Source organism: Podarcis bocagei (genome assembly GCF_964188305.1).
Source record: "Podarcis bocagei genome assembly, chromosome: 9".
Classification (NCBI taxonomy): Eukaryota; Metazoa; Chordata; class Lepidosauria; order Squamata; family Lacertidae; genus Podarcis; species Podarcis bocagei.
Window position 1 is genome coordinate 65,539,443 of NC_138134.1, and position 1,021,641 is coordinate 66,561,083.

A 1,021,641-nucleotide genomic window follows, 5' to 3' on the forward strand; every position below is an offset into this window, starting at 1 on the left:
ATAGCCATCTAAGTCCCCTCCCCTCCAGGGCTTTTTCCAAGCAATCAGAGACTGCCTCTACATGCAGCCAACCACTCCTCTGCCCTTTTCATGCCTCTTCTGGTTCTGGGAGACGAACAGTGGTTTGGTGTTTCCCCGGCTGGTTCCTCCCACCATTCCTCTCTGTGTCCAACCAGCCCATGACAGTCAGACACAATAGCTCAAACAATTATTTTGAATCTTAATCCCAAGTGAGGAAATTCTGCTCTCAGTAAGATATGGCCCTGCTAATAATAATAATAATAATAATAATAATAATAATAATAATAATAATAATTTATTATTTGTACCCCGCCCATCTGGCTGGGTTTCCCCAGCCACTCTGGGCAGCTTCCATATAAACAAAAAATACCGGTACACTAAAATTACACATTAAAAACTTCCCTGAACAGGGCTGCCTTAAGATGTCTTCTGAATGTCAGGTAATTGTTGATCGCTTTGACATCTGAAGGGAGGGCATTCCACAGGGCGGGCGCCACTACCGAGAAGGCCCTCTGCCTGGTTCCCTGTAGCTTTGCTTCTCGCAATGAGGGAACCGCCAGAAGGCCCTCGGCGCTGGATCTCAGTGTCCGGGCTGAACGATGGGGGTGGAGACGCTCTTATTCCCAAAGATTTGCAGAACAACTCAAATAAGATGATGTGATCGATATTCATTCAAAAATTTGCTTGATGCTGCTTGTTTAGGATTGTATCCTGTTAGTGGATTATATGAAGGGGGGGGGGTGTAGGTTTCGTTTCTGACTCCCTCTATTTTTTATTTCATGTGGTTATCTGACTAGATAAATTTCCTGTCTACTCCATTACCCTTTAATTACATGTATGAACAAACTCTGAACTGAAAATGGAAATGAATGAGTACTTCAGCAGCAGACGTCCCAGCCTTCCATCTACTATCCATATTTCCATTTCTTTATTTCTTTAGTTTGCACGGTATGCCTCAGATTAGTTCCTCCGCTTCTGTTAATATGTTTGGAAAAGCTATGGGCTCTGGCCACCAATGCTGCCACCCCTTCGAATAAAAATAAAAAGGTATGGCTTATAATTTCTGATTTATTAGCCATCTTGTAAATCTTAAGGCATGTAGGTTATGAGCTTATAAAGAAAACGCGATGCTGTCATACAACCCTCTGTATGATGAGGTTTTGCCTTTTGTTTAATGGTCAGGCTAGATGTGATGGAGCAGCCATGTTTATTTATCCACACAATAAATAAGTCACTCTTTCAGGGCATCTTTCTGCCGGCTGGTTCATCTCAGTATGGCACTGCAAGAAGCAAAGTGTAACCAACTGTTAGATATGCATGTATTGCAGAGTTGATAAGGCTGAGCTGGTCTGTGGGAAGCACAATTCCTTTATCACAAAAGGCAGCTAGCAGGACGATGCAATTTTCTGTTAGCTCAGTTGTTTGGAAGACAAATACTGTAATTACTTTTGGGACCCTTTGCTACCTCCGAAAGAACTTAGGTTCCGTTGTCTCCCAGCTATTTTTGTGGGCTAGCAAATACAGTGGTACCTCGGGTTACAGACGCTTCAGGTTACAGACGCTTCAGGTTACAGACTAACCCAGAAATAGTACCTCGGGCTAAGAACTTTGCTTCAGGATGAGAACAGAAATCACGTGGTGGCGGCGTGGCGGCAGAAAGAGGCCCCATTAGCAGAATGGATTGTACAGTGGTACCTCAGGTTAAGAACAGTTTCAGGTTAAGAACGGACCTCCAGAACAAATTAAGTTCTTAACCCGAGGTACCACTGTACAATCCATTCTACTGGATAACTGCGCCGGCAGTTAACCCCACTGGCAAATGGTAGGGCAACTAGGATAACTACCGTACTTCCCCCTGTTCATTCATGAGTGTTCAAAATAAGAATCTTGGGGCAATCAAAACAACTAGAGAATCTTCAGCAAGATGCTTATTTTGCAGATAGAACCTTTTGTTTCCAATGATGGCCACCAACTAAAACAGGATTAGGCAAATTCTGAAAGGATAAGTCTATCGTATGTCACTTTCAGTATTACAGCTGGTACTATTTATAATACATTCCTGCAAATAACTTCAAAGATTTTTTTCCTGACCGTATCCATTTTTGCTGACCTATGCCCACATCAATGTCAATCCATTCTGGCATGCCAGGGCAGTTGAAAACTCTCTCCAAAGCAACCCCCACAAAGTTGATTTTGAGCATTTGCAGCTGGGCTGTGACTGTGCCAGCAAGTCTGTTCAGGGAACAGTTGCTGCTTCCTATCTATTAAGTAAAGAGGGAAATGGGATGTCTTCAAGACTGTCCTTCAAGAGTCAGAAAACTCATGTTCCAAGGCCAGTGGTATCAATACTTCTGTGTTTGGGAAGTTGGCAGAGGATTGTGCCAGCATCGTAACATCAAGTCTTCATAAGGGAGCAGTTTCCAGAGGAAAAGCTGTGAGTTTCTCATCAGCGGGTGGTTGGTTTCACCTGTGGTGCCCCACCTGCAGCCCAAAAGAAGGTTCAGGAGAGGGTTGCTACCACAGATATCATGTGAATGTGTATTTTAATGAGCTGAATAGAGTAAAGGATTACAAGTCATGGAGGTCTGTATGAATTTAAAAGCACTCAGTTTATTTTTAGGTTGCTATTTTCTTAACATTGCCTTACAGATTATAAATGCTGCATTGATTTGTTAATCATATAATATGACTTTTGCTTTAACTGTGATGTTTAGCTTATTTATTAGCTGTTGCTTTTAAAACAGTGCTCTATGCATCTATTTATTGTGTGTAAGCTGCTTTGGGATTCATTTGAATGAAAAACAGTACAGTGGTACCTCAGGTTACAGACACTTTAGGTTACAGACTCCGCTAACCCAGAAATAGTACCTCGGGTTAAGAATTTTGCTTCAGGATGAGAACAGAAATTGCGCAGCGTCAGCAGGAGGCCCCATTAGCTAAAGTGGTACCTCAGGTTAAGAACAGTTTCAGGTTAAGAACGAACCTCCAGAACGAATTAAGTTCTTAACCTGAGGTACCACTGTACAGAAATGCAATAAATCAAATCAATTGGACTCCAACTCCCATTTGCCCCTGCCCCAGACCATGTGGCCAATGCTCAGTGATGCTGGGAATTGTAGTCCAACAGCATCTAGAGTGCCACACAATCTCCATCCTTGGTATGGACCATTTGACCCCTTACGCTCCACCTTGGTTACCGAGATCCTCTGAAGGTGCTTTTCTTGAGCTTCCCCATGGCCCTGAGGTTCAGCCAGCCATTACTAGGCACCAAGACTTTTGTGTGGAAGCCCCTGCCCTGTGGAACTCTCTGCCAGTAGAGGCTTCGCAGGACCCATACCTGCCTTTTTTTTGATGTCACCTAAAAATGGTGTTGAGAGGGACGCGGGTGGTGCTGTGGGTTAAACCACAGAGCCTAGGACTTGCCGACTGGAAAATCGGTAGTTCGAATCCCCACAACGGGGTGAGCTCCCGTTGCTCGGTCCCTGCTCCTGCCACCCTAGCAGTTCGAAAGCACATCAAAGTGCAAGTAGATAAATAGGTACCGCTTCGGTGGGAAGGTAAACGGCGATTCCGTGCGCTGCTCTGGTTCGCCAGAAGCGGCTTAGTCATGCTGGCCACATGACCCGGAAGCTGTACGCCGGCTCCCTCGGCCAGTAAAGCGAGATGAGCGCCACAACCCCAGAGTCAGTCATGACTGGACCTAATGGTCAGGGGTCCCTTTACCTTTACCTAAAAATGGTGTTATTTAGACAGAACTTGGAAATGTGAATCTTCTTTTAATCAGACAGTACTTGCGGATTCCCCCACTCTGGTATTCTTAGTGTTGCTGTAATTTGTAAGTGCTGCTTACAAATTTAGGAAGGAAGGAAACAAAGAAGGACTCTTTTGTAGCCTACAAAGGATTTTCCCTCCTGGAGGTAATTCTTACTCGCCACAGGCAACTGGCTAGGTGGTTAATTCAGGCTTGTGATATCTAGAGTGCAGTGTAAGGGCTTTTTAAGAAACGTTGTCACATGGCAGGAGGTATGTCTCCTGCCAGGCACCAGTGAATGCAGATTTGAACTGCATCACTCACCATCGCTGACAACCAAGCCTTGCCCCCAAGCTGCCCATACATCTTGTTCTAGCTGCAAGCATGGAAAGTAGGGAGAAAAACAGTTCTATACAAGTCCTATAACTTTCCATTGAGCTGGCAGCTCCCTCTCGCCCCCTCTGTATTTACATAGGGCAGATAGCTGATGATTGTAACTCCGTATCTTGTCCCATCAATTTCAAACATTTTGAAAATTGAAAGCGGACAGGAAGACGGAATAGATGTAGATATATATATTTCAAGGCACTATTTCATCTGTGTTTGAAACCAGCGGCCGACTTGTCTTCTGCCATTTCCCGGGCAACCTATCAACTCGCTTAGTACTGTTTTCCTTGCAGTTGCTAGAGATTGATGGGAGCGAAAAGGGGGAAGGAAAGGTTAGCCCTTAATTGCGGCTTGAAAACAGCATTCATTCTGAGAAGCTTTGCAAAGGTTTTCTCTTTCCATTTCCAAGGAGTTTCAGGTCAATACGCAAAGACTGAGCACTCATGGCAAAGTCTGCAGTCCCACGCCCCAAGGCTCAGTATATGATATCTTTTGAAATCAGGCCAAAAGCAACATCAAATCCATCTGGGGGCCACAGACTGCCCATCGCCTGGCATATAGGATTGCAGCCTTAATGGTTTTTGCCTGTGCAATCATTGCGGGGGTATTGGTGCTGGAGATCTCTAACAGAGAGCTTTGCAGATCAAACTACATTTCTCAGGATTCGTTGGAGGACACCACGGTAGCTAAATTGGTAAAAAGCTTATATAAAAGTTTAGATATGCCCAGAGTGGGGCTAAAATGTCGTCTTTCCTCCACTCTTCTCATGTGAACAAAGTAAGTGTTTGTGTGTGTGTGTGTGTGTGTGGTTTTTTTTTTTTTTGGGGGGGAAACAAACCTATTGTTTTTGTTAGGTACATGGAAGAGCCATTCTAGTGGCAGTTGCTACATAGCTGGGTTTCGCAAACTCGGGTCTCCAGTTGTTTTTGGACTACAACTCCTGTAATGATATCAGGGGGTTACTCGAGAGCAGTCAGGCAAATGCCTCCCTGGTCTGTTGTAAAGCCTTGTTATTGGTGCCAAAAACCCTTCACCATGTGGAGCGCCACTATTCCGTGTATCGCTCATTCACTGGCAGAATCTGTGAGTGGGCGGTCCTTAAACCTTCCCCAGCAGAGTAGTTTCTTGACGCCCAATCTGCACCTCCCCTCTCGGCGTGGAAGCCTACTGCGCAGGGAGGGCGTGGGTAACAGAGGACCTCTCTCCTCCCCGCTTTGCCCAGGCAAGGTGGCTTGGCACCGCGCCTCCTCTGAGCCCTGAAGTTCCTCTCCATTGGAGGCATGGTTACTCTCCTCCGCTGAGGAGGTGCTGCTTCCCATGATCTTTGGGGGCTCTCTGTAATCCATCTGGCTTTTCCCCTCTCACCCCTGAGCCGATGGCAGTTCCCTGACAAGCAGGACCAGTGGTCAAGGATGATGGAAGTTGCAGTCCAAAAACAGCTGGAGACCCGAGTTTGGCAAACCCCGCTATGTAGGAACGTAGTGTGCTGCCTCATGTTGAGTCAGACCATTGCTCCATCTAGCCAGAGGCGTACCTAGGGTCCCTTGTGCCCTTGGCAGGGAACTGTATCAGCACCTCCCTGGGGGGAAAACAACATTTCTCCCACGTTTGATCCCGTCTTGGCAGCAGTGGTGCATCACCACAGAATATACGTCTTACATTCCACAGCCTCCAGCATTCTGCCTTGCTATTTCTCTTAGCATTCAGCTCCCAGATCGTGTCTAAACTCGGGAATTTACATAGATAACTGGAGACAGATTTCTGGGGTGATTTTTGCACCCCTGGACAGAGGCTGGACAGGGGCTGTACCCCTGGACAGAGACAGGTTTCCCAACCCCTAGATAAACCTCTGCATCTAGGTCAGTATTGTTATTATTCTGAATTAAATTTGTATACCACCCTATGCCCGTCTCAGGGCGGTTCAAAGGATAAACTCACAATATAAAAATGCAAACCACATAATTACACAGTGTAGCATTGCCTTCACTGACTGGTAGTGGCGCTCCACAGCTTCAGACAGGGTTTTCTCCCGGTCCTACCGGGCGATGCCAAGGACTGAACCTGTGACCTTCTTGATCCAAAGCAGATGCTCAACTTCTGAGCCACCTAGCCTCTAAGGAGTCATTCACATACAAAGCAAACCCCCTGCACTACAGCTAAACATCACGTGTCCTTTTGCTTCCACGGTAGCCCTGCTCCATTCTCTACCAGGTTTGTGGGAATGTTCAGGGATGCAGGAGAGGATATATTGTTTGATTATAGCCTTTCCAACTTGTGTAAACAAGTTCTACAATTTAGCAGAGTAACATTCCCCTTTTTAAACTCACAGCGGATGTGTTTGCTCAGGCTCGCTAAAGCCTCTATAATAACTGTTCTGTTATTTTTCCCTTATTCCCTCATAAAAGATAAGACACAACACAGTCTTCTATAAAAGTATAAAAAGAGTTTACTCACTCACATTCTGTTCCAAATCGGATCGCAGAAGGCAGACTTATCTAAGAAAAGTAACATACACCTGGAAACTATCTCATAAGGAGACAGTTCCTTTGTCCTCTCTTGGCTGGAAGCTGGAAGCCAAGAGAGCATTTTTGGCTAAGCAGATGTTGCTTCTTTGATGAAAGTAGTCACAGAGAGAGAGAGATGGCTGCCCTGCCCTGTGCTTTTGTCGTTACCTGCACAGGTGAGACCACGCCCACCTCTAGTCACATGCAGAAGAAGTCTGTCCCAGCCCAGAAGGAAACAGAAAGTTTACCTGCTGGCTGGACAAACATTCCTCCCCATGTGTAAACGTGTTCACTCTAGGAATGTTGTACTTGACTGCTCTTGTGTTTCACATCCCACAAAGTTTATATCAACTGATCATCACTCCCACTAACAGCGAATTCAGGTGTGAGTGCCGACCGGATTGGAGCCAAATTTAGCTCACTGAGAAGCAATAAGTAGGCATCAGCTCATTTGAAGGTCTCTCACAGTTTGCAAAATATCTTTATTTTTTAAAATAAATAAATAAATGGGACATACTTTTAACAAAAGCCCAATGATGACTGAAGATGAGCCACAGAAAGTTGTGATTCAGTTGGAAAAAAAAGGGAAACCAGGATGAGATGGAATGGAGTATCCTAGTTGCATCATTGGCTGCCTGGAACCCTAAACTAGAGGAGCTCTTGGGAACAGCTGATGCATTGCAACATTATTCAGTTCTGCTTTCACCTGCTGCTCTTGATGGGGCAACCATTGACTGCTCCTGAAAACAAAGAACACGGTAGCCATCTCAGCGATACAGTGTCCAGATTGAAGTATGAGCCATTTGCTTTGGGGGCCATGGTAGTTAATACAATAACTCCTAATTCGTTTTAAAACATTTGCAAGCCCTATTCAAACTTTTAATAGCAATATAGGAAAAGGAATTTCAGCAGGTGCTTCCTGCTTATCCTGCATCCACAGGCTGTGAAATTCAGGGGACAGAACTGCAGTTGTGCTTGCTCTTTAAAAACAAAACAAAACACGTATGGGCTGCATTTTTTTGCACCTTGCTGAGGCCCATCTTAGAGCGTGGGGATGAAAACAACCAGGATGCAAGTCATAAAAGGAGACAGGTGCTGCTTTTGTCTTACAGAGATGTTGCTCTGAAATGCTTTCCCTCCAGATATCCAGGATGCATTTGGTCTGATGTGCTTTACCTGCCTCTTAAATCTGTTGAGCCGAAACCTGAAAGTGGACAAGGCCTGGAAAACACAGTGGCGAGAAAAGAGGCTTGTTGGGAACCCGAGGGTCCCTGGAGATGGTAAGTCAACCTGGACGCCGCCTCCATTTCTTTTAGATTCAGTGCGAGGCTTGAGCAGGTTTCTCGGGTCTGCCTGATGCTCGAGCGCCAATGCCAGGCGAGAGAGGTCATTGCTGCACGCAGCCAGGCCCCCTTTCCTGCTTCCCTTCCGCGCGCACTCAGCTTGACATTACAGATGCTGCTGCTGCTGCTGATAAACCATCACAGAAGCTTATTCAGCTTTGCTTTTTTTCCAGGCTGCTCTGCCTGCTTTCCTCTCTCCCTCCCTCCTGATTTCACCAGGAGATACAATAGCTAGAGCTGCAGATTAGACTCCCTCTCTCTCCTCCCCACCCCTCGCCCCCCACCCCTCCTCCCGAGACCTCACTGCGCTTTGACGTCACGAGCGCTCCTTTCCCGTTGCCATGGCAGCCCCATTCCCCAAGCCCTCCGCCTGTCTCCTCTGGTAGGTTCCACAATGGTACAGCCAGCATCACGATGCACAATGGTCTCCAGACAGTAAAAGAGGGTGATTCAGCAAGGCGCCGTCCCTCTCGTTTCTTCCTCCTCCTTTCCTCCCCGCGCGTCCCTCCCGGCTTCTCCTCGCTTTGTGCGCCTCCGCCGCTTTGATCCCGGGCATTCCGATTGTTTCGTGCGCCCCCCCACCCTCTCCCACGCAACTCCCACCTTGGTCCAGGTCTCCTGGCTGCCACCTGCCCATCAACCTCTCCAGATCTCCCTCCCTCCGACCACCATCACCACCCACCCTCCTTCCTCGTTTGGCTACCCCACCACCACCACCTACCTACCCACCGATCTTCTCCTGCGCTTTGGGAATGTGGTTTCCAATGACCACCTAAGGTCGCGCGGCGCTAGGGGGAAAAGGTTGCTGCGTTCAAGAGGCTAGTCCGCAGCACGGAACGGTAAGTGATGGGCGCCGGGCTTCTGGGGATGCTGTGTGAAGCTGGGGGGGGGGGAGGTCCGCGCGTTGGGGTGGGCTTAAAACACACACACACACACATAACAAACAACACGCCGACCTGTCTTTGTGAGGAGGTGGGGTGATGAATATTGATTCGCTGTTTAAAAATAATATAGGGGAGGGGGAGAAGTGTATGTGGGGGGGAGGGGAGAGGGAGGGGGAGGGAAAGAGAGGCAGAGGCAGGTTCATGAAGTAAACTGCTCACCGAGGGAAGGAGGCAGGAGCGGCGGCGCTGGAGCAGCATCTTTCGCCTTGTGTTTGGGTTAGTATTGGCAGGGTTTAGGTGATGGGTAAGGCGCAAAGCAGGCGGGGAGGCTGTTTTTAGCAATCTGGGGGGATGTAAACATTGCCATCCCCGTGCCATCTGCAAAATAGCGGTGGCTTGTATTTCTGTTGAAAGGCTCCATGCCTTTAGATTAGATCCAGTTGCATGGGGGCTGGTGTGTGTGTGTGTCACAGAGCTTATGCGTGGGGTTTTATTTAACGGTTCTTCAAAAAGGCACCCCTCCCTAATTCCCAAAGCTCTCACCGCCATCCCCCGTCACAGATGGATGTGGAAAGGAATGAGAAGTAGATGTCTCTTGGAAACTATGTTGATGGGATACGTATGTGGGGTGATGGTGGAGGGACGAAGGTGGGAGTGGAAAATTCCAAGCTTCTTCCCCCCCCTTAAGGGAGGGAGAGGAGTGACCCCCCCCAGGAAGTCATTTCTTAAGCAAAACACCACTGTCTTGCATAACACCCCCCCCATGCACACGAAGTGGGGAAGATGGTGCGTGTTTACAGACGGTACCATTTAAAGTAGCTTGGCTCTGTGTTGCGAAGGGGACACCCTACAAATTCTTGCAAAGACTGCAGTGAAATCAATGGAGCTTTACGGAAATAGCTTCTGACAGCCCCGGCTATTACAATAGGATGGAATCTTTGGGTACCGTTTCCCCCTCCACCTTCTGCAATGCGGGCCCTATTAAAAGATGTGTATAGTTTGCATGTCTTTTGGAGGTCAAAAACATGCAGATCCATCTTTCTGGGGGGTTCTGTTTTTTTGTGTTTCTGCTTTTGTGTGTGTGCATGTTCTCAGCCTTCACTGTCTATAGGCTTGTTTACATGGGCGCCTTTTGCTGCATAGCCCTCACAGTTTAGTCAATGCAGTTTTTGCATCCGCTCATCCGGTGACTTTTTCCTGGAGTCTTACGAAAGGCAGATCAAACCTGTAATATGCAGAGCCAGGTCTCTCTGCTTTTCACCAGTTTTTAAAGGGGGAAGTAAATGAAGGTGACCAGAGCGGTGTTAATGGATATTGTGTTGGCTGATATTTTCACTGTTTTGACTGTATTGGCTGCTTCTGGGTGCTGCTCGCCTCATGCAAGGCCAGTAAAGATGGGGGTGTGTTGAGGAGACTGCCCTGCTGCTGACAGGGAAGGGAGATAGGCACTGATTGTGTGTTGAGCTCTGCCACATGCAAACAGGCTCGGTTTGAACAACATGAGGACAGAAAAGCAAAGGATCTTTGGGAAAGGGGAATTGGGAGGAAAAATGGTTACTGGCAGTGTGCTTGAATTTGGCAGCTTCCCTGGTGTTTAATTCCTCTCTCTGCCCGTCCCCCATCCCCAGTGTAGCATCCATAAGGCTGCTGGGTCCAAAATTCAAAACAAAGGAATGCTAGGGAGAACCAATGATGTGAAACAGGGGCTGCCCCCTTAGGGTAAGATATGCCAATAGAGCATCTGACAAGCCTGAATTATACTGGCTCATTTCCTAGCTCCCCCTCCCCCCCACATTATTATTAAACAAATGGCAGAAGTGGTGTGATCTGAGCTATTAAATCAGGAACCTGCCCCCTTCCCCCCTCTCTCTCCCAGATGGACTTCTGCCTTGCTGCTTCTGAGCATAAATTGTTTTGCAAATGCCTTGTATTATTGTTGTTGTTGGTGCTTATGGAGAGGGGTTTGGCAATGCCGGAATAATTTGGGAAAGGGCGAGGAGCGTTCAAGGTAGAAACATTTGCTGCCTTTGGCCGGCTCCGCTTGCATGCTGACTATTAGAAAAGAAGGGGAAAAAAGCAAAACCGGTCCTCTTGTTGTTTGAGAGATGTGTGTGTGTCTACGTGCCTGCTTGCTGGGAGAGGCTGTTTATGAGCGGCTCCCAGAAGGGATGAGTGTGTGTGTTTTGCTGGCATATCTGTAGCCATTATTTAATGGCTTCCTAGCACAGAGGTCAATCACTGGGGGGGGGGGGGGAATGTTGCTAAAGACACTGCAAACTCACACTCTTATTCTTGCAGACAGAATGGGGGAAATCTGAGGACACACTGAGCTCTCATTTGGGAACACTGAAGGGCCTTATATGTGGGGTTTGGGGGGCATGTTTTTGTTTGCTATTTGCTGAAAGATCCTTATCCCCTTCAAAGAATTCTGGGGGTGCAATGGGACTCAGAGGGCATCAGTCGGTTGAATCTCCTGCATAGAAAAGAGAGACAAAAATGGAAGAGCACAGAGCACTGATGGAAACAGGCTGATGTAGCATCTTGGGCAGTGTGTCAGGGCTCGGCCAAGGAGATTGTTGCTGTCCAAGTCTCCATTTGCTGCCTGACTTTGGGCCAGTCAATATTGCAGCCTAATTCCTTCCCATGAAGTTTGCGGGGATAAGCGAGTTGAAGAAAGGCTGGGATTTAAATTGAAATTATTATTATTATTATTATTATTATTATTATTATTATTATTATTGGAACATCCTGAAAAGTCTTTTACATAGCTGCTAGGATCCTGATATCACCAATGTTTCCTGCCTAAGTAGGAGGGCCAGTTGCTCATCAGCAGAGTGCATAAAGTCCTAGAGAGAGTCTCCATTGAAAGCAGCGTTTCCCAAACTTGGGTGTCCACCTGTTTCTCGTACCACAGTTCCCATCATCCGTGAGCGCTGCTTCTGCTAGCTAGGGATGATGGGAGTTGTAGTCCAAAAACAGCTGGTGATCCAAGTTTGGGAAACACTGATTAAAGGACCCCATGGCTTGGAAATAGCAGAAGCCCCATGAGCTGCTCTCAGTTTGATCAGACAATATTGGAGCCTAGGCCATTAGTTCCCAAAGTGGACAGGACCACCCATTGGGGGGATGCTAGAGGTGTAAATCACTACCATACTTGGAAAAGCTGGTATCACTGGTTCCAGTTCATCAGTTTGTTGAAGTAATTAAATTAAATAGTTTTAATTGGTTTGTAAATAAAGGTGCAGCTAATTGTTACTGATCTGATCTGATCTGAATTTTACTGTGTTACCACCTTCTTTAGTAGGTTGTGCAAACTGCTGTTATCATTAATGCTTTTTATAGGGTAGGGGGCAATGGGGATGAGTTTATGGAACCAAGGGAGTAGCGGTCCAAAATAGCTTGGGAACAACAACAACAATTTTATTATTTATACCCCGGGCATCGGGCTGGGCTACCCCCGCCACCCTGTGCAGCTTCCAGCACATATAAAAACATCAAACATTAAAAGCTTCCCAAAGCCTTCAGATGTCTTTGATAAAAGGCGAAAGATTTATACGATCTGAGGTGAAATTTAAAGAAGAAATTTAAAGTTTATCTTAAGAACTATTATAAAATAAATGAATGCTAAAACGTCAAGGTTAGGAAACTATGAGGTTACCGCTGTACTGATTTGGTAATGACAAGAGGGTTTAAAGGTCAATTAATTAAACTTTGAAGTGAGGATTTGCTGGAAGAAATTTGAAAACAGGGATGCAGAAAGGGAAGGTACGGGGAAGTCGGAGAGACAGGGTTATGAAAAGAAGGTTTTGAAATTTTACATGTTTATGTGTTTGTCATTGTATTGTGTTTGATATGTGTTAATTATGTGTTAAAAAATCAATAAAAATATTTAATAAAAAAAACCACAGATGTCTTTGAAAAGTTATGTACAGTGGTACCTCGGGTTAAGTACTTAATTTGTTCCGGAGGTCCGTTCCTAACCTGAAACTGTTCTTAACCTGAAGCACCACTTTAGCTAATGGGGCCTCCTGCTGCTGCCGCCAGAGCACGATTTCTGTTCTCATCCTGAAGCAAAGTTCTTAACCTGAAGCACTATTTCTGGGTTACCGGAGTCTGTAACCTGAAGTGTATGTAACCTGAAGCGTATGTAACCCAAGGTACCACTGTAGTTCTTAATCTCCTTGACATCTGATGGGAGAGTGTTCCACAGGGAGGGCGCCACTTCTGAGAAGGCCCCACTGAGGTAGATGGACCAATATCTGGGATCTATAGAAGGCAGCTCCTGACACATATATCTGCAGAGCCATCCTATCCATGTTTAATGGAAGTACGGTATTACTCTGTGCATTTTTATAAGTGTGTCCTGCTGCATTCCAGTGTGGCTTAGTCTCAGGCAAGTGTTCATATACTTGTAGCCTAAGCTTGCAATTTGAAATATACTTACAAGGGGATAAGCTCCATTTTTCAAAACAGTTTTATTGAAGCTTAACATACTGAGCTCCATTTGAACACAGTGGGACTTACTTCTGAGTAAACATGCACAAGATTGCACTGCTATTCAACGATCAGGTAGAAAGAACAAATAACCACTCTTCTGAGATGACCACAGTGCCTAAATCAGGGTTTTAGCATCCCTCCCTGCCTGTGTTGGTTATTTTGGGGAAAAACAAAACACCTCTGCAGCTGCTCTAAATTGGCTAACATATGTGGTGTAATCCATCTAAATACTCTCTCTTATTTCTAAAACTTTTGTTAACTGCTTGGGGAAATGGAAATTAAAATTTAAAACACTGAATGTACTTTTAGCATTACAAAATTAATAGAAGGATTGGAATGGATGTTTCGATAGCTTTGTGGTGTGTGTTCTGATTTCTTGAGTTACTGTGCAGGGTGGGGCAATGGGCAGGAAGGAAAGTTAAGCTCCTTCAATAAACCAGAATAAGAAACATTTGCAAATGGGTTCCCAGGCAGCCTCTTATCCAGGTACTGTCCAGTATGAGGCCTGCTTAGCTTTAGCATCGTAACAGCAGCACAAACCTTCTCTTCGCATCCTCTTGGCATCTTCTTAACAGTAATTGCCATCAAGTTCCTCTCTTCTTCCAATATTCAGCATTCTTACAGGCATGTTCACTTAAAAAAGCTTTGCAAAGTGGCTAGGGTTTCATACTAATCAGAAACAAGGCCGCCTTTGCTGCAAAGACTTCTTCTTTTTTTGCTTACTTTAGCACCATTTGCAGAGAGAGGGAGGCTTCTGGGAGGAAATATTCTTTTAGAGGTATATAAACCGCTGTAATGAGGAAACAGTGCTTAACAGTAGCCAAGAAAGCCAAGCAAAAAGCCCTCCAGCGCAAGACTTCTGTAGTCTGGAATATCCAAGGCTTCTTTTGCAGCCTCTTCCAAAAAAATGAGCAGGAACAAATGGCACAGAGGTGGGGAGCTGATCTTAGTAATATGCTGAATCCTATTTTTTGCTCTGCTCCTGTAAATTTAGATGGGTCTTAAGCCAAGGCTGCCATTTAGTTTTGCAGAACAAGGATATTCGCAGAACCAAGCAATCACTTTAGCTTTGCATTTTTTGTAGCATTTTAGATCAGGGGTTCTTAACCTGTTGTCCATGGATGGAAGTCCATGCATAGGCTCCTGGGGTCCATGAACCCAAGAAAACATGAAATATTATTCTACAGTAACGCGAGAAATTAAATTGCATGTGACATTTTGCGTGGATGTGTTTATGTGCATTTTTATGTGGGGAGGAGGGGGTCCTTAGGTTTTATAAGATTTCCAAAGTAGGCTGTGGCTCAAAAAACAGTCCAGAGCCATTGTTCCTTGAACTGCTCTCTATCGGTTGATTTCGGGGTACATTGCATATATGACCTTTGTAACCCTTTTTTTGTAAATAAATTTTTGTTTGATTTTCAAAAATACAAACATACAACAAAAACCAATTCAGAATCCAAATATCGAGATTATTTTGAATCTCCTGACTTCCCCCCATCCTTCCCATGGGCCATATTAATAGTAGTTTCAACTGCATATCAATACTTCTCCAATTTTTGTCTTTCTAAATTATCTGTACATTCCGTTAGTGTGGTTAAAATCCTGCCAATGTTTCAACCTGCTTACAATGGTCTCGTATATAAATTATAAACCTTTCCCATTCTTAAAGTTCTTTTCTTCTTGATTTCTGAGCTTCCCAGTTAATTTTGCCATTTCGGCATAGTCCATCAACTTGGTTTGCCATTCTCCTCTGGTCGGAGTTGTCTCTTCCTTCCATCTCTGGGCTAGTAGTATCCACCTTTGTAATCCTTTTAAGGTAGGTCAGTAGCCCCTACAGTACAGATGGTGCTGGCTCATTGTGTTGTGTTGCTGTGTCAGCCAATATAGGCACAGAACGTATTGAATCCTCTGGCACCAGAGATTATCTCGTGGCTGAGTGTGGCTCCTAGGAGCGCCTTTCTTTGCCAAGAGGGAGCAAGTGGTGCAACAGAGAATCTAGCCTGATCAGAGCAGACAATCTTGGGTAGAGGGCTCAGTTGCCGGGTTCAATGTAAGGCAAGTCCATAAGAACACTGTTCAGAGTTGTGGTGGACACTGAATAAAGCACTTCAGAACCCTGTATTTGAGCAGGCTGGGAACCTGCAAACCTTCCAGGGTTGCTGGACTCAACTCCCATCAGTGCCAGCCAGCATGGGCAATGGACGAGGATGATGGGAGGTATAGTCCAAACACACTAACTAATGGGAGATGACTGCTGAGGGTTGTGCAGATGCTCAGTTATGTCATTAGCATCCGTCTGTTTCAGAAAACAGTGGAGGAGTGCCTCTTTGGGGGTGAGTTCAAACCGTCGGAGAGTTACAGCGCCTGCTGTGGCTGTAGAGACCGATGTAGGAGAGGCATGTTTTGTTGCAGCTGGGGCAGATGAAGGCGTCTGGTTGTGCTGCGGTAGATGCACTATGGCGGTTCTTCTTTCATTCCTCCTATGGATTCACAACCTGAGTGTCTCAAGGCACTGCAAGGGATTCTCACACAGTGGGGTTGATGTTGCCATCCTTTGTGCCACGTTTGTAGATATCTTTGCAAAGCAGAGTTGGTCTGCCAAATGGGCCTGGTGCCTGAAGCCAGCTCCCTGTAGAGAACGTCCTTGGGGATCCTGCCATCTCCCATTCTGTGGGCATGGCCAAGGCAGTGTAGACGTCGTCAAGAGAGGGTGCAAGCATGCTGGGAATGTAAGCTTGGTAGAGCACATCTTTGTTCAATCTGCTCAATTATAGCCAGGGCTGGATTTAGGTTTGATGAGGCCCTAAGCTACTGAAGGTAATGGGGCCCTTTATATGTTCAGCTGTCCTTTGTCAACAACTGTTTTTTGTGTTGAATATATGCTGTATGGTAATTTTTGGACCTAATAGGTATCTAAAGCCATTTGCACATAACAAAATATGTATTTTATCAAAGTAATTGTTGAACTGAAATACAATTAAGAAGTATATTAATAGTGAAGTACAATGTTTTAGGGGTTGTTTTTAAAAGTCTGGAACAGATTAATCCGTTTTGCATTACTTTCTATGGAAAAGCGCGCCTTGATTTTGGAACGCTTTGGTTTTGGAACAGACTTCTGGAACGGATTAAGTTTGAGAACCAAGGTACCACTGTATATAGAAATGAGCAAACCAGTGATATTTTAGGGAGTAGGCTAGCAGGCGGGGCCCATTACTTACATCATAGGAACCTGCACAACACAAAACACTGTTGCTGTATGTAGGTTTTATTTTATTTGTTTTTTATCTTATATTTTGGAAATGTACATCCAGGTTTTTTTCCTTTAATTTTTTTGGGGCCCCCCAAAAGAGTGGGGTCCTATGCTGTAGCTTGTTTAGCTTACACGTAAACCTGGCACTGATTATAGTTACAAAGTAATTATTTGCAAAGGACACTAGTGATGAGTGAAGCTTGTAATGGGCCCAGGTGCCTTTTAAGGCTTGGAATAACAATCTCTTGAGATGAGCAGAACCACCTGTCTCTTTGGGAGGGGCAGAGGTTAGCTACCCCTGGCGTGGACTATACCACCTCACTTCAAATTCCTTAATAAAACCCATTTTCGTCTGTGAAGGCTTTAACCCCTTAGTCCTGATCCTTCACCGAAACGTCTGAAACGTCTTCCACCGTGAACTCTTACTCTGTATCTCTCTCCTTCCTCTGCTGCCACTGCCATGTTGGGTTTTAGAATGTAAGTACCTGAAAGGCAAGGCTCTGTATGACTGCCACACATACTGATGGTGCCATGGAAATATATAGGGTTGGGGAAACCTGTGGTCTGCTGTATGTTGATGGACTACAACTCCCATTATTCCTGACTGGTGCTGATGGGAACTGGGAGCCTAAAAGTATCTGGGGCAGAAATGGGAATATATTCAGACTTGTGGAATCTACTTAAAAGTCCAAGAACCCTGAAACCTACTAACATAATGCTGCTACCAGGTAGTTGAGTGCAGCACCTGGCGACACACAGGTTTCACCTGTGCTGAGGGAACTGTACTGGCTGCCGATTAGCTACCAGACTTGGCTCAATGTCTCATTACTAACCTGTCAACCCCCGTAGGTTACCTGTGGACCACCAACCCCTGGACCTGTGAGACCTGCTAGCCAGGGATGATGGGATTTGTAGTCCAAAAACAGCTGGAGACCCAAGTTGGGGAAACCCTGATTTAGATTATCTGGGGGAATGTAACTCATGCCAATGCACCCTTCATAATATTACAGAGCAGTGACCCCCCCCCCAAAGTGGGTGTTTATCACCTCTGCATCATTCATCAGTTGATTCAGGCATCTTGTGAAGACATATCTTTCTGCCCAGGCTTTCTCTTACCCAGAACATTGTACCCTGTTATCACCAAATTTCTGTTTTTATTATATCCTTTTACTGCCTTTATGCCCATCCATTTGTATACCACTTCGAGATTTTAAATATTAAGTGGTATAGAAATGCTCTCAAATGAATGAAGGGAGCCCAGGTGCAGAACAGCGGTTCAGGTGGGCAGACAGGTGATAGGAATTTAGGAACAAGATGTCTCTGAGCCTAGGAATTTTTGACCCAGAACCAAGGCATTCTTTTTCAGCAATCCAACATAGCCGGGAAAGAGCTTTTTAGTTGTTGTCATTGCTAGACAATGGGAAATGGGGAGATCCATTCCATTCTACTGCAAGTTGCACAGACGGATGTTGATTCCTCAATGTGCCTTCTCATCTAGAGGGCTGCGGGTTCTGTACTCCTGCAGTAGTGGATCCCATCAAGGAGAACAATGGTATTTCATTTATCCGTTCTCAACACTGCGCTTCTCAGTCAACAGATACATAAAATGGTGAACCAAGTGGGTGAATAGTATATAATAAAGTTTCGCGTCTGTGCCACATTTTGCTAGGAGCAACTACCAAGATAAGCAAATGTCTGTGACAGCTACAAAAAATATAGACTGTATTTTAATGGACTCGCTGCACTTTAAGGATCTTTAATGTACTTCTGTACTGTCCTGCGGTATGGTAGCATTGCATTAACGGCAAGTATTCTGTTAATCTGTGCTCTCTTACACAATTATCTGCTTTGTAAGTGGCCCGTCTTTATTTAGCTAGGAGAATTAAAACTAATTTTAATAGCTATGTATTGTGGATCTTTTCTTTGTGATTTAGGGCTAACTTTTGGGATTTGATCGCCAGCTGGCTTGTATCATTTCCGAACACAGCTATAAGAGAGATGCCTTTGAACCCCTTCTAGAGTGATGAAGGAGTCTCACAAGATGTGATGTGCTCCAGTGAAATGAATGCTATCCACTAGGAGGAATCTATTGAAACCATCCTTTCAAAGTCACCTTTTAAAAATGCCTCCAATATGACCACTATGTTATTTTCAGCTTGTCATCTAGGACCTTTCCTGTAATTTCATTATAAGACTGAAATGATAAGGGGCTGCAGAACCTTCTCGACAAGGAAAGGTGAAAGAACTGGGACTTCCTATTTTAGAGAACAAAAAAGAGACAGCAGAGGGCAGACATGACAGAAGTGCAAAAATACCACGAAAGGTGCTTCTCTTTTCTCTGTCTCATAATTGCAGAGCTCATAATTATAGAACTGTGGAATTGATTGGCAGTAGCTTCATGCCAGAACAAAAGAAAAATATTGCTACACAAGCATGCATGGTTTTTTCGTTATGTGAACGAACCCTGCGCTTCTGCACCCTCCCTTTGTGCATTCCATTTAACTTCCTTTCATGGCAAACCACAGTTTGACATTACACCGGAACTGGCAAAGGATGGTTTGTGCTTGCCTTCCAGCCAGAATTCATGGTTTGAAAGACAAGTGTGGACCATAGTTTCCTGGTTCTGATATAACCAGTCTATTGTTATGACAGAGGAAGAGTTGGGAAGGTATGAAGGCAGTGGAAGGAGAATTTATGTGATGTTCACTTAGGGAATGCCAAACCATAGTTGGAACAAACCATAGGTGTCATGATGGTCTCTAGCTAAGATGGCTTTTATCAAAGAACAGGGAATATCAGCAACACAGTGTATCAGCGTCAAGTGCTCCTGCTCAGTTTGCCAGCCATCTAGCCATGCTCCCTTCTAGGATATTGTTATAGATGCCATTCCATTTCTTCTCCTCCAATTTTCTCTTCTCCCCCCACAAGCCAGTCAATATTGCATGCCCACTGAGCATGCACGGTCTATCTTGAATTGTTTTTGTCCCCCATTCTTTAATGGTCTTTTTGGAAACCTTTTTTTTTTTTAAAAAAAAAACCACTTCTGGAATCTTGGGGTTTCTTGAGGCCTGATAATACCTCCCCTCTTCTGCATGGATGGCACCATTTTGGCTATATAAATACAGGCACTTGGATAATGGGTTTGCTGTTAGGGTATATGATATCAGACATACTAATGGAGGTTCGGGCATGATAGCTTAAATGAGCCCTCAGTATCCAGCAGTAGGAGAATTTGGATCAATTGCTGGATGCAAACTATGAAGAATGGCAGGCTGTCTTAGCTGAGGTTTGCAGAGGCAGGTAGTTGACTATTGCTAGACAGACAAAACTGGACAAGATAAACCATTGCTTTGTTCCAGGACAGGCTGCTTTCATGTTCTTGTTTTACTTTGACGTACTCATACAGAGGATGCGAAGGTGGTATAAAGGAAGGCAGATCAGGATGAAAAGAAACTGTGCTGCTTATATTAGTGTTTTTTTGGGGGGGGTTTTCTGTTTAAACATAGTTTTATAGTTATTTTGGAGAGGACATTTCCTCCATCGTTCTTGGAGAAAGGGCATCATTTTCCAGATTTAATTCACCACCACCTATCCCGAAAACCAAACATCACAATGGTTGCTTTTGAGTTGAATCTGTTGTGTTTGTGTAACCTGCTTTGTCTTGCCTCCCCTCCCTGATTCATATCATTCTAGGGACATAAGCTGTCTTTTACCAGATCAGTTTCTTTGTCCATTTAGCTAAGCATTTTCTCCTTTTGCTGGCATGAGCTCTCCAGGGTCTTCAGAGAGGTACTTCCCGCTTCCTGAGCCTTTTTAAAAATGCCAGGGATTGAGTACATGGCCTTCTGCCTTCAAAGTATTCACTGAGCCTATGGTCCCTTGTTTATGCTTCTTCTTGGGGCTTTTTCCTGCAGACATCTGGTTAGCCACTGTGAGAACAGGATGACGGACTAGATGGGCCATTGGTCTGATCCAGTAGGCTTGTCCTTTGTTTTCAAAACTGAGGTGTACTTGAGTATGTTGGTTTATGGCTGTCCCTGAGAGCCAGTGTGGTGTAGTGGTTAAGAGCGGTAGACTCGTAATCTGGTGAACCGGGTTCACGTCTCTGCTCCTCCACACGCAGCTGCTGGGTGACCTTGGGCCAGTCACACTTCTTTGAAGTCTCTCAGCCCACTCACCTCACAGAGTGTTTGTTGTGGGGGAGGAAGGGAAAGGAGAATGTTAGCCGCTTTGAGACTCCTGAAGGGGAGTGATAAAGCGGGATATAAAATCCAAACTCCTTCCCTTCCATGGCGTTGTGATCCTGGTCATATGCTAGGTGAATCTTGGTGGCCTCCAATATTTGGTAGGCAACACTTGAAAGTGCAAACGATGCTCACCTTAAGGCACGTGTGATCTGAGTGGTTTTTGTGAAGAATAAGTAAAAAGATTGTAGGAGTTAAATACATGTTACGTGTGGAGGGGCAAAGTTGTAAGACATGAACCAGGTTTGCAGTAGGTGCACAGAAATATAAAATGAACCTTTCAGCTAAATTACTGGCAAGTTATCGTCATCAGCAGAGTAAGACTGAGTGGTAAACTAATAATTTGTTGGTTCAAATTCTCCTCCTTTGAGTAGACATCATCTGGCAAGCTAAGATCTTACGGCTTCAGCTTTATACTTCCAGTACAGAGATAATGGTGCTGATTGGAGATATTACTGAGATCATGAATTTGAAATACTTTGAGCATTCTAAAGTGCTCTGTAAGGGCTAAGCTAGATATGACATCAATTATTTGAGTGCAATTAGTACACACAATTTCTTTGTTATGTAAACAGCAATTTTCCTCACCAAAACCACCTACTTAAATCCAATAGTGGCTTCCCTTGAAATGCAAAAAGATGTTGGGAGAGGTAATTTTTCTCAGGTAGGGAGAGTTAAACCCCATGGTTGCTATTTACTTAGCAAACAACAACAACGTGCATGTTAATTGCTTTAACGCAGTTGTTGTCGCTTCTATTTTGCTATCCCTAAATTTGCTATGCCAATTTGAGGTGTGTTTTATGATACTTTGGGCATTCCAAAGTATTCTCTATTTGCCTCCAATGTGTTAAGGTGGCATCCATGTTTATTTTAAAAATATATTTGCATAAATAAATACACAAGGATTGCCACAGTTTCAATATTGAAAACAATCTGCAAGGTTGCAAGGGATCAAGCAGAGGTCCCATGTGTTTGACAGCTATTGAGTGCTCAATAGTAATGGCAATGTATGCATGTGTAGGTCACAGGGGAGGAGAAAATTTCTCATTACTGTATATAAATAGCTGGAGAAGCTTCTGAACAAGATGTGCTGAAAAATACCAGTTTTTTAAAAAAACAATTCTTGGCATGTATCTCTGCAAGATAAAATAATTTTGAAGATGGCTTGGAACTCTTGATTTGCAACTTTTTGGCGGTGCAGGGTACATTTATGATGGCTGTGATGACTATAGAGAACATAGTCAAGAAGACTCAGATGCCGTTGGCAGACTGACTTCTCTGAGCCTACTTCTGAGTCATCTGGCAGATCTGCAGTAGTTTCTTTTTTAAAAAGAAAAAGAAAAAAAGAGTTCTTCATTTTGAAGGGCTGCCTAGTGGTATGACCAGTTTAAAGATCAGAACCATAAGAAGAGAGGGAAGGGGGGCTGTCAATATGCAAATCAGCACATGCAAATATTATGCAAATCGGTGCCTTCTCGATGAGACCCCTGTTTTCACTTTCTGCTCGATACTGAAACCTGGTGCAAGGTTACAGAAATAGGGTTGCGAAGGACTCAGCACATTGCCCCGCCCCCCGCAAGTTGTGGGGTTCAGGTGTAGAACGAGAGCAGCTGAGCCAATAACCTCCCAAGACTCTTCTGCTCGCCCTGGTTCTCAAAGAAGCAGGTGATAATACAAAAAAAGACACAGTATATATAAAGGTAAAGGGACACCTGACTGTTAGGTCCAGTTGCGGATGACTCTGGGGTTGCGGCGCTCATCTCGCTCTATTGGCCGAGGGAGCTGGCGTACAGCTTCCGGGTCATGTGGCCAGCATGACTAAGCTCTTCTGGCAAACCAGAGCAACGCACAGAAATGCCGTTTACCTTCCCGCCGGAGCAGTACCTATCTATCTACTTGCACTTTGAGGTGCTTTCGAACTGCTAGGTTGGCAGGAGCAGGGACCGAGCAACGGGAGCTCACCCTGTTGCGGGTATTCGAACCGCCAACCTTCTGATCGGCAAGCCCTAGGCTCAGTGGTTTAGACCACAGCGCCACCTGCATCCCAGTAATATATAAAAGGTCCCAATTCCATGCACTCTCACATAACGCAGCAGACCTTAGTCTTCTGGCAAATGGATGGGTCCACAGCATGATGCTCATTGGTTCTGCAGTCCCAGAGGAACTGGCAAGAGGAGCTGACTCACTGTTATTTCTGGCAGGAGAGGGTGAATGGGAGCAAGCCCCCTGTAGCTCTTTCATCTCTGGTTGATGGATGGGGCCAGCCTAGCCTTTGCCTTTGGTGGGGGGACCTACTCATTGCAAAACAAGAGGATGCATATTTGCATAAAAGTTTCAAGTACTAATTTATGTGAATAAGTGCTGAGTTAGGAGAAAAACACTATAAATTAAACAGAAATCCCATACATCTAATGGGCAATGCTGTAGCCAATATGTTGTTCAGGTGTTAACTGTGGTAAAGGTAAAGGGACCTCTGATCATTAGGTCCAGTCGTGACTGACTGGGGTTGGCCAAGGGAGCCGGCGTACAGCTTACGGGTCATGTGGCCAGCATGACTAAGCCACTTCTGGCAAACTAGAGCAGCGCATGGAAACGCTGTTTACCTTCCCTCCAGAGTTATCTACTTGCACTTTGACGTGCTATCGAACTGCTGGGTTGGCAGGAGCAGGGACCAAGCAACGGGAGCTCATCCCATCATTGGGATTCGAACTGCCAACCTTCTGATCGGCAAGCCCTAGGCTCTGTGGTTTCACCCACAGCACCACCCGCGTCCTGAACTAACTGTTGTAAAGGTAAAGGGACCCCTGACCATTAGGTTCAGTCGTGGCTGACTCTTGGGTTGTGGCGCAATTTCAAAGCCCCTGCTGCTCTGTGTTCTTAGGTTACTTTACCTTTGAAATTGTACTGCACAGACCTTCAAATGGAGGGTTCTCCACAAAGCAGGGCACATGGTCACACTGCTCTTCCTCCCAGTGGCCTGGTGCCCTCAGCTGGTGGTAGAGGCCGGGGTGTGTTTTCCTTCTACTTTCTATGTTATGTACTGAAGTTCTCACCCTGGGCCAGGTGGGGGATACTGTAGATAGTTCAGGTCCACATATGCAAATAAGGGATCGAAAGTGACGTTCAGTGATTGGATAGTTACAGAAAATTGTTGCAATTACGTTGTTCTGGAGCTCTATATAAGCAGGCTGGCTGAACCCTTCAGTTCAGTTCTGTTCTGGCCTGTGAATAAACAAGAGCTGTTTGAAGAATCGCTGTGTTGTCTGATATGCTCACCCACAACTTAACATTCTAGTTCCTGGGAAACTGGAAGTTGGGACAGGATTTAGCTATGTTGATCTGTTGTGCTGCATAAGAAAACTAGCAAAAAAAGAGAGTTTTGTGGCACTTGAAAGGCTGAGCATTCTATCCAATGATAGACTGCACCCGTTGGAATCGATGGACATGACTTAGGCCTGTTAATTCCAATGGGTCTACTCTGAGTAACTACTCCTCTAGTTGGAGACAACTGTGGAGCCAAAAGGCCACCAAATGCCAAGAGGCAATATTTTTGTGCGAATCTCTATTCCTAATTTCTCAGTAATTGGCAATAACACTCTCTTCCTAGGTTTGTTAAGTTAATTTAATGCCTGCAGTGGGAATGAAATACTAATACCAGCTTAATCGAGATCAGAGATGTACCTCTCACTACAGGTGTTAAATTAACGTTGCCAGAGCAAAGCCAGGAAGAGTGTTTTATTGCCAATTACTGCTATTATGAATAGTCACTAAATTTATCTTCTGTAGTTAAATTTGAGCTTTGTGTGGAAATTTTGGCTCCACTGTTTACAACACCCACGTATCCTTTTCGTTTACCAAGTCAGGAGAACATTTTGTGCATCTGGTGGACTAGCCTCTAACCCACACAAGAGATTTTGTGGCCTTTAAGCTTCCACAACAGAACATTATGTCCCAGGTTTGATTCTGCCAATCCCCTGTCTGTAACCCTGGAAGGCCTCTGAGCTTGATGGGCCAATGGTCTGATTCAGTATATGGCCGCTTTTAGTGTTTCTGTTTTTTTTTTTTTTTTTAAACCAAAAGTATAAGCTGCCCAGAGTGGTGGGGGTAACCCAGTCAGATGGGAATAATAATAATAATAATAATAATAATAATAATAATAATAATAATAATAATAATAATAATAATAGTTCTGTGCAAGGACTTCCGATTGCATACCCTCCAACTTTTCTCCGATGAAAATAGGGACGTCCTGTTCCATAATAACAATTTGTCTCAACCATCTGACTGGGTTGCCCCAGTTTTTCTGGGCGACTTCCAATATATATATAAAACACAATAAAACATTAAACATTAAGAAAACTTCCAAATACTTCAGATGGCCCAGGGGTCGGATAACTCCACAACCTCCAACATTTCTCCAGTGAAAATAGGGACGACCTACCATACCTTCCAATATTTCTCTCATGAAAATAGGGACATCCTAAGGAAAAGTTGGAGATTCCAGGATCAAATCAGAAACCAGGACGGCTTCTGTAAAACTGGGACTGTCCCTGGAAAATAGGGACCCTTGGAGGGTCTGTGATTATGCAGTGGGGCTTCCCTGCATTTTCTGAGCTCTGGTGGCTGAGAGTACCCTCAGAAAAGCGTTCATAAGGAGGGTTGATTGTTCCATCCAGCAAGCTGCAGGGATTCCACACATTTTCTTGTGTAATGCAAACCTTGAGTTGTTTCCTAACTGGAGGGCTTGTCCCAAGAACCTCATGAGGTGCGCTTGGGAACAGAGTTACAGAACATCAGTCCATGCAATTGGCAGTATGCAGCCTTTGGATTGGTCAGGCCCAGTAATACAGTGGTACCTCGGGTTACAAACGCTTCAGGTTACAGACTCCACTAACCCAGAAGTAGTACCTCAGGTTAAGAACTTTACTTCAGGATGAGAACAGAAATCGCGCAGCAGCAGTGGGAGGCCCCATTAGCTAAAGTGGTACCTCAGGTTAAGAACAGTTTCAGGTTAAGAACGGACCTCCGGAACGAATTAAGTTCTTAACCAGAGGTACCACTGTATGTCAGAACAACCACCCCTTCCCACCAAATGTTACCTTTGTACAATCATTTGCCAGGTAGTTGACATTGCTTCCTTGAGAGTTTCCCACTTCTAACTTTCTGTTAAAATTACACAGTCCTCCTAACTGCTAAGACATAATTAAACCCTCCCCTCCAAGTGTCCCGATTTTCCAGGGACAGTCCAGGAATTGTGAAAGCCACCCCAGCTTCTGATTTGATCCCAGAAGGTCTCTACTTCCTCTGCCAGCATGGCTGATGCCAAGCTTGAGAAGAAAGATGAGCCAGCAGTTGTCCCAAGCAGTAGTGGTGATGGCGCATCATGTTGCCTATCAATGGCCACTGCTGCTTCCTCCCTTGGGGAGCTCATAGTGGCTGCTGCAGACTAGGCGAGGAGGAGGAAAGGCTGTCACCGCTGAGGACTGTGGGAATGTTCAGGGTGGCCGGAGAGGGTATATTGTTTGCTAGTACCCTTCCTAACTTGTGCTAGCAAGTTCCTTTACATAGCAGAGTTTACATTCCCCTTCTCACGCACAGCAGAAATCTGGTTGCAGGCTCGTTAGAACCTCTTACTATTTTGCAGTTCTATCTCCCTCAGATTGAATTGTATGTTCCTGGTAAGATCCCCTTTTAAATCCCTCCTAAAAGAATAAAGACACACAGTCTTATACAGTGGACGCTCGGGTTGCGAACGTGATCCGTGCGGGAAGCATGTTCGCAACCCACAGCATTGCGTCTGCGCAGGTGCGGGTCGCGATTTGGCGCTTCTATGCATGCGCAAAGCGTGATTTAGCGTTTCTGCGCATGTACAAGCGCCGAAACCCGGAAGTAACCCATTCCAGTACTTCTGTGTTCGGCGTGGTGCGCAACCCAAAATTGCGCAACCAGAAGCGTCTGTAACCCAAGGTATGACTGTATTCATAAGCAATAAAAAGAAAGTTTACTCATGATCAGGTAGTGCACAGTGTGAACCCTGAATGCAGGCTTTACAAACATGTACAAACAGGTTTACCCCATATGGGAGATGACCTGGGGAACTGCTGTGGCAGCCAGCAGTCCAGTCCAGGTGATGCAGGAAGCAGGCAGGACGAACAGGAAGGTTGAAAAGAGGAAGGAGGCAACATGACTTGGCCTTTTACCAGGTCTGGAAAAGTCACACCCACCCACTAGTCATATGCAAGGAAGGATGCTCCAGGCCAGGAGGAACAGGAAGTTTCGACTGGCTGGACCAAACATTCCCTTGCAGGTGCACTCTAGGAAAACAAGGAATGTTGTATTTGACTGCTCCCAGTGGATTACACCCCACAAGGACTAGCGCTGTGACACTCCGGCTCTGAGCGGCAGGCAGAGCCGGCCTTAGCAGGAAGAAAGTAGGAGTGGAGTGCAAAAAGTCCTGATTTTTTAAAAAATGCTTTGTGCATCTGTGTCTAATCTAGCCCCTTTCTAAAATTTATTTATTGGTGTGTATGTTTTGCTTTTTGTAGATCTACCAAAGAATACAATAAAATGAAGTTGGGATTAAGGAGTTTTCTCAGGATGGTAGAGGGCTTGTACTGGGTGTAGTGGTTCTGTTTCTCTGTTTTCAGCTGAGGAATGTTGGAGGGTATGATAATTATAGGTTAAGTAATCTAAAAGAACGAAATGTGTTGCCAGGACTTCAAAATGTGCCCCCATTTTGCTAACGGATGCGTACAGGTGTCCAGATTTTGCAACCATGTTTGTACTTTACATTTAAAACTCCCGAGCAAGACATGTAAATAATTCATTTGCTAATCCTTCGTTTTCCTCTCCAGCCTGGCATTTATCCCTGCAGATCAGGGAATTATCTGCATATGTAACAGCCTGCTTAGTTTGGGCAAACAGCTATTTGCATGCAAAATGCTTGTTTTCTTCTCTCGCTTTTTTGTCCCTAGCGTACCTATGGGTGATGGTACGAGAGCTAAAAAAATGAAATAAATGAAAATGAAATGACCTGACCACACGGAGTTGTAAGTTCAGTTTCCAAGAACTCTAATAAAAAAATTAAGAACCTTAAGGGCACACTAGGGTGGGACTGTGTCTCCTTTACAGAGGGCAATACTATCTTGGAATGACTATCAGAGACCATTTCTCTGTTGGAAGGTGCTTTCTAGTTGAAGAGCTGCTTGCTTCAAGTCCAGTTTAATGACAAAGCTGCCTGTCCACAGTTTTCATCTAGACAGCAGACTAAGCAGTCACAATAGGCCTCATGACCACAGTCTTCACCCAAGACTTCAATCCTAGAATTGTACAGTTGGAAGAGACCCCAAGGGTCATCTAGTCCAACCGCCTGCAATGCAGGAATCTTCTGCCCAATGTGGGGCTCGAACCCACAACCCCGAGATTAAGAGAGCCAGTGTGGTGTAGTGGTTAAGAGCGGTGGACTCGTAATCTGGTGAACCGGGTTCGCTTCCCCGCTCCTCCACATGCAGCTGCTGGGTGACCTTGGGCTTGTCACACTTCTCTGAAGTCTCTCAGCCCCACTCACCTCACAGAGTGTTTGTTGTGGGGGAGGAAGGGAAAGGAGAATGTTAGCCGCTTTGAGACTCCTTCGGGTAGTGATAAAGCGGTATATCAAACCCAAACTCTTCTTAAGAGTCTTGTGGTCTACCAATCAGAGATACCCCAGGTCTCCTCACTGTACATTTCATTTTTTTAATAGAAAATCTTTATTAATTTTCACATAGACAAATATGCATAACATATAACACAAAAAATGATACAAAAGAATAAAAACAATAGAGTAAGAAAAGATAGAGAAACAAACATAAACAAATACAATATATTACACTTACATAACAAATTAAAATCTAAACTTCCAATAATTCTCATTATACTACTTACATTTTCTGTATTCCTTGCACAGATTCATATTATTTTATTTTGTATATAGATATATAATCCACTATTATACTTTAAATAATTCTTGGTTATCGATATCACTCTATTTCTGCAAGTATCTTATTCGTACCGTACATTTTCAATTATTCTTTAAACATTTTCCATTCCCTAAATACCTTTTGGTTTGACATTCCTCTCATTTTTCCAGTCAATTTTGCTAGTTGCAGGTATTCTGTCATAAGAATTTGCCACTCTGTAATCGTTGGTAAGATTTCATTTTTCCAATTTCTTGCCACTATTATTCTGGCCGCCGTAACTACCAATGGAAATAAAAAAATAAAGAAGACCATTGTTTATGTACGCAGTTACGGCACTGTACATTTCACCAGGCGCATTGTATTTCTCTTTAAATGAGAGCGGTTATTTGTAACTTTGCATCTATCCATGTATAGTTTGCAACTCTCTGTCCTGTTTTGTTTGCTAAACATAAGAATGTAGGACGAGACAGCTGGATCAGGCCAATGACCCATATTAGTTCTGCAACCTTTTCTCACAGTAGAAGACTAGATGCGGGTGGGAAGCCTGTGAGCAAGACTCAAGTGCAATAGCTCTCTCTGCACCTGTGATTCCTACTGGTATTCGGAGCCATACGGCCTCCAAGAGTGGAGGCAGAACTAGCTAGAATAACAGTAAGACTAAGAGACCAGGATGACCAGAAGTTTCATGAAAATTGGAATAAATATCTGACGTATATAAGAGATAAGTATAGAACTTTGATGACTCTGGCAGGGATAGAATAATTCTAACAGTGTTTGGCAAATATGTAAAGGAGATAAAACACGTAACTTTAGAAATTATCTGATACTTACTAATAAAGTGAAGGGAAGTCTGAGGCTCTGCGGAGCCTAAAATAACTGTGTACTATATATATGACTCTTGTAACAGCTATGTTATATGCAACTTATGTAATCTAGATTGTAGATATGTATAATCAATGAAAATTAATAAAAATGTATAAGCGATTGTCAGGGGTTTAGGTGCAGAGGCACGGGCAAGGGAGGAAACAGAGAGCGAAGGGGAGGAGACAGAGGAAAGGATGAGTGATGACGACGACCCGAGATCTCCCAGTCTTTCCAGTGAATCAGAGGATTCACAGAAAGGAGCACCAGTGGCCAGGGCAAGGGGGGAGTCTAGGGAGGCACCCCAGGAAGATAGAGCCAGAGGAGACTCAGGGGGGAGCAGCTGGAAATCGGGACCAGCGTCACCGCCAGGAAGCAGGGAAGAGGAAAGGAGCCAGGGGGGAAGCGCTGGCAGCTCACCACAGGAGGGAGGGCAGGAGTCAGGAGTGGCCACACCTCCATCGGGGAGCGAAGAAACGGTTAAGAGGAAAGTGGAAGGTTGGGCGCGCGCGCCAAGTTCAAATGCAGAGGAAGGCGGCGCAGTGAGCAGCCCCGAAAGGGAACCAGGTCCTAAAGCCCGGCGCAAGGAGGCAGAAGGGTCCGGGTCAGCGTCAGAAGAATCCCGGAAGGAAGAAGCCCCGGGGGGTAGAGGGACCCAGAGGAGGACAGTCAGGAGGAAAAGGTGGAGCAAGGCTAGGATATTAAGTTGGTGCGCACGGGGCGGAGACTCAGACGGAGCCTCGCCGATCTAGCTAGTAGACGTAGAGTTGCAGACAGCAGCGTGAGAATGGAAACTGTAATTCAATAAAGACTTTTACTTAATGACCGCTGGCTAGCGTGATCCTCTGTGAGCTAGGATCTTGAAGCAGCTCTGACAGTAGGCTCCGTCTGCACATTGTGGGCATCTGCAGCCTCGAGGAGGGGAGAGAAACAGGCGCCCACTAGCGAGCTCACGAACGGCAGGAGACATGACGGCTGAGCAGCAGATAAAGGACCTCAGAAAAGCAGTGGCACAACTGAACGCCGAGGTTCTCGCATCCAGGAAGAGAGAGGACGAGGCAGCTGCCGCCTGCAGGGATCTCCAGGTCAGGTTAGACGTACTGGCAAAGCAAACACCCCGGCAGGAGGGAATTGGGTTGGCGAGACGGACAGGCGGGCTACTCTCTCACTTCGATGGGAACCTGCAACAGTATCCCAACTTTAGAGCCGACGTACTGTGCGCACTGCAACTGTTGCATAAAGACTTTAGAGATGAACAGGAGAGAGTGGGGTTCATCATGTCCCATCTGCATGGGGAGGCGAAAGCATGGTTGCGCAATTTATGGAGAGATAACGATCCGGCGCTCCAGAATGCGGATGCCTTTATTAAAGCGATGGATGGGTGTTTCTTATCAAGTATTGACATTGATCTTGCACGGAAGGAGGTGCATGGGCTGAGACAAGGGAGGGCCAGCGTCAGACAGTATCATGCCCGCTTTTTCGCCTTGGTCAGCGCCCTGGAATGGGACAGAGATTCGGCTCCTGTAAGAGACCTCTTTTGGGAGGGACTGCACAACTCGATTAAAGATGAGATAGCGAGGGGGGAGAGACCCCGAACCACCCAGGAGGTCGTTCAGAGGGCACTGGCAGTGGGGGTGAGGCTGGAAGGACGTCCGTGGAGCAAGGACGAAGGACGTGGAGGGCGCGAACCAGCCGGGGGCCCCTCCTTCTTTCCCAGAGAAGCAGCGCGGGCGCAATCCACGCCTCCGCCAGGAGGAGGAGCCGAACCTATGGAGGTTGGAGGTGCAAGGGCTCAGTCAGCAACCAGAGCCCTAGCACCGGCAGCAGTGAAGGCGAAGCCTCCTAGAGGGACCAGGAAGTGTTACGTCTGTGAGCAGCCAGGGCATATGGCGAAAGAGTGTCCCCAGAGGCCCCACAAGCTTACTGCAGCCTCAGCAATGGTGACTGCAGCAACGCAGCAGGGAGGACCACAGCAGGGAAACGACGATGTCTGGCTGGAGGAAGAGGCACTGGGGCCCAGCCAGACGTGTTAGTGACGCAGTCCCCAGAAATTTTACAGCCAGTGAACCCCCTCCCGCCCAAACCAGTAGTGAGGCTCACAGCATCTCTCCAGCTGCCCAATGGAATCACCATGGACGTGCCAATCACCATCGACTCCGGCAGCAACGCGGACTTTATAGGGCAGGAATTTGTCGACAGGCACGCTGTGCAGTTGCTGCCGGCCACACTGCCCCTGCAGGTTGTCACGGTGGATGGCAGGGAGCTGCTAGGGGGGCAAGTGGTGAAGCAGACGCCACCAATGGTGATGCGACTTGGGAATCACAGGGAAGTCATCAGCTTCAACGTCACTCAACTGTCTGACACGCCCATTGTATTGGGCATGAGTTGGCTGGACAAGCACAGCCCAACGATGGCTTGGTTCCAGAGGCAGCTGGTCTTCGGCTCTTCCTTTTGTGCTGAACACTGCATCGTACCCAGGCAGGAAGGAGAGGAAGAGGAGTCACAGCTGCTGCTAGGCACGCTGCAAGCGATTCCCCACAAGTACGCAGAATTTCTGGAAGTTTTCTGCGAGAAGGAGGCGGACAGGCTACCCCCTCACAGACCATATGACTGCAAAATTGACCTGCTGCCGGGGGCGGCGCTGCCTAAAGGGAAGCTGTATTCCATGTCTGAGGACGAACTGCAGGAACTCAAAGACTTCATCGATCATAATTTGGAGCGCGGTTTCATCCGGGAGTCTAAGGCAGCGGGGGGCAGTCCTGTATTCTTTGTTAAGAAGCGAGACACGCCCCTAAAAAGACTCGTAGTGGATTACAGGATTTTGAACAGTGTGACCAAGCCGTCGGACTTCCCCATGCCCCGCATCGACGACCTCCTGGCGAAGGTACGGAAGGGAAAGGTGTTCACCAAGTTGGACCTGCGGGGGGCGTACAACCTCATTCGCATGCGGGAGGGTGATGAGTGGAAGACAGCCATGTTCACGCCACTGGGTACCTACGAATACAGAGTTATGCCTTTTGGACTGCAAAATGGCGCTCACGTTTTTCAAGCATTTATGCATCACGTGTTGGCGGGACTTCTCTACAAGACGTGCGTCTGTTTCTTGGATGACATCCTGATCTTTTCGGAGTCGCAGCAAGAACATGACAAGCACGTCAAGGAAGTGCTGGGCAGGCTAAAGCAACACAGGCTCTACGCCAAGCTGGAGAAGTGCCAATTTGACGTGCCGGAGGTGGATTTTCTGGGCTACAAGCTGTCTGACAAGGGGCTCGCCATGGACAGCGCCAAGGTTCGAGCAGTGTTGGATTGGAAGAGCCCACGCAACCGGAAGGAGGTCCAACGGTTTGTCGGCTTTGCGAACTTCTATCGCAAGTTTATCAAGGGCTTCGCGATGCAGACGGCGGCCATCACTGACACCCTTAGCTCCAAGAAGAAGAAGTTCATCTGGACAGAGCAGGCGGAGCAGTCCTTTCAGGCCCTCAAGCGTCTCTTCGCGTCGGAAGAGCAGTTGCTTCATGTCAACCCCAGCATGCCGATGAGGGTGGAGACAGACGCTTCGGACAGAGCAGTGGGGGCGGTCCTGCTGCAGAAGGACCCGCAGGGCGTGTGGCGGCCGGGAGCGTTTTACTCCAGGAAGCTCAGCAAGTCCGAGCAGAACTACACCATATGGGACAGGGAGTTGCTGGCCATTCATGCAGCGTTCAAGGCGTGGAGGCACTTTCTGATCGGCGCCAAGCACACGGTGCAGGTTTGCACGGACCACAAGAATCTGGAACACTGGCGCACGGCACAGTTCCTGAACCAGAGGCAGATACGTTGGGCTGAGTTCTTTGCGGACTTCGACTTCCGAATAGAGTATGTCCCGGGGGACACCAACATCATGGCAGACGCTCTCTCCCGCAAGCCACAGTATCTGGAGGACGCAACACCAGCGGCCGCCATGCACATCTTTGCACCGACAGTGTGGGCGTGCGCCGCGGCGACCGTGGACCTAGAGGCGGTGCGGCGAGCGTTGCAGGGGGACTCCTTCGCACAAACGAAGATGGCAGAGGTGCGAGGGGGCAAGGCAGCGGCCGACGGTTTCCAGCTACGAGATGGATTGCTCATCCGTAAAGGGGCCATCTACGTGCCGGGTGACGAACTTCGAGCCAAGGTGCTACAGCAGCTGCACGACGCACCCACGGCCGGGCACTTTGGCAAGGAGAAGACGGTGGAATTAGTAGCCAGGGATTTCTGGTGGCCTGGAATGAGAGGGGAGGTCGCAGACTACGTGGCGAGGTGTGACACCTGCCAGAGGGCAAAGCCGGTGCACAAACCGCCGGCTGGACTGTTGGAGCCGCTGCAAACTCCGGTCGAACCTTGGGAAAGGGTGGCTCTGGACTTTGTCACGGATCTGCCCAGCTCAAGGGGCAAGACGGCAGTGTTGGTGGTTGTGGACCTGTTCTCCAAGATGGCGCATTTCATTCCGTGTGCTAAGGTGGCCACGGCAGAGCAAACCGCCAAACTGTTCATAGACCACGTGTTCAAGGTTCACGGTCTGCCACGGTCTATTCTGTCCGACCGCGGGCGGCAGTTCATCTCGAACTTCTGGCAGAAGCTGATGGGCTTCCTAAACGTCAAGATCAATCTGGCGTCGGCGAGACACCCGCAGACCAACGGGCAAGCGGAGCGAGCCAATGCCATCATGCAGCAGTACCTGAGATGTTATGCAAACCAACAGCCTGCGACGTGGGTGGATTACCTGCCGCTTGCAGAGTTTGCCTACAACAACACGAAGCACGTATCCACGGGCGTCACGCCGTTCTTCGCCAACAACGGGCGGCACCCTAGAACCTTCCCGGGACTGGAATGCAGGGGAGAAGGGGAGCCGCAGTCGGCAGATGCGTTCGCGTCGGAGCTGCAGGAAGTCCACGATCAGCTGCGGCGCCACCTGGAGCTGGCTAAACACGCATACAAGGTACAAGCGGACAAACACAGAAGGGTTGGCGAAGAGCTCCACGTGGGAGACTGGGTCTGGTTAGCAGCCCACGCAGTGCCGGCCAGGTCGTTGGCCAAGAAGAAACTAGGGCATAAACAACTGGGGCCATACCAAGTCGAAGAGCAGGTCAACCCGGTGGCTTTCAGGCTGGCGCTTCCGGAGGGTTCCAGAATGCATCCGGTGTTCCACAGATCGGTGCTCACTCCCTACAAGGCACCGCACAGGTTCCAGGAACCCGGAACGGCGCCGAGTCCGCTCAGAGAAGGAACGGGGCACGCGGGAGTGGCACAGGAGGAGCGCATCAACGAAGTCACGGAGATTTTGGACTCCAGATGGGGGGAAGAGGGAGTAGAATACTTTCTCGCCAGGGAAGGCACCCCGGCCAGTGCGAACAGCTGGGTGCCGGGCTACGCTTTAGACGAACCTCTGCTCAAAGACGAGTTTCATGCCCTCTTCCCACATAGACCTATGCCAGCAGACTTTTTCGACGACTGGCTTTTCACGCCCACGCTTTCGGACAGCACGTTCAGGGGGTTCGACTCGGACGAGGAACCAACACGAGACGTCCGTTCCCCGGAGGGGTCACCCTCGGGATCTGTCTCAGAACCCTCGTATTGGTGGGACGATAGGCCGGAGGAGCAGTTCCGCAGGAAGTGGCTGGACTGTTCTGGCCGAGCAACGCCGCCTGGAGGAAGTGCGGGAGAGACGGACATGGACATTTTCGGGGACGACCCTGGTTTCGAGCACGGCGGCACAGAGATGGAAGAGGAGGTGACTGTCGTCAACGAGAGCAGAGAGGAAGACCCGGAAGAGTTCCGATGGAGGCCTGCCACGGGAAGCGACCGATATCCGACGTTCGTCCCTTTGCAACAGCAGCCCCCAGCTCCAGCACCGGAAGGAGGGGAGGGGGGAATGGGGGGCTTCGAGGGGGGGATGGATGTCAGGGGTTTAGGTGCAGAGGCACGGGCAAGGGAGGAAACAGAGAGCGAAGGGGAGGAGACAGAGGAAAGGATGAGTGATGACGACGACCCGAGATCTCCCAGTCTTTCCAGTGAATCAGAGGATTCACAGAAAGGAGCACCAGTGGCCAGGGCAAGGGGGGAGTCTAGGGAGGCACCCCAGGAAGATAGAGCCAGAGGAGACTCAGGGGGGAGCAGCTGGAAATCGGGACCAGCGTCACCGCCAGGAAGCAGGGAAGAGGAAAGGAGCCAGGGGGGAAGCGCTGGCAGCTCACCACAGGAGGGAGGGCAGGAGTCAGGAGTGGCCACACCTCCATCGGGGAGCGAAGAAACGGTTAAGAGGAAAGTGGAAGGTTGGGCGCGCGCGCCAAGTTCAAATGCAGAGGAAGGCGGCGCAGTGAGCAGCCCCGAAAGGGAACCAGGTCCTAAAGCCCGGCGCAAGGAGGCAGAAGGGTCCGGGTCAGCGTCAGAAGAATCCCGGAAGGAAGAAGCCCCGGGGGGTAGAGGGACCCAGAGGAGGACAGTCAGGAGGAAAAGGTGGAGCAAGGCTAGGATATTAAGTTGGTGCGCACGGGGCGGAGACTCAGACGGAGCCTCGCCGATCTAGCTAGTAGACGTAGAGTTGCAGACAGCAGCGTGAGAATGGAAACTGTAATTCAATAAAGACTTTTACTTAATGACCGCTGGCTAGCGTGATCCTCTGTGAGCTAGGATCTTGAAGCAGCTCTGACAGCGATAAAGAGTGGAGGCAGAACATAGCCCTTGTGCCTAGTAATAATAATAAATAATAATAAAATTTTATTTATATCCCGCCCTCCCCAGCCGAAGCCGGGCTCAGAGCAGCTAACAGCAATAAAAGTAACACAGTTTACATAAAATCACAATCAATTAATTAAAATTCATTCTAAAATCAACTCAAAATCAAATTAATGACAACCATTGGGCTAGAGTTCTGTGAGGATTACCGAAGGAGGGAGCCAGACTGTGCCATGGCCAAAAGCCTGGTGGGTCTTGCAGGCCCTGCGGAAAGATGTCAAGTCCCGCAGGGCCCTAGTCTCTTGTGACAGAGCATTCCACCAGATCAGGGCCACGGCCAAAAAAGCCCTGGCACTGGTTGAGGCCAGCCTAACCTCCCTGTGGCCTGGGACCTTCAAGATGTTTTTATTTGAAGACCGTAAGTTTCTCTGTGGGACATACCAGGAGAAGCGGTCCTGTAGGTACGAGGGTCCTAGGCCGTATAGGGCTTTAAAGGTTAAAACCAGCACCTTGAACCTGATCCTGTACTCCACCGGGAACCAGTGCAGCTGGTATAGCACTGGGTGAATGTGATCCCGCAGCGAGGACCCCGTAAGGAGTCTCGCCGCAGCATTCTGCCCCCGCTGGAGTTTCTGGGTCAGTCTCAAGGGCAGCCCCACATAGAGTGAGTTAGCCTTGTTTTCCATGAATTTGTGCAATCCTCTTTCAAAGCCATCCAAGTTAGTGACAGTCCACTGCCTCCTAGGGGAGCAAGTTCTATAATTTAACGATGTGCTGCTTGAAGAAGTACTTTAATCTGTCCTGAAAACCCCCATAATTCCATAATTGCGTAAATGGCTACCCTAACCCACCCATGGATATTGGAAGCGGCGCTTAGCAGTTGGATAACTAACTTTGGTCCTAGACCAAGGCTGTCAGACTCTAGGAGCAGCTAGATTTGCCATAGTTCTGTCTCAACCCTGAATGACAGACACCATGTTAACTTGAGTGTGCCTATATTTCATAAGAGCAATCCGTGGAGGAAGGGATTCATTTGTGTTGTGACCCTCAGGAGTCTTGGTCATTAAAACCTTTCAAGGAAAGCTACTTTTAGGTTTTGTGTATGTGCTCTCTCGGAAGCGCTGTGCAGGATAACACAGAGGGGAGAGCATGTTGCAGAGGGCCATTAGCACATGGAATGCTGGTTTTTCCTCTTTGTGGAAACGTGAATGATGATGGTGTGAAATCAGAAAGCTTTATGGCCTTGACCATAAAGCGACAGAACAGGAATCTAGAAGCTGCCTTATACTAAGACCATACCCTCCAATATTTCTCTGATGAAAATAGAGACATCCTATTCAATAATAATAATAATAATAATAATAATAATAATATTTATAAACCGCCCATCTGACTGGGTTTCCCCAGCCAATCTGGGTGGCTTCCAGCATATATATACTGTGGACGCTTGGGTTATGAACGTGATCCGTTTGGATGCACGTTCGCAACCCGCAGTGTTCGCAACCCGCAGCAGCGCGTCTGCGCACACATGGGTTGCGATTTGGCGCTTCTGTGCATGCGTGACCGCTGAAACCCGGAAGTAACCCGTTCCGGTACTTCCGGGTTTCGGCGGTCTGTAACCCAAAAAAATGCAACCTAAAGTGTCTGTAACCTGAGGTATGACTGTATATGTAAACATAGTAAAACAATAAACATTAAAAACTACCCTATTCAGGGCTGTCTAGGGGTCGCATAACTCCATACCCTCCAATGTTTCTCCAGTGAAAATAGGGACGCCCTCCCACATCCTCCAACATTTCTCTGATGAAAATAGGGACGTCTTAAAGAAAATCGGTACATTCCAGGATCAAATCAGGAATTGGGACGGCTTCTGTAAATCTGGGACAGTCCCTGGAAAATAGGGGTACTTGGAGGCTCTGAGAAACAGGCTGCTGGTCCATCTAGCTCAGTATTGTGAAATGTACTTTTTAAATGTCCATTTTTTTTCCATTGGAAAAATGGGTGTGTGGGTGTGGGTGTGCAGATTCCTAGAACTTCCCCTCTGCCAAAAGAAAAAAAAAAAGAGAATTACATTCCCGGAATTTTCTCCCCTCCCTACCCTGGGCCATCAAACACCTCTACCCTTGGGGTAAGCTGACCGAATGCTCAGACAGGGAGGAGTCTAGAGGGCAACCACAAAGCAGAGAACTCAGTCTGCCAGGCTGGGAATGAAAACAGAGTTTTGGTAACACAAAAGGTAAGGTGGTGGAGCCTGAGACCTGGGAGTTGTGGTTTGAGACCTTCCTTGCTCTGCTTCCACCCTACTGTACCTGGGTGCCCGACAGCAGCAAACAGCAGGGCCACCTCACGATGCATGCATAATTCACTACACTTAATAGTAAGTAAATGGCTTCTATATTGTGGAATCGGTGGAAATGTATTTACTTACCCAAATCTAGGAAGCTAAAGCAGCTAGAGGAAAGGGGTGGAAATTACATTCTCATTAAGACGTGCCTCAGCTCTTAAGTACAAATTCCTTTCAGAGCTGTTCCTGAAAATAGATCAACATGGCTTAATTGCAAATTATAACGCTATTTAAAACGTGTGCATTAATTTTGGGGTGGGATTTTAGTCATCAGTGAATGCCCAGATATTTTTTACGGCATTATGAATGCCTGATTTACTGTTGTCTCCAAAATTAATTTGATTATACTTTTTACCAAGTCACATGGAGAGAAGTGTATTCTAGATACCATTCGTGGCATGAGAATGTGGCAAAGAGCCTACGCAGCTGCGCTGTACGAGGGACAATAACCCATAAATCCAGAGAAGATGCTCATTAGAATAACAATTTACATGCAATGAATTGTGCCTAATTTAGCAAACCTGGCCTGCATTTCACAGATTTCCCCATGCTTGCATCTGGCAAGAAAATACCAAATGCACACTGGGGTCCTAAAGCTGCTCTGCTGGCACAAATTGTTTTTTCTTCAGCGGCGCTTGCAAAATGATGCACTTCAATCCAGAGCAAGCAACTCATGTACAGAAGTTTGCATTGATGTGCAAATCGACTTCTGAGTAAGCAGTCTGCAGCATATGCTCAACACCATCAACTGTGACAGCTCTCATCACTTACTGGTGGGGGCGGGATTGACTCCAGGTTCCTTTCCTCCTCCGCAGCTATGGTCAGGAAGCTGACTCTGCCAATGACAGTTTTGGGAAGCGGATCCCTTTTTTATCATCATCATCATCATCATCATCACCACCACCACCACCAAACCTTTATTGGCACCACTTACAAACATTCAGAATAAATAGGCCAATGTGATCTCGTCACCATTTTCAACAGTACAGTCATTTGCCAAAGGGAAGAAGAAGAAGAGGAGGAGTTTGGATTTGATATCCCGCTTTATCACTACCCTAAGGAGTCTCAAAGCGGCTAACAATCTCCTTTCCCTTCCTCCCCCACAACAAACACTCTGTGAGGTGAGTGGGGCTGAGAGACTTCAGAGAAGTGTGACTGGCCCAAGGTCACCCAGCGGCTGCATGTGGAGGAGCGGGGAAGCAAACCCGGTTCACCAGATTACGAGTCTAACACTCTTAACCACTACACCACACTGGCGAGGCGAGCAATCTATTTCACCTCTGTGGGACTCCAGCAAGGACAGGGTCCTGTAGCAGAAAATCAAACAGAGGAACTTGGCTACTGTCTTGGTGAGCTCCTGCTCTTTCCCCTGTAATAAGAAGCGTATAACCTCTGTCTCTGGTTTCCATGTTGGAATATATAGGTGGTCTAAGAATTGTTGGCGGAGATCATTGTATATTTTAAAATTAAGGGCCATGTGAGCTAGAGTTTCCACCAGGTGGGCATCACATGGGCAGATCCTATCTCCTTCTGCCATACCCGCAAACCTACCCCAAAGGAGGTTAGAAGGATTACAATTGAACCTAGCCAGCGAAAAAGCCCTTCTTTCTTGCAGGTTAAACAAAAATTGTAAATAATTAAGGTTAAATTCCTGCGTCCAGGAGAGTCGAAACTAAAGAGGGGAACATGTTTTTTTCTGCAGCTGAGATTAGTTCCTGGCAGCCTAGTTTTTAACATGGCCTTGGCGATTGGAAAAGCCACAGCACCCAGGAGATCCTCTGTAAGCCCAAGTTGCCGTAACTTTGTGCAAAACAATTGTAGCTCTGGGGAAGGGAAGGCGTCTGACAGAACTTCGCTAAGTAACGTATCTTTGCCTTTAGCTTTTTTTTGTATGCAGATCCTCATGCGCAGCTCGTTTCTGAATGCAAAGTTCTTTGGACCGGGTCCTCTGGTCAGACGCAGAGGGTGACAATTGCATGGTCTTGGGTGCTCTGACTGCCTAGCTTCACGGACACGCCTAGCCTTATGGAAATATGCCCATGTTATTGTTGGGAAAACGCCCTGGGGTGCCCCTGCAGCCCCCGACCTCTAAGCATCCTCCGGTATGTGCAGCTCTGGAAAAGGAATCCCCCTTCTTCTCCAGTGTGCTTCAGCGACATACACCAATTGGTATATGCACACTAATCTTCTGGCATAACACAGCAAGAAGAATGAGACATCGTAGAGCTAATCTGTGTATTTATTTACACACTACATACAGACAAAGGAATCATTGCGCCCTTTCTCTCCAGCTCCGAGAGAACAGACAGGACAAAAGCAAAAGTACAATGTAACAGTACACATAGCGGAAGAGATAAGACTGTCTTCCGTTCCCACACTCTCCCAGACAGGCATGTGAATTACACCAATCACATCTGCAGAATCGGAGGCATGGAATACGAACAGTTATTTCTTTATTGCAGTTACATCTATCCCACTTTTCAGGATACAAATCCTTCTAAGTAACAGCAAAATACATTGTTTAAAAACACAACGGACTATGTCAACATATATAAAGTCATCAGGGTCCCTCTCAAAGGGCAGGCAGGCAGATGGTTCTGTGATAGGTGGAAAGGGCATGTTTCAGGTGAATCTGGGTCCTTCGCTCTGAAATTCATCCTATACCTTGGACGCAAAAGGTTCAATCTCTGGCATCTCCAGATAGGTCTGGGGGTCACAACTGCGTGAAGTTATGGAGTATAGCTGTCAGGCCATAGTCAGCTAGGTAGACCAATGGTCTGACTTGCTATAAGGCCTGACTTGGCTATATGGTCTTTCATGGTATCCTTCCCGCTGGGCAATTAGTGGTAGATGGTTTTATGCTTAGGGGGATCGTTGAGCTGGAACGAACTCTGAAGTCTTCTTTGCCTGCTTTCGTCTCTTATGCATACAAGCAAACTGACAATAGCCTGGCTTGGATGTTGTGATAAGCCACAGTGGCAAAATTAAATAACTTAAGTAATTTATGTAATTTATGTAATGACGTTGTCATTCCGTTATTCCACCACGGTCATTTCAATGCAAAGGAAACACAATGCAGAAGATGGCCAGGGGAGGCAACAACAACAACAGAATTGACTTCTGTTCTGGACACGGGATGAATAAGTGAACATTGGCAATTTCTGCTCCTGTTTCTGTTTTCAGTTGAATTCTTCAACATCCCATTTTGGAGGAGCAATCCACTTCTTTGAGGCCCAAGCTACATGACGAGGCCAGAGGTGTTAAGGGTTAAATCCAGAGACAAAAGTTTTTTGGGATTAACTAAGTGGAAAGGAAGATTGCCCTGATTCAATTATCAGCAGGGTCACCTGCGATGAGTACTTCTGATCCCATGCAGGTCTACTGAAAAGTAAGCAGCAGCGTAAATTGGGGCCACAGGAAGGAAAGAACAGGAAGGATTTTATTATGTTTTTGTACAGCAGGCCATTGCGACTCCTTTTTTTGGAAATAACTTTCCCTTCCAAGTGTTCTGAAATTTCATTAAAATAGCAGAGCCCTTTAAAAGGAAGAAAAAGAAAAAGAAAAAGAAGAAATGAGCAGGAAGGAAAGAACGCTGATAGGATGGAAGAATGGAGCATCTTCAAGAAGCAGTAGTCACATTTAGTCTCTGGGCTGAAAGTGGTCCACCTGTGTTTTAAAGGAACAGCCAAGTTTCACATTGTCTTCAAACAGATTATCCATTTGATCAGCACGTAACCTGAAGAAAGCTGCTTGGATTTTTCTCATGCAACAGGAGCTTTGGCCAGAATAGGTAGGATAATCACTCTGTAGCAAACAGCATTTGCAGATAAAGTAAACTTTGATAACCGAGACAGTGTGACTGTTTCAGCATGAATCTTTTTCTAAGAGGCATGTGCTAGCTTTGAGTCATACTGCAGCCATCCCAGTCAGGAGATCACAGGTCTTTCAAATCAAACACAATGTGATCAGATGGCAAAGGCATATTAATCCAGATCTGCACTCCATAAAGCAGAGTTATTTGGAGCATTAGTTAATTACGTCCTTATGAAATCATGTAGAGCAGACCTGCAATACACTTTGGAAAAGGATTCTTTTTAAAAATTGAACCTCTCCACTTCTCTAAGAGGAGACTCGGGATACACAATTTTTAAAAAATCACAATTAAAAATTCTAAAAGTACCAAAAGCAACACTCAAGCAGTAATAACGGCAGCAGCATAAATGCAACTAAAATAAAATAAAATATAGTTACTAGTTAAGAGCTCAGATGAATAGGATAGATTTACAGCACACTCCGAACTCAAGATCTGCCAGCTTTAGCAGGTTTGAAATAGGCAGATCTTAGACTGAGCTGGGACTTTGCTGGTGTAACTCCCACATCGTGACAAAGCCTGCAGCAGTTAGAAAGCCTCAGTTGAAGACTTGCATTCTCCAATGCTATTTGGAAGACATTAGACCTTGCCTCTCTTTGTGGCTGTCTTGGCTTCCTGATTTCTATTCAGCTGTCTCACATAAGGGGAAAAAACCTGTCTTCGTCTTTTGATGCTGTACCCTGGGCTTCCCAGCGATGTGATATTCAATCCCTATAGTTCACCCGAGAGTGTAAGGCAGCTGGAATTGAGGTCAGTTGCAAAACTCAGCAGAAACCTTGATCTGAAGGAGCTTGGCTGCAGGTAGCTAACTAGAAATAGTAACATGAGAAAATAAAAGGAGGGTGGAACTCTCTCTTTCTCTCTCTCTGATTTTAAACATGGAAACCCATATGCCCAATGCGAATGTCCAAAATCACAAGCGAAAATTGACTTCCGCGAGTGATCACATAAACCCCAGATGCATTTTCATGAATACACAAAAGCAGACAATCTATTCTGTCTTTTAGGTGCACAGAAGTGAATGTGACAATCAAATTTAGGTGACTGGCAGTACCATTTACCAGTGCACACTGAGAGCCAGTGTGGCATAGTGGTTAGCGTGTTGGGACATCAGGGTTCAAATCCCCACTTGGCCCTGAAGCTTGCTGGGTGACCTTGGGCCAATCACTGTTTTGCAGCCTAACCTACCTCACAGGGTGGTTGTTGCTGTTGGGGAGTAAATGAGGAAGCGGGGAATGACGTACAACAGAAGCTTCCACCCAGACCCCTCTACTGGAGTATCCTGTGATATTGCTCCTGCACGGGGTCGAGGCACCAAATCATCTCCACACACAAAATTAGACTAAGGATTCCACCCAATGCCTTATCTGCCAAAGGTTGTGACAATTGCTGTGAGGAAGGAGAAACCCCTCAAACGGGGCCCAATTTGCTAGAAGGCAAATTCCTTCCGGGCCCTGAATATGGTGACCATTTCGACCACAGCGAGGTCTAAGCATAAACCGAGAGAACATTATACAGGGTGCGTGGGAAGGTTGCTGACTGTGCTGGCCAAAGCGGACCAAAGTGAAGACTTTGCCACTTCAGTCCACCGCTCTTGCTCTGCTCCCAACAAAGACCATGATTGGCCGATTTGAATGAGGTTTCGGTGGGCAATCCTGCAAGACCCTGCTACCGGTCAAGGAGGATTCCAATGGCCTGCTGTGAGGGCAAAACGATTCCGCCCACCCGGAATTCTAGCAATGCATTGTGGGATAGTCATTAACTAGTTGTTTTCCACAAAGGATGAACATGGGCAAAGCCAAGATTAAATGACCATTAATTGCTTCTGAGGAAGGCATGTGGAACTGAGGGATGGCATACAAGGAGCGACAAGAAATGATCTCTAGAGACAGTGCCGGATTTACGTATAACACAAAAAACAGTGACAATTTGTTGTTGACAGAGGACAGCTGGACGTATAAGAAGAAGAAGAAGAGTTTGGATTTGATATCCCGCCTTTCACTCCCTTTAAGGAGTCTCAAAGCGGCTAACGTTCTCCTTTCCTTTCCTCTCCCACAACAAACACTCTGTGAGGTGAGTGGGGCTGAGAGACTTCAAAGAAGTGTGACTGGCCCAAGGTCACCCAGCAGCTGCATGTGGAGGAGCGGAGACGCGAACCCGGTTCCCCAGATTAGGAGACTACCGCTCTTAACCACTTCACCACACTGGCCTCATCAAACCTAAATCCAGCCCTGCCTAGAAGGGACTTGCACTAAGCAAGATCAAGGGCTTGAGTTGGGGAAGTAACTGGGACATGCAGTATCTAGTTGAAGTAGCAAATGTATGTTCCATTTTAGTGGAGTGAAATTTTCATGTCCCGTGGCTAAAGTACGCTGGCTTCCAGCGCTATCTGCATTTTTGCCTTGAAAATATTCTTACATCTATGCATTAGCCAATAGGGGCCTTGACCTAGAAGTACCATTTATCACATGGACTATTATAGCTGCTCCCAAGAAGCTGATTTAAAAGGTGCTTATATCAGACAGAGCAAAACTGTTGCTAATATCCAGAGTCCTTGGCATTAAGATTGTTTAGCAGTGGAGCACGAGACCTTGGGAGAGAAAATGAACCTCATAAGCGAGGCAGAGTTATTTGTCAGCATTTAATATCCATTCCCTTTAATCAATACGGCCCAGAGAATGAAAAATGTGAAAAAGAGTAAACAAGCAAACAAAGCACAAAGACCTCATTCTAAATCAGTAAAATACACATTTCCTATTGGCATGCCGGGGCAATGGGGGGAAGAAAAGTCTCCCCTAATGAGACCACGATAATAATAAAAAGGGGGGAGGGAATAAAGAAAACTCTACAGGAATAGAACCACTATGAAATATCACATGAGCTGAAAGAGAGAGAATGGAATATCCCCAAAAATAATTTGCCTGTTCTCAATACTGTAGACAGCTCCTGCTGTCTGTAAGAGGAGCAGGTTGAACTTGTCAAAATTGGCACTTCCAATACTTTCATGGCACAAATTTGACCTTCCATGATCGCTCCTCTAGGAGAAACCTGGTATCCTCCAGATGTTTGGGACTTCAGATCCCATCGGTCAGTGGTCAGGGATGATGGGAGTTGAAGTCCGAAACATCTGGTTGGGAAGCCTTCTCTAGGGTTTCCCTGTCCTCGACACGTGGATGGTATATAAAAATTTAATTGATGCAATCAATTTGACATTGATTAAATCTGCATGTTTGCGTATGTTCTTTCCCTACCCCCACTCTGCAAAACAATCAAAAAACAAAAAAACCCCCCACAAACCCAACTTTACTCAGCACCATTTTTGGCTTCTGAGAGTTTACTGGGAATTTCTGGCACACTTCCAAGCCTAGTCCGAAAGGTTAGGGGCTAGAAACTTGGCTATTAAATGAAAGCCAAGTTTCTACCCTAATGAAGTCTGTATTCTTTTCTGGTGTCTTTTGAGTTTCTTTCTTTAGCAACTACTTCTCTAAGTCATCGAATGAGCGACATTTTCTGTATGAACACTTGGAGTGTTTCCACACACAGCCCAACCGAAATCATTTAACCTACTGGCTTTCCAGAGCTTACATTCAGGCAAATTCATACATTTTAATTTGTGTGCTTTATTAGCATCACATTAATAATTATTCTGGAACAGTACGGCATCTATCATCATAACCCTTATCCTCCCTCACATTTTGTTTTTAACAACAGTCCTGTGAGGTAGGTTAAGCTGAGAAAGATTGAAGGTTTAAGGCTGCCCAGTGAGCTTGAACATGGATTTCACTAGCCCAGTCCCCTAACGGCTATATCACAGTGTCTCTGTTAGGTTTAGCTGAGCTTCCTCACAGTTGTACATACGACTGAGGCTTAGCTGTAAAGAATACTAAATCACTTGACACCAAAACTGCAGGAAACTTGGACGCATTCACTAGGGAAGCAAGTGCTTTCAGCTAAAATTGCTCCCCAGATCAGATTTGGGCATCAGGCCTTCAGTTGGCGATCCCCAAATCTGGGCTGACTTTGACAGAAATGTAGAGAAATGGGAATCTCCTTTGGTTCACCAGAAATCCTATTTACAGACACGGAAGCTTATTTTTGGTTCATATCGTGGAACATCCATTTATGTATCCAACTTGTTTGTACTGCTCACGAGAGGGCTGTGTGTGTGTGTGTGTGTGTGTGTGTGTGTGTTTTCTGCCTTGGTTTGCTCCCTAATTTCAACCACACAATGTTTTCCCCTTGATATGACTTACTGTGCCATCTCAGGTGAACAGTTAACTCCTCAGGGCGAAGGAGTGGGAGAAACATTATTCCTCCCTCCCTCTTTCTTAAAAGAAACACCGATTCAGTCCCAGATTTTTATCCTATTTTAGAAGGATTTATAAGCAGGCCTCATTTAAGCAGATTTTTATGGTGATTTGCCTCTTCAGGGAAGCTTTGGAAGGATAAATAGGCTGAAATGGGGAAACATTTTTATTGTCTGAAAGATGAGTCTGATGTTTTATTTGCATTTGTGTATATTTTATAAGTGGTAGAACTTATGTTTCGTAAGCCTATTTGCAGCAGATTTAGGGAAACATCAGTATTTCAGGCGATCTGCCTTTTGGCACATTTGATACCCTCAGGACACGTTTTCTTTCTTAATTCCTTCATTATGGAGGCTGAAGCATCCTCAGAAGTAAAGACTGTTGCTAGTCTCAAGTCTTTCTTTTAAACGAAGAAAAAGGGGGAAAGGGCTTGTACCAGTATTTTGTCAAGGAAAAGGACTAAATATTTATGATGAGATTTAGGTCATATTTAAAGCACTATTGTACCACTTTAACTGTCATGGAGAAACCTGGGAACTGTAGTCTATTAAAGGTGCTGACCTCACTGAGTTACAGTTCCCAGCACCCTTGCTACAGGTATCTGGAACGCAGGTGGCTCTGTGGTCTAAACCACTGAACCTCTTGGGCTTGCTGATTGGAAAGTTGGCGGTTTGAATCCCCGCAATGGAGTGAGCTCCTGTTGCTAAGTCCCTGCTCCTGCCAACCTAGCAGTTTGAAAGCACGCCAGTGCAAGTAGATAAATAGGTACTGCTGCGGTGGGAAAGTAAACGGCGTTTCCATGCGCTCTGGCACTTGTCACGGTCCTTCGTGCACCAGAAGCTGTTTAGTCATGCTAGCCACATGACCCAGAAAGCTGTCTGTGTACAAACGCTGGCTCCTTTGGCCTGAAAGTGAGATGAGCGCCACAACCCCATAGTTGCCTTTGACTGGACCTAACTGTCCAAGGGTCCTTTACCTTCTTACCTTTACAGGTATCAGGATTCTCCATGACAGTTAAAGTGCTACATTAGTGTGTCTTTAGATTCAGCGCAACATATGTTTGGGCTGCCTCATCCCATGTGCTGCTTTGGGATCTCTGAGAGGCACTGAAGACGTCTTCTTAATCCTCCTTTGACTCAAGCTCAACAAACAATGGTACAAAGTGAGGGGTCCCCAAATTTGGAAAGACCCTCCTACTAGGCGGTGTGTGAACCTGGGGCTCACTGCCACCCAGGAGTGCCAACTTGAATAAAATATGGGGGGGGGAGGTAAGCCCTGCTGCACATAATCTGTCACATGGCATGGCACACACATCCCATTTGAATGGCGATGCCTATCAACTCTGAGGGAACCTGGCCCTCTCAAATATTTTATGGGAGGGTGAAAAGCACCTTGGCTCCTATGTATGCCATGCAAACCATGTTCTAGTATGGTATGCCTATCTGCCCTATAGCTCCAGGTGTATATTTTCAGGAAAATAATAGGAGTGCATTCTAGAGCAGTTGAAGTATACAGCGGTACCTCGGAAGTTGAATGGAATCCGTTCCGGAAGTCGATTCGACTTCCAAAACATTCAGAAACCAAAGTGCGGCTTCCGATTGGCTGCAGGAAGCTCCTACAGCCAATCAGTACCTGAAGAACCCATGTTGGATGTTTGGGTTCCAAAGAACGTGCGCAAACCGGAACACTCACTTCTGGGTTTGTGTTGTTCAGGAGCCAAAACGTTCGACTCGCAAGGTGTTTGGGATCCAAGGTTTGACTGTGTTTTGATTTTTTATCTTCTGGCCTGAAAATGTTTCAGGTTGATGCTAGCCGAATTCAAACATTTCCTTTGCAGTGTGGCAGCCACATTGCTTTGCTCTGTCCCACAGAACTCCGGTGCCTTGTAAAAAAGGCTCCACATTGGAGTGACGGCTTCATCTCGTTACTTCCCACACCAATGCCATCCTTTTCTGGGCATCTGTGGCAAGGAAAATAAGAGCTTCATCCCACTTGTCCAAATGGTGCTTTTTATTTTATTTTATTACAAATATTACCAAAACAGTTTAGATGGGGTAACCTCGTATCTGCAGCCTCCTGCACACTATAAAGGTAACATTTGATTCATCCCTTCCTTTAAAGTGAGAAATCGGTTGAATATAAAAGTTGAGGGACAGAAGGGACTGGGGGTTGTGGTTCAGGCAACATAAAAAAAAGAGAATTAAGGAGCATGTGTTTCCATATCCTACACTGCCTCTAAAGAATAAATCACTCACCAAATGACACTTCATCTCCCAAGCATGTCTATGCTAACAGTTGGATGCTAAGTGCCAGTCCATTTGGCTCCCAAGGGTATCGTGCACCTCCTGGCCAGATGCTCTCTCTTTCTGCTTATATGACATACATACCTATTCACAGCACCTTGCCCAGGGGTGGGGGAGAGGAACACACCCACCTGCTCTTACATTTATGCCACAGATAACCACTCATCTTGCCATCTGCTCCAGCAGACGCCGTGTCCAAATGCAAGAGACATTTCATGCAGCCCTCCTGATAGCGCACAGCAATAGAAAACCATACTTCCTCTTTGGCTCGGTAACTGGTTTCTCTAATGCCAATGCGATGACAGATTCAAAGGAGATGATCCGAGAGCAACTCACCTGTAAGGAAAAGGTGGTGGCATTTGGGACTTCATAGTTTGGAGGAAAGGTGACGAAGAGGTGACATGTTAGAAGTTACGCACGGACAGAAAAGTGGATGGAGGTTTTTCCTCTCTCATAACACTCAGGCTTGTCGACAGTGAAGCTGAATGTTGGAAGGTTCAGGGCAGATAAAAGAAAATTCTTCTTTCCGAAAGTTAAACTACAGAACTCGATTCCACAGGAGGCCATAGGATGATCACCAACTTGGATGGCTTTGAATGGGAATGGGATGGCTATGCTCTGTCTCCATGGCCAGAGGCAGCAATGCGGAGGACCTTACGGTCTTCAAATAAAAACATCTTGGAGATCCCGGGCCACAGGGAGGCTAGGCTTGCCTCAACCAGAGCCAGGGCTTTTTCGGCCATGGCCCCGATCTGGTGGAACAAGAGACTAGGGCCCTGCAGGACTTGACATCTTTCTGCAGGGCCTGCAAGACAGAGCTGTTCCACCAGGCCTTTGGCCAAGGCACAGTCTGACTCCCTCCTTCTGCAATCCTCATAGAACTCTAGGCCATTAATTTGACTCTGAATTGATTTTAGAATGAATTGATTTTAGAATATATTTTAATTAATTGATTGTGATTTTATGTAAACTGTGTTATTTTTACTGTTGTTAGCCGCTCAGAGCCCGGCTTCGGCTGGGGAGGGTGGGATATAAATAAATTTATTATTATTATTATTATTATTATTATTATTAATTATTATTATTATTCAGAACACTAGTGGCTGGAAACCACAGGAGGCAAGAGCGTTCTTTTACTCAGGTCCTGCTTGCTGGTTCCCACAGGCATCTGGTTGGTCACTGTGAGAACAGAATGCTGGACTAGATGGGCTATTAGGCTGATCCCGCAGGCATTTCATGTGTCATCAGTAAACCTTGTGCATTACAAGCCGTTTTGCAGAGCCTGAATTCCATAGTCAGTGTTCAGAAAACACTGATGGAACTAAAACTCGGCCAGTATTTATTTACTCTATAAGCGCTGTCCTTAATGGCTGTCGACAAACTTGCTGATACCCTGGCTTCACCTAGATGATGATGATGATGATGATTTTATTATTTACAGTGGTACCTCGGGTTACATACACTTCAGGTTACATATGCTTCAGGTTACAGACTCCGTTAACCCAGAAATATTGCTTCAGGTTAAGAACTTTGCTTCAGGATGAGAACAGAAATTGTGCTCTGGCAGCGTGGCGGCAGCAGCAGGAGGCCCCATTAGCTAAAGTGGTGCTTCAGGTTAAGAACAGTTTCAGGTTAAGTACGGACCTCCGGAACGAATTAAGTACTTAACCCGATGATTGGGTTGCCCCAGCCACTCTGGGCGGCTCCCAACAAAATATTAGAAACACAATAAATAAAAAAACCTTCCCTATACAGGCTTGCCTTCTTATTTGGCTGAGATGAATAGCAGAAACCAAGCAACCAGCACTACCACCCCACGGAGCTATTGTTTTGCTCTGCCTAAAAACAAAACTGAGTGGAGGAACAGTTCGGTCTAACTAAAACCCCTTCCCTGTGAGGCAATAGATCATCTCAGAGAAGTGGGGCTGCCATTATTTTTCAGCGGAGCACAACAAAGGATTCCATCTTTTATGAGCAATCTCAAATGTTAGGCCTCACATATCACTGAGCAGGAGAAAGCCAACGATGAGAACAAGAAAACATCAAAGCACCAGGACTAGGTCAAGACATCCACCACACCTGAGGGCCACAGATTAGCTTAGTGGGTGCCGCACCCTACATCAGTTGCCACCTGAGGCAGCTCTTTTAGTCTGCCTAATGGTAGGGCTGGCACTTGGTGAGGCATTTCTCTAACTTACTGTATAAAACAAAACCCGAACCTGCCGTTAAAGAAATACATAAACTACCATCTCCTCTTGTTTTCTAGCGTTGGCAACTGGGAAGGATGTTTCATCAACCACCTTAAGAAATATGACTGTGCTTTGCACTGTAGCTCCTAGTGCAGAGTAAATAATTAAAGCTGCCTCCGTGAAAAACATTCCGCAGCAGGGAGGGAATAAAGAATCTTCCTCGAAGAGAAAATCCATTAAGTCACACAGTGAGGAATTAGATGGGGGGGGGGGTTGGAGAGAGAAGGAAAGCAAGCCATCATAAATAGCTACTTGGGGAAGTGAAAGCTGCCTGGCAAATGAGGAGCCCAAGCCTTGAAGAGGGAAGCAAAGCAGAAGCAAGTGAGCATTTGTATGTATCTGCAGGTGGCTGCCATTTCCTACCTTGGTCCTCCTCCCTCGCTGGTGTTTTCTTTTCTTTTTCACAACATCCAGCACACTGTTGATATAGGAGGCGTGAAAGTCACCAATGGGAAGCCTCATGCGCCGAACAACAACTTCAATGCTTTGTTCTGTATGTTAGAGCCCCTGCGGATGAACGAGAGCTTGGTTGCGCTGGCTAAGGGCAAAGATGGCAAACACAGCAATGACCCTTGGCATCCCTTCCAACTCTGCAATATTCAGCTATCTTCTCTTAAAAAGACATCTGAAGGCAGCCCTGTTTAGGGAAGTTTTTAATATTTCATGCTGTATTGTTTTTAACACTCGATCGGAAGCCTCCCAGAGTGGCTGGGGAAACTCAGCCAGGTGGGCGGGGTATAAATAATAATTTATTAAATTATTATTATTATTACAACTCTGCGATCCTATGATTCTATGTCCTGCTTGTTGGATGGCACAGCGGTGGGGGAAGCTGCTTGGGCGCTTGGGGTGGCGCGCCTAGGTGCAGAGTGAGCTGCCCGTAGGGGCGGGATGGAGGTGGGGCGAGCCGCCCATAGGGGCGGGGCAGAGGCGGGGCCTCTGGAGTCTGCCTGCCTCCTCCACTCAGATGCCCTACAGCTGGGGGGGGGAGGCAGCGGACGAACCATTTGGGCGTCCTAGGAGAGATGTGTGGCTCGGGCACGCTGCAGGCCCCTGCGGCTTGATGGAGGTAGAAACTGTCTCTCCTGTCTTGTTACTCTGCCGTTTCTACGGGGATATACGCTCGGTATTTATCACTCGGTACTTATCACAAAAATCTCCAAATGGGTCTGAACTCCAGTGTCTAAAATTCCTGGTAGAGGACAAGGATCTAGAGAGTGGCCAAATTCTGTGTGACTGCCATAAAACTTAGGGAACAAGCTGTACTACCAAAATGATTAAGGTTTTAAATGACAATTTTAGGTTATATTTTAGTGATCAAGATTTAATGTATATTTTTAACTGTTGTTAAATCTGAATTGTCTCTGTTAAACCCAATCACAATTCAGTGTATTCCTGTTGTGTTTTATGATTTTTCTGATATTGTAAGTGAGCCGGAACTGGTCTGTGACTGTAATAATAAAATTCATTCATTCATTCAGTCTCTCCTAGGAGAGACACGTGGCTCGAGTGCACTGCAGACCCCGTGGTAAGTGCCACCTGGCATTCTGTCACCCCCCCAGTGGTGACACCCGGGGCGGACTACACCCACCACACACCCCTTCCTCTGCCCTTCAATGTGCAGAGACACTTAGGAGAATGCCAGTTTAACTCTCCTCGCTATGTTACATGGAAGTATTCAGTGGCTCGTACCTCCAAAGGCTGCCACTGCAGAGGCTATACTAGGCTGAAGCCTGACTAGGATGAAGGAACGGATCTGTCCTAAACCCAACACATGGGATCCAAAAGGCTTAAATTGCTGGAAGAGTCTAAAAAAATTGATAGGTGCACTGCTTTCCTTTGAAACTTGGGGTACATCAGTTTTGTTAATGAAACTCACTAGTTCTGCATAGAGTAAACCAAACCATAAGGGGATGGGATATTGACCTTTGGGAATCCACCTTGAACTTGAAGGATATTTCCAGATATGGAATCCAGATATTTCTGGTCTGGAAATAATGCAAGGTTAGCCATATGCAATCCTTGGGCAATCCTCAGGCTGCGTTGGGGAGGGTGCTCTGTAGTAGCCAGGCACAAAACAAGCTCTATTTATTGGCATATTCCATATATATATCTATATATCTATATATATTCCTGTACTAAAAGTATCCACAAATAAACAAATCAAAAACAGAAACCTCTGCATATTTCTCAAAAATGAAATGAAATCCTGCCAGTGCCTCCCAACTTTTAAAGAGCAAATTTTCAGTCTTCTTCTTCTTCTTTTATTTCGAACCATAGGCCAATTCATCTCTCCTCCATCTATAAAGCCTTTAGGGCACGAAAGGCATTTCCGACCAACTGTGGAAGAACACCGAGTGCACGTTTACCCTAGATCTAATAAAACTGGCTTGTTGAATGACAGTATAAATGTCAAACAGAATGCTGAAATACTACAAATACATCTCCTTATTTTACTAGACACTAAAAATGCAGCCTATATACGGTTTACTGGTGTTTTAAGCCCCATTTTAGACAATAAAACCTGCTCTGTTAAATGGTTCATTATCTGTTTCATTTAGAACATTGCCAATAAAATATGGCTGAAAAAGGAACCCTTGCTTTTGTGTGTGTGTGTGTGTGTGTGTGTGTGTGTGTTTAATGAGGTATCCATTCCTGTTCCAGTGGGACATGTGCAGGTAGGGGCTCAGTGATCGGATGTGTAAACTGTAATAAAGAATTGTGTTTGTCTGCTGTGCTGCATCTATATAACTGCCTAGCAAGAGGGGGCAAGGGCTGGCTCTCATAAGAACGGTCATGGTAGAATGGTGGCCATAGTTGACCCTGATTCACCTATACAGTGGTACCTCTGGATGCGAACGGGATCCGTTACGGAGCCGCTTTCACATCCTGAAGCGAACGTAAGACACGACTACGTGTCTGCACGTCTGCGCGTGCGCGGGTCACGTTTTGCCGCTTCCACCATGCATGTGACGTCATTTTGAGCGTCTGTATGAGCGGTGAAAACCGGAAGTAACATGCTCCGTTACTTCCGGGTCGCCGAGGAGCGCAACCCGAAAATATCTAAGCTGAAGTGTCTTCATCCCGAGGTATGACTGTAGTTCTATTGCCTTCCACCTGCATCAGAAGATGCACCCAGCTTGTTTAAGTTGGCCCAAGTTCATATCATGGTGTCGATGTTCATTAAGATGCGTGCAGGACATTTGCATGGAAAGTACTGTATTTTTTGCTCTATAAGACTCACTTTTTCCCTCCTAAAAAGTAAGGGGAAATGTGTGTGCGTCTTATGGAGCGAATGCAGGCTGCGCAGCTATCCCAGAAGCCAGAACAGCAAGAGGGATGGTTGCTTTTGCTGCGCAGCGATCCCTCTTGTTGTTCTGGCTTCTGAGATTCAGAATATTTTTTCTTCTTGTTTTCCTTCAAAAACTAGGTGTGTCTTATGGTCTGGTGCGTCTTATGGAGCAAAAAATATGGTATTTGCCTGGGAGATAGTGTTCCTGGGCACCAGCAGAGAGAGAAGAGGGGGCTAGATCGGCACTCCCAAAGATCCCCCCCCCCGGTTATGATTAGGCAAAAAGACTTCTGTTCTAGTTAAGTCTAACTGATGTATTGCAAGTTCCCGATGTCCCCACCCTTAGATTAATTGCTTTCTTTAATCAGATGCTTGTGTGATTATGAAAAACCAACTTGATTGCGAGAGCTTACAACTTTATTATTTCACCACAAAATAAGGACCAAAAAAAAAAGCACTTGAAATGTACTTGGTATTCATCATGTTTTGACTATGCTGATCTTCCCTGCTGCCCTTTAAAACACTTCTAGGGTCTCTGAGAGGGTTGGGCTCAGGAGATTTGGGTTCAAGTGTGTGTGAAGACAGGAATATCCCTGGGACGCCTTGCTCAGATCAATATTTCACAACCTTTTCTTCCCTCCCAGGGTGGCTGAGAGGATAAAAATGAGCTAATCTCATGCATTCTGGCCATGAGCACCTTTAAGCAAGGGGTGGAGAGTGAATGCAATAAGCAACTCGTTGCCTTAAGGGGGTTTCGGATGCTGTGATATGTCCTGAACAAATGTTGAATTGGAAGGTTGCGTATCATTTGTATTCAGACTCATTTTGAGACTGTGATAGGGAGAAGAAGTTAAGCTACCGGGAGAGGCGCCTGAGACTCGCAGGCAAATGACTGTGATTAATATCTTACATTTTTATAAAGGAGCTTTTCATGCCTAATGAGCCTGGAGTGTTTTACAAACTATAAAAGGAGTGCTTCATTTACCAATAAAATGCAGCCAGCTCTGCTGCAAATGAAAAACGGCAACTCTTCTTTCCCCTCAGTGCGGCATTGGCAATTTAGGAATACGGGAACTGTCATATCTTTCTGACACTGCAGAGGAAGAATCAAGCAAGCTGGAAAGAGGTTGCAGTGGCAGCTCCCCATCAAGGTGCTGTAAGCATCATTGAGTTTCATGGAGCTCATAAGTGTACAGTATTCAGGGGCGGTCAGGCTTGCCACTCAGGTTGCATTCATATGTCCCCCCACCATTGGGGCTGCTTCTCTGCACCTCTTCCCCTTACCTTTCTTGCCCTGATTTGGCCACAGTGATCCATGCGACGGTCACCTCCAGGCTTGATTATTATAACTCGCTCTACGCGGGGCTGCCCTTGAATCTGACCCAGAAAATCCAGCGGGTGCAGAATGCTGCGGTGAGGCTCCTTATGGGGTCCTTGCCGCGGGATCACATTCATCCAGTGCTTTACCAGCTGCACTGGCTCCCGGTGGAGTACAGGGTCAGGTTTAAGGTGCTGGTTTTGACCTTTAAAGCCCTATGTGGCCTAGGACCCATGTAGGGGACCGCCTCTCCTGGTATGTCCCTTAAGGTCCACAAATGACAACACTTTGGAGGTCCCAAGTTGCAAGGTGGTTAGATTGGTCTCAGCTAGGGCCAGGGCCTTTTCAGTACTGGCCCCGACTTGGTGGAGCGCTCTGTCACAAGAGACTAGGGCCCTGCGGGACTTGACATCTTTCCGTAGGGCCTGCAAGACAGAGCTGTTCCGCCTGGCCTTTGGTTTGGACTCAGTCTGACCCTTATGTTTCCCTCCCCTTATGGTTTTGATCTATGGGCTATTATTAAAATGAGGCTGCATTTTAAATTGCATTTTTAACCTGTATTTTAAATTGTTTTCCCCCCTATTATGTTTTTGTTGTAATTTTACTGGTGTTAGCCACCCTGAGCCTGGCTCTGGCCAGGGTGGGTGGGGTATAAATAAAAATTTATTATTATTAATGATAGATAGATAGATAGATAGATAGATAGATAGATAGCAATGACATTTGACCTTTGGGGGCCCAAGTGGCAATCTGGACTGGTAGAAATGACACAGATCTTACTGTGGTGCGGTGGTTAGATGAGGACCTGGGAGACCCGAGTTCAAATCACCAGCTGGCCATGAAGCTCATTGGGTGACCTTGGGCCTGCCACAGTCTCTTAGCCAGTTTTTGTGAGGATAAAATGGAAGGGAAGGGTTGTGAGTGGGGTTGGGGTGGGACTACGTATGCCACCTTAAGTTTTATGGAGGAAACTTTATGTAGTATTTATGTAGTAAATAATAATAATAATAATTGGCCTCACCGACACGATTCTTTCACGCACATGTGAGGAAATGGGTGAGGAGAGCAGGCATTGCTCAGTGGGGGCATTGCACATACATCACGTGCAAAAGGTCCCAAGTTCAGTGTTTAGTTAAAAGGGATCAAACGGGAGTAGTCAATGTTGTACCCTGTTGGACAACAGTTCCAATAATCTTTGGGATGCTAATAGGATGTGGAGTCCAATAGCATTTGGAGGTCATTGCATTGGCTGCAACTTTCAGATGTGGAAGACTTCAGATTGTGAACTGCTGTCAGCCTGAACCTTTCTTCTCTGGCGATCACTCATAGCCAAGTAAGCTTGTCTTCCATCGACAAGATTGTCTTCCATAGACATGGTTTTAACAGTGAGTCCGTAAGTGACTGTGGAGGTCATTTCTGGATCCACACGTCCTTTCACAGTGGGGACATTGGTTTCTGGGCAGGAGTTGATCACCGTGTGGATTTGCCTTCCTCTTAGGACATTTCTCCCTCTCATCCTGAGTTTGAGAGTCTTCAAAGTCCATGACACGTTTGGTAAAGGCTGTTCTCCCATTGGAGCACTCGCAGGCCAGTGTTTCCCAGTTGTCTGTGTGTATACTATTTTTTTTTTTTTAGGTTTGCCTTGAGCGAGTCTTTGAACCTCTTTTGTTGGCCACCAGCATTACGCTTTCCATTTTTAAGTTTGGAATAGAGTAGTTGCTTTAGAAGACGATAATCAGGCATCCGCACAACATGACCAGTCCAACGATGTTGAAGAATAATTGTTTCAACACTGGGGAGATGGCCAATATTGGGTAAATGGCCAATATCCTGACCTGGTATAAGACAGCTTCCTCTGAGCAGGAGACGATGATGCCTCGTTTAAGGGTCTTACACTGCACCTAGTAATGTAATTTGCCTCGTATATTGGGCAATCGGGACTGCCAACTCCCGACTTTCTGGCTTGTTTGTTGAGCTTCATTCTAGCAATAGCCAATGAGGTGCCCTGCAGATGTTGTTGGGACTCCAACTCCCATCTGCTCCAGCCAGCATGGCCACTGGATGATGGGAGTTGTAGTCCAACAATATCTGGAGGGGCACTGCATCAGCTACCCTGACTTTAGTCTATCCTGTTTATTGTGCCCTACCCTTCAGGAAGGCAGAAAAGCTTTTGATTGCTTGAGCAGAGAAGCCAGGCAGGCGTGTAGATCATAGCATAGCCAAGGTGTGGTCAAGGCAGGGGACAACCAGGAAGCAAGCTGAGGAGGCTGCCTCAGAGGTGACAGGGAGTGGGCAGTACTGGGGTGTTGAAGGGCAGAGCTGTGTGTGGCATATGCCTTTCTCTGTGCCCCCTGAAGCAGCCTGTTGCTCTCAGATTCTGGGCAAGTCCTGCCAACAGTGCTGAAATCAGATGCAACTGTCAGCCCAGTAATATTCTGTATTTAGGAGGGCGGGGAGCCATCTTGTCCTTAGCCTCAGGCAGCGAAATGCGTTGTGCCAGCCTTGAACGGACAGCAGGAAGGTGGGTAGTCTGATGGAAGGCCGTGGAACAGTCCAATGAGCACACAGGACAGCTTAATGGCTTCTCCCAGCAATGTGCTGTGCAGATGGAGCGAGCACACCAGGCTTTGAAGCTGCAACACAGGAAATGGAGTGGGATTTGTTCTCTTCGATCGCTTGATTCCTGAACTCACGATGCTTCCAGCTGGTGGTGATGTAGCTCAGGCTGAAATTCCTAAAATTCTGGTCGTAGGGGCTAAGAAGCCAGGAGCCAGAACTTTTATCTGCAAGGCATCTGTATCAGCCCCGGCCAGTTTCTGTCATGCACCTGTTTGTGTTACCCTTTGACTTCAGGAATCACCAGGAATCACCAGAAAGAAATCAGCTTGAGAGTGCAAAAGATGTTAAAGACCATTGCAAGGGGAAGAAACAAGATATTACAGTGGCAAACTGGGAGGAACAAATGGGGTAGTGGGGAATTTTTTTTGTAGGGGTACCTGTTCCCCCTTGGAATAATAATAATAATAATAATAATAATAATAATAATAATAATAATAATAATAATAATAATAATATATTTATAGCCCACCCATCTGGCTGGGTTTCCCCAGCCATTCTGGGCAGCTTCCAACAGAATATTAAAATACAATAGTCTATTAAACATTAAAAGTTTCCCTAAACAGAGCTGCCTTCAGATGTCTTCTAAAAGTCTGGTAGTTGTTCTTCTCTTTGACATCTGGTAGGAGGGCGTTCCACAGAGCGGGTGCCACTACCGAGAAGGCCCTCTGCATGGTTCCCTGTAACTTGGCTTCTTGCAGTGAGGGAACCGCCAGAACGCCCTTGGCGCTGGACCTCAGTGTCTGGGCAGAATGATGGAGATGGAGAAGCTCCTTCATGTATGCTGGGCCGAGGCTGTTTAGGGCTTTAAAGGTCAGCACCAACACTTTGAATTGTGCTCGGAAACGTACTGGGAGCCAATGTAGGTCTTTCAAGATGGGTGTTATGTGGTCTCGGTGGCCGCTCCCAGTCACCAGTCTAGCTGCTGTATTCTGGATTAGTTGTAGTTTCTGGGTCACCTTCAAAGGTAGCCCCAAGCGAGAGATAACTAGAGCATGCACCACTCTGGCAAGACAGTCTGCGGGCAGGTAGGGTCTCAGCCTGCGTACCAGATGGAGCTGATAAACAGCTGCTCTGGACATAGAATTGACCTGTGCCTTCATGGACAGCTGTGAGTCCCTTCAGGGGCACAGTTACCCCATTCATAATCCTTTTTCTCAGCCATTTAATGTTAAGGGCTGTGATGTTGCCCCAGTCTGCATCATATAGGCCACTCTTAGTTCTTATATTTGAAGAATTAATAGCTCTGGGATATGTCTGCGTTGCTCCTCTTCTCCAGAGGCAATGTATTACCCATTGAAATGGGCAGCTTCTCTCTGTTTTTCCCTTTCTCCTTTTTTAAAAAACAACAACAACAAAACACCTCAGTCCTGAACAAAAGTAAAAAATGGTGCTGGCCCAATTGATGCCTCCCACTTTAGCTTTACACGTGATATATTTCTGGGGCTCAAGACCAGGACTAGCCACCTGAGAAACAGTTTCTACGCAAATGCAATTCTGGTTCTAAACACAGCATTAGGAGTCTCTATAGTATATTGTATTTTAAAATGGGGTTTCAGAGTTTTTAGGGGTTTTTGAATGTCTTATGTAGATTTTCAGTTTCATTGTTCTGTATAGGACAATGACAATAAATATATCGTATCGTATCAGCTGCATTCCACTGGAGCAGATGCCACAGGTCGCCAAGTCAACCTCTGTGATTCTTACACCTCCATCTCTGAGCATCTTATCTTGCCTGTGGCATTGCCACAGTTCAGCTGTGGCTCTGCCTGTCCTGTTTGTGATCCTTGTCCCCCCAAACTCCCCACCACCTGTTCTGGGCAAAGACAAAAGGTTTCTTTCAAAGTGAAGGAAATAAATCCATAGCCCACTTTCCGTGGTTCACCCATTCTGCTTCCACAGCTACAAGAAAGGGCGCGTTGTCTGCTCTCTTGGAGCCAGCTGACATCGGTAGCAAACCCTGCGCCCAGCTGCCAAGCGCCTGTCTTATGCATTTCCTGACCCAAGCAAGCTGTTGCTCCTTCCCTTGAATATTAATTGCTGCATCGCGAAACGCTGCAGTTCGATACCACTTGGAAGACTAGTAGGTGGGTGATAAATAATGCATGGGAGAGCAATGAAGGCAATGCAGTAGCCTTTATTTATTTATTTATACATAAAAATTAATTGGTTTATGCACAAGGTAACGGCTCTCGGTAACACGATCAGCAAGGAGGAAGAACTATACTGATCTATCCTTCCGTACTGCTGCGGCTTGTGAATTAGCTCTCTAAACCTTGGATGGGTCATTTTAGGCCCCCTCTAAATGTGATTGCTGGTTGCTACAAATTCTGACCCCACAACTTTTTGCTGCTCGAGGCAAAAGTCAAGATGGCGCCTCCCCATTCTATGTGCAGAAGCAAACTGTGCCAGCAGTTGAATCTTATTTCCAGCAGTGGCAATATTGGTGGGATGGCACACCCAAAGGCATTAGACTCATTGAGAACACCCCCAGAGTGATGTATTATTATGTGTGTATTCTCCAATATGGATCTCAAACTTTTGATGAGTTAGAGACTTCCCCTGCATGTGAAGACAGGCTCCGGCTGGCGGATTGAGTGGACACAGTGGCGTAGTGTGGGTTGTCAGCACCCGGGGCAAGGCAAGTAGTTTGCGCCCCCTAACCCGTGGATTTGCGCCCCCTAACCCGTGGATTTCCACCCCCTAACCCTAACCCCCAGATGTTGCGCCCGGTGCGGCCGCCCCCCCTGCACCCCCCACGCTACGCCACTGAGTGGACAAGACCGATAGCGGGTCCAACGGTCAAGAAGGCAGTTTCTGCACGTGCTGCAGAAGGAAGTGAGGGACAGATGACGCTCGCCAACCTGGGAAGGTGGCCCATCTTGGAGAAGGAAAACACTGATCCTAAACCTCCCATGCCTCCCATCTTTGGGAGACAAAAAGGCTAAGAAGTAAACCTTACACAAATCCAGAGGGGAGTCCCCAAAACGATTGGATGGCATCTTGTACACCTCCCCCTGGCAACACCTGCACCCAAGCAGATGCCAAATGTATTGCTCTTCTTTCCTTTGGACTACATCAGCAAGGCTGAGAGAGGGGTCTTGTCATCTGGGCAGCCCAAGATCTCCATACACACTGCCCAGGCTTGCGCCCTGGGGAAAGAGACTTTGGTGCTGCTAGCACAGCAGTTTCACTTCACCCTTGGAGGTGCACTCCATTGTCTCTCAAGACAGATGGATGCCAGCAACAATTCTGCAATATGTCTTTGGCACAATAATAATAATATATTGGTGGTGGATTTATTCTGCTTTAGTCCTGTGGTGCTTCCCCAGTGCTACCGCGTCATTGCTGTCTAGAGGGGCTATATATAACATAACAAGAGCGAGACAAAAATACAGTAGTACCTTGGTTGTTGAACTTCATCCTTCTGGGAGTCCGTTTGACTTCTGGAACTGTTCAAAAACCAAGTCGCGGCCTCCAATTGGCTGCAGGAGCTTCCTGCACTCAAGAGGAAACCATGGAAGCTGCGTCAGACATTCAGGTTCCAAAAAACATCCGCAAACCGGAACACTTACTTCCGGGTTTGCAGCGTTTGGGAGCCAATTTGTTCAGGAGCCAAGCCATTTGACAACCAAGGTACCACTGTAAACCAAAATATTTGTGGCATTAAAAGTTGCAAGATTTCAGCAAGAAGTTATGGGATATGTACTCATTGCAAATGGAGCAGTGTGAAACCCGTTGACCGCCCCCCCCCCCGCTTTTGCAGGCACAAATGTCACATGTGGCTTCCTAGAGAAAATCCAGAGCAACATCAACATGATTGTCCAATGAAAAAGATGTCTGCAGGATGGCCACTTATGCATTGCCAAAAAATTACTTCCACTAAGTGAATGATTCAGCCTTTGTCTCTCCCTAAAAGTTTATTTTCATCTCACTTTTTAAATCTCAGCACAGAGAAGATGTGACATTCAGTGTTATTGCAGTAATGAGCAAATTTCATTGTTAATGTTATTCAAGTAATCAACAAATTGGTTGCAAATCCCATTGATGATATTTGTCAACAGAGTGCCTTCTCAACTTGATTTGCAGGATCTACGTTTGTTCATCTTCACAGTGCGCCAAGGAAAGACATTTTTTACTCTCCAGAGATGTATTTGCAGTTATTACCACTAGATGTCTCCATGCTGTATTGAAATCCTAGAACCAGGGTTCTTGTAACCTTGTTATAGCAAAATCTCCCAAATCAGTGGGAGAAAAAACCAGCCCCCTTTTAAATCATTCCAATGCATGTGTTGCTCAGAGAGAAGTGTTCAATCTGTGATGTTCACGTGCACATGAAAGCCACCAGTGAAAAGTCATCAGTTGAGTATTAAACATGCATGTGTGAATCAACCCTTACTTCAATTTCTTTCTTGTGTTTCCCGAGAAGTGTGGTCTGTGTTAGATTGAGGGCTCGAGACTCTTCAGAACAAGAATCAGGATACAGAATAATCTTAGCATATACTGACTGTGTTCTGTTGCTGTGATAAACCATGGTTTATTGTGGCAGAAATGAGCTAGCTCCTTGTGGAAGTGTGTGTGTGTGCCCCATGCACATCCCTTCTCTTCTGCCACAGCTGCCAGGTGGAGTTCAGAAGCTTCCATTTTTTATTAACCCCAAATTGTCATATCGTTTGAACCTGGCAAATTGTGGTTAATCTTCACTGTGGCTTTTGTTTTGTTTTGTCTGAGACAAGCCAACTTCAAACCATGAAGCTGGCTTGTTTCAAGAAACAGTGAAGAAGATTGACCACAGTTTAGTATTTGGACCTAACACCAAACTGTGGTGAATCAAAACTGGGAATGAAAACTTTCGATTTCCCCCTTGTGGAAGAGGACAAGAGCGGAGGTGTTACCGGATCTGCTCGTGTCTGCGCAAAGGCACGCTTGAACCCGGGTCTTACAGATCTGTTCACAAAACTGTTATTTTGGGATCTTTGCTGGAGCAAATGGTGTGCCACAGCTGTTATTGCAATGGGCATGATTGTACCACCCATCCATCATAGTTGGCCGACAAGGGGTAGGGGGAGAAGCTGATTTCGAAAGCTTCTCCACCCCTGCCTTAAATGTATCATTAAGTCTTCTGCAAGAACGTTTTTCCTAAGACACACACATTTCGGCTTAATCCAATTACCAGGGAAAGGTGTTTGCTGGAGGCTATCCCTTGATTACTATCCAGAATCAAATAATTTATGTTAAGGAGGGGTGTTTACTTGCATTAGATATGGCAGAGGTTCCAGAGACTAATTTGGCTTGTACTTGCATGATCCATTATGCATACCACTTTTTTGCAGGAAAATTCCCATGTATAGTTACCACAATGGACTGGATGATTTAGCAGGAACCATTCAATATTTCCCTGAATAAATGGTTGAGCTCCCTCTGACTCCTTAAATTAGCAATGTTCTCACCGCTAAGCCAAAATAGACACACAGTCTTGGGGCACGTGCAGAGTTCCAGTTGAACCAAGCTTCTCGCTCAGATAGTAGAGCAGGAGACTCTTAATCTCAGGGTCGTAGGTATGAGCCCCATGTTGGGCAAAAGATTCCTGCATTTCAGGGGGTTGGACTAGATAGCCCTTGTGGTCCCTTCCAATTCTATGATCTATGAAAGTTGGAAGCATGCAAGTCTGAAGGGAGGCTAGGCTCATTCCCATAATTTATCGTCTATGGTATCTGAAGACAGCTGTAGTGTTCAGCTTTCATCATAGTGGACAGCAACAACCAGTCTCCCACTTCTTCCTTCTAGAATCCCCTCTGTCCTCCCCAGTCTATTATAAGTCTATAATAGTCCCCAGTCTATTAGGTAAAGGGACCCCTTAGGTCCAGTCGTGGCCGACTCTGGGGTTGCGGCGCTCATCTCGCTTTATTGGCCGAGGGAGCTGGTGTACAGCTTCCGGGTCATGTGGCCAGCATGACTAAGCCGCTTCTGGCGAACCAGAGCAGCGGAAACGCTGTTTACCTTCCCGCTGGAGCGGTACCTATTTATCTACTTGCACTTTGACGTGCTTTTGAACTGCTAGGTTGGCAGGAGCAGAGACCGAGCAACAGGAGCTCAGCCCGTCGCGGGGATTTGAACCGCCGACCTTCTGATCAGCAAGTCCTAGGCTCCGTGGTTTAACCCACAGCACCACCCCTGCCCAGTCTATTAGTCTATGGCTAATCCAGAGCATGCTGAAGTGTTGGCTTTGAAGAAGGAGGGGATCTGTCACTAATATAAGTAAGATCCTCAGAGTCAGGCTACAGAAAGTCAGAGAAGCTCGGAAACACTTAGAAGCATAAGATTAACTTGCGGTTTTGCAACACGCCATCCAGTTGAAACTATGTTTTGGGAAAACACTTATCTTAGGGCATGTGCAGTCATTCCCAAAATTATGAAGATAAAATGGTGCCCCCCTCATGACCAGGCAAAGAAAAGAAAATGAGAAGTATCCCTTCCAAAGAGCTCCGGATGCAGGCAAGAAGTTGGGTCATTTGCTCAATACAAGTAGTAATTCTCCACAAACATTACCAAATTGGTATGTGTTCCATCTACAGGGAGAAAGCTCACATGCTTCTTCAGTACATGAATCAGCCATGAAGCCTGGATTCTTCCATGTGTATTCTCCACTTGAAGGAAGAATAGTGCATTTTCATTTGGTGTCAATAATACTGATCTTGGTTGTATTTGGGATAAACTGGTAACAGCTGCATGCCTATAACATGTTTTATGTTTCATCAGCAGTGACAGCTCCTGGCTGATAATTGATCCCCCCCCCAATCTAAATATCAATGTGAAATGTGTTAATTTATAATTAATGGAAAAGAATGGTCTAATCAAAATGCTGTAGAACTAGTTAAATGCACCATTGATTTTTGTTTTTAATTTTTACGCTATGCAGAGGTTGTTTTCCAGAGCAGAAGCACTCTCTCCATGCAAACTTACTAATACAGTGGTACCTCGGGTTAAGAACGTAATTCGTTCTGGAGGTCCGTTCTTAAGCTGAAACTGTTCTTAACCTGAGGTACCACTTTAGCTAATGGGGCCTCCCGCCGCCGCCACACGGTTTCTGTTCTCATCCTGAAGCAAAGTTCTTAACCTGAGGTACTATTTCTGGGTTAGCGGAGTCTGTAACCTGAAGCGTCTGTAACCCGAGGTACCACCGTACTGCATTTGCACAAATATATTTGAGTGGCTGGCTAAGCAGTTGATGGCTTATAGGTGGGGCAGGACAACAGAAAGATCCACTGGATTGTGACTTACCCTATAAGGCTGTGGGTCCTTGAAGGTCACTGGGTCAGTCACTCAGCTGGTCTACCAAGTATCCCCTTAGTATCATGCCCCCACCCAAAAACTCTCCTGCCCCCACCTGGTGAATTACGGAGGGCAGTAGGACACTCCTGTAACTTATTAAAGGTCAGCAAATTATGATGCAATTTTCTAGCTATTTAATGAGTGAGCCCCAATGAACTCAATTTTGTAAGGAGATGTAGGATTGCACCATTCGTCTTCCATTCATTAAAAACCTGTTTTCTGAGCCCACAGTCCTTTGGTCTCCCCCTCGACTGGATAATCCACAACAGGAGATGTAGGGGCTCAGTTTTGGCTAATTGAACTAGTGTGAGAAGAAGGGCAAGATTCATTCTAGAAATTTTGAAACCACTAATGAACTAGTAGCAATTCAAAAATAGGTGAATTGCCAGCAAACAAGCTAGTGCAGACTTTTGGTTCGTGGCTGTGGCATGGCGATCCTTCTACTGAGATTTCTGGGTAATTACATGGAAATCCTCTCCCAGCAGTGCATTATATTAAAATAAATAAATACATTAGCACAGAGAAAATACAGACTCCCAAGGCTAACCATTTTAAAAACTCGCCTCCTTCTCAAATGCATTGCTATGGTAATTTCATATCCCTCCTTTTTAAAGGTTTCAAACTCATTCCTCGAAATGCGGAGCAGCACTTAGAATAGCATCCTATTAACCGAAGCAACACTTCATTAATATTTTTCTCTCTGATTTCCTATCGGTATTATTATCACCATTAAAAACTGCCGACTCCTAAAATTCAGCTGCAGTGTAGATAACGGTGCATTTGTATGTGTGTTTCTCCTGCTTCCCCCGATACTGTTTTTTTTTAACCCCTCCTTGAATAAATTACTATTACTAGGTGGGATGTATTTCAAGAGAAATACTTTGCAGTCGAAACAGCAATTCCATTAAAACTACATCGCATCTGAGAAAACATTCGGCCTTCCTTTGGGGAATTCGAAAGCAAATGTTTTCATGTGATTTAGAAGGCTCTGATGTTTTGCCACAGCAGTGTCTCCAGGGGCTAAGGGACACTCAGTAGCCCCCCCTTAAGCAGCAAAGGGTAGGATATATGTACTGAGATTTTCCCACAGATTTGGCATCAGAGATCAGTGTCACCAGACAGTTGCTGGTGCCCCCTACCTCTGCAAGAGGCCCATTGCTGACCACTCCCCTTACCCCCTAGCCACCATTGCTGCTCCAGCTCCTCTTTGTTGCCAGAGGCAGGGCTACTGAGAAGTGAAGTATAGAAGAGGCCAGGACTTTTGAGCTTTCATTAAAAAAATGTAAGCCTTTAGCCCTCCTAGAAGGACAGTTATGAAACAAAATGTGCAGGTATCCTTCGAATCAGTTTCCTTGCCAGCTAGGCTGCTCTTGCCCTTCTGAGTTTTTTAGCCAATAAGTGAAGTCAGAGATGTGATTCACAAGTGAGTGGTTTGGGCAACAGGCTATATATAGGGATCCATGGAGTTCTAAAGACTGCCTGTTTTCTCCTCCCCTTTAGTGCACTTTTCGTTCCAGTGTGGTGTAGTGATTAAGAGCAGTAGACTCGAAATCTGGTGAACCGGGTTTGCGTCTCCGCTCCTCCACATGCAGCTGCTGGGTGACCTTGGGCTAGTCACACTTCTCTGAAGTCTCTCAGCCCCACTCACCTCACAGAGTGTTTGTTGTGGGGGAGGAAGGGAAAGGAGAATGTTAGCCACTTTGAGACTCCTTCGGGTAGTGATAAAGCAGGATATCAAATCCAAACTCCTCCTCCTCCTCTTCTGCCTCATTTTCTAGTCTTTGGAATCCTGGACAGGATATCCTGTCTCTTGGTGTGTTGATATTTTCTAGAGAAGTGCACAGGGCTGGTTGAGTTGATTGCAGCAGGAATATGTGGCAAGGGATGATTAGATAGTGGAGTTCTTGGGGATGGGTTGTTGCTGCTGGTATAAACACATAAAGGTAAAGGTAAAGGGACCCCTGACCATTAGGTCCAGTTGTGACAGACTCTGGTGTTGTGCGCTTATCTTGCTCTATAGGCCGAGGGAGCCGGCGTTTGTCTGCAGACAGCTTCCGTGTCATGTGGCCAGCATGACTAAGCCGGTTCTGGTGAACCAGAGCAGCGCACGGAAATGCCGTTTACCTGCCTGCCGGAGCAGTACCTATTTATCTACTTGCACTTTGACGTGCTTTCGAACTGCTAGGTTGGCAGGAGCTGGGACCGAGCAACGGGAGCTCACCCTGTCGTGGGGATTCGAACCGCCGACCTTCTGATCGGCAAGCCCTAGGCTCTGTGGTTTAACCCACAGCGCCACCTGCATCCCATAAATACATAGATGGGTATATTAGTGCCAAATTCTCAAATCCTGTTTGCTCAGAATAGGGAAAAGGCACTGCTTGACCTGTGTGCCATTAACAATTTGCATCTTGACTTTATCCAGCATCTGAACAGGATTGCTGCAAATTTGAAATCTCTTTGGACTCCTTCCACCTGAAATATCACAGCTGGTCTTGCACTGACTGTAGCACTGCTAGCCTAAGATCAGTTGATGAAAGACCTACAGTGACACAACTGGTTTACAACTCAATGAAGCTTCTTTGCATAGTTTAGGACTGGCCCTGGTAGAAAGCAGGGTTAAGCCTTTTTGACACTGGAAATGCATGCGCGACCGCCAGAACCCGGAAATAACCTGTTCTGGTACTTCCGGGTTTCGGCGCGTCTGTAACCTGAAAAAACGCAACCTGAAGCTTTACCTGATCGCATAAGATATCTTATTACTACTTTGTGGCAATTGATTTAATTTGGGGTTCTCCAGTCCATCTGCAAAAGAGAACAGAAATCTGCACATGACACAAATCACGCGCTAATTTTATGCAAATATTCTTTTGCAAGTTGGGCAAGCTTTGACTCTTAACTTTTAATTTTGTACACTGCTGCCTTTGAGAGTGTTTTCATCTCATTTTAAGGGAATTTTGTTGAGCGTTATTGTGGTATTATTGTTTTTATGGTCAGAGATTTTAATTTTATTAAACCGTATAATATTTTCATTCTGGAAGTAGCATATAGCAGTGACTAGTGGTCATTGACTTTGATTAATCTCCCTTTAAAAACTACCTAAGCCAGTGGTCTTCAACCTTGGGTCCAGTGGCGGAGGAACCCTCTCTGGCTCCTGGGGCGGGACGCACTGCCCAGCAGTGCATGCGCAACATCCATACGGACTGCACATGTGTGGCATCCCGTATAGACTGTGCACACACGGCAGCCCATACGGTTGCCGTGCAAGAGGCAGACTGTATGGATAGTGTGTACGAGTGGCAGCCCATACGGACGCCACGCATGTGGCGCTCATACTAACTGCGTGTGTGCCCTCGGCTGCTCTACAGCTGGGGGGAGCCAGTGGGCCATCTTGTCCACCCCCCTCCAGAGTGGTGACCGGGGCAGACTGCCCCCCGCCCCCCTTCGTATGCCCCTGCTTGGGTCCCCATAAATTTGTGGACTACAACTCCTGTCATCCCCAACCAGCTTAGCCAATGGACATGGATGATGGGAGTTGTAGTCCAACAACATCTGGGGACTCAAGGTTGAAGACAACTGCCTCATGGTGCTGAATTTCATAAATGGATGGTGCATTGTGTGAAGTACAGTGGTACCTCGGGTTAAGTACTTAATTCGTTCCGGAGGTCCGTTCTTAACCTGAAGCACCACTTTAGCTAATGGGGCCTCCTGCTGCCACTGCGCGATTTCTGTTCTCATCCTGAAGCAAAGTTCCTAACTCATGGTACTATTTCTGGGTTAGTGGAGTCTGTAACCTGAAGAGTATGTAATCTGAAGCGTTTGTAACCCAAGGTACCATTGTACTTCCTTTTATCTGTCTCGAGTCTCATGCCAATCAGTTTTGTTGGATTCCCCCCCCCCCAAAAAAAGGGAGCTGTGGCTCTTCATGACTTGCTTCCTCCTCCAGTTGCCAGTCCTTTCTTCTCTTGCAATAATGGGCAGGGCTCCAAATGTTCTGACCAGCAGTCACAGCAAGGGTGGGAATTACAGTCCGGGGGTGGGTGCCTGAAACAGTCAGGAGAAGCTGTGTCTGCCTCTTCATTCACATCGGGAGACTTAAAATTATATGCATGTTCTCCAGGTGGTCACCTAGCACCCCTCTGTTCCAGAAATCGTCTGCCGCAGCAACTCTACTGAGCTGCGTTAAATCTGATTTACTCTAGTAAGTGTAAGTGAGATGCGAAAATGAAGCCCCCTAGATGCACAATCATAATTCATGCTATTGTTCAGTTCCCCCACAATATCTGTGTTCTATTTTCCTCCCCATTTTCTGTTTTGAATGAGCAATAACAGCAAATAAATTGGGAGACGTTGTAAGATATGACTGTAGGTGGCATAACAGAAACAGAAGCCGAACCTTATCTCGAGTGCATTGTTATGCTTTTATTACCCACTTATTGTATTATTGAATCTATTTTTAGGCTCTTGCTTCTTTATCTTGGGTGTTTTGTGCCGATTTTTCTGTTTGTTTGGTTTTTGTGAGGCTGTTTCATGTAGGAGAAAACCAAGCCCACCCCCCAAAAACAAAACCATCGACTTCTTCTTTGTTTGCTTCTCCAAATCCAATTTCTTGTCATTAATGATGTTCCCAACATGAAAGGAGTCTCCCAAGAAATAATGAATGGCTCTTCACTGCAGCAAAAGCTCAGGAGCTTTTGTTTTCATTTTCGTTTAAGTATTGAAAGATTTCAGAGCGGAAGAGGGGGACTGCGGCTCCTCAGTGCTGTGTCCGCCAGTGATTTGACCTTCAGCCGGTCTCACAAAGCAGTAAATGTCGTGATCGCATTACACGGAAACTGCGGGCTTAAACACAGCGAGATATCTAAGGCCCTTTTCACGTATGAACAATGAACCCGTTGAGGGGATGGTGACCACAGTCGCTCTCCTGACCTTGTCAGGGTTGGTCCATTGGCTGCAGTCTGAGGTGAGGCACCTCCAGAAGCCATGAGAACGAAGAGTAAGTCAGAACCAGAGTGCAAGTCTGGAGGAAGAGCAAATTACCGTATTTTTTGTCCTATAGAGCGCACCGGCCCATAGGACACACCTCGTTTTTTTGGGGGGGAAATGAATTTTAAAAAATTATTTCCCCCCCAGCCGCGGCTGCCGCCCCAAGCCTTGCGGACACCCACCCGAAGCCTCACGAGCCCGGCGGGGCCTCCCACCGGGTGCGCTAGGCTTGCGGACACCCGCCCAAAGCACAGGGAGCCCTCCGGAGGGCTCCCCGTGCTTCGGGCTGCAGGCTGCTGCCCGCAAGCCTTGTGAGCCCGCGGGACCTCCCACCGGGCTTGCAAGGCTTATGGATAGCTTCCTGAAGCCTGGAGAGCGAGAGGGGTTGGTGCACACCAATGCCTCTTGCTCTCCAGGCTTCAGCGAAAGCCTGCATTCGCCCCATAGGACGCACACACATTTCCCCTTCATTTTTAGAGGGGAAAAAGTGTGTCCTATGGGGCGAAAAATACAGTAGGTCTCTGAAGATGAAACTAGGCAACAGGGCTGAGGACCAAGGGATCGTCCACACGTCTGCTTGCCCAGGTTTCCCCCAGGGAAATTTTGGACTCACAGCTGTCCATAGAGGTGCAGGTCATTTCTGTGTCCAGGGCAGCTGTCTGACAGCTCCATCTGGTACTCAGGCTGAGACCCTACCTGCCCGCAGACTGTCTCACCAGAGTAGTGCATGCTCTAGTTATCTCCCGCTTGGACCACTGCAATGTGCTCTACGTGGGGCTGCCTTTGAAGGTGACCCAGAAATTGCAGTTAATCCAGAATGCGGCAGCTAGACTGGTGACTGGGAGTGGCTGCCCAGACCATATAACACCGGTCCTGAAAGACCTACATTGGCTCCCAGTACGTTTCTGAGCACAATTCAAAGTGTTGGTGCTGACCTTTAAAGCCCTCAACGGCTTCGGCCCAGTATACCTGAAGGAGCGTTTTCACCCCCATTGTTCAGCCTGGACACTGAGGTCCAGCTCTGGCAGCCTTCTGGCGGTTCCCTCACTGCAAGAAATCTCATACCAATAAAAAACTTAGTTGGTCTGTAAGGTGCTACTGGAAGGATTTTCTTTAGTTTGTTGCAAGAAGTGAGGTTGCAGGGAACCAGTGCCCCCCCACCCATGGAACACCCTCCAATAAGATGTTAAGGAAATAAACAACTATCTGACTTTTAGAAGACATCTGAAAGCAGCCCTGTTTAGGGAAGTTTTTAATGAATGATCTTTTATCGTGTTTTTAATATTCTGTTTTGGGAGCTACCCAGAGTGGCTGGGGAAACCCAGCCAGATGGGCGGGAAATAAATAAATAAATAAATAAATAAATATTGGCGCATACATCAATTGGGTTTTCTCCAGATTGACATTTGCTCCGATTCAGCGCTAAAGAGCAGGTTATCAGGGGGGAAGTGGCAGTGCAAAGGCAAAACTATTTGGACTTGTGCTTAGAAAGGAAGGAAGAAGCAGAAAACCACTGGGACCCATGCTTTGTAGGCATCAGACAAGTAGAAGTGTGGATCAGACCCAGGCCAGGACCCAAAGAGTCTCCAATGGAAATCCAATTGTGGTGAAAGCTTCACAGTGATTGTACTCCCTCTGACCATGATGTTGTGCCATACCCTCCAATATTTCTCCGATGACCAGCGAACATGTCAGCAAACAAGCATAGGAATTTGCTATTAGAATCTCATCCATGTGGACATCTGAAGAAAGGCCCCTATGTAGGTGCTCACCCCCCCATCCAGATTGGAGCACCTTTTGGAACAAGGCTCCAGGTCTGTTTTTCTCTTTGCACTTTGCAGGTGAAGCATCTGGATGCTCAGGCCAAGCAGCACATTACATTATTAAAAAAAGAGAACACTTTAATGATGTAATGTGTAATTTGGCCTCAGAACCCTGTCACTTTGCCTGCAGAGGCAAACACTGGATTCTGGTTTTTCGCCACACCTCAAGACTAAGTGTCTTTTCTATATTTTTGCTGAACATGCACTATTATCAAGCTAGGTTTTCAGAAGTTGCATTGCAGCAGGTTGATCACAACCTGTGGCAGCCTACCAGCAGTTCAGGAGCATCAGAAAGACCTGCTAGATCAGACCAAAGGTCTTTCTTGACCATCATCCTGTTGTTGTTTTTTACAGATGCTACTGAAGGAAGCCCACAACAACATCTCTTGTTGCTTGCCAGCAAGCAATTCATACTCATAAGGCATCCTGCCTTTAAAGCTGAAGGTTCTATTTAGCTAAAGACCTGTTTTCCACCATCCATGGATGTTTCCAATCCATCTAAGGCTGCATTCACGCCACAGTTCATTTTCCCGACGTCTCCCTGTTAATTTAGGCATTATGTTTGAGCTTCCACGCAGTGTAAAAGCCACTTGCGCGAGGCTGCACTATCCTGTGCAAATAATTTGTTGTTGTTGTTGTTTAGTCATTTAGTTGTGTCCGACTCTTCATGACCCTATGGACCAGAGCATGCCAGGCACTCCTGTCTTCCACTGCCTCCTGCAGTTTGGTCAAACTCATGCTGGTAGCTTCGAAAACACTGTCCAACCATCTCGTCCTCTATCGTCCCCTTCTCCTTGTGCCCTCCATCTTTCCCAACATCAGGGTCTTTCCCAGGGAGTCTTCTCTTCTCATGAGGTGGCCAAAGTATTGGAGCCTCAGCTTCAGGATCTGTCCTTCCAGTGAGCACTCAGGGCTGATTTCCTTCAGAATGGATAGGTTTGATCTTCTTGCAGTCCATGGGACTCTCAAGAGTCTTCTCCAGCACAATAATTCAAAAGCATCAATTCTTCGGCGATCAGCCTTCTTTATGGTCCAGCTCTCACTTCCATACATTACTACTGGGAAAACCATAGCTTTTACTATATGGACCTTTGTTGGCAAGGTGATGTGTCTACTTTTTAAGATGGTGTCTATCTTTCTTTAAATGTTGTTTGTCGTTAAAAACAGACCATGGCCACCCCCTTTCCCCACAAGAAATGGTTAAAGGCAGGTCATGTTCAAATCAGGGCAAACAGTTGCTGAGCTTCCTATTTCGAGGAAGTTGTCTTCCCTCCCCTCCTGGCTTAATACACAGAAATTATTTTCTTCCCTTGCCTCCCTGTGTCCCCAACTTGAATTCCATTGGAGTTTCTCGGCCTAAAGGACTTCATTGTGGTTTTTTTCTTTGTACTCCATGCCTTTGTGCTGCGTTATTGGAGCACCCGCCTGTCTGAAAGAACGTCCCTCAAGGCGATGAATGCTGGATGCATCTCGCTTTGGGACTCGTCAGTTGTCTGCCCTTGAATCGGATGTCGAAATTGCTGTGGGAGGAGGCGATGGCGCTGCTAGAGAGTCGAGAGGGAATAGGGATTTGAATTAGGTCGCCCCCAGTGTGGCAGCAGCTAAGCTGGGATCTGGCAGGCGTTACTTTATGGTGCCAAGGAGCAGCGATGGTTGCTGCTGATCCCTTTAAATGTCCCCAGGCATCGCTTGGCCTGCCTCCTCATTCCTACTCCATGTCATAGGAACATAAGAAGCTGCAGGTACTGAGTGAGACGGTCTAGCTCAGTGTTGCCTTCGCTGGCTGAAAGTCAGGATTTCAGGGGAGGAGTCTCTCTGAGCCCTGCCTGGAGTTTCCAGGGATTGAACCCAGGACCTTCTGCATCCAAAACAAATGCTCTACCAATGAGCTACGGCCTTTCCCCAATAAGTAAGCCATAAATAAATAAGCATCAGTAGTTTACTGCCAAGAATTGCACCGTGAGAATGTTAGAGAAACGTAGAGGAAACCTGGTGAATGTTCTCTCTTTGTTTTAACATCGAGGAGTACTGCAGACAAATTTCCGAGTAGTTATCTCTGGTTGAAAAAAGGTCTGAGATTTGTGTGTGTGTGGTAGAGAATGAGTTAATTGGCACTATTTCATGCAGTTTTGCTTCCATACTATGTTTATCTGCAAGGAAAAAAATAGGCAATAAGTCTTTCCATTTGTTTTTTCCTGTAATTAGTTGGATCAATTTTGTACAGAAAACATTCGGTGCACAGTTACATTACACTAAGCAGAACAGCTCTCTGATGTAAACAAATTTGCAGGAAGCTTTGGAAAAGGAAATGCGGATGATAAAAAAAGAGTTGATGATAAAAGATCACGAGTTCTGCTTACAGAGGCCTGGTCTACATTATCAATATATATCAGATTTATACAACTTTACCTCTTGTGGCTATTCCTAAAGCATGGGTGGGGAACCATTTTCCACTTGGGGTCCACATTACATCACAGGCAACCTTTTGGGGGGGCCTCACACCAGTAGTGGATGGGGCCATAGGCAAATGTGCATATGCTGTAACCTGAATGATCTCCATTCTGTCCAGCAATGCAGGCTTTACCCTTTGGAATTTTGCTGAACTTGAACTTTCTAGCCTAGACAGCTGTTCCTCTCTGAATGGTGGGGTACATTCCAGCCATGCAAAAAGTAGATGTTTCTATCTATGTACTCATCTTTCCATCCAGGCAATGCAAAAGGTAGTATCACTGTTCATTGATACATCCCAACCAGGCAAATGTTCTCAAGGAGGGCAGAGAGCTTGGTAAGGAAAGGGCATGGTCTGGAGAAAAAGAGGTGCAGTCAGTCTTGAGGGACAGAGAGGGGCTTGAGGTTCTCCGTCCCTGCCCCAAAGGATTCTGGGAACTGTAGTTCATAAGGTACTAAGAATTCTTCCTTCGAGGTTCATAGCCTCCACAAATGATGATTCCCAGGATTCCCTGGGAAAGGGAATAGTTCTTAAACTTAGTTTAAATCTTTAGCTTGGATATGCCAAGAAGAAGAAGAAGAAGAAGAAGAAGAAGAAGAAGAAGAAGAAGAAGAAGAAGAGGAAGAAGAAAGCCCAGGAAGTGAGTTGTGCTGAAGAATCACCTGAAACATGAATTTTTAATATGGAAAGCAATTCAGAACAAGAAGAAAAAGTGTGAAGAGGCAGTTTTGCTATAAGGACACAGAGAAACCACAGATTGTCAAGGTTTCCCAGCAGGTATCCACACAGAAAAATAGATGTGTTTGTAATTATCACATTTACAATCGGCGTGGCTGATGTTTTAATTCCCTGCATGGAAGTGCTTTCTGTGGAGGGAATTCATAATATCTGAAGCAGCATTAAATCTCATTTAAATCCACGAGACTTAAATTTTGTCTACTGGCAAGATTAGCTCAACTCATGTTGCTTCTTGAGGCAGAGGACAAGATGGCGCCCAACTCATACCCCCCAGAGAAGCCAACCAGGTTGACTTTTGAGTCTTATTTCCAGCGCTGGTGATGAGACATTGCCCTCCATCTTACCTGAGGGCAGAAGGCTAGAATAGGGGGTGCAAGGCAGGCCGTGAGGTGCATGCACTCTGCCCCCCCAACACCATGCTGTTATTTCCTGATACCTAACACCTGCCACCTGAGGTAGCTTCTTCACTCTGCCTAATAGTAGGGGCAGCTCTGTTGACTGGTGAACTTAACACTCTATGGGGGAAGACCCATAAAACTATAGATCTATATGCAGATTCTAGTCGTTCCATGATGAGTTTTCTCGCATCAGAAAACATCTCCTTGCTTTTCCTTATTATGCTTCTCCTCATCCCATAAACATTGTTCCCCCCCCCAACCACACCTTGGAAGCTTTGTACCATACCCTCCAACATTTCTCCGATGAAAATAGGGACGTCCCGTTCCATAATGATAATTTTACTATTTATACCCCACACATCTTGCTGGGTTGCCCAACCATTCTGGGCAACTTCCAACACACACACACACACACACACACACACACACACAACATAATAAAACATTAAACTTTTAAAAAAACTTCCCTATACAGGATTGCCTTCAGACAGCTTGGGGGGGTTGGATAACTCCGTATCCTCCAACATTTCTCCAATGAAAATAGGGACGTCCTAAGGAGAAGTGGGACATTCCGGGATCAAATCAGAAAACGGGATGGCTCCTCTAAATTAGGGACACCCCTGGAAAATAAGGACACTTGGAGGGTCTGTTATACATCCAAAATATCCGTGTCAGCGAGCTCCTCCCCAACTTAGAATCCAAAACACCCGGAGAAAAATAGATGGTGAAAATACAGGAGAAGGTGTGCAAATATTCTTATTTCACCTACAGACCAATCCATACCCCTGATCTGCCTTGCTACAGAGGGTCAGGTTGCGGGTGAAGATGTCCCTCCACTGGCCTTCGCCATCAATGGAGCTCTTCATGATTGCTGACAGCCACCATTTTTCAATTGTTCACCACTTATCTATATACTAGGAAGTAGGCCGTTGAAATCAGAGACCTGCCACCCTCTCCATAATTTTCTTTTAGGATAGCCTCAGAGTATTGCATCTTGCCAGCAATGCCTGTGCATTTCTGGAGTGTTTTTAACCTGTTCGCTGTGCTCTCAGTACAGTACATTTTCGGTCTGCATCCAACTCAATTATGGGCAGTATACGGAATGAATTTAATTAGATTTGCCATAGCCGAAAGGAAGTCTGTATAATGTAGAGTCAGGGGAGGCTGTCCATTGCTGTTGTTAAGATTTTGCAAAGAAAACCAGAGAAAGTTGATGGCTGATGCATTTTGCATTTTGATGATGTATTTTGATGCAAAACCAAGGGCCAAATTGGATGTGAAAATAAATGCACCTGAATCTAATGAGCAGGGTATTTTTTTATTTTTATTTTTAAAAGGAAATTGTATCGGTTGGAGCTAATAATATCAATGAGATTGAGCAGGCATGGGAGGGGGGGTGCGAAGACCCACCCTTCATAGCTGTCAACTTTCCCTTTTTCTTGTGAGGAATCCTATTCGGAATAAGGGAATTTCCCTTAAAAAAGGGGAAACGTTGACAGCTATGCCACCCTTTTCTCTGCTGCAGTCCTGAGGAAAACAAGTCTTTGCTTTGGGGAAACCTCCTGTTAGCATTGCCTTTTGTTATGGGGTCCCAAGTATGCAAATCATATTAGTTGTTCTACATTGCAAGTTTTTCCCAGATTGCAAGCTGATAGCAGAAAGCTGGGAATCAATTATGTACACTGATGGTGCTATATAAGTAATAGCGCACAGCAATAATAAGAAGAAGTGTGGGGTTTTTTGGGTGGGGGAGGAGAGCTTTTAATCTTAGCAATTGCCAGATTGAAGAGCTTAAATCAACCTCTCTTGGTTTCTCAAATGTTTGGCAGGTGTGAAACTGGGGATTCAAGCCCTCCCTGCATTGCCTTTTCTCTGAGCTCCAGATGAAGCGGAGACTTTGCAGACAAGAGCACCTAAGGAGGGAGAGCGGCAGCAGGAGGAGTTGGCGTTCAGCTGCAGAGCTTCAAGTCTTCCCATCCATAGGTGGCCAAGCACCAGCATTTTAAAGGTCTCCATCTCCCTTTCCTGCCTTTAGACACTAAGGTATGTCTCTTTTGCCGTAGGAATTTAGGTGGCGCTTGGCCATGTGGTCTCTGCCTCGGCATTGACGCCTCTTGCCTCCCTCTGCTTCTTAATTCCAAGCACTTAATACTTGGCTTGCTCATATTCTGCTTCTGCTGCCCTTCTCTTCCATGTGCCAGCTTGTTCCTCCCACTCTCCAAGCCAGCCCTTAGCACTGTGTGCTTTCAGTATGTTCCCACGCCCTGTCCTACACCCAGCGGTTTCATGGTAACGAAGATGGTTGCATTTCTAAACAGTAGGTTGAGGCTAGAGAAGGAGTGAGAGGAGCTGGCTGAGTGGCAGGTTCAGTACATACTTTCCCTGCAGAAGATCTCAGGTTCAGTCTCCAGCCTCTGCAGGTAAAGTTGAAAAAGTCCTCTGCCCATAGCTGTCAACTTACAGATTTGAAAATAAGGGACCCGCAGCCTCGAAAATAAGGGATCAGCAGCCAAAATAAGGGATTTTCCTAGCACAGGTATGTTCAACTTCTGAGCCCCTCCAAGCCAAAGGCAGAAAGCCCAGCCAACAGCCAAACGAAGCCTCAAGCGGTGGTTCCCACAGCGCAGCAACCCAGCAAAGGGGATGCAGCAAGGAAAACCACCGTCACCTCTCCGCTGGGAAGTGCTGAGCAAAGGCGAGTCCCCAGGCAACGCGGCTCATTTGATCAGCACAAGGCATGCAAACTCCACCCCCCAGTCATTCTTAGACTGGCCGGCAGGGAGGGAGGGAGGGAGAGGAGCTGCTTCCTTTGAAACCCAGGAAATTTAAGGGACATCATCAATAAGGGACAGCAGCGGGACACGGCGCTGGGATAAGGGACTTTCCTGCCAAATAAGGGACGGTTGACAGCTATGCCTCTGCCCCCAAACCTGGAGGCTGCCTGTCAGTGTAGATAGCACTGTGCTATTTGAACCTGTGGCACAGCTTTTTATATTATTAATTTGTGTCTTTCTGCTTTCAAGCATCTGAAGCTCAAATGGCCTGTTCCAATAACAACAGAAATAATTCAAGAAGTAGCTTTATCTAGCTTGGATAAAGCAAAATTCATTTTAGTTCTTGCAAGGAACTCCAGTCATTTAGGGTGCTGAGCGCCGCAAGGAACTGGGAGTACAAGGCAGTTGCAAACAAAGCAGTTCCCATCCCTTGATCCTAGCCAGAATTCCTGGCTAGCTTGATTTATTCCAGCTTGTTCAATCAATCAATATTTCCTTAATGCACAGAAAGAAAATTGCCTAACAGGCTGCTCCATCCCAGGCTTTGTACTTGACTTGCAAGGCAGAGCTTGCTCGGGCAAAAAGAATTAAAGAGGTGGAGTTTGACTGTATGCAGATATGGAAGCTGAGACTTGTATTGGCCTCTTAGCATCAAGCTTTCAGCAGTTTCCAAGGTTCTTGGTGCACAGGGACACAACAAAGCCAGCCAGCTGTTGACCTGAGGACCAGACTGGATGCAGGACTGGGAGACCAACATCTGCTGAGGCCCATCTTATGGAGAATGGCCCATTTGCAGTCCCTGGAGCCTCTCAGGCTGCCCATCTCCTTTCTTACCTGACTTCCCTGAGCATATAACCAGAATTAAGAGGAAATAACTGGTGCAGCCACCTGTACCCAGCTTGCCATGTTGTTCAGGGTGGATTGGATCACTCACAAAAAAAAAACCAAAAACATATTTGAGGGGCCAGTGCTGCCAGGTGTGATAAGGTGAGCTCACTCAGTGAGGGGGTCCAAGGAGGGCATCTTGCCCCAACTCCCTGCTCCCAAGAACTTGCGTCACATATAAAGCTAGGAAGGGGAGATCTTGTAGCATCAAAAGGAAAAGTGTGCACAACTTTATCACCTCCTATGTCTGTTGCACCAGTCACTTTTCTCAATGCCTGGCTCCAGTCTCCTGCACATTCTTTTTTCTGCTGCTTAAAAACCTGCCCGTCCCCTTTTCTGGCTCCACTGCTTTGTGTGGAATAATAATAATAATAATAATAATAATAATAATAATAATAATAATTTATTATTTATACCCCACCCATCTGGCTGGGCTTCCCCAGCCACTCTGGGCGGCTTCCAACAGAATATTAAAATACAATAGTCTATTAAACATTAAAAGCTTCCCTAAACAGGGCTGCCTTCAGATGTCTTCTAAAAGTCTGGTAGTTGTTTTCCTCTTTGACATCTGGTGGGAGGACATTCCACAGGGCAGGTGCCACTACCGAGAAGGCCCTCTGTCTGGTTCCCTGTAACTTGGCTTCTTGCAGCGAGGGAACTGCCAGAAGGCCCTTGGCGCTGGACCTCAGTGTCCGGGCAGAACGACACTGGAAGTGTTTACCCAGCATGGAAACCGCCTCCAACCATTTCATAACTGGAAGTGGCAGTGAGCCTCTCTAGATCGATGTTACTGGTTTTGTGGGGGGGTTTTGGAGGTGCGTTCTATGATAGGCTATTGGCACAATAATAGTGGTGGACCTAAACTAGGCTATCCGCACATCATTCCAATTCATTAGTTGTTCTGTGATGCTTCCCTAAAGTTAGTGCATTACTGCCATATGAAAAGTTGCAGGGTTTCAGCAGAGAGTTAGGGGACGTGCAGCAAGTGGAAGTGAAGCAGTGTGTGTCTACCCTGAAACTTAAGCAATATTGAAAGCAGGATCATTAGTTAAGGCTAAAACAACAAAACAATGCCCCCCTCCCACAAACACATTTAAAAGGCCTTAGAATATTAATTGTCCAAAGGCCTGGTTGAAGAGAACATGCACCAATTAGAAGTGTGTTTCTGCCCTGAAAGCATCCTGCAATACTGAAAATCGAATCGTATATAACTGCCCCAATACCACCTTGAGCAAAGATTGCAATGAATTCTTAATAAAAAGGACACAAGGAAGAACTCTGTGTTGGGGACTGCTGTATGAGCCCAAAGCAATTGTTTGGGAGGGGGCTTCCCATGGTAACTGACTTTCCTTTCTAAATGCAGTTTTATTTTTTAGTTTTTTCCCCACAGTTTAAAACTACTGGTAGCCACAGTGCTGCTGCTGTGCCCTTGAAATTGTCAGCAGACTCAGTGGCTTTTAAACTAGAAAAAGAAAAGGAAGGAAGCCTTGCCTCCCCAAGCACAAATCAGTGTGTCACAGTGGCGTAGCGTGGGTTGTCAGCACCCGGGGCAAGGCAAGTAATTTGCGCCCCCTAACCAGTGGATTTGCGCCCCTAACCCTAACCCCCAGATGTTGCGGCCAGTGCGGCCGGTGCGGCCGGGGCCCCCTGCACCCCCCACGCTACGCCACTCTGCAGCAGTAGCTTCAAAACCCACCTTGCCAGTTCCCAAAGGGCACCATGCACAGCAAAATCCAATGCCTTTCGTTTTTCTCATTTATTTTTATTATTACTATGTATCTTTAAAAGATAAACATTCAGCGTAACAAAGAACTTAAACCGGAAGCCTTTCTTTAGCGCGCACACACACACCCTTAGGGGGATGATCCACCACTCATTTACTCGTGAGCAAGCCCGCCAAACTTGCTGACGAAACTGAAAGCCTCTTAACCCGCTGGCGAGAGGCTTAGCCGGGCCTCGCCCGCCCACCGGCTTCCTCTCGGAGGTTTTTGGGGAGCGCAGGGCCCGGTGGCGCATCGGGGTGTGGAGGCTGCCCGTGCCGGCCAGGCGTCGGTGGCGGCGTCGGCGCTGCTGCTGCGGCTGCTCCTCCTGCGAGCAGTGAGTGGAGCGCAGCCGCAGCAGCGGCGGGGCGCGCGCGCGCGCTAGGGCGCAAGGCTGGCGGTGGCTGCGGGGAGCCCGGCGGAGGAAGGAACTTGTCCCTTCCCTCTGGACTCGCACCCCCCCAGATGTTGCGCCCGGTGCGGCCGGCACCCTTGGCACCCCCCACGCTACGCCACTGGTGTGTCAAACAGTCTGGGCTGCTTTTGCCCTAATTCTCGCTTTGCCTGAAATGCTTAGAATGAGGTGGCTGCATAAGTGAGGCTCCATTCATGTCTATATTTTCCTTATAATTTGCTTAGGATTCTTTCAATTGCAATTGACACATAAGTAGAGAGGTGAAAGTCCGACCCATAATCTCTTATTAATTCTTATTAATCGTTTGCATCAGCAGGGCTTCTGTGTTGCAGCTGCAGGCACCAAAGACATACTTTCCTGAGCATGTAATAGTACCCTTTGGGTCTGCCTTTTCTCCTGCCTGCTGTCCTCCATCCCCCCCCCCACTTCTCAGATGATTCCTTGGAATGTTGGAACAGTGATGGTAACAGCCTCAGGGGGAGAGCTTTCAGCAGGAGCTGCCATTAGCCACAAGCGGAAGCCATAATTTTTTACATTAATGCATGGCTCATTTTGGACGGAAGTAGCAGGGAGACGCTAGCTAACCTGTAGCAGGGTAAAGGTAAAAAGGTAAAGGGACCCCTGACCATTAGGTCCAGTCGTGGCCGACTCTGGGGTTGTGATGCTCATCTCGCTCTATTGGCCAAGGGAGCCGGCGTACAGCTTCCGGGTCATGTGACCAGCATGACTGAGCCGCTTCTGGAGAACCAGAGCAGCGCACGGAAACGCCGTTTACCTTCCTGCTGGAGCAGTACCTGTTTATCTACTTGCACTTTGACGTGCTTCCAACCTACTAGGTTGGCAGGAGCAGGGACCGAGCAATGGGAGCTCACCCCGTCGCGGGGATTCGAATCGCAGACCTTCTGATCAACAAGTCCTAGGCTCTGTGGTTTAACCCACAGCGCCACCGTGCTTGCAGGTATTTCAGGCAAACTCTGAAGGAGGTGACTCAGAGGGGGTTCTCTTCCAGCCTAACTCATATGTTTGCTTTCTTTCCTGTTTTACAGCTTGTGTATATTGCACGATTCTAATAAAACCTCAAAGAAGGCCAGAAAAAGAATAAAACATTCAAATTATCAGCAAAGAAACAGTTAGAAAGAAGTATTCCAAATAAAAATAAAATGAAATCGTCAGTAAGCTAAAACCAGATTAAAACCTACGGCAACTTAGACTTGCCAAAAGGAAAAAAAAAATGTTTTTAGCAGGTACTGAAAAAGAGCACCTGTCTGATATCAATAGGCGGAGAGTTCTGAAGTGTGGCTGCTGCTGCAGTAAATGATTTATTTGTTGCAAGGGCTAATGGGTATTATGTGACACATGTAACAGTGCCAGTTCTGTAGATCGAAGTGGTCAAGTTTGCACATACCTCGGAAGTCGAAGGGAATTTGTTCAGGAAGTCTGCCTGACTTCCAAAACTTTTGGAAACCAAGGCATTCCGATTGGCTGCAGGAAGCTCTCCTTAACAAACTACAGTTCCCAGGGTTATTGGGGGATGACAACCCATGGCTGTCTAAGTGCTATAAGAATGCTTTAGACGTGTAGTGTGAATGTTGCCAGAAGGTCTATGTCTGGCATTAGGCAATGAGGCCAAAATCAAAGGGCCAGAAGGGGACCCAAAGGAGTATTCACAATGGCTGACCTCAGAAATAGGTCGCAGCCTTGCTGTGCAAGGTAGAGAGGCTAATGCAGAACTAAGATAAGGTATGGAAAGTTTGTGGAATTATCTGAAGCAAAATACAAATACAGTGGTACCTTGGGTTACAGACGCTTCAGGTTACAGACTCTGCTAACCCAGAAATAGTACCTCAGGTTAAGAACTTTGCTTTAGGATGAGAACAGAAATGGTGTGGTGGTGGCGCGGTGGCAGCTAGAATCTCCATTAGCTAAAGTGGCACCTTAGGTTAAGAACAGTTTCAGGCTAAGAACGGACCTCCGGGACGAATTAAGTTCTTAACCCGAGGTACCACTGTACCAAGGGCTGTTTTTGGTGTGTTGGTGTCCTGCCTTGTTGCTATTTTGAGCATACTTCAGGATTTTGAACATACTTCAGGAGAGCCAGTGTGGTGTAGTGGTTAAGAGCGGTAGACTTGTAATCTGGTGAACCGGGTTCGATTCCCTGCTCCTCCACATGCAGCTGCTGGGTGACCTTGGGCTAGTCACACTTCTTTGAAGTCTCTCAGCCCCACTCACCTCACAGAGTGTTTGTTGTGGGGGAGGAAGGGAAAGGAGAATGTTAGCTGCTTTGAGACTCTTTTGGGTAGTGATAAAGCGGGATATCAAATCCAAACTCCTCTTCTTCTAATTGTTTGAATAAGGCTTTGAGAGATAGAGAGAGAAAGGCTGCAATATTGTTATTCTGAAAAAAAGAGAAATATTTTTTTCTTGTAATGTCCTATTTCCTGCATTGTAATAGTGCTGCAACATTATAAGGGGTCATTTGGATCCTGCCTCGTTCTCCTGCTACATTGAATGGGATGAATGTTTGAGCAGGAAACTTCAGAAACTCGCTGGTTCTCAATGCCTTAACTCCTCTTCTGTAGCAGAGTAAGCAGAGTCTGCCTTAGAGTGGGATTCTGACTAGCTACATGCCCTGTTAACCAAACTTCTCTTTCTCAAAGAAAACAGAGCAGTGCAGGCTTTCTTTGATTTCACAGAAGCTGCCAACGTTCGCCAGGAAAAGCTGACTCTGCATTTTAACACTTCCAGCAGTACTTCTGCGTTTTATACTTACTTCAGGCTTTGCATTTGCCGTGCTGCTGCAACAGTTACCCGAAAAAGAAGGGAAGGAAGAAGCAATCTTGCTAGCCTGGCAAGGGCCATTCTCATGGCTGCTGGTTCCTCAGAATGGCCCTAAAGCAAATATAATTGTTTGCCATGGCTTTGGAAGATATATGGCTGCTGAAAATACACATGAACATATAAAGATGTCCTAGGGCAGTGGTTCTCAACCTGTGGGTCCCCAGATGTTGTTGGACTACAACTCCCATCATCCCTGAGCTCTAGCCTTGCTAGATAGGGGTGATGGGAGTTGTAGTTCAACAACATCTGGGGACCCACAGGTTGAGAAAGGCTGCTCTAGGGTGTCTCATACTATTGTTACATCTAGCTCAGCATTGTATACAGGGATATGGATGCGGGTGGCGTGGTGGTCTAAACCACCGAGCCTTTTGGGCTTGCAGATCAGAAGGTTGGCGGTTTGAATGCCTGTGATGGGGTGAGCTCCCATTGCTCTATCCCAGCTCCTGCCAACCTAGCAGTTCGAAAGCATACCAGTGCAGTTAGATAAATAGGTACCGCTGTGGTGGGAAGGTAACCAGCGTTTCCGTGAGTTCTGGTTTCCATCACAGTGTTCCATTGTGCCAGAAGCAGTTTAGTCATGCTGGCCACATGGCCCGGAAAGCTGTCTGTGGACAAACGCCGGCTCCATTGGCCTGAAAGAGGAGATGAGCACCGCAACCCCATAGTTGCCTTTGACTGGACCCATCCAGGGGTCCTTTACCTTTACTTTTTGTATGCAGGAGTAAGAAATTGAGTGGAGGGCATTCAGATAAGTGAACAACCACACCCATGCTTGATTTCTGGCCTCAGAATCCACTCACTTTGCAACCCCATGGCACCTGTTGAAACTACCACTTGTCAAGTGTCAATGTTTGCTCGGAAGATGTAATGACAGGGGCAGGGTTTTTGGTGGTGGTGGGGAGGGTAATAAGCCTTCTGATTCCCTATCCTTAAATATTTGGTCTGACCACCAGCAGCTTTCCAGAGTCTCAAAGTTTTGCAGACTTATATGCCTGTCTCTCACCCTATGTGTTTACATTGCTTAGTGGGATCCAAACTGCAAAAGAAAGGCCATCACATCCCATTCCACTGACCATCCTTTGTAGGAGAAGTTACCTTACATTTGGAAAATTAGGCACTTAAGAGCTGGTTCACACATGCACATATATATCACTCAATTTCTCCTTGCATTGACAAGCCCTGAAGACTTATATTCTGCAGTGCCTCATGAGCAATGTGATGCAAATTCTAATGTGCACCATTACGATATGTTTTAATGGTTCAACACTGTTCCAACTCTGAATGCAGACTTATTATTTTGCTGTTTTATACCTGGCAGATGAATGTAAGAACTGGCTCCATTGAAAAGCCTTTCCTTTGAGGCAGGCCTGAGGAACGTCCAGCCCAAGGGACTAATTCAGCCTGGCTCAGGTCCCAGTTTGGCCTGCAAGGCTCTTTCCTCCGAACAATGTCATAAGCAACATCTGGTGTCAGGCAGTTAAAGGTGTGGTGGGTAGTTAGAGGTGTAGGGGTTCAGGGTCACTGGGGGGGGGGTCAAAGACCCATTACCATTTCTCCAGCAAGGGTCACTGTTGACAGCTTCTGTTGACAGCCTCCTACAGCCTCCCAATCAGCATGAGAGCTATTTAGCTGTTAGAGCTAATCGGAATGAAAAGAGGTGAGTCAGTCACTGAGGATTGGCATCTAGGTGTTGGGAGATCCTACACACAAGTAGAAATCTGGCAGAGACACATGCCCGACCGGCATGTTCTCTCCCTTCTGGTCAGTTGGGAGATTCAAAAGCTTTCTCCAGCCCGAACATCACAGCGACTGATACCAAGAGGCATCAGCACACTTCAGGATCAGCAGAGTATAGGCAGTCAGCGTTCAGACTCAGTAGCGCAGCCTTTGGCTAAACTGCGTTTATTTACATATACAGTGGTACCTCGGGTTACATACGCTCCAGGTTACATACGCTTCAGGTTACAGACTCCGCTAACCCAGAAATATTACCTCGGGTTAAGAACTTTGCTTCAGGAGGAGAACAGAAATGGTGCTCTGACGGCGCGGCGGCAGCAGGAGGCCCCATTAGCTAAAGTGGTGCTTCAGGTTAAGAACAGTTTCAGGTTAAGAACGGACCTCAGGAATGAATTAAGTACTTAACCTGAGGTACCACTGTACACACTCGGAGCATTGTAACTCAGCTCCTTCCTCTTTAGCATCAGACAGCAAAGAGAAAAAACAAAGGGACAAATGTCCTACATCACAGAAACACAGTAATAAAACATCCTGTCTCCGTCACTTCCCACAATGTGGAATGAAAACATACACCATCATGTGATGAAAACAATCCCATGACTGCAACATGGGGAATGAATCCTAACACTAGGGTCACTCTAGAGAAGGCATGTAGGAAGAACACTGAGCATTTAGTAACACTGAAAACAGCAGTTTCTTCAGTTACAAGAGAATGGTGGGCAAGTTCTGTTATGTATAATGGAACTTAAAAAATAAATAACTTACAACTTAAATTACTCTGAAAAGTGATATTGGAGCACTCCAAATAATTTGCCCATGCACAGAAAATAGATCTAGCTGAAGGAAAACGCATGGAGATCTGCATTGTTTGTTGCAATGTATCCCCAATGATTCTTACTGATTCTTATTATAAGTTTATTGTATAATATTAGAAGGTTCTATCATCTTAGATGGGTATGTGGTTGTGAGGGGGCGGGACTGTGACTGTCCTGAAGGGACACTGCTGCTGTCAGTGCACAATTGGGAGCCTTGAAGTGCCCTCCTGATTATTCATTGGCAAGAGAGGATTTGCTGTCAGCGCATATCAGCTGATAGGCAGTGACATCTAGTGTGTTGACTTCCCATGGGGATCTCTGTTGCTGATCCGTGCTCTTTATAGCATAGCTTGCTGCACTATGAAAGAGAAATTGGTCACCAGATGTCATGATAATATCAGGTCATGCGGCCTGCTGGGGTGGGGGTGGGGGTGGGGATCCAGGATTTGGCCTTCCGGCCTCATCCCGTTTCTCCACTCCTGATTTGAGGTGAAAGAAAGGTATCCCAAGATCTATCATGGTCTGTTCACAAATACATGCAAATCCTTGATGCTGTAGTCTTCTAGCGATGAGCATGTGTGTACTAGCCCCAATACATTTGATTAATTCATTTAATTATAATGGTGGTGACTCCAGCCTCTGAAAATAAAATTTCACCAAAATAAAACAGGAAAATAATAAGTCTGCATTCAGAGTTGAAACCGTGTTGAACAATGAAAACATATCATAATGGTGCACATAAGAATTTGCATCACATTTTTCATGAGGCACTGCAGAATATAAGTCTTCAGGGCTTGTCAAAAGACAGGAAGAGACGTGGCTTTGCTGAAGTTATACTACAGCTGCGGAGCCACCACTGAGAAGTCTTGTCAACATTGCCTGCAAAACTGGTCTTTGCTGATTGACAGGCCAGAAGATGACAACCTTTGGGTTCAGGTAGATGCATATCCTTCAGAAAACCTGGCCCTAGGTCATATGGGACTTTAGAGTAAGTGTGAGGAACCTTTGGTCCTCTTAATATTGCTAAACTACAGCTCCCATCAACCTGGCAAGCATGGTGAATGGCAAGGGATGATGGGAGTTGAAGTTCAGCAACATTGGGGGTGGGGCAGAGGTTCTTTAAACCTGTTTTAGAGGTTAACACCAGCACTTCAAGTTGAGCAGCCATCACACAGGTACCACAATGGGAATTAATTTCAGTTATTAGTGTCACTCTTGAAAACTAAAGGCACCACAGAACTGCCAGATTAAATTAAATTTATTGAGGTTCCCACCCCAATAATGTCAGATCATGGAAAGAGAAAATAGTGTACAGATGAATAATGTTCATAATTACCTGCTGGTGTCTGGCGTGGTTATATGTACATATAATTTGAGAAATAGGCTGTTCCTTATCTTGAAGGCACAATAAGATTCTGTAGACATTTTCTGTTGACATCAATGGAAACATAAGCAGGCCCCAGGCTCTGTTATTATAAAAACTTGTAATTAACCAGTAACATTTAAAAAACAAATGGAGATGAGGGTGATTTCCTTTGGATAACCTTCAAATCCGCAATGCATTCATAAATATAAAAATCATTCTGCAGACTTGATTCTCATTGAAACAGCTGATGACATTTTGTAGACTGCCAGAGGTTGTTGGGCCTTCCAAATAAGACTTTAGGATGCCTTTGTTGGAAATGACGCCAATCTATAATGAAACAAGTAAGCAGGCAAGACAGGACACGGTCTGGAAACAATGTTCTCTACTTGCTTTTAGAAAAAGGCAACAATGACAATGAACTCACCTGATTCTACAGCTGCTTTAGCACTTGTTGTTTAGTCGTGTCCGACTCCATGGACCAGAGCACGCCAGGCACTTCTGTCTTCCACTGCCTCCTGCAGTTTGGTCAAACTCACGCTGGTAGCTTCGAGAACACTATCCAACCATCTCATCCTCTGTCGTCCCCTTCTTCTTGTGCCCTCCATCTTTCCCAACATCAGGGTCTTTTCCAGGGAGTCTTCTCTTCTCATGAGGTGGCCAAAGTATTGGAGCCTCAGCTTCAGGATCTGTCCTTCCAGGGAGCACTCAGGGCTGATTTCCTTCAGAATGGATAGGTTTGATCTTCTTGTAGTCCACGGGACTCTCAAGAGTCTCCTCCAGCACCATAATTCAAAAGCATCCATTCTTCGGCGATCAGCCTTCTTTATGGTCCAGCTCTCACTTCCATACATCACTACTGGGAAAACCATAGCTTTTACTATATGGACCTTTGTTGGCAAGGTGATGTCTCTACTTTTTAAGATGCTGTCTAGGTCATATGAAAGGGCAAATAGTTCACATGCTGCAGGGTGCCCAGCCCTGTTTCACTCATTTACTAAATTTCTTACACTTACACTGTTCTCTTCCTCTAGCCTGGATTTCCCAATTCATCTCTCCTTCCTGTAAACTTCAGTAGGCTGAGTTTTAGCCCTCGAGCTGTGCCACATGTCTTCAGAGTGATCTTACATTTTGGATTCTGATTTGCTCTGTGAGTTATTCAGGATGGCATGCCACACTTATGTACTTCTCATACACTATTTATGCATGTAAGAACTCCTTGCAGTGAACATCAACTTTAATCGAATTCATTAAGAGCTATCCCAGGACGCTCTGCTCTGAATTCTAAAGAGGACTTAATCGTTCTCTCTCTGGCTGGTAATGATACTCAGTGAAAATGAAGTATTATCAGAAAATCAGGTAACTGCCTTAACTGGTCATCCACTACCTTTAGGAAGGATACCATTCAGTTCATGTTAGAAAAGATGAAAAGTCCACCACCTGATGCTTGTAATATTGTCATGACAGGGAAATTGCTTCACTTAGCACATAAACCTGGTAACCAGGTGTTGTCTCTGCACACAACAATTTGTCTATATAATCAATGCTTAATTATTTGAAAAAAAGTGGCAGTGGAGGTTCTCACCTTCTTGAAGTCACCTCCTGATATCATCCTACTTTCATGCCTAAAACATGGTCTGGCCGTTGGGAACACACCTTATATGTGGGTTTCACATTTTGGTTTGGAAGTAAACCATGGTTTGCAAGAACTATTGCTTGTACAGATATCATAGCGAACTATGTTTAGCACCTATCATTAATGCTGTTAGACCATGTGAAGGGAGAGGAAAGGGCTGGGATGCACACCTAAAGCATCTTCCCAGTGGTCAAGCCATGGTTGAGTTACGATCTCTGAACTGAGCCATACCACAGAAACCCTCCTCCCTAATCTCTGTTGTGTAGACCATTTGTGGTCACACCTTGGTGAGGGAAATGTACTTTGGACATGGCCCAGGATACTTTCTTACATCCTAGGGCTGTGCCAGATGGCTGGGTATGTATTAAATTAAATTAAATTAAATTAAATTAAATTAAATTATTATTATTATTATTAAAACAGGTTAGGTGGCAGAACAGTGAGGAGAGCTGGCATGAATTAAGCCTTGCACAGAGTAAGATGATTGGTAAAGCACCTTTTAAATACAAACATTTATTAAATAAGTTCAATACTGCTGATACATATAGCAATGTGTGTGTTGGACTAGGACTGGGGAGACCTGGGTTCCAATGAAACTCATTAGGTGGCTGATTGAAAAGCTCGCTAAAATGCCTCAAATAAATAAAATTGCCCCCTGAAATTTATTTGTGAGAGCAGTTTAATGGAGCCTGGTCTTTACAACAGTGTATTCTTTAGCTTGCAGTCAGCCAAAGCTTCAGAATCATAGGGGATTGCTTGATAGAAGTGAACTGCTGTGATGCCACAGAAACCCTCATAGCCTACTGAGTGTCTGCTCAGATTTCCTGAAATATACTCGGAGTCCTGTAGTGATTTCCTGCTCTTTATTGCAGCTTGTAAAACAGTGAATTAATTGCCCCCCAAATCTCAGGCTTTTATATACATTATTTACACAATGAGTCCTGTTTGATTGGCTGATTCTGCTTCCCTCCTGAAGCCTGATTGGTCTTCTCGTGCAGGCCAATCAGTTGTTGCAGTCTACGATCCTGCCAGCCTAATAGGCTGATTAACTTCCACCTGGTGCCTGATTGGTCTTTTCTGCAAGCCAATCAGTTGTTGCATTCTAGGATCCTACTTGCCTATTGTTCTAGGATCCAAGCTTAGTACATAACATTTCCTTTGGTGCTCACTTGGTGGGAGATAAAATGGGGCCAGGGGAGAAGACTGAGAGGACAGGAGGGATACCAATATGTACAGTTCCATGTAGGACAGGTGTGGGGAACCTTTGGCCCTCCAGATGCTGCTGAACCACAACTCCCATCAGCCCCAGAAAGTGTGGCCAAGGAAGATGGGGCAACAACATCTGGAGATTCAAGGGTTACCCACACCTGCTGCAAGGACAACTGAGATTCCAGTCTGATCTGTCAGCTGATGAGGTAAATTACCCTGCCTGAAAGACCAGCTGCTAGACAGGGGAAGATTTAGGAAGCTGACTGCTATAATGCCAAAGGTTTGAGGCTGTGTTCTCTGGGACTTTCTTGGAAAACATCCAGGAGTGAGTTTGCTGGCAATGGAGGGGGAGGGGGCACGCTCCAACAGCCTGTGGCAAAATCACCCCTCGTAACTTGAAAGACTCACACCTGTCTTGCATCGTGTTGTGAAGCGAGCGGAATATTCTTTGGCGATCTTTTAATATAATTAAGTTTCCCGAGTAAAATTACTTTGTATATCTTTATGGCCCCATAACTCTTCAAGTTCAGGTAATAAATAAGCCGCGATGTCTCATAAAAAACAAAAACCCATTGTTAAATACGCGGCCTTTATTATTAAAAGACTTCAAGAGACTTTCCAGTGACTGATTGTGGCTCTGAATTTTGGCCTTAAAATTATTACCTTTGGCAGATGATAATTAAAACACTCACATCCATCCAGGTGACAACTAGTGCCGACATTCCTTCGGCAACGTGACGAAGAGAAGGAATGACAATGTTCTGGATCTTTCTGGAAGCAGCAGGCCAGAAAGGACCCACTCAGCTTCCCCTCACACAGCCATTTTTGATGAGTCCTCCATGAGATCTTTAACATGATTCTCATGTAATCTTTTTATTTGTGGGGTTGAAACTTGGCAAAGCAATGACTCCCCTTTCCATTGTATTACCTGTTTATGAGAGCGCTCTTACAAGGATTTGTTTGCTTGTGGGTTTGAGTCTCCATTAAGTTGCTTTTTGAAATTTATTTACAACCCCTAATAAACCTTACAACCACCCCACTTCTTTGAAGGAGAGAAACCACTTGTCTATAAGTCCTGAAACACCTTGGTATGCATATATGTCAAATTGCTACCATTAGAATACCACTTATGGGGTTTATAACCTGAATCCCCAGGAAATCTAATTGCCTTTTGTGGACAGAGAACCAAAATGCTTCTATATTTTATTTCTGCCCTGAACTCTTCATGACCAGACTGACTCTGGTTCGCAACCTCTGTCCAACAGCCATTTTGACCGATGTATACTGCCTGACATGAAGAATGAGGAGGATATAGAAACCGTGTTTCTGGATGTGCCCTGTGGCTGAAAACAGTTACCGTATTTTTCGCTCTATAAGACGCACCAGACCACAAGTTTTTGGAGGAGGAAAACAAGAAAAAAAATATTCTGAATCTCAGAAGCCAGAACAGCAAGAGGGATCGCTGTGCAGTGAAAGCAGCAATCCCTCTTGCTGTTCTGGCTTCTGGGATAGCTGCGCAGCCTGCATTCGCTCCATAAGATGCACACACATTTCCCCTTACTTTTTAGGAGGGAAAAAGTGAGTCTTATAGAGCAAAAAATACGGTAGTTGGCTTGCATCCAGTAAAGTGAAGTGCAGAGGGATTAATGAAAGGTAGTCCTTTCCGTTTTATGGTGCCTTTATAAAACAGTGACTCAACCAAGCTCTTTTGTAATGGAAAGGAGATAGGAAGAGCAGGCCAATGACCCATCTAGTTTAGCATCCTGTTGTCACAGTAGATAACCAGATGCCTATGGCAAGCCCCAAAGCAGGACCTGAGACCTGCCAGTATTATTCAGTTGGATCTTGATAGCAAATGCATTGCTGCTGGAAGGGGTTGCTGTGATCTGGTGAGACCATAGATAGCAAGCGACAGCATGTAGGACACTAGCTCTGGCAAGTAAATTATGTGATAATGCAGCTTTCAAGTCTATTTGACACACAGAGATTGAAGAAAACAATCAAGCAGAGGCTAGTTACTTCCTCCCGTTTTCTTGGTTGGGGTTCTTGCTTCATTCTAGCAGTTTCAGTTCTTGCAAGATGGTTTGCATTTCTGCTCAGTGTTGCTGTTCAATTGACTAAAGATTCATTTGTTGTTGCTAAAGCTCAGTGTTTCTTACAGATTGAATTGACGCAGCCATATATAAGAATATGATTGCGATCATGTTGGAAGTACAGCAGCAGGGGGCATTCAGTGTGTGACTTGAGGGGCTAATTCTGCTATTGGTCTGGATGGCAGTAGACTTTGATCACTGAGACAACATTGAATAACACCCACATGGGCTATGTATATATGCCAGTAAATATTTAACAATATTTTAATGAATTTATAGAGATTAGTGAGACCTAAGTTATAAGTCTTGTAAGTTATAAGACCGAGTTATAAGTCTTGCATGTTAAAAGGGGGGCTTGATTTGGGGAGAAAGACTGTCTAGTCATTTCTCCAAACCATTCTGTATGCCAAAAAAAAAGCTAATATCTCTAAAAGCCAGACTTTTCTCTCAGCTTCTGTTCCCTCACCAGCCAAATCTTTAATACTAGAAAGAAAGATTCTTCTGTTTCGTTCAAGACAGAAATTTAATCAAGAAAAGATGTTGTGGGGGAAAGCACTGGTCAAGTTCTGACATCCAGCTCTTCTGCAAAGATCCATCCCTCTTTAAATCTCTCCCCCCACTTTCTTTGAACTTAGAAAAATAATAATAATCCTGATGGAACAAAGGCAGTTTATGGGCAGAAGCAACCTTCTGTGGGCACCGTCAGTGGAGATGTAGCTGTGTCCCAGCATCCATATCTCCAGCCAGGATGCTGGCAGTGCTCATCAAGGCCAACCAGAATGATAATGGTGTGTCTCTTGATGTGCACACATCAGTTGTTCTGTGTGACTTACCATGACTGGTGTGTAGAGTTGGGTTTGGGCCAATGTTTGGATTTTCTTTTTAAAGGATACAACAACACCTCTGAAATAAATAAGGTTTCAACCAGTCGAAACCAAGCATACTCAGAAATTGAAGGATGCATTTTATAGCCATGGGATGTAGGGCTTGTGGTTAGGAAGCTTTGCAACATTGTGCCGAAGGCTGCCACATTAGCACCAAGTAAGAGCATCTCCTCACATTTCACCTACAATTCTATTCTCTGTTTCCCTCATGCACATTTCCAACACAATTTTCTCCTCCTTCAGATATATTCTGTGGCATCCTTGGGGATATAGTTCATAAAGGCAATTAGGTTTTTGTTTATGAAAGTGTGAGGGTATTTTTTGGCAGTTTTTCTCACAGAGCGAAAGGAAGGCTATTTCCACAAGTCACGTTTGATGCCAGCAGAGACATTTCACTAAATAGAATTAAGTATCATAGCTAAGGGCATTAATGTTGCAGAACAGATTATTCCATACACAAGATTTTATTTCGCACAGCAAGGTTTTCGGCCTCAAAACATATTTGGAGGTGGGCTGGAATAAACTAAAAATAGACCGTAAAGAACTAATGAATATGGGGGAACTAGAGGCAGACAAGCAAGGCAGAAAATGGCAAATTAGGGCAAGGGAAATGCTCAGTATTAGAGCACATGGTTTGCAACAAAAAGGTCTCAGGCTGTCTCTCCAGATAGGCTGGGAAAGAGTCCCTAGTTTCAACCACCCTTATCAGAATTGTACTCACAGGCAATTTCTCTTCAGTATGGGAATACACATGAGCCCAGGGACTTCCAACAATATTATATTTCTCCCCACATACGAAAAAGGATCAGTGGTGGTACCAAACCTTTGTTGCAGTGAGCTAACCCTTCAGAGCCCTTCACTGCATCAAATAACTTGCAGAGTTGAGCATGGGGTCTCAATACTAAGCATGGTTATTGCTAATAAAGCTTCACTGTGTGTAAAATGCTTCACCTATCTCGGTCACCGCTGAAACCACCCAACGGCATAGGGCAGGTTGTGTTCCAGCCAATAAAAGGTAGCTTGGCAAAGGTCATAGTTTGAAGGAATGACTTGAACTCAGGACCCATCTTTTCCCATCGCTACACTGCAGTAGTTATTATATCCACATCTCATGCTGCCACGTTGAGACTCAGACAAGGATAGCCACCATCTTAATACAGAGTCCACCACTTCTTGTCGGAGTCTGTCAAACAGCTCTTACTGTCAGAAAGCTCTTCCTGGTGGTTAGTTGTAATCTCCTTTCTTGTAACGTGAAGCCATTGGTTCAGGTCCTACCCTCCAGAGCAGGAGAAAACAAGGTTGCTCTATCCCTCATGTGACAGCCCTTTAGATATTTGAGCTATCCCGTCTCTACCACTGAGCCATGGGCCTTCCCAGTCTGAGACATTTTTTGTCATGCTTGTGAACATGGTCAGCTGCAGAGTGCCAGGAAAGATGGACTTTGTTCTGATTGACCTTAAAAGCTGGGTTCTCCCATTTATTAGCTGATGCAGTAATTTTATGAGGGTGGTTGTTATGGTGTTTTCTCCTGGCGACCTAAAGATGTGCAGTGAAGACACCAGGTGAAATTTCCCGGGGAGAGCGTTGCACAAATGGGGAGCCACTGCAGAAAAGGTCCATTCTTGTGTTGCCACCCTCTGGACCTCTCATGTAGGAGGCACACAAAGAAGGGCCTCAGATGATGATCACAATGTCCAAGTTGGTTCACGTACCATACTCCCATTTGGCCTCTGGGTTTGTGGCTTCAGTGACTGGGGACAATTGTCACCTGGAAGCACCTTCATTATTCCCTCTGTTGAGAAGCTCAGCTAGTGATTACAGTGGCACCTCGGGTTAAGAACTTAATTTGTTCTGGAGGTCCATTCTTAACCTTAAACTGTTCTTAACCCGAGGTACCACTTTAGCTAATGGGGCCTCCCACTGCCGCTGCGCAATTTCTGTTCTCATCCTGAAGCAAAGTTCTTAACTTGAGGTACTATTTCTGGGTTAGCAGAGTCTGTAACCTGAAGCATCTGTAAGCCGAGGTGTTGTTGTTTAGTCGTTTAGTCGTGTCCGACTCTTCGTGACCCCATGGACCAGAGCATGTCAGGCACTCCTGTCTTCCACTGCCTCCTGCAGTTTGGTTAAACTCATGCTGGTAGCTTCGAGAACACTGTCCAACCATCTCGTTCTCTATCGTCACCTTCTCCTTGTGCCCTCCATCTTTCCCAACATCAGGGTCTTTGCCAGGGAGTCTTCTCGTAACCAGAGAACCACTGTGGTAACCCGAGGTACCACTGTATTTAATCATAAGCAAAATGAGAGTTGAGTTTAGTTTAGTTGAGAGACAACAATGATACACACAGGGCAAGAAATGTGTGGTACATGAAATACACAGATACAGTTGCAATACATGAAATACACAGATACAGTATAAAATGATGCAACAGAGCACTGATGTACCATAAAGTTCACACACACACACGATGAAATGCAAGGTAACCTCAGCATGTCAATATGTCAGGTCAGTGTTGAACACCTTATTATCAACCTTGTGCTTAGCTGAGCTTGAGGAACAATAGAGGCTAAATATCTTACAGACTGGTTTAACTTTGGCCGGTGCCAGCCAACACTGTGGCATTGTGTTTACAGAGGAAGGATGTGTTTTTCTTTCTCTTCAAGGGCAAGCAGAGATGCTTTGTATCCAAACCCTCCTGATTGCTTTAACTTTGCTGATACATCAGTGTGGCCAAAATAGATACATCCCTTTGAGCATTTTCTTATTGCATGTCAGGACTATTGTATATGTGACATGGGAAGATGAGACAAATGACCTGTTATGCATCCAGCTAGCTCCTCTGGATCAAGAGGGGTGAGGTGCAAGGAATGTGTGAAATGAAGCAGATTAAATAGATGATTTCTCACAGAGAAGTGCAAGGAATTACAGCCTAATGTTACTGAGAGCCAGTGGCCACGTTCGCATCTGACACTTGGCCCATTCGCCCTTAACACTAATCCATAGTTCATTTTATTTAGGAAATTTACAAAGCAGCTTAATATTTAAAGAGGGGTCTACAGCAAATGAAAACAGCATAATCACAGTAAACAGATTGCACAGCAATCAGCTATATTTGTTGCTGGTATTAGCAATCCAGGAATGCATAAGAAGGTGTCAGAAACACAATGTGGTTGGTGCCTGTCTTACTATCTAGAGGAAGTTCCACAAAATGGAGCTGTAACACTGAAGTCTCTCCTCTGTGTGACTGCAAGATGTATATGGGAAGCATGTTTACCCTATGTTGTTGTTGTTTAGTCGTTTAGTCGTGTCTGACTCTATGTGACCCCATGAACCAGAGCACGCCAGGTACTCCTGTCTTCCACTGCCTCCCGCAGTTTGGTCAAACTCAATGCTGGTAGCTTCGAGAACACTGTCCAACCATCTCGTCCTCTGTCGTCACCTTCTCCTTGTGCCCTCCATCTTCCCCAACATCAGGGTCTTTTCAAGGGAGTCTTCTCTTCTCATGAGGTGACCAAAGTATTGGAGCCTCAGCTTCACGATCTGTCCTTCCAGTGAGTACTCAGGGCTGATTTCCTTAAGAATGGATAGGTTTGATCTTCTTGCAGTCCATGGGACTCTCAAGAGTCTCCTCCAGCACCATAATTCAAAAGCATCCATTCTTCGGCGACCAGCCTTCTTTATAGTCCAGCTCTCACTTCCATACATCACTACTGGGAAAACCATAGCTTTTACTATATGGACCTTTGTTGGCAAGGTGATGTCTCTGCTTTTTAAGATGCTGTCTAGGTTTGTTTGATTATGTGAACCCAACCCCGTGACTAACCATGGTATGTTTTCTACCAACAAAGCCATGGTTTGTTCTTGGCCTATGAGCCAAGGCTTGCTTTATAGTTTGGTGCTATTTTTGAACCACACATCTTTGCTTAATCACAGTTGTAGTTTGTTGAGAATTAGGGATGGGATCACCAAACAAAGGCATGAGGCAAGTGTAGCTGTAAAATGAACCAGGCTTTGGAGAAGGCGACTTGTGGTTTGTTGAACAAACTGTGGTTAAAAGAAACCATGACATAGTGTTATGTGTGAATGCAGTCAGTTTATGTGTGGTAAGTTTCACTTGGATTTATAAAACCTGTGCTCAAATCTGTCAAATTTCATAAAATAAAATGAATAAATATTCTATTAATCTGGAAGGCAAATCTAATTGCAGTTCCCAAACTGAAGTATATCAGCAACTATTTATATAGCAGCTGTTATCTTTTCCACACTTCTGAGTGTCCTTGTTTTTGTCAACTCTTTGCCTGAGAGACAACTGTACTCTGGGCCAGCTGTCCGTTCCAGAGGTCCAGTCCTTTATAATCCAGACTGGAAACTGTGCCAAATATCTTGGCAGCTCTACAAAAATACAGCTTTTATGTTTTGGAGAAACAATGCATTGTGAAAGCTGTCAAGTTAAGTTGCCTTGATGGAGAAGCTGGCTAGAATTTACTGAGGCAGAATTCCCTTCAATAACTAATCATTTCAAGGGGGTGGGAATCTTTAGAACTAAAACCATAAAGTTTTGTAAGTGAACCCCCCAGGACTGGAATCACCAAATGGCCTCACTGGACAGCAATTGGCTCCTCAGAACCTACCACTGATAATCTGTCCAGGGCTTCGCTTAGCACTCAATGCGTGAGGAGCTACCATTTTGATTTTTTCACAATGCTGGGACATTGAAGAAAGTTAAAATAACTGGTGCCACCTATCATCACTGGTAAGCCTGTGAAGACCCACTGAAGTAGGAGTTAATGGAGGGCTCCACAAACCTCCTGATGGTGCTGAAAATTCCCAGTCCTCAACTACACAGTTCTGTTGGTTCAAGAATGGAGGTGACAGTATTCACAGTAGCATATAACAGTTGTTAAGTGAGTAGGCTGCAAAAGAGGAACTGTCTAGTTCAGATCTTGCCTGCACTGTGAACTTGCTAGTTGGACATAGACAAACTTTATCTCAACTCCTCTTCCCTGGGAAATCTCAATATGTGTCCTGACTTCTGCCCAGCATATGGAGACAGAGACTCTTACATGTAAGTAAAAAAGAGATCTTTATTGAGGAAAGTAATGGTACAGGTTCGGCAGCAGATGTAGGGTTCAGGAGTTGCAGTTCAGCAGGTGAGCAAATCAGCCAAGAAGTTTCAAATGGACGGAAGCAATGAAGATGTCCCAACAGCTTCCACACTCTGCCTCTGAAGCTTTTAACCATGAGGCATGGCACGCTCACTCACTCACTAGACTTGCTTGTTTTGTGGGGATGTCAGGATTGCAACTGCACCTTCCTTCTGGGTGGATGGGCCTGCTCCCACCTGTGTGGAAGTAGCACCTGGTTCTAGGTGACAATAGAAGAGTTTGGATTTGATATCCCGCTTTATCACTACCCGAAGGATTCTCAAAGTGGCCAACATTCTCCTTTCCCTTCCTCCCCCACAACAAACACTCTGTGAGGTGAGTGAGGCTGAGAGACTTCAAAGAAGTGTGACTAGCCCAAGGTCACCCAGCAGCTGCATGTGGAGGAGCGGAGATGCGAACCCGGTTCACCAGATTATGAGTCTACCGCTCTTAACCACTACACCACACTGGCTCTCATCCACCTCATGAGTTGCTGGTATCTCCTGTTTTGATGCTACCTTATTTTAGAAATTGAGCACTGCACCACTTTCATCTGAGTATCTCCAATAATGCACAGTTTATTGTAGTCTTTCTTGGTCAGAGTAGTGGTTGCGTATGGATGACATGGATTGGGGAAGTTTGCTCTGTGGCAGCTTCTTGAGTAACTGCTAATAGAATATCAATATTACTCTTGCAGTAAAGTTGGAGTGTCATTCATTAATTGCCTAATCGTTACTCCAGGTCCTTGAACAAACAGTATCTGAGAACCAGTGTGAGAAACAAGACATCAATATCACTAAATATACATACATATATCCCATATTTAATTATAGCTGTGCACAGTAATTCCCAAGCCTTTATTTAATTCTCATTAATAACTCCCTGCACTCCGGAATGTAAATGCCAACTGTGTGCGCAAGTTTTTCAGGCTTACAGAATATATTGCAAAACAAGCCAGCACATTTTATATATAGCCCATGCGTGGAGTAAAATGTCGGGAGCGTTGCAGTACAACAGTGAGCAGCCCTGTCCTGCACAAACAGCCACACCCTTTTCTTCCATTTGTTCACGAAATCCAAAGACTGCCTCTGCTAGAGCTATACTTGCACTAGTACTGAGAGGTGACGTGGCAAAGCGGAAGGAAAGGAAGCACAGAAGAGGAGCTAGCAATGCATAGGAGCCTTTTGCAGTATTTTTTTTTTTAAGAAGGAAATGATGGACTTTAGGAAATGCAGAGACCTACTATGGCTTAGGTCCATATAGTTAAAGCTATGGTTTTCCCAATAGTGATGTATGAAAGTGAGAGCTGGACCATAAAGAAGACTGGTCGCCAAAGAATTGATGCTTTTGAATTATGGTGCTGGAGGAGACTCTTGAGAGTCCCATGGACTGCAAGAAGATCAAACCGATCCATTCTGAAGGAAATCAGCCCTGAGTGCTCACTGGAAGGACAGATCGTGAAGCTGAGGCTCCAATACTTTGGCCACCTCATGAGAAGACTCCTTGGAAATGACCCTGATGTTGGGGAAGATGGAGGGCACAAGGAGAAGGAGACGACAGAGGACGAGATGGTTGGACAGTGTTCTCAAAGCTACCAGCATGAGTTTGACCAAACTGCCGGAGGCAGTGGAAGACAGGAGTGCCTGGTGTGCTCTGGTCCATGGGGTTATGAAGAGTCGGACATGACTAAACAACAACACTATGGCTTAGACAGAATGATAAGTAGGTGATTGTTCCATGGGTTAAAATTCTTGTGTAACCAGGAGGATTTCTAAAATTAATTCCACAATTGGAGCATGGGCTGTAGCTTTCATTTCCTTTGCATCTTACCAACCCACACCCCATATACAAACACTGATGAAACACTGCAGTTTCCTTATATTTGTAGGGGAAGGTCTTTTCCGCGTCCTACTCATGGTGGATTTTCTGCTATGGCTAGGTTGTGGGACTCCATAGCAAGGGCAGCTCTCCTTTGACCTTATCTCTAGAGGTATTCTGTGATCTGCTCTCAGTGTTGCTATTCCACCACGCATTTGGCCAACCTGGCTCAGAAATCTGTTGTAGTGACCCTTTACTTTAAGGCTACTTCATCTGCTGTGACGGCCCCCATAGATCTTTCTTTCACGTAGTTTCATGTGAAATTCGTAGTTTAAATTTTTTTCCTTGCTTGCTTGCCTTTTAGAGCAAGCCCTCACCAGGTTGTTAACTTTCAAGGTTAATACCATGACTTAGAGTTGAGTCCAGAAATGAATAAATAACCAATCCAATGATGAAAAGGCAGTATAATACAATCAAACTACTTACTAGCCTCTAGTAACTGAATTTTGCACCACCTGAAATTTGGACAGGTCATCGTAATAGATTTCCCATCTCTGTGCTGGCCAGATGTATTATGCCTCTCAGGCTTGATAATAGAACAATCTATGGCCCTTCTACTTGCTGGTTGAACATGATGAAAGCCTTGATCTGGCCAGTGGCCTATCTAGTCTAGCATCCTGTTCTCACAGTGGCCAATCAGATCCCTGTGGGAAGCACAGAAGCAGGCTCTGAACACTGCAGCACTTTGCCCATCGCTCCTCAGGCAAGACTTCTGATCAAGACAGGCCCTTTTGTTAGGCAGAATGGCAGAGAGCCTCAGGTGGCAGATACAAAGTGGTGGGGGCAGGTAGCTGCCCCTTCCTCTCCTCTCCTCTTCTTGAACCCCACTGGTCATTCCCCTTTCTCAGTGTACAGACCTGTGTGCGCCACATGACCTACCCTGCACCTCTAAGTTAGCACACCACTCTCATGTGCAGTGGAGCATGATGCGTTCCCGTTATCAGTGTCAAAGCAAGATTCAACTGCCACCCCAGTCATCTCATTTATGTGGAATGGAAAGGCATTATATTGTCCTTTCTCAAACTGGCCTTTAGACCAGGGTTTCCCAAACCTGGGTCTCCAGCTGGTTTTGGACTACAGTTCCCATCATCCTTGGCTACTGGTCCTGCTAGCTAGGGATGATGGGAGTTGTAGTCCAAAAGCAGCTGGAGACTCAGTTTGGGAAATCCTGCTTTAGACAGATAAAATGCAACCGCTAAGAACATTTCCACACTGACTATTTCCCGCAGACTTTTAAAAAGTTGTCCTGAGAGTACAGTGTCCATCTCATCTTAGCTCCCCTCCTCCCCGCCACTGCTAGGTTAGTGTGGGATTGCAAATCGCCCAGGGTACCTGCACCTTCCCAGTGACTGTGAGATATAAACACACTGAGTGCACTTGACAGGTTTTGACAGGTTCGTTCGAAGTCTGAGAGACGGGGGCAAAGGGAGCTCAAGTGAAAACAGGCACAAGATGAGCAATACATCTTTGAGGAAGAGGCACGGTTTGATGAGGTGAAGTGATGTTGCAGTTTCTGATGGCCTCCTGAAGATTGATGTCACAATGGTGCCCTTGCTGTGCACCAGCAGAGCTGCACTCATTGTCTTTCATGCTTACTTCTCAGGTGTGGGAGGGGACCATCTTCCTCAGAACCACCACATAGAACTGATTGTCAGGCTCCGTTGAGTGTCAGTCATGGAATGGCGTAATAAAGGCTACATTGAAGGCCAGCTTCTCCTTTCATATATATATATATATGTATACACACCTGTGGCAGTCTTCCTTCTGGGGGTGGGGTTCAAAGAACCTGTGTGGAATTCTCATGTGTTCTCTAGTCTGCTCACTGGCCAATCTAAGATGTACTTAGCTTTAACACCATTAAGAGTATACTCTGATCTCTGTAATCTCAGGGTATCTTGAAAGAGGCTCCGTTCATTCTTGGTCATATTGTGAGGGAGAACTCATAGCTCAGTGGTAGCTTTATGTGCAAAAGCTACCAGTTCAGTCCTTGACATTTCCAGTTTAAACAGGAATCATGTAGTGCGTGATATGAAAGGCCTGGACTAGATGAGTCCATAACCATGATATGAAATCATGGCAGTTGCTTATATTACTAAAACCACCACATGAATTTGGGAGTCTGGATGTCTCACCATTCAGAAACTTTGAAGAACACATGGGCTCATACAAAGCAGTGCCCAAAGGCTACTTAAATGTTGTTGTTGGCACCCGTGTGTCTTGAGAAACAATTGAGTGCACCTCTGAGGATGAAGTCAAATCGCTGGAGAAGACGACATGTACATCTATGCACCTAGTCATTTATAATTATCGTACTTGGGCCCAATCCACTATGTGTACATGTGTTGGCAAGTCGTGAATGACAGCAGATTTTCAATCAGTGTCAACCCTTGTCACAATTTGTCACTTAATTGTCCCACACATTTTGCTCTGCTAAAGCAATTAACAATGTATAACAACCTTTATATTCCTGCTTGTGATGTCTTAGATGACTCCTTACAATTCTCTCTTTCTGTCCTCCTCCTGGGAACTCCCAGAATAAACACCTATGAGATGCCACCTCCCTCTTGCTTCAAATCCCTCCTCAAAAACCAGTATTTGCTGTAAAGCCTCTATCTCAGCTCCTTAGTTTACATCCAACTGAAACAAAGTCTAATTATATGTGGCTGTACTTGCTGATATGCAAGGCTGGCTCCAGGTTTGAGGAGTTCCTGGGCAAACTCTGTGGTGGACCCTAGTGGGCTTGCTTGTCTGTAGTGGTTCAACTGCCCTAGGCAGCTGGTCTTGCCACTTCCACAATGCCACTGAATAATGCTTGGTCAGATGAATTTTGGAAATATAAGGAGTGGATAGATCCAGATTGCTGGCACTCGACAGAATTCTGCACCAGGAAAAACAAATTAAGGAGAGCCCAAGACAGGTATTATGAATAGGCCCTTCTGGAGCCCTGGGATGCTGGCATCTGCCCCAGGATACCAGGTGCTGACTCTGGTCCTACTCATATTTCATTCCTTGCTACTACTGGCCTCTCCTTTTGCTATCTCTTCCAGTGTCAGAATTTAGACTGCAAGTTTCTGGGGGCAAGTGCCTGTCCTTTTTGTTGTTGCTTCTGTTCCATGATATTGATGGCACTGGATTAATAGCAAGCCAGCAAAAATAAATAATACTTAGAGCTGAAAAGCTGGAAGTTCCCAATATGCCACCCTGAATTATCTAAGAAATACTGCCAATATTGTGCCGTTGCTGACAAAGGCTCCTTTTTAATGGCAACCCTTATTGGATCTAGAGGCAGGCATTAAGGACATGTGGAAGACAGTGTCATTTTACTGACAGAACATGCAGGAAGAATTAAGATCTTTGTCACCCTCTAATGGCAAAGGCGCTGCATACCATACAGAGAAAGAAGGAAATCTTGTATTTCCTAGTCCTGATTCTCCATCTCCCTCTTGCCCCTTGTTGAAAGCTTTTTTAGTTTACATACATTTTGGTCAAAGTTTCAGTGATGAAATAGTTTAGAAACAATAAATTTACCAAAACAGTAATTTTTCAGGGGTTTCTCAGACCCTTACACCCCTTCGAGGGCTTCCTATCTACAGGTGGTTGCTTTGGCTCTCAGAATCTGGCAATATTTTGGTGGCAGGACTGTGTTAGTTGAATTTCCAATTACCTTCCGGGGATTCCTACCCCACAGTCACAAGGATCTGCTGAAGAGCTTAGTAGGACACAGAGGACAATAGAGTACTGTATTTTTCCGTGTATTGGATGCCTCCATGTATAGGACACTCCCTATTTTTTGGGTCCCCAAATTAAGAAAATGGGGGGAAATTGCCCTGACTTGTTGAAATTTTGGGGGAGAGGGTTGCCCAGAGGCTAAGAACCCCACACGTCTAACAGGCTGCCTATCACCTGTTCCCTTGTTGGCAATTGCTGAGCTTTTGGGGGGCAGAGTTGAGCTTTTTTTGGGGGGAGTGGTGAAGCTTTTCTTTCAATTACTTTTAGCACTTTTTGCCTTTCCTGCAGAGCCTCTGAACAGTATTGTTCTTGCCTCCTCCCACTCTGCCCGCCCTACGGCTGGGAGGGAGGCTGTAGGCAGTCCGTTTTTGCCGTGTGGTGTCTTTGCGTGGTTCCATTTGTGCACGGGCGGTGCAACGTTACACAGGAGGAGCATGGCGATTGAAGTAATACTCTTTGCCTTTAACACCAGCGAAACATTGCGCCTTGCGCTCCTCCTGTGTAACATTGCGCCACCCTCACACAAATGGAGCCATGCGAAGACTCTGCGCAGAAAAAACAGAATGCATGCAGCCTGCCCCACGCAGCCTCTGCCGGTAGGGCGGGCAGTGTGGGAGGAGGCAAGCAGACTGAGAATGCCCCATGGAAAGGGCGCAGAGGGGAGAGATATCTTCGATTGCCGCAGCCAACTGCAGAGGCAACGCCTCTCCCATGGGGTGCAATGTTAAAGGCCTGGGGGGTATTAATTCAATTGTCACGCTCCTCATGTGTAATGTTGCACCGCCCGCGCACAAATAGAGCCGCGTGAAGACACTGCACGGCAAAAACAGACTGCCTACAGCCTTCCTCCCCGCTGTAGGGCAGGCAGAGTGGGAGGAGGCAAGCAGACTACGGAGGCCTCGCGGCTCGCCACTGCCAGGAGCTGTGACTGCTAGAACAAGTTCCATACAGTGGTACCTCGGGTTACAGACGCTTCAGGTTACAGACTCCGCTAACCCAGAAATAGTACCTCGGGTTAAGAACTTTGCTTCAGGATGAGAACAGAAATCGCGCGGCGGTGGTGGGAGGCCCCATTAGCTAAAGTGATACCTCAGGTTAAGAACAGTTTCAGGTTAAGAACAGGCCTCCAGAACAAATTAAGTTCTTAACCCGTGGTACCACTGTATTTATTTATATATTTAATTGCTATATTCCTTGGGTAAGACGACCCACATTTTTAGACCTAAAAAATTGGGCAAAAACCTCATTTTATAGACGGGGAAATGCTGTAATCCATTCCAGGCGGATACCCTGTAGGTTGGTAGCACAATATCAGGACCTTGGTCAGCTCCCTGTTGAGCAAGTCTCAGGGACAGAAGACAGTGAGCTTGGAATGGTGCTCCAGCAATTATTTGGAGCTGACTGTAGGCTTCAGTACTCATGGTCCCAAGTTGTTCTCTCTAGCAACTTCTTTCCCAAGCATCAAGAGCCCATGCATAACTCATAAATGTTGGCTCTTGTCAAACTGGGTGGTTTCCTACTTCTCTGATTGTTCCTTGGTCATGGCGGGATGTTTTCCTGCACTTCACAGGGTTCCAAGGAGGTGGAGAGTGGGTTGGACTGATATCAGTAGTGCTGGCCCTGTGACTCCCTGTCTCTGTGGTAGTCTTTGGCAAGGCAGGGGCTTCAGGCATGATTCCTACCCCTGGTCTTCCTTTTGTTGCTCCTTCTGTACTTTTTCTAACTCCGCAGCACCCTTTTTGATTTGGGAGCATCCAGAACTGCACTAGTGCATTAAATGTGGTTAGGGTGTGAATTGATGTAGTGACCTGGTCATACTTTCTGGTTTTAGTCCCTCTGTTCTGAATCCCTAACACTGAATTTTCCTCTTTTTTTGGGGGGGGGGTGCCATTTCACACCAACTATCCATCATGATCACATGAGAGAGATCCACACCATATATTTAAAGCAACAATTTAACCACCACGGCTTCCCCTAAATAATTCTGGGGGCTGTAATTTCTAAAGGGTGCTGGGTGTGTGTTTCCTGAAAATTCTCAACTACAGTTCCCATGATTCAGAAGGAAGTCACGACTGTTAAAGTGGCGTAAGAGTGCTTTGAATGTATAGATATAACGTCATCTTTTTTTCTGAGTAGCTGCAGTTGCCTTATACTCCATCTGCTGGTACAGTGGTACCTCGGGTTACAGACGCATCAGGTTACAGACTCCGCTAACCCAGAAATAGTACCTCAGGTTAAGAACTTTGCTTCAGGATGAGAACAGAAACTGTGCTCCGGCGGCATGACAGCAGCGAGAGGCCCCATTAGCTAAAGTGGTGCTTCAGGTTAAGTACAGTTTCAGGTTAAGAATGGACCTCTGGAACGAATTAAGTTCTTAACCCGAGGTACCACTGTATTGTGAAAGAAAGTGTCATTCCTTTCATCCATGTTCATCAGCCATTTTGTTTCCTATTCAGTCAGTTTGGAGAGATGCTTCTGGAACTCTTCACAATCTGCGCTGGATTTCAACCTTTCCTGGGTTAGCTTGCTGCTCTCCGATGAGACCTTTAGTCTGTTCTTATCTCCTGGCTAATTTTATTTATTTATTTATTTCCACCCCACCTTTCCTTTAACGGCAAGTCTCGATATGCTTGGCAGATTTGGGCTTTAAAGTGGCTTAGAAGATTATGACAGTTTAATGAGTCAAAGCATCTTTAAATGCTTATCCTGTCCAAATGACTCAAGGCAGCTCAAGTATTTAATGTTGCCTGGAGGTATAAAACTGTATAAAGAAGTCTCCTTGTAACCAGATCTGTCGTCATCACACATTTTCCCTTCCTTTCCTTTGAGATATGTGGGCAGGACCCATACTTGCGGTGTAACACCTTTTGACCACCTCCAGAAACTTTTCTTTGGGGCCATTCTTTGACAAAATGCAACGTTTTGCTTGACGGCACCTGCCTGCACTAAAGGAAATGCAAGCATAATAATAATAATAATAATAATAATAATAATAATTTTTATTTATACCCCAGCTAAGACTGGGCTCAGGGCGGCTAATACCAGGTATAAAAACAATTGATTGAAATACAACTTAAGAAACAAGATTAAAATACAACATTAAAATGCAGCCTCATTTCAGTAGAAACTCAAATAAAAAACTTTTGGGGGGATGAAAATGTCAAGTCTTCACCAAGGCTAACTATCCAGACTGGTCCTACGTGGGCTAGAAAAAAGCCAGGGAAGTCCCCAAATAGGAGTTCCATCACAGAAGGAGAAAGGAAAAGAAAGAAAGAGGGGGAGGGGATCAAGTTGATTCTAAACCAAAGGCTAGGTGGAACAACTCTGTCTTACAGGCCCTGCAGAAAGAAATCAGATCCCGCAGGGCCGTGGTCTCATGAGACAGAGTGTTCCACCAGGCCGGAGCCAGTGTTGAGAAGGCCCTGGCTAATCTGACTTCCTTAGGGCCCGGGTCCTCTAGGGTGTTGCTATTTATGGACCTTAAGGTCCTCCGTCGGGCATACCAGGAGAGGCAGTGCTGTAGGTACGAGGGTCCTAGGCATACCAGAGCTCTTGCTGACATGAGACCATCATGTCCAAAGAAAGGAACATGGGTGTTGGGGTGGGGAGCACCCACCTCTGTATCTTTAAATTATGACCTAGGGAAAGTAGCATGTTTTCAGGCTGCAAGACATAATCAAAGTCTCGAAGACCTCCCTTCCTATGTAAAGTAGGGACAAGTGCTCAATTGAAATGGAACTGACTGGTAGTAGCTCTCCAGATTTCAGGTAAGGGCATTCCCAGCTCTACCTAGAGAAGTTGGGGGTTAAACCTCTCTCCTTCTAGCACTGAGCTGCAGCCTTTCTTCTTGGGGGCTTGCCTAAGGCCATTTGACTTCATGGCTGAGTTGACTTTGCACTGGACACTTTCTGGTTTCTGTCACAGTCTTATGCAGTACAATTCTCTATTCATACAGAAGCCCACCCTGCTGCGATCAATAGGACTTACTGCAGCTACCTGTGTATAGGATTGTAGCTTTAGTCAGTATTTCCATGAGCTGAACCAAACAAAACAAAAGTCCTGCCCATCTCCTCCAGGCAGCCTGAGAGTTAAATCTAGTTCCTCTCACCTTGCCACTGAATTCCAGCATTTGCTGATTTATAAACACACCCTTTGGAATTGTAAAGAATCTCATAAAGGTTTTGCACAATCCTTTAATCTTAATAGGTGTTTTATAACTTGGGCTACAAGATGCTTTATAGTTCCTAGTGGTTGCGTAGATGGTCTTACACCTGCCTGCTTTAATGTAATTTCATGGCAGAATTCAGAGGATGCTGTGAAATGGCTGTAGGGTACTCTCTGGGTGGCTTTGAAAGCCCAAGTCGCATCAGATATTCAAATGGGCAGAGTGATAGGTTTTATGGTTCCAGCCTTTTGTAATGACCCAAGAAGCCAATGTTGAACCCGCTGTAGATCTTTAACTCTTCTGAGTAGTGGGATGCTGCCAATAAAAGGACCACGTGGGAAGTCATCTAGACTGTTTATGTGAAGGCCCTTGTGTCATTGTGTGTTGCTGATTTCTTCTTGTGACTGTCCAGTTGGGATGTCGGAGGATACAGGCAAAAGCAGAAATGGGCATGGAAATTGCCAGTGTTCAATTACTCTTCCCACGCCTGGAGCAGAAACCAAGCCAGTGAATAATACAGTGGTACCTCGGGTTAAGTACTTAATTCGTTCCGGAGGTCCGTTCTTAACCTGAAACTATTCTTAACTTGAAGCACCACTTTAGCTAATGGGGCCTCCTGCTGCCGCCGTGCCGCCAGAGCACAATTTCTGTTCTCATCCTGAAGCAAAGTTCTTAACCTGAAGCACAATTTCTGGGTTAGTGGAGTCTGTAACCTGAAGCGTATGTAACCTGAAGCATATGTAACCCGAGGTACCACTGTCACGGCATTCATTTTCAGTCAGCAAACGATACACAGTTTGATTATGTGCCCTCAGCCCATTCGCGTTGCATTTCCTTTGCATTTAAATGAATGGGGTGGAATCACATAATTATAACATAAGTTACGTAATCTATACATTCATTATGTACATTATGTATGTACATAATGTAAGTTGCAATATTCTTCCATCACGGAGAGTAAGACAGATAACGTCATTTTTGGTGGAAGAGGAACTGCAGAGGAATGGAAACAGCGCTGCAGGGTGGAATGGAAAGCGATCCCTTCTTACATCCTATTGGGGAAACAGAATGCCAGCAACCAGGAGTTGCTCTACGTGGGGCTGCCCTTGAAGCTGTCCCAGAAACTCCAGCGGGTGCAGAATGCTGCAGTGAGGCTCCTCACAGGGTCTATGCCATGGGAGCATATTCACCCAGTGCTTTTTCAGCTGCATTGGCTCCCGGTGAAGTACAGGGTCAGATTTAAGGTGCTGGTTTTGACCTTTAAAGCCCTTCATGGCCTAGGACCCTCGTACCTATGGGACTGCCTCTCCTGGTATGCCCCACAGAGGACCTTAAGGTCCATAAATAGCAACACCCTAGAGGTCCCGGGCCCTAAGGAAGTTAGATTAGCTCAATAGAGTTGTTCCACCAGGCCTTTGGCTTAGAATCAGTTTGATTCCCTCCCCCTCTTTCTTTTTCCTTTCTCCTCCTATGAAGAGATTGCACCCTAATGTTTTAATGCTGTATCTTGATCTTTTAAATTGTAATTTAATCAACTTGTTTTTATTATTGGTTGTTAGCTGCCCTGAGCCCGATCTTGGCTGGGGAGGGCGGGGTATAAATAAAACATTATTATTATTATTATTATTATTATTATTATTATTATTATTATTATTATCATTATCATTACACCTGATTTATTCCACATGACAGAAGCTTGCATAGGTCTCCATGGACCTTCACCCACACTGGGGCAAGGTAGGAGCTTAGAATGACTGTGGGGGAAGGCTTTTAGACAAGAGGACCCTCAGGACCCTCAGTAGAATAAGGGAGAATCCAGAGGTGATTGAGTGGGGTGAACCATTTCAGACAGCAGATGGGGAATGGCATTTTGGAGTGCTCTCTCATGAAAAAGCAAACCAGCAAGTAGAACAAAACAAAACCTTAGCACATCAGAAAGAAAAAAACCTGGTCCCTTCAGCTACCTGTTCCACTAATTATTTTTTACCTGCAAGGAGTTCTTTTTAAAAAATAAATAAAAAATGTAGTCTTCTTAATTTTTCATTGCATGCAGACCAGGCCTTAGCAGCTCTCTGTAATGGAAGAAAAAACTCATCTGAAATCTCCCATTTGTATACAGCACACCCAGTTATTCTTTTGTTTCCTAGACCCCACCCCCCACCCCTATTCTTGTCTTTATTTATTAATCACAGGAACTCCTCCCACCTTGGCCCACAACAGGTGTACTATTTGGGACGGTTAAGCAAAAAACAGAATTTTCAGGCTGCAATCTTATACCCACTTTGCAGTTTCCATTGAAAAGTATGGAGCCTTCTCCTCATTATACCTGCACAGGATTACACTGTCAGCCTCCTTCTTGAGGACTAGTAACAGTGGAAGGATATCATCCTAATGCACCTGGGTGGGCTGCTGCCAATAGTCAGAAGACCAAGCTGACAGACTGCTGTTCTGACCCAGCGCGACGAGGCTGCATTTCACCAGTTTCGTGATTAGGAAGGCTGTTTAGTACACAAGAGCGGTTCTAGTTTTAGGAAACATTTGCTCAGGATCCGTTCTGAAATCTGCATGCAAAGACCCGGGCCTTTCAGGCCACTGAAGCCGTTTGTCAGACCACCATGCCCCCATTCTCTGCTCCCTTTAATAGCCTTTTGTACAGCTTCCTCCCGGTTCTGCTTTCTTCCCATCAGCAACAACAGCTGCTTTATGCTCTGCTGACGCTGCATGCCTTTGAAGAGCCAGAGTGCTGCTTCGGAAACTGTGCCGTTCTTTAACAATGGGAAGTGGCCCTCCCCGTTGAGCTGCTTGCTTTATTTTTATCTCCATTGAAGTGCAGCCAAGGCGAGTCATGAAACCATGGAGTGTGGAAATGTGTCTCTGTGGCTGGTTTAATGCAAAGGTCTGATTGAGAACCGGAGGAGAGAGGCTGCCCTTGATCGCTCTGCTCATTCCTTCTAATGACAGGAACTTCATTTATATGGCATCTGCTTCAGCCTATGGAAGTAATAGCTCTGTTTTGCTAATGTTTCAGCAGAGGCCCATTCCCCTCTCCCTCCCTCCAAACCTTTCCAAGATGGATCGCAAGCTAATGGTTTAAACTCTGGTCCTTTAGCGATGCATAATTGTGACAGAGAAGATGATGACTTGCCGTCAGAGAGCTAAGGCAAACCTTAGGAAGTATATCTGGTGAGTCCACCCTGATGTGATCAATGTCGGTTGCACAGTCTATGGAGCCAAAAAGATTTATTGGCTCCAGAGAATCGTGCGCATGGGTAGGCAAACTAAGGCCCGGGGGCCGGATCAGGCCCAATCGCCTTCTAAATCTGGCCCGCGGACGGTCCAGGAATCAGCGTGTTTTTACATGAGTAGAATGTGTCCTTTTATTTAAAATGCATCTCTGGCTTATTTGTGGGGCCTACCTGGTGTTTTTACATGAGTAGAATGTGTGCTTTTATTTAAATTGCATCTCTGGGTTATTTGTGGGGCATAGGAATTTGTTCATTTCCCCCCCTTCAAAATAATAGTCTGACCCCCTACAAGGTCTGAGGGACAGTGGACCAGCCCCCTGCTGAAAAGTTTGCTGACCCTGATTTCTTGCCCCACCCAAAGTAGCTGTGCGTACATGCGCCAATCCTTCTTCCCTTTCTGCTTTGCCTACCCTGCCACTGCCACTCCCATGTCCACTCAGACTTCAGTTGCTGGTCTAGGATAATATATTCTCCTAGGAATGGAGACTAATTCCATAGGGCCCCCCAAGAATCTGCTGATTGTGGCAATGATGGCAAAGGGGGGAAATTGGACCTAGTGCTTGTCTGTGTGCACATGGGTGCACATGTGAGACTGGGGGATGGTCAAATGCACTGCTGGCCTGCGGCTCCTGGAGGTTAATGTGGCTCTCAGGCCTAAAATGCTTAACCACTCCTGTCCCAAGACAGGTGTGGGGAGCATATTGCCAAAATGCAACTCCCATTATCCAAGCTGTCAAGGACTAGCAGGAGTGTGTGCCGGGGAAGGGGCTGGAGTCGGACCCAGGAGAGCGGGCCAGTGATTTGTGGGGAACTGCCCTAGCCAGGAGGCAGAGTCAGGGGAAGTTTCAGAGCTGAAAGGTGGCACACAGGATGGATTGGAAGAAGAGGCAGGTGAGGCCAGCGAAGGGTTGGGTGCTTCGCCACCCTCTCCTGTGCCACTGTCTCCCAGAACTAGGAGGGGATTGAACTAGGAGGGCATTCTTTTGGCCAGGTCCTGCTGGAAATGGGCACCGGTGCCAGTGCCACTTCTCTGCCAGCAGTGGAGGTGTTGGGGATGGCAGGGTGCCACCTTGGGGCTTCCACCACCTGAGATGCCATCTTCACCCAACTAGTGGCTCGGGTTGCACTCCTAGCCAACAGGGATGATGGGAGCCCCAGCACAACTGTTAACCTCTCCCTGGTTTAGATGCTGCTTCAGTGTAGGCCAGCCTTTCTCAACCTGTGGGTCCCCAGATGTTGTTGAACTACAACTCCCATCACCCCTAGCTAGCAAGGCCAGGGCTCAGGGATGATGGGAGTTGTAGTCCAACAACACCCGGGGGCCCACAGGTTGAGAACCGCTGGTGTAGGCTCTGATGGGGGAAGTGTCTTGTGCTGGGACAGCACTCGGCTGCTGGGACCAGTGGCTGGTTTCACCTGCAGAGGTAAGACAAGGTGATGGGCATGGTTCAGGCCACAGGCTGTACACACTGGAGCCCTCTGAAAAGCTCCCAGGAGAGATCAACTCTGCGTTATGACCATCCCAACCAACTCTTAATTATTCTATGTCTTCATCGACAACATTCATTATGCCATTTATTTGCCTTACTAGCTTTATTTTAATGCTTTTGTTGTGGATTATGCCTTTATATTATATTATTTTTCGCAAACCGTCCTGTGGCTGTTTTCAGTGAAGGGCAGCATAGAAATCTATTAATAAATAAACTCCTTGCTTGTGGGCTGTATGCCTGCCCCTTTGAAGGAGGCTGCAAATTATCCCTTGGTTTTGTTTTTTCCCCAAAAAATCTTCAGATGCAGGGGACTTAATTATTGGCCCAACTCCAGTTCTCTGTTTTTCAGCAAGGTCATTGATAGTGGAGCAGCAGAACAACTCTTTTTTATTTTTTATTTCATGAAGCCAATTCCACTCACTTGCTTTTATTCAAACCTGCCCCCCACCCCCCGGGGTGTGTGTGTGTGTTCATCTTCCTGGACAGTATACATTCCCACCCCAGCTGCAATATCCAGAACAATAATTCCCCTCCTGCAACAACTAGGCTTGGGAGAGGAGGAGAAACCCTTTGATTGGCCTCAAGCCTAAGCCCAATAGTAGTGGACGAGGGGTGATTTTGTGGGGTGGAGACAAAAAGTTAACCCTTATGTCCACAATTGATGCTCCTCCACCCTTCTCCTGTTGTAATTAGTCTTTTATTGGTTTTATCAGAGGGGTTCTTTCAAGCCTTATTGTGACACCGAAGGCATTTTTGGCTGGGGGTGGGTACAACTGGGGAGAGGAGGGGCTCCTCCCTCCACAGCTTTGACCTCCTGGAAATCACCTGCACTCCACTGTAAATAGGACTGAAAGCAATCCTTTATTGTTGCCCACAGAAATATGAATTTAAGTCTAATTGTGATATGGGGGGCATTTTTGGCAGGGAGAGTCCCAACTGGGGAAAGCTAACTTTCCACACCCCAGCTAGAACACCCACAATTGTCCCTGCACTGCAGTTATATTTGGGGAAAAAAGTCTTTTATTGGCTGTGTAAATTTTCGTATGTTAACAGACCTGGATGGCCTTTGGAGGTTAGGTGGGGTAAAATGAATAAATATAAACAATTTTTCTGCCAGCTTCACATTTTATTTTAAATGGTTGTACACACACACACACACACACACACACACACACAACCATTCAAAGTTTGCACACATTTACATGAATTGATATGTGAATGAGCACGTTTTCTCTTTGATAACCGTATTTTCTTCTCCAAGAGGCTTCCCTGTACTACAAAGCGTTCATAAATACCTATTTTATTACACCTACCATAGGTCAATGCAATTCAGCTATAGAATGCATGTAAAACATTACACCAGTACATATAAAACATATATCAATATTATAATGCTGCATCCCCTCATAAACACAAAACACAGACTGCAGAGATCAATATATTTTGAATCAACATTATGTCAGAGGTCTCCTTTTTCTGCCTCTGGGATTGATCTTGTTGGCTGCCCAAGCGAACAGTGTCGCCATTGGTGTTGTGTCGGGGATCTTATTGCACAACAAAACAGATCACGGTTCTGGGTTGCCAGTCTTTTTGCGCCAGTGTACATACTTTGAGTTTTGAGGCAATGCCTTGGGCACCAGTCACAAAATGGCTGCCGTGAGGGCATGGCCTAGCACAAAATGGCTGTTGCATTTAAAAGAACAGGAAAAGAGACAGGACCACAAAATGATGTGGGCATGGCCTTCCCGCACCCCCGGGAAAAAGGCCACTGCTGCACTTAGACACAAAGCAAAGCTCTTCACAGCCCAACTCTGTTCAAAAGAGGAGGGAACCTGGGTGTCTTCCTGGCAGAAGTGGCTGAGATAGTGGAAACAGGAACTGAGTAGGAAGAGTAAACAATCTCTCATGTACTGTGGATTTCTGAGGGGATACTACTGAGACCTTTCACAGGTGCCCTAGGACATAATGAGAAGCATGCTGCTGTCTGCAGGTGCCATGTTGGTAACACTTGGTAATAATCTGGGCAGCAGCTGGTAGCCCTGAAATTTTATTGAGGATTTGCCCCTAAGAGTCTGTAAATAAGCAGTATGCAGATGACCAGCTTACAGGGTAGCACAACACAATTTACACAACCATGTAGTGCAGCCCTTTCCCCCAGGAACAGTAAACATGTTTTCTTGTCATATCTATCATCTATCCATCATCTATCTATCATCTATCTATCATCTATCTATCTATCTATCTATCTATCTATCTATCTATCTATCTATGCTTTGGAGAGCCACAAACTGGGGTGTGTGTTTGGCAAGGGCCTGCCAACTCACAATGCCTGACTGGTGGACTTCATTCAATCTGTTAGGGTAGATCTTCATTTGCCTCCATATCACATAAACACAGACATTGCTGCTGATGAAATAAGGGCTGCTAAAAAGTAGGGCTGCAAAATCTGTCCCCTAAACTATTCAGGAATTACAGGCTCGTGTGTGTGTGTGTGTGTGTCCATTGCATTTTAGTGTTGTGAAGGCACAGAATAATAGACGGTTCTCCAAATGAGGGACATCTGGTTCTGGTAAATCCAGCTAATTAGCTACCTGAGTGCTTCAAATATTGTGAAGGCTTTTTCTCTCTCTCCCCACTGCCCGCCCCCAAATCAGTATTTCAAACTAATGAGGAATTCATCTAAATGTGGAGCAGTTCTTGGCAGAGAGAACTGGCCACCTGTCTCGAAGCTGACACCCCTTTCCCTCAACATTTGTTCGTGGTGCCCTTAAAACATCAACTGCGATGTTTACATGGTGCTGTTTTGCTGCGCTGTACCCATGTATCTGTTCATATGCTCCAGTCTAAACTATTACGTAGCAAGTCTGGTCCTTGGATCGCTTGCTTGTGTTATTTGGAAATCTCTGTGGTCTTGGCACCTTGTTCTGCCCTTGCTCATGATAGCCGAGTGAGTTGTATGGGTGAGTCCCCGAGGAATAAATTCACTGCATTTTTATTTAACAAAATGTATATACCCTCTCAATAACACCTCCAAGCGATTTACAGGAAATACTAAAAATATCAATAAAAAAGCATGTGCTTAAAACGTTCAGAAATAATTAAAATGAACAACAAAAGAGATTAAGACACATCAAAATCTACGTGACTGGGCAGGCTTCCCAAAACAAAATTATTTTCAGCAGGCAACAAGAAAAGGACAGAGAAGGTGTCAATAGGCAGGGACTTCCAAATTTTAAATTTTATTTATGCTTTCCAGATGGATAAATTTCCCTAATTTTACAATCGTAACATTTCAAACTTGTCTTCCTTCCCCCTCTTTCTGCAGTTCCTTCAATTTATTTTTAGTATCTTCTGCATATCCAAATTAACTTAATATGCTCATTTATTCATCTACTTTAAATATATACTCTTATCAAACTGCAGGTTATTACAATAATCCTGCCAGTGTTCTTATCTGTTTACAATCTATCTGTAAATATTCAACAAACCGTTTCCATAACATTCTTGCCACTGTAGTAGCGCACATGAATAAGTTTCTGTACAGTTTTGGTAGTTCCGTCCCTATAATTCCCAAAAGAAAAGTTTCTGGTTTTGTTTTGTTTTGTTTTGTTTTACAAACATCATTTTAAACATCCTTTTCAATTCATTATATATTTCCCAGTAAGCTTTAACCTTCTCCCTTCTTGGGAGAAAAGCAATGACAAACCTAGACAGCATCTTAAAAAGTAGAGACATCACCTTGCCAACAAAGGTCCGTATAGTTAAAGCTATGGTTTTCCCAGTAGTGATGTATGGAAGTGAGAGCTGGACTATAAAGAAGGCTGATCGCCGAAGAATTGATGCTTTTGAATTATGGTGCTGGAGGAGACTCTTGAGAGTCCCATGGACTGCAAGAAGATCAAACCTATCCATTCTGAAGGAAATGAGCCCTGAGTGCTCACTGGAAGGACAGATCCTGAAGCTGAGGCTCTAATATTTTGGCCACCTCATGAGAAGAGAAGACTCCCTGGAAAAGACCCTGATGTTGGGAAAGATGGAGGGTACAAGGAGAAGGTGATGACAGAGGACGAGATGGTTGGATAGTGTTCTTGAAGCTACCAGCATGAGTTTGACCATACTGCGGGAGGCAACGGAAGACAGAAGTGCCTGGCATGCTCTGGTCCATGGGGCCACGAAGAGTTGGACACGACTAAGCTACTAAACAACAACAAGCTTTAACCTTACTACAAGACCACAACATATGATAAAAAAGAACCTTCTTTCTCTTTACATTTCCAACATTTGATTTAGATTAATCAAGGACAGAGTTCTCAAGGACTGGATGAAGAGTCCTGCAGGTCTGCATTTGGCTGTTGGACCTGAGTTTCCTCATCCCTGAAATACAGGAAAGATCATAATGACCTTCTCCCGGGCCTTTGATTCCAGCTGTGTTCACTGTTGCTGTTCAGTGCAATATCTGATGCTGAACTACATTGATGGAGAGCCACCTTGAGAGTTTGCATATAGCAATCTGGTCTTTTGCATACGTGGCGATCTCGCTGAACGTTTGTCACCCATGTGACGTACGATCCGCTTCCTTCGTGTGCGTTCTTATTGATTCATTTTCTTTCTGGGATCCGATGCTGTTAAACTATTAGTGAGGGTGGGAGACGCAAGTCTTTCATTGGCCTGTCACTGTGAATATCTACCAAAGTGTGGTTTCGTATGAGTGAGATAATTCATCACTGTCAGGGCAAGAATGGGCTGGCTGTAAATACATTTTTAAATGAAAAGAATTTAATGGGCTTTCTCCCCAACAACATGGGAGAATCAGCAAAATTTTTTTGTAGATTGAAGGGGAGAAGTTAAAAAACAACAACCACACACCAGAAGGACAAATTATTCAAGAGATGCATGCTGCCTTGGAGAGGGAATGAAATGATGGATAGAGTGGAATTGGAGCAGCAGGTATTTTGTATTAATCCCTTGTGCCAGCATGGAATTGTTGGAAACTGGCCCCCTCGGGAAAGGCTGGCTCCTCTTCCCAGGCTTGTCGGGGCCTGTTGCCGGTGATCTACCCTGGCTGGTCTCCTGGCAGACCAGGGAGATCTGGAATAAGCGACACCTCGGAGCTGGGCATGTTTAGCCTGGAGAAGAGGAGGTTAAGGGGTGATATGATAGCCATGTTCAAATATATAAAAGGATGTCACATAGAGGAGGGAGAAAGGTTGTTTTCTGCTGCTCCAGAGAAGCGGACACGGAGCAATGGATCCAAACTACAAGAAAGAAGATTCCACCTAAACATTAGGAAGAACTTCCTGACAGTAAGAGCTGTTTGACAGTGGAATTTGCTGCCAAGGAGTGTGGTGGAGTCTCCTTCTTTGGAGGTCTTTAAGCAGAGGCTTGACAACCATATGTCAGGAGTGCTCTGATGGTGTTTCCTGCTTGGCAGGGGGTTGGACTCGATGGCCCTTGTGGTCTCTTCCAACTCTATGATTCTATGATTCTATGACCTCCCTGATGAAAGGGGCACACCCCCTTCCCCCTTGCATAGCAGCAGGAGAAAGAAGACAGTCGGAAAGTAGTCTATTTCATTTCTACTTTTATTCCTGACTATACACTGTACAAAAGCATGTCTTCTCACTCAGAAACCTCCGAGCAACTCACTGATTCCTCCTGGACACAAACAACAGGAAGGTCTCATGTTACACACAGAACATAACCCTGAGAATCGCCTGGAACATCCTGTCCCATGCTTAGTCCCATCATGTGATGTAAACATCGAACTGCTTGTTCGCAGCTGCGTAGTACTCATATCATAACAGGAATCTGGTAGCTGGGGTTTGAAACAAAGTTTCTAGCTCTCATGACGGATGAGAGGAAAAGCTTGGAACTGTGTTTGTTGAGGGCACAGATAAAATACACAAAATGTACCTGTCCATGATGACTCCTCATTTGGGGGTGAATGTGTCTTGCTTGCCACCATCAGGTATGCCAATTTGGTACACTACCGCAAGCCAATACTTATTTGGGCTGGGCAGAGACATGACAAATTCCCACGATTATGACTTGCGGCAGGTCAACCAGACAACCTATTCCATTATGGCTATGTTGCAATGTCTCTGTTTCTCTCCCAAAAAGTCTTCTTCATGTACGTAAATTGCACGGTTGCATGGGATTTGGTAGAGTGGGTGAGCAAAAAACAAAGACAGATGGCCATGAATTAACTCTGACACTTCTATATTGCTGCTGTACAGATAAGAAACCAATATATATACGTTTGCAGGGATAGGGGCGGAGGAGGAAATAATTTTTAGCAAACGGAGAAGTGGAAGGTGTTTTGTTTTAAACTTCTTTTTCAGAATGTAGTTCTGTGCAGATTGGTTACTTGCTTGCACTTGTAATGTAAGTTTTGATTTTGCCGTCCTGTTCTCTCAACTGGGGCTGTGGACTGGATGAAATTTGCATGGCTGCTTGTGTAGACATTTTGCACCGGGATTGGACCCTATTATGAGGCAAAATAAGCAGGTGCAGTGGTCTTGCAGATTTGCAACCGAACTCGAAGCCCTGTGCCTGCTTGCTTCTGCAGTCCATGAAGCCCATCACTGGCTTTCTCTCTCTCCCACCTAGATTGTAAATGGCTCCCCAGAGCTATCTCTGACTCTCCTCTTCTCCATTGCTGTGTCTTGTTTGCTTATCTCATCTCATGCCATTTTCTTTGCTGTTGTTGATGCTGTGGCAGTAGCAAAGCAATTGACTGGTGTGAGGGGGGAAAGGAGAAAACAGCGTGGAGGGGAACATCACTGGGGCCTGCCTCAGTCAGTGCCATGATTTACACATGCCCTGCTCTGCCCGACTTTCTCAGATACCCAAGGTAAACATGTGGATATCCTTGTTTTCTGAACAACTTCTACAGAGCTATTTCCCCCAGCTTGCCCACCTTGAAAGAGCAGATGTGCAGACTGACCTGAATTTTTACAGGATGGTGTTGTTATATTAGTATTTTATGTTTGCAAATATATGCACAATGTTAGTAGCTCATGCTGCCATTTGCAGCAATGTCTGCAAGCTTAGATGGCTTAAAGAGGGATCAGACAAGTTTGTGGAGGGTAAGTCTGTTCATGTCTGCTATTGGGCTGGAACCTGCAAATCCAGTGGCAGTATGAATACCTGTCGCCATGGAGCCATGACTGAAAAAAACCTGTTGTCTGTGTGCTTTGCTTGTGGTCTTCCCTTTGGTGTCTGTGTCCCCTCTCTGCATGAGCATAATGAGTATCTGGCATACTTATCTCCACTGCACTAACAGAACTGCATTGAGAAATCTCACCTGGTGAGACCTAAACTGGGACATATGCAATTTTCGGTGCATTCAGATAAGGTATTGGCATCCAGTTCAAGTGATGATAAATAAGAGGGAAGCTTTCCTATATTGTGTTTTATTTTATTTTTTTAAAATAATTTTTATTAAAATTCCATTTATCAAGCCAATCATATCCAATCGTATTAATTATTCCAAATTATATCAATTCAAATCACAAAGTCCAAATGTTAGGCCAAATTTTAATTTTTTTTGGGGGGTACCCATGCTTCGAGTTCGGTAGGAGTCCAATCTTCTTATATTTCTGCTGCTTTGATGTTCACAGTCCCATCTTCTCATCTCCTTGTCATTATCCTTTTTCTTCTTAATAACCTCCGAGTTGTCTCCACAAGTGAGTATATTGTATTTTAGAAGGTGAAACAATTGTTGCATGGTGGTCCAAGCTGGTAGCTTTGAGTGACCGGATTGTCATCTACAGGACTGAATCTGAATTACAGGAAGGAAGGAAGGAAGGAAGGAAGGAATTTGGTGGCAAATTTTGGGAGTGATCAGCTGTAAGCCACCATAGAGTTCTGGATCAAGTAGCCCACTGCATAATGGGCTCTTTGCTTGTCAGTAGACCAGCCTTTCTCAACCTGTGGGTCCCCAGATGTTGTTGAACTACAACTCCCATCACCCCTAGCTAGCAAGGCCAGAGCTCAGGGATGATGGGAGTTGTAGTCCAACAACATCTGGGGACCACTGCAGTAGACGGTGTCACCACTAGCTCAAACATCTATTCTCCCTTCCATTCACAATAGACAGAAGGTAACAAGTGAACTGAGTCAATCCTGTGTTGCAATTGACATGGGTCACTCACTTCTTTAGACTTCACCTTCTGTATAAAATGTGGATGGTGTTGGTCAAGGAAATGAAAACACAAGTTAGAAGTCTGCTTCAAATCTCATAACAGGCAAAGCCAAAAATAGCATCTGGAGACGCCCTAGAATGGCTTTCTTCCACCTGGTGTTTTAGACGGCAACTCTCATAATCTCTGACCCTTGGAGGTTTTTAAGCAGAGACTGGATGGCCGTCTGCCATGGATTCTTAAGTTAAGATTCCTGCATTGCAGGGGGCTGGACTAGATGACCCTCAGGCTCCCTTCAAACTCTACAATCCTGTTTTTCTAATTTAGCAAGTAGATGTGGAAGCAGGCCAGCTTTAGGAGCGCAGTATTTAAATAGTGGTTGGAGAAATGTTTTGCACAAATCCCCTGAAGTTTATTGAAAAAGATTCTATTTCACATAATCTCTGGTCTAGTATATTCTGATTTACTTGGAAGCTTCTCTCTGCCGTATTTCTGAATCCCTTTCTAATTAAAAAGTCCAGGGTTCTACTGAAAGAAGGGATTTCTCCACTCCTCCCTTCTCCTCAGCCTGCCTATTACAATTTTAATAGGCGCTGGCCTCTAAGGTCACTTTCTCAGCACTGTTAACCTGCCCATCATATCAGGGCACATAAAAATAATCCTTCCTATGGCCGGAATTTAGACCAAAATGGAGAACTTTACTATCACTGATAAAACAAAGGCTTATAAAAATGCTGACCAGTGATTTGTAAAAAGCTATTTCTCCTAGGAAGATTATGATTGGGGGTCAGAGGCCAAAATCTCGGCTAGGCCAGGTTTGTTTGGTGATTTTCTTCTATGTGGTAATTCAGACTCCTCAAAACCTCCCTATGATTCTAAGTAAAGCCTTGCATGGTTGCATTGGGGCCTCCACTAATTCTTTAAGAATCACGGGCAGATTTAGAGGATCACAGTAATTACAAGCAATTTCTCCCTCTTTGATGAAGTGCTATCTTTTACACTTTCCTACTCATTTATTCCCATGCTTTAGGCAAGGATAAAAAACTTGCCCAGTGATGTGGTGGCTGGTGTCCATTGGATCTGGTTGGGCAGAAGGCAGGGAGGTCAACAGTAAATGGAACCAGATCCAACTAATAATAGTTTTATCCTCAACTCGCTCCCTGCTGAGTTCTACAAGAGCAGTATTGAGACTGAGGCGACTAAACCAATAGGTCAGGTTGCAAGCACGAATGCAGACAGGTGGGTGCTGAACCCTGAAACTGCGGATTCATCCCAGCTGAGGCTGAAACCGGAAAAGTCAGAGATATTATGTGTCCCAGGTCCTCACATTTGCTTTAAAATGCAAAACGAACAAATTTCACCAACCCTAGCAGAGCACTCAACAATGCGATACCACATCTGGAATCTAAACTGGTACAGATCCAAAAAGTTTATACAGTGGTACCTTGGTTTAAGAACAGCTTAGTTTATGAACAACTTGGATTAAGAGCGCTGCAAACCTGGAAGTAGCTGTTTTGGTTTGTGAACTTTGCCTTGGAAGCAGAACATGTTCCACTTCCTGTTGAGTGTGTTCCATTTGGAAATTGAGTCCCTCGCTGCTATGGGAAAGCACGCCTTGGTTTAAGAACGGACTTCCGGAATGGATTAAGTTCGTAAACAGAGGCACCACTGTACAAATATTCCTAGAATTAATACAGCTCATGCAATCCTCACTTTTCACAGCAGGTTTGAAGGAGATATTGGTAGAACTGCATCTGTAGATTTCAAGATTATAAATAGCAGCTCCAGCCTTTAAGGTGATGACATTTTATCTAAATTTGGCTTCACAGACAAAAAATATTTCAGCAACAGAGGAATCCTGTGCAAAGTGGCCCACCCAAATTGGATAATCATATTTCAGTTTAATCTATGGTTAACTGGAGACTGTATTCAAGCATGGCACGAAGGGAGGAGAAAAGCAGCTGTGTGTCCTGGCATAAGATGTGCTCATATCTCAGTTTGTTAAGATAAGATACAATTGCTGAATACTCAACTCAGACATCACACCAAACCATGGCTTTGGATAGCCATGGTTTAGAATGCAAACTCTGATTTGAGCTTCCAAGCTTAAAAATAAACCATGGTTACAGCCTTTCCCCCGTTTTCATTTTCTGTCAGTTCTCCAGCCCTGAAGTACAGTGATACCTGAAGGTAAAAAAAAGCAGTTTTAACTATGGTTTGTCAATACAGATATCACTTCAAAGGCATAGTTAGCACAAGCCACTTGAAAATATGGATTCTGGCTTGCCGACCATTCCTAAACCACAATTTTTAAGTTCGGACACCACACAGGATCATAATGAAGCTTCTTTAGCTGTTTGGCATGATGTCTGAATTCAGACAGAATTTATACAGCTTAGAATGCAGAATGTATCCTGTCAACACTGCCCTTTTAAATGCTGGAGGTTGGCATGGGATAATCTTTGCTGGGGCGTTTGATGCAGCTGCTGTGACATTTACAGAGTCCTGTTATAGATCTTAATATCCCTTCTAAAGGAAGGGAGGGAGGCAATCCACATTCCCTCACTAGAGAGAGCCCTAGCAAGTGGGACCAGAGAAATTGGATTTAAATTGATTTGTCTTACACAAGGTTCCCATAATGGTTTGATGCGATATCTCAAAATGTTAAGGGACAGCCGCATCAGGCTCCCAGGGTATTTGTTCGTATTTAGTAAATAACCTTCAAACATGCTTGTAACACAAAATAGCATCCTTAATACAGCATCTTTGCGTAGCATAAAAATTCTGCACCAGGTGGAACTGCTTTGGCTTTCATGTATTCTCATGGTATAATCCTTGCTATATATTGCTAGCTCTCAAGCTGAGTAGAGATGATGGATAACCTTTGCAGTTTTGCAGCACTGGTAAGGCATCCTGCCTTCCAGGAATTGATTACAGTTAGCGGTGTTCATGTTAGGCAAATAAATGGCCGGTGAAATCCTGGAGAAAGCCAGAGAGTGCACTGGTGCAGCTATAATATTGCTGGTCTCCTGACCATGGTCAGGAAACCAGGACCATGATTTGAGCCTCCCTCCCTCCTTCCTTCACCAGCATGAATTTCTCCTCCATTTCACAGTTTGCTTTAGCTATGGAATGGTGTTAAAACTGCATTGGTTCTACTCATGCTGAATACTGCTCCCTGATTTCAAATTCTGGTCAATATTATCCAAGGGTAGCACCAGTGCAGATGTTAAAGGTAAAGGTAAAGGGACCCCTGACCATTAGCTCTAGTCGTGGCCGACTCTGGGGTTACGGTGCTCATCTCGCTTTATTGGCCGAGGGAGCTGGCGTACAGTCATGTGGCCAGCATGACTTAAGCCACTTCTGGTGAACCAGAGCAGCGCACGGAAACGCCATTTACCTTCCCACCAGAGTGGTACCTATTTATCTACTTGGACTTTGACGTGCTTTCGAACTGCTAGGTTGGCAGGAGAAGGGACTGAGCAATGGGAGCTCACCCCGTCGCGGGGATTCGAACCGCCGACCTTCTGATCGGCAAGTCCTAGGCTCTGTGGTTTAACCCACAGCGCCACCCATGTCCCAAACTAACTGTTGTAAAGGTAATAATAATAATAATTAATTTTATTTATATCCCGCCCTCCCCAGCCGAAGCCGGGCTCAGGGCGGCTAACAACAATAAAGGGTAAAGGTAACAACAATAAAGGTAAAGGGACGCGTCCCCTGTTAAAGCTACAGCATCATTAAATCGTTATATGAAGAAGGGGGTTCAGGTGGAGTTTGTAAAAGGGAGTGCATGAGAACATTGTGGCCCATGCCAGATGTAACCAACCTGGTCTTGCTGGTAGATGGTTTGCAGTCAGAGATTAAACCACAGTTTCTCAGTTCGGGTTAACAATAAATGGTTTAACATTCCCATGGCATTTGATGGTTTAACAGACTCCAGACATTTTGCTTTATGGTGTGCAAGAGAAAGGAGTGCAGGAAACAGAGGAGGTCAGAGGGAATATGTAAGCACAACCCCATACCTGCCAACACTTCAATGCCAAAATCTGGGATGCCATCTTCCCCAGATGGCATGAAATCATGGCAATAAAAATGGCTGCCGTTCTCTTACAATAAAAAACTGGGTGTCCTGGTTTTTTCCAGGACACTTGCAGGGTATGCAACAGATGTTCTCAGCATCAACTAAACCATGGTTAATTCAACTGAGATTGTTGACACCCAACAAGGCCTATTCCTTGTTCCTGAAGCCAGTGGCTTGAACCTAAAGTAAAGTAACCAGAAGGTATTGCTCTGTTGACTGGGCTTCTAGTGTGTTTGTACTGTACTAAAATTGGCCAATCCAGAGGCTCCACGGTGCCTGACAATCTGATTCTGATGCTCCATGCCCCAATTTCATTCCATGTCCGATTTGGGCTCTGAGGCATAAGCACATTTTAATTCATTGAAGTTTACTAGGCCTCCGACTCAGCTGCTTTGGTTACTAGTCCAAGCCACAAGAGTCCTTGCCAGTGTGTTTTTTTACTGGGTTAGGTTTCTTTCTGATAAAACACAGAAGCAAGAATGGGAATTTACCTCTGCCTCAGTTGCCCCTTTCGTGTTAGCTACAGGACGACCAAGCCATTAAACTTGCACATATCATTTGGTGCTAACAGTTCTGCTGAAAATTACTAATTTTCAAAACAATAAAGAATGAGCCAACCCATAATGTTTCTTCTTTATATTTTCCTGGGTTTTCTTGAATTATTCCCAGGGAATGTGGCAAGTTCCCCTTCACATCAGAATGAACCAACCAGCTTGGAGTTAGATTGTAAATAGTGAGGCTTTCAGTTTATGTTTCTGCAATAAAACGAAGCTCAGTGGTGAGGAAATCTCAATTTCCCAATTAAAAAGATATTCGCTTGAGAAAAGAAATAGCTAATGACAGATTAAACTTGCATCTATTGATCTCTTGCATGTTATTAATCATTATAATTCTTTTTACATGTCTGCACCAATATAGATGTGTGTCTAAACTTTGATATTTAGCATGTTCCTTTGGATGTTTATGTAAATGTGCAACCGGAGATAATGTATATTCATAGCTATGGGTGCTATATCCTTTCAATTATTTTAGACTGGGATTTTCTGTGAAGGAATAATCCCTCCACTGAGAATCAGTGGACCTTCCTCTCAAGGAAATATATGGAAAATTGCAATTTTAATAAGTATCTTTTGGGCTATACACACACACATTATATATTAATGTGTACAAATGTATGTGTATTAATAAACAATGCATATTTTATGTGTTTACACAATTTATGTTCAGAGGGTAGCATGATTTCATTGTGAACAATTGCTAATTTTGTAGTTCAGAAAAAGTTTTATTCCTCAGCGCTTGGCCTAAATACAAGATATTCCACAATTAAACATAAAGTATTTATTCCAGCAGTAAAACTGCCTTGTGGCATTGGGGGGAGATTTTACAAAAATGAATGACTACAGCATTAAAACACAGCAATATATAGTAGTGGTTATGATTATTATTCCGATGTAACATATATTAGTATAAAAGTATTCATATACTAATTATACATATACTTATAGCATCAATTAAATAGTTGAGATTTCGGTGGAATTGTAATGAGGAGGAAATATTTGAGGAAAATAGATGATCAGTGAGGGGAAGGGTCTAGAGAGGATTAGTCCTTACCATGTTTGGTTTATAGTGATGTACTATCATGCTAGGGACGCGGGTGGCGCTGTGGGTTAAACCACAGAGCCTAGGACTTGCCGATCAGAAGGTCGGCGGTTCGAATCCCCATGACGGAGTGAGCTTCCGTTGCTCGGTCCCTGCTCCTGCCAACCTAGCAGTTCAAAAGCACATCAAAGTGCAAGTAGATAAATAGGTACCGCTCTGGCGGGAAGGTAAACGGCATTTCCGTGCATGGCTCTGGTTCACCAGAAGCGGCTTAGTCATGCTGGCCACATGACCTGGAAGCTGTACTCTGGTTCCCTCAGCCAATAAAGCGATATGAGCGCCGCAACCCCAGAGTCGGCCAGGACTGGACCTAATGGTCAGGGGTCCCCTTACCTTTACTATCAAGCTACTGGCTAAGGAGAACTAGCACAATGCTTGCTAGGATCTGTGTGTGCAGGGAAGAAGAGTTTGGATTTGATATCCCGCTGTATCACTACCCAAAAAGTCTCAAAGTGATGACTTATGGCCACACCAGGTAAGTGTGTAACTGGGAGCCCCCCGGAGGATGCCTTTTGGAGGGACTCCTCAAAACCTGGAGCCAGCCGTGTTTAGGTTGGATTAATAATGCTGAGATGATAAAGTAGGTTGAGAAAATAATCAGGTCAGTTCATGGTCAAAGAGAGCAGGTTTTTTTATTTAAAAAAATTAATGATATTTTGGAAAATAATTAATAGCTGGCCAGCTTGGATTGCAAAACAAATTTTCTTTCGACCCAATGCTTGCGTTTTGTTTTTCCTCATGCAGTGTTGTCTGTTTTAAAGAACCTAATTTGACACACTGGATGCTTTCCTAAATTGGCCTCATCCAGCATCCTGGCACTAAAGAAGATTCATAAGCCGAAACCTGGTTGTTGTTATATTTTTTGTAACGGTGTTGATATCTTAAGACGGGTTCTTCAATGGGAAGATCAATAATGATGGACAAGCCTCTGTGAAAGGCGGGCTCGCCTACCATTACTTCCCCCCGTTTCTTTCATTATTTTGCAGTTCAAACAACAAGAAAAAATTCATCTCCAAAGAACACATTATCTCAGCACTATCTATTGAAGAACTGCTGGGAACTATCTATTGGAGACCTTTTTTTTTTTGACAAGTTTGACATGTTTGAGTTCAGTTAAGGAAGATGGGGAAGGGGCTGCAACTCAGTAGGATGGTGTCTGCTTTGCATGCAGAAAGTTCAATCCTGCAGCCAGAGCTAGGAGAGACCCCTGTCTGCAACTCCCAGTCCATGAAGGCTCTGGACAGTACTGAGCTAGACTGGCCAATGGACCATACAAGTAAAGTATTTATTTCATTTTATTTATTGAATTTATATACCACCCTATACCTGGAGGTCTCAGGGCGGTTCGCAGAAAAGACCACAATATATAAAATCAAAATAAAAACAATAACCCTATAACACCCCCCCAAAAAAGAGCCACATTTTAAAAGGGTACAGGATGTCAATCAGATCAACCAAAGGCCTAGTTGAAAAAGAACGTTTTTGCCTGGCGCCTAAAGGTGCATAATGAAGGCGCCAGGCAAACTTCCCTGGGGAGAGCACTCCACAGACGGGGAGCCACTGCAGAGAAGGCCCCGTTCTCGTGTTGCCACCCTCCAGAGCTCTTGAGGAGGAGGCACACGAAGGACGGCCTCAGAAGATGATCTCAGGGTCCGGCTGGGTTCATATGAGGTATTGCAGTCCTGAACTGCAGTCCTTGAGGTATTGCAGTCCTGAACTGTTTAAGGTTTTATAGGTCAAAATCATCTCTCCTTCCCCTCCGAATCCTGGGAACTGTAATTTACCCCTCACAGAGCTGTAATTCCCAGCACCCTTAACAAACTACAGTAGTTGAGGCTCCTTGGTGTCCCTTCAAACTCTATACTTCTATGGTTCTAAGGGAGATTACTATGTTGCTTCATTTAGTGGGAGCCATCTTTGGGGAAGGGTCATAGCTCAGTGGTTAGAGCATCTGCTTTGTATGCAGAAGGTCCCAGGTTCAATCCCTGGCATCTTCAGGTAGGACTGAGAATGTCTCCTGCTTGAAACCCTGGAAAGCCACTGCCAGTCAGCATTGGCTAGAGATGACTCATTTGTGACCCTCCAGATGTTGCTGAGCTAACTTCAGCGATGTACACAGATGTGGGCTCCTAGTTCCAGCCCCAAAAGCTCCTGAATATGCCACAGAATCCTCCACAAGAGGTTCCTCAACAGACAAGTTGATGTGGAAAAGATTATGTGAAGACTGCAATAATGTGTTTGAATGAATCTGTGATCATAATGTTTAGTGGACAGTGTGTTGGACTTAGAACTGTGGATTCAAATCCTCACTCAGCCATGGGTCCCCTTAATCTGTCTCATAGGTTTGTTGTGAGGATGGAATTGGAGAGTGGTATTGTGCTGGTCCCGGGGGGGAGGTTACTGTGAGGCGTGGTCAGAGTCTGGTCCTGGGTTGAGGGTCTGGAGACTGTCCACCAAGGGCGAAGTGGGGTCCAAAGCGAGGAGCCGGGCAAGGTCGGCAACTCTGGAAGAACAGGTCTGGGTGCTGGCAGAAACAGTTTTCCAACGACGTTGCTCCTGCAACCTGGGACCGGGCTGACTGGCCTTTATCTTCTCTGAGTCCAGGGGCGGTCCCGGCCCACAGGTGACCCGCCTCTCCTGGCCTTAAGGTGAGCACTCCTCCTGAGAGAACCCAGTTCCCTCTGTCTCTCTGCCCTGAGCATCTGCAGCTCCGGAGAGGCTGGAGGGTTACTGGACCCAGGGGGAGGCTCACCTTCCCCTGACAGGGCTGGGAGCGGTGCACCTGCAGGCAATGGGTCCTCAATCACCTCCGGAGCCAGAGTGGATTCATCTGGTGTCTGCTCCTGAGGATCCAACACAGGTGCAGGCGCTTCAGATTCAAGCCCCTGCCCCGGCTCAGCCGGCCCTGGAGGCGGGGACTCCTGTGCAGGCTGGGACTCCTCCGGTTCATCCTCTGAATCAGATTCCCAGGCCATCACAGGTATGTTCCTTGCTTTGAGTTTGGGATAAAAACGTTCCTCTATATATCTGTCTGTCTACCTTCTGCTATCCACAGGCAGGAAAGAGATTCCCTGTTGGTAAAACAGAATTTGATGGTTGACCTTGGTGGCCATGCTAAATAGTTATTCAGTCCAGCCCCCAGCCTTTCCATTGGGAAGTGTACGCTCTTGTTGAAGCCTGCATTTGTGGCGTCCATGTGGCACCTTATGAATTACCTGCTTTGTACCAAAAAAATAGTAGCTGACCTTGAGATAAGTATGCACACGCCCATTTCCTGCAAAATGTCCAATTCCAGCCCCTCATTAAGTAATACTTAAGGTGCAGTTCTCTATCCCATTGAAGTCAATGTTGCAGAACAACCACTAATAGCTCTGGATTCCACCCCTTAATCTATTTGTTCTGCTGCATTATATCACCAATGTACTGGAAACCTCCTTAAGCTACCAAGTTACCTGTGACTACTCAGCAAATAATTATTCTCAAGATCGTTTTACAAAATATTGCAGTGCAGCTGGAACAAGCAATGAGGCTTTTAAGCCTTAGGAGTTCTCCAAACTGAATGGGTGTTCAAGGCCAAAGGAAACTGGCAGCAGAATGAGTCAGATCTGAATGTATGATATGACAAAAGACCCATTCCATTCTTAGTCCCAAAATCCCACTGTAGTTATTGGACTGATAATTGCTTAGCCTCAGAGTTCATGAGGAGGGGTATTTGCTGGCAGATTTCAAGGTAGTTAGCTTGTGTTGTGTACAGTTGTCATCTACTAGGCACAGTCAGCATGTAGATAGTTGCCTTTGACTGGACTTAACTGTCCAGGGGTCCTTTACCTTTTACCTTAATGAGTTGGTCGCTGTAATAAGTGGGCAGAAGCAGAGAATGGGTCTAAGAACACCCAACTATGGATTGCTGAGTTCAGGACCAAGGCAAAGCATCCTGCAACATCTTCAATGAAAGTTAGCTGTTCTCTGAGCTCTTAATCATACAAAAGCTAGTAGTTTAGGGAACCAACCATCAGTGAAAGGAGGCTTTGAGGCATGGACTACAACATCTTTGGCTGGCCTCCTGATAATGTCCTTCTGTTGCTCCCTAGTATGGCATCATGGTAGAGGGTGTGTGTTCCCAGTTAAGAGGGGGCACCTTTTAAAAAAGTATGGCTCACATATGTTGGATTGCCAGTTAAAGATCAATGGAACCAAGCAAGATAGATACTTACAGGATAGAGTAATATTTGGCATAATGTTTTAGTTTGGAAGTGGGGGATATTTGCCGAAATAAGTGCATAAAGGTTACTTCTCTGTAACACTGCATGCCTAAAGGGAAAGTTTCTCATATCTGTAATAGCGTGGTTTGTCAATATGCGTTCCATTTCCATCTGTCATAAAGTTCTAGGGATATGTCCATACTTTGGAGGCAAATGATGCTAAAGTCATTTTAGACACATAAACACAGCTGTTGACGTGGCTTATTACATACCTCCAGGTGACTCTAGCTAAAGAACAGGTTCTTTTTTTTACAATTTATTTTATTTTCTCATGATGATACATATTTACTCAGCAGGTAGGCGTATGAAATTATGAAAGCCTCCGTCACAACTTTTTAATCACGAAGCTAATTTACTGTGAGCAACGGGAACAAATGTTCAGGTGATTTGTGAGAAATCCATTCCTTTTTAGCCTGTAGTCTGTAGTTTACAATGGGTGTCATACAATGGCTTCTTGGAAGTGATAAACATTTCCCTCCAATACCGAATCATGACCTCCCACTGTGTTTAGATTGGGAGTGTGGTGGAGTTGCAACGTAAGGGATGGCTTATCATTGTGTTTTCTGCAGAGTGTGCTGCAGGGACTAAGAACTGACTGACAATACTAGTACCCAGGCCTTTGTCCTATAGAAATAAGAGGAAAACCTTATCTGAAAGGAGGAGAAGGAAGATCTGTGCTAATAACTAGGAGTAGGAGAATCAAACATGAGGCAGAACCATCTCCTCTGTGATGGTTGGATTTAGTTTGAAAATACTATGGCAGTGCAACTCTGTGAAAGATATGTTTCCTTCTTCCTCTTCCTGTGTGTGAATTTTAAAAATACTGGTACATGTCAGCTGTTGCTAGGGTTGCAGCCCTAAACATACTTGCTGCATAATCCTAAGCATGTTTAGAAATGAATAAAAAACACAGCAATTTTTGTTAATCAACCAGATATACCCAATGCATACGTGACTGGTGGCAGAACGTCAACTGATGACAGTTTTTGTCACAGAGGCCAGATGAAAGCTTCTCTGTGACTGTCCATGATCAATAAAATGAACCTGGCAAATCTGTTTTTGAATTCATAGAATGGGAGGCACCATTGGGGGGGGATTTTATTTCTGGGGCCACTGGTGGTTATTGATTTGTGTTTTTATTAGTAATTTTAATGGCTTTATGTATTAATATATGTGACATGTCAATACTGTGACAGAATGAGGGCCAATATGCTTGAGATATTAATAACACATATTTTAATCAGATCATTCATTTCTGGTTTTAATAATGGATGTGTGAAACATTTTTTTAGCTGGCCATATCAAAATATTTTCATCCTCCCTTGAAACTCCTCATTAAATCCGCTCATGAAATTTGGCCCATACATGAACCTTTAGAGGTGTGTGGAACATTCCAGAGCAGGGTGATCCAATGTATGGCCCTTGAGGCCTTTTTTGGTGGCCCTCAACAACAGTTTGGCGGCCCTCAACAACAGTTTGACGCCTGCAGCCCTCATGCTGCTTTCCCAAAGCCAGGTAAGTGAGGTGCTGGGCTTTGGAAGGAGCATAGCTGTCAACCTTTCCCGTTTTTTAAGGGAAATTCCCTTATTCCGAATAGGATTCCTCGCAAGAAAAGGGAAAAGTTGGGAAGGAGGCGTGAGGGCTCTGACAGGGGCCTAGAGTCCTCCAGCCTCCCTTCCAAAGCCTAGTTAGTGCTTTCCCAGCTCAGGGAAGGAAGTGGGAGGGCTTTTAGACCCTTCCAGAATCTGGTACCCCCTTCTCCAATCCTGGCACCTCACCCATCTTTGTGAGGGCAGCATGAATGCTGGTGGGTGGGTGTGGATGTGTGGGTGTGTTTGGGTGAAATTTTGGCCTTGCTCCCCACCCTCCATGTGACAAGACAGTGTGCAGCCCACAGGTTCCGTGTCGAAGTACTCCTGCAGCCCGCTGGTACGAAAAGTTGGACTGCCCTGTTCTAGAGAAACCTGAAATGCCTTATTAAAATTCTTTGGGCTCTTCTCCGTTTTCATCTGAGGAGGAATCTTCAAGTCCACTCTTAATTTAGCTTTAGTTAAGAATTTCCAGGGTGACTCCGGTTTTAATGTTTAGGTCTCCTTATACTTAAAACAAGAACGCAGGAGCTTCTATCTCCTACATTTATTCAAATGCTACTAAGCAAAGCTATTGAAAGTTTTCTGTTTAATTTCTTGCAGGCCTCCCCCCTTCCTCTTTCCTGCCCCTTTCCATGACTTCTACCATTTCATTTCCCTTCTCCAATTGAGGAGTTTTAAGATGAATAACATGTGATTTGTTAGAATAGCTTTAATTTGCTTCCTTGATTTCTCTTTCTGGTAATGTGAGGTTTCCTGGAGGAAGATAAACCTTTTCTGTTAGGATTAAATTGGTGTTTTACCTACTTGAATTATTACCTCATGCTCACTTTCGTTTTGTCCACTTATTTCGAGTGTAATTTAAAGGGCTACTTTAAAAACCAATGGGGAGATGTGCACTAATTTATTCATGTCATTAAGAGGATTTTTTTTTTTTTGGGGGGGGGTGCTTGCCTCACCTTCCCTGTTCCACTATACTCCAAGCCAAGTGTGTTTTGAAAGACCCTACATGTGAGTCATAGCCTTTTGATTATCACAAGAATGCTTCAATAACACCATCCTAGGGCTGCTTGATGGCACTTAGTTGCTAAACGCCCCTGTAGTGAGAGGACATAATTATCTGCTAGGTTTCCAGAAACCGGTGAGATTATGATTAATATTAAAGGCTTTTAGCAAAAACAAGGCAGGGGGAAATAATCAAAGCATCTATGGGATAGAAACCTTCTGTAATGAGTCACCGAGAGATGAGGCAGCAATCTGAGCCATTGCAACACAACGCTGAGAAAAGGTCAAATACTTTCTTTTTCGGAACGCGGTTATAATTCATTCATTAAAAATTTAACACGCTCGCATTTTAGGCCGAGATCACAGTGGGAAGTTTTTGCATTCTGTTGTTTCTGTGCAATGGATCGCCAGCCACAGAAATTGTTGTGTTTGCAGCAGGATATTTGTGCAGCGCCTTCTACCAAATAGAAATAAAAATGTACACAACTGTGAATTAAAATGTCAGGATTAAGGTAGGAATTCCAAATGTAACTTGCCCCATTTTGCCCAGTATAGCTTACTGCAACTAGTAGCATCTCTTTGGGATCTCGTACCTACGGGACCGCCTCTCCTGGTATGCCCCATGGAGGACCTTAAGGTCCATATATAGCAACGCCCTAGAGGTCCCGGGCCCTAAAGAAGTTAGATTAGCCTCAACCAGAGCCAGGGCCTTCTCAACACTGGCTCCGGCCTGGTGGAATGCTCTGTCTCATGAGACCAGGGCCCTGTGGGATCTGATCTCTTTCCGCAGGGCCTGTAAGACAGAGTTGTTCCACCTGGCCTTTGGCTCAGAATCAGTGTGATTCCCTCCCCCTTTTTCTTTTTCCTTTCTCCTCCTATGATGAGATGCTCCCTAATTGTTTTAACATTGTATCTTAATCTTTTAAATTGTATTTTAATCAACTTGTTTTTATTATTGGTTGTTAGCCGCCCTAAGCCCAGTCTTCACTGGGGAGGGCAGGGTATAAATAAAAATATTATTATTATCATCATCATCTCAGGCAGAAAGAGGTCTTGCTCATCATCTCCTATCTGATCGTTTTAACTGGAGCTGCCAGGGACTGAACCTGTGATCTTCTGCATGTTAAGCAGGAGCTCTACAGCTGAGCTATGAATCCCTCCACTTGGTTTAATTGAGCTTTCTTCCTAGCCAGTATGTTTTGGAGAGCAGCCTCAGTGTTCATTTTGTGATGGATCAGGGTGGCCTGTTGGACTTGTTATGCATATTGTAGGAAATTGTGATGGGATTTATTTTTTAAAACCGTTTCTTTGCTCTCCGAATCTGCTCTATTTTAGAATAGAAAATGCAAAGGTAGCTAAATAATTTTTAAAAGAAATGGCGGATTATCAGTGCGGATTCAGTTTTGGATTTTGCGTCTAAACCACTTAACTTTTGCACAAATGTTAGGTGTTGCAGGTTGCTCAAATGTTTTTAGCTGTTAACTGTTGTTAGAATGTTTTAACTTTTTAGAATGCTTTAAAAATTGTTTTGTAGATTTGTTTTCTGCCCTGGGCTCCATCAAGAGGAAGGGTGGGGTGTAGATTCAAATAATAATAACAAACAAACAAACAAAATCTCAACATTTTTTGTTAAAACAAGAAAGAGTGTGTCATATTTGCTGCAGCAAAATAACATGGTATCCTGATAGGAATATTTTATTTTACTTGTTTATTTTAAGGCATTTATTCCCTACTTTTCACTATATGTCTCAAAGCGGCTAAACCCCTCCCCCCATTATAAAAAATTAAAAACATAGACTCAAACATCAGAGATAGGAACATTACAACAACATTCATGGTGCAAAAACCTCCTGAAACAGTGGTTTTAACCTGTCATCTGAAACTTATCAGGGATGGTACGGTATCTGCTTCTGAAGAGAGGAAGGTTTTTCCACAGAGCGTGACTCCTTGCTGAAATGAGTTGTGTTTCCAGTCCTTGGGGGAACCACTAATTCTCCCTCAGATGATCTCCGTGGTTGTTTTGGGTCACGTGGGTTTTTCTTTCCTTTTACAAATTAAATCACAAGGCATTACAATACCTGCTTGGCTGCCATTTTGAATGTGGCTGTTTTTTTGTGTGGTAGGCTTTGGGGAGTACAGTGGTACCTTGGGTTACAGATGCTTCAGGTTACATACGCTTCAGGTTACAGACTCCACTAACCCAGAAATAGTACCTCGGGCTAAGAACTTTGCTTCAGGATGAGAACAGAAATTGAGCAGCGGTGGTGTGGCAGCAGCAGGAGGCCCCATTAGCTAAAGTGGTGCTTCAGGTTAAGAACAGTTTCAGGTTAAGAATGGACCTCCAGAACGAATTAAGTTCTTAACCCGAGGTACCACTGTATCTTCTTCTTTGGAGGCAATCTGCTTAAACTTGTAGATGCACACTTTTCACTAAGAACATAAGAAGAGCCCTGCTGGAGGAGACCAAAGGCCTATACAGTGGTACCTCAGGTTACAGACGCTTCAGGTTACATACGCTTCAGGGTACAGACGCCGCTAACCCAGGAATAGTACCTTGGGTTAAGAACTTTGCTTCAGGATGAGAACAGAAATCATGCTCTGGTGGCACGGCGGCAGCAGGAGGCCCCATTAGCTAAAGTGGTGCTTCAGGTTTAGAACAGTTTCAGATTAAGAACGGACCTCCGGAACGAATTAAGTACTTAACCTGAGGTACCACTGTATAGTCAAGCATTCTGTTCTCACAGTGGCCAGCCAGATAAAAACCTAAGGACATTAGACGAGCCTGCTCAGTCTGGCCAGTGCACCCATCAAGTTGCAAGTGTTGCCCAGCTCCCTCTCATAAACTCTCTCTCTGTGTGTGTGTGTGTGTGTGAGAGAGAGAGAGAGAGAGAGAGCTCCATGTCTGTGCTGTTGTGGAAGCAGATCATCTACTTTTTTTGGGGGAAATTAGAATCATAGAATTGTAGAGTTGGAAGGGACCCTAAGGCTCATCAAGTCCAACCCCTGGCCAGGCAGGAATCTTTTACCCTACGTGGGGCTCGAACCCACGACTTCGAGATTAAGAGTCTCATGTTGCACCGACTGAGCTATCCTAGAATATAGTACCCAAATGAATATCATTCGCTTTCTGAGGCTGCGCTTCTCTTGCTACCAAGCCTGCCCAAGCAGCTCTGACAGATGCAATTTATGTATAAATGTTTAAATATCTACATAATTCCACATGCGAAATAGATGCCCAGCACTCATACTGCTGTTCTTTGAATTGCAGGTATTTATGAGCCGCCATTTCTTATACTACTGCAGTGAACCTACCCTGGATGTGAAGATTGCCTTTTGTCAGGTGTGTGTTCCTTACAGGTAAAACAAGGTACAGTATATACTTGTACTTTCATATTTTGCTGTCAGTATTATGGTAGATTCAGCAGGAGTAATAACTCACAGCAAAACCGGGTGAAGGGAGTCTCCAGCATAAAATGGAGAGAAATATGAGGATGTTTTACATATATAGGCTATACACAAGATCTGCCAGCTGGAAGCCTTAGGATGTATTGCAGCAGTTCCCAAACTTTCCCCCCTGTGGACCACTTGGAAATTGCTGAAGGTCTTTTGTGGACCACTTAATGATTTTTCTTCGTGTTCCAGTAGTTGTAGTGCACTGTGCTAGATGTTGTGTAATCTCTATTTATATCTTCAATTGCTTCTTTTATTTATTATATATTTCATTTTATCTCACTGCAATTTGAATCCAAGTAGATTAAGCCCCCAGTGTTGCTGGGCGAGGGATGCAATTCCACAGGAACATTTCTATATCTTTGGTGGCAGTGTGACAAGGTGTATTGCTTTTGGTCAGCAGTCTTCGAAGAAACGGGATTAATCTGTAATATAAAGATAAACCCAACTCCTTTGTTAGCCTTGCTAGGAACAAACAGATGAATCAAGTCAACCTTTATCTCATTGGGAGATGCTGGCTTAGAAATTGCTAAATGTTGGTGCTCTGCAAGAAGACTGTCAGTACGCTCATGGTGTGCTCAGGTGTGGCCTGTTGCTCTGGCCGAGAAATTGACCTGCCAAGTCACAGTGGCCAAAGGCAAGATGAGCCCTTTATCCTTCTAGAACACCTGGCATCCATTCATCTCACATAAGAGAAGCGACAATCAGTTGCAACAACCTCCCCAGACCCATGGAAACAGCTAGCAGCGGTTCTCAACCTGTGGGTCCCCAGATGTTGTTGGACTACAACTCCCATCATCCCTAGCTAGCAAGGCCAGAGCTCAGGGATGATGGGAGTTGTAGTCCAACAACATCTGGGAACCCACAGGTTGAGAACCACTGATAGAGAGGCCTATTGTATTAGAGTTTTTAATATGCATTACAAACGGGTTCTAAGTAGCGGTTCTAACTTTTTCAAAGGAATGACAGACAAGCTGACATGTTTGTTGATGTTTGTTGCCTTTTAAATTAAATCTCATGCTCCCACAGAACAAGACAGCTGATTATATTCTTTTTAATGTATTTTATTGCTCTGTCACATTTCATAAGCATAAAGAATCAGCTGTCCTGTTCTATAGGAGCATGAGATTCGCAGGGAAGGCAGACAGTGGCTAGTCCAGAGTCCAAGGATTTTAGTCAACTAGAGCCAGTGTGGTGTAGTGGTTAGGAGCGGTGGACTCGTAATCTGGTGAACCGGGTTCGCGTCTCCGCTCCTCCACATGCAGCTGCTGGGTGACCTTGGGCCAGTCACACTTCTTTGAAGTCTCTCAGCCCCACTCACCTCACAGAGTGTTTGTTGTGGGGGAGGAAGGGAAAGGAGAATGTTAGCCGCTTTGAGACTCCTTAAGGGGAGTGAAAGGCGGGATATCAAATCCAAACTACTAACTTTCGCTCAGAGTAGACCCATTAAAATTAATGGCCACGACTAGCTTAGGCCCTGTTAGTCGAATACAACCCCAAATCAAGTAGAAAGCATATAGGACCATGGACAGCTCCAAGAGGCCTCCTGCTTAAACTGCATCAAGTGATGTTGTCTCTGCAGGGAGCTGTAATAAAAGTGGCTTATCTCATAGTAAACTGAAGCAACATGTAGGCGAGCAGGTCTGGAGTATGGTGGGCTCTGCTTCACTGAAGGAAGTGGACAACTGGTTAAAGGGCTTCCATTTATTTTTTTAGTCTTTGGCTTCTGCAGGGCTGGGGAGGTAGAAGGGACTCATCTTCTGATGTCTTGAGCCCTGAGGACGTAGCTTGAACCTTGTCCTCATCTGAGTCTTCCACCACCCCGATTGTGGGTCATGCCATCAGCCAGCGTGTAGACTCTCTCATAGTATTGTGTAAACAACCTCCATTTCTTTGCTGTAAAGAGGGTTTCTGTTATTTCCAGCCTCTCCCCCCCCAATACATTTTAATTGACTTAAAATGCCTAGAGAGTTTACATGTTAATACCACAAGTTCATGGCAGCCTGGTGCAGAGACTTTTCATGCCACTAGCTGGTACAAATAGTAGTCTATTATGCTCATCAGCACTGAGTGTTACAACATCAAAAAAGTGTTTGCTGGCTATCTCTTTGAGGGGTGGGAATATAATTTGAAGTAGCTCTGACACAGCTAGTCTTCTGGAACTAAATTGCCCTTGAATATAGAAGCCCTAATAATTTAAAGATGGGAGACTGAAATGAATCTCAATAAGCTAAGCAGTTACGGAACAAGTATTAAGTTGCTCAGGTTTTAGATGTGCTTGTTAGTCAAGGGGCTGCCTGTTAGCATTCATATGTGTCTATCCTAGCGACAACCTATCAGTGTAGAGAATTTCCATTATCAAAGTGAAATTGGGTTGTGCTGTTTGTTTTGATACCCAATGAACAGCATAGGACCTTTCAGTCTCATCATTGATTTCTGTCGTTTGATGTGCAGCCAGTAAACTTGGCTTTCAAAGAAATCACCTTGAAAGTAGAGTTGCATCTCAAGATGTGACCCCAATTTAATACCTTACCAGGTACAGGTAACAGAAAGGTGGGAAAAAAGATCAAAATGCAAATAGTAATTGCTCTGAAGCAGTTATTTCATATGAGGCAAGAGAAGATGTAGGCATGTTTAAAAATCTGTATTAAGCGTTGTGAGTTAAAGTTACTAAATTTTTCTGCGAGCTTCTCATTCTTGCAATTTAGGGAAGACTGTAAATCACGCAGTCACAATACTCCTTGGTTCAGTGGATAAAATGTGTGAGATGCAGATTAAAAACCCTTCTCAACTCTGAAGATTACTTGGTACCCTTGGACAAGTTAATATGGCACAGATTAATTTCCTTCCTTCCTGTGAAGCTCACAAGAAGATAACTTGGATGTGCATATTATGGGTTACCATTTTAAGCGCCTTCCCATGTTAACATTATTCTGCAACTTGAAATCTAGCCCAGTAGGAAAAAGGCTAAAGTGACTCCCCTTAGGTGCTAACTTTGCACCTGCAGGAAGAACATGGAATTCAGATAGCCATGTAATGTGCATCTCAGGAGTGACACTGAAGGATGCTGAATTTAAAGATGACTGCACCAGCCCATGTCCATCCCATCCCAGTTCCACATGAGACTGAGTTGAATGAGGCTTGTCTGCTCTGTTTGCATGTGTTTCTGTTTGTTTAGCAAACAGATATTCACATGCTGTCAATATATATATATATATATATATTAAGACTTGGAAGATAACTTTAATGTCTCCAGACTGAAATTCCAAGGCGAGTTTGGAGAACCTTGCCTGGGAAGGCCATCGTAGGGTTTCTTAGGGAAGCAAAACGATTTCCAGTAAGAGCGGTGACATTTCAGAGAGGCTTTTCACCTCTGTACATATGATGATCACAATGGTAACCGGATAATTTTCTCCTGACCATGTACTTCCTCTGTATGCAGACATGCAAACAAATGGCTTCATTCCCCTGAGTGTTTCTTTAACCACTAACTAACTAGAGAAAGACCTGTTAGGTCTGGCCCTTCTGTCCAGGCTCCATTAAGACGGAAGAGTCTTGCGTAATGTTGCACATTATTCAAGCAAAGTGCATTAACTTATCAGTACTCTTCCGTGTTAGAACCAGATCTTTCATTTTGCATCCTCTGCCTCCAGTGTATCAACATCAGCTTAATGGCTATTGAAATTGACTGAGGTGAATTGCATACATTAATTGTCCAGAGGGCTGCGGTAATATGGGTCGGTTTCATTCTCTAAGTTCATATAATTGATTTTAACATCCGTTGATTAAAAATAACCAGCTGTCTGGTATGCAGTCAAATATAAATTTCAGAGCATTTGCTGGAAGAATTCTTAGGATAGGTATTTGTTTTGAAGAGCTTGCTTGGTTGCAAAAACCATATGGCTCTGCATTGCTGTTTTAAGGATGGAGATGGAGGAGATGTGCAGTGAAAATGCTAAGCAAGCAAGCAACTCCATTATCCAATACCTTGATTGCCTGAATCTTGTTATTATATAAAGGGAGACCATTGTTCCTTCTGTAAATGTTTTTATTTTTTTTAAAAAAAGCATATTCAATTATTCTTCCATGTTTCGGTGATGTAGTTGTAAATCAACACTATGCCGATGCACATCTTCCCCAAATTTTCTTCTACCACTCTGTCATTAGAGCCCCTCTCTCTGGCCATTTGTCCTGTTGCAAAAATGTCACTAATTTGTGTGGAACTGCTTCACAAACTGACCCACTTGCAGGTGGATAGGCCCTGAAAAATGTCCCCAGGCAATTACTGTATTGGCTTGAATATGTTGTTGTTTAGTCGTTTAGTCGTGTCTGACTCTTCATGACCCCATGGACCAGAGCACGCCAGGCACTCCTGTCTTCCACTGCCTCCCACAGTTTGGTCAAACTCATGCTGGTAGCTTCGAGAACACTGTCCAACCATCTCGTCCTCTGTCTTCCCCTTCTCCTTGTGCCCTCCATCTTTCCCAACATCAGGGTCTTTTCCAGGGAGTCTTCTCTTCTCATGAGGTTGCCAAAGTACTGGAGCCTCAGCTTCAGGATCTGTCCTTCCAGTGAGCACTCAGGGCTGATTTCCTTTAGAATGGATAGGTTTGATCTTCTTGCAGTCCATGGGTCTCTCAAGAGTCTCCTCCAGTACCATGATTCAAAAGCATCAATTCTTCGGCGATCAGCCTTCTTTATGGTCCAGCTCTCACTTCCATACATCACGACTGGGAAAATATAATATATATAATATTTGAATATTATATATTATAAATAGCTTTAAATATATATATATATATATATATATATATATATATATGTTTTGGTGTCTTCGGGTGTCTTCCCGTGTAAGAGTTGGGGTGTCTAGGCGACGTTTCGACGAGGTCTCACTCGTCATCTTCAGGCTGGTGCTTTCGGCTTCTTGTTACTAGAACAGAGCAGGATCTCAGTGTTTGAGTTCCTATAAATACTGTTGAGGGGGTGTGGTGTATGGCCTCCAACGTTCTGGGCAGATAGGAAGTTCCTAGGTTAATGTGCCTTTTCTTCTTTTGTTCATTAATTACTTGAGGGATATCTTGAGTGATTACTTGAGTGATATTCTGAGTACCACTTAGGAGGGTCATTAGGTGTGGATTAGTTGCTAAAGCTTTCGTGTCTTGACCTCTTGACCTTGTGAAGAGTTTTTCTGAGAAGTTGGCTGTACTGCACTTAGTTGTGCTCTGGCTTGGCTTCGTGTATAGGGGCGAGCTGTGGTTTTGTGCCCTGTGCCAGCCAGATCTGTGTAGGGATTGCAGGGGGGTGCAGCATCCGGAGGTGCCACTATGGTTTGGCTACTGGATGGTGTCTGTAATTTATCTGTGGAGAGGGTCTGGGTTTGGGTCTGGTGTGGTTGATTGGAGATGGCGTTCTGTGTGCCTCTGGTTCTGGTGTCGGTTTTTGTGGGGAGGGCTAATTTCCAGATGTCTGGCAGGCGGGACGTGTGGTCTGGCAGGCGGGACCTGTGCCTGGCTGGCACAGGGCACAAAACCACAGCTCGCCCCTATACACGAAGCCAAGCCAGAGCACAACTAAGTGCAGTACAGCCAACTTCTCAGAAAAACTCTTCACAAGGTCAAGAGGTCAAGACACGAAAGCTTTAGCAACTAATCCACACCTAATGACCCTCCTAAGTGGTACTCAGAATATCACTCAAGTAATCACTCAAGATATCCCTCAAGTAATTAATGAACAAAAGAAGAAAAGGCACATTAACCTAGGAACTTCCTATCTGCCCAGAACGTTGGAGGCCATACACCACACCCCCTCAACAGTATTTATAGGAACTCAAACACTGAGATCCTGCTCTGTTCTAGTAACAAGAAGCCGAAAGCACCAGCCTGAAGATGACGAGTGAGACCTCGTCGAAACGTCGCCTAGACACCCCAACTCTTACACGGGAAGACACCCGAAGACACCAAAACCTACATTCCTGTACCCGTGAAAATCTACGAAAGCATATATATATATATATATATATATATATATATATATATATTTGAATCTAAGCCTCACTTTCCCCCCAAATTCTGACCGTTGAAAGTTAAAGTGCAGCTTATATTCACGACCTTACAATATGCCACCAGGAGCATAGCGTAGCCTCCCCCCCCCATCCTCTCCCCCAAGGCCGGGAAGGAAGAGAGGGGAAAGGCTGCCAGCGATGCAGCATGGCTCTCCACGAGGAATGGAGCGGCTTATATTCAGGTATTTTTCTTTGGTCCCCCCCCCCCCCAATTTTAAAGGTGCGGCTTATATTCGGGCCAATACGGTATCAGCTGGAGCATCGCGTATAAAATCCACAGAGAAATGTGTAGAGTAGTGCAATTTTGGAAACAAGGTTTCCGCAAAAGTGATACTTCAAGCAAACTTCCAGGCCTTGATTAAAATCCAGTAGCACCACCAGGGGCCAGATAAAATTGCTTTGGCCCAAAGAATATCATCTGGCTGTTCCTCTCCTACTGCATTAAACAGTGACATTGTCCCAGATTCAGAAATATTGTCCTGCGTACTTTGCCATCTGGCTGCTTCATCAATCATCTTCTTAGGCACCTATTACTACTTTCTCCCATAAGGCTACTCTGATATCGGCAGCACACTGGGCACTGTAAAAAAACAACATAAAAAAATGATAGTTTAGTGTGCTGAAAAATAATTTGCTACTCAGAGAAAAAAACAATTACTCATCTGGCGAATGGGACACTTTATGGAAGTTTTCCAGGCAGAATAATTGTAACAAAGGAGAGACAACAAAACCAAACTCTTTCCCCCTCCCTTCTTTTTCTTTCTTTCTTCTTTAAGTTAAGAAGATAGGCTCCAAGAGGATCTGCCGATTGTGGCCTTAGCTGGAAAATGCCATGCTTGGGCAATTCTAGATTCTCTGAGGAGCTGTCTGAGGAAGTCACAGTGATTTTCACTCTGTTTCCGAAGCCATTTTGTACACATGGAACCTCCACATCCTTCATGCGCGTGCAGGCTTCCTCATGCCTTCTGTGTTGGCCTTCTGTGTTGTTTTTGTGTGTGATTAGGTTGCTGTTGAACCTGCCTTAACAAACATTTCTATAGTGTTCTCCAAGATCAAACAGTTCGCAAGATCATCTACCCTGCCCCACAATGAAGCTGCCACAACTATTGTCCATTTTGTTCTGTGAAGGTAAAAGGGCCCCTGACCGTAAGGTCCAGTTGCGGACGAATCTGGGGTTGCAGCGCTCATCTCGCTTTACTGGCCGGCGTACAGCTTCCGGGTCATGCGGCCAGCATGACTAAGCCGCTTCTGGCGAACCAGAGCAGCACACGGAAATGCCATTTACCTTCCCGCCAGAGTGGTACCTATTTATCTACTTGCACTTTGATGTGCTTTCGAACTGCTCTGTTGGCAGGAGCTGGGACTGGGCAACGGGAGCTCACCCCATTGTGGGGATTCAAACCGCCGACCTTCTGATCAGCAAGTCCTAGGCTCTGTGGTTTAGACCACAGCGCCACCCGCATTTTGTTCTGTATCTAGTCCTATATTCCCTGCTCTGACAGTACTGCTCTCTGGGGTGATGGCAAGGCCCCTGGCTGTTTTGCAGCATGCCCCCAAACTCCTGCCTCTTTCCCTACTATAACTTCTTTCAAAACGAAACAAACAAACAAACAAAAACCACCACTGCTTGCAGTTTGCTTTGTCTGTGAAAGTCAGGGATTAGAACCAGGACTTTGGGGAGACCAGGATTCAGAGCACCTGCTCAGCCACAAAGCTCACTCTGTGACCTTGGGCCAGTCACTGCCTCTCAGCCTAACCTGCCTCACAGAGTTGTTGTGGGGATTAAACGAGTAAGGGAAGAAGCATGTATGCCACCCTGAGGTCCTTGACGCAAAAGGTAGAATGAATGAATGAATGAATGAATCTGTGTCATGGCCAGTGCCCCATTTTATTTTTTTAAGGAAATGGGAACAGCCCTGCTTCAGGATCTCCAGTCTTTCCCACAGTCTGCTATGTGACCTTTTTAGCTGGAGTTGCGATGGGACAGATCTTGTTCTTTTTGCATGCAAAGACTGCATCTACTGCAGCTCTGTGACCTTCTCCCCAAGTTTGCTTTTAATGCATTCATTTTCTGATAAACGTGCAGAAAGCAAACCCCATAAACATTCCATTAATATTTTCTTTAGCTTTTGCCCTATGATATATATATATATATATATATATATATATATATAATAATAATAATAATAATAAAATCCAGGGGGGAGGTGTCAAAATTCCCAGTACACATGTGTCATTTGCTGTAAGTGAAGAGCACCAGAATTTCCATCAAGCACTCTAGAATGTTTATAGGTCTCCATGCTCCATTATGCCTTCTCCACACTTCCTGCACCAGCTCTGAAAGATTTCATATAATCATAAAGGAGATGATTGAATTCCCAAAGCTACATGATGGGCTGTAAAATGTGCCTTTCACTCCGATAAACACCATTCTTTCCGACTCTAACCCCACTGAATTCAGTCAGCTGTAGTTTCTCCCGCTCGCGGACTGTTGTAAATGTTGACAAACTTTTCCTATTCTCCTCTTGCTGTAAGGATGGAGAATTTAATACTCAAAGAAGTGTAAACTGAAAAAAAAAAATAATTTCAAAACTAAGGGAGCATTGGACTTTAATAGATATTTGGATATCATGCCCTTTGATTTGGAAACTATTGCCCCAGGTTATTTTTTATTTTTATATTCTGCCCTTCCTCCCTAAGGCTGGCAAACTGATAGACAATTTAAAACCAAAACCAAAGCAAAACCATTCTAAAACAGATTAAAACATTCTGAAAACAATTACAGTTAAAAACACTTTCTTCCATTCAGTGATCTTGAGCTTCTCAGGAACAGTGTTCTTCAGCCACCAAATACCTGGGCAAATAGGGATGTTTTCACATTCTTCCTGAAAGTTAATAATGATGGAGAGAGGTGCACTCTTTTGGATGGAGGGAGGGCATTCCACAGCTGAGGAACCAGCACTGAAAAGGCCTTGTCTTGGGTCAGTGCAAGTTGGGCAGCTGCCCAGTGGTGGCACCACTAATAAGGCCTTGCCTGCTGATCACAGGGTCTGAGGTAGTTGGTAAGGTAAAGGACCCCTGGACTGTTAAGTCCAGTCAAAGTTGACTATGGGGTTGTGGCGCTCATCTTGCTTTCAGGCTGTGGAAGCTGGCGTATGTCTGCAGACAGCTTTCCGGGTCATGTGGCCAGCATGACTAAACCACTTCTGGCACAACAGGACACCATGATGGAAACCAGGGCACACGGAAACGCTGTTTACCTTCATGCCACAGTGGTGCCTATTTATCTACAGTCATACCTCGGGTTACAGACGCTTCAGGTTGCGTTTCTCGGGTTACGGACACGCCGAAACCCGGAAGTACTGGAACGGGTTACTTCTGGGTTTTGGCAGTCACACATGCGCAGAAGCACTAAATTGTATTTTGCGCATGCGCAGAATCACAACCTGTGCATGCGCAGACGCGGCACTGCGGGTTGCGAACGCTGCGGGTTGCAAACATGCCTTCTGCACAGATCATGTTCACAACCGAGCATCCACTGTACTTGCACTGGCATGCTTTTGTACTGTTACGTTGGCAGGAGTTGGGACAGAGCAACAGAAGCTTACCCCGTCACGGGGATTCGAACTGCTGACCTACCGATCAGCAAGCCCAAGAGGCTCAGTGGTTTAGACCACAGCGCCATCCGTGTCCCTAGGTAGTTGGTACTGGAATTTTAGGTGCTTGGGTCCCAAGCCATTTCAGCCTTTATATGCTAGTACTTGTTAGCATGTGTCTGTCTCGAGAGATAGTGGAGTGTGTCTCTGGAGGTGAAGTCAAAGCACTGCATTAGCAGCACTGAAGTGACTTCCCTGGAGCATAAGTCTGGGCAGCGTGTATGGAGCTCCTGGGGTGCCCAGAAGGTAAGACACCCCCCCCCAGCCTCACTGTTGTGGTCCAAAGGAAAGCAGATTAATATGTTTGGCATGAGCTTAGCTACAGGAAGGAGGTGTACAAGGCGCCATTCAACAGTCTTAGGGACTCCACCCTGGATTTGTGTAGGGTTTACGGCTTAGCCTTTTCTTCTCCCGAAAATATCCCAGATGGCAACAGAGGTTTCGGGTCAGGGTTTTCCTTCTCCTAGATGGGCTACCTTCTCAGACTGATGAGCCCCATCTGTCGCTCACTTTCCTCGTCTACAGTATGTGCAGAAACCGCCTTCTTGACCATTGGGCCCACTATTTACCGTATTTCTCTGTCTATAAGACGCTCCAGACCACAAGACGCACCTAGTTTTTGGAGGAGGAAAACAAGAAAAAAATATTCTGAATCTCAGAAGCCAGCAAGAGGGATCACTGCGCAGTGGAAGCAGAAATCCCTCTTGCTGTTCTGGCCTCTGGGATACCTGTACAGCCTGCATTCGCTCCATAAGACGCACACACATTTCCCCTTACTTTTTAGGAGGGAAAAAGTGAGTCTTATAGAGCAAAAAATACGGTAAGTGGCCTCGAGGCCTTTCAGTACATCTCTGTCTCATTAAATCACACAGGAAGCTCAATTTCTTTGAGACAGGGATAAAGCTTAAGCATCTTCTTCTTCTTCTCCTTCTCCTTCTTCTTCTCCTTCTCCTCCTTCTTCTTCTTCCTCCTCCTCCTCCTCCTCCTCCTCCTCCTCCTCCTCCTCTTCTATTTGCTTCTCTCAGCAATTCTTTATCTTTGGTCATGTTGACAATCTTCCTTTGTAACGTATACCAATTCTCTCAAGCCACAAATGGAGACAATTCAATGAAAATGGGCGGAAGGTCTCTAAAAACCATTGATGTTTTTAATAGTTTAACATCAATGCTCCGTGAAGTTAGCCATTAAAATGTTTAAATTGACCTTGTCAAGGTCACTTGGTCTTTGTTTTGCTTGAGTACATTCTGTCTGCTATGAGTGGCCGTTATCTCCTGAGAATGACCATCCTCTGCAGGATATTTCCGCTTAATTATAGGTAACTCGTTTAGAGGATGTGTTTGAAACTCCCAAATAAATGTGACCGTTCAAACAGAGAATATGATTTCCAAGAAGCAATTAAAAATATTATGGTAAATTAAGAGTCACATGGTGAACAAAGAACTTGTAATTCTCCCCCACCCTCCTCAGGGTGCAAGCCTGCTTTCTATGCGCAGAGGACAGAGTGCAGAGGCTCCCTCCATTCTTGGTGTGCATGACAATGAGACATGCAACATTCTACCTTCATGCTTGTAAGATGTCAGGGCAATCAGGCAACAGAGCCTAGATGCCTTACTCTCTGTGCGACCAGATGTCAAGGCAGGAGTTGGGAGTAGGTCATCAGTGACTCCTTTGAATTGAATTCAATTGATGCTTTTGAATTATGGTGCTGGAGGAGACTCTTGAGAGTCCCATGGACTGCAAGAAGATCAAACGTATCCATTCTTAAGGAAATCAGCCCTGAGTGCTCACTGGAAGGACAGATCCTGAAGCTGAGGCTCCACCTCATGAGAAGAAAAGACTCCCTGGAAAAGACCCTGATGTTGGGAAAGATGGAGGGCACAAGGAGAAGGGGACAACAGAGGACGAGATGGCTGGATAGTGTTCTTGAAGCTACAAACATGAGTCTGACCAAACTGCGGGAGGCAGTGGAAGACAGGAGTGCCTGGCGTTCTCTGGTCCATGGGGTCACGAAGAGTCGGACACGACTAAACGACTAAACAACAACAACATCAGTGACTCACAAGGTATCAATAAAGTTAACTCTTTATTCAAAGAAACAAAACAGTGCAGGTATAGTGATCACAGCAACTCTTCCTGGTAGGTCTTGCCTCAATGAGGACTGAAGGTCCTCGCTTTCCCACAGCTCTGTAAGTCTCCTCCTAGCCCAGGCCCTTCCCAAGGAGCCTGAGATTTCTCCCTCTGATCACCACCAACCCCTGGTCATGAGCCTTCTTCCCTTGTGGGTTTCCCAGCTGGTACCTTCTATAATGGTACCTCAGCATCCAGCCAGTCCATGACACTGGGACAACTTTCATGCTTAGGCAATACTTGCCAAATCTCTGCCATGTTGCTGCATCACCCATATGGGTTCTTCATTCCAGCCATGACCAAGGGTCTCAAGGGACCAATAGGGGCCCCTCCTGACTGAATGCAAGTCCTGCTCCTGAGTATAGCCTGAGCGGCTTGTCTGATGGTAACAATACAGATGGCCTGGCCTGACCTCATCTGTTACAAGACCTGTGGTCTGCTTTTTACTACTGGTATATGCTTGCCACTGGCCCTTTGCTTCTCACCTATCCAACTCAGTAACCAGCCACCAGCCCATTGTCTATGTCTCTGTTGCCTAACCTTAGTCCGTGTTTTTCTGATCTGGTCCAGGCTGTCTTTATCCACATCTCCTGCCTCTGGCCCATTTGACCCTACAGATCCTAGCTGTAGATTGCCACAAAGCTAGACTCCAGGCCCAACAATACCGTGTAAAGGCAACTGTGTTTTTGAGTACATGTGTGTGAGAGTTTGTAAGTTAGGCTGAGAGATAATGGCTTCTTCAATGCCGCCCAGTGAGAGCCTCATTAACAAGATACAGATAATAACAACCGACCTGGTGGCACAATTTCACAAACAGGTTGGCCTCCACCTGCTTAAACTTTATGAATAAAACTTTACCAGTTCTCATTTAGGCTCTAAAGTGCATTAGGAAGACAGAAATGTTAGAGATCACCACAGCTATGTGGTTTTAATTATTTAACAACTGCTGTTGCTGCGGAATAATTATCATTATTAATCACTTCTATAGCCTGGTTAGTGTAATATACTTTGCTGTCTGTATCTCATTCATTATTATTGATAAAGCAATTTATTTCCTTGGGTCGAGGATTAACTCGCTCTCCCACACGGCTGATGTTATTGGGTGATGGGAATAGCCTCCTTGAAATGGAATTTCCTTTTTCTGAATAAAGTGACAAAACAGATTTCAAGGAAATCCCTATGTATGGGCTGTACTTGTTTGAAACGTTGTCAGTTGAGAGCGCAAACTTGTAATTTTTTACTACCCCATCCTTCTCCATCTAAGATGGATCCAAATCATATAAAATAACAAACTTTGCCAAGGCCTAGGGGGGCCAAGAGGCAGAGATTAGCCAGGCTGGTGCAGAGTCATGGATGTCTTTCCCTCTGGCTGTGACAAGCTCCCCTCCTCCCAGAACCAGGAGAGGCATGAAGAGAGTGGAGAAGAAGTTAGCATCATGTAGGTGCAGTTTCAGATTGCTTTGGGAAAGACCCGGGAGAGGAGGAGACATAGGCAGCTGTGAGAAGGCAGGGACCCTCGGTCTCTGCAACTGCTTCATAGGGGCAAGACCTATCAAAGAAGATTTGCTGTGCTCATTAGGCCTGGCACTCCTGAGCAGACCTTGCTGCTTCTAATAAAGAGTTAACTTCACTAACTCAGTGTGATTTATTGCTGGCTTGCTCCTGACATCATGACTTGCAGAGCAGTCTTAACTATGGAAAGCTGGCATAACTTATACCAGTATAAATCACACTGGGGTCAACTACCCCTATTCCAAACTCCCTTCAGGTGGAATTTGACTTACACCACCATTTTTGCAGGCTAAATTTTCCTGGTTTGCTATGTAACATGACTGAGATGAAAGTGGTTTGGAACAGGTGTAACTTTGTCCTGTCCTGCCATGCCCCTTTCTGAGGACTTATACCGGTGTAAATCCCACTTGTTGAGTTCTAGTTGAGCCAGGGTCGGGGATATCTTGAGCTGCACTGAGGTGAGGGACAGATCCTGAGAAAGCCCAAGATCTGCTGAATCGAAACCTTCCAATCCTGGTGAATCTTGGCTTAGGGTTGCACAGTTATCCTCCTTTCTTGGTGCACCATGTCACTTGGCTCAAATGTTTAAAGCTTTCCATCTGCTCATAACTTTCATTCAGTGCATTGATTCTCTGCTTATATCATGTTGTATTATGGATCGAGTAGACTAATCTGTATCAAAGCAAGGCAGGGCGGGGAACGAGCAGGTTATTGGCTGTGTCTTACAAAAGGCTGTTGGTCTAGATCAGGGCAGGTGGCTTATCCAGGGCCCTGCAAAACAAATAAGATTCACCATAATGTGGCAGTGTAGGACTGCTCAGGGAGAAGGAAGGACTTTTCTGGACTGGACAAGGCCCTTGAATCATACATTGTCTTTGATCCTTCTATCAAAGAGTACAGTATACTGCATTGACTCATGGTTTAGCTCAGCCTCTCAAACTGGTGTCTGACACCTCTTTCATGGTGGAGCGAGTCCACCGGCGCCTTTGAGATTTCATTAGCTAGCTAGGAGATAATACAGAGAAACCGTGCCTGCAAGCAGAGCTCTCCTTATTACGATCAAAGCTTCCCAAATATGAGCAGCCCATAATGAACAGATGGCAACCTGGCTCCTGGCACCTGCAAGGCACAGCCTCAGAATGCTCTTTTGGCTGCTCACCAACCTGCAACTGCTGCTAATAGTACCGATAACACAAATAAAGGGTGCTCAGGGTGTTTTCCGCGAAAACAATAGAGGAAAACTCACAGGGCATTAAAGTAGTACGATTCAATTTGCTCTGCAAATTTGCTTTTTCTCGGCCTCTTTTGTCCTCCTGGCATTCCTGGATGGTTCCTCTCCACCCGCCACCCCCCTCTCTCCTCCCTTCTCTCCCTTGTAAATACATATTCCTGCTGGGTGGCTTGCAAAAATAAATACATTCAGAAACTCTAATGTAATTAAGAGGAAGCTAATTTTGGCAATTAGCCAGGAATGTATTAACATGCTGCGCTCAGTCTGGTCGTGGGTAGAGTGGCCCCCCCTCCCCTTGCCCCCTGAAGCACTATCGCAAATGACAGAAGCCCCTCTTCTCTCTGCCCCTCCCTCCCTGGGTGTAATGACAGGCATCTCCATATGCTACCTTTTGCATTCTGTTTCATTACTCAGCACTGCTTTTATCCTAAAGAATACTAAGCCAGAGTCTTGGGAAGGAGACAAGGGGAAAAGCACGGCTGGTGTGTAGTTTCTGTGCTGTTTAATAAACAGTTGGTTGAACATTGAACATTCCTAATGCATATACAGTGGGCGCTTGGGTTGCGAACGTGATCCGTGCAGGGTGCACATTTACAACCCGCAGCCTTCGCAACCCATGTCTGCGCACATGCAGGTTGCAATTCGGCACTTCTGCACACGCGCAAAGTGCGATTGCCAAAACCCGGAAGTAACCCATTCTGGTACTTCTGAGTTTTGGCGGTCTGCAACCCGAAAAAATGCAATCTGAAGTGTCTGTAACTGTATGACTGTAAAGAAATAGAATACCAACACAATGGCAGGTGGGGAGGGATGCATGTATTTGACCTTATTTATTTATTTGAACCAGGGGCAACCCCCTAAACCAGCTAGGGGAGACAGCTTGCCGGAGTTTTAGCACCTCTGTGAACACAGTGCTTGTCAAACTGGCATCTGTTCAGGGCTGCCCCAAGTTGCCCAGTGACTTACTGTAACAAATTCATGTTGAGTTCCAGTGCCTATTTTTCTTGGGGGGGAAAGAACTGGTTCACCCTTACCCATACCTCAGATCTGAGGTCTCCTCAGAGGTAGAACAGTGGGAGCTGGATTCCCCCAGATCCTCGAAGATCTATTGAACCTGGACACCAGCTTTCTGCATTCCAGACCTACTCTCAGAACCAAGCAGGAAGAAGAAACCAGGCAGCAGTTTCCAAAGTGCTCGGCCAGTTGCATGCGAGGCCACCTGAGAGGAGAGGGAAGTCCATGGAAGGACCTGCCAGATCAGGGCTGGGCTGACATGCAGGAAAGAGTAGACTGTCCAGTTTCTACATAAGGTCCCAGTCTGACCTGCTTCATTTGAGCAAGACCTCTCTTCCAAGTTCCAGCCATCCTGAACTGGGGAAATGGACAGTCTGAGAGGTCCAGGAGAGACAGAAAATGGACTTCTTAAGTATGCATACACACATATATCTGGTTTGGTTTCAGGTTTGAGGGGGATCTGGACACAGTTGACATCTGATAGGCTCTGGTACGCTTACCTGCTTGCAATGGTCTAGTTCTCAGCATTGCTGGGCGCTAATATCTAGACACCTTTTAAATTTCTCACCATGCTCCAGAGTGACTGTAAGTGAGGGACAATGTGGAGAATTTAAAGGGTGGCTACCTCCAGCCACCTGGCATTGTCAGGGTGCTAGGTCAGAGAAAAGGGAGAGGGCCAGCCCCAGAAACAGCAGCCCTAGGGCTTCTGTGTGTTCATGCTGGAGAGTTCTGGATTGCTCAGTTGGCTAGAGTGTAGTGTTGATAACACCAAGGTTGCAGGTTTGATCCCCATCTGGGACAGCTGCATATTCCTGCATTGCAGGGGGCTAGATTCGGGGTCCCTTCCAAATCTACAATTCTATGATTCTAATTATAGTTTTCATTCTGTGCATAACAACCGAAAAACTAAGAGAATCAAAGCAACTCCTTTGTTTGCCCCACAGAGAAGTCCATCCTTTGGTTCTAGGAGATACTCAGGTGTGAACATATTAGACTGGACTTTAAAGCTCAGGGACCAGGGCCCCTGAAGGACTACCTAGCCCCTCTTCAGCCTACTTGCAAACCAAGATCTTCACTGGATCACCATCCAGTGTTACGGAGTAGGTGGCAACTGGGGAGAGGGCTTCTCGGCTGTGGCGCTCTCCTTTTTGAATGTGCTTCCCAGCTCATATCAGCACCAAATACTGTACATTATTTCCCACGGCTGAAAACTGCTGTTGAACTTGTCTTACTTGCTGTGTTTAAGACACTCACTTTGCTATTATTTTTATTCTTTTTTTTTAATTGTACAATACAGAAATGCTTGCAAATAATTTGTATAAGATTACCATAAATTAAAAGCATCATATGTTTGTATATTGCTTTGGTATTTATCATTCCAAAACATAATGAAAACAGCTCGTTTTTTCATAAATCTCTTTGGCTGATTTATACGAGTTCTCTTAAAGTAAGTTAATTTTATCATGGTTAAAACAGACCATGTTTTCTCAATCCAGTCTAATAAGGATTAGATTACTCCTTTTCCAGTTCTTGGTTATAATTATTTTTGCAGATTGATTTTGTTCTTTTAATTTTGTGTGTCACCCTGGAAACATTTATGTGGAGAAGGATGGGATATTAATTTATCAGACTAATACACATATTTTAAAACAGGAATATATTAAGGGAACTGGGAAAATAGAAACATAATCCCATTATATGTTGTGACTGCTAAAAGTGGGGCAAAACTTCCCCTGGGTTTCAATGTTGAATCCTCTAGTCTTTTTGGAGGGCTTGATATGATCTGAAGGGCCATTTCTTATCTGAAATAAGGTTTGAAAAAGATCACACGAAAGTCATTAAGAAAGCTGGCTGTCAATGTGAAATTCTTTGACAACAAGTTTGAAATGACAGGGCAGGTCACATTTTAGAGTCTTGGGTGTCTGTTTTGCCTCATTGCTATGCTGATAGTTTACTGGTATTCTGTTTTCTTTCTTCTCCTCTGCTGCCCCCCTCCCCACTTTGTCTCTGCGACAGGGATTCGGGAAACAAGTGGATGTGTCATATATTGCCAAATATTACAACATGAGTAAAAGCAAAGTTGACAACCAGTTCTACAGCGTGGAAGTGGGTGACTCGACCTTCACAGTTCTCAAGCGCTACCAGAACTTAAAACCAATCGGCTCTGGGGCTCAGGGAATAGTTTGGTAAGTTTCTGCAGGAAGTGTTGTCCGTGCATATTTATTGATTTGCGTGTTTTCTTTCCCCTCTGGTTGTGAGTGGGTTACGCTGTCTGTTGTTCTTCATGATTTGCTACCCACGAATGTTGCTCAAGGCTATGGTAATTAGCAGGGAAACAGGAAATGGCCGGAAGGCTTGGTAGATAATATCCTACATCTCTGTGGTCCTAGTACAGCTTTCTCCTAACCAGCTTTTCTTGGAGCTGGTAGGAGTGGTACCACTCAAAAACGGAGGAAGGTAAATCAATTGTGTTTGGGGAACCTAATCTGTGCCCTGCCCCCCCCCCTTTTGCAGGGGCTATATAGGGAACATGACCAATTTTCCTTACTGGAAGGAGGCATCCATGTCTTCGTTGTGAGATCAGAAAGAATTGTCCAAATGTGGACAGTTCCAGCCCCATTTTGAAACACATTCCTGGTCTTTTCAATAAATATTCTTACTCCTGTGAATAGCAGCAATGGATTCTCCTGCACGTGGCATGTGGAAACAGCACAGAGTATGGTTTCTCTGCAGTAGCAGTGCAAAGAGCATCTCAAGCGGAACTGGTAATTTCTCCTCCTGGTGTTCCAAAAAAGAACTTCAGATCTGCCAAGCAATAAGTCTCATCCTGTATCATTTTGAAGCTGTCAAAATTGCAAGGTTCCTGAGTTGATGTGGCCATTAATCCTCTCTCACATAAAAACAAGAAAACAAGAAAGAAACCCTGACATTTCAGTAAAAACATATGAATATCATAAGGGCAGCATTATAAAGCACGGAGAGCTAATAAATCTTGCAGTGTAAATAATCAGATCTTTTGTGGTTTATGTAAGTCTTTCTTTGATTTATTGTTTGTCGCTGTATAGGTTGCCTTTTCCTTTCTCCACGCTCTAGATACTGTTTTTAAATCCTTGTAGGCTTTTTTCTTCTTTTCTTTTCTTGGTAAATCTCGGTTATTTTGGTCTGTGCCCCCCCTTTCTACTGTTTCATTATAAATACCCTTGCCCATCTTGACCTCCACATCACCATTAATTTAATGGAAATGCCATGCAACTAGGAGCTATGTGACTGGGAGCTATAATAATATAAAATAATAAGTTATTATTTATACCCCACCCATCTGGCTGAGTTTCCCCAGCCACTCTGGGCGGCTTCCAATCAACTGTTAAAAACAATACAGCATTAAATGTTAAAAACTTCCCTAAACAGGGCTGCCTTCAGCTGTCTTTTAAAGAGAAGATAGCTGCTTATTTCCTTCACAACTGAAGGGAGGGCGTTCCACAGGGGGGCGCCACTACCGAGAAGGCCCTCTGTCTGGTTCTCTGTAACCTCACTTCTTGCAATGAGGGAACTGCCAGAAGGCCCTCGGTGCTGGATCTCAGTGTCCGGGCTGAGACACTCCTTCAGGTATACAGGACCGAGGCCGTTTAGGGCTTTAAAGGTCAGCAACAACACTTTGAATTGTGCTTGGAAACGTACTGGGAGCCAATGCAGATCTCTCAGGACTGGTGTTATGTGGTCCGGGCACCCACTCCCAGTCACCAGTCTAGCTGCTGCATTCTGGATTAATTGTAGTTTCCAGGTCACCTTCAAAGGTAGCCCCACGTAGGGCGCATTGCAGTAGTCCAAGCGGGAGATAACTAGAGCATGCACCACTCGGGCGAGACAAGTCTGCGGGCAGGTAGGGTGTCAGCCTGCGTGCCAGATGGAGCTGGTAAACAGCTGCCCTGGACACAGAATTACCTGCGCCTCCATGGACAGCTGTGAGTCTGAAATGACTCCCAGGCTGCGCACCTGGTCCTTCAGAGGCACAGTTACCCCATTCAGGGCCAGGGAATCCCCCACACCCGCCCGCCCCCTGTCCCCCCAAAACAGTACTTCTGTCTTGTCAGGATTCAACCTCAATCTGTTATGCGACTGGGAGCTATGTGACTGGGGGCCACCAAAAGACATTGGGTTGTATCCAAAGAAGTAATCCTGTTAGTGCAGGATTTTCTGCCTGTGCGATTCCACTTTCCCACTCTCTCCTCAGGGAGTCCTCTCTCCACCCCCCACCCCTCAGATGATTGAGTCTGTAGAGTTTGGAGAAAACCCCCGGAAAATCATGTGTACAATGAGTGTGTGCGCGCATGTGCCTAGCTCATGCTTGATGGCTTCCCCTTGACCTCCACAGAACATTTGTGTGGAAATCAAGGGCCCAGCCTGCAGACTTAATCCCATCTCCCCTATGGTTACCAGATTGTTTTCAATGAATTTGGAAGCTGAGTAGCAACAGGGAGTCAGTAGTGGGGATGGTGAGGCAAAAGACCCTGGGCCCAAGCACACATGCATATTGTATGAAGGTGCAAAGTCCTTCTTTCACACCCTGTGAAACATAAATGCAAAGTTAAAGAGCAATGGCGCGCCACCCACCCATGACTTCCAAGCCTTCCCCGATCTCCTTCCCCCCTCCCCCTTTGTTTTGACAGATCAGGGAAGGCCCAGGAGGGGCCAGCCTGGTAGCGCAGGTGGCTCTGGCTGGCTTCAGGAGCTGCTCGCTGCCCTGGCACAGGAAAAATGGCGGGTGCCATGGCAGCGAGCAGCTCCTGAAGCCAGCCAGAGCCAACTGCACCACCAGGCTGGCTCCGGGCTGCTGAGGCTGCCGTTGCCACATTTCCCGGGGACAGATTTGCAAATCTGGGGACATTCTGGGGACGGAATTTGTCTGGAGACAGATTTGCAAATCTGGAGACTGTCCCCGGGAACCGGGGACGTCTGGTAACCCTAATCTCCCCCTCTTCTTCCACTCCACCTCACACGTTGTACATGCCATGCTGGCTTTCCTGAAATTCTTTCTCCTCGTGCCCCATTTAATTCATTGCAATATGGAGGTAAATATATAGAGACAGGAAAAGGCATTTGAAATGATATTGGTGGTGGTGGAAGCTCATATCCAACCAACATGATGGCTGGTCTGCTAAATGTTGCATCTCCTCCTCCTCCTCCTCATCTCCTTTTGGGGAGTGACCCACCCCACAGTTGCTTAGCAACATTTGCCAGCTCAGGCTATGTTGTCTCCTCTGACTGTCACCAGCTTCCTAGGGTCTTGGGCACAGGAAAAACAGAGGTGTCCTTTTATCTCCTGCTTCCTGATCCTTTTAAATGGAGATATCTGGGATTCACAGGCGGAGGAAGAGGAGTGCGGGGGCAGTGCACCACCCCTGGCAGTGCAATCCCGGGGGGTTTCCATTGTGGCTGCCCCTCATGCTGGGCGCCATGCCCCCAGGAGGCGTGCCACGCCCCTGGGGCAGCATGCCACGCCCCTGGTACATGCGCCAGCCCCTCTCCCACCTGCTCTCTGCCTCCCCCAGTGAAGCTCCGCCACTGCTGGGATTCCACTTGGGGGCTTCTGTGCTACAGCACAGTGTCCTTGCCCATGGGCTGGTAGGATATTGCACCGTTTCTGTCTCAGGCACTCAGCTCTAGGACTTCTTTCCCACATGCTGGCCTTCTCTTGAGCTACAGCTGCCACCTCTAGTTGAGATTCCTGCGTTGCTCGGGGTTGGACTAGACTACCCTCGGAGTCCCTTTCAAGTCTACAATTCTATGATTCCAAGGGAACATTGGAGAGAAAGGGAGCAGCTTGCAGGAGTACGGCCTAAGAATCAAGTACACTGACCACTAATTATACCATCTGTTTCTTAGATGTTGGCTGCTAAATGATCCTTCTGGCAGAGGCACCACAAATTTGTGCCCAAATAGAGAAGCAAAAAAGCAGCAAATTACGTTTAGCAAAGTGCCATATGAAAGCTTTCTACTTTTAAAAAAAACACTAGGAGGTTCTGCTGCTCACTGAGGCAAAAGTCCAGAGATAAAAGTCCTGCCGAAACACCACAATACCCCAAATCCTGGAAGACTGGTGCAGAAATATTCTAGATCCTTTCATATACCCAAATACTACATTTTGCAGTTTAGATTCTGAACTAAGTTCTTTAGTTTGCAATGCAAACCCAACCCAACCTAATTTTTCTGACTAATAGTACTGTAACACAATCCTTTCCCTTAAAGTAGGGTGGAGAGGGGTGTGTGGAAGCCACACCATACATTAAAAGCACACACAGCAGATATTTGAAGTACGTGACTTTCCCCCAAAGAATCTTGGGAACTGTAGTTTGTGAAGGGTACTGGGAATTGTAGCTCTTTGAGGGGGAAAGTACTGTTCCCGGGGTTCTTTGGAGGAAGTAACACACTTTAAATGTGTGGTGGTGTTGTTGTTGTTTAGTCGTTTAGTCCTGTCCAACTCTTCGTGACCCCATGGACCAGAGCACGCCAGGCACTCCTGTCTTCCACTGCCTCCCGCAGTTTGGTCAAACTCATGCTGGTAGCTTCGAGAACACTGTCCAACCATCTCATCCTCTGTCGTCCCCTTCTCCTTGTGCCCTCAATCTTTCCCAACATCAGGGTCTTTTCCAGGGAGTCTTCTCTTCTCATGAGGTGGCCAAAGTATTGGAGCCTCAGCTTCACGATCTGTCCTTCCAGTGAGCACTCAGGGCTGATTTCCTTCAGAATGGATAGGTTTGATCTTCTTGCAGTCCATGGGACTCTCAAGAGTCTCCTCCAACACCATAATTCAAAACTTTAAATGTGTAGTGTGGTGCTTTCTGCATGCACTTGCATGTAGATAGATAGAAGGCATTGAGAATACAGAGCCAATGGGGCTGGCTCTATAGTCCTTGCTCAGTTCAAAATGTAAACTCATGTTGAAATTAGTTGCTGATGGTGGATTTAGCATCAGCAAGATTACCATTTGTTAACACTGACCAAGCAGTATGAAAAAGTGGTGTCCTCTAGAATAGGATAGCCTTTCTTGCTTTCTCAGTTCAGCAGTGATGCAGTTTTTGTGCCAAGAGATAGTGAACAGCTGGCTTTCCTCTCCACTAATTTCTCCCACCCTCCTCCCCAATTGGAAGATGATCAAATACAGTGTTGTTTGAATGGCACTGGGCATCAAGTGTTAATTGGGGCAGCTGGTTCTGGTATGTGTGTGTGTGTTGTGTGGGTGGGTGGGTGGGGGAGAAACGCCGCTTTGCTATCCTCATCATGTTTCGAGTTCAGAACAATGCTAAAAGTGGCGGTGGCATGTTTTCAGGGATACCCTGTGATGTGCTCTTTACAAATCCCATAAAAATGCAGATGTTTATAAATGTTTCAAGGGAGGTGCGACAAAACATTGCAGTGTGGAGTGCACCCTGTTCAGGATTCCAGCCCCACTATTACATTCCCCTTCGCAAACAATATTTCCACATTCTATCACTATTGGGCACACTCAGTCCTCACTGGGCTGCCCCTGTAAGCTTTATTTCTTTTTTAAAAAAATTGTGCAAGCTTTGAGCATAAGAGCATAAGAAGAGCTTGCTGGATCATCTGTTCCAGCATCCTGCTCTCCTATAGGAAGCTTGCAAGTAGAACATGAGCGCAACAGCATTCTCCCCACTTGTGATTCTCAGCAATTGGTATTCAGAGGCATGCTGACTCCCAACAATGGAGTTTGAATGTTGTTATCAGGGTTAGTGGTTGCAGTAATAATGCAAGTCACTAAAAGTCAATCCTGAAAAAGAATCCAGCAGGGAAACTCTCTTTGGAACAATACATTGTCCCGACCCATAAGTATTGTTCAAAACTTTACTTGCAGGACTTTCTTCAAAACAGAACATCAAAGATTCATCCAAATAATTCCATACAATGTCTTGTGCATGTTCATCACAGGATCAGCATCCTATAAGAAATAGCTTTACTTCTTCCAGAAATAAAAACTATGTCTCTGCCATTCCAGCCTGTGTTAGCTTGCATCCTGCCTAAGGCGATGCAGCACTTGGAAAACCATTATTACATCCTTTGTCGTCTCTGAGGCTCCAGAGAAAAAGGAACACTGAGTTCCCTTCAAGAGGGTGATTTGCAATTGAATGCTTCAGTCATGTGATCTAAGGTTAAACACTCAAGAGCTGGAGCAGAGAACTTTCTCATTTAATCAATAACTCAATTAGAGCTCAGAGAGCACTTAGTGTGCTGCCATGGAAAATCCCCAATGTTAGCAATACACATCCAGGCATTCACCATTTCAGTGTCAAATAAACAATTGCACTTAACAGAGCAGGTGTAGGGAATCTTTGCCCCTACAGATATTTCTGAACCACAGCTCCCACCATCCCTTGCTCTTGGCCATGCTTGCTGGGCCTGATAGGAGTTTCAGTTCAGCATCAGCCAAAAGTCCAGCACATCTGCCCTAGAGGGACAGAAGTTGTACCAGACACATCAATGACAACAACTATGACAACTACCTGACCTGATGTGGTAAAGAGTAACCACGGGCAGGGAAAAGGCCCATCTTTATATGAAACAGAAACGCTGAAACAAGAGTTATGGCTGGATCTCTTAAGACTTTGACTTGTAGAGCAATAAAAAGAAAAGGTTGACCTGTAATTATTTGACAGATCTTTCCTTCCATTTGATGAAGCCTCTTTTCCAGCTGTTGCTGATGTGATCAAGGGGTAAAAGAAGTGAACACATATTTCATATTTATGCCGTAATGTTTCATACCCTTTTTTTCCTCTGGGAAACGGAAAGATTTGGGATCAGGATACAGCACTGTGAAATATAGCATTTGGGGAACACAATCTCTCTGGGAATAACTTTCCATCCTTGCAGCCTTGTCTGGCACAGGCAAAAATAAAGAATTATGTTGCTTGTATTTATAGTTTCTGTTGATGCATCGGAACTGTGATGGAAAGAAACGTAATTTAACAGTTTCAGTTTCAAGTTGCATGTCAGGTTCAAGTGCTGAGTTTTGCTGAGTTTTGCACAAATTTGTCAGGTAGCTTTTTAAAAGAATTAGAGAAATCCCTGGCTATCTAAACTAGTGGGTGTTTTTTTTGCCACATCTTTTGGTAGGGAATTCCCTCTGTTAATTCTGCATTCCTTATGCAATATCACCTTTTGCAAGGTGATATTGACTTGCTTTCGCTTGGGGTACAGCACAGCTGTATTATCGGATAATATTGTAAATTGCAAAGAAACTATTCTTGGGCAAGGAAGCGGTATCTGTATTACAAAAATAGGAACATACGTGAGTGGGTCCGGAATGTACTTTGCACAGATGGGAAGGACTTTGCTCCAGCTTCCTCCCTGCCCTGGGGAAAATGGACAGTGGGTTACAATTTTCACAGGATTAAATGGCAAAACGTTTCATAACTACCCCATCTTTGACATTATTTAGTTATCTAAATGCACAGTTTTTATAAGTAGGATTGCAGCTCGATTAAAGAAATTTTAATGAAGTCATCAACCAATCTGCTGATTAAATTTGCATATGGATAAAAACAACTTTCTTCCCCTATTTTGTTAGGGGGAGGAGGGGGGTTTCCAAATCCTTTGGAAGGAAGATCCTTCTCTTGGTCTATGATATTAGTTGCTCCAGAAGGAGAGGAACAGTTTCCACATGTCTCAAACTGGCCCTTCCTAGTGGCAGAGACACAGGCTCTCAGCACATGGACCACAGCTTTTGCAGCAAATATCTCTCCACTGTCACCTTTCCAAGAAAGATTGGCCAACTCAACAGTCAATGAAAGGGACCAAAGGGCGGCCATCACATTTTTCCAGAACCATTTACCGTATTTTTTGCTCTATAAGACTCACTTTTTCCCTCCTAAAAAGTAAGGGGAATTGTGTGTGCGTCTTATGGAGCGAATGCAGGCTGCGCAGCTATCCCAGAAGCCAGAAGAGCAAGAGGGATTGCTGCTTTCCTTCACAGCGATCCCTCTTGTTGTTCTGACTTCTGAGATTCAGAATATTTTTCTTGTTTTCCTCCTCCAAAAACTAGGTGCGTCTTATGGTCTGGTGTGTCTTATAGAGCGAAAAATACGGTAATTTGGGGAATATTTGTTGTCAAGAGAGGCTGGGGAAACTCAGCCAGATGGGCGGGGTGGAAATAATTAAAAAATTATGATGATGATGAAAAAACTTTAAAAATAAGCTTTTTTGTATTCTGCATTGTAAGTGAAATATAATAAACAAATAACATATGATTAACATTCATGGCACACATGATTGTTCTCAGGAAGGCTCCCCAGGGACCACAGGGTTGAGAGAGAAATCCACCCTCAGAAGCCCCTTCTCCCAGTGGTTCACCACCAATGCCCCCCTCTTCTGTTGGAAAAGATGGCAAATGAGGACATCCTGGGGACATGCTGGGCATAGATCAGGGGAGATTTTGGTTGTGCTGGGTCCAAATCCCTCTTATTCCAGAACCACGCCACCGTCTTAGAAGGAAAAGTATGTTATATGAGCACTGGAGTTGGCATACTAATTTCCCCAGCTGAGCTTGGGATTTGACTGCCACCAAGGTGTCTTGCCTTCATTGAGTTGTTGTCGGGGACTGGGCAGAGGAGGAATGGTGGAGACCATCTCACCAGCCTGACCATTCCAAGGAGGAGGAAGAGGAAGAAGACAGTATAGATTTACAACAGGGGTTTGAGGGAGGTCACAGCTCAGAGGCAGATGAGGGGGAAAGTCGGGAAATCATGGGAGAGGCAGAGCAGCACTCGGCTGACACATTGTCATTAGAAAGCATTCCAGACCCTCCATCTCCCAGAACCCGGTGAGCCTTAAAAGTAGGAGAGCAAAGAGCTCAAAGACAGAGGGCACTTAAAGGCACCCATAGAGGAGGTGATGAGAATGATGAATGAGGAAGTGGGAGAGAAGGGGTGTGGAGATTCACTTGGGACAACGCCATTATCCAAGAGGCTGGTTCTATAGCCTTTTTCTGTAAAGACTGAAATAAAAAGGGGCTGTAATAAACTTTTCCTTGTCTTTATACTTTCCTGGGCAACCAGCTGGGAGCCACTGACTGCATCCTGACAGCTGTCCATCAGTTTATTAAACATGTCAATTATACATTTGACTTGAAGCATAATTCTATGTAGAATCTGAAACAAAGAATATTTTGAAAATAGCTGTGTTGTTGAGTAAACCGATTCCAATTTTCTTCCTCCTTATTTGATGGGGACCAAGATTGGAGGCTTGGTCCCCATCCTTGGACTCCAATACTTTGGCCACCTCATGAGAAGAGAAGACTCCCTGGAAAAGACACTGATGTTGGGAAAGATGGAGGGCACAAGGAGAAGGGGACGACAGAGGATGAGATGGTTGGATAGTGTTCTCGAAGCTACCAGCATGAGTTTGACCAAACTGCAGGAGGCAGTGGGAGACAGGAGTGCCTGGCGTGCTCTGGTTCATGGGGTCACGAAGAGTCCAGCACGACTAAACAACTAAACAACAACAACAACAAAGACTGGAGGGACTTCAGAAAGTGATTGGCCCTCATTTCATGTTCTGTTTCATGCTGATATTCTTAAGCTTCCTTCCATCCGCGGTACAATATGGGTGATGATCCAATGGCTCTTACCTCCAAGCACATTAGCTTAGACATCCAACACAAAATGTTGTTTCCGCTTGCCTATTCATTACTAGCTGGCAGTAAGTGGATAATATGAGGTTTCTGTGGGACCTACCATCTTCGTTTGGCAATCCATTTTCTCTTTGCTCTAATCCTGCTGTTCATAACGACAAAGCATGTATCAAATGCTATCTGAAGCTCAGTAATTTCCTCAGGCTCTCCAGTGACCAAATCACGCTGGTTTAAAATAAAGTTTCCAGCAATAGTCACTTAAATTGTCTAATAAATAAAGTCATCTTTGGACCTTTTAGAATTAGGAATGGCCTTGTGGGGGATGTGGGATACCTGATATCACCCCTTCCCCACTGTTTTTAGCTAAGCGATGTGGGAAAAGGTGAAATGAAAGGAAAATGCTTCCACTCAGTGGTAATCTTGCGGGTGCTCGGCTGAATGCTCTCTCTTTTAAAAGAAACTTTGCTTTTCGGTTGCCAGGATTGTTAATAATCAGAGTTCACTGTAGTTCTGTAATAACTGTTATCAGAGAGAATCTGAGAGCAATGTGAAAGTAGGAGAAGAGCAAAAAGTGAAGAGCAATGATAACATCGTGTCAGAAGCGAATTATATATACAGGAATTGTACATAGAAAGTCACGAATGAAGAAATGTGCTGACTAATTCTTGGCATTTGTCAGAATCCACGTTCTTTTTATATTCTTGAGACTTTCTCCAAATTGTTGCACTAGTTTTGTAAGTAGTTTAGGATTTTTCCTGGATCCGTTGCTGTCCCTTGTGCTGCGTGTACTCTCAGTCGTGCCGAGTATCTTCTGTCAGCTTAGACTGGTGGCCCAACCACAACATTATCTGGACAGGGATAACTTGGATTCAGTAATCTATGCTGCAGTGACCTCAGGCGTGCTTTCCATGGAAGTGGTTTGGAAGACTCAGTTAATGCAGAATGTGGCTGGCTGGCTGTTTCAAAGTCAACAGGTGATATAACACAAATCGTGTTCCAACTACAGTGGAACCTTGGCTGTCGAACGCTTCGGAAGTTGAACGCTTTGGCTTCCGAACGCTGATAACCCAGAAGTGAATGCTTCTGTTGTTGAACGCGTCTCAGAAGTTGAACAGCTTCTGAGGCGCATTTCTCCATTTTTTCCCAATGGATTTTGCCAACCAGCAATTGTGCCTTGGTTCTCAAAAGTTTTGGAAGTCGAACAGTCTTCTGGAACGGATAACGTTTGACAACCGAGGCTCCACTGTACACTGGCTGCCTGTATGCTTCTGGGCTTGTTTCGACTTTTAAAGATCTTACAGCTCAGAACTCCAGTATCTTCTGAAATGCCCTTCCCAGATCCTTAGATCTTTGCTGAGGTGATTTTCCAGGTCCCTCCTCTGAGGGAAAGTGACAAGGGAGAGGCCTTGTTTTCAGTTGTGGCTCTCTATCTGTGGAATGCACTCCCCAGTGAAGTCCACCTAGTGCCTTCATTTACATTTTTTTGGGAGCCAGATAGAGACTTACCTTTCCCACCAGGTTTTTGATCGACTAATAGGATATTGTTTATTATTAGTGTGCAGCCAATGCATCCTGTGGCTGTTATGAGGGGCATCTATTTTTAATTTTGTTTTGTGGTGTAATATGCAGTATAAACTTCGAGGTTTTTTTAAAAAATCAAGCAGCGTATTAATTTAAATAAATAAATAAACTTGTGCTTTTAAGTTTGGTAAGTCATTTGGAGACAAGCAAATCTGGCTAATAATAATAATAATAATAATAATAATAATAATAATAATAATAATAATAATGATGTTAGTGTTAAAGCTGGATGTAGCAGGGACTCAGCTCTTTGCCAAGCTAGCCCACTGCTTTCTGATCTGTTTCCAGTTTTCTGTGTGTTTGTAGCAATAAATTCTGACTGAAATTTTAAAAAGGTGATGTTTTCTGACAAGAATGCCTTCAAAGCTTGAGGCCCTTTCCAATCTGTTTGAATCTTGCCCTGTCCTATTACCATTTTGAATGCAAAACTTGTGTTCTGCCAGAATGCTGCTGCAGTGTGAGGATGCATGGCATCTGTACAGACAGGGCCAGAAATCTATGTTCATTCCTTAGACTTAGGTAAAGGGACCCCTGACCATTAGGTTCAGTTGTGACCGACTCTCGGGTTCCGGCGCTCATCTTGCTTTATTGGCCGAGGGAGCCAGCGTACAGCTTCTGGGTCATGTAGCCAGCATGACTAAGCCGCTTCTGGCGAACCAGAGCAGTGCATGGAAACACTGTTTACCTTCCTGCTGGAGTAGTACTTATTTATCTACTTGCACTTTGATGTGCTTTCGAACTGCTAGGTTGGCAGGAGCAGGGACCGAGCAATGGGAGCTCACCCCATCGCGGGGATTCAAACCGCCAACCTTCCGATTGGCAAGTCCTAGTCTCTGTGGTTTAACCCACACCTTAGACTCAAACGCCATCAAAATCACGGGGTCCACAGAAAGGACTTTTGGCATAACGTGAATTTAATGGTTCTGATCCTAAGGTGACCTCCCATGGTGCTTCTCCTAATGGAGAGCTATTTCTGACTTAATGAAAATGCATTGTGTGAGGAAAGTGAACTGAGAGCCACAAATAGCCTTCCATTAGCTCAAGCTCTCGTGCCACAGTTTGTCCAAGTTCATCTGGTATTTTTCTATGTATTTTGTATCTTTAACTATTTATAGTTTAGCTCCTTCATTTTGAAAGCAACCCCAAATGACTTGGAGCCATCCAATGACGCTGAATGTTGCAAGATTCAGGACGGACTGAAAGAAGTACCGTATTTTTTGCTCTATAAGACTCACTTTTTCCCTCCTAAAAAGTAAGGGGAAATGTGTGTGCGTCTTATGGAGCGAATGCAGGCTGCACAGCTATCCCAGAAGCCAGAACAGCAAGAGGGATTGCTGCTTTCACTGCGCAGCAATCCGTCTTGCTGTTCTGGCTTCTGAGATTCAGAATATTTTTTTTCTTGTTTTCCTCCTCCAAAAACTAGGTGCGTCTTGTGGTCTGGTGCGTCCTATAGAGCGAAAAATACGGTACTTGTTTACACAGCCCTTCCACAAGGTGTGGTGATGGCCACCTGTTTGGATGACGTTAAAATAAGACTGAAGGCGAGTTGTACCAGGTGGGGAAGACTCACCTTTGCTAAGAATAGAACTCTCTTTAAGAAAAGTGGTGTGTGGGGAGACAGAGAGAGTGATGTGAAGAAAAATGAATATCAGAGCTTTCATATTTTCTTGTTTCTCCATGACAAAGTGTAGCTATAAAAACTCCCTTTTATCTATCTGTTTAAGCCTTTCTTTCTATATGCACTTTAGAAACACCATATTTCAGGTGGAATTGAATGTAGTTCTGTATCTTCAAAGTTTGAAAAAAAACCTTACCCAGGTAAATAAACACTCCAGTGCTTCCAGTAAATGATTTGCCGCAAAACAAATAAACCACAAAATGCTGTTAAAGTTCTCCTCTCCAGACTATTCCACCACTGAATTAGTGGGAACTGCAATATAACATTTTAATGTTGACTACTATGCATATAGATGAGAATGGGAATGGATATTTGATGTTAATATTGCACTGGAGTAGACAGATTTTATAGTATTCATTGGCAAAGTGTACTTCAGCGCTCAAACTACATTTACACATTTTACAATAAAGTTTGCAAACGGCATCGGCTTTTCGTTTGTTTGCTTATTTTCATAGTTCACAAATTCCTGTTTGTTCATTTGCTATCAGTGTGGCCCCGTGAGGAAAAGTTGAAGCACTTGGGTGCTTAACCTGGTTCGCTTCCCTGCTCCTCCATATGCAGCTGCTGGGTGACCTTGGGCCAGTCACACTTCTCTGAAGTCTCTCAGCCCCACTCACCTCACAGAGTGTTTGTTGTGGGGAAGGAAGGGAAAGGAGAATGTTAGCCGCTTTGAGACTCCTGAAGGGGAGTGATAAAGTGGAATATCAAATCCAAACTTCTTCTCCTCCTCCTCCTCCTCCTCCTCCTCTTCTTCTTCTTCTTCTTCTTCTTCTTCTTCTTCTTCTTCTCCTCCACCTCCTCCTCCTCCTCCTCCTTCTTCTTCTTCTTCTTCTTCTTCTTCTTCTTCTTCTTCTTCTTCTTCTTCTTCTTCTGTTGCTCTGCAGCAGAGGTAAAGAACCTGTGGCTCTACAGATGTTGATGGACTACAGCTGCCATCCACCCTGACCATGGGGCTGAGGGGAGTTGGTGTCCAATAGCATATGGAAGGCCATAGGTTCCAAACCCTAGTCCTACAGGGTAAGATACAAACCTAAAGGTTCAAATGCCGCAGTGAAGGAAGCCGCTCCACGGGTGGAGCGAGCCGCCCATAGGGACGGGTCGAAGGTGGGGCAAGCTGCCCATAGGGGCGGGGCGCACTGTGGGGCCTCCGGAGTCTGCCTGCCTCCTCCCACTCAGCCTCCCTACAGCTGGGCGGAGAGGCAGCGGGTGGACTGTTTGGGCAATGTGGAGCCTGCGCGTGCCCAAGCCACCGCGTCTCTCCCAGGAGAGACGCATGGCTTGGGTGCGCTGCAGGCCCCCCGGTGAGTGCCACCTGACATTTTGTCACCCCCTCAGTGTTGACACCCAGGACGGCCCGCACCTACCACACCCTCTTCCTCCGCCCCTGTTCAAATGACCCTGAGGCTCAGGACTGCAATACCTCAAAGACTGCCTGTCCCCATATAAACTGCCCTGGACTCTGCATTCATAATGTGGGCCCCTTCTTCGTGTGCCTCTACCACGTGAAGTCCTGAGGGTGGCAACACCAGAACAGGCCTTCTCTGTAGTTGCTCCCTGTCTGTGGAATGCTCTCCCCAGGGAGGTTGACCTGGTGCCTTCATTTTATTTATATATACGGTATATAATAAACCAGGCTTAGGGCTAATGAATATTCTACAGCCTTTTAAATGTGTCTGTGGGAAGGTGGGCGGTTATTGTTCTGCTGTTTTGTTTTTTATTATTTACTTGTTTTTATCCTGTGTTTTATTCTGTGAACTGCCCTGAGAACTTATGGTGAAGGGTGGTATGATATGATATGATATGATATGATAATAAAATATAAATATAAATAATATAAATATAAAATAAAATAATTATATTTATACCCTGGGCAAGACTGGGCTCCGGATGGCTAACATCAAGTATAAAAACAATTGATTAAAATACAACTTAAAAACAGGATTAAAATACAACTTAAAATGCAGCCTCATTTCAGTGGAAGCCCAGATCAAAAACTGTTTGGGGGTAGAAAACGTCAAATCTTCACCAAGGCCAACTATCCAGACTGGTCCCACGTGGGCCAGAAAAAAAGCCAGGGAAGTCCCCAAATAGGGGTTCCATCACAGAAGGAAAAGGAAAGAGGAGGAGGGGATCAGGCAGATTCCAAGCCAAAGGCCAGGCGGAACAACTCTGTCTTACAGGCCCTGCAGAAAGAAATCAGATCCTGCAGGTCCCTGGTCTCATGAGACAGAGCATTCCACCAGGCCGGAGCCAGTATTGAAAAGGCCCTGGTTCTGGTTGAGGCTAATCTGACTTCCTTAGGTCCCGGGACCTCTAGGGTGTTGCTATTTATGAGACCTTATGAGAGGTGTATAGCAGAATCAGACTAATCCTGAATCTTGGAGCAAAGCAGGTTACTTCAGGTAGATGCCAGACTTGCCCAGGCTGCAGTAGGATCTCTCTGAAGTTCCTCAGACGGAAACAGGGACCTCCAGAGATTCAGACATCAAAGAACACTGCAGACACGGTGCCTGCAAAAGCATTGTTTGCAATATAAGGAAAATGCTGTCTTGGAAAAGGAGAGCTTTTTTGTGACTGACTGGTCTATCTTTTTAATCAGAGAGAATGATCTTATCGGGGATCTCTAATCACAGTGGTTTGTGGGAAGTATGCTAGAGTATTGTATCACCTTGATCTTCTCTGTTACATGTTCCTGCTGGTTCTCCTAGTAGTGTTTGCTTGGAAAATGCTGAATATTCAAGTCCCTTTGCCTCTGCCACATGCCCGCACATCCACTCCTGTCAAATCAGCTTTGCAGTTGGTTTATGTGACTTTTGGTGCCAATTAAGCACAGAACAAGCCTGAAGTTATTTTTCATTCATCTTAACTTTCCTAGCCCCTGCACCTATCCTTCTGACATTTTGTAGGCGCCTCAACAATAGTTGCCATTTTCTTGCTAAAACTATTGCTCATAAAACCACAGGGAGGGAAGCAAATCACTTTCAGTTTCCCATCAAACAACTTTAAAGGCATCTAGAGCAAGAAACGTGGATCTATTCTTCTGAAATCTGGCACTTTTCTTACCTAGGAGCATCTTTATGTTGTATCTTATTTCCATGCAGATTGCCTGCAAAATAACTCGGAAATTAAGTGAGCCTGTTTTTAACTTACACCAAAATGATAAAGACTGCCCTTGCAGGAACACTACTGCAGTCATTCTTCTGAAATTGGCAGGATGTATCCTCTCAGGGACAAGGATGGCGCTGTGAGTTAAACCACAGAGCCTGGGTCTTGCCGATCACAAGGTCGGCGGTTCGAATCCCCGTGATGGGGTGAGCTCCCATTGCTTGGTCCCTGCTCCTGCCAACCTAGCAGTTCAAAAGCACACCAGTGCAAGTAGATAAATAAGTACCACTCTGGCGGGAAGGTAAACAGCGTTTCCATGCGCTGCTCTGGTTTGCCAGAAGCGGCTTAGTCATGCTGGCCACATGACCCGGAAGCTGTATGCCGGCTCCCTCGGCCAATAAAGCGAGATGAGCACCACAACCCCAGAGTCGGCCACGACTGGACCTAATGGTCAGGGGTCCCTTTACCTTTATCCTCTCAGAGGGGGCTTCTATGCCTGCAAATTACATCCATTTCTGCCCACCCCCCAAAAAAAAAACCAGCAAAAGAAGGAAATACAATTTCTTTTAAAAAACGTTTAAAGGTTCCCAGCACACACACAAAAATCTTGAACTGATTTGTCTGTAATATGGCAGACTTTATCCACTCAGAATGGGCTACTATGCTGGAAAATATCACTCAGTTCAGTTAAAAGGCAAAAAGTTACAGCCTTCAAAAAAATTTCCCATAATAGTTATTGAGTTAGTTATTTTTCTGAACTGGTATTCTGATTCGGACCCAAACAGAAATGAAGTGTGTCCCCCTAAATATTTTTCTACTTCTGCAAATGTTCCCCTGTGTGCACCAATACCCCACTGTTACTATTAAAACAGTATTGAAGTTAGTTCAGTATTCATTTAATCCCCATATTGCAGATAAGGAGGCTGAAGAGATATTGCTCCATGCATTTCCATGCTGTATGTTAGGGCTCAGCCTGATCCTGTAATCTTTGCAAAATACCAGAGGAGGACCAGGAATGGATTCCTTTAATCCTAGAAGCAGCTGCATAGGCAATAAAAGGAAAAAAATGCACACAGCGACTGTGTCACAGACAGCAGGCGGGCTTGATTGCAAATCCTTATCCAGCAGTTTCAAGGGGGTTGCAGGAATCTCTGTGCTGATTGAAGAGCAGATGAACACCTGAACCTCTGAGCCACAGCACGAGCTGGTTATAAAATTACACTCTGGTCATCACCATAAATGCATCAAGCCTAAGAAGTGGCTGTAAGTGACTGCAGTTTTTGCCCTTTATGCTTCTTCTATGATAACTGCCTGCCTTCTGTTTTTCTTTTCTTTTTTTGAATTTGAATGAATTTTATTAGTATTTTCCACACAACAACAACAACATGAAAGATATCAAAATATAATAATACACTACACACAAAAATCAACATTCAAAAACTAAAAAACACACACAACAAAAACAAAACAACAAAAACAAATCCATAACTTACAAGTTAATATTATAAACACTAAAACAACAACAACAAGACATTGACTTCCACCAATCCCACAACTGCCTGCCTTCTGATGTTTTTGCAAATATGTGTAAATGCGTGTTTTAAAACGGATGCCTAACGAATCAAAGACATATTTCTAGACAATTAGAAGGTTTTTAGCTGATTAATCTAATTGATGAATCAACTAAAATTTACAGCACTGAGTGAAATTTGGCGCGGATTTGATGGTTCCAGCTTACACAAAACACCTGAGACTTTTACAGGGAATTTTAAAAGAGTTTTTCAGTGACAATAGCCACATTTCTGAGTCTGACATTTTGAGTACCGTAACCAAATGCACACATCTTGTGAATGCTGCAGATCCATTTAAACTGCTGCTTTTCTCAGCAAAATATACAGAATCAATGACCCGGCTGGGTGGGTTCACAGCACAGTTTTCATGAATCTTGCAGATAACATTAGTTTGTTAGTTGCATATAGTTAGGGTTGCCATATTTCAAAAAGTAAAAACCAGGACACCATGAAAACACATTTCGATGTATCTTCTGCATTTGAAATCCCGGTAAAGTCCAGGATATATGGCAGCCCTACATATAGTTACATCTTATTTTCCTCCACAGAACTCAAAGTGCTTTAAATGGGCTTAGGTAGCCTCTCTTCGAGTGAATCATGGCATTGTCTTCAGCACTTCCCTTGAGACCATTTCCTGGGCTACATTCCCACTAAAGTTATTTAATGATGGAGATTTTGTTCATGCAAGGGTGTCAGCCCAGGATCTGGACTGTATCAGACAGTGGGGACTCATAGGACTGAAACCTATTGGCGATAGTCTGCTACTCATGGTAGACCTACTGAAACAAATGTACATGACTAAGTTATGTCTGTTAATTTCAATGGGCCTATTCTGAGTAACACTTTGTTTACTACAACCCAAAGTTGAGAAAATGCAGAACCTTGGACAGCTGCACTTTAAACAGCTTCAGGAGATGTTGTCTCTGCAGGGAACGACTCATTTATTTCATGAAATACTGCTTGGTTATAATAAAACCTCAAAGGTACTATTATTATTTTGTAAAAGTATAATAAATTGCAATAAATAAATCATCAAAACAAAATAAGGTAGCAAAATCACAAAAGACCTACCTGTTCAGTGAAGTGGCCAAATGGGACTCTCTCATTCACCTCAACCTTCACCACCTGGAATCATGATTCCCCTGTCCCTACTTTGGGTCTAGCAGGCAGATCCCCCTGCTCTAGGGTCATTATACATAGAGCAGGGGTCGGCAAACTATGGCCTGGGGGCCGGATGCGGACCCCCAGGCTCGGAAATCCGTCCCGTGGACCCTTCCACCTGCTTGGTCAGTCCCCACGCGCTGTGGACGCCTTGCTGCATGGGGACTGACTTCCGCGACACTGGCACGGCTTTTGGGTGGGCGGCGACACTGGCGCGGCTTTGGATTGGATGTGGCTGAGGTAAACCCGGCACAGACATGGGCATCGTGATGGGCGAGTCGCAGAGCTTCAGCCGGCATGTAGTGCGCCTGCTGGCCCCGTGCCTGGTGCCCAGCTTGGTGCTGCTGCTGCTGGTGCACTGTGGCCACGTTGGAGCAGCTGGAGGGTGAGCTGTGTACCACCTAATTGGCGCTCCGCATGCGCGGCCTGCCCACCGACCTGGCCTCGGACGATGGGCTGCAGTGCATGGTGCACACCGCCTGGCAGCTCTGCAGGGGTGGGCCAATGTAGCGGCGGCTGCTCATCAACAACGCCGGTGAGTGGGTGCAGCCGAGATGCGCACCTGAGCACGTGCAGAGCGCGTTCCTCCTCCAGGTCCAGAGGCAGCTGTGGGGCCGGTTTGCAGGGTATTTATATTTTTCAAAATATAGTCCGCCCCCCCAAGGTCTGAGGGACAGTGGACCAGTCCTCTGATGAAAAAGTTTGCTGACCTCTGACGTAGAGGGTAGTTGAATTCAAAGGGGCTGCCACAATAATGCTGTCACTCCCAGAAATGCCTATCTTCACACCTTTGGGTCTGAGCATTACCTAACTAAACCTCTGCATTGTATGGCCAGGTTATGATCTTGGTCTGAAACCTGGGTAAGTATTGAAAGCCTGAGTTTTGAGTGTAACTGAAGGAGCCCAGAAACTTAGAGGACATCTTCCTCATTATGTTTCATCCCTCAAGCAAGGATGGCAAGATGGAGACCCCAGAGCTGGCACCTTGCAAGTTTGTGGTTTTGGTGTTCTCTGTTTACCCTCTAAATGATCTGCTTTGATTCCTACAACATTTGTTCTGTCAAAGTAGCGTAGCTAAGGTAATTTCTGTCCTACCTGTGAAATTAGCTTCTTGCACATTGTTAAAGGGTGATAATGCTATGTATATACATCCCATTTGTTGTTGGATTGGGCAGGTTAGGTGTTTAGTTGAAAGTAATCTTTGTCCCCATTAAACAGGGCCATTTCAATAGTTATTTACTGTTGTTGTTGTTTTAAAAAAAGACAATTGGAAAGCTAACATTTACCTCATCGAGCCAACCATAAGCATAATTTATTGGGTGCCAGTTTATTTACGGCACTTTTAGTGCCCCCCAGCTGCTAGTGTTTGATAGTAAACTTAAACGATATTTTTTACAGTGCATATCATAGTAAAGCTACAGTTTTTATGATAAAACTGACTGAGTTATAGTTCTTGCTGTTAAAAAAAAATCAACAGCTATACAGCTGCTCGGATAAAGTCACAGTTTAGCAAGAGTATCTACAATAACCCTTCCAAAGAAATTGTTGCACAGTTTTATCTGCAAGCTATATTTTTTCTTTTGGTATTTTCAATCTTCCCAGTTCCCTTTGACCAGGTGTATAAATAGCTACTTGGTCAGTCTCTTGCAATAAGCAGGGCTGCAATCCTATCTACACTTACTTGGGAGTAAGCCCTACTGAAGATGGTGGGACTTCTGAGTAAACGTGTATAGGATTGCATGTAAGAATGCCTCCAGTCAAGGAGAGAATTGGAAGATGGGCAGGTAGACAAGAAGTGGTTCTCTGTTTTATTTTGAGCTGTTCTGCAGGCCAGCTAGTCATTTGGATGGGCTGTTAATGCCTATGGAGTTGGTTGCAAGGCAGCTTTTGATTCTTATCTATTGAATTCAACTTTAGCACAAACATATATCAGAGGCTGGATTGCATAGATCCATGCAGAGTTCAGCATATGATGATAGCACAGTAAGGGTCTACTCATCTAGCAATTTCAGCATGTGGTGACCATTTGCGAATCCTTGCCCGTGTTGACTTTTAGTTACTACAGGCTCATGGTGAGATTGTGACACCCATCCACCATCTACAGGGAAGGAGCCATAGCTCTGTGGAAGAATCCACGCTGAAGGTCTCAAATGCAATCCTTGGTATCTCCAGGTGAACCATTTTTTCTCTAGTTGTATGGAAAACCACTGCTAAGCAGAGTTCATAATACTGGGTTAGATGGACCAGATGTGGCTAAAGCAAGCTGAATGGACACCATAAGTTGTGCACATCATATGATATTTGGGTGGATGAGCACAGATGGGCAGCAGAGTGATTATTTCAGGGTTGGAGAAACTGTGGCCCTCCAGATGTTGGGACTTCTACACCCATCTGTCCCAGCCAGCATGACAATTGTTCAGGCCATTGGAGACCAACACTTTATTCAATTCCTGGGTTACTTTGTAGATTTTTCAGTTGAAAGGGAGCCCAAGGGTCACCCAGTCCAATCCCCTGCAATGCAGGAATCTCAGCTAGAACATCCATGACAGATGGCCACCCAACCTTTGCTTTCAAACCTCCAAGGAAGGAGATTCCACTACCTCCCAAGGGAGCCTGTTTCAGCTCTCACTGTCAGAATGTTCTTCTTGATGTTTACTCAGAATCGCCTTTCTTGTAACTGGAAGCCATTGATTCTTAAATCCTACCCCTCTGGAGCAGGAGAAGACAAACTTGCTCCATCTTCCACGTGACAGCTATCATATCTCCTCTCTCTCAACTTTACCAGGCTAAACATATCAAACTCCTTCAACTGTTCCTCATAAGGCTTAGTTTCCAGACCCTTGAACGTCTTGGTCGCCCTCCTCTGCACACCTTCCAGCTGGTCAATATCCTTCTTAAATTCTGGTGCCCAGAAATGGGCACATCACTCCAGGTGTGGTCTGACCAAGGCAGAATAGAGCAGTACTATAACTACTCTTGATCTGGACATTATACTTCTGTTGATGCAGCCTAGAGTAGCATTAGCCTTTTTTTGCTGTTGCATCACACAGTTGATTCATGTGAAGCTTGTGATCTACTAAGACCCCTAAATCCTTTTCACATTTACTACTGACAAGTCACATGTCCCTCATCTTATATGGTTATTCCTGCTTAACTACAGAACCTTACACTTGTCCCTATTGAAATTCATTTTGTTAGTGTGGGTCCAGTTCTCCAATTGGTTAAGGTCATCTTGAATCCCGATTCTGTCCTCTGCGACATTAGCTACCCCTCCCAGTTTGGTATCATCTGCAAATTGGATGACCTGTCGCGCAAAGGTAAATTAATCAAGCAGAATCTTCTTTATAAACAGAATATAATTTTCCTAAGAAAATAAACTTGTCCATAAACAGCATAGTTAAAGAGCATACACAAAGTGCTCATAGCAGCGATCTTAGTCTTCACAGAGGCACACATCTTAGTTACTGATTAACTGGAGTCCTGGGGCTGCTCTGTCTGCAACAAGCTATACATTCACATACTGAGCTGAGACTGACTCAGACTATGAAGACAGACTGAGCCCCAGAGAGATGGCTGGTTACATCTATAAGAAGAGTTTGGATTTGATATCCCACTTTATCACTCCCCTTCAGGAGTCTCAAAGCGGCTAACATTCTCCTTTCCCTTCCTCCCCCACAACAAACACTCTGTGAGGTGAGTGGGGCTGAGAGACTTCAGAGAAGTGTGACTGGCCCAAGGTCACCCAGCAGCTGCATGTGGAGGAGCGGGGATGCGAACCCGGTTCCCCAGATTACGAATCTATCACTCTTAACCACTACACCACACCCAAGATGAGTCACGAGTCACAGTGATGTGGCCGTTTGCTGCTTACAGTTACAGCTTGAAATGATTGTGTAGCCTTGTAGGCCGTGCTTAGGCCTTGCCTGCTTCTGATCTCAAGAACCTTTGTCTCATGACATGAGCATCCCCTCGGTTCCTTTCTCTATGTTATGTACTGAAGTTCTCACCCTGGCCACCAGGGGTATTGTGTACAGTGGTACCTCAGGTTAAGTACTTAATTCATTCCGGAGGTCCGTTCTTAACCTGAAACTGTACTTAACTTGAAGCACCACTTTAGCTAATGGGGCCTCTCTCTGCTGCCGTGTGATTTCTGTTCTCATCCTGAAGCAAAGTTCTTAACCTGAGGTAATATTTCTGGGTTAGCGGAGTCTGTAACCTGAAGTGTATATAACCCCAGGTACCACTGTATATAGTTTTCACTCAGGTCCACATAAGTTAATTTAGGCAGGAAACCTTGGGTGGTGGTTGTTACAATGTTGACAGCCGGCTGCCTATAAAAGCAGGCTGGCTGAGCTGTTCAGTTCAGTTCAGTTCCAGCTTACTTATAAGAGAAATCTCTGTGTTGTCTGCTATGTCCACCCACAACTTAATACTGGTGACGAAGGTGGGATTGGATGGACATCAGAGCACAGCCAGATTCGTTAAACACATTGAACAACAATGGGCCCAGGACAGAACTCTGTGGCCCTCCCACATGTCACTTTTTTTTCCAGGATGATGAGGAACCATTAGTGAACACACTTTGGAGTCAGTCAGTCAACCAGCTACAAATCCACCTAACAAATTATCTCATCCAGTCCACATTTTATCAGCTTCTTCGCAATAATATTATGGGGGCCTTTGCCAAAAGCCTGACTGAAATCAAGATACACTACATCCATAGCATTCCCCTGATCCACCAAGCTTGTAACTCTATAAAAAAAATGAGATTTTATCTGGCATGACTTGTTTTTGTGAAACCCATGCTGGGTCCTAGTAATCACAGCATCCTTTTCTAACTGCTCACAGACAGACTATTTAATTATCTGGCAATTAAACAGTTCTGGCATCCTTTCTCAGATAATGGAAATCTTAAGCCAAAAATGAAGCAGCAGAACAACAGAAAAATCAATTTTAACACATTGTTTGCTTAGCTCATTTTGAAACATACCATATGAGAAGGCAGATTATTTCATAAATCTTGATCAACTTGGTGACTCACAGTATTGTATTAAGAATCTATTTTACATTGCTTCACTCATTTCTGTCCAACTATGTGCAAATATGATGTGTGGACAGACTCCTGTACAAAGGAATGCAGAATACAAAGGGAGATGAGGGAAATGTAGGCAGGGGTACACAGGGGAAGGATATGTATTGATTTCAGGGGTCTCAGTACTTAGTGTTTGTGCCAAAGACTTTATGGGAAAGTGAATTTTGAGGTTGGTTTAAAGGAGGAGAGGTGGTGCTATGTGCAATGAGGAGAATGATAAGAGTTCATGTAATATTGTCTCAAATACTTTACGTATCTAATGATTAGATACCCGAGCAAAATAATATAGTCCAAAAAAGGACTGACTGACAGACAGACAGATATAACTATATAAAGGTACACACCCACCCATTATGTTACATGTTAATATGGATGCCATATGGACAAGGTATTCTTGGGGTATGTGGTTGGGATAAAAAACCAATTTATAAGCAGGGAAAAGAAAATCTTAGAAGTTGCCAGTTGCCGGCAGGAGCTGTCAGAATTCATTAGGTGTCCCCACTGGTTTTCTATTGGTTTTGTTATTTGGTTTCCGATATTTGTCTTCAACTGTGTACTCACACAGCAGGGATTGGGGGTGTGCGCGTGTGGTAGAAGATTTCCCCGGCAGCCTGCAGGCAAACTGCAGCAAAATCAAAATGAACCAATGTGGGCGAGTGGAGAGGGCCAAAGGAAGGAGAGGAGGGGAAGCGACAGCAGCTATTCTGATTATTTTAAGCATGGGGGTATTCCAATAAAGTAGAAAGTGGGGAGGCAGGGGTGTCTGATCTTGGAAACAAAATGGGCATTCTGGTGAGGGGCACTGAACCCCCATCCTACCAATAGCTGACCTCTTTGCAGCTCCTCTTCTTATGTGGAGTCCTTCCCTCTCCAGCTGCTGGTGAGTGAAGATTGCTGCCCAAGACCTTGGGGAGCTCTTGTCAGTCAGAGGAGATAATATTCTGTGCTGTATGATCCCATCTCACTTCCTAAGATTAGCAGCTTCCAGGATACCTTCAAAGGTAGCGCCATGTAAAACGCATTGCAGTCCAGCTGTAAGGTTAAAGGTAAAGGGACCCCTGACCATTAGGTCCAGTCGTTACCGACTCTGGGGTTGCGGTGCTCATCTTGCTTTATTGGCCGAGGGAGCCATAAGGTTCTACTGTAAGGTTACTAGAGCATTAATTACCTGGGCCTCCAGTGAAGGCACTGAATGAGTACCCCCAAGCTGTGCATTTGTTCCTTTAGGGGAAGTGCAACCCCATCCACACCAGGCTGCCTCCCTGGATCTGAAAACCACCTCCCAACATCGCTTCTGTTTTGCTGGGATTCAGAGCTCATCCATACTTCTGCTTGCCCTGCCAGGAAAACCAATGGTTTACCTTTGAATCAGAGCAAACATCAGTTGGGTTTTCTCCAGATTGACATTTGCTCCAGTTTAGTACTAAACAGCTGGTTTTATGGGGGAAAGGGGCGGGGCAAAGGCAAAACTGCTTGGACCCGTGCTTTCTAGTCATGGAACAAGTATGGATGAGCCCTAAGTTAATTGGCCCTCACCCAGCTCATCACTGCCTCTGGACACTAGTCCAACAACCTGTCCATGCAGTGGCCATCTTGATGCCTATGGGAAGCCCAAAAGGAGCTGAGCATCTCTACTGACTTGTGGTCCATAGCAAACTGACCTCCAGAGGCATTTGCCTCCACTAGTGCAAGTACAGCCAAGACAGCATGGCAGGGAGCTATTGATAGCCTCATCCTCCACAAATTTGTAGGAATTTGAATGAAAATGGTACATAGATTATCTGCAGGGAGGATCTGAATAAACCACTTGTGTGTGGGGGGGGGACCTAATCTTTCTCAGACACAAACACACCATAATCAGCTTCTTTTTAAGCAAGGGCGGGTGGCGCTGTGGGTTAAACCACAGAGCCTAGGACTTGCCAATCAGAAGGTCGGTGGTTCAAATCCCCGTGATGGGGTGAGCTCCCGTTGCTCGGTCCCTGCTCCTGCCCACCTAGCAGTTCAAGAGCACGTCAAAGTGCAAGTAGATAAATAGGTACCACTCCGGCGGGAAGGTAAACGGCGTTTCCATGCGCTGCTCTGGTTTGCCAGAAGCAGCTTAGTCATGCTGGCCACATGACCAGGAAGCTATAAGCCGGCTCCCTCGGCCAATAAAGCAAGATGAGCGCCGCAACCCCAGAGTCGGTCATGACTGGACCTAATGGTCAGGGGTCCCTTTACCTTTACCTTTAGGGAATCATTGCCCGCTCCCCTAATTAGACCTGACATAAGTACCAGATTGAGACCTTTCTCCTCAAACCACACCACCTGCCGCATATCTGATGTAGCCGCGGAGGAGCAACCAGAAACTTAACGTGAGTTCCTTAGGGCAGTTGAAGGGGGCAGGGGCTTGCTGTCAGCACCAAAAGCAAGTCCTGCCCACCTGTCAAAATGGCCCACAGAGGGTTAGGGATGTTGGGATCTGGCTGGTTTACCACCCCTGTTTCTAGCAAACAGAGCTGTCAGGCTTGTTGAATTTTTATTTTAAAGGTGCCTTATTCACTCATTTCCCCCTCCCTCCTGGTGCAAATTAATTATTAAGCATAGCTGGCATGCTCTTTTCATCATGATGGAATCTGCAATGAAGGGGGGGAGACACATTATTCAATTAATCCCAACCGTGCTTCTGCAGAGTAGGTAAAAGCCTCTATTATTATTGCATTATATTGCTTTGCAAAAAAAAATCAAAGACATGAAGCAATCGTGGCATGAAGCAGGTAGAAACAGCCTCCCAGTTTTGTTAAACTAAGCTGTGACTCATGTGTACTTCCAGAAACGGCATGCAAAAGCAGATAAGCTCTCCGGCGAGACTGAATTTAGGAGCAGATAAATTAAAAGTAGCTAGATCTGGGGCTAAAGAAGGACCATCAAGGAGAAATATTCTCAGGTGCTATGCCAATAAAGTTTATTCCTTCTTTCCCTTTATGAGGCACCTTTTACTTGCACCACCCTAAGCAGCCTAAAGGAAAGTTAAAACAATTAGCACAATAAAATAATATTAAAAATAAAATAAGAACAAGTGGTATATTAAAAGTAGAAGGAGAGAACAGAAAACGTGCACACAGAGGTCAATAGCTTAAAAGACATGGCAGATTTGTTTAAAAAAAATGTATTCTAGCTGAGTCAAAGAAATGGATTGAGTGGGTTCCTCTAGAAAGGAAGTTTGACAGAAGAGGAGCCACCACCGAGAAGACACTGCTCCTACTCAGAATCGTGGTGGCTGGTCATGATGCCTTTACCTTCTTGTGAAGTAAATCACAAGTTCTCGGGCTTAACTAGTGTGACCACTGAAATCAACTGTTGATTCCAGCTTCTGTGAACAGTGTTGCTTGTGCTTGACTCTGATAAGCTGGATTCCTTAATATTTATTACGCTAAAGCTAAAAGATTGCTGGAAAGAGATTAGGGCCATTTAAGAAATGCATACTCTGACTGAAACAAAAGAAGAATCTTTGAAACAAATTAACACTAGCAATGAACTTAATGATGTAATAGTTGTATTCTTGTCCTTTTCATTTTCCCAGTGCTGCATATGATGCTGTTCTCGACAGAAATGTGGCCATTAAGAAGCTCAGCAGGCCGTTTCAAAATCAGACACATGCGAAGCGAGCTTACAGGGAGCTAGTCCTCATGAAGTGTGTGAATCACAAAAATGTGAGTTTTTCTTTCGGTGGTGGGATTGAAAAGCATGAACATTTGACACTGCAAACCGAGAGAGAGTGTGTGTTATGCCCTGGTTAATTTAAAAACAAGATTATGTTTTGCTTGTCATTCCAGGGAATTACTCCACTGATAGTTGTGCAGCGTCTGCATGAATTTGGGAGGTATGGGTGTGATCAGAGCTGGATTATTCCCTTCCCAAAAGTAGGTGTCAGGGAAAGGGCAAAAGTTTAGCTGCGCTCACTATTTGCTGGCAAAAGAGAGTTGAGTCTCTGAGCCTCGGATCAGCATATTTGATTATGCTGTCACTATGGAGATCTCCTCCTATTTAAATCCCATGAAAGTCCTGTGGAGAAGAGTGGAAAACCAATTCTGTTTCCATTCTCTTGTGCAGCAATAGATCAATTGTGTGCTTATTATCCCGTCCACAGCGACATAACTGGTATATGCTAATACTGGATAACATTTGTGCTTATGTGAATAGCATCAGGATTAAGGTCAAGGTCGGAACTCAATGACGTGGGGTAAAGCAGTAGAGGAATGAACCTTGTGTTTTCTTTCAAGTGGATTTTTTTATTTTTAGTTTTATCCTTTTCTTTCGTACACTTTTCTTTTTGCAGCCTCCTCACCAAATGGTGAAGGGCATGGTTCTCTTCCAGCACAGATCAGACCATCTCTCTTCCCCCTCCCTCCACAAGACATTTTCCTACAAGATTGGTTCACACAGCTATTCTCAGTGTAGCAAAGCATGAGGTACTTTTAGTTGTGGCGGGGTAGAAATTAACATTAAAATAAAATACACATTTCCCATTTAAATCCCAAATACAAAATTTAAAATTTAGGTTTTGAAAATGAACCTCAGTTCTGAATTCTTCAGACTTCATCATTTTAGAAGCTGCCAAACAGGAAATGTCAGAAACTCCTCAGAGCGGGAATTGTAGCTCTGTGAGGGGACTAGAGGTCTGCTAAAAACTCTCAGCACCCTTCAAAGAACTGCAGTTCCCAGAATTCTTTAGGGGAAGCCATGACTGTTTAAAGTGGAATCACAGTGCTTTAAATATATGGTGTGAATGTGACCTGGGTCAGTTGGAAGGATCAGAAGCAAGCATGTAGTCCAGTTCAGGGAGAAATCAAGAGCAAACAGAGATCAGAAGATTCAGAGGGTAGCAATGTGCTACCTTGTCTGAAGGGCTGTCAAAGATGCTCTCTCATCTTCCAGGCTCAGATGCTGCCAGTTTGTTCTTTCAATTAACGTTTTAATAATGTGCTTTCAAATTTTATACATTTCAGACGCTTAAGTCCGCATTTCCCCCCTTCACTTGTAATTACCACAGAGTGCCTAAGAGGCTAACATTTACAGTGAATCAAATATATATGTCACAGCTGCAGATAATTTGGTTCACATTGGCAATAGTCATTTAAAATGGTGGTTTTCAACTTCCTTCCATGTATGCTCAGCTTCCCACTGGGAAGCCTGGGAAACAGATTCCCTAAGTACAGTCATACCTCGGGTTACAGACGCTTCAGGTTGCGTTTTTTTGAGTTACGCCCCACCGAAACCTGGAAGTACCGGAATGGGTTACTTCCGGGTTTTGGCGGTTGTGCGTGCACAGAAGCGCTAAATCACACTTTGCGCATGCGCAGAAGCTCCGAATCGCAACGCATGTGTGCACAGGTGCGCAGACACGGGTTGCGAATGTGCATCCCGCAAGGATAATGTTTGCAACCTGAGCATCCACTGTAATGTGGTGAGGAACTGCAGGTCTCCTGGCCTCTCTGCCCAGGCCTCAGAACTGTGCCAAGCCCCATCATTGCTCTGCACCCTCCTCTCATGATTTTTGCCAGGCTGGAATGTTTCCTTGAACTAGGATAATTCCACTTTCTCTCCAGGATGGAGAGTGTGAGGTGTGTCTGGCCACACCGACTTTTGCTACGCTCACTACTACGTGGCCCTCTGGCTGTAAAAAATGGGTTCCACCTACTCCCTAACACTTATTGGCTTATTGAACTGAGCCAGGAGGCAGGGGGACCTTGTAGCGCCAGGATCCTTGGCAGCGATGGATTATTCAGCAATCTTGAAAAGAGAAAGGAGCAAAGCTGGAAAGAATCGTAGAGTTGGAAGGCCATCTACTCCAATCCCCCTTGCAATGTAGGAAGAGGGGTAGTGCTGCAGATGGGGAGATGAAGGAATGAAAGGGAGACTCACTTTTCTGTGTATCTGAAGAAGTGTGCATGCACACGAAAGCTCATACCAAGAACTAACTTAGTTGGTCTTTAAGGTGCTACTGGAAGGAATTTTTTTTATTTTTTCTAGATAAAGTTAGGGCAAGAGAGCAGTGGGAACCCATAACACGAGAGGGATGAAACTCTTTGCAGCAGAAGTAGTGGACAGAGAAATGTGTAAGCATATTTACAACATTTATTCAGCAGCAGGACAAAGGAAAAACATGTCTGCTTCCCTTTGTGTCCAAGCACAACAGCAGTATAGCAAAAGCAATATACAAATGGAAGTTCCCAGCAAGCTATGCTGGAATGTAAACAGACATGTGACACACAACAGTCATGCCTGTTCCTTTTAAGTTGGAACAGAACTATATCCTAACAGGTAGCTGTCCACCAATGAGATGGCAGGAGATAAAGCATTCATGAAATATATTGCAAAATAGACATCTTTTGGCATTTTAAAAAATGCCTATGGGAGCCAGTGTGGTGTAGTGGTTAAGAGCGGTAGACTCGTAATCTGGGGAACCGGGTTCGCTTCCCCGCTCCTCCACATGCAGCTGCTGGGTGACCTTGGGCCAGTCACACTTCTTTGAAGTCTCTCAGCCCCACTCACCTCACAGAGTGTTTGTTGTGGGGGAGGAAGGGAAAGGAGAATGTTAGCCGCTTTGAGACTCCTGAAGGGGAGTGAAAGGCGGGATATCAAATCCAAACTCTTCTTCTTCTTCTTCCATGAGTTTACACCGGTGTGCGAGGCCAGTTCAGAGCAGTTTCCGCCAACCGTTCAATAGAACAAAGCAAGAACGCAGACGGCTGTATTTGAACCATATCCTGTATTAATTCAAAGTTACTCCCAGCCTCTAGCACTGCCAATGATCAGCTTCATTTTGACAACTGCATCTCTAAAGGGCTGGTGTGTGCAGAATACATTTAGTTGGGCTGGGGTACATCCTTCAGCCTTGCAGTAGGCACTAACTAAAGGGAGGGACAATAGCAGCCTATACAACTGCCAAATAGTGGCAGCAGTAGCAGAAATTATTAGTAGCAGTGGATCACAGTAACATTCTGCACCCCTAAAAAAGCAAAAACAAAGAAACCATTTGCTTTTAATATGTAAGTTGTTGTTTCTCTGAAGCCTCAACACCTGTCTGTCCTTCCCTGGCAAGCATCATGAATATACCACTGACGCCTCGTGGCATAGCAAATTTTACATGTTTGTTTCCAGTGAGGCTGAACATTCAGCTGTGAACTCCCAGTTTAGAGGGAGAATTTGCTCCGCTTTTGTTTGAATCAAACGCAGGCAATCACAGTCTTCTCAAAACAATGTCTTTCTTTGCAACATATGCCTTCGTGATCTGCTGCTTGTGGGTTGTTGTTGTTGTTATTATATATATATATATATATATATATATATATATATATATATATATATATATATATATATATTTGCTTTCGTAGATTTTCACGGGTACAGGAATGTAGGTTTTGGTGTCTTCGGGTGTCTTCCCGTGTAAGAGTTGGGGTGTCTAGGCGACGTTTCGACGAGGTCTCACTCGTCATCTTCAGGCTGGTGCTTTCGGCTTCTTGTTACTAGAACAGAGCAGGATCTCAGTGTTTGAGTTCCTATAAATACTGTTGAGGGGGTGTGGTGTATAGCCTCCAACGTTCTGGGCAGAGAGGAAGTTCCTAGGTTAATGTGCCTTTTCTTCTTTTGTTCATTAATTACTTGACCAACCACTGCCTAACCAACACGTACTTCATCCACAATGGACAAAGATACAAACAGATAGAAGGAGCACCTATGGGATCACCCCTCTCACCGGTCATCGCAAATCTGTACATGGAACACTTTGAAACCAATGCTTTAGACAAGTCAGAACACAAACCCAAACTTTGGCTCAGATATGTTGACGACACCTTTGTAATTTGGCCACACGGGAAGGAAAAACTAGATAGCTTCCTCACACATCTCAACAGCCTACACCCCAAAATACAATTCACTATGGAAATAGAAGCCAACAACCAACTTCCCTTCCTTGACGTCCTAATCTACAAAAAACCTGATGGCTCCCTAGGACACACTATCTACCGGAAAAAAACACACACCAACCGCTACTTACATGCACAATCACACCACCACCCTGCACAAATAAACTCCGTAGCCAAGACTCTCATCTCCAGAACCAAACGCCTGGCTGACAAAGACCACTTGACAACTGAGTTACAGAATCTCTCAAATGTGTTAATCGCCAACGGATACCAGCAAAACAGGGTTACGAAGCTAATCCAAAAAGAAACACCCCCCAAAAACCAAGACACAGAAGAAAACAATGGCATGGCCCTCCTTCCTTATATCAAGGGCACTACAGATAAAATTAGCAAAATCCTCCATAAACACAATATCAAAACAGCCTTTTGCACCAACCAAAAAATAGCCAATATCCTCAGAAACCCAAAAGATAAAATCCAGTTAGAAAACCAAGGGGTCTATGAAATACCCTGCAAAGTCTGCCCAGCCACGTACATTGGACAAACAAACAGACGAATAAATGCACGTATCGCAGAACACAAGAATGCCGTCAAAAAAGAAGAAAAAACTTCCTCTCTTTACCAACACATGAAAGAAACAGGACACGAAATTAATTTTGCAGATTCCAAATTGCTCTTTAACATGGAACATCACCACAAGAGAATAATCATGGAAGCCATCGAGATAGAGAAACACCCTCACAACATGAACAAGCGTAACGACACGTCCCGCCTGCCAGACATCTGGAAATTAGCCCTCCCCACAAAAACCGACACCAGAACCAGAGGCACACAGAACGCCATCTCCAATCAACCACACCAGACCCAAACCCAGACCCTCTCCACAGATAAATTACAGACACCATCCAGTAGCCAAACCATAGTGGCACCTCCGGATGCTGCACCCCCCTGCAATCCCTACACAGATCTGGCTGGCACAGGGCACAAAACCACAGCTCGCCCCTATACACGAAGCCAAGCCAGAGCACAACTAAGTGCAGTACAGCCATCTTCTCAGAAAAACTCTTTACAAGGTCAAGAGGTCAAGACACGAAAGCTTTAGCAACTAATCCACACCTAATGACCCTCCTAAGTGGTACTCAGAATATCACTCAAGTAATCACTCAAGATATCCCTCAAGTAATTAATGAACAAAAGAAGAAAAGGCACATTAACCTAGGAACTTCCTCTCTGCCCAGAACGTTGGAGGCTATACACCACACCCCCTCAACAGTATTTATAGGAACTCAAACACTGAGACCCTGCTCTGTTCTAGTAACAAGAAGCCGAAAGCACCAGCCTGAAGATGACGAGTGAGACCTCGTCGAAACGTCGCCTAGACACCCCAACTCTTACACGGGAAGACACCCGAAGACACCAAAACCTATATATATATATATATATATATATATATATATATATATATATATATATATATATGCGCACTTGTAGCAAGATGGATTGGTGTAAACTGAACAGTTTTAAAGAGCAATTTCAGTAGAGCAATCTGTCATAATCTGATCAACTGCTAATGTTTCATTATCATTCTTTCCCGCACTCTCCTTCTCTCCCTCCCTGCTTTTCAGATTATCAGTTTATTAAATGTCTTCACACCACAGAAATCTCTGGAGGAGTTCCAGGATGTGTAAGTAACGTGGACAAAAGCAAAACCTAAATCTTTGCCATTTGCGGGAGGGGGAGAGGATTGAGGGAGAAGTGGGCATTGTACTCTCTAGTGAACAATCTGCTCTCCTCTATATCGGAGGGCGATGTTGTGCACGGGCAGCCGAGCCTCATAGTCTTCCGGCGTGGGGGTGGGGAGAGGTATGCTACGTCCCCCCTACATCATTGCCAGCTGCGTTGGCGGCATTGCAAGGCAGCCCCAGCCTATCAGCCGGCAAAGCGGGTATGGCCGCGGTCCATTTAAACTCGGCGTGGCCAGCTGGCTCCCTCTTCCTTGCCTCTTTGGCATTGGGAAAGCCTTCGTTTGGGATGCGGGTGGTGCTGTGGGTTAAACCACAGAGCCTAGGGCTTGCCGATCAGAAGGTCAGCAATTCGAATCCCCGCGACGGGGTGAGCTCCCGTTGCTCGGTCCCTGCACCTGCCAACCTAGCAGTTTGAAAGCATGTCAAAGTGCATGTAGATAAATAGGTACCGCTCCGGCGGGAAGGTAAACGGTGTTTCTGTGCGCTGCTCTGGTTCACCAGAAGCAGCTTAGTCATTCTGGCCACATGACCGGAAGCTGTACGCCGGCTCCCTCCACCAATAAAGTGAGATGAGCACCGCAGCCCCATAGTCGGCCACAACTGGACCTAATGGTCAGGGGTCCCTTTACCTTTACCTTTTAGCCTTCATTTGGCTGGAGGGGAGGTTGTTGCCCTGCCTGCCCCTCCTTGGTAAGGGTATCCTGTTGTAGGCATCCGGGGTGTGAATATTGTCCGAAGCCTGGGCATCACAGTCCCTACGAAGACCCCTCGGGGTGCCACTATCTGACGTAAATTGTAGGGCACCCCCATCAGTGTTTTACCCTTCCGTGGACTCCCTGCCAGGAGTCAACATATAGCCTGGCTTCACCCCAATGCCTAAGCCAAACCACTCACATCTGTAACCAATAAAGTTGTGGCCTATTTGAACCCATAAACCAAATATTCCCTGTCAGTGTGATTTATTGTTCTCCTGAGAACTTTGTGGCTCGGGTGCCTTGGGGGCGCAACTAAAACTCAGGAATAGCTGAATGGAAAGTGCTCCTTCTCCTCAGAAATTGCCTCATGTCCAGCACTCCATAAGGCAGTGACCTGATGGGACCAACCTTCCCCCCCCCCCATTTCTTTGTGTCATTCCTATATTTTGTACCTACAAGAGGAGCAGGGGAGAAAAGAAGAGGCAAATGTCCAGCAATTATGTATGCTGGTTTTATATTATGGAAATAATAAAATGAAATAATGTGTTTTGAAAAAAACGTGCAAATGATAAAAAAAAAGAATCGGAAAAAGTCAAGATCAGAAAACTCACGACTATCTGCCTACTGCTTTTAGGTATGTCAGAAAGCACTTTCCCACCTTGATTTAGAAGTGCAGAAATGGAAAGTGTACACAGAGCATCGTAATGGAGGTGCTTGAGAAAATGCAGGATGTGGGGTTGTGGTCGTGAGGAGGGTCTGAACATGTTCAGACATGCAAAGGAATCTGAATGGCTCTAAGCAGCTCCTTTTGATTCCTTTGTGTTGATAACTTTCTCAGGCAGCGCCTGTTACCTCAGAACTCCCTGAGGTGTGCAGGCTTCTGAAAGGTGCGTAAAACACTCTGAAATCATCTCCTTGTGTTATTTTTGTGGGTTTCTTTTTTTTTTAAGGAAGGAGGCGAAACATTTCCCCCCTCTTCCATATTTATTTTCCGATAACCTATGACTCTGTAAAAATTATTTGCCTGGGGGCAAAGCAGAGAATTGCTAGTATTTCCACTGAGCATTGTCCGCCGTGGCTTGGCATGTAAGGAGAACCTGACCTGAATAATATTTAAGGTAATCAGAAGTGTTTCTAGTTGGCCAAACTCTCCTCATTCTGCCCCCACCCCTTTAACATTTTCCTTCACTATACACTATACACAGTTTGTGTCCTATAACGCAAGGGCAAAATCTTGGCAGGGGAACCAACTTTTCTCTTCACACTGTGATATGTCAGTGTTTTTAAAACTCTCTTCTGCGATGCCCTTGGCAATTGCAGAAGCCCCTGGGAAAACTAAATCTCCCATAATCCCTTGTGACTTGGCACACTGTTACTCAGTGTGGTGAGGCAATGGAGGGCAGAAGATGGAGAAGAAAACTCTCTCTATGCTCCTTCTACTCTTCTTTCCACCATCCAGTTCCCTGTGAGGAAAGAGGAGTTGTTCGGGGGATGGCAGGGGGTGGATTTGGGGGATAAGAGAGAGCAGCAGAAATGGGTGAGTAATCCCCCAAAGTCTTTCAAATTGGCTAAGAAATTTTACAATGGGATATTTGATGGGGGGGGGAGAGCATTTTGAGTAATTTCCAAGCTAATGTGAGGCACTATGAGGTTTTCCCCATATCTAGTAGCAGCTACCACTGGGATGTAAATGAAAGGTCCAGCAAAGTTTAGAATTTCCTAGCCAATCCCATTCCAGGATTTCCAGTGTTGGCATGACAAGCCAGCACTGTTTTTATTTTGTTTTGTTGTATCTGCATAATAATTATCCATCAACTCCCCCTCTGCAATTATTTATTGAAGGTTTCTTGACTGTCTGCAGTGCAATCAGTGCAATATGCAGTCCCTCTCTGCAAGGCTGGCAATTTACAACAGGCAGGCAAGATGGAGGATGGGTCAGACACTCCTAATATGGAGCTGAGGATAAGCAAATAAAAGACATAGTGAAAGAGGAACGGCTAAGCTGGAGCTAGGGTGGTCCAGGAAAAGCTTTTGTTTTGGATGGAGACAAAGCTCAGTGGCAGAACACACACCCCACGATCTCTGGCATCTGCAATCAAAAGGATTGCCGGCAGCAATTCATGTGATTGACCTCACATGAAGGTCAGAGAAGACTGTACTGAATTCTGGTCTGATACACCACGTGGTGACCTCCTTAGAACAGAAGAGGAGCTAATGGCACATATAGTCCAGCTTCCTGTTCACACAGTGGCGAACCAGAAGCAGAACCTTAGCTCAAGGGCATTCTCCCCACCTGCGGTTTCTAGAAACTGGTCTTCAGAAGCTTCGCTGCCCCCAAATATGAAGGCAGAGCACAGCCATCACACAAAGTGGTCTTCAGGAGGGGCAGGAGAAAGAGCGGCCTGCTGACAGGAGTGTGCAAGGCTGCGGTCTACATGCAGAATGCATGCCCCTTACCACGCTAGTTACTGAAGAATGAAATGATATTGGTGAGAGAGAAAAAGGATGTTTACATTAAATATGTCATTCAGTGATATCTCACCCACTCCCTACTCTCAGCTGCATCACAATTCTACAATATTTTTTTTTTTGGGGGGGGGGGTCCAGCAAAATGAATTCTGTTGGACACATCAGATACGAGAGCATTGCTGTATCTCAGGCATGGGCAAACTTGGCCCTCTAGACGTTTTAAGACTACAGATCCCATCATCCCTGACCACTGGTCCTGTTATTGAAATTGAAATACTTTATTGTCACTTGTACAACTTGTATACAGTGAGATTACACAAGCACCCCCCACTCAGCTCTCTTAGTCTTAATTCCCCTCGTTTACTGACTCGCACCCACCAAACCCGAAAGTCAGTTGCCCTGTTGTTATCTTTTCATTCAGCAGCCTAACAGCCCACAGATAGAAGCTGTTCTTTACCCTGTTGGTGCCACTAATCATGCTTCTGTATCTTCTGCCTGAGGGCAGGAGATCAAGAAAGTGCCGGCCCGGGTGTGACTCATCCCTGAGAATTTTCTTCACTCTCCTGAGGCAACGTTCTTCCGCTATTTCATCCAGCGGATTCACAGGACAGCCCATAATATCTTGTGCTGTATTCACCACCCTCTGTAGGCACTTCCTATCAGTTGATGTCAAACCAGCGTACCACACTGTGCTGCAGTTTGAAAGGACACTTTCTATTGTGGACCGGTAGAAGGAGATCATCAAATGTTGATTGACATCGTTCTTTCGCAATACTCTGAGGAGATGGAGCCTCTGTTGGGCTTTCTTAACCACCTGGGTTGTATTGATTTTCCAAGTAAGGTCTTCACTGAGATAAACTCCTAGGAATTTAAAGGAAGAGACTCTCTCCACACAGCCCTCCCCGATGTACAGGGATGACGGAGCTAGGGATGATGGGCGTTGTAGTCCCAAAACATCTGGAGGGCCGAGTTTCCCTATGCTTCCTGTATCTGATCCATGAGTGCTGATTATTATGTGTCTCTGTTCTCCTCTTTAGGTATTTAGTAATGGAGCTGATGGATGCCAACTTGTGCCAGGTAATTCAGATGGAGCTGGACCACGAGCGAATGTCTTACCTGCTCTACCAAATGCTTTGCGGCATCAAGCACCTTCACTCTGCAGGAATCATTCACAGGGTAAGCCAGGCATCCATCTCACCCCCTCACCACCACCAAAAAAAGGACAAATGTCCTTCTACGGGAAAGAAAGAAAAATCTCTGTTATTTGGAGCATGCCCATTTTTAGCTTCTATTATACTATTATACCCATACCTAGGGACCTTGGGAGCAGTGCTGTTTTTATAGCAAACACCACCTCCCTTGTCTCTTTGGGTGACCAGCCTCTGAAGGCAGCCCTGTTTAGGGAAGCTTTTAATCTCTGAAGGACTATTTTAATATTTTGTTGGAAGCCACCCAGAGTGGCTGGGGAAACCCAGCCAGATGGGCGGGGTATAAATAATAAATTATTATAATTAGTAGTAGTAGTAGTAGACCATCATCATCATCATCATCATCATCATCATCACAAACTGTACCCCTTTGCCCCCTCTTGGATCATTCATCTCTCTCAGCCCTGCAGCACCGCCAAAGCAGATACAATTGTTTAACAAATCGACTTCCACGTGCGTCTTAAGGCAATGTACAGAATGCAATAAAAACAGCTGAAAACAATACCGAGTACGCAGCAGCCATGTCAGAGACCAATTAAGCCAGGCTTTTGGAACAAAAAAATGTCCTCAGTTGTTTCTGTAAAGTGTAGATAGTGAGTGCCTGTTTTATCTTCACGGAAATACTGTTCCACAGAACAGGGACAGCCGCGCCATTGTGGCATTTGTGATATAAAGCACCTACTGAGTCTTGTAGGTAGACCTCATCATTCCTGTTCTCCCCCTGCTCCTTCATCTCTTTCAGGATTTAAAACCAAGTAATATTGTGGTAAAATCTGACTGCACATTGAAGATCCTGGATTTTGGACTGGCCAGGACCGCGGGCACTAGCTTCATGATGACTCCTTATGTGGTCACACGTTATTACAGAGCACCGGAGGTCATCTTGGGAATGGGCTACAAGGAGAATGGTAGGATATACATGTGATGTGAGCATATGGGATGGAGCAAAGCTGGGAGTGCCCGCTGGATGGGAAGGAATGACCTGGGCGGCTCAAGTACCTTTAACAAAACCTTATTGCACAGATATCACCTGGTGAAACTTTTCACCAGCATGAAACGGACAACACGATCACCTACTACAATGGCTGGTTGAGACACTGACAATCCTAGGGTTGTCCGCCTGATTATTATAGGCACTAAAGCAACATAGAGGATGATGCAGATATTACTGAAGTTAAGAAACACCCAAATTGGATACGACGCGGTATCTCATTGCATCCAGTCTGTCTCATTGGAGGCATGTTTTATAAGGAGGGAATTTAAACAGACCACACTGGGAATTAAAATATTAAAAAGCTCTTTGGGTGGGCGATGGGTGTGACCCAAATATTTCCAGCTTTCCTCAATTCCAAATACGGTCCATTTTAATAAATTGTTTCCCTAGGAACGCACATCCTTTCAAAACAAAGGAACTCAGACCTGTATTCGTTTCAGTTCAATTTTGGTGCATAAAACCATGGGTTGCCATAAAACTAATAAAAACGGGTGAACAACTCCAGCCCTGTGGCTGAGAAAACGTATTATAAAATCAAAACATAGAGAAACAGTAACAAAATTATGATTGCAACAACAACAACAAAAACTTAAATCAAATTATCTCCAGCCTAGGAGTATTAGATTGCATGTATTCGCATCATTTTATTTGCTGCCCACGGCAGTGCAAATGGGGAGTGATATAGTTATTCTGGTTGCAAAGGAGAAAACATTGGTATCACAAAATCAACAAGGCAAGGAGACAAGAAACTAGCTCTAGGCAGGGTACTATAGCAAATGGTAGGCAATGGCTTGGATCCCAATTGGTCCTCTGCCAATGGCGTCTCGAGGCCCCAAGACCCACCCCCAAAATAAATACACATGGACACTTATATTAGTTTAAATTTTTGGGCAACAATTTTGGCCACAACTTTACTGAAATACAATCACGTGAACGGTATTGGCTTAGGCATTGACTCCCCACTATAACTGGCTCCACCTCTCAGGACAATCGTCAAATGGGGTAAACCAAACGAGGGAACTAGGTCGATGAGGACCAACCAGCTCACCCCGGTGTTCCTGTGGTCCTGGCATAGCCCTAGCCCCTCAAGCGGACTTCGGACGAGGCCCCCAGATTCCTTTAACGGAATACCCAGTTCCTCCTTGCATCACACTGCTGTTTTTAAAGCCCCTGGGATCACGCCACCCACTGGCTATTGGCTAAAATCGCCTGGTGTGATCCCAGGGGAATGGCCAGGACTTCTAGCTCCTCCCCCCCATTTTAACCCTATCAGGTGAGCTCTTGGGTCCTGCACGCAACCAGGACCCTCTGTTATGAAGATCCCATTTCCATTCATGGATCTAGTGGGGTCCAATGGAGTCTCCGGATTGAGGGCAAGGCACCCCCATTTTTTCTTCCATTTCTCTTTGCACCACTTTTTCTACTGCACTGGAAGGTCCCCAACCTGCAACAGCAGACTTTTGCATGCCAAAGGCATCTTAGTTAAGATTTAAGCCAGTACGATCAATTTCTCCTTACCTGTGCACATCGGCACTAATCCAAAGTAGTTTTCGAAATTTATTTTCGAGGTCAGCTTGAGGATAGGGGCTGATACCTCAACCACACGAAGGCAGTGGACAAACATTTTGTTTCTTTAAAATGCTTTATGCCACCTTTCGGAGCTGGGGGCCACACTTGCCCAAGTATCCCATATCTGGGGCTTTAAGAAGCTTTGGAAACATACCTATTTTTAACATCACAACTCACCTCTAGACAGGAATGCAAGGCTGCTTCAAATGTAACTCAGCTTATCCAAGGGATGGATGGCCTTGGCATTATTACTTTGGATAAAAACATATGAAAATATTTATGTTCTGGAACAATCCCATAAACCTTATCTCTCGGGAATCCAGGGTCTAGCTCATAAGAGAAGCCTTTAAGAACTTGGGATGCCACAAAATTAACACCTCAATTGGTTGCTGCTATTTTTTCATTTTCACCTAGCTGCTACAGACTCTCCACCAAATAGCAAGGGGAAACAGTTTTCATCAAAAGGCAATGAGTGTCACTGACAAACTCGGTGATTATATGAGCCAGAGTTGTCTGCACCTGCCTTAGAGAGTCAGGCCGTGTGCTTACTTTTTCCCCAGGGAGGAAGAGGTGGCCTGCCCGTGTGAAGGTGGCGGTGGCGGCAGCAGCCCCGCAACGGATCCTGCCAGGCTCCATGAGAGCTGGAGCAGCTGAGGTGCAGCTTTCCTGCATGTCAGCTGTTCGCTGGAAGGCCTAAGAGCCTCAGCAAGGTCCCACTGCACCTCCAGCTCACTTGCACCTCTCCGGAGCCCTAGAGCAGCCTTTCTCAACCTGTGGGTCCCCAGATGTTGCTGAACTACAACGCCCATCACCCCTAGCGAGCAAGGCCAGAGCTCAGGGATGATGGGAGTTGTAGTCCAACAACATCTGGGGACCCACAGGTTGAGAACTGCTGCCCTGGAGGATATCCCCTTTATGCTCTGGGGAGGGTCTCATCGTGAGCCAGAGATGTAGAGGGGCTTTGCTAAGGCTGGTCAGGTCTCTTCCCCCTACTTCTTCCGGGGCCCAGCTGAGAGGTGCCGTTCCAGCTGAAAAAGAAGAAGCCCTGATTATGATTATATTATTTACCCTTCGGCCGCAGGTCCCAGGGTGGGTGACAACAAATTGAAATTCAGTATTAAAAATGGTTCAACAAATCCTAGTTGTGGGTCCTGAAAACACAATCTCAAGTTTCCAAGGGAGGGTACAGCGCTATTACTGTGCTGTAATCTAGATGTGGGGTGCTCTTTTTATTTTATTTTGTTTATTGAATTTATATACCACCCTATTCCCAGGGGTCTGAGGGTGATTCACAGAATAAAATCAAGATATAAAACCACAAAATACATAATAGAAATAAAAACAATAACCTAACAGCCCGCCCCCCATAGCAAAGGAATAATTCTGATCAAACTGACCTTCTAGCAAAAGGGGGTGAGTGTTATTTTGTTGTGCTCAATAATCTTGGCACATCAACCATCATTTATTTGTGTGTTTTAAAAAAAAAAGCACTATCGGTAGTACAGTATTAAATCCGTGCTTCATAAATATTAGGCAACTGATTTTGCAGAAGGATGAGCAAGTAACACTATGGAGATAAATCCATTTGTCTGTTTCTGCTGCCCAAGTAATCTTTCCCAAGTAATCTGAAAACAAAGGTTCCCTTTTGATGTTAAATGTAACAGGGAACTTCCAGATTGTTGTTCCATTTTTAATTTGTGGAATCTAATTAGCATACTGCAGCGATTTAACTAACATTTGACTGCAATCTGCAAGCTGGCAATTAGATAGCTCTTTCAGCCTGATTTCTTTGTCATTTAAAGTTGGTAATGATTGGGCAGCACACCTTGTGTTTTTCGGTTTAAATGCTAGAGCTGAAGGTGATTCTAGTACTAGTTATCACCTTAAAGTGAAGGTTTCCTTACTGTAGTAATAATGAAGGGGCAAATGCTTTTGAAACCTTCTTAATCAAGATTGCTATAGCAACTTCCAGAAAAGCTAAGCTGAGCTTAGATGTTGCCTTTGATCCGGAGCTGTGTTTGTCCTCAGGTGAGCTCAAGGTGCTCTGCATGAGTAGCCTTTGATGGGTGGAGTTAGATCAGGCTTTCTCAACCTCGGTCCTCCAGATGTTTTGAGACTACAATTCCCAGCATCCCTGACTACTGGTCCTGCTAGCTAGGGGTCATGGGAGTTGTAGGCCAAAAACATCTGGAGGGCCGAGGTTGAGGAAGCCTGAGTTAGATTCATGTGTCCATTTTTTTTTTATTGAACTGACGGACTTGGCAGTTCCCTCAAGGAATCACACAATCAGGGCAGTTATGGTATTCTACCAATAATTCTAATTACCTGAGCATCTGCAAATGGCAGAATTGGTTATCATAGAATGAGCAATCCAGTTATTGCAGCAGTTCTCAACCTGTGGGTCCCCAGATGTTGTTGGACTACAGCTCCCATCATCCCTTGCTAGCTAGGGATGATGGGAGTTGTAGTCCAACAACATCTGGGGATCCACAGGTTGTGAACCGCTGAGTTATTACTTCATAGCAGTACATGCATTTACCTAGCAATAGAAGCCAAGCCAAGAGGGGAAAAGCTTTTGACTAGTGCAGGGTTTTCCAGTTGGGTTTCCAGCTGTTTTTGGATTACAACTCCCACTGGTCCTGCTAGCTAGGGTTGATGGGAGTTGTAGTCCAACAACAGCTGGAGACTCAAGTTTGGGAAACTGTGGACTAGTGCCTATTATGATTTGGCTGTTTGTTGTTGTTTAGTCGTGTCTGACTCTTCATGACATCTAATTTTTGAATCTGCAGAAGTGCATGGTGCAGTTCAGTATCTGTAAAGAGAGAGCACTTAATTTTTAGCTTTCCTCTCTATTTGATTATTCAGCACAAATTCCGGGAGGCAGATATTTTGGTACATTTGGATTTAATCTCTCTCCACCCATGCAATCTTGCCTGTTTAAGGCCAGTTCCATGCTTTCATTTTCTCTTGGCACCTGACTTTATGGATGCTATATTTCCCCACCGTTTTGATGCACTCTGTTCCCAAAGTCCCCAAATTGCCCTGTTGCCGCCCCCTTTAAAAGTGAGAGCGACTCCAGTGTTTCAGGCATGCTTTTGCTGCCCTGTGCACCCAGTACCACCCCTTCCCTTCCCCCCACCCCAAAACGAAGCATTTCACCTCTGTCAAAAGAAATGACTTGACTGGTGTTCGTTTTTGTTTCTGTTAAAAGGAGAGAGAAAAAGAAGGTGGGACAGAAAAACTGAACACTGTTGGGCCATGTTCACACCATACATTTAACACACTATGATACCACTTTTAAGAGTCACGGCTTTCCCCAAAGAATTGTGGGAGTAGTGGTTTGTTAAGTGAGAGTCATTAAGGCAAAGGTAAAGGGACCCCTGACCATTAGGTCAAGTCGTGACCGACTCTGGGGCTGCGGCGCTCATCTCACTTTAATGGCCGAGGGAGCCAGCGTACAGCTTCCGGGTCATGTGGCCAGCATGACTAAGCCACTTCTGGCGAACCAGAGCAGCGCACGGAAACACCGTTTACCTTCCTGCTGGAGCGGTACCTATTTATCTACTTGCACTTGGACGTGCTTTTGAACTGCTAGGTTGGCAGGAGCAGGGACCAAGCAACGGGAGCTCACCCCGTTGTGGGGATTTGAACCACTGACCTTCTGATCAGCAAGTCCTAGGCTCTGTGGTTTAACCCACAGCTCCACCTGCGTCCCTATAGAGAGTCATTAGGGGACCCTTATTCCCCTCCAAGAGCTACAATTCCCAGATTGGTTTAACAATCTATCCCTCTTCACTGAGAGCTCTAGGAATTTTAGCTCTGGGAGAGGGGAGTCTCCTAGAAACTCTCAGCACCCTTAACAAACTACAGCTCCCAGAATTCTCTGGGGGAATCCATGGACATTTAAAGTGGTATCATTGCACTTTAAATGTATGGTGTAAATGAGGCCTTGGATAGATCAACCAGTTATCGCCAGCTATAACTGCTGGGCCTCTGAATATTTGGTACCGGAGGGGTGTGGCTGCCCCATCCTCATGTTGGGACTCTGTGCTACTAAAGTTGCCAGACTGCAACATGGTGCCCTCCAGATGTTGTTGGACTACAGCTCCCATCTGCCCCAGTGGTGAAGGCTGCTGTACAGACCTGTACACTGCCTTGCGGTTCCCTCATTGTGAGAAGTGAGGTTACAGGGAACCAGACAGAGGGCCTTCTCGGTAGTGGCGCCCACCCTGTGGAACGCCCTCCCATCAGATGTGAAGGAAATAAGCAGCTATCTTATCTTTAAAAGACATCTGAAGGCAGCCCTGTTTAGGGAAGTTTTTAATATTTAATTCTGTACTGTTTTTAACACTCGATCGGAAGCCGCCCAGAGTGGCTGGGGAGGCTCAGCCAGATGGGCAGGGTATAAATACATACATACATACATACATACATACATACATACATACATGTAAATCTGGCAACGTGGCCACTGCAGGTTTTCCTACTCCTTCCACCTCTGTCGCCTGTGTTCCCCCTCCTGCATATGCTCCTGTGAAGCTCACATTGAATCCTGCCCATTATAGACTTGGAGCTCAGCTATAGAGCTTCAAATAAAACGTTTTGTGTGTGTTTTAAGTGCAATGTGCAATGTGGATGTTGCTTCTGGGAGAAATCATGTATGAGCATGCCCAAAGAAAACTTGCGAGCGAGGGAAGATGGGAGACAGTGCATCCGTCTGCCCTCAGAGCCACTTTCCTTTTTCACTCACAATATGGCAGCCCTAACGTCCGTGAGCAAAGCCTCCTGGATGCATTTGGTATGACTTAGGCCAGGGACGGGGAGTTGTGGCTCTCTAGATGGTCCCCGGAAGTGTGGCCAATGGTCAGGCATGATAGGAGTTGTAGTCCAGCAACACCTGGAGGGACGCAGGTTCCCCATCCCTGAACTAGATCTAACTTGGAATAATTAGGTGCCATCCTTTCCCTTCTCCCCAGATTTGCCTACTTTGTTCTAGAACCTGGCATTTTCTCCTGTGACAGCAGAAGCGAGAAGCAAACGCATGCAACTTTCCCCACTTGGTCTTGTCAAATGAGAGCAGCCTAGATTTAACGCGCTGCTCTGGCCTATGACCACACAAATGGGCTAGCTTGCACAGGAGCAATTAAAAGTGACAGGGGGTACATGGCGCAATCTGTAGGGTGCAATCCTATGCATATCTACACAAGTGTAAGCCCTGTTGAGTTCCACGGGCCTTACATTACTCCCTAGTAAATATGTATAGGGTTGCAGCCCTGAAGAGCATTATCCAGGGATCATTATCTTGGGACAATTTAAACAGGAAAAGGTCAGGATTTTTGCATATATATACATTTTGAAAAAGTGGAATAAAACTGATAAAATTAATGTTTGCTGGGTATTAATGCTTCTTCTGTTTATGACATCTTTGTGTTTGTGTGTGTGTGTTTTAAAAAATTGTTCGGTGGAAGGTGCATAAATCTGTGCTTTCTCTGATCAATCTGCTCTTTTCCCCCTCCTGTAGGAGCCAAAATGTCTTAGTTAACTTTGCCTTCCCCCCTCCCTTTCTCTCTTCATTTCCTTGTCTCTGCTGTTCTAGTGGATATATGGTCAGTAGGATGCATTATGGGAGAAATGGTGCGCCACAAAATCCTCTTTCCAGGAAGGGATTGTATCCTTATGCCATTTGCTGCAACCTTCATCGAATTATTTCTCTTTCATCCCCCGCAGCCTCATCCTTGACTTTTTCCTATTAAGCAAGCAATATATGAGAGGAGGATACAAAGACAGAAGCGAAAAAAAAGCTGAATCTTAGGGGTGTGTGTAATTATGATTGGAGTCACTTGGGAATCAGCAGCAAAACAAAACAAAAACCCGAAATGCCAGCTATATGACAAACGCTATCAAACAGCTCTTCATGCTTTTACCCTTATATTTGCTAACGCCTTTTGGGGGGTTATAGAAGAACCAGCCACTGATGACAGACTTGTAAGCTTTTTCTTATTGATTGCATTTTAAAGAAAACGGCCCATTTGTTCCTTTAAACTTTGTTGTTTTTCCCCCCCTTCCCCTCTTTTGGCTGAATGTTTTGAAAATTGTAATTTTTTTGATGTTTGTGGTGACATCATAATCTTTTGCTTGCTAATGCATCGTTAGTCTGGGTCCACCATGATGCTGTATAGACTCCGGAGGTGAGTCGATACAACATCTTGTTCTGAATGTGTTGACTCACCCGTTTGTTGCCTAGAAGGGATCCGGCAGTCCTTTGGCGCTTCCTAGAAATGGAACTCCTAACCAGAATTCCAGAATGAACTTTCCTTTTTTGTGTGTGCATGAGGTCTGCACAACCCCTGCCCCCCAAAAAACCTCTGCTCACTCCACCCACACCCTTCTCTTGCCCTGTTCATTTTGCGTTTCTGTGATATTCTTTTTGCCATCTCTCAAGGTGGTGAAAGTAATATTAGAAAATGAAAACAACTGCAATCTAAGAAAGAAAGAAAGAAAGAAAGAAAGAAAGAAAGAAAGAAAGAAAGAAAGAAAGAGAAAGAAGCTTTCTAGTTCATCTATTGTAGGCAAGGAATAAAAAACACATTTTATATTAACAAAACACACATATTTACATCTTCTTTGTTGTAAAAGACTTCCACCAGCGTGCTAGGAGGAGGGTAAATTGGCTTGAGAAATCTTTTGACAGCTGGTGTGATAAGCATAAGGTCATGAGCACTGATTAATATTTGGCGCTTCTTGGTGATTAACATAGGGTCAGCCTTTCCAACATGCTGTGGTCATTTCCTCTCAGACGTTGGAAATATGGGATGTTATTGAAAGATAGGAGGATAGTTTGCACAGTTTGCATATGGAAACCAGCTGAAGAGGTTAGCAGATGAACGAGCCTACAGCCACACATCTGCAGAAACCAGCACATGAATAATAAGGTATATGAAGGGCCACCTGCAACAGCACTTATGTGAGGGGAATAAAAACTTTCACACATGATGATTAAAGTTGAGTTCTGTTGTGACCTATCTCAGTTGCTCAGCCAATGCGTGCATACAGTTCAGAGGGCCTTCTTGGTAGTGGCGCCCACCCTGTGGAATGCCCTTCCTTCAGATGTGAAGGAAATAAGCAGCTATCTGAAGGCAGCTCTGTTTAGGGAAGTTTTAATATTTAATGCTGTATTGTTTTTAACACTCGATTCAGAGCCTCCCAGAGTGGCTGGAGAAACTCAGCCAGATGGGCAGGGTATAAATAAATTATTATTATTATTATATTCACTCTGCAAAATTCTGCCCCCATTCACTTCCATGGGAGGCAGAACTCCATACACAGATCCTTTTCCGATCTTCTGATCGGCAAGCCCTAGGCTCTGTGCTTTAACCCACAGTGCCACCCGCATCCCTATTCTCAGCAATATCAAAGGCCAAAGGCAGTCAAAAGTGTAACTTTCTGGCCCCATGCGCAGAGGTGGGTGGAGGGCAAATCTTTGTCCTTTGGGGTGTGTAAAGGAGAGGTTGTGCAGGGAAGAATGGATTAAAGGCTGGAGTTAGGGAAAGAAATGGGGGGGACACCCCCAAATGGTGGGCATTGCTGAGGAAGGAAGAGCGTGAGGACTATTTTAATGGGATAGTTGAGTTTTGGAGCATCATTTTTTAAAAAAGAGAGAGTAAAATGTCCTTAAACATCACAAAATGTTGCACACCTGGAGTGTTGTCACTTGTTACCTGAGTCGTTAACAGGAGCTATCCATTACGAGCCTGCAAAACATGGGTAGCCATGCTCTGCATAGCACAGTGTCTTTTACAGCATTATTGTGGCTAATCTTTTATATATTGAGTGAAAGTAGAGGGGCTCATGACAAAGTGGTGGTCTGGAAGAGGGGGCCTGTCCACCTGCCCCCCCAAACCATGACAGTGTTGGCTCAAGTTCTGTGATGGATTAAATGCTACAAAATGGAATGAGTGGGTTTGATGGTGGGTTGTAGGTCAGGATGATGTTCCCATTGGTCAGTTCTCTTCCATCTTGGGCCCATCAGCCAGTATTAGTGTCCCTGGTCCTAGATGGATATTCCTTTAGTTTTTTGAATGGCTTTTGAAGGCTAGCAGCCGCCACCACATCCTGCGGCATTGAATCCCAGAAACTGAATACACCTGTGAAGCAGTGCTGCCTTTAGCTTGCCGGGAACTGACTCCCAGTCGGTTTTCACTGGATAATCTCTGGCTTCTAATGTTATGAGAGAGAACACATTTCTCCATAAAACTTTGGCTACACCATACATCTGTTTAGAAACCCGCTCATGAAGTCAATGGGGTGCCTTCCAGGTGTCAGTTGATCTCAGCTCCTACCAACTACTGACAGTGTTGTCTGGGGATGATGGAAGCTGCAGACCAACATCTGGATGGTACCGTGTTGGCTACCTCTGCTTTATTGTATCTCCACTTAGTGATTTTTTTAAAAAAGCTCTAATTGCTTCAGCTTTCCCACATATGGAATGTGTTGCAACCTTTCGATAATTTTGGTTGCTCTTTTCTGCACTGCTCCCACTTCAGTGGTATCCTTTTTTGAGATTGTACACAACATTCCAGGTGTGGTTGCACTTTAAATGTGTTCAGAGGTGCCACTGACAATGCAAGCAGGTGCAGATTTCTGCAAAGATGCCACAATGTTGGCTGCTTTGTTTTCAGTTCTTTTTGTAATAACGCATAGTATGGAGTTTGCTGTTTTTCCTGCCACTGCATACTCGAGATATCTGCACAACCCCAAGATCTCTTTCCTGGTTAGTCACCTTCAGGCCAGCAGTTCAGCTCTTGATTAACTGGGAAGGGTATCACCTGCTCTACTTTCCCATTTCGAAAGCAGAGAGGCTCCCCCCCCCCTTCCCCAACCTACTGGGAATGTATGTTTGCATGCCATGCAAAACCATCCTGCAACCTTTATTTTGAATTTGGCTTTGTTAAGTTCATGAATCCCAAAAGGTGTTATACTGCAGCAAATAAGTGGATTCCCCAGACAACTGAATCCCATTTCTAAGCAATGCTATGTTAGAAGCCTTGGTCATTTAGCTGCTGGGATTTCAGCTTATAAGGGGGAAACTGCAGCTCCTTTGCTACAGGCTAAAGGCAAGTTGATTTGCATATGTCTCCAGAAAATAAGATCTCTTTAGGATAGAAACCAATATGATTATAAAGATGCAGATGAGACCTATATTTTTAAATTAGTCATTTAATTATGGTCACAAAGCTATGGTGACAAACAGTAGCTAGCCTTAGGTCTTACACTGTTCACTGAATTTTCTTTCTTTCTTTCTTTCTTTCTTTCTTTCTTTCTTTCTTTCTTTCTTTCTTTCTTTCTTTCTTCATCACTCTCGTGCACATAGGCAAGTATAGACATATTTAGCAATAAAGATTAACCGTTCTACCCCTAGCTACCTACTCCCCCCCTCTCTGTTCTGCCCAACTCCTTCCTCCAACTGGAAAGTTTAATGTAAGCCATCTTTTGTACTCAAAGAAGTGATTGCCCAAAGGACATTCCATTTCTAAAAAGCAAAAAAAATGAGACCTTGGCACTCAGAAGGACATTTGCTTGGGAAATGAAATATCCCCCTCCTTCCTTTCTCACTGCTGAGATACGGATGGAAATCAGGCCTTGATGGGGGGCAGGAAGGATGGGGAAAAGGTTGAATTGTCCACACACTTGTATCTACCAGATGCAACTAATCACTCCGTGGGGATATGCATGGAAATGCTCCTTGAAAGGTTGTTCCATCAGTACGCTGCTTATTTGCAGGCATAAACGTTGGGGAAGCTTTTATTCAGGAGAGTGAAATCTAAGCACCAGAGCTGTAGGGTTGTGTTCACATCAGTCGGAGAGCTTTCAGTTTGGGTCTCACAGCAGCAAGAGAAGAGATTGGCGCCTCTTCCACCTGTTGCTCCCTTGGCGTCTTGTCCAATACAACTTGTATCTGCAGCAGCTATTTTCTGCTGGTTATCTTACAAGGAGGTTGTAAGAGGACAGGAATAGATGGATGCAACAGTGGGCAGGCGGCGTTCTGTGACTTTCTGGTTCTGCTTTCTAAGGAGAGGAGCTCCAGAGCTCCAGAATCAGCCATACTTGATTCTTCCCCGGAGGCATAGAAGCAAGGAACCATGCCTGTTCTGTTGACCCAACCAGATAAGTCTTCTCATTTATTTGTTGTTCTGTTGTTGTTGTTCTTGTTGTTGTTCTTGTTTACCTTCATTTCATTTTTGTTTTCAGTTGACATGTGGTCAGTAGGGTGCATCATGGGAGAAATGATTAAAGGTGCTGTGTTGTTTCCCGGCACGGATCGTATCCTTCCTAGGTCGTGGGCCTCTCTAGGCACCATTCCCCACTCCCCTTTATTACCTTCTGCCCATTTGGAGTGCTATAATGCTTGCAGGCTTTTATTGTACCTCGAGGAATGGAATGGACAGCACAAGGATGCCTCACAATCATCATGACACCTTTACTTGAAAAGTTATTTGTGATGCAACAGAACAGGGATGAGGAATCTCTGTCTCTCCAGATGATGCTGAACAATCAGCCCCAACTAGGATATCAAATGGCCAGGGATTATGGGAGTTCTAGTGCAGCAACATCTGAAGGGCCAAAGGTCCCCCACTTATGGAACAAAATGTGTGCCATAGAATTTTTTTAGAGGCTAGTAACCTCCTCCTGGCTTAGACACCGTTCTATAAATTTTCATTGTTATAATAGAACCTCCTGTATCCAAACAGGCCTGAAGCATTTCCAGAAAAAAATTGATAAAGAGATCAACAAGGGTTAGTCTGGGAGATCATTTATTTCCATTTTTAATGAATATATTGATTCCCCTCCATGCACTTTTATCTTCTCTTTTGGCCTAAGGAACTCTCCCAATATAGGTAGAAGAATGAAAATGCAAACATATGAAAGAGAGAGGGAATGCAGATGACATGCAGTTCACTGAGGTTGGATAAATGGGAGGCTGCTGTATTCTTACAGATGGTTTCCTAGGTCATCTTCAGCTTTTGCAGCACTTAAGATTCATAGACTCATAGAAATGTAGAATTGGAAGGGACCAACGTGGGGCCCTGAGATTAAGTGTTCCATACTCTACTTACTGAGCTATTCCAGGTTTTCCAAGGAGTTCTGATAGTTTATTCCTCAGTATCTACCCTGATTCCTCAGAGTGGGGCGGGTTTTGTATTTAATACTGAGCACTGCGGCAACACTCCTTTTCTTGTGAAGCAAGCATGGGGAAGCTGCGGCCTTCCAGATCTTGTTGGACTACAAATCCCATCAGCCCCAGCCAGTGATCAGGGATGATGCAAGTTGTAATCCACCAACATCTGGAGTGCTGAAGGTTCCCACTCCATCTGTGTCATAATGGATCTAATTGATGGTGCGGTAACACTGGAACAGCAAACACCGACAAGAAATCTGAAAATCTTACCAGCACATCATGGCACAGAATGATACACCTGAGGATATTGCATCTTAGATGGGTGACTCAAAAGGAGATGAGTCAGTGTGATAATACAAAGGAATGAATTACACATGGACTGCAGTGCTTCTATAGCAATATCTTCACTGGTTTTCATAACTGGGAGTAATTTCTAATTTATATTTACTGAGTGAGTCAGATGTTCTGGAAGCTGATTTTAATAATAGCTTTCACCCAAAAACCCATGTATGTTACCGAGTGTTGACTCAACAGAGAGCCATGGCTAATCCCAGCTTTCTGATCCAGCACCCTCTGTTTTGCCCCAATCTCCCTGGCACTTTAGGGTGCTGTTGACATGTGTTTTGGCCCCATTGGCACTGATGCCCTTTTGAGCTAGTTACCTTCCTGTGAGTGGGTGGGTCTAGCAAATTGCATGCCTTCAAGTACCCAATTTAGCTTTGCTCTGAAACATTGTGGGCTTTTGAGATAGTGGGTGGGTGGTTGAGGGTCACTACCTAGAGGACCTCACCAGGGACAATTTGCCCCTCAAACCCCTGGTTGGATCTATATGATACACATGTTTACAAATATGTGTTTTGCTGAAGTTTCCCAAAACCTTTGCACATTCGCCTGGGTGTATGTTCCTCTGAGCTCAGTGGACTTCTAAGAATACGTTGATAGCATTGGGCAGACACTTGCTTTAAGATTGTTAAGCAGACACATAAGTACATCCCTAAAAATGTGAGTGTGCACAGGGCTAACTATTTTGTTCCTACATTAAAACAACAACAACAAAAACAGATTTCAAACAAAAATGATTGGCATCTTCACATAATACTCATGGGAGCAAGCCTTTTCTGCAACATCACCCTTTTATGCCCCTTCCCCATTCTTCATTTTTAATCCATGGCCATAGTGTCCCAGTTTGCAGACTAGTTACTTTCCATATTTGCTGCTCAGTGGCATTTTTCAGATTTGTTCTGATTGATGTTCTTACTCTGTATAAATCCCAATCAACACATGTAAACATATACTAAGCTGAGCCTCCCTTATCGCTGGTACAGTTTTGTTTCCTTCAAGTTAAAGGAATTATGGCGGGGACCCATATTCCCGTAAGATCTGTGCATGTAGTACCTACTGAATGCAAAGGAAGGGAAAGGGGAGGATAAAATCCTGAGTCATAATGTGAATTTCATTCACGGGTTCATAGCTATGTATTCATCTGTCTGGCTTTCTTTTTACAGTGGTGCCTCGCAAGACGAAAATAATCCGTTCCACGAGTCTCTTCGTCTAGCGGTTTTTTCGTCTTGTGAAGCAACCCTATTAGGGGATTAGCGCTATTAGCGGTTTAGCGGTTTAGCGGTTTAGCGGCTATTAAAGGCTTAGAGGCTTAGCGGCTTAGAAAAAGGGGGGGGGGAGTGAAAAAAATCGCAAGACTCGCAAGACGTTTTCGTCTTGCGAAGCAAGCCCATAGGGAAATTCATCTTGCGAAGCGCATTGAAAAACAGAAAACCCTTTCGTCTAGCGGGTTTTTCGTCTTGCGAGGCATTCGTCTTGCGGGGCACCACTGTACATTCGTTCATGCTTAATATCACATTCAGTGATTTCTCCACCAACATGTTGAACCTCTTCCAACCAATACACTTCATAGGCTTGGCGCCCAGTTTAGTTGTGCAAAATTGCCACCATTTTTAAGAATGGTTAGAAGTATTTGATATACGGCAGCAGATTTTTGGTACTCAGTGGTGAAGAAAGCCTGGGTAGGGGGCAGGGGAAGTGGGGAATGGGCAAAGGATTGTAATGTATGTGGGATTCTGCCAATGCCACAACCATCCCTAAAGTGAAGCCAGTATAGCAGCTTGGCCACCAAGTTGTTTGTATGGTGCACATCTACAGGGTTGACTCCAGGTGTGAAGCAAGGTGCTGTTTGATGCCTCCATCCTTGCTGAATCAGTGGACCCGTCTGATGGATTTACCAGCAGCTGCAGTTCTGCGGTCTGTAACTACCAACTTTTTATTTTAAATGCAACTTGGCCACTCCTCACCTTGCAGAGAGAACAGGATAGTGGAAAAAGCTGAAGGAAAATTAAGCATTTCAATCCCATAGACTATAATTAAGGCTAAAACATCACCAAATGCAAGTATTCACAATCAGGGACAGATGATGAACTGAATTGATCCAATGTGAACTGTAGTTCATCACATTTCCACATCAGATTGTGTGCAGGGCCGGGAGTCCTGGTGAAAATTCAGCAACTGTTTAGAGTCTCCTAATAGACACATTTTTGCAAGCAATTTCCCCAGATAAAATGCATTTGTTTCCACAAATACATGAATTCTTATACACATGCCCTCCTAATATTATATGCATTTTTGTACATATTTTTCGGATGGGGAACTGCATTGCAGGATTTGAACAAACTCATTTTCCGAAGGGCAACTGCATTTTGGTCTGTATTGTTTCAGGAAGTGAGAAGGACGAATTGTAGCTCTGGGCCGTTTGTGAGCAATTTAAAATGGCAGCATTTCAGTCACCCACACTCAATAAGGTATGTCATGAGAGGCTTGGAGAAATCAGATCAGGGTAGTGGATCTACCCAATAATGTTTGTTATCCAAATTTTCTGGATGATCCCCTTTTTTTTCTTTCCCCAGAAGAGGGCCTGGTCTATTCTACTTGTGACCCACCAAGCCAAACTCAACCCACCAACCATATCTGGTGGTCCAACTCGGGCTTGATAAATGCCTTCTTATTGCTTCTAACCTGGGACTGCAAAAATATTAGGAGGGGAGATCTCAAGCACCCTGCGTAGCTATTGTGCTGTGTTTGGCTTGGTGGACCATAAGATTTGCAGGCTTGTGGCAGAGTCACACCATAACGATGTGTCAGGCTTTGGGAAATTGGCTTCCTCCCCCATGACACTAAATAAGAAGATCAAATGAAAGAAATGTCTTACCAGTTAGATTCTTTAATAATCACAGTGAGAGAAAAAAGAACATGTCTCCCTAGAAATGGCGGTGCTCCCAATTAAGGCTCACTCCCCCCCTCCTCCATCCCTGTTAATCTACGTCACTCCTACATTTTGTAATCTGAGTTTGTACCCTCTGCGCTTTCTGTTCTGAGACTTTCTGAGCTCTCTGTGTCTTTGGAGAAGGGGGTGGGTGGGTGCATGCTGTCCAGAGAGTGTGAATCTGTCAACTCTCTCTTCCAGTGTTTCTTCTCCTAGCTGTTCCCCATCCAGTATTTCCCAGCTTCTGCTTTCTGAACTATGCCCCTCTGCAAACCACTGTTCTAAATCTATATTGTCGTCCTGCTTCTGGGAAGATTCAGGATCAGGGGGAGGGGGAGGGGTGGCTCCCACCATTCTTCTCCAGTGCTGCTCTCCTCAGCACAGTCCCTGGCACAATGTGTGTTACCTTTTGTTGAAAATTATCAGCATCTTTCCTTCCCATAGTTATCTTTCTTTCTTTCACCATCTAGCGCATGGTTTAGAACAACTACCCGCAACAGAAATATGAGGATTCCTCCTCGTATTGCACACTCCCCCTGCTTTTCTTTTTTCTACTCCTTCATCTTTTTATACTAAAAAGTTAGTAATTATTCTTCGTTACATGTCACGGATTCAACTCATCATAGCCCATATGTGCGTAGAAACATGGATTTTATTTTAAAAAAAACCTCTTTCAAATAAACTACCAGAAGGAAAAGAAAAGATAAACCTCGCCAAAGATGTCCTATATAATGCATTTTTTAAAAGCCCAGTTTCTTTCAAACAGCTGCATACTTATTAAAATTTGTTCACAGAACCTCTATAATTAAACCATTAAAAGCATTTTGCTATAGAAATATCTCCCTAGAAACCAGCCACTAGCAGCTGATGATTTGTTTGAAATTCTCCCTTAATTGTGTTGGTATTCTTAAACAAATAGGGAGAGATGCTATTAGCTGTGCACTCCATTTCCTGTAAGGCTGTGCAACATTTTCTCTAGTCCCTTTGTTCTCATTTGCAGGGCATCTTTCCTTAGCAAGACACAGATCTACTCAGCAGTCATCATCCCCCCCCCCACTTTGCACTCTGCATGCATAGCTGCTTTCTGTTCCCTTCAGGCGGCTGTAGCTCACATCCCTGGTACCTGGAACAGCTCCATGTCCCATTCATGTCCATTATTCCCCACCTACAGGGCTGGTTGCTGTTGTTTAGTCATTTAGTCGTGTCGGACTCTTCATGACCCCATGGACCAGAGCATGCCAGGCACTCCTGTCTTCCACTGCCTCCCGCAGTTTGGTCAAACATGCTGGTAGAATTTGAGAACACTGCCCAACCATCTCGTCCTCTGTCGTCCCCTTCTCCTTGTGCCCTCAATCTTTCCCAACACCAGGGTCTTTTCCAGGGAGTCTTCTCTTCTCATGAGGTGGCCAAAGTATTGGAGCCTCAGCTTCAGGATCTGTCCTTCCAGTGAGCGCTCAGGGCTGATTTCCTTCAGAATGGATAGGTTTGATCCATGGGACTCTCAAGAGTCTCCTCCAGCACCATAATTCAAAAGCATCAATTCTTCTTTATGGTCCAGCTCTCATTTCCATACATCACTACTGGGAAAACCATAGCTTTAACTATACGGACCTTTGTTGTCAAGGTGACAGCATCTTAAAAAGCAGAGACACCTACAGGGGTACCAACTTGAATAAGATATTTCTGGGTGGGCAGAAGATGTGGCATATACCATTTGAATAGCAATGTCCATCAGTGGGTTTTTTTGGGAAGGGGGGCTCAAATATTTTATTGGGGAGCCCAAAGGGACCTCAGCCTCTAGGAGTTGGCTCCTATGCCCACCAATAACCAGGTCGTGCCATAACAAGGTCCACCATGCCCACCAATAACCAGGTAGGGCAAAGCATAACAGGATGTTGAAATTCATGGCTAACTCTAATTTGGTAGCAGCTTTCGTTACTTACCCTGTCAGACGTACACAAACAGTCAAGTAATCTAGACAGATCCAAGAAGTGCTGGCACCAGTGCAGATGTTCCTTCGTGGATCTGTGCTTGTTCATGCTTTCAAAAATCGCAAATGCTAGATTCCATAGGGACGGGAAGAGGGTGGGATTAACAGAAGAACACACTGTTTACTTAAAAGAATACTGGTAATAAATGCAATGGCTGGAAGGTGTTTGGGTATTTCTCTTACTTTATTGGTGTGTTTTTTTAACATTACACCATACATCCTACTAATCTTAATTCTCCCCTGCGCATTTAAGTTTCACAGAGTGCGAAAGAAGGCCCCTGGCATTTTTTGATGCTCCCCTTAGATACTGTTATTAGAATTCAAAAATGGAGGGGGCGTGGCTAAAATTGGAAGGGACGGGCAGGTTGGAACAGGTGAACTTCATGAAAGCTTGTCATCCCTCCTCCCTCCACCCTAATAATTTGAGTACTGCTTGCAGTGCCCTGGACTGTGATGCTACATAGTCTTAGCACGCCATGTTCCTGATTCCGTATCTGTGTGCTAGAACAGTGCCTCTTAGCGCTACACTGTTAGTAACGTCAGCGAACCAGAAACCGCAAGCTGGGATGAACCTAAATGACTGCATTTGTATTTCCCCCTCCGTGAGTAGTATATGTCTCGTTGGCTGGTGATCCTGTAATTCCCTGGGCGTTTTATAAAGCACAGTGAGCCTTCTGGGCCGCCCAACAGTATGGGTATTTGTGCTGTGAACTCCCCAAGGAGACAAAATGCTTAGAATTTGTGCTGTGCTGTGACCCATATTTGCAGCTGCTTTAAGTATTGGTGTGTTTTTGAGCCCACCTGCATGTACCCAGCCTGTTATTAAAACATTTCATCCCTTCACCTAATCTCAGTGGATCTAATCTTTGGGCTGTATATACTGATATGTGTTGTGGATTGCTCTATAATAACCTAATATTCCCGTTGTGCTTTCATTTCCGTATGTTACAATCAAAAGTCCTTTCCCACTGCTGTACTGGCAGGAGTGGCCCAATCAAAGGTATCAAGTTACTTGTTGTACCTGCCCTTGAGTAGATGATTTTCTGATCGTGATTGTGAGGGTGGTTATATTTCTGCCGGTTTCTCCATTCCTCTCAGTATTAGTGGGGCTTCAGGTACTTTATATGTAGTTGAGATTGGGCGCTGGTTTTATGTGTCTCTCCCACTCTCATTGTGAAAAGAATTAGAAGTTAGAGATGCCACAAAATTGACAGAAGAAGGGTCTTCTTGTGTTGGGAAGGAGGTGGTGTCCTCAGAGAGTCTTAACTGGAAAGTAGCTAAGCCAGTGGCAATAACTCAGCCTATTTTCTCCGAGTATTAAAAAATATTCTTTCCTCATCCATGTGATTTATATGAAATGAGCCCAACATGTCTGGCATTCATCTCTGTGGCTTCCAACATGCTGATTTCTGTGCCCAAAAGAACTGTCTAGTGTCAGTTCCAGGTTTATGGGGGGGGTGTGGAGTTGGCACTTAGTAAAGAGGCCTTTGGGTCTCCCCCTGCTTCCTTCCCATGGTCACCACTTCCTGTTTGCTTGCCCATTCCTCTGGGCCAATTCATACCACTTCCAACAAGCAGAGACCAAGGCGAGTGGATGCCTTTCTCTTCCTCCTCCTCCTCCTTGCTTGTCACTCTTCACATTCTTGGAGAGGGCAAGTGGGCAGGCAGTAATGACCAGCTAGATGATCAAAGTGAGGGGTATGGGGGTGGGTCAACACTGGGCTTCCTGATGGGGTGTAGATGTTGGCAGGTACTCATCCATACTTAACAATAGTCCCCAACATCTTTCCTACCTGTCTACAGCTTTTTAACAAGAGATCTGTTAAACTACCCTAGTTTAGCTTTATCAGTCTGTTGCTTCTCAACTTCACCCTACCCTACCCAGTGGAATGTGAGCAGTATGTTCCACTCAATATCTGCTGAATTCTTGGCCTGTTCCTCCCCACTTCCATCCCAATCTCACACAGTGGTGGGGCATTCCTAATTTTCCTGGTACATCTCACTAGTGAATCTCTTTTGCCTTTTTGGGGGGAGGATGGTTGTGGGCATCTTTAGGAAGCATTAGGGTTAGTTGTTAAAGTCTCCAGGGTTTGTTCTACTGGTTCCCTGGTCACTAGACGTCAAATATCTCAGTTGGGGTTGGATGGATGTCACTCCTACTCAGGGTTCCTCAAACTCAGCCCCCCAGATGTTTTGAGACTACAGTTCCCATCATCCCTGACCACTGGTCCTGCTAGCTAGGGATCATGGGAGTTGTAGGCCAAAAACATCTGGAGGGCTGAGTTTGAGGAAGCCTACTCTTGCTCCTTGAGCATATGCATGCCAGTGCAGGCTCTTAAGTGCAGAATGACGTGCGCAGCTTGCCATTTCATGGACTGCGCTGGTGAGATTCATTTTGAACAACGGATAGTTTTGTTTTGTTTTCTAGTATATGTTTAACCAAAGAACTATCACTCTCTTTGTTTCAAATCAGGACAAACTATGGCAGAGTAAGAACCTAAGAAAACAGAGGAGCAGCCCTAATGGATCAAACCAAAAGCCTGTCCAGTTCAGCATCCTGGTTTGCCCAGTGGCTACCCAGGTGCCTCTGGGAAGCCCAGGGTGGATAGCCCTGTCCTGCTGTTGATCCCCAGTGGTATGAAGAGACATGTTGCCTCTTGTCCTAGCATTTAGCCACTGTGACTAGTAGCTATTGATAGCCTCACTTTCCATGCATTTGTCTAATCCACTTGTTGAAATTGGCTCCCATCATTACCTCTTGTGGCAGCAGATTATATTGTTTTATGCACTGCCTGAAGACATTCTTCCTTTGCTCCATTCTGAATCTTGTACCATTCAGCTCCATTGCATGGCCCCGGGTTCTAGTATTAGGAAACAGGAAGAAATAAGACACTTCAGCTAAGAGCAGTGATGCATATGTGAGCAGGGCACTTCAAACGACGCTGCTTGGTGTGAGAATCAGGATATAAAATGTATACAGCAATGCCCCTATTTTCACGTGATTTGAGCATATTCATTGTAGATTTTAAGGCTTCTGTGTTCTGGAATGTGCCTGGAAGGCCATTTAGGGCTTTATTAACAACCACCAATTCATTGCAGCAAGGAGTAGTGATGGATGCCCAAGAAGCTAGAGAGTGGTCGCCACACATTTCCATGTGGAAGTACTTGGGCTTGGAAAAAATGGTCATCGTGGTTCATTTTCTGTCATGGTGAAGCCAAACCGTATTTTTAAAATTGTACAAAGAAGATGAAGCTGGAACATTTGGGTTTAGCTTGCACACAATGGAGCAAGAATTATATCTCTGCCCCAGTAGTGGTTGCTACATGAAACTGACAGATAGAATGCACTTACCTTCATGCATGTGTACAAATCACCTGCATTTCTACCTACTGGTACTTATTCTGGGTAAGTGTCTTCCATTATGCAGCATCTTATTTCCTAGAAGAACCTGTGCTTTTAAATAATACAAGGTGCCTCATGAATAATTAGGTGCAAAAAAGAGAGGTGAAATTACCTTGGCAGAGAGGTCTTGCAAAGAGGTCACACAATTTTGTATACCTCTGGACTTTCAATTCACTTCTGTTCAATTCAGTTCTGATGAATAGAGCAAGCTGGCACTACATTCATTCCCTGATCCGCTCATGCAATGTACTTCCATTGTCTTTGTTGAGTTCTCTGAGTGTAACAACAAGCAGAACTACTTTGCTCGAATAATAGGCTTTGAGAAAGTTGGCTACCTCATGAGGAAACTCATGGTCGATATGGGATCCTGATGCTAAGCCTTATTTAAGCCAATTTATGCATTACCTTTGTGGTTCAGTTGTTGATATAGTGGTGGCTCCCACACCATCTTGGCAATGTCTGGATGATTTGATCACATGGATGGATCGGTCATGTGGATAATTCATGTCGGTTGTCCTTCCCCATTTGGGCTGCCAATGGTGGCATGAAAAGTACTCCACATGATTGTAATAAAGCACCTCTAAGCTAGTGATGTGGCGAGAATGGAAAGGCAGGGAGTTGTGAGCAGTGCAGGTTTGTGATGGGCGCTGAACCACAAAGTGAGGACAAATTTTGCCGTAATCCCATCCAAACCAGTGAGGCAAAATCATGCTTTAATAGAATATGTTGGGATTATGTGGGTGGCGGATGGTATTGCTTTAACGTGATATTGCTCCCAAAGTGAACCACTAGTTTCGAGTTTCCACATCGGTCTTCTTCAGACACCAAATGTGCCAACCACTTGGAAATTGGGAGAGATGCCTTGGATTGCTTGAGGATGGGGTTGGGGAATCTGCACCTCTTCTTTCCTTAACTATCTCTGCTCAGATATTGACCAGTGGAATAAGGTAATTGAACAGCTCGGAACCCCCTGCCCAGAATTCATGAAGAAACTCCAGCCCACAGTGCGGAACTATGTGGAAAACCGGCCTAAATACGCCGGCCTCACTTTCCCCAAACTCTTCCCAGACTCTCTCTTCCCAGCCGATTCAGAACACAACAAACTCAAAGGTAAGAGTAAAGGAAGGGGTATGAACCATGCATGAACAAGTTCTATGAGATTAGGCATGCCTTGCATTTGAAATGTCTTTATTACGTTTATTTCTCCTCTTTCTCCCATCATGGAACTCAAGGCAGCATACGTAGCGGTCAGCCTTCCAGACACTGACCAGACCTAAATCTGTGTATAGTTTCAGCAAGGTTACTGCGTCATGTTCCTCTTTAGACCATGCCTTGGAAAATGTGTTCTCCATTAAGCCATGCACACAAGTAGCTGGAGACAAGCTCATAGGTATTTTAAAGTACCTACATGAAAACACTGCAAAGTGACACGTTTACTAACTGTGCTCCCAAAAATGTCACAGGGACAGTAGCCTGCTAGAAGGTTGTGGTCAAATCTCCACATTGCAAAGGAAAAGTTGCCAACTATTTTTTGTTCAGTCTCTGCCGCTGTCCCATTAACAAAAAGTGAAGCAATTTTATTTATTATTAGTTTCTGTACTGCCCTCCACCCGAGGATCACAGGGCAGTTTACAATATAAAAACAGATTTGAAGAATCACAGTGGAATCGGAAGTCCTGGAAGATGCAAGCGATGTTATCTTTGACGTGTTTTGCAAACAGTTCACAATGAGCCACTACCCATTCTAGCACCTCCTTCAGGCCAAACTGTAAAAGGCCCTTCCACTACAACACAGTGAAGCTGCAGTGGAAACAGCAAAGTATGCCTTATTTGCTGTTTTCACCACCATTGAGCAGGCTCGGTGATCAGCACTCACGAGGGTCTGCTTGCATTCATCTGGAGTTTTTCTCCACTTGTGTTCAAGCTCCTCTCCTGGCTCGTATTATTGCCCTCAGCTCTGTTGTATACCAAGGAGCCAGCTGGGCTCCATCAAGTGGAAGAGGGCACTCCAGGGCGATTGTGTCAACAGCCTGGGCCATCTGTATATTCCACGGATCAGCCAGGGCTTCAGCAGGAGAACCAGTTGTATTAGCCGTAAAGTTCTCTAGAGCCATCTGGAAACCAAAGGGATCTGCCAGCCTTGAAGGCAGACCATCTGAATAGGTCCCTCTCCTCCTCTGCAGGAGGGGAAAACTGCTGAACACCTAAATCCCCAACAGGAGGTGATCCAACCATGATAAGGGGCTGATATGAATATCCCCTGTTCTCAGGTCATGTTCTTCTTGCCCAGCCAGCACCTTGGGCTGGTGACATGTTGCAGATAGTGCCATGGTTGCCATGGCATGCCCTGAGTGAGGGGCCTCAGCATGGATGTTGATGTCCCTCAGGACCAGCGGTCTGTGAGTCTTCAACACCACCTCTGGGACCACCAGTGTCAGCTCAGGCAGGTCTAGTTCCAGACACCCCAAATAGCACTGTCTCCTGCTTTGAAGCCTGGAGTGCTGCTTCCAGGTCATTGTAAACAGTGCTGAGCTAGAGGAATCAAAGCCTTGAATCAGCATAAGGCAACTTCCTGCGCACCAAGGAAGCACTGTAGGGTTAATTAAGCCTTCTGCCAACATCTTCCCCACCTGCATAGATGAATTGTCCATTACCAATTTCCTCCATGCTCTCAGCAGCCTTCTTGTGTAGGATTACCAGACATCTCTGGTTCCCGGGGACAGTCCTGGATTTGCAATTCTGTCCCTGGACAAATTCTGTCCCTGGAATGTCCCCAGATGTGCAAATCTGTCCCCGGGAAACGTGGTAGCGGCAGCCTAAGCAGCTCGGAGCCAGCCTGGTAGCTCAGTTGGCTCTGGCTGGCTTCAGGAGCTGCTCGCTGCCGTGGTGCCCGCCATTTTTCCTGCACCACGGCAGCAAGCAGCTCCTGAAACCAGCCAGAGCCAACTGCACTACCAGGCTGGCCCCTCCTGGGCAACGGCTGCCCACCCATGACTCCTAAACTTCCCCTGATCAGTCAAAACAAAGGGGGAAGGGGGAAGGAGATCGGGGGAGGCTCGGGAGTCATGGGTGGGCAGCGCGCCGTTGCTCAGTTTTTAAAACAACTGCGCATTTATGTTTCATAGGGTGCGAAAGAAGGGCTTTGCACCTTTATACAATATGCATGTGTGCTTGAACCCAGGGTCTTTTGCCTCACCATCCCCAATACTGACTCCCTGTTGCTACTCAGCTTCAAAAAATAAAATAAAGTGTCCCCGGATTCATTGAAAAAAATCTGGTAACCATATTCTTGTGCCCAATGCTGCACGTGGGGAAGGGACTGGATTAGGCCCCCCCAGCACCTCCCCATCCTTTGTTTGAAGCAAATCCCCATCAGCTGTGTACAAAAACGCACGAGACCTTCCTGGGAAGAATTAACTTGGGAGGGCTGCTGGTTCAAATTGCTCTGGTTTCAGGCTTTTGTCAGTTGAGAAGCACACAGTGCCACATTCAGCCAAAGTCTGACACTGGAAGCCCAGTTCTGCCTTGATTACAGTGGCACTAGATGAGCAGATGCCATTGTCTGCAGTGACAAGATGATTTTAAACATCAGCGGAGGCCGCGGTTAACTTCAACAGGGACGCCAAGCTTTTCCGAGAAAACAGCGAGTGATGTGTGTGTTTTGTACAGAAAAGGTTTCCGATTAGCGTTTTGGAACCTTCCAAAAGTGTGTATCAGTTTTGCACACATGGATTCCCAAGGTTGCCTGTAACGGTGATGCATAATGTTTTTTAATCTGCGGCAATTTGCATGTCATTACCCAGAATGCCTTTTCCCATCATACAGCAAGGCTGTTTGTCTGCACTCTGGGGGGTGATTGACGGTCTGGCCAAATGGCTTCAGAAGCACTCTATTATCCCACCCTCCCTTCCCCACCCCAGCCCACCACAATAACGAAGCACAATAATGGACTTACAAGGGATTTGAAGCAGATGCAGAGAGAAAGATAATTAAGATCTTCTTTCACTCCCTGGATGAAAGCAAACATATTTTTGCACGCATGCAGATATGTCTCCCCCATCCCCAGTCCTGATTTCCTGCCCTGATCTATTTCCTAAAAATATATTCTCTTGACGAAATGCCCTCAAACCTTTTAAAGAAGGTGTTTGGCATGCTGGAAACCAAAACTGCTCCGTCCTGTAGCAGAAGGTGATATTTTGACATTTGGCTGTCACCTGTGGAAGCAATTTATGGAACCTCCTTTATGGTCATGAAGTTCCTTATGTTCATTACTTTTTCAGCAGAATTCATAAGCTGCTCAACCTATCATCTGTTTAAGTGCAATAATTTTCAAAGCCCCTTGCTCTTTCTTTCACTTGTAGGTACAAAAAAAAAGGTGATTACAAGAACAATTGTAGCAGAACTATTCCAACTGCTTTAATGTATGCTTTGCGGGTGATGATACAAGACACCCCATGACATGTTGGTTAAATGGGGATTCACATGACACAGCTCATGGATGCTGCCCCTTTGAGCAAATTTTCTATCAGTTCCAGCAGTTAGTTTTACTAAGCTACCCCACAGATCCATTTTCTTTTTGATGTATGACACCTCTGATTTCTTCCTTTTCTCTGTCCACTTCCCAATCTTCCCCTCCCCTGACATTTGAAAAATAACAACAAAGACCAAAATTAAACAGAACCCCCAAGTATAGACAGCAAGATTTTGTGTGCGGTGTTCACCTTGTGCAAAGGACCTCTTCTACTTTCTGCTGCACCTCCTGGTACCCCTTGAAAAGCTTCTGTCGAAGTTTGGGAGAATCTCTGGAAGGGGTAAATTGCAGCTCTGGGGGAGTTAGTAGACACCTTGAAATCTGGGTCCCAGCCCAAATATCCAAATTAGGTTTATTTCACCTGTGTGTGGGGAACCTTTGGTCCTCCAGATGTTGCTAAACTACAACTTCCACCAGCCTGAGGAAGCATTTTCAGTGATGAGAATTGGATCTCAGCAACATCTGGAGGGCTGGAGTTGCCCTGTTCTTAATTTGCATCAGTGTAATTTGTAGGTGAACCTCTGCTTCATGAGCAGAAAGTGTGGGACGTGGGTGGCTCCCCCCCCACACACACACTGGCAGAGGAAAGTGGGGGTAGGGGGAGTGCACTGACCCTGGCACCATTGGGGAGGGGGTACCATTGTGGCTGCCTCCCCGAACATGCACCACGTACCCCACCACCATGCTGGGTGCCACGCCCCAGGACACATGTCATGCCCCGCGGGCGGCGCGCCACACCCCCAGCATGCACGTCACGCCCCCGGGGCGTGCGCCAGCCATGCCCCCGTCTGCTCTCCGCCCCTGGTACCGGAGCATGCAGCTTCGCCCCTGCCCCCCCCTTCAATAAATGTGTGCACGTATACTTCTAACCTGCATTAAGCTTTTAGAAGTACGGGCCCAGAAGATGGTATTTATTCTGGATTCATCCAGAATAAATGTGCATGGCTATAAATACTCCGTTGTCCTTGGAAGAAAGGAATACCATCAGAATATTTTTGCTACCCATATTCATGCAGTTTGGTTGCTTCTTTAAAAACATCCAGTGAACGGTGACTGAGTGGAGGTTTTTGTATGTCAGATATGGAATTAATGTGCCAATAATTAAGAAGGATACTATCGTGCACGGAGCACTTAGCATATGGATAGCTTTTAAAAAATCAACATTAACAATATTTTGATGGCACAAATCCTTTTCCACGAGGAAAACAGAACTGGATTCACACCCACATTTGGTGTGACTGTATGAGTGCTTTGATTGACAGATACAGGAGAACGAGAGAGAAAATTCTGCCGTTCCTCCTGCTTGTCCGTCATTCAAATGAGCTTTCATCTGGGAAATTAATGAAGCTCCTTCTGTCAGCGTGGCTCAAGGGTTGGCCTCTCTTGGCCAGATTCCATGTTTAACTGGCGACTCCCAGAGGCTCAACAATTCCTAGGAGATACGAATAGCCATCTCTTTGTCGGCTTGCTGCTCAGTGGCTTTCTGTAACACAGAGGCAATTACTTCGCTGAAAATAGAGTGGATTTCGGCAAGTGATGCTGCAGTAATCTGACAGGTTTGGGTTCTGATGCTGATATTATTGCTTCTTCATATCAGGAACAGAGATGTAGTTATTGCCATCAAAATAGGGATCAAGCTGGATGGCTACTTTTTTATCCCTCCAGGCAGTCTTAAGATGGCCATATTAACATTGCAGAAGTAGCTATGTCAGAATCGATGTGCAACTTAAATTTGAAATCCTTGAACGGAATGGGTCCTGTGATTCAGATGGGTATTTTTTTACCTACAATGCTGTCTGCAGAGAAAGTACTGGAGATAATGTTTCATCTGATGATTCTGTAGAATTCTGATGGCGCTCTGCATTGCTAGCGGCCACCAACGGATGCCTGATGATCGTCTTCCAAAGCAACTACTCTATTCCGAACTTAAAAATGGAAAGCGTAATGCTGGTGGCCAACAAAAGAGGTTTAAAGACTGTCTCAAGGCAATTTTTTTAAAAATGTAGTATAAACACCAACAATTGGGAAACACTTGCCTGCGAGCGCTCCAATTGGAGAACAGCCTTCACCAAAGGTGTCATGGGCTTTGAAGACACTCGAACTCAGAATGCAAGGGAGCAATGTGCTAAGAGGAAGGCACGCCTGGCAAATCCACACCGTGATCAGCTCCCGCCCGGAAACCAATGTCCCCACTGTGGAAGGATGTGTGGATCCAGAATTGGCCTCCACAGTCACTTATGAACTCATTGTTAAAACCGTGTTTATGGAAGACAATCTTACTCGCCTATGAGGGATCGCCAAAGAAAGAAGACAAGGGTCCATCTTTGAATCCTGTCCAAATTGCCTAAAATATACCCACCCTGGACTGTCAGAAGTAAATACTTTTACAATGAACTGGAGATGTTTCTAATTCATACGTCTTTACGCAACAGAGGCTCTTTGTGAGAATTGCGAGCCTTTATCCGCTAATCCATTAGTTCTTTTTCCTGCACATAAGTGCTGATTTTAATTAAGGGCAGTTGAGTGTAAAAATCATAGCGCTGGTTGAGGGTGTGCTGGAAAGGAAAAAAAGGTCAGTTTATCAGACGACTCTCATCCTGCAATTAAACTCCTTGTTGAAAAAAAGGTGCCATATTTAAGTGATTTTCAACCATGGACAAGCTTACTTTTTGAAAACAGTTATTGGATTTCATCCAGCGAGGGCAATTAAAACAAATCCTGAGATCTCTGGGTAAAGGATGGCATAGAAATAATAGAAATAGATAAATGATTTAGTAAGCCAGGGCACTCATTATTAAACCAGCTCCACCAGTTCCTGTTTTTCTTCTATCCTTCCTCCATTTAAATCTCCTATAACCCCTGTTTTAAAACAGCTGCATTGGTTGCCAGTTTGTTTCCAGGCCGAATTCAAGGTTGCTGTTTAAAGCCCTAAACGAACTCAGGTCCCAAATATCTGAAAGACTGCCTCCTTCCATACAGACCCTCCTGAGATCAGTAGAGGAGACCCTCTTGTTTGTTCCTACACCCTCAGAGGTTTGGGGGCAGCTGGCAGGGCATTCTCTGTGGTGGCCCCTAAGCTGTGGAACTCACTCCCCACAGAGATGCTTCATTATACTACTGTTGAAGAATGCTAAAGGTGCACCTCTTTACCATAGCTTTCATCACTTGAGGTTTACGTTCTTTAAAGGTAAAGGTAAAGGACCTCTGACAGTTAAGTCTAGTCACAAATGACTCTGGGGTTGCAGCGCTCATCTCACTTTACTGGCCGAGGGCGCTGACGTTTGTCCGCAGACAGTTTTTCCGGGTCATGTGGCCAGCATGACTAAGCTGCTTCTGGCGAAACCAGACCAGTGCACAGAAATGCCGTTTACCTTCTCGCCGGAGCAGTACCTATTTATCTACTTGCACTTTGATGTGCTGTCAAACTGCTAGGTTGGCAGGAGCAGGGACTGAACAATGGGAACTCACCCCGTCAGGGGGATTTGAACTGCCGACCTTCCGATCGACAAGCCCTAGGCTCAGTGGTTTAGACTACAGTGCCAACTGCGTCCCATTTAACATTCTTTAGGACCCACCTTATTTTTATGGTTGTAAGTTGTTTTAATATTGTTTTGTAATACTGTAACCCGCCCTAAGACCTTAGGGTGAAGGGCAGGTAAGAAATAAATCAATATTATATATTATTATTAGGCCTCCAAACCATTAATAACCAGTGCCTCAAGTCCAGCAGACCCTCCAAGTGGCCCTATTTTCCAGGGACAGTCCCAAATTTACAGAAGCCATCCCAGTATTTTATTTGACCCAGGAATATCTGGCTTTTCCTTAGGACATCCTTATTTTCTTTGGAGAAATGTTGGAGGGTATGTTACCTGACCCCCAAGCCATCTGAAAACAGCCCTGTATCAGGAAGTTTTTTAAATTTTTAGTGTTTCATTAGGTTTTTTTATATACGTTGGAAGCTGCCCAGAGTGGCCGGGGCAATGCAGTCAGATGGACGGGGTATAAATAGTAAAATTATCATTATGGAATAATAATATTATTTCTCCAATTTTCACTGGTGTATTCCCAGAGACCTGGAAGGTATTTTTGTGATTCTGAATTGTGGTCTCCTGCTTCAGACTCCAATATGATTGGATTTGTTGATTACTTGTCTAGTAATTACCCTTCTGAGGGGGATATAATCCCTAGAGAGGGGTTTTAAATTATCAGGAATGCAGTAGGGTCAAACTATTTATAAATTATTCCATTTTGGGAATGCTGCCAGTGTGATTCCATCAGGGACTATTCTTCTGTTAGAAGAAGGATAGGCACCTCACAGCTAATTACCATCCCATCAGCCTTATCAGCATTGTAGCTAAGGGATATGCTAAATTCCTACTTCTTAAACTTGAGAACAGTCAGTAGAAATGACAACTTTGCAGAGACAGATAGGTAGCCGTGTTGGTCTGCCATAGTCAAAATAAAAAAATTCCTTCTAGTAGCACCTTAAAGACCAACTAAGTTAGTTCTTGGTATGAGCTTTCGTGTGCATGCACACTTCTTCAGATACCTGAAGAATCTGGTATCTGAAGAAGTGTGCATGCACACGAAAGCTCATACCAAGAACTAACTTAGTTGGTCTTTAAGGTGCTACTAGAAGGAATTTTTTTATTTTAACTTTGCAGAGAAGAGAGATTGTTCAAATGAAGAGAACGTAAAGGAATGCAGATGTTGGCAAAAAGTGTTGTGTTCTGCCTCGACTTTCTGAGGCACTCTAGGCCCCAGAATTCCAATTGCTGAGAATTGCATACTCTCCAAGGTGATGTGACCCAAATCTAGGACACCATCTTCCAGGTCTGAAATCCTGCACAAGTCATGTGACCTGCGTGAGATTGCAGACCCAGAAAAAGTGTGGAACTGCAGCACCACACGTGATCCCGCAAAAGGCACCCACAATATAGTATGAGTGCTCATTGCAATGATTTTTTTTTTTTTAATACAAAGAATATTGACTCATTATAAAGAGCATAGAAGGGGAAAGTGGATGTGTTAATCTAATTCCATTTTTATAAATGAAAACCATAAACTTCATCTTGGAATGGTTACTATGAATGACAACAAGGTTTACCAGAGACATCTACCAGAGACATCTATTCATGTTCTAGCTCTCTCTTTGCCCGTTAAAGAGCATTTTGCTGTACAATAATTTACTGCATTGCCTGGCTTTAACTTGTCTGAATTTGATATCACGTTGATTGTCTCTTCACCCCCTTCCCGGCGTGGACATTCCTGCTCTGACACATTTTCTCTTTTGGTTTCCTTGCTCTAGCTAGCCAAGCCAGGGACCTTTTGTCAAAGATGCTAGTGATTGACCCAGCCAAACGGATATCAGTGGATGAAGCCTTACAGCATCCGTACATTAATGTCTGGTATGACCCAGCAGAAGTGGAGGCGGTAAGTGAAACATTGTCCTTTACACTAAGCTTTTCCGGTTATCACAAACCAGCGTTCAGCTAGCAATGCGAAAGGAATTTGTTCAGTTTGCATTTTAGGGGAAAGCATTTGCAAAAAAAGAGAAAAGTATTTTGCGTGTTGAGTCACAGTAGCCCCCCAATAATTCACACTTCACACATCAATTTTTGTTTAAGGTTTTTTGGCATAATTTTGGCCACAACTTTATTCAAATACAAAAATGTGAGTGGTTGCTTAGGCACTGGTTCCGACTATCTGTCCTTGCCCTCAGGGACAGAGCTGGCCTTCCGGATACCAGCGGAAGCCAGCGTGGGAAACAAGTATTGGGTGAGAAATAAAGCTGGGCACCAGACCATTACTTCTCACCCTCATGTTCCTGTGGGGCTTGCACGGCCCAAGTCCGACTCCGGGGACAAGGACGAAAGAATGGCAAGCCCCTGGATTTCCTTTAACGGAATTCCCATTCGCATCATTTGGAGGGGTAGGCACTTACCCCTCCAAGCACCAATTTAACCAGTGCCTAACCGCCAACCTTACAAGTTGTGACGATTTGCTACGCAGTAGGCAAAAACCAAATGGCACCAGCCAATCAGCCAGATGGCAAAATTCCTACCGTGCCCCCGCACCAAGGCGAACGACACCATGACAGGCATAGCAAGGTCAAGCGATCAGCTTAAATAAAAACCCCCCCTATTAAAGGGAGGGAGGGCGGGTGATCCGATGCAAAACGGCCAAGAGGCCGTGCCAACGTCTGGCCCCTGTATATATAGACTCTGACCCCTCCTCCAAATTGGCAACAATCAAAACACCCCAGCAACCCAGTTTAACCATTTAAATGGCCGGGATTCAACTAAATTTGCCTAGTCACTGGAGGGTGGCCTGTTCCCAACCGCAACACGTGCTCTCTGCTAGGGAGAACACGCTTTGCGTGTTGAGTCACAGTAGCCCCCCAATAATTCACACTTCACACATCAATTTTTGTTTAAGGTTTTTTGGCATAATTTTGGCCACAACTTTATTCAAATACAAAAATGTGAGTGGTTGCTTAGGCACTGGTTCCGACTATCTGTCCTTGCCCTCAGGGACAGAGCTGGCCTTCCGGATACCAGCGGAAGCCAGCGTGGGAAACAAGTATTGGGTGAGAAATAAAGCTGGGCACCAGACCATTACTTCTCACCCTCATGTTCCTGTGGGGCTTGCACGGCCCAAGTCCGACTCCGGGGACAAGGACGAAAGAATGGCAAGCCCCTGGATTTCCTTTAACGGAATTCCCATTCGCATCATTTGGAGGGGTAGGCACTTACCCCTCCAAGCACCAATTTAACCAGTGCCTAACCGCCATGGAGCCCTCAGCTCACCGCCAAACCACTCACAGCCCCAACCAAGACCTCAGCTTGGTCACCACCGCACCAATCCAAGCCTCATTCCCTGAAGCGGAAAGGTGCATGCCATCAGCTCTCAAAAAGAATCTCGGGGTGGGAAATTGCATCGCCACCAGCTCCAAAACTTTTTTGACCACAGCAGAATTGATGCGTTTTCGGGCCCTTTCAGTGGCAGCCGGGCAACGACTGCCCTTCCAAACGCAGCGTTGCAAAAGCTTTGACCAAAAATTTTTCGCTGTCGGCACCATTGCACGCAGCGTCTCCAGGTCACCCAAAATTGCAGCACGTAGTGACAAACAGTCCATGGGCACCAGGTCGTTCTCACCAAGCTGCACCACAATAGCAGCTGGCGGCCCCTCCAAGAGCAACTGCCTCCGGATACTTGGCAGGAACTCCGACCAGCACATCCCACGTCTGGACAGCCAAGACAAGCGAATATGTGGAGGAAAGCCGAAATCTGGACCCAATCCAGATTGCCGTGCTGCGACGCCAGCCCAATGGACGATACTGTGCCCCACAATCCAAACACGGGTCACCGCTAAACCTGATAAATAAGATGAAACAAGCAAAAATTGTAAGACACCAATAATGTTGACGAACATAATCTTTGAATGCATTCGATTTCCAACGACCTGTATTTTATTTCCACTGCCTTATTAACATGCTTTCCGGCCTTCTTGGTGGTACGTTTGTCTAGGCATTGGTTCCTGACTAGCTGCACCTGACCTCAGCAGGGCAGCACTGACGACTGGGCCCCACCATATCGTCAGTACCAGCAAACATTGTGGGGGAGCAATGAATCCCAAGGCAATCGCATCCCGCCAGGTGTCGTTCCCCATAGGGGAAAGATGCACCCCATCTGCCCTAAAGAGGGGAACAGCCTTGAAGAAAATTAGGAGGGTGCAATATTACAGAACCACCTAAAGCAAGGACCTATTTTATTTTATTTGTTATTTTATTCACTTTATTTATTTTATTCTATTATCCACCGCCTTATTAACATGCTTTCTGGCCTGCTCGGTGGTAGTTTGTCTAGGCATTGGTTCCCGACTAGCTGCACCTGACCTCAGCAGGGCAGCACTGACGACTGGGCCCCACCATATCGTCAGTTCCAATAAACAGCATGGGGGAGGAATGAACCAGGATCAGACTCAAGCTCACCCCAAATGCTCCCAGGGACTCTTGCATGGCCCTACCCCTCAAAAGGGGTCGACAAAAGCATGGCAAATCCTTGGATTCCCTTAATGGAACATCTTTGCGCATTGGAGGGGACAGGTGCTCCCACCCCCCCTCCAGACCACCTTGAACCAATGCCTTAAATTATTTTGAGTCCAGGGAGAGCTGCCATCAACTCAATCCAAGCCCTCTTGCATGCAGGAATGCAAACTTATGCTGGAGGAAGACAGCAAACATTCTCGCCCAGCTGTACCACCAGCACTGCGGGAGGACCTGCACAGGTCACACTCGACCGCACCAAAGGAAGGATCTCCTCCCAAAGCATTCCCCATCTGGACATCCAGTATATGTTCACATGGGCAGGAAGACTGAGATGACGCCCCAGTCCAAACCCGTCAACATGCTTGCCAGCCTAGTGTACAATGCTGTGGCCCAAATGTGCACAGCTGCTCCTATGAAAAAAGGAAACAACAGACAAGCATCAGCACAGACATCACTGTGACACTTCCTGATATAATCCTTGTCAGCGTCAGACTTCCAATGACCCGTATTCACAATCCTGTCTACTGACAGGCCCCCAGTGTGCAGCCTTTGCAGCAGCACCTAATCGTAAGGAATGAGGAGTGTTCAGCGGTAAGCAAGCCGCAGGCTCTAATAACTGGTGCACGACGTAAGCACATTGATGCCGGGCTAACGGGAACCCATTTTCATGCACTAGGAGCGGGCCAGCCCCCAGGGAATAAAAGCCAAATATTCTGTTATCCATAACCGGGCAAGGGCCCTCCTCACCTGTGGCGGGAAGCCTGATTGTGGCACTCCTGCCCACTAAGTCTGTTTTAGAGTTACCAGCTCTAATGACAAGCTCCAAAGGATAAGGAAAAGTCCTGAAGCAATAAGCCTCCAGAATCTCGGCCCCGTGCTGGCTCCAACAACCATTTCCCCAACCCTCAGTGCGAAAATGCAATGGACTACTGAAAGGAGTCTCACCTTGATCTTTAACCCGCAGACAAGTTTTAACTTGTTGCAGATACTGCATAGGTAAAAATTGACCGACTTCCTGCCCACTGTCCTATGAGGTTGGAGCCTATTCCAACCTTCCAAGGCCCTGCGCACTGCAAACTTTATACAAGGGTCTCTGAAAAAATAAAGCTTCAATGAAACAGACATTGCAGCGGACTGAATTCGGATAGTTATAACCGCATGCCCAATCTGCAGCAGGTGGACCAAACACTGCAGGATCTGCTCAGAGGATGGGGGCAAATTCTTCCGAATGGCCAAGAACTGCCAGCTTAAGGCTAAGAAATCCATCCAGGCCTTCCCATAAGAGGTAAAAGCAGAAGGGGAAATGGAAGCTGCCGCTCTCTGAAATTACTAATTGTTGTCAAAATGCCACAAGACTGGAAAAGTCTGGCAATAGCTGAGTCTGGAGCCCAGGATCTGAAGCGCTTCATCTGAAAATCGGATAGTGTCAGCGTAATTTGGAGAGTAGAAAGCACAATATTAAACCTTAAGTGGCGCAGCTCGAAAGCATGCGCGGAGGGGCAGAGACTGTGCTACAGCATGAGGACTGTTTTGCCAAGACGCTCAACACCACCTGGTTATCAGACCAAAAGCAGATCCGATGGTCACTGAACTCCTCGGGCCACATGTGAACTGCTACTACAATGGGGAAAACTCAAGAAAAGTTATGTCACATGATTGCCTCACCACACCAGGCTTGAGGCCATAGCTTTGCACACCAGCAGCCCTTGAAATAAAAACCAAAGGGCAAAGATCCAGCAGCACCAGCATGAACCTGAAAATCCCTGAGCGGGTTCAAGGTATCCTGCCATGGCGAACTACTATTGCATACATTCAGGAATTGCTACCATCGCCTGATATCTGCCTTCACCACATTTGGTAGGCATACACAAAGGTAAGGGGACCTCTGTCAGCATCGCCCTTGAGCCAGTGCCACCAACTGGACTCATCCACTTCAGCCCCAACTGGGCTAGGCGAGCTGGGTAGCACTTCCAGAGACCACCTTCTGCACATGAACAGGTCAAAGTGCTGTGGACTCACAGCTTAGAGTTGTGAGCACCGGATTCACTCCAACAAAAAGACAGTCGTCGCACAGCAGAGTACAGCAGAGTCTGAGTATATAAACAACTCAGAGAGCAGCTCTGTAGAATATCTTCTTTATTGTATCTACAACTATACAAACTATATACAGAGCTTAATAGGTCTAAGCATAAATAAATGCTGCACTGCACTGAGTATCTGCAGCTGCCCTTAGCAGCAACCTTATCTCTACACATGATCTCTAACACTCAGTCTCTCTCCCTCTCCGACACTGACTGACTTGGTGCTGGAGCAGAATAAGTAGAGACCAGAACACGCCTCCTCCTCTCTGGAGAATCAGCAGACTCCTCAGGAGATTCTTGGATATGGGAGGGGTGAAATCTAGGCAGCCTGGCCTAGTGGGAAGATTAGTTAAGTGACCCAGCAAGATCGGATCTGGTGAAGCATCACTTGCTACAGAGGAAGTATTACAAAATAACTTCCTTCAAGGCAGACAGCTTCTCCATAGCCAAGTGGTATGTTTTAGCAACGATATCCAACTGGATCCCTAAATAAAATGGGAATATGGGCAAAAGGTATTGAGCTATTGCTTGCCAGCTTCCAGCCCCCGCTTGGGCAGGGGGCATCTTGTGCAGCCATCATGATATGTAAATTTACAGGGCCGACGCTGGCCAGAACCCCTAAAGAAGTCCCAACCAAGCTGCCGCCAAGCCAGCTTCCTTTTCAGACACACACTCTGTGCAATGCAAAAAAAAAAAAAACAAAACAAAAAAAAAACAACAACACACACTCCGTGCAGTGCACACACTCTCCATGCAATGCAACTACACACTCCGTGCAATGCAAAAAGCACGCTCTGTGCAATGCAACTACACACTCCGTACAATGCACACACAAAACCTCTGTGCAATGCAACTACACACTCCGTGCAATGCAAAACACACTCTCTGCAATGCACACACCTTTTCATGCAATGCAACTACACACTCTGTGCACTGCACCCTCTGTTCAATGCAACTACATACTCCGTGCAATGCACACACACTCCGTGCAATGCAAAAACCAAAGCAAAACAAAAAACACTCTGTGCAATACCACTACACCCTCCATGCAATGCACACGCACTCCATGCAATGCAACTACACACTCCCTGCAATGCACACGCACTCCATGCAATGCAACTACACACTCCCTGCAATGCACACACCCTTCATGCAATGCAACTACACTCCATGCAATGCAACTACACACTCCGTGCACTGCACACCCTCTGTTCAATGCAACAACAAACTCCGTGCAATGCAACTACACCCTCCGTGCAATGCAACTACACACTCCGTGCAATGCAACAACACACTCCGTGCAATGCAACTACACACCCTCCGTGCAATGCAACTGCAAATCTCCTAGCAATGCAATGCAATTGCAGCCCGTGCAGCGCCGTGCTCTGCAACGCACAGAGCAAACTGCAATGCGGGCACGCAAAGGTGCTTTCTCCCAGTTGCATATTGCAAACATGGCGCCCATTACATCCCTCGCAGTGAGGTAACCACCAAAAGGACTTAAGTGTCCAGGTAGAGCATGGGGGAGCATGCAGCTGTCCCATACAGGGACCAATCCTGCAACCTAGGCATTACCGGCACTATGTGCTGACCCAGTGAAACCAATGCTTCATGGACCACATGGGGACACTATTCAGGCCGGAAACGCTTCCAGGCCATCGAATTCTAGGGCAAAGCCCTAGGATCACCTGCTAGGCCAGGCATAAATGTTTCCAGTGAAATAGCAGAGTTGAGGTAGCCCACAGCTTGTCCAGGTACCCCTGCTTGCCCTTTTAGAGGGAAGCACCCCTTCAAGAAACCCAAAGTTCTTTTATCACAAATGGGCCGAACTGCCCAGCAACAGAATAGCCCATAAGGAGCAGTTTGTTTTGTTTTGTTTTAACAATGGCTAAGAGGGGGATATGAACTCCCAGGTCCTAGTCCTGCACTTTAGCCACTAAGCCACAATGGCTCATCTCAAAATGGCAGTCGCCTCTATCAGGGCAAAACAAACTTAAAGAAAATAAACTTGTTCAGAAACAGCATAGTTCAAGAGCATATACAGAGTGCTCATAGTCCTTGGAGGCACAGGGAGCCATAAAGCCAACCTTCGGGGATACTATAAACGAAAGTGATACCAGCTAAGCTGGGAACAGCCCTGACTAGCCCCACAATTTCAACAAGAGAAATGGGGGAAACCTTTTTGCGAAAGAAAGCCCCTAACGGGGGCTCTCTCACTATTGGGAAAGGCAAGCCACAGATACAGGGAGAATCTTCCTACAGGGCAGGGTAAGGGGTGGGGTGGGAAATTGAACAGGAAAAGGGGGGAATTAAATTATTTAAGGGACTAGAGAGGATTAAAAGAAAGGGGAAATAAAGAAATAAAGAAATGTAACCAGACAATGAGAAGATTGTCCCAGTGCTCCATGTGATCCGATGCAAAACGGCCAAGAGGCCGTGCCAACGTCTGGCCCCTGTATATATAGACTCTGACCCCTCCTCCAAATTGGCAACAATCAAAACACCCCAGCAACCCAGTTTAACCATTTAAATGGCCGGGATTCAACTAAATTTGCCTAGTCACTGGAGGGTGGCCTGTTCCCAACCGCAACACGTGCTCTCTGCTAGGGAGAACACGCTATGCGTGCATGGTTGCACACTTGGATTTTCTGCTGCTGTTTCATAATTCCAAAATTGTCTGCTTTTTTTGGTGATCATTTAAATTGTACTTATTTCAATTATACTTTTGTAAAACAGCCTGAGACCGTTTGATAAAGGATGGGCTATAAATATGAATAATAATAAATATAAGATAGACGCACACAAAAATGTGGGCAATTTTTTTTTAAGTTACAGATGCAGAAATGGATTGACCTGAGCTTAAAGACTGCAAAAATGAGAAACTGTGAGAAACTGAAACAGACAGTTTCCTAATTCTGATTTGAATAGGAACAAGTTTTTCCAACTCGCTGGATAATGTGCAACTGATGTCTTTATATTCTAAATCACTTCTGTTGCATTATTCTATTTTTAGTAGAAGTGGGTGACTAAAGTGTGACATGGGGAGGGCAGAAGTTTTTGGGGTTTGTGGCTCTCCTGGACTACAAGTATAAGACACTGGAGGGAGCTTAAAAGCAGACTGAAATCTATTTATCCTGTGTCACTCGTCAGGCAACAGTATGCTCTCCCCTGTTTTTCTTTTCCATCCTATTGATTTCCCCCAACTCAAAAGCTTCTCCAGTCCTCTGGTTCTGTCGTTTGTTTTATTTGGCCAGAGTCCACAGCACTTGCCAATGCAAACCTTTGCATAGACTCCTTGCCTGGATTTCGTCCCTTTGTGACTCCTTTTAGCTCTGTAATTCTAATTCTAATAATGATGAAGAAGCTAGAACATGGTAAAAAGTTGGAAGAGATACTGTTTTTATCCTTCCCATAATACCCAATGCTGTTGATAAGCAATAGGACAAAGTGAAATAATCTTTTTTGCAATATGATGATGATAATAATAATAATAATAAGTAAAAACATGATGCTATTTATGAATATAATTATTTTCCCTACAATTTCCTTCCTCAACAGTAATAGCAAGTTCAAGAAGATAAAACTGTCATGGTGAAACAATTGCTTTAAAACGAATAAAAGAACAATAATGGCAGAATGTAGAAAAGGGTTCATTGTAATAATAATAGTTAAGGAGAGATGGCAGTATTGCTTAGTTGTATTAAATAGAATAATAAATGTGGAATATAATCTGATAGCAAGTAATATGTAAGACAGCAACCAAGTAGATTATGCCTCATAGGGAGAACTGAAAAATGATATCCTGAACTTTATTCTTTGAAAAATGAATAAATGGGCTTCGTTTTTCTCTCAGTTGATCGTTTTGTTGCGCCCCCGCTCAAGTTTTGGTTATGTCTGTGAATTTGATCACATAAACCATATTCCACAATCTTAAAAGCTATTCATGAATCCATTTTTTGTCCGGTTTGCTTAGTAAAGTGTTATCAGGATTTCTTTTATCTTCGGACTATTTTATCTACATTATTTAAGTGACTTTGCCAACACTCAAAATAAAAAAATTCCTTCCAGTAGCACCTTAAAGACCAACTAAGTTAGTTCTTGGTATGAGCTTTCGTGTGCATGCACACTTCTTCAGATACACTGGCAGACCAACACGGCTACCTATCTGTAACTTTGCCAACACTATTTGACTCATCCCATTAGGTGTCAACTACTATCTGAATATCAGTTTTGTAATATTTTTCTTTATGGTTCATATGTGGAGTATTCTACATATGTTTGTCCATGTTTCACACATTTCACCAAACTTAGCTGCCGCTACAGAATATAGTAACTACCACTGAGTCTGAAAGGGATGCGGGTGGTGCTGTGGGTTAAACCACAGAGCCTAGGGCTTGCCGATCAGAAGGTCGGCGGTTCGAATCCCCGCCACAGGGTGAGCTCCCATTGCTCGATCCCTGCTCCTGTCAACCTAGCAGTTTGAAAGCACGTCAAAGTGCAAGTAGATAAATAGGTACCACTCTGGCAGGAAGGTAAACGGCGTTTCCGTGCACTGCTCTGGTTCGCCAGAAGTGGCTTAGTCATGCTGGCCACATGACCCGGAAGCTGTACACCGGCTCCCTCGGCCAATAAAGCGAGATGAGCGCCGCAACTCCAGAGTCTGCCACAACTGGACCTAATGGTCAGGGGTCCCTTTACCTTTACCTTTACTATCTGAATATCAGTTTTGTAATAATTTTCTTTATGGTTCATATGTGGAGTATTTTACATATGTTTGTCCATGTTTCACACGTTTCACCAAACGTAGCCGCCGCTACAGAATATAGTAACTACCACTGACTCTGGAATGCCCTCCCTAGAGAAGTCTGACTGGCGTCTACATTGTGATCTTTTCCGTAGCCAGCAAACGCCTTTTTCTCCCCTTTTCACCCTCTGTTTTGAAAATGTGTTGGTGCACTCCTGTTTTCCTCTGCTGTTGATTTTACCTTGAGGTCTTTTTAATTTCCTTTGCAGCTTGCACGACAGTCTTATTGTTATGTTATTGTATTTTATATTTTTATCTCTGAAGAGCTCAGAGAGCTTTGGCTGTTGGCCAGCAGAGAAATGTAGTTAATAAGTGAAATGAAATTAAATAAGAAATAAATGAATCATTAAGAGGTTAACTGGAGTGGAATGTTGGAGGAAATGGAGGAAATGGAATATTTTCTTTCCAGTCACAATCTGTAGTTTTGATGTTGGTAGTTAGTAGAAAGGAGAACGAGAATAGCAAGCCATAGTAGTACCATAAGTGCCATTAGTTCTCCATTTGCCCTCTGGGGGAAGAGGTCAGGTGTTAGTATGCAGTTACAGGAGGTATAATCAATCCTAGCAAGCTTCACAATGCGCCCTAGAGAGCATCTCATAATCCTTCCCAATGCCAGTGTTGCTGTGGGAGTAAATTCATTAGCGTTTGCGAGGTGCTGTTACCATAGCGATGAGGTACCATATGGAGAGACAGGTCACCGTCTGCAAGACTGTGTCCTTTTCTGCTTTGACAACGGGACCTGAGAACTTTGGAGGTGCATTTGGCCAAAGGCATCAACCCCACATGGCTGTGTAATGCTAATCAGTAATTATCATAAGTTTGCAGTCATTTATTCCAAAACAAGGGGAATAATTCCACCACTTTTGTTTTGAATTTACAGCACTCTCTTTGTCACACAAGGATACACCAGTGCCTAGTATTTAAAGATATGCTAATAGCTAGCTCTATGGGAGCACAAACTCACTCAAAGGTTTCCCTCTGGTACAGTGTTTGTGTCCTCTTCCTTCCAGCTGCCTCTGTTCTGCGCTCTTCATTAAAATACCGTATTTTTTGCACCATAACACTCACTTTTTTCCTCCTAAAAAGTAAGGGGAAATGTCTGTGCGTGTTATGGAGGGAATGCCTACGGGTGGCATGCCTACGGATTTTCCTCCTCTAAAAACTATGTGCGTGTTATGGTCGGGTGCGCGTTATAGAGCGAAAAATACGGTACTTAAAATGAGCTACAATTTATATATAAAAATCCATTCATAAGCAACCATGGCTGTGATTGTGGGTAAGAATGACCCTAGCAGGTGAAAGTTGTCTGAAATCGGAATGTCTGTTGTGAAAGACGACCAGAGATAGGGAGTCATCTGTGTCTCTTGGGGCAAAGATATCCAGAAAGACTGGTGCAGCCGCTGAAACATTTATGCAGTCAATTGCAGCTGTCTTTCCTCTGGGCAAACCATCCCCAGGGATGTAATTACCTGTAGAAACGCACCATGTGAACCAGTGGTAAACACAGATGCCCTTTGCAGTGACAGTCTCCCCCAAAAGTGCTGTAGCGATAATAAAGTTAATTTATTTTCCCTTCAATTTTTGAACTGCTCTTTACAGTATGTGTGACTTTAAAGAGCAGTTAATAAACTGTTGTTGTACCAAATTTGGCTTTGTTTGGACTTTTTTTGACCATAGGAACGCATTAATTGATTTTCAATGCATTCCTATGGGATTTCGTGATTCGCAAGACCAAAAAGTCGCTAGACGACAAAACTTGCGGAACGAATTAATTTCGTCTTGCGGGGCACCACTGTAATTCTCACAGACCTCACCCTCCCCACCAACCCATTAGACCAGGGGTGGGGAACATTGTGGGCCAACTTTGGCGGGGGGGCAGGGCAATCCACATGTCAATCAGGTGATGTGATCACGTTGTCACATGATCGGCAGGTGGATTGCCCCCACACCTGTCTCATTCTCAACATAAGGGGCAGAAAGAGGGAGCATGTAAAGGGCCGCAAAGCCTGACCTGAGCTGATCCTGTCAACATTTTACAGTCTTCCCCTTCTTTTCCTTTGCCTCCTGCCCAGTGCTGGTGATGCAAAGGAATGCCAGCCTCTCTACGCCTTCACCAAAGCTTTCACTGCCCTCAAGGTCTCTCCAAGCCTCGCTTCCTTCCGTCCTCACTGAGCCTCCCACTCTTCTCCCCATTGACCTCACCAAGCCTGTAGTTTAATAATAATAATAATAATAATTATTATTATTATTATTATTATTATTATTATTATTATTATTAATTTATTTATTTATTTATTTATTTATTTATTTATTTATACCCCGCCCGTCTGGCTGGGCTTCCCCAGCCACTCTGGTTGGCTTTCAACAAAATATTAAAATACAGTAATGCATCAAACATTAAAAGCTTCCCTAAACAGGGCTGCCTTCAGATGTCTTCTAAAAGTCTGGTAATTGTTGTTCTCTTTGACATCTGGTGGGAGGGCGGTCCACAGGGCGGGTGCCACTACCGAGAAGGCCCTCTGCCTGGTTCCCTGTAACCTCACTTCTCACAGTGAGGGAACCGCCAGAAGGCCCTCGGCGCTGGACCTCAGTATTAAAATTCCCAGCACTCTTAACAAACTACAGTTTGCAGGATTCTCTGGGGGCAAACCATACAGTTTAAATGTGCTTTACATGTGCTTTATATCTGGCTACTGCTCACATCAATTGATGAACACACATATTGACATTTATTAATGATCACACACGTTGATATTTTTGTTTTTCTAATTTTCTGCAGGGTTCCCCCTCCCCTTTGTTCTGTTCTTCTCAAAAGCTGCAAAACCCCAAACTGGGAATTTAATGTGTGCATAATACCCATTATCTCCCTGGAAGAAAAATATCCACCCCACCACTTGGCCTACTAAACGTGGCTGTGGGAGGAAAAAGGAAATAAAGCCCAAAGTATCAGATTTACACAAGGGAGCATCTGAATAATTGGCTGGAGCACAGCAGAGGGGAACAGGGAGCATTTAAATATATATCTATAGCTTGGTCTTTGTAGCAAATGGCTATGGTTTTGTGTCAAGAGATTAACCTAGAGGTAATGACCCCGAACATCTTCCTGGGATTTACAGCATCAGCTTGCAAGTTGAGGACAAAGGAAGGGGCATGACATTCCAGCCAAGGTGCAGAAGCCAGAGCCAGTTAAACTCTCATTTTATAAGCCCATTTAAAAAAGTTCACGATCTTTTCATAGGCTACAGAAGAGCAATAAAATTATGATGCCTCGTTCAAATGGCGGGGAGTGTAACGTGTTTGGGAAATAGCAGAAGGAAGGCAAAAGCCTTCTTTTTCTCTCTCTCTCTCTCTGACAGGTTTAAAAAGTTGTAGACGCTGGTGGTCTTTCTTTAAATGCCAGGCTGTGGCCTGCTGCTAACTAGAGGGAAATGTATATTATTACTCTGGCGACATGCTGTTCATTCACAATGAATGAAGGACAAGCTGGAGACGGATTGTAGGAAAATGCAACCAAACGCCAACCTGACTTTTTTGACCTCCGAGTAATAGTAAACAATTGCTTCCCTTGTGCTGCCATTTAGGAATATATTGACTTTTGAATCCTACTCATCGGAGTGTTTGCAATGTGTGGTAGAAAGCCTTACTTATTCCACACACTTATACCTTACCAATTGACTACAGGCCACCATTTTTGAAATATTGGCTGTACTACACGTTTTCTTAACATTCATTATATTTTAGGATTAGGGTTCCCAGGCTGACATTACAGTGGTACCTCAGGTTACATACGCTTCAGGTTACATACGCTTCAGGTTACAGACTCTGCTAACCCAGAAATAGTGCTTCAGGTTAAGAACTTTGCTTCAGGATGAGAACAGAAATTGTGCTCTGGCGGTGCGGCGGCAGCAGGAGGCCCGCTTCAGGTTAAGAACAGTTTCAGGTTAAGAACAGACCTCCAGAACGAATTAAGTACTTAACCTGAGGTACCACTGTACAATCCAAGATGCTTCAAATGCATTTGTAGAACAGCAACTAATATTTTATGGAAATAGAAGAATTGTCGCCATGCTTTAGGAAGATACTGACTTTTCATATTTGTTCCCGGCTGTTTTTGTGATGGAGGAGAGTTCTTGACTTCTTGCATGAGGGCTACCAGGAAGCATCTGGCTTGGCTACTTTGGGGGAAAGATGGTGGAATACAGGATGCCTTATTCTGATATGGCAAGGCTCTTAGGTTCTTACGTGGCATGGCTCCACGTTGTTTGGGGCTGATTCACATGACACCCTGCAAATGGCCGGATGTGGTTTGAGTGAACTGAAGTATTCAAGATGGTTGCTTGACTGCTCAATCAGCCTCCTGTCTTTCCTATCCAAACAAGCTGATAAAGCAACAAAGTAGTAAATCACTCATAGAAACCCTCTGCAAGTAATTCAGAACCCACTCCTCCTCCTCCTCCGCCTCCTCATCCCTATATTTGTTTGCTGCCTTTGCACAAAAATTAATGCTGAAAGTGGTTAATAATAATAATAATAATAATAATAATAATAATAATAATAATAACAACAACAACAACAACAACAATAACATTATTTATACCCAGCCCATCTGGCTGGGTTTCCCCAGTCACTCTGGGTGGCTTCCAGCAAAAGATTAAAAGTACATTAAAACATCAGTCATTAAAAACTTCCCTAAACACAAACAAAACACCACAAACAAAACTTCCCCTTCACAACAAAACACCAGAACATAAACAATTAGGATAACTCAGAATAGTGGCAATAATAAAACAGCAACGTAAGAGCATGTAGAAAAACGGCATAAAAAGAAACAACATTATGGTACTATTAATGGCAACAGGTGCTAGAAAACTCAAAAAGAAACAGGGGAGTTTGGTTTTACCTTGGTCCTGGAAGTTCTAGTCATTCCTTCCGTGCGTACGACAAATTAAACAAGAATCAAATTAGTCTGGTCAATTATCACGGCCTCAGCTTCTCCAGGGCTTCAGTGCCTCTTGGGTGCCACCCATTAAGGTGGCATTAAGGCTTCCAAAGGCCAGGAGGCAGGTAGCTGGGAACACTAATTCTTTGAGGTTACATAATTATGAATGTGCATTGCAGGGAGCGGCAACAGACTGGAGGAAGTCTCTTACATGCAGCTGAAACATGCAGAGACCTCTTTAAACATGGTTGGGAAGATAGTCTGGTCCTGAAATGGACCGGACTGATAAGGCTCTTCAAGATGGGTTCAGAAAGCTTTAGAAACCCGCTTCCTTCAGGGCCTGTTGACTGTTTTCGTTTAAATTGCCACTTCCCCAAAAGTTACTGGGGAGGGATATGCATGTAATCCAGTGGGCAGCATGTGGAACTGATTCCTGAATTTGAATCTCTGCTCTGCCATGATGTTCACTGGGTGGCCTTGGTCCAGTCAGTGTCTCTCAGCCAAATTTACCACAGATGGCTGTTGTAAGGGCAAGGCACTACTCTGAGCCCCCTGGGTGAAGTAAGGTCAGCATAGAAATGTGATCGATAAATATCTTGCCCCCTGATCTTTCAGACCAGCTTGGTATGCCTTCCTCCTGCACAATCTTCTGTATGTAGGAGTGCCACGGCACACTAAACTTTGACATTCAAAGCCCCTTTGCCAGCGCTCTTCGGCGTAGCATCTGGGTTCTTTGCTTGACTGATGATTCCTGCTTGGGCATCTTGGTATTTGAGATAGCTCTGGACGGCGGAGGCCCCAGCTAGGTCATCTGTCGCTCAGCCTTTGAGCCATCCATGAGTGTGTAAATGCATTTTCATTTTACCCTACTAAGGTCTTGTTTATGTCCCAGGAAAATGCTTTAAACGTAGCCGCTTTATACGGATCTGTAAAATTGTATATTCTGTTCCATCTTGCAGATATCTGCATTCTCACCCTCAATCTCCATTTTCTGTAGTAGCCAGTACAGTAGTACCTCGGGTTAAGAACTTAATTCGTTCTGGAGGTCTGTTCTTAACCTGAAACTGTTCTTAACCTGAAGCACCACTTTAGCTAATGGGGCTTCCTGCTGCTGCCACGCCGCTGCATGATTTCTGTTCTCATCCTGAAGCAAAGTTCTTAAACCGAGGTACTATTTCTGGGTTTGCGGAGTCTGTAACCTGAAGTGTATGTAACCTGAACCTATGTAACCCGAGGTACCACTGTATTCACAATGATTCTACAAAAACCTTCTAGATAATCCCTTTTCTAATGGATCAGCAAAACCTTTCCTGAACCTCTTCCTCCAGGAATGTATATTTTCCTCATCCTCCTTAAGGTTGATCTCACGTTAGAATTTTACACGTGTCAGCATTACAGATCCATGAAGGTCTATTGTGTTCCACGGTAGCTATCTGCCATTGTAATCAGAAGTGGCCTCTTTGGGTTTGTCCACACCAGAGTTTACTGTGTGTTTGCAACTGTTTGCATTCCCATTTAATCTGCATAGTCTAAATGACATTGCCCTCAAACAACTCCATGCTTTCCCCTGTAAATTCAGGTTTACCCGATATGGGAACAATCCAATAAATTAGGGGAAATGGGGCTCCAAACCACTTCACTTGAGGTCAAAGACAATTTGTTTCAGTGTTTTGGGGTGAGTGGATCCACTGTCACTTTCTGCAGCCCCCGGTTCATTGCCAAATACATCCTCAAGGCTTCCATTTATTTTTTGGCCACATACAATGGAACAGGCAATAATGCAGGAACACTGAGGAAGTGCCACAGAACAACTGATAAAGTACTGGACAGTTTGGTGGTGTGCCACTCCACACCTGACACCAGTCTCATGGCAGCTGCTTATTTGGAGGAAGAAGAGGAGAGGTGATTCAGCAGCAAGGTTGGTGCAGTGCAAACACACCAGCAGATGTAGTGGATTGGCTCCGCTGGTGTGTTTGCACTGACCAGGGTTCAGGTGAGTGGTGGCACCCTATCATGCAACCCAGCACTGTGCAGTTTTAATGCATCAATGACCTGTTGCTGTATACAGACACAACAGAAAAAAGCAGTCAGGAGCCCCAAGCTAAAACTGTGCCACATTTTGTGAGTATTTTTGCCTTGGAGATTTGTTTGTAGTTTTAATTAATCTTTGCTATATCGAAATAATCTCTGTAGGCTTCCAGCTGAAGGGAACTGGTCAAGCTGGAAGTCAGTGCTGCCTCAGGACTTTTTGTTTCCATGGCAACCATAACCATGGCTACCAGCATCTGTTTGGAGCTGTAAGGGGCAAGCATGTTCAAGCTCCTGTGCAAATGAAGCGATTCTCTGAACATGGTGTGCAATTTCCTTCCTAGCTAGAAGGCATTTGTCCGAGTCTGTGGACTCCAATTTTAAGCTAGAAGATTCTCCGGGAAAAATGAGTGTGGTAAAGAACTATCTATGGGTGGACAAATTAAGGTACTTCATCAAAAGTCATAACTTAGAAATGGGTCCTGGTGTTGTTGTTTTTTAAATTAGTTTTTATTGAAGATTTTTGTGTGTGAAACAAACAAATAAGCAAGGAAAGGTACATATAGCAAACTGAATTCCCCCAACCCAACTCCATAAGTGGCAGAAAAAACTACACTCATTCATTTTCTCTCACAAAAAGCCACAAATTCCTGCACCTCTCTTCCTCAGAGTGAGGATGGGGAATTCCTAAAATAGAACTTACTGTATTTTTCGCCCTAGAGGACACACTTTTTCCCCTCCAAAAATGAAGGGGAAATGTGTGTGTGTCCTATGGGGCGAATGCAGGCTTTTGCTGAAGCCTCGAGAGCGAGAGGCGTCGGTGCGCACCGACCCCTCTCGCTCTCTAGGCTTCAGGAGAGCCGCAGCGCCAGCCCCACAAGGTCGGGGACAGCGGGGAGGTGGAACACTGCCATCCCGCTGTCTCCCGATGTGGTTTGGAGGCTGACGGTGGGGAGACGCGTGCTTCTCCCCGCTGCCGCCCCGCAAGCTCCGGGGACAGCTGGGAGGCGCAGCGCGTCTTCCCGCTGTCCCCGGACCTGGTCTGAAGGCGGGCGGCGAGGAAAAGAGCGCTTCTCCCCGCTGCCAGCCCCACAAGCACCTGGGGGGGAAATAATTTTTTTTTCTTTATTTCCCCCCCAAAAAAACTCCTATGCGTCCTATGGGCCGGTGCGTCCTATGGGGCGAAAAATACGGTACACATAAAATAGAACTTAAAAGAGAATACACAGCAGGTGGCGCTGTGGTCTAAACCACTGAGCCTCTTGCGCTTGCCGATCAGAAGGTTGGCGGTTTGAATCCCCGCAACAGAGTGAGCTCCCGTTGCTCGGTCCAAGCTCCTGCCAACCTAACAGTTCGAAAGCATGCCAAAAAGTGCAACTATGTGTACAACTCTAAAAGGTAAAGGGACTCCTGACCATGAGGTTCAGTCGTGACCGACTCTGGGGTTGCGACGCTCATCTCGCTTTATTGGCCGAGGGAGCTGTCGTACAGCTTCCGGGTTATGTGGCCAGCATGACTAAGCCACTTCTGACGAACCAGAGCAGCACATGGAAACACCGTTTACCTTCCCACTGGAGTGGTACCTATTTATCTACTTGCACTTTGACATGCTTTCAAATTGCTAGGTTGGCAGGAGCAGAGACTGAGCAATGGGAGCTCACCCCGTCGCGGGGTTTCGAACCGCTGACCTTCTGATCGGCAAGTCCTAGGCAAGTCTGTGGTTTAACCCACAGTGCCACCCGCTTTACACATCTACACATGCTTTAAAGACACTCTTTCCCTAACGTCACCAATGAAAACTACATCTGAAGGGAAAGCCTCTCTCAAACTAAGTGCTGTTGTTTTGTTTTTTAGCTGGATGAGACTTTCTGTGGGGAGAGGGGAGGAAATGATCATTCTTGAATTCTGGATTTTTATCCTTTGCCTCACCCCCTCTTTGATGTCAGCCATAGTGGCCCAGCTTACATGGCATAAAATGCAGCTCAGCCCCCTCTGATCTCTAGAGTAGGCTGCCTAATGAAGCAGACAACGGCGGCCGCTCTTGTGCAAAGCCACAACCCTTGGTCCCCTTGGGTTTTCCTCCTTGCCTGCCTCCCCCCACCCCCACCCCACAGCCTGTGCTCTTTGCTTTGCCCCTCATTAGCAAATGCAAGCTCTAGGCCTGGCAGATTTGCTGAGTGACAGGCTGTCAGACTCGCTCATCTGGATGACCCAGGCTCACTGTGCCTCTCTGTTGTCATGGGCTATGAAATATACTTGGAGTCGAGAGTGGATTTCATGCTCTTTATTCAGTTCATTGTGGTGAGGAGGAATGGAAGTTCCCCCAGAATGTCTGCTTTATATACATTACTTACACAATGGGCCCCACGTGATTGGCTAATTCTGGGATTTACCTGTAGGCCAATCAGGTTGTGGATTCACTTCCACCTGGAGCTGGATTGGGTGGCCCCTGTGGACCACTCAGACTGCTGCATTCTGGGTCCTATTGTTCTAGGACCAATCAGACTGCTGCATTCTGAATCCTATTGTTCTAGGACCAATCAGACTGCTGCATTCTGAATCCTATTGTTCTAGGACCAATCAGACTGCTGCATTCTGAATCCTATTGTTCTAGGACCAATCAGACTGCTGCCTTTTGGATCCTATTCAACTCAGTACATAACAGGCTACTTCTGCGCTCTGTCTGCTCTTAGCTTGAGTGAGAGAGCTTCGTGATACCAGAACCGGCAGGAAAAAGAAGACTCTGGCTGGGATTTCAAAGACTTGGCACGACACAAGACTCAGACTGATGGGCTGGTTTGCAGGAAGGAAGGGGCACGAGTTCACGAGGAAATCAAAAGTTGGGGCTTTAGTAACAATAGGACGAATCTATGGCTGCATATGGAGCATGAGAGAAATTCACTAAGAATATTGCTCCACCAGTGCATTCCTGGTGGAATGAGCTGCTCTCTCCTCCCTGCTTATGTTGTTCTTGGGGTTCTCCTGTTCCCCAAAAGCCAAATTGTGGGGCAAGAGGGGCTTGCAGGGGGAGGAGAGGAGGGAAGCGCTGTTACACCAGCAGAAGGCCTTGCACAGTTTTTCCACTGCAGTAATGGGACTGAGTAGTGCAGTCACCTGTTTCTTTCCAGGAAAGTGCTATTTCCATAATCACAGCCACCAGGAGGTGGCGTGTTAGACATTTGTATGGAAGTTCCTTGTTACACCCTTAAGTAGGGGTGTAACAACCTGGTTTAACATTTATGCGCTTTAATCCTGGCATCAAGTCGATGAATGGCCTGCCCGTAATGACTCTTGTCCCTTGGAGCTGCCTCACATTGCAGCGCGGAGAGGACTGCTGTGACAGAAACGGGTCCCTTTTTCCATTTCCTTGATGTTTTGGCGTTGAAACTGTCCCATTACGTCTGGGCTTAATTTCATTTTGTGCTCCTATTCATCTGACCTCTCTTGTGTTTTTTAAATCAACAGCCACCTCCACAGATATACGATAAGCAGCTGGATGAAAGAGAACACACAATCGAAGAGTGGAAAGGTAATCTCATTTTTTTTTCAAAAAGAAAGGGGACATGATGCTTCTCTGAATGTCCTTCTCTGTTTCTTCCCTCATTTTTCTGCTGAGGACCACATCACCTTGTCCACTCTGCTGAAAGAAACATGTAGGTGGGGCAGGAACTGGTGATGGGTGGAGCCGAAGCCAGTGGGGGGCAGGTCCAAAGCCAAAAGTGGGCGGGGTCACCCTTTTATCTCCTTTTGCCACCAATTTTTCTCTTTCTTAAGGGACACGGGTGGCGCTGTGGGTTAAACCACAGAGCCTAGGACTTGCTGATCAGAAGGTCAGCGGTTCGAATCCCCGCGGTGGGGTGAGCTCCTGTTGCTTGGTCCCTGCTCCTGCCAACCTAGCAGTTCGAAAGCACGTCAAAGAGAAAGTAGATAAATAGGTACCGCTCCGGCAGGAAGGTAAACAGCGTTTCTGTGCGCTGCTCTGGTTCACCAGAAGCAGCTTAGTCATGCTGGCCACATGACCCAGAATCTGTACCCTGGCTCCCTTGGCCAATAAAGCGAGATGAGCGCCGCACCCCCAGAGTCGGCCACGACTGGACCTAATGGTCAGGGGTCCCTTTACCTTTACCTTTTTCTTTTTCTTCCTTTTCCTCCCCACCCACCAGGCCAAAAGAGTAGGGACAGATTACTCTTGCTAGAGGTCTGGACTTCTGATCACTTGCAGAGGCCTTCCCCTCTCCCCCCCTCCTTCTTCTTTCATGGCTCCATCATCAGATAAATTGGTAAAAATAGATGTGGACTAGTAACTTTCACAGACTCCTTTACAGGGCTGATAATTTATTGAGGTCTTCTGTTTGCTCTTTCTTTGAATGGTGCTGGGGGGGGGGGAAGCTAGCAACTCCTCTCCACCTTTGTAACTTTTGTCTGTTGTCTCTTGCAGAATTAATCTACAAGGAAGTAATGAATTCTGAAGAAAAGACTAAAAATGGTGTAGTAAAAGGACAGCCTTCTCCCTCAGGTACTCATTCCCAGTGAATGACCGTTTTGTGCTCGCTGCAAGCTCCATCGTACAGTGATGGATTCTCACCAAAGTGTCTTAATCTGCTGCTATTAATTCAGACGTAAGCAGCCGCAGCTTTGAGGCTGAACATTACTTTTAGACAATTTGGTACATGGAACTGAAGATGAATTGCATTAATTGAACTCCAGATTCTTATTTTTCTTTTTTTGGTAAAGGCGGCATGAGTCTAGGTTACTGTCAGGACTTTGGATGGATGAACACAGTTGTTTCAAGTCTCTATACTGATTCCACCCATCCATCCATCCATTTATCCATCCATCCATTTCTTTATTATGGCCAATGACCAGCATGTTACTGCATCCATAGATAAATCACTTGGGTTGGTGTACTTGTAGCCAGCCAGATCCTTAACCATGATTTAAGGATGAACTGCTCCCTTTCAACTGCATCTCACCCCAAACTGCAAATTCACCCTGCCAAGAATAACCACGGCTAAAGATTATCTTTGCACTTACCTTAATTGTGATTAATGCCAGTCCTGCTCCAGTTCTGAACCTCCAGTCGGAAATCTGCTTGCCAGCTGAGAAACTAATAAATCTCAGTTTTTGTGCTGCCTGCCTGGGACAAGGGGATTGTCAAAGACCGGATAAGCTGCAGCCCATAGCTGGTGGACTATTAAGTCGCCAGGTTTTTCTGGGCTTACTTAATGGTCGCTAGGTCCCCTTTGAACCAGAGTTTAGGAACCATTGTGAGAACAGGATTCTGGGCTAGATGGGCCTTTGGGCTGACCTAGCAGTGCTGTTCTTGTGTTCTCATAAAGCCCACTAAACATTTGCCTCGCCTGACTCCACCTAGGTACAGTCACAGGTGCAAAGCACCCTCCAAACTGTGCAAGCAATTGGCAAGGACAAAGGCACAAAGAAAATTTGATGATAGGTTGCCAGATTAGCAATGGGCCCAATGGAGTTTTTCAGTGCCACGCGCATTGATTTCAGTTCTGGTGACAGAAAGGCGATTCAACAGATTCTCGCAGAGCAGAAAGTGATAAGCAAAGCATGCAGGTTTGATTTAAGAGCTTCCTACATGTGCCCGGCGTCATCTTTCTTCAAGATGGAGTGGGTATCAGAATAAATCATGGTCCACAAGCACATCTGTCACACAGAGCTGTGTGTGTTGGGTGATTTATGTGTAACAATAACAGAGTTTGCTTGCGTGGGGAAGTAATTTGCAAGGACTAATTAAGTATTGGCTTTCATCTAAAATGGATCATCGCCTAAAATGGAGCATCATGGGTTGAGGGTGGGGCCTCTAGACAAGATCGGGGTGGGTGTTGGGGGCTGCAGGGGAAGAAGAGGAAGCCTCATTGAACAAGCGAAAGTCTGCTTGTGTGATGTTGGAATATCACCCTTTTTTCATTTTATTTCCTCCATCTTGATATATTCCAGTGTTTTCCTTCCATTTACATTTTCATTTTCAGCTCCATGCAATTTGATGGTTTGGGTTGTCGTAAATTTTAATAAGGGATGGGGAAACCAGCTATTTGATGAAGCGATATTTTTTTCTGGGCTACTTTATTTCTCTAATGGGGGTGGGTAGGAGGGAATGTTATCAGTGGAAAACATGAGAATGCTCCATGCAGTCAATTAAAATTAAAGATGGTGGGAGTATGGGGCAGTGAAGGAATGATCTACCGGTGCATTGGAGAAGAGTAATACAAGTTTGGATATGCAGCCCATTCCTGCAGCAGTCTGTGCCAACATTGCAAGAAACAGTCACATATCTGTGGTTCCCTGAGGACTATGGGAGAATTGCAAAAATGTATAATATAAAAGGCACTTGGATTTTTTTTTAAGGGTTCACTGGTTGTATTAGAAAAATAAACCTATACAAAGGTATAAATCCCAAACTTCACAAATACAGAATCCTCTCTCTATGTAATTTAGCTCTTAATCTCAGCCACCATAGAAAATGACAGACACAGCTCTCACCTGGGAAGCCTCTTCCCTCCCAATCTCTCATCTTTGGAGATCTTCACTTCCCCACCTCTCACTCAAGCTCCTCCCACCATATTATATATATATATATATATATATATATATATATATATATATATATATATATGCAGGTTTTGGTGTCTTCGGGTGTCTTCCCGTGTAAGAGTTGGGGTGTCTAGGCGACGTTTCGACGAGGTCTCACTCGTCATCTTCAGGCTGGTGCTTTCGGCTTCTTGTTACTGGAACAGAGCTCTGTTCCAGTAACAAGAAGCCGAAAGCACCAGCCTGAAGATGACGAGTGAGACCTCGTCGAAACGTCGCCTAGACACCCCAACTCTTACACGGGAAGACACCCGAAGACACCAAAACCTGCATTCCTGTACCCGTGAAAATCTACGAAAGCATATATATATATATATATATATATATATATATATTTTGCCACCTTCATGTGGGTCACCAGTAGTATCCCAGAAGGGGAGATTCCCTGTGGTGCCTCCCCCTAGTGGTGGCTCCTCTGACAATCATCCACTGATAATCATCTGACAAGAAGCCATACTGAGGCCATGCCTCTGAAAACAACAGGCCGGTTTCTTATGTAAGATTTTGTTTTTATGTCTGGAGGATTCTCAAATACAAAATGGGTAGACTATGCATCTTTCAAGAGTGGGGCATGTGCGTTTAAATGTGCATATATTTTTATTTATTTAAAAAGAAACCATCCTGACAATATAGATGTGGGGTTTGCACGGGATCAGTGGTGTAGCATGGGAGCGGTTGCCCCAGGTGCAAAATTGTTAGGGGTGCAAAATTTCAATGCCCGTTGCTGCCTCAATACAGCTGCGTGTCTTCCGTTGCTGGGCTCTGTTGAAAATGGCTTCTCCATGTGAACCAGGAAGTGACCTCTGTTTGACATGGACGCCATTAGGCAGTTGAATGTGCATGCATACTCCATCTGTCCCCCCCCCCTGTGTGGCCCCAGGCTCTGGCAACCCACGCTATGCCACTGAACACGATTAGCGATTGTTTTCCTTCCATTCACACTTCTTTGGATCCTGATCATAATACAGACATACATACATAAATACTGAATTGTGCTGGAGCTGAAGCAACTTCTCTTGTTATCTCTCAAACATTCCCAGGGCTTTCAGGTTGAATCACGCCGGTGTTCATTTTCTTAGCACAGGTGCAGCAGTGAACAGCAGCGAAAGCCTCCCTCCATCCTCATCCGTCAATGACATTTCCTCCATGTCCACAGACCAGACCCTGGCGTCGGACACTGACAGCAGTTTGGAAGCTTCTGCAGGGCCCCTCGGTTGTTGCAGGTGACTAGCCGCCTGCCTGCGAAACCCGACGTTCTTCAGGAGATGATGTAATTTAGGGGAGGGGGGGGAAGAATCATTGTGGTCATAAAAGAATTCGATGATGGCAAGGAAGAGAAAAAAAATTAAAGGAAAAACAAACACACATAATGATTAAATAAAACAAAACCCTTTCAGCCTGCTTCTCTTAAAAGAGTTATGTAAATGCAGCTAAGCTCAAGTGTATATTTAACTTAATAGTTGCTCTGCTTTGGTCTTCTTCCGATGATGCTTACTGCAAAACGAGAAAAAAAGGGGGAAAGGAGCCTTTTTTCATAAATTTTGCAAAACTTTAATGGCTGCAAAACCAGCAACTGCAACTGTCCTTTTTCACGTTGGCATGACAAGGTGGCCAGAACCCCAACCCTTTATGTGTATACATGTGTGCATATCTAACCCTTTCTGCTTCTGTTTTCAGCAGATGTACAGAAAACTGCACATGTATCTCGGTGTACATACATGCAAATATGCATTTGAGGATATATATGCAGCTGTGTGTGTACATGTATCTAAAGAGCAGGAGTCCGTATGTGTGCACACAGCCCGCAAGTAGACAACTGAACCTCCTGGGGGGGGGGTTAAATGCAAATTTCATCTGTAATATAATTCTCATTGTACAGCCTGTTTAGTTGGTCCTTGGGTTAATTTAAATAAGTAGGGGAAAAGTCAAACCGAAGCTCTCTCAGAATCTTGATGATGTAGAGTCCTATATTTCGGCACTGTTTTTAATAGCAGTATGTTTGGAGGAATAATAGAGGAAGGAAGTTTAATGGGATTGTCCTTGTTAAATGCTGGTGGATTTCGAGTTGTTGTTGTTTGAATGAATATGTATGTTGAGCTAGGGGAGTTGTCAGGAGAGAGGCCTGTTTGTGTGGATGCAGGATTCTGGACTAGATGATTCCCTTGGAACACCAGGGGCTTCTTGGGCACCATATTTCCAGGAACTTCCACTGCCTTGTGTGACTGCGTTCATTTTTTAGATAAAGGCTGTCAGAAATGGATCAAACTGGGTTGGCCAGGGTCAAGCAGAGGCTGGCAAGTAGTTCCCTAAATGAGGGGAAGTCAGCTTGTAGAAGTTCTGCTTCTTCATCTGATATGGTCCTGGGCATCTATTAGGCGAGAAAGGTTGTAGACTTCTTCTTTTGTAGTAGAACTCATGCTGATGTTGGGGAGCTGGCTCCTGAATCAAGGCAGAAGTGAAAGATGAATGATATTGAGTGGAGGCAAATAGAACACCTGTGTTTGTTGTTCCCAGACCCTATCATTTATTTGTTCACGATGAAGGACCTCGAGGTGGTCGCAGTCTGGAAGACCTTCACTAGAGAGAGGTTCTCCATAACCAGAACTGTTGCTTGTTGGCAGATAGGCTTCTCATTGGGACGGCCTCTCTGTGCATGTAGAATGCTCCAGTTGGAGTGACAAGGCAAGGGAGTCAGATTAAAAGAAAGGGGTGTTTCTAATGTATATTTATTACGTGTATAGCTGTTTAGTGCATCAAAGAAAGGAGGTTTGGAGCAGCACCAATCTAGGCTGCGAACAACTCCAACTCTGTCTTTTTTTTTTTTTAAATGCATCTTAACTATTCCCAACATTAATTGGAAGGACAGTGAATGGCTAGCTGCTTTCAGCTTTACAATTTCCCTCTTTCCTACCTTTTCATTGCAACACATACTCTGAAAATTCCCCAGGCCTACACCAAAAGTGGTTACACAAGCAGTGACCTGACTCGCCCCCAACCCCCGCTCCCCCCGGAAATCAGATATACAGATTCTACAGATACTTGTGTGCATGAATGGATGGCAACCCAACATTTTTTTAATAATTTTTTTGAGAATCTGAGGTGTCATGTACTACACTATGTTGAAATTTGTCCAGGAGACTAGGAGTCAAAACTTTAGGGATAAACCTCTAAGAGTTAGCCTTTATGCCATAATCAAATGGCACAAAATACGAACACAACTCTTAACATTTATTTTTGGTCAGATGTGAAACCAGCCGTTCCTAACATGGCTGAATAGTGTGAAACTAAACTGATTCTTTTTTAAAAAAAATTAAAGCAAGTGCTAATAATATTTTCATGAAGGCAAATAAATAAACAGATGTATAAAAAACAAACAACCACAATGTAACCCCTTTGAGTGACACCAGCCAGACCAGGCATGGCCAAACTCGGCCCTCCAGCTGTTTTGGGACTACAGTTCCCATCATCCCTGACCACTGGTCCTGTTAGCTAGGGATGATAGGAGTTGTAGTCCCAAAACAGCTGGAGGGCCAAGTTTGGCCATGCCTGGCCTAGACTGAACCACACATTCTTTCTCTTCTGAAAGGTAGCCATAAACAAATTTAGAAGCATATCCTTCCTGAAATAGTTATGACCAGACAATTTCATTTCCACTTACTAAATAAAGATGTAGGGCAGGTAGAATTTTCCTTAAATAAAAAGGAACGGAACACTTTTCGTTAGTGCAGTATGTATAGCAGCAATAAGCAAAAAGTCACTACTGCAAAAAATAATAATAACTAAATAAAAATAAATAGCAATATAGGGGGCAATCTATCAATTGCTGCCGGTGCATCACAGTTACCACATGCATCTTCCATTGAAATGGAAGCCACAAAGCAGCTTTGATTGATTTCCCGCGTATTCTTTCTGAAAGCCATGAAACGATATCCATGTGCGGCACTAACCTTAACTCAGCCCACATGAAATCCCAATGCAGAAGAAATGGCAGTACTTTAATGGGACACAGTAGTGCACTGAGGATGCCACGAAGGCAATAACAGAGAAATGACGCTCTAAGCAATAATGGCAATAATGGCATCTGCTAGCTGTGTATTTTGTTGCCCAGATATAATGGGCAATTTAAAAAAAGCCACTTTCCACTGTCCACTGTTTTGGTGCTGAGACCACAGGTAACAGGGAACCTTTTGGAATTGAAGACCATTAGCTTGTCAATATCAGAAGCCACAATCCATAACAGCGTTGAAGCATCCAGACTCGCTGGTGATACTAAGTTACTCAGGGGCGGGGGGCGAAATCCCATCAGAGAGTTTGAGAAAACTCTCCTGAATGCATGGCTGGGGGATAGAATGGCAGATGAAGTTCCATGTAAGTGCCAAGCCATGTTCATTGGGAAAAGATAAAACGAAAGTCAGTAATCTGCAGCCAGCAAGGAAAGACAGATAACCTTGAGATCATAGAGTGTTTACTGAAAACATCGGTTGACTGTACTGCAGCTGTGAAAAGGGCAGATGTGGTGTTAGGAATGATTAGGCTAAATTTAAGGCAAGGCAGCAGACTCCCGCTAACAGACAATCCCTTGCTTTCATCATCTTTTGATCTGACCTACATACACTAGAATGTCTGAAATGGCAACAAGGCATCGTTTCCAGGCCTTTGACCATTTTGGTTGCCCTCCTCTGGACACGTTCCAGTTTGTCAGTGTCCTTCTTGAACTGTGGTGCCCAGAACTGGACACAGTACTCCAGGTGAGGTCTGAAATGAATATCCTTCCCATGGCACATCTGCCCTTTGACTTTCAGGCCACACTCTCATATCTGTTCTTCTAAGTCTTGCTGGCCCTGTAACATACCTTCCTCAAGTGCTTTGGCCTGCCTGAATTGCATCTTTGAATTGTGATACTCCATCTTGCTTGGCTGGATGGAGAATGGGGTGGGGTGGAATAGCCTCATGACTTCTACATGGCTGCAATGTAGCCTTCTTAGCAATGGTAAGAGGCACATATATTGCCATCCCTCCCCTCAATCACCAGTAGCACTAACCACTAGGAAGGTTTCCTGAAAGGAAATGTGACCCTCAAACAGAAAAGGGTTCCTCACCCCTGTTCAAAGATGTGGTGCTCTAGAAGATATCCTGATATTTGCATCAAAACCTAAGAGTTGCTCTCTCAGAAGGCAGGGCTAGGCACATTCGATGTATGGCTCATAGCAGCAAGATCTTGAACCTCAGCCAATCACAAATACGTTTTGCTAGTGTTATTGACGTTGTATTTCATTTCCTCAGAATACTCAGGGGTTTCAGCTTTTATTCAGGTGGCAACCTCCCAATTCATCTTGAATGCTTTAGGTGAAATTTGGCGCAAGACTTAAGCCCATGCAGCCGCCACCCCACCCCCGTTTTCTCCCTCCAAATATTTAGAAACATTTTTAAAGTTGGCGGGCTGAATAAAACAAAGGTCCAACAGTGGTGCTTGACATCTCCTCCAGGGTTTTCGGTTATTGTGCAGCAGGCATTATTACAGAAAAACAACTTAGTATCACAGAACTGTAGAGTTGGCAGGGACCAGGGGGGTTGTCTAGTCCAGCCCCCTGCAATGCAGGAATCCTTTGTCCAACATGGGGGCTTGAACCCACAGCCCTGAGAGTCCCATGCTCTACTGACTGAGCTAGACTCAAAGTTGCCTTAATAAGCATCCACTAAGTATACTTTTCCCCCCCAAGGCTGGTCAACCCAAGAAGCTTTAATGCCCCACTGAACTCACTTTAAGTAACACATAGGGCCCTTCAACTTTAAACAGCAAACCTTTTTCTTTGAAATAGTGCAATGCACTTGAGTTCAACTCTTAGCATAGTAAGGGAGGGCAACAAATGCAAACCACCTTGGTATTAGTAAAAGAATTAAATGATTCACGCTGGTTTGGTAAAAAGCTATTTTACTGTAAAAAGTAAACCCAGAAATCAAAACTGAACGCTTTGAGAGGTTCTTGAAAATGTTTGTTTATAATGTCCTTTTTTTTTGCTGGAAGAAACGTGCATAATTCAATTGACATTGTATTTGAAGTGGATAAGGAAGTTCCTGTACTGAGTTTTGGCTTTACGAAGCCCATTAAAATCCCATCTGAAACAAAAATAATAATAATGTCCCACTGAACTAAAGGAAAACTGAGACTGGGCTATAAGTCAGTTGCCTGCTGCCATCTAAGAGCCACTTTTCCTTTGCTTCGTTACCAGTGCTTACCCCCCCCCCCAAAAAAAAATGTTTAGAGTTACTCTCATTTTCCTACTCATATTGAAATACTGCCCCTCAATGAGGCCAAACTTAGATTCACAAAACATTTACCCCCCGCGTCCCCTCAGAAAAAAAGCACTGTGCATTACCATGTGCTGGTGAAAGCTGCACTATTTAAATTTCAGGCTGTTGTGCAGCTATTAAGGACGCAAAGCCCCCCTGCAAGGAAGAAGGCGGCAAATCTACTCTCAGCTCTTGGGTAAAGCTTTGTAGAAAACAGAGTTCCCACCAGTGGTTTTAGGGCATTTTGAAAACGCAACCACCACGATCTTATTTGTGTATTTCTCACAAACTGCTGGAGACGTGGCATTTACCTGCCCAGGCTTTGTCACTTGAGTCTAGGCCTGGCTCCTGCAAAAGTCCACCATCTGTAAAGAAATCTCTGCCTATAAGGCAGCTACGTAGTGCAATGGGTTAGAGTCTCAGACTAGTGTCAAGGAGATACAAGTTCAAATTCCCATGAATCACAGTTTTTGACTTTGGGCCAGCCACGAATGTCCAGCCTAAGCTACCTTACCTGCCATTCTAAGAAGAAAATTGGGAGGGCAAAATCATGAGGAAAGGTGGGATATGGATGTAATAAGTACAGTGAAATTCTTCCACTAAATATTCATTTTCTATGTGTAGGGAATTTTATCATTTGTATGCAGTGGTTGGGTCTAGTTCACAGACTTGGAGGTGAAAATGATGAAACAGGGCTAAGGAAAGTAGTTTTGGGAACTTCTTGCAGATCTCCAGGTGGTTTGGAGTAGATTTACCAAATAACTCCCCCTAAATTATACTGCTGGAATGAAGGAATGGCTGGGTGAGGAGTATCATTGTGAGGAGCAACTGTGAGTTCAGGTGCCTTAGAATGCTTTGATTCTAAGTGTTTATCTTTTGCACCTGGCTACAGTTGGAGTCTCTCAGGTTCTGGCAAAAGGAAAGCCAATTCTCCAGGCCTTTGTTCATTCCTGAAATAGAGGACTCTTTCAAGAGGACAAGGGTTCCTATATTTGTCCCAGCTTTGCAGAAGTAGCAGATGAAACTTTTACCACCTCTGCAGCCTCACAGTAAGAAAATTTAACCTGCTTTCTTAGTTCATTGGAATTGTTCTGGAAGCTCTGTTCTCAGTTGTGTCTGACTTGAATGGTCTTGTAGAGAATGCTACTGGCCAAGTATGTATTTTACAAGGAAGAATTAGATTTTGTATGGCTAGTTTGGGGAAGCATACTGGTTTAGTATGGCTTATTTTTAAGAAAAGGAAGCCGGTAGTTTTGCTAGGTATGTGCAAATGTTTGGTCTCTTGATGGGCTGCTAAATTTAATATGAGTTTGCATTTTTTTTAGCCTGGAAATTGTCCATATAATATTGACTAGAACCCTGCACTGTCAAGAGTCTGATAGTTGAGCTGGTTTGAATTTCAAAGGATGGTTTTAATAAAGGGAGGGTAAAACAGTGGACTTGAATTATTTCACAGATGTGTAAGAACTTAATGAGGAAAAAGCTTTTTGGGCCAAGGGGAGGGAAGAAATGTGTCTTTTTCCAACTGATGAGCTGGAGAAAAATAGCCCTGCTCATATATACTAGATCTCATTTTCTTATAAAAAGAATGCTTGGCTCATGGGCTGTGTTATTCAAACTTCATTTCTGTTCAGAAATGAAAAATGGGAGCCTGTAGTCAATGGTCCATCTACTTTAGGAATAGCTTCTGTAAAGTCAATAACTCCAAAGAGCTGCACAGATTGAGGCTTAACTAGTTTCTGGAGCACTGCCTTAAACGGGAGAACTTTGATTTGAAACAGCTTATTCCCATCTTATATAATTATTAACAATTTAAGGCACCTTTTATATGTTGAAAGTAATAGTCTGAGCTCAGCAGACCCTGTGAGATTGGTGGTGAGATTCTTAATTTAAAGAACGGTGAGAATGTGCTTGTCTAAAGACCAAACTAGACATGACTGTAATTGCATGATTAGATTTAACGTGCCTGGTTTGAGAATTTTTAAATAGCAGCCAGGGTGGTGGGAAATAGGGAGGGGTGAATTTGGCACTGTGTCAAATTCAGGGGGTTAACCCTATCTGCCTGTGTAGCAGTCCCAATGAAGACGACACACACGGAATCTGCTCTCTTCCCCCTTGTTTCTTTGCAATTAAAGAATTACTTTCACATCTTATTTGGGTGGCATTTGTGGGGAGAAGAATCCCCCTCCCCAGATTTTTGTGATCTTCAGTGGCCAAGAGAAATTTCTACATGGCATATGTGCATATGGCAGAGGGTTGTCTCAGTCCCCCCCTTTCTTTTTGGGGGTTTCTTTTTCATTGTTAAAAGTTTTGCCATTGCTTGAAGATCTGGCGCACTGTTCCCAGGGGGACAATTCTTTGTTACTGTTTTTAAAACGTTTGCCCCCACTCCTGGCCCTTCATACATGTTATGGTAAGTCCCCTGGCAATTTCTCCAATTCACCCAGAACCCTCCACCCCAGTTTCACAGGAGACAAATGACTCAGTAAAAGAGTATATGTGTTGGCATGGGGGGGGGGGGACAGACTGACAACTTTTAGCCAAGTCTTCTTCGATTAAGCTTTCATGGCTCTAAAACATTTTCAATTTATGTACCCTTTGACTGGTTTGTGGATTGGGTCTCCCATCTTGAAAAGAATAGGGAAGGGGGTAAAATTGCCCTGAGAAGGAATATTATAAATCAAAAGACACATTGAGGCACCTCTGAAGAAAAGGAGAGTCAAAATATCCAAAGGTGTTCCTTCTAATAATTTCAAAATTTAGGGCATTTTTATGTGGCACCCCTTTACTCCCAAGTTGATAATTTGTGCTGGTGTTTTTAATGCAAAGTAGGGCAGGGGCACGAGCTAGTTATTAAATCCATGTCCATTCAAGCAAATGCAAGACTTAATTTCGATTTCAGGCGTGGGAAATGCAAAAAGCGAGTTTTGGAGTAGCAAATTACTCTTTCTTTCCATCCCTTTAAAAAATCCATTTGCCCACTCTTTAATTCCTGGATTGACATTACAGTTTCGTCTTGGCATTGCTTTGGGACTATAATTAGGAAACAGGGACACCTCCCCACACCCTCCAAAAAAATTCCGGCTGTGGTTGTATACAATAACATGTTCCGTGTGACTGGTAGTCGAAGAGAGAGTGCAGGCATGTGCACTGCAGTGCGTACACTCATAAAATATACAGCTGCGTTCTGTCAATGTGCATGGATATCTCCTACTGGATTGGGGTGTATGAATTTTTTAAGGATAGTCCTTTATCCCTGAAACGTTTATGGATGCTTTCCCAAGGTGAATATCAGCAATCCTGTATACACACAGGTAGCCCTCCAGGGCAAATGTACCACCTTTTGTAACCCTGTCTTGAGTCTTCCAACCCTTGACTCTTGAGTCTTACAATGTGCTTTAGCATAATGAAGCTCAAAGAAAGAACAAAAGACTTGCATTTTCAAGGCTTGGTTCCCAGCGTCTTCAGATAATAGCAGGAGCTGGCCTGAGGTCCTAGACAACAGCTAGTCAGAGTAGGTCTCCCTGAAGCTGACAGATAACCCGACTCAGTTTAAGGCAGCTCTCTGATACTGGCTTCAGTGGAACTAGACGGCCTTTGGACAGCTTTAAAAATTTGTCCCTGAGAAAACGAGATTCACTAAATGCAACAAATCGGTTGCTTTTGGTTGAGCAGGGCTGTACATTTCTCCTACATAGTAAGAGTCAGAGTATGTAAATATCCATACTGATTTTTCTCCCTCTCTCTTTGTAACTTGTCTGTAACAATCCATCACTCTGTCTGTATTTCTCAAAGACCACTGTACACCTCCATATATTTCCTCCAATCGTTTCCTCTGTTGGCATTCGGCCAATAAGGAAAAGGGTCGGGGGCTTCAATATGTATATAGAGAATTATGTATATTTAGTAAATTTGAGTAAGTGGGACTTACGGCCAGTAATACATTTTGCAACAATGGTACCAGGATCTTCCCAACCCAACTAGCGAAACCAAACTGTTCACCTTGCCATGTCCATCCTGTAATAAGACCTAAGTTGCACCCGCCTGTAGTTCTGCATGATTGGACTTCCAAATATAATTCACAATGACCAGGAGTGTAACTTCTCAGTGTTGATAAAAGTAGTTTTTATATCTCTATATATATGCGGAGAAAAAACACACACAAAACAAAGAGCCACTGTTCAGCATCAAGAATGGAAGAGGAAGAAGTGTCCAACTCCATTGCAAGGTCTTAGTTTTGAACGTGATAAGTAAACAACCTGTGAGTATGGATGAACTGACAAATGTGACATTTGATAAGGAAATGAACCTCATTACATTTTGTTTACTTCTTCAGTCGTTTTTATTTTCTACCTTTCATTGTTTCCTGTGGGTGGTACGAGGGGGAACGGAGGGGTCTTGGCTTTGTTCATCAACCTTTTGTGGATCAATGTTGAGTCGATGCATTCTGACTTCTGTTTGTTTTGAGTTATTAAAAGCAGAAGGGAATCTATTTTCCCCTTTGTGCCAAAAAAAGAAAAAAAAACACCTTTTGGAGTTCTTGTCTAAATACTTTGTCTCGTTTTGATTCTTTGGGGTCATGTTCTGTTCACAGGTTTAAATATACACAATTTTCGATAGAGATTCAAATGTATAGCTTTTCCAACAAATCTGTGGAGCACAGGGGAACATCACTTTTGGCCACACAACAACAATAATAATAGAATTTTATTATAATAATTATTTCTACCCTGCCCATCTGACTGGGTTGCCCCAGCAACCCTGGACAGCTTCTGAAATATATAGAAACATAATAAAACATTAAACATTAACACACACACACACACACAGAGAGAGAGAGAGAGAGAGAGAGAGAGAGAGAGAGAGAGATTGACTTACAACATAAAAAAACTTAAGTAAAATGAAAAAACTACACATATAAATATAAACTACAAAGTACAGCAACAGACACCAGAAGCACAGCAACAAAGAAAGCAGCAATAAAGCCAGAGAAACCAACCATCACTTTAAACCAAACAACTGATGAAACAAAATGATTTTCAAAGAGTGTTGTAATAGCTGTAGCATGGTGAAAGAGTTCTGTGGCCTAGGTCAGCTTTCCCAAATATGGTTCCCTGTATATGTTTTGCACTCCAACTCTGGTCATCCCTGATAATTGTCCATGCTGGCTGGAACTGATGAGAGTTGGAGTCCAAAACATCTGGAGGACATCAAATTGAGGAAGCCTAGGCACTGCAATGAAGAAAAGAAGTCCTAGCTCATATATTACTGTCAGTCATTCTTCTGGTGGTAATGGGACATGGAGGAGAGCCTCCACAGAAGCTAACTCATTCACAGTAGGAGGCAGATGTTTAGATAATCTGGTTTCAAAACGTATGGGTCTCTAAAAATTCATAAACAGCATTATGAGTGTTAAATGAACTGGGAATAATACAACACATGACTCTTAATAGCAGTTGCCGCAGCAATCTGTACCAGCTTCAATTTTTACACATTTTTCAGAGAGCGTTATGGTAGTCCGACCTGGATGTGTGATAATGACCAGATCTGCCTTCTCCATGGAAAGGCACAGGTGGTTCACCAAAAGAAGTTTTGGATAAATGCTCCCAGCCACAATCTAATCACACAGGAGCAAAGCCAGACGTCAAGCTGTGGGGCTCATCCTTCAGTGGCAGTGCACCCCTGTCCAAAACTGTCCCACTTTGCAGTGAGGCAAGGCTGCAGCTCGACGCATTACAATTTGTGGCTCAAGCTGGGTGCAAAGTGAGGCAAGGTTCAGTCTGGTTTCAAGGTTCAGGCTGCGCTATAGGAACACAGAGCTCTGGTGCTTCTTTTCAGCAATAAATATACTGAGACACAGCCCTATATCGTGGCAGCTGCTGTATTCCAATTGTTAGCCCTGCTCACACTGGAATGTGCTTTTTCAGGTAGAATCATAGAATCATAGAACCATAGAATCATAGAGTTGGAAGAGACCACAAGGGCCATCGAGTCCAACCCCCTGCCAAGCAGGAAGTCCAACCTGTTCTTCTGGTCTCCTATTGCAACAAAGCAGGGTCGCCTCTGGTCTTCTGCATTGGAACACAAGGATGGTTGTGCCACGTCCTCAGCCCAGAGGACCACCAGCACCACAGGCTCCTCTGCTGGAAGCATATTTAGAGCTGGCTCTACAGATTCCTTGACTTCATCCCCTGGAGAAGGGGAGCCTAACTCTAGGGTCATGACAAAAACAGGCTAGATGCCCAACCCTCAACCAACTTCCCTATTGGCCAAAATCATGGAAGTTGGCTGCACAAGGAACTACTCTAGATTAAAGTACCAATCTTACCACTTGACAAGGCAGAACAGTCAGTAGAGTGTAGTCCATTCATTCTAACTGGGCTCTGCCCTGCCAACCTTAGTCTGCCCTCAGCCAGCCTGCATGCCATTGCACTTACAACCAGTCATGGAACTAGTTCCCTGTGGTGTAGTGGTTAAGAGCGGTAGACTTGTAATCTGGTGAACCGGGTTCGCATCTCTGCTCCTCCACATGCAGCTGCTGGGTGACCCTGGGCTAGTCACACTTCTTTGAAGTCTCTCAGCCCCACTCACCTCACAGAGTGTTTGTTGTGGGGGAGGAAGGGAAAGGAGATTGTTAGCTGCTTTGTGACTCCTTCGGGTAATAATAATAATAATAATAATAATAATAATAATAATAATAATAATAATAATTTATTATTTATACCCCGCCCATCTGGCTGAGTTTCCCCAGCCACTCTGGGCGGCTTCCAACCAAACATTAAAAACAATACAGTGTCAGACATTAAAAACTTCCCTAAATGGGGCCGTCTTCAGTTGTCTTTTAAAAGTCAGATAGTTGTTTATTCCTTTGAGATCTGATGGGAGGGCATTCCACAGGGTGGGCGCCACTACCGAGAAGGCCCTCTGTCTGGTTCCCTGTAACCTCACTTCTTGCAGTGAGTGAACTGCCAGAAGGCCCTCGGCGGTGGACCTCAGTGTCCGGCTGAACGATGGGGCTGGAGACGCTCCTTCAGGTATACAGGACCAAGGCCGTTTAGGGCTTTATAGGTCAGCACCAACACTTTGAACTGTGCTCGGGAACGTACTGGGAGCCAATGAAGATCTTGAACTGTGCTCGGGAACGTACTGGGAGCCAATGAAGATCTTTCAGGACCGGTGTTATATGGTCTTGGCGCAACTCCCAGTCACTGGTCTAGCTGCTGCATTCTGCAGTTTTTAGGGACGCCAACCTAGCAGTTCGAAAGCATGCCAGTGCAAGCAGATAAATAGGTACCACTCCAGCGGGAAGGTAAATGGCGTTTCCGTGCGCTGCTCTGAGCGGGATATCAAATCCAAACTCTTCTTCGCCTCTTCTTCTACCTGCTACTGTTGGTCTCCCTGCCTTTTGCCCTACCGATCCCATTGGGCACCAGTCACAGAACATGTTGTATAGAGTTGCCTGAAGGTGGTAAGCTTTGTGTAGAGATGAACGGGGCTGTGCTTGCAAGAAGTGATTGAGCTGTTCAGTACTCTAGTCTAGTGCTGCAAGCCTAAGCACATAGCCGCAGTTCCATGGATGGTGATGATCCTGTTAAGCTGTTGCACACTATTAATCCCATCTTGGCTCAGCCCAGATCTCCCTGTAGGGTGAGAGGGAACAAAGCTTAGGAATAGAAATGGGGGGGGGGGGGAGCTCAGCTGCTTGAATGTTCCTATAGCTACATGCTTACATACCGACAGGCCTCCTAATGTCACATGGCGCATCCTAAACCAAGCAGTGTAATTCCTGGATGAAGGATGCAAGAGTCATGACTTAAGTTTCCAGGCCCCTTTCACAATATTATGGGCTCATAGCTCATGCCTGACAAGAGCACTTGCTTCATATCATTTGTTTCTTATAGCTGAACAGAGCAGACAATGCTAACCTTGTTTTTCCTGGCAAAATCGTTCATGACACACAGTGACACTCGGTGGTGTATTGGATATTCTGTATACAACATGGGCTTCTGGTGATGAAAACCTGGGGAGAGAAGTGAACTGAACCTGCTATGTGCTGATGGATTGCAAAGCAAGGGCTTGTACTGGACCACAGTGTAAAGCTGGTCTGTTGCGTATGACTTTTGGACTGAGTTTCCCATGCGTGGCTTCAACTATGCCTCCAGAGACACATCAGATGGGGCTTCCTTTGAGAGGTCAGAAACAGTCACAGACCTCATTCAACCAGAGAAATGTCACAAGAGAAAGGGTTAACTTCAGCCCCCAAGCTAATGGGTCCCTGATTAAATATTGGTCTCCTTGCCACTGTTTCGGGGCAAAATATACGATCACAGCTCTCTCACGTAGGGCTGGCTGCAGGTTTGAGGGTTCCCGTGGCAACTTCCTATCTGGTGCCCCCTTCTCCGATATTAGTGGGCCCTCTGGTAAAGGTAAAGGGACCCCTGACCATTAGGTCCAGTCGTGACCGACTCTGGGGTTGCGGCGCTCATCTCGCTTTATTGGCCGAGGGAGCCGGCGTACAGCTTCCAGGTCATGTGGCTAGCATGACTAAGCCGCTTCTGGCGAACCAGAGCAGCGCACGGAAACGCCGTTTACCTTCCTGCCGGAGTGGTGCCTATTTATCTACTTGCACTTTTATGTGCTTTCGAACTGCTAGGTTGGCAGGAGCAGGTACCGAGCAACGGGAGCTCACCCCGTCGCGGGGATTTGAACCGCCGACCTTCTGATCGGCAAGTCCTAGGCTCTGTGGTTTAACCCACAGCGCCACCCCACTATTTAAATTTCCCACAATGCTCCAAATATAATTGTTGCTGCAAGGCATGGTGGGAATTTAAAATGTTGGTTTGTGTCAGTTGGCACAGATCAGAGAATTGATTCATGGGAGTCGTTGGTCGTGGGCCCGGCTCGGGTGCTGGTGCTTTGGTAGCTGCCTGAAGCTACTGTTTGCTGACTCGATGAGTCTTCTGCCACAACATAGCCAGTGTGACTTTCAGAGTATGAGGGAAATGCCATGGGAGATGAGGCAAAATGTGTAATTCACCTGCATGGATGGCTGCCTTACAATACTAATGATGATGGTTTGAGAGCTAGGTGGGGCCTTACTCAAACTCACCATTCTGCGCTTCGTTTATATTATGGGGCTGTGTTTGCATTGTTTGAGTTTGACATCAAATGATGGTTTATGTGGGCAAAATAGCCATCAGGGACTTAAATAATATGATGCCCTGAGGACAAAATCCCCCCCCCCTTTTATTTTCAAAATAATTCATTTTTTGTATGGTTGCTTTTTATGGATCTTATTGGTAGTTGCATGTATAAATGACGTTGATGATTTTGCACCCCCTTGGCCTAGTGCCCCGGTCAAGGGAACAGCCCACACCACCCTAAAACTGGTGCTGTACCCATGGCAATCCCCCCACATTTCCAGTGGGCGAGTTTATAGTATATTGCATCTGAGAGTCAACACGTTTTGAATAACCAAGTGGTGCTTGTGTGACATGAGCCTGCTCTTAAAATTTGTTGCCCAAAAGTCTCATTGCAGCAAATAAGGCATTAGAACTAGCTGGTTTGAAGGTGGGGGAGAGGTGTAAGGAATCTTAAAATGCCACTCCAGTCCTGGTTGAATCCTGATCAATTCGCCCTACATAGACTGGTCGTGCATTGCTTCTGACTAATCCCCAGAGCTTGGGTGAGTTAATTGCCCTGGGAATATAATTCCACACACAATGGGCATGTTCTTGCTCATGCTTCTCTTGTCCTGAGCATGCAAATGAGACACTCCAGAGGGTGCTCTCAACTGATCATGAATCACCTTCACACACGAGGCTTAATAGGTATGCAACTGAATCCCTCTTATGAATACTGACACTCTGGAGATGACCCGGGAGCAATGTGGTGGCAACTACAAGGAACTCGACATCTACTTCAGGTAACAAGGGCAAGTGGGGTGAGAAAAAACTATAATGAGGTATTGAGAAAGAGAGTTTCACGAGTATGTTTGACCCAACCTATTTTGCAAAACCCAAATAATCATAATATAAAGAGCAACAACAATAACATAATGGTTCTCCTAAGCACAGGGACAATCTTGTCTCCCACTGCATCCTCTTCTGACATCTATTTTCTGTCTGCACACCCTTCTGCTAAACCCCCATCAATGATGGCTCTCCCAGGGGCCAAACATAATTTAGATTGCATATCATCATCTTCTTTTCAACCACTTTAAATAGCAGCCTTGGGGAAGGAAACAACCAAGACTGGGACAATGGTGTATGGAGAAGTTAATTCCATATCTCCACTACCAACCAAATCAGCCACTGTGGTCCACCCCAAATATCCCTTGAAGCTGCTATATGGCACTGAAGGGACACAGCTATTGGCATATATGGCAGGGCTGTTGGAAGGATGGTAACAAGTGCTGCAGGCCTGATCCTGACTCTCCATCTCTCCTCCCCCCAGTGGCTGCTTTTTAAAAAAACAAGCATGCATTCCCAAATTACATGCTGGATATAATGTGCAGTTTGATCCAGAATAGGACGCACTATCTTCGAGGGAGGGCTAATTGCAGCACCACACATATACAGGAAATATTGTACAGTATTGTGTTTTCTAACTGATAGATCCCAAAGAAAAAGAAAGGAAAAAAGAGTTCCAACTTATTAGATGCTCATGTTATATTTTTATAAAATTATTTACACTTTTTTTTTTTTGGTCATGGGCAAATCCATTGGCACAAACAGCACAGTCACACAATATCCTTTTTGTTTTGTTTAATAGCTAACATTATATATATAGATATCTATATATATAGATAGATGTGTATCTTAATTCCCCAGCGAGAGGGGCAACCAAAGGGGAAAAAAGTAATATACAAAATAAGCTGATGGTGACACAATGCCAAAAATAGCTTATTATGTTAATTAAGTGCAAGGGGAAAAAAGCCTCAATATAAAGCTTAATTGCAATGAAGGTTCCGTTTGCCAGTTTAAATATAAGACTTGCATTAAAATATTTCTTCTTGTCTCTTTCTATCCCCCCTTCCCTCGGATGACCTATTTAAAATCTATATACACAAATCCAGTTGTAACACTTAACGGTTGCATTACGATGCATTCAAGGAATATGATTTCTCAATTAAAAAGTACACATGGCGGATGTGGTTGGTTGACATAGGCATGGCGTCGTCTTCTGAGGGTCGACGTTACGTTGAGTGCTAGCCTCAGTCAGGTGACCAGTCACCTGTTACAATATAATATCCCAACAACCCTCTTCCCAGAATCCCACAGTCTTGGTCGGCAGCAGAAGTGCTCACTGGATCCATATGGTGTTCCCTCTTTCTGGCCGACGTGTCTCAACTGTCAGCTCCCCAAATGTCGAGAAGAACTGCTCCATTTCCTTCTGCAGCATGTCGTTCCTCTTCTCTGCGTCTTCTTTGGCCCGCTCAGCATTGCGCATTTTAATCTCCACCATGGTGAACTTTTTCTTCTCCTGTTCCAGTTCATCATGCAAGCCAAGCATTTCTGTCTCCAGGGAGAGATTCCTTTGTTCAAGACTGGAGGAACAAAAGTAGACAAAGGGCTTAGTATACTTTGACACTCAACGCTCATGGGCACCGAAAGAAGGATAGTTCAGTAACAGCTGTGATAGCTCAGTCAGTAGAGAATGAGGCTCTTAATCTCAAGGTTGTGGGTTTGAGCCCCGTGTTGGGCAAAAGTATCCTGCATTGCAGGGGGTTGGACTGCAATAGATGAGGCCCCATCCAACTCTACAATTCTAGATAACACAGGGTGTCAGTTACATAGAAGTAAGCCCCACAGAACTCAGCATACACAAAGACATGTGGCAAAGTTGTGATGTTATGGGTGAGAGAAAAACAAACAGAACTGGAGACACCTGTCAGGGACCGTGCTGAGGAGGGCTGCACTAAGAGCTCTCCCAGGAGCAGGAGGACAGTATAGATTTGGAAAAGTGGTTTGCAGAGGGGCATAGTTCAGAAGGCAGAAGCTGGGAAATACTGGGTGGGGAACAGCTAGGAGAAGCAGCACTGGAAGAGAGAGGGTTAACAGATTCACAGTTGTTGGACAGCATTCAGCCCCCTTCTCCAAAGACAGGGAGAGCTCAGAAAGTCTCAGAACAGAAAGCGCAGATGGTACAAGCTTAGATTATAAGACGTAGGAGTGACATAGATTAAAAGGTATGGAGGGTGTGTGTGAACCTTAACTGGGAGCACCACCATTTCTAGGAAACATGTTATTTGTTCTCTCGCTGTGATTATTAAAGTTTCTAACTGGTAAGACACTTCTTTCGTTTTATCTTTGTTTACTGCTATGGGGGAGGAAGCCAAGTCCCCAAAGCCTGACAGCACCCTTCTCCAGGGATGGAGCTAATTAGCCAGTTGACAACCTGCATGTGAAAAGGACCAGAGAATTTTCTAGGGGCCCATGATATATAGTTGTACTCTTGAAGCTAAGCATGCCTGCTTTGGAACTGTATGCAAGCCATTGTGGGGATGGGAGGTAAACAAAAAGTTACAGTAATATATATATATAAAAACATTTCAGCATGGGATTATTTAGAACAGAGGAGAGGCGAGGAATGGTACTTTTTTTACTGGCTGCTTCACTAATCTCTTTCCGCTCCCCTCCTTCCTCAAGGTACTTGGAGGGGAGGAATAATTGCACAGGCAGGGACTTTTTGCTGCTTGAGTCAAAGGCTGAAGTACCTTGCACACTGCATGTGTAGAAGCTGGATAATAATAATGATAATAATAATAATAATATAAATGGGTGATGATGCCCCATCTTGCTCTCCACCACCTCACCCAAAGCTGCTCCCCCTCTGAGGTATTTCAGATAACAATAATAATATAATAAGTATTTATTATTTATACCCTGCCCATCTGGCTGGGTTTCCCCAGCCACTCTGGGTGGCTCCCAACAGAATATTAAAAACACTATAAAAAAATCAAACATTAAAAACTTCCCTAAACAGGGCTGCCTTCAGATGTCTTCGAAAAGTCAGATAGTTATTTATTCCCTTGACATCTGGTGGGAGAGCGTTCCACAGGGCACCACTACCGAGAAGGCCCTCTGCCTGGTTCTCTGTAACCTCACATCTCACAGAGAGGGAAATGCCAGAAATAAAACACCAAACCTATAGTTATAGTTAGGCTCATAGAGGACCTGAGATATAGTTCTTAAGGTGTAAACCCTTGGATCAAAAGACATTCCTCCCATGGCTGGCGTGCATCCTGGAAAGCCTTTCCCTACCACCAATTTGTCCTCTTCAATGCATCTCCTTCAGGATCTGACTGCCTAAATGTTCAGATTGCACTCTTACCTGCTTGTGTGGTTAAGGAACAGACATGGCACCTTCCATCTCACATTGGCAGGCAATGTGAAAGGCAGGCGGGCCTCAGAGACCCAATACAGTGGTACCTCAGGTTACATACGCTTCAGGTTACAGACTCTGCTAACCCAGAAATAGTACTTTGCTTCAGGATGAGAACAGAAATCATGCTCCGGCGGCAGCGGGAGGCGGAGGGAGGCCCCATTAGCTAAAGTGGTGCTTCAGGTTAAGAACAGTTTCAGGTTAAGAACAGACTGAACGAATTAAGCTCTTAACCCGAGGTACCACTGTATGTACATTCTCTCAGTCCCCATTTTTCCCCCTAAGGGAGATTTTTTTTTGCAAATTAGGGTACCACACGCTTAGATCTCCTTACAGAACAACTGCCTCATATGTCATTCAGGTGGATGTGAGGGATGCATGCACACTCCTCTGTGATTCAGACAGGAGTACCAGCTGGATCCGTAGCTCAAACATTATTGTCCAGAGCAGCCAAGGTGAGGAGGAGGCATCCACACCACAATCTGATTGGATCTTGAAGACACTTCAATGACAGGGTGGCTGACAGAGCTCACCCACCAGGTTTGTCTCCTTTTTTTGGGGGGGGGGAGGCTGCCTCTATAGGCAAATTCATGCCAAACACTGCACAGAGCTCAGGAGCACAGGCAGAGATGGCAGCTGCCTAAGGACTAAGAGAGTAAGTGGTGTAGTGGTTAAGAGTGGTGGACTTGTAATCTGGTGAACTGGGTTCGCATCCCTGCTCCTCCACATGCAGCTGCTGGGTGACCTTGGGCTAGTCACACTTCTCTGAAGTCCCTCAGCCCCACTCACCTCACAGAGTGTTTGTTGTGGGGGAGGAAGGGAAATGAAATTGTTAGCCGCTTTGAGACTCCTTAGGGTAGTGATAAAGCGGGATATCAAATCCAAACTCGTTTTCTTCTTTGTTCACAACTGCATGGGGAAATGCTAGCCTAGGGAGGGATCTACATGGGGCTACCTTTGAAGGTGACCCAGAAACTACAACTAATCCAGAATGCGGCAGCTAGACTGGTGACTAGGAGTGGCTGCCAAGACCATATAACACCGGTCCTGAAAGACCCACATTGGCTCCCAGTACATTTCTCAGCACAATTCAAAGTGTTGGTGCTGAGCTTTAAAACCCTAAATGACCTCGGCCCAGTATACCTGAATGAGCATCTCCATCCCCATCGTTCAGCCTGGACACTGAGGTCCTCCTCTGAGGGTCTTCTGCTGGTTCCCTCTCTGCGAGAAGTGAGCTTACAGGGAACCAGGCAGAGGGCCTTCTCAGCAGCGGTGCCCACCCTGTGGAATGCCCTCCCACCAGATGTCAAGAATATTAAAAACATGATAAAGCATCAAACATTAAAAACTTCCCTAAACAAGGCCACCTTCAGTTGTCTTTTAAAAGTCAGGTAGTTGTTGATTGCCTTGTCATCTGCTGGGAGGGCGTTCCACAGGGCAGGCGCCACTACTGAGAAGGCCCTTTGGTTCCCTGTAACCTCACTTCTCGCAGAGAGGGAACCGCCAGAAGGCCCTTGGAGCTGGATCTCAGTGTCCGGGCTGAACGATGGGGGTGGAGACGCTCCTTCAGGTATACAGGACTGAGGCCATTTAGGGCTTTAAAGGTCAGCACCAACATTTTAAATTGTGCTTGGAAACGTACTGGGAACCAATGAAGATCTTTCAGGACCGGTGTTATATGGTCTCAGCGGCCACTCCCAGTCACCAGTCTAGCTGCCGCATTCTGGATTAGTTGTAGCTTACAGGTCACCTTCAAAGGTAGCCCCACATAGAGCGCATTGCAGTAGTCCAAGTGGGAGATAACTAGAGAATGTACCACTCTGGCAAGACAGTCTGCGGGCTGGTAGGGTCTCAGCCTGCGAACCAGGTGGAGCTGATAAACAGCTGCCCTGGACACAGAATTGACCTGTGCCTCCATGGACAGCTGTGAGTCCAAAATGAAACCCAGGCCGCACACCTAGTCCTTCAGGGGCACAGTTACCCCGTTCAGGATCAGGGAGTCCTCCACACCAGCCCGCCCCCTCCCCCAAGGACAGTACTTCTGTCTTGTCAGGATTCAACTTCAATCCGTTAGCTGCCATCCATCCTCCAACCGCCTCCAGACACACAGGACCTTCACCACCTTCACTGGTTCTGATTTAAAAGAGAGGTAGAGCTGGGTATCATCCACATATTGATGAACACCCAGCCCAAAAATATGAGCCTTTACTAGGCTTGGTCCAGCACTTAACCGGCCTAGGGCTCTGAAAGGTTGAAGCCATTTCTAAGGCTCATTTGCAATTTTTTTATAATGGAATCAAAGCCTCTTGAGCTCATTAAAATCCATGCTATGAATCTAAAAACAGCAGAGAACTTTTGCACTTGCAGCCTCTGAGAAACACATTTTCATTTTCGAGTGTCCCCTGGCATGCAGCGAAATAAATTTTGTGATACTCGTTGGCATTTACGGCTGGACTTTTTGATCACTTGGTTCAGACGGGAAGATGCCAGCCATATATAATCCCCTATGAGATAAATTAAGCCGAGTGCTAAGACGTCTCCTGACCTTTTCTCTTGCTCATTGTTAATGCAACACTTCATGTCAGAGCATATATAATTTAAATGATTTTTCCTTGGGATCTGACTGAAGGGCCCCAGTGTAATGATCTTAGCTCACCTGACTAGCAAATAATGTATGGCTTTTCTCATCTGGAGGGGAGCATGAGTTGGCAAACCTGAATACTTCTTGAACTGGGTTAGTTGGATTTAAGCCGATGAATAATGCAGCCCTCATTGCACTGGCACATAAATGCTTTAGGCTACAATCCTCTATGTGCACTTATTACCTGGGGGAAAGTCCCATTGAACACAATGGGGCTTACTGGTGGGTAGGCATGCATAGGACTGCACCATAAAGAACGGGAGCTCTGACCCTGGCAGCTTACCTTCTTATCCTTGTTTCATACTCCAACTTTTGTTTCGCCATTTCCTGCTTTAAGCTCGACACAAGGCTATGCAAAGCACTGTGGTTGCCCGTGTTGTTGACAACAAACGTTTCGCTGTTGTCGCTGCTGCTCGTCGCTCGGCTGCTGCGCCCCCCGACGCTTCTGCGGTCGCCTTTGTTCTCGTAATCTCCTTGGTTGGAGAGGTCTTCGTGCTGGGGCTCATCCAGGAGGACGGGGTCTTCGAAATTGGCCCCGTAAAAGTCTTGCTCGGGGCAAGTGGTGGTGGAGGAGCGGCAGGAGTTGGAATGTTCGGGGAGGGAAATTTCGCAAGAGGAAGTGGACCAAGTCGCACTGTCGACACTCTGCTTGTCTTCGGCATTCAGTATGGAGAACTGCTGGTGCACGTTGTCGTAGGTAGAAAGTCTGTTGTGCTGGCCAGAGTCCCCCGTGGGCTCCTTCTGCTTGTTGTCCCGCAGTGTCACGTACCCATTGGACATCCAGCCCTGGTTCCGGCTGTTCAGAGAGTTGCTGTGGGCATCTGTGCTGGAGATGCCCATTCTCACCCCTCCGTTCTGCACGCTGTGGGTGCCCATTTTGGTGACTGGCCCTTTCAGGGAAGATGTTCTTCTGCTCTGCAAGGTACCATTGGGCAAGGCTGGTGATGTCTTCTCTTGACCCTCCACAGAGCTGCTGAAGGATCCGTTGGTGACGATGCCACTGCCTTTATTGAACGCTGGGTTTTTTTTCACCATAAGGGGTGGGCTTCTGGTGATGTCCAGTTTGTGAATGCTGTTCCTTGGGCTATTTGACTTGCTCCCAGGCTGAGCTGTAGGAGAGCCGTTCTCCACAATGGTTCTTTGGGGAGACTCTGGTTTATCCCAAGAACAGTGTCTCAGTGGTGAAGAATCCTTGGTGTTGTTGTTTTCTTTGTTCTGGAGCTGACCGATGATTACTTTCTTTTGGACCTCGTTGTTGTTGTTGCTCACCTCCTGCCCGCTTTGGACGTCCCCATCCTTGGGAAACAGCAGCTCGTGCTCACTTATCATCATGGACATCAGCTGCTGGACAACAACAGTACCTAGAAGAAGACCACATAAACACAACCAACATTTAAACGGCAGGTAACCACTGAAGAAGAAGGCTTGTATCAAAGCCTATCTGTTGTAAGACTTGGTAACTGCATGATCAGTTTTCTAGTGAAAACTGAAAGCAAATGACACCTTCCAGTTTTTGTCACTCATCATTTGTTTCTCTCTCTTAAATGTTGTTAGTAAAGCACGATGGAAACCGACCGCTGCATTGCACTCATTTTGCAGGTTTGGGCCAATGCCTTGCTTCCTCCCCATCTTTGTAGTTGCCAACCTGCAAAAGATGGGATGATCTCAACAAGGAGTGCTGTGTCCAATTCTGGACACCAGTTTAAGAAGGAAATTGACAAGTTGGAATGCGTGCAGAGGAGGGTGATCAAGTTGTCCCATAACTTAATAGAAATCTGTATTTTCTCATGATTATATCTGCACTTACAAAAAAAATTTTTAATGGGATATTGACGTTTATTGTTTGCTGTGTTCTGTGTTGTAAAAAGGGCTATACATATATTAAAAAAAAGAAATTAAGAAAGAAGCCCTCCTGCAATACTTTGGCTTTTATATTAGCCTGTAGATTTTCTAGCCTATATAAAGGGATCTTTCTCTTCCAAGCTCAGGATAGTTCCATTCTTGTAGCTCCAGTTGCATCAAAAGAGCAATGGGGCACCATCCATGTTTTTCAACAACCCTGCACCGAATTTTACTTAAGTGCTGAACTCCATACAGGTTGGCTCCTCTTCCCAATCACATCAGCAGCTGCCATGAACCAATCACACAACTGTAGGTGGCCCATCAAACAGGCCCCTCTCAACCTCCCTTCTTCCCCCATGCTAGTTTGGACACTATTCTGTGGTTTCCAGAATACTGATAAGGTTGAGTTTGTCATGTCGGAGCAAGACAAATATCTAAGCATAATAGCCAGCGGCTTTAGGAACACAACAACAACAACAACAACAACAACAACAACAACAACAACAACAACAAAAATCATGGTGGAAAGAAATAAAGAATCAAAAGATGAATGGTCTAATTACAATTTCTGAGGTTACCTTCAGTTTTACTCCAGTTTTGAACAGCATGTAGCTGGCTGGATTCAGGATCCTGTAGCAGTGAGCAGTTGAGTTATCTCCTCATCCCCCCCCCGCCCCCGTTTCTGCAATGTTTAGTTGTGCCGACTGGAGCAGCACATCATAATGGGAAGGGATGTTAAATCAATTTAATATAAATGTCATTAAGCGCTCCAAAATGAGACTGGGTGCAGCCGCCACAGTGCATCGCACAGTTCTTCAGTGCTGAGTATGCTTCTGCTTATGTTATAAATCAAAGCGTGCTCCCTTAAGCCAGGAGGGAGATCGTTTTGAAATGCATTATAATGAATGACCATGTTTCCTTCTGTAGAAGGACATAGCGCACAAGCAGTACGACTTCCTTGGTAATTTTTGGAGCGCGTCTTTGACGCTAGGCCATGGGTAGGCAAACTAAGGCCTGGGGGGGGTGGATCCGGCCCAATCACTTTCTAAATCCAGCCCGCGGACGGTCCAGGAATCAGCCTGTTTTTACATGAGTAGAATGTGTGATTTTATTTAAAATGCATCTCTGGGTTATTTGTGGGGCATAGGAATTTGTTCATTCCTCCCCAAAAAAATATAGTCTGGCCCCCCACAAGGTCTGAAGGACAGTGGACCGGCCCCCTGCTGAAAAAGTTTGCTGACTCTTGGGCATATGGCAAGAAGTGGCACTTTCCTCTGATCTGATCCTTCCTGAAATGGCATTTTTTTGGGAGGCTATAATCACATTTCCAAGGGACGTGGGTGGCGCTGTGGGTTAAGCCACAGAGCCTAGGACTTGCCAATCAGAAGGTTGGCGGTTCAAATCCCGCAACGGGATGAGCTCCGGTTGCTTGGTCCCTGCTCCTGCCAACCTAGCAGTTCGAAAGCACATCAAAGTGCAAGTAGATAAATAGGTACCGCTCCAGTGGGAAGGTATACGGCGTTTCTGTGTGCTGCTCCGGTTTGCCAGAAGTGGCTTAGTCATGCTGGTCACATGACCCAGAAGCTGTACGCCGGCTCCCTTGGCCAATAAAGCGAGATGAGCGCTGCAACCCCAGAGTCAGTCACGACTGGACCTAATGGTCAGGGGTCCCTTTACCCTTTACCTAATCACATTTCCAGGCATAATTCTTTGATGTGTTGGATGCTTCTGAGCAATAACTGGGAGTGAAGATGACCCCATGACACTTTGTAGCCAATCAGGCTTGGCTGCTTGCTGATGTCACTGAGGGCAAATGAAGGCATTCAGAGTGATGGGAATATTTCCTTGACGGGCAAAGCAAACGTTTCATCCCTTTTCAAAAAGCAATCAACCAAACACACCAAACACCTGTCAAAGCTAAAGCCTGATACAGATTTACGTGCCTACAGAGACGTGATCCTTACCGAGTTCAGTGATACTTGCTACCTAGTAAGCAGGATTGCAGCTCCAGAGATTGGAATTTTTTTCCTTCTGATCAGGATGATTCCGACCTCCCCCCACCCCCAATGCTCATCACAGGGCTATGGAACAAAAGCATGCATGGATGTTTCTTGCACCCTTCTAAATGAGTTACACAAACAGTGATCTCACTTCTCATACTTAATGAGTTATGGGGGGGAAGCACAAATTATTATTGCAACTGAAATATGAGCATCTGCAATCAAGGGAGCACTTTCATTTGCAGGCTGTTCTCCCTCCGCTCTCTAATTAGCAAAATAAATCATCTGTTGATGAGAGGGATGTAAATCCACCGAAGAAGAGGAAGAAGCTAAGAACCTGATATCTGGATTTTTTTATTTTTATTTTTGCAGCTGGGCATTATTGCCTTGTTAGGAACTTAAGGGTCTCCTTCGCTGGATCAGGGTAAGGTTCATAGTTCAGTTTTACAGCACATTATTCTAAGTTAAATTTCAGGGATTTGCAGGCTGGGTTGAAGATGATTCCTGTCTGAAACTCTGGAGAGCTGCAGGCAGGCAGTGAAGACAATACGAAGCAAGATGCACCAATCATGGATGATCATGGACTCGGTAGAAGGCAGCTTCCCTTGATAGGGCAAGGCCTTGGAAAGATCAGAAGTTTATGTCATCCACCGCTGTATTTCCCAGCAGCGGTCACTCAACTTTTTAAATTATTATTGCTATATTTATATCGACAAACCTAGACAGCATCTTAAAAAGTAGAGACATCACCTTGCAAACAAAGGTCTGTACAGTAAAAGCTATGGTTTTCCCAGTAGTGATGTATGGAAGTGAAAGCTGGACCATAAAGAAGGCTGGTCACCAAAGAATTGATGCTTTTGAATTATGGTGCTGGAGGAGACTCTTGAGAGTCCCATGGACTGCAAGAAGATCAAACCTATCCATTCTGAAGGAAATCAGCCCTGAGTGCTCACTGTAAGGACAGATCGTGAAGCCGAGGCTCCAATACTTTGGCCGCCTCATGAGAAGAGAAGACTCCCTGGAAAGATCCTGATGTTGCGGAAGATTGAGGGCACAAGGAGAAGGGGATGACAGAGGATGAGATGGTTGGACAATATTCTCGAAGCTACGAACATGAGTTTGACCAAACTCTGGGAGGCAGTGGAAGACAGGAGTGCCTGGTGTGCTCTGGTCCATGGGGTCACAAAGAGTCGGCCATGACTAAACAACAAAAAAATATTTATATCCTGCCTATATTTTGCCACAACAGCAGCAAGAATTCTCATTGCAAAGTATTGGAAGACACAATATCTACCCACCCTGGAAGAATGGCAGATGAAGGTGATGGACTATATGGAACTGGCGGAAATGACTGGCAGAATCCGAGACCAGGGAGAAGAGTCGGTGGAAGAAGATTGGAAGAAATTTAAAGACTATTCACAGAAATATTGTAAAATTAATGAATGTTAGAATGACGTTAGAATGAAATTAAGTGGTTCTAGCAGCAATGTCATAAAGGTGTATGAAAAAATGGCCGGTTAATAGGTCAGAATCTAAAGCTATAAAATATTAAGTTAAAGGACTAAGACAAAAACAAAGAGGGAAAGGAATTGCTGAATTAACCAATTGAACTGGAATATAAAAAAGGGAGGTGAGAGGAGGTCAGGGAAGCAAGGAAATGAAATGTAAGATACGGAAGGATTAATCTGTTTTTAAGATTAACTTTTTTTTCTATATTTTGTATTTTGTATTTTTTTTAACTATGTAATTTTTTGTTTCTGAAATTTTAATAAATATCATTCAAAAAAAAAATTATATCCTGCCTTCTTGTAAGACTGTAACTCAAACCAGCTTTCACAAATTCAAACAGACAAATTGCAAAAAGCTGAAAACATAAAAGAGAAGTTTAAAAGTAATTAATATCGAATAGAATTAAAACTATATATAAAAAAGGCAAATCTGCTGAAATTCAGGCAGTAGAGAAGCACAGTTCTGCCAAGAGTCCTTTCCTTTTAAAAACCACCAGTATAATTATATATTTTTGTAAATATTTTGAGTTACAATATTTGTACGTAGAAACGTTTGGACGGTTTTCCAGTGCAAAGCAAATACTCAAACAAACAAATGATTTTGCTGCTATGTTTTGTGTCCACACATGGGTCCCAAATCATAGCTAAACTAAAATCCTGGTTGGCCGCTGTGAGAACAGGTTGCTGGACTAAGATGAGCCACTGGCCTGATCCAGGAGGCACTTCTTTTTATTACACTTGATTCTTAATATTACTATATTACTATATTACCAATATAGATACCACGGTTCTGCTCCAAGCAACTAGGTAAAGGTAAAGGTCCTTTAGGTCCAGTCGCAGAGGACTCTCAGGTTGTGGCGCTCATCTCACTTTACTGGCAGAGGGAGCCAGTGTTTGTATGCAGACAGGGTCATGTGGCCAGCATGACTAAGCCGCTTCTAGCGAACCAGAGCAGCGCACGGAAACGCCGTTTACCTTCCCGCCGGAGCGGCACCTATTTATCTACTTGCACTTTGATGTGCTTTCAAACTGCTAGGTTGGCAGGAGCAGGGACCGAGCAACGGGATCTCACCCCGTCGTGGGGATTCGAACCACAGACCTTCTGATCGGCAAGTCCTAGGCTCTGTGGTTCAGACCACAGCGCCACCCGCGTCCCCTCCAAGTCTTGCGTAAATACAGCCTGTTACATCAGATCTGGCCCTCTTGTATTTTGCATACCTGCACATGCTGCTATTTGGTTGTTTTCAAGTTCCACAAAGTGTTTTTACTATATTAAATTAAACCCTACTGTTGCATCAATGTTCTTGCCAGGATCCTCAGACCAGCTAACTGAACCTTTGCGGTGGGTTTTGCTTTCTCACTCACCTTCCATGATGGTCAAGGGATCCTCCACTTTGGGACGCAGGATGTTGGGACCAAACACAGTAGCCAGGTTTTGCACACTCATTTTGTTGACTCCGGAATAGGACTGAACTTCATCAAGGAATCTGTTAATGCATCCAAAAAAGCATGGGGGAGGGGAGGGGGGAGTCCAGAATCAGGATTCAGTCAACTATAAATGACAGGGCCGAACCAAGCAAGATGCTATTCATGCAATTAGCAATTATGCATAAATGTGCAAAGGAGACATGCTCCCTCACCCCATCCTACCCCCTGATATAATTCCCCCCCCCTTGTCTCTTTTCCTTTGTGTGTTGTATTTTATTTTTTTTATTTGAATGTAAGTCTGCAGATAGGGAGTGTCTTGTTTTGAGTGGAGCTACCAGACTGGTTACTGGGAGCGGTCGCTGGTACCATATAATAATACCAGTCCTGAAAGACCTACATTGGCTCCCAGTACATTTCTAAGCATAATTCAAAGTACTGGTGCTAATCTTGAAAGCTCTAACTGGCTTTGGCCCTGCGTACCTGAAGGAGCATCTCCACCCCATCGTTCAGCCCGGACACTGAGGTCCAACTTCAAGGGCCTTCTGAAAGTTCCCTCACTGTGAGAAGTGAAGTTATAGGGTGTCAGGGACATGCAGGCAGCGAGGGAGGAAAGAATGGGAGGATACAGGGAACGATCTCCACTGATTAGTACTGGCTCGTCCTCAGAAGACAGAGAAGAGGATAGCGAGTCTGGGGAGGAAGGGGTGCTTCTGAGAGAGGGGGATCCATGTCACAGGGAAAAACGGAAGGGGCTGAGCCGTTGGCTGTGCTGGTCTCGAGGGAAAGGGAAAAGAGAAACTAGTCGGAGCAACGCGTCATGAGAGACGGGTCGCTTTGTTTATTCTGCATGTAATCTTGTCAGAAGGAAATAAAGAAAGGAATTTATGGCTGGCTGCCGGGAGTGTTTCTTCTGCTGAGAGCAGCAACGCGTGCAGCTGGCAAGCTGACATAGGGGAACTAGGCAGAGGGCCTACTTGGTAGTGGCACCCGCCCTGTGGAATGCCCTCCCATCAGATGTAAAGGAAATAAACAACTATCTGAATTTTAGAAGACATCTGAAGGCAGCCCTGTTTAGAGAAGATTTTAATGTTTGATGTCTTACTGTGTTTTTATTTGTTGGAAGCCACCCAGAGTACCTGAGGTAACCCAGTCAGATGGGTGACATATAAATTATTATTATTATTGGTAGTAGTACATTCTTTCCCCACAGAGGTGAATTTGGTGTCTTCATTATACAGCTTTCACAGACACACTTCTTTACTCTGACCTTTGAGAGAGAGATATTGTAGGGCCCGCTCTCATAATTCTAATTTACTTTAAGCTGCTTTAAACGTTTGCCCTGGGACCTTACAGCAAAGGGCAGGTAATAAATCAATAATGATAACAGCAGCAACAACAACAAGAAGATGTAGTAGAAGTTAAAATTTAACTGTTCTGTTGTTACTCCTTAAAGAGCTGTTCACAGAAAACTGTTCTATCTAATGATGTCTTTGGGAATGCTAAGGCAATCGGTGCTTTGTCGGGATATTTACCTGCAAATATACTGCAGCAGGTTGAAGTTGACAGGCGGCAAACTCTTCACTTGCTTCACCAGTTCGTTCAGCCCCTGTGTGAAAATGAGATCTGCAGCATTAGAAACCACAAAGAAAGTGACCAAAACATAATACTTCCCACTTTCCTTTAAAAACTATCCATACAGATTGTGATGGGCGATTGCAGCTGCTCACATGTGTTGAGACAATTCACAGCTGCCACCTACAAACACCCATTTCCAATTGCGAAAGGAATGCGCTGGTTGTCTTAGCATGTTTGGTTCCAGGATATGGTTAGAAGGCCCATGATGGAGCAGCTCCTAAGCACATCTGGTTCTTCTGTAGCTCTGAGAGTGGAGTATGGATCTCCTTACAACTCTCAGCAAAACCCTTTGCAAAAACTACAGCTGCCAGAATTCTTTGGGAGAAGCCATGACCATTTAAAACACTATGATACCACTGTAAATAGACGGTACAGATGTGGCCTTTGTCCCATTCTCAGGTGTATGGGGAGGGGCCAGAGCTCAGTGGTAGAGCAAGAATGAGGTCCCATGTTAAATCTCTAGCATCTCCAATGAAAAAGGGAGCCAGAAAGAGCTCTGCCTGAGACCTTGGAGAGGCACTGTCAGGAGACAATACTGAGCTACATGGACAAATAGTCTGAACTGGTATAAGGCAGCTTACCAAGTTTCTTTTTTATCATTTTTTAATTGATTTTCCAATAAAAACAGCCAATTAACATATCCATGTCATAATCCAGGGGACGTGGGTGGCGCTGTGGGTTAAACCACAGAGCCTAGGACTTGCCGATCAGAAGGTCGGCGGTTCGAATCCCCGTGAGCTCCTGTTGCTCGGTCCCTGCTCCTGCCAACCTAGCAGTTCGAAAGCACGTCAAAGTGCAAGTAGATAAATAGGTGCCGCTCTGGCGGGAAGGTAAACGGTGTTTCCGTGCGCCGCTCTGGTTTGCCAGAAGCGGCTTAGTCATGCTGGCCACATGACGCAGAAGCTGGCTCCCTCGGCCAATAAAGCGAGATGAGCGCCGCAACCCCAGAGTTGGCCACGACTGGACCTAATGGTCAAGGGTCCCTTTACCTTTACTATCATAATCCAATTAAAAACAATAAACTAAAATAAAAAAACGACCAAATTACAGTCCAAATTATTAATTATAGGGTTTTTTTTTTCCAGGCTCCCCATAGTCTGGACCTCTGAAGTGTATCTCCAATATCTTCATTCCAGGCAGCTTCCCAAGTTTCTAAGGTATATCATAGAAACAGCCAACATAAACCGAAGGTGACCAAACAGGAGTTAAATCACTTCACTCAAAATCCCTCAATAAGACTGCCAAACACCTGATAATTTCACACACTGGAATCAAGGCCACAAACTCACTGTTTCCTCTTCCTTGCTGAGTAGTTTGGCGCAGGCGAGAAAGTCTTCATATTTGGCATATGGAATGACTGGCTCTGGGAGCTCTCTGAGGTACAGCTTCAAAAGCGACGCCACTGTGTGTACATCTGTGTTTCTGTCGGGAGGGAAGGGATGAGATTACTGCTGGAAATGTAGCGCAAGGCACCTAGAAAGCTATCGCTGTTTTCACACAGATCTTAATACATATTTTATTATGTATTTTATTGCAAAAAATGTGTTTAGGTACATATTTTATTTCAACGCACACATTTCTAAATGTGTTTCATCCTGAAATACTCAAAATGACCCTAAATTTTGAGACGTTTGTCATCTGAAGGATTTGTGTTATGTACTGAAGTTCTCACCCTGGGCCAGCAGGGGGATACTGTAGATAGTTTTCACTCAGGTCCACATATGCAAATAAGGGATTGAAAGTGACGTTCAGTGATTGGATAGTTACAGAAAATGGTTACTGTTGCGTTCTAGTGGAGCTCTATATAAGCAGGCTGGCTGAACCCTTCAGTTCAGTTCTGTTCTGGCCTGTGAATAAATAAGAGCTGTTTGAAGAATCGCTGTGTCGTCTGATATGTTCACCCACAACTTAACAATTTGTATGCTGCAATCTGCACATTTGTCCGAGAGGTGTGGCTTAGGTCACTTCTCATTGCAGTTCAAAGAAAGCGAATTCATCATGAATTCCTTCTCTTGACAGAGTTATTCTCCTCTAAGAACTGGTCTAAACCCAGCTAAGCCAGCCACCATTGCCACATCCTAAGGCAGTAAATTCTGTAAGTCACTTATGTTCTGTGCGCAAAATGAATGCTTACTCTTTTTTTGTCTTAGGTCTGTCTGGAAGCTACTCCTAATCGACTTGATAAGATAACCCCCAAGTTTTTCCAAATTATTAAAGAGTGAGAAAAATTATCTCTATCCATTTACTTCCGAACCATGCATATTTCTGTGCCGTTGTTTGTAGCTCAAACTAAACCCGTGCACCCTGCACTCTGCAGGCTGCAATATTTTTAATGAGCTCGGCAGGTGGAAGGCTTTGGAAATTGCTCTGTATATCTATATATTACCACTAGGTGGTGATGTTGTAAAATAAGAGTTATACAGAATACTTCCTCAGGCCAAAGCAGCTCCCGTTCGTTGCAGAGTATTATTGCGGTATTGGCCTTAATAACTATTCTAGAGGTGGATGGTGAGCCTGCCTAATGAGATGTGAGCTGCTCCTGCACCAGAGCATAATTTCTAAAATGAGAGAGATACCAGGTTTTCAAATATCTGGCATTTCAGATATCACATATCTGAACTGGGGAGCCTTCCTGCTAATCTCTGAGTCATCTATGATTACTAGGAGCACAGAGGCTCTCAGGGCGGCACAGAAATTGGGGACTACTTTCCCCCAGAAAAAATCCCCACCTACCCATTTTGACAGTGTTTTGGGGAGCATACTGTGGGATGTGAGACACAGAGCAGTCAAGTACAACATCCCTAGAGTGGAAATAAAAAGGGGGTGTCTGGACCAGCCAGTCGGAACTTCTTGTTTCCTCCTAGGCTGGGACAGACTTCCTCTGCATGTGACTAGAGGTGGGTGTGACCTCACCTGCCCAGGTAACAAAAGAGCAGGACTGGTCAGCCATCTCTCTCTCTCTGACTACATTCATCGAAGAAGAAACATCTGCTTAGCCATAAATGCTCTCTTGGCTTCCAGCTTCCAGCCAAGAGAGGACAAAGGACCTGTCTCTTTATGAGTCCAGGTATATTACTTTTGTAACTTAAGACTGCCTTCTGGGATCCAATTGTGAACAGAATGTGTGAGTAAACTCTTTTATATATACTTTTATAGAAGACTGTGTCGTGTCTATCTTTTTATGAGGGACTAAATGGGGAATTGGGACACGGGTCGGCGGTTTGAATCCCTGTGACGGGGTGAGCTCCTGTTGCTCAGTCCCTGCTCCTGCCAACCTAGCAGTTTGAAAGCACATCAAATTGCAAGTAGATAAATAGGTACCGCTCCGGCGGGAAGGTAAACGGCGTTTCGGTGTGCTGCTCTGGTTTGCCAGAAGCGGCTTAGTCATGCTGGCCACATGACCCAGAAGCTGTACGCTGGCTCCCTTGGCCAATAAAGCGAGATGAGCGCCACAACCCCAGAGTCATCCGCGACTGGACCAACGGTTAGGGGTCCCTTTACCCTTTACCTTTAAATGGGGAATTACCAACCAAACGTATTTGAGAGGCTTTAGCGAGCCTGAGCAAACGCATTCGCTGTGCAAGCTTAAAAAAGGAGAATGTTACTCTGCTAAATTGTAGAACTTGTTAACACAAGTTAAAAAGGATATAATCAAACAATATATCCTCTCCTGCATCCCTGAACATTCCCAAACATACAAAGAGGAGCAAAAATGTTCGCCTTCTAAGATGGCAAGTTCATCGATATTGAAAGCACTGTCCTCATCTGTGGGCGTTGCACTGTAAATTGCTTCCATTCAAGTGCAGAGAGAACCACTTTGAAAGAGATGATCTGAACCACAACACAGAGTATGATGCTCCAAATCTCTTTGGAAGGGAAATTGGGAGGGAGTCATGAAGACGTTGCAATCGCTCTAAAGGAAGTAGTGCAAAGTGCGGTCCCCTCCCCACAGGGAATCCCTCTGTCTCTCTTGGCAAGTACTTTGGCAAAGGAGGAGAAATGGATCCCAATTTTGCAGCACCTTTGCCTTAGGAGAACATTGCTCTTTTGGAGGGAACTCTGGGCCATGCTCTTTAAGAGGAAACAGTGAAAAAGGAACCCCTTTAAAATTTGGCACACTCCTGTTCATTTGGTACCCCTGTCCTAATTATTGGTGAAGCCTGCAGGAAACAAATATATAATCACATCACTATTATGCACTTTACCTCTCTGGCTCTCTAGAGACTGTCGACTTCCCTCCCTCCCATCTCACGGCTTTCAAAATTAACCTTTATATTATTGCATTTTATACGTTTTCCAATTCTGATTACACTCATTACAAAATACCTCAAAATTTAAATAAATAAGAAAAGGGAGAAATTTCCTCATTGCAAGTCTTCAGACAACCCTACTAGTGATGTTAATTGCTTATAATAGTCTTTCAAATACTGTATAAATTTGCTCCGGTCCTTTTGGAATACTTGATCATGCTGGTTTTGGATTTTTCCCGTCAGCTTCGCCAGTTCCCAAACACACCATTTTCACCATGCTGTGCTTTCTCCCATTTAAATAAACTTAAGGGAAGTTGGCAGTTCCAGTTTTTCATTTTTCCTCCACCAGCTGCTCATTAAAAAATCAGGAAAAGTTTTTGGGTGAGGGAGCAACAGAGAGTAACTCAGTTTCTGCTCACAACACAGCGAGACTGACCCTGGGCACCCCAGTAATTGATTTTGTACTTGACATTTTTGGGAATATAAAATCATTTTGCCTCTAGAGGCAGTGTTGTTGTATGGTAAATAAGACTATTAAATGTGTATAAAATTATGGGTTGTGTGGGGGAAATGTACAGACACATTTTCTCTCCCTCCTAAGGTCCAGTGCCAAGGGCCTTCTGGCGGTTCCCTCATTACGAGAAGCAAAGCTACAGGGAACCAGGCAGAGGGCCTTCTTGGTAGTGGCACCCACCCTGTGGAACGCCCTCCCATCAAATGTCAAAGAGATAAACAACTACCTGACATTCTGAAGGCAGCCCTGTTCTGGGAAGTTTTTAATGTGTGACATTTAAATGTATTTTTAATCTTTGTTGGAAGCCGCCCAGAGTGGCTGGGGAAACCCAGCCAGATGGGCGGGGTACAAATAACACTGGTCAACAACAAATTTGTTGTCTGCGTTTTTTCAGCTGATTTAGGACGAATCTGATGCGCTGAATCCAAAAATCACATTGGTTTTGCTCAATCAGGTCAAGTTTTTGAGCTATAGCCACATGTCTTCTTTTATGTTTTTGTTCATATGTACGCTTGTGTGGAGCATTTTAGAAGAAGTTGGTGGGGGTAAAATGCCTTGTCAAATAATTGTTTTGATTGGAAATGATTATTTTAATGACAAGAAGTATTCAGGTCCGATAGTTCTGGGTGATTATGTCGAAAAGGGATCAGTTTGAAGTCATAAAACCTCAAAATCTTCCATAAATTGGTCCAGCAAAGCATAAAGTTGGGGGATCAAAACTAAGTTAATGGGGCAGCCGCCCCACGAAGTATCCTGATCTTCAATCAGCACTTCGTCCTGTAGCTCATTGTGATGAAATTCCAGTGCCTATCTTCGGAGAACTTCCTGACATTAGTGACGAAGATGCCTCCAGTGTTGAAGGACATGAAGAAGAAGAAGTGGTTCTTGAAGATAATGCTCCACATCCATTTTCCCAAAAGGAGTTGAATGATCTAGTTCGCAACCTCAGCTTGTCAAAGGACTCTGCCGAACTGTTGGCATCCAGATTGAAGGGGGAAAAACTCCTCTCTGACAGTGCTCGCATAAGCTTCTTCCGCAACAGGCATCAAGAGTACCTCTGTTTTTTCTCGGAAGAGAAGGACTTGGTGTACTGTGCAGATATTGCGCAGCTTCTGCTCAAGCTTGGAGTGCCACAGTACGAACCCAAAGATTGGAGACTGTTCATTGACAGCAGCAAGCAATCACTGAAATGTGTTCTGCTACACAACAGCAACCAGTTTGCCTCTATACCCCTGGCTCACTCGAGTACACTGAAGGAGAACTATGAAGCGGTGAAGTATGTGCTGGAGAAAATTGGTTATGATCAGCATAAGTGGTTTATTTGTGTTGACCTGAAGATGGTGAACTTTTTGTTGGGACAACAGTCTGGCTTCACCAAGTACCCATGTTTTCTGTGCATGTGGGATAGTAGGGACCGTGCTCAGCATTACATGAAGAAGGACTGGCCTGTGCAGGAGGAATTGGTGCCTTGCAAAGAAAGGAACGCCATCAACGACCCTCTGGTGGACAGAGACAGAATACTCTTCCCACCGCTGCACATCAAGCTCGGCTTAATCAAGCAGTTCACCAAGGCTCTGGACAAGGATGGTGACTGCTTCATTTACTTGTGCCAGGCTTTTCCAGGATTGACCATGGAGAAGTTGAAAGCTGGCATCTTTGATGGTCCTCAGATCCGTCAGCTCATCAGAGATCCAGAGCTCGGAAACTCAATGAATGAAGTGGAACCGGAAGCGTGGAAGGCATTTGTTCTGGTAGTGAAGAACTTTCTTGGCAACAATAAGGCCAGAAACTACGCAGAACTTGTCAACAACATGCTGACTGCTTTCAGAAACCTGAGCTGCAACATGAGCGTCAAGATGCACTACTTATTTTCACATATGGACCGGTTTCCTGAGAACCTGGGTTCAATGAGTGACGAGCAGGGGGAGAGATTCCATCAGGACATGAAAGAGATGGAGACCAGGTATCAGGGTCGCTGGGACGCAGTCATGATGGCTGACTACTGTTGGACTCTGAAGAGAGACCTCCGTGCTGCTGAGCACTCCAGGAGTTCCAAGAAACAGAAGTTCAAGCCCTGAAGTTTGAAAAATGGTGAAGCAACATGCAATTTACGTGTACTTACCTTTATCAATGCCCACCATTCAGTTTACAGAAAACCTGACCTGATGAAGAGAAACGGATGCCATTTCCTGATTCAGCAATGCAAAAATACCCTAAATCAGTTGTAGAAATCTAGTCAACATTAAAAAAGTAAAAAATTGTTGCCCAGTGTAATAAATTATTATTATTATTATTATTATTATTATTATTATTATTATTATTATAGATCTTGGGAACATCCAAGGGAGTTTAAAGTTAGAAGACTCGAGGTGCTTTCTGCCCGAGGAGAATCAGGTGAAGGTGTCCTGCCGCAAGCCAAGAGGCACTGTACCAAAAGACAGCCAAGTTACCACTACTACTACCTTTTACTTGGCAAAGGAATTTTGGGAAATGATATATAATGAATTGAAAAAAGCGTTTGAAATAACTTTTTCTAAAAAAAACCCTGAAGCCTTTTTTTTTAAAGGAAATCTAGTTGCCGAAATCCCAATGGAGCAGAAAGTATTATTTATGTATGTGACCATGGCTGTGTGGTTGTTATTGGCCCAGAGATGGAAAGAAGATAAAGCCCCAACCAGAGATTAATGGCAGATTAAGTTGAGGGATTATGCCAAAACGGCAAAAATGACCAGAAGAATCAGAAATCAGGAAGACCGGAATTTTAATAAGGAACGTGGAAAACTTAAAAGTTTTCTTGAAAATCATTGTAGACGGTTAAAATCGTTAGTAGGATTGGAATAACACTTGTAGTTTAATGGTGAATTTTGGATATAATGGAGATGTAAAAGATTTGGATTATTATAAAAACTGTAGGAGGAAATTACTAACAATAGGACCCACAAAGGGAAGGAAGTAAGTCCGGGAAATTCTTTGGAATCTTGATTTTATGATGTATGTTAGATATATGAGTGTAAAACGTTAATTTGAAAAACCAAATAAATAAATGTAGTGGTTGGGAGTTACTCGTGCGTAATCCTGCCCCGTTTGGGCATTAGATTGCCTGGTTAAACCCTCCGGACTGCACAGCCCATCTCAGCGTGGCTGCCCTTAGTCACTCGTAGAATCTGTCTGTGGGCGTTTCTTAAAGCGCTGCCAACATAAGAGCTGTTTGACGCCTAAGCGTCTCCGCCTCTCACTGCGCGGGAGTCTCCTGCGCAGGGTGGGCGTGGGTAGCGGGGTGCCTGGGCTCTCCTCACTAACTTCCAGCGAAGAGCCCTGGAGCCCCTGCACCTCCTGGTCCCGTTGCTCTCCTGGATCCCTGGTGTTACACTCATTCTCTTCCCCTTCTTCCCAGCTGAGTCTCCCCCTAGCGCTGGGACCTTCTCCTGCAGAATCAGAGACCCTCTCCTTCCCCTGTGCCTCTGATGTCAGTTCCCTGACAATAAATCTATATATATATATATATATATAAGGCATGCAAGCTATTTCAGCACCAGAATATCCCACAACCATTTCTCCCATTCCCTGGCAGTAAAAAATACGTATTCTTTCTTTATTTCACCTGTATCCCGTATTTTTCTCCGAAGAACTCAAGGTGACAGACATGGTTCTCCTCCTCCTCATTTAATCTTCACAACAAACCCATGAAGTAGATGAGGCTGAGAGGCAGTGACGGTCCCAGTGAGCTTCGTGGCTAAGAGGGGACTGATCCCTGATCTGCTAGGCCATAGTCCCAATCTGCATTACCAAACTGGCTCTCAATTATATATTAAGCAACTAACCAGTTGCTGGACTTTCCTGACACCCGAAATCAATTGTCCGGGTGGCTGTTTCACTGTGCCCCATGTCCTAGTTAAATCAACGTTGAGTTTTTCTATGAATCACATGGAAAATGGAAGCAACTCCCAGCTTGCTAATCTTTCCACAAGGCTGCCACTGGTATTACTGTTTTGCAAACTGGGATTGCTTTCTTCTCTGTTTTCTGAAGTATTCCTTGTTCTGTTTCTTTCTAACAGCAGCTACCCCTTATCCCAGAGCAGCTGGTCATGTAAACAGGCGCTTTTAAAACCCCATTGCAGCCCAGCGTAAGAAAACAAACCACCACTCACTAGTGTGCAATCCTGCTGCGGCAGGTAAAGAAATGCTTCTGCAAAAGAGATGATCCCACTCTCAAAAACCTTCAGGATGTCTGTATCACAATTTTGTTTGCCTGTCAAAGGCAGCCATATCTAAATCCCTCCCTGTAACTATGGCAAGCAGCAAGCCTGCTATTTGGAGTGATTAGCACAGAATTTAATTAGAGAGTACATACCCTGAGGATTTTCTAAATTCCTGGACCCACTGTATTAACTCTTCCCCACTCCCCATTCTCTTCTCCCCCTTTAAATTCGGTATGCTGGCATAGCCATGTACAGACAAGAGCGAGACAGAGATGAGTTAATTGTTCATTTGGTTGTCCAGCAGAATAGCCACCACTACTGGTCTCTAAGCTGCCCCTAGGAATATAATACAAAGGCTTTAAATACTACAAACAGTCACAAATCCTTTCCTTTGCAATTAGGCAGCCCAGATCCAGAGCTCTTTTCATTCCAGCCCCTCGTTGTCATCGACTTCCTTTCCAGCAGTTGCTGCGTCAACAACATTTTTTGCTTTGTGGCATGGCAGACCTTGTGGAAACGGCTGTCAGGCTGATTACACAGCCTGGGGTTGTCCCTTCCTCCACTCCATAAACAAGAAACATGGAAACACAGCAGGTCACCATGAACACATATGTAACATTTACAGTCACAGCCAAACACGTGTGAAGACCGAAATGTGTCCGTGGTACTATTGCCAGCACTTCAAGAAAGCAAAGGCTCTGACCTCAGGTGGGAATTGAAGATGCAATAAAGCAAGGTTGTTCCAAAAGGAAGTGAATCTAAAGCTGGTTCATGTGTGTGGGATCTTCCACATGATTTGTCCAGGAGGTTGGCAAAACTGTGGTCATGACGCCTCAGGAACTGGCATGGATCACATGCAGGCTCTGTGTTGCATGAATCTAGGATTTCTTCTGGATCTTGTCGTCAGGAGCTCAGCCTACACTCGAGTAGGACCTTGGCAGAGACACATGCCCAACTGGCATGTTCCCTCGGTAGCTTCAAAAGCTTTCTTCTGCCCGAACATCACAGCGACCGATGCCAACAGACAACGGCACACTTAGGGATCCGCAGAGTCTGTGCAGTTTGCATGACAGACCTCAGCAACTCAGCATTTTGGCTAATCTACTTTATTTACATATAAACACACACAGAGCACTGCAACATGGCTCCCCCTCTCTCTCTAGCATCAGACAGCAAAGAGAAAAAACAAAGGACAATAGTCTCACTTCACGGAACATAGTAAAAAAAAATCCTGTCTCCATCACTTCCCACTTTGTGGAGTCAAAACATACACCATCATGTAATAGACAAAAATCCCATGACTGCAATCATGGAGCAGGAATTCTAACACTTGTATCTGAGACTGCCCTGGTTTCTATGCTGGTGAGGGACTTTTCAATGCCCTTTTGTCTCTCTTTCTGCCCCCATCACTTCCTTCCTTCCTCGCTATGCAGTGGGCTGCCAAGAGGAAGTATGGCTTCTTCTTGCCCAAGGCCTGACCCAATCACTAGCAGGGGGTCTTTTCTGAAACATTCACCTGCAATGGAAGTGCTGTAGCCAGCTAGGACTGCCGTATTTCAAACAGTGAAAATCTGGACAGAAAAGTTGCTGAGCTGCTATACGTCCAGATTTCATCAATTTCTGCCAGGACGCTGCTAGAGACAGCAGTATTCTGGATATGTCCAGGAAATTCTGGACGTATGGCAACCTTACTAATGGCCAACACAGACCCATTAATTTCAGTGGCGGTACTGTGATTGAGAATTAGTTGGATGCACCTGTTAGTATATCTGTTGTGGTAAATCATTCACTCAAAATGGGCTATCTAGTACCCTGGTTCACCATGCTTTTGGAAAGGGGAACACATTTTATAATGAACCCAACGATGGCTTAGGATCTTAGGGTCTTAGTAGACCAACAAGTTTAATGTGATGCAGCAGCAAAAAAATTTTGCTAATGGTATTCTTGGCTGCATCCACAGAAGTATAGTGGCCAGATCAAGGGAAGTAATAGCACTATTGTACCACCCTGTTCTAAGGGACACAGGTGGCGCTGTGGGTTAAACCATAGACTTGCCGATCAGAAGGTTGGCGGTTCCCTGTGACGGGGTGAGCTCCCGTTGCTCAGTCCCTGCTCCTGCCAACCTAGCAGTTCGAAAGCACATCAAAGTGCAAGTAGATAAATAGGTACCACTCCGGCAGGAAGGTAAACGGCGTTTCCGTATGCTGTTCTGGTTCTCCAGAAGCGGCTTAGTCATGCTGACCACATGACATGGAAGCTGTACACTGGCTCCCTCGGCCAATAAAGCAAGATGAGCACCACAACCCCAGAGTCGGTCACGACTGGACCTAATGGTCAGGGGTCCCTTTACCTTTACCTTACCACTCTGTTCTGCCTTGGTCAGACCACACCTGGAGTACTGTGTCCAGTTCTGGACACCACAGTCTAAGGAGGAGATTGACAAGACAGAATATGTGTACAGAAGTGTAACCAAGATGACCAAGGGTCTGGAAACCAAGCATTATGAGGAACATTTGAGGGAGTTGGGTATGTTTAGCTTGGAAAAGACTCGAGAGGTGATTAGGCTAGCCACCTTCAAATACCTGAAGGGCTGTCACATGCAGTGGCGTAGCGTGGGTTGTCAGCACCCGGGGCAAGGCAAGTAATTTGTGCCCCCTAACCCGTGGATTTGCGCCCCCTAACCCGTGGATTTGCGCCCCCTAACCCTAACTCCCAGATGTTGCGCCCGGTGCGGCCGGCCCCCCCTGCACCCCCCACGCTACGCCACTGGTCACATGGAAGATGGAGCAATCTTGTTTTCCGCTGCTCCAGACCTGAACCAATGGATCCAAATGACAAGAAAGGAGATTGCAACTAGATATTTGGAAAAACTTTCTGGTGTCAAGAGCTGTGCATCAGTGGAATGGGCTACCGCAGAAAGTGGTGGATTCTTCTTCAAGGTTTTTAAACAGAGGCTGAACAACCATCTGTCTGGGATGCTTTAGTTGTGATTCCTGCATTTCAGGGCTTTGGACTGGATGACCTCTGGGGTCCCTTCCAATGTGGGATGTTTGGTAATTATATACAATGATGGCTGCTATATAAGCACGGAAATTGTTCCAGCGACTGCTCTATGTGGCTTACTCTGCACAGATTAGGCAAAGAACAGCAGAGTTATATCAAAGGATGGCTGTTTCAGGATGAACTCCTGTATGTGCCAGTAGGGCAAGGGCCTACGTGAGCCAAACAAATCTTCTCTTCAGGGTTGAAGAACGGTGCAGAAGTATATGAAATAAAATGAAAGCACCTAACCATTCTGTGCCCAACCAACGGGTCGCAAGAGTTCAGCTAGAAATGATGGCTCTGAAATGACTTGTATCTTTGAAGTCAATGTTATCTGTGCAACATCAAAGGGTTTGGAATCTACCCCTTGAACAGTATTGATGAGCATAATATGGCTTGCTGTTTTCCACAAAGGGAAATGATCTTTTTGCTGTTGAAGGAGCAACTTCCCCACTGACCTGTGTGCACGACTCGGAGTGCGGCGCTCAGCGAGGAACAGCAACAAATGAATACCTCCAGCTGAGGGCTATATAAAACCATTGCATTTCAACGTGATGGAAGCGAGATTCTGCCCCAGCCCTCTGGTGACCATGTGTTCTGCTTGTCTTGTGTTTTATTAATCTCTTTGCCAAAATTACAGTCTCCCCAGTTCCCAGGTGTGTTTGATATGCATCCCCTATATCTGTCATCATCACCCATTGGTCTCCGAGGATATTTCCAGGCAACCAGGAGAGGGAAAGTTTTTCTAAATAAAAAATTGTTTTTTCTAAGAAATAGCAGTATGCTTGAACTAGCCCAGATCTGGTGCTAGGAGCACAATATATCCTTATTTAAGTCCTGGGCCAGTCACCAACTCTCAGCTCAATCAAAAGTCCTGTCATATACCCCAGCCTGAGAAATGTTGTGGAAGCCTGGGATATAATGTGCTGAATAAATTGTGGATGGTGTTTTTTTGCTTTGTTTTTAAAGCACAGCATATGGCTGGCATTCCACTCCTCTTCTGACTCTTCCAGTCTTCCTGCCTGTTTATCCCTTTCCTTGCCCTGCTTCTACTAATACAGCTGCCAGATCGACTCTGACATCACAGTGAGACTTTTCAGACAGCAATGTCACACTGCTGCCCCCAGCTCCCATTGGTGTAGTTGCTCTGATGTCATAGGGGGCCAGTGCTGGATTTACATATAAGCTAAACAAGCTATATCTTAGGGCCCCACTCTCGGAGGCCCCCCCAAAAATTGAGGGGGGAAAACCCCTGGATGTACATTTCCAAAATATAAGATAAAAAACAAATAAAATAAAACCTACATACAGCAACAGTGTTTTGTGTTGTGTAGGCTCCTAGGATGTAAGTAATGCGCCCCGCCTGCTAGTCTGCTCCCTAAAATACAGTGGTACCTCGGGTTACATACGCTTCAGGTTACACACTCCACTAAGCCAGAAATAGTGTTTCAGGTTAAGAACTTTGCTTCAGAATAAGAACAGAAATCGTGCTCTGGCGGTGCAGCAGCAGCAGGAGGCCCCATTAGCTAAAGTGGTGCTTCAGGTTAAGAACAGTTTCAGGTTAAGAACGGACCTCCAGAATGAATTAAGTACTTAACCCGAGGTACTACTGTATCACTGGTTTGCTCATTTCTATATATAGGGTGCTTACATTCTGCACGGACTGGTTGCAGTGCAAAATGTGCAAATGGCTTTAGATACCTATTAGGTCCATAAATTACCATCTATCATATATTCAACACAAAAAACAGCGGAAATTTGTTGTTGACAAAGGACAGCTGGACATATAAAGGGCCCCACTACCTTCAGTAGCTGAGGGCCTCATCAAACCTAAATCCAGCCCTGTAGGGGGCCTAAGCTTATGCAACTGAGTGATAAAAGGGGTTTTAACAAATAAATTCCAAAGTCCACGGCCAACTCTTAAAAATCTAAATCGCATAACTATTTCCCAGACAGCACGAATAACATTAACAGCAGTCAGTTCCCTTTAGACAAAGATACGTAAGATCACGCTCGATGCTGTTTATGTGATAGACAATATCATTATACCATCTCAGTTATGCATATACTACCTCAGCTGACCCACTTTTAAATTCCTCTGATACCTAGACTTTGTTTACCTATGGAAATTGCCCAGGAAAATGTTCCCACATAAATATTAATATCCATCTCTGTGACATTTCAAATACTTTCCTCCTCTAACAGATCTTCGTAATCATAAAACAATGGCAATGATGAGAAAGATAATTTACTTTTTTAAAAAAAGTGAGGTGGGTGAGGTGAGAAATCCAATTCAATTTCTTTCATTAAAAATTTCCTTTAAAAGATTTCCATTTTCCATTTAATTTCTTGTTTGTCTATATAATTGAAGGCCTGTTTGCATAAGCAGAGGTCAAAAAAGATGGTTTGCTCCTAAAATATAGTCAGTCAAATGTATAATTTTAAGTCTGTCCAAACAAAATTGCAGTGGAGCTAAAAGCAACGAACTCCTGACTTTGGAGTATAATGAAATATTGGGGTAATTTGGGTTGAACGACTGTCGAAAATATGGATGTTATTCATTATGTACTCAAGGGTATGTTCTTGGGGAAATACAATGCGGTATAGTGGTTATAGCATTGCCTTCAACTGGGGAGGCACATGTTCAAATCTCCACTCAGCCACAAAGTCAAGTGTATGACCTTGGGCAACTCACTGTTGCCTCTCAGCCTAAACAAGCATACAGGCATGTTGTGAATTTAAAAGGGGAGGGCATGTACACTGCCCTGAGCTCCTCGGAAGAAGGAAAAATAATAATAATAAAAATCAGCTAGAATAATGCACCTCTGGGTTATTTGTGGGGTAGTCTTTTGTCCTTGGGGTTGTGCGTACAATTATGTTCCCCCATAGATCTGGCCTGTAAGTAATCATACATTCATTGCACATTGTCATTCCACTGTAACAGACTAGGGTTCAGAAAATACCCAGTTCACACCTTGACAAGACCACTCAAGGTGGCACAAGTCTATATCATCTGCAAGATGGGGATATAGTAATACCAACCTACCTTATGGAGCTGTTTTAAGGAATAATGAGATTGTATACGAAGTGTTCAGAATATCCCCAGAAGCCATGTAAATAATTAAATAGCATTACTATAATTATATCCCAATCAATGGTGATTGTTAGTATCTATCAAGTCAGCTTGGAATAGTCATGTTATAGAATTGGAAAATGGGAAGGGGCTTTGAAGGCCTCTAGTACAACCTTTAAGATCTCCATTGAGCAGTGTTGGAAGTACAACAACGGGGATTATTTGGTGTGTGACTTAAGGGGTTAATTCTGCTATTAGTCTCAATGACAGCAGACTCTGATTGAGCCTCATCAGTTAGAAGTTAGCTGTCTGTGAAGAAGATGGGTAAGATTTGGCACTGGAGGAGCTGGGAGGAAGAATAGTTCTGAAGGAGTTTTCACCCTGCAGAGGCCTAACTTAAGAAAGAGTTCATTTCCCCCATTTCCTCCATATATCATATGCTGTTTTTCTTCAGTATACCTCAGCTAAATCATTATTTTCTCTGTGTTCCCCCTCACTCCTCTCTAGGATAGACATTCCCAGTTCCTTCAGCCTTTCTTCATAGAACTTGCTTTTCATCCTCCTGGCCATTGTGTTTCTCTGAACTCTTTTCAAAGCTATGCTTCTTAAAGCAAGGCGTTGCATTCTGGACACAAAACTCCAAATGAACCCAGATTAGTGCAGAATAACGTGGAGCGATTACTTCTTGCACCTTGTCATACCACCACTTCCTTATTGATGGCTGGGTGTCCCTTCTGTGAAAAAAGAGATGATGATACTTCCTCACACGAAAATTGAGCAGCTTTATTTATTAATGCCTGCACATTGCTTTGAGACTCCATGATGGATAGCACTGCTAAACAGGTGCCAGCCACTATGTAATTAACTCTAAGGCGGAAACCATTAACCAAGCTGAGAATGGGAGTATCTTAAGTAGGCAGCTTGCCCTGCATGTCAGCCTTTCTGTGTTGTGCCTGATTTAGCATGCACAGGGCACAATTCAACCTCCACAGGAAAGATGCTTGCTAGGAAGAACAATAGAAAGGTGGCTGGGACAGGACCCCGGAAAGTAGGCAGCTATTGCAGCGGCGTAGCGTGAGTTGTCAGCACCCGGGGCAACGCAAGTAATTTGCGCCCCCTAACCCGGGGCAAGGCAAGTAATTTGCGCCCCCCCAACTCCTAACCTGCGAGTTGCCGCTGGCGCTGCCGCGCAAACAACGCTGCTTGCCCGGAGGAGGATGGAGGCAGAAGCAGCCGCCGCCTGTGGCTGGGCCGAGGGGATGGCGGCGGCGGCAGGGTGCAGAGGCTGCCCGTGCCCGGCCAGGTGTCGGTGGCGGCGTCGGCGCTGCTGCAGCGGCTGCTCCTCCTGCAAGCAGTGAGTGGAGCGCAGCCACAGCGACGGCGGGGGGGCGCGCGCGCTAGGGCGCAAGGCTGGCGGTGGCGGCGGGGAGCCCGGCGGAGGAAGGAACTTGTCCCTTCCCTCTGGACTCGCGCCCCCCGCAGATGTTGCGCCCGGTGCGGTCGGCACCCCTGGCACCCCCCACGCTACGCCACTGAGCTATTGTCCAAGGTCCTTTCAATGTTGATTGGTGAGAAGTTAAGAGCTGCGCTGGAAATTCTGGAATTCTCTTTTCTTCTGCGACCGTTCATTGGGTGATGAAATGAAACCCTCCTGAAATATTGTGGAGGGGGATAAAGAAAGGGCTCTAACATTTTCTGCTGTTTTGTTGTTGTTTAGTCGTTTAGTCGTGTCCCACTCTTCATGACCCCCTGGACCAGAGCACGCCAGGCACTCCTGTCTTCCACTGCCTCCTGCAGTTTGGTCAAACTCATGTTTGTAGCTTTGAGAACACTGTCCAACCATCTCGTCCTCTGTCTCCCCTTCTCCTTGTGCCCTCCATCTTTCCCAGCATCAGGGTCTTTTCCAGGGAGTCTTCTCTTCTCATGAGGTGGCCAAAGTCTTGGAGCCTCAGCTTCAGGATCTGTCCTTCCAGAGGGCACTCAGGACTGATTTCCTTAAGAATGGAGAGGTTTGATCTTCTTGCAGTCCATGGGACTCTCAAGAGTCTCCTCCAGCACCATAATTCAAAAGCATCAATTCTTCGACAATCAGCCTTCTTTATGGTCCAGCTCTCACTTCCATACATCACTATTGGGAAAACCATAGCTTTAACAATACGGACCTTTGTTGGCAAGGTGATGTCTCAGCTTTTTACTGTCCCTAGGTTTTACTATACAGTGGTGCCCCGCAAGACGAATGCCTCGCAAGACGAAAAACTCGCTAGATGAAAGGGTTTTTCGGTTTTGCGTTGCTTCGCTAGGCGAATTTCCCTATGGGCTTGCTTCGCAAGACGAAAACGTCTTGCGCTTTTTTTTTTAAGCCGCTTGAAGAGGCGCAGTTGCGACGGACCGTGCTTCGCAAGATGAAAAACATCGCAAGACGAAAAGACTCGCAGAACAAATTCTTTTCGTCTTGCAAGGCACCACTGTATTGTTATTGGTGTTTTCATCAGACTTATAGGAACAATGTTTCCTCCCCACCATTACAAATGTTGCTTAGGAGAGCATACTCTATGGCACCCTAGTCTTTGTGCATGGCCATAGAGCCCAGAACTCACTCCCCTTACAACCTGTAGTGTTACACTCTCAAAGCATCATTGGAAAAAGCTTATTTTTCATCCAAGTGTTTCCTGAGCTCCCCCCCCCCAAAAAAAAAATTACAGATGTGGAGAGCGAATTGCCCCCTACCTTCTCATCAACTCCTCCTCCTTTCCTACTCACTCAATGCAGATTTGAGGTGAGCATTACAAGCTCCAAACTCTAATCTTTGGAGCCAGGAAATATGAGCTTTGGCGGCATGTCTAGTTGTCTGACTGGCCATTTTTGAAACTAGGGGCTGTGCCTAAGTAACGCTGTTAGAGAATATGAAAGAAACATATAAATATATCATTGTGCGTGCACATCCAAAGATCCTCTTGAGATCACAGCCAAAGGACTGCGCTGACTTTCCAATGTAATTTCATTACTGTCAATCGGATAAATGCTCCAGATAAATTGGGTTTGTGGATTAATGCTATCACATCTTCTTGAAGAACCCCTATTCATATTGTGTACACATATCTTCAGAATATTTATCTCTAAGATATCTACACACACACACACACACACACACACACACACACACACAGAGTCACGGCTATTTAGTTCAAAAGTAGAAAATTCCAAAATGATGAGTGCTTGCTTGAGCATACAGTGGTACCTCGGGTTACATACACTTCAGGTTACATACGCTTCAGGTTACAGACTCTGCTAATCCAGAAATAGTACCTTGGGTTAAGAACTTTGCTTCAGGAAGAGAACAGAAATCGTGCAGCGGCAGTGGGAGGCCTCATTAGCTAAAGTGGTCATTCGACTACAAGGCAAAGAAAGTGAAAATAAAGACAATTCAAGATAAAGACAAATTTTTGGCAAGATACCAGGAGGACTTACAGAAGGGGACTGTGGACGTACTTGCAGAACAGAGGAGAGCACTGGACATTCTGAATCTCTCGTTTGGACAAAAACCACCACCATCAGAAGAAGAGCAACAACTCGGAGCTGTTGGAGGAGCCTTAGGAAAATAACAAGATGGCTCTGCAATTCCTTAGTTGGAATTGTAATGGGCTCAATGGGCCTTTGAAGAGAAGACAAGTATTTCATATATTGAATAGAGAACAATTGGACTTGATATGCTTACAAGAAACTCACATAACCAGAGCCCACAGGAGATTACTTTCAAATAAAAGGCTAGGACAAGAATTTATTTCATCAGACAAAGTTAAGAAGAGAGGAGTTGTAATATATGTGAAGGAGAAATGGGCTCCAAAAATGATATTCAAAGATGAACAAGGGAGATATCTGGCTGTGGAGATACAAGCACAAGGAGAAAAATTCTTAGTTGTTGGAATTTATGCACCAAATGAAGGCAAATCCGACTTCTTTAAGAGACTTCATGAAACTTTGATGGACTATTTGGATTACAATATGATAATTATGGGAGACATGAATGGCGTGGTCTCCACTAATATGGACAAGGCACAAAGACTTACAGTCACCAAAGAAGGGAGACTCCCTAAGACTTTCTTCGAAATGACTGAAAATATGGACTTGATAGATATTTGGAGAACAAGGAACCCTCTGGAGAGAGAGGGAACCTTTTTCTCCCAAGCAATGATGACCTGGACCAGAATTGATCAAATCTGGGTTACTAGTGGAATGGCCCCAAAGATTAAGAAAGTGGAAATCTGCCCAAAAACTTGCTCCGACCATAACGCCGTGAAGATGGAGATGAAACTCACAATAACTGGTCAATTTAGATGGAGAATGAATGACACCCTCTTTCGAGATAAGGAGATTCTCACGAAGGCCCAAAAGACTCTAAAAGACTATTTTGAAATAAATTTGAGGACCGACGTGGAGAAAAGAGTGATCTGGGACGCAAGTAAAGCGGTGATGAGAGGATTTTTGATTCAACAAAACTCAATAAAGAGGAAAAAACAAAATGAGAAAAAAGAGAAGATTCTGGAAATGATAAAGGAAGGAGAGAGGAAATTAAGAACAAAACCAAAGTCTCAGGACATTTTAAGAGAGATCAAATTATATCAAACACAATATATGGAATTGATGAACCAAGAGATTGAATGGAAGATAAGGCAAATGAAGCAAAAGACTTTTGAATCAGCAAATAAATGTGGCAAACTTTTGGCATGGCAACTGAAGAAAAGGCAGAAACTAAATACAGTTACAAGCCTGGAGGTGGATGGAAAGAATATATCTAAACCCAATGAAATTAGAAATTGCTTTTTAAGTTATTTCAAAAAACTATACACTCAAGGCCCGCAAAATGAAGAAGATATAGACAAATTCCTTGGAAAATATGGACTACAAAATATCTCTCATCAAAGTAAGATGGACTTGAACCAGAGAATCTCAGAACAAGAGATAGAGGCTGCCATTCAGAATATGCAACTGGGCAAATCTCCGGGACCAGATGTACTGACTTCTAGATACTACAAATCGTTGAAGGAATGGTTGACTCAACCATTAAGAGAAGTTTGTAATGAGATCCTTGAAGGAAAAAGGGCACCTGAATCGTGGAAAGAGGCATATATTTCACTCATACCAAAGTCAGAGACTGAAAAGACCCAACTCAAGAACTACCGCCCAATATCATTGCTTAACGTGGATTACAAAATTTTTGCAGACATTTTGGCAAAAAGACTCAAAAGAGTTTTGATGGAGATGATTCATAAGGACCAAGCAGGCTTTCTCCCTAAAAGACACCTGGCAGACAATGTAAGGAATGTAATAGACATTCTGGAAAAGCTAGAGGTGAATATAAACACTAAAGCAGTATTGATCTTTGTGGATGCGGAGAAAGCCTTTGACAATATTTCTTGGAGTTTTATGAAGAAGAATCTTCATGGGATGGGGGTAGGCCGGGGTTTTGAGAATGGTATGGCTGCAATATACACTGAACAAAAAGCTAAACTGATTGTAAATAATGTTGTGACTGAGGAGCTTAAGATAGAAAAAGGAACACGACAGGGGTGCCCGATTTCCCCATTACTTTTTATTTCAGTTCTGGAGGTGTTGCTGAACATGATAAGAAATGACCAGCAGGTCAAAGGTGTGCAGGTCGGAGCTAAACATTACAAGTTAAGAGCGTTCGCAGATGACCTAGTATTGACTTTGCAAGAGCCAAACACTAGTACGAAAAAGGTATTAGAAATAATACAACAGTTTGGCCAGGTAGCTGGATTTAAGTTGAACAAGCAAAAAACCAAAGTTTTAGGGAAAAACCTAACAGATATGGAAAAGGAGAAATTTCAAGAGGAAACAGGTTTGACTGTGGTCAAGAAGGTCAAATATCTAGGGGTTTATCTAACATCCAAGAATCAGAATTTGTATAAGGACAATTATGGAAAATGTTGGTCAGAAATTAAAAAAGATTTAGAAATATGGTCAAATTTGAAATTGTCAATGTTAGGCCGAATTGCAGTAATTAAAATGAATGTATTGCCTAGAATGTTATTTTTGTTTCAGACCTTGCAGATTATTGATAAGATGGAATGTTTTAAGAGGTGGCACAAAGATATCTCGAAATTTGTCTGGCAGGGCAAAAAGCCCCGAATTAAATTTAAAATATTGACAGATGCTAAAGAAAGAGGGGGTTTTGCCCTGCCGGACTTAAAATTGTACTATGAGGCAGCAGCTTTTTGCTGGCTCAAAGAATGGATGCTCCTCGAGAACACAGACATCTTGGATCTGGAAGGTTTCAATAATGCTTTTGGTTGGCATGCATATCTTTGGTATGATAAAGTTAACAGTGCCTTCAAAAATCACATTGTCAGAAAAGCATTGTTTAATGTTTGGATAAGATATAAAGATCTATTGGAAAACAAAACCCCTAGATGGGTGTCACCAGTGGAGGCTAAAGCAGTGAAAAAACTCAATATGGAGGTCGGATGGCCGAAGTATTGGGAAATTTTAGAACAGGATGGAGATAAGTTCAAACTACAAAGTCAGGAGAAATTGAAGCATAAAGTAGAAAATTGGTTCCAATATCGCCAAATAATGGAATTTTTTAAACAGGACAGGAAAGTCGGTTTCCAGGTGGAAAAATCAAAATTAGAAACCGAACTGTTAGAACCCAATACTAAGAATTTATCTAGAATGTACAACTTGTTGTTGAAATGGAACACACAGGATGAAACAGTTAAATCGGCTATGATTAAGTGGGCTCAGGATGTTGGACATAACATTATGTCAGCTGACTGGGAATGGTTATGGAACACCGGTATAAAATTTACGGCATGTAATGCCTTAAAGCAAAACATTATGAAAATGGTATACAGGTGGTACATGACCCCAGTCAAGCTGGCAAAAATCTATCATTTGCCCGATAATAAATGTTGGAAGTGTAAAGAGACTGAAGGTACCTTTTATCACCTTTGGTGGACATGCCCGAAGATTAAGGCCTTCTGGGAAATGATCTATAATGAAATGAAAAAGGTACTTAAATGTACTTTTTCTAAAAAACCAGAGGCCTTCCTCTTGGGCATTGTCGGCCAATTGGTGACAAAGAAAGATAGAGCTTTTTTCATGTATGCCACAACAGCAGCAAGAATACTCATCGCAAAGTATTGGAAGACACAAGATCTACCCACTTTGGAAGAATGGCAGATGAAAGTGATGGACTACATGACACTGGCCGAGATGACAGGCAGAATCCGTGACCAACGAAAAGAGACGGTGGAAGAAGAATGGAGAAAATTTAAAAGCTATCTTAAGGACTACTATAAACTTAATGAATGTTAAAATGTCGTGGTTTCCAGAAACAAAGGGGTACAGGGACATAAGGTCAGAGTGTAAGAGAGGACTAAGATGATAGAGATTGGAAAGTAATAATTGGGAGTTGCTAGTTGAACTATGGACATTGGGATGCAGAGAGGGGGGGTATGGGGAAGTCCTAGAAAAGAGGTTTATGAAAATATGTTTGAAACTATACGTGTTTGTCCATCATTTTTAATGTTTGTCTGTTTTTCTCAAAAATGTTGTAAAACCAATAAAAATTTTATAAAAAAAAAAAATAAAGTGGTGCTTCACGTTAAGAACAGTTTCAGGTTAAGAACGGACCTCTGGAACGAATTAAGTTCTTAACCCATACTCCCATACCTTCTTCAAATTCCAATTAAAAAGCTATAACATTTACTGTATATATATAAATGCCCCCCCCCCCGTAAAAGCACAATAAAGTAACAGATGCCTTTGAATCAATTTTGCAGCAAGCATGTAATGTTGCTCTAAAATTCAACCCCCCTTTCCCTTTTATTGTTCAACTAATGGAACCCAATGCTTTGTTTTCTTAATGTGTATTTGTGGTCAGGGGTGGGGGAATCTGAAGATAAACAAATGTCCCCGTCTTCTCAAACAGCTCACCACTTTGTATGCAACTTCCCACTGAGCATACAGCAAAACCTAGTTCTGTTAACAATTGTTGCAGTTCGGCCAACCTAATAAAGGAAGCACATCCTGGGACCTCTACCCATTTGATTTCCCAGTGCTCAGTCTTCCTACTTCGGTACTCTGCCTGTTTTTGTGCATGCAGATCGAAGAAGCATTGTTGGCATCTGCTTGCCTTCCCAGAAGTAACATTCGTTTTTCCTGAAGTCCCACCAAAAGCCAAGTTTACATATTGTCTCTCTGCTGGCCTCTTGTACCTTGTATTGAAGTTCTATTATGCATGGATTACAAATGCTTTCTCACATGCGCACCGCAGCATTACAAGATCATTTCTTTCAGTTCAAATAAGGGTTCAAATCCCTGCTCAGCTATGAAGATCAGCTGAGTGCCCCTGAGTCAGATACCATCTTTTAGCCTAACGTACATCATGAGGTTGCTGCAAGAATAAAAAGAGGATGGGAGAAAGCCCAAGGTACTTTTTGGATGGATGGATGGATGGGTAGATGGGTAGATGATAGATAGATAGATAGATAGATAGATAGATAGATAGATAGATAGATAGATAGAGTGGTACCTTGGGTTACAGACGCTTCAGGTTACAGACTCCGCTAACCCACAAATAGTACCTCGGGTTTAGAACTTTGCTTCAGAATGAGAACAGAAATCACACAGTGGCTGTGGGAGGCCCCATTAGCTAAAGTGGTACCTCAGGTTAAGAACAGTTTCAGGTTTAGAATGGACCTCCTAAAAGAATTAAGTTCTTAACCTGAGGTACCACTGTAGGTAGGTAGGTAGGTAGGTAGGTAGGTAGATAGATAGATAGACAGACAGATAGATATAGATTAATGTTGTATTTGAGCCGTGTTTGAAGTAGCTGAAATAACCAAACCAAACATTTACTAGTTTCAATTTGTGAGCAGAAATTATAAATTTCAGCAGGAAACACGTTTTCATTTCCAAAGAGATGTACAAATATCCAGCTTTTCCAGTCCTGGTTATCACTGTTTTCTCTGGCTGTGTTTCTTCCCCCAATCAGGAATTACAAAGTGAATGTCTCAACATATGTAGCCAATCAGATTAGGATATCACTGACGGCAAGTGAAGGCAACTAAGAGTGAGGGCCATGTTTGAATAAGCAAACCTTTTCCACAGAATACTGAAAAATGACACAGAAGGGGAAGAATCTTTTTTGGCACCACTGATAGCATTCATGAAAGTTGTGACAAGTGTCACTTAGCTCTGTTTGTATGCATTTCATCTGCTATAGTTTTCACTGAACATTTCACGTATTTATGTAACTTGGTGGGGGAAACAGTCTTGGGGGAAATAGAAAGGGAGAGAATGTATATGGGGAGTTAAGTTCCTTCAACAGCAGTGGTGCTGAGTGCTACAAAACAAGGAACAGAATCGTTTTTAAAATGTTGTAAGTTTCCAAAAGTCTATAGGGAGGCTCAGCCCATCAGATAAGTAACATGCCGTTGCTATTTGCCTGAGAGATGTCCCACTGAGCAAATGCGCAGAAAAACGAATGCACGCCACAGTAAAACACTGCTATCATGGCATGCAGACACAGCCTGAATTTAAATTTTGCACACCATTATGTAGTCTACTCACATTGACTTTCAATTGAAGAAAGCTCAGGAAATGGCATTATACCCAAACACTGACCCATCCAGCGAAATATTATTTATGTCAGGAATGGGGAACCTGTGATTCTTCAAATCTTATTGGATTACAACTCACACCCTGCCTGACATGGTTGGGGCTGAGTGGGGTTCAAAACAAATATCCAGTGGGTGACATGTTCCCCACTTGTGGTCAGTGCTACCTGTTATGTACTGAAGTTCTCAGCCTGGGCCAGCAGGGGAATACTGTAGATAGTTCAGGTCCACATATGCAAATAAGGGATCGAAAGTGACATTCAATGATTGGATAGTTACAGAAAGTTGTTACAGTTACGTTGTACTGGAGCTCTATATAAGCAGGCTGGCTAAACCCTTCAGTTCAGTTCTGTTCTGACCTGTGAATAAACAAGAGCTGTTTGGAGAATCGAGACAGCGGAAGAAGAATGGAGAAAATTCAAAAGATATCTTAAGGACTATTATAAACTTAATGAATGTTAGAGTGTTTTGGTTCTTAGGAACAAAGGGATACAGTGACATAAGGTTAGAATATAGAGATGACTAAGATGATGAAGGTTGGAAAGTAACAATTGGGAGTTGCTATAAAATTATGGACATTGGGATGCAGAAAGGGGGGGTATGGGGAAGTCTTAGAAAAGAGGTTTATGAAAATATGTTATGAAATTATACGTGTATGTTTGTTTTCTTAAGTGTTTGTTTGTTCTTTAAAAATTTCGTAAAACCAATAAAAATTTTATAAAAAAAAAAAAAGAGCTGTTTGGAGAATCACTGTGTCGTCTGATATGTTCACCCACAACCTAACACTACCTGGCAGTGGGTCTCCAGGGATCTAGACAGGGGTCTGTTCTAGCCCTCCATGGAGGTGACAAGGATTGAGCCTGTGGCCCCCAGAGCCCAAAGCACAGGCTCTGATGCTGAGCTACAGCCTTCCCCCAATGTTTTCTAGGAACTGGAGGGTCGTGAAACCCCATTAGTACTCACAATGAGCAGCACTGTTTTAATTTTGATCTTCCCATGCTGTGCATTATTTGGACACCCGGGTTAGCTCCGTCCCAATTAAACATGTCGCGCCTTCAAGGCAGTGAGTGAGAAATAGGCTGGAAACCCAAGTCCCTCCAAGGCCATTTTGCAGGCTACGGCTATTCTGCAGGGGCCCATCTTGCCGGACTGCCTTCACCGAGCTGCAGGAAATGCAGTTGCTGAGGCCAGCAGAAATGTGCTTTAAGCTACACAAACACAGGAGCTCACAGGCACCATCCCTCACAGCACGGACTCTCCTCAGTAAATTGCAGAGGCAAAATGTGCTTGCTGGCAAAAAAGGGCAGCTTGAGTTTGAAGGGCAGGGTCTTATATCAACGGACTTCTCTCTCTCTCTCTCTCTCTCTCTCTCTCTCTCTCTCTCTCTCTCTCTCACACACACACACACACACACACACACCCCTCTCCCTGTGGAATGAATAAACACACTGCAAATGGCTTAGAACACAGACAAGAATCCCTGAGAAGGTAAGATAGCCAGCAACTGCTTATGCAGTTCTGACATTTGTCAGAAGAAAACAGTTAACACTTGTTTTATGTTCAGTTGCAAGACCTCCCCGCAATTTGTAAAAAAACAAAATGGCGTTCAGCTGGTAGATTATGACAAGGGTTCGGCAAATCCATCAATTCCCGTTTCTCATTTTTTTTCATGTTAAATTTAGTTTTCCACATTTCTACATCCATTTGCAATTGCCTTTTTTAAAAAAAAGATCCTCATGAAAATTCATCAACACGTTAGCACAAATTTAGTGTGAGTCTCCTAATATGCTCCCCAACAGAATCAATTTTTGCAAGCAATTGCCCTAATATAACGTATTTTTGCATGTTATTTCCACTAAATATACGCAGCAGTATGCATGCTTTGCCCCAGTATATGCATTTTCACACACATTGCTTGGTCTGAGAATTGAATTACAAACTTTGGAGACGTGCAAATCCTGAAGGATGGATGCATTTCAGCAATGTTGGGTTTAAATGGGAAGCTTGGGAAGACTTGCAAAGCCACGATAAGAGATCACCTGTCAATCATGAAATGTCATATTTGGCCTGCAAGGCCAATCCTGATCTGGCCCCCAGAACCATAAATATTCCCTACCTCTGGCATACTGGTTCAGGAAGCAATGATAATGTGAACCATCCCTAGAGAGAGGTAGAAAAAAATCTGTCTATCTATTGCCCCAGTAAACCTCCATCATCCACCTGCTTTAGTCAACTTTTTATAAAGACCCCAAGATGTATCGGGCTCCAAGGCATGCCATGCTCAGACTGCACTTAAAGGGGGAACCATTGGAGTGGAAATATTGACTGCCACTGAGTTAGTCTACCTAATAATTTATCCTAGGATGAAAATGAAGGTTAGATGAAAGAGCTTCAGATTCTTCATGGGATGGATCTTTGTACATATAACAGAAGCTCAAAATCATATATTCATGGGAAACCATTGCTGTGTGACACATGTTGCATCTGAATTATGGAAGATTCATTCATTCATTTTATTTTACTTTATTAAATTTATATCCCACCCTTCCCCTCCCCAAGAAGTCCACGGCAGAAAACGCTTCAGGGTGAAGTTGGGATTTGAACTCAGAACTTCCCAATCAATTGCTTGACTTACTAAACACTCTTGGCTCTAATCTCAGCAGTCAGCTTTCAACATGAGAAACTGTCACAGGCAGCACAAAACACCCGGTTCACAAAACAGGCAAAACACTGCCACCACCCGAAAACAAATAATAAAGCAGAAAGCTTTAAAAAATATATTGGAAGGAACAGGGGGCTGTTATTGAAACCCAGGGCATCCAAAAATACTGGAATAGCTCAGTTGATAAAGCATGAGACTCTTAAGCTCAGGGTCAGGGGTTTGAGCCTCATGCTGGGCAAAATATCCCTGACTTGCAGGACATTGGAACAGATGGCCAAGTCTGGAATCCTATGTTGGGGACCCCAATGTTAACATATTGCCCTGGGAAATACCACCATAAAAGATTCTTGTTCGCCACCTTACCTGTCAAACAATGGCTTTTCTCCGCAATCGAAAGCATCCTGTAATTCTTTGACGAGGTTAGCCTGGCCAGGCAGTCGGAAAAGCCCCTCCTCCTTCAGCCCCCGCAGCCGGATAAAATCCACACACTGCTCCACCAACATGGGCGCAAGGTGATTTCCATATCTTTTCTCGTAACGGACGGTGTCTTCCAGCTTCTGCCCAAAAATTCCTGTGAACGACAACGATAGGAGCTATAGGGGTGTTCAAGGAAAGAGACCGCCCAGTAAAAACATTCAGACATTTGTGGTGGTTCTTGTAGACTGAGAGTGGATTCTTCCTCTCTTACTTTTTTGGCTATGTGGTTGTTTAGGTAACAGGAGGGTGAGCAGCTAACATTTACAGAACCACCTTGTGCCTTAAGATCATAGGCACTGAGTCAAAAACCTGATTGAGTATTCAAATCTCCCCCATTTTCTGTGGATGAGACCTCTAGACTTGCCTCTTAGCGTTCTGTCATAGGATTTCTATGCAGTAGTTTGTCCTCCAAGGAATGTAATTGCATCATTGGCCATAATGAATCAATCAGTATTTCCAGCTCCAGTACGGGACACAGGACAGCAACCGTTTCTCAGCCCCAAAGATGGAATTGCAAGGGCAGAATTGAGAATTGAATTCTCTTGAGTTTTTTATTTTAGCTTTGAGACTTGATTGGAACTTGTTGTTTGTGGGGGGGGGGTTCCAAACATTTTAGGGTGCAGTTGCCCCCCCTTCAGAAATTTGCCCTAAAGAATTTTTGCTTCAGCAAAATTTTCAAGAGTAGTCCTTGAACAATTAAAACTAAAATGTCAGAGTTTCTTATTCTTGGCAAAAAAGGAAACTGAACATGAACAGTTTTGTCCCTTTCCTAGAGCATTCACTAGCAATTTCATCTTTGCAAGTACAGTGGTACCTTGGGTTAAGTACTTAATTTCTTCCGGAGGTCTGTTCTTAACCTGAAACTGTTCTTAACCTGAAGCACCACTTTAGCTAATGGGGCCTCCTGCTGCTGCCGTGCTGCTGGAGCACGATTTCTGTTCTCATCCTGAAGCAAAGTTCTTAACCTGAAGCACAATTTCTGGGTTAGCGGAGTCTGCAACCTGAAGCATGTGTAACCTGAGGTACCACTGTACTGAGCTTCTAGGAAGTTTCTTTTTGCATAGAGAATCTGAAACACGAGAACATGGCATGTACCACAGCCATGGCCTGATCACCTATCACAAACTCAACTCGCATTCATCTGTGCACTTTTTTTTGCTAATTCCTTAGGGAAGGATGCCCTCCTCTCCCTCCAACGTATTTATATTAGCAACCGATTCTGCATTGCATTGTAGCTACTTTTTCTTCCTTTTATCTCTTTGGCAAAGGCTCAAGGACAAATCAGCTCCTGTTCCGAAAGGCACACCTGCTTCATTATTTACCCTCTTTCTTCTAATCTTAGTCACTATGACAACACAAGTCAAGAGGACCTATTCACACAGAACAACGTTCCATGGTTAAATGCAGTACTGCACGGTCACCCTCTGAAATGACCTCCCCAGGACATCATTCCATCCAGGAACACAAAGAGCGTCGTTAATTGTCATTCGGAACCATTGTTTTCACATATGTTCTGTTCATATTTGCAGTGAAATATTAAGAGAGCCTAATGGCAAAAGCTGCTACACAAACTGCTTCAAAAGGTGATGGGTTCTGCTTTGCTGGAGATGTTTCTGCAGAGATTTGAGTGGATATATTCTCAGGGGTGATGCAATGGCAAGGTTGCTACATTGACTTGCAAGGTCCCTTCTACTTCTATGGGTCTGTGAGATGTAGTGTTCTCCTCATTGCGTTTCAAGCTGCTTTTGAATTCAACATAAGGGGAAGAACTGCATCTCAGTGGTAGGACAGCAACTTTGGATGCAGAAAGTCCCAGGTTCAATCCCTGGCAATCCCAGGTGGGGCTGGAGATGCCCTCTTCCTGAAACTCTGGAGCTAGATGGACCAGTATAAGTCAGCTTCCAATACTCCTGTGCTCCAATTTGTGATGTTGATGATGACGATGATATTTTTTTATTTATACCCCACCTTCCCTGGCCAGAGCCAGGCTCAGGGCAGCTAACGCTAGTAAATTTACAATAAAAACATAATGGGGGGGGGAACCATTTAAAATACAGGTTAAAATACAATTTAAAATGCAGCCTCATTTTAATAGTAGCCCATAGAACAAAACCATAAGGGGAGGGCAACATAAGGGTCAGACTGAGTCCAAACCAAAGGCCAGGCGGAACAGCTCTGTCTTGCAGGCCCTGCGGAAAGATGTCAAGTCTCGCAGGGCCCTAGTCTCTTGTGACAGAGCGTTCCACCAAGTTGGGGCCAGTACTGAAAAGGCCCTGGCCCTAGTAGAGACCAATCTAATCGCCTTGCGACCTGGGACCTCCAAAGTGTTGTCATTTGTGGACCGTAAGGTCCTCCACGGGGCATACCAGGAGAGGCGGTACCAGTGAGCAGGGTACTCTAGCATATGCCCAGAGTTCCCAATGTTATTTGGGGGGGGGGCAGGCCAAAGTTGTTGAGTTTTTTTGGGGGGGCACACAACTCTCTCCCATGCCGCCACAGGTGAAGGGAGGGGAGCAATCCCCGCAGAAGCTTGGGAGGGAAGCTGCACGCCTCGTGTGAGCAGAATGCGTGTGCTGGGCAGGCCTCTCGACAGCCCGCCAATCCCAGGCGTGCAGGAGGGCGGAGCCAGCCGGCTGCCTCAGCGCCCACAGCAGAAAAGCCTGCGGCGCTCCAATGGACTCTGCTCCGCTTGGCAGCGGCTGTCGACTAGTCTGGCTCTTCAATCCCCGGACTCCAAATCTCAGCCCTGGACTCTCGGCCTGGTGCCCCTGAGAGCCCGGCGCCCGGGTGCCCCACACCCCTAGCGCCTATGGGTAAGCCAGCCCTGGCAGTGAGTTAGGCCTACCATACACGATTTTCACAACTGCAGCCTTGGGCTTTAAATAAGAGCAGATCACAATGGGAGCATGTAACCATTGTGGGTTTCTGGACCATGGCATTTTACATAGTTGAATTTGTACATTTGATTTAGTTTCAGCCCTCCTTTCTGTTGGAAAGGCAACTCCTGATGGAATAGCTCACAAAGAAAACCTTTTGCAATCAGCACGAGACAAGATCCTTGCAAGAGTTAGCTGTCTAAAATGAGCCTATGTATGATAAATCCCTTCACATAACCTAATACGCCAACAGGAGGCCGGGGGGGGGGGGAATGGTTCCTGAATACATATTTTGGAATGATCAAAGACAGCTTCCTTCCTGAAATCCAAATGCTTCATAAAACGAGGAGTTTTAAGTTTGCCAATTTTCTGTTTGTGTTGAAGAAATTGCCAGGTGAACGGTGAAATTATCCAGCAGAAATTGAGTACTTTATTTTCTGGCAATTCTATCCCTTTAAATCTATCAACAAGAACTAAGGTCACTTAGAAGATCAAAGTGGTAGAGCCACATGGTTAACAAAGGAAACACTGAACAGTTATTTATTAACTGGATCATTTCCCACCATAGAGGTTATATAAATACATCCAAGGTGAGTTTTTTGGGTTCTTTTTTTTGTACATCTGTATTTCTACTGAACTTCAAATCTAATCCTGATTGAGCTATCAGCAAAGCTTATTGGAAATTATATACATTCAACCCTTCTGTCTGGCTAAAGATTTGCACCAGCTGTAATTAAATTCTCATTTGTAATCCACAGGACAAATTGCTAAAGAACTTATTTCATTTGGTAATACCAGCCAATTATTTTAAAAGCTATGGGGTTATAAGGAGGAAAGCAAATCCTACCAGCCAACAATTTCTGTACATTCAAGGCACATGTTCATGATCAAAACGTGGAATCAATATTTCCCTACTTTCAGGGCCAGCCCAAGCCATTTTGCAGCCTGAGGCAAAGGACAAGATAATGCCCCATGCTGTTCCACATGCAAAAGCCAGCCAGACTAAGGGCAGCAGGACAGGCAGGCAGAGTGGCACACAGAACTCAGTCCTTCAACACCCCACTGCAACTTCCTCCCCCAAACATTAATTACCTGAGGCAGTCCTCTCACTCAGCTCAACAGTAGGGCTGGCCCTGTTCAGATATCTGGAATCCAAGGGGCTAATAATGTGTAGTAAAATAGTGAATTCTTAAAAAGGTGAAGGTAAAGGACCCCTGACAGTTAAGTCCAGTCACGAACGACTCTGGGGTTGCGGCGCTCATCTCGCTTTACTGGCCGAGGGAGCCGGCGTTTGTCCGCTGACAGTTTTTCCGGTTCATGTTGCCAGCATGACTAAGCCACTTCTGGCAAAACCAGAGCAGCGCACGGAAACACCGTTTATCTACTTGCACTTTGATGTGCTTTCGAAATGCTAGGTGGGCCGGAGCTGGGAGGAGCAACGGGAGCTCACCCCATCGCGGGGATTCGAACCACCGACCTTCCGATCAGCAAGCCCAAGGTTCAGTGGTTTAGACCACAGTGCCACCCGCGTCCCTTTTAGTGAATTCTTACCGATCTTTAAATGTATGCTTACTATGAATAGAGTAATCTATCCCGTGCTAGGATTTGGGGGACCTCGCCCTCCCCTTTAATACTCACAACAACCCTGTGAGGTAGGGTAGCCTGAGAGGCAGTGACTTGCCCAAGGTCAGCTTCATGGCTAAGTGGGATCTGACCCTAATTCTCCCAGATCCAAGTCCAGCACTCCAACCACTTGGAATCCATTCATCCCAAGAGATGGGAGCCCCAGGACTTGAAAACCATCACAGTTCTGATAGAGTCCAGTGAACTTTCACTAGCCCTTGAATACACAGATTCCCTCCCCCCGCTATAAACCGCAGCACATCTGCAGGAACAGTAGGCTTGAACATGATTGGAAGTGAGAGTTGGCTCAGTGTGAATGGTATCTGTGGCATCAAAGAAGGAGAGGCAAGATCTTAATGCTCTTATGCCGTGACATGTCCTTCCCTGTGTGCAATTCAGTTCAAGGGCACAAAGGAGGTATGTGGCTTGTCATAGACAAGCCATATCTGATGATGCGGAACGCTCATTCCCCCGCGATGCCTTGTTGCTCCTCTGCTCCATCGCAGTGAATGATGTGATCTTGTTAAAATGGCCTGCTTCTCTTTCGCAAGTAACTCAGAGCCTTCTTTCCACAAACCAGGGAGCACACTTGTTACTGCCCTATAGATGGGTACCCACACAACACCCAAGATGTGCCCACCCAATTGCTGACCCATCAACGGGGGAGGTGTTTTGTTTTGTTTGCTATTACGTGGTGCATTTTTGTGCTGCTGTTTTCCTTTTTATCTTTTTAATTTTTTTATTGATACAGCAAGAAAAGAAAAAAGAGAAAACACAAACACCAAATTACACACAGGAATAACAATAGATACTGAATTTTCTTAACAAACAATAAGACACAAATTGGTCTTAACATTAAAGACCCAACTTCCCGTCTATTCCATATTTCAATTTCATGTAACTTATTGTCAATACACTCTTTTATCATTATTAAACTTTTTCTTAATATATCTTAATTCTTATATCTGCCTTGCAACTATGACTGAAGTTCCTCGAATGCTGCAACCAAATTTAAACTACTATATTCATATTTCAAATATTCTTTGAAAACCTCCCATTTTGAAGCAAATTCCTGTTTTGATTTATTCTTTTTTTTTTCTGATAGAGCGTCTAATTCTGCATATTCTGTCAGCTTTTGGATCCAATCTTGTATAGAGGGAATTTCATTACTCTTCCATTTTGCCTTCCACTTCCATCAGTGTTGTTGTTTTTCTACTGTTTTTCTACCTGTGGTCCACAGGTGAAGGGCAGTATATAAATTAAACAAACAGTGACCATCAACTCGGCATCGTGGCCAGCTGGGTGCTTGAAATCTCTTGTTTTTGCAGTTACTGGCATGCTCCCCCACCCCCAGAAAAACACATTAGGGTCCCTCATGAGCTGCTGCTCTGCCACATATGGGGTGAAGTCAGGTGGGTGAATCCCATGTGGCACAAAATGACCTAACACAAACCAAAATGCCTTTATGAAATAGTGTTGTGAGGGGTTTTTTGGCGGCTGAGAGACAAAGCCACACCTGATTTCTGACTGAATCTGAGGTTGTGGCTATGGGAGAGGCAAGACCTTCTTGGGGTGTTAATGCTGTGAGCCCTTCCACCGCATGCTCAGGTTGTATATATGTGCAAATAAACCACATATACTAAAGACACCCCGGTCTCTGCTGTCCCTCATTCCGAGGAAACCAAACCCTACGTAAGTGCCTGGAACTCTGGGAGTCTTGTATCGCTCAGAGATTCGGGTTGTGTGTAGCAATATTTATAATTTGCCGTGATAAGTCCCAGGCTTAGTTTCTGCTTGCACCACTGGAAATAAATCCCAGGTGCACATTCTGATGTGCATCATCTCTCCACCTGCCACATTGTGTATGGCAGCCATTTGATAATCACAGTGCAGTGTGGAAAACTATGGAATTGGCACTGGTTGCCAATGTGACGGGGACACATTCCCTTTTGCCCACTGCAAACACATCTGTGCCCTTTTGAGCACAGCCTCCCAAGATGGCTAAAAAGAGTGCAACTCAGCTTCCAGAAGAGTGGTTGGCATAGGGTTAAGGCAAACAGAGTGAGGGACCTCCAGATTCCTAGACTATCCCTCTTGGCCGGCCCTTCTATCTCTTTAGCATTAGGCTTAAAATGTCTTTGGTTGCACCCTACTCACAACTTCCTCCTCACACTCTTCTTTTCAACCTCAAGATGAGAAGTCACCTTGGATCTGCCCTCTGAGAACAAAGGAGCAAGCATGGCTGCCTTTGTCTTCTCTAGACTAGTTAGTGAGGTTAGAACTGGAAGCCTTTTCTACCCAAGTTATGTCCTTTCTACTCTGTTTTTATTCTACAAGCATCTCTGTGTACCATTACAACAGGTAAAGTCTATTGTCTAGTCAAATTCACAGGCCATTTGCTACACACTCTGCATACTAAAAAGCTCAAATGTGTAACTGGGCTCTCTTTCAATAAAGACAAGTTGCTTTTTTGAGGTGGGGGGGCAAGCATGTTAACAAAATACACTCGCCCCTCCCCTCACTTTGGCTCAGCTCTACAAAATTCTGTGATGTTGCAATGGGAAATACGATTGCTTGTCACTAAGACAGCCGCAAACTCAGGAGATTGGAACCTTCGCTTACATAAGCAAGATGAAAGATTGTGGGTTATAAAGCAGAGAATTGCCACACACACACACACACCGCCCAATAACAGACTGCCACAGTGATGATTTCAAATGACTCTCATCACTAAGGACGAGCGCAAAATTCATCCATTGCAAAGGATGAATGGGTGCCTGCATAGGTCAGTTCGGCTTCGCGCAGAATGAAATTTCTACATCACGTAAATCTGCCATGCGGGTCACTGCAACTTCATCTGCCATGTGTACATGAAGGAGGAAACAGCCTTGGGGAAATTTCCTGCTGCAAATGCATGCAATGGAATACACTCAAACAGCACATTGGCTTCACACAACAATCCTCTAGAAGGGAGTTGCTTCTTAACAAAAGTGAGAGAGCTAGTGTGGTGTAGTTGTGCTTTTCTTTCTTGGGGGGATGGGACTCAAGGGTACACAGTACCAGCACCCCCCTTTTCCCCCAAAAGAAAACCACTGGTTAAAAGTGTAGCAGTTACTGTAACAACTTCATGGTGAGTGCCGGCACCAGTTTTTATAGAAGGAAAGCACTGGTTACAACACTGGACCTCTAGAGGGAAGACCTGGAGTTCAAGTAAAGCTAGGCCACAAAGCACACTGGTTCATAAAATCATAGAAGGGAACCACAAGGGTCATCTAGTCCAATCCCCTGCAGTGTAGGACTCTTTTGTCCATCGTGGGATTTGAACCCACAAGCCTGAGATGAAGAGTCTCGCTCATACGGGATGAGTCTCAAACACTCAGGCTGCTATATCTCACACGGTTGCCATGGAGAAATAATGGGATAACTGCTATATAAAGTCCCAGTAGTGGCCAGTGTGGTGGGCCATAACTGTGGAGCTGCACTCTCATCATACCTGGATGGGGGCTGTGGTGTGGCAGGGCGGCGGTGAGGTCAAAGCTGCATGGATGTACCGGCAGAAATACCAGAAGGGCTCTGTTGGTGCATGACCTCAACTTCACCCTACTTCAGTCAGATAAGATGGAGAAAAACCAATGTTGGGACAGCAGCTCCATACCAGCTGTTCGTGGTTGGTAAATACCCTGTTATACGATATGATACGATACGATAATCTGTCCCATACAGAACAATGAAATAAAAAAAAAATCTACATCAGACATTCAAAAACCAACACGCCTGCTATCCCAACTATCCCGGCCTGGTTAGCCCCTAAAAACTCTGATATCCCATAACTGAATACAATATACTCACATAGAGACTACCTTAAACTGTGTTTAAAACCAAAATCGCATTTGGATAGAAACTGCTTCTCAGGAGGCTAGTCCTAGTCTTTATACCCCTGAACCTTCTTCCAGAAGGTAGAAGCTGAAAAAGATCATTTCCAGGGTGCGCACTATCCTGCACTATCTCTGCAGCTTTCTTACGGCACCTGGAAGCATAGTGGGAAGAGTGCACCCAATTATTCTCTCCGCAGTCTTTACAACCTTATCATAACACTAGAACTTGGGAACGTCCAGTGAAGCTGAATGTTGGAAGATTCATGACAGATAAAATAAAGTGCTTCTTCATGCAGCAAACTGTTGAACTATGGAACTCATTCTCTCAAGACCTCCATCGTTCTGCCCAGACACTGAGGTCCAGCACTGAGGGCCTTCTGGCAGTTCCCTCATTGCGAAGTGAGGTTACAGGGAACCAGGCAGAGGACCTTCTTGGTAGTGGCACCTGCCCTGTGGAACGCCCTCCCACCAGGTGTCAAAGAGAAAAAACTACTAACAGACTTTTAGAAGACATCTGAAGGCAGCCCTGTTAAAGGAAGCTTTTAATGTTTAATAGGTTATTGTATTTTAGTGTTCTGTTGGAAGCTGCCCAGAGTGGCTGGGGAAACCCAGCCAGATGGGCGGAGTATAAATAAATGAATAAATAATAATAATAATAATTAGGAGGCAGAAATGGCCAACATGGCTTTAACAGAAGATTAGACAAATTCATGGAGCAGAGGGCTGCCAATGGCTCCTGGCCATGATGGTTATGATCACCTTCCATGGTTGGAGGCAGAAATACTTCTGGACACCACAGGGAAGGGAAGAGGGATTTTGTGCTCAGGTCCCACTTGCGTGTACCCCACAGGGATCTGGTTGGACACCGTGAAACAGACTGCCAGACTGGATAGATAGAACATTGGCCTGATCCAGTAGGCTCTTCTTATGTTCTCATAATAAAGTATTATAGCATAGGCTGAATGGATAGCTCAGCTGGTGCTGATAATGCCAGGGTTGCAGGTTCGATCCCCGTATGGGACAGCTGCATATTCCTGCATTGCAGGGGTTGGACTAGATGATCCTCAGGGTCCCTTCCAACTCTACAATTCTATGACTACCTGCTTATGAAAGGGTTTTGGAATTTTTCAGGAACATTACAGAGGTACCTCAGGTTAAGTACTTAATTCGTCCTGGAGGTCCATTCTTAACCTGAAACTGTTCTTAACCTGAAGCACCACTTTAGCTAATGGGGCCTCCTGCTGCTGCTGTGCTACCGGAGCATGATTTCTGTTCTCATCCTGAAGCAAAGTTCTTAACCCGAGGTACTATTTCTGGGTTAGCGGAGTCTGTAACCTGAAGCGTATGTAACCCGAGGTACCACTGTACATGTTCTGTGAGTCAACAGAGCAAAAAGTCTACATGAGTTTTTATTGTCTCCTCCTCCCTAGGTGCAAGGACTTTTTTTCTAAAGATATTTGACTTCCTCCCCCCCTTAGCAGCACCACTTTTTAACTTCTCTTTTGCAAAACCAACAGAAGCAAGGGGGAAAGGAAGAAATATTAGGTGTCAGCATTATTTCTTGCACAGTACAGACTCCTTCCTTGACACCATCTGCTTGGGGGCAGCGTAGCAAAACAACACAACAAACCACACACACACACACAACATCACTCACACAAGGAAGACCATCAGTGTTACTGCATGGGGGTAGGAAACGAGCCCTTAACAGATGCTACAAGCAGTATAATATTTTGCAACAGAGAAGATGCAGCAGCCAGCAACATGAGAGGAATTTAATTGTGGTATTAGCACTATGGATTAGCTATATTGAATTAGACTTCCCAGGCTCCGGGAGAACATTCTTTTGCTCCCAGCTTTGCTTTGGCTCAGATAGGGAAGGTCTGTAGCTCCATGGCAGAGCTTCTGCTCTGCATGCTGAAGATCTTAGGTTCAATCGTTGGCATCTCTAGGTGTGGCTGGGAAAGACTTTCAGCCTGAAAACCTGGACAGCTACTGCCAGTCAGTGTAGACCATACACTGGACCAGTATTAAGAAAATGCCAACATTCCTGGATGTTTCTCAATTCAGCATTTTATTTTCAGAGATGCCTTCTTCAAAAGTCAGCTGGAAGTCAAAAGAGAGGATTGTCTGTCGAATCTCTGCTGGAAGGGTGTCCCATAGAATGGAACCATCCACACTGAATGCCTTACTTCTAACTGAGCCTATGTCATGGAATTGCTGGAAGCAGAGGGATGGTGGGAGGCACCAGCTGGGGAACCCCCAAGGGAAGATGGCTCAGAGCCAGGGGACAATTGATGAGTGGTCAGAGGGAGAAGATGGAGCAGCCTAGGAGGAGGGAGGAGTTGTCGGAAGCTGAAGAAGAAACAGGGTTTAGTGAGCAGGAGGAGTCTATGGCAGAGGGCAGTCCAGAATCAGAGGCAGAAAGAAGGCTGGAGAGGAGGGGAAGGCTAAGAGGCAAAGATGAGTCAGACTGGTGAAGAAGCCAGGGTGTCTCCACCACCTGCTGTGACCAGCTCCTCGCCACCTTGGTCTCCCAGAAAATGCAGATAAATGAAGGGGGGGGAGCAAAGAGAGACAATACAACAGAGTCCTAGACTGCTGGGGAAGGAAGTGGGGGAGGAGCCTTAGAGAGTAGTAGGAACTTCAGTCCTTGCAACTGCTTCATCGGGGCAAGACCTACTGCAAAGGGTTGCTGTGACCACTAGGAATGAGCTGGTTTGTTTCTCTGAATAAAGAGTTAACCTCACTGACATTGGGTGCTTTTTTGTTTCATTGCTGACCTACACCTGACTCCAGCTCATGACAGCCTAGTTGGTCCACTAACATGGGGAGCAAGGAACAGCACTCCTCCAGATGAATCAAGTTGGGGTATAGGGGCTAAGGTGCCCTGGGCCCATGTTGTTCAGGGCTTTCTATATCAACATAAGAACTTTGAACTCAGACCAACAGCATTTGGACGGCCAATTTTTGGTGATGGTCATCTGCCCCCAATCATTCTGCACTAGCCGGAGATTCTGGAGCAGGCCCTAAGGGCAGCCCCACACGGAGCACATTGCATTAATCCAGACTTGAGGTTATCAATGCACGGATGACAGTGGCCAGGCTATCTCAATCCAGATAAAGGTGGAGATGGAATGAGAGATGAAGCTAGTGAAGCGGGGTGGAGGAGAGCCTGATTGCTATTTCCTCCCACAAGAGAATGGTTATCCGTACTTAAGAAATAGTACAGATACAGTAATCACAAGCACTTAAATGCAGAGGTGACAAACAAAAGGAAGCACATGGTCGCACAATGCACAATTGATCTGCAGAACTAATTTTGCCAACGATGTTGCTATGGCCACTAGCATTAACGGATTTTCAAAAAGACTTGATGGAGGCACCGAGGATAGCAAAATATTCATGAAGGCCATATTTTCATGCTGCGGTGCCAGATTGGCGCCGCGACTGTGGGTGCCACGCACTGTGCATGGCCCTGACACTGAAATTTGTGGTTGCCTGGCCCCTTCATGGGGAATTTTTGTGGGTGCTCAGGCATCCAGGACTCCCAGGAGTTTGCACCTATATTTCCGTGCCTCTAAGTACCTGAGTCTGGGAAACCATTGTTGGAAGGCAATGTTTAGGTACATTAGGGAGCCTGTGGTCCTCCACATGCCCTCCTGTTACTTTCTTATTGATGGGCAGGGTACAAATATATTATTATTATTGTTGTTGTTGTTGTTGTTGTTGTTGTTGTTGTTGTTGTTGTTGTTGTTGTTGTGATCCAGTCAAGACAGCAGATTGGAGGAAGAAAATACAAGTCCCAAGTATTCCAGGAAAACCATTGGTTCCTCCTGAATTGTCTGGTATAAATCAAGGGTGGTGTACCTATGGCCATCCAGATGTTGTTGGATAACAACACCCACTATCTCTGACTGTTGGTCATGCTGGCTGAAGCTTGATGGAAGCTGCTATCCAAGAACACTTGGAGGGTCAGTTTCCCCTTGCATTACTTACATTGAGCCACTGATCTAACCCAATGTAGCAATGCATTGTATTCCTAGTTGCATTCCAATGAATGCATATTTCTTTCTCTTTTTGCAGGGGGCAAATTTCAAAATAGTTTCACAGGGGACGACTCACACAAGCAATAGCACGATTTATTTGCTTTTATTCTCATGCTTTTGGTTTGCATTACTGCTGCCGCAAGAACCAACAGTGCAATTTCCATTTCTGGAGCCTGGCTGCCATTTTGTAAACCCCACAATGCCCCGAGCACAATGTTATTCTGGGGGTTGTGGAGGAAAATGGGAATCCACACCCCACCAATCATTATTAGCATCTTTTTGAGAGCAGAGAAAATTCTCAGAATTTTTCTCCAAAGAAACTCTTCCAACAATCTTTGGCTCAACTGTACTTTAAATAATATTTTATGCCAATCCTACCAGAGACAAAAAACAAATTACCAATTCCATTTCATAAAGTCCTTTGCTTATCAGCTCCTAATCCCAGGAAAATGAGACTATAGTGATTAGAATGGAGTGTTTGCTTTCCTTTTCATCGCCCTGTGCTATCATCTCTGCCCAATGCTCCAAAGCAGCCCTGTTGCTTTAGTCCATGCTGTTTGACATTTCTTTGCTGATGAAAGAGACACAACCTCCTTGGAGCTCATGGAACACTTGTGAATGGGTCATTTCAGCACATACATACAAAAAAAGGAGAAGTGGACTTCTGAAAAAAAAGAAGGGATCTTTTTTCCTTCTTGCATAACCTGCAATCGCTCCAGGCCGGGTAATGGGTGAGTGATTGGCCAGTGCAGGCAATCTCACTGGCGACTGCGGCTTGAAGGGGTCTGAAGGTGTATTGGTTGCACTCTCTTGACCTTCCTCTTATACAGTCACAAAGGAGAGAGCCCCAAGGGAAGGTGCCCTCATTCGCTCCTATTGCTTTCAGAACAGAAGGTCACAGTGTTGAACTATGTAGGGGTGAAAACAGCCGACAGTCTCATATTTTTTCCTCCCGAGACGCCTGGGATGGTTAAATTAAAAAGCGGGGGTGAGCGCAGAACTGACTGTCTGCAGATGAAACAGTTAATATTCTCACCAAGTTCTGAACATTCCATGAATAGTTATGGCCGGAGCATAACAGAAGCCAAGAACACGTCAGATGCAAGGCAAGAGCACATACTGTTCCTCCAATAGATATATTATGAATGGGCCCGGTGCCCTGGCCAGGTAACTCTGTCCTACTGCTGGCAAGAGAGTCCACTGGCATTACCATCATTTCCCCTCAGCTGGCTGGAGCTAGTGGCACCTCTGGCACATGCGGTGAAAGAATTAAAAACTGCGTGGCGATGTGGGTGCCTAGCAACCACTCCACATCTCTGCTGTATACTTCTACTGGAGAGGTGGTGCTTGCCTAAGAACCGCTTCCACCTCTCCTGGGACTAGCACTGTACAAAGGAGGGTGTGGGAAGTTCAGGCAGCAGAAACGGGAGATGGGTCTGAACAGAGAGCGTGAGGATGGACAGCAATAAGTGAAAAGCTCTGAAACCCGGGTACAAGTAAACATCTCTTCTTGTTCAGCTGTGGTTTTAAGATTTCACCTGTCTACCAAACTTCTAGAATGCCACTTGAAACGCTTCCATACGGAGAAGATTCCCATCTTATTCCTTTCACACCTCCCCACAAGTTGGAACATGCAGGCTGCCCTCTGGGGATTTCAAACTTGGGATGGGGTAGAATTTGGATTTGGCTTGCATTTAAGGACAAACTCAGCCAATTTGCACGTCGCCAAACAGTACAAGAACCCAAAGACAGTCACCCTTCGAAGTTCGCAGTTCTCTGAATTTTGTAAAGCTGTTCTCCAGCCAAGAAGTGCAAATACTGGGGTAAAGCGTCAATAAAAAGATTTTAGTGAAAAACAAAATACAAAAATGCAGTACTTTCAGGGGAGCTGCAGAGCAAAAATGTGTACATCAGGCACAATTGATCGCAACATGCGTATATTAGGAGGAGAAATTCACATTATTCGCCACTGAATTTTCATGAGGACTTTATTTTTTTAAAAAATTAATCACAAAGTGATATGGAAATGTGGAGAAGAGAATTGCAATGAAGCCTGGGAAAAGGAGAAATGGAGAGAAATGGAAACTGTCAGAATTGCCCTTCTCCACCCCATAGGGATAGCAAGGGATGCTAACAGGATTTCTTGGGCCTGGTGCACGGTATACGGATTGGGTCCGCTGCACCTATTGACAAGAACTGCTGCTTATATACATATATTAACGTAACCTAGCCTACCTTGCAGGGCTGTTAAAAGGGGAAGGTGGGCTTCCCCTTGAGCTCCTGGGTGGAAAAGCAAGATACAAATATATGCCAGCCGTGACCACTTAACATAAAAACCTAAGAAGAGTCTGGAGAATCAGAAGTGGTCCATCAGTTCCAGCATCTTGTTCTCACAGTGGCCAAGCAGATGCCTGTGGAATGTTTGCAAGCAGGACATCAGCCGAACAACACTCTCCCCACCTATGGTTCGTAGCAAATGGTATTCAGAGACCTACTGCCTCCGACAGTGGATGTAGACTATAGCCATCATGGCTAGGAGCCATCGATAGCCTTGTCCTCCATGAATTTGTCTAATCCTCTTTCAGAGCCATCCAGGTTGGTGGCCGCCATTGCCTCCTGTGAAAGAGAATTCCATAGTTTAACTATGGGCTGCTTGCAGAAGTACTTTATTTTATCAGCATGAAGATTCCAACAAGTCCTAGTTTTATGAGAAAGAGAGAACAACTTTTCTCTAGCTTCCACTTTCTCTGTGCCATGCACAATGGTAAAACTTCTACCACACAGTCTTTCTTCTAAACCAAACAACCTCCGAACGCTGCAACCTTTCTTCATGGGAGAATGGCTCCACCCCCTTGATCATTTTGGTCCCCCTTTTCTGAACCTTTTCAAACTCTACAATAAACTTTTTCGAGCCAAGGCAACCAGAACTGTACATAGTATTCCAAATGTGGTCACACCATAGATTTGTATTCTAGTGTTATGAGATCGATTGTTTTACAATCAAGTTCCTTTCCCAATGATCCCTAACATGCAATTTCCCCTTTTCTCAGCTGCTTCACACCTGGTCGACATCTTCATCAGGCTGTCCACTATGACCCCAAGGCCTCCTTCGTAGTCAGTCACTGCCAGTTCAGACCCCATGAGCGTAAATGTGAAATTAAGATTTTTTTTGCCCTGGCATGCATCACTTTACACTTGCTTACACTAAATTTCATTTTCCATTTCCCCGCCCATTCACTCAGTTTGGAGAGGTCCTTTTGGACCCTTTTGCAATCTCTTTTTGTTTTACTGACCTTGAACAATTCCATATCAACAGCAAACATGGTTGCCTCATTGCTCACCCCAATTCTAGATTGTTTATGAACATGTTAAAAAGCACAGGTCCCAATACTGATTCTTGGGGGTTCTCCAATTTCTACAGCTCTCCATTCAGAGAACTGTCCATTTATTCCTATTCTCTGCTTTCTTCAATTTTCTGTTCTGAATCTTGATTTATCTAGATAAAAGATAGATCTAGATAAACAGTTTTCACAAAAGAATTCAGAAGTTGGGTTGCCATATACTACCTTGCTGAGAGATGGCAGGTTAAGTACAGACCCATAATTGTTCAGATATGGCAGATCAAAAGCCATTTTTCATAGGAGAGGTTGGAAAGTCACCTTGGCATTATACCCTGCTTCAAGGAGTAAATTATTACAACTGTGCCCAGCACACCTAAGGCTGACTGGTTGTTCTCCGATGTTCTCAATGGACAGTGTCCAAGGTGCCATGGTGCAGTAGGCTGCAAATCTCCCAAGAATATGGTCCATGCACTCATGGAAACATCAACCAAAAACTATCCTTAGAAATCTGATAAGCAGGTGCTCTGAACCTTTTTATTTCAATTCCACAAACAAACTTCACCTAAGATGACGTTGGACATGAATTACGGGAAACGAAAATAAATCTTGATGAGGCTAAAATTTCTGATGGCGATTTCACATACCCTTAGAGGTAGCCACTGAATTTTCCGAGAAGCAAAAATGGAAGGAACTTTGGAAGACAAAAGATACCTGCAGGTTTTTCAAAGGCAGTCAAGGAATGCTGTGAAGATGCACGACATTTCTTGGCAGAGAGGGAGAGTTTCACTTATCTCTAGTTTCTTCCACAAGTGTGACAAAGAGGCCTGTCTGAATAGCTCGTCACAAGCCCACAACTGCAACCCTGCACAATGTGCCCAAGCCCCAGAAGGCCAGTTTGCAATGGCATGTAAAAGCACAATTTGTCCTTTTGACAAATGATTGACATGCGTGATGCAATCTGCCCAACCCCCTCCCAAATGCCTCGCCACATGCCGAGCGGCCATAGGAAACTGGCTCACAGCCATTGATTTATCTTCACCTCTTCAAAGGTTCCCAAAGGCAAGAAACTGAATGAAAGAAGTATAAGGTTAGCAGTAAAGCATTCATCAAAGCCACCCTTGACCCGAGGCAGGTTCCTATGTACATCTCCCCCCTACCTCCCACAACTCCATATATTGATGACCGAGTGTTTCCTGGATCCTGGTGAAAAGACCTCCTGTTGTTCTCAGAATTGATGCGTATAAATATTTTACAATACTGCGCACTCAAGGATGAACTGCCTCTGATCTTGAAGGTTCATTAGCCAACATAGCTAAGTGAAACCTCTGAATGCAAAAGCATGATGCCTCAGAATATCAGGTGCTGGAGGCAATCAATGTGGGAAGGTTCCCACATTCAGAGGTTTTTGCCCTTAGACCTCACTTGTGGGTTTCCAGGAAACATCTGTCTGGCTGTTACAGGAAACGGGAAACTATAGAGCAGAGAGAACCTTGTCTGGTCCAGCAGGGCTCTGCTAATGTTCTTATACCCTGCAATCTTGTCATTTCTTCTCTTTGGTATCACTAATTTCCCTCCTCCATGACCACCAGCTGAGCTGAGATGCACATGCATGCAGACACACGCCCAGTGAAAACCCTACACATTGATTAGAAGCACTACATTCCAGGAAAGGGGTGGGGGAACAAGTTTGAAGACATTTTCTGCAGCAGGTGAAATGGAGCCGCAGAAGAAGAGCAAGCAAGCAGAAGCCACACTGCAAAAAAACAAAATGTTAACAGGGAAAGAATCAGGTGTGTGTACTGCAAGCCCTATTTAGCTCATCAGACATCTTTCAATTCTAACAGCTGGACCTCTAGCCCTCTTCCACGCTAAAGCGGAACCAAGTGTTCCTGGTTTGCCAGCATCCCTGGTGCTTGACGGATTTTGCTAGCACTGGTGCACAGTAATTTTAAAATAATTAACCCTATAGGAGCCGTTAAAAAAATGTCCAGTTGCGGGTTGCAGACTGGAGAAGAAAAACTCAGTAACCGTGCAACAACAAATCAAGTATAAATAAAACCAGCCTAGCAAGCGTTGGCGTCTTTTATTGTTGCTTGCCCTTTGTTTCCGAATTTCTATTCAAAACACAACAGCTCTTCTTCCTTGCAACCCCAAACCTTTCAGAAAAGGCTCTGGAAGCAGGCAGCGGGGGGAGAGAAAAGGCAATGACAATGACAAACTGCACCTACCTTTGCGGAAACTAAAACACCGCTTGATTCTCCTGTATGTAGTTTTGGGAACAAAGGGGGATGATGCTAAGGCACCTGAGGCACGGACCCCCGTATTCCTGTCTTCGGGCATCATGCAGGCCAGAGAAATAGTCGCAACCCAAAAGCATGTGCTAAAACCCACTTCTAGATGGCACACTGCAATCCATCGTTTACATTTATCACTATTTTGAGTGGCATCTCCTCTCCGAGCTTCCTAAATTCTGATCTTCCCGGTCTTGGTGGAATGTGGCCAGTGAGCTCTTTAAAGGAGAGATGGGATCACCCCTTCTTTGCTAGTGATTTCAGGTAGTTTCCTTTCCTTCTTCCCTGCTCCTCCAGCTTGCAAAAAATGTCATTTCCCGTTGAATGGCAGCAATGCCACGTCCCGACAAAAGACTTTCAACGTAAAGGTGTATCGTCCACGAAAGGTGCCTCGTGGGGGGTCTCGTGGCAGGGTTTGGCACGGGGAATCGGTGCTTCTTCTCAGCTGGAACCGTATAGGGTGGAACAAATGCGGAAGGCAGGGCATAGATTCCACTGGGATAGGTCAGCAAATAGCAATGCGGGAGCAGAAGATGAGAACAATGACCAGAAACAGGGGCTTCAAAGAATTGCCTTGGATGTTCCTCGCCGACTCCTTTTTATCTCTGCAAATGTGGCGGGGGGACAAAAATAATGACAGCATCTCCCAAAAGGCTACATTTGTCCATTACGGACGCTCTTCAAAGGGCTTCTTCTTTCCCCAATTACTATGCAAGGAAACGCCTCCCCTTCTGATAGTCTGGATGATTTGTTGCCTTCCTCCTGCTCCCTCGGCTCCCCGCGGCAAACGCATCAGCCCCGGCGGCATCAGCAGCTGAGCAGCTCAGCAGCCGAGCAGCACAGCCACCAAGTTCCTGGGAATCTGCTGAGGAATACACGCCTCCCGCAAGATATGCCCGTGCCAACTGTTCTCAGTGCAAGTGTTTCAAAGGCTGCTGCTGTTGCTTCTCTTACTACTGCCGTAGTGCCTTCTGCTCAAGCCCTTTGCACGAATGCAGCAGGTGCAAGCAAAACAATGTGAGGGAGGCAAAGGGAGCTTGTACGGTTTCTACAAGGTTGATTTCTTTCTCTCTCTCTTTCCCCCTTTTTTTAATGTTGACTTTGAGTTGACTTCAAACAACAGTCACGTGTGGCAGCTTAAGAGCCCTTCTGCCTCTCACATGAGCGTCTTTCTTCCCTCCTGCTCCAGCCCCATTAATCTTTTCCTTCGCCCCTTCCAGTTCCATGTTATTTCTACTTTCATGCTGAGTAATCAAAGCCTGTTTCTCTCATGTTTCAACAGCCATGGCAAAGAAGAAGAAAAAGTCACCTTTCAAATCCAACCAGGAAAGGAGTTTAACTGACCGACAAACATCTGGGGAATTGGATTTTGTTTCTGTTGTGTGTTTTTTTTTTACTAAAAATAAAAAAGGGCTGTGCTTACTTCTCTGTACATTTTCTATTTAATTTTTTTCATAAGCAATGTGAGCCCAGGAGAGTCTTTCTCTCTCAGCCCCCTGCCCCCACCGTGCTACTGCAAGTTTAATAAACCAGTTAATAATTTGCAGAGCTGCCTGTTCAGTAAGTTCTGCCGCTGCACAAGGCCTCCCAGAAAGCTGACTCCAAATATTAGAGCCGGAGTAGCCAACATGGTGCCCTTCAGATGCTGTTGGACTACCACTTAATAATAATAATAATAATAATAATAATAATAATAATAATAATAATAATAATAATAATTTATTTATACCCCACCCATCTGGCTGGGCTTCCCCAGCCACTCTGGGCGGCTTCCAAAAGAATATTAAAATACTATAATACATCAAACATTAAAAGCTTCCCTAAACAGGGCTGCCTTCAGATGTCTTCTAAAAGTCTGGTAGTTGTTTTTTCCTTTGACATCTGGTGGGAGGGCATTCCACAGGGAGGGCGCCACTACCGAGAAGGCCCTCTGCCTGGTTCCCTGTAACTTGGCTTCTCGCAGTGAGGGAACTGCCAGAAGGCCCTCGGTGCTGGACCTCAGTGTCCAGGCAGAACGGTGGGGGTGGAGACGCTCCTTCAGATATACTGGACCAAGGCCGTTTAGGGCTTTAAAGGTCAGCACCAACACTTTGAATTGTGCTCGGAAACGTACTTTGAGGATCATGGGCCATAAGGCTGATGGGAACTGTAGTCTGACAAATGTCAAGAGAGTATCACATTGCCCAAAGAACATGCACACACAGATCTTGTGTGTAGTGCTTTGAATACCAAACGATGGTACATGTATGCATTGAGTTTATTATTTCTTCTAGCACTTCCCTCAGCCTTCCGCTGCAAGCCCAATTTCACAAGTGACCTGCACAACATGTGACCCATCAAGGTCAAGTGCCGTCCGCCAAACAGCCATGGATGGCAACCCACAGCGGAAAGCTTGCTGTGTAAAAATGGGTGGTGGAAGAGGCTGGCTAGCTCCTGTCAGGCAACCAATAATACATGGGCTGTTCACCTTAGGACAAGGATGTGCTTCCCCCAGGTCTTGCTGGATCCCAACTCCCAGACGCCCCAACCAGCAAGGACAATAAGTCAGGGACGATGGGAGTTGCAGTCTCACAACATCTAGAAGGCCACTGGTTTTCCACCCCAGCATAACAGATCAAGTCGTACAGTTCCAGCTTAATTGTAGACGTGAAAAAATGTCAAAAGGCAGAACCTGTAGAGGATAAAGTGGCATCTTAAAAAACTCTGATGCATGCACACACAGAAAATAAGAATTTTCTTGCTGGATCAGCTCAAAGTCCATCTAGGACAGCAGTCTAAAGATGATTAGCTAAATGCCTCTGGACACTCATACGGACAGACGGCCTTCTCTGTTGTTTGTTCTCAGTATCTGTTATTTGGAAGCAAACAACTGGAGAAGAGGGGAACTAGCAGAAGGAAAGGAGGGATCTTGACATCAAGATCCAAAGCCCCACAGATGCCAACAATGCCTCTGCAATAATCTTACTGCCTCTGTATGCAAAAGTTGCATATAACATTCAAGGGCAATCGCCATGAATTGATCTATCTTCCATGAATTTTCCCAGTTGTTTTAAAAAGCCATCAAGGTCATCACCACATATAGTGGAGAATTTTGCATGTTTAATATGTGTTGTGTGAAAGAACAACTTCCTTTTCTTTGTCTTCATGCTACTGTCAACCATCTTAATTAAGGGAGGCTGCATTTGATCACAAGAGTGGGAATAAAATGTCTCTTTGCACTCTCACATGTATTTGGCCCACATGAATGGCATCGTTTTCTGCATTGTTTTTGATGCTTCCCCTCCGTTAAAATTAATTGCACGATTAATTGTGTTAGTCTTGGCCGTTGCAGAAAGCGAGATGAACAAAGTAAGTTTTAGCAGAAGCTGAACCGCAGCAGAAAGAGTGCTGAAAACGATGAAGTCAGGCTAGGGTTAAAATGTCTTCATACCAGATTTGTCTTCAGCCGTAATCACGCTGTCAAACAAATGCACATGCGCAGTAGAGGTATCAAGAAGACAAGTGGGAAGGCCACACAGGCCTTCCTGCACTTTCTCTGTTATTGCCACAAGCAGACCACAGTGATGCCCTGGTATGCCCAGCGGAGGACCTTAAGGTCCATAAACAGCAACACCCTAGAGGTCCCAGGCCCTAAGGAAGTTAGATTGGCTTCAACCAGAGCCAGGGCCTTTTCAACACTGGCTCCAGCCTGGTGGAACGCTCTGTCTCATGAGACCAGGGCCCTGCAGGATCTGATTTCTTTCCGCAGGGCCTGTAAGACAGAGTTGTTCCGCCTGGCCTTTGGCTTGGTATCAACTTGATCCCCTCCCCCTCTTTCTTTTTTCCCTTCTGTGATGCAACTCCTATTTGGGGACTTCCCTGGCTTTTTTCTGGCCCACATAGGACCAGTTTGGATAGTTGGCCTTGGTGAAGATTTGACATTTTCATCCCCAAAAAGTTTTTGATTTGAGTTTCCACTGAAATGAGGCTGCATTTTAATGTTGCACTTTAATCTTGTTTTTAAGTTGTATTTTAATCAGTTGTTTTTATACTTGGTGTTGGCCGCCCTGAGCCCAGTCTTGGCTGGGGAGGGTGGGGTATAAATAAAATAATAATTATTATTATTATTATTATTATTATTATTATTATTATTATTATTATCATTATTATTACTATTAGGCGGCAGGATGATGGCCCAGGCAGGTGGCATGTGCAGGCAGACCTGCAGAACATGTGAGCTTGTGACCCAAGCAGGCCTTTTTGGGCTCTCTCCGTCTCCACTGCCACCAGACCTGGGACAGGGGATGCAAGTAGGTGGCCTTGGAATCTGTTTGCAACAAGTGCTGAGGATAACTGAATTGGAAAATGCTTTTGGCAAGACACAAAACACGTAAGCAAGGTTAGCAAGCTCGGCCCCAAACAATGCTCACAAATTCAAAAGGAGTGGACCGCACAAGGAACAGATAAGCAAATACTTCAAAGCAGACTTTCCTTGTGCACTAGGATACTTTTTAATGTGCCTAATGAAAGTCAGGCCTTCTGCCAACAGTTACCCATTATAACAGAACTCTAAAAACCACTAAAAGCTTTTTGATTCAATACCTCTATTTGTATTGTGTTCAACCAATGGCTTTTCTCTACACTTCTCCAAGATGGTGACTCACAGTAAGTTGCTAAAAGGGCTCTGGGCATTTGAAGAGACATTGAGTGGGCCTAATTCTAAGCAACATATAAGCCTGGACTTTTCAGACATTATTCTAGGGCCAAACAAACATGTATTGCTTCTGTGATGCTTCTCCCAGCAAGTTCATTTTGCCTATGACACCTTGTGTTCTGGACGTAAAATTCAATACTACTAGCAAATCAAGTTCACCAACAGGTGGTGCCAGACAATCCTACCTTCATGAAGATGTAATATTAATTTCTCAATTGCACCTTGTGCTTCCACAGATCTATGGTCCTCAAAGGATGGGTTAAAGCCGCCACAAATATGCAGTAGCCACTTAGAATGTGGCCCCTTTTATGCATTGCTGTTTGGGACAATATATTATAAAGGAAAGGCAAAGTGATAGAGCACCTGCTTTGCATGCATAAGGTCGCAGGTTCCATCCTCGAAGCTGGGCTTGAAGTCAGTGTCAACCAGCTAACATCAGCTACGCTCTGAATAATAATAATAATAATAATAATAATAATAATAATAATAATAATAATAATAATAATAATAATAATTTATTTATACCCCGCCCATCTGGCTGGGTTTCCCCAGCCACTCTGGGTGGCTTTCAACAGAATGTTAAAATACAATAATCTATTACACATTAAAAGCTTCCCTAAACAGGGCTGCCTTCAGATGTCTTCTAAAAGTCTGGTAGTTGTTTTTCTTGTTGACATCTGGTGGGAGGGCGTTCCACAGGGCGGGTGTCACTACCGAGAAGGCCCTCTGCCTGGTTCCCTGTAACTTGGCTTATCACAATGAGGGAACCGCCAGAAGGCCCTCGGCACTGGACCTCAGTGTTCAGGTAGAACGATGGGGGTTTAGACCCTCCTTCAGGTATGCTGGACCTGCTTAGCAACTCCAGGCAGTAGCTGATTCCTGCCGAAAAGGCAAAGCTTGAAGTCGGTGCCAATCAGCTGATTGGCAGCATCTTCAAGCTCTGCTTGCATCAAATGGGATCTTCGAGCGATGCTGCCAAGGTAAAATGCCTTACCTGGCATCATTGTGAAATCAGATGACTGACCGGTAGGCAGCCCCATCTCTCTCTCTCTCTCTCTCTCTCTCTCTCTCTCTCTCTCTCTCTGTGTGTGTGTGTGTGTGTGTAGATGCTAAGGATCCATCTAACCCAACAGCCAAGTCTTATTCCCAACCTCTGGGCTATAGGACTGGAACTGAACTGGGAAGACTCAGATTCAAATTCCTGCTCAGCCATGAATCTTATGGGGTGACGCTGGGTGGGTGAGTTGCTCTCTGGTTAGCCTAACCTACATCCCAATATTTCACTGATGATAAAATGAGGAGTGAGAGCACACCATGCGCCATTGTTGCTACATTTCCTTGGAGGAGTTCAATGTGATGCACATGGTCCCCCATCCATTGTATCCCTGTTTAGGGAAGTTTTTAATGTTTGATGTATTGCGGTATTTTAATATTTTGTTGGAAGCCGCCCAGAGTGGCTGGGGAAGCCCAGCCAGATGGGCGGGGTATAAATAATATATTATTACAGTGGTACCTCAGGTTACATACACTTCAGGTTACAGACTCTGCTAATCGAGAAATAGTGCTTCAGGTTAAGAACTTTGCTTCAGGATGAGAACAGAAATCGTGCTTTGGCGGCGCGGCAGCAGCAGGAGGCTCCATTAGCTAAAGTGGTTCTTCAGGTTAAGAACAGTTTCAGGTTAAGTACGGACCTCCGGAACGAATTAAGTACTTAACCTTAGGTACCACTGTATTATTATTATTATTATTATTATTATTATTATTATTATTATTATTATTATTACACAGCAACCCTGTCAGGTAGGTCAGCCTGAGAGCGAGTGGCCCAAAGGAATGTGAACTTCTGGTCTTAGTGCTTTAACTGCATTTTTTTTAATATAAAAAAAACAAAACTGTATTAACTGTCATGTGTTTCAACCAGCTTGTTTTACTGTATATTTTAATTGAGGATGTTTTAGTGCTCTGATGGACTTATTACTGCGCATTTCAATTATGCATGTTTTTATAATCGATTTTATATAGTTGTAAACCACTTAGAAGGCATTTTGGCGTGCAAGCAGTACATTTAAAAATACATAAAGGATTTCATATGCTGCTGCCCTGAACTACTTCGTGGAAGAATGGGATAAAAATATAACAAAGAAGTCCTGGTTTTAATGACTGCCAGAAGCGCTGCATCTATTGCACCTTCTGGCAGAGCAAGGCACCAAATACTGGAAGGGGGCAGGGAGGGAGAGCAAGTTGCTGGAGGCCAGTGCACCAGGCTTCATTTACAAAACAAGCCTGACGCCCTCAGATGTGGTAGAAGAGGGGACTGCCCTACACTGATAGTGTTAAGACTCAACTGCCAATCCAGTTGGCTTACGTGTGTGAAATGAAGAGGATGCCATCTTGTACTTTGCTGCTGGCAGCAAAAATGCTTCAGGCCAGCCTTGAGGAATTGCACTGAGACTCGGCAACTTCATGGAAATCCCGACTAAAGAATTAGGGCAAGAGAAACTGATGGACTATGCAGAACTGGCAAAATAGACACATAAATTACGGGACAAGGATAACTGTGACTTTAAAGAGGAATGGGAACCTTTTAAGGTAAAGGTAAAGGGACCCCTGACCATTAGGTCCAGTCGTGGCCGACTCTGGGGTTGCGGTGCTCATCTCGCTTTATTGGCCGAGGGAGCTGGCGTGCAGCTTCCGGGTTATGTGGCCAGCATGGCTAAGCCGCTTCTGGCGAACCAGAGCAGCGCATGGAAACGCTGTTTACCTTCCCGCCGGAGCGGTACCTATTTATCTACTTGCACTTTGATATGCTTTCGAACTGCTAGGTTGGCAGGAGCTGGGACAGAGCAACGGGAGCTCACCCCGTTGCGGGGATTGGAACCACCGACCTTCTGATCGGCAAGTCCTAGGCTCTGTGATTTAACCCACAGCGCCACCTGCGTCCCCTGGGAACCTTTTACAAAGTATCTAAAGATGCAACAAAGTGAATTGGACTCCTTGGCAGGCTTTGAATAAACACTCACAAACTCTTTATTGATAAGAATCAGTTAGATAAATTAAGGACTTATACAATTCTGTAACATGCAGAGAATAGCATTTATAGAGAAACCAGAGATTGGAACTGAGGGAAGTCAGGGGCGGGGGGCGGGGAGGGGGGTTGTTTTATGTGAGAGAGGGGGGAAATGGGGGGGAATTAAGGATGATATGTTTTAAGATAATATGTTTTGTTGAATTACTTAATAATTTATTTATTTATTTAAAAAAAGAGACTCGGCAACTTCATTTTCCAGGGCCAGAAAACCCAATGAAACACCTACCCAAGTCAGCAAAGGGCTCCTCCAAACAACCTATATATCAAACATTAATCCTGATTTGCTTGCACAAAGCTTACATGGAGGTTAGATTATATCCACTCTTTCCTGAGCATTCATAGAATCATAGAATCATAGAATCACAGAATCATAGAATCATAGAGTTGGAAGAGACCACAAGGGCCATCGAGTCCAACCCCCTGCCAAGCAGGAAACACCATCAGAGCACTCCTGACATATGGTTGTCAAGCCTCTGCTTAAGGACCTCCAAAGAAGGAGACTCCACCACCCTCCTTGGCAGCAAATTCCACTGTCAAACAGCTCTTACTGTCAGGAAGTTCTTCCTAATGTTTAGGTGGAATCTTCCCTCGGATGTGTTTGCAGGGAGCTAGTAGTAGTAGTAGTAGTAGTAATAATAATAATAATAATAATAATAATAATAATAATAATAATAATAATAATAATTCATTATTTATATCCCACCCATCTGGCTGGGTTTCCCCAGCCACTCTGGGCGGCTCCCAACAGAATATTAAAACCACGATAAAACATCAAACATTAAAAACTTCCCTAAACAGGCTTGCCTTCAGATGTCACCCAAAAGTCAGATAGTTGTTTATTTCCTTGACAGCTGATGGGAGGGCATTCCACAAGGTGGGTACCAGTACTGAGAAGACCCTCTACCTGGTTCCCTGTAACCTCACTTCTCGCAGGGAGGGAACCGCCAGAAGGCTCTCGGCGCTGGAGCTTATCCAACACTGAGCACTCCTTCTGGTTCGAGTGGGGGCTGTTTATCCATCCTGCAAATCATGTGCTCATTCTACACTTTTCAATGCATTTTGCTGTCACTTTCCTAACTGCAAAATGTATATTTCTTCTTAAACGTGGATGTGTTGCTCTAGGGAAACTGTGCTTTAATCCACTTTAATTGTACAAGCCTAAATTTCCCAGTATGCCTGTTATGTACTAAGCTTGGATCCTAGAACAATAGACAAGCAGGATCCTAGAATGCAACAACTGATTGGCTTGCAGGAAAAGACCAATCAGGCTCCAGGAGGAAGTTAATCAGCCTATTAGGCTGGTAGGATTGTAGAATGCAACAACTGATTGGCTTGGAGGAAAGACCAATCAGGCTCCAGGAGGAAGTTAATCAGCCTATTAGGCTGGTAGGATTGTAGAATGCAACAACTGATTGGCCTGCAAGAAAAGACCAGTCAGGCTCCAGGAGGGAAGCAGAATCAGCCAATCAGATGGAACTCATTGTGTAAATAATGTATATAAAAGCCTGAGGTTTGGGGGGCAATTCAATCACTGTATTACAAGCTGCAATAAAGAGCATGAAATCACTACAGGACTCCAAGTATATTTCAATGCCGTAGAATCCCTCCTGTGAAATCCTGCCTGTCTGGAGACTCCCCCCAAACGCACAGAATGGGCTGCTAGCAACACCCCCCCCCTAAGAAACGAGTCATACTGCATACTGAACCAGAAAGGAATCGCTTCCACCGAGCCTGAGAACTACAGCAAGAATCTGACCTTCTGGGGAGAATTTAAGTTATTAAACTCTCAGCTGTAGGTCATTGCTGCTGGAGTGTAACATTCTTTGGGGTGTGGGGGCTTTTTCTGCACAGACATCAGATTCCTAGCAGAAGAGTGGAATGTATTTCGCATGTGTTTTGGACCTCCTTCAGCTGGTGTCTTCCCGCCTCTGCCTCCCGAGAGCATCCAAGACACAGCTGCAGACACATCGAAAGGTAGTACTGGGCAGGGCTCCAGTTGAAACGGTGCCATAGGAAAGGACCACCAGCCAAGGGCTGAAATCCCCTTCCTAAGCAAAACTTCATAGCCTTTAAATGCCGGGTAGGGAGTGTGCATGTTGTGCTGATCCCCATGGAGGCTCTGTTAACAATGATAATTTCCTACAGCCCCCCTGGGGTCTAATTGATAAGTGGAGAGGGTGATTTCCCAACAGTAAACATAGTTTTTCAGCTGCAACTCTGCTCTCCTCCTCTGCTCCAAAAACAATACAAAGCAAAGCCGCTGAACTGCCAGACATTTATTTTCACAGCTAAACATCACTGGGAGCAAGCCAGAAATCTCTGTTTTATTTACTTTGACTCAGATGCTCTATCTAGCCTCGTGGAATAGCCAGCACGCAAGCGGGAGTCCTTCCTTCTTGAAACCAGTTGGCTGCTACTGGGAGGTCAGGTCGCAAAATGCAGAACCACATGGCTGGATGCAGACCTCTTCTTCCAAATGATACTTATACAACCCTGGAAACGGACGTGTTTTATTTATATCCCGCCTGCCTCCCAGTGAAGGACCAAGGAGGCTCACCACAGAAATTAAAACAGATACAATTAAAAGTAAAAGCTAAAGGACCCCTGACAGTTAAGTCCAGTCACAGACAACTCTGGGGTTGTGGCGCTCATCTCGCTTTACAGGCCAAGGGAGCCGGCATTTGTCCACAGACAGTTTTTCTGGGTCATGTGGCCAGCATGACTAAGCCGCTTCTGGTGCAATGCAACACCAAAACCAGAGCAGCGCACGGAAATGCCGTTTATCTTCCTGCCGGAGTGGTACCTATTTATCTACTTGCACTTTTTTGACGTGCTTTCAAACTGCTAGGTGGGTAGGAGCTGGGACCGAGCAACGGGAGCTCACCCCATTGCGGGGATTCGAACTGCCGACCTTCTGATCGGCACGCCCAAGAGACTCAGAGGTTTAGACCACAGCGCCACCTTAGTTGACGATACAATTAAAAGCACACAATAAACCTAAACAAGAAAAAGCAATTAAACAAGTAACCCTAGTAAAAGCACCGAAAACACTTAAAACCATTCAAAAGCATGCGCACGCGTGACATTCAGCCTCAGAAGATGTTGCCACAACAGCCAGTTAGCGGCCCAAGGTCTATTGCAAGAAAAAAGGCTATGCTTGCTGGCAAATGTCTACAATTTTATTAACATCCATCTACAACTTCACTAGCATCTCTCGGCAATATAGAACAAGCAAATACATGGCATCCAAATAAGTATGCCCCATTTTCTAGATTGCAGAGGAATATATACTTGGAAGCTAGTTTTGTACGTGTAGAAGTGAGCTGTAGCAATGCAATCTCTAGTGAAGTGGTTTACTGGCTGCAGCACCACAAACCTCTTGCACACACGGAATCAAATGAGAGCAGCTATTTTTCTCTGCCAAACGCCGGAGTTCTGCAATCCATTTGATTCATTTCACTTCCCCTTCCTCATTGCTGCGAGACTCTCTGTCTGCTCCTCATCAAAATAGAACCATAGAATCTTAGAGCTGGAAGGGACCCAAGGGACATCTATTCCAACCCCATGCAATGCAGGGAATAAGCCACGTGTATAATATAAAACAAGTGAATAAATTTGCGTATGTTACAGAAGTACTCACCTCCTCCAAAAGGTGCCCATATAACCCTGCGGATAGACTTCACCCAGTCCTCCATGTCATTCTGAGTGCTTGCCATAAGGAGGTATGTTTCATGGTTTGCTGTCATCCGCTCTCTGTCTCCGCCTATGAGAGAAGAGGGAACCTGCATTAAGGAACACTCGCACTTTGCAACCCAAATTCTCCTATGCAATCCAAAGTGGGTAGCAGTATGGTGTAGTGGTTAGAGTGTTGGACTAGAACCTGGGAGACCAGTCTCCAAATCCCCACTTAGGCCCCATCTGCACTCTGTGGGGAGTGGTGGCTCCCTACAGGGCAGATGAGTCCTCAGTCATGAACCTCACTGGGTGACACTGGGCCAGTCAGTGACTCTCAGTCTAACCTACCTCACAGGGTTGTTGTGAAAATGCAATGAGGAGGGGGAGAGTCATTTACACCACCTTGAGCTTCTTGGAGGGAGTGTGGGATATAAATATAATAAGGTAAAGGTAAAGGGACCCCTGACCATTAGGTCCAGTCGTGGCCGACTCTGGGGTTGTGGCACTCATCTCACTTTATTGGCCGAGGGAGCCAGCGTACAGCTTCCGGGTCGTGTGGCCAGCATGACTAAGCCGCTTCTGGCGAACCAGAGCAGTGCACAGAAACACCGTTTACCTTCCCGCCGGAGCAGTACCTATTTATCTACTTGCACTTCGTGCTTTCAAACTGCTAGGTTGGCAGGAATAAATGTAATAAATAAAAACAAAAATAACAGAAGCAGAATATCGCATATAAGAAAGTACAGATATAATAATAGAATTGTAGAATGGGGAAGGCATCCCAAGAGTTATCTAGTTCAATCCTTTGCAATGCAGAAATCTTTTGCCCAGTGTGGGGCTCAAACCCACAACCTTGAGATTAAAAGTCTCATGTTCTAACCACTGAGCTAATCCCAAATTCAGATAGCAGAGTTCATTAAGAACAGATTAAACTTCTCATAATATGAAAAATACACTTTAAAAAGTAGCAAACAAACAAACAAGAAAACAAGAAAACTCTTTTGGTTTTGCTGCAAGAAGCTATCACAGCGCCCTATCTGGAAATGAAATCTGTGGGGTTCTCAGCCCCCTTTGGCTTAAATACTAGTGTGTGTGTGTGTGTGTGTGTGTGTGTGTGTGTGTGTTTCAATCTGGAGGTGGAAAAAAGGTGGTGATTGTGGTGGTGAAAGTGATGTTGCATATAATGAAACTTCTATTACATATAATGAAACTTCACATATTTAGGTCGCTCCAAAATGGAAGATATTGGAGTACCCCAAGCATTTGCCCATGTATTTGCACAGAAAATAGCCGATCTTTTTGAAAGGAGATTGCAGTGCACAACCAAACTATTATTACTGTATAATTATAGGATTATTGTATAATCTTATAAAGTTATATAATCTTGGAAGGGGCATGGCTGCAATGACCATGAAGAGACCCTGCACTTCTGAATTTGGACTTTGTAATTTACAAAGCAGTTCTCTATGCCTTGGAAGCTAGGAAGATTAGGGCGAAAGAATTAGATAAACCCCCCGCAAAGGGGACTCAGAGATTTAATTTGTATATTTTATATGAGAATTACCTCTTACCCTATGTAACAAAGCATTTTAGTAGACTTGACGCTGGCCGCTAGCCATGTCCTTTGGCTAGTGCAATAAAGTTTATGGTGGTGACTTCTGAATTTGCCACTACACAATGACTGAAACTGCAAAAGGTATTTGTGATTTAGCTAACATCTGTGTCCCAGCATCATGCACAAGGTAGCAACCGATGAGCAGGAACTAAGCACTCACTGAAGTCCCATACATGGAACACACTCAGTATTGAGGAAATTGGTTTCAGAGTCATCTTAAGACTCACCGTAAATGCACTTCATGAAATGAGTAAACAAATGCCATTCCCAGAAAAGAATAAACCATTAATGGCTGGGGCCCTCCTGAGGGGTGATTTACAGATTCTACAGCAATATCCTGCTCTGTCATCCTACAGTTCTGCCAGGAACATCGGCCGGCAATGACTCCAAATGATAGCTGCTTCAAATGCATTCCTGACAAAGAGGAAAGCACTATTGGCCACTAAACGGCTCCTTTTACTCAGCACTTAATCTCCGCGAATGGAGGTGGTGTCCAATTTTTCGACCCTCTGATGTCTGTTCGGTTGGGTGCTACGCAGCAGAATGGTACTGGCACTTCATATTTATAACCTGGGCAGAAAACGCAACGATTCTGGCAAATCCCTACCAGGCACCGTGTATATTCTTCTACTTACAAAAAGCCGGTTGTATTCACACAGCTACAAAAAGGTACATGTGTGGCTATGAGTCCTGAGAGCAGCCATGTGGAGATGCAATCATCCCTGGCAGAATTTCTGAAACAGCGCTCATGCCTTTTGATGCTGCGACAGCAGTGTTATGCACAGTTTAGTAGCTCAAACCACAGGATACGGCAAGTACTCCTTATGGCACTGCAATGTGGTGAAACAACTAGAAAGCATAGCATAACAAAGTAGTGCGCCAAATTGCAGCCCAGAGCCCATAAGTGGCATGCAGACCCATGCGCCTTGTTCAGGGATGGCACATCCCATTTCTCTGCTTGAGGAGAAAAGCCCACATTGGCTCAGGACCGCATACCTCAAGGACAGCCTCTTTCCATATGAGCCTATTCGGACTCATTTTCTGAGGCCCTCCTTTGTGTGCCTCGTCCTCGAGAGGTCCGGAGTGTGGCAACACGAGAACGGGGCCTTCTCTGCAGTGGCTCCCCGTCTGTGGAATGCTCTCCCCAGGGAAGCTCACCTGGCGCCTTCATTACACACCTTTAGGCACCAGGCAAAAATGTTCCATTTTAACCAGGCCTTTGCCTGACCTGATCTACATCCCATACCCATACCCTTTAAAATGTGGCTCTTTTGGGGGGCTGGTGTTATTGTTTTTATTTTTATTTTATATATTGTGATCTTTTTTTGTGAACTGCCCTGAGACATCTGGGTATAGGGCAGTTGTTTAGTCGTTTAGTCGTGTCCGACTCTTTGTGACCCCCTGGACCAGAGCACGCCAGGCACTCCTGTCTTCCACTGCTTCCCGCAGTTTGGTCAAACTCATGCTGGTAGCTTCGAGAACACTGTCCAACCAATAGGGCAGTACATAAATTCAATAAATAAAAAGGAATGGATGAATAAACTTTTGTGGCTAATAGCAGCTTGGGAGGGTTTCTTTTTTTAAGTATTGCAGCTGGATAGGGAAGTGTGACTACGTGTTCAACTTGATAGAGGACCGTCCTCTGTTTGAAGGGGGTCCTCTGTTTGAAGGTCTGTCTGGTCCAAGTCTAGTTTAAAGGGAAAGTTGCTAAGAAGGGGCCTGGAAGTTGGACATCAACAGTTGCACACAGGTCACCTGGTTACAGTCTTCCCCATTATGGTGAGATGCATCAGGTGTCTATTTAAATTTTAGCAATCATGTCCATATACTTCTAAATTAGCACACACAGTTTTAATGCAAATATGTGACCTCACCTGTCTTCATTTTTTTGGTGATGTGTCTCCTCTTTGTTTGACCATGCATAATTGGCCCTAAGTGCTCACTGGAAGGACAGATCGTGAAGCTGAGGCTCCAATACTTTGGCCACCTCATGAGAAGAGAAGACTCCCTGGAAAAGACCCTGATGTTGGGAAAGATTGAGGGCACAAGGAGAAGGGGACGACAGAGGACGAGATGGTTGGACAGTGTTCTCAAAGCTACCAGCATGAGTTTGACCAAACTGCGGGAAGCAGTGGAAGACAGGAGTGCCTGGCGTGCTCTGGTCCAGGGGGTCACAAAAAGTCGGACGCAACTAAACGACTAAACAACAACGAAGTTAAAGCTCCTCTCTCTGTGTGCTGCTGCTTCAGTGAAAACATCTCTCTGTGCCTATTATTAACAATGTAGTTGCTAATGGCTCTTCCCGCATGATGTCAAAATTGACCCTGAAACACTATTTTTTCCCTGGTTGCTAGGTCAGTTTCAGTTCCTGCATCCAGAACCTCTTTGCTTCCCAGAATCCCAGCCTCTTTATCCAGGGCCTCTTTTTTTGGTTACAACGATCCTTCAGCACAGTGCAAATGAAGAGAGGTATTGGGTGCAATTTCTTTGCTAATTTCCATCCCACTGAAGGACAGCTGTGCATGAGACCACTGTATTTTAATACTTTGTTGGAAACCGCCCAGAGTGGCTGGGGAAACCCAGCCAGATGAGCGGGGTATAAATAATAAATTATTATTATTATGAGCTGGGAATTACTAAAACTCTTTCTATAATTTTTCCTGCTGAAGACTTCTGTGGAATCCAAATGCTTGCATATCTTTACTTTCAATAAGAATTTGGTCCAAGATGGGGTCGAGGAAAAGAAACATTTCTATGTTCTCCGTGCCGTTAAGCCTTGTTTGGTACAATGCTTGGATTCATCAAAGAAAACTGCAGACGTCACTAAGAAATTTGGAATGAAGGGGCGTAACTGACCTGTCCTCTATTGCTCCCTTCTCTGCAAAGAGGAATTATATTCTTTCTCCCACCCTTAACCCTGAAAAATGGTTTATAAGTAACTCATTCCAGCTGCTTATCCTCTCTCTTGCAAACTCAGATGCACTCCAATGGTTCAGTAAATAGCAAGTGGAGAGCTGGTGTGCTTCTTGAGCAATGCTGACTCTGACCAGCTCGGCGTACTTTTGCGCAACCAGCTGGCACCGCTCAGATGTGAGCAAAAGTATTTGAGGATCTCCTGCCAAGCAAATGAAAAAGCACAACCATAGACATCAATGGAAGTACAATACCAAAGGTGACATGGAGAAACCTTTACCTGCATTCGCAATATTGCACTTTAGATACAATATTCGCAATAAAAAAATTCCTTTCAGTAGCACCTTAAAGACCAACTAAGTTAGTTCTTGGTATGAGCTTTCATGTGCATGCACACTTCTTCAGTTAGGAAGATCGCAATATTGTACTTTAGATACAACATTCGCAATATTGTACTTTAGATACCCTGTGCACTGAACAAGAGGAACTTGTTGAAATGAGCATGGGCTTGTTTCTCAATTTGTCAAGCCCAAACAGCTTCCTTGCATTTTTCCCTCCTGCTGTTAAGCGCACATAGGGAGAAAGTAAATCCTTGTCTAATTTTTAAAACAAAATCGAGCATGATTTTTACCTGCCTGAAAAGGACATGTTTGTGTGTTCTTTGAAGGGACTGACAGGGAATAAAGGGGTCTTCTGGCAGCTTAAAGGTGATTTGTTGTTGCATAAGCTGTTTGTGAACTGAAGTCCACTTCGTCAGCTGCAAATACAGTGGTATCTTGGTTTTAGTACTTAATTCATTCCGGAGGTCCGAACTTAACCTGAAACTGTTCTTAACCTGAAGCACCACTTTAGCTAATGGGGCCTCCTGCTGCTGCCATGCCGCCGGAGCATGATTTCTGTTCTCATCCTGAAGCAAAGTTCTTAACCTGAAGCACAATTTCTGGGTTAGCGGAGTCTGTAACCTGAAACGTATATAACCTGAACCGTATGTAACCTGAGGTACCACTGTAAAGGGCTTGGCAGATTATATACCTATCCCTGTGCATATGAATCCAGGAATATTGAAGAAGAAAATTTCAAACAGTAGAGCCAAAAGGCTGTGGAATTACAGACTGGCATTTCTAGGCAAAGCTCAAATAGACCCGGTGACCATTTGCTAATATAAAAATGGGTGATGATGCCCCATCTTGCTCTCCACCACCTCACCCAAAGCTGCTCCCCCTCTGAGGTATTTCAGATAACAATAATAATATAATAAGTATTTATTATTTATACCCTGCCCATCTGGCTGGGTTTCCCCAGCCACTCTGGGTGTCTCCCAACAGAATATTAAAAATACGATAAAGCATCAAACATTAAAAACTTCCCTGAACAGGGCTGCTTTCAGCTGTCTTCTAAAAGTCTGATAGTTCCTTATTGCCTTGACATCTGATGGGAGGGTGTTCCACAGGGCAGGTGCCACTACCGAGAAGGCTCTCTGCCTGGTTCCCTGTAACCTCACTTCTTGTAGTGAGGGAACTGCCAAATGGCCCTCAGAGCTGGACCTCAGTGTCTGGGCTGAACAATGGGGGTGGAGACGCTCCTTCGGGTATACTAGGCCAAGGCCGTTTAGGGCTTTAAAGCTCAGCAGATCCAAGCATATAAAGTAAAACATGCATCTAGAATTGGGTAGGGAAAACTTTGAGATATTGTATTGTGGGGGAGGGGAGCTGAGCAAGCCAGGGAAGGGGTTGAAGTCTCGTCTGCCACTGCCCCACTTGCTCCCTGTTTGCTTTAGCAAGGCTTTAGTTTTGAAGTTTTCTTACACATGAACTGTTCCACGTCACTGAGCCCCCCTAGGAACCCCTATTCTTCCCCCCCCTTACATAACCTTAATTGTGATGACCTTGAGCCATCAAGACTGAAGGGTCATTCAGAATGTGTCATCTTCCACCTACAGGTGAGTTTTGATGCCAATAGAGAGCTGTTTAACATTTCGCCTGGAAGGCACACCGGCTCCTGCAGGCGTTCTGAAATTTGTCTGGTTAATATTGTAAGGTATTTTCATTCGCGGCTCTCGCTGTTCCTGGCCTGCTTTATTGATTTATTGCACTTGTAATTTTGCTGCTGGATTGTTTTGACACTGATATTGTTTTTCTGATTTTATGGTGTTAGGGAAACCCTCGGAGGAGAATTTGGGAGAGAAATTGAGGGAGATAAATTAAGAAAATGGTGATGAAATACCCTGCCCCTTCTGGCAATAGGCTTGCATCCATTGCTGCATAATCCTAAAGAAACAGCCCCCCCCCCGCCAAAATATGCATTGTCCTTTATCTTTCTTCTGCATGGCAGCCATGCCCTTCTGCTTCCCAGGAATATTATTTTGCCCAAGATAACAGGGCTGTACCATTTCAGAGCAAGCCTACGATTAATTTTTCTTGACATCGCAGACGCAATAGTTGCAGCAAGAATCCATAGCTCATTTTTCAGGCCTTTTGCTGTTCTGACCCTCAAGCTATCGCCTCTGCTGAACAAGACCTTCTAGAGAAATACAACTGCTCAGCTGCTATTTCTTCCAACATGCACCTCTGCAGCTTGGGTTTTCTCTGTCTGTGAGAGGCTTGCAAATTAGACCTGCTACAGAGAGGTAAAGGGAAAGGGACCCCTGACCATTAGGTCCAGTTGCGGATGACTCTGGGGTTGCAGTGCTCATCTCGCTTTATTGGCCAAGAGAGCCAGTGTACAGCTTCCAGATCATGTGGCCAGCATGACTAAGCCGCTTCTGGCAAACCAGAACAGCGCACGGAAATGCCGTTTACCTTCCTGCCGGAGCAGTACCTATTTATCTACTTGCACTTTGACGTGCTTTCGAACTGCTAGGTTGGCAGGAGCAGGGACCGAGCAACGGGAGCTCACCCCATCATGGGGATTCGAACCGCTGACCTTCTGATCGGCAAGTCCTAGGCTCTGTGGTTTAACCCACAGCGCCACCCTTACAGAGAGGTATCAATATAGAATTTGGGGTCTAGCGTTGCTTCCTTGGTGACATTTCAGTGACCACCCTATCTTGGAATCAAGCCTGGGGTGGGGAGCACTGAAAGAAAATCTAGGTATACCCTGATGCTTAGAGTAACCACTTACCCATGTAGCCAAAAAAGTGGGAATGCACCATCAAAAAATTAGAAGACATAGATTTGCATAAAATCTAGCCCAGTAGGAACCCAGTGCTCAATGTCCTGGGCATGTTGACTGAACTTGATAGGAGGGGAGACCAAAAACATGACAGAAGAGGAAATGGGATAGAGTGGCTCAAATATGAAGGCAGAGCCAGAAGTATAAATATTTAAAGGATCTATTCATTCACTCTCTTGCCAGCTAGTGTCCACCTGTTCTCTTTCTCTTTGACAGACCAGTGACAACCTATTCACTCAGCCTGGGCACCCTACTGCACGAGAAGGAAGTGATTTGGAGGTTCCCACCCCACGTATATTTTGTGGCAGAGTTCCACCTGCATAAACTAATAATAACAACTTCATGCTGTGGGATTCATCCCTCGGGTTTCCAAGCAGCAGCCCACATATCAGACCCAGACTTGTTTCGCTTCGGCAAAGCGACAGCATTGTGTGGCTTCAGACCATGTCCTCGATGAACACATCTGTTCCCCCGATATCCTGCCCTTGCAGATGATGACATGTTCCAGACTGCAACTGTGCTATCATCAGAAAGGAGAAAGTGATGTCCTTTCAGAGCAGGCAACTTGAGAAGGCATTGTGCCGAAAAACAGAGCCCACAAGCGCATTAAAAAGTCAAGGTGTTAAGCATGCAGAAAATATTCAAGAAACATTTCATAAGGTCAGCAGGGGCCCAAATGCCAGCAATTTGCCCTTATAAATGAAAGGCAAAGAGAGAGGGATGGAGCCCTGAAAAGGCCAGGAGTATTTCTGGAGCACAATTAAAAATAAATACATTCTTAAATGGGGACGGTCCCCCAGACACACAAAAGAACACCCCCCCTAAAAAAAACCCCTCACCCCACTGGAATATTTTCTGGTATCTTTTGATTTGCAAACATACTATCTCCTTGAGAACGTCTCTAAAGTTATGGGCTTGTAATAAATTACTTACAAGAAGGTGATAGAAGCTGAAAATGTGTTTTAAATGTTATACTGAATTTTAATACTATTTTGTAGGTTAGTCCAAATGTATTCAATCCTATAAACTTTAATAAAAGTGTTAATAATAATTAAAAGGTGAGGAAGGCTAGGATTGCAGCAAAAGTTGATGCAAACTAAGGGTTTCAGCGAAGAGAGAATAACCCAAAAGGTTGTTTTAGATGTGTAAGACTGTTGATTTCCCCATGTCTCGGTTATTCTAAACCCAAATCACATTTTTCCCCAGGTTAACTTTCAATTCCATTTGGATCTCATGCCAGAACTTTGATCTTACAAAGCACATAAGGGCCAGTTTGGGACTAGGAACCCTTTAAAACAAAACAAAACAAAACAAAATCACAGTTTATCCCCAGGGAAACAAAGTTGGTGAAGTAATTTATAATTGCTGTTAATCCCCTTATTCTCCTTGTTTGCCAAGAGAATGCAGGTTTCACTAATATACCTGCTAATTAGCTAAAAGCTTCTGCTAATACGTTTTTACTTGTAACTAATTTTCTGGTAGTTCAAATCTATTTGATAATTAAAGTGTTTGAACTGTTGTTACTGATGATGTGTTTAAATATACACAGCTATGTATATCTATCCACAACACAGAAGGCAGATTTGTCATTTTATGGCTACCATTTCTGGCAGTGTTTATTTTTAATTTCAGCAGTACTGTTCAGGACCTGTGGAGATGCTGTCTTGAAAAGACCTCTCGTCTCCTCTTGCTCACCTTTTTCAAAACAAAACTTCTCAGTTGTTGTAACCTTCCCACACATGAGTTTTTCCATCCCCTCAATCATTTCAGTTCCCCTTTCTGAACCTCTACAATAGCCTTTTTCCTGCTCTACAATACCGTTTCTGAGGTGAGGCCATAAGAACTGTACACAATATTGTACATTGGAGAGGTAGCTATGAAGGCTTTTTGTGGGTAGGCTCCCATACAAGATTTTGAACCCTGCAGGACCACTATTTGAAACCAGACCCTCCAAGTGTCCCTATTTTCCAGAGACAGTTCCAGATTTACAGAAGCTGTCCTGGTTTCTGAAGTGATATCTGAATGTCCCGCTTTTCCTTAGGACGCCCCTATTTTCACTGGAGAAATGTTGGAGAGGATTGAGTTATGCAACCCCTGAGCCAATGAGATAAGTAACTGTATTACGTTTAGTAAAGGTAAAAGGTAAAGGACCCCTGGACGGTTAAGTCCAGTCAAAGGCGACTATGGGGTTTTGGTCCTCATCTCACTTTCAGGCCGAGTTGAACTGGCATTTATCCACAGACAGGTTTCTGGGTCAAGTGGTCAGCATGACTAAACCACTTCTGGCACAACAGGACACCGGGATGGAAAACAAAGTGCACAGAAACACCGTTTACCTTCCTGCCACATTGGTACCTATTTATCTACTTGCGCTGGCGGGCTTTTGAACTGCTAAGTTGGTGGGAGCTGGGAGAGAGCAACAGAAGCTCACCCTGTTGCAGGGATTCGAACCGCCGACCTTCCAATCAGCAAGCCCAAGAGGCTCAGTGGTTTAGACCACAGCGCCGCCTTTTGTATTACGTTTAGAAGACATCTTAAGGCAGCCCTGTATAAGGAAGATTTTTTAAAATGTTGAGTGTTTTATTATGTTTTTATATATGTTGGAAACCGCCCAGAGTGGCTAGGGCAACCCAGTCAGATGGGTGGGATATGATGATGATGATGATGATGATGATGATGGAATAGGGCGTCCCTGTTTTCATTGCCAAAATGTTGGAGGGTTTGCTAAACCAGATGGAGTGCTTGCCATGCTAAAGCAAGCTCCCTGTGTCAGACTTTCTCTCTTTTTTAAAAGTTTTTTTTTGAAATTTTTCAAGTTTATACATTTTGTTAGTTTTACAATCAATTTAATATTTCAAAGTTTAACTTCCTTCCCCCTCTTTCTGCGGTTCCTTAAATTTGCAGATGACACCAAACTGGGAGGGGTGGCTAACACCCCAGAGGACAGGATCACACTTCAAAACGACCTTGACAGATTAGAGAACTGGGCCAAAACAAACAAGATGAATTTTAACAGGGAGAAATGTAAAGTATTGCACTTGGGCAAAAAAAATGAGAGGCACAAATACAAGATGGGGGACACCTGGCTTGAGAGCAGTACATGTGAAAAGGATCTAGGAGTCTTGGTTGACCACAAACTTGACATGAGCCAACAGTGTGACGCGGCAGCTAAAAAAGCCAATGCAATTCTGGGCTGCATCAATAGGAGTATAGCATCTAGATCAAGGGAAGTAATAGTGCCACTGTATTCTGCTCTGGTCAGACCTCACGTGGAGTACTGTGTCCAGTTCTGGGCACCACAGTTCAAGAAGGACACTGACAAACTGGAACGTGTCCAGACGAGGGCAACCAAAATGGTCAAAGGCCTGGAAACGATGCCTTATGAAGAACGGCTAAGGGAGCTGGGCATGTTTAGCCTGGAGAAGAGGAGGTTAAGGGGTGATATGATAGCCATGTTCAAATATATAAAAGGATGTCACATAGAGGAGGGAGAAAGGCTGTTTTCTGCTGCTCCAGAGAAGCGGACACGGAGTAATGGATCCAAACTACAAGAAAGAAGGTTCCACCTAAACATTAGGAAGAACTTCCTGACAGTAAGAGCTGTTCGACAGTGGAATTTGCTGCCAAGGAGTGTGGTGGAGTCTCCTACTTTGGAGGTCTTTAAGCAGAGGCTTGACAACCATATGTCAGGAGTGCTCTGATGGTGTTTCCTGCTTGGCAGGGGGTTGGACTCGATGGCCCTTGTGGTCTATTCCAACTCTATGATTCTATGATTCTACTTTTTTAATATCTTCTGCATATCCAAATTCATTTAATCTGCTCATTTAATTATCTACTTTAAATATATATTTTTATGAAACTGCAGGTTATGACACTAATCCTTCCAACGTTTTCATCTGTTTGCAATTTATCTGTAAATATTCAATAAACCATTTCCATTCTTTTATAAAAAAAAGTTTGTTATCTTGATTTCTTATTCTTCCAGTAAGTTTTGCCATTTCTGCATTTTCCATAAGTTTTTGTATCCATTCTTTCTTTGCTGGGACTTCTGCTTCTTTCCACTTTGGGGCAAGTAGCATTCTTGCTACTGTAGTAGCATACATAAATAAATTTCTATAAAATTTAGGTAGTTCAGTCCCTAAAATTCCCCAAAGACAAACTTCTGGGTTGTTGTTTTTTGTTTTTGTTTTACAAAAGTTACTTTGAACATCCTTTCCAATTCATCGTACAGTTGTACCTTGGTTCTCAAACAAAATGTATTCTGGGAGTCCATTCAACTTCCGGAACTGTTCAAGAACCAAGACATAGCTTCCGATTGGCTGCAGGAATGTCCTGCAGCCAATCAGGAGCTGCAGAAGCCGCGCCGGACGTGCAGCTTCCGAAAATTATGTGAAAACCGGAACACTCACTTCCAGTTTTCGGTTGTTCGGGAGCCAAAACGTACGAGTTCCAAGGCGTTCAGCAACCAAGGTACGACTGTATATCATTTCTCAGATCTTCTCAACCAACATGTAGAAGACAACAAGACTGGGCTATCATGGATGTGCTGGAGCGAGTGAGGCAGTGACTATGCCTCTACTCTCCCCCTTGTGCAGGTGGAATCATGTGGGCTTAAACACTCAAACAGAGCTAGCATGACTACAAACACCAGTATAACACTGTGTGGCCCTATCTTGCCACACCCAGATCTTGGGGGGGGGGGCATTCCATGCCCCTTTGCGTCTTACAGCTGCAAAGAAGATAAGCATAATTCACACTGTGATTAGCATTGAGAAAAATGACTGTGACACAAAGGGTCTGCAGTCAACTGGGAGTAATAATCAGTATGGTATGGAAGCAAGAGTGTTTAATCAGCTAAATCTGAACTGGTGCTGTGGTGTGCATTTCTGTGCTTCCAGAGAAGTCATTTCGACTGTGGAACATGAGTTCGTGGCTGCACTGGACTAGCTCCAGTGCTAATTAAACTAATTAAGCCCTCTTTCTTTTGCAAACAGTTACTAATGGAATGACTCTCTTACTCCCAGTAGTTATGGAAATGCATTCCCTTGATTCGTAGCTTCTTCTTTTCACCTTTTCTGATAACTAAATAATTGATCTGTTCTGCAAATATTCACGTCGTTTTGGCTGCCTCCCAAAATTAAAATACCATATATCATGCAATTAAGCATGTAATAATTGTTACAGATTTGAACCCTATTTAGGCATTGCCATTCATAGGGGATTGAATATATAAAGAGGCTGTTGAGAAACACATGGTCTAGCTCCATCCCTTAAATGCTGGCATGTGTGCCAGCCATTACCCTAGTAAACACATTTTTGTATGCAATTTTGATTAATGCAGACATTTTTTTGCAAGCAATTTCTCCTAATATAATGCATTTTTGGTATGTTATTTTCAACAAAACGTGCATTTTTATGTTGGCTTTACCCTGGTATGTGCATTTTTGAACACTTTCCTTCACTGGAGAACTGCATTGCAAAATTCAGATAACTGTAAATTTCAAACAATGGCTGTTTTCCCACCCATGTATGGTTTCGGAACATGTAGATTAAGTAGGTTCACCTTTTTGCCTTGAAATATGCATTACTGTATGTATTGTTGAGTTGGATAGCTGTTTTGCAAAATTCAGAGAAGGGTGGCTTTCAAAGTATAACTGTGTGTCAGTTTGCCTATTGGTTTTGAGAAGTATAAATTAGGTCATTTGTCATTAAAATGCAAACAAAATCAAATTTCTCATCCACCCCTGCCTTTAATGCCCAATTTATCCCATTGCTGTACCTGGGGCTGGTTATCCCTACTGTCCTAGCAACTAACTAAATTACATTACTGCTCTTGCCTCTCTCCATCAGGCCTAGGGAAGGGCCTGGCAGACTACAAAAGGACTGCTGTTGCCCAGAAGAGAATGCTATTTACTTTCTTTTAGACTGCTTTTTAATTGTGCTTTTTATTTTTTTAACTGTTTTTATATGATTGGGGGGGGTTATTCAGCTGTTTCTGTTTATATTTTGATTATCTATTTTGTCTTTTGATATTGTAACTTTAACTTGTGAACCTCCCTGAAACCTGTGGGTATAGGGCGGTAAACATATTCATTTTAAACATATTCATTTTACTAATTCTTTTAATTGCTGTGTTTCATGAACGTTATAAAAGTCTCCATAAGCTGCTTTGAGTTTATCTTATATAAAAAAGCAAGGTATCCATTCCCCCCCCCCCTTTTAGGAATATTGTTTTACCATGCTACTCCATTACCGTGGCACTGATTCGGGATTAATGCACAAGTCTTTCTGGCAATACAACACACCATATATAATCCATGGCTTCTGAGCTTTCCTGCTGGACCATAATTCTGCCCAGGTCAGGTGCCCCGTGCCTATACCAATTCATAAAAGTCTTTGTAAACTAACTACAGATGAGTTAGTTGAGCTTCTGCACTCGAGGGAGGGATGGGGGCAGCTAACAAGACAGTAATAAAAGCAACACAATGATAAATAGCGTCAAAGCCAGGCTTAGGGAGGGAACCACATGGTGGAATTTATCACTCGCTTATCTTCTCCCTGGCTCCTCTTAGGGCCAACCTATGTGTTGCAGCAGAGCGGTTTAACAAACAATCCTTCTGCACAGGGAACTCTGGGAATTGTATTTCTCTGAGAGGTAGTGGGGTCTCCTGACAACTCTAAGCACCCTTAACAAACGACAGCTCCCAGGATCCTATGGAGGGTGGAGCCATGACTGTTTAAAGTGGTACGATACTGCTGTAAATGTTTAGTGCAGATGGGGCCCAAATGGTGCTTAGAATTCTGTGACTCCTCGCCCCAATTGGAAGCCATCCCTCCCCCCACCATCCAGACGGTGAATGGGGAGGGGGTTCCTTTCCTCCTTGCATTGTCTCCCCACTGAAAAATTGTTTCCCAGCTGTTATTCCCCCTCCCCCACATGATCCATGCAGTAAACAAATTCTTTGCGGGAAAATATCTTTGCAGGGGTATTTTCAGTGGGGAAACGGTATTAGGCTCCCTGTCTGCCATCTAACACAGGTTGAATCCCACAAAAGACATGCAGCGGCATCCAAGACTGTAAGCTGCGTGCATCTCAGGATGCAAATGGAATCCAGTTCACGAAGGATGTGAGAAAACCGTTCTAATGTGTCCCCCCCCCCCACACACAATGGCATTTCAAACACCAAGCATTTTCCCAGGATTGGTAGGCACCCAAATTCAAAGTGGAGAGTAGCCACCTATTTTGTGAACCCTGTTCCCACCAATCAAACTCGTGCACATCTTTGTCCAAAGCGTGGTCTCAGTTAGGAATTGCTCTTCCACCATTCAAAGCTCAGTCATAGCAACTCACTGTGCATACCAGACTATTTGTCCTCTTACTTCTCCAGACCAGCTTTTGCTGTTTGTTCCAGACTATTTCTCACCAAATGGTTTTCTTTTTTCATGGACCAACAAGACCCAAGCACATCCCTGTTTGCTGTCTTGGGACGCTTCCCTGCACCAATGAACATGCATTTTATTTTATTTTATGCATCTCTGCCCTTTGCACACTTTTAACAACCCACAGACCATTGTGTTTTGGAAGTCCTGGACATTTTGATCTTTGCAGAACTCAAGCTGCATTTTAATACCACAGATGCCCTATACAAAAATGCGGTTGCCCACCTTGAGCAGGTTGGGCAGAACATACTCTTGCACAGTTAGGTTAACAGCTTTGAGATTATGGTGGGAATGAGCAAGCAATCACAACAGCGTTCTCACCTGTGTTGCTGGTGCCGTCAACAACGGATGTAATATCTGCACATCATTTTCAAAGGGAGTCAGTTATTTGGAGATCCATTAAACTGAATCACATCTAAATCTGCGATGACAGGTAATACATTGAGCCAAGACAGGTACACAGCTTAACCATGACACTTATCATCGTCAGATTCATTGTGTTATTTACCCCTTATGCCTGTTAAAATCTCACAGTGGCGTGTTGCCAGTGAAGCAGAGAAAACCAGCACATAGCCTTGGCTGGTCAGGGTGGCTGTGGTTTCAATCAGTGCATTTAAGAAGCATCTTTGAGTGTTCACATGCAAAAACAGAGGTCTGAGCCTGTTCCCCCAATGTCTCTCTCAAGGACTTCCCCTTAGCAAGCAAAAGTACTGCTCTGTGCTCTAGTAACCCACCAGTAGCTCATTATGACAAAAGAACCCTACCGGGAGAGAATGTGAGAATTGTCATACTGGATCCAATTAACCAGCCATCTTTTTCAGCATTCTGTCTTCTAATAGTCGTCACCCAAGCGCATATGAAGTTCACAAGGAGGAGGCAACAGCATTATCCATTCCCCAGTTAATTGACGAATACTGCAGTCAACCATATACATGGAATGTGTGCTTCTGTCTCTCAGTGCTGTGGAGTTCTCCAATGTTAAATTTTAAAAAGCTATTTATGCTATTAGTTCACGTAAAGTACACATTTATAGGGACACGGGTGGCACTGTGGTCTAAACCACAGAGCCTAGGGCTTGCCGATCGGAAGGTCGGCAGTTCGAATCTCTGCGACGGGGTGAGCTCCTGTTGCTCGGTCCCCACTCCTGCCAACCTAGCAGTTCGAAAACACATCAAAGTGCAAGTAGATAAATAGGTACTGCTCTGGCGGGAAGGTAAACGACGTTTCCGTGCACTGCTCTGGTTTCGCCAGAAACGGCTTAGTCATGCTGACCACATGACCTGGAAAAACTGTCTGCAGACAGACATTGGCTCCCTTGGCCAGTAAAGCACCCCAGAGTCATTCGCGACTGGACTTAACTGTCAGGGGTCCTTTACCTTTACCTTTACCTTTAAGGTATACATTACAATAATCTACTGTAGTTTACCAATGCCAGGATATTCCACAAGATGTAATAAAGGCCACTAACTTGGATGAATTTGACAAAGTCACGGATGATAAGTCTATCGATGGCTACTAGCCCTGATGTCTATGTCCTCCCCTCCACTGTCCGAGGTACAGTGGTACCTCAGGTTAAGTACTTAATTCGTTCCGGAGGTCTGTTCTTAACCTGAAACTGTTCTTAACCTGAAGCACCACTTTAGCTAATGGGGCCTCCTACTGCTGCCACGCCGCTGGAGCATGATTTCTGTTCTCATCCTGAAGCAAAGTTCTTAACCTGAAGCACTATTTCTGGGTTAGCAGAGTCTGTAACCTGAAGCGTATGTAACCTGAAGCGTATGTAACCTGAGGTACCACTGTAGTATGCTTCTGAATACCAGTTGCCGAAACTACAGAAGGTGGGAATGTTGATGCATTAAAGTCTTGCTTTGGGGCTTCACGTAGGCAACTGCTTGGCCACTGTGAGAAAAGGTTGCTCGACTAGATGGGCCACTGGCCTGATCCAGTAGCTTCTTATTATGTTTCCTCTGCTAATGTCTGCTAAGACGTGAACTGATTGGAAGATATTGGGAAGCATGCCACCACAGGAAGATTAGCTTAAGGTTACCAGACATCCCTGTTTCCCAGGGACAGTCCCCAGATTTACAAATCAGTCCGCATACAAAATCCTAGCATTCCTATTGAAGTTGAAAAGTGTCCCCTGATTCATTGAAAAAAATCTGGTAACTTTAGATTAGCTGGCACTGCTGTTAGTGCCATTACAGTTCCCAGCGCATGTTCCTCGGATAAGAGTGCATTCCCGTTATTTTCAACTTATGAACAAAAAAAAAAAAAGTAATTTAGAAAGAAACGGAAATTACATCAACCTGCTTTAGCGAGAAGAGTTGCTTTTGTTGACCTCCCTAATGTTTGCTGTTCTTTCATGCCGCTCATTCCAAATAGAAGCACTCTGACTTAAGAGATCCATACATTTGATGGCACAACCATCTTGGAAAATCTGAAGGCTGCAGCCTCTCCTAAGTGTCTTAATGGAAGGGAGGGAAAGTGGGGGAACCCTGGTAATTTCAATTCAGTCCCTGGAGGGAATCACATCACATGTTCATCGTGAAGAAAGAAATACAATGAAGGGAAGCAGCACCCATTGCGATACCTAAATAAAAATCCTGGCTAGCCTCTCGAATTGCTGTGGGTGGTTGAGGCACTGCAGCAGAATAAAAACCTGATACAAAAGAAGCACTTTGGACTGCCTCACCAAGTGTATCATATTTTATTTAAGCAACCATATGAAAGCCACAATACTCACTAACACAGCTTCTTAGAATTCGACTGAGCCTGCTGTTTGGGTTTTCTTCTTAGTTTGTCTCTGTTTCCCACCCTACAGTTCTGCTCATAACTACCTTGCCTTGCTATACTGATTTTATGTAAGCCGTGTACTTTTTATAATAAAAGGGCAGGGTTTGGGAAGTAAAGTGTAAAGAATGTAAAATATGAATGTAACAAACAGGTGTTCACAAATAGTGGTGATAAGGTTTGGCTCTCACTCCATTTCCATAAAGAAAAGCAGCAATTTAAATGCTCATGTCCTGCTCAGCTGACTCAAGGCATGGCTATTCTATATTTTTCAGCTTTGCACCATGAAGCTTAATGCTACCATATAACACTGTATGGATATAGTCTACCTAGAGCTGAGCTGAAATTTCTCAAAAGATATTTTTCTGAGAAAACTTCTGACACCGCCCCCTGCCCAAAAGACAACCACTTTGCAGACCCCCCCCCCCCCGAACAGCCTCCACCATTATTTCTGTGGTGGCCACCATCTCCACCCAACAACGCCCTGGAATGATGCAGAGCCCAAGGCATTGTGGGGGATACAAAATCATGGCCAGGATGCCAACACTGTTGTGGCCGCTCCCACTATAGCGGGTGGGGGGAGGAGAAAAACTTAATTTTAAGGAGGAGCTGTCTTACTGCCACTGGTAATGGTGAGACCCACCCATGAGAAAATGTTGGAGGATTCTCTGCTTCCTGGTCCGATCTGAAAGCATGGTTTCTCTGATGCCTCTTCCTACTAATAGGGTGAAGAATTCTGAGAGGCCATTTGCGTACAGCTCTGCCACTCCCAACAGCTTTTGCAATGCCGGAATATGATACTGGGCTCTTCCTTTCTTAAGGATGGGAACTTGGAAACGATACTCAACTGTTACAGAGCAGCCGCTGCATTCTTCTTCACCATCATACCAAAAGCACTTTGCTTTGCACTCCAGCGCAAGAACCAATTTGAAATGGATTAACTTAAAATGTCATCCCCTTAGTGAGTATTTGTATTGCATTTCAGGTGGCAGACAGAGAGAGCACGGCTAAAGACAGAAAGTAAGGAAATGCCCTTTCTTTACAGAATAATCTTTCTGAACGGGTGAACTTTGCCAGCGGAGACTACAATCACCCTCCCCAGCCCCCATCTCCCTGGCCACAGCATACACTGTTAAATGAACTTCAGCCGTCTCATTAGACTCACCAGCAAGCTAAACCTGTTCAATGGAGAGAGAGCTGCTTTTGCCCTGAGGTAACCTATAATGAATGCCACGTCTAACAAGGAAGGCAGTTAGGGGCTCCTAATAATCTCAACCATCAACAAATCCTCATTAAGGTATCTGTGGTTCATTAATGTGAAACACTGAACCAGCAGCTGATACATCTGAATTTCTGCGGCTTGCAAGCCTAGCCGTAATTCTGTCCGAATGATGCAAAGGGGAAGATAAACTGACGCACGAGAACAAATCTGAACAGCCGTGTTCTAGTGATAGCTGTCTACAGAAGGAGCAAAAAATGAAAATGGCAGCATGATTGTGGGGTTATTTCCTTCTATTTAGCTGGCATCAAACTCCTGCCAGCAATAATCTGACGGGCTTCTATTAATTGTCTCTGCTTGTCTGCCCTCATGCTTTAGTTATTATCTCCACATGACAAGCAGGGTTTATTTTTTATTCTATTTTTGTGTGTGTCAGATGACAGTTTAATACCTGGATCTTGAATACATTGGGTGCAATCTATTTCAAGGAAACCCCAAACCCATCCCCTGCTGATGTGTAATGGAGCTGATTGTGCCTGTAATGTGGGGATTTGTCTGGTGGAACATGCTACGGTCTGAGCGGACATTACAAAGATCAGTCTAGGTGCCCTGAGAGATGTTCTTGGGCCAGAAAGGTGAGTTGTTCCTAGGGCAGTGTCACACACCTTCTTAGGAAACAGCTGTTCTCCTAGCTCACATTAAGGTGCATGTGGGGGGTATTAATCACATTTTTTAAACTAATATGATTTTAATTCAGCCTGAAATACATACAAGTGCTTTAGGGGGCGGCCTGTCAGATTTGTGGGGAGGAGAAGCACCTGCAATAACCACTGCCATGAGGTGAGGTGTTTCTGCTTTTTGCACTGGCAGATCAAGACATTCTAGTTTCTACTTCCATCTAGTGGCTCTGCTCTACAAGGACTTTGGGTTTACTTCTAGGGATGCCTTAAGTGATCAAATGAAAAGCAGGTGATGCTGTTCAAATGCTTGTGAGCAGATGAGGCACAGAAAGCTCTCTTTGCAGCCTCTTTGCCTCACACCTATAAGCATTGACCACTGTGGTTTCCACTGTCCTAGCCACTGGGGACCAACGGCTTGTTTGGGGAAGGGGACGTAGCCAAGTGTTAGTGGCTCCAGAGGCCTTGATGGAAGATGTTTTCACACTGGGAATGGGGCTGTCAGGGATGATGGAGTAGGTAATTTGATTCTTGGCGCAGAAAACGATCTGCCAGCTGTTGGAGAAGGCCTGCCAGTTCCCCCCCTGGTTCAAGATTCCAACTCCCTTCACCCCCAGCCAGTATGTCCAACAACATCTGGAGGGCCACCGATCGCTCTTCCCTGTCCTGGCTCCAAGGTAAGTTGTTTGAGTTGGAGCAGGTGGATGGAGAAGGAGTGTTATCATCTACAAAAGTTCTGTAAGCTCTTACAGAAAGACTTGAGGTTTTGCAAGCACTCAGTCTCTTTGCAGGTAGCACTCTGGGGTGTTTGGGCACCCATAGTTTTTTCTTCCATTTTGCCAGGGGCACAGTGGCAGGATCCAGCCTCAGAGCAGCCAGCAGGGTTAGACTCCAACCCTTTGTTCAGCGTGCCATATAGCACTCCGCTGAATTAGAAACTGTTGTAAGAATGAACTATGGCAGGTTTGCAAGTAGATTTGGACCTTGGTTGCCTATAACAAGTGCTGAATCCCTTTTAGGTACCAGGTGGGGACGGTTTCAGAAAGAAAGGGGACCCCATTTTTTGACTCCTTCAGCACTTTCATTAGCCACAGACAGCTTAATAGGAATCTGGGGGCAGATGGATGGTGGCAATTTGGACTTGTAATTCAGTGGACTTTTCTGCAAGGCGGTGCTATAGTCCAAACTTGATGGATTTCACAACCAGAGCCAAAGGAATACTCTGGAGTCAAAGAAATCTGCCACCCAAGTCACATTTGCCATTCACAAAGCATCACCCTTCCCTTTAAGTCAGGGCTGACTGAACTAATTCGCCACTTTGATGACATCTACTACAAGCTCCTAAGTCATCCTATGATTGCAGCCTTGGTCACTGAAGATCTCGTGTCAGTTTTCACAACCAGGTGGACAGTGACTGTCAAGTCTTTGGACAAATTCTGCCTTGGGTAATTGCATCCTGCCTATCTAAATTTGCAAGCCTCTTTCATCTGAGTAAATGGGGATTCAGTCACTCTGTGCAGAAAACCGCTGAATTCCATAGACTGTTCCAATGTTTTGTGGTTCCTGCACGCATATAATATATATATAGTGTGTTTCTTCTTATGCAGCAAGATGCTTGATCCCCTATGGAAATTTGCAAACAATTTCCATAGTGCTAGCTGTGTTTGCTAGTTGCAGCAAAAACAATAAAGAGGTCCTGTGGCACCTTAAAGACTAAAATGTATTATGGCATATGCTGTAAAGGTAAAGGTAAAGGGACCCCTGATCATTAGGTCCAGTCATGGCCGACTCTGGGGTTGCGGCACTCATCTCGCTTTTTTGGCCGAGGGAGCTGGCGTACAGCTTCCGGGTCATGTGGCCAGCATGGCAAAGCCGCTTCTGGCGAACCAGAGCAGCACACAGAAACACAGTTTACCTTCCCGCCGGAGCGGTACCTATTTATCTACTTGCACTTTGACGTGCTTTCGAACTGCTAGGTTGGCAGGAGCAGGGACCGAGCAACGGGAGCTCACCCCTTCGCGGGGATTCGAACTGCCGACCTTCTGATCGGCAAGTCCTAGGCTCTGTGGTTTAACCCACAGCGCTACCCGTGTCCCTCGGCATACGTTGTAGTGCACAAAAATTTGCTACATCTGTTTTAGTCAAAGTTGGTTTTACTTATGTAAAGGGTTAAGGAATGAGTAGTCACCATAACTTCACAGAGCCTCCCCGATCCCTTTTCTCAGTGTCTCCCTTAATCTGCCTCAGTCTCCGACTCAAACTATAGTTCCTTTTGTTTCTCAAACACATAAAGCGAAGACTGGAAAGTTACTTTATAAAACTCTTACTCAAAATGGCTCTTGCTCTAGGTTTCTTTTTCTGATCTGGTGCTCTCCCGAACTACATTCCTCCAAACACCAACTCATTGAGCACCTTCACCCCTGCTATCATTCATTCTGCCATTACAGAATAGAGGAAAGCCAATATACAGACTTCAATTGAACAACCTTCAGCTGCACTTGCTACCAGACTCCCTTCTGGTGCCTCAGTTCAGGTTTTCTGAGATGCAAATGGCTCACTTTTGACAACGTCTCTATTTTTAATCTAGGAAAATAAAATGCATAGGTTTAGACAACTACAGTTCATGCACCAACAGGCTTGTCTCTATTACTTAAGCTTGTAGGTGCCTGTTGAGTTTTTGTTTGATGTGAAAAGGTAAATACTCTCCTGAAGAAACCTCAGATCAGCCATGCTTTTATTTATTTTATTTTTTCCACCACCAGTTAAGAGAAGGCATTACATAGCGGGGCTGTATCAATTACTCTCAAGGAAAGACCTGAGGTGCATATTTGTAGCAAAATTCATACCCACCAAGCATAGCGGACTTAAAAGCAAGTGTGCCTGAACCGCTTGGTAGGTTTGCAGGAATGCTGAGTATGAACAGGAACATTTGCATGAGGGGCCAGAACAGAGATAAACGTTTTCCAAAGCAATTTCAAGGCTACTCGAGGCTGAGTAGGCACTTAATCGGGTTTTGCATATCCTAGAGCTGTAGTTCAAATGCAGTCCCTATGTAAGCAAGCAGTGGCTTCTGTCCAGCCCCCTGCAACCCACATTAACTTTCACAAAAGGCACATTCTGAACTAAAAAGTAGAAACAGCAAAATGGCAGCCATTTATGCAGTTCTCCCTTCTCACTCTGTACTGTCCAGTAGAGCTCACCCATTGGTTTTGGCATCATGATCACATGTGTTTCCTTGCCTGGCCAGCTGCCACTGGGATCCCATAAGATGGCATGGGAGGGAAAGATGCAACCAACATGCCATCACATAAGCATGTATGAACATTAAGAAGAGCACTGGCAGATCAAGCCAATGGCCCGTCTAGTCTAGCATTCTGTGGCCAACCAGGTACCTTTGAGAAACCAGTAAGCTCAACCTGAGTTCAACAGCACTTTCCCCACTTGTGATACCCAGAAGCTGGCATTCAGTGGCGTACTAGGACATGGGTGGTGCTGTGGGTTAAACCACAGAGCCTAGGGCTTCCTGATCAGAAGGTTGGGGGTTCCAATCCCCACGACGGGGTGAGCTCCTGTTGCTCAGTCCCTGCTCCTGCCCACCTAGCAGTTCGAAAGCACGTCAAAGTGCAAGTAGATAAATAGGTACCGCTCTGGCAGGAAGGTAAACGGTGTTTCCGTGCACTGCTCTGGTTCACCAGAAGCGGCTTAGTCATGCTGGCCACATGACCCAGAAGCAGTATGCCGGCTGCCGCGGCCAACAAAGCGAGATGAGCACCGCAGCCCCAGAGTCATCCATGACTGGACTTAATAGTCAGGGGTCCTTTTACCTTTAGGACAGGAATAACAAACACAAGAAGAATTCTGTTGGATCAGGAAAATGGCCCATCTACATCCTGTTTTCACAGTGCCTATGGGAAGCTCACAAGCAAGTTCCACCATATCTTTCAAAGGAGGAGAAACAAATTAAATGAATGATTACGGCAGCATCTAGTGTAGCTCTCAAAACACAGTGATTTTGTGTTTTGAGTATATGCTCTCGGGGCTGGATCACATTGCCAAATCCCTCCTTGCAATTGTGCGACGAAGCACATCCCTTCCTGCTCGATGACCCGTCAGCCTCCCTCTGACCCCTGTGGTGTCTGCACTTTTGCCAACAGTTGCCGTCACAAAACAAGTGTGCGTCTCCTTTTCTCCATTCAGGGATACATCGGCACACACAATGAGAGGGAGAGAATCAATGGTGTGAAACGATCCCTAGAGATTTCTCAAAAAGATCTCCCTTGGCAAGACTAAAATAGGAATGGTTCCTTGCAGCTTCAATGGTTAACCAAGATAGTTAAAGCAGTTACACATTTATAATCAGACAGCAGGTTTAGCAGCTGTTCTAAAAACATTGGTTTGGTTTCCCTACCAGTGTGCGGAAAGCACACCATATTACACTCTAGCAACCTGGGGTGGGCTATTGCCTTCACACTTTGCAATTAGCACTGGCATGGCCAAACTTGGCCCTCCAGCTGTTTTGGGACTACGATTCCCATCATCCCTGACCACTGGTCCTGTTAGCTAGGGATGATGGGAGTTGTAGTCCCAAAACAGCTGGAGGGCCAAGTTTGGCCATGCCTGTATTAGCGTATATGGGAAAAGGGGACTGGACTAGATACAGCCCTGGTGTGATCTAGCACGGCTGTTCATATGTTCAATCTCTACAACCTTGCAATTTAAAAAATGGGATAAAGTACTAGAACAGTAAATGCAAGCCTTAGCCACCATCACAGGCTCCATGTGCATGCTCTTGAATTATGCAGGAGAACAGTTCATCAGAAATGATAGTCAACTTATCAGGGACAATTGATTTCTTATTAAAAAGCATGACTGGGAGCCAAAGAGCTACTCTAGGCTTTCCCAAGGGCTTAGAGATGCTCGATAGGAGTTTTAAAAGCCATTTTCTCCCGCTTTGAACAGCAAGCCCCACTTACTGTGCTATACAGACAGCATCTATTTTCAAAGCAGTAGGCCACGCAGCAGGGGGAGCTAATGTTTGAGAAACACAAAGCCTTGTTGGGAACACGGAATTAGTTGTCCGGATCCCTGCCTATGAATTGATATCCACGTCTTAAGAATGTGGCTGATTTAGCATCTTACATTAATCACTTCAGCACATGGTATCATAGGGGTTGCTGGGATGCAAGGAGATGCATAGGCATGCATAGTTTGAAAGGTGTCTCTCTGTCCCACCAGATACATTGGTGTAACTCCAAACCTTGCACATTTCTACGTTCAATCCTAAAAAGGCTGGGTGGCATTTTTCCAGTTTTGTCTCTTTTGACACCCAGGTTCTATGACACCATTAACAGCAAACATCTACAGACAACAAGCATCTATGTCTTACAGTCAGGAGCTGAGAACCAGTGTCCCTTCAAATGTTGCTGGATTCCCATTGTGATAGGAATTTTATGGTTTTAGATATATAGTAATGTTCATAACTGCACATACATAGATCAGTACAGGAAGGCCAACGTGGAACCATTTTGATTCCTAAGCTGACCAAGTCCTTTCTCTGCAAGGTTAAAAATGGAAAAGCCTCCCCATTGTCTCTTCCTTTAATCTGTGTTTGAATAAGGTGTGAGCCTGTGACCTGGCCCAGGAAATAAGTATTTTAGCATTACAAAAGAATGGCCAGGCTCCCCAGAAAATCCAATCAAGTAACCTGCTAGACAGGAGATAAACAAGGAGAAGAGAAAAACAACATTTAAATTTCTGTGATGTAGGTGGGATGTATCTGAGGGGTGGTCTTAGGTTACACCCCTTCTGTGATGTATGCATAATGTTTCTGGGGGTGGTCCTGATCTAGAGAAGGGGAATTTCAAAAGTCTTTATAAGGCCTTGCAAGCCATTGTTCTGGGTCCTCTTCCTCTCCTGCGTGTGAGGGGGGTACCCTGTTGCAACAGATCAATAAAGATCAAGCTTACTAGCTGCTTTGCTTCTCAATATTCTCTGGTTGGCCTCTGTTATTTTCTCCTACCAATAGGGAACCTATGTAAGGACTCTATATGGGCTCTTGGATACCCCATAAGGGAAAAGGGCATATTTTTATTTACAACAGATGGCGACCACGCACGAAGGGACTTTTGGTTACCCGGATTCTGGAAACGAGGAAGGACTGGTTATCCAGCGCGCACCAGGCAGTTTGCCAGGAGGAATAACCAGTCTTCCATCGGTCCCAGGGTCTGGCAATAACTTGGAGTTTCAGCGGGGCTAACCAGAGGAAGCAAATCTTGATCAGGCCGGCCTTAAACAACCAGTCAAGACATCGTGGGATCACCAGGAACAGCGCATGCGGAAGTGAGTATTAAGTAGGAAACACGGGTAGTGGGTTGGGGTCTCTAAACCACAGCAACCAAAATTCTTTAATTCTCCCTTTTCCCTTCAAATCTAAAATTTCTACTTTTTTCCTCATCTAAAAATTGCCTTCTCCTTTCTGTCCCCTCAATCTCAACACCAGCCCTAGCCCTTCGGAGTATGCCCAGGCAAAAGTTGTGTGTGACTTCTTTCATTTCCCTTCTACAGTCTATATGCCGACCTATTCCTTCGGAGTTTTGCCCAGAAAAAGGTCGTGCTTTTTCTTCTGTACTGAAAACTATTTAACTCCCAGGTGTAGCCGCACCTCTGCCATGGCGATCTTTGTTAGAGATGACCTGTGAGCAGAGAAAGCAAGGGCACCTGATTCCTTTCCTTCTTTGTCATTTCTGAGTCCCAATCTGGCACTGCGCTACGCAAGCGTCCAGTAGGGAACTCTCAGGTTAGATTGTAAGAGGCAGGAGGTTGCTGTGGGCTCCCTGGCTGAGTAATGACCAAAGGGGGGGGGTTGAGATCGCTGACCGCACTGTTAGCTTAGTAGCCAGGAAAGGCCAACAGCTGTACCAGCCTAGTAAGTCAGGCCAGACGAACGGCGGTGTGTCACAGTACTAATTCTCGGAGTTGTCCAAATTGAGTGTACTGTGGGTTATTTATTGTGTTTCCTGAAAAGTGGGGATAAAACCCCGACTGCAGTATAAAAGTAAAAGCTAGCGCTATTAAAATTCTTAAAATGGGTGCACCTCAATCAAAAGAAATGAACCCACAGACTCCTGATGGGAAAGAAGCCCAGTTGGTGCTTACTTCCCGCCTGGACTCTGACAGTCCCCTTCAATTTGTGTTTAAGAAACGTTTTTCCAGTGTTTAAATTGTGCTTAGGCAACATCCAGCAGCTGCTTATCTTAAATGTACCATCTAAAATAAAAATGCAAGCTTGCTCCAATTCTAAATCTAAGGAAGCCATGTTGAAGCCTTATCAATCTTAAACAAGACAAAAATTGAGAATGAAGTGTGCAAATGTTTGTTAAAGAGACTCTAAAAGAGAGTTTTTCTCCCAAGTGGTAAAATCCTGTATACGTGCTACTTGTGTTCTGAAAGGAGGATTACCCCACCTCCTTCCTCTAGTTTCAGTGGGGAGGGTAACCTAATGTTTCTGCTGCAAAAGCCTAGTTGAGCCAACTGCTCTCTCAAGCTAAAATGCAGTGTATGTATTTCATTAAGTATATGCCTATGAAAGTATGGTGTTCCTTCTAAGAAAAATATCTGAGTCCAGTTTTAACTTTGATCTGGTTGGACAGAAGAGTTATTGTAAGGCTCCTGGTATCAGTCTCTATAAGACGTCCTGGCCTCTTTTCTTAGAAAATGCCCCCCCTTGTTTCATTCTGTCTCTTTCAGGTTTTTTTTCCTTCTCCTTCTTATTCTCTGCCAGGTAAATTTACTTCCGAGTAAGCTTCCTTTAAAGGAAACTGCAAAGGGGGGGGCATAGATTAGGCTTACTATTCCTCTGCAAGTTCAGGAAAAATTGTCACTTTTGTATTCCTTTTAAATCAAATCTATGGCTGTTTTAACTATGCTTTATAAGAGATCCTCTCCCTATCTTAGGAAAAATGTTCACTTCAGTCTTTAAAGATAATTTATCTAGGAACTTTCACTCTTTAGTCTAAGGAAGTAAACACTCACTCAAACTAGCTTCAAGATCTGCTAAAAGGGTTGGGTACTTTTATTTTCCTCTTCCTTAGTACATGATAGGCGCATGGCTTGTGGTCTCTTCCCCAGTTGTGTCTGTGTACATAAGTATGTGTGTGTCTCTCTGGTAGTACAAATCTTGCTATGAACCCTGTATTTTAGGGTTGGACTAGATGACCCCTGGTCCCTTTCAACTTTCCCAATTTGTGGCTGATGTGTTGAAATTCAGCCCAGATTTGCTCAAATCTTGCTATGAAACCTGTATTTTAGGGTTGGACTAGATGACCCCAGGTCCCTTTCAACTTTCCCAATTTGTGGCTGATGAGTTGAAATTCAGCCCAGATTTGCTCTTTGTTTTTTTAAAAGGTGTGAGGTGAAGCCATGATGTTTGAAGCAGAACTGGTGATATCAGGCAGTTGAGTGATTACAGTATTTATCATTTTGTCTACTATTAAAAAAAAAAAATCAAACTTAAAAGTCTATTAAAAGTTTAAGCACATAAAAATTCATATAGTTAAGTAGAATTAGCCTTGACCATGACTGAGAATGTTAAAAAATAAAAAAATAAAAAATCCTATGAATTCTAACTCTCTGGCCATTTTTACTCATAAATAAGAGAGCGGTTGATTGTTCCGCGAATGGCCAGAGGGATATTAGCCCTTTCCTGTACATAAAGGAAGCAGTCTCAGTTTGCTTGGGCTGAAATTGCTAGCTTTGAGTTCCTCTTTTTTGTTTTAAAATCTAACCCTATTTTTAAAATCTACTCCTTACCTTTCCCTTCCTTATTCTAATTGAGCCAAAAGATGCAACATTTTCAATGGTATAAAAGGTTTGCTGAGACATGAACTCTGCACATGCACAGAGGCTAGATCAGCTAAAGAAGAGAGAAAGAGGAAGGGGGGAACTGTAAGGGGGGAGAGGAGGTTTCTTTCAAATGTAAAACTTGGAACCATTAAGGGAAATCATCCTTAATGTGTTTTGCTCCAGGAAGACAATAGTTAAGTACTGGACATGCCAAATTCTTTTCACAGGTAAATATCAAAGCACTCCCACTGTGAGTTCCTCTCTTGAGTAGTTTCTCCCCCCCCCCAATGGGATTTAAATTTCATAAGTTTTTTTTTTTTGTGTGTGTGTGTGTGTATGTGTATATGCCTATGCATTTTAGGAACAGCATTTCCTGACAGACCTCTCACATGAAATAATTTTCCCTTTCAACAGGTGTGTATATGCCTATGCATTTTAGGAACAGCATTTCCTGACAGACCTCTCACATGAAATAATTTTCCCTTTTAACAGAGTGTCCTTTCTTTTCTCCCACAGCACAAATGATAATGAAGGGATGCAAACAGTGATTTAAATACTCTATAAAAAGTAAATGCATTTGTTTTTCCTTTTGTCTTTCTTCACTTAAAGCCAAACAGTCACTTTCTTTCTGTTCAGCAAAACAAGTCTGAATCCCTGCTACATTAGTTGATTTCCTTCTATCTCTTTGTGGCTTTGACATTTTTTTTTTAGGTTACAAATAATCTGTTTTCGTTTATTAAGTTCGTTTTATCAGTTCTTCCATTAAATTAATCGAAGCACAACCAAACATTGTTTGCGGAATGGTATTTGTTTACCTTTTTGCCTGAGCATTTCTTACTAATTCTGTCATTTTGGCTAGTGCAAGGTACCTGCACAACTTTAAATTGCCATTCATTTTTCTTGGTATTAACTCATTTCCCAGTATTCCGCTATTAACATTACAGCTGATGTCACATCAAGAAACACTTTTATTTTCATTTGGGATGTTAGAATGCCAAAACAGATTACTTCAGGTTACTTATTAATTGTGTGTCTTAGCATTTATTTATTTTTGGTTCCTCATAGCTCATTTTGTGTGTTTGTGTTTTACTTTGGGGACATGTTCATCACATGTTGAAAGTCAGTTTCATGAAGTTCTTTTATCAGATAGCATATGGTGAATTTTAAGTTTTCCCCATTGTTTTCCCATTTTTTTTCCAGTCCAGTAGTAATATGTGTGGTTTTGATAATATCTTTGTACTATTTAATAATAGTTATTTTCTGAATCTGATGTCTTTGTGTCAAGTCTGTTTTCATCTAACTGGTAATCTAATTTTTTGCTTTCTTTTGTATTTTTTAACCTTTGTATTTTTTTCAGTCTAGTAGTAATCTGCGTGGTTTTGATAATATATTTAATAATAGGTCTTTTCTGAATCTGATGTTTTTGTGTCAAGTTTGTTTTCATCTAACTGGTAATCTAATTTTTTGCTTTCCTTTTATTTTTTAACCTTTCTTGTATTTTTACAGTTCTCTTTCTCTACATGTGGAGTAATTTTTTATTTTATAATATGAAAAGAACAACAACAACAAAAATTAAGTGAAGGAAAGCAAACAAACTTAGCAGATAATAACAGTAATTATGTGGAAATGTGATAATAATATTGAAATAAATAAAATGCTTAATGTGCTAAGATTTTTTATTATTTGCAGCTTCCCATGGAAACTGGAGGACATCCTTTTTGCCTTTTGCCTCTTTCTTGTCTGTGTTTTTAAGTCTCCCCAAAACCCTGCCCCCTTACAGGATATCACTTCTACAGATGTGCAATGATGAAAAGCAGCAACAACCCCTTCGCCATCACAAGACCTGCAACGCCAGAGTTTTCAAAGTGCCCACAGCTATCTCTTTCAAAGGATATAGACTGCCGGGGGGGGGGGAGTGGACCTGACAAAGGGGGGAGGAGTTGAATTGCAAGGACATTTTTTCACTTGAACCTCAAGCCTCTGCTCCAGGATTCAAAAGATACATACGTAAAAGATCACAATTGTGTCAAGATATGCAACAGATATTTAATTATTTTGTTTTGTATTATGTGTTATTATGTAAGAATGTTGAAATGTGTCTGACAGTGTGAATTCCACAAAGGGGGGCAATTTATTGTGCGTAACTGTTTTTATATTTAATGTCTTATTGCTTACACACCAATGGAGAATTCTCATGCATTTTATACTTTCTAATAGCTCACACTATTGTGTAGTCCAATGTTTAGATCAATTTATAACCACATTGTTCCACCTGGCACTCTGCCAACTTTCCCTATCCATTTTAATATGTGTTAAACCTCTTTTTGCCAATGACAAACTTCTGGATCCATAAAACACCAGGTACATGAAGGTGGATATGCTTTGGTTTAGCAGGAATGATTCCTTATAGACTTAAATTGACTTATTTGGACAACTGCCCTTGTTAAGAATGGTTTTCTTTTAACAGATTGGTTTGAAGACTTGAGAACCATGGGGCAAGATAAATTCAAATTGGACTCAGTTTGAATTGGGCAAGTGTATCCAGGCTGCAATTAGCTTTTTGGTCCTTTAAGTGCAAGTGAGCAACTTCTCATGAGCCCAAGACCACAGCCTATAATAAAATCCCATAGCTAAAGGCCAAGGCGAAGACCTCTCCCTCACGAGATGCCCAAAACCTGTGCCAGCTATGGTGAATGCTAGGCAACATGGTTAAATGAAAGCCCTGAGGGGATTCAACAGACAAGATGTGTTGCTGTAGCACTATGTCAGTGTGAGACCACAGAAGAGCTACCTTGACACCTGAGAACACAAAAATGGCGGGGGGGAAGCAAACTGCACTTTTCAGTCATTAGTGGACCTTACCTTCCTGCTAGGTGTAAAGCATAGAACACTATTGAGTAAATGGTCTCTCCCAAAGTGTTAGAATGCCACAAGTAATTTAGTAGCAAAACGCAACATGTGTTATTTTTATATGATATATTCATACAAAGACATCCATCTACAACATACGATGTTATTATTTGTGGGGCAAAAATTTTTAAGAAAAATTCTAGCCCCAAAGGGGGGAATATTGTGATAGGAATTTTATGGTTTTAGATATATAGTAATGTTCATAACTGCACATACATAGATCAGTACAGGAAGGCCAACGTGGAACCATTTTGATTCCTAAGCTGACCAAGTCCTTTCTCTGCAAGGTTAAAAATGGAAAAGCCTCCCCATTGTCTCTTCCTTTAATCTGTGTTTGAATAAGGTGTGAGCCTGTGACCTGGCCCAGGAAATAAGTATTTTAGCATTACAAAAGAATGGCCAGGCTCCCCAGAAAATCCAATCAAGTAACCTGCTAGACAGGAGATAAACAAGGAGAAGAGAAAAACAACATTTAAATTTCTGTGATGTAGGTGGGATGTATCTGAGGGGTGGTCTTAGGTTACACCCCTTCTGTGATGTATGCATAATGTTTCTGGGGGTGGTCCTGATCTAGAGAAGGGGAATTTCAAAAGTCTTTATAAGGCCTTGCAGGCCATTGTTCTGGGTCCTCTTCCTCTCCTGCGTGTGAGGGGGGTACCCTGTTGCAACAGATCAATAAAGATCAAGCTTACTAGCTGCTTTGCTTCTCAATATTCTCTGGTTGGCCTCTGTTATTTTCTCCTACCAATAGGGAACCTATGTAAGGACTCTATATGGGCTCTTGGATACCCCATAAGGGAAAAGGGCATATTTTTATTTACAACACCATCAACCCCAGCCAACATGACCAATGGTCAGGGATGATCGGAGTTGTAGTCCAGTGATATCTGGAGTGCTACAGGCACTGGGTCTGTGGCACTGGGTCTGTGGCCCCGATCTCTGAGCCCATAACCGTTGTCAGGAGTTCAGCCTACACTCAAGTAGGACCCTGATAGAGACACATGCCTGACTGGCATGTTCTCTCCCCGTTCGGGAGCTTCAAAAGCTTTATTCTGCCCGAACATCACAGCGACCTATTCCAACAGACACCGGCACACTTAGGGATCCGCAGAGTTTGCTCATCTCACGTGACAGACCTCAGCAACTCAGCATTTTGGCTAATCTACTTTATTTACATATAAACACACATGGAGCACTGCAACATGGCTCCCTCTCTTTCTCTAGCATCAGGCAGCAAAGAGAGAGAACAAAGGACAATAGTCCCACTTCACAGAACACAGTGACACAAACATCCTGTCTCCGTCACTTCCCACTTTGTGGAGTCAAAACATATACTGTCATGTGATAGACAAAAATCCCATGACTGCAATCACGGAGCAGGAATTCTAACATTCCCCACCCCGACCTCAGCCCTTTAAAAATGAACACACACACACAGCCCTCCACATTTCATCACAGACATGATGAACTAGAAAGAATTTGGTGGGAGAGATTCAGTCCTTCCAGTAGCATCTAATTCAGAACAGAGCGGGTGAGAAGTTACACAATGCCCTTGGCGGTGGTGATTCCTCGGAGCTGCTGTTTCTTTTTTGGGAGCCAGATGATGTGAAAAATAATCAGTCAGTGACAAAGTTAATCAGTGACAGCCTGAAACACTGAAAGTGTATTAACTCGCAAGATCACATTCAGCAAACATTCCCCAGCAGTGCAGTGACCCCATCTGCCCTGTGCACAACCATTAACCCTCTCAAACCTCAGTTTGGGAGAAAAACACAGGAAATGCCAGCAGAAATTCCCCAAAGGGAGCCCAAAGGTTATGCAAATACAAAGCTCCCATTTACACAACAGCTTCGGTTTAACTCTTGTTGATCACAACAGCGTAACAAGCAGTGTCCCTGGACAGAGATGCACATGGACACATGGAAGAAAGCATCAAAAGCAGCTGTGGAAAAAGCTAGAGACTAAAAAGGGCAATTGCATGGGTGTCTAGGCTGCTGATACATTTTGATAATTCCCCTTTATTGAGGAAATTCCTTTCCATTTCAAAACTGTTTAGGTGAGTTGAATGAGAAGCTGTCCCCAGCACTGTTGAAAGGGAAAGAAACCGCCTAGGATAAATACATAAATAAAACAGTAATCTCTGAACACATCAGGAACATATACATTTTGGGTGCTGTCCTATTTTCATTTGCACATTTGCATCTGACATCAAAATATGGGCCATCTAAGTCTAGTTGAGCGCCACAACGTTCCACGTTGACTGTGTGAGTTTGACAAATTCCAGGGCTCATGGGCTACGCAGCAAAATGTCCTGGATTCATTTTGTACAATTTAGGCTGCAGCTCATTCCTCTTTTGTCATCAGCTCCTTCCTTCCCATGTTCTTGTTTGCTTTGTATACTCTTAGTAATGACTGTGCCCATCGGATTATCCTGGGGTCATTGAGATGTTCCTCAGAGATCCAAGGGTAACTTTGGCAATCCCTCTCATTGACCAATGTTGGTGAACCAACCAACCTAGCAAAACAGTGTGCATTCATCCCTCCTCCCTTTCTTGCGGCCGACAAAGTAGCTGTCCATTCAGTCTGAGTTTACAGCCATCTTCATAAGCCCATGTCAGATAGAGCTAGACTTCACATTATCTCTTGCTTCCGCTTCCGACTCTAATTCCACTCAGCCCACCCCTGTTTCCTAGGATAAGCAGTTTTTGTGAGATTCCCTGTCTGATGTCTAGACATAAGAGACTGAGGATGCATTTCAGATAAGAGGCTGTTTGATGCTTATCCAGGGCAAACCTCTGGACCTTTTTCTTTTTCTTTTTGCCTTACACCGAATGCTCACAGAAAAGAGGCAGCAGATGATGGGAAGGTGGAAGGAGGTTTTGGCAGACAGTGTTCTGCTGTGAACTCAAGTGAGGAATGTGCAAAGACACAGAAACTCTTGAGAAGCCAAACAAAAATTTACAGCAGGTCTGAAAGAGTAACTGCCCCTGACGTATCATTAACTTCTCTGGCAGGGCTTTGCTTCTCTCTCTAATGAAGTTCTCAAAAAGCCTTGTTTTCTTCAAACTTTCCAAAAAATTCCACGCCATGTTGTCAACTCCACATTGTATTTTAAAAGCTGCACGGGATGGCCTTATACCAGGAGTGGGGAGTCCCTTTCATGCCGAGGGCCACATTGCCTTCCAAATAACCTTATGGGGGCCATATGCCAGCAGTGGAGCCAGGGAACAAAATGGTTTCTACCCTAAACAACTGTACAGTGAATTACTTTCTACATAGCACTCCCACAAACACCTCTCTCCTCCATCCAGACAAGAAGCACTGTCAGAATTCAGGGATACATTTCAGCTAGGCAGAAACACACAATTTATATTTATTTCAATTTATGTAAAACAGTGGTAGGGACAAGGGTGGTGCTGTGGTCTAAACCACAGAGCCCAGAGCTTGCCGATCAGAAGGTTGGTGGTTCGAATCCCCGCGACGGGGTTGCTCAGTCCCTGCTCCTGACAACCTAGCAGTTCAAAAGCATGCAGTGCAAGTAGATAAATAGGTACCGCTCCGGCGGGAAGGTAAATGGTGTTTCCGTGCACTGCTCTGGTTCGCCAGAAGCGGCTTAGTCATGCTGGCCACATGACCCAGAAGCTGTCTGTGGACAAATGCCGGCTCCCTTGGCCTATAGAGCGAGATGAGCGCGCAACCCCAGAGTCGTCCGTGACTGGACCCAACGGTCAGGGGTACCTTTACCTTAAAACAGTGGTGCCAGGTATATGGGGCGGAGGGGGTTTCAGCTTCCCCAATATTTTTGGCAGGGGGGAATGCCCAAGCCCCAGCTTCCGCCCAGCAGCCCAGGAGCCAGGCGGCAGCTGGGACAAAAGCAGAGGATGATCTATGAGCTTGCTCATGCCAGCTGTAGCCTGGGAGCTGGGCTGCAGCTGGGATGAGTGAAACAAAGATTGCCTGCACTTGTCCCAGCCTCCGCACGGCTGGGATGAGCGTGGGCGATCTGTGCTTCACTCATCCCAGCTCCTGGGCTCTTGAAATGTGTCATGTGACACGCCACTTGAGTGCACCTCCTCAATGTGGGGGGCAAGTTGGTGCCCCTGATGTAAAATATTTATATCCCGCCAACTTTGTGCAAATGCAACACGGAGGACCTTACGGTCTTCAAATAAAAACCTTTTGGAGGTCCCAGGCCACAGAGAGGTTAGGCTGGCCTCAACCAGAGCCAGGGCTTTTTCGGCTGTGGCTCCGATCTGGTGGAACGCTCTGTCACAAGAGACTAGGGCCCTGCGGGACTTGACATCTTTCCACGGGGCCTGCAAGACAGAGCTGTTCCACCAGGCCTTTGGCCGTCTCTGCTGATACCAACTCACCATTGGTCACTATTTATAATTAACCCAACGTCTTATAATTTTTGACTTACTCTGAGTGCAACAGCACATAGGTACAAGAGGCATGCTCAAAGGCATTTCTGTGTTCAGTTGGGTTTGCTACAAAGTAAGTGCGCATAAAATTAATATTATTGGGAAACGTGCTTAAAGAGCAGACACCATGAAACAGCAGGTCAGGCTACAAAGCCAAGAAAAGATAACCTTTACATGGGGCAAAGTGAAGCATGCAATGAATAGCCATTCACTGTGTCAGCTTCCCAGTCAATCAAGAGACAATAAAGGTTGAGTAATAAGTCAATCAACAGACCGTGCTTTTGCTAACTGCAATTTTCAGCTCCTATATACAAAATATTGGTGGAGGGGAAATTTTGGGTTTGGAAATCTGACGGATAGGACACAAAAGCAAACAATGGCTACAGAATTCACAACTAGGTGCAAATTTTGGAAATATGCGCAGTGCAGGTGTAAGAATGTGAATAAATTACAGAATGAAGATGTGTACAATATTAGTGCATGAAAGCTGAAGCAATAATTTGTTTGAAGCATTTTAATGAAACACCTACAAATTATTTAATTAACCTGGGGGGTTTTTCAGGCGGGGGGAGAAATCTTCGTAGGTTATACTGCCAGCATCCAATAATGTACTTTTCCTCAGAATAGATGCACTGATGCAACCTCATGATGTTGAACATATGTGCAAAATAAAGGTATCAGACTTTGAACTACTAAACATGACAAGTTGTTGCCACATTTTTGTCTGGAATAAGCATATTTTATATCGTAGAAGACAAATACACCAAGTTGCTATGACTAATAAACAACATCTTTAGAAAATACAGTGAAGAATGTTTCCATAAAAGTTTTTTTTAATGAAATGAAATAAATCCCAGTATTCTAACAACACATAAGAGAGAAAATTAAAAGCAGAATTCATAGAATTTTAGGTCAGCTATTATCCACTCAGTATATTCCAAAACAGATTTTCAGCTCGAGGGTAAATTACCCCACGTGAATTCACATTTCCAATGCAGCGCAAGCAGAATGTCATCAAGATTAAAGATTATCTGCACCTAAAAAGATCAGGAGGAAAACGCAACTGGAGGAACAATAATTAGCTACCAGGTGTTCTAGAGAGCCAGTGTGGTGTAGTGGTTAAGAGCGGTACTCACGTAATCTGGGTAACCGGGTTCGCGTCTCCGCTCCTCCACATGCAGCTGCTGGGTGGCCTTGGGCCAGTCACACTTCTTTGAAGTCTCTCAGCCCCACTCACCTCACAGAGTGTTTGTTGTGGGGGAGGAAGGGAAAGGAGATTGTTAGCCGCTTTGAGACTCCTGAAGGGGAGTGAAAGGCGGGATATCAAATCCAAACTCTTCTTCTTCTTCTTCTTCTATTTGAGGAGTCTATACTGGTCAGTAAGGAGCCACATGAGAAACAAGAAGTTATACGGCTCCTCGCCATCTATGCCAAGTTTGCTTTATAATCTCTCAGCAGCCTGCAAGATTTTTCTCTTTCATTACAAAATAAATCATATGGGGGCTATGTGTTGTAAGGTAAAAGGTAAAGGACCCCTGGGCGGTTAAGTCCAGTCAAAGGCGACTATAAGGTTACGGTGCTCATCTCACTTTCAGGCCGAGGGAGCCGGCGTTTGTCCATAGACAGCTTTCCAGGCCATGTGGCCAGCAGGACTAAACCGCTTCTGGTGCAACAGGACACCCTGACGGAAGCCAGAGCGCACGGAAATGCCGTTTACCTTCCCACCAGAGTGGCACTTATTTATCTACTTGCACTTTGATGTGCTTTCAAACTGCTAGGTTGGCAGGAGCTGGGACCCAGCAACAGGAGCTCACCCCGTCATGGAGATTCAAACCGCCAACCTTCTGATCAGCAAGTCCAAGGGACTCAGTGGTTTATACCACAGTGCCACCCGCCGTGTTGTATTGAGGTGGGGAAAGGATCTGGGATGGAGAGTTAGAAAAGGGCATCTTCTGTGGATCCAAATGGAGGAGTCAGTGCATTGTTGTGGTTCAAGCATCGGACTAAGTCCTGGGAGTCCCAGGTTCAAAACTCCAGTCAGTCACTGTTTTGTAGCCTAACCTAACTCAGAGATGCCTAACTAAGAAGATGCCTGCTGGATCAAGCCAATGGCTTGTCTAGCCCACCATCCTGTTCTTACAGTGGCCAACCAGTTGCCTGTGGGAAACTTGCAAGAAAGAGCTGAGTACAAGCAGCACTGTGCCCAGTTGTGATTTCCAGCAGTACAGCCACAAATAGGGAACTGGAAATTTTTCGCTACCACTTTTAAACTAGCCATTTCGTGTCCAGACCTGTGGAAACTTTGGTTTAAACTTTGGTTAAATCAAAGGAGTCAGGATCAAACCATTGTTTCGTTTGTTGGCTAACCATAGTTTAAACCAACCACAGTTTCCTGAATTTTGACATAATGGAGGCCTCTGGTTTAAGGTTACCAGGCGTCCCCGTTTCCCGGGGACAGTCCCCGGATTTACAAATCAGTCCCCTGACAACATCCATCTATTTAGTAGGAAGTTGAAAAGTGTCCCCGGATTCATCAAAAATAAAATCTTGTAACCTTACTCTGGTTAACTTCAAAGGGAATGCTTCTAAGGTCCTCTTCAATAGCGATGGAGAAGAAATTAGCTTTGGTTTATATTTTAATGCACATCTGTCAGATTTGAACTTCATCAAAACATAAATGAATGGAAACAGAGCTATCCTTTGTAATTCACACATTCCTGATTTTTGCAATATAGCTCCAACCAAAAAATGTGTGCAAAAAATGTGTATAAGATCATTGGATGTTTCATTAGAGGTTTTTAAATGGAGACTGGATGGCCACCTGTCATGGATGCTTTAGCTGTGATTCCTGCATGGGAGGGGGTTGAACTAGATGACTCTTTGGGGGGGGGTGTCCATTCCAGCACTACGATCCCATGATTAAAGGGAAATGCACATAAAATGCATATGCTAGTGTAAATAGCAAACAAGAATGCATTACATTCAGGGAAATTGCTTGAGAATATGCTTATATTAGGGACACGGGTGGCGCTGTGGGTTAAACCACAGAGCCTAGGACTTGCTGATCAAAAGGTCGGCAGTTCGAATCCCCGTGACGGGGCGAGCTCCCGTTGCTCGGTCACTGCTCCTGCCAACCTAGCAGTTCAAAAGCACGTCAAATTACAAGTAGATAAATAGGTACCACTCCGGTGGGAAGGTAAACGGTGTTTCCGTGTGCTGCTCTGGTTCGCCAAAAGCGGCTTAGTCATGCTGGCCACATGACCCAGAAGCTGTACGCCGGCTCCCTCGGCCAATAAAGCGAGATGAGCGCCGCAACCCCAGAGTTGGTCACGACTGGACCTAATGATCAGGGGTCCCTTTACCTTTATGCTTATATTAGGCAAAGTTGAACACACACAAAAGAGTATAGTAGAAGAAATACATATTAAAATGCTGACCTATTTTGGTGGGGCGTGAGGACTTCCCTACACCTCCTGGCTGAGGTTTAGCTTTCTGTCCAAACTACGCTCCCTCCCCCCCCCCAATTCATTCAGTTTCTTGTGGCTCCCCTCCACTGCAGTTGAGAAGCTGAAAGTGCTTATCAGTATGGAGTCTATAAAAAAACATGCCTGGAATCTGAAGGAGCACTTTCGTTTGCTCTCCCTCCTGAGTTGCATGCTGGCTTGAAAAGTTGCTTCTCCACCAACTCCTCGTGGCCTGAGCTTTACGATCTCCTAGGAGAATTTATCTTGCTTTGTTTGGAAGACGCTCCAGCTTGGAAGCAAACAGCTGACTCAGCTTTACCGTAGAAGCAAATTCCAGCCTTATGTCAGCAAAAGTGCTGGATTGTAATAAATGAAGCAGATGGCGCTTAAAAATTCAGAATATAAATTAAGTATTTCATTTAGATGCGCAGTCATGGAGTAATGGATTAGACATGATCTGTTTGCAAGGAAGCCACCAAACTCATATGGTAATGGGTGCCTTGCTCAATGGCATTTTAAAAGGGTTGACCCATTAATACCCAAGGTTGAAACATCACAAATTAATATAGTGGTGGCTGAACATTTAACTCCCCCCCCCTCAAATGGTATAGACTCACTTGCACCTCATTTACATCGAGAGCTTTGTGACCTTTTCGTACAATTAACCTGGGGAATATTTTGTGTGCCACGATCGTTCTTTTTCTTGGTTTTCTTGTTTTATCTTTTTGCAAACCACTTTTTGGAAGGCCGTGCTCTCAGGGAGCCCCCCCCCCCAATGTGTGTGAGATCACAGCCCTGAAAGAAGCACGTTTTTTGAGGTGAGATCTTGGCACAAGAACTCAGTGACCAAAATGGCCGCCATGCTTTTGTGGGGGGGAAATGGGATGTCCTGGTTTTCCAGGACATTTGCGGGGTACGCTCTTGTTGTTGTCCATTTGGCATTGTTACAGGAAAATCCTTGGGCTCACTTGGATTGCCAAACAAAGGCACCAGCCAGGAATATAGAAGCAAAACAGCAGCCTGTAGGCCTGATCTTTATTCAAAAGACTGTTGCAACAGGATTTCTACCCACCACATGGAAGAAGCAGGAAGAAGCCCTGAACAAAGGATGGTTCCCTTTTTTAAATAAAAGTTTCCCTTTTTACCCACAACACCCTTAGCGAAGCATCATACATACATCATATATACATCACAACTATGTCATAATCTGGGGGGGGGTCTTCTGGCAGAAACCTGTTCATTGGGTTTGCTCCCATCCCTCCCTTGACCTCCACCTCACACCCATTAAGTAAAACAAAAGGTGAGCATATACGTGTTCCTGTTCTCCTGGTCAAGTTAATCACACCCCTTTTGTCGTGACCAAGATCCTAATCAACTGAGGTTGGGTCAGTGGCGTAGCGTGGGTTGTCAGCACCCGGGGCAAGGCAAGCAATTTGCGCCCCCTAACCCGTGGATTTGCGCCCCCTAACCCTAACCCCCAGATGTTGCGCCCAGTACAGCCGCCCCCCCTGCACCCCCCACGCTACGCCACTGCTAAGGGGACAAGGAACACGCGTGGGGTGGGTGGAGAAGGATGTGGCTAATAATGCAGGAGGGGGGTCTAAGGGGAAAAGGAGCTCGCATGGGGTGGGTGGAGAAGGAGCTTTTCGGAGAGCTGAGCGGGGAGGGGGGAGGGAAAGAGCACTGTTGCTTTAAAGGAGCCAACCGGACAGCAGCCACTTACAGCAGTGTAAGCAGCTCCTTTCCACTCCTGCTTTGCTCCTTCTCTCCCTCTTTGCTGCTTTACACAGCTAATGGCAAATCCCCTGCAACCCAAGTCCTGCTCAGCGGATCAGCTGAGACGCTGGGAGAATTGTAATTTCCCCCTCTCCCTCATCCCGTGCCCTCCTGTCCCCAGCAGCCTTTTAAAAAACTTTTTTACTGGTTTTCACTGCGCTCGTGGCTCAGAGCCCTCCTGTGCCCTGCCGTCCCTCTGCAGCCTCATTGCTCCGTTTAGAGAGCGCACGGACCTTTGCAAGCTGAGGCTGCAGCAGCTGTTGCTGGCTACGCGGCGCTTTTTCCGGGTCCCTATGGCTCCCGTCTGTCCCTCCTCGCGTGTAAGCGGCTGCTGCCCGCTTTGCTGGCATGGCTCTCCTTCCCTCCCTCCTCCTCAGCTCCACCCCCTCCTCCTGGCTGTAAAGCAAGCATGAGTGCTCGCTCCACCTCCTCCTCCTCCCGGCTTTGCTGCTGCTGCGCGGCTCTTTTCCTCCACCGACGGCGCGCTGCGCCTTGGAGAGGTTCCCGCTTCCTCGAGGGGGGCCGGCCAAACAAGCCCCCCAAAATGTTGCACCCGGTGCGGCCGGCACCCCTGCACCCCCCACGCTACGCCACTGGGTTGGGTTTACTATTGTCTCTGGAATGTCTACCTGTCTGGCACTCAGGGCCAGGATGCCAGCAGCTATCTCCCATGCAAGAGGATGCTGAGTATGTGATCTCAGGCGGATGGATTATGGCTGCCCCATCCCAGACTCCCTCCTTCGTAGCCATTACATTCCTGAACAGAACCAAGTTGGAATGGTGCAAATCCATACTAGAGCGCTTTTATAGGACTTTCTAGAGTTTTCCCAACCTTGATGGCAGAAAGTGATGAGGAATTAAAGAACTATTTAATGAGGGCGAAAGAGAAGAGTGCAAAATATGATCTGAAGCTCAACATAAAAAAAAACTAAGATCATGGCCACTGGTCCCATCACCTCCTGGCAAATAGAAGGGGAAGAAATGGAGACAGTGAGAGATTTTACTTTCTTGTGTTCCATGATCACTGCAGATGGTGCCAGCAGTCACGAAATTAAAAGACGCCTGCTTCTTGGGAGGAAAGCAATGACAAACCTAGACAGCATCTTAAAAAGCAGAGACATCACCTTGCCAACAAAAGTCCATATAGTTCAAGCTATGGTTTTCCCAGTAGTGATGCATGGAAGTGAGAGCTGGACCATAAAGAAGGCTGATCGCCGAAGAATTGACGCTTTTGAAGTATGGTGCTGGAGGAGACTCTTGAGAGTCCCATGGACTGCAAGAAGATCAAACCTATCCATTCTGAAGGAAACCAGCCCTGAGTGCTCACTGGAAGGACAGATCCTGAAGCTGAGGCTTCAATACTTTGGCCACCTCATGAGAAGAGAAGGCTCCCTGGAAAAGACCCTGATGTTGGGAAAGATGGAGGGCACAAGGAGAAGGGGACGACAGAGGACAAGATGGTTGGACATTGTTCTCGAAGCTACCAACATGAGTCTGACCAATCTGCGGGGGGCAGTGTAAGACTGGAGTGCCTGGCGTGCTCTGGTCCATGGGGTCACGAAGAGTCGGACACGACTAAATGACTAAACAATCACAACAACAACAACAGAGTTTTCCCATTGAGCCAGTACACAGATACATATATCTGTGAATTTGGTAATGTGCAATGGAGGCCCTTTGAATAGAGATGGGGGGGGGCTGTGTGACGAAGTGTTTTTGAGGGGACATTTGCAGCAGTGATGGTGTTGGTTTTGGTAGTGGGGGAGGTGTATGATGTCCACTGTAGGGGCAAACCGCCCCCCCTTTCTCCAAATTCCTGTAACAGCATGAAAGCTTTGACTGCTCTGGTCTAGGCTGGCTGGCAGCAGGTCCCTGGGGTTTCAAGCAGGTTGTTCTCCCAGTCCTACCTAGAGATGCTGGGGACTGAACCTGGAACTTTCTGCATGCCATGCAGATACTGAATCCCAGGGCCCTTGAGACCTGTATACTTTTCCTTAACAAGACAACACAGAACCACTGCTAAAGGCTGCCAAGGAAAAAAAACACGGCAGGGGAGAGAAATATCCACACTGAATCAAACCTCTGACAGCAATAAAGAGAACTGGCCTCTCAAAACCCAAACAATAATACTCTAGTCTGATTCCCAGGGGTCTCTTTTTATTGCCCAAGCATTTTGCAAGGCTCAAGTAAATAACTGTGTGTTTGTGTGTGTGCTTGGCAAGGGAGCGCGTGGAATCAATTGTAAAACAAGCGTATCAGCAGGCGGCTCTGTCTCCTTGAGCCAATATAAACAATAGGCTTGACCTTGGGAGAAGTCAGAGCAAAGTAGCTCCTTATCTCTTTCCCAGGATGGGCAGCTGATTAGCCGGAAGGTCACTTAACTTGTTTTTTTAAAAATAGAAATGCCTTTGTTGGTTGCAGATCTACCACAGTCCGCAAAGCAAAGGTGGAGATAAATTCACCATTGTGATATATATATATATATATATATATATATATATATATATATATATATACACACACACACACACACACACACACACACACACACACACACACACAGAATTCTGAACAGGAGGCTTGTTCAGCTGCCCAAACACAACACTAAGGTAAAGGTAAAGGGACCCCTGACCATTAGGTCCAGTCATGGCCGACTCTGGGGTTGCGGCGCTCATCTCGCTTTACTGGCCGAGGGAGCCGGCGTACAGCTTCCGGGTCATGTGGCCAGCATGACTAAGCCGCTTCTGGCGAACCAGAGCAGCACACGGAAATGCTGTTTACCTTCCCGCTGGAGCGGTACCTATTTATCTACTTGCACTTTGACGTGCTTTCAAACTGCTAAGTTGGCAGGAGCAGGGACCGAGCAATGGGAGCTCACCCCGTCACGGGGATTTGAACCACCAACCTTCTGATCGGCAAGTCCTAGGCTCTGTGGTTTAACCCACAGCGCCACCCGTGTCCCTAACACAACACTAAATAGAAGTAATTCAGTAGAGCCAAGACATTTGTTTTTGGCGTCTGGTTTTTGTAGCATTCTGAATTCTTCACTGTCAAACTAGAGTGTTGAAGATCCAAGTTGGGTGGGTCTGTGGCAAACACACAGTAAGGCACCTCTGTGGTTCTTTGTCCTTTTGCCCAGCTTGCAACTCATTTACCACATCACACACAATTTCCCAAAGTGGCTTATTTAACGTTGGGCTCTATGACACCCTCTCATCTCATGCACAATTCTGCTATTTTTGTTGAAATTCTCATTTGCTCCCCTTGACAATCCCACAATGGTTTCATCTGAGAAGGAATCCCAACACACAATTTGAATTTCACTTTAGATAAAATCTGGTGACCACCTGGGGATGGATGGGACTTGCTGGAGAAAATTCACTAAATTTATCAAAACTATTTTGGCTCAATTCAGACACCATGCACCCATAGTTTGGTACCCAAGCCAGGATTTGGATTACTGAAGGCAATGCTTTTGTTTTCTGACCTCTTGGTGCTCAGATTCATAAGCCTCCTTAGTTTGCTAGCTGATCAAAAGTCGTGGTTCTTCAATTCAAACATTACACCAAACCATAGATAAATTTTCCAAAACATTGCTTGGTTCAGTGTCTGAACTGAGCCTCTGGCCTCCTTTGAAATTCCTTATTGGATTTTGCATGGGGAAGAACTCCCAAATTTGCTCTGAGGTTTTATTTAGATGAAATATTTGGTGCCAATTCAACACATGAGATGGACACATGGCAAAGTGACCAGCTGTTTGCTTCAACGCCCACAGAATTCTGTGTATTGAATTGAAATACTTTATTGTCACTTATACAACTTGTATATAATGAGATTACAAGAGCACCCCCCACTCAGCTCTCTTAGTCTTAATTCCTCTTGTTTACTGACACACACACACACACACACACACACCAAACCCAAAAGTCAGCTGTCCTGTTATCTTTTCATTCAGCAGCCTAACAGCCCACAGATAGAAGCTGTTCTTTACCCTGTTGGTGCGACTAATCATGCTTCTATATCTTCTGCCTGAGGGCAGGAGATCAAGGAAGTGCCGGCCAGGGTGTGAATCATCCCTGAGAATATTCCTCACTCTCCTGAGGCAACGTTCTTCCGCAATGTTATCCAGTGGATTAACGGGACAGCCCATAATATCTTGTGCTGTATACGCCACCCTCTGTAGGCACTTTCTATCAGTTGATGTCAAACCAGCGTACCACACCGTGATGCAGTATGAAAGGACACTTTCTATTGTGTACAGTGGTACCTCAGGTTAAGTACTTAATTCGTTCCGGAGGTCTGTTCTTAACCTGAAACTGTTCTTAACCTGAAGACCACTTTAGCTAATGGGGCCTCCTGCTGCTGCCGCGCTGCCAGAGCACAATTTCTGTTCTCACCCTGAAGCAAAGTTCTTAACCTGAAGCACTATTTCTGGGTTAGCGGTGTGTGTAACCTGAAGCGTATGTAACCTGAAGCGTATGTAACCCGAGGTACCACTGTATGTCCACTGAATCCATTTTCTTAACAAGCCAATTTTGTCACAGACCTGGTGCCTAATTAAAAAGCAAGCAACAGACGAAAAGGGATGATATAATTGTTATGTGTGTGAGAGAGATCTATCTAGCTATCTATGAGGTTGATTGGAGTGTTGGACTAAAATAGAAGTTCAAATCTCAGCCATGAGCCCTACTGGGCTAACCTTGGGCTAACCATAGGATCACAAAACTGTGGATTGGTAGAGATGGAAGGCACCCCAAGGGTCATCTAGTCCTACCCCCGGCAATGTAGTCACTACCTCTGAGTCTAACCCACCTCACAGGGTAGTTGTTGAGAGTAAAATGAATGGGGGAAGAACTATGCAAGTTGCCATGAGCTCCTTGGCAGAAAGCTGGAATATGAATTTAGAGCAGGCATAGGCAAACTCGGCCCTCCAAGTGTTTTGGGACTACAACTCCCATCATCCCTGACCACCGGTCTTGTTAGCTAGGGGTGATGAGAGTTGTAGTCCCAAAACATCTGGAGGGCTGAGTTTGCCTGTGCCTGATGTAGAGGATAAAATAATCAAGCTTGTTCACATATTTTATTCACACTGGCCTTATCTCTAGACATATCCATCACCAATCTGCTTATGGCTAGAAACTGCTGCCTTTCGTAAAGTGTGAACATTGTAGGTATATGATTGGGAAACAATAAACCAAAGACGTTGGCTATAATTAACTACAAATGACTATAATTTCAGAGAGTCTTTGCAGCTCTATCAAGTTCAGCCAAATATTTTGCTGTTATCTGGATGTGCTTTAACCTGATTACTTTGCTGCCGCATCTTGTACAACATTCTTTCGCCAGAGGATATATTTTCAATAAAAGGCTACAGCTCCCGAATCAGCAACAGAGGAGTGTTTTGTTTTTTTAGTTTTAGTTTATTTATTTATAGCCTTTATACTCTGCTCTTCATTTGAAAAAGCTCTCAGAGCGGCTTACATAAGATCAATAAAAGCAAGACAGCCCTTGCCCGCAGGTTTACAATCTAAAGGGCACAACACAAAAGGAAAAAGGCATGAGGAGAGAGGAGGAAGTCAAGAAAGCTCAGTTCTTAAAGCTAGTCACTGTTGTGTTTAGAGTGCTAGGCCTTACCGTATATTTGTTTAGTATAAGCCCACATAAAGCTCTGAAGTGGAATGCCAGTCGAGTTTGCATAGGTTGTAAGAATCTATGGGAGCAACAACAAATGCCTCCGTTATCAGCCACCAAGAGAGGCATTTCATTTCTGTGGGACTGGAAAAATAAATGGTAAGACTTTGGACGCTATTGTTCATTAAGTTGAGACTTTCATCAGCCGAGCTGCAGCGTCAACAACCAACAGTTTTTAAAGGCAACAATTTACTTTGGTAGGCAGAGTAAGATGTTCCTTTCCCTTCCAAAAGAATGGGTGTTAGCAGGATGCTTTTAAACAATGAAATACAATGCAGGGAAAGAAGAAAATTACTCCAGCCAGCCCATTTAACATCTCCAGTGCTAATGCTGTGCCGAAAATTTCTCCTGCATTTCCCCCCAACCTTTCTCCATCAATTAATGGGAACAGAAATTGCATTTGAAAATTATAAAAGGGGAGAGAAAACGTGGGTGGAATTTTCATTTTGGTATGCAAAGTGGTATTTTTTTACTCTCACCTGCCTTCCAAGTGGCTGATGGTGTTCCTGTGTCTTTCCTTTCATTCTACAGGTCTCTGAAGGCCTGCATTCAGCAGCTTTCCAGGGTATCAGTACTTTTTGAAAACCTCATGATGTCCTCAGCTGGGTTTTTCCTATACGTCTACCTGACAACTGTTTATCATTCTTTTTTTAAAAAATGATTTTTTAATACTTTTTTTGAAGTGAAATGGGTTTTACTTTTAAAGAAATTAGTGTGTAAAGATGTTTATGCTTTAAGGTCAAGGAAGGACTTCCCTTAAAAATAAAATGAGCGAGCACACTAATCTCAGGCAGTGGCGGAGGAAGATGGGTGTCATCTGTTGTGAATTCCGTTCCACCTTAAGGGACAGAAATGTGGAATCGTTGCATGTCACATGTCTGTTTACATTCCAGCACAGTATGCTGGGAACTTCCGTTTGTGTATAGCTGTTCTGTTTTGCTTTGGACACGAAGGAGATCAGACATGTTTCCTTTTGTCCTGATCTAAGCTGAATAAAAAGCATCTTAAAAAGCAGAGACATCACCTTGCCAACAAAGGTCCGTATAGTTAAAGCTATGGTTTTCCCAGTAGTGATGTATGGAAGTGAGAGCTGGACCATAAAGAAGGCTGATCACCAAAGAATTGATGCTTTTGAATTATGGTGCTGGAGGAGACTCTTGAGAGTCCCATGGACTGCAAGAAGATCAAACCTCTCCATTCTGAAGGAAATCAGCCCTGAGTGCTCACTGGAAGGACAGATCCTGAAGCTGAGGCTCCATTTCTTTGGCCACCTCATGAGAAGAGAAGGCTCCCTGGAAAAGACCCTGATGTTCGGAAAGATGGAGGGCACAAGGAGAAGGGGATGACAGAGGATGAGATGGTTGGACAGTGTTCTCAAAGCTACCAGCATGAGTTTGACCAAACTGCGGGAGGCAGTGGAAGACAGGAGTGCCTGGCGTGCTCTGGTCCATGGGGTCACGAGGAGTCGGACACAACAACAACAACGCTGAATAAACTTGCTTGTAAATATGCTCACACAGCCTCTCGTATCACTTCTGTTTGTGCAGCGTTTTCTCTGCTGAATAGTGTGCTCAGTCTTCTGGAGCCCAGGCCACAGATTTATGCTGCACCAAGGACCGGAGTTCACCCGGCACACCGGCTGGTGGGCTGGAGCCAGCTGGGGGCCTGCCAATTGCACCCGTTTCCTTGGGTGCATGCCTATGGGGGGGTGACATTCGGCAAGCCACCTGCCAGCAACTTCCAAGCCGTCCCCCCCTTCCCCCTTTGTTTTGACAGCTGGGAGAGGCTGGGGAGTTGCGGGTGGGCAGTGGGCCGAATGTCCGCCATCAGTGGCTTGCTCCACCTCTGGCGCAGGGTGAGCGGCTATCCTGTACCTGGGAGGGCATCCTCTGTGCCCTGCCCCCCTTGGGATTGTGCCCACCCTGGGCAGCATGGGCATATGCTCCACCGCTGATCTCAGGCAGCCGGGGAGGCTGCAGAGTGCTGGCAATATGTTTAACGGAAACATTCATCACCTTCAGCCACCCGGGATCAACAAGTAAACTCAGTTCTGCAGCCACCAAAACAATAAACAACTTCTAAAAAAAATTCTAAAGCATTCTGCAAATGAGACAGGAAAATAGAAGTTTCTTTTGGGGCGAGGGAAGAAAACTTCAGGAATTGAGGGGCAGGTCTTGGTACAGATTTAGTTACAGCAAATCTTACAATCTAAACCTAGTACACGCATCAATCGATTCTGCTAAGTCCTGGGTAGAGAGGAGATCAAGGGCTCATCCACACTTTCATCTGACCTGTATTTTGATCATATTGTGTACCAATTTATCCCCCCACATCCAAGAGCTTTCCTTGTTGTTCCGTGGCTGTGCCGATCTTACCTGCTGAACTGAAGAAGCTCAGTTAAGCAAAACCTCTTTTTGGATTTCCTGCACATTGGGTAAGATCTGATACAGTGGGTAAGCTTGGAGTTTTGCAAGGCACAGCCGTGGAAACAAGAAAAGCTCTCGGACCTGGGGGAAATTAATCGGTACACAACATGATCAAAATATGGGTCAAGGCAAAAGTGTGAATGAGCGGAGTTTCTCAGAAGTGACCTGTCTGTTCAGCCATACTCTGAGGATGATATATAGGCATGGGTGTGATTTAACTTGGTGGGGTCAGGCTGGCAGTTACAATTCTATAGTAATGATTTTGGGAATCCCCTATTGTTTCTCTAGCATAGGTCGTTTTAATACGGGGAATCAGAGATTGCTACCAGCTCTGGTCAAGCATGGTATAGCATAATGAGGCCCACTGGTGCCAGAAAACTAGAGCACGAATTGCAACGCCATAATGTAAAAATAGCAGTTCACATACATAATGCTGAGGTTGAGAGGAAAGGGTGGTATCCTTCCTGCATGGAAAACTAATGAATTTAGTGGCAAAAAAAAACCCCTTGCACGCTGCTGCATTTCATAGTTGGCAGATAACGTCAGCGCAAATGTCAAATATTTTATTAGTATATGTCAGGGAAACTCTTGAGAGTCCCATGGACTGCAAAGAGATCAAACCTATCCAGGAAACCAGCCCTGAGTGCTCACTGGAAGGACAGATCGTGAAGCTGAGGCTCCAATACTTTGGCCACCTCATGAGAAGAGAAGACTCCCTGGAAAAGACCCTGATGTTGGGAAAGATGGAGGGCACAAGGAGAAGGGGACGACAGAGGATGAGATGGTTGGACAGTGTTCTCGAAGCTACAAACATGAGTCTGACCAAACTGCGGGAGGCAGTGGAAGACAGGAGTGCCTGGCGTGCTCTGGTCCATGGGGTCACGAAGAGTCGGACATGACTAAACGACTAAACAACAACAACTAATATGTCAGGGGGCTGCCATCAGGACAGAGGAGGGAGGCTGGGGTATACAGAGAGCCACCCACGCTTCTGAGGAGCAGCTCCTCGTCCAACAGTGGGGAAAGCCACACCTCCATGGAGCAGAGGGGGAATGGGAAAGCCAAGCGAGGGGAGGGCTCAAAGATGCTACTGAGAGCCCAAGCGCCCCACCTAGCACGACCGGCCAGGAAACAGGCACACCGTTTCCATCGCCCAGTTTATGCAGAGGGGTGAAACGCAAGGAGGGAAGGCGGAGATTTGGGGTGTCTAAGTTCTTATGCTGGAGGGGAAACCGGAAGGGGCCACTCCCGGAAACTGGAAGTGATTGAGACGGACATGAACTTTCTGGTCCTGCACTGTAAATAGTTTGCACAAATAAAAACCTGCCAAAGACAGTCCTGCCTGGTTACTCGTCAGCAACCACCTCACCGCCTGACAGTATACCTTTTAAATTATGATGATGATGATAATGAATATCTAAACACTATCCTTTTTCTTTCCTCAAAGCACTTCTGAGCCTGAGCTTCTGAACATTTCAGCTGACCATGGAATAGACCTTATCTTGATGAGGAGGCCTGAGAGGTGCTCTTCTTACAGCTGGAAATCTATTAGTGAGCCATGCAAAGTTTTTCCTCTTCTAATAGTTGCCATTCCTTTTATTCTCTGGTATTTCACAGGTCAAATGTCGTACACCTTTCAGATTGCTTGGTCATGCATGAGGACTGGTTGGGGTGGAGAGGGGGGGAGAGAGGGAGGGGAATGGAGTGAAGCAGACATTTAGAAGCAAATGGTAGAATGCAGATGACTATACTCTAGGGAAAGGGGAAGCCAGGTGGAAGATGATAGTGACTGAGTTAATTAGATGAGACTTCCTTCAGCCTCTGTAAATAAAGGTAATATGCTCGCATCACTGTTACCAACTTCTTAAATGCTGATTTCTAGGAGTTTTCTGGAAAGGCCTGATGAGTATTCCCCATAACTTTTATTCTAACTATTCCCTTCCAGTGCTTTTTTAGAGGGGAAAAAGTAAGTGCTCAGTAGTATACAGTCATAATAGGGCTGCCATACGTTCGGGATTTCCCAGACCCTATGTCTGAAGAGTGTCAAAATGTCTGGGGAAACCCAGCTGTACAGCAACCCATGTCGGAAGTGTTGATTTTTTTGGGCAAATTTCCTTTTAAAAAGTTCAAAAATTAAAAATTTCAAGCTCAACAACTTTGCCCCCGCCCCCTAAAAGCTCAACTGTCTAGATTTTCACTTTTTGAAATACGGCAACCCTATAATACACACAAAAAAATGCCACTACAACACACTTGTGCATTTCCCCCATGTAAACATGCATGCTTTTTTGCTTAGGAGTCACATTTTGTGGCATGTTTGAAGCCCACAGAGAGGGGAAGGAAGGAAGGAAGGAAGGAAGGAAGGAAGGAAGGAAGGAAGGAAGGAAGGAAGGAAGGAAGGAGAATTTAAGTCACTATGAGACATTTTTGCAGTAAGTAGCAAATAAAGGTAATAAACAACAGCAGCAAAGGCTCACATGTTGCCACATCCTGTTGGTTGCAGCCAAAATCCATCTAAACAGGGTTAACACAGACCAGTCCTGTAATTTTCATTTGCACACATGAGAATCAAATCGGCTGAATGTAATACGAACTGCTATTAATTTAATCCCTTCACAAGTCTTCACTACACACATGCCCAATTTATAGTGTAGACCCAAAACTGTGTTTCGGTTGGTAAAGTAATTAATAAAGACCAAATGCGGATACTAATTAATGTATATGCCACATTAAAATCAAGTACAGAGACTATGTTGTCTCCAAATTACCTTCCTTAGGTATCTCCCTGCTTCTCTGAACATTAATACGACAAGTGTATTATTAATACGCCATGATTACAGCACTTATAAATGAATAATGTAACTCCTATTGCACATATTAAATCTATTATTCAGCAGAAGATCTTCAGTGACAAAATGCCTGTGGTACAGGCTAGTGCTGAACGCCAAGGTAACATTACAGCATTAATTTAAAGTGCTGTTGTTAAAAGAATGTTAAATAAATGCAAACATGTTAGTCATCAGTTAAACTTGAGTTAATATTTGGATCTCGCTCTTCCAATAAGCAATGCTGAGCTGAAGGCGGCTCACAATAATCACAGTAGTATGAAAAAACATTGCAGTCATTATAACATCAATCACAATAGCATATCAAGCAAAAACAACAACAACAAATTCATCAAAACAATTCATAGAATTCAACAAAGTCACAGAAACTCATAGTATTGCCAGAATGCTTCTGAAGTTGAGCTAGTAGGGGGTTCTGAGAGGGCAATTGTAAGAAGTACGACAGGGCAAGAAGACTTCAATGTAGATCAATCATGCTTTCAAGTACAGGGGTACCTTGGTTCTCAAACGCCTTGGTACTCAAACGCCAAAAATCCAGAAGTAAGTGTTCCAGTTTTCAAACGTTTTTCGGAAGCCAAACATCCAATGCAGTTGTCAGCTATTGTTTCTGGGGCGCCTGCACCAATCAGAAGCTTCTCCTCGGTTTTCAAACATTTTGGAAGTCAAATGCACTTCCGGAAAGGATTATGTTTGGTGCTTTTGTTTTTGCTATTTATTTTGCAATTTTGTTTTTGAGGCTTTTTCGGTTAATTTGTTTTTGTGACTGTGCGGAACCCAGTTCAGCTACTGATTGGTTGATTGTGTGACTGCAGAAAGGGATAAAAGCCCCCCATCCAAACAATGACTTTCATCAGGGCAGGGAAGAAAAAAATAATAATTTTAATTTTTATCATCTACAATACATTCTTATTTATTTTATACTACAGTACATTGATTATTGCTTTCATTTTATGGATCAGTGGTCTTGTTAGATAGTAAAATTCATGTTAAATTGGTGTTTTAGAGGTTCTTTTTAAAAGTCTGGAACGGATTAATCCATTTTGCATTACTTTCTATGGGAAAGCGTGCCTCGGTTTTGGAACACTTTGGTTTTGGAACGGATTAAGTTTGAGAACCAAGGTACCACTGTAGCCTTCATTTAAAAAGGACACACAGGGCTGTATTCAACTAACCAGCCCCATCAATGGAAGCCCTGCTTAAGGACCTCTGCTTGCACAACAGGGCCTTTCCCCCAAAATTGGGCTCATGGAAGGGTTGAGGAAAAACCCCAAGACAGCATGTGGGGAAGGGGAAGGAGTCCCATTCCATCTGGCAAGCTGGAATGCTTGCACAAATGGAACAATTAGTGTGTTGTTGAATTCTATCCACAGTGTATTGACCAACATTTTAAACTTGTTCTTCCTTGTCATAGATTTGGAAGGGACCATGATGATCATCAAACCCAAACCACCTGCAATGCAGGAATATGCAGCTAAGGGGGTATCGATCCTGCAACCCTGGCATTATCATCAGCACCATCTAACCAACTGAGCTGTCCAGCTGAGGGTTATATCCAATGCTAGTCTTATCCAGAGCACAGCCATAAATACTACTGGAAGTGACTAAATTAGGTCTATTCATTTCAACAGATCTTCTCCGAGTCAGCTTATCACTGGATATCACCTTTAGGGTTGCCATATGTCCGGAATTTCTGGGACATAGCTGGGATTTGGTCATCAGAAATAGTGTCCGAGCAGAAATCACTGAAATGTCTGGGGAAATCTGCACATATGGCAACCCACGTCGGAAGTGTAGATTTTGGTGAATGTGATTAAAAATAGCTGAGAAACTAAAAGAAGCTCAACAACTTTGTCAAGAAAAGCTCAATGACTTTTGTGTCCAGATTGTCACCTTTTGAAATATGAAACCCCTTACCTTAATGTCAGGATCTGACATGAAATCATTTAATTGTGAAATTTCATGGACAGGAATTCATGGAATTTGCCCATTTGGGGGACTGAGAAAAAGAAAGCAAAACTGAAAAATGAAACCACTTACAGGTATGGAAGCGTGTGTTTTTTGTAAGACAGGCTTAAGTCAAACACACTCTTCAAAGTATTATCTCATGAACTACAAGATCAACTTGTAATCTTTTCATATATAAACTTTCCAGAGAACAGGCGGAAATACTCTCACAACAGAGGTTTGATAAGAAGGATAGTTGCTTAGAAGAAGAAAGGAAGTGTTCTTTTCAGAATTACAACATGCATACATGCTTTTAAGTCCATTCCATGTTCCTTTTTTAAAAAAAATACGCTATTTCAAGGGTACACCTCAGGGCAAATGGTTTGAATCCAACAAATCCTTGTTTGTTGGGATGCAAGTACATTATGCATGTACGTAATTCCAATATAAAAGGCAGAAGTATAATACTCAACACTGTCATTGGGGAGCCCAAGCAGGACATGTACAGGAAAAGAAACCTAAATCAAGAACAGTTTTTACATTCCATGTTCCTGAGCAGGAAGTTAATCATTCCAGAGCCTGGCTGTTTCCCCAGCTGAAATCTCCTTACTCAACGTCATTTCTGTATGAATTTTCATACAGGCATGATGGAAAAGCAATCTAGACTGAGGGCTGCTTTCTTTCTCACGTTTTTTGTTGTTAATGTAAGATGAGAGACCAGTGACCTACATCTAACAGCTTCAAATTCTTCTTGCAGAAGACTTTCCTTTGCTAGTCTGGACAGAAACTGAAGGTAGGATATTTAAAAACACACAAACCAGCTTGTCTTCTGGAAACGGAAGGCACTACACAATGAGCAGATTAAGCTGCTGAAAAGGCAAGCTTTGAAGTGGAGTATTTTACATTGTTTTTCTGTTGCTAGTTTTGTAAAGGCCAGTGTAAACATAGCACCTTGTTTCAGGGGTGTTTTGGATTTCTGAACCAAATTTTCAGGAGTAAGAGAAAAAGACACACTGTGTTGTTCAGTGAAGGTTCAATTTCCTACAATGTAGCACATCTGTGAAGTTCAGCTGAGCTTTTACATCCCGAATTAAGGGAGGAGCCTTGAGAGGAGAGGTAAGTCACAAAGACAGAGCCCTGAAGCGTCTTTGAACACCAGTCTAGTTACACTGGTGACAATTACTGTGATCCCACAATGGGCTGCTTAAAATCCCATTGGCCTTCAAATATACAGTGGTACCTCTGGTTAAGAACTTAATTCGTTCTGGAGGTCCGTTCTTAACCTGAAACTGTTCTTAATCTGAGGTACCACTTTATCTAATGGGGCCTCCTGTTTTGCCGCATGATTTCTGTTCTCATCCTGAAGCAAGGTTCTTAACCCGAGATACTATTTCTGGGTTAGCGGAGTCTGTAACCTGAAGCATCTGTAAACCGAAGTACCACTGTAGTGGGATCCAGAGTGTGTACTTTCAGGAAGTAAGTTCCATTGATCTCTGGAAGATTTACCTCTAAGTAAAACATGCTTTAGATCAGGCTAGGAACCACTAATGATAAACAGCTAAAACTGAACATATGTGTATTATACATAACACACATGAACAAATCAGAAAGATAAACACAGCTGCACACATACAGATATATGAAAACACAGTAATTTGCTGATAAAGAAGATTCACTCTGGGGATTAGCACCCTGAATGGTGATTTGGTCCCTGAGGATCCCAGTAATCTCACATCCAAGGGGCTGAAGATGTCCATATCTGCGTAATGTCAGTGTCAGATGCGACCAGACCATCATGTGTTTTTAAGCTTCAAAGATTTCCCTGTGAAATCATGTGCTGGCCTTGAGAGTGGCACATGCCAGTCAACTATAATTGCAACTTTTTACTGGCAGTTCACATTTTTTTAAACGACAACAATAACAACAAAGGATCGATCAGGAGAGCTGCAATTCTGAAAATAATATCCTCTCGTGGATACGTGCAGGGTTTGAAGGAGAAATGGATATGGAGCTTCAGGAATCTCATTAAAATGAGCTTCTTTCATTTATGGCAACAGAAGCAGATGTGGCTCTGCAGAGCTTGACGAACACTTACAGGTACAAAAGGAATAATGGAAAGTTTCCCCACTCCCCCACCAGCTATGGGATCTGGCTCTATGGAATTTACTTTTTGCAAAAGGTTAATCCCTTGAGTTATTTGCTTCAGGCAGACATCACTGCTCAAACACATGCTGCGGTGTGTTGGAAAACACCCTGGGGTGCCCCTGCAGCTCCTGAACTCGGAGCATCCTCCGGTATGCGCAGCTCTGGAAAAGGCATTTCCCTTCCTCTCCAGTGCGCTTCAGCGACATGTATCAAATGATATATGCACACTAATCTACCATAACACAGCAAGAAACATGAGACACCATAGAGCTATTCTACGTATTTATTTACGCACTATGTACAGACAAAGGAGTCATGGCGTCCTTTTTCTCCAGCTCTGATAAAAGAACAGGAACAAGTAAAAGCAAAAGTACAGTACAAATGTGGGACGTGGGTGGCACTGTGGGTTAAACCACAGAGCCTAGGACTTGCCGATCAGAAGCTCGGCAGTTCGAATCCCCGTGGCGGGGTGAGTCCCCGTTGCTCAGTCCCTGCTCCTGCCCACCTAGCAGTTCGAAAGCATGTCAAAGTGCAAGCAGATAAATAGGTACGACTCCGGCGGGAAGGTAAACGGCGTTTCCATGCGCTGCTCTGGTTCGCCAGAAGTGGCTTAGTCATGCTGGCCACATGACCCAGAAGCTGTACACCGGCTCCCTCGAAATGAGCGCTGCAACCCCAGAGTCGGTCACGACTGGACCTAATGGTCAGGGGTCCCTTTACCTTTACCTTACAGTACAAATAGTACATACAGCAGAAGAGATAAGACTGTCTTCCATTCCCACACTCTTCCCAGACAGGCATGTGATTTACACCAATCTCATCTGCAGCATCGGAGGCGTGAAATACTAACAGGGTTAGTACAGTTCAGGGTTCCTACAGCTAGGATGAAGAAAGGTCAGAATTCGTTCCGGAAGTCTGTTCAACTTCCAAAATGTTCAAAAACCAAAGCACAGCTTCTGATTGGCTGCAGGAAGCTCCTGCAGCCAATCGGAAGCCACAGAAGCCCCATTGGACGTTCGGCTTCCAAAAATAGTTTGCAAACTAGAACAGCCACTTCCCGTTTGTGACGTTCAGGTGCCAAAACGTTCAGGAACTAAGCTGTTTGACTTCCAAGGTACGACTGTACTTCCAGCTGCCTTCTTAACACCTTTCATAAAGCCATCCTGCCTGTGGGCCAGCAAATTATTATGGATTTGATATTGATTCCACCACGGTTAAGAATTAAAACAAGACCTGATGGTCCGTCACTGGAAGTTCATTGTCAATTTAGCCCCAGGAAACTTTGTCCCATCCAAACTCATTGTTGTCTAGTTATAACTGATACTCTTCTTTTAATGAAGCCATCAATACTGGGCTCGGCTTCAGAGGTGGCCTGTGTAGGTCTAGGAAATACTAACTATTAATCTGGGCAGTTACTTAGCTATTGCCTGTTAATTTATCTGACAAGCAAGATGTGAAAAGTGTTCTCCTTGCATACAAGGGCAGGTGGCGGATGTATGATGCTGCAACAGAGAGATGCCACCCGTAAGGTTTTGGGGATATTATTAGTTGCTTCCTGAGAAATAATCACTGTAAATCCTTTCTTGCAATACATCTCCATCATCCCATCCCCCAACTATATTTCATAATGCCTCAATGCACTGCAGTATTTCAGCATGCTCTCAACAATTTCTCCCATTTCCCATAAAAAACCCTCCCTTGTTCTGTAATTTATCTTTTGCACCCTGTTCACTTAAAACCTGGTTGAGCAGCCATCCCCCATTTTGGGCTGCGTTAGATTACCTGCCTTCATTTTTTTAAATAAAAAAAATCAATTTTTAGAATACATTTTTCACAGAGAACTGCATATTTTTGCAATTTTTCTCCTCTCCACCCTCCTCGGCAATATGTATCTCCTCATGGGCACTAGCATTAAAAATTAAAGCCAATCTTTAGATTTTCATCTCGTGGATAAGTTGTGTTTTGTCCCTTTGCATCATGATCTTTGAAAGTGCTTTACAGCCTGAGTACTGAAGCTTAAAAACACTATTAGCTGGTCCTTCTGAACAAATGCTAGGTTAGCTGCAAGCCAAACACCAAAATGTTTCATGTGGTTCTAATTGAAATGGGTGACAGCACCTCCTATGTGTTCTTCCCAGCGATATGACAGGAACCAGGAAAGCTATCAAGTGACAAATGCCTGCAGATTCCACAATGCAATATTATTTACTTAGTACTTCACCTGTGAAAATGAGACATCTTAAACCTATACCTTATATAAAAAAGCACAACTTCAATTCCACCACTAATCAATATAGCTAATTCTACATTGGCATACATTTAAGGAAATTCACATTTGCAAATATGCCACAACCTCTAGGAAAGCCAATGACCAAATTAACTTCTGCTACTTGCTACCCTAAACAACACATTGGACACTTTTAGTACAAAACCTCATTTTTTGCTCGGATTATTTTATCGGCAATTATATAAGGCGTCTTGTTGGCTACTGAGAGAACAGGTTGCTGTACTGGTTGGGACACTGTCCTGATTCTGTTGGAATATTCTAGAAGAAACTTGAAAATGGTCTTGAAGAAGTTGCTAGGCAACAGAAAATTTCCCCAGCAACAGGTGTCCTTGTGGTCAACTAAGTCTGGGTGAGTGCAAATGAGCATGCGAATGAGTCGGCATTAGGTCTCTGGCTGGATGGCTAAAAGAGAAAAAGATGATGGTGCTTTATTTGCTACCTTTGAAGGTGACCCGGAAACTGCAATTAATCCAGAATGCAGCAGCTAGACTGGTGACTGGGAGTGGCCGGCAAGCCCATATAACACCAGTCCTGAGAGATCTGCTATGGCTCCCAGTACGTTTCCGAGCACAATTCAAAATGTTGGTGCTGACCTTTAAAGCCCTAAACGGCCTCGGTCCTGTATACCTGAAGGAGCGTCTCCACCCCTATCATTCAGCCCGGACACTGAGGTCCAGCGCCGAGGGCCTTATGGCGGTTCCCTCATTGCAAGAAGTGAGGTTACAGGGAACCAGACAGAGGGCCTTCTCAGTAGTGGCGCCCACCCTGTGGAACGCCCTCCCATCAGATGTCAAGGAAACAAGCAGCTATCTTATCTTTAAAAGACATCTGGAGGCAGCCCTGTTTCGGGAATTTTTAAATATTTAATGCTGTATTGTTTTTAACACTCAATTGGGAGCTGCCCAGAGTGGCTAGAGAAACTCAGCCAGATGGGCGGGCTTTAAATAATAAATTGTTGTTGTTGTTTTTAATGACCAGTGTAAAGTTTTGTAAATAATAAAGACTCTGAGAAACAGAACCAAACGGTGTTTTTCCCTGCTATGGGAATTTCACTAAGAGATAGCTAGAATACTGCTGCTGTAAAGAGAGCCAGTGTGGTGTGTGGTTAAGAGCGGTGGACTCCTAATCTGGTGAACCGGGTTCGCGTCTCCGCTCCTCCACATGCAGCTGCTGGGTGACCTTGGGCTAGTCACACTTCTCTGAAGTCTCTCAGCCCCACTCACCTCACAGAGTGTTTGTTGTGGGGGAGGAAAGGAAAGGAGAACGTTAGCCGCTTTGAGACTCCTTCGGGTAGTGATAAAGCGGGATATCAAATCCAAACTCTTCTTCTTCTGTAAAGAAGTAAAAGATGAGGGAGAACTTTTCTGTAAAAGGCAGAAAGAAATGGAAACCCAAGAGTGGATTGTTCACACACCAACAGATCCAACTAGTTCTTCTGAAGTTCTGAGCTTTTTCTCCTCTAACCACTTTTATTTCCCTCACCCAGAGCTTTTTTCCAGCTGGAACTCGCCAGACCTCAGTCCCGGCACCTCTCAGGTGTGCGCCATTGCCATGGTAAGAGAACAAGGTGAGTCCAGACACTTCTTTTTCGAGAAGAATAGCACTGCCCACATTACTCATCTCCACCTGCTTTTGCCTTTCAAGGCAGTGAATGCATGCTTTTCATAAAAGGAAATTCCTCCACCAGCAGAGCTCTCAACTAACACAAAACCCACTAACTATATTAGCAGTTTGGTCAGCACTTCAGTCTCCCCTGGGATGTGAAAAACCGCCAGCCCTTGCGGTACAAATGACTCCCTGGTTCAAAACTGTAAACACATAGATCTCTGAAACGGTCTGCTTCCTGTATGGTTAGCATAAATTACTGCCTCTGAAGCAGTCCCTGTTTGTAATGTGGCACTTGCACCTTATTTAAAGCAATAGGGAGCAACTGGCAAAAGACGTATTAAATCAGCAGCACTTCAAATCCCACAGGAGGCAAAGGAAAGAGGAAGAGATAAGATATAAAGGCTCCTTAATAGGCTTAAGAAATCCATAAAGTCCTTTCAGACAGTGGCAGAGCAACCTTCAAATAGACCTGGGAGGCAAAACCCAGTTTGGGTCCATGTAGCAAGCATTAAGGGACGCGGGTGGCACCGTGGGTTAAACCACAGAGCCTAGGACTTTCCGATCAGAAGGTCAGCGGTTCGAATCCACGCGATGGGGTGAGCTCCCATTGCTCGGTCCCTGCTCCTGCCAACCTAGCAGTTCGAAAGCACATCAAAGTGCAAGTAGATAAATAGGAACCGCTCCGGTGGGAAGGTAAACAGCGTTTCCATGTGCTGCTCTGGTTTGCCAGAAGCGGCTTAGTCATGCTGGCCACATGACCTGGAAGCTGTATGCCGGCTCCCTTGGCCAATAAAGCGAGATGAGCGCTGCAACCCCAGAGTCGGCCATGACTGGACCTAATGGTCAGGGGTCCCTTTACCTTTACCTAGCAAGCAAGAAGCTGAAGACAATGAACGGCAAAAAGAGACAGGAAACAGTGGACAAGGAATAGGGGGATTATTCAGGCCCCTCCCTCCAAAAAAATATATTTCCTTGATCATTTTTTTTAATGGCCTTCTCTGCAACTCAACATTTTCACCTTACTGCCTACATCATCCCAGTCATTTAGGGATCACATAGAGCCAGAGGATTGGTAGTGGGACAATGATGAGTGGTCAGAGGGAGAAAAGGAATCAGATTGGGAGGAGGAGGTGACGGAAGCTGAAGAGGTAGCAGGATTTAGTGGGCAGGAAGAGTATGTGGCAGATAGCGGTCCAGAAGCAGAGGATGGAGTGGAAGGGAGCCAAGAGGCAGAGATGAGTCAGGCTTGTGAGGAAGGAAGCCAGGCTGCTTCCACCACCTGCGGCTGCAAGCTCCCCTCCCCTCCCCGAGATCTAAATGCTATCACTCAGCAGCTCACCTGAAGCCCAGCTGCTGCTCCACCTGGCTCATCCTTCCCTCGTTTTTGGACAGTGAAAAAGACGTGCAATCCTGAGAGGAAGTGAGGAAAGAGTGTGCCGCTGGCGACCGACCATCCAATTGCCGGCACATGGGGAAGTGAGATGGTATGAAAGTAATTGGGAGCAGCTGCGCTGACCTAATGAGAATGGAACAGATCTGCAGGAGGTAATGGGCTCTCCTTAACCGGTAGAATTTAAGAAGAGGCTAGATGACCACCTGTCAAGGATGGTGCAGTTGCAAGATTCGTATGCTAAGGAGGTTGATATGCATGACCGCCAAGGTCACTTCCAAGTCTATAATGTCATGGTTCATTGAGTTGGGGTGCTATATTACCCTGGAGCAAAAATGGAGAGGAAATTTGATTCGGTGCACGTTTAAAGTCGAACCTGTCAAATCTGCACTTTCTGAACCAAGATGAAAACTGAAACACAGCCCTCAAAAGTTGCACTGATCTGGGTGTTGGTAATGCAGCTCTCCAAGCAATGTTTCAAAAAATACACAAGTTAGGGGAAAGCGTGCATAAAAATGAAGGTTTTGGTGATAATAACATACAAAAACTGCTTGTAACATTTAGAGAAAATGGCTTGCAAAAAAATGTTTACGCCAATCAAAACTTCATACAAAGATGTGTTTGTTGGGAGAAATTTGCACTAAAGTGCTGATTAATTTTCATGAGTTGATTTTGAATGGCAAACTGCTCCAAAATGTGTGGAACTGTAATTTAGACTGGAAAAATGAGAAATGGATAGAACCAAAACTGACTCTGGGTATTTGAATTTTATTTATGTTTAATACAAGCCATCTTGGAATTTTTCTGGTTTGAAATCAGGAATAGAAATGAAAGTGAAATAACAGAGTTCCAGGCAAGTCTGACCATACTGAACTTTGGGGGCGTAACTCAAGGGCTCTCCGGTTCTGCAGAATTTGACACCTATAAGTCATGGATGGGATCAAGAGAGAGCAAAAGCATCTATGGTGCATGGCAAACAAAGCTGGTCCTGGGGCTGCAATGATGGTGTTGTGGGTTCTTGTAGCCTACAGAGGTACTAATCATGGAATCAAAAAATTGTAGATTTGGAAGACACTCAACGGGTCATCTAGTTCAACCCCCTGCTATGCAGGAATCTCAGCTAATATGTCCCTGGCAGATGGCCATCCAACCTCTGTTTCAAAACCTCCAATTGAGGTCCACCACCTTCTGTCACTAAAAAGCTGCCTAGAGTCACGTGCATTCTCCATTCTAGGCTACTGTTCAGGGCTAAGATGGTGCACTCTGCAGGTGCCTGGTTAGATATTAAGATGATTGCAACCCAGAAATATTCTAAGGGCTGTACCTCCATGATACTGCTGGAGCGCTGGAGCATACCTTAGACCTGAGAAAAATGCTTGGGGGGGGGGGGGAATCGAGTTCTTAATCCTCTTAAAATCCTACTGTAAAACAGAAAAGCGCCTCATATTCATACTTCTCCAATGTCCAATAAACATTTACTCAGAGAGAAAGTTAAAAAGCCATTTAAACAATAGGAGCCCAATCAAAACTGCCTCATCTTTCTGTTCTACTTCTAAATTGTAATTGACTGCGTGGCTTGGGGCAGATTAGCGCTATGCACATCACACAAACACACAAAAATCACCTGCCTGTTGGGCGAAAGACAGCACAGTTAATATACGTCTTCTTGTAATAGCTGTAATTTAAGAGGCTGAAAATTAATCTCTTAAATATCGACCAGCTATGCCTTGTAATATATTTAGTGCTTATCTAGCAAGCTACCCAATAGCTTTGCCCCATATTTTTTAAAGCTTCCATTTATCTTTATGGCAATGAATTGGCTCCTTGCTATACATCACACCAAGCATTACCCTCCCGTCATACGCGAAAGACCCCGTCTCCTCTGTGTTTTGCTGGGTTTGGGGTGCTGGGGTGGGCACACGTGTGTGAGTGTGTGTGTGTGCAAGTAATTCTCCGCATTGGCCTCTCTGCACAATCAGGACCCAGATGTGTTATTCAGATGCCTTACTAGCAAGGTTGCAAGCACACTGAATGTGCTAAAAAGCGCACTGAGTATAATGACTGGAACGCAAGAGAAGCGCATAAAACTGGAAAGGGAAGAAGATGCTCCCAGAAGGACAATCCAAGGTGCTTGTGCTGCGTAAAAACCCTTAACCCATGTCACTTTATTTTCTGTTTTATTCATCAAGAATAAACCACCTTTCTTCAAAAGAGAATAAGGCTATCAAAGGCTGCTGGCAATGATGGCTATGTTTTACCCCCAAGATGCCTCTGAATGCGAGTTGCTGTGAATAACAAGAGGAAGAGAGTGCTGCTGCAATCAGGCCCTGCTTTCCGGCTGCCCAGAGGCATCTGGCTACCCGCAGTGAGTGATGGGTGATGGATTAGATGGGCCATCGGCCTCATCCACCAAGCTTACCGTGGGCTCTTATATCATGGCAGTGAACAATCAAGATATGACAAATGGTCGCACAACCATAAAATATAGGGAAAGCAATGCATTAAAAGGCATCACTAACAAACAACATTAAAAGGCATCCTTTGGCAATCTTCACAGAACTCTAGCCCAATGGTTGCCATTAATTTGATTTGAATTAATTTTATAATGAAATGATTTTAGACTGTTGTATTATTTTATTGTTGTTAGCCGCCCTGAGCCCAGCTTCGGCTGGGGAGGGCGGGATATAAATAAATTATTATTATTATTATTATTATTATTATTATTATTATTATTATTGATGCCGGATTCTTCAAATGTCTCTATTTTCCAGATTTACAGAAGCCCATCCCAATTTCTGATCTGATCCCAGAATGTCCCAGTTTTCCTTAGGACGTCCCTATTTTCATAGGAGAAATGCTGGAGGTTATGGAGTTATGCGATCCCTGAGCCAAAGAGACAAGTAACTATATTACCTCTAGAAGACATCAGAAGGCAGCCCTATATAGGGACGTTTTAAAAACAATGTTTAGTGTTTTATTGTGTTTTATTATGGAGTGGCTGGGGCAACCCAGTCAGATGGGCGGGGTATTATTATTATTAGCCCCTATTTTTATTGGAGAAATGTTGGATGGTATGGGATACAGCAGAAGAAACTGACCAACTTAAAATGTCTAGGGCTAGGCAGACTGAAAAGCTTTGACCTAGGGAGGAAGGCATTGTAGGGTCAGTGGCATCTCTAAAGTGAAGGTGTTCCCAAAACAGGGTGTGTGTGTATTATGGAACCATAAGAATGAGCTCCACCACAATGCAATCTCCTGCAATCAATTGCTTGCAGAGGGCTTCCCCCTCCCATCTCCTTCCATTGCTCCGTCCATTTTGCTCTTTGCCCCCACTTTCCTCCTCCCATTCTTCTTCTCTTCCTTGGGGCTTCCCTCAACAGCGTGAAATTAGCCCACCCTACTGTGTGGGATGCTGACCAATCAAACATCCAACCCCATCTTTGTTTTCTTATGCCCGTGAATTGTGTGACGCAATTATGCTTTTGTGCTAATGTTTTCCCAGTATGGTTTAGAAGAAGTGTTTTAAGGCAACCTGCTCACTCCCCCCAAATAATAATAATAATAATAATAATAATAATAATAATAATAATAATAATTTATTTGTACCCCGCCCATCTGGCTGGGTTTCCCCAGCCACTCTGGGCGGCTTCCATAGAAACCAAAAAACACTAAAATATCATACATTAAAAACTTCCCTGAACAGGGCTGCCTTAAGATGTCTTCTGAATGTCAGGTAGTTGTTTATCTCTTTGACATCTGATGGGAGGGCGTTCCACAGGGCGGGCGCCACTACCGAGAAGGCCCTCTGCCTGATTCCCTGTAGTTTTGCTTCTCGCAATGAGGGAACTGCCAGAAGGCCCTCGGCGCTGGACCTCAGCGTCCGGGCAGAACGATAGGAGTGGAGACGCTCCTTCAGGATAATAATCATGGCACTCAACAAGACACATTCGATGACAGTAAAACCCAAGGGTGGCATATGTTCCATTGCTGATCTATGAGCTGGCTTGCAGCACTTTTCAGAAACCAAAGAGGAGAGATGTCTGTGGTGCAAGCATGGACAGTGTAGGGAGAAGAATCAGTTTTACAACCCAGTTAATTTCACTCTTGACTGTTGAACGGGGTCACATTTCATTTCCTGTTCCATAAAAGAATGGCTTTAAAAAGAAAATACCAAGTTCACGCATCACCGTTTCTCAATGGGCCTTTTCTACAGATCCCTGTACAGGCAACTTCTTGTCTACTTAGAGATATTTAGTGCTGCCCTTTCCATCTTGGATCTCATTTTTGCCAAATATTTCCAGTCTGTGACCCGTACTTTTATTTCTAGAGACTGATGAGAGATCAGAACACAAGCAATCATCTTTTTTTGTTTTATTTCACGCCAGCCCAGAGATCAACGTGGCAAGAGATGGGAGGAATGAAATCAATGGAAACAAAATGAACTGTATCTTTTTCATCCTGGCACAGTAATATTCGCTACTGCACACGTCAACGCTTAACTGCGTTGTCCGTAACCTACCTGACAGCCACAGAGTTCGTGTATAAAGCCTTGGCATGTGATAGCAAGACATGGACTGAAGAACAGGGACGCCTATTTGGAATAGAATCTAGAGCATCACCTCTTTCTAAACCAAACGACAAAGAGTATACTTAACCAGTCCTGAGCAGTAGCACAGGGAGTTGTCTTAAATACCACACCCAACAGTGCTGTCACTGGAAACAGTCTCCAGCATTGCAGGTTGGGGGTCTTTCCTCGGTTCTTCCTGGAGTTGCCCACCCCTGGACCCATTGGTTTGTGAGGGTTATAGTTGAAACAGATTATCTTGGCCCATATCCATCTGGATTCATGCCTGGTCATGGGCCTGAATCGCATTGGTTGCCCTGATTAGGTTTGATGAGGCCCTAAGCTACTGGAGGTAATGGGGCCCTTTATATGTCCAGCTCTCCTTTGTCAACAACAAATTGCTGCTGTTTTTTGTGTTGAATATATGCTATATGGTAATTTATGGACCTAATAGGTATCGAAAGCCATTTGAACATAACAAAATATGTATTTTATCAAAGTACATCCAGGTTTTTCCCCCTTTACATTTTTTGGGGGCCCCCAAGAGAGGGGGGCCTTAAGCTATAGCTTGTTTAGCTTATATGTAAATCCGGCACTGGCCCTGATGGATAATTTTGGGCACAAAAGTAGGTATACTGCTATAGAATCTACTTTCTTTGTTCTTGACTCAAGATCTCATCATTCACAATATCAGTAAAGAAAAACAATCCTTTTATTCTTTCCAACTGCCACACTGTTCTTTCCTACAGCCAGCTGACGCGCAGACGCAGCTTGCAAATGTGCATCCCGCACGGATCACGTTCGCAACCTGAGTGTCCACTGTATTCTTCTACTTAGTGTATGTGTGGGTATGGCTCCCCTTTATCACATACATAGCCCAACAAGACAACAACAGGAATCCACTGACAGTATACAAATCAATCTGGGTAACCTGATTCAGAAACACACACACACACCCCACTCACATACAAAAACAAATCTCACTACAGCCAACCAAAGACAATCAAACACACCCTAGGCCACCTCAACCTCTCTCACCACCAAGGAAATACAGTGGTACCTCCAGTTGCAGACGGGATCCATTCTGGAGCTCTGGTTGGATCCCAAGGTCTCCACAACCGGAGGGACCGCTTCTGTGCATGCGTGTGCAACAAAACCCAGAAAAATACTTCTGGGTTTGCTGTGCTCACATCCTGAAGGATACACAACCGGAGGTGTGCATATCCAGAGGTACCACTGTACAACAAGTGAATAGTAAGAGAACCCAAAAGCCCTAGCAAAATTTCAAAGAGAAAGCAGCAAAGAAACACTTTCACCCAGAGCAGCCCACAGACAGAGCCCTTGAGCAACAACTCACTTCTGCATTGAAACTTTATTTCCCTATCCAAGCCTGACTTCAGATGCTCTCTGGAAGTGACACAGCACCTTTCTGTTTGGTTTGCCACCTAGTGGCTAATGCTGAACAGGTAACAGAGCATTTAAGCTGAACATCTATATATACTAAGCAATGGGCCCTGCACCTTAAAAGCATCCAAATCAAATGCATAGATCATCTCAATGATCCTTCCAACAGCTTCACAAAACAAGCTAGTAGTATTTATATAAATCATCCATGTATATCTATATACTGAATTTCTGAAAACCCTCCACATCGTTTATTAAGGTCAAGTCTGACTAGCCGCCGGCCACAGTTTCTACCTCTCTAAGGTTCAGGTAGAACCCACCTCAGCACCACCTCTGCCTTGCAGTTCTGGGGTGCAACTGCAGAAGAGACCAAGCATTCAAACCTAGAACTTCTTTCACACACAGTGAAATGGATGGTATCTTTAAAAAAAGCTGGCAGTAGGGAAAATCAAGCAGTCCACCTGGCAGTCAAAATTCTTGTTGGATACAAATACTGCAACCCCCCCCCCCCCGAACACTAGAGGATGCAAACAACTTTCATAACATAGAAAAGAAAAAGGGAAGTGACTTTTATTTCCAGTAAAAAAAAGGTAAAGGGACCCCTGACCATTAGGTCCAGTTGTGACCGATTCTGGGGTTGCGGTGCTCATCTCACTTTACTGGCTGAGGGAGCCGGCGTACAGCTTCCAGGTCATGTGGCCAGCATGACTAAGACACTTCTGGTGAACCAGAGCAGTGCACGGAAACACCGTTTACCTTTCCGCTGGAGCGGTACCTATTTATCTACTTGCACTTTGACGTGCTTTTGAACTGCTAGGTTGGCAAGAGCAGGGACTGAGCAACGGGAGCTCACCCCGTCGTGGGGATTCAAACCACTGACCTTCTGATTGACAAGTCCTAGGCTCTGTGGTTTAACCCACAGCACCACCCGCATCCCTTTTTATTTCCAGTACTTGACAGCAAAAATAACTTGAGCAGAAGCAGCAAATATGCCCAGGATCTATTTTACAAGACTAAAATTGCCCCAGCAAGGGGCCAGATTTTGGTTCTATGTCTTTGCTAAACCTCCCACAACCCTGGGTTAGGTTTGTGAACTTGATGAACAGCTGGAAAGGTCGCTAAGGTACACCAAACTGCACCACGACAGCTTTCTTCTTGTGTTACCAAGATGGGTCATAGCCGGCGAACAAGCTATGAGCAGCACAGACTTGCAAAGAAAAGGGTGAGAAGAGTGTTCTAGACATTCCAAAGTCAAGGAGATAAGAAATGTAACAAGCAGCGCAGTCCTGAATGCTGGAACAATGGTTCATTATAAGCTGCTTGACACAGTGTCAGTCTACTTAGCCTCTCCTATCTAACCTGGCGCCCTCTAGACATAATCCATAATCCTCAACCAGTGGCTGTGCTCCTCTGGGGTTGGCTGGAGTTCCAGCTCAACAATATCCAGAGTTCACCAAGTTGAGGAAAAGCTAGTCCGCTCTGATTGCCAGGAGATTCGTTTCACTGGGGTTGTGAGGGACTCAACCTGCGACCTCCTCCATGTAAATCCCACACTGTACCACAGAGCAATATTCAACTATGTTTTACTCAGAGTAGACCCATTGAAATGAATAGCCATGATTAAGTTAAGTCCATTAATTTCAATAGGTCTGCTCTGAGTAACACTCAGTTGATTACTACCCATGATAATAACTTGATTAAAGCTGTGGTAGATGTCCTACTCCTCCACATTCAGAACCTTTGCATTCTAGACCATCTTCCAAGATTTTGTGGGGACTTGGGCAGAGGGAGAGCGTAGGTATGGTCACTGACAGGCCCAAGCAGAAGGGAGGGGAAGCCGGGTACACTTGCCCTGGGCCTCAGAAGGCTAAGCCAGTTTGGGTTTATAACTTTATTCTAGCAAGGCTCTCACCCTGGGCCTCATATAAGCTCTGTATGGGCCAAGTCACTGAGGAATATAGAAGGGAGAAAGTTGCACAATCACAGACGCTGCTAGTTTCCTTAACTGCAAAAAAAAAAAAGGTATTTCTTGCACCTGCTCCTCAGTGAAGTCTGTTCCTTGCCCAACTTTCCAGCCTCCAGTGACAGCCATGTCAACATATTTCAAAAGGCTCTCTCACTCCCCCCTAGTTTTCAAATCTATTTCCCCAAGGAATAAAAGTGTTTCTTCTGAACCATCCCTTTTCACTCTCCTGACCATATTTTTTTATTCAACTCTGTCCAGCGTTTCCCAGCTCATGTTTACTTTGCATATTCCGGTGCCATTCAGAACTTCCACTGGGTGGAAGAAGAAAACGCTTCTTCCTATCGCAACAGTGCCCTTCATGCTATCCCAACTAGGTTTGTTCTGAGAAAAATTCTAAGGGAATCACATCTCTAACTGATCTGGCTCTGAGATGTCATGCCCAATGTTGCTTCTCTCCCATGACCAAAGTGTGTCATTGTGCAGTCAAGGAAGTTAGCAGAGACTGCGCCCAAGAAAGGTATAGCGCTGGCATTCTTCACAATCATTCCTGCTCAAGGGGAACAATATTTGCCCTGCCCCCGTGGCTTCACAGTTTGAAACAGCCGCACCAGAAACCACTGGTGCGCAAATATGCCAAAAGGACTCATCTAATGAAGCTTTTATGCTGCGGTACATTTCGCTGCAAAGTTTACTTTTTCCCTTAGCACCCAATAGACTGGTCCGTGACCGAATCCTTTGATGGAAACTCAGTTGTCGGCTGTCAGTTGAGGACTGCTACTTTATTTTGCATTCAGAAGGTTGAGCCGACTTTCCACACTGTGAAAAGGGTGAGCAATGCAAAGTCACCCTTTGCGGATGCTCTAAATTCATTCAACATAACAAGGCTGCACAAAGCCAGAGCAGAACTGTGACAAATGGCAGAATAGCCTTTCTTGCTTTCCAAACAAAGACACAAGCAGCAGAGCTGCAACAGCTCTTATTAGTGGAAAGTGGACAAACGTGCCCTTTGAGGTTAATAACTCTTAAACTAAGGACTAAGCATCATTCACGCACATAAATAAGGCAGAAAACATTTACAGTAACTAGGCAATGCATAATGCGATGGGACATTTGGGCCGTAGCAATTCTAATTAACCTTCTCAGCTTGTTACTTGGGTTTTATTTTCCTGAAGTGTTTTGGTGATGTTTGTGCAGTGTGGATACATAACAGTAATCCCTTCTCAAGCACTCGCATGATTTGCAAAAGTGGGTATGTATTATTGCTTTAGTGGTGGGCTTCAGGACAATAAATGAACTGCAGCAACACCTTACATATATCCAGGTCTGTCTGTTTTGGAACCTTCTGCCATATATGGAATCAGCTGGCTTAAGTCATGGGGAGACATAATGGGAGCCAGCCAAGGATTCCTTGAGGACTAGGCCCAGACAAAAGGCTTTGCCTGGTGAGGTGTAAGACAGCCAGTTCAAACAGAGAAAGGGTATCTTAAGCACAGCAGCTCTAAAACTATGGTCTAGGGATGCAATTCAGCTCCCCCTTTGGATAGGGACAAGGCATCCTATATACTTACTTCGGAAAAAGTCATGCTTAAATTACAATGCGGTGGAATGAAAGCATCCACATATCTTTCATATCAGCCATCTTAGCTACTGTTTACAGAAGGCTTTGGGGCAGAATGATTTGGCCAAGACAAGGAGGAGTGGGATTTGTGGATTATATTAAGACAGGTGTTAGGGACGTGGGTGGCGCTGTGGGTTAAACCACTGAGCCTAGGACTTGCCGATCAGAAGATTGGCGGTTCAAATCCCCATGGTGGAGTGAGCTCCCGTTGCTCGGTCCCAGCTCCTGCCCACTTAGCAGTTCGAAAGCACGTCAAAGTGCAAGTAGATAAATAAGTACCGCTCCTGCGGGAAGGTAAATGGCATTTCTGTGTGCTGCTGTGGTTTGCCAGAAGCGGCTTAGTCCTGCTGGCCACTTGACCCGGAAGCTGTTTGGTCCTTCAGATGTTTGCACAACTCCCATCATCCCTGGTCATTGGCCATGTTTACTGGGGCTGATGGGAGTTGTAGTTCAACAACATCTGGAGGGTCAAAGATTCCCCACAACTGCATTAAGGGATCCCCTGTCTGCTAATTCGCACACTGCAACAGAACAAGAGAAAGTCAGGTTTTGTTTACCATGACTCTCTGAGTTAAGAAAAGAGGATAGTAGGGATGATGCCATTCCAGCCATGCTCCACAACACCTGCAATTATAGCTAGAAACATCTCAGGCACCTGGGATGCCCCTAGGATGGGTACCTTAATTATTCATTTTGCAGTTTCAAATTACACCTACCCTAAGCGCCTGTCATCACAAGATGCATAGTCAAATGGCAAACAAATCAGCTGTTAACCACCATGCTTGCAGTCTGTTTCCGATTCCTTTTGCAGGAATCTTCAGGAAGGCTGGGACCAAACAGCTTTGGCATCCCCAGTATGGCAATATTTAGTCATCTACATAACGTGTGTGTGAATTTATGTGTGTGTGTGTGTGTGTGTGTCTGTGCAATGGCCAATTGTTCCCTGACAGCCTCCCAATATTCTGCCATGCTGCTAGTGCAGCCAACATTCAGTGGGTAAGTTTAGCTCACGTGTCAGTGGCGTTCCTGAATGCACCTCTCCATTCATTCCAACGTGGAAAGGTAAAGTACTACACTTAGGGAAACTATTAGAGCGGAGTGCAACATACCTTTATTTACCGAGCACACAAAGATGTACTCTGTGCTAAGAGGTCTTGTGATATGCAAACTCTCTCTGTGCAAATCCCTTCCCTATCCTGCTTCCCAGTATTTATGCTAGTTTAAAATGTAAGAGCAGATCAGTAACCCTTGTGGTTGTAGGGAGGGAGGGCACATGAAGATGTGTGGAAAGTTGTTGCTACCTGAATGTGGGTTCTGGTATGGGTCTTCTTCATAAAGATAAGTTCCCTTTCATACTGCCCAGCGCTTCATCTCTGTGCCTTTATACAGTACACCTGTTGAGAGCATCTGCTGATATTTGAGCCTACAACATCCTCACTTATGCCATGAATAATAACACTTGGGAAAAAATCCCTAATTTGGGAGAAGGAGATTCCAAAGCAGAAAAATAAAATTACATTGCAATAAAACTGGGTGCTATTTTCCTAAAGCTGCATGATTTATTCCAGTTACAAAGTTTGGATTTCCTATTAGAAGGATTCAAGGACTAGGGAGTCCCAGGCCCCATCACCTTTGCTAGAATCCTATTTCACACACATCTCAAGTGCTGTTAGTTAGGTCATTGTGCCATAATTTCGAAACGGAGAGTTTGCATATGCCATACCAGCCTTATTAGTAAAGGTAATGCACATGTAAGCAGAGATATATCAGCTGACTTTTTTCATGTAGGCATATAACACTGCAGCAAGCGGCTATGTTTACACAGGTACATTATCTCAAATAAAAGGTAAGTGTTACTGGGGCTACCCAAACATTCTTCACCTGTGTGTGTCAAAGTTACTGCTAGTTTACAGAGTTCAATTTTACTAATGGGAAACGACAATAATAAACCCTGAATGCAGTAAAAGGGGGTTGGGAATCCCACAAGTTTCCCTCTAAAGTTTGGGTCAGTAATAAACACTGCACAATCCTAAACACAACATGCCCTCCAAATGAACACAGGGATACAATCACAGGTGAGCAGTGCATCTGCTAGGTTTTGAATGTGCAAAGAGAGTTGTTGAAAAATATAATTTGCTTGAAAACAAATCAAGAAGCAAAGCCCCATCACCTGCCCACTTTGACTCTCCCAATCCTCAGCATCGAATCTGGTGTGTTAGGAAGGATTAGGGCACAGACAGATTTCCGAGTAAAGCCACACACAAAAAAGTCTTCTAGACTTTGGCAGGGTTTGGAATATATGAGATGTTGCTAGAGCTGAGGCAACAAGCATCTCCACATACAGACACACACACACCCGCCCCTAAGCAGCTGGAGCTGGAAACATGCAAGAAATTAAAAGCAAGACTGAACTCTCACCTTCCTCAAGCAAGTATTCCCCGGGAGAGAAGAGCCAGCTACAAATGCGGACACCTCCAGCGCTGCCAGCCCAAACTGCTGCTGCTGCTGCTACTACGAGCTGCTTCCCAGCTCAGCCGGCTTTGCCTCTTGCACTCCCACTATCTGTGCGCTCGCTGCAATTTCTCCCATGACTCCATCGCACAGGAATGGCAACAACTTCTCTCTCACTAACACCGGTGTGGCACTGGCAACACACACACACACAGAGAGAGAACTGTTGGGAGTCAGGTGGGGAAAGAAGGCAAGGGCGGTTGCAAGGTGAACAGTGGGAGCCCAAAGAGGGGAATGGGACCCCCGCCCCCGCCCTAAACGCCTTTGGAAAGGCTCGGCTTTGAAAGCAGCGCCGAGCTATATAAATCACAGCTTGAGACAAACGGGAGGTCAGGAGAGCAATGAATCAGAGAGTCCAAAAGGGACACTGACTCCGAGCCAGCCTGCAGACACAAGAAGCCTCTCCCGACTCCAGTCATAAACAAAACAGGGGAGAGGGGGAAAAATTTTAGACTACAGAATTTGTCTTCAAGTACCGTGTGGCCAGAGCCATTGAGTTTTGATGGAAGTTAGGTGCTTGTTGTAATGGAGAGAGAAAGGTGGGGGAAAGCACTTTAGCTATTAAAGAAAGATCAGATGAAAGATGCCCATATACAGCTGTTTATTAAAAAGTCTACCATTTCGTGAAAAACTTGTTTTGGACACGTACATAAGTGACTTTATACTTCTTTGATGTTTCGACTCAGTTCCTGAAGAAGGACTGCAAAGGAGGATGTTGGAAGGAAGCTCTCTCTCTCTCTCTGCTTTTTTCCAGATTTAATAGCTGATGGTTGCGAAAGGAATTTGTGGAATGAAACCCTGAAAGTCTTAATCAGATGGTAGCTGCGAGTGACGGCGTGCTAAACTTAACTCCTACTTTTTCTCCTCCTTCTGAGACACAGGATACAGGGTTAGCTGATTTCAATTGGGGTGGGGGGGTTGCATGGGAAAGGCAAAGCAGTGGATTGCGTCCCAAGCGACTCAAAAGAGTGCAACTTTGGAGAAAAGACCAATAAAAATGTGTGTGTGTTTCTGTGCATTTATATACAAAGCAAGGTAAGATTTAAAGAAGGAAAACAGTGCACTGAAAGTGCTGCAGAGAAATGTAAACACTCCCCCTCATACATTAAGAACACCTAGTATTAATTCTCTGCAGTCAAGATGTTTTACTTATGTGCATTGTTTGCCCTTAACTTACTGATCTCTTTGAAAAGACCCTCTGTTACAGTTTCAGTACAAGAGTTCTCTCCTAGCCACCCCGGTTCATTCCCACAGGCTGCAAAATCAAGTGGCTTATTGTGTAGGAACTAAAAATAGCTATTATTATTATTATTATTCAAGCACTTGCCGGAGTTACCCTTGGGCTGAATGCCATGTGACCAGGCAGCTAGTTAACTATCAGAGAGCAACAAGAGAGACTAAAAAGTGCCATTCAGACCATAGCTGAAAGCTAATCTGTAAGTGGAAAGGGATCAGCAGAGATGTGCAGGGGGGAAATGGACTGGAGACTAACACAAAAAGAAGCGAAATGACTGCATCCTAAAACTCACCCCCCCCAAAAAAACCCATACTCTGAGAGCATCTTTTCATATTTTGACCCATCTTCACTAATAAAATAATAATAAACTAGTCGGATTAAGTTGAATGATTTTCCCATCCCACCCCTCTGCCAAAGGACCTTGGGAATCATACATCACTTGAAGGTCATGGGAATGATTTTTTTGGGCCCTGAGTCATTTCACAGAACATAGGAAGTTGCCTCTTAAATAGAGAAATAGACTATTTGTCCATCCAGTCAAGGGACATGGGTGGCGCTGTGGGTTAAACTACAGAGCCTAGGACATGCCGATCAGAAGGTCGGCGGTTCGAATCCCCACGACGGGGCGAGTTCCCGTTGCTCGGTCCCTGCTCCGGCCAACTTAGCAGTTCGAAAGCACATCAAAGTGCAAGTAGATGAATAGGTGGGAAGGTAAACGGCGTTTCTGTGCGCTGCTCTGGTTCGCCAGAAGCGGCTTAGTCATGCTGGCCACATGACCCGGAAGCTGTACACTGGCTCCCTCGGCCAATAAAGCAAGATGAGCGCCGCAACCCCAGAGTCGGCCACGACTGGACCTAACGGTCAGGGGCCCCTTTACCTTTACCATCCAGCCCAGTAATGTCTTATGGGCAGCAGCAGCTGTTTCCCATTGCTGGCTACCTCATTATTCTAGCTAGACATGGCAGGGATTGAACTCGACACCTTCTGCATGCAAAACAGGTGCTTCACCACTCTACAGTCCCATCCCTCAAACAAGGTAGGGGGAACCTGTGGTCCTCCAATGCTGGTCTCCATCAGCCCCAACCAGAATGGCCAATGGGATGATGGGAGTTATAGTTCAGGGCCAGCAGTCTCCCATTCCAGTCTTCAACCATAAATCCCAAGGTTCTTTACTCAGGAATCATGAAGGTTAAGTAGTTTTGAAATCGTCAAGTTCACAGCGTGAGCACCCTCACATTCCCCCTAAGTTTGCCATGCTAAACACGGTGGGTGGAGGAATTACAGTGGTACCTCGGGTTACATACCCTTCAGATTACAGACTCTGTTAACCCAGAAATAGTACCTCGGGTTAAGAACTTTGCTTCAGGATAAGAACAGAAATTGGGCTCCGGCGGCGCAGCAGCAGCAGGAGGCCCCATTAGCTAAAGTGGTGCTTCAGGTTAAGAACAGTTTCAGGTTAAGTACGGACCTCTGGAATGAATAAAGTACTTAACCCGAGGTACCACTGTACTTGTGGCAAAACAAGACAAGGCAACGTTCTTGCAATTATCAATTGTTTGAATGGCTCTTTAAAAGTAAATTTAAGGCAGACTGGGGCCAAATAGTAAGCAGAAGTTTTATTTTGAGTCAGACCATTGATCCACCTATCTCAGTATCGCCTACGTTGACTGTCCAGAGTTTAAGACAGAGGACATTCCCAGGTAGCTTAATTGGTAAAGCACAAGACTCTTAATCTTCAGCTTTGTGGGTTTGAGCCCCGCTTGGGCAAAAAGATTCCTACATTGCAAGGGGTTGGGATTAGATAAGCTTCTTCTTCCCTTCCAAGTCTACAATTCTCTGATACTGTGATTCAGAGCTCCATCTGGAGATGCTGGGAAGTGAATCTGGCACTGGTGATTTAACATGCATTTACAGCCCTTCATAAATCTGGATTGAGACACTCCTGTGGAGAGTAGAAAGTCATCGAAGGTGCCTGTCTCAGCTAGGGCCAGGGCCTTTTCAGTACTGGCCCCAACTTGGTGGAACGCTCTGTCACAAGAGACTAGGGCCCTGCAGGACTTGACATCTTTCTGCAGGGCCTGCAAGACAGAGCTGTTCCGCCTGGCCTTTGGTTTGGACTCAGTCTGACCCTTATGTTGCCCTCCCCTTATGGTCTTGATCTATCGGCTACTTTTAAAATGAGGCTGCGTTTTAACCTGTATTTTAACCTGTATTTTAAATAGGTTTTTCTTTTCTTCCCCTATTATGTTTTTACTGGGATTTTATTGGTGTTAGCCACCCTGAACCCGGCTCTGGCCAGGGAGGGCTGGGTATAAATAAAATTATTTTTTATTATTATTATTATTATTATTATTATTATTATTATTATTATTATTATTTTCTAACTTGGCCCTCACTAGCAACATTTCTATATCATCTTCCCACCGAAGTACTCAAGCAGTTCCTATTTTACAAAAATGGCTTACAATCCAAGATACCTGATATGAGCACAGTCCTGATAGCTTTTTGAGAATTATTTGTGTGTAGTATCCAGGCTTTCACAGCAAAATGTTCATGACATTACGTTTTCCGTATTCACCATGAATGAAAGCTGTGGTTACTGTTGGTGTGCTAAGCAGCATTTTCATTAGCTTGCATCACAGTGGTGTTTGTTTGTTTTTTTGTAAAATGGGGATAATGTGTTTCACCTTAGAAGAGTAACTGTGTAAGTAGCATGGCTACAAACAGATCATCTTATGGGGCAGGCATCTACCGTAGGTCCTGTTCACTCTCAACAAAACAAGCAACCTCCAGCTCATATCTGCCTCTTTCATTCTCTCCCATCATCCTGGCAATCACTCATTAGCCTGTCACATTGGATGGACAATTGCTTCTTTTGGGTGTCAGATGTGCTGAGCTGAGTCACAAAGTTTTTATAGTTTTAGCACCTGTTAGCCTTGCAATGCCAACAAATCAATGGGAATGGGATCTAGATTCCATTCCACTGTCTGCACAAGCTGACTGTTAAAACACAGTCACGGTTCAGAACCGAAATGCCATGCTGCTTGTATTTAAGCTAGTTTCAGCCCAATCTTCTGTGCATTTACTTGGAAGTAGGGCAGACAGACAGTGTTCAGCTATGGCTACCTCTGAATATGTAGGATTGCGGTCTTTGTCCTATTGGCTCTAGCTGGAATAAACATGTTAACTCTATTATTATCTGGCAGAAAAAGGGAGTTGCAAATTTAAAATAATTTGGAAAGTGATTAAAAATAAGTATCCAAATTATAAAAGATATGCAGTGGTACCTCAGGTTACATACACTTCAGGTTACATACGCTTCAGGTTACACACTACACTAACCCAGAAATAGTGCTTCAGGGTAAGAACTTTGCTTCAGGATAAGAACAGAAATCGGGCTCCGGCTGCGCGGCAGCAGCAGGAGGCTCCATTAGCTAAAGTGGTGCTTCAGGTTAAGAACAGTTTCAGGTTAAGAACAGACCTCTGGAACGAATTAAGTACTTAACCTGAGGTACCACTGTACTGGCAACCCTGTTTGAAATCTTCCTTGTAATCAGAGTTAGGAACACTTAAATCTCTTCAAGTCAATGGGCTTAATCTCTGTTGCATAGTGGCCAGTTTGTGCATCCCATCTGTGAAGCAACTATAGTGGTACCTCGGGTTAAGTACTTAATTCGTTCCAGAGGTCCGTTCTTAACCTGAAACTGTTCTTAACCTGATGCACTACTTTAGCTAATGGGGCCTCCTGCTGCCGCTGTGCCGCTGGAACACGATTTCTGTTCTCATCCTGAGGTAAAGTTCTTAACCCGAGGTAATATTTCTGGGTTAGCGGAGTCTGTAACCTGAAGCGTATGTAACCTGAAGCGTATGTAACCCGAGGTACCACTGTATTTCTTTAAAATAGGATTTATGTACAGTGGTGCCTCGCAAGATGAAAAGAATCCGTTCTGTGATTCTCTTCGTCTAGCAGTTTTTTCGTCTTGCGAAGCAAGCCCATTGACGGATTAGCGGATTAGCGCTATTAGCAGCTTTTAGCGGCTTATCTGCTGATCGGATCAGCTGATAAGTGGCTTAGCAGCTTTAGAAAAAGGGGGGGAGGGGAAAAAAACCCAGCAGGAACTCACAAGACATTGTCATCTTGCGAAGCAAGCCCATAGGAAATTCGTTTTGCGAAGCACCTCCAAAACAGAAAACTCTTTCGTCTAGCGAGTTTTCCGTCTTGCGAGGCATTCGTCTTGCGGGGCACCACTGTACCACTTAATCAACAAAAACAAAATAGCATTGGGTGTAAATATCAATGTTCAACTATCAAATATTGAAAATGAAATCAAACATTAGAAGCAGCTGTCCAAAACAGAAACCAAATGCAATATATATTTCTGAGCAGCAAACAGCAACATCTAAACAGTACTGAATACATACTGATTGTCAGGAAACTGCCATCAGCTCAGAGGCAGGAGGTGGAAGGGCAACTGCGTTACAGGGAGCCGCCAAAGATCTTGAGAAGCAGTTCGTCCTCCGGGGAGGAGCGAAGCCACGCCTCCAGTGGGGAAGGGATGCAAGGATCGGAGGGTGCAGGGGAGAGCCACAGCGTCGAACCTGAGCAAAGTGGGGGGGCAGGTCCCCCTTTGCCCACATGCAGAGAGGGGAGGCGTAGGATGGGGGTCAAAAAGCTGCTCTGCCGGGGAAAGTTTAAGGGCCGCCCACTCCCAGATTCTGCTAGCGACTGAGCAGACATGGAATTGAGTCGGTCTGCATTGTGAACGTTTTGGACAAATAATAAAGCCTTGAAAACACCGTTTGCTCTCGAGCAACCACGCCGGCCATCGTAACACTAATATTCAACAACAAAAACCTGAGTGGACTTTGGTGGGGATGATAATGACATAAAAGCCCTGTTGGATGAGACCAGTGCTGCATCTACTTCAGCATCTTGTTCCCACACTGGCAACCAGTATGGGAAGCCCATAAGCAGGGTTCAACAGCATTATTCCCTCCTGTAGTTTCCAGCAACTGGTAATTGTTGGTGGCAAGGAAAAGTAAGTTTTAAAAGGAAGAAGAAGAAGAAGAGTTTGGATTTGATATCCAGCTTTATCACTCCCCTTCAGGAGTCTCAAAGCGGCTAACATTCTCCTTTCCCTTCCTCCCCCACAACAAACACTCTGTGGGGTGAGTGGGGCTGAGAGACTTCAGAGAAGTGTGACTAGCCCAAGGTCACCCAGCAGCTGCATGTGGGGGAGCGGAGACGCGAACCCGATTCACCAGATTACGAGTCTACCGCTCTTAACCACTAACACCACACTGGCTCTGGATCCATTCCCTGGATGCCAAGATCCAGGTTTGGGGCAAGTACTCTTTGATGAAAGAACCCTAGCAGATCACAAAACATGCAGTAAAGTTAGGTGTGGAAATATAAGCTGTTAGACCTGTTAAGCTGTTAAAAATATGCCCTTGTGAGTTCCAAAACTTCCCTCTTGCATAGAAAAGACCTCACATTTGGTAAGTTTAAAATGGTTTACTTACAAACTCTCCAAAGGTCAGGTTCATGTGCTTTCTCATATATCAGTCAGAAAACACAGGCAAAAAAAAATTGGCTTCATTACAGTGGTGAAAGTTCCTAAGTGATTGGTGTAGGAACACAAGAATGGCTTGTCAGAGCCATGGAGGCTGAGCTTCGAGCAACCAGAAGACCTCTTTACACCCTGATCTTCTTGGGTAGACTGAAGGGCAACAATATGCTTAATTACCTTCCTCTCAGTGTGAGGGGGTGTAACCTAGCTAAGCCTGGCAAGACAGCTTACTCCATGGTTTTAACCCCTTCATGCATTTATTAAACTTCAGCATGTTGGTTATATGAGGTGGGTTATCCCACAGTATTCAAAAGTATCCTGCCTCAAACAGTGGACGTAGGTGGAGAGAAGAAGACAAGAAGAGTTTGGATTTGATATCCCGCCTTTCAATCCCCTTCAGGAGTCTCAAAGCGGCTAACAATCTCCTTTCCCTTCCTCCCCCACAACAAACACTCTGTGGGGTGAGTGGGGCTGAGAAACTTCAGAGAAGTGTGACTAGCCCAAGGTCACCCAGCAGCTGCATGTGGAGGAGCAGGGAATCGAACCCGGTTCCCCAGATTACGTGACTACCGCTCTTAACCACTACACCACACTGGCTCTTGGGCAAGAGAAATATGCTTTTTCACCCTAATGGAAGTCCATGACATAAACTGGCTTAAAAACCCATCTGAATCTGGGTTTTGAAAGCGGCTGTAAGTCTTCATGAAATGTGGGGCAGACAGTTTTAAAAATAGCTCATTTTTTCAGGCAACACAGGAAGAAAAGAAATACTATTTTTAATAACAGTTGTGTTTACTTTTACCTCAGAGAGAGCCAAGAAATGTAGGAAGTCATTATTTATTAATTTGGGTTGTTAAAAGCAGGATAGCGCCTTAGAACAGATCTTCAACCTTGGCTTGTTTTAGGGTGCGGGCTTTTTTTTGTTTTGTTTTGTTTTTGATGCTTTCACAAATGTAGCCTTGGGGGCTACAATCTCTGCTTAGCCTGTCCAGTCTTTGCTGACTGAATGCAGTGAAAAGCCACACATTCTAATCTATACTTAAGGATGTCTGGGAGATAGTTTACAGTCTTGCTGTTTGGCTCGCTCAATATTAGCAGCCCGCCAACATCTTTCTGTGTAATTTATTAGGCCTGTAGCCGAGCCCCTATTTTGCTTCGTGAAGCCATCTGTTACTGCTGTCCTGTGTGAGAGGACCCTTAGTTGCTATTAATGAGAGAGCATTGAAAAGACATTTTAAGAGACAGTTGCACCTTCTGCCTCTTTCCCGAAGCCTCCATCTTCATTCTTTTGAAGTCAATTAAATAGCTACCCGGGGGTGTCGTGGTGGAATGCAACTGGTCCCTCAGTGGCCAGCTCTTCAAATGTGTTGACTGAAACAACCAATTTATTTTGTTTTGAAAGCTACCTATCCTACACTAATAGTAAACTCGTTCCATGGGTGTTGTCAGGGAACTGCCATCGGAGCCAAGAGTGGAGGTAAGGCTCCCCAACCATGCAGGAGAAGGGACCAGTAGAGGGAGAGAGAACACTCCCTTTGGGGAAGGTTATCAGCGTGACACCGGGGAGGAAGGGGATCAGGGAAGGACTTCGGAGAGAGGGCTCCAAGACTCTTCCACAGAGACCAGCGGGGAGAGTCCAGGACCTCCGCTGGCTACGCCTACTCTGCGCAGGAAACTTCCGCGTAGGGAGGGAGGCTAGGCGGAGACTGGGCGTCAAGGAATTTTTATGTTGGAAGAAGTTCAGGAAACGCCCACTGACGGATTCTGCCAGTGACTGACACAGCCATGGAGAAAGGGCTGTCCAGCCAGGGAAAGGTTTAGCCAGGCAATGTTGCCTAGAGCTTCAGCATCCTTTACGCACGAGCAACCCCAATTCCCATTACAGGTGTCAATTGTTATATAGCAAAAACTGGCACAAGAGGAAAATGTCAACGGGCTTGGAGGAACCCAAGGGTTCCAGAAGCATTCCCTGCTTTTCTTAAGAATAAAAAAGTCAGGTCTGATTGAGCATGACTGGTGGTCATGGGAAATCAAGTGAGAAGGATCTAGGGGGCGTCAGTTCAGTGTACCTGAAGGAGCATCTCCACCCCCATTGTTTTGCCCGGACACTAAGGTCCAGCTTCAAGGGCCTTCTGGTGGTTCCCTCACTGTGATAAGCCAAGTTACAGGGAACCAGGCAGAGGGCCTTCTTGATAGTGGCACCCGCCCTGTGGAACACCCTCCCACCAGATGTCAAAGAGAGAAACAACTACCAGACTTTTGGAAGACATCTGAAGGCAGACCTGTTTAGGGAAGCTTTTAATGTTTCATAGACATTTTAATATTCTATTGGAAGCCGCCCAGAGTGGCTGGGGAAACCCAGCCAGATGGGTGGGGTATAAATAATATATTATTATTATTATTATTATTATTATTATTATTATTATTATTATTAGTGGACCACAAGCTTAACATGAGTCAACAGTGTGATGCAGCAGCAAAAAAAGTTAATGCTACTCTAGGCTGAATCAACAGAAGTATAGTGTCCCGATCAGGGAAAGCAATAGTACCACTCTATTCTGCGTTGGTCAGACCACACTTGGAACACTGTGTCCAATTCTGGGCACCACAATTTAAGAAGGATGTTGACAAGGTAGAACGTGTGCAGAGAAGGGCAACCAAGATGATCAAGGGTCTGGAAACTAAGCCTTATGAGGAAAGCTTGAAGGAGCTGGGTATGTTTAGCCTAGAAAAGAGGAGACTGAGGGGAGATATGATAGCCATCTTCAAAGATCTCAAGGGCTGTCACATGGAAGAGGGAGAGTGCTTGTTTTCTCCTGCAATGGAGGGCAGGACTCGAACCAATGGCTTCAAATTACAAGAAAGGAGATTCTGACTAAACTTTTGGAAAAACTTTCTGACAGTAAGAGTTGTTCGGCAGTGAATCAGACTCCCATGAGAGGTGGTGGACTCTCCTTCCTTGAAAGTTTTTAAACAGAGGTTGGATGGCCATCTGTCATGGATGCTTTAGCTGAGATTCCTCCATTGAAGGGGGTTGGAATAGATGACCCTTAGGTACCTTCCAGCTTTAAGATTCTATGATTCTAGGGTATCCTGGAAAATAGAATGGCTGTTTAGCTCGAACCCTGACCAGGAGCAATGGTGATGGTGATTGTGATACAAATTCATAAGGAATGGAGAGAGAAATTCTCACTTCTCCAAACCTCCAGCCAATAAATGTGTGCAAAAATGCACGTGCTAGGGTAAAGTGTGCATAAAACTGTATATATTTGTGAGAATAATATACACAAAATGCATTATGCTTATAAGCACAGTTTGCAAAAATGTGTATATTAGGCAGAATTGCATACCAAAAAAAATGAGTATGTTAGGAAAATTTCACCCTAAAATGCTACTGAATTTTCCTGAGGATTTTTTTTTTTTAAAAAAACTAGGTTGAAATGTGGAGAACTGAACTAGCGATCCTCACAACTGCCCAGAGGCACAGCATGAGAAACGAGGTGTCAGGAGCGGGTGTCGGAAACAGGTCAGCAATAAATCACAGCGTCAGTGAAGTATCAAGCAAACAAGGTCAGCACAGGAGGTCAGACCTAGAGAGCACAGCAACTTGTCCTGGTAGATCTTGCCCCTATGAGGCAGTTGTGGGGACTGAAGTTCCCTGCCTTCCCACAGCTCCCTAAGTCTCACTCGGTTCCCTCCGAAGCAATCTGAGTCTATGTCGTCTTACTTGTCTTTGCTCTGCCCTATTCAAACCTCTTAGGGTTCTGGGAGACCAGTGGGGAGGGGAGCTTGTTGCAGGAGAAGGGGGAGACACCCATGCCACTTCCCCAGCCTGATTCATTTCGGCCTCATGGCCTCCATCCTCTCCTGCTTCTGCCTTTGAGTCTGGACTTCTCTCTGACACAGACTCCTCCTGCTCACTAAACCCTGTTGCCTCTTCAGCCTTCAACACCACCTCCTCCCAGACTGCTCTCCTTTGTTCCCCTGGCCTCCCATCAAGGCCCTGGAGTCTGAGCCTTCTTCCCTTGGGGGTTTCCCAGCTTGTGCCTCCCACAACTTCTCTGCTTCCGGCCAGTCCAAGACACAAGGAAAATGCTCCTCCTCCATTTTCTCACTCATCATTGCTTGCATGCTCAGAAGAGGGCAGGTGAGCAGGCCGGTCCCATAAGGCACAGCAGCTGCAGGACTAGGAGTCTCTAGAGGACAGTAAGGTAAAAGGTAAAGGGACCCTTGACCGTTAGGTCCAGTCACGGACAACTCTGGGGTTGCGGCGCTCATCTCACTTTATTGGCCGAGGGAGCCGGCGTACAGCTTCCAGGTCATGTGGCCAGCATGACTAAGCTGCTTCTTTTTTTTTTTTTAATAAAATTTTTATTGGTTTTACAACATTTTTAAGAAAAACAAACAAACACAAAAAGTGACAAACATACACGAATAGTTTCAAACATATTTTCATAAACCTCTTTTCTTGGACTTCCCCATACCCCCCCTCTCTGCATCCCAATGTCCATATTTCAACTAGCAACTCCCAATTGTTACTTTCTGATCTCTGTCATCTTAGTCCTCTTTTATAGTCTAACCTTGTATCCCTGTACCCTTTTGCTTCTGGCAACCACAACATTTTAGCATTCATTAAGTTTATAGTAGTCCTTAAGATAGCTTTTAAATTTTCTCCATTCTTCTTCCACCGTCTCTTTTCGTTGATCACGGATTCTGCCTGTCATCTCAGCCAATGTCATATAGTCCATCACTTTCATCTGCCATTCTTCCAGAGTGGGTAAATCTTGTGTCTTCCAATACTTTGCGATGAGTATTCTTGCTGCTGTTGTGGCATACATAAAGAAATTTCTATCTTTCTTTGTCACCAATTGACCGACAATGCCCAAGAGAAAGGCCTCTGGTTTTTTAGGAAAGGTACATTTAAGTACCTTTTTCATTTCATTATAGATCATCTCCCAGAAGGCCTTTATCTTCGGGCATGTCCACCAAAGGTGATAGAAAGTACCTTCAGTCTCTTTACACTTCCAACATTTATTATCGGGCAAATGATAGATTTTTGCCAGTTTGACTGGGGTCATGTACCACCTATAAACCATTTTCATAATGTTTTCCTTTAAGGCATTACATGCCGTAAATTTAATACCGGTGTTCCATAACCATTCCCAGTCAGCTGACATAATGTTATGTCCAACATCCTGAGCCCACTTAATCATAGCCGATTTAACTGTTTCATCCTGTGTGTTCCATTTCAACAACAAGTTATACATTCTAGATAAATTCTTAGTATTGGGTTCTAACAGTTCGGTCTCTAGTTTTGATTTTTCCACCTGGAAACCGATTTTCCTATCCTGTTTAAAAAATTCCATTATTTGGCGGTATTGAAACCAATTTTCTACTTTGTGCTTCAATTTCTCCTGACTTTGTAGTTTGAACTTGTCTCCATCCTGTTCTAAGATTTCCCAATACTTCGGCCATCCGACCTCCATATTGAGTTTCTTCACTGCTTTAGCCTCCACTGGTGACACCCATCTAGGGGTTTTATTTTCCAATAGGTCTTTATATCTTATCCAAACATTAAATAATGCTTTTCTAACAATGTGATTTTTGAAAGTACTGTTAACTTTGTCATACCAAAGATATGCATGCCAACCGAAAGCATTATTGAAACCTTCCAGATCCAAGATGTCCGTGTTCTCGAGGAGCATCCATTCTTTCAGCCAGCAAAAAGCTGCTGCCTCATAGTACAATTTTAGGTCCGGCAGGGCAAAACCCCCTCTTTCTTTAGCGTCAGTCAGTATTTTAAATTTAATTCGGGGCTTTTTGCCCTGCCAGACAAATTTCGAAATGTCTTTGTGCCACCTCTTAAAACATTCCATCTTGTCAAGAATCTGCAAGGTCTGAAACAAAAATAACATTCTAGGCAATACATTCATTTTAATTACTGCAATTCGGCCTAACATTGACAGTTTCAGATTTGACCATATTTCTAAATCTTTTTTAATTTCTGACCAACATTTTTCATAGTTGTCCTTATACAAATTCACATTCTTAGATGTTAAGTAAACCCCTAGGTATTTCACCTTCTTGACCACAGTCAAACCTGTTTCCTCTTGAAATTTCTCCTTTTCCATATCTGTTAGGTTTTTCCCTAAAACTTTAGTTTTTTGCTTATTCAGCTTAAATCCAGCTACCTGGCCAAATTGTTGTATTATTTCTAGGACCTTTTTCGTACTAGTGTTTGGCTCTTGCAAAGTCAATACTAGGTCATCTGCATACGCTCTTAACTTATAATGTTTAGCTCCGACCTGCACACCTTTGACCTGCTGGTCATTTCTTATCATATTCAGCAACACCTCCAGAACTGAAATGAAAAGTAATGGGGAAATTGGGCACCCCTGTCGTGTTCCTTTTTCTATCTTAAGTTCCTCAGTCACAACATTATTTACAATCAGTTTGGCTTTTTGTTCAGAATATATTGCAGCCATACCATTCTCAAAACCCTGGCCTACCCCCATCCCATGAAGATTCTTCCTCATAAAACTCCAAGAGATGTTATCAAAGGCTTTCTCCGCATCCACAAAGATCAATACTGCTTTAGTGTTTATATTCACCTCCAGCTTTTCCAAGATGTCTATTACATTCCTTACATTATCTGCTAGGTGTCTTTTAGGGAGAAAGCCTGCTTGGTCTTTATGAATCTTCTCCATCAAGACTCTTTTAAATCTTTTTGCCAAAATGTCTGCAAAAATTTTGTAATCCACATTAAGCAATGATATTGGGCGGTAGTTCTTGAGTTGGGTCTTTTCAGTCTCTGACTTTGGTATGAGTGAAATATATGCCTCTTTCCACGATTCAGGTGCCCTTTTTCCCTCAAGAATCTCATTACAGACTTCTCTTAGTGGTTGAATCAGCCATTCCTTCAGCGATTTGTAGTATCTGGAAGTCAGTCCATCTGGTCCCGGAGATTTGCCCAGTTGCATATTCTGAATGGCAGCCTCTATCTCTTGTTCTGAGATTCTCTGGTTCAGGTCCATCTTGCTTTGATGAGAGATATTTTGTAGTCCATATCTTCCAAGGAATTTGTCTATATCTTCTTCATTTTGCGGGCCTTGAGTGTAGAGTTTTTTGAAATAACTTAAGAAGCAATTTCTAATTTCATTGGGTTTAGATATGTTCTTTCCATCCACCTCTAGGCTTGTAACTGTATTTAGTTTCTGCCTTTTCTTCAGTTGCCATGCCAAAAGTTTGCCACATTTATTTGCTGATTCAAAAGTCTTTTGCTTCATTTGCTTTATCTTCCATTCAATCTCTTGGTTCATCAATTCCATATATTGAGTTTGATATAACTTGATCTCTCTTAAAATGTCCTGAGACTTTGGTTTTGTTCTTAATTTCCTCTCTCCTTCCTTTATCATTTCCAAAATCTTCTCTTTTTTCTCATTTTGTTTTTTCCTCTTTATTGAATTTTGTTGAATCAAAAATCCTCTCATAACAGCTTTACTTGCGTCCCAGATCACTCTTTTCTCCACGTCGGTCCTCAAATTTATTTCAAAATAGTCTTTTAGGGTCTTTTGGGCCTTCGTGAGAATCTCCTTATCTCAAAAGAGAGTGTCATTCATTCTCCATCTAAATTGACCAGTTATTGTGAGTTTCATCTCCATCTTCACGGCGTTATGGTCGGAGCAAGTTTTTGGGCAGATTTCCACTTTCTTAATCTTTGGAGCCATTCCACTAGTAACCCAGATTTGATCAATTCTGGTCCAGGTCATCATTGCTTGGGAGAAAAAGGTTCCCTCTCTCTCCAGAGGGTTCCTTGTTCTCCAAATGTCTATCAAATCCATATTTACAGTCATTTCGAAAAAAGTCTTAGGGAGTCTCCCTTCTTTGGTGACTGTTAGTCTTTGTGCCTTGTCCATATTAGTGGAGACCACGCCATTCATGTCTCCCATGATTATCATATTGTAATCCAGATAGTCCATCAAAATTTCATGAAGTCTCTTAAAGAAGTCAGATTTGCCTTCATTTGGTGCATAAATTCCCACAACTAGGAATTTTTCTCCTTGTACTTGTATCTCCACAGCCAGGTATCTCCCTTGTTCATCTTTGAATATCATTTTTGGAGCCCATTTCTCCTTCACATATATTACTACTCCTCTCTTCTTAACTTTGTCTGATGAAATAAATTCTTGTCCTAGCCTTTTATTTGTAAGTAATCTCCTGTGGGCTCTGGTTATGTGAGTTTCTTGTAAACATATCAAGTCCAGTTGTTCTCTATTCAATATATGAAATACTTGTCTTCTCTTCAAAGGCCCATTGAGCCCATTACAATTCCAGCTAAGGAGTTGCAGAGCCATCTTGCTATTTTCCTAAGGCTCCTCCAACAGCTCCAAGTTGTTGCTCTTCTTCTGATGGTGGTGGTTTTTGTCCAATCGAGAGATTCAGGATATCCAGTGCTCTCCTCTGTTCTGCAAGTACGTCCACAGTCCCCTTCTGTAGGTCCTCCTGGTATCTTGCCAAAAATTTGTCTTTGTCTTGAATTGTCTTTATTTTCACTTTCTTTGCCTTGTAGTCAAATGACAGTCCTTGTGGGAACTCCCACCTGAAGCGGATAGAATTTTTCTTTAACAAAAGAACCAAGTCCTTGTAGAAGTTTCTTAAATCCAAAATGTATTTTGGTATGTCTTTAAAGATCTGTACAGCTGAATTTCCAATTTGCAAGGCCTTTTCAAAGTGTAGTCCTAATATTTTATCTCTTTCCTCCTTGGATCTGAGTGTAATCAGACAATCTCTCGGTGTCTTTCTATCTTGCTTTTTACCCAGTCTAAAGGCAGTTGTAATTTTGAATTCGTCTTCCTCAAGGTCCCAGCAATCCGCAAACTCCCGTGTCAAATATTCCACAAGGTTGTCTCTTTCATTCTCCGGAATCAGTCTTAATTTTAAGTTTCTCTCTTTCCTCTGTAACTCCCACAAGGCCAAAGTTGCATCATGCTCATAGACCTTCTTGGCAAGTGGCTCTAATTTCTCCTGCGTCTCTCCAGCAGTGGCTTTGGCCTCTTCGGCAATTTGGCGCGTGGTGGCGTTTTCCTCGACCAATTTGTTTATAGATTCTGTATTCTGGTTTAATCTTGTTGATATTTCTGTTAATTTTTGTGTGTTCTCTGAAGTCTGTTTTGTCAAAGACTCCAGAGTCTGGTTTATCTTAAGCAGGGCTTCTGTCACAGCTTCCATAGAAACGGCTGCTCCTTTGTCTTGTCCTGTTGTTCCTGCTAATCCGGCTGTTGCGCCTGAGATTGAGCCTCTTTTCTTTGCCTGTTGCAGCTGCAACTGTTGTTGTTGTTGTTGTTGCTTAATCTTGGCTCTTGTAACTATCTCTTCTTGTGGGCCACTCATGTCAAGGTCAATTCCCACGGGATTTATTCTCCCTTGGAAAATTCCACTGTCTTAGGCCGTGCCGGACTTTACTTTATCCTCTAGAGGGAGCAAATCAAAATGGCCATAGAAGGAAGTTTCCAAATACAAGAACAAAGGAGACAGTCCAAGATGTAAAAAAAAAAAAAAAGGAGATTAACACAGTCAAAGTCAATGTTGCTAAAGACTTATGACTTTAAATTGCCACAGTTGCCCAGTTTATACTGTTTCTTCTTATGATATACAATAGTCAGGCACTGTGGAAACTTTGTATCAAAGTATCCCTTCACAGGGAAAAGTCAGTTCAGTGTACTAAAAAGGCAGACCGTTTCAAGCTTTCAAATGGGTGAGATAGCAGAGGTTTTTTCCTCCAAATAAATCATGCAGTTGTTGGTCAGATTCACCTCCCCTCTGCCCTGCTTGCTAGAGGGGAGATCAAGGGTCTAAATGTCCGGTTTATGTGATCAAAGAGCAGGTCTAAACGGATGCAAGTTTAGAGTTCCGTTGCTTTCACTTTCATGCAGTCGGGGGGAGGCAGACTTCCTTTGTTTAAATCTCCCCGTTTTTAGCCCAATTTCTAAAATTTAAAGGGTCCCGATTATTTTCCAGCTCTTACTCACGGGAATTCAGTCCAAATTTTCTTTTCAGGAAGGAATCGGCGCTCTCCGCTTATGGCGACGCGGCTTCACTTCGCAGGCTGGGTAGCGACTCTCAGCACCGCGCTCTCTCCCGATGTCGATCCGTAGCCTTTAAAAAGGCTCTTTCACGGTACCGGGGGGCGCGAAGGTGCCCACCGAGTCTCCTTGTTCTCAGGCTTCAGCGCCTGGGATTTTAGGGGTCCCCCGCTCGCCGTAGCGGGTAAGACCCGAACTTGCGAAGCAGTCCTTCTCCGGAGCTCGGAGGTAGGACCGCCATTAAGCGCTGGCACCGACCGGAAGTCCAGCATGACTAAGCTGCTTCTGGCAAACCAGAGCAGCGCACGGAAACGCCATTTACCTTCCCGCTGGAGCGGTACCTATTTATCTACTTGCATATTGATGTGCTTTCGAACTGCTAGGTTGGCAGGAACAGGGACCGAGCAATGGGAGCTCACCCCGTCGCAGGGATTCGAACCACCAACCTTCTGATCGGCATGTCCTAGGCTCTGTGGTTTAACCCACAGTGCCACCCGGGTTCCAGACAGTAGTTGGCCGCTATAAGGGTGTGGGTCTCAGCAAGCAGTCGACAATGCCTACCCCCTGGACACTAGCCCTGGCAGCAGAGCAGGAATTTTGAAATAGTTAATCTAGGCCAGTGTGCAAGGTACACTGAATTTTTAAAGACACAGGCCTTTTATTCTCAGCTCTTCGCACTTCGCATAGTAGCTGTGATAGGACACTATCTTAGACGGACGAAGACCACTATTGCATTAAACCCAGTCCTGTCTACTTTTGCTGCAGCTCTCTGCAGTCTCAGGAAGGGATCTTTCCCTGCTCTGCTATTGAATATCTTTTTTTATGTGTCCCATATAGTCCTCCTTAGTCAATAAGATCTTTCTAGGAGGTCCTGCTCTGCATTCCTCACTTACAGATATGAAGAATAATGAGCATATGAAACAGATCTTTCTCAGCACCGGTGGCTACGTAATATAACACTCTTGCTAAAGAAGCTCCAGGCTTAGTTTCTGCCAGTGAGTGGCGAAGACCTATTTGTTTCAAAAGGTTTCTGATCTCTGGCTTTGTTGGAAATGAGTTTTTTTTTAAAAAATCAGAATATCTGCACAGCCACATTTAAGCACAAACGTGCCTCTAGGGCAATGGTGTGCTTTCTGTTTTGGAGCTGGAAATAAGTGGCAGATGATTTCTCACCTCCTTGATGTGAGCAGGTAAGAGTCGGTACAGTGGTACCTCAGGTTACAGATGCTTCTGGTTACAGACGCTTCAGGTTACAGACTCTGCTAACCCAGAAATAGTACCTCGGGTTAAGAACTTTGCTTCAGGATGAGAACAGAAATCACGCAGCAGTGGTGTGGCAGCAGCGTGAGGCCCCATTAGCCAAAGTGGTGTTTCAGGTTAAGAACAGTTTCAGGTTAAGAACAAACCTCCAGAATGAATTAAGTTCTTAACCTGAGGTACCACTGTATTGTGGCTGGTGTCACAAGAAAGAAAGTTGATGCAAACCTATGCATTTTTGCAAAGAATTTAAGTCTCTCGTGCACAGAATTCTTACAGATCCAGGGCACATCACAGAGTGGCAGAGGTTTAAAACACGTGCAAAAGACTCAAGTTCTGCGCGGTCTCTGTAAACTGAATTTCTGTGCTCTTAAAAACAGTCCCAAGCCTTCTTCATATGCCGGCAGAGTGTCATGCTTGAAACAGCAATGGATGGAATTGTTTTTACATGTGTCAGCAGCCTGACAGGCTGATTTGCAAGATTTGCTGGTGCAAGGTTGTCATATGCCAGCCTTGCAATCGCAGGAAAGAGGAGAGAGTATATGTGATTCTAAGGCTTTGCACTGTTGCTTCTGCAGCAGGTCAGCTAACTGTTCTTGATGGGTGCCCTCGGCGACCCACGTCTGACGAGCCAACGGCATTACAGTCACAGTGCCATTGCCTCGAGAAGACCTCACAGACAAGGTCAATCAGTCAAAGAAGAAGAGGCAGGAGACAGGAAGCAATTAGAAACTTCACTGCAGCTTGGATGCATGAATAATCCTAGGTGCATTTTGTGAGTTACCCAAAACTCATATATCCATGAATGTTGACAATCACAGTGCAACCTGTTAAGTTGTGGGTGAACATATCAGACAACACAGCGATTCTTCAAACAGCTCTTGTTTATTCACAGGCCAGAACAGAACTGAACTGAAGGGTTCAGTCAACCTGCTTATATAGAGCTCCAGTACAATGTAACTGTAACAATTTTCTAAAACTATCCAATCACTGAACGTCACTTTCGATCCCTTATTTGCATAACTATCTACAGTTTCCCCCTGCGGGCCCAGGGTGAGAACTTCAGCACATAACACAACCCTCCCTGTATTCCAGGGAACTTATTCCCAGGTAAAAGTGTGTTTAGCACTGCAGCCTCAGGTACTTAAATGAGATTGACAACATTCATTCGCTTGCTCATGCCTGAATAAAGAAAAACTCTTGTATTTCTCTAGATATATCCATTGGGGCAGGGGAATTCACAAAGTTCCTCTGGGATTCTTATCATTCATGTGTGAATGAACTTGAGACATTCACTGTAATAAGTATACAAAACCTGAAATAGATTAAGATATTCCCAAAAATTTAGCATTGGGCTTTGTGCATTTTTGGGGGCAAGTAATGTCCAAAATTTGATATTCTCATGTGAATGATAGCGATCTTATATTAATTTTGTAATTTCAAATCAACAAGTACTTTGGGTGGTATTCAACTAAGTATCACTCAAACCCATGCACGTGACTAAATTAGGTTTCTTAATCTGAACGAGTCTGAGCAAAAGTTGAATACCACCATGTGTGTCTGAAGAATGACAGATTATATGTTCAGTGACACTTGTAGTATTCTGTCTTTGTTGATCTTTGACAGGTAGCTGAAAGTAGTTGCTTAACCCTCTCCTTAGATGACCCTCATCCCCTTTCCTGCTATGACAGGAGCTCTCTCTCTCTCGCTCATGAAAGTAGCACCCAATTCTAATCAATAAACCATTTGTGCAGAGCTCCTCCGGGGCTTAACCATGCTGATCCCTCTACAAAACCTAGCAAAATGTGTTTTGTATTGGAGCAAGCAAATTTTAGGCGTGAGTGGAAATACTAATTTCACTTATGAATGCAATAACATACATAAAATATATGCATGTATCAAATTGCTAAAAGGAACAACGGTAAATCTAAAGGCCTTGCAGATCATCTAGTGCAGGGGTCAGCAAACTTAGCGTGCTTCGGGCCGGTGTCTCCAGCGCCGATCGCGCGGTGAGGTGGAGGGCAGGGGAGTGCATGCCCATACGCGTGCACACATGCTATTTCCGGCACACTTCCGGGTTGGAGGAGCACCGGAAATAGCTTGTGTGCATGTGCATGGTCCTCCTCTGACCCGGATGCGCACCGGAAATAATGTTTGCGCATGCACAAATAACGCTTGCGCATGTGCACAAGCTATTTCTGGTTCTCCTCCAACCCGGAAGTGGGCAGCCGCGCAGCGCAGCACCAGTAGGAGTGGGCGGCGGGGGTCATTGCAGGACAGATAAACGAGTCCCTCAGGCCTTATCTGGCCTGCAGGCCTTAGTTTGGGGACCCCTGATCTAGTGCAACAGTGGGTGATTTTCACTTTAGGTGCAAGAGATGTTGGATTCAATTTCCATGTCACTCCATACTCTGAGGGAGAGTAGGCATGCGTTGATGGAAGCCAGGGGCCATTCAATGGGAGCTAATTGGAAAACCTGCATCGTACTTAATTCCACATTCCAGAATGGTTTAGAATAGATCACATGGAAGGAGTGTTCTGTAACTGTGCTTAGATAATGGTGTGCTGAACTGCATCTCTGTGAGGGATAAACTGCAGCCCCCAGCATCCTTTGTGGAGGGGGGTTGTTTTAAATGTATGGTGTGTGCTTCCCCGAGTTCCTTTCATAAGGGGCCTTGAATATCCTACAGGATAAAAAGGTGGGTTATGAATAGGAGATGACCTTAGGGAAAGATACACAGAGCTTCTGTGAGAGCAATGGGCTGTTAACATTGCCAAAGCTTTTCTGCACAATGTGTGATATAGCACTTAAATGTCACCTGCCGCATGTAAACTCTAGTTCTTGCACACCTGAAAAGGGCCACTTGACATATGGCTCCTGTTCTTCCTTTGGGAAAGGAAAACAAACAACTCCTGAATTCATATAGTCAGGGAAAGCTTCTGAGAGTGGGCTTAGCTGCAGACTAAAAGGAGGAGAGCGGAGAACAGATTTTAAAAGAGAGCGGTGTTTATTTCAGTTCAGCAATGTTATTCAAAGACGGCTTGTAAAATAAGCTGAGTTGACTTTGTTTACGTTAAAGCAAATTTGGAAGCGTGAAAAATCCAAGTGTCCCTTTCTTAACCTCCCCTCCTACTCCTTCCTATTTTATTTTCTCCTTCTTTGTCAAATGTTTTAATATATGTTGTATTACGTTATTAGAAAACCACACAAGAAAAGAAATCCATGAAAAACAGGGCTGATTCAGATGCAGGAAGCAAAGCAGTAGTAAAATAAAATTTTCATACCCAATACCTTTCAGACATCTCAGTTCCTTCTTCAGAGAGCTTCAAATACTGTTCAGTCTTTGCTGCACTTTCTCCTCTCTCCTCCTTTTGACGATTTCCTTCTTTCTACCTCTTTCCTTCCTCTTCCTTGTCTGGAGTTCTCCCTTTTTGCTGCACTGGTTCACTACTTAACAATTTTTGTCTTCTAAACCGTACTTTATGAAAACAGTAATGCGCTGTGTGCCCGGTCGCTCCCTCTTCTTCTTCCTTTGTCTTCTTACATGTTTTCATTCAATATTTCCTGGTTTGATAAATCACAGCTTTCTGTGATGTCAGTGATCCTCGCAAACCTGGATATCAACTCAGGATTAAACTGGTTTGATATATTGGTTTGCGGGGATCACTTAAACCATAGTTTCCTGGGTTGGACCTAATAGGGCAACTGTGGTTTATTGAAACAGCAGAAAGCACTGAATTAGGACATACTTGAAAAATGAAGAGGGGGCATGGAGTGAGTGTGCAGGCACAGTGCTTTTTCCTAGCTCAGTAAAAACAAAAATTTGCTAGATCTAGTTTGTTTTCTCTGAACCAAGTCTCACCCCTTTTGGCCTCTTCAGCATAGGCCTTTCTTGATTTATATTAAACTGATATACCATGGGTAGGCAAACTAAGGCCCGAGGGCCGGATCTGGCCCAGTCGCCTTCTCAATCCAGCCCGCAGATGGTCCAGGAATCAGCATGTTTTTACATGAGTAGAATGTGTCCTTTTATTTGAAATGCATCTCTGGGTTATTTGTGGGGCATAAGAATTTGTTCATTTTTTTTCTTTCAAAATATAGTCCAGCTCCCCACAAGGTCTGAGGGACAGTGGACCTCCTGCTGGAAAAGTTTGCTGACCCCGTGATATACAGTAGAATCTTTACTTATGACCGCCTCTACTTGGCCCTGATCCAAGTTGCGATTGCGGCAAACCCGAAAATACCGTATTTCCCACCCTATAGGACGCACTTTTCCCCCTCCAAAAATGAAGGGGAAATGTGTGTGCGTCCTATGGGGCGAATGCAGGCTTTCGCTGAAGCCTGGAGAGCGAGAGGAGTCGGTGCGCACTGACCCCTCTCGCTCTCCAGGCTTCAGGAAGCTATCCGCAAGCCTTGGGAGCCCGGCGGGAGTTCCCGCCAGGCTCCCTAGGCTTGCGGATAGCAGCCTGCACCCCGAAGCCTGGGGCCCACTGAGCAGCGTGCCCTGGGCTTTGGGCAGATATCAGCAAGCCTGGAGAGCCCGCGGGAGTCCCCGCCGGGCTCCCAAGGCTTGCGGAGAGCAGCTTGTTCTGGGGGCTGGGGAAGTGCCGTTGTACCAGCCCCTCAAGCTCTGGGAGCGATGGCGAGGTTGCGCAACCTCGCCTTCGCTCCCGGACCCCCAGCCCCGAGGGTAAAAATGAAGCCAGGAAAGCGAGCGGGATCCATCCTGCTCGCTGTCATGGCTTCTTTGCTCTTTGGGGCTCGGGGGGGAATTTTTTTTTCTTTATTCCCTCCCCCCCAAAATAAGTGTGCCCTATGGGCCGGTGCGCCCTATAGGGCGAAAAATACGGTAACTAATGAGTTTGCCACGATTCATGCATGCGCAGAGCGGCTTCTGCCGTTTGCATATGCGCAGAAGCAGCTGCTGCCGAAAGCACCTGCGCACAACGGCACTTCTACCAGCAACCCAGATCGACTTACGGACAGACCTCTGGAACTGATTACGTCCGTAAGTAGAGGTTCCACTGTACAAATGGGGGTGGCATTAGAAATCCTTGCCCAAATCTGAAAACTGGTCACAACACCCATCTTATTTTCCTTTTGCATTTGCCCAGATTTTGGTTCACTAAACAAGACAAAGGCAGGAATATCTGAATATATACAGGAGGAGACCACTTTAGATATCAGTGCAGTGTGAAGAACATGATCTCCCTCTGTGTAAGCCTTGTATGAGTTCAAAGGCCTGTTTTTTTATGTATTCAAGATTGAATTTCCCAAAAAAGCACTATATTTTAAGAGCATTTTTGTGGTTGATTTTATACCTCCCTTCATGGTAACTATAGCAATATTATCAACACAAGTCAAAACAGTCCCCCCCCCCTTTTTCTTTTCTGAAGTAAAGGAATGTGTTCTTTGCACAGCTCAAATGCATAACAGTGGAGATTGAGCAGGAGACCGGCCACCTGGTTTGCGTTCCATGTGAATAAGTGAATCTTGGGGAAGGAGAACAACCTGAATTGAGAAAAGCAATGACAAACCTAGACAGCATCTTAAAAAGCAGAGACATCACCTTGCCAACAAAGGTCCGTATAGTTAAAGCTATGGTTTTCCCAGGAGTGATGTATGGAAGTGAGAGATGAACCATAAAGAAGGCTGATCACCAAAGAATTGATGCTTTTGAATTATGGTGATGGAGGAGACTCTTGAGAGTCCCATGGATGCAAGAAGATCAAACCTATCCATTCTTCAGGAAATCAGCCCTAAGTGCTCACTGGAAGGACAAATCCTGAAGCTGAGGCTCCAATACTTTGGCCACCTCATGAGAAGAGAAGACTCCCTGGAAAAGACCCTGATGTTGGGAAAGATGGAGGGCACAAGGAGAAAAGGACGGCAGAGGACGAGATGGGTGGACAGTGTTCTCAAAGCTACCAGCATGAGTTTGACCAAACTGTGGGAGGCAGTGGAAGACAGGAGTGCCTGGCGTGCTCTGGTCCATGGGGTCACGAAGAGTCAGACACGACTAAACAACTAAACAACAACAACAATAAGATGGGGTGTGCCAGCATCAGAAACAAGACATGTCAGGGCCAAACTAGATTATATTAAATGCATGTATGCCTGTACCCTGCTTTTTCCCTCAGGAGGGAGCTTCCCCTCAAAGCTTCCCTCTGCTTGCACACTCAGCAAAAAATAATAATAACTGAGCTGAACTGGACATCTAATATATGTACAGAACTTCAAGTGCCCCCAATCGTGTCCTGAACTTAAATGCTTCTTTAAAGATTCATTTTCATAATTGCCAGCATAGTAATTGGAATGCCTAGTAGACTTAATTCACCTTAGGGAATACTATGTATATTGGGGAAGGGAGAAGATGGGGGGGGGAACACTAGCAGAAATGCAATTCATTAGGGTGCCAGCCCATCACGTCTTCTCCAAAAGGAGATGCTGCTTTAAGGAGCTGCATCAGCACATTTGGTAAAGATAATTCCAATTGATTTTGCATTAAAATTACCCATTGATTTCCCTCTTGGCCTTCCGGGGATTTGAACCTGTCTGTGCAATTAAAGTGCATAAAGATTTCCTCTGAATCCGTTAAAGGTGCTTATTTACAGACCTGTATCTCAGTCATAAACAACTAGGTCTAATCCAGCAGCGGATTGATAAAATGTCTTGTATTAATGTACCACGTACGTAAGATCAATGTATGAGATTTTTTTTATTAAAAAAACCACATTGCCATTTTTAGAAGAGAAAAAGAAAACCCTTCAAAAATTGATAGGATCAATACATTCTTCTGGATTACTGCTCTACCAGGAAAGTCAATTGGACTAATTTAGGAAGAGACAATAATAAAGATTGTTTTGTGAACCCTCAGGCTAAATATATATATATGAGAAGTTGCTATTTCATTAGAAGCGTCAGCATTAGAAAGTTATGCAACTTGGGTTCTCCAAGGTCTGCTCTCTCATCTCTCCCTAACCTTTTAGTATCTTTAGACTGTCAATAAGTGTGTGGAAAGGAGTACGATCCTGTGTTTCTCAAACAGCTGTTATTGGACTACAACTCCTATCATCCCTAGCGGTCAGGGATGATGTGTGTTGCAGTCCAACAATGGCTGTAGACCCAAGTTTGAGAAACACTGCTGTAGACAGTGTGTATTTGGGCTTCCCAAAAGCTTTTGATAAAGTCCCTCATCAAAGGCTCCTGAATAAGCTTAGCAGTTATCGGATAAGAGGAGAACTCCTTGTATAGATCAGTAACTGTTGAAGAACAGGATGGCTACTAGCCACAATTGCTATGTTCTGCCTCTTCTGTGGGATGTAATATGCCTCTGAATACCAGTTGCTGGGAACTGTTGTGCAGGATAGCCAGCCTCATATAAGCAACATGCTTAACTCTAACTAATACATGAAGGGGTTAAGACCATAGAGTAAGATGTCCTGCCAGGCTTAGCTGGAACACTGTTTGACAGTGGAACAGACCCCCTTGGGAGGTTGTACACTCTCCTTCCTTGGAGGCTTGGAAGCAGATGTTGTATGGTCATCTGAGATTCCTGCATTGCAGGGGGTTGGACTAGATGGTCCTTGAGGTCCCTTCCATAGTTCTTGTGATGCTATGACTCCTCATTGCCTTGGAAGGGAGGGTTATCAAGGGTTATCCACCATGTTCTCCATCCTACCAGAAGGAGGTCTAAACAGGGTTCTCCAAACTTAGATCACGTGGCTTAAGCAAGCCATCTTTGTGTAGCTGCACAAATAATTTTTAAAAAATTACCACTTTTGAGCCTGTGTTATACTGCATGTCTTTTTTTGAATGCTGTATGGAAAAGCACATGAACCTGATCTTTGAGGAGTTTCAAGTAAACCATTTTTAACTTACCTGATGTGTGGTCTTTTTATGCTAAGGGATGTGGGGACCTTTGGAAGCAACTTAAAGGGGGCTATTTTAAAGTTCTAATAGCCTATATTTCCATTGCTACATATTTTGTGGTTTTAAAGTTGTGCTGGGGCTTGTCCCAAACTATGATCTATCCATCCAGGGAATTCTCCTTTCTATTTTACCACACTTATTTATACTTTTATCAAATTTACCAACATGTTGGACTAAATGGTCTCTTGGCCTGATGTAGGAGGGCTCTCCTTATATTTTTTGGAAGATGAAAATATATAATAATAATAGCAGCAGCAGCAGCAGCAGCAGCAACAACAACAACAACAACAACAACAATTTATACCCCACCCATCTGGCTGGTTTCCCTAGCCACTCTGGGTGGCTTTCAATGAAATATTAAAATACAATGGTCTGTTAAGCATTAAAAGCTTCCCTAAACAGGGCTGCCTTCAGATGTCTTCTAAAAGTCTGGTAGTTGTTTTTCTCTTTGACATCTAGTGGGAGGGCGTTCCACAGGGCGGGTGCCACTACCGAGAAGGCCCTCTGCCTGGTTCCCTGTAACTTGGTTTCTCGCAGTGAGGTAACTGCCAAAAGGCCCTTGGCGCTGGACCTCAGTGTCCAGGTAGAATGATGGGGGTGGAGATGCTCCTTCAAGTATACTGAACCGAGGCTGTTTAAGGCTTTAAAGGTCAGCACCAACACTTTGAATTGTGCTCGGAAACGTACTGGGAGCCAGTGTAGGTCTCTCAAGACTGGTGTTATATGGTCTCAGCGGCCGCTCCCAGTCATCAGTCTAGCTGCCGCATTCTGGATTAGTTGTAGTTTCTGAGTCACCTTCAAAGCAGACTGTTTCTGAAATGAACATATGTAATAGCAGCCAGTGCTTTTAAAGTTGATCATAAATGATCAGGAGTTAGGACTGAGCTGCAAACTGATAAAGCTGGCAGATAACACCACATTATTGGGGGTAATAAAAAGAAAAAAAGGAATGAATAGCTTTAAAGGGATCTTTCGCAAGTGGAGGGATGGACATTAAATCAGCAAATGTGGTTCAATGTGAACAAGTGAGACTTAAAATCTCAATTTCCCGATTTATACACCAATGAGATCTGAGCTGGCACTGACTGAGCAGGAAAGGAATTTTGGGATTGTGGTGAATAGTTCAGTGATGACCCGATACACAGCTGCTGTGTCAAAGGCAAATTTTGCGTTACGGATCATTAGGAAAGGAGTCAAAACTAAAATTGCTAATATCCTAGTGTCTTGAAATTCTGTGAATAATTCTGGCCAGCCAACTTTAAAAAGGGGGATAATGTAGAGCTGAAAGGGGGTGCAGAAAGGAACAAACAAATTGATCGAGGGGCTGGAACAACTTCTCCTTGAGGAAAGTTTAAAACGTGCGGCACTTTTTAGTTCAGGGGAATAGTGAGTAAGGGGAGGGCACATGATACAGGTGTTTAAAAAAATATGCGTGCTGAAAGTGGTCGAAAAGACGTTTTGTTTTTTTCTGTTTCTCATAATACCAGAATCTGGGATCATCCCAAAAATGCTGAATGGTCGAAGTTTTTAGACAGCATTCAACAAGAAGCAGCATAAGGTCCGAATCTTGCCTCCAAAGGAGGGCCAGCTGTTCTGTTGTGCAGTTGCTGTTCTTGTCCTTGCAGACCCTCCAAGTGTCCCTATTGTCCAGGGACAGTTCCAGATTTACAGAAGCCATCTGGTTTCTGTTTGATCCCAGAATGTCCTGCTTTTCCTTAGGATGTCCCTATTTTCATCAGATAAATGTTGGGAGGGTGTGGAGTTATGTGACACACACACCCCCTGAGCCAAGAAGATGAGTAAATGTACAACCTTCAGAAGACATCTGAAGGCAGCCCTGTTTAGGGAAGTTTTTTAATGTTTAATGTTTTATGATGCTTTATACGTATATATTGGTAGCCGCCCAGAGTGGTTGGGGCACTCAGATGGGTGAGGTATAAATAATAAAATTGCAGTGGCACCTCAGGTTAGAAACACCTCGGGATACAGACTCTGCTAACCCAGAAGTAGTACCTCGGGTTAAGACCTTTACCTCAGGATGAGAATGGAAATCGCATGGTGGCGGTACCAGGAGGCCCCATTAGCTAAAGTGGTACCTCAGGTTAAGAATGGTTTCAGGTTAAGAGCAGACCTCCAGGATGAATTAAGTTTGTAACCAGAGGTACCAGTGAATTCCTGTTGTTATTATTATGGAATAGGATGTCCCTATTTTCACCGGAGAAATGTTGGAGGGTATATCTTCAGTCTACCAACCGGTGCCTAGACTGGAGACCATAGTGAGCCTTGTGTGAGCCATCTTCATCTTTCATGGAATAGTTGAGGGTGAAATGATTAAATTGCTCACAGGACATATTTTCACACAGCCATGCCTACCAGGCCCATTCCTTCAATGCCTGTGATGATTTATGATTGTTGCAGCAGCAACAGTAAATTGTTAATGTGGAGGAGAAACATTTGGTATTTTTAGTCACTTTGCAGTTAACTTTATTAGTTAGATAGGAGGATGCAGTGGCCCACAACCAATCTTTTTTCCACATGGGCCGCAATTCTAGGGACCAGGATTTTAAAACATTAGGCACTGGCTTGTTTTTTTTCAAAGTAACTTTATCTTCTGGCTGTTTATGATTCTCTGCAAATCGTTGCAATAAAAGCCATTAAGCAATCTGGAAAAGTCTTAATATGAAACCTGTCTCACTTGAGGAGATATGTACCCTGGAAACTTTTTAGATTAAGCTTGTTGAATTCCATATATTGAACCATACATTATTTACGAATTATATCCCGTCAACTTGCTTTATAGCTAGAGAATTTGCCTGCATCCCTGTAAAATATTTGCTAACTTATTTTTCTAGGCATAGGGCTCTTTTCAGTTAACTAACCTCAACCAGAAGTCTGGCTTCAAAGAAAAGTATTAAAATCATCACTCCATAACTCTGAAGTGGGAAACCTATGGCCTTCCAGGTGTTCCTAGACTACAGCTGTCATTATCTTTGGTGACCAGTCATGCAGACAAGAGCTAGCATAGTTGAATTATGATCTTCTGACAAAAAATAAGTAATTTGTCCCTCCTCACCTGAGGACTTGCAAGTGGCCAATGTAAAACCATTTTTAAAAAGGGGAACCAAGAAGTTATTGGCTAGTTAGCATAATATGTGCTCTAGGAAAACTGACAGAAAGCATTGTTAAAGAGAAAATTACCAAGCATATAGAAGATAGAAGAAAAAGATTCAATACGCTTTTGCAAAGTTAAGTCCTATCTAATGCTTTAGGGGTCTTTGAGTGTGTCAAGCTCGTGGATAGGGGTGCTCGGGTAGATACTCTTTACTTGTACCTTCAAAAAAAATCTTCTAAAGTCCCTCACCAAGGACTCCTGAGGAAGCTTAGAAGGCATTGGATAAGAGGAGAGGTCTTCTTGTGAACCAATAACTGGTTAAAGAACAGGAAGCAGAGAGTAGGAAGGGAAAGTTCTCACAATGGAGAAATGGTGTTCCTCAAAGATCTGCAATGGGGCAAAAAAAAAATTAGGTGCACATATACACTAATGGGGTCAGAATTGGTGGTGACTGACCAGGACAGGTGTGTGGTAATTGTGAAAAAGGTGAAATCCATGCTGGAGATCATTAGGAAAGGGGTAGGAAATCAAAACTGCCAATAGCATAGGACTCTCATACAAGCCCACGCTTGGAATAGTGTGTACCGTTCTGGTCACCACAAGTCAAAAAGGATACTGTGGATTTGGAAAGGGGGCAGAAAAGGGCAACCCAACTGATCAAGAGACAGGAGCAACTCCTCATATGAGGAAAAGTGTTTGGGACTTATTAGTTAAGGGTGGGAAAGGGAAAGCAAGGGGAACGGGATAGAGCTGTATGACTTACCTCTCAACTGTCCTGATAAAAATTGGGACATCCTGTTTTATGGGGGATGTGCTATTGAGAGCATGACAACCCAAAGCATGCATTTTGGGGTGCTGTGGTCCCCAAGGACACATGTTTCTTGGCCCTGCAAGAGCACAGAGCCCCCCAAAATGCAAGTTTTGGGCTCCATACTCTCACACAGGTCACATGACTTGCCTGAGAGCACGGCCCAGAAGACATGTGGCCCGTTTTTTTGGCCTAGATATATTGTAGGCTATGGTATGGTGAGGAGCAATAACAAGAAGCTTTTATCCCAGATCACCCAACAAAATTGAATGTTGTAAGCTTTGAATTATGGTGCTGGAGGAGACTCTTGAGAGTCCCATGGACTGCAAGAAGATCAAACCTATCCATTCTTCAGGAAATCAGCCCTGAGTGCTCACTGGAAGGACAGATCCTGAAGCTGAGGCTCCAATACTTTGGCCACCTCATGAGAAGAGAAGACTCCCTGGGAAAGACCCTGATGTTGGGAAAGATGGAGGGCACAAGGAGAAGGGGACGGCAGAGGACGAGGTGGTTGGACAGTGTTCTCGAAGCTACCAGCATGAGTTTGATCAAACTGCAGGAGGCAGTAAAAGACAGGAGTGCCTGGTGTGCTCTGGTCCATGGAGTCACGAAGAGTCGGACACGACTAAATAACTAAACAACAACAACAAGACTGAGGACATCCAATAAGATATATTAACAGTACATAGTTAATTTATGGAATTTGTCACCGCAGGATGTGCAATGGCCACCAGGTTGGACAGCTTTCAGAGGAGATTAGCCAAATTCATATACAATAAGGATATCAATGGCTGCTAGTCAAGATTGCTATTTATTGCAACCAGTATTGGGGGAACTGTGCTTCTGAGTACCAGCTGAAAGGAAACGTAAGTGGGAGAGTGCTGTTGGGGCTCATGTCCTGCATTGAGTTTCCCTTGAGTATCTGGTTGGCTACTGTGACAACAGGATGCTGGACTCAGTGGGTCACTGGGCATGTGCAGAAGAGCTCTTCTTATGAAGTCCATAAAGATCTGGAGTGCCACAGTTTGCCTATTCGTTTCATAGAGGCCGAACACAGAAATGTGCTTTCAATGTATGCCAAAGAATGCGCATTAAAGAAACACAGTGTGCGGAACAGTGTAATAGTACAAATCTTGACCATATGCCTTATTAAGTTTACATATTTTCACACATTTGGCTGTTAAGTGGTGCTGTGAATGGAAAAGACACTGCAAAGATGAATGGATGTGCCATTTCATTACTAATTTTTTTTATTAGCATTCAAGTTGGGTGGCTGGTCTGAAACAGTGTTCCCAATTGATAGCCCAAACAATATCTGGTATTCTGGGCTCTGGCCCAAACATACGGCACTTGATATGAGAACTGTCTAGGACTCTTGCTTATAATTTAATCATCAAAGAGATGTGGAGTTGGTGTATCATTCTCTCAGCTACACCACTTTTGATTCAGAGATCACAGTTCCTTTTGTGGAGAAAATCCACTCGCCGGGCAGTATTATACAGCAATTTCTTTGGGTAATGTATGTGATATAATCAAGAAGTAATTAAAGCTGATGTGAATTAAAAGTACCATATGTTTCTATGGGTTCCTTGACTACAGCCAGTTTTCGTCCCCCTGCTGTGATAATCACCTCATCCATTTTATCTTGCTTCATGAAATAAACTTTTTAAAAAAAGAAAAAGAAAACTAATGGGAAGAAGTTGCTTATGAAGTTATTGGTAATACACTTTTCCTTTCACATACATACACAGCAATCTAAATGCAGGCCTTCATCATATCACTTCCTCTAATGGCAAACACAGAGTACCAACAGAACAGGACTGAGGCATAGCTCTCAACTTTTCCCTTTTCTTGCGAGGAATCCTATTCGGAGTAAGGGAATTTCCCTTTAAAAAAGGGGAAAGTTGACAGCTGAGGACAAACAAGACTGAGGACTGAGCATGCTCAGTGGTCATGCCACAGTTGACATTCAGTTGGGAGAGGTGGACAGTATGGTTCAGCCCCTTACAAGCTCCCCGTTGGCTTGGGAGATTGCCAGTGTGGCACCCATGTGTACCAGTGTGCCCATCATTACCTCCTGCACTGCCTGCAAAGGACCTCAGAAAATATCCCCTAAAAAGATCACAGTGTAAAAAGAGATTCTTTGCTCTTTCTGCTCAGTTCCTGCTTACACTGGCTTGGCCTCTTCTACAATTATCATGCCTGCCTCCCGCTAAATGTGCCCACATTTCATTGGATGCCAGGACTGATCACCCACTCTCCCTTCGATTCTGAACAGAGGAGAGGTGCAAAGAGTTGTGCTCTATACGCAAGTGTGGTGGTGGCCTTTATTCCACTGATAGTGGGCATGTTGGCACCATTTTGTAGTTCTGTCTCTTTTTCTGCCCTTTAGATATGGCGGACATTTTGCGTCATGCCATGCCCCCACAGCAGCCATTTTGTAATGTTTTACGAAGCAAATTCACACTAAAATGCAACTTCCGCGCTTCAGGAAGAAAGCCAGTTTAAGAATGCAACACTACAAACAATTGCCAAACCATCCATCTTACCTCTGTCCTACCTAGAAAAACTTAGCAAGATAGCAAGGAAGAAATACATCGTAGGTAATGTTTTAACTGACAATATTCATTTGAGTTTATTACTTTGCCTGAGATATCTCATGCAATTAATGTGATAGAATGTGAATCTAATACTATACTTGTCTACTCAGAAATCAGTCATATTGATGTCAATGGGACTTAGTCTCAGGTAACTGTGTACAGGATTGCAGCTAAAAAGTGTACAGCTGTATAAAAAAATATATTATATATGCTTTTAAATAATAAAAAACAGTATTACACTTCCCAGATTTCTCCAGTCCCAGTCTTGCATAAAAGTATTTGGTACCTAGACTCTTCTTGCAAGGGCAGAAATGACACGGTCAAATTATCCATACATCTGACAAATCGAACCACTATTTTAAAATGAAAATAAATTTTAGGAAGCATCTTCTAGTGGGTGACATAGATTTACAACGTATTAATATGTATTAAAGTGTTATTTCCAGGACTAGAGTTTTGGGTGGTGATAATTCACAGTGATAAACAGAAGACACAGTCAAATAAATCCCAGAATTTATTTTACAGATTGGTAGGGAAGTATGCAATTTTTTTCTACATGGCTTCTGGCAAACTAACACTTCTGGAAGAAGAGGAAGAAGAAAGACAATTTCTTTCCAGTGGGGAAAGGGCTATGTATGAGATATTTCTGATTTATCTGCAACTAAGGATTTGTCTCAGATTTAGTACTTCATATATATATGAAAAGCACACTTATTTCTCATTATTAGAACCCATAAACTAACCTAAAAATAAAACAATAGGTTAGAGCTGAACATTAGGCAGGATGTACTGCCCTTGATTGTGATTTTAACTGCATATTTTGTAACGCTGAAGTTTTTCATCATGGGGTTAAATTTATCAAGGTTCCTATCTCAGTATCTTTGGGAAAGAAAGGCAGTTTGATCTTGGTACACAAAGCCCCACTGCCGCCGCCCATCGCAGTAATGATGCCAAATTCGTACACAAAACTGCCAGCAATATAGTTAGCATAATTCATACATATTGTTGTCGCTCATTAACTGTGCCATTTTGCAACCACATCATTTTTCTATCTAGAATCATAGAATTGTAGAGTTGGAAGCAACCAACCTCCAAGGAAGGAGAGTCCACAACTGCCATTCCACTGTCTAACAGCTCTTACTGTCAGTTCTTACAGATGTTTAGCCGGAATATCCTTTCTTGTAACTTGAAGCCATTGGTTCAGGTCCTGCCCTCCAGAGCAGGAGAAAACAAGCATGCTCCATCTTCCATATGCCAGCTCTTTTGATATTTGAAAATGGCTATCACATCTTCTCTCAGATTTCTCTTTCCCATGCTAAATGTACCCAGCTTTCTCAACCGTTCCTCATAAGTCTTGGATTCCAGACCCTTGATCATCTTGGTTGCCCTACGAGGGTCCTGCTCTGCCCATGTTCCAGCTTAGCATAGGCGCCGACTCCATGGGGCCTGAGGGGGCCCGAGCCCCCTCAAAAATTCGTTTGGGGGGGCTCTGCCCCCCCAATAATCTCGGGCGCCCCTCCAGCAGAGCGCCACCGCCGCCCCTCCCCCAGCCCAAAATGCACAGGGTCGGGCTGCATGACTCCTGCCCTCCCTCCCGAGCAAAAGCTCCACCCAATTTCCTTCGGAGCTGATTAATAGGCGCAGCACGCTCTCCCCTATTCGCTCACGAGGAGGCGGCGCCACTTTATCTGCATATTCATGAGCTTATTTATTATTCATGAGCTTTCGCGGGCTCCCCCAATATTTTTTATAAGTTGGCGCCCCTGCAGCTTAGCAATATCCTTCTTCAATTCTGGTACCCAGAACTGGACATGCTACTCCAAATATGATCGGACCAAGGTAGAATTGAGTGGTACTGTTACTTTCCTTGATCTGGACGCTATATTTCTGCTGATGCAGCCTAGAATTGCATTAGCTTTTTTGCGGCTGCATCAGACTGTTGTCTCAAGTTAAGCTTGTGGAGCTTGTGGTCTCCTAAAACTCCTAGATAAAACTCTTGTACTACTGGCAAGTCAGGTATCTCCCATCCTATGTTTGTTCATCTGTTTTTTCTGACCTAAGTGTAGAAACTCACATTTTTACTATGCAATTCCTATTGTCAGTTTTGGTCCAGTTCTCCTATCTATTAGGGTTGTCCTGAATCTAAATTATCTATTCTGAAATATTAGCTACCCCAGTTTGGTGTCATCTGCAAATTTGATTTGCCTTCATCCAAGTCATTTATGGGATGCGGGTGACGCTGTGGGTTAAACCACAGAGCCTAGGACTTGCTGATCAGAAGGTCGGCGGTTCAAATCCCTGCGATGGGGTGAGCTCCCGTTGCTTGGTCCCTGCTCCTGCCAACCTAGCAGTTCGAAAGCACGTCAAAGTGCAAGCAGATAAATAGGTACCGCTCTGGTGGGAAGGTAAACGGCGTTTCCGTGCGCTGCTCTGGTTCGCCAGAAGTGGCTTAGTCATACTGGCCACATGTCCCGGAAGCTGTACGCCGGCTCCCTTGGCCGGTAAAGCGAGATGAGCGCAGCAACCCCAGAGTCAGACACGACTGGACCTAATGGTCAGGGTTCCTTTACCTAAGTCATTTATAAAGTTGTTGAACCACAACGGCGTCACAACAGAACCGTGCAACATTCTACTTTCCATTCTTTTTTCCAGGATGGTGAGGAACCATAAGAGAGCACTCAGTCAGTCAACCAGCTACAAATCCACCTCACTGTAACATTGTCAAGCCTACATTTTACCAGCTACTCCACAAGAATACCATAGGGGACCTTGTCAAAAGCCTTACTGAAATCAAGATACACCATGTCCACAGCATTCCCCCATCCTCCAAGCTTGTAACTCCGTAAAAAAAAAAAGAAATGAGATTCATCTGGCATGACTTGTTTTTGAGAAACCTATGCCAGGTCTTAGTAATCATAAGATCCTTTTCTAAGTGCTCCCAAACTGGCTGTTTAATTATATGATCTAGAATCTTTCCTGGTGTCAATGTCAGACCTGGGTCTTCTCTCCCCCCCCTTTTTTTTTTGAAGATGGAAACAACATTTGCATCTGTAAAAAATCATCACAAAGAAGATTCAATTTCACAACCAAGCAATCAGGATGTATGCAAAGGGAGATAAGAAATGTCCATATCAAATAACACTTCTCCCAAAGAGTGCCAGAAAATGACATTCTGAAATATTTTATTATCATGATAACTACTGCCACTACCATCGCAAACACCTGCACCCCAAAAACCTCTTCACATTTACTATATGCAGCACTTCAAACATGGGAAGAGAAACTGCAGAGCAGCGAACATGACATGCAAGAAAGCGCTCTTTAGTTTCAACAGCAGTCAGGTTGCGTCTGGATGCCTATTTTAATTGCATATAAAACAGGGACCCTTTTGCTCTTTCTATGTGAAATCTGGCAGGTGTGATGCTCTGGAGATAGCAGAATATCTGCAAATGTCATGCCATTTGGAATGGAAATTCACACGCAGCAGAAGTCTATCTGAGTCTTTATAGAAATCAATGGGGAAACAAAACAAAACAAAAGAAGATGGCTTTTGGAAGGTAGGAGGTATTAACACCATCTAAATAAGGTTTCTTTTGAGATTGCAGGAGAGGTAAGCACCAGCTCCAGAGCATTGGGGAGTCATTTAAAAAGAGCTCATCCCAACTCAGTACTTCAGTCTTATTGAAAATGTAAAATAATGAATGAATGAATGAATGAATGAATGAATGAATGAATATCATGGAATTGTAGAATTGGAAGGGACCATGAAAATCATCTATTCCAACGCCCTGCAATGAAGGAATCTTCTGCCCAAGAGTTATTCTGATAAATATCCAACAAACCCTGATAGAAACTGCCTTCTCCTATGAACTGCCCTCTTCAGCTTTGACCTTGGAGCAACTCCTAAATTATATTTCTACAGCTGCTCCTTTGATTTATTATTTGACCCCAGCCCATCGCCCTACAATTTGTTCTGGTCTCTAAAATTGCCCAGGCTTCAATCACCAAGCCAGACCACCCAAGCCCAAAGTCCTTGTCTTACCTTACCATTCCTTTTTCGTTGGGCAAGGGTGGACCTTATCGTTGAAGGATTGCCATTTAAATCATAAGCAATCAGGAAAGTCTCGATTTTCCTGATTGCTTATTTTTATAAGGCCAATGGGCTACATAAAGCCTGGGAAGGAACAAAGAGTGTCCCTTGGCTGCCCGCCTTTCTGACGTGTCTTCCCTCTGATTAAAATTTGCACCAGTGTAGCATTAATTGTAAAAGGTCTTTGGCTCTTCTCCCGGACATAAATTTTTAAACTATGTAAAAGCACTTGGGGGAAAAACAACAGCAGCGACAGAGCTATCCAATTGTGACTCTTCCAAAGAAAAAAATATATATTGGGGAAGCGCCAAATGTAAGGAAGCAGACATTGACAAATAGCCATCGCCTCCCCCAAAAGAGGAGCCAAACAGTAGGATACTAATAAAATTTAGATGCAAATGGGGTGTATCTTTTCCCTGCTTATGAATGCCCAATTAGCCATAATGGCAACAAGCAGCCTGGCTTCCAGCTGGAATCTGACACCCAATTTAAGCAGACTACAAACAAGTACAAAGGCTAACAAAACATCCATAGTGGGGAGAGTGGGGTGGGGGGAGATTAGAAACACACATACATTTAGATTTCCATAGCTGCTGCTTGCAGACAATGGATCTGGCCAACCAGGAAATGAGATTAGGTTAATATGCAGCATCGAAAGAGGATAGAAAGAGAACGTTTCCTCTTCCCACAGTAAAAAAGGACAACAACCCCCAACACACTTTTCAGGTCAGACTACAAACTATTTGTTTCAAATTATTGGCATTAAAAGCACAACACCCTCCTGTCTTCTGAAGAAATATGGGCCACTGAGCTGATAATTCTCCATTGCTGATTTACTGTTTTTCAAACAATAGCTTGAAAAATGGCTGGATCACTGGAAGGCACTAAATCCTTCCATGCCATCAGAGCTTTCTATGTAGGCATCCGCATGGGTACACCTTCAAATGGATGGCGTACAACTTCCTAGCAATGGTCCCTCTGATCCCGTGTGAATTCCCGTCTGAACAAGTATACAGCGTAACTGGTTGAAAGTCACCGAACACATTCAGATTCGTGCCTATCATTCTGCAGCAAATAGCTGAACGATGGAACTCGTTCCCCCAGGTGACAGTGATTGCCACCAACTTGGAAGGCTTTAAAAGAGGATTGGACAGATTCATGGAGGAGATGGCTATATCAGTTGTTACCAGCCATGGTGGCTCTGCTCTGCCCCCACAGCTGAAGCAAGCAATGCTTCTGAATACCAGTTGCTGGAAACCACAGGAAGGAAGAGGGCTCTTGTGTGTAGGTGCTGCTCCCTGGTTTCTCACAGACATCTGGTTGGCCGCTGTGAGAACAGGATGCTGAACTAGAAGTGCCATTGGCCTGATCTAGCGGGTTCTTCTTATGTTCTAGATCTGGAAGCTTCAACCATGAATGTTCTAGGACTTTATGTGCTAGAGCCAGAAGGCACCTTCTGAGAATGGAATGGCTACTTCCCTATCTTCACAGGAGGGAATGAGATCTGTTGGAAGCTGCCAATGAAGGAAGGCGGAGGGGAGTTATTTCTTTGTCAATCTCCTCTTTCCCTGCTCAGTATCGTTTTGTGACTTTTGAACTATTATTTTTAGTAGAGTTCTTCTCATTATGAACTGTTGTTTAAAGAAGACATCCTTAATGTCCATTTAGTGCTGGGCCAAATTCAAGGTTATTGCATTAATTTACAAGACCCTTAGCAACTTGTGTCCAGATACTAAGGACCACTTAATTCATTGTATCCCTGCCCAATCAAAGGGAGTTCTTGGGGGGGGGGTTGCTGTTAGTGTTCTCCAATGGGTCCGATTTCACACCTTGCATCCACCAGGACCTGTGCTCAGTATTGTGGGCTCAAATCTGTGGAACTCCTTCCCAGCTGAGATCAAACAGGCCCCCTCTCTGTTGAACTTCAGGCAATTGGTGATGACTTAAAAAATAATAATCAGTCATTTTATGCTTAATTTTAACTGATTTTACGTTTGCATCTCTTTGGTAACCTCATTGTACACTGCTTAGTAATCATGGTGCTATGTGATATATAAATTGGTAGGGGGAAAATAAATAATCCGTAAAATTATGAGAACCAAGGAATGGTCAAACAGTTATGTTGCCTCCACAGACTTCAACAGATTTTTAATTTTATTGTGCTGTTCCTTGGGGTGTCTACAGGACCATGGTCAGCTCTCAATGGCACTGAGAGAATTCAGGCTGGATACAGGCACTGAAGAGCAGCAGACTCAGATGTTGCTGCAGCAGAAGTCAGGAGCCAACTGGGGTTTCATACAGGCTGCAGGCATGTCAAGGGGGAAATTTGTGGTGCTTAAACCGTTTGGTCAAAAGTCTGGAGATGGTCAGAAGAGGAGGGCAGAGTGACCAAGCCATGTATGTGGACACATCCTAGGGTTCTCCTCACATGGATTCCTCTGCCTCTCCATGGTTCATTTAGAGGCAATTCCTGTACATAGACTTCCCCTCTTCAGTGCCCTCAGGTCTTTGTTTTGATTGATAGTTTTGAACCTTAGGCCATCACATTTATGTGCACAAGAGCGTTGAACATTTGCTTTTAAAGTCAGTGCTGGTGTCCTTTGCCATTCAAGACTTTCATTTGCTCTGGAATCAGACTCAAAGGGATTTGGATGTCCACTTGATCACATGGTTAAAGTAATAAACAAACAAGCTGGAGAATGAGTAGTGGGAAGATAGATTCTTCCCTTGCCTGATATTTTCTGCTTTTAGAAGCCTGCTGCCCACTCTGTGAACAAGGAGACCCTGTTTCTGTTATGATTATTGTGATATATGAAGGCTCAATGTAGGGGAAATTACAAGAGCTGGAAACTGGGAAATAGGAAGGCGGAATTTGAAAAATGTGAGATTGTGAATTAAGACATTCAAATAACAAGCCACATAGCCTTTTCTGTAGGGCTGATAATCTCCATATGAAATTCAAAGCTAAGAATTGAATATGTCACTTCTATTTGGTGTATATTTAACAGTTAGTTTTAAAAGCCCTTTTCTTCATGTTCAGCATGAAATCCAGGCTTTCGAGTTCTCACATCAATGGCATCTTCATTTAGCCTTTCAAGATATGAAGGCTATATGATGACTTCTGTAACTACTCACAGCAGCTCAAATTAATTGATCCCTTTTGCTGAGCAGATATCAAACAATGCCTTCAAAGCTGATATAGAAAACATATTTGCCACTGTGTATAGCTGGGTATATTTTATAGGTTTATTTCTTTGTGTTTTTAAAGAAAGGAATGGCCTTGTTTTGGTACTGAAGTCTATTTCATACAGTTACATATCCACTTTTAAAATTCTCCCTTTTTAAAAAAAACCTCTTACATGTGTGGAATGGGGATCAGTGAGAACAATCTTTTTACTATCTTATTTTACAGAAATAAGACAGAAATACAGAAACCAGGTTACAATTCAATTGAAGAGTATTTGTAACAATTATAATATTTTTAAAAATCAAAATACAAACTCTTGCTAAATTATTCCAGAGGGTTTTCCATTCAAATATGAAATGTATTCGTGAATCTTTTTTCATGTTTCCAGTACCTTATTACCTTTTGTAATAAAGATACCTTGCACATTAGCATACAATGCCAGATTGCATTTTCCCATTCCCTTACAGATGGAACTTGCTGTGATGGGTAAACTGCAGTTCCCAAGATTCCTTGAGGGAAGTCATGTTCTTTAAATGAATGGTGTGGATGTGAGCTTTGTTAGCAAGCGCTCATTGGGCATGAAGCTCTTCACCACGTTAGAGCCCTTTGGATTGAAAGACGGTATTCAAAAATAACTGGGGAGGTATCAAAATAGACTTGGTAAGTGAGAAATAACAACAACAACAACAACAACAACAACAACAACAATAATTTATTATTTGTACCCCACCCATCTGGCTGGGTTTCCCCAGCCACTCGGGGCGGCTTCCACAAAGACCAAAAATACACTAAGATGTCACACACTAAAAACTTCCCTGAACAGGGCTGCTTTAAGATGTATTCTGAATGTCAGGTAGTTATTTATCTCTTTGACATCTGATGGGAGGGTGTTCCACAGGGCGGGCGCCACTACCGAGAAGGTCCTCTGCCTGGTTCTAGACTCTGCACCATTCAAGACTGGGGCCATTTTACCACACAGATGCATGCATACAGTCATACCTCATGTTACGTCCGCTTCATGTTATGCTCTTTCAGGTTATGTCCCACGACAACCCAGAAGTACTGGAAAGGGTTACTTCCGGGTTTCACCGCTCGCGCATGTGCATGCGCAGACGCACAAAATGACATCATTAGCATGCACAGAAGCGACGAATCGCAACCCGTGCGTGTGCAGACATGCCACTGCAGGTTGCGTTCTTTTCATGTTGCGAATGGGCCTCTGGAATGGATCCCGTTCGCAACCAGAGGTACCACTGTATCAGGTAGCTAGAAAGTGGTCTGAAGCTTTGTTGTACACATTTACACTCACATTCAGTCACTAGCCAGAGTGAGGTGGCTGCCTCAGGCCAGGGCTGTCTTAAGCATATCTGGCGCTGTGGTGCAAAGCTCCCTCCGGCGCCCCCCAGAGTTTTTTAGGGAGGATGGCACTGCCAGCGGGGCTGGAGGAGGCAGGCAGCGGCTCGAGGGTGCCTCCTCTGGCGGTGAAGAGGCGGAGGCTGGACGTGGCACCTCCCAGCTCAGCTGGCCGCTTCGTGCCGCGGTGGCCACAACAGATGGAGGCTCCCGGCGTGCCGCTGCTTCAGCGCTGCATGGCAGAGGCGGGCGAGGGCAGCAAGCTGATGCTGGGAGGCACTGCATCCAGCCTCCACCTCTTCCCTGGTGCCCTCCAGAACTTGGCGCCCCGCGCCACTAGCCTCTATGGGTAAGACGCCCGTGCCTCAGGCAGCAGATTCTGAGGGGCTGTAAGTAGACAGAGCTGGGTGTGCACTTCCTAAGCTATCCTGCTGCCCCCAAATGCTGTGTAGGCCACTCCAATAAGTGTTGGAAGTGTAAAGAGAAAGAAGGCATGTTTTATCACATGTGGTGGAATCGTAATCAAAAGCTATTGGGAAATGATTTACAATGAAATGAAATGGAAAATGTTTAAGATCACTTTTGTTAAAAGACCAGAAGCTGTTTTGCTAGGCATTACAGGCCAAGACCTGCCCAAAGAGTGGAAGAAACTATTCATGTATGCTACAACAGTGGCTAGGATATTACCAGCCCCAAAATGGAAAGATGACAAGATACCAACGAAAGAAGAATGGCAAGGAAAACTGATGGAATACAGTATGCTGAAATGGCGAAGCTCACTGGAAAACTTAGAGACAAAGACAATAGAGATTTCAAAAAAATTATCGGGAATCGTTTATGATGTATCTACAGAAACACTGTAAAGAAGTAGATTCACTAGCAGGGTTTGACTAAACACAATTAAGAAAACAAATATAAAAGGTACCATTTTTTCGCTCTATAGGACACACTTTCCCCCCTCCAAAAATGAAGGGGAAATGTGAGTGCGTCCTATGGAGTGAATGCAGGCTTTTGCTGAAGCCTGGAGAGTGAGAGGGGTCGGTGCGCACCGATCCCTCTTGCTCACCAGGCTGCAGGCCGCTATCCGCAAGCCTTCTGAGCCCGGCGGGAGTTCCCGGATGCAGCCTGCAGCCTGCAGCCTGCAGCCCAGGGAGTGCAGCGCTGCACTCCCGGGCTTTGGGCAGTTATCCACAAGCCTTCTGAGCACGGCGGGAGTTCCCACCAGGCTCCGAAGGCTTGCAGATAGCAGCCTGAAGACTGAAGCCCGGGGAGTGCAGCGCCAATTCCCGCTGCGCTCCCCGGGCTTCAGGCAGCTATCCGCAAGCCTTCAGGCTCCCAAGGCTTGTGGATAGCAGCCTGTTCTGGGGGCTGGGGTCGGGGGAAGCTCGGGTGCGCCCTATGGAGCGAAAAATACAGTAAGTAATATGGAAAATATGAATGCTATGAGTGTAATAAGATATAGTTAAAAGACTACAAATTAAGGTAGTATAAAATAAGCAGAAGAAACAATATTTAAAGAACCAGAAGAGGAAGTTGAGGAAAGTCAGGGGAGATTGGGATTTCTCTTTTCTTGTGATGATGATTGTGTTGAATACAAAATGTAAAACTTAATAAAAATTATTAAAAAAACAAATGCTGTGTAGGCCACTGTGTTGTTACCATTGTTGACTGAAGTAAGATTCAGTTGGCAGGCTGCTTGGGTTTCGTACCTGGAACAGGGGAGGGGCCATCTTGTTCTTCACTTCGGGCAGCAAAAATTCTCGGGCCAGCCTTGATACACGGTGTAAAGCTCCTCAACCCCTGAACGATTCTGTTTATTTTTCAGCAAAAGCAACAGCTTCCAGCCATGAAAAATATGGGAATTACTGCAGTGTGTGAAAATTCCACTTTACAGTACTTTTAGTGCTCAAACGATTTCAATTCCCGCCATCTGGGGTGCCTGCTGCTCGCCAGTCTGCAAACTCGGACACTGCTAGCAGCGCTCACAAAAAAACCCCGCTCCCTTTTAACTATTACTAAAGCTCTGCAGCTGTCTTTCTGTGTGCAAATGGAAGCGATCTCTCCAAAACAGAACATGAATGGAAGGATAGCCAATGAATTTTGAGCCAGTGGAGAAGTGGCTTACGTGGAAGAAACTCTGAATTAGTGCCAGGCTCCAGATGGACACAGGTTGCTTGTTCAAGTGAAAAATATAATTGTCCAAATACTGGTCCTAATTGCATTGCATGAACGTTATTTACACACTGGTTGAAATTTCCATTAATTTATATTGAGAATTTCCCAAAACAAGGGAAAACGTTTCCCACGTCTTCTGTGGAGGATAACCCCTTCCACCACCATCCCAGTTTATAACCCAAATCTAGACATCAAGCATACAGGAATTCTAGTGGTGAAGCATGAAAACTACTAGCACATTTGCAAAGCTAAACAGGGTCTGGTATGATTTCAAATTGGATGGGAGACTGTGTGTTGAGATTCCTGTAATGCAGAGGATTGGTGTAGGTGACCCTTCCAACTTTATGTTTCTATGATTTCTATGAATCTGTTTGTAGGTAAATATTTGCAAGGTGAAACACAGTGTGGAACAGACAGACAGAGCCAATGTACCTGCATTTCTTTATTCCACAGAAGCAGGGATCCTGCACGGATCTGCCTGATTCGGTTTAATAATTATTATTATTATTATTTATACCCCACCCATCTGGCTGGGCTTCCCCAGCCACTCTGGGCAGCTTCCAACAGAATATTAAAATACAATAACCTATTAAACATTAAAAGCTTCCCTTCAGATGTCTTCTAAATGTCTGGCACTTGTTGTTCTCTTTGACATCTGGTGGGAGGGCATTCCACAGGGCGGGTGCCACTACCGAGAAGGCCCTCTGCCTGGTTCCCTGTAACTTGGCTTCTCGCAGTGAGAGAACCACCAGAAGGTCCTCAGCAATGGACCTCAATGTCCAGGCAGAATGATGGGGGTGGAGACCCTCCTTCAGGCATACTGGACCGAGGCCATTTAGGGCTTTAAAGGTCAGCACCAACACTTTGAATTGTGCTCGGAAATGTACTGGGAGCCAGTGTAGGTCTTTCAAGACAGGTGTTATATGGTCTTGGCCGCCACTCCCAGTCACCAGTCTAGCTGCTGCATTCTGGATTAGTAGTAGTTTCCAGGTCACCTTCAAAGGTAGCCCCACGTAGAGCGCATTGCAGTAGTCGAAGCAGGAGATAACTAGAGCATGCACCACTCTGGCGAGACACTCTGCGGGCAGGTAGGGTCTCAGCCTGCATACCAGATGGAGCTATGGTCTGGCTTCTTTTCCCTTTTTACTTTGAAATGCATATCTGTGCCAGACTAGATTTGATATTAATATATGGCTTTTGTTATGCAACTAGCAGTAACAAAAGGATCCTGAGCAACTTCGGGACCTCAGGAGATGGAGAAGAAGAGCTTAACCCTTTCTCCCCTGCTACAGCCCCAACAAAAAACCCCACTTCTGCCAGCTGCTTATATTTATTAGGAGAGAATACAAACAGCAGCTTAGGAAGATGATTTTCACTGGAATCACTGCATGCGGATAAAGAAGGCTTAAATTTTCCCTCTCTGCTCCCTGTAGTCCCAGTACTACTCAGGATCCCCGATGGCTGCTATTTATATAAGAAAAAACCCACCATGCACATTAACTGCAATCATGCAGTTTGGGCTTTTATTTGGCATTTTAAAATAAATGAATCATGGGATATACAGAAAGATGACAAAACTGACAGCTCTGATAAGAGACACAAATCTAGAATTTTTCAAGGAGGACTGGAAACCTTTGCTGGTCTATTTAAAAAATAATTGCCCATATGCATAGTCCACAGATTAGATTAGATTAGATTAGATTAGATTAGATTAGATAAATTTATTGTCATTGTCCGTATATACACAGTATACACAACAACGAAAATCAAACACCCACCCAAAGACCGGGTTCACATATACATTTGCACGTATCTCCGACACTCTCATCCTATTCAAACATAATCTATAAAAACATAAAATCCAGAATATAACATAACCTATTAAGGCATAACATAACCTAAAACCTAAAACATAACCTAAAACCTATCTCATTCCTTCCTACTCTCTGCTTGCTAAACCTTGCAACTGGCCCTGAGATCATTATTTAGTGCAGTCAGAGCTCTTGGATAGAAACTATTCAGAAGGCGTGTGGTTCGTGTTTTCATTGTCCTATATCTTCTGCCCGAAGGCAATAGTTCAAAGAAGTTGTGAGCAGGGTGGGTGGGATCTCTCAGGATATTATGTGACTTCTTCAAAATGCGAGACGTGAAGATCTCATCCAGGGTTGGTAGTCGGAGCCCAATAACATTCTGGGCAATTTTAATTGTTCTCTGTAAAGCTTTTTTATCCGTTTCAGAGCTGCTCCCATACCACAATAATATACTGTAGGTTAAGACACTCTCAATGGTACTATGATAATAGGACAGAAGTAGGTGCTGGGATAGATTCAGTCCCCTGAGCATTCTCAGGAAATACAACCTCCCCCACAGTTTGAAGTTTAAGAAAAATACAGCAGAATATATTGAGAAACCTGTTAAAGAGGATGAAGCTGTATATGATGAAATTGTAAGATGCAATTGTGATTATAAACATTGAGGATGGGTGAGCCGGAAGTCATTAGTATTGCAGAATGAGGATTATAACTGTTGAGTAATAACCTGTAACTTTGAATCTTGAAATAAAAGAAAAAGAAATTGGGCGGTGGGGGAATAACAGTCTTCCCCCCCCCCGCCCCCATTGGCTTTTATGTAGCAACTGGAGCTTTCAGTTGACTCTGCTATTGGTCGTTCAGGCCCCTTTCTTCCATGAAAAGGGTGTGCAAAGCTTCATTTTTGTGCGACCGTAATCATGAAAAATCACTATTTTGAAGTGAGCAGAAGCGATGCTGCCAAATCCCAATGAGCAAACCTTCACCTTCAACATTTCCGCTTGCACGATAGAAGGATGGCACTGGAAAGAAAACACTGTTGCTAATGACTGCTTAGCCGCTGGCTCAGTGAAGTGTGGGTGCCATAAATGCATGTTCCATTGCTCTCCAGTTGCTATAAAAGCAGCTGGCTTCCCCCCTGTTTTTCAGCTCTGATGGTGCTGAAAGATAAACAGGTGAAAATGGACAGCCAAGTGCTACTTTGCATGGGGGGGGGGGGAATCAAGGTGCTGAAGAGGATTGGTCATAATAAGGCAAGTTGATCTTTATTGATGGTCCCTTGAGTCAGGGAACAGGGGAGGCAGGCGGAGGAAATGAATTTCCTTCACAAACCATAAAAACAAACCACAAAACTAGGGCAGCCGTTCACATTATGCTTGCATGCGTGCTGTGTTTGGTAAATTTGTGCTTGCAGACACCTGGGTACTCTAAGGCCTCATCCAGCCTTCCTTTTGTGCTGTGTTTCTAGGTACAGGCCTGCACGTCTTTCTCTTTTTTTGCCCTGGTATTTTCACTGTGAAAACCTGCTCTTTACTTCTTATAGTTTTCCATAGGCGTAGCCAAGAGGGAGGGCGGGGGGGGGCAGCTGCCCCCCCATCAATAACAATAAATAAAAATACACAGCAAACTGAGGTTCTGCCTCCCTTAACAAAAATCATTTTCTCTCTTTTCCCCCCTTGTTTTTCTCTCTTCTTTTCTTTTTTCTCTTTCCCTTTCCTCCTTTTTTTTTTTAGATTAATTTTGAATAAAATAGATATTTGGTATTAAGTTTTGTATCTCTCTTTATAAACTCTAATAAAATTTATTTTTAAAAAGAAAAGCACAGATCTGTGCCTAAAAAGTGCAGGGCAAAAGGTAAAAGGTAAGTTTGGATGATCCCTAATGGGCTGTGATTACAGAGGTATGCTTAAAGGCACATGCATTTATGATGATTATTCTTAATAATTAAATTTAAATCCTGCCTTTCCTCCCAAAGGAGCCCAGGGCAGTAAACACACAAGCAATAAAGCAAATGTTGTTCTTTTTGTTTAGTCGTTTAGTCGTGTCCGACTCTTTGTGACCGCATGGACCAGAGCACGCCAGGCACTCCTGTCTTCCACTGCCTCCCACAGTTTGGTCAAACTCATGTTGGTAGCTTTGAGAACACTACCAGTGCCACTACTGAGAAGGCCCTCTGCCTGGTTCCCTGTAACCTCACTTCTTGCAGTGAGGGAACCACCAGAAGGCCCTCAGAGCTGGACCTCAGTGTCCGGGTAGAACGATGCGGGTGGAGACACTCCTTCAGGTATACAGGGCTGATGAAGAATGGATAGCAGTTCATTGAGAGCTGAACAACATTAGGGCTACCATAAAAAAAAAAATGTGGATGAAATATTTTGCATCATGGCACAGAAATGGAAGCAAAAAGAACTACCAATGGAAGAGGAATGGCAGATGAAATTGATGGAATATGAAGAATTGTATAAGATGACAGGGAGAATTTGAAACCAGCGGGACCAGAAATTCTTGAAAGATTAAATATACGAGTTATCTGAAAGACAATTGTAACCAACTGACTACGCTTGTAGGACTACAAGAGGTTTTTTGTTTGGAAAATATATGTAAAAACTAATAAAAATGTATATTAAAAAAAGAAAGAAATATTTTGCATCATTGTCTTGTGGGACACATCTGTGATTGCAGAAGGTGCCTCTGGGAAAACAGTCATACCTTGGGATGATTATGCTTCAGCTTAAATATTTTCAGGTTTTGCCACTTGCACATGCGCAGACGCTCAAAATGAAGTCACGTGCATGCGCAGAAGCAGCGAAACATGACCCGCGCACGTGCAGACGCACAGTCGCATCTTACGTTCGCTTCAGGATGAGAACGGGGCTCCAGAACGGATCCTGTTCGCATCCAGAGGTACCACTGTACTGGAATCCAAAGAATACTGTGCTGTACACTGGAGAGAGAAAAATCCCGCTTGTCTGGCATACCTGCAGTATCTATTTTATGAGCATCCTTTTTGTGGTCCACTAGCTGACTTGTTGATTGTTCCTGTAATGCCTTACAGGCAAGTTAATGAAACAATGTCATCAATGGATGTCTCAGGCTAAAGAAGATGACCTAATGATTCATGTGCTATTCACTGAGTGTGTGCAGCCTGCACCAAACATCCCCTTAGGTTACCTACTGCCAGGCGTACATGTTTAAAATAAATGAAAAGTTCTCCTCCCTCCATTGCTGCTTTAAATGAGAAAATATTGTGTGTGTGCAGTCCAGTGGGAATTGTTTATTTGGGCAAATTTATTGCAATATGCAACAAGGTGAGTTGCCAGCAGGAGTCTTGTCGACAAGCTCAGGAAGCATGCATGATAGAGTGGGATGGAGTTACAGGTGGGCAACAGCTCAGTGGCCAAATTTGCATTCAGATGCTGGGAAGTTCACATTGCAACCTCATAAAAAACAAATAAAGAATGGCATCAGATGGCACACCTTTAGGTCTAAAGAAACACACCATGTACTTAGTGGCAACCTTGGACGAAATCTGCACTGAGCTGTATCTTCTGGGATTTAAGATGATTATATAAAATTCCAAAGGGCAAAGAAAGAGATGAGAAAAAGGAGGAAAGAGAGTTTTCTCTGACTCAGTGCACTGAATTCAAATGGCACTTAATTGGAGAAAATGAAGCAAGCGAGGATTAAAACACTTTTAGAAATCGATTTGTAAATACACCCTCAGAAATACAAAGCAGTGTTCTGGGGAGTGTGATCTTTGTAAAATAAGTGTAAGAGCAAGTAGGTGATATGTGCAATATAAGTTATGACTGCAGCCAAAAGTGCTCTGTACATTTTCATTGCTGGCTAAACAAACACAACCTTGCAGTGAGCACATAATCAATTCTTGTGGGAGCTGAGCAAGTTAACTGGTAGCTGAGCAAATGGCAGCTGTAGGCAGCAAGAGGGATAAATGGAACCACCCGATTTTGCTCTAGAGGATTGCCATCTCTGGTGGTTCTCCTTCCCCTATGTAACTATGGTTCTAATTTATGGAGATCTATGCCGATTTTGGGACATGGGTAGCGCTGTGGGTTAAACCACAGAGCCTAGGACTTGCCGATCAGAAGGTCGGCGGTTCGAATCCCCGCAACGGGGTGAGTTCCCGTTGCTCAGTCCCTACTCCTGCTGACCTAGCAGTTCGAAAGCACGTCAAAGTACAAGTAGATAAATAGGTACCACTCCGGTGGGAAGGTAAACAGCGTTTCCGTGCGATGCTCTGGTTTGCCAGAAGCGGCTTAGTCATGCTGGCCACATGACCCAGAAGCTGTACACCGGCTCCCTCAGCCAATAAAGCGAGATGAGCGCCGCAACTCCAGAGTGGGTCACGACTGGACCTAATGGTCAGGGGTCCCTTTACCTTTACCTTTATGCCAATTTTAAAAAGTTCTTTGAACAGCATGCCTGGGCTGGGGAAAACATGGCAAAGGCAAGGCAACGCCAAGGTGTTGCAAAGCTGCAGTGAGTGCCAGAACCTGTGTGCCAAATTAGAATTCCCATATCATCGTCTCTCAAGCACAACTCCTTAACAGAGTCTCAGGGTACGCATGACATAAAGGGCAGCTGTAATGCATACTGTTAAGGAATTAACATAGCAAGTAGTTCATACATCTGCTTAGCCATTCTGCGTCCACAGTTGTTCATCCAGACATCCAGGCTTAACAGAGATGAACTTTGCATGCCTGCCCAGATTCAAGAATGCTGCAGGATAGAAAAAGAAGTCTTGCGACAACCATACTTGCAAGTCAATTTTTTCACCACCTGCAGATGAGTGCAATTTCTGCACACACCCAAGGCTTATCCAGCATGAAAACCAAACCCAACAGGCACCCATTTAACACACACACAACTCTGTCTCTCTTTCAAACACACACACAATTCTACAGAAAAGTCTTCTGCCTATAAGGAAGCTAACATGAATAGCCGTTCATAAAACCGAGGAGAGATGGTGAAAAACAGCATGAGAATTCAACCTGATCACAGCTTCCCTGATATGATTAAGTGGCAATAAATACATAAAATAAAGGTACCTTGATGTTAATAGGTCTGACAGTCTCTTCATAGATATTTCTCCAGCACAGAGTCTTGCTTACCTAAACATCGCCATTCAGCTCAAATGAAATGCCTTGATTTGCTGAACTGACAAGCTGGGGCATAGCAATCTCTCTTGCTCTCTCCCTCTCTCTGTGTGTGTGTTTTTCCCTCCTTAAAAAAATGTAGTTGGATCTAAGCCACTATAGTTACTATTTATTTTAAACACTGAGGGGCCGTTGGGGAAATAACCCATTTCTTCCTCCTCTTATGGCTGAGCCAACATCTACTCTCCCATGACTTTAAGGGGGAAAGAACCAGAAGGAATTTTGTGCTATAAATAAATTAGAGGAATGCATGAAAGTTGTAAATATTGCTAATTTAGTAATGCACTTTATAGGGCTTTTACTGGAGCTCCAGCTGCAGACAAACCCAGTTCTTCTGAGCAGAAAATAGGCTCTTGCTTGCAGGTTGCAGACCTTCTTGGCCCAGGAAACCTTTTCCGCAGCCCCTTCCCTTATGCTTGGGTTACATTACAGCAGCCACAGGCATTGACAGCCTAGGGCAGGGATGGGAAACTTGTGGCTTCTAGATGTTGGACTACAACTCCCGGAATCTCTGGATATTGGTTGGAAATGGATAGTCTTTTGAGTCCAACATCTGGAGGGCCGCAGGTTCTCCATCTTTGGCTAACGGCAACTTTTTAAAAAAGAAAACATGACCTCCAGGCATGACGTCGAGCAGCACTTAGTGCATGGACTGATAGCATGAAATAGTGAACTTCCCTGCCTATCATTCTAGCTATAGTTCTACCGGTGATGCTCAGTGGTACACTACCTGGTTTCCTATGTTCCTTTATGTATAATAATAATAATAATAATAATAATAATAATAATAATAATAATAATAATTTATTTATACACCGCCCAACTGGGTGGCTGCCAACCGAATATTAAAAACAATACAGCATCAAACATTAAAAACTTCCCTAAACAGGGCCGCCTTCAGTTGTCTTTTAAATGTAAAATAGTTGCTTATTGCCTTGACATCTGCTGGGAGGGCATTCCACAGGCCCTCTGCCTGGTTCCCTGTAACCTCACTTCACACAGCGAGGGAACCACCAGAAGGCCCTCGGAGCTGGACCTCAGCGTCCGGGCAGAACGATGGGGGTGGAGACGCTCCTTCAGGTATACAGGACCAAGGCCGTTTAGGGCTTTAAAGGTCAGCACCAACATTTTAAATTGTGCTTGGAAATGTACTGGGAACAAATGAAGATCTTTCAGGACCGGTGTTATATGGTCTCGGCGGCCACTCCCAGTCACCAGTCTAGCTGTTGCATTCTGGATTAATTACAGTTTCCAAGTCACCTTCAAAGGTAGCCCCACGTAGAGCAGTAGTCCAAGCGGGAGATAACTAGAGCATGCACCACTCTGGTGAGACAGTCTGCGGGCAGATAGGGTCTCAGCCTGCGTACCAGGTGGAGCTGGTAGACAGATGCCCTGGACACAAAAGTGACCTGCACCTCCATGGTTTGTAAAATTAACATTTTTACTTTTCTAAATTACATTTATATCCCGCCATTCTTCCAAGGAGGTTATGGTGACATGCATAGCTTCTCAACCTCCCATCCTGGTTTCACCCTCACTAAACCCCTGTGAGGTAGGGCCAGGCAGAGAGAGACAGGCCTGATATCACCCAGGGACACTCTGACCACCACAACACAACAGGTAAGAATTTTCCCTATTTGCAATACAACACCATGAGGTGAGCCATTTGCCCTGAAATTATTACTCACAATTTAAAATAAGACCTTTCCCCATTTTTTTGCCTTTGCACCTGCCTGGCCAACACTCAGACCAGGCAGCTGCCATTGTCGGTGCATGCGAAGAAGTTGTTTACTTGGTCTCCATTGATTTCTCCCAACTGCAGTAAGTGACTTGATATTCTTGTAAGTAGGAATGTAAGTTACAGAAAAGGATGGAGCGCCCTTACCCACAGCCGTTAGAGCAAATAGGGGCGCTGTGGTCTAAACCACTGAGCCTCTTGGGCTTGCCGATCAGAAGGTTGGCGGTTTGAATCCCTGGGATGGCATGAGCTCTGTCCCAGCTCCTTCCAATCTAGCAGTTCGAAAGCATGCCAGTGCAGCTAGATCAATGTGTCGGGAAGGTAAACGGCGTTTCTGTGCGCTCTGGCTTACGTCACAGTGTTCCGTTGCACCAGAAGCTGGCCACATGACCTGAAAAGCTGTCTGTGGACAAACACCAGCTCCCTTGGCCTGAAAGCAAGATGAGCACCACAACCCCATAGACGCCTTTGACTGGACTTAACCATCCAGGGGTCCTTTACCTTTAAATAGCAGGGTGCATGAATCATGGTAATGTGACCTTGCTGAAAGAAAACACACATGGGAGGGGAGCAGAGACAACAACCCCAAACCCAACTATATGGGGTAGGATCCTCATGAATGACAAACTCTCCAGACAATTTTTGGGAGAGGTTTGGGGACCCAGGGGGGGAAATGCTTGGGGTCTGGAAAACAGGCCCTTGGAGCTACCCCTGCTCTAAATCTTTAATTGACCTTTGTTTTGATGAATCCAAGTCCTGATGAAGGAGGGTGGAAACTGAACACCCAGAGGCTTCTTGGATGAGTTCTCAATCTTTAATTCACTACTGTCCCTAAGGTATTGTGACGTGGAGGATGCAATGGAAGCTGGCTGACTGTGAGTTTCAAATGAGTGCTTCTCCTCTTGGAGGGAGGATTAGGAATAAAGTGCCGAACTGCAGCAACAGGGGCCTCCTCAAAAGCAGCAGTCGTCACCCATCTGGCAGATGGCTCTGCCTGCTGTCAGGGGACATGCTAGCTCCACTTACTCCTTCTCCACATGGGGCTCCATGTTTGTAAATATGGAGCATATGCAAGCAGCCTGGTACGGCGACGGTCAGCATCCACGGAAAGAAAGAAAGGGAAGATTGCATGGTTGCCTACCTCTGCAGGCAACAATTCCCAAGAAGCAGGGCAAAGACACATGTGTGCAAAAGCATTACGAGCAAGTTTAGAACTGTCAAAACAATGCAACCTCATCCCCCCCCCCCCGATTGTTTGATGGTGATGCTATTTGGGCCACAGGGAGTTTGCACATCACTGGTTTCCTCCCACCCCCACCCCACAAATTCCACCTATTTGATGGCCATCTTGCTAGTATAATTGAGTGGAGCTGTTGTCAATCCCAATCATCTTTCAGTGCTCATTCACAGAACTTAAGTGGATTGATTTTTTTGGTTGTTGGTTTTTGTTTTTTTTTAAATGGGCTTGTTACAATTTCTAAGGTACATTACACTTCACATGGGTGTGCAGTGGGAATGAAAATGGTCTTTGCATTTTTAAGCTTCTCCCTGCTGCCACAAAGATGAGAAAGATGCTCTTTTAAGAATACGAGATGCTAAAGAACCTGAATCAGATGTCCCAAATCACATTCCACTAACGGTGGACCAGCCACGTCTATGGCATAAGCAGATGTGCCTGAGATGATCTCCAAGTGCTCCCTAGGACTTCGTAATGAGACCAATCAGCAATCTGCTCACATGGCAAAGGCACAGTTGGGGCCTTTTGCAGAATTTACATAAAATTTAATGACTTCTAAGAGAGACTAAATGACGCTTGGTTTTATTGCACTTGTCCAAGCTTTTTTGGCTTTTACTGAACGACAGAGGTTATATTTGTTTGAATGGCAGACTCGCTGCCGTTTGTTCTGTCCAGTCCAGCAGGTTTTTCAAAGACTGATTTCAGTTGCCAGTTCGTCATCATATGCTTGAATCTGGAACATATGTTTTCTAAATAAAATGGGAGGTGAAACCAACCCTCTCTCTCTTTTTGGCATAGACGGCATGGTAGATAATTATATTATCCAACTTGCCCATTATTTTCATTGATTCAGAGTTCTCGAGTGAGCTGTAAATCATACCACTTCTCATGTTCAGCTATTACTCTGACATCTTAGCTGGTGGGATTCTAAATTATAACATTTCTTGGCCTGTCTTCTGGAAAATGCATTGTTTTACCTTCCCCTGTAGAAAAATCTGCTTGTATGTCCATGACCAAGATGGTTTTCTGACAATAGGTAAGTGAAATCAAATCCTCTTGCTGTGGCCACTGAGCATCTGTGGACAACTAGGCACAGACATAACACATGAATGGGGCATGGGTGGGGAACATTCCCTCCAGTTCAAGGTAGCATGTCTAGTGGTTAGAGATGATGGGAGCTGTAGCCTGGCAACATTTATTACAGAATAAATCGTTTCCGAGCACGATTCAAAGTGTTGGTGCTGACCTTTAAAGCCCTAAACGGCCTCGGTCCTGTATACCTGAAGGAGCGTCTCCACCCCCATCGTTCAGCCCGGACACTGAGATCCAGCGCCGAGGGCCTTCTGGCGGTTCCCTCATTGTGAGAAGTGAGGCTACAGGGAACCAGGCAGAGGGCCTTCTCGGTAGTGGCCCCTGCCCTGTGGAACGCCCTCCCACCAGATGTCAAAGAGATAAATAATTACCTGACATTCAGAAGACATCTTAAGGCAGCCCTATTCAGGGAAGTTTTTAATATGTAACGCTGTATTGTTTTTAACACTGATTGGGAGCCGCCCAGAGTGGCTGGGGAAACTCAGCCAGATGGGCGGGGTATAAATAATAAATTATTATTATTGTTGTTGTTGTTGTTGTTGTTGTTATTATTATTATTATTATTATTATTATTATTATTATTATTATTATCAGACTTGTAAAGTGAGAAGGGACCATGAGGGTCATCTAGTTCAACCCCCTGCAGTGCAGGAATCTTTCACCCAACGTAGGATTTGAACCCACGATTTGAACCCAGAGGTTAAGAGTCTTTTAGTTTTTGTTATTGTTGGGAATGTGGCGAGATCCAGGGCAAACAAAAGGTTGGATTTCTTCACATAGTGCATAGTTTAATTATGGAATCTAACAATCTCCTTTCCCTTCCTCCCCCACAACAAACACTCTGTGAGGTGAGTGAGGCTTAGAGACTTCAGAGAAGTGTGCGTAGCCCAAGGTCACCCAGCAGCTGCATGTGGAGGAGCGGAGACGCGAACCCGGTTCACCACATTACGAGACTACTGCTCTTAACCACTACACCACACTGTTATGCATATTAATGTGCTCTGCCACTATGGACCTTTCCACGCCCATGTCATTTGTATCTCCTAGCTATTAATTTTGTCTGCCAAGTAGCTGGATGGAAAGCAAGTGCTTCTTCATATACAAGTTGCTTTTGCATCCCAGTGTACCTTTACTGATGTGTTAATTATTCTTCATAATGGGAAACAGCCCTTTCCCCTTCATCTGCTGGAACTCCCTCTCCTCAATTCCTGCCAAACACAATGGTGAATGTATCCAAGTTCTCAGCCATAAAAGAAATCTAGCTGATTCCCACACACTTTCATAACCAGAACCCAGTCCAAACATCTGTAGTTCACATATAGCTAGAACCTGCTTTGTAGAGAAAAGAGAGCACTCTGGAGACCCGTGCTAAGCCAGAACATGTGAAGTGTCCCTGCATTCAACTTCATGTACACACCTGCACTCCTGCAATTGATCAGCATCTGTGGTAGCTGGAGGATGGAAGGGGAACCTGAATTCTCCAACGGGAAGTAGGGGAAGCATTGGCTCAAAATGTGGAGCTTGGCCTTGCTTCCCAATGCACAACAAAAAGTCACAGTATGTATGTATAACAATTTAAAATAAACACAGACATGATGTTATGGTTTATATGACAGCCGGGGAGAAGGTTCGCAGGCTTTTTCATTCTCAGCACCGTTCGTACAGCACTTTTAAAGCGCAAAATAACCTGTGCTCAAGTGGCCTCTCAAAATTGACCACTCTTATTTGTGGGCAAAGAAACTGGGAGGATCATTTCACCAAACATTTCCAGGAGGAGGATAAACTCCACAACTGTTTCTTTTTTCTTTTTTTAGTATTTTCATTGGTATTTACAAAATAGGTTCCAACAGTCATACAACATAATTTTTCATCTTGTGCAATATTTTAGACTTCTGTCAACACCTCTGATGATTTTCCGTTCTTCATCACTTATTCTGCATTTCTTAATTTTATATTACATTTAATTGTCCCTATCTAATATATCTCTTCCTAGTCTTTCTTGCATTTCAAATAATCCACCTTACAAAGCTTCTTGCAGTCCTACTAGCATAATCTGTTGGTCACAATTACTTTTCAAATAGTTCATATATTTACTCCAGTCTTCTAAGAATCTCTGATCTCGCAGGTTTCGAAGGTTTCCACAACTGTTTCTTAAGGGTGAGGCTCACCATTAGCTGTGGCTGTAGCTGTAACCCACTCCCAAGGTTTCACAGAATTGTAGAATTGGAAGTGACCCCAAGCCTGATCTAGTCCAGCCTCCTGCAATGCAGGGATCTCAGCTAAAGCGTTCCTGACAGATGGCCATCCAACCTCTCCTCAAAAACCTCCAAGGAAGGAGCGTCCAGAACCTTCCAAGGGAGACCATTCCACTGTCAAACAGCTCTCAAGGTCAGAAAGTTCTGCCTGATCTTTAGGCAGAATCTCCTTTCTTGTAACTTGAAGCCATTGGTTCAGGTCCTAGCCTCCAGTACAGGACAAAACAAGCTTGCTCCATCTTCCATGGAACACTTGAAGATGGCAATCATACCACATCTGGGGTTGTGTTCAAGAATATAAGAAGCGTCCCTGCTGGATCAAGGCCAATAGCCCATCTAGTCCAGCATCCTGTTCTCATAGCGTCAGGAGCAGACAGCAATAAAACACCCAGTGTCAGAGAAGTTTCTGTTTTTCCAAAACAGCATAGGCCGAGTGATCACAACAACTTTTCGCAGTAAAGACCTACTTTCGCAGTAAAGAGCCCGGCGCCCGAGTGCCCTGCACCCCTAGTGCCTATGGGTAAGACCGCCCCAGTGAGTTGGCTGCCAGGACTGAAGGTCCTCGCTTTCCCATCACTCTCTAGGGCTCTTTCCCCGGGTCCTCTCTCAGAAACCTGAGGCTCCTTCGTCTTGTCTCTCATTGCTCCACCCTCTTCATTCCTCCCTGGGAGACCGGGGGGGGGGGGCTGGCTGCAGCAGGATGGGAAGACTCCCTGGATTCTTCAGCAGCCAGCCTCATCTCTGCCTCTTGGCCTCCCTCCTCTCCAGCCACCAGCTGGTGCCTCCCACCACTCCTCAGCATCCAGCCAGGCCATGACACATAATGGCCACCCAGATGCCTACAGGAAGCCTGAAAACAGGACCCGAGTACAACAGCACTCTCGCAACTTCAGGTTCCCAGCTACAGAGGCACAGTGCCTCCAACAGCAGAGGTAGAACACAGTCAATGATAACTGTGCTGGCAGCCTGGCCAGCATTTTGCATCCTCCAAAATGCCCGGGACCCAACATGACTCTGGGATATTGCAGATGTTAGTAGAATGGCAGTTGCCACAAGAAATTGGTAGAGAATATTCAGAGAAAAGTCGACAAAGTGTGTGTGTGTGTGTGTGTGTGTGTGTGTGTGTGTGTGTGTGTGTGTGTAGGGCTGTCTTAAGCATATGTGGTGCTGGGGTGCAAAGGTCCGCCTGGCGTGCCCCCAGGTTGGTCAGTCCCAGGCGTGCAGGAGGTTGGAGCCACCCACCCGCCTCAGCGGCTCAATGGCTCGGTCACCCCTGAACTCGTGGCGCAGAGCTGCCCACGGCAGAAGAGCCCACCACAGCACTCCAACCAACAGACAGGCTCTTCCGCAGACTCAACTCTTGGGCCCCGGACTCTTAGCCTGGCACCCCTGAGAGCCCGGCGCCCGAGTGCCCTGCACCCCTAGTGCCTATGGGTAAGACGGCCGTGTGTGTTTGTGTGTGTGTGACGGAAAGAGACGGAAAGTGCAGCCACTGTGTATGTCACAAGTTAAGGGAAAGACATGGCTAGCCTGTGAAGTCCCACAACACCCATCCAAGCATTCTTTCAATGTGTGTTGAGTATTGTCTAACCCTCCTCCCTCCCAACATGTCAGCCAAAATGGTCTCCTGCTAGCATCTGAGCTGCTGCAAATTTGCACTACCACACACGTCTCCAGACACCTCCCATGAAAGTGACAATACTAATTCCCTAATTCTTGGGGATTCAAACAGTGCGCTTGCTTGTCGAATTGGGATGCTGATCAGGCAGCCACAGAAACTGGCGGTGCTTGACATCCCCGCAGACTGAACTGTTTACTTGTAAGATGATCAATCTTTAAGATGACATGGAGACAATCTTTATCATCCTCCTGTTATGAGGTGTAGTGCAGGGGATGGGCGGCAATATTTTAGCTAATGGCTAACGCCATCAAAACCTGAATTATCTTTGTCAGCAACTGCTGCGAAAGATGTTGTGACTGCCCACAACCACAGCTGCTTATCATAGCCAGAGTTAATTAAGGGAAATGTGAAATGGGGGTGGCAGTGGTGCAATGATTTTCTTCAAGGCTTTTGTAAACAAATCTTGCCTATGGAACCAAAATCCTCACCCTTAAAATATTTATAACCTCCCCCCCTTCCCCATCTCCTTTCCCTTAAACTAAACCAACCCATCTGAAATGTTCTGTGCGCGTGATTTAACACCAGAATGAAATTTTCCAAAGTGTGAAAGCGAGTGAGGCATTCTAGAACACAGCAAAGAGTTTATTTTTCCTCTTTTCCTTAGAAGAAAAATAAAAATCAGTTGTGTTGGTTTTTCATTTCTTGGAAAGCTTCCTAATGTTTATTTGGCTTGTCACAACTCAAGTGACTTGGCACAGACAACCTCAATTTGTCATTTTCTGTTGGTCTTAATGACTGCTGGTGCTCTCAGCAGCTCAGAGCAATGTGTGTTTGCAAGAGAGAAAGGGAGGGAGGGAAAAAGAAACACTCAGCTGAATTCATAGGAACACAGGGAGCTGGCTTCTACCAAGGCAGTCCATGGGTCTATCAAGCTCAGTATTGCCCATGCCAGAGTTTCCCAGAGTGGTTGCTGTTGACCCAGTTGGGGTCAGTGAGACTCTGCAGGAAGTGGACAAAGACCTGGGTGTCAAAAAGGAGCTGAAATGTCTTTGGGTGGAAAATCAGTTTATGAGATAAAGTGCAAAAAGTTTAATTAGGAACTACGAGGCTCAAAAATGAAGGACATGGGCGTGTATTATTATTATTACAGTGGTACCTCAGGTTAAGAACTTAATTTGTTCTGGAGGTCCATTCTTAACCTGAAACTGTTCTTAACCTGAGGTACCACTTTAGCTAATGCGGCCTCCTGCTGCCATCACGCAATTTCTGTTCTCATCCTGAAGCAAAGTTCTTAACCCGAGGTACTATTTCTGGGTTAGTGGAGTCTGTAACCTGAAGCGCATGTAACCTGAGGTACCACTGTATTATTATTATTATTATTATTATTATTATTATTATTATTATTATTATTATTATTATTTTCCCCCACCTTTTTCCCAGTCCAGGACTCAGTGTGGCGTACAAAGATAAAATCGAAAAAGCTAACAACACAGAAAAGACCATCTTTAAAATGTAACAAAACACTATGAGAATTAGAATAATATTTAAAAGGCCCATATCAGAAGCCATATAATATATCCATATGATATAAAGAAGAACCATATAAACACAGACAATGGCACAGACAAAAACCATCCCAGTACCAGCCCTTTCCTCAAAGACGAAAGAGTGTGCCTCCCTTGCCTCATAGGTCAGCTGGTAATTTGCGGATGAGGTGCTTTGCAAGTCTCTGCTCTTCAGGCCCAGAAAAGCAATAAAGTTAGGAACCTCCAATTAGTCGCCTTACAGGGTCAGCAGTGTGGGAATGTTCAGGGTGGCAGGAGAGAATATATTGTCTATTAATATCCTTCCTAACTTGCACTAGCAAGTTCCTTTACAGTGGTACCTCTGGATGCGAACGGGATCCGTTCCGGAGCCCCGTCCGCATCCTGAGCAGACCGCAACCCGCATCTGCGCGTGCGCGATTGGCGATTCGCCGCTTCTGCGCATTGCATCATTTTGAGTGTCTAAGCATGCACAAGCGGCGAAACCCGGAAGTAACCCATTCCGTTACTTCCGGGTCGCAGAACGCAACCTGAAAATGCTCAACCTGAAGCTACTTTAACTCAAGGGATGACTGTACTTAGCAGACTGCATTCCCTTTTACACGGCAGAAAACTAGTTGCAAACTCGTGTGCGAGTTTCTTAAGGCAATACGCAATTCAATCTGGCTTGTCCAGTTTGAAATGGGTTCTAATATTTTCCTGGTAAGACCCCTTGAATCCCTCCTAAAAGAATAAAGACACCACAGTCTTATTCCTAAGTAACAAAAAGAATGTTTACTCACAATCAGGCAGAGCACAGTGTGATGCCTGAAGGCAGGCTTCAGGCTTAAAGTTTCAAACATCTACAAACAGGTATACCCCATAAGGGAGATTTACCTAGTGACTGCAGGCTAGCAGTCCAGCAGTTCACAGGACAAAAGGAAGATGGAAAAAAGAGGGGAGAGTTGGCTTTTTACCAGGTCTGGAAAGGTCACGCCCACCCACTAGTCACATGCAAGGAAGGATGCTCCAGGCCAGGAGGAACAGGAAGTTTTGACTGGCTGGACCAAACATGTCCACTCTAGGCAAACAAGGAATGTTGTATTTGACTGCTCCCAGCGAATTACCATATTTTTTGCTCTATAAGATGCACCAGACCACAAGACGCACCTAGTTTTTGGAGGAAGAAAACAAGAAAAAAAATATTCTGAATCTCAGAAGCCAGAACAGCAAGAGGGATCGCTGCACAGTGAAAGCAGTGCTGTTCTGGCTTCTGGGATAGCTGTGCAGCCTGCATTCACTCCATAAGACGCACACACATTTCCACTTACTTTTTAGGAGGGAAAAAGTGAGTCTTATAGAGCAAAAAATACAGTACATCCCACTAGCAGTCCATGCTTAGGTTGTTTGTGTGATGATTTGTGGTGGCCTGAAGTGGGGTAGGAACCAAAGCGTCCACTTAGTATTAAAAACAGAAATCAGACTAGAACTGAAAGAATCTCATGAGCGACAGAAGAACATATATTTAAAAACTCACAACTTTTGAGCGCAAAAAGAGTTTGATGCCAGCAGCTTTGCTCTCTGCTCTGAATCAATAGCATGCCCACTGCTAAAAGGGCTAGGCTCAAACCACTACTGCCTCTGGTTAATGGTATCAGAAAGGTTGATCTCAGTGCAGGATGAAAAAGGTCAAAATCAAATTACTTCGGATCAATCGCAACATCACAGCCTGGGAAAGCACTCCATCGATTGTGTACATTTTCCTTTTATGAGCTTCTGTGTATCTTTTAATACCACCAGCTCATCATGTAATGCAACAACAGTAGAAGTCTTCTTCGGCAGTGCTTAGAAATGAAGTTGTTAAGCAAGGTTTGCAGAGGGCAAGCAATATCCCAGAGCTTTGATTTTAAAACAAAACACAACACTGGCTGTGTGAGAGAGAATGGAAAAAGACAGAAAACCGTGTGATATATGTTCAGAAAAGTTAAAGGCATTATAAAGGGATGACTAGATAAGCCTATTTTCATTCTGTGTTGGTTTCACAGATACTTAATTAAATGTATTTTCCATCCTGGTTTCTTTTTTTCTTTTTTTATGTATCAAAATTACTGTGCACACACATTTTGTACTCATTTCCCCCCTAAAATACACACTTTGGGCATGCATTTCTCCATAGTCTCCAATCCTAACCCCATTTACCTGACAGTAAGGACCATTTAATTCAGTCAAACTTATTTTTCAGTAGACATGATTAGGACTGTGCTGCTAAACACCCAATTCTATTTGCATTTCCATGTAAATATACACATTTTTGTGTGCAATTTTTGAGCCAAAACTGTATCGCAAAATTTGGATATGTAATATAAGCTTACTGTTAGCTGGGTTCCAATCTACATATATGCCAGGGGGCGGCAAATTAAGATAAATTTGCTTTATAATGCAGACTCCTCTGGGTAGCTTCCAACTCTGGGTAGCTTCCAACAAAAATACAGGAAAAACAAGAATTAGACGTGGTGTTTCTATGGTGGATAGAGGGAAGACCCTCCCCACCTTTCTCATGATGCTAGAATCCAGGGCCATCTAATTAAACTGAAGAGGAGGATATTTAGTGCTGACAAAAATACTTTTTTCAAAAATCACATAGTTTGAAGAACTGTGAAACTCATTCCATAAGACGTGGCAATAACTTGCTTAGATAGCTTAAAAAGAAGACTAGCAAATTCATGGAGGATAGGGCTGCCATGGGCTATAGTCATGACAATCTCCAAGATCAGGGCTAGCTGCATCAAGCAGCAAATGGGTCACATGCCCACGTCTGCAGCTTACCAGTGGTACGACAACAACTCCTAATGGGAGACTGCTGCAATGGAAAAGCCATCCCTTATATTAGTTTCCTCCTGCCTGGATTGGTGCACAGCCCTGCCTGCCTGTGGTTCCCCGGTTATTCCATTAGTACTCAAGTGAATCTAATCACTTTGCCATGAGTCGTTGAGCTAATAGGCTTTATTATCTAGGATGCACCGGGAACAGCTGTTTATTTTAGTGGTATTTGAAGTCATTAAACAGCTACTACTTAATCATTTTGCTTAAAAAATGGTAAAAAGGTATAACCCTTTAGGTGTGGGAAATGTGGTGTGCAGAAATTGCTCGCTTGCTTTCAGGCAGTTTCCTGCCATTAGGAAGAAGTTCTAATTCAATCAGTGGATGTGCTTAGCGGCAGGCCAGTCATTTTAGCACATGCGGAGGCCCCGGTAATTTGTGGCCTTACTGGGTGGATAAGAATTGATCAATGTTTTCCTTCCCAGAACTGCAAAAAAACAGCCTTTAGCAATTGTCAGAGGCTTAGCTGTGTTATTCTGTCGCAGCGAAAACAACCCAGAGTCACGTGGCACCTTGAGACTAACAAAGTTGTTATTCCGAGTATCACCCTTTGCAAACTAGAGCCCACTTCATCAAATGGAACTTCGTCAGACGTTTTTGCATTTACATTTCGTCCATATTAAATGTCGGCTGGATCAGGTCAAAGGGTCTGTCTAGTCCAGTGCCCTAATTCCTGTAGCAGCCAATCAGATGCCTGTAAAATGTCCAAAATCAGGGCATGAAGGCAACTGCTCTCTCACACTGATGTCACCCAGTAACTCATATTCAGAGGCATGATTATTTGCATATAGCAGTATTAGCTAGTAGTTGCTGGTAGCTTGGACCTCTGTGAATGTGTCTAAGCCACTTAAAAAGTTGTGCAAGCTACTGGCCATCGCCACAACTTGTGGCCGTGAATCCCATAGTTTTATCAAGAAGCAAAGATCACCAGTGTTGAAGCAATCATTCTTCAACATCAACTTTGCTGGACTGGTCATGTTGTGCGGATGCCTGATGGTCGTCTTCTAAAGCAACTACTCTATTCCAAACTTAAAAATGGAAAGTGTAATGCTGGTGGTCAACAAAAGAGGTTTAAAGACTGTCTCAAGGCAAATCTTTAAAAATAATAACAAAGCATAATAATAAAAATAATAACAAAGCATAATAAAACATACAAGCATAACATACAACATAAAATATACAAAACCATGTAAAAGAATCAAATTGGGAAACAAAGGAGCAATTCTCTTATGGGGAAAGATTACAAAATATTTATTTTGCATTTGTTGAGGTTAGCAGCACCATAGAATGAGCTTCTATCTTTAGTTATGGTGGTAGTGGCAGAGGACAGAGGTCTGGCAAAAAGATGGGTGGCATATTCTCTACTCGTGGCAATCTGTTTTAGTGAACAAATTTGCAAGGGGCTTATATATGGTATTTGTGTGATCCCTGTATCTGTCAAGCATCTGGGTTACATTTTGTTAACTTTATCCCATACAATTCAATGGAGGCCACTGAGATTTTAGCCTGCTGCTCTGTGGGTATGCCCACATCTCTGCTTTGGTTTGTTGCATCTCTCTCAATCACAATGGAGCCTGGACCCATGCAGAAAAACATAGATAGAAAGGTAGGCTTCATGTTGTCTGGATAGCTAATAGGCACATTTTAAAATTCTGAGAGCCTCAGGTTTTGGAGTTGCTGCTTTTTAAATGGTAATCCATAGCCAACACAGCAGCAAAGTTCAGTTGGAAAACATAATATCACAAATACTGAAAGCTGAGAAACAAGAATGTAAAAGGGAGCCCAATTAATTACATTTCTCCATGCTCATTACTTGCAAGTCCATATATCAAGGTGTCTCTCTCCCCCCCTCCCCCCCCCCGCCATTTTCTCTCCCCCAAGGGCTATAGAAGTTTTTTCACCCTTGACAACAGCAGTTTCAGAAGACGAATATTTTAGTACAACACGTCTGGCATCAGCTTTGCTTATGCAAATGGCCTGTGCACAAGATCAATTATTTGCAACTACATATGCAAATCTAGTTGCAGCTGTCCAGCCAAATATCTATTTCCAATGTGTCCCTCATTGCTGAACATGCTGCCCACCCCGCAAATAGGCTAATGTACTTTTAATTAAAATGGGCTAATATACCTACAGATGGACGTATAATTTAGGGAATGCTTGTTGAGCTTGTAGCAGAAGACCCAGCACTGGGGACCATCAACATTTTCCTACTTATTTATGTGGTTGCATTTCCAACCAACCTTACCCCAAAGGCTTTCGTTACAGACATGCACTGCTCCAATATGGGTCTTATTACAGAGTTCCAAACATCATGGTAATAACACAAATTCATTATCCTTAAAAGCACCCTCACATCCCATTCATTGCTCACAGCTGTGTCTTTCATCAGCACAAACCGCCAAGCAGGCCAGCATTCCCAGATGAGATGTCATTATTTTAAAAACTAAAGACTTTAAAATCAAAGACATAAATACCTCCAAAAATTGTTACCCTTTTCTTTCCCCACTTTTAAAAGAGAGCAAGCATCTGAGATGACCTCTGAAGACACACACACACACACACACACACACACACACACCTTCATTTAACAACTCCACATTATGCCAATAGTCTATAAAACGGAGAGATCAGAAATTAAAAGGTGTTGATGTGATGCTAATCAGATGGCTCCAAGTCTCAAGACTTTTCTACACTCATGTCGAATCCAGTTTGTGGGGGTTACACAGTTATGCCCTACGAATGGTTACGAGAAACTAGTCGGACCTCTGTTTCCTGCAGTTCACTGACGAAAACAAACATGTGGTTCAAGATATCTATAGGAATGAAAAGCCAAAGTAATAATTTTTAATAAGTTATAACATTAGTTCTCCTGTGGCTCAGTTAGGACATCACACTGAACAGTGAGATGTGCGGCAATATTCCCCATCTCTTGTGGTGGGTGAGGGAATTGGGCATGATCCATGGCTTATAAGAAGACCCACATACGGGGTCTTGCAATGGTGCCAAAAAGCTTATGGATGGGGGAACAAGTGTGTCCCTTGTGACACAGGGGCAGGGGAAACATCCAGATGTTGTCGGACTACCACTCCCATAATTATTATCACAGTGGTACGTTGGTTCTCAAACTTTATCTGTTCCAGAAGTCCGTTCCAAAACCAAAGCGTTCCAAAACCAAGGCGCGCTTTACCATAGAAAGTAATGCAAAATGGATTAATCCATTCCAGACTTTTAAAAACAACCCCACAAAACAGCAATTTAACACGAATTGTACTATCTAACGAGACCATTGATCCATAAAATGAAAGCAATAAACAGTGCGCTGCAGTCAATAAATCAGCAGCTGTACTGGGTTCCTCATAGTCACAAAACAAAAAAGCACAGCAAAAAACAAAAACGCAAAATAAATAGCAAAAACAGACAGACCTCAGTGTAACATTGAAAACAGAAGTGTGGCACTCAAAACAGAAGCGTAACACTCAAATTGGAAGTATAACACTTAAATCAGAAGTATAACACTCAAATCGGAAGTATAACACTCAGATCGGAAGCATAACACTCAAAACGGAGCACGTTCAGCTTCCACAAAAAAGTTCGCAACCCAGAACACTTACTTCCAGGTTTGCAGTGTTTGGGTTCCAATTTGTTTGAGTACCAAGGCGTTTGAGAACCAAGGTACCACCGTATTATTAAATTTGTATGCCGCCCTTCATTTGCAGATTTCAGGGTGGTTTACAACATAAAAATGCAATATTTGAAACACCAGATACACTATACAAACAAGACAAAGCAACAACCCTCTGGTCATTGACTATTGGCCACACAAAGCTTCCTACATGCTCAGCCAGGGTCACTGCTGTGGGACCTACTTGCTTGCCAGCTCCTCTGGTTATCTCAACAGGAGGACTGGGCACTGATATCGGCCAGCAGGTGGGATGGTTCCATGCCCTATCCCACACCAAACCAGAGATGTGCTGCTACCAAGAAAGCTGTGGCTCTCTTTAACCCCACACTCTTGTCTCTGGCTCATCATTGCTCCCGGACTCCGAACACTGATGTGCCTGGCTCTCAAAAGAAGCCCTCTCTCTGTTTGAATGGGATCATGAGAATGAAAAAAAGCCTTCTGAAATAATGTTTCCTTTGGACACAATGGCTGCCCTGAAGTTTGCTGAAATGTTTCAATGCAATGCAATCTCCCCGAGCCCTCGCTTGACTACTTAAATTATATAATTGCTAAGAAGCTTCGCTTGACTTATTCTCCAGAGAGGCTGATTACAGCAGCCTGCTTGACACTCTGAGGAAGACGCTTCCTCGGGCTGTAATGGGCCTGAAATATCACCACCACTCTTTTTGGCTTTCAGAAAGGATGCGTGGCAAATGCTGCAAATAAGAGGGTTTTAATGGACACCTACAAACTAATAGGAAATATTTTTGTAAGCAAGTTAAATTGGGAAAAGTCATCGCCGTAATGAGACCTAATTTTAAGCAATGACATTTTAATAATATCCCTGTGCCTGCACAGATCTGTAGTTCTTGATTTCAAAACAAGGCTTTTAATTTAAATGCAAATGGCAGTGACTATTTACCTCTCTGACCCACTGGGATTCCTTTCTCTTCCTCAAGCAGTTTTACAGGCAGGTTTTATCTTAAACTGCCATAAAATCTGGGTGCCTATGATTCCCTTTAAGGGTACCCCTGGAATACAAGTGCACTGTATTCCCTGGAAGCCACCAACTGACTCATCAACAGAGAAACTCCTTTGTATACCCAAAGGTCTCAGGCTCAATTCTGGGCAACTCTGGTGAAAGGGATCAGGTGATGGAGACTGCATTTGGACAAGACCCTTGACAGTCACTGCTAGTTAAGAGTAGAAAATACACAAACAGGCTGAGCTGGCAGGAGACAACATTTCTGTGCTTTATAGCTGCTGGCAATCAAAACAAACAAGCAAGAAACCCAGCCACCCAAGATTAATCTTTAAAAAGAACATGGCACAACAATGCCATTTTGCACTTCCTCCTTCCACTCTATCTGGAATACATCAGGCCTTTACCACAATTGGTGGAAACGCATGGACTGGTGAGATCCTGCCTTCACTGTCTTGACCTTCACTGTTTTACTGGATCCTCATGGGACTCACTAGGTTATCTAAATAAACATGAACTGTCATGCTCTGGACATGGCACCAACCTTTAGCATACTGAGAACATTTTTTGCCGCAGGGTCTACAGCATTCAGTTTTGCTTCAGAGGCTGAGTTTTATGTGAGCATCTATCATGTAAGATGCATAACAACAGGGTCAGGCGCAGACCTGGTGAGAAGACTCTAGACTACAGTGCTGGGGGACCTCAGATAACTGGATTCTCAAAAATACAATGAAAACCTCTGTACTGTGATGTCAGGGGAAAGTACAGGCTGGAACTTTTCTCCTTGGCAACTACTGTTAGGGAGGGACCAAGGAATCCAGGCCCCAGGGTTTTTTTATTTGCGTGTTCAGACCTTTAAACCTCCCCCTTAAATAAATTCAAACAAGACTCAAATTTTGGTTTGGTTTTTGGCAGAATTTAGACCACTTGATTACAGCAAGTGAGTGGTTGCATAGGCTCTGGTTCGACTAGCTCCCTGCACCGTTGCAGGTAGCGCTGACCCAGGGCACCAGCATAGGTCAGTCTAGGGTGAACACCTGGATAAGTGGAAAGCCAGGAACAGGCTATCTCCACCACCCAAATGACCCCTTGGACTCAGGCACAGGCACAACCCCCTCTCAGGGGTTGACCAAACCATCGAGTCCCTGGATTCCTTTAACAAAATACCCTTCGCATAGGGATGGCGAGAGCGTTCTCCCATCCCTATCACCTGAACCAGAGCTTATCCACAACCTTACAAGTTGTGACAATTTCCTACATGGCAGTCGAAACCCAAATGGCACCAGCCAATCAGCCAAGTGGGGAAAATTCCTGCCGTGCCCCTGTCCCAACGACAGACGACAGATGACGGCATAGCAAGGTCAAGCGCACAAGTCCTAAAAGTAGAGAGAGGTGGGTGGGTGTTCCAATGCACGCACCGAAAGAGGAAGCTCTGGGTCACGTGCATAGGTATATATAGGTCCCTTGATCCGTTTAGCCTGTGTCCCATTGGCCTGATTAAACCCTGCATCTAGGGACCTACCATTTGGGTGTTGTGGCTATCCAATCTTACCCACCCACAACACAGAGTTTGGTTGCCAGGTTTCAACACAACACATGCCCTCTTTAAGGGAGGACCTGATTTATTGAATTTATATACTGCGCTATACCCGGAGATCCCAGTTCAATCCTGGCATCTCTAGATCAGGTAAGCAAGTGTGAGGAAAGACACTTGAGATTATTGTGAGCTGCTGCCAGACAATATTGGGCTAGATGAGCAGGTAATCGGACCTAGTACAAGGCAGCTTCCTATGTCCCTGAACAACAATATGGATGAAGTTCACCCATCCCACACACAAAAAAGATGTGGGAAGGACCATAGGTTAGTGGCAAAGCATGTGTTTGTATTCAGAAGAGGTCAAGCCCAACTCCAAGAAGCTGGAAAAGTCTTCTGCTAGAAACACAGAAAGCTAATGCAAGTCAGAGCAGTCAGTACTGAGTTAATTGACCAATGGTCTAGCCTGGTATGAAGCCAAGATAGCAACTAGGCCAAATAGGACTGGGTCCAGAAACACAGAGACAGACAAGTGGGAAATAAACAAAACTGATTTATTAAAGGAAGCATCAGGCTAAGAAGAAAGGTCAAGCAGATGTAAGGTTTATAAACGTGGTGATCAACAAGGCATATTTTTAGAGGCAGAGTTCACTATTAGATACAGACAGGTCTCTTCTTGGGCATGTGTTATATGAGAAACAAACAATAACAAATAGCAGAATTAAACGCCATTCCTTCCTGGTGACCTGTGTACTACGCTTAGGGTGAGCTAGTAACATCACAGTTTGTGGCTGGCACACGTAGGAGGTACAGATATCTAAAATTCGGTGGCTCCTCCAGGTGAAAATGGTTTTCAAGAAAGCAACTGGCATGATGTTCTACGCAGGAACTCCTGATGCTCCTGATATGGTGACTCAGTGTCATGCCAAAAGGAAAAGGGGAAAGTGCAAGAAAGAAAACGCAATGTATCATGGGATGGTGCCTTGTTAACATCACACCAGGGTGGGAAGACACATGCGTCCCGCCTTGCTGACTCTAGGCAGGTCTGGTCTCAAGAGACAATGGAGTGCACCTCCAGGGATGAAGACAAACAGAACCGAAGTGACCTCCCTGGTGCGCAAGCCTGGACAGTGTGTATGGAGGTCCTAGGATGACCAGACAACAAGAACCCCCTCTTGGCCTCACTGATGTGGTCCAAAGAAAAGTAGAGCAATACGTTGGGCCTCAGCTTGGCTTCAGGAATTACTGGAAGGAGGCATACAAGGCACCATCCAACCATCTTAGAGACTCCAATCCGGATTTGTGTAGGGTTTAGCCTTTTCTCCTCCTGAAGATGTCCTGCAAGGCAGTGGAGGTTTCGGATCAGAGTTTTCCTTCTCCAGGATGGGCTCCCTTCCAAGATTCGCAAGTCCCACCTGCCCCATGACACCCTTACCTTAGCATAAGCTTCTCAATTCAGCATCTCAAGCTCAGAGCTGCTTATCAGTCTAGTCTCCTTTGTTCTATGGGAGTCATATCCAGCCTCGGGGTGGTGCATCACATTCCCATAGATACATAGCTAAGGCAGGTTGGCTCTCTAAAAAAAGGGGAAGCTGAGAGTTCTAGCAGCCAGTCATGTTCCTCTGCAATTTATCTTTGCTCACCTTCTAATTCAGCCTGCCAACATCAGTTGCTGCCAAGTTCCCTTCTCCCTCTTTCTTGCCTGCTCTATGTTCCCCCAGAAAGAGATTATCTAGCCTCCGATTGGTGGGCTTGGTTTCTAGCCAAGCCTGTGCCTTTGTCCTTTTCCTGAACTGCTCATGACTTCACATTGTCTGCCTTCTTCAGGATCCTGAATCTGCCAGCTTGTATTAAGACTGCTCATGACCTGGATGCAATTCACAGGAGAGCATCTATGTGTCATGAACAATGTGTTTATCAATGACTTCTTTTTTGTCCTTTTTATTAACTTGGGAGCCTGTAGGCTGGCTCTCTCATATCTTTTAATGCAAAATAAGAGAGCTGACCTCAGACCAAAGATACCTATCAGAATAAAACCCACACAGCAGTTTTGAAATTAGGATACAGAGTGAAGATAAAAATAAAAACGTCAGAATCATGCATGTTTTCGGTCAATTTCCATTACAGCAGGGGAGCAGGGTGCTGAACTTTCAGAAGGAAAGTTCTCTCTCAGATGGGTGAACGGGCAGCCATGAAATCGAATTGCACATGAACTGCAGTATAAATACAACAGCAAAGTGATGCTTTGCTGTTATATACGGATGGGTTCTGAGCAGGGAGAGACTGGCCAGGATTGGAACTGAGGTTATAATCATTACCACTGGTTTATTTATTGCCTTCTAAATAACTGTCTCAAGGCAATTACACATTTCATTTTGCAAACTGCAAATTTGATGGATCCAGCACCTCAGGAGATGGTGGACTCTCCTTCACTGGAGGTTTTGAAACAGAAGCTGGGTGGACACCTGTCGGGGGTTCTTTAGCTGCATTGCAGGGGGATGGACTAGATGACCCTTTGGGTACTTCCAACTCTACAGTGCTATTATTCTATGAAATGCAAACTGAATCCGTTTCCTGCCCCCTCCCTACAGAGAGCTGAATGGCAGGCTGAAATTCAACAGGTGGGAGTTTGGCCAGCATGAAGATGAAGTCATAGGAAATCTCCATCTGTTGCATATGGGGATAGTGCCTTGCTGCCAAGTGATTTTACAGCTAATGTGAACTGGGGACTTTCCTGCACACAATTTTGTCTGCTACAACACACCAGCTCTCAGTGATGCTGTGCCCACCAAGCTGCAGCCACAGAGCTCCCTCGTGAGCAAGGACTTCAACATTGTGCTTCAAACAGTGGGGCTAAGCTGCACAGGTGTAGAATCATCACACACACAGCCCCGTCCTTTCCATCCAAGTGAGTCCAAGGCAGTCCAAAACCAAAGGCTTCATGTACAAGGAAAACTGCTTCCATGAATACCTAAAGATCTCGATCAGTTCAGACTAGAGCTTGTTTGACCCTACGACATAAAATTTATTAAAGAGCTTACAGTAGACAACACTCCTTTCCCAGCTGCAGCCAAGGTTGCTTGGAACATATTCTCATGATGACAGGGTGTTGGACGAAAGGAATGTGTATGAGAGATGTCAGTTAAGGGAAGGAGTGCCTAAGATGTTGAGAGAGAAAATAATCACTTATGAAAGCAAAACCCTCCATTGCTCGATGCTGAAAAAGCTGCAGGGGGCAGTGTTGGGTATGTTACTTTTATAGACGAGGAAAGAGTATATGATATAGGCACACTTATTAAGTGCCCTTTCTCAATGCCCCCTCTTTTGCATGATCAGCAACAAAGCCTTCTGTCGTAATAGGTTGTATTTGTTCAGAATGACACCCACTTTCCTCAGTGTATGCAATTGTACAGGGCAGCCATATGGCGCAAGGAAACATCTTTATGAGCACTTAACCAAACGGGGGTTTCTTTTCCTCCCATGCAAGGGGAGATTTTCAATATGCTATTTCTTTTCTTTTCGTGCTCTCAGTGTTGGGATCTATTTCACAGCTTCAGCAATATCCAAATGTAGCCAACAAACCCTCCCACATCTCAAATACAAGAAAGAAGTCGGAGTGAGTTAGATGTGTAAAACCAGCATTTAGGGCATATCTATAGGACAACAAACATAGTTGCTTTATTCCAGTTGTGGAACCCCTCCAAAGTAACCAGGAATGCTAAAGCATTCATTAATGTGAGCTTGATTGCACCAAAAAACCTCTCCTTGATCACTCCCAAACCTCTCCCTTGCTATTCTCCTACAGATTTCCTGCAGGATTAAGGTTCCCAGGATTTCCTGGGAAAGAGAAACTGAACATTTAGGTCTGCAGAGTAGTTGTAAAACAAAAACAAAGACGAGACAATTGGAATTATTTCCAGTTCTCAAACTTTACTGTTAGCTTTTAGTACTTTACTGTTAGCTTTTAGTAAGGCATTAAGCTCCCTAGAAGGAGGCAGAGATACAAATAGAATAAACAAAAATAAGTCCATAAAAAGAGATGCATTTCAGATGGGCAGCTGCATTAAGTCTTTAGCGGCGCTGAAAAATTCTGCAGCTTTTGCTGCAAAAAATTAAGACATTTACTGAAGCGCACACTTCTAGCATGGGCCAAAGCCTTTCTTATTTATGAGAACTCAAATGGGACTGGGGGTTATACAGCTGAAATGCTAGCCATGAAGAAGGATCTATATCATACAGATTTTGACTCCAATGGAAAAAAGTAAAGTATTTTGCACTGAGGAAGTGGGTGCAAAATCTAAACTCCTGAGGATGGGCTCAGCGGCAGAGGAAGCTGCTTGGGCGCCTGGGACAGCACACCCAGGGGTGGGGCAAGCTGCCCATAGGGTGCACTGCGGGGCCTCCAGAGTCTGCCTGCCTCCTCCTACTCAGCAGCCCTACAGCTGAGGGGGAGGCAGCAGGCAGACCGTTTGGGGTAGTGCAGAGCCTGTGGGCACTCAAGCCATCGTATCACTCCCAGGACGGGCTGCTGGCCCTGTGGTGAGTGACACCTGGTGTGGCGATCACACAGGGACCCCGGACATCTCACCATCTATTGATCCCTGTGCCACCACTTTATTTCTCGCTGCCCCCACCCAGGCCCTACCTGGGACAATATTGAGTCCAGTCAGGGTTAAATTGGAACATAAACTTCTGTTTATTTATTGCAGTTTAACAAGCGTGTGGTTTCATAAATGGTATCAGTCAATTACAATCATGGGGTGCCTATCCAGACCTATAACATCCGCTACCTGCTCTCCCTCACTAAACCACCTCTCAGATATTTACTTGTCTTCCTAGCTCCTAACTGTTCCTGACTCAGCTTATTTCTTACACTAACTCAACCTACCCACAGACTCTATTCCAATTCACTCCCACTCCAACCAACCACCCAACTCCCAATGAATTCCCCCCTTTGCCCCTCCCAGAGCTGGTTTTATAGTCCCTCTGACTCCACCCCCCTGGGTTCTGATTGGGTAACCTGTTTAACTATTTCACCTCCAGCACTCTCATAAGTTAACGTCACACCTGGCATTTTGTCACCCCCCTCAGTGGTGACACCCGGGGCAGCCCGCACCTACCACACACCCCTTCCTCCGCCCCTGAATGGGCTTCCTGCAATTCCCTCCTGCTACCTCTTAATAGTGGTTAATTCTGCTCCTTGTGCCTTCATAAACCTCAGTCCTAATTTCAAAAACACCATTCAACATTACACTGTGATTTCAGAGGCATTCTCAGGGCACCAGTTATTGAAACATTTACCTGGAATGGAAGTAAATCCCATTGTACTCATGCATATAGGATTGTAGCACAAGTCTCTCCATTGGGATTCCATACACTGAAATGTAGGCTTTGAATGGTGGGGGGAGGAGTTAAAAATGTATTCCTTTCCCTCTCCCCCCCTGCCTTTTTTTATGCTCTAGGTAAAACAGTCCTTAAGGTTAAACCAATAATGACACTCTGTGAGCATAAAGTATTGAAATTTACTGCCAAAAATATTTGAATTGTGGTTTTTATCGCTGTAGAGAGACAGGAGTCTCAAGAGATGCGAGGCACTTTCAAGTGGAAAATGACTTCCCCGTTCCGCCCCCCACCCTCCTTCCTGAGGTCTGCGTGTATGGACAGAGAAGTATTTGGCATAAGGTAAATATTCTGGCACCTCTTGAGTGAGGGCTGGGGGAGGATGGAAGTGAACAGCCTATTTGTTTGACCGAATACGCATGACTTTAAAATGCCTTGCGTAATATTGCAAAGGGGAAATGGCATGTCCCAACTTGTCTAGTGGTACAGACATTTGCGAATGAAAGCTACAGGCATACAGCAAGGGCAAAGCTCAGGCAAGCAAGCTACCAGGGGTGTGTGTGTGTGTGCAAATAAATAACATGCTTGTAGCCATCCCTAATTTCAAATCATAGCAAGCTCCACCCTCTTCACTATTAAACTTTGCCAGAGGCTCTTAACCTCCTGCTGCCTGCTGTATTTATTTACTCAGTGACAGCCATGCGCTCTGCTAGTGTCAAAGCCAAGAGGGTAACAAGATCTTTTAATTAAAGTTATATTGGGGGGATTAAGATTTATCGCAGCAGCTGCAGTATGCCAAATGAGAGGCTGTGCAACACGTGATGTTTCCGTGTACATGAACATGGATTTCTTCATTCACATATGCATGGAGAGGCAGGGCATGTCCCCTCCTACTTCAGGGGGGACGTGAAGAATCACAACGCTAGCAAATTCACACTGACTAAACGTGGATAACCTGCCTCATAAAGCCAGCATGCTTAAGTCTAATTAATGCATGAAGGGGTTAATGCCATAGAGTAAGCTGTCCTGCCAAGCTTAGTTCACCTTGATAAAATACCTTGGTATTTCCACTACCACACCATGTGCATCTTTGTACCCATTACTTGAACTGCATCGCAAAATTCAGAGAAGTGCACATTTCAAGGGATGGTTGTTTCAGTTCGAACCTTGTTCAGAAAGTGTGGACGAGACAAGCATATCTTTCAATGCAAACAGAATCAAATTCCTCCCACAGCCTGGTGCCGTTGTTTTTAAACCAACCGGTTATAGGAAGAGAAGAAGAAGAGTTTGGATTTGATATCCCGCTTTATCACTACCCTAAGGAGTCTCAAAGTGGCTAACAATCTCCTTCCCCTTCCTCCCCCACAACAAACACTCTGTGAGGTGAGTGGGGCTGAGAGACTTCAGAGAAGTATGACTAGCCCAAGGTCACCCAGCAGCTGCATGTGGAGGAGCAGGGAATCGAACCCGGTTCACCAGATTACGAGTCCACTACTCTTAACCACTTACACCACGCTGGCTCTTATAGGTACTGAATGCCTTAGAAATTCTCCTTCGCTTCTTTCGGAGTGGTTCTGTCAGATCAAAGAACAGAGAGAGGGGACTCCTGTCAGTTTGACGCAACCTCCCTCCATCCCTTCCTATCTCTCCTCGAAGGCAGCAGACTCGCCGGCTCTGTGCCAGGTTCTTCTGCCAAGGTCGAAGACAATAGCCGGCTCTGTCCTCCTGTGGAGCAGCCGTGCCAAATAGCAGCAGATGGCAGGGTCCAATACCGTAGTCATTGCGCCACAATTGGCAAGCTGAAAAGATCGACCTCCCTGGTTAATTTCCTCCCTCCAGTCTCCGCACTTAGGCTGCCAGAACCTGAGCTGAAGGGTCTGTGGCATTTTTCATAATTACCCCTAGAGAGAAGGTTTTCAAGAGCAGACTCTCCCCTTGGCCACAAATGGAGTATGGGCCGGCGAGAAAGCTGCTTCAGTAAGTATGTAGCACTTACAATTACAGATCATGGGAGCAGCAGACATCTGCCTAAAATCAATAGCTCCTTCCCTATTCCCAGGGAGTAAATCGTTCCTTTTAAAGGAAGAGTCGCCAGTTTTGCAGGCCCTCTGCGGTTGGTAGGGCTCCAATTACCTTTAAATGCTTCCAGCAAATGTCTCCCATTCTATGTTTTTGGTTTAAAAAGTTGCCCTCACATTTTCGTTTTCAAAGGCGGCAGGTACTACTGAATTGTTAAGACTAGACAGAGACTACAAGGCAATGCAGAGTTGATTGCCATGGGCCCCAGAGCACACTAAAGAACATGTTGGACTGTGGCCTAAGTGCGTGTGCTGAGTTCTGAATTTATGTGTTCCTAACAACTTTCCAGATTAATCAGGACGACGACATGGCAATAAGAGAGCATGGTAACCAGTCTTGCAGCACACAAGATCAGTCTTAAATAAAATCACTCTCCATTCCTCCTTTCAAAGCCCTTACAGATGAAATTCCTGAATCAAGTGGGACTGCAATGCTTAGCCAATAAATTGATCTCTAAAACCTTTCAACAGAAGAAAAGGTTGCCTGGATTAACTGGGTACGCACTGGCTTGGTCATGTACACAGAATGGAAAATGGCAGGATCCCCAAGGATCTGCTCTATGGGGAGCTGGCTTCAGGCACTGGGCCCATTGGTAGACCAACTCTGTGTTACAAAGATGCTGGGCCTGGGGGTAACCCGAGCAACGCGGTCCAGGTCTGGTCCCAAATCCAAGGGTTCCGCGAGGAGTCAGTGAGGCAGGAAACCAGGCAAGGTCAGGCACAGGATCACATGCAGGTTCTGGCAAACAGGAATGTTGCTCCTGCAACCTGGGATGGGGTCCAGCAGCCTTTTATCTCTGTCGGGGTAATGGCCGGTCCTGATCCCCCGGTGACTCACCTCCCTGTCTCGCCCGAAGGCGAGCACTCCTCCTGCGAGTACTCAGGTCTCTCCTTCTCTCAGACCTCAGTCTCTGCAGCTCGGGAGATGTTGGTGGGTTACTATACCCAGGGGCCGCCTCAGCCACTCCTGACCCAACTGGTAGTGGAGCAGCTGTAAGTGATTGCCCGGCTGAAGGCAATGAGGTAATCCCCGCATCCGGAGCCAGGGCAGGCTCAGGCCCCTGATTCGGCCCAACTGGTGCTTGTTGCAGGGGAACCTGTACAGACTGGGGCTCTTCAGAATCTGGGCCCAGACTAGGTTCAGCTGCCGCCTGAGGCAAAGGATCCGGTGCGGACTGAGACTCCTCTGGCTCCAAGTCCGAGCCCAAGTCCCAGGCCATCACAAGATGCAACATGAAGATTGGCAACATTAACCCTGCCATGTGGGGATCCCTTGCAGATGACCACAGTGCCTGGATGTAGACGGGTCGTATATCCACAGGAGTGACCAGAGGAGGAGTGACCACTAGGAGAACCACAGAGAGAAGAAACGCCATGGTGCATCTGCAGCAGCAGAACCAAAAGCCTTCATCTGCCCCAGTTGCGATAAAAAATCTCTCTCCCGTATCGGTCTCTACAGCCGCTGCAACCTCCCAACAGTTTGACTTCAGCCCAAAGGCATGCTCCTCCATCGTCTCCCGAGTCAGATGGATGCCAGCAATAATGTGTGTATGCATCCATCCCTTTTTAATGCATATATATTATATCTATATAACTTTTAAAAAACATAAGAGCCTACAAGATAGCTTTACCACATCTTTTTCAGTTGATAAGGTCTGGCATGTGCCACTGAAAGCTAAGCATGCCCTGTTTGGGCAGATCCAGTTGTGGCATCATTGGGCCCATGCAAAGGTCACTTGAATGTCAACATTACCTGTGGACTAAGCAGTGTTTCAAGAGGAAGGATCATAGTTCAGCGGTAGAGTACATGTTTCACTTGCAGAAGATTCTTGCTTCAATCCCTGGGATTTCTATGTATGGCTGGGAAAGACTTTGCCAATTAGTGTTGGCAATACTGAGCTAGATGAACCAGCCATCTGGCTTGGTATAAGGCACCTCCTACACTCGAGTAGGACCCTGGCAGAGACACATGCCCGACTGGCATGTTCTCTCCCTCCTGGTCTTTCGTTCAGGAGCTTCAAAAGCTTTCTTCTCACCGAACATCACAGCGACCGATGCCAACAGACATCGACACACTTAGGGATCCACAGAGTCTTCGCAACTTGTGTAACAGACCTCAGCAACTCAGCATTTTGGCTAATCTACTTTATTAACATACAAACACACATGGAGCACTGCAACATGGCTCCCTCTCTCTCTAGCATCAGACAGCAAAGAGAAAGAACAAAGGACAATAGTCCCACTTCACAGAACACAGTATCACAAACATCCTGCCTCCGTCACTTCCCCCTCTGTAGAGTCAAAACATAAACTGTCATGTGATAGACAAAAATCCCATGACTGCATGGAGCAGGAATCATGGAGCAGGAATTCTCACACTATGTTCCTAACTGTCTATGCCATGGGTCGGCAAACTACGGCCCGCGAGCCGGATCAGGCCCAATTGCCTTCAGCATCTGGCCTGCGGACAGTCTGTGGATCAGTGTGGGGATTCTGTTCGTTCGGGCTGGGCTGCACCATTTCCCCCCCTGCACCATTCTGTCCCGTACCCCCACACACATGCACACTGCGGCGGTGCCTCCTTCCTCCCTCCTCCTGGCTTCTCCCCGCCCTGCCTAGAGGAGGAAGGGGGCTGGGCTGAGCAGGCTGAGGATCATTTTAAGCAGCCCCTCTCCGGAGCCAGCCCTTTCATGCAGCCCATCTACCCTCCATTGCCACCCTAGTGCTCCTGTGAGCCAGAGAGTGGAGCGGATGAGCTCGCTCTGCCTACTCACGAGAAGCAGCAGCAGCGGTAGCGGCCCCTGGGAAGGTAAGCACAGCAGATGGGGCTAGGGCTGGGGGCTGGGGAGAAGGACTACCTGTCCCCCTTGCCTCTTTTTCCAGCCCCTCCCCCTCAGTGCTGCTTCTCCGGTCTGCCACAAGGTCTGAGGGACAGCCCATGGCTAAAAAAAAATGCCAACCCCTGGTCAAGTCTGTGCAATGTTTGCCTGTCAGCACTGCCACCAAAAGTATATGATGTTCTTGTAAATAAGCTTGCATACTCTGCAAGAAGCTCACCCTTAGATCTCACCTACATGAGATAATGTGAAGACTAAACCTTAATCCTAGGAAAGGATGGGAATCCAGATTCTGACTGGTGAAGAAAAGACCATTCCTTGTCATCCATAGCTGAGGTTTGGTCTTTCGTGTTTTCTGAAGGCAGGTTTGCGTGGCAAGTTTCCTCCCCCAAATGAAATGAAGACACGGACACAATGATATAAGGTTAATGGGCATAAAAGGCCACAACTTTATTGATTACGGAAATTGAAGGTATTGGCCTTAGGCATTGGCTCCTATCGACTACCCGGCATGGTGACCGGGAAGGGTTGAACACAAACCGTGGGGGGTCCTGTTGAAGTACGCCAACTAGGATCCCACGGGTGTCACCGCTCGGGGGCGTGCCGGAGGCCCTACCTCTCAAGGCTTCGGACAAGGCCACGCCCCCCGGAGTCCTCTACCGGACTACCCCTTTACATTGGGGGAAGGTGATGGCGCTTCCTTCCCCCCCTCCATTTGCCTAACAATTGCCCCATGCCAATGCCTAACCGCCAATACCGAGAAAGTTGTGGCGATTGCTACGAGGTAGGCAAAAAAACCAAAAGGCAGAAAATTGCGCCAACTTGGAAAAATTCCTACCAGGCCCCTTGCGGCGACCATAGCAAGGCCAAGTCTAGCTAACCTAAGGGTGGGTGGGATGGGCAAACCGCTCAGCAGCTGGGCGAGGGGGAAAAGAGGGCGGTCCCCAGGCGTGCCTGGCCCTAAATAGCCTGGGCCACGCCTCCCCCGCCCACCAATTGGTGGGCTGGGTTGCAGGCACGCCCGGGGATTCCCCCAAGTCTCGCGGGGGCAAGGGAAGCCCCCGTGAATGTGGGAGGGACCTGCCCGCAACACCCTCTCCTCTGCAGGCTCGGAAAGGGCTTTGTTGGATTCCGGCTGTACCGTTGGTGAGGAACCTCCAGATGTTGGGCTGGATGCAGCTCCCTATCTAGTTCACTGGCATTTCTCCAGGTTCCATGTCTTCTCCTTGGCCCCCTTTGTAATTTCTGATCAGATGAGTATGGGGTGGAGTGAGCAGATTGCAGGGAAGGTTAATGGTGGCTGAAATATCCCAGTTTAGGACTTCAAGACTGTAGGCAACATACAGGGAAAACCAGCTGATCTGCATGCCTTTGCTCAGCAGGTAGCTGGACATTAGTGGCTCCATGCAGTGAAGAGAGCCTAGGCACAGCATCACAGATCCATTCCTTGTTGTTTAAAAAAGGGAAAGAAGGAGGAAAGAAAACAGTGTGCTTGCATATCAATGAATGACCAAGAGGTATGACTGTTAGCAGTACTCCTGCTAGCACCAGCTGCCTAATCCATAATATAATAAAAAGAATTGATGATGACAATGACAACAACGTTTTCCTCTCCAAACCCATCCTATAGCAACAAAAGGTTTCCATTTATTTCACTAGGAGATAGGGATTGACAAATCTGTGGATTTAAATCAGGCATCCTCAACCTGAGGCCCTCCAGATGTTTTGGCCTACAACTCCCATGATCCCTAGCTAGCAGGACCAGTGGTCAGAGATGATGGGAATTGTAGTCCTAAACATCTGGAGGACCAAAGGTTGGGGATGCCTGATTTAAATTGTCTCAGTTTCTCATTTTTTCAGTCTTAAATTTGGGTCTCCACATTTCAGCAGCAAATTGAATAATAATAATAATAATAATAATAATAATAATAATAATAATAATAATAGTAATCGTAATAAACCACATGGAAATTTTCCTGCATTTTAGTATGAATTTCTCCCAATAAACACATTTTTTTATGCACTCTTTGACTAATGCACATATTTTTGGAAGCATTTTGCAGATCATAATGCATTTTTGATGCATTTTCACAAATTTATTCGTTTTTATGCACACTTTCCCCTAACGTATGCATTTTTTGCAAATATTGGTAAAATTTGGAGAATTCTGAAAGATCGCTGTGTTTTGGTTTTTGCATTGTTTCGCAATGTTTGGTAGGTTCCTCTTTAAATGTGAACTGATTCAAATCTCTTCCCCATCCATACTCAGAGAGGACAGAAATCAGGGAATATCTCAATATGGATTTTTATCAATCTGGCCTGCTCTTGTGAATGCTTTTTCAGAATCCTTAACAGAATTCCCCTCCCCCCCCCCCGCTATCCTTTCTTCTGCTTCTCTCAGATGAATACCTGCCTAGAGTATTCATGCCTTTTCTTTTCCAAAAGCAAAGCACCAGCCACCTATTCACATGCAGAGTTTTAATCTGCGCTGCTCCAAGATGCAATCAAAAGCTTGCTCACCTCATTAGTTATGAGGAGACCTTATGGTCCACAGCATTGTGAAAACTTGTAGGAAGTGAGAATATGACTTCCATTCATGGTTTCAGGATGCATCCTACCACCTACTTACGTTGGAGGAAGCTCAGTTTAACTCTACCAGTGAGCCACTCTTACAAGAGACATGGAGCTGTTACCATCTTTCTTATCTCTATTTTACCATGGCATTGTTGAACGGTCACTTTAAAATGTGAAGGTTCATTATTGTTTCACAAGTTGTGTATGTCTTTAAGGGCCAGGGCATGTAACGAGACCCAGTCTTACAGCTGTGAAACATAGCAGGTGCTGCTATGTTGTGTTGATCAAGCTGTGTCAGCAATTGGGTACAGTATATAAGGAGCAGCACCTAGCTCTCCCATTTCCCTGGGGGATGGGTTGGTGGTTGGGTCTGGTTTGTTGTTGTTATCTTTAGTGTAAAAGGAGTTTTTGTTTTTGTTATTAAAACCTTGTTAAAGTTTTTTTGAGTCCCTTGTTATGCATGGTCTCCCCAGCAAGCTCTCTGCAGCACTACTAAGCTGCAAATAGCCAACAGGCATGTGGTGCAGAATCAGTGCACAGTGCATTGTCCCATCCCATTGTAGAAAGTCAATGATGTGAGGCAGAAGCAAGGCAACATTCATGAACATAACCGAAAATACATAGATATGAAGGTTCATGTGGTTCTTCAAGAAGATCAAGGATTTGGAACCCTTATGAGGAATGGTTGAAGGAGCCGAGAATGTTTTGCCTCAAAAAGAGATGATACGATGGCCATCTTCAAATATCTCAAGGGCTGTCACGTGGAAGAGGGAACAAGCCTGTCTTCTCCAGGGTATGACTTGAACCAATGGCTTCAAGTTGCAAGGAAGGAGATTCCAACTAAACATCAGAAAAAACTTTCTGAAGGTAAGAGCTGTTTGACAGCTCAGGAGTTTGTGGACTCTTCTTCCTTGGAGGTTTTCAAACAGAGGTTGGATGATCATCTGTCATGGATGCTTTAGCTGAGATTCCTGCATTGCAAAGGGTTGGACTATATGAACCTTGAGGTCTCTTACAGCTCTAAGAGTCTATGATTCTAGGGCAGCCTTTCTCAACCTGTGGGTCCCCAGATGTTGTTGAACTACAACTCCCATCACCCCTAGCTAGCAAGGCCAGAGCTCAGGGATGATGGGAGTTGTAGTTCAACAACATCTGGGGACCCACAGGTTGAGAACCACTTTTCTAGGGTATCCTGGAAAATAGCATGGCTGGTTAGCTGGAACCCTGATCAGGAGCAATGATGATGATGGTGATGATACAAATTCATAAGGGATGGGGAGGGAAATTAAATTAATTTTCCATTTAAAAGTGAGCCTACCTAATTCACACTTTCAGAAACAATATGCCAACTGAAGCACAGCTATCCTTTGAAATTCTCACTTCTCCAAACTTTGCAGTACAGATCTCCAGCCAAGCAGAGGTTCAATGGCCACATGTAATGGATGCTTTAGTTGAGATTCCTGGATTGCAGAAGGCTGGACTGGATGACCCTTGGGTTCCCTTCCAAACTCTATAATTCTACGATTCTATGATTCATGCATATCTATTTCCCAAGTTAATGCAGAAGAAGGAAGTAACAGAATTGTGAATGGACACATATGAAAGTGACATGGTTTAGAAATACAGCCATCAGTCCGGAAGTCACAGATTTACTTGAACTTCTGGAGGAAGAACAGCAAAAAGAATGATAGCTCATGACAGAAGGACCTGGTGGCATAATTATGGCCATTTCTGATAATGGGAAATGGAGACCGTAATACAACAAAATGTCCTATGGCCACGCAAGAAGAACCTCCCTGCTCACCGTGTGAGACATCACAGGCAAAATTAGTTCAACTGAAGTAACATCAATGCCCTTGAGGTTTCCTGCTCCTGACAACTAATGAAGAGGCACTGCTGACTGTCAGGGAGTGGTGTGGGAGGCATTCATCTTTGTGGCAGAAGCAATTAAATCCACCAGGTTCTCTGAGCACGATGCGCATGGAAGGAGTTAAAGCCTCAGCCTTTGTTGTCCTGCAAAAGTTGGTGACATATGAGGATAAGCATCTATGATGTGCCCAAAATGCACAGACACCCCTTGATAGTTTCTTGAAAGGGTGGAGCAGTAGGGACCCACATATTTGTATAATGATACTGTTGGGTCGCTGGCATCCGTCTGCCTCGAGAGACAATGGATTGCGTCTCTGGGGGTGAAGTCAAACTGCTGTATTAGAAGAAGAGTTTGGATTTGATATCCCACTTTATCACTACCTGAAGGAGTCTCAAAGCGGCTAACATTCTCCTTTCCCTTCCTCCCCCACAACAAACACTCTGTGAGGTGAGTGGGGCTGAGAGACTTCAAAGAAGTGTGACTGGCCCAAGATCACCCAGCAGCTGCATGTGGAGGAGCAGGGAAGCGAACCCGGTTCACCAGATTACAAGTCTACCGCTCTTAACCACTACACCACACTGGGAACTCCCCAGGTACATTAATGTGCAGTGATCAGAAGTGGCTTTCTTGGTGGGGCAGAGCTCCTATATGAGCTTTGCAGCACTCATGGCTAACTTATATGCATTGATTTCAATAGGTCTACTCCAAGTAAGACTTAGATGCCACTCAATATATTGTGGATGCATATGTATCACATTAAATGCAGGACGCGGGTGGTGCTGTGGTCTAAACCACTGAGTCTCTTGGGCTTGCTGATTAGAAGGTCGGTGGCTCGAATCCCCACGACAGAGTGAGCTCCCATTGCTCTGTCCCAGCTCTTGCCAACCTAGCAGTTCGAAAGTACACCAGTGCAAGCAGATAAATAGGTACCGCTGCGTCGGGAAGGTAAATGGCATTTCCGTGCACTCTGGCACTTGTCATGGTGTTCTGTTGCACCAGAAGCGGTTTAGTCATGCTGGCCACATGACCTGGAAAGCTGTCTGTGGACAAATGCTGGCTTCCTCAGCTTGAAAGTGAGATGAGTGCCGCAACCCCATAGTCACCTTTGACTGGACTTAACCGCCCAGGGGTCCTTTACCTTTACCTATATATCACATGCTGCTATTTTGAAGGTCGGTTGTTTCTGAACAGTAGGGGAGACTGTTGGTTTTATGAAATAAGACCCCCATCATGAGCCAAAAGAAAACTATATTGCTTTGCTTGGATATGTAGAAACTCTCTGAGGAGGATTTTAGTTTAAAAACTAACAGACCATCACATCTGACATGGTAATTACTCATTAAACCCTTTGTGCCAAAAACCGCCCCATTTCCCCCTTTCTCACATTTTGAGCTCAGCAGAAATGAAGAGAGTTTGTGTCTTGAGAAATGATGTCTGGAAAGCCTCTCAAAAAATAATTCAGCACATCGTACCCATATTCCGCAGGCCAGATTGCAGCATTTTGCATATCCTGCAATTAACCATCATTTTAGAAACATATGTCTTCTCAATCACATAACCTTCTGCTCTGATACTATCCTGGCATCCAGTTCCTAAACACATTGGATGCAACCCAGACAAAGTTAGGCTTGCTTACTGTAAGTCTCCCTGAAATGATACGAATGGATCTTGCAGTCAAATCTCAGGCATGTCTCCTCATGGGGGGAAAAGCCCAATAACTTCAGTGGGGCTAACTCCAAAGTATGTGCATATATAGGACTGAAAACTTAAATTGCAAACTGGGATTTTTAACATCCCGCTGGTTCAAACGGGACCTAAATATTCATCAACTTCACTGGACTGAGTTAATTACGAAGCAGGGATGGGAAAACTGAAGCCTTCCAGACGTTGCCACAACTGCCACCACCCTATTGGCCATGCCGACTGGGGCTTCATTGTGGTCACAGAGCATGGGTGAGGAACCTGTGGCCCTCCAGATGTTGTTGGACCCCATCAGGCCCAGAGAGCACAGCCACGGGTCAGGGATGATAGGAGTTGATGTCCATCAACATCTAGGAAGGCCCCAGTTTATCCTCACCTGTTATAGGTTGCCATGCAGAAGACATTATGATATCTCCAGCTCGTGAAACGAAGCCTGCATTAATTTGTTAAGGCTCCGTGGCTTAACATTTTAACTAAACCACCAAGGAGCTGTCATGATACCAACAGCAAACTGCTACTTCATGTTACAACTGTGCTGCAACTAGAAGAGGCCCCAGGTGTTCACCATTTCACAGATTACTCAGAGAATATACACAAGCGAAAACATCCCGCCGGTTTCCTTTCCCCTCCGCCCCCCCCCACCCCCCCGATGAGAGCCTCAAGAAGCTCGCCGATTCTTCCCAGTGAAATTGAAATTTCAAAAGTGAATGTGGCGTCTTGGGAGAGAGACGTTGCTAGGATGAGGAAATGAAAACACGCCGCACCAGTGGGAACAACACAATTTGATATCAGTCTGTGACTACAAGAGCCAGAGCAGTAGAAAGATTAAGAAGAAAAACACTATCTAAAGCCCACCTGGCAATCGCTCGCGAGAGCTCTCGGGAGCCGGGTGGTGTCAAATGTTTTTTAAAGTGTGCTACTCCCCCTCCCCACTCTCTTCTATCCATCCTGCCTAATGAAAAAAGCGTTTTGATAGATCTCACAATGCTTTGAATTGCTCGTTTTTACAGCGGAGGTGATTTAGCAGCAGGCTGTGGAGGTTGGAAGCAAGCCATGGGAGGGAGCCTGTGCCATTTTTATTCCTTCGCTATGGAACTTTCCAAGTAGCCCAGGGAAAGTAATGAATACTGATCTGATGATAAGCGAGTTCTCTTCTCTAGGAGGAAAGTGACTCCACACAGCAAGACCTATCAAGCCTGAAACAGCTAAGGGTGCAGCTACCTGGGGAAGGGCTGTGGCTCAGTACTAGAGCATCTTCTTGGCTTACAGAAGGTCCCATGGGCTGGTTCGCCAGCTGCAGCCCCCTTTGCACAAATATTATTTGTCCACAGTACTTCATGTTCTGCTAACTTCCAGCTTGGATTACTGCAGTGCACTCTACATGGGGTTTCCCTTGAAAAGGGTTTCAACTGGTCCAAAAGGCAGCAGGGTTTCCATTCAGAATGCACAGAACTCCCATCCTAAAACATTGGTTTGCTGTTCATTCCCAGGCCCGATTCAAGGTGCTCACATTAGTGTTTAAAGCCTTAAGCAACTCAGGCCCCAAACATATGCAAGACCACCTCCTTCCCTGCAGACCATCCTGGGTGTTAAGATGAGCAGAGCAGGCCCTCAGAAGATGTTCTCCTGTGTAGAAGTTGTGGAATTCCCTCCCCAGAGAGGTGCATCTGGCTTCTTCACTATACAGTGGTACCTTGGTTCTCAAACTTAATCTGTTCTGGGAGTCTGTTCGACTCCCGAAACCGTTCGGGGGGGGAATGCATGGCTTCCAAATGGCTGCAGGAGCTTCCTGCACTCAAACGGAAGCCACGTCAGACATTCAGCTTCTGAAAAACGTTCGCAAACCGGAATTCTGGGTTTGCGACATTCAGGAGCCAAGCCATTCAAGTACCAAGGTACCACTGTACAGCATTTGGCAAATGCTGAAGATTCATCTCTTTATCCTGGCCTTTGAGACCCAAGATGTGTGTTTGGGAAGCCCAGCCTATTCCTGCGGTGGTACTCTGGTTTAACTGTTTTTAAAATTTCCATTTTAATTTTTCGTAACCTGCCCTAGGACCTGCTGGGGAAGGGCGGGCAAAAAAATTAAATCATCATCATCTTCCCTAGCATTTCCCCGCAGGGCTGGGAAAGGCTTCTGACTGAAGCCCCGAACAGCCACTGGCAGTCAGTGTAGACAATACTGAACTGCATAGACCAGTGGCCTGACTCAGTATAAGGCAGCTGCCCATGTTTCTACTTGAAGTACTGCTTGCTTTTATGTGAATTGGCCCACCAGCTGCTGCATTCACCTTGTCTATGTCATGGCCTTCTAGGTCAAAACTGGTGGTGACAGGCAAAAGGGCATGTGTTGGTCCCTGCCCCAAGAGATTAGGTTGCCCTCCTCTTTGTGTGTGTACTGATAGCAACTGAAGACACTCCCTTTAAAACAGAGGTCAGCAAACTTTTTCAGCAGGGGGCTTGTCCACTGTCCTTCAAACCTTGTGGGGGGCTGGATTATATTTTGAAAAAAATTATGAATGAATTAAAACAACCCAGGCATTTTAAATAAAAGCACACATTCTACTCATGTAAGAACACCAGGCAGGCCCCACAAATAACCCAGAGATGCATTTTAAATAAAAGGACACATTCTACTCATGTAAGAACATGCTGATTTCCAGACTGTCCGTGGGCCAGATTTAGAAGGCGATTGGGCCAGATCCGGCCCCAGGGCCCTAGTTTGCCTACTTATGTTTTAAAACGAGCTTTTGATTCTGCTGCTACTTAACGAATTGATCCAGAATTTTGTTACAATAATAAAAAAGTAACAAATATGTAAAACCTGAAGCACTAATACACCATCACATTGATGTAGCACAGGTGGCATATTAGACCAGGGGCTCCACAGCGTTCAAAGATAAAGATGTTTGGGTCTCATGGTGGGGCAGCAAGGCTGGTCAGGACCACGGACAGCTCCAAGTCAACAGCATGTTCCTATGCACTCTTTGAACCACCACCTGTAGAAGCTTTTGGTTCCAAAGGCTCAGGCTTTGATTCTATGTTTCCTAGAGCTACGGCAGGTTGGTGTGTCAACTTCTGTCTGCCAGCCTTAGAATGAGTGGATTGCTAATGTCCAGAAGTAGGTTCAGAGTCCTGAACCTGATCCAGCTCTTTAGCTGGAGTCTCTGCAGCCTCCAACTCTGTGTCATGATTGCTGCTGGCCTCTAGTATTATATCAGGGAGTGAATCTCTCACTCAATCATAATGCCTGGCAATGCGGGCTTCTCTTGGCATCACCTCTTCCTCCCCTTTACCCAACCAGTCAGGAAACAGGGCCATGTTTTCTAGGAAACAGTGGTGCTTCTGGGATACGATACGATAATCTTTATTGTCATTGTCCCATACAGAACAATGAAATTGAAAATCTACATCAGACATTCAGAAACCAACAAGCCTGCTATCCCAGCTATCCCAGCCTGGTTAGCTCCCTAAAAACTCTGATACCCCATAATTAAATACAATATACTCCCACAGAGACTACCTTACACTGCATTTAAAACCAAAATCGCATTTGAATAGAAACTGTTTCTCAGGCGGCTAGTCCTAGTCTTTATAACCCTGTACCTTCTTCCAGAAGGCAGAAGCTGAAAGAGATCATTTCTGGGGTGCACACTATCCTGCACTATCTCTGCAGCTTTCTTATGACACCTGGAAGCATAGATTTGATCCAAGGTGGGAAGAGTGCACCCAATTATTCTCTCCGCAGTCTTTACAAGCCTGGACAGCATTGTTTTCCCCCTGACTGTGCAGCTCCCAAACCACAAACACAGACCACACTCTCAATAGTACAATGGTAAAATGCCATCAACAGGTCCTTTGAGAGATTATGTTTCCGGAGGATTCTCAGAAAATTATCCTCATGCCTACTTGGGTTGCCTTAGGAAATCGTGCAAAGTGTTAATATGCCCTCACACCCTAGATGACACAGGATGGCATTCAGTTGAACAATTCCGCTAGTGCAAGGACTTACTGCTGTGCCATAGAGCTTGCCACCCCTCTTCTCTCCCCCAAGCAGCCCTTAAACTTGTTCCTACCATTCACTTCCTTTTTCTTTTTCCTAGTTTCCAAAAGCGTTCTCCCTTCTTTCTACATATTTCCAGGACATCTGGAAAGAGCAATGTTTTATTTCAACAAATATAAGCTGATTTCTAAAGTGCCTTTGCCTGGTTGTAAGGCTTGGGTGATAGAGCAGGTGTGGGGAGTTTTAACAGCTATCTGAGAAGAAACTGGTGGACTTACGTTATGTGTTTGTGAACATGTATAGCACACTAAAGTCAGAAAGTAACTACTTTCACTTGCTTTTCAGAAGAGTTTGGTCTAGTGTAGGTTTTTTTAAAAAAATCATAACCTTATTTGAGAGTAATTCCATCAAACACAGTGTGGCTTACTTTCACAATAGGCCTTTATAAGATTGGGAGCTCTCATTCAGGGTAAAAACTGAAGCAGGACAGTACTTTGCCTTTTCTGTACCCATTACCATTTCTGGCACCATACACCATCAAAATAAAATAATAATAATAATAATAATAATAATAATAATAATAATAATAATAATAATAATTTATACCCCAGCCACTCTGGGTGGCTTCCAACAAAATACAGTAGTCTGTTAAACATTAAAAGCTTCCCTAAACAGGGCTGCCTTCAGATATATTTTAAAGAGAAGGTAGCTGCTTATTTCCTTCACATCTGAAGGTTCCACAGGGTGGGTGCCACTACCAAGAAGGCCCTCTTCTGGTTCCCTGTAACTTGGCTTCTCGCAGCGAGGGAACCAACAGAATGCCCTCAGAGCTGGACCTCAGTGTCCGGGCAGAACGATGGGAGTGGAGACGCTCCTTCAGGTATACTGCGACATGCGACCCCAATCGTTGATCCTTGAGGGAATGTGGCCCTCAACATAAAAAGGTCGTCTGCCTGCCTCAAGAAGCAGGTGATGAGGAAGAGCTCTGCCTGAACTAAAGAGCAGCTGCCATTAAATAGTCTGATCTAGTATAAGGGAACTTTCTATGTACCATCCAAGACACACTTTCCCGAGATTCCCACTGAATTCGACAGCACAGAATTTGAGTAGAAATTTTATTAATGTATTTATGAGATTTCTCACCATAAGGTCCCAGAGAAGGTTACAGTAATAAAAATATGCAATTATAAAACCAATGAAACTGTTACCATGCATAGGATTGCACAGTAATCAGGCAACTCTTTGCAAACTTAAACTGCATTCCTACATTAAGCCGCATTGAACACAGTGCAACATGAATAGGATTGCACTGTCAAACTGAAAAGTCATACTTTTTTTTTACAATACGCTACTGATAAATCAAGAAGTCAGTTTTTGAAAGTGTTTTGAATATGTTGAAATCCAAATAAATTTGTATTATGTAAACCACCTAGAAAGTTAATATATTTTATTAGATGAGGTGGGGAAAGGACACAAGTTTTCTTTTTTAATCTAACTGGCTATTTAAAAATGTAAATACAATTGTACATACATAGTTAATCGCACAGAATGGCCATCAACATATTTCTCTCTTTTGTATCCCCAGGCACAGAATTCAAATATCACGCCACAATCCTACTCCCCCTCGCATTTTCAGAATAATTTACATGCATTGCCAACAAAGAAGCAAGAATGAGGGAGAAATGTTTTTGAAGCTGCCTACAGATTTAACATACAGATGCCAGATTGTCCCCAGTTGCCTTTGGAATGGTAAGGGATACCTCAACCTTTGTTGTATACACAGTGAGGAATTATCAGGCTAAGAAAAACAAGTTTCGGTGCTCTGTCGCCGCAATAAAATACACTCAGTTTGAGTTCTGCCTTTTTGTAAAATAAAGCAATGGTACGATTCAGTCCTGCATGAGTACTTACAACTAAGACCCCCACCATTGCAACTAGGATTTGGGTTTCCCCCTCTCATTTTGAGCTGGAGAGACCCATGCCATATTACAAATTACTTCCGAATGTGCCCCCCCACTTCCATAAATGATGTAACAAGGGTGGTCTCCCCCACAAGTGGTGCAATATGTCAGAAAGGCAGACACAGAGATCACTGAGAAATGGTGATTTCCTCAGGATTCCTCACACCAGGAGTTGCTGCTTTAGAAGAAGCAGAAACATCAACAAACAGAAGGGTGAGGGAGAAATCCCTCCCTCCCTTGTGGTGTCACAGCTACTAGGAACGTAAGTGGTTGCCTGGGGTGGGTGGAAGAAGCTAACAATAACAACAACAACAACAATTTTTTTATTTATATCCCGCCCTTCCCGGTTCAAAAACCGGGCTCAGGGCGGCTAACAACAAATTTAAAACACTTAATTATAAAAGCAGCATAAAATACAGTATAAAAACATGAATAACAATAAAATTCAAAAATCAAAAATAAATTTACGGGAAATAAGCATTAGATAAACCCCAGGGCTAGCTGGCTGAATTGGTCCTACTTGGGCCAGCGAAGAGGCCAGGGGAGAATTAGCTGTGGGGTCTCAGAGTGGGTAATCTTCATAAAAGGGGAGGGGGAGGGAAAAGAAGGGAAATAAAAGATCAGGCTGAGTTCAAATTAAAGGCCAGGCGGAATAGCCCTGTCTTACAGGCCCAACGGAAGGAGGTTAAATCCTGTAGGGCCCTAGTCTCATGGGACAGAGCATTCTGCCAGGTTGGAGCCATCACTGAAAAGGCCCTGGCCCTTGTGGAGGATAGTCTGACTTCCTATGGGCCCGGGACCTCTAAACTATGGTTATTCATGGACCTTAAGGTCCTCTGCAGGGCACACCAGGAGAGGCGGTCCTGTAGATACGAGGGCCCTAAGCCACAAAGGGCTTTAAAGGTCAAGACCAGCACATTGAACTGACCCTATATGCCACCGGGAGCCAGTGCAACTGGTAAAGCACTGGGTGAATATGCTCCCATGGCAGGGACCCAGTGAGGAGCCTCGCTGCAGCATTCTGCACCCGCTGGAGTTTGTGGGACAGTTTCAAGGGCAGCCCTGCGTGGAGCAAATTACAGTAGTCAAGCCTGGAGGTGACCGTCGCATGGATCCCTGTGGCCAGGTTGGGGCGGGAAAGGTAAGGGACCAACTGAGAAGAGAAGAGTCCCGTCCTTCTCTAGCTTAAGTTAAATTTGTCTTGACTCAAGGGTTGTTGTTGTTTAAGAGAAATGGGCACCATTGCATTCAGCATCACATTGACCCAGCAAGCCAAAAAGGGGCGACTCTTGGAAAGAGAGCATGACAAATCAAAACACAATGAAGGCTGGTCCATTTGGCGAGTGTGGGGCAGTACCCCACCAAACTCAGTCTGCCCACACTTGCTTGCCTTCTTGCTTTTAACCAATCCCTGGCCGTCAGCTTCCTCCTCTTCCTTAATCTCAGTGTCATAGAACTCAGCAAGGGGTGGTGGCAAAAGTAGACTTAATTGGCTCTGCCTCTCATTGGCTCCGGCTCCACCTAATGGTTAGTTCCTTGTCTTCTTCCCTTCTAGCTCCAATGGGCACCAGCCACCTCTGAACACCTACACTGCCGCCATTCAAGATGCTTGCAAGGTAGAAATGAAGCTAGATGCCGCACGGATCAATTGGGTGTCTTTGTATACATAGAATAAAGCCACTGATCATAAAATTGAAAGGGACTTCAAAGTCATCTTATCCTGTCCTGGCTGATGCAGGGAAATCTGTTGTATAGAACAGTATTTGTTGTAGGTTTTTTACTGGTGAAACATAAAGCCAATGGAAGAAGATGGGCAATGTTATTGTTGGAAGGATAACACTGTGAGATGTCCATCCAGATTCGAGTACCAAAATCTGGGAAGCAATGATCTTCTGCTACTTCCCAGTGCTACTGTTAGCAACAAATTGCTGGCCTGGATAGGTCATGGAGAAACATTCTCTTGTTACTACACCATCGGGATCAATAGGGGGCTTGCAAACAATATACCATACACAGGGGTAGTGAGAGAATGCCCATCTTTGCATTAATTTGATTTGTGCTTCCATCAGTGGCTCCCGAAGTAGGCAAGGATGCTGTGAATCAGTGATTTTTTGTGGTGCCAGATGTAAGTGTCCCCAAGCAAGCAGCAAGCAGAGGGCAACTGGATGCACAAACTTGTTTGACAATATAGCCAGCTGCACATGTGATACGCAACAATTATCCACAACTGCATTGTGATTATGGTTAAGTGTTCTCAGAGCACAGAAAGATGGAAATAAAAGAGATACATTCTGTGTATGGCTGAAAAAATAAAGGGTATTCCTGAATCAGACCGTGGCACTTTTTGAATATTTGGCTATCAATTTTCAAACCTCTAAACGCAGACATACTCTGAAATGTTTTCATCTACATTTCCCAAGCTAAGAGTAGTTGGGCAATTATGCCTGCTTTCAGAGATTTAGGAAGATTGGCCCATTTACTTTCCTGTCAAATTGGCAGTAAAAGAAAAAAGGAAGTAAATCTGGACAGAGGTTTGGGACGTTATGTGATGCATGTTGTTTTCTGCGTCAGCAGTTCCGGCATACAAAATGCTGCCGATACTCAGAACTGTATAAGAAGCCATGCTTACATGCATGCTAGGCAAAACCCGAACATTCGGGCTAGCCGCGTGAGTACTTTATATTTGTCAATAGTACCTGAAATCAGCTCAGCTGCTGTAGCTACACAAAACAAAAAACCCAGATTTATTTATGGCCTAGAGGCCCCAGGGGTTTTGCACAAACAGAAATGGGTTGATACTGATTGATGCACCAACCTGAGACTGCAAAACATGACGAAGTGTGCGAGAGCGATGGTGCAGCGAGTGAAAGTGCATTTCTAATTCTGGGCAAAAGGATTGGAGCCTCTGTGAGATGGAAGCTTAACAAAGGCAGCATTCCACAGGCAGTTCTTTTTAATCAAGAAAGGTATGGAAATTATTACTCTTAAGTGTGAAGATTAGATTCTCTCTAAGTGGATCTCAAGCCTTATTCAAACATCTATGCTACTCTTAAGATAAAGAGCTACATGGTGAGCTCTTTGGGCTGAATCGAAGAACCAATGCAGCAGCTGAGTCAGTACAGAGGTTTGCAAGAGCCAGGAGTGCTGTACACCCAACTTCTATCAAGTTTTATGCAGAGCTCTGCATAGCTGTCAAGCGTCCCTTATTTGGCGGGACAGTCACTTATCCCAGCGCCATGTCCCGCTGCTGTCCCTTATTGATGAGGCTTCGTTTGGCTGCTGGCTGGGCTTTCTGCCTTTGGCTCAGAAGGGCTCAGAAGTTGAACATACCTGTGCCTGGAAAATCCCTTATTTTGGCTGCTGATCCCTTATTTTTGAGGCTGCTGGTCCCTTATTTTCAAATCTGTAAGTTGACAGCTATGGAGCTCTGTACAAATGGCCTCTTGATGTTCCTTACACTGTTTATGGGTAGAGAAACCAGGAGGACAATTTCCCTGAATTTCTCCAGTCATCGCTTTGCTGCAACTGCGATGGCAACCTGGCTATCCTTTCTGTATTCTGCCACAGTTTCCCAGACATCATGCCAGCACATTTTGGGAAGGAAATAGTGGCCATCTGGTAGAGAATATTTGGGGGAAAGTGTGCAAAGTGGCATTTATATATTTATTTTAGGGGAGTGAGGAAAAAAGAAAAATCACAGGAAAAAATGTGAGAAATTTCAACTGAGTCTAAGAACAACAACATTAAAAACACACTAATGTGCAATGTTATCAAACACTGAACTGGGGTTGCCAGAAAATAAAATAAAATGCTAATAGAATAAAATCCCAAACATGTTTCAACCAATGTTGCATTACATTATCCTTTTTTAATATCTTTTCTGGATCGGACTGAAAGTTCAGCAACAAGCAATTCACTTTTAACCCTGATGACACAACCCAGTTTGATCATGCTTTTTCCAGTAGACCCACAGTAGACCCATTCAAATGAATAAACATGACTAAGTTAGGTCACTTGATTTCAATGGGTTGTCTTGGAGTAAAACCTACTTGAATAGCAGCACGCATGATAACAGAAGCCACAACTAAACTGGGTCATACTAGGCCTTAGAATACACTGGCCTTCTACAGCAAAAAGTGAAATGGAAAATGATACACATCAACACTCAGTTAAATACTGCTGACATTATATATATATATATATATATATATATATATATATATATATATATATATATATCAGTGTTCAAGCCACAAAGATCCTGCCCCCATTGCTGGTTCAAAGCAGCCTAATCTGGAACATAGTCCCCACATAGAAACTTCTGTAATCATATGACAAAATAGATGAGGGTAGAGGAAGTTGAATAAGGAAAACTGGATATGGTTTAGAGCTCCTCCCCCCCCTTTATATTTTCTCCAGGGAAATAATAATCAAATGCATCTGACTAACCTCTCTGGCCTTCAGCTGAATCAATTAACATTTAGCCATGGATTCCACTCTTGGCCAGCCTACATTTGCCTGTATTGTTCTGCATAAATATTTTCAAGCCTGGAATTTCATGCCTTTCAAACTGAGGAGGATGTATGCGAGTCTTCAACGGGTTTTTTAATTTAAAGAAAAAACAAATTTACAATAGCAACTTTACGCGAAAACAATTCAACAGCCAGATAAGTGTTGGCGGGGCAGTATAAATGCCATAGATGTCTGAATTTTCTTCCACTAGCTGTTTCTTCATGTCATTTATATCCCACCAGTCCTGAAGGAACCCAGGCAGCAATGATGTGAAGAGACTATTAATTCAACAGAATGTTTTTCGCGCACTCTCTCTCTCTCTCTCAGCCCTCATTCAGGAAGACCCCTGAACAAAGTGATGATGTGATGAAGACCCTGAACTAATCCATATCTTTAGCACCATCTTCCAGCAATATTCTTAGCAGGAATCCAATCTATTTTCCCTATCTCCGATATTCCTGGCCACAGCCAATGCTGCCATTGGACAAATGGAACATCTGTCCATTATGCTAAGCCTGTGTGGAATGCTAAAGAAAGCCAACTGCTGGCCACCAACACAGCACAGCTTCTCTTACTGTGTCATTGGCTCCAAGCTGGAGCCCATTAGAACTTTGGTTTCCCATGAAACTGTAAGACACACATTGACTTCTGCATCAGATAAGGTGGGGGAGGGGTGCACCAAAAATGAGGAAGCGTGCACGAAAAATAATTCTCTGTCCAGGATGACCTGTTACAGTATTTCATTCCAAAGTCTTAAGAATGGACAGGAAATGAGAACTGCTCATTACATATTTAAAATCATTTCCAAAATGCTTAATATTTTTAAACTCTTCCAAGTGGGAGAAACTATGTGCAATATAAAAACCAATATCCATTAAGATAAAAAAACAGCCTGAAAATGATATAAAAGCAAATAAAACAGAGATTCTGGATATTCACACACATAAATCAGGGTCCAGTCGTATGGGTCAGGGTTGTTGGCATCCATCTGTCTCGAGAGGCAAGGGGGTGAAGTCCAACTGCTGTGTTAGCAGCAATGAAGTGACTGCCCCGGCGTGCAAGCCTGGGTACATGTATATGGTGGTCTTAGACTGCCCAGATGACAAGACACGCCCCCCCCCCTTGGCTTCACTAATGTGGTCCAAAGGAAAACAGAGCTATATGTTTTGCACCAGCTTGGCTGCAGGAGTTGCTGGAAGGAGGCGTATAAGATGCCATCCAACTGTCTTAGGGACTCCACTCTAGATTTGTAGGGATGCGGGTGGCGCTGTGGTCTAAACCACTGAGCCTCTTGAGCTTGCCGATCAGAAGGTCAGCAGTTTGAACCCCCATGACGGAATGAGCTCACGTTGCTTTGTCCCAGCTCCTGCCAACCTAGCAGTTCAAAAGCACACCAGTGCAAGTAGATAAATAGGTACTGCTGTGGCGGGAAGGTAAACGGCATTTCCGTGCACTCTGGTTTCCTTCATGGTGTACTGTTGCACCAGAAAGCCGTTTTGTCATGCTGGCCCGATGACCTGGAAAGCTGTCTGTGGACAAACGCTGGCTCCCTCGGCCTGAAAGCAAGACGAGTGTTGCAACCCCATAGTCACCTTTGACTGGACTTAACTGTCAAGGGTTCCTTTACCTTTTTACTCTAGATTTGTCTAGGGTTTACTCCTTAGCCTTTTCTTCTCCCAAAAATATCCCGCAAGGCAGCAGAGGTTTAAGATCAGAGTGTTCCTTCTCCTAGATCTGCTGTTATGGAGCGCTCGCTTTAACTAATTATTACCTAATGTTAACAAATCAAATCCATTAAGGGTTCCATTTCTTTCAAAGCCAAGGGAGTCTAGAAACTTAAAGCAACTTCTAATGTGCCAAATGCACATGAACTATAATCTTCTTTATATAAAACAAAGAAAATAGGAAAAAACTATAAATAAGCTTTACCACTAACACATATGCATATATGTATGTGTGTATGTATATATATGAGATCCTCCCCTTTCTCCTTAAATTGAATCATTAATCATTTACAGCATCTGTTAAGGCTGAATAAAGTTGGTCATTAGTCAGTCAGTACAACATAACAACAGATTTATAGTGAATAAAATATCCTACCTGGAATCACTTCAAAGAGGAACTTCCCTGGACTTTCATCATTGCAAGGATGCTCAGTCACCCGATTTCCAGGCAAGAATATGGTACCCTTAAAAAATGAAATTTTGAAAAAGAAGACGGGATGAGCCCTTGAGATCAAGGGAATAAGAATATTAAAACTCAAGATTAAAGCCCATAAATCATGCCGAATATCACATCTGGCTACCCAAACTCTCCCAAATGAAATCGTCCTGGAAGATGTTCTGGTTTGGATGACTCTCCAGGTGAAGAGGGGCTTCACAAAAGTGTCTCTGCATCTCAAATGTGCTTGGCACACTCAGTAGAGCATTCATGGCCACTCTCAAACCATATGAAAGCATCGTGCATGATTGTACACTGTGCTAACCATGGATTGAACCCTGATTTTCAAACACCCCAAGGGCACAGTGAAACCAAGTGCTGATCTAAAGCCAGCTGCCAGAGTGTGAATAAAGGGAGACTTCGGTGACGCCTGTGTGCTGTCTTGCAAGCAAGGATGTGCAAAAATCACCTTTGTTCAGGGCAGAACTCTTATTAACCGTGGCTTGTTTAGTGCAGGTATAATACTGTTACGGCATTAACACAATTTGTGAAGTTCAAACCCATTTCGAACCACGGTTTCATATCCTGGTTAATGGCCTGGCCCGTAACCATGGTTCTGGTATTCAGGTCAAGCATAGCATTTAACTATCATTAAGGAAAGCAAAATGTGATTAAAGCATTATATCTGCACTTTAGTTTCCCTGCAGTGGAAAACAGTGGGAAAGACTCTTCAGGCTGAAGTTTCCAAATTTATAGGTCAGCATACAGCTATAGTACAGCTATACAGTAGTTATGCTTCTCTGCAAACACAGCTGAGATGGAAGCCGACAATCCATCTTGTCCCCAGCAGATTGATTTGAAGCTTCTATTTTCTCTGCCACATGCAGAATACAGAATCTCATTTTGACATCATTAATAGCTTCATCATTCCATTGAACACTGAGCAATCTGACAGCCTCCAACATTTCTGATTTCAGAAGATGCATGTAAAGGGCTGGAACGAAATAGTTAGTTCTCTGTTCTGGGTATCTCAAACTCTTAATTGCTCAAATCTAGTTCTATAGTTCTTCTTTCTATCGTTTGTGCTATGGTTTTCCCAGTAGTGATGTATGGAAATGAGAGCTGGACCATAAAGAAGGCTGATCGCCGAAGAATTGATGCTTTTGAATTATGGTGCTGGAGGAGACTCTTGAGAGTCCCATGGACAGCAAAAAGATCAAACCTATCCATTCTTAAGGAAATCAGCCCTGAGTGCTCACTGGAAGGACAGATCGTGAAACTGAGGCTCCAATACTTTGGCCACCTCATGAGAAGAGAAGACTCCCTGGAAAAGATCCTGATGTTGGGAAAGATGGAGGGCACAAGGAGAAGGGGACAACAGAGGACAAGATGGTTGGACAATGTTCTCGAAGCTACAAACATGAGTTTGACCAAACTGCAGGAGGCAGTGGAAGACAGGAGTGCCTGGCGTGCTCTGGTCCATGGGGTCACGAAGTCGGACACGACTAAACGACTAAAAAACAACAACAAATCATTCTTCCAGAATTTCTTTTACAGCACACACACACACTATCTACACAAACAGACAGAGAGAGAGAGATTGTTGAAAGTTACTTTTTTGATGTAGGTTGCTTATTTTAAAGTTTTGTTTCAGTATTACATTTTTCTATTGCATTAGATTGTTATAAGATGTACATTTTTTGTTTCTTCAGCTTGTATACCGCCTTGAGTATTATAAGATAGAAAGACGGTATAGAAATTAAAAATGATGATGATGATGACTTTCCCAGAGTTTGTCCCACTGAGCCTCAGAAAGGTGAGTAAAGGGGGTGAGGACCTCATATTTATCCACATGGAGGCAGTCACTGAAATTAACTTAACACACTGGGCAGTCAGCCTCTAGTTTATTAAAGCCAGCCTCCTGTACAGCCCACAGCAATACTGCAAATATATTCTCCATCATCATCATTATTTAATTGTGCTTAAATGGTACCATTTCCACAAGCCTTTCCAAAGCCCATTATCCTTTATTGCCACATCATATCGGATTACTTTATCCTCCCCTGTAATCAGAAGTTGCTTTCATTTTCAGATTTTTGCGAGGTTCTGCTCTACAATTTCACTCTCTTCCTACCTTTAAAGCACATCTTAATGAGCAGCTTCTTAAAAGGGGTCACCTGGCCTTCTAGAGCTGTTCTGGAAGCTGGATGAGAGGAGGTTTCCCAAATAAGGTACTCCTGGCTTTGGGGAGTAGCCTGGGAAATTATTTCCAACATGGCCACAGTTGAGAGAAACCAGGCATGTCCATGGGGGGTTGGGGGAGAAGAGGTTACATTTCCTTCAAGTAGCAAAGTTAGTAAAGGTAAACCATTAGGTCCACTCGTGGCTGACTCTGGGGTTGTGGCGCTCATCTCGCTTTATTGGCCGAGGGAGCCAGCATTTGTCCGCAGACAGCTTCTGCGTTTACTGTCTGAGTTTACCATTTACCTTCCCACCAGAGTGGTACCTTTTTATCGACTTGCACTTTCGAACTGCTAGGTTGGCAGGTGCTTTCGAACTGCTAGGTTGGCAGGCACTTTCGAACTGCTAGGTTGTCAGGAGCAGGGACCAAGCAACGGGAGCTCACCCCGTTGTGGGGATTCGAACCGCCGACCTTCTGATCGGCAAGTCCTAGGCTCTGTGGTTTAACCCACAGCGCCACCCGCGTCCCATAGCCAAGTTAGGTGGTGGCAAAATGTGTGCATTGACAGTTTGAACAACACTTTTTCAAATAGAGAATACCAGTGGGTGTAGTAAGTTCATTTCATTTCCATGACTCTTCCCACACTGTTACATTTCCACATTATATTTGAGCTTTCACATGGTGCAAATGCCACTTCTGGATCTATAGCTGAATATATCATAAGTTTAGCACTCATTTTTATATTACTTACAAGGGTTTGTTTTTCCCCTCTGGAACTCTCTGTGAGAGCCAGTGTGGTGTAGTGATTAAGAGCGGTAGATTTGTAATCCGGGGAATCGGGTTCGCGTCTCCGCTCCTCCACATGCAGCTGCTGGGTGACCTTGGGCTAGTCACACTTCTCTGAAGTCTCTCAGCTCCACTCACCTCACAGAGTGTTTGTTGTGGGGGAGGAAGGGAAAGGAGATTGTTAGCCGCTTTGAGACTCCTTCAGGTAGTGATAAAGCGGGATATCAAATCCAAATTCTTCTTCTTCTTCTCTCTTGCGCTATAGTTCCAGCAGTGGCCTTTACACCACACGGAAGCACAAATATAATGTGGAACGTAACATATTGGGGAAAACTCATGAAAACGAAATAACAGGCTGTGTACACATTATGCAATTGAATCACATTCTTTCCCTCAAAGACTTCTGGGCACCGTAGTGTACCGTTCACATAGTTAGGGTTCCCGGCAGCCCTTCACAAACTACAGTGCCCAGAATTCTTTGAGGAGGGAAATGTGTTTCAAGTATGCTTTAAGGTACAGAGTTTAGGCAGCCTCAGTTAACTTTGCATGGCCCTCTTTCCCTGCTCCAGGACATGGGTGGTGAATCTCTGGCCTGCGGATATCATCCTTGTTACTATTATTATTAAATTAGCCACACTCTTTCTCTTTAGAGAAAGTATCTCAAAGAAACAATAAATACATTACAAGTACAGTGGTACCCCTAGTTGTGAACGGGATCCGTTCTGGAGGCCCGTTTGCAACCTGAAAGGAATGCAACCCATGTCTGCGTGTCTGCACATGCGCGGGTCACGATTTGTTGCTTCTGCGCATGCACATGATCTCATTTTGTGCACATGCACATGTGCAATCGGCAAAACCAGGAAGTAACCCTTTCAGGTACTTCCGGGTCACCACGGGATGCAACCTGAAAATGTTCAACTTGAAGCAAACATAACATGAGGTATGATTGTACATTATGTGTATCGAAGGCTACTAGCCGTGATAGCTGCATTCCGCCTACACAGTTGGAGTGAGCCATTCGTCTGAATAAGAGTTGCTGGAAACTGCAAGAGGGGAAAGGGCCCTTGTGCCCCAAATCCAGCTTGTGGGTTTCACCCAGGCATCCAACTGGCCACTGTGAGAACAGGATTCTGGGCTTGATAGGCCATTGGCCTGATGCAGCGGCTTCTTCTTATGTTCTTATTAAAACCAGCATAAATTATTAGGCTGACCAAGTTCCCCATTTTGGCTGATTTGGCCCTGCTTTGGGCAATCACCAGACATAGAATCATAGAACCATAGAATCATAGAATCATAGAGTTGGAAGAGACCACAAGGGCCATCGAGTCCAACCCCCTGCCAAGCAGGAAACACCATCAGAGCACCCCTGACATATGGTTGTCAAGCCTCTGCTTAAAGACCTCCAAAGAAGGAGACTCCACCACACTCCTTGGCAGCAAATTCCACTGTCGAACAGCTCTTACTGTCAGGAAGTTCTTCCTAATGTTTAGGTGGAATCTTCTTTCTTGTAGTTTGGATCCATTGCTCCGTGTCCGCTTCTCTGGAGCAGCAGAAAACAACCTTTCTCCCTCCTCTATGTGATATCCTTTTATATATTTGAACATGGCTATCATATCACCCCTTAACCTCCTCTTCTCCAGGCTAAACATGCCCAGCTCCCTTAGCCGTTCCTCATAAGGCATCGTTTCCAGGCCTTTGACCATTTTGGTTGCCCTCCTCTGGACACGTTCCAGTTTGTCAGTGTCCTTCTTGAGTTGTGGTGCCCAGAACTGGACACAGTACTCCAGGTGAGGTCTGACCAGAGCAGAATACAGTGGCACTATTACTTCCCTTGATCTAGATGCTATACTCCTATTGATGCAGCCCAGAATTGCATTGGCTTTTTTAGCTGCCGCGTCACACTGTTGGCTCATGTCAAGTTTGTGGTCAACCAAGACTCCTAGATCCTTTTCACATGTACTGCTCTCAAGCCAGGTGTCACCCATCTTGTATTTGTGCCTCTCATTTTTTTTGCCCAAGTGCAATACTTTACATTTCTCCCTGTTAAAATTCATCTTGTTTGTTTTTGCCCAGTTCTCTAATCTGTCAAGGTCGTTTTGAAGTGTGATCCTGTCCTCTGGGGTGTTAGCCATCCCTCCCAGTTTGGTGTCATCTGCAAATTTGATAAGGATGCCCTTGAGTCCATCATCCAAGTCATTGATAAAGATGTTGAATAAGACTGGGCCCAAGACAGAACCCTGTGGCACCCCACTAGTCACTCTTCTCCAGGATGAAGAGGAACCATTGATGAGCACCCTTTGGGTTCGGTCGGTCAGCCAGTTACAAATCCACTGAGTGGTAGCATAGTCAAGACCGCATTTTACCAGTTTCTTTACAAAAATATCATGGGGCACCTTGTCAAATGCCTTGCTGAAATCAAGGTAGGCTACATCCACTGCATTCCCTTCATCTACCAGGCTTGTAATTCTGTCAAAAAACGAGATCAGGTTAGTCTGACATGACTTATTTTTCAGAAATCCATGCTGACTATTGGTGATCACAGCATTCCTTTCTAGGTGCTCACAGACTGTTTGCTTAATGATCTGCTCCAGAATCTTCCCTGGTATTGATGTCAGACTGACTGGGCGGTAATTATTTGGGTCCTCTCTTTTCCCCTTTTTGAAAATAGGGAAAACATTTGCCCTCCTCCAGTCTGCCGGGACTTCGCCTGTTCTCCAGGAATTCTCAAAGATGACTGCCAGTGGTTCTGAGATCACATCTGCCAGTTCTTTTAATACTCTTGGATGCAGTTCATCTGGCCCTGGAGACTTGAATACATCTAAACTAGCCAAGTATTCTTGTACTATCTCCTTAGTTATTCTGGGCTGTGTTTCCTCTGCTGAATCATTTGCTCCAAATTCTTCAGGTCGGGCATTGTTTTCTTTATCGGAAAAGACTGAGGCAAAGAAGGCATTGAGGAGTTCAGCCCTTTCTGTGTCCCCTGTTTGCATTTCACCATCTTCTCCTCTGAGTGACCCCACTGTTTCTTTGTTCTTCCTTTTGCTACGAACATACCCATAAAAGCCTTTTTTGTTGCTTTTAACCTCTCTAGCAAGCCTGAGTTCATTCTGTGCTTTAGCTTTTCTGACTTTGTGTCTACACGTGCTGGCTATTTGTTTGAATTCCTCTTTGGTGGTTTCCCCCCTTTTCCATTTTTTGTACACATCCTTTTTTAATCTTAACTCAGTTAAAAGTTCTTTAGATAGCCACCCTGGCTTCTTTAGGCACCTTCCATGTTTCCGTCTCATTGGTATTGCCTGACGTTGTGCTTTTACTATCTCCCTCTTAACAAACTCCCAGCCATCATGAACTCCCTTTCCTTTTAGTATTACTGTCCATGGGATCTCACCCAGCACTTCCCTAAGTTTTATGAAGTCGGCTTTCTTAAAGTCAAGAAATTGAGTCCTAGTATGCTTGGCTGCTCCTTTCCGCTGTATAGTAAACTTCAGAAGAGCATGATCACTCGCGCCTAATGATCCTTCCACTTCTACCCCACTAACCAGGTCATCAACATTGGTTAGGACCAGATCTAAAATGACTGTTCCTCTTGCTGCTTCTCCCACTTTCTGGACAATGAAGTTGTCTGCAAGGCCAGTGAGGAATCTGTTTGACCTTATGCTCTTGGCTGAGTTTGACATCCAACAAATATCCGGGTAATTGAAGTCCCCCATTACTACTATCTCCCTTCCTTTTGCATGCTTGGCCATCTGTTCCAGGAAGGCATCATCTATGTCCTCCGTTTGGCTTGGGGATCTATAGTAAACTCCCACAATGAGGTCCCTGTTATTTTTCTCTCCCTTAATTTTGACCCAAATGCTCTCACTTTGGCTTTGAGGTTCTAAATCTTGGATCTCTTCACAGGTATACACATCCCTGACATATAACGCCACTCCTCCTCCTTTCTTGTCTGGTCTGTTTCTCCGAAATAGATTGTATCCCCCCATTATTACATTCCAATCGTGGGACTTATCCCACCAGGTTTCAGTGATGCCTATTATGTCATATTTAGTTTGCTGTACCAAGAGCTCAAGCTCATCTTGTTTATTTCCCATGCTTTGCGCATTAGTGTACAGACATTGAAGTCCATTAATCATTCCCCCGTGTCTCTTATTTAAGGATTTTTTCCTCCCACCACTAGGTCTGCATGCTATTTGCTCCATTTGGTCTATGACATTTGGATGATCATCTTCATCAATTGATAGACTCCTACCTTCAGGAGCACTGTCTCCCTCCCCCACATTAGTCAGTTTAAAGCCCTCCTGATGAGGTTTCTGAGATTTTTGGCAAAAACATTTCTCCCAACCGTTGTGAGGTGCAGCCCATCGCTTGCCAGAAGTCCATCTTCAAGAAACTGCAGTCCGTGATCTAAGAATCCAAACCGTTCCTGTTTACACCATTTGCGAAGCCAGCTGTTCACTTCCACTATTTTTCCCTCTCTCCCTGGGCCACGTCGTTCAACTGGGAGGACAGATGAGATGACAATTTGTGCATTTAGTTGCTTCAATTTCCTGCCGAGAGCCTCGTAGTCTCTTTTGATCTTCTGGAGGCTATTGCTTGCAGTGTCATTGGTTCCCACATGAACCAAGAGGAAGGGGTATTTGTCAGTGGGTTTTATGATTCCTTGCAGTCGTTCAGTTACATCTTGGATCTTAGCCCCGGGGAGACAGCACACTTCCCGAGACATCTTGTCAGGCCTACAGATCACTGCTTCCGTTCCCCTCAGTAGGGAATCCCCTATCACCACTACACGCCTCCTCTTAGGTTTGGTCGGGGTTCTTCCGTGAGCTGTCCGTTCCAAGGTCGCCTGCACATTCCCTGAGGACTGACTTTGCTGCTCGTCTTCATATACCTGATCGACTGTAATGAGGGAGAGATCCTCAAATGGAGTCTGCTCTTCGTCTTCCATGCTAGGGGAGAGGACCTCAAAGCGATTGTGTATTTCTAAACAATCAGAGCGAACCCTGGGCCTCCTACTTCTTTGAGTCATGTTTCTCCATATATCTGGCTCCTGTGTTGGTGATAGAGGGCGTAGGTGTGAGCAGGGGGAATGGAGGCTGGGGCTAAAGGGGGCTTCTGAAGCACTGCTGATCCACTTCCTGGAGACTGTGAAGTCCAAAGCTGAGGCTGTTGTGCTGCAGCAGATTAACAGAATGCTTCCTGCTTTATACAGTTTTGCAGTTGGAGTTACGACATAACCTCCACCTCCCATTTCTGTTAGGCTTCAGATTGACAAGGCATTAAATTTAATAATCCCCTATTATCACTTCAGGAAGCTCTTGCATGCTACATAAACTGCACCAAACAAACAGCCTCTCATGCCCAAACTAGAATTACCTGCAAAAGGTCAATGCGTCTGGGAGGGTTTGGATCAAGCATGTCTGTGTGTTTGTGTGTGTGTGTGTGTATGCTTCTTTCTTCAGAATAACTCCTTCTAGAAAGAAACTGGTAGCACAGCCAGCCCAAGGCATTTTGCTGCCTGGGGTGAAGGCCAAGCCTCATCAACCTCCCCATTCCAAGTACAGAAGCTGGCTGGACGTCAACACAGATGGCAGGAAGCACCCTCCACGCAAGTAAAGGCAGAAGGCTAGCTTGAGAGAGGATAGGACAGGCTGTATGGGATACCTAAAGTATCAAATGTGGTGATAGTAACAATAATACAACAAAACAACAACACCACAAACTAGCTTATAAAACCAAATTTACTAGAATAATAGCTAGAATAGAGATAGACTTACAGTGGTACCTAGGGTTAAGTACTTAATTCATTCCGGAGGTCCGTTCTTAACCTGAAACTGTTCTTAACCTGAAGCACCACTTTAGCTAATGGGGACTCCTGCTGCTGCCGCGCCACCGGAGCACGATTTCTGTTCTTATCCTGAATCAAAGTTCTTAACCTGAAGCACTATTTCTGGGTTAGCGGAGTCTGTAACCTGAAACATATGTAACCTGAAGCGTATGTAACCTGAGGTACCACTGTAATAACCATTCAAGCAACAAACATACTAAGGTGCCATGTGCAAGACAAAGCCTGGAGATACTATAAACATGGAGTGGATAAATGTACAACTCACATCTGAAGGCAGCCCTGTTTAGGGAAGCTTTTAATGTTTAATAGGTTATTGTATTTTAGCGTTTTGTTGTAAGCTGCCTAGTGTGGCTGGGGAAACCCAGCCAGATGGGCGGTGTATGTATGTATGAATGAATGAATGAATAAATAAATAAATAAATAAATAAATATTACTATTATTATTATTATTGACAAGTTACATGCGCAGTAAATGTTATACAGACTGGATAAATGAACCGTTCAGCAAGTAGCGTATTTTTGCATATTCTCCAGTGTGCTACCCTTGCCGTTGTGGCAGCACGGGGTTGCCATTCTGTGATTGGACTTATGCTACTTGTTGAACCGTTCATTTATCCATGTATAACGTTTACTGCACATGTAACCTGTTAAGATAGAGTTGTACATTTTTCCACTCCATGTTTACAGTATCTCCAGGCTTTGTCTTGCACATGGCACCTTAGTATGTTTGTTGTTTGAAGGGTTACAAGCCTATCTCTATTCTAGCTATTATTCTAGTAAATTTGGTTTTATACTTATAAGCCAGTTTGTGGTGTTGTTGTTTTGTTGTATGGGATACCTCACCAGCAATCTGTGCTAACCCCTCACTCCCCCTGCTCCCTAAGCCCTGTTATCTCTTCAGCTTTTGACACCTCCTCCTCCCAACCTTCTCCCCTCTGACCACTCATCATTGTCCCACCACCAGTCCCCTGGCTCTGAGCCTTCTTCCATTGGTGGTTCCCCAGCTGGCTCCTCCCACCATTCCTCTGCGTCCAGCCAGTTTATGACAAGCCGTGCCCCCTTTTGCGCTAACAGACCAGGAGTAACCCCATTGAACTCAGTGGGGCATATCTGAATTAATATGTTTAGGGTTGTGCTGCAACAGAAATGACAGCTGTTGTATTAAGCCTCTCACCCGACCACAAAAAGCCTCTCCCTCTTCATTCTCTTCATATTTAAGATAATGCCGTTGATGTATTTCACGCATAGTTACCATCTGAAATAGTCTAGCTTCATGGGAAAGATTATTGTAAGTTATGGTGGTGGGGAAAACAAGTATTTGGCTTTTGGAAGCAGGGATTTGAGACTATAATCAATTGCAGGGTAAATTAACTTACTTATTAAATACAGACTGTGCCAACTATGGAGGAAATCACTTGAAAAGCTCTACTGAAAGAAAATACTTGGCTAGAGACACAACTAACTTGTTAGCAGGCTGCTCCATACGCAGATTATTTATAATTTATCTGGATTTATAACTAGACCAATTCCCAAGGGCTCGGGCTGAGATAAATTGCATCAATTAAACAATATTAAAGGGGTTATATAAAACATGCGCTGTTATTTTGAATCCTTGTTTGGTTCCAGCCACTGAGAGCCAATCTACATCTTGAAAAAGGACATGTGGTACAGTCCTCTCAGAACTAAACCACTTGAGAAAAGAGGTGAGGAAATCACATATTTGTTTTGTATTCTTCAAATTTATAAACTTATTCACAACCTAAGGTCATCAAGGCAGTGTACAGGGTAAAAAATAAAACAAAATGCAAGAAAAATATAAATGTTGAAAACCATGAAAACTATTTGGATAAGCTCTAAAACAAAATTATGGAAATACAATTACTATTTTATAAATGACTATTTTATATACAATTACAATTACTATTTTATAAATGACTGGGTCATACCTTCTTAACCAAACATTTTCAGCAATTGATTCCAGAGAGCTGGAGCTGCAAAACTAAAAACCCAGCTTTAAGGTACAGCCTAAGCCCACCTCTGAATAATATGATATTCCACATGCTAAATACAGTTTAAATTTGGTGAACGGGCTTAGGGATGGGCAAATCAGTCTGTTTCCTGTCTTTGCCACTGTTGTATGTGTTTATCTGCAAATCCATCCCATCCTATATATTTGTGTAGACCTGTTTCAATTCATATTTTGAGCTGAGAACTGTCATAAGATTTGAGAAGTGTGAAAACAGGTGATGGATAACAAAATTGTGACCTGTATGTTAATCTGGAAGGTGTGGGTGAGATGAGTACATCACAGAATTCCCAAAGACAGAATTTGCTGAACTTTCCCAAATGGGGTAAGTATGCAACAGAGAACATGAATGGTTGATATCAGAGACAGAATATGTGGAACGAAGTAGCCTTTTCTCTATATCTCTACAGCTTTCTTCTACACTGGAATCAGCACATTGTGTTTGCCTCCCTGGGCTCCTTTGGGAGTAAGGGTAGGATGCGGGTGGTGCTGTGGGTTAAACCACAGAGCCTAGGACTTGCCGATCAGAAGGTCGGCGGTTCGAATCCCTGCGACGGGGTGAACTCCCGTTGTTCAGTCCCTGCTCCTGCTAACCTAGCAGTTCGAAAGCACGTCAAAGTGCAAGTAGATAAATAGGTACCGCTCCAGCGGGAAGGTAAACGGCATTTCCATGCACTGCTCTGGTTCACCAGAAGCAGCTTAGTCATGCTGGCCACATGACCCAAAAGCTGTACGCCGGCTCCCTCGGCCTATAAAGCGAGATGAGTGCCGCAAGCCCAGAGTCGGGCACGAATGGACCTAATGGTCAGGGGTCCCCTTTACCCTTTATACAGCTTTCTTCTACATTGGAATTATCACCTTGTGTTTGCCTCCCTGGGCTCCTTTGGGAGGAAGGGTAGGATATACAGTAAATTGAATCAACAACAACAAGAAGAGGAAGAGGCAAGGCAGCAGCTATTTAATATAACAAGTGAAAAGATATAGGAAAACCCACAGACACTCCCTTTATTTTCTTATCTAAGATTTTGGTCAACCACTGGGATGGCTCTTTTTTCTATGGTGTCCTCTTTCAGAAAGGAATTCACTTGTATTGTTCTAACTGACATTACAAGACTGTTTTCTTTAGGCTGTTATTCCTTCTGACACTTTTGGTTCAGATTATTGTGATACCATATTGTGATACCATTTGTGTATTGCCGTTTCTTCTAAAACAAAAAAACAAAAGCCTACCCTGTGGGAGAGAAGTTGAAACCAGAACTTTAAACTCAAAGTTTAGACACTGGTCTACCACCTCCGTAAAAACTAGGCCTCTAGAAACCCTCAATCAGAACTGGTGGTTAGAACTGGGATTTCCTCTTATTTCTCCTCATGCTTGGCTACACAAAACCAAAATGTCTCTGCACCAGCCTTCCCCCAATCTGGTGTCCTTCAGAATTTTGCTGGACTACAACTCCTATCAACCTCAGGCAGAGTGGCCGATGGTTCAGGATGATAGGAGATGTAGTCCAGGATACCTTGGGGTGGGGAACAGGCAACCCTAAATACTTTGCAGAGCAGGCACACTTAGGGAGAAAGAGTAATTTCGGAGTAAGTACAACATGTCAAGTGGGAAGGACATGGGAATTATTCTTGCACCTGCCTAATATTCAGATGGATTTTTCAATTCTATACACAATTAAAAAGCAACGATGTAACTTCTCTGGAATGAAAAACATCAGTTGAGCAGGTTGGTAGAGGCTGCTCTGTGTAATTGACACAGTGTTCCAGATTAAGCCACTGAATTGAAAGATAGATGGATGCCAGCACAGTGTGTATTTTTCTGAGAAACAGCATACTCTGGTGATCTTCTAGCACACACAAAGAAAACTGAAAAGACAAATAAACTGGAGATGGTAAAAAAAAAAATGAATTAGGTTGCCAGCCACAGCCAGCCAGCTTACTTGTTCAGTAGCAATGAAGGAAGGCACAGCTGCTGAAATCCGCCTTGCTAATCTCTCCAGAAACTCCTAACATTTCCATTACAATGAATACAGTTGTGTCTTGGTCCACCATCACCTAACATTTTGCTGCCCACTGCCAAAGAAAACATTCAAGCAGGCCAAATCCAGTAAAGGAATCAATGCAACTAAGTCCGACAAGCTTCTCATGCAGGAGCTCAAAAGGAAAAGAGACCCTGAACTTGTCGTGACAGTGTACTTTCCTCTACTTGCATTATGAAAACGGACGGAGGGTTGCATCTGGATTTGGGTTTTTGCATTAACAAGCTGGCCACACATCTGTGTCTCGCAATAATCTCCTATCACTCATTTTTACATGCTTCTGATTCACATGGGATGGGCTCCCCAGAGGTGTATACATGCACAATTTTTTAAAATTACACTTGCATCCTATCCTTTATTCTGTGGTATCCAGAAAGGCTGTCTCATTTCATCCATATGCTAGGTACATCCATATGCCACCCTAAAACCACCTCTGCCACAGGTTCAGCATCCCTGCAATAAAGGCACTAAAGTGACTTTTTCCCACCTGGTCTTTGGCTCCCTTGACCTGGAAGGCCAATAAATGCTTCCGTGTCAGCATGGGAATTTATGTGGGCAACAATAAATTTAACAATAACTCACATGACTACCTCACATGACTTCTGACTCATTTGCTCTGTGTCTGCCTATGACCTAGCAATCACAACAAGCCTGCAGGGGAAGGTTAGGCTGAGAGATAATGACTTGCCCATCAATAGGTCTCCAGTCATGGTAACCCTATGGAGCCTCCAGATTTAGAGGCGTTTTGTCTTTGAATACAAGTTGCTATGGTGCTGCAGTGAGGTTAACAGGCTGGCCATTTTGGAAAATCAGATGCTGGAACTAGATGCATCTTTCGCCTGATCTAGTGGCACTCTTCTTAGGGAGCTATGACTAGGATCCACCAAGAGAACTTGGAAGCATTGGAACCCAAGGCTACCTGATCCATTTCAAACCTGAGACTCTGGAATCCTGCTGGATTACTGATGTGACCTCTGAACTTGTCAGTATCCCAACAGAGCTCTCATGAGGACATTCTAGTATGTAGGTGAAAATCCCCTGTGAGCACCATGAGAAGTCCACCATGTAAAGTAAAGGTAAAGGTAAAGGACCCCTGGACAGTTAAGTCCAGTCAAAGGTGACTATGCGGTGCCGCACTCATCTCACTTTTCAGGCTGAAGGAGCCAGAGTTTGTCCACAGACAGCTTTCCAGGTCATGGGGCCAGCATGACTAAACCGTTTCTGGAGCAATGGAACACTGTTATGGAAACCAGAGTGCATGGAAATGCTGTTTACCTTCCCGCTGCAGTGGTACCATTTATCTACTTGCACTGGTGTGCTTTCAAACTGCTAGGTTGGCAGGAGCTGTGACCCCGTTGAGAGGATTCGAACCACCGACCTTATGATCGGCAAGCCCAAGAGGCTCAGTGGTTTAGATCACAGCCCCACCCGCGTCCCTTGTAACTACTGAGCTGCCTCGCAGCACCCCCTCCCCTGATTCTTATAATAAGGTCAGAGTTGCCTCACTGAGCAAGTTTAGAGTAAAATGATTTCTTATATACTTCTGATTTTTAAAAAACAAAAACAAAAAAAGTCTGCAGCAAAGGAAAATGACAGCATTAATTTGACTAGAATTCTCCCCCCACCCCTTGATTCCAGAGCAGTTCATTAAAATCCTAAACAGGTGGCATGTTTGGCAGCCCAACTGTGTATATGCAGCAGACAGATTTATTATGCCTTTCATTTTTTAAATATTTATGCACCAATGGAGACGGTGAGATAAAATACCTTCCTTGTCAGAGCATCCTGTTAAGAGACGGCTGTGAAAACCGTCGCATCAATCAAAGAGGGTCATAAAGATGTTATCGTCCATTTTATAATTATCATCAATTAAGCACAAACTTTGGAAGCGCTCTCTCTTTGAGGGGCCGTTATCTTATTTCACTTCCGAAACAAGCCCAGCCGTTTGGCATTGATAGAGAGGGGAGATCCCATGAAAGCAGGGCAAGTAACTAGCATAGCAATCTGAATTAAGTGACTATAAAGAGGTTCCCTTGATATACGGAAGAAAGCTGATATGATGGCGTGCAGAACATCTATTAGTTCAAAACAGGCTGCATCGTAGTCATCAGACACACAGGTAAGTAAGTGATAGGGAGCATGATAAGGAACGGCTTCACTTGATTTGTAAAGCACTATATTGCCTTAACAGCCACCTTCTTCTATATGCACCCCTTGGGACCCTGAAGTCAGCTTCAGAGGTCTTGCTGTCTGTCCTGGGCAGGTGTACAGAACAGGAACTTTGTAATAGCACTGCAACTATTTTGCATGAGATCCAGCAATATCCCCCCCACCTTGCCCTTCCTTTCCTGCTCTTTATCTTGAAAACCTACTGGTTTGGACAGATATTCAATCACTGCAGATCTGCTATGTAAAGTTTTAACCTGATACTGCTGCCTCGTTGTTTTATCTGTGTTTTTGTGTGTTTTTTTGTTGGGCACAGATCTTTGTGGAAAAGCTGAAGCATGCATTTCATCAATAATATACAGTGGTATCTTGGGTTAAGAACTTAATTTGTTCCGGAGGTCCGTTCTTAACCTGAAACTGTTCTTAACCTGAAGCACCACTTTAGCTAATGGGGCCTCCTGCTGCTGCTGCCGCCCTGCCGCCCCACGGTTTCTGTTCTCATCCTGAAGCAAAGTTCTTAACCCAAGGTACTATTTCTGGTTTAGCAGAGTCTGTAACCTGAAGCGACTGTAACCTGAGGTACCACTGTAAAAGGTGGAGCATACTACTGTGGTGTGGAGCATTTGTGTTCAGGGTTTCAACCAGCCAGCAATGCTCCCCCAACCCACTCAAAGATAATCCATTCCATTCCCCGCTAACCAATTTTCAGGTTTAGCCCCTTTGATAAACACTCAGCATTCCGTGGCCCCTGAACATGTTCAGCCCTCACAAGAATGTTTGGAGTTTCTCCCCGCCTTCCTTTGGCTCCCCTCCAAAGTCTTTTTGTGCTCCATCAAATCTTGGAGTTCCCCCAAACCTGCTTATACCACTCTTCTGTGCATGGAAGCTAGGCTATATAGGATAATAGTAATAAGCCAAGTTGAAGAATGTGCTCAAAGACTCATGATTATTTATTTTGGCAAAGTAAAACTAACCACTATGGGCAATTCACCACTGTGGATACAGAAAACCTCTGCGGAACATGTTCTTCTTCACAGTTCTACGCAAAGTAAGGTACAACCCCTGATCACTTGGCTGTGATAGCCTGGGAATCCGATTCAGAGGCTGAACCGGAGGAATCTCAGCCTGCACAGGAGTCCCAGCCTCCAGGGCCGGCTGAATTGGGGCAGGTCTTGATTCTGAAGTGCCTGCACCTGTGCCGGATCCTCAGGAGCAGGCACCAGGTGAATCCACTCTGGCTCCGGAGGTGGTTGAGGACACAGTGCCTACAGGTGCGCCTCTACCAGCCCTGTCAGGGGAAAGTGTCTCCCCCTGGGTCCACTAACCCTCCAGCCTCTCCTGAGCTGCAGAGGCTCAGGGCAGAGAGGCGGAGGGAACTGGTTTCTCCCAGGAGGAGTGCTCGCCTTAAGGCCAGGAGAGGCGGGTCTCCTGGGGACCGGGACCGCCCCTGGCCTCAGAGAAGATAAAGGCCAGTCAGCTCGGTCCCAGGTTGCGGGAGCAACGTCGTTGAAGAGCTGTTTCGGCCAGCACCCAGTCCTGTTCCTCCAGAGTTCCTGTCCTTGCCCGGCTCCTCGCTCTGGACCCCGCTTCGCCCGTGCAGGACTGTCTGCCGACCCTCAACTCAGGTCCTGGACCTCGCCCCACGGTAACCTCCCCCCGGGACCAGCACAAACTCACCCATGAGGGGAGGCTAGCAGAATCATTTCTTACTCTGTTTGAGGAAAGATCTCCAGATAGTTGTGTAAAATAAATAAATACGTGGAAATCAATCAATGTGATGCTGTAATTTGGTGAGGTATAAAGATAAAGGTTCACATGTCTATGGCTATTCCAACAAGCATCAGCTGCTAAGACAAATGCAGAAGTGAAACGGGAAACTTTCAGGAGCCTAAAACATTAATCACGCCTGAGAACCAAAGCAAGCTGGCGTTTCAAAGCTCCCTGGAGCCTGACTTTCTGCCTTGCCACATGGATTCTAGTTGACATTCAGCCTACGTCTGTGCTTCTCAGTACATTCACTTGATATTAGGACTCTTCCTTTACGCTTCTCAAGATCTAAAATATAGTCAGAACCATCCTGCAATTTCAATAAAGTGGTTTTAAGAAGACATGATACTAGGGCTGGCCCAAGACATTTTGCCACCTGAGGCAAAGGACAAGATTCTGTGTGCCCTGCCCTGCTTCAAGTGTTTGGGGCATTCTCTGTGGCAGTCCCATAGCCCTTTCCCCACAGAAATGTCCCTGCGTAAAAGCTTTACCATATACTTAAGATGCGCCTCTTTGCCTCTGACACCTGAGAGAGAGAGAGTTTGTTAGCACACCCACACTATTCTTCTGATTGTAAATTGCTTTCGCTGATTTTTATACTGCGTTTTGATATTGTTACAACCTGTCCTGGGGCCTTATGGTGAAGGGTGGGTAAAGGAAGCCAATAAATATAGTAGAGAAGTCAACTTGCGTCACAGGACTGCCAAAGAACGCCTTTGAGTCGGGGGGAGGAGAAGTGTCAGAACGGGAACAGTCAGAAAAAGACGGTCAGGAATGACAGAAGGGGGAGAGAGCAGGAGGCAGCCAGGAGGTGTCAAAGCTCTCAGATGCTGAAGCAGAGCCCCAGCACCGCACAGGGAGCTCAGGAAAGGAGAGGGTTAAAGCGCAGGGATCAGAGACGTCCCATGAGGCTTCCCCGCCTCTTCTGTTGGAGGAGAATCAGGAGAAGACCACTCCCCGAATCTGAACCGGACGATTCGGATGCCTAAGTTGTACTGTGCTGCTTGTACATATGTAAAATAAAGAACTGTAAATATCTCTCTGGGTGAGCTGAGGGTGCTTACTGCGAAGAGCATACACGAACCTTCACAACTTGGCTTTCAGTTGAATCTGGCATCAGCACCGGCAATGCGACAGCATCCTCCACCATGTCAGAGGCAGGCATGTAAGAAGGCATCCTTTTCCAGTACTGCCCCCTCCTTATTTGTCTCATGCAGCACTGTGGCTGTTCCACTGCAGGTCATCTTATTTGTCAAAACTGTGTCAAAACTATGCAACTTACATAATTTGCATAAACTTACATAATTATTTGGGGATGTGGGTGGCGCTGTGGTCTAAGCCACTGTGCCACTTGGGCTTGCCGATCGAAAGGTCGGTGGTTCGAATCCCCGCGACGGGGTGAGCTCCCGTTGTTCGGTCCCAGCTCCTGCCAACCTAACAGTTCAAAAGCACACAGTGCAAGTACATAAATAGATACCACTCTGACGGGAAGGTAAACGGTGTTTCCGTGCACTGCTCTGGTTTCGCCAGAAGCGGCTTAGTCATGCTGGCCACATGACCCGGAAAAACTGTCTGCAGAAGCGGACAAATGCCGGCTCCCTCGGCCTTTAAAGCGAGATGAGCGCCGCAACCCCAGAGTCATTCGCGATTGGACTTAATTGTCAGGGATCCCTTTACTCTTTACCTTTACATAATTATTTATGTAAATTGATTAAATTACAGTGACATTATGTCCCCCCCCTTTCATTTCAAAGCAAAGGAAACACGGTGCAATTGAGGGAGAGGCAATCTGTTACATATCACTTGTGGACGGAAAGCAACGATGTTTAACATTGATCATATCCACCGGATTGATTTCTGTTCCAGGCTTGGGGCGAATAATCGAACACTAGCAATTTCCACTCCTGTTTCCATTTTTGTCAGCAAGCCCTGAGCTCTCTAGTTTGAAAGCACCAAGCTAGCTTAGGGGGCTCAGTGCAAACAACAACAACAAAACAAAAAACACAAAATGTTTATGTTTATATGCCTTTAAAATTCCTTGATACACACCTATAAACCTAGGGAGGGGTGGCAGAGAAAGGCACGCAGAGAGAAATAAATGGCACCCACCAAACTGTATCCAGTTCTATCAAGTATGTTAAGGCTTCCAGATTAAATGCTAGTGGGTTTTTCTTTTTCTTTTAGTCTAGCTTTGAGTTCATTCAATTTTTCTTTCCTCACAAGCCAATGCATTTGGCAAGGAAACAACTAATAAAAATCTCTACCCATAGCAACAAGTCATGTTGTTCTTCTGGCTGCTTATTCAGCTGAAAATACTGCTTTTATCTCAGATGTAATGGGCAAAGGAGGATTCTCTTGAGTGGTTATAGGCTAAAAGAATTTGATTCCCCACCTCCAGACACAGATTACTGAAAACTTTCCCAGATATTTTGCTTTGCTACTTGAATCAGCAATGCAAGGCTTGTAAGGAATACAGCTGTTGCTTTTTGGGGGGGGGCGGAGACTATAAACCTTGCTTTTAAAAGAACAGGACAAAATCCTTGTTTTTAGATAAGCAGGAAACAAAATCCATTCGTAGTCACCTTTGCTATCATCTATTTTCTTTATCTCAAAATGTCAGTCAACGGCAGCAAAAATCATTACATCGTAACAAGGGGTGAATAAATCTGTCAGTTTTGGTTTCTCTCAGTCTCCCATTTTTTCCCCAGCCTTTAAATTCAGTTCTTCCCATTTCCACTGCAATTTGTGATTTATTTATTTTTTTAAAAAAATGCTTAGTGCAAATTTATCCTAATATATACAATTTTTTTTGCAAAGCAATTTCCCCTCATATAACTTCTTTTAGCATGTTATTTGCATATACACTCCTATGCGCACTTTGCACTAGGATGTGTATTTATTGTACATATCCACTCCATTGTGGAATTTTATAAAAAGTAAAGTGAGCTGGTCATGCTAAGGAGCCGCCTTTCATGGAAGATGCAGCAGTGGATCTCCTGCATCAGGAGGCGGTTGAACTAGATTACACCTTTGGTGGTACCTTCTAAAGCAGGCATGGCCAAACTTGGACCTCTAGCTGTCTTGGGACTACAGTTCCCATCACCTCTGACCACTGGTCTTGTTAGCTAGGGATGATGGGAGTTGTAGTCCCAAAACAGCTGAAGGGCCAAGTTTGACTATGCCTGTTCTAAAGCAATGATCATGTGATTCTAGACTAGGTGCCAGGTAAGAATGCCAAGGACATTCCCTGGTCAGGAGGGCCATAACTGGAAAAAACCTTCCTCCCTGCCCCCGCCAGTCACCAACTGCATATGGAAGGAGATTGTCTTTAAGGTTTTCCATTGTATAAAAAGGTAACCACAACCAGAGGACAGGATCACACTTCAAAACGACCTTGACAGATTAGAGAACTGGGCAAAAACAAAGAAAATGAATTTTAATAGGGAGAAATGTAAAGTATTGCACTTGGGCAAAAAAAATAATGAGAGGCACAAATACAAGATGGGTGACACCTGGCTTGAGAGCAGTACATGTGAAAGGGATCTAGGAGTCTTGGTTGACCACAAACTTGACATGAGCCAACAGTGTGACGCGGTAGCTAAAAAAGCCAATGCAATTCTGGGCTGCATCAATAGGAGTATAGCATCTAGATCAAGGGAAGTAATAGTGCCACTGTATTCTGCTCTGGTCAGACCTCACCTGGAGTACTGTGTCCAGTTCTGGGCACCACAGTTCAAGAAGGACACTGACAAACTGGAACATGTCCAGAGGAGGGCAACCAAAATGGTCTAAGGCCTGGAAACGATGCCTTATGAGGAACGGCTAAGGGAGCTGGGCATGTTTAGCCTGGAGAAGAGGAGGTTAAGGGGTGATATGATAGCCATGTTCAAATATATAAAAGGATGTCACATAGAGGAGGGAGAAAGGTTGTTTTCTGCTGCTCCAGAGAAGCGGACACAGAGCAATGGATCCAAAGTACAAGAAAGAAGATTCCACCTAAACATTAGGAAGAACTTCCTGACAGTAAGAGCTGTTCGACAGTGGAATTTGCTGCCAAGGAGTGTGGTGGAGTCTCCTTTTTTGGAGGTCTTTAAGCAGAGGCTTGACAACCATATGTCAGGAGTGCTCTGATGGTGTTTCCTGCTTGGCAGGGGGTTGGACTCAATGGCCCTTGTGGTCTATTCCAACTCTATGATTCTATGAACAAGTGTCTTAAAATATAGAGTGGTACCACAAGTTAGAAATGCCTCAGGTTACAAATGCTTCAGGTTACAAACTCCACTAACCTGGAAGTTACCTCAAATTGAGAACTTTTCCCCAGGATGAGAACCGAAATCGTATGCTGGTGGCACAGCAGCAGTAAGAGGCCCCATTAGCAAAAGCACGTCTCTAGTTACGAACAGTTTCAGGTTAAGAACGGACCTCTGGAATGAATTAAGTTCGTAACTAGAGGTACCACTGTACAGGATTTCATTTTGTGTCAGATTAGTTGTTTAATCTTCAGCATATCCACGTGTAGCTTTGTAGAACTTTCTGAAAATCTCCCCTCTTTCCAACTGAACTCTGGAAACGGCCATGTCCTTGTTGGCCAAGACTTGGGTAAATGAAAGGATTGATAAGGTTCATTACTGAGTTATTTGAAGTTTGACAGCTTGCTCTCCTTCCCAGGCTGAGAGAAAGATGGCGAAAACAGGAAATTCATTGGGACAGTGTGACTTTAGTAGCTGCAAAACAATGAACCAGGGATGGATCAATGAAGAACTTCTGAAACAACAAAGGGACAAAAGCGCCGCCCAAGGTATGCTGGAGAACAGCAACAACTGACACAAGAAAGACATACGGTATTACAAGGACAGGAAGAAACACTATAGACAGAATAATTCCCACACACAGGAAGGAGACAGTTTGAATGTTTCATCTGTTGGTGTATAAATCATTTAATGTGTCAATACGAATGGAAGTCATTAAAGCTGCAGTTGCAATATAAGGGACTGGTATTTTGACTGGACCACAATTGAGGTGTATAAGATCTTGGAACGCAGAAATAAAATAATCAAACCATCAATTCTTGCATATTGGGGGGCACCTAAATTGTACAATTTGGCATCTCAATGATTGGCAAATCAAATATTATGCACCTCAAGCAAGAAATAAATAAATGGGGGGGGTGTCTCAAATTTGCTGCTTCCAGATGTTGCTATGCTATAAATCCCATCACCCCTGAACACTGGCTATCTTAGCTGGGGCTGATGGAGCCTAACAACATCTAGCACCACATTGGCTACCTCTGTTGAACATAAGCTAGACTGTAACAGAAGTCCATCTGGTCCAGTATTCTGTATCCCCCAGCAGCCAAGCAGGTGTTCTCTTGAAAGCTCATAAGTGTAGGCTTGGAAGCAACAGACTTCCCGTGCAGATGGCTCCTAGAAATGGGCATTAAGTGGAATTATGTGACTCTGAACTTACAGGTAATGATAGATCCAAATTAATATTTATTGATATAGACCTACTGTTCCCGACGCGATTCCAGCAAAATTTACAGTTAGTGCCATACCGCTCTTGAACCTGGAGGTACAGCCACCTTCTACAAAAGTGAACAAAAATTACATTTCATCATTTCCCCTACAGCTCCACAGGGCTTGTAACTGCAGCTGATTAAGAAGATACTGGAGCAGCCTGACTGCCAGAGTGATAAAACAACTATCAGTAACAGCTGGAGGCTCTGCTTGACTCAATTCCGCCTACATCTGATGTTCCTCAGCCTCATCCAGAGCTGTTGGAGGTATCAGAGTCATGTTAGGCATACTTTCATGTCCTACCGAGAAAACAGCAGTACAGTGGTACCTCGGGTTAAGAACTTAATTCGTTCCGGAGGCCCGTTCTTAACCTGAAACTGTTCTTAACCTGAGGTACCACTTTAGCTAATGGGGCCTCCTGCTGCCGCTGCGCCGCCACCACACGATTTCTGTTCTTATCCTGAAACAAAGTTCTTAACCCGAGGTACTATTTCTAGGTTAGCAGAGTCTGTAACCTGAAGTGTCTGTAACCCAAAAATGCAGCACTGGCCACTGTATGCACAGATCTTTCACAGCAGACTGACCCAATCAAATGCTCCCAAATGATCAGAATGCAACTCCCCCTCCCAACATTGCATTTCCATGGGTTTTGCAATGCATACGTTACAGAAAAGACTTACTTGTGAAAGCATTGAAAAGTCTGTGTTTTGTGTAAAAGGTTGTACAATGGGACACAACAGCATGCAGTGCCACAGAAGAGGACAGAAAAGACCTATAACTGACTGCTAGCAAGACCAAATGGAACAGAATTAGCTGCTCAGACCATCGACACTAGGAATGATGATTCACTCTTACCCTGCATCCAGACATGAACTGAATGTTTTGAGCTCAGGGCAAGCTCTTTACCACTGTGAACATGGAACAAGGTTCAGCAGGACTAGGCATTCCACGTGGATGCAGCAGTAGAAAAGATGGGAAGGAGGACCCCCTCCAGAGACTCTGCTGAAACACCAGCTCCACTTGGCTCTTTGTCACCCTGAACTGTTTCCTTTCCAGCTCACCTTTTTAAGGCCCTTGGAACTTCAAGAACTGGTGTCTGAATCTGCTTGCTGAAAACTGTTCTCTCCCACCAATATGGTTGTATTTACAAAGAAGGCTGTGTTTACATTTATGAAGCAAGAGCAACTGGATCTCTTTGACTTTCTCTTTGGTGGCCCTCTCTTTCCCAGATAACCTCTTTGCCATTTTCAGAAAATTAGCCCAAAGCTTCCTTTGTATTGTTTGCTCTTTAAATTGCTGATTTGGTAAATGATGCTGTAGATTTTATATCTGCAATTACTGTTTTAAATTATTTTGCATTGTTTTTCAATGTTGTTGTAGGCTACTGTGAGAGCTCTTGGGGTCTAAGCATTTGTAGTTGCAGAATAATGTTCCCCTGAGATATAATTCCTTCTGCAGTATCAGCCATGAGCAGCAAAACTACCTTGTCAAGCTACTCAGTTTACATGCAGGAAAAAGACAGAAAGGGTGGTTTTGCAGGCAGCATCATGGATGCTTGTTCTGAAGCCATTGTTTTTTACACAAATAAATATAAAAACTTAGTCTGATATTATTCATTTCAATTTAGCCATCCAAATACTAATGGGAGGCGAAGATCCATTGCTGAATGGATGACATCAATGGCCCGTAACAGAGAGGATTATTAGTTCGTTAGGGAACACATCGCATCTCATTTGCATATCAAAGCACAGGTTAGAACATCTTTCCTCTGCATGTCCGTGTTCTGGCAATGTTAATGGGAGCAGTGAATTTATTCAAAGTGGAATATAATTCATAATAATCGCCTCTAATGAGATTTCATTTTCACTCTAAAAAAAAATTGAGGCTACCGGGTGTATTTTACTGAATGAATTCTTTATTTAAGTAATAAGAATCAAACCTGTAGCATTTCCTGGGGATTCATTGCCAGTTGCAAAATATGATGGGCAGGTAGTGCTTTGTCAGACTAAGATCATGATAGTCTGCCATTGCTGATATGTTTGTATGGTGGGTCTAAAAGGCTGGTTCCCTTTTCTGTCCTTCTCCTTGGCTCCTTCAAAAAAGTATATTTCATGTGTTTTTAGCTTTCTGTGTTATGGCCATGCTTCTTTTGACTTTTGTAAGCTGCACTGAGTTCTGGTTCTGGCAGTGGGGGAGAGATATACCAACAGGTTGAAGTTAAAAGCTTGACAGTTATTGAGCAAGACATGTCACCTGATCCCATATCATTACTTGCCCTTTTGGAATATTGACAAATAAGAGATTATTCCTACTCCCTTTTTAAAACAAATTATACCTTTCTTCACTCCCTCTCCTCTGCCAGAACATAGAGAGCAGGGACAGGCAACCATGTTACCTTTGTGGATTAGGTTACTTTCTATACAGACTTCCACCCCTGTCTTCACCTCTGTTGTTAAGCAAAAAGCATTGTGTAGACCAGTGTTTCCCAAACTTGGGTCTCTAGCTGCTTTTGGACTACAACTCCCATCATCCCTAGCTAGCAGGACCAGTGGTCAGGGATGATGGGAGTCGTAGTCCAAAAGCAGCTGGAGACCCAAGTTTGGAAACATTGGTCTAGAGTTCCAAGCAGTTTTCAGCGATGAGCTTTAACTAATGGCCACCAGCCTGGTCTTTTCAATCAACTGTTATCTGTTCACTTTAGCCCTTCTGAACAACCTCAAAATGACCCAATGCCCATATTGTAACAACAGCTACAACAGATTGGATCAATGCACAAAAGTATCCAAAATAGAGCCTGCCCAAGTGACAAAAAAATAACTGCTTAAGAAGCCGATCAATCAGAGATTGCGCGTGACAGCTGTGTCGCATTACTCACCCAGGTAAAGGCTAGGAAACTGGTGGCAGACGGCAAAAGAAAATTAGCTGTCAGAATAATTATTTCAGGGATGGCAAATAATAAATAGCAGCTGTCGCCTGCAACACCTGACCAATTCCCGGAAGGTTGGGCTTCTGTGCAGCTTCTTTTGGGGTCACCTACATTTCCAGGTTATCATCACTGCACAATGGGCAGGAGCTGGAGAAATGATGGGGTGTGGAAATAGCATGCTGCAAACTGGGCACCCTGCTCATCAAGAACCAGGAGATCTTTCTCCTCTCTAGCCTAACGAATGCGCCAAGCGTCAGTAGTTGCCTGCTGCAAATAACATTTTCCGTGAGATCTGGTGTAGCTGTCGTAAGGCATTAAAGTCACAGCCCTGCTCACCGTTTCTCCTTGATAATCAAGCACTGTGAATTAGATTACATGCAGGGCCAGGGAATATATATGAGCAACTGTCCAGGCTCACCTCCCCTGACATGCCATGGCCTCACACCAAAGGTTGCAGTACATCTGGAGTTTCATTAACAAAAGCAAATGGTTGCACTCCAGTTAAAGACAAGTGGTCAGGTTAATTGGGAGTATATTATACCTGTGCTCAAATGCCTTGAACTGGCTCCCTCTTGCCTTCCCAGCTCAGCTAAGCAGCTGCGGTGACACTGAATCTGCAAGAATTGTTCTGCTATGGTCAGTTGCCTTGGAACTGCAGAAGTAAGGGGAAGGTCACTCTGGCATCGTTCCCCAACCAGGATTAAGGGTGGAGGAGAAACTTGGTTTCATTTGTATTTTATTGAGAAACTAGCTAGTTCACACTTCATGAACTAATACCCAAACTGAAACACAGCTATCCTGTGAAACTTGCACTTCTCTGAATTTTGCAATTCAGCCCAACAATATGTGCAACGATGCATATATAAGGGAGAACTGTTCGTTAAAGTGCATACGTTACTTAAAATAACCTATGAAAAGGTGATATGTCAGAGAAATTGCTTTTTTAAAAAAATAATTTTTATTGAATGGTTTTATGTTACAAAAAACAATACAGCCATACTACCACTAAATATAATTAAGAAATAAAAATTACATACATCGATATTTAGTTTGTTATTTGTTATTTACCGTCTTATTTCCTCCCAAACATTGCATACAACAACACACAAATGTGCAGACATCCACACACCCACACCCACACAGAAAATGATAATAATGAAATTAAATATTTTTTCCCCTTTTTATCTTCCAAAATCTTTTCTTCAACTTTCACTTTCTGTCAAGTCCCTTTGCATATGTTTTATCTTACATTCGAATGTACACAAAACAACAAACCTTTCTATATAATTTTTCTAATACATTCTGAAAACATAATAAATCCTTAATTGTAGTCCACCTCCTTTTAGTTCCTTTATCACTCGAATGCTAGCATGGAGTCAAAACTATTATTGTATTTTTGAACATATTTTTTATAAACATCCCATTTTTCCGCTAATTTTTGCTTTGAGTTTCCTCTGAGTTTACTAGTCAGTTGAACCATCTCCACCAATTCCTGTAATTTGATTTGCCAATCTGTTATTTTTGGAGCCTCGTGATCTTTCCATCCCTTGGCTACAAGTATACGAGCCGCTGCGATTGCATACAAAAATACCACTCTTAGATTTTTTTGGGATCTCTTTATCTAAAATACTTAATAAATCTAAGAGAGGTATTTTTGTATGCAATCGCAGCGGCTCGCATACTTGTAGCCAAGGGATATGTTGGGGAAATTGCTAGCAAAGATGTGTTTATGGGGGGGGGAGGGGAACTGCCCTAAAATGCTGACAATTTTTGGTGAAGATCCAAGTAGTAATAATAATAAATTGCTACTGAAATGCAGAGAGCTGAATTTAAAATTCGAAGAATGAGAAAGGTTTAGAACCAAATTGACGCGACTAGTCAGGACTAAGGGTGACTGCAAAATTGTACTATATCCATCCCGGGGGGGTGGGGGGGACAGCAAAGAAAAATCAGCTTGGGCCCAGCGCAATGGAGATGTTTTTTGATAAGCCATCGCTTTGTTTTGTGTTGTCAAACTAACCAACCTCCTCAACCTTTGTCCTCCACTCTCCTTAGCTAGGTTGCTACCCCGCACTCAATTTCCAGGACACAAGTACTGCCAGCTGCAATTGCTAAAGATCAAATTACAGTGGTACCTTGGGTTAAGAACTTAATTCATTCTGGAGGTCTGTTCTTAACCTGAAACTGTTCTTAACCTGAAGCACCACTTTAGCTAATGGGGCCTCCTGCTGCCGCTGCACCACTGCTGCATGATTTCTGTTCTCATCCTGAAGCAAAGTTCTTAACCCGAGGTACTATTTCTGGGTTAGCGGAGTCTGTAACCTGAAGCGTCTGTAACCTGAAGTGTCTGTAACCCAAGGTACCACTGTACCAACAGAAAAGAAGCCAGTGCTTTCTCCCGCTAAAATAGTGAACTCAGTTCTAGACATACGGATCTCTACTTAGCCAAAAGGGCAAGATTCTTGTGCAAGAGACATCTGTTGCTTTTGGGAAACTCCAAAGATTGCAGACGTAAATAATAATAATAATAATAATAATAATAATAATAATAATAATAACCTGAATGAACACACAGATATCACTGAACATGCTCAGTGGGCGTGGAATGGAGAGGGGGGGGGACAGAAAACTGGGTGAGAGAAGGGATGGAATGGAAATTTCCCAGATGAAGGCATGGCTGCTGGCTCGCTGGCTGGCTGGGACTCCTAAAGAGGAGCACTCCACATAGCAATATGTCACCGCACACCCCACTTGTGAATTCTTACTAAGAACCAGCTCTTCTTCACACCTAAATCAGAACAACCCCCTCCCACAGTCTGGATAGGTGCGTACAGACAGAATCCAAAGTGATTTTAATGAAAATAACCAAAAGAACATACTGGCAATGACCTGCTTTCTCAGGAGCAGCTCGCAACCTGTGTTCGAAAAACATCAATAGCATAATTATAGATAAGTGGCATGTCAAGACGTTTAAAATGAATGTTGCGCCCTGAAAACTACATGTGCTATCTCCAGAGGGTGTTTTCTGCAGACAGTGGGTAAACAAAGCCATTAACAATCAATTCTTAAGATGCTTCTAAGTGGAAATGGGGAACTGTCTGAAAAGTTCAGTGGGCTACAGACATTCCCGGGAGCTGGAGACAGACAATGGTTTAAGAGAGTCAACAGTGGAAGGGCAAAACCAAAAGAGTTGACACCTTTGGTCTAAGAACTTGGGGGGGAGAGGCTGAGGGGTTTACCAGTGTCTTGGGGGGGGGGAGTTTGATAGGTGAGGTGGTAGGTGGAGTTTGTGGGCATGGGCACAGTTCTCTCTCTCTCTCTCTCTCTCTCTCTCTCTGTGTGTGTGTGTGTGTGTATATGTGTGTGTGTACACACACACACACACACACACACACACACACACACACACACACTTGGAAGAAAATAACCTAAAAATGAGTGTAATATATTCCAAAGTAATGAAATCCTACGTACCTGGGGTAATTAAAGTGCCATAACATCTGCTGCCTTGCAGGAGGAAACAAAATCTAATTCTAACTCCTGGGGTTCTAAAACACTCATAAACCCCCTAATGGCACCCTCGTGGTACCGAAGGGGATGGAGAGAGGCATGTGGGCCCCTAGTAATCGAAACAGCAAAACTAACTGGAGCTGAGAGATGGGAACATTTCACTGTAGATAGCGGCGAGACATGCTTTTATATTAATTAATGGGCTAGCAGACATTCAGGCTGCATCTGTATTGACAAAAGTTAAAAGAAAAATAAAACATGAGAAATACCCCTCCGTTCTTTTAGAGCTTCACGGCAACATGCCTGCAGTTACGTATTCTGCTCCCCACCCCACTGTTCCCTAGTTCTCTGAGCAATGTCTAACTGGGGAACAGCTGCCTTATACCAGGTGAGACTGACTGTCCCTCTCCAGCAGTATTGTCTACACTGACTGACAGTAGCTCTCCATGGTCTCATGCAGATGGTCTTTCACATCACTGGACCCTTTAAAAAAAAAACCAACAACAACTGGAGATGCCACCTTCTGTATACAAAGCACTCTACCACTGACTTTTTACAAGAATTCTTAAAGCCACCTGGGGAAAATAAAGTACGACACACACAGACAACTTAAAACCAGAAAACGATTAAAACAAAAATTATATTAAATGCTTAAGCAGCATTTTCCTATCATACAAAGGCGCCAACATTAATTAACCCAAGGCCTGGAAAGGTCTTAGCCTGGTGCCTAAGAACTGACAAAATGTGCACATTAGGCAAAACTGAATTCAAACAAATTTATAGTAAGAGAAATTTGAACTCAAATGCTTATAAATTTTCATGAGGTTAAAGCAACAACTGCAACCCTGCAAACTGAGGTGGAACTGTAGAAAACTGAATGTAAGATTAGGAGAAAAAGAAACAGAGCAAAAAGAAATTGGTCAGTATTGGCCATTCACACTGAGGTCCAGCTACGAGAGCCTTCTGGTGGTTGCTTCACTGAGAGAAGTGAGGTTACAGGGAACCAGGCAGAGGGCCTTCTTGGTAGTGGCACCCACCCTGTAGAAACCCTCCCACCAGATGTCAAAGAAATAAACCTTGTTTAGGGAAGTTTTTAATGTTTGATGTTTTATCATGTTTATAATATTTTGTTGGGAGCTGCCAAGAGTGGCTGGGGAGGCCTGGCCAGATGGGCAGGGTATAATAAATAAATAAATAAAATAATAATTAATAAATTGCTATTGAACTTTCTGTATCTGCTAACCACCTTGCTTAGCTTCCAATCATCCAAACATTAACCTTCCTGCTTACCCAACTTGAATGTGCAGAAGTTGAGTTCAAAAGTGGACACACTAGTCCACTCCAGCTTCCTGATCTGTTTTCTTTCATCCTAAATGGGAATGTGTGCACCACAGAGAGATGTGTCTACTTTGATAGTGCTCTGTACAAAAAATGATGAACTCCAGACTGGTCATTCAAACTGCTATATGCCCTTTTCTCTCTTGTGGAACCTAGTGTGTGAATCCCTTCTCAAATGCATCCTTAACAGAGCACCTTTCCCTTTCTTACAGTATCTTGGGCAGAGAGCAAGCAATCCTCTCTGACATGCACGCATGCTGCTATCACTTCCTCCCTCAAATGAACCGAAGCCTGGCAAGATGTAGCGGACTCCCCAACCAACCTTCTCCTCCCAAGGGAACCGAGGGAACTCATAAAAACCTTAAGCACCCAGCAATAGGCAGTTAGGAGAGGAGCATCTTCTTAATGTTCTCAAGGACTAGACGTGCATTAATGAACTCCAGCATGTTCCAGGACTCCTTTCTGGGTATACAAGTAGTTTGTCAGAGCGCTATGCAATATAAAATAACCTTCCTCAAAGATTTGCAAGACGCTGGGGGCTCACCAAATTCAAATCTTGCAGCAGAATAAATCTGCATTCCCCCCTACATCACGGCACACGAACACTCTTAAAGCAGTTTTATTCTTCAGCTGCCAGCCGCCCTGTTCCTGGCATGAGCCCTAATTAGTGAGCCAGATATTTATGGCCTTAATAGCTCCAAAAAGCACTCACCTATCACCATTTTTTAAAAACCTGACAGCCTTCATCTGCTGTTGCATATGCAAGTTTAGATTTGCTTGTGTTCTCTTGCTACCTTTGCTATCAAACATGAGCCCGTTATTGATTAAGTTGGGAGACTCCTCCTGATCAGGCTCCAAATCGGGTTCCGATTACCCTGCTGCTTTCCCCTACACCTCAAAGATAAACCTATACTGCACTCCCAATGACATCACTGGGTCCAATTCTCCTCAGCCCCTCTCCAAACCCTCCCTCCCTCCCTCTTGCCAACCTGCCTCTTTCCCTGTCATGGCCTATGGTCGAAGGATCTTGCAGTGTGCAGAAGCAACATACAAGGACAAAATTCAGGCTATTTCTTCCAGTTTTGGGAATAAGCAAGGGTCTTTAATTAATGTCCACTGCACTTAGAAAGCCGTTAGAGAGTTAAAGAGGAAAGAAATCTGGGTGGTGTTCCTAAGATATCTTTTCCAGTTTCTCTTTTCACCTTTCCTGCTTCCTTTTGTTGTAACCAGTAATGTTTGATGATGTTGTGTAAAATATCCCATCTGAAGTTTACAGCCATGCCTTCCTTCCTTTGGTGAGACAGAAACCTTCTCTGCAACACAGGCATCTTATACATGGCCCCCGTGATGTTAGGACATGTCCCTGCCAACATCCTCAGACTCAGAGGATGAGTCCCCTGCAATACCAGGGAATCATTTTGTGTGTGTTTTTATTACCTAAACCACACTTCTCAAACCAAAAAGCAAACCAAACACACAATTAACCATCAAAATTTGTGCATCTCTGAATTTTGCAATGCACTTCTCTAAGCAACCACTGTGCATAGAAGTGCTGGTGGAAAATAGCATGCAGAAATGAATTACATGGGGGGAAATTGTTTGCAAACATCCTATATTTTTGCAATATCAACCATCTCAGGCCTTATGACCAGCAGGGGAAATCCTGTTGGGGAAGCCGCCACAGGGTGGAAACAGGGCCTTCTCAGCAGTAGTCTTCCATTTGTGGAATGCCTTCCCAGGTGAGGTTTATCTGTCTACCTCAATATTAGAATTTAGGATAATTTTTTTTAATATTCCTGTTTACCCAGGCATCACATGTCCAAAGATTCTGTCCCTGGTAACCCTAAAAGTATTAGTTTGAGGGTCAGTGATTGCCTTTAGGAGTTTTTAAACTGTTTTTAGAAGGTTTTTTAAAATCAGATTTAGAAGTTTTAATAGTATTCGTACTGATATGTTTGCCACTTTGAATTTATTTAAAGGAAGATCTGGGGTATAACTCTAATAAATAACTTATTAACATTATTATGTATAACTTTAATTTTAATTAATATAGTTAAAACTGCATACAAATGTGTTTATATTAGAGCAGGGGTAGGCAACCTAAGGCCCGGGGGCCGGATGCGGCCCAATCACGTTCTCAATCCGGCCGGTGGACGGTCCAGGAATCAGCATGTTTTTATATGAGTAGAATGTGTGCTTTTATTTAAAATGCATCTCTGGGTTATTTGTGGGGCCTGCCTGGTGTTTTTACATGAGTAGAATGTGTGCTTTTATTTAAAATGCATCTCTGGGTTATTTGTGGGGCATAGGAATTCATTCATATTTTTTTCCAAAATATAGTCCGGCCCACCACATGGTTTGAGGGACGGTGGACCGGCCCACAACTGGAAAAGGTTGCTGACCCCTGTATTAGAGCCTACATTGATCACGTTCTAATTCTCCCAAAGTTCTTTAACAAAGTTCTTAAATGAATTAATATTCCGTTTGAGCACAGTCTAAGAAGAGAAATTATCTCTGAAAGGTTCGTGAAATTATTTCATGATATAAACGAAAGTGATTGCTGTTTCTTTCTCCATAAATATTTCTATTTATAAACATCCCTGATTGTAATGGTTCTAGGGGTTGCTCATGCGTAAGAAGGTACCTATCTCCCCGGCTGGGTGCAAACACCTGGCTGGGTTGCCAAAATGAACCTTTTTCTGTCCGGACAGCCACTCACCCGTGGCTGACTCAATCGCTGGCAGAATCCGTCAGTGGGCGTTTCTTAAACTTTTTCCAGCAAAGAAGTTCTTTGACGCCTAGTCTCCGCCTACCCTCTCTGCGCGGAAGCCTTCTGCGCAGGGAGGGCGTGGGCATCGGAGGACCCCTACTCTCCCCGCTGGTCCCCGGCAAGGAGTCATGAGACCACCTCGCCACTTCCCCCAGCTGCCCCCCTTCTCCACTGGTGCTACGCTGATTCTCTTCCCCAGAAGATGGGCTGCTCCTCCCGATCCCTGGACGCTCTCTGGAATCCCTCTGGCTTTTGCTCTCCCCCTCCAGTACTGATGGCAGTTGCCTGACACTGATGATTGTTCAGAAGCTTTAACAGACAGAAGATGTTATATTCCATATTTCTCATTTCTGTATGGTGCTATTTTAGCATGAAGTTCAGTCTGCTAATTGCTGAAAGCTGCCCTGAGTCTTTGCACGTGCATCAGAAGGGTGGAATATTTTGTTTATTAAACTTTTAAACCACGCTTCATCCGGAGGATCCCTGGGTAGTTTACAGAAGATTTTAAAACCAAACATTGACGGTATGAGCTCAACATTGTAATAACCAGGATTAAAACCAGCAGCTGGCAAAAAAAAAAAAATTAATCCTGCATCGTAAATGGTCTAGCCATCTCAGTCAAATGCCTAAGTTAAGAAGAAGAAGAAGAAGAAGAAGAAGAAGAAGAAGAAGAAGAAGGAGGAGGAGGAGGAGGAGGAGGAGGAGGAGGAGGAGGAGGAGGAGGAGGAGGAGGAGAGAGAAGAAGAAGAAGAAGAAGAAGAAGAAGAAGAAGAAGAAGAAGAAGAAGAGTAGTAGTAGTAGTAGTAGTAGTAGTAGTAGTAGTAGTAGTTTGGATTTGATATCCCGCTTTATCACTACCCTATGGAGTCTCAAAGCGGCTAACAATCTCCTTTCCCTTCCTCCCCAACAACAAACACTCTGTGAGGTGAGTGGGGCTGAGAGACTTCAGAGAAGTGTGACTGGCCCAAGGTCACCCAGCAGCTGCATGTGGAGGAGCGGGGAATCGAACCTAGTTCACCAGATTATGAGTCTACCGCTCTTAACCACTACACCACACTGGCTTAACGTGATTTAATTTGGTTTTGAAACCTACACAAGGTTGAGGCCCTCCGCACCTCCAGGGGGAGGAAATACTACATTCAGGTCAAAGATGGTTCCTCTGCCATCTTGCAGTGAGCAATGCCTGCTGGTGTAACAATAATATTTTTTTCTGTCAAATGAAACAAGTTAATATTCCATCAAGCTACATGTGTGCATGACCATGTGCACATGCAAGAGGAGACCAGGGCTCTGCTGAAGCATAAGTGGATCATGACCATTGTCTGAAGTGGCCACCGAGTTCCTCTAAGACGAAGAAAAAGAAGAAGAAGAAGAAGAAGAAGAAGAAGAAGAAGAAGAAGAAGAAGAAGAAGAGTAGTAGTAGTAGTAGTAGTAGTAGTAGTAGTAGTAGTAGTTTGGATTTGATATCCCACTTTATCACTACCCGAAGGAGTCTCAAAGCCGCTAACATTCTCCTTTCCCTTCCTCCCCCACAACCAACACTCTGTGAGGTGAGTGGGGCTGAGAGACTTCAGATAAGTGTGACTAGCCCAGGTCACCCAGCAGCTGCACATGGAGGAGAAGGGAATCAAACCCAGTTCACCAGAATCCGAGCCCACTGCTCTTAACCACCACACCACACTGACGAAGGGTTGAAGAACCCTTTTCAATCTGATGACCACATTCCCTTCTGGGAATCTTTCCGGGAGTTGCATGGCTAGAGGCCAAGAGTGAGCTGAGCAATGGACAGGACTCTTGCTTTCGTATAGCAAGCCACGTTCAAGCCATACAAAATTTATGCACTGTAGACAGTGCTGGATTTACGTATAAGCTAAACAAGCTATAGCTTAGGGCCCCACTCTCTTGCCCCCCCCCCCAAAATTTTTTTTTTAAAGAAAACAACAACTGGATGTACATTTCCAAAATATAAGATAAAAAACAAATAAAATAAAACCTACATACAGCAACAGTGTTTTGTGTTGTGAAGGCTCCTAGGATGTAAGTAATGGGCCCCGCCTGCTAGCCTGCTCCCTAAAATGTCACTGGTTTGCTCATTTCTATATACAGTGGTACCTTGGTTCTCAAACTTAATCCGTTCCAGAAGTCTGTTCCAAAACCAAAGCATTCCAAAACCAAGGCACGCTTTTCCATAGAAAGTAATGCAAAATGGAATAATCTGTTCCAGACTTTTAAAAACAACCCCTAAAACATTGTATTTCACTATTAACATACTTCTTAATTGTATTTCAGTTCAACAATTACTTTGATAATTTGATAATACGTATTTTGTTATGTGCAAATGGCTTTAGATACCTATTAGGTCCATAAATTACCATATAACATATATTCAACACAAAAAACAGTGATAATTTGTTGTTGACAAAGGACAGCTGGACATATAAAGGGCTCCATTACCTTCAGTAGCTTAGGGCCTCATCAAACCTAAATCTGGCCCTGACTGTAGATGGAAGTGAGGGGCACATTGGTCTCACCAACCTGGGAAAGTAGCCTATCTAAGAGAAGGAAAACTTTTAATTTTAAACCTCTGCTGCCTGGTGGGTTATTTTCAGGAGAATAAAAAGCTACAGAGTAAACCCTACATATATCTGGAGTGGAGTCCCAAACCAAAGTAGTGGCCTTTGGTTTGGACTCAGTCTCACCCTTATGTTTTCCTCCCCTTATGGTTTCGATTTACGTGGGTGGCACTGTGGGTTAAACCACAGAGCCTAGGATTTGCCGATCAGAAGGTCAGCAGTTCAAATCCCCGTGACGGGGTGAGCTCCCGTTGCTCGGTCCCTGCTCCTGCCAACCTAGCAGTTCGAAAGCACATCAAAGTGCAAGTAGATAAATAGGTACCGCTCTGACGGGAAGGTAAACAGTGTTTCCGTGCACTACTCTGTTCGCCAGAAGCTGCTTAGTCCTCCTGGCCACATGACCCAGAAGCTGTACGCCAGCTCCCTCGGCCAATAAAGCCAGATGAGCGCCACAACCCCAGAGTCGGCCACAACTGGACTTAATGGTCAGGGGCGCCTTTACCTTTACTAAAATGAGGCTGCATTTTAAATTGTATTTTAACCTGCATTTTAATTAACTGTTTTTCTTTTTCTTTCACGTTTTGTTGTAATTTTATTGGTGTTAGCTGCCCTAAGCCTGGTTCTGGCCGGGGAAGGTGAGGTATAAATGAATTATTATTATTATTATTATTATTATTATTATTATTATTATTATTATTATTATTGCCAAGATGGTGCTGCTGTCAATGAGCCTGTGCAGTCCCAATCTTGCCAGCACCCTGCCCCAACCCAGCACCATCCATACAAGCCCCAACACCATCAGTGTCAGAAGAGCAGCTCTGCTGTTACATCACACCAGTTGTTGTTGACTACAACTGTAGTTCCATATTTTACAGTGAGCTATTATATTCAATACTCCCAAGTGCTCCACATTTTAAATCTTTTGTTGCCAGAACAAATGTGACAAGGACCTCAACATGATCGTTCTTCAGAATCCATGGGTGTTCTCTGCAGCGTCGTATTCAGTCCTCACCTCCCACTCAACAAGCTGAGTTGAAACAATGGCCCGTTAGCTTTCAGAAGCCAGAAATCATAGGAAAAAAATTATGCCAGTTACTACACCTGTAATGGAAGCTTATATAACACCAAGCATTCTGTTGTATAATGCTCAGACGTTGGCATACAAAATAATTCAGTGCATGGCACTTATGAGAATGTAAGTGGAGGGAGAAGATTGTGTTAAATAAAGAAGTTCTGAAAGGGTGCCCTTTGCAGAACAGGGGCTCAAATTCTCCATGGAAACTTGCACCATAGAGAGAATGAAATGATACAAGTCAACCTATTCCCCCCCCCCCATATTACCTGAGCTTAGAGAAAGAATAGAGTATAAGGAACTTATTATGTTGAGCCCAATTCAGTTTTAATTTCCAGAAGAACCATCATACCATCACAATAAAGATTTAGTAGCAGAGCTAAAGCAATGTACACACACACATCTCCATCCCTGAAGTGTTACGTGAAAGGTTACATGCTGCCAGGAGCAGGTGTCAGGAGTAAATCACATGGAATTAGTGAAGGTAACTCTTTTATTAAAAGAAACAAGGCAGCTCAGGAGGCCAGGCCTAGAGAGCACAACAACTCTTCCCGGTAGAACTTGCCCCTATGGGGCAGAACTTGCCCCTCATCGAGCTGCCTAAACTTCCTTCTCCTCTTGGGTGCTTCCCAAGCAATCTGAAACTACGCTGGCATGGCTGTCTTTGCACTTCCCACTTCATACCTCTCCTGGTCCTAGGAGACCAGGGACGAGGGGAGCTTATTGCAGCAGGAGGGAGAGACCCCCTGGCTTCTTCACCAGCCTGACTCACCTCTGCCTCTTGGCCTCCCTCCTCCCCTGCTTCAGCTTCTACCTCTGGTTCTGTACTGCTCTCTGCCACAGACTCTTCCTGCTCACTAAACCATTACCTCTTCAGCTTCTGACACCTCTTCCTCCCAGTCTGCTCCTTCTTCTCCATCTGACTACGCATCATCATCCCACCACCAACCCCCAGGCTCTGAGCCTTCTTCCTTTTGGGTTCCCCAGCTGGTTCCTCCCACCATTCCTCTGTGTCCAGCCAGTCCATGACATGTACATACACAGAAGAGGAGGAACTAGGGGACAAGTAGGGGTTCTACATACACCAATGATGAAATAAAATTGAGGATATGATTTGATCATTACCCTCAGACACTCCTCAGAGCTGTTACTTCACACACACCCTTTAAATGTTTTCACCTGCCTCGAATTTGTCCTTGAACTCTTGCTTGCCTTGATGTAGGATAGGGGTGTGTGTGTGTGTGTGTGTGTGTGTGTGTGTGTGTGTGTGTGTGTAAACTACCTTTGCTTATGTTCCCTCTACAACTAGCATTTGGCCTTCAGAAACGAACGTGGTCCTCACGCTGAACATGTCCCCCACCCCTGCTTTTTGGAGACAGACTCAGCGTGTAGTCAATTCCACCCAAATTTAATCAAGAATTTGCAGGGCGGGCGCATTCTAATGGTTTCTCTATATAGGAAAACACTGGGTTTTCTTGAAGACCAGTTCAGAAATGGATTTGCAACAGGCATTCGCCTTCAAATCCTGAGCCAGTCTGTCTAGAATGACAAAATGAAATGAGTTGATATAGGGCACATGTCTAAACAACGACAAACAAAGGGCTGTCGCGCCTTTAGGTTGACAGAACATCACTGTCAGAGCGAGGGCTGCATAAAATGCTCCCTGCTGATTAAGAAGGACTCACTAAGCACCTTAGAACCAATTATGCATTTTGAGAGGAAGTCAAAGTGGATAATGCTTAGTTTTAGGGCTGACCAATGTGACCGATGGGCAAGCTAAGGAAGCAACTCGCCATGCACAAAAAACGCTATTACTGCCAGTGACTGGGAAGAAGGCTTCAGTGCTTTGAACAAGGCGTTGGTAGTTCAGGGGTAGAGCATTGGCTATGCATGCAGAAGGCCAGAAATTTCCAGGTAGGGCTGGGGGGGAACTCCTCTTTGAAATCATGGAGAGCCACAGCCAGTTGGTGTTAAGCAGGGGCAATGGACAGCTTTGGTTCCAAGAGCCAGATCTTCATCTGTTCCCATCCTGTGGCCCACCTTTGGCAGGTGGGTGGGGCAAACCACCTGTCCATCATGTGACACCATTATGATGTCACACGATTGACAGGTGGCTTGTCCCCCTCATCAAAATTTGTTGTGCAGGTGCCCAATAGTCAGCTGTCTGTAAGGCGCTTGGGAATTGGTGTGCAAGGGGCATTTGTACCTGATGCTTCCCTGTTGGGATATTGCCGGGAAGACGGGGGCATCAGGCAGGCCCCCAGCTGGCTCCAGCCACTGGCCGGCAGCCGGTCTCCCTTGGAACAGCATCAAACAGCGACATGAGCCTCAGATACGATTAGAGACTCGTGTATGCTCTGTCAGCAGAGTGTGTAAATCATCTCACAGCAGAATAGGTGCACAGAGAGATGTGCAAGCATAATGTACATCATTTTATTCAGCATAGTTCCGGAACAAAGAAAACATGTCTGCTTCCCTTCGTCTCCAGCAAAACAGCAGTAACACAAAAGCTATATACAAACAGAAGTTCCCAGCTAGTGCTGGAAGTAAACAGGCATGTGACACACAACAGCCTGTTCCCTTTTACGGTGGAACGAAACTATAACCTAACATTCCCAAAACTGGCACAAAGGCTGGCAAAGCATTTCTTTCTCCCCTTCCTTATGCAGCAATGCCTACCTGCCCCCCATAAGGCTGAGGATGCCTGTTCCTAGCAGCAATCAGGTGTGCACAGCAAAGCTGATCAGGATTTCAACCCCACTTCTCAACTGTCAAGTGAGGGGGCCTGCTTTAGCTGCAGGCACTTGTTCCCTCCTGGCATCTGGCATCCGCAGCCAACACAGAATTGAACCCTGCTCATCAGCTGACATCACAACTGGCATCTGTAGGCTCGTTTCTGCATGCGCTCAGAGACCTCGCTCTTATCCTTCATCCAAGCAAGCAAGAAGCATTATCGAAATCCAAGGATACAGTTCAGACAGGCAAAAGCATTCAAAGACATTGTGAAATGAGGCTGGTGTGGAGCTAGGCTTGAGGAGAGGAGAGAAATGGCTGAGGAGAGGCATGTGGTCTGAGGAGAGTCTCTAGGGCACTAGACAGACCTGAGATCCCTGGCCCTGTTCTTCTGAATGCGTGGAAGCTGGAGGGGGCAGGTGGAATCCTGCACCCCTTTTGTGCACCCTGTCACTCTGGATTCTGATGGTGAGAAGAGAGCTTGTGTTTTGTATTATCAGGCTTGCTTCTTTCGTAAATGGAAATGCATTCACCGGTCTCCTGTTGATGTGTTGTAAATACATTTCTCCAGACTGATTTCAGACATAGCTGATCATCACCTTCTCACCCGCCAGGGCAAACGACAGGGGGCCTCGCTTTCAGCTTGCATTGCCCAGTAACATAACAGCCTCTAATACGAATCAGCTGTCAAGACAACTGTTTACTAGGCTAGGATAATAATCGAAGGAAATAACTTGATAGCAGTACAAACAGGAAGGCTGATGCTCCTGGGTGCTGGTTTTGGAATACAAATATAGCATTAAAGTTTAATTAGAAGAGAAGGGAAATTCAGCAGTCCTGGTTTCTGCCTGTAGCAGCAGCAAGGCAGCCAAACTACAGGAGACCATGATGTGGCAGTTTCCATTTACAGTGTAGTCGACCATGGAGAGATCAAATACATCCATAATCCCTCGCAGCTGCAGTCAACATGCAAAGGGGGAAAAATGTGCCCTCATTCCAAGCAGCTATAAATTGAACATTAGGGATTGCCATGGCTGCAGCAATTCATTTATCTGGCCTGCCTGGTGTAGGTAAACATTTAACATCAACACCAAGTGCGGAAGACCTGGCTTGATGCTCCAGAAAGGCTAACTCAATTTTCATACTTTGTTCAGAAATGTCATTTTCTTCTAGCAGGCCTCTCAGGCAATTGCTCATTTCAAGCTCTCTTTCTCTCTCTCTCGGAAAGCAAATCATCTTTCCCACCACCTTGTCCCTTTAAGCACTGTACTCTTTTCGATATTAAAAGGGGATAAGCTAATCCTGACAAAATGCCCCGAAGAAGATTTATTATGACTACATTCTCTTTGCCTTCCATGAATGAAAAAGATTGCTTCAGGAGCGATGACATTAATATGCAACATCCTCTCTCTCTATGACCGAACACCAAAAGGCATGAAGAGGTTTTTGCCTTTATTTCTTTTATTCCAAAGCTAATTTACTCTGCACATTATGTGGCTCTTAAGAGCTGTCAATCAAGATTCCCATTCTCCTTGCTAACTGGAATTCTATGACTAGCCTTCATTTTCCCCCCTTCAAAGTAAAGCAGGGCACGTACTGTTCTCTACAGTTCAGGTAAGGAATCAGGAACTTGGTAGTCCAACAACCTCTGGAAGATCACAACTCTCCATCACCCACAACAACCATGGTCAATAGACAGGGATGATGGGAGTTCAATAACATCTGGAGGGTAACAGATTCCCCATCCCAGTCTTGTTCACTTGTACCATATTTGGCTGTGGCCCCATCAGGTCATAGAGGAGCCATTTAAGATTGTACCTGAGCACAGATTTCAATTGTGTTTTCTCCATCCTAAGGCTGCCTAACGAGAAAGATATTCACTCATTTCTAAACAGCGAGCAGAGACAGAGATTCTGGTGGGTCTCAACTGGAAGTGCTTTAGAAAGCAAATGGCAAAGGCCCGGTATCCTGCCTTCAGTCCTTAGGACACAAGAGTCAGAACCAAACCTCTCATTCTATTCTTAATCAATTGGGAGAAGGTATTGCTCTGATATTTCTATCTGGCCATAAGCTATGTAGGACTTTATAGGTGACATTTAGCACCCTGAATAGTGACAGGAGAGGTATTTGATTCAGTTAACATTTAAAAACAAACTGAGCGAATTTCACAGTTTCTGAAACAAGACAAGAACTGAAAAACTGTCATCCTTCAAAATTTGCATTTTTCTGACTTTTGCAATGCATATTTCTAACGAAGTAATGTGTACAGAAAAGCATATGCTAGGGAAAGTGCATAAAATGCACATTTAAGTGAAAATAGCGTACAAAGTTCATAATATGGGGGGGATTGTTTGCAAAAATGTATGTATTAGGCAAAATTGCATGTGTATATATTAAGATCGATTCCCACTGAAATACTGGCAAAGTTTCCTGAGGACTTGCTTTTTTAAAAAAAAATTAATAATAATCAGAAGCTAATGTGGAAATGTGGAGAAATGAAAATTCAAAAAGCAAGAAGCTGAAACTGACAAATCCCTAGCCCTGAATCATGCAGGAAATGCACATGAATTTCCAAAGGCGCCACATGCTCATTCTGGCTAGTGCTCTCCCCTGAAGTGACCTTGCCCTTCCTGATTGTGTTTGGAGCTTTCAGAATCGTAGCACACCTGGGTAGAGCAGAGCTTGACCTTGAAGCCAGGTGCATGGTGAAGCAGCCACACATCTCTCTCAACATGTGACCAACTGTAACATGTGCAACCACTTCCTGACGTTCGTGTTTAGTGATATAATGTGGCCTTCAACCATACGTGGTTTCATTCCAAGTACAAATGGAGTGGAGATGGGAGCAAAATTCTCTTTTGAGAAACATGCTTCTTCTTTAAAAATAAAAATAAATGACATGTTGGAAGCTGAATGTCCCACTCCACCCCTATCTTTTGATTCAGAATATTTCCAGAAATAGGAATTCACTTTCAATAGCAGATAGATGATCTAAATCTGAAACGGGTCTCTGGCTTGTGTGCTGTATGTTGAACTTGACCTTGCATTTCTGGGAGAGCAATGTCTTCCTTCAACTGCTTTTATGCACAGAGTCAAAAGCCATGGGGGGAAAATGGATTACAAGATAAACATTCAAAGAGGAGAAGTGACTAGAATAAGAAAAAGAACCAGCAGGTTTGCAATTGCAGGCAATCAGCTCCATTTGTGACCTTCGGCAAATGTTCTGAGCTCTACTATTCATACATCCAAACTGTTGCTTCATTTATCACAGTGAATTTGGGGGGGGGGGGTGTTCAATTATATTTTTTCACCAGAGTCAAGGAGGCAACAGATCTTTCAAGGAAACTTGCTGAACTACAGCTTTATTCAGTAGTTCTTATTGAGAATATTATTATTAAACAGTTCATAATTTGTGTGTCATCTGGAGGCAATCCCATGCATGCTTACCTAAGAGTAAGCTCCATAGAACACAGTGGGGCTTATCTCCATGTAGACATACTTGGAATTGCTATGTGAAGTAGGTTAGGCTAACCATTATCTTCTTCTTGCCTAAGCAAGAATTCAGACCAGAAATCCCTCATGTCCCAACCCAGTATTCTGCACAATACACCACCAAGGCTGTCAGGTGGGTTAGTAGGAATATTGATTGTTTGCAACATGGGAAGAGGGTTCCACTGACTTGTTCATGCCAAGCTGAAAGCCCATGGGCAAGGCTGAAGGGGACTGATCTGCAGGAGAAGCTGCCCAGTGACAGAAGAAAGGTATAAAGGCTTAAGTGTGTAGCTTGGCATGGCTTGGCTGTTCAGGACCAAGGAAAGCTCCCAGAAACAGCAGACGTTGGTTTGATAATACTTAGACTTCATCTGAGCTCCTAAACAGCGAAGTAGGCAGCTGAGTCTTCTAGCCTCAGCCCTCTGTTGAATACGAGCAAGACTTGAACCTATGAACTTTAATGGATTTCCAGATGGCCTGTTATTGAGCATTCATTCCAATTTGTTTGCAGGGGAGATAAGATCAGGTTGGCTACTTAATGAGCATCCATTCTAATAGTTTGCAAAGAGGTTAGGTGATGTTGTGTCAAATCATGCGTTATCCCACACTTTCCCCCTCACAAAACTACAATTTCCAGAATTCCTTGGGAGGAAGGATTGCTTGATAGACCACTCTCTGTGAGGAGACTAAGGCTTTCCCAAGAACTCTTAGAACCCTTAACAAATGAGAGCTCCCAAGATTATTTAGGGGAAAGCCATGACTGTCTAAAGTGGTGTGATACTGCTTTGAAATGTATTGTGCGGATGTTGCCTAAAACTTTCACCTGAAGTTTTGCTCAGTCGACGAAAAAGTATAAATATCTTATGGGTACAAGTAAGTTTTGCCTTCCTGCCATGAAAAAAGTAGCAGCTTTTGGGGGAGGTGTTAATTGAGGAAAATGGTACAGAGGGGAGATGTTTAAACCCCTTTCCTGAACACACACCCCATCCTCTAGGAGGCAGAAGATTCAAATTACAGGTCTCCTGTTTCATTGAGCCCTGGGGGTGCAATCTGATGTACACTTGCCTGTCAGTGAGTCCCACAGTATACAATGGAACTTTCTTATACATTCCTCATATATATATATATATATATATTCAATATATATATATATATATATATATATATATATATATATATATATATATGCAAGAAAGCTTATTTTCTGTGCCCTCCTATAATTAGGGCTGCTAGGGATTTCCCCGTCTATCCAGCTCCATTTTGATTCATGTAATTAATGTAATTATCACATTAATTTCTATTTTACAGATCCATTAGAAGTTTTAAATTATTTTAATTAAAACTCAGCTGAACTCTGGTGGTTGTTCCCCATTAACTCCTAACAGATGTCTTAAATGGACTTGTCTGCTAATGAATTTTTTACGCAAATTAGATTAGATGGAAAGTGCATGTTTTGCCAAAATGAGGCGCTTGTAAAACCTGCTTTGTACCTAAAAGGCAGGCTCCTCGCATAAGGACATCTGGTGAACTGCAGATTAATTTTAGGAGCAGATTATGCACTTTTAATCAACAGTGGGCTCAAGTCACCAATGCAACATTCGGATGTGGCATTTAAGTACCATAACAATCACAGCGCTTTGGAACTGAACATCCCTTCAGAGGCTTTGTCGCACAATTTTTATGCACCCATCCAAATTTAAGCCTGTGGGGCTTTTTAATGCTACTGTAAACTGAATGTGAATTGTACCAAGTCCAAGATTACTCTGCTTCCCGGGGTTTGGATTTTTAACCATTTCAGAGGAGCTCTTAGAAACCTACATAGGTAAGAACTGCAAGGTATCATAGATGGAAGCTGAAGCTAGTAAGTAAACTTTGCACAACAAGATTTTGGGGAAAAAAATAGGGGCATTACACGTTGTCAAAGAAAATGGTTGATTCTTCAAAAGTGGGAATTATTAGACCAAGGCCTGGTTCACGTATGTCCATCACACATATGATACATATTGAATTCATGCCTACAAGAGGCAGTGATGGTTAGCGCAGTGCAAAAACGCTGGCAGAGCTGACCCAGGGCTTCCAATGGTCTGTTTGCACCACACCAGCTTGAGTATCTCCCCTCTCTGACGCAGTAGAAGAGAAGAAGAAGAGTTTGGATTTGATATCTTGCTTTATCACTACCCGAAGGAGTCTCAAAGCGGCTAACATTCTCCTTTCCCTTCCTCCCCCACAACAAACACTCTGTGAGGTGAGTGAGGCTGAGAGACTTCAGAGAAGTGTGACTGGCCCAAGGTCACCCAGCAGCTGCATGTGGAGGAGCGGAGACATGAACCCGGTTCCCCAGATTACGAGACTACCGCTCTTAACCACTACACCACACCAGCACTGGTGTGGTGGCACTGGGCAAGGAATTTGGGGCATAATACCGTATTGGCCTGAATATAAGACGCACCCTTAAAATTGGAGGGAGGGAGAGAAAAAAGAAAAAACACCCCAATACAAGCAGCTCCATTTCTCGCTGCTCCTGGCTGCATACTGGGGGGGGGGGGACTGCACTGCATTGCCTGTGGCCTTTCCCCTTCCTTCCTCACTCTCTCCCCTCCCAGCCTTGGGGGAGAGGATAGGAGACTATGTGTGGGGCGGGCGCTGTTTCGCCACGCTCCTGGCTGCATACCATAAGGTCACGAATATATTGAAATATTGAAGTACTTTATTGTCACTTGTACAACAGCGCGATTACACAAGCACCCCCCCCAGCTCTCTTAGTCTTAATTCCCCTCGTTTACTGATGCACACCCACCAAACCCGAAAGTCAGTTGCCCTGTTGTTATCTTTTCATTCAGCAGCCTAACAGCCCACGGATAGAAGCTGTTCTTTACCCTGTTGGTGTGACTAACCATGCTTCTATATCTTCTGCCTGAGGGCAGGAGATCCAGAAAGTGCCGGCCGTATAAGCTACACTTTAAGTTTTCAAGGTCGGATTTTGGGGGGAAAGTGCGGCTTATATTCAGGGCAATACAATATTCAACTTTCTGATTGGGAAAGGTTATGGAAAACAGATTTAATTTTTTTTTAAACATAAGCATGTTGTACATTGAAAGAGAATTATATGAAAATGATGTATAAATGGTATCTGACTCCTACTAAATTAGCAAAAATGTATAAGACAAGTACAAATATTTGTTGGAAATGTAAAGAACAAGAAGGTACCTTTTATCATATGTGGTGGACGTGTAAGGTAACAAAAGCATTCTGGGAACTGATAATTAACGAATTGAAAAAAAATGTTTAAAATAACCTTTATAAAGAAACCAGAAGCATTTTTTTTAATTAGGAACTGTAGGTACTGAGATGCCAAAGGAACAGGGGAAAAAATTATGTATGCAATGACGGCCGCACGGATGCTACTAACCCAGAGATGGAAAGAAGATAAAGTCTCTACCAGAGAAGAATGGCAAACTAAGCTGTTGGACTACGCTGAAATTGCAAAACTGGCCGGAAGGCTCAGGAACCAAGAAGACCAAAGTTTTAAGAAAGAATAGGAAATATTTCTAATTTATTTAAGAGACCACTGTAAGCAAATGAAAACATTAGCAGGATTTTAACAACACTTGTAAGGTAACAAATACATCGGATACTATGGGGAGATTTAAAATAGGGATGATTAAACGATATGCAGTTGAAAAAAATGACAATAGGACCCATGGAAGGGATGGAGGGAAGTCTTGAGATTCAGAAGAATCTCTAAACCTGAGTATGTATTTGATATTGTTATAATTTTACACTTGTAAAATCAAATAAAAATTACTTACAAACAGTACGCAGTGATGGCATGGGCAAGTGAGCACTGCTGCCCACTCCACAATCCACTACTAATTACAGAACAGAGAAGTAAAATGGTTGCTAACATGTGTGAGAGCCACACCTACATTCCTCCTTCACGCCAGCTGCGTTTGTTCATGTGCAGCTCTTCTCTTAAGCAACTGCAAAAACTCTCTGTGTGAACATTCATCCCGGAAGTATTTTAGAAATGGCCACAAGAATGCATCGTTGCGTGGCGGTGGCACCACTGCCCGCCTCCTCCTAGCTCTAAAATTGAGACACTGCCTACCCAGACACATTGGGGAACTGCCAGCTTCAGTCCACAACAAAGCCGCAAGTGGGAAACGCCTGCTAGTCAAACAACGGTTGCATTGTGAAACTTTTAGGGCGCTGAATGTTGGTCAATCTCTTTGGCTGGACGCTTGACCTTTAAAGCTGCCACATGGACAAAAGGCAAACAACCTCAGGGAGGGATACACAACTATAAGACAACTGTGGACGCTAAGAATGGATCGTTTCCCATGTGGATAAATAAAAATGAATTGGAACCCATTCTTATCACGGCATTCATTGTAGAGTTGACTTGCATTCATTTGCTCTTTTATATTAGCAGATTTCTTACCGCTTTCTCTCTGCAGCAAGAAAGCAAACACTATTTATAACCTTACCTGCTTCTTCAATAGATCACACTTTTATTTTGCTTAGCAGTCCTCAAGAGACTTCAAGGACAGGAGGAAAGAGAGAACTCCTCTCTGACCAATAAACAGCACATGAGCTGTGGGGAGTCTCTTGTGTTTAGTAATATTAAAGCATTATCATTCTTCACTGTGCAAGGAGGGGGGAAGGGTTGGCACAGTGCAACCCTCCCAGAGCTGTGCACACTCCCCTTGTATGTCTGTATGTTTCACAGTGGAGGGTCTGGTACCAAATTCTGAACTTCATTCAAGATAGGGATGTTGAAGCTGTGGAGATGCTGCTGGATGACAGTTCCCATCATCCCTGGTTATTGGTCATGCTGGCCGGGGCTGACTGGAGCTGGAGTCTAGCATGTGGAGGGCCACAGGTTCCCTGTACTTGATTTAAGAACACCGATGCCTGGCTTTTTCATCATAGTAAAGAACAGCTTGTAAAGCATTAAGCAGCCCCGGATTTAGGGCAATACAGGTGGCTCCACAGCACAGAGGCAGTAAGCCAAGGGGGCACAAAATAATAATAATAATGAAGATGATAAAATCTATATTTATACAGGTACCTACTCAAAGTTAGGAAGTACCAAATTTTGTCCTTGCTCAAGGCACCATATTATCATCATGATCAAACCTTTGTTCTTAAATGTAAACTATGAATTGATCTCTGCCAGCGGTTCCTAATACAGTGGTGCCCCACAAGACGAATGCCTCGCAAGACGGAAAACTCGCTAGACGAAAGAGTTTTCCGTTTTGGAGGTGCTTCGCAAAACGAATCTCCCATGGGCTTGCTTCACCAGACGACAATGTCTTGCGAGTTCCTGCTGGTTTTTTCCCCCTTCCCCCCCTTTTTCTAAACCGCTAAGCCGCTTATCAGCTGATCCGATAAGCCGATAAGCCGCTAATAGCCTCTAAAAGCCTCTAATAGCACTAATAGCGCTAATCCGCTAATCCTTCAATGGGCTTGCTTCGCAAGACGAAAAAAACCGCTAGATGAAGAGAATCACAGAACGGATTCTTTTCGTCTTGCGAGGCACCACTGTAATAATAATATTTTATTTATATCCTGCCCTCCCCAGCCGAAGCCGGGCTCAGAGCGGCGAACAACAGTAAAATGATACAGCATTCTAAAATCATTTCATTATAAAATCAGTTCAAATCAGATTAATGGCAACCATTGGGCTAGAGTTCTGTGAGGATTGCCAAAGGAGGGGGTCAGGCTGTGCCCTGGCCAAAGGCCTGGTGGAACAGCTCCATCTTGCAGGCCCTGCAGAAAGATGTTAAGTCCCGCAGGGCCCTAGTCTCTTGTGACAGAGCGTTCCACCAGATTGGAGCCACAGCTGAAAAAGCCCTGGCTCTGGTTGAGGCCAGCCTAACCTCTCTGTGGCCTGGGACCTCCAAGGTGTTTTTGTTTGAAGACCGTAAGGTCCTCCGTGGGACATACCAGGAGAGGCGGTCCCGTAGGTAAGAGGGTCCTAGGCCGTATAGGGCTTTAAAGGTTAAAAACCAGCACGTAGATCAACTCTGCATCCCCAAATGGAAACCAGAGTTAGAGGTCATACATTTTCCATTATTGGGGAATAATCAGGAGCTCACGAAGTTAGTGGCTAAATATCTTTACAGTGGTGCCTCGCAAAACGAAAAGAATCCGTTCTGTGATTCTCTTCGTCTAGCGGTTTTTTTCGTCTTGCGAAGCAAGCCCATTGAAGGATTAGCGCTATTAGAGGCTTTTAGAGGCTTTTAGAGGCTTTTAGCGGCTTATCTGCTGATCGGATCAGATGATAAGCGGCTTAGCGGCTTAGAAAAGGGGGTAAAGGGGAAAAAACCAGCAGGAACTCGCAAGACATTGTCGTCTTGCGAAGCAAGCCCATAGGAGATTTGTTTCGCGAAGCACCTCCAAAACGGAAAACTCTTTCGTCTAGCGAGTTTTCCGTCTTGCGAGGCATTCGTCTTGCGGGGCACCACTGTATCTGGTTTTTTGGTCATCGAAACACATTGCAGACCTCTGATCTCCCTGGAGACCTAGAGCTGTAATGTTAGACCAAAATCTGTCCCTGCATTAAGGCAATGGTTGCTGGAGAATGGGGGAGACATCCAACCTTCCAGACCAGTTAGCAAAGAATCACGACTCCTTCAGCTCCTTCTTGAACTTCTCTGAAATCTATATTTTGCACTAATAAAATAAATGCCCAACTTCCTTCTCACTATTATTTAGGAAGCAACACATAACCACATCACCCCCACTTATAAGAAATTTCTACATTTTCTTTTTCCTTTCTTGCTTCTTTGACTTGAGACCACTGTGCACAGTGGTAGAAGATTTTGGAGTTTTATGATGAAGATGTACAGTGGTACCTCTGGTTGTGAACGGGATCCATTCCGAAGCCCCATTCGCAACATGAGCAGAACGCAACCTGCGTCTGCGAGGGTCGCAATTCGCCACTTCTGCGCATGCGCGTTACATCATTTTGAGCGTCTGTGCAGGTGCGAGCAACAAAACCTGGAAGTAACCCCTTCCGGTACTTCCGGGTCACCGCAAGACGCAACCTGAAAAGATTTAACCTGAAGCAAACGTAACAAGAGGTATGACTGTAAAATGATAAATCTTACACTGGACATTGGCACAGAAGCCCTCTGTGACAGACTCCCAACTTCCTTCTCTGATGGAATTCCATACCAAAACGCTCTGGGTGGGCTGGACCAAAGGAGAGGGTGGGTCAGCTCCCTCTCTCTTACAAAGCCAAATGCTTTCACATCACAATCAGGTTGGTAGCCATCCTTGTGCCTGGAGCATATAAGAGCTCAAACAAGTTTCTGCCCCTTTCCCGTCAGTCCCTTATTGCCCACCCCTCTACCTCGCCTTGCACCCTCTTGCTTTGTACTTACCAAGGGTTTGGTTTCATCCTCATCTTTGAAGTAAAAGAGCTGCTCCCCTTTAAGAACGAACCAGCGCGTGTGCCAAGTCTTCACAAAGCCTCCTTGCTTCCTCAGCCACCCACACTTAATGGCAACATGCCGCCCTTGGTTCAGCTGGGGACTCTCTGCAGAGCCATTGTGCTCTTCCATAATGAGGCTGGCAGACTCTCCTAGTTAGGGAAGAAGGAGGGGAGGTGGGAAAAAAGCTTTATTAGCTCAACTTCCATCACTTGTTAACAAACAGCAACAACACATCTTGTTGGAAGATTCAGGAAAAATAAAAGAAAGGACTTCTTCAACGCAGTGCAAAACTAAACTATGGACCTTGCTCCCCCAGGAGACAGGGGTGGCCCCCAGCTTGTATGTCTTTAAAAGAGGATTAGACAAATTAATAGCCGACTGGGCTATCAATGGCTACTAGCCATAATGACTATGCTCTGCCTCCACCGTTGGAGAAAGCAATGCTTCTGAATGCCAGTTACTGGATACCACAAGGCTGTTTGTAAAAAAACAATGAAAGTCACAGAACAGCGTTTATTTACAAATTAGAAATAAATGAATCAAGAGGATCGCAGGGCCACAGACACGCTTGGGGAGATAAAATAGAGATACAGAAATATGAAAACATCGATGAGAGATGAGAGGCAGGACAGAGATTTGGATACACTTCAAAATTCAGACTGCGGGAAGCCGTAAATTTAAGATTATAATTTGGAAGACTATTTGATTTTTTCTATTTTGGTTTTTTATTTTATTGGATTGTGATTTGATATATTAATTGGATGTTTTTATTGGAAAATTAATAAACACTCAAACAAAACAAAAAATAAAGAAATCAAATGAAGACGAGAGGTCAACATTTCCTTAGGCCTGTCCAGATCATATAATTATTTTATTTTAAATTGGGGAAGGAGACTCATGTGCACCTTCAAAGATGCGATGAAACAGATGGCTAAGGCTGATTCTTCTATATATATATATATATATATATATATATATATATATATATATATATATATATATATTTGCTTTCGTAGATTTTCACGGGTACAGGAATGCAGGTTTTGGTGTTTTCGGGTATCTTCCCGTGTAAGAGTTGGGGTGTCTAGGCGACGTTTCGACGAGGTCTCACTCGTCATCTTCAGGCTGGTGCTTTCGGCTTCTTGTTACTAGAACAGAGCAGGATCTCAGTGTTTGAGTTCCTATAAATACTGTGGAGGGGGTGTGGTGTATAGCCTCCAACGTTCTGGGCAGAGAGGAAGTTCCCAGGTTATTGTGCCTTTTCTTCTTTTGTTCATTAATTACTTGAGGGATATCTTGAGTGATTTCTTGAGTGATATTCTGAGTACCACTTAGGAGGGTCATTAGGTGTGGATTAGTTGCTAAAGCTTTCGTGTCTTGACCTCTTGAGCTTGTGAAGAGTTTTTCTGAGTTTTTCTGAGAAGAGTTTTTCTGAGAAGATGGCTGTACTGCACTTAGTTGTGCTCTGGCTTGGCTTCGTGTATAGGGGCGAGCTGTGGTTTTGTGCCCTGTGCCAGCCAGATCTGTGTAGGGATTGCAGGGGGGTGCAGCATCCGGAGGTGCCACTATGGTTTGGCTAATGGATGGTATCTGTAATTTATCTGTGGAGAGGGTCTGGGTTTGGGTCTGGTGTGGTTGATTGGAGATGGCGTTCTGTGTGCCTCTGGTTCTGGTGTCGGTTTTTGTGGGGAGGGCTAATTTCCAGATGTCTGGCAGGCGGGACGTGTCGTCACGCTTGTTCATGTTGTGAGGGTGTTTCTCTATCTCGATGGCTTCCATGATTATTCTCTTGTGGTGATGTTCCATGTTAAAGAGCAATTTGGAATCTGCAAAATTAATTTCGTGTCCTGTTTCTTTCATGTGTTGGTAAAGAGAGGAAGTTTTTTCTTCTTTTTTGACGGCATTCTTGTGTTCTGCGATACGTGCATTTATTCGTCTGTTTGTTTGTCCAATGTACGTGGCTGGGCAGACTTTGCAGGGTATTTCATAGACCCCTTGGTTTTCTAACTGGATTTTATCTTTTGGGTTTCTGAGGATATTGGCTATTTTTTGGTTGGTGCAAAAGGCTGTTTTGATATTGTGTTTATGGAGGATTTTGCTAATTTTATCTGTGGTGCCCTTGATATAAGGAAGGAGGGCCATGCCATTGTTTTCTTCTGTGTCTTGGTTTTTGGGGGGTGTTTCTTTTTGGATTAGCTTCGTAACCCTGTTTTGCTGGTATCCGTTGGCGATTAACACATTTGAGAGATTCTGTAACTCAGTTGTCAAGTGGTCTTCGTCAGCCAGGCGTTTGGTTCTGGAGATGAGAGTCTTGGCTACGGAGTTTATTTGTGCAGGGTGGTGGTGTGATTGTGCATGTAAGTAGCGGTTGGTGTGTGTTTTTTTCCGGTAGATAGTGTGTCCTAGGGAGCCATCAGGTTTTTTGTAGATTAGGACGTCAAGGAAGGGAAGTTGGTTGTTGGCTTCTATTTCCATAGTGAATTGTATTTTGGGGTGTAGGCTGTTGAGATGTGTGAGGAAGCTATCTAGTTTTTCCTTCCCGTGTGGCCAAATTACAAAGGTGTCGTCAACATATCTGAGCCAAAGTTTGGGTTTGTGTTCTGACTTGTCTAAAGCATTGGTTTCAAAGTGTTCCATGTACAGATTTGCGATGACCGGTGAGAGGGGTGATCCCATAGGTGCTCCTTCTATCTGTTTGTATCTTTGTCCATTGTGGATGAAGTACGTGTTGGTTAGGCAGTGGTTGGTCAGGTCCAGGATGTATTCGGGGGGATTGTATTTGTTTTGAATGGCTGTCAAGGCTTCATTAATGGGCACTTGTGTGAAGAGAGATACAACATCGAAGCTCACAAGTAGGTCATCGGGATGTAGGTTTTGCTTCTTTATTGTTTCTATGAACTGGAAGGAGTTTGTAACGTGTGAAGCGATAGATTCTGCATAGGGCTGAAGTTGCTTAGCGAGAAATTTAGCGAGATTTTGTAGAGGTGAGCCTATGGAGCTGACTATTGGTCTGAGTGGTGTTCCTTCTTTGTGTATCTTGGGGAGACCGTAGAGTTTGGGGCATCTGGATGATTTTTCTCTGGGGATGATTCTTAGCTGGATTTCTTCACTGATAGGAGAGGCTTTTATTTTGGATTTGGTGGTTTTTTCCAGATAGGTGGTGGGATCTGTTTTTATAGGTTGGTAGGTAGGGTCTTGGAGTAGATTTGATAGTTTTGCTTGGTAGTCCGATGTGTTCATCACAACAGTGGCATTACCTTTGTCTGCTGGGAGAATGATTATGTTGTTGTCTTTCTTCAGGTTGGTGAGTGCTTTCTGTTCTTCTTTGTGTAAATTGCTTCTGGGTGGTTTGCTGGAGCAGAGGATGTTGGTGACTTCGAGTCTGATTTTATTGGCTTCATCTGGGTTGATTTTGGTTAGGCTAGCTTCGACTCCGCATATGATGTTTTCCGTGGGGATGCGTCTCGGGGCGACTGCAAAGTTGAAGCCTTTGGAGAGTACTTTGGTTTCAGTTGAGGTGAGGATCCTGTCTGATATGTTATGTACTGTTTGTTTCATGGGTTGTTGTGGAGGGTGGCTGGGCTTCTGGCGTTTCTCTAGTTTGTGGAGTTTGTTGGTGTGTGTGTCTGTCTTATGTGAGGACTCTGTTTCAGCTCTCCAAACGGCTAGTTGTTTGCATTTGTCCCAGAGTGCAGGGTGGATTTTGTTACAGAGTTTGAGGTGAAGAGTGAGCAGATCTTTGTTGGTTTGGTTTAGTAGGTATCTTTTCTTATGTAGTTCGTTTCTGATTAGGGATAGTTCAGTTCGTTTCAGGATCCTTTCGGTAGCTGGGGTTTTAGAGTGGAATTTAAGTTGGAAGCATGTGGGAATTAAGTTGTTGTCTCGGCAGTTGCGTAGGAACAAGAGATCACATAAGATGGTGGCTCTTCGGATTTCTAGTTTCTCGTAGGTTCTTGTCAGCTGGAAGGTTTCCTCCCCGTAGAGGTGAGATATTTGCTTTCGTAGATTTTCACGGGTACAGGAATGCAGGTTTTGGTGTTTTCGGGTATCTTCCCGTGTAAGAGTTGGGGTGTCTAGGCGACGTTTCGACGAGGTCTCACTCGTCATCTTCAGGCTGGTGCTTTCGGCTTCTTGTTACTAGAACAGAGCAGGATCTCAGTGTTTGAGTTCCTATAAATACTGTGGAGGGGGTGTGGTGTATAGCCTCCAACGTTCTGGGCAGAGAGGAAGTTCCCAGGTTATTGTGCCTTTTCTTCTTTTGTTCATTAATTACTTGAGGGATATCTTGAGTGATTTCTTGAGTGATATTCTGAGTACCACTTAGGAGGGTCATTAGGTGTGGATTAGTTGCTAAAGCTTTCGTGTCTTGACCTCTTGAGCTTGTGAAGAGTTTTTCTGAGTTTTTCTGAGAAGAGTTTTTCTGAGAAGATGGCTGTACTGCACTTAGTTGTGCTCTGGCTTGGCTTCGTGTATAGGGGCGAGCTGTGGTTTTGGCTGGCACAGGGCACAAAACCACAGCTCGCCCCTATACACGAAGCCAAGCCAGAGCACAACTAAGTGCAGTACAGCCATCTTCTCAGAAAAACTCTTCTCAGAAAAACTCAGAAAAACTCTTCACAAGCTCAAGAGGTCAAGACACGAAAGCTTTAGCAACTAATCCACACCTAATGACCCTCCTAAGTGGTACTCAGAATATCACTCAAGAAATCACTCAAGATATCCCTCAAGTAATTAATGAACAAAAGAAGAAAAGGCACAATAACCTGGGAACTTCCTCTCTGCCCAGAACGTTGGAGGCTATACACCACACCCCCTCCACATTATTTATAGGAACTCAAACACTGAGATCCTGCTCTGTTCTAGTAACAAGAAGCCGAAAGCACCAGCCTGAAGATGACGAGTGAGACCTCGTCGAAACGTCGCCTAGACACCCCAACTCTTACACGGGAAGATACCCGAAAACACCAAAACCTGCATTCCTGTACCCGTGAAAATCTACGAAAGCAAATATCTCACCTCTACGGGGAGGAAACCTTCCAGCTGACAAGAACCTACGAGAAACTAGAAATCCGAAGAGCCACCATCTTATGTGATCTCTTGTTCCTACGCAACTGCCGAGACAACAACTTAATTCCCACATGCTTCCAACTTAAATTCCACTCTAAAACCCCAGCTACCGAAAGGATCCTGAAACGAACTGAACTATCCCTAATCAGAAACGAACTACATAAGAAAAGATACCTACTAAACCAAACCAACAAAGATCTGCTCACTCTTCACCTCAAACTCTGTAACAAAATCCACCCTGCACTCTGGGACAAATGCAAACAACTAGCCGTTTGGAGAGCTGAAACAGAGTCCTCACATAAGACAGACACACACACCAACAAACTCCACAAACTAGAGAAACGCCAGAAGCCCAGCCACCCTCCACAACAACCCATGAAACAAACAGTACATAACATATCAGACAGGATCCTCACCTCAACTGAAACCAAAGTACTCTCCAAAGGCTTCAACTTTGCAGTCGCCCCGAGACGCATCCCCACGGAAAACATCATATGCGGAGTCGAAGCTAGCCTAACCAAAATCAACCCAGATGAAGCCAATAAAATCAGACTCGAAGTCACCAACATCCTCTGCTCCAGCAAACCACCCAGAAGCAATTTACACAAAGAAGAACAGAAAGCACTCACCAACCTGAAGAAAGACAACAACATAATCATTCTCCCAGCAGACAAAGGTAATGCCACTGTTGTGATGAACACATCGGACTACCAAGCAAAACTATCAAATCTACTCCAAGACCCTACCTACCAACCTATAAAAACAGATCCCACCACCTATCTGGAAAAAACCACCAAATCCAAAATAAAAGCCTCTCCTATCAGTGAAGAAATCCAGCTAAGAATCATCCCCAGAGAAAAATCATCCAGATGCCCCAAACTCTACGGTCTCCCCAAGATACACAAAGAAGGAACACCACTCAGACCAATAGTCAGCTCCATAGGCTCACCTCTACAAAATCTCGCTAAATTTCTCGCTAAGCAACTTCAGCCCTATGCAGAATCTATCGCTTCACACGTTACAAACTCCTTCCAGTTCATAGAAACAATAAAGAAGCAAAACCTACATCCCGATGACCTACTTGTGAGCTTCGATGTTGTATCTCTCTTCACACAAGTGCCCATTAATGAAGCCTTGACAGCCATTCAAAACAAATACAATCCCCCCGAATACATCCTGGACCTGACCAACCACTGCCTAACCAACACGTACTTCATCCACAATGGACAAAGATACAAACAGATAGAAGGAGCACCTATGGGATCACCCCTCTCACCGGTCATCGCAAATCTGTACATGGAACACTTTGAAACCAATGCTTTAGACAAGTCAGAACACAAACCCAAACTTTGGCTCAGATATGTTGACGACACCTTTGTAATTTGGCCACACGGGAAGGAAAAACTAGATAGCTTCCTCACACATCTCAACAGCCTACACCCCAAAATACAATTCACTATGGAAATAGAAGCCAACAACCAACTTCCCTTCCTTGACGTCCTAATCTACAAAAAACCTGATGGCTCCCTAGGACACACTATCTACCGGAAAAAAACACACACCAACCGCTACTTACATGCACAATCACACCACCACCCTGCACAAATAAACTCCGTAGCCAAGACTCTCATCTCCAGAACCAAACGCCTGGCTGACGAAGACCACTTGACAACTGAGTTACAGAATCTCTCAAATGTGTTAATCGCCAACGGATACCAGCAAAACAGGGTTACGAAGCTAATCCAAAAAGAAACACCCCCCAAAAACCAAGACACAGAAGAAAACAATGGCATGGCCCTCCTTCCTTATATCAAGGGCACCACAGATAAAATTAGCAAAATCCTCCATAAACACAATATCAAAACAGCCTTTTGCACCAACCAAAAAATAGCCAATATCCTCAGAAACCCAAAAGATAAAATCCAGTTAGAAAACCAAGGGGTCTATGAAATACCCTACAAAGTCTGCCCAGCCACGTACATTGGACAAACAAACAGACGAATAAATGCACGTATCGCAGAACACAAGAATGCCGTCAAAAAAGAAGAAAAAACTTCCTCTCTTTACCAACACATGAAAGAAACAGGACACGAAATTAATTTTGCAGATTCCAAATTGCTCTTTAACATGGAACATCACCACAAGAGAATAATCATGGAAGCCATCGAGATAGAGAAACACCCTCACAACATGAACAAGCGTGACGACACGTCCCGCCTGCCAGACATCTGGAAATTAGCCCTCCCCACAAAAACCGACACCAGAACCAGAGGCACACAGAACGCCATCTCCAATCAACCACACCAGACCCAAACCCAGACCCTCTCCACAGATAAATTACAGATACCATCCATTAGCCAAACCATAGTGGCACCTCCGGATGCTGCACCCCCCTGCAATCCCTACACAGATCTGGCTGGCACAGGGCACAAAACCACAGCTCGCCCCTATACACGAAGCCAAGCCAGAGCACAACTAAGTGCAGTACAGCCATCTTCTCAGAAAAACTCTTCTCAGAAAAACTCAGAAAAACTCTTCACAAGCTCAAGAGGTCAAGACACGAAAGCTTTAGCAACTAATCCACACCTAATGACCCTCCTAAGTGGTACTCAGAATATCACTCAAGAAATCACTCAAGATATCCCTCAAGTAATTAATGAACAAAAGAAGAAAAGGCACAATAACCTGGGAACTTCCTCTCTGCCCAGAACGTTGGAGGCTATACACCACACCCCCTCCACATTATTTATAGGAACTCAAACACTGAGATCCTGCTCTGTTCTAGTAACAAGAAGCCGAAAGCACCAGCCTGAAGATGACGAGTGAGACCTCGTCGAAACGTCGCCTAGACACCCCAACTCTTACACGGGAAGATACCCGAAAACACCAAAACCTGCATTCCTGTACCCGTGAAAATCTACGAAAGCAAATATCTCACCTCTACGGGGAGGAAACCTTCCAGCTGACAAGAACCTACGAGAAACTAGAAATCCGAAGAGCCACCATCTTATGTGATCTCTTGTTCCTACGCAACTGCCGAGACAACAACTTAATTCCCACATGCTTCCAACTTAAATTCCACTCTAAAACCCCAGCTACCGAAAGGATCCTGAAACGAACTGAACTATCCCTAATCAGAAACGAACTACATAAGAAAAGATACCTACTAAACCAAACCAACAAAGATCTGCTCACTCTTCACCTCAAACTCTGTAACAAAATCCACCCTGCACTCTGGGACAAATGCAAACAACTAGCCGTTTGGAGAGCTGAAACAGAGTCCTCACATAAGACAGACACACACACCAACAAACTCCACAAACTAGAGAAACGCCAGAAGCCCAGCCACCCTCCACAACAACCCATGAAACAAACAGTACATAACATATCAGACAGGATCCTCACCTCAACTGAAACCAAAGTACTCTCCAAAGGCTTCAACTTTGCAGTCGCCCCGAGACGCATCCCCACGGAAAACATCATATGCGGAGTCGAAGCTAGCCTAACCAAAATCAACCCAGATGAAGCCAATAAAATCAGACTCGAAGTCACCAACATCCTCTGCTCCAGCAAACCACCCAGAAGCAATTTACACAAAGAAGAACAGAAAGCACTCACCAACCTGAAGAAAGACAACAACATAATCATTCTCCCAGCAGACAAAGGTAATGCCACTGTTGTGATGAACACATCGGACTACCAAGCAAAACTATCAAATCTACTCCAAGACCCTACCTACCAACCTATAAAAACAGATCCCACCACCTATCTGGAAAAAACCACCAAATCCAAAATAAAAGCCTCTCCTATCAGTGAAGAAATCCAGCTAAGAATCATCCCCAGAGAAAAATCATCCAGATGCCCCAAACTCTACGGTCTCCCCAAGATACACAAAGAAGGAACACCACTCAGACCAATAGTCAGCTCCATAGGCTCACCTCTACAAAATCTCGCTAAATTTCTCGCTAAGCAACTTCAGCCCTATGCAGAATCTATCGCTTCACACGTTACAAACTCCTTCCAGTTCATAGAAACAATAAAGAAGCAAAACCTACATCCCGATGACCTACTTGTGAGCTTCGATGTTGTATCTCTCTTCACACAAGTGCCCATTAATGAAGCCTTGACAGCCATTCAAAACAAATACAATCCCCCCGAATACATCCTGGACCTGACCAACCACTGCCTAACCAACACGTACTTCATCCACAATGGACAAAGATACAAACAGATAGAAGGAGCACCTATGGGATCACCCCTCTCACCGGTCATCGCAAATCTGTACATGGAACACTTTGAAACCAATGCTTTAGACAAGTCAGAACACAAACCCAAACTTTGGCTCAGATATGTTGACGACACCTTTGTAATTTGGCCACACGGGAAGGAAAAACTAGATAGCTTCCTCACACATCTCAACAGCCTACACCCCAAAATACAATTCACTATGGAAATAGAAGCCAACAACCAACTTCCCTTCCTTGACGTCCTAATCTACAAAAAATCTGATGGCTCCCTAGGACACACTATCTACCGGAAAAAAACACACACCAACCGCTACTTACATGCACAATCACACCACCACCCTGCACAAATAAACTCCGTAGCCAAGACTCTCATCTCCAGAACCAAACGCCTGGCTGACGAAGACCACTTGACAACTGAGTTACAGAATCTCTCAAATGTGTTAATCGCCAACGGATACCAGCAAAACAGGGTTACGAAGCTAATCCAAAAAGAAACACCCCCCAAAAACCAAGACACAGAAGAAAACAATGGCATGGCCCTCCTTCCTTATATCAAGGGCACCACAGATAAAATTAGCAAAATCCTCCATAAACACAATATCAAAACAGCCTTTTGCACCAACCAAAAAATAGCCAATATCCTCAGAAACCCAAAAGATAAAATCCAGTTAGAAAACCAAGGGGTCTATGAAATACCCTGCAAAGTCTGCCCAGCCACGTACATTGGACAAACAAACAGACGAATAAATGCACGTATCGCAGAACACAAGAATGCCGTCAAAAAAGAAGAAAAAACTTCCTCTCTTTACCAACACATGAAAGAAACAGGACACGAAATTAATTTTGCAGATTCCAAATTGCTCTTTAACATGGAACATCACCACAAGAGAATAATCATGGAAGCCATCGAGATAGAGAAACACCCTCACAACATGAACAAGCGTGACGACACGTCCCGCCTGCCAGACATCTGGAAATTAGCCCTCCCCACAAAAACCGACACCAGAACCAGAGGCACACAGAACGCCATCTCCAATCAACCACACCAGACCCAAACCCAGACCCTCTCCACAGATAAATTACAGATACCATCCATTAGCCAAACCATAGTGGCACCTCCGGATGCTGCACCCCCCTGCAATCCCTACACAGATCTGGCTGGCACAGGGCACAAAACCACAGCTCGCCCCTATACACGAAGCCAAGCCAGAGCACAACTAAGTGCAGTACAGCCATCTTCTCAGAAAAACTCTTCTCAGAAAAACTCAGAAAAACTCTTCACAAGCTCAAGAGGTCAAGACACGAAAGCTTTAGCAACTAATCCACACCTAATGACCCTCCTAAGTGGTACTCAGAATATCACTCAAGAAATCACTCAAGATATCCCTCAAGTAATTAATGAACAAAAGAAGAAAAGGCACAATAACCTGGGAACTTCCTCTCTGCCCAGAACGTTGGAGGCTATACACCACACCCCCTCCACAGTATTTATAGGAACTCAAACACTGAGATCCTGCTCTGTTCTAGTAACAAGAAGCCGAAAGCACCAGCCTGAAGATGACGAGTGAGACCTCGTCGAAACGTCGCCTAGACACCCCAACTCTTACACGGGAAGATACCCGAAAACACCAAAACCTGCATATATATATATATATATATATGTTAAACAGGAGGCAATGGTTAGTTGAATACGTGTTTATTTTTCAGCAAGCCCGTGGTCCTTTTGGAGGACTGCTTGGCATCCTTGATCTCTTACAATTAGAGCAAGCTTTGGTGTGCTTGTCTGCGCCCCAAGTCCAAGCTGCAAGGTTTCTCTCTTAGGGTGGCCATGTATCCTTCTTTGCAGAGAACAGCCCTCTCTTTGAATGGCTCACCAATCAAGTTGAGCTTATAAGGAACCACAAGAAAGCAGAACGTGGGCGATGAAGTTGCCCGTCAACAATTGTCCTGTTATATTTTCAAGTTTGAATGGATGGTTTTATTGTTTTAAGGTTTGTTGGATTATTTTTCTGTTTCTGTATTTTACCACTTTGATGGGTTTATGCTGTGAAGTGGTCTATACATTTTAATCGTGATAATAAAAATGATCATCAACATCATCATCATCACTATGCAGACACACAGGCCACTTTATTGCAGTCTCCCCTGTCTACTTCTACTGAATTCTAGTATTTCCCCCCTAAAAGTTTATTTATACATAATGCATTTTTATGCCATTCCACGGTGTCTTTAAAGGATGCATTCCCTCTCTTTTCTTGGTGTGATGTATAATGTCTGTCTGTTCTTGAAGAAGGAAGGTTTTTGAACTTGCACTAACTCCTGCTGCTTCTTGGATGGCAAGCTGGAAGGTCATGTGATGAGAGAGAGAGAGAGAGAGAGAGAGAGAGAGAGAGAGAGAGAGAGAGAGAGAGAGAGAGAGAGCCCCTCCATACCCATGGAAATGGAGGGGACAACACAGTAGCCTTGGCAGGTCTTTGCACAATAGACTCCTGTGTATGTTGAGGGAAGCTTTCACGGAGGGCGGAAACAAATTCTGGGACGCCTGGGAGCACGCAGCAAACATCTGTGAAATACTTTTAGTTCAGGAAGCCAGACTAAATTAAGAGGCTGAGGGTGGAAATGAAACCAGACACAATTCAGATGTGTAATGGACTTTTTTGTATGTGTGTCAAAACTCAAAGTTTCCAGATAGGACATGAATCTTCTTGGCTGCTTTTGCATCTTTGGCCTATGATCACCTGGACACACATCAAGGACAAATGCTTCATTGCTGCTTAAGAAGTTGAATAACAACAACAAAAGATTTGGCTTTGATTTTGATTTTAGCTTGCACAGACCTGAAAAGAAATCAAGATGCAGAAACGGTGTCCCCAAAAGTTCCAGAAACTGACCCTTGTAGGAGCAGCAGAAGACAGTGCATATTTAAAGTCCCCATCCCATTTGTGACTATGCTAAGATGCTAAGCTATCTAGTCTCCTTGCCTTAATAAAGGTTTTGACTGCTGCAAAAGCATAAGGAAAGCAAGGCTGGCAAAAAAAAAAAGTTGAATGCCCTTCACTTTAATAATTCACGTATTTTGTAGCTGTGAATTGTTAAAATTAGGGGCATCCATTTATACTTGCAAAATACATGTATATATATTTATGCTGGGAAGCAGCAAGTGATAGGTTTCGAGGCAGGAAATTAAGTTGTTCAGTGACTTATGGGTGGATTTTGTTTCCTCAGTTAGAAATCTTATCTAGGCAAAAAACTTTACTGCAGGTTTGGTGATAAGGCTTAATACCAGGGATGCAGAACCTATGGTTCTCCAGACCATCTTGGACTCCAACTCCCATCAGTCCTCATGACTGATTGTCAAGGATGATGGGACTCTGGAGGGCCATAGGTTCCCTGTCCTTGGTTAGGGAATTTTGTGAAAGTGAAATGTAATAAACTGAAAAATTCTTTCAACAGCCTAATACTTAAATAATGTTCTGCATTCAAAAACACAAACAGCTGGTCAACATTATTTAGTCCAGTTAAGTACCACTATATAGTGGCAGCAGCTACTATTTATTTCCCCCCACTAGTCTTGTGCCTGGTTTATCTGATTTCATCATCTTCACTATGGCCAAGTTATCTGTTACTTTTGAAAACATTTCCTAAACCAAACCAAATGTTTCACAATGACCGCTCCCCGCTTAAAACGGGGGGGGGGCGCCCTTTGCGTGGGCGCGTGCAGCCCCTAGATCTGGAGCGGCCCCAACAGCATAGGCTTGGCTTTGCCTTCCCTCAGGTGTGATACCTGGAGGTCTCCGCCTACCTCAGTCAGTTGTCCAATCCCACCTGGGGGAAGCGTTGCCAAGGAGACCAGGCCAGGTAGGGGAGGGATTACCTGCCCACACAATAGAGGGAGGATCTTACCTAGGAATCCTCACTTGGCTCCAGAGCTTCTCCCACCCTACCCACCCTCAGTTAATGTCTTATTTTGCAGGTTAACTTTTCTTCACAGGTTTGCAGGTTAACTTTTCTTCACAGGTATGCGGGCGCTGCTACGTTAAGGTCGCTGTTAAAGGGCCGGAAAGGAATTTCCCTGCATTGGCAGGTTTCGCCTTTCCCGTAGCAAAACGTCACAACTTTGGCGGTATCAGGCCTTGGGCGGAATCCTTTTGTCCATCTTCCTCTTGCGGCGGCGACACCAGGGTTCCCCGTTAAAGGGGTTTTCTGAAAGGAGGCTTTGGCCGTACACCGAAAGGTCGTCATTGCTCTCTCCTGCGGCGGCGGCGTTACGGGGGCGGCCATCTCTGCTTGAACATATGTTCTCCAGAGCCGGCCCATCCCCCCCACACACACTGGATAACCCTGATGCTCCCTAGGTCCCCGGCTGGGGACCGGGGAGGGAGAACGCCCAATGCCTGAGCCAAGGTCTACCCACATTTGAAATTTAATAAAGTTGTGGCCAATTTAATCCCATAGCACGTTGTCATGAGTCGTTATTCCACATGACGGGGGGACCGTGCAGGATCTGGGGACTCCGCCTGTCCACGCAAACTTGAGCAGAAGCAACTAGCAATTACTTTGATGCACTGCAAGGCAGTATTGAAAGTTTGGGCCCCAATGAAGCACGGCGAAGACCTGCTTGTTCCAAGAACTTCAATTTAATTATATCTTCTAAAGGATAAGCCATCAGATATTCTTTCTAATGAGACTGGTGAAGGCAGTCTTTGAAACTATATAAAACCTCCACACCCACCCACACCCCAGTATCGGCTTCCACAATAAATAATGTCCTAATACAAGTTAAGCTCCTGATTTAAACACATTCGATTGCAAAGGCTGTTTTATACTTCAGGTTTGAGTGTTACATGAGAGCAGTGAAACTAATTCTGCAGGTGTTCTTCCCCTTATGCATAAGCATGTGCTAGAGCAGGCCTGAGCAATGACAAACCTAGACAGCATTCTAGACAGCATCTTAAAAAGCAGAGGCATCACCTTGCCAACAAAGGTCCGTATTGTTAAAGCTATGGTTTCCCCAGTAGTGATGTATGGAAGTGAGAGCTGGACCATAAAGAAGGCTGATTGCCGAAGAATTGATGCTTTTGAATTATGGTGCTGGAGGAGACTCTTGAGAGTCCCATGGACTGCAAGAAGATCAAACCTCTACATTCTTAAGGAAATCAGCCCCGAGTGCTCACTGGAAGGACAGATCGTGAAGCTGAAGCTCCAATACTTTGGCCACCTCGTGAGAAGAGAAGACTCCCTGGAAAAGATCCTGATGTTGGGAAAGATGGAGGGCACAAGGAGAAGGGGACAACAGAGGACGAGATGGCTGGACAGTGTTCTCGAAGCTACCAACATGAGTTTGACCAAACTGCGGGAGGCAGTGGAAGACAGGAGTGCCTGGCGTGCTCTGGTCCATGGGGTCACGAAGAGTCGGACACAAATAAATAACTAAACAACAACAACAGAGCAGGCCTGGGTGTCACAGACTGGTTGGACACAGAGGAATAGTGGGAGGAACCAGCTGGGGAACCCCTAAGGGTAGAAGACTCACAGCCAGGGGAATGGTGGTGGGACGATGATGAGTGATCAGAGGGAGCAGATTAGGAAGAGGTGTCGGAAGCTGAAGAGGTAACAGGGCTTAGTGAGAGGGGAGAGTCTGTGGCAGTGATAAGTCCAGACTCAGAGCAAGAAGCAGAAGCAGGAGAGCAAGCAGGCCCAGGGGCAGAGATGAGTCTGGCTGGTGAAGAGACATGGGTGTCTCTCCCTCCTGCTGCAAGCTCCTCTCCCCCTGGTGTCCCAGAACCAGGAGAGGTATGAAGAGAGCAGTGGAGAAGTCAGCTTCATGCAGGCACAGTCTCCAATTGCTTGGGGAAAACCCTGCAGAGGAGGGGACATATGCAGCTGTGGAGATGCGGAGAACTTCAATCTCAGCAACTGCTTTATGGGGGCAAGATCTACCAAGGATGAGTTGCTGTGCTCATTAGACCCGATACTCCTGTGCAGACCCTGTTTTTGCTAATAAAGACTTAACTCCAACTTGCTCAGTGTGGTTTACTGGTGGCTTGCTCCTGTCACTGGGGAAACCTGCAGTCCTCCATATGTTCTTGAACTACAGCTCCTGTCATCCCTATCCACTGGCCATGTTGTCTGGGGCTTATGGGAACTGGAGTCCAACACCATCTGTAGGGTACCACATCGGCTATGCTACCACTGTGCTAGAATAATTTTCTGCTCCTCCAACCATTTGATTGCATCAGATTTCTTTCAATCCAAACCAATTACATTCCCTTAAAAGCAATAAAGGAATACTGAAAGCACTTCTGTACATAGTAGCCAATTGTCTATACAGCTTGACTCAAACAAAAGCTATCTTTTCATCATGGAATGGGTAGTTGCTTTGCTTCTGGAATGAAAGGGTTTTAAATGCACACAAAGTGACTTCTAAGGTCTCTATTTATTCACTTCTGTATGGAGCCGTAATACTTTGGAACTAGTTCAATAAAGGGGGAAATATGTCACCATGGAAAGACATCTATTTATTGACTTTTATTGGCTTTGGGGAAAAGGTCCATAGGCAGGATCAAAATAATGTTTCCAAGACATCAAAGTCTTGCCGAAACAGAACAATTTAGATTCAGCTTCTGCTAGAGCTGTGTCACAGATGTTTCCAACAGAAGGAAACAGGGCAAAAACTTAGCAAAACATCTATGGAAAGCTCAGATTCTGCCAATTTCCAGAATCAAATTTAGAAAATCAGTTTCCTTATAGGACACGCATACATTCTAATAAGATGTATAGCCAAACAAGAAAAGAAAAGAAAAATAGAGCGAAACAAAGAAAGAAATGAAACAAAAAGAGAAAAACAAACAAACTCCTCATTTGCCATTTTAATGCCCATTCACCTAGTCTGGAGAGATCCTTTGAACCACCATCATGGCAGCAGTCTCCACCCCAGCCATCACAAATTTGTCGCTATATCTGAAATGAGGCTACACTTGTAGATATGTAGGCTAAGTTCACAAAGGCACAAATATCACATTGGCTGCTCCTCTGACCTTGCCCTTCACTGCTATATACTTGATCATCTGCAGTCAGGACCACTTTAAAGAGCTTACATGTACCTACATTTCCTTCCATCCATCCTTTGCTACCTTTCCTCCTTCCCTTCTCTTCTCACCACCCTGTCTGCAAACTTAAGAAGAACTTGATGGATCAAGGCCAACGGCCAACCTGGTCCAGCATCATCTTCCCAAAGTGGCCAAAAAGATGGCCATGGCAAGCCTGCAAGCAGGACCTGGGTGCAACAGCGCTCTCCCTACCTGTGATTCCACGCAAATTGCCGTTCAAAAGCACATTGCCCCCAGAAATTGGAGGCAGAACAGAGCCATCATGACCAGTAGCCACTGATAGCTTTGTCCTCCATAAATGTGTCCAACCCTCTCTTAAAGCCATCCAAGTTTATTGACATCTGTTCAGATTGTAAGTTCCTTGGGGCAGAGAGCTGCATTTTCTTTCTGCCTTCCTGCAGTGCCTCCCCCACTGATGTTATGCATTAGGAAAAGGAAAGGAAAGCAGGTGAGATTTCGACCTGACACTGCTTGACCCTCTCTCCTCTACCATTGCCAATAACAAAAGCAAATTGGAGCTACTGCTTTTTAAAGATCCCAGAGGATAGATAAATGTGTTTATTTTCCTATTTAAAAAGAAGGGAGAGGGAGAAATGAGCTCACTGTCATGAGGCAGAAAACCTGATACGAACCAAAAAGAAAAAGAAAGGAAAGGAAAGAAACAAGCTCTGTGAGACTTTTGGCTGCTGGGGAGGGAAGGAAATGCGATGGTTGTTGCCTGCATTAAGCACCAAATTAGTGTCATCCTCACGACGAGTGCTGCCCCTGGCAAAACCTCACTCCTGGGAACAATGTGGGAGCACTGAATGCTTTAATTATCAGGCACGGCAATACACTTTCCAGAGGTCATGCTTCCGACTGCCGATCGCAGGGGGGAGTCTGACAAGCAGCCCCTGCAGCTCTGCAGCTTATCACTACTTAGAACATGAATGCACGTGGCTTCTTGTACACCTGGGAGGCAGCAGTCCTATTGTGCTAAATGCATTTCACATTGGAACTTGGGAAACTGCTTTATACCAAACCAGACCACTGATCCATCTAGTTCAGAATTGTCTTATCTACACCGACTGGCAGTGGATCCCAAGAGTTTCAACAGGTGTCTTTCTCAATCCTGGGAAAGCTGCCCCCTGCAGGCTTCCCTCAATTAAAAAGCCAGACCTTCCAAGTGTACCTGTTTTCCAGGGACAGTCCTGGATTTACAGAAGCCAGTTTCTGATTTGATCCTGGAATGTCCCACTTTTCCTTAAAGGTAAAGGGACCCCTGACCATTAGGTCCAGTCATGGCCGACTCTGGGGTTGCGGCACTCATCTCGCATTATTGGCCGAGGGAGCCGGCGTACAGCTTCCGGGTCATGTGGCCAGCATGACTAAGCCGCTTCTGGTGAACCAGAGCAGCACATGGAAATGCCGTTTACCTTCCCGCCAGAGCGGTACCTATTTATCTACTTACACTCTGACGTGTTTTCGAACTGCTAGGTTGGGAGGAGCAGGGACCAAGCAACGAGAGCTCACCCCGTCATGGGGATTCGAACTGCCGACCTTCTGATCGCCAAGCCCTAGGCTCTGTGGTTTAACCCACAGCGCCACCCACGTCCCCCACTTTTCCTTAGGACATCCCTATTTCCATTGGAGAAATGTCAAAGGGTATGGAATAGGACATCTCTATTTTCATCAGAGAAATGTTGGAGGGTATGAAAATGCTTTAAAGCAACAACAAAAAAGATGAGCAGCTCAAACAGGGCCCCTGCATTTTTCTGCCAGTGCAGGTATTAATTTGCCACTAGACTGCAGGTCCTGGATTGAGCACCAGTGACCCTGACCTCTAATTGTCTTTAGTTTAAAACCAAAATCCCACCCAGGCTCAGTATAAGAAATTAGTCTGAGAGGATGTGTGGCATGTACTAAGAGGCTGCCTAAATATGCCAGACACTCAAATGACTGCTGCAGTATCTGGTTGCTACCGTAATATAAATAATTAGCTGGAAAAACAGTCTGTAACTAAGAGCTTATTCCCATTATATCCCCCAAGCAGTTCTGACTGCTGTAAATGTCAGCGGTAGCCTGGTGAGATGCTAAGATTTGAGGTCCATAAAGTATGCTAATCGTTGAATGAAAATCTGTACTTTTTACCTTCCGAAACAAGCTGGATAAGGTTGGTACAGCCAGCAATTGACAGAGTCAAACACTGTGCTGATATGGGTTTGTTGTCGCTGTTGCTTCCTCTTCAAGCATTTTGGAGTCCACCCAAAGTCCTCAAAAGCAAATGTGGGTCATTCTTGGAGGGAGCCAGCTAGTAAGTGCTATTACTTTGTAGCTGACATTTCAGTCCCGTTCCTAGGAAAGCATGATCACTTGTTTTCCTGGAAATACCAGGCAGAAAAGTAACACAAGGAACAAAAACTTTCCTTTGTACTTAAAAAGTGGGAGCATCTGCTAGGTTACCTTGGATAATGCTAGTGAAATAGCAGCATGCATTTAATTTTATGTCAGGTTCATTCATGAATTTACAGCACCTAAGCAAAAGTAACACATGCTTTCCTCTTCTTTCCCTTGTGCCATTTCTCTATCTCCTTCTCAGAATGGACAAATTTGGGGTTCTCTCATTTCCTTATTCTTCTAGTCTTCAGTTTACCACATTTCCACACCAGTCTGCAATTCTTCTTTAACCTTTTTACTTTACAAATTTCTAAACTGCCTTATAATTTGAAGCCACCAGGATAAAAATAAGATAAACTACAAACAGTTGGAGGAGAAGAAAAGAAAACAGAAAACCTGTTTTGGAGATGGAATGGGGTCTCCTGAAAGGAGTGGCTGGAACCCTGAGCAAGAGCATTCTGTGCTGCAACCTTTTGTTGCACTTCCCACTTAGAGAACTCAATGGGTCACACACCACATTTGAACATTTTTTGTCAGGTTAACCCGCCTACAGCAGATTAGGTGCCAGGAGCACTTTGTGGGAGATGCTAAAATCACTCCATTAAGATGAATTTTAACAGGGAGAAATGTAAAGTATTGCACTTGGGCAAAAAAAATGAGAGGCACAAATACAAAATGGGTGACACCTGGCTTGAGAGCAGTACATGTGAAAAGGATCTAGGAGTCTTGGTTGACCACAAACTTGACATGAGCCAACAGTGTGACGTGGCAGCTAAAAAAGCCAATGCAATTCTAGGCTGCATCAATAGGAGTATAGCATCTAGATCAAGGGAAGTAATAGTGCCACTGTATTCTGCTCTGGTCAGACCTCCCCTGGAGTACTGTGTCCAGTTCTGGGCACCACAGTTCAAGAAGGACACTGACAAACTGGAACGTGTCCAGAGGAGGGCAACCAAAATGGTCAAAGGCCTGGAAACGATGCCTTATGAGGAATGGCTAAGGGAGCTGGGCATGTTTAGCCTGGAGAAGAGGAGGTTAAGGGGTGATATGATAGCCATGTTCAAATATATAAAAGGATGCCATATAGAGGAGGGAGAAAGGTTGTTTTCTGCTGCTCCAGAGAATCAAACACGGAGCAATGGATCCACACTACAAGAAAGAAGATTCCACCTAAACATTAGGATGAACTTCCTGACAGTAAGAGCTGTTCGACAGTGGAATTTGCTGCCAAGGAGTGTGGTGGAGTCTCCTTTTTTGGAGGTCTTTAAGCAGAGGCTTGACAACCATATGTCAGGAGTGCTCTGATGGTGTTTCCTGCTTGGCAGGGGGTTGGACTCGATGGCCCTTGTGGTCTATTCCAACTCTATGCTTCTATGATTCTAAGTTTCTAGAGCTTCTGCAGCAACCTCTTATCGGCCTGCACTATTCATGTTCTATTTAATGTTAAAGTTTTCATACTTCTTTTGAACTCATTTTGCACTGTCTCAGCACTGGGGAGGTCATGCCACAAGAAAAATAGTCCATATGCTTCTGTCTCTCTCTGGGGGTAAATGGCAATTAGCGAGCGACATTGTTCATCTTCAAGCACGCCTTAGTTCACAGCAGCAGGAAAATGTGCTCAGAAGATAACTCATATGAAACAGCACATTACCAGGAACTATTATCCAAATTAAAAATGGCTGCTGCCCGCATCACAAATGGCATCAAGCATATTCACACATTCAAAAAGGGGGCTAAAACCATCTTTGCAGTGTACCTTAGATGAAAATGAGACAATGATCCTCGACATACACAGTCACAGGCATATAAATATTGGCCTCTCCCAATCTGGTACCCGCCATATGTTTTAGACTACAACTCCCATCAGCACCAGGCAGCAAGGCCCTGTCAGGAGTTCAGCGTACACTCCAGTAGGACCCTTGCAGAGACACATGCCCAACTGACATGTTCTCTCCCTCCTGGTTTTTTGTTTGGGAGCTTCAAAAGCTTTCCTCAGCCCGAACATCACAGTGACCGATACCAACCGACACCGGCACACTTAGGGATTTGCAGAGTCTTCGCAGCATATGCATGACAGGCCTCAGCAACTCAGCATTTTGGCTAATTTCCTTTATTTACATACAAACACACACAGAGGACTGCAACATGGCTTCCTCTCTCTCTAGCATCAGACAGCAAAGAGAAAGAACAAAGGACAATAGTTCACTTCAAGGAACACAGTAACACAACCATTCTGTCTCCGTCACTTCCCACTCTGTGGAGTCAAAACATACACAATCATGTGATAGACAAAAATCCCATGACTGCAATCATGGAGCAGGAATTCTAACAGGCCCATGCTTATGGATGATGGGAGTTGTAGTTCACAACCACCACCACCACTGAAATTAGACATAAAATGTGTATTCTGTGATAATAGGAGGCTTTCCCCAAGCCTAGTTGTTGAGGGTGGGGGAAGAATGTATGTGGTTGTGCCGTGCATTTGCGTAGAGGGTTTCAGTGTGTGCATGTTTCTTCGAACAGTGTCTCTGGTTAGCAGATGTACTCATGGGCCCCCAAAGTTTGGTGACCTCTGGATAGTCTATGCCTGTCCTCCTTTGTGGGGAAGAGTGGAAGAGAAATGTCACAGCTGTGAAGAGGCCTAGCTTCCACGTAATTGGCTAAAAGCTGCCATGTTTATGATGCTAGAGATTTTCACTAAAAATCCATTTCCCATCACTTCATAAAATCTGTGCCTTCAAAAGCAGAAAGCTACATTCAGCAAGCCCCCGTCAAATCAGTTGTAATTCATGCAGGTTTCAAACATATGGCAAAAGAGTCTTCAGCCTGCAACGTGGACACTGAAAGAAACAATTGTGTTGGCTGAACTCTAACATTTCAGCACTGGAGAAGCCAAAATCACAGAACGAGACACAACACCCAAGAGCTAATTGCTATGAACATGGCTTGGAAAAGCTGCTCTCTATTATTTTTCCTGAGTGTACTCTCCTCCTCTAGAGATCAGTTAAAACTGGACTTTGCACTGAAAATCGCAGAGATATGATAAAATAAGACTTGTGGGTTTTTAAACATGCCCTAGTCATGAGCCCGACCTTTTACAGAACATCTGTGCAAAACAAATAAATAAAAACGAAGATCTGTGCTTTGTACATGGCCGTCAGACCCTATGAGATCCTCAATTGTGTTAACGCTGCTGGCAATGGTGTGCTGCTGTTTCCATCGCCCCAGCCAAATTCTCCCACAATCTTCAGCTCTGTTCTACCCTTCTCTGAGCCCAAGCGTTATAGACCAGAGATTTCCTGTTCTCAGCTCACGCTAGCTGAGGAAGATTTCAGCAGATACAGAATCCAAATGGACATTTCACCCCCATTTTTCCCAAATCATGCAGCTGGTAGATAAGATCTCTCTCTCTCTCTCTTTTCATAAAGGGGCATCTACCAAGGACACATGACCCAGCACGGGGCCCAAGGATGGGAACCTCCTGGACCTGCTCCAGTGATAATGATGATAATTTATTAATAATAATAATAATAATAATAATAATAATAATAATAATAATAATAATTTATTATTTATACCCCGCCCATCTGATACTCCACCTTCCCCGGCCAGAGCCAGGCTCAGGGCGGCTAACACCAGTAAAAATACAATAAAAACATAATAGGGGAGGGGGAAAACAATTTAAAATACAGGTTAAAAATACAATTTAAAATGCAGCCTCATTTTAATAATAGCCCATAGATCAAAACCATAAGGGGAGGGAACCATAAGGGTCAGACAGTCCAAACGAAAGGCCAGGCAAAACAGCTCTGTCTTGCAGGCCCTGCGGAAAGATGTCAAGTCCCGCAGGGCCCTAGTCTCTTGTGACAGAGCATTCCACCAAGTCGGGGCCAGTACTTAAAAGGCCCTGGCCCTAGTTGAGACCAATCTAACCACCTTGCGACCTGGGACCTCCAAAATGTTGTCCTCTGCAGGGCATAGCAGGATGCAGTTGACTCGATAAAGGAGGGAGGCCCATGGGGGATGTCTGACCCAATAGTCCCCCAACACACCTGGAGCTAACTCTGCTAAGAGACGATAAAATAATTAACTCATGATCTTGTACAGTATTTGTTGTGACGTGGGGTTTGTGATTTCAGCTCTCTTGACATAATATGCTGGAGACAGTTCTCTAGTAACACTTCTTTATTAAGGCAAACAAGACTGAAGACTGAGGAGGGAAAGCTACATTTATATGGACAGGGAACTAGCTAGGAAGGTAGTAGATAGGTAGCCGTGTTGGTCTGCCATAGTCAAAATAAAAAAATTCCTTCCAGTAGCACCTTAAAGACCAACTAAGTTAGTTCTTGGTATGAGCTTTCGTGTGCATGCACACTTCTTCAGATACACTGAAACAGAAGTTGCCAGATCCTTCTATATAGTGAGAAGGTGGGGAGGGGTGTTACTCAGAAGGGTGGTGGGAATGGGAGATGGGCAGATAGCTGAGAGAGCCTCTTGACGACTCTTAACGACTGTAATAGGTCTTACAGGAAAAGGCAAGGGGTGGGAAGGTGAGAAATGGTTTAGTCATGTATAGTGAGATAAGAATCCAATGTCTTTGTTCAGCCCAGGTCTTTCTGTGGTTTTAAGTTTGGTAATGAGTTGTAATTCAGCAGCTTCTCTTTCCAGTCTATTTCTGAAATTCCTTTGTAGTAAAACAGCTACTTTGAGATCTTGTATAGAATGTCCTGGGAGATTGAAGTGTTCTCCTACTGGTTTCTCTGTTCTGTGATTCTTGATGTCAGATTTATGTCCGTTTATTCTTTGGCGTAAGGTTTGGCCTGTTTGTCCAATATAGAGAGCTGAAGGACACTGTTGGCATTTGATGGCATACACAATGTTAGACGATGAGCAATTAAATAGTCCCGAGATGGTATGTGTGATGTTGTTGGGGCCAGTAATGGTGTTGTCCGGGTGTATGTGGCAGCAAAGTTGGCATCTGGGTTTATTGCAGGCTCTGGTGCCAGTGTCTGTGTTAAGTCTGGTTGTAGTATTATTGTGGGTTAGGAGTTGTTTAAGATTGGGTGGCTGTCTGTAGGCAATGAAAGGTCTTCCTCCCAGAGCTTGAGAAAGAGAACTGTCATTGTCCAGGAGAGGTTGTAGATCTCTGATGATGCGTTGTACTGTTTTAACTTGGGAGCTGTATGTGATGACTAGAGGTGTTCTGTTATTTTCTTTTTTGGGTCTGTCTTGCAGCAAGTTCTCTCTGGGTATCAGTCTGGCTCTGTTGATCTGTTGTCTAACTTCATCTGCTGGGTATTTTAGTTCTGAGAAGGTTTGCTGTAGATCTCTTAGGTGAGAGTCTCTGTCTGTAGAATTGGAACAGATGCAGCTGTAACGTAGTGCCTGGCTATATACAATGGACTGTTTGGTATGTTTGGGATGGTAGCTAGAGGCATGTAGATATGTTTGTCGGTCAGTTGGTTTGCGGTATAAGGTGGTGTCTATGCGTCCATCCTGTATTTTTATAGTAGTGTCCAAAAAATGTATTTCTTGCATAGATTGATTCATTGTAAGGTTGATTGTGGGGTGAAAATCATTAAATTTCTGGTGAAAGGTGTCCAGGGTCTGTTGACCATGTGTCCAGATGATAAAAATATCGTCAATGTATCGCAGGTACAAGAGAGGTTTGAGTGGGTAGGAGTTCAGGAAACGTTGTTCTAAATCTGCCATGAAGATGTTGGCATACTGTGGGGCCATGCGGGTGCCCATTGCTGTGCCGCTGATCTGAAGGAACAGGTCATCACCGAATTTGAAGTTGTTGTGGGTAAGGACAAATTGGCAGAGTTTGGTGGCAAGGTCCGCTGTGGTTTTATCTGATACGGTGTTCCTTATAGCTTGTAAACCATCGTTGTGTGGGATGTTGGTATACAGGGATTCCACATCCATAGTAGCTAGTATAGTATTGTTGGGAAGATTATTTAAATGATGGGGCGTCCTGGATTTCCTGGTTTGTGTATTTTGGGTAGAAGATAGAAAGTTCCTGGTCGAGGTTCTGTTGGTGTGTTGGTGAGGATCTGTTCTTGGATGTGTGGGGGTAGCTCCTTAACAATCTTGTTTAGTTCTTTCTTGTATTCTTGTGTGGGGTCTACAAATCCAGGACGCCCCATCATTTCAGGTATTGGCACTGTTACAGTGGGTGTCTCCGGTTATATGGACTCTGTTCTGAAACCATATGCCATCAATGCTCCCAGCTATGTACGTGACACCACAGATTTTCTGAGGAAAATACAATCTTTAAATAATCTTCCCAACAATACTGAGTAACACCCCTCCCCACCTTCTCACTATATAGAAGGATCTGGCAACTTCTGTTTCAGTGTATCTGAAGAAGTGTGCATGCACACGAAAGGTCATACCAAGAACTAACTTAGTTGGTCTTTAAGGTGCTACTGGAAGGAATTTTTTTTATTTTAGCTAGGAAGGATACATTTTGGAGGGAACAATATCAGGCAATCACAGTCCTGCCTTTTGGAGGAAACCAATAAGACAGAGGATCCAAATACAGCAGCTTAAATGAACCAATAGTAGCTGTACCCTTTGAAACCAAAAGGCAGCTACTTTACCCTAATGCAAATACAGACAATAATAATACAGATATAAAATCCTTTGACTCAATACACAACAGTATTAATAAACTTTGACTTCTGAATCACATCAGGAAGCTGTCACCAGGGTCACTGAATTCATACCTAGTCATTTCTTCTGCAACCAGCAACATACATACATACTTAAGCTGTGGTAACAAATTTGTAAAAACTACTATCTCAGAGCCTCCAGGTTTGTCTAACTTCCAGGGACAGTCCCAGATTTACATAAGCCATCCCAATTTCTGATTTGACCCTGGGATGTCCCGCTTTTCCTTAGGATATCCCTATTTTCACTGGAGAAATGTTGGAGGGTATGGAGTTATGTGACACCCCCCCCCAAGCCAAGGAGATAAATAACTATACAACCTTTAGAACAGGCATATCCAAAGTCCGTTTTGGGGGCCTAATCCGGCCCACCGATCGGTTTAATCCGGCCCCTATGGCAGTTTATTTCCTGGGGTAAAATCCCCAAAAAACCCTCAACAACTTCTTCAGTCCTAAAAGAAGCTCAACAACTCACTCCAATCCTTAAAAAGGTCAACAACTTTACTCAGCCCCCACGGCCCTTCACTTCATCAAATCTGGCCCTCTTTGAAAAATCAATCAATCTATCTTTATTACAGTCCAGAGACCCAACAAATCGTTACAAAGCAATGCACAATTCAGACAGCCTACCTCCAGGTTAAACAAGCATTTTGTTCAGACTTAAAGATAGGGAACATTGGTTATTGCAACCACCAATAAAAACTTTGAAAAAAGTTTGGACACCACTGCTTTAGAAGATATCTGAAGGCTGCCCTGCACAGGGAAGTTTTTGAATTTCATTATGTTTTTATATTTGTTGGAAGCTGCCCAGAGTGGCTGGAGCAACCCAGTCAGATGGGCGGGCTATAAATAATGAAATTTACATTATTATTTTATTATGAAATAGGGCATCCCTATTTTAATCAGAGGAATGTTGGAGGGTATGCCATCTCCTATTTCTCCAATCACAGTGGTTAGACTCCTCACAACCATTGATAGGGAAACATACCCATATCTTTCCACAGCTGTGGGTGCAACAGGGCGAGAGGTAAAAACACGTAGGACAAAGCCAGTGTGGTGCCTTGCAGTTGTCATAGAATCATAGAATCATAGAGTTGGAATAGACCACAAGGGCCATCGAGTCCAACCCCCTGCCAAGCAGGAAACACCATCAGAGCACTCCTGACATATGGTTGTCAAGCCTCTGCTTAAAGACCTCCAAAAAAGGAGACTCCACCACACTCCTTGGCAGCAAATTCCACTGTCGAACAGCTCTTACTGTCAGGAAGTTCATCCTAATGTTTAGGTGGAATCTTCTTTCTTGTAGTGTGGATCCATTGCTCCGTGTCCACTTCTCTGGAGCAGCAGAAAACAACCTTTCTCCCTCCTCTATGTGACATCCTTTTATATATTTGAACATGGCTATCATATCACCCCTTAACCTCCTCTTCTCCAGGCTAAACATGCCCAGCTCCCTTAGCCGTTCCTCATAAGGCATCGTTTCCAGGCCTTTGACCATTTTGGTTGCCCTCCTCTGGACACGTTCCAGTTTGTCAGTGTCGTTCTTGAACTGTGGTGCCCAGAACTGGACACAGTACTCCAGGTGAGGTCTGACCAGAGCAGAATACAGTGGCACTATTACTTTCCTTGATCTAGATGCTATACTCCTATTGATGCAACCCAGAATTGCATTCGCTTTTTTAGCTGCCGCGTCACACTGTTGGCTCATGTCAAGTTTGTGGTCAACCAAGACTCCTAGATCCTTTTCACATGTATTGTCATTGGAATCCAACCCCCATCAGCCTCTGCCAACATGGCTAAAGAGAGATCTGGTGGGAAAGCACATGGGAGACACCCCATTGGCTACCCCTGCTCCGGATCAAGTAATCCCTTGGCTGGCAAGGGATTAAACACCTAGCTCCACCTCCTTTTATTTGCCCTGGCGCTGTGGGTTAAACCACAGAGCCTAGGACTTGCCGATCAGAAGGTTGGTGGTTCAAATCCCCGCGACAGGGTGATCTCCCATTGCTCGGTCCCTGCTCCTGCCAACCTAGCAGTTCGAAAGCACGTCAAAGTGCAAGTAGATAAATAGGTACCACTCGGGCGGGAAGGTAAATGGCGTTTCCATGCGCTGCTCTGGTTCGCCAGAAGCGGCTTAGTCATGCTGGCCACATGACCCGGAAGCTGTATGCCGGCTCCCTCGGCCAATAAAGCGAGATGAGCGCTGCAACCCCAGAGTCGGTCACGACTGGACTTAATGGTCAGGGGTCCCTTTACCTTTACCTATCTTCACTTTAACCAGCTTCTCGGGCCAAGTTCCAGCTAGTGGTAAGCTCATCTCTGCATTTTCTTCCCATTTACTAACACCAGCAATTCAAGTCTTATTACCGCCTACAAGTTTCAATAGTTGACATGAAAGCTTGAGAAATCCAGTGTAGAAAAGGACTGTCTTACCCTGGAAAAGCTTCACTCTATCATCCTACCATTTTTAAAACCGAAAAACCAAAATCCCAACGCAGCATCTTTAATCCATGTGGCTCATTCAGCCCACTGAGAGGGGCACAGCTGGTAATTTGCCTCTGAATGCAAATTCCCTGCATTGATGGTTGGAGGTCTCACCGCTGACATAAAATAATTAAATGAACAAAACAGTGTGAAGAATATGTCTAATGTAACCTTGCTTGCATTACTGAGCTGGCTTTTTATTTAACTAATAATTTACAGTGCAGAATCTCTGCGCATCCCAGCCAGAGCAATTTGTCATCTTCTTCTCACATGCCTTATTAGTATGGAAGAGCTGTGTTAATATAGCACACAGTTTCTCTTTGGCTCATTTCAGCCCATTTTGGAGCACGATCCTGCTTAGAAATCCCAGGGCGTTAAGCGCGGCTGGACACAAAAGCACTTTCATCCTGTTTTATCTAACTCGTTGACTCGGCAGCATTGAAACCTTTGGAATTCTTCAGTTGCCCTGTTTGCATCCACATGCTAGATTAGGGGTGGGGAACCACAGACCCAGGGGGCCTTCAAGCCCTCTCTATCTGGACCTTGGAACTCTCCACAGGCCACGCCCTCCTTAAGCCACGCCCCTCTCTAGGCCACACCCTCTTAAGTGCTTGGGCCTGGTTGCAATGTGTCCTTGAACTGGCAGGACCAATTTGATATAGTACTGGAATGGGGACACCCAGGTTGAGATCCCTGCTGAGACAGTGAAGCTCAGTGGGTGTCCTTTGGCCACTCACTCTGCCTCTCAGTCTAATAACTGATAGGGGGAGAAGCGTGTACACTGCCTGAATATCCTTGAAGGTATGGCAGGTTATAAATGCAATGTGGACAATACACAAACATCTGTATGACACGTGAGAAGAAGCATCTTTGCGCGGGTAGTGGAGGGCTTCCTCACCATAGCAGCTTGGTGCTGAAATATTAAAGGGTAAAGGGACCTCTGACGGTTAGGTCCAGATGTGGCTGACTCTGGGGTTGCGGCGCTTCTCTCGCTTTATTGGCCAAGGGAGCCAGCATACAGCTTCCAGGTCATGTGGCCAGCATGACTAAGCCGCTTCTGGCAAACCAGAGCAGTGCATGGAAATGCCGTTTACCTTCCCGCTGGAGCGGTACCTATTTATCTACTTGCACTTTGACGTGCTTTCGAACTGCTAGGTTGGCAGGAGCAGGGACCGAGCAACAAGAGCTCACCCCATCATGGGGATTCGAACCGCCGACCTTCCGATCGGCAAATCCTAGGCTCTGTGGTTTAACCCACAGCGCCACCCACATCCCTGCTGAAATATTAGGGAAATAATATTTTCCAGATCTCTCTGTTCTTCAGAGATCAGTCTGAAGAGCAGAGCCATGGTGCCGGTCCCTGGTGCAGGCCTAATTTTCTCCTTAAATGAGCCAGGCTGTTTTATGGCAAGCTTCTTCTTGGCAGCAACCTATTGCTTGCGTGCGCACACACACACACTCCTGCACAATAAAACCTTCCATTCAGAGCTGAGGCACTTGTGAGCTCAGACTGAGTGCTCAGGGCATTGCAGAAGCTAATCTGACAAATGAATGGCTGTTGGTGGAGCAGGAAGCCCAACCTTACAGCCACCAACGCGATCAGTGGAAAGGAAAGAGTGATGACCGATTGTTCAGGGATGAGAAAAGAGGGCAATAGGAGTGTATATTCACTATGTATTAAATAAGGAACTGAACTGTAATGGGTCCCTTTCTGTTCATGGCCTTTGTGGAACAATATAACAGATGGGCAGGATGAAACAGACTCCTGACCAGACGGAGGTGCTGCTGGTGGCTACTTCTTGTGTCTGGCAATTGGATGAGTCACCCCAGATCCACCATTGATATTGGAGACCCAGGTGGCTTCAGTGGCAAGGGGTGCATGTTTCCAACTATGGCTGGTTTGCCAGCTTGGTTTGCCAGCTATGACCAGTGTTGGACCAGAAACCTTGCCATAGAAATCCATGCTATTGAAACCTCATGTAGAATACTCTGTGGCAAAATGCTCTGTGGCAGGAGTGCCCTTGAAGACGGTCTGAAAACTGCAGCCAGTGCAGAATCTGGCCACTAGAGTTCCAGCTTGGTGCATCCATGCAGAATGGTACAGCAATGTTTCTTCAGGGCCAACACTGGTCGTCTGAACGTTGCCAAGCCCAGTACAAGTTGGTGATGTTGGTAAATATAGCCCTGAATGACTTGGGACCCCAATACATCTTCCTAAGGCCCTAAGATTAGCGGGGGAGGCACTATTTCTGCAGAATTCCCTTCTCCTGGAAGCCTGGGTGGCCCCTACTCTAGTGGGCTTTTTTTATGTAAGGACACATCTATTCACCCAGACCATTAATGGAAATTGATGTCCTGAGGCTCAGCTCAGTTATGATGTCTGTTGCAGCATTTATATCATGCAAGAAGTGCTGAATGAAAGGAGGAAGAAGAGTGGTGATGCACGGGTCAAGATAAGCTTTCCTTCCATTTTTGGGTTCCATGCTCTGGTGTGAACCAACTGACTCGCACCACAGCGCAGAACCAAAAAACGTGTGTCTTTTGGTCCCACGCTCTGGTGCGGCCAGGGCATGAGAGCCAAAACAGGAATCCTGGATTGGGATCAGAAGCATGTGTGTCTTCTATCAATCCAGGATGTCCTGCTTAAAACAGGACACTTGGGGGGTCTGCATTTGCCCCTAGGCTGAGGTTCCCCTTACCTAGTTTAAAAGGTAAAGGTAAAGGACCCCTGGATGGTTAAGTCCAGTCAAAGGCAACTATGGGGTTGTGGCGCTCATCTTGCTTTCAGACTGAGGAAGCCAGCGTTTGTCCACAGACAGCTCTCCATGTCATGTGGCCAGCAAGACTAAACTGCTTCTGGCGCAACGGAACACCATGACAGAAACCAGAGCGCACGGATACGCCGTTTACTTTCCTGCAACAGCGGTACCTATTTATCTACTTGCACTGGCGTGCTTTCAAACTGCTAGGTTGACAGGAGCTGGGACAGAGCAATGGGAGCTCACTCGGTTGTGGGGTTTCAAACCACTGACCTTCTGATCAGCAAAGCTCAGTCGTTTAGTCCACAGTGCCACCCGCGTCCTATCTACCTAGTTTACATGCACAGGAACCCCCACAGGTATGTGTTAATTCCCACTGTCATGTTAAGTCTCACTCTCAGGAAGTGTCGTATGGAACAGACCGCCCTCTAGGGTTTGCAATTTTTCTTTTTCATTATCCCATCCCGTTTTTTTGTTACCAAAACCTAATTCATTTGTCACTTTAATTTTCTTTCTCTCGCGAACAGATGATCGGACTGCAAAAAAACTTTTCGTACTCAGATCTTAACTGTTGGAAAAAAGAGGCATTCCTTCAGACACCTTGGGCTCACATCAGCTCAACAACGTTCGGATCCTGGTATTTACTTTTTGAAATATGGCAACCCTACGCTGGGACCATGAATTTAGTTTGGAAACAAGTTGTTAACCAGGGAAAATCATAAGATATTGTGGTGCTCATAAAGATCCCTGAATGAGATCCACTGGGCTAGCTCCACCAGTGAACTCCCAAACAGGCGAACAACAGCTTCCTTCCTGAACCACCTTTTGGATCTTCCCAGCAAGGCACGAGTGGAGCAACAGGACTGTGATGCTCCCAGCACTGCTAGTCACTTCAGAAGCTGAAGGTACTGAACTGAACAGGGAAAGAGTCAACGAGAATCAGTGGAGTCACACTCTCCCACCTCTGTCCTAAATGTAGGTTTTCCAGTGGGGAACCAAAGCTGTCTCAGTACAGAACCCTGCCCTAAAGCTGGTCTGAAATTGATCTAGATAATCTGTTTAATCCAGAAATGACTGCTCAGCCACCACTGTTCAATGACTATAACCAAGAATGGAAGACAGGGCACAGCCCTATAATATCCCAGATCATGGGCATCAAAAGAAGGCTTCTTCAAGAGTGGCCTCATCACTGCTTCCTTCAGAAGGGGCTGGCCCAAGATGTTTCGCTGCCTGAGTCTACAAGACGGCACTTTCTCCCATTCTATGTCCAGAAACCGACTATACCTGTTGTCGAATTTTACTTGGACACTGCTGATGGGACAGTGTTTTCCACAGAATCTGTGGGGAGCAGATTAGTTTAGGGGACACAGTGTAGACCACGTGGCACATGCAGCTCTGTTCTGCAACATCTCACTAGCCTTCCCTGCCTTCTTTGCTGCCTGAGGCCACTGCATCACTCTGTCTAGTGGTAGGACCAGATCTGACCTTAGACCAGATGGAGCTAAATCATCTCTCAGTACATCATAAAAAAAGCCAGGTCCTCAGTTTTTCTCCTGGATTTTTAGAACCAGTCAGGAAAAGAACAGGCCAAGCAGGCAAGTTGAAAAAAAAAATGCCTCTCTTATATCAGAAAGGATGAAAATTCTCTATTGAAATTCCCTCTTTAACTTAGACTAATTCTCTTTCTTCTCTGAAATCTAAAGTGGTCATTTCCTATGACTAATTTTCTTTGAAACAGAACAGCTAAACACATCCAGCTGAGTGAGAGAAAAAAACTGGGATCAATTTGGGTATCAAGCAACTCGATCTGCCCTCTCATCTGTAAGTAAAAGCATGTTTATCTGGAAAAAGAGGCTTTTAAAGAAAGAATTATGCTGTTGGACATGGTTCAAGCCTTAACTAAACTTCCTTTCCAAGATAATTAAACAATGTTTAAAAAAATAAAAGTTGTCAAAAGGATATTCTCAACAGTTCCGTATTATCTGCCTGCTTTATACTTGTGTTTATAAATATCCCACAAAACCTGGCCAATTTATTATCTCCTATCTAACATTACATGTTCAACAAATGACAAGGAATGAAGGAGGAAACCAAAATATATTTAAGCCACAAATCAACCCCTCCACATTCATTATTGTGCCATTTATTCCTTTTACTCTCTATATTGATATACATGTATGGCTCTATGTGCTATGAAGAACCAACAGAGTTTTATGCAAATGTCTGGATCCAAAGACCCACAAGCAGCAGAATGGAAACAATGATTAACACTGTTCTGCAAATACTTGTGTTGGTGCCAGGAGATGATTTTGCACACTGGTATAATCGGAAGCAATTTTCATGCTTCTGAAAGAGTTTGTGGAAGCTGTAGCACCGGGCTGCAGAGCCTGATGCCCTCCAGAGGTTTTTGAACTCCCAACTCCCATCCTTTCTAGCTAGCATGGGCAAGGCAAGCAAAACTGGAGAGCTCATGCTTTCTGGCCTAGCACAAGCTTTTGCACAAGTGAAAAGAGTTACCATATTTTTCTGTGTATTAGATAAGTTTTTTTCTGGAAAAGGAATCTCAAAATTGGGGGGCTCGTCTTATAAATGGATAGTACATGGGAGGCAAGGGTGGTTGGTGAGAGATGTGAGGCAGAGAACGCCAGCGGTGTTTTTGTGAGTGATTTATGGATGCACCCAGGGCTGTTGCGGATTAGCTGCAGCGACGGCAATAGGGTGTGTGATTTGCGGCTCCTGTTGTGTTGCATGCAGACGATTGGTGGGCTCGTTGATGAGCGCGATCGCCATTGTCGTCCTTTGCAATCTTCCCCCCCCCCCAAAAAAAATCAACAACTCTGGGCAACCCTCCCCCCAAAAAACATCAACAACTCTGGGCAACCCCCCCCCCCATTTTCTTAAATTTGAGTCCCCCAAAATAGGGGCTGTCTTATACATGGGGGCATCTTATAGATGGAAAAGTACTGTTAAGGGTGCTGAGAGGATACCCCTCACAGAACTAGAGTGTTATGTACTGAAGTTCTCACCCTGGGCCAGCAGGGAGATACTGTAGATAGTTCAGGTCCACATATGCAAATAAGGGGTTGAAAGTGATATTCAGTGATTGGATAGTTACAGAAAATGGTTACTGTTGCGTTCTAGTGGAGCTCTATATAAGCAGGCTGGCTTTACCCTTCAGTTCAGTTCTGTTCTGGCCTGTGAATAAACAACAGCTGTTTGAAGAATCGCTGTGTTGTCTGATATGTTCACCCACAACTTAACATAGAGTTCCCTGGGAAGAGGGATTGACTGTGAAAGCACTCTGGGAATTGTAGCTCTGTGAGGGGGAAAGGGGTCTCCTGAAAACTCTCAGCACCCTATAATTCCCAGGATTCTTTGCAGGAAGCCAAGGCTGCCTAAAGTAGAATGACACTGCTTGAAATGTATAATGTGGATGAGGCCTTAATTTGTCATCTTAATTTACAAGGCCACAGCAGGCAGACAAATCCATTTAGGTACCTGTGAATTCCAGAAAGGAATGCAGTTAGCAGCTCTCTGATAATTGGCTCCCAGTTCTAGATAGACTTCCCAGATTCTATCAGAAAATAGAGAAATTCTCTCAGTAGCAGAGAAAAGCCTGGAGGGCGTCTGAAAATCCCAGTGATCTAAGACCTCACACATTATTTTTGAAGATCGGGGGGGGGGGGAGGACCAGCATAAAAGGTAAGACATGGACAGTAAATCCACACGGCAGCAAATTGAAGGTTGCTATAGCAATCTCGACGTTTGACATTTCTTCCTCTTTATGATCCTGCTCTGCTAAATGAATTAAATATGAAGTCAATGGCACTGCCGTCCACTCTTCCGACCTCTTTCCTCAATGCTCCAAGTTTACCTCTAACCTGCAAATGACCAGGTAGGAAACTGAACAAGTGAGCAATTCCTGGGCTGTGTACTATTGTGTGGTGCCACGCATACACACAGATCTCATTGCACAGTACCTACTAACAAGCAACAACCTGATTTAGAATGGTCTCCCAGAAGACAAGGATGAGAAACCACTTTCCTGTTTGAGGGCCACAACTCTCTCTGTGTGTGTGCTGTCCATGGCAGCCATTTTTTGCAGCCATCCAGAACATTTTTATCATTGTAAGAGTAAGGTAAAGGTAAAGGTACCCCTGACCATTAGGCCCAGTTGTGGCCGACTCTGGGGCTGTGGTGCTCATCTCGCTTTATTGGCCAAGGGAACCAGCGTACAGCTTCCAGGTCATGTGGCCAGCATGACTAAGCCGCTTCTGGAGAACCAGAGCAGCACACGGAAATGCTGTTTACCTTCCCGCCAGAGCGGTACCTATTTATCTACTTCCACTTTGATGTGCTTTCGAACTGCTAGGTGGGCAGGAGCAGGGACCCCCCGTCGTGGGGATTCGAACCGCCGACCTAGGCTCTGTGGTTTAACCCACAGAACCACCCACGTTCATTGTGAGAGTAAAGCCATGCAAAAGACAGGTTTCTACATACCCATACTCATTATCATCCATTCAGACAAACAAGAAGCATGATCCCAGTTCAAGGACACATTCCATACCCTCCAACACTCTGAAGCCAAAATCCGGGATGCAATCTTCCCGGATACCATCTTCCCATTTTTTAACTGCAAGAGCAACACACACACACAAAGCACTTTTTTGGGTATGGCGTGTTTTGGGGCGCTGTGCAAGATTGCAGCTCCCCCAAAAGGTGCTTGAAACTGACCCAGAAACTCCAGCGGGTGCAGAATGCTGCGGCGAGACTCCTCACGGGGTCCTCGCCGCAAAAGCACATTCATCCGGTGCTATACCAACTGCACTGGCCCCTGGTGGAGAACAGGATCAGGTTTAAGGTGCTGGTTTTAACCTTTAAAGCCCTATACGGTCTAGGACCCTCGTACCTACAGGACTGCCTCTCCTGGTATGCCCCACAGAGGACCTTAAGGTCTGCAAATAATAACACCCTGAAGATCCCAGGCCCCAGGGAGATTAGACTGGCCCCGACCAGAGCCAGGGCTTTTTTGGCCATGGCCCCAGTCAGGTGGAACGTTCTCTCACAAGAGACCAGGGCCCTACAGGATTTGACATCTTTCTGCAGAGCCTGCAAGATGGAGCTGTTCCACCATGCCTTTGGTCAGGGTTCAGTCTGATTCTTTTCTTTCTGCATAAGAACAGACATTAAAGAGACCTCCTAGCCCGCTCACAGGTCCTTTATAAGACCAGTGGTAACAGTTGGCCCTGGAGAATATTAACCACTCTTAATTTTACCCGTGGACTCCCATCTGTCCAGATTTTACCGTATTTTTCACTCTATAAGACACACCAGAACATAAGACGCACCTAGTTTTTGGAGGAGGAAAACAAGGAAAAAAAAATTCTGAATCTCAGAAGCCAGAACAACAAGAGGGATCGCTGCGCAGCGAAAGCAGCGATCCCTCTTGCTGTTCTGGCTTCTGGGATAGCTGCGCAGCCTGCATTCGCTCCATAAGACGCACACACATTTCCCCTTACTTTTTAGGAGGGAAAAGGTGAGTCTTATAGAGCAAAAAATACGGTAATTTGCTCTCAGCTAATTTAAGATGTATTTTAATTAATTGATTGCCTGTTTTTATGTTCTTATGTTCTTTGTATACTGTGTTAGTTTTATGATGTTAGCCGCCCTGAGTCCAGCTCTAGCCAGGAGGGCGGGGTACAAATAAAAATTATTATTATTATTATTATTATTATTATTATTATTATTACAAACCTGCTTCTCTTTCAACACAATGTCATTTTCACCAGGAACATTGCTTTGAACAAGGGGTCACCCACCCTTTTTTGGACCTGTGGGCACAGTTCAAATTCTGAGAGACTTCTGGGGGCACCAGTCAGAAAACAGCTGCTATGGGTCGGGGAGCCATGAAATGCATGAACTGTAGTTTGCCTCACGCAGCACCATTGAGAAACTATGGTTCCCAGGATTCTTGGGAGAAATCTGTCTGGTGTGCACGCAGCCTTCGTTTTAAAGAACTGTTGCTCTGCTCTCTTTTTTGCCGAACACAGACATACCAGAAGCATGTGACTTACAACGTGTAAATAACTAGATGCAACAGTGAAGTGTCAGACAGCTGTCATTTCATACTTGTTGATGTTCCCTGTCCCATACTGTATATTTATATGTATACAGCCGCAACCATACATTCCAACCCACACATAATCCAAATAGTTGTTGAGCTAATGCTTTCCTCCTACAGCTCTCTCTTTCCATCATCGCTTTATTCCTCTTGAGGGTTTTTCTTTCACGCGTCTTAACAGATCCTAAATCACAGGCATGTGACAACATTTCCAGAAATGAGATGTGGAACCGATATCAACTAACCCATGAAACATCTCTGTACTTCACCAGCATTAATCTTTCTTACCATTCAGGGAAGAGAGTTTCCAAAGGTAACAATTGCAATTTCACGCCGTGCTATGTGATGTTTTAGATATATTACAAGATAGCAGAAATTAAAACGTTATTTCTCCCCCACTTAAAACAAAGTGTGTACAAATGAAATCAGTTTGCCGTGTCGTTTATCTAATTTTGTTGAAAAGCTGAGCTACGCTTCAGAAAAGGGAAGCAAAAGAAGTCAAATATGCACACTGACAAGTTCAAAACAAACCCAGGAGTTCCAAAATGGAATTATATCTATCTTCTTAGCTCAAATGAAATTGAGCAAAACACAATTCCAGCACTAGATATTTTTCAACAGAGGCAAAAATAAAATAAAATGCAAGCCTTCCTCTCTCTCTCCCCATCTCTCTCCCATAACTTCTCAGATTTAGTAAGATCCAATGGGGTCTTTCAAGTGATGGTAGTGGAAGTACCGTATTTACTCAAATGTAACGCACACCTAGGGACATGGGTGGCGCTTTTGGTTAAACCACAGAGCCTAGGACTTGCTGATCAGAAGGTCGGCGGTTCAAATCCTTGCGACGGGGTGAGCTCCCGTTTACTTGGTCCCTGCTCCTGCCAACCTAGCAGTTTGAAAGCATGTCAAAGTGCAAGTAGATAAATAGGTATCGCTCAGGCGGGAAGGTAAACGGTGTTTCCGTGCGCTGCTCTGGTTCACCAGAAGCGGCTTAGTCATGCTGGCCACATGACCCGGAAGCTGTACGCCGGCTCCCTTGGCCAATAAAGTGAGATGAGCACCGCAACCCCAGAGTCGGCCACGACTGGACCTAATGGTCAGGGGTCTCTTTACCTTTACTGCACACCTGTTTGGACCAAATTACATCATGAAAATTAGGGTGTGCACTAGATTTGATGTTGCATTTACATCCGCCAGCAAATACTTTTTTGGTTTCGAGGTTTTGAAAATTGAGGTGCACATTAGATTCAATGGCACATTAGACTCACATAAATATGGTAAGCAAGGGTACAGTGGTACCTTGGGTTAAGTACTTAATTCATTCCGAAGGTCCGTTCTTAACCTGAAACTGTTCTTAACCTGAAGCACCACTTTAGCTAATGGGGCCTTCCGCTGCTGCTGCACCGTCACCACACAACTTCTGTTCTCATCCTGAAGCAAAGTTCTTAACCTGAAGCACTATTTCTGGGTTAGCAGAGTCTGTAACCTGAAGCGTATGTAACCCGAGGTACCACTGTAAACAGGTGGGGATTTTGCAGAGACACCGATTTAGCCCTCTTGCTTACACTGCTAACTTCACAATCTCTTGCACTGCAACCAGGGCTAGCCCACCCATGACACAAGGTGAGGCAACTGCTTCGGGCGGCAGGATTCACAGGGGCAGCGCATTGCCCACTGCTGCTGCTGCTGCAAGTGGCCTCTTGGTGACTAGGGGGCACTGCTAGTCTCCTCCCACCCTTGTTCCCAATGTGCATCTTTATTCCCCTCCCCCTTACTTCTGATGTAGATCTTCACTCACCCCTTCTTCCCTGGCCAGCAGGGGGGGCCATTTTGTAGTTCATCTCAGGTGCCAAAATGTCTTGGGCCGGCCCTGCACTGCACTGCACCTAACGCTGTAGCTGTTGTTGCACTCCAACTCCCATGAGCCCCAGTCAGCATGGGCGACTGGGGTGATGGGAGTCGCAGTTTCACATCTGGAGGGCCAACAATGTGGGGCAATTAAAATGTTAAAAGTTAAATAAACCTTGTGGAGGGAGGAGTGCTAAGGTATATAGAAGTGTACATATGGTTGATTTGAATATGTTATTACTGAATATTATTGAATATGTATATTATTGAATATTGTATACCCTTGTATACAATATTGTATATATTGCATACATTGTATATTATTGAATATTGTATATATCAGCCGCCTGGGGGGTTTCACTGTGTTTTGGTGGTTGGTAAATAATAATAATAATAATAATAATAATAATAATAATAATAATAATAATAATAATAATAATACATCTGGAGGGCCAGAGTTTCCCCATCCCTGCTGTAGGGGGTTGACTGTATAGCCTGCCAATGTGGCCCCCAGTTCCCCTGAGTTTGGGAATCACTGCTTTTATGCATGCCTCCTAAATGTTTGGAGCAGAAAGAAAAAAGGCTCTCTTAGAAACGTTAGCAAGAAAGGGAAAGGCACCGCAGCTCATTTTGCTATTCACGGACTGCCGGTTTCCCTATAAATAATGAAAGGGCATATCACTTGAGCTATTCATTATTAATTTGCTTCAGATAAACCGGGGTGGTGGAGAAAGGATTGTATTGATTTGCTGGCATTTTAAGCTTCAAGAACAATATGCACTTCAGGGTTTGCAATGGAAATGAATAGAGCACTGTGTGCAGAGCCAATTTGGCATTCTCCTGTCCAGCACCGCAGGAGAGCACCTGAGTTAAGGATAGCATAAGTTTTAACTTTTGTCAGATAATGTTTCTCCAAACCTGGGGCCCTTTGGCACTGTACTCTTGCTCTTGAACTCACTGAGCTATCGAGTTTTGATAGGAGGGAATGGTTCCTTCAGGCCATTCTTCTGAAAACAGCATATGGGCACTCTCTCGTCTGACTCACCGGCAGTTAGCCTAGCCTAGACTGGGGGCCCAGGATTTAAATGCTGTGAGCTGCTCTGTTGCTCAGCAGCAAAATTCCCTTCTCGTTTCTTAAAATTAATACCAGCATCACAGTCAATTTTGTTACCCGTCTTTCACCAACGGGCCCCGGGAGGGGTTAAAACAATTTAAAACATTAAAAATATTAAAAACAGATTACAGTCACAGGAATAAACCTGCCCCTTGAAAACACACCTCAGGTTTCAAAAGCCAGGATACAGAATGAGTCTTCAGCATTCACTGAAATCTGTACAGTGAAGAAGTCAGATGTACCTCATTGGAGAGGGAATTCCACAACTTTAGGGCTGCCACAGAGGATGTCCTCACACAGGCCATAACAAACCAGAAATTATGAGGGTGGCGGAACTATGAAGAGGGCCTCCTTTGCTGATCCTAACACTGGAGAGACAATCTTTCAGTTTCTTTCAATCTTTCAATTTGGTGTCTACATCACTTAAGGCTTCAAACACAAACATCAAGCACCTTGAATTGGACCCAGACACAAAATGGCAGCCAATTGTGCCCCCCTGGCCCTCTGAGATTCACTGACCTCAGAAGCTTAAAGAGGGAGCAGGAAGGGACTTGCAAAGCCTTTCCCAAGTATCCCGCACTTCCCTGTTAAGCCTCCAAATTCAGGGACTTAAGGTGGGTGCAGAAGAAATAACTTTAAGACAGCCCTGGCACTCATATGAGACTCAAATAGGAGTGCAGGATCTGTCTCAAAGCCTTTGCAAAAACCTCTTTGAAGTAGCTCACAGGTGCATGTTGCTTCAAAGGTTGCTTTTGCTTGAATCCCCACTCGGCTGATGCATCCTCTAGGCTGCACAAACTTGTTTCCTACTAGGAATAGCACTGCATATGAAATGCAGGATTAAACCCTGTCCTTCCAGCCACCAGCTGGTCATGGCTTGGGGAAATTAGCCTCATGGGCCAAATTGACTCCCCTGAAAGGCCAAGATCGGACCATGGGCCAGAGCTTCCTCACCACTGTCAAACCCTATTTTAGTTTTCCTAAACCTCTCAGGTGGGTGCCATTGCCATTCTAAGAGAACGAGGGAGGTGTTCATGGTGAGCACTTATTTTTCTAGGAAAATAGCCACTGGTTTTGTTTAGTCGTTTAGTCGTGTCCGACTCTTCGTGACCCTATGGACCAGAGCATGCCAGGCACTCCTGTCTTCCACTGCCTCCTGCAGTTTGGTCAAACTCATGCTGGTAGCTTCGAGAACACTATCCAACCATTTCATCCTCTGTCATCCCCTTCTCCTTGTGCCCTCCATCTTTCCCAACATCAGGGTCTTTCCCAGGGAGTCTTCTCTTCTCATGAGGTGGCCAAAGTATTGGAGCCTCAGCTTCACGAACTGTCCTTCCAGTGAGCCCTCAGGGCTGATTTCCTTTAGAATGGATAGGTTTGATCTTCTTGCAGTCCATGGGACTCTCAAGAGTCTCCTCCAGCACCCTAATTCAAAAGCATCAATTCTACGGCGATCAGTCTTCTTTATGGTCCAGCTCTCACTTCCATATATCACTACTGGGAAAACCATAGCTTTTACTATACGGACCTTTGTTGGCAAGGTGATGTCTCTGCTTTTTAAGATGCTGTCTAGGTTTGTCATTGCTTTTCTCCCAAGAAGCAGGCGTCTTTTAATTTCGTGGCTGCTGTCACCATCTGCAGTGATCGTGGAGCCCAAGAAAGCAAAATCTCTCACTGCCTCCATTTCTTCCCCTTCTATTTGCCAGGAGGTGATGGGACTACTGGTTAGGATTGTACTACAAGTGTGGTGTGGTTTCTGTAGAGTGAGCCTGATTTCCCATCACAGGGCTACCACTTCAAGGTACAAGTGGATAAAGGATAAGGATTCAGTACTGGTAACCCAGGCTGAATTGCTGTTCAGACATCGTGCTTACTTGGCCTTGAGAGACGTTCTTTCTCTGAGATGAATGCAGAGAGATTAAAATGTGCTGTGCAAATATCTCATCTGGATCACACATTACATCATTCTGTGCTGTTCCCAGAGCTATGTATGTAACCAGGGGTCCAGCAGCCCCATTCAGCTCCAAATCAGGACCGCCTCACTTGAGTATTTATTTTGGTGAGCGATAGCAGTCTGATGTATTGAGTCAGCTTAAGGTCTCAGTCACAACAAAGCCAGCCTCTACAGCCCTGAGTCATCAAAACCTCTCATTAGCAATATATGAGTTGGCATCTCAAACAGAGGCTTAGCTTTAACAGCTGTAATCTGAAAGAGGCTGAAAATCACAATGTTAACTCGTTCAGAATTGGAACCAGTTATCAAGCCACAAGAGTCCTCTTTTACTTTCCTTTTCTTGTGCTACAGAGACCAAACAGTGGCTTGCTGGGAGAAATTAATACCCAGGCTCATTTAGTCCTCATGAACAGTGTTAAGGCAAACCGTGAGTTTGCTCCCAGGAAAGTGGGGAAGAGGACTGCAGCCTAGGAGCGTCCACACAAATCCGAACAATAAATACAATGCTCTTAAAAAAAATGCAAGCTAAAAATCTGTGTGTGTATGTGTGTGTGTTGGGTGGTCCTTTTTTTGAAGAGCAAAAAAGAAGACACATTTGCAGACTATGGATCACTATGACGACTCTACCCATGAAAAAGAGGGCGTGTCCTGGAAAAACCGGACATATGGCAAGCCTATGTGGGACGCGGGTTGCGCTGTGGGTTAAACCACAAAGCCTAGGACTTGCTGATCAGAAGGTCAGTGGTTTGAATCCCTGCAACGGGGTGAGCTCCCGTTGCTCAGTCCCAGCTCCTGCCAACCTAGCAATTTGAAAGCACGTCAAAGTACAAGTAGACAAATAGGTACCACTCCAGCGGGAAGGTAAACGGTGTTTCCGTGCGCTGCTCTGGTTCGCCAGAAGCGGCTAAGTCATGCTAGCCACATGACCCGGAAGCTGTACGCCGGCTCCCTCAGCCAATAAAGCGAGATGAGCGCCGGAATCCCAGAGTCAGTAACAACTGGACCTAATGGTCAGGGGTCCCTTTACCTTTACCTATGTGGGAAACAGCAGGCATTTTCCTGGACACCTTTCCCAGAAGGCCTGGCTCTGAGAAGATGCCTTTGTTCCTTTATCAGAAGTCTCCCAGGTGAGGCAGGGAGGTGGAGATCAGCGGTTAGCACACTGCCATGGATAGCAGCCACGCTCGCATATGCCTCAACCATCCTGATTTTCCTGGGATATCCCGGAATTACAGAAGCCATCCCCGGCTTCTCACTGGATCCTCGAATGTCCCATTTCTACCGTCCAGTGCTGTTGCCAAGCTCAGGGGAAAGGATGAGCCAGTGCTTGCCCCTGGTGCTTGGCACTTGCAGTTTTAAGTGTCCACTTAGTTGCTTTGTTGTTGTTTAGTCATTTAGTTGTATCCAACTCTTCATGACCCCATGGACCAGAGCACACCAGGCACTCCTGTCTTCCACTGCCTCCCGCAGTTTGGTCAAACTCATGTTCGTAGCTTTGAGAACACTGTCCAACCATCTTGTCCTCTGTCGTCCCCTTCTCCTTGTGCCCACCATCTTTCCCAACATCAGGGTCTTTTCCAGGGAGTCTTATCTTCTCATGAGGTGGCCAAAGCACTGGAGCCTCAGCTTCACAATCTGTCCTTCCAGTGAGCACTCAGGGCTGATTTCCTTCAGAATGGATCGGTTTGATCTTCTTGCGATCCATGGGACTCTCAAGAGTCTCCTCCAGCACCATAATTCAAAAGCATCAATTCTTCGGCGATCAGGACTTCCGGAGGCGGCGCGCTCAGCAATGGCGGTCCTCTTCAGCTGCTGAAGAGGGGCTCCGCGGAAAAGGGTCGTGCGCTGCGGCACAGCGACGACCCATCCAGATAAACCACGGGTAGAGTGAGCTCGTGGCCGTGGGGTTCGGCGGGCACCAGAAGCGACCTCGGATACGCAGAAGAGACCCCGTAAGGGGTATCGGAACGTGGAGGGGGTAGCGGTGCTGTGAATCCATCGCTCTTTCCGCGGAAGCGAAGCCGCGCGGCTGCTGCTGATTAGCGCTGACCTTTCTTCCTTCAACAACTGAATTGAAACAACTTACTCGTGAGTAAGAAATCTAAAGTTTTATTTGGAATTAATTTGGCGAAATTCGGCTGAAAGCGGGAGACGCTAAAAAGGAAGTCAGTCTTCCGGCTCTGCTTAAAGTGCCAAGCAAAGACTTTCCTAAAGCGGAAGCATCGAAAGGAGCATCGGAAGCATCGAAAGGACCACCCAGACCTAGTGATGAGCAAGTGGGCGACAAGTCAGACCGGTGAGGGACCCTTCGAAGTCCTGGGATCCTTGAACAGTGCCTGGCTTGACTGACGGCTGGTGCCAGGCCTGAATACAAAAGCTGCTCCTAAGAGAGGACAGACTCTTCCAAGATTGTGCCCCCTCAGTGACAAAAGCAAATTTCTATTGATGCAATACCTTTCTGCTCATGAAATCGCCTCCTAAATTGTCAAACTTTTAAAAGAACCAGTTGCCCCTGTTTCTTACCGCAGTGAGAACTGGTTCTTAAGACTTAGCAGCTTTTATATGGTAGTTCAGTTTCTCGGCTTCAAGTTCAGATTTTTATTGCTCTGCGTCTTTCTCTCCCTGGTAATGTTTTATTGTTTTACTTTATGGGGTTCCCCAGGTGCCCAGTGCGGATACCATATAAACAAAAATATTATCATAAAGTAAAAGAAAGAAGAATATAAACTACAAATTTTCCAAAGTAGGTCCCTGGAGGCTGGTATCAAGCCAGCCACACTTGTGAATACTTTATGTTAAAATTATGGATGCTGCTTAAGGGAACACTGGCTGTGTTTGGAGACGCATATCCAGAAAGTTAGGCTGAGTCTTCCCAGCAAAATGTTTGCTGCACCAAAGCCAACAGTAAACTCGCACTCAACCACAATCCAACAATGACCCCAAATTAGGAACTTTAGTTTTAAAACTAATGTATCATATTTGTCTTATAGTAGGGGCCTGTTGTTGTTTAGTCGTTTATTCGTGTCCAGCTCTTCATGACCCCATGGACCAGAGCACGCCAGGCACTCCTGTCTTCCAGTGCCTCCTGCAGTTTGGTCAAACTCATACTGGTAGCTTCAAGAACACTGTCCAACCATCTCGTCCTCTGTTGTCCCCTTCTCCTTGTGCCCTCCATCTTTCCCAACATCAGGGACTTTTCCAGGGGGTCTTCTCTTCTCATGAGGTGGCCAAAGTATTGGAGCCTCAGCTGGTAGCTTCAGGAACACTGTCCAACCATCTCGTCCTCTGTCGTCCCCTTCTTCTTGTGCCCTCCATCTTTCCCAACATCAGGGTCTTTTCCAGGGAGTCTTCTCTTCTCATGAGGTGGCCAAAGTATTGGAGCCTCAGCTTCCGGATCTGTCCTTCCAGTGAGCACTCAGGGCTGATTTCCTTAAGAATGGATCGGTTTGATCTTCTTGCAGTCCATGGGACTCTCAAGAGTCTCCTCCAGCACCAGAATTCAAAAGCATAAATTCTTCGGCGATCACTCTTCTATATGTTCCAGCTCTCACTTCCATACATCACTAGTGGGAAAAGGGCCTAGGCACCCTTACAGGCCTGTGGGAGCTTCCAAGGCAAGTGAAATTCCATCCCTACACTTATGGATTGGACTGGACCAGACAGGCCTTCAGGTAGAGGATAACTGAAATTAGAGGATGGTTTTTCAAATAGGGGGCTGTCCCCTGTAAACGAAAAGCCTAGAAGCCAGACACACACATGAGAAAGCTCAGAATGCTGCCAGCAAGGTGACACTGGAAGTGTCTTTTGCCAGTGTGGGGAGCGCATGCTACCATCTTTGTGCCTTCAACAGCTTCAGGACTGGCAAACACATTTAGCTGGAGAAGCTCTCCAGGTCAAATCAAACCAGTGGGCCATCCGAGGCTGGCTTTGGATAGATCCATGATATGATGGACAAAAGACAGCACAAATGCCTCAACCCACAATTTGGGGACAGCCTCTATACCTTAGGGTGCTGCAGGAGGCATAGGAAAAACCTACTTCAAATCAGAGAGAAAGGTTGGGAAGGAGAAACTGGAACATACGAAGCACCTGAAATACTCATTTAGCATCCATGTCCAGAGCCACTCTTAAGAGCATTCAGCCTTTCCAGGCCACCCTCTTGGCAACACATACCCTCAGCAGCTAATCTTCAACATCTGGCAGTCAGCCAAACACGGTTTGCGAATGTGGAGCCCGCAGACTTCCTCCTCTGTGTATTTCAGCTAACGTAGCCTTTGCAAAAAGCCATTTGTGTCAGGGGCCATTGCAGTTTCCCGTGGGGTCAAAGTCGTTCTCTTTCATTTGTGCTCATTTTCCTGCTGCCCCTTTTCGTTTAACCAAGCAGTGAAAGCTGTTGTGCCATGGTGTTCTCGGCCAAATGTTTTTCAGGATGCTCCTGTTTGAAATGAGCCGAACAAAGCTTTTCAGTGCTAATTTTTCCAGTACTTACCGTTGCACTGGCTTAATTGCCAATGCTCTCTTTATCTTTCTTTCTAACTTCTCAGAATTTCCACTTAGAACTTGTCAGAGGAGGAGGAGGATGGACTGTAACTTCCATTATTCAGGACACATTTCAAGCTGTGAACAAGTGGTCTCTTGAAATTTTCCACACTATTTAATGAGCAGGGAAATTGGGGAGGGGGGGGGGTCCTTTCACCAAATTTCCCCAGAGGGAGAAAAAATTCTCCAACAGTTTCTTGAGGGTGATGAATCACAGTTACCAGTAGCAGGAGACCAGCTCTTCCCCTCTCCCCATAATTTTATTTTATTTATTTTTTTGCTGCCCTTGCAAGTGACATCAGAGGCAGATATACGTATACAGTGGTGCCTCGGGTTACATACGCTTCAGGTTACAGACTCCCCTAACCCAGAAATAGTACCTCGGGTTAAGAAATTTGCTTCAGGATGAGAACAGAAATCGTGCTCCGGTGGCACGGCGGCGCAGGAGGCCCCATTAGCTAAAGTGGTACCTCAGGTTAAGAACAGTTTCAAGTTAAGAACGGACCTCCAGAATGAATTAAGTACTTAACCCGAGGTACCACTGTATTCGTGTCCTGGCTGCATTTTGCATCCTCCACAATGCCTGAGACCCAGGTGAATAGCAGCCACCACCACAAAAAAAAACAAAAGGTGAACAGTATTTGGTTAAAAAAAGGATGCCGGAAATTGGCCTTCCTCTTAGGTGTCTGAGAGAGACAGAGAAAGAGGGAGAGAATTCAAAACCTCAGGAAATTCTCTCAGAAAAATAATAAGTTTTGACAAATTTCAGATGAGCTCTAATTTCAAGGTTTCCTTTCATCTTCAACTGCAAGGGAAAGGTGAAATTACCCAAAGAACTTTCTAAAGTGAAAAATCTGCACTCCTTCCTAGATCAAACAGAAAACATGACACTGTGGAAATGCTTTTATTTAAGCAATATGATTTTGATTGGGGAGTGATTTTTCTTTTCCTTTTATAAGCTAAGGTTGGCAATCCTGTTTACCCAGGAGTAAACTGCATTACACTCAGTGAGGCTTACATATAAGTTGACACATAACAGGATTGCAGAATTTGAGAACTGGGGGCCTCTCCCGAGTGCTTATTGTTATTGCACCAAATGTGCTGCCAAGGTCTTGCAAGGGATAGACTCTCATTTCCCCAAACGCCATCTAGACTTTCCTAGCACTCAAATGACTGTGCTTTATTGCTGAAGAAGTGCAGGGTTTCCTCTGTTTATTTTAGCAACTGCAATAGTGAGCGTTGTGAAGAATACAGTTGAGCAAATGTCATGAGTGCCCACTGTCTACCATCCTTATATCACTAGCAATGAGCACCTCCCCTTCCTGTACAGCTTTAAAAGAGGATTAGACAAATTCATGAAGGCAGCTAGCCATGATGGCTATACGCTCTGCCTCCACAGCTGGACCACAGCTGGACCTCCACAGCCACCAATGCTTCTGAGTATCAGTTGCTGGAAACCACAGACTGGTCCTGCTTGCAGGTTTCCTATAGGAATCTATCGAGAGAGATATAGCCGCACCGGCAGCATATCTCTCCTTTCTCGTATCCAAAAATGCAAGAAGGGCTTTTACACTCGCCAGAAGCTCGGCTCTGCCCTCGCCAGTCCTGGAAGGATCCTTTAAAAAAGTCCCATATGCTCAGAGACTTTGTGCCTGTTCATTGAGGGATATAGGAAGCCCAGAGCACTTGTTCTTTAGATGTCCCTTTTATGAAGAGGCACATAGTGAGACCATTGATCCCTTGCTGGTGAGGCTCGCTGACTTCCCGGAAAAGCAAAAAATTGACCTTTTCTTGTTAGGCGAAGATCATAAGACGACCCGGATGGTCGCCAGATTCTGTGTACAGATCTGTAGGCGTAGACCATCCCCTAACCCAAACTAGTTCGTTAAGAAAATCCCCAAACTCGGTTCCATGGGTGACGTTGGGTCATCTCTCTGCGGCAGCTCATCTTAAAGTTTTAAGTGTCTATACGCTTATCGCATTTATAAATTTCAAATGTATTGTTGTAAAAGGTAAAGGGACCCCTGACCATTAGGTCCAGTTGTTACCGACTCTGGGCTTCTGGCACTCATCTCGCTTTATTGGCTGAGGGAGCCGGCGTACAGCTTCCGGGTCATGTGGCCAGCATGACTAAGCCCCTTCTCACGAACCAGAGCAGCGCATGGAAACGCCGTTTACCTTCCCGCCAGAGCGGTACCTATTTATCTACTTGCACTTTGACATGCTTTCGAACTGCTAGGTTGGCAGGAGCAGGGACCGAGCAACGGGAGCTCACCCCGTCGTGGGGATTCGAACCGCCGACCTTCTGATCGGCAAGTCCTAGGCTCTGTGGTTTAACCCATAGCACCACCCGTGTCCCATTTATTGTTGTACATTGTTCTAAATGTTTGTTTTCCTTCTGGGATTGTACACCCAAGTGTGTTTTATAAGCTGGTCTCTGACCATAATAAATTATCTATCTATCTATAGGCATCTGCATGGCCGCTATGAAAACAGGATGCTAGACTAGATGGGCTAGTCACCTGATCCAGCAGGTTCTTATGAATCACATGTTATGTGCATCTTTGATTATTCAAAAGCCACATGTGCTATGCCACTCATATGTAGTTGACTTCCAAGACCCTCCCATTATCCTTATTTTCTAGGGACAGTCCCGGATTTACAAAAGCCATCCTGTTTCTCTGATTTGATCCTGGAATGTCCCACTTTTCCTTAGGATGTCCCTATTTTCATCATAGAGATGTTGGCGGGTATGGAGTTATGCAACCCCCCCAAGCCAGGGAGATAAGTTAACTTTACAACCTTTAGAAGACACCTGAAGGCAGCCCTGTATAGGGAACTTTTTTAATGTTTTATTATGTTTGTATATATGTTGAAAGCTGCCCAGAGTGGCTGGGGCAACCCAGTCAGATGAGCAGGGTATAAATAATAAGATAATTTATTATTATCATCATCATCCTGGTATGCCCCGCGGAGGATCTTAAGGTCCACAAATGACAGCATTTTGGAGGTCCCAAGTAGCAAGGTGGTTAGATTGGTCTCAGCTAGGGCCAGGGCCTTTTCAGTATTGGCCCTGACTTGGTGGGACGCTCTGTCACAAGAGACAAGGGCCCTGTGGGACTTGACATCTTTCCACAGTGCCAGAGCTGTTCCATCTGGCCTTTGGTTTGGACTCAATCTGACCCTTATGTTTCCCTCCCCTTATGGTTTTATCTATGTGCTACTATTAAAATGAGGCTGCATTTTAAATTGTATTTCTAACCTGTATTTTAAATTGGTTTCTCCCCCCCCCCCATTATGTTTTTATTGTAATTTTACTGGTGTTAGCTGCCCTGAGCCCGGCTCTGGCCAGGGAGGGCGGGGTATAAATAATAATAATAATAATAATAATAATAATAATAATAATAATAATAATAATAATAATTATTATTATTATTATTATTATTACTATTATTATTATTATTATTATTATTATTATTATTATTGAATAGGACATCCCTGTTCTCACTGGGGAAATGTCAGAGGGCATGTCTTCAGCATATCATTTTCAATTTTCTTTAAAAGTACCAGGCACCAGCAGAGTTATTCTGCTTTTCTCCAGCAATAGCTCACTCTTTTGTGAATATTTCTCCCCCATCTCTTTCAATTCTTTGGAGGCTGTGTGCTCCCCTCTCTAGTGCAACAATGGAAACCTCAAGGCAAATCCTAAATGGCTTTGAACACGGACACTGTTCTTTTGTTGGATTCTCATCACACAATCTACAAACAGTAGAACGAAGTCCCTAGAGTCTAGAAGCCCCTGGGACATAGGGGTGGGGAAGAGATTAAATTCAGCTTGGATTTCTATGTGAACCTCCCTTATCTGAACTTTCTGAAACAATACGGAAACTAAAAGATAGCTATCCTTCAAAATTTGCACTTCTCCAAATTCTGTGATTGTAGTTATCCAATCAAACCTATCCATTCTTAAGGAAATCAGCCCTGAGTGCTCACTGGAAGGACAGATCCTGAAGCTGAGACTCCAATACTTTGGCCACCTCATGAGAAGAGAAGACTCCCTGGAAAAGACCCTGATGTTGGGAAAGATGGAGGGCACAAGGAGAAGGGGATGACAGAAGACAAGATGGTTGGACAGTGTTCTCGAAGCTACCAGCATGAGTTTGACCAAACTGCGGGAGGCAGTGGAAGACAGGAGTGCCTGGCGTGCTCTGGTCCATGGGGTCATGAAGAGTCGGGCATGACTAAACGACTAAACAACAACAAGTTACCCAATCAAATAACATACAGTGGTACCTCCAGTTATGAACTTAATTCGTTCTGGAGGTCCGTTCTTAAGCCGAAACCGTTCTTAACATGAGGCATGCTTTTGCTAATGGCACCTCCTGCTGCTCCCACACCACCGGCGCACGACTTCTGCTCGCATCCCGGGGCAAAGTTCGCAACCAGGAGCATCTACTTCCGGGTTAGTGGAGCTCATAACCCAAAGCATTCGGAAGGAGGACGGTACATAACCCGAGGTTCCACCATATACAAAAAGTGTACATTAGAGGAAAGGGCATTAAGAATGGCTATTTTAGGGGAAATAATATATAAAATTGCAATATGTATCTATCTAGTGGGGTTAGAGAGCTGAAAAACAATGCCAATATATTTCACATCTGGCAAGCAGTGTGCCCCTTTGGTTTCAGATAGTATTTCAGATGTTTTCTCATTCTTTGTGAGATACTTTGAAATCCTTTTGTGGAAAAGTCAGCCTAAAAGGCAATCTTTCAAAGCCTGGTTTGTGTGAACTGCACCCATCTTCTGAGAGAATCATGTGATTTGGCAGCTGCACTGCACTGGTCAAGGGTGATGGAAGTCGGATTCCAACAAAATCTGGAGAGCCACAGGTTTCCCATTCCTGCTATAGATCCACTCAACTGATTTAGTCATGTGCATCGGCTGTAACTCTGCTCGAAACAAAGTGTGGGTAAACACTTGGACTCGACACAGTGCCCCCAAAAGTCTAACAATGCATACAACTTACAAATGTCATGAATATTTCATCGGGACATGCTGAATAATGGATATGTTAAAACTGCAATTTGTACGTGGGCATTCTGAGGCGGGATTATAGCAAAACTCATTATATGAATTATTCACAAATTCCAAACTATTTTCTCGGCTCTCAGTTCTAAATTCTTGTCATTTGAAGTGGGAGCGAAGAATCTGGCATTAAAAAAAAAGAAAGGCAACAAGAAAGAAAAACCTAAAAACTTCAAATTTTGACACCAGAACAACGGGCAGTTTGGGCTCTGTTCCAGTAACAAGAAGCCGAAAGCACCAGCCTGAAGATGACGAGTGAGACCTCGTCGAAACGTCGCCTAGACACCCCAACTCTTACACGGGAAGACACCCGAAGACACCAAAACCTGCATTCCTGTACCCGTGAAAATCTACGAAAGCATATATATATATATATATATATATATATATATATATATATATATGCAGGTTTTGGTGTCTTCGGGTGTCTTCCCGTGTAAGAGTTGGGGTGTCTAGGCGACGTTTCGACGAGGTCTCACTCGTCATCTTCAGGCTGGTGCTTTCGGCTTCTTGTTACTAGAACAGAGCAGGGTCTCAGTGTTTGAGTTCCTATAAATACTGTTGAGGGGGTGTGGTGTATAGCCTCCAACGTTCTGGGCAGAGAGGAAGTTCCCAGGTTAATGTGCCTTTTCTTCTTTTGTTCATTAATTACTTGAGGGATATCTTGAGTGATTACTTGAGTGATATTCTGAGTACCACTTAGGAGGGTCATTAGGTGTGGATTAGTTGCTAAAGCTTTCGTGTCTTGACCTCTTGAGCTTGTGAAAAGTTTTTCTGAGAAGATGGCTGTACTGCACTTAGTTGTGCTCTGGCTTGGCTTCGTGTATAGGGGCGAGCTGTGGTTTTGTGTCCTGTGCCAGCCAGATCTGTGTAGGGATTGCAGGGGGGTGCAGCATCCGGAGGTGCCACTATGGTTTGGCTACTGGATGGTGTCTGTAATTTATCTGTGGAGAGGGTCTGGGTTTGGGTCTGGTGTGGTTGATTGGAGATGGCGTTCTGTGTGCCTCTGGTTCTGGTGTCGGTTTTTGTGGGGAGGGCTAATTTCCAGATGTCTGGCAGGCGGGACGTGTCGTCACGCTTGTTCATGTTGTGAGGGTGTTTCTCTATCTCGATGGCTTCCATGATTATTCTCTTGTGGTGATGTTCCATGTTAAAGAGCAATTTGGAATCTGCAAAATTAATTTCGTGTCCTGTTTCTTTCATGTGTTGGTAAAGAGAGGAAGTTTTTTCTTCTTTTTTGACGGCATTCTTGTGTTCTGCGATACGTGCATTTATTCGTCTGTTTGTTTGTCCAATGTACGTGGCTGGGCAGACTTTGCAGGGTATTTCATAGACCCCTTGGTTTTCTAACTGGATTTTATCTTTTGGGTTTCTGAGGATATTGGCTATTTTTTGGTTGGTGCAAAAGGCTGTTTTGATATTGTGTTTATGGAGGATTTTGCTAATTTTATCTGTAGTGCCCTTGATATAAGGAAGGAGGGCCATGCCATTGTTTTCTTCTGTGTCTTGGTTTTTGGGGGGTGTTTCTTTTTGGATTAGCTTCGTAACCCTGTTTTGCTGGTATCCGTTGGCGATTAACACATTTGAGAGATTCTGTAACTCAGTTGTCAAGTGGTCTTTGTCAGCCAGGCGTTTGGTTCTGGAGATGAGAGTCTTGGCTACGGAGTTTATTTATATATATTTGCTTTCCTTTTGCGGGCATATTGGGGTCATCCACACTTCTGTTTGTCATGTGCCTAAAAAGCAGTTTTCCACTTGTCCCATTCATTCTAGGCATGGGTGGAAGCAGTTTTCCCTTTGTACTACTGCTTTCCCAGGGAAAACTCACTCTTTAGTATTGAATTGAAGCAAACATCAATCTGCAGGAAACCTAGGGAAAGCATCATCATCATCATCATACCCCACCCATTTGGCTAACAATCTCCTTTCCCTTCCTCTCCCACAACAAACACTCTGTGAGGTGAGTGGGGCTGAGAGACTTCAAAGAAGTGTGACTAGCCTGAGGTCACCCAGCAACTGCATGTGGAGGAGCGGAGACGCGAACCCAGTTCACCAGATTACGAGTCCACCGCTCTTAACCACTACACCACACTGGCTAGGGTGAAGCTGCCAGTGACCCTATGAAGTTAGAGCTACAAAACAGGAGAGGGCAAAAAGGAGACATTCTGGGAGAAGTTATAAATCCACATGAATCAGAGAAGTGACACCCCAACATGCTTCCAGAACGGGGAACAAACTACACCAGCCCTGCAGCTGATGTGGTGCATTTTCTGCCATTTAAATCATTGGGAGGGAAAACTATTTTTTGAAAAGAAATGGAACAAAGTGGAGGGGAATGTACACACACACCCTTCTGCCTTATCTGCACAATCAAAGCAGGGCATAGAAAGGCAGTTCATCCACCCCATCTTTTGTTTTGCTCTAGAACATGGGTAGGCAAATTAAGGCCTGGGGGCCGGATCCGGCCCAATCGCCTTCTAAATCCGGTCCACGGACGGTCCAGGAATCAGCGTGTTTTTACATGAGTAGAATGTGTCCTTTTATTTAGAATGCATCTCTGGGTTATTTGTGGGGCCTGCCTGGTGTTTTTACATGAGTAGAATGTGTGCTTTTATTTAGAATGAATCTCTGGGTTATTTGTGGGGCACAGGAATTCGTTCTCCCCCCCCCAATATAGTCTGAGGGACAGTGGACCGGCCCCCTGCTGAAAAAGTTTGCTGACCCCTGCTCTAGAACACAACATTAGCCAACAAGGCATCTCTGAGTCTCCTACACCTGGTGAAATATAGTACAGCTACTTTTTTGTAGCTGAGTCTTTAACAAAAACAACAGATATAAGTTTCTGTACTTGAAGCCAGAAGTCTAGTCCAATCAAGAGCAGATCAATCATCATCTCCTCCCCCCACCCCCCGCAATTTGTCCAGAGATCACACACTTGAGTAAATTGGGGAGGTTTTCCACATGCAGATCCCATACTGAGTTTTACTAAAAATGCTCTGCTATCACATTCTTTGGAACATCAGGAATGCAAAAACCCTTCTCTGAGAAGTACTTCTTAGTTCTCACAGGTATTCCCTAAGGCAGATCTACTTGCAGAAGTTGGGATCTGTCAAATCAATGGCAATGCTTGACAGCGTTCTCTCTCTCTCTCTCTCTCTCTCTCTCTCTCTCTCCCTCTCCCTCTCCCTCCCTCCCTCCCTCTAAAAGTCCAGCAGGCAAAAAGAGAAAACCTGCTGGGTCAGAATGGTGGGTGAAGGGAGAACAGGTTCTATTGTAAATCAGTCAAATTAACTACCAACAGATCACACAAGATTCCCATTTGTTTAATGACAGCAACAGTTTCCTCTCCCATCCCAGAAGAATTAGGCTGCTGAAATAAAGAAAGCTTGGGAGAAAAGGAATAGAGTTTTGTTTGCAAGAAGTATGAGCTCTGCTCTGGTACTGTAAACAAATTTCCAAACTGAGATTAGGGATAGATGAATCTGTCAATGTCAGTTTCTCATTTTAGGTTCAGTTCTCTGGATTTCTGCATCAGTGTGTGGGATTTTTTGTTAAAGTCCTCACAAAAATAATTGACATTTTAGTGCACATGTTTGCAAGTAATTTCCACTCATATAACACATTTTTTCACCAATGCATTCACACATAATCCAATTCACATTTTATCTGGTAGTAAATCCCATTGAATGGAATTGGGGTTACTCCTGAGTAGAGATGCACTGGATTTTGCTTCTTGGTCTGGATTAAACAAGACTTTGCAACCAGCTTCAAACAATTCCACTCAACTTATATATAATGAATCAGAACTGTAGCCATACAATTTTCTGCTCTATGGTAAGTAACAAATTAGGTAGAATTCATTTATATAATAAGGCCATGTAAGTTAATGGAGCTACATGAAAGAACAAATTCAGTACATTTTTTTCCAGGAGTTCCGATGCCTTCATAAATAAATTATACAGAAAGAAAATTGAAAAGGGGCCTGCTGCCTTAGTATTACTTGACAAGGAAGAAGGGAATTGTTTTTTACTTAGCAAGAAAGATCCCGCAAGTTGCAGTGGTAGAACCAGGCTATGACTTGATATTCTGCACACAAATTATTGCCTGGATCTGCAATAGGCCTTTTGATCATTAACACACGCACGCGGATAAGGACAAGCAGCCGAAGGTGATTGCCCTTTGATGACATATCGATCCCACGTTCCTTTGGCCTGGGGGATTAAGGCTGCAATTCTAAGCACTCTTACAAGCCGGCTGACTGCTGCAAGACACCTCATGCAGGGCTGCCTTTAGAGAAACTACAGGCGATCCAGAAGAGGGCCACAATATCCTATCGTGGCAACTGTCCCGTTTTAAGTGGGACATCCTGGATTTACAGAAGCAGCCCTGACTTCTGATCCCAATCCTGGAGGTCCTGTTTTGGTGACACCAGAGCGTGGAAGCAAAAGACACACGTTTCTTCATCCTGAGCTGTGGTGCAAGTCAGTTTGCTCCCACAAGAGCACAGGTCCAAAAAGACAGAAGCAAAACTTAACTTGCTCTTCTACTCTTCTAATCCGTGACGGAGACACGTCTGCAACCCACAGCGTTCGTAACCTGCAGCGCTGCATCCGTGCAAACGCATGACGCAATTTGGCACTTCTGTGCATGCGCGAGCGGCAAAACCCAGAAGTAACCCCTTTCCAGTACTTCCAGTTCCCACCCATCCCAGTCCACAACCTGAAAACACGTACAGTGGTGCCTCGCAAGACGAAATGAATTCGTTCCGTGAGCATTGAAATTCAATTAATGCGTTCCTATGGTCAAAAAAAGTCCAAACAAAGCCAAATTTGGTACAACAAGAGTTTATTAAGTGCTCTTTAAAGTCACACATACTGTAAAGAGCATTTCAAAAATTGAAGGAACAATAAATTAAGTTTCTAAACATGACACAAAAACATTTAAAAATCAACAAAGTGTACAGTACATTTTCTAAGACTCTGGGGGACAACTCGAAGAAGGTTCCTCTTCCACTCTTTGCTTCTTGCTGAAGAACCCCCTCCTCAACTGTTCCCCCAGCCACCCACCACACAGAAATTCAAATCCAGAATTTTTTTGAAAAATAGCAGAGTGGCCCAATGGTCACAGAAAATCATAAAAATGCAGAAAAAAACACACACAAGCTTCCAGATTCTTGCAAACCCCTCCCCAACACCAAGTCCTTGAATTCCAAACACCCCAACCCAAAATCCAAAACCCCCCCCAAAAAGTTTTAAAAGTTTAAAAGAAGTTTTGGAAAAGCTTCAAAAATCACCAAAGTCTTCAAAAACCTCAAAAAAGGCTACCACACCGCGTCCTATGAGTTGCTCCTCGAAGTCAAGTCGCAACTGTATTAACGGTGTTAAGAAAAAGGAAACAAACTTGCAAGACGTTTTCGTTTTTCGTCTTGCGAAGCAGCTCAAAAAACGGAAAACCCTTTCGTCTAGCAAGTTTTCCGTCTTGCAAGGCATTCGTCTTGCGGGGCACCACTGTAACCCGAAGCGTTTGTAACCCAAGGTACCATTGTATTGCGGTCTCTTAGGGCTCCTAATTTTGTTTGGTCAAAAGCAGTGGCGTAGCGTGGGTTCTCAGCACCCGGGGCAAGGCAAGTAATTTGCGCCCCCTAACCCGTGGATTTTAGCACTCGAGTCTCTTCCGCGCCCCCCCAGATGTTGCGCCAGGTGCAGCAGGCCCCCCTGCACCCCCCACGCTATGCCACTGCTCCCACCACAAGTCTTCAGGACAGCCATCCGAAGGCTGGCGCGGGGAGAAGGTCTCTCCGCCCCACCGCCAGGCTTCGGAGGAGGTCTGAGGACAGTGGGGTTCCTGCTTCCTCGAGGAGGGCCGGCCAAACGCGCCCCCCCAAATGTTGCGCCCGGTGCGGCCGGCACCCCTGGCACCCCCCACGCTACGCCACTGGTCAAAAGCAAGATGGTATATGCACACTGGAGTGCCGCCTCTGAGTCCTACATTTCTGCTATTGCAATGACTGCCACAGATAATAAGCATTTGCTGCTGTCAGCATGTCAACATTTCAATGAAAACAAAGGGAAGTATTTATTTTTAAGCTTTGCCGTTTGTGAATTCCACACTTCCCCTTTTTTAACCAAATCTTCAATAGCCCCTGTTCATGTACAACCAAAGACGTTGTACTGTCTGAAGTGAAAGGCAAGGTGGTATACACCCATCCCAGGTATAGAAGGCAACTGGACTGGTATTTGCTGCTGCCCTGTGGCATCTGCCCCCCGAGGCTCCCTCTGCCCAATGGCAGAGCCGGCCTTGCCGCTGCTGTGAAAATTTCATTGTGAAAAGAAATGAAGAAGAAAGTATAGGAAATTAAAAGAGGACTTTATATTTCTCATAGCACATGCCACAACAGTCAAACCTTCATTGGAGGCTTTTAAGCAGAGGTTGGATGGCCCTCTCTCGTGGATACTTCAGCTGAGATTCCTGGGGTTGGACTAGATGACCCGTAGGGTCCCAATTCTAGAATTCTATGATTCTAAGAAAGCAGCAGCAACAGCAGAGAAAAGTCCTCTTCTGTTCCATGTCCTACAAACCAAGGCTCAAGGTGTGTGATAAACATTTTGCATAGTGGAAGGCATAGTGTCCAAATTCACAAGCCAAAAAAGTCCCAGAAACCAGACACTGACTCAGCACCCTCACAAACTCTGAAGGCATCTAGGACAATGGCAACTCATTTGGTTTTGCATTCCTCATCGACTCTCCTGCTTTCAGGCCATTTCCGCGAGCGGTGCTCAAATTGAAATTTGCATTTCCCGGGCTTACACAGTGAAGCAGAAAGATCAGCAGTACCTAGAAGGTTTGTCGGATTTTGAAAAACAACTCTCTTCTCGTTTCCAGACTGCATTAGCACCATTCACATAAAGAAAAAGGAGCAACAGATTCATTGTAGCATAGGCATCCATGGACCACAGTCCACTTCATCAAATGAACGAAGTGTTATCCTTAGTTGTGTTTGTGTATCTCTCTCTCTCTCTCTCTCTCTCTCTCTCTCTCTCTCACACACACACACACACACACACACACACACACACACACTGCATGGGAGACAGGGCTCAGGACGTTTTGCTGCTATAGGCAAAATACTCCTCACATGTCTGCCCCCATCAGCCCTGCCCCCTTACCGATCCAAGCCCCCTTCCTGCCCAAACCATCACACCTGTGCTGCTGCCACAAGGCACTGTGATGAGGACAAGGGTGCTGTGGTGGCCGTGGCAGTGGAGGAAGGGAGGAGGAGGGGCTGGATCTGCCATGTGAGGCAAATTGCCTCACCTAACCTCATGGAAGAACCTGTTAGCTTGACACCTTGAGACTTGAATATAAATCTTTACTTGTCAGGTTGGCAACAGTTGAACAACAAGTATTATTCATATGTATATATTAATGAATGCAATGAATTTCTCTCCCTTGAGCCCAAGAAAGGGTTTAGTCTTTTTTTTGCTCTCAGAAACTCCTTCATAGCACTACATAAGTTATTACAGTGGTACCTCGGGTTACAGACGCTTTAGGTTACAGACTCCGCTAACCCAGAAATAGTACCTTGGGTTAAGAACTTTGCTTCAGGATAAGGCCCCACTAGCTAAAGTGGTACCTCAGGTTAAGAACAGTTTCAGGTTAAGAACGGACCTCCAGAACGAATTAAGTTCTTAACCTGAGGTACCACTGTAATCCGTATCTTGCCCGTCCTTGCAAACCCCTCCAGACAGCGTCTGCTTGAAGTCACCACACTCCTACGTTCTCAGTCAAAGAATAAACTAACAGAATAACCAACTCCCAACTGCCACCTCCTTTCCCCAATACCTTTTTGTGTGTGTGTGAAATACATTTACGATGCAAACATAATACAAATGCTAACAGGGCTGACCGGCGGGGGGGGGGGGTGTGTGTGTGTAATATGTAAACAGTGAGGTCGTGTGTGTGTGTGTGTGTGTGTGTGTGTGTGTGTGTATTCAGAAAACTGCAAACAGTGATAATTTTGCAATTCGCAGTAGTCATTCACAAAACCACAGCAGCAAGGATGTCTCTGTCATGGACAACTGTTTTGTGAATGGCCCCTACTGACTTCCTACAGTGCTGGGAACGAGCACAGTTCTCTGTAGCACATAGCAATGGCCAGCAAAATCCTTATTGCCACTGCATAAAACTTGACAGAGTCCTCAAGTCACTTGCAAAAACAATTTCAATCTAGGGAGGCACAGTTAGCTATCTCAAAACGCTGTCTCTCCACGCCATAGTACCTGGTACAGTAGGTGCAGTTTTCAGAACTGACAACTCCCTGTGGTCTCTGCTCAGCATCTAGTATGTGATTCCAATTTCGGATCCCTACAAATTTTATATATATAAAAAAAGGTAAAGGGACCCCTGACCATTAGGTCCAGTCATGACCGACTCTGGGGTTGCGGCGCTCATCTCGCTTTATATCTATATCTATATCTATATTCTCTCTCTCTCTCTCTCTCTCTCTCTCTCTCTATATATATATATATATATATGTCGGTTTCCATCCTTTACAGTTGTAAAGAAAAGACGTTTTTAACGAACACCATTGTCTGCCCCTCTTTAATGACTGGAGGAGGTGCATTGCTCATCATGGATCTATAATTTTCCTGTCACAATAAGATTTCATACCACCTCCCTTCCCATAAAAGAAAAAGAAATGAAAGGGAGGAAGGAAGAAAAATGGAGGGAAACTCTACAAAACCTCAAAGAATAATGGATGCAAACTGAATACATTTGTGCACATTTGAATAAACGTTATTGATTTGTATGAATATAGAATTACAGGCATGGAATGAGCCAAAAAGACTTGAAAGACCATCCACATATTAACCCACTGAATCCTGACCATAATTGCACACACTCCAACATGTCCAGGCCAAAAACTGGCCTGTGTGCCTTCCAGGCCATGTTCCCAGGTGAGTTGTGTGACCTGTGGGAGATTGTGGCCCCAAAGAAAATGCATTTTTCATGGTGAGATCATGGTGTGAGATGAGGAGAGATCACAGTGTCCAAAATGGCCACCGTGCTCTGAGGCAAGAAAACGGGATGTCACGGTTTTCCCAAGGCATTTGAGGGATATGTAATTCCATGCAAGGGGACCATAGCTCAGTGACAGAGTGTAGGGTTTGTGTGCCCAACGTGCCCAAGGGTCATTCTTAGGCTTCTTCAGTTCAAAGGAGACATTAAGGAAGAGGTCAGTGTGTGAAAACAGTGCAGTGGTACCTCGGGTTACATACGCTTCAGGTTACAGACTCCGCTAACCCAGAAATAGTGCTTCAGGTTAAGAACTTTGCTTCAGGATGAGAACAGAAATCATGCTCTGGCGGCGCAACAGCAGCGGGAGGCCCATTAGCTAAAGTGGTGCTTCAGGTTAAGAACAGTTTCAGGTTAAGAACGGACCTCCAGAAAGAATTAAGTACTTAACCTGAGGTACCACTGCATTGGACTCCATCAATCCATAGCCTGACTTGCTCCACTTCTTCTGTCCCCTGATATGTAAGTTAGGCTTGTTAATCTAGGGCAGGGGTAATCAACCTTTTTATACCTACCGCCCACTAATGCATCTTTCTTGATGGTAAAATTTCCTTACTGGCCACCAGCGCTCGATGGAAGGAGGATTCAGCTTGTGCCATAGAACCCCCTACCGCCAACCTAGAATTGGGACCAAGTTGACAACCCCTGGTCTAGGGTTGCGAATCTTGCTTCAAGTGTGAAAAGGCCCAGGTTCAAAACCCCGGGCAAGCTCATTTGAATGAAGAGGGAGGGGCTATAATTCAGTGGTAGAAGAGAGGCTTTGCGAACAGGAGTTGTCCGGTTCAGTCTCTAAATAAATAAATAAATAAATAAATAAATAAATAAATAAATAAATAAAATATTATTTCTACCCCGCCCTGGGCGGCTCCCAACAGAATATTAAAAGCACAATAAAACATCAAACATTAAAAATTTCCCTAAACAGGGCTGCCTTTAGATGTCTTCTAAAAGTCAGACACTTGTTTATTTCCTTGACTTCAGACAGGAGGGCGTTCCACAGGCTGGGCAGCACTACCGAGAAGGCCCTCTGCCTGGTTCCCTGTAACCTCACTTCTTGCAGTGAGGGAACCGCCAGAAGGCCCTCGGAGCAATCAAAATTATTCAACCCCCATTGAAAATCAGGTTTATTATCAAAATTTCCAGACTTTCAGCTGTTTGCAATGAGCAAATCGAAGAAGAGAAATTGAAATAGCTCAACACAATGGGTGCTTCAAGTGGTTTCCCCAAATTTAGCTGAAATTGCAACTTATATTGGCTTCAGAGCCTTAAATCCTTGAGAGCTGCCACCAGTGGACAATGGGTAGGGAACCTCAGACCCAGAAGCCAAATAGGGCCACTCAGTCTTCTCTGTTAACTCTCCCTAGGCTACACCCCTTTCTCTCTCTCTCTCTCTCTCTCTCTCTCTCTCTCTCTCTCTCTTTCTCTCTCATCTATTTTTATTTATACTTGTCCTGTGATATACAAAAGTTCATGCTATACAATGATATATAAAAAGTTTATTTTTTATAGCACAGTAGAAAAAAAGAAAGGCTTTAAAGTTCTAATCTAAAGACGAACAGAAGCAAAAAGAAGGCAGAAATGGGAAAAGGGAAAGAAAGAAATAGAAAGGAGAGAGACAAGAAAATTAAAATGATAAAAAGACTTTCGGTTCTCTGTCCTGCAGCTAAATATAGTATTCATTCATTAACATCCAACTATTCTATTTCCTATAAGCAAATATATTTCCAGTCTTCAAACCCAGATATGACAAGTTCATTTTCTCTTTCATGCAAAAAGTCCAAAATAAGTTTCCAATCCTTAACAAATGTCAATAATGATGTCTCTCTAATTAAACATGCTACTTTGCCATCTCAGCTAAGTCCAATAATTTTTTATCAGCTGTTCATGTTAGGTAGGACTGTATCTCTCCATCTTCCCTTCTCACGGCTGTAATCAGATATTGTAATAAACTTCCATGGTCCTTTTCCAGTCCACACACCCTTTCCCCAAATCACACTCCTTACCAGCCCTACTTCATGTCTTCCTTAAGTATTTTTGCTTCTCTGGAATGTGTCCTCTTAGTTGCATTGATGGAAGATAGACACCAACCCCCCTGTACAAGGGCTGGATCCAGCAAGGTCTTCTTATGTTCTTTTCCCAATTGTTTGACAATAGGGGAGACTTTCCCACCTAAATCAAGAGTGCTGGAATGAAGAAAACTAACCAGGAGCAGGATTTTGTATGAAACGACTGTGAGTTCAGTTCATTTCCGTTACTGAAAACACATTCCTAAGCTCAGAACATGCCCTGAGGTACCCTGTTATTTAATTCTAACTCTACGGCTTTTAGATACAGGTAAGTAGCTGTATTTGTCTGCCGTAGTCGAAACAAAATAAAAAAAATTCCTTCGAGTAGCACCTTAGAGACCAACTAAGTTTGTTATTGCTATGAGCTTTCGTGTGCATGCACACTTCTTCAGATATGGGTGATTGGCTGATAGGTGTGGTAAACCAGTTGACAACTGTTAACGACCGCAATTGGTCTTACAGGAAAATAGCAAGGGATGAGATGGCCAAAAATAGCTTTATCATGTATAATGAGATAAGAATCCTGTGTCTCTATTCAGACCAGGTCTCTCCATGGTTTTAAGTTTGGTAATAAGTTGTAATTCAGCAACTTCTCTTTCCATTCTATTTCTGAAATTCTTTTGTAATATGACAGCTATTTTGAGATCTTGTATAGAATGTCCTGGGAGATTGAAGTGTTCTCCTACTGGTTTCTCTGTCTTGCAGCCGTTAACAATCACCCATTCCCACCACCCTTCTGACTAACACCCCTCCCTACCTTCTCACTATATACAGTCATACCTCGGGTTACAGCCGCTTCAGGTTGTGTTTTTTCAGGTTACGGACCACCGAAACCCAGAAGTACCGAATCGGGTTACTTCCGGGTTTCAGCGGTCACGCATGTGCAGAGGCGCTAAATCGCACTTTGTGCATGCGCAGAAGCACCAAATCGCAACCCACACGTGCGCAGACATGGGTTGCGAATGCTGAGGGTTGCAAATGTGCATCCCACATGGATCACATTCGCAACCCAAGCGTCCACTGGATAAGGGTCTGGTGACTTCTGTTTCAGTGTATCTATGGCTTTTGTATGTGACTTTAGCTAGAAAATCTGCCAGGCAAAACACAAAGCAGATCCAATGTGCTCTAAGTCTGCCAACCGCTGCTCTGGATCCTGAGTTTATTCCATAAGGGGAGTGTGGGGGAGAGAGGCTGTCAATCTCAACTGCAGCTAGTTTATTGACTGACAACACTGAACTAAAATTCAAAGCCTATTGGCTTCCATTCCGATCCTGCTCAGATTACAGTTTTCATCTCTGCAAAAAATCAGAAGCATTGTCGTCAATTAAAGCAGAGCCCTGTGACAGCTTTCCCCAGAAGGATGGAATGCTCTGCTCCCTCTGCACTGAAAATATAAAGCAATGTCTGATCAGAAAACAAAAAGGTGGTGTAGCTATGCCAAGGAAGACTTCCGTCAACAGCTAAGTTACACACAAGTCTGTGTATTTTGTATAACACACATCTTGGAAATGCTTTTTTTGATTAATTGCTTGAGTGACTAAGTCAACACCGAGTCGATCTGTTCGGAAAGGCGACGTTGAGAGACGCCTGGCTCTCCGATACATCACAGAATGAGTAAACCGTGAGTCACTCCCAGATGTACGACTTGAGTGTTCTGGCTACATATCAGCAGTGTTCACTGATGATTCTACACTGTGAGCCTATATTAGAATAGAGAGCTGCCGAAGAAATTGACTTGTGTGCGTCCATTGAGTAGGACACTTTCCCCATGTGTGTGGGCAGCTGGCAAATGTCATTTTATCCCATGACTTAAGGGTGACTGGGTGATTCACAAACTGAGAGGCCAGACAAAGGGCCATTGCACTGAAAATACATTTCTTTCGTACTCAGAAACTTGTACTCCTTTGGGGACTCAGCATCACCCCTTTCCTTCTTGCATTATTCCTGCATTCCAACCCTACAATTCTTTGATTCTATTATTCTTTCCTGTTGTCTTTGTCCATGGAGTTTTCTTGGATACTGGAGTGGCTTGCCGGTTCCTGCTCCAGGTGGATCACGTTTGGTCAAAACTCTCCACTATGACCTGTCCATCTTCGGTGGCCCTGCATGGCATCATAGCTTCTCTGAGTTATTCAAGCCCCTTTGCCACAGCAAGGCAGTGATTCATGAAGGGATTCTTTGATTCTATTATTCTTTCCTTTTGAATTCTGGTGCTGGAGGAGACTCTTGAGAGTCCCATGGACTGCAAAAAGATCAAACCTCTCCATTCTTAAGGAAATCAGCCCTGGGTGCTCACTGGAAGGACAGATCGTGAAGCTGAGGCTCCAATACTTTGGCCACCTCATGAGAAGAGAAGACTCCCTGGAAAGAGGCCCTGATGTTGGAAAGATGGAGGGCACAAGGAGAAGGGGATGACAGAGGACGAGATGGTTGGACAGTGTTCTCGAAGCTACCAGTATGAGTTTGACCAAACTGCGGGAGGCAGTGGAAGACAGGAGCGCCTGGCGTGTTCTGGTCCATGGGGTCACGAAGAGTCAGACATGACTAAATGACTAAACAACAACAACAACATTATTCTTTCCAGGTAGCCTCACTCTCTGCTATGTCAGCCCGCTGCACTTCGTACCCTTGGTTTTGGCTACAACTACAGATCAAAGATCAAACCCTCAGCTACTGCAGCTGACCACAAGGAGCCTGCTATAGTGCCCCGGCTACACTCAGAGAAAACCGAGGCACAGGAGGCTAAGGAGTGCCTAGAGAGGAGATACTCGCTGCCCAGGAATAAGCTCTCTGAGATAAGGCAGGTGTGTATCTTTTTGTAGCTCACAACTTTTGAATCTTAGGTAAGCCAGAGCCCATTGGCAGGTAAGAGGGGATCCCTCACACATTTTCTTGTTGGGTATGGGAAAGAGGCACCAGTAGTCTAGAGCAAGGACCCGTAGACCTAACCCACTCACAGAAAGTTCTTACACTGTTATATGCCTGATAATTAGTTATAAAAAGGGATGGAGCCAATGTCCCACTTAGGAAATTGGAGGCAGTGGGTCCCTCAGCCCACCCCCATTCATCAGGAGTGTGTGTGTGTGCGCGCGCAATATACAAGTCTAAACACGTGAAACAGAGGCGTTCAAAAAACTTTTGTCCTAGCCCTGGCAATAACTCGGAAAAGGATTAGTTTCACGCATGCAGGTTATCTTACGTTGATTCATCCTAGAATGCTGCCTTTTATCATGCTGAGCACTTACTAAACAAGGCACCAAGCCGGGATGTGATAAGAAGTGCTGATGCAGCATTGCACATCATGACAATTAGAGTTATCCATTTATTATCCATTTATTAATTTGTCCTGTTTCTCCATAGCACAGGATCCTAAGATGTGTCTTCAGGCAATGCCTCTAGCCCAGGCTTCCCCAAACTGGTGTTCTCCAGATATTCATGGACCACAACTCTCCATTTACCTCTGACCATTGGGCATGCTGGCCGGGAGTGATAGGGAATGGAGCTGGAGGCTTCTCTAATCTTACTGAGACTGGAACAGGCCATCATCATAGCATAAGAGAGGCTTCAGCCATTTAAACTGTGAGCATGAAATAGCTCTGCCAAAGGAAAGTTAAGGTGTAGCATTGCTGACTTTTATAAAGCAAGACAGTTTATAGAAATACACTGGAAGATCTTCTCATGAAGCTCAACTTGTTTTATCAGTTGAACCTTCATAGTCAGAAGGAAGCACCACTGAGTTTACTCCCAGGAAGCCATGCAAAGAATTGCAGCAACACTGACTATACCACACACTGCTGGCTCTTTGGTGTGCGTGTTTCATAATGCGTCAACACAGATACCTTCATGTTCTCCTTAGAGGCATGGCTATGGGAGCTGTCACGGTTATCTCCCGCACTTTCAAATCCACAACTACCCCCAGTTCCCATTACCAGTGCCATTTTTGGCACCGATATGGCCTAAGATGATCTACTCATAAGGTAAAGGTAAAAGTACCCCTGCCCGTACGGGCCAGTCTTGCCAGACTCTAGGGTTGTGCGCTCATCTCACTCTATAGGCCGGGAGCCAGCGCTGTCCGCAGACACTTCCGGGTCACGTGGCCAGCGTGACAAGCTGCATCTGGCGAGCCAGCGCAGCACACGGAACGCCGTTTACCTTCCTGCTGGTAAGTGGTCCCTATTTATCTACTTGCACCCGGGGGTGCTTTCGAACTGCTAGGTTGGCAGGCGCTGGGACCGAACGACGGGAGCGCACCCCGCCACGGGGATTCGAACCGCCGATCATGCGATCGGCAAATCCTAGGCACTGAGGTTTTACCCACAGCGCCACCCGCGTCTACTCATAAGTCACTCAAATTATACAGTGCTCCTTGCTGGGTCCAATGTAGTGCAGTTGATAAAGTGGAGCAGCTGAATGTGGGAGGCCAACATTCGATTTCCTGCTTGGCTAGCAGACTCACCCGGTGTCACTCTAAGCTACCTCATTGGTTTTTCCTGAAGATTAAACGAGATAAGACCTGAACAGTCACTTTGCACAGTGAAAGGTGCTGGGATAAATGATTAATACTTGCATGAGCTCTGCCTTTCCCTTCGTCTGCAGGATCTACCGTTTCTCAGAGCACATCAGAGAAAAGACAGGCCCTGTCCTGGCCATAAATCGTGGGGTGCCTTTGTCAGTCTTGTCAAACCTTTCCCTGCCTCCTGGCTAGAATATATGTGCATTTTCTGACACTTCGTATCTCACAAGTGCTGCAAAAGTCAGTTCTGTGCTTGGGGGATCCGGTCAATACAGCCATAAATGTGACGATAAGGATGACATTTAGCAGCTTGCCAAGACAATAATAATCTTGTGCGTATAAAAGGTGTCTGCTGCTGGGTCCACAGAATGCCCCGCATTGGAACGTAACACCTGAGATTTGTGGGTGCATCTCTATATGCACATAAGAATAATGGTCTCCTCCCACCTCTGAAGACATGTATTCTATCTTACTTGTAATCCTGTACTCAAAACAAACACAAAAAGTCAGTTGATCATTATGGTGTCGGAAGCTTCAGCCAATAGAAGGAATGATGCACTCGCCACAATATATTGAGGTTCTACGAAAGAGAGTTATTCCAGAGCTGGAAAAGAGGTATCCTGACGGTACTGGGATATTGCAGCAGGACCCCACATTGAAAGTGGTGAAGAAATTCATGACAGAGCAGAAAATACAGGTACTTGATTGGCCAGGGAATTCCCTGGACGCAAATCCCATTGAGAATTTGTGGGCTATATGCAAAATTCGCCTCTGTGCTGTAGAATGCATGACTATGGAGAAGCTCATTCAGGCGCTGATTCAAGTGTGGTACAGGGATCCGAAAATCAACAGGGCCTGTTCAAAACTAGTAGACTCCATGCCAAACCGTGTTCAAATGCTGCTTAAAAATAGCGGAGGTCATATCCGTTACTAGTGTACGTATATGTGAGTTTTGTACATGCGTATGTGAGTTTTGTACAATAAACTACATTGTTTCAAATAATTTGCACAATCCCCACCTGCACTAAATCATCATCATACCACTTTAAACAGTTCTGGCTTCCTGCAAAGAATCATGGGGACTGTATTATTATTATTATTATTATTATTATTATTATTATTATTATTATTATTATTATTTGAATTTCTGTACTGCCCTTCATCTGAATATCACAGCGTAGTTTACAATATAAAAATACATTTTGCAGTAACAAATGAAACCAATAACCCCTCTACACACTGTTTAAAACGCCTTAGATCAGGCTTCCTCAAACTTGGCCCTCCAGATGTTTTTTTGGCCTACAACTCCCATGATCCCTAGCTAGCAGGACCAGTGGTCAGGGATGATGGGAACTGTAGTCTCAAAACATATGGAGGGCCAAGGTTGAGAAAGCCTGCCTTAGATGGTTTAATTAGCCAAATGCCTGGAAGAAGAGGAATGTTTTTGCATGGCAACTAAAAATATGTAATGGAGGAGCCAGGCAGGGGGTGCCAAGGGGCCCCAACAAATTTGCAAGGAGGGGGTCGGGGCCCCTCAAAATTCAGTGGCAGCCACACACACACACACACACACACACACACACACACACTGTGAGGCATGCTGATGTCACTCACGCAAGCCACACAGGGTGCACACAACACATCAGCACACTTGTGGCATGCACAAGTGACGTTAATCGCGACGGCAAGCCAGCACACTTGGCACCAGGCAAGTATCCCTTCGGAGAGCATTACACAAATGGGGAGCCACTGCAGAAAAGGCCTGTTCCCAGATTCTGATTCGATCCCAATGTCCCGCTTTTCCTTAGGACGTGCCTATTTTCATTGGAGAAATGTTGGAGGGTATGGAGACCCCTGAGCTAAGAAGATTAGTAACTATGCCACCTCTAGAAGACATCTGAAGGCAGCTCTGTATAGGGAAGTTTTTAAATGTTTAATTTTTTATTATGTTTTGATATTTGTTGGAAGCCGCCTAGAGTGGCTGGAGCAGATGGGTGGGGTATAAATATTCTTATTATTCTTATTATGGAATAGGAGAAATTATTGGAGGGTATGTAATAAAACCCACCACCACCAAGCTGACCAATGTTGTGACTTTGAAACCATCATGAAGCAGCTTTGCTAACGCAGAAGGATGCTTTGGGTCAGATCTGGGCAATGAGGAGAGGTAAGCTGGCTAAGATTTCAGTAGCATATTTCGAGGACAACAGTGCAGTTCAAAGTTCTTATTGGCAGGTGGGTGAATTAGAATTCTGCTATTATGGGCTGTCTTTCTCTCCCCCGCCCCACAGAGAAAACGAGAAACAGCTTTAATAAAAGCCAAAAATAATGAGCAGGCATGAGAACACCAGCTTTCTCAGATGAAACAGTTTAGTTGCCTCAACTACCTTTTTTATCTCAGGATTTTATTCAGTGCTGGATTGGATCAAAATAAGATAAAGGCTCTTCTTTCTTCTGTGCATGTGAATTGGGGTGCCAAGCAGAGCGTGCAGGGCACATCATTAAAGAACTAAAGGCTTTAAAAGCCTATTGTGCAGAGAGGAGAAAAGGCAAGGCTTGTAGAGAAAGAAACACTTAAAACAATAACGTCCTACCTTGCCGCTTCTGGCCCCAGAGCTTTTGAAAGGCTGAACAGCACATTTAAAGCAGTATACCATGCCACTTTAAAGAGTCATGGCTTCCCCCAAGGGACCTTGGGAACTGTAGTTCATTGAGGAAGCTGAGAGCTGTGAGGAGACCCCTATTCCACTCACATAACTACAATTCTCAGAGTGGCCAAACTACAAATCTCTCTTACTGGGGAGCCCTGGAAATTGTTGCTCTGCTAAGGGGCACTGGGGTCTCCTCACAACTCTCAGGACCAATAAATAAAATTATTATTATTAATAATAATAATAATAATAATAATAATAATAATAATAATAATAATAATAATAAAAAATTATTTCTACCCTGCCCATCTGGCTAGGTTTCCCCAGCCACTCTGGGCAGCTTCCAACAGAAGCTTAAAAATACATTAAAACATCAGTCGTTAAAAACTTCCCTAAACAGGGCTGCCCTCAGATGTCTTCTGAATGTCATATAGTTGTTTATTTCTTTGACATCTGATGGTACGACACTCTAGTACCACTCTATTCTGCCTTGGTCAGACCACACCTGGAAAGACTGTGTCCAGTTTTGGGCACCACAATTTAAGAAGGATGTTGACAAGCTGGAATGTGTGCAGAGGAGGGCAGCCAAGGTGATGAAGGGTCTGGAAATCAAGCCTTAGTCTGAGGAACGGCTGAAGGAGCTGTGTATGTTTAGCCTGGAAAAGAGGAGACTGAGAGGAGATATGATAGCCACCTTCAAATATCTCATGGGCTGTCACATGAAAGAAGGAACAAGCTTGTTTTCTCCTGCTCTGGAGGGCTGGACTTGAAAGGAGAGGAGATTCCAACAATACATATGGAAAAACTTTCTGACAGTGAGAGCTGTCTGACAGTGGAACGGTCTCCCTCAGGAGGTTGTAGACTCTCCTTCCTTGGAGGTTTTCAAGCAGAGGTTGGATGGCCATCTGTCGTGTTTTAGCTGAGATTAGCTGAGATTCCTGCATTGGTTGAGATAATCCTCAGGGTCCCTTCCAACTCTGCAATTCTACAATTCTGTGGCACCACTTTAAATGTATGGTACAGATGGGGGCCTGAATAGTGCCTACCTACTAAAGAGTTTGGGACGTGGGTGGCACTGTGGGTTAAGCCACAGAGCCTAGGACTTGCCAATCAGAAGGTCAGCGGTTCGAATCCCCACGACGGGGTGAGCTCCCGTTGCTCAGTCCCAGCTCCTGCCCACCTAGCAGTTTGAAAGCAAGTGAAAGTGCAAGTAAATAAATAGGTACCACTCCGACGGGAAGGTAAACGGCATTTCCGTGCACTGCTTTGCTTTGCCAGAAGAGGCTTAGTCATGCTGGCCACATGACCCGGAAGCTGTACGCCAGCTCCCTCAGCCAATAAAGCGAGATGAGCACCGCAACCCCAGAGTCGGGCACAACTGGACCTAATGGTCAGGGGTCCCTTTACTTTACTTACTAAAGAGTTCTTACCAGATTAGGGTGTTTACCTGGGCTACATCTTTCACGGATTACCTTTGACCAACCTTCTGCAAGGGCTACAATTCCCTTCAACCCCAAACAGCACAGTCTTTCTTGTGAAACACAATGATCTTAATTGTATGGGTTAACCAATGGCAGACTATGCGGAGAGGCTCCTGCTGTTTAGCATGGGGGAACTAGGCTTTAGAAACATCTGGTTTTCTAGAGCCTTTGGGTTCAAGTGGTATTTGCCATTTGTCAGGGATCTGATGTGCTTAGATTTGGATCCTGTGCCTGAAGTCCATGCTGCCAGCTTTCCACATTTGACTACCCACACTACAGCTTGAGGAGGCTTCACAAGTCCAACACTACGGCAGTAATATATATGGGATAGCTCAGTCAATAGAGCTTGAGTCTCTTCATCTCAGGGTTGTGGGTTTGAGCCCCACATTGGGTGAAATATTCTTGCATTGCAGGCATTTGGACTATAGATGACCCTGGTAGTCCCTTCCAACACTACAATTCTGTTATTGTTCCAGCAACCACAACAGAATCCTCTGCTGCTTTTGGTATCTTCCTTCTGTTTAGTTTGCTTATGAAAACCTTGACAAACTTTCTGAGCCACTATGGGTAATGGGCTGCATTATTAATTTATTATTAATTATTTATTATTATTATTATTATTATTATTATTATTATTATTATTATTATTATTATTATTATTATTTACCACTCTTCATCCAAAGATCACAGGACAGTTCTCAACGTAGAAATACAAAAAGAAATCACAGAATACATAACAATAAAAAACCGAAGGCAAAACAAACCAATAACCCATCTCCCATGAGAATGTCCATTTTGCTTCATCTCTGTTTCTGATTTTTCCAATCTTAAACTTGGTTCTCCAAATTACCACATCACTTTTAAGTCTTTGTGGAAATTCATCAGTATTTTTGCGTGATTATTTCCTAATATAAGCGTTTTTTGTATGCAATATTCCCTAATATGGACACTTTTCAAAGCAATCTCCCCTGATATAATGTCCTTTTGAATGTTATTTTCATTAATATATGCAACTATAGGCATCTGTATGCACACTTTACCCTAGTATATGAAGTTTTATATACATTATTTGGCTGCACTGCAAAATCTGGTGAAACGTGGATTTCTAAGGATGGCTGTCTTTAGGTTCTCACGTTGTTGTGGAAAGAGCAAAGTATGTAAGTTTGCTTTTACATGAAAACTTAGTTGAATTTCTCCCCCTTCCCTAATAGGTAAGCACACTCAATGGTAACAGGACATCATTTATCAAGCAGCCATCTCAGGCAGGAGGAGGAGGAGGAAGAAATAATCATGATTTTCTGAACATATAAAGCTGCCTATTACCGAGGCAAACCTTTGGTCTTTCTAGTTTGGTAAGATCCATTGTGACGGGCAATGACTGTTTTCCAGCTTTGCTACCTTATATATTTTCTAACTAAAGACGCCAAAGGTCAAACCTGCACATGCTCTCCTACTCAGCTAGGTTCCAGATCAACTCACTTTATAGCTGGAAATTTAAGCATCCGCTATTGGTTTTGCAACATTTTGAGCTGGTATTTCTATTTAAAGCATGGATAGGGGAACCTATGATCCACATAATGTTGATGAACTCCAACTCCTGTCAGCATGGCAAATGGTCAGGATACAGTGGTACCTCGGGCTACATATGCTTCAGGTTACATATGCTTCAGGTTACAGACTTCTTTAACCAGGAAATAGTACCTCAGGTTAAGAACTTTGCTTCAGAATGAGCACAGAAATTGTGCTCCGGCGGCATGGCAGCAGCAGGAGGCCCCATTAGCTAAAGTGGTGTTTCAGGTTAAGAACAGTTTCAGTTTAAGAATGGACCTCCAGAATGAATTAAGTACTTAACCTGAGGTACCAAGGTATTGGGAGTTGGAGTCTAGCAATATCTGGAAAGCCACAAGTTCCCTATCCCTCGCCTAATTGCAGTAAGAGATATGCATTATTCCCAAAGCAAAACGACTTCTATTCATATATACTATGAAAAGAACTTTTTATACAAGCTAAAGCCCAGAGTTTTATTTCTTGCTTAACTGGTAAATCTGTAAAAATGGTGGGAAAACAGAGTTAATTTTCTGTATTTGTCTGTAAAAAAATCACTTTAAATGAGACTTAACCACTAACTGTACAACCCTGTTCAGCAAGGCGGATTGGTTCGGCAACAGTTTTTTTTCCCAGGTGCAGTTTTGCTTGCTGCTTACCTGTGCTGCGTGACAAAAGATCACATGAAGTTCTTTGACCACTTGGAATCTGATCTGTAAGTGCCAAGCGCAGCTGTTGCCATTCAAAAACCTACAAACTAGCATCTGACCAGCTTACACCTTTCAGTGCTTAAAAGGTTGCCATGCACCGTTACTTAGGAGTTTTACAGAGTCTAGAAAACCGGCCTCAACTAAAGACCTCGCCACCCTGGAGTTCTTAACAGTCCTCTTTTAAAAGCACAGCTTAAAAAAATACTGTACTCCCAAATCCAAAAGCATTCTGGTTTCCAGCAAGATCAAAGCCTGGCGTATACAAAATGATTACAAGTTTTAAAAGAAAGAGGGGGAAAGGGGGGGGAACCAGGCAGAGTGCTCAACTTGTCAGGAGACAAGACAGGCAGGGATGTTGTTTTCCATGGATACCCTGCTCACAAAGACAGAGGGAAATGGGGTGCTAATGAGACTAGTGGAGGGCTTTGCATTGGAGGGCAGAGGAAGAGAGAAGAGGGGGCTTTTAAAGTGGTCTCCCAGTGCAATATACAGATGGCAAGGCTGCTCTTTTGAGAAATAGGAAAGCATAGAAGCCAGCAATGCTTCAATACTGCTTCCTTACAACCACACACACACACACATAACCCCTAGCAAGAACTCTGTCACAACTCAGGAAGGGGCACCTCGGATCAAAACTGCCACCTCCCGTCAGTGATTGACAGGCGCATCACCTCTCTAAGCCCATCTGTCTTTCTTCCTTGGGGGAAAAAGTGTGCTGCTGCCCACGGAAACAGCCACCCTATGAAAACCGTCTCTGCCGCAATCACCATTTACATCTGCCTCTAGCAACGTTACCTTTCGTCCTATTGTTTCCCATGCCTCCCCATTCGGTTGGCACTTGGGGGGTGGAATAGCAAGTGCACCGGTCGCAAATGAATCCCATTTACTGCGGATGGCCGACAGGTATTGCACTGCAATTTAACATGACTCCAGGCAGCAGCAGCAACAGTGGCGGGGGGGGGGGGACCTTTGCCACGCAGCAAGGTAGACTCCGTGCAATATCTGCGACCGTGTAATAAAAAGCAGCATGCTCTGTTTTTTAAGGCTAGGCTAGGCTATCTCATTCTCTCCCCCCTCCCCGTTTGCATTCCTACCCACAGGTAAATAAGCGAGAGAGCAAAACTCACACTCTGCAGCTTTCCCGTCCGTGCTAAACGACGAAGCTTTCCAAAGGGGGACAGATCCCAGGAGTGACACTATCAGGCACCGCATCTAAATGGAGCTGAAGCATTTAGGGTTCCTTGTTTGGCATTTAGCAGTGACAACAACAACAACAGCGGCGGCGGCGGCGGCAGCACAGGGGAGCACCGCCACCAAACTAATGCAATGTACTTTGCAAATTGGCCGGCGATAAAGGGAGCGCGAGCAGCGTGTTCCTGCGTTCTCCGGCAACGGTGCGCGAAGCCTTAATCTCGTTACATGATAAATCGCCTCGGCCATATGTGTCCATGTGGCACCCGTTCAACTTGCTGCCGGAGACCTTCGCCGATGCCGGGGTGTGGGGGGAAGAGGCAGCTCTGCCCCCCCTCCCCACAAGGAAAGCAAAGGGGAAGATGGGAGCGTGCACGTGGGAATTCAGCACACACGGAACAAAAGAGGACTCGGCGGAGAACAGAACAACAATACGACACTGGAAGAACTCTGCCTGGCTGAGCTCTCCGCACAGCAACCAGCAACCCCCCCTCCCTCCCTCTCTGCAATTCTTCCCCTCCTCCTCCTTCCTTGTTTTCCCTCCCCTGTTGCAAACCTTCGCAAAGTGACAGCCGGGAGCATGAATTGACTTTCCAGAGGTCTAATATACTATTTAAAAAAAAAACTTTGACTGCACCATGTAGTCCGAGGGCTATGGTGAGATTTCTCAGGTTTCATGGGCATGGAGTTGAGGGGAGTGTCACATTTATTTTTGCAAAAGCTGCACCAGGAGGATGCAACACCAAACTGACCGCCTCCCAGTGACTGAACAGGAAGGAAAGGGGGCTGGCGTCGGACCTCCCCAAAACTTACCCTTCACTTTCCAGGGCATAGGCATGGCAATGGAACTCCTTTGCCTAATCTTGCAAGCAGGTAGCGCTCACCACCTCCGCCTACCGATGCCAACAGGAAAACAATCGCCCCATCCCCAGTCTCTCTGCCCTGCTGGACTCGCATTAAGATAGAAGGCAGGAAGGCAAGAAGATAATTAAGTACACTGTTGTAAGCACACCTTGGTCCATGGTTTCTGTGGTAGCTGCAGCTTAGCCTGACTTTCAGCTGCAGAATAACTGCAGGTAGGGAGGAAATTGGGACAAACAAGCAAGGAAAGCTCTGCATTAGGTCATGGGGCAAATTTAATCATGGTGCCCCACCCTACAGAATATCATTGGGGAAGTGACCCCAAAACAGGCATTTCCCACTATTGCCCTTTCCTCTACCAATCTGCGCCCCATCCCGAGGGACGAGGGTAGGGTGAGCAAGGATTACTCACCTCCGTCACTGGTGCTGTGCAATGCCAGGTCTATAGGCAATAAAACCGCCACCCTGCGAGATTTCTTTATCTCGCAGGGGGTCGACCTGGCTTGTGTGACGGAGACCTGGGTGCGCGAAGGGGCAACAGTTACCTTACGAGAGATGGCGCCCCCGGGTTTCTCTGTCCTCCACCAGTCGCGGACTGTGGGCCGGGGGGGAGGGGTGGCATTATTAATCCGGGAAGATTGTCCTTTCAGGGCTCTACCATCGCCATCGATCCCCGGCATCGAATGTGTTGGCCTAGTGTGGGGCTCCGAGGAGAGCTTGGCTGTCTGGCTGGTGTACCGGCCACCTAGCGCACCAGCAGCCACCCTGTCAGGCCTATTGGAGGCGGTGGCCGGCTGGGCCTTGGAGTTCCCTAACCTATTGGTATTGGGGGACTTCAACATCCATGCTGATGCCACTCCCTCCTCACAGGCTCTGGACCTGGTGTCTTCCATGGCGACACTAGGGCTCTCCCAGTTTGTTTCGGGCCCCACACATCAAGCAGGCCACACGCTGGATTTGATCTTTGGCGTCGGTATAGATGTGATCATGTCTCCTTCGACGAAGGTGCCATGGTCTGATCACTATGCTCTGAAAGCCAGGATTGATTTTCCACCCCCACCCTGCTTAGGTGGCGAGCCAATTTGGGCTCGCCCGCAGAGGCTGATGGACCCTGAGAGATTCCGCCAAGCCTTGCGGGACCTTGCTCCCCCTGGCGACTCATTGACTGAGCTTGTTGAGGGCTGGAATGCCCAGCTCCTGGCAGCCATCGATGAGATCGCACCTAAGCGCCCTCTGCGACCCCGCAGAAACCGGGCTCCCTGGTTTACCGAGGAGCTCAGGAAAATGAAGCGGGACCTCAGACGGCTAGAGCGAGTATGGCGGGGTGCCCGTGACGGAGCCTCAAGAACATCTTATAGGGCTTTTATGAAAACCTACGAGATGGCGGTGAAGGCTGCTAAGAAGTCATACTTCTCGGCCTCCATTGCATCCGCTAGCTCTCGCCCAGCGCAATTATTTAGTATAATCAGGTCTTTAACATCCCTTGAGGGACAGCCAAATTTAAATAACAAATTGACACACGGCTGTGAGGCATTTGCGAGCTTTTTTGCGGAGAAGGTCTTGTCGCTCCGCCATGACCTCCCTGCCAATTTGGATACAATAAAGGAACTGGAGGCCCCTCGACTGTCCTCGGGTCCAGTATTGGACCACTTCGACCAGATATCCCCAGCCGATGTGGACAGATTCCTCCAAGCTGGAAAGCCCACCACCTGTCCTCTTGACCCGTGCCCGTCTTGGCTGATTAGAGCGTGTCCAGACGAGGTACGGGCCCTCCTGGGGGATATCATCAATTTGTCCCTTGGCACGGGGACATTCCCAGGGGAACTGAAGGAGGCAGTGGTGCGCCCGCTCTTAAAGAAAACATCGTTAGATCCTTTAGATCTATCCAATTACCGCCCGGTTTCGAATCTTCCGTTCCTGGGTAAGGTGATTGAGAGAGCGGTTGCTGAACAGCTTGGTAGGTTCCTGGATGAAACATCTGCTTTGGATCCATTCCAGTCCGGCTTCCGTGCTGGCCATGGGACCGAGACGGCTCTGGTCGCCCTAACAGATGACCTTCGTAGACAGCTGGATCGAGGTGGGTCGGGGCTGCTGATTCTTCTAGATCTATCAGCAGCTTTCGACATGGTCGATCACGAACTTCTGGACCACCGCCTTGCCGACGTGGGGATCCAGGGCACAGTCCTTCAATGGCTGCGCTCGTTTCTCTCTGGTCGGGGACAGAGGGTGGCGCTTGGGGGGGAATTGTCATCGCGCCACTCCTTGGTGTGTGGAGTACCCCAGGGTGCAATACTCTCCCCGATGCTTTTCAACATCTTTATGCGCCCCCTCGCCCAGCTTGTTCGGAGTTTTGGGCTGGGTTGTCATCAGTATGCCGATGACACCCAACTCTATCTGTTGATGGATGGCCATCCTGACTCGGCCCCAGACACACTGACCAGATGTTTGGAAGCTGTGGCTGGATGGTTACGTGGGAGCCGGTTGAAGCTAAATCCTTCGAAGACAGAGGTCCTGTGGCTGGGACGGGGCGATATGGGATTGGGGGGGCAACTCCCATCTCTTGCGGGGGTGCAATTAGTGCCAGCACCGTCCGTTAAGAGTTTGGGTGTAATCTTCGACACCTCCCTCTCCATGGAGGCGCAGATTGCAGCTATAACAAAGGCGGCATTTTTCCATCTCCGCCAAGCTAAGCAGTTGGCTCCTTACCTCTCTCGCCCTGACCTAGCCACTGTGATCCACGCGACGGTCACCTCCAGACTGGATTATTGTAACTCGCTCTACATGGGGCTGCCCTTGAGACTGACCCAGAAACTCCAGCGGGTGCAGAATGCTGCAGCGAGACTCCTTACGGGGTCTTCGCTGCGAGATCACATTCACCCGGTGCTATACCAGCTGCACTGGCTCCCGGTGGAGTACAGGATCAGGTTTAAGGTGCTGGTTTTAACCTTTAAAGCCCTATATGGCCTAGGACCCTCGTACCTACGGGACCGCCTCTCCTGGTATGCCCCCCAGAGAAACCTACGGTCTTCAAATAAAAACACCCTAAAGATCCCAGGCCTCAGAGAGGTTAGGCTGGCCTCAACTAGAGCCAGGGCTTTTTCGGCTGTGGCTCCGATCTGGTGGAACACTCTGTCACAAGAGACCAGGGCCCTGCGGGACTTGACATCCTTCCGCAGGGCCTGCAAGACAGAGCTGTTCCACCAGGCCTTTGGCCAGGGCACAGCCTGACTCCCTCCCTCGGCAATCTTCGCAGAGCTCTGGCCCAATGGTTGCTAGTGGCTTGAATTAATTAATTTTTACAATGAATGATTTTAGAATGTTGTTTATGTTGTACTTTTGTACTGTTTTATTGTTGTTAGCCGCCCTGAGCCTGGCTTCGGCTGGGGAGGGCGGGATACAAATAAAATTTATTATTATTATTATTACCGTATTGTTTCCCCTGACCCATAGGATCACCCCGTTTTTATTTATTTGAATACCTTGCATTCCTGTTTTCGTTTTTTTTAAAAAAGCAACATAAGCTTTTATACGACATACTGTTTTGTTGGTTTTATGCTGTCTTTCTATTGCTTTTTGCATGCACGCTGCACACACGTAGAGATTTAAAGAAAGGTATTAGATTTTGTAGGGTGGGGCTGTGGGTTAAACCACAGAGCTTAGGACTTGCCGATCAGAAGGTCGGCGGTTTGAATCCCGGCGATGGGGTGAGCTCCCGTTGCTGAGTCCCTGCTCCTGCCAACCTAGCAGTTCGAAAGCACGTCAAAGCACAAGTAGATAAATAGGTACCACTCTGGTGGGAAGGTAAATGGAGTGTCCGTGCGCTGCTCTGGTGCGCCAGAAGTGGCTTGGTCATGCTGGCCACATGACCCGGAAGCTGTACGCCGGCTCCCTTGGCCAATAAAGCGAGATGAGCGCGCAACCCCAGAGTCAGCCACGACTGGACCTAATGGTCAGGGATCCCTTTACCTTTACTTTATTAGATTTTGTAAATGCTTTTACATCAATGAAGAAATAAATGCACACAAATGGCGCAAGGGTTAATTTTGCTCTCTCTTTCCAAAGCGGTGTTAGGGCCCAAGGCCAGCCTGCAGTCCGTGCCAGCTCCAAGCTTTGGGGGATCCCTTGGGCAAAATGTCCTAAGTGGGACCCATTTCCTGATTGGGATCACCTCTCTCATGCTGCTGTCACTTCTCCCCATTGGCTGGGCATTTCCTTTTCGGCCCAATCCACACCGACCAGCACCAGATTTAGGGTGGTGCAGGCGGTTCCTCTGCACAGGGCACCAAGTTGAGGAAGTGCAAAATATAGAAACAACTACCACCTATATTTATATAGCGAAGGTGCCTGGGTCATGCTATAGGGTGGTTGTCCTTGTGTTTTCTTTCCTTCCAGGGATGTCCAAAGCCATTCTCAAGATTGCCTAGGAAAGCAGTGAAGAGAATTGCAGGGTTTAAGGTTGCAGATTCAATCCCCATATGGGACAGTGGCGTATTCCTGCATTGCAGAGAGTTGGACTAGATGATCCTCAGGGTCCCTTCCATCTCCATGATTCTATGCATTCTATCTATGCATCTAAATCAGCAGTTCTCCACCTGTGGGTCCCCAGATGTGGGTCTCCCATAATCCCTGAGCTCTGGCCTTGCTAGCTAGGGGTGATGGGAGTTGTAGTCCAACAACATCTAGGGACCCACAGGTTGAGAACCGCTGATCTAAACGAATGTGTTTCTAAATGCATCAACATGTAGCATTTAAAATATTTATTAACCACCCTTCATCACAAGATTTCAGGGTGATGTACGGAACACAAAAATCCAAGGAGAATAAAGATATAGAAGATCAAGGGGCTATTGAGTCCAGTTCTTTGTCCCAAGACTAAGCAATTCACACACTGCCATCCAGACCACAGTGCATCACAGTCAGAAACCTCAGTGAAGGTTGGTCAAGCAAATGGCTCCATGTGATTCAACCAAGATGCATTTTATGGAAGACTCAACAAATCATGAGACCTCTCTCATCTCTCTGAGCAGGAGCAAAAATTCTTTCTGATCTCATGCACAGCGTTCAGCTTGGCCTTGAGCATGGTGCTTTAAAACTCATCTTCAAAAAGAAATTTGACTAGGGGCACACACATGTGTCCCTGATGGTCCACAGGAAAGGGTAAAAAAAAAAAGGGTTTCAATATCTTAAGGGAGGAATCATTCCTACTCTTCCCAAAGGCCATTTCTTGCAAAAGAGGTGCTCATATGGACAGTAAATCTGCAATCTGGTAACTTTCACAATCACTACTATTCATTGCTAAAAGGAGAGTGTGATGCCCTGTCTCTTACGGCTTGGACACTATCAGGGATAGTGAACCTGTTGCTCTCCAGATGTTGCTGGACTCCAACTCCCATCAGCCCCAGCCAACATGAGCAATGATCAGGTCCATGGGGAAACCAAGTCTCTCGCAACATCTGGAGAGCCACAGTATTCGCATCCCTGCCCTACAGTAACTCCACAACCATTCATAAGCGTGGACACTCCTTCTGCATGATCTCACCAGACTCAATCCTCATCTGAGTTCCTCCCTACCTCCCTTAGGGGAACACTCCAGGCAAATGTCTCCCTTGCTTCTTTGAGAAAACACTAAGAAGACATACCAGGTGTAGTGGAGAGGAAGTTTTGGATCACTCCTTGTCAAAGCATTTAAACCCAAACTCATACAGTGCAGATGATGGAACTTCCAAGCTCAGCTGACTTTGGCTTGGTCCAAGCAGGAGGCCATCAGCAGCTGCCCACTTGATCAAGCAGTGAGCCTAATGAGTTGCAGTGGTCCAGTGTCAACCTGGTTTCTATGCAATGGCTGCCGAAAAAAGCGACCTCCGAAGGGCGGTCTCTGATTTAGTGGAGCTCAGATGGCATCCTTGTGTACAGGAGATCTTTGGGTAAGCACACCTGCAGCACACACCTGCAGCCTCATATTTAAGATGACTGAATATGGGTGACAGCGTAAATCCATGCCTTACTGCTTAGTGATGGGGAAGGCAAAGAACGCTTACTTTTCCATGACCCATTGCTTTCTTACTGGTTCTTTTTTTAGTAATTTTAATTGGTTGTCATAGATATATAACTAGACAAATGAAACAAGAACTTAAAAACCCCAACACTTGGGATTTTGCCAGCGACTAGGTAATTATTGATGCCTTTAGAATATTCATTCTTCTGCTATGTTTTTCTACAAGATTCTCCTATATTATTCCATCAGGGTTGCGTGAAAACCTGCCATCTCCAACTAAATTGAGGTCTGACCCAAAATTGGGAGTATCAGAACCCTAAGAAGCCTCCTGTAACAAATTTGCCAGAGGCTATTTAAGGGCAAAGACACTTCCATCCATTGTACATTTGATGGTATGGTGTCAGGAGTCATGTCCAGACTATATGGGGTCAGCTTAAATTGTTGTGACCTGATGATATGGGCAAGATGCTTGGAAATGTCTGGACAAGCACATGTCCTCGTGACCTTTGTCCATCCTGGTTGATTAGAACTTGCTGGAGATGGGGAGAGTAACTGGATGGGTTAATGCATTGTTGTTGACAGACATGGTTCCAGCAGTCTTAAGGAGGCGGTACTGTGTCTTCTGTTTAAGAGACCCTCCATCGACCTAGAGTTCTCTGAGAACTATTATCAGCTGAATCTGTTGAGGCTGTGCAGGTGTTGGATTGCTGCCTGGTACAAGTAAGAGCTTATACTGGTTGCCCGTGCTTTCCCAAGCCCAATCCAAGGTGTTTACCTCCAAACAACTCTCTGAAAGGATGCTTGCCTCTCCATCAATCTGTCTGTACACTGAGATCAGCAGGGCAGGCCATTAATTCTTTCTTATTCCACCACCTGCAGAAGTATATGGGAAGTACATGACTAAACCACTTCTGGTGCAACGGGACACCATGACGGAAACCAGAGCGCACGGAAATGGCGTTTACCTTCCCGCCGGAGTGGTCCCTATTTATCTACTTGCACTTTGACGTGCTTTCGAACTTCTAGGCTGGCAGGAGCAGGGACCGAGCAACGGGAGCTCACCCCGTCATGGGGATTCGAACCACTGACCTTCTGATCGGCAAGTCCTAGGCTCTGGGGTTTAACCCACAGTGCCACCCACATCCCGAATTCTTTAGTAGGTAGGCACTATTCAGGCCCCTATCTGTACCATACATTTAAAGTGGTGCCACAGAATTGTAGAATTGCAGAGTTGGAAGGGACCCTGAGAATTATCTGGTCTAACCAATGCAGGAATCTCAGCTAATCTCAGCTAAAACATTCATGACAGATGGCCATCCAACCTCTGCTTGAAAACCTCCAAGGAAGGAGAGTCTACAGAGTCTACAGAGCAATGGGAGCTCACCCCATAGTGCAAATTTGAACCGCCAACCTTCTGACTGGCAAGCCCAAGAGGCTCAGTGGTTTAGACCACAGTGGCACTTGAGTTTTTACCTTTACCTTGTAATCTACCCTGGGATCAATATGATGAAGGATGGTTTAACAAATCTAATTAAAGAAATGAAGAATTAAATAGGATATATCTTATGCTAAATAAACAGGCACAAGTATCCAGTGTTGTACATAGTCATCCTTCCCTCCGCACCTTAAAACTAGAATGACTCATTTCATTATTTCCTTCACGTTTCTCACTCATCCCAGAGCAAAATAATGGAAATCCAAACAGAAATGATACAAGCCTAAACAGGAATGTGCACTCTGGGCACGGACTTCGCCGCCGCCTAACTTTAGCAGAAGCTTAAAGATTCTTCTGACTCTGATCCTGTCAGGTCCTGAAAGAAAGCAAAGCGCTCCCTCTTTCTTCAAGACCTGGATCTCGACCTACGCCTGGATATTGAAGGAGGAGGAAGAAGTTAAGGCAGACCTATGGGCAGCAGCTGTGCAAATATTGCCAGCTGCCAGCAAGAATTGTCTTTTCAGGGTCGAAACCTTCTTATACTCAAAAAAAGTAAAATAAAGTGAGGCTGAGGAAGGAAGCAAGCAACCATCCACTTTTCAATTAATAACCCAGTGGTCATTCATGCATGCAAGACACAGTTTTGATCTAGTTCCTGGAAAAGGATACAAAACCTTAATTCTAGCACACTCAAAGAAAGACAAAGAAATCAGCTGCTAGAACGAACAGGAGCTCAGGAGCTCCAGGCTTTGGGATGCAGTACTTCTAAGATATTTTTCTTGAGCTGCTGGGTTTGCACGTAGCTCACTTGGTAGAGCATGAGACTCTTAAGCTCAGGGCTGTGGGTTCAAGCCCCACATTGTCCAAAAAGATTGCTGCGTTACAGGGGGGTTGGACTAGATGACCCTCGTGGTCCCTCCCAACTTTACAATTCTAGGATTAGTCACTCTGAATTTGTTGGTGATGGGTGGCAGCTGGGTGAAGGGCGCAGGTGGCAGACACCTGTAATCTTGCCCTCCAAAGTTCCCTCCTCCAGCCATGTCTGCCCTCTTCTCATTTGCTGAGATAGACCATCCTGCTGTGGCTCCTTCCATATTTATTTTCCTCAGGCACACGCCGGGGGTCACAGGTGCTCAGCCCAGCAAGGAACCCAACCAAAGACCTGCTATAGGACAGTAGGAACCAAAAGGGCACATAGCAACCATTCATCTCCAGCTGACCTGCTTTCACAGGCATCCCACCCCATCTGGCGGCTAATGGATTGAGGTTGAATCCTGACAAGATAGAAGTACTGTTCTTGGGGGACAGGGGGGCGGGCTGGTGTGGAGGATTCCCTGGTCCTGAATGGGGTAACTGTGCCCTTGAAGGACCAGGTGCGTAGCCTGGGAGTCATTTTGGACTCACAGCTGCCCATGGAGGCACAGGTCAATTCTGTGTCCAGGCAGCATCTCCACCCCCATTGTTCTGCCCGGACACTGAGGTCCAGCACCGAGGGCCTTCTGGCGGTTCCCTCACTGCGAGAAGCAAAGCTACAGGGAACCAGGCAGAGGGCCTTCTCAGTAGTGGCGCCCGCCCTGTGGAATACCCTCCCATCAGATGTCAAAGAGATAAACAACTACCTGACATTTAGAAGACATCTGAAGGCAACCCTCTTCAGGGAAGTTTTTAATGTGTGACATTTTAATGCATTTTTAATCTTTGTTGGAAGCCGCACAGAGTGGCTGGGGAAACCCAGCCAGATGGGCGGGGTACAAATAAATTATTATTATTATTATTATTATTATTATTATTATTATTATTATTATTATTATTAATATCTCCACCTGGAGGATTGCAAATACACCATGTCCCCTCTCCCCCAGACAAAGGATGCCAACACCCAGGTTCCCAATAGTCTCTCTCACACTGAGTCACCTAGGAGATGCACCTGTATAGAGTCAAGCAATGCATCTGAGTCCCTTACAGCAAGGCAAGGCAAACAATGCTTCAGTGGGAAACTAGTAATGCGGGTGATGTCCTTATAAGCACTAGTTAAACCAGAATGCAGTTTACATGGTCCCAAGCGCAGGTCTTAAAAGCTTCTTTCCATGTGTGAGGCCTCAAGAGCTTGCAGGAGGCTCAACGGCAATTTATGTTAGTGCCTGATCATAGTCAATGCAGAACTGAAAGCAGAAGAGAGCTATTTCACCAAAGAAAAAGAATAATGAAGCACACTATCTGGTGTCTGACTGATTTGGGGGACATGCACAAAAATATCTGTTTATCTTTAACACATTTTTGTACCTGAAACTAAAATGGCTGCTGATTTCTGCCTAAAGCAGAACCAGAGGTGAATCTGAAGGTTCCTGTTTAGGCCAAACAGCCGCGAGCCATTTTGAGGGGTGTTTCAAAATAATTAAGTGTTCAGCAAAACGTCTCTCGAAAGTTTCTTGCCTTTCTCCACCAGAAGCAAAACTAATGACCATTCTTCCATACAGTTACTACTCCAGACAGGAGCTCGTTGGTGCTTGTTATTAACAACAAGCAGAGAAAGGGGTGCCAGAATATTACAGCTCTGCTCACAGAGTCCTGGTATCACATCATGGTTAGTCTAGCCTTTTTGGAAGGTTGAGAGCAGCCCCTGGCAAGAACGAATGTTTGTTTTCATGCATTTTTTCAATAGCAGATCAGCGCCATTTGGCTTGCCACCATCGACACAGTTGGTCAGTTGTTCCGAAGGCTGTTTACCGTCATACACAGAGGGGTCATCCAACAGCTTGCTGAATTGCAGAAGGAACTGTCTATGGGCTTGCAAGAAAAACATCTTCCTTGTTCCTTAGTGGCATTGAATTCTTGCAATACAGTAAGATCCACGCAAACAGCTAAAAAAGCCAATGCAATTCTGGGCTGCATCAATAGGAGTATAGCATCTAGATCAAGGGAAGTAATAGTGCCACTGTATTCTGCTCTGGTCAGACCTCACCTGGAGTACTGTGTCCAGTTCTGGGCACCACAGTTCAAGAAGGACACTGACAAACTGGAACGTGTCCAGAGGAGGGCAACCAAAATGGTCAAGGGCCTGGAAACGATGCCTTATGAGGAACGGCCAAGGGAGCTGGGCATGTTTAGCCTGGAGAAGAGGAGGTTAAGGGGTGATATGATAGCCATGTTCAAATATATAAAAGGATGTCACATAGAGGAGGGAGAAAGGTTGTTTTCTGCTGCTCCAGAGAAGCGGACACGGAGCAATGGATCCAAACTACAAGAAAGAAGATTCCACCTAAACATTAGGAAGAACTTCCTGACAGTAAGAGCTGTTTGACAGTGGAATTTGCTGCCAAGGAGTGTGGTGGAGTCTCCTACTTTGGAGGTCTTTAAGCAGAGGCTTGACAACCATATGTCAGGAGTGCTCTGATGGTGTTTCCTGCTTGGCAGGGGGTTGGACTCGATGGCCCTTGTGGTCTCTTCCAACTCTATGGTTCTATGATTCTATGATTCAAACAGGACCTGAGCAGAAGGTCACTCGCCCCTTCCTGCAGTTTCCAGTAACTGGTATTCAGAAGTGTTGCTGTCTCTAACCAAGGAAGCAGAGCACAACCATCATGGCTGGTAGCCATTGATCACCGTGAATTTACCTTCATAAATGAAGGCAAATCCGACTTCTTTAAGAGACTTCATGAAACTTTGATGGACTATTTGGATTACAATATGATAATTATGGGAGACATGAATGGCGTGGTCTCCACTAATATGGACAAGGCACAAAGACTTACAGTCACCAAAGAAGGGAGACTCCCTAAGACTTTCTTTGAAATGACTGAAAATATGGACTTGATAGATATTTGGAGAACAAGGAACCCTCTGGAGAGAGAGGGAACCTTTTTCTCCCAAGCAATGATGACCTGGACCAGAATTGACCAAATCTGGGTTACTAGTGGAATGGCCCCAAAGATTAAGAAAGTGGAAATCTGCCCAAAAACTTGCTCCGACCATAACGCCGTGAAGATGGAGATGAAACTCACAATATCTGGTCAATTTAGATGGAGAATGAATGACACCCTCTTTCGAGATAAGGAGATTCTCACGAAGGCCCAAAAGACTCTAAAAGACTATTTTGAAATAAATTTGAGGACCGACGTGGAGAAAAGAGTGATCTGGGACGCAAGTAAAGCGGTGATGAGAGGATTCTTGATTCAACAAAACTCAATAAAGAGGAGAAAACAAAATGAGAAAAAAGAGAAGATTCTGGAAATGATAAAAGAAGGAGAGAGGAAATTAAGAACAAAACCAAAGTCTCAGGACATTTTAAGAGAGATCAAATTATATCAAACACAATATATGGAATTGATGAACCAAGAGATTGAATGGAAGATAAGGCAAATGAAGCAAAAGACTTTTGAATCAGCAAATAAATGTGGCAAACTTTTGGCATGGCAACTGAAGAAAAGGCAGAAACTAAATACAGTTACAAGCCTGGAGGTGGATGGAAAGAATATATCTAAACCCAATGAAATTAGAAATTGCTTTTTAAGTTACTTTAAAAAACTCTACACTCAAGGCCCGCAAAATGAAGAAGATATAGACAAATTCCTTGGAAAATATGGACTACAAAATATCTCTCATCAAAGTAAGATGGACTTGAACCAGAGAATCTCAGAACAAGAGATAGAGGCTGCCATTCAGAATATGCAACTGGGCAAATCTCCGGGACCAGATGGACTGACTTCCAGATACTACAAATCCTTGAAGGAATGGTTGACTCAACCATTAAGAGAAGTTTGTAATGAGATCCTTGAAGGAAAAAGGGCACCTGAATCGTGGAAAGAGGCATATATTTCACTCATACCAAAGTCAGAGACTGAAAAGACCCAACTCAAGAACTACCGCCCAATATCATTGCTCAATGTGGATTACAAAATTTTTGCAGACATTTTGGCAAAAAGACTCAAAAGAGTTTTGATGGAGATGATTCATAAGGACCAAGCAGGCTTTCTCCCTAAAAGACACCTGGCAGACAATGTAAGGAATGTAATAGACATTCTGGAAAAGCTAGAGGTGAATATAAACACTAAAGCAGTATTGATCTTTGTGGACGCGGAGAAAGCCTTCGACAATATTTCTTGGAGTTTTATGAAGAAGAATCTTCATAGGATGGGGGTAGGCCGGGGTTTTGAGAATGGTATGGCTGCAATATACTCTGAACAAAAAGCCAAACTGATTGTAAATAATGTTGTGACTGAGGAGCTTAAGATAGAAAAAGGAACACGACAGGGGTGCCCGATTTCCCCATTACTCTTTATTTCAGTTCTGGAGGTGTTGCTGAATATGATAAGAAATGACCAGCAGGTTAAAGGTGTGCAGGTCGGAGCTAAACATTACAAGTTAAGAGCGTTCGCAGATGACTTAGTATTGACTTTGCAAGAGCCAAACACTAGTACGAAAAAGGTATTAGAAATAATACAACAGTTTGGCCAGGTAGCTGGATTTAAGTTGAACAAGCAAAAAACCAAAGTTTTAGGGAAAAACCTAACAGATATGGAAAAGGAGAAATTTCAAGAGGAAACAGGTTTGACTGTGGTCAAGAAGGTCAAATATCTAGGGGTTTATCTAACATCCAAGAATCAGAATTTGTATAAGGACAATTATGAAAAATGTTGGTCAGAAATTAAAAAAGATTTAGAAATATGGTCAAATTTGAAACTGTCAATGTTAGGCCGAATTGCAGTAATTAAAATGAATGTATTGCCTAGAATGTTATTTTTGTTTCAGACCTTGCAGATTATTGATAAGATGGAATGTTTTAAGAGGTGGCACAAAGATATCTCGAAATTTGTCTGGCAGGGCAAAAAGCCCCGAATTAAATTTAAAATATTGACAGATGCTAAAGAAAGAGGGGGTTTTGCCCTGCCGGACCTAAAATTGTATTATGAGGCAGCAGCTTTTTGCTGGCTCAAAGAATGGATGCTCCTCGAGAATACAGACATCTTGGATCTGGAAGGTTTCAATAACGCTTTTGGTTGGCATGCATATCTTTGGTATGATAAAGTTAACAGTGCCTTCAAAAATCACATTGTCAGAAAAGCATTGTTTAATGTTTGGATAAGATATAAAGATCTATTGGAAAACAAAACCCCTAGATGGGTGTCACCAGTGGAGGCTAAAGCAGTGAAAAAACTCAATATGGAGGTCGGATGGCCGAAGTATTGGGAAATTTTAGAACAGGATGGAGATAAGTTCAAATTACAAAGTCAGGAGAAATTGAAGCATAAAGTGGAAAATTGGTTCCAATATCGTCAAATAATGGAATTTTTTAAACAGGACAGGAAAGTCGGCTTCCAGGTGGAAAAATCAAAATTAGAAACCGAATTGTTAGAACCCAATACTAAGAATTTATCTAGAATGTACAATTTGTTGTTGAAATGGAACACACAGGATGAAACAGTTAAATCGGCTATGATTAAGTGGGCTCAGGATGCTGGACATAACATTATGTCAGCTGACTGGGAATGGTTATGGAACACCGGTATAAAATTTACGGCATGTAATGCCTTAAAGGAAAACATCATGAAAATGGTATACAGGTGGTACATGACCCCAGTCAAGCTGGCAAAAATCTATCATTTGCCCGATAACAAATGTTGGAAGTGTAAAGAGACTGAAGGTACCTTTTATCACCTTTGGTGGACATGCCCGAAGATTAAGGCCTTCTGGGAAATGATCTATAATGAAATGAAAAAGGTACTTAAATGTACTTTTTCTAAAAAACCAGAGGCCTTCCTCTTGGGCATTGTCGGCCAATTGGTGACAAAGAAAGATAGAGCTTTTTTCATGTATGCCACAACAGCAGCAAGAATACTCATCGCAAAGTATTGGAAGACACAAGACCTACCCACTTTGGAAGAATGGCAGATGAAAGTGATGGACTACATGACATTGGCCGAGATGACAGGCAGAATCCGCGATCAGGGCAAGGAGACGGCGGAAGAAGAATGGAAGAAGTTTAAAATTTATCTTAAGGACTATTATAAACTGGATGAATGTTAGAATGTCGTAGTTTCCAGAAACAAAGGGGTACAGGGACATAAGGTCAGAGTGTAAGAGAGGACTAAGATGATAGAGATTGGAAAGTAATAATTGGGAGTTGCTAGTTGAACTATGGACATTGGGATGCAGAGAGGGGGGGTATGGGGAAGTCCTAGAAAGGAGGTTTATGAAAATATGTTTGAAACTATACGTGTATGTTCGTCATTTTTAATGTTTGTCTGTTTTTCTCAAAAATGTTGTAAAACCAATAAAAATTTTATAAAAAAAAAAAAAAATGATCACCGTGAATTTATCCAACCCTCTTTTACAACTGTCCATGTTGGTAACTGTCACTGCTTCCTGGGGGAGCGAGTTCCCACTGGTTAACCATACATTGTATGAGGAACCTCAGGTTGAGAACTTAATTCGTTCTGGAGGTCCGTTCTTAACCTGAAGCTGTTCTTAACCTGAGGTACCACTTTAGCTAATGGAGCCTCCCGCTGCTGCCGCGCGATTTCTGTTCTCATCCTGAAGCAAAGTTCTTAACCTGAGGTATTATTTCTGGGTTAGCGGAGTCTGTAACCTGAAGCGTCTGTAACCTGAGGTACCACTGCACTTTCTTTTATCTGCCCTCAATATTCCAACATTCATTTTTATGGGATGGACATGTGTTCTAGTGTTCTGAGAGCGGGAGAAAAACGTTTCTCGATCCACTTCCTCTAGGCATAGGCCTATATACTTCTGTCATGTCACCGCTTACTCTGTTTCCCCCTATAAATCAAACATAATAAACAAAGAAAGAAATAGCATAAACCTCCAAGTCTCACTATTTAAAGAGGAAAGACTTAGCTAACAAAGAGTAAACCAACCCAGGATTCTGCCCCCCTCCAAAAAAATGTAAAAATCGATCCGTCATGGTGCAAAGCTTCATAATATATATGGAAGAAAGCAAAGTAGAACGGAGTCAAAACAACAACAACAACTCAGGAAGCTTTTTTTCTGTTAGAAAATAGTTGAGATTTTTCTTTTGCTCACCACCTTGAAAAATAAGACAATTTGGCAGAATTATCTCTGCCCCTTCTTTACGGTATGCTCCCCACCTTTTCTCCCCACAGAGGCCTGGAAACATCTCTGTGTTAAAAGGTTGCTCAGACTGCCATCATAGCTGATGTTGCTACCTGTTATAATGACAGCATTCTCCTCTTCCCTCACAAAAAACCCAAAACCCACATCTTAGGGAAACGGTAACAAGCTATTCTGCCACAGCTATTGGTGAGAGTGGCTCCACCCCACCAATAAACTATAGGAGAGTTTATCCTCCCAGTAGAATGATTAGGTGAAATTGCTCCCCACTTCAAGGCTCTGGTCACAATTTGGGTGGGGAATTTCAGGAGGTCATTTGCAAACAGCTGCAAAGCCAAGTGTCCAAACAGTTGCCTATACAGTGTGCTTCCTCCTCTGCACACATACACAATTTCCAAGTGGCAGTACAATATGAATGAGTCAAAACTATTAAATAATTGTGAGCCAGTTTAGAATTCTTGGGGGGAAATTCCCCCCTTTCTTTTTTAGGCTTCACACATGCTGCTCATAATTGCTGGTCTATTTACACTTTGAGCTGAGTGGGATTTGCATATCTCTACCATGAGTAGGGAAAAGCCCTGATAGCTGTTAGCCCACCTCCACTCATTCATGGAACCTGAGAATGTGTGGCTAGGTGCCTTGCAAAATGCAAGACCTCTGATCTTGCAAAGAGGGCTATGTGCACATGTTGTATGCCAAGACATGGAGGTCGGATGAACACAGATGGCTGCATGGGCAGGACTGTAAAGCCCCGTGCATATGAGAAAATGCATGCCGGTCATAGCTTGGAATGCAGAAGGCAGATGAGCCAATCAATCAGAACAAGTAGATCCCATTCCCTGCAGCATTTGATTTTGATGGATTGAACCAGCTTTGTGCAAACTTCTTCGATGTTTATGCCAATGCTTTTCACATCCCAAATCGGCCTGCTTTTCTGGCCACAACATGAGCAAACATGAAAAGAAACACAAGGCTGGTCCAGCATGCCAAATCAGGAAGGCGTCTTTAACCCATTCAAAAATAATTGTCTGAATCACCTCTAAATAAAAGCCACTTTACAATGAAGTGGGCGGGTTTGGGGATTTAGACAGACGAGTCCTGGGTTTGAAACCCCTTGCTCGGCCTTGCAGCTCACTGGGTGCCCCTGGCCCAGTTGCACGCTCTTGTCCCAGCCTACCTCACAGGGTTACTCTGAAAACAAAATGCAATAGCCCTGTGGGGAAGGGATGCTGCTCAGTTGTAAGGAAGATGCTTTGCATGCAAGAGGTCCCATGTTAAATCCCCAGCCATCTAAATAATACTGAGCTAGAGGGACCAATTGGTCCATGAAATATACTTGGAGTTGAGTGTGGATTTCATGCTCTTTATTCAGCTCATAGTAGCAATGAATGAAACTTTCCCCAAAACATCTAGCGCATAGCTGTCAACTTTTCCCTTTTCTTGCGAGGAATCCTATTCGGAATAAGGGAATTTCCCTTTAAAAAAGGGAAACGTTGACAGCTATGATCTAGCTATATATACATTATTTACACAATGGGCCCCATGTGATTGGCTAATTCCGGGCTGCTCCTGTAGGCCAATCAGGTCGCGGATTCACCTCCTCCAGAAGCCTGATTGGCTGCTTCTGCAGGCCAGTCGGGTTGCTACTTCACTTCATCCAGGAGCCTGCTGATTTGCTTCCACCTGTAGCTGGATTGGGTGGCTCCTGTGGACCAATCAGACTGCTGCATTCTGGATCCTATTGTTCTAGGATTCAGCTCAGTACATAACAGTTAGTTTTCATGTGGCATGTAAGCTATGGAACTTGCTTGCTCCCAGTCCCACAAGAGTTAGTGATGGCCACCATGTTGGATTATTTCGAAAGAGGAATGGACCAAGTCATGGAGGAACAGGCTATCGATGGCTACCAGACATGATGGCTGTTCTCTGCCTCTGCAGTCAGTAATGCTTCTGAATAGCCATTACTGGAAATGGCAGGAGGGGAAAGTGCTCTTCCCACAGGCATCTGGTTGGCCACTGTGAGAACAGGTAAAGGACCCCTGGACAATTAAGTCCAGTCAAAGGCAACTATGGGGTTGCAGCGCTCATCTCGCTTTCAGGCCGAGGGAGCTGGTGTTTGTCCACAGACAGCTTTCCATGTCATGTGGCCAGCATGACTAAACCACTTCTGGAACAACAGGACACCATGGCGGAAACCAGAGCACATGGAAACAGCGTTTACCTTCCCACCATAGTGGTACCTATTTATTTACTTGCACTGGCATGCTTTCGAACTGCTATGTTGGTAGGAACTGGGACAGAGCCACAGGAGCTCACCCCGTCACGGGGATTTGAACTGCTGACCTTCTGATCTACAAGCCCAAGAGGCTCAGTGGTTTAGACCATGGCGCCACCCGTGTCCTCTAAGTGAGAAGAGGATCCTGAGTTAGATGGGCCATTGACCTCATCCAACGGGCTCTACTTATGGTCTGATGAAGTCAACCTCCTCTGTTCTGATGGACTCCGGAGAGCCACTTCCATTCATTAAAAGACAACACTTGGGCACATGTGGAGCACAGTGGAGTGTGACCCAGTTGAAGGAGGCTTCCTATGCACCACCCACCTCTTGCCCAGCTCCCACTCATTTCAACGGGGCTTGCATAGCAGAAGAACTGCTGCCTGCACTTTGCAAAACCTCCGCAGCTGAAGACATCAATTTGAATAGAACATTTCTAACATCCTTGACAGTTTCCTTCCTGGGCTTTCCTGGAAAGCCAGCAAAGGAGTAGAACTCTGCAGCTTTGTTACACCGCTATAGGATGACATCTCCTCTAGTTAAATGCCCACTCACATATTAATGCCGCTCAGGCAACCAGGAAGCGCTTGATGCTGGAGCCTGCATTAGACAGTGTTTTATTTCAGTTGTTGGTGGGGGTTTTTTTGCAGATAATTAAGTATCATCGGGCAGATGCTCCACAGTTGTCTTTTCCAGCTCCTGCTCTTCCCAAGGGCAGCCACTGTAAGTAATGTAAATTTTTATTAAAATGCCTCCATGTTTCCGATGGCGAAGCAGAGCACCAGCCACCTGTTCTAATTGGAACACACAGCAACAGACCAGGCAGGAATGCCGTGCAGTGAACAGAGAGACCCTCACATATGGAGGGGGGGGTTGAAAGAAAAATTGAAAGAGGGAGGGGAGCCCTTAATCTGAAACGCTGGTACAGCACAGGGGTCCTTTAATTGTTCTTCCCATCCATGTGGGAGCTGCGGATCTGACATGGCTAGGAGAACATTTAAAGGGCATCCATGCTCAGATGCAAAAGAATGTTTTCAGAGCATTGAAATGCCAATCTTGGGGTGCCAGGTGTAGCACAGCTTCACCCAAGCAGTGTTTTCTCATTCACGTCACAGAGAGCGAGGGAGTATTAATGAGCATACCAGTTCATTAATAACTCTGGGGGATAATGGGTACTTCAGAAGGCCAGATGGTCAGCCTAGGCTGGGGAGGATACGTGTGAAGTGAGAGTTCCCATGATCTCCAAACAGTCGAACAGGAAGGGCACCGGCGGCATGGCATGCAAATCGCTCTCTGCCACCTGCTATGAACCACTTCCCCTTTTGCTCATTTTTGCACCACAGCAGCGCTGCATTAAACAGCCCACCGCCGCTTAAAAACAACAACAAACTGGAAATGGTGCATATTTTGCATAGGTACAGCTACAGGTGTTTTTCAGGAGAAAGCTAAGTGCTAGGGATTGTTCTAGAAGAAGGAGCAGCCTTGCCAGGACTTCTTGGGTCTCTCATCATTTGTGCAATTAGCAATTGTGTGAATTATTATTTTTTAAATACAGCAAGCATCAGGTGAGGCCTGATGGTGGGGTCCCCTTCTTATGGTCCCAATCCAGATTGGGCCTTCGGCACCTGGCATCTGCATTGTAAGGAAATCTCCTGCTCATGTCAATAGAAACTTGGCTTTCTACTGATGCAAATGGCAGCTGTAGGGTGTGTGAGCAGGATTGGTGTGGCAGTGGGGAACAAAGGGTAAAGCCCACTCACCACCAGGGGCTAGATGCTGAGAGGCCCCCTTAAAAGTGGAGCTAGGGGAATGCAACAGGTGCAATTGCACTGGGTGCAAAGCTTCTGGGACGCCGCAGCTATTACATCAACTGGAAGGCGAGAGGCGAGGGGGCGCAGGATTTTGGAATCACCACTGTAATTTGAGACACCAGAGCCCACCAAAGATTGCTCATTTCATGAATGACAACACATCCAGTCTGGCCTTGAGATACACCTTTCTTCCTTTCCCATCCCCATCATCTCTTTTTCAAATCTACTCTTTACCCTTTTAAAAATGTTGACCCACCTGCTTGGTTTAAGTTCATTATAAATTGTTTGCATTTCAATAAACTGTAACCTTTGCAGACCTCACATTCATGTTTTCCCGTCACACTGTCTGTGTTCCTCTTAGATGGGGAAACTGTGTCTCTCCAGATGTTGGACTACAACTCCAATCATCCTGGGCCATTGTCCATGCTGGTTGAGGCTGATGGGAATTGTAGTCCAACATCATCAGGAGGGACACGGGTCCCCCCCACCCACTGCCTTAAGAGTGTAAACGCAGCAAACTGTCCTAAAGTATGAAACAGCCCTTGCTTTGTCTTCAGCAAAGGACCATGAGCGTCCTGGCCAGGGATCTGAAAACTGTTTTGTAACAAATCCAGTTCTGTAGCTCAGCAAGAGGAATAGATGAATTTGTCAGTTTCGGTTTCCTGCAGTTTTTCTCTTTTCCAATCTTAAAGCGGAGTTTCCCACATTTCTATAGCAATTTTGTGATTTATTTATTTATTAATCCTCATGGAAACTCGCCAGCATTTTAGTGTGAATTTCTCTGAACTACTTGTGGTCCCCTCCCTTTTTTTTTTTGCAAGCAGTTCCCTAACATAATGCATTTTTGTATCTTATCTTCACTGCTATATACATTTAACACACCCTTACCCCAAATGTGAACCAACCTGAGATCTATGGGTATAGTGTGGTATAGAAATTTAATATAAATAAATATGCATATTTTGTACACATTTCTGGCTGAAGAACTTCGTATCAAAAGTTGCAGGAATGAGAATTCTGCTGCATAATCTTTGTGCATTGGCTCAAAAAGTGCAAGTTGGGTAGTTTCTCATTAAAATGCAAGCAAAATGTATCCCCCTCCCCAAATGCTACTCAGTGTCAGAGCATCTAACTTTGCAAACCTAATGTTCCAGGTTCCAACCCTAGAATCCCCAGATAGGATCCCTAACACAAACTGCAAGAGAGCCACTGCCGGCTGGTCAGTCTAGACAATACTGAGCTTGATGGACCAGTATAAAACATCTTCCTATGCAAATCAGCTTGCGGCACCTCAATAGCAACTATGTCCAGATGTCCCTGTGAGCTGATGCTCAAGGGGCCAGTTCTTGGAGCACTGTGGTCCTTCAAGGTGGTGCTTGAAGCATAGGACAAGCCAAGTATAATGGCCTTAAAGGGAATGGTAGGCGTGACAATATGGAAGCATCCAATGGAAGCATTTTGGGAGCAGCTCTAAAAGATGTAACCAAACTAAAGCACAAGCAAATGAGCGTTCCCCTTCAGGAGGATTTCCTGAAGTCTTAGAAAGGAAAATGACCACCAGCAGGTTGAAAAGCCTTAGGGGGAGGGAGCTCAGTGTATCTGGCAACGTGCTTTATTTTTCTGCAGTGTGCTCATTGGTAAGTATCACAAGATTCAAATTAACTTGGAGAGAGCAGCCTCTTTTAAGAAATCTCCCTGTCTGCATTTCTGCTTCTCCTTGAGACTAGAGAAATATAGGCAGAACCATACCACACAAAGCAAACTGCAACCCTATGCGCACTTTCTTGTGGGGCGAGCCCCGCTGAACACCGTGGGACTTTTACTCTGAGCAAACATGCATAGGATTTTGCTGCTGGGATATCCCAAGGCAGCCAGAATGATATAAGAAATCACCAAGGAACCATTTTTCATTGACTCGAAGCAGCAGTGAAGATACTTTTTTACTACTGTATCTAACTGCATCTCAGAATAATTACCTTACACAGAAAAGTCTACTTATTCATTCTTTCTTAGCAAATGCGTTGCACTGCAGTTATTCTGGAGAGCTAACAAGAAAATTTGCTGTAATTCTCATGCTGTTGTGTGTAGATTTAAGATTTTGCGATTTGCTGTCAAAGGGGGTTATTAGAAAGTCTAACCTAATGATCCTGGTGGGGTCGGAAAGCCTTTTGCTACAGAGACTCCTTTCAAATCAGAACAAGCTTTGCTAAGGTGGGAATATCAGGACGCAAAAAGATTGTAGAGAGATTGCTCTCCCCGCTCCCCAAAGTTTAAACGCGGATTCTATTTTTAACCTCCGGGAGGCGAGGTGCAGTCGTACTTAAGTTCCTCATCACCCAGTAGAATCCTTTAAGCTGCTTCTCCAAGACAAAAGGGGCATTATCCGGCAGCTGCTGTCGTTGCTGCCGCTTCCTGGCCCGCGCTAAGAACCTGTCAGAAGATCATCCCCCTTTGCTGCACTTTTCTCACCAACGCTATTTCCACGCCACCTACCCTGTTCACAGCCTCCGCGACGGATCCGCAGCAACAGCAACAGTTCCCAACTAGACGCGCCACCATAAACCAAGTGGGGGAGAGTGAGTGAGCGAGTGAAAAGCCCTGACGTTTCCCGAGCTCACGCGGATATTCAAATCTGTGAACTTCTCTGTTAACTCCGTGCAGTTTCAAAAAGGAAATCGGAGGCTAAATTCAGCTGACAACTGTCGTTGCGCAAAGCTCTCGCTCTTCTCCGCCTCCCGGTTCAGCGCCGAGACCACTTCCGAACCATCCGAGGACCCTCACTTGAAAAGAGACCCAAGGGGAGGAAGAAGAAGAAGTTGAAGTAGTAATAGTCCTGGGATCTGGAACGGGCAGCCGTGCGCAAAAATGTGCCAATAACACCCAGGGCGCACGGGAGGCAGGGGAGCGCGCCGGGCCAGCCCTCCGCGGAGAGGGAGAGAGTTGGTTTCAGGTTTCACTCGGCAGCTGGCGAGCTTCTCGACGCGCAGGCTGCCCCGTCGAGGATCCCTTCTTAGCCGCACAGCTCACGCCTCCGGTATCTCTGGAACCTCGGGAAGCGCGGCGCCCTCAGCTGCGCGCCGAGCTCCAATAATGGCCCCATCCCTTCGCCACGGAGCTCCCCTCCGGCTGCTGGGCAGCTTCCTCTTAACAGCTTATTTCCCTCCAACGTTTCTCCGATGAAAATAGGGACATCCTATTCCACAATAATGATTTTATTATTTATACCCAGCCCCAGTCACTGGGTGCCAACATATATAAAAACATAAAACATTTTTTTAAAAAATACTTCCCTATCCAGAGCTGCCTTCAGATGTCTCCTAAAGGTTGTATAGTTATCTCCTTAGCTCGCGGGTCGCATAACTCCATACCCTCCAACATTTCCCCAGTGAAAATAGGGATGTCCTAAGGAAAACTGGGACATTCCGGGATCAAATCAGAAATTGGAATGGCTTCAGTAAATCTAGGAAAATTGGGGCACTTGGAGGGTCTGTTTCATCCATGGGGGTCAAAGTGGGAAGCCTGCTGGATCCAGTGCCAGAGTAGTCACTGGCCTAGGCGCCCCACACCTTTTAGGGGCCCTGCGACAATAGATCAAAATAATTGTGATTTGATCTGGAAAGAAAATTACAACCAAGCTTGCTTGGTTCAATGTTATCCCACTGGAGCACACACATGAGGGGCCCCCGAGATTTTGACTGCCTGGGGACATCCACAGGGTTTAATCCAGCACTGGCTGGATCAGGCCAATGGCCCACCAAGGCCAGCATCCTGTTCTCACAGTGGCCAACAAGGTGCCTGTGGGAACCCAGAAAGCAGAACATGAGCACCAGAGCAACGCTCTTCTCTGGTTTCCGGTTTCCAGAAACTAGTATTTGCAAGCATTGCTGCCTCCAAATGTGGAGGTTAGAGAATAACCATCACAGCTAGTAGCCTCTCTCCCATGCATTTGTCCAATCTTCTTTTTTAAAGTGATCCAAGTTGGTGGTCATTACTGCCTCCTGGGGACCAATGGTACCAAATAGTATGGGAAACAGCCCTACTAGAAAAATTAACCAATAAACTGAAACTGACACGGGGACAAATAGAAGAAGACACCTTCACCCTGGTATGGCTCCCCTTTATCACATACACAGCCCAACAAGACAACGACAAAAATCCACCAACAGCATACAAATCAATACGGCTAACCTGATCCAAAACACCCACCCACCCCACTCAAACATGAAAACAAAGACCACCACAGCCAACCACAAACAAACAACCACACCCTAGGCCAACCCCAACCTCTCTCACCACCAAAGGAACACAAGCGAACAGCAGAGAACCTGCACAAGCGACGCTGACACCAAACCCTACATAAAGTAAATAAAATAGAAACATTGCCGCCCAACCCCAACCCCACGCATCTTCCCCGCCTCCACCTCTTCCCCCCTTTTCTTCCTAATTCTCAACAAATGAAACTGATTTGTAAAAATGTTACATGGGGAGAAAATACGAGGGAGAGACATTGCACACACTTTTGTAAATCAAGAAAATCTTTAATAAAAAAATTAAAAATTAAAATTACTGCCTCCTGGGGGAGTGAGTTCCATAGTTTGGCTATAGTGAACATGGTTCTTCCCCCGCCCCCATCATTTAACCCTGTGAGGTGCATTAGGCTGGAAGGCTGCAACTGGCCCATAGTCACCCAGTGAGCTTCATGGCCAAGTGGAAATTTGAATTCCTGCCTCCCATGTCCTAATCTAGCTTTCTAACCACTACACCACACTGCCTCTTTACTGCCTCTTTATCTCCCCCTCAAAGCAGCCCGTTTCCTCCAAACACTGATGGAAGATTTCCAAACTCCACTCCTGCCTATGTGATCTACTTTCATGACTCCAGGGACCTTTGTATGTCCCAGAGCCAGGCTAGAGAGACCCCTAGTTTCCATGCAAGGCCCCTGAGCCATATTTGGAAAAGCTGGGAGGTTCCAGTGAAGCCCAGTCAGGTTTCCCAGAGAGCTTAGCACTAAATGATGCTGCAGAACAATGCAGAGTTTTATTTTGTTCCATGCCATTTATAGAATCATAGAACTGGAGAGATGGAAGGACCCCAAGAGTCCTCTAGTCCAACTGCCTGCAATGCAGGAATCTCAACAAAAGCATCCACGACAGGTGGCCATCCAACCTCTGTTTAAAAACCTTCCATGAAGGAGAGTCTACCACCTTCCACGTTGTCTGTTCTGTTGTTGAAAGGCTTTTACCGACAGAAAGTTTTTCCTCATTCTAAATTATGTCACAGTGCTGGTGTGAAGGCAACATGGGGCATCTTGTAAGTTCCTTAAAAGAAGGCCAGGGTCTGTATATACAGTGGCACCTCGGTTTTCGAATGTAATCCATTCCAGAAGACCATTCAAGTTCCAAAACGTTCAAACACCGAAACCTCAATACAGAAGCCTCAAAACAGAAAACTCAATACAGTGGTACCTCGGGTTACAGACACTTCAGGTTACAGACGCTTCAGGTTACAGACTCCGCTAACCCAGAAATAGTACCTTGGGTTAAGAACTTTGCTTCAGGATGAGAACAGAAATCGTGCGGCGGCAGCGGGAGGCCCCATTAGCTGAAGTGGTACTTTAGGTTAAGAACAGTTTCAGGTTAAGAACAGACCTCCAGAACGAATTAAGTTCTTAACCCGAGGTACCACTGTATGAAAAACTCAACACGGAAGCTGTGTGGCATGTTCAACTTCTGAGGTGCGTTTGAAAACCGAAGCATTTACTTCTGGGTTTACAGTGTTCGAAAACCGAAATGTTCGTCAGTGGAGACGGCCGTTAACCAAGGTACCACTATAAATAGTATTTATGCATTCTGTATTTATATATTCTTCCAAGTGGTATACAGAAAGAATAAAACAATGAAATTATCAGTGCTTTAAAGAAAACCATTTAAAACTTTCTAGAATAATTAAGATCAACAAGAAGCTAAAAGCTAGATTGAAACACATGTCAACATTCTGCCTACTTGGAAGCAGTAAATGCTTCTGAATGCAAGTTTCCCACAGGTATCTGGTGAGAACAGGATGTTGAAATTGGCTGGCCATTATGTTATTAATTGATCCTTGACTACAACAGCAGTATTTTTTGCCTAATCATTAAGCAAGAAGTGGAGTCAGGCTCCCAATGCCAACCTTAGTTGGGGCTCTAGCCCCTTATGTCCCGCAGAGTCCCTCTCAGAGCAGGATGAAGAGGAGCCTGAAAGATGCTCACCAAGGATTTCTTACACCAGGGATTGAACTGGGATATTGTGTGTTCAAGGGCAGATGCTCTACCACTGAGCTCTGCTCCTTCTCCTGAACCTAGGACCTTCTGCATGCTACCCTGATTGACTTGTAAACACTGCAGAGGGTACAGGTTTGACACCACTCCGGAGAACATCAACGCTCTCCTTTGGTTAAGCGCAGCCGATAGTTTAACAACTTTGACAGCAGCTCAGAGGCTCCAAACGGAATAAAGCAAACAGTAGGAGAATGTCTATAACATGCTAAAAAGGGAGGGGACTTGCGCAATTAGATGCGAAACACAGCAGGATACCTCTGCTTGCCTGAGGCTTGGTTTGCTGCCAGCCACCATCTCCCAGGGAGGCCTTGCCAGAGTGACATACGTAAGAGAAAGAAGCCTTTAAGTGGGTTGGGAGGACCTCCAGCAGAAAGGAGCAAGGCAGCTCTCTGATGAGGTGCTCGTACTGGGGGGAAACCTGTAGGTTATGGAGGGAGGCAATTGGCAACCCTGAAACAAGTTGCCCCCCCCCCCGCAGCTGTTCTCTTGCATCTTTGCATGAGCAAGAAAGCCCCATGAATACACAAAACACAGCTGGTTTAAAAGGGGATAGGAAATTGCTGCTTAAAAGCTAGGCTACCCCAGGGAGCATTTCCAATTACACAGAAAGAAATGAGGGGCAACACATAAACTGACTAGATAAAAGATGAAGAAGAAAAGAATTGCCGGGGGGGGGGGGAGAGAAGGCAACATAAAATAGACTCTTCCAGTTGCAAGTGGAGATAATGCAAGGAGCCCTTTGGGAACAGCATGCCAGTTTTGCTGGCACCATCATATACATGCAAGGTTAAGACGAAAGAAGACTGGCAAATCAAGTTAATGGAATATGCCAAAATGGCGAAACTAACTGGAAAGCTCAGAAACCAAGATGGCAGGAAATTCAAAAAAGAATGGGAAATGTTTATTGTATATAAGTGAACGTGTTGTAAACAAGTTAACACATTGGCAGGATTTTAAAGAGACTTGTAATTTTAGAGATATAATAGGAAAAAATGAATGATTTTTTTTAAATAGTAATGATATGCAGTTGAAAAGGAAAATTAACAGGGGAGGGAAGTCAAGGGATTTGGAGAATCCCTATTTTCCTATTTGAAATTGTTTTGGCATATAGTTGTGTGTGTGTTTGTTATTAATGTTTTTGTTGTGGTGATTTTTACTTTTGTATGGTTGGAAGAAAATCATATATATATATATATATATATATATATATATATATATATATGCGCCTTTTCCAGCCTGATGCCTACCATATTTACTTATTCATTTTATTGTATTTATATACCAGCTTTTCTCCATAGTTCACTCCCACCTCCTTTAACCCCCATAACAAGCCTGTGAGGTAGGCTAAGCTAAGTGGCAGTGACTTGCCCCCAGCTTCATGGCCAAGTAGGAATTTGAACCCTAGTCTCCCAGGTATTAGTCCAACACTAGCCAATGGCCAGGGAAGATGGGTGATGTAGAGCACTTTGAGGAACTGCCATAGCTCAGTGGTAAGACTTCTGCTTCGAGTAGGGCTATGGTTGAATAACATCCTCTTAACAAAAAACTGAGGCAAGATGGTAGCAGCAATTTAGCAAAGTTGTTTACGCAGGCCCATTTCCATTATGTCTTCTTCAGAAAACCTTCTCAGAGCCAATTTAAACATCACCCTGCCCCAACGCGGTTGGAAAGCACTGCATAATGTATAAGGGTGTGATCCTGTGCATATGTATGGACAGACACTGCCGCCTTTGTTTCGTTTGACAACTCTTGAAGGTGCCTGTTTGGCTCCTGGCATGGTACCATTATGCACCCTATACCAAAAGAAATCGATCAGTGATGGAAATGATAGAGCAGCATGGTCTGTTACTCATTAAACATGAAAACGGCCCCTGCAAGAGGTCTTTCCAGAAGGACAGCTCTCTCCATCAGCCACAGACTCCTGATTTTGCATGTTTCACTTCCAGCCTAGGACAGCTATTCCACCTCTTCTTCTAGCCACCACTAACCACTGATTTTCATTACTTGTTGTTGTTTAGTCGTTTCCGACTCTTCGTGACCACATGGACCAGAGCACGCCAGGCACTCCTGTCTTCCACTGCCTCCCACAGTTTGGTCAAACTCATGCTGGTAGCTTCGAGAACACTGCCCAGCCATCTCGTCCTCTGTCTCCCCTTCTCCTTGTGTCCTCCATCTTTCCCAACAGGGTCTTTTCCAGGGAGTTTTCTCTTCTCATGTGGTAGCCAAAGTATTGGAGCCTCAGCTTCAGGATCTGTCCTTCCAGTGAGCACTCAGGACTGATTTCCTTCAGAATGGATAGGTGTGATCTTCTTGCAGTCCATGGGACTCTCAAGAGTCTCCTCCAACACCATAATTCAAAAGCATCAATTCTTCGGCGATCAGCCTTCTTTATGGTCCAGCTCTCACTTCCATACATCATTACTTAGCTGTTTGTTTTAAAAAAGTGATGGGGTCTTCTCTCTCTCTCTCTCTCTCCTGAACGATATCAAAGGAGCAATCCATTGGGTGGATAAAGGATTGGTAAGTTGTGTGATTACTATAGCAAGGTTAACTTGAGCAAAACAGGGGAGGTCTTACAACCTTCCTTCCTTCAAATAGTGCTTTGTTAAACCGTGGGATACAGAATGGGAACAGGCCACAGCTCAGTGGCAAAGCACCTGCTTGGCATGCAGAGGGTTCCAGGTTAAATCCTCAGCGTCTTCAGGTAGGGATTGAAACCATCCCTGAAACCCTGGAGAGCTGCTGCCAATCAGAGTAAACAATATTGAGTTAGATGTGTCAGGATTTTTATCCATCTGTGCTGCTCCAGCAGTAGCACTATGTTTGTGTATATCATGTGAATGTCTGAGAGACACAGGAAGTCTCAGCACTGTTGGAAGTTAGTTTCACTTCTGAAAGTGTTGCTGTTTCTGTACTGGTGCTCAAAAAGCACAGATGTGCTGATGGATTCTCTGTACATAAACTGTAAAATAAAGTACAGTGGTACCTCAAGTTAAGCACTTAATTCTTTCTGGAGGTCTGTTCTTAACCTGAAACTGTTCTTAACCTGAAGCACCACTTTAGCTAATGGGGCCTCCTGCTGCCGCTGAAGCACGATTTCTGTTCTCATCCTGAAACAAAGTTCTTAACCTGAGGTGCTATTTCTGGGTTAGCAGAGTCTGTAACCTGAAGCATATGTAACCTGAAGCGTATGCAACCCGAGGTACCACTGTAGTTTAGAACTACTGGTTGACTCTTTCTTTAGCTATGATATGCCAGAAGATGAGCGTGCTCCTCTCAGGAGGGAGGGGTCGCTTATCACAGGTCTCTCTGGACTGAGGGAGATTTATAGCCAGAGGGTGACCACCAGAGAGACGTCTTGGGAAGTTGGCGGCCTTCCCGGGCGTATTTCCAACAAGATGGACCAGTGGTCCGACTTGGTACAAGGCTTCCTGTATCCAACTCATTGCATCAGAAGCAAGGATAAAAGATAGCATACTACTCAGGTTAACTGGAATCCAGTTTCTGAACATTGCAAAAACACATCTTTAAAAAATAATAATCCTGAAAATACATCAGTGTAATTTTTAGAGAGTCAGACTAGAAGCTGGAAGATTGGGGTTCAAATCCTCGCTCAGCTATGAAGCTCACTGGATGAGGCTAGTCTCTGCCTCTCATCTTAACCTTCCTCACAGGGATGTGGTGGGGATTAAATGAGGGTGGATGGAAGCACATACTCCACATTGAGGTCCTTGGAGAAAAAGGTGGGATATAAATGCCATCAAACAATGTTATCAGGATATGAAAGTGTGTGTTTTAGAAATGGACTGCATTGGTTTTTGAGGTTCCGGAGGGTTTGGAGACCCTCTGGAGAAGGTTTTAAGAGGTACAACAGGTGTTGAAGAGGAGGAAGCTGGTGTCCCTCTGGATTCCATGCCGTGCATCTGAATTGTGAGAAACAGAAAATAATTCTTAACGAGTAAAAAATAATGATGGGGATAATTGGGCCCGAGTGCTATGAGGAGGATAATTTTTGGTGTTTTGCTCCCAGCAGAAATGCTTCATTACGATCAAGGGAAGCGATGGGGGAGGGAGATTCATAGAAAAGCAGACAAGTGGAACTTCGCATCTCATGGAAGCGGCTTACAGAGTTTCTGGACATGTGGGATGTTATGTAAGTCAACAGAAATCCTGTTGCTCCCCTTGCTCATTTACACATCTGCCAACTTTCCCCTTTCCAGCTGACAGTCTTCTCTTTTGGAGTGAGTCTGGAAATACGGCCAAGAATGTATTTATTACTACTGCAAATTCTCACAGTGGAAACTCCCACTGAGAATGAATTGAATTCACTGTTCAGTTTTAGGAAGCCCGGCTCTAGCCAAGGCCTTGAGTTCATCTGCTTTTTTGTTGCTGTTGTTGTTCTCTTTAAATGATCATTTGATGATCCTTCCCATTCTCGCTGTAACCACTTGTAGCAATGGAGAGGGGGAATCAATGAAGAGCCCACAGCATATGCCTTGCAGGCAGGCAGGCAGGCAGGCCGGGCGTCCCACTTTGATCTCCAGCTCAGAGAGGTAGCAGGGCAGGGGAACAGTCTCCGGCCAAGAACTTGCAGAGCTTGCAATCAAAATAGACAGAACTAGCCTGCACAGACCAATTGGCCAGTCTTGCCTCCTAATGCCAGGGCAAAGGATGGGATGAACAGCTAATTTTGTCTTGTTTCCGTCTCACTCGCACTCAGCCATAGTGTTTCGAGCAGACTTCTTTTTTGAGAGAATAGACAAAAAAAAAACAACCCACTTTTAAACTGCATGCATTTTGTCTTCCCCTTTTACATAAAACATCCTTTTGAAACCTTTGAAATATATGCATTTGTCTGCAAAACAGGAATTTTGCAAGCATCTTTTATACAGTATAATACAGTGGTACCTCGGGTTTAGAACTAAATTCGTTCTGTAGGTCCATTCTTAACCTGAAACTGTTCTTAACCCGAGGTACCACTTTAGCTAATGGGGCCTCCCGCTGCTGCCGCTGCCACGCAATTTCTGTTCTCATCCTGAAGCCAAGTTCTTAACCCGAGGTACTATTTCTGGGTTAGTGGAGTCTGTAACCTGAAGAGTCTGTAACCTGAAGCATATGTAACCTGAGGTACCACTGTATACAAACTTTTGTGTGACATTTGTGCACACACAAAACGCATCGCAAAATCTGGAGAAGTGTGCATGATCTGATGGTGCACTGCTTTCCAATTCACAAGTAAGTGTGGCAACATCAGATTACAGTGGTTGGTCCACCCCAAAAGCAGACCAAATGAATTCCCCTCCCATCTTTAGTGAAATCTGTTGGGGTAGCAAATTCAGTCCCCCAGCTGTGGATATGAGAGTGAAGGGTGTCACCAAGACTGTGCCCTTTCCAAAGAGCAAGCTCCCCCACCAATCTTATTTGGCTGTAAAGGATACCTTAAAATACTAATTACAGGTAGGTAGCTGTGTTGGTCTGCCGTGGTCAAAACAAAAAAAATATTGAAAATTATTTTGTTAAAATACTAAGCAAGCGCCCTCTTGAACCAGTGTTTGTTAATCAGCTTTAAGACCTGCCTTCAAAGCCGGAGGAAGCAGGAATCCTGATTCCTGAATGGAAACAGATTTTCTCTAGAGACAGTAGATTCTTTGCTAGAGGCAATGGCAACCATCTATCAGGGATGCTGCAAGTCAGCAGTCTGGAACCTCTGAGGCCACTTCAGCCAAGCCATGCCCATCATACATGATGCCAGGTTTGGGGAAAGAAAAGGCACAGCTCAGCCACAAGTCGGTTTGCTGGCACTCTGATCAGTTTATTGGTGAACCCTCCAAACTCCATGCAATGCCCCAAAGTCGGTTTGTGGTGGTGGTTTCACAACCAGCTGGTCAATTTTAGCTTGCAAAGCACAGAGGAGCCATGCTTTTACTCGCAAAGTTCAGTTTCAAATTGTGTGGGACCCAAAAATGGGTCATTGTGATGACAGATGATTGACACATGAGTGGCCTGCAGCTGGTGGGGCGGGGTGGGAGAAATAAGATCAAATTCCCCACCTCTGGTACATTTCCATTTCTGCATTAAGTAGCGGGTCATAGTAGATGATTCCCAAGAACCCTTTCAACTAACCTAGAACCAGAATTCTATTTTCTAACTCTCTCACTGTGTCTGACCCTGTTGTAGCTTCATTCTGAAGGAATGTAGTCTCAGTACACCTGTCCTTTGCTCGCTCGCTCTCTCTCTCTCTCTCTCTCTCTCTCTCTCTCTCTCTCTCTCTCCAGTTCCTATCTTCTTTTCCCCAAAGCTCATATTTGCTAATAATATAATAATTATAATAATTTATTATTTATACCCCACCCATCTGGCTTGGTTTCCCCAGCCACTCTGGGCGGCTCCCAACGGAACATTAAAAACACAATACAGTATTAAACATTAAAAACTTCCCTAAACAGGGCTACATTCAGATGTCTTTTAAAAGTAGGATAGTTGTTTATTTCCTTGACATATGATGGGAGGGCGTTCCACAGGGCGGGTGCCACTACCGAAAAGGCCCTCTGCCTGGTTCCCTGTAACCTCACATCTCACAGTGAGGAAACTGCCAGAAGGCCCTCGGAGCTGGACCTCAGTGTCCAGGTTGAACAATGGGGGTGGAGACGCTCCTTCAGATATACTGGACCAAGGCCGTTTAGGGCTTTAAAGGTCAACACCAACACTTTGAATTGTGCTCAGAAATATACTGGGAGCCAATGTAGGTATTTCAGGACCAGTGTATGGTCTCGGCTGCTCCCAGTCACCAGTCTAGCTGCCACATTATGGATTAATTGCAGTTTCTGGGTCACCTTCAAAGGTAGCCCCACGTAGAGCGCATTGCAGTAGTCCAAGCGGGAGATAACTAGAGCATGCACCACTCTGGCGAGACAGTCTGCGGGCAGATAGGATCTCAGCCTGCATACCAGATGGAGCTGGTAGACAGCTGCCCTGGACACAGAATTGACTGGCGCCTCCATGGACAGCTTGAGTCAAAAATGACTCCCAGGCTGTACACCTGGTCCTTCAGGGGCACAGTTACCCCATTCAAGACCAGGGAGTCCCCCACACCCACCCACCCCCTGTCCCCCAAAAACAGTACTTCTCTCTTGTCAGGATTCAACCTCAATCTGTTAGCCGCCATCCATGCTCCAACCGCCTCCAGGCACTCACACAGGACCTTCACCACCTTCACCTTCCATTTGTTTTGAGGTGGACCACTTTCACAAGCAATTGTGTTCAGGAGACTCTATGCCATTCCCCCCACAAAGCGACTGCCAAAAGCCCTGGTCTCTTCAAGCCTAGACAGAATCAGATGATGGCAGCCATTGTAAATTGTGGTTTGTACATACCGACTGTGCGTGTGAGAGAGATAATGATTTAACGCCTTCAACAAAAGAAATTTTAAAATAGCGTTTACTATTACTCTGCCACCTTCATTGTCTCTCTTCTTGTTTTCTTACACATCTTGTTCTTTGCATTGGGCTATTCCTATCTGTGCAGGGAAGCAGAATCTTGTAAATGTAATGCAGTTGTTTGGGGCATTTATTTTCTTCCACAAACAGCGTTCTCTATTTATAGCATTACCTACACGAAGAAGGAAGAGCAGAGAAAAGGACAGAGGGTGTGCAAAGGCAGATGTGGCAAGGAAGAGGATGCACAGAGAGATCCATGGTGTTCTTCAATGCTGCTTTAGTTGGATTTACCTGGGATATAAGGTAGCCAGTCACAACCCAGAAAGTCCCCCTGTACTGTGGTACCTCAGGTCACAGACGCTTCAGGTTACAGACTCCGCTAACCCAGAAATAGTACCTCAGGTTAAGAAATTTGCTTCAGGATGAAAACAGAAATCGCGCAGCAGCAGCAGGAGGCCCCATTAGCTAAAGTGGTACCTCAGGTTAAGAACAGTTTCAGGTTAAGAACAGACTTCCAGAATGAATTAAGTTCTTAATCCGAGGTACAACTGTACCTTTAAATTCACCACAAAACAGACTTTCCGTCTATTTGCCTCACTTTCCTGGAGTCTTGCTTACCACCAAAGACAGCAGGGCTGCCATTTTAGCTTTCAGTGGGACCGGTGGTGATGAAATAGGAAGCTGAATCAGACAATTGGTCCATCGAGCTCAGTATGGCAGCAGCTCTCCAGGGTTCAGAGAGCAGACTGTAATGTGTATGGGTTGCTCGTGCATAAGTTGCCGCCTCTCCAGGCTTTGTTGCCTTGCTAAACCTTTCAGTCTGGACAGCCCTTCACTTTGTGGCTGCCTCAGTCACTAGCAGAATCCGTCAGTGGGCGTTTCTTAAATCTTTTCCAACATAAACGTTGTTTGACACCCAGTCTCCTCCTATTCTCTCTGCGCAGAAGGCTTCTGCGCAGGGTGGGCGTGGGTAGCGGAGGACCCGTGCTCTCCCCGCTGGTGTCCGGTGAAGAGTCAGCCCCTCTATATCCATCAGCCCCTCTATATCCCTGGTGTTGCACTGATTTGCTTCCCCATCTGCGGAGCTGCCTCTCTCCCTGCTGGGCTCTTCTCCAGCATCATTTGAGAGCCTTCCCTCCGCCTCTAGCTCCGATGTCAGTTCCCTGACACAGACATTCCCATCTCTACTTGGAGATGCCAGGCTTACCACATGGTTAAGCTGCACACAGCAGCTGATGACCAATAGCATAGGCTGGTTTGGACTTATTTGGACATTCTTTTAAGCTAGCCAGTAATTTTTTTTAAGCTGTTCATTTTAAGAATGTTGCTGTGACTGTTCTTCAAAACTACGTAATGCCGTCAAAATATAGCTGCTCCTGAGGAAGGCTGAGGACTCCCCTTTATTGGAGCTTTTTAAGCAGCAGTTGGATGGCCATCTGTCGGGGACTTTTTAGCCGAGATTTCTGCATTGCAAGGGGTTGGATTGTTAGGATTTTGATCTATCCGAGCTGCTCCAGCTTGAGAAAAGAAGTCTGTATTATCTCTTCCTTCTGAGTACTGCTGGAAGTTGGTTTCACTTCTGTATTGTGTCACTGTTCTGTACTGGTTCTGTACTGGTGTTCAGAGAGCACAGACGTACTGATGGATTCCCTGAATATAAGACTGTAAATAAAGTAGTTTAGAACTACAATTGAGTCTTTCTTCTGCTATGATATACCAGAAGACTAGTGTGCTCTTTTCAGGAGAGAAGGGTCACTTATTACTGGTCTCTCTGGACTGAGGGAGATTTACAGCCATAGAGGACCACCGGAGAGACACTCTGAAGACTTGGGAAGGTAGCAGCCTTCCCAGGGCGTTTTTCCAACATGGACTAGATGATGCTTGGGGTCCCCTTCCAACTCTACAATTCTCCAAAATGATGCTCTTGTGTGGGAGGGGGATTGACTCAATACCAGGGGAAAGTTGTGGCTGCCCCATTCCCCCATCCAGCTCCCCATTTAAGGGAACTACAGAATTTCCAGAGCTTCTCCATTTGTGTCATGGTGGAAGGAAAACACACCAGAGAAAACAAGTGGCATGCTTGTTTTTCCCACTTCCTAAAACACGGGCAGACATGCACACCTCTGCATCCAGGATCCTGCTCAGATGCGAGAATCTTGGAAGGCATTCCTGTTCACCCCCGAGGCACTGTGAGCTGCACCCACTGAAATCCCTACCCATTTTGCAAGCACATAGCCTTAATGTGGAAATCTCACATGACTTTATAGAACAAAGCAATCCCAGTCAAAGCCAGGAATCCTTGATAGGCAACCACCCGGCATCTTCTTACCAACTTTTCGTGAAAGAAAGTCCACCACCTTCTGAAGCAATCATATACGGTAGATATTGCGTTTTTGCTCATAAAGAGTTGACACCTTGAAGAAAATGTTCCAACTAACATTTGCAAAAAAAAAGCCTGAAACATTTCTGTTAGGGATTGTAGGAAAAGACCTGCCAAGGAAATGGAAGAATATCTTCATGTATGCGACAACGGCGGCAAGAGTCTTAATAGCACAAGGATGGAAGAACGAAGAAATCCCGACCAAAGAACTATGGCAAGAGAAAATGATGGACTACGTGGAACTGGCGAAACTGACACACAAACTGTGTGATAAGGACAACTGTGACTTTAAAGAAGAATGGGAACCTTTTACAAAGTATTTAAAGAAACAACAAACTGAGCTGGACTCCTTGGCAGGTTTTGAATAAACGTACACAAATTTATTAATGGTAATATATAGATAGATAAATTAAGGATCTTTACAATTTTATAGTATGCACAGATTAACATGTGCTGAAAAACCAGAGAGAGATGAGGGAAGTCTGGGGGTGGGAGGGTGGGGATCTGGTTTGGGGAGGGGGAGGGAAAAAATAGGGGGGGAATGAGGATGATATGTTTTTGATAAATGGTTATGCTGAAATTCTTAATAAAAAATTATATATATATACAAAAAGAGTTGACGCCATCTTTGATTACTAACTGGCAGGCTCCTGTGACGTTGGGTTTACTTGTATGCATTGCGGGAAATCCTATTTAGTGGCCACAGGGTGCCCTTCTTCTCCCAGAGTAAGTTCCTCTGAGAGCCTACATTGCTAGTAACATGGCATAATTATTTACTTTAAAATTCATAGAATTGTAGAGTTGGAAGGGACCCCATGGGTCATCTAGTCCAACCCCCGGCAATGCAGCGGTTCGATGGCCAAGTTTAGATTTGCAGTGGTGCCTCGCAAGACGAAATTAAGCTTAGCGGCTTAGCGGCTATTAACGGCTTAGCGGCTTTAAGAAAAAGGAAACAAACTCGCAAGAACTCGCAAGACGTTTCGTCTTGCGAAGCAAGCCCATAGGGAAATTCGTCTTGCGGAACGACTCATAAACGGAAAGCTCTTTCGTCTAGCAAGTTTTTCGTCTTGCGAGGCATTCGTCTTGCGGGGCACCACTGTAGTTAGGTTACATTTATTTATTTTTTAAAGGTAACTTTCCGATCGCCTGATTTTCCCCCACACTGCTACATCAGTGATGGCTCAATGTACGCAAGACTATATCCTTCCTCTCCATGTTGCTTTCTTCCTGTGTGTTTGCAAAGAGATGAAAAACTGCAGGAACTCACAGGAAAAGGCCATGACCCACCCATCCCCTCCCTCCTCCCTCCAGCCTGCGTATTCTGCTATTTCGGGCATCAACCTAATTACCAGGAGCTGTAAATTAACCAAACCGCTATCCCGCTCCAATTATAAAAGTGTCCTTCCTTGGGCCATTTGTCTTATTTGACCTTCAAAACACAATCGTACCTCAATCCTTCGGTTCTAGCTGGGAAGCTTTGCAAGTGATGTGCGCGACAGCCAATTAAAAATCCATGTGCGTGCGGGAGTGTGTGCGGTGCTTTTGAAAGCTATTGTTGTAAATTCTGTGGAATGGTTATTGGAGTGGTTGCTGGTACAAACAAAGGCCGGCTCATACTACCTAGTGTAGGGTGTTGCCATGAACACAAAACATTCCTGAAGCTGACCGGGGACACAACCTTGGCCTACATTTTGTATATCACTCAGTTAATTGCCAGGGTTTGGCTTGGCTTCCCGTCTTTCGTTTTCTTTACAAGTTATTTGGACGTTTTGCCAGAATTATTCGAATGAAGTATACACGGAGGAGCGCAGGAAATGGCATTATGCAGATGCAGACAAATTGTTCCATCTTGTTCAGTATTTTCTGCACCACGGGGGAGAACCTCGAGCTCATGGTTAGCTCAGTCGGTACAGTTAAAGGCCAGGGTCGAGAGTTTGAACCCCACATTGGGCGAAAGATTCCTGCATTGCAGGGGTTTGGACTAGATGGCTTTGGGGTACCTTCCAAAACTCTATGATTCCATGGGCCTCCATGTCATGGTCTGGTCTATGGGCGATCGAAGTCCCGGCTGAAAACGTTGGGACCGGGGGCAAGATGGCAGCGTGGGAGCAGGAACGGGAGTCCAGAAGCCAGGGGTCCGAGGGTCAGGAAGCAGGGAGTCATGAAGTCAAGGGTCCAAGGGTCAAGAAGCAAGGAGTCACAACGACAAGGGTCCGCAGGTCGGGAAGCAAGGAGTCAAGGAGCCAAGGTCCGAGTCCGTGTTGTAATGGCAAAGAGCCGAAGGGAAATGGTGACCTTATATCCCTTCCCGGCTCTTGCCACCAGGTGCAGTGAGTTACCAAGCGGCCTCACCTGTGCGGCCATGCCTTGCCTCTCCAGAAGAAACTTAGGAAGGCCCCAGTCCTGCGAAGCCCTACTGGTCACAGGGCCTGGCTCCTACATGCACTCCTGACACTCCAAGAGTTCTAGATTGGCCTGTGAGGCTGTTTGTTTCCCCTACGCTCAGCTCACTTGCCCCATACGTCAGGTCACAGAAAGCTAGGTGTGGCTACCATTTGCTCCCAATTCCTCTAAAAGTAAGGATTGCATTCAGTGTCTTTCCCATTTGTCCAAGACCGGTTACACCTGGAAGTTTTTGACAGCAGCTGACCCCTGCCACAAGAAGGGCTTTCTTTCTGTGCTGAATTCAGTGCCAAAAGCCAGCCCTGCTTTCCACAAGGAAAGCCGCACAAGAGTTCTTCTTTCGCAGCCACAGTCTGGAATCTTTTGCGGCCCCAACTTTAATTAAAGTCGGAGTTGGAAAGGAAGAATTCAGAGCGCATGTCAAGAGGAAGGAGAAGAGTTTGGATATGATATCCTGCTTTATCACTACCCGAAGGAGTCTCAAAGTGGCTAACATTCTCCTTTCCCTTTCTCCCCCACAACAAACACTCTGTGAGTGAGTGGGGCTGAGAGACTTCAGAGAAGTGTGACTGGCCCAAGGTCACCCAGCAGCTGTATGTGGAGGAGCGGGGAAGCAAACCCAGTTCACCAGATTATGAGTCTAGCACTCTTAACCACTACACCACACTGGCTCACTGCCACATTGACTGAGGTGAATGAAAGGCAGGCAGTGCCACCCACTTGTCAGGGACAGCTCATGAATGGTGGGCAAGACTTGGACTTGGGAGACCAGGGTTCGAATCCCCACTCAGTCATGAAGCTTGCTGGGTGCCCTTGGGCCAGTCACTATTTCTCAGCCTTACCTACCTCACAGGGTTGTTGTGAGGATAAAATGGGGAAGAAAAGAACCACCTGAAGCTCATTGGAAGAAAGAGCAGTATATAAACATAATAAATAATAATAAAAATAATAAATTACACTGGATGGCTGCAGGACGTCAGACAAGGGACATTCTCCTCCCTATTTGGAGGTACCATGGATTGAACTTGAGACCGACTGCATGCAAGTCAGATGCTCTGCCACTGAGGCATGCAGTTCCCCAAATTGCGAGTAAAAATCAGTAGCCACATTTCCACTGACTGAGCACAGTTCCATAGTTTAGTCATGTACACGCACCAAACGTAGAGCTCAGCCCCATCATCCTAAGGTACAGTGGTATCTCGGGTTACAGACGGTTCAGGTTACAGAGTCCGCTAAACCAGAAATAGTACCTTGGGTTAAGAACTTTGTTTCAGGATGAGAACAGAAATTGTACAGTGGCAGCAAGAGGCCCCATTAGCTAAAGTGGTACCTCAGGTTAAGAACAGTTTCAGGTTAAGAACAGACCTCCGGAACCAATTACGTACGTAACCAGAGGTACCACTATAGTTCAGTTTTCACTTCTATTGAAACTTCCCAAACCTAAATGTGAACCAAAAGGCAGCTATCCTTAAACTTTTCACACTTTTACGAAATGGCAGTGTCGTTACTGAACAAACAAAAACCCAACTGTGTGCAAAAAAAAGGGACGTTGGGGAAATGGACACAAAGATGTATACACCAGGGAAAATAATGAACAAATATGCATTCTGTTAGTGGAAATTGCTTGCAAAACCGCATATATTAGGAGGAATGCACACAGAAATGTCCATGCAGACATTTTCATGGGGAATCCAAAGGTGAAACTGGAATTGACAAATCTTTCCACCCACAAGGCAATGAGGCATGTTGCACCATGAAGTTGCTTTGTGGCGTGGTTCTTCCTTAGCTCCCACCTACACAGGTTCTGTGGAGCCAAGATACCTGAAGGGCATGAGAAAAACGAAAGATACTTCCAAGGATGAACGCAGCAGCAGCAACAGCTGGTACTGCCATCACAACTACTCTCTGTACCACAATTTTAATGCAAGGTTATGATTAGATAAAACTGCCATATACTGTCAGACCACCAAGCCCAGGCGTGGAAAACTGGTAGATCTCCCAATGTTTTCCCTATTTTGCATTTTATTTTTAAATTTGTATCCCGCCCTTCCTCCTAAAGGAGCCCAGGGCAACAACCAACAGCAACGTCTTAGGAACAATTCCAGTACAGAAGGGAGACTGGGAAAGATCTCTGCTTAAAAGGCTTGCTGAAAGAGGAAGGACTTCAGCTGGCACCAAAAGAGAGACAGAGAGACAGTGAGCAGAGATAGAACCTGTCTAATGTTGAAGAGGAGGGAATTCCAAGGGGCAGGTGCCACAACACTAAAGGCCCCTTTCCAACACTGTGCAGAACAGATCTCCTGATAAGACAGCATCTGCAGGAGGCAATGGGGCTTCTACTTAGCTTTCATAGTCCATTGTTGGTCATGTTTTTCTGCCCCATCAGACCTGCCTTGGTAGTGGAATGCAGAGTGGAACCTCTGCAGCTGATGGCCAAGTTCATGTGGGAGGAGGCGGTCCTTTGAATATCCTAGTCCCAAACCCTTTGAGCCTTTGTAGATGGTACTGTATTGGCCTGAATATAAGCCGCACCCGAATATAAGCTGCACCTTTAAAATTGGAGGGGGGGAAATACCCCAATATAAGCCGCTCCCTTCCTTACTGCTCCTGGCTGCATACTGGGCAGGGGGGAGCCACGCTGTGCTGCCAGTGGCCTTTATTCTACCTTGCTCTCCCCCTTCCCAGCCTTGGGAGAGAGGATCGGGGACTATGCGTGGGGTGTGGGGCGGGCACAGCTTTGCCGTGCTCCTGGTGCTGTTTGCCCCGCGCTCCTGGCTGCATACCGTATGGTTTCGAATATAAGTTGCACTTTAACTTTTTGCAGTTGGAATTTGGGGGGAAAGTGTGGCTTATATTCGGGCCAATACGGTAATAATCAGCACCTTGAATTGCATCTGGAGAAATGAATTAGAAGCCAGATTGGTGTGATACTGTAAGAAAAACATATACAGTGGACCCTCAGGTTGCGAACATTATCTGTGCGGGATGCACATTCGCAACCTGCAGCGTTCACAACCCGTGTCTGCACGTCTGCACATGCACGGGTTGCAATTCAGCATTCTGCGCATGAGCAAAACACAATTTAGCACTTCTGCGCATGCGCAACCGCCAAAACCCGGAAGTAACCCATTCTGGTACTTCTGGTTTCGGCAGTCGGTAACCCGAAAAAACACAACCTGAAGCGGCTGTAACCCGAGGTATGACTGTACCAGAAAGTATTCCGGCCACAGCATTTTGCACCACCTGTGCATTTTTAGGGTTTTTTTTTTATCTAAGACACTCTTCCCAAACCTTGGGTCCCCAGATGTTGCTGGACTCCAGCTTCTTTCACCCCGCCCCCAACAAGTCTGGCCAATGGTCAGGAACGTTGGGAATTGTAATCCAGAAACATCTGGGGAGTCAGGTGTGGGGAAGGCTATTCTAACATGTGTATCTTGCCCTTCCTCTGTAATGACATAGACCCCTCTCCCAGATGCACAGAGTTATATTTCTAAAATTAAAACAGATTTGGGATATGTTTTCCCAAAGCAAAAAACCCCCAACTTTTTCATACAGAGACAGTGTGAATGACAGAGAACTGAACAGGGGTCTGAGGCCGGAAGGGGAGGGGCGAGCTATGGTTCTCCAGATGTTGTGGGACTGGCTGGGTCTGATGGGACTTGGATTCCAACATCTGGAGAGCCACAGGTTCCTCAAATCTGCTTTAAGGCTTGGTCATCAAGTCTGGCAACACTCTGAAAATATCTGAGTCTTTTGGAAAAACACACACATTTGTGAGAAACATCTGAAAACCACATTAGACAAACTCCGATTGTGATGGATGGAAAAAATAAAAATACAATAACGAAGCAATAAATTGGGGGGAAAAATATAAAAAAGGAAGGAAAAAAGGAGTCTCCATAGCAATTTTAACTACAGGAATAAATGCTCCAGACTTGATGAATTTTTAATACAGCAGTGTTGACAGATATAGAATTCAAAGGATGCTCAGATAATGAAGTTGGGGGAAGTGTCATCAAGTCTCTCCTTTAGAATACCCAAATATTTAGCTCATCCGACTGAAAATACTGTCCAGAGAGCAGTCATTCAACTATCTGTCAGGGTCCATCTCTCAATAAAGGGAAATATGAAAGGGAGAAGGAAGTAGAGCAGGTTTTGTTGGGGCGCAAGGATTCTTGCACAGAGGGGCATCACATACCTATGACATTTTCAAAGCCTTTTCCCCCAGTAGGTCATATTAGGGGGCTCATGGGACTCACCTCCATGTGTTGAAAGGTGTGGATGAGGTTGAAAAGCCACGCGGAGAAGCTCAGTGCCCCCACCACTGCATGGCACTGCCCCACACAAACACCCAACACCCACCTGCTCAAGCTACATCAGAACAGGGTCCCTCCTCATGTACATGACTAGAGCTCCCCTGTATCAGTAGACAAGTAGAATGCCTCTTGGCATAGCTTTGGCATGCAGGAATCAAGGTAGCAAGGTGGCGATGTGGAAGAAGGCGGGCTTTGCCTGCGCAACCCTGTACTTCTTTCAATGTGTGGAGTGGATTGGGGAGGGACACACCCTTTTTAATCACACTGTTGTTATGCAAAAATAGTGAAATACACTCAGAGTCGAGAGTGGATTTCATGCTCTTTATTCGGCTCATAGTGGTGAGGAGGAATGGAAGTTCCCCCAGAATGTCTGCTTTATATACATTATTTACACAATGAGCCCCACGTGATTGGCTAATTCTGGGGTTCTCCTGTAGGCCAATCAGGTTGCGGATTCACTTCCACCTGGAGCTGGATTGGGTGGCTCCTGTGGACCAATCAGACTGCTGCATTCTGGGTCCTATTGTTCTAGGACCAATCAGACTGCTGCATTCTGAATCCTATTGTTCTAGGACCAATCAGACTGCTGCATTATGGATCCTATTCAATTCAGTACATAACACATAGTGAAGGTACGTAGACAGTCTTACCTCTTATATTCTGCATCAATCACCTGATCTCTGTAGAAGAAGACCCCAAAACAGAATGGCGACGCCAGCTATCTTCAAGGTGCCATGGCCTTCATCCAGAATGATGGGCACCTCAAGAACTGAGAATGGGTCCATGCCTGCAAAAGACAAAAGAAGTTTCCAGTTTCAACAGTCCCCCATCTAGGAACATAGGCATCTTCCCCATACCGAGTTAGACCATTGCTCCATCTGTCTCAGTATTGTCTACACTGACTTGCAGTAGCGCTCCAGGGTTTTGTACAAGGGGTACCCCCCCCCCGATATGCCAGGAATTGGACTGGTCCCTTCTGCATTCACATCAGGTTCTCACGCAAAGTGGCCCTCTCTGCTAAGGAACAGAGCGCCTGGCAATGTCCTCAGGGAGATATAGGGCCCCTCCGGATGATGAGGCACTCTCCAAAGCCACTGCAATCTCTGTGTTATGTCAGAGAGAGAACATGAAGAAACAATCCATTAATGGCATTCTACTCCAGTGAGATTGGGTGCCACTGGCCCCAAATGTTAAAGGGTTGCAGTTAATTGGGCACTTACATTATGGTTACCAGATTTTTTTCTCAATGAATCCGGGGACACTTTATTTATTTATTTATTTTGAAGCTGAGTAGGAATAGGGAGTCGGTAGTGGGGATGGTGAGGCAAAAGACCCTGGGCCCAAGCACACATGCATATTGTATGAAGGTGCAAAGTCCTTCTTTCACACCCTGTGAAACATAAATGCGCAGAGTTGTTTTTTTTTAAAAAAAAAAGGGCAACGGCACGCTGCCCGCCCATGACTCCCCGATCTCCTTCCTGCTTCCCCCTTTGTTTTGACAGATCAGGGGAGGCTTGGGAATCACAGGCAGGTGGTGGCTGTTGCCCAGGAGGGGCCAGCCTGGTAGCGCAGTTGGCTCTGGCTGGCTTCAGGAGATGCTCGCTGCCCTGGCGCAGGAAAAATGGTGGGCACCACGGCAGCGGGCAGCTCCTGAAGCCAGCCAGAGCCAACTGCGCTACCAGTCTGGCTCCGGGCTGCTGAGGCTGCTGCTGCCCCATTTCCTGGGAACAGATTTGCAAATCTGGGGAAGTAACGGGGACGGAATTTGTCCAGGAACAGATTTGCAAATCTGGGGATTGTCCCCAGGAACCGGGGACATCCGTTAACCCTAACTTACACTCATCTGTGGTGGGAGCAATGGCATCAGAACAGGGAGGCCAGGGGTGGTGTGCCCCAGGTTCCATGTCTGCGGGGGTGACAAGAAGTCACCCTGCGGGGGCTCACAGTGGTGCAACCAGCCATTGCGCCGCCACAGCCACATGTGGAGGATCCTCCATTTGCGGCTGCAGCCACGAGCAGAGGATTCCGGCATCGTCCGTATGGCGCTGGAGCAGTGGCACCGGCAAACCGCTATGTACAGCGTATGTGTGGCGTCGCTACGTACAGCACATGCGTCATATTTAGCGATGCCGCACATGCGCCCTACATAGCAACACCCGCCCCAGGTGTCACAACGCTTTCCTTCGCCCCTGGGTGGAAGTGTCTGCAGATAGTTGCTGCCAGGCCTGTGGTAATAGAGAAGCAATAGGACTCTTACTGTTGACCTCTAGCACCATAGTAAATGTTGGACAATTGCCATTGCAGGTAAACTTACACATGAAATCCATGCCAACAAAGGACAAGCAAGACAGGATGCCTTTTATTTATCTGAATAAATAACTGAATAAATAAATAACTGAAAAGACTGACCATGCAAGGACCCTTCCAGCCCAGTCTGGAAACAAATAATTAAAGATTCAATAATTAACGGTTCGAGCGTTTGGAGAATCATCACCAGTTAATGTCATTTATGATGCATCAAGTCCCTCCATCTGACAAATATGATAATGGTGATTGCCTTCTCCCATATTAGACCCATAATGAGAGAGAATATTATGCCAGCTCAGCTGTAACACTGTTGTGGTTCCCAAGCCCTTCATGTGGCCTGGAGTTTAATTTGTTTGTTGCAGGTGGTGAGGAGGAGCTCCTCAAAGAGTAGGGCTCAAGCAAATAAGGAGGCCCAAGTATTTGCAAAGACTCATGCTTTAGAAAGAGGTCAAGTCAGGAAGGTTAAGCCCAATGCAAAAATATAATTGCTCCATCTGGTAATTGCTGGTGCAACTCTGTTGCAATTCAGAGACATAAAGGCTATCATAAGACAGTCTCTGGAAAAGTGGATTTATCTATTAAGTTTATATCTGACCTCCAGTATATCTCAGGGAGCTCAAGATGGAGTATGTGGTCCCCTTCCCCTCATTTTACCTTCCCAACAATCCTAGGAGGTAGGATAGACCAAGTCAGAGGCAATGATTTTCGCATCTTCCCCCTGCACTTGAGGAGCTCTCCTCAGTTCTCCATCCAAGTTGCAGCAACTGCTGCCTTATCTACTGGGTTGAAGCCACCAACTCTTCAGTATTCCCAACTTTGGACTTGCTGCAACCTGCCCCTGAACCCTATCTCCTAGAGCAGAACCCAAGTGCCAAATATTTCCATATTAACAGCAATTGGGGATGAAGTGCACACATCTTCGAAAACCACATCTGTTCACAAGAGCTGGAAAATGTGCATCGACCAGATCATTGGACTTAAATGGAAGCCATTGCTCAAATTAATACTGGCAGTTTCCCATGCTTCATGCTGCATTAACCAGATTCACAAGTTTTCGTCTTTTAAAAAGCGCACAGATTAGCATGATTTGTATAAGCAACCTTCAGCACAGGGCACTTCTGTGAGGAACTGCCTAACTCAGCGATATCAGGTCAAAACAAAGAAAGTTCACCTTGTGACGTATTTTCAAAATTGCAAACACAAAATTTAAAACCGCATAGTTCCATCTTCTAACCAGCATCGAAGAACAAAACTCCTCCATTATATAAAATTTCCCCACCCCAAAATAACAGAAGCAGCAACCACAGTAAGCAACATTAAAACCATCACATGTAAAGAGGATATTCCTTCTAAATCTATAAAACAGCACTGCTGCTAAATTAATAAAACTATTAAATACCACTGAAAATTACTGAAAAGCCTGGGGGGAGAGAGAAAGAATTTTACACAACTGTTGTATACACAACAGAGGAATTTCCAAACATGCTTTGCTTTCACTGTAGGCAAAATGTCAACAAGAAAGCATATTTTGGGGGCCCCTCCCCAAAACAAGAACCACCAGGGTAACTTATCACTTGCCGCGAGTTTATTTGCAGCACTGAGACACATGCTAGCTGGCATTTCTGGAGTTAAAAATATTTGCTATATCTAAAAAGAATATCCATCACCCAGTTACTGAGCACTAAAATTTATGCTGCGGCTGCTATTAGCTTTGCATATACTTTACAACCAGATAAAATCACATTGGTTTCTTTCCCTTCCCTCGCTCGCTAGTTCAGCAAATCTTTATAAAATATGCCATGCCCGAGAATAATATGGCTATCCAGCTTCTTCCGTTAATCTTTCGCTAATTTCCATTCTTTCAATATATCTCAAAATAGCTTCCTTGATTTGTTATTCATAGTAGCAGCTATTTGTTCATTTTCTTACAATCCTCCCAGGATACCTGGCCCGTTTCTCTCAATGCCATGACCGTACTGTAGATATTCCACCGCTAAGCAGGATTTCATTATTATAGGAGGATTTGAGGGGCAACGTGACATGAAGGTGAAGTTTGTACCACTTTAACTGTACGCAGCAGTTTCATCTTGGCTCTGCAGTCTTCTAGTGCAGTCCTAGACATACCTACTCTATGGTTCTCTGACCACAGGTTTCCCATTCCTGGTCTAGCCAAAAGGGGACTGGCAGAAGCAGGAAGTGAGAAGAGTGCTGTGGTGCTCAGGTCCTGTTTGCAGGCTTCCCATTCTTGGACTTCCATGAGCAGAGCCATTTTGGACTCACAGCTGCCCATGGAGGCACAGGTCAACTCTGTGTCCAAGGCAGCTGTCTACCAGTTCCACCTGGTATGCAGGCTGAGACCCTACCTGCCCCCGGACTGTCTCACCAGAGTGGTGCATTCTCTAGTTATCTCCCACTTGGACTACTGCAATGCACTCTACATGCGGCTACCTTTGAATTAATCCAGAATGTGGAAGCTAGACTGGTGACTGGGAGCGGCCAAGACCATACTACGCTGGTCCTGAAAAACCTACATTGGCTCCCAGTACATTTCTGAGCACAATTCAAAGTGTTGGCACTGACCTTTAAAGCCCTAAACGGCCTCAGCCCAGTATACCTGAAGGAGCATCTCCACCCCCATCGTTCAACCCGGACACTGAGGTCCCGCTCCGAGGTCCCGTTTCCTCACTGTGAGATGTGAGGTTACAGGGAAGCAGGCAGAGGGCCTTCTCGGTAGTGGCACCCGCCCTGTGGAACGCCCTCCCATCAGATGTCAAGGAAATAAACAACAACCTGACTTTTAGAAGGCATCTGAAGGCAGCCCTGTTTAGGGAAGTTTTTAATGGTTGATCTTTTTATGTTCTGTTGGGAACCGCCCAGAGTGGCTGGGGAAACCCAGCCAGATGGGCGGGCTATAAATAATAAATTATAATTATAATTACCCAGCCCTCTTTTTCATTTGCACGAACAGCCATGACCACAGGGATGTTCAGTTCACAGCTTTTATTAGGGGATTAAGTGTTATATAGCACACACCACCAGCCACCCATCAAAATGCGAGAGATGCATCTCCCTGTGCCTTAAAGCAACCTCCCTGGATTAACATTTCAGGCAGCTGCCCCTACCCAGGAGTCAGCTGGCGGTTCCACTCACAAGCACTTTGGTAGCCATAAATATAGCCCAGCAGTTCCTTGGATAGAAGCTTTAGCTCAGCCTTTCCTGGTGCTAGCATAGCATAAGAAAGAACATTCTGCTCTTCCCCTTCCAGGACTGTCCCAAGTCCGGGAGGGTTGAAGGAGAGGAATCTAGCCAACAAGGATTTGTGGCAATGCTTACCCACCTTCTGGGACTTGGGGGGGGGGTTCCTTTCTTCAGCCTCCTTCTGAGCAAGTTCCCATCTGGGGGGCAGCTAAGTATCCTCTGTGGCCGTACACCAAGTCCTGCCACCAGCTAGTCACTCCAGCCTTCTCCAAGTGTTTTCCCCCATTTGCCAGTTTCTCCCTGCTTGCCAGACACACCTCTTCTGAATTATAAGGAGTCCTGAAGCTCAATGGTCTTCAGCTGGGTCTCGTTCCAGCCAGGTCTTGTTCCAGCTGTTTCTTATCAAGGAGTGCCACAGGGAGGGAAGTTAGCAAGCCCTCTTGATTCTGCCTCCAAGTCAGGTTGTTCTGCTCTGCTTGGTTTTTAGTTGTCCTCCATTTATTCACGATGCTCTATTGTTTTGCTGCAGGATCATTTTCATCAGACCAGGGGCCATGTTCTTCCATGGACAACCTTCTGGGGGCCAGTGATTACAGAATCATAGAATTGTAGAGTTGGAAGGATCATCTATATAGCTGTCAACGTTTCCCTTTTTTAAAGGGAAATTCCCTTATTCTGAATAGGATTCCTCACAAGAAAAGGGAAAAGTTGACAGCTATGGTCATCTAGTCCAACCCCCTGCAATCCAGGAATATCTCTCTCTCTCTCTCTCTCTCTCTCTCTCTCTCTCTCTCTCTCTCTCTCTCTCTCACACACACACACACACACACTTTTCCATCCTCCATCCAGGCAAGCAAAAAGCATTATTATGGTTCAGCAACAAGGCAAAAGTACTTAAGGGAGATCCAGAGAAAGGCTGGTGTCCTGGGAGAGGGCATAACCCAGGGAACAGTCCCAAGGGCCTGATATGGAGATTGGGGGGGCACAATCAATCCTCAGACCCGAGACTCCCCAACTTTGTTTTATTCTATTGTTCTGATGTGAGGAGTCAAGACTTGCTTTGTATCAGCGGAGGCTCCACACCACAAACACATCAATTGCAACCTAATATCCTCAGAATAAAGCTGTACGGAAACATTGATTTCTTATATTTCATCCCATGGGAGATCAATTTGATATGTGAAATCAATTTAAATTAACTTGTACTTTTCCTGCAGATTAATCAAGGTATGTTTTAAAAAAAAAACACGTTCAGTAAATGGGTGGTATTAATGCTAGTCCTACTCAGAGTAGACCCACTGAAGTTAATGTGCATGACTAACTTAGGTTTGTAAACTTTAAGTAGGACTTAGCCGAATGCAACCCAAAGTCTTTAAACATTGCCAACACTCTTGGAGCTCAACTAGACATGACAATTGGAAATCCATGACTGAAGTTCCCAGTGCTTTAAATTTTTAAAGATTTTTTTTTAAGATTAATAGCAGCTGAGACTCCTAACAGGAATTTGGAATGGGGGTAACTTATGCCAGGGTATGTGGGTGGCGCTGTGGGTTAAACCCCAGAGCCTAGGACTTGCCGATCAGAAGGTTGGCGGTTCGAATCCCCGTGACGGGGTAAGCTCCCGTTGCTCGGTCCCTGCTCCTGCTAACCTAGCAGTTCGAAAACACGTCAAAGTGCAAGTAGATAAATAGGTACCGCTCCGGCGGGAAGATAAACGGCATTTCCGTGTGCTGCTCCAGTTCACCAGAAGCGGCTTAGTCATGCTGGCCACATGACCCGGAAGCTGTATGCCGGCTCCCTCAGCCAATAAAGCGAGATGAGCGCCGCAACCCCAAAGTCGTCCGCGACTAGACCTAATGGTCAGGGGTCCCTTTACCTTATGCCAGGGTAAGTTACACTGACTTCCTATGGTTAAGACTGCTCAGTTAGTTAAGCAAACTTTTGTATACGAAGGCCATACAAACGAGGAATCCTATAGATGTCAGTCATTATTACAGCTTAGCTTTATTTTTCCAAGCCAGATATACAACCAGTGACAGACTTTGGGCTTTAACATTTCAGAGGCGATGCCAAAATTCGCCTCCCCCCTCGCCTCTCACCTTCCATTTTCCCGTCATTGCTACAGCACCCCCTGCAGCAACCCTCTGCGGCAGAGTAGGTGCGGGTGAACTGGTTGCGCTCCCCTAAATCTGCCTCTGTATAAAAACTACAGTTTTTGCCTAAAACAAATTCCATATTATAATGGATAATTAAAATTCATGCATAACCTTTGGCTGCCATTCATTTAAATAATAATAATCAAAAAAATCAGCATTATTACAGGAAGAGAGTGCTTTGATTTTAGAGTAGATTTTATCTACATAATAGAAAATTAGTACTTTAATAAAAGCATGGACGTCTCAATTTGGTCAGAAAAGGGGTCGTCTATTCATTCTACACTTTCATATGTGGAAGATGATGTCATTATCAAGTCCATACTCCAACACACAAAGCTATTCAGTGGGTCCATGTTGAATAACATGAGAGGGGAACAAGGAACTTTTGAGGGACCAGAAATAATTCAAGATCACACTGTGGGGGCGTTATGTATTGCCGCTATCAGAGATATCGTATAATCAATGGCATATATCAGAACTCAAATCCACAATAGGCCTTGATCTGTTGCCTGAAGGATGTCAGGGAAGGTGGCAGCCTTTGTCGGGATTCACAGAATGCTGTGTAAGATAGTAAGTCTATAGGCTTGAGTTTGCTAGTTGATGCAACAGGCTGATGCAATACTTTCTATGGAGGTGCTGGGTCAGAATGACTCAGTAGTAATGTGCTGACAGTTGATTGGCTGTCATCGGTTTAAAAGGGAAACCTGTCCAGCAGTAATGGTGGTGTAGAAGAGTGTGGTCAGAGAGAAAGTCTTCCTATTTGCCTTAAGGTGCAGACAGGTACTCTGTCTGACTGTATGAACTGCTTCTGTAGATATTGGTATATACAGTGGTACCTCGGGTTACATACGCTTCAGGTTACATACGCTTCAGGTTACAGACTCTGCTAACCCAGAAATAGTGCTTTAGGTTAAGAACTTTGCTTCAGGATGAGAACAGAAATCGTGCTCTGGCGGTGCAGTGGCAGTGGGAGGCACCATTAGCTAAAGTGGTACTTCAGGTTAAGAACAGTTTCAGGTTAAGAACGGACCTCCGGAACGAATTAAGTACTTAACCCGAGGTACCACTGTATATAGCTCACAATAAATAATACTGCACTGAAGAACCTGGGACTCTGAGCATTTCTGCTAAAGCGCCGCAAAGAATTCGCGACAGCCTTGACCCAAGATCCCTCTTTATACTAATTGCCAAATTGGGTCAGGTGATTCTCTATAACTTATTAATTTTTTAAGCTTGATGGTCTGTGCAACCAGAAGATCTGATTCACACACTACTTTGTGACAGGGGCATTCAATGCTAGTACTACTCAGAAGAGACCCATTGATGTTAATAATTGATTTCAACTTTTTAATGCAGTTTTTACTGCATGTTTATGTACTTTCATTGTAAACTGCTCTGGATTTATTTTAAAAAAACTAATAGCAGTATATAAATATTTTTGTACAGTTGTACCTCAGAAGTCGAAAGTAATCTGTTCGGGAAGTCCATTCGACTTCCAAAACGTTCGGAAACTAAGACGCGGCTTCCGATTGGCTGCAGGAACCTCCTGCAGCCAATCGGAAGCTGCAGAAGCCATGTCGGACATTCAGGTTCTGAAAGAACATTCACAAACCAGAACACTCACTTCAGGGTTTGCACCATTCAGGAGCCAAAACGTTTGACTCAAGGCGTTTGACTTCTGAGGTACGACTGTATATAAATAAAATGGGCATGTTTAAGTTTGCTTCATTGATCTTAATGGGTCTACACTGAGTAGGACTTAGCTGAATGTAACTCACGATTAAGTTAAATTTTGCAGTCATTATTTCCTTTGAATAAGGAACCCACCCAAATCAGGAAGCCAACTCTTGCCAGTAGCCGATGGCATGGTGAGAGAGGAGCCATTTACCTGGTGTTTGATTGTTTTGAATTGCGGTGCTTACCAGGACGTAGAGGGGAAGAAGCAGCGAGGTCATTGGGGTGCAAATGCACTGGCAGAAACTCTGGGTGGGTTTAGCTGGTGTGTTTGCACCACGCCAACCTTGCCCATTGCCTCTCCCTCCTGGTAAGCAGAAGTAATGCAACCAACCAGAGGTCCATAAAAATAGCCAACACACAAAAGCAACATCCCACTGTCCTCCTTGCCATTGAGTAATATGCAAGCCATTGTCAGAAAGAATGAAAGAGAAGTTGTTGCTCGATTCTGCAGGTCATCTTGCAGGTCACCTTGATGCTGTGCAGTAATGGCATTGAGAAGATATCATGAAAGGAAAGTTGCACAAAAACGCCTTCCTGATCTAGTTACCAGTTTTTAGAGACTTGCCACGTAACTAAAAGAGGGACACTCCTTGCAAAAATAATCTCCGACCGTCTCCCTGCCAAATCTCATCTCTGAAAAAATGATTGCATTACCAGTTGATGCCTGCTACAAATAATATGAAGATGATCTGAATAAGAGATGGACATGTTTTAGTAAAACATTCACCTAAGTGAATTTTCCTCTCTCTATTATTCTTGGAACATTATTCTTCCACTAAATGATTGACAGGTAAGCTGTTTGCCAGTGAAGCAAATTTTGGGAGGGGCAGAGGAGGAAAGAGGGTGGGAAGTTGGTGTAGCAGCACTATTATTATTATTATTATTATTATTATTATTATTATTATTATTATTATTATTATTATCACTATCACCATCATTTATAAATTCAATATATATCTTCCACATTTCTTTGGCAATGCACTTTCCAATTTAATATTTATTATGATCACGGATCAGCCAGAACAATGGACTTTAAAACACAACAGTAATGCATAAAGACAGAGGTGACTAACCTCAGATGTTGCTGAATGAGATGCAGCTCCCATCAATCCCAGGGAACATAACTCAGTGACCAGAGATGATGGAAGGTGTTGTTCAGCAACATGTGGAGGACCACAGGTTCCCCTATCCCTGTACTAGGATGACAGCAGCAATAAAATCCTTCAGAATCACAGAGTTGGAAGGGACCGCAAAGGTCATCTGTTCAAACCATCTGCAATGCAGGTGGTTCTTTTGCCCAGCCTGGGGCTTGAAGAACCCACACCCCTGAGATTAACAGCCTCATGCTCTGCCAATTAAGCTATCCCAGAGATTTCATTCCAGTTTACATCATCTTCCTGGGGCTTGTGGGTAGGGCTTTAAACGGTCGAGAATGATTGAGGTGAGCATCAGGAGCAAGAGAAACATTAGTGTGGCCATTTGGTGGGATTACAGTGGTACCTCAGGTTACATACGCTTCAGATTACATACACTTCAGGCTACAGACTCCGCTAACCCAGAAATGGGGCTTCAGGTTAAGAACTTTGCTTCAGGATGAGAACAGAAATCGTGTTCCGGCGGCGCGACAGCAGCAGGAAGCCCCATCAGGTAAAGTGGTGCTTTAGGTTAAGAACAGTTTCAGGTTAAGAACGGACCTCCGGAACGAATTAAGTACTTAACCCAAGGGACCACTGTATAAGAAATAATTTCAACTGGTACACACCTGACTCCCACAGATGGTGTGCCTTTGCTCAAGGAAAGAGGTTTGTGAGAGCACTTTCAAGAAGTTGTCCTAGAAATGGTTGTCCAAAACAGTAATGAAGGCACAGCAGTAGCTGATGACTCTCCGGGTGATGAGAAGAGACATGCAAATATTGGATCCCTTGAAAAGTGGGTGGAAAAGTAAACGGCTGGGGGGAAACCAGAGCACTAAAGAGCAATCACGGCTTTGTGGACCTGCATTCCTCCTAAACACTACAGCAACACCCTCTGGCAAAAGCAAATATTTTAAGAGGGGAAGGGCTAGCAGGAAAGCTGCTTATTGCTTCAAGATACATATGAAGTGGTGGAGGTCACAGCTAACATCTGTTTAAACTTGGCCTTTGCAGCTTTGAAGCCTGGGCTGGCTCTAGAGCAGGGCCAGCCAATGGGGTGCCCTCCAGATGCCGTGGAACTACAACTCCCATCAGCCCTAGCCAGCACGGCCAATGGTCAGGGATGATCAGAGTTGTAGTCCAGCAATGTCTGGAGGGTTACAGTGTGGTTACATTGGCTAACCCTGCTGCAGAGAGTGCAAGGCCAGGCATGGTGGGGGGGCGTCCCTCATTTCTGGCAGAGAGACCATGCCCCCCAAGCAACACTGCCCCCAACTGCATGGAGATGGGAATGCGCAAGAGTGTCTCTTTTTTCCAGCTGACATGTTTAACTGCGTAAGACATTCAACCTCACATTTATAGAAACAGAAGCGGCTGGAGAGAAATGCATCTTGGGATACTGCCGGGGAGACGGGGGCATCAGGCAGGCCCCCAGCTGGTTCCAGCCACCGGCCGGCAGCCGGGCAATCACCGGTCTCCCTTGGAACAGCATCAAACAGCGACACGAGCCTCAGATATGTTTAGAGACTTGTGCACGCTCTATCAGCAGAGTGAATAATTCTTCTCACAAAGGAAGAGGCCGGCAGAGCCATGTGTACAGCATTTTATTCAGCATAGTTCAGGAACAAAGGAAAACATGTCTGCTTCCCTTCGTCTCCAGCAAAACAGCTAAAAGCAAAAGCAATATACAAACGGAAGTTCCCAGCAAGTGCTGGAAGTAAACAGGCATGTGACACACAACAGTCATGCCTGTTCCCTTTTAAGGTGGAACGGAACTATATCCCAACAGTGATATGGGGAGCTGAGAGGGAAAGGGGAGGGGATACTGTGAAATCAGGTGGAAGAGACTTTCCCCAAAACAGAAGATGTCACCTCCACGTCCCTCCTTCCATGTTCTGCCCTACCTCACACCAAAGCCCACCCTATTCAGAGGGTCCCACCATAGGAGCCAACTCCTAGGGGCTGAGGTCCCTTCAGCTACCTCAATAAAATATTTGAGGGGGCCCAGTGTCCCCCAAAGTTGATGGGCATTGCCATTCAAATGGTGTGCATGTCCCATGTCTTGTCATTGATTATTGGGGGGGGGGATATTTTATTCAAGTTGGCATCTCTGGTTCCCACATTCCTTGAAGGAGTCTTTTCAGGGAACTGCAGGGCAGTGAAGGGAACAGAGAAATCGGCTTCCCCCTAACCCTGTTTTCTACACATTCAAACCATCGTGTTCTTTTTACTACGATGCCCTGAAATGTTCATCTTGCCTTGTCCCACAGAGAGGTGCTCCTTGATTCAGATACCCTGCCAATTGTTTCCCTTAAATAGATTCTCACGTTTTTTACAGCCTTCACACGTTTGACTTGGCAACAACAAAATGGGCTGTTTTCCTCTTCTTCTTCCTCTTCCTCTTCTTCTTCTTCTTCCTTTCCCCTAGCTCAAAAGTGAAAAAAACAAGCACCTGAATAACTTGTCCCAACAGCTGTTTGGGGCTGTTTACCTTTCCACAATGCAATTTTGAATAATTACTGTAATCCCTCTGAATTCTTCATATTGTCTCATCTCGCCGCAGACAGACAATTTTAATTCAGCTAAGGAGTGCAGGGGGCTTGATACAGAGAGGACACAAAGATGATTTTATGTATAAAAAAAATTAACAGAAAAGAAAAGGGGGAAACCGTCAAAGGTGGATGCTGAGCTCTAGTTAAAAATCAAATGTATATTGTCTGAAGACAGCTATTCAGCAGCCACCATCTTCAACTCTGATCGACAACAGATTGCATCTGGCTGTCTCAAATATAACCTGTGCCCTCTGCACAAAATACAGTAGACACATTGTGTAAACATGCACCTCTCTGCTCCAGAATACTGTCTTTTCATCCCATAATCACAGAGTAAGACTGCCAGGTGGGTTTTTCTTGAAATGTACTTGGAAATTATCCTTGGGCTGAAATCTTGCACATGTTTACTTGGCAGCATGCTTTACGGATGTCAGGTGAACTTATTAAAAAAACACAGATTGGACTTTGCTGCAGGATTCATCATATATATATATATATATGCAGGTTTTGGTGTCTTCGGGTGTCTTCCCGTGTAAGAGTTGGGGTGTCTAGGCGACGTTTCGACGAGGTCTCACTCGTCATCTTCAGGCTGGTGCTTTCGGCTTCTTGTTACTAGAACAGAGCAGGATCTCAGTGTTTGAGTTCCTATAAATACTGTTGAGGGGGTGTGGTGTATAGCCTCCAACGTTCTGGGCAGAGAGGAAGTTCCTAGGTTAATGTGCCTTTTCTTCTTTTGTTCATTAATTACTTGAGGGATATCTTGAGTGATTACTTGAGTGATATTCTGAGTACCACTTAGGAGGGTCATTAGGTGTGGATTAGTTGCTAAAGCTTTCGTGTCTTGACCTCTTGACCTTGTAAAGAGTTTTTCTGAGAAGATGGCTGTACTGCATTTAGTTGTGCTCTGGCTTGGCTTCGTGTATAGGGGCGAGCTGTGGTTTTGTGCCCTGTGCCAGCCAGATCTGTGTAGGGATTGCAGGGGGGTGCAGCATCCGGAGGTGCCACTATGGTTTGGCTACTGGATGGTGTCTGTAATTTATCTGTGGAGAGGGTCTGGGTTTGGGTCTGGTGTGGTTGATTGGAGATGGCGTTCTGTGTGCCTCTGGTTCTGGTGTCGGTTTTTGTGGGGAGGGCTAATTTCCAGATGTCTGGCAGGCGGGACGTGTCGTCACGCTTGTTCATGTTGTGAGGGTGTTTCTCTATCTCGATGGCTTCCATGATTATTCTCTTGTGGTGATGTTCCATGTTAAAGAGCAATTTGGAATCTGCAAAATTAATTTCGTGTCCTGTTTCTTTCATGTGTTGGTAAAGAGAGGAAGTTTTTTCTTCTTTTTTGACGGCATTCTTGTGTTCTGCGATACGTGCATTTATTCGTCTGTTTGTTTGTCCAATGTACGTGGCTGGGCAGACTTTGCAGGGTATTTCATAGACCCCTTGGTTTTCTAACTGGATTTTATCTTTTGGGTTTCTGAGGATATTGGCTATTTTTTGGTTGGTGCAAAAGGCTGTTTTGATATTGTGTTTATGGAGGATTTTGCTAATTTTATCTGTAGTGCCCTTGATATAAGGAAGGAGGGCCATGCCATTGTTTTCTTCTGTGTCTTGGTTTTTGGGGGGTGTTTCTTTTTGGATTAGCTTCGTAACCCTGTTTTGCTGGTATCCATTGGCGATTAACACATTTGAGAGATTCTGTAACTCAGTTGTCAAGTGGTCTTTGTCAGCCAGGCGTTTGGTTCTGGAGATGAGAGTCTTGGCTACGGAGTTTATTTGTGCAGGGTGGTGGTGTGATTGTGCATGTAAGTAGCGGTTGGTGTGTGTTTTTTTCCGGTAGATAGTGTGTCCTAGGGAGCCATCAGGTTTTTTGTAGATTAGGACGTCAAGGAAGGGAAGTTGGTTGTTGGCTTCTATTTCCATAGTGAATTGTATTTTGGGGTGTAGGCTGTTGAGATGTGTGAGGAAGCTATCTAGTTTTTCCTTCCCGTGTGGCCAAATTACAAAGGTGTCGTCAACATATCTGAGCCAAAGTTTGGGTTTGTGTTCTGACTTGTCTAAAGCATTGGTTTCAAAGTGTTCCATGTACAGATTTGCGATGACCGGTGAGAGGGGTGATCCCATAGGTGCTCCTTCTATCTGTTTGTATCTTTGTCCATTGTGGATGAAGTACGTGTTGGTTAGGCAGTGGTTGGTCAGGTCCAGGATGTATTCGGGGGGATTGTATTTGTTTTGAATGGCTGTCAAGGCTTCATTAATGGGCACTTGTGTGAAGAGAGATACAACATCGAAGCTCACAAGTAGGTCATCGGGATGTAGGTTTTGCTTCTTTATTGTTTCTATGAACTGGAAGGAGTTTGTAACGTGTGAAGCGATAGATTCTGCATAGGGCTGAAGTTGCTTAGCGAGAAATTTAGCGAGATTTTGTAGAGGTGAGCCTATGGAGCTGACTATTGGTCTGAGTGGTGTTCCTTCTTTGTGTATCTTGGGAGACCGTAGAGTTTGGGGCATCTGGATGATTTTTCTCTGGGGATGATTCTTAGCTGGATTTCTTCACTGATAGGAGAGGCTTTTATTTTGGATTTGGTGGTTTTTTCCAGATAGGTGGTGGGATCTGTTTTTATAGGTTGGTAGGTAGGGTCTTGGAGTAGATTTGATAGTTTTGCTTGGTAGTCTGATGTGTTCATCACAACAGTGGCATTACCTTTGTCTGCTGGGAGAATGATTATGTTGTTGTCTTTCCTCAGGTTGGTGAGTGCTTTCTGTTCTTCTTTGTGTAAATTGCTTCTGGGTGGTTTGCTGGAGCAGAGGATGTTGGTGACTTCAAGTCTGATTTTATTGGCTTCATCTGGGTTGATTTTGGTTAGGCTAGCTTCGACTCCGCATATGATGTTTTCCGTGGGGATGCGTCTCGGGGCGACTGCAAAGTTGAAACCTTTGGAGAGTACTTTGGTTTCAGTTGAGGTGAGGATCCTGTCTGATATGTTATGTACTGTTTGTTTCATGGGTTGTTGTGGAGGGTGGCTGGGCTTCTGGCGTTTCTCTAGTTTGTGGAGTTTGTTGGTGTGTATGTCTGTCTTATGTGAGGACTCTGTTTCAGCTCTCCAAACGGCTAGTTGTTTGCATTTGTCCCAGAGTGCAGGGTGGATTTTGTTACAGAGTTTGAGGTGAAGAGTGAGCAGATCTTTGTTGGTTTGGTTTAGTAGGTATCTTTTCTTATGTAGTTCGTTTCTGATTAGGGATAGTTCAGTTCGTTTCAGGATCCTTTCGGTAGCTGGGGTTTTAGAGTGGAATTTAAGTTGGAAGCATGTGGGAATTAAGTTGTTGTCTCGGCAGTTGCGTAGGAACAAGAGATCACATAAGATGGTGGCTCTTCGGATTTCTAGTTTCTCGTAGGTTCTTGTCAGCTGGAAGGTTTCCTCCCCGTAGAGGTGAGATATTTGCTTTCGTAGATTTTCACGGGTACAGGAATGTAGGTTTTGGTGTCTTCGGGTGTCTTCCCGTGTAAGAGTTGGGGTGTCTAGGCGACGTTTCGACGAGGTCTCACTCGTCATCTTCAGGCTGGTGCTTTCGGCTTCTTGTTACTAGAACAGAGCAGGATCTCAGTGTTTGAGTTCCTATAAATACTGTTGAGGGGGTGTGGTGTATAGCCTCCAACGTTCTGGGCAGAGAGGAAGTTCCTAGGTTAATGTGCCTTTTCTTCTTTTGTTCATTAATTACTTGAGGGATATCTTGAGTGATTACTTGAGTGATATTCTGAGTACCACTTAGGAGGGTCAACTCTTACACGGGAAGACACCCGAAGACACCAAAACCTACATTCCTGTACCCGTGAAAATCTACGAAAGCAAATATCTCACCTCTACGGGGAGGAAACCTTCCAGCTGACAAGAACCTACGAGAAACTAGAAATCCGAAGAGCCACCATCTTATGTGATCTCTTGTTCCTACGCAACTGCCGAGACAACAACTTAATTCCCACATGCTTCCAACTTAAATTCCACTCTAAAACCCCAGCTACCGAAAGGATCCTGAAACGAACTGAACTATCCCTAATCAGAAACGAACTACATAAGAAAAGATACCTACTAAACCAAACCAACAAAGATCTGCTCACTCTTCACCTCAAACTCTGTAACAAAATCCACCCTGCACTCTGGGACAAATGCAAACAACTAGCCGTTTGGAGAGCTGAAACAGAGTCCTCACATAAGACAGACATACACACCAACAAACTCCACAAACTAGAGAAACGCCAGAAGCCCAGCCACCCTCCACAACAACCCATGAAACAAACAGTACATAACATATCAGACAGGATCCTCACCTCAACTGAAACCAAAGTACTCTCCAAAGGTTTCAACTTTGCAGTCGCCCCGAGACGCATCCCCACGGAAAACATCATATGCGGAGTCGAAGCTAGCCTAACCAAAATCAACCCAGATGAAGCCAATAAAATCAGACTTGAAGTCACCAACATCGTCTGCTCCAGCAAACCACCCAGAAGCAATTTACACAAAGAAGAACAGAAAGCACTCACCAACCTGAGGAAAGACAACAACATAATCATTCTCCCAGCAGACAAAGGTAATGCCACTGTTGTGATGAACACATCGGACTACCAAGCAAAACTATCAAATCTACTCCAAGACCCTACCTACCAACCTATAAAAACAGATCCCACCACCTATCTGGAAAAAACCACCAAATCCAAAATAAAAGCCTCTCCTATCAGTGAAGAAATCCAGCTAAGAATCATCCCCAGAGAAAAATCATCCAGATGCCCCAAACTCTACGGTCTCCCCAAGATACACAAAGAAGGAACACCACTCAGACCAATAGTCAGCTCCATAGGCTCACCTCTACAAAATCTCGCTAAATTTCTCGCTAAGCAACTTCAGCCCTATGCAGAATCTATCGCTTCACACGTTACAAACTCCTTCCAGTTCATAGAAACAATAAAGAAGCAAAACCTACATCCCGATGACCTACTTGTGAGCTTCGATGTTGTATCTCTCTTCACACAAGTGCCCATTAATGAAGCCTTGACAGCCATTCAAAACAAATACAATCCCCCCGAATACATCCTGGACCTGACCAACCACTGCCTAACCAACACGTACTTCATCCACAATGGACAAAGATACAAACAGATAGAAGGAGCACCTATGGGATCACCCCTCTCACCGGTCATCGCAAATCTGTACATGGAACACTTTGAAACCAATGCTTTAGACAAGTCAGAACACAAACCCAAACTTTGGCTCAGATATGTTGACGACACCTTTGTAATTTGGCCACACGGGAAGGAAAAACTAGATAGCTTCCTCACACATCTCAACAGCCTACACCCCAAAATACAATTCACTATGGAAATAGAAGCCAACAACCAACTTCCCTTCCTTGACGTCCTAATCTACAAAAAACCTGATGGCTCCCTAGGACACACTATCTACCGGAAAAAAAAACACACCAACCGCTACTTACATGCACAATCACACCACCACCCTGCACAAATAAACTCCGTAGCCAAGACTCTCATCTCCAGAACCAAACGCCTGGCTGACAAAGACCACTTGACAACTGAGTTACAGAATCTCTCTTTTCATGCATAATTTTTATTAAGTTTTCAAAAATCAGAATACATAACAAACTTAATCAGAACTCATATCTGTTCACTTAAAGAAATAGAAGTTGACTTCCTTCAGTCATTCCACGAATCGTCCAAAATAACATTAAACAATGATTCCGCATTTCCGTGTTTGTAAAGCCATAAGTCACTCTCATCCATCCATTTCCTTTTAGCTTTACCCTTTACCTTTTACAGAGCTTCTTGAAAACCTACTAGTGTTATCTGTTCATCAATTAAGCTTTTCAGATATTTCGTAAAACTTTCCCAATTTTCAACAAACCTCTGATCTTTTGTATATCTAATTTTACATGTCATCCTGTCCATCTCCACATATTCCAATAATTTACCTCTCCATTCCTCCATTGTTGGAATATTCTCCTGCTTCCAATTTTTTGCTATTAAGACCCTTGCTGCCGTTGTTGCGTATTGGAACAATTTGTAATCTTTCTTCTTAATTTCCTTTCCTACCAAACCTAGTAAGAACGCCTCTGGTCTTTTGTTAAAGGTATATCTTAGCATTTTTTTCATTTCGTCATATATGCTCTCCCAGAACCCTGTAATCTTTGGACATTCCCACCACATATGGTAGAAGGTACCTTCCCTTATCTTACACTTCCAGCATTTATTGCAGGATCCATACATTTTAGCTAACTTAGCCGGAGTGAGGTACCAGCGATAAAACATTTTCATTAGGTTCTCCTTCAGTGACACACAGGCCGTAAATTTTAAGTGTTGTTTCCAAAGTTTTTCCCACTCTTCGTAATAAATATTACGGCCCAGATCTCTGGCCCAATGAGTCATTACCCCCTTAACCTCTTCGTCAGCTAAGTTCCAATCTAGTAAGTGCCTATACAATTTAGATAGTATTTTTGTGTTACTCCTCAAGATTTCAGTTTGGAATATGGAGTTTTTGTCGGCATAGCCTTTATCTTTTACGTCTTTCCTGAACATATCATTTATTTGGTGGTAGTGTAGCCAATCGTATACTTGAAATTTAACCTGATCGTACGGCCTCATTTTCCATTTTCCTTCCTCCTTCATAAGTAATTGTTCGTAAGTTGCCCATTTAGTTCCCATATTAACCTTTTTGATGGCCATTACCTCTAATGGAGATAGCCATTGGGGTGTTCTTGGTTCTAACATCTCCTTATATCTCTCCCAAACCTCCAACAAGGGACCCCTAAATATGTGGTTCACAAATCCTTTGTGGCCCTTCTTCCGTCCGTGCCACAGGTAAGCATGCCACCCGTATCGGTTATCGTGACCCTCCAAGTCTAGCACTTCCCCTTCTTCTAGTTTTATCCATGTCTTTATCCAGCATAAGCTGGATGCCTCATAGTATATCTTCAGATCGGGAAGGGCGAAGCCTCCTCTTTCTTTCGTATCCGTTAAAATTTTAAACTTTACTCTCGGCTTCTTCCCCTGCCAGATGAATCTAGAAATATCTTTGTGCCAGACTTTGAATATCTTAGTACCCTTAATAATTGGAATGTTTTGAAAGAGGAATAAAACTCTTGGGAATACCGACATTTTAATTGTGGCTATTCTACCCCAAAATGATAGTTTTAACCGACCCCATGTTTCTATGTCCTTCTTAACTCCTTTCCATACCGTTTCGTAATTGTTTTTGAAGAGATCTATATTTTTAGGCGTTACCCATATCCCTAAGTATTTTACTTTCTTAGTTACCTCTATTCCTGTTACTCTTTGTAGTTCCTCAGTTTCGGCTGCCTGCATGTTTTTAGCTATTATTTTTGTTTTCCTTTTATTTAGTTTAAAGCCTGCGACCTCCCCGAATTGATCAAATTCTCTGAGTACCTTTTTTGTTGAGTCTAGTGGTTCTTCCAATGTTACAACCAGGTCGTCTGCAAAAGCTTTGGTTTTATGCTCATGTTGGCCTACCCTGATACCTTTGATTTCCTTATTTTCTCTGATAGTTTTTAGTAGGATTTCTAATATCATTATAAATAACAGTGGGGATAATGGGCATCCCTGTCTTGTTCCCTTAGTTACTGTTATTTCTTCGGTCTCTATGTTGTTTATTATTAATCTTGCTTTTTGTTCCGTGTATATTGCTTTTATACCGTTGTAAAATTCTGTGCCCACTTCCATGTACTCCAATTGTCTCAATAGGAATTCCCAATTTACATTATCAAACGCTTTTTCAGCGTCCACAAATAACAGTATTCCTTGCTTATCACATCTTTCTGTTAGATATTCTATAATATTTATAATGTTCCTTAGATTATCCTTCATTTGCCTGCCGGGCAAAAAGCCGGCTTGGTCTCTGTGGATGCTGTTTTGCAAGATGCCTTTGAATCTTCTTGCCAGAACCCCCGCAAAAATCTTATAATCTACGTTTATTAAGGAAATCGGCCTGTAATTTTTAATTTGATCTAGTTCTGAGTCTTGTTTTGGAATTAGCGTGATCAGTGCCTCCTTCCACGTCTCCGGTATTTCTCTTTCCTTCAAAATATTATTCATTACTTCTTGTAGCGGGTATATCAGAGTCGTTTCCATCTCTTTGTAATATCTGCTAGTAAACCCATCTGGGCCGGGGGCCTTCCCATTTTTTAAGTCTGTTATTATTGCTTTTATTTCTTCCACCTCGATCGGGGCATTTAGTTTCTCTTTATCTGCCACGGGAATCTTTTTTATATTCTTAGATATTAAATATCTCTCTATTTCCATCGTCTTATTCTTTTCTGTGTTTCTGAAGAGTTCTCTGTAGAAATCCAAAAAGGCTTTTCTTATTTCTTTGGGTTTGTTTATCTCTTCTCCTTCTACCACTATCCTGTTTATCGTATTCTGTTCCTTCCTTTTTTTCAATTGCCACGCTAATATCTTTCCCGTTTTGTTGGCATGTTCAAAATTCCTCTGTCTCAATCTTTTAATTTTCCATTCTATCTCTCTATTTATCAGCATTGTGTATTGGGATTGTAGAACTTTTATATTCTCTTTTATTTTCTTATTTTTTGGATTTTTGTTTAATTCCTGCTCATTCTCTGCTAGTTGTTGTAAAATTTCTTTCTTCCCTTTTTCCCTTTTTTTATTCTTAATTGCACTCTGTTGGATAAAGAAGCCTCGCATGACCGCCTTTCCTGCATCCCATACTACCTTGGGCTTTGTATTATTGCCCAAATTATCTTCGAAATATTCTTTTAGTCTTTTTTGAGCCTTTTCTACTATTTCTTGATCATCTAGCAGATAGTCCTTTAATTTCCATCTAAATAATCTACTTTCCTGCTCTTTCAGTTCCATTTTTATTGGATTGTGGTCTGAGATGGTTCTGACCTGGATCTCCACCCTTAGTGATCTTGGAACTAACTCTTTCGAAACCCATATCTGGTCTAATCTTGATGATGAGTCGTTAGGTTCCGAATGGAATGTATATTGCTTTTCTAGAGGGTATTTAAATCTCCAGATATCTACCAAGTTACAATTCTGAACCAAGGAGAAAAAAGTTCTGGGTAACTTCCCTTCTTTCCCTTTTGTGTCCCTCAATCTATCCCATTCTAGCGACACCACGCCGTTCATATCGCCTAATAGTATAATTTTTTGGTCGACGTAGTCAGCAAGCCTTTCTTCCAACCTTCCATAGAATTCTGACTTGTTTGTGTTGGGCGCATATATTCCAACTATTATAATCTTTTCCCCCTGCCAGTTTATCTGTACTGCTAGTATCCTTCCTTCCTCGTCTTTGAAGAGGAATTTCGCTTCAATTTGTTTCTTTATATAAATAACCATTCCTCTTTTTTTACTTTGGTCTGAGGATATGAACTCATTTCCCAATCTCGGATTAATCAGAGTTCTTTTGTGTTTCCTCGCTATATGAGTCTCTTGGAGACATATAATATCTAGTCCTTCCTTCTTTAAAATATGTTCAATTCGGTTCCTTTTCCCTTTATCATTCATTCCATTAACATTCCAACTTAGTATCTTAAACACCATTGCGGTTTAATTAGAGAAGGTAGCGAGAGATAGAGAAAGAAAAAGAAAAAATAAAGAAGAAAAAACACGGAACTAACTATTAATTTCTTTTAGGCTTCCTCTTCAGATCCTCCTCCCTCTGCACCCTCCCCCCCCGGGTCCCCCCCCTCCCCCCCCAAATCCCCCCCCGGTCCCACCCCCTCCTCCCCGACCTCTCTCTGCGATTTCAACTCTTTATATTTCCTTAAGAATTTATCTGTTTCACCCGGATTTGTCAATTTTTGCCTTTTGCTCCTGTAAGTGAAGGAGATGCCTTCCGGGAACTCCCACTTAAACTCAATATTGTTTCTTTTGAGTATCTGAACTAAGTCTTTGTAGGAGTCTCTCCGTTTTAGAAGCCTGACCGGGATATCTTTGAAAATAATTATGTTGCTTCCTCCGATGTTTAGCCTTTTCTCTCTACTCTTATGTAGGATCTTGTTTTTTATTTCCTTATCTTTGAATATGATTAGGCAGTCTCCTACGTATTTTTTGTTCTTTGGGAGTTTAATTTTTAATCTGAACGCTGATTGTATTGCTTTATCTACATCTTCTGTTGATAGTTCCAACCAGAGGGCTAACTCTGTTATTATTTTCTCCTTTATATTTTCCCCTTGAGCTTCAGGTATGCCTCTCATCCTAAGATTAGCCTCCCTCTGTCTTAATTCGTTCATAGCAATCCAATCTTTTAAATCTTCTTGACTTTTATTTAGACCCAGTATCTCGGCTTTAATTTTTTCTTCCTCACGTCTTACTTCCTTCAATTCTGTTTTTGTCTTTTTCAGACCTTCCTCCACTGTCTGCGTCCTCCTAAATACCTCTTTCATTTGACTTTTCAGTTCGCTAACTGTTTCGTCTAACTTCTTATCCACTTCCCCAATTCTATGTTCTACTTGTTCTAATTTACGCTCAACGCTTTTTTCACTCTCTTTTATCTCCGCAAACATTTTCAATATCTCTGCTCTAAAGTCCCCTTCTTGCTTTGATCCCTTCCTATCCACTGGTGTTCCCCCTTCAGGTCTTTTCCCAACATTTGACATTCTTAAATTGTAGGGTAATCTAAGCTTAGAAGAAGAAAAAGCAATATGTATACAGCACTCCTAGAACTATTGCCCGTGTACTTAATTAGTCCTGCTCTCAATTTGGTAATCTTTGGGTTGCACCAAAGTTAACTCCGTTGCCAGTCCTTTATCAGTCTTTGTACTGTCAAAAGGTCGTCCTATTTCATTTCGCCATGTTGTAATTTTAGGGGGGTCAATAGTAGTCCTAAAAACCTCAGAGTTCAAGAGAGTTCAATATATTGTATTGTATTTCAGAAGTTTCTGAAAGTTGGAAATCTTATATTTGCGATGAAATGAGATGAACTGGGGTAAATGTTCTCCGGTCTCCACTTTAAATTTTAGAGATTTTGTCACAAATTAAGATAAATTCTCCATCAAAGGTTCTTGTATCTTTAACCTAGGAGAAATCACGGAGAGGGAAATAGTCCGGGGTGGGGGGGGAGGAGGGGGGGCCGAGGGAGGGAGGGGAGAAAACGGAGGGAATCGGGGGGGGCAGGGGGCGTGTAGCCGTAGGGGCCGAGAAGACAGATGGAGCAATAGGCGTCCAGGAAACAAGTTCTAAGCACAATAAACACTCTGACCGCTAGATGGCTCTCTCTGCTGTTGCCAGGCTCTGAAGTCTGAACACGTCGCATCGGCAAGTCAAATAGTCCAGTAATCCGAAGCGGGAGGCTATCATTCAATCAATTCCAGTTGTTTAGTAGACAGATAGAAACTTATCTAGAAGGCTCTTAAGATCAGGTATGTCCTTAAACCAGATGCATCCGTATTATTAGATTAGAAATTGTTGCTTTGTATTTTCTATATACTCTGGTCTTACAATGGCGCCGCTGGCAATTCACTTCCGCATTCCGCTTTCCGCAAAGCGTCTTGCGGTAAAGAAACAAAAAAAAGAAGAAAGAATGGCGTTTCGGCGTCCCTCCGTTTCAATAACTGGTTTTTTTAAAAATAATAACTGCATCCTCTGTTCCCTGTTCAAGCACCCCCTTTTACGGAGGGTCAGCTGCTTACATTCAGAAGTCTTTCAGGGAAACAAAATAGACACTGGTGGCTGCTCCATATATTTGTCTCTGCTCTGCTGTTTGTTTGCGGTTCTGCCGACCCCTAGTAATGGCTGAACCTCTCAGGCTTCTCTTTTTCTCTCCCGGGTTTTGTTTTCCAGCTTTCAAATTGTCCCTCCTTTAAATTTTAAATCAACGCTTAAGTTCTTTCCCGGGTTTCTTGCTCTTGGAGCGGAGCGCTAACCCCCGGCGAGGGTTGGGCTGTCCGCTGTTCGGGGGGGAGGAAATGGCTGCCTAGGACCTGCCGCTCAACACCGCTGTTTCCTCACCTCTCAGGGTTACCTAACAGCGATGTGAGCCGGTCTCTGCTGGCTCCCTGTAACTTCGGACACCCTCCGAACGTGTTTCTGGGGTGCTCTCGCCCTCTAGCACCCCCCTTTCCCCCCGTTTACCGGACTGGGTTCGTGCTGTGTGCCGAATCCCCTTCTCACCCGGAAGACGCGCTCCACCGGAAGTCCGAGTTACAGAATCTCTCAAATGTGTTAATCGCCAACGGATACCAGCAAAACAGGGTTACGAAGCTAATCCAAAAAGAAACACCCCCCAAAAACCAAGACACAGAAGAAAACAATGGCATGGCCCTCCTTCCTTATATCAAGGGCACTACAGATAAAATTAGCAAAATCCTCCATAAACACAATATCAAAACAGCCTTTTGCACCAACCAAAAAATAGCCAATATCCTCAGAAACCCAAAAGATAAAATCCAGTTAGAAAACCAAGGGGTCTATGAAATACCCTGCAAAGTCTGCCCAGCCACGTACATTGGACAAACAAACAGACGAATAAATGCACGTATCGCAGAACACAAGAATGCCGTCAAAAAAGAAGAAAAAACTTCCTCTCTTTACCAACACATGAAAGAAACAGGACACGAAATTAATTTTGCAGATTCCAAATTGCTCTTTAACATGGAACATCACCACAAGAGAATAATCATGGAAGCCATCGAGATAGAGAAACACCCTCACAACATGAACAAGCGTGACGACACGTCCCGCCTGCCAGACATCTGGAAATTAGCCCTCCCCACAAAAACCGACACCAGAACCAGAGGCACACAGAACGCCATCTCCAATCAACCACACCAGACCCAAACCCAGACCCTCTCCACAGATAAATTACAGACACCATCCAGTAGCCAAACCATAGTGGCACCTCCGGATGCTGCACCCCCCTGCAATCCCTACACAGATCTGGCTGGCACAGGGCACAAAACCACAGCTCGCCCCTATACACGAAGCCAAGCCAGAGCACAACTAAGTGCAGTACAGCCATCTTCTCAGAAAAACTCTTTACAAGGTCAAGAGGTCAAGACACGAAAGCTTTAGCAACTAATCCACACCTAATGACCCTCCTAAGTGGTACTCAGAATATCACTCAAGTAATCACTCAAGATATCCCTCAAGTAATTAATGAACAAAAGAAGAAAAGGCACATTAACCTAGGAACTTCCTCTCTGCCCAGAACGTTGGAGGCTATACACCACACCCCCTCAACAGTATTTATAGGAACTCAAACACTGAGATCCTGCTCTGTTCTAGTAACAAGAAGCCGAAAGCACCAGCCTGAAGATGACGAGTGAGACCTCGTCGAAACGTCGCCTAGACACCCCAACTCTTACACGGGAAGACACCCGAAGACACCAAAACCTACATTCCTGTACCCGTGAAAATCTACGAAAGCAAATATATATATATATATATATATATATATATATATATATATATATATATATATATGGGTAGTGCTCAGGGACTTCCCTGCTGTCATAATGAACATTGCAATAAGGATTTCCCATGTGCTTCTGAAGCACTTCTGTAATGGAAAATAACAAGTCCTCATCGACCGCAGGACTTTTGATTACATCCTTTTCATATATTCCAGCTAAAAAGCCCAAAATTCAATTTTTTGGGTACCAACAAATTTTATAAAGATGATTTGTATGATCTGGCAAAAGCTAAGCACTTTTAAAGCACATCTATTTCAGCTTTCGGCCGAAATTGTGTACTGCTCACATACTGTTTCTGAAACTCCAAATGTCTGTTCAGCCCCTAAATTTTGTGGACTCTCTTTCCTTAGAGGTTTTTAAGCACATGTTGGATGGCCATCTGTCATGGATGCTTTAGCTGAGATTCCTGCATTGCCAGGGGTTAGACTAGATGACCCTCGGGTCCCTTCTAACTCTACAATTCTATGATTCTATGACATTGTAAGAGTTTTTCTAAAATCTAAAAATAGCTGCAGCCTCCCACCCTCACAGAACTGGATTAAATTTTCAGCCATAGCAGCCCCCTTAGCATGGATGAACCCTGCCATATTCCGAGCAGATACATCCAGGTGTTTTGTGCAGGGCCACTATAAAATTTGATATTGAGCCATTTAAACCAAGGAAAAGTCTGTAAAGCTTTGAATGTTTTCCATAACTGGATTCAATTTGCAGACATTGTCACCCTTTCTGAAGGGATGAAGCCTGACAAATTTCAGACATTGCCATTCCCGGGTGGTACAATAGGAATCACAACAGGGTGGGGTTCATAAAATCATAGAATTGAGTCTAACCCTCTGCAATGCAGGAATCTCAACTAAAGCATCAATAATAATAATAATAATAATAATAATAATAATAATAATAATAATAATAATAATAATAATAATAATAATGGGGAACTGCCAGAAGACCCTCGGCGCTTGACCTCAGTGTCTGGGCAGAACGATGGGGGTGGAGATGCTCCTTCAGATATACTGGACCGAGGCCATTTAGGGCTTTAAATGGGAGCACCAACACTTTGAATTGTGCTTGGAAATGTACTGGGAGCCAATGTAGGTCTTTCAAGGCCGGTGTTATGTGATCTCGGCGGCCGCTCCCAGTCACCAGTCTAGCTGCCGCATTCTGGATTAGTTGTAGTTTCCGGTCACCTTCAAAGGTAGCCCCACAAAGAGTGCATTGCAGTAGTTCAAGTGAGAGATAACTAGAGCATGCACCACTCTGTCGAGACAGTCCACGGGCAGGTAGGGTCTTTAGCCTGCGTACCAGATGGAGCTGGTAAACAGGTGGCTTGTGGGGCAGGAGGAAGTATGGGATTCAGGAAACCTTAGGATGTGTGATTTCCCTCACTGTGTTACACCAAAGCTCACTGATGGGGAGTGGGCTTCTGCCCCACAGTGGCTATTTGGAGATACAGTCTCTTCTTCCTGGGGGGGGGGTGATCTCCCCATTTGGCATGCACAGAGGAAATCATTTTTTGTTGTTTAGTTGTTTAGTCATGTCTGACTCTTTGTGACCCCATGGACCAGAGCACGCCAGGCACTCCTGTCTTCCACTGCCTCCTGCAATTTGGTCTAACTCATGTTAGTAGCTTCAAGAACATTGTCCAACCATCTCGTCCTCTGTCATCCCCTTCTCCTTGTGCCCTCAATATTTCCCAACATCAGGGTCTTTTCCAGGGAGTCCTCTCTTCTCATGATGTGGCCAGAGTATTGGAGCCTCAGCTTCAGGATCTGTCCTTCCAGTGAGCACTCAAGGGTGATTGAGGAAATCATAGATCCATGCAGAAAACAAAAATAAATAGTTTTTATTCTCCTCTGCAAATCACTGAGACTGAGGTGCCCTGAAAAATAATTCACTGTGATGAAAAGCTGTCCATCAGCATGAAATATCCCCCCCCACCTTTTGACCCCTCCCATCTCAAGTTCCTGCCATTTCTCCTGGTTTGTGACATTCAAACAACCTGTTTACAATATAAATCCTCCGCTTGGAAGCACCCAAAATGATGGACAAATAGGTTGTCCACTTAATTTCTCTGTGCCAGACAGTTGTTAAAAACCCAAGAGTAGGACCAGAAATTCAAGGTGAGACATTGAAACTCACCAGCTTAGACCTACAAGTGCACAAAATCCTTAATGCCTGAGCTTGACCTTCAAAGGTTCTAAGTGCCTGCAACTTCACATCAACTTTGCAAAAGGTCTTTGAGTCCTGGGCCTCGTGGGGAGACGACAACTCAATCGAAGGCTTGGCAGACGCATCCATTTTTATTTCAGCCGCATACCAGGCGTCTCTTCTCCACAGAGTGAAACTGTTACGAGACCAGCTGTCGCCAAGTTGTAACTACAAAGGAAATTGCAGCAGGTGTTCCATATGGGAGGACTAATGGATCATCGTGCCACCTGTGCTCATTCATTTGCTGACAGAGGCGGTTGGCGGATGGATGGTGGCTAACAGATTAAGGTTGAATCCTGACAAGACAGAAGTACGGTTTTGGGGGGACAGGAGGTGTGGGCGGGAGACTCCCTGGTCCTGAATGGGGTAACTGTGCCCCTGAAAGACCAGGTGCGCAGCCTGGGAGTCATTTTGGACTCACAGCTGTCCATGGAGGTCAATTCTGTCTACTAGCTCCATCTGGTACACAGGCTGAGACCCTACCTGCCCACAGACTGTCACACCAGGGTGGTGCATGCTCTGGTTATCTCCCGCTTGGACTACTGCAATGCTACCTTTGAAGGTGACTTGGAAACTACAACTGGAGGAGACTCTTGAGAGTCCCATGGACTGCAAGAAGATCAAACCTATCCATTCTGAAGGAAATAAGCCCTGAGTGCTCACTGGAAGATCGTGAAGTTGAGGCTCCAATACTTTGGCTGTCAGGGAGAGGCAAACGGGAAAAGATGAAAGGACAGAAACCAGCAGTTATAGAGAGCCTAAAGAGATTATCAGCAGCTTGTCGTCTGACAGTGGTCTGACATAGAGGGGAGGAAGATGAGCCTGGAACAAGTCATTCTGTACACAGAGGAAGTCAGGGGAGGAGTTTCCGCAGACTTGCATGCTGGGTACGGAAAAGGAAGAAGAAAGATTAGAGGCGGCAACTGCGCAACTACGGGACGGACGCTAATTGAAACACTGGAGGTGTACGTTTGAACTTTGTCAAATAAATCAAATAGTTTGGAACTGGCTGGGAGCCCGGAGTCTTATCTATGCCAGCTGGACAGTATTCAGCCTCTGACATTGGCCACCTCATGAGAGGAGAAGACTCCCTGGAAAAGACCCTGATGTTGGGGAAAATGGAGGGCACAAGGAGAAGGGGACGACAGAGGACGAGATGGTTGGACAGTGTTCTCGAAGCTACCAGCATGAGTTTGACGAAACTGTGGGAGGCAATGAAAGACAGGAGTGCCTGGCATGCTCTGGTCCATGGGGTCACAAAGAGTCGGACACGACTGAATGACTAAAAGCAACAGTCTGAGGTTCTATATTTGGTCAATGTCTTGGATCCAGATTGGGTAAACCTCAGATTGTCCTGTGTCATAACAGGGTCAGTTCAGAAGCACGAGATTGGGAAAGCCATTCACAGCCCTAGTTAAAACTGCTGATCATTAAATTACCTTCCACGTATTCTTCTTTAAATTAGTCCTTACTGGTGAAACTATTGCAAATTAATTTTATCTATTTTTTAAAAATACAATATAGGGGGGAATTCCTTTCTAGTCGAGTCTGGTAACTGACAATAAAATGCTCTTTAAGATTTTAATCTCCAACTGCCGCTGCTGCTGAAGCCTTAAGAAGGGATAACATTGTCAGAACCTCACTTGAAAACAGAAGTAACCTTGAAGACAGGGAAAGACATATGGTCTTGTCAGTTTCATCCTGCTTCAGCTGCAAACGCTGCTCTTTTAACACGCCACCGGTGTAACTATAAAGAACAACGCCAACTTGAAATCTGTTCCTTTAAGGGAAGGAGCTATCAAAGGCTTCTTTTGCCATGTTGAGCAATGTAATAATCCCATTTCCCGTCATTTGAAAGCACTCCCTCTCCCTGTTTAATTGAGATTAAAATGGTAGGTAGATCAACTGCACGAGCAAATTGTGTAAATGACTGTGGGTGGTGCAAATCAGGGACTCAGCTACACAGCTGAAAAATAAAATGTTTTAAGTGTGTTGTAAAGTGCATTATACAAATTTGACACTAGATGGTGATGGTGAGCTATGGCAAATTCAGTATCTTTTTCAAAAGGTTTTTTTTTTAAAAAAAAAAAGCATTTTCACAATTTTTTTTATGTGTGTCTCGATTCCACCCAGGAGTAGGGAAACTGTGGCCATACAGGTGTATCTGGACTCCAGCTCCCATCAGCCCCAGCCAGCAGGGTCAGTGGTCAGAGATGATGATAGTCATAGTCTGACATTGAGGAGGGGTCACTGGCTTTTTTTTACGCCAAAGTTACTGTAACAATAATAATAATTTATTATTTATACCCTGCCCTTCTGGCTGAGTTTCCCCAGCCACTCTGGGCGGCTCCCAATCAAATATTAAAAACAATACAACATTAACAACAGAAGTTGAGGTGATCTTTCTGAATGAATCATACAATTAACCGATACTGTGGCCAAGTTTTACTGTTCTACCCAAGAAGATTTCCAGACAGAGTTTATACAACGGTGTAGTAAAAACTGAACATGCAATGATATAACCATTTCACAACATTTCACATTTCACTATCAGCCTAGATATTTGCTCATATCACACTATGACGGTTAAAATGAACTAGACAAATAAATAGTCAATCTGGCTTGTAGTCATTGACCCACTATGTTCTACTTAACATGGCTGGAGCTAGCTGCTAGGAATCACAAGAAGAATAAGAAGAAGAGTTTGGATTCGATATGCCGCTTTATCACTACCCGAAGGAGTCTCAAAGCGGCTCACAATCTCCTTTCCCTTCCTCCCCCACAACACACACTCTGTGAGGTGAGTGGGGCTGAGAGACTTCAGAGAAGTGTGACTAGCCCAAGGTCATCCAGCAGCTGCATGTGGAGGAGCGGAGACACAAACCCGGTTCACCAGATTACGAGTCTATTGCTCTTAACCACTACACCACAGTGGGGAGAGTACTGTTGTGTGTTGCAATAAAATAATTATTAAAATTATAATTCTATTTATACCCTGCCCATCTGGCTGGGTTGCCCCAGCCACTCTGGGTGGCTTCCAACACACATAAAAACATAATAAAACATCAAACATTGAAAACATCCCAATACAGGGTTGCCTTCAGGTATCTTCTAAAACTTGTGTAGTTATTTATCTCTTTGACATCTGATGGGAGGGTGTTTCACAGCAAGGGTGCCACCACTAAGGAGGCCCTCTGCCTGGTTCCCTGTCCCATCACTTGTCGCAGTGAACCTCTATGCAGTTTGTATTTTCTGTATAGTATGTATTTTTGCAATGACCAAGAGTTTCTAGCAAATAAATCCGGACAGCTATTGCACTCAGCTCCTACTTGTGAGCTTCCCATATGCATCTGGTCATAGCTGTCAAGTGTCCCTTATTTGAAGGGACAGTCCCTTATTCCAGCGCCATGTCCCGCTGCTGTCCCTTATTGATGGATGTCCCTTAAATGTCCCTTAAATGATGTCCCTTAAATTTCAAAGGAAGCAGCTCCTTTCCCTCCCTCCCTGCCGGCCAGGGAGGAGGGAGGCTCCAACTGTGTTCCTTTGCTGTGTTGCTCACCCAATAAGAAGTCTAAGAATGACTGAGGGGTGGAGCTTGCATGCCTTGTGTGTGGCTAGTTAATGCAAGCTGAGGGGTTTTTTGAATGCTGGATGCCATTTTGTTGCACGTGCTGCTGCAAACCTTGCAGTGCAAAGCCAGGCCGGGGAGCCATCTTAAGTTGAGGCTGCATAGGCCTTGTGGTGCATGAGATGATCAAGACAGGTCCCTTATTTTCAAATCTGTAAGTTGACAGCTATGCACTCTGAAAACAGGATGTTGGACCAGGTGGGTCTCTGGTTCTGATCCAGCAGGACTCATTCTTATGTTCCTTATAATTGGAACAATCCACCCTGAATTTGCTACATATGAAGAATGCAAAGATATCGAGGTCTGCAGATAGTTAAATGTTGTTTTGCGTTTGAAATGAAGCATATTTTCCTTTGAAAACCCAGGTGCTCTGGTTGAGGAAGGCAAGTCTCTTCAAGGCAAATCCAGATTAGTTTAATTCAAACAATCAGTTATGAGTAAACAGGATTTGCCTGCTCCTTTGTATTGTAAAGGCACGAAGTTTACCTCTGGCAAGTTAGGGCTTAAGAGCATTTCTTGGCTCTAGGTCTGATGCCCCCCACCTGCCCTTTCTTGCTTTATTTTGCTCACACATTGCAAGCTTCGTACTTCAAAACAATGGGATTCTGTGTTGTGCAAAGGGAAATGAAGATTCTGTTATTTCAGCTGCCTAGAAAAATAGGATGGAGAGAGAGATGGAGCACATTCAGGTGGGGTAGGGGCACAAGCGAAGTAAACTTTTCGAACAGCACTTGGGGGTGGGGGGGAGGTGATTTTTGCCTATGGGTCCATCAGAGCACAGGACAAAGAATCCCTTGCCAGTTCTCCCTATGGTGTGGAATTTCTTTTCCAGATAAGCCAGGTGGCCCTGTGGTCTAAACCATTGAGCCTCTTGGGCTTGCCAATCGGAAGATCAGTGGTTTGAATCCCCACAACAGGGTGAGCTACCATTGTTCTGTCCCAGCTCCTGCCAACCTAGCAGTTTGAAATCACACCAGTGCAAGTAGATAAATAGGTACCACTGTGGTGGGAAGGTAAATACTGTTTCTGTGCACTCTTGTTTCCGTCATAGTGTCCCATTGTGCCAGAAGTTGTTTAATCATGCTAGCCACATGACCCGGAAAGCTGTCTGTGGAAAACGCCAGCTCCCTCGGACTGAAGCAAGATGAGTGCCACATCCCATAGTTAACTTTTGCTGGACTTAACCTTCCAGGCGTTTTTAGGGGCAGCGGAACCCTTTTCATTAGGCAAACATTTGGTGACCTACACAGATGTGATTTTATTTTATTCATTGTGATATTTTATTCATATTGAATTGACTGCTAACGACTTGTGTGTGTGCATTACAATCTTGCTTTTTGCAACTTGACTTTATTTTAAAAGGCTAGATAAAAGAATTTTACATAAACTGGTCAGTAATATTTCTTTTCTATTTTTAAAATATTATTGTTACTGTTATATTATCAATTCGTCATATTTTCCACAAAAGCGATTCACGGCGACTTACAATAAAACCAGACTGGTTTCTTCAAGAACTTTTACAGTTAGTTGCACATGCGCAAGCTGACACATTCGAAAATCAATTTTTAACTGTGTGATTTTTTTGTTTGTTTTCTTTTCGTTGTGATTGTTTTGTCATTTTTATAAAGAAGTGTGCGCTGCCATTTAATAAAGTTCTGCCGCCTCCTCACAAAATAGCTAAATCTAATCCTCACGAAAAAGCTAAATCTGAAAAAAATTAAATAATACAAATACTTAGTGAGGGGGGAATCATCAACTATTATACATTTGAGATTTAAAATATAGGCTGAACTTTCCTTCCAGCTCTTACAAGCCTTGTCTTCCCTTTCAGAAATAAAGATTTTTCAAAACAGCCTGTAATGTGTAGCCTGTGAAATGTTATGACGGCTTTCTGAATTTTTAAACATATGCCTTGAGTGTTTATCTAAAATTGTACGCCGGTTGCAGCCGCCCCAGATACTTCACATGGTTAATCAGAGAGGCTCACCTACTTTTTTGCTGAACCAATAAATATGCATTGAACAGAAACAGTCTACAAAAGATTTGGTTGTGATCTGAGTGGGTTTGATTGATGAAACATTCTGTAGCATCCCCAATTTTCGGAGGCAAGCAATGGGGTAGGGGGCTATTATTAGAAATGCTGAGCTTGCAACGTAGAGTTTTAGGTAGATATAGAAATCCTCAAACAGAACTTCAGACAAGTTTGCTCTGGATTGTGGTAGCATGTATTTAATCACTAAAACCAGTAACTTGCCTAACAGAAATTTAAAATGGCTATAGCAAAGCATTTCATTCTGGCCGATCCTGGTCTGATTGCACTGGCTACCAATTAGTTTCCGGGCCCAATTCAAAGTGCTGGTTTTGACCTATAAAGCCTTAAACGGCTCAGGACCACAATACCTCAAGGATCGCCTCTTTCCATATGAACCTACCCAGACCCTGAGAAAATCTTCTGAGGCCCTCCTTCGTGTGCCTCCTCCTCGAAAGGTCCTGAGGGTGGCAACACAAGAACAGGGACTTCTCTGCAGTGGCTCCCTGTCTGTGGAATGCTCTCCCCAGGGAAGTTCACCTGACGCCTTCATTATACACCTTTAGGTGCCAGGCAAAAATGTTTAACCAGGCCTTTGGTTGACCGGATCAACATCCCATACCCTTTGAAGATGTGGCTCTTTGGGGCGGGTATTACTGGGTCATTGCTTTTATTTTGATTCTATGTATAGTGATTTTTTGGTGAAATGCCCTGAGACCTCTGGGTATAGGACGGTATATAAATCCAGCAAATAAATAATAAAATTTCAGCTTCTGCCTTCCATCAGTTGCTCTGATAAAAAATGATGCTTTTCCCAGGTGGCACTTATATTGCTTGGAGGCTGGAATGCTCAGAAGACCTGAAGCCAAGCAATGCTGGCATTGCCCTCCAGGTTGATAATAGTTGAGTATTAATTCATATTAATGTGTCCAGTGTGTACATACATTTTGTTGCCATTTAGTCATTTAGTCATGTCCAAATCTTCGTGATTCCATGGACCAGAGCATGCCAGGCACTCCTGTCTTCCACTGCCTCGCACAGTTTGGTCAAACACATGTCCAACCATCTCATCCTCTGTCGTCCCCTTCTCCTTGTGCCCTCCATCTTTCCCAACATCAGGGTCTTTTCCAGGGAGTCTTCTCTTCTCATGAGGTGGCCAAAGTATTGGAGCCTCAGCTTCAGGATCTGTCCTTCCAGTGAGCACTCAGGGCTGATTTCCTTAAGAATGTACATACATATACAGTGGTACCTCAGGTTACAGATGCTTCAGGTTACAGACGCTTCAGGTTACAGACTCTGCTAACCCAGGAATAGTACCTCGGGTTAAGAACTTTGCCCCAGGATGAGAACAGAAATTGTGCACCGGCGGGAGCAGGAGGCCCCATTAGCTAAAGTGGTACCTCAGGTTAAGAACAGTTTCAGGTTAAGAACGGACCTCCAGAATGAATTAAGTTCTTAAACAGAGGTACCACTGTATGGTAGCAAAAAAGGACAACTAAGATGGCCAAGGGGTTGAAGCAACTCCGGCTCAGGTTACATCTGAGCAGGGACCACCCATCCTGTTTCAAAAAGGCAAAAAGCAAAGGTGCTGCCCTGGGCATGTACTGCATTCAGCCCCCCACTCCCAAGACTTGCTGGCAAGGACCTCCAGAGGCCTCCATGTGATCTTGTGGGGCCCTCACAATATCCGGAAGCTGCCAAGCTGCTTCTCATTGTTTCTGCAGCAGCAGCGGGTGACACATCTGGAGGTGCCCCTTGGATTCCGCCACCTGAGGCGGCTGCCTCAGTCTGCCTCATAGGGAAGCCGGCCCTGCATCTGAGGCTTTTGAGCTTAAGGGGAAAGTGACTATTTGCAGGCGGGTGAAGAAATATGGTGGGAGAGACAAGCTTATGCATGGGGTAGAGAAAGGGGACAGGGGAAAGCTTTCCTCCCTCCCTCTCTCCCTCTCTCTCTCTCTCTCTCTCTCTCTCTCTCTCTCTCTCTTTCAGGGGTCATGCAATGAAGCCAATTGTTGGAAGATTCAGAACACACAAAAGAAAGACCCTAAGAATAATAATTTATTATCTTATTATAATTATTGTATTTATATGCAACCCACTTTGGGCTATGAGCGCTATGTGTTTTCTTTTTAACACTGGGGTTCTTCAGTACAATTGTCAATCACCACTCTTTAACAGAAAGTGCCCTAGCTGCTGCAAAAACCACAAGGAGGAAATAGGAAATACTCTATTAGATTTACAAGCCTATAATCCACTTCCAAGTAAGATCATCCCTGCATATTGAATTAGGACAGAACAGGAGGACAGCTGGAGTGATGTCGGTGATCTGGCCCTGTGAACTGAGAAGCCTGTTGTATTTTAAAGCAAGCAAGCAAGCAACAGTGACAAAAAGTATTTTCTCTCCGATGCATCTTTCATCCATGACATCAATGTAGCGAAGAAACGGTTCACTTTTTCTTTGCCATTTCTCATTTGCCTTTTGTGGACACATCGGTGGGAGAACTTCCACAGCACCCCACGCTTTGTGGCCTCTGTGTGTGTGTGTGTGTGTGTTCAACTCTTTTCAAACCTTGAGGCTATCGAAACAGACAGTGGTAAGATTTCCCAATTCTACATCCAAGTGCATTTCCTGTCTTTGATGTGTGTGCTCAGTCATCAAACCAAGTTAGCTGAAATTATCCAGTCCTCTCACCCCCGACAAAGAAGAAACCCTGGGTGGTATTCAACTAAGTTTGACACAGAGTATACCCACTGAAATTAATGGGCATGGCTAAGTTAGGCCCATTAATTTCAGTGGGTGGTGCTGTGGGTTAAACCACAGAGCCTAGGACTTGCCAATCAGAAGGTCGGCAGTTCAAATCCCCATGACGGGGTGAGCTCCCGTTGCTCGGTCCCTGCTCCTGCCAACCTAGCAGTTTGAAAGCACCTCAAAGTGCAAGTAGATAAATAGGTACCGCTCTGGCGGAAGATGTTTCCGTGTGCTGCTCTGGTTCGCCAGAAGCGGCTTAGTCATGCTGGCCACATGACCCAGAAGCTGTACGCCGGCTCCCTCAGCCAATAAAGCGAGATGAGTGCCACAACCCCAGAGTCGGTCAACAACTGGACCTAATGGTCAGGGGTCTCTTTACCTTTTATGCCAGGCATAGGCAAACTCGGCCCTCCAAATGTTTTGGGACTACAACTCCCATCATCCCTAGCTAACAGGACCAGTGGTCAGGGATGATGGGAATTGTAGTCCCAAAACAGCTGGAGGGCCGAGTTTGCCTATTCCTGGTCTACGCTGAGCAAAACCTAACTGAATTCCATCCCCTATCTTTAGATTACAACCTAGAGAGTCCATCTTTTGCCTTGCAACGTGATACTGAACTGGGACATGAGAGAACCAAGGCATCTCCCAACCCCATTGCTGTGTCCATGGGCCATAGTTGGAATGCTGGAATTCCAGGCTTTAGAGTAAGCAGGGAAGAGGCAGGGGGAAAGCTAAGAGACCACAGCTGCTTTATCTTCTGATCCAGCTGCATATTGAAGGGTAGACGACAAGAAATCTCCAAGTTGCAACCTAGCAACCTTAGTCATCTAAACCAAATATTTCTAGTGCATAACAAAATTAATTATCAGGACTTGGGTTTTTTTTAAAAAAAAATGCAAGCAAATGTTTATGCAGACAAAAAGAGCCTCCTGTTCCCACCGAAAAACCCTTTGCCACCTGCGGCCTGTTTTAAGGTGGACACTGGAGGGGGTCACACACAGAGAGATCTATGTCAATATTGGCACTGTTGTCAATATCCTTCTCCTATACCTTGCAACATTTCTCAAATGAAAATGGGGGTGCTCTATTCCATAAATTATTATTAATTATTATTATTATTATTATTATTATTATTATTATTAATACCCTGCCCATCTGACTAGGTCACCCCAGCCACTCTGGGCAGATTCCAACATAAATGAAAACATAATAAAACCATATACATTAAAATACTTCCCCAGGGGTCGGCAAGGCTTACCGGGCATGGGCCAGATAACTCCCGTGGAGATCCTCCGTGGGCTGGGCCGGCGAAGCGCGATGCCGGAAATTGCATCTGCACATGCCTAGATGCCGAAAAATGCGCTTGCGCAGACTTGATTTCCAGCATCTGCACATGTGCAGAAGCAATTTCTGGAGCCGCGGAAGAGAACTAAACCAGTGCAACGTGGCGCGGGGACTCGCACAGCGGGCGGCTCAGTTAGGGGGTGGCTCGTGGGGCGGTTAAACAGCCTCCATGGGCTGCTTCCAGCCCATGGGCCTTAGGTTGCCTACCCCTGTACTTCCCTATATGAGGCTGCCTTCAGATGTCTTCTAAGGGTTGTATAGTTACATATCTCCATGGCTCGGGGGTCACATAACTCCATACTCTCCAACATTTTCCCGATGAAAATAGGGATGTCCTAAGGAAAACTAGGACATTCCGGAATCAAATCAGAAACCAGGACGGCTTCTGTAAATCCCGGACCGTCCCTGGAAAATAGAGTTTGATCTCCCCGCACGCACGCACACACACACACCAAATCCCACTGACATGAATCCCATGAACCTAACTGGGGGTGAGGATCACAAAATAAACTCTGCAATGAGATGATAGCACTCTTCTGCCATGATAGCGTGATGACTGTGGCCCCAGGCAGTGCTGATAGCTTTTGAGAAAGCACATTCTCCAAATTATCCCTCATTTTTTAAAAAAATAAATTGCAGTCAACAGTGCAGTTGAGAATGCCAGCATTATCTATGCTCTCTGCAGAATTAGATTGACTGAGATAAACATCTATTGATAGCCTCGTATAGGAAATCTGTTGCCGAGAAAATTCTTTAAAAAGAAAAGTTTTCAATAATCTGAATGTTGTTTTGCCCGTATGTGTAAACATCAACATTACAGATATTTACAATAGTAGCTGAAACATGTAAAATGGGCTGCCAAATGCAGAAGGACTGAAAGAATGGTATACTTTAGGTTCACACCCAGGCTGGGGCCAGATGTGAACTGGCCTCAAGAAGGAAGTCTCTGAGTCCCAGCCACCCACCCATTGCACATCCATGGGCTTCAACCATCTGCCAAACAGAAATCAGCTGAATGGATGCAATATCATCAAGTTAATGACATATTTAATGTTGATAAGAAGAAGATTGGTTTTGAAAACAAAAAATCAAGATTTCAAATCGATCTGTTGGAAAGCAGAAGTAAACTTTTATCTAAGATGTACAATTTGTTGTTAGAATGGTTTACCAAAGATGAGGAAGTGAAAGAAGTGGTGATAAAATGGGCACCTGATTTTGGGCATAACATTGTGTTTGATTCATGGATAAAATTGTGGAATGAAAATTTGAAATTTACAGCGTGCATGGCATTAAAAGAAAATGTAATGAAGAGGATGTATAGATGGTATTTGACACCAGTAAAGTTAGCTAAAATGTATAGAATGAGAGATCATGGACCAATGGTACCAAATAGTATGGGAAACAGCCCTGCTAGAAAAATTAACCAATAACCTGAAACTGACACGGGGACAAATAGAAGAAGACACCTTCACTCTTGTATGGCTCCCCTTTATCACATACACAGCCCAACAAGACAACGACAAAAATCCACCAACAGCATACAAATCAATACGGCTAACCTGATCCAAAACAGCCACCCACCCCACTCACACATGAAAACAAAGACCACTACAGCCAACCACAAATGAACAACCAAACCCTAGGCAACCCCAACCTCTCTCACCACCAAAGGAACACAAGTGAACAGCAGAGAACCTGCACAAGCAACGCTGACACAAAACCCTTCATATAGTAAATAAAATAGAGACATTGCCACCCCACCCCACCTCCCCACCTCCACCTCTTTCCCCCTTTTCCTCCTAATGTCTCAACAAATGAAACTGATTTGTAAAAATGTTACATGGAAGAGAGAGAAAATACGAGAGAGAGACATTGCACACACTTTTGAATATCAAGAACATTTTTAATTTTCAAAAAAGGGTGTCTGGTGGGGGGGGGGAGAATGAGAGATAAAACATGCTTGAAATGTAAAGAATCAGACGGTGACTTCTACCATATGTGGTGGACTTGTGATAAAGTAAAAATATTCTGGGAATTGATCTATAATGGACTTTAAAAAAAGATGTTTAGATACACCTTTTCCAAAAAATCGGAATCATTTTTGCTAGGTTTGATGGGAGAGGAAATTGCGAAGATAGATCAAAGACAATTTATGTACACCACAGTTGCAGCGAGAACTTTATTGGCCCAAAAGTGGAAGTTAACAGGAGGTACCGTAACTACCATTGCAGAGTGGCAGGCGAAGATGATGGACTTTGCGGAACTGGCCAGACTGACTTGCAGAATTCGAGACCAGGACGATCAGAAATTCCAAAGGGACTGGAGTAGATTTATTGTATATTTGAATAATAAGTGCAAAAATCTGAAGACACTAGCAGGATTGAAATAAATCCTACAATGTGGACAATAGGTTAAAGATCTAAACTGCGCGATTGGATTTGAAAGTGGAAAACCAACTGAAGGGAAGGAGGGAAGTCGTATGCTCGGCAAAGCAGAAAGTCTTTGTGTTTGGTGTTGTAATGTTGAAAGTGCTGTTTAAGGAGGAAAATAATAAAAATATTTTTTTAAAAGAAAAAAAGAAATCAGCTGAATGGTGCACCAGTTGTGATCCTGCTGGGCTGCAGCAGCTTCCTGCTTTCTGTCACACTGAGAAGAGGCGGCTCTGGTCCTTGATATCCCTCCCCTCTATTTTCTCCCACAGGTTGCCCTGTCTTCCCCCTTTTCCTTCCCATTCGCCTGGTATGAGAGCCAGTGTGGTGTAGTGGTTAAGAGCGGTAGTCTCGTAATCTGGTGAACCAGGTTCGCTTCCCCGCTCCTCTGCATGCAGCTGCTGGGTGACCTTGGGCCAGTCACACTTCTCTGAAGTCTCTCAGCCCCACTCACCTCACAGAGTGTTTGTTGTGGGGGAGGAAGGGAAAGGAGAATGTTAGCCACTTTGAGACTCCTTAAAGGGAGTGAAAGGAGGGATATCAAATCCAAACTCTTCTTCTTCTTCTCTTCTATGACAGGAAGAGGCGGGGCATAGCTTGTGGGTAGTGTTGGCATGGCAAAAGAGGAGGGTGTGCTTCGTGGTGCACTATTGTCATTTTTTTAAAATTATTTGTCACTTTCCACTTTCTCAAACAACATCCTCGCTCTGCAACATCTCGCAATCCAATTTTGAAACTGTGGCAGGGGGGTGATTTCGGTAGCGGATCGTGAAACATTATGGTGGGCTGCTGTTTGAAGGAACACAGGCAAAAAAAATCCCACAGGACATCTGAAAAAGGCAGTCTTTGGTGATGTTCACTTCGTTCCCCTTAGCCTTTTCCCTCCAATGCAAATTCCCTCAGGAAACCGAAGTTTCTAACCAAACCCTTAAAAGCAAGTTTCTGCTTTCCATGCAACAGGACCCAACTTTTGGAGACCAGATCTCCCTTGTGAGCTGTTTATGGTTCCACAATGAATGGGGACTTTTATGAGGCGGATATTTTATACTGAACACCACTTAAAAATAAAAATAAAAAATGGCTGTGCTGAGGAGGAAACTAAATACTTAGCCTAGCGACATTCTGTCCTGAACTGTTAAGTGAAGCATTTTGCCTTTAATCTTTTCCAGATGACCCAACTGTCAACAGTCAAGAGTGTGCCTTCGGGTGGGGCGAAAGAAGGCCTTAGAACAGCCTTCTCTAGCATGGTACATGTTTGGATTCAAGCTCAGGAAGCATGGCCAGGAATGATGGGAGCTATATCTAGAGGGCATAACTTTGTGGAAGGTTGCCTTCAGATTTCGAGTTCAATGGTGCAATTCAGCAGCCACGGCAAGCTGTTGCTTTTACAAACAGGGCTACAAAATGTACCTGTTTGGGACAGCTTTTGAGGAAAGTCATAAGCATCTGCTTTGCATGCAGAATGTCCCAGTTTCAACCTGAAACTGGGAGATAAACCTGCCAGAAAACCTGGAATGCCACCGCTGGTCAGAGTAGATAGATAGATGATGGACTGATATAGATAGATAGATAGATAGATAGATAGATAGATAGACAGATAGATAGATAGATAGATACAGTGGCATAGCGTGGGTTGTCAGCACCCGGGGCATGGCAAGTAATTTGCGCCCCCTAACCCATGGATTTTAGCACTCAGAGAGCTGCGAGTGTGAGCGCGCACCCCCAGCTGTTGCGCCCGGTGTGGCCGGCCCCCCCTGCACCCCCCACACTACGCCACTGTATAGATAGATAGATAGATAGATAGATAGATAGATAGATAGATGATAGATAGATAGATAGATAGATAATTTATTATGGTCAAAGACCAGCTCGCATAACACAATAAAAACAGCATTCATAAAGATAAAATATACAATCAGAGCAGATTGCAGCAATAGCTCATGAGTTAAAATTGAGATATAGACATACACCCGTACAACTGAGCTTTGGGCTACCATAAAAATTGACCCTGAGGCACCCCAAAGGGCGACTTCAGCATTTCCCTAGTGTGGGAAAATGATTGCTTGTACATGAGAGCATGAGCAAAGTTCTTATTGTTGCAGGGTGATTTCATAGCTAGAAGCATCCTTGGAGCATGAACAGCGCGTGAACAGCTCGTGCTGTCTCAAATGATTGGTCAACTAGCATAGCCTGATCGCTCGCATGGTCTAGTGCGAATGTCCTTATCTGCTGGCTAGAACAAATTGCTTGGCTTGTATTTTGTATCTTTCTGATTTCACACAATAAAAGCTGTGCTGCATTAGCCCTAGGAGCAGCCATATTTCGGAACCTACCATGGTGTGAGACTGATTTTTCTTTGGATGCCGAGCTGCAACTCGACAATTGGTGCCCCGTGTGACTGCCTTCGGACTTCACGTTGTTTTTCATTATTCAGCACTCACCAACACGTCGTTCATCCACGTAGTGGATCCCTGGCGAGTGCTCCCGTGTGATTTCTTTCGGACTTCATGCTGTTTTACAACGTTCAGCCTCACCTCGCCCGACAGGGCTGCAGACGCGTCGTTCATCCACGTAGTGGATCCCTGGTGAGAGCTCCCGTGTGAATGTGATTCTGGACTACGTTACGGACTTATCAGCACTTATCTCCGCCCGGACAGGGCAAAAAGGCGCCTCCCTCATCCTCCTAAGGATCCCTCGGTAAGTGCTCCCTGCTCTTTTTGCAACTCTTGCAATCATGGGAAAGTCTCTCTCTGCACCACAGAAAATTTTTTTTAAAGACCTTAAATTCCTTTTGGCCAGTAACAACCTTGCTGTTCGGAAAGCTGACCTTAAGTCCCTTATAAAAGCCCTGGACACTCACTGTCCGTGGTTCCCCCAGGACGGAAATTGGGAGTTAGACGATTGGAAAAAAATTGGACACTTCTTTCAAAATCATCCACAAATTGATGTCAAGGTTTTGCATGCCTGGGGTAACGTATACAAAGCTATGTCGTGCTTAACTCCTTCAAACATTCTTCTGGCTGCTGCAACAGCTTCTTCGCCCGCCCTCCCGGCTAAAGCTTTGCCTGCCTCAAACCTACCTCCTAAACCGCCGGACATTTTCCCTTCGGCTCCTCCTGTCACTCCCCTGCATTCTTCACATTCAGCACCCCCCGCTCTTCCATCTCCTGCGCCCAAGGCCTCTGGCACCGCTTCTACTACTCCTCTCCAAGAATCTCTCCGTGCCGCTGCCCCATTGTTGGGTTTTGATTGTACAACTCCTAATCTCTTCCCTGTGATTGCTCCTGCCGCGCCAGGGGGAGGCCCAGCCCGGCACGAACAGTTTGATTTGAGATTCATAAAGGAACTGTATTCCTCTGTCAAGGACAATGGCTTGCAATCTCCTTACACCCTGGGCTTGTTTGGCACTATTTTTCAACAAAATTTGATACCAGAGGATGTTAAGCTGTTGGCCCGCACTGTAATGCAACCTCATCAAATGATTTTGTTTATACAAGCTTGGCACTGGGCCTGCCAACGTCGTGCTGATGGGATCCGGAATAATCTTAATAATGTTGCATTGGCTAATCATCAGGCTGCTTTGGCTGCTGCCGCTGCTGGTGCCGCCCCACCCCCAGCCCCCGTCATGTTAACCCAAGCTGATGTCCTCGATGGGTTAACGGGAGGAGGCAATTTTCTTACTATTGCCCAACAGCTAACTCTCGATCCTCAATATTGGGAGGCCACCACGGCTGCTGCCCAAGAGGCTTTGGCCTCTGTCCCTGATGACAAAACTGAGCGCGATGGCCGATGGGGGAGCGTTAGACAAGGCCCTACAGAGCCCTATGGACAATTTGTCGATCGCTTGTATAACACCCTTAAACGGCAAGTTCTGGACGTAGCAGCCCAGGAAGTGATAGTACGCCAGCTTGCATTTGATAATGCTAATGAGGACTGTAAACAAGTTCTTCGCCCTCTGCTGACAACTCCCAATATAGCCATTGCAGATATGCTTAAAGCCTGCCAATCGGTGGGGACTGAGATGCATAAAGCTCGCTTGCTAGCCGCAGCTCTGTCCTCCACCGTGTCCCAAAATCCTGCAAAGGCTACAACCTGTTGGATTGACAGTGGCTAAGGAAAAAATCCAGCGGACTTTACCTATTACGTACCTGGGACACAAGCTGACAGCATTTGCAGCCATTCCAGTTACGCCTCAACTACAGTTTCCTGATCATGTTAAACTGGTGGATTTACAACGAATTCTTGGACAGCTGAATCGGATAAAGAGTTATTTGGACCTGCCCACCTCCACTTTGTCTCCACTATTTTCTGCCCTTAAAGGACATAAGGATCCAGCAGACAAGATCACAGTCATTTCTTTTGATGCAGTCAACCCTAGAGGCCTGCATCCCCTGGCAATTTGGCAAATGGATGTCACCCACACGCCTTCTTTGGCTCCATTTTCTAAGGTACATCTCACTGTGGACACTGCCTCTGTGTCACCATGTTTCGTTGGGCTTGGATTTTTGGCTCAGCAGTGCACGGAGCAGTACATGAGGCCTATTTACAGCAAATGGGCTCCTGTATCTGCAGAAATGGCTGTGTGGCTTCTTCTGGATTGTGGTTTTTACATGCCAATAATCGAGCCACGAAATATCACGCAGGTTGCTCGGAAACAGCCATTGGACTAATTTACCATTCTCATCCTTATTGGCATCACTTGAATTTTACCCCCCATATTTTTTTTTCTCCTCCCTCAGGAGTCCTGCCTTATGATGTGTTCCCCTGAGCATGTACAGAGGGCTGTCTTGGAACTATTGTGGACTCTTGGCAAGGGAGGGGGTGAGGTTTCAGTGTGTTCCAGTTGTTTCGTTCTTGTGCTTTGGCATGGTTCCCGGACAGAAAGCAAGATGCAAAAGTTGCAATATGGTTCTTTAGCAAGGCCCGCGAAGACAATGGGCTCTGTTCTCGACCTTGTTGCAATCTTTTTAGTTACAGCAAGCGGAATATGCTTCGCTAGTGCCTTTTAGCTGCTGAGAAAAATGATTTTAAAAAGCTTCTCAAAGCTTTGAACCTTTTTTTTGGTGATGCTATTCTAGCATTCCAGTAAACGTTTCATATAAGATTAGCAATGATATGAAGGACAATCGTATAAGTTTATCACCTGTGTTTTGTTGCTTGCAGAAATAGTGTCTTATTGTTTTCGTTTTAATCATAATAGCAGTATATTTTTAGGTCATTATCCATATTGTAATTGGACCTATGAGTATTTTGATGGATCTTCTTGTTTTTTTTTAATGTTACAACCATGAGTGGTGGGCCAAAGGTCTTAATTAATAATGTCACAACCTACATGACTTATGACCAACAGGCTGCGTGTATAGATTTTTAGGTTTGGTTCGACTGGATGAGAAAGAGCAGCAGAACTACATGTTTGCTTCAATCTGATTTATGGTTGCTTTGTGGCACAAAGGCCTACAAAGAAATAACCTTTGCCTTTTCTGGAACCTACACTCTAGGAATATTGATACCCCTGATAGATAAGCTCCCAGAGGTTCGTTTGCGTAACAGAAGGGAAGTATAGTCACCTATTTCTCATTATACAGGAACAGCCATTTCTAGATCCCTTTTTTCCTCTTTAGGTGTAGGGATGAATTACCGTGATTTGCATAGATTGGCAAATTCGACCGAAGCCTTGTTTAATTCTACTATCTTGGCTTTAAAAATGATTAACAAAGAAATGTCAGAAATAAGAAATGTAGTTCTTCAACATCGTTATGCTTTAGATGTGATCCTTGCTTCTAAAGGTGGAATTTGTGCCTTAATTCATTCTCATTGCTGTATGTATATAACCGATCAATCGACCAATATCTCTGCTACTATTGATTATATGGAACAAATGATAGCTCATAATCCTTTGAATCCACCTGAAGGTTTTGATCAATGGGAGTGGTTGTCTTCTTGGTTGCCTAATGGATTATGGTTAAGAAAAATATTATTGATTGTAATTGCATGTATTGCTGGCTTCATTATGGTGTGTTGTTGCATTCAATGCATACCCTCTTTGATTTCCCAATGCACTGCATGGTGGTACCGACCACGGCCCACCACAGGGGTTACAAGAGGAATTTATGTTGCAAAGTGTAGACGCTTAGGCAATGAAGTGTACGATTTGGACTAATGGTCCCTCTTTTCCTCTAATAATATAAACAAGAAAAGGGGACATGTGGGAAAATGATTGCTTGTACATGAGAGCATGAGCAAAGTTCTTATTGTTGCAGGGTGATTTCATAGCTAGAAGCATCCTTGGAGCATGAACAGCGCGTGAACAGCTCGTGCTGTCTCAAATGATTGGTCAACTAGCATAGCCTGATCGCTCGCATGGTCTAGTGCGAATGTCCTTATCTGCTGGCTAGAACAAATTGCTTGGCTTGTATTTTGTATCTTTCTGATTTCACACAATAAAAGCTGTGCTGCATTAGCCCTAGGAGCAGCCATATTTCGGAACCTACCATGGTGTGAGACTGATTTTTCTTTGGATGCCGAGCTGCAACTCGACACCCTAGTAAGCTATTTTATTCTAGAGGATGATCTGTGCCTACAAATCTGGGCGCAGAATCTGGCTACCAGCCAGGTCATCTTGTGATCTTTGCCTAAGAGGAAAGAATTAAGTTTAGACTTAGGTCAGAGTAAAAACTGAGCTATAAATGGACTAATGGTACGTATAATGCAGCTGCCTATGTTCCTATGTAGCTATCCTTGGGTAGAGTGTGCCCTTTGTGGGTACAGTGAGGCTATGAACTCAGAACAAAGTACACTGGTACCTCGGGTTAAGTACTTAATTCGTTCTGGAGGTCTGTACTTAACCTGAAACTGTTCTTAACCTGAAGCACCACTTTAGCTAATGGGGCCTCCTACTGCTGCCACACCACCAGAGAACGATTTCTGTTCTCATCCTGAAGCAAAGTTCTTAACCTGAAGCACTATTTCTTGGTTAGCGGAGTCTGTAACCTGAAGTGTATGTAACCTGAAGCATATGTAACCTGAGATACCACTGTATGAAAAGGAAAAGAGAATTGCTATTTCTTACAAGCCCATGTTTGTCTGGATACCCTGCAAAACCTGTTCTGCCCCAGCTCTCTAGAAGCATTGAGTCTATTCAAAACATTCAGAAACCACAAACCATAGAATTTTAGAGTTAGGAAATTTTAGAGTTAGACGCAGGAAACCAAGCTTTAAAGCTCTGTGTCCGAGTGAGATAGGGGTTTTCTGGTTGTTGTTTTTTGCCCTGGAGCTTTTGCCCTGCAAAAGCCTGCTCCTTGGTGCTCAATCAGAGCAAACATCAGTTTGGGTTTTCATCAAGAGAAGCATTTTTGTGGGGGAAATTCTGGACCAAAAAAAAAAAAAATGTAAGCAGAGGAAATGTAAGTGTGGATAAGCCCAAAGACAAAACAGACGGGATAAAAGATGCTGTATGTGTCTTTTAAATCCAGGAGCCACAAACTGGCTTTAACACCACCTAGTGGGAGCCCTGTGTCAGTCCCCAGGGATGACAGTCCTCTTCTATTTTTGCTCAGGCTGTATGGGGTCACAAGAAATATAGCCATATGCTTTCTCACTAGAACAAAGCTTATTTTTGTGGTGGATAGAAAGATAAAGAGTTGCCAGGTCTACCATGTTTAACTTTCATGACTGGTGCTTAAGAACATCACAGCTCTCAAGAACTCTGTGGATGCAGCTCTGAGACCAAAGTCCCTAATATTTCATATTTTGATGAGGCAACTCCACAGAGGAAACTGGAAGCAGCTCCCCTCATTTCCAGAGCAGTCCATGGACATAATAGGTTACCCTCTTTTTCTTTTTTTTTTACCTTGACCTTGTCATTCAAAGGCCCTCTGTAAATATGCCCTCAACAAAATGAGTCTGTTGACCCCAAGCCCTCTTCCACCGCTTCTCAAATAGATTTCATATTACAGCCCCCACAGCTTGTAATTCAGTCCAGTTCCTTTCAGCCAGCATCCTCTTTCAATGAGAGAAATTTTTTTTTTGCCTCACTTAATATGGAAGCTTTATTACTTCTTTTATTTTTACAGGCTCCCTCTTTTACCCTCTTATTCCTGGGACCGGCCACCCCGATCTGTCCTGCCCTGACAGTTTTCTCTGCCTGTCTCCCATGAACAACAAACAATTTGAGCTGGTTGAAAACAGCATGCGAAAATGCATGATGTAAGAAGAAATTGCTTTGCAAAAATATGTATTTTAGACAAAATCTCATGCAAAGATGTGTTGATTAGGAAGAGGGGAAATCATGTGGTGGGAAGGAGGAAGCAAGTGCAGACCTGGAGACCTAGAAGTAAGGAGGGCTTCTTGTTTGCTGCACTTAAATGAAGCTGCTTCTGTTTGAGTTTGCCTGAACTGCCTGGCATTCATTTCTAAGAAAGGCAGCCTTGCGGGACAACAGCACAAGGAAGCTTCTGCATGTCTTTCTTTTGCCCTTGAATAAACTTTACGCCTTTGTTGTGGGGTTGTTTTGACAGCTGATTAGCAGGGGCAACATTATTGTTCACCCTATTGCAGGGGTCAGCAAACTTTTTCAGGAGGGGGCAGGTCCACTGTCCCTCAGACCTTGTGGGGGGCCAGACCCACCGCCTCCTGAAAGCACCCCACTGTGGCATTTGCCCATTCTTTTGGAAATGTCTGTACAGGGGGAGAGAAAGGGTTAATAGGTAGACCAATAGAAAAGCCAGAGGCAGAGCCTACCTGTTTATAAAAGGGCTTAGCCTGAGATTAGTTAGTTTTAGTTGTTGGTTGGGAAAGGCAGTTAGGAAAGCGATTGGCAGTCAGTTGAAAACAGAGAGACAGTTAGTGCAGTTGGTTCTTCCCTGAGGGGAGGTAGAAGAGTTAGAGACAGGATAAAACAAGACTAAGAAGGTAAAGAGTAACAACGCTTTGAATGCAGTTCAAGTTTATTTGTGTTTGCAATAAACTACACTCTTCTTTGTAGGACTTGCCGATCAGAAGGTCGGCGGTTCGAATCCCCGCGACTTGGTGAGCTCCTGTTGCTCAGTCCCTGCTCCTGCCAACCTAGCAGTTCGAAAGCATGTCAAAGTAGATACCGTATTTTTCGCCCTATAGGACGCACTTTTCCCCCTCCAAAAATGAAGGGGAAATGTGTGTGTGTCCTATGGGGCGAATGCAGGCTTTCGCTGAAGCCTGGAAAGCGAGAGGCGTTGGTGCGCACTGACCCCTCTCACTCTCCAGGCTTCAGGAAGCTATCTGCAAGCCTTGTGAGCCCGGCGGGAGTTGCCGCCGGGCTTGCAAGGCTTGCGGGCAGCAGCCTGCAGCCCAAAGCATGGGGCACGCTCCGGAGGACGCCCCATGCTTCATGCAGATGTCTGCAAGCCTTGCAAGCCTGGCGGGAGTTGCCGCGGGCTCGCAAGGCTTGCAGATAGCAGCCTGTTCTGGGGGCTCGGAAAACAATTTTTTAAAAATTTGTTTCCACCCCAAAAAATGAGGTGCGCCCTAAGGGCCAGGGCAAAAAATACGGTAAATAGGTGCCACTCTGGCAGGAAGGTAAATGGTGTTTCCTTGCGCTGCTCTGGTTCGCCAGAAGCAGCTTAGTCATGCTGGCCACATGACCGGAAGCTGTACGCCGGCTCCCTCGGCCAGTAAAGCGAGATGAGCTCCGCAACCCCAGAGTCGGCCATGACTGGACCTAACGGTCAGGGGTCCCTTTACCTTTACACTCTTCTTTGTTAACTTAAGAACCTGACTGAGACTAAGTGATTTACCAGGGAGGACCTGGTTGGTGGCAGCGGATTAGTGGTCAATAGTCCGTGAGATGACTGGGGGCTCCGTACAAACACCACACACCCCTCCTGAAAGGCCTCCTCGCCTATGCCACTCACGCAGCAGCTGCCAACGCTGCCTCATCTTCGGCATCATCGGTGTCTTCTGTCTTGGCAGGGCACAGAGCCCAAGCCGCTGGCCTGGGCAGCGGAGGCAGCCTCCACGTCGCTGCTGCTTCCTTCCCACTTGGCCCCTTCCTTCCACTTGGCCACCTTAGCGGGAAGGAAGGGGCAGCACCCAGAGGCATCCGCGGCTTCTGATTGCCTGCAGGAGCTTCCTGCAGCCAATCAGAAGCCATGCCGTGCCGCGTCGCATCACGGAAGTCAGTCTCTGTGCAGCAAGGCCTCTGCACCACACCTGTTTAGCGCGGGGTCTTTTCCAGGGAGCCTTCTCTTCTCGTGAGGTGGCCAAAGTATTGGAGCCTCAGCTTCAGGATCTGTCCTTCCAGTGAGCCCTCAGGGCTGATTTACTTCAGAATGGAGAGGTCTGATTTTCTTGCAGTCCATGGGACTCTCAAGAGTCTCCTCCAGCACCATAATTCAAAAGCATCAATTCTTCGGCAATTAGCCTTCTTTAAGGTCCAGCTCTCACTTCCATACATCACTACTGGGAAAACCATAGCTTTAACTATACAGACCTCTATTGGCAAGGTGATGTCTCTGTATGATACTGCTTTAAATGGGGACGTTGTTTTACCTGGAGCTCTCTGTTGATCCAGACAGCAGAACTGGAACCAAAGGGTGGAAATGGCCAGGAAGCCGATTCGGGCAAACATTAGCAGAAACTTCCTAATGATGAAAGCTGCTTAACAATGGAACAGACTACCTTGGTCCTTCGCTGGAGGTGTTCAAGCATCTGTTGAGTTGCGGCAGTTGCGGCCTGTGTGGCAGATCCTGCAGGGAGTTGGACTTGATCTCCGGAGTCCTTTCCAATCTTGCGTTTCTACGACATTCCAAGGCAAGATTTGAGCACAAGGAGATCAAAGTGTTCTGGGATGAATGATTTGTTTATCCCCCTGCCTTTGTTTTGCACTCCTTGGGAGTTCTTCTGGTGACATTTGCAATGAGCAACTTTGTCTAAACCTGGGTGATCTGACAGCCTCTGAAACGACAATGTGTGCTTTCATGAATATTCAAGAGATGTCACCGGTTTCATCTAGTGACGCAGAACACCTGCCATCTGATTTCTTTAAAATGACAATAAATTGCTCTTAAAAGAAATGAAGTTTCTTGATCCAGGATTGAATTAGCCTATATTTATTCTAAGGTGGCTAAACAAACTGCATTCGCATTATCAGTGACCTTGAATAATTTGGGGCAGCCATTACGGTTGTCGTACAATACAGTCAGATAAATGGCTCCACTTAACTACCACGGGATCCTTTCAGAGCACACAGGTTTGTCGCAGAAGGACCTGTATTAATAGTCTCATTCTATGCCTGTATTTCGTAAATAGTTTCTAAAGTTTGAGCATCCTCAAAATCCAACAAGGAGGAGCCTTACATTTGAGACTCTGGAATCCCCTCTCCACAGAGATGTGTTTAAGCATAATACTGTTGACATTTCCATTCCACCTTAAGGAACAGGCATGAGATTCTTGCATGTCACATGTCTGTTTACATTCCAGCACAGTATGCTGGGAACTTCCGTTTGTGTATAGCTTTTGCTTTTGCTGTTCTCTCTGAGATGACATGAGAGAGAGGCGACATGTTTCTTTGTCCTGATTTATGTTTAATAAATCTGTAGCCATAGTATGACTTCACAAGCCTCACACCTATTCTGTGTGTGCAGTACAATCTGCTTATAGTGTGGCCTGGCTTCTCAAGTCCAGGTCGCTGATTTACATCGGAGCACGGGCTGATGGAAGGAGCCGGCACAGCTGGGGCTTATCAGCTGGCCTCCCAGCCCTCTGCATGTCAACAAATACTTGTTGCATAAAGGTAAAGGTAAAGGGACCCCTGACCATTAGGTCCAGTCGTGACCGACTCTGGGGTTGCAGCGCTCATCTCGCTTTATTGGCTGAGGAAGCCAGCGTACAGCTTCCGGGTCATGTGGCCAGCATGACTAAGCCACTTCTGGCGAACCAGAGCAGCGCACGGAAACACCGTTTACCTTCCCGCTGGAGCGGTACCTCTTTATCTACTTGCACTTTGACATGCTTTCGAACTGCTAAGTTGGCAGGAGCAGGGACCGAGCAACGGGAGCTCACCCCGTAGCGGGGATTCAAACTGCCGCCCTTCTGATCGGCAAGTCCTAGGCTCTTTGGTTTAACCCACAGCATCAAATGCTTAAGATGTACCTATTTACCTTGGCTTTTGACCTGTACCTATTTACCTGGCTCATTTCTAAACCCAATTCAAGGTGCTCACATTGGTGTTGAAAGCATTAAACGACTTAGGCCCCAGGTATTTTAAAGACTGCTTCCTTTCCTACAGACCCTCTTGGGTGTTAAGATCAGCAGAGGAGTCCCTCTTGCCAGTTTCACAGTCACAGTCACCAGAAATTGGGGTGGGCTGGTGAGACAACATTCTCCGTGGCAGCCCCTAAGTTGTGGAATTCCTGCTCCACAGAGGTGCATTTGTCATCTTCATTATACAGTTGTAGAGTTGGGATCACAAGGGTTATCAAGTCCAACCCCCCAGCAATGCAGAAATCTTTGGCCCAATGCGGGGCTCGAATCATGACCCTGAAATTAAGGGTCTCATGCTCTACCAACTGAGCTATCCCAGCATGTTGAAGATGCACCTCTGTGCCCTAGCTTTTGACACTTGAGGTACATTCTCTTGATTGTTGTTATGTACTGAGTTGAATAGGATCCAAAATGCAGCAGTCTGATTGGTCCTAGAACAATAGGATTCAGAATGCAGCAGTCTGATTGGTCCTAGAACAATGCAGCAGTATGATTGGTCCGCAGGAGCCACCCAATCCAGCTCCAGATGGAAGTGAATCCGCAACCTGACTGGCCTACAGGAGAATTCTGGAATTAGCCAATCACGTGCAGCCCATTGTGTAAATAATGTATATAAAGCAGATATTTTGGGGAAACATTCATTCCTCCTCACCACTATGAACTGAATAAAGAGCATGAAATCACTTTGCGACTCTGAGTATATTTCAATTGTAGTCTGCTTTAAAGTTGTATTTTAAAATACTGTGACCCATGCAGGGAACTTAGAATGAAGGGTAGGTAATCGTAGATTACAGGGTGGTTTACAAGATAAAAATACGAAATGAGAACACAAAATACATAATAAAACAGAAACAAACCAATAACCCCCCTCCCACAAACACATTTGAAAGGCCATAGAATGTTTAATCATCTAAAGATCCAAAAAATCTATTATTATTTCATTCTGCAGGCTGTACTTATGTAAGAGGAAGCAAATAATCTCTAAAAAGACAGTTCTCAGGATCTCATTAAAATTTCCAGGATTAGGCTATTTAAATGGGCATAAACTGAACTAAATTTGTTGAGTTGTGCGTATTTATAGCAAAGATACACAGGAGTCCTGTCCTTTCAATCAGATGGTTTTACACAGCAAAGCACAGAAGCAAAAGCTAGATCGCCGAAACTGTACACAACAGAGCACTTGATAATATTTATTTTTCTGGGGAGTTCAGTTGAGCTCAGTGGAGAACAGGCACCCCCCTCTACGAGTACAGAAATAGTCTGGAAAAGTTTCAGCGTTCAGTCAGCTGTTTCAGATAACAAGTGCTACCAGGATAGGAAAAGAACAGAGGAAGTTTTACAAGGCTCTCATTCAGCCCATGTTTCAGGAGGGAGATGAGGCAAACGGATGTTCTGTATCGTTTATAGCCTGGGGCTGAAGAGGAATAGGATTCTGCAGAGGGCGGGGGAGTGTCATATGGGACGGACGATAGAGGCATCTGAAAAAGCTGAGTGGTGATCTTTAACTCTCTGGACACTCAAGAGGGCCCTGAAACATATTCAAGAGATAAGTTCGGCTGCTCATGGTTTCCCCCACTTCAGCCGATTATGCTTGAGGAGCAAGTGACATAAAATAATCGGAAGATTATTTATGTCTTGAATCACAGGGTACCTGGCAGCAAGTCCTGCTGGTGTACACAGTTCCGCAGCAGAGTCTGGCAGGCTTGCAGGCGCAAAGTCCAGTCAGTTCACCTCTGCGACCAATCAAGGTGCCAGGACACCTGAAGGTCAGTCCCACATAAGCACAGTCCCAAAGAGCTCCGTGGACCATCCAAGTCATGGTCCAACCAACGTGGGACATTGAGCAGACACAGCCCCTCAGCTCTGCTTCCCTTTTTTCCTTCACTGAGGGCAGCATCTGGGCTTGACGAGGCATATAGCCCTCACCTGTCCTGGGCCTACTCTAAGCTGCAGAATCACACACCTCCTACCAGAACTAACAAGCCCCACCTGGGCAGCTAGTGAGCTGAGCTGTGGACCCTTGCCTGCTTTAGCCTTCTAGAGCAGGGGTCAGCAATTTTTTTCAGCAGGGGGCTGGTCCACCATCCCTCAGACCTTGTTGGGGGCCAGACTATATGGGGGGGGGGGAATGAACGAATTCCTATGCCCCACAATTAACCCAGAGGTGCACTTTAAAAGCACACATTCTACTCATGTAAAAACACCAGGCAGGCCCCACAAATAACCCAAAGATGCATTTTAAATAAAAGGACACATTCTACTCATGTAAAAACACGCTGATTCCTGGACCATCCATGGGCTGGATTTAGAAGGCGATTGGGCCGGCTCCGGCTCCCAGGCCCTAGTTTGCCTACCCATGTCCTTGAGTATACCTCACACTGCTCCCTACACCTCATGGAGACCGGGGGCCCTCTGGCTCTGGGGATGGGTCCCGCTGCTCTGCTTCCTGTGCACTGACCCAAATCCCCTCACCATCCTCCATTGCCCCATATTTTCTACACCAACCTTCTCCATCCCCACCATGCCCCATTGTTTTCCCAGTCACAGCTATACCCCTTGCTGGGATCCTCTTCCTCCTCCCTGCCAGTTCATGACACTTAATTATTACCCTCCTGTACATTTAGCTGACCTGCTGCAGAGAATACAAAAGGGGAGCGAGTTCTAAACATGTGCTTGTTCAATCTCCTAGCCCAGCCTTTCTCAACCTGTGGGTCCCCAGATGTTGTTGAACTACAACTCCCATCACCCCTAGCAAGCAAGGCCAGAGATCAGGGATGATGGGAGTTGTAGTCCAACAACATCTGGGGACCCACAGGTTGAGAACCGCTGTTAGCCTCTTCTTTAAGTGGGTGCAGCACCCCTAAGAACTTTTGTTAATCCAATCTACACATGCAGGGGAATCATATTATGATGCACTTTCTGGGCTGTACCACTACAAGCTTGCCAGTGGTGGGCCATGTGTCCTACCTTACAGAGGACAGCTCTACTTGAGGGGTCCTCTATTTGAAGGGGAGCTCAAACCAAGCATGCCTGAACCAAGTGGGATCAAACTTCTTGTGCGTCAATAATAAATAATAATAATAATGTTATTTATTTATTTATTCATTCATTCATACATACATACATACATACATACATACATAGGGACGTGTGTGGCGCTGTGGGTTAAACCACAGAGCCTAGGACTTGCCGATCAGAAGGTTGGCGATTCGAATACCCGCGACGGGGTGAGCTCCCGTTGCTCAGTCCCTGCTCCTGCCAACCTAGCAATTCGAAATTACGTCAAAGTGCAAGTAGATAAATAGGTACCACTCCGGCGGGAAGGTAAACGGCATTTCCGTGCCGTTTGGTTCGCCAGAAGCGGCATAGTCATGTTGGCCCCATGACCTGGAAGCTGTACGCCGGCTCCCTTGGCCAATAAAGCGAGATGAGCGCCGCAACCCCAGAGTCGGCCACAACTGGACCTAATGGTCCAGTTGATCTCGGTCCCTGCTCCTGCCAACCTAGCAATTCGAAAGCACGTCAAAGTGCAAGTAGATAAATAGGTACCGCTCCAGCGGGAAGGTAAACGGCATGACTATGCCCCTTCTGGCGAACCAAACGGCACGGCAAACCCTTTACCTTTTACATACATACATACATACATACATACATACATACATACATACATACCCCACCCATCTATCTGGGTTTCCCCTGCCACTCTGCGAGGCTCCCAACAGAATTAAAAGCACAATAAAGCATCAAACATTAAAGCTTCCCTAAACAGGGCTGCCTTCAGATGTCTTCTAAAAGTCAGATAGTTGTTTATTTCCTTGACATCCACAGGGAGGGCTCTATAACCGAGAAGCCCCTACGCCTGGTTCCCTGTAACTTTGCTTCTCTCAGTGAGGGAACCAGCAGAAGACCCTCGGAGAAGGACCTCAGAGTCCGGACAGAACAATGGGGGTGGAGACGCTCCCACAGGTATACTGGGCAGAGGCCATTTAGGGCTTTATAGGTCAGCACCAATGTAGATCAACTGCTTCATATGGTAGGTGAGGGTTAAATCCTGCTTGTTTTGGCTATGCCAGTAAGTTCCTCAGTTGAACTGGCTGATTTGCCCCCAAACCCTGAAGAAAGCAGGATTGAAACATACAAATGTATCGGCTGATGCATAGGGGAATTCAATCCTGCTCATTTCGGGCACATTGGACAGTTCCTGCTGGGAATAAATAAATATTACATCTGACACTCAACAGCCTTTCTTGGCCAAGGACGAAAAGTAATGGCCCTGAAGAACAAGCCACTCTTTCACCAGTCACAAGTATTGACAAAGTGATGTTAAGAGGCGTGCAGTACTGTGCCTGTCTTATTCCCTCTAGTTTACAGGAATCACTTGTGCTTCCAAAGCGGTCAATCAAGAAACTTCCATGAATGCTAAGTCTGATTTCATTTTCTCTTACATTTTCATAAAGTAGACCATCACAAGGGGCCCTTTCCACAATATCCGTAGACAGGGAACATTGAGTTTACTATAATAACACTGCTTGTGACCTTCATGATGAAGTGTGTGTCACCACTTCCATTATTATAACCCCTATTTTTCAGAGGTTAATAACTTTGATGTAAAAATCTGCAGCTGTCTGAAGCTACACATAAAATTTCACATATATTCCCCTCCCTGCTTTCAGGTGCAGGTGGTTGTGAATAAAGACATCTACCCACCACAGTGCTGATGCTGGACATTTAAGGAGGGGTGCCATTAAGGGAAAGCTGTAAGGGCCACCCCACAAAATCTCTTGTTTCAGGCATCAGGTGATCATTCTTTATGAACACAAGTCTAGAAAGCTCACTAGCTCATCACACAGAGCAGAAGGAGGTCCCCAGCCAGTGTGGGGTAGTTTCTTGTGTCAGCAGCTCATCCTACACTCGAGTAAGACCCTGGGAGAGACATATGTCCGACTGGCATATTCTCTCCCTCCTGGTCAATTGTTCGGGAGCTTCAAAAGCTTTCTTCAACCCAAACATCACAGCAACCGATGTCAACAGACATCGGCACACTTAGGGATCCACAGAGTTTGTGCAACATGCGTAACAGACCTCAGCAACTCAGCATTTTGGCTAATCTACTTTATTTACATATAAACAGACACGGAGCACTGCAACATGGCTCCCTCTCTCTCTAGCATCAAACAGCAAAGAAGAAAAGAACAAAGGACAATAGTTCCACTTCACGGAACACAGTAACTCAAACATCCTGTCTCCGTCATTTCCCACTCTGTGGAGTCAAAACGTATACCATCATGTGATAGACAACAATCCCATGACTGCAATCATGGAGCAGGAATTCTAACAGTTTGATGGTCATGCTAGGAATAGGGAAGCCAGAGTTCAAATCCCCACTCAGCCATGAGGCTCACGGGGTGACTTTAGGCAGTCACTCTCTCTCAGTCTAACCTACCTCGCAGGGATGTCATGGTAATAAAAGGAAGGGGTGAGAACTATTTTCCTGCCACATGAAATTGGGCCAAAGATAGCATGTGCCCCTAAGACCACAGGTTACCCATTTGTGCCTTAGATCAGGAATGGGGAACCTGGTGTTGTTAGACTACAGTTCCCATCGGCCCTAGCTAGCATGGCCAATGCCAGGGAGTTGTAGTCCAGCAATATCAGGAATATCTTGAGAATCCCATGGACTGCAAAAAGATCAAACTTATCCGTTCTGAAGGAAATCAGCCTTGAGTGCTCACTGGAAGGACAGATCCTGAAGCTGAGGCTCCAATACTTTGGCCACCTCATGAGAAGAGAAGACTCCCTGGAAAAGACCCTGATGTTGGGCAAGATGGAGGGCACAAGGAGAAGGGGATGACAGAGGACGCGATGGTTGGACAGTGTTCTCGAAGCTACCAACATGAGTTTGACCAAACTGTGGGAAGCAGTGGAAGACAGGAGTGCCTGGCGTGCTCTGGTCCATGGGGTCACGAAGAGTCGGACACGACTAAATGACTAAACAACAAATATCAGGAAGACTTCAGGTGTGCTATCCCACCTTAGACAAACAGGGCATTTTGTATTGGCTCTGTTCACTCAGCTCCACGCCTAGTTGCTAGAAGGTTTTATTTCAAAAGTTGTGCGATCGCCAGGCTGAATGTCTGAAGGAACCCTCTGCCTCCCTTTCTGCTTTTTTGGGTGTTTTGGTTTTAGCAGAAGTTAAGTTTATAAAATTCCAGAACATCATTTTACACTCATGTTGGTATGTTGCATTGATTGTACAGCTTGTGATTCGTGGAGGAATTGACAAACAATTTAAAGCTGCCTCTTCCTATTGTGTCTTAGAGTTATGAAATTGCTTTTATTATATTTGACCCAATTTATTGGATTGGTTTTATACATTTATTGATGCACACACACACCCCTGGGGCCTTAACAGCAAAGGGCAGTAAATAAACCAATGAAGGAACGAACAAATAAATAAATATGAAATTGACAAGATGCAAAATATATGTGCATGAATTCCTAAAACCTACTGACTGACTGAGTTTATTTCCAATTTCCTAAATAAACACACAGAGGAGTGAGGGTGGTGAATGTCACTGCTGGATTCTCAGTTTCTTGTTTTTCCAATCTTAAATTCAGTTTTCCACATCGATTGGTGTTTATGATTTTTATGTCGTAGTGAAAATTCAACAGAATTTTAGTGTGAATTTCTGCTAATACACGTATGTTCGTATGAAAGTTTGCCCAATATATACAGTTTTGCAAAGCGATTTCACCTAAAATTTCATTTTGTATGTTATTTTCACTTATACATGCATTTTTGTACACGTTTTTTGCCTGGAGAGCTGCACTGCAAAATTTAGGGAAGTGCAAATTTTCAAGGCTGGCTGTGTTTGGGGCCTCATATTACTTCAGGAAGATTGAATTAGGTGGGTTCACCTTTAAATGGTAAGCAAATTGAATTTCATCTCCATCCCTACATAGGAATGCACAGGCCCGTAATTGTATTTTTAATTCTCCCCAAACCCTGCCATTGCCATCAAACTCTGTAGCACAAAAGAAATAAATTAAACAGACTTACCCCAGCAATTCTCCCACCAGTATTTTTTTCAGAAGTTTGGCTGGGATGCCAAATTCATATCCGTCAACAGCGGAAAGTCCCACACCTGGAAAAGACATACGGCTGTTTGAGTAGCTGGAAGGAAACTGGTCTCCTTGCCATATTAAATTCCATATCTTCAGGGCTGGAACCAGCCATGACATGTCAAGTTTATTTAAGTCCCCAAAGAAAATTAAGCAGCCATGTTGGAGTGTGAGATTAAAGGAAATCTCTGTTACGGAGCTTAAACTGGATTCAATTAAAAAAAAAAACAAGGAAAGAGAACAAATTTATCTTTTCATGTTCTTTGACAATAGAACTGCTTGGATTAATTAGACTTAAATGAGGTCTGGCATGGATTTGGTCAAGAGATAATGCAGAACAGGCTCCAAATCTCACAACTTTATTCAAAGGTCAATCCCACCTATTTTGCTGGGATTTCCAGGGAAGTGCAAATACTGGTGCCAACTTTTCCGGTGGCTGTTTACAGGGGCTTGTAAGAGGCAAGAACAAGCAGGCAAAGCTTTGGAGCATGGATAGAAAGAAAAAATACCACCTGCTAATCACGCCAGATCGATCTGTCGTTTAATACGTGTTGTATTAAACCAGGCATAGGCAAACTCGGCCCTCCCGATGTTTGGAGACTACAATTCCCATCATCCTGGACCACTGGTCCTGTTAGCTAGGGATCATGGGAGTTGTAGTCCCAAAACAACTGGAGGGCCAAGTTTGCCTATGCCTGTATTAAACTCTTATTTGTACCCCACCTCTGGGGTGTGGTCTGGCATCCTGTGAATTATGTAAGTCTATCCCTGGCTGTTGTGGCGCTGAGGGTTAAAGCACAGAGCCTAGGACTTGACGATCAGAAGGTCGGTGGTTTGAATGCCCCCGATGGGGTGAGCTCCTGTTGCTTGGTCCCTGCTCCTGCCAACCTATCAGTTTGAAAGCACACCAGTGCAAGTAGATAAATAGGTACTGCTCTGGCGGGAAGGTAAACAGTGTTTCCGTGCGCTGCTCTGGTTCGCCAGAAGCGGCTTAGTCATGCTGGCCACATGACTCAGAAGCTGTACGCCAGCTCCCTAGGCCAATAAAGCGAGATGAGCACCGCAACCCCAGAGTCAGCCACAACTGGAGCTAATGGTCAGGGGGTCCTTTTACCATCCCTGGCTGTTAAGCACGTGAGGCACCATTCATTTGACTCCTGGAAGCTCTTGACTGCCAACTGACCACTGGGAACTAGCTGTCGTAGCCCCATCTGAATTCCATTGCTAAGCAAGCAGGAGTTAGGAGTCTCTAAGGAACACTTGCCTAAGAGCAGAATCCACATACAAAGTCAGATAGTCAGGGAATCCAGATGATCACAGAGCCAAGATGGAAAGCAGCAAGGTAGAGGCAGGAACCACCATCATTGTTTCCTGCATCTGACTGCTGCTGAGCGCTTTGTTTTAGAAGCCCTGAGCCAGCTGGTTCTCATCAATGCCAGCTGGTTCTCATCTTGCTCTTTGCTCTGTGGCCTTGAAAGCTGATCAGTTGCAGGTGGAGTCACTTCACCTTCTTCCCCCTTCAGGCTGCTGCTCAGCAGGCAAAGCTAACTCCTCTTATAATAATTTTAAGGTCAAAGTGGGACACCTCCCCATTGTCTCTTTCCTCACAAATCCTGTCTTAAGGGCACATTCAAGATATGAACAGGGTGTGAGTCTGTGACCTGTGACCTAGATTCAGGAATTAAGTAGTTATAACAACAGAAGAGTGGCCGAAACCCAGATAATGCAATCAGGTAACTTGCCAGATAGGAGATAAACAACACACTCAGATTTCTGTTGTAGACCGCCTTTTCTGTGATGTATGTATAATGTTTCTGGGGGTGGTCTTGGACTCCAGGGTGGGCAATTTAAAATAAGGGTGGGCACAACTTTGTTCTGGGTCCTCCTCTCTCCTGCATGTGGGGGAGCACCCTGTTGCAACAGTTAATAAAGATCAGGCTTACTAGCTGCTTTGCTTCTCAATATTCTCTGGTTGGTCTCTGTTATTTTCTCCTACCGATGGAGAACCTGCAAAGGACTCTATATGGGCTCTTGGGTACCCCATAAGGTGAAGGAATGGGTTTCTGGGCAGTCAGTTTGAAATGGGACCCAAAAACCCCCTTTTCTTCTTTCTCCAAGGGAGCACTTCTAAAATGCATTAACTTGAGCTGTTGAGCAAATGCATAACAAGAACACAGCTGTATGAAGAAAGCTCTCTCCTTTATCAGTCATGGCAATGGATGACCTTGGCTGTTCCAGTGGATGGCATGTCTAGGTCTTATCTTACATCCTGACCACACTCCGACGCACAGGCCTAGTCCAGGAACAGCGCCAGAGTCTGTTCTTGGAGTTGGTGACCTCTTGCTCCAAGATAGGAGTACAGGAAGGAAAACCCTTTTATGGTTAAGAGTACCGGAGCAGGAACATCTGTGATTTCAACCTGCGTGTACAAGCTGACGTGGCTGGATTCCTGGGGAAGGGGGAGAGGGCGCCTGGAGGATATATATACTGCATGAAATTTCTCATTTCTTTGGACTTGCTGTGGACTGACCACGGAAGTGCCTCTCTGCTGCTCCGGAGAGCAGAAATAAAGAACTCTTTCTCTGAACCAACCCTCGGTGTCATTTGACTTCCTTCCTCCCATCCGGGAGCAACACAGAGCCCACCAATTGGTAAAGTCTAATAAGGCTACAAAGGGGAAAGGAGCAGGTTTTATTACTTATATCACTCCTGACCCAGGACACAACCCTAGCCTGGTCCTGCATCTTTCACAGCAGCCGGATCTGCAAAAATCAGCAGGAGGAGCTTTTCAGAGCAAGAAAAGCAGCGTGGTGATGTGCTGAGACCTCGTGATCATGCTGCTTCAAGAAGCAAGGACTGGAAACCAAAGTTGGAAACCTTACCCAAAGGGGTAGTCAAGATGGGGACCTCCTGTGGGCTCCAACTCCCATCAGCCTCAGCCAGCATGGCCAGTGGTCAGGCATGATGGGAGTTGTAGTCTGACAGCATCCGGAAGTTACTGTGTTGGATAGCCCTGCCCACACATCCTGGCCACCCTTCGAGCTTGCAGAGGTGTTTGGCTGGAGCAAGGCAAGGCAAGTCTTACTGTCTCAGCCACTGTTGAGCTGCTAGCAACTTTGCAATATTGATCTAACAGAACAGCTAGATTTAAAAAGTAGGGGTGGGAGAGAGAATTTATTATCTCCAGACCATGTAGGCTTTCTCTGAACTAAATGATCTGCATTATGATCAATAATCCTCTGAAGTGGAGTTTTTGCCAGTTACGGGGGGCAGGGGGGGATGAAAGTTCCCCTTGAAAAAGAAAAAGGCGAGGCTTAAAGGCAGAGCAGCAGCTGAGAAGGGCAGCCAAAGGTAAGGGGAGCAAGGCCCCTGAGCCAATATGCAGAGGTCTGCTGAAGCATCACACAAAGGCTTTGCACATCAATAGGAGCCCCTTTGGTTTTAATTGCTTTCCAGCTCTTTCAGGCTCTCACTTTATCTGAGCTCTAGGCTGCCTAAACAGCTCCTGGGGAATATTAAAACAGACACAGCTGCCCAAGTCGCAGCAATTATCTGGGTGGGAGAAGAAAAGTTCCCATTTTCAAAATTCACTGTGGCATGATGGCCCCGTCACTTGATTTGGGGTGGTTTATCTTTTTTATAGGGACGCGGGTGGCACTGTGGGTTAAACCACATAGCGTAGGACTTGCCGATCAGAAGGTTGGCGGTTCGAATCCCCGCAATGGGGTGAGCTCCCGTTGCTCGTTCCCTGCTCCTGCCAACCTAGCAGTTCAAAAGCACATCAAAGTGCAAGTAGATAAATAGGTACCGCTCCAGTGGGAAGATAAATGGTGTTTCTGTGCGCTGCTCTGGTTCGCCAGAAGCGGCTTAGTCATGCTGGCCACATGACCCAGAAGCTGTACGCCGGCTCCCTCGGCCAATAAAATGAGATGAGCGCCACAACCCCAGAGTCTATCCCAACTGGACCTAATATTCAGGGGTCCCTTTACCTTTACCTTATCTTTTTTACAGATTATTCCCCAGATAGCATTACCTTCTGGGGAGCAACATGCAAGACATTGCTATTGGTTTCGCTATGACTGTGAATAACCATAGTTACAGGTAGGTAACCGTGTTGGCCTGCCGTAGTCGAAACAAAACAAAATAAATTAAATTAAATTTAAAAATTCCTTCCAGTAGCACCTTAGAAACCAACTAAGTTAGCTCTTGGGATGAGCTTTCGTGTGCATGTACCTTTGAGAATGGTCTAATGCAGTCTTCCTCAACCTCTTGCCCTCCAAATGTTTGGGGTTACAGCTGCCATCAGCCCCAGCTAGCAGAGCCACTGTAGTCCAAAACATTCAGAGGGCACCAAGTTGGTGAATGCAAGTTGGTGAATTTTTGAGCAAGAAAATGGCTGCTTCGTATCTCACTTCTCAGCTATGAGCTCACTTCAACTCCTTCCAAGGAGGCCTTCATAGGTTCACTGAATACAGAGGGAGCAGAACTGTTCCTCTTGAAGGCTGTAAGCGGGGGGGGGGGGGTATAAAAGGAGAATTCCTGGATGCCAAGTTCCAAGTTTGGGGCAAGGACTCCTTGGTGAGAGGACCTCAGCAGAGATTTCAAATCACGAAACATGCAGCAAAGTATGGAAATGCCTCTGTAAGCAATACTAATTTTCTAGGAAAAGAGGTGCCGGGACTGAGTTCCTGTGAGTTCCCCCTTTAAAAAAGCCCTGTCTGTGAGGCATATCATGTGGGCATGTTACATGATGTCTTTTTTCTCATCAGAAATTGTTGCTCGTATTAACTTTGCCTCAGAAAAATCCTTGATATCTGCAGGTGCTCACACATTTTTGTATCATAATTTTTTGGAAGGGAGTAACAGGTGGATCTTGCCAGCTTTTATGGTGACAAAGAGACTTAGACTTCATGTCTGGAAGAATAAACATCTGTCATTCGTTCCTCAACGGCCTGCAGACCTCATTGCTCTTTCTACATTTGACTGTATTATCTTATATAGTGGTGCCTTGGGTTACAGACGCTTCAGGTTATAGACGCTTCAGGTTACAGACTCCGCTAACCCAGAAATAGTACCTCGGGTTAAGAATTTTGCTTCAGGATGAGAACAGCGGGAGGCCCCATTAGCTAAAGTGGTGCTTCAGGTTAAGAACAGTTTCAGGTTAAGAACGGACCTCCAGAACAAATTAAGTACGTAACCAGAGGTACCACTGTAATTGTCAGTCTTGTTGGACATAGGCCCTGCTTATATTAATATATATGTTAGAATTGATGGATTATTCTTGTTGATGTGAGCTGACATTGTTGTTGTTTTTCAGTAAAAACAATTACAAAATAAAAAGTCCACATAGAATTTTGGGGATTTTGGGAAATCTGGGAAGACTTTGAAGAGAATATGTGATCAACCCAATCCCAGTACAAAAATTAGGAATGCCCTATTTATCTTGCTGTAAAGAATGCTGGTGAGAAAAGGGAAATTCCACTCCACAGCCCACAGTTATGCAGTCCGAAACATTTGGACGTGTGCAAAGCACACAGCACTGTTGAGCACTAATGCACACTAGCTCTGAGCCCAGGAGGAATCCAATATTCATCTTCATCAGAAGATGATAAAAGCACCTCTAGGTCAAAGTTCCAGCTGCTTTAAGAGCCTGGTCTGTACAGCAGATACAGTACACTGTTTCTTGTAGGTTGAGTCAGAAGACAGCGAGAGACTCTGCAATGCCAACCTAATACCCACCCACAAGACGCTTTGGAGCAGCTTATGGGAGTCGTTGCACAAAGCAATTGGAGGGCGCCAGATAGGCAAAGGGTGCCCTAAGGCAGGCTTCCTCAGCATCGGCCCTCCAGATGTTTTTGGCCTACAACTCCCATGATCCCTAGCTAGCAGGACCAGTGGTCAGGGGTGATGGGAACTGTAGTCTCAAAACATCTGGAGGACCGAGGTTGAGGAAGCCTGCCCTAAGGTGTAAAGATCAAGGACTCAAGACTCAAGAATGGCCAGAGTTTCCATACCAAACCTTTAAACATGAAGACTTCTTATGTATGGTGTAATGCAGCTGGTAGATTCTGGATCATACAGTGAAATGGGAAACAAATCTTATCCAAGACTTCACTGTTGCAGCCGCTCTATGGTTGTTCCTTCTGCTTATTTTCAGAACTAAAAATTTTAATTAATGAGCTCTGTATGGTTAATGTTATTAGCCACTCTTGAGGAGGGGGTGTTGTTATGGGTTATACACTGAAACAACAACAACAACAACAATATCCAAAGTGACTGAAACTATCAAATAATTTAATTTTTTTTTAATTGACATCTGGCTACCCTGTAGGACTCCCCTTAGGGAGCCCAGATACAAAGAAAGAGACCGCTTCTGTGTCTTTAATTCTTTGGCAGCCACAGCTTTCCCACCACCAATTATTGCCAACTTTTTTTATTGGTCCCGAACTTCTGCTGTTAACAGCTGCACAGGAGCAGACCGGTTTTTAAAAGCTGGCAACCCTCGCTGCTGCGATTGTAAGAGATGGTTCTGGGCTGGGGCTTTTGTGTTTGTTTGTTTTCTGTGTAGATCCAGATTCGTCATCTGATCATGGCTTTAGAGTTGCTTGCCTGTCAGCGACTTGAGCTGGGTGGTATAAAAATGTTTGATACATATCAGGTTCCCCCTTCCCGCCTTCTCTTTCTTTGAGTCACTTTGCCACATTCCACTAATTATGATGCGTTTATCAAAGCTGTGCAATGTCTGTCACACATTTTTGACAGATGACTGCACTAATCTCCTGTTCATATTTTTAGGATTAAGCCAGCATGAATGAGGCCTAGCGCACCGGGGACAGAATTTGCTGGGTTTTTGCTAAAAGGCACAGAGGCCTGAAAATTAACCGTTTATCTCCCTGAAACCTTATTTCCTTGCATGTTCAACAGCCATCATAATCATGCCAAACCTCTTTTAAAGCCATGAACCAAAGCCTATTCTAAATATACGTTGAGATCAGACTTACCTGTCAAAATAAATAAATAAAATAAAATAAATTGTCCAGTAGCACCTTAGAGACCAACTAAGTTTGTTCTGGGTATAGGCTTTCGTGTGCATGCACACTTCTTCAGATACACTGAAACAGAAGTCACCAGACCCTTATATAGAGAGGGAGGGTGGGGTTTTTCTTTAGCTAAAGCTATTTTTGGTCATCTGCATACTATCCCTTGCTTTTTCCTGTAGGACTAATTGCTGCCGTTAACAGTCGTCAATAGGTTTACCATACCCATTGAGCCAATCACCCATCTCCTACCACCCTTCTGAGAAAACACTGAGCCACTACACTGAGCCAGTGTAGTGTAGTGGTTAATAATGGTAGTCTCGTAATCTGGGGAACCACAAGGTCCAGAAGCAGCTGCTGGGTGACCTTGGGCCAGTCACACTTCTCTGAAGTCTCTCAGCCCCACTCACCTCACAGAGTGTTTGTTGTGGGGGAGGAAGGGAAAGGAGATTGCTAGCCGCTTTTTTTTTAAGATATTTATTAAAAGTTTTTAAGATATAACAAGAAAAAAGAAAAATAAACATACAAAATAAAAAACAGTTAAAAACACACATTAATTTTCAATAACATAACTTCCATACACTTATTTCCTCGGACCTCCTCATACCTCCCTTCTTTGTATTCCAGTTCGATTTGTTAGTTCAGCAAATCCTTACCATTAAACTTTTACCCATTTGTAAAACCTCTTTTTTTCATATCTCTTAAAGCATTACAGCTGGAAACCGCTTAGTTTCTATCCAACATCCTTCTAACATTCATTAATTTTACAATGTTTCTGTAAGTAGTCTTTGAATTTCTTCCAGTCTTCTTCCACCAACTCTTTTCCCTGGTCTCGGATTCTGCCAGTCATTTCCGCCAGTTCCATATAGTCCATCACCTTCATCTGCCATTCTTCCAGAGTGGGTAGATCTTGTGCCTTCCAATACTTTGCAATAAGTATTCTTGCTGCTGTTGTTGCATACATAAAAAATGTTCTGTCTTTCTTTGGCACCAATTGGCCGACAATGCCCAAGAGAAAGGCCTCTGGTTTCTTCAGGAAGGTATATTTAAATACCTTTTTCAGTTCATTATATATCATTTCCCAGAAAGCCTTAATCTTTGGGCACGTCCACCAAAGGTGAAAGAATGTACCTTCCGTTTCTTTACATTTCCAACATTTGTTATCGGGCAAATGATAGATTTTTGCGAGCTTGACTGGGGTCATGTACCACCTGTATATCATTTTCATAATATTCTCTCTTAAGGCATTACATGCCGTAAACTTCATACCTGTGGTCCATAACTGTTCCCAGTCAGCAAACATAATATTATATCCAACATCCTGTGCCCATTTAATCATAACAGATTTCACCGTTTCATCCTGAGTATTCCATTTCAAGAGATTGCTAGCCGCTTTGAGACTCCTTAGGGTAGTGATAAAGCGGGATATCAAATCCAAACTCTTCTTCTTCTTTGAAAATCAAGGAATTGATTATGGTATCCTACCTGTAATATGTTGTATGGCTTATTGATTTGGGAGTTATGGGTGCAATTATTATTTTTTACTGTTTTAATTGCATTTTTATATGTTACAACACACTTTAGGACCTTCCGGTAAAGGGAGGGTAAGAAATGCAATAAATAATAATAAATAAGCAACCCCAATATCTTGGTTGACCGCCTAGCTCAGAGGAAACCCCTCAGAATATATCTTAATTGTTAGGGGAGGGGTAATAACTCTGATGTTGTGCTCTTTCTGGGGTACCACTCTGATTTCATGCCCACCAGGCTTTACAGCTGCTTCTGAATGCTGTTGTTGTTGTTTTGCAATACCCTTCATGCAACTGATTGGAAATCAAAGTTACCTTGAGTTGAGCATCAGGCGGGAAATGATGTCAACTGCATTTATTAAAGACACCTTTCCAGGACATTCCCTCCTCTTTCATTCCCACCGCCCGCTCGGTTCCTGAATTTTGGACACGCAGGAAAAAATAGTGAAAAACCAGCATGCTAATATTTGATTCTGAACTTCTTTTTTCAAAATGAAGCAATCCCTCAATAATCTTCTGGTTATCCGCTCGCATACCAGATGAATTCTGATGAGCTCATACGAATGTTTTAAGTGGAACAGATACATCATTAGGAAGCAAAATCAATGCACCTGTACATGCCTATGCAAACCACATTATTTTTATCTGCCAGGAATAACCTTGTATCTGAGAATGCAGAAAACTGAAGGTTTCACATGAAGAAGACTCTAAAGAATAAAACAGGGCCAATCATCCAAGAAGTGGGCCTGTGAAGGTGTGTAGTAAATGGTGGGGGGGGGAGTACAGAAGTGATCTATGCATGGGGGGGGGAGGTTGAGGAGAGGTTAACAGGTAAGTTGATTCTGCAACAAAATGTGGCAGGGTTGAGTGTTCCTATTCAGAGTCCTCCTCCAGGCCATACCCTCTCCCACCCAGTTCTCCATCTCCTGTCCCTGAGCTATCAGTCAGCATGCTATAGAGATGGAGCAGGAAGAGGGGAAAGTTTTAATAGATTAGGTTAGGGATGGGGGAACCTGTTGTCATGAACACATCTGCCCCAAGTAGAGAAACAAAGCATGAGTTAGGAAGCAATCAGACAGCTGGGAGCAGCCCCCCTCCCCGTGACATGGAATGGAATGTAGATAAGGCGTTAGAAGAGAGTGGAAGGGAGAGAAGTCAGCTCGCTCAAGAAGCACAGGCAGCCTTGGAAAGCAGGAGGGGTAGCCACCGGAAGAGGAGGCAATTAATCCCCTGAGCCCAAAGAATAGATGTATGGGAAAGGTATTAGACAAGAAAGAAACCCAGAAATGTAAGGGTCATAGGTTCAGGATATTCTGCAGAACCAGGAAGCGCTCCTCAGAAGGGTCAACTGACTCATAAGGCACAGGTGCTAGGTTAGACATCCAAGGCTAATTGTTTGTATTGCAATAAATCTTCAAGCCATGCAAATGTAGGACTCTGTAACTTCCATCTGCCCAAGCCATCATAACCAAGAGTCAGGGATGCTGGAAGCTGTGGTCCAACAACATCTAGAGGGCCACAGCTTCCCCCATGCTTGGATGAAAAAACATTTTGTGCCTGATTCCCCACACGTCCACCTCACACTTAGACCAATGAAGGCTTTATGACTCTTAATGTCAGTCTAGGTATTGTTTTATTATTATTATTACTCCTTTGCTTAGCATCCAGCAGGATGAAGAGTTCTGGAGAACTTTAAAGCTTTCTCACTATTTTGTGGCACTTTGCTTCACTGAAGCTGCAAGCCTAACCCCACTTACCTATTTTTGAGCAGGGATAGTTAGGATTGTGCTGTTAAGGAAGGTATTGCCATTCTAATGATTAGTGGAGAGGGGGTTCACATGGGAATGTCAACATTCACCACATTTCAGGCATGGGCTGCAACATATGGCATATTGTCCGTCTGTCTGCTGCACTTAGTAGATAGCGTCTTAAAAAGCAGAGATATCACCTTGCCAACAAAGGTCCGTATAGTTAAAGCTATGGTTTTCCCAGTAGTGATGTATGGAAGTGAGAGCTGGACCATAAAGAAGGCTAATTGCCGAAGAATTGATGCTTTTGAATTATGGTGCTGGAAGAGACTCTTGAGAGTCCTATGGACTGCAAGAAGATCAAACCTATCCATTCTGAAGAAAATCAGCCCTGAGTGCTCACTGGAAGGACAGATCCTGAAGCTGAGGCTCCAATACTTTGGCCACCTCATGAGAAGAGAAGACTCCCTGGAAAAGACCCTGATGTTGGGAAAGATGGAGGACACAAGCAGAAGGGGACGACAGAGGGCGAGATGGCTGGACAGTGTTCTCGAAGCTACCAGCATGAGTTTGACCAAACTGCGGGAGGCAGTGGAAGACAGGAGTGCCTGGCGTGCTCTGGTCCATGGGGTCACAAAGAGTCAGACATGACTGAACGACGAAACAACAACAACAACAGCTCCTCATCTCTCAGTAAATCAGCCTCCACATTCTGGTTTATTGGGCAATAAACCATATTGCTCTACCTTTAGGGTGATTCTCTAAAAATATATTTTTTCCAGACCTGAAGTTCCCAAAAAGAAAAATGTATATGAAAAAACTGTATCATTTCATTATCCCCACCCCTTGCCCATCCTGGTAACAGCCATTACTGAACTCTGTTGAGCAAGCTATTTCTCTCACAGTCAGAAAGAAGCCACGGATGAATAGTTGTTGCAAGAAGCCAAGCAGACCCTGAAAAGTAAGAATCTGAGACTATTTCGCTCCCCTAGTTTTGACTTATTCATTCTATATACACTTGGATTCAGTTTTTTTAAAAGAATCTTCAGTGTAAGGACTAAAGAAGAGCCCTGCTGGAGCCAGTGCCAGATTTATGTATAGGCTAAACAAGCTATAGCTTAGGGCCCCACTCTCTTAGGGGCCCCCCAAAAAAAATTAAAGGAAAAAACCCTGGATGTAAATTTTCCAAAATATAAGATAAAAAAACAAATAAAATAAAACCTACATACAGCAACAGTGTTTTGTTTTGTGTTGTGGAGGCTCCTATGATGTAAGTAATGAGCCCCGCCTGCTAGCCTGCTCCCTAAAATATCACTGGTTTGCTCATTTCTATATATAGGGTGCCTACATTCTGCATGGACTGGTTGCATGGCAACAGGTGCAAATGGTTTTAGATACCTATTAGGTCCATAAATTACCATATGGCATATATTCAACACAAAAAAACAGCGACAATTTGTTGTTGACAAAGGACAGCTGGACATATAAAGGGCCCTATTACCTTTAGGGCCTCATCAAACCTAAATCCAGCCCTGGCTGGAGCAGACCAAAGGCTCATCTAGTCCAGTAATCTCTTCTCACAGTAGCCAGCCAGATACTGATGGGAAGTCTACAAGCTGGACCTGAATGCAACAGCATTTTCTCCACTGGCAATTCCCAGCAACAGTTAATCAGAGGCATGCCATCTCCAACCATGGAAGTAGCACATACCCACCAAGGCTAGCTGCCATCGATAGCTTTGTTCTCCATGAATTTGTCTAATCCCTTTCAAAGCCTCCCAAGTTGGTGTCAGTTTGCATTTCTTAGTGCAGAAAGTATTGATCTGATGTGTAGAGATCTGTCCTATTCTAATTAATTCAAGAGGGTTCTGGAAGCTTCTCTGTGTGAAAGAAACAAGCAGAAGGTTCATGATGTTTGGGTTATACTTTCAGAGAAGCTGAGTACAGCTGGCTTTAAACTGGTTCTCTAATCTCTTTCTGCCAAGGTCATGCTGCTGACTATAAAAGAAAGGCCAGAAGGAGCCTGAGTTTCTCTTTGTCTCTCTCTTCCTTCTGGTGTGGTGTTCTGTACCTAGTATGATTAGTGTTAAGGTTTAGACTTACTATAAATTATTTTAAGTTTAAGTTAAGTCTGCTGCAACTGGATTTCTTATGGACAGTGCCAATCCTGAAAGTAATGGATTTGTGACCATTTATGCTCATTTGCCTTCAGTAGCAGTCAAGCTCTGCTGGATGAAATATTAATTGCCTCTGGTCTATTTTTGGGAATCCTGCAATGTATTTAAGTTTTCACTCTGCTAACTATACATTGGAATCTACTCTGGATCAATACTGAGTAGAATTACATGACAAACCCAACATCTGATGGGAGCAAATTCCATATGCACTGTGTACTGTGGGAAGAACGACTTTCTTTTGTCTGTTCTGAATCTTCCAACATTCAGCTTTCTTGGATGGCCTAAGATCCTAATATTATGGGAAGCATAATTGTATACTCCTCTATCATGTCCTCCCCTATACATATTTTGATTCTTCAACATCCCCTTCGTTGGACTGGTCATGTTGCGCGGGTGCCTGATGGTCGTCTTCCAAAGCAACTACTCTATTCCGAACTTAAAAATGGAAAGCGTAATGGTGGTCAACAAAAGAGGTTTAAAGAGTGTCTCAAGGCAAATTTTAAAAAATGTAGTATAAACACTAACAATTGGGAAACACTTGCCTGCGAGCGCTCCAATTGGAGAACAGCCTTTACAAAAGGTGTCATGGACTTTGAAGACACTCGAACTCAGAACACAAGGGAGAAACGTGCTAAGAGGAAGGCACACTTGGCAAATCCACACTGTGATCACCTCCTGCCCAGAAACCTATGTCCTCACTGTGGAAGGACTTGTGGCTCCAGAATTGGCCTCCACAGTCACTTACAGACTCATTGTTAAAACCATGTTTATTGAAGACAACCTTACTTGGCTATGAGTGATTGCCAAAGAAGAAGGAGATACTTTCCAAACTATAAAGCCTCAAATGTTGTAACCTTTCTGTTGGTGGCTGCGGAGGAAGATTGTTCCTTGAACTTTCTCACAGTTGGCATAATGGTTTGCCCCAAACAGCCTGGCGGGACTCAGTCTGTGAGGCCTGGTGGGCCTCATTATGCCTGTGAGTCGGGGGTTCCCCACCATGGAGGCAGAGTAGCTCAACAGTAGAGGAATTGCTTTGCATGAAGAGGGTCGCAGGTTCAGTCCCTGGCATCTCCAGGTTGGACAGCCTGAAACCCAAGAGAACCACTGGCAGCCAGCCTAGGCAGTAGTGAACTAGATGGACCAATGGTCTAACTCAGTGTAAGGCAGCTATAAGGCAGCTTCCTAAGTTACTATTTACCGGTAAACATCTCATCATTTAGAACCATGAAGACTGGAACCCAGTTCACTAATGGAAAACATGGGACAATGGGTCTGGGAATGTTCCTTGCCTGTGAAAGAAAAAAAATTAAGGTCTTATATATAATATATAATAAATGTTCATAAATGCACCAACCAAGCACGTACATCAATATATAAACCACATGCCTGAAACCCCACAAAAAGGCCTGAAACCATTTTGTCCCTCCCAAATTGACCTCAAACATTTCTCTGCAAGGTCAAAGGAAAATGGAAAAGCCTCCCCATTGTCTCCTCCTTCACAAATCCTGTCTTAAGGGTATGTCTGTGTATGAATAGGGTGAGCCTGTGACCTGGCTCAGGAACTAAGTATTTGTCATTACAAAAGACTGACCAGGCTCCCCAGGGTATCCAATCAAGTAACCATTAACAGTTAACCTGCCAGACAGGAGATAAACAAGGCACTCAGATTTCTGTTGTAGACCGCAGTTTCTGTGATGTAGGTATGATGTACTGTATCTGGGGGGTGGTCTTGGACTCCAGGGTGGGCAATTTTGTCAGCATCGCTCTAGAGCCAGTGCACCAACTGGACTCATGCACCTCAACCCGACTGGGCTAGGCGAGCTGGGAAGCACCGCCAGAGACCTCCTTCTCACAGGGACAGGTCACAGTGCTGTGGACTCACAGCTTAGAGCTGAGAGCACCGGATTCACTGTCTCAATAACACAGTCATTGCGCAGCAGAGTTTTGCAGAGTCTTGCAGAGTATTAACCACTCGGAGAGCAGCTCTGTAGAATATCTTCCTTTTATTCTGTAACTACAACTATGATACAAAACTATATACAGAGCTGAATATTCTAAGCATAAATCAATGCTACACTGAGAGTCTGCAGCTGCACTTAGCAGCAATCTTATCTCTAGAATCTCTGACACTCTCACTTTCTCCGATACACTGACTGACTGACTGACTCTCTCTCACACACACACACTGATATGTTGCTGGGCAGAATAAGTAGATAGGCAGGGCACGCCTCCTCTTCTCTGGAGAGTCAGCAGAGACCATCAGGAGATCATCAGGATATTCTTGGGTATGGGAGGGGTGAAATCTCAAATTTAAAATGTCTATATAAGGGCGGGCACACCTTTGTTTGGGGTCCTCCCCCTTTCCTTCATGTGAGGAGAGCACATGAGCTTCTTTGCTTCTCAATATTCTCTGGTTGGCCTCTGTTATTTTCTCCCACCGATGGAGAACCTACAAAGGACTCTCTAAGGGCTCTTGTGTTCCCCATAAGGGAATAAGGGCAGATTTTTGTTTATTACACCTGAAACCCTCGAGAGCCACTGCCAATCAGTGTAGAGGACACTGATCTAGATGGACCCAAGGTCTGGGTCAATGTAAGGCCATGCCAAGGGCATTTCCCAGCCAATGGAAGGCACAAGGCAGAGAGTTGATGCTTTATTGTCAAAAACAACACAGTCACTTCTACAGCTCTAAAGATCTATGCACACCAATCTAGTATCTGGGCAGCTAGTCCAAGGTCTGTCCTCTGTGGAGCAGTTGCAGCAACTGGGAACCTAGTAGGCTGCACACATGCAGCCAAAGACTACGCCTGCATGAAAGCTGCTTCTGCTCTTCCCATGTCAGCTCTCTCCTGGTGCTGGGAGACAGTGGTGCAGAGGAGGGTGCATTGCCGATATTGATATTGTGCAGTTTGAAGCATAATAATTGACTCATTTTGGAAGAAACCATTGTCCAGGCCCATAAAAATATTATTCAAAGTTTTCCTGGCAGAACTCTTCAACAACTGAGCATAAGCATCAATGAGACAAACCAAAATATCCATACAATGTCTTGTGCCGTCCAGCACAGGCTCAGCATCTTCTTAGAAATAAAAGATTCCCAAAAGCCAAAATCCATGCTATGCAGCTGTTGGGCAGCCATTTACATGCATTGTTCTCGCTGTGGAGTTCAGAGAGACTAACAGCCACACGCACACCCCTTTCAAGATGGAGAATTTGCAACTCGGTACCTTTGTCACCTGATCTAAGGTGACAACAGTTTAGAGTAACATAAAACAATCAACAGGTAATAATGAACCCGTTTAGGAGCTTAGATTCCCTTGGAAAAACTACTGTGAGAACCTCCCAATGCACCTTTAGCCATTTTCCATTTTAAACCTTCATTAATTTGGAAACACATTTTCCATTTCTGTGTCAATTAAATCCATTATAATTTACAGGGTGGGGAAGCACCTGTCCTTACACTTGCCTGGCCTGCCTCTTCCTCCTCTTCCTCCAGCTCTGAAGCTTCCCCTGCCTCTGATTCTTGCCTCTTTGGTCCCCACAAATCATTGCTCCCTCTTCCAAGCTCCACTCCCACTTCTCCCATCCCCAGTGCACACTCGTCAGTGTCCTGCTAGTCCCTGCTGTTAGAATTCCTGTTCCATGATTGCAGTCATGGGATTTTTGTCTATCACATGATGGTGTATGTTTTGACTCCACAGAGTGGGAAGTGACGGAGACAGGATGTTTGTGTTACTGTGTTCCGTGAAGTGGGACTATTGTCCTTTGTTCTTTTTCTCTTTGCTGTCTGATGCTAGAGAAAGAGGGAGCCATGTTGCAGTGCTCTGTGTGTGTTTATACGTAAATAAAATAGATTAGCCAAAATGCTGAGTTGCTGAGGTCTGTTATGCAAACTGCAAACACTCTGCAGATCCCTAAGTGTGCTGTGTCGGTTGGCATCGGTCGCTGTAATGTTTGGGCAGGAGAAAGCTTTTGAAGCTCCCGAACGATCGACCAGGAGGGAGAGAACATGCCAGTTGGGCATGTGTCTCTGCCAGGGTCCTACTCGAGTGTAGGCTGAACTCCTGACACCTGCCAGGGGCCTACTTCCATTCCAGAAAATGCTTCACATGCTCAATTTCTGTGCAGCAAGCTGGGTGCAAAAGGGTATGTGAGTGAAAGGGAAAGGGGGAAATGTTCTCTGTTTGTTAAGGGGTGTGTGCAGAGCCTCCAAGTTATACACCATAAAGCAGCACAGACGCATCTCCCTGCTGAAGCTTGCAAGACCCGTCATGAAGCAACTAATTGGTGTCTTGGGCAAAAGAGGGGACGGGAGGCTGGTTGGGGAGAAGCGCCGTCCTGCTGTGCTCCAAGAAAGGAAGAGCACTTGGGGATGACAAAATTAATATTGTCTGCATTGTAGGCTATGTAATTGAATTGTCAATTATGTTTTTTAAAATTGTCAATTACACCAGGCCCTCCCAAATGGATGAAGCGCTGCAAATTACAAAGCAATCTTTCTCTTCTCGGTGGCCTCTTAATAATAATCTACGGCTCCCAAAGGCTCCCGGTGCCTGTGTCAAGGAGCCAAAGACCGTGACTGGGTTTTTAAAATGGACTCTGCGGTTGTGTGGCCATTACTTACATTTGCATCTAAGGAAGCGAAAGGGAGGCGGGGAATACATAGCAATCAGTTCCTCATATGTAAAGCTGTAAACTGCAACTGATTGCTATTCATTCTGCTGCTGCTCTCAGAAATATAAATACAATAGTTCGTGCATGCATATGTATTATGTGGCAAGTGCCAGGATTGGGAGGAAAGGCTGGGTTACTATTAAAGGAGAGGTAATGAATCCTGATCCATGCAGAATATAAATTAGTCCAGCGTTGCATACCCTCCAACATTTCTCCAATGGAAACAGGGACATCCATTGCTATTTGTATAGAAAAAGACGTGCTGGATCTCACCATGAACACCTCCCTCGCTCTGTTAGAATGACAGTGGTGCCCAGCTGAGAGGTACCGGAATAAAGTCCTGGGGATATACTATTCCATACCCTCCAACATATCTCCGATGAAAACATGGACGTCTTAAGGAAAAGCGAGACCAAATTCCCGGATCAAATCAGAAACTGGGACGGCTTCTGTAAATCCAGGACTGTCCCTGGGGAAAAGGGACACTCAGAGGGTCTTGCATTGACTCTCAAACAACACAGAAATCGGCGTAAGTTAGGATAAACTCTCAGAGATCACAACATTGGCTCGGTTGACACATGGGCCAAACACACTGCTTAGGTTTTGACCTAGATCCTTTCCCCACTGTCAGTTGTGGGGTCTTTTGGTATGTACTAAAGTTCTCACCCTGGGCCAGCAGGGGGATGCTGTAGATAGTTTTCACTCAGGTCCACATATGCAAATAAGGAATTGAAAGTGACATTCAGTGATTGGATAGTTACAGAAAGTTGTTACTGTTGCTTTGTAGTGGAGCTCTGTATAAGCAGGCTGGCTGAACCCTTCAGTCCAGTTCTGTTCTGGGCCTGTGAACAAACAAGAGCTGTTTGAAGAATCGCTGTGTCATCTGATATGTTCACCCACAACTTAACACCTTTCTTGGAAAGAACCCTGTTCTTCGGCCCACTTGGTCCAATGTCCTGTTCTCACAGTGGACATGCAGATGCCCATGGCAAGGCTGCAAACAGGGCCTGCATGCTTCCTTTACTTTGTCCAAGTAATAGCTATTATTGTTCTTTGCAGAGAGGGCAATTGAGAGAGGCTATTCAAGGGTCAAATGAGAGGGTAGCCGCCACTAAGCTCTTAGTGTCAGTTAGGGTGGACAGGAAAATTTTGGTTTACATTTCCCAAGCAATACACAAACTGAAATATAGCTATCCTTCAAAATTCACACTTCTCTGAATTTTGTGGTGCAGCTCACTAACCCAAAAATGTGCATCAAATGTGGTGTAAAATGCCGGTGGATTTTTTTGGAGGACTTTCTTTTAAACAAACAAAAAACAACAACTGTTAACTGAATGTGGAATGTGGAAATATGGTGAATGATTGGAAGAATGAGAAGCTAAGAAAAAATCACCCATCACACAAAGTTCCAGTCAATAGGAAGCAATGAAATGGGTTGAACCTGAAAACTGAAGGCTTTCAGTTAGTATTAAATAAAACTTTTGCTGAATAGAATTCACATGCGAGCAGACACGATAGAAGGATCTTGGCCACGAGGAAGGGCATGATTGGATAATACAGTGGTATGGGTAGTGATGTATATGTTAAAAGCAGACAGAGTCCAGAGAGAAAAAAACTGATAATACTTTACTTAGTAAACTGAACAAGAACAGCAATCAGAGCTCAAGTTACTTCAGCAAGGATCATGCCATTGTGAGTGGTTGCTAGGAAATGCATTCACCAAAGCCATCCCCTTGGTTGGCTAACTGACAGCAGAATTAACCCTTAGGTTACTAATTGAACGATCCTTGCTGCTGTACTTCCAACAGTGTGAAACCTCCATATTAACCCCAGATAATTGCAGAAAAGTAAAGTCTCAGCTATGGTATGGAAGCAACCCTGATGATGCCGAAGCTTTTGATAGGAGCTGCATCTTCCAGCATCTAATTCTAACACAACATTGCAATCAGAAAAAAGTTGGGATAATGTACGCGTGTGGGCTGCTTTCTTAAGGTCTGCAGTGATGGACCAGCCAAGTGAAACTTTTTATGTGTGCCTGCATAACTCTTCCACAGTATTTTCAAAATTGCTTCAGAGGGGATGGGAGATTGGCCTGATTTAGCTCCAAAATTAAAAACTGAAAAATCCAGGTGCACATTTCAATGTGATACATATGTTGATTTTGATTGCTTGTTTATTTGGAGGACTGGAAATTGCAGATGCCACTCAACTTGTCAAACCAAAGCATTTCAAAAGTCCCAGAAACATGACTGGGGCTTAGTTCTCTGATTGGCTGCAGTGAAACAGCTTGCATGATTTCACCTTGAAATCGAGCATCACGATTGTATCAGTTACAAAATATTGTGCTGCAAATAGCTCAGTATACTTCCAAACCAACGTGCTGCCCTGCATACCTGTTGAAGTGTAGGGCCTACCCCAATGGGAAAGTAGGTCACTCAGTAGCAATTAATGTATATTGCTTGCAAAGGAACATTACAGATAGTTGATTCCTGCAAATGTATTGCAGTCTGTTCCCAGGGAGAAAACGAAAACGAGTTTCTGTGTTCACGTAAAACTCATTAATCCCAGCTTTAATTATGCTTTTCGCAAGTCAGACTTGCAGTAATCAAGTCCAAGACCAGGAGTTGACATTTGCAGCTGGGCATTAAAAAGAAAAAGAAAAAAGCAATTGGAACGCGTTTCGCCTTTTTTGCCATCATCTTCCCCAGAGTAGTGCCAGTGTGCATATAGTTGCTCAACTCCGCATGAACAGGGGATGGGAAGCTCAAAGCTCATATCATATACAACTACTGTGGATCAAAACTAGCTTGGCAAGGAGGAACGGGAGTCCAGAAGCCAGAAGTCAGGAAGCCAAGAGTCCGAGGGTCAGGAAGCAAAGAGTTACAAAGTCAAGGGTCCGAGGATCAAGAAGCAAGGAGTCAAGGAACCAAACGCAGCAAGGCAGGGAACGTGTTGCTGTGGGCAAGATGGCGGGGTGGGAGCAGGAACGAGAGTCCAGAAGTCAGGGGTCTGAGGGTCAGGAAGTAGGGAGGCACGAATTCAAGGGTCCAAGGGTCAAGAAGCAAGGAGTCAAGAAGCCGAGGTCCGAGGATCAGGAAGCAAGAAGCCAAATGCAGCAAGGCAGGAAGCATGTTGCTGTGGCAAAGAGCCGAAGGGAAATGCTGACCTTATATCCCTTCCCGGCTCTTGCCACCAGGTGCAATCGGCCTCATCTGTGCGGCCACGCCTTGCCTCTCCAGAACAAACTTAGGAAGGCCCCCATCCTGCGAAGCCCTACTGGTCACAGGGCCTGGCTCCTGCAAGCACTCCTGACAATGTGTACAACACATATTGCACACACAGCATCATATTGTCGGGAGGAGGGCCAGCGCGGAGCCCAGCGCAGCATGGCTTCAATGGCTGGCAGTTCCTCCTCCCTCACACTCAGGAGAGGTTTGCCACTGAAGCCAAGCCACGCTTGGCTCTGCGCTCAGCCTCCTCTGCCCCCTCCACATTGAGGGGGTTTGGTCCCCCCCCAACAGATATTGATTGAGCAATTGGATTTGATCCCTTTTTTCCCCTCACCCTGCATAGCTTTGTTGTTTGTTCAGGGTGTTGGCTTTAAAATGTTTAAAATCTGATTTTAGACATGCTTTGCTGTTGTTTAGAGTATATTTATGCAGAACTCTTGGAGAGCATTCTGGGTTCCGGTTGGACGGGGCATCTCATAACTAAATAATGCAAGCTTTTGAAATAGCCTCCCCCCAAAACCTCAAGCTGATTGTATTTATATTGTTTTCAGAAAATAGAGATGGAATTAATTATTTCCAGGAGAAACTCAGAAGGATAAAAAAGAAACGGATCTGCCTTGTAAGAGAGACTCGTATAACAAGAAGATTTAATATTCCGCTCAACATCTCTCCCTCCCTCCCTCTGCAAAACATTTTAATTTTCAATAAGAGTTTTTCATTTTTATATCCTTCTGAATTAAGTCTTACAGAGAATTTTAATTAAATTAAAATCAATCTAAGTAACTAACTGTGACTTTACGAAGCCACCAGCATAAATAGAAAATGGGGTAATCTGTTCATCTGTTCCTGATCCCTTAGATATAAATATTGTAAGAGCATAGAACGTAAGTATTGATACTGCAGGTTGATAGATGGAAGAGGGGCCTTCTTGTCCTTATCAGAAACTGACAGAAGTCTGTGATGGAGGCAGGGGATGCCTCAGTCAAGATCATGCAAGTGTGTGATTCCTGACTGGCTAGCCATCCCTGCAAGGCAGTCAACAAACCTCACATTTGCATGCTGCTTACTTATGGTTCCTTATCACCTTGGGAAAAGTGAGAAGTGGGATGCCGCAGGGTTCTGTCCTGGGCCCATTGTTGTTCAACATCATTCATTCACTCATTCATTATTTGTACCCCACCCATCTGACTGGGTTGCCCCAGCCATTCTGGGCGGCTTCCAACATATAAAAAAGCATGATAAAACATTAAACCTTATAAAGCTTCCCTATACAGGGCTGCCTTCAGATGTCTTCTAAAGGTTACATAGTTGCTCGTCTCCTTGGCATCTGATGGGAGGGCATTCCACAGGGCAGGTGCCACTACCGAGAAGGCCCTCTATAAATGACCTGGATGAAGGTACTAAGGGGGTGCTCATCAAATTTTCAGGTGACACCAAACTGGGAGGGGTGGCCAATGCCACAGAAGAAAGAGTCTGGATCCAAGACAACCTTAACAGATTGGAGAACTGGTCCAAAACTAACAAAGCGAATTTCAGTAGGGCCAAATGTAAGATTCTGCATTTAGGCAGGAAGAACCAGCTGCACAGATATAAGATGGATTGCCAGTAATACATGTGAAAAGGATCTAGGGGTCTTGGTGGACCACCAGCTTAACATGGGTCAACAGTGTGGTGCTGCAGCATAAAAAAAGCTAATCCTATATACTAGGCTGCATTAAGAGAAGTATAGTGCCCCAGTCAAGGGACGTCTACTGTTCTATTCTGCCTTGGTCAGACCACACCTGGAATACTGTGTCCACTTCTGGGTACCACAATTTAAGAAGGATGTTGACAAGCTGGAATGTGTGCAGATGAAGGCCCTGTGATCCTTGAGGGCAGTATACAAGTTAAATAATTACATAAAATAAAATACTGAAAAGACCACTTTGTTGCCTAAAATCCACTTCTCATCTATTGTCATTGGCATCGGTAGAAGAAAAAGAGAACAAACAATTCATGATGGTCCCCTACAGTTGTTTTTCAAATCACTTTTGCACGCTGGGCAAACTTTGCTTTTCCTAGTAGAGGAGCACCCTCTGGTGTCTTTTTGGTATAATACAGTTTCATGACAAAATGTTTTCATCAGGCTGGTGGGGAGTCGTAACCATAGCTGCTCGACACTCTAAATTACTGTCGCTAAATAGTAAAATTGCCGAATCCTCTGGCTTTTGCTGTCTTCATAAAAACGGTTCCCACCTTCCATCTCAGGTAGGACTAGAAATAATCTTATAATTCAAACGACAACCTAAGTTAGCTGCCGGAGGCTTTAATACGTTGTGGATAAACATGACACGTTTTAGTTGCTGGAATCAAGATGGTAATCGGCTTTTACGATCATCGCCGTGGCGTTCCCAATTAGAGTGCACGGTAGCTTGGGGAGACTTATCTTTTATTAAGGAGTTTTGGAGGAAGTAGTTTGCCAAGCCCCTAATCCAGCTAAAATTAGCAAAAAAGCAGTGAGCGGGGCTTTGTCTTGTTGAGGATTCTGAACGAACTTCTGAAGGAGGAGAGGATATGGCAGAAATGCAGAAGGAAGATTCAGGGCACACAAAAGAAAAGCTTTTCTCCACGCAGCACATTGTTAAACTGTGGAACTCACGTCCACAGGAGGCAATGAAAGCCGCCATCTTGGAAGATTGGATAAATTCAGGGGGGAGAAGGCTACTAGCCCCAGTGGCTATTCCCTGATTCGATGGTCAGATGCAGTAGTGCTTCTGAATACCAGTTGCTAGAAGCCACATGAAGTTAGAGTACTCTTGGGCTCGGGTCCTAATTGCAGATTTCCCACAGGCATCAGGCTGGTCACTGTGAGAAAAGGATGCTGCACTAAATGGGCCATTAGCTAGATCCAACAGAGCTACCCTTATGTCCTTATGACCTGTGCAAGAGAACTTACTGAAGGGTCAGGGACTGTGATCATTCATGATCTCTCCTTGGACCACCTGCTTTTCTCCATTGAAGCTGAATTTTGGAAGATTTGGGACAAACAAAAGAAACACTTCTTCACACAGGGCATAAACTATGGAATTCGCCCCCTGCTTGCAGTGAATTTGACTAGATGGCCCTTGGGGTCCTTTCAGCTCTGCAATTTTAAGAGGGAGTGGCAGCCACCACCTTGTTCTAATACAGAAAGTCTCTTAAAGGACCCCTGACCATTAGGTCCAATTGTGGCTGACTCTGGGGTCGTAGTGCCCATCTTACTTTATTGGCCGAGGGAGCCGGCGTACAACTTCCAGGTCATGTGGCCAACATGACTAAGCTGCTTCTGGCGAACCAGAGCAGCACACAGAAATGCCATTTACCTTCCCGCCGGAGTGGTACCTATTTATCTACTTGCACTTTGACGTGCTTTCAAACTGCTAGGTTGGCAGGAGCAGGGACCGAGCAACAGGAGCTCACCCCATCGTGGGGATTTGAACCACCGACCTTCTGATCGGCAAGTCCTAGGCTCTGTGGTTTAACCCACAGTGCCACCCGCATCCTAGAAAGTCTCTTACATTATATTATTAACATAAATGTTTTTCTTTCATAGGAACTTTAAAAAATCAGTATACTGGTTCATTTCAATCTCCTCCAGCTTACACCACAGTAAAATCTATTATTTGATGGTTTTAAGGTGCATCCATATTCAACTCATCAAAAGCTGCTAGCTCAATGTAGAGAGTTCTGTATTTGAATAAGGGAATTGTACTGGGGCATAAACTGTAGGAGATTGGATTCAAACAGTATACTGAGTTCTTAATTTGCATGTTAAGTAGTTTGCCCTGAGGAAGAACATTTACGTTCAAACATGTTGGGAAGTCGGGAAGCCGGTTTGCAAATAAAGTCATTTTCCACCCATTGGATTTGATTTCTTTTCAAACCCCACCTCGGCCATCAATGTAGAGCCGGTTCACCTGATATGCAGGACACACATTGAAGCCAGACTGCACTACGATGAAACGCCTCTGTGATTCAGCTCTAATTTATTTCTGCCCACTTCTCTTTCTTTTATTGTTACCGTACAAAGGTCACATCTCCTCTTTGAGATTATAGATCCCAGTATTTCTTAAAAGAAGGTACGTTATAATTGTGAAAATCTATAGAAAGCCGAATTCTTCCTTCCTGTCCAGAAGGAAGTGCAGCTTTTTTGGATCTCAGGCGCTTGACCTTTTCTGCCAGCACAGACTTCCATTTTTAGTGCTTGTTATACAGACATCAGAAGCTGCCATTTGGACTTCATCTTGCCATAAAGACTGTTGAACAGAGTTGGAGGGGGGGGGGGAGTGATCATTGCTGACTTGGGCAGCATTCAAACTGACATGTTAAAAAGCCTTTGGCTCTGCTATTCATTGTTAAAACGGAGCCATTCAAAGCTGAAATTGAAATTTCATCCGTCCAAAATGTGCTTCTCTCCAAATGTGCGCTAGCTCTGTTCTGAGAGATGAAATGAGAAAATCAGCTTATGACTCTCTAAATCAGGGGTGCCTGAGACTTCCGGTTTGGATCGCCAGCAGTATGGGAGCGCGGAGAAGTTGCTGAATGACTTCTCTGAACTGCGCGGGGCTTTTGAGGGGCAACGCAAAGGCACTGCGACCCCAAAACCTCTAGGGGGGCCCCCTGGAGGGAAGCGCTACCAGCAGCGTTGGAGAGGTCCGAAGTCTTTTGGAATTTTCCCTATTTTGGGGAGGACTCTGAAGCAATGGGACCGAGAGACGCATTCCGGTAAGCTCTGCGACCCCGTGCAGCTATGTCTCGAGCTCCCGCTGAAAAGCGGCGACAGATCTCCGAAATTTTTTAGAACTGCTGCATTTGGAACTGACAGATAAATATTAGATTGCAAAAATCAGGTGAATAGACCTCAAGGTGCAGCAGATGTTAACGGATTAAGTTAAGGAGCCCGGCCTGTATCTCGGAGCTAAGATGGCGCTGGGAAGCTAATCGGAAGAGTGAGACAAAGTAACTAAACCTCACCCGCTGTAGAACAAAGAGAGGGAAGCCCCCGTTGGGGATTTCGCGGGGCAAAGTAACCATTAAAAGAAGTATACAAATGAAATGAAACTTTAGAGACTTTGTATTGATAAGTGGACTACTGGAGAGCTTAACAGAAAATCAAAGGGGAAACCGGGAGGAACGAACGGAGAGACACCAGAAATGGGGAAGACGAACAGAGGGGAAAGAGAGAGCAAGTCAGCCTGAAGGCTTCGGCAAATCCTCCCCCTCCACCAGCTCCCGCTCCACTAGCTCCCGCGACGGGGGTTAAAAGCTACCCCGACCCGCCGTACTTACGTTCTTTTTAGCTCTCCAGCCTGATAGCCTGCTGCCATATTGCTCTAACAGCAAAAGGAATACCGCGCGCAAGTCCTTGTGTGTGAGAAGAGACAGTCCGCTTTTGTTTGGCAGGCGTCCGGTTGGGCCTGCCTGAAGCTGGTTTTTCGAAAGGACTTAGTGACTGGGAAGGAATTTTTTACCTCTTTCTTTTTGGATTGAGCCTGCGTCGCTGAACCAGCCGCTTCTCTGACGTCTGTCTTTTCTTTTTGGAACTGGAATTAGACTCCTCACCCTTGAATCCAGACTCTTTCCCCCCCCCCTGGAGAAATTCAAACTTTGCAGAGAAACCCTGAAACTCTTGGGATCCCCGTCCCCGCGTTTGCCTTTCTGCCTCCCCTCCCCCCCCGCTTGCTCCTCCCCTCTCCTTGCCTACCTCCTCTATCTTGTCTGTACTTCGAGCCTCTCGACTGTTGGCTGCGCCTAAGGAAATACTAATAGGACAAGAACCCGCTATACGTGGGAATGGATTAAGCCAAACAAGTGGCTGAAAATCAAAAGAGAAGCCTCCACATTATCTGTCTTACCTAGATTGTATTACCTTTTTACTGCTTCTTTTTTGGGTCTTTTTTCCTTTTTTCCCTTTTTTTTCTTCCCCCCCCCTTTTTTTTACACCTCTAGTATATCCCAACCTTCCCCTCCCCTCTTACCTTTGGCTTTCTCACACCTGTTCCTTTTGGCAGAATTTTATTTCTCCCATCAGTTAAGTATAAGGATATGTAAACTAGACGGGAAGGCTACCAGCACTGTGCAAGGGAACTAATTGTGTACCGAGCGTGAAAATAGAGGGGACAGATGCATACTGACCTAAAAGTTAACACCAACATAAACATTGCTTGAATTCAGGGGGCAGGTCAATATAACTCCCCTTGAGATATCCAAAAATATCCAAGATTGTATGCCCTGCGGGGAAAGCCATAAAAACCCTTAAGTTAATTTACGGTGGGAGGTGGGAGGTGTGGAGGGGAGGGAGGAGGGCAGATGACGGGGAGAGACGGGAAGAAGGCTGTGGGAACACCAATGGATAGGAGAACCTCAAGGCAAGAGGAAATAAAAGACTTAGATTCATTATGGCTGAAAATAAAAGAGGAATTCAGACAAAATGAAACACGTATAGAAAAAAAGTTAGGAGAGATGCAGGAATCCTTTGACAAAAAGATTGAAGTTGTTGCAGGGGAACTCTCAAACAAAATAAAAGACCTAACAGTCAAAACGAAGTCTTTAGAAGAACTAAATAAAAAAATGCAAAAAGATCTGAGAGATCAGAGAAAAGAAGCTGAAAAAACTAAAGAAAATTTTGGAGAATTGAGTAAAACCCAAGATCAGGTTTTAGATAACCTAGCCTTGATGGAAATGAAACAAAAGCAGTTAAACTTAAAATTTAGAGGAATAGGGGAAGAAAGAGAGGAAGATATAAAAGGGAAAATGATCAAAGAACTTGTGACATGGCTTGTATTGAAAGAAGAAGAGGTTGCACAAACGATAGAAAATGCTTTTAGAATAAAAATAAGACCCAAACAAAACAGATTGAAGAAAGTCCCAGGAGACTGTTTAGTGATCTTCAAATCGATAGACATGAGAAATATGATTTTGAGAGAAAGTTACCAGAAGAAACTGGTAATTGATGGAAAACCAATTATTATTTTTAAAGAAATTCCAATTAGACTCCTTCGGAAAAGAGAGGGCTATAAACAAATAGTTGGCATTTTAAGGAAAAATGGCATACAACATAGATGGGAATTCCCAGAAGGGATTTCCTTTTTTTACAAAGGGAAAAGATTCAAGATAACTGAAAACCAGGAAGTCAGCAAATTTCTACGTAGATATGAAAAAGACCTCGGGGGGGTGGAGGAAAGATGTGGAGAGAAAGACGGAGAGAGGGAAGAAAGAGGGGGGGTGAGTTTGAGGGGGAGACTGGAGAGGGAGGGAGGAGCCGGGGGAGGGGGGATGAAGATGAGGGGGAAGAAGGGGAGGAAGAGGAGGAGGAAGAGGTCGAAGAGCAAACAGAAGACAAACCCACCCGAATTTAAACAGACAAAACCCAAACCGGGAAATCACTGACCTATTAGTAGATAAAAGTGATAATGAACCTTAAAATCGTAACATGGAATGTAAATGGTTTGAACGAAAAAGCCAAAAGGAATAAAATTGCAAATGTGTTGAAAAAGAAAAAATTGGATGTAATTTGTATTCAAGAAACTCATGTAGCTAAAAAGCATAAACATGTCTTAACAAACAAATATTTGGGTACGGAATTTATAAACTCTACGGAAGAAAAAAAAAAGGAGTGGTAGTATATGTGAAGGAAAAATGGGAACCAAAAATGATATATAAGGATGAGGAGGGGAGGATACTAGGGGTTCAAATCAACTTCCAGGGAGAAAAGATCAACGTAGTTAACATCTATGCCCCAAATACAAACAAACCTGAGTTTTTCAAGAAGTTAGAACAAGTATTATTAGATCTAGATGACAACAAGATGATATTATTGGGAGACTTCAACGCGGTGCCGTCACCAGAATTGGATAGACAAACAGAAAACAGAAAACGAAATCAAGGAAAGTTACCGAAATCATTCCAAGATCTGGAAGAAAACCTAGACTTAATTGACATATGGAGATACAAACATCCTACAGAAAAGCAGTTCACCTTCTTCTCAGAAGTACATAAAAGCTGGGGCAGAATAGATCAAATCTGGACCTCGAGAGCACTTACTCTAAGAACAACAAGTTGTGAAATCCACCCAAGAATACTCTCGGATCATAACCTGATAACTTTGGAAATCAAAGGGGTAACACAGGGAAGCTTCAGATGGAGGCTAAATGAATATCTATTAGAGAATGACGACGTTATTGAAAAGGCCAAAACCACCTTAAAAGAATACTTTAACTTAAATCTAAATACAGGAACAAACATAGAAGTGGTATGGGACGCCAGTAAGGCGGTAATAAGAGGTTTATTTATTCAGCCTGCAGACCTCCAAAGATTGTTGGACTCACTTCCGGAGGCGGCGCGAAATAAGTAATGGCGGTCCTCTTTGCGCTGCGAAGAGGGGCTCCGCAGAAAAGGGTCGTTCGCTGCGGCAAAGCGACGACCCATTAAGATAAACCACGAGCAGAACGAGCTCGTGGCCGTGGGATCCGGCGGGCACCTAGAGCAACCCCCAAAACGAAGAAGGGTCCCCGTAAGGGGGTCCGGAAGCGCGGAGGGGAAGCGGTGCTGTGGATTCATCGCTCTTTCTGCGGGAGTGAAGCCGCGCGGCTGTTGCTGATGAGCGCCGACCTTTCTTCCTTAAGAATTGGATTCTAAATCATCTACTCGTGAGTAGGAAGAGTATTAATTTCGGGACTACAAAGTAAAAATTTGGCTGAAAGCGGGAGACGAGAAAAAGGAAGTCCGTCTCCCGGTAGTGCTTAGAGATCAAAGGCAAAGGAACTGACAAGCTGGAAGCAGTGAAAAGGGATTTAAAGACGGGAAGCTTCATGCGTCTGGTGGAGTTGGTAACTGAAGGGAAAGGCAAGCTTTTATTTTTCTATCTGTTACTGTGTTGATTTTACTTGAGGATCCTCTCCCTTACTGGACTTTTAAAACTTTAAAAACCCCAGTCCCGGGCTTGCAGGGGGTAAAAAGCTTCTTTGTGGATACAAATACAAAGTTGAAACGGATACATAGAGGCATTATTGGTGGATACAATTAAATAACTGTATCTTGCATCTCCAGATAAACTATTGGGACAATATTGAAAGGGCTTTGCCAGTGGAAAAAAAGTTTTCTTTGAGGACTATTGTTAATTTACTTAACTGCAGGAACTTTAATGGCGACTGAACTTTCTTCCTTCTTTCCTGAACTGTAACAACACTCCCTCTAGTGGAGTTTGGGATTTACAAATTCCTGAGAACCAACTTTGTTTTGACTCTCTGTGGCTTGGTTATCTACTTTGAGGCCTGTCTTTCTCATGGAACATTTGACAGTTTGACCTTGAATCCAAAGGCAGCTGTGGGATGAGTGGTCCACCGAAGACAAGAGCTGCGTCGAAAGCAGGAAAAGGCCAATTAGTACAAACAACTCTGATTTCCCAGGCTCGCAGATCTTCAGTCCCGGCTGTTTTACAGGGAGCTGTATCCTCAGCAACAGCTCCATCTAAGGAAGCCGAACAGCCAACAACTGAGGATATGGCAGCAGGGGGATCTGGATCTCTTTTAGAGGAAATGCTACAACAATTTGCAATTTTGAACAAAAAGGTTGACGACCAAACTGCTAAAATTGACCTAGCTACATCCTCAATTACTAAACTTTCTGAACAGGTGGCTAAGCACTCACAAGATATTGGGAGTTTAAAGGACGCTACATCTGAAAATCGGAAATTGGCCGAGGCTGCGAATGAAAAAGCAGGCCAAGCAATTCAGAAAGCGGATGAATTGAAAGGAGAAGTAAGGCCGCTTTACAAACACGTCAGCGACCAGCAGGCCTACCTGTCTATGGTGGAACTGAGAAACAGGGAAAATAATTTGAGATTACGCTCTATCCCAGAGATTGAGAAAGAGGACTTGACTGGCTTTTTGACAGCAGAATTTTCTAAATTCTGGGGTATAGAAGAAGATACAGATTTTAAAATAACAACTGCATTCAGACTGGGAAGAGTTGCCAGGAAGGACAGGCCTAGAGACTGTTTGATCATTTTAAGGACCAAGCAAGAGAGAGACAAACTACTTGACCTACATTTTAATAAAGCACTTGAGATCCAGGACAGAAGAGCTCAAATTTACAAGGATATTCCTAAACAACTACTGGATCTCAGATCAAACTACACTGACCTAGCTGGGCTTTTGAGAAGCAACGGAATACCCTACAGGTGGGAGTTTCCACAAGGCCTATCATTCAACTACACAGGAAAGAAGATTAAAATCAAAACGAAAGAGGACAGCCAGAAGTTTCTGCACGACCACGGAGAAGACCTGCAGAAGGGAATAGCAGGTCCTTGGCCTCCACCTGAGTCTGGGAAAGCGCCAGCACCCTCGGATTTAGACAAGAAAGAAGACACCCCATAAAGAGCAACAACAGATTAATACAGGATGTCTCTACAGCTGTATAGTTGGAACATTAATGGCGCGAATTCCCCGGAGAAACGCAAAAGGATTTTCCATATTTTGAAGAAAGAACATTTGGATATAATCTGTCTGCAAGAAACCCACGTGACCAGGCTTCACAGGAAAGTGTTAATAAACAAAAGACTAGGCCAAGAATTTATCTCATCAGACAGAGTTAAAAAGAGAGGAGTGGTGATCTATGCAAAAGAGAATTTATCACCAAAATTTTTGTTTAAAGATGAACAAGGAAGAATCCTGGCAATTGAAATACAAATCCAAGGAGAAAAAGTTTTGATATTAGGAATTTACGCACCAAATGAGGGGAAATCAGAATTCTACAAGAAGCTTCATGAGACATTACTGGATTATCTGGACTATTCTAACATCATTATGATGGGAGACATGAATGGGGTGGTCTCTACCTATATGGATAAGTCACAGAACCAGAACCTGACCAAAGATGGAAGACTACCAAAGACTTTTTTCGAACTAACTGACAATATGGATTTGATTGATCTATGGAGGACGAGAAACCCCCTAGGTAAAGAAGGAACTTTCTTTTCTGAGGCCCATCTGTCATGGACAAGAATCGACCAAATCTGGACAACTAGAGGTCTGGCACCTAAGACCACAAGAGTAGAAATCTGCCCAAAGACATGCTCCGACCATAACGCTATGAAAATAGAAATGAGATTTACTACTGCCGATTCCTTCAGATGGAAAATGAATGACAACCTGCTAAGAGATCAAGAGATTGTAAAGAAGGCCCAAAAAACTTTAAAGGACTACTTTGAAATTAACCTCAACACCTCGGTGGAAAAAAGAATAATCTGGGATGCAAGTAAAGCTGTTATGAGAGGGTTTCTGATACAACAAAATACGATCAAGAAAAAACTTTGGAATGGGAAAAAGGATAAGATATTAGAGAAGATAGCAGCTGGAGAGAAAAAATTAAGACTAAATCCAAAATCAAAAGAGACTTTAAGAGAAATTAAATTTCACCAGTCACAATATATGAAACTGATCAACCAAGAAGTGGAATGGAAAATTAAACAAATGAACCAAAGATCTTTTGAATCTGCGAATAAATGTGGGAAGCTGCTAGCTTGGCAGTTGAAAAAGAGACAAAAATTAAACTATGTTACCAATCTAGAAGTGGAAGGAAAAAATATTCAGAAACCAGGAGAAATTAGAAAGTGCTTCCAGAAATATTTCAAAAAACTGTACACCCAAGGGCCTGAGGAAGTGGCTGAGATAGAACAATTTCTGAAAGATAATGGCCTACCAGAATTATCTCATGAGAAGAGATCAATCTTGAATTGTAAAATAACACAACAGGAAATTGAGGTTGCCATACAGAACATGCAGTTAGGCAAATCCCCAGGCCCTGATGGACTTACCTCCAAGTACTACAGGATGTTAAAGGACTACTTGACACAACCATTAGTGGAGGTTTGCAACCAGATTATGGGGGGAGGGAGGGCACCAGATACGTGGAAAGAAGCATTCATCACTCTGATACCTAAAGTGGAAACTGAAAAGACTCAACTTAAGAATTACCGTCCCATCTCACTCCTGAACGTGGATTACAAAATATTTGCAGACATTTTGGCAAATAGATTTAAAAAGGTCTTAAATGAAGTAATTCATAAGGACCAAGCAGGCTTTCTCCCTGGTAGACATTTGTTTGATAACACCAGGAACATTATTGATATTCTGGAACTTTTACAAACAAACATTAACACTAAAGCAGTGTTAATTTTTATTGATGCGGAGAAAGCCTTTGACAATATTTCTTGGAAATTTATGAAGAGAAACTTGGAAGGGATGGGAGTGGGAAGGGGGTTTGAGAACGGAATAGAAGCAATCTATTCCGAACAAAAAGCTAAGTTGATAGTGAACAATGTGGTGACAGAAGAACTTCAGATTGAAAAAGGAACACGCCAGGGGTGCCCCCTGTCCCCTTTATTGTTTATTTCAGTCCTGGAGGTTTTGCTGAACATGATAAGGAAAGATCGGCAGGTACAAGGAATACGGGTCGGAGTGAAACAATATAAACTGAAAGCATTTGCAGATGACTTGGTTTTAACATTACAGGAGCCAGAATCTAGTACAAAAAGAGTTTTAGAACTGATACAGAAATTTGGTCGGGTGGCGGGTTTCAAGTTGAACAAACAAAAAACTAAGGTGTTAGGGAAAAATTTGACAGCTACTGAAACAGAAGAGTTTCAGAAGGAAACAGAACTAAACATTGTGAAAAAAGTGAAATACCTGGGGGTTAATCTCTCTTCCAAGAACTTGAACCTATTTAAAGATAATTACGAGAAATGCTGGTTAGAAGTTAAAAAAGATTTAGAAATTTGGTCAAGACTGAAGTTATCCTTGTTAGGCCGAATTGCAGCTATAAAAATGAACGTTTTGCCAAAGATGTTGTTTTTGTTTCAGGCCTTACAGATTGTGGACAGAGTGGAATGTTTTGGAAAGTGGCAGAAGGATATCTCTAAATTTGTCTGGCAGGGCAAAAAGCCCCGAATAAAGTTTAAAATACTAACTGATGCAAAGGAGAGAGGGGGATTTGCCCTGCCGGACTTAAGGATATATTATGAAGCTGCAGCCTTCTGCTGGCTGAGAGATTGGATTTTGTTGGAAAACACTGATGTCCTGGATCTGGAAGGCTTTAATAACTCGTTAGGTTGGCATGCGTATTTGTGGTATGACAAGGCAAAAACACATGGAATGTTTAAAAACCATATTGTCAGGAGAGCAATATTTATGGTCTGGAAAAAATACAAAGACTTATTAGAAAGCAAAACTCCGAGGTGGGTATCACCAATAGAGGCCAAGGCTCGGAAAAAACCCAATATGGAGGCCGGATGGCCGAAATATTGGGAAATAATAGAGAACATTGGAGACAATTGGAGGTTGCAGAGCTTTGAAAGGTTAAAGGGTAAGGTGCAAGATTGGTTTCACTATGCCCAAATTAATGAGGTTTTTAAGCTAGATAAAAAAACAGGATTCCAGGTGGAAAAATCGAAACTTGAGACAGAATTGTTAGAACCAAAGACCAAGCTATTATCGAGAATGTATAACTTGCTGCTTAAATGGAACACACAGGACGAGACAGTTAAATCAGCCATGATAAAATGGGCTCAGGACATTGGTTATAACATCATGTCTGAGGACTGGGAAAGGTTATGGACCACCGGTATGAAGTTTACGGCATGTAATGCCTTGAAAGAAAACATTATGAAAATGGTATACAGGTGGTACATGACCCCAGTCAAGCTTGCTAAGATTTACCATTTGTCCGATAATAAATGCTGGAAATGTAAGGAGGCTGAAGGGACATTCTTTCACCTCTGGTGGACCTGCCCAAGAGTGAAGGCCTTCTGGGAAATGATATATAACGAGTTAAAAAAGGTGTTTAAATACACCTTCCCTAAGAAACCGGAGGCATTCCTCCTGGGCATTGTCGGCCAGAAGGTGTCAAAGAAGGATAGAACTCTTTTCATGTACGCTACTACTGCAGCAAGGATTCTTATCGCTAAGCATTGGAAGACTCAAGATTTGCCCACACTGGAGGACTGGCAGACGCAACTGATGAACTACATGGAACTAGCCGAGATGACTGCAAGGATCCGAGATCTGGGAGAAGAAGCTATGGAGGAGGATTGGAAAAAATTTAAGGACTATTTGCAAAAGTATTATAAGTTATATGAAACTTAAGACGCCGTATGATTTGGAATGTTAGCCCCAGCAACAAAAGTGGTTTATATAAGAAATTGGATAATTTTTATGAAAGAATTAAGGTTTAAATGGGTAAAAATGACAATATGCTATATTTTAAGAGTAAATGGAAAACAAGAGATTTAAACTTAAACTGCAATTGAAAGTAAAAAAGAAACACATGAAACAAGGTTATAATTTGCTGATAAATTTTATTGTTAAGAATGCATTATGCGGGAGATGTGGGGAAGTCCGATAGAATTCTGAAATAAGTTGATGAAATGGTTGAGATTCTCTGTCTTTTTCTTTCTTTTTACTGTTTATGTTCTTTCTTTTCTATCTGTAATTTGGAAAAAATGCAATAAAAATTATTATAAAAAAAAAACAAAGATTGTTGGACTCCACCTCCCCTCAGCCAGCATGCCTAATGGTCAGAGAGCTGCAATCCAGCAACATCTGATCTAAACACTAAAGGAAAAGTGGACCACCACCAAAACACTGAAGATATGACAACGATATGTAGGCGTTCAAGTTCACATGATTAACATCACATGGAAGCCCTTTCAATCACATCTCCATTGGCTCCATCTTCACATGAGTGAAGGCCTGAAGAGGGGAGTTGTCCTAGCGGGTGCTCAGTGCTGAGGTGTCATAGACTGACTGGATACAGAGGAATGGTGGGAGGAACCAGCTGGGGAACCACCAAGGGAAGAAGGCTCAGAGCCTGGGGGTTGGTGGTGGGATGATGATGGGTTGTCAAAGGGAGAAGATGGAGGAGGAGGAGGTGTCAGAAACACGCCTGGGAAGGCCACCAACTTCCCAAGTCATCGGGGCGTCTCTCCAGTGGTCCTTCCTGGCTATAAATCTCCCCCAGTCTAGAGAGACCGGTGATCAGCGACCTCTCTCTCCTGAGAGGAGCACAGTCATCTTCTGACATATCATAGCAGAAGAAAGACACAATCAGTTGCTCTAAAACTACTTTATTTACAGTCTATAATACAAAGACTCCATCAGCACATCTGTGCTCTTTCAGCATCAGTACAGAGCTGCAACACTTTCAGAAGTGAAACTAACTTCCAACAGTACTCAGACTTCCTGTCTCACGCTCACTCAGACACTCACATGGTGTATACAAAACTTAGTACAACAGTACCACTCGCTGGAGCAGCTCGGATAGATAAAAATCCTAACGAGAAACAGGGTTTAGTGAGCAGGAAGAGGCTGTGGCAGAGAGCAGTCCAGAATGAGAGGCAGAAGCTAAACAAGGAGAGGAGGGAGGACAAGAAGCAGAGATGAGTCAGGCTGGTGAAGAGTCACAGATGTCTCTCCCTGGTGCTGTGACAACCTCCCCTCTCCCCTGGTCTGCCAGAATGCAGTCAGCAGGAAGCTCAATAAAGCTAATGATTTGAGGAATCATGGAGAGAGAGCAGTGACCATCTTTTCATAAGACTTTAAATCACTGCAGTGCAGATACTGCAGAGGGGAAGCAACAGGATTCAAAATATGGCTCTTCTAGGTAGAGCAGAGGTAGTTCCAGCCTGTCCTTCTCCAAACACTTGGAGTTCTGCCCCTTCTTCTACCTCTCGCTGCTAACCAACCCCAAGAACCTCCCCCCAGGCTACATCATTCGAAGTTCAGACCCTAAACCTGGCCTTTCCCTGCTACCATTGGCCTTTGCCTCTGCTAAGCACTCAAAGGGCCAGTAGTATTTGCATTGCCCATCATTCATAACAGTACTTGTGGCACCCTCTAAAAAGTGTTGGGATGGGAAAGCAAAGGCTACAAAACAAACATGACTTCTCCAATTTGCTGTAATTAATTAATGTCTCTCGCTATAAGCACAAATGATTCATTTGGCTCGGTAATGGGGAAATGCTTTAAACCGGCACACAGGGTGTGTGCTGTGGAAGTGGATGGTCTGTGACTGCAGCTGCAAGGGAACAGCAGTCTTCCAAAATACAAAGGTCACTTCCAAAGGTCACCGCCGTGTCTTGCATGCCTTCAACTGCCAGAGCAACGCATGTGGGAAATAGGAAACAATGTGTGGGTGACTTGTGATAATCCTATGGAAGATGACAAAGGTAGTCTTTGGTAAAATATATCTAATTCATTTAAGGGGTGCTTTGGGGAGGGGCCACAGCATAGCTGTCAACTTACAGATTTGAAAATAAGGGACCTGCAGCCTCACTTGTTCCAGGCACTCCAGTCCTCCTGTCCTCCTGCAGTCTGGTCAAACTCATGCTGGTAGCTTCGAGAACACTGTCCAACCAACTTTGTAACCAGAGGTTCAACTGACTAGAATCTGAATCACATGCACCACAAGGCCTATGCAGCCTCAACTTAAGATGGCTCCCTGGCCTGGCTTTGCACTGCAAGGTTTGCAGCAGCACGTGCAACAAAATGGCGTCCAGCATTCAAAAAACCCCTCAGCTTGCATTAACTAACCACACACAAGGCATGCAAGCTCCACCCCCCAGTCGTTCTTAGACTTCTTATTGGGTGAGCAACACAGCAAAGGAACACAGTTGGAGCCTCCCTCCTCCCTGGCCGGCAGGGAGGGAGGAAGAGGAGCTGCTTCCTTTGAAATTTAAGGGACATCCTTTAAGGGACATTTAAGGGACATCCATCAATAAGGGACAGCAGCGGGACATGGAGCTGGAATAAGGGACTGTCCCTTCAAATAAGGGACACTTGACAGCTATGGACCACAGCTCAGTGGCAGAACACCTGCTTTGCATGTAGAAGGCCTCTGGTGTCTTCAGTATGGCTCTGAATTTCCTTTTATCAACCTGTATTTATTGATCTTTCTTCTTCTTTTTGCAAGCCCAGTCGCAGTCCCCCTCCCCCAGAAGTCAGGCCCCATAAATAAGAAGACACAGAGAGTGTTATGGGATTAAATTAGGCCACAACTTTATTAAAATTCAGGTGTAGGGGAACCTTGGCTTAGGCATTGGGCATGAATCCCTCTCAGCCCCTGCCTGAGAACAGAGGAGGAGGAGGAGGAGGAGGAGGAGGAGGAGGAGGAGGAGGAGGAGGAGGAGGAGAAGAAGAAGAAGAAGAAGAAGAAGAAGAAGAAGAAGAAGAAGAAGAAGAAGAAGAAGAAGAAGAGAGTTTGGATTTGATATCCTGCTTTATCACTACCCTAAGGAGCCTCAAAGCAGCTAACATTCTCCTTTCCCTTCCTCCCCCACAACAAACACTCTGTGAGGTGAGTGGGGCTGAGAGACTTCAGAGAAGTGTGACTGGCCCAAGGTCACCCAGCAGCTGCATGTGGAGGAGCAGGGAATCGAACCCAGTTCACCAGATTACGAGTCTATCACTCTTAACCACTACACCACACTGGCTCCCAGGAAGAGCAGGGATTGGAGGAGTTCAGGGGGACACCACAGGACATAGGTTTACACGGCAGGCCCCTCCAACTCCTCCCGTTCTGGGCTTCTGACCATGTACCGAGCACTTATGGTCAGTGGTACCTAGTATAAAAACCCCTCTAACGGGGCCCTGCTAACACTGCTGTGTGAGAAGTGTGCTACCGTGCTACTCCTCAGTTACATCAATGGATTAAAGGATTCCGCCTAAGGCCTGAAACCGCCAAAGTTGTGACAATTGCTACGGTGAAGGCAAAACCTGCAGAGCAGGGAAAATTCCTTCCCGGCTCTGAGAAACAACAACCATGGTACGACCGTAGCAACTCCTGCGCCCTGTAAGGAAATGGCATGGTTGACCTGCAAATAACATTACGCTTTAAAGGGAGTGATGGGTGGGTGATGTTCTGACCAGAATGGCTGACTAGCATTGCCAGCAGCCTCCTTTTCTAGTTCTCAGCTCCGCCCCCAGGGCCGCAGCTGATTGGCTAATGGTGCAGGTCACCTGGGTGACCTACAGCCTATGGGGACGGCCCAGGGGTTGGTGCAATGGGTAGCCCCATGGGTCAGGGAAGCCCGCTCCGGGTCGCAAAAGCCGCCCATGTCATGACTGGTGAGGGGTCATTACTGATGTTTTTATCACTGTTTTCATTTCTTTTGTTGTAATTTTGCATGATGCACACTGCCTTGATGTATCTTTATGAATGTGTGGCTTAGAAATACTTAAGTAAATAAAAAATGGGCCTGACAAGCTTCAAAAAAAGGTCCATGAGGCATGTAGTGTCAATTCTGCCCTCCTACATCAAGAGGCAACTCAGAAGATACTTAACCAGACGAAATGAGTCAAGCAGTATTTTATTTTATTTTTTGTCAGCAGAAGCCAGGTGAGATATGACATTCAGTCTTCAGCTGCTATCTTGTCACATACTTTGCCCTAGGAAGAATAACAGGCTCTGCTCTCCATTTTTCAAAACATGAGTTAATCTTGCCCCTGACAGCAAGCTTCTATAGCACTAGGTTTAACAACGGCACCTGGTTTGGCACGTTAGTAATGGATCAAAACGAGGCAGCCCTCTCCTACATTCAGAGTGTTTTGGTGCAAAGAAATATGAGCCTGTGAAACTGATGGTTGTCTGAATGCACTGGTTTTACAGCTACAGATATGCAATAGATGTATCAGGCAGACATTCACTGAGATTAGCAGCTTTTGTATTTGCTTCAGGAAAGAAGGATGAGCTACATCAGCCCTACAGAGCCCATCTGATGTTCTGGACTACAACATAAGCTGCTGAGGAAGATCACCTTGTGGAGGTGCCCCTAATAAAAGAGTTTCCCAAACCATGGTTTGAAAAACTTCAATGTCATTCAGAATCTACACAGCTAAAAACAGCAACATGATGTTGCCGGCATGTCATTGGATCTGGGTTTGTGTTTACATATCTGTCAAGCAGTGGCATTTCAACACAGAAATTTTTGGAGGCAGGGATGGGGAACCTGTGACTCTCCAAATGCTGTTGAACCACAACTCCCATCATCCCTGATCACAGACTGATGGGACTGGGCCTGCAACAATCCATGGAGAGCTGCAGGAACCACACATGGAGAGCTCTCCATCCAAGCTCTCCATCCATGTTCCGTGAGGATAATATTGCAAAGGGCTGATCTGGCTTCCAAGTCCAACCTCAGTGTTAAATGAATTCATCCTCCAGAACTGAACTGGCTCCTCCTTCTGCATTTTCTGGTTCAGAACAATATTTGTCCATTTTATATTCCTACTGGGTTGTATGAAATGTTTTATCTAACCCAGAAGACCTGTAGTAGAGCAGAGTTAATGTGCATGTCTGATTCTTATGATTCTTCTGAGACAAATAACTATTGTGACTTCATCTAAAATGAATTTCACAGGCTAACATAACAGCACTTGCTTTAGAAGTGGTCCAGGATAACTTCCCTATAAACTCTGGGTTAAAGCCAATGCTAATCCTGCTCAAAATATGCCCACTGATGTTAATGGACATGACTAACTTAGGGTAATTAATTTCAATGGGCCTGGGTGTAGAACTTAGATCATATCCACACCGTACAATTAAAGCACATGTGTAAAGCACATGGGAACAGATTAAGAAATCCTGGGAACTGTAGTTTATTGAGGGTGCTGAAAATTGTATCTCTGTGGTGGGTAAACCACAGTTCCTAAGATTATTTGAGGGAAGCCTCTAGCTTTAAATGTGAGTTGATTTTGCTTTAAATATGTGTGTGGGTGTGACATTAGTTGGATACAAACCTCCACAGTAGTAGCCGTAACACTGTGATCAATTTTAATTTCCTCTAGGTCATAATGGCTAGTAACCATATAGTTTCAACAACCTCTTATGAAAAGGTAAGTAGTGTCTTGTGCTTCTCTTCCTCCCCCCACTGCAATTGCAAGGAGGGGTCCAGACCACGAGAGCGAGCAAAGGGCCAGTAGTGTTTGTAGTATGGACGAGGGGGTCATGGAAAGCATCTAGGTCAACACAAACACACATAAAGCCAGGAGCCAGCATTGGGTGTGCACGTGCATGTTCCCCCCTGGGTGGTGGAAGAATCATGTGCTGAGATGCATTTGCACATGAAGAAATCACTGCTTTTCCTTTCACTCATTCAAAGCCCCACCTGGAAACGTGGTCCTGCATCCCCTAACACACTGAAACCTTCTCTCCAAAACAAATGCTACTTGAAGTACAGTATCTCGGACTTCCGGTCGGCGCCAGCGCTAATGGCGGTCCTTTTTCCGAGCTCCGGAGAAGGACTGCCCTGCGAGTTCGGGTCTGTCCCGCTACGGCAAGCGGGGGACCCCTAAAATCACAGGCGCGGAAGCCTGTGAACGAGGAGATTCGGTGGGCACCAAAAGCGCCCCCCTTTACCGCAGAAAGAGCCTTTTTAAAGGCTCTGGAACGACATCGGGGGAGCGCGGTGCTGAGAATCGCTACCCAGCCCGCAGGGTGAAGCCGCGTCGCTGTTAGTGGAGAGCGCCGATTCCTTCCTGTAAATTACGGACAGAAAAAACCCGTGAGTAAAACGGAACTTTTATTTGGAATTAAAACTTGGAGATTTGGTTGAAAACGGGGAGGTCAAAATCAAGGAAGTCTGCCTCCCCCCGACTGCATGAAAGTGAAAGCAACGGAACTGTAAAGCTGCATCCGTTAAAGACTTTGTTTCTGTCTAATTAAACCTGACATTTGGACTTTAGATCTCCCCTCTAGCTAGCAGGGCAGAGGGGAGGCAAGAGAGACTTTGGTAACTGCCTGATTTATTTAAAAGAAAAATCCTCTGCTGCCTCAGCTGTCTTAAGAACATGAAACGGTCTGCCTTATAGGACAACAGGACACTGAACTGACTTTTCCCTGTGAAAGTTACACTGTGATACAAAGTTTTTGCATTGTCTGGCTATAGTACATCAGAGTAAGCTGAGACAGTATCTACTGGGAAATTGTGGCAATTTGCAGCTACAAGCCTTCAGCTACACTTGTGTTAACTTTTCTCTTTCTCCCTTTCCTACGTATTTGGATATTCTCTTTGCCTTTGTATTTGGACATTTTATATTTGGACATTTTGATTTGCTCCCTCTAGAGGGCAAAGTAAAGGTTGGCACAGCCTAAGACAGTGGAATTTTCCAGTGGGGAACAGCTCCCGTGGGAAACGACCTTGACATGAGTGGCTCACAAGAAGAGATAGTCACAAGAGCCAAGACCAAACAACAACAACAGCACCAGCTGCAGCAACAACAACTAAAGAAAAGAGGCTCAATCACAGGCGTAACTTCCGGACTTGCAGGAACAATAGGACAAGAAAAAGTGACAGCTGTCTCCATGGAAGCCGTGACAGAAGCCCTGCTCAAGATAAATCAATCCCTGGAGTCTCTGACAAAACAGACTTCAGAAAATACACAAAAATTAACAGAAATATCAGCAAGACTAGACCAGAACACAGAATCTATAAACAAATTGGTTGAGGAAAATTCTGCTACGCGTAAAATTGCTGAAGAAGCGAGAGCTATTGCTGGAGAGACCCAAGAGAATTTAGAACCGATTGCCAAGAAGGTCCATGAGCATGACGCAACTTTGGCTCTGTGGGAATTACAGAGAAAAGAGAGAAATTTGAAATTGAGATTGATTCCAGAGAACGAAAGTGACAACCTTGCGGAGTTTTTAACACAGGAGTTTGCTGATTGCTGGGATCTGGAGGAAGACGAATTCAAAATTACAACAGCCTTTAGACTGGGCAAAAAGCAGAACAGAAAGACCCCGAGAGACTGCCTGATTACACTTAGATCTAAGGAAGAAAGAGACAAAATACTAGGACTACACTTTGAAAAGGCCTTGCAAATTGGAAACTCAGCTGTACAGATTTTTAAAGATATTCCAAAATATATCTTGGATTTGAGAAACTTTTATAAGGACTTAGCTCTTCTGTTAAAGAAAAACTCCATCCGCTTCAGGTGGGAATTCCCACAGGGACTGTCTTTTGATTACAAGGGAAAGAAGGTGAAAATAAAGACTATTCAAGACAAAGACAAATTTTTGGAAAGAAATCAAGAGGACTTGCAGAAGGGGACTGTGGACCCAATTGCAGAACAGAGGAGAGCATTAGACATTCTGAATCTCTCGCTCGGACACAAACCACCACCATTGGAGGAAGAGCAACAACTTGGAGCTGTTGGAGGAGTGTCAGAAAAATAACAAGATGGCTCTGCAATTCCTTAGCTGGAATTGTAATGGGCTCAATGGGCCTTTGAAGAGAAGACAAGTTTTTCACATTTTGAACAGAGAACAATTGGATTTGATATGTCTACAAGAAACCCACATAACCAGAGCTCACAGGAGATTACTTACAAACAAAAGACTAGGACAAGAATTTATCTCATCAGACAAAGTAAAAAAAAGAGGAGTTGTGATATATGCAAAAGAGAAATGGTCCCCAAAAATGATGTTTAAAGATGAGCAAGGGAGATATTTGGCAGTGGAGATACAAGTACTCGGCCAGTTGGTGTCAAAGAGGGATAGAATTTTTTTTATGTACGCTACAACAGCAGCAAGAATACTCATCGCAAAGTATTGGAAGACACAAGATCTACCCACTCTGGAAGAATGGCAGATGAAAGTGATGGACTATATGACACTGGCCGAGATGACAGGCAGAATCCGTGACCAAGGAAAAGAGACGGTGGAAGAAGAATGGAGAAAATTCAAAAGTTATCTTAAGGACTATTATAAACTTGATGAATGTTAGAGTGTCGTGGTTTTTAGGATTAAAGGGATACAGTGATATAAGGTTAGATCACAGAGATAACTAAGATGACAGAGGTTGGAAAGTAACAATTGGGAGTTGCTACAAAATTATGGACATTGGGATGCAGAAAGGGGGGGTATGGGGGAGTCTCAGAAAAGAGGTTTATGAAAATATGTTATGAAATTATACGTGTTTGTATGTCTTTTTAAGTGTTTGTTTGTTCTTTAAAATTCTGTAAAACCAATAAAAATTTTATAAAAAAAAAAAATGAAGTACAGTATCTCAAAACTGCCAAGGAGCTCAGTTGCATTGCATTTCAAAGGAAGCCTTGGTAGTTCGCTGTTCCCACTTTGTTTTGCAGGTTGCCATGGAAATAAACTTCACTGGACCTTGTTCCAGCCATTACATCAATGAAGCTGGTCTTCTGCTAACAGAATCAGACAAAAGGTGCTTTAAAACCTGGACTGTTTTTAGCAATGTGGTACAATCCAACTAGAATCAGGATGGTTGTGTGTGCTGGTGTGTGAATTAAATTATTATACTTGAGCTCTAAATCTTCACTAGTGGGTACACTAGTTTTAGGAACATGTTTAAACCCTGAAACATTTCTCTCCTTAGTAAAGTGGCTGTCACATGTGTGAATGAGCTCAGTGGAGAAACTGGGTAAAAACAGACAAGGAACATTGTGTTGGAGCCTGGGGGACTGTGAATGTATGATGCTCTCATGCTACCTCTGACCACCAACAACAGAGACAAACACTCACAATATTAGCCTGCCAGGGCTAAGACTGCTGGGTGCCACAGTTGGAAGTGATAAACCATAGATCACTGTGGAGTTGCCCCATTGGTGAAGCACCAGGGATACAGATTGGAGTCCTTCCAGGACAGCAAAGTGTTCTTAGGCCCAGGAGTGACTCTGCCCATCCTGACTGGCCAATGGCTAAAGCAGAATTCCTCAACCTTGGTCCTCAGTTGTTTCACTACAACTCCCACCATCCCCATCCAGCTTAGCCAACAGTCAAGGGTGATTGATGCGAGTTGCCTTCTGGGTTGAAGTAGACTGGGCTATGCTTTCCCCTAACTTGGAAGGACTATGAAGTCTTCCCGGACACGCTAGATCTTTGCCCAGACAACTCCACTGGGTTGTGATTCCATGGCTGCCTATGGCCTCATACTTCTCTTCAGCATGGGGTTTAATGGAGAGAAGGGAATGGGCTGGGCACAAATCTCCCATGCCAGCTGTCTCATCAGGACAGACCTGCTGCAATCCCTGGGCTCCACTTGAGCTATTCTCAGCTCAAGAGCTGCAGTCAGTGCTACCTTGTTCCAATGAAGAAAATATAGGGATGAAAGCAAGGTTGAAAGTATGATATGGTTCTTGATGGGGCAATGGAACCGTCCAACCACATGCAGATTATGTGGGAGTCTCGGTCCCATCTTGGCCAACACCAATCAGAATGAAGCCTGCTGTTCCTTGAGGAGTTGCCAACCTACTTGCATCAGACAAGCTCTTGCTCCCTGTCAAACTGTATGATATGTCTTTAGCGTGGGCACCAAGCAATGAGGGATACCATACCTGCTTCTCTTTCTTCTGTTTGCAGGAGGCCTGTTGGAGTGACTTGCTGGCAAATCCAGACATTTATTTTTGCCTTTCATGATTCATCTCATCTGCATCTGTTGTTCCTCTGCTTGCCAGTGGTTGGGCGATAGCTAGATATCCCTTTCCCAAACCCGTCGGCAACCAAGTCTTAGGCAGGAAGTGGGGCAGAGCAGCAGCCAACATCACTTCTCCAGGTAGAGGGAAGGGACTGGCCCTGGTTAGGGGGGATGGGCTGTTATGTGTGTGTGGCCCCTTGCCTACCCAGTTCCTTCCTTGTCCATGCTCCTGGACCAGCTGGAGTTGGCCTGCATTGAGGGCAGGCATCTGTGTCAGCAAACAGCTGCCAATACCTGCAAGAGAACCATTCAGCTGTGCCAGGTAAGCAGGAAAATCGAGGGGCAGGTGGTGACTGTACCTTCTGTCCTGGAGGACACATGTCTCAACTGCTCTTGGAGTAATGTCAGTGTATAACAAACAGCATGGGCGTTGTATGGCATATCTCATGCTAAAGACCCCATTGAATTGACTGGGTTCAAAACATAGTACTGCTACATCATGAAACTAAGTTTATTGTTGGAACACCAGGAAAGGCATACAGATATGAGAAGAGGGTATATAAATAGCTGGAAGACAGGTGGCTACACTCAGCTGCTGAGCCAGCGCAGCTGGCCGAGTCCTTAACTGTGGTTGCAGCTTCAAGGATATTCTGTTCAGCACCTTGGCCAGCTCCCAGTCTTTCACTTGCAGAATCAAATATGACTCTGGAGCCACTGCAAAGCTATGGCAGTCAAGTTTGCTGCACCTGTCAGTATTCTTCCACTGTTCCCACAGTGCGAATGGCAAAAATTGTGTCATAAAGTTCATATGTGTTCAGTTGGGGATCCCAGTCAATCAGGGTTCTCAATGCAACTGGTTGGTTGAGATTCCCTAGTGTGACTATACATAATTTATTGTTGTTGTTTATTGGGTTTCACCATAAGGCTAATAAATGGAATTTTAAAATGCAGCAGTTAAAAAAATACAGTATTAAAAATACAGTATGCTATATGTGGGTGTTTAGGAACACGTGTCTGCTGTTCATACTTACGAGTTTGGTATTAAACCATGGGTTCTTTTATCACTGTAGCCACAGAAAATGTGATTGCTTAAAAAATGTGAAATGGACTTTCTGACAGGCTGTCTCCAGACCTAAGAAGGAAATAAAACAAGATTATACCATCTCACACTGTTAATGTTAAGACCACAGTAGTATCACTTGACTAGGAACTACTTTCACACATAGTTTCCTATAAATTCAAATCCATTGGATATCCTATGGATTCAGAGCCAGTTAAATTCACTTACTGCTGCCGAATCTAAAGCTTGATGTCCTACAGAGAATCTGAACTGATATATAAGAGTCTCAAAAAATGGAAAACGGGAGGGTTGGTTATGGGGTTGTTGTTTTTTAATGATCCTGAAGTTCGATCCTTGGTGTTCTGCACCAGCAGTTTCTAGTTCCTTGTTTGCAATTCCTAATTTCTTATTCAGTTCCACTGAGATTAAGTTGCCAGGATTCTCTGTTTAAAGTGGTTTGATGCTGCTTTAAATGGATAGTGCAGATGGGGCTTTGGTGTCTGTTTGATGAAGTGCCTCTTCCAATGTGACCTTGTTTATTTATGGATTTTCTATTTAAAGTGTTTCTGTGAATGCCTAGACAGTGACCATGTATTAAAATTATAACATTCCCAGGATGGATCCATGATCAGGATCATATTTGCTGAGAATGCCCCAGGAAATGTCAATTGAAGGATTATATAGAAATGTTTAGAATAAATATTGGGAGATCCAGACTGACCACTCTTCACACCACATTTCTATGCTTCTTTGATCCTTAAAAAAAGAAAGAGTAAGAAGCCAATCAAAGAACCAAAATATTACACAATGGAAATTGTCCTAACTTTCCTGCTAAGAAAACTAGAAGCAGAGTGGTGCTAACCAGGAGAAGACTTCTGGCAGAGATATGGACTGCACTAAATATATTTGTTACAATCTGTTAGAAAATGACGTGAAAAATGCAAATATATTGCCAAGGGAATTGTAGAGTATGCCTTACAATGACCACTAGGGGTACTAAAGCATCAGGGATCCGGGATGCACATCTTTCTGAAGGAAGGGGTTTCTTCTGAAGGTAAAAGCTTTTTAGGAGTTTGCTGGGGAGGACTATAAGAGTCAAGGGTCAATTAAACATAGAATCCGTGCATTATGATTTCTGATTATTATGAGTACCGATGTAACTGGCGTAAATGCATCTTTTTTAATTTTTAGAAAGCTAGATCTTCATTTCACTGTCAGTGGAAGATTTTCTGCCTCTAGAAAAGACTGGAAGCCAACTGGTTTTGCCGAAATCGAATGTATTAGCATAAGCTCGTTACTGGCCAGCAGCTTGGGGGCATCTTATAGGTATCGGCTGGATATGCAGTAGTGGACTGGAGAGTATAAGCCAGCAAGGTGCTCTATGTTTGTATCATTCTCATTTAATAGCAAACTCAGCTAGCGAGTGCCAACAGGACTGGAGCAAAATGAGGCCACTGAGAAGCAGTCGGAAGTGGAGGGAAGAATCAGCATGCTCAGAGGACCCCTGAAGTTATTATTTATTATTATTAAACTTGTATCCTGCCCTTCATCTGAAGATCTCAGGGCAGTTAATAGCTTAAAAATACAAGACAAAAATAAAATACAAGATAAAAACACAAGAAGTAGAGGAATCTCACCCCCTCAAAAGCAGCTCATTGAGGGCTGAGCATTGTCAGTAGCCACATCCGGAAAACAAAAGTGAAAAACTGTTAGAGGAGAGAAATGGAATGCCCTGTTTCAAGGGAATGTTGCTGGAACCCTGAAAGGGGGCTTTTCTCTTAGGAAGGAGGATACACTGCAACATTTATGTTATGTGTCCCAGTTTGGTTTTCCTGTTGTGACATGAGAGCACAACAGCTTACAAGGCACTTGAAAATCCATGGCTGTTACTCAGCTACCTCCTCTTCCAGGCAACCTGACACCAGGGGAAACGCAATTTGTTCAGAAAGATGGAAGTCAAATAGAAATGGAATGACTTGGTAGCTCCCATACTAATGTGTTTGCGTAGCTAAAGGTGGGCTTAGCGAGCTTCAGATCAGTGATTTCAGTGTGAAACGTTGATTTAGTAGCTTATGCAGAGCTTTGTTGCTTGGAAAACCTAAAATATTCATCCCAGTGCTCATATTCTGTGCTGATTCGCTTTGTAGCATCAGTTCAGGACACGGGTATCCAGCCCTTGCTGGATGGGGTTGCACTTCCCTTTGAAGACCAGCTCTGTATTCTGGGGCCACTGCTTGGTCCAGCTTTGCTACTGGGGCTTGGGTGAACTGGCATCAGCATGTGGCACTGTTGGGGAGCGGCTGCAAGATCCACCACCAACATCTGCCCTGGATCCCTGTCTCTTTCCCATATTCCTATCGGCACTGCATTGGCAGGGGCTGGCACTCAAGTTTTTAATTTTCCCATCATGCTTCCAAAGTATCTGTTCCAGAGCATTTCAGGAAGTTTATATGGTTAGTAGCCAGACACCCAATACTTTACCAGGCCTCAAATGATGCTGTTATTGCCACCGCCAAGTAACCCAGGGGTCAGCAAACTTTTTCAGCAGGGGGCCGGTCCACTTTCTCTCAGACCTTGTGGGGGGCTGGACTATATTTTTTGGGGGGGGGATGAACAAATTCCTATGCCCCACAAATAACCCAGAGATGCATTTTAAATAAAAGGACACATTCTACTCATGTAAAAACATTCTGATTCCCGGGCCCTCCATGGGCCGGATTTAGAAAGTGATTGGGCCAGATGCGGCCCCCGGGCCTTAATTTGCCTACCCATGAAATAACCCCACCCCTTCCTGCACACAAAGGAGGAAGCTGACCAGAGGGCACTTGAACAAGCCTCCTCCCCCCCCAAAAAAACCCCAGCTGGAGCAAAGAGGTGTCAGGTGGCAGATTTAGGGTGTCAGTAAATTGTTAGCTGTTTAATTTACCGTATTTTTCGCTCTATAACACGCACCAGACCATAACACGCACGTAGTTTTTAGAGGAGGAAAACAAGAAAAAAAATATTCTAAACGAAATAGTGGATATATGATTTTTGTGGTTCATGCTGTGGCCACAGACATGTGATCTGACAGTGAGTTTGGAGTAGCCCAATGCAAAAATCCTGAGGATCCATGTGGATCCATGCTTTGTAACCACGGAGGAGGGAAGGAAGGGGAACCATGGATCCGCTGCTCATGACTGCAGCAGATCCCCCCCGCCACCCGCAGGCATTCGCTCCATAACACGCACAGACATTTCCCCTTACTTTCTAGGAGGAAAAAAGTGAGTGTTATGGTGCAAAAAATACGGTACTTCAGTTACCAAAAAAACTTGGCTCGTCCTTGAACAATACACCTTGACTTGTGCTAGGGGTGGGGAATCATGTGTTTCTCAGCCAGCAAAATGTCTTGGGGTGTCCCCTCCCAGAAACAACCTCAAGGATACCACACCCATTCATTAGTATTGGCAATTTCATATGTTCTCATTTCAACCCTTAACAAGATTAGGAAAACAGTAACATTGGTGGCAACATCAGAATAGGCCTTGTCAGTTGTGGCTTCCTGCTTGTAGAATCCTTAATTTGGAGGGTATTAGGGATATTTTTGGTCTCTTTCACTGGGGGTGGGTTGAGTTAGATCTGCCTGTGTGTGTGTGTTTAATTTTATTTTGGCTTTTATACTTTGTTTCAATGTTGGGATCCCTTTGTAAGAAAATTTGGGATTCGTGCAAAAGGCAACGAAAGAAAGAAAGAAAAAGGGAGAGGAAATGATGCAGCTGTAAAAAGAAGCAGGCAACCAACTCAACCGAGAAATGAAGATAAAATAAAGAAATCTTCCATAGCGTATATCTGTCAAATTAACTTATTCCACTAAGCTCCTTCAAACCCAGGAGCAATATGAACCTAAAAAGTTCCTTTCCCCTCCTGACAGGGCACCTACACCTAAGTTCTAAAAGTTGAAATTCAATCCAGTTTTGGCTTTGTAGTCCACCCCCATAGGCAGAGGCATTAGCTTAATGCCATGTAAGATGCAGCTCTATAAAATGTGTCACTGCATGGCTTGGTCAGGCGAGGAATGATGGGAGGGGAAGAAAATTAGATTTCAGAAATGAACAAGAGCTAGCGGTGGGGGGAAGAAGCTGTCACTATAGTTCTCAATTTTAACGTGGATAACATTTAGAGCAGTGCAACCTTGAGCAGAAAGGCTGTTCCAAAGGAGCCAGCTGAACCAGGAGAATTGCCACGGGAAGGATGCAGAGAATGAGCCCCATCTCAACTACTTTCAGGCATAAAGATCCACAGCAAGTTCTGAACTGCATTGCAGAGACTCTTATGCATGTTCTAACAAGGGCTGTCTGAAGCATATGCGGCGCCAGGGTGCAAAGATCCGCCCGACGCCTCCCCCCACCCAGGTTGCCCAGTCCCAGGCGTGCAGGAGGGCGGAGCCAGCCGGACACCTCAGCATCTCACTGGCTCGGTCGCCCCCAAACTCGTGGCACAGAGCCGCCCGCAGCAGAAGAGCCCACCACGGCGCTTCAACTGACAGGTGGGCTCCTCCCCGGACTCAACTCTCAGGCCCCGGACTCTTGGCCTGACACCCCTGAGAGCCTGGCACCCGAGTGCTCTGCACCCCTAGTGCCTATGGGTAATATGGCCCTGCTTCTAATGCTTTTCCATATCTCAATCAGTGGAAATAAGGGGAACCATCTCTGGGCCAAGCTAGATGTGATGCTAATTGTGGGAGTGCAGTTAACATAACAATTCTTGTAAGGTGAATAGCAGTTGGGGTGGGGGCAACAGGAGGGAGGCAAACTCCTTTTGGGGGTGGCTTTCATGAGGACAATTGCAGGGTTAAACTCTTCACCCTCTTCCCATGCAGTCCTGATGCTGCTCTCTCTCTCTCTCTCTCTCTCTCTCTCTCTCTCTCTCTCACACACACACACACACACACACACACACGTACCACTACTGCTGTTGGCACATCAATTGAGCCATCATGTCTAGTTGTCTAGACCTGCATTGGCTTCCCATCTGCTACTGGGCCAGGTTCAAGATTATTGTACTAGTCTACAACTTAGCTTCAGGGTGCCTTACCTGACATGTCCTAAGTCAATCACTGAGATCATATTGGAGAGCGCTATTAATGGTCCGCTGTGGACCAGAAGGATGACTCATGTCAATGTGGAGTCATACCCTCTGTAGAAGGCCCAACAAAACTTTTTTTAAAATGAAGTTTATGAGCTACTTTTAAGAAAATTCACCAAAATCTACACTTCCGATATGGGATTTCCCCGAACATTTCAGCAGTTTCCTCCCAGACACTGATTCAGGAAATTCTGGACATATGGCAGCACTACTAACCCTGTGGAACTCCTTCCCAGGAGAATTCAGACTGGCGCTCTCCCTAATTTCAGACATATGGTCAAAACTATTTTATTCTAGGATGCCTTTGCACCACAGGTGTTATGTTTTAATTTCTAGTGTTTATGTTCTGCATTATTATTATTTTTTGGTAGGTTTTTATTTTGTAACTGGCTTTGGGGCCCCAAAGCGGGGTGTACATTTTTACAATAAATAAAAAGTTTGTCTCCTCTCCTGGGCCAGCCCAGAATAGTCTTTGATTTGCTGCTGTCTCTTTGTGTGTGCGTTGCCATTTACTGTACTGTCTTAAATTTCTTATTGACTGTTTTAAAAATTATTACACTGGCCATCTTGAGGTGGGATGGAAATCCTGCCGTAAGTAAATAAAAATGAATGAATAAATGAAAGATGCAGTGAAGGAAGGATCTGTATCAATGTCAGGAGTGGAGTCTACTCTTTATTACCCTTCCAGTTCTGCTCACCTCTTTCTTCACAAAGTCTTTCATACTAAGCAGGTGGATGAATATCTACAGATCAAAATGTAGCAGCAAAAGCAGTGATTTGACATCAAGATGCACCAAACAGGAAACTACTGTAGTTGCTAATTTGGGACAAATCATATTTTCTTAAGGACGGTTTGGTGTTTCTATGGCGATGTGGAGTGGGCCTTCTTGACTGGCCTCAGAAGGCTGAGGTCACCTGACATTGGCAATGCAGCTAATTCCCACACTGCTGTCTGTATCAATGTGTGCGGAACTAAGTGAGGACATGTGACAAGAAGAGGAACGTAGTGACCCAGAAAGAAGGAACAGGTTAAGGGAACAAGGACCAGGAAGTGACTCAGCACAAAGAGTACAGAAGACAGAGCAGGAGGGACAGAGAGTTAGGAGTTGAAAGCAAGCTTATTTAAACCAAAGCTTTCCATTGTGCATTCCTCCTGCTTGATTCTTAATGATAACCTACACCGCTTGAAACACCATCATCTCATTTGGGAGTTGGGTCAACTCTAGTTGGCTATGGGTTGTGTTGTCAATTCCTCTCATATGACCTCAGGCTTCTGCCAAACTGAAGAGTGGTGCAAGGGGAACATATTGTTATGAGTTTGGGGCATAGCCTGAACATCCCACCTCAAGATGGCCAGGTGACACAAGTGTGTCTTAGGCAGAGACCGCAATCCTAAACCCATTTACCTGCGAGCTTGAACTGCTGGATTCAATGGGACTTGCATCTGGACAGACATAGTTAGGATGGCAACCAAAGGAACTGAGATGCTGTGCCAATTGTCCCAGAACATGGTGCTTATCTCTTTCAGCTTCTGTCACACTATCAGTCTGCACAGCACCCCTGGAATGGAGGGTGAGCTATAAATAGCCTTGATAAATAAAATAAACAAATATATTTTGCTGGATCTGCTGAAACGGGATGGGGGAAGCAGAGGCCTTGCCCCACAGTTCAGGAAGCAGCGTAATAACTGCATCAACCGCGATTGCTCCAGTGAAGCAGCTCTTGAGGCCACCACTTTCTCGAACTGCCCGCTGTCCATTATGACAAATGGGTTACCTCGGAAAGTTGTTGCGAGGATTAATTAGATAGGGATTATGAAGCGCTTCACATGTTGGAAGTTCTTTAAAAATGATAAATAGCTGTGTTTAATCTCAGTAACGGAAAATCTCGGGGATTTGCTGCATGCATACACACAGAGAGAGAGAGAGAGAGAGGGAGAGAGAGAGAGAGAACTAAGAATACTTGACATCTTATTTTCCTCCCAAAGAAGCCAAAGGAAGACTATAACACAAAAAGGATTATGTTTAGCTTCTCAACTGCCTCTAGGCTCCCCTCCCATCCAATATCTCCATATGTTTTCATTTTTATGTTAATTTTCTTTTCATTCATTTTGGTGCCTCAAGCTGTGCACATTCTTCAAGGAAATTCTGGTACTCACAGACGCCAGAAGCTCAGCAGCCAAGAATGCTATTAAAATGCAAGTCTTCTTATTTGGGTTTCTGTCACCCCCTCCTCACTACCGCCCTGCTTTGCCGCTTTTGCCCCAGGTGCTTCGCTATGGGTTTTCAAAACGGAGCTGCAATAGCTCAGCCGTAAGATCAGAGGCTATAAGTCAGGAGTCTTTGATCCTCCATTACTTGTTAAATATTCCTAGGAAACTGTGCGTGTATTTATAACTGAAATAAGAGCACGCTAAGAGTAACAATTGTGTATAATTCAGAAGCCAGCGTGCTGCCAGCTGAGGGGGGAGGCGTTGAGTTGATATCTTCATAGACTTCATAGACTTGTTCTCCCCTCCCAAACTATAGAAATGTGGAAGGCGCAGTTTGCATTAGACCAGTGCTATGATGACACTGTGGGACGCGGGTGGCGCTGTGGTCTAAACCACAAAGCCTAGGACTTGCCAATCAGAAGATCGGCGGTTCGAATCCCTGCAACAGGGTGAGCTCCCGTTGCTCGGTTCCAGCTCCTGCCAACCTAGCAGTTCGAAAGCACATCAAAGTGCAAGTAGATAAATAGGTACCATTCCGGCGGGGAGGTAAACGGTGTTTCCATGCGCTGCTCTGGTTTGCCAGAAGCAGCTTAGTCATGCTGGCCACATGACCCGGAAGCTGTACGCCGGCTCCCTCAGCCAGTAAAGCGAGATGAGCGCCGCAACCCCAGAGTCGGCCACAACTGGACCTAATGTTCAAGGGTCCCTTTACCTTTACCTTTTATGATGACACTGTAAGGCACACTAACCTAGAGATGGGCAAATTTCTTATTTTCTCCACAGTTCTGCATCCGTTTTCTAATTTTGTTTTTAAAGTTGGCATGGAAATTTGTCAGTATTTTAGTGCAAATTTCTCCTGAGATACGAATTTTTGTATGCAATTTTGCCTCGTGTACACACTTTTGGAAGCAATTCTCCCCCCCCCCAATCTAATGCTTATTTGTATGTTGCTTTCACTAATATATGCTTTTTAAAGCACACTTTATTATTTATATACCACATAAGCAATCAAAACCACTTAACATAAAATAGTATGAAGTATTTGTAAGAAAATACAGATAAATTCAAATTTTAAAAACAAGTAGATACACATTTTTATTAAAATAGATACAATCAGCAGTTCTAGAATATACATAAATTAATTACATATCTAAACAAAAATGGCTTTTGCAGGCAAAAAAAAACAAAAAACAGTGAAAGTACCTGCCTGCTATTATTCAGCAGGTGGTTTCAGAGATTAGGTGTTGCTGTCACGCTAAATGATGAATTCTTTGTTTTCATTTTGCCATCAGGTGAAAACATGTCTTTTTTGTCCAGGCTTTTAGGGAAGGCAGGTGTGTAGTGTGGATGCAAGCATCTGAATAATAATTATAATTTTATTTATTTATTTATTTATTTATTTATTTATTTATACCCCGCCGTCTGGCTGGGTTTCCCCAACCACTCTGGGCGGCTCCCAATAGAATATTAAAAGCACGATAAATACATCAAACATTAAAAACTTCCCTAAACAGGGCTGCCTTCAGATGTCTTCTAAAAGTCAGATAGTTCTTTATTTCCTTGCCATCTGATGGGAGGGTGTTCCACAGGGCGGGTGCCACTACCGAGAAGGCCCTCTGCCTGGTTCCCTGTAACCTCACTTCTCGCAGTGAGGGAACCGCCAGAAGGCCCTTGGTGCTGGACCTCAGTGTCCGGGCAGAACGATGGGGGTGGAGACGCTCCTTCAGGTATACTGGACTGAGGCCATTTAGGGCTTTAAAGGTCAGCACCAACACTTTGAATTGTGCTCAGAAACGTACTGGTTGCCTGCTGTTACTGAACTGTATTTTCGTGATGTTTTGTTGATGGATGGCTTTAAATGATGCTGTTAGCTTTGTTTCCCAATGTTTGTATTTTCCAGTCTGGGGCCTTCAGGCAAAGGGTGGGTGTCGCAGTATCCCAGTTTCACTGGGTTGTGTTTTGTTATGTATTCAGTAGTCTGTGTTTGCCTGAGCTAGAGTCTGGACTGAGGAATCTGAGCTCCTGTGTTCTGATTTGATACATGATATCCAATCACAGAACATTTCAGGATCTGGGCCTCTGCCATTGGCCCTTAAACTCTGAGTCATGATTCGCAGCTTGGAGGTTTAGAAAGCCAATCACGGTGGGAGTGGGTGTGGCCCAGGTCTTCAGAAGTGTATATAAGCAGTTGCTTTGTGCCTGTTGTTCAGTCGTTTCTTGTTGTCAACACTTCAGAGATCCAGCCAGAGATCCAGTCTGCACCTCTCCTTGCCCACCCGCTCCCCATTTATGAACTTACTGCCACTGGGTGAAAGCAATTTATTTTTCTTCAAGCCTGCCCTCCACTAAAACCAAATTTTACCCTTATGTCTCCCCAAGAACAACTCAAAGTAGTGTGTGCCTTGGCTTCGGACGTTGGTGGGGTATAAATGGAGACCACAGGGGTTTTTGATGAAGCAAAGATAAAAGTTTGCTGAGAAGCACAAGGTTCTGTGAAAGAAGAGGGTTAACAAGGGGGGGGGTCACCAGCATATGAGTGACTTCCCGTGTGGAGCAACAGATCTGTCAAAATGAACCTTGAGTGAAAGGCAATCCCCTTTCTGTATCTCTAAAGCCATTGTCTTACACAAACTCCAGCAGATGCTTCCTTTGTATACTGCAGTGTTTCCCAACCTTTTTTGGGCAACAGCACACCTGTTTAATGAAAAAAAATCTCGCGGCACACCACCATTACAGCCCCGTGACGTCAGCGCGCAGCGTCACGCCGGGAGGGACGCACGAAAGTGAAAGTTTTCAATTTTTTTCCCTCCCCCTTGCCAGGGAACCTCCAAGCTTTGGGGGTGGGGGGGGGAGGAGGCAGCAAAGCGAGGCAGGAAGGAGAGCGCGGCTTGGCTGAGTGAGCTTTGGCAGGGGCAGGGAATGAGAGCCGCGAGGCGGGCGCTGCAGACGGAGGCGCTGCCCGCCGAGCTCGCAGCTCGCCCGTCGAAGCCTGCACGATCACCCGCCGCGGGGAGCCAGGGGCGGCGGCGCGGTTGCCGGGCAGCGGCGGGGGTGGTGGTGGCGGTTGCTGCTTGCCGCCCTCCTGGGCGGAGGCGAGCACGATGGGCACCGGCACGGCCAAGGGCCCCTGCTTGGTGCCGTCGGATGTGGGAGCTCGCTCGCTCGCCGCCCCGCGTGTGCTCGCCGAGCGGCGATAGGATGTAGCGAGCGGCGATGGGGCTAGCCGGAGAAGAGAGGGCGAGCCCCCTCCGCTCCGGCCCTAAAAAGGGCAAGCCACGCCCCCTCCAGCCAGCCAGGAGGCGTGGCCGGATGGGATTCCCCTGCTCTCGCGGGGGCTGAGATGGGATTCCCCGCTCACGTGGGGGCGGATGGGATTCCCCGCTCACGTGGGGAAGGGCGTGATGCCCGCAACCCCACCTCCTAGGGCAGGCCCAGTGGCGAGCGGATGCGCAGGCCCAGTAGCGAGCGGCGATGGGATGTGGGAGCTCGCTCGCTCGCCGCCCCGCGTGTGCTCGCCGCCGCCGCCCCGCCTCTCACCGCCCGACTCGCCCGCTTCCACGGAACACAAGGCAAAGTTCCACGGCACACTAGTGTGCCGCGGAACACCGGTTGGGAAACACTGGTATACTGTACTGAGATCCTGTCTTAATTCTGATCGTCATTTGTATGAGATCGTCCTCTGAGCAGCAAGCCAAAGCAAGTTGCTGACCAGAAATAGCCTCTGGTCCATGACTTGCAACCCCCCAAATTAGAGGGTCTTAATTTTCAGCTACGAATAATATGCACAGTGCGCACACACACACACACACACAGAGAGAGAGAGAGAGAGAGAGAGAGAGAGATCTTGACAGATCAGGTTTAACAATCCCCAAAGGAGTGTATAAACATTTTAGCTAATACAAAGCAGTATATTTTAGTACAGTTGTGACCAGGGGTGGGGGGTAGGCTGTATGCATGAGACCTTTTCTAATTCCTGAATCCATCAATGGTTAAAATCTAATGCAAATTATGCAATTCAGTTGCTGGAATGCTAGGTCAGCTTCCTGGTTTAAGTATAGCTCTTTAAGGTAACAAAGACTGTAGTTCTGTACCAGAAGCCCAAGGAGTTGGCTGAGAGACAGAGCCATGCCAGATTTTTGCTTGAATCCAAGGCTATAGGAGAAGCAAGACATTACTGGATGTGTTAATGCTGTGAGCCCCTCCATCGCAGGCTCAAGTTGTATATATGTGTAAATAAACCATATATCCTGAAGATGCCAGAGACTAAACCGTGGGTAAGTTCCTGGAATCTGTGGAATTTCGCACTGCTGAGAGATTGGGAGGGAGGGGTGTGAAACAATATCAAATAGACCATTTCCTTCACGGCAGGTAATGGATGCTATAAATATATAAATTTGTTGCTAAGGTTGATAGTCATGATGTATCCTTTTCAAATATCACCTCAAATGAAAGCACTGCTCTTTCAGTCTTACAGCACAAAACTAACCATCACTACTCAGAATTAAGTCCTACTGAATCCAGTGGGTCTTAAGGTAAAGGTAAAGGGACCGCTGACCATTAGGTCCAGTCGTGACCGACTCTGGGGTTGTGGCGCTCATCTCGCTATATTGGCCGAGGGAGCCGGCGTACAGCTTCCGGGTCATGTGGCCAGCATGACTAAGCCGCTTCTGGCGAACCAGAGCAGCGCACAGAAATGCCGTTTATCTTCCTGCCGGAACGGTACCTATTTATCTACTTGCACTTTGACGTGCTTTCAAACTGCTAGTTTGGCAGGAACAGGGACCAAGCAACGAGAGCTCACCCTGTCGCGGGGATTTGAACTGCCAACCTTCCGATCAGCAAGTCCTAGGCTCTGTGGTTTAACCCACAGCGCCACCCGCGTCCCCCAGTGGGTCTTACTCTAAAGTAAATGGAATTAGGGTTGTAGCCGTAATCTGCCAGTGGCCCCCTTTTTGCAAAATACAGATAATAAAGCAGGCCTAACTTGCAAATAAAGATTACTACTTGTTTCCTGCTTGGCAGGGGGTTGGACTCGATGGCCCTTGTGGTCTCTTCCAACTCTATGATTCTATGATTCTATGATTCTACTGCCTCCCATAGTCCAAATTACGTTTTGGACCGGAATTCCAGTTTCCATGGCTATATTCGCTGGGGGTTCTGGGAGTTGTAACCCAAAACATATTGAGGGCACCAAGGTTGGGGATGGCTTGATTACTGAGATAATATATGTGGTGCTCCTTGAACACTTGAAATCTACTTGGTATAAATGCAAAGTATTGTCATAATTAGCTATTTAAAGCCTGGTGCTACTAATAAGCATCATTTAGACTTGTTCCCTCTTTCTTTAGAAAATGTTTCCTATATATATAAATATATTTGGATCATTAATAGATCTTCACAATATTAACACAACTGTGATTTCAGTCTGGTACATTGTGTTTCCCTGAGGGTGGGACAAAAAACAAAGCGTAACTAAATATAATGCCCTTGCAGCTCTTTCCTGCTCAGTGATGAATTCGTGCACTGCTTCAAATTGAGGTTTTTGAACACTCATTTGTAAAAGATGCCAGAGAATTGTTTCTGTGCCTTTAATGTGCAGAGCTGATGAAATCCAAGCTTGTTTAGCAGAGTGAAGCGATAAATATTAGCCCTGTGCTTTTGCTGCCATAATGATCTAAGAAGAATGGTTTTTGCACAATTCTCTGCCTGCGCATGATGGACGTGATCAACATTTAAACTGCAGGGTGGCTTGAATTAGTTTCAGAGAGATGTGTAGGACAATTAACACCACTTGGCTTTTAGAAACAGCTACTGAGAGATTGTTTATATTGCTGCATGCCACCCCAATATCTGAGCGGTGCAGGAACCCAGGGTTTCCATGCACTTCCACAGGGTTTGCATTTCATTTTGGAATGATGTGTGGCAGAGACCGGTGTCTTTTTGATATACGCTTTATTTACATATATACAACCTGAGCCTACGATGGAGGCGTTCACAGCATTAACACCCCGAGGGCAGACCGAAGAAAGCAGTTCTTCACACTGTTTTTTTGTTCGTTTAGTCGTTTAGTCATGTCCGACTCTTCCTGACCCCATGGACCAGAGCATGCCAGGCACTCCTGTCTTCCACTGCCTCCCGCAGTTTGGTCAAGCTCATGCTGGTAGCTTCGAGATCACTGTCCAACCATCTCGTCCTCTGTCATCCCCTTCTCCATCTTTCCCAACATCAGGGTCTTTTCCAGGGAGCCTTCTCTTCTCATGAGGTGGCCAAAGTATTGGAGCCTCAGCTTCACGATCTGTCCTTCCAGTGAGCACTCAGGGCTGATTTCCTTCAGAATGGATAGCTTTGATCTTCTTGCAGTCCATGGGACTCTCAAGAGTCTCCTCCAGCACCATAATTCAAAAGCATCAGTTCTTTGGTGATCAGCCTTCTTTATGGTCCAGCTCTCACTGTTCTTCACACAGTAAACAGTTAAACTATGGAACTGGCTTCCACGAGAGGTAGAACGATTAGGGTTGCCATACGCCCAGAATTTCCACGGAATACGGCATTTGGAAAGGATGCCCCAGCGGAAATCGCATCCAGATTTATGGCAGCCCATATCGGAAGTGTAGGTTTTGGTTAATTTTCTTTAAAATAGCTCAGAAACTTTGCCCAAATAAGAGCTCAATTCATAGAGGATAAGGAAATCAGTTTCTAGCAGTCATGATTCAGCAATGGATTCAAACTACAAGAAAGAAGATTCCACCTAAACATTAGGAAGAACTTCCTGACAGTAAGAGCTGTTCGACAGTGGAATTTGCTGCCAAGGAGTGTGGTGGAGTCTCCTTCTTTGGAGGTCTTTAAGCAGAGGCTTGACAACCATATGTCAGGAGTGCTCTGATGGTGTTTCCTGCTTGGCAGGGGGTTGGACTCGATGGCCCTTGTGGCCTCTTCCAACTCTATGATTCTATGATTCTATGTATGCTGGTCCCGGGGGGAAGGTTACTGTTACCGTAGTCAAAGTTCAGTCCTAAGTCACTAGCCTGGAGATAGTCCACAAAGTGCGAGGTGAGGTCCGAAACAGGGAGCCGGGCGGGGACAGGAACACTCGAAGATCAGAAGCAGGAAGCCGGGCGGGGAACAGGAACACTGGAGGAACAGGACTGGATGCTGGCCGAAACAGCTCTTCAATGACGACGTTGCTCCCGCAACCTGGGACCGGGCTGACTGCCCTTTATCTTCTCTAAGGCCAGGGGCAGTCCCGGCCCCCAGGAGCCCCGCCTCTTCTGGCCTTAAGGCGAGCACTCCTCCTGGGAGAAACCAGTTCCCTTCGCCTCTCTGCCCTAAGCCTCTGCAGTTCAGGAGAGGCCGAAGGGTTACTGGGCCCTGGGGAAGGCTCACCTGTAGACACTGAGTCGTCAAGCACCTCTGGGGCCAGAATGGTTTCACCTGGTGCCTGCTCCTGAGGATCTGGCACAGGTGCAGGCTCCTCAGAATCTAGGCCTTGCCCCAGTTCAGCCGGCCCTGGAGGCGGGGACTCCTGTGCCGGCTGGGATTCCTCCGGTTCACTCTCAGAATCGGAATCCCAGGCCATCACACTATGATTCTATGATTCTATCATTGCTTTTCACTACCTCCACTGCCCAAATCAGCATGCCTCTGAACACTGTGAGAAGTGAGGTTACAGGGAACCAGGCAGAGGGCCTTCTCGGTGGTGGCACCCGCCCTGTGGAACGCCCTGCCATCAGATGTCAAGGAAATAAAGAACTATCTGACTTTTAGAAGACAGCCCTGTTTAGGGAAGTTTTTAATGTTTGGTGTTTTTAATATTCTGTTGGGAGCCGCCCAGAGTGGCTGGGGAAACCCAGCCAGATGGGTGGGGTATACAGTGGTACCTCGGGTTACAGATGCTTCAGGTTACATACGCTTCAGGTTACAGACTCCGCTAACCCAGAAATAGTACCTCGGGTTAAGAACTTTGCTTCAGGATGAGAACAGAAATCCTGCAGCGGCAGTGGGAGGCCTCATTAGCTATAGTGGTGTTTCAGGTTAAGAACAGTTTCAGGTTAAGAACGGACCTCCGGAACAAATTAAGTACTTAACCCGAGGTACCACTGTAAATAAATAATAATGATGATGATAATAATAATAATAATTAGCTGCTGAGAGTCACAAGCGGGGAGAGTGCTGTTGCATTAAGGTCTTGCTTCCAATCCAGTCCTAATTTATACAGCTGAAACCTCAGGAGGTTATGGACTCTCCTTCCTTGGAGGTTTTTAAGCAGAGGTTGGATGGACATCTGTCATGGATGCTTTAGCTGAGATGCCTGCACAGCAGGGGGTTGGACTAGATGACCCCTGGGTCCCTTCAAACTCTATGATTCGATTAAATGAAGAAGGCTGGGGCTAGAAGTGGGCTTTGGTGTTGAAGGACTATATGAGTTCTGTTCAGTTCTGGTGCTGGAAACCAATTCCTATGCTTGTTGTTGTTGTTGTTGTTGTTGTTGTTTAGTCATTTAGTCGTGTCCGACTCTTCTTGACCCCATGGACCAGAGCCCTTCATGGATCACTGCCTTGCCGTGGCGAAGGGGCTTGAATAACTCAGAGAACCTATGAACTATGCCAAGCAGGGCACCCAAGATGGACAGGTCATAGTGGAGAGTTTTGACCAAACGTGATCTACCTGGAGGAGGAACCGGCAAGCCACTCCAGTATCCCTGCCAAGAAAACTCCATGGACAAAGACAACAGGCATATTCCGACGCTTAAAATTATTGAATTCACGATTTATGTGGTTTTTGCACAAGGCTCTGGTTGGTGGATCTTGGGCTTTTGGTACAAAAAAAATTTGGAAGTCTGCCTAACTACCCTGATGTATATGGCCCTCCAAGCAGGTTTTTCTGAAAGCTGCACATTTGAGATATATGAATAATTTTTTCATTATTTAAAAATGCCAGGAAATATGTTCCTCTGCATTGCTACACCACAGGGTATAATTTAAAATGTAATTAACTCGCACTGACTATTAAACATGCTGCCAAATAAACAGCAAGCACACCTTGCTTCCTTGCCCCCCACCCCTGGACCATGTGTTATTAATACAAATTATTTTCTAATTTGGTGTTTATCAGGGTTACAATAGCAGCGCCCGACAGAAGACACTTTTTAATTAAACTTGACCTAACTAGGAACATATTTTGGTTAATAAAGGCTGGGTTTACTAAGTCCCTGTTTTGTTGCTAGAAGGAAAATCCCCTGTGAATATTTAACAACTAATTAGTTTTTGGACTTAAGAGCAAGAAATTTTTCGTTTTAATGGAGTTCTGTTTCTTAAAGTGCAGCAATGAAAACGCTTTGATCTTAGCAGCTTTCCAGAAATAACCGAAAAGCATACCCTAGAAGTTTAGAAGTTTACAATTTGATACAATTATGAATCTTCTCCTCTTTTGGAGAGATGTAAAAAAAAGGTTTTGCTTTTAAGGGGGAAAGTACATTGTATTTAGGTAACTCCGTATCTGTGCAAAAACATGCCTATCAAAGCAGCAATTCTTCCACTTTATCTCACACATTTTCTAAATACATATTATTTTGGTTCAATTACGTTGTTTTGGCATGGGCTGCTCAGGAACGCTCCGTAACATTATCATGAGTTTCAGCAGCTGAGTGTTTTCACTCTGGGCATGAGAAATTACCCCTCTCAAAACTCCATCAATCTATACAACTGTCACAGCAATCATATTAATGTAAGCATTTACCTTGTACACTTTTGTTGCTTCACGAACATCAGTAGTAAATTTTGCTTGACATACATCAGCGGTGGGCCTTGGGGTTTCAAATTTCAGTGGCACCTTGTGCAATGCCTAAATTTGGCTGACACCCCCTTCTCACCTTCCATTCTACATTATAGTTACTCCATCCCCAATGTGACCAAACCGGTTGTGGTCCCCTAAATCCTCCTATGCCTACATTATCTCAGAAAATCTCTTCTTTACTCACCTAGACACTTATAAGCTGCATTATCTGTTGAACCTTGACTGGTTAATTCAGGCATCACATGGGTAACTCGACTGGTTTTTCCACAGGGTTCTACAGTATATAGATTGCTGGTTGGCCATCTAAATGCAGGGCTTCAGCAGGGATTCTCAGAGGCCAAGCAATAGAGACTGGGTTACACTTAAGGGAACTATGTACAGATAATTCATTGCACCAAAATGCAACCCAGCACCAACAAAAGGCTTACGTTTAATTAGATTAGCGCTTTTAAGAGTGTTAGCTTTAGAACATTAGCACTTTCGATAGAATGAGAAAGTGGGCTTACATGAAGGGTTGGAAACAAGCTGCCAGTTTTCTTTTTGTCTGTTGCAACCCTGGAAATCCCACTCCATGTGCTTCTAAAACAGGGGTCACCAATGCAGATACCAGACCGTGGTACTTCCTCCCCTCAGAGGTGTGTGTGGATTTTAAAACGTGTTTCTAAAAACCACCATTTAATTTATAATGCTTTTCTTAGAAGCAAGAATCGGCAGGCAACATGGCACCCACAGGCCCCTGTGTACCCACCAGTACATCCTACGTCACTTACAAAAAGAGTCGAAGAAGATATCCCCTCAAAATTCCACTACAGTGGTACCTAGGGTTACATACGCTTCAGGTTACATACGCTTCAGGTTACACACTCCGCTAACCTAGAAATAGTGCTTCAGGTTAAGAACTTTGCTTCAGGATAAGAACAGAAATCGGGCTCCGGCGGTGCGGCGGCAGCAGGAGGCCCCATTAGCTCAAGTGGTGCTTCAGGTTAAGAACAGTTTCAGGTTTAGTACGGACCTCCGGAACGAATTAAGTACTTAACCTGAGGTACCACTGTATTGTGATGGCCTGGGATTCGGACTCAGAGGCTGACCCTGAGGAGTCCCAGCCTGCACAGGAGTCCCCGCCTCCAGAACCAGCTGAGCTGGGGCGGGGGCTTGAGCCTGAAGGGTCCTCACCTGTGCTGGATCCTCAGGTGCAGGCATCAGCTGAGTCTTCTCTGGCTCCTGAGGTGATGGAGGACCCATTGCCTGCAGGTGCCCCACTCTCAGCCCCATCAGGGGAGGAGGACGTTGCCTCTGGGTCTGGTAACCCTCCAGCCTCTCCTGAGCTGCAGAGGCTCAGGGCAGAGAGGCAGAGGGAACTAAGTTCCTGCAGGAGTCCTCGCCTCCAGGCCAGGAGAGGCGATTCACCTGTGGACTGGGGCCGCCCTATGCCTCGGGGCAGATAAAAGCCAGTCAACCCCAGTCCCAGGTTGTGGGAGCAACGTTGTTGCTAGCCTGTTCCTGCCGGCACCCTGTCCTGCTCTTCTGCCAGAGTTCCTGACCCCACCCGACTCCCCACCTTGGACCCAGCTACAGCTTTGACGGACAGCCTCTATACCGCACCATCGACCTCGGACTGGACTCGGACCTTGCCTCTCGGTTAGCTCCCGGGACCAGCACAACTATGCTCAAGAGAATATTTGCTCTTCCCACTCAGTTCCTGTTTGCACTCAACATCTTTATGCTGAATATGCCCCTTTAAACGTGCCCATATTTAACCGGATGCCAGGACTTGCCACCTAACGTACCTTCATTTATGTGCAGAATAAGGACAAACGAAAGAAGTCTTAATATTCAGCATGAAATGAAATGGCCTTTCAGGAGCATACCCCAAAGGAGACTTGACAATGTAATCTGAAGTTAAGAGGGCAGCCAAAGGCATCCACAAGCCTTTGCTTTTTTAAAAAAGCAATTCCTATGACAAAGCTAATAATAGCAGTAAAAGCTTGCAGTTGGGCGATTTGCTTGTAGGCAAGGTACTGTCAGATATAATTGAATTTGCTTTCTCTGCTGTAAGTTATGTATCTATCAAAAAGAAACATACAGCTCTTGATGTCCATAAGGCAACACAGTTAGATTGAAGAATTGAAAAAGTGTTTTGTTTCCCCAACTCCCAACACTATGTTTCTGTACAGTGGATATGATCTACTTCCCTGTGGAGAATTTTAAAGAACTCTGCATAGAAGGCTGCTTTAGTAGTAGTAGGAGTAGTAGTAGTAGTAGTAGTACAGTGGTACCTCGGGTTAAGAACGTAATTCATTCTGGAGGTCCGTTCTTAACCTGAACCTGTTCTTAACCTGAGGTACCACTTTAGCTAATGGGGCCTCCCACTGCCACCGCACCGCCAGAGCACGATTTCTGTTCTCATCCTGAAGCAGTTCTTAACCCGAGGTACTATTTCTGGGTTAGCAGAGTCTGTAACCTGAAGCATCTGTAACCTGAAGCGTCTGTAACCCGAGGTACCACTGTATACCCTTGCCAGTCTGGTGCCATTCAAAGGTTGGTCGACCACTTCTCCCATCAGCTGAGAATATTAGCAAATTCTTGAAGACCATTGTGATTTTGAGGAGCTTCAGGAGGTATACCTCAATGCTCATTTTATGCCTAGAAATCCTGTGAGCCTGGGGATTTTAAACTCTGTTTTTCACAAACTGTTTTTCACATCTAGTTATTGGCTGAGACGGCAACATGTGGGGATTTTGCTTCTGCCATTCCCACGGTGACACCTGCAATAAGGAGTATTGGATAGACTTGGAAGTTATCTATATTGGCTGCCTGCCAAGTATGAAGTAGACTTTCACTTTGGTGGGAATGGACTTGTCACCCAAACACCAGGTGCGGCCTAGGCAACCCTAGCACTACATAAGCCTCTCCACCAATTCTGCTGGAGAGTACCTTAGCATATGCACTAGACTGCAGAAAACGCATTATACCACCAACCAAGCTCCAGCTCCAGCTTCTGTTGCTAATGGGGTTCCCAGAAACCACAGGGATGTAAACATAATCATGATGCTTTGTTGCTATTTAATAAGATCTTTATCCTTCATCCTATTGGTCTGTTCATTCTATTCTGGACCTCTCAGACCCTCCCTGTTTTCCAGGGACAGTCCCGACTCCTGGATTTACCGAAGCCATCCCAGAATGTCCTGCTTTTCCTTAGGACGTCCCAATCTTCATTGGAGAAATGATGGCGGGTATGAACCTCTGTCCCTTGGCAGAAAACTGGGGCTGACAGAACTTATTGGTGAATGCCTGCCACTGACTGCAGTGAGCCTCATCTGCAGTTTCAAAAAGGAATCTTTCCCATCCCAAGATGCCAGGAAACCTATACATGCCTACTTAAAAGTTGAATTAAACAGGGCTCATCTCAAATAATTTGGCAAAGTATCAGAGCCCCCAGCAACTAAAAAGTTATACAGTGGTACCTCGGGTTACATACGCTTCAGGTTACATACACTTTAGGTTACAGACTCTGCTAACCCAGAAATAGTACCTCGGGTTAAGAACTTTGCTTCAGGATGAGAACAGAAATCGAGAGCCAGTGTGGTGTAGTGGTTAAGAGCGGTAGATTCGTAATCTGGGGAACCGGGTTCGCGTCCCCGCTCCTCCACATGCAGCTGCTGGGTGACCTTGGGCTAGTCACACTTCTCTGAAGTCTCTCAGCCCCACTCACCTCACAGAGTGTTTGTTGTGGGGGAGGAAGGGAAAGGAGAACGTTAGCCGCTTTGAGACTTCTTTGGGTAGTGATAAAGTGGGATATCAAATCCAAACTCCTCTTCTTCTTCTTCTTCTTCTTCTTCTTCTTCTTCTTCTTCTTCTTCTTCTCCGGCAGTGCGGTGGCAGCGGGAGGCCCCATTAGCTAAAGTGGTGCTTCAGGTTAAGAACAGTTTCAGGTTAAGAAGGGACCTCCAGAACGAATTAAGTACTTAACCCGAGGTACCACTGTATTCTGAAACAGAATCAACCTGACATATTAGTGGATGGAAACCTTGGTCACATCCAGACCAAGCAAATGTCTTCCCCCAAATAATCCTGTGGCTTGTTAGTGGTGCTGGGAATTGGCAAATAAATAAATAAAATCCTTTAAACGTGCTTCAAATGTGTGATGAGGATGTGACACAAGTTAGGGTCACTGGCTTTCCCTAGAGAAAGTCTTCTGTAATACAGATTCCCCAGTTCCAAGTTGGTTGGCAATGCATATGTATCCCATACTTGCTTATGGAAAGGAATGTGTGCATGACTGTACAGGGCTTTTGGACTGTGGGCATCGATTGCAGTTCTGTTCCTGCAAATGCATTTTACTGACACATAATTATTAATGAATACTGCCAAATAAAAAATCTCTTATTAATGTTTAATAAACATATCTGCTTATAAGAATCCCAAATATTATAGAGACTATTTATAGGTTACAACAGATTGCTCAAGTACTAAAACCATCTCTGTTAAAAATTCATAGTGCAGGGCAATTTAGACGGCAATCATCCTACCACTGCTAAAACAAAGGCACTCAACACATTTTGGAAAAAGTATCCTCTTCCCCGTGCTGGGGAAGCTTCTGTGTCATTAGGCTCAGAAAGTGATTCACACAGGTATGTCAACCTAAAGATCTGTGAAAATCACATGCAAGAATTGAAAACAGAAGTAAACACAACTGGCAGATAATCCAACTCCTTACACTTTTTAAAAAGAATGTAGTATTAAGAAAATAAATCCGTTTTTATATTTTAATGCATGGTTGTGTTTCATGTTTCCTTGTAAGGCACTCTGGGTATTTAGTGAGAGAAGAGCAAGATATAAATATTAAACAATGACAACATAAGCATTTGAATGCTTAAAAACCAACCAGTTGACTTCAAACGCTTCCAGAGGACTTTTAAACTGACCTCTTATTGGACTACAGACACATGCTTATAACTTTTTTGGACTCATTTGAATTCATTTCCACCACAGCTGTTTTCGTCCAAATGTAATCCTCCAGTCTGGGGAACCGAGCCCATGTTCCACAAGCTGCCTGGGCCCTTGTGTCAGCACAACTGCGTCAGTGGAAGTGGGAGAGAAGAGCATGTGAATAATGGGATCAGGGCTATGCACACTTCATATCTTACACACACACACACACCTGAAGAATATTGGCAACTGTAGTTTGTTAAGGGTCTGGCAATTCTAGTTCTGTGAGGATTCCTGCAGAAGTGCATTAAATACATAGCTTTAAATGCATTAAATGCAAGTGCATTAAATGCATGGTCCCAGCCTTTGACAGTGCAGATGTCTGCAGCAGTGTGTGGATGTTTAGGATATGAAGTTGGGATGTGTTTGACATCAAAGTCTGGGCCAGTCAGTGCTAGATTTACGTATAAGCTAAACAAGCTATAGCTTAGGGCCCCATTCTCTCCCCCCCAAAAAATATATTCTTCTTTACTATTAATATACTTCTTCTTAATTGTATTTCAATTCAACAATTACTTTGATAAAATACATATTTTGCTATGTGCAAATGGCTTTAGATACCTATTAGGTCCATAAATGACCATATAGCATATATTCAACACACAAAAAACAGTGACAATTTGTTGTTGACAAAGGACAGCTGGACATATAAAGGGCCCCATTGCCTTCAGTAATGTAGGGCCTCATCAAACATAAATCTGGCCCGTGAAGAGTGGGGCAACCCAATTAGATGGGCATATAAATTATATTATTATATTATTTATGAACAGTTCTTTTTTATTTGTAGTGGCTTATAGTAATATTATTGATTAAGCACGCTACCTATTTGAATCATAGAATCATAGAATCATAGAATCATAGAGTTGGAAGAGACCACAAGGGCCATCGAGTCCAACCCCCTGCCAAGCAGGAAACACCATCAGAGCACTCCTGACATATGGTTGTCAAGCCTCTGCTTAAAGACCTCCAAAGTAGGAGACTCCACCACACTCCTTGGCAGCAAATTCCACTGTCGAACAGCTCTTACTGTCAGGAAGTTCTTCCTAATGTTTAGGTGGAATCTTCTTTCTTGTAGTTTGGATCCATTGCTCCGTGTACGCTTGTCTGGAGCAGCAGAAAACAACCTTTCTCCCTCCTCTATGTGACATCCTTTTATATATTTGAACATGGCTATCATATCACCCCTTAACCTCCTCTTCTCCAGGCTAAACATGCCCAGCTCCCTTAGCCGTTCCTCATAAGGCATTGTTTCCAGGCCTTTGACCATTTTGGTTGCCCTCCTCTGGACACGTTCCAGTTTGTCAGTGTCCTTCTTGAATTGTGGTGCCCAGAACTGGACACAGTACTCCAGGTGAGGTCTGACCAGAGCAGAATACAGTGGCACTATTACTTCCCTTGATCTAGATGCTATGCTCCTATTGATGCAGCCCAGAATTGCATTGGCTTTTTTAGCTGCCGCGTCACACTGTTGGCTCATGTCAAGTTTGTGGTCAACCAAGACTCCTAGATCCTTTTCACATGTACTGCTCTCAAGCCAGGTGTCACCCATCTTGTATTTGTGCCTCTCATTTTTTTTGCCCAAGTGCAATACTTTACATTTCTCCCTGTTAAAATTCATCTTGTTTGCTTTTGCCCAGTTCTCTAATCTGTCAAGGTCATTTTGAAGTGTGATCCTGTCCTCTGGGGTGTTAGCCACCCCTCCCAGTTTGGTGTCATCTGCAAATTTGATCAGGATGCCCTTGAGTCCTCCATCCAAGTCGTTGATAAAGATGTTGAATAAGACCGGGCCCAAGACAGAACCCTGTGGCACCCCACTAGTCACTCTTCTCCAGGATGAAGAGGAACCACTGATGAGCACCCTTTGGGTTCGGTCAGTCAGCCAGTTACAAATCCACTGAGTGGTAGCATAGTCAAGACCGCATTTTACCAGCTTCTTTACAAGAATATCATGGGGCACCTTGTCAAATGCCTTGCTGAAATCAAGGTAGGCTACATCCACTGCGTTCCCTTCATCTACCAGGCTTGTAATTCTGTCAAAAAACGAGATCAGGTTAGTCTGACATGACTTATTTTTCAGAAATCCATGCTGACTGTTGGTGATCACAGCATTCCTTTCTAGGTGCTCACAGACTGTTTGCTTAATGATCTGCTCCAGAATCTTCCCTGGTATTGACGTCAGACTGACTGGGCGGTAATTATTTGGGTCCTCTCTTTTCCCCTTTTTGAAAATAGGGACAACATTTGCCCTCCTCCAGTCTGCTGGGACTTCGCCTGTTCTCCAGGAATTCTCAAAGATGACTGCCAGTGGTTCTGAGATCACATCTGCCAGTTCTTTTAATACTCTTGGATGCAGTTCATCTGGCCCTGGAGACTTGAATACATCTAAACTAGCCAAGTATTCTTGTACTATCTCCTTAGTTATTCTGGGCTGTGTTTCCTTTGCTGGATCATTTGCTCCAAATTCTTCAGGTCGGGCATTGTTTTCTTTATCGGAGAAGACTGAGGCAAAGAAGGCATTGAGGAGTTCAGCCCTTTCTGTGTCCCCTGTTTGCATTTCACCATCTTCTCCTCTGAGTGACCCCACTGTTTCTTTGTTCTTCCTTTTGCTACGAACATACCCATAAAAGCCTTTTTTGTTGCTTTTAACCTCTCTAGCAAGCCTGAGTTCATTCTGTGCTTTAGCTTTTCTGACTTTGTGTCTACACGTGCTGGCTATTTGTTTGAATTCCTCTTTGGTGGTTTCCCCCCTTTTCCATTTTTTGTACACATCCTTTTTTAATCTTAACTCAGTTAAAAGTTCTTTAGATAGCCACCCTGGCTTCTTTAGGCACCTTCCATGTTTCCGTCTCATTGGTATTGCCTGAAGTTGTGCTTTTACTATCTCCCTCTTAACAAACTCCCAGCCATCATGAACTCCCTTTCCTTTTAGTATTGCTGTCCATGGGATCTCACCCAGCACTTCCCTAAGTTTTCTGAAGTCGGCTTTCTTAAAGTCAAGAAATTGAGTCCTAGTATGCTTGGCTGCTCCTTTCCGCTGTATAGTAAACTTCAGAAGAGCATGATCACTCGCGCCTAATGATCCTTCCACTTCTACCCCACTAACCAGGTCATCAACATTGGTTAGGACCAGATCTAAAATGGCTGTTCCTCTTGTTGCTTCTCCCACTTTCTGGACAATGAAGTTGTCTGCAAGGCCAGTGAGGAATCTGTTTGACCTTATGCTCTTGGCTGAGTTTGACCTCCAACAAATATCCGGGTAATTGAAGTCCCCCATTACTACTATCTCCCTTCCTTTTGCATGCTTGGCCATCTGTTCCAGGAAGGCATCATCTATGTCCTCCGTTTGGCTTGGGGATCTATAGTAAACTCCCACAATGAGGTCTCTGTTACTCTTCTCTCCCTTAATTTTGACCCAAATGCTCTCACTTTGGCTTTGAGGTTCTAAATCTTGGATTTCTTCACAGGTATACACATCCCTGACATATAACGCCACTCCTCCTCCTTTCTTGTCTGGTCTGTTTCTCTGAAATAGATTGTATCCCCCCATTATTACATTCCAATCGTGGGACTTATCCCACCAGGTTTCAGTGATGCCTATTATGTCATATTTAGTTTGCTGTACCAAGAGCTCAAGCTCATCTTGTTTATTTCCCATGCTTTGCGCATTAGTGTACAGACATTGAAGTCCATTAATCATTCCCCCGTGTCTCTTATTTAAGGATTTTTTCCTCCCACCACTAGGTCTGCGTGCTGTTTGCTCCATTTGGTCTATGACATTTGGATGATCATCTTCATCAATTGATAGACTCCTACCTTCAGGAGCACTGTCTCCCTCCCCCACATTAGTCAGTTTAAAGCCCTCCTGATGAGGTTTCTGAGATTTTTGGCAAAAACATTTCTCCCAACCGTTGTGAGGTGCAGCCCATCGCTTGCCAGAAGTCCATCTTCAAGAAACTGCAGTCCGTGATCTAAGAATCCAAACCGTTCCTGTTTACACCATTTGCGAAGCCAGCTGTTCACTTCCACTATTTTTCCCTCTCTCCCTGGGCCACGTCGTTCAACTGGGAGGACAGATGAGATGACAATTTGTGCATTTAGTTGCTTCAATTTCCTGCCCAGAGCCTCGTAGTCTCTTTTGATCTTCTGGAGGCTATTGCTTGCAGTGTCATTGGTTCCCACATGAACCAAGAGGAAGGGGTATTTGTCAGTGGGTTTTATGATTCCTTGCAGTCGTTCAGTTACATCTTGGATCTTAGCCCCGGGGAGACAGCACACTTCCCGAGACATCTTGTCAGGCCCACAGATCACTGCTTCTGTTCCCCTCAGTAGGGAATCCCCTATCACCACTACACGCCTCCTCTTAGGTTTGGTCGGGGTTCTTCCGTGAGCTGTCCGTTCCAAGATCGCCTGCACATTCCCTGAGGACTGACTTTGCTGCTCGTCTTCATATACCTGATCGACTGTAATGAGGGAGAGATCCTCAACTGGAGTCTGCTCTTCGTCTTCCATGTTAGGGGAGAGGACCTCAAAGCGATTGTGTATTTCTAAACAATCAGAGCGAACCCTGGGCCTCCTACTTCTTTGAGTCACGTTTCTCCATATATCTGGCTCCTGTGTTGGGGAACTAGCCTCCTTCTCAGGGGAGTCCCCTGTCTCCTCCTTGGTGGAGACGGTGTGCTCTGTTGCTTCCAAGAAGAGCTCCAGCTCTCTAATTCTTTGGAGCGTAGCTACACGTTCTTCCAGTTGCTGGACTTTGTCTTTTAAGAGGGCAATCAACATGCAATTGCTGCAGGTAAAGCTGCCTGCAACCTTTGGCAAGATGGCAAACATTGCGCAGGAACCGCAGGCGACTGCAGCTGTTCCCACCCCCTCCATCTTGAGAACGTGTCGTTGGGGGTGGCTACAGCGGTCCTCCATCATAAAAAGCGTGAAGACAGGACAAATAACTCCCCCCACAAGAAAAACACCTAGGTCTCCCCCAACAAATGTTTGAGACTAGCTGCCCTAAATCTAAAAGATGGATCAAACTGCGCGCGCCGGTAGGCTAATCCCCTGCCTCAACAGAAACCCTGCCCCCTCTGACCTTTGCACAGGGAAAACAGCTAATCAGCCACAAAGAAACACACAAGAAAACCCTTTTTGCTCCTTCTTCAACTGCTGCCCTTCTAGGTCTGATAAGCTCCTCCCACAGCTAATCCCCTGCCTCAACAGAAACCCTGCCCCCTCTGACCTTTGCAAAGGGAAAACAGCTAATCAGCCACAAAGAAACACACAAGAAAACCCTTTTTGCTCCTTCTTCAACTGCTGCCCTTCTAGGTCTGCTAAGCTCCTCCCACAGCTAATCCCCTGCCTCAACAGAAACCCTGCCCCCTCTGACCTTTGCACAGGGAAAACAGCTAATCAGCCACAAAGAAACACACAAGAAAACCCTTTTTGCTCCTTCTTCAACTGCTGCCCTTCTAGGTCTGATAAGCTCCTCCCACAGCTAATCCCCTGCCTCAACAGAAACCCTGCCCCCTCTGACCTTTGCACAGGGAAAACAGCTAATCAGCCACAAAGAAACACACAAGAAAACCCTTTTTGCTCCTTCTTCAACTGCTGCCCTTCTAGGTCTGATAAGCTCCTCCCACAGCTAATCCCCTGCCTCAACAGAAACCCTGCCCCCTCTGACCTTTGCACAGGGAAAACAGCTAATCAGCCACAAAGAAACACACAAGAAAACCCTTTTTGCTCCTTCTTCAACTGCTGCCCTTCTAGGTCTGATAAGCTCCTCCCACAGCTAATCCCCTGCCTCAACAGAAACCCTGCCCCCTCTGACCTTTGCACAGGGAAAACAGCTAATCAGCCACAAAGAAACACACAAGAAAACCCTTTTTGCTCCTTCTTCAACTGCTGCCCTTCTAGGTCTGAGAATTCACCCTGGATCTCTGCAGAAAGCAAAATAGGAACTCTGCCGGTCAGCTGATGGGCTGGGGATTCCATCCTGCTTGGTTTCTCTACAAACTCACTGACCGCCTTTGGCAGGTGAAGTCGGTCCACAGGGGTGGGGGGAGATAAAGATCTGGCCTGTAGAGTCAAAAAGGCTCCCCACCCCCACCCTGCAGGCATGCCCCAAAGAGAGCAAGAACCACAGGCAGTTTGATCCATTACATGAACACACATCGATGGACAACAACATGTGTCATAACACCTGGTGCATTTGAATCAGCTGAGTCACAGAATAGTGAGCTGGCAAGGGTGGTGTAGGGTTTAGCGTGCTGGACTTTGTTCTGAGGAAGCCTGAGTCCACATCCCTAATCAGGACATAGATTTTAATTATAAATGCAAAGAAGCTTGCAGTGAAATGTTACCATTTAAACAGCTCGCACAAAGGAGGAATCTCATCCAAGAAAAGTAACCAGCCACTAGTGATTATTTTCCACTTTCCTGCTTTTGCCTGTGCTAACCTTCCCTGTTTCATCCTCACAACAACCCTGTGAGGTAGGTTAGACTAAGAGACAGTGACTGACCCAAAGTCACCCAGTGAGCTTCATGGAAGAGTGGGAATTTGAACCCCGGCCTCCCAGGTCCTAATCCAGGGATCTAACCATTATACCAGGACGCGGGTGGCGCTGTGGGTTAAACCACAGAGCCTAGGACTTGCTGATCAGAAGGTCGGTGGTTTGAATCCCTGCGACGGGGTGAACTCCCGTTGCTCGGTCCCTGCTCCTGCCAACCTAGCAGTTCAAAAGCACGTCAAAGTGCAAGCAGATAAATAGGTACCGCTCTGGCGGGAAGGTAAACGGCGCTTCCGTGTGCTGCTCTGGTTCGCCAGAAGCGGCTTAGTCATGCTGGCCACATGACCCGGAAGCTGTACACCAGCTCCCTCGGCCAATAAAGCGAGATGAGCGCCACAACCCCAGAGTCGGCCACGACTAGACCTAATGGTCAGGGGTCCCTTTACCATAACCATTATACCACATTGAAGCATTACTTCGGCCTCCCTACCTGCCATCTCTACAGGCAGCCTCGTTGCTGTTTCCAATGGGGTTGAATCTGGCTCCTGGCCAAGTAAGCGGTTTGCCTGGTAGGTACCCCCAAAGTGCTCTTCATTATTTTCCTTATGTTTCTAGAGTAGATAGCATAAGCCAGCTGCTGAATAAATCACCTTCGGCTCAGCAGCAGGAGTGAAACATGATGTTGCCTGCCCTAAGGTGCCAAAGGAAAAGCTCTCTGATGAGCCCTGCCTCCTCCTAGGTCTTCTAAAATAAAATTTATTAGTTTCTTTTTACTGCAACTAAGCGTGTCACCAGGCCTAAGCACGTGCCACTGAAACAGAAAGATAGTCTTTCCCTGTGTACCCCTGCCTCTGCGCCCCCTTTCCTTCATCTATTGTTTCTGCTATGTCAACTTTTAGTTTGCAATCTACTTGGGGCAGAGACCTGTCATTTTTGCACTCAATAAAATGTCATGCACACTGATGGCACTGTACGATGGCACTGACGGCACAATAATAATAAAACATTGAAGTTCACTTCTGCTATTATTTAATTTCTATTGTGGCAACAGACTTTGGAGTAGAAGTCATTGAACTGAATGCTGCTTATTGCTGAGTATACACAGTTGGAATCAGGGTAGCTGCTCATTATTCTGCTGCATGCCGCCCCAATCTCTGAGTGGTGAGAGATTCCAGGGTTTCCAGTTGCTTATCTTGGGTCTTATGTTTCCTTTTGGAAATGAGGCACAGAGGAGACTGTGGTGTCTTTAGGATATATGGTTTATTTACACATATGTATACAACCTGAGCGTATGACGGAGGGGTTCATGGCATCAACACCCCAAAAGGTTATTGTTTCTCCCATAGCCACAACCTTGGGTGCAAATAGCGATGGAAGCCGCTTGGGTGCCTGGAGCTGCACATTCAGCGCAGAGTGAGCCTCCCATAGTGGCAGGGCGCACCGCGGGGCCTCCGGAGTCTGCCTGCCTCCTCCCATTCAGCCGCCCTACAGCTGGGGGGGAGGCAGCAGGTGGACCATTTGGGCAGTGCGGAGCCTGCAGGCATTTTGTCACCCCCCCAGTGGTGACACCTGGGGTGGCCCGCACCTACCGCGCCCCCTTTCCTCCGCCCCTGGGTGCAAATAAACATCAAACATTGTGCTCTGCCTATCTGGCCTTCCAGCCTACTGCTCCATGCCTCCAGCTTCTAGTTCACATAATTCCTAATGCCTCTAACCTCTATACTCTCTCCTCTGGGGTGTGATGGCTTGATTAGCTTTTAATACTTGCTGGATGCAGTTTAACACCCCAAGCCTTGATTGAATTCTAACACTTACTGGATCCAGGAATGATAGGTGCCTTGCACTCACAAGCTCATAACAATACAAATATGTAAATAGTTTGTCCATGGTTTGAAGAATTTTTTTTTAAAAAAATAAGTAGGTGCTTTTCTAAAGAGGCCATTATAGAATGTTGCTGTTTTGATAGTTAGAAACCTCTTGCTGCTTGCTGTCCAGCCTGAATTATGACAGCGCAATTTATATGGATGTCTTTTTGTATATGTCATACAGCGCTGCTATCTGCAAATAAGAGAAACATACTGAGCAGCTTAATTGTTAACAGGGTTTTTTTATGCCATTGCTCTTGGACAGAGGCAAGTATTGTAAGGCCTCACTGAGTGAGTTAGATTCTGCGTGACAGGCTAAGCTATTGGCTTGCCTATTTTGCTGAATTAGGGCCAATTTTTCTTCCTGCCAGCTCAGTAAAAGGGAGCGGGGATGCTGGCAGGCATATTCCTGGTTAGAAGATTCCTGCTTACAAGGGCAAGATTATGCAGTATTCTCCAAGGGTTGTGTGTACTGGGCTTATGTTTTCAGCCCTGTAGGCCCTTCTTGGTGAAAAGCTTGCTAGACCTTCAAAGGAAACTGTATTGAGCTATTTAAAAGAAGCATGTCTTTGGAAAATATATGCATTTTATTTTGGGCAGTACTTCAAGGCCATGTCTCTAAAGTCTTGTCCATTCCCATTTCCTCTCCAGTCGAATTCCCAAGCAAGCGATATTGGATGTAAGTGGGTTTAACTCCATCAGTTTCAAGTTGATCCCATTTTGCATTATTTTGTATCCTTAGAAATTAAAACGGGAGAAAAATGATTAAACAGGGAATGGCAAAAACCACCCCAAGGAAATGTATATTGTTTTTAAAAGAGCAAGAAGAATTGTACAAAGTGGCTCACCTATGATAGGTTACTGGGACACCAGAAGCTGCATATACTGAATCAAAACCATTGGCGTATTAAGCTCAAAGTTGCCCACACTGACTAGCAGTGATGCTCCAGGGTTTCAGACAGGGAATTCTCAGCCCTATCCAGAAATGCCAAGAATGAACCTGAGAGCCTCAGGATGCAAGGCAAATGCTCTACTGCTGAGCTATGGACTCTTCTCAACATGTCTTCATGGGAGAAGATAGGGGGCAGATCCTTGTGCCTGAACTAAGTTTTGTGCCTGAACTAAGTTTTGCAGGAGGGGAATTTGAGGAACCGAGGCCAATAGTGGTGATGAGAAACAAAGTTCTAGGCCTAATAGACAAACTAGAGACTGACAAATGGCTGGGTCTAGATGGCATCCACTTGAGAGATCTCAAAGACCTCAGATGTGAAATTGCTGATCTTCTAACAAAAATAGGGTTGTGAGTTGGGGGTGGGGGTGGTTTAGTTTGCATGGTTCCTGAGTTCCTTCTAATTCCTGGGGTCCTGGGTCCATTAACACCTTAAAGAGGATTCCACTGTTGAACAAACCAGGCAAGCTTCTTGGTGAGTTAATGGTCCTATATATGGTCATTAGTATAACAAAGGAGGGCAAATGGGTGGGCATCCTCACCTGGTTGGTAATGAGAAAGACAAAGGCCAGGGCAGTTGAGTTCTGCTTGATTTCTGCTAGAAGCCAAGGGTGTGACTGGGAAAAGCAAGACCTTCTGGGCGTGTTAATGCTGTGAGCTGCTCCATCTCCGGCTCAGATTGTAAGTGTAAATAAACCATATATACTAGAGACACCACAGTGTCTGCTGTCCCTCATTCAGAGAAAGCAGAACCCTGGGTAAGTTCCTGGAACTTGTGGAATCTTGCACCGCTGAAAGATTGGGGTGCTGTGCAACAAATATGTAACTTGTCCATAGCCGTAGCTAGGTGATCTTGTGCCCCTGGCAAAACCGTCCAGATTGCGCCCCCTAGCCACAGAGAAATTAGCTCTTCTTTCCACCTCTCCTCGAACCCCTCCCCCTCCATTCAATTCACCCTCTATTAAAATATGAGGCAATAATCAATATTTGTATTTATAGACATATTTATGTACGTATTTTGAAGACAATTTAGCATGTCCCCCACCTTGCCACCCCCTAGCTAGGGTCCTGAACTTGTCCCTCAGATCAGCCTCCATACCTAAGGACTGGAAAGCACCCAGTGCAACACAACTTTTAAAACAGGAATCCAGGCGGATCCTAGAAATTACAGGCCAGTTAGCTTGACGTCTGTGCTAGGAAAACCTGTGGAAAATATTGTTAAAGATAAAATAACCAAGCATAGAGAAGAACAAACTTTGCTGAAGCTGAACCAGCATGGCTTCTGCAAAGGTAAGCCCTGTCTCCCTAACCTATTAAGAGTCGCAGATAGGTAGCCGTGTTGGTCTGCCATAGTCAAAATAAAAAAATTCCTTCCAGTAGCACCTTAAAGACCAACTAAGTTAGTTCTTGGTATGAGCTTTCGTGTGCATGCACACTTCTTCAGATACACTATTAAGAGTCCTTTGAGAGTATCAAGAAGCATATATTTGGAGCTCAGAAGACATAGCTGTCCTGAACGTAGTCTTGGGCAAGTCACTTGTCTCCACATTGTCCAGTTTCCAAAAGTGACCCTAGGGAATGCCCCTGGGGACCTTACAAGCAGGGTATAAGTGCAAGAGAGTTCCCATGTTGCTTGTTCTAAGCACTTTTATTCAGAACTAAACTGTCCCTGAACATAGAAATTCCATTTAGCTATAATGGCTGAGAAACATTGGCTTGCATGGGCAATGCAATTATAACCAGCTTGGAAATGGGAGCAGCTTGAAAGAGTTTGTAGCGCATCCCCATTCCTTGGATGCATCAATTTCTCTGCTTTTAATCAGGGGTAATGCATAATAAATAAATAATAATAATAAAAAATCAAATAAAACTCATAATACATAATCTATATTAGGGAACAAAAAGAAATCCACCCTGAAATTGCTTTCAACTCTGTGGAAGTTTTATCAGACAAACATTTCCAGGGGCAGGGGCAGGGGAGAACTCCCACTAAACCAAAACATAATAGGTGGGGTTTATTGTAGGAATTGCCTTAGAGGCCTGGAATAAAATGTAAAATATTGAAAACACAGACATAAAAATATGTTATAACTAGATACACATGTATTTTGCTGGCGTCTAATAACTTGAGTCAATTCCTAAAAGGTATTGTCTCCACACAGCTCATACCTATATATTTTGAATCAACACTAAAAGAAAATGGGTCACACAATGGTGACTCAAAAAGAGAACAATTTATCACAAACCAAGTAAGTGTCACAAGCAGAAGAGAAGCAGAAAACATGTGACCTTGTGATGTTAAAAAATCAGCTATATAAAAACTCATGAAATAATATGCTAAAGCGCAAAATTACCGTACATGCTTGCTACGGTGACAGCGTAACTGTCTGTGGCCATGAACATGAACCCACACCCACACCACCTAAACATTTTATTTATTAATTTAACATATAATAGCTCAACATTGTGATAAAAAAGTATTCCATCATGAGTCCTTGGTGATTTATGTCCAAGTTCTTTAGTCTAATCGTATTCAATAAAGTCAAACCAGATTTTCCTAAAGTTGTCCCTTTCCTTATGTTGTCATCTTTCTCATGTCCTATTTGTCAATCTTACCATTAATGCCAGATTCCTGCTTTGCCATTTGTTTCAGTTACAACAACATGTGGGAAACACCCTGAAAACGAAGAGTTTACAAGTTGAAGTTGTAGCTAGTAGCACTAAACCAAGTCTGGTCTAGTAGCATAAGTCTTTGTTGCCTTTTCTCTCTCCCTCCAGAATTCCCACCCAAGATTTTATCAGGTTTCCAAAACCCAATAACATAGCAACATAAGGATGATCCTGCTGGATCAGGCCAAAGGTTCATTGAGTGCAGAATCCTGTTCTCCTAGTGGACAATCAGAGGCATATGGGAAACCCAAAAACAAGACATGAGTGTAGCAGCAGCAATTTCCCCAATTCTGATTCGCAGCAACTGATGCCCCCCAATTCAATACCTTGCATTTCCCCTGTTCAAAGAAGGCATCAGTTTGAGACATTCTTGTTTCACATCTATTTACAGGAGGACTCAAGCCCGTGACACAAATGTGGCTATGTTAATTTATATGTACAGAAAAGTAAATTTAGGTTTCTGAGCAGATAAAGGTGGTGCGTGGCTGGGTTGTCACCCGGGGGCTGTTTGACATCATGCTCAGCAGCCCTATAAGCAAAGTTGCTTTTTCTAAATAAAAAAGTGGGAAACAACATCACCTTGCCATACACAACAGAGGTGGGCAGCAAGCAAAATAGCTCCCATCTGGAAGTACAAGGGATGGAGAACAGCAGTCAGGAATGTTGCGTCCAAGGGATGAGGAGAGAGAGAAAAGAAGATGTGGGGAACAAGGGGGAGAAGTGAGACAAAGCAAGCCAGAAAAGGAAGTTGGTAGCACTGGCTTTATGCCCACTTACACATATCTATCTATATATTATTACATATCATATATACAAATGATCTGCTGGTGATCGATTTGATATTACTGAGGGCGTGCATGTGCATTTTTATTGGCTTTATGTCGTTTCATAGATGTTTTTGCCGTGCCTGTTAGCTGCCTTTGGGGTCTCATTAGGGATGGAAATCTGCTGAAGAAAAAGCGCGTGCATTGCTTCAGTCGGGAAGCACAGAATCGGAGAATTGAAAGGGATCCCAGGGGTCATCTAGTCCAACCCCCTGCAAATCAGGAATCCCAGCTAAAGCATCCATGACAGGGAGTCTCTGAGATAGATATATGGGTATGAAACCCAGCAGCGGCGCAGAAACAGAGCTTTCCTTTGCAAGAAACACAATCCCGAGCGAGTGCGGGACTCGCAACATCCATTCAGACGTGAGAGAAGTTACTCGGAACCCACCGCCCCACAACAGCCTGTTTTCTGTCCCCTCTCAGGAGCTGGCCCCCTAAAAGTGTGAGGAGAAGAAATTCCCTAAAACTGTTGGCGCTGAGGTTTTCTTTTTTGTGGTGAGGCGGACCTTCCTGGAGGAGCCTCGCCCGCCCGCCCGCCCGCTAGCCTAGGGGCGTCTCTGTGAGGGAAGCTGAGGAGGAGGCGGGCCGAAGGGAGCCGGCGAAGGGCGGCAGGGAGGAGCGCCGGAGGAAGGAGCCAGCGAGCGCTTGGGAAAGAGGGAACCGCGTCGGGCGGCGGCGGCGGCACCCAGAGGAAAGGAGGCCGGAGCAGGCGAATTAAAATGGCCACCAGCCGCTGCGGGAGCAGCTGGGAGCAGAGCAGCAGCAGCAGCGGAGAAAGCAGCGCCTCCTCCTCCTCCTCCTCGTTTCCCGGGATTGCCCGCACGGCCCAGGCCGGGCCTTGATTGATGGGGGAAGCGGGAAGCGGCGCTGGGAGCTGCCGGCTGAGGGGACGGCGGGCGGCGCTGCCTTGAAGCCCACCTCCCCTCCTCTCCCCGCCTGGGCTGCAGCCTCGCCGTAGGAATAAAGGGAGAGAGAGAAGGAAAGGAGGAGGAGGAGGCGGACGGCCGCCCCTCCCTCCTTCCCTCGGAGCCTCGTCGTTGCTGTTATTATTCTTATCATCATTTCACCCTTTTTCAAAAAAACTGCAAGCCCTCTTTTCCAAAGCCCTCGCCGGTGGGGCGGATCCCGGACGCGTCTCCAACCTCTCTCAGCAACCGCGCAGCGACCACCCCGGTGAGCAAACGGAGCTCTGGGCATTAACCTCAGCTCCCCCCTTTCCCACCCCCATTTTCTGTCACCCTTCGGCTCCCGAGGACACTTAGGGGGTGTCTCTCTCCCCTCCCCCAGCTTCCTTCCCTTCTCTCCCCCTCCCGCCTCGCTTCCTAGGCCGCAACGGCGGCTCCGAGCTCTCCTCCGCCTCCCCGGCCAGGGATGCTGCAGCGGGAGCCGTTTGCTTTTTCCCCTCCTTGCTGGTTTTTGGCTATACGTCGCTTTCCCCGCACCCGCCACCCTCTTCCCCCTGCGCCTCGATTTGAAAGGGGGATGGGGGGTGGCGGACAGTTACCCGCATTGCTTTAGCTCGTTTTTTTTATCTGTGCATGTTTATCCTAGGCTGCAATATTCAGGAGCAGCAGAAATCTCTTTTCTTCCTGGCGACGAGAACCCAGACTTCCTGATTATTTTTTTCTTTCCAGTGGTTTGCTTCGTTCTGGGTTGGTGGTTTTCTCTTATCTTCCCCCTCCTTCACCCCAGATTTTTTGTGTCCCCCCCCCTTTTGCTCCAGGTTTTGGGATCTGCATGGGATTGTGGGCCTTGTTTTCTCCAGCAAACGGTGTTTTGTGTGTGAGAGGTAAATAAACGAACCGCAACAACTACCAGACTTTTAGAAGACATCTGAAGGCAGCCCTGTTTAGAGAAGCTTTTAATGTTTGATGTATTACAGTATTTTAATATATTTTTTTTGGAAGCCGCCCAGAGTGGCTGGGGAAGACCAGCCAGATGGGCAGAGTATAAATAATAAATTATTATTATTATTATTATTATTATTATTATTATTATTATTATTACTTGCCTTCACTTTAACCTATGCAGGCAGGTTGCAACACCCACTACCCCACCCCACCCCCTTGTCTCTGGAAGCTGCTTCTGCTTTCTGGGAGAGGGACAGAAGGGCCCACGGAAACGCTGGCAGCTTGTCCTCTTCCTGGCCCTGCAGTGATTGCCTTAAAAAAAAAAATCCCTCTGTTTCTCTCTCCCCCCCCCCACCCCAGTGTGCTGTCTTTACCTTTCTTAATGGGTTTTGTTGCTTTTAGCTGCTGGGAAGGGAGATGGGGGAAAAGATGGGCAAGCAGAACGGAACAGAAACAGGAAATACAGGGCTCCCCCCACACCCCACTTTTAAATCTCTCCCAACCTTCTGTGCCCTGCAGTAGGATGAAGGGAAAAGAACAAAAGGCATCCCATCCCTGTCCATTAGGGGTGGTTTGTTTTTGTTTTTATAAAGTGCTTTACGTGACAGGTCTGTAGGAAATGATAAAAGATGTATTTGTCTGAAAGGCTCTTAATGTTGGTTCAGGAGGATGAAGGAATATTTGCGTGTAGCTGAGGGGGCAAGGAAAGACTGGCTAGTCATTAGGAACAGTAATCATTAGGAACTGTAGTCATTAGGAACAGATCTCCCCCCCCCCCAATGTTGAGTTACGTTAGGATAAATGACTCTGCTAGTTATAGTAGAGAATCTTTAATCTTTAAACCTGTCAATCTTGAAGCAGTTATTGCTGATAGAGATCTTTCCGAAGATTTCAGGAGTTCCTTCCCCTCTTTTAGCCTGGTTTACCGCTCTCTCTCTCTCTCTCTCTCTCTCTCTCTTTTTTACTACTGACGTAAGTATAACAAAGAGTCTTGGGGCACCCTAAAGTCTTGACAGATTTATTATGGCACAAGCTTTCATGGACTACAGTCTACTTCATCAGATGCACAGTGTGTTATTCTGAGTTGCATATATACATATATACATGACTGGAATAGCATATTGTAAAAAGTGAGGTCAGAGGGAATTTAGGAATTGTATTGTGTACTTGTTTGTGTGTGTTAAGTGTATCCATAGAAGATTCCTGCAAGTTTGTTTTGCAGTATGTGTTTCATAAGCTAACTGAAATGTTTCATGGTCCTATGTAGACTGCAGTGACCCGAATGCAGGATTCTGTTTAAAATCTTGCTTGGCTTAGTTCCATTTTAATTTTTAATTTTTTTTGTATATAGTATATAGACTGATGGACTCCCCTCCCCCATGCCTCTGCTAATAACTGGTATTGGAAAGAAAAGAGATCAGTCATACATTATTCCCATGCTCACCATGCCTCTGAGATAAATACAACAGAGTTCACTCTTACAAATAATTGTTTCAGAACTTCAGCTGCTCATGTAGCGATAAGAAATGCATCTGCTATCCTTGACTGTTAGAACTGGAGGCTGTGATAAGCAAGTCAGCAGTTTCCAAAATTCGGTGCATGAATAAAAAGGAGAAACTATTTTTGAATGGTCTTCCATAATACAGCTCATAATACAGTCTTTGGGTATAGGTTTCTGGCATATTTTGGCATATGTGCTAATTTATTGAAAATTGACATTCTCCATGCTTATTTCTCAACTACTCTCAGACATAGGAAATTACCAATCATGTTGTTGTGCATGATAGTTTCCATCACTCAAAAATATGTGCCGTAAATTTAAGTTGCTTATCTACTCTATAGATCTTCTTCTGCAGATATATTGACAATATTCCTAAGCTCAGTGCATGAAAAATTACTATTTCCCACCGAAACATTATTAACTACGCTTGATGGTGTTGAAAGAGGAAAGGCTTGGTTAAATATCAGGAAATGTGCATGAAGTTTATATTTAGGGTGGCAAATGATTACCAAGGGAAGTTTTGAAATTCTTATGTTCTGTAGCTATAGTAGCTTCCTACTTACGGATTGGGTTGTTCCCTGTATGGTGGTTAACCAACACTGTTAAATGCTTCAGCATAGGAAGAAGCATTTATGTTCGGTGTTTACTATCACAAAAATACAGATATCTATTTTTTCATGAATATGTGAGGAGAAGCTGTTGTGACATTCTACTGCAGGCATCCCCAACCTTCGGCCCTCCAGATATTTTGGACTACAATTCCCATCATCCCTAACCACTGGCCCTGTTAGCTAGGGATCATGGGAGCTGTAGGCCAAAACATCTGGAGGGCTGCAGGTTGGGGATACCTGTTCTACTGAGAGTACATATGAGTAAAATAGGCATGGGTGCATGCAAATGAAATTGGTGGAACTATCCCAGCATTCAGGAACAAGAGAGTAAGCTATAAAAAAACAATGAGTGCCTTCCAAAGTGATGCTGGAAAAGCTGGTCACTGTTGCACATGATTTTAAGCAATAGACAAGCAGCATTCTACAGCACACTACCTGATCGCTCCTGCTTTGTTCCTCCTACAGCAGAAGTGAGAGCAACAAACCACAGACTTTGGTTAGCCATGTCATTTGAACCCAGAATTGTGCTTTGTTTCTTGGCTTGATGATTGTGGTTTTCTTAAGGAGAAACAAACCATGATCCAAGTTCACGTGGCATGGTAAGCCACGTTTAATGGGTGTTGCTCTCATGCTAGGGAAGGAGTGAAACAGAAGCAATTGGGCCATGTGCACTACTTGTTCACAGTAGCTCATGGTTTATGGCTTAATGTAATGTGCAAATAATAAAAAATAAGAGGAGACTATAATTTAAACTCTATGTTGAACTAGAAAGTAAACAGACAAATACTTCTATGTATGAATATTTTGATTCTCCCCCCCTGATTCTTGCATAGCACTATCCTACAATAATTTGGAATCAAACATCAACTCACTTTTGAAACATCAGAGCTGAGGTTTACGTGCCCAATTCATTACCCCAAGGCAGACCTTTGGCTTACCTTGCCTTAGACAGGTCTTTCCCAACCCTGCTACATTGAATTCTTTCAATCTTGCAGCCCTGGAGATCTTTAGAAGCTGAATTTGTAACCTTCTGCATGCAAAATGTTATTGTATCATTGCGGTGTGGCTCCTCACCTCATTCTAATACTGTGGTGCTAGCAGTTTGCTTTTGTTTACCAAAGTCAAGCAAATCTTTTCAAGCAAAGTATGTTAGTGCCTGGGTAACATAGATGTAGCAGCTTGTAGTATACGAAAGCCCACTTTGGGGCATGTGGTAGCTATATTGGAATCAGCATTCACCTGTGGGTGCATGTAGTCCCACGTCTCAACTTGGTTGCACCATTACAACAAGAGAAAAATATTTATAATGTAAAGGTAGTTCTTAGTGCCTGTTCTATGAAAAGTTGGAAGTATTTGTCAGCACATATTGACATGGTAATGCAAGCGGCGTTCAAAACTCCTATTGTTCTAGGCACATTTTGCGACAGGGAATTTCATTGGCTTTTCTGCCTCCTCACTTCCAGCTACTCTCTGAAGACTGGAGAAGAGACCCTTCTAAGAGTATTAGGGGGGTGGGCGGGGGAAGGACTAGACCATGTGAAAATGAACATAATATTCTAGCTGCAATATAAAAAAATTCCTTCCAGTAGCACCTTAAAGACCAACTAAGTTAGTTCTTGGTATGAGCTTTCGTGTGCATGCACACTTCTTCAGATACCAAGAAGATACTTCTTCTAGCTGCAGTTCATTCATTTTCAGCTTTGTATTCTTCTTATAAAAAAGTGCACCTAGATATTTTGTTGTTGCTCCCATAACCTAGGTTTAAGGTGCCATTTAGCTCCTAGCTTTCATATCTCAGTTTCTAACATTGAAGGCAAGTGGTTACTCCCACCTCCACAAATTTTTTTCTCTTCATGCTTCATTCTAGATAGATTAGACTAGGAGTCCCTAAACTTCCTGTTCCTGTTGGCACATGTGGAATTGTGTGTGTTGTGGATCTTAGTTAGAAAATGGCTGTTCCAGGGCATGGAAAAAGAAGAATATAAAAGGTGGATCAGAATTGTTCCACTTGCACAATTTTTATATGAGATTTTCCCCAGATTTCCCCCATCAAATAACAGGCCACATTCGTCTTCATGGGCTGACCTGTAAAAAAACCCTGCAGATCCAGCATTTGTCAGCACTGTCATGGCACAGAACAAATCATCCTGGGTGGGATTCATCTAATGAGCTCTGTCACTGAAAGCCCAGCAAAGGGACTCTTGATTGCACAACGAAGCTTCTCCCCCTTTCCTCTCTCTGCATGGCCTTGTGCCCCCTGAAATTGGCTCGGGGTGGTGGGTGGAACTCTCAGAATAGTGCAGTGGGAAGGGAAGGAGATAGAAATTGTTCTGTCTGGCAAGCCAAAAAGCTGATAGAAAGGTTATTTTTTTTTTGGGGGGGTGATGCTTAATACCTCCCCATGATTTTTACAAGGCATGTCCCCCAAGCCACCAACTGAATAAAGCTGGCATTGATTTCTGTGGATAGCGTTGGAACAGTGTTTACAGTGGTAAAGAAAACCTCACCTTAGACAGGGATCTTCATTGATTTTTATGGTTGTTACATGGGATCCCCCCCCCCACAAAACGCATCTGTGGACACAGATATGAACTGTGATTTGATTGTGGTTTTAGAGGGATTCCTTGTGAAAATCATGAGGATCCATGAGCATGAAGATCTGTGACCTGAATCCATGTTTTTGTGCTATGGTGGCTCTGACAAGTGCTGGATTGGTGTTTTGTCTTTACAGTGCAAGCAATAGAAACTAATGTCAGTTTTAATTTGTGGTGAATGATTTGGTGGGCATGCCTTATATGGACCTGTGAGACTCCATACCTTGGATCAATGTTTTTCTGCCATGATGGTGCTAGCGCCGGTGATACTTAATTCCATGCACACACACATGTGATTGTAACTTCAGAGCACTAAATTTTTGAAGAACTGCAGTCTTTACCTGTACAGTTGTGAACTTCATTGCTTTAAACAGAATTTCCTCTGACACTTGAATATAATTGCGTCTGACTTTCTGACAGTTTGTTCTCAGATCTTCTGCTATAAATGTCACTTCTTTTTGGGCAGTGAGTGTTGGGCATGTGACTAATTTCTGTTTACATTTAAAGATTGAAATTGCACATACTGATAGAGGAAGATGAATAGTTTGGCATACGACCCTTGCTTTTCTCCATTCTGTTAATTTAGCATCCACCTTCTCCCTCCTCCTCATTTCTGTCTCAGGAATAATTGTGAAATTGACACCACTTGGTTGTACAAGAAATCTGGAAATGAATGATGCAAGCAAGAGGTGTCTGTGCACTGCTGTTGGATGAACCTGCAGGCATTTGGTTGCAGCTTTCCACATTTGCTAATGATTAGTTCAGTGATAAAGGCTATTTTGTTTAAACTCTGCAGTTTAGGGTTCTTGGCGCTGCTCACAGAGCCACATGATGTTTGTTGCTTTATTTCCATGACCAAATTGTGATTTCTAAGCAAATAATTTACAATGGAAAACCACACCACAGTTTATGAAATAATCTGTGTTTGGTTGCCCTAGCTATAATTTTACCAAAGTATGCTAACTTCAGTCTTTCTTCCCCCCCTTCCCCGCTCCCCATTAATGGAGACTGGCAACTTTAAGGAAGTGTTCTCTGAAGATGCCTTGTGTCATAATCACTATTTTAGCTGCCTCAGAATCTGGTGCCATTACAGATATTTGAAAATGAAGAAATAACCTTTAATGAGAAGCAACATAGGCAAGAGCTACACAGATAAGTGTTGCCTTTTTATGGCAGAGAGAGAGAGCTCAGATAGGACCACTTACTTCTATGCTATGTCCAAATTCTCATTCATATTTATATTGACTGTGGGAGGGGGTATGCATGGCCCCAGAGTTGCACCTGTAGCTCTCTGCATTAAAATTAGAATGGAGTGAACAGATGCCAAATTTGAAGACAGTTCTTTGAATGCGTCCCAGAACAATTCTTCATATCCCTCTTAATTTTTTCAGCTAGACCCTCCCATGTTTTGTTTTTTAGACTTTCTTATGTGGCACATATGCTAATCAGGATATCAAGGGTTGGGACAGGGATTGATGCAAAGTTTGTAGTATATTATTTTGAAGCTAGTGTTCAAATCCCACTGAAAGGGGATTTGAGTGTGGCATTAGTTGGAACATGTTGGCTGTTTTATGTACAGTGCGGTGATATAGTATACTTAAACTTAGATACTGAAGCTAAAGGAAATTCAGTTTTGTTACTGTTAAGTTTTCCTCTTTTTCCTGCTACTAGGAAAGGTGCCTTTTTGCTAAGTTCTTAATATGAACTATGGAATGAATTCCTTACTATGGGTATAATTGTAGCATTGATATTGGATATTAACTAATGTGTTGGTATGGTTCTTGCTCACTTAAACTTTTAATATGCTCCAAAAAATCTTACGTGTCACTTGGGAAGACAGGCAAACTAATATCAGTGTAATGGATGAAACTAAGATCACCTGTGTTGAAGCAATGATTCTTCAACATCAACTTTGTTGGACTGATCATGCTGTGTGGATGCCTGATGGTTGTCTTCCAAAGCAACTACTCTATTCTGAACTTAAAAATGGAAAGCGTAATTCTGGTGGTCAACAAAAGAGGTTTAAAGACTGTCTCAAGGCAAATCTAAAAAATGTAGTATAAACACTGACAACTGGGAAACACTGGCCTGTGAGCGCTCCCGTTGGAGAATAGCCTTTACCATAGGTGTCATGGACTTTGAAGACTCTTGAACTCAGAATGCAAGGGATAAACGTGCTAAGAGGAAGGCATGCTTGGCAAATCCACACCATGATCAACTCCCGCCCGGGAACCAATGTCCACACTGTGGAAGGACGTGTGGGTCCAGAATTGGCCTCCACAGTCACTTACGGACTCGTTGTTAAAACCGTGTTTATGGAAGACAATCTTACTCGGCTACGAGTGATCGCCAAAGAAGAAGAAGAAGAAGACTTTGTAGCGTATTCTTATTTGTTGTGGTTTTGTCCGAGAATTGCTTTGAGCACAATGTATTTGTGGAAAATGCAGTTTATAAATAAACGGAATATGACTAGGAATACCATTATGCTCCTTTAAGCTCTTTCAGTTCTTGAAACAGGACAAGAAGCTGTTTACAGCCTTGTTCATTCAATCAGATTTCTGGATAAATTTTTATTTGGCTTCTCTTTGCTATAACTGTCTGCAGAGTTGAGCACCTTTTTAGGATAAGATCATTACTTTGGACTTAGTTAGAATACCAGCATGGTCCTTGGTAATGTATTCCCTCTATATATTAATTATGGATATTTAAAGTATGCCCCATTGAACACCTCTATAAAAAGAGGGGCCAATTTGAAAAATAGTGGGTGAAGGGCCAGTGGTTAGCAAGAAAGCATCTTTACAATAATTTATTTTCACGCTTGTAGAGAAAACAAGTGTATGAACCCCTTTGACTTTTTTTAATTTTTAGCTTAGTTAATACCTCTGGCTCACTCCCTCAGTATTTTAAAAAGCTACTTTGTACCATCCTTAAGTTGTATAGAGAAGAGAGAATTGAATCTACATGTACAGTGTTTCATTGTTAAGTAATCATTACTTCATTACGGAAATTCCAAAAATGTTCTGCAAGTTGGCTGTGAGTCCTGGAAGCCCTGCTGTGGAACTGTGGAAAGATGGAATACGCTTAAGATTATGTATGTATGTGACCTAATTCAGTTTTTAAGAGAGTCAGCAGAGCAGTTTTTGTGCTGCTTTTAAAGAATCTATAAATTATCAGAGCGAATACAGTTCTGCATATCATTAAGACTCCCTTGGAGGACAAGGGGTCACATAGGTGTGCTATAGGATACTACAGAGAAGCTGAACAAATTCTTTGTATCTGCCTGCACTGCAGAATATGTAGGGCAGATCCTTGTCCAGAACTAGCTTTCTCAGAAAGTGTTTGAAGATCTGAGGCAAGCGGATAAAGTCTAAAGTTTAGGCCTTATTGACAAATTTAAAAATCACAAACTTAATTGTGAAATTGCTGGTCGTAACAAAAATATGTAACCTGTCCTTCAAACAGCCTCCATACCTGAAGTCTGGAAAGTGTAACACCTTTTTATGATCCGGGGGGACCTGGGTATTAGCATGCTACTTAACATCTGTTTCTGGTGTAAACTATGGAAACTAAATATAACTCAGAGAAAAGAGTATCTAATTGATCAAATAAAAACAACTTGTGCCCTCGTAGTGGGGGTCATCACTCAAGAATATGCATACAGTGGTACCTCGGGTTACATACTCTTCAGGTTACATACTCTTCAGGTTACAGACTCTGCTAACCCAGAAATAGTGCTTCAGGTTAAGAACTTTGCTTCAGGATGAGAACAGAAATTGTGCTCCTGCGGCGCGGCGGCAGCAGGAGGCCCCATTGGCTAAAGTGGTGCTTCAGGTTAAGAACAGTTTCAGGTTAAGAACAGACCTCCGGAACGAATTAAGTACTTAACCCAAGGTACCACTGTACATGCTTATAGTCTATCAGAACCTAACATATAATTTCAGGGTTACATGATAAGTAAGAAAAAAGTAATGGACCAGCTGAAATTTGCAATTCTGCTTCAAGAGTAATTTCTATCGCTACACTTTATGAGGTCCCTCCCCCCCCCCCCGGATGAATATGTGAGGTTTCCCCCCATGAAACAAACATTCCATGGGCACTTTTTAATCCTTATTCGAATGTATGTGTGTTGCTTCTTTATAGATAGCAGGTGCTGGAGGTGCAGACAGACTCATTAATGGTATAGAAGGAATAACTTCTGTCTTTGTCTGTAACTGAAGGTGATGGTAAATGAAAACTGCTTCAAGGATTTGCAGTTGTGTCTGATTTATAGTTCTTAGATGAAGGAAGCATGTGCAGGAAAGAAAATGAGTGGGAAAGGTGACATTGGATGATTAAGCAGAAATTCTATTTTGGGATACATTAAAAAGGAAGGTGCTAGAGATATAAGATAGATGAATATTCTGTATTTGTGTATTTTTATATATAATCCTTTAGATGAATATTCTGTATTTGTGTATTTTTTATGTATAATCCTTTTTAGTGGGTAGCTAGAAGATTAATGGCTTCTATAAATTGTTTGAATGCTTGGGGAGGGGAACAACAATATGCACATGGGGAAGACTGGGACTGCTGTTGCCAACTCTTCTTCTAGCTAGCTTTCGTAAAAGTGGGGTGTCCATGGTTTTAATTTAGTTTAAGGTATTTTTGTTTCTTCTGAAGCTGACTTTTGAAATCGATTCTGTTTGGTAATTGGGAACTTCATAAGAATGCTTTGTCTTGATTAGCAGAAGGAAATCCCAATAAAGTGTGATATATTGAATTTCTTCAAACAAATATGAAAGAAACTGTCCTCTGGTTGATTAAGTAAGATTGAGCAGGCAATTAGATGATTCTGACTGTATTAGCAAGATTGAAATTGCTCTTCAGTGCTACCAAAAAAGAAAGCTGCTAGTGGTTTCTTCCTCTTTTCTCTCCTGGGAGAAAGTGAAAATACTATCCTGTGTATCTGCAAAATATATTTACTTATTGCCTAAAATTGCTGTCATTCTCTGCTGAGGTCAGTTTACATAATCACTTGTAGTAGTGCAGTAAGATTATCACTTGGCAGTAGTTCTGGATTACCCAATAGGCAGACTAAACACATGGTTAGGGCACCAGCATATCAGGGGCAGAAAAATGATTTAATTTTTGAAATAATTGACACTTGATATTTCAGAAAAAAACATGAAGTAGAGTGTAAGGAAGTTTAACAAAGTTCTGGGAAATAACAGAACTTTATTTAGCTTCCTTACTGAGCCACTTGAGCTTGCCGATTAGAAGGTTGGTGGTTCGAATCCCCGCAACGAGGTGAGCTCCCGTTGTTGGGTCCCAGCTCCTGCCAACCTAGCAGTTCGAAAGCATGTCAAAGTGCAAGTAGATAAATAGGTACCGCTCTGGCGGGAAGGTAAATGGTGTTTCCGTGCGCTGCTCTGGTTTCGGTGTTCTGATGCGCCAGAAGCAGCTTAGTCCTGCTGGCCACATGACTAGGAAAAACTGTCTGTGGACAAACGCTGGCTCCCTCTGCCTGTAAAGCGAGATGAGCACCACAACCCCAGAGTAATCTGTGACTGGACTTAACTGTCAGGGGTCCTTTACCTTTACATTTTTTTACATTCTACTACACTCTCTCTCATTTCTCTGTTCTCTTCTTGTTACTTATCCCCCCTAAACCAGGGAACGTACTACTAATGTAGATCAGTATAATGAGAGGAAGTCAGATCCTCTTCAGATGTGATCCCTCCCCATAAATGTTCAGTGCATGTGACTTTAGGACTAGGCCCTTGGGCATAAAGGGTAATGTCTGGCAGGAAGAGAGTGTGCACATCCATGCCTTTCCTTTATCATTGTACAGTGGGCCTGCCACTTATAATCCACAGTGCTTTTTTTCTAGAAAAACAGGTGTCAGTACTCACCATGAAGTTGTTACAGTAAGTGTCACACTTTTTCACCAAAAAGAGAGAGGTGTACTCTTGAGTACCCCCTGGAAAAAAGCACTGCTTATACGTAATTTACTTTCGAAATTGCGACCTTAGGCACATGGCCGAAAAATATGTACATCGTAGGCTGTCTTTTCATAGTTCAAGCCACGCTCAAGTCGGCTTGCAACAAGGCAAGTTCTACAACCAGCAAACACGAGGAAATATTCCGGTTGGAATGGTTCGGTCAGAGAGTGTAGTATAATGCTAGATTATCACTGCAGGGATGGGGATCAGGGAGTCACATTGTTTATTGTTATACTCTGAATCCAAGGGGCTAAAGCAGTGCATAAGCAGCAGATCGATATGCATAAAGGAAACCTTAAATATATAATTCAAGAGCACATACACTTTGGCCTCTGCAATCATTCTTTGCATTCCGAGAATCCCATCCCCCCCCCCCCAACAATCACACAGATAGAAAACTGAAATCAAATCTTGGGGGCTAAAGCCCTGTGAACTCCCCTGAGATCTTATGATGAGGGGTAGTATATAAATCTAATATAGGGTTGCCATACGTCTGGAAATTCCTGGACATACCCAGAATTCTGCTGTTGGAAGCAGTGTCCAGGCAGAAATCCAGGTGGAAAAAAAGCTCAACGACTTTTTTTGTCTGGGTTTTCGCTTAATCTAAATTATTATTTATTAATAAAGCTAGCACACTGAAGAACATGACACCTAGTATAAAGGGGGAAGGAATGTATTTATACAATACACAGAAAAATTCCTTATCCCAAGGTAAGAGTCACTACGTAAGGTGCAGAATATGGATTATGAAATCCCACTTTCCCTGGGAGGCAGTCTGGGTCAAACCAGTCTCCTGTGTAATGAGTTCCAAATGTGGCTGCTATAACTACAAAAGTCCTGTTCCCTATTTTTACTGCCCATGCTTCTCAGAGCAGAGGACATGCAGCAATGCCTCTGTTGTTATATTAATGATAATAGCACAACAGTGGAAATAGTTAACAAATTCAGTTATTGCAGAAAAACAATAGCATACTTTAAGTGTCTCTAAGGGACAAGAAGATTCTGCTCATTTCTACACAGTATGTTGGGATTTTATCTCATGTAGTTTAGTTTCTGATTTACATGTATCCCTCCCCACACTGTCTAGAGAAATATGTATGTCATGATCTTTGATTGGGTGTTATTATTTAATATGGCAAATGGGGAGCCATCCATAGGGATGCATGCTCCCAGCCTGTTGCAAATTCCCTTTTCTGTAATGTTAGGTCTCCCAAACATGGTGGATGATCAGGCGTTCCTTTCTGCTCCCCTTCATTTTTGATCAGGCATTCCCCACTCTTTGACATGTGTAACTGATCTGGACCGATTATATAATACAACTATTAAGGAATGTGTGTGGGCCCATGGCTGTGTTCCCTAAAAGTGGCCAGTGTTCTGTCTTCATCAAACTCTTAGTAATTTTTTTAATCATTGTGAAAATTACATCTACAACTTGGGTGGAATCTACACACACACAAACACTGCGAAAATGTTTTTAAAAATTTTGTTTTGAAAAATACATTGAATTTTGCGTAGCTCGCTGTCACCATCTAGTGTCACATTTTTATATTGCACTCTACAACACATTTGAAACGTTTTATTTGCAGCTGTGTAGCTAGCTGAGCCTTAGGACTGAAGGAGATTTAAATCAACTAAATGGAACCATTACTGTAGTCCATAATACATTGTAGTGCATGTGGGTAGCTTTGGCTCATGAACATGCAATATTCCCTTCCTTGTTAACTTCAGTCTCTTGCGTTATTCGTAATCAAAACCTTATTTACTACTATTTGATTCTTCACCATCACTTACCTACTTTGATAGGGCGTTTGTGTTGCAGCCCCTGCTCAGAAATAGCATTTGCCTTGCAGTGTTGTTCTAGAAAATGTCCCTTACTCCAGAGTGCCTTGCATTGCTGTTCAGACCCCAAAAGCTTTTAAAGAAGCTGTCAAATTAGAAATGGCAGTGCCAGATGGAAATGCTGCACCTACTGTGACTTGCTAAATTCAATAAAAGGTTAATGGTACTTTTTGTATTGTATTGGCAGGTTTGGTGATGACAGTGTTGTCAACCCCACAGCATGAGAACAGTAGAGCCATTAATAAATTACATAGTACTGCCAGTGTGTAATACTTTACAGATGTATTCTCATTCTTCCACTTGCTCTTATGTGGAGGTGGAATGTGTCATGAAACCTAAATTTGCAGTTGGTCACTATGTTTCCTTTAATAACAACACCATACATCATTTAACCCTACACTTTTCTGGACTTTGAAATCACTTCATACTTTCAGTTAACCACATAACAGTCCCATAGGGCAGGGATTACCAACCTTTTGGGGCAGATTTGCAGACTGCATGGTGACCCTAACTTCAGTGGTGGGAACGGACCATTTGGGCGCCACGAAAGGCCTTTGCTTGAGTCTGAAGATGAAGCTTCTGTTAAGCCCACCTAGTATCTTCATTTGGGGGATTTGAATTGGGAACTTCCTGAGTTGCATTAAAAATCAGATAGAGTCTTATATAGGCCGTCCATGCCAAAGCTCATTGTTCAGAATTCAATAATTATTACCATTTGAGTACAGATTCTCACATTATCTGAATCACATAAACAAGGATCCCCTGGGATTTTCTGCTCGCTTATTGATTGATTGAATCAGGATTGTTAAATAAGATGGAATGTAAACTGGTGTAGAACGAACTTTTGACATAACCTGGAGTGTAGCAAATTTAATGCAAGTTTGGAGCGAAGGGGGCTTGTGATTTTAGATGGTAAGAGAGCCTGTTCTAGCTAATGCTTTCTCATCCTTCCATCCTGGAAGTACTTGATTAAAAGGTACCTTTGCTTGGGATGCCTTCCTCAAAGAGCATTTGCTTGTTGTGGTTATTCAGAGTCATGGAGAGCAATTGCATATGATCATACCCATTGTTCTTGTTGCTGTTACTACTACATCATATCTTCCATAGTTGGCTGCTAGTATTGAAAGAGGTCCTAGAGTTGTGCTCTGGGAAACGGTTTTCCATTAGATCCTTCATCTTTGGCAGGCTTTTAAGGGAAAAGGAAAGTGATGAGCACAAAGAAGTAATGTGTATAAGAAAGGGGAGATGCACTTGGAAGAGGAAAAATAAGAACTAAGGCAATAAGAGGAGGAGACTGGGTCCTATCCACACCATGTATAATTGGTGATGCACATGCTATTTCTGCCCTTTTCAGCAGTTTGTATTTCTGGATGCCTAGAATTTAGCAATCCCTGTCATAACTCTGAATAGTCACCATAGCAGTTGTAGATTTTGTTATTACAAAAATAGGAAATTGCTTCATTGTGTGCCTAAAATCCCTCATTAGTCATCGTCACATTGATTTTGAGAGATAACTTCTTCTTTCTTTTGCCCAAGTAATGACAGAAATGTTTCTCTTACTTTCAGGCTAAATTAACTTTTTGACTGAAGGGGTAGCTTTACATTGGAGTGGTGATATTTCAGTAAATAGCTGGGATAAATTTTTTAACTCCATGCTGAATTGTACCTTTTTAAAAATTCAATTTAGCTATTTTTCTTTCTAAATTATTTTGCTTTGTTTAAATGTCAGTGTGTCAGGGAACTGCCATCGGAGGAACAGGTGGTGGAGGGGCTCAGGGAGGAAGGAAGAGACTCAACAGCCGAAGCAGGAACCAGCAGGGGGAGGAGTGGATCTCTGAGGGAATGCGAGCAGGAGGGAGGGCTCAGAGACGCTTCCAGCGAGAACAGTGGGGAGGTATCTGAAGCTCCCATAGGGAGACCCACGCCTCGCCGGAAACTGTCACGCCGTGAGTCCAGAAGGCGGGTTTCCGTTAAGGAGCTCTTATGCTGGAGACGATTCCGAAAAAAACCACTGTCGGAATCTACAAGTGACTAGGGCAGACATGTTTGAGGATCTCTGTCACACACAGAGGTTTGTGGAGTTGCACAAACTCAGAGGGACCACGATTTTACGCACAAGCAGCTAATCATCCCATCACACAGTGGAAGACCCAGTTAATCTGTCAGGAACAAGTAATATTTGAAACATCTCTGAAAGTCTCATTGTGAGATATCTGAGCAACTACATATTTTCCAGTTGGCCCAATAGAATGCACCTGGAATTCTTCTAAATGCCTTTTCTAACTTTGCACAAATGTTCTACATTAGCAGTAACTTTTATGTTGGTCTAAGTCTATTACTTTTTTTTACTGAGGGGAGAGAGTGAGTGAGCCTATTGCAGCTTCAAATATTGTAACGTTAAGAAGTGCTACTGTGGTATGGTATATCCTGTGAGCCGGTTGTTGTCTCTAAAGTTTTATTATACATCTTTTCAATAATTTGACTCTTAACTTTTGAGAAGAAAGCATTTTGCTGCACTTTATCCCTGAAAATTATACTAACCTTGTTTCTTCTAACTATGTACTAACCATTCCAACCATGTTGGAATGTGAAAAAAATAAGTTGAGAGAAGGCAAACAACAACAACAAAATTTAGAAGAAAAGTTATGTGGACTTGACTAATCTTATTCAAAATTTCATGGCAGCAGAGCACCAGGAAATAGTGTCATCATAAATGCTGTTTCATAGACTCTCTCTACCACCAGAAAGTGAGCACCTGCCAATCTCTGTCATGCCCCCTAATGTAACCCCCCCCTTTTTTTAGTCTGGAAAAGAGTGTGCTTTGTAATGAATGTCTTACGTTTACTTGTTGATATGTTACTGATTATACATCATTTGTGCTACCAAAGCTAAGTCTTCATATAGCCTTATTTTTCTGAAGATGACAACAGTTCTGGAAGCAACTTTCTTTGTTTACAATACTGTGGTTACTAATAATCTAGCCTTTTTTTGTAGTACCTAACCCAGTGAAAGTACCCCCACCCCCAATAAAATCCCGGGAAGGAAATGATTTCATTCTCTTGAGGTTGGCAACTAGAATTCAAGAAATGATATAAAAGTCAGTGGCACAACTAACACAGCACACTGTCAGAATCCAGAAGGACTCCCACTGTGCCACCTACACAAACCCCATCCACTCTGGAGAGTCAAGAGAACCCCTAGAACAGCATTCAGTGGGGGGGGGGCATTGTTCCATCTGACAACCAGAAATGCTTGTGCTAATTGAGCCATCAGTGATAGCAGTTTTAGGAGAGATACCTCTATGCAAGTAGCTCCATTGTTTTTCATATTACCATGACCCTCACTCTTTCAATATGTGGGTAAACATGAGTCTTCATTTTGCTGTGGATACAGAAAGTGAAATTTTAGATTGCAACACTTGCTGGCCCTTCACCACAGTTGAGCAATGGGAATTGGGCCACTAGATTGCTCATGCCCTTGCTGTCTTTAGTCATCATTTGGCATTTCATTTGTCTCAGTATGCATGTGGCTGCTTTTTATTTATTTTATTACATTTACACTCTTTGTTTCTTTAGTCATGGCACCTGAGGCAGTGTTTAGTGTGGCACACATGCATTTGTGGGGAGCTGAATTTTGGCACAGTTCAGTGCATGAATAATGCCCTGTCTTTATTCTGGAATTGTTTGGCTGCTCAAAAGAAATAATACCTAATACAAGTGTAATTTGTGCTCTTGATGTAAGTCCTTGCTGGGCAAGATCTATGAGTCCTTGTTTATCGCGTTAATTTGGAAGTTAGGAATCCTAGATGTATAGGTAACTTTTGGGTTCTGCAAACACAGCATCTCCACAGTGTTCGAAATTAGCCAGGCACCAGGCACATTTTGCACCAGGCTTTTGACCACTTGCAACCAAGTCTAGTTGCCTAGGCACCAAGATGGCGCCTGACATCTGCACCATTTGGAGGTGCATGCCTAGGGATCATTGGATCTGGTTTGTTTTCACACAAATACCCTATCCTGTAGAATTCTTTCAGTTATATTTTATCTACACAATTGGAAAGAATTTCTGGAACCAAAATGCTTTTTCTGTTCAGCCTGAGCAGGTGAACTCGCCATTAAGAAAAAGAGGTCGGAATAGGCCAATATATATGTGGACTGTCCCTGGATCAGTGACGTTTCTTCTTTGAGTTCTCAAAGCTCTTAACCAAGCTCAAGGTTGTCATCTGAACTAACCAGAAGTTCAATTGAGAATCACAGTCAGCCCATCCTTTGAAAAACAAGACTTTAGAGCCGCCTTGCCAAAAAATGGCAACTAGACATTCTGTTTTGGTGACTGTAACCTTGGTTTAAGCAGCCATTTGGCACCTAGCTTATACATCTGAAGTTTCCAGCATTGCATCTGCCATAATGCCAGAGCTATCGTTTAGACTAGGGCTGGAGAACCTATAGCCCTCCAGATGTTATTAGACTCCAGAGCCCATTAGCTGCGGGCTGTGTCCAATGCTTTGGTACGATGGCTGTTGTAGCCCAACAGTGTCTGCAGGGCCAGAGATTCCCTGCGCCTCTTTCTAGACTGTAAAATTCTAATAAAGCACATTACTCCTGTGTGTTGGTACAGTGCCATAGACACTCTTGACACAAGTGAAGTACAAATTGTAATGACACATGAAGAATGCATACGTCAGGCATTTCTAAATGGCCCTATATGTGAATTTGAGTGGCTTTTCTCCTCCCACACTTTGTTCCCCCCTGTTCTTTCTAAAGGCTACATTAATCAGCATATGTTAGTTGACACAAGCAGGGAGGGGGGACCTTGCCTGAAGCAGAACGGGTTCATCATCCTATGACAAACAAGTCCGGCAGTACTGCTGGATAGAACAGCAACCCTTTGCCTCTGTCGTCAAGCCAGCTTGCACACTGGTACAGCAAGCTCCAGGAGACTCCAGTGCAAAGCTCTGAGTTTCGCCTGGATTGCCTGAAGTATTTTTGCTGCATGTGGGGCTACCAGCAGTAGATAATAACAAGAAACAGGCGGCTGCTGTTATTTTCTTTCAAAAAGAGAAGATTTAAAACTTAAAGATGCCTGCAAAGAACCTGAAAAGCACCAGGTGGGATAATTATTTTGTCTCCTTTTGGTTTGGAAAATTTAATGTCAGATGATCATTGTGTGAAATTGTCACAAACATGTTGCCAGTGTAACATTTTGGAATTTGTTAGACAGTGCAAAACAAACACAGCACAGGTGAGATGGCAAACATTTATGTAGGAGGCAAAACGCGTAGCTGATTTCATGCTTCTTTTGATGACAGAGCAATCATTTTTACGCCGTAAAATATCCCTGCAACAAATGCTTCCTTCTGTTTGATCTTGTGCTGAACATGAGTAATGTTTTGTTTCATTGCAATGAAAATGGTGTTAAATGTTGCCAAGGTTTTTCTGCTTTGCATTTTTGCCCGGGAAATGAAAATTGGGTCATGGGGGAAATGAACATGGTGGGGTGTTTCAACAAACTATTTAATACAGAGTATATGCTAATAATATTTAAAAATAAAACTTGATAGATAGATTTCTAGTTCTCATGTTTCATTCCTTTTAATTGAATGTTTTACACTTGGAGCAGTGATTCATTACATTGTTTACAAGTGGTACAGCATTCTTGTCTTCAGAAATACACCGCTGCAAGTGGTCTGTGAATTACTTTGCATTTTGATTTAACAATCTTATTAATATAGTTGTACACTGTTATGAAAAAATAAATATTTTTAAAAGCTATATAAAGTGAATAGCTTATGATTGTTTAGCGTTCTTTTTAGATTCCTAGAATATGCCTGTTGTGAATGAATGCCTTGTGTGGAGCTGTTTATAAATCACACAGTTTCTCTGTGAAAGTAATCTTTTGTGAGAAACAGCTGGAGAAACATGGGTCAGATGTTTACTGCAGTAGATATCTTGGTGCAAATGGTGGTGGTACTTCTGATTTGTATTGATCCTCTCTCTTCATTGTTGAAAACATAACAGGGAATGCATATTTTAAATACCAAATCAGAATTTAACGCTACACAGGCTTAGTGTTTGTTTATCACAAACTGGATAAAGTGTGCTCAATTTGTAGAAATGTTAAATGCGAAATATCCTGTCGGATCACTGCTGGATCTCTTCCAGATTTTTTGATCCACTGTGACCAGCTTGTTTATAGAATCTAGAAAGCTGCTTGGCGACAGTTCCCTTGTACATCCTAAAATCCTAATTGGTAGCTTAGAATTCTGTGAATCCTAGACACAGCACAGATGTTTCAGTTTGTTTTTTAATGAAGGTTACATAGTTGTAATGCATCAGTTGAAACAGATACAACATCTTCCCTCCAGATTGCAGTAACACTATTGGGAGCCCATCCCTTGTATCTGGTAATTGTTGGTGAAATGTGATGCTTTCTCGCTGTCTAGTGCTGCCTCCCCCAAAGTGGTTCTGCCCAGATGTTTTGGACTGCAACTCCTGTCATCCTTGAACATTGACCATGCTGACTGAAGCAGATTAGTTACCGTCCCAAACATATGGAGGGCAATAGATTGGTCTAGAGCCATTGTTATTATTGAAGCTTTTCTCCCTGTGAAGAGAATCCAGTGTGGATTATCTTGCATTTTAGAAAGTTACAGCAGAACCTCGACTTAAGTTACCCTCGGGTAACGTAAATTTCGGGTTGCGAAAGCGGCAAACCCGGAAGTATTTTTCTGGGTTTCGCCACTTGGCATGTGAAGAAGCACTCCACGTGCCATGCGCATGCGCAGAACATGACCTCCGGTTGTGGAAACCTTGGGATCTGACTGGAGCTCCAGAACGGATCCTGTCCGCAACCGGAGGTACCACTGTATTACAGCCATTGAGTGCCTTCTATCAGAAGTCGCTTAATCAGGAAAATGAGAATTTTTGTATGTTTTTCTCCCAAATGTAAGGTGATATCCCACAAAGTCATATTTAGTGCAGACCCATCGAAATAAATGACCTTAAGTCCATATATTGCAATGGGTCTAGTTTGGCGTAACATTGAAGATCATGCACACTGACCATGTCTGTAGTAAAATGGAGTGGGATTTTAAAAAAAATGATAGCCTAAGTTTGTAAGTTTTTCATATGAACATTGCTCTGGGTCCTTTGCAGCACAACTATAAATTTTGGCTTGGCCTTTGCAGTTCAACATAATTACTGAAATTATATGTTTAAGGAAGAAATACTTTGGGCATGCACATCTGTTTACTTGAAGCATTTGGCACTTTTATCGAAATAGTTTTGATGGTTTGTGTTTTCTTGCTGTGTACTACCTGTGAATTATGGATTCTTGGGTATTACATATATATATATATTCATTCTTTAAGCCATCCCTACAACAACATTTTGGAACAATTCGTTTCTAGACATCTGTTTTTCAAATTCAACATCTGCTAAATGCAGTTAAACTGTTAAATCTTTTGAGATTCCAGTTTCCATATTTGGTCTAAAGAAGAGAACACTGAAAATTTCAACAAGCTTATTTGAAGGCCATCTTTTATAGTTATGTGAGGTGCAAGGTGGACCCTGTTCTCATTCTACATAGTATGGGGTCTGAATTTGTGTTAAAGGGACACTTCTGAAGTACTTGGGACAGCAGTGAGAATAAATATTTGCTTCTACTGTTACTGTTATAAAATCCAAGAAATATATGTTTGTTTCATGTTATCTTATTACTAATGTGTTTTGAAATGGCTGAGTTATTTCTGTATGCCAGCTAAAAAGCTGGGGAAAGTCTCCTGATGAATGTTTGGATAATTATCTGCTTGCTTGCTTAAATAACACCCTTTGGAAGTAACAAACCAATTCTGTAGTCCTATAATAGCTATTGTTAAACTAAATACAGTGTGTGCTGTTTAGTCGTTTCCTAGCCGTTTTTGTTTTTAACAAATGTTTTGAAAGCAGCAGTATTATTTACCCCTAAATTATCATATATCGTAATGATTCATGATGAATGTATATTAATCTCCTACATTCCTGCCCATGTATCTGCATTATTTAATATAGCCTGGAGGTACTTTATCTGAACTAACTGCTTGCCATATGTGTTAAACCTTTCCAGTGACAACTTTTGTTTGTTTGGGTATATATTGTGAGAGATTTGCATACAGGTATTCTAGGGAAGCGTGTTTCTATCTGGGACAAGTTCAAATCTTGATATGCAGTGAGCTCCATATTTTTTGACAGGGATGTCAAAAGGACACTCATACACCATTACACAGATTCTGATTGAACTAAGCAAAAAACGAAGTGCCTGAACTTCTGACTTCATTTCTCTGAACTCTGTGGGTGCCCTTTGCTCTATTGGACAGTTTTATTGATGTCCAGTTGTAACATCCAGTCACAGTACAGTGAGGTGTTGAAAATTACATATCCTCCATGTTTCTTTTTATGTAAGAGGAATTGAGCGACACTTTCGTAACAAACAGTAACTTGGGGTCTGTGTGCGTATCACAAATGTGTGAAAGCTCAGACTATGTGTTCCTTTTGTAGAATTCAACATGGTAAGAATCTTGGCTTCCATTCTAAAGTAAACAATCGTTTATCTTCCACTTAAGCTTGAAAGCATGTGGCTAAATGTCTTGTAGTCCCAGAAGCCAGAGCAGGGCTTAATAGCTTTTCCAGTTCTTGTGAGAGTTTCAGTGTTCCACATAGCTTGGTGCCCTTTCACATGAATACTGGAGGCACAATAAATTGGCAACCTAAGTAAGCAGTGGTGCAGAATAGAACTCATTGGTGAAGAATTTTGTGACTGAACTTTTTGGGTTTACCCATATATATACATGGCATATGCCCCACAATGTATCTTATCCTTTGTTAACTTCAAACTAGGAATTAGGTCCTAGCAAATATTTTGTCCCGTCCACCACCACCCCACTGGGATTCCCAGAGTAGAATGGATAGTTTTTTTCAGCTTGGCTTGTGATGATTAATCACTTGCAATAACCTAGTACTTGAAGACAGTTTCAAATGACTAGGTTGCTGTAAATAGAAACAGTATACATAACTGGGCTACTCAGTCTTTAATCGGTGGCTTCTGTCTAGTAACTTTAATCTGTGTGTGTTCGTGCACATTAAGTAAGCCTTCTTTCAGCCAACCAAGATAAATGGGTTAGGTAGGGATATGTGCTTGATAGACCTACAGTTATGTGAGCTCAAACTCAGTAAAGTTTGAGTCTGGAACGCTCAGTTTAGTGTATACAGAGCGCTTAACTCTTTCAGGACTAAAGTTTTGTAGTCTCATCCCCCTTCCAGCAACAGGATAGGCATTTCTAGTTCTGTGTTTTTTGGACATACATGCAATGATTGCTTTACGTGCATCCAATTGATGTGTGACCGTGCACATGTGCATTGTGGTGACCTGGAAGTGGCTGGAAAAGGGGGTGTAATGGGCTTATGCACACTCCATCATTGCACACCATGACCCAGAAAGCAAATTGGGGGTTGCATGTATACATGAAAAACGACTCTAGCCAATTTTGAAGGGATAAGAGATGTGTGGGCTACTGATTTGGGACCAAGCTGCTGTTCCTCTCAGGAGGAGCAATATATAAAGGTAAAGGTACCCCTGCCCGTACGGGCCAGTCTTGCCAGACTCTAGGGTTGTGTGCCCATCTCACTCAAGAGGCCGGGGGCCAGCGCTGTCCAAAGACACTTCCGGGTCACGTGGCCAGCGTGACATCGCTGCTCTGGCGAACCAGAGCCGCACACGGAAACACCGTTTACCTTCCCGCTTGTAAGCGGTCCCTATTTATCTACTTGCACCCGGGGGTGCTTTCGAACTGCTAGGTTGGCAGGCGCTGGGACCGAACGACGGGAGCGCACCCCGCCGCAGGGATTCGAACCGCCGACCTTTCGATCGGCAAGCCCTAGGTGCTGAGGCTTTTACCCACAGCGCCACCTGCGTCCCTCGGAGCAATATATAGGCACTCATATATCTTTTATCTCTAGGCAAAAAGTAGCTTTGGGATGAGAGTTTTCCATTGGAGGAAATGGCACAAGGGGAAAGGATTAAACCACATCCCCTGGATTGGGCCTACTCACACAGGCTACTATTGTTGCTGAGTTGTTGTTTTTTTAAAAAAAAAAAGTTCAGAAAAACAGATGCAACCATCTGCAATATAAACATTGCATATCGCCATATTTCTTCTAGAATGGCCGCAAATATGACTCTGGTTTGGGGCTGTGATCAGCTTACTTTCAGGTTCCTTTCCAGGTTTACAAGGATATGGTCTTGCTTTATTGCCACATATGCAGCTCCCACAATGGCTGTGAAAGGAATACTTAGTCATAAGTGAGATAAGATTTGTCTCATTTTTTCTTGTTCTTTCTGGTATTAGGATTTTGTTTTTCCTCTCTTTGAGGGATAGTGGCATATGGAGGAAGACCCAAGTTTCAGGTTTTGACTTAAAATCTCCTTTGGAGGAATTCGTGGTGTTTAAAAATCACTTGCTTTTAGAACATTGAAAGAAACTTGGGTTGTAAATTTATTTTGGGAAGTTCATGCAAAGGCAGCATTGCTGCTGAGGGCATCCCCATATATATTTGCATGCTCCACAATGGGATTAATATTGGTGGATCCACATTGCCCAAAGACATTTGGAGCTTAATGGTGTAAAAAGCCTTAAAAAGTGGAGATGTTACCTAATTATTGCATGTGCATTTTTTATATTGCTGTTTCTCTCAGTTGGAAGCCATACTTCAGAATTATGCTTTGTAATTTTTGGCCAGTTATTCATGGCCAGTGCCATATGTAGGAGGAAGTCATAATGTATATCAGGGCTGTCCAACAGGTCGATTGCGGGGTGTCCCTGGTCGATCCTGGTCGATCTTTGAACCCCCAGCAAAACGCCCCCCCCCCAATACAACTCTGACATGGGTAGGTCACTGACAGTTTTTAATACTGTGAGTAGATCGCAGGCTCTTGGAAGTTGGACGCCCCTGATGTATATGTAGCTGACTTCAATATATAATAATGATCCAGATTCTTCCCCTCTTCCCCCTCTTTATTTTTGACCACACATAAATTATCTATAGCTAAGTGTGTTGTTTTCTTGTTGAGTTTGCATTTTTTTCAAATTCTGTTACTCTGTTTTCCCCCTGAACAGAATAAAAGGGGTCTTTCAGAAACCAGCAAAGATGAATATGGTGAAAAGGATAATGGGTCGACCCCGGCAGGAGGAATGTAGCCCTCAGGATAATGCTCTTGGATTGATGCATCTGCGGCGACTCTTCACGGAATTGTGTCATCCACCTCGGCACATGACCCAGAAAGAACAGGAAGAGAAGCTTTACATGATGCTCCCCGTTTTTAATAGGGTAAGCCCATCTGAATTCAGATCTGCTTATTGGCTCTTATTATGTGGGTTCTAAACAAGCTGGTTGTTTTTTTTTAATGGAACATGGAGAGCATGGGGTAGGGAGAGGGGCAGGAGGGAATGGATTAAAAGTTAAGTAATGGAATGCCAGTTTTTGCCTTCTCTGCATCTAAATCAGTGTAATACCACAACGTGTACATTGCCTGCCTCTGCAGCCATAACAACTTAACTTCCTTACGCTTGGATCAAAATTCCCCGGTGGCCACCTCCAAGTTTGTTACGTCCAGGACAAATTATATGTGGAAGTGATCTAACAGCAATGTCATGATTTTTTAGTAGATTTGAGTTTTCCCATGAATACAGAGAATTTGAAAGTGGGTGTATGGGACAGATACTGGGCTGAGAATGACTGAAATTTAAGTCATCACTGTTTCTGAATTGGGGTTGAACCTTTTGAACCTAAATCAAACCCTCGCATAATAGAGGTGGAGGGTACCTCAGAGGTCATTTAGTCCAACCCACTGCCCACCTGGAAACAAACTGCTTCGGCATCTATGATCATCCAGATTTTGCTTACAAATCCTAATCACAGATTGTCCGCACCACCTGGACCATTCTGTTCCACTTTAAATATGAAAGTCAGCTTAAATACTATGACCATTTCCCCCCCAGAAGAGGATTTTGTATCGAATCTTGCTCACAAGTCTTAGCTCCTTTGTAATAGTCCTGAATACAGTTCTGAATTCGCCCCCCCCAAGAGTTTTCTACAAAAATATGTATTGATTATGGGTGTGTGTATGTTGCTTATCAGGTTTATGTGGTTCAAGGTTTCCTGTAATAACCACTGAAGAGTCCCTCCTGCAGCAGCCCCACAGTTGCTGGCATTGAATTTCATGCACTTATCTGCATGCAGTTCCTTGTCCCTAGGGCTGCCAGGTTAGTGCTTAAATACAAGGCTTAGATGAAGCCGTTTATGTATTGTGATAAGATCAGGTCTTGTATTTAAGTAGTTGAGTGATAGCTTTATGGCAGAGGAGAATCGCAGTGCTCCATTTCCTTTCTGCATGTGCCATAGAAACTGAGTGGGCTGCCATAGTGCCATAGCAAGGTGGATCTCTCTGTCTCTCTTCTTACCAGCCCTTGGCAGAGTAGTAATTTTTGTTTCAGGCTAGTAACTTCCATGGATTTATTTAAAAGACCGTTGTAACAGGGTGGATTGAGTTTTGCTTTGCTTTTTAAATCAAGGGCATTTTAGCTCCACAAGGAAAGAAGCTGATGTAAATCATAAATTTTAAATCGAGTTTCCAACTTCATAATTCATATATTTTATGAATGACCATGTATACCATGTAATAATTAAAGTGTATCTGCTTGCAACTACTAGGGACATAACCCCAAATATTTGCTCATGCAGCCCATGAACCTTCTGCATACATCTTCTTAGGAGAGCAAATTTGAAATTAAGGATTACTGTTTGGTTTTCCTCTCTACATCTTTAAGGACACCAAATATGAGTTTGAAGATTAATCCACAGAACATTTTACAGGAAAGGACTGATTTACTGAGCAGCATGTTGTTGATATTAACTTTGGTTTCATTGTCAATTTATTCATAGAATAGAATAGAATAGAATAGATTCTTTATTGTCATTACACAAGTGCAACATTGTACAAAGTGCAACGAAATTGGATGCCATCCCTTAAAACATCAAAAGCAAAACAACAACAACAACCAAACAAACCACATTCCAGCCACACCCACACCACACCCATCAAACTCCCAGGTCACACTATCGAGTTACAGCATTCAAAAAGGCCACAGCTCTTAGATAGAAACTGTTTTTCAGTCTATTTGTCTTTGACTTGATGTTTCTATATCTCCTGCCAGAAGGCAGTAGTGCAAACAGACTGTGTCCCGGGTGAGATGAATCATGCAGGATGTTATTTGCTTTCCTAAGACAACGGGAACCGTACAGTTCTTCCAAAGATGGGAGAGGATGACCAATAATCCTTTGGGCTGTGGTTATGACCTTCTGGAGCACCTTCCTCTCCCTAGCTGTACAACCGGAGAACCAAGCACAAATACAGTATGTAAGAATGCTCTCTATGGAGCCTCGGTAGAAGCACACCAGCAGTCTCTCACTCAGATTGTTCTTCTTTAAAAGTCTGAGGAAATAAATTCTCTGCTGGGCCTTCTTCACCAGAGCGGTGGTATGTGCGCTCCAAGTCATGCCCTGATCGATAGCTACTCCCAAAAACCTGAATTCCGCCACCCTCTCCACCCGTTCCCCGTTGATATACAAGGGCTGAATGTCCGCCTTTTTTTTCCTGTAATCCACCACCAATTCCTTGGTCTTAGTCGTATTAAGAGCCAGATTGTTCTCTCCACACCAAACACAGAGCCGCTCCACCTCGTCCCGATAGGCGGACTCATCCCCTCCTGAAATGAGCCCCACCACCGTAGTGTCATCAGCAAACTTGATGATTTTGTTGCTGGAATAGATGGCTGTACAGTCATACGTATAGAGAGTGTAGAGCAGGGGACTCAACACACAACCCTGTGGTGAGCCGGTGTTAAGGCTAAGGGCTGTGGACATGTGTGACCCTACTTTAACCCTCTGAGAACGTTCTGACAAAAAATCCAAAACCCAGAGACAGGTGGAGTTGGAGAGTCCAATCGCCTCTAGCTTGGACACCAGTCTATGGGGGAGGATAGTGTTAAAAGCAGAGCTAAAATCCACAAACAGCAGCCTCACATAACTCCCCGGCTGCTCCAGATGGGACAGAGCAGCATGGAGAGTGGTATTGATGGCGTCTTCTGTGGATCTATTTGCTCTGTATGCAAACTGGTAGTTGTCAAAAGTTGATGGAAGACAGGAAATAATGTGACGGCGCACCAGTTTCTCAAAACACTTCATGATGATTGGAGTCAGTGCAACTGGTCTATAGTCATTCAAACTACTGATTGTGGATTTTTTAGGCAGAGGGACAATAGTTGACGACTTCAGGCAGGGTGGGACAATAGACTGGTGTAAGGACTTATTGAATATCTTAGTAAAGACCCTCGCCAGCTGATCCGCACAGCCCTTCAACACCTTTCCAGTGATGCCATCAGGTCCAGCCGCCTTCCTCGGATTCGCCATCCTCAAAACCTGTCTCACCTCATGTTCCTCTACCGTGAATGAGGGGCCCCTATGGGCTGGTGGCTGTAATACCGGCGTCTCAGGTGGCTCCTTCTCGAAGCGAGCAAAGAAGAGGTTAAGCTCCTCCGCCAGCAAGGGGTCACCGTCGACAGCACCAAGGTTAGGTTTGTAGTTGGTAATATGCTGAATCCCCTGCCACATCTGTCTTGTGTTGTTGCTCCTTAAATTATCCTCAATCCTCAGCCTATAATCCAATTCATAATCTTCATTAAAAAAAATCTGTTTGTGGTTTTACTGTGGGGAGACAAATCCTGAACTATGGCTAAGACGTAATGCTGAGCCAAACAATGGCGTAGCTCTGGGTCGTGTGGCAGTTGCAGGACTGGAGGAGGACTGAAGTGGTTCTGATTTTTATCTTGCTCATTCACACATGGGTATTGTTTACCTTCATGCTACATGTGACCTGGGTCCTTGTCAAACTGCGTAATGCATGGAAAGGTCTCAGGAGGCTTGTCATCAAACAATCCATGTTGCATCTTTAGTAAAATTGTTGTGTTTCTGAACTCTTCTAAAACCGTTCCATTTATGTAATTGTAGATTATTTTTCTCTGACAGAGCCTTTTATACAGTTGGGTGCTCTATGGGGTGATTTTGGATTGAATAGCAATGAGCTAAAGCGGCAAGGATGTGTGTGTGTGTGTGTGTGTGTGTGTGTGTGTGTAAGTGTAAAATGTGGACATTGTACTGAAAAGGTCTCTGCCAGTAAACAATGCTTTGGTTCATAACGTGTTGTGTTTTCTTGTCACTGCTTTACTTGCACAATCCTGAATACTTAATGATGCATTTTAATGTTCCTGAAGAGTGGCATAATTGTGCGCATAGTATGAGGATGCCGAAATGATAGGCTTGCGGTTTTTTTTGTTTTTATTAAAAAATAAAAGCCTCAAAGTTTCTTAAGTGATTAGCTTCAAATATATGGCATGTGTTTACTCTCTTACTGTAAGAACTGCAGCAAAGTGCTTTTGATTTAAAGATAGAGAAGATCAATATGATGAAATATGGAAAATAAGCATGCCCTTCGGCTGTAAATGAGTGAGGAGGAGGAAGACTATTTCAAAGCCCAGACTTCCATTTTTGTTGGATCATGTTTCAGACAGATCTAGGTGGTTGCTTCTGTTATAACAAAGTTATTTTCCAAATTACTGTGGTGTATTTATTACATTTTGCTGTTCAGTATATTGGTTTTCTCTGAGTGGTGCATGATCAAAAGGCATAGACAGCCTTAGTGTAAGTGTAGGAACACTTGTATTTGGTGGTTCCTGTAAAAATTTTTTTTTGTTCCTAGCTATATGGAATGTATTTTACACAACCACCAAGTATAACCAAGTCCAGCTGCAGGTTTTACTGGATAATATGTTTTATTTTATTTTTTCCAATAATGTTTATTAAGTGTCTTACACATATAACATATACTGTAAAACAAAGGAAACAAAAATAAAAAAGAACAAGAGAGTAATACAACAAATGACAACAAAGAAATATAAACAATACAAATTGATTAATTAAACTTCCAACCTCATAAACATATTGCTTGACTTCCTCTAATCCTTCCCATCTGAATTTCCTTGTAACTGGATGTAGCAGTTTTCCAATATCATTATTCAAAAAACAATATTCTAATTATAATCAAATTTATTAACTTTTCTTAACATCATAGATCTCATTTATTTAATGAAATCTTAATTTAATCCTAGGCCTAATTGGTACTTTCAAGTAATTTCTAATTTTTAATATTACAATATTTATTCAAATAGTCTTTAAATTTCTTCCAATCTTCTTGATATTCCTCTTCTTTCTGGTCACAGATTCTTCCAGTGAGGGATAATATGTTTTATTAGGCATTATGACAGGACAGTGAATGATCCTTGAATGGGTCAAGGATGCAGGAACACAAGGGAGTGGGATAAGTGGCAGAACTGAGTCCCATTGAAGTTGACGGGGTTTACTTAGAAGCAAGTGGGTATAGGATTGCAGCCTTAATCTTCAGTATAACCACTAGGTCTTTGCACTCCCCACATATGCATAGGACCAAACTAAATAAGACATAATTCATTTTATTTATTAGAGTATTTATAACCTGCCAACTCATTAAAAATTATTGTGGTGGTATACAATAAACTAATTATAAAGTTAGAAGCTAATAATAAAATCATAAAGTATAGAACAAATGACCTACACTGAATCAACCAGATTCTCTAAAAATGCTTGGCAAGCTAAACTTTTCAGCAGGTCATGAAATATCAGAATTGTAGGTGTCTGATTTCAATAGGGGCAGTGTTCCAAAGCACTGGTGCCGCTAAGCTAAAAATGCTTTAGTTTGCACAGAAATTAAACACGTAGTAGCGAAGAGATAGTCAGGCCCTCCCCAGATGATCTCAGTATGCTGGTCAGTGTATAAGGGACAGGGTGGTCCTTCAGGTATGCCGTTTTGGATTTCATACACTAACAGCAATAGTGTTTACCTTGAACTTAGCAGATTTATATGGCAAGGAACTGTACAGTGGTGGCATTGCATATGTGCTGTATGGCACCCATGAATGCATGGTATCTAACCATGATACTAACACCAGCAAAATTACCTTTTCTCAGATGCTTAAAGATCTGGGAAAGTGGAGCAGTAGTATTGCTGAACTGTAGACCCGGGGTACAAGATACACTCATTAGGTGTTCATATTGTGTTTTCTAAACTTACCTTTACTTGTTTATTGTACTGTTTTCAAAACTATTTTTAGCTATAATAATAATAATAATTAATAATCATCATCATCATCATCATCATCTATATGCCGTCCATCTGACTGGGTTGCCTCAGCCACTCTGGGCGGCTTCCAACAAATTAAAACACAGTATGACATAAAACATTAAAAACTTCCCCATATAAACATTCCTATGGTGTGTTTGCAAATCACTTTGGGATGTGTGTCAAAGGCAATTCATGAATTAATAAATAATCAAGTAATAATAATTGTGTGAAATGTAAGCATGTGAAGCTTAGTGTTGCCTTTATCTAGAAATTTTGGAAGCCAAGCAGATAATACACACAGAGAGAGGGGCAGCTAATGGCTCCTACTTCTGTATATGTTCGCTTGCTGTTTCCTCTAGCTTTTTCTGCCTTTCTCCAGGGAAGCTTTTAGAATTATCGCCAGGCAGAGCTTGACTAGACGTGGCTACTTTCTAAACTTATGAGTAAATCATGACATCGCATCTTACACAGGAGTAAACTCATAAATCACGACTTACGCAGGGGTTCGGTTCCAAGGGCTCTGTGTATACTTGGACTGCCACCACGTGGGCATCCTTACCGTTCCAGAACCGGCATCCTGAGTAGACCTTAAACCAGGGGTCAGCAACTTTTTTCAGCCGTGGGCCGGTCCACTGTCCCTCAGACCATGTGGTGGGCTGGGCAGTTTTTTTGGGGGGGAGGGGGAATGAATGAATTTCTATGCCCCACAAATAACCCAGAGATGCATTTTAAATAAAAGCACACATTCTACTCATGTAAAAACACCAGGTAGGCCCCACAAATAACCCAGAGATGCATTTTAAATAAAAGGACTTTTGTAAAAACAGGCTGATTCCCGGACCATCTTGGGGCCGGATTGAGAAGGCAATTGGGCCGCATCTGGCCCACGGGTTGCCTACCCTTCCTTGTTGTTGTTTAGTCGTTTAGTCGTGTCCGACTCTTCGTGACCCCATGGACCAGAGCACGCCAGGCACTTCTGTCTTCTACTGCCTCCCGCAGTTTGGTCAAACTCATGCTGGTAGCTTCGAGAACACTACCCTTGCCTTAAACACACATATACCCCCAGCAAGGCAGAGAGCTTAAAAGCTCTTTCTGCACTGAGTACGCTTGGGCTAGACTGGGAAAAGACTCCTGCCAGCAACCCCAGAGACCGGCTTCCAGTCATTGTAGCCAGTACTGAGCTTGATGGACCAGGGGTCAGAGCCAGTGCAAAACAGCTCTCTTTCTTCCTGTGACCCACAGATACAGACCCCTCCCTCACCCCTCCAACATGCAGTTGCAGCAGTCATGCTGTGGGCTTTTGGTCACTTGAATGTTACATGGTTTTATTGCATTAAGCTGCATGTGACGTCTAACACCCCTAAAGGTCTGTGAACAGGAGGTTTCTCTTGAGACCCAGTGTTGAATTGGATACAAGGGAGAAGCCCAACTGCATCTCTGAGGGGAAGGTATTCAACAATCAAAGTTCTGTTCAATGACTTTGCACTCTAAACATCTAATGCTCCAATTTAAAGAGGTGACTGGACTTGTATGTCTGCAAAAACTTGTTTTCTGGGGAGAAATTCAACACTGTACTAAGATTATCGTTCTACCAGCATATTGATGGAATGGTGCCCCCTCTCCTCCCTTGCTGTTCCAGGGATTCTCACAACACCCCTCAAGCCAGTTTTGGGAGGTGCAAGAGGTGGCGAGAAGCTCTGTTGCACTTGCAGAAGTCCTTCTCCAGGGCTTCCACTGACGGGTCACTTTAGTTGAATCCTGCCATAAATTCTGTGGTGTTCATAGTATTTTCTTATCTGCAGGTATTTGGAAATGCACCCCCTAGTACAATGATAGAAAAATTCTCAGATCTCCTTCAGTTTACAACACAAGTGTCACGATTGATGGTGACTGAAATTCGGCGGAGAGCCTCTAACAAGTCTACAGGTAAATTCATACCATAGCACCTAGTTTATCTTTGTCCAATCAGAAGTTGAATATTCACATAACAACATTCTTCGAGAGATGACTGACTCTTGGCTGTCACTGAAGATAGTAAATGATTCTCACCTGCCTTCATCAAAGTATGAATGGGACAAGCGTGTAATTAGACATGAAAGGAGAGTGAGACTTGATTGTCTTCATGCTGATTATGCACTTCATAGCAAAACTGGATTCAAGATGGGAGTTCTTAAGCAGCTGGAACATGAGAAGGAACAATTTGCCTATATATGGTATAAGTAGAAACTGGCTTTAATAGTGTATAATTAGAAACTGGTTTTAACATTGTGTTTGCTTATCTTCTTCTGTTGTTGTTGTTTTTGTTTGTAATTAACTCCAGAGGCTGCAAGTCGTGCCATAGTCCAGTTTCTGGAGATCAATCAAAGTGAAGAAGCCAGTAGAGGTTGGATGTTGCTTACTACAATTAACTTGTTAGCTTCATCTGGACAGGTTAGTTATGCATGAACAGAATCTGGTACTGTGTAGCGTGTACCTATAAATACTCTTAGAGGTATTTGTATTTAGCAAATGAGGATTTTGAAACACAAGAGATATATATTGTTTGCCATTTTTCTAAGCAGTTGTGAGCAAAGTCATCCAGTGATAAAAAGAAGAAGAAAGACCTTGTAAAGTCCTGTTAGGCGTCTCTGTAGGTTGGAGGTTAAAAGGTTATGGTCTGATCTAGAATCCTCTGTTGTGTCTTATGTGCACATAGCTTTAGGCCACACCATTCGTTTTAGGAAATATGTATATATGTGAAAACATTGCACACATGAAACTGCATACTCTATATAGCATGTCAGAACTCCAAAGCTTGGGGCTAGAGCGTCATCATGCATGGAAGGTGAAAGCTGATGTAGACAGCAAAGGTGGAATGATATTCACTGAGCTTCATTGAGTAGCATGTGACAGGGAAAGCTAGTGCTGGTGTTGGGAGTTCTTCAACAGACTAGGCAACAGAACACATTGTGGAAAATGGCCAGTGATTAATGAATATAGTCTGTACATGATCACAGCGATTATTATTATTGGGGGGATTATTTTCCCAAACGCATTAATGATTTTAGCCTGAGATGGTAGGCTAAAAGACAGCAAAGAGGAGGCTTTAATAGCGTAGATGAGATATGGTCAGATCATGCATTTTACAAAGAAGAAAGGGAAGCTTCTAGGTGTAGAATCTGACTATGGTGGGAGAGGACAAGGATGACTCAAAATATTACCTCAATGTTATATACCCAGGAGGTGTGCAGATCTTAACGTCAAACTGAGAGAAGCTCATTTATCATTGTGTGCAATTTCTAATGCAATGGCGCAGGGGCTTGTTGGGTTCTTTGTGATTTTTAAGATAATAGGGCAGACTGTGTGCACTAGATTTTGTGCACTAGGTTTTGATGGACTTTGTATACCATCTCTTGTATACCCTATCTCAAGATGAGATGGGGGTGAGCATTCAGAACAAGAGTGCTCTACTGTGTGATTTCTCCTACTCAAATTACAACCAGTAGAAGCAGGGTGAACATAGCATACCTGAAGCATACCTATTTCGGTCTAGATCATCCCATTCCCATTGCCTTCTGTCGTACTCTCCTCTAAGGGAAGAAAAAACCTAAAATATGATGAATGAAACAGGTGCCAGAGTGCTCCATTGAGGAAAAAAATGATGCTCCGTGTGTATTCTCCAGCTACTTAGAAGTGCACTAAGCTTCTCCCATTGGTACTCTTTCCTGGGTTGAAGCTCTTTTTCCACTTGGCAAATGGGATGGGGCTGCTCAGCTTGTTCCTCTGTGTGTATGTGTGTGCACAGTTTATCGATGTTGCTAAAAGCTTTTCTTTTTTGATAATGAGAATGGTTTTTTCTTTGGAAATTTTTCAGAGTAACTTGCTTCAAGAATAGTATTCTATGACTTCCACATAAAGGTTCTAGAAGCTATATAGCTGGATAATTTCTAACAGAGTAGGTGGAATTCAGAACAAACTGCATTGTGCTAGGAATGCTAACATTTTGTCTCTACTCTTTTTCTGCCCTCAGAAAACAGTGGACTGCATGACGACTATGTCAGTGCCTTCCACGCTTGTGAAATGTCTCTATCTGTTTTTTGACCTTCCACATGTGCCTGAGGTGGCTGGAGGAGCCCAGAATGAGCTGCCTCTAGCAGAACGTAGAATGCTATTGCAGAAAGTGTTTGTGCAGGTAAATGAGTTGTAACCACAATACTACATTTCAAATTCTGTTTCATCTCCTGAAGGATTGGGAAAAAAGGTTCTTGAATTGAATTCTTTTACACTCACGCTTATACACTCTACAATTCCTAGGCCAAATCAAGGTGTTATATTATCCTGCTATTCTATATTACTTTTTCTCTGTTACCTACCCTTTTTGGGGCGTCTACATGTTTTTCTTTGTTGCAAACCCCCCCCCCCCAATTTTATTTTTATTTTTAAAAAATAAAGCTGGTTACTGATGAGAGAAACTTCCATAAGTGCATGGTGGCATTTGGAAAATTAATATTGTTACACTGAACTGATTCCAAGGAGCTGCTTAACTCTACCTACTTTCTCCACAGCTTAAATGAAAATTACAATAAACAGAATGCTTATGGTAGCAATTATATGAGCTTCCTATAATGGCCTTTTGTTTCAGATCTTGGTGAAACTCTGCAGTTTTGTGTCTCCGGCGGAAGAACTTGCTCAAAAGGATGATCTTCAGCTTCTATTCAGTGCAATAACCTCATGGTGCCCTCCCTATAACCTGCCTTGGAGAAAGAGTGCAGGCGAAGTCCTAATGACCATATCACGTCATGGCCTTAGTGTCAATGTAGTGAAATACATTCACGGTTGGTATATCTTGGTGCTGTATTGTGATTTTGTTTTTCTCTCAATATAGTCATGTAATCATTTCTGTCATCGCTAGATTCTCTCTCTCTGTCTGAGTGACCACGCTCTGGTCTTAATCCCTAATTTTAAATTCTCATTTGTGAAATAAGAATATTGATGTGTTAACTCATGTGGACATAACTGAGGTGGTGGTGCCTATCCTGAAAACAGTGGGGACGCGACTGAAAAAATTATAGGACGGGCCTAACGCTCAATCAGGGCCATCGAACCTGCTGTCCCCTTTGTGACATGTCTAGCATTCATTGCCATCCCACCAGATGTTTCATAAACCCTCCTATTTCTGTTGCTTGAACAAGGTGACAGAAATAGATGGTGTGCTTTCAGTAAACCAGCAGAGCACATTGATCAACTGCATATTGTGTACATGCTGGGGAAACTGAATTTGGTTTAAACTGGTAGTAGCGATGACGTAAAAGGGATTGTAGGAAGAAGAACCTATTTTTTGCACCTCAGTATTGGCTAGCAAAATGCACAGTTGTTTCTTACATGAATGATTGTGGGCTTGCCACTTCCACTGATGTTGAAAGCTCCCAAGAGTAGTTCCTGTTCCTTATCTACGTGTAATAGAGCATTAGATTCTTGCAGAGACAGCTCTGGGTAGTTGCTTCTGTTTTACTGCTTCCTGTCTCTTCCGTGGAACATTTGTAACAGATTGAAGGGAATTATGCCACTGCCTTATGCCATTATAGTTTTGTAGTTAGTATACCATACAGAGTTCTGCTCAAATACATCCACTCATGCTTAAAATAAAGTCCAGGAATTGTAATTTAGTTCTGCTGTAACATGGATATATGGCACCCAAATTATATTCATGCTTTGAATAAGAGCACACTTGTTGCAAATAAAAGCATTCAGATTATCCAAGGCTTTTCGTTTTCCCAAATGTAGACTCTTCAAGTGATAAGGAGCTACACACACACAGCAGATTTCCTTCTGATAAGAACACAGTCAAAAGCCATTATCTTTTATAGTGCAAATTGCACTTATGCTAGGACATTCCCGCTATTTCTGTATGTATTTGTTTGTGGAGTTCTTGTATTCAATATGCATATGGCATGGTTGCCTTTGATTTGGCCTCGTCTTTTGTTGCTCTGGGAGTAACAGTACCAGAGATGTCATGGGCAGGGTGAATTGCATGGTTACTTTCTAAGCCAGAATGGTTGGCCACTGGTGCTTATGCTTGGAACTCTGTTCAAATGTTGGGTAGAGTGTTCAGGGTGTTTTCTTTTTCAACATGTTGTTATAATTATTTCTTAGTTATAATTATAATTTCTACAATTATATAGACAACAGTTTTTAAATGCAGTTTTTAAATGAAGAGTAGTATACGGGGGGGGGGGGAGAGAGAGAGAGAGAGAGAGAGAGTGGTAATAATAATTATAATATAATATTTTATGGGACATGGGTGGCGCTGTGGTATAGATACCACAGAGCCTAGGGCTTGCCGATCAGAAGGTCGCGGTTCGAATCCCGTTGCTCAGTCCCTGCTCCTGCCAACCTAGCAATTCAGAAGCACGTCAAAGTGCAAGTAGATAAATAGGTACCGCTCCGGCGGGAAGGTAAACAGCGTTTCCCAGCGGTGCTCTGGTTCACCAGAAGCGGCATAGTCATGCTGGCCACATGACCCGGAAGCTGTACGCTGGCTCCCTCGGCCAATAAAGCAAGATGAGCACCGCAACCCCAGAGTTGTCCACCACTGGACCTAACGGTCAGGGGTCCCTTTACCTATAATAATATAATATAATATAATATAATATAATATAATATAATATAATATAATATAATATAATATAATATAATATAATATAATATAATATAATATAATATAATTAATATAATATAATATAATATAATATAATATAATATAATATAATATAATATAAAATAATATAATATAATATAATATAAAATATAAAACATTTTATCTTGCCTTGCCAGTTTTCACATTTTGCAAGATATAGTCAGACACTCAAAGATGCATAGTGAAGAAAATGTGTTTTCTTAAGAGATACGATTGAGGTTCTTATTTGTGAGTTATTTTGCACATCCTGACAAATGGCAAGAAGTGGATGTGATTTGTAGCTCTGTGTAACATGGTGAAAGGGGAAATTGCACATCTGCTCTAGTATAGTGTGAGCTTTGCAAATGTATGTAGAATATGTGCAGATGTCAAAGTTCCCGTTTTGTACATTTCCTAGACATGTATAATATAGGTGTCCCAACCATCTGTTTTTATTTTCTTGCAATGTGTGAAATAGCTCTTAGTTCAGTACATAAGATCATTCTTGAAAATGGATTGATACCAACTAGTTGATAATCATGTATGAGTGCTTGGTAATTTTTGTATAATATGAAAAATGCTGGGGGTTTTTTATTGTCTTTACAGAAAAAGAATGCCTGTCAACATGTGTTCAAAACATGCAACAATCGGATGACCTTTCTCCCTTAGAAATAGTTGAGATGTTTGCTGGCCTTTCTTGCTTCCTCAAAGATTCCAGTGATGTCTCCCAAACACTCTTAGATGATTTTAGGATATGGCAAGGATACAACTTCCTCTTTGATCTCTTACTCAGGTATGCAAACCAGGTTTGCAAATTTATTTTATTGCTTCAAATGCAATTTTCATCCTAGCAAGATCTGTGTTGACATATCATTTTTGGAGCTGAAAAATTGAATGCCACCAATTCAGTAGATTCTTATAAGTTACAATGCAAGGAGGGGTATGTCAGAAATTGAAACTACACTTTATTTTAGGGTTTTGGTTTTAGTCTTGCTAGTCTAGTAATTAATCTTTTGATGTGGTGTAGTGTTGGCTATTGTAGGTTGTTATTTTAAGTAAGAACCAAGTTTTATGGAGAACTTCAACACATGAAATTGGATGTGATTTAAAAAAAATATGTTCCAAATTTTGATTTGAATGAGTGGCCTTGTTTTGAGATGAGTGTGCATTTCATCCCTGCAGGTTAGAACAAGCAAAAGAAGCAGAATCTAAGGATGCTCTGAAGGACTTGGTGAATTTGATAACCTCATTAACAACATATGGTGTCAATGAATTAAAGCCAGCTGGTGTTACTACGGGGGCACCTTTTCTGTTGCCTGGATTTGCCGTCCCACAACCTGCAGGCAAAGGTGAGCTTTCTCTTCTTTTTAAGAAGTCCCTTACATGCAAAATTTAATCTGACATTTAATAGTCCTGAATTTGCTTGCAGTGGCTTGATCTGGAATTGATGGTGATCTCAGATTCTTAACAGTGTAGAATTAGGAAGGATCAGAAACTTTCTCAGACCTCCGGTCCATAATGTAGTGTGAGCCACTTGACCCTCTACTTTACCACAAGCTCACCTTTGCTTCTTGAGGCAACCCATAAACCGATATTCAGTTGCTATTTTATATTGCTTAGCACTGTAAAATAAAATACAATAATGATGGTATTGATTGGATCTGTCTATGCCTAGCCTACATAGGATACCATACTATGTAAGAACAATACATTATGTTCTTTCCCACCATTCTTTGCCACTGGAACCCTCCAACACATCCTAATCATCCTGGGGGCTGCCTCCTGTCCACTCCCCCTTCTGGGAATGGTGTGGCTATTCTTAAAAAAGAGGAGCCTCCACTACTATCATCTGCAGGCTCTGTTCCCATGCAGTTATTTGCATTAGAGAATGAAGTGTGACAAACTGTATGCTTGAAGAATAAACTTTATGTAAAGATCTGTAAAGTTTCCCTTCTTCCTGTTGTAGGTCACAATGTGAGGAATATCCAAGCCTTCTCTGTCCTACAGAATGCTTTCCTGAAGGCAAAAACCAGCTACCTTGCACAAATTATCCTTGATGCCATCTTAAATATCTACATTGCCGACAATGCCAACTATTTCATCTTGGAATCCCAGCACACTCTGTCCCAGTTTGCAGAGAAAATTTCCAAGCTTCCAGAAGTACAGGCCAAATACTTTGAGATGCTTGAGTTTGTTGTGTTTAGCTTGAATTACATACCTTGCAAAGAACTGATCAGCGTCAGCATCCTCTTAAAATCCAGCACCTCTTACCCATGTAGCATCATTGCAATGAAGACACTACTTAAGTTCACACGGCATGACTACATCTTTAAGGACGTCTTCAGGGAGGTGGGACTCCTGGAGGTGATGGTGAACCTTTTACATAAGTATGCAGCTCTTCTGAAAGAGCCTACACAGGCTCTGAATGATCAAGGTAATTATCTTCTCTTCCTCCCCCACCCCTGACCAAGGTTTCTTTCAAATCCTGCTTTTATCTTGTTCTTTTTTTATCACCTCTTTTTATACTATTGGAAATGCTTACCTGTCTTGCATTACTTTGCAAAAAAATATGCTATTGCCCATAAAACCTATGTAGGTTCAGATTTCTCTTATTCCTTAAATCATCAGCCCTCCTCCAAAACCACCTTTCGAATTCTCCTCAAAAGAGGCATTTAGTTTTCAGCTGAATCTCACGAGACATTGGTATTGCTTACAAGAGTAAAACAACCTGCTAGAACCTTTTAAACTCTCACTTAGCTTTGAAACTAAAATGCACATGAGTGACATATTGATGCACTATAGACTTGTCTCTGAGTTGTATCCCGATACTTCACACTGGATGCAAAGTATAGGCAGGCTCAGTGTACCAAAGTAGAACGCCCCCTTCTTCTGCTGTACCATGATTAAGCATTTTTAAAAAGTGATCGTTGTACACCAGCCAGCACATATAATATAGGAGCGATACTCTGAATTAATAAGCAGTTTGGTAATAGCATGGGCATATATACACTGCATTTTCTTTCATTGTAGCTTTTCGAAATTGTTTTCTAGGGGACTCAAGAAACAACAGTTCATTTGAAGACCAAAAGCAGCTTGCTTTGCTGGTTATGGAGACCTTGACAGTACTGCTTCAAGGATCGAACACAAATGCAGGTATTTGGCAAATGGCTGTTACAACGAATGAACCTATGTCTCTTAATGCTGACAGCTGCCCTTGAAATGCACTTAAATCATAAAGACCAGTATAGAGTTATGTAATCTGTTTAGATGTGGAAATGCTGTGTCAAGCAGGTTTTTTGACCTTCTTGGAAGGAGGATACATTAATAGAATACTGAATTTGTTTAATTTGCTTGGCAAGATTTGCTTGAATTTCCCTTAGCAGAGGATAAGATTATTCTAGAATGGTGCCTTTCAGATATTTAAATTTGTAGTTTTAAGATGCATTTGTTTGAATAAAATATATTTAGTGATGAATTATTACTTTCACCTGCGTCTCCTGATAACCGCAGTCTATCCAAAGTTAAATCAATAGCCTTTTCCTATAAATGGTTGCTTCTTAGTGTGGGGTAGGTTTGTATTAGCCTGGTCTTGACAATAGGAAGAATATGATTACTGGCATGTTACTGCAGTCTAGCAACTTCTGTTCCCTGACAAAACATGACCTTATCACGGATCATGATCTTTGTCCACACCTGAAATACAGTGGTACCTCCGTCTACGAACTTAGTTCGTTCCAGAGGTCCATTCTTAAGCCGAAGCGTCCTTAAGCCAAGGCGTATGCTTTCCCTAATGGAGCCTCCCTCCACCGGCGCCCTTCCCCCGTTCAGCTTCTTTTCCAGGGCAAAGTTCACTGGCCGGAACACCTACTTCCAGTCTTGCGGAGTTCTTTGCCCGAAAAGTTCATTAGGAGGACCGTTCGTAGATGGGAGGTACCACTGTAATTGCTTCAACATTTCTCCTTTCCCCTTTCATGGATGTGTTTTGAGAGTGTGCATGAGTGCCTCCTTCCCCAATGCAGCCTACTGTAGCTTCACCTGAGCTCATTCAGTTCTAGTTTTGCAATACTGTCTTCTAAGGTGGGGCCAAGTGCTTGAACAAGGGCAAGAAGAGATATGGCAAAACTGGACACATCACTGGAATAAAATGGCCATCTTTGCTGGGGCTAATGGGAGTTGTAGTCAAAAACATAGGATGTCAGCAGATTGTCAAAGGCTGGGGTAGAACTTTGGAATGAAACTGAAATAAGGGGCATGTAGCTGAAACTGGGCTGTAAGTATCTGTTGGCTTCTGGAGTTTTAACTGGTGCTGCTTACTCTGGTCACATCATCCCAGTTTTGGGGGGTTTTTTTAGAGACTTCCCGGACTGACTATTCATTTAGAGTTCAAATTCAAAGCCCTAAATGGATTGGGACCAAGCACATAAGGGAATACCACCACACGTACCTACCTGCATAGTGAGATCATTGGCAGATTCCCTGTTTTCAGCTACCATCTGTTAGAAGAAAATTTCCTTTTAATAAGAGAAGTCTTTTTTTGGTGGCAGCACCCCATTTGTGGAATGTCCTCCTTGAGGAGATTTGCCTGCTACCAGCCCTTAACTTCAAGGCACCAGGCAAAATCTCTTTTCATCAGCCAGGCATTCTGAGCACCTTGATTATTTTAAGCTGTGATTGTTGTTTCTGCTTTTATATGCTGTTAGGTTATTTTTAGGTTTCTGGCGGTTTAATTTTTGCTTGGTTTTAACTTTTGTAAGCTGCCAAGGCGCATATTGGATTTAAGAGGATATAGAATGTACTGTATAAATGTATTAAACAAAAAATAAATATTTGCACTGTAGAATATCTCAAGCTTGAATGAAGTTGCAGAATTACCAAGAACATGCAGATCCTATTTTATGTTTGCTTGTATTACAGCTATTTAGTGCTTATCCTCTTGAGTGGCAAGCTAAGTAAGACCCTTTATATCCAATTTTAAATGTTTTCAGTCATCTCCGAGATCCCAGAAATTGCAAGCATTTGTGCCAGTGTGGTTCATTAGAAAGTGCTGCCTAGATCTACCTGGTGGCATCATACCTATTCCACTGTCTTTGTTTTCATTGTAGGCATTTTCAGGGAGTTTGGTGGAGCGAGGTGTGTACATAACATAGTAAAATATCCACAATGCAGGCAACATGCACTGATGATAATCCAGCAGTTGGTGTTATCACCAAGTGGCGACGATGACATGGGGACTCTCTTGGGATTAATGCACTCTGCTCCACCTACAGAATTACAGTTGAAGACTGACATATTAAGGGTAAGTACATTAATGAAAAGTGTATGGATGTTTTAACACTTATTAAATTACTGTTTCAGATGCAATTATATCTCACTTCACATCACTGATCTCAAACTTTCTTTTTTGTGGGGGCAGATAAATTGAACTGATCTTATTCATGTACTCAGGCAGCACAAATGAACATGAAAATAAATACTGAAAAGTTATTTGAGGGAATAATAATAATAATTATCAAATAAATAAGAAATCCACTTCTTTCACCTTCTCTGTAAAATATAATTCACATTTATGAACCTTCGAGAATTCACTTAGCCAACATCTTTTTTTGCTTAAGTGATTCCCCAATTAAGATTCTGACAGTCAGCAGAACTGACTTGCAGCCATTTTCCACCGTTGTTGCAGTTCTGGACATCTTTCATATTGCATTTTCTTTCCGTCTACAACCTGGGATGGTTCACAGAACTGCAACTGTTTTACTTTTTCACAATTGTTATTAAAATGAAAAGCTTCCTTCAGCCTGGTTTTTGCATTCATTGTAGAGGTGTGTGTGTGTGTGAGAGAGAGAGAGAGGGAGAGGGAGGGAGAGGGAGAGAAATTCGTATTTCTGTTGAATCTTGAAGCTGATTTACAAGTTCATCACTCGAAAAAGCTCTTTGTATTGATGAGGCAAGGCTGACTTTTACTCACTGTTTGGGGAAATTTAAAAACTTCTCTGTGTGCATATGCTTCAAATTAATCTTGGAAGCCTTTGTCACTGCAGTGTTTAGAACAATTGACCTCCATGACATCCTGTTTGTTCTGTCTTGTTTAAATATCCGTGTAGGCCCTGCTGTCCGTGCTGAAAGAGAGTCATCGCACGAGAACGGTTTTCAGAAAAGTTGGTGGATTTGTGTATGTCACATCTTTACTTGTTGCCATGGAAAGATCCTTGTGCTCTCCACCTAAGAATGGCTGGGAGAAAGTGAACCAGAACCAAGTGTTTGAGCTGCTCCACACTGTGCTCTGTACCTTGACTGCAGCAATGCGCTATGAGCCAGCCAACTCACACTTCTTCAGAACGGAGATCCAGTACGAAAAGTTGGCCGATGCTGTGAGGTTACTTGGCTGCTTCTCAGACTCCAGGAAAATAAGCCCTTTTAACATCTTCCCCTCAAACACTCAGCCCTTTCAAAGACTGTTGGAAGATGACCTGATAGCCATGGATTCGGTGTCACCCACGTTAAGGCATTGCAGCAAACTCTTTATTTACCTCTACAAAGTAGCTACAGACTCTTTCGACAGGTATGATTGGCGAGGTTTGGGGTGGAGTCGGAAACACAGTTATGTCTGGGAATCGCATCATTCATTTCTACCTGATGTTCCCTAAGGGGGTTGTATGCTATTATTTTCTTCTGAGATTGAGAATTGGCAGCTGTTTTTAAGTGCCTGTCTTGTAGACAATGATTTATTGCTGGTGCATCCCTACTTTGAGGTTGTGCATGTGGAAATGATGATTCCTAGAAGGGGTTGAGGTAGGACCGAAGGTCTAACTTTTGGCAGTAATGACTGTTAAACGACCTGTCCTCTTTGCAAGCAAAAGTAGATAGGGCTGCTGTACTTCCATTAGTTTACAGAAGAGAGGATTTTGGCAAGTTGAGCAGAAGTTGCTTCTGCCAAAATTCTGTCTCCTCTGCAACTCTCAGAGGCAACAGGTGTTCTATCAACTTTGGTATTGTAAAGTAATCTGTATAGTTAGCTAACCATTTTAAAAAAGATAGCACCATTCCCTGGCCTTAAACTTTGGGTAGCTGTTTTGTTGGAACAGTTTCCCCTTTGTTTGTTAGTAAGTTTTGAGACTCCTAAGAAAAGTTGTAGGTTTATTTTAAGGTATTTTGTTTAAGGGAAGTAGTTGGTTCTTCATTCTGTTGTATAAGGCAAATCAAAACAGAGCCCATTTTAATACAGGCTCAAATAAAATATGGGACATTTTTTAAAAAAAATATGTACGCTTTTAAATGATACTTTGAATTCAATGAATTTTAAAAGAGTTAATACCTTATTTGTATCTTAAAATATTCTGTAGCATTGGGTCTCTAGGATTGTTGCCTTTGATATATAGTGGCTAGTACTAGGATTATAAAATCAGTACATTTAAAGTTAACACTCCATAACATAGACCCATTTGATGAGCTTGTTTACTACTTCTGTCTTGGAAAATAATAGGTTAGGCTGGTAACTTCCTGAGCCTTGATGCTTCTTCTGTAGTATGTAACACTAATAGCTCTGTTGCTTTTGATGGAGAGGGGCACAGGCATGGAACATCCTTCACCCATTATTCCTTATTTTATTTAATTGCAAACACATTTTGTGACTTCAAAACTTCATGCAGTTTTGAAATTCAGCCTTAAAATTAGCTGTACTCTGGGTTTCTCTTTGTTAAATATTGCCAATTGATTTTAATGTTTTTATAAGGTATTACTGGCATTATCTTTAATTGCTCAGTAAAATAGTAATTTCAGATTTCTAGTGGATAGAATTGGGGGGCACTCCATCTGATACTGGTTAATACTGGAAGTTAAGAAATCTGGGTAGGCTTTGTTGTTACATAAGTATTTCTAATCCATTTTGTCTTTCCCATTCCTCATTATCTGTCTTCTCTTCATCCCCTTTGTTCTTAAAACTCATTAATTTTTGCAGACTTGCTTGGGATATTATATTAGTCCTGATGAAATTTTAATCATATCTGGTTATCAGTATGTATTCAAACTTGGTCTTCTGTTATCAGTCCCTGATCTGCATCAGTTTGTTTCAAGATATTAGGCTGTTTAGAAGCAGATAACTCAAAATATAAACAAACAAATGAAAAGGAAAATCTATTCCTTTAAAAAAAACACCTATCTGTTTTGTATGTCTTAGTTTTTATTTTGTGTGCTCTTCGTCCTTTGCTCTGGCTAATTCTGCAGTATGTATTTCTACTGGTGAAACTGTAAGACTAACAAAGCTTCTAGCCTCTTGTTTTCTTTTCTAACCTCTCTATCCCCTCCACGTTTGTTTTGTCTGTAGTCGTGCTGAACAGATTCCTCCTTGCCTGACAAATGAGACTTCTCTCCCCTCTCCTTGGGGCACACCAGCTTTGTCGAGGAAAAGGTACTGATCCTTTTAAAGAGAAGTTGTGCTTTCTACCGTCTTCACACCTGTGTTCTCTGTGTTTCATTAACTTCCTCAGAGTGAGGTCTGTTACTGTGCTTCTCTGTTCTTCCAAGAATTGTCAATTGGCTGGCAAGTTAGTAAATTCACATGTAATGAAGCCCCATTTTGAAATATTTGGGCAAATACAGTGGTACCTCGGGTTACATATTCAGGTTACAGGCTCCGCTAACCCAGAAATAGTGCTTCAGGTTAAGAACTTTGCTTCAGGATAAGAACAGAAATCATGCTCCAGCGGCATGGCGTCAGCAGGAGGCCCCATTAGCTAAAGTGGTGCTTCAGGTTAAGAACAGTTTCAGGTTAAGAACGGACCTCCGAAACGAATTAAGTACTTAACCCGAGGTACCATTGTACTTGGTGCAGAATAAAGGAAATCAAGGAAGTCAAGGTTCACAACATTTTGAGTGAATTTGTTGCCCTGAGACAGCATACAGGGCGGTTTTTAAGGCATGGTCTATGTGCTGTAGAATTACATTAGTGGTGGTAGAATGGACTATACCAGTTTGAACTTCAGCCTGGCGCATCAAAATGTTGAATTCTGTTCTGATAACGAAATTCGCTGTAAGTAGAAAACTAAGCACAGCGGGGAGCAGCTAGGGCCGGAACTTTTTTCTTGATGTGCTAGGGTGTTTTCTTTTTGGGTACTTCTAAGGAGCATTTGATGTGGTGGAGCATTCAAAAACTTTCAGTATATTTTTGAGTCACTGATTTAAAAACTGTATACTGCCTCGAGTTTTCTTTTTAAATAGCAGCAAAAAGCAGTTAGGTATAATTTTTTTCTTAATGTTTGATCTAAGCTACAGAGTCAACCAGTGCACAGGGAGTTAAAGTCCTTTGTAAACCTGGCATTTCCCAGGATATAATTTCCCTTTTGCTCTCTCGATCTTTTACTACACTCTTGATACACTGTTCCTTCCTTCTTCCTTAGTCCTTGAATGAATTCCCCTCATTGTGTTCTTTTTTTTGATTACCTTATTATATAATGCATTTGTAGTATAATCCTAACTTGGAAGTTCTGCTGACTGGAAGGGGCTTCTGGGAAATCCTGAACCCTCGCTTCCTGTGTTGACTGGTGTGGGCCTGCCAGGTTTTGGAAGTGGTATAATTCATTCCCCCTTCCGTAGGATTACTCTGACTTTCAGTCAATTGAAGCAAACATTTAGCTTCTAGATTCTTCTTATTTTCTTTGTGTTGAGAGTAGTTTAAAACATGCTTGAATGTCTTCAGAAAGTTTTAACAATTTCTGCTGTTGTGCTTTTTTTCTGCTACATTGTTTGTGTTCAGTGTGTGTTACTGTATAGGGGCTCAGTCTGCTTTGTAATAATTCCCTTGGATGATATTACAATATATCCCATCAACAATATGTTTTTGTAGACTTGAACGTTTCAGCAATACAGTTCATCATCTGTCTTGCATGCTTTACTTAAGATTTCTGCATTGCAGGGGGTTGCACTAGATGGCCCTTCTATGGTTCTGTGATGGTTGTGAAACTTTGTGGCATGGGTTTTTCCATTGGCTTGGAAACAAAGAACTATGAATGAAAGGAAGGCATGTGATGGCATACTTCCATACTTGTGAAAGACATGTTTTAATGCAGCACCATCCTTTATTGGCAATGATTCAGGCTGTGACATATAAATTATAGTGGGCATATGGAAAGGTCTTTTCTGTGCAGTGTTTTGAGCAACAGCTTGAACAAACGAAACTTCTCCGAACTTTCCATAGAATCCTTTCCTATGGATTTGATAGGTCACCCCTTGCAGATAAACCATTTCCCGTCTCCTAACAGTGGTTAGCCGGTTGGGAGAGGGCTGTGTTTTTGGGCCTCATCCCTCTTCCTGTGCGCGAACTTTTCTTTCCCTTTCTGATTTGAAATTGGATAGGATTCAGCATGCTTAGTGCTGATGGGGGATGTGAGACTGCTTCATGGTTACACTGGGTGGTGGAAGGGAGAGGAAATTCACATGGGAGATGGTGGGAGTGGGTGAATGCATGATTCCACAGCATTCTTCCGTTCTGGTCACGCTTAGTAGATTAGGAATGTTTCTTATGTGCTGAACGTGTGAACGGACTGTAGGATTTTCTATTCTTTGCTCACATGGCTGTCGCCCAAGCCAGGCTTGACTTGTTATTTGCCGGTAAGATCATCCTCACCTAAAATATTACATAAAGATTTATAGACAGCTGGAGTAAACATGTTAAAAAAAATGCAAGCATGTCTCTAATAGATCAGGGGGAAATATTTCAAATGTAATAAGAGGTTATTAAAAATCTCTTCCTGGGGAGCTGCATGGGTTTGTGTTTGGAAACAGATTATATATTGGAATATATATATTAATCTGTTTGGAAACAGATTATATATACTGTTCCTTGGGGGTGGGGTGGTTGTTGTTGTTTTTCTTCATTCATGTTACTGTGGTATTTATTAATTCCAATAAATTATAGATGACTACTTCAAAACAAAATATTACCAGCAATATTTAAAAGCACAGTTGGAGAGGTAGAGAGCTGAGGCAACAAAATCATCCGTGAAGAATCTTTAGTTAAGATTTGTATGAAACCGTTGCAGAATCCTCTTGGGGTCTTTAAAAACTCTTCTTTCAGTGCACAAAGCTCTTATCCACTGGTAATTACAGTTGCGAAGTGTTCTGAGTCCCTTTTGGCTGGGCTGGCTTCTGCTGTTTAGTCAGAACTCCCCCCCCCTTAGGAAAGACATTTCCTTGTTTATGGGGAAAGTTGTGATCCACAAAAGTAACAACTAAAAAAAATGTATGTGTGCTGCACACCCTGTGCTTGTATTAAGCCTCTTTGGTTATTACCAGAGTATCATTATCTGCCGTGCTTTGCAATTCCATTCAAAGTGCTGTGTGCTGATTTGTAATTCTCCCCAAGACTGAGCAAACGTCACAGTCTTGATGACAGAGAAAGGGTGTGCAGGTAACCCTGCCAAGAGCTGTTCATGCTCGAATGAGAAGTGGTGTGTGGAGAGATGATGTAGGAGGGGACAAGTTTGCGCTAAATCCTTTTACAAGTGGTCGATTCCAGAGCAGCTTTTGAGGAGGCAGGGTTATGGGGCTTTTCTGAGAGAGTATTTTAAAGCAGACTTGAGCTAACTAGTTATGAAGAAAGGCACACATCTCCTGTAATTAGAAAGACATAAGGGGACTCTTTAACAGATGCAAGTTTATGTTTCAATCCAGATTGGCCACTTGACCCAATGTTTTCTTGGAAATTTCACCTCCTTAGGCCTAAACCTATTTTGATGCATGAGAAGTTACCAGTTAAGTTTACAGTTCATCTGGGCTGCCAAATATCTCAGAGTCATGTGGCTGAAAAACCTAATTTGTGGTTCTTCTTGTTTGCTATCTGGTTTTTGCCATAATGCCTGCAGGCTTTATCTCTATATCCACAAATGCTACTGGTGTAATTTTCCATTAAGCTGGTATTCTAGGAAGAGCTAGCAAGCAACATCTATGCATGTGCCACATCTGAAAAGAAGATACCACCTGGAGCACATATTATGGAAAGTGAATACTAGAAAAGCCTTGGCATATTTAATCCAAATACTGTATTTTGAGAAAAGCTTAATGTTGCATGTGTGTTAAAGCCCTATTATTTTTCCTCCTTACCTTTAGGCACGCATATCATTCTACTTCAACACCTCCAGTATTTCCTCCCAAAAACCCTACTGATTTGAAACTGCACAAAGGAACTGTGTCTCTGCAGAGTTCAGATGCTGTCATCATCCATCCTGGAGCTATGCTTTCCATGTTGGACCTCTTAGTCTCTGTTGGGTCGAATACACAGCCAGAAGTGAGAACCTTTTCAAATATACGGCTTACCCTATAGGGTTAAGTTAAGAAAGCTTATAAAGGAATACATTGGGGGAGTTTAAGATCTGTTTTAACCTAATTCATTGCTTTATCTTAAAATTAACTCTTGAGCTTTACTAGGAAGCAGTGAATTTGAATCTTAGACACTGTACAGTTATTGGCTTGAATCAAAAAGAACAGCACAACCAACTAGTTCCATCTGATCAAAGAAGCTCTGGATTTTTCATCTTCTAGAACAGTAGCTCCCTGTGCTACATAGCAGACAAAGCACTTTTGAAATGGGAAACTAGGGTGTTTCCAAAGTTTATGGCATGACATGAGGACCTGCTGGGCACTTTGAAATATTTGAGAGTTCCTAAAGAAACTAATTGGATTCCAGCTGTTACCTACAAAATACATGCCAACTTGAGAACTCTGCCTTATGAGATTTAAAGGTGCTCATCATTTGTTAGTCCCTGATAGCTATATTTCAAAAAGCCAAAATCAGTAGTAGCAGAAATCTGACTTTTCTAACAAAATTGTTTGTTTGTTTTAAAAATATAACAAGCATCTACACTAAGCGTAGGTGAGTAAAGTATAGGACAGAATGCTTTTGTCAGCTGATAGTATGAAAATATGTGAGTTGGACATTATTTCTATTTATAAAACACTACCATAGTTCTTGTTCTTGGCGAATTTGATCAGTAAAATGTCAAATAAAAACGATCTGGGTTTAGCAACCAGAATCCCAAAGGCTATTTTAAGTGCTCTTAAGAGTTTGTGGTTGTCCTGAGGTTGTTGTTTTGTTTAACCTTTTCTTTCTTTGAGCAGCAGACCACTGTGCAATATCCTAAATTTCACACACACACTTGCTGGAAATGGCGAGTGACACAGTTTTCGTGAGTGTTTTCTTACAGATTTGTTTTGTCTTTGTCTCATTTATGCTTGTGCAAAATTTGCAGCATGCCCTAGATCTTCAGCTAGCAGTGGCCAACATCTTGCAGTCTCTAGTGCACACCGAAAGAAATCAGCAAGTCATGTGTGAAGCTGGACTCCATGCACGACTTCTGCAGAGATGCAGCGCAGCTCTTGCTGATGAGGACCACTCTTTGCACCCCCCACTCCAGAGGATGTTTGAAAGGTTGGCCTCTCAGGCGTTGGAACCAATGGTGCTGAGGTAAGTAGAAGAGGGGGTTTACTTCAAATTCTTATAATTTGATTTGATTATTTGATTTCTAGACTGCTTAATATTTTAAAAAATCTCTAAGCGGTATACAGAAAACTGAAGCAACAACAGGCAACTTAAACAAGAAATTGCAGAAACACACAGCTACATATAAAAATGTTACATTAATACAAAGTTGCTAATAGAGACGAATCAATATCCATTCATTTTCCTTTGACACACACCCCACTCAGCCTCCAGGTTCTTGCCTAGAGTCCAAACAAGCTCTCAGCTCACCCACAAAAGTCTCACAATTAGAACAGTTCCTGGAAACAGCAGACAGCAGGTATTTTGAGTTTCCCAGGAGGTCCAGAGGATGGGGACCCCTCACAGCTCTTTCTTCACCCTCTGTCCTCTCCTCCTCCTGCTGCTGCTGCTGGTTGATCATGGACATTAATGTATTTTATTGAACTGACACATGGAGGTTGGGCTTAGGATTATTTAAAGAGAGAGAAGAATGAATCTGGTATTAAACTTCCTGTTTAAGTACATTCTCTGTTGCTGTTTATCATAGCTCCGAGACAGTGAGAGAGTTCTTTTGCACGGTGCGAAACATATTTAAATAGGTCAGCATTCTTCACACATGACATGGGAACAATCTCCACATTTTTTAAAAAAGTATTATACACTGTCACTTTCACAAACACTTGTTTTGCTTTAAGCACCTTGATAATGAAGTTGGTGATTTGTGAACAGGAGAAGCTTCACGAACTGAAGCAGCTGTCGTGCTTTACTGTTCTATCCTTTAGGGTGAGGGAGAGCGGGGGAAGCTAAAAGAAGCACTACAAAGTTGAACTATGATGTACTGAAAACTATTTTAATATTTCAAATGTGGCCCTGTAAAATGCATATATGGGAATATGTTCATAAATGTTAGGTAAACTGAGCTTGTAATATGTATGCAGTCTTAGTTTGTCTAAATTGATAGCATTTGAAATCAAGCACTTGAGGGCGATGTGTCTGTATCTTCATCTGTTTCTGCACCTGTACCTACTTCCTAATACGAAAACCCCCACATAATTATGCCAAGAGGATTTTGGCTCCTCTGAGACATAATGCCTAAGACCACATGGACATTGGTGAAGTAGGTGTGGATTTCTACAGTTCTGTTTTATATTTAAATAAAATTTAGGGTTCTTTTGGCCTGTATTTTGCTTTGTTTACTTTCTAAATAGTTTTTGATGAAGCACATTTTAATGTATGTACATGTTCAAGTGGCAGCTGTTGCACTTAATCAAATAAAAAGGAATGCAAATGACTTTGAAGCCTTTCTTATTTTCCTTCTCCATTTTTCTCTAGGGAATTTTTACGTTTGGGAAATCCTCTGAATTGTGGAGCCTGGGATAAGAAGCTGTTGAAACGATACAGAGTGCATAAACCAAGCTCACTCAGTTATGAGCCGGAGTTGAGAAGTAAGTGTTTTTATGTTTGAAATAGTTTTGAGGCACTCATTAGTAACCGCCAGACTGAAATCTGGCCATGCTTCAACAATGTTTCAGAGAGCTAACAAGCGAGATTTAATTAATGCTTGTAGGTAATGACAAGGAGTGAGGATTTCCCTTATAGAGCCTAACGATGGTTAGCAGTTGGCAGCAATTCTGACCCTAGATGTGGCCAGCTAGGACACTGGATCTGAAACAAGTGTACAGCCCTGCTTTTAAGGCAGCTTTTTCTTTCCTGATTAAAGATCTGGTGCTGTATGCACAGGTGCATGGCGGTTTCGAAACTTGGCTTTTCTCGCAAGGAAAAAGCTTTCTACCCATGGATATAAAGTTGTAAATTTGAGCAAACGTCTCTTCCCTGCCAGTTAGATGAATCAATCACTACCGTATTTTTCGCTCTATAGGACGCACTTTTTCCCCTCCAAAAATTAAGGGGAAATGTGTATGCGTCCTATGGAGCGAGTGCAGGTTCCCTGGCTTCAGCAATAGCAACGCGAAGCCTCTGAAGCTTGCGCTTTTGCTGAAGCCAGGAGAGTCTGGTCTTTGAGGCTGGTGGTGGGGGAAAGCAGCGCTTCCCCCCACCGCCAGCCCCACAGGCTCGGGGGGCAGTGGGAAGGCGCACGATGCTGGAGGGAGTCAGTACTGGCCGAGTCAGTCCCTTCTCCCTCCTGTGGGCTTTTGCGGGAGATGGGGGAATTCCCCCACCTCCCGCAATAGCAGGGAGAAGGTCTGGGAGAAGCGCACAGGCTGTGTGTGTGTGGGGGGGAGGAGATCATATTTTCCCCCTTGATTTCCCCCTCTGAAAACTAGGTGCGCCCTATGGTCAGGTGCACCCTATAGAGTGAAAAATATTGTATTTTGTGGATATACGCAAAGCTCAGGCTGTGTGAGGCAACTGCCTTACTGTTACAGAATGATGGACTCATTGCTAGATACACTGGTTCTTAAGGAGAAAGAGGGGTGATGCTTTTGGTTCTGTCACACACGACAGTGGTGAAGAGGAGCAAATCATGCTAATGGGGTGTGTGTTGGGGGTTTGGGCTGAGCTGCAAGGATTTGCTCCTCCAGCTGTTCCTGATCTCTTAACAAAGGTTAAAGGGCAGGCTGCACTACTCCTGTGCCAGCCTGCTGTCTTGAACTGCTAAGGTACGGTTATTACAACCTGCCTTTTAATGCTTTTCTGTTTCCATTTACTGCAAAGTAGGATAGTTATTATTTCATATAGGTAAACCTCTGGCCTCAAATAGTGAATGGTATATACTACTGGGTGCTCCCAAATTTCCATTGGTTTTACTGATATTACAGCAATTAAGACCTACTGTTTTAATTGCAAAGAAGAAAGGAAGGATTTTATTTTCTCTGGTCACAGCCCAGTTAATCTGGCATAGCAGAACTCAAGACTGCTTCACTATGTTGAGCTCATTAGGACTTGGTTGATTTAATTTTAAATACTTCCATTTATGTCGGCTACGTTGTAGTTAATTAACCCGTGTTTAGAAAACCTTGCATTTGTGTAGATAAACCTTCTGTTGCAGAAGTTTCACAAGCAGTTAATTTTGACGCACATTGTTTGCAACCACCTGGAGTCCATTGGTGGCTGCACCATGTAAACTGGTAGTCGTGTGAATCAACAGTGGGTTGAATGGCAAACATATTTTGGGACTTTGTAGTAAAAGACAAAATGTACTTTTGTCCCTTTTATTGTATTAGGATTCTCTTACTGACAATACTAATCTCATGTGGATCTTCTTCTTTTTTTTTTAATTTAAAAAAGTATTTCGTTTTTTAACTTCTGCTATAGATAGCATGATTACATCAATGGAAGGCCTGGGTACCGACTGTGTGTTCAGTTTACATGAAGATAACCACTACAGGATAAGCAAGAGCCTTTTAAAACCAGCAGAAGGAAGCACAGTACCCCTGACGAGGGTGAAATGTTTGGTTTCCATGACAACCCCACATGATATTAGACTTCATGGCTCAGCAGTTACTCCGGCATTTATTGAATTTGACACGTCTCTTGAAGGGTTTGGGTAAGGTCTCGTAAAGGCTCTTTTCTTACTCTCTTCTTGTTTCAGAATAATGTTTGCAGTTCCTAATTAACTTCTTTGATTTTCAAAACCATGGAAGACTGCCTCTGATATAATAATGCACCTAATTCAGATGATGAGTTCTTTGAGTATAGATGATCCCACCAAGCAAATGTGGGTTATGTAGGTTAGATGTTTTGTGTGTATTTAAAAAACCCTTTCTTAGCAAAGAAGGGGCACCAAAATCCAGTTCTCCAAAAAAAAATAAAATCCCTTCGTTCCGTAGAAATTTTTTGTCAGAGGAAGTGGAATGTAATCAGGCTTGGAGAAATATAATTAATAATTAAAGTAGCAGCTTTGGAAAGACAATTCAGTGATCATGGAATAATCTCAGCATATTTGATTATTGTAGATTAAATATACACCTTAGCTTTCATGAGCAACTTGTCTGTTTTACTCAGTTTTTTATTCTTCTAATCTGTAAAGAGGCTTAATCTGCAAAGTTGATATCTTAAAAGTATGCATTAATATTAAATTCTGTAATTCACTTATTGAAGTATTTATACAAGGAATTATCTTCATAAAATGAATTCTTGTTCATGCTCTTGAGAAAAGGAGCCATGCTCCTAATGCTGGCTTGATCATTAAGGGATCAAGAGCATGTTGCACAATCTGTATTTTCCTTCTTTTACACACCCCTTTGCTTAAAAGAGAGGGACGCGGGTGGCGCTGTGGGTTAAACCACAGAGCCTAGGACTTGCCGATCAGAAGGTTGGCGGTTCAAATCCCCGTGACGGGGTGAGCTCCCGTTGCTCGGTCCCTGATCCTGCCAACCTAGCAGTTCGAAAGCATGTCAAAGTGCAAGATAAATAGGTACCACTCCAGCGGGAAGGTAAACGGTGTTTCTCTGCGCTGCTCTGGTTCGCCAGAAGCGGCTTAGTCATGCTGGCCACATGACCCAGAAGCTGTACGCCGGCTCCCTTGGCCAATAAAGCGAGATGAGCCCCACAACCCCAGAGTCAACCACGACTGGACCTAATGGTCAGGGGTGCCTTTACCTTTACCTTGCTTAAAAGACTCTCTCTGTTCCCTGCCATGGACTAAGTGATAACATCTGATGGATATTGACTGGAAGTACTGTTCCTAACTCATTGATTTTTATTTAACAGCTGTCTGTTCTTACCAAGTTTGGCCCCTCATAATGCACCTACCAACAATGTGGTCACAACTGGGCTTATTGATGGCACTGTGGTCAGTGGAATTGGAACCGGTAAGTCCCTTTGCCATAGCCAAAAGGGATGGATTTGGTGCGTCTGTCATCTTCTGAAATCAGCCCTATAACTACTCTTGACTCAGTTTACTTTTAATTTATGTAAATAAATCCTCTTGAATGCACTAGGAATCCACGAGATTGCGACAGGGAAAAAAGCTATGTTTATTGTAATGGAGCTCCATCAGACTACTGCAAAATGTTTCCTGCAGCCAAAATTGTGGAGGACTTTTTGATATGCTGAAAAGTAATGCTAAGCGTAGGCACAGAAAAAAATAACCCAGTGGCAGAAGAGCCACTTAGTTCTTACATGGAGCTGGTTGCCAGGGGCGATTAACCTTTTACATCCCAGGGCTACTTTGGTGATCAGCAGTGGACATAGCTATTTATTATATGCACACACTCCCTTGCCACACTGGTAGCACGCATACTCACTACACCTGTACATAGAGCTGTGTCTACCAAGGCAGGATGAGCGCTCTTGCAAAACCACTCCCATCCTAGTTCATCCCCCTCCCCCTTTGTGGGTGGAGGGAGACACTGCCTTTTTACATTTTGCAGAAGGTTCAGTGAAGAGTAAAATACAGGACTTCCAGCCCCCTCAACCCTGTCACTGAGCCAGCAGAGGAATTTTATTTCCTGATCATAGCACAGAGCATCACCAATGCCAAGATAGAGAAGTAAGGCTGTGGGGGCTGGTTTGGCATTAATTAATTAATTTCCCAGCTACTCTGGGCGGTTGCCATGTGGCATGCTGGTTGCATCCAGCTCAACCTGTGGGTTAGCTGCCTTTGCATTAAGCCATAGTTAAAAATAAGCTAACGCAAATGAATGAGCAGCATGCTCAACTGTACCTGTTATTCCCCTGCTTTCCCCCAACTAGGTAGAAAGAATCCAGAGTTGTGCATTTATCTAATTATTAGAGCTGAGCTGAACTGGGGTCACGAGCTGCGTGAACATTTTCTTGCTCCTCACAAAGCAGCCCCCCTTGTGGAAGATGGTGGGGGAGACTTGAAACAGTATGTAGAAGGAGGGAAAGCATCCTTGCTATAACTAGGATGATGCTCCCTGTTTTGCCACACCATAACAAAGGAAGTGCAAAAGCAGATCACAGCAAGACGTGGTGTTAGCTAGATGCAGATCTGAATACCACGGCAAGGAAAGTGAAAGGGAGTACATTTCTCAGTTTCCAAGGCAACCGGGCAACTGTATTCTTTGAATTTCTGTAGGGAATATGTCTTCATATTGCCAAAACAATAAAGCAACTTGTCCTGCCCTGACATATTGTGCTAGGGGAACAGGCAGTGTAGGAGACATGCACATGCTAGGGGAAAATGCCACTTCATTTGTCTTCATTGGCATTGCTTCATAACCAAATCTGATTGGCTACATTGCGTGATACCATCTCACTCACAGTCTGATCCCTGGTTGGCTGTGATCTGAGACGGTGAGAGAGAGCTGGAATATTGTCTTGTGGGGTTGGGGGGACTTTATATTGTAAAATCCAAAAACATAAAGAAAAGGAAAAAGAAAACAGATTAGCCACCCTGTTCTATAGCATTCTTGGTGTGAGCACGTAGAAAAGGTTTAATAAAATGTGACCTTTTGTTTTAATTGATATATACTACTGTAGAAACAGAAGGGACGTGGGTGGCGCTGTGGTCTAAACCACAGAGCCTAGAGCTTGCTGATCTGAAGGTCGGCGGTTCAAATCCCCGCGACAGGGTGAGCTCCCATTGTTGCATCCCAGCTCCTGCCCACCTAGCAGTTCGAAAGCACGTCAAAGTGCAAGTAGATAAATAGGTACCGCTCTGGCACATGACCTGGAAGCTGTCTATGGACAAATGCCGGCTTCCTCAGCCTATAGAGCGAGATGAGTGCCACAACCTCTACCACCTTTTCAGAATTCTCACTTCACTCCTACACAAACAGCTACAAATTTGGAGAAACTGTATTCAAAGTTTTTGAAGAACTGTAATGTTTAGGCTTTTTCTACTGTGATTTCATACTTGACCCAATTGGGTTTTGCTCTTCCAAGTGCTTGAAGGCAGGCATGTGGTCATCCCACGGGAAACTTCTGTCTGGCTCCATTGCCTTGGAGGGGCTCCAGTTTCATTCCTGTCTTTCGCTCAAGGTGGTAGCTTTAGAATTATTCCCTGATACAAGACTGTGTTTCAGGGTCAATTTCATTGTCTGTTCTCCTTGTGTTCATTTGCCTTCACATCTAGCTTCCCCCCCTCCTTCTTCTTACAGGAGAGAGACTTTTCCCACCCCCATCTGGTTTGAGCTATTCAAGTTGGTTTTGCATAGAACATTTCAGTACAGCTCCAAATCATCACCCAGTCAGGTTACTTACAGTTGTAAGACGGGCAAACAGCTCTGAGCAGCACTATATATGCCTTGCCATTGTCCTTTCTGCAAAAGACCGGTCACTGATTGTTTCAACTAAAGAAGAACTACTTCAGAACTATGGTAAGAAGCACACTGTGCAGCATATATTCCTCATCATTCTGTGTTATTGTGACAATAAGGCATAAAGCCCATGCTCCCCCCACCAACCAGAATGGAGTGATGAGCTTGGGCGGTCCTTTCCCCGCTTATGTGCCCAGTTTCAGCATTAGATTTCCTGATTTGTTAAACCACATTTCCCCCTGTGACATCAGAACTGGGAAACGTTGATTTCAGGGTTTTCTTCAAACCAGGATTGCAGTTTTTCCTCCCTTCTATCAACAGTTACTTTAAGAAAAGTTTTAACTGCCGCATTTCTGAATGCAAATAACTTGCCCAAATCATAACATTCTTAATATTAAAAAAAGGGGGGGCGGGGAGCGGATAGGTCTGAATGTACAGTACTAAATCTTAATTTAGTTGGCACTGAATTGAATGCTTTATTGATGCACTAAAACTAAAGATTGTGCTACATAACATTTTTACTCTGTTAGTTGCAACTCCTCACCTTGAGGCTATAGCACTGTGCTGGATGTCTGGCTGCTTTTGATGAAGACTGCAAGTGATGCAGAATACAACGACTGTTCAGTTAATGTATATATTTATATGGCAATAGGAGCTGCCATTTAATTTTCTTTTGTCCTCAGTTGATGACTTCAGTGAAGAATCTTCCTGCTATGAAATCCTCCCTTGCTGCACTCGTTTTCGTTGCGGCGACCATATAGTGGAAGGCCAGTGGCATCATATGGTTCTGGTTATGAGCAAAGGCATGCTGAAAAACAGCACCGCTGCACTCTACATTGATGGGCAGCTGATAAACACTGTGAAGGCAAGTTGAATACAATGACATTCTGATTTGAGATAATGTATGTGAAGGACTACAAGCACTCTGAAGTGTTACCACCTTTGCATGTTTTGTGTTTGAGGTTTGAGAGCAACCGGGAGTGGTTGCCTTGAGTGGCTGATGGGGTTGGCTTTGAACTCGTGGTTCAGCTGTTGAAGAGAAGTGGGTGTTTTCTTCTGGACCAGATTGTGCATTGTGGGTGCATGTGAGATCAGTGTTAATCAGTGATCAGAGATCAAAGCACAGTTTTTGCTGCCATGATCAGGACCTTCTTTCCAGGTATTCTGTCACCGTGGGGTCCATACTACTGGTTTTTTGAAATCTTCTTTTAAAGGCCTAGAGTTAGCTTGCTTCCCTTGGGGACTTTCTTCCAGATGACTAGCCTTGAATAGCTGGTTAGCAGAGGGAGTAGGCTGTCTCTCTCAATCACAAACGCAGTGAACCATCCAACACCACAAACCCAATTCTGTACCTGAGACAAAAAGCTATTAAGAAAACAGCACAGGAGAAGCATGTGGGAAAATAAATGATTACTTAGCAGTATATAGTCCCCTCTGCATTATTTAAATCAGTGATGTCAAAAGTCAGGTTCGATGGATGATACAGCATCTCTGATCTTTCAGCCGAAAGCTTTCAGCAGTTTGCAGAAGCCTATCATTGTAGCAGCCGTCCCAGTCTGTGTGACATTAGCCACAACCAGTTCCGTGTGGCGTTCTTTTGCAGAACTAATATATCACTCAAGCCCGGAAATGTGCTGCTGAGGTATCTATCATGTTTCCTTAAAATTGACTAGTGGATCCCTCCTCTTTAAAGTGGGCTAGGTATTGTTGTGATTAATTCAGCTGACTGAAACTAATGAGAGGTTTCCCAGCCCTTCTTTCAGCTAGTTAATAGGACAGCATTCTCACACCTTTCCGGCTAAAAGCTTATCAGAACATTTCCATTTGCAGAGTGATTAAGCTTCTATTCTGTATTCGTATCTTCTTCCTTTAACAGTTGGCATCATAAATAGATGGCTGGTATATAGATACTTCCAGTAACAATAGTTTACCTTTTTGCATATTTCATTATGTATCTCAAATTTACCTTCTGGTATTCAATGTAACATGGTATTATTGAAAGAAGCATGAAAGTTTCCTTTCTGGTGATATAACTCTTTAATGCCAATCAACAAGCAAAATAGGATGAATCAAGTGAAGTGGCATTTTGGTTGCTGAAATGAAGCAGAGTGTGCATTTCAAGTAGATTAACCTTTTGTAATTTTAATAATAATAATTAATATAATTTTATTATTTATACCCCATCCATCTGGCTGGGTGTCCATTCTAGGTGCATTTTAGGTTTATCTCTGTTGCGTGTGATTTATGGAACCTTTCCCTTGAGTTTCATGTTTTGCTGCTTCTCAGTTGCCTTCACCTCTCTCTTTTTCTTCCCTATGGTAGGCGCTTGTGCAAAAAATGACTGAGAAAGTCTCAAGACCAGCCCCAGTTGTTGCTTATTTTTCTTTTTTAGTCAGAGAGTGATGGAGGAGGAGGAGGTTGAAAGTTGTTGAGAACTTGATTAATCCTCCTTGTGCATTTTGGGGTTATGGATTCTTGGGCAGGGAGGTACCACGCAAGTACATAGAGCAGCAGCAAATCACCACCACAACCCTATCCAGAGACAAAGAGGATACCCCTCTCTTTCTGTCCCTCCTTGAGTGAGTGACTGCTTCTGCACCTTTCCTGCCAAAGAACCCTAGTGTGTTCTGAAGTAGGCAATACTTCACTTTGGTCATGTGAGACTTGTTTCATTTGCTACTGCTTCTGTTCCTGCTGGCACTAGCCAGCCATCACCAGGAGAGAAGGATGGAGTCATGTTGGAGAAGATATGAAATGATGACTTTAATTGGAGGCAGGGAAAAGCAGGGAGTGTGAAGGAATTATATAATTTTGGGTTTTGCGTTGGTTGTGCTTTGAAGGAGATCAATTCCAACATTTTAAGTGTTTGGGAAGGACATTGTTTTATGCCTTGGATTGCGGGTTAGAGGGGTTATGTGTCTGGTCCTACCTCTGAGTGATTTGTGACAGGGGAGATGATGGATTGATTTATTTGAACCATTTGTTTATATCAGTACATGTACGTGATTTGGAGAATATTCAGATTGGATGGACTTGGAAAAGAATTAATCTTTTTATTGTATGTTTGAGCATCTGTGTGTATTTTTAAACACAAATATCGCATGTGTTCTTACTGCCAGAGGTGTTCTTAGCTCTCTTGTCAGAGAGGAATTTCCTTGTTTAAATATTTCATTGAATGGATGGTGCATTCACTAAAGATGCAGTTGTTCTGTGCACTCCTGTGCATGCTTACTCAGATGTTAGCTGTTCAGTGAAGCTTATCTCCGGTAAGTGTGCATAGGATTGCAGCATTAAATGATTAACACGTGTTGCTAAATTTTCAAGGTTGTTTTTCTCATTTTTTGTACCTTTTTCTGATACTGTAAAAACCTTTAAAAAGCAGCCTTTCTTCCTTGAAAGTATGCCTGGAAAGACAGTTTCATGCTGAAATACTTTATATACATATGCAAATATATGCAAATTTAACCAGATTAAATTCCCTCTGGAGGGAATGTTCAAAATGTTTGCCATCAGCACATGTGGTCCAATCATAGTCAGCTTGTGTAGCTTCTTATTCTGTTACAGACTTCCATTAATGTTTAAATGAATTTATGTACCGTATGCTAAAAAAATTGCGTTGTTTTTTTTCTGATCAGCATTGGTATTTATTTTACAGCTTCATTATATTCACAGTAGTCCTGGTGGTTCAAGTTGTGCTAATCCACCAGTAGTCAGCACAGTTTACACCTATATAGGCTCGCCACCTGCTCAACGCCAGCTCTCATCCCTTGTTTGGCGCCTGGGGCCAACCCATTTCTTGGAAGAGGTCTTGCCTCCATCAAGTGTTAGCACGATTTATGAACTAGGACCAAACTATGTTGGAAGCTTTCAAGCTGTATATATGCCATGTAAGTAAAAGTTATCCTGGTGTGGTGTTTTTTGTTTGTTTGCTTCTCTTTTGCTTTAGGTTGGAGTAGGATTAATTTATTCACATATGCAGAAAGCATGCGTGTGTGTGTGTGTGTGTGTATATATATATATATTGTTCTATATATATATATATATATATATATATATATATATATATATATATATATGCTTTCGTAGATTTTCACGGGTACAGGAATGCAGGTTTTGGTGTCTTCGGGTGTCTTCCCGTGTAAGAGTTGGGGTGTCTAGGCGACGTTTCGACGAGGTCTCACTCGTCATCTTCAGGCTGGTGCTTTCGGCTTCTTGTTACTGGAACAGAGCAGGATCTCAGTGTTTGAGTTCCTATAAATACTGTTGAGGGGGTGTGGTGTATAGCCTCCAACGTTCTGGGCAGAGAGGAAGTTTCCAGGTTAGTGTGCCTTTTCTTCTTTTGTTCATTAATTACTTGAGGGATATCTTGAGTGATTTCTTGAGTGATATTCTGAGTACCACTTAGGAGGGTCATTAGGTGTGGATTAGTTGCTAAAGCTTTCGTGTCTTGACCTCTTGAGCTTGTGAAGAGTTTTTCTGAGAAGATGGCTGTACTGCACTTAGTTGTGCTCTGGCTTGGCTTCGTGTATAGGGGCGAGCTGTGGTTTTGTGCCCTGTGCCAGCCAGATCTGTGTAGGGATTGCAGGGGGGTGCAGCATCCGGAGGTGCCACTATGGTTTGGCTACTGGATGGTGTCTGTAATTTATCTGTGGAGAGGGTCTGGGTTTGGGTCTGGTGTGGTTGATTGGAGATGGCGTTCTGTGTGCCTCTGGTTCTGGTGTCGGTTTTTGTGGGGAGGGCTAATTTCCAGATGTCTGGCAGGCGGGACGTGTCGTCACGCTTGTTCATGTTGTGAGGGTGTTTCTCTATTTCGATGGCTTCCATGATTATTCTCTTGTGGTGATGTTCCATGTTAAAGAGCAATTTGGAATCTGCAAAATTAATTTCGTGTCCTGTTTCTTTCATGTGTTGGTAAAGAGAGGAAGTTTTTTCTTCTTTTTTGACGGCATTCTTGTGTTCTGCTATACGTGCATTTATTCGTCTGTTTGTTTGTCCAATGTACGTGGCTGGGCAAAGTCTGTCCCTGCAAAGTCTGCCCAGCCACGTACATTGGACAAACAAACAGACGAATAAATGCACGTATAGCAGAACACAAGAATGCCGTCAAAAAAGAAGAAAAAACTTCCTCTCTTTACCAACACATGAAAGAAACAGGACACGAAATTAATTTTGCAGATTCCAAATTGCTCTTTAACATGGAACATCACCACAAGAGAATAATCATGGAAGCCATCGAAATAGAGAAACACCCTCACAACATGAACAAGCGTGACGACACGTCCCGCCTGCCAGACATCTGGAAATTAGCCCTCCCCACAAAAACCGACACCAGAACCAGAGGCACACAGAACGCCATCTCCAATCAACCACACCAGACCCAAACCCAGACCCTCTCCACAGATAAATTACAGACACCATCCAGTAGCCAAACCATAGTGGCACCTCCGGATGCTGCACCCCCCTGCAATCCCTACACAGATCTGGCTGGCACAGGGCACAAAACCACAGCTCGCCCCTATACACGAAGCCAAGCCAGAGCACAACTAAGTGCAGTACAGCCATCTTCTCAGAAAAACTCTTCACAAGCTCAAGAGGTCAAGACACGAAAGCTTTAGCAACTAATCCACACCTAATGACCCTCCTAAGTGGTACTCAGAATATCACTCAAGAAATCACTCAAGATATCCCTCAAGTAATTAATGAACAAAAGAAGAAAAGGCACACTAACCTGGAAACTTCCTCTCTGCCCAGAACGTTGGAGGCTATACACCACACCCCCTCAACAGTATTTATAGGAACTCAAACACTGAGATCCTGCTCTGTTCCAGTAACAAGAAGCCGAAAGCACCAGCCTGAAGATGACGAGTGAGACCTCGTCGAAACGTCGCCTAGACACCCCAACTCTTACACGGGAAGACACCCGAAGACACCAAAACCTGCATTCCTGTACCCGTGAAAATCTACGAAAGCATATATATATATTGTATATATATATATATAATAGTATATATACTATTGTAACTTGGCACCTGCAAAGAAACAAAAGGGGACAAGACCTCAAAGGTGCACAAAATACAATTTAGCTACTTCGTGATAATCTTAGTGCAGTCTTAAAATGAGATATAATACTTTAAACTGAGAATTTATTAATTTGGCTCGAGATAGTAAAAGCTTGGAGTTTAGCTAGTAGAAATTGCCCCCACCCCCGCAATATAGTTTTTTTGAACCACCTTTTCCACAGAATCAATTAACATTGTTCTTTAGCATTTACATATTGCACTTTGCACACTGGCTTACATGCCTTTACAAGAGAGTTAGACAAATTCATGGTGAATAGGCCTCTATAGTAATGATGATTATACATGTCATCCAGTTTCAGGGGCCATTATTGCTTGAGTACCAGTTGCTGCGGAACTGCAGCAAGGAGATGGCTGTTGAATTCCTGCCACTGTTTGTGCCCTTACCAGGTCTGGGTGGTCACTGTGGGAGACAAAACACTGGGCAAGGCAGGGCATTGTCTTCTCCACCACGTTGCATCAGCTCATAGTGAAATGTGTTTCTCTCATTCTGAAGGCAAGGATTCAAAACCAGAAGGAGTCAGTCCGTCTCCAGTATCGTTGGTCCCAGAAGAGAAAGTTTCTTTTGGCCTCTATGCACTCTCTGTTTCGTCACTGACAGTGGCAAGGATTAGAAAAGTTTATAACAAACTGGACAGTAAGGCCATAGCCAAGCAGGTAAGCTGGAACACTCAGGTTGAAGAAGACTTTACGATCTGGCTAGTTTTATGATTTTAACTCAGGAAGTGCCATGTTATGTAATTGTGAATGTCACACACATTAACAGAGAGCATGCACCAGCACTGTTAATACTGGAAGCTATGCATATGTGCTGGGGCTGCTGAATTGAGACTAAGGCGTTAACCTTTTATTCGTGTATTTTATTTATCAAAATATTTATATAAGGCTATTTATTTTTTAAAAAATTAAAAAATCAAAGCGGTTTGCAGCAATATTACATAAAACCACACAGTAAAAGCTATATAAAAAGTAAATCAAACATCAATTAGCTGTTGTGGAAATATGTGTTCTTAAGTGTCTGCAGATGTCTGGCGGAAGAGAAAAGTTTGCAGCAAGCATTTAAAGCTGAAACAGAGAAAACAGTTGGAACTAATTTCCTTAGTTGTTAATAGCTTGTGTGTAGATACCTTTATTTTAATTTATTAAACAGAATTCATATACTCCTTGATGGTAATAAAACCTCTTTACAAAAAATATATAAAATATTAGTAAAAACAGTTAATAACTATGATTTTCTTTTGAATTGTTTTGGATAGTAAAACACATCTAGGTGTCTGGATAGGCTTGCCTAAAGAAAATGTTTTAAGCCGGCACCAAAAAGAGTATAATGAAGGTGCCAGCCCGATGTCAGTAGTAATAATAATTATCTTTACTGATCATTTTATTTATTATAGTAATTAATGATAATATAGCAGTGATCGTTTAGTAGCTAGTAAAGTGTGTTCTTATGACAATACAATATTGCGGAGTAGGAAAGCTATTAGACTTTTTGTAGACATATTTGGGTATTTCTAGCACTAATTTAACTTCCCTCTCCTGGGTCTGCCACTGCTAAAGTGTGATATGAAAAAATCATGTAAGTGCAAAGTGGGAGATGACCATGAGAAATTGGGCTTTGTAAGATCAGCTGTCTGTTTGTTTTTCATTTTGATTTCCATATAGGTTTATCATCTGTTTTTACTTCAAAATTTTAGAGAGTCATACTCTGACAAAACTGGAGAACATTGGGTTTAATGAAATTCAGGACCCACTATGTGCTTAGCATTTTTACAGAAGCCACCTCTGGTCTCCTTTTATGATGCCTCTATCTATATGGACCCACAAAGAGTTGACTCAAATCTGTAAATTAATAGCGGATTAAACCATATCTGCTAACCTGTTCTTTAAAACTTCCAAGAGAAATACTTCCACTGCCTCTTTAGGCCGCTAGTCCTGCTACCTCACAGCTCAGCCTGCACTAATCCTTGAATCAAAATTCAGGTGTTCAGAATTGACCTAACCTTAACCTTTGGGGGGGACTAAGCATTATTCTGCCACTTCATGAAAATGTATTAACCACTTTGTGTTGCTGAAGAAACCCTCTAAATGATCAGTTTTCCTTGTTTTAATTAGTTGGCTGTTTCATCTCATGAGAATGCCACTCCAGTGAAGCTGCTTCACAATTCAGGAGGACATCTGAATGGACCTGCACGTACCATTGGTGCAGCTCTGATAGGATATCTGGGTGAGATGAGTTGCAGTTCTTTCACTTTTTTAGTTCCAGTGTTTAGTTGCAATATAGGCTTTAAGGTGCTTTTTACACATTGACCATGGTACTAGAGGCTCAGATCGGAGCTTAGGAGTCCTCTAAATGCAGGTGCTTCTTTTCCCCCTAAGTAGAGGAACACCCAGCCCATGAGATGGGGGAATCCTGATCTCTGCCCCAGTATCACAAACTCTAGGCATTGACTCATGCTCTTAGGTTTTGCCTTGTGGTGTTGGCACCCTCTGCACAATGAAATAATAACTGAACATGATTGGCAGCATCCTGCTGTCCCTTGGAATACATATCTGGAATCTTGCCATTCTTTTTTCTGCCTCGTTTACCAAGCAGTCTGCTCCTAGGAAATTCTCACAAGTTTTCTATCAATTCCTGGCCTCTAGGCATCTGGTTTGTAGTCCCTCCTCATATATCAAGATTTGTAATCTCTGAAAATTATTATGTCCATGATTTATTTTGATATTTTTTTTAGGTGGCCCATGCTTCCAAATCTATGATTCTTAAAACAGTCAAAAGTTTGTGGTCTTCGCTTTTGGTAGAGTTTGGATAAAACGTATGGGCCTTCTTATTGCTCGCTTGGCCGACTAGTCATATGCGAGGTGGTCCCTATTAGTGCCTTGGACACTTTTAAAAATGAAAAGGCAGGATAAAAATCTGCTTCAGCAAATGAGCATTAGTGGTGGAAATGGGTGGTTTTTACTTTAGGCTTGTGCATGCTTTGCCATGGGGGAATGTTATGAGAGCAGGAAGGATTACGGCTAGGTGACAGCTTTGCATTTATAATGAAATAAATTTATGGAAACAAAATATGCATGCAGAAGGTTCTAGTTTCAGTCCCCAGCATCTTCAGGTGTGGATTGGAAAAGAGATTGCCTGAAATCCTGGAGGACTGCTGTTGATCAGTATAAACAATAGTGAGTTAGATGGGCTGTTTAGGGGAGAGATTTGATGCAAGGGATGGATGACACTGGCTTGACCAGAAACCAACGCTGAAAAAATCTCAGTAGCTTTTTGTTTCTTCAAGTAGTTTAAGTTGCACACTTGAGCACCCCATTTCCCCCTCACATCTTATAGTCCCGTCCACCTACCCAAGAAAAACAAACAAACCTTGGATAGAGATGGCGAACTGGCAGCAGGGAGTGGAGTAAGCAGCCAACGGCAAGGGTATGGTTTGTGGCCAAAGTCCACAGAGCTCACTCGACTCTCTCGCTGCCCTGCAAGTTGCCAGTGGTGGAGGAGAGGTACAAGCAGTAGTGGACAGGGTGATAGCGCTGAATCACTGCAGCATCCTGGGATGGAGAGAAGGAATGCAATGGTGGTGAGGTTGGTGTGGTGTAGCCACCACTGCGCCCCTCCCCCGCTCCATAGAGAAGTAAAAAAGGAAAAATTACTTCCCTGGGTGGCAGTCAATGCTAATTACAGTCCTGTTATCTGCGGAGCTCCTAAGCCTGCTTGCTAAGCCGTCGCCATCCTGGACCCGCCTCCGGATGTGAGGGCGATCTGGCTGCGACATCTGTTACCCCATTGATCGCCAGGGTTGATTCGGCTGATCTGGCTGGCTAGGCGGGTGTCCCCTTCCTCCCTCACCGCTCCATGTGCGTCCCTCCCAAAGCTGCGCGCTCGGTGGAAGAGGACGACCATCCCAGATAGAAGGAGTGTACCGTTCTTCGGTCAAGGGTATACGATAGCTGCGCTCCCCTGCTAGAACCTCCACTATGCCATCCTCTCCTGGGCACACCACCAGTTTGAGGGCGGGCAAGCCTGAAGGATGGTTGTGCCTGCCTTGAGTTGTGGCTGTACTAATTAGGCCAGCATTGTTAGCACGTGTTTGAGCACCCCATATAATTGAGTAATTGCCCCATCTCTAATTTCAGTTAAACTCCATTGTCTTATTTGCATGTAATTGTTCAGCAAATGGATTGTGAGTCTCCTTTGAAAGCAAAATGCGCTAGAAGTCATGTTAATTTTATACAGTTTACGTTTACTACAAATGAGCTAATTTCCCGTCTGCTCATTAAGGGCTTTTGTTTGGTCTTGTTTGTTTCTGTTTCTGATGTTGTAGATTCTTGGGAATTGGGAAATGCATACACTGTTTTTGAATCACAGTAGACGTTTTTGGTTGTACAGCAATCCATTAAACGCACTAATGCCAATTGGTTTATTTTTTGCCACCTTATGCTCAGGTGTAAGAACATTTGTCCCAAAGCCTGTTGCCACTACGTTACAGTACATTGGTGGAGCAGCTGCTATTCTGGGTCTGGTAGCCATGGCTTCGGATGTTGAGGGGCTGTATGCTGCTGTGAAGGCCCTTGTGTGTGTGGTAAAGAGCAACCCTCTGGCTAGCAAAGAAATGGAAAGAATCAAAGGTTATCAGGTGCGTGCGATTTGAATTCTTACATGATTTTGCACTTCAAGCATTGATGCATCAACACATTTCATTACTACCTTGCCTTTGAAGTCAATTGCATTATTTAGCTCTGTTTCCTTGTGTACTGTAAAGGCTTTCAGTCAGTGACAGCTCTGCGGTTAAAGTGAAGCACCATCAGAATATGGTCATCGTGTCAGATCTGTGACATCTGCTAGCTCAGCAGAGACTCTTATCTGCTGCCAAATCAAAGGAAGAACACGCAGGAGCCTGAAGAGAAATACATGAGGAGGAGCTTCTATTGTTGTTACCGTAATCAAGGGCAGTGCACCATCTGTGTCAGTTGAAGGGCATTTGAAGCCAGTAGTGAGGTTGATTTATCTGTCTATTTGAAAACATAGTAATTTGTTCGGACAAATGGATGGAGCTTCTTCTACGAGTTGGGAATGACTTTCCATCAAAGGAGATGAGACCCTTGTTCTAATTTCATCACGTCCAAGATGACTTCCCTTACCTTCAACGTGCCATACGATTTAGAAGGGGCCGTTTTGTGTATGAGGCCCATCTATCACTTAGCCCCTGAACTGAATTTGCCAATAGGAGTCCTGTTTAATCAGTACTGCATTGAATGAACTAGATAATCATCACTGTGAGGCTTCTTTATTAGCCATTCTGCCTGCATTTGATTTGCTTTCAATAGGCACCAAATATTATTGTCTTCTGAAAACTAGTCACGGCGCAGATGAGTTATGATCCATACCGAGGTAGGAACACTTACACTGGGCAGCAAAACGTGCTTTAGAAATTGCTTCCTTCTAAGCACATTTTTTAAAAATATAAGAAAACGTTTTGGAATTCAAAGGTAATGGATTCAGTAATGGCTGGTAACTTGTATTTCAAAATGCAGCTGCCTGTCCTTTGCAGGATTCCTGTTATATCCACCTGGATAATCAAATATTAAATTACAAAAGGCTGCAAATGCTACCCCCAATCTTTTGCCCACCATGATGATTTTCTTTTGTTTCCTTTTGACAAGTAGTTCTGTGTAGGACTAGTCACTAGCAACCCCATCCCTGAGAACAGCCTCTTCATTTCAGAATGCCTGCTGTTTTGTCGGTTAATGTCAACTTTACCTCTTTCTGCTTTTCCATTGTAATTCTTGGTATTATCAATAGTTTATGACAAAGAAATGTACATTATACCTGATCTTTGAATTTACAAAAGCATGGCTCTGCGAATGGCTCTGCCCTGCTGTGATACTTTTTATTATGCTTGGAATAAGATGATATTTCCTTTGTCTGCAAAAGGCTGTAAGAATTATAAAAGGAGGGGGGAAACCCACTTTGCCACTCAATGTCCATATGTTGCTTACTTGTATTTCAGTTATTGGCAATGCTGTTAAAGAAGAAACGCTCTCTCCTGAATAGCCACATTCTTCATTTGACCTTTTCCTTGGTGGGGACTGTTGACAGCGGTCACGAAACATCCATTATTCCAAATTCAACTGCCTTCCAGGACCTGCTTTGCGACTTCGAGGTACATAGGGCACCCCTGAAAGCTAGAAATTATTACAATCATTAGGAAACCTGGGGCAAGTGTTTTCTGAAACAGAAAGCACGCCAGTGAAAGAGATTGGTTTTGAGGATCTCATGAAACTACATATCTAATGCAGTACATTATGCAGTTGCAGTGCAGAGAGACTATAATCTACCAGCAATGTTGACTGATTGTAACGCAGCCCTCTTAAAATATATTACATTATTCTGTTTCGTGAAGGAGGTAAGTTTTGAAGCTAAACTCAAGAGTTGGTGTCAGAAATGCCTTTTGAAATAACACATGATCAATCATGAACGGCCTCTAACGTAATCGTTTTGCCACAGGATAGCACTTTGCAGTTACTCTGCTAGGGTAGCACACAGTGTGGAAAACTATGTTGCAGGTGAAAATTAATATGGAGTCTGACATGTATTTATTTGAATGAAATATTCAGTGTCAGGCTTGGATCCCTTAAATTGAGAGCAAGATTAAATGAAGGCTTAAAGGGGAGGGAAGGCGAATAGTTACCAGTATGGAGCATCAAGATCAGTCTACTGTTTGTCTACCGTTTGCTCAGACCAGCGAAGCACCTAGAAACCTTTTCACAAGTCAGGCATTATGATATAACCTGCTAAGGTTGTTGGTGTAAAGCAGAGACAGGGGACCTTTTTCAGCCAGAGGGCCACATTCCCTTCTGGGGCCCACATGCCAATGGTGGGCAGGGACAGAGTCAAAAGTGGGCAGAGCATTGAATGGTAATTGTTTTCCTTTGTTCAGTAGGCTAGTTCCTACACACATCCACACACCACTTTCTATCCTCCATCCAGGCCAGTAAGAAGGATTGTCAGAGTTTAGGTAGGCAGAAACATAGAATCGTAGAGTTGGAAGGGATCCTGAGTTTCATCTGGTCCAACCCCCTGCAATGCAGGAATCTCAGCTAAAGCATCTGTCAGGGAACTGCCATCGGCTCAGGGGGGAGAGGGGAAAAGCTGGATGGATTACAAAGAGCCCCCGAAGATTGCGGGAAGCAGCTCCTCCTCAGCAGAGGAGAGTAACCACGGCTCCAGTGGAGAGGAGCTTCAGGGCTCGGAGGAGGCGAGGCGGTGCCAGGACACCTTGCCTGAGCAAAGCGGGGAGGAGAGAGGCCCTCCGTTACCCACGCCCTCCTTGCGCAGTAAGCTTCCATGCCGAGAGGGGAGGTGCAGACTGGGCGTCAAGAAACTACTCTGCTGGGGAAGGTTTAAGGATCGCCCACTCACGGATTCTGCCAGTGAATGAGCCAGCCATGGGAGAGTGGCGCTCTGGACAGATAAAGTTTATTTTGGCATCAAAAGCAAGGCTTCACACCCGAGCAGGGAGGCATTTGCCTGCTTGCTCTCGAGCAACCCCTTGGAACCTTAACTGCATCCCTGACAGATGCCCATCCAACTTCTGCTTCAAAACCTCCAAGGAAGGAGAGTCTACCACCTCTTGTGGGAGTCTGTTCCACTGTCAAATAGCTTTTACTATCAGAAAGTTATTCTGGGTGTTTAGTCGGAATGTCCTTTCTTGTAACCTGAATCCATTGTTTCAGGCCCTACCCTCCAGAGCAGGAAAAAACAAGCTTGCTCCATCTTCCACGTGACAGCTGTTTAGATATTTGAAGATGGATATCAGTCTCCTCTTTTGCACACTAAACATACCCAATCCCTCAACCATTCCTCCTAAGGCTTGGCTTCCAGACCCTTTATCATCACTCAGGTGCAAAGCAGGGCTAGTAAGAGGATGTAGCCTTGGGTGAGATGGTGTGGCTTTGGAGTGCCCCGTGGGTCAGACAGAGAGGCCTGGACGGCTGCATTCTGAGCATCCCCATCCATGGTGTCAAGAAGCTGCCGTACCACTGTAGCTGGTCTCACTGCAGTTCCCTTCATTAGCCCAAACTCAGTGGCTTCCCCTAGACAGAATCCTCACCTGACATCAGTTAAGTTGTCCGCTCAAGGTCCACACGCTTTGGCATGTCTCAGTGTGCACAAAATGGCAGTGGCAACACTGGCAATAGATACTGGATGGTGTGGGTGGATGCCACAGGTCCTGTGAATGGAATATGGGTCGAGTGACCATTTTCTGAATTTGTGTTGTGCACGACGAGCAAATAATGACCCATGGCAGATTCTAGTTTCCCGCCTTTGTGTTTAAACTGAAAATCCAAACGCACAGTATTTGTAGTTTTAAGTAATGCCAGCGGAACTGAGGGACAAGATTTGATAAAGGGCAGGACTAGCTGATAGCAAACAGCAAAAGACAGGTTAGACTGATGACCAGAAAATGAGAATTTTTAAAAAATGAAAGGGAGTTTGTATATGTGGTCTTGGGAAGTAGGATTTTTGAGGCTGTTGCAGAACGGAGAGAACGATATCACAGAAGAAATAAAATCGGAAATGAAGAAATCGGGGGCGGGGGGGGGGGGGAGAAGCAGCAGCACATTACCTTAAGTGAAGTCAAGGGTATGAGAAAGGGAAACGATTAGACAGGCAAGTTAAGTTTGGAGATTTAAATGAAAATACTTTTGACTATGTAGTTTGATTTGCGGTAGCTTTTCACATCGCTGTTAACTGAAGGAGGTCTGCACGCTGATCATAACAAGAGGAGAAAGGTATTATTTTTTGCAGTGACAGAAGGCTAGCAGGAAGCGGCCTTTGAAGAATAGATTTAAGTTATATAGAATAGAGGTGTCTAGGCCACAAATAAAGGCTTTAGCAACAGCAGAAGCAAATAACCAAGATGGAGAAAATGGCTTGTATTTTTCTATGAAGATTTTCTTATCACTATCTCGTTCTGATTCATTTTTTAACAGATTAATTAGACTTCCCCCTTTTTGTTCTCTTCCTTAATAACAATGTCAATTTTTATCATAGTTAAGTAAAACCCAAGTCACATTCACACACTTGTATGTGGCAGGTGGAAGTCGATCAACTTACTTCTACGGCATTGATGAATGCGCTGTATTAGCGCTGTTTGTTGTTTAGTTTTCAGATTGTAATCTTCCCCTGTTAGATTCTCAATCTTTTATAAATGGAAGATGAAGAGGCTAAATCTTGTCTTTTTATACCTGCAGATCAAGTAGAATATGAATTTACTTGTTTTTCACTTGTTTAATCCATGGGCTTTATTGTTTGATTGGTGGTCTGACAATTGCAATCTGGTATGGAAAGAAAAGAATAATTGTTTATGATAACTTCATTTAGACTCTATTCATTTCCAATGGGAAAAAGCAACACCTGGGACAAAAACAGCAATAGCTAACCCTAATATTGGTTGTCTAGAATAACTCTACTAAGCAGAATAGCACATGCCAGCTATAAATCAGCTGTATATTTTGTATTTCAGGTCTGGCTGCATGCACCCTATGAACTTCACCTTTCCTTATTCGAACATTTCATTGAGCTTCTTACTGAATCCAGGTAACGTCTGATATAATTTGTCTTGTAAACAAAACAGCATTATGTGCAATCCAGATTTTGCTTCCCAGTCTCTCTCCCCTTTGCTTGCTTTAATGCTGTGTCATGATTTTGATTTGATATGATTTGAAAGGTTTTTTATTATGATGGGAGAATAAGAAAGGAAAGGTGGAACTTCCGGAAAAATAGCGAAAGACAGACAAGTGAGTTAAGAGAGCTGGACTGAATTGAACGCTAAGCACCTAGTCTTAACTATTGGAAGTTCCATCTAGATAGTTATGAAGACTACAATATAAAATGCAAACATGAAGTCGTGGTTTTTTATGTCATTGGCCATGCTGGCTGGCTGTTTTCCAGAACATTTGGCAGTGGGATAGGGAAGATTGCATTAGACCCATGTCCTGTCGCCAGATCTTTTGTGGGCAAGCCCAAGAGACTAGGCTTTTTCTGTAGTCAGAAACTTAGACTTCCTCTGGAAAGGAGATTCAGTCTGGCCCCACATCTGCTATTTTCCACAGTAGTTGGCCTACTTGCTTCAACAGCATTTGGCTGTTTTAACCATCTATATACATTTGGATGTTAATAGCAAAGATGGTCAGCAAACAATAAGAGTGGGCGAAGGTATTTCCAAACCAATCTGTTTATATAAATTAGTTTTTGTTTGCTCTTATTCTTGGCTGCTACCAATTTTACCTATGTTCTTATCTATCATGATGACTGATGTTACGATTTATTTGTGTGTGGGTTTGTAAGCAACCTTGGAATGAATGTATCTGATGTAAAGCCAGGTTAAAGAAACTAATTGAAGTAAATGGGGAAAAATACGTTCCCACGTTTGACATTATATTCTCGTTACATGGTATGAACATAAGTCAAGTGGATTGCTAGATCCATCTTTTTTTTAAAAAAAGAGCTGTAGTGCATGCACTACTCAAATCAATGAGAATTGCTTATTATTTAAGCTGTTCTTTTCATTTCAGTGAAGCAGCAAAGAATTCAAAACTGATGAGGGAGTTCCAGCTTATCCCAAAACTTCTGCTGACACTTCGAGATATGTCTTTGTCTCAGCCAACTATTGCCGCTATTAGCAACGTACTGAGCTATTTGCTTCAAGGATTCCCTAGCAGCAATGACTTGCTCAGGTACCAAATAGAGTTATCCTTTGATTTCCTCCTTTCATTCATTCATTCATTCATTCATAAATAAATAAATAAATAAATAAATAAAAAATAGATCGCATGTTTCTCTGTGAGGCTACATTTATCTTCCGTTGCTCTGAATCTACCAGCCTGGGAACATAAAACATTCCTTATGTACACAGTTTTTTCATGATTGGTAAATTTAATAATCTTTTACAGTGGCTTTCCAGAATCCATTTCAAAATACCTTGAAGATGATGTTCTTTCCCCTCCTTATGCTTCAAAATGTCCTATTTATAGTAATTTTGCACACATGGAATGAGAGAGAGAGTGTGAGTGAGTGTTATCCAGGACAATTTGTTTCAGAGTGTGTGCGTACGTGTGTGACTGAGTCAACTTTATTCAATCCTAATAAATGTCAGGATCTGATTTTAAAGAAAATAATTGCTGCTTAGTGTTACTTTGCAGCCAATGTTAATTAATGACAAATTAAACTCCACCTGTCAAACGGAGTGCATGCTGTTTTTCCCCCTCTTATCCACCAAGGTTTGGGCAGTTCATCTCTTCTACTTTGCCTACATTTGCAGTCTGTGAGAAATTTGTAGTCATGGAGATGAACAATGAAGAAAAGCTTGACACTGGTAAGTAGTTCCAGTTCTAGTGGAACCAAAGAAATCACTCGAAAGATGTTTTCTCATTACCACGGATGATGATCTCTTTGTTTTCAGTGCTACAATACCTTCACTTTTCTTCTCTAGAAAGATAATCTTTTAATTAGGATGGCCCTTTTAAAGTTAATTTCCCAAGGTTGCACTCTACAAACTTCAGCACCCAAGAAACTCTCATTTAAGTCAAAGAGGCTGGCATGAAAATAAATTCCACTGGCTTGTGTTGCAAAAAGTGCAGAAAGTTAAGAGAAAAGTCCTTTTCACAGAAATAAAAGTAAAAGAAAACTTACTACATGGCCCTAAGATGTTAAATCTCCTGCCATAGATCCTCTGTGATATTTACATGTAAAAGCAGTGGTTGCGACCAAGTGTGTGGGACTTGGCCACACAGAGTTGCAAGTGATTAGTCTCATTGATTTTGGTTTTCTTTTCATGTAAAAGGAATTAGGTTTAATTGAACATTCAAGCCATCTAAATGGAAATGAAGTGGAAGAAATGTTTACATTGGCACTTTTTGAAGTGTAGTCTACAAGAAAAGTAATGAAATTCCAGGTGGCCTGCATGGACCACGGCTCTTCAATTGTTCTGAACCACAAATTGCATGAAAAAGCAGGAGTAAACAGTTTCTAGCATATACTTTTAAAGGTAGCAGAGCTTGTTTTTCTTGGCTACACTGTACCATTAAACATCAGCTGGAAGTTCTTCCCCTCTTCGCTTCCCTTTGTGTGAAAAGGAAAAAGTAACGAAGTCTGAAATGAAAACAAAACAAAACTGAGCCTTTATGAGCTTTAAAACCCTCTTAACTTTATGCCCTCTACCATTCTGCTCTTTAGTTCAGAAATTCCGAGTATTTTCCCTCCACCCTTTATTGCCCTAAACATGATGGGAACTTACTTACATATGCTCCTTGAGCACATAGAGTAGAAGAAAGAAACTGAAGAAAAGAAAATGGTTAATTTGAAGTGTTTGTCGTATTTTCCTTGCCTAGGCAATTTTCCCACCATTCAAGTTGGTTAAATGTTTCAGTCTTGATTAGTAGGTTCATCTTCACTCACTTGCAGAACTTGGAATCTGTTTTATGGTATACTAGTAACAATAATTTAAATTCACACTCTTGCTACATGAAATTCATTTGGGCGTAGTTTGTTCTTAACTGTGGGTGCAATCACAGTGAATTGACTGCCGATTTCCCCCTTTTCTGTTTGTGGTGACTGCCATTCTGTAACCTGCAACTGTTATTTTCAATCAGCAGTCTAGCGTATTTTCAGCTCAAGCAGGTTTTAGTCATACACTGTTTGTTACAATAGCAGAAAACTATTTACAAACCAGTTATATTTTGAGGGGGCAGGAGGCAACTGATGTTATTTTAGAAGATGCAATACTTGCAAGAAGCATTCCATTGATGTGTTTCAAAGTTAACTATGCATTTTGTGTTTTAGGAACAGAAGAAGACTTTGGAGGTCTTGTTTCTGCAAATCTTATCCTTCTGAGGAACCGATTGCTGGACATACTGCTTAAGCTTGTGTATACGTCTAAAGAAAAAAACAGTGTCAACTTGCAGTGAGTACAAGTAGCCTAACTTTTGCTAGGAAATGTGACTGCGTCAAAAACCCACAACACCTTAATGGACAAAAACAAGGCTTAGTCAAGCGCTACTTGAGAGTTCCACGGATGGGGTTAGCTGCTTTCAGCATATCCCTGTAATTGGCATTGTGTTGCACCCCTGTGCCATAGCAAAGGCAGGGGGCAGTTGCAGTCATTATTATGGTGGCTACATCTATGTGGAATTACCGCCACATGTTTCTGTGCACAGCTGTGTACACCTGGAATTGGGCAAGTAGATGGTTAATTAATAGTGAAATGCTAATATGGCAAACATCTATTGATGGCATTTATTTAAAGAGACTGCAGGTTTTTTTGTATTTATCAATTCATTTATTTCAGAGCCACGCTGTTCCAAAGTTTGGGGTCAGCCTATTTGTATAAAGACACCCTTCCAAAGACATCTGGAATGGGTGACCCTGCAGGGGAATTGAGTTCCACAGTTGAGAAGCGTCCTCCGAAAATGCTTCTCAGTTCCCCTGTGTGGCCCTTGGTTGGTTCATGGTGCAGTAATAATAGTAATTATTATTATTATTATTTATTACAGTGGTGCCCTGCAAGACGAATGCCTCGCAAGACGAAAAACCCGCTAGACGAAAGGGTTTTCCGTTTTTCGATGCGCTTCGCAGGACGAATTTCCCTATGGGCTTGCTTCGCAAGACGAAAACATCTTGCGAGTCTTGCGATTTTTTTCGCTCCCCCCCTTTTCTAAGCCGCTAATAGCCTTTTAGCCGCTAAGCCTTTAATAGCCGCTAAACCGCTAATAGCGCTAATCCGCTAAGTCGCTAATAGGGTTGCTTCGCAAGACGAAAAAACCGCTAGATGAAGAGACTCGCGGAACGGATTATTTTCGTCTTGCGAGGCACCACTGTATTAAAAGTAACTGAAGTGATGAACCAGTTTTTCATATATTCTCATTCATTAGATAGCTTTATAGACTGAAGAAAATTTTCCATTGATGAAAAATCGTTTCACAGGAAAGTGAATAGGAATTTATCTAAGACCATTAGAATTGGAAGGGACTGCAAGGGTCATCTACTCCAACGCCATGCAAGGCAGGAATCCTTTGCCCAACATGGGGCTTGAACCCACAACCCTGAGATTATGAGTCTCATGCTCTACCGACTGAGCTACCCAGCAGAGATTATTCGGAATGCTCTTAAGGAGAGTTAGCGCATTCTCAATTGTGTATGCTCAACCTTGCAAAATGCAAACAGAGTTAAAGTTACATATCAAACAGAATGAAAAGCACCTAACATTTTTGTCCTATAAGGCTTGCCCATTTTGTCTGGCTTTAGTCCATTAATTCTGTAGCATTCCCCCTACTTTTTATTCAGGGCTTGTGAAGAACTGGTCCGGACCCTGGGGTTTGACTGGATTATGCTGTTTATGGAAGAGCACTTGCACCCTACCACAGTGACAGCAGCCATGAGGATTCTGGTGGTCCTGTTGAGCAACCCGGCCATTCTCATCAAGTTCAAAGAAGGCCTCACTGGCGGAGGCTGGCTTGAGCAAACAGATTCTGTGTTGACTAATAAGATTGGAACGGTGCTTGGTATGAATATTTTAAAATGTCCTAATTTTTGAACCCCTTTTCTCCCCACCCTCACTTTTATTTTATTTTTAATATGAATGTTGTGGCTAATACAGAATTGATCTAGTACCAGGAAGGCTAGTTTCAATGTAGCATTCTTAACGGCTGTGAGATGGTCTCTAGAAGCATGCACTCAGAAAGTATTGTGACTGAATGGGTTATCCTGTGGAATGAACTCCTCTTAGCCTAAAGTTGTAGGCGTGGGTGATTTGAGCTCACACCTTTATGGGTGAGCACATTTCACAGATAGCTCATTAAGGCAAAACAGTTTTAGTCTGTCTGTGATTATGGCTGTAAAACACCCATGTAAATCAACCCCAGCCATGTACAGGATCATAGACTAGACTAGTTTGTGATATTATCAGATACTGTATTGGCCCGCATATAAGCTGCACCTTTAAAATTGGGGGGGGGGGGGAGAGAAAAAATACCGTGCTGCGTTGTTGGTAGCCTTTCCCCTTCCTTGCTCTCTCCCTTCCTGGGGGAGATGACAGGGGACTACGCGTGGGCTGGGCGCTGTTTGCCCCACACTCCTGGCGCTGTTTGCCCCATGCTCCTGGCTGCATACCGTAAATTCGCGAATATAAGCCGCACTTTAACTTTTCACCGTTGGAATTTGGGGGGAAAGTGAGGCTTATATTCAGGCCAATACGGTACAAAGCATCCCAGTGAATCTGACAAACTCAGAGGTTTCTGCGAAACAGTACTGCATAGGAGCACAGTGACATATGAGGAATATGGAGGATCGTTTACAGCGCAATGCTATGTTTGTTTACTCAGAAATAAGTCCCACCCAGTGGGGTTTACTCCCTAGTAAGGGCACTTAGGAGTACAGCCTTAGTCACCTTTCAATGAACGTTGAAGCTAGAATCCAAATCCATTGTGTCCCAGCTTCCTCCCATGTGTGGGGAGGGTGATGTGTGGGTTGTTGTACACAAGCAATCTTCGTGTTTGCACTTCCCAAATTATCTCTTGACGTTATTGGAACAGCAATTGCAGCTGCTGCTGTAATATAAGAATAGGTCCAAAATAAAATATTTGGAAAGTACTGAGATGACTAAACCTTTAAAATTGGAAGAGAGAGTTGAGAAACCATCTATGAACCTGAGTTGTACCTGATGAACAATACATTGAGCATCTCTAGATTAGGGCATAGTGCATTACTTAGCAAGAGAGTATACTAAAATTTGAATCTTTGTAACAGAAGCAAAATAATTAAATTACAAACCTTGAATGGTAGATGACATTCTTTATGCCAGATGTCTTTTAGTACGAGAAACTTATTTATCAGGGATGACAGGTAGAGGGCACAGAACAAAAGATAGTGAACATTTTTGGATGATGTTGAGATTATGGAATTTATGTGAAATTGGATTCCAATTTGAGTTCCATATGGAAATGAGAATATAATGTATTTTAAAATAAATTAGGTCCTATTTCAATGCCTCTGTCTTGTGTTCTCATAGGAGAATCCTTTTGATTATGAAGAATAATGACAAGCATTTTGTATCAGTGTTATTTATTATTACATTTTTCTGGCAACTTTTTTCTTCTTCATGTACGTAAAACAATGGTATTTCACAGTTCCTCCTTAAACTGAATCACCTTATTCCTTGGATGTAGCCTGTGTTTGAAAACAGTAATATTGTTCTGGGTTCCTGCCCCACCTCCCACCCCATCTGTGTTCAGTTCTCCTATGTTCATAATTTTTGACAAATCCAAACCAATAACATTCTGGTGCTTGGGAACCCTGCACAGTGGATTTTGACAGGTGGGCAGGACAACCTACCTGTCCATCATGAGATACCATGTTGATGTTATGTGATTGGCAGATGGGTTATCCTGTCCACCTGTCAAAAGTTGGCACACAGGATGAGGCCAGGTAAAGATCTGGCCCTTGGATCCAGCAGGGTTCCTGATTTAAAGAGATGTTAACCTTTTTATTGGTAGCAGCAAGAAAGGAGGATGGATGTATGATGCAAGATGGTCTATGGCAGGCATAGACAAACTCGGTCCTCCAGATGTTTTGAGACTACAATTCCCATCATCCCTGACCACTGGTCCTGTTAGCTAGGGATGATAGGAGTTGTAGTCCCAAAACATCTGGAGGGCCGAATTTGCCTATTTATGGGTTGTATCCAGTTTTAGCCATACTTGGAGTACACCCATCAAAACTGATAGACATGGGTAACTTAGTTACATTAATTTTAGTCGGTCTGTTGTAAATAAAATTCACTTGGATGCAACCCTGTGCCTGGAATAATGCTCTTGCTGAGAAGGTGACCGAACAGTTTTGAGCACTGAGGTAACTGGAATATGAGGATGGTTTTGTTGCCCAGTGGCATGGCTTTGTTCCATGGGTAAAGAGGCCAAATGAGACTTTTAACACTATGACCAATCTTTTGGGGTGAAGAAGGAAAATAGCTTTATGAGGATATTATTTTTAACCGTCCCTTAAACCTGAAAGTATAATGTGCCACAATACATTCTGCACTGCTTCAAAAATTGTGCTTCTTTCCTGTTTCCTACACATTTTTTTTTTATTAAGCATGAAAGTAGATACCAGACAAAACTGTTGTATCTTGAAACTCTGAAGAAACACGAGTAATTTGCACATTCCTCTGCACAATCCCAAAACATTTTGACAGGGCAGGCAAATAAAATGCCATAGCAGAAAAGCGTCCATCTTGGGTTTTTTTTACCATTGAATTAATTGTGGCCTGGTTTTTTTGCAACCTGTTGCTCTGACTACCCTATTTATTGTCGATACTAGTTATGCACAGGTGTTAACAACGGTGCTCTGTTCCATTACGTTGATGTTGTGAATCGGACCCACTGTTGTTGCTTTTTGGCTTTTAATTTTACTTTCCCCCTCTCAGGTTTCAACGTTGGCAGGAGTGCTGGCGGCAGATCGACTGTCAGGGAAATTAACCGGGAGGCTTGTCATTTCCCAGGCTTTCCGGTTCTTCAGTCATTTCTTCCTAAGCACACGAATGTGCCTGCGCTCTATTTCCTCCTAATGGCACTTTTCCTGCAGCAGCCAGTCACTGAACTGCCTGAAAACCTGCAGGTCAGTGCACCTGTCATCACCAGCCGATGTAATCAGGGAGGCCAGGTAGGGATTATCTAGCAAGATACCAATTTTGTTAAGTGTGACTCAAAAAAGCAAAGGGGGGGGGGGAGTGATGCTTTGAAGCCCCCTTCACAGTAGAGTACTTAAATCCTGCAATGAAAGTTGTGATGAAGCATTCTGTATCTGAGAGGGACTTGGCATTAGAATCATGCTTAATAGAAATATAAAGGACATAAGAAGATACAGCCTTCATTTCCTTGCATTGTGTGGACAAATCTTCTCTTGCGCTCTTCTAGAATTCCACTGAATTCAGTAGAGGTCCCAGTGGTTAACAGGCACAGGTCATTCTAATGTCAAGTTTAATTTTCTGTGAATGATGGGGAATGCTCTTCAGAAGGCTTTATAATTTGAAAATGAATGCATGACTAAAGAAGGGTCAGGACTGCCAAGGAGTGTGGTGGAGTCTCCTTCTTTGGAGGTCTTTAAGCAGAGGCTTGACAACCATATGTCAGGAGTGCTCTGATGGTGTTTCCTGCTTGGCAGGGGGTTGGACTCGGTGGCCCTTGTGGTCTATTCCAACTCTATGATTCTATGATTCTATTCTATGATTCTAGGACAGTGTGCTGTTTGAGAAACAATAATGAGGAGCTGCATATATAGGCATGATATTGTATGTCTCCCAAGTTTTTGTTTCTTTGTGGAACTCAATTAAAAAAGCAAACAGTTTGTATGGCTGGACTGGAGTCCGAAAGGTGCCCTGATAGCCTCCTCTTTTGTAATTCACAAGTAGCAACTTGAGCATATGCTAAAGCTGCCCCAAGGCCAGGAGCAGTGGGCAGATAGATAATACGCCTCAACGCCATCTGGAGGTGTATAGTATTGTACTTTTGAAGTACACAAGCAGATAATGAGAGGTCTTTAAAGGCTGCATGCTGAGTTTACTGGAAATTGCTTGATGGGAGCTTTTAGAGCTTCAGTAAGGCTGCTGCGTTTCCATGCACTGCTCTGGTTTGCCAGAAGTGGCTTAGTCATGCTGGCCACATGACCCGGAAGCTGTACGCCGGCTCCCTCGGCCAGTAAAGCGAGATGAGCGCCGCAACCCCAGAGTCGTCCACAACTGGACCTAATGGTCAGGGGTCCCATTACCTTTAAGGCTGCTGCTATATTCCAGAAAAACCTGAGATACAGAGAGACTTGGGGTGGGGGGACCGCTGTGGTATTTAGCAGTGGATGGGACTTGCTAGTGGAAGTTCCATCTGAGTCTCCAGTAACAGAAGACGAAAGCACTTGGGTTGCCCAGACGCTTCAGTGCGCACCAACATTGTCAGCGTTCCTAGTGCCAAAAATCTTAGTTGCATACTTTATAAATATGGGCTTTGCTAGATCCCCTGCATTCAATGGAACAATCAGCTCCCCAGATTCCATGGGACATAATACACCTCAGAATCCTCTTGGGTAGTTTCCTCCATTTCTAGGGTTCATCACTGAAAACCAACAGAGATTGATGGAAAACCAAGAGAGACCTACAATTCCTGTTGTGTTCATTTGGCAGTACCTCTACATAGGAGCTTCTAATTGTCTTGACTTGTCACTTGAGCACTAAATTGGAACTTCATGAACAAGTGCCCCTACCCCCAGTAAAACAAATTGTAGTATGACAAGACATATCCCTAGTTAATGTTGCCCTTTTCTATGGAAGCCAATAATAATAATAATAATAATAATAATAATAATAATAATAATAATAATAATAATAATAATAATTATTATTATTATTATTATTATTATTTTATTTATAGCCCGCCCTCCCCAGCCAAAACCGGGCTCAGAGCGGCTAACATCAATTATAGTGATACTTTTAAATTGGGTTGTGTGTTGACTATTATTTTCCCATCCCCCTATTCTCAATTTTCTTTCCAATCAACAGTTTGACTTGGATTCCATTTGGACATTTATATTTGGTGTTCCTGCATCAAGTGGCACTGTGGTTGCTTCAGTTCACAATCTTTGCACAGAAGCTGCATTTCTGCTGCTGGGGATGCTTAGGAGCATGTTGAATTCAGTAAGTATGAACACTGTTCAGATGTCAATAGACATCCAGCTTCCTAATTATGTGTTACCATTTGCTTTTGAAAGCTCAGAGAGGATTACCTGGGGCTATGAGGCAGAGTTCCCCCCATATCCTAATAGGGCTGATACATGCTTAGCTTTAATATGTTACTTATTATCTTTATGACACCATTGGTGGACGTGATTGTTTAGAGAGCAGCATAAGCAAAAAACATATCTCCATGTCCCAGTGAATTTATCTTCAACCATTTTCATATTAAACCCAAATTAACAAAATGATGAGATGATGATATCTTACTCTCCATACAATGTGTTTTTCTTTTATTTGAGAGCCAGTGTGGTGTAGTGGTTAAGAGCGGTAGTCTCGTTATCTGGGGAACTGGGTTCGCGTCTCCGCTCCTCCACATGCAGCTGCTGGGTGACCTTGGGCCAGTCACACTTCTCTGAAGTCTCTCAGCCCCACTCACCTCACAGAGTGTTTGTTGTGGGGGAGGAAGGGAAAGGAGAATGTTAGCCGCTTTGAGACTCCTTAAAGGGAGTGAAAGGCGGGATATCAAATCCAAACTCTTCTTCTTCTTCTTCTTCTTATTTCATCAGTAGTAATCTTATTTATATATTGGATTTTGTTTTATATTAAGATCCCAGTGCAGGTTATGGCTATACACACACACACACACAATTAGCTTTGTTTTTGCCTTTCGTTACAGCCTTGGCAGTCCGAAGAAGAGGGTTCTTGGCTTCGGGAATATCCAGTCACCTTGATGCAGTTTTTCCGCTACTTGTATCACAATGTTCCTGATCTGGCTTCAATGTGGATGAGCCCCGAGTTTCTTTGTGCACTGGCAGCCACTGTATTCCCTTTCAACATCCGGCCATACTCAGAAATGGTAGGAGAACAAAACAACACACACACACACACACACACACACACACACACACACACAAAGTAGAAACCAGCTTTTTTCTCTGTCTCTCTTTTACTTCTTGTCCATATGGCATTTTCTGTTGGAATCTGGGATTTTATTTGGTGAAGTTTTGCATTTACATACCACCTTTCCATACAATAGGACATGCTAGTTTTACACACACACACACACACACACACACACTACACATAATGGGCAGTGTGTTGGACAAGGACCTTGGAGATGAGGGTTCAAATCCCTGCTCAGCCATTAAACACACTGGCTGACCTTGGGCCAGTCGCTACGTCTCAGCCTAAGCTACTTCACAGGGTGGTTGTGAGGATAAAATGGGGAAGGCGGAAAAGCATGTGCTCTACTTGGGCTTCTTGCAGAAAAGGTGGAGTGCAAATGCAATTAATAAATACAACAAAACCAAAAATAAATTTAGATGGTGTGTGTTGGTACGGTATAACTGGAAATGGGATGATCTAGACCAGGGGTAGGCAACCTAAGGCCTGGGGGCCGGATGCAGCCCAATCACATTCTCAATCCGCCCCACAGACGGCCCGGGAATCAGCGTGTTTTTACATGAGTAGAATGTGCCCTTTTATTTAAAATGCATCTCTGGGTTATTTGTGGGGCATAGGAGTTCTTTCATTCCTCCCCCCCCCCCCAAAAAAAAAATAGCCCAGCCCACCACATGGACTGGCCCATGGCTGAAAATGGTTGCTGACCCCTGGAAATACTTTTTTATCCAGCTGGGGAAAACCTTTCAGAAGAAAATTGTATTCAATTGTTTCCTGAACAGTCCAGGAAACAGTCCCAAAAGCAACAATCCCTAAAGTTTATACTTGTAGAAAAGCAACACTAAAATAAGTGAATAACTGCAAACTGCTCCCTTCCGTGCCTTGGCAAAGATAGTTTTGGTTCTAGTAAATCACTTGACTTGCATTATTGGTTGTTCTTTTTTAAAGGTTACGGATCTGGATGATGAAGTTGGATCTCCAGCAGAGGAGTTCAAAGCATTTGCCTCTGACACAGGAATGAACCGAAGCCAGTCAGAATACTGCAATGTTGGATCCAAGACCTATTTGACCAACCACCCCGCTAAGAAGTTTGTGTTTGACTTCATGCGTGTGCTGATAATTGATAACCTCTGCCTTACACCTGCTAGCAAGCAAACTCCTTTAATAGACCTTCTCTTGGAGGTAGAGTTGGCCTTCTGCCGTTGTTCCTTTAAGCAGGACCAGAGGTTGTAGCGAGTAGTTTTCATGATCTGTTGTTTGTTAAGAGTACCGGTTATACCAAATTGTGAGCGATGGTAAGTTGCAGCCCTTGGATTGTATCCAGCCCTGTGAAAGGGCTAGCTGGCCTGTGAGTTGCCACCGCTTTCTCTTTTCACTCCTTTTCCTCTGAAAAATCCCTGAAACTGTTCTGGAGGAAAGGGATGAAAGGAGAGCCAAACATACGGGTGGGCCAAAGAAAGAAAGAACGCTTCTTGTATGACCTTGGGTGGATCTAGACAAGGGGGGGGGGTCGCCGCCACTATAAATAAGTCAGAAATTATATCGTTATAACAAAAGAAAGAAATCCCTATGGAAAACTGTGTTTTAAAATTTCCTGCTCTCTGCCACCATCTGGTGTCGCTTGTTTATAGCACATTAAAATCATCGTTTCTTTACTAATGTAGCTGAGTCTCCTCTGATTGTCTTGCCTTGTGTATTTTCTGGTCAGCCTCTAGCTCAGAAAGAAAGGAAGGTGATAAGGAATATACTTCAATGTGCATCACTCTCTCTGTATGCCTCCCTCCTTAGCTTTTTGAACCAGAAAGCAGCTCAGAAAAATGTGAGAGAGCGGAGGTAGGGAGATTCCCACCCCCCAGTGCTCACATTTGCTTCTGTCTTGTCCAGAGCTAGGGAGCAGCTTGGGAAATGAAGTAGAGCAGCATGTGAGCAACAAAAAGGAGGCTGCATCATACTCTTGTGATCCATGTCACCCTCATCCACTTCTCACAAAGTGGTATTTTTATGAGGACCTGCTCCCCACCCCACCCCAATGAAGAGTAGAATTAAAAAGGCATCTGTTGCCATCATTAAACACAAAAAAGTATGTGGGTGTGTTCTATCAATTTAGCAGGTAGCTTGTATTCAGGACATTTGTTTCTCATTTAAGAAGGAAAGTATATTTTAATTGACAGTATTGACCACAGTTGTTGTACATGGAGCACATTCAATTTGTGTTGAGTGCCAGACAATACAAAGCCTGCGGTTGTCCTAAATTTGCCCGTTTACAAGAAGCCCTTACGGTAAATGCTTCTGTGCTTTTGTTTTATTTTCCAGGCCTCTCCCGAGAGATCGACGAGAGCACAGCAAAAAGAATTCCAGACCTATATTTTGGACAGTGTGATGGACCATTTGCTTGCTGCTGATGTTTTATTGGGTAATTAACTTATTTTGATTGACTCTCTTTCAGTATCACTTAAAAACACACTAAAATGGGCAAGCTCAGTTCGAAAGGAAAAAATTCAGTATCCAGGAACGTTTCGAAAAGAATTGGGTGAAAACCCTGAAAGTATCTTGAAAGAGCAATCATACAAGTCCTTTGGTGTGGTTGCACTTGGAATTCTGCGTACAAGTCCCGCTTTTGAGCTTCTAATAAGCATCTGGTTGAACACTGTAGGAAGTAGAATGCTGGACTAGATAGGACTGTTGTCTGATCCAGCTCTTACATTCTTAGAAGCTCAGGCTTAATGTGTGGAAGCTCGGGCTCTATGTGTCTATACTAAGAGACAGCCAAGATAAGTCTCTGGTCTCTTTCAGCAGCTTCAGCTTCTGTAAGGTAAAGGTAAAGGGACCCCTGACCATTAGGTCCAGTCGAGGCAGACTCTGGGGTTGCGGCGCTCATCTCGCTTTATTGGCCGAGGGAGCCGGCGTACGGCTTCCGGGTCATGTGGCCAGCATGACGAAGCCGCTTCTGGCGAACCAGAGCATCGCACGGAAATGCCATTTACCTTCCCACCAGAGCGGTACCTATTTATCTACTTGCACTTTGATGTGCTTTCCAACTGCTAGGTTGGCAGGAGCAGGGACCAAGCAACGGGAGCTCACCCCGTCACGGGGATTCGAACCGCCTACCTTCTGATCGGCAAGTCCTAGGCTCTCTGGTTTAACCCACAGCGCCACCTGCATCAGCTTCTGTAGCTGGTGTCAATCAGAGCTCCACTGTTCCAGGCAAGCTGGAAAAAGGCAGGGAGCAAGTCTCCCAGGACTTGCAGCCAAGGTGGTCTTTTAACCCATCTAATGTTGTGAGACCAGGGTATCTTTCCACCTGTTCCCACCTTCCTTCCTCTGAAGTTCTGCTGTGGTCCTCCACTGTTAGAGGTCTGAAGGATGGGCATACGAGGCAGGACCTTCATGGCCCAGGGACAGGAAATGCCCTCCATCTGCACTAAACCTTTTAGCACGTGGCAAAGACATGTCCCTGTCACCAGTCCTGCTGGCTGGTGTGGTGGTGTTGGGAGTGATTGATTCCTCAGCAACTGGTAATGTTTGCATGTTAATCTGTCTTCCGGTTCATAATTTAGCTTGGTTTCATTCTTAATGCTGTGCCTGTTTGACTGAAGGATGGGATGGAATTATTTGGGTAAAACGCTTTTTAACACTATCATTGTCATTTAGGGGAGGACGCATCTCTGCCTATAACAAGTGGAGGAAGCTATCAGGTGCTTGTAAACAATGTGTTCTATTTCACCCAGCGTGTGGTGGATAAACTTTGGCAAGGCATGTTCAACAAGGAATCCAAGCTGCTTATAGAGTTCATAATCCAGTTAATTGCACAGGTATGCTTCTCTTCTTCTTCCTCATCCTCCTATTATTATTTTGGCCTGCTTAACTTTATAAGGTAAAGGGACCCCTGACCATTAAGTCCAGTCGTGACCGACTCTGGGGTTGTGGCACTCATCTCACTTTATTGGCCGAGGGAGCCGGTGTACAGCTTCTGGGTCATGTGGCCAGCATGACTAAGCCGCTTCTGGCAAACTAGAGCAGCGCACGGAAACGCCGTTTACCTTCCTGCCAGAGTGGTACCTATTTATCTACTTGCACGTTGATGTGTTTTCGAACTGTTAGGTTGGCAGGAGCAGGGACCGAGCAACGGGAGCTCACCCTGTCGCGGGGATTCGAACCACCGACCTTCTGATCTGCAAGTCCTAGGCTCTGTGGTTTAACCCACAGCGCCACCCACGTCCCACCTAACTTTATACATTGCAATATATACAAAGATAGGGAACCTCGGAGCCAGAGGCACTTTCCTTGCATGTTTTTGCCTGATTGGAATCTGTCCTTGTACTCTGATGATGCCTCCTGCTTGCCTGGATGGAGAACAGAGGGTGGGTGGGTGTGTAGCAACTAGTCTACTGTACAAAAGTAAAATTTCCCTGTGTTGTCTTGCCTTCTTTTGCCTCTGGCTCCGCCCACCACAGGCATGTCACCCTTGGAAAGATTACCCAGAAAGCAATACAGCCCCCTGGCTGTATGAATGTACAGATCATCAGATGGTTATGTCTTTTAATGAACTCTCTAGATATCTACCTCCTACTTTATTATGCTAAAATTGCAAGTGTTTCATGGTCCTTTCCTGCAATTGAGGCCAATTCCTACAGAAACAAAATTGGAAGCTATTTTTACAACTTAATACTTGGCTATTTCCTTACATCTCCATACCGCAGTATGGTTTACTCTGATTTGAGTGGAAGAAGTATCTTTAAAAACATGCTAATAAACTTGGGGTAATACAGAGATTCCATGTTTAAACATGTTCATTTGCATTTTTTTGTTGCTTCAGTCAAAAAGAAGATCTCAGGGATTATCACTGGATGCCGTTTATCACTGCCTGAACAGGACCATCTTATACCAATTCTCGAGACCACACAAAACAGTTCCTCAGCAAGTTGCTCTCCTTGATTCTCTAAGGACACTTACTGTCAATCGAACTCTGATCTTGGGTCCTGGGAATCACGACCAAGAGTTCTTCAGCTGCCTGGCTCATTGCTTGATGAATCTACACGCTGGGAGGTGAGCTCCTCACCAAGTGCACATACACCAGTTTGTTTGGAAAACTGTTTACTCTGTAAAATTGCCAGGTTCATTGTAATTGCCCCCCTCCCTTTTCCTAGTGGACATATTTCTGCAGCTTATAAGCTAGAAACAGTCACACATATTTCCATTTATCTTGCTTGCCAGTGAAGGGGCAACGTACAGGAAATGTAGAAATAAAATTCCAGTCATGCAAGGACACACAATTTAGGTAAAGACAGTTGTAAAATTTCAAGAGAAGTCATAGTACGTTTTTGACGCAGCCTTAGGTCTTACATGACCAAGTGAGCCATCAGTCTTGCCCTCTATCTCACACACGCTTCAGGTGAGGGCGTCTTTATGTTATGATGCTTATGTATTAATTTTGTCCAAATGTTGAAACTCCTGAACAGAAATACATGAAGCAGCCATGGTCATAATTTTCCTCATCTTCCTTCCTTGTCATGTGTAAACTAGGTTAACCTCAAGGGGTGGTGGGAATGTCATGTACTGAGCCCATGGAGATAGATACACATTTTTTTACTTTTCACCTTTTAGGAAGGCCCAGTGCTTTTTTTCTTAAAAAATATTTAGAGGTGTGGCAATCACACAGGGTCCCTGGACATTTCACCGTCTATTGATCCCTGTGCCACCACTTTATTTCTCGCTGCCACCACCCAGGCCCTACCTGGTACAATACTGAGTCCAGTCAGGTTTAAATTGGAACATAAACTTCTGTTTATTTATTTCAGTTTAACAAGCGTGTGGTTTCATAAACAGTATCGGTCAATTACAATCGTAGGGTACCTATCCAGACCTGTAACTTCCGCTACCTGCTCTCATTCACTAAATCACCTCTCAGATATTTACTTGTCTACCTAGCTCCTAACTGTTCCTGACTCAACTTATTTCGCTACACTAACTCAACCTACCCACAGACTCTATCCCAATTCACTCCCTTCAACCAACCACCCAACTCCCAACAAACTCCCCTTTTGCCTCTCCCAGAGCTGGTTTTATAGTCCCTCTGACTCCACCCCCTGGGTTCTGATTGGGTAACTTGTTTAACTAATTCACCTCCAGCACACTCATATGTTAACGTCACAAGAGGTACTCTCATTTTCCTACTCATATTGAAATACTACCCCCTCAATGAGGCCAAACTTAGATTCACAAAATGTTTAGGGGTATGCGTACCCCCAGGAAAAAAGCACTGGGAAGGCCAGTCTAGATAAACATACAGACACACACACACACCTCTGCACTCCTAGCTAATGTAATGGAGACAGATACTGATCTAACTTACTCCTTGAGGCGTTAGCTGTTTTTGTATGTGTTTGGAGGGTGAGTGAGGGGGGGGAGCATTCAAATATGCAGCCCCCCACCTCCTTTAGAAAGTGGTATAGTTAGGAAACTTCATTCATTCATTTATTTGATTTCTTACCCACCCTTCACTGTGAAAGTCAAGAGGATGGCTTATAACAACTTTTTAAAGACAGTATTTAAAACAGTTAAAACAGTTTTTTATGTGATGGAGCCTGTTTGTTTAGGTCAGGCTTCACTCAGGTGGTGGTGAGAAATGGAGACCTCGGGCAGATCTTATGTATACTTTTTGTCCTGCATACAGTGTAACTCCTTCACTTCCATCTAACATTGTTGGATAATATTTGCAGCAGCGTAGATGGGTTTGGCCTGGAAGCAGAAGCCAGGATGACTACTTGGCATGTTATGATCCCTTCTGATGTCGAGCCAGATGGAGTCTACAATCAAGATGTTAGTGAAGGTAATTATGCAGCTGGAGTCCATCCGTCTTAAATGTCAGTTAGTATGTTAGCTAATGTATTCCTCATGTCTTCCCTTAATCTTTCGGCTGTTTCATTTAAGAGTGGGGGTATGAGTTGTTTCCCAAGGAGCTATGAAGAAAAGATTGATGATAAACACTAGAAGAAGCCATTTTGAAGTATAGGCCAAGCCAGGACTAATCAGAGGTTAATTTTGAACAGAGGACCAGTAATACAGATTACAGGCTGCATATCTACCTTAAACAGATCCTGCCCAAACAGCAGTTAGGAATAATTAGGATTAGGTTTAATCCCTCTCACTCAGCAGGACCTGCCTCTCATGGAAAATGGCTAACAATTCAGAACTCGGGAGAAAGCAAGATTTATTACAGATCTGTTTTGCAAATCATTGAAGTAGGTAGTTAAAATGGAGTTAGGATGCTGAAAGAGAAAAATAAGGAAGCCTCCAAATGACTGTCAGCAATTCCAGCATTGTCACAGCACAGACTTTCTACTTCACTGGCAACCCTTCCGTTAAAAATTTCACCAGCATCATTGCTGTTTCGTCCTTGACACTGAAGAATTTGGGAACGCCATTGTATATTGGCTCAAAATGGAGGAAATCTAGTATTTGATACTATGAATCCCAATCAGCACAAGATATTGTGTGACCTTGGGGGTACACAAGGATACACCATACCGGCACCTTATTTTTTCTAGAAGAAAAGCACTGCTTATAAATCCAAATGAATAGACTCAGGTTAATATAAATCATAGGAAAAGCTAACACTAGTTTCATACAGTTTCATCACATTAGGAGTGGGGTGAATATTTAAAAGAGAGAATCCAAAAGTGAATCTCCATTGTCTGGACCAGGCTCAAAATAAACTTGCTGTCCGCCTGCTCCCTGCCAATTCTAAAAGGTTTTTTCCTCATCTACAATTCTATGATTCTGAACAAGGTAGTTTTTTGATTCTAGAATATTCACAAACCCCAGGTGCTTTTCTGAGGCAAGTACAGGTGGTTTGCTCCAAACTTAATTTTAGTCACACATTTGTTTTTTTGAGCTCTCTCTATCTCCCCCCCTCCCTCTCCCTCTCCCTCACTCCCTCATTCTTGTCTCTCATCCATTCTGCAGCTGACAGGTGCCTAGCTTTATCTTAGAGCAATTTGATTTTACCATCTGTTTAAACTGATGCTGTTATTACTTGTTTTTAAGTTGCTGCACTAGCTTGCATGTTGTTGTTGTTGTTGTTGTTTTACTATTTATTAAATTGTACTCTTTGTTTCGTGCTACTCTGTTAGACACCCTAGAGCGATAAATCTATGCTGAAGTTACAGGATATTAATTATCGAAATAAATACCCATTTGTTCACTTTTGTGCCCTCTTCATGCATTTAGGTCGCCAGCTTCTTTTAAAAGCTGTAAATCGTGTGTGGACAGAACTGTTCTACAGCAAGAAACAGGCTTTGGAGGAGGTATTCAAAGTATCTCTCCCCGTCAATGACAGGGGCCATGTGGATATTGCCCTTGTAAAGCCCCTTGTGGAAGAAGCCAGTTTAAAATGTTGGCAAAATCACTTGGGTAAGAGCAGCTGTGCAGATTATTATTGTGTGGTATATAATTCTTTGGCTGCTTAGGCAGATTTAAAACCCCTTAAATGTAGGGAGGAAGATGGGAGCAAAATGACATTGTCCTTGATTCCATCTGATGTTGGATAATTCACTTTCTGTTCTAGCCATCCCAAAGGGCACCACTTCATCCCCTGCTTTTCATCCTAGGGAACAAGGGTTTCCTGTTCATCACCCACAGACAGTGTTACAAATGTGGAATGTGGTCTTTGAGGGCTTTCTAATATAACGATGTAATATCTACCTGTTTAAAAGTATGTAGGATGGGAGTGTGTTTGTGGGAGAATGCTACCATCTAGATTAGCCTGTAGCTTTTCTGGGTATCGTTTTTGGTTTGTAGCAGGGTGGATTTGATTTAAATCACTAATCAGTAAGATTTGATTTAAATCATTTTATTTTTTTTACAGAAAGACTCAATCTTGCTGGTATAATCTTAATACTTACAACCATATGAAGGTTTCATTTTGGAATAATAAATTTTCAGAGTAGTTTTTAGTTATATCAAAAAATACTGATTTGGTTATACTATTATAAATACATAGACAGATAATTATGAAATTGTGGTGAGGTTTAAGAAGTTAACTGTACTTTATTGGAAGGAGAAAAATAATCATTTCCTTAATAACCATTTAAACAATTTATTTAACTAAAACAATAACATTATAGCATATGTATCCATGTTTGTTAACTGATGTGGTTAATTTTATTTATTTATTTTTTAAATTAGACTGAGTTTTAGCAGACATGAAAAACTTAAAACAAATCCTTATTTCCTGATGAATAGCCTTTGGACTATAATGTAACTTAAATAGAAGACTATATTTAGAAAGATTTTTCCTCTGAAAACATTTTATTTTAAAAATCCAATTTAATTTTTTTAAAAATCTGATTTAAATTAAAAAACAACTGATTTCTTTAATTATTATTTTTTAATCATTGATTTTTATCCACCCTGGTTTGTAGATGTGCTAGTAGGGTCCAGTAAATACACCTTGAAAACCCCTAACTCTTCTTGGCATTCTAGCTCATGAAAAGAAAAGCATCAGCAGAGGAGAAGCCTTGGCTCCGACTACCCAGTCCAAGCTCTCCCGGGTCAGCAGTGGATTCGGTCTTTCCAAGCTAACAGGATCGAGAAGAAACCGAAAAGAAAGCGGTCTTAACAAACATAATCTATCCACGCAGGTATTGCATAGCATTTAAAGACAAACAGATAAACCAAAGGAAAAAAATAGTCATTCCTTATATGTACAGTATAACAAATTGATTGATGATTTAGCCTGTCTTAATAAATCCCCCCTTCACTATATTCTGTTACTTAGATTTTAAACTGCCTGAATGTTAAGTACTGTGGCCTTAATCCACCATAGCAGTTTCAAGTAGATGAGACCGTTGAAATACTTTGCTAGATTAGAGGTATTGTTTTATTGTAAAAATTGCAGCATAACTACTATCTACCATAATTCCATACGTAATCCACACTACTTAAAGTTTTCAGCGTTATTTTATATGTAAGTTGTTTTAAGGACGAGCTCTTTTCTGCACACATTAATATATTCATTATTTTGCTGTTAGGAGATCTCTCAGTGGATGTTTACTCACATAGCAGTGGTTCGAGACTTGGTAGATATGCAGTATAAAGAATACCAAGAGGTAAATGAGAGCAGTAATCAAACCAAATGCTTTTATCAAATCTGCATGAGCGTTGTATTTAACAGTGGTTTCTTTATTTTGTTTCTTTTTATTTATAAAAAAATCTTTTGTTTTGCTTTTCTGTTTTAAATTTGTAAGTCCCAAAGTGGTTTGTGATATACATAAAGCAGCCAAAGTAAAACATAACAACTATAACATTTTGACATAGTCATGCAATTTAAACTATACCATCCAGAACCAAAGAAGAACTTGGTATCAATAGTCAGGAAATGCCAGAATAGAAAGATCTTTTCCTGTCTGCAAAAATGCCACATTGTCTATTTTCTCCAGGTCTCCCTGGGGAGCTCATTCCACAAATGGGGCATCACAATGAAAAAGGCCTTATTCAAACTTTTCAGTACAATCAGAAGATCCCCACCCATAGATAGTTCTCACTAAGAAACATACACCATGCAGAGATAAGATAATGACCATATCCTTTTGATAGGAGATTTCAGTATTTTCAGAATCTGTTGAAATTGTCATGTAATTCATGAATCTACCCTAAGACTGTGTTCCTTAGCATCATAGATGGAATATGAATAAGGCTAGTCCTTCTCAACCAGCCATCTCCTAAATTAAAGAGAGTTCTTTATGCTGCTGCCCTTCAACTGGAGAGAAGGCCCTGTCAGCAGTTAAGAGGGGAGCACCCATAACTCAGTGGTATATATGCTTTGCATGAAGATGTCTCAGATAAAATCCCTGGCATCTCCAGTTAGGTAGCAAGTCATAGGAGAGAATTCTTTCAGAAACTCTTCTTAAGAGTGGACTGTACTGGGATAAAGCAGCTTCATATGTTTATAGAAGGATTTGTGGTGCTGGCAGCCTAGGAGCAGTGCTAGAGCTGCTTAAGGAACAGGTACAGATTTAAGTACAAGTACACCCTTTTTATACACAACACACTTTATAATTATGTAATTATGAACTATGTAAATAACAAATCCCATGCAAGGACAGTTCACAACTTGAGTTTCTAAGCTCTGAAATTGAGGAAAACAGCATGAATATCCAACTTTGCACCTTGAACCTTTTAAAAGAGTTTGTTTTATTTTCATTTATTAAATTTGTATACCATCCTTCCGAGGATCACAGGGCAGTTTAAATTGCCTTGGGATTCTTTGCTGCCGTTCCTCATGAGAATGTATGTCAGTTAGAATCACGTTACAAGGGAGCTTACTTGATTCTGCATGCCATTTATGACACGTGATTTTGCACACCATGGCAGTTAACCTGTAGTGTCCCTTCCAGCGTCAGCAGAATGCGTTGAAGTATGTGACAGAAGAGTGGTCTCAGATTGAATACGAGTTGTTACGGGAGAGAGGACTGTGGGGCCCTCCTATTGGCTCTCACCTGGACAAGTGGATGCTGGAGATGACAGAAGGTCCCTGTCGAATGAGGAAGAAGATGGTTCGAAATGACATGTTTTATATTCAGTATCCTTACATGCCGGATACTGAACATGAGACAAATATGCTGGTAAGTGCAGTTACAGGACGGCAGTAGCTTTTAGCTGTAGCAATGCATTGGCTTATTTCTTGCATCATTGCCAAGAATGTCCATCGCCGATTGGATAATGTGTTTCTGGTGGTGCTCAGCTATGGGTTTATGGATGGACATTGATTCCCCTTCAAGTGCATATCAGCAAATATTTGCACTAGCTCCCTGAACCATGCAGCCATGGCCGTTGTTTTTTGCAGCCTCTAGATTCTTGTTGATTAATTTTCCAGTTGGAGGATAGCAGAAGTAAAGTGGGCTGTGGCTTCGCTCTGCCCTAACAGGAAGGCCAGACTATACCACCTACAATGTACCAAGCCAGGTACAGCCCACCTACCATGTATTGTGACCTACCAGGTGCTTCATAGCTCCCTTGTATTTGCAGTCCTAGACAGGTAGCAAAAACATGAGGTTAATTGAGTCCCTGGTGGGCTGTCCTACATGGATGATGGGCTGCATTGAGCTTGGGGGGGTTGTACAGGCCTGTGCAAGTCTGTTCAAAGATACCTGGGAAGTTAGAAAAATGTAAATGCATTGTCAGGTAGGTGTGACTTGTACAAATGTGATGCTGCTGTTGAGGTGCATCTCTTAACAGTGTTCAGAACTCCCATTGTTCTGGGCGCATTTTGCAGCAGGGAATTTCATTAGCGCAAGCAGTTTCTGAGCTCTGGGTGCAGTACTGTGCCTAAGATTTCAGATTAAAACTGCAGAGTGGAAGGAAAAGAGGACCTTTTTCAGCCTCCCTACTTCCAGCTACTCTCTGAAGACTGGTGAAGAGACCCTCTTAAGAATATTAGGGAGGTGGGCAGGGGAAGGACTAGACCATGTGAAAAATGAACATAATATTTTAGCTGCAGTTCATTTTCAGCTTTGTATTCTTGTTATTAAAAAACGCACCTAGACATTCCATTGTTGCGCCCATAACCTAGGTTTAGGGTGCCATTTATCTCCTAGCTTTCATATCTCAGTTTCTCACACTGTCTCTTCATAGTCCATCATATTTGAAGATTGAGTTTGTAGGCAAGTGCAGAATCAAAGCAGCAGTGTGAGATTTTAATCTGATCCACTGATAATCAACAATATTTTAATTGAATTTTAATTGAATTGCTAAAATGTTGCGTATGCCTCCCGTGCAAGAACTTTGTGATTAAATTGAGCTTTACCTTGTGCTAGTTTTAGCAAATTTTAAGGTTCGAGCTTCTATGTTGTTATTTTTCCTGCTTTGCATTTCCTGGTGTGGAGAAAATTAGAAGTTCAGTCATTACCTTTTTGCCCACTAATGCTCTGACAGTTTTAGTCGCATCATGCATTCTTCCTCAACATGATATTTCCCCTGATGTTTCTATACTTAATACCCTATTTTCAGTCTGACTTCTCAAGTAAGCCTCCTGAGACATCTGACGATACCATTCCTCAAAAGGTAAAGAGAGAAAACTCTCCACGGGTGGCAAAACAGATAGAAACCTCTCTGTGCATGTTAGGCAACCTTAACAAGGCTTCTCTGGTTGGCTTTCAACGTGCTTCCTCAGTAACTCTGTCGTAGGGTTAATGATATACTAAGAGGATGTGGCTGTGTTCTCTTCAGTCTTCACCTAATACAATGTCTATGTAGCTCTTTCTGTCTGTGTTGCACACTAACAAGCTGTGATGGGCTGTGCTGTCACTATTCTCACTGTATAAACATGTACCAGCTCGAAATTAGAACTAATGGACTATGATGTGTTTAGTGATGGGCAGTTTGGACATTCATGCACTTAGCCTAATCAGTATTTCAGGGCTGGCATAATGTTTTTGCACTGTTAAGACAATCTCACCTGTTCAGGGCACTGTGCTGGCAAAGCAGTTGACTCACCTTGACCCATACCTGTATTTGGGACCATTAATTGCTGCTTTCTGCCCCCTTGTTAACATAAACATTTTCTATGTGCTTCTAATGAGGAACATGGGATGTACGTCCTGGAATCCATCCCTTTCTGTTCATGAACAACTATCCTGCATTCCACTGATATTTAATTCTCAAAATACATTGCGAAGAAAGCTCCAACATTATATTGCCTTTGCAAATAGTCCTATCTAGGTCACACAAAAAATAGAGATCAAAACATTTTTAAAAATTTGCTCATCACTAAGTACAATATGCCTTCACTCATTTTGAATTACTTGTCAAACCAACATTTTGGAAGGTGATGCATTAATATATATTTTGGCTCTTGGTGGACTTGCTAAAAACGTGTCTGTTCTCTAGGTAGCTTATCTCTTATGTCCACAGGACTAGGTTAACAAATCTTTATCATATAAATGAATGTTCTTTTAAAAAACCTCAAGCATAATTGGAGATTTTAGGGAGCATCTAGAGAAGAACTTTGGCTGAAATCTTAATCTTTTCCAATAGGCTTCAGAATGAAGTGCAGTGTTTATTACCTTCCTAACCTTTTACAGGGGGTTTGCGATCTACATGTTAAGTGTATTATTAACTAATTAATTCCAGGCATAAGTATTTGGACTTGAATACAACCATCAGTCTACATTATTAACATAGTTTTCTCTTTGTCCCCTGAATTTTCTTCAGAGAGTTTGGGGACAACTTTGGGAGTCATGCGAGGGGAGGAGAATTTCCATTACACAAGCACAAATAAGACAACTTCATTGGATGTGACCTAGTATACTAATGTGTACATCATACACCTGTGGGAGGGAGCCTCCATCCCACGATCCTAATTTGGCCCACCAGACCTCTGAATTTGGCCCATGAGGCTTTTTGCGCAAACCACATCCACCTGTCAGTCACTTGACATCACGTGACCTCAGGTGTGGAGCTCTCTTATCTCCAATCTGAGCTTATTTTTATCTTCGTTCTGTCACATGCTTTGCCCCTTGTGCCTCTGCCTGCTCTTAGACAGGAAAAGGCATCAGGCAGAGGCTTACCTTCAGTCTTAGTGCTGTGCTCCCAAGCTCTGAGATTGGAGATAAGAAAAATGCGGCTTGTTCTTTGACAGTAAAAGGCAGCATTTCCACCCACCCAAAAGAGTCTCCCTTTGCATTCCCAATTTGAATTCAAGGAATGAGAATGAGAATTTATTAGTTTCAGTCACAGACCAGTTCCAGCTCACATACAGTATCAGGGAAGTCATAAAACACGATAGGGATACATTTGAATTTGCCTTTGGGTATAACAGGGGCAATACAGATATAGCAGCAGTAAAAAATATATAAGATAAATCTTAATCACTAAAATATAACCTAAAATTGTCATTTAAGGCCTTGGTCATTATGGTAGCACAGCTTGTTCCCTAAGTTTTGTGGCAGTCGCACAGAATTTGGCCACCCTTAGCATGATCTCTGGATCCTTGTCCTCTACCAGGGATTTTAGACGTTGAAGTTCGGACCCATGTGGAGATTTATGTATAGGAGGGATGATAAATGCCAAGCGTATATCCCCATAGAAATGACAGCGGAACAAGGCACGAGAGACAGTTTCTACCTCCATCAAGCTGCAGGGGCAGACTCGTTCCGCGTATGGTTTACCCTCAAATCTGCCCTGTAATAAGGCAGGTGGCAGCCCGTTGAATCTAGTGAGGGTAAACAACTGTCAGTATTTAGGTATTTGTAATTTTGGCAGATATTTTGCTGAGGTGAACCTTCTCCCATTATCTTTTATTGCTGGGTGTTTATTCATCTCACTCACGTGACACTGCAGTTCCACATCCCAAATTCGTTGGTGGATTATTGCTCTAGCTTTCTCATAACCTACAGCTACCAAGGCTTGTGGGGTAACCCCAAGCCTTTTAGCTTTTTGTGCAGTGTAGTTTTCCATTTGGATTCGTAGGAATCCAGTAGGGTTACCAGAGCCAAGCCGAGAGGGGGGGGGGAAACAAGTTTTAGCCAATAATGGACCTTCAGGGTCCGTATCCAAGCGCTGACAGGCATTTGCCTGAACTCAAATGAAGAGCAAGCGCAGCAAAGGAAAAACATAAAATTGACATGCTGGGGCTAATGCACCAACCTTATCAAAATGACCCACAGAGGGTGAGCCCGGCCCTCTGCCTGATCCACTTCTCTGTATTACCCATTATTGCTACTAAAATAAATGGAGGTTTGAGTCGATTCGCCCTACCCAGTTGGCATGTTAGTAACACTTGTTGCTTGGATCTCTGTAGAATTTGGCATGGGGTGATGTGATTTTTATGAATGCTGCCTCACTTGCAGTTCTTCACCACGCTAGCGTAAAGATGATAAACGCTGGTTACTCAACAGTTGTGGGGTGGTAAGTGCTCTGAGCCCACGGAGAAGCAGTCGCACCACTGTTCTCTGCAGAAAGAAACTCCACAGATGTATTTCCCTAGTAATGAGAATGAAGAGAAGTGGACTAAAATAGAACATTATAGCATTCCAGAAAACATTCCTTCTTCTTTGATAAACTCTGAAGTTCCTGTAAAACATGATTGGAGCTTTGGCAAAAATGCAAAATCCTCCCCTCCCCCCCCCCAAAAAAATCCACTTTTACCATTCCACTCAACATTTAGTTTTGGTCATGAGACCTTGGCCATTAGGGAGCATGCAGCTGTGTTTGATTGCAGCCCAACAAATAGAAAAAGAAACATAGCATGTATATTGTGTGAGCTAACACCAAACAGCACTTTGGTTCTTGAGCACCACATCCGTATGAACAAATTACGATAGCTTTCCTGCCTCCCCCATTCTCTGTGGCATAATCATAACATCGTAGAATTGTAATATCATAATTAAAGTAATAGTGTAGGAGATAATAATAGGTCTAAATTAATCCCAGTCAGTTTCTCTACATCCTTGCACTTTGGTTAACATTTCAGTGTTTAAAGAAAATACCTGAATTGGCTGGGTGCAATATTGGAAATGATGAGATGCCAGTTCTTTTGTGATGATTCACAAAGCACCGAACACATTTTGCTAACTTTTACGTTCATCGAGCAGCATTTAATTTTTGATCATCTTTCCAGCAATAATGGGTTCATTCCAAATCTAGCTGATTTGCCTATTGGAAAGTTAATCAGTTTACAGTTGGCTGCCTCCAGCTACAACACTTAGCAGGTTCTGAACATAGATTTATATTTAGGGTATGTTTGAGTTGGTTTTGCCAAATGTTTTTATTCTGTTGTTGTTTAAAGAAACCTGCGCGCTACCGAAGAGCTATAAGCTATGACAGCAAAGAATACTACATGCGCCTGGCTTCTGGAAACCCTGCTGTCTTTCAAGACACTGTCGAAGAGAGCTCTGAAGGAGAAACTGCTCAGCAGGAGCCAGAACACGGGGAAGATACTATTGCAAGAGTTAAAGGTGGGTGTTTTTGCACATATCTCTGTAGGCATAGGCATGCTTGACAAGTTGAAGTTATTTATGCTGTACAGTGGTACCTCGGGTTACATACACTTCAGGTTACATACGCTTAGGTTACAGACCCCGCTAACCCAGAAATATTACCTCGGGTTAAGAACTTTGCTTCAGAATGAGAACAGAAATCGTGCTCCAGTGGTGCGGCGGCAGCAGGAGGCCCCATTAGCTAAAGTGGTGCTTCAGGTTAAGAACAGTTTCAGGTTAAGAACAGACCTCCGGAACGAATTAAGTACTTAACCCGAGGTACCACTGTATTTTCCAATAGGGAAGTATGCACAAGTATCAAGCTGTTCTTGAGTGTGATGGCAGACATTCACAATTTTTACATTCATAGGTTATTTAGGACAAGGCAGAAGTCTTCAGCAGACCCGACTTCTGCTGATATGTGAATTGTGACCATTGTAATACTTTAGTGGCCTCCCTAAATGTGTGAATCACCCCAAAGATGCTAAAACTATTGCTTAAGAAAGATTCGAATCTGTCTTGTCTAGTAGTCCTTCCCTATCAGTAGGGAATTGGTCAACTTCCAGTCACTTTTGCATCTAGAATTCTTTGTTGTTGTAGGAAAAAAGATGCATAAAATTGCATTTAAATGTTTTAATTTTTTTTTAATATAATTCCTGCAAAACATGCATTTTAAAACATATTTTGATAGTTTAGTGTGCTGAGAATTGTATTGCAGCATTCAGAGGAATGCAAAACCTGAGGACACTTAAGTTCTGTTAGTGTATTTAGTCGAAGAGGTCAGTTCATATTGACCAGGTCACTTCACATTGGAATTTGTAAAGATCTGATTCACTAATTATCCCTATGTATCAGCGCAGTGTGTTTGTAAAAGTGGGCATGGCTCCTTTGATTTCCCATTCCCCTTGACTACATAGCATGTGAACAGCCTGTATGACCTAAACTTGCATTAAGATTCTCAGTCCCCCCTCTGGGAGCTTGGGGGGTTATCCCGTTTTAGCCCCACAACAAACAATGAGAGTTGTGTGACTTATCTGAGATCACCCATTGACCTTCATGCCTGAGCAAGGACCGTTATCCATTGACTGCCCTTGGCCTGCAAGTTCTCAGACTCAGCTGGTCCTGCATAAATTCTACCAGTTTTTAGCTGTGGGATTTGGGGTGGGCTTTGAACCTTAAGTAGAGTGAAACAGTTCTTTACTGGCAGAGACTTGTTAATATGCAGCCCTGCTCACGTACCACACAAAGTTCAGTGACTTACAGACAAATGTGCTGCTGGTTTGATTGCTTCATGCAGGTCTTGTTAAACCGCCACTGAAGAGATCTCGTTCCGCACCTGATGGTGGTGATGAGGAGAATCAGGAGCAGCTGCAGGATCAAATAGCTGAGAGCAGCTCTATAGATGAAGAGGAGAAAACCGATAACACAACTTTGCTTCGATTGCTCGAAGAAGGGGAGAAGGTATAAGCCAGCATTTAATGCTCTTTTTGGTCTCTCAGTTACTGAACCTAGTGAGCTGTTGTGCGGAGGCTTCTCGAACATATTGTGCCTCTAGTCTCCAAAGCAGTTCATCCATCATTCAAAATGAACCTGGCATAGAGGGGTTGTGGAGTACGCGTGTGTGATATCTCACAAAATGTCATGCATTGTATCCAACTAAGTTGTCTCGTTCACACAAGGACTTCCAACTTACGCAGTGGAATTCCCTCTCCTCTTGTCTTCTATCCTTGCCCAGTGTCCCCCCCCCAAAAAAAAAATCAGTTCTGAAGAGGGGAACCCTGAAAACAGATGGGGGGGAAGGGGAGGAGAGAGGGGAAGTTCCATTACGCAAGTGGAAGTCCTTGCATGAACATGCTGACCTGTTGGATACAACCCGCAGTTTCCTAACTCAAACGCAGAATTGTTAATTACATGGTGACAGAGCCCCTCTGTAGATTTAACCTTCAGTTAAGCTCTTTTTCTTTTTATACCTTTGATATAAGAATGATTCTTTTTTTCACCTGGCAAACACTTTTAAATTGGAACTCAGCCTTAAAATTCAGTGAATTACTAGAGTACCTTTGTTCCTTAAGTTTGCATGAGCACGTTTAATTGTGGTTGGGAAACAGTTTTTATGAAACATTGACATAATAGGTTCTGAAGTGCTGTTGAGAATGCTCATAATAATAGGCTTACCTTGGAAAATGTCTGTTGCTTTCAGTGATGAGTGTCCTCATTTAATAATAATAATAATAATAATAATAATAATAATAATAATAATAATAATAATAAAAATTTTATTTATATCCCGCCCTCTCCAGCCGAAGCCGGGCTCAGGGCGGCTAACAACACTAAAATAGTGCAACATTATAAAAACATCATAAGAATTAATTAAAATCAAAATTGATGGCAACCATAAACTAAAGTATTGTAAAGATTGCCAAAGGAGGGAGTCAGGCTGCGCCCTGACCAAAGGCCTGGTGGAACAGCTCTATCTTGCAGGCCCTGCGGAAGGATGTCAAGTCCTGCAGGGCCCTTGTCTCTTGTGACAGAGCGTTCCACCAGGTTGGAGCCGCAGCCAAAAAAGCCCTGGCTCTAGTTGAGGCCAGCCTAACCTCTCTGTGGCCTGGGACCTTCAAGATGTTTTTATTTGAGGACCGTAAGTTCCTCTGTGGGGCATACCAGGAGAGGCGGTCCCGTAGGTACGAGGGTCCTAGGCCGTATAGGGCTTTGAAGGTTAAAACCAGCACCTTAAACCTGATCCTGTACTCCACTGGGAGCCAGTGCAGCTGGTATAGCACCGGATGAATGTGATCCCGCAGCGAAGACCCCGTAAGGAGTCTCGCTGCGGCATTCTGCACCCGCTGGAGTTTCTGGGTCAGTCTCAGGGGCAGCCCCACGTAGAGCGGGTTACAATAATCCAGTCTGGAGGTGACCGTCGCGTGGATCACAGTGGCTAGGTCAGGGCGAGAGAGGTAAGGAGCCAACTGCTTAGCTTGGCGGAGATGAAAAAATGCCGCCTTTGTTATAGCTGCAATCTGCGCCTCCATGGAGAGGGAGGTATCGAAGATTACACCCAAACTCTTAACGGACGGTGCTGGCACTAATTGCACCCCCGCAAGAGATGGGAGTTGCCCCCTCAATCCCATATCGTCCCGTCCCAGCCAGAGGACCTCTGTCTTCGAAGGATTTAACTTCAACCGGCTCCCACGTAACCATCCAGCCACAGCTTCCAAGCATCTGATCAGTGTGTCTGGGGCCGAGTCAGGATGGCCATCCATCAACCGATAGAGTTGGGTGTCATCAGCATACTGATGGCAGCCCAGCCCAAAACTCCGGACAAGCTGGGTGAGGGGGCGCATAAAGATGTTAAAAAGCATCGGGGAGAGTATCGCACCCTAGGGCACTCCACACACCAAGGAGTGGCGGGATGACAGTTCCCCCCCAAGCGCCACCCTCTGTCCCCGACCAGAGAGAAATGAGCGCAGCCATTGAAGGACTGTGCCCTGGATCCCCACGTCGGCAAGGCGGTGGTCCAGGAGTTCGTGATCGACCATGTCGAAGGCTGCTGACAGGTCTAGAAGAATCAGCAGTCCCGACCCGCCTCGATCCAGCTGCCTGCGGAGATCATCTGTTAGGGTGACCAAAGCCGTCTCGGTCCCATGACCAGCGCGGAAGCCGGACTGGAATGGATCCAGAGCCAATGTTTCATCCAGAAACCTACCAAGCTGTTCAGCAACCGCTCTCTCAATCACCTTACCCAGGAATGGAAGATTCGAAACTGGGCGGTAATTGGATAGATCTAAGGGATCTAATGATGTTTTCTTTAAGAGCGGACGCACCACTGCCTCCTTCAGTTCCCCTGGGAATGTCCCGGTGCCAAGGGACAAATTGATGATATCCCCCAGGGGGGCCTGCACCTCGTCTGGACACGCTCTAATCAGCCAAGACGGGCACGGGTCGAGAGGACAAGTGGTGGGCTTTCCAGCTCGGAGGAGTCTGTCCACATCGGCTGGGGATATCCGGCCAAAGTGGTCCAATACTGGACCCGAGGACAGTCGAGGGGCCTCCAGTTCCTTTATTGTATCCAAATTGGCAGGGAGGTCATGGCGGAGCGACAGGACCTTCTCCGCAAAAAAGCTCGCAAATGCCTCACAGCTGTGTGTCGAATTGTTATTTAAATTTGGCTGTCCTTCAAGGGACGTTAAAGACCGAATTATACTAAATAATTGTGCCGGGCGAGAGCTAGCGGATGCAATGGAGGCCGAGAAGTAGGACTTCTTAGCGGCCTTCACTGCCATCTCGTAGGTATTCATAAAAACCCTATAAGATGTTCTTGAGGCTCCGTCACGGGCACCCCGCCATACTCGCTCTAGCCGTCTAAGGTCCCGCTTCATTTTCCGGAGCTCCTCAGTAAACCAGGGAGCCCGGTTTCTGCGGGGTCGCAGAGGGCGCTTAGGTGCGATCTCATTGATGGCTGCCAGGAGCTGGGTATTAAAACAAATGTCATATTGTTGTTGGCATAGTTTAGAAACAATACTCTTAAGAAAAATATACAAATTCAGCTTTGATATTGTATGAACCTGTTTTGGTTTTCGTTGGAACAAAAATGCATCCACATAGAGTCCTATCTTTCCAAGATGTGTAATCCTGTAGCGCAGGTGTGTGGAACCTCAAGCCCTTGAACTGGCCCCCAGAACTTTGTCCAGGCTGCACCCCTTCTGAGACCCTGCTCTGCACCCTGTTCAAATGCTTTTTGATAAAGCTGTCATGATGCCTCTTGCTTGCCTATCACAACCAGCTGCATAAATCTCACTCTATGGAAGGCAGTAGACTATTTCCTTAATTCTATGTGTACACAGTTTTATTATTCTGAAGCATTATAAATAAAGCATTATGTAATAGTTCTTTAGGGATGCGGGTGGCGCTGTGGGTTAAACCACAGAGCCTAGGGCTTGCCGATCAGAAGGTCAGTGGTTTGAATCCCCGTAATGGGGCGAGCTCGCGTTGCTCGGTCCCTGCTCCTGCCAGCCTAGCAGTTCAAAATCACGTCAAAGTGCAAGCAGATAAATAGGTACCGCTCTGGCGGGAAGGTAAATGGCGTTTCCATGCGCTGCTCTGGTTCGCCAGAAGCGGCTTAGTCATGCTGGCCATATGACTTGGAAGCCGTACGCCGGCTCCCTCGGCCAGTAAAGCGAGATGAGCGCCGCAACCCCAGAGTCGGTCACGACTGGACCTAATGGTCAGGGGTCCCTTTACCTAATAGTTCTTTGTACAATTTCAAATCCTTATCTTCTGGCATGCAGAAAGGGAGGATCCAAATGCCTTTGACTGGCAGATGAAAACTTGGTATGTGCCGTAGAATCAACATGACAATGGCTGGGAAAGTTTTCACATTGCCTCCTCTCGAATGTCAGATTATGCGTGGAATAAATAGACCTCTCAAGGTGATTTGTTGTCTTTGCATTCATCCTCACTCAGTGTCATTGTGGCTTCCTAGTTTATAAGAACATGAAGGGCAGATTCCCCAGGCACCACTGGCGCAAGAAAATAACAACTAGGAAGTATTGCTTGTACTGCAATAATCACTTCCATTTTTTCATTCTGTCTTGGCTATAAACAGGACCCTCTGCTCCTATAATTTAATCAAAAAGAACATTATAGGGCAGAGGTTATTTATATGCTGATGCTTGCATTTCAAAATTAAATCAATGGGTTGCTCTTTATATTTTTGCCATTCCTTGTCCTTTGGTATGCCTTTTTCCTTTATCATATCTGAGGAGCAGAAAGGGGAGGGATAAGTCACAATCTAGCCAGAATTAAACACATTAAAGTCCTGTTGATACTGCCTTACTTCATCCTCTTCAAGCATCTTATTTTCAGGTAGTCCCCATAACATGTTGCAGTTATAGTAGCTTAGCACTGATTTTCCTATGTTGGATTTTTATGCCTATCCACCTGTCAAATTCATGGATCCAAGGGCAGGTTATTCAGGTCCATAGTATCATGCAAAGCTTTTGACACAACCATTGCTCAACTATTCTCTTTTACACAAAACTCTTTTCGTCAAGACAAGGATCTCCAATTTCAACTCTAGGACCAGATTAGTTTTCTTCAGGGTTGCCATACAAGCCTAACCTCCAAGAAGACACAACCGGCCTTGGTTTTATTTCATTCCGTATAAATAGTTATCCCTCTTAAAGACTTCAAGTTTCCCTTGGACTAAATGGTCCTTTGAGGGCTCTCCTTTCTTCTCATTGAATCTTCTGTTGCAGTCATTTTTTCTCAGATTGAGTTTTAAATGCTGTTTGTGAGTGTTGATATGGCCTGCAGGGTGGTGCTGTGGTCTAAACCACTGAGCCTCTTGGGCTTGCTGATTGGAAGGTCAGCGGTTTGAATCCCTGCTCTGTCCCAGCTCCTGCCAGCCTAGCAGTTCGAAAGTACACCAGTGCAAGTAGATAAATAGGTATTGCTGCGGCGGGAAGGTAAATGACATTTATGGATTCTGTCACGGTGTCCTGTTATGCCAGAAGAAATTTAGTCATGCTGGCCACATGACCCAGAAAGCTGTCTGTGGACAAACGCTGGCTCCCTCGGCCTGAAAGCGAGATGAGCATCTCAACCCTGTAGTCGCCTTTGACTGGACTTAACTGTCCAGGGGTCCTTTAGCTTTTACCTTACCAGGGTCATTACTCCCCCCCCCCAAGTGCCTATAAGCATAGTCATGTACATATCCTTATTCATCATGTTTTCATTAAATATGTGCTTATATTACAGATTCAACACATGTACCGCTGTGCTCGGGTTCAAGGCCTAGACACCAGTGAGGGGCTCCTCCTCTTTGGCAAAGAGCACTTTTATGTGATTGATGGCTATACCATGACCGCCACCAGAGAAATACGGGACATTGAAACCCTGCCTCTAAAGTGAGTTAGGCGTGACATTCTTTGAAATTGTAAGAGAAAAAAATGTCTCCCTGTTAGAAAGTATGACAGCATCAGGACTATAAGAAACCCTCCTGAATATAGCGCTTAAAAACGATCTCCAAAAACAACACTGCACCTAAAATAGAAATATGCAAAATCTGTACGTGACTCTATAGCTATTGTATCATAGTTTTTACAATTCTCGTAATGGTTTATGAAGCCAAACATGACTATAGAATATGAGTGGGTGAAATCAGATTTGCTATGTATAGTCTTATATTTATAGTTTCTCTCCTACCTTTTACTCTCTACAGTATGCATGAGCCAATTATACCCAGAGGAGCCCGACAGGGTCCAAGTCAACTCAAAAGGACATGCAGTATTTTTGCATACGAGGATATTAAGGAAGTGCACAAAAGAAGATACCTGTTACAGGTATTGCTTCTAGTGGGGAACAGCAGGGTTTCGTAAATATTTTATTTATTTATTTCATAATTTCATGAAACTTGCACACTACTTGATTTTTTAAAAAAACAACAAACCTCAAAGTAATTTACAAGAAGAAAAAACAAGAAAATCAAGAAAAAAATCACAAACATACTTTATAACATACAAAGGCTGAAATACTAAAACCTTTAAAAATTACCATACCTTTCTAAGCATCTGGGTAGGCTTGTCTAAACCAGAATGTTTTTAGCAGGCCCTAAAAAGATTATAGTGACGGCACCTGCTTGATCTCAACAGGCCAGGAGTTCCAAAGTGTAGGTGTTGCCACACTAAACAATCAAGTTCTTACAAATGTGGAACAGGTATTATGTGGCACTTGTATTAGCGCCTGTTCCGCCAATCAAAGCAGTCAGGTGGGCACATGTACAGTAAGGCGATCTCATAGGTAAACTGGTTCCAAGTTGTTAAGAGCTTTATATTTTATAGGCACTGGCGTCACCCTGCCACTTGCTTCAGGTGGGATAAAACCCTACACATAATATATATTGTAGTCTTTTTATTAAACATTTTAGTCTGGAAGCTTCAGTGCATTGTAAACCCTGACAAAGGGATTAGGGGTGATTTTTAAAGCACAGTTTGCAGGAGTAAGTTGACTTCATACCTAGGTAAAAAAGGTCTGACTTGGGCTTCATGAAAGTCCACAGCAATTACTCTTCTGTGCTTTGACAACATTTTTAAAACCTGCCATTTCTTTGCAGCCAATTGCTGTTGAAGTATTCTCTGGAGATGGACGCAACTATCTTCTTGCTTTTCAGAAAGGAGTGAGGAATAAAGTCTACCAAAGGTATTTCCATTCATACTATTTATAATAAGAGTACTTATAACAAGCGTATTGGCGAGGCAGCCATGGCAAAGGCTTGCCTCTTCAAAAGGGCTTGGGAGAATGTGATGTTTATGACTAATACCAATAGGGTCTATTAGGCTTGTGTGTTGAGCATGCTGTCCTATTGATATTAGGCAAGAATATTAATAGAGGAGAAAATTGTAGACATTTGACCACAAATGAGAAACAATTCCATATTGAGTCTTTATTGACCACGAGGAAATGTTAACATTTAACACTGCATTATCCCCTGCCCTTCTGCTGCCCATTCATCCATTGTGGGAATTCCTCTTAACAGGGAGTGAGATGAAAATTAGGCCGCCGCAGCAGCTAGCCTATATTATGCTAAACATAGTCTTATTATAAAGACAAGACAATTATTTCATCTCAACTTGCTCCCAATAATCCAGCCTGCCTTAGAAAGAGGGCAGCCAGCCAGTAGAGCTCAAGAATGTCAAGATCAACCAAGAAGTGAGCTCAGTAGGCAGAAAGGCATGTTGCATTTGCTGAAAATCTCAGACGCCCCAGCGACACATGTAAGGGGGACACTACACAGCATGAATATAAGTGGGGTCTCCTCTGTCCTCTTATAGATCTTCAGTCTGGGATTTTACTAACCAGAGTAATTCAGTGCCACCTCCAGAACTTGACCACCTCTTTAGTCACCCTTGACTCGAGATCACAGGATCAATGCATATCTTTGAATGGACTCTACTGTTCAGTTCCCTTTGTGGACACCTGCAGAAACTGTTCATTCCTGTCTTATGCCTTCCAGTTTTATGAACAAAAGAGGATTTGCTTGCTATGTTTTCCAAGCAACTGAGTGGACACATATTGGGGGGTAAAGTGATCCTTAAATAAACTGTTCCCAGCTACTAAGGGCTTTATGTGCTAACAGTAACACTTTGAATGCCTTCCTTCCTCTCCATCCCATCCCCACAAAAATCTCTTTTAGAACTGAGGTGTACTTTTCTTTTTACTGTTTTTTCATTGCAATGTATACTTTTAATAAAAATAGACACAGCGGCCTAATTAATTCATTAACAGTCTGGCAGTAGGCGCCACCTGAATCTTAATTGAAACGCACTTTTGTTGATTACATTATCCTATTATTATTTTTAAGGTTTCTGGCTGTCGTTCCATCTTTAACTGACAGTTCAGAGTCTGTGTCTGGACAGCGACCCAACACCAGTGTGGAACAAGGGTGAGTGTCTGTATTTTTTTAATTCCACACGATAGATTTGGAAGTGAAGGAATTTACAGTATTCGTTTTGACTGCTTTCTACTCATCCCGCTATTTTAAAAGTTGAACCTCCTGGTGACTTTCACTGTCTTTAATGTGTTACCCAGTGTAAGTAGAGGAGATTTGGAGTATAAGAAAAAGCAGAAATGCAAATAAAATATTGTGAACAGCAATGAAAATAAAATAGCAAGGGGCTTCTCTCTTGAAATTGACTGTGCTCACACATCATAGTAAAGGTAAAGGGTAAAGGGACCCCTGACCATTAGGTCCAGTCGTGACCGACTCTGGGGTTGTGGCGCTCATCTCACTTTATTGGCCGAGGGAGCCAGCGTACAGCTTCCGGGTCATGTGGCCAGCATGCTAGGTTGGCAGGACCAGGGACCGAACAACAGGAGCTCACCCCATCATGGGGATTCGAACCGCCAACCTTCCGATTGGCAAGTTCTAGGCTCTGTGGTTTAGCCCACAGCACCACCCGTATGCTAAAGGTTCATCATGAATATTTAGATGTCTCCCGCTTTGCTCCTCTCCTAGCCAGAGTAAGAGCTGCAAACCACAATCCCTGGCTTAGTATCATGTCAGAATCATGGGTCATGGTGGTTGGCTTGCTCCAAGCAAGCCATGCCTGGGAAACCAAAGCTTGTTCTTGATGCACTCAGACAGTTACACTACACAAGCTCTAACATCAAAGCATGTTAGACTGTTGGAGGTGACCGTTCCTTGACATTGACCGTTCATGACATTGATAGTGATCCATAGATACTAGGATGGTACAACTGTTGATTCTTTAATAGTTTAAAATCAGTTATAATTAATATGGTAGCATGGATTACGAGGAAAAAGTTGCTCCGTGTTACATGAAGTTGCTAACATTGCTCTCATATACCACTGCTAAATGGCAAGAGTACTGACCCTTTCTGCTTCTCCTTAGGTCTGGCTTGCTGAGCACCCTAGTGGGGGAGAAATCTGTTACACAAAGGTGGGAGGTAAGTATAGAAAGTAGTTTAGTTGATAACAACAACAACAATTTATTATTGATACCCTGCCCATCTGGCTGGGTTTCCCCAGCCACTCTGAGCAGCTCCCAATCGAATATTAAAAACACAATACAGCATTAAACATTAAAAACTTCCCTGAACAGGGCTGCCTTCAGATGCCTTCTAAAAGTCAGATAGTTGTTTATTTCCTTTACATCTGATGGGAGGGCATTTCATATGGGGGGCGCCACTGCCAAGAAGGCCCTCTGCCTGGTTCCCTGTAACCTCACTTCTCACAGGGAGGGAAACACCAGAAGGCCATCAGAGCTGGATCTCAGTGTCCAGGCTGAACGATGGGGGTGTATACTGGGCCAAGGCCATTTAGGGCTTCCTTTTCATGGTGGATTGAAATAGAATATTTGGACATGTAATATTGGGGCCAAAATGCTTTGTCACATTTAAGTTCCTGTATTTTATAAAGTGGTGGACAACCGAAATATTTTTGGTTTTGTTACTGGGAAATTAACATCAGTGCTGTTTTGTTTTGTTCTGTTTTGTGTGCTATCTCTGCAAAGAGAGGTGAAATTAGTAATTTCCAGTATCTGATGCACTTAAACACTTTGGCTGGCCGATCCTACAATGACCTCATGCAGTATCCTGTTTTCCCGTGGATCCTTGCAGACTATGATTCAGAGGTAAACATAAAAATCCTACATTTCATAAAAGAAAAACCTGTTCTTGGAAGCCTAAAACCCTGCACTTAAAAGTAACTCAGATTAGGGCTGGAAGCCTTGCTTCTTCAAACATTACTGTTTGTTAACGAATCTGTGAAGTAAGTTGTGGTGTTTCAAGGCAGAGGCTTGAGTAATGTTGCAGTGAATTAATAAAAGACATATCTGCACTTCAGATGAGAGAAAGGGACAATTGTTTTAAATCAGGCTTGAGCAGCTAAATATTTAGAGTAGCTGCCAACATTTTTAGAAACCTCAATATATTGAATAGAAATCTCAATATATTGAATAGAGGAGCCAGAAATAGTTGCACGTGAATGTATTCAATTAGTCAGAGAAACAAATTTCTGAAGAATGGACTTTACTACTTGTTTGCTTTTAAAGGAATTGGATCTTACAAACCCAAAGACATTTAGAAACTTGGCCAAACCTATGGGAGCCCAGACTGACGAGAGGTTAGCTCAGTATAAGAAGCGCTACAAAGACTGGGAAGACCCTAATGGTAAGTGCAATAAAACATCTATCATCCACAATCTGAGATGGATGTAATGGAATAAATGGTACTGTGGCTTTTCCTTTAATATGATTTTCTGAGGGCTGGAGATTCCACCAGACACTGTCAGTTTTACCAGCTAAGAAGCTGAGGACAGGTTTATCGTTAGGAAATTTGCCATGATTCAGTTGAGCCCCTGTGCTAAATTAATATAATAATTGTATAAAATCCTGCTTGTCTCCATCAGTTCTTGGAAATGTTTCTGCTCATAAAAACATTCAAGAAATGATCAGTGAAGATGTCTCTAAACTTATTGTGTCTAATCTGAAGCATTTAATTCTAAAAAGAGTGTTATAAAATACTGTGTGTGACATTTTTAAAAAACGAAATATGATTAGTTGAGCACTATAACAATTTAAGTGGCTATAGTGTCAAATTATAAGCATTGAAACAAATTTTAACTATACCAATTTTAGATGTACTTAGTGTCTTGGTAAAGGTAAAGGGAGCCCTGACCATTAGGGCCAGTTGTGGCCGACTCTGGGGTTGCGGTGCTCATCTCGCTTTATTGGCCGAGGGAGCCGGCGTACAGCTTCCAGGTCATGTGGCCAGCATGACTAAGCCGCTTCTGGCGAACCAGAGCAGTGCACGGAAATGCCGTTTACCTTCCTGCCGGAGTGGTACCTATTTATCTACTTGCACTTTGATGTGCTTTCGAACTGCTAGGTTGGCAGGAGCAGGGACCGAGCAACAGGAGCTCACCCCGTCACGGGGATTCAAAGCACCGACCTTCTGATTGGCAAGTCCTAGGCTCTGTGGTTTAACCCACAGCGCCACCCTTAGTGTCTTGGTACTAGCAAGCTAATACTAACTAAGCCTAGTAATTTAACACAGACTTCTCATTTCCTTCCTATTTCCTTTTCCTGTTATTTATTCCCCCCCTCCCCCATTTTCTTTCAGGTGAAACTCCAGCTTATCATTACGGCACCCATTATTCATCAGCGATGATAGTAGCCTCATATCTTGTGAGAATGGAACCCTTTACACAGATATTCTTAAGGCTACAGGTAAGCTATTTACTTCTGCCATTTGCTTCCAAGGTGTAACGAGCAGTGTAGGGAACGCCTTAATTGCCATGCAAATACTTCTCTTTTTCCTTCCTCAGGGCGGCCACTTTGACTTGGCTGACAGAATGTTCCACAGTGTGCGTGAAGCCTGGTACTCAGCATCTAAGCACAATATGGCAGATGTCAAGGAGCTTATCCCGGAATTCTTCTACCTCCCAGAGTTGCTACTCAATTCCAACAACTTTGATCTAGGTGAGAAAAGCCACTTTTGATGGCACGGCTCTATTTCCTACAGAGACACCGTCGAAAGATGAACATAAAGCGGATTTTGATGTGTATTAAATAAAGATAAGAGCAGTGTATGTTTTAGTCTTAATTTCGGAGATTGGTCATTTTAAACTGCTCATTTGCGCTATGGAGCTCATTCAGATGTCCTGTTAAACTTTCTCAAGAAGCACACTTCATTGCGGAAAAACCCTCTTTATCCTTGTTTTTGGCTTGTAGGTTGCAAGCAGAATGGCACTAAACTTGGGGATGTAATACTCCCCCCATGGGCTAAAGGGGATCCCCGCGAATTCATCAGAGTGCATCGGGAGGTAATGTATGTTCTTGTTAGAAACTACAATACCTTTTTGGACTCCCATCCGAATCTTGCTATTCTGTTTGGAAGAAAGCATTTTTGGCTGATCGTTTTGCTCTTTATATCTTTTGTACATGTTGAGCACACTGGGATTAACAAACGTGTCAGTTGACGTAGTGAATCCAGTTGATAAGTTCTCACCTTCCTTTGTATTAGAACTCTGTAATGAAGTTTTGTTCTTGTTTGTTTTTTTAAAAAAGTTGCAATGTTTTTAGAGCAGGCTATAAATTGAAGGAAAATAAGTAAAGCAGTTAAAAAGAAAGAAAGAAACTTAGTCATGGTGTTGGCTAACAACGCCATCTGTTTCAGCAAGCAAGCCTTTGCCCACCTGTAAGCAGGTTGTGCTCCATTTAACGTGCACATTTTGAATTGCAGGCTTTGGAATGCGATTTTGTGAGTTCTCACCTGCACGAGTGGATAGACTTGATATTTGGCTACAAACAGCAAGGGCCGCCTGCAGTAGAAGCTGTAAATGTTTTCCATCATCTTTTCTATGAGGGCCAAGTGGACATATACAACATAAATGATCCATTAAAAGAAACAGCTACTATAGGATTCATTAACAACTTTGGACAGATACCGAAACAGGTAATGAATGATATTTGAGTATGGTGCATCTGTGGTTCAAGACAAAGTTGGTATATTCTATTCTATTTGCTTTGTCCTTTCGGAGATTTAATTCCTTCTGTTCAACACTTGGAGACCCTTGGCCCTTTGGGGGAGGATGGTGCAATCAGGAGTTTGAATCTCATTTCCATGGGCTTTATTCTTGTTTTAAAAGGCAAGTCTCTGTTGCTTTGATTTCTTAGTAAAAGTAAAAGCTGGTCATGCAAATGTAACGTATTTGAATGACAATCCTTGGTATCAGTCTGGGACAGGGTGTGGGCCTTCAGCTCATGCCATCTTTGTAATATTGCATATTAATGTCACCACATGACAGCATGACCCAAATGGGAATGAACTGGATGGTCTTGGAGTGACTCCAAGAATAAACAAAAATATCCATCCTCAGTATGTTGGTGCGATCTTGTTTCACAGAGAAGTAAGCATACAGGTTTAGACACATAGCAGTGAATATACTCATGTTTGAATGGGATCTGGGTAGACCTTAAGCAAAGGAGGAGGGGGGGGTGTAGTTCATCAGGAAGATCTTCTGTGCAAGGCCCATTTAAACGAATGCGAAATACGCAAAATCTTGATTTTAGTTGTGCTTGCCCAAGAGAACTTCCCAGTGGATCGTGCCCTTGATGCTTTCCAGAAGTAAAATGTAATTTCCAGATGTAAAATATAAATATATGGAGTCCCAAGGCCTTGCACAGATTTTGACAAAGAACAAACAGCCACACAGCCAAAACATAAAGTGATTAACATTTTCTCCAAAATTAAAATTAAAATTAAAATTACTTGCTTAGGGTTTCGTTTATGGGATCCCACATAGCTCTTAGCATCGAAGCTGGTGGTAAAAATGAAAATCCTAAAAACCTGAAACATAATAGTACTAAGACAGAACTTGATTAAAATTAACTTCTTCTGTCCCTTCAATACCTGCATATTAAAAATAAAGATACTTTTTACTACTACCTTACTACCAGCTGACCTGTCCCTTCATCATGGAGAACATTCCACTGCTAAAACGTCCCTCACTAACAATGAAATTATGTGAACAGTTAGATTTAAAAGGAGTGTTTTAAAATGTTATTAAATGTTTAGGATGAAGCCTGCCAAATCTTAATAATTCTCTGTTTATGATTGCCACTTATCTGCTAAGGTTGACAGTATTTACACTAGCATCCTGTTTTGATAAACACCAGCATTCCATCTGCCCCTCTGACGGTCCCTTTAAAAGCACCCCGTGGTTGATTAACATGGCTTTGAGTGCATATCAGGAGTGGCGAATACTGGTATTTCACTGACTCATCGTCACATGGTGGGCCGAGGCAACTGAAAACAGCTTGTGTGTTTCCTGTGACTGTGAAATCCATCTCTGTTAGGGAATTTATTTGCAACAAGTCTCATGGATGGTGCTGACATGTTTTGAGAGGTGTTGCTGCAAATTATTTGCAGGCCTGCTGCTAAGCCTGTAATGTTTTCTGTCTTGCTGCAGTTGTTTAAGAAACCTCACCCTCCAAAGCGAGTGAGAAGCCGAATTAATGGAGAAATAAGTGGGGTTTCTATCCCACCAGGTATTGCCAGTGGCAAGATTTTTTTCCATCATTTAGACAACCTGAGGCCTTCTCTTGCACCAGTAAAAGGTAAATGCTGCAATCAGTTTACTTTTTTTTTTTTTTTAGAACTACGCTCATAGTTCCAGGCATTTTTATTAAAACATATACTGTTGTTTGCCCCAGAAGAAAAAGACTTCCAAGGTCGTCTATATCAATTAAAATGTTGTTGTTTTTAATCTATTAAAAATGTGAAGTGTCCTTCATTGCATCTACCATATTTTTCGCTCTATAAGACGCACTAGACCACAAGACGCACCTAGTTTTTGGAGGAGGAAAACAAGAAAAAAATATTCTGAATCTCAGAAGCCAGAACAGCAAGAGGGATCGCTGCGCAGTGAAAGCAGCGATCCCTCTTGCTGTTCTGGCTTCTGTGATAGCTGTGCAGCCTGCATTCACTCCATAAGATGCACACACATTTCCCCTTACTTTTTAGGAGGGGAAAAGTAAGTCTTACAGAGCAAAAAATATGGTATGTTATGACATGAGCAGAACAGAATATGCCAAAAATTCAGTGCACTAGAAACAACAGAACATGTCATGGCAGGTGAAGAAACGAGTGAAAACAAACTTATTCAACATCTTTATCAATGACTTGGATGATGGACTCAAGGGCATCCTGATCAAATTTGCAGATGACACCAAACTGGGAGGGGTGGCTAACACCCCAGAGGACAGGATCACACTTCAAAACGACCTTGACAGATTAGAGAATTGGGCAAAAACAAACAAGATGAATTTTAACAGGGAGAAATGTAAAGTATTGCACTTGGGCAAAAAAAATGAGAGGCACAAATACAAGATGGGTGACACTTGGCTTGAGAGCAGTACATGTGAAAAGGATCTAGGAGTCTTGGTTGACCACAAACTTGACATGAGCCAACAGTGTGACGCGGCAGCTAAAAAAGCCAATGCAATTCTGGGCTGCATCAATAGGAGTATAGCATCTAGATCAAGGGAAGTAATAGTGCCACTGTATTCTGCTCTGGTCAGACCACACCTGGAGTACTGTGTCCAGTTCTGGGCACCACAATTCAAGAAGGACACTGACAAACTGGAACGTGTCCAGAGGAGGGCAACCAAAATGGTCAAAGGCCTGGAAACAATGCCTTATGAGGAACGGCTAAGGGAGCTGGGCATGTTTAGCCTGGAGAAGAGGAGGTTAAGGGGTGATATGATAGCCATGTTCAAATATATAAAAGGATGTCACATAGAGGAGGGAGAAAGGTTTTCTGCTGCTCCAGAGAAGCGGACACGGAGCAATGGATCCAAACTACAAGAAAGAAGATTCCACCTAAACATTAGGAAGAACTTCCTGACAGTAAGAGCTGTTCGACAGTGGAATTTGCTGCCAAGGAGTGTGGTGGAGTCTCCTACTTTGGAGGTCTTTAAGCAGAGGCTTGACAACCATATGTCAGGAGTGCTCTGATGGTGTTTCCTGCTTGGCAGGGGGTTGGACTCGATGGCCCTTGTGGTCTCTTCCAACTCTATGATTCTATGATTCTATGAAACCAAGCAATATATATATATATGAAGCCAATCTTTAAACTAGAGAGCGTTTTAAACAAGCTGATATTAAAATAAAGAAAACAAAACAAAGGCCAATGTGCCTCAAAGATTTCACTTGATGTGGGATCAGGATTGTCAGTGGCATCTGTGCATTAGACACCTTGTTTGAACAGGGCTTGTGCTCATAGAGTGAAATGTGTAAGCAAAACCCACAAATCCTGATCCCTCGGAGTTGTGAAGAGTGGATAGTCAGCACAGATCCAGATTACATGTTGGACTGTTTGCATAGAGACCTATATGACTGTGGTGTCCAGTGCCTGCACCTTGGGTGGCAAAGGCCACGCTAATCCCCCGCACCCCACAATAGCCTTTCTTTGCAGTTAAGGCTGTGTTGGGATAGGGATGGCTCTAAGGGAACATCGCCTAGAAACTGGTTTTAATCATCTTGCCCTCTCTGGAGATGATAGGTGTGTGCACTAGCGACATTCAGAGAGTTGTCCAGGCTGCAACCCCAAGTTAATTTCCATGCTTCCTGACTTCGCTGGAAATTATGAGAGCACAAAAGAGCCTTCTGGACTGGGAGCCGGCCTTACATTGTGCCTCCACTACAGATCTTCCCTTAGGCTTTGTGCTGTTCAGATTTGCCTTGCTTCTAGCACACTGAACCATGAACAAGATTCATGTCGCTAGACTGCTAGAGGACTGAACAGAAGTCTTCTTACAATGGAATGGTTGTGTTTGAATTTATACAAAGTTATTTTGATACTCGCCAGCCACTTTTCTCACTGCTCTGCTGAAACGTAAGACTCTTTTGAGCATTAACGAATTCCTGAAGCATTCTCAGTAGCTCTATGCCCTTGAAAGTCTCTTATCCAGTTTCTTACACTTCTGTGTCATGGGAGTTGATAAGAATTTAACATCACTGGTCACTGTTTAAATTCTTTCAGAGCTTTCAGTAGTGTAAGCAGGTTTCTCAGAAAGATAACAAAGTTCTGAAATATCCTCACTTTCTACTGTGATTGGGTATAGCTTTCACCTAATCTTGGAACAGTGAATGTTTTTATGAGCTCTTGTTTGTGAATGCTGCTATCTTTTCTTTCTCTCTTTTCTTTCTCTCTTTGAGCAGAGCTCAAGGAGCGTGTGGGACAGATCGTGTACACGGACAAAGGAATTTTAGCAGTGGAGCAGAATAAAGTGCTAATTCCGCCAGCCTGGAATAAAACCTTTGCTTGGGGTTATGCAGATCTCAGCTGCAGGCTGGGAACCTATGAGTCAGACAAGGTTTGTCTCTCAGATTTTTGTGGCTCTTTAACTTGCATGCTTGATGATGGAAAACAATGACTGAACAAGCTGCCTCAGGCAGGTGTCTTAACTGTACCCTTTTAGAAACCTGCTGAACACATTTTTGTTCAGACAAGCCTATCCAGGTATTTAGAAAGTTGATGCAGGTTTTAGTCTGTTCTTAGTTAATATTTTTTTGAAATCATTGCTGTTAATTTTTATTGATAATTTTATTGTTTTTATCTTTTTTTAAAAAACTGCTTTGAGGTTTGTTGGTTTTTAACAATCAAGCGGTGCATTTTGTGAAAGCTTGTAACATAAATAAATAAATTCGATATCTAAGCAGGCCGTGGGGCAAGTTAACACTTGGCAGAAAGTTGTTTCTTCTTATGAAATCTGTCTGTTAAATGTACATATGTTTTAATTAACAAGTATAATTTGCATGAGCACCATCCTTTTGTGCAGGTTGAGCTATGTTAATGACTTTAAGATTGGCCAAAATACAGAGTGAATTATGTTCCGGGGGTAGAGGATTCCAGGCTTTCTTCTCCTATTACTTGTATCCTTTCCACACTTCCCTTGCTTTGCCCCTGCCCATGAAACCAAGGAGCCGGCTCCTGAACGCAGCTTCCGAACCCAGCTCTTTGGTTGTGCATGGGAGTTTTAGAAATCCTTTGCCTCTCCCCTGGAACTGCCTTTGGAAGTGTGAGCTGGTTTTCTTCCAGGATGCAAGGTTGGGTGGAAGGAAATGTATCTTCCCCAACCAACCAACACAGTGATAGGATGCCGGAAACTGGCCACAGTTTGTAAATTGATGGGTGCGCTGTTTTACTTTTCCACCTTTCTAGGCCGTGATCGTTTATGAATGCTTATCGGAATGGGGACAGGTTCTCAGTGCCATCTGTCCAAATCCCAAGCTGGTCATCACCGGAGGAACCAGCACAGTTGTTTGTGTATGGGAGATGGGCACCTCCAAGGAAAAAGCCAGAACGCTCACTCTTAAGCAGGTAAATCGGGATTTCTGTCTCAGAAAACTGGGCCCAAGCATAGTTCATCGGTACTGATTAAATCCGGGAAGTTGGGAGTGAACTAAGTCAGAAGGTTTTGCCTTCCTCAACTGTTGGCACACGGATAGATCACCAAAAGTTGTGGTGTTTTTTTCTGGGGAAAGGAAGAAATTCACTGTGGATTCTGTCAGAGCTCTGAACAAAATTTGCTTATCACCCTGCACAACCGTAGCCTTACGTCCATGTGACTGCACGGACAATTTACTAAAACCATTGAAATACACCCCTGCTCTATGTCCTGCCACTGTCTTTTGTCCCCATAGGGGTCTGCCTATATCAGCAAAGGGTGAGCAAAAGGCAAGGAAGGGGCTGAGAATTTGTTCTTGTTGTCAGCTAATTCTCCCCTGGTCTCCTCGCTGGCCCAAATAGGACTAATTTAGCCAGCTAGCCCTGGTGATCATCTAATGTTTATTGGGTGGATTTCCCCCCTAAATTGACAAATTCTGAATTTATTGTTATTCACGTTTTATACTGTATTTTATGCTGTTTTTTGTTGCATCAATTAAGTGTTTTAAATTTGTTGTTAGCCGCCCTGACCCTGGTTTTCTGAACCGGGAAGGGCGGGGTATAAATTATTATTATTATTATTATTATTATTATTATTATTATTATTATTATTATTATTTGCTTAGACACAGTTCACCAGTGCTATCGCAGAGTCTCCATTCATTTCAATGAGGCTCACCTGGGAAATGGCTACAAACCCCACTTAAGTGGTTTGAGGTTATTCAGCAAGAAACCACACTATTCAGTTTCCGTAGCATTGTGTTTCTTAGATTTTAATTCGTCTTCTGCAACCTAGTAATAGTGTCATACACCCACCTTGTCCCTCTCTCCGAAGGAAAACTATTCCAATATCTGTATTTGCAGCACTTTGCAGTAAATGCTTTATGTGTTTTCTTCTGTCTTCCTCTGCTTTTAGGCGCTGCTTGGCCACACCGAAGCAGTCACGTGTTTGACAGCCTCTCTGGCCTATCACATCATTGTGAGCGGGTCTCGGGACCGCACCTGCATCATCTGGGATTTGAACAAGCTCTCCTTTTTAACGCAGCTTCGTGGCCACCGGGCCCCCGTGTCAGCCCTCTGCATCAACGAACTGACGGTACAGATCAGAACATCGACTGCTTCTCTTAGAAGAGAGACAAATGTAGAAAATCACTCTTGAGCTGGTTGCGCCCATTTCAGCTCCAGATTGCATATGTCCCCTAGTTAGTGACGTTTTCCAAGTTATTAAATGAAAACATCATGGAGCCCCTTTTGAGGTTTCAACTGTGTGATTTATTGCAGACAGAAAGCAGCTTGCTGGGTACTTAGAAAAACTTACTATAGGGGGTCAACCAGAGATTCCCTTCTCTTCTTCCAAAACCATTGTTTATCATATTTTCACCTGACCATCATGTTGGCCCAGTAACTAGGCAAGTTGACTCTGGAGTAGGGGGAGACCTATCATCAATTTTTGGCACTGTCACTAGAAGAGCAGGCATTGGAGGGTACCAGAGATCCTACAATACTCCATTGGCCTTTAAGCTGCTTGTGGCTTCATCCTGCTGTAATACAGTGGTACCTCGGGTTAAGTACTTAATTCGTTCCGGAGGTCCGTTCTTAACCTGAAGCACCACTTTAGTTAATGGGGCCTCCCACTGCCACTGCGCCGCCGGAGCATGTTTTCTGTTCTCATCCTGAAGCAAAGTTCTTAACCTGAGGTACTATTTCTGGGTTAGCAGAGTCTGTAACCTGAAGCGTATGTAACCCGAGGTACCACTGTAATGGAAAGCATGTCATCATGTAGGCTTGTTATGGTCTTTCCCGAATGATAACAGTTGCTATTGCAGGGACATTGTTTGTGTGCCACAGCAGTAGCATATTACAGGGCCTTTCAGTTTGTCTTTAACTAGATTGCAGCCTCTTATCTATGTAGATCAGTTCCTGATGGGGTCAGTTTCAAGTCATCGGTTCTTGGAGTTTCCAGCCAGACCACGCCTTTGTTCTTCATATTAAATCGTGATGCGTTTCTCCTCCGGGATGGCAAAGAATGGCAATGTTGAGATCTAAGTGTGCCTAAAACATTTATCCTTTTTTTCAGGGAGACATTGTGTCCTGCGCTGGCACTTACATCCACGTGTGGAGCATTAATGGGAACCCCATCGTGAGTGTGAACACTTTCACCGGGCGCAGCCAGCAAATCCTGTGCTGTTGCATGTCAGAAATGAACGAATGGGATACCCAGAACGTGATTGTGACGGGGCATTCGGACGGAGTGGTCCGAGTAAGTACCAGCAGTCGTGTAGAAATAAAACTGGGGGTCGGCAGCATACCTCGTGGTGCAGAGAAGGGTTTTTGTTCATAATATGAGAACCTGGCTCATCCAGTGAAGCTGAATGCTGAGAGTTTCGGAGGAAAGGGAGTGGGGCAGCATTGAAACTCATGAATCTGAAGTCTAAAGGGGATTTAGACAGATTCACGGACAATAAGGCCATCAGTGGTTTCTAGGTGTGATAGCTATATACTCTACATCTAAATTTGCTAATTGGGAGAGGGCTATTGCACTCCTGTCCTCTTTGTGGGCTTCCCATTGGCATCTATTGTGGGAAACAGGATGACAGGACTTATATAGGATTTCCAGGTTCATTCTTAATTGCAGCTCCTATCTGTTCAGAATTCTTCAATGGCATATTCATTTACTCATATATTAAAGCTGTTGAATAGCCCATCCACTAGTTTTGGGGCATACAGTTAGAAACCTAGTTTGATTGTAATTTAAATGTGCCTTGATTTTTGTGTCTCCTTGAGTGCTTTCAATGTTACTTTGCTCCATGTCTTGTTATCGTATCAGGTTGAAAGCCAGGTTACACGACAAGGGGTTATGCATTCAGACTCACACTTTCATCTCTCCTTCTCCTAGTTCTGGCGAATGGAGTTTCTGCAGGTCCCGGAAACTCCAGCTCCTGAACCTGTGGAGGCGCTCGAGATGCAGGAAGAGTGTCCGGAAACCCAAATAGGTGCTGTTTCTTTTTGGCTTTGTGTTCAGCTTTGAATTATTCAAGGTGTAGCTCAGGAGTCAGAAACCTTTGCTTGGGGCTATACCTTAGTTGGGGCTATACTTCTATTTATTTATTTCATACATTTATATACCATTTGATTGCTTTAAAATAAATAAATCTCAAAACAGCGAATGAGAAGAGTAAAACAATAACATTATTAGTTTTTAATAACTTATTTTTAACTCCCACCATCCCTGATCATTTTCCTTGCTGGCTTGGTGTCTGACAATATCGGGGAGCACCACTTCGGCTGCCCCCTGGCATGGAAGGCATACTGTATTTTTCACTCCATAAGATGCACCCGACCACAAGGCGCACCCAACCATAAGACGCACCTAGTTTTTAGAGGGGGAATGCAAGAAGAAGAAAAAATTTAAGGGAGTGTTGAGCAGAGCCTGTATGCATCCCAGACACTGCTCAGCGCTCCCTTTCACGAGCTGCGAGGAGCGTGTGTGCGGCGCTTGTGGGCTTTTCCCCGAGGAGGGAGAAGGGCAGCCCGTCACTGATAGGCTTGCCCTTTTCCCTCCTCGGGGAAAAGCCTCCAAGAGCTGCACACATGCTCCACACGGCTCTTTAAAGGGAGCGCGGCTATTCCTGGCTTTTGCGGGAGGTGGGGGAAGGGACAGAGCCTCCGCAGGGCAGTGGGATGAAGGCTCCCCATGCCCTGCAGAGGCTTTGCATGGCTAAGCCAGAAGCTAGAACAGCAAGAGGGAGCGCTCCCTCTAGCTGTTTTGGCTTCTGGGATAGCCCACGAAGCCTGCATTTGCTCCATAAGACGCACACACATTTCCCCTTACTTTTTTAGGAGGGAAAAGGTGCGTCTTATAGAGTGAAAAATATGGTACTAATGTCCCTAATGGGCTTTGTATGTATCTCGGCCTAAGTTTTATGTCAGAGTTACAGAGGAGCGGGTCTAGTGAGGGAAAGCGAATCATGACTGGGTCTGTTTGTTTTTAACGCATTGCATGTAACAGGAGAGGAAGCCCCGGATGAGGACAGCAGCGATTCAGAAGCAGAAGACCAGGGCCTTGGCCAGGACCCGAAGTTGCAGGAAAGCCGGAGCCAGCCAGGCAGCACCAGCCACAGGCCTCGCTCGTCCTCAGCCCGAGCAGCAGCTGCGTGGTCGGCAGACAGCAGCTCTGACGACTCGAGGCGCTGGTCCGACCAGCTCAGCTTGGATGAGAAGGATGGCTTCATCTTCGTGAACTACTCCGAGGGGCAAGCAAAAGTCCACCCCCAGGTTCAAGCTAACCACCCACACCCTAATCCAGGGGAACTACGACATTACAGCAAGCTCAAGCCAGGTAAGGAAACTCCTCTTGGCATCATGCCAAAGTAGAAGTGTGTTGCCTGGGCAGGTTTCCGGGTGCCCAGATAAATCCTGTACTCTCTGGGGCAAGTGGACACAGATCCTGAACTGCATTTTCCTTCCTGAGCAGGCACCATGCAGCTGTGTTTCCCACCCTCCACATCTGCTTACATTGTTACCCGTTTTCCTTTCTTAGGCTACAGATGGGAGCGGCAGCTAGTGTTCCGGAGCAAACTAACTATGCACACAGCCTTTGATCGCAAGGACAACGCACATCCTGCAGACATCACAGCACTGGGCATCTCCAAGTGAGTGACCTGCTCTCTGTGTGTCCCCAGTATATCAGCTGAAGGCACAGTAGTGGTTTCAGCTTTAGATCGGCTAGAACAAAACAAACAACTTTGGAACTGAAAATTGCTTTGAAATGGTTAGACCGGGCATCCCCAAACTCAGCCCTCCAGCTGTTTGGGAACTACAATTCCCATCATCCCTGACCACTGGTCCGGTTAGCTAGGGATGATGGGAGTTGTAGTCCCAAAACAACTGGACGGCTGAGTTTGGGAGTGCCTGGGTTAGACATATAGGAGATGCAACTACAGTGGTACCTCTGGTTACATACTCTTCAGGTTACAGACTCCGCTAACCCAGAAATAGTACCTCGGTGTAGTGGTTCTAGGGGTTGCTCGTGCGTAAGCCGGTGCAAACACCTGGCTGGGTTGCCTGAGTGAACCTTTTCTGTCCGGACAGCCACTCTCCCGTGGCTGTCTCAATCGCTGGCAGAATCCATCAGTGGGCGTTTCTTGAACTTCTTCCAGTAAATAAGCTCTTTGACGCCTAGTCTCCTCCTACTCTCTCTGCGCAAAAGCCTTCTGCGCAAGGAGGGCGCAGGCAGCAGAGGACCTCTACTCTCCCCGCTGGTTCCCGGCAAGGAGTCCTGGGATCGCCTCGCCGCTTCCCCCATCTGCCCCCCTTCTCCACTGGTGCTACGCTGATTCTCTTCCCCAGAAGATGGGCTGCCTCTCCCACTCCTGGGACGCTCTCTGGAATCCCTCTGGATTTTGCTCTCTCCCTCCGGCACTGATGGCAGTTCCCTGACACTCTGGTTAAGAACTTTGCTTCAGGATGAGAACAGAAATCGTGCTCCGGCAGCAGCAGGAGGCCCCATTAGCTAAAGTGGTGCTTCAGGTTAAGAACAGTTTCAGGTCAAGAACAGACCTCCGGAACGAATTAAGTACTTAACCCGAGGTACCACTGTATAAGCCATGATATCTAGGTATAGCTACTGTGTTCAGAGTTACCCTTCGTCAGAGTATCGGGTGCCATGAACACATTGAGGCCTTTAATGAAATGCTTTGGGCATTCTTATTCTTCTTTACAATTGTTGTATTTTTTTTGGTTACCATTCTGACACCTCCCCCCCCCCTCTTTTTTCTCATTTGTCTTTGGTGCTCCCCTACCTTTTCTCAAAGTTGGGAGTCTGACCTGGTAGACCTTACTCTGATTCAGCAATTCGCGGGGGGGGGGGGGCAGGATGTGGAGCAAAGCTGCTACCTTTGGCCTAGTATTTTCTGGCTTTAAAAAATGTGTTTCTCTCTAGCCTTGAGGCTACTTCCTAATGCTTAAATCAAGTGCTAATTTGTCTTTGCGTATCCGTTTCTCCTTTCAGGGATCACAGCAGGATTCTCGTAGGCGACAGCAGAGGCAGAGTGTTCAGCTGGTCAGTGAGTGACCAGCCCGGCCGCTCTGCAGCTGACCACTGGGTGAAAGATGAGGGAGGAGACTGTTGTTCCAGCTGCTCCGTCCGTTTCTCTCTTACTGAAAGGCGCCACCATTGCAGAAACTGCGGGCAGCTCTTCTGTCAGAAGTAAGAAAGATGGTCTGTCCTGTAAATTCTTTACAGACTGGTTCTCGCAAAGAAGTGCTAGCATCTGAAGAGCTGCTTCTTTTTAATTTTGTATTCTTTACTGAAAAATAAAAAGTACAGAATTACAAGTGCACGGAATAAGATAAGACACAAAAAAAGAAGCAACAAGAAATAGTACCCATGTAGAAAACAAAACAGAAAAAAGGTATTGTGCACATTACAAAAAAAGGAGAAAAACTTGTTATTGTAGTTAACCAGACCTTAATCTGTTTTTTAAAATGAATTCTAAATATCATTAAACTTGCCCCTGGCAAGTCTACGTTTGTACACAACTTGTCTGAAGAGCTGCTTCTTGATAACAACAGGCACCCTATTTATTTCGCTAGCAAATCTGATACCCCCACCAAAAATAAATAAATTCTCTTACTCTAGATAAGTTGGTGCTATATTATTTTGAGAAAGGTAGGATAGAGCTCATTAATTGGCCTAGAGCGGAAATTAAACCCACAATAGCGTAAGTGGAATACCCTGTTTCCAGGAGCTCCTGTAAACATTAGTGCTGGTTCTCAGAACAGCCGATCCTTTATAAGCCCATTGCCGGCCACTTTAACACTAGTTACCCCGGAAATTCCATTTCTGTTTCAGTAGTACTGTCACTATACCATGACCCCTTGGATTCCGTTGATCGATTGCTGGTTTTTCCCTTGCTCAAGATGACCGGGTGCCCCAAGAACACCCCTGCCCCTAGAGCAAGGTTCTTCTAACAGCAGAACCATGTGATTCTGAGCAAAAATGCAGGAGGGAAACAGTCTACCTCCCACAATTCTTTGCCAAGTCTCGTGTAAGAGAAATAGCCCAGTCCGAAGGCTTCATCATCCACCGTAATAAAGTGCGGGTGCAGAGAGAGAAATAACAACTCACATTTTTGTGTGCCTTCCCCCCCCCCCCGCCAGGTGCAGCCGCTTCCAGTCGGAAATCAAGCGTTTGAAAATCTCCTCCCCGGTGCGGGTTTGCCAGAACTGTTACTACAACCTTCAGCACGAGCGAGGCCCGGAGGAGGGATCCTGGAATTAACAAGGCAGAGGCGAGCCACACAAAACGCCAGGCTGAGCACTGCAGGGCCCACAGGAACTCGGTAAACGTAATTCATTGCAGGAAGGAACACGCAGCACATCTAGAAAGGATTGCAACGCTAGCCCTGGACACTTCGTCTTTGTACTGTGCAGCGAAGCACTTGCGAGCAAAAGGGATCATTCATTTTCCATGTACATTTTCAGAGAAGGGGCTGAAAGCGTTCATGCAGCCGGCGAGTGTCAGGCGGAGAGACGAGCAGTTGCCGCAACTGCAGCGAGGACCCACAAGACCCAGCCTTCCCTGCTAACGTGGCTGGGAAGGAAAACCCATCATTAACCACCCCTTGTTCTGTCTTTGGTTTTGTAGAGCTAGTCACCTTATTTGTGTTGCAGGAAGGAGAAGGCTTTTTAGATGATAGTTGTAAATCTGCCTTCTTCGCAAGCAAACTGTGGATATTGTAAATAGATATAATGGCCTTTTTATTGAAATATGAACTTAACTGCCTGTTACATGGGACATCAGACCAACCACTATACCTTGTGTCTCATTTTTAGCTCATCCATCTACTTAAATATGAATGTGGGTTGTTTTTTTTAAAAAAAGCATTGAGGCATTATCTGTATTTTATTTTCAAAACCCGGGCTGCATGTTTGTTCTTTGGTTACTCGCAATATCTTAACTTTAAACCAGGTCATTCAGAGAGTTTTGAAAGGCGCGGCAAACCACCCTCAACTTGTCTGCGGCAATAGGACTCGGAATCTTTCATTCTCAACTGTAAGATAAGGACCCTCTTTTTGTTTCATTTTTTTAAAAAATACAGAAGCTATTTAGCGCCTATCTTCATATTTAATATGGTCTCTTTTTATACAATGTGGACCTTGGCTTGTGCTCATTCTTTGCAGTTTCTGGATCAGCTGGTTCCTACAACAGTAAAGGCCAGATCTTACTTCGGACAGTAGTAAATGCCTTGCATGAAACTCAGAATTACCCTACCCCAGAGAAGAAAATAACAGACTTGGGACCCTTGCTGGTACAACTGGATGCTAATACCAATATATTGAGGGGGATTCTCTTGCACAGAGCCTATTGAAGTGAATGGGAGTTGCACAAGAACAATTGCCCACCTTTTATTCCCCTTAACTGGGCTTTTCTGCTGGGGTTGTCTTTAACTCATTATTATTATTATTTAGGCTGCCTTTATCATTCATTGGCGTACCATCAACTTGGGGGATGTTACTCAAACTTTCATTGAAGAAGGGCATTTCATACATTAGTGGTTTAAGATCTTATGTTTCTCACTTCTTTCTCGGGTCACTTTTTCTCCAGTCCATCTTGTCTGTAGAGATGGGGGAATACACAGATCAGGCGCAATCCATGGGCATCCTTTTTGGAACATGGCCTTGGAAAGTGGTGGTTTGTTTTTATTTTATTGTGCTGTTTGTTTTCATTTCACTGTAACGTATACCATGTTGTAAACAGGTGATGAGATGAATTGGCCTTGTTCAGTTTCCCAGATCACCGCTGCTGTTTCGCAGCAGATGAGTTGACGGTCACGTTAGCAACAGAACCAAAACCCTGGCACACTACCAAGTAAAAAGGAACAGGGCACAACCCTAAGGCAAAAACGCAGACATTCTCAGATCTGTACCACTTCAGTTGGGAAAGACGAAGCATTTACAGTGGTCTGAGTACCTTGCAGCGTTACACAAGATTAAATGGGACACACACACACACACACACTCCGTACTGCTTATATTGATTAAGTACTTTCTTTTGACAGTAAATCGAACTCACTGACCATTTTTGTCCGCTTAAACATCCCCGGTGATAGAGATGTATGCACTGATTGGAAGATTAAATGTCTGTTTTGATGATGATGTTTTTAATGGTTATGAACTGCAAGAATTAGATCAGTTTGTGGATTTGTGTTCAAGTCCCCAAGGAAATCATTCCACACACGCATGCATGCAAATTTATTAATATAACTTCACCCACTCTGTGGTTTTGGATACAAATGGCACTGATCCAGCAGCCTCGCCTACTTTGCCCTGCAAGGAAAGTCAGTTTCCACACTTAGTTGCTTTTTACTTTGTTGTTACAGCCTAACGATATGATCTCCAAGTCACTTAAGTCCCAGCATACATTCTGACCTGTCAAACTAAATAGCCTTAAGTATGGGTAAACATAAGTGGTTTATAGATCTTGACCTGATAAAACTAGTTTCCAAATTACAGATATTTAAATATTTTTTAAAAAAACGTGTTTGAATTCTCTGAAAGCACCTTCACACCACCGAATTTTTGTTTCTCTTATTAAGGAAAGACTGAACATTAGAAGAACAGCTTAACTTGAAGTCTCTCTAGCTTGAGAATTTGGGTTTCTTACTTTAAAAAAAAAAAACCACCACCCTAAATTATTGAAAATAAAATTCTAAGCACTGGATAGCACAGTTACAACTATTGCTGGGTTGTTAGAAGACAGCAGGATGTGTAGAGATGTTTACTCCTTTTTTAGCATGTTTAACTACATAGACATGTTGTACCAGTGTTATTCTACACTTTTTACATTTGCCACTCCTCAAGATGGAAGGTGATTTTTTTTTTCTTCTGTGTGGTTGATTGCGTCAAACTTGCGTAGTAATAGGTATATTTAAGGTTCTGTGGGCTGAACTTCTCAGCTGCCTACTTTGGGATGAGTTTTTTTCCAGAACTCATTTGTGTAGCCAGATGATGGATAGAAGAGGTTTGTGTATTCTGTTTGTGTGAAAAGGGAAAATTGGGGGCTCAGCTGCACCACGAAACAGGCACTGCATAACCTCCATTCATTCTTGTGGCCCCTGACATGGAAGTCCTACACAAGCTCCACTGGAGTGAATGGCTGGATTCTTGGCCCAGTTGAGCACTGAGAGTCCCCCTGCAGCTGCTGCTCTAATGACCTAAACAATGTCTAGTATGGTTCCATAGACTTATCAGAGCATTCTGGACTGAATAGCTCTGTTTCCCCAAATTTGTGGTTTCACATTTAATTTCGTTGAGCAGAGCAGCACCTCTAGCTTATTGCACTGTCCCATAGCTCCCATCTCTCCTCCTGCCTCGTTCTTTGATGTGATCCTCATTTTTGATGCATTCATGTGCTCTACCTTTGTTTGTACTGTGCAGTTGTAGTGTTCACGCATAGGAAGTGGAGAGTGGCTAACTCCACCCCCTTCATCCATCAGTCCAATAGCAAAAACACCTTAGAGACATTATTTTGCACTTTCTTGTGTATAAAAATCAGTAGAAACTTTTTTTTTTTTTGGTATCATTTAAGACTCCTTTTTGTTTTGGTAAGTGAACTGTGTATAAAAAATATTTATGCAGTTAAAACTGTTTTTAGAAAATATTTTTAATTTCAGCAAGTTTGGTTACTTGTTGCATGACTTAACACAACTGACTTTTTGTGTCAGTACAATGTATATTTTTTGTCCTGTTATTAATTTGTAAACTCTAGGTAAATGGCCATTTATTTGTACAGCAACCGGAGTAAATTGAAGATAACTGGCTACGACTGGAGGGGTGGAATTTTGTACTATATTGCGGACTCCAATTTCTGGGTTTTTTTGGTGGATATGTAAAAGGCCAGAAGAATTACTATCTAGTGTGCAATCTGTGATATTTGAATGTTTATTGTATATTTGTCTCCAATGCAAAAAGGTAGAGTAACACAATTACAATACATGATTAAATGCAATAGTTCAGGTACTTTTTGTTTTGTTTTCATTTCAAATAAATACTTGCTATTTACCACCAAATTATTCTGTGTATATCTCTTTTAGGAGAAAAAAATACATTTGTAAATGTACAGCTTTCAACAACTATGGTAAGTCTAGTTACAGATAGGTAGCCGTGTTGGTCTGCCATAGTCAAAATAAAAAAATTCCTTCCAGTAGCACTTTAAAGACCAACTAAGTTAGTTCTTGGTATGAGCTTTCGTGTGCATGCAGTGTATCTGAAGCAGTGTATCTGAAGAAGTGTGCATGCACACGAAAGCTCATACCAAGAACTAACTTAGTTGGTCTTTAAGGTTACTGGAAGGAATTTTTTTATTTTGACTATGGTAAGTCTAGTGTTTGTGCCAAAAAAATATATCCCCGGGCAATTCTCCAAGTTCTGCTGACTTTCATGTCAATTTAAATTAATCAGAATGGCACTCATGGTGTGAGGCAAGAAGATTAATTGAAATGCTGCTTCTCTTCTGGCTAGGTACACTTTTTATTTTAAATAAAAATTGACATTTTAGGAAGCTTGTCTTTCATGTGGTAGCGTGAATCATGGCAGGCCTTTGTCCTTGCTTTTTAATACAAGATTGATTTTATACTTTGGTGTGGTTCCGCTGCTACAAAAGGACACGTCAACTAAAGAAACAAGTTCTAGTGCTCTTGTTGGTGAAATCTGGCAACAGACATGACATTCTTCCTCCTTTCTCTACCCCAAAAAAGTGTCTGATGTAGAGATTCTCTCCATAGTTGTAGTGCTTTTCAGAAGGGAAAATGAGGAAGAACCATTGCTTCTGGGGGGACACAGGGGTACGCATAGCCCTAAACATTTTGTGAATCTAAGTTTGGCTTCATTGAGGGGCAGTATTTCAATATGAGTAGGAAAAAGAGAGTACTCCTAAACATTTTTTTAAAGAACATAAAACATGGTCACAGCATGGTCACATATTCATACATACATTAGTCTTCAGGTGGAGGCTGTGAGAATTTAGTCAAAAGGTTAAGACTCAGAGAGTTGCAGATTACTAGAGAGACAGCTCTCTGTGACATCACTTCCTTTAGTTCTCTGGCGGGAAAATAGATGGCCATCTTTCATGGATGCTTTAGTTGAGATTCCTACATTGTATGGGGTTGGACTAGATAGTCCTTGGTCCATTCCAACTCCATGAATCTATGAAAAAGGACACAAGGGTTTAATCCTTTCTACTGCCTTCTGCCTTTGAACTCGGCTTTTCTTCTTCACCATGCTTCTGAGACAGTCACCTGATCTCTGCTCAAGCAGAGACTCCTTTTTAATAATAATAATATTATTTATGCCCCACCCATCTGGCTGGGTTTCCCCAGCCACTCTGGGCGGCTTCCAACAAAGTATTAAAATACAGTGGTCTGTTAAACATTAAAAGCTTCGCTAAACAGGGCTGTCTTCAGATGTCTTCTAAAAGCCTGGTCGTTGTCGTTCTCTTTGACATCTGGTGGTAGGGCGTTCCACAGGGCAGGCGCCACTACCGAGAAGGCCCTCTGCCTGGTTCCCTGTAACTTGGCTTCTCGCAGAGAGGGAACCGCCAGAAGGCCCTTGGCGCTTGACCTCAGTGTCCAGGCAGAACGGTGGGGGTGGAGACGCTCCTTCAGGTATACTGAACTGAGGCCGTTTAGGGCTTTAAAGGTCAGCACCAACACTTTGAATTGTGTTTGGAAGCGTACTAGATCTTTCAAGACTGATGTTATGTGGTCTCGGTGGCCACTCCCAGTCACCAGTCTAGCTGCCGCGTTCTGGATTAGTTGTATGTGTTTTGTAATCTAGAGGTAAAAATGTCTGCCTTGTTTTTCATTACTGCTATTGCTGACTCAAGTGCAAGACCTTATGTAAGTAATCACTGCTTTTAATGCTATGTCTACAGTCTCTTACGTGATTCTTTTAATGAAGAGGGGAAAGGGAATGATCCAGTCTGCCACCACAGCCTGGATCAATATATAAAGAGGCTATACAACCTAGTCCCAAAAGTTTAACGTTGCATGGAATTGTTTTAAAACTCTGCTAATTGATTGTTTTTAAGTTTTTTAGTTCTGCTCACATGTGTAACAGGGAGGGTAAATTGTGAAAATAATATAGCCTATCCTGACCTCAAATCCATCCAACAGAGGCAACATTTCTGTTGTCCTGGGTGAAGAAGAATCTTGGCTCTGATAGCAGAGCACATATACAGAGTCTACACTGATGCAGACTGACTTGAGTTGACAGACCCTGATGCCCAGGGAAATCACAGCTCAGCAACACAGTCATCAGGAAAATTCTATGTCAGTTCAGGAGACTACACATAGACTTACTCGTGTCTGATGTCAACCACCAACTCAGGTGGTGTTATACCAGGTTTTCATAGCTTGTGGGTTGCACAGACTCGATTTGACATGGCCTCTGGGCTTGCTATATGCTTTCCCTCCCATTCTTTTGCTTCCTTGAGTGTTCAAGACTGTGTATCAGGAGAAGGCAACCATCATGTTTATGGCTCTTTTCTGGCCAAGGAGGCATGGGTTTTCCAAAATGGTTTCAGGATCTTCAGACTTGGGGCCCTCACTTTCATTCTGGTCCCGACTGGCCAGGGATGTTGAACAGAGATGCCTGCTAAGTTGTACCAACACTCCAAGCATCACAGTAAACTTCCATGCAACAGATCTAGCAATTGACTTGGGATGCTGCACTCTCAAGAATACATCTCTTCAAGACATGTGCCAGACAGTAACTTGGACCAATCCAAGTTCTTTGATGATGCATTAAAAGCTGGACTTACATGTATGCTTGGAGACTGCCTTTGGCTGGCCTGTCCTTCAGCAGGTGCTTCCAGATAATTAGTGTGCCAGTTCACACCTTGGGAATAGCAGGAATAGCTTCAGAACATCCCACCTGGTGGTATCCTAGTGCCCACTCAAGATACCACTGGTACGCAACACCAAACTGCCACAAAATAGTGTCGGTTAAGAATTAGGCATTTGGTCCACTCTCCTGGAGGTGTTGTCCTTTACCTATGACAAAACTAGATGATGAAGTGTTGTGGGCAAGCAGCAACAATGGCAACAACTTGCCAAGTATTCATTTTAAGCCCACCAATTCTATCTTCATACTGTTACAAAAGGCCGGCACCCGTCCCTCTTTCTTGCCAAGCCTTGGCAAGAGCGTATGGGATCTCAGGCTCCCACACAGGGTCTGTGTCCCTTTGGATAATAGAAGACATGGTGGAGGCTGTCATGCTTTAAGAAATCAGGTATGTTTGCCTATTTACACCTTCCAGCTGCATGGAGGGGGTCCAGTTCTTACAGCATGGTCCACAGCAGTGCAGGCAGTCCTTCCTTCACCCTTGCCAAGATGGATCTCAGCCTTTCTTCTTCCCAGACGCCCCTTGTCCTACCCCAGCAGTTACCCTGGCAACCTTCCCAATCTCTAGTCTCTGGTCACACCTGGTACAAGGAGTTGTCGATGACCCTCAATGGCTCTCTGTTTACAGGCAGGTAGCCGTGTTGGTCTCCCATAGTCGAAACAAAATAAATTCCTTCCAGTAGCACCTTAGAGACTAGCTAAGTTAGTTATTGGTATGAGCTTCCGTGTGCATGCACACTTCTTCAGATACACTGGTTGATGGACTTCAATGTGGGCTCTCTATTGTAATGCTAACAGCTCTGCTCTGCCCCCAGCCAGCCAGACTGGTTTGCGTAAGGCAGCCCAGGGATCCCCTTGCAGCTTATATTATCCTTTCACATCACAAAGAACCCAAAATCCTAGCATTTATTAATTTCTAGGGTTTACCCCAAATATTTAACAATATTGACCATTTTAAAGCAAACCTTAGTATTTCCTTAACAGCACAGTAGCACAATGACTCCCAGCTACCTTTATTTTACCATATTAAAGTATGTTAAGCTTCTGTACTCATCTAATGCTATTTTAAAATTTATGTATGGATGAATCTAGCTGCTTTTTCCTTTTTGAAACATCTATGTATTCCTGTCAAGTGCAATAAAAGCTAGTACAGTGGTACCTCGGGTTAAGAACTTAATTCGGTCTGGAGGTCCGTTCTTAACCTGAAACTGTTCTTAACCTGAAGCATCACTTTAGCTAATGGGGCCTCCCGCTGCCGCACAATTTCTGTTCTCATCCTGAAGCAAAGTTCTTAACCCGAGGTAATATTTCTGGGTTAGCGGAGTCTATAACCTGAAGCGTCTGTAACCTGAAGTGTAGGTAACCTGAGGTACCACTGTAAATTGTTTACTACTTAGAGCTTTTTTTGGGGGGGGGGGAATTAAACTGATGTTTTTATAGAAAGCACATGAGGAACTGAGGAAACACACAGTGAAACTCCTCTGCAAACTTCAAACATCTGCAAAAAGAAGAAGTCATGAGCAAAGACAGAATATAAAGGTTTTGATCAGGGCTTTATTTTCCCCATTCCAGCTCTACAAAATGGTCAACTAAAACATTTTGAATACACATTTACAGTATTGAATGCTCAACATTTACAGTATATACACACAATTTTCTAAAGTTTTGCTAAACAAGGCAGAGTGTCTCACCCAAGAGAAGTGCAAATGAAAAAGTATAGGGGTTGGGGATGTTTCCTTTTGATCACACAGTTTGCTTGAACTAATAAAATACAGATCGTTGAAGAAAATGTTCCGGCATGTAATTAAAAAAACCCCTTAAAAGCTAAAGCAGCAAGACATCTTCACCTTCCCTGAAAAGATTATGCTCATTAAGAATTTACTGTCCCAGGTACAGTTCAGCAAGCTTTAACCTTTAGTTATTTTAAGTTTACATGACAACAACCAGACTTGGCACTGCTGCAGATATCCCGTGATGGCCATGGGTGTGGGTTTTTGCATCCTTGAGTATGTCTGGTCATTTCTGCTAATATACTTAGGCTGTTCCTGAAAAGCACACTGGGAGAACCTTTTCAACTGTGTCCTAAACAAAAACAATCAGATTCTAAAGTGATGAGAGCACATCCAAAGTGACCAGGAGGCATTTCACTTTTTAATGAGCAGCGAACATTCTACATGTTTCTTAACAGTGCAAACAGAGCTGGCAGATCCAGCTCTTCTCCTGCATTCAATGGCTTAAATACAGTCTTATTTCAATACAAATGCTATAAAAAGTACACCAAAGTAACCCAAAAGTTACACCTTTACATTAAAGTTAAGTTTTACATTTTTATATGAGTCACCTTCAGGATGAAATAAGTAATTAGGCAGAAAATTTCCTAAGAAAAAATATATTTTAAGTCTCAAATTTCAAAGGCCTACAAGTGACTACTGACTTCAGTGCAAATTTTCCTAGTGATGCTTCTTAACTTGAAAGTCTAGGCCATTTCTTCAGGTTAAGGTCTTTTTAGAGCTTAACTATCACCCCCATGGGGTCATTGCTGTGATTAGTTTGAAAGCTGAGATCTCTAAAAGTAGTTATTGATCCACAAATAAATTCTGGATGGGGGGGAAATTCTGGATGGTGGAAAGTAATTATATTTTCAAATAAACATTACCCACATGCGTTCAGTGAATGCTGTGCACCCCAGTGTCTGAAAGGATACCTATAGACAGAGCTGTACACATGTAGGCACTCCATATGATCAGGAGTCCAGACCATGCCAAATGTACGAGCAACAGCTTGTTAGGAGGAAGGTAGTTGCCAAACTTTCTTTGCAAGGTACTTCAGAGTACTCAGTTCCATTAGGATCTCAAGATATGGCAAATACAGAAGTCACTGCATTGTTTTGTTTCTTTTAAAGAAATATCTAATCCAGCTTCAAGGCACCTCTTCTGATGTTATCTCGGCATCATGGGTGCTAGTGCACAGTGTGTCTGCCCCAGAGTAAGAGGTAGGAACCTACAATACGGCTCCTTCTCACACTAGTTATTGCTCCAGTTCCCAGTGGGCCAACTTTTTCCACAGTACCAGCATTTCCTATGCATTTCCTATGCTATTTTCAATTTACGTTATCACAGGAGAAGCATCGAAAGGACAAACACCATAGCTACTCCTGCACCACCAAGGTAATTTTAGAAGAAGCCTGTAAATATTTAGGTATTACTGGTGATGTTGTTTCATTGATTTTGATAGAATCAAAGGTTTCCAGCTTGTTCAGTCACCCTGTCATAAAGATTTGATATATACCATCCTAAACCAAAACACACAATGAACTCAAGTAGTACAATGATGTAAACGGATTTCATTTTTCTAGAAGTCAGACGTTAATAACACGTGTTGAGTTTCACTACACAGTTTAGTCAAGCAGCACCAAGCAGGGCAAGAAATATGGAACCTTGAAAGCTCACAGCAGAAGAAAGCTCACTCACACCAAGTTCATAGGGTAGAATCCTCCAGAAGGTTCTGTTGCACAAGCCTCACTGAAATGAATGGAAATAGATGTGCTGTTGTGCAAATATCCTTTGTTTCAGTGAGACTTCTGTAGAAAGAAACTTCCATGAGGATTACACTCCTAATGCCTTAAATCCTGTTTAATCACTCCTCACCATACCATGTTTTTGGCATTCGTGTGCTTTAGGTTTATTACTTTCATTTGCTTTAAAAATATTTTTTATTATCACATGATAAAAAGAAACCACACAGAAGCATTTAAAAAGCAACTCATGCCTTGAATATTAGAAATGTCACATTTCATGCAGACTTCGGTAAGGAATCTCAAAAGTGCAAATCATATGGAGCACATCTATCAATAGAAGTGCTGGTCCTCCCCACAGGGCATGAAGAAGTAATCTCCAACTCCGTTACTGACTAAACGCCCTTGAGACTCCATTAGCGGTGGAAGCACTAGATTCATCTCACAGCATAGGACTCCAACTAACATTGTTACGAAAGTGATCTAAATATTGCTGAGTTAGCACTTGTATTGCACTTACCATAAAGGAAGGGGGAGTTTCTATTTAACACGTCCAAACATTGGAGGCACAAATGAGCACATTCCAGAGACTAATCAGTCATTTCAACCCCAAAGCCCTGGACAGAGTTTGCTGGTAGAGAAGAGGCCTGCAACTCAAGTAGGCGTTTTGTGCTTTAAACTGGTCTTTAGGATGCTATGAGGAAAAGCCCCACCCTCCCAAAGAACATTTCCCTTTTACAAGAAGCCATTCCTTTATTTTTATTTTTCACCTGCCTCTTAGGCTTTTTAACTAAAAGCAAAACCAGCCTCAGGCATCCATTTACAGGCACGCTTTTCCTGTAAGGGTTCCTCCATTACAGGCCCCTTTCCTATTTTGGGGAAGTAATGCAACAGGATAAAACAGATGCCATTTGGTCAAAGTTTAGTGATACTGTCAGCTAAAATGCAGCATGGCAAAGTGTCATTAATTGAGCTGGAGTCATTAATATCATTGCACTAAAATGTATTTTGATGAACTGCATACTCCCAAACATTCGTTGAATTCTTGTTCCAGAAGGAGTGTGCCCACCGTTGTTTAAAAATAGTTATTTTTAAAAAACTGTAGCTGGGAACCAAGGGAGAAGGTTCATCTCATCAACCCAAGGAACTAAACTAGACAGCAAAAACATGCAGTTAGAAGGAACTTAAATCTTGCATGGCCTCCTAGATGTTCACAGTAATCTTAGTAAACAAACATTCATATCTTCAGACACACAGCCTGACTTCGGTCCAACATGTCATGCTCATATAAGCAAAACCTGCATTTCCAGCTGCACTTCTCTTTGTAGTCCACAGTTTGGTCTGCCTATCCTCTCAGCGATGGCTGAAGAATCCCCTTTTCAATGAGATGCGTCTTCAGAGTTTTGTAGACATTTAATTGCTGCTCTGGCTGAAGCACCAACAGCTGTTGCAGGAGCTTGCTGGGATTGGGGCCTCTGGCAATTAAATTGAAGGAGACAAGGTATCAATCTGCAATACCACTTGTGATCAAATGTTTGCTTATAAACAGCTCATCCAAATGAAATTTTCGCTGTACTGGGGACAGTACAGCATCAAAAGCATGCCAACCAGAACATATGCAAACACCTTAATGAGGTCACAGAAATTCAACATGAATAACCAGATCTACTGAGAGACACATTTCCTCATTATGAACATCCACCCAAGCACTCATTACTATAGGGAGGGAAATTTAAGAATGTCAGAACAAAGCTAGGTGTATAACCTACCAGTCACAAAAACTGGTTCTGCAGTACAGCAGGATAAGTATTTAATGGTTTTTGTATTGGTTTTTGTTTAAAAACCAATAAAAATTGTTGTTGTTGTTTTAAAAAAATAGTTCTGCATGTGAGGAAATATGAAATGCTGCTCCCTGCACCACTACAGAATTGGGGCCCTATTATTTCCCCTTGCATAAGCCCATTAATGGACCTATACCTTTGCATCTGAGTCTCCAGCAACTCAGAACAGTAATGTCAGATAACAAGATGATACCAATTGCCACTGGCACTTTCTGAGAAGTTTTACACATAGAACAATGTAGAGTACTGGGACAAGCAACCAGCAACTCTGTCCTGACATGCATCTAATGTAAGCTTCTATTAAGTTAAAGCAACCATTCACATTGCTACCTACATCCATTACTTCCATTTGGAGCCATTTCCTTAGCCCCGACAATGAGTTCTCTTTCTGTTATGAGCCAGTGTAAAAGACTGAGCACTTTTCAAAGGCAGCAACACATAGAGCAGGTTACAGTAGTATCTGAAATGAAGACTCATGTAACGACTTCATGTCAATTCTCTGCAATGAATTATTAATAGAGAACATACCTTATGAAACTGGTGATATAGACATGAACAAATGTAGACATCAGATACTGACAGTCACAACGATCCATTATTCCGCCATGGCCAGGAATGGTGTCAGCAAAATCCTTTAGAAACAAGGAAACTCAATTTATTGTTTGAAGATAGCTGTCCTAATTAATACTAATTATATATTTAATGTAACATTTCTAAACTGCTTTTAAATCAATTTATCAATTATATTTAAGTTACAGATGCAATATTTAGTCAATTAATCCATAACATGTTTTCAATTTAAAAAGATACCCCTAGGTAACTGGGGCAGCAGATTTCTATTTCTACATGTACTTACAAAAGCGACACAGAAGTCTCGGTACAGGGAAGATTCATACGTCCAGATTCATACACACCTTGATTTTGAAAGCCCTTTTGAATCCACTTGCAAAGAAGCCTCCGAATGGTCCAATTAAGGATGCAAATGTTGACAAAGCAATGCTGTGCATCTGGAACGGGCACAAATTCACTGTTTCCTACAAGAAATTATGGTCATTAATTTTTCTTATAAGAAACTTAAGTTTTCTCCATATCCACAGTTCCCCCCTTAAGGACAACCTGGAGCATTAAATGCTTAAAAGGATGGGCACCTTACTCAAGAAAACAGACCAGCTTTACCTCTTCTTCATCTTGACCTCATCAGTGAAAGAAGAGTATCCAGCCTTCTCAGACCAGCGTGAGGTCGGGGTTCAAGCAAAGTTCCAGAGAGGTCTGTACACTTTAATTAAAGCCTCCCTCTCATTTTCTTCTTTTCTTAAAATTAATTTCTCCCTGTCCCTCTTCCCTAGTTATGGACCGGCAAGGGACATCAGAAAAAGGTTGTTGGGGAAACAGCCTTAGGTCTAGATACATGGGGGAGCTTTCCCTGGCTGCCATCTTCTGCAGAGAGGTACAAAGTGGGTATAGAGCAAACCACATGGTGCCATTTCCTTCTGGAAGACAATGAATGATTAGAAGAAGGCAGGTGGATTGGCCTGGCCTGGCCTGCCTATTTCTACACAGCAGCAGCACAAAGCAGGAGTTACTTCAGGCAACTAAAGGATATTTGTTCCCTCCTCCTCACGCAGTTGCTATTTAACTTACTCAAAAGGAAGAAGGGAGAGAGAATTGGGCTTTTAAAAAAGCATTTCATTCAGAATGCCAACTTTGAAAGATTCAGCTTTGCCTTAAAGATTTTGCTTTACTTACCCTTCCCAGCACAACCTGAAGCAAAGGTGGTATGGAGTACTTTTGTAACTGGAATAGTTCTGACGGTTCACACTCTGTGACAAATCTGTTGGTTTCACTGTTGTATTCCACGGGGCATACAAAATACTGATATTGAGCCAGAAGGGTGGCAACCTGAAAAGCACAGTAGGCGTCCATAAGATCTTTGTGACAAGTTGAGGGCATCTTGGACTTCTTCAGTACAAGGAAAAGGAGCAGTGGTCTTACCTGTGATGGGCTCATTGTAGGAGGATAGCCTCCCTCTGGGTTGCTTCTCCCATTCAATCCAAAAGGCAAGGTTTAGGTCCCAGCCTTTCTCCCCAAATGCTGTTGAACTACAACTCCCATCACCCCTAGAGCTCAGGGATGATGGGAGTTGTAGTCCAACAACATCTGGGGACCCACAGGTTGAGAACCGCTGGTTTAGGCAAATCAAGCTTTTGCTATGCTCTGAATGGGAGAGAGGCCCCCCTCCCACTTTGGACAGCTTCAAAACTGAGGGGAAGAACTAGTAAGACACAGAAAAGAAAACCAAAGGAAAGGAGTTCTGCCCAAGCTCATCTCCAGTCTGAAAAAAAAAAGGGAAGGGAGCTTCCTCCCAAGCAGAGCAGAGCAACAGCCTGATATGAACAAGTCCTACCTTCTGGAATGAATGGGAAGAACAATCCCAGAGAAGGATATCTACCTCCACCAAGAAAAAATGGTTCACTCCTCCCATTGTGCCCTAAGGCACTTTTGAAATGTTTTCTGCAGAAATGAGGCTACTGTTGGAATGGTTGTTCCCATGCCACTCCAGGTGATGTGTAGATCTCCATCCTTCTCCTGAGGCCCTACCCACCATCTGAAGTCAGGCAGCTGGTGACTGAATACAGGGTTTTCACGCCTGTGGCATCCTTTATGTGGAATGACCTCCCCAGAAAAGTTTATCTGGTGCCAAACATGATGTCTTTTCAGTGCCAGGTAAATGATTGTCTTAAAAGTGCATTCTGCCCTAGTCAAGACAAAGGATTAAAAAGTCCTGCCTGCTCTTAGGACAGAAGGCAAATCCAGCAGCAGTCGCTCTTTCAAGGTTTCACATCCAGATGGGTGTTGCTCCAATTTATGCAACCAGGCAAAATCACCCCCTTTTCCAAGGCTGTCCCTTCTTCCAAGGAGGAGCAAAAGAATTTTACTCCACACCAAACCAGTTTCTCCATCCCCATCAGCAGCAGGAACAGCTACTCAACTGGGGAGAAGACTCTGGGGGACAGGTGTTCTCTCCAGCATCACACTCTGTTGCTACTGTCTTTAAAACATGAGAGTGTGGCGCTTTGTAATACTTGTAGAAACCAATTAGAATCCTGGTATTGAAGATCTGTCGCTGCAAAGGCAGCACCGGCAGCCTGGAAATCACGTTTTAATAGGGTGAATAATTTTGAGGACCATTATGGCCGATAAGAATAATACCCTGTATTGTAAAATGCATACAATTTAGCAATGTTTTGTATATAGATGCTTTTTTGTGAAATGCTGGACTTCGCTGACTTATGAGTTACTGCTCTGTGATTTTAAAACTACTGTCCTCATATACTACCCAACGATTCTTATACTGAAGGGTGGTCTATACAGGGACCAAATGAAGATATGTCCACCCAGGTGGCTAGGGAAGGTGGTATAGTCACATGCCATGCTGTCACTCAACCAGCTCTCTTCTGCTGCAGCAAAGAAAGCTGTCTGCAATTGTGATTACAATCACAAGTCAGCCTGCCATCCACAACTTCTAGACACAAAGTGGTATTCCAAGCCTTAACTTGTCAAGAGCCTGACGCTTGAAAGCTTCAACAGACGGGCCACATTTCAGAGCATTTCACGCCAGCTTCAAATCAAATGCAATGAACAACACCACATTAATATGAGAAGGGCACATCCACTTACAAGGAATCCAAACACAACTGTGCTAAAGAAACCGCCAATGAAGCCTTCCCAGGTCTTTTTGGGAGACAGCTAATCAGAGAGAGAAATGAAGAAGTTACAACAATTTTTGCATTTCTGTCCAAGCAAAACACACACACATAACATAAGCAGAACTTAGATCTAGTATAATCAGTTGATGTTCCAGTGCTGTACTACTTCTAGAGTAGTATGCGTAGATATGTGTATATTATAACAGGTAAGAATGCTCACCCTTTAAAAAGTACACCTCCATTTTCAATTATTTTTCAAATAAGGTAGTGGGATTGTGTCTGAGGGCAGCAGTGACTTCAAAGACACATTCAAATAGGAGCCTGTAAATTACTAATGCAGATTAAATGTGTCTTTGACAAAATGACTGCTAATGCTACTGGGGACTAGGATCATGTTTTCTCAGAAATCAAAATCTGAGGTTAAGAGTGCCAGAAATACAACTAATGCACTCTTATCACCAACAAAAGCCAACACTGTAGACCCATCCATAGTCCTAATTTTTTTCCTCCAACAGTAAGAGGTCCTCTGACAAGTTAACAAAACATTCAAGTATAGAAAATAGCAAAGAATATAACAAAGAAAGCAATCTGTATGTGTACATAAGAAGCATGTGAAGAATCCGAGAACACAACTAGCAAGCCATACTGTAAAATTGGTCAAAATTATAGTTAGCCTAGTTGCTGGACAGAACAATCCCTTCCAAAATAGCCATAATGTGTTGAATAAATGTGCAACCAGGATGTGCCATATTCTGCAGTTCCCCAGGAAAGTGTTAAACTTCCACAGAGTAAATAGAAGCCAAACATGAGCCAAACCTATAAAAAGTTATTTTGATTATTTACTGAACCAATTTTGTACCTTAATTAACGGAGTTCTCCCAAAGAAGAATCCAAAGATATAAGCAGCAATATCATTGCAAACAACACTTGAGATAGGAACAAGAAACCTGAGCAGTAAAAAGAAAAAAGTTTTATAGTTTAGAGTCAACCCAGAGGTATTATTATGAAGAACAGTAACTTTGAAAAAAAATCCTGGTCAACTTGCAAAGGCAAATTCATAGGACAGCAACAGTATACTTTTTAAATAAAATAATAATAATAAAATAATAATAATTTAAATGCAAATGTTTACAGAATGATCACTTTGAGATGGCTCTACAATATGAGGAAATTCTGTACACTGTAAATATATGCCAAACACTTTGAAAGTTATGAAATGAATCAGAAAAAATGAATCAGAAATATGTCTGGAAAAGAGATGGATACAAAGCACATGCTTAAAGAGACAAACACTTCCTGTAAATTAAAATAAATCCAGGCTATGCATCAGCAACACCCCCTCACCACAAATAATTAGATTCATAATTTATGTTTGAGTCTCTTCTTGCAATAGGAGACCCGCTTTCCACTTCAGTCATTGGCAACTGCTAGACAACAGGAAAACAGAGTGGGAATCAACTAACTGCCTGAATTCATTCAAAGGCTTGTGCTAACCGGCAGAACCGTTGAACATCATTCTTTAAACTGCTGACACTCATTCCATATCACAAATTCCCTCAGTTTCAAAAGCAGTTTGCCCCAGAGCTTGGAGGGTTGCTGTTGAACAACCAGAAGTCCCCTTTAGTTCACAAAACTAGCGTCACAATCTTTTGGATCGTGGTCCTTGCCCATTTGTAAGGAAGAGGGAAGCTTTTCCTGAACACAGGGCAATCGCACTCCTCACCAGCAATGCAATTTACTCAGGATTTAACCATAAAGCTAATGAAATTTACTGAGACATTTGCATGACTTCTTGAGGTATACCCATCCATACTCCTTATAGTTAATTCTGGCCTTTCATCATAATCCTAAAGGCTCTGGAAGAAAGTTTTGCAGTTACCCACAAGACCTCCAAGGCAATGTATTTAGAACTGGCACTTATTTTCTATGACCTACATTCAGCTGCCCTTAATGCTAGTTGAAAATTAGATTACAGTGGTGTTGACCAATATTTTAAGACTACTCAGAGGGTGAAGGTTTCAATTTTGAATTGAATTTTAACCATTTTATTGTTTATTCCAGATATTTTAAGGCCTAGACAAGGCCTCATGGAATATCTGCAGACAAACTTGTGAAAGAGAAAACAATTACCAGACTCTAGAAACATACTATTTAAACAATTGAGACATATGTATAGATTTGCAAGAATTACTGTCCCCTTACCAGATCATGCCTTCAAACAGATTTTGGATGACAAGATGGGATTGTGTTACAATGATCAGCAAAGTGACATGAGTCCATGCGAACTGTTAACAGTGCAATAACACAACAGTTAGTGACACTACAACAGATCAATACATCTAAATAAAAATGGTAGTTTAGCTGAAGGAGTTGCACAGACATTCTAAGAAATTAGAGGTGTAAACAAACAGTATCACAATCTAATTGTATTAATTTTGAAGATTTCTATTAAAACTCCTATAATTTTCCCATTTGGGAATTTAAATACTTTTAACCATCTATCTTAATGGGAATGAGGAAGAACGAAGGTGGAAAATAATAGGATAGTCAGCATATACATATAAGACAATTTAGAATTAGAACATTAAAGATGTTAGTGGCAAAGTTATGGTGATGGCATGCAATATAATGATGAAAAATTGTCCAGACAGATGCTAGTTCCTACAAGTTATTGATGAACAAAGGATCAAAACTACACTACCTGCAGACGTACTAAAGAAGAAGAATCCCTTCTTAAACAAACTGTGATTTGTCATGTGGCAACTCTAGAGAGGTTTCATACAATTAAATTACCATTTCAAATGTAGCTAATAATTGGTAGGCTACTAGGGACTAGACGTTAATGTCTGGTTCAAATATGAATCCCACTGATTAATATTCTCCCTATGACTATTCTGACACTTGCATATGTGTACTATGATGTGTGCTTTTTGTGTGTGCTAAGTAGATACTCTCAAATTACATTTACATTCAGCATGGATGCTATACATTTCCAAACTTCTAAAGTCTCTTGTTCTGATCTGTGATGAAGAGTTGTTTTAGCTGTATACACATTTGTACTGTACATATTTGAATGTGCACAAAGTACTAGTGCACACTTTTGTAAATCTACATTTCTGTGTTTTTATCACTCAGGACAACTGCAAGCACATCTGCAACCATTCCACAAAGCAGTACTATGTAGAGGCATTCAAAAACACATGTTGGATTAAAGTGCAGCCACTGAAAAATGCAAAATACTGACAGCCTTGAGGTAAGTCAATAATTTTAAAATAGTTATTGGTTTCTTACTGTTAACTTAGGCAGAGGTGAGAACATAAATGTCAAAGGTTTAATGTGCATTTAAATTTCAAACAATTTTCTTTATGTTCATGCTGAAGATTTTGAATACCCCAACAGTTTTGCTGGCTGATTAGTATAGAAAATAACAAATTCACTTTTTCCAAAGTGTAGTCAGTCTAGATTGGCAGATTGAATTAAGCCTTATAGCAATAGTCTTCAACAAAGAACCCATAATTATTACACGTTGAGTTGGTTTCAACCCCACTAGGCCATGTGCACAATCTGAAATGAGCCTAAGCAAAACAAAAACTTGTGTATGCACCCTGTCCTATTCCCACACAACTGGGAAGAGGGAATTCACAAACTTCTACTGCTGCTTTTGGTTAACCACAGCTAGCTATTGTCTTCTGGAGCCAGAACATGGTTAATATATAACTATGGTTACTTCAAACCATCATTTCAGAAGGTGGTTTGCTTTCAGTTAACACAGGTTATGTCAACCAGCTTGTTGTTCTGGAAGTGAAATCTTTCAAACTCCTCCTCCCAGTCATGTGGGGTGAGAAATGGGAATGGGGAAAGGAGAAGAGTGAGAGCCCAAAGCTGCATTGGGCACATTCTGGTCTATGCATATCACAAGAAACTGTGATTTAGCCTAAACATGTCAACACAGTCATTGACAAAGGTATCACTTCCATATCTCAAATCCAGATTTGTATTAACAGTGCAGGTTAATAACTTGTATTCATAAGGCTTTAAAATCTATTTTGGACATTAAACTTCAAAAACACAAAAAGCAAGAGATTTAATACTGCTAATTATTTTGACAACAAATTTAGCAGCTAAAGGATAGATACGCACCATGTAAAATTGCAGGCGATAGTGCCTCTTCACCAAGCTCAATACAAACAAACAGAAACCTATGCAAATAAAACAGAAAGCAGGTGCATGTTTTCCAGCCTTTCAGTAAACAGAAGCTAGCCAGTTGCATTGTTGGGCTTGCCCCCTCCACTTTGGTTTTCAATTGTATCAGTCTTAACCTCCATACTATAACTGTAAATGCTACTGTTTTCTTTAGAGATTGAAATTGTTTCCATTGTACCTCCTGATTATAGGGCCAATTTAAGCAGTGCATTGAACAAGATTGTCCAGATTCTTATATACAGGTACAGTGGTACCTCTAGTTGCGGACTTAATCCATTTCGGGGTGCCGTTCGCACCCCGAAAAGTCCGCAACTAGAGCGCCTCTTCCATGCATGTGTGAGGGGCAATCAAGCGTTTCTGCGCATGTGTGAAGTGTGCAGATCGTTTCTGCATGCACGCGTGGTGAACCCGGAAGTAAACACTTCCAGGTTTCCTGCGTTCGTAAGCTGCAAGTCCGTAACAAGAGCGGAACGCAACTAGAGGTACCACTGTACTGTAAGGAAACTGATGGCAAGGACTCAGTTTCCAAAGCTCCCACTGTTCATTTCAACTGTAAGCATAATTTTTGTACTCAGAGGCCAAATATTTAAAATTATAATTGCAGATGAGTCTTTAATGACTGATTTGGGAAAAAACAACCCTAAGATTTATAGAGTGCCTTTCAACAGAATCTCCAAGGCACTTAAAACTCAACATGCAAACTCCCAACAAAGACAATATGAATAGCTAAAAGCCTGAAAAATCACCCTAGGAGCTGAATGCTCCAACTGCCAAATGCCTAATGGATAGGAGTACCTTCAATGCTCTCTTAAAAAGCAGTATAGAGAGGAAGCCTGGCAGGGTTCTCATAGGAACATGCTCCAATAATTGTGAGTACTACCCCTGAAAACGTGTATGTATTATGCATCATTACAAATCTGACTTCCTACACACAAGCAGGGTGTGAGGCTTCTTACTAAGGACGGGCCAATTTCAGTTTCTTATTTTTCAAATCTTAAATTCAGTTTGCCATATCTCTGCATCAATTCGTAATTTTTAAAATAAATCTTTATTTCCCCTAATATAATGTGTTCTTGTATGTTATTTCACCAATATATCCATTTTTATGCACACATTTCTCTAACAGCATATTTGGTGTGCTTCTTTTGTTTGGAGAACCGCAGGACAAAATTCAGAGAACTGTGAGTTTTGAACAATAGCTGTGTTTTGCTTTTTATACTGTTTTGGGATGTACCAATTAAGAAAGTTCACATTAAAATGTGAACCGTATCTAAAATCTACCCTGCTCTGAGTTATTGTTGTATATAATAAGGTCTGCATCCAACAGAGCATTTTTCATAATAGCTTTCACTGATGCACGGTTATTTGACAAAAGCGAAAAAGATGGCTGGTAACTTCTAAGCACAAATTTCAAAATTTGGGCATGTCACATGTACTCAGTCTGGTGCCTGCCTTTATTAAAAATGCAATACCAATGAGATAATCATTATATGCCCTCCCTTGTGCTTTACAACAAATGATTAGATTAGGCAGCACCACTCCCTTGATAATCTCATCTACATCTAGGTTTTAAAAGAAAGAGGGCACAAAAGTGCAGCCTCAGTAATTGTTTCACAGTTGTGAAAATCCTTTCCCTGGATGGCAACTTCAAGAGGATTTTCTGGAAGTGTTATTTGGTTTCCATAAAGTATGGCCCAACCTCGGTATTGTATAATCTACCAACAAAAAACAAAAACAGCCCACAGCTTCCTATACAAGGGCCACATGACTGGGACTGATGGAGCTGTAGTCTGCAACACCTGGAAAGCATGTTGGAAAGTCTTGACCTAGAACTTTCATGGCCCACCAAGGCATATTATATTTTCAAAGCAAGAATACACACTTTGGATTGCTTAAGAGTTGCAATACAATTAGCTGTTAAGTGATACTAATTATGCATTTTTGCTTAACAACTTAAGTGCCTTGCAGAATCAGATCAAGATCAGGCCATTCCAGATTCTATGCAAGAATGCCCATTCCCAAACTTATTCAACACTGAAGCTATTCATTAAAAATAATTCTGGAGCTGGGAGATGGGAGATGACTGCCAAAATGCCTTTACCAAGTTACTCAGTGTTTACTGCAACCCATGAGTGTGGTTTTCAAAGGTTGCATATAGTTAATTCTGTAATTTCTGTGAACGCTCTCTTTTTGTCTATTAGCACAGAAAGGGAGAACACTGGAATCTGACATCAAGTAGTAAATAACTGCAGTGGCAAGTAACAAGTTGGACCAAGTTACCTGCCAGATAAAGTGTAAAAGATATAAACCGGTGATAGCGAATTAGGAACTGAAGTTGCTCTCTTCTTTGAACAAATGTGGCAAAGTAATCTGCTACAGTCTCTCCATAAAAGAAGTAGTTCACACACAGCAAGAAATACCTGCAACATATAAAGCAACTTTAGATACTTTCTAAGAAGGGTGCCCCCTTTTCTCTCTCTTCATATCGTTCTATATCTTTAAAGATGAAAATATCAAAGTAAGAAAACTCTAACATTTTGCATACTTAGGAGTCTTCCAATGGAGGCTCGTCGAAGCAAGCAAATACAACATGATTTGGAGGGGTATTTTGCAGGGGATACCAAAAAAGTAATCGTTTTAAATTGTTACATTTCTTTTAACTATGTCCATTATTGAAGCATTTGATGTCTCACTTATTTTAATTCAAGTACAGAAGTGAAGCACCACAAAGCCAGCAGTTAGAAGCAGTCAGTAAATCCTCAGCCTGTGCTTCCACTAAAAGTCACCCCTATGGATGTAATGGGGAAAGGCTGGAAACAGCTAGAACTGAAATTACTTACCAGCTCTGTGTTCGAAACCACGGCAACTCGTAAGAACGATAGACTCTGTAACCTATAGTGATGATTTCATGGAAACACTTTACTTGTATGCTCATGACCTGAAATCAAGGTAAAAGGTGAATGCGAGTCCAAATTTTAATACAGGATAGAAATGCATCATATTCATATGCTGGTGTTCCTAGATAATTGGAACTGGAAGCTAATCTTAGGTGAGTCATAGTATTTTGATATGGCATAGCTCATTTCACAGGTGACTTTAGCAGGTTCATAGGCACTCCAGAAATTCAGTGCACAGGCTTCCTGGTTCATACAACATCAAGGGAAACTCTCAATGCACATTACATTGTGTATAAAGGCCTGTGTTCAATATTGCTCCAGAGACAGGAATTCACTTGGCATTTCAGATTTCAACTACAAGTTTCTAGCTTCTACATCTTAACTGAAACCTCAAGTAGTGCTGGATTATAAAAGCAAAGGAGACTTCCAGTCTATATGTCTATGCTACTCAATTAGACTGGTTTCACAACGGACTAATTGAGAAAAGGCAGGCTGAAGTGATTAACAAATTGGTTTTCATTTATGCTAAAACAAAGCAAATAAATTTTAACAGTTCAGGAAACTTACAAGCAGCATCAGCATAAATGATCCCATGTAAATAATCAGCGAAAAAGCTGCAATCATAGCTAAAGTTAAAATCCCACGAATCCACCAATTCTTCCATCTGCAAAAGAAAAAAAAATCCATAATGTTACAACTACTTGCCACCTCATAACAAGAGAAACAAAATTAAGTATTAAGCCACATTAACACTCAGCAACTGAGCAAAAGAATACTGATGAGTCTAATGTAACTTTTTCATGTTTGAAACCAAATTCAATGTCCAGGTCAGAACACCACTGACAATGTGATCTTTTTAATTAGAAATAAGTCCCACTAGGTTCAATGCGGTTCAAAAAGTCTGGCACCTATAAACTCATAACACTAGGAAGAGATAATGAGATAAAAACAATAGGCCATTTTTTAGAATAATTGTCTCCATTCAAATGGCTCCCTGAATGCATCTCCAAGCAACTAATTCCAAGAATAAAGCTTTAGCTTACATACAATCTGCTTAATTTATTTTACAGTAATATGTTCAGTTTTATTTTTCCATACCTGGAAGACAACCCAGAAAGGGCCTTCTTAAAAATTTCTGGAGTGCGGTCTGTTGGTGGAACAACTTCAGGAATGTCTGAATCGGTCCTGAGGTCTAGCTCCGCAAATCTATCTTCTCCATCTACATCCTAAAACAAAGCACATGATGCAAATACGCTTAAGAAGCTAAGAACACACATAACACCAGCATATTGTTTCAACATTCAACGTACTGTAATATAGAAATTTATTATAATTTATTATTATTCCATTATTCGAAATCAGTGGCAAAGCATGATTTCATGAGAAGTCAAATGCTAGAAATTCTCAACATTGTGAACAAATTTATCTTTACAGATACAGCTTTTCAAAAACAAATAAGAAAGCTGTTTTTTTTAAAAAAAATATGGAAAGTAAGATCCCGCCAAACTCAATGTGCTTGAACACTGGAAGAAGTCAACACCAACACAACAATAGATTTAACAAATTGTACTCCCTATCCTTATTTGAGCTGACAAGGTACCAACGTGAGAACACAGAAAATAAATGAGAGAACATTTTGGTCAGTTTTTTTTTGTTTTTTTTTTTGAGGCATGCATCATGCTCAGCAGTCCAGTATATTTGTATTAACAATTTATGGTCAAAATAATCCATGACCTTCTTTCCTAATTTGACTCTTTTTATTTTGTTAGTATGTTACTTTAATTGTATTGTTCAAAACAGCAATTAATTCAAAAACTGTAAAATAAAAATAAAATAAAAGACAGGATAGAAATTATACCTGTACTCATACTTCACAGGGGTGGGGAAAATATTCTTGACTGGACACCAATAAATTTGATGCTGGTGCCTAAGAATGTGAGATGTTTTCCATCCTTGGCTCTTTCTACATTTACTGCCATATCATTTATCAAAGATAAATAGGAATTAATTTCATTATGCATGAACACTGTATCTTACGACTGCCGATCAGAGCACAGTATGAATAGTCATTCTGAAAGACTTACAGTAGTGTCAGCTAAAAAAAAGCAAGAGAGGAAACCCAAATCTGCTGAGAGGAGTTTAATAGCAATCACAAGATTTTAAGGATAGTTATCAGCTGAAAGAAATTTGTTGTAAAATAAAACAGTTAAGGGAGAGGAGAGGTTTTTCTTCTTAACAAGAAAATGGGCGGTATTTTCTTCTCCTATTTTCAGTATAGACTTGAACTAAACTTTGGCAAGCTGAAGCCTGCAGTTTGGAGCCTGCTTAAGGGCAGCACTGAGGATAGGGACTGGTCCCCAGCCCACAAGGCTATCTAGTGACGGTGAGGCACCCAAGGGGCAAAATCATTAAGGGTTATACAGGCAACTCCCCACTTATGTGGGGGCTACCTCCTGGCCCTGTGTGCATAAGTGAAATAGAGCTAAGTGGGGAAACCCACTAAACGCCCACTAAACACCCTCTCTACCGCTCTAACTTCAATCCATACCAAAAATACTGTATCCAAAAATATCCACAACTAAAATTGAAGCTCTGGGGTCGGCAGAAGGATGTGCAGGAAAGCAGCTGCTGCTGCTGCACTACCCCACACAGCAGCTGTTTGGCAGGGAGGCTGAGAAGCCTAAACAAAGCTTCCTCTGCCCTTAAAGACATCCTCTTTGGGCTCTGGGGAGGGTCTCCTTGCAAGCCATGAGGATGCCTGTACTGTAAACATGTAAAGCTCAAATGCAATTCTGTTAAACAAAGAGACACTTCTTTTTACAAGAGTAGGAAGAAGTTTAAAAGAGGGGGGGGGATTGTAACTCATTTCTTCCATTTCTGAATATTGCAGGTTGAAGAGACAGTTTCTGAACCGAAATAATTAAAACTTCATTTTATCTACTATAAGATTGATGACTACTGCTTTTACCTTTCCTCCTCCTTCCCTCCATTTTCTCAACTGTGGGCAAAACAACAGAGTAGACCCACTGAAATTAATGAAACATGACTAAGTTAGGTTCATATATTTCAATGGGACTACTTTGAGTAAAACCCAAGGTATGCCTGATATCTTTAGAGTGCAGCAGCCTGCTGCTCCATCTCTAAGACTGGGCATATAAGAGATTTGTACCTTAAAATTTAAGAATTGTAGAAAACTCAATAATTTTATATGCCAAGTTACACATAATGCTTTCCACAAGCTTAATAATAAAGTATTGAAAATAAATATTGTATATAATTTCAGTTTTCCCATCCTTTCTGTTTTTTTCCATGAGAAAGGGGGCTGCAGAAAAAGATCATCCACCCCAGTTTCAACATTTCCAAAATGTTTAGGTTTCTAGCCTGGCTTTCCCCCCCCAAAGAATACCGTTCTCACATTACTGCAATTCTTCTCTCCTTCCACAGGGTTGATACCTTTCCATGAAAAAGAATGGGACATTTTATGAATTGTCAATCTCTGCAGGAAAAGGCCAGATTCCCAGTCCTACCACATAGTAGTTACCCATTCAAGCTTTTCCAGAATAGAGGTATCTGAAGAAGTGTGCATGCACACGAAAGCTCATACCAAGAACTAACTTAGTTGGTCTTTAAGGTGCTACTGGAAGAAATTTTTTTATTCCAGAATAGAGGTTAAGTCTTTATAGTCCCCCAAATAAAAAAAGGGAAGAGCTCAAACCCTGGCAATTTTAAGTCAGAATGTTTCATCCCAAGAAGGCATCCACCCTGAAACAGACTCAGGTAGAGGAATTAACCTCATGAACTAGACCATCAAAGTAGCGTACAATGCAAAGTGCAGACATATGACCATCCTGAAAACTACAGCTTGGTACTCCATATAACTATGGATATGAGGAATTAGTAGTCTCTCTCTTAAAGAGACTGTACCTAAAATCCACAATGTTTTTTAAATGTCCTAATATGTGACAAAGACAGCAGACCTTCTCACAGAACACTTGTATGGCTACAGAAAACCAAACCATTCTCTGCAATTTCAGCAGCTAAATCAAATCCAACCAATAATTTGTGAAATATTTTAGTAATATTATTGTTCAAATAATCCACCTGCCACTCTACAATTATCTGAGCTACATCCCAAAAACGAATGAGAACTTTTAGTTTGAGTTTCTGCTTGATTATTTTAGACTGAATTTTTTGAGGTCACAATGCTGTTGCTATCTTAGCTGTTCACTTCTAGTTTTTCCCTTGTACCACAGCATACCTCTAGCTTCCAGATGCATCACAAAGCCAGAGATTGGAAGTTTGGATTCTGAAAGCAACTGCCCTAGTTTAAAGTTCCAAGTATTTACTTATTCCAGAGGGGTAGCCTGTAGAACAAAAAGAGTCTTGCTGTGGCTCCTTCAAGACTAACAAATATATTGTTACATAAGAACTAGAGCCCACTTCATGAAATGTTCATATATCTCAACTGAAATATAGTCCACTTAAGCTTACACCATAATACATCTGTTAGAATTTAAAAGGTGTCACATCTAAGTAACTTCCTAGTTTATTCCAGGGTTCTAGTTATGCCCTTCTCAAGTACAGTTAGCTGTCATACAGCCCAATGCTATGAATATTTACTCAAAGTGAAGTCTCAGTGAGTTCAGCTAGGTTTACAAATAAGGAAAGCATGCACAGGGTTGAAACTTGAACTACTCTATGACTTTGATAATTCTAGAAAGCTGGAAGGTTTAAGGCAGGCATAGGCAAACTCAGCCCTCCAGATGTTTTAGGACTACAACTCCCATCATCCCTGACCAGTGGTCCTGTTAGCTCGGGATGATGGGAGTTGTAGTCCCAATCTGGAGGGCTGAGTTTGCCTATGCCTGGTTTAAGGACATAAGGTGCTCCTTCAACAGCCAGTGGAGTACTATTAAAAAGTATGCTAAGGCTATTAAAAAGAAAGAAAGAAAGAAACAGAAATAAGAGTGCAAAGTAGTATTTCTAAAGCAATTTTAAGCATGAAAGGATTCAAATGTCTGCCAAAATAATTGGCTGCATGAGTATTCTAACCAATTTGGTCCGTTTTCCCATTCTTGGTTTAACATAAATCAGTACAAAAAGCTTGGACACATTATGGCCAATAATCTGTTCCCAGAACACATCATAATCATAATCATACACTATTACTTATTTTAGCTGCAAAATTTCCTGTACAAAACTAACCTATGAAACTTCAGTAAACAGACTAGTTTTATGCTTAAGATCAAATTCATATTCCAATTAGAAGTTTAGAAAACTATGTGGCACTTTTCATTTTTATAGAGAAATCTGGTAGTAGTACAGTTCCTAGTAGTACGAGCCAGGAAGTCCCTGGTTCAAAACTCACCTTAGGCACAAACTCACTAGGTAGACTTGAGCAAACTACTATTCTTTATCACCTCAAGTCCTCATCTGCAACATGCAGCTAACACTAACCTATTTTAAAGGGCTGCTATATGGAAAGGTAGCATACAAATAAAATGACTGATGAATGCATATTGATATACATGTGAAATGCTTCGAACACTAAGGGTGACAGCCAACTGTGGCCATCTGTGAGTGGAACGGACTGCAGGGGGAAGGAAGGGGAGGAAGTGAAAATCACCTCACATAATGTTGCATGTCACTCCATGTGCACTGTATAGTTAGTATTATTAGTTTAAGCTTTCCATGTAGTATGGCTTACTTGCATGAGTCATCTGGATTTCTTACCCTGCAGAGAAGGCACTTGTAGCATGGTACATTTTGCTCACTTGTGCCTGATGCTGTGGCACCCTGCAGTATAGTATGTGGCAGAATGCAAAATAATATGTTAGGAGCCTTTTAAGTGTGCAGCCCTGTTTTTGTGCTGTGCCACCATTTTTCTTGCCTCTGCTGTTCTCAGCCCCTTCGCCTTTCCCTCACTTGTGTCACAACCTGATGGAAGGTGGAGTCCAAGACATGTGGAGGGCAATAGTTTGGGGAGGGCTGCCTTGTTTTATGTCCCACTGCTTCTCCATAAGCTGTCATTGTTCGTGAAACACTCTCCCGAGGAGAGGCTCACCTTGTACCATCATTTTATATATTTAGGCACCAGGCAGAAACTTTATAACCAGGCCTTTAACAATTAGTCTGAAGATGATTAAAAGAGTCACTGATCAGGGGCAGAGGACATGTTGTGTGACTAAAGCTCCAGATTTAACTCCCAGCCCTACTGCTTCCAAGAATTTGTAGAGCTGCACACTGCCAGGCTCATAGGTTTAAGATAACTTATTTATACAAAATAAAGCAAGAGACTCCAATGGATTGTAATAAGCAGCAAGTAAATATTTCCTTTGTCTTTCCTTCACACAAACTGGAATGGTAAGCCCTTCTAAGAACAAATTGTACCTCCACATCTAACACTGTCACAATTTTAGAGTTGGGCAGCAACACTTAGCTTTTTTATTCTGTTGAGATGTCATTTGCTAGCTGCTTGCTCATTAAACAAGGGATTCCTAGCAGTCAAGGGCAAACCCAGTAGCCCAGCAAAACTTTGCTTGCCAAGCACCTGCTACAACTGCAAGCATCATCAAACAGTAGCAATGGTAACTGTCCAGGACAACATATGACTGCCCAGGACAACATTGTTCGCTGCTGCCATGCTGTTATAACTGCTCAGCTGCAAATTTCTCCTTCCCAGGCTCACAGGATTGCTCACTAATTTGTTTTTGTAATTAGATCAAACATTACAACATGTTGTTTAACAACACACAATACCCTCTAGGAGCTCTAGAGCCACAACTACACCAGAGCATTTCAGAGAATTTTTATTTTTTTAAATTTATTTTATTAAAGATTTTCTTGTTTTACAGAAGTAAGTGTAATGTCTCTCGTGTTTTTTCCATGTAACATTTTTACAAATCCGTTTCTTTTTTTCTTTTCTTTTTAAAGCATTTCATAGAATTGTAGAGTTGGAAGGGACCCTGCGGGTCATCTAGTCCAACCCCCTGCAATGCAGGAATCTCAGCATCCATGACAGACAGCCATCAAACCTCTGCTCAAAACCCTCCAATGAAGGCGAGTCCACCACCTTCTGAATGACTCCATTCCACTGTAGAACAGCTCTTAGCTGTAGTCCAACAATTTGGGGGGTGGGGGCACAGCTAGCAACTCCAACTCAAAATGGATCGGGGTGAATGGTCCCAGCTGCTGCAACCTAAATGTTCACAGTATCTCCCTCCCCACTACCACACCAAGTAAGAACAACAGAAGGGAACAGCCCTGACCCTGAGCATCATAGTCCCTTGCCCTACTCTGCTGGGGTGGGGGCTGGCTGTGACTGCATAGTAATTCTGGGGGAAGGCACTCTGCACATGCCCAGATACAGGGCATGCTTTTCAATTCTGAGAGAGTACTGGCCCACCTCCTGACACACCAAGGCTACGTTCCTCCACATCCCCCCACCCCTACCCCTGGTGGCCAGAAGCCCCTGGCCTGGACAAGGCTACCCTCACTCAACAGAGGTCTTTTTTTAATAAAAAATTTTATTGGTTTTACAACATTTTTTAAACAATACAAATAAAAAGACAAACAAACATGTATAATTTCATGACCTTTTTTCCATAACCTTCATTTCTCAGACTTCCCCATACCTCCCCCTTCTGCATCCCAATTTACTAAATTATTTCAGCAACTTCTAAACAGTTTTTGTCAAATGCGTGTTCTCTTAATCTTTTCTTTGACTTGATCTTATGTCACTGTATCCCTTTTTCTCTCAACACCTTGACATTTTAACATTCATCAATTTTATAATAGCTCTTAAGATAGACTTTAAATTTCTTCCAGTCCTCTTCCACCGTCTCTTTCCTCTGATCGCGGATTCTGCCAGTCATCTCAGCCAGTGTCATATAGTCCATCGCTTTCATCTGCCACTCTTCCACGGTGGGTAGATCTTGTGTCTTCCAATACTTTGCGATGAGTATTCTTGCTGCTGTCGTCGCATACATAAAGAAAATTCTATCTTTCTTTAACACCAATTGGCCGACAATGCCCAAGAGAAAGGCCTCTGGTTTCTTAGGAAAAGTACATTTAAGTACCTTTTTCATTTCATTATATATCATTTCCCAGAAAGCCTTAATCTTCGGGCACGTCCACCAAAGGTGGTAAAAGGTACCTTCAGTTTCTTTACATTTCCAACACTTATTGTCAGGCACATGGTAAATTTTTGCTAGCTTGACTGGGGTCATGTACCACCTGTAGATCATTTTCATAATATTTTCCTTTAAGGCATTACATGCCGTAAATTTTATACCGGTGTTCCACAACCATTCCCAGTCAGCAAACATGATGTTATGGCCAATGTCCTGTGCCCACTTAATCATAGCCGATTTAACTGTTTCGTCTTGTGTATTCCACTTCAGCAGCAAATTATACATTCTTGATAAATTCTTAGTATTGGGTTCTAACAATTCAGTTTCTAATTTTGATTTCTCCACCTGGAAGCCAATTTTCCTGTCTTGTTTATACACCTCCATTATTTGATAATAATGGAGTCAGTCTCGTACTTTAGGTTTCAATTTCTCATGACTCTGTAATTTCAATTTATCTCCTTCTTGTTCCAAGATTTCCCAATACTTTGGCCACTCGGCCTCCATATTGAGCTTTTTTAATGCCTTAGCCTCCAAGGGTGACAACCATCTAGGGGTTTTGTTTTCCAACAAGTCTTTGTATCTTATCCAAACGTTATACAATGCTTTTCTGACAATATGATTTTTAAAGGCCCTATGCACTTTGATTTTGTCATACCATAGATATGCATGCCAACCAAACACATTATTAAAACCTTCTAAATCCAAAATGTCTGTATTCTCAAGGAGCATCCACTCTTTCAGCCAGCAAAACGCTGCTGCTTCATAGTACAATTTTAAGTCCGGCAGGGCAAATCCCCCTCTTTCTTTTGCATCTGTGAGTACTTTAAATTTAATTCTGGGCTTTTTGCCCTGCCAGACAAATTTCGAAATGTCTTTCTGCCACCTCTTGAAACAGTCCATCTTGTCCAAAATCTGCAAGGTTTGAAACAAAAATAACATTCTAGGCAATACATTCATCTTAATAACTGCAATTCGGCCTAACATTGACAATTTCAAATTTGACCATATTTCTAGATCTTTTTTGATTTCTGACCAACATTTTTCATAGTTGTCTTTATACAAATTCAAATTTTTAGATGTCAAATAAACCCCTAGGTCACTCAACAGAGGTCTTAGCAGGTAGCTCACCCATGAGAGCCCCTCAGAGGGATCTTTAAGTGGCAGCAAGAAAGAGAAGTGGGGAGAAACCAGACCATTGTCAGAGGAGTCACCGATGACAACAAGGTTTATTATTTATACCCCGCCCATCTGGCTGGGTTTCCATCAGGAATGGGAATTCCAGGAATGGGAATTCCAGGAATGGGAATTCCAGGAAATCCCTTCCACTAGGAATCCCTTGTGAGCAAGCAGCTAACAAATGACATCTCAACAGAATGAAAAAGCTAAGTGTTGCTGCTCAACTCTAAAATTGTGACAGTGTCAGATGTGGAGGTACAATTTGTACTTAGAAGGGCTTACCACTGGGTTTCCCCAGCCACTAGGGCACCCACAGCTCCTTTTCTTTTTCTGCCACACGTCAAAAGTGCCTGTGGCACTCATAGACTTTAAAATATTAAGACTGATGATTCCATTGGTTACATGTCGGGATTCCCCCCCGGATGCTTTTGATTGATTTTTAATGTCGTTATCCTTGCCTGCGGTGGTGAAAGCCCACAGGAAGAAACCCAGGATTTTAAAGTGCACTAACAGCGTGTTTTTCACAACGCTACCCAAAGGCAGGAGCAAAGGGCAGAAGCTCATGCTATATTTTGTTGTTGTTTTTAAAACTACTCCAAGAAGCAATTCTTGAAGGTTGGGAGACTCTACAGAACAACTTTCAACAGGCGTTTGAACTAGGAGAAATTAGCATCCCCTTCATGAACACGAATAAGCATACAAGATTCTCGCTTAGTTCATAGAAGATGGCAAAAATGCAGTCATAAAGAGGCTGGCCAGTTTACTGCAGTTATTCAACATGCCTAGTTATCTCAAGCAGCAGATTTGATGGCAAGCCTATTAGCTTGTTAGCTTGGCTATACCACTTCAGATTGCAGGTCAAGATTCACATGACTGAATACTCCATTAAAAAAAAAAGGCACTGCACACAAGGCAACAGGAGATGCACCAAAGGATCAGGGATTTCCAGCCCAGTGTTACAGAAATTATGGCGCCAATGAAGGACTTATTTGCTGCCCCCAGGATGCAGTGTGCTCTTTCCAACATCAGGCGTACATGCAAACAAGTTTACAATAAAGTTAACACACAATTACCATACGGTTTTGTTTATGATAGATGAAGGTTCTTGTGTTGGAGAGTGGTGGGTAACGTCAAACAGGGGTCACCAACCTTTTTTGACCAGCAGTCAAAAAGTGGTGCAGGCAGAAGTCAGAAAATGGCTGCCATGACAGGCATGGCATAATACAAAATTCGAGAGTATAATCACTGCTACTTCTCTCCACCACCACCCCTGTCCCATGAACCTGGGACTGCAGAGCTGAAAGGCAGGATACTCTGCCTTCTGTCATCAGGTATGAGACCAGGAGCCATGAGGAAGCTGCTCCCTACGCATCCCAAGAAGATCATTATGGCAAGGAGCAGACCATCTTGGCCCCATTCAGTGGCCAGAAACAGAACAGCTACAGGGAACCTGTATTCCCCCCACCCCCTGAAAGAACACTCTGCTCCAACTGTCCGTTGCCCTGGAGATGTAGAAAAAAAGCAAGGGGAAAGGCAACTCCAGCCTCATCCTTCAGCCAAAGGAAGAAGAGCAAGCAACTGCTATTCAAGCAAGAACAGGGAAGATCAGCCCAATATGGGAAGATCAGCCTGACTGATACAATTTTGTTTCATCTTTGAAGAAGTGATCTTATTCTACCTTTTCCCTCCAGTCCCCTTCTCTTGTATGCCTTCTGTTTTAAGTTTATGAGCTTGAAAACAGGATCCATTTCTCTCTCTCTCTCTCTTTATTCCATCACTTCCTGAAGTTAGAAAGTTTGAAAAACTGGCTTGCTTGCTCAGGTATATTCAGCACCCTAAAACAACTGAGTTTACTGACAACACCACTACAATACCACTAGCTTTCATTTCCAAGTTCTGCTAGAATTTAAAAGGCAAAAAAAACAAAAAACTGGGCTCACCCATTTCCATTTCTTTCCTAGCAAATGGTGCATTTTTTGGCAAAGCATACATACACAGTCTAGACATAATTAAAATCTTGGCATCATTATTTCATTAAGATGCCTCTATTATGCTTTATATAGTTTCAGCTTTAATATTCAGTCATAGGAATGACACTTACTTCTAAAAGCCTACGTTTCAGTATTTAAAATCACATACAGTTTACGTAAGGCAGAAACACAACTGCTAATGAATTATTTCATCCCCTCTCCCTAAGGGCTAATAGGCACAAAACCAATGCACAGATATCCATGAAAGGGGGAGGGGGTTAAGCGAACAACAACAGCTTCTCCTCTTGAAATATTATATCTGAGCCCAGAGTCAAATGTCTGTCAGTTAGGAAACCATAAATATATAACCTGACATGGGTGTCGAAACAAGCTAACAAGAACAAATTCAGCAGTTTATTTTTTACTTCCTTCCAATGCACAGGGTCAATGTATTAGTGAACCGGCTGTTTACATCCTATAGCTAGTGAAAACGTAGAACAAGGGGAGGAGTGATGCAAAGAACAACCTTCTGCACAGAGTGCAAACTGCAGGTAGAGAGAACGGCCTCTTACCGCAGAACTGGAACGGTGCACAATATCCACATTTTTAAGCTTTACCAATTCACCTTGAATACTCTCAACCTTGTTAAGTAATGAACATGTTAAAAATGCAGAGGTGTGGGGAAGGGAGAATGACTTTCATTTTCCCACACCTTCACCGCAGGATAAAGGACGGTCAAGTGTCACTGACACGGAAGAGTGACTTCCTAAGAGAGAGGTGAAGAAAGCAAACACCTGCCCCAAATTTCATTACTCAGGCACATCCCCAGAGGTGAAATGATAACCGAGTGAAAGAGGAGACAGCAAAGAAGCGTCTCTCTTTCAAATCTTAATCCTCCGTGGGGAACAAGAACTGCTTACATCATACCCCAAGCAGAAAGGGTGGTGGAATCTGCTGGGAGGAAATGGTATGCGAAGTATCCTCCTGGAAACTGACAGGGCTCACACCTTCCATGTCCCCATACCTGGAAACAGGTAAAACGAAAAAGAGGCCCATTCAACCTTACCTTGTCAATTAGGTTTGCAGTTTCATGATCTCCACCAGCTCCTCTCTTCCTCAGCTCCGACATTTCCCTGGTGTGAGGTCAATAAAACAGCAGCAGGAGCAGGAAGTAGAATGTGTGTGTGCAGGGGACAAGCCTACCTTATAATAATGGGGAGAACCACAGGTTTTAACTGCAAAAGCCTAGGCCTCTAGAACCCTCCTACATCCTAGCTAGCTCCTTGCAAGAAAGCAGAGAACTGGGGGGAAAAACAACCCCAAAATCAGCTCCCCACTGCAAAAAAGACACAGACCAGAAGTCTCTCTCTCTCTCTCTCTTTTTCAAAGACTCTGCGAGGATAACCCCAAACAGAAGGGACCCACGAGGGCCCTCAAGAGTTTTCCATGATGCTACTTATAGCAGGGACCCCCAAAAACAGATGCCCTTCAAAAAGATCTCTGTCAAAAGGACTTCTTTGGCTACGCGTCCCGCCCCCTCTCTCCCCAAATAAATGGGCTCTGAGATAAGATTTGCTTTTTCCCTAGGCAAAGTATGGGGGGCCCCTCCCTCAAATAAAATAAAATAAGCAGGTGGGGAGGGGGTCTCTTACTCCAGAGACTTATACACACACATAAGGTGTCTTGTCTAATCCCCTCTCCCCGAAATAAAGCTCAGCTCTGTTCCTCAGAAGACTTAAATGATTGGGGGGGGGGGCGTTATGCGCAACCCACAATTAAGACTCCCGCCCAAAAAGGCGCTGCTCGGCCCCACATAAAAAAAATCAAAAAATCACAAAGGCCCCCCTGAAAACCCTTTCGAGTGTTTTTTTTTGGGGGGGGAGATCTCCCCTTCCCCTCACGACCAACTACAGAGGACACCCAAGGGATCTAACACCACCACCACCCACCCGTCACCCGCTCGCTAGCTTCTCCCGCCTGACCTCTCTGCCCGCACCCCCTTGAAGAACGGGGAAGGTGAGGGGGGGGTCACAGCGGAGCCCCTATGAGACCCCTACGGCGCCTGCCTCCCTCCGACCCACAGCGCCACCCGCGAGAGGCGGCGCCGCAGCGTTGCTGCTGCCGCGCGAGCCGCCGCCACACAAACACACACACACAAAACAGCCGCGCGAGAGAGAGCGCCTCCTCAACGGGAGAGAGAGAGAGGCAAGGACGGACGTTCGGTCGCTCCCGCGCTTTCTCGCTCGCTCCCTCCCTCAGCAGCCCCTTTCTCCTCGCGCCTGGCCGGCCGTTCTTGCCCCTCGCGCGGCGCCCGGGCCACGCCCCCTGGGGTGATGCGTTCGGCCCCGCCCCCTTTCTCCCTCTCTCTCCCTCCTCCTCCTCGTTGGAACTGAATCCTGCAGAGGCGGGCGCGCGGGAGAGGGAAGCGACGCCGCTTGCAGTTGCGTAGGCGAGCCGGGAGGGGGAGCGGGAGTTCCCCATAGAGGAATGTTGCCAGGGATGGGGAGGAGGGAGAATCGCCGGTTCGAGTCCCGAGCGCTTTTTTTTTCCGGGGGGGGGGGAGTTGGGGTGGATATTTGTGTGTAAGGTAAAGGTAAATATGTTCCAGCATTCCTACATTGTGGGAAGGGTTGGACTAGATGACCCGTGGGGATCTCTTCCAACTCTACAATTCTATGTTGGTCAGGGTTGTCATAATAATAATAATAATAATAATAATAATAATAATAATAATAATAATAATAATAATAATAATAAATTTATACCCCGCCCATCTGGCCGGGCTTCCCCAGCCACTCTGGGCGGCTTCCAACAAAATATTAAAATACAATAATGCATCAAACATTAAAAGCTTCCCTAAACAGGGCTGCCTTCAGATGTCTTCTAAAAGTCTGGTAGTAGTTGTTCTCTTTGACATCTGGAGGGAGGGTGTTCCACAGGGCAGGTGCCACTACCGAGAAGGCCCTCTGCCTGGTTCCCTGTAACTTGGCTTCTCGCAGTGAAGGAACTGCCAGAAGGCCCTCGGCGCTGGACCTTAGCGTCCGGACAGAACGATGGGGGTAGAGATGCTCCTTCAGGTATACTGGACCAAGGCCATTTAGGGCTTTAAAGGTCAGCACCAACACTTTGAATTTGTGCTCGGAAATGTACTGGGAGCCAATGTAGGTCTTTCAAGACCGGTGTTATATGGCCTCAGCGGCCACTGCCAGTCACCAGTCTAGCTGCCGCATTCAGGATTAGTTGTAGTTTCCAGGTCACCTTCAAAAGTAGCCCCACATAGAGCCGGGGTGCACAGATCTGCCTGGCGCCCCCATGTCCCCAGGTTGCCCAGTCCCAGGCATGCAGAGCCGGCCGGCCGCCTCAGCGTCTTGCTGGCTCGGTCACCGCCGAACCCGTGGCCCAGAGCCGCCCGCAGCAGAAGAACCCACCACAGCGCTCCAACCGACAGGCAGGCTCTTCCCCGGACTCTACTCTCGGGCCTCGGACTCTCAGCCTGGCGCCCCTGAGAGCCTAGCACCTGGGTGCCCCACACCCCTAGCGCCTATGGGCAAGACGGCCCTGATGTTGGTGTGTGTACATGTGTGTGTGTGTGTGTGTGTGGTTTTTTGGAATGTTGTTTTGTCACACTGTGCATTTAAAGCACACAGCTCCCCCTGGAATCCTGGGAACTGTAGAATGAGCACTGAGAATTGTAGTTCTGTGAGGAGGAGGGGGTAAACTACAGCACTCAGGATTCCTGGGAGCAAGGGAAGCCACATGCTGTTGTTATCTGGAAACGGTTGCAAAGTTCTGTTGCTGATTGCCTTCTAAGATGATAATAATAATAATAATAATAATAATAATAATAATAATAATAATAATAATAATAATAATTTATTATTTATACCCCGCCCATCTGGCTGGGTTTCCCCAGCCACTCTGGGCGGCTTCCAAAAGAATATTAAAATACTATGATACATCAAACATTAAAAGCTTCCCTAAACAGGGTTGCCTTCAGATGTCTTCTAAAAGTCTGGTAGTTGTTGTTCTCTTTGACATCTGGTGGGAGGGCGTTCCACAGGGAGGGCACCACTACCGAGAAGGCCCTCTGCCTGGTTCCCTGTAACTTGGCTTCTCGCAGTGAGGGAACCGCCAGAAGGCCCTCGGTGCTGGACCTCAGTGTCCGGGTAGAACGATGGAGGTGGAGGCGCTCCTTCAGGTATACTGGACCGAGGCCGTTTAGGGCTTTAAAGGTCAGCACCAACACTTTGAATTGTGCTCGGAAACGTACTGGGAGCCAATGTAGGTCTTTCAAGACCGGTGTTATATGGTCTCGGCGGCCGTTCCCAGTCACCAGTCTGGCTGCTGCATTCTGGATTAGTTGTAGTTTCTGGGTCACCTTCAAAGGTAGCCCCACGTAGAGCGCATAGCAGTAGTCCAAGCGGGAGATAACCAGAGCATGCACCACTCTGGCGAGGCAGTCCGCGGGCAGATAGGGTCTCAGCCTACGTACCAGATGGAGCTGGTACACAGCTGCCCTGGACACGGATTTAACCTGTGCCTCCATGGACAGCTGCGAGTCCAAAATGACTCCCAGGCTGCGCACCTGGTCCTTCAGGGGCACGGTTACCCCATTCAGGACCAGGGAATCCCCCACACCTGCCCGCCTCCTGTCCCCCAGAAACAGTACTTCTGTCTTGTCAGGATTCAATCTCAATCTGTTTGCCGCCATCCATCCTCCAACCGCCTCCAGACACTCACACAGGACTGTCACCGCCTTCACTGGTTCTGATTTGAAAGAAAGGTAGAGCTGGGTATCATCCGCATACTGATGAACACCCAGCCCAAACCCCCGATGATCTCTCCCAGCGGCTGCATATAGATGTTGAAAAGCATGGGGGAGAGGACAGAACCCTGAGGCACCCCACAAGTGAGGGCCCAGGGGTCTGAACACTCATCCCCCACGGGCTGAACACGGCCCAGGAGGAAGGAGCAGAACCACTGTATAACAGTGCCCCCAGCTCCCAGCCCCTCAAGACGGTCCAGAAGGATGTTATGGTCGATGGTATCAAACGCCGCTGAGAGATCCAGCAGAACTAGGAAACAGCTCTCACCTTTGTCCCTAGCCCGCCGGAGATCATCAACCAGTGCGACCAAGGCAGTTTCAGTCCCGTGATGAGGCCTGAATCCCGATTGGAAGGGATCCAAATGGTCCGCTTCTTCCAGGCGTGCCTGGAGTTGTTCAGCAACCACTCGCTCAATCACCTTGCCCAAGAATGGAAGATTTGAGACTGGGCGGTAGTTGGCCATCGTGGCCGCATCTAAAGATGGTTTTTTTCTTTCAGCGGGTCTGGGAAGGCTCCGTCACGGAGGGAAGCATTCACCACCCCATGAAGCCCATCGCCCAGCCCTTCCCGGCTAGCTTTTATAAGCCAGGATGGGCAAGGATCAAGGAGACAGGTGGTTGGTTTCACTCGTCCAAGCAGCCTGTCCACATCCTCGGAGGTAACAGATTGGAATTGATCCCACGCAATTTGACTAGACAGGACTCTAGCACTCTCCCGCCCCGGCCCTGCTCCCACGGTGGCGTCTACCTCTTCCCGAATCTGAGCGACTTTATCTGCAAAAAACTTTGCAAAATCATTGCAGGAGATCATGTGGCCCGTACTGGGCCCCGATGTAGCAGGTGGTTCCGCTAAATTGCGGACCACCTGAAAAAGTCTCCTGCTGCTGTTTTCTGCAGATGCAATAGAGGCGGCGAAGAAAGCCTTCTTCGCCGTCGCTACCGCCACTTGGTAGGCTCGACACTGAGCTCTAACCTGTGTCCGGTCAGCTTCAGAATGGGTCATCTGCCACCGGCGCTCTAGCCGTCTCAACGATTGTTTCATTGCCCTCAGATCCGTGGAAAACCACGGGGCTGTCCGGGCTCCATGCAATCGGAGAGGGCGCTTCGGAGCCAAACAGTCAATAGCCCTGGTTAACTCCACATTCCAGCGGGCCACCAGGGAATCAGTTGAAAGGCCATCAACATGGGATAAAGCATCCCCTACCGCTCTCTGGAAACCATTTGGATCCATTAAGTGGCGGGGGCAGACCATCCGAATCGGTCCCACCTCCCTGCAGAGGGGAAGGGTCGCGGAGAAGTCAAGTTGCACCAGGAAGTGGTCTGACCATGGCACTTCTTTTGTTTCACTTTTACTTAGTGTCAGAACACCAACATCCATGGAGGTAAACACCAGGTCCAAGGCATGTCCGCGGCTATGGATTGGGCCAAACTTATTCAGGGACAGCCCCATGGAGGCCATGCTTTCCATGAAGTCCCGAGCGGCCCCTTGTAAGGTCGTGTCGGCATGGATATTAAAATCCCCTAGGACAACCAAACTAGGTGTCTCCGGGAGAACATCCGCCACGACCTGAAGCAGCTCGGGCAGGGAATCCTTGGTGCAGCGGGGAGGTCGGTACACCAAAAGGAATCCTGTACTGCCCCTATTGCCCAACTTCCAGAACATGCACTCAGAGAACTGGGTCTTCCCAATAGGACGCCTGGTGCAAACTAATGACTTCCTAAAAATCACTGCAACCCCCCCTCCCCGCCCACAAGGCCTGGGTTGCTGTGCGTAAGAGAAACCTGGTGGACAAGCAGCGGCAAGAACAGGCCCATCTGCTTCATCCAACCAAGTCTCTGTTACACAAGCCAGGTCAAATCCTCCATCCATGATCAAGTCATGGATGGCAGTGGTCTTAAGAATCATTGACCTGGCATTGCACGGCAGCACCTTCAGGCTATGTGGGTATCCCTTGCTGATTCTAGTATCCGTCTGGAGATGATGAACCTAATACCAAAGACGTTCCTCTTAGGCAGTTTTGTACCAAAATACCATTTGCTAAAAGCACTGCCAAGAACACTGCGGGCTCTCCAAAAACTCTGTTTTCTGCTTCCTCCTATTCTCCATTCTCCAGAGAAGTGTTTGAAATGGGTTTCATTTGAAGGCAAATTGCTATTACTTTGGTAAGGAGACTGGTATGTTGAAAGGGGGGGGTGTCATTTCCATGCATTTAAGTCTCTACCCTGCAACTCTTTTTTTTACTTCTTGAGTACATGCTTGAAACTTTTGAAAGCTGCTTTCCATTGCCAAAATAAACCCTTTGGTTCTGAGTGTGTGTACGCGAGACACACGTACACTGCAATTTATTGTTGCTTAACCTCAAAAATACACGCTCCCATCTTGCAGTCATTGCTCAACAGAACTCCAGACAAACTAAGGTGTGGCTGTGCAAAGGTGACTATCATGAAGGGATCTTGCACTTCTGAATTTGCCACTAACACTAGGACTGCCATACATCCGGAATTCAAAGGTGGAAGACAGCGGTTTGTCCTGGTTCTTCGGCAATTAAAATCACAGTGGTTTTCTGGCATTTCTGTAAAAAAAAAAGCTCAACAACTTGTTGATCACTTGCCTTACTGATTATATAGGGGATAGGGGGAGATTACTTGTGGCACCCCACCCTGTGGAATGTCACAAGCTGGTGATCCAAAAAATTTCTGCCATTGCCCCTGTTCTCTGAAACGCAGTTCTCTCTGTCAAAACATAGCTGTTTCAGATATCTACCAAAGACTTCTTGGGGGCAGGCTTTGCTTGACCCAAGACTGAGTTCTTCTATTCCTGAATTCCTGAATTCCTGTTTTTATTATATTCTCCCCCCCTCTAAATTTTTATTATTTTCCTTTAAACAACATTTCCAACATTACAATAACAAACACAAAACAACCTTTTGCTCTGCCGAGCTTACGACTTCCTTCCTTCCCTTCAACAGGTATCCCATATCATATCCAATCGCACAATTTATATCTCTGTTTTTATTATATTCTTCTATGGTTTCTATGTTATTTTTTCTACATCTCTTAGCCATTTTGTCAATATTAAATGCTTTAAAATCAATCAAACAAACAAGCTGCTCCTGGCTTGGCAGGGGCAGTGCAAACCTTGGTTTTCTGCCCTCCCATTGACTCCTACAGGGTGAATTTTAGTGACAGCTGCATTTCTGGTGGCATAAGATGCCACTGAGCTAGTTTGGCAGCATCAGTAATTGAAGGAAATTAGGATGCAGCATAACTTTCTTTTTCCCTTCTGCCGCACAATGACTCACCTCTGTTTCTGGATGGGCAATAAATCTGGAGGTGAAACTGAACTGGAGTCTCTGCGATTGCATTCGTGAAAAGGCATATAAATTTGCATTTGCAAATTTTATGCAAATTCCTGCCTACAGGCCTACGTCCCAAGTAGGCTAAATGCCTAACAACACCCCTGGACTCCTCCCCAACGGATATAAATGAATGCACAACTAGTCGTTTTACATTGTGAACTGCTAAGTATGATAACATAAAGGTAAAGGGACCCCTGACCATTAGGTCCAGTCGTGGCCGACTCTGGGGTTGCGGCACTCATCTCGCTTTATTGGCCGAGGGAGCTGGCGTACAGCTTCCGGGTCATGTGGCCAGCATGACTAAACCGCTTCTGGCAAACCAGAGCAGCGCACGGAAACGCCGTTTACCTTCCCGCCGGAGCGGTACCTATTTATCTACTTGCGCGGTAGTCTCCTAATCTGGTGAACCGGGTTCGCGTCTCCGCTCCTCCACATGCAGCTGCTGGGTGACCTTGGGCTAGTCACACTTCTCTGAAGTCTCTCAGCTCCACTCACCTCACAGAGTGTTTGTTGTGGGGGAGGAAGGGAAAGAAGAATGTTAGCTTTGAGACTCCTTTAGACAGTGTTAAAGCGGGATATCAGATCCAAACTCTTTTCTTCTTCTTCTTCTTCTTCTTCTTCTTCTTCTTCTTCTTCTTCTTCTTCTCTTTCGAACTGCTAGGTTGGCAGGAGCAGGGTCCGAGCAACGGGAGCTCACCCCGTCGTGGGGATTCAAACCGCCAACCTTCTGATCAGCAAGTCCTATGCTCTGTGGTTTAACCCACAGCGCCACCCACGTCCCAGATAATGATAACATATTGCAGGACAATTACGGTTTTTGTTCCTCTGGCTATAACACTTTTTATTTTCCCTTCTAACCATATGACAAGATATAGGCAGTGGCCCAGATCATTCTTTCTTTCTTGTCAAAGCACAATGTGCCAACACACAGTTCCCCCCTGAACTGTCTCTCTCATGGTGTCTCTCTGATGGTGTTTCCTGCTTGGCAGGGGGTTGGACTCGATGGCCCTTGTGGTCTCTTCCAACTCTATGATTCTATGATTCTATGATTCTAAGATACTAAACACTGCTGAATTTGCTGAGTTGCAACAGTACTACACAACCCTCAGCACAACCGTTATCTGTTGTGAGGTCAATCAGTCTATTAAGCATCATTACACTGTTCTTTTTTTAAAGAAACTGCTATGGTCGGTTTATATAAACCCACCTGCTTCAGATGCCAGCGTAGAAGAAATGTTCGGTGTATAAATGAATAAAGTGTACAGCTGACAAAACACTATGATAGCAGTTTAAGAGTCATGGCTTCTCCCCAAAGGGGGAAATGTAGTTTGTTAGGGGTGCTGAGAGGTGCAATTCACAGAGTGGCTTAATAGGCAATCACTCTTCCCAGAGAACTCTGGGAACTGTAGCTCTGTCCTAACAACTCCCAACAGAAACTTGGTATCATTCATTGTCCTAAGCCTGACCCAAAAATAAAGCTTCTATTGATCTTCTACATTCAGGAAGTTTAAGGCTTTCTGGCACCCACTTTTTAATTTGTTGTTGTTGTTGTTGTTTAGTCGTGTCCAACTCTTCGTGACCCCATGGACCAGAGCACGCCAGGCACTCCTGTCTTCCACTGCCTCCCGCAGTTTGGTCAAACTCATGCTGGTAGCTTCGAGAACACTGTCCAACCATCTCGTCCTCTGTCGTCCCCTTCTCCTTGTGCCCTCCATCTTTCCCAGCATCAGGGTCTTTTCCAGGGAGTCTTCTCTTCTCATGGGGTGGCCAAAGTATTGGAGCCTCAGCTTCAGGATCAGTTCTTCCTGTGAGCACTCAGGGCTGATTTCCTTAAGAATGAATAGGTTTGATCTTCTTGCAGTCCATGGGACTCTCAAGAGTCTCCTCCAGCACCATAATTCAAAAGCATAAATTCTTTGGCAATCAGCCTTCTTTATGGTCCAGCTCTCACTTCCATACATCACTACTGGGAAAACCATAGCTTTAACAATACGGACCTTTGTCGACAAGGTGATGTCTCTGCTTTTTAAGATGCTGTCTAGGTTTGTCATTGCTTTTCTGCCAAGAAGCAGGTGTCTTTTAATTTCGTGGCTGCTGTCACCACCTGCAGTGATCATGGAGTCCAAGAAAGTAAAATCTCTAATTGCCTCCATTTCTTCCCCTTCTATTTGCCAGGAGGTGATGGGACCAGTGGCCATGAGCCCTAAAACTCTGTTGGGCTCCTGAACCAAAAGCTGGAGAGATCACTAAAAATTAGGACTGTGCTACATTTTCATGTGTAAACATTTTCACTGCAAAAAGAGGGGGTGAGTTTGGAGGGGTACTGCATATTTTGCAAAAGATCCTTCCCAAACTCGCTTGTTTCACACCATTTCTGCTCTACTTGGCTCCTGTTTAATGCTCTTCTCATTAGCTGCTTGGGTGTGTTTTTCTTCATCCTGGTGATGTGGTTGAGCCAATCAGGGATCACCTCGTGAGCAAGACAATGGCATGGCAGCACCTAGCTAATCAGATCTGGCTTTGCAACTGCTTCACAGAGCCAAATCAGAGGGAGAATAATGCTTCTTGCCCTCACTCTGAATGAGAAAACATTTGAAGCCTATTTTGCAACCCTTGTTTATTGCCATTTCCAAGGTGGATCAGATGAAGACTTTTAGTAGTTCCAGAAGGGGGCACAGGAAATCCTTTAAAAACCACTTCCTGTTATGTTACATTCCAGCTACCCTTATGATAATTCAATGAAGTACAGTGGTACCTCTGGTTACGTACTTAATTCGTTCCAGAGGTCCATTATTAACCTGAAACTGTTCTTAACCTGAAGCACCACTTTAGCTAATGGGGCCTCCCGCTGCTGCTGTTCCGCCACCGCGTGATTTCTGTTCTCATCCTGAAGCAAAGTTCTTAACCCGAGGTATTATTTCTGGGTTAGCAGAGTCTGTAACCTGAAGCGTATGTAACCCGAGGTACCACTGTATACATTTTGTGGCTCCTGAATAACAGAAGGGTGCTCCTTTTGGGGATTCCAGTTTGACCAATCCTATAAGGGCCCAGTGATAAGATCTAAAGCTTCCCAGAACTTCTCATCAAAAGGAGAAACTTAGAATTTGCCTTGATTATTCTAGCTTTCTGTCGTCTCCTATTTCTTCTCTCATCCCACCTAATCTCTTTCCATAGCTTCATTAACATGTGACCCCAAAATTCCAGATCCCACCCCCCAACAGATGCCAAAATTTTGTACAGTGGTACCTTGGGTTACATACGCTTCAGGTTAAAGACTCTTCAGGTTACAGACTCCGCTAACCCGGAAGTAGTACCTCGGATTAAGAATTTTGCTTCAGGATGAGAACAGAAATCGCACAGCAGCGGTGCAGCGGCAGCAGGAGGCCCCATTAGCTAAAGTGGTGCTTCAGGTTAAGAACAGTTTCAGGTTAAGAACGGACCTCCGGGACGAATTAAGTTCTTAACCTGAGGTACCACTGTACTAGTTTTGTGCTGTGAACCTCACATTTTGTGTGCCCTCTCCCCCCAAACTTAGTAATCGAGGTCATCATCACCATCATCATTTTATTTGTATGCTGCCTCTCCACAGTTAAAAACAATGCTCAAGGTGGCAAGATTTACATAATTACCAAAGTCATAAGCAATAAATAAACCACATCAAAAAAATACACAGCCAAATGGAAAACAATTTCCACATAAATCAAGATCTAAAACTAAGAATACGGCATTAATATCACAGTTTAAAAGGACATAGGTAGAAAAATAACAAGGGGGGGTGTGAAATCCCCAAAAAGGATGTTACTTTTTTTCTGTATGCCACAACAGCTGTGAGAATATTACTAGCAAAGAATTGGAAGAAACAAGATTTACCAACTATCGAAGAATGGCAGATGAAGATGATGGATTATATGGAATTTGCAGAACTGACTGGGAGACTCCGGGACCAGAGAGAAGAGATAGAGGAAGAAGATTGGAAGAAGTTTAAAGAATATTTGAAAAAATATGTTAATATTTAAATCTTAGAATAGCTTTGGAAGTGGATATAACATTAGAAGTGGATGTAGCGTTAGAAGTAGAAGATAGTGTATTTTAAAATAGTATTATATATAAGGGATAAAATGTGAAGATTTTTATGGTAAAAGTATGTGCGATTAAAAAATGGTTAAAAATTATGATATATGTAAACTTCTAAAGATGAGGTAAAATGAAAATCGGATGGGGGGACTTGGGGAAGCTCACCTAACAATGTTTAGAAAAAATAAGGATAAGACAAGAATTTGTTTGTATTGTTTGTTTTTTCTGTTTGTGTTGTTTATTTGTGTTATAAAATGAATATTTTTTTTGAAAAAATAAATAAAAATAAAAATAACAGCAATTAAAATAAAACAAAAACCCAGAGCCCTCTCTGCCCAGCAGCAGCAGCGGCTGCAGTCCTTTTTGGAGCCTGTCAGGCCCCACCCTAGGCCAGGTGGTGAGTGGCAGGACTGGGGCCCTCAGGCGCTGAGCAGGGGAGTCCTCCTCACAACTTAATGCCAAAAAATCCAACCTTCTTTGATGGACAACAAACAGGTGCCAAAGTTTTGTGCAGGTTTTCTGCCATTTTGTGCCGCAAACGCCATATTTTGTGTGCAGCCCCACAAACTGAGCAACTGACCCTCAATTACTCAACTAGGGGCCACAGGGACACTCAACCTACCTAGATAGGAGGAAACGAGTAACTTAGCCTTGAAGAATGCTTCCTAAAGTTCCCATTGGTGCTGTTACACCCCTGGGGATTTTGTGTTGTGTGGAGGTGCCCCAGAAAGCCCAATCCCTGAATATTTTGTACAGTAGTACCTCAGGTTAAGAACTTAATTCATTCTGGAGGTCTGTTCTTAACCTGAAACTGTTCTTGACCTGAGGTACCACTTTAGCTAATGGGGCCTGCTGCTGCGCCGCTGCCACACGATTTATGTTCTCATCCTGAAGCAAAGTTCTTAACCCGAGGTACTACTATTTCTGGGTTAGCAGAGTCTGTAACCTGAAGCATCTGTAACCTGAGAGGTCTGTAATCCGAGGTACCACTGTATTGGGCCCAGATATCCTGCCCCATTTCTGCCCTCCTTTTCTAATTTTTTTAAGGAACAGGGCAGCTGGGCATGTGGTCATGCCACTCACCAATGCCTAGAATTGTGCCTATTGCAAGCACACACACACACACACATGCTCCAAGAATCCTGGGAACTGTAGTTTGTCAAGCATGCTGGGAATTGTAGCTCTGTGTGGGTAAAATACAGTTCTGTGTATTCTTGGGAGGGGTGTGTGCTTAAACATATGCTGTGTACACAGTGGAAGTCAATGAAAAGGTCCATTTTGTGTGCAAAGCAACTGGGAGAGCAAACTAGCTGGAAAGGTAAAAGGTGAAGGGACCCTTGACCTTTAAGTCCAGTCGCAGATGTCTCTGGGGTTGCGGTGCTCATCTTGCTCTATAGGCCGAGGAAGCCAGCGTTTGTCCACAGACAGCTTCTGGGTCATGTGGCTAGCATGACTAGCTGCTTCTGGCGAACCACAACAGCTCGCAAAAACACCGTTTACCTCCCCGCCGGAGCAGTACCTATTTATCTACTTGCACTAGTATGCTTTCGAACTGCTAGGTTGACAGGAGCAGGGACTGAGCAACGGGAACTCACCCCGTCGCGGGGATTTGAACCGCCAACCTCCTGATCGGCACACCCTAGGCTCTGTGGTTTAGACCACAGCACCATGTGCGTCCTGGAAAGGTAAAAAGGTAAAGAGACCCCTGACCATTAGGTCCAGTCGTGACCGACTCTGGGGTTGTGGCGCTCATCTCGCTTTACTGGCCAACGGAGCCGGCGTCCAGCTTTCGGGTCATGTGGCCATCATGACTAAGCCACTTCTGGCGAACCAGAGCAGCGCACGGAAACGCCGTTTACCTTCCTGCTGGAGCAGTACTTATTTATCTTCTTGCACTTTGACGTGCTTTCAAACTGCTAGGTTGGCAGGAGCAGGGACTGAGCAACGGGAGCTCACCCCATCGCGGGGATTCGAACTGCCGACCTTCTGATCAGCACACCCTAGGCTCTGTGGTTTAGACCACAGCGCCACCCGCGTCCTGGAAAGGAGATGGAAATAAAACAGTCTGTATAACAATGCTTTTAAATAAATCCTGTGGTGTGGCCACATTTGGGAAACAGCGCGCAGTTCTGGTGCCCCATCTAACAAAACGGTCTATCACAGCACTGCAAAAGGGGTGACAAAAAGGATGATCAAGGAATTGGCGCCCCCTCCCTATGAGGTTGTTAACTAAGTGGAACCTCCAAATTCAGCAGCAGTATACCTTTAAACACTCCGCACTGGGGACAGTGAACAGGGGAGAGATGCCCTGTTTGCTACCTTCCCCAAGGTGTCTGAGTGACTAATGATGGTGAGGTAGGAAAACATGAAGCTTTGTAGGCCTTTGTTCTCAACCAGCAGGGCCTCCATATGTTCCTAACAAGGAAATGTCATCCAATATTGTGCAATTACCTGATTACCTCTACTTATTTCTCTCTGAGTGTGCTATTAACCCGTTCAAGAAAATTACTTCATCGTATTTGTTAGTGTGCGGCTGGAGTTTCATAAGCCGGCTGGTCTTTCAGCATAATTGCTACTAAATTGTTTCTTGAGGTTGCTTAAGCAATCCAATGAATTCATAACACACCCACGTGGCAGGTTTCTACATGCCTCGCTTATATTATTCCTACACAGTAAGCTGCCTTCTACATAGTCAGAACGCTGATTCGCAATGCATCTGGTTATGTGCTATATTCACTGCAATCTACAGATCAGCCACTAAGAGACCATCAAACCAACACAATTTAGAGGCCAGCGAACGGCTATTAGGAATTAACAGCACAGCAGAGGACTAGGTGTGTTGTTGCTGCACATTCACAGTCATACTTTGCACAAGAACCTAGGTGTGAACCAGGAGCGTGTCACCAATGCCTCGTGCATGCCCTATCTTTAACTCAAAGGAGCTGGGGAAGGATTGCAACAGCCGTGGAGAAAGCGGTTATATTGCTTAACAGAAAGTAGAACAGTTGCTGGTCACCCAAGAGCATGGGTAGGCAAAGTAAGGCCCTGGGGGTCGGATCCGGCCCAATCGCCTTCTAAATCCGGCCAACGGACGGTCCGGGAATCAGCGTGTTTTTACATGAGTAGAATGTGTGCTTTTATTTAAAATGCATCTCTGGGTTATTTGTGGGGCCTGCCTGGTGTTTTCACATGAGTAGAATGTGTGCTTTTATTTATTTGTGGGGCATAGGAATTCATTCATATTTCCCCCCAAAAAATAGTCCGTCCCCCCCACAAGATCTGAGGAACAGTGGACCGGCCCCCTGCTGAAAAAGTTTGCTGATCCCTGTCCTAGTAATAATAAATAATAATAAATTTTATTTATATCCTGCCCTCCCCAGCCGAAGCCGGGCTCAGGGCGGCTAACAACAATAAAACAGTACAACACAACACAACACTCTAAAATCATTCATTATAAAATCAATTCAAATCAAACCAATGGCAACCATTGGGCCAGAGCTCCACGAAGATTGCCGAAGGAGGGAGTCAGGCTGTGCCAAAGGCCTGGTGGAACAGCTCTGTCTTGCAGGCCCTGCGGAAAGATGTCAAGTCCCGCAGGGCCCTAGTCTCTTGTGACAGAGCGTTCCACCAGATCGGAGCAACCTCTCTGTGGCCTGGGACCTTCAAGATGTTTTTATTTGAAGACCGTAAGTTTCTCTGTGGGGCATACCAGGAGAGGCGGTCCCGTAGGTACGAGGGTCCTAGGCCGTATAGGGCTTTAAAGGTTAAAACCAGCACCTTAAACCTGATCCTGTACTCCACCGGGAGCCAGTACAGCTGGTATAGCACCGGGTGAATGTGATCTCGCAGCGAAGACCCCGTAAGGAGTCTCGCTGCAGCATTCTGCACCCGCTGGAGTTTCTGGGTTAGTCTCAAGGGCAGCCCCACGTAGAGCGAGTTACAATAATCTAGTCTGGAGGTGACTGTCGCGTGGATCACAGTGGCTAGGTCAGGGTGAGAGAGGTAAGGAGCCAACTGCTTAGCTTGGCGGAGATGGAAAAATGCCGCCTTTGTTATAGCTGCAATCTGCAAAATGGAAAGGGAGGTGTCGAAGATTACACCCAAACTCTTAACGGACGGTGCTGGCACTAATTGCGCCCCCACAAGAGATGGGAGTTGCCCCCCTCATCCCATATCGTCCCATCCCAGCCACAGGACCTCTGTCTTCGAAGGATTTAGCTTCAACCGGCTTCCACGTAACCATCCAGCCACAGGTTCCAAATATCTGGTCAGTGAGTCTGGGGCCGAGTCAGGATGGCCATCCATCAACAGATAGAGTTGGGTGTCATTAGCATACTGATGGCAACCCAGCCCAAAACTTCGGACAAGCTGGGCGAGGTGGCGCATAAAGATGTTGAAAAGCATCGGGGAGAGTATCGCACCCTGAGGTACTTCACACACCAAGGAGTGGCGCGATGACAATTCCCCCCCCCAAGCGCCACCCTCTGTCCCCGACCAGAGAGAAACGAGCGCAGCCATTGAAGGACTGTGCCCTGGATCCCCACGTCGGCAAGGTGGTGGTCCAGGAGTTCGTGATCAACCATGTAGAAGGCTGCTGACAGATCTAGAAGAATCAGCAGCCCCGACCCGCCTCGATCCAGCTGTCTACGAAGATCATCTGTTAGGGCAACCAGAGCCGTCTCGGTCCCATGACCAGCGCGGAAGCCGGACTGGAATGGATCTGATGTTTCATCCAGAAACCCACCAAGCTGTTCAGCAACCGCTCTCTCAATCACCTTACCCAAGAACGGAAGATTCAAAACCGGGCGGTAATTGGTTAGATCTAAGGGATCTAATGATGTTTTCTTTAAGAGCGGGCGCACCACTGCCTCCTTCAGTTCCCTTGGGAACGTCCCCGTGCCAAGGGACAAATTGATATCCCCTAGGAGGGCCCGCACCTCGTCTGGACATGCTCTAATCAGCCAAGACGGGCACGGGTTGAGAGGACAGGTGGTGGGCTTTCCAGCTTGGAGGAGTCTGTCCACATTGGCTGGGGATATCCGGTCGAAGTGGTCCAATACTGGACCCGAGGACAGTTGAGGGGCCTCCAGTTCCTTTATTGTATCCAAATTGGCAGGGAGGTCATGGAGGAGCAACAAGACCTTCACCGCAGAAAAGCTGACAAATGCCTCACAGCTGTGTGTCAAATTGTTATTTAAATTTGGCTGTCCTTCAAGGGACGCTAAAGACCTATTTATACTAAATAATTGTGCCGGGCGAGAGCTAGTGGATGCAATAAAGGCCGAGAAGTAAGACTTCTTAGCAGCCTTCACCACCATCTCGTAGGTTTTCATAAAAGCCCTATAAGATGTTCTTGAGGCTCCATCACGGACACCCCGCCATACTCGCTCTAGCCGTCTGAGGTCCCGCTTCATTTTCCGGAGCTCCTCAGTAAACCAGGGAGCCCGGTTTCTGCGGGGTCGCAGAGGGCGCTTAGGTGCGATCTCATCGATGGTTGCCAGGAGCTGGGTATTCCAGCCCTCAACAAGCTCAGTCAATGAGTCGCCAGGGGGAGCAAGGTCCCGCAAGGCTTGACGGAATCTATCTGGGTCCATCAGCCTCTGCGGGCGAGCCCAAATCGGCTCGCCACCTAAGCAGGGTGGGGGTGGAAAGTCAATCCTGGCTTTCAGAGCGTAGTGATCAGACCATGGCACCTTCATCGAAGGAGACATGATCACATCTATACCTACACCAAAGATCAAATCCAGCGTGTGGCCTGCTTGATGTGTGGGGCCCGAAACAAACTGGGAGAGCCCTAGTGTCGCCATGGAAGACACCAGGTCCAGAGCCTGTGAGGAGGGAGTGGCATCAGCATGGATGTTGAAGTCCCCCAATACCAATAGATTAGGGAACTCCAAGGCCCAGCCGGCCACCGCCTCCAGTAGGCCTGACAGGGTGGCTGCTGGTGCGTTAGGTGGCCGGTACACCAGCCAGACAGCCAAGCTCTCCTGGGAGCCCCACACTAGGCCAACACATTCAATGCCGGGGATTGATGGCGATGGTAGAGCCCTGAAAGGACAATCTTCCCGGATTAATAATGCCACCCCTCCCCCCCGGCCCACAGTCCGCGACTGGTGGAGGACGGAGAAACCCGGGGCGCCATCTCTCGTAAGGTAGCTGAGCAAATGTTTTGAATAATTTCTTTTATGTAACAGGAATTTTGAATAATTTATTTTATGTAACTGACAGATAGAAAATCAAAGTGCTTCCCCCCTTCCTTCCTTCCTTCCTTCCTTCCTTCCTTCCTTCCTTCTTTCACTTTCCTCTTTTGTTTCATTCTTTTCTTCTCTTTCTTCTTTCATCCCCCCCCTTTGATCTCTGCTCTGAGCCATTATTGGGGTCTGAAGATTGTACTCACATGACGTTGGTGGGTGGTTGCCCCATCAACCTCACTCTGCCCTCAGCCAGCACCCCCCCCCGTCTTTCTTACAGCCATTTATAGGGTGACTCTGCCTGTCGTTGTACCGACTACACCTACTGTTCATCTCCCCACCTCCTCCTGCTCTACAGGTCTCAACCGTTTCCAGCCTCCGCTGTGTTAGCTGCCAAACATCCGATTTATAAAGGGTGAACAGTAAAGAGAAGTGATTCACAGTGGAACGGCAGCGTTCTGATGCCCAGTTGTTTAGCAACAGGAACAACGGGAGGCCTTCTTAATTATGCTGCTTGCTGAAATGAAGAAAGCTTGGGTAGAAAATTTGGAGAGGATTTCTGTGTGGTTGCAACCTCAGCTGACCCTTCATTCTAAGGCAATGCTATCCCTGCAGGAACCATTTTGCTTCAGCTGCTGACTCCTGAGTTTTATGGGGGGGGCACACTTATTTATCACACACACACACACACACACAGTTGTTGTACCCCACCGAGCCACTCTGGATGGCTTACAGCATATATAATAACATAGTAAAACACCAAACACCAAAAACTTCCTGGTACAGGGCTGCCTTCAGATGTCTTCTAAAAGTTATGTAGTTCTTTATCTCCTTGACATCTAAAGGGAGGATGTTCCACGGGGAGGGTGCCACTACCGAGAAGTCCCTCTGCCTGGTTTCATGTAACTTCACTTCTCATAGTAATAGTAACAATAAGAATAAGAATAATAAGAATAAGAATGTATTATTTATACTCTGCCCATCTGGCTGGGTTTCCCCAGCCACTCTGGGCAGCTTCCAGCAGAATATTAAAATACAATGATTCATCAAATGTTTAAAGTTTCCCTAAATAGGGCTGCCTTCAGACGTCTTCTAAAGATCAGATAGTTGCTTATTGCCTTGAAATCTGCTGGGAGGGCGTTCCACGGGGGGGGGGGGGGTGCCACTACCAAGAAGGCCTTCTGCCTGATTCCTTGTAACCTCACATCTCACAGTGAGGGAACTGCCAGGCTTCCAAGGTAGCCGCCTGAACGCACCTTAAACGACACCTTGTTTTAGAGCGGGAAAACAAGAGGGGGAAAGTTCTCCCCCTCTCTGTGCAGCGCCTCCTGCCGCTTCACTGAAGGGGCGCTGGGCAGAGAGGGGGAGATTTTTTTTTTCTTGTTCTCCCCCCTCTAAAACAAAGTGCGTCCTATTGTCTGGTGCGTCCTATGGTGCGAAAAATACGGTACCTTCTGACAGTAAGAACTGTTCAGCAGTGGAACATACTCCTACTGGACTCTCCATCCTTGGAGGTACCGTATTTAAGCAGAGGTTTGGTGGCCATCTCTCATGGATGCTTTAGCTGAAATTCCTGCATTGCAGATTCTATGATTCTATATTGTCTTTCCCCCTAGCTGGATTCAAGGGAGCGATCCACAAAGCAGACCCCAAAAGAGTCTAAAATCAACTCACCCCTGTTGCAGAATATATTTCTTTAGGCCTGCATGTTGCGCATTGCTGACTAGAATGTCTATCCAGATTTCAGCGTTGTCAGGGCTGACATTTCCCCTGTAGTAATGATTCTCACAAACAGCAAATGTGATGGTAAAGCTGTGGCTGGGCCACTCCGCTTCAGATTACAGATGACGGAATATCCCAACTGCATTCTGAAGTCATACAGATTGCAGATGAATATTATTATATTATTATTAAACGGCCTCAATCCAGTATATCTGAAGGAGTGTCTCTACCCCCATTGTTCTACCCGGACACTGAGGTCTGGCTCCGAGGGCCTTCTGGCGGTTCCCTCACTGCCGGAAGCCCAGTAACAGGGAACCAGGCAGAGGGCCTTCTCGGTAGTGGCACCTGCCCTGTGGAACGCCCTCCCACTAGATGTCAAAGAGAACAACAACTACCAGACTTTTAGACGACATCTGAAGGCAGCCTTGTTTAGGGAAGCTTTTAATGTTTGATGCATTACAGTGGTACCTCAGGTTAAGTACTTAATTTGTTGCGGAGGTCCGTTCTTAACCTGAAACTGTTCTTAACCTGAAGCACCACTTTAGCTAATGGGGCCTCCCGCTGCCGCCGCGCCGCCGGAGCACGATTTCTGTTCTCATCCTGAAACAAAGTTCTTAACCTGAAGCACTATTTCTGGGTTAGCGGAGTCTGTAACCTGAAGCGTATGTAACCTGAGGTACCACTATACTGTATTATAATATTGTGTTGGAAGCCACCCAGAGTGGTTGGGGAAACCCAGCCAGATGGGCGGGGTATAAATAAATAAATTGTTGTTGTTGTTGTTATTGTTATTAAGAAACAATTCCCCACACACAGAAAGCTAGGGTGTCAGGGAATACAGGCAAGAAACTTACTTTCCCCTGATGTGCTAACTTTCCAGGTGCAGAGATTTTGTTTCTTGCTTTTGATGTCTTCAGCGGCCGAGGAAGCTGCTTGGATGCCTGGGGCAGCACATCCAGGGGCGGGGCGAGCCATCCATAGGGTGGGGTGCACTGTGGGCTGCTGGAGTCTGCCTGCCTCCTCCCACTCAGACACCCCACAGTTGGTGGGGGGAGGCAGCAGGCGGACTGTTTGGGTCAGTGTGGAGCCTGCGGGCCCCCAAGCCACAGCGTCACTCCAAGGGAACTCAGCAGGAGGCACCTGGGGTGTCTCAGAAGACAAGCCCATGTGGAAATGGTTCTCTAAGCTGGAAAGAACCAAGCTTACATGATGACCTTGATGGCCAAAACAAACAAGATGAATTTTAACAGGGAGAAATGTAAAGTATTGCACTTGGGCAAAAAAAATGAGAGGCACAAATACAAGATGGGGGACACCTGGCTTGAGAGCAGTACATGTGAAAAGGATCTAGGAGTCTTGGTTGACCACAAACTTGACATGAGCCAATAGTGTGACGCGGCAGCTAAAAAAGCCAATGCAATTCTGGGCTGCATCAATAGGAGTATAGCATCTAGATCAAGGGAAGTAATAGTGCCACTGTATTCTGCTCTGGTCAGACCTCACCTGGAGTACTGTGTCCACTTCTGGGCACCACAATTCAAGAAGGACACTGACAAACTGGAACGTGTCCAGAGGAGGGCAACCAAAATGGTCAAAGGCCTGGAAACGATGCCTTATGAGGAACGGCTAAGGGAGCTGGGCATGTTTAGCCTGGAGAAGAGGAGGTTAAGGGGTGATATGATAGCCATGTTCAAATATATAAAAGGATGTCACATAGAGGAGGGAGAAAGGTTGTTTTCTGCTGCTCCAGAGAAGCGGACACAGAGCAATGGATCCAAAGTACAAGAAAGAAGATTCCACCTAAACATTAGGAAGAACTTCCTGACAGTAAGAGCTGTTCGACAGTGGAATTTGCTGCCAAGGAGTGTGGTGGAGTCTCCTACTTTGGAGGTCTTTAAGCAGAGGCTTGACAACCATATGTCAGGAGTGCTCTGATGGTGTTTCCTGCTTGGCAGGGGGTTGGACTCGATGGCCCTTGTGGTCTCTTCCAACTCTATGATTCTATGATTCTATGACCTTGTAAGCAGCATTAAAAAGATCGGCAAGGAAAATGGCCAGTAGATGGCCCCATTGCAACACATTACATAGCATCCTATTACACTCTTAAGTTCAAGAAAGTGCAACCAGTCATTTCCAAGTGATGCTTTTCATGGAAATGATAATTACATTTCATAGATTTTTTTATTTTTGCCATTAAAAATTAGCACTCTTTTCCTTGAGGACAAAATCATATATTTTGAGAAAGGCATTTTAAGTGCAAGAAATAAACACATGTATTAAAAATAATCATATTTAATACCTATGCACCCAACATCTCAATTTTATTTGGATGAACCTTCGTGCCTTTTGCAAGGCGTTCCATAAACTGCAAATATATTTGACTCATTGAGGGTGAAAGTCACTCCAGGGTGCTATTAAATGTTTATTCATTTATCAATAAAGATTTAACAAATACAGAAATAAGAGTTGTGTCATATTCTTCTCTCAATATATAACAGATATTTTATAGAAATACTCGATAAACTTGAATTATCCCCATCCCCATACTTCTCTTCTACTTTATGTAAACTTTTATACCCTGAACGGCCTCCACCTGGAATTAAACACATGGTTGACCTAATCCAGTTTATATACCATATGTGAATAATAATAATAATAATAATAATAATAATAATAATAATAATAATAATAATAATACGACGCCCATCTGGCTGGGTTTCCCCAGCCACTCTGGACGGCTCCCAACAGAATATTAAAAACACGATAAAACATTAAAAACTTCCCTAAACAGGGTTGCCTTCAGGTGTCTTCTAAAAGTCAGATAGTTGTTTATTTCCTTGACATCTAATGGGAGGGCATTCCACAGGGCGGGCGCCACCACCGAGAAGGCCCTCTGCCTGCTTCCCTGTAACCTCACTTCCAGGGAACTGCCAGAAGGCCCTCGGCGCTGGACCTCAGTGTCCGGGCTGAACAACGGGGGTGTAGACGCTCCTTCATTTGGAAACCTCGGGGGTGCCACACCAGTGCTAAGTACATGCCAGTGGTGACAGCAAATCCTACCTTTGTGCAGTAAGTGAGTTCCTACACATTTATGCATTCCCCTCTATTCTCTACCCAGACAAGCAAAAACCACTGACAGAGTTCAAGGCATAGCTGTCAACTTACAGATTTGAAAATAAAGGACCAGCAGCCTTGAAAATAAGGGACCTGCAGCCTCACCTGTTTCAGGCACTCCAGTCTTCCTGTCCTCCTGCAGTCTGGTCAAACTCATGCTGGTAGCTTTGAGAACACTGTCCAACTGAATAGAATCTGAATCACATGCACCACAAGGCCTATGCAGCCTCAAATTAAGATGGCTCCCCAGCCTGGCTTTGCACTGCAAAGTTTGCAGCAGCACGTGCAACAAAATGGCGTCCAGCATTCAAAAAACCCCTCAGCTTGCATTAACTAGCCACACACAAGGCATGCAAGCTCCACCCCCCAGTCGTTCTTAGACTTCTTATTGGGTGAGCAACACAGCCAAGCAACACAGTTGGAGCTTCCCTCCTCCCTGGCCGGCAGGGAGGGAGGGAGAGGAGCTGCTTCCTTTGAAATTTAAGGGACATCATTTAAGGGACATTTAAGGGACATCCATCAATAAGGGACCGAAGCGGGACATGGCGCTAGAATAAGGGACCGTCCCTTCAAATAAGGGACACTTGACAGCTATGGTTCAAGGACACATTCCAGCCAGGCAAAAACACCGAAAGAGCATGCAAAGAAGGGTTACTGGTTTGATGAGGCCCTAAGCAACTGAAGGTAATGGGGCCCTTTATATGTCCAGCTGTCCTTCGTCAACAATAAATTGCTGTTTTTTGTGTTGAATATATGCTATACGGTAATTTATGGACCTAATAGGTATGTAAAGCCATTTGCACATAGCAAAATATGTATTTTATCAAAGTAACTGTTGAACTCAAATACAATTAAGAAGAAGCATATTAATAGTGAAATACAATTAAGAAGAAGTATATTAATAATGAAATAATTATTGAGCTCTAACTTAAAATGATATTTTTATTCATAACAAACTTAAGAATGCAAACACATTGGCATTTGGCAATAACAAAAGTTCCTTTAGAAACACAATTTACAAAGACTCGTAATCTAGTCTCCAGAAACTTGATATAACATGAAATAATAATAGGTGTAAATATATGATGCAAACTACTAATAATTATAAATAGCAGAATGTAGGCACTCTGTATATAGAAAACCAGTGATATTTTAGGGAGCAGGCTGGCAGCCGGGGCCCATTACTTACATCCTAGGAGCCTACACAACACAAAACACTGTTGCTGTATGTAGGTTTTATTTGTTTTTTATCTTATATTTTGGAAATGTATATCCATTTTTTCCCCTTTAAATATATTTTTGGCCCCCAAGAGAGTGTGGCCCTAAGCTATAGCTTGTTTAGCTTACATGTAAATCCGGCACTGGCGGAGAGTGCTGAGGGCCAAACAAGAGAGTCTGAGTTCTGCTTTCGGACCCAAGGCCTGAGGTTCCCCATACCTCTGTTGGGCAATAGACAAGGGAATGCACCTCCGCTGGTTCTCCTTGACCTCATTAACCATTGTGCTCTTCTGGAGAGACTCGGGGAGGTGGGATGTGGAGGTCCTGTGTTGCTATGGTTCTGCTCTTACCTGCAGGGTCACTACCAGAAAGTTGCACTAGGAGCAGAGGCGCCCACTTGACCAGAAGACCAGGGGACAGATGGACCAATGATGTGCTTGTCATCATTGGAACCAGGGGGTGGAGCCGAATGTGGCGGCAGCATGGCTTCAAGGTCTGGAGGTTCCTCTCTAGCTCCACAGCTCCGCGCTCGGCCTCTTCTGCCCCTTGATCGTTCTCAACATTACCCCTCCCCAATATTTTATTGGGGGGCCCCAAAGGGACCTCAGCCCCTTAAAGTTGGTGCTTATGGCTAGGGGAATATTGTTGGCTCTATGGTTTGGGGGCTATGGAGTCCCCACAGGGTCCGTTATGTCTCCTGTGCTATTTAACATAACATTTCAAATTGTGCAGGCAAAAACAGGTCGTCTGATATCCTTGTGACAACAGCTGCTGGACTGCTGGACAGCCCTGTCCACCTCTCAAACTGTTGCAATGCGCTCAAGGGATGGGGGCAATTGGCAGGCCCCCAGCTGGCTCCAGCCCACCGGCCTATTACCGGTCAAACTCCAGTCCTCGGTTCTGCATCAATCAGCAACTCAGAGCTTCAGAAGCCTTTCAGAAGCTGAGCACACAAGCCAGCAGAGATAACAAGCTCTTCGCGATGGAAGGGCTGACAGAGGCATATGTAAAGCATTTGTTGTTGTTTAGTCGTTTAGTCGTGTCCGACTCTTCGTGACCCCATGGACCAGAGCATGCCAGGCACTCCTGTCTTCCACTGCCTCCCCCAGTTTGGTCAAACTCATGCTGGTAGCTTCGAGAACACTGTCCAACCATCTCATCCTCTGTCGTCCCCTTCTCCTTGTGCCCACCATCTTTCCCAACATCAGGGTCTTTTCCAGGGAGTCTTCTCTTGTAATGAGGTGGCCAAAGTATTGGAGTCTCAGCTTCAGGATCTGTCCTTCCAGTAGTGATGTATGGAAGTGAGAGCTGGACCATAAAGAAGGCTGATCGCGGAAGAATTGATGCTTTTGAATTATGGTGCTGGAGGAGACTCTTGAGAGTCCCATGGACTGCAAGAAGATCAAACCTATCCATTCTTAAAGCCTATTTACAAGCAGTTTATTCAGCATAGATCAGGACAAAGAAAACATGTCTGCTCTCCTTCATGTCCAAGAGCAAGAAGCAGCATAAGGCAAAAGCTATACACAAATGGAAGTTCCCAGCAAGCTGTGCTGGAATGTAAACAGACATGTGACATCTGTTTAGGTGGAACGGAACATCAATATCCTAACACAAACTTGGCCCACAAGGGGTAGTAGAGATAAGGATCTGGCCTGTACCATATATCAACACCACTGTTTGAGATTTGGGGCAGGGGAATCTGGAAAGAAGTCTCGGGATCCTCTGAGACATTTGAAAAGCAAGCTTAAGTAAAGCAGAGCTGAAATTAATGTTCATTTTTTTTTGCCAGCATTTCGATTGTGTTGCTGAAATTTTGAAAGTGGAAAAAAGGTGACACTGCCCTTTGAATGTGAAATTTCCATCTTAAAAATCTAAATTTGAGTACCTTAGATCAGGCAATATCTTTTGATTGCTTTGGTTTTGGCAAGCTTCAGTAAGGGGGTCGGTCCTGTTTTATTACAATACTGTGAAAATCCTAATAAATTGTTGATTAAAAAATGGACTCTCCATGTGCTGTTGAATAACAAATGTGACAGGATATTATTGTCTGTCAAACACCATAGCACGTCAGCTTTTGAATTCAGTCAAATACAAAGGCTGGAAACCTGTGTTTATCGCTTGTTTTCATGCTACATCTGAATATTCCAGAAAAGGATTAGTACCTCTAACTAACTCTCCAGTTCTAAATCTGATGAACAACTATTGTAATATAAATAGTTAAACGGGCCTATGTCCTACCTCTGTAGAACTCCCCTTAAAAATGGCTTTTTGATTTGTGCTGGTGACATTGCTATAATTTTTATAAGAATTACAATTCTGAACAAAAATCTCCGCACAAAATGCTCTTAAATTATTCTGGTTTTTGCAGTTTCAGCATGTCCTCCTTTTTTGCAATTGAATCTTGAATGCATCATACAATGGAACTTTGCAATGAAAAGTTGAAGGCCATGCTCACTGCCCAAATGAAAATTATAAAATGGTGGCCACTGGTGGGTTTACTTGGAAGTAAGTCCCCACTGAGCATAGTAGGACTTAGTAAGAATGCAGAGTGAGCTGGTTTTTACTTAAGATGGGCTATTCTGTCCCCTGCTTGCCCCTGGACACATAAAATAAAATATGACCCGGTTGACATTCTTTAATATATTGCTCTTAATGTGAAACTAACGTCTCAAGCTCTTTGCTTTTTTTTTAAAAAAAAAAATCATCTGTAACAAGCAAAATGTGCTACACTTTATGATTGAGTCTGAAAGTGCTAATCAATGCCTGTTCCTCCCCTCCCCCTGTCGGAGACCTTGATCGGAAGGAAAATGCTGAAATATGATTTTTTAAAAATCATAAAAATGTACACATAATATTCACATTTTTTCCTGCATACCACTTAGAGCATCAATTTAATGATTCCCTGTTGCTTGACACTGGGCCTTGGCGTGCCAGCTCGCTCTAAGTAAGAGGCCTCTGCATTGATTTCAATGTAGGGGTCTGCTGAAAGATTGATGATGTGAGATGGCTCGCTATATTTTCATCAAATATCCAAAGAATGTATATAATTCTCCAGCTAAGTTAGTTAAATTCCAGTATATTTGGCTCTGAAACTGAAACCAATCTTAAATCCACGTGCTAAAATCCCCCCCCCCCTTTACTAAAAGAATGGTATACAGTGGATGCCCGGGTTGCGAAGTTATCCGTGCGGGATGCACGTTCGTAGCCCGCAGCGCCCGCAACCTGCAACGGCGCGTCTGCGCACGTGCAGGTTGCGATTCGGCACTTCTGCACATGTGCAAAGCGCGATTTAGCACTTCTGCGCATGCACGACCGCCAGAACCCGGAAGTAACCCGTTCTGGTACTTCCGGGTTTTGGTTGTCCATAACCCGAAAAAACACAACCTGAAGCGTCTGTAACCCGAGGTATGACTGTATAGAAAAAAGGCTTTAGTTGGCGCCTTAACCTTGGTTGACATAGGTCACATCTATGCCATACATTCAAAACAGATGGCTCCCCCCCCCCCAAAGAATCCTGGGCACTGTAATTTATCCCTCACAGAGCTACATTTTCCAGCACCCTTACCAATCCCATGATCCTTTGAGGGAAGCCATGCACCTTAAATCAGGCTTCCTCAACCTCAGCCCTCCAGATGTTTTGAGACTACAGTTCCCATTATCCCTCACCTCTGGTCCTGTTAGCTACGGATCATGGGAGTTGTAGACCAAAAACATCTGGAGGGCCGAGGTCAAGGAAGCCTGCCTTAAATCATAGAACAGGCATAAGCAAACTCGGCCCTCCAGATGTTTTGGGACTACAACTCCCATGATCCCTAGCTAACAGGATCAGTGGTCAGGGATGATGGGAACTGTAGTCCCAAAACAGCTGGAGGGCCGAGTTCGCCTATGCCTGTCATGTTGTTGTTTAGTCGTTTAGTCGTGTCCGACTCTTCGTGACCCCATGGACCAGAGCACGCCAGGCACTCCTGTCTTCTTCTTCCCCCCCCCAAATGAATTTTTATTGGTTTATCATTATATATACATATAAACAAATACAAAATATAATACATAAATTACATGTGTCATATCCAGTCCATGAATCATACATATATTACATAGTTGTTTTAAGCTCCACCGAGCCTTAGACTTCCCTCCACTCCTTTGGTAAGTATCAAATAAATTCTGGAATCACATATTTTATCTCCTTTACTTATTAGCCGTTCACTGTTAGAGTTATTCCAGTCCCGCCAGTGTCGTCAAAGTTCTACAATTAGTTCTTATATACGTCAAATATTTATTCCAATTGTCATGAAATTTCTGTTCGTCCTGATCCCTTAATCTTCCTGTTATTTTAGCTAGCTAAGCATAGTTTATCATCTTGACTTGCCAGTCACTTATAGTGGGTATTACCTCCATTTTCCAGTTTTGTGCTAACATGGTTCTTGCGGCCATTGTGGCATATAGAAATAGACTCCTGTCTTCTACTGCCTCCTGCAATTTGGTCAAACTCATGTTAGTAGCTTTGAGAACACTGTCCAACCATCTCGTCCTCTGCCGTCCCCTTCTCCTTCTGCCCTCCATCTTTCACAGAATCACAGAATTATAGAGTTGGAAGGGACAGTGAGGGTCATCGAGTCCAACCCCCTTACAATGCAGGAATATGCAGCTGTCCCATACGGCAATTATCAGCACTACGCTCTACCCAGCTGAGCTATCAAGGCTGCCCCATGTGCTAAATGAGCTCTAAATGTAGAATTTCAGTCCTTTCTAAATGTAGATTAATGGACTTCAATGTCTGTACTCTAATGCGCAAAGCATGGGAAATAAACAAGATGAGCTTGAGCTCTTGGTACAGCAAACTAAATATGACATAATAGGCATCACTGAAACCTGGTGGGATAAGTATGGGATGAAGAATCAGACGAGACATCCCCCAGCACTGCAGTCTATGTCCAACCCAAGCAGTCACCCACACAGAGACAACTGCACACATTCAGAGCCTTCAGAGACCACATGCTAGAGACAGGTAGGGCCAGGGGCAAAAGCAGGCAGAGCAATGGACTCTTGCCTTTTTGTGCAATAGGCTACATTTCCTCCATGCAAAGACCAGAGATTTCTGTACACACATATCTCTCGCCCTATCCAGACAACCATTAGGCATTTTCACCTTTCAATGACACACTTCAGCCAGGAAAAAGCACTCAAGGAGGGTGCGGAGTGTAGGAATAAATTTAGGCACTAGGAGAGGATATATTAAGGGACGTGGGTTGCGCTGTGGTCTAAACCACAGAGCCTGGGACTTGCCGATCAGAAGGTCAGTGGTTCGAATCCCCGCTACGGGGTGAGCTCCCGTTGTTCAGTTCCTTCTCCTGCCAACCTAGCAGTTTGAAAGCACGCCAGTGCAAGTAGATAAATAGGTACTGCTCTGGAGGGAAGTTTGCCAGAAGCGGCTTAGTCATGCTGGCCACATGACCCGGAAGCTGTACGCCGGCTCCCCCGGCCAATAAAGCAAGATGAGCGCCACAACCCCAGAGTCGTCCACAACTGGACCTAATGGTCAGGGGTCCCTTTACCTTTTAGAGGATATATTATTTAGTTATTATCCTTCTTTGCTCACATTAGTGAGATTAGCAGAGTACCATTCTTTGCAGCTTTGAACTTGGAAGCTAAGGCAATGTTGCTTCTAAAAACAACGATTCAAGATGCTTTAAGGCAGACTGGATTTTCCCTGGTATTACCCCCTTTCTCCCTCTCAAAAACAACATTCACATAGACATTGTTTAGTGAAGAAGTAAAAGTAGTATTTACTTACATTATCTAGGTCTTGAAGCAGCAATTACAGTAGCAAAATGAAAGCAGGCTTATAACTACTATCTAGGTTACAAAAGCTCAGAACAGTTCCTAAGTTGCAGAGCTCAGACATGCACGTGTGGTCAGGCATGATGAAGAAAAAGAGAGGTGCCCAGGCAGGAAGGAAGGATGGCGTGTTATAGCTTCCTGCCAAAGGAAGTGATCTCACAGAGTTCCTTCTAGCATATTTTACAGGAAAGCTCTGTGAGCACCAGCCCCTTCATGGGCCTATCTGGCAAAACATGGATTGTCAGTTTGACTGCAATAATGTCTCACATGGAGCTGGTCCAGCGGGAGGTGAGGCTTTGGAAGGGAGCATGGCTTAGGCAGAGTCACAAGTGCCAGAGTGGGCCACATTTGGTTCCTCACACACACTCACAGAATGTACATAAAGAGGTCAGCTCAAGAGGTTAAAGGAACAGGGGAAATAATAATATTAACAACAACAGCAACAATAATAATTTATTATTTATACCCCGCCCATCTGGCTGGGTTTCCCCAGCGACTCTGGGCGGCTTCCAACAAAGTATTAAAATACAGTAGTCTGTTAAACATTAAAAGCCTCCCTAAAAAGGGCTGCCTTCAGATGTCTTCTAAAAGTCTGGTAGTTGTTCTTCTCTTTGACATCTGGTGGGAGGGCGTTCCACAGGGTGGGCGCCACTTTTGAGAAGGCCCTCTGCCTGGTTCCCTGTAACTTGGCTTCTCACAGTGAAGGAACTGCCAGAAGGCCCTCGGCGCTGGACCTCAGTGTCCGGGCAGAACGATGGCGGTGGAGAAGCTCCTTCAGGTATACTGGACCGAGGCTGTTTAGGGCTTTAAAGGTCAGCACCAACACTTTGAATTGTGCTCGGAAACGTACTGGGAGCCAATGTAGGTCTTTCAAGACTGGTGTTATGTGGTCTCGGCGGCCGCTCCCAGTCACCAGTCTAGCTGCCGCATTCTGGATTACTTGTTGTTTCCAGGTCACCTTTAAAGGTAGCCCCACGTAGAGCGCATTGCAGTAGTCCAAGCGAGAAATAACTAGAGCATGCACCACTCTGGCGAGACAGTCTGTGGGCAGGTAGGATCTCAGCCTACAGTCTAGGAACCTTGAGGTCCCCAACTCTACTTGTCTCAACCCACGCAAACTCCTCTTCTGCAAGTTGTGTTGTATGCAAGCTTCCAACAGTGGCTTCCTGTGACTCCCGTTTTCATCTTTTGCCATTCTTCAGCCATGCAAAATGTTTGCGGTTCCTCCTCCCTTCCTTTTCTTGTATTTTCTTTTTCTTATTTTTAGAAAGAGCAGCAGCAGAGAAGAACTTGGTGTCCCTGGATCTTTGAAAGCTTTCGAAAGCCAGCCTGTGGCCTTAGACAGATCGTTAGAAGGCATCCTCCCATTGCGATAATTACAAAATAAAATAAAATCCGATTTCCCTACCACATGGCATGCCATAATGGGCCCCTCCGAAGTGTGAATTATGGATGAGAGTGAACATTTTAAAACCTTTCTCGGATTTTTATGTCCCATCTTCCTTCTTGGTAATCAGATCTTGATTAAGTGTTGGAATTAGCACCCGGGAGAATATTTCGGGTTTCCGGTCTTGGCTCCTCTTGTAGGATTCTCTTCTCTGTGTAGGTCAGACAGTCAAAATGATTCACAGGCAATAGAGTTCTGCTGCTCCAAGAGTGGAGGGGAAGAAGATGTCTAAATGCCCATTGATCAAATGTAAGTGACTTCTTGCTGCCTTTGGTGATACCAAAAAAAAAAAAAAAAAGAAAGAAGGAAAGAAAAAGCTACTGAGTATATTATTTGCTAGCAACCCAGTTTTCTGTGCTGGGATTAGGGTGATACAAAGGGGGGTGGGAATCCCCATTCCTTGAACAGATATAGACCCTGGATCCGTTCATCAGCATACGATATGATAATCTTTATTGTCATTGTCCCATACAGAACAACGAAATTGGAAAAAATCTATATCAAACATTCAAAAACCAACAAGCCTGCTATCCCAACTATCCCAGCCTGGTTAGCCCCTAAAAACTCTGATACCCCATAATTAAATACAATATACTCACATAGAGACTACCTTAAAGGTAAGGGTAAAGGGACCCCTGACCATTAGGTCCAGTCGTGGCCGACTCGGGGGTTGCGGTGCTCATCTCACTTTATTGGCCAAGGGAGCTGGCGTACAGCTTCCGGGTCATGTGGCCAGCATGACTAAGCCACTTCTGGTGAACCAGAGCAGCGCATGGAAACGCCGTTTACCTTCCTGCCAGAGAGATATCTATATATCTACTTGCACTTTGAGGTGCTTTTGAACTGCTAGGTTGGCAGGAACAGGGACCGAGCAATGGGAGCTCACCTCGTCGCAGGGATTCGAAGCGCCGACCTTCTGATCGGCAAGTCCTAGGCTCTGTGGTTTAACCCACAGCGCCACCCGCGTCCCAACCACTTGTCTGCACTGGTCAAAAAGTCATTTGTGTCCTATAGTTGTAGAAAGGGTGTGACAATAGGGGCTTGTCATGAAAACCACCTGCAGGTTATCACATTTCTCACTGGAAATCATAGTACGTGTTTATTCACCCTGCATAAATTCTGGACCAGGCAACTGTGAGCTTCCATCTGTACGGCCAGATTCTCTCTCAGTATCTATGCAATGCCAGTTCATTGGTATGAGGCTGCCTAAATATATTTCTAACCCTCTATTACGTTGGCTTATTTATCAGTTTCTTTCCTTTAAAGCATTTCCCTCCAACACGTTCACTGAAAAAGGATCCCAGAACAGCTTACAACTTACAATCAATAGCTTACAATCAAAAGCTTACAATCAATAGAAAGCCAGTCTTTGCCCTCAAGCTCTCAATCTGACATACATGTCATAAAAGGAAAATGAATCTGGAGGGAGGATGAAAATGACAAATTCTAGCTGAATTTAACTCTGTGCAAGATTACAACCAGGGATTACAACCAGCTGTGTCTCATTGCTTTCTATGGAAGGGTCATACACCTTTCTAAATTGATTGGATTGTGCTCATTGCTCACATATATGGTCTTAATTCCAAGTCTGGTTCCCCAGCCTTATTCTGAAATTAAGAAATTAAACACTCCTGGCAGCTTTAAATCCTTTTGGATAGCTTATTGGAATACAGCGTGACGACTTCCTCTGACACTCCACCAGCTAACGTTTTTCAAACCTCTTTGTTGACTAACTGCCAGCCCAGCTAAACGGAGCTATTTAAGAGCTAAAGTTCTGCTTAAAAATTTAATCCAGGCGATTTTTTATTTGAAGGCGGCGGCTTGCTGGCTCTAAATACATCTTTTTCTCCGGTTCACCACAAGGGGGCGTCCGCAGCTCAAATATCTCTTGGTTGCGATACATCCTCTTCCTAACGCAGCGGCTACTGATATTTCTGCAGGCAAAAAAACCCAACACCTCCTTTTCTGCCCAAACAGCTAAACGTTTTGCACACCCACATATCGTCCTTTTAAAAAACGGTATCAACAAAACAACCACAAGAACCGAGTGCCAACGCCTGAATATATATTTGGATATACATTTTTCTCCTGGGCAAGAGTGGGGAACCAGCCATCCTGGAGAGGAAAGAATGCTTAGACCAGCATTCCCCAACCAGGAGCCCTCCAGGAGTTTAGAACTACACTTCCCATCACGTTGATTGTGACTGAAACTTGGCTGCGCCCCCATTCACTTCCGTGGGACTGATGCAGCCCAGCTCGTTCCATGGCTTTCAATGGGACGCTCTGCCCGATCCTGTACAGGCAAGGTTTGCTCCTAAATGGCACTTTCAAATAAGACTTACAGTACTTCCAAAGGAAGCATAGGATCGGATTGTGGTTGTTTGTTTGTTTGTTTGTTTGTTTGTTTGTTTGTTTGTTGTGGGTCTCCCTCACCCGTGAGACTTGTTGCTCAGCCTCTATTTCCGTTGTCAGCAAAGGGGTTACATAACAGGACTCGGGATCACAGAACTGCAAAGTGGGCAGGGTCATCTAGTCGGACCCGCTGCATTGCAGGAATTTTTTTACCCATTGTGGGTCTTGAACCTGCAAGCCTTAGATTGAGTTTTATGCTCTACCGACTGAGGAGCTCCTCGACTTTTTCATTCGAGTTGATCCTTTGTGGGAGGCGGGGAGGCGGGGAATCATATGGAGACAAGGGAAAAAATGCCTTACAATGCCATCTAGAGAAGGCTGATAAAGGACCATAAAGAAGGCGGACCATAAAGAAGGCTGATCGCCGAAGAATTGATGCTTTTGAATTATGGTGCTGGAGGAGACTCTTGAGAGCCCCATGGACTGCAAGAAGATCAAACCTCTCCATTCTTAAGGAAATCAGCCCTGAGTGCTCACTGGAAGGACAGATCCTGAAGCTGAGGCTCCAATACTTTGGCCACCTCATGAGAAGAGAAGACTCCCTGGAAAAGACCTTGATGTTGGGAAAGATGGAGGGCACAAGGAGAAGGGGACGACAGAGGACGAGATGGTTGGACAGTGTTCTCGAAGCTACCAGCATGATTTTGACCAAACTGCGGGAGGCAGTGGAAGACAGGAGTGCCTGGCGTGCTCTGGTCCAGGGGGTCACGAAGAGTCGGACACGACTAAACAACAACAGAGAAGGCTGCGAAATTAAAATACCCATTTGGCCTGTGAGCTGGATACACCAGCATAGCGATGGGACGAGCAGAGCTATGACCACAGGTTGCAATTCTGCCCAGTCTCGGGGACTCTTCGTGAAAGTCATGCTTTTCTCAACCTCAGAATGAAGAGGGATGCTCCTATTTCTGCCACTGAGAAGAGTCGAGGTTGTTCTCTGCGCTAGAGATTTCAGCCGCGACCTCTCTGAGAGCGATTTGGGTATCATTTCTGTTCAGATCAGCTGAGGATGCAATTCTGTAGTCAGTTTCCTAGGAATAAGCCCCACTGAAATCAGTGGAAATTAGTTTTGAATAGAAACCTATTGGATTGCTCCGTAACACTCCCCACCCCCGACATATCGATTTCCAAATAAAATTAAACATTGGGCGCAAAGTTTATCTATCCTTCTAACTGCTCCTGAGCGAACCTCCTTGGACAAAGTTCGAAAGAGGTTAGCAACATGTCGAAAAGCAATTGCAGAGACCGTTTACAAAATAGGCAGAAGAAACCTAGGCTGCAGGAGTGGCTTTGTTGTTGCTGTTTAACTAAAAATAAAACTCACCGCCTCTGGCAAATTAGCTCATCAGGAAGAAAGGCTTAGTATTCCACCCTCGACGGTGAGCTAGTTTGCTACATGCAGTGTGACGCGGGAAAGCCCAGAAATCGGTCTCTTGCTCAGGGTTGAGACTCAGACCTGAACCGGTAATGGCGTTTGATCGCGTTGTCTACTTAACCGGATTATGTAATCCCTTCCTTCGAAATGAAAGGGGAGTCCATGGGCCGCTTCACACGAGTTTTCCGGTTCACACGTTTGTCAGGGAGCTGCATCCAATCTCAGCTCTTGACGCGCGTGCCCTTATGACAGGCGTGCTTGCAAGATTGAAAGTGACACTTTTATGTGTTTAGGCGTGCGTTTAAAAATGCCATGTGTGGTTTAGCCTTCCGGCATTGATGGAAAATTTCTCTCTCTCTCTCTCTCTCTCTCTCTCTCTCTGAGATCTATTATATATTTATCTCTCTATCTAATCAGTCTTTATTTACTCACTGGTTTCAGCAACTGTTCAGCCTCCACGTCTCCCCCCCCCCAAAAAAACCACACACCCTCATTTTCATTTTCTTCTCCAATTAAAATGCAAATCAGTTGCTTTAACATGCAAACTGCCGCCCTTCGGAAATCTGTCGGCCCAACCACCTGCTAGCAAATACTCAACTCGTCTGCTGGCGTCTTGTTAAACTTTTCCTCCGCACTATCCCTCTCTGTCGTATGAACAAGGCCTCTGAATATGAGCAAGCAGTAACCGTGCAGATCCAGAAAGGAGAGGTGGGGGGGGGGGGACTCGGATCTGTCCGATTATTATGATTATTACTATTATTTTACCCCGGGCAATTCTGAGACTCGGGAGGAATGGAAATTATTCCCTCCCCCTCATGCTTAACAAAAAGGAGAAGCAAGGAGTCATTGGACTTCATGCTGTAGCCACGGAGCTCAACGGGATGTCGTGTGTATCTTTTCTTGGAGATCCGAGCCTGAGCTGAAGATCTTGCCCTGGGATGAGCCCGCTCTAATAATTGTGATAATAGTAATAACCTTTCTCCTCCTCAGTCTGGTGAGTGGGAGCCTCGCCATTCAGACGCCCACGTACAGACACACACATACACCCACCCGGAGCGCAGCGTTTTGCAATACATTTTGCTTAAAATTGCGCCTCCGACATTTGCGTTTTCTCGCGCGTCCGGCTGCTGCTTCCTCGATATATCCGTGCTTTAGCCTCCGACCCCTTCCAAAACCGGATTAGGATCGAAACATCCCCCTCCTCCGTCCACACAGATAGAGGGAAGGAGGGAGGGAGTACCCAAAACTCCAAATTGCGACACTTTGCCTATCCATAGCAAATGGTGAGCCGAGGGGGAAAGTCGACGCTCATCGACGTCTCTGCACTCGCTGCGGTGGGCGGTGGGGAGGGGGGAGGCGGAGGGAGAAGCAGAGGACCCCCCCCCCTTGGAGTTTACAACCCCTAGTCCCTGGCAGATGTGGGGAGAATAAAAGGTTTTGGATCTTAACCTCTTCCCTCCTAAACACCCTTGCCACGGGAGGAAATAGGGTTTTGGATGGAATCAGGCTGCGGTTGAAGCGAGAGAGGCAATGCAAGGCTGGGTGGAGAGTAGCAGATAAGACCACCTCGCTGCTCTAGGGGACAGAGGTTGCCCAGCGAGGGCGAGAGGTTTTTCTGGAAGCAAATGCACACACGCGCAATTTCCGCGTCGGGACTGCGACCCTTAAATAGGAAGTGAGTTCTTTCTGCACCCCGGAAGGAAAGAACGTCGCCTCCATATGCCTGAATTAAAGGGGATGTTTGTTTGTTTGTTTGTTTGTTTGTTTCAGTGCCCGCCTCCATGGGCGTAGCCATGATTTATGTTTAAGCAGGGGCAGGACACGCATCTGTCATCACCCTCTGTTTGGCTCTGTCTAGGAGATTCGGAATGAAATATCTCAGCAAGAGTTGTTTGAGATTATTATTCCTTTGACCCCCCAAGTGCTCAGAAAAATCAAAATCTTTCTACTTTTAGCGAAGTATTTTTATTTATTTACTTGATTTAAGGTATAATCAAGCGCATGCCCACCTCAATACCGAAAACTGAACTCTTGCACTGAAAAATAGATGCCATTCAACTTTCTCCCACGAAGACCAGCGCCAGCCCCCAAACAACCCGTTTCTTATACGCGGCGCTTTCGGAGCGTTCAGCGCGCTTTCCATAGGTCGCCTTGTAGGCAGGTTACTAGCTCCTCCATCTCAGAATTGACTTCCCCGAGGCCTCGGGTTTTCCCTGTATCCGGCTGCTGTTGCTACTTGCTCCTTTTGGAACAGTAGGCGCCGGGGATCGAACCGGGGACCTTACCGCATGCAAGGCACGTGCTCTGCCGCTGGGCTATTCTGATCCCACCCCCGCCTCCGACCCTATAGGTGGGTCGGCGTTACTGTTTCAGACAGCGACGGGGTGAGGTTGCGAGAAGTCACGGCCAACACTTCTGCCTCCGATCCTCTGCGCGTGGTAACGTGCCTTTCTTGTGACAGGACTTTATAGCTGGGCAGAAATTCCACAGGTGGGGGGATTTTTCCCAGGATGGAGGGATGGGAAGATGGAAGCATCACCTGTTGAATTTTTGCTGCAGCTGTTTAAAGAGAGAGGAACCCTGTCAATGAGTTGAGTGGGGAGGCGGCAATCCTAGAAAGGGATTCTAGGATTGCCGTATTTTGAAGAGCAAAAAGTTGCCAACTTCTGCTTTTAACGATGGGTCGCTGTCACGACTCTCCTTTTACATACCCGTGAAAAAGAGGACGTGTCCTGGAAAAAGAGGACATATGGCAAAACCCCGGTTGTAGCGTCAGGTTTAACTCCTCAGCAAACTCAGGTTCCCTTGGGTTAGTTGCCACCTCTCCGTTTAGCCCACCTCACGGGGTTGTTGTGAGATTGGGTGCGTTTTCTGTCGCCCAGAGCTCCTTTACGCAAAGGCGCCGGGATAAGAATGGAAGCAATAAACAGAAACATATCTGCCTGATCAGGAACAAACAGCCGTTGCTCCACCAAAAGGCAAGTTTGCGTAAAGAGCGCAAAGTTTTTGCCAAGTTTCCCAAACGCGCTTAAGTTCCTGCTTTAGCGAGTCTCCAGGACAATGTTAAGCTTAGGAGCTGGTCCCCATGTTACTCTAAACACGAGCGGGGGTTGTTCGTTTAAACTGGCCACTACTACCAGGCCTAGCTGGCGACGAAAAAATAAAAGCACTAAAACGACCCCCAAGGCACAGCCCGGTCCACGTCCACCTCTATGTCCTTTTCGCTGCTGGTCCACACTTTCCCGAGCGCGTTTGCAGTCAGCTCATCCTTTCCTATACTGTTTGGGGAGCTAAAGGGACGCTTTAGCAAGGGACGTGTTTCTTTGACCAGGGAACTATATCAGAAGGGATGAAGCGCGCTCACGAAACGACCCTAAAGCAAGCGTAAAATCCAACACACACACACACACATTCCGCTAAGATCACTGGTAAAACAGAGCGTCGCGTATATCCCGTTCTCAAATCGACTACTACGCCGATTCATGTGGGGCGAAGCTCCTAAACGCTTTCTGATCGGGATAGCGTCGCTTTCTCCCGCTGGCTTTTGAAAGTTGGAAAAGCTCGAACAGCAGCAGCAGCAACGACAACAACAATAGCAACAAACAACCCGTGCAATTTATACAACCCTCGGAATATATATTTGCTAAGAACCAAGGCCATACCACCCTCAGATGAAAGTCGAGGCGCTCGTGAACTGAAAAAGGCGCAGTCCTCGCGCAGTTCTGCGCGTCGCTTCCATTGAGAACGCGGAATGCTGCTGCTGCTGTTTATAAACTCTTCCCCTTTGAAACCAACGCGGCTTCCCAAAGAAGCGAACGTGGACAGGAGGCCTCAAGTTTTATAGCACGCAGCGTATTAGTTTCTATAGGCGTTTCTGGGGTGGCGGCAGGGATTTGTTTTAGGGCATGGGATGAGGAATTGATTGACATGGTGGCTTGTTCACTGTGGGCTTAAAAAATAATCTCCCAGCCCAAATGAGGTATTTTATTATTCAGATTCTTTGGTGAAATCTTCATATTCTGGGGTGACCTTAGCAAGCGTTCTCGTGTGTGTGA

General features: G+C 44.3%; 4 protein-coding genes and 2 long non-coding RNA genes across 20 annotated transcripts; 4 read left to right on the top strand and 2 right to left on the bottom strand.

Moving 5' to 3' along the window:
* The first annotated feature begins 8,365 nt into the window (after positions 1 to 8,365).
* Positions 8,366 to 252,395, top strand: MAPK10 (mitogen-activated protein kinase 10). Of its 8 annotated transcripts, none has more exons than XM_081207164.1 (14): positions 8,366 to 8,845; positions 78,246 to 78,459; positions 138,486 to 138,557; positions 156,285 to 156,454; positions 183,660 to 183,789; positions 189,630 to 189,688; positions 193,951 to 194,089; positions 194,864 to 195,029; positions 202,281 to 202,352; positions 217,452 to 217,634; positions 226,364 to 226,488; positions 246,424 to 246,487; positions 247,397 to 247,474; positions 250,658 to 252,395. In XM_081207164.1, exons 3-14 carry the CDS (start codon positions 138,492 to 138,494, stop codon positions 250,798 to 250,800), a joined length of 1,395 nt encoding a protein of 464 aa, XP_081063290.1. In that variant the 5' UTR covers positions 8,366 to 8,845; positions 78,246 to 78,459; positions 138,486 to 138,491; the 3' UTR covers positions 250,801 to 252,395. The 8 variants fall into 8 exon arrangements, with proteins under 8 accessions (XP_081063290.1, XP_081063291.1, XP_081063289.1 ...); XM_081207163.1 differs by lacking the exon at positions 8,366 to 8,845 and adding an exon at positions 9,068 to 9,166; XM_081207167.1 differs by lacking the exons at positions 8,366 to 8,845; positions 202,281 to 202,352 and adding exons at positions 9,068 to 9,166; positions 206,933 to 207,004.
* Positions 252,396 to 254,215: 1,820 nt separating this feature from the next.
* LOC308594383 lies at positions 254,216 to 255,815 on the top strand. Its single transcript, XR_014011413.1, has 2 exons — positions 254,216 to 255,273; positions 255,599 to 255,815. It is a non-coding gene; the product is annotated as an uncharacterized lncRNA (long non-coding RNA).
* A 10,701-nt stretch (positions 255,816 to 266,516) lies between these two features.
* Positions 266,517 to 728,181, bottom strand: ARHGAP24 (Rho GTPase activating protein 24). 6 transcript variants are annotated; one of them, XM_081207048.1, is made up of 11 exons: positions 728,163 to 728,181; positions 678,023 to 678,159; positions 559,400 to 559,599; positions 509,208 to 509,295; positions 337,642 to 337,764; positions 308,052 to 308,259; positions 281,594 to 281,726; positions 280,202 to 280,275; positions 278,607 to 278,728; positions 272,175 to 273,252; positions 266,517 to 267,412 (listed from the first exon to the last, which is right to left on the bottom strand). In XM_081207048.1, exons 2-11 carry the CDS (start codon positions 678,036 to 678,038, stop codon positions 267,169 to 267,171), a joined length of 2,286 nt encoding a protein of 761 aa, XP_081063174.1. In that variant the 5' UTR covers positions 678,039 to 678,159; positions 728,163 to 728,181; the 3' UTR covers positions 266,517 to 267,168. The 6 variants fall into 6 exon arrangements, with proteins under 6 accessions (XP_081063174.1, XP_081063175.1, XP_081063176.1 ...); XM_081207049.1 differs by lacking the exons at positions 678,023 to 678,159; positions 728,163 to 728,181 and adding an exon at positions 657,015 to 657,421; XM_081207050.1 differs by lacking the exons at positions 678,023 to 678,159; positions 728,163 to 728,181 and adding an exon at positions 633,996 to 634,470.
* On the top strand, positions 486,905 to 505,614 carry LOC308594416. Its single transcript, XR_014011455.1, has 3 exons — positions 486,905 to 487,548; positions 502,220 to 502,383; positions 504,151 to 505,614. It is a non-coding gene; the product is annotated as an uncharacterized lncRNA (long non-coding RNA).
* Positions 728,182 to 818,801: 90,620 nt separating the features above from the next.
* Positions 818,802 to 951,685, top strand: WDFY3 (WD repeat and FYVE domain containing 3). 2 transcript variants are annotated; one of them, XM_081206864.1, is made up of 66 exons: positions 818,802 to 819,647; positions 844,000 to 844,210; positions 851,957 to 852,080; positions 852,475 to 852,584; positions 854,164 to 854,325; positions 854,776 to 854,968; positions 857,416 to 857,602; positions 857,992 to 858,158; positions 858,776 to 859,243; positions 859,861 to 859,962; positions 861,912 to 862,105; positions 862,911 to 863,368; positions 865,130 to 865,213; positions 868,909 to 869,086; positions 870,048 to 870,262; positions 871,610 to 871,722; positions 873,554 to 873,785; positions 874,952 to 875,052; positions 877,306 to 877,524; positions 878,148 to 878,329; positions 881,120 to 881,351; positions 884,038 to 884,198; positions 885,654 to 885,765; positions 887,985 to 888,175; positions 889,550 to 889,702; positions 893,069 to 893,142; positions 894,120 to 894,281; positions 894,825 to 894,919; positions 896,386 to 896,506; positions 897,886 to 898,103; positions 901,022 to 901,257; positions 903,143 to 903,277; positions 903,993 to 904,172; positions 905,165 to 905,398; positions 906,530 to 906,629; positions 907,868 to 908,028; positions 909,033 to 909,262; positions 910,936 to 911,045; positions 912,446 to 912,628; positions 913,700 to 913,857; positions 914,248 to 914,325; positions 915,613 to 915,840; positions 917,225 to 917,278; positions 921,003 to 921,171; positions 922,490 to 922,653; positions 927,949 to 928,097; positions 928,412 to 928,532; positions 929,303 to 929,388; positions 930,551 to 930,631; positions 931,602 to 931,656; positions 932,223 to 932,342; positions 932,763 to 932,880; positions 933,832 to 933,938; positions 934,037 to 934,190; positions 934,443 to 934,534; positions 934,954 to 935,166; positions 936,683 to 936,830; positions 939,436 to 939,590; positions 940,439 to 940,597; positions 941,580 to 941,759; positions 942,741 to 942,923; positions 943,560 to 943,656; positions 944,673 to 945,002; positions 945,204 to 945,315; positions 946,674 to 946,871; positions 947,825 to 951,685. In XM_081206864.1, exons 2-66 carry the CDS (start codon positions 844,031 to 844,033, stop codon positions 947,943 to 947,945), a joined length of 10,587 nt encoding a protein of 3,528 aa, XP_081062990.1. In that variant the 5' UTR covers positions 818,802 to 819,647; positions 844,000 to 844,030; the 3' UTR covers positions 947,946 to 951,685. The 2 variants fall into 2 exon arrangements, with proteins under 2 accessions (XP_081062990.1, XP_081062989.1); XM_081206863.1 differs by lacking the exon at positions 818,802 to 819,647 and adding an exon at positions 837,940 to 837,957.
* Positions 951,686 to 956,104: 4,419 nt separating this feature from the next.
* CDS1 (CDP-diacylglycerol synthase 1) lies at positions 956,105 to 983,805 on the bottom strand. Of its 2 annotated transcripts, none has more exons than XM_081207182.1 (13): positions 983,075 to 983,805; positions 971,829 to 971,956; positions 971,298 to 971,394; positions 970,674 to 970,771; positions 970,114 to 970,253; positions 967,771 to 967,829; positions 965,833 to 965,915; positions 964,490 to 964,577; positions 963,602 to 963,670; positions 961,670 to 961,822; positions 960,838 to 960,957; positions 960,452 to 960,555; positions 956,105 to 959,557 (listed from the first exon to the last, which is right to left on the bottom strand). In XM_081207182.1, exons 1-13 carry the CDS (start codon positions 983,135 to 983,137, stop codon positions 959,428 to 959,430), a joined length of 1,332 nt encoding a protein of 443 aa, XP_081063308.1. In that variant the 5' UTR covers positions 983,138 to 983,805; the 3' UTR covers positions 956,105 to 959,427. The 2 variants fall into 2 exon arrangements, with proteins under 2 accessions (XP_081063308.1, XP_081063309.1); XM_081207183.1 differs by lacking the exon at positions 983,075 to 983,805 and adding an exon at positions 981,112 to 981,130.
* Positions 983,806 to 1,021,641: the final 37,836 nt, after the last annotated feature.

What these genes read in the sequence shown, in the direction of transcription:
- MAPK10 (XM_081207164.1), top strand. Translation starts at nt 138,492, where the DNA reads ATGAGCCGCCATTTCTTATACTACTGCAGTGAACCTACCCTGGATGTG. An exon ending in CTGGAGGAGTTCCAGGATGT is followed by an intron (nt 189,689 to 193,950) that starts GTAAGTAACGTG and finishes TCTCCTCTTTAG; the next exon opens with GTATTTAGTAATGGAGCTGA. An exon ending in ACCCAGCAGAAGTGGAGGCG is followed by an intron (nt 226,489 to 246,423) that starts GTAAGTGAAACA and finishes TTAAATCAACAG; the next exon opens with CCACCTCCACAGATATACGA.
- ARHGAP24 (XM_081207048.1), bottom strand. An exon ending in ATGGGCACCTTTTGGAGGAG is followed by an intron (nt 308,260 to 337,641) that starts GTGAGTACTTCT and finishes TGTCGTTCACAG; the next exon opens with GAATTTTTGGGCAGAAGCTG. An exon ending in CTGCTGCAGTATATTTGCAG is followed by an intron (nt 278,729 to 280,201) that starts GTAAATATCCCG and finishes ATGCATTAACAG; the next exon opens with ATTCCTTGATGAAGTTCAGT.
- WDFY3 (XM_081206864.1), top strand. Translation starts at nt 844,031, where the DNA reads ATGAATATGGTGAAAAGGATAATGGGTCGACCCCGGCAGGAGGAATGT. An exon ending in ATTCGGACGGAGTGGTCCGA is followed by an intron (nt 942,924 to 943,559) that starts GTAAGTACCAGC and finishes TCCTTCTCCTAG; the next exon opens with TTCTGGCGAATGGAGTTTCT. An exon ending in TTACAGCAAGCTCAAGCCAG is followed by an intron (nt 945,003 to 945,203) that starts GTAAGGAAACTC and finishes TTCCTTTCTTAG; the next exon opens with GCTACAGATGGGAGCGGCAG.
- CDS1 (XM_081207182.1), bottom strand. Translation starts at nt 983,137, where the DNA reads ATGTCGGAGCTGAGGAAGAGAGGAGCTGGTGGAGATCATGAAACTGCA. An exon ending in CTGCAAACCTAATTGACAAG is followed by an intron (nt 971,957 to 983,074) that starts GTAAGGTTGAAT and finishes GCTTTGTTTTAG; the next exon opens with GATGTAGATGGAGAAGATAG. An exon ending in TATATCACCAGTTTCATAAG is followed by an intron (nt 959,558 to 960,451) that starts GTATGTTCTCTA and finishes TTTAATTGCCAG; the next exon opens with AGGCCCCAATCCCAGCAAGC.